Source organism: Syngnathus leptorhynchus, chromosome 16, assembly GCF_054491065.1.
Source record: "Syngnathus leptorhynchus isolate UIUO chromosome 16, UIUO_Slep, whole genome shotgun sequence".
In the NCBI taxonomy this organism is placed as follows: domain Eukaryota; kingdom Metazoa; phylum Chordata; class Actinopteri; order Syngnathiformes; family Syngnathidae; genus Syngnathus; species Syngnathus leptorhynchus.
This window is the reverse complement of record NC_141210.1, coordinates 4,853,874-5,802,885: the sequence shown is the minus strand read 5'-3', so window position 1 is coordinate 5,802,885 and position 949,012 is coordinate 4,853,874. Positions and strand designations below refer to the sequence as shown.

Genomic DNA, 949,012 nt, shown 5'->3' with positions numbered 1-949,012 from the left:
ATGAATACATTTTAAAGCATTACTTTTGTGGATAGATCAAATTTTATCATGACCATTTGAAAAGTACATGAAAATAAAATTTGTGAATTTCTGTAAACCTTTCAGTCTAGCGCTATTAAAATCATTATATATCGTAATCGATATACTGTATACATTTCAACTTTTTTTTAACTTTTTTTATGTTTTTTTACTTTGTGGAAAAATAGTTCATTGACATTCGTCTCTGTTCACAATGAACTATTCTCCTCTCAGACACGACATGACCCCTGACCACATAAAGGATGAAAAGTACTACTCTACTTTTAGTTATGCCCTCTGGTGGAGAAGATAATCACAATGTGAAAACTTACACTTGGTCTCCACAGCATTACCACAAAATATTTTCATAATTATGGGCTGTTGCAAATGTGATTTTCGAAAGTGCAAATACACAAATATAATTTTCCAACACACTGATTTAATGTTCCATTGATGCTAAAATGAGGATGCTCGAGTGAAAGTCATGCAAAGCTAACATTTATATTAAAAATTATTATTCTAACCAAGAATTACTCAGACAACTTTTCTTTTTTTTTTTTTGCCTTGGGTATTGAGGTGGACTGCCTTGGGGTCATATTTAGGACACATTTTTAGTGGTTTTAAGCTAAACCAAATAACATTACTAGTTCTTTATTGAACTCATTAATCCTTTAAAAATCCCAATTGATACATTGGCGCTATATGGGGGCGGGATTAAAACCAACCTAATTTGGATTAAAAATCAGACTGACCCAGGAGTTGGGTCAAATTGACACATTTTTTTTGCAAAATTGACTCAACTTCCTGTGTCGGTTCAATTTTTAACCCAGCATTCTTAAGGTTGCAGGTGAGTTGAATCATCAATCTGTTCTTCTTTCCACAGCGTAATAGGAAAACTGTTCAAACAAGCGTTGTCATTTATATCATATATATATATATATATATATATATATATATATATATATATATATATATATATATATATATATATATATATATATATATATATATATATATATATATGTGTTGTGTGCGTACAACAATGTTACGGAACAACACCGACTTTGTGTAACCCACAATGTAAGGCTTGACCAATGAAGCTGCAGCCTTTGAGCAGATTTGCTTCGGTCCCAACAAAGCTATCCCATAAACCATCTGCGCACAGGACAGCAGATGATTGTGATACTTCACTGAGGTCTATAGCAGGGTCGGGGTTTCATTAAATCCAGACAGCCTTTACTCTACAGCTGCAGGCCTCCCTCCAGCCTGAGAACGCTGACTGCAAGCTGCTTCACCCCACACTGTGTGTGTGTGTTGTGTGTGTGTGTGTGTGTGTGTGTGTGTGTGTGTGTGTGTGTGTGTGTGTGTGTATGTGTGTGTGAGGGGTGGTTTGCTTTGACACATGGCACAGTAAATCTAACAGAATGCAGCCTCTCACAACAATACACATTCATTTTGAATTAATAGGTAAATTGTAGTATGGAGACAGTCCGAAAAGCGTAAGAGAGTCTTTGTGGGTATCCAAGGGGAGAAGAGGTCACAATATATATATATATTTGTCGTTATTATTATTATTTTTTTTGCATGCAATATAATGTAATAGACATTAGTGATGTCATCATATGAAATCGATCATTATAGCCGCCTTAATCTCAAAGAAGAACACTTTTTTGTGAAAATGAGCATTATATCTACAATGTTTAGTATCAATTGCATGCTTTATCATCATTGGGTGAATCTGAAAAGGTCCACTTATTATAATCCGACTTCTGTAAAATAAATATTTTCACCAAGGCCCGCACGGCCCAATACGTCTTTAGTTGATTTTCCCTTTCCCAAATCAATCTCTCTCTGTGTGTCTACAGATAACTAGTCTTTCTCTGCTTGCTGAACTCCTTTATGATTCAACGTCAATAATTCAACAAGCATAGAATATCCCTCTTCTTCAGACCTTTTATGTGTTACAATTGGTTGTAAGATCCCGATCATCCCATCCACCATTCTAGACACTGCTGGCTGCTCTGCACATGTTACAGCTGCAGTGAAATAGACAGAGGAAGTGGTTGTAACACCATCAAACACAACAGCACATGTTTCAGACCCCCCACATCGTGTGACCTAAACAAATACGTATTCATGTGTCATAATGCCACCATTAGAACGGGTAGACAACCGTTTAGTTTGTTTTAATTCCAGGTTTGTTATGCACTAACAATATTGATATTTCCATTTTGCAATTGTGTTGTTATCACTAATGCATGATGATATTTTCTTCATTGTTTGACAGGGATAGTCTCTTATTTAGTCCAGCAGAGTGCATTTTGAATCAGTGATGATGTGGTTGCCCTTGTTTGACTTTGTTGCATGCGGCGTGGATTTAGTTCCCATCAGTGTTGTGTAAATTGTAGTTTTCTATTTGTGCCCTGACATTGACTGGCAAGCCTCTTTTCATCCGAAATGAAGTTTCCTGCAAGCCTACAGTAAATATTGCAAAATGTGTCATGTTTCAAAGCTCCTTAAAAAAAAAAATCCTAAGAGTATTCATTTATGTATGTGGAAAAGATTATAGGTTGAATAAATCTTGTGGTGTTGAAAACAACAGCATGAAACTCCACGTTGGGCTTTTGAAATGAATTCTCGCTCATATGTATTTTTTTACACCCAAAGAAACTCATTTTATACAAACCGTGTTTTAGCGCATTAAGTAATTTATTGTTAAATACGTTTGAAATATAATCAGTATTTATATTTACAGTATAATAATATATCTCCCATGACTCATAAAGCTCTGCCATATTTTGGCTCTCTTCTCACCGCATCATTTTGCACACTTGCTATTTTCAAACACGGAAAACAAACAGGGGGAAAAGGAAGTGCAGGACGCACCAGGGTTGTGAAAAAAAAAAAAAAGGTGACGAGGGATGCAGCATTGGATGGTTGGAAGAAGCCGCCGCCGCCGCCGACTGTCGTAAAAAACAGTAAGACGGCAAAGAAGAGCAAGAGAGCAGAGAGAAAGGGAATTCAATGCGGTGTGCCGCAATAAAATGATATGACGGCAATAAAAGTTTATAGCGTATAAATTTCTGAAGGTTAAGAACTAAACGGCTGTAAAGCAAACACGCCGAGAGAAAGGGGAAGGCGGCAGTATGGAGAGAGACACACTGAAAGTATTAGCGGGAACGCAGAACCCCCTTTCTTGATCAAAATTTATTTGGATGATAAGATTGATGGAAAGGAAACAACTGAATGTTGTCACATGTTTTACCTGAGAATTGGATTCAGCATGTTTTTTATTTTATTTTATTATTATTATATTTTATTCTAACCCAATTCTGTCACGTGCTGAATTTTGGATTAAAGCAACGGGGAGGAAAGAATTCGTCTCCTTCCTCTTCTCCTCTTCCTTTGAAAGGAGAGTTTTATGGTTTTGCTGCCGTTTGCCTCTATGGGGATATCTTTGTAGGCCGCTGCGTTGCTGTGTTGAGTCTCCCGTCCTACCTCCCTTTGTCTTCCTCAGTTGCATCCTTACAGCACGGGTCATAAAATCCCCCCCCCCCCCCCCCCCCACCCCCTTTCCAAAGAAAAACACCCAAGACGGTAAAGCCTGAAACACCAAGTTCTCACCTTCCGGTCCAGAGGGCAGAACGAGGCCCAGACTGAAGCCTCAAATGTGAGAACAAATTCTGGGGCTTCACTCCGGAAACAAAGGTCCCCTCATTAGAGGCTTTCCAATACATGTTTGTATTTTTGTTGTTGTTGTTATTGCTCCTGTGCTCTCTGATTTCACTGTGCTCGTCTGATAATGACTCCGATATCCAATGGCTGAAAACTCAGGAATTGTGCTTCGGGCTTTTCAGATAATGGTAACAATTGCTTTTTACGGGCTGTTTGCAGCCTCTAATTTAACAGGCTGGCGCGCGCGCGCTTACACACACGTATACACGCATATACGCGAGCGCGCGCGCAAACACGCGTGTGTGCAGGCGCGCACGCATACAAATATGCACGCACGAGATAATCGAATGAGTTTAAAAAAACATCACGGTTTTGATTGACATTTGATTTAAAATAAATGCGATTGTCATTTGTTTGGTGTTGCTATATTGCTTCAACTAAATATAAATTTTCAATGAATTTTTGACAACTATTTTAACAACGCAGTTATGATGTAACTACTGTTGTTGTTTTATTAATATAAATAGTTTTACCATGAGATATTTCCATTTTGTTAATTTTATTCAAGCCTACAATAGATAGTATAATGTATTGATTTAATAGTATTGAGAACATATGTAATCATACTTGAAAATATATGTTAGAACGTGTAGCTAATTCTCTAAAATAAATCTTACCATTTTAAACACAAAATTCATCATTTTTATTGTTACGTGTCCAACATTTTAATTTAGACAACTTGCATTCCGTATTTACTAAGCACCAGTTTTTCTTCTTCAGTTTGACTCCCGAAGTGCATCGTCTGCAGGATAAAGGCACACATTTCAACGAATTAAAAAAATAAATAAATAAAGATTGAGGCCTCTCTGCCTTTCACCCAGACTCAGCTGGGATTGGCTAAACTACTAAAGCTTAAATGAATATATAGAGAACATAAGCGAATATATAGAGAACATAAGCGTAGGAAAATTCAAGTGGTGTACGACTTAAGTATTAGTATTGGTAGCAAAACTATTACAAATAAAATAATAATAATAATAATAATAATAATAATAATAATAGCATTTTATCTCATTTTAGAATTTTAGATAATAATTTTTAATTGAAATAATTTTATCAGTAATAATGGATGTGAATAACTGATTTGTCTTTTTCTCTTCAGTTTCCAGTCACTACTGTAAACGTTTCTTGGAGCAGAGTTTTTTGGAGCCGTGTATGTAATGTGTAGAATTAAACTAAGCCTACACGCATACCTATTCTAGGGCTCTAACTTTAAAGGCCACTTGATGGCGCTCTTGCACCGTTGTTAACCAAAGACCAGCTCAGGTTGACTGGTGAAGATGCAAACACACCATTCGCCATCTTACGATGACAATGTGTTTTAAAAAAAAAATATTAGTATTAATAAAAACATTATTATAATTATATTATTATAGTGTGAATTGGTTTACTTTTCAATGGATATATGCAAGTATGACGTTCAGAGGCAACGAGCACAATATATTTTCCATAGATTTATTTTCCATAAAAACAAATGGTTGTCTAAAAGAAGCTGAAGGTGCAGTAAATGCGGGAATATAAAATGGTCATATTGTTACCTTAGTGTATTTGGTGTTTGTGTACAATGTGCTTAATTGATACACATATAGGAGAAGCAAACTAACATATAGCTATATCGATTTTCTCCGAATGCTTGCAAGTAGTGGCGGCTACCTCTCGTGTTTGAACATATTGAGTACAGATACTTGTTTTATAGGAAATTGAAAACAGCAGACTGTAAAAACAACAGTAGCTAGTGAACATAACCATTTGACGTGTTAAATGCGGTGCAATGAACTTTGGCCAGTCTGAGTAATAGATGGGAAAATACTGCTGGACTCTTTGTGAAATCTAGCGTATATTAATGTGATTTATACAGTGACCATTTCAAATGGGCGCTTGCGACATTTTGGCAGCACGTCAGCGCTCTATAATGATTCATTCATTCTTTCATGTTTGAATGTCACAATGACAAACAAACAAAAACAATCCACAGAACATTCACGGTTATATGGATTTCACATTCATATGGTGAAGTATGATTTAAGGTCCTAATTGATACATCTAATGCACATTAAATATTCGAGTTTAATCCGTGCATTTTTTTTTCTCCCCATCGACTCAGAAGATCTAAACGAAAACCATCCTACAACTTAACCCTCGTTAAAAAGCATCCCTTTGTCCACCGCTTACACCTCGACAGGAGGGGGGGGGGGGGGACATCTGTATGACGAAATGACAATTAAAATCCGTGGTATTCTTACTCAGTTAAGAGCATTTACGGCCTTCACTCTCGCAAAGGGCGCTCATAAGCCCCTCTTTGTGCTTCTCTGTTGTGAGGACGTAAACAAGCAAACACCACCGCGTCAGCTTTATGGGACTTTATAGTTGCTTAAACTGTTTACAGCCGATTCTAGCGTTTATTACCCAACCACCCACCTCTCCTCGCATGTATATGAAGATCATATTTATAAAATGATCAGAACGCATCGTCCAGATCCCGCGGCTCGTTTATTTCCAAAGCCACACTTAGACTGACATATGCATGGGAGAGGAAAGAAGTGCTTGGTAATTAATAGGGACGTGGTGTTCTTAATGATGCAATGCATAGAATGCAACCTCTTATCTTCCTTCAATTATAATTTTCAGACTGCATATGAGATGTGTGTGCCATGCATTGGTTAAAACTTTTATTAACACACACTCGGGCGCGGGCATAAAGACGAGCACACGCGTACGCACACACCAACGCGCGCACACGCATACTACTCATTCTCCCTTCTTCGATCTCTCCATCCTCCAGTTCTCTTTGCATTAGACGCGCGCCAGCCGACGCCAGCGGGGAAGTGCAGCGAGTGTGCGCACGCTCGTGCATGTTTGTTCGTGCACAGAGAAGCCAATGGGACGAAGAGCTGATAATAGATGCAAATTATCCTGAAACACACATACTACAGAGGGAGACAGGGGAGAGGGGGGATGGAGAGAGAGTGAGCGCGTGTGTGTGTGTGTATGTGTGAGAGGGGAGAGAGAGAATATGAAACAAGTCATTTGCAGAAGAGTAAATCACAGAAAAGCCGTTTGAGAGCAAGACAGCGCTCCAGATTTCAACGCTATAGCCGGAATTGTGATGCTCGCTAGCTTTTCCTCCTCCACTTCCCTTTCTCTGGTTTCTTCATCGCTGGATATTTCATGGAATCGTTGTGAAAGTTGTTGTTTTTTGCGGCGGCGGCATTGTCTCATGGTCCCGCTCCGGCAGCTTGTCGTCACCGAGATCATCTCGTCAGTTGTGGCCGTGAGGGGGGAACACCACAACAGACTCTCGCTCACTCTCTCCCTCCCCTCCGTCCGTCTCTCTCCGTCTGGTGCTTTTTCTCTCGCCTGAAAACACAACCGAAGCAGACAAACACAACAGAGCGCCACCGCTCACTTATTCTCTGACTCTACAGACGAGGGAAAAAACAAAACAAAAAAAAACAAATCAGCAAAAGATGAGTTCATATTTTGTCAACTCACTCTTTTCCAAATATAAAAGCGGCGACTCGTTACGTCCAAATTATTATGAATGTGGCTTCGCGCAGGACCTCGCCGGTAGCCGGCCCACTGTAGTGTACGGTCCGGGCTCCGGTGCCACCTTCCAGCATGCTCCTCAGATCCAGGACTTCTATCACCATAGCGCCTCAACACTGCCCAGCAATCCGTACCAGCAGAGTACTTGTGCGGTGACGTGCCACGGCGAGTCCGGCAACTTCTATGGATATGACGCCCTACAACGGCAGACGCTCTTTGGGGCGCAGGACGCAGATTTGGTTCAATACAGCGACTGTAAGCTGGGAGGCGCACCCGGTCTCGGCAGCGAGGACGCGGAGGGAACAGACCAGAGTCCTTCACCGACGCAGCTCTTTCCCTGGATGAGGCCGCAAGGTGAGAACTTTCCTTCTCTTTCTTTGCCAAATATCTTCATAAAGTAGTTCGGGAGCAAAATGTGTGACCTGCTTCTCCGGAGGAGACAGCTGAATATTTGAGATGTTGTGGGAAGCAGGAGACAAAAGTTGGGCAATTCACTATTTAATGAAGGTAATTGGGGCTTCCTGTGTTCAAAGCGGAAGACAAAGACATGTTTATGGTTTTATTGCCAGCACCAAAACTTGCGGATGATGGGGGTTTTAAATTGGATACTGTGGTGGATGGGCGAGCACAGGGAAGGGAAGCACACTGTGGAAAGAATGGTGTTTATGTGTGCGCGTGCGTGCGTGCGCGCGCTCGCGTGTGTGTGTGTGGTGGGTTGGGGGGGTGGGGGTCAGACCAAGACCAGACCGGACTAGGAAGAAGTCAACCTCATCAGAAAAAAAACCCCGTCTGCACCAGATGGGAAATAGTACAAGAGTATTGAGAGCTCTCAAAGACTTGCTTTAGACATGCAGGCATGACCTGGGTTAAACTTTTACGGCATTTTCCTTTTTACGACTTACTTGTGGTCTTCTGAATTATTCAGCTACACGGGGGCCATGCTGCCTGCATGGGAGAGATGGGGGGGTGTATAGGACAACAGAGAGAGGGGGGAAAAAAAGAAACGAAGCTACCTTTTAAAAGAAGAAATGAGGTTCGCTTTTATGTCAGTTTTAGCACACACACAGTGTGTGCATACATGCATTGTGTGAGGGAAAGAGAGAGAAACTGAAACTGAAGCATTCTTTATTTCAAATAGAAACGATGGCAGAGTAGCTTTATTGTCAATGAGTCTCCCTGCACACACATTGTTTCGACATATATATATTTTTTTATTTCAGGAGAATATTGCAAGTGACCGTTATAATTTTACAGTTGTCTTATTGGCTAACAAACATTGGTGAAACAAAAAATAACAATAAAAGCTAAACACAAAATCTCTCCCTGTTGCCTATGGCAGTGATTCATAACTGCTGGTAAAATAGCAGCAGGCCTACAAGTTCACTTATGTTTCCCAGCCCGTTTCACAAGCCTGTGTAAACTGCAGTGCCTTCTAGCAATTGTGTATTGCCACGGACTTGGCTTATGTTGGCTGCATGCTTACTAATTGTCACAACACCTCTGCGGGTTTTATGGCTTGTAACGTTGAGTTAGCAAAGATGAAAATCTGAGGAGCTCATAGAGTTATAATATTAGTCTGAATTGTTTTTGTAGTCTATAAACATATTCCGTGCTCAGTAGGAGAATCAAAACAGGAAAGGGCGCGCCATACTTGTAGTTCTATGCAATGGAGCTCCATGGAACATTTCACTTGTGCACATGTAAAAAAAATATATATCGTAATAACAAGCGGTGTTGTTTTCTGCGTATAGTCTGTGTTAGTTCAATAAATGGGTTAGCACAAAACGCAAAATATGTTATCGTGAATCCCTATCCAACCTATTTGCAACCCCAAGTTACTTCAGTCAAAATTGCGGAAGGGACGACATGAATTTTGTTATTTTTCTTTGGTGTGTGAAGAGCATGTTCCCTATTTGTTGTCTTGAAATAACTTGTGGTTGTTTATTGGTGTTATATTATCATTGAACTGAATTATGCAATAAAATTTTGTTGTAATCATTAGAAACATCGACCTGTATTGGAAACTTATTGTCACATATAAAAACACCAGTACAGATAATTAAATTATATACAGTGTGAATAAATGGTCTTTATTTAATCTCAAGTCATTGATTGAGAAGTTTTGTCCACCAAAATTTCACTTTCTAATGCCTGATCTTTATGACGAGTGGCATATTTTGTCCGTGTGGTGCATCCATCCCCTTTTATGGTAGGCAATCAAAGCGTAGGACAAACAGTTTTATGGAAATATAATCACTCACATGAATGCCCCGTGTGTGTAATCTGTCGGGAGTCGGACGCCAAGCGTTCACTGTTAAATGCGTTAATATATATTTTTTAATATATCCTTGGATGTTTATGGAAGTTGAGACTGTTTTGTGAGGAATCATGTTGTTTCTAAATTAAAAATGTACATTCCATTTTTGTTGTTGTTTCACTGCTCCTAGTTTAACGAATGCACTGTTTAAAGTTAAAATGAAATGATCAGTGGGTGTAGTTAATTGGAAGGGCGCGTATTGAAATCGTATATGTCCTTGTACAAGCATGTGACTTGTGGCCTAGAACTTCGTAATTGAAAATCACTTTGAATATCTTTAATCATTTATGAACTTAATATTGAAGTTGTGGTGAATTTAATTACTTTTCTGTCAGTGAAACAAATCTGCACAAATCTCCCGCCGGTGCAGAGCGAACGAACCGAATTCCCCCCGCGTTGAAGGTTTTCCACTAATTGGACCGACTTGTTTACGATTTGGCACACAGCCTATTATTTCCAGAGATTGTATGATTGCAACTTTGGTCGATGTATAATATACGCAATTAATTTATTACCAATCGTCATGATTTAAGTGAAAATAATTATATATTGTTTTAAATAATACAAACACATGAAATATATTTTTTTAAATTCTTTTGTGGACTCCTTTCATATCAGTTAAAAAAAACAAAAAAAACTTCCGTTGCTTTTTTTCTATATGCATGGGACAACCAGTCTAATAAGATTATGTCCTCATTCCCCGCCTTTTTCTCACCTCCTCCCCCAGTAGCTGCCGGAAGGAGGCGAGGCCGGCAGACGTACAGCCGTTACCAAACTCTGGAGCTGGAGAAGGAGTTCCTGTTCAACCCCTACTTGACCCGAAAGCGCCGCATCGAGGTGTCGCACGCACTGGCATTGACGGAGCGACAGGTGAAGATCTGGTTTCAAAATCGCAGGATGAAGTGGAAAAAGGAGAACAACAAGGATAAGTTCCCCAGCAGCAAGAGTGAACAGGAGGCAGTGGAGAGGGAGCGGAGGGAGAAAGAGCTCCGGGATGGCGGGGCAGTAGGTGCGGAAGGTGGAGGTGGTGGAGAGGGTGGAGGTGGAGGAGGCTCCGTGCCGGTAGCGGGAACAGCTGGATCACAGGCGGCTTTGAGTGATGATTGCTGCGAGAAAAGTCATAAGCAAATGTAGGAGAAAATATAGATTAGTTTTGGAGGGGGGTTCTGCTATTTGGTCTGAATTGGGGATTTGACTCTCCCATATATTCACCTTTCAATCGACGGGACCGAACTTTAGTTTGCAAATCGGCGAAAGGCTATCTGATATAGGACTGGAAAGGGTCTCCGTACCCACTTCTGCTGACTGAATGAAAAAAATAACAAGAAAAAAAAAAAAAAGGGAAAAAAAATTCTGTGGAAAAGTAAATAATGAGGGCGGGATTAATCAATCCAACATAGTCTACTTTAGTGAAGAAGAAAAAAAAGAATGATACCACAATGATAGCTTCCTTTCTTTGGTGAACACTTGTCGTGGAAACATTTCTATATTGTTCGAAGTTTGTCATTAACAATTTTATCTTTGGCAGCTGTATAGTTTTTAAGTTAAAATGATGATGGTGCACTTTTTACTGTACTTCTCACTCTTATGTTGTTGTTGTTATTATGGCAATTGTTATTAATGATGAAGTTGATGGCGTAGCAATTAATGAAATGTCCAACAACATGAAACTGCCTATTTATGCCGTTTTAGTAGGTCGGGTCTCTTTTTTAAAACACTCTAATCGTTGTTTATGGTTTTAGTTCGTTTCTGATTGATGGTGTTTGTTTATGCTGTCTTCCTTTTTCTCTTTTGGGATTAAAAGCATGCGCACAGTGCGGTTAATAAAGAGAAAATACTTATAAATAAAAACGATTTTAAAATGTACAACGTTTGTGCGTTCTACATTTGTTTTGAAGTTTGCCTGTTTTTTTTTGTTTTTTTTTAAACCTGTTTGCCTAATTTGGGTTTACTTTGGAGGCAATTAATGGCATACAAATACTTCCTTGTCCTTTTTATAAAATTGCATTTTCTGTCATAACACAGACTGATAAAAGTGCAGTTTAAGCCTCTTAAAATCACACGCACGCACACACAGGCACACATACAAAACCCTTTGCCTATTCAAACACACTTTTATTTATGGCACACTCCTCCAATTATATCGTTGCAAGTCTGTGTTGGCACAGATTTACACTGCTCTCAATCATCATCATATCAAACACTTGCAGCAGGGTTGTTTCCTAATGGAAGGATCAAACACAAAAAAACGACTATAGGTTTAAGCATGCCCCCACCCCCAGCCCACCCTATGCGGTTTAACATATGCAGTAATAAAAGCAGGAGAAGGTACATTGAAATTTTGTCATTTGATAGTGTACGCTATATTCATTTGCATGCAAAATTTGTAAAAATAGTGGTTATTTTCATATAGAGCACGTTATACAGAAGCATGCTCACTTCAAGGAAAAACGTTATTTTCAGATTAGTATCGTGTGACCTTAAATGGGTTCTGATGTATCACGTTTTTTGTACGAGGTGATAGAAATTCCAATTTGTCGCAATACAGAACAATGAAAACCGATGAAAACACACATTTGCCTGAATATGCTCTACGGAAAGGTGCGCGATTTGAGTATACTTCTACCAAACAATTCATCTCCAGAATATTATGCCGCCGGTTCTGTGTTGAATTAAAAAGGAACCAAGTAAGCAATTTAAACCTCGATGGAGGATATCCGTTCACAATGAATCTCCAGTTTGTAAGAACAGCAGAACAATTGTTTCTATGCAACACACGAAAATAGAAATAAAGGAAATAATAAATTCCACTGCCGACCTGTCACCACTCCAAAAAGATTATTTGGTAGTTTATAAAGGTAGTTTACTTTTTTAAACCAGCCAATTAAGGTTACTAAAAAAAATAAGAAACGCTAAATAAATAAATAAGATTTTAGTTTGAGTTTAGGATGCTTCTTCTCATCTGCATTGTTAACCGTAACTCAAGTGTAAAAAATTAATCAATGTAAACGATGCGTAAAGTTTTTGTCCATTCCAAATTATCTCTGCTACATTGGTCATGATTAGAAGAAATGGAAAAAAATAAATAAATCGTAGCATTCCATGTATGTTGAGAGACACGAGTTTGTAAAAGTAGGCGCCAGGGTGCTTCCAGACAGCAATATGAAAGTGATTGCCACTGACCTGAACTTGAAAACTTGCCATGTTTGTGCTTGTGTTCCAAGATATTGACCAGGGGATTGTTTTTTTTTTTCTTTTCAATCTCCCAATAAAAGTACAATTCAGCAAAACGTATGGGTGAGGAATATAAGGTGTGTGAACACTGCAAATTGTTCTCCAGGGAAGATAGCAAAGATTGCCTAGTGGTGACATTGCCACTTCGAGAAGATAGATAGTCACCCAAACCTCTGTCATCAGGTTTAAAGTTCAAGTGTGTGAAGTTTGAATAACTTTGAATCGAGGTGAGTATAGTTAGACTGCTAGTTATTTCATCATCAAAATAGCATGTCTGAATCTATTCATCATTTGTTAGGATCTGTGGCTGTGCAAAATCCAGAAGTTTGGAATTGAATTCAATTAAATTGAATGGATGATTTGAATTGACTCCACGCCACAGGATTTTCCATTGATATTACAGGATATTGAATTCAATTCAATGTGATTGATACAAACAATCCCCATCATGAGTGAGGTGCGTTCAAGGGCTGTTGTAAAATTGGAAATCTTACCGGTACCTTGCAAGCTACTCCAAATGTAACACAAAGACAACAAAAATACTTGAAACATGAATGAATTTATTTTATACATACAGTAGGGCTGTGCATAAATCAGCGGAAATTTGTTCACTTGTTCGATTGGGAATGGCGTATAAATAATCTATTTATAATTTGCGGGGTCGAATTTGAGGATGTGACGTCACAGGAATTGCCATTTTGTTCAAAACTGCTCACGGGAGCCCTCTTGACAAGCAAATACATTTAAGAGAGGAATGGCAGTTGATACAAAAACCTGCTTCCTAATTCCTGTCCACTAATAATGCAGCAAGGAGGAGGATACCTTAAATGTGGCCAGTGAAAAGGTAAAAATACATTTTTACATTCTTTTCAAACTCTTGTCCCTTCAAATGCTGTGTGCGTGTTTTTGAATGCATGAATGTTTCCACATATTTCTAAGAGAATGAACTACCAAAATCAGCAACACAAATATAAGATAAATAATAACAATAAATAAACTAGTAGACTTACAGGAGACATTTATAAAGAATCTTGTTTATTTGGCAACATTAACATTGAAGAACATAGCTCTTCCTGTATTTTGCTCTTACTCTGAAAGTCAAAGTGTTGTGTTTCTGGTGGCAGATTGTCGTTGACTTACTTATCGATGAACGTAACTTTCACTGACGTCACAACAAAAAAAACTCAGCCATACAAGTTTAAACATAAGTTAACTTCTGCAAAACTTAACAAAAACCACAATGTTAGCGTGGCTGCTTGCTGTAGAAGAACAGATGGCTGTGTCAGTGAGAGGGCGAAGAATGTTTCTATGGTTCGACCAAATCATTTCATGAAACATTTTGTGTCGCCTTGGTTGCGCAGCGGTTACTGTCAGTAGCTCAAATATGCCTGACTGTCTTTTTCTTTTTATACAACCCCCTCCTCTCTCTCATGCATTCTCTGGGAAATCTTTTATACTCTGTGACCTCCATAAAACAACAATTTAAGACTTGAATATTCATTAGTTTGTATTGTGTTTAAGATTCTGCACCAAAATCCAGCACTCGTGTGAATCATTGCACCATTGCTTGTCATTGCAGCCTACTGTACGTAGCATTGAGGTGTGTTCTGCTCTGCTGAAATGGTGATGATGAAGACTGAGAGGTTTCCCAGTTTCTTCAAACAATAAAAACTAGAATTGACTTGCAAGAGGGTTCGGGCTTTATACTTAAGCAACGGGAGCATTCGATTCCAGCTCTGGCCTTTCTTATGTGGAGTTTGCATGTTCTCCCCATGCCTGCATGGGTTTTCTCCAGGTAATTCGATTTTCTCTTACACGAGATGCACGTTAGGGCGTTTGACCACTCTTTAGGTGTGATTGTGAGTATGGATGACTCTGACTGGCTGGCAACCAGTTTAGGGTCTACTCCGCCTACCGCCCTAAGATGGATGGCTCTGGCATCGCGGCAACCTCGTGAGGATAAACGGTTCATGTGATGAATGAATGAATCCAAACACACAAAACCAGTCAACTAGTCTATTGTAATAATACCAAGTTATAAAGTATCATTTTGCTAGTATGTTGATTTTTATGAATTATGTTGTTTGTGGTCTGCTTTGTTCGGCACACCCCTGGTTCTCAGGCACCTGAAAAACAGTGAGCATTTTCTAAATATTGGTGAATAGATCATTTGCAATTTAATAAAGAGTTACATTTAAATTGGGTACTAATTTGATTTTTAGTGCTACCCTGATTACAATAACAGTGCAATACAGTACAATTCCAGGATTGTATAAATCAGCCTTTTGTTCAAGACAAAAACGACTTTTGCTCTTGTGTGTGTGTGTGTGTGTGTGTGTGTGTGTGTGTGTGTGTGTGTGTGTGTGTGTGTGTGTGTGTGTGTGTGTGTGTGTGTGTGTGTAAAATATATATATATATCAATTTTTTTGTTTATATATATTAACAGCGTTTTGTGAATGTTGTGAGTCTTCAGAGCTTTATTAAAAAAAGTCTAATCAAAACGTTTCAATTATTTTATTTGAAACTGAAGTATATTGAGGTAGCAATTATTTTTTTAATTTTGGGTTTTGCCAATTTAAATTGAAAGTGAAAGTAAATATTAAATGAAATTATAACGGCAATATTTTGATAGTTAAAGCATATTAGAATTAATGGATGTATTTTGTAGCTATTTTTAAAGGAGTTTTGATATACTTTTCTAAATTCACCACGGCGGTTTGTTCGTGATTGCGCTATACAATGTGAAGACAGCAAGTGTTTTATAATCCAGTTCATGATTTTTGCACCCCGGGTGCTCTTTGGCAGGTGGCATGCAAATATAGTCATGATCGACAAAAAAAATATTATAGAATACATAATGCACGACGAGCACGCTAATGTTCGGATATGGGTGACTCGTTTTTTTTTCTCCGTTGTGTATCGGCTACAATGACAATACTCACGCATGTAAGCACAGCAAACATGCAGGACCTAAGATTCGAACCTATCATTTAAATGTGAGACAACGCAAAAGCAATCTACAGTTTGAATAGGACGAGAAATTATTTGGAAATCCACGTAATCATGACCGTTACCTGATTTATTTATTTATTAGCATTTCTTCGTTATTAATATTCAGCCATTTTCAGAAACGCTCATCCTCACGAGGGTCGCGGATGCGCTGGATCCTATCCGAGGGGTTCACCCTAACCTGGTTCCCAGCCAATTGAAGGGCATGTTATCATCGTTATTATTATTATTTTTAATTATTCTTTCCATTCATTTCTACAAATGTGTATTTTACCCATGGTAAGAAAACATTATGCAGCCTCGTTTGTTTTGTGGAATGAATTAAAAATTGAATGTTCTCCTCATACCCGTATAGCCAATCTTGCAAAATAGCCCACATGAAATACGAAATTTGCACCATCTGCATTTAAAATGCAATTTGCACTTGTTAAAGAATGTGCCACATTTTTTGTTTATTTTAGTTTCGATTTTATTGATGCACAACACCTTATATATTTTTCTTTTAAATGCAACAAAAAAATGTAAGTTTAGTAAAAATCAACATCAAATATAACTCAATAGATACCCCGAATCAGAATCCCATTCATTTGTATGATGTGGTCAATGTTGTTAGAGAACGTTACCGCTGCAGAGCCATGCAATGTCCAGACGTTTTTCCTTTTTGGTCAATAAATTCCTTATCTAGCTCTGCAAACCCTCTTCGCTCCGATTTCCAAGTTGCAAACATGGGGGTTCGCCGTCAAGCGGAGAGGCTGTGGAGCGTGGAGTTTACAACGAGTCCTGGTGACTTTATTGCACCCACCAAAGGGGCGGAAAGCCAAATAAAAGCCCAAATCGCACAAAGAAACCAAATGAACAAGGTATCCGAGTGACCTGTTTCAAACAGAACACTTTCTGTGCTGTGCTTCTGCGGGTTTAAATTTTAACCCAAGATATTTGCAAGAGGAAGTGTTGCGTCCGTTTTTTTTTTTAGATAGGATCGTTTTGAAGAAGCTGCACCACATTGGCCTATTGTCTTTTATTATTGATGGTGTCAAATAAGCAAGGATTAAGATGAAAATTGTAGTATGGACATTAGTGTTATATTGTTTTACCTCTTCTAATAGCTAACACGTGCCATTTACTTCGTTTTCTTTAAAATGTGCGCAACAATCGGCCACGCAGTCTTGCCTTCTCGTGGAATAGTACGAACGGGCGCTATGTAATAATAATAATAATATATTATAAAAATAATGTAGTCACATTTCCAATTTTAGCCGCTATACTTTCCATTTCAATAATGCATATTAAGAATATATATAAAATCGTATCGAAAGATGGACTGCACCATGTGGCAGGAGGCCCGTCGGTAGTTAAAATGGTGACGCGTCTAGTGCCGCAATGCGAAACTACATTTACGCATCACGCGCTTGTAGCTTATTCAGCTGCTAGCCTTCATTCAACTCAATTTAAAACCTAATCTTTCCGTTTTCAAGAAATCCAAACAAACGAAATGGGAGTGAATCTTGTCCGGCTGCCTTTTGTTTTATTATTATCTAGTGGCGGTTATGAATTTTTGTTCATGTTTTCCAACAGAAAAGACGCGTGTATCACTCAAGTTGTGTGTTGTCTAGGTCTGTCTGATCATTAGCTGCAACAAGATTTGATATAACCAATATGCTTGCATAAATATTGCAAATTTGCTGAGACAAAACATTTTTGCATTCATCTTTGTATATCGAACCTTACCATGTGGCGAGTGGTGCAATGCTTAAATGAAAAGAGGCCAACAATGTTTGAGAAGGGTTTATTTCAAGAGCAGAAACAGAAGAAAATGGCGGAGAGAACAGTGGGACGAGGGTGTGAGAGCAAAAAAAAAAACCCTCTCTCACTCGCAACATCCACCACAGAATTGCTATCAATTCTTTGTTGTTTTATGAAAATTTACAACTTTGTGATACAAGTTTATGAGTGGCCGCGCGCAGGGATTGGCCAGTGGACTGGTCATGTGGACGCCCTTAACGTGAACATGAACTTTTTATGATTTCCCAAGTGGCTATATTGCTGCGGCACTGCTCTCCGGCCCGAATCAGCCACTTTCGCTGAGCCCAGCTCGGCCAGCCTGCGTTCACGTCGAATTTAGCTGGCTTTTGACTGCATGCTGACAGGAATGTTGGTCGTGGCTGTGCTTTGGGAGCCGCAGAGATGTTGACACCAACCCGTGCTAACCCACACACCCCTCCTCCTTCTCATCATCATCATCTTGCTCTTCCGGATCTTGCTCCTGTGTGCTATATGGCTCCGCTTTTCGTGTGGTCCCCGTGCTGCTGCCTGCTCCGCGCCGTTTTTTGAGCCACGAGTTCGGGGCTTTGATGACAGCGGAGAGACTTGAAAACGTTTCGATCTGTTTGAATCATTTTGTCAGTGATGCTGCTGAAGATAGCGGGGGCGGCGATGAAGCCGATGTATTTTTTACAACTGGTTGACAATCCAGATCCCGATTTCCATCCTTCTCAAACTGCCCTCCAATTTGCATGCTTCCGGTGTGCATGCACCAAGATCGACTGGTTCCCCGTGGTACCGGGCTAAAGTGTTTGCCCGAGTAAACTGCAGGTGTTTCGGACTCATGACGGACAAGCAGCAAAAAAAGGTAAGAGCGCTTGATGTGACCCACAAGCCGTGGGTGCTGCATGCACGCTGTTGACTTCAGCCATGTTCAATGAACAAAACAACTGCAGCTTCGCCCTATTTTGACGCGTCTCTCTCGGTTTCCCCTTTAAAGCGTTCAATAATTCCACCAGAAATACTGTTGGGATTATTTACGCACGAACCACCAAATGAAACTGCAGTAATTGAGTTAAAAAAACAATATTAATCTACAAACGATTTTCCCTTATGTCTTGCGTGCCATTTAGACTACTGCTGACAGAGACTTGTTTCATATTGAGTATAGGGATGCTTTAATATTGTTGTTTATTCAAATGTGAGACCATTGTTTTGCTCTTTCTGTCCACGTTGTGTCAATATGCAGCCGTCTCTTTGTCTTTCCATTGCACGCGCGCGTGCGTGAGCGCGCCCTGCCCACTTTTATGACTTCGCTTCCCTTCTGACTTCCTCCCAGCAGGTGGCTGGTATCTTTTTTTCTCTCCTGATTACCCCTCCACCCATTCCCTTGCTCCCAACATGTGCATTTGCACATCCTGCACATTCCTAATTTTAGAATCTGCCCGAGTTGTTGTCTTTTAATGTATCACATGCAAGCATGTCTTTTGGCGTGATGATTCTCGTGCACATCCCACAATGGAGAGATATCACATCTCGTGTGCATTTGGCTATACAAAGCCTACAACTGTATTGCATATTTAGCTGCACATTAACTTACCAAGGTACGTGTAAAACTGGGTTAAAAACAATCCAATTTAGGTTGAAAATTGGATAGACCCATGAGGTTGGATCAGTTTTACCTAACTTCCTGGTTTGTTTTACCCCAAACAACCCCTTTATTATTATTATTATTATTATATTTTTTAAACAACTTAATTTAACAATAACCCAGGTCGGTCCAATTTATAACCCTACAGTATAGAACAGTATTCTATAAATTAGAATATATATATATATATATATATATATATATATATATATATATATATATATATATATATATATATATATATATATATATATTCTAATTTGGTGTGTGTGTATATACATACATTTACAAATGTAAACACAACAGAATATTACGGAAAAACGGAATATTCTTAAACACAATTTTTGCAGATTTTAATCTCGGCCCTGCACTCTTTGTGAATGGAGTCATTTCTTTTCTTTTCATTTTTTAAATAGTCTGCCCAGATATGACGTCGTATCAAACCGCAGAGACATCACGTTTTGAAATCTCCAAATGAATGAATTCATCATCAGTATAATTGCAAACATCATTGGTACATTTTGCAACTCCACGAGCGATAGTCCTGCAGACAACCAAACAGCACAGCTTCATATTTTGCTTGGTTGCTCATGAGTCACCTTCAAAATGCTTTGGTGCCATCTAGCGACTTTCTGGTAGTAATGTCTAAAGCTATGCACAGACGTGACAACCTTACTGATGATTCAAAGGAACGCTTGCTATGCGGTTGTGCCTCTGTGTTATGTTAGCTCGTCTCTGTGTGTGTGCGCGCGCGTGTGTGTTTCTTATTTCGGACATGCATGTACATCGGTTGGACATGAATTTAAATGTCTTAACAGGCAATATGAATTTAACATTTTATGAGGAAAGTAGTAGAGTTATGAAAGTTGTCCACGTTTTTTTTTCCCAATGTACTGGTAGAAAAGGTCAAAGGCCTGCATTGTCGAGTGTGCTGACGAACTGATGCTTTTTCCTACACTGTGAAATGAATCTGAAAGAGGCGAGTGTTCATGCGTGCATGTGGACCGTGGCGGCAAGGTGTAACCTCTAACCTTTTGTTTCTGCTAGCGAGCTTCTTTTTTTTTCTTTATTTGTTTGATGTGAACGCAGTTGGCGACAGATTGCTGCTTCCCCAAGGTTAGGCATAGCCGCTGTTACCCTGTGTTGAATGAGGCGTGAAGCATGCGTGAAACTGTAGACTGTGCCATTGCGCGCTTTGAAAAACAAGCTCGAGGGGGGGAAAGGTTTCTGCAGGTTGGTTAGGGTCTCTAAACAGATCCAAGCAAAGATCCTGTGCACGTGATTTTTTTTTGCGCAGGATCACGCGTTTGTGTGAAGGGCAGCATGGGGTGGGGCCCTCAGTGTCCCCCTGGTCCTTGCAATATATATACATCCAAATGAATGCTAGCATAATTTATGACTTCATCATCGTCAGAGGGGGAAAATGATCTTTTTTTTCACACCCCTATCGAAGACAAATCCATATAAATCCTCGCTTTCCGTTATTTATGCTTTGGTGAATAGCCAACGTTGCCATCGGATTCGCGATGTAATTAGATTACAAGTGTGCAATCTATCATGCTTCACCTTTTAATAAACAAGTGAGGACCTAAGAAAGTGAAGCCCACCAGAAAGTCAATCATTAAAAATAAATGACTATAAATAATAATAATAATAATAATAATAATGAATAATATTAGGTACTGGTTGATCAACTGCAAGAAACAAAAAAGTTCTTGTATATTTACGCATGTCTGTTCTACGTCCTCCACCTATAAGAGAAACAGTAAAAATAGCTTCCAGCCACCTTTGTGGTGCCTTAAACGTCGCTTTAATCGTTAACATGCCCCGGGGTCGCTTTGGCGAGTGGACACAAACGCGAGCTTATAGTGGCGTGAAGGGCGAGCTTTTGCTCCCTTGAAACGATCAGTATATTACAGCACCAAAATTCAAGTCAGTAAGTATCGTTCAGTTTATTATTAACTGCTGCTGCAGGGTCGGTCAAGAACGACGCGCGTAAAGTAGGAACGGGAAAACACAGGCTACAAAAAGTTACTCGGTTAGATTTGTAATACATATTTATAATATATATAAATAAATATATATACAAATACAAATTTACTGTGTCAGATCAACCAAATTAGATTAAATCCAATAAATTAGATTTGCTATACACTAATTTCTTCGTCGGTTGGCCGCATTTAAATTCTTTTTTCTTGCTTGCAAAGTACAAGCAACAATACTCAATATACAAGTAAATCATTTGACAATAATTGTGAGTAAATAGCCTGTCGAAAACGTGGTGTAAAATTTGCTCAGGGCCACTGTGCGCCGAAAAGAGAGCGAATGTGTGTGAGTGTGTGTCTGTGTGTGTGTGTTGCTATTTTTATTGCTTTATGACTGTTATTGACTCCTTGTAAAACTCAAGGAATGGGGAGTTAAAAAAACAGGCCTGTAGCAAACAGCAGATGAACAAATGTGCTGTGCAGCACAAAGAACAGCACGCACGCACACACACACACACACACACACACGTACACACACACCCACGCGCGCAGGCACGCGGGATCGCGCTCCCAGGGACGCAGTGAAAAGAGCAATAAAGCCATAAAGAAGCCTCAAAAGTTTTGCTCCATTTGAATTTAGTTGTCGTGATTTTTTTTTTTTTAAGTGAGGGATTCCGATTTTTTTTCAGTTGCTCTCAGTCGGTGTTCAGCCCATCTGTTTCCAAATGCACCTTGCCAAAATGCAACTAAACGCATATTAGGAAAAAAAATTCCTCACATTTCTTTCAAATATAAATGTGATTTCAATATTTTGTTTCAAATATTCCGCTTTATAGACAAGAAAACTGTCAAATAGACTATACTAAATAAATGAGGAAACTGTGTTTATTAAATTAAAACAGACCTGTTCGAATATGACATTATTTTTATTTTTCAATGTATATTTATTTTTAAAACTCTGATATAATATGTGAGCAGCGCGAATAAGTTAAATGCATGACAAATTATCACAAAATACGAATGAACTATTTGAATTCCCTTGTCTTGAAGTTATCCAGTCAATTCAAACCCGATTATTTATTGTTATATAAAAGTGGTAGTCAATTGCTCACTAGCACGTTCTATCCCAGACTAAATTCTCAAACTAAAATTACTGATTTAAAAAAAGGAAAAAGAATATCGCTGTGGTGACAACGAAGAAGAATTTCCTTTCACAAAATATGTCAACATATATTTGATATATTTATAAAAAAAATAGATGAATGCAAATATGATGTTGAACACACCAACATTACATTGTGGCTGGCTGTACATTATATACGCGCTAACAGCACCTTTGCGCGTTCCCTCCTGTTAAGGCCAAGCCTGCACTGTCCCCTGTTATGCAGCATTGGTCGACATTAATGATTAAACCGCAGTCAGCTCCAACACAATGCTGCGGCTTCCCGTTCCCACAAAGCAGAGAGGAAACGGAGCGTCCTGCCATTGCAGGGAGCTGGAAAGATGGCGAAAGGGGGTGGGGTGGGGGGGTGTAAATGAAAGTTGAAGAGAGTCACTCCGTCTGTCTATAGTGATCTTGCACAGAAACTGAGGTTTAAACTTATTAGCTGACCCGTGTTACTTCGCAGAGCTGCAAGAAAGAACGAAGTTATACTCAGGAATGGTGGGGGGTGGGACACGGTGAAGTAAAAGTAAAAATAGAGTCTTTGTCTCGATTTGTCAGCCATACTGTCTGCAATATGCCAATTTCGACAAATCGGGGCCTATAAGGGAACGATTCATTGCCAAAGAGAACGACACAGTGAGACTGGTTGTATTTATTTCCGAACATGCAGTGCAGGGTCACAACGTCGTGCAGAGTGGCTCTTCTTCTTTTTTTTGTAGGAACAATGAATTTGTGATATGTAATATCTGTGTGACATTATAAACTGTGTATTTCGTTTAGCATCAAACATTAGCCTCTTTTATGCAATCAACGGAATTTATTAGGCTATTTAATTGTCTGCGGTCTTCGAGCATCCGATCGGTTTCACAAATCAACACGGGCATAAATCAAACCGGGTATGTTTGTTTAGCAACACTTCTGTGGTATGTTTGAAACGAGAGCCACACGCAACAATGTTTCTCCTCGTGGCATTAAAAAAAAAGAAGCCTCACCTGATACACAATATGATTTCCGTGTACACGGTGGTCTAAGGCACCCACACACTTTTATGCCCGTGTACATTGTAACCTATCACAGATTAAATCCCGAATCGCACGCATGATAATTGCTGCTATATAATACCACTGACATGCGCACAAAAGATCGCACGCGAGCGCTTGCGTAATATAGTTTTGCTGAAATTATTTGAATGTGCTATGTATTATTTGCAAAGTGCAAGGAAAATGTTTTATAGTTTCCATTTAGTAACACACATACACACACCCTCGGGGCTTCAGTTCGCTTGCGTTGCGCATAAATGCGTTTGTGAGCCGCCAGTTGTTATGGGGCCCAACAGACGGAGACACAGGGAGAAAGAGAATCAATTTAACGCGCGAAAGACTCCGAGTCTGATTGCGCAATGTCACCGGGAACCAGATGACGATTGTAAAAGTAGATTGGAAGAGAATTAGCAAGAGAGGAAGGGAGATTGGAAAGTGGAAATGAGAAAAGAGCGCACACACACATTGACGCGCACACGCGCGCGCGCACCCATCGTGTTCTCCTCCGCCTGGGTATAGGAAAACGAGTGAATGAATGCAGGCACAGAACCTTCTCATTGGCCAGGGTGTGGTCAGCTGGTTCCTGCTTGCCTCCACCTACCGTACCCTTCATCTCATACTCCTCCTCACCCAATACCGTTTTACGCACAACGCGCACTCAGGCACACAAAAACGCGGGCGCGCGTGCACGCTGATGCCCCCCTCTCCCTCTCTTTTTTTTCCTCTGTATGTGCTCCACACAAGCCAGACTCCCCGTGTCCCCTCTAACCCTCATCAACCTCACCCCTCCTCCCAATCTGCGATCAACTAAGTGATAGCAGCAGCCCGTCGAACTGTCGGCTATAAAACACAACAAATCATAAAGTGCAGGCTGGGGAAGCAGATGAAGGAGGACTGGAGGGAGAAGCGTTAGCTGTTAGCCGATAGCCTCATTCTACTCCTCCTTCTTTTTTTTTATAACGCGTGCACGTTGTTGTTGTTTCGCACCCTCCTGTCCTGCCCTCTTGCTCATCTCCTCCGTTATTATCCACTTTCATTGCCTACTGTCCTCATGAGTTCCTATTTTGTCAACTCCTCTTTCCCCGTTGCGCTATCGGGAACGGGTGGAGGCGGGCAGTCGGCCGATTCGTTCTTAGGTCAAATCCCTCTCTATTCCTCTGGATACACCACCGATCATCCGCTTAGACATTACCCGGGAGCTGCTGCAGCAGCGGCGGCGGCGGCGGCGGCGGCTTACAGCGCGAGCGGAGGTAGCGCGCAGGAGAAGCCCTACCCTGCTTCTTATTACCAACAGGCGACAAACGGAGCGTATAGTGGGCATCGGACGGCGGCTGGGGTTGCTGTCGGTGCCGCAACCGGTGCAAGTGCGTGTGACTATGCTTCAGCTGCGGCGGCTGCTGCTGCCGCGGCGGCGGCGGCCGCCACAAGCTTTTACCGGGAGAAGGACTACGCGTGCAGCCGAGAGGAGCATCCACTCGCATTGAGCCAGGATGGCGTGCCCCGCAAGATGGACTGCCCGAGTTTGAGTGGCAAGGGGGTCTTTGGTGACACCGAGGATGACAAACAAACGGGGTCAACCCACATTTATCCGTGGATGCAGCGAATGAACGCCTGCAACGGTGAGCTTTCCTTTCTTCCTTCCAACGCATCTTCCTTGAATATTTTATGATACCCCATCATAAAACTGACGTTTGTTTCCTCTTTGAGATTCTCTCTTTCCTTTTTCTCCTCCTCCCCCTCCTCCTCCTCCTCACTCCCTCCTCCTCTTCCTCTCCCACGATTTGTTTTACGATCACCGTTTGTTGGCCCGTCAGTCACTACTCGCTATTTTACTGTCCATCGTAAAACGGGTATGTTTTGGTTGGAGCTGTTATTGTAGGCCGATGCCGCTACCGAGCAGATGAGAGAAAGATATCAGATGATGAAAAAGTGGCACGTCTTCAATCTACATCTTTTCGTTTGACCATAATAATTATAATAAGCAAAATTAGAAGAATTCTAACCTTCAAGAAGAAACGATAATGGGTTGGAAAAAACTCGACCAAAATCATAATTACACTATGAGTGAAAGTAAAGTTAGTCTTTTACAAATGTCACAAAGCACGCGATTGTCCCACAAAATAAAAATGGTCCTATTTTAATATCGATTTGATTTTAACATTCAGATTTTGACGAACACGATTTCATGCGTTAACCAGTTATGAAATGGGTACATTCTCTACAACGAGCACAAACAACCTAATTTGAGATTGAGAAAAAGCACACATGCATGCACTTATCAAGTGATATTTTCTTTTTTTTTTAAGTATAGAAGCATTTTATTACACTCATAAAATTCAACGTTTGAACCTATTTCGTCCTGACTGTGCGTATTGATGATAAATAGTTTTTTTTTTTTTAAACGTTCAAACTTATTTAAACGAAGTTCATTCTGTATTGAAATAATTCCCCCTCGTCAACGTCCTAACTCTTTCTTCAATTCTCTTTCTCCCCAGGGGTATTTGGGAGTCCCGGCAGGCGCGGGCGTCAGACGTACACCCGCTACCAGACTCTGGAGCTGGAGAAGGAGTTTCACTTCAACCGTTACCTTACGCGCAGGCGGCGGATCGAAATCGCGCACGCCCTTTGCCTGACAGAGCGCCAAATTAAAATCTGGTTCCAGAATCGAAGGATGAAGTGGAAGAAGGAGAACAAATTAATAAACTCTTCATCCTCCTCTTCATCCACAGTGAACGGGGTAGATGAAGAGGAAAAACTGACGGAGTAAAAACAAAGACGAATAAATGGAAGCTATAGGAGAAGATGGTAGAAAAGACATTCTGATGAATGCTTTGTCATCTCCTTCCTTAAAGCGCATTCATTCCTTCAACACCCTTGGTCTGAACTTAAAACTCTGGGAAAGTAAGCTGTGTTTAATTGCATTGTATTGTTTTACATGAGAAGAACTTAATCGGAGCCATATATGACCCCCCCACTTCCGTCATCATTCAATTTGTTTTTATCTGTGTGATTTGAAAGGAGAAAAAGGGACGTCGTCTAAAATGCTATGGTGGGCAAGATGGTACATTTTGCTCGGTGCGTTTTTGGTGGTTTAAAACCAGCCGTTTGAACGTGTTGTTCAACAACACATTTCATGTTCCATTTTCTAAAAAGCGATTCATTTTCTCTTTACGCGTATGTTTTTCCTCTCTCCTATAAGCACTTGAATTTTAATCACTGTGTTGATTTTCTTTGGTATAATTTACAAGAATGAGTTTAAGAACTTCTAGTATGACTTGTACACAAAATTAGGAGAAAAGACACCAAATGTAAAAACAATGTGTTTGTTTGGCACTCATATTTAATATGTACTGTATATTTGAAAAAAATAAAATAAAAAGCTGGGTCAAAATCCCGATACATATTGAGCTTTAGCATCATTTTGTAGGGGAGGGGGAACTTAAGGTAATACTTGACGCTTTTACGTAAGCGGAGTGATGGTGTGAGGTTGGGGGGGGGGGGGGGGGGGGAATAACATGTTATTCCATGAACTACTTTAAGTATTCCGAAATGTGGTCATTTAAAAATTGTATATTTTATTGGCTTTTGCATTGTTTGGTTAATATGTCTGTGTTTGTCAAGTACTGACCAATACTACCTATGTGTCCAATAAAATGTAAAGAAATGTAGTTTAAGTCTGCAAAGAGGTTGCTTTTTTTATCCAGCTTCATAGAGATAACAATAATGCTCAGCCAGTCGGCATATCTCGATATAATTTCTTCTAGACAGGGGGCACAATGTTGCTGGTGGTCCGAGCTAATTGATGAGCTGGCCGATGGGGTGAAAGTTGACCTGGCCTCGAGCTGAGCGGCCAGACACGACACCCATAAACACACACTTCACCCAGACAAAGTGGACAATGTCCTTGTGACCTTTTGAACCATGCTTGTCCCCTGTGTGACCGTACGTTCCATCCCGCAGCTTGACTTTATTAGTACTCAAGGGACGAAAAGACGAAAATGAGGCATAAATGAAGAAAGGGACAATGTGAATTAGACTTATAGCCCACTCAAGCCTTGATGAAACAATTAGTCTTTGGGGGGGGGGGTCAGATAAGCAGAGTGCAAATTAAGGTGAATATGTTCGTCTATAACGTGCAATGTGTGGTCTTCTTTGGGCATGCATCATTTATTGCCAATGGTGACAAAGTCTCGTTCACTTGAAGGATATTTTGAATGTTAAAAAAAAACCATGACGAGTCACACCGACGTTTTACATCCCTACTCAAAAATATTTTTTTTCTAGCAGGAAAATGTGACTAAAATCATGCAGTGACTATTGTTGCGTTGCTGTAGATTGTGTGTGTGCGCTTCTGCAAGTTTGATTCCCTGAATGCACTTGTGTATAATTTTCTCCGATGCTCTTATCAAAAGCTGCTTCTATTCGCCATTCATATATCTTATATTAAGAATAGAGAATGTTCACAGTTGACTAAAATTAAAATGTAAATCGACTGCAAGAAGACTTGCAGTATACCGAGTAGGAGAATTGAACAATAACAGTGAGTTTGTAGTTATGTTGATATAATTCGTATTACGTGTATTATGATTTATATTTTAATGTGTGCTCTAAAAAAAACATAATTTGATATCATAATATTATTTTCTATTTCATCCGTGGAAGCCAACAGATTTGCCTTTATATTTCAATGACAAAAAAAATTTGCGCAAAGTTCACTCTGGCACATTTTACCTATTTAAAAAAATATATTTTCTATCATGTTTTTTGTTTTATAAGACACCAAGAAACAATGCATAGATAGCAAAGAGTAAATTGCGGTTTAGTTAAGATACACTTGCAGAGATTTCAAGCTTCCCGCATTGGATTTCATCACCTCCGCAGATAGCTGCAATAAATTCTCACAGTAGGTGGCGCTCTGAGCTTAGCTGCAACAATGTGTGCACGCGTGTGAGAGTGACAGAAAGGGAGGGCGAAATTGCCCCCGCCCATGCCTTTATCATTAGAAACCTCAGAACATGAATTACCTATCCAGTCATCGGCGAGAATTTACGACGGGTCAACAAAAGCACGTGACCGCTCCCTTCAGCTCTCTACCCCCCCCCCCCCCACCCGCTTTGCGCCCTACCCATCCCACTCCCTCAAACATACACTCACCACCCCACCCCCATATTTGGACGACGCATACATAGCTAAAAAAAAAAAAAAACAAGTACATCGCCATAATTCAAACTGTACATCATAAATCGTTGAAAGTAAGCGCGTTATAAGGACCAGGAGAAATCCTGCAAATTAAGATTCCTAACATTAACAATAGGCAGTTCTCTAAAGCAATCTAAATGAGCTCTTACTTTGTAAACTCGTTCTCAGGGCGCTACCCAAATGGCCCCGACTATCAACTGTTAAATTATGGAACCGGCAGCGGCGCATTGAACAACGGGGCGTACAGCGATCCCTCCACGGCCGCGATGCACCATGCGACTGGCTCTTACGGCTATGGCTACAATGGTATGGACTTGACGCTCGCGAACCGGGGAGGGGGGAACACCAACACCTCAAACACTGAAGGACACTTCGGGAGAGCTTCGATCGTCGGGGACTCCCGGAGCTTTAACCCCCTGGACAACGAGAGGAGTTTGAAGCAGTCGTCCAGCTGTTCCATCAATTGCGGAGACAGTAAGCAGAATAATCGGAGCTCATCTCCTCTATCGGAACAAACAGGAAGCGATCTTCTCAGCTCCCTTAACCTACCCTCAGCCACGTCCGTTGGGGGAGCAACACATCGGTTCACGGAGATAAACGAAAACGCGGAGGCAGAAGCAAATGGGATGCAGCACGACAACCCGACCAGGGGCGATCACCCAATACAGCCTGAGCAGAAACAAGAGGGCGGTCAGGCGGCCAGCTCAAACTCGAGCTGCGCGACGGGCAGCGAATCTCCACAGATATTCCCCTGGATGAGAAAGCTCCACATCAACCATGGTATAAGCGGAATGTGGATGTGTTTGTTTAGTCATATATATATATATTAATATATATTGTATATATTAATATGTGTAATTATAATATATATTAATATATATATATATTAATATATATATATATATATATATATAAATCAACTAGGTAGTATGCATTTTACTAAGCGTTCGTTTAGTACTTATATTCATTCATTGTCTGTATTTAGAAGCCAGTGAAGCCAATTGTTGCATCCGTCTTTCTAGTTTAGAAAATTCCACAAAAAGTGACATAACTCTGCCAAGATAGCGCGACAAGCAAGGCAGTAAAAGCAACGGGAGAAGTGCAGAAAAGACACAGCCGGGTGGGAAAGGGGGTTAGGGGGGTGGGGGTGGTGGGCAAGAGTTTTGAGTTTGTTGCTTTGAAAATTAAAGCTTTATCTTACGTGTGAGCACTTCATGAGGCAGAAGATGGGGTAGTAAACGTCTCCCCCCAATGCGACTGGAGAAATAATGAGGCGTCGGTGAAGCAGAATAACATTCTAAAGCGAGGCCTTTATGGTCCAGTAGAATGAAATACAATTTGGCAAAAGGTGCCGTTTGATAGTTCCGAATACTTTTGGGGAAGAATGGAGTTCACTAATATGTGCGTTATAAGTGAATTGAATTGTGTCCATTGTTTGTTTTTCCCTAAAAACGCTCATATAAGGTGTTGCTGTTGCTAACAGCCCTTTGTCCGCTTGAAAATCCTCAGATATGACGGGCCCCGACGGGAAACGTGCACGGACGGCGTATACCCGCTACCAGACACTCGAGCTGGAGAAGGAGTTTCACTTCAATCGCTATCTTACGCGCAGGCGGCGGATTGAGATTGCGCACACGCTTTGCCTCACCGAGCGGCAAATTAAAATCTGGTTCCAAAATCGAAGGATGAAGTGGAAGAAGGACAACAAACTGAAAAGTGTGAACCTTGGCAGTACCGGGGCAGTCTTCCAACCTTAGCAATTATTCATTTTTATTTTAAATCATCCCACTCATTCAAGCCTATAGGGGAGATGTTTGAGTTCTAAAGAGAGAAACTGGAGATAAAAAAAAAAAAAAGGGAACTGTAAGATATCGAGAGGGAAAAATAGTAAATCAACTTGGAGCCCCATGCAAACGAAAATTTATTCATGTCCTCATTTCTGACGCAGTACTGAATATCAAAAGGGCACTTTCATTTCTTCTGCATGGTGGACCACTGTGTTTTGGGTAAACGTGAAACTGTGGTACTGTGGTAGAGTTATCGTGTTTTCGTTTTGAAAAAAAAAAAACATTATAAGGCTTACAACTTTTATCCACCCACCCTCCGCAAAAAAACAAAATCTTCAGCCATCCTGGTGAACATTTTCAAGATGTTTATTGTAAGTTATTTGAGCCTAACGTGTACGTATAGTCTAAATATTACAATTTTGAATGCCTTTAAATTCTGCTCTGGAGTTTTTGGTCTTGTGTGTGTAAATGCGCCTTTTTTTGGGGAGGGGGCGGCGTCAGCTTTTCACGCAATTTTGTCCTCTCCCTCTATTATATTGTCATTGTGATGTGTTGAAGTAAATCAAAATGCATTTTAAATATATGGCTGTTGCATGATGTTATTAGCACCGGAAATGTTTTGTGTATATATTTTGGCAAAATATTGTTATTGTGCTGTTGAGTCACGCCGTATGATACAATATAATTATGCAGCATATTCCTAAACGCAAATTACGGCACAGTAATAAAGGACTTCCTCAATCAAAACGTAATATTAACCTTGTAATTGATAAAATTGATAAAAGAAGAACTTGTACAGCAAACGTCCACCATGGACACATCAAATGAGCTTTGCTCCATAACAGAACTGGACAATTTAAATTTTCTTTTATTTTTTTTGCTTTGGCATTATTGTGGCAATTTCATATTTCATATCAGAGCTGGCAAACTAAGTTATTCTAAATCTCTAAGGGCAATGTGAATAAGTTCGAAATAGCTGAAAGACTTAAAATACAAAACTTTTAAAACTCACCAACTGATGTGGGACTACAAGTATATTCTCTTCTTTTCTTTCTTGTCCCCCCCCCCCCCCCCCCCCTACGAGAATTATCCGTACACGACCGCCATTGGTGCCTCTGTTCAATGTGCTCGTCAATTGAGATATTTCCACTGCTTTGGGTTGCACCATAAAAACGAATTCGGCTTTGACATTTACATGTCAAACAGATGAGTGCTTTTTATCTTCAAGTTGCATCGTAAAGTTCAGGCCTGCGTGGCCTCAAACTGATACCCGCTCACTGGCTGTCCTCTGGTCACGTGGGGTCCATAAAGCTAGTTTTATGGTTTTGGGGAGTTGACATTGTACAATATATTCAAGATTCTAGAAATCAAGTGACTGTTTAACTGCTTCTAGGGGATCCTAAAGGGGTCAGTAAAGTAGAGATAGAACAGCAGAGGGAGGGAGTGAGGATTGCGAGCACAGGCCGTGCACACAGGATGGTCACTGATCCCGCTCGGGTCCACACAGGCTCGGAGGGCCTGTCACCGTCGCTGTCGATGCATGGGAAAAATCTGAAGGAAGAAGGAAAAGGGGTTACAAAGTAAGTACTGCCGTGAATTACTTGGGGAAAGTAAGCGAAGCGTGTTTGATTACTGTGTCACTCATATTTCTTATGCAGTTGGATTTGTGGGGACTTTGTTGCAGCCTTTGTTGCCTTTGCATGAGGGAGTCAAATATATTATTGCTAGATTTGTAAGCCAAAGATCACGTTGTGTATGTTTGTGAGTGTAAACTGCATTCATTCATAAAGTATAGCATGAACTTCAAGTTGTAGCATATTATAGTTAACGTTTCATGTGCCTAGCATATCATGTCCATACTTGTGTTTTAAATGTCGTATAATTCATGATAACATCCGAAGCTATTGTTTTGTTTTTGTTTTTTTTCCCCCAAGTACCCACGCGTGTGCATAATTACTAGGAACAAATTATGGGCAATTTTGGATTTATGCAGAACTGAAACAATGTTTTTCTTATTCCTCTTCTTATTATTTTAGAATCCCAGTTAATGTGAATTATTTAGACAAATTATTTATTTTCTTATTTAATTATATATATATTTTTCTTTGTACACAAAAAAAGAGCAATATTTGCGTCAGAAATTGCAGCCTTGGTTTGCAGGAAATTTCGCTTCGGTAAACAGGAAAGCAAAAACTCCCCTTTTCCTTTTATACTTACTTCCTCTTTTCCTGATGACAGGAATTTCCTCCCCCCCCCCTCCCCCCCCACCCACAACAGGTATCCCCGAGCCCCATATAGGTCCATACATGAATCTGTGTTGCAAATAGGCTATTTTTGAAGCAAAAAATGTGTGTGTGTGTGTGTGTGTGTGTGTGTGTGTGTGTGTGTGTGTGTGTGCCCCCGCTCTGCAGACCTGCTTTTCCACCATTATTTGGTTTATGTACATAAGCTGTCCTGCTCCTTTGAGCCTGTACACGCTTGCCACAAGGCGCTGACCTTGCCCACACAGGTGATGACGAGTAGGTGAGTCACAAATGTGACTTGGCCCCCTTTTTCTTTGCATTGTCGAGGTGTGTCTGGGTTTGTCTTGGAGTTGGACACTCCTGAAGCTTTTGTGAAGAAGGTAATCAAGGAGTGTATTGTTGCATCTGAGAGACGTGCACACGGATGTAGGCATGACTTTGGAATGAACAGAGTATTTGGGTCATATTGAGGTCAATTTGTTCTTCTACCATTGTTTGAAATTGTGTGGATCTACTTGCAGTCATCCACAAAAAAAAAAAGTCACATTTATTCCTTTTGGAGTCGGTTAAAAGTATTTCAAATCCAACACAGTCACATACACCTCACTCTAAATATTCCACTCGAGTATCCGAGAATCGCTTTCCTTTTGAACCGCGTCTTCTGCATACTAATGGTGGTTCATGAATAATGTACCAACCCGGAGTCATTGCGAGGTCACCAGACAGGCTGTAACTGCTCTGCACATGCGCAGGAGTGGATGTGAGGAAAGGACAATCAACCCCCCCCCCCCCTCCCATGTGTGTTTGTTTATGTCACTTACACAGAGGAAAGAAAATAGCCTAACAACTCACTGCTTTTGTTTGTGCATCAATGTTCCCAATTTCCAGGTCACAGGGAAAGGAAGTTTACCTCAGGCAAATAAATTATATACCAGGCCAGTTGGAGAAATCACACAGATTTGTAAAACAAAGGCAGGGCTCACTTTGGACAACAATAGTGCATTCACTATTGGGTGGTTATTGTTGATGGTGGTAATATGTAAATGTTGATATTTATGCAAAAAAAAAAAGGACTTTGTCTTTGGTCAACTATTTGCTAAACCTAACGCTCCCCAACCTTTAATATTCCAAGGCACCTACTTTACATTAGACAAATTCTACTACATGATTAAATAAATAAATACAGAAATAAAGAAATAAATATGAATGCTGAAATAATGATGACTGCTTCTCAGTTTACTCCCAAATTTATTAACTCAATTTGATTTGTCGATCTTTAATTAAACACGACGCTTATAGGATTTAAACCTTCTGCCATCGAAGGGAAGAGCATTCCATTGTTCCGCCTGTCATAGAAGTAAAAATATATATTTGCAATAATAAATACGTAAAATTTGATCATTTCTCGAAGTCTCACAGCCCACTATTATTACCACGACATTATAGCTGGAGATCCAACCAGTCCTTCATATGCTTCCAAGGAATTTAGCAGGATTTCCACTGTGCTGAGGAATATACAACGAATGCAGCTCCCCCCGCTGCCACCAGAGACCGCTTGAGACCGGGAGGACAAGATAATCCTGCACTTCTTAAACCCTGCAACTAGATAACATCTCATGTCCGCTTTACAATTCAAATCCATATAAATGCACGTTGGAATTGCATCTCGTAGGGAGCTCTTAGATGATGCACCGGTGTAATTATGACTTGAATTGTGAAGTGGTAGATAAGTGTATTTCAGTCTGACTTGAATCAACTTTAATCTAGTGATGAGCTCTCAATGTAAAACCTTATATTGGCCGCAAGCCATTGTTTCACTCAGTTTCCTGCCCGAGGAAGGAACTATAGCACCCAGCCTTATTATCAGAGCAGAATTCTTGGGTGTCAACTATACAGCTCGCAGCAGAAGGTTCAAGGAGTTGAAGGGTCAAAAGTTTACCGTCGTGCATGCGTGGGTTCCTCCCTCGCCTTCTCCAAACCAATTGCTGTAGGCTAAGACTACACAAACATGGGAGGGCGGCAGAAAGGTATGGAGGAGGTACACATGAGAGAAATGATGACAGGAGGCAAAGGAGAGGTGAACACATGACCTTCCTTTTCCAGGGACAAAAGCATAGGGCTGCTATATATAAAGTATAGAGTTGAGTGAGTGAGTGTGGTGTGGATGGAAAGTAAAGGAGGTAACATTGAGGGGTTGGATGCGGAGATGTGTTTTAAGTGATGTGGTTTGGTGTCAATTGCGTATTTTGCCAACACCCAATAGCATCTCTAATGAGGCAAATATTTTTCCCGTATATAAAACCAAATAATAATAACTAATAACATTATCATTATTATTATAATCGATGGGTTTATTATTGTGGATATTCACGTGCACACTGCAGGGAGAGATGTCTACCATTATTGTTGTTTCCCACAGGTCAGCCACATGAACTGCATCCTTCAACTATCAAATTTTAAAGTTGCAATATTCTTATTGTTAGTTATTTACTTGTGCGTTTTGTCCTTTGCCTGCACCCAAGTCAGCTACAAAATATTGGATGCACTGCTGAAAACTAGATCATGGAGGAACCCGTCTTGGTTCATCCTGAGTTCACCATTGATTGGGTTTAGTTCGTATCGCTCGCCTGTCTGTCTCCAACCTGAGTAATAACCAACCAAAAGGCATGCATTTTTTTTTTGTTCCAAAAGCATGATACTTAAATGTTTTGTACAAGAGTATGCGATCATCTGGGCACAATGCAAACACAAATAATAACAAGAAAAACTACCTCAAATGTATTAAGGTATGCTCACCTCAGTACAGATTAAAATGCAAAAAAATGACAGATTTTAGATTTAAAATAATCTAATACAGTTTTTGTTCAAGCTACAGATCTCGTATGTGTCATTAATAGTTTCACGCCAAAAGGAAATGAGAAATGACATTCGAAGAGAAGAAAAATCGGTTTTAGAGAATGATATAAAGAGCAGCCCACCCCCACTGCAGCCATTGGCCATTTTTCTTCAAATTAATGACTCCCAATTCAATTTGCTATGACGGAGGGAACGAAAATCACAATGCAGAACGACGTAGTAGGCGAGAGAGATGGGATAAGTGGCAGAAAGAAAGGAAGAGGGGAGGTGTGGGGGGGGGGGGGGTAGAGGGGCTCTTGCTCGGGGTGAACGGGAGGTCAGTAGTCACACCATGACGTTGAAAACATGGGGACGAGCCTCCTCCTTTTAACAAAGCCTTACCGCAGATTAATTGGAAAACTTGAGTCCACACATACACGCACGCGTGTGCGCGCGTACACACACGCACAATGTGAGTCAATGCCTTGGAGAGCACGCAGTACTCGGCAGCCGTGAGCCCTCGATAGCTATAGCTTGCATTAATCGCAGAGAAATACTGCAAGGGACTTGCCATGGTTGTTTTTAGCACCTGTAGTCTGCTGTGGTTGCTACAGATTTTCTATTTTTTTTTATGAGGAGTGTGTGGAAAATTACAGCGACTGACTTCGCATCTCTCCTTCTAGTTTGTAGACACCTTGTGGAGACGTCGAGGAATCTGTGATGTCGCAATGGATAGGAGAAAACGCATGCTGAGAATACCGGAGTTGCCTTTGCGGATCAACAATACCAAAAGGATGCGTTTGAAAAAATGGGTGCAGATAAGAGGGTGGAAATTGGCGGAAAGTGGAGCTGGAGTCGGATTCGAGAGCTACGAAACTGTGAGTATAAAGCATCCTGTTAGGAGGGAGGCTGGGTGGGTGGGTTGGTTGGTTGGTTTGGTCATGCGTGCGCTTGCGTGGGTGTCAGGTGATGCTGCATGGTGATGAGAGGTTTGGGGATATCACGTGCTGCAGGATTGTCTATGGCTTCTTGTGATTTAATTATGACATACTTTATCAGTGAATTGAAGTTTAATCGCCATTTTGCAACATTTTTACATTGAAATCAATCATTTTGTATGCACAAATGCATTTTTTTCTATTTCTTTTTGTACGTTTGTAGCTATTTAAAAAATATTTCCCCCAACTGCCTTAATTCACAGAGAGGCCTGAGAATTTCTCATTTTTCTTTTTCTGTCAGTCACTCTCCATAACAAAAGAACGAGGGATGAGTCTAGGTTTATTTTTCACACTATACACAAAGGAGCAAAACTGCATTTTTCTTATTTGCCGTTGCCACTTCTTTGTCCAGTGATTAATATTTCAAAACAATGACAAGACCAGTGTTTGCAAACAAGATCGATTACTCTGTAATATATTCATTTATATTTCACTTAATATATAGCTTTTAAATCGAATGAGTATTTTGTTTAGATGTAAGTATTTTTACACACACACACACACACACACACACACACACACACACACACACACACACACACACACACACACACACACACACACACAGTTTTTGTTTGGATAAATTCGAAATTTGCTTTGTTTTGACTTCGCATTCAAGTAGCATTGATTTAACATAGGCCGTATAGGGCTTCACATATCGGATTTTGCCATGTATAGGTTTAAATTATACTAATCTAAAACTTCATTTTGCAGCATTATTTGCAGAAAAAGATTTTTAAAATCCCCCAGAAAAGGTCAAGTTGCAATATCATCAGTGTTTGCATTAAAATCATGCTAAATCCCGTGCATGGCCTCACTAAAAAGTATTGATTTCTTGATGCCATTTTATGTTTGTTACAATATTGAATGACATACAGACAGCCTAACCCTGACCGTATACAGAAAATACGTTTCAATATTAATTCCATACAACGTAGCCATTTCACAACCATTTCCCACAAATAGAAGACTGACTTAAATAAGGTTTTCTATTCATTTGTCTTCAAGTCATGTTTGGATAGTAACTCTATAAATATTTGTTTGGGTTCACCAAATATACCCTAGCTGGTGAGTGACTCTGGTAGCAAAGTGACCTCCATGTGAACTACGTTGTGCAGCCTAAACAAAAGCTGCTGCTGACAAACTTGACATAGGCAGGGGGAAGTGTCACAGTCACACTCGACACACCTTGATCGATATACTACCTGGGATGATGGCAGCGGGGGTCAAGTTGAATGCTCCCACACCTGGAATTGAATAGAATAGCAGTTTTGGTGCAGTGTACATGAAAAAAAAAAAAAAAAAAGAAAGAGGTTCGTTGCAAACGCATAACCTTTCCTTTAAACTCAAGTGCTGTCTGCTCATTGTTCAATTGATGTATGATGTATGATCTACCGAAAACGGAGAACAGCAAGACTGCCTAAAGCTAGGGACAAATAATATTGGTGGTACAAATATCAATGTGGGAACAGTATTGCATACCACACAATTTAATGTACAAAAAAATATATCGAATATTAAAAATGTACTTTACAAGCCGCACTGAAAGAAAGAAAACAAAGAGCAAATGAATGCAAAAAAGAAAAAGAAACTAGAAAGAAATGAAGAACTAACAATGAACCATGCTGAATTAATTTTTTACGACCAAAATTGACTTTAATAAACTCATTTTCTGTATGGGCTAACGAGACATATATTTACGCATATTTCATATCTAATATTTCCATGTGTTTAATGAAATGATACTTCTATTATTATTATTGTTGTAACATAAGTGCATGTTTCTTTCTTATGAGGAATAGTTATGAAATACAATTATTATTAGATTGTATGAAATGAGTATTTAATTATGAATACAATTAGCATTTAAAAAATTCTTGGTAAGCAGGCTACTCAATATTTTCTTTGCATTGTTATGTGACGTATATTATTGCTTATTCTGTCATTGTGGTAGAATGCTTCATGTCACTATATAAACAACTAAATTACAAATGCATACCTCGTACTTAATCTTCCCACCCAGCCAACCGCAAGCCTTTTTTCACTTGATGATTTAGTTGGTGCCTGATAACACTGCGGCAGTGGTGACAAGGAAGTGATGCGTCAAGCGAGCAATTTTTTTTTTTTTCAGTCTCGTGGGCAACATAAAGTGAAGGTTCAAGACGGCAAAAGTGTGTTAAGTTGAAACTCGAAACTCATCCCGTAAGCAATAATTATCGTTTGATGCAGCAAAGTGAGATACCCTGTCTTCTATATCTACCCTGTAGATCCGGATTTGTGTCAAAATCTTAAAAGCAATCACAAATTCGCTTCTAGGGGAGTATATAGTAGATGTATACACGACGGCACCGATGGACACTGTAAGAATAACACTTTTTGTCTTTTAGCAAACTCTCTCCAATTTTTTTTTTAGTATAGATTTCAAATCATTTGCCACCAGGGGAGGCTTTTGGGTGCAAATAGGCCGGTAATTATATTTTTCAAGCGTTTAAAAAGAAATGCGCCCAAATGCGGGTCATTTATTGTTCTTTTTTGATCAATTAATACATTAATAAATTTGATTATACCAAAAACATACCCATGTAGAATTATGAATGATTTGTCTTTTGAAAAATGATGGGGTCGTCCGAATTTCTCATCAGGGGGTGGATCTTTTTTGAAGCAAAGTCTCCATTGTGTCAAATTTTAATTGCCTTATCTGTTCTGCAATTATTGACGTTATTAATGTTTTGCCATCCATCTGAACCACTTCTTCGTCATATGTGTATATGTTATGCTTAAATGTGGCATTTAAATTATAATTGTATCGGTTTTGTTTATTATATTAATTGCATTCAGCTGCATGTATGATTTTAAATTAAATTTCGTGGACATATGCAATACTGTACATTAAGATTTAGTCCATTTGTGACTAATATTGCTTATTGAAAATATTCCATGGACAAAATATTGCGGGTGGAGGTGTGGATTAACCATGTCATTGATGTTAATATGTGCGCGTGCGTGTGTGCGATTTTAACTTGGCATCAGATTTAAATTACAGTAAGTATATAACAGATACATATCAAATGAAGAAAGCAGTGTAAACTTTTTTGGTTGAGGAATTTTTTTTATCGATCCCAAACTGGATATAGAGCTGTGTCTGACAGCTGTATGGTGGACGCTCCCTCATTAACAATTGAACGGTGACGATAATCAATAGAATATTCACAGGCAATAAATTGCCAAGGAGTTCTCTGTGACCCCAATTTTATCCGAACACCTTTGATTTCCAAAACTTTGATGGCAACTCATGCTTTTGATATGCTTCTCTGCCTACTTTCAGGAGATGTCATATATATATTTACATGCAGGGCAGCATGCGCGACGCGGGGGAGCGAGGAATGAAAGTATTAGGAAGACTTGTTTGTGACTGCACACAAAATGAACGCATACAACAGGGCGCGTGCAGGGCAGCGTGTACACTTAATCTCATTTCCTTGTCCACGCCGCGCGTCCCGCTCCAGTTCAATTGGCTCGCTGTAGTCACATGACCGCTTAACTTTCTTCACTTGACAGAAAAGTAGGAGGGTTCAGCGGGAACAGGAATGACCGACGAGTAAAGGGATGCGCTATCAATTTTTTCTTATATATTATGTACAAGGAGTGGAATAAATGGTCATGAGCTCATATTTGATCAACTCCAACTATGTGGACCCTAAATTCCCACCCTGCGAGGAGTACTCACATAGCGACTATCTACCCAGAAACTCTCCGGACTATTACGGCCAAAGAAATGAAACCACCGCCTTTCTATCGGATTCTGCTCTCTACCATCAGCAGGAGCGAGCGGAGCCACAATACACGCTATGTCAGCCTGCCTCAGTGGTGATGCCCCCTCGTGGCCTGGCTATTCCCCAGATTGGAGTAGAAATCGACCGAGACTCGGTGACACCCAGCCCGCCCCAGACGCGCGAGCAACCGCCCCTTACTTCGTCCCCTGCAAACACAAAAAATGACCCAGTGCTGTATCCGTGGATGAAGAGAGTCCACGTAAACACTGGTAAGTTCTGCATAGAAACTTCCTTCTCTTCATCTGTAGTCGAAGTCTACATCGTCGTGCAATCCGCGGTCACTATCTACGGCTTTCTCTCGGTTCGACTTGGACTCGTAGTCCTTGGAGATTTACGATCGTCTGTTTGCACGGCCAACATAATTACACCCCCCATAAATTTTTATTACACCTCTACGCCGAGGTGCCTTTTTGAAGTCCGATCTCAAGCTCGAGTCCTTGCTTTATGACAACGCAGACTGAACTCATAAGTTAGGTTTTATGCTGTGGTAATTTGATTTTAAGTGGTAGGTTTGTATAAACTGTGCGCTCCACACTGTCGAGCCTACTCCATGTTCAAGGGGAGGGGAAGTTTTATGGCCTCTGAAATATTCCTGTTTATGGAGCTCGCCGTAAAACACTAATGCAAAGGCAAATACCGCAATCTATTATATCTTCTCAGTGTTGTCGTTGGTGAGGTGGCTGTACATATGGCTTGTTCGAAGCAATTTAGACTATTCGTGTGTTCGCATGGACACTGCAGTTCTAAAATCATGGCATTTCAAACAATGTCTTGTTGCTGTTTTCGAGGTTCATTCAATCAAGCCCACCCTCCCACCTCTAAGCCTTCTGTGTTGGCAGACAATCAACGCCCCTTAGCTTGCTGTGCGTCGTGGCCGTGCAGAAAAAAAGCGCTCCTTCATTTTATGTGCTTATCACTCCTGTTGGTCCCAATATTTAAATCATTCTGCAGTATTGTTGCAAAATACTGCAGTTCACCACCACAAAATGTACATTTGATCTTCATTTTGTGTGTATAAAATTACTTTTTTTTTTGTCCCTGTGACGTTGGGGGGTAGGGACTGCTTGCTGGGGGGCATTTAAGATCACGTGATACGTGTAGTCCCTTAATCAATAGAAATAAAATCATGACCATTGATGCTACGAATATTCTTAAGATTATTATTAGAATTGCTGGTTTGCATATAGTGGCCCCTCACATGTAGGAAGCGCATTATAATAATAATAATAATAATTATTATTATTATTATTATTATTATTATTATTATTATTATTATTATTATTACTAATGTTGTTGCTGCTGTTCAAATTATGAATACGGTAACACGTTACTTTATTCTCTCTCACAGTAAATTCAAACTACACAGGAGGCGAGCTGAAGCGCTCTCGGACAGCTTACACCCGCCAGCAGGTTCTGGAGCTTGAGAAGGAGTTCCACTACAACCGATACTTGACGCGCAGGCGCAGGGTGGAGATAGCGCATACTCTGTGTCTATCCGAGCGCCAGATCAAAATCTGGTTCCAGAACCGGCGAATGAAATGGAAGAAGGATCATAAATTGCCCAACACCAAGGTCCACACCGGGAATAACACAAACGCCCAAGATTTAACTGGCTCCACCTGACCATGCACATGCAGAAATCGAGTCCATCTGCTCTTGCCGTATTTCTGCCACCCAAAACCAAGTTGTAAATAAAAACTGTGGACCGGAATGACCTTGACTGACTTGGAAGCTTGCTTATATGTGTCGTCAGTAATGGGCCTGACACAAAAGGGAGTTCACCGTTCGCACACTATTGACAAAGAGCCCGATTGAAACGATATATATTATGTGTAAAATGCTGTTTCACCTTTCAATTCTATAGGAAAATGTTTTATTTTCTGCCGACAGAAAAGCATGATTTACCTTTCTTCATTTTAACGCTAAATTTTGAATATTTGTTCATTCTGTGGCTATAAAGCTGAAAAGATGGGTGAATTGATTAAAAGTGGTTCTGCACTGGCCACGCAACATATCATAAATAATATAAAAATATGAGCTCTATTCACGTGTCACCCCGCTTTCACAATGAAAGACGTCTATTAGTAATGCGATCAAAATATGTATATTTATTGAACAATTTTTTATGTTTATTTTCATTTTTGATACTCATTATTAGTTACAAAATATTGATTTAAATACCGAGAATGACACGGAGCACTGTCTGTCGCGTATAACAGACTGCTCAGACAAAACATAGGTTCAGTAGTCATGACTGTATAATATTCCAAAAAACAAATTGGTTGCATTTGATAAATATGTAGTAAACTGTGGCCATCTTCTACTCTTTTCCTCCAAATAATCACATGATATATGAGTTTACCATATCTTAAGCTTATGCAATCAATGCACATGTTTGAATTTAGTAACTCCAAAGGACCTTTGGGTGTGTATTTGTATCATATCCAAAGTACGCACTAAATTTAGCGCTACAATATTACCTCAGCTGCACATTTACGTTTTATTTCAGTCTTCAATGAAGTGACGCATTTCAAGCAGTCTTATCTTAAGTATTATATGGCGAGTTCGATCAAATTGCAATAAAAGAACTTCTCAAAAAGCAAAAGTGGCATTGCTCTATTCAGCGACATCATAAAAATGAAGCCTTTTGTTGCATGAATTAATCATTTGTTGTATGAAATACGCGCACACGGTGTCGCTCTGTGTATTATTTAAAATAAATGTTATCCAATTTACATTCCAAAGATAATTATTGTTAATAATAATACTAATAATAATACTAATAATAATAATAATAATAATAATAATAATAATAATAATAATAATATAGTGGCGTATTTGATTGATTGATAATGTTGAAGGTTTTACCTCACGGATATGTATATTGCATTTGTGTTTATATCCTGTCTTACTTGCAATGATTTGTAAATACAAAATAAATACATGTCTGAAAATGCATTGTTTTCCATTATCCTCTATTTCCCTTTCAGAAGTGATCATTTGATTCTGAGGTATTTCCCCTCGAATATTATTTCATATTTTTGACAGCTGTCATCTCTAGCAAATCCAATGTTGTATAAAAATGTGTATACAATTACATAGGCACTGTTCAGTGTGATTTTAATGTTCTCAAGAAACACAAAACCCGATTGTCTTGAGAAATCAGAGACTCACGATGATTAATTTTGCCTTGCCGCTAGTAATTTTGGTACATTACGTCCTGTAATCTCGTTTTAAATCACAAACCATATTCTGTTTCGCCCCCTTTCCTCTGTTAATTTAACGCCAGTGTGCAGTACTTTGAACGGGGCCAAGTACTCCTTCCATTTGGCTTTGAATAATAATAATAATAATAGTAATAATAATAATAATATTTGATTGTGGCCTTTGAATGCGTTAATGAATGTATGGTTTCTGCACAACCGTTTTTTTTTGGGTTTTTTTCAGCATAAGCGTTGAGTGCGCGCGCATGTGTGCGCATGTGTGCGCATGTGAAAGGGTCGGCACCATAGCTCAAACCCTGACAAGCAAATAGATAATCAACAAGACGAATGACTTCTTTTGTAAGGCTCGGCTCCCGTATTAATTTTCATTTTCTTCTAGAGCAGGTATCGAAAAATAAAGAGCAAGAGAGGGTGTGGGGCGAGAAAATACCATTCCTCTCGATGAACTTTAAACTAAAAATGTGCCCCCTAAATTGGTCCACTCGTATTCCTCGGCCCAGAGAAGATTCCCCATTACATGTTGGCTGATTTCTCTCCGGGCCCCTTGCCAAAGAGACTCCCCTTGGCCATTTATCTATTTTCTTCCATTTATGAAAGCCTATTGCTCCGTAAAGAAACACGCCCAAATATGTGTTCGAATACCCAACAAAACAAATTAGAATAGTGTCGCATATGCTTGACTTCCTCTTGCATCTTTACGTGCACCTGCCTTTTCTATCTTTTATGCATGTGACAACCCGGGCACGGATTTACCGCGCGCTAAATAACAATAGCACTTTCTTTCCAATACGTGCATATAGGGCTGCTTGTAAACCCCAATTGTGCTTCTATATTTTATAATATCAAACATTCTCTCAATTTTCCCCTTCAGTATTTTTTATTTCATCTTGAAATAAATTATCATCTGCGTGCTATAGTTACCCAAATTGCAATGAGATGCATTCGAAGTAGTTTTCAAACACAGCTGGACCTTCTTGCTTTCTTTTCATGAGGGACTATATTTTAGTGAGGATGCCCTCGCCTTGTGAAAAGTTCACCTCCATTATTGGGAAACAGGAGAAAGAGGACGGCCCCGAGAAGAAAAATGTGAGAATTATACAAAAAAAATAATCATTAATCACGAGTTTTTCTTAAACCCTTTTCTTTTTCTATTGTCATCTCGCAGCTTCCTCCAAGGGCCCTTCTGTCAGGAGGTGCGAGGGGCCAAGGAACAGAAGAAAAAAGAAAGAAAACGTCTAGGAAGACATCCCCTCCTCCAACACAACAAGAAAGATTTTTTTTTTCCTACTCATTCATTCACGGGCTATTTTTACGCCCTTCGAGACTAGAAGACAGAAAAAGTGTTTTCCTGCTCATTGGAAAGAAGACGCAGATAGGAACTCGAGAAGATGACGAAGCGTGTCATAAACAATGTGCCTTGCAAGGTAAGGCCTGCGTAGTTCTAACATCTCCGGTTTTCTATTTTGTCTTCCTTACTTGTTTAGTGATGGCTCCTTGGCATTTTAATGGTTTTATTGCCCTCTACGCATTTGGGGGAATTAGAAGGCTGGGCTTGCTTGCATTCGCGCGCATGCAGGCACGCGTAGCGTTCGCGTGTGCGCGCACGTCTGGTGCAAATCACAGCCTTGGTGTTTTTTTCTTTTTTTTTTCTTTTTCCTTTTGTGTTTATGTAGCGTGTGACCGCCCGCCCGTCACTTCTACATTTATCACTCACATCTGTTTTAGTGCGTATTTGCCAATTATTAAATATGTTAATTTTAATTAAATACACAGACACGCGCGCACACGCGCAAACACACGAATTGATTCTGCATGGTAAATGGTTACTTTTTGTGCCAAGATTTTTTTTTTTTTTTTTTAATGACTGCAAACGGTCCGGCTTTCTTGCATGGGCCTGTGTGTTATCATTTGAGCCGAGCTGCCGTTTGAGCCCAAAATAAATCAATCTGACCCGAATTAGAAATAAAAGGGCAAAAGCTCTGGTGTGTCTCAAGGGGATGGAAACCGTTGCTTGATTCAATACTCGGAGAAGTGAGCGAAACAAATGGAAAAATATGCAGTTGCGCTACAGAAAAGCAGCACAGTGTGTTACGGATTGATGATTGTTCGGGGACGCGGTCAGAATGGGTTCAAACAGGGGACACGTTTTTCTGACCGATGAGGTCGAGTGACTCTGAAGCAAGAGGCTGACCTGTGGTTTATCCCCCCCCTCCCTATGTCACCCGCCTTGACCTCGAATGGGCTCTACAGCCTCTGCTCATTCGGACATTCCCAGACCTCCCGAGGCCCTGCCTGGCCCCTTAGTCATAACATGCCGAGTTTAGGGCACTGTAAACCATGGAGAGTCAGAGACAAGGAACCCAATCACCTTTGGAGAGGTCAGATTCAGGTCACAGTTGAACGGCTAGATTGATAAATATCCAGTCACATAGATATACACTTGATAAAAATAAACATCGGTGGTACTGCAATAAAGTACTCGAATAAGATTTTTAAATCCAACCTCAGCTGAAACAAGTTGCTGTGCGTACAACAAAAGATAATCAAATAAAAGACAATTTAAGATTAAAAATAAAAAATTGGTGCCGGGGGAAGTCTTGTTTAGCTGGTTCACTGCGCACTCGACACACCAAAATATTTGTGTTATCTACGCTTGGTGTAAAAACAGGTGCAACTTCATTTTCACACTGCATGGGGCAAATCGAGTTCAACGTGTTTGTGAATATGGTGGACAGCACTGTGTGTGTATATCCTGGCAAATTGACTTTTCCCTCATTGGCAGGTCTGCAAATTTGGTGAGAAAATGTAGAACACATTTTAAACTAACCATGTTTAACTCGTGCAGGTGATTTTGGTGATGACATTGTATTTTATTAATACTGAGCATGGGACAGTGCCTTTGAATCACTGAAGAAATCAATTCATTGAACAAATGATGACCATTATCATAATAAAAAATATTTTATAGCACCCCTCTGACCATGTGACATAACTATTTTGTGGGGCGGGTGTCACATGGCCATAAGGTTGTGGTTGCAAGGCGGTCCTCGGCCATATGTATTCAAGGAAAGGGAGAGGAGAGAGACAGAGAGAGTGTCAGTAAAAATATTTTGAATTGTATTTCTTTATAGAAACATTTACAGAAAGTCTCTTTTTGTAGAAAAATTACTGAGAATTTATGAGTGGAAAAACTTTTTTTTTTTTCAAAGTAAAATTCACTATCCATTTTTACAGTAGTCAGTGTGGATGTGGGTTTAACTGGTTTGTCTGTGCCATGCAATTGATGCAATTGGCATGCGATCAATCCAGCTCATGACAAATGAACAAGCGGTTTATGGATCACATGCCAAATGATCAATATGTGGATGGTATCTGACTACAATCAGTCGTCACTGACTGCGTGATGTTTTTTTTCTGACATCTTGATATTTAATTAAACCTATAGTCATAAAACAGTGTGGTAAAAAAAATTCAATAAAATGTGGACATCTCCATTTAAGAAAGACCTTTGTAAAACCTTAACGGGAACTTTTTTATGATTATGAACTGAGCTTCGGAGGTTCTTTCCGACACATCTACCACACAGGTCATGAAACCGGCCAAGGGAAGAACTCACGGGTGGCGCTGTGCAATATATTTTAAAAAGCAGTTGTGACTCGAGGCAGATTTACGAGCGGCAGTGAAAAAAAATATCAACATGTCAGAGTTTCGTAAATCAATCTCTCTGCCTCTGTTAATGCTGTAGTCAGAACAACAAAAACAACAACAACAACAATAATAATAATAATAATAATAATAATAATAATAATAATAATAATAATTGATTAGGCTATTTGTCATCCTAAATCAAATAAGCGTCTCAGGTAATCAATGTATTTTCTTCATTATAACAAAAAGACACTTTCAGTTTGTCTCGTTTAGTACTTAAGACAGATTAATGATTAACGTGAAGGAAGACTGAACCTGCCCTAATCCATCACGTTCTGCACGAGACCGCAGGATTCTTAAGGTTCGTATATCACATGCGGTTTGCATGGTTATAGCAAATATATTTGTCATTGAGATTACCCAATATTTAGATAACAATTTTAATTGAATTGAAACTTAACAGTGAGCTAAGTGCAATATTAACATAGAAGAACAAGAAGCAACTTTGCAGTACTTCAATCATGAAATCAACGCTTTTATTAGGCTACATTCTGTTTTGGGGATTGATGTTGTAGCGCTTCAGTTGCGGCAATGTGGCACATTTGGCAAAAGCTGATTCGTTGTCTGGCCGCCCTGGTTCCTCTGCTGCATGCTTATCTTAGCTGTTGTTCACACTCGGAGTACTATAATTTATGGCCATCATTACAGACGCCATCATCATCACTGCAAATGTTTGATTTCAATCTTCTTATGGGGAGAATAGAAAAGTGCCATATTGCTCTTTGTGCACCTTTAATTAAATGATTAATATAAATGATAAATCCTTTTTATCAGAATGTGTATTTCTGTTTTTTTTTCATTCATGCAATTGGTTTACCCCCTTCCGGAATCTAAATTTGTTGCAAGGAAAATGTTCTCATTTATTGTTGAACTTGGATGGTTTCTCATGGGTTCGGGTTGCTTCTTGTTTGACCTTGAAGAACAGCAAGGTGAGCTTTTCTTCTATGTTCCAATGTCGCATGCATTAGAACTCTGGAACCAGCAAGACACATAAGGGCCAAATTGATTCTCGCTTTTGTTGTGGCGGGACGGGAGTTCATTCTGACTATATGGTTGCTGTTTTTCTTTATGCAGAGCTATTTTGATCGAGATACATACCTGAAGACTGCCTCTAAACAGTTTTATAACATGTTTCAAAAGTGACTCAACTGCTCATAGAGCCTTTTTTTAAATTTTATTTTATTCTAGAGCATTTATGAGAGGGGGGATGTACTCCAATGACAATACATTTATGCAGCACATATTTTGAAAATATTTAACAATTAGGAGATAGAGTGTTTGTAAATAATAAGCCAAAGAAAAAAATTAATATATATATATTTTCGATTAAAACAAATATTTTGAAATTGAAGCCAAGACACTTCAAGGAATTCCTCCTCCTTTGCAGATGCCATAAAGAACGAACGGTGCAGTTATTTTCAAGAGCACTGCACATTATTTTGAATTCTTGGCCCACTCGTTTTTTTTTTAACCTCCTGTACTAAAATATGCACCATTATTCTAGGGTTGGGATTTTCCATTTGATGTCAAAAATAACACATAGCACTCGGAATAGGCAACAACTCCGCTACTGCACATGCAGAGGTTGCAGAATCTTTCTTTATCTGTCTAGAAATATAACGGCAAGAAAAGGTCTCTCGCCCGCCTGCTGCGTGTTAGTGTCGTGGAAAATTAAACTATTTTTTCAAACAAAAAGGAGGGGAGGAGGGAAACACGACCCCCACTCAAAGCAGAGCGAGAGAATGGAGAGAGAGAGAGAGAGAGAGAGAGAGAGAGAGAGAGAGAGAGAGAGAGAGAGAAGGGGGCTGCAATATAACAAATTTGGACGGGTGTGCGTCTTGCGGGTCGTTGTGGACACAACGTGAGTATTGCGGAAGAAAGAGGACCTGCGTGGGGGGGAACGAAAGCACCCTCCTTCGACGCTGCACTGCTCTCGCCTGCATCCATCACTGGCTCATATAGGCTTTTTAAACACCTTGGTAAATATCCCCCCCACCCCCAAATAACAATAGTGATATTTGACTCATTGTGCATGTTGCTGTCGTGTTGTTTACACATCTTCCTCCGCCCATAATCATCATCATAAGCCATTTTGTACAGTGTGAAATCAATGTTAGCCGATGGCTGTTTATATCTTAAGAAGCACTTTCATATTCTTCTCCATCTCTCTCTCTCTCCCCCCATCACTTCCTGTCTGCCTCTGCATTCCTCTCTCTTTCCATCCCTCCCTCTCTCCCTTTCCCCTCACAGCCTCCCTCTCTCTCTCTCTGTGTCTTTCTCTCCTTCTGCTTTTTCTCCCTGTCAGCTAGCAGCCAGCTACTTCTCTTGATTTATAGTGAGACTGGATGTCAGCGTGCAGCCGCGCCTGCCATTGTGTGTTTGTGGGGGAGTGCTTTTGTTTATGGCATTGCACGCGATAAATCGTGAAGCGATGGTGTGAAGGAAACCACGGCCGATGGAGCGATGATACACTAGAGACCAGTAGAGATTGGCTCCTCTCTCAGATCTCCTTCTTTTCCCATTCTTGCATATGACTTCATTTTCTCTACCTTCCTTGCAACCCCCCGCCCCCATGCTTTTTTTTTCTTTCTGTGCAATGATTAGCTCAAATGCTTTTTTTTTTCTTGGGAGTTTCAGCTCCGGGTGTTAAGTTTCTGCAGTGTGCAATTAACAGAAAATTAGGTTGACACATAGTGGAAGCCCCGGCTGCCATGAAATCTCACCGAGAGTATTTCATCCAGCTGGGAGGTGTGACAAAATCCCAGTTACGGATTAAGATGGAGCCGAAAACCATCTAATTGGCAACTAACCGCGAGTTTGAATATTTTATAAAGTACAATCTGCACTATAGGAGACTCTTGTAGTGTTATTTTAGTTAAAATTCCCTATTAGTGTGTCAAACGGACTAAAAACAAATGTGTCGTCCATTTTCATAATGTTCACTCCCATTTATTTTTTTATTTTTTTTAGAAATTTGGCTGCAGATAAGGCTGCTATCCGTTATTCATGTCAGTATTCAGTGGCTCTGCTTTTACTCAAAGCCTCCACCCTCGATTCAACTATTCTCAAATGGCGAAGCAAAACAGAATTCAGGAGCGGTCTCTGTGTGAATGAGGATATGAAATATAAACATATGTATTTCTGCTTCTTGAGAGCATAGGATAAAAAAACATGTACAATACGGGTAACTTCAAGTTTTTATTATTATGAAAATTTCACAATAGTAATCGTATTCGCGCTAAAACACATTAAGCATGACAAATAATTATTTGTTATTATTTTAATTTCAATTAAAATACAATAACAATGGGGTTGGAATTGCTTTACGATAGCATTTCAAACGAATTCCATACATGTCCACTCCTCCCATCTTAAACCATTAGATCAAACCTCAGTGTAACCGAATTAGAGTTGATCCGCAATTTCCCGTCACATATTGATGAAAATGGGAGCATGAGGCGTAACTTTTGAAAATGTGGATTCCTTCTGTCTGCCGTCATGTAAAACACTGGGCTTTGTCTTTTTACGTGTTATTATCATTTTTATCATTATTATTAGTTATCATCAATTATATAAGCAATGGTACCCAGCGCATTTTTTTTTTTTACATTTTCAAATATAAAGCGCATGCCAAATTCCACATTAGTGGAAGCGCACCAGAGTAAGTGGCAGCAATTCACTTTTCTTATCTTATCTTTAGGTATGTGGCCACTTTTAAGTACGTTTGCTCTGGAAAGATAATGCCAAATCGGCGTAAAATAGTTCAAATATTTGAAGAAACATTATCCATCAAATAGCGAAGCAGGTTATCAAATCGTTCAAACTTTTTGCGTCCATAAAGCACAAGTTCTGTATCGGTTGCCGTGAACTAAATGAATAATTAGGGCCCGAGGTTCATTTTGTTTTTTTAAGGAATACTTCTTCGTCGTCTTTATTCAGGCTTATATTTTGTGATTTGTGGTCCAAGGCCAGGCAAAAGTAAATCCATAATAATGACAAGTGGTAATATTTCGCAAAAACGGCCCGTGTTGTCTTCGTCATGAGCACGATTTAAAAGCTACAGAATTTCATTGAAAATGTGCGTTGCAACATTATGAACACTTCAATTAATGTGTTTGTCGGATCCTGCACGTAGTCTGTGTCTGCAGTGAACGAATATTTTGAAGACTTAAATTAAAAAAATAGTAGGCCTAAATATGATATGAAAAAAAAAGACACACGCAAAAATAGCCTATGAATACAAACACATTTAGTTTGTGAATATAAAACAGAAAAAGTACCTAAAGAAAGCAGGAAAGAAATAAAAACCGAAATAGAATGATCAGTCTTCGAAACGGTCAAAAATAAATCAGGCGACAACAAGGCTCCTTTAAACTGTGCATGCCAAAGAATTTAAGCGATGTAAACTCAATAAGGTAACAAATCCGTATCAACATGTAACATCTGTAATACGTGTTATTTTTAAGGCTTTATACATCTACATTTCGCTGAAATTATTTATTATTATTATTATTATTATTATTATTATTATTATTATTATTATTTGCTGTTGTCGTTTCCCTCGTTGTGTCTGGATTTTTTTTTTCGCATGGCCGCGTGGGCAAGTCTATACGCGTGGGAAGATAACACAATACATACAAAGACAGAGGAGCAAACAATTCAAAGCACAACGTTTCCGTTCCTATTTTACCCTTTGTGTTTTAGCGGCGGGTTTGGTCCTATTCTGCAACATGTTAAAATAAAATTGCAATGACTTAAATATATATTTGCAATCATTTCAACGGAAGACATGATTGAAAATAAATATTTACGTCATTGCATATATATATATATATATATATATATATATATATATATATATATATATATATATATATATATATATATATATATATATATATATATATATATATATATATATATATATATATATATATGCATATATATATATATATATATATATGCATATACACACATTTTCTTGTTCCACTGCTGATTGCTCTCAGTTTGACGCCATGTAATAACCAACATCTGGACCGCGTGCAGGCAAGACAGACAGGCAGGTCAAAACGAACCTCACCGACCCCCCTGGCCCGCATCAACCAGGCTGCCCTATTGGACAGAGACAAGAACCAGAATCCCCCTCCTTCTCCCCGACTGCTTAGGCATCTCTTGGCTCTCAGTTGGCTGCTCGGTTCAGAAAGAGTTCACTCAGTCATTCCGGTACATCCCGCACATAGGCAAAGTCGGAACCGCAGGGTCCAAACCACCACAGGAAATGTGAAGGGAGAGAAGCAGGTTAGTAGAAATTTGATGCTTATGCAATGTCCAATACGTGGACGATATTAGAAAAAACGTGACAGAATAGCGTATAGAGAGAGATGGTCGTTTTATTTTGCAGTCTTAATCCCATTTTGTCTCATTGGTACTCAAATGCTCTGGGAATAAGAAGCCTGCAGCGCAGTGCAGGAAGAGAACGCAGAGAGAGCGCCTGCGCGTTTCTCCTTCTTCTTTTTTTTTTTTAAGGTAGCGGAAAAAAGGGGCCCAGACCTAGCAGACCACATCTGCTTGTGATGCCAGCCAGCAGTGTGAGCATTTAAATTTGCACCGAAAATCAATCAATGCTATTCCGAAACAAAACACCGTGCTGGATTTTTCTCAAAATGTCTTCAGGATAGCCTTTTTGATCCAAGTAAATCACCAAAAATAAATCCAGGTAAGTTGTGCCCACGCGTATGCATCTTGCATGCTCATTCATTGTCCTGCTGATGATGTCCGTTTCCGAAGCATGCATGCCGATCCCACGCGTTGTCACGGTCCTGCGTGCCAGTGTTCTTCTGGAGCTCACTGAGACCTTCATGCGGCGTCCCCACGTGTTCGCTCCGCCAGTAGACAAAAAACTCGGTTCCCTCTGTGCGTGTCAGTGAATCATTCCTATGACAGATGCCTTGGATAGGTAACAAACAAGGGGCCTGCAGCCTCGCCATTCTCTCTCTCTCTCTCTCTCTCTCTCTCTCTCTCTCTCTCTCTCTCTCTCTCTCTCTCTCACCCCCTTATACACACAAGAACAAGGCAGAAAGGAAGTGAGAGAACGTGCATGTAGGATTAAATGGGTTTTGGCAGGAAAAAAAAAAAAGATCTATAGCTGCACAATGATTCATGATGGTGTGAACAGATTGTTTACTCTCAACCTTGCACCACACTCTTGTCCTTGCTTTTGTCTCATCCTCAAATTTCAGCAATGTGTGGAGAGGTCAAAAGTTTGAGCATTGCTACATGATAGAGCCATCGTGTGCAAGTGTGGTAAACAGTTTCTAATAGTTCATATTGGTTTTGGACACCTTTTTCGAAACATTACTTATTATATATGGGCAGAATAAGATAGAATAAGCACACACACACAAAAAAACTGCTGTGGTGTCTTCCCTGATGTCAGGGCTTTCTTTGAGTTGGAGGTTAAAGATTAGCATCTCTGATAAAGATTAACTCCACCATCAATGGAAGGTGCTGATGACATGAATGTCTGACCCAAGATTGACCAAGGGGTGAGTACTTCAGTGTTGTGCCTTGCCTATACACAAAAGTACTTTGAGACATGTTGGTAAACTCATTGCTCAGCCTAAGGTGGAACGCCAAATCGTTGGAGTGCAAAAATGCACATTAGGGGGGGGTCACCATTTGAGTTAGGGAGTTGTTTAATTTAATCTGAGCTGATTTATTTTAGTATAGACGGTTTAGTTGGGCTTTTTACTAAAGTTGTCATTTGTTAGCGGCTTATTGTTGTAGTTTTGAAATCACGCCACTGGCCTGGCCGGTTTGCAACCATGGGTGGAGGGTGTAAAAATAATTGTGGGCGGGGCTAGAGTCATTAGGTCATGAGCTAACATTTTTTTGTTGGCCTTTTCATTGACTTAGAAATTTTACCAAATTATTTCATTCAATCTGACTTTGAGTTACAGCCAAAGTGCAATGAAACAAACAGCCAGAAAGACCAGAAAGAGATTCCCAACACTCCATTTTTAGTGCACATGACTTTTGAAAAGCAGTGTTGACAGATGTGCTTGTGTGTCATCAACCTGCTGGAAGAAGAAGGAAGGAGATAAAAAGTATCGTAACGAAAGACCTGTCGTCACTTCCCATTTAGCGTCTGCGGTCACGGTGATGATGCCGCATGACTGTTCGACCTCATTAAACTTCAACAGTTTCTAAAAGACTTGATTAGAAACGTCGCTTTGGAAGGGGGAAGGGTTTTTGTTTTTATAATAATTTCACGGTGTCATGATTACATATTTGACAAAGAAAATAAAGTAAGATCGGCTGCAAAAATTGCTAAAGAACCAACAAAATACCCCTCCTGACCTATTTTGTTCAAATTTTGGCTCATCAGCTGAATTGCGACTGCAGAGGCGGCCTCCTTTTGTCTTGGCCTGCATGCTGGTTTGCTAAGCTAATCGGGCCTCCATCATTCTCGGGACAACCTGTGACTTGTCCACTTGGACCGTTTGTTTTATGCTTTCAAATTTTCTGCACACTCGCGGTGCTAAGTGTGAGAGGAAAGCTGAGCTTGATGATGTGATGGGAATGCACCCCCAGTCAGAGATGTGCGTGAGTGCATGGGCGGAAACAATAAATAACTTCATGGTGGAGGTATAGGCACTTGCAGAAGTGTTTTTTATAGTGCTGCTGGTACCATGAAAGTCAGGAGAGCCTTGTTGTTGATTTATGACTTTTGGAAAAGCTGTCAGGAGCCCAAGAGGAGGCAGAGTGGAACAGCAATTTCATTCCATCATTTTGATATTAACATCTGCAATGCAATATCATATAAGAACTGTGGAGACTACTTGAACTATTTATTCACATATTTATAAAATTAACAAGATGATTGGTGTTCACTGAGTGACCACCGTTACTTTTTTTTAATAATTATTATGCTCTAAAAAAAATTGCATAACCGGACTTTTGTCTGCTTGTATGCCTTAAGCCCAAAGTGATGGCGAGAGGAATTATTTATGACCTCTGTGGATCCATATCTGCCTGGAAGCAGCAAAAACACAACGCTCCGCCATCTCCACTTAAGCTTCTAAGAATCTGATATCTCCACATTGAGGACGGCTGTTGAAATTAATAACAGTAGGGATGTTAAGTTGGTTAACAGTTCAGTAGTTTTGTCAATGTGCGCCTAACACATTGAATATGTAACGCTGGATTTTTTTTTTTTAAACAAGGGGGGATGTGTGACTTGTTTCATGTAATTAATACAATGTTCACAATCAATAATGTCCACTCCAGTACTTGGTGCAGTTCATGTTGCTTCATTCCGGGATATGACAGCGGGGAATCGTTTAAGGTCATACCTGTCCATTAGGCTACACTAGGTTTCTGTTCTCTATTGGATTTGCAAGAACTATGATGCCATGTGTCTTTTCCCTCTTTCCTTTATTCCCACATTGCTGCCAACATCAGTTCTTAAGAGATCTGTGGAGGGTGCCCTTTACCATCAAAGCACCGGGACATAGAAGAAACTCTCTCAGTGAGTTAGTTTTACGCTGTATTTTTTTGTTCTCAATATTCATTATTTAATCAGGACTATGAATGTGTGAACGCATGTGAGTCATTTAAGTTTTTCGCAAGCATGTGCTGGATAACAGGATATTATTTATTATATTTAAATGTAAAAGCAGTCAAATTGCAAGATATGCTTCATATAGATAAATATAAAAAACATGACCTATATAATAAATAGCATATATAATAAAGAATACAGTATATATTAGCATTACATTGAGACGCATTTATACAAATTTAAAGAGGTTAAATGGGCACGCAAATATATTTTTAAATGTATGTTTGTGTGAATATGCATAATGTCATGTGCTATTCATTAATTTGGCAATTATGTGATATATCTGCAAATGCAACCAGAAATAAACCGGTACCATAATTTCGTCAAGATAGCAAAACAAGAACATATTATTGTGCTAGCAAGTTAATTCGAGGCAATAGCATTCAATGAATGTACGTTTGAAAGTTTCTTCAATCACAATCGATGCATCTCCTTGTGTGAGGTCATTGAGAAAATAATACATTTCCTTGAACAATCTAAAATGTTAAATCTACAACTCACACAACATTGAATTGTCCAATAAAAATAAAAATGAAACTTCGCAATCAGTAGTGTGCTTTCACAAGCGTGCGAATGTGCACTTCCCCTCTGGGTGCATGTCTCTCCCCCACACATGGTTCGCGTTTTGGAAAAAAAACGTTTGGTTAATGAGTAACGTGGCCTGAGCAGAACCTTCAATTAACAAAAGGCTTCGTTGAATAAAACCATTGCTGACCGGCACATTTTTGGCTCCCACCTACACGGAGCTGATCCTCCCATTTCAGCAGCCTGTAACGAATGCTATCTGCTTTTAACTTGTTCTACATTTGCAAGCGCGCTTATGCAGAGAGTTCGTAAGTCGAAACGTCTTGCATGGGAGGGGGGGAGGGGGGAATAGAGGGGAGTAGGAAAGAGACAGTGGCATGTGAGAATGAGTAGACTGGCAGATTCTCAGCAACGAATTCTAAATGCTTTTACTGTTTAATTTATTCTTGAAGATGATGTTGTTCCCACTCAAGGATTGATTTGAATGTGCTGGCAAGCAGTCCATGAGTATTAAAAAATGGATGGATGGATGGATGGATGGATGGATGGATGGATGGATGGATGGATGGATGGATGGATGGATGGATGGATGGATGGATGGATGGATGGATGGATGGATGGATGGATGGATGGATGGATGGATGGATGGACTGCAGATACGTATATGAACTAGTTGTGTGCAATTCACGAATATGGATGCTCAGTAGCACGCGTAGCGTGTGTAAATGTCTTTTTTTCTGTCTCTCAGAATAGAGGTGTTACGTCATATGACGTAATTATGGCACGGATTCAATATTTTTTACATTTCCCTCAGATTAAAACAAAAAATCTAAACAATTCGCCAATTCAATTGACTGCCGAAATGTATAGTCAGGGCATCGTCGTTTTTGTAATAAAATGAAATGACATCACAGTTTGCGAGGAGTTTAAATGAACTGAGCTGGTGGAAACTGGAGCGCTACATACAAACGATTAAAGCGCGCTCCTTTTAACTGAGCGTAATCGGCTGAACAATAATAGATCATTTCTCTCCATAATAGCCTACAGCATCTTAGAATTGTTTCTTCATTTCAAACCTAGCATTTGTTTTATTTCTTTATCTAAAGCAACGGAGCCAAAGCATTCAGTGAGACGTTCAGAATAGAGACAGGAAAACTATGCGCTGATTAAAGTTGAATTAAACCATTGAATCATTAACAATCCCATAATTTGTGTTCCTTTGGGGCTATATTTGGCTGTGTTTACTGGTCGTAGGAGCAGCGATACATACTTTAAAAAAAAAAAAGACATTTGAGGTCATTGTTATCAACCAGCAGCGGTGCAAGCGCTGGTAGTGGAGGGGAGAGGGGGGGCGGGGGTCTACAGCAGGCAGCAGGCGGGCTCCCGGTAAGCTCGTTCAGCTTGTGTGCTAGCCATAGCCTGTCGGTAGGCTGTCCGTATATTCCACCTGTTTAAAGCGCCCCCCCCCCCCCCCCTTTCCATCACCGAGGTGCTGAATTTGTCCACCTCTCGCATCCGCGGAGCGTTCATGTCACACGGCGTCCGGCTTGCCGCCCTCCGCGGCCGCTGGCGCCAGGAGGTGGTGGTGGTGTTGTGGTGGCGGCGGTGGCGGCTGCAAACAGCCGCCCGCTAGGCGAGAAAAACATCGGAGCGGCTTCCGCAGGCAGGAAATAGAAGGAGGACCAGGATTCTTCATGGATTTCATTATTTTGCCATGATTAATGACGTGCCCCAGTGACGGCAAATCTGTGATGCGATCTTGCTGGATCCTATCGGGATTGTACCGGGACCGCCGGTGCTAATAAAGGTAAGGATGTCTCACCAGTGGGCAGGCCAGGCGCTAATGCACGAGCGCGTACAACAAAGCAGAAATATCTTGTATTTGCGCATTGTGCACTTTGGGGTTGGCTCGGTTATTTATGACCCGCATGTGCTCAATGCCGGTTCAACAAGAGTTCACTATGCGTTAAACTGTCTTATAGCCCCCCCAAACCCCCGACCTCCCCTTCCACCTATTCCGCTTGCCCTTTCTTTCTCTCTTAAATGTTTCACTCCCTCATTCCTTGTAATTTTTTTCTTTTTTTGAAATAACCTATTTAATGGCTGACACTTTCACCTACGATTTGTACAATTTATCTTCTGGGTTTAGTCTTTTTTATTTACCTTTATATTTTTATGTATTTATGCATTTTATTATACATTCAATTCCTTCTTGCACGTAGTGTTCCCCCCCCCCCGCCCCAAAAATTTTTATTTTAAATTTGTTTTAAGACGTTTGGAGCATATACCACATCACCACAACATCAATCCGTAGAGTATTTATTCTGTTTTAAATGAAATCCCCCCCGTTTTTGTTTTGTTTTCAAAGCCCTTCATATTGTTGGAAAAATGTAATAAATGGGTTTCGTATCTCCAAGCTTGCATGGTGCGTCACGGCAGGCGCCATTTGTAATTTTATATCTCAGGATGAAGCAGTCACTGGACACCAAGGCCGACCTCTCCCTCCCTTCGTTTTTTTGTTTGGGTGCTTGTGTCACTATGCTTATTATTCTGGGAGACGTCTAAGAAAGTTGGTGATTGTATAAAGCTGTTGCCCTTATAAAACAGAGGAAGATACATTACGTTTGCCCTTTTTAATCGTAAAACAGCTATGATTCAATAACATAGTCCTCCTACCCTCACTGCCATGGTCTCGCTAGCTCCCCTTTTTTTTTTACTCCCCCTCTGCTTGCGACTATTCCTCAGAGTAAATAATTAGGATTCCAGCTTGTCTTGAGGAAGATAAATGGCTGACATATGTGACGTGCTGAGAGCTGGAGAGGGACTGGACAGTGTCTCTGATAAATAAAAAGCTTACAAATAATATTTTGAAAAATGTATGGGGTTTAAACAGCAATAAAATTCGCATTGATTTAGGTTATTATGTTTGTCATTATTTTGTACACATAGACTTATTCCCACTTTGTTGCTTATTTTTAGTGTAGACTTTTTATTTAAATACCAATTATTATTATTATTATTATCTATCTAACTTATTCATCTTGCTTTTTATTTTAAAAGTTTCTATAGTGTGTGTGAAATAAAAAATATGAATGCATGAAACAATTACAAATACATGAAGGTATAACAATGACAGCTTTTAAATTAGCAACAAAGAGGCAAGCCTTAAATCCAATACATTGACAGAAATAGGCTATTTGCATGAGCCACATTAGAACACATACAGAGTGACCAATCTACCAGTGCCTTTCTCAAAATAAAAATAAAAACACACCTATATATTTACAAACAATGCAAGGAAATGTTTCCTATAGCAAATAATCTGTTTCATATTAAGAAATAAAAAAAGAGAACAAGGCTCAATCATGCAATTCTTCATTTTCAATTTTTGCTAATATTGTTATCATGTTATTTTGCAAATACTCCTTGTTCATGCATTAATTTCACCTTATTTGAGTCACATACAGTATGTGTGTGCGTGTGTATGTCTTTCTTTGACGTGAGTATGCGTGTGCATGTGGAAAGAAAGAGGTCTGCCCTCCTCATGCCCCCTCCACAAGAGCATCTGCAGCCTGTGCTCGAGCTCTGAAGGGAGGAAGGGGGTGAGGGAAGAAAAGCGCCGGATTCTATTCATGTCATGGCGCCTTTCAGTGGCAGAAGATGGATTTATCTCTCTCATTTCTTGTTTCTGCTTTTCCTAACCTCTTAGGTCAGATTGCAGGGGGCCATTCGAGAGACACCGTCACGTGACCCCTGGTACCAAATGGTCTTCCGGCAGTGGTTCTCAACAAGGGCCGGAGCTAAAGACGACATTGCCACATTTCCCAGACATGCAGAAGACAACATACTACGACAATTCAACTCTTTTTGGTGGCTACGTGTCTTATCAGGTGCAGGGGGCAGCAACTGCACCTGTCAACAGCTTTGGGGGCTATGAAGTCCCAGGGTCTCATCATCAGCCAACCTTCCAGTCTGCAACCCATCTGGATGTTGACTCTTACCACCGATCCGCCTGCTCTTTGCAGACAGTGGGTGGTGGCAGCGGGCACCAGCAGCAGCAGCAACAGCTAGCCAAAAACAAGGAGCCCAATGGCAGCTGCATGAGGCCCACCCTGCCTCCTGAGCACCATGCTGGCTCCCAAGTCTCCCCACCATTGGCCCCCAATCCAAGCGACAGTAGTACCATAGCTCAGCAGCCAGGGGGCAGTGCTGGTGCCTCGTCAGTCCCTAAATCAGGCCTCAATAGGTCATCCAATTCTTCCTCTTCCACGTCATCCTCCACTTCTTCCTCCTCCTCTTCGCTGCCCTCCAACCCAACTTTGGCGAAGCATATATTTCCATGGATGAAAGAGTCTCGCCAAGCAACTAAGCAGAAAAATTGTTCGCCCAGCAACAACTCGGGCAATGGTGTGTTTTACCCATCTTTTTAATCGTTACACTCGTTTTTGATATTTTTATATTTTTGTGTGTTTGACTTACTAATTTTTCAGTCGTCATAGTTTCTGGGGAAAAAATTCACCTGATGCTGAACCTAGTCCTTAATTCTTAAATATCCCTAAATGTTTTACAATATTACATATTAGTGTTACTATGGTATTATTAATGACAACCTATTGTGCTAGGTGAAAAATGAAGGCAGATCCACAATCAGTGCGAAAAAATATTTCTAAAAGTTCATTTGCGTCTGATAAAAAAAATAAAAATTTCTCTGTTTTAAAAAAAAATCACCAATTTGCTAGAATCTATTTCAGAACAGATATGAGCCTTTTAACATGCCCAGCTTCTCTATTATGCCAATCAACATGCTCCTAAAATATGTCTCTTTCTTGAATTCTTAATTTTAGGTAATGTACAAAACCTAAACTTAACTCCACCTTTACATGATTTGTGCTAACATTCTTTCTGCTGCAGCTGTTGTAGCTGTAGGGGCTTTGTCTTTCTGGCCAAGATGCAATTTAGCGGCCCTCGACCAATAACAGCCTTGCTCTCTTAATAACTGCCACGGTTATAAAGTGGCGACAACTAATATTAGGGGATACGAAACTCTGCCTGCACAGTATCGCTTAATCTTCTCGTCTGCTCTCTCATCCTTACATGTTTAATTTTTTTTTTTTCTATTTCAATCACAAGCTTTGTCTGATCATTTTCTTCCTCTGCCAGCAGCATCGGGTGGAGGTGAGAGCGGTAGCGGCGGGGAGAAGAGTCCGACGACCGGATCATCGGCATCATCGAAACGAGCACGCACAGCGTACACCAGTGGCCAACTTGTTGAACTGGAGAAGGAATTTCATTTCAATCGCTACCTGTGCCGTCCACGACGTGTGGAAATGGCCAATCTGCTTAACCTTTCTGAGCGCCAGATCAAGATCTGGTTCCAGAATCGACGCATGAAGTACAAAAAGGACCAGAAGGCCAAGGGATTAAGTTCTAGCTCAGGAGGGCCTTCACCAACTAGCTCACCGCCTCTGCCCATGCAATCCTCTGCGAGTTATCTCAACTCAATGCACCCAATGGTTGGGGGAGGTGGGGGAGGAGGGTCAGCCTATGATGCCCCATCTCCTCCATCTTTTGGTAAACCTCACCAAGGAGTTTCATACTCCATGTCCACTGCCTACTCCAATCTCCCAATGAAGGGCTGCCCTCCACAACAAAAGTTTAGTCACCAAGATCAAGACTACGGTGAGCCACATCCTCACCACGGCCTCGTGCAGGCCAACTCTACCAGCTTTGGAACTCCCACTAACATGCAGGCCAGTCCAGTGTATGTGGGGGGTGGCAGCTATGTGGAACCCATGCCTGGTTCTGGGCCCTCCATGTATGGCCTAAATCACCTGGGCCCAACACCATCCCATCACCAAACCATTGAATACAATGGTGGAGGGCCCATGTCAGCCACTAACCAGCATCATGTGAGTGGAGGGGTACCTCCAGGTCCTTGCGACCCACCCAGTCATACAACGTACACAGAGCTCTCTGCGCACCATACCTCGACTCAGGGCAGAATTCAAGAAGCACCCAAGCTCACTCACCTGTAGCACTGGGGAGAAAAATGAAGGATGACCACACAAAATTAACAGGCTGGATAAAGCTATGGAAGAAAATGAGATGGAGAGGAGCAATTCAGTGGTTTATGCTTTACATGCGCTTAGGGAAGTAATCAACGTTTGGCTCGATATTGATGTCATCACTGTCAACAATATGGCAATGTACTTTAGTCTTCGAAAGGCACTTCATTTGAATTTGTATTTATTAATTTTAAAACGAGAAAAAAAAATCATCCTTGTCTTTAGGGAACAGGCAGTAAGTCCATGTGGAGTTTTTTTTTTTTTTTGGTGTTGGTTATTAGATTAATCTAAATCAGTGGTGGCCAAACTTTTGTACGCCACGGACCAGTTCATAAAAGTACCCACAACCCGAATGAGGAAAAGTTGGTATAAGAAATGAATGGATGAAAGTTCAAAACAAATTAGAATAATATGATGACAACCATACGAGAGAGCCATTTGTATTTGGTATGTCCCATAGAAATCCTTTTGAATTCAAAACTAGCATCAAATGATCTCCATAGAAAATGGAAAAGTGTTTATTAATATTCTTGAATAACATAGTCTGAGACTTCATTTCAAAAAATAGACACCCCAGAAGACTCATATACAAACCAGTCTTCCAGATGAAATAGTGGAACATTTAATGGGAAGTTACTGAGGTGCTAAGATTAATGACAGTGAGGTTTCTTCCCCCCCTCCGGGCAACACATGTTGTTGTCATCTGAGCTGAGTAAGTTGAGCTCTTAGGGAAAGGAAAGAATAGCTGGCACTCTTCACTCTCGCCTGTCCAGTAAAGTGCATAAAAACGCTGATTGATCCTCTGTCTCTTTTCATCTCCTGCCATAAATTTCTGTGTGGATCCAGATTTAATCACTGACCCATTGTATTGGATATGTCACAACAGCACATACGCTCTAATTGGGGCAATGTTTTTTTTTTTTTTTACAATTCAATTTATGCATCTGTATACAAACTTAACACCTACAATCACTTCTTCTTCCACTCCAACTGAAAGCTTCAAGGTTGTAGATTCCCTGGAATGACACATACAATGTCTTGCTAAGTACTTTAGCGTACCATCTTTGTACACACAGCAATGCTAAGCTAGTTTCATATTGTTGGTAACTGCAGTCAGGTAACGCCAGCTGCTGATGTTGTTACAATGTTCGTTTATTCCCATACTTTCGCACATCATTGATACAGGGTATAGAGTTGAGAATGCTTTTTACTTATGCTTATGCCCATTCTCTCCCTCACTTTCACTAATGGAAGGGTTTACATAAATAGGTGGGCATAATTGTTTTATAGATAAATATATTTGGTTTTTTTCTTGCATATTTTGACTTTTGAAATGGATACAGGGTATATATTTGAACAAAAATGCCAGTCCCAGGAATGTGTTCACATTTTTGAAAAAAAAAAAAAAAAAAGGGTTTATTTGTTTAAATCATTAGTAAGGAGTTGGGAGCAAAACGTTAAAAAAATTTTGGGGGGGAAAACGATTAACTCAATGTTAAAAGTTTTAAAGTGGAAGTAAACACACACATTTTTTTGTAACAATATGTTCTGAGTAGTCCAACTAGTCAAAACATCATGTTCTGATTAATGTTTCATTTATGGAATATGAATTAAGCAGGCAAAATCCACTTTTTTATGCAGCTGAGGGGGCGTCCATTTTGGATCTTGCTGTTGATTGAAAATGACATCACAGTTGCCACGTCTCAGGTCACAACCAATCACAGCTCATCACTTTTTTTAAGCTGAGCCATGATTGGTTGGGACCTAAAACATTGCCGATACTCATTTTCAGTCAACATCACGTGGCAAAATGGCCGCCCCTAAAATGTATAAAATCCGTATTTAGACTAGTGAGGGCACATAAACAACATATTGTAAAGAAAAGTTTTGAGTTGACTTCCTCTTTAAGTGTGTCTGACCCACTCTACACAACTTGATGCTCTGAAAATATACTCATGTTTTTCAAAAGTGTGATTTACACAAATGCTTTTTGCATCCGGGTGTCATTGTTGCACTTAGAGTTTACATTTTTTTAAGTTGAATGTAAAAAAAAAAAAAAAAAAAAAAATGTTATTTTGAGGAAGCCTCTCCAATCAGAGTCCTTCGCAAATGTGCGTTCAAGTTAACGTTCATATAAAATATTTATTTGTTATTGCCAGTTTAAAATAATTCTCTCTCTCATTATCATTATTTATCCATCGTGTATTTATATTGATAAAAAAAATGTAATTTTCTAGCATTTACCTGTTATGAATGAAAAACAGCATTGTGTTTCTTCTTTGTCAATTGTACTGAAGTTACAATTTTAGTTCTTGTATTTTGATAGGGAATAAGTAATTTTTAAGTTCCTACAGTTCTTTTTACAAGAATGTCTCGACATGTACAAGGAAATAGCAGGGATGGGAATTGGTAACCCATCCATGCAAACCTTAGAATTTTGACAACATATTAGCCGAGGGAAAGAATAAGACTTTTTGGAGAACAATGACTTCTTTATTTGCCCTTTAGCAACTTTTTATTTAATTGTTTATAGAGTTGTCTGTCCAGCAGTTCCTTAATAAAATGTTACTTTATTCAGAGTTTCATTCACTGTTTCAACATAATCTCAGAAAGATAATTGAGCTCACACTATAGCAGAGAATGTGTTACAATAAATAACAAAAACAAAGCATCATGAAGAACTTTTTGAAGAATGCACGCAAACATATAGTCACTATTAAGCTTTGAGATGGCTATAAATGCAAATGATACACCCACTCAGGTCTTCCAAGATGAACCCATGCGTGATCACGTGGTTTGGAGCCTCACCCCCGGCTCAAATACATTCCTTCTCTCTGTCTAACTCCCCCATTTATGAGAACCGAAGACTTGAGACATAAATCAGCGTCCCATAAATAACGGCTGTACTTCCCTTTACATTTTCGTTGGACTAACAGACAATAAAAACACCAATAAGCAAAGATTGAATGTAATTTATTGCCTCGTAAAAACAGCCAGGGAACTTGGCTTCAGCTGCGCAGCCTCTGCTGAAAATAGAGGCCAGCGGAGCCCCGGAGTCACACGAGCAAGTAGAGCTGTTTTAACAAGTATTGCAGGAATAATAACATTCATATATATAATGTTTTATTTAGGTTTTATTTGTAATCCATGTTTCAAATAGAGCAAAATTATACAAGATGTCACTCTAAAACATTCACAAATTCAATCCTAAAGAAAAATGGGTGCCTTTTAGCGAAATCCGAGTGTTTGTCATTGCTTGCCCTGCCTAATGGACTTCACTCCCACACACATTTCTGCCTTTTCTTTCTTTTTTTTTTTTCTTTTCTTTTTTTTACTCTTACCAAACAACAATTTGTATGCAAAGAAAATGGGTTGTGTCTTCAAGGGTTATGTTTTAATATTAGGATCAAATGTGCGGTTGATAAACAGTGAGTGTTATAACATATAGTAAGTGAAGTGAATGGGAGGTTTGCATGTTTAAGAAGGGGCTGCGTCAGGCTCTTTGCAGTCAGAGAAAGATTGATCACCGCCACCCACCCGGGGGGTCCCTATAGGCCCTTCCGAAATATCCCTATAGTCAATTTTCGAGTTCCTATTTTTTACAAACTGTCGCAATTTGCGCCCCAATTTTCCATTGACGTTAGGCTCCCTGCGATCAACCCGGAGAGCTAAAAATAAAATGCCGTCTTTCTACAAATAGGGATGTGTGTGTGGACTTCCCTCCGCTACAAAACGACCTTGCCGTGAACTCGCTCTCCCTCCGTGAAAACACACCAAGCATTTTTAAGTCACACGTACTTCATTCACACTAAGAGGGGGTGGGGGACCAATATTCTCACTGTGGATTATCGAAGGACGAGAAGATGGCTTCTAAAATCAAAACACCAATCGGGTTTTTCGATCAATTAATTAAAAAGAAATAAATAAATAAATAAATAAATAAATAAATAAATAAATAAATAAATAAATAAATAAATAAATAAATACGCTTTACGCACTGGAAGCGCTTTTTTAATAAAACCTTTTATTATGTCTGCTTTCTGTAAAACAAACAAAAAAAAAAGAACAAACTTGACCCATTTACACATTCAATTCTCACCTTTTTAGCAAAAATAAAATCTAGCCATACTGCTGTCTGTGCAAAATGAAAAGCAAAAATATTTCCCATCATGAAACGGGAGTTTGTCAGACTTAATAAAATGAATGATCCGTGTCTTGTAGATATATATTTTTTTGAGGGAGTAGTGTAAAAGGTGTTGGCGATCTTCGAATATTAACAGTCATCACCACCGAAAAAAAAAAAAAATGTCCCAGCGATGCTCTATTGTTGGCGTCTACGAGCTGAGATCCACCGACAGGTCGCCTACACTGTCCACATGGCGACCGGTAGCCCACAGGCTTCTTCCTCGCCTCTGAATTACCCCCCGGTGTGACAAAAACAATGGCATTATTTCATGCTATAGCCCCGTTTGCCACATTTGATACCAAATAATTATGCAGCTTCCCACAGTCAACGCCGCCGCCAGGCCTAGGCTTTTAATTGGTTCCTTGGGGTCACGTGACCAGGAATTGGCTGCATTTTCACCCCATAGTTCTTCAGTTTAGCCGACCCAGGTCCCCATACGCTAGTAATATCATCAATATACACAATTATTATATTGCCACACGCATTTACGCTATCGCAGCCGGAGTGTGCGTGCTCGCGCTTTTTTATTTTGGTTCATTTTTCCATGTATTTCGAGGCTGTATGAGTCTGCTTGATTGTGTGCGTGTGTGTGCGCGCGCGTGTGTGTGCGCGCGTGTGTATTGCTTTTTTATTTTGGGGAAGGGATTTTCAGGGTTCTCGTCGTTTGATTGATATCCGTTTGAAGGAGCAATGAATTTTGAATTTGAACGAGAGATCGGTTTTATAAACAGCCAACCGTCGCTAGCAGAGTGCCTGACGTCCTTCCCTGCCGTCCTGGAGTCATTTCAAACTTCATCAATCAAGGAGTCGACAGTAATTCCGCCTCCCTTCGAGAACACCATCCCCAGCCTCAGCCCCTGCACAAGCAGCCAGCCAAGACCAGCTTCAAGGAACCAACAGAACCGGAGAACCTCTGTTAGCGATGGCCTCCCCACAAACAACCGACTCACTCAGCATCCCTGCCCGCCTGGCCAAGCCCCCGCCCCGAATGCATCATCGTCTTCCGCCGGACCACTGGCTCACGAATTCCCCTGGATGAAGGAGAAGAAATCATCCAAAAAATGTCTGAAAACTGGGATCAGCTCCAACAGTGGTGGATCCATCATCCCATCCGCTTCTTCGTCCCCATCACCGACCGTCCCCGGGTACGCACCGACGGGCATGGAGTCACCCACAGGTCGGTACATATGGCTGTATGTTTATGGTTGGGCTGCGGGGGTGATTTGGATGTGTTTAAACTGATTGATTGCACACCGTTAATCTTCTCTGAAGCAATTGCATCAAATGTGTCGGACGATGATGGGATTGTCTCTCTCAAGCAGTGTTGTGTCTATGTGCGTCTTGTGCATTGCGGTCATGCTGGATCAACAGGGGAGCCATTTTCAGACTACTGCATTATGCTGTAAGACTGCCTTGCACCCATTCATTCATTGGATTTAAAATGGCCACGTTATCATCCATTTAAAGACAGGGGTTGCGTTTTGCATTGAGCAGGCCATCGTATTGTATTATCCTGATGATTGTGACAATAAATAAATATCATTTCATTATGGCTTATCATGTGTGAGCGTAAAATTCTATTTATATACAGTACAATTCATCACATGGTCATTTCGAGAAGTTGTTGTGATTTCCTAACAGATACTCATCCTGGATATAACCTATATTTTGTGATCATATTTTACTGATATAGCTAAATGACGAGTCCGTCAGAGAATGTGGGGTGGGGGTTGGGTGGTAAAATGTGGAAATCCTCAAGCCCTCATGTCGTTTGGCTTGCAATTCAACCTCCATATTAGTTGATCACTTTTTATCTCTACATCCAAATCACGCAAACATGCACACATTTGATTAACTATATTGTGTGTGTGTGTGTGTGTGTGTGTGTGTGTGTGTGTGTGTGTGTGTGTGTACATTTAAAAAAAATTATCTGCGTCTCACACTTTTACTCCCTGCTTTGATTTATTTCATCTAATCGCTGTTATCGATTTTACGCAGTCGCTCTTATCGGCGCGCTGCGCTGCCCATTATACAGAGGAGCGTAGCCTGACATTATTTAGCTTGCGAGGTTTCATCGTCATCCTGATTTATTTATTTATTTATTTATTTATTTATTTAATTATTTATTTGGAATGTAGCGCTGTATTTAGAGAGCGCGTTTTGATAACTGCTTTATTTTATTTATGGAAGACCCAGCGAGCGTGAGATCCCTCATGCCTTTGAAACAGTTTATTGTGAAGGCTGGAAATTGTGCGAGTAATAATAATGACTTGAAGGAGATTTTAAGCACATTGTAATATTACAACAATGACGAAATCAATATATTTGTCACATATTTGAATGAGAATTAAATCCTTTATTTATGTGCCATTCAGATCCAAATCAAGCGGGTCTAGACGTCGGAAGCGCTGGATCTCGTCGGCTCCGCACCGCTTACACAAACACGCAACTGCTGGAGTTGGAGAAGGAGTTTCACTTTAACAAATATCTTTGCCGACCGAGAAGAGTGGAGATTGCTGCCCTTTTAGACTTGACCGAGCGTCAGGTTAAAGTTTGGTTCCAAAACCGGCGGATGAAACACAAGCGCCAGACCACACATCACCGTGATGGTGGTGGCGATGGGGGAGGAGGAGGAGGAAACCAAGAATCCGGAGAGCCGAGTTGTATCGAGCCGCTCGAAGGCGCGGATGCTTCATCACCTTACTCGAGTCAGCCGCTTGAGGCATCTGGCACCGGCGAGTTATCGGATGGCGAGGCGGGGTGCAGTAATCCATCTTCGGCTGCAGCACCCACCGCCCACAGTCTTGACAGCGGAGACAATGCGCGTCCCACGCTGGAGGAGGGAGGCCTATCGAGGCTACCGGACCTGCCAACGCTGTCGAATGCGGCTTGCCCCTGTGACTCTGCTGCCAAATACAACTCCCCGGAGCCGTTCGCCACGAAGAATTCCAGCGATAACGCGAGCATAAGGCATTTGAACGAAACGAGCACAGTCGCGGGATTGGAGCCACCACGTGCATTTTGCGAGCAGCCGGACTCGTCCGTTCCTTCCTCTTCTACTTCCTCCGAGCTCCCCGATTTGACTTTTTTTGCCGGAGACGCCTGCATGTCACCCAGCCTTCAGAGTTCCCTGGACAGCCCGGTGGATTTTTCGGAAGAGGACTTTGATTTGTTCACAAGCACATTGTGTACAATGGACCTTCAGCATCTCAATTTCTGAGTGTGTTTTTTTATTTGTGATTAAAACGAGGGCTCTCAACAAGAACTGCGTCGCTGAAAAAAAAAAAAACATGACAACATTCCTGTATGATTCAAGAGTGAAATATTGGACGTTGATATTGAAATATATATTTTCATCATTTTGCCAGTATTATTTGAACATGTACCAGAGCTCTAGTGGCTACAAAAAAAGTCTGAATATATGTGCCCTCATTTCAGGAATGTGAATTTACATATTTATTAGTCATTAGAATTTTTAGAATGTGTGGATTTTTTCCAATCCAAACTTCTCAGGAACTGCTGCCGCTTTTTGAACATCTTATCTGAGGAAATGAACAGGAAAAAAATCTCTTGCTGTGCACCCGAGAGAAGAGGGAAGCCGTGTTGATGATTGAAGTTTTAAACCCTAGTTTATTTATTGAGATTCTTTAATAGTGATATCTAAATTATTTATTGTATACATATTTTCATAGTGGAATACTAATATGATAATAAAAATACAAATACATAAAGTGGCATTTGTACTTTTTATTTCGAAGGTGAGGTTCAAATTAAGTCCTAAATCTGTTCAAATATCTGAGCAATGTACAAAGTGCACGTTATTATGATCAATAGTTGAAAGGTGGTATTTAATTTCACATAATACGTTTTATGTTTTACTTGCAATAGGATTGGGAGACGTAGTGAATAAAAAGATCCGTGCAGTCATGTGACAACAAACTTGCTGCATTATGGTATAAATCAAGGGAATACTTGGCTGCCTTCTCTATAGACTTATTATAGTACTATAGTAATAGTAGTTACATAATGCAACAGCAATAAATTGAATGCGTTGATATCCACGACGCTGGCTTAAGAATTAATGTTATGCAAACTTGGCTGCTGCCCCTCCTCCTGCAGAGTTAAAATGGCGCTACAGACAAAGCAGGATGCAAACAATGAGCAATGGCAGCCATTACAGGACAAACTGTGTGCGCGTGCGCGGTTTTGTGCTTGTGTTAGCGTGTGCGTGCGCGCGCGCGTGCGTGCATGCGTGCGTTTGGGGCTGTGGGGAAGAGAAAAGAAAGGCAGAGAGAAAGCGTCATTGTTTTTTTACTCGAACTGCATCGTTTTATTACAACCGCTCCCACTCTTCTACTGCTATTAATCCTACGATTAAAAATAAAGTAACACTGGGGATTTTTATCGCAATGACTATATAATGTTCTAAATAAATGATTAAAAATATTGGATACTATTATCTGTTTCACGACATATAGACATATATTTTCCTTGTGAGCTATTATAAACAGTATAATAAAATACATATAATAATATTGTTCAATAATCCTTTAGCCCAGGGATTGTCAATCGGTGGTCCGCGGCCCTCTAGTGGTCCGTCATGGTATTGCAAGTGGTCCGTAAAATTGGAATTGGAAAATAATTGTAACATTTTTAAAAGTAAAATAGATTCATGATTTAGACTTGATTTATATTTCCAGCTTTATTTTCCGGTTAGGAGAATTATATATAAAATACTTTTGCCACCTCAGTTAAGGCAGTGATCTGTCACACCTGAGTTATGCAATAGCACACACCCAGGCTGAAATCATAACAGTGACGGTGAATGTGATACAAAAGATATAGACTACGCCATATTAAAACCTGGCAGCTGGTCGACAGACGGTGACAGCCAGAAGAGCAAGATTATCGAAGCACACCTAACCAATATCTCTCTCTCTCTCTCTCTCTCTCTCTCTCTCTCTCTCTCTCTCTCTCTCTCTCTCTCTCTCTCTCACTCACTCTAGCTGCCCATTGTCACCGATTATGATAATACATTTTATGGACAAATTTCCAGGTACACCCGAGGCACTGAGGTGCTGATCTCAGTATCTCATCTCTTTTTTTGGCGCAAATCTTGTTCTTCTGTTCGTCCATGTATCAAAGTGTATATTCAAACTTTATGCTTTGACTCACAATGAATAGCAGATAATCAGTCTGCCTCCCTCTCATGCATCAATGTGCAGCTAAGTTGTGTGAGAGCAAATGTCACACGTTTGTTTCCAAAAGAAGCACAAGCGCACAAATGACTTGTCAAGCTGGATCCGTGGAGAGTACAGTAACAACAATCTGAATAAGTGTGTACTGCACAAACCTAAACGGGTCAATAAAGTCATTTCACTAAATTTGCTAACATTTACCAAGGGACCAACAGCGACAATTGCCACTCATTAACAGAAAGTAAATAGACGGCGAGGGATTACTGAAGCATTTACACTTCGATCTATTGCTGACCAGCAGCAGTCAACAAGAAGTAGAGAAATAAATTACAATATATGAACTATAAAAAAAAAAACAGTTATGCATTATTTAACATAATCTAACTAAGGCCATTTTTGTCCTGTTTGGAAGAAATTGAAGCCTGTATGGGACTAAATATTCCTGAATTTCAGTGACTAGAACACAAAAGTCGCCCGTGTACTGCTGACTTGGACTAAATTCTCTTCTTTCTCCACTACTCCTTGAAACAGTCATTCTTTGTCCCTTCTCAACTGGATTGGTGTAGCCATTGTCAACTGATGGTCCACGGCCCTCTAGCGGTTTGTGACGGTATTGTAGGCAGTCCGTGAAATTGGAAATAGGAAAGAATTCAAATGAACCTCAATTGTTTAGTATTTACATGCTTCCACTTGGGGACTTTATACGTAAATATAACATGAGTTTTGATTGTTTTGCGGACGACACCCAATTATATATCGGCGGGATTGTTGTAATTTTGAGGCCCTGATAAGAAGCCTTTTGAGACATGGAGCAATATAAATAAGATTAACTTGATTTAAATCCCAACAGGACTTTTAGAAATGCAGGAAGACACATAATTAAAATTGTAACCTTTTAACCTCCGTTTCTTTCTGCCCTGTAGTCACTACCCAGACAGTCATGTGGGTGTCATTTGATGGTCATCTTGTACTAGTCTGTTCCTGCATTCTTCCTACCCACTTACTTTAGTCTGTGTCCTTTCATTCACTATGTGATCATTAACCACCATCCTTGTTACCCACCCACATCACTCGTCATGACTTACATATAGTTGGGGGGGGGGGTTAGTTGAAGTTCTGTTTGCTGTCCGGTCACTCACCATGGTTTGACAAATTCCTTTTTCTGAAGCTTGTCAGCAAGAAGCTTTTATACTTAAGCAGGCAAATGATTCACTTTAAAAGGTATACCACCTTTCATAAATATTTGCAATTATACAGTTGTATAAAAATGAAAAACACTGAACATTGTGATGTCACCATTTCTTCTTTCCTGATGGACAAAAAAAACAAAAAGTATTTGGTGAACCAGAAGGTCGGCTGTCTCCCTTAATCTCATTGCTATAACAGATCAGCAAAATTATTCCATTAGCAAACACATGGTCAAACACACATCCCAATCCAATTGTTGGAAATCACATTGAATCCTCAAAGTTTCTGATCATCTTCTAGTGCAATGTATTATATTATTCCTGGTCTTCTCATTAAAAAAAAAAATCTACAAAGAAGAAAACGGAAAGCCTTTTAATGTTTGATTTTAACTTGAAGACCGTTTACTCTGGATTATCCAAGGGTGGTTTGTAATCCAGCCACACACTAGAAAACAATTATTAAAATTTGAGAGGAGCAGTTGGCCGTCACTCATTAAAATCAGGGGAGCAGCATTTGTAATTAACTATTTTATCCATCCATGCTGAAAAGTCCATCATTCACTGCATGGAAGTTACAAGGAAGTGCAACTTTCTTTACTTGTAGTTGTAATGTTAACAATTTTTTTAAAGCGTTTTTTTTTTTTTTTTTTCTCAACGAAGATGCCAGGGAGCAGAAGGCTGGTTCACAACTCCTCTTTTATTCTCTCTGCCCTGACAGATTCGTGCTGATATCAGATTGATGGGTCAGTTTGATTGAAGTCTCTTTGTCGTGCCCATGTCACTACGAGTGATGGATGAGGCGCGTGCGCAAATCCAAAACGCGGGCACCTAAGTCCTCCCCTGTTCTTCATTCTCCGTTTTACGCTCACACGCACACGCACGTCCACCGGTCAAACAAGATTCTGGCTTTTTGGTCACCCTGGGCGATGTGACGACAAGTCACGTGACCCGGGGAGGTAAGAAAAGAAGTGACACGAAAAACAGAAGGGACATGGAAAAGAAGGAAAGCTGAGTGTGAGAAGAAAATGAATTACAGGATGGAAGAAGACCACAAAAAGGTGACTTGACTTTTTCTGCCCTGTTGCGTTGTTTTGCATCATCACCGAGTCTCAGAATTCCGCACGTTGATTTTTTGGGGGGTCCAATTTAAAGGCCTTGCTTTTGCATAAACTTATAGGAACACGTATACGCGCGCCACACAATCACATGCACGCGCACGCGCGCACGCACACACAAGCGCATCTCAAACAGAGACCATTTGGCTACTTATGTCTGATTCCATTTGGGGGTAGCAGAGTCTTCTCCATTTTTGGATAGTTTGCGTCATGCTTTTATGTTTCTCTATATTGTTTCTATGATTTTGGTTCACTGCATAGTTTTTTTTAATCAATATTTTTTTTCTTGCAGCCAAGTCATTATTGACCAATATCTTTTTCCATTTTAGATTTTTCCCTGAATATTTATCCCTATAGAGTCTGCATGGACACATCGAATATGAACTCATTTATGCAATATTCAGTTAGTAATCGATCCTATTGTAGACCTAAATCTGGATTCCATCAGCATTTGCATCATCATCCTTTGGATCAGCATCAAGATTTCCAGCTGACCCACGACAGCATCCACTCGGACCAATCGGCTCCTCAAGATCCCATCACCGTGTCAAGAAGTTCCAGGTTGTGTTATAACGAACGTTTGCAAGTGAGCGCTGACAGCGGTGGACCGAGTGAGGCAACAGAACCGGTTCAGCATCATGAATCATCTCATCATGAGCATCAACACACCCATAGTGGCTACTATCATCAACTTCTCAACACACAAAGTGGATTATTGTCTTCCTACCATAACGGAAGTACTGGCAATAACGGGGCCTATTTGGAGCAGGCCTGCACCACAAACGTTGACTATACGACAAGTCCTGCCAACACCATTCATCCTCAATATTTCCTGGATGAGCCAGTAACATCTACCTACTATCATCAATCAACATTTGCTACCTCGACCCCCACCGGTGGTCCAAGCTATGGAAGCCTGACTGCAGCTTATTGTGGGCCTCAAGGCGCCCTCGTCGGTTCCCATTACCCATCTCAGGTTAGCTCGAGTCTCGACGCAGTGGACTACCTGCACGGGGGAGGATATGGAGAGTTGCCCATTTCCCTGGAGCAAAAGAGGGAGGACGAGGAGAATCTGCCAGTCGGACAGGGACAAACATTTGACTGGATGAAGGTGAAGAGGAATCCACCTAAAACAGGTGAGTTGTGCGCGTGCGTTTTTTTGTACGCGTGTCGCAAATTTGGATTTGTGAGCGCACTAGTCTGTTAGCATTCAAATGATCGACCTCAAACTATTATAAAGTTAAAGTCACATTGTGACGAAATTGTGATTACAATGTTGGAAAAATGTCTCACGGGTTTTTTTTTTTGTCCCCCGAATTCTCATTTTGTGTGGAAGGGGGCTCCTGTGCAGCATTTAAATGATCCAGTTTTGTATAAAATAATTAAATGTTGGTTAGTTGAGCATATCATCATTTTAGTTTCATATAAAAAAAAAAGACGACCGGTGAATTACACGATTGCACTACGCCCCCCCCCCCCCCCCCCACACACACACACATGCACACGCGAGCACACACTATAAATAAACAAAAGTCAAAAGGAAAGCAAATGGTTTTCTCATTAATGGTGGCGCGCAACACGAAGCCTCCAAAATGACGCAGGCTCATTTATCCATGAGTCAATGTCAAACATCTGTCGCATCTCATCTAAAACTCTTGCATAACGTATGATTTGTTTTTTTATTTTATTTTATTTCTTCAGTTAAAGTGACTGACTTCGGCCTGGCTGGTGCAAACAACACCATGCGCACCAACTTTACTACACGTCAGCTCACAGAATTGGAGAAGGAGTTCCACTTCAGCAAATATCTCACCCGAGCACGGCGAGTTGAAATCGCTGCCACTCTCGAGCTTAATGAAACCCAGGTGAAGATTTGGTTCCAGAACAGGCGCATGAAGCAGAAAAAGCGCGAGAAGGAAGGCACGTCCACTCCGGTGCGCCCGTCGTCCTCTTCGGGTTCGTTTAACACCCGAGGTGGATTCAACAAGGAACTGGAGGAAACGGACCGCTCCTCTGCATCCACTTCACCAGACGCATCTCCCGACTCGGAGTAGATATCCAAAGTTGAAAGGAAATAATGCTTTGGAGAACAACTTGGCTTTGATTCATGTGTGCGACGCCTCTTTCAACATTTCTACAGTTTCCAAATGATTAATTTAAATGTAAACATCAACGCAATTAAAAGCAAAACAATAGAAACTACCAATTGACAACTGATGAATCATATTTATCGTTTATTTATTTTCTATAGGATTGCTTCTTAAGTTGCTGTTGTGTTACACAATAAAGAGGAACCTCAATGCACAATGACGAGGTTCAAATGAAAGTTTATATTTTGAAATGTTGGAAAGTTTGCTCTTAATTGTTTGCAAAAATCTGAAATTATGAGTTAGAAAAAAAACTTTTTTGTGTATATGTGTGTGTGAGGGGGGGGGCAGCCAGTGGGATTTGCTTTGGGCACCTTTGGGTACATCGTTTTATTTTAATTTACTATACTGTGATCTAATCTTCCCATGGTGCATTTATATGTTGGACAATATGGTAAATATGGTAAAAGAAGAAAAATATTCCATTATCTCCACTGTCACGAATTTTATAATTCCTAAAGATTAATGGACTTTCTCATCAGCATTCACTTCTCAGTATAGAACAAGGTAGTCCGATTGCATTGTCCTGGAAGCCCCTCCCCCTTTTGTTCTTTTTTTTTTTTTTTTTTTTGGTTTTAGTCTTGCTCAAGGACTGTCCTGTCAGAATTGTAGCTTGAATCACAGAGACCATTTATTAAAAAGCCATAGCAGAATAGAATTTCTATGATAGATACTTGTATTTTTTCTCATGTTTGAAGTTTTTTCAGTGGATCTACTCAAGGTTGTCTGTTTAATATGCTTTGGTAGAAAAACAAAGTGAGATCAAGTCACCTTTCTCCAAATTCTTGACACACTGAATGATTTACATGCATGATTTATTCAACTTTTTAGAGTTAGATTCAGGGATGCAACTTGCACTGATGAAATAAAATAAAATTGAAAAAAAAAAAAAAAAAAGCTGGCCATTGAAATGATCTCTGTATTTCCCTGCTGAGTCTAGAAAGTCATTTGCCAGCCTGTCAGTGATCCCATGAGAGTCACATTTGTATTGTTATGCACAGAGTGAGGCCTCATTCTAAACAATGATGTCTGAATAAAAACCATCAACAATAATATCTGGTTCTAGAACAGCTGATATAGAATAGCTTAACCTTGAGTTAAGTGTGTGAAGGGCCAGTAGAAAAAGCCATCATCAATGAAGCACTGATACATTGATTCACCATGGTAACCATGGAGACAAACATTGATCCACGTGCTTCACACTCATTGAATTGATGATTTCAACCCTTGAACAATTAGGTTAGTTTTTTTTTTACATATAGCATAATAACAACAGAACATAATATAATCATATAGTGACTGTCAAGAGAGTTAGCAATTTGTCGCTAATGTGTCTTTTAGCATTTTTCCTCTTTATTCTGCTGCGATTGTCAGTAACTCGAGAAAATATGACAAAAAAAGTTGTAGAAAAGAAATCACTGCAAATACTTCACTCCTGGTCTTTCTCAACATGGAAAACAGGGAGGAATGGCTGACCTGATAACCTTTGACCCCAGCAGCATAACATCTTGACAGACTTTCCGAAAGGAAAAAAAAGATCACTGACATTAACACAATTGGCAGACAGAGTTTATAGCATCGGTATATAAATACAGTATATTATTTTGAATTATCTTTTTTTTTATTTGCTACATGTGCTATTTTATATTATTTGTTATGCGTTCTCACTCATCCAACTTGTATTGTTTTTCCGTCCTGCCAAATCGTCTTTCTCCCATCCCGGATAAGCCGCACGTCGGTGACGACAAGTTGACCTTTCTTGCTCTCCTCCTCTGCTCTCATATTTCCCACCATGCCGTGCTGCAGACAAGATGTGGCGTCACCTGTGTCTGTCCTCCCCACAACCCCTAACTCTGACCTCCATGTGCACACGAACACACACTGCGCAATCCAAACATCCACACTTCTGGTTGCCGGTTAGATCAGGTGTGGTAAAAAGGACTGTCAAGCCTCTTTTGGCCCAACTCGAATATGACCCGAACAAAGGTCAACAGAGTCAAAGGAAACTGACCCCAGGAGCTATGCTATCTCGATAGCCCCCTCCCCCAAACACACAATCTTACTTCACAGGTCCACAAAAACACATGTTTATTTGAAAATGGACAGTACATATTAATGAACATGAGCATGCCTGGAAAATCATTTTATGATACGTACAAGTCTTTAGCATGAATAGCTAACTGCTAGCAGGTAGCCGCTTGCATCTGTCAGCTGTTTTGTTCCTTTATTTTCTTTGTTTTTTTTCCAAGTTCTTGTTTTTTTTGAAGATGTGGCCTTGAATTGTACTTTAAAGTCTTTTTCAATCAAGGTCCATGTATGAAATGAAAAGGTACCTTTGCCATATATTTTTATTTTCACTTAAAGCATTGGTACCTGTTCAAAAGAACAATATTGGCACTGCTTCACACAATGGCAGTTAACCTGTTACCTAAATGTTGTAAAGAGTCTAATAAGAGATAAATGTGGACCATCATTGGCAATGCTGAGAATGATGGAGAAGAAAGGTGTAACCCTAAAAATGGCCTGACGATGAAAAAAATAGGTATAACAGTAAAAAAAAAGTGTCAAACCATAAATTGATTTTTTCCTTAGGGACTAATATTATCATCTTCTTCTCAAAAGATTGAGTGCTTCAAAATCTGGCAACCCTACCGTTCAACCCAACAACCGAAGAGGATAGAACTCAATCATGGTTGTATTCCGCCATAAAATTGAGACAGTCTTATAACCTTACAACCCTACGTCTTGTAATGGCCATGTTTTCCTACATTCTACTCTCAAAGGTGTTTGCCTGGTTGAAATGTTGCTGATAGATGGAATCTTGTGGTCATGACCTCATTGTCTGGCCTTCAAGAAGTAATACAAAGGAAACTAAAATGGCCGTCTTTACAATGTGTGCACAATTATTAGGCAAGTACGTATTTTGAATGCATATTTTCCATTTCCATTCTGTATACATTTTTAGAGGAAACTTTCAAGAAAGCCAGAATCTCACTTTTACTCCTCTTAAATATTCAAGGTGAATTTTTATTAACATTTTTGGTTGACCGTGAGCACTCTGGTTGTTCAAAAACAAAATGAAACCTCAGAAATACAATTCCCCAAATAATTCTACACACAGTACACGAAATATATCTCATTATATAGATCAAATCAATCAACAACATGAAAACGATGTGTCGATGTGAGGCCAGCATCAATATAAAGTCCAACTCTTATCGATGAGGTAATAAACTTGGGAGTAGAAGACAGAGACACAAACTCATGGAGGGGAACATATAATATTCATGATAGAACATATTCTTAAAAAAGAAAATTGGTGCTTCCCTTTTGTGGGTTGACAGATAAACAAAAACATTTGACAATACATCGGACACTGTAATGCAGTTCAGTAGCTGTGGCCTCTGGTTGACCCACACACACACACACACACACACAAACACACACACACACACACACACACACAAGCAAACACACACACGTAGACACACGCTGAGCTTACAGCGAGGAATGTAGGTTAGCTTTCCGGGTGGTTCGCTAAGCTGTCAACCTTTGGAGAGCCTCTGGGATATCTAAACATGTAAACACACTCTTGCTCACCAGCTTCATCACCTCCACAACTCGTTTGAAATACTAGTTGTGGAGCCTGGGTGGCAATCTCAGTCATCACTTCATTTCATCGCACACAAACACACACATACAAGTTTTTTGTTAAGTTTCTATTCGATAAATGTAAACAAACTAAGAAGAATGTGGTGAGATTTTATTCATGAAGTCTGATTAAGGTTCACTTGTTGATGTGTGCCTTTAAGGGGCGTGACCTAGCATGACGACAAAAGTTTCGTGATCTAATGAGGCACCGCAAGAAACCCACCTCCAAAATGACGACTGCGTTCTTACACAAACTAAGGAGAAAGGACTGACTGGCCAAGTATCCAAACCTAAAATCTGTTCAGCATATGTTTGACATCCTTAATGAAAAAGTAAAGAAGCAAAAAGCCTTGGCGTGGGAGGAATGTGTTAGCTCAGTAAAATAGAAAACCACATTATGACAGAGCCAGAATTAGGAATAAAAAATAATACAAAAAAAAATGGAGTCAATGGGTTGATATTTTTTGGTCTCCAAAACCAAAATGATTCACAATCAACAGTATTGTAGTATTTGATTCAAGTAGCAAAGCTGTTGTTACAGTCAAATAATTGACCCCCCCCAAAAAAATAGCCATTTGGCACTTAGCAGAAGAAACACTTGATTTCTGTTAAGCTATCCAAAATCTTTCCTCCTTGTTAATGCAGCCTTGGCATCAGAAACAAATGCACCCAGAGGCAAGTGAACCAACCCCATGGTGGACACTCATCCTCGGGCCAATGTGGCCTTGGCTTCATTCATCACTTTGCTGACACATTCCTGCTGACTGCCTGAGGCTCAAACTTACACAGCAGGCTGTTGTGCTCCTACAAAGTGCCATGTAGTCACACTGGCACCTCTGTTCACCTCAATCTCCTAATACATTATATTCTATTAGCTGAAGGTAAAGTGTAGATTCAATAATTATGGGTGGGGGTGACTAGAGAGAGAAAAGTCTGGAATTCCTGCTAAGTCAAACACAACTTCAGACTTTGGCCAACATGGGATTTTAAATCTAAATATTTGCATTTCTCTCTCCGCTTTTCAAATCCTGCAATGTTGAAGAGTGAATCTGTTCAGGCTTTAAGCTTTCAAAGTGTCTATAGTTTGTAAGGAGAGGAGGAGAGTGCCTTTCCCTGAGGTCTATTGGTGTGCTGTCTCATCAATAACTTCATATTGACAGGTGAAAAAAAAAAGACACAGAGGCAGCTCACCCCCACAGTGTGACGCCTTTCAAAGTCCATTTGAATGAGGTTTCAGGTTGAGGAAATGAGTCTTGTGTCTTCAACTCTGTCCCTGAGCAGGTGGTCAGTCAAGTCTTATCTGCTTTGCCCTCTGTCGGGCACTTACATACAAGTACATGGTAGCAGCTTTCTGGGCAGATGTGTGTAGAAAAAAACAACAACAACACAGTGGACATCTGCCGTGTATTCATAAAGTAATTTTGCATTGTGAAGTGGGAAAAAACTGTGTTTGTGTTTTTATGCAAAGACAGAATTACATTGGGAGACACTCACAAATGGATGGATGGATGGATGGATGGATGGATGGATGGATGGATGGATGGATGGATGGATGGATGGATGGATGGATGGATGGATGGATGGATGGATGGACGGAGGAAGTGTTATGCCTTCACAGAAATATAAAAGCACCATAATCACAAAAAGGCTCACCATATCAGACTGCGGTGCGTATTGCCCCCTAGTGGTATGGCTCCAATTGGAGTGCTCCATGCACCATGAGGTCAGAGAACCACTCCCATTTCACAATTGGCAATAATACGACAATATGGAATGTCCCCCAATATTTAACAGAGAACAAGAGAATATAATTTATCGCAGTTGACCAAAAGGAGTAACTCACTCAACTTTACTGCAATCTATACCTAAAGGCCTGTAGCCTTAACAACAAGCAAAATAATAAATTGATAATCCATATTAGATGCCAAATCCCTACTCGATTCAAATGACCACTGATTCTAATACATTTTAAATAATAATAATATATAATATCTAGTAATAAAAACACATTATGATGTGTTTGTAGAGTCCAACTCATATTCATTTCAGCTTTTTAGGAGTCAAATTCCAGAGGGGAAAAAAAAAGTTTTCCAGTATGGCATTCTTGCATTTCACAGTTCTCTACCTCCGCCGTCAGAGTCCAAGTGTGAATTGTCTGCTGTGGGTGAGAGGAGTCTTTGACATGAAGGCACCTTATGTGCTCTGCACAGACTGCAATAGCATCTTGGGATTGTGAGATAAGAATTGAGATTTTTAGTGAAAAATAAAAAGGAGGATTATATACAAATGATTTCCTTATATTTCTTCATTTTATTCCTATGCATTTTCCCCTTGGTTAAAAAAGCCAAATCAAAGCTAGTCACTCGTCACTACTTCTATTACTTGTCTTGTGTCATTTAACAATATGATTTATGATTCTGTGGTAACATTGTTGACATTATTGTAAAATGATGCTTCCTTGGCAACAGTGTGACCAGGAATAAACAAATGCAGTCATCAGGTTATTGAAATTTGGGACTGACTGTATGTTGCATTGCAGTCAAAATTCTGCCCTGATGTTCCTGCATTTGAATCAGGTATGTTGGAGGAGGGAAACATCAAAAACGGGCTGGATCGGAATTCTTGAAGAATGGACTTGGTTTTGACCTTGCTGAGATCAAGGGTGCCCAAGTCCACTGACTCCCACACTTCTTTTTGAGCTGAGAGCTGCCTCTTCAGTAACATTTATTTAAAAACAGTTTAAAAAAAATTGGGGTTGGTATTCAAGACTATATATGTGGTGTCAGGTAATTAAAAAAAAAAAAATCTAATCAATTACAGGATTAGTAAATAATGGAATTAATCGCATTCTAATCTCAGAATTGATAAATTAATAAATTCCATTTGTGGAATTTGAATTCTAGGTCATTAAAAAATTGTAGTGCATAAGTTGCTTATTATTTTTTTGTTTGATAGAAACAAATAATCCCACTATGAAATAATATTATAATAGTTCAAAAATAGATAGAGAAAGAATGAAGGTGTTTGTATGAAGTATGGATTTTTCTAGTTTCAGTGTTCCCAGGTTATTGCAATGAGTTTGGGAGGGAGTGGGAGCTCTAACAATTTCACAGTCCCCACCCTGAGCCACTCATGAACACGCACACAGTCCACCCCAAACCCCACTCTGCCTCGCCGACAGTGCCCCCTGGTGTCAATTTTACAACACTTCGTGTCTCTGTGTGTATGGATGGAGGGAGTAGAGTTACATATGTGGAATAAGAGTCTCCTACAAACACCCCTTGACTCATCATGACCCGGTTACCAGTTCAAGTTCAGTTCAGAAGTTCCAAGTGTGGAAATCCTGCTTTTGTGTATGCGTCGCGGTGGGTCACCATAAAAGGATAAAAGAATATGGGAATGAAAAATGATGTTATTGTCTGTGGAAACGTTTGTATTTAAAAAAAAAGTCATTTGTATGAAAGTAGAAGCGGTATCAAATGATGACAAAAGGCACAAAAAAAAAAATATATATATATATGATTTTTGCTGCAGCCTACCCACCAACTGTTGAGCAAATCTAGGAAATTACGGATAGACAGAACGATGAAGAAAGAAAGAAGGTTAACCACAGTTCAAGGGTTCAATTTTTGTTCACTTCCACACAAAGCTAATGTGTGTGTGTGTGGTGCATGGCGTGCACGTGCGTGTGTACACATTCAGCATTATAGCGTAGGCCCTGGCAGAAATTGGTATGATGTGTGTGTCTGGATCGCTACCTTAATACTAGAAACCTCCCTTGTGCTTCACTATTTTCACATAATGAGTTTTGTCCATGCACGAGCCGGTGTGCGTGTGTGTGTGTGTGTGCATGTTTAAGTGTGTTATACGCCATTTGCTGGCCTTCCTTGCTTACAAATATGGTGTCACTCACCCCATTGAAGATGAAACACACACACACAGACACACACATATGCAGACTCACATAGGAATATGGTAATTTGAACTTTGTTTCACCCGAAAAATGTCACATTTGATCCAAGTATGAACACCTTTTTGCAAATTCTTCTCTCCTGTGTCTTCTTCATTTCTTCCGCTGATTCTATTCTCTCTTCTTTTCCAATTTTCCATCCTAGTACCCCTGAAAATAGAGGTGGAATACATCGATTTAATAGATGTATAACATTTTCTGCACCGCATTACATTGATGAGGGCTGGACTTGTTTACATCGATTCTGGCCACACACGACAAATTTTATTATTGATCGATCGAATTGATATAATGAATAAGATATTTTGTATTCAAAATTCCTCACATCCTTATATATTGCTTAAGTTGTTTTATTTTCAAAAATGTTACAATAATTTGTCCTTTCCAATTTCACGGACCACATGCAATACCACTAGGGACCACTAGAAAACCGCGGAAATTTAGTATTTGAATAACCAAATATTTAAGACATTTTAACACTAAAAATTGATACTGTATGTAACTAACTTGCAAACAAAGCACAAGTGAACTCTGAACTCTTGACTGGGTCAATGTTTCTGTGTAGAATCAGGAAGGCAGGGAGACCACTTGAAGGCGTATAAAGTGTGAAACCTTTTAAAATATTAGGAAGAGAGATGTCTGTCTTTTGACCACTGAATGACCTCTGCCTTCCAGTCCTTCAGAGTGACTCTGCTAATCTCCCCGGAGACGGTTTTAGGGGTCACAGTGGTTTCAGAAAATGGTTGTTTGTTGCTGCCGGAAAAGATTATGGGTAACATGCCTCCTTTGCTTTCGTCAAGGTTAGTCAAGGGTAGGGCTGAAAGATTTGGGGAAATATTTTGCGACTTTTTGGTGCTGGTCAGACTTGCCAACTCTCCCGAACCAGGCATGGGCAGTGGCAATTTTCAAGGCGATCTCCATCCTAAAACGTGATTAGTCTGGTTATTGAGACGAAGACTTAGACTGGCAAACAGCCAAACCTTCCAGCTCGCACTCCAAACCACCCAGCTAGCAATCCTCAGACATGGCTCATCAATATTCTGAAGTAGATGTAATGCCTCCTCTATTATATGTTTTTTTTTAATAGACCATGGTGACCTGCAGATTTGCGGTGGCGGCCCAGTGGTGCAAAAAGATTTAGAATGAATAGAGCCATTAAATTAAAGATTGCGGTATCTGAAGGAACAACTTGAATACTGACTTGTATTTTTTTTACATATTTTAAACCATCGTATTCCCATGCCCCATGAGCCTTTAGTAACTACTAGCTACAAAGTACAGTCACGTTTAACAACTTTCTGAACTCTGTTTCTTCAGCTGTGAGGCAATGAGCAATCTCAAAAGCACAGCTACATGCAAAATCCAGAATTAATGATCAATTAATGATCCCTGGGGTAGCAAATATAAAGAAAACAGAACAGGGCAGAGAATAGAACCCTGTGGTACCCCACAGGTCAAGTCAGAGGAACAGAGGATCAAAAACCAGACTGAAATTGATCAAGAACAGAATTGCTCTCAAGAAAATGCCTGTAGTTGAATAAAAACAACTCGAGCTAGTAAGACCGCTATTAATCTCGACAAGCAGACTTGACCCTAGCTGAGTTGCTGGCATGATGTCTAAGAGGCAGTTCGTGGGTTTCATGCCACTAACCACCTACCTGAGTAGAAGACGAAAGCGAAATGGTCTCTGGTAGAAAGCCAAAACACAAAATTAGGTGCAAAACGTGATGAGGCTAATGAAGTGACTCAATCCACAAGGAAAAAACACCGAAGATTTTTAAGACGCATGTGTCCCTCCATGGGTCCAATTTACATGTGGTGGTAGGTGGAGGACTATGAGGAACTGAAACCCTGTAGAATAGTGTGGATTATTCGTGGAAGAACAATCCATCTGTAATGGCTCACTATTATATTAAACGTTTCAAGAGTCATGATGTCATCCCGATGAGACTACGAAAAGAGCTCACGACAGAAAAGGCACAATACAGTCTACACTGCGTCATGCGCATACAAAATATTATGCAGGCTCATCCAGTCGCAGTTATGGCTCATCAACAGGGAATCGGTACACTGAATCATGGTGGTCCCACTCATCCAATGAGTCTAATCTCCCCCCACAGTACCTACCACTTCCAGTACCTTAATGTTCACTGTGTTTTTCCATTTGCTAATTTGTCATTTGTTTTTTTGTGTTCAGCTATTTGTTCAGTCTTTTCCAATCTTTATTGAGCCAAGACACGGAAAAAATCTCACTACTTAGCTAAATGATTCACAAAAAGTGGATCTACAGATTAATTATGTACCTTCTGTCATTCTAGTGGGAGAGGATTTGATTGTTTTGCTTCGTTTTTTTTTTTTATCCGTGGTTGGCGTATATCAATTAAAAGTTCTGTTGTGCTCTGTTGCTTTTCCCAAAAACATGACATTATAGTAAACATGAAATAAATAAAATGACCAAACAGCGGACGTTTCAACAAAGAACACTGTTTACGATTTTGCATGGTTAATATTCCGTATGTAAAGACATGGAAAAAGAAAATAATTAGAATGGATCGAATCACCCATGTTCACACAGTATGCTGTAAATAAACTCCAGTGTACAGATGGCCTGTGTGCGTGTGCGTGTACTGATTTACAGCTTCCGACATCACAGAATGAAGAGGAAATTGAAATCTTAAACTACCAAAAAAAAAAATCAATTTACACTGACACATACACATGCAGAGAAACATTCACTCAGAGCATCTGTTGCTCTAATTAGCTCTGCTATGCACAACACACTTATCACTGTTACTTGGTTCTGTCTACTAATTTAGTAATCAATCGAATTTTATGGATTCTGTATTGGTATTATATTTTACACAATATTAATGAATTAATTAATTTATGATACATTTTTTGTCCTTTATTTTTGATTGACAGATTTCACCACCTTTTTATGTTGTTACAGATTTCTTTATTTGTCATTTATGGTTTGTTTCAATTAATTTAGTGCTTGATTTTTACACACCAAGTACTACTACTACAAGTACTACAACTATTACTATTACAAGTACTACAACTACTACGACAAAAAGTACTACTACAAGTCAAAGAGAAACTCAGCAGACAAAAGGCAACGCATGGAGATCCCAGCAACTGAAGGATGGAAAAATTCAAAGTACTTGGACGGCAAACTGCAGAATCTAAATGAAGCCCATTGGATCATCTCCAGAGAATACTAGAAAAAAAAAAATTGCAAATTGAGGTATGTCAGGTCCTAAGAAAAAAATCTTTTGAGCTCTGCTCAATCAAGAAAATCTTCACAAAGTAATCTGCGAGAAATGAGGGAATTGATTCAATGACTATATAAACTTGGAAATAAATCATCATCAAAGATCAAATGACCCAAATGAAGATATTGATCCAAATAGCTATTACTACTGTAACTTAATTAACCCATTAACTCGAGTAAATGAATATATCCACCTAGAGTGATACAAATCCGGTGAAGGAGTAAAGCTCTTAATTGAAGAGCATGTCAATGATGGTTGAATGTGTGTCAATAGAAATCACGATGGAATCTTTAAAAGAGAAGTAAAAGGGTGTATTGATAAAACAATACCAGCGTTTCTGTAACATCTAAACATGATGAATGCTCAGAGTTATTATGTATTTGTTATTATGTCTTTATCAGGTCTGTAATTACAAGCAGGTACCAGAGCTCTTAATCGAAATCTACTTTGACGTAACAGAAGTATGTGATGGGCGGAAGGGAAACATAGAAGAGGAGATGATGAGAAGAAAGGAGGAGGACAAAGAGAGGGAGGAAACACGGAGGCATTTGGATTTGACCGCGGATTGACCTCCTCCCTCTCACCTCTCCTTCACCTCCCTTTCTTCATCCTTCATCCTAGACAGAGGAGGCCTTAAATGCACGCACGAATGCGTGCACACACACACACAAGGATTCATTTTGATTGTGTCCTCTGCTATGCTCAACAGGAAGGTTGAAAAGAGGATGACTGAGTGACATGTCTACACATAGACCCATGGGCACATAATTAGTCAGGAGCACACACACAATCTAAGTCGGGATTCAGCCACATGCCAGGTGTGTTTATTTGGTGCAGACGGAAATGAGTGTAGTCGGTGACACAAACACATTTGACACAAACGACGATGCTTTCTTATTTGTTGACGTGCCTCAAATGATACTTTGTGCGGGATTTGTTAAGATTTTCTAAAATTGAATCACCCACTGAAACAAAAAGAAATCTCAGACAATGACGACATAATTTACTACAAGTTAAACAATTGACATATTTGTAATAATAATTCACAAGCATCTAAAGATTTTACAACAGTAGAATTCCTGAAGTCATCGTTGCATTGACATTGGCAGTTAAATTTACAAATGGAGAAAATATTTTTTGCTCATTGTCTTCGAATGGGATATTCTGATTTGAACTATGCCAGTGCGGTTCACTCGGGATGCGGCACTGCAGGCGACACCGGGAAGGAAGCGAAGAACCCGCCTTCCGTGTTTCTCATTGTTCACAGTTGGACTGGCTTGGTCTTGATCAAAAAAATAATAATCCAGAGTCTGACCTTACAGTTTTCAGTTTAGCAGATGGTTAACAATACAAGCAAATTACAAAAAAGGACATTGCAGATGAGAGTGAGATTTCTACACCAACATACTGGAGCAGGATTTCTTCTGAAGGCCTGGTTAGCTGTAGCGGAGGTGGTGGAGGACTAGTTACCCAGGTGGTAGAGGCCCAGTTAGCTGTATCCCTGATGGTAGCTGCCCGGTTAGCTTTAGTCCAGGTGTCAGAGATCCAGTTAGCTTTAGCCAAAGTGATGGAGGACCAGTTAGCTGTAGCCTTATTTTTTTTTGCAAATTTCATTTACTACTTTTTAATACCTTTTACAACCCCCATGATGTGGTAACCAAAATACTACAAATAGCTATCGTGTAATGTATCGTTCTTATGTTCTTATTTCATGTATACTTGTTTTTGTTTTTTTTATTTCCGTGTGTGGTCTCGGTACAGACTTGCAGTACCTTTCCTCGTTTGATGTCTGCAGATGAGTAGAGCGGTTATTAACCCATCCATCACAGAATTGTCAGTTAACTCGTAGTCTTGGCCTACTATATACTGCAGTTAAGAGCACGGAAGGCAGGATGAGGAATGAGTACTCAGTGATTGTAGTATGATGTGCTGTGTCAGAGTGCCTCCAAGTGGCTGGACAAGAAGGTTGTGGGAGAATGAAAAGTGCCTCTTTTTTTTTTTTAAAGAGTTATCGTTTTGTGTCATTCTGTTTTCAAAATAATTCCTTATGTTGTGATGTAAATTCATTCATAAAGTGTGAGTTCTTCCAGAGAATGTTACTGTATTTCAAATGGTCAAATAGGGTTGTTTGATTTGACAATTCATCTCGTTAATTTATTTTATTTACCACATGTTACATTTATCTTGTACTTTTAGTTTGATACAAAATGTCTGGCACCAAATAAATATGCTCATGATAAACTTGTTAGCCGTTACAACCAGTGATGTGATGTGTTCTGTTGTATTATTTTTTTTTTACATTCCTACATTTGTTTTATGGACTTGGAGAAGGTGTTCCATTATATCCGTCAATGAATTTTGTCAGGGCCTTGATAAACTGCAGTTCGGACACTATGTCAGAATTTGGTCCATGTTATTTTGCTGTCTATAAACCACAGAAACATACGAGAGAATATAAACCAAGACGTTTTCAAAGAATACTATCCTTTTGGAGTAACGTTGAAAATAAAGTTGGATTAAAGTACCGGTCACCATTACAGCCTTAAGAAGTGGAGAATGCAATGGCAAAGAAACAGAAGATATTGCAATGTAAAAGAAAAGGCGGGGAAGAGGCTGTTTGCAAGAGACAATTTGATTCAATTTTCCGCTCAATAAAATGCAACCATCAGCTCTGCATGTACACATGCGCACAGACACACACACATACACACACACTGACAGGGAAAGAGAGGAAGTCTGTCTCTAGAGTGAGGTTTTAATTGAAGTAGGTTACGGTGGTCTCTTGATGAAATTGAAAAAATTAATCAGCTGTAAAATGATGCCTTTTCTTCCTTCTGGCCTTCCTGCTATCTCTCGCTTTCCATTGGTCTATATCAGTCTCATATGAGACGTGTTTTGTTTTTGTTTTTTCATGTGTTTTTAGAACTTGTGTAAGTGATCATATCAATGAAGACAGGACACCAAAAACAAAACATTTCAAAAGTGGTAATATTCACAGAACTCAAGTTGTATTAAAAAAAAAAAAGACAAACACAATATGAGGGTTAAATACTTAATATTATCATTTAAATCTTATACTGTACTGTATTATGGTATTAAACTACACTATGTTTTATCATCAACTTTTCTTATGGCTTTTGTATATTTGAAAATAATACCATTTTAATTTAGCAGATCTAGAAGAATATATTGGTGATTTTAAATTTCTGTGTGTTTAGGTTCATGAATGGATGTGTTTGTATTATTACCAGTACCTGGGTATGTTGTTTATACTACAGTATGTTTTCCCTACCAATTATGGTATGATGTTTGTGTTAAAACTGTCTCTCAAGGAAACAGGAATATCCTTTAAACTGCCCCACCTCTCCCTGTGGTCACATCAAAATTCAGACTTGAGTGGAAAGGTCATTTCCTTCACAATAATTCTCCTTCTACTCACACAGCAATATTTTTCATTCTATAAGAAACTCCCTATGGTATAGACATTTGGGGATATGAAGAGTTAATGATTTGTTTAAAAAGCTAGTATGCTTGACAAAGTACAATACATATGAAATTAACCATGCTTTAAATGTATGAGTAAAACATAAATATTGTTTTTGTCCATCATTGTCTTTCTTCTCGCATACATCTAGAGTCTAGATTCTAGACAAAGCAAGGGCCGGATATAGAAAAACAGATAGGGGAGCATTCAGAGATGAAATCATATCAACACCAGCAAATGAGAACAGGAAGAAAAGCAAAAAAAGGAAACACAAAATGACAAGAGCGAGGGATTGGGAGAAAAGCGAGAATAGAGATGAGCTCAACTGTGTCCTCATCTCATTTTCAATCTCAAACCAATTAATTGTTCTGAATTAATCTCACAGTAGGCCTTGCACGTACACACATAGCCAACGACACTTTAAACATCAACACAAATGCACGTACACACACTTTTTTGCTATTGGAAACACAAAGACACCCGTGTGAATGAGCAGGCACACACACAAACCCCCGCTGTGAACAAAGTGGCAGACTGCACAGTTGGACATGAAATACTGTCCAATAGCATCATCCATCTGCTTTTTTTTTGCCCCTCCTTCTGCCTCCTTTTCTCGTTCACTCTCCATCATCTATCCCTCTATCATAATACTGTCATCTTTTCCTCCCTTGTCCTCTTATTACTGTTCCCTTCATTCGTCCATTCTTTCCCCCCCACACACTGCAACTCTCCAATTTTGTTCTCACTTTTTTTTCTGTCCTTCATATAAATAAATACATCTCCAGCAAAGTGAGAGTCTTAAGATTAAATAATACTGTGATATTCTATCTTGTATTTTTGTATGATGTATAATGCAAAAATATTCCCAATTTCATTGTATACCTGTTGTACAATGACAATTAAGTCATTCTATTCTATTTTATAACATAGCTATAGTTTGTACAGTGCGTATATACACTGAAATATAGTATATACATTTGATCATGTACATCATTGCACAAATCAAAATTTGCCTTCTTCTCCTAAAAAAATAATAGAATAATATATGTTAGTTTAACATTTTAATCATGTGCAACAGATGTACATGTTAAATCAGTGTAATTTAATTTATTAGTATTTTATAGTATCTATAACTGTATCCTAAATACTACAATCTGAAAAATAAATTTATTCATCAGATCTAGTAAACATTTTCACAGCATGTTTGTTTCTTTTTTGAAGATCTAGGACTCAAAATTAAAAGAAATGAAAAAAATAGAAATTGTATTTTATTTGTATAACTGACTTGTTATGTGAAACGCCATAGGTATTTTTATTATAAAAACCGTAATTCTAAAACAAAATGGGAATACAGATCCTTCCTGAAAACTACTATTTTTTGTTTTTATTATTCCATTTGCATTCACAGGCTCACTCCTCAATTCTTATCCAGATTTTTAAAAAAAGATATTAAAGAAATTAAAGAAAAAGGATACAAAAATGTAATGTTTACATTTTATAATAAAGCGTCAGACACAAATACGAAGTGTGGCGCAACATCATGGACGCGACAGTTGCTCATGTGAAAGTTCCATTTTTGTGCACTCTTCTGATGCCACCTGCTGGTTAAAAGTCTACTGACATAACCTTCCATCTTTAATATTGTACACATTTTTTTTTTAAATAAAACATGTCTATAATAATTCCAAACAACATATTTTTTTAGATTGGATTTTATTTTAAAAGTAACTCAGCTTTGCTGATTTCAAAATGTAAAAAATAGCTTGTACTCTTAATTTTCTAGTATGAACAGTGCAGAAATGTGCATAAAACAAGTTCTCTTTTTATACGCTAAGTTACCTTTATATCAGAATAAGAAGGTTCTTTTTTTCATAAAAAAATTACTACTGGCAATTTGGAGTGCTCAATCAGCCTACCGTCCATGTTTTAGGGATGCAGGAGTAAACCCACGGAGGCACGGGGACAACATGCAAACTCCACACAGGGAGGGCCGGAGGTGGAATCAAACCTGCACTCTCTGAAACCATGAAGCGGACATCCTACACTAACTTTCATATTAAAGTCCACATAAAATTGAATTTAGGTGTACTTAATATTGGCCATGCTCAATTGCAGAGCCTTTTTTTACCTTGTTAGTAAGGCCCATAGTTCATTATCTGTATGTCCAGATAAAAGTGCACTTTTTGCACTTCTAAGTTCATGCCACATGAGAGGTTGCGCTCACCAAAGTGCATCCTCCAAAGGACAGTGACCTGGCCTTCACCTCACCTCTGCTTAGGGATAATAACCCAGTCTTCAACCCTGTCCTTTGACCTCAACTGGGTTCAGCCTGAGGTCGTCCCTCTCACGCACACAGTTCAAGACGGGGTCACTGGGAAGCAATTTAGCTGCCATGTGTTCCTCTGAAGCTTTTTATCCATCCCACATCAAAAAAGCTACAAAGCGACAAAACCCGGCACTCGGTAAGATGTCACTTGCATACTCCCTGACATTTAATGTTTTGGTTTGGAAGTGATTAGTCCCCTACCTATAGTTTGCACTATGCTGGACTAGATTTGAGGGTGGTTGTCCAGTCTTATGTAAATTTTCACATTCGGGGTCTTAGTTGTCAATAGTACTACCAATATTATAGACAATTTCTCAGTATTAAGAAACAATAGATTATTTACCACATGAACGTAAAAGCAAATACCTCCAGGTATTATGTGGACAAAAGCACAAAAGAAAACGATCCAAACATTTTTGCATCGACTTACCTTTTATTTCAGGTGTGCAGTATCTTTGAGCTACTATGTATTACAATGGTATTTAAATATTGTCAAAGAGTTAATAAATTTGCCCTGTGCTCGTTTTGGATAACGCATGCATGGACAAAAGGCAACTGCAACATGGCGGACTTCTTGACGTATGATTGAGCCGTAAAGAAGTCAGCTAGTTGGTCTAGAACGCTTCGCACGACCATAAGCCTTTGCGTGATACGGCACTTCCGGTATTGCTGTTGGCGGGTAGACGGGGTTGCAAGCCTTGCTGCAGAGTGCAGAAGCTATTGTATTATTTAGCACAAAGCTTTTTGGACAAAGAACCCAAACACCAGTAAAACCTTTTAGTAGCTTGTTGGTCATAACAACTGGAGACTGGTCTGTTATTAACTTAAAACAGCCCCGAAATCAATGGTTGGTTAATTGACCCTTGCGAGAAGCTAATTCAAGAAGTTTTCATCGTAACGGTAAGCATTTCGGAGGAGTAACATGCCATCGCCATGTTGTACCCGGTTGCAGATCCCTGCTGGCTAGTACTTATTTGTTTGTCTGTTTGTTTTTGGCGGGGTGGGGGATTTGGATAAAAGTATGGTTCGCAAGATCGATCCCGTTTGCCAACGCATAGTAGTGTTTGGTTTCATACCCAAAATGTGCAACTTTAGCGTTTGAGCATGTCAAGATTAAAAACGTCGGACCCCTATCCTACCCTAGTGAATGCAAAATGTGTAGTGTGCTAGTTAGATTAGAATGCCATTAATTTGATGGGATTTAAATTGCACTGACATTAAAAAAATGCATTGATCAAAAAATGTATTAAATAAGAACATACTTGCCTGCAGATATTAAAATTAAGGCTGTTTTTAACGCGTTCTGTAGAGTATCCCGTCGCAAATTAATGCGCTAATAATTAACAATTTTTTGAGCGTCGTCAATGCGCAAACTTAACAAATTTGGCAAGTTGAGCTACCCGTAGGCTGCAGTGGCTCGTCATTTCCTTTTTTACGCTCCGTTTCTCAGCTCCTCCCCGCGTCTCCCGTTTAGATTTGTACAATTTAAAGAGAGGATAAAGCAACTATAGTTCATTTTTATCCCAGTTTACGTCTTCAAAATCCAAAGATCTCCTTGCATTAGTTGCACCTCTGCTCATACAGCCTGTTGCCACATCAAATGTTTCTCTTTTCCGTAGAAGACACTTTGTTTACTTTGTACTGCACAAGCAACGATTCCATTTGGTACACTCGTATCTTTCAATTCAAAACATAATTTACCTTTCAAATTGTTTTTTGTTTAACTCCTAATAATTCTATCACATATACTGGTGTTTTATGGGTACTTTGATTTTGTATGTGACAACACAATACAGTTTTAATATCGTCTCTTCAAATTTGTCTGGACCCATCATAGACTTCAAGCTGGCGACTACAGCAGTAAAGAAGGCCAACATGGAGGAGGAGAAGGAGCAGGAGCAGCAGCAGGAGCAGCAGCCGCCCGTAGTGCCTGAAACTCCAACAGCAGCCACAGAAGCAATAGCATCACCAGAGGAGGAAGAGGAGGAAGAATATGTGGTTGAGAAAGTTTTAGATCGTAGAGTGATGAAGGGCAAAGTGGAGTTTCTACTGAAATGGAAGGGTTTTTCAAAGTGAGTCTGTTATCATCTTTCAAGTCAGCTAAAAGTGTGGAAATGTGTTTCAAGAGGAAACAAGTTGAAATTGATTTTACTTTGCTGAGAACACAATTAACTGGATTGTTACTAATCCTATTTTGCACTTATACCTGTTTAGCGAAGACAATACATGGGAGCCAGAGGACAATTTGGACTGTCCAGACCTTATTGGAGAATTCATGCGGAAGTACAAAGAGAAGGAGGAAAAAAAGAAGGATGGCAAAAGAAAAGCCACCGGTGAGGCCGTCGGAGGGCCAGAAGACAAAGGGAGCAAAAAGAAGAAGGAGGAGGTAAGTGGGAAGATAGTAGGGTTGGGATTGGCTACTATATTTTCTAATTCGCAGCTTTTGTGAGAAACGGCAGTTCAAAAGAGGATTCTTTAGCATAATATGGCTCTTTTAATATTTCATGTTATTTATTTCCTTGCGTCTAGGGTGAGAAAGTCAGAGGTTTTGGTAGAGGTCTGCAGCCAGAAAGAATTATTGGTGCAACAGATTCAAGTGGCGAGCTGATGTTTCTGATGAAATGGTGAGTCCTCTTTCATTTAGAATTCAAAAACAAAATACACAAATGTCCAAATCCTTTAGAAACATTGAGATGATGAGACTACAATTCTCAGGGAGGGTCATTGACATGATCCTGATGTTTTCTATTGATGTTCCCCTTACTTTTGATTACAGGAAGAACTCCGATGAAGCTGACCTTGTCCCAGCCAAAGAAGCCAACGTCACTTGCCCACAGGTGGTCATCTCATTCTATGAAGAGCGTCTCACATGGCACTCTTATCCTGCAGAGGAAGAGGACAAGAAGGAGGAGGAGAAAAAAGACTAGATAAGTGGATGTATATGCAAGAGAGAAATTGAGGAGGTGGAGGGTTGTAATTAAAAGTACAGTACATACACATGTAGAACTTAGTTTACTGCAATGGACCCAAGTGCAAAAACTCCAAGGAGTGGGGTGTTAATTGCCACAGTTCTTTTTTTTTTTTTTTTTCTGTGTTGTGATACATATTTCAATTTATCAAAATACTCCAACTTGCATTATGATGAATAATATTTTTAAACATATGTCATCCAATAAAATATGTAGTGTTCTGATTTCTTGCCATGAGTTGAGTGTAGGGCAAATTTGGTTTTGCAGTGAAACAATCAAAATCTTACATAGTATGCGCAAAGCTATCAATTCATCTCGACTGAGTTGTGGCAAGCAAGTTGGGCTCTTTATGAAGGATTTGTGTGAATAATGATGGCAGCAAAAGTCAATTCAAGCTTTTTCCACAACAAAAATTACACTTGTCCCCAGTGCCACCAACTACTTTGTCTTCTTTTTGTACTTACAATGACCATTTATGTAAGTCTTGTGACCTATGCCACAAAGTGACTGAGTAATTTGCTGTCATGATTTCTAATGTGGAAACTCAACTAAGCTTTACTGTACTGATTTTTCCACCCAATACGGTGCTGTAATATAATCATATTTGTTGGGATAATGTGAAGTTAGTCTTGTTGATGTCAAAACTTATGCAACAATTTTGTTGTTGAACCTCAAAAGGCCAAGTTTTTAAATGGATTCACAATTTTGAATAAATGCTGCAATACTTCCCGGTTTTATTTGCAAAGTCTGAAACACTGATATTCGATATGCACAGCTAAACCAAAATATAAGTACAATTACTGGTTGTCACAAAAGGACACTTTGGAGTTCAGATTCATCATTCAATAGAACTGCAGTTTTTTTGGGTTTTTGTCTCCCTTCTGGTTTTGGAATCAAAATTTTGTCAGCCTCACTCATGTTTTAATCTCCACATTCTATTACTGATGAGATATTCTGATGTAATTATGGTATACGTTTAATATTTGCGAGGAATGATGGTATTTGGTCAGAAAATGGTTATTACATCTATTTCAGTTACGTTGTTTCTTGAGACTTGAGTTTGCCATCAAATGTCAAATACAAAATGCTAAATTACTGACATGAATAATAAAACTCAATACATCTTCTATGTCTACTTGCATGTTCGCTCTTTTGATGTATGCCTTTGGTTTTTGGCTGAAAACTTTTGTCAATTATTTGACATAACAAGAACAGGAAAAACATTTTGAAAGTTCAGCCGTGTGACCCTTTGTTTTTGGTTTTTTCTTACCCTGTCATCTTTTGAAACAATTAGGTAAGGTTTTTATGCTATTGAGTAGAATTATTTGCTCCACAGATATGAAATGCAAATTTTCTTTAAAGCCACTGTAGTCAAAACAAATACCACCTGTACATGTGCATTTACGGAGAAACGTGGGCCAGAGTAAACAAGCCATTGAATGAATGTGCTAAATATTGAATCAATATGGACTCTTTATTTTTTTGAGGGGGCCATTCAGCAAATGTGTACAAGTGCTGCCCACAATTCTGAACAGTAATCATTCAGCAATCGACTTCTAGTGTCATTTTCTACTTTAGATCATTTTTCTGCAAAACTTCTGTTCTACATCCGTATTCTGAAAAGTCTTGTGATTCATTTTCTTGTTTCTAAAGCGTTTTCATTTTTGCATTCATCAAATTGGTATAGTCATTTTGCATGTATCTTATTGTCACAATTATTGACTGATCCACTTTCAATTATTAAACAATAAAAAGTTTTTAATTTTCTTAACTGTGTATTTTGTTTGGTAAATCTCGTAATTCAAGCACGATGAAAATATCTAGTTATTGGTGGATTTATTTATTTAATCCTACATTTAAATGGAAAAAAAATATTCATTACATTTCTAACTAAATATTTAATGGCGTATTTATTATTTAATTTTGGTCCTCCATAACTCTTAAGCATTCCCATAATAAGCTAACATAATGTTGCGTACTGGATCCAAATGCAAGGAGTGCATCTGGTCATTTAAAAGTGAACTGCCGATCTGTTCTCCCATATTCATCTTTCATTCATCTGAAATATTTTCCTTCAAACGATTTGACCTCGCTGTTTCAATAGTTTTTAAAGGGGAATCGTGAGCGCCCCCTATCAAACTCCTTGTGCATATGGTTTTATTTGGTTGGCTGCAGGATGATCGGGAACGCGCTAGGGGCGGCCCTGTATGACGGGGGGGTGGACTGGAGTTGCCGTATGCGAGGTGTTGCGACTGCTACAGCTCGGAGACTTCCACGTCAACACACCGTCTGAAAGAGTGCAATGGATTCCGCGTCTCTGGTGAGGCTTTTCTTCGTTTCACATGGCTCCGAATCCGCGTTCCATCACTAGTAGAGGGACGATTGTTGTCATGATCGTTTTTAAATGCTATAACGATGTTGTCATTTGTTTTTTTTCCCATGACAGCTGTAGTTGGCAGGGAACATGCGGTACCAACCACGGACTTTTAGTACATTATAGATCAATCTAAATTGGATAGCACTTATTCTTTGAGATGAATTGATATCAATTGAATCGATGTACCTCAGTCATTTTTATTTTTCAATCGGTTTTTCTATATTGCCTAAAATAGGGGCACAGATACTGCTGAGACATCGTGACCAACTTGCGTGGCGATTTTGTAGTCCTTTACTATACGGTACTGTGGCTCAGGAATAGCCGTAATCCACTTACAGTGACTGAGAGACCGTAGAATGTCCCGGAAACTAAGACTGGTTAGGATCATGCTACAAATGCGTCGTAGTTATGGCATATTGTTTATTACCATGAGCTGCTAAAATATCTGCTCGTGTCCACTTGACGTGTAGTCGTTGATGCCACGTCCGCTCTCTCTCTCTCTCGCTCTCTCTCTTGCTCGCTCTCTCTTTCTCTCTCTCTCTCTCGTCAGATATTTATTTTCATATTTAGCGCTTTTACACTGAATGTTCAAGCCATTACTTGGAGCATTCAACCTTATGTATATAACAAAATCATAACGGAGTCAATATTTTTTGTCAGGATTATCTGATAAATGAATCAAATACCTGACTAAATGGGGCTGAATTTTATTCATAATTTGTTATTTTAGAGCTAATTGATCAAATGTTAGCATGATAATGTGCCATATAGCAGTTATAGAAAGCAATCATTTTAAGTTCAGCATGAAAATGATTGATTGATTGAACTTGATTTATCATGTTGCTTAAAATGATTAAAAAGGGGGGGAAAAATCTTCCTAATCTCATGTTATTTATCTTATTCTTCATGCTCAAGGTCAACTTTATACAGGCTGGTCTTCAAGTGTCTGGTCTAAGTTCTGTGATACACTCTGACTGTGAATCTATGCTAGTCAGTGCATAACAGAACTTTGTCCCGAGTCTAAAATACTCTTCTGATAAATGGACAGGTGAAAGAATCTTTTGTTACGTCTTGATCAGGATTGAACCAAAAACAGCAACAACATTCACTTGAAGCAATATTGATTCACAGGAGAGGAAAAAAAGTGGAAAATTAAAATGAAAAGTGGATCACAAATTTAGCTCTATTACCTGCAGCCTTTTGAAACACACATGATGTTGGCCTCAAAAGCAGTCAGTGTGTCGTTTGTTGAGAGAATAATGAAAACATTCACTTTAAAAGCAATTGAGTCGAAAAGAACCCAAATTGTGTCAAAAGGGACAGACCCAATTTTATAGATATTTTGCTTGACCTCTTTATGCAAACATGAAATATTTATATCATGCTTCTTTGTAGGAACCTTCCCTCTACACAGTGAAAGCTCTTTTCATTCTTGACAATGATGGCAACAGACTTCTCTCAAAGGTAAAATGAATACGATAATGAATATATTACAAATGCATACTACTATTATTGTTAGCATGAACTTTGTAATTACTGTTCTCCACCTTACTGAAAATTAGTCAAGAACATTATTATTACTAACCACTTTCATTCCTGAATAGTAAACAGGTTGTGTACTTGAAGTTATTTAGAAATTGCTCATTGTTTTTCTGAACATCAAAATCATGGATGCTGATTTTATTGTCCTTTTGTTGTTGTTTTATGATATAAGTGTAATGAATTTGTTAAGAACTAAATTGGTGCTCAACTGATTTTTTCTTTCTTTCCTATCTTAGTACTATGACCCTGAGCTTTACCCCTCCATGAAGGACCAAAGGAACTTTGAGAAGAATATTTTCAACAAGACTCACAAAGCAGACAGTAGGTTTAATTACATATATATGAATGTGTGTGTGTGTGTGTGTGTGTGTGTGTGTGTGTGTGTGTGTGTGTGTGTGTGTGTGTGTGTGTGTGTGTATATGTATATATATATATATATTTAAATTATATTACATATTTACCCCCCCTCTCTCTCTCCTAGATGAAATAGCTTTCCTGGAGGGAATGACTATCGTCTATAAAAGCAGCATAGACCTTTTTCTCTATGTTGTCGGAAGCTGTCAAGAGAATGAGGTAAAATGCACTCATCGGAAAATTGAAAATCCATTGTCACCATCTCTCAGCAAGGCCTATGATACAATTTATAGAATTGATCTTTTTTTTCCTTTAGCATTTCAGACACTAATACAAATGCTTTGGGTTGCTTGGGTGATATTTAGTCATTGGCCTTCTACCAAGAAATTGTCCTTACTGGTTTGTTGGGACTATTCAATTTTGTCTCATTTCATTTTATTTTTTTTCTCAGAAAGGGCTAACCTAATTCCAGGTAGACATTCGTTTTTCTTTCACAAGATAAAATTGACTACAGTACCCAGTATTAAGAGGATTACTATATATAGAGTTGCGTTCATCTGGTTAGCTCACCTGAAGCATCGGTACTGGAACGTAAGGATTGATTATCAAAGGGGAATTTGATTGAGTTTTTATTGAATTTTTTTCTCTAGTTGATGCTGATGTCTGTACTCAACTGCCTATTTGACTGCCTCAGTCAAATCCTGAGGTAAATTCATCTACCACATAATAAATTTGAATGTACACTGACACACACACACACACACACAAACTCGTAGTTCAAACAAAAACATAATAATTTATAATAATTTTCACTTACTATTAATGTTGCTTAGTGTGACTTCTGGCTTTCCTTGGCTTGAACAAGCCTCATCAAATCTGGCTTGTATTTCGTTGTTGCAATGTTCCAAGCCAGTTGATACGATGCAAGCGTGACAGTCTCTTAGTCTCGCGGAATTTTGGGGAAAGGCTGTACCGGTTTTTCTTCCTGACTTTTCAAAGTGTCCAACTTGCACATGGGAAATTCAGTCCCTTTTGAAAAGTCCTTAGCGATGTTAGCATGGAGTGAGCGAAAATGGCGTAAAGTTAAAGTTTTGAAATGCGCTAATGACGTCTGACATATCAGGCAGAATGGCTTGCTATTACGTTCAACAACAACAACAAAAGTAAACTTTACCATTCTGTTAAAAACGTCCTGTGTTCCTCTTCATATTTTCCTTTAGCTGTGTATTTTTTACCTGCCATTTTGAGAGCGAAATTGACACTAATTGTTTACTCGAATGGGTTTGGCTATTCCTGCTTTGTGGAATTTCCCCTCATGCGCATGCGCGTTTGACGAAAATACCATCTTAAACTCAAGCGAAGTGAAAATATGCAAATGGTTGACATAAATTTAAATGAATAAATTTGTTGCACTTTTTTTCTGAAGGAAAAACGTGGAACGTAAGTGTTTCCTTGAGAACATGGAAGGAGCCTTTCTCATTGTTGATGAAATTGTTGATGGAGGGTAAGAATCCTGATATCTATAAGAAATATTATTATTTTTCATCATTGGTTCAAAAGTTCACCAAATCATTTCACTTTATTCTTTTTGATAGAGTGATCCTGGAGAGTGATGCACAACAAGTCCTCCAAAAAGTCAATTATAAGGTAAGTTCTTGCTCTGAAAATAGCACTCTTATAATTGGCCTCTTCTTAACTCTTCTCCTATTCGACTTCCTTAAACTCTTATCTTTTCCCTGTCATCTCTGGTTGGCACCAGCTTGTGCCAGAGACTGCCTATGGTTTTGTCCTATTTGATCACATCACTGGTAACCTCCAGGCACAAACAGACAAGAGCCAGCTGCTGTAGACAGAGAAAAACAGGGTGAGAAAGAAAGATAGATGGATGCATGGTCCAAGAGTGCCATGACTAACAAGAGTTGAAAGCTTCATACTTTTGATGAGTGTCCTTGTTAGGAGTATATTTACCAAGTCTAGACCTGCTTGTAAGATCAATTCCTCCATCTTAAGGGTCTAAACACATTTTTACAGTTTTATCGTAATATACAATTAACTGTAAGTATCATTAAAAATAATGATACTGTATTGTTCGTTTTTTCCAATTAGCTGTAATTGTAACATAGTCAATTAAAATAGTAATTAAAGGACTTAACCAAATAAATCTATAATTGTGTGTAATTGCCAATTTGTTTTTTATTGTGGGGATATTGTGGTCAGGGATGCAAACGAGTGGAAATATTTTTACTGATGACTGATTTGACTGAGGTGAAGATTTATTTGCAATTTATTCATGATAATTGTCTATGTGCATGTGTTGTTTTTATTCTGTCAGTTATGATGGGTTTATTTTCATTTTTACAGGTTGATGAAGGTACATTGTCTGAACAAAGCGTAGCACAGGTAAAGCACACACTCACCTTACATCTAAAATGTCCTGTGATCTTACTGAATGATGTCACCGATTCTTCCAGGTTCTGCAGTCGGCCAAGGAGCAGATCAAATGGTCCTTACTGAAATAACAACGATGTCAAGCTATGTCAAAGCAGTTTCAATTACCCTGTCGTTTAATGACCATTTTAATTGTTTCGATTTTGAAGGTCTATGAATAACTTGAAACTGACAAGACTGCAGCTTGGGCAAGTCACAATAGATGTGTTTACAGTTATAAAAATAAGGCATACATAAAATAGAACCCTATGTGGTCCTGGAGGTGGTTCTGTTATGTTCTGGGGCTGGTTTGCTACATTTGGCACAGTAACTGCGCAGGGTGTGATGAAATCTCAAGACTGTCTAAGCACTGATCTCAAAAAGAACGATAAGCAGGCTGAAAAAGTGCTGAAGTCTCATTGAGAGTTACAGAAATTGTTTAGTGATTTCTTAAAAGATTGTACTACAAAATATTAAGTGAAGAGAATCATATTTTTGTAAAAGGCCAGTTATATGTATTTTTATGCCTTTGGCCTACAGATAAACAATGCCTTATTTTCATTCGTAAATATCAATATTTTTTAGATATATTTATTACTTTTGTCTGTTTCAAGTTATGTCAGAGACTAATGTTAGTTGTTTTTTTTTACATAAATGTAAGTTACATCAAAAAATATTTGCAGATTTTAATTGTTTATGCCTGTAAAGAAATGTTCCAATATTGTTACAAAAAGGTCAATGATTGAAGTCATTAAAGAAATGTTTGTAAAATATGTGTAATACAAAAGATTTTGATACGATATCTATATGAATGTCATTTTACTTATATGCTAAGGGAAAATCAAAACAGTTGGTGATAAAACATTTTTATTTATATAGTAGTTTTCTAAATACTCAAGACACTTAACAAGGAAAGAGAAAACATCAATGACATTAATAGAAAATACAAATAACTTTAAAAAGAAAGAAAAAAAAAAAAGACAATGTCAGTAGGATTTTTGATATTTTAACATAAATATAACAGAGCTACATACATGATCCATCATGAAACTTCATCAAACTAACCTGGATCTCATAGCTGTCCGATCCAACTACAGATGTATACTATCTGGAATTATTTAGCAAACTAGCTGCTAAATGAAACTAACCTGGTGGTTTTTCTACTTGTAATAAGCCTTTTTGGGGCAGTGTGTGGGTCCTGAGCTACAGAAAAATCCCCCCCCCCCCCGCAACATAACTTCCAAATGCGATTGTAATGTGGGCCCAAACTGGCTCAAGTGCACAGTCACAACAACACGAGCTGATACAGGGGGCTGGAAAAGTACAATGTTTATTAAATAAGTGTATCAAGTAACAAACTTGTCTTACAGTGCTTTTAATTTGATAGGTAACATACTATACTCTTTTGGACTTCAGGTACAAGCCACTAGCCAAATGTGACTCCTGCAGGCATCTTGTTGAAATAAATTTGCATCTTATATCAAAGATGTCATAAAGGCAAATTAGTCTGTAAAGTATCTTTGAAACAGCAGTTTAAATATTGATCTATGGGTAAGACTAAAGATCTACTCTTCATTAAGTAGTCCTGATATGCATAATGTACATTATTGTATATTGTGGCACCATGTCAAGTAGTATAAAAAGACGGTTCAGTAACATTGTACCAATTGTAGACATTTTGCTTAAAAAGAAAAAAAAGGGGAAATCTGTTGACCTGCTTAATTTTGAAATTATTGTTTGAATAGATAATGGAATATTTAAGTCTGAATAATAGTTATCAGAAGAATAATTTCAGAAGAAGGTGAGGAGAGTCGTTAATGAAATACAGATGTTAACTTAAAAGTAGTATGGAGCATACATAAGGGGCAAAATGTAAAAAAAAAAAATGCTAATTACTCAATAATTTTTTCAACTAATTTGTTTTACGTTCCCACACGCATGTCCCAAACGGGTCTGAATCTGGCATTCAAATGGTGGTTGATGTCCTCAGTCCTTGGTGTGGAAAAGTAGGGGGGGGGGGGTGAAGAGTAAGATGTGTTGGATGAGCTATGAGGAAGGACAGTATGCTAGTTCCTGAAATTTTATTGATTGTAGAGTGAGCGCTGCTCCCAGGGCATAGCCTGGATGGTGCGTGGCACGGGTGAAGGCTTGAGTGTTGTTGCTCCGTTTGGATGGAGGGAGTGGCCAATGGGGTTGATAGTAGTGAGGGGGCGTTGGGGGGTCAAAGAGAAAGTGTCCTGGTGCTTCGGCTGTGGAAAGTGGCAAAGGTCGGGAGGGAGGACAATCCGATTACAGTACGTTCAAGGCAATAATTGAAAAACAATAATATTGCAACTTAATGTACAGTGCTAACTTACTACTATTTAGTCAAATTGGTTGATTTCAAACATGCAGTAAAATAATAACCCAAGTAGAGTTTTAATTTTATTTGTATATAAACGGATAATATTACAACATGCCTTGAAGTCTGGTACTATTTCAAATAAGAATTTATAAAACACTAACATGCCTAAAAGGTACCCAGCAACAGGTATGGATTAATTTCTTTAATTTTTGTAACGTGGTAATTTCCAATGTAATTAATTAATCTAATGAGTTCGAGTGACTGCTCGAGTATATAAACATATTTAAAAATGAAATCACCTTATTTTAAATGACAAATAAAAACCAAGCTAAAACATTTTGTTTTTTTGACAATGGACACTTTTCTGAAAAGTTTTTGTCAAAACTATGAGCTATATAGTGCTTCTCCAGTATAACGCACACTTCCATGGCTCATACTAAACCCAAAAGTCATTAAGTTCTGATTGCAGCTCCACAGGAATAAGAATGGTTTAAATTTGGTTAACTGGTTAATGAAGTCTTCATTCCCTGGCAGCAGATGCCCTATGACTGATGCAAATGCTAGTAGCTGTCAGGTTGCTTCCAGTTAGTACATACCACCAAGTTACTCGTGGCCAGGTTCATGTTTAACTCTCGAGTACATCTAAATTCTTTTTCTCCTGATGTTAGTAGGCAGATAACGAGAAGCTGCTAGTCAGCATATAAGACGGTGGTTTTCTCTCCTACCATGAGATTGGCGCTCAGCCTAGTGTATCCCAAGCTCATCTCCTTTACCTCAGGCACCAGGGGCTGGAGAAGAGAGTAAGAAGATGTTGCTGTAGTGCTGGAGGAAATGTGTTTGGAGGAGGTCGAGCTCCTCATATTTGGCTGGTTGCTCTGGGACGACACAGTGCTGGGCCGGCCCTGCTGGCAAAACCCCGTTTAACGGTTATCCATTATCAGTGAGCCAATAACCAACCTGGTATGCGTTGCCTACCTGGTGGGGGTCAGGGACAGACTGGCTGGTCACGCCACCACCCTGGCCTCCTTGGGACATAGGAGAAACGCAGTGGGAGGGCAGAGGTTCCTGTTGATTGTGTCCTCCATGCTGTGATTGCATTATGGAGGAGGCATTGTTTTGCTGTTGCCGCTGCTGCTGACGGCGAGGTGTGGCCCCAAAATTGCGACGACTGCCAGACTGCGTGAAAGGAAAGAGGAGACTTCCTTCACCACACTTCAAGAAGAAGCATAAATCATGCCGGTAACATCATTTGACGCAGACCCACCTGGTTAGGTGTTGCAGCAGTACAACGATGTTGCGCTAGCTCTAGCATTGTCCTGTAACTCTTGGAGCAGGAAGGACAGTCAAAACGGTTGGGCCCATCGTCGTGGATCCTCTGGTGGTTGCGGAGATACCGTGCCAAACGAAAGGCCTTCCCACAACGATCACACATGTAGCGCTTCTGACCGTGAATTCGCATATGGTTACGCAAAGACATATAGTTGGTGTAGGGCTTGCTGCAAAAGTCGCATCTGTATTGTGTAAAGAAAAAAATATATATGTTGAATGTTAGAGATAAGCAGATTTTTGGGGGGATTTTTTTTTTTTTTTTGGCAAAGGCATTTTCTATTGATATGACGCGTTATCACAATACATCCTGATATTGATATATAATATTAGGACTACACAATATATCAATATTGCGATTGTGACCCCATTGATAATTTTATAGCCGCATTTTTTCTGAATGTTTTGATTTTACAAATAATTTCTGAAGGGAATTCTCACGTCGTCATTAATTTGTGTTATTTAATATCGACTTTCAAAATCAGGAATTAAACTCTACCTGAAGTCTCCAGTCTTGTGAGTGAGCTTGTGGTTAAGCAAGGAGCTGGCGTGTTTGTAGGCGCAGTTACACAAGTCACAGACATACGGCCTTTCATCTGAATCCATGTCATCTGATGCGGATGTTGCTGGTACTGGTGCTCTTGATTCTAAGGAAAGACTGGAATTGGAGAGGGAGGCTGTCGAGAGACTGGAGCTTGACAGTGCAGCCGACGACGAAGGGAGTTGATCACACCAGTTGATGGTCGAACTCGACTGTCACAAAAGATTCAAATTGTTTCAAATCAATGTTTTTCAACCTTTAAGCAAGCAGATCACATTTTACATAAGATCTCACAGAACATCACACCCAGCACTCTTTTCTGCCAGAAAAAACTGTCAGGAAAAAACCCGCTGAAGATATCTTCCCAAAACAAAGATGGGAAATGGAGATGAAACAGTATTTATCTTATCCTACCATATCATTTGATGCTGACCCACTGGCATAGTGGGAAAACACACAGAGAAGATTTGCCTCTCACCTCACCGCTCCAATCTTAACTCAGAGAAGGTAAACTTTCCTGCAAGGAAGATTTTGGAACGGACTTCCATTTTAAATGACATCTTTAAGAACTAAATCAAAATTCAAGTTATTGCAGTTTTTAAAAAGCCCAAAATTATAGAATTGATCAAATGTTAACTTTTTTTTTTGCCAGCAAAAAATGGTCACGGTCTAAAATAAATAAATAATAATAATCCGTATCTGTCGAGCCTTAAATAACACGCACACCTTACCTTATAAACATGCCGGCCGGTTTCCATATCTATTAATGCAACTGCAGCCTGGTATTACAAAAAAAAAGGTTTAGAAAAGACCCCTGTAAGATTCCCCTACGCTTTTGTCAAGCCTCGTTTTGTTTTGCTCACAGTGCACAATGTTATAGGCAATAGAAGCTTAAATCAAAATCATTTGAATCGCATCTAAGCGCTCAAGGCACAAGTTCACACTTACTTATACTCTTACAATAATGCGCCACCCTGTTAAGCATTGGCGTTACCGCCGACAACGTCCGTCTTAAATGCTAGCAATAGCTTGTTTCGATGTTTTTGCACAACATTAGATAGCCGCAACCAGATTCCGCACCGGCTGCTGTATAAATTTATGTGCAACCGGACATGTTGCTTTAGATGATGCGAGATGTCCCCTGACTTGTGACTACCATCAATACAAAATTAAACCACTAAATATTATAGTAAAAGAGTCAAATAGGCCACAAGCCGCTCCGGTGCCTTAGCAGAACCTGAAGAAGATGCCCACACAAACCACAATGTATACTTTGTCTAATTTACGTGAGACTCACAAACGACAAATACACTCTTATATTGGTATTCCCGAGAAAGACATGTTTTTTTTTTTTAATGACATGACGAGTTAGTCTGATTCGTTCGCGAACATTTTAGGCAGGGGGTTTCTTACGTCGTGTGGGTCCTTTTTCCAGAATAATTGGGAGCAATGGCCGAAAGACTCTGTCGATGTCACATAATTCACTCCATTTCTGTCAGGAAAATCTCCATGTGAACTGCCGGTACTAGTCCTAGCATACATCGTTGATATGGGGTTCTTTGTATTTTGAAAATTAGAATCCAAACCGCTTTGTCAGGATCTGTGTAAAGAAAAATATTTCTTCTTTGACATAAGCGTTTTGGCGGTGGGCAAGTGGAACAATACGGATCACTACTGCCGTCTGTTGGACTGGAGTATAATAAAACGAAATTAATTGAGATTGGAATCCAGGCGCCATATTTCTTTGTCAATTCACAAATTAGTTATTAATGTTTTGACTCTTTCATGCCTTTTTTTTGTCAAGGTATTTTGAAAAGACACATTTTGCTGTCATCATACATTGATGTGTGAGAGAGAGAGAGAGAGAGAGAGAGAGAGAGAGAGAGAGAGAGAGAGAGAGAGAGAGAGAGAGAGAGAGAGAGAGAGAGAGAGAGAGAGAGAGAGAGAGAGAGAGAGAGAGAGAGAAAGAGAAACAAATAAAATTTCAAGGTGAAAATGATGATATTTAGTGTACATTTATTTCTGTCAAATGTCAAAACAGAGCTAATTTGACCCACACAATATTTCAAGTTTACTTCCAGAAGTCTTGAGGTCTTACTGGGGGAAAGGGAGCAATAATGTAAAGTTTGGTCAATATCTTTTGTCCCCATTTTTTTTCTCTTGTCTTGTATTAGCCAAAATAATCCCCCTCTCTACCGCCATATTAGAACGGATTGCTTGCCGATGGTTGAAAACATTTTTTTCATTATTACACAGTGTTTCACAAAGACAATTGTAAATAATAAGCTCTTGCTTTTCAACATCAACATTTTTGTCCTCTCACCGTCACATCATAGTAAAATAATTGACACTTCTTTTATGAACACATACTCTTCCACTAGATCTGTTTAAACATCATAGTTAATCAAGTTAATTGAGTTTTGTTTAACATTTAATCTCCAGAATTGAGGGGTTATGGTCAAGAATGGCCAAAATGATTTTGTCCATGTATTTTCTCAAACGCAGGTTGTTCTCCTCCTGTGATTTCAAAGCATCAACCAGCTGAAAAAGAAAGTGTTATTTTAAAACCAATATGAATAGCAATCACATGAAGAAAGAAAACAAAACAAACCTCATCCCGTGAAGCATTGTCAATCTCAGCAGCCAGACACTGGACTTTTGAGTGGTTGGAAAACAAGCTCCTGGCCTCATACAAACTCAGAATCTGAGCATTTAAGTCATCATTCTGATCTCTCAATTTATGGTTCTCCTGTGGAAGCACACAATCACCGTTTATTTGGATTGACATTGTCGAAATAAAAGCGTTATGTGTGTTTGTGTAGAAACCTGTTTCAATTTTTTGACTTCCTGTTCCATTTCCATCTCTCGAGGCTTGATATTGTGCTCAGAAAGGCCTTTGCTCTTTCCTGGATACTCCATTTCCATCCTAAACAGCTGCAAGTAGTCCAGTTCTCTGCGGAGATCATCAACCAACTGTAGGTTGTATTTAAATTTATGTTAGATACTTAAAATGTCCGTGTGGAAATGTTCTATTCGATGGATGCTTACTTCTTGCATGGCATCCTTTTCCTTATGAAATTCTCGCCGATTGTGCCAAAGTTTGTCAATTATTTTTCGATAGAGTTCTGTCTCGTCTTTTAACCTCAGGCTTGTGTCCTCCAGCTTGTCCATCTTCTTCTGCTTCTCCTGAAACAATATTCCATCCACAAAACATCAAAATCCCAGTTCAGTGGTGGTGGGAAAAAAAAATATGACTCATTGTATTCCCACGTCGGATATAATAAATAAATACTCACCTGGTCCAGTTTCTCTGCCTGAGACTTGAGCCTGTGTACATTTGTCTTCATTTCGTCATTCTCTTCATCTAACTGTTGTATCCTGGATGTCAACAATTACAGGCCAGTCCATGACTTTACATGTTATTTATTATTTGTCAGTACTTTTTACCTGTTGCACAGAAAGTTTATCTCTGCGTTTCTTTCACTCTCCATTTTGCAGTAAACTTTGCAGTGTCTCTTGGTCTCCTCTTCCAGACTCTGATCTGCCTTTGTCTCCACATCCTTCATCTGCTCCTCTAGTTCATGCACACTGTGGTAAACACATACGTATCACATTAAATTATGTTGCTAAAAAGATTTCTTGGACATAAATCCCTTGATTTATGGCAACAATTTGAGCCTGGAAAAAAAAAAAAAAAAAAAAAAAACGACTTTCTTTGTCTTTTTATATCAGAACAAAATGGAGGCTTGCCATTGTCCCAGAATCAATTTTGTTTGACTATACATGTTATTAATCATATAGACTAGGATTATACAAGTCGAATTGGTCTTTAAAGGTTGAACCATAACTACTCCAAAAGTTATATTGTAATGTTTGACAAGAAGCCCCAGTGAATCACAATACAGATTGCTATGAGGTCCATCAGTGATTCCAACAAATTCATAAAATGTGATGGACAACCTACCGATGGACAAGTTGTGTGTTTTCCTGTTTAAGTTTCGACTTAAGTTCCCCATTGGTCAGACTGTCGCTCTCCAGCTCTGTCACCTTCTTCTCGAGGTAACTCACCTGAAGGACATTTCAGTATTACACCAAATAGTCAAACTTATAGACTTAAAAAAAAAAAAACAATATCAAGTACCAGTGAAATTTTACGTACAATAATATGAGAGAGGACAAACTATCCTTGCCACTTAACTACCGCTTAATTTGTGAAAACTCCAGAAAAAAATGGTGTATGTCAATACCTTCTCTGTAATATTGAGTTCACAGGAAGCAATGCTCTCTGCGAATAAATCTTCAGTGCTGCTTCCCTGACTGGAGTCAAGCACGTTGTGGTTGGCCTGAAACAGTTGGCTAGAAGGAAGAAAAGACATGAAAAATATCGATTATTTTTACTTTAAAATTCTTTCAGTTGAGTTGAAAAAAGTTCCAGAACAGCATATTAAACATTCACTGGGACAAAATGACTCACTGTCCGAAAGCTGTGCTGGATATACTTCTGCTGGGGCTGAAACACAAGAAAAAAAAAAAACAAAAAAAAAATTCATGCAAATTATATGATCTACATATTTGTATTAATCACTTTTTGTCTTTCTCTATCCATGGATGGAGAGTGCAGCTTAGAAGTAACATTGGTAATAGTAATAATTTAGAAAATGAAATAACTAACTCTTATGGTACGTGCGCATATACTTACCTGCTCGCTTTAATGTTTCGAAGGCGAGCATCCAAATCATTGAGCAGATTCACTTTCTTGCAACATTGAGAACAGTTAATATCCAAGTATTCGCTGGTATACAGTTGTCGCATTTTCTGAGTTGTATGTCCCCCACTGTGGTTACAAAGATACAAAATGATTTGCACTGTCAATAAATCATTGTTCAATAAATGAGTACTTGTAGAGTACTAGTCAACATGAGTCAGTTAACCTGCTATACTACTCAATGACTATATAATCTGGTTTTATCCGTCGAAAAAAAACGGGAAAAAAAAACAGAGTGAATGTTTTTCTTTTGAAATACCAACCTCGGTGGAAGGGATGATCCTAAATTGGAGAAGCATTCGGCTTGGGGGTTGTTTTCAAGCCTTGGACTGCTTGCAGAATAATCTACATCCTTCCCTTCACCATAGTCTTCAAATTTTTCCTCCCTGAAGTTTAGAGAGTTAGAATCATTCAAACTAAGGTTGTTTTGCTCGCACTGCAAGGCATGATGTAAACCAGGACTGGCCAAGACGAGTCCTATAGATTGCTGGACCATCTACAGCAGACACCTTAAAGCTCTTGAGCAGTACCACCAGCAATGTCTTTGCAAGATCTTGAAGATAGTTTGGGAGGATAGGCGAACTAATATCAGTTTCCTGGAGGAGGCCAACATTCCCAGTATTACCACAACTATTATTCAGCACCAGTTACGATGGACAGGTCATGTTGTCCTTCCCAAACAAATTCTGTATGGCCAATGGAAGGAAGAATATCGCACTCAAGAGGGGGGTTGGGGGGGGGGGCAGAAAAAGCGATACTCATCTAAAAAAAGAGGCTTTATGGAAGATAAATTATTCATGCATATTCAATTAAAATGAGTAAGGATTCATTTGACTTACATTTCCCCTGAAATCCACGTATGGGGTAGCACCTCTGCCGCCGAAAAGGTGGTCCTTTAAAGGGTCACGCTCAGCAGAAGCGTCGGCTTTCTCGCTGGAAGTCCGGTGCTCCCAATTTTTCCAACAAGCCGACCTCCAGGCGTTGTGATGCGGCAGGAAGCTCGCACCCGACCGCGGTTCAGTGAGGAGACACGCTCCGGAGCGTCTACCAAAACACAGCGTGACATTTATTGTCTGTAGAAATGTTTGAAATAAATATACAATATATCACCGTACATTATTCCCTATTAATAACAAACAGCGCATCTTACCTTGTGTCTTTGGATCAATTCTAAGATATGGCCTAGAAACGATTCACCTGGATGGCATGACGCGTTCGGTCTTTACACGCGTTGAAATCCTTCCAGAAAACAGAACCTGCGATGGGAGTTGGTTGCGCACAATTGATCGATTTGCACAATTGAGGTTTTCATCCGATGTGGCGTCAAAGCAGCGGTACTGATGCGGCTGCTGAAGGCTGAAATTGTCCGGAAAATGGCGATGGTGTACAAATAGGAGCAATGTCAAAATGCGAGGATCTCATCTAGCGCACACCAGCAATTGCAGGAAAACCACTGGGTACCCCGATTCATATTTCATTAAAATGCAGTACTGTGCAGATCGATACAAGTATTGATAGAATCGATATTAACGTTAGTATAGGTATCACGTCAATAACAGACGGTATAGATCTTTGACATTTACATACATGATTGATAATAATCATTAATCTTCCTGCCTCGACCAGATATCCCCCCTCCCCCCAAATAAATAAATAAATAAATAAAATAAAAACACTGCAGGGTTTTATTAGGTTGAAAAATATACACATAACATTCATGGAAAAAACCATTAAATGAAATTGATCTAGATTTTTGAAGAACACAAATACATTTAAAAACAGATTTGTTTCTGTACCCTAAAAATTAAATGAAAATAGCGACATTGGAGCGTAATGACTGTAAAACCATGTGATAAAATACAGTGAGGACACAATTATGAACCAGTTTTAAATCATAAGCCTTGGTTCCAGAAGAGAATCCCATCGCTCTGTTACCTGTGGACATAGAGTTAAATAATGACTTCAACTGTTACACTCACAAAAAAAAAAAGTATATCCTCCTTCAATTATGTTAAGTTAACTCGACACATCTTATTTCATCAAATAGAACACCTGTTCAACACCTTCATATTTTTTTAACACATTTATACAGTATATTGGGATTACCCTGGATCCTCTGGACACAGCATATTCCACAATCTCTGATCCGTCTGGATTCTGATACACCAGGTCAAATTTGCCAGGCTCAGAAGGGGCTGGAAAAAGGATATATATTGATTTGGGCTTTAATATTTGTACGTGTTGTACTGAGAAATCATTGGCACAGGCTTTCATTTAAAAAAAAAAAAAACTATACATAAAGTAGCATATTTTAGTCACATTTACTATACGACAGGCAGAACACGACATGATACTTTGAATTTTGTTGTGTCATCAAGTGAGTCTTACCTTGCGTAGCAGAAAGCAATTCCAGCTCTATTTGTTTTGTTATTGGGTCTAAACTCATAATCATACCCTCCTAAAATGCAAAAGCAACATCGTTTGAATAAATGATGAAAAACGTTCTCAAATAACATCTTCGATTTGGTTCTTCTTTTCATTTGCAAAATTACACACCTTATATTCGGACACCTCTGGTGTATAATTTTCAGTCAGCTCCAGCAACTGTGAACAAAAACAAATATGTGGAAATTTTGGTTTACTTTTCCGAAACTGGTCAAACACAAGCAGGGAATTCAGCTCCAGTTCTATGAATTAGAAACTAATTATTAAGAGTTTACAGTCACAACACTTATTACACAATGTCTATTGGCTAGCTCTTTATGCACAATGTGAGAGAAATTAACATTATAGCACAGTCACTACATAAAAACTAAAATACTCACATTTAGCTAAGAAAGAAAAAAAAAAAGTACCTTAAATGCAATCTTCTGTCCCACTTGTGGAGGGGCGGCAAGAAGGGGCATAGCACTGTAATCTTTTGGTGTACTTTCCGCTCCATTCTACACAACACAAGTTGCCAGTAGTAAAATTAAGACTTGGAATCAAACAGCACTTCAAAATTAATTGGTATAAAACTGGTAACAAACATACTACTTGATGAACATTACCACATTAATGACCTTCTCCATTGATATATATAATAAATACATGGAAACAAATGTTTGGCGATTACTCACACTGAGACATTGCATGGGCTCTGCAGTAACCAGATCTGAGTTCTCTCCAAAACTGTTTACGTCACAAAACTTCTGAGACATTGGGATTCGGTCAGTTTGGGATACTGACTTACTTGAATGTTTTTTCTGTGCACAGTTTGATAGTTTAGAAAGGGAATTATGATTCAATCCTAATTTGTTATTGGTTAAATCATTTTTATGCTCGTTATCCACAGTGTCGTTCTGATCCGAGGAGTCTGTATCTGATGAGGAGGACGAGGAACAATTCTTGGCAGGATGGGGACTTGAAGGTCGTTTGGAAGGAGAAACTTTTGCAAGAATAGAAGAGTTTGTTTTGGTTCCAGCTGGATTGGGGACTTCATCCTGCACACAACTGGAATCTGATGGGGTATTCTGCAATTTTGATTTGCGTGATATTTTCATCCTCTTGGAGTTTTTTTTGCTTTTGTGATTTTGAGGAGGAGAAAATGCTTGCTGGTAGGTTGCAGTCAGATCATTTGTATTGGGGACTTCATCCTGCACACAACTGGACTCTGATGGGGTATTCTGCGATTTTGATTGATGTGATATTTTCATCCTCTTGGAGTTTTTTTTGCTTTTGTGATTTTGAGGAGGAGAAAATGATTGCTGGTTGCTTGCAGTCAGACCATTTGCCTCTGCCTTCTTCCTTTTCTTCTTTAAGGGTTTATAGTTGTGATCACCATTTGTCTCCACACCAGATGTCTTATTGGTGTCCACTTCCAAACTCTCCTTACACTTTTTCTTCCTTTTCTTTTCCATCAATTCCACACACGTTATGTTTTCACCATTATGATCAGGTTTATGTCTCTTTTTGCAGTTTTCACTTGGTTTATTTGAGTGGAGGCCATGTCCATTCAGGTCCACCTTCACTCTATTAAATAGAAACAAATCATTGTTAATGACAACTTTAAAAGACCAATTTAAAAGAAAACAAAGACTCACCTGAGGCTGTCGTTATCCCGTACAACATGAATGCTTTCCGTGTGAAGTAGATAGCAATCATCTATAAAAAGGTTGATAATGCTTTGGCGACTTAATTCAAACTTATCTCTGATGATGCTCTCCAGATCGGCGACCATGCGACACGTGTTTAAATCCACAAGCAACCAGCACATTCGACAATCCACGACTGCCGGTGGAGGATAGTCAAAGTGTAAACGTACACGAATGTGGTTTCCACACTGAGTAGCCATGTCTGTTATGGTTCTGTTTAGGTTACGTTCGACGATGAGCTCATTTCTCGAAATTGTAATAAAGCTAAATGCCGCCGATGTTCTGAACCGGATATGTCTTTCAGTTCGATCACTTCCACCTTGCGACCCTCAATCGCGCGTTGGGTGTCCAAATTTTTCGAAGCGCGTAGTAACTGCGTCCCTTTGCGCCCTTGTTCCACACTTCGTCTGAGCCCCGCATTGGTGGCCACTCGGTTTAAGTGCGTTACCCACAATTCATTGCGTACTTGACTAAAATTACGAGAAACAGGCGACGTTTGGTAAAATACTACATCTACTACGTCTCTGCTGCAATTCAAAATGACATTTGAAGCGGCAATAGACAAAACAAATACCGGTTTTGTTCGTTTTCGTTAAGGCAGATCCAACGCGGGGGCATGTCAATGACGTAACACGCACTTAAATTCTAATCCACAGTTTTGATACTTGTGTATAGTGCGCAAGCGAGTATTTGGACGCGGCCGAAGAATCAGTAGAAGAAGAAAATGAAGAGTCAGCTGAGGATGAGTGTTGTCACGTGATTTCACATGATTTATTTAAAGAAAAAAACACTACGAGAATCTTATCAAAGAGGCGAAGCACAAATGGATCAGTGCCGTGCAGCGTTTGTTTTGCTTTTTATGGCCATCATTGCCAGCAAAGGTAGGCTCTCCGTTTATTAGTATTTGTTTCAACCAAGTTTTCTGTCGATTTTCTTTTCCTCATGAATATCTCGAATCGCTAACTCAACTTTCTGTACTTTAACCATAGGCGTACATAAAATCAATTAAAATCGGCTTATAAAAAAACGACATATGATCAACATAAAAACAAACAGTCAAAACAATTAAATTGATAACAAAAAGAGGAAACATCATAGAACACTGTCAAATAAGGATGCCAAATTACTTTGCGCAAAAATGCCACATGTACGAATTTCAAAGACACACTCACAGATAGTTATAGATTTTTTTTCTGATTGATGAGATAATCAATGCAATTGATTGTAAAAAAAAAATCATTGTGACAGCTCTAGTATTTGAATTCAAATGTAAACAAGAAAAAATATTTGAATTGAAGAAATTGTTAGCTTTTATGATACTGTATGTTGGGGGGCCCAGGCAACTGCCTATGTTTTCCTAATAGTAAGTTTGACAGCTATTTAGGTGAAAATATCACCTCTTAAAATATTCTTATTTGTTTGCAGGCCATTCCACTCCACTGGCTGGTAGAGAAACCTGGGACTACCTAGAAGTTCGAGATGGGGCCCACATGTTCTGGTGGCTTTACTATGCAGACAGCCAGTTTGTAAAATATCAAGAATTTCCTCTGATCATGTGGCTACAGGTATGACATATGTATCTGCCCAATGCAGTTTTGGCATTTAAGCTGTTGTCATCTCGAAATTGAGACGCTCCATATCACGGAATACTGGACAAATCAATCAGAGGTGGACGTGTTAACCAAGTGCACCACCCAAAAAAAAAAAAAAAATGACTATCAAATTCATTCCAAAATACTGATTACTGCTGAAAATGGCTGCATATGTTTAGAATCCCATTAAACATGAGCTTTATGTGTGTTTAGGGTGGACCCGGAGGTTCAGGAAGTGGCTTTGGCAACTTTGGAGAGATTGGACCTTTGAATACTGACCTAAAGCCCAGAAAGACCAGTTGGGTAAGATCGTTGCACCTAAAATTTTGGATTATTATTTTTTTTTTACACCACTAGCTGTTTTAGAAGGAAAACAAGTGTCATTGATTTATTTGATTGATTTAAATGTCACTTAAAATCGTCTAAGTAAAATGCTGTTTCTAATGTTAACGATTGAGTATTGTATATGCTGTATTTTTTATTTTTTTTTTCCAGGTAAAGGCAGCCAATGTGTTATTTGTAGACAACCCAGTGGGCTCTGGGTTCAGCTACACAGACAAGCCAGATTGCTATGCTACAAACGTTGCCACCGTGGCTTCAGACATGTTGACCTTATTAAAACACTTTTTTGCAAAGCTGGATGAATTTCAGGTATGGTTTTTCAATACAAATCTACTAAAATTGATTTTGATGTTATTTCAATTAAGCCTGACTTTCTGCAGAGTGTACCCTTCTATATATTTTCTGAATCATATGGAGGAAAAATGGCAGCTGCCATATCCCTTGAACTTGTAAAGGTGAGATTTTTCATTTGATTTGAATTCTTCTCTTGTCTAACTTTCAAAATACAATTTAAACAAACCCAAAAAGGCTAAATCTCATCTAAGAATAGAAATAACAAAGGAGGACTGACTTGTCGCTCAACCAAGCGATTAAATACATTCTGAGTTTAATTTTTGTTGTTGTTTGATGAACCAGGCAATAGAACAAGGGGAACTCAAATGTAAATTTGCTGGAGTGGCACTTGGAGACTCATGGATATCCCCAGTGGGTTGGTATCAGTCAGCTTTGTATTTGTGTATAGTGTAACTACCATATAAATCCTACATTACAAGATAAACTAGTCATTTTATGGTTGTCAAAACCATACTCTGGCTTTTCTAATAGCTTCTTTATTTATAAACTTTGGTTAGCATGAAAAATCGTTTTGCTTCATTCACAGACTCGATTATGACATGGGGACCTTACCTATATGCCACTGTAAGTAAGTTATAAAAATGGCATCTTTTTTTTTGTTTTCTTCCTGAAACTTGTTTTGAGTTTCTATTGGGCTGTAATATTTTCGCAGTCAATGCTTGACAATCAAGGTTTGGAAGAGGTCAACAGTGCAGCAGAGGAGGTGAAACGTGCTGTGGAAGAGCAGCGCTTTCAGAAAGCCACAGAGTTGTGGTCTGTGGTCGAGACGGTGGTTGAGCAGGTTGGTATGGCTAAAGAATTTAGGCCCACTTTTAATGAGGAATATGGCGTCGCCCCCCTCCCTTCACGTCAGGGACCCATCACAATTTGTCCATTCAAAATATATGTGTACGCGTTCTGAGAGGCTTTTTGTAAACTGAATTAATAATCGATTTGTCATTTTGAATCCCTTTTCTCTTAGAACACCAACGGAGTCAACTTCTATAATATTCTCTCTCAGACGTCAGAAGACAATATGGTCTCTTCAGCGGGAGATAACTTAATATGTAAGAGGTTTATTTTTATTTTTTTTGTACTTTCTGAATGCATGGGGCAAAAATGAATACCCCACTTTTTGATCATGAAGAATGATCGCTACACATGCACCCAAAAATCATTGGAATGGTTTAGTTATTTTCAATTTCTTTTGCTGTAAACTGAAAACTTCCAGATTTAAAAGTAAAATACGATTTTTGAGACATTTGTGGAACAAATAGGTGTCTGTTTCAATTCAATTATTTTGAGGGTTAGATGTTGTCACACACTCTTAAAACACAATGTACAGCTGTTGCTCATACCTTGTCGAGGATGGAAGAATGTCCAACATGGAGGCAAGCATGGACAGTCTGGGGTTCTCTGTTAGTTCTGTGACAGTAAAAGATGCTTGCATGAAGCAAATTGGCAAGAATATCCCTGTTAATTGAAAGACATGTCCATAAGAGGTCACAATTTGCCAAAGAACACATCACGAAGGAGAAATTGAGGAATATTTTGGCATGAATCCATTTGTTGTTGTTTTTTTCTAGCCATTCAGGCTTCAAGGCATATTCATCCACTGCAAGAACAATCACTAAGTGAGCTGATGAATGGACCTATTCGAGAGAAACTGCACATTATTCCTGAGAACGTCACCTGGGGAGGTATTTATATCATTCAATAATTCACATTTATATCTCTCGATCGAGGCACCTGCCTTTCAATTCCTCCTTCCCTCGGGAGATGTTGCGACTCCATTCGACCTGCTGCCGTTTTCCTCACGTTGTTTGGGAGTATATTGAATACAACCAAAATGGTGTACTTCTAGAATAAATCCAGAGAATCTGATGTTCATTTTTTTTCTCAGTTTATTATGAGTCCATGACCCCAACACACCATCGCACTCTTTTTTTTTTTTTTTGTACTTTGCAGGCCAGGCTGAGGAGGTCTTCACCTACATGGCGGGGGACTTTATGAAACCTGTGGTGAACATGGTAGACCAGCTGCTAACTGCTGGAGTTAACGTCACTATTTACAATGGACAGTTAGACCTTATTGTGGACACTCTAGGTAATGTATTTCAACCAACTAACTTTTTTTTGTCTATATCTCTTAGCCCTGGAGGATAAAATCAAATGTCTGCTAAATGTATGGACTTTTCCATTCAGGTCAGGAGCAGTGGGTGCAGAAGCTCGAGTGGGAGGGTCTACCTGTTTTTAATAAGTTGAAGTGGACTGCCTTGGAAGACCCCGCTGCCGTTGGTGTTACTCGAGCTTTCTACAAGACTCATAAGAATTTTGCTTTTTATTGGATCCTCAGAGCTGGTCACATGGTAAGAATTTACAGTATAATTGGAATACAGATGCAACTGATTGTGAGGACTAAGAATAGAAACGGATAAAAGAGCAAAACAAGATCAAAATAAAAAAACATATGAGGTAGAATTATAATTTTTTTTAGAGGTTGTCTTATTCGAAAAATGCTTTGCATTTAAAGAGTTAATTGTGCAATATAGGTTAGGTTTAGACCTACTGTTATATTTTCCAAGAATTATGTTGACACACATGTTATTGCAATTTTTTGTGAAGTGTATTAAATTGATCTTTTCACAGATTCCATCAGATCAGGGACCAATGGCTTTACAGATGATGAAGATGATCACCAAGCAAGTCTGATGGTGGTGTTTTCTGATGCCTTCTGGAAAGGCTGGTGTTTTTAATCGAATATTTTAAAAAAAATTACTCTTTTAAAAAAATCAATTTTGAATGTCCAATTTCACAATAAAAATAAATATTGGAAAAATGTTTAGTCATACATTATTTGTGATTTGTTACATAGACAAAAAAAAACACATTTATCAAGCTAGATTGAATAGCATGCACGTTGAAAGCACAGCTAATAACCAGTGTTGGGACTTTGTAATGCCGTTATAGATTTCCAATAACAGATAATCTACTCAATTACTGTTCATTGTTACAACACTGTTACCGTTACAAACAGTGAAATGTGGCAAGTTACTTATGCTGTTTGGGGTGCGCAACGCAAAAACGCTTCCACCTCTCCGTGGACTACCTTTCGACTTACTCATGAATATTAATTGGATTAGTCAGTTTATATGCTGGGTCAGAGGGAACAGAAGTATTTATGGACAGGGAAAGCAGTGACTGCAGCCAAAGCTATACCCACACTGTCTCCAACGCTGGCTGCAGCCATGGCAAACTCCCTCTGTCTGTCTTCGGTCTAAGGAAAGAAAAAAAAAAAAAGAACTTGGCTTACCTGTATGATGCCTAAAAGAAGGAACATGAGCATATCAGCAGTTTAAAACCCTGCTTAGAACATCCTGACGAATGTTGTGTACTGTCTTAGAGATGGGAAAATATATTATCGCCTGGGTTGAAATGTATTTGACTGTACAGAATGCAAATAACCATGGTTAATAAAAAAAACGTGTTTAAAAAAAAAAAAAGGGATAAAATAAATCAAACCTCTTTGCTAATGAAGTAGAAAGTGTTCACGTATGCAGTTCCACCAAGTAGACCTTCATAGAAGATGATCACAAACACCAACCAGGCATTGGGCAGGAATTGGTAATACACTTCCAACAAGACCAGCAATGCATTCAACACCTGTGGAGTATAGTCATTTTATTTGTGCTTGTGTTGAAAGCAGTAATGTTTTTTTATTTTATTTTTATTTAGATACAGCTTACCTGTAGTAAAGCAAGAATCCAGAGTTTTCTGATCTTCATACAGCAAAGCGAGGATCGAGAGATAAACACACCAACCTGATACAATGTCTGATACCTAAGAGAAAAATAACCATATTGATTTTTTTTTTTTTGCAATAAAAATTCCAATGTACACTAAAAAATAAAATAAATATGGCGCTCTATGGAGACTGATGAGATTCTGTCACAGATGAATGGTAATGGTTACTAACCAGCGATACTGCTCTGCATGGGTCAGGAAAAAGTTTCGGAAATATAGAAGCTCCATCTGGAAAAACAGGTAATACTTCACATGAAATAATTTGCCATATGCTATTTGACAAAATAAATAGTGCGATAATTACACTTACCAAACCCTGGTTAATGAAGTATTCAGCATAATAGACTAATCCCAAGGCAGAGACAAATGGGATCAAGCCCTGAAGTTGTGAGGAAAATGAGTGAAGCAGTGAAATCTTGTTCATGAAAAATCTACACACCCTTGCATAAATGCCATTAAAAAAAATAAAATACAGACTTAAATAAATTCAAATACTTTGACCCATTCAATTGAGTCTTAAATAAATTGGAATCTATTAAGGGGAGAAAGTAAAAATATGCCCAATAACATGGTTGCATAAATATGCATATATACCCACAAGCTAACATTGTTTTTTAATATCACAACATGGCAGGGATGTGTAGACATTGCTGGACTTACTTTGATGATGTGGAATTTTTCGGTGAGAGTGAGAAGTCCAGACCTCCTGTCCTCTGTTACATTGAAAGAGAAACCTAACAATATGGTGTTTAAAGCACTGCTATGAATAAGCTTTACTATTTTACAGGAGTTGTTTTTTTTTTTTTTTAAGTGTGATGAACATCATATTGTCATTGTTAGGCTACAACCAGAACCATTTTTTTAAGTTGGGTTCAGAGGCATTGCTGGAGAATTATTTCGACAATTGGAATTGGGTAGATTTTGGTTAGATTCATTCACATGAACTTCTGCCCCTGAGACCCAACTCCGGATGGACGGATGGATTTTTTTTCTACCTTGGCTAGATGTTTCCTCCTCTTCTTGGGGTTCATCCATTAGCCGCTCTCTCTCCTCAGAAGTCTCAATGCTGTTATCGTTTTCTCCATGTTTCCACTGAGGAAATGATGGTGGTGGAACCAGCAGGAAAAAATAGCTAGAAAAAAAAAAAGGAATAGAAATAATTAACATAAAAATTTAGAAAGAGTACATTATTTTTTTATCATGACTTTACAATTACTTTTTATTCTACGGTAGGTGCTACCATTTGGTGTTCAAACGTTTTTTTCAAACTAAACTTGTGTGCAATATTTTCTCACTTACCTAATCAGCATAGTGAATGGGATGGTCAACATGATTAAAAGTGTAACCTGGGGTGAAAGGCCAACTTGAGTTAGGCCTGAATAAAGCAAGGCACCCAAAACACCAGCCCCACCAGTCCCTGAACCCCAGGCCCCAAGTACATCCCTATAACAAGTGAGAAAACAATGTTTAAGTTGACTGTTGTACACCTATTAAAAAAAAAATCATCAATCAGTTTTTAATGAGCACAGGTAATACCATTAAGCGGTTAGAATGAAATGTTTGTCAATGAGTGTGTGCAAACTTGTGTACCACAAACGTGCAGACAGACAGATCTCGCAATAAACAATTGAAAAATATAGTATACCTGCTATAAAAGACCGTGAGCGCAAGGAAGGACAACTCTCCAAGTCCTGCGCTGATACTGGCAAAAATCACACCTGAAATTGTACAGTATTAAAAAAAACAGATTAATATTGCACAGATCAGTCTTTGAGATTTTTTTTTTTTTTTTGTCCGTTACCTATAATGCTCATCCAAACAGTTGAAGATAAGGAAACGATAAGGAAACTTCCTGTAGCCATGACGACACAGAATAAGATTCGAAATCTGTAACAAAAAAATCTATACTTATACATGAGATTCTAAAAACAAAAATGCAACACTATCCATCTTCTATAATGTGAGATAGATATTATAGGTGTAGAATGTTTTTTTTCCATTACCCATAAGGCACTTTGTGGATCACAAGTGGAGCAGACAGTTTAATGACGAGGGTTGGGAGTATATCAGCTAATAATATAGCCTGCGGGGAACAATCAGAAAATCCACATAAGCATGATTATTGATTTTTTTTTACAGACAAGAATTGATGACCAAATAATTCCCACTTACCGCTGTTGAGACAGAATTACAGTCATAGCGACTACTGTTGCCGGAACTCACATCTTTAAATTCTGTAGCCAATACAGATAAAGAAGTGTTCTGAAAAGAAACAATATAAAAAGCGAAGAGTGTTATTTCCAATTTGATTTTTTTCAAAATAGTCCAGATCATCATGTGAAACTCAGTTGCACATCCAATACATGACTTTTTTTTTCTTTCTCAGGAGGTGTATCTTCCTACCTACCATAAAGCTTTGTCATTTTGCATACACTTCAAATATAATAAAAGTGCTGACATACTTCAAATATAATAAACGCGCTGACATACTAATACGGTGGTGTTTTTGGACTCTTGTTCTGTGAGGATGTCTTGAGCAGCACTGAGCATAACAACATATGCAAAGTTATTGCACAATCCGATGAGCCTGACAAGGTAAACAAAGAGAAGGGGGGGAAATATGTGTTAAAAATCAATCGCCATTAAATAAAAAAAAATGCAGACAGTTCTTAATAATCAGTAATGTACACCTAGCTAGGAGTACTACCACCAGCTGGAAGGCTGACAGGTAGCCAGCCCATCATGGGTCTATCACTAGGGTTTGTGTATTATTTTACATGATTAGCTCTAAAAGTTCAGTCAATTCATTCAACGGCAGAACGAGACCAATATTTACCAAAAGCCGCTCCAATTGCGCCATTGTTTATTACGATCTGTAACAAGGGTAAGAAAAAGAGCAATATAAAACCATTGAGAATATATTGAAAATGAATGTTATGGGGAGGCGTGGTTTTTACCGACCATTTATGTGATGGTGTTGAATAATATCTGTGTTGATAGGTCTATCCATTTATAAGTTATGGTTAAAAAATGAGAAACATCTGTAATGTCAGTTCAACAACGTTGACAACAATATCATGTGAGCAACCCGGAAGTTTGACATAGACACACATGCGTAGACAACTGATTGAATTGTCTCACCATTTTCGACGAATACGACAGCATGTCCGCCATGTTGGATGAGTCCCATCTAACCTGTGTTTAGTTCAATGTTTTTATAGTTGGGGTCAAAAGTAACTGAGGTCAAACCTCAACTTTCACACATTTCATTATGATTATTAAACAAATACAGAATCTACCATCATAGCCTGGTTTATTAAATATTCAAAGCAGAGGTCCATGCAATCAGTGATTATATAGGACTGAACCTTTTGTCACCAAGTTAACTAAAATGTTGGTGCCTCAATAACACTGTCTGAACATCTTGAATTACTGTATATTAGATTTGAAGTTCTACTTCAAATATTTTTTCATAAAATTGGACTGTCAACTCTTTGTGTTTATCTTGAAAAAAATACAGGTAGTTCAGGCACCAAAACCTATGGCAGCTCAGAGCATATTCACAGGGTTTATGAAGGAAGACATGGTAGTTGTCCAATCCATGGTGGAGGCTATGCCTCGTACTTCTGCAGCATTGTGGGTTGATGCTGAAGAGACTGTGGTGGGTTGCAGTTTTTCTCCATTTCAATTTCTGGATCTCTCTTGTCCTCTTGCGCTTTAATTGCATCTGCCTTGGTCTTAAATTTAAGTCCATGGCCTGTTAACAAGGGTTAACACATACTTTTTATTTTTTTGATTAACACTGACTCTTCTCCATGTAGTATAAACATTTTGATTACAATTACTGTAATCACAAATAATATTAATAATAATAGGGTGTAACTATACAATTACCCTCACGATTCGACACAGCGATTGTTTTTTTTTGTAACATCACCCTTTCGCAAATTAATATGTAACAAATTAATGAATATGTTGACGTGTGTGTGCATTTGCATATACTGACTTAAACAGTTTGCCACCTCCTTGTAGGACTTCTTCTTACAACACCCTCGACAAAGGTTGAAGACGCACTTGTTTCCCTGAAAGCGTCAAAACAAAAACACTTGAATACTTCAAGCAACTCAACAAACAGCGCATGTGTGTGTGTGTGTGTGTGTGTGTATGTGTGCAGTATAGTATTGTAACATTTTGAAAATTGCCTACGGTAACATCCAAGGAAGTGCGAAACAGTATGTTGAGTTAATTAAACTGACATCTTACCTTTGGATTGCCACACTGTTCACATTTGATGTACTTGGCTGTTGGGAGGAAAAAATTAGTTTAATAGATAAAAAGAGCAACCCAGAAACTATATTCCTCACTCTTGTAAATATAGAAATATTAAATGTTTTTTAAAAAAAACTAAACACTAAAATAAAGTCCACTCCGTTTGCATTAACAGTATGAATATTCTTATTACTGTTATTGCTCTCAGCATATCACAATCACACTTTCCATGTTTCAAATACAGTAGGAACAGATAAAATTATAACATAAAGTCTGACTTCTTTCTTTGCAGATTAAACGTACGTTTCTGATCAGAACAGAAGTTCTTGTTGGGATTGCGGGATCTTTTCTTCTGTTTATTTTTGGAGAGTTGTTGACCTGACACCGTATTGTCCTCGAGTACCCTCTTTTGGCACCCTGTCAACTTTACTTGTGAATTCTGGTTGTTAACATCTTTTGGCCTGTATGAAAAGGAAATACGGATTAGCATTTGACGTTTGGCTTGTCCCATCATTGATCACAACAGCAAACTTTAGAAATTCCAAAAAGTATTCAGACCTGCCTGGCATACATGGTCTTTATTTTATCCCAAGATATCAATTGAGGTAAAATTGAACTGAATAAAAAAATATTCTCAAATGAGGAGATCTGATTTTAACAGCAAACGAACTCCATCGCAAAACACACCCATTTATTATCTGCTTTGGACCTAACTGTGGTTGCGTATTTAGGCAGTGGCTTGAAACATAATCAGCGCTGTATTCATATATCACCAGTAACTACAGATCAGGGGAATGAAGCAAATATATAGGCTTAAAACAAAACAGATTAGAAAAAGGTAGGTACTCACGGTGGTCTGACATATGGTTGGCAGATCCAGTGAGGGAAGGGTAGGCTGCTCTCCTTATGCATATCATTTCCTCGAGCAATCTCCTCCTAAATAGCAGATAAAAACTCAAGATATGGGCTTGTAATATTTCTATTCTGATGTAATTTCAAAACAGATGTACCTGACATCGCAGTCTCAGCTGGTTACTAACATTAGCCAAACTATCAAGAGTTTTCACTTTAGCTAACTCCTCTCTCAGGTCCTGATGGATCTGAAGCCTAAAACAGAATGAAACATGACGTCAGATTATGTGTGTTAATATGTCCAAAGCGAAAAGACACAGACAGATGAATTCAAAAGAAGAAATTGTCACAAATTAAAAAACTGAGTGGGGGAAAATAATGTAAATATTGTGGCGTGGTTGTCATAAAATGACACAGAAAGAAAAAGACACACATACGTGTGGTGCCACAACTTGAAGAGATGGGCTCGTACATAGGACAAGTTGCTTGGGGGATGCTCCCTCACCACCTCAATGTACTCTTCTGCCATTTCCCAAACTGGTGGGCTACGTCCTTCAAAGAGTGCTGGGTTATGAAGGTTACCCTCTAAATGACACAAAAAGTTATGTTAATTAAAAAAAAAAAAAAGGATGCTTGTGAAGACCACGTTACAAACCTGCACTCATGACCCCTTGCACACCGGTCTCTTTAATGCAGCGTTCCACATCACTTAGATGCTGAATGTTGCCATTAGCAAAGACAGGAATATTTACTGCCTTCCTGCAAAATAATCCATTATTTGCTTTGGAAGTACAGGACAATCAATTTAGATTCAATAAAGTACATTATGAAAAGTTGAATACAATCAAGGATTCAAATGTGATCATTGCACCTTACCGAACTGCTTTGACATGTTCCCAACTAGCAATTCCAGTCAATGCTCCTTTTTGGTCTTTAGTTCGTCCATGCACCGTGAGTAGCTATGAGAAAAATAAAACATTTTATTTATCTTTGTAAAATAGAAGATTTCCTTCTCCAAATATAATTGTTAAACCATCCCAAATTTAACAAAAGACAAAATTTGAATTGTTTAATCACTGACATAAATATTTCATATTTCGTATGCATAGGCTTTACTTCAAGAATTTTTAGTGCATTTTCAGAGTTCATACCTGGCATCCAGCTTTCTCCAGCATTTGGGCATAGCGGACAGTTTTTTCGATGTCCTCGAACACACGGATCTTACATGTGATTGGCACAGACAGCTTTTCATTTGCTAATGTGACTGAGAAAAGTAGTTGTGATCAATGAGGGTTGTGGCCCACCTAGGAGGTTCCGCTGTTCTATTTCACAACTCCAATGATTCTTTTTATAGAACTGTGATCATACAATAAAAACATATTACCCATTTTTTGTAACAGCTCCCATTCATCTTGCAGGAAAGCTCCATAGTGTCCTACAAGAATGACCAAAATTGTTTCATGACAATGTCAACGATGATGACATTTATTATCATGTGCTTAATTGTAAAAGTCCCAAGTACCCCTTTTAGCGATCATCTGAGGACAACCCAGGTTGAGGTCAATGGCATCACAGTATTTCTCTGCCAAAAGAGCTGCCTGAATGAACACCTCGGGATCATTTGCGCAAAACTGGAACGAAAAAATATTATTAAAAAATATATTTCTAAGTTAAGAAGCTTTCTGAATTTGGACACTTTGTATGCTTGGCAAAGAAAACCACTATTCTAATTGATTTGCATTACAACTAGGCCATCTAGCGGCCAACTAGAAACACTACACATTGTTAATTTCAACACAATTTGATAACATTTCTAAATAATTTATAGACCTTTACTGCTTCCTGTTTAGTTTAGAGTTGAGTTCCAGTGATTTTTTGGAGGTCTTGGGTTGTTACATATTAGCCTGGCAAGCCAGACCCAATGTGGTATTTTTTTTCCATAATTGTCCAGCCATACTTTTGCCAACCAAAAAATATTCTTGCCTGAGTTATTAGTGGTCGATCCTCTTCACAAACTTCATTGTAGAGGTTTTCTCTCCGGTAATTAGCATCACGAACAAACACCTGCGCGTGTAACATGGGCGTGTAACAGAGGTGAGCGCCGTGACGACGGCTAAGTAGACGCCACGCTAGCTCGCTCTGGTCCACCATAGGCGCCACCACAAAGCAGGCTTCTTTCAGAGTTTGCTTCCAAAAATTAAACCCCTGAAGCTTTGCCATCTTCAGTCAGTGGATCAGACCAGGGTGTCCAAAACATTTAAAATCCTGCAAAAAGAGAAGATAAGATTGTTTCTGTTGTTTCCAAACTTAGTCTGGCACCTACAGCACATTGTGTTTGCACATTCTGGACCACAGTTATGGTTTTGTTTCAATTCATTAAAGACAAAGACAATTCAAGCAATTTTCTCTTGGATGTAAGATTGTACGGTGATATCGCCTGGATACTAGTGTGATTGGAATGGGTGAAAACAATGAGAAAATGCCAAAGGGTAACAGCTCGAAGCAACTTTATTTTTGATTGGGACAGAAAAGAACTATACACTTTTCATTTTTGGAACCATAACCCTCATTTTTAAAATTTCAATTATGAACTGGACAAGTTCATTTTAGAATTTTTGAACAGAACTTTCAACTAGTCTGTGGAGAAAATGAACTTCCCCAACACTATTAAGAGTTTTTTTAGGCATGTACTGTTCCAAACATATTCAATAAATGCTGTTCCAATTTCAAAAACATAATCGTGTAAATAAATGTGATTTCAATATTGAACAAAATAATCGTGACTATGATTTTGGATCCATCATCGAGCATCCCTTGTTTTGATCTGTCAATCTGTCAATCAAAGTAACAACACAAAACTTCATTTGAGTTGAATGGTTTTCAAAATAATTAATGTTGCTTGTGATTGTTCTTAATCATCCGAGTCATAAAAGTTGAATCTGTCTCGGACTGCCACCCCGTGTTAAGCAATGCATTCTGTAACATGCACGATGCACGCGTTCCACTTATGTATTAAATAACAACCCGATCAAAAACAAATTAAAAATTTCCTCGTAGTTGTGTGACATGCAAAGGTTGCATGACATACTCACGGTAAATATTACATACTCTGTAGCTAGTTTTATTTCCAGTGCCTTTCCTTTTTCCCCAGCACACCAAATCTGTGACGTACTTCCGATCTTGCCAAAGATCGCCCAATAATATCCGGTTGACTTCCTGCTTCAACCACGAGACCGACACGACAAATTTCCATTGTCTAACGTCTAAATGAACATTTTCCTTATAATAAATTACATAACCCCAATTAAGAAGATAACCCCAAAGATATAAATTATTTAAATATCAGACTTACTTCTACTACTTTCTATACAATGGAAGGAAAGAGGCAAGATTGGACGTCTGGTTGTCGAAGGCTGGACACCACCGGTGCGGTCCTGTCGCGCCGGAAATTACGTCACAATATCACCATATTTTGCTTGAAGGATGCTGTTTATTAATTTGTACGTAGCTATTCCGTCCGTCTAAATTCGCGGTCTGCTGAGGCGGAGTTTCCAGGGCTTAAATCCGTCGTAAAATTGTATCCTCGATTGAATCTAGTGGGAGGCACAACCAGGACGCAACAAAACAGAGCGAGGGGCGAGGAGTTTCATATTGCAAATACAGAAATGAGATTTGCCCCATGTTGACATTTTTGTGCGTCCCGTCCAAGAGTCCGACTGAGATCATCGAGTCACTTCTTCTCACTTGGGTACTGTTGTGGATGCATTTCACCAAGTTCAATACCAAAGTAAATTGAAGAGGATGATGCAGATGGCTGTGTGTTAATCGACAATAAGCAACATAAAAAGAAAATTAAAGGTAAAGGATTGCCTTTGCACCAGATAGATGCGATTCTGTGGCATTTACTTTTTTTTTTCCCCTGTGGTTTATCGTGCTGAATTGTAAACAGGGACGTTTCGTACTTAAAACCATAATTTGACGAGTTTTGTGATTTGGATGGCACAGCATCCAGATTAAGGCTCACGCACTTTTCAGATGACGCAGATTTAAGAAAATAATCCTTAAATATGAGTGATTTTGGTGGTCCTAAACTAGGTTATATGTGGTCCGAAAAGGCGTATGCCTGATTCATACTGACTGCGGAACGGATGTTTTGTGGTGTCCCCTACGGAAGATGTACGGTCGCACACATACCGACTGTGGTCCGTAGCTGTGTCCAAATTCACAGGCTGCATCCTCCGAAGGTCGGTAGGGTTACCACATCCATTCGGGTATTTATAAAAAAATAAAATGGAAAAAAAAAGTAATTATAATGAGTAAGAATAATTTTGAAGACGTCACGATTTAGTTTTGAAGAATACTTATATCAACAATTCTAGATTATTTTATTCGTGGTGTACAGTCTGGGATTGTTTGTTTATTTATTTATATTTGTTTATTTACATTTTTGGGTTATTTATGTTTGGGGGAAAAATACATCGTTATTGTGATATTTTTAATCAAGCAATCTCTTACCATTGACCCAAAATGTGATTATTTTAAGTGCTGACTTAGAACTGTTAATTCTGCCTATGCTTGCTGTAAACTTGAGTTATGCTCCACTTTGGAGTGTAAACATCTGCAAGCTGACCATTGTGAGGACAAAGAGATAAGACCAACTCTGCAACATGCTGGAACCAGTTTGCACAAGATAAAGACTTCACACCCCACCTTCCTTGTTGAGAATAAATAAGATTGCTGCAGGAGCCGAGTTCGGAATTACTGCCAAGCACTTTTGTGTTGCACATAAGTTTGATGTTTTATGTTTCAAATGAAAAGTACAAACTGCATTGTATTATACGTTTCACTTTTGTTTCTTACTAGGATGGAGGGTTGTTTGCATCAGCCAGTGGACTCCCATGACAGTCATGAAGTCATCAATTATTTGCCATCTCCACTATCAGGTTTGTTGACTTCACCAATGGTTGATTAAAACATGTTCTACAGAAATACACAAGATTGTCAATAACACAACTTTTGATTACTTTATTGTTAATTCCTATTATTCTTACCCATTCAGTGAAACATTATGATACGGATACAACTGAACCTATTAGCTGTAGTCTTCAGACTTTGAATGAGCTGCTGTCATGGAAACAAAATGAGACAAGCCCCTTCAACGTGGCAGTAGTCCCCCTAGCAGGACGAGAACCTGCACTGCCCAATTGCTTACGTCGGACCTTGGTATCTCATGACATGATGGGTGGATACCTAGATGACAGGTATGTCTAGATATACATTAAGACACTGCTTTCTAATTCATTCTATTATAGTAATTCTAACCCTAATTCTATTGCAGCCCATTTTTAAAATGTGACGTAAATATTTTGGAGGCCAATGATTGGTCCGTCTGAGACAATGCTTTACTTGCACTTTGACCTCTATCCAAGACAAGATCCGCAGGTATACCGATGCCAGCGAGGAGGGCAACTTAGGCAGGGTGATAAAAATTACAGTTATATTACAATAATTATAGCGTAGTGTAACATATTGAGACAACGTGTCAAAGCATCTAATGACGATGTAACAATTTATAAAATTGAAAAAAGTTTCAAACTTAAAAGTTTGGAACTCCTAGTTTCTTGATGTTCATAGTTTACCTGAAATCCCTTAGGTAACCCTTTATGCTTTTCTTTGTCAAGGTTTGTTCAAGGTACAGCTGTGGATGCTCCGTATGCTTTCTACCACTGGCAGTACATTGATATTTTCAATTATTTTACACACAACATGGTGACCATTCCTCCTGCAGTCTGGACGAATGCTGCACATAAACATGGAGTTCTTGTTCTCGGTGAGCACATGATTCTGTTGTAGTTCAATTCTGAACTTAAATGTATATAATTTCATTGACTTTGTATTTGTTTTTACCTAGGGACTTTCATCACAGAATGGACTGATGGAGCAGCGACATGTGAGGCCTTCCTTCAAGAAGATCTGTATCGTGAAGTCGCTGATAAGCTGGTTCAAATCAGCTCTTATTATGGATTTGATGGCTGGCTCATAAATATCGAGAACACACTCAGTGTAAGTATTGCCTTCATCACATTTGACAGATTTTTGCTCGAAAACATTTTGCATTCATAGATACACTTTATACACAGAAGTCTGTAATTGTGTGTATTTTGTGTCATCTTTTTTCAGGAGGTTGCAGTGAAGAAAACACCTTTGTTTCTGCGCTATCTCACAAATCAGATTCATAAAAAAGTGCCCGGCAGCATGGTCCTTTGGTATGACAGTGTAATTGAGAATGGAGACCTAAAATGGCAGAATGAATTAAACCAATTAAACAGGTATTGATTTCTTTGACTTTTTCCGGGTAGCGTTGTAATCGAGTGGTTAGCACGTCTGCTGCACAGTTCACAATGGATGCATAATTCATTTCTTTCCTTTTCACTATGTTACCAGGGTATTTTTTGATTCATGTGATGGTTTCTTCACCAACTACAATTGGACAGTAGAAAACATCGAGTGGATGACAAATTACAGTCAAACAATTGGACGTCAGGCTGACATCTATGTGGGGATTGATGTTTTTGCCCGTGGAAAGGTGATAGGAGGGATGTTTGAAACCCATAAGGTATTTTGCGTGTGTGTGTTTATTAAGCGTTTATTCATTTTTTCTGCTCCACTATACGAATCTCTATTGATTAAGAAACATGGCATCGAGTACTGAATTAAAACCTACTAAATATATTAAGGAAAATGTGTTTAAATGTATTTATTTATTTTTGGATCCAATAATAACTTCTATTGATTAAAAACATGGTGCTGTGATGTGAATGAAAATTTAAATACACAAGGGAAATAATTATTTGGCAGGAAGCAGGGGGAAAAAAAACTATGTTTGTTAAGCCATAATATAATATCATCAATTGCAAATATCAATTACCTTCTCCTGATTGACAGGCACTGGAAGTCATCCGAAAGTACAACTTTTCAGCTGCTATCTTTGCTCCTGGTTGGGTGTATGAGACCCAAAACAAGACAGAGTTTCGCCAGCTTCAAGATAGGTGAGATAACCACCAAAATTTGATTCATATCATAAAAAGTACCGAGATCTTTGAATGTGATAATCATTGAAAACAAACTTGTATCTGTAGATTCTGGGCTCTTCTGAAAAACAACCTGTACATTCATCGTCTCACGGTGACGCTCCCCTTCGTTTCTTCCTTCTGTCAGGGCTTTGGAAATGCTGTCTATTGGAAAGGAAAGGTAAAGTACTGAAAGTGGTGGCAGAAGACTTATTATTTTTCCAACAATCAACAGTCATTTGTTTGCTTACCTCATTTTTTGTCCTCTAGTGTGAAACAAAGAAGAATTGGTTCAATTTGACTGCTCAAGAAATCCAGCCATTGTACTACCATGACCAACTGGAGGGTCATGGCTGGATAAGGAGCCGTGGTTGCCCAGAGGATGCCTGGAATGGAGGATGCTCACTGCTGCTAGATGGTCTAATCCCTGCCACACATACTTCTCCAGTCTCTGCCAAGTCTGTCTCAATTTTGCTCAACTTTACATCATGGAAGAATATTATGATCCCATCATTTTGTCTTTTCATGTGCTTTTTTTTTTTTAACTTACAGGATCCTCTCCCTCCATGTGCCTCTATTCGACACCCTTTTCAGCATTGTATACAAGTCATCTTCTCAAGTTGCAGTTTCGCTGGAGCTCAAGATAACTGATGCTGGTTTTAGTTCAGATGAACATAACCAGGATAAAAAAAGTACGTTTGTCATATATATATATATATATATATATATATATATATATATATATATATATATATATATATATATATATATATATATATATATATATATATATATATATATATATATATATATATATATATATATATATATATATATATTAAATTTTCTTTTTTCTTTTTTTTTTTTTTCTTCCTAAATACTTTTTTTCTGTTTGCAGTCACAAGTGCGTCTCCAGTTCTACTCGATGAAGAACACCAGTTAATTCAGCAGTTTCCTCATCTTCGTGACAATTGGACAAATACAGGTTGGAGCGTTAGGTAAAACAGCTATTAAGGTCCTTCATATGCTCTTACAGTTCCTAAACTCCTTATAATACTTCATGTATAAACTTCAACCATTAGGTTTAAATAAGGCACGTTAATGAATTTGCATTAAATTTAATCTTATTCAAAAGGTATTATAAATTGGACCTACAAGGCTGTATTCTTCGAGGAGTCTGTGTTAACATCCAGCTGGTTGGAGAGTCTTTGGACACAAATTTCAGCTGCAGAATGGGAGAAATAATGGTGAGACCGTCCGTCATTGTTTTTTTTTTTTTGTGAGGCAAAAAGTATTATATATTATATTATTTTTATTATTATATTTGCATGTTAGGCTGATTGAGCACTCCAAATTGCCCGTAGGTGTGAGTTGCTTTAATATGCTGAAATTGATTAGTTGTTCCTTTTCTTCTCTTCTCTAAGTTCCTAGATATAGACAGTCTACTCAAGACCCCTGAAATGGTTCAAGATTTTTCTATTTCTGACATTGTGTGGCTGCGTGGTGCTGGTGCACCTCCCAATTCCGATTCGTGCTGTTTGTATCTCAATGCAACGCTACAATGGAGATACCCAATGGAGCTTGTACGGCACTTCAACGTGTACTGGCGCCAGCTGAAAGATCCAAATCCCAGAGTCTCTGCAGGTGAACTGGTTCTGGTGGCTCGGGCATATTCAAACCTTTATAGGATAACTGAACTCCGAGTGTTTGAGCCCCCTGGCCAGCTGGAACTTCTGGTAGAGCCAGTAACTCGGAACGGGATGCCAGTCCCAATAAACTATTGGGGAAGAAGAACTGTCAGCTACTCTGAGATTGAATGTGAAAATGGATAAAGATTTTTTTTTAATTTGAAGATCATTGTGATTGTTATAATGGCCTATAACATTAAGTAGCCATGCTTACTTGCATACTGGGGTAATATATATTTATTTAATGGACTTATTACATTTATTATATTATGTACTGGATTGTGAATTGTATGTTTCCCTTTAAAGCAACATTTATTTCCATATAGTTCATTGTATAACAAATTCTTCCTTAAATCAATATTTTTTGTACAAGTATTATTGTATTAAGATTGCCCTTTATAAACTGTATTTTAGGAATGTATCATTAAGAATTAAACAATGCAATTTGACACACTTATAAATGTAAATGAAGTGAAATAAATAAATATGCATTTATAATTGTTGTTTCAGTTAAGGAAGCTAGAGGTTTCTAAGTAAAACATGAATCCTAGAATATTTATTAACCCTCCGACTCATTAGACATCATTGTGATTCATACTCCGAAACAAAAGGTGGCGGTAATGCGCCCAAATGTTTGCGACCCGCCAAAATGTCAAAACAGAAGAGCGTCAACCGGCAGTGACGACGCAGCAACGGGAGGGCGAGAGGCCGGTAAAGGAAGAAAACGGACTCCAAATTATAAAGTATATTAGAGATTGTTTTTCCACCTTATATCCAATCTAAGTAAGTCGTTACTTTTTAATAATAGGACATTCTAAATGTTTATCTGACAGTGTGGTTCGCGTGTTCAAGACACGCACTTAACCGTGGCAATAGTAGCTCGAACGATGGCTTACACAATTTTGTGTTTTATTCCTCAGTGTGTTGACGGCCGATGTTATATAGATTATCTAAAGATCACAAACTACATGAAGGCTACAAAAGAATCTGTTGATTAACTTCAAGATGGTGACTTTCTTACGAATGGCCTTTGTTGAGCATAGGCCTCACGCGCTAGGCCTAGGCTAAGTGAGTGTATGTACGTACGTACGTATGTGTGTATGGGTGTGTGTGTGTGTGTGTGTGTGTGTATATATATATATATATATATATATATATATATATATATATATATATATATATAGGTATGTATGTTTATATATGTATGTGTGTATGTGAATGTCAACATATGTGCTTGTGTATATATAAATGTGTCAAAATATGTGTGTGTGTGTATATATATATATATATATATATATATATATATATATATGTGTGTGTGTGTGTGTGTGTGTGTGTGTGTGTGTGTGTGTGTGTGTGTGTGTGTGTGTGTGTGTGTGTGTGTGTGTGTGTGTGTGTGTGTGTGTGTGTGTGTGTGTGTAATAAATGATGTGCCACATATTTTCCTGCTACCGAATGTGCCAGTTCCCCAACATTGCCAGGGCTGCAAGGACCCTATATAGCTGCTCGCAGCTCTATTTGTATTTATTTTTTTACTTACAACAGTAACTAACCTATGATGGAAAACATTGCTTCATAACATGGAAATGTGCATCTTTTAACAGGAGTGTGTGAAGATCAGTGTGTGGACCAGCTTTCCCTATGTGTGTGACAATGGGAGATATCAGCGACTTGGACCGACAGATTGAACAGCTCAGACGATGTGAACTTATTAAGGAAAACGAAGTGAAAGCCCTTTGTGCTAAAGCTAGGTAACATTCGCATGTATACACTTATTCACAAAAAAATCTATTCGATTTTATGCTACATATGTCAATTTTGGGTTTAAAATAATTAGAAATTGAGTATATTTGGGTTTTGTTTCCTGTTTTGAAAAAGTGCACTAAGTATCCATATGGATGTAACAGCATTTAGTGAAGATTGTTTAGTGTGCATGTTAGTACTTGTTAAAACTACCTAACCAATGTTTTTATTTGTATTATCAGAGAGATTCTGGTTGAAGAAAGCAATGTCCAAAGAGTGGACTCTCCTGTAACAGTAAGGGTCTTTTTTTTTCTGTTTCCCATTGGTCATAAATTATAACATTCTTTTGAGTGGTGACAATGATTATCCATTTCACAGGTCTGCGGTGATATACACGGTCAATTCTATGACTTGAAGGAGCTTTTTAGGGTAAGTGTTGGAAATTTCAATAGAATGGTGTTTACATTTCTCAAAACTACACTGTATATTGATGTTAAAAATAAATGCCAAGTGGCCAATAACTTAAGATACCAAATAGTTTTACATTTCTAATATTATGTCATCGTATTACGTTTACAACAGGTCGGCGGAGATGTTCCGGAGACAAATTACCTCTTCATGGGAGACTTTGTAGACCGAGGCTTTTACAGTGTGGAAACATTCCTTCTTCTTCTAGCTCTTAAGGTACAAATCCTTGTTGATAATATATTTGGATTGGTTTCATGGATGTTAAGATGAGAGCAGAGCTATCCATTTTGTTCCTAGCCAGCCCCTCCCGAGCCCTTGCGTGAATTTTGCGACCGACTACCGGTTTGACCCGGAACCGGCGTTCACATTCCAACCAAGACACCCGATGCCAAACTTTGGCGCTAATCCACTTTTCAATGAGGTTAAAACTACCAGTAGTCTAAACGCAATTATATTTGATCTGTTCAGAAAAGTGCCATGCTACATGTTTCTGCATAACTACAGTCGTGTATGCCACACACGTGAAGTCATACCTGTTGTTCTTGTAGGACTTGTCTCACCTCCTTAGCACCTTGTGCCTCTTTGTCATATCTCAACCTGGAAGGAACACTGATAAAGTCTTGTCAGAAAATATTGTCGAAATTTCCCTCCACTTCAAATTGTGTAATTTCTGTCTTACTTGTTGATACTTCACAAAAATGTGTGTCTTTTTTTGAAACCTGATATGTGGGAAAAGGTGGATTAATACTTTAGCAAGGGACTAGGAAGGTCATGTGACCTGTGACCAATTCTTTTTTTTTTTTTAAACCATTCTGTGTGGTATTTTCAGGTGCGTTACCCAGACAGGATAACTTTGATTCGGGGAAACCATGAGTCTCGACAAATCACCCAGGTCTACGGTTTTTATGATGAGTGCCTCAGAAAATATGGCTCTGTCACAGTCTGGAGATACTGCACTGAAATTTTTGACTACCTTTCCCTCTCCGCTATCATTGACGGCAAGGTAAGAAGTCAATTTGTTCTTACGAACCATTTCCTTAGCTAGCGAGCTAGTTTAGCATGCGGCATCTGTGGTATGAGATTTGAGTTTAGATAACCCATTTTAAAAGTGGAAGTTTGGAAATCCTACTTGTTCTGTTGTCAACACAATTAGGGTGTGTGTGACCTGTAATTTTTTTTTTTTATATACAAGTTTCACCTGAGTATAAGTCAAAGTTCCAGTCAAACTGTGGAGGAAAAAAAAGTTAAATCATTTTTGTCTCATGAGTTGTTTTAATTCAGTCTCTTCTATTTCCTCAGATATTTTGTGTGCATGGTGGCTTATCGCCGTCCATCCAGACATTGGATCAAATCCGGACCATTGACAGAAAACAGGAAGTGCCTCATGATGGGCCCATGTGTGACCTCCTTTGGTCAGACCCAGAAGGTATACAAGCAAGCTCAACACTTTCTCAATACAAAAAGGCAAATGACATTGACAATGATAACAACCTGTCCCTGTTTTTAACTTTGTGTCCCTGGTCTCAGACACGACTGGATGGGGTGTGAGTCCCAGAGGTGCTGGCTACCTGTTTGGTAGCGATGTCGTGGCCCAGTTCAATGCTGCCAATGACATTCACATGATTTGCAGAGCACATCAACTGGTCATGGAAGGTTATAAGTGGCACTTTAACGAAACAGTGCTCACTGTGTGGTCAGCACCAAACTACTGCTACAGGTATGACGACGCATGAGTCATTTTTCCAATAGGACACCAATGAGTAAATATGATACAGTTGCAGATTCATTGAGGGGAAATAGGGTTAGTTATCTTGTCCGAGTAAAAGTATCTGTTTGCTAATGTCCGATATGAAGTCAAGTTTACTTAGAGCCAGTCAAGTCAAGTTTACTTAGAGCCTTGTAATTTATTCACCATCAAATATGGGTCCATTGAATTTTTTTTCTTTTTTTGCTGATACAGATGTGGCAACGTGGCTGCCATTTTGGAGCTGGATGAACATTTACAACGAGAGTTCATCATATTTGAAGCAGCACCACAGGAAACAAGAGGCATTCCATCAAAGAAGCCAGTTGCAGACTATTTTCTCTGAAGTCTTGTGTATTCATTTCACCAAGTCCTAATTCAAAGAACTCTGTGCAGTTGGACTGAAAACCCGCAGAGACCTGGCAATGTCTGAACCATGAGATCATTTTTCTTCTCTTTATTTGTAAATTCAACTCCGCTCATTTATTCAGTCCTCACATAAGTTTATTCTAAAGATATGTTGGAACTTATTTTTTTTTTTTCCCCTTTCAGAAAAAAAATCATAGGTTTCACAATTTGTAGTGTGATGTCTAGTAAGCTGGCCAAAGTGAGACACTGTATTCACACTTCTTTTCACTTTGGTCTTTTTTTTTTTAATCTAATGTCTGTAGGTCTTTTTTTTTTTAATCTAATGTCTGTAGGTTTATCAATTTTGATATTAAAATAAAGTTTTTGTATTGGTGTTTTTGCTAAATAAAAGCCACTTGAGCATAACAAAGTTCACATGGCTAGTTATCACGCCCTGGCCCAAAGGTTGCGTTCATACTTAAATCATTTAGACCATTGTCTGAGAACTTTTATTGCTCAAAACTGTTATCAATAAGTATCCCTCGGGGCCAAGCTAAATAATTTTTGGTATTTTCTTCTGCTTATCTGGGTGTGGTCATCGGTACAGCAACTTAGTAATTAGGGAAGCCTAACCTTTCCTGTACCCAGCCACTCCTTCCTGGTCTTCCAAGGTGATCATATGGCATGGGTTGCCAGTTAGCTGTTTATTAAAAATCGTTAACATATATGAAGTTTCAGATTTTCTGAAGCATGTGCAATACAAAATTTTATACCCCGCCCTCATCATATATTTTGAAAATATATTTTTCCCCAGTTTTACCAGGCCTTAAAATAGCACAACCCAAGTTAGAAGTCAATAAGATGAATTCTCCAGGACAAGGGTGCAAATGTAAATGTGCAAAATTTGGCATTCCAAAACGTATAACTCTTCTGTTCATTTTAGACTATGGCTGCAATGCACGTCTCATTTCCGTAGGTCTAGATCAAATATACTGAGATTGATTTTTGATTGTTCGCACTATGTGCAGAGCCATTTTATTTTAATCCTTTAGGACAACTTTAAAATGACTTTTTTCACTAGGATGGATAAATATGCAAAGTTTGCAGTTTTCATTTTTGTTTAGGATATCTAAAAGGTGATTCGTTACAAAAAAATATTAATAATTCCTACAAAAACAATAGGGACCTCGAAAATCTTAAAACACAAACAGAATGAAGAACATGGGAAAAAGTATTGATTAAAGAAATATGGACTATCTGTACATAAGCATAAAAAAAGCATAGTGACTAATCAACAACAGGTCCAAGAGATCATTTTCACCATTTGAAAACTGAATAACACCATAAAGTAATTTAATAACGGTAATGTTGCTAGATGGACCCCAAAAAATGTTGATGTTGATCTCACCATACTGCCATAGAAATTTCTTTATGCTGTCACATGAGTAAGCAAGTTCTCTTAACTGAGGCAGTCCAGCGCAGCCAGCTCAGTTTCTTATCACTGTAGGGTGGGTAGCGTAGGCCATTCAGTTTTTCCAACGCCCATCCACGCATCATGCAGCCTCGTCGGTGGCTGAAGGTCTCAAAGCCCCAGCGACCATGGTAAGAGCCCCAGCCGCTGGCCCCTGAAAGATAAGTGAAAATCAAAATTCCAAATATTTACAATTGGACTTCAAGATTGAACTGACCTTGTGTGAATATTATCAAATAAAAATATATTTCTTTAACACCTACCTACACCTCCAAATGGTAGTCCCGGTAGTGTCATGTGCACAATCCCGTCATTTGAACAGAATCCTCCACTGGTTGTTTTCTCCATCACTGTGTTTATGACCTCGAGAGAAAAAACAAAAAACATCACAAAAGAGTGTACAATACATAAATCTATGATTGTAACACTCGAAGCACGTGTTTCCTTACAAGGTTTTCCTCAGAGAAAACGTAGAGGGCCAATGGCTTCTCCTTCTGATTGACAATGCCAATGGCTTTATCCAGAGACTCGACAGTTAGAATAGGAAGAATTGGGCCAAAGATCTCCTCTTTCATGAGTGCGTCATCTTCAGCTACATTAACCACTGTCGGAGCTAAAAGGAATTAATAACACACATACAGTATATAATATAATTATTAGTAAGCGATCACTTACGACGACTACTAATAATAGTAATTATTTACATATACGTTTGGTTGTGTTGCCTTAAAAATAGCGAAAAACTGCAACAAGAGATGAGTTATCAACAAATTTAAGACCAATTCACCAATGTATTTGTCCTGTTGGTCACTTTCACCTCCGATGACAACCGTCCCGTTGGACTTCTTCAGGAGTTTTGTCAGACGAGTCCAGTGTTGCTGTGACACAATACGGCAGAAATCTGGAGAGGTCTGAGGATCCTCGCCATAGAAATCCTTCAGGATCTTAGACAAGACAGGAAGAAGGGCATCGTATGTAGCCTTGGGGCACAATACATAGTCTGGTGCAACGCAGCTCTGTCCTGCGTTGAAGAACTTGGCCCATACTAAGCGGCGTGCAGCATATTCAAGAGTCACTGATCCATAAATCAAGCATGGACATTTGCCACCCAGTTCCAAAGTTACTGGGGTCAAGTGAACTGAGGCTGCCTGTAAGATGCTGTGAGCCACAATTTGAGAACCTGCAACAAGAGAAAAATGGTCAATTAGTAGGTGAGAAGTAACTAATATTATTTCTACTGTTTAGCATTGGACTTTGAAAAATTGTTGACAATTTTTAAAATCCGTTCTGCAGTCAAAGCTTCTACTTATGACCCAAATTTCAATTTCCTAACCAGACCCATCACCGACATACATAAATTGACTTAACCAGTGTAGAATATGTGGTCAAAGCGATTTTGCAGAAGTGCCTTGGTCTCCTCTGCTCCACCGCTAACAACTGCATAACAGTCCTGGCAAAAAAAAAAAAAAATAGGTCAGTAATTTAACATAATTATTTGTAATCTTGTTTTCTTTTCTGCAACTTTTTACTATACTATATATTGTCCTTACCTGTGACAGGTATTTGGGGATGAGCTCTGCTATCAGCCGGTCTGCAGCGGCACTGACTTCAGAGGGCTTGATGACCACACAATTTCCTGGGTAGAGGCATCAAACAAAACAGTGAGAACTATTAAATCTCAATCACACAAAAGAAAAATTGTGCAAAAATTCACAATCAGTGCTCCCACACAGATACTGAGAAGACAAGGGTCCACACAAAGGACAAACAAAACCATATGACAAAACAAAAATACAAACAACTGTGCCATCTTGGGTGGAAAAAAAGATTAATGTAAGAACTTATGTTTTTGTTAAATAGCTGTCAATCATACCTGCTGCAATGGCTCCAACCATGGGTGAGAGAACTAGCTGAAGGGGGTAATTCCATGCCCCAATGATAAGCACCACTCCTAATGGTTCTCTTCGCACAAAACAGTTATCCAACTTTGTGGCCTGCAACCCAATAGATATACAATTGTTCAGGGGTTAAAGAAAAAAAAAAAGAACAAATATGAATTCATGATTCCCAGCCGACTTGGGGTGACAAGCAAAGTATATACACACACATGCACAAAGTATAACTTACAAGATTCGTGCTGACGTACTCTGGCTCCATCCATCCTTGAAGGTTCATGATGGCGTAGTCTAGCTCATTAATCACCATATCAATCTCAGACAGACTGGCCTCAAATTTGGGCTATTGAGGGATGAAGAAAAGTAATCACTAAATAATAAATGTAAACATGAAAAACATACATGTATGTTTGTTATCATTTTCTTTTCTTGTCATGTGTTCATATGTTCAAAAAAATAAAAATGGTGTCATTTATGTGACATAATATCACATATGCACTTATTTCTATGATAAATGTTACCTTGCCAAAATCCTGGCGCAATACATTCAAAATATCCTCCTCGTTATCATGGATCATGGCCCTTAATTTAGAAAGCTGATCATAACGAAAGTCCTCAGATGTTGTAATGCCGGAACGGAAAGCCAGACGTAAGCGGTCCACAATTTCATTCTTGCTGTCCATCTTTTCACCTAAAATACCAACACAAATGTTTTGAAAAAAAACCAAAAAAAACATCTGTGATTCAGAAAATATACATGCTTGTTAATTTACAATGGTGTAACAATAATGGAAAGTTGCCACTACACACAACTCTCCAATCTTCACAAAATGTATATCATCATTTTAAAGGGAGACATCGGTTCTGGTCCTTTAGGGGCTTGAGGACCATCTGCCATCTTGGAAATACACATTCCAATTCAACATAACACTTCATTGAGTCATCAGAAACCTCGAATGTCATGTCATATTTTTCTTTCATTTATTTCCTCCCAACGCTTTTCTTCTTGGCTTAGCCATCTGACTGCAGAACCACTCCCAGCTAAGATGTGAGTGCAAATGTATGCAGAGCATATTTCCACCTCTCCAGGCTAAACTCTAGTGGTGAGATTCTACTCTGACTATGTCATTTGCATTCTTCCTGTATGATCTCATCTGTCAACCTCTCCATCACCACTGGAAACAAGGACTCAGATCTGATCTTTGCTGTTATCTCACTTCCACCTCGAATGCTGTCACACGACCCTTGTACATATCCCACACTACTCTCACATATCTACACTTCACTTTAATGATCTGAGGTGATCATTTCTTTTCCTCTTTAGAAATCCTACAGCTTAATCCAGATATACTAGAACAATTGGAAATGCCAGTGACTCCTGCAGATTTATTAAATGCTATTGACCCATCAAAAATAAAAATCTCACATTTCAGTGTGTACTAATTAGTACACACTGAACTAATTAGTACCCAGTAAAATGCATTATTTGAATTATAAGTGCCCAAAAAAGGTCGCTTGTGTTTTAATAACAGAAGTTCGTTTGTATTCAATTGTTTCCAACACAGCTTCTTATGAAAAGAAAGCTTTGAGTAGATAAATTGATATTTCACCAACCTGTTTAGGGGACTTCAATGCCAGTCTAGTTTGTTGCATCTGTTGTTTCTGAAACACAAAACACTGTTGATGGTTACTTCCGGGTGTTGCAGTGCTAGACATGAACACAATGTGGGTGGGACGTTTTTTAAGTTCTTGAAAAACGAGTCTTGCACTAGCGGTTTTCTCAATTACCCCAAAGTTTCTTTTTAGAATGGCAAACTGCGCGTGCGCAGTGGCTATATTGCTTAATTGCAATCAATTGTGCGGTACAAGCGGGTACGATTCTTTCACGAGCCAAAAGGTGTGAACCGGTTTACTATTTCATCATAAACATCAGATATGATTTCAACCAAACACTGCTGCTTTGATGTCTTTTGATGCGCTCGTCGTGATCATATGGAATTGTTCGCCATACTTTTACCGATGTTACATGTCACGTTACTCCCATGTTATCTTGCTCCCTGTCTCGAGTTACGACTGTTATTGTAAGGCGAAATGCGCAGTTTTGTGTTTCGCGACTGCAGATTCGTTACAGAGACTTAGAACTTCCCTGATTCCAAAACTGTTCAAATAATGTTACCATTGCCTGATGGGAGGTCAGCATCAGCTGTCATGCGATGTTTGGATGCTTTAAGGCAAGCAAGTTCTAACAGAGAACAGTGCGCATGGATTTTTTTTTTTAAACACACATATAATTGCTTATAAAAAGAAAGAAAACGTGTCTCCAGATAATTTTAGCCAATTTGGTTGTCTCTTTCAATCCCAAACTATTTATAGTCTTCAGGAATAAATAATTACCTCAAATGTAATGTGCATGTTAACAAAAAGGTCAAAGCTGCATAAATTATATACATTTACAAAGTCGCCCTACAGCGTCGGTATGTTTTAAAATGATATTTTTACGAACGCGGACCATTATTAAGGTATTTTGATTTAGTGGAGTTGCCGTAGTAAGCGACCCAAGGTGGCGGACATTCTGCGCATGCGCAAGATGGTTGCCGGTTCAAGCATGCGCACTAAGCAGTTTCAATACCGTTTGGTATTAACCGTGCTGTCAATTTGAACAATATAAGATTTTGCTTTTGATATGGCGTTCCGATTGGGAATCAGGAGGATGTTTTGTGCTGTAAGAGAAACATCGACCTCTCGTCACTCAACAAGTCTCTGGGACAAACTGAAAAATAGTAAAGCGGGTGAGAATGCATATGACTTTGTTTTAACCTGCATGAGCACGTCAGAACTCCAACTACAGCTGTTCTAGAAGTGAATTGATATATTTTGGCAGCTTTTTTTGTATTTTAATTATTGTCCATTGTGTAAAATGTCTTGAGTCTTCTTGCTAGTCTGTAAAGATTTGATATTTTCATTATTTTTCTTCAACACTAGTATAGTTCATACTTACTTGTATTTAGAGAAATCCAATGCACATTTTATGTTATTCTGCATCTTTTATACTGTTTAGGTATATGGGGACGCGGTCTGGCATCTGACTACAAAGAGGCATGTCGTGATATGGTGGTTGGCATCTGGGAGCATCCTGTCAAAGCATCAATAAGCATTACCATGCTTGGAGGTGCATTAACCAGCTTCTTCACAAAGCCTGATTACTCATCTTTTGAAGAATCCCTCCTTGAGTGTTCCAATCAGCTGGGTCTGCTTTCATCATGGATCCGCAATGCAACCGCTGATAGCCATGTGCAGAAACTGCTTAAGTTTCGCAACGAGGGCCGTCTCTGCCATATCAACCTGGGACTACTTTCTTTTATTTATTTTACTGACCATACACACGACAGCTCTCTGTATGAAGCTCAGTGTTCGAGTTTGTCTGTAATCTGGAGAGAGTTCCCCAGACGTATCATGGATGTAGGCTTTGCTGGTCACTGGTGGGTCCTGAATTCAAAGATGACAAACTATGACGTTAATGAAGATGAGTTCATGTACCTACCAGTGCATATGCAGAGAACATCACCACCCACTGCTCAGGTGGTGGAATCAAATGAGCGACTGCACCGAGAGTCTTGGCTTGCGCTGAAATTGAAAGATGAGGAGAAAGAATAAAAAACATCTGTGTGAAGTGAAATTTGTTATTTTGGTTTTTTTTTACTGGGGGGGGGGGGCGCTCAGAAGTAGTCCTGTCGGGGAGTAATTCAGTGTAGAACCACCACTACCCCATGGTACCGTGCTAGATCAAAATAAACAAATCAATTAAAAAAAAAAAAAAAAAAAAAGGTACCCCCAAAAGTGCAAGTGTGAAATTACGAGTAGAGAAATAAAACAACTGGAACAGTTGAAACTTTATGCAGCAGTAAGTAAAAAAAAAAAAAAAAAATCACTGCTCTTTCCGATTTTATTGAAAGCAGCACGAGATTCCGACAAAACCCGGATGAAGAATATTTCCCACAATCCCCTCTCCCCTCGTTCTCTTTCCCTGTTGTCGCCATGTCGAAAAGAGGTAAGAAAAGAACGTAGTTCAATCCTCTTTCATCATCATTTGCTGTTTTCCATCGGATGATACTTTGTAGTCGCTGTGTATCTTATCAAATTAATTACCTGTTATTCATGATTAGTTCTTGTGATTTTTATTGCTTTGTACAGTTATTAGAATCATTGTAACGAGGCCTCGCGGTAGCCGTCGTGTTAACGCTGAGTATTTTTTTTCATGCTATGTTACATGTTATGAAAGAAGTACTCGGATAACTAGCGATTATATTGACTGTTCGTATTTAAAATGTTTAAACCGACACGTAAAAGCTTTTCATTTCACCCGAATGCTGTTTATATGCAATGCTAAGCAAAATGATGCTGAATTTAATCGTCTAACTCTAAACCTTCACTAAAACATGACACTTCAAATTCTGAACGTGACTACTGACTTTTTTTTCCCGACTGTTGTCAGGCCCACAGCTTTTATTAATACCCCCCGAATTTCGATTTTACACGCATTGATCCCACGCGACTTTCTGTCTAACGCGGTTTGGTCATGGACCCCAATTATTATTTCAAGTCATATTTTCTAAACGAATCTAAACTACTGCATTTATTAGTGTCACAGACACTGTACGTGTATTCTGAACCAAATGTTTATTTTCACAGGACGTGGTGGTTCATCCGGAGCGAAGTTCCGAATCTCGCTGGGTCTTCCAGTGGGTGCAGTTATTAACTGTGCCGACAACACTGGTATGTTTAAATAACAGTTCTCAAAACTGTATGCAGCATTATCTCCTAATGCTACATTCAGGTGGTGAAACAGCATACGTGTCTTGCGTTGATTAGCTTAAAGGTATTTTTACCTGAGCTCTGAGCAAATGCATACATTTATTTTATATTTATAATTTGGATTTGCAAAGCTTTAAACAGTATGTTCTTAAAAGTGGACACAGAGCTTACTGTCAACAACCAAGCCTGTTGTGAATTTTGCCATTAAGATAAGATCAAGTTGTGGAAATATTGTCAAGTTGGACGTTTAGTGGGAAAGTGAAGTTCATGTGTAAGTTGTATTAACTGCGTGCTCACACGCTACCCTCTTACAAAAGCACTTGCTTTGTCTAATCTGTGGCAAACGTGAGCCGTCGTATAAGAGGAGATAGAATTCATCACTGTGGGTGAGACGGCAGCATTAAAAATCAAGTGGCTGCGGTCTCAATCATTGATAAGACAAATTTCTGCATTCTCTGTCTACCTGTTGTCTCTCACCTTGAAATAATGGAAGGAGTGTGAGGAAGAACTTTGATGAGAGGAATATTTGCATCACCTGATGATGTTAAGGCATGCCCCCTCAAATCTCTGATTTCTTCTGATGATCTTTTTCCATTAGGTGCCAAGAACCTGTATATCATCTCAGTGAAAGGCATTAAAGGGCGTCTTAACCGTTTGCCTGCCGCTGGTGTGGGGGACATGGTGATGGCAACTGTCAAGAAAGGCAAGCCTGAGCTCAGGAAGAAGGGTAAGTTCAAAGAATGGTAACAATACAGAGGTTTTTGGTTGTTTTTGTCACAGATTCACCTAGTTGTTGAACTGCACATACCCTTTGAGTTATTTTTTGCTCTTTAACAACATACTAACTAACCATGTCCTCTCTTCATAGTGCATCCTGCAGTCGTGATCAGGCAGCGGAAGTCTTATCGGCGAAAAGATGGAGTCTTTCTCTACTTTGAAGACAATGCAGGCGTCATTGTAAATAATAAAGGTGAAATGAAAGGTGGGTTGAATTATTATTTTTTTAATTCTCTTATGATGTTAATAGGAGTCTCTTTTGGCTTATACGCAAATACTGTCTTAGGTCATCTTTAATATTGGTTTTCAATGTATCATTCATTGTGTGAATCACGTGTTCTGGGAAAAAAAAAAGAGAATACCTTGTAAAGTGGGAAAGTGAAGTTCATGTGTAGATTGTTTTAACTACGTGCTCACACGCCTACCCTCTTATAAAAGCACTTGCTTTGTCTGATCGGTGACAAATGTGAGCCGTCCAATAAGAGGAGATCGAATTCATCACTGTGGGTGAGACGGCAGCATTAAAAATCAAGTTGCTGCGGTCTCAATCATTGATGAGACAAATTAACAGATGGACAGCACACAGAGGCAGGGGTTAAATACTGGAACAAGTTACACGGAGGGAGAAATAAATATGTCTGACTCTCAAGTGCCAGAGCCCTCAATGTTGCCAGGCTAGCAAGGACCCTTCATTATTGTAATCGATATTAAGTGGAAATGCAGTCTGACAGAACCATGTTTGAGACTTCTGAATAATTTCCTGTTTTTCCTCTGTGCCCAGGTTCTGCTATTACGGGCCCAGTTGCCAAGGAGTGTGCCGATCTTTGGCCCAGGATTGCATCAAATGCTGGCAGCATTGCCTGAGTGACACTTGATTTTCAATAATAAAAAAAACTGTTGATGGGAGCTAGTGTTGTCACTATGTACCAACATTTTGAAGTCCCGAAAAGGCAGCAAAATACAAACTTTCACCCAAGATCCCTTGGATAGCAAGTTTTTGTGCAACCAAAGTGCTCATGGTTCCCTCCAAATTGAGATTTGTGCCTCTGTTTCCATGCATAGAAAGGATGTTAGATATTCCCTGCTTTAAAAACATTCTTGGTCTGTGGCATGCACTCACTTAACACATGTGATCCTACAATAAAATGATATATGCACTTGGTTTATTAATAATGCGTTTCAGTGAAAGTCAATAACTCAATATTTTTTTATTGTTTTGACAACCGTCAACTCATAATTGACATTTTCAAAACGACTATTTGTGCCAAAACATTGAATATGGGGAACAAAAGCAAATTTTGCCACAAGCAATCATTCAATCAACAAAATAAAGTGAGTAGTTGTGTGCATCAGTGCACTATTGCTTGTCCTTTAAGTTTGTGGTCAAATTGGCCCTCTTGCGAAATGCATCCAGAATCACATATGCTATCATGCTTATTTTATTGATTACATTTTTTGGGGTCTTATGAGTCAATCAAATCTTTCAGGTGAGTTTATGACTTGCCTTCTTTTTTTTTAGGCGGTTCTTAAGTGCTAGAAGATCAATATAGAGGATCTGATTTAGGACAGCAGAGGCACAGAGTAGTCCACCATGCAAAGCTCCAGCCATGCCATTACAGAACACATCCTGACCTGCAAAACAAACACACAGTTAGATCATATCAATTACAACTACAGCATTTTTGTATGGTTTTCTTTTAATCACCTGTTAAGTATAGACCACTGATAGGTGTTTGTGGTCTGGTCCTTGCAACCGTTTCAGGGGTGAAGCGCTCCAAATTATGTTCAGCACCATACATCTCACCTCTTGGTGCACCCAAATAATGAACATTAGTCAGAGGTGTGGCTGCATCAATCATAACCACCTAAAAAGAGGCACACAATTGAAAAGAAGTGTGTTACATTTTGTCAAAAACACAAAAAAAGTAGACTAAAGCAAAACCATTTAAAACACATTAAAAAGACAATGAGCTTGAAATAAACAATGGTGTGAAGGCCATTAGTGTAGATCAACACACACCTTGTCTTTAAGTTGGGGGAAGATAGTTGTGGCCCACTCCAGCATCTCCTGAGCCATGTGGTTTTTTAGATCCAAGTAATCCTGTCCCCTCTTGCCAATCTTTGTCCCCTCCCATTCTTCAAACCACTCATAGCGAGCCATGGTTAACAAAGTCATACAGGATTTTCCTAAGTGAAGATAAGATCATAAGTTATAGGGCGACATTTTACCCCAGATCTCTTTTTTTTTTATTTACCTGGTTGTCGAATGTTGGATGTGGGATCTTTGGCAGATGGGAAGGTGATGAACATCATAGGAATGTTCCCCAAGACTTGATCTCTGGTCAGCGAAGAGTATTGTTCCATTCTTCACACATAGTTCAAAGACAGCACATATATAATGAAATCCCAAATTGTCAAAACGAACTGTAATCTTAATGAAGAGAAGCACGATAAAAAAAAATGTATGCATCTCTGATTTGAATGTGTAAGTGGTCATAAAGTTGTTACAAATTGTGCGAAAGAGCAAACAAATGAAATAAATCATTAAATATGTATTCGAAATGACACATTTACTTACAGTGTATCCAAGTCGTTGTCTTTATACATCCAGAAATTTGTGGAAACAATTCCTAGCTCTTCTTTGGTTCCATCCAGACCAACAAAGACCAAGAAGGAACCCATGCCATGGCGCACCATACTCAACAATGACTGGATCTCTGCTCATATAGGATCAACAGCAAATTAAAGTTAAAAAAAAAACAAATTCCCCTGTAAAGTATTTTTGACATGCATGAAAACTCACCTGATTTTTGTTGAATGTGAGGTGGCAGAAACTTCTGGAAAGTGTTGAAGATTCCAGCATTGGAAATGATAACAGGAGCATGGATCTCAATCTCCTCTTGTCCTTTTAGCACTGTCACTCCTATTAGAAAATACATCCCAGTAAAAAAAAAAAAAAAAATTATTATGTCATAATGCTACTTCATTTATAATTAAATTAAACTAGCATATAATGACTATAAAAGGCAAATAAAAATTGTAATCAGAAAAAAAAATAAAATAAATCTTTCTCTTACCGCAAGCTTTCCCCTGCTGGTTTAGCAGTACACGCTGCACTGGTGCCCTGACCAAAACAGCGCCCCCTGTCTGCTGAATAACAGGGATGATGTGAAAAGCAAACTCACTTGCGCCTCCTGTTGGATAATATGCACCACGTTTGTAATGGTGAAGAAGGAGCGCATTGATGAGAAAGCTCGATTGTTTCGGAGGCACACCTTCAAGAAATAAACAAACAAAACTGTCAATACATTGAACAATATAGGTTCTTATCATATAATTCATATAATTAGGAATTTCCAGTACCGTAGAAAAGATAAGCAGATAAAGCTTGAAGATCTTTGTTTTTGGTGAGACGGGACATTATTTCCGAGTGGTTTGTGGTTGCAAGGCGGAATACTCTGGATATGCGATCTAATAGACCGCTGCGCACCAAGAAGTTGACAAGCCAATATGGAATCATTTTCAAACAAGCAATAAGTGGTGTCCGTTGTGATGCTAACTGCAAATGAACAAACACATTTAACAATCGGGAGAAAAAAAAAAAAAAAAGCAAAATGCCTTGGATTCAAAGTATGAAATGACAAATCTTCTTCATCTACCTTCATTAATCGAAAGAATTCATCAATAGCATCCTCCTCTCCCGGAAACTGCTTCTTCAGTTCAGTTGCCATTTCCGTCTTCCCTGCGTGAATACAATACTCCCTAAGAAGTGAATATGAAATGGGTGAAAACATAGCAATAACAAAAAGAAAAATATTGATGTATTTATGATATAACCTGTGTTTTCCAGGTTGGCCCAAAAGCAATGTATCAAAGTGTTGCTCAAGCCGAGTAAATTGCAGTTGGCCCTCTGTGATTTGATCCAGTGCAACTCGAAGCAGGCTGTTCTCATGAAGCTGGCCAAGATAATGGATACCTGATGGAAACATCAGATCGATTCGGATCAGAAACCAGTTTGAGACACTTCGCGTATTTTAGTAGTAGAGTATACGCCTCTCAACTGTTAAGGTTGGATCCCCATTCAAAATCAACACTTGTTATTTTTCTGATTTTCAGATTAAAGAACATTAAAACTCATTATCAGACCACGGACAACAGAGGAAAAAAAAATATTGACTTACCCACGTCAAACTCAAATCCCTTATTTTGGAAGGTGTGTGTGCAGCCACCAGCCTGATCATGTTGCTCCAAAACAAGAACCTTCTTTCCAGCCTTGGCCAGCAGAGCTGCGGCTGTCAAACCACCCATTCCGCTTCCAATAACCACAGCATCCAGAGATTTGGGAACCCGATCCATACGGAATCCTGGAGATTAAAAGTATCATCAATCTTGTAAAACATACATTATTGAAGTCTCCTTTTATTCTTACTATCTAATACTACTGTTTTGTGTAGAATGTACATATTCCTACAAATGCATTGAATCAATTTATGTCATCAAAATACAAAATTAAAAAAAAACATTCGTTATTAAAAGAGTAGACAAACATTGATTTAAATGTCAGAATTGATTTTACCTTTCTTGAGCCTGTCATCTCTCTTTTTGTCATCGTTAACCAAAGGTCCTGGAGGCTTAAGGCAGGTCTCACTAAAAACCGTGTAGCGTTGCCTAATGGTCAGAAATATTCCAATAACTAAGACCAACAAAATACTGCTCAACAGAATAGACAGCCACATTGCATCAACGATCTTTGCAACGGCTAAAGCTCAGCAAAAAGAAAGAAATTACGGAAGGTTAACGAGGAAAAGAGAGCAACGATGAGGCGGAGTTACCATAGGACAAAATATTTCAAAAAGCTCTTCACTGCCTTTCGGAATTTTATGGGTGAAGTATAAGAAAAGGGAAAGAGATGCCTATTAAGAATGAGAGCGGATGTTTCATAAAACATTTTGGAAATTCAAGTATGGCAAAGGAAAGGAAAGACATCTCATTGTCTACATCGTGGACACGAGACTGCGACAAAACAGAGACCTAGTTGTTCATTATTTCAAAAGGGTGAAGTCAAACCAATAAGTAAAACCATGAATAATTTAGGGATGGTTAGTTAAGTACCTTAAGGCACTCTTTTCAACCAAAAAAAAAAACCCTGTGACTTCAAACTTAACTCTTGGAAACAAAGACGCTTTTGAAATTACGAAGGGGTCACTGGTCTTTTTTTTTTTTTTTTTTTTTTCAATTCCAAAAGCTAAGTGTGCCAAACTTGCAAATCTAAGTTTTGCAAAATATTTCAGGAATCAGATTTTTTTTTTCTTCCACATCTGTATACAAGAAATGTAATAAGAGAAATGATCCCCTCAACCTTTCCGTGGAGCAAGATGGTGTCACTGAATGTTTTTTCTCTATCGTGCTGCTTTTAATTGAGGCAACGGGTCTTTTTTATTTTGTTGTATTGCTTCTGTAAAGTCCTCTTTTTTTTTTTGCTTTTTGTAGGATCCTGATTTTGTCTTTATATTTTTCAAATTTCACAATAATTGATTTCTTTATTGTATTTGTAATTTTTCTTGGAAACGTTTTCAAATCTTTCTATTAGTTTTGAAAGTGTAATCTCTCATTTTATGATCATAAATAGCTTTAGATGGGGTTCAGTGAATTTCGTGAATGGGCTCAGGGTCATAATGAAAAGTTCACTGGACCACAATTTACAGCAGACAAAGAGGAAAATAAGAGGTGCATATTTATGTCATGGCTCAGCATACACGTTAACAAAGGGTTCGTTCATTGTGGGGTCCATCTATTTTATGAAAGACTGCAACAAAAACACATCAATGACCTGATACTCAGGTAATGATCAGAAAATAAAAGGTTCATACAAAGGTTTGGATTGCCAAAGAAAAATTCTATTACACTTCAGGATATAAGTTTCCTTGTATACATATACACTGAAGTTGAGGTCATGGTGCAAATGTTTTTTTTTTTTTTCCCTCACTATTTTTTGTTTTGTTTGACATGACGTGATAAAGGTAACCAGCAGCAGCCCCCCCCCCCCAAAAAAAAAGAAAGAACTCATTGATCATGATGTTATGAAGAATTGGGAGTACAACTCCATCTGGCAGCTGGTGTAGAGCTCTCTTTTGATAATACGAGAAACAAAAAAAACACAAAAAAAAGAGAAATAAAGACTTGGAGGTGACAAAACCGCTGCAGCTCAGCTATTCATTGGTGTTCAAGGGCCTTGGGAATCTAGATTTTAAAAATTAGCTTGGACGGATAAAAGGGTGATGTACAATTATGGACAGACGGTAACAGAATGAAGATGTTGAAGGAAGTCGCTAAGTGCTAGAAGAGCACTGGTTTTGGTATCGGCTGTAGTCCATGGGTCGGTTAGAATTCAGAAGAGGCAGCGGCAGTTTTTTTTTTTTTTTTTTTGTACTGGGAAGTCCGTCATGCAGAATGGGGCAAGTTAAAGGGGTCTTTGCAAAGTCTTCATCTTAACTGCCATAATGCATTGTGTTGCTAGGGATGACCATGGGCGAGGCCATGGAAATAGCGGCGCCCCCCATGGTAAACTGGTTGGTGACCGGATAGTAAGTACCACTGCTACTGGGACCCGTCTGGCCTGTTGCAGCCCCTGAAAAAGAGAGCAGAAGGATTACATTCAAGACTCCCTGTGACTGTTTGCACGATAAATACATTGAGCTTACCAATGTGGATTTCTGTACTGTGTTGATTATTAACTGGACATACCCTGGACAATTCCTGTGCTCATGATGGAGCCCATCCTGGAGTGGGTGTGGTTCACAATACCTGTGTTCACTGCCGACAAAAGAAAAACAAAGAGCGCTTATTTGCTAAGCATGTCAAAACATCCAGTAGACAGCGTTTGCATACTTTTTTATTCCTTTATTTTATTTATTTTTTATTTAGAGAGAGACAGAGAGAGAGAGAGAGAGAGAGAGACAGAGACAGAGAGAAAGACAAAGAGAGAGAGAGACAGAGACAGAGAGAAAGACAAAGAGAGAGAGAGAGAGAGAGAGAGAGAGAGCGAGACAGGGAGAGAGAGACAGAGAGAGACAGAGAGAGACAGAGAGAGAAAGAGAGACAGAGAGAAAGAAAGAAAATCAATCCCCGGGTCCCTCCAGAGTTTGGGAGCAGAAAATGTCAGATTTGCAGCATGAAACAAGCAAATGAAAACCTTAACTCACAACTGGCAACATTTACAAGTGATTTTTTTTTCTGAACAATAAGCCCAAAGTAAGTGATGACACGCAGACCTCCCTGCCAACAGTTACAACGCTGCAGGAGCAAATGAACATGACCTCGCGGCGGAAGGCTTTTCGCCAGCTCCGACAATGAAGTCGTGAAATTGACTTTTGATGAAATTGAACCCAAACGGTTCAATATTTTGCCACGTACTGTGGCACGCACACCTAAATCTCGATTTTACTCGCTTTGATCCAACTTTCTGTCTAACGTGACTTTGGCATGGACCCCAATTTTATTTTGGTCATAAATCTATTTTCAAGTCGTATTTTGAATGGAGGATTGTCCGAAGCTAAGTGACTAGCGCGTAAACCTTAGCGCAAGTGATTTGATGAATTTCTGTTGTAGCACCTCAAGATGCATAAAAAGGTCCATGGCAGAAATATGTTAAAGTGAACAGGAAAAAAGAGAGTAGTGAATTTTTTGAAGGTCAAATTTTTGGCACAGTTTTGCATAATTACAGGTCATACCTTTGTACCCTTGTCCTAGCTGGTTCACCCGATTGACTTCAAACTTGGGCTGTACCATGTTAAGACCTGAGACGACAAGGGAAAACAGCTTGAGTTTTTGAATTGCTAGGTGACGGGGAGGCTCATCAAAGTTGGGTTGACAATTCCTTCGCCACAAGAACTGCTTTAGTTATGTTTTTGGAGAGCAGACGCTCTCAAAAAAAATCAAAAAATCAAAATCCCAAATTTCACATGAAATTAGTTCGCTGTTTGCCAATAAAACAAGATGAATTTTAGCGGGGCTAAACATTTAGAAAAACTCATGAAACCATGAACACAAGGCAGGCCTGGGGGAATGATTCTTATTTTATTTTATTTTTTAAATCAATTTATAGTGGAATATTTTTTTTTTTTTAATTTCTGTAGCTTTGTTTGGAATTTTTAATGAAGTTGTACTTTTTATAGAGCGGTGCAAAAATTTAGTGGTACATATAAGAGCCCAAGACTTACAAAAAAGAAGGATTTACTTCTTGAAGGTGAACCATCAAAGAGATTGCACGTTTTGATGCTAACTCATGGTTGGAGTTTATCTCAAAGTGCTCGCAACAACTGCAGCCAATGTGACAATGGCAACTGTGAGTTAGATTCGAATCATTTCTTTTAATTTCATACACCAGTTGTGAAATCCACAGAAGAAATCAATTAAATTCATCTCGCTTAACTGGTGCCTGGCTTTTTTTTTTTTAATAAAAAAAATAAATTAAAAAAATGGGATCCATGGCCAAAGCACATTAGACAGAAAGTCGATGAGATCGAAGAGAGTAAAATTGAGATCTAGGTCTAGGTACCCACGTGATAATCGATATTTCCTGCGGAAGCGCGCAGGCATTGTGTGAAAGGCAGAAGCCGTTGCCGTGCGGCAGACAATACCAGCTTGTTTTCAATAAAAAGATGAACATTGGAAATGTACAAAAAAAAAAAAAAAAAAGACATGTATATCAAGTATTCACAGACTTTACTCAATATCTCCTTTGCAGTGATTCGAGCTTCAAGTTTTTTTTTTTTTAAATATAATGCCACAAGTATGGCAGTACTATTCCTCATTGCAACACCTCAAGCCTCATCAAGTTGGATGGATAGTTGTGGTTGAAAATAAGTCAAAAGGATTGAAATGAGAGTATCAATGTTTTTGCAGCACACACTTCACCCGAAAGGGAGCTTTCACCCGTTTGGAACTTTCTAAGCCAATTACAGAGTCACTATCGGCGACCACCAACAAAAGGCCGACACAATAGAATGCCTTGATTGTCATTGTACAACACGTATACAACAAAATTGGAAATATAACTCGCGAGTCAGGCTGGTCTTAAAAGTTGACCGCAAATTACGTTTGCTTGTAAATGTCAGGCGGAATTCTTTTCACCAACAGCAGCATTTTTTTTTGGGTTGTAAATGCACAAACATGCACAAACTAATTGTGGACATTGTCATGCACTCTGCTGCAGCCCAGAACTACGACAAAAAAACTTAACACTTTGGATTGCACTGACATTGTTGTTGTTGTAGATCTAGTGAGAATCCCGGGTCCACTGAAAACTGCTTCCTCTGCTCTATGCGGAAAAAAACAACAATTGCCCCACTTGATCACTTATTGGGCCATTAAAGAAGATGATTTACCGTGAAGTAAAGATCATTATTGTATCGAACAACCATTCACACTTACAACTACGGGTAATTTGGAGTGGATCAATCGTCCTATCATGCATGTCTTGAGAATGTGGGAGGAAACCACAAAAGTGGAGTAGACTACAAATGATAAGACAAATATTAGATAGATACAAGTATCGAGTGATCTGAGTGATCCACTTGCTTCATGCACACAAATACGTCTCCATGTTTTAAGCTAATGATAGCAAATGCACCCAGTGGGTATGTATAGCACACCATTATACGTAAATATTGAATATTTATTTATTAACGTGAGAAGGATTTAAAGTGTACCCGTGGAGGTCACACATAGAGGGGAAAGGGAGTAATATATACACATATAAATAAAAATAAAATGTCGCGATTTTGCCGGGGAAAGGGAGTAATATGTATATTTTACATGTATGTTTTTTTTTTGTTTTTTTTTTAAAGTTCAGACAATTGGGAATTAATGGTAACGTGTCATTCATGCCAGCTAAAATTCATGTTATGATACACGTACTAGTACTTCACTAATTCTTCCACACTGCATTTTGTACAAAGGGGCATGTTTAACCCAGTCTGAAGTAGACATTTTTTTTTTTTGGGGGGAAGATAACGCATTTGGTGAGAATTTGGTTGATTTGCGTTTCGATGGCCTTGTCAATAATCTTGACAATGCTGTGACAAAACAGGGAGAAAGACGTACCTAGAGGAATAAGGTTGTTGTGAGAGACTGATGAGCCACTGCCAATGACTGTACTAAGGTCATAAGCTGCAGGCATTCCTGGATAGGATGATAAGAAACACAGCAATCACCAATATTAACAAAGAAAAGGATCAAGGTGGCACGTATGGGATCACAGTTTGGAGGTTTGTTACATTACATTAAGCGCTAAACTTCCTTTATCGTTCAAATAAGTTTGATTAAGAATTGTGTTGCAATTCGATATTATTTGTGTGTGTTGAAAGGACCTATTTGAAAATGAGATATCTCTCAAGGGGCTATCCTTGAAATCAATCAAATGTCCTCTTCATTCCTGTGGTGATAAGGGATTGGTAATATACAGTTTGACTGTCTTTGGTAAAATCATTACAAGTCATCACTCCTCATTTTAATTTTGGAGAGCAAACTACAGATGTTCCACAAACGTTTGACGACCCCTTTAAGCAACGTGCACGCACCACGCATACAGACGTGCAGAAACACACAGGCACACAGCGTTCACAACTTGAAGGTGGTGGGTTCAATCCCAACCCCCTGGTGACCATAAAATGTCCTTGAGCAAGACACTGAACCCTAAATTGTTCCTAGCGGCGCCTGGCAGCAGCCTCTCACTGGTGGAATATCTTCATTTCGTTGTAGACCAGTTGTACAATGACAATTAAGGCAATGAAATTCAATTCCAAAAATATTTTGGCCTATTTACATACTTGACCACTACCAGAAAAAAAAAATATATATATATATATAAATATACTTCACTCTGGACCCACCCCAGTGTTGTTGGCAGGAAACCTCCAAATACAGTCATGTTTTATTTTTAGTTTAAAATGGCTTACCTTAACTAGAATCCCACGTCGCTTTATGGCCAAAGGTTGAATGGTGGTCCGATATTGTGTCTTTTACTGCTGTAATTTCTCATCCCACATTTTTTGCCATGATTACTCTTCTCGTGTTTCTGAATTTCTACTTTCTTTTGGGGGGTTGGAAAATACTTTTGGTACGTTACTGCCACCTATAGTACGCCATAAATAAGATGGTTAACGGCTGTAACGACTTCATGGCTACTGCCAAACACTTTTGGTGATTATCGATGGTGGCTAAGGTTGGTGCCATTCCGAGCTCTAATTTTAATACGCAATAAATCCCATTCCATCGTGGGGGTTATGTTTCATACCCCCGGAGTTAAATTAAAATATGCGATACAGGAATACACTGAAGACATTTTAACACATTTATAGCACCTTTTTAGGTCTTTACCACAATAAAAACACATCTGAACATATATTAAGGGAGAGCATAATCAATGACTAACAAATAGTATTTTACAGTGTGGCAATGTTTTCACTATGATGATGAAGCTGCCATAATACAGTACTACATTCCCATTTCAATGCAGAAATAAAGGTGTCCGTTTTGTAAAAAATGAATGAATAAATATTGTCATGTATTGGAAATGATCGTTGAAAGTTTTACATCCTCATGAGCAAATTGTACAAGTGACCAGAACATGTTCTCAGCCCTTCTACATCAATGACTTTTTTTTTTAGTTTTTTGTAATGAACAAACTAGCTATGGGCAGTTAATGGCTGACTGTGCTTCTTTCAATGCTTCTCCATCAATGCCGTTTTGGAAGTACAACACACCATACACCAGGATGCCACTCGGCCAATATTACACAACAGCTTAGGAAAGGCGGTAGTGACCAGCAATGGAAATTGACAGTATATGAGCAGGACAAAAGGGATGCTGTGATTGACTAAAATCAGAACTTATAGGTATTCAAACTCACACCTACACTACAAAATGCTGGCAAATGGCAAAAAAATACACCCTTAAAAATGCTGCATTCGAAACAACCCAATTTGGGTTAAAAAATTGGACCAAAAACCAAATTGTATTTGCAAGAGAAACCAAAGTTGTGTCATTTTGATAACATTATAGAACATAAAAATGATGTTATGTTGATGTGTAGCCAACATCGGTCTAAACCAGTCCAGCTTTCATCGTCGTGGCTGGATTGCAGGGCAGCGACGTCGATGAAATCGATATATATGCTACAATGCAATGTGAGATTCTACTTAAAGTAAGCCACTTGGAACAATCCCCCCCAAAAACAATTTGGTAGTTAGAACCAAATACATTTATTTTTTTAATAATATTACTTGTATTCATATTTTGAATCTAAGCAGAGTACAATTAAATCTCACGGCGATCAAAGTATTCGAGAGAAAAATATGCTGCCCAGTGTCGGAAAGCTCGGTCTCAGTTGCAGGTTACAAAAAACGGCACTAATTGATTGAAAAATTGCACCAACTCAACACTTGATTCAAAAGGTTGTACAACAAAATACTAAGGGTAAGGATATCATCATTTTTGTCCAGGCCTGTTTCATGAGTTTTTAAAAACTTTCTGTTGAACCACAACTCAAAAGCATTTTGAAATTGATATGATTGAATTTGTCGTAAACTTTGTCGGATTCACACAATCTCTGTGACTCCTAGGATGTTTTCTTCCATTAATAGAGGTGTACCATATATTTTGTCCATGTGTGTATATAAGAATGAAGGACGTTTTCGAGATTGGGTGTTCCCAGTTAATACATTAATTAAATAAAATTTTAACATCTTGCTTGAATGTTTGTTATTCACCTGATGTGGACATACCTTGACTCATGCTGTAGGATATTCCTGTATTCCAAATATTCTCAGAGGGGGAGGTGTAATGCGACCCAGGAGGTGGATTTGGGGTGGTACCCGTGTACCTGTAAATACATATATGTTTGACATTATGAAAACAGAGCGAATGAAACTGTGTATTTCACCTATGAAGGAAGTGATGGGCAGGATCAACAATCTGATTGGTTTAAGTGTAATGTACACGGTGTGTAAATTTGCATCAACAGCCTTCATTGTACATGAAAAATAATGAAGTGATCACTTCATTATCTCGACAAGATACAGCGGAACCCCAGAATTCAACTGCCTCGGAACTTTTTTGTCCCAGTTCTCGGACAAAGCTTCGGAAACCGACTCGAAAATGAGTAAAGGATCCCTTTCATTTCGTAATTGACTCACCTAAAAAATGGGTTCTTTAAATCCAAGAGGTTGCTGGACTTTGATCCAGTCTGGTCCACCTGGGCAGCAATACTGATGTCATAACTTTGTCTGTTGGGAAAGAAAGTATGACTTGATGAATAACACCTAAATGGCAACAGATTTTTTTTTTTTTTTTAAATTTCAATAAAAAATAAACAGTTTGGGTGTTTGGTCCCATTGTTTTAGTGGTTTATGGTGTTTGCTGTATGTTATCGTATTTTACACCCTGTTATGATAAGACTGATTTTTACTCCATGTATAGCACAATTGCAGCAAAAATGAAACACAATGTTCAACTGCAAGATATTTAAAAAAACAAACAAGTAAACAGATCTAGTAAAATGCGATCAAATTTATGAATGATCATTTTCTTATTCAAAAATAATAATCACCTCTTGTTGGCCACTAGTAGTGCAGTCCCAGACAGTGTATCCCCAGCCTTTGTGAATAAAGGAGACTGCAGCAAACAGCGTACCTGATACCAGTGAGTAAGAGGTTCTGTAGGTGCAGTGGACAGCCACACTGTCGTCCTGTCAGGAGACAACAAGCAATGACTTTGAATGAGAGGAAATTTATTTATGAAGCACTTTCACAACAGCTCTTACCGTAAGGAAGCGCTTTACAAACACATATAAAACAACAATACAACACAACTATCCCTCCATTTTGTTTGAAGCAGAGAGACGCTCCTGTTTATGTTCACAAATGCACTTTAGAGCTAGATCATTCATTTTTTCATGTCTGCGCAATCAAAGAAAAAAAAAAAACTAAGAAAAACATGGAACATTTATATCAGGCATTAGTTTGTATGAGAACATTTTCAAAATCTCATCTTGTTCTCGTTAATAATTTACTGTGCGACTTACACTGATCCCATGAACGCCACGTCAAACCAGAAAGCCAGACCATGTACAAGGCCCGAGTGCATCATGTGGAACTTAAAGGGGATCTCTATCCTGAAAGACAAGGAAAAATGTCATAAAATACAGTTCGTAGATTTATTAGACTTGTATCAATTCTCTCTCTCACACACACCTATAATGAATCTGTGAACACGTACCTGTAAAGATCCTCTTCTTTCGCCTCCAGAAAGTTGACTGTGTATTTGACTGACTTTGCCATCAAGATACGGATATCAAATGTGTCCTGTGGATGGAGATGTGAGGTCATCCCATCAAGCAAAAGTAACACAGTAATAATATTTTCTGCAATAACCTACTAGCCCACAAAGCTACTTCCAACTACTTGATCAGTTCAGCCATTATTTAGTGCATTTTCTGTGCGCATATATTTACGAACACAATGAGCGGAAAAGCTAACAGACCAGAGTCCGCTTATTGACTGTCCTTGGTATACGTACCACGATTGGCTGGCGGAAATATTCATCCACTGCTGCACCCCGCAGCGCAGAGAGATCTACGCCATGGAAAGACGGCTGGTACCTGAGGAACAAAAAAAGAAAAAAAAGTTTTATAATGTTGCAAATATGGTCTATTAGAGCAGAATATAAAAGCCATTATCATACACGATGGAATTTGAATTCATGTTTTGTGACTTGCTTTTTTTGCAGCCCACCCAGAATATATTGAGAATGATTTATCTAGATCAATTCTTGCCTGGTTTTTTTTTCCTACTCACCAGAAATTTGCTTTTGTGAATTGCTCCATGTATAGCTGCTCATCTGTGAAAGGTGCCAGGTGAACATCCCCAATGGTAGGGAACATTTTACCTAAAACCAATGCAACAAAGAAAAAACATTTACGAGTTAATCAGAATTTTACCAACTAATCGTGTAAAATACAACATCATTTGATCCAAAACTTTCTTTTGGATTTTATCATGATAATCAAGTGTACCATTGGGTTTAAGGAACTTCTTGGCATGCAAGTAGCTCTCCAGCATCCGCTCATTAAAAAGCATATAGCCCATGGGCTCTGATATGATGATGTCCACTTGTTCAGGGAGTGTCACCTCCTCCACCTTTCCTGGTATAACAATTACATGGTCCCCAAGATGGTTACTGTTAACCAGCACCTGCAAAGTAGCACACACGTGATGAGTCAGGTTTGATTGGTGAGATTGACGTGTGAACTTTATTTTTTGTACCCTAATTTACTGCTATAACAAATCACGTTTATGTTTTGAAATATTGCTTTCGAGTTTGTACCTCAGCATGCTGAGCCATTGTACTTGCTTCCACAGCATAGACCTTCTTTGCTCCTGCCTGGGCCGCAAAGAAAGACAGGATCCCAGAGCCACATCCAACATCCAGCACAATCTGGAGGAAACCATTGTAAGCCATCAACATAAACACAGCCGTTGGATTCATTTGCTTATTATTATTATGAATAATATAATGCATTGGATTTATATCGTGCTTTTCTATAGTCAGAGCGATTGATATGGCTCAACACATCCCTGAGTTGACAAAGCTGACATGAATCATTTTTAAAAATAACTCGAATAGCTTATTACCTTGTCCTCAAAGTCAGCGTGGTTCTGTAAAATGGCCCGTTGGTAAGTCCCTGTGCGCACATAGTCCTGCATCATATTCTGTTGTTGCGAGAGGTATCCATAAAACTGCAAGTATGAAAAACAAAGAAGTCAATATTATTCGTTGCAGTTAAAAACAAGAAAGATCAAAATCCTTTACAAGGGATCGATGCTCCGTGTCATTTCTTGTTTACTCACCTGGAAGTACTGTATGGCAGATGATTCCTCTGTTCTGTCACTGAAGACTGACCGCTCACAAAGATGGCCCCGACAATTCTTCAAGACGTTATAAAAGGACTGAAAGTCTGAAGTTGAAACCGTGGAACAGATCAGGTTACAAGTTAAGTAAGTAGCGGTGCTAACAATAAAATCCAACTTCGAAGTTAGGGTACCTGCAGGTGAGGAAAACTGAATTAGGACACTGTTGCAGCCCAGTGTGATAATGAACGACTGCTTTCCCACTCTGCTGCATTCCGTCTCCTTAGAAACTGAACACTTGAAGATACTTGCGTCCTCTCCTGGGGAAAAAAAAAGGAGATTCTGTATTAGATGAAATTTCAAAGATATATTTCATGTTCCAGTGTCTGTTTTGCAGCTGTATTACGCAATGTGCATTTCATGGATGGAACCTGGGATGCTTCTTAAGGCAGAAAAGGGCGGGGTGAGCCTTTGAATTACTCGTGCATTAGGTTATACACCTGTTTTCAAATATATTCGATACGATTGATAAAATGTAGTTTGAATGCTAAAAATAGGACTTCAAGACGGTGATTTGATTCAATAACATTCACTTTGGCTTGCTGGTAGTTCATCATCAAGTGCGACTGGGTAGTTTGTCACCACCGCGGAGAACATCCCATCACACGTCTCTTTTCTGCTGCTGCATGGATTTACATATGCTATCAATAAAGTCAGTGTGCTTCAGTGTAAACTAGCTAAGCCCCTAGGAGTTAGTAGTAGCAAGCAGTTGCAAAAGTAAACACTTACAAATGGATGAGTGACATCAGGACGTGCTACTGTTTATTTTTTGAACTAGTGCAGCACTGTTTACTCCACAGTAATGCCATTGATGGGTGAGCATGGGACATAAGAGCCCTTTAAGAATCAGAGCTTTGACAATGTCAAAATTGTCTTGTTTGATATCACAAGTTCGGTCTCAAAACACTAAATTGTTCAGCCCTTGTTTACGGCAAAATAATCCTAGCATGAGAGTTGCAGGTCAGGGCAAAAATAACCAATAATGAGCACACACCAGTGTTTTGATTATAAAATAAACGCTAAATATGTATAAGAATATGATTGGGAAAGAACATTTTCATTAATGCAGTCCTAATGTTATTTTAGGAGGGAAAATCGAGCCTATTGTTACAAGAACAAAGAGGAATGCATAAGGAAGGCCTTTAATCAAAAATGAAAGATAAGCATCAATAATAATTCCTCTAACTACACAATGCTATGTTGTATTTAGACGGCTTTGTCAAGTAATTGGAGATATACGATTAGACGATCTGCTGTACAAGGGGCTATCGTTAAGACCTCACCGTGCCGCTGCTCGTAGACTTGACATCTTTCCCAAAACAAATTTTGCAACCTCTATAGACTAATCTCAAAATAGAATTAAAAAAAATATTAAACCATTTAAATAATTGCAATTATATATTCAAGAGCATCGTTACAGGAAATTATACCGCGTGCTAAAACATTTAAATGTGTAATACTGAATTGCAGCTAATCGACGATGTCTTTTTGAGCCTTGTTAAACAAGCGATATTTTTTTCGCCAATGATTCCACCTACAACCGAGGCACTGGGGAAATATTTGCCTTGCGATTCGCTCCTGAAACGCTGCGTTACCGCGTCATGCGTTACCGTTAGCCAAGGCTATCAGAAAAGCTGTATAAGCATGTGCAAAGCAAAGCAAATCATAGCATAGCTTAGCATAGTTTAGCATACCGTAGCATAACATAGCATAGAATAGCATAGCATAGTATAGTTTCGCGTAGCTTAGCTTAGCTTTAGCACTGGTGGTGCAGATGCCACACATGTTCCGATGCGTTCATGTTGAAATGGTTACCGTACCATTAGAGAGGTTGAGTAATGCAGTTTCCTGTGTGGTTTTAACTTCCAAACGCAATGGTTGCTGTTCTGAGTGTCGCTGTATTTCTCCATTTGCGTCTCCAATGGTCAGCAGCCGTACGCCGGGAAACACCGAGACCGCCATTTTCAATCTGAATGTGTACAGGTCAGGCAGGTCTGTGTGGCATTCTACTTCACAATTCGGGATACATAAAACACTGCAACAGCGCCCTCTTTCGATATAATGACGTTACGAAAACGTACGCAACGTTCTTGAATCCATATCTTGAGTTAAATATTTGATTTCGCTTTATGTAGAAACGACAGCAATAAATAGAGAGACACAGTCACCATTCACTGTTAACCAAACATCTTATTCCTATTTTTAATAATTGATGTTAGATTTACTTTACCTATTAATGTCATTTCGGTGACGGCTGCATGGTTCTTACTGTACATGGAGGAGTTGATGCTGCATGGAAGGACAGATGCCAGTTTAGGTTATTAATATTATAATTTTTTTAATAATCACAAAAAGTATACAGCATATAGACAATTGTATTATCAATTGTGGTTGGGGTTTGTGTGAGGGGTGGGGTGGGATGTTCCATTTGAAGCATTGTTTTGTTCTGAAGACTCCAGGATTGCAGAAGGACTAGCTGCTGTGGTAGACTCTTTCTGAACCAGTTCAGGCTCATCTTTACCAGCTTGGGGTGGGTGGACCAGGACCATGTCAATGAGACCAAAGTCCTGGGCCTCCATGGGGCTCATATAGCGGTCTCTCTCCATTATATTCTCTGGAAAACAGAACAATTAAAAACTAACATTCATCATTGACCATGTGCCTGAAGTCATTTTTAATGTCATTGAGTAGAAATATGCAAACTGTTGATGGATTTCAATTACGTAAAGCCAGAAGAAAAGCCAAAAAACAGCAAATTTGAACAAACCATGACTTTGTTTTCTTTTTTTTTTTTTTTTTTACATAAAACGTGTTTCCATAAAAATGTATTTCTGGAGGGACCTTACCAATCGTTTCGAGCAGTTGCCCAGTGTGTTTGGAATAGAGATTGTTTATTTGTTTCTTCAGTTTCATGATCTCTTCAGCCTGGATGGCGATATCAGTGGCCTGACCCTGGAAAAGAACAATTCCATTGCAATGTATAAGAAATTTTATAATTGCAGGTGGAGAAAATCTTCTCGTCTTGATTTGAAATCTGGATTTGTCTTACTCTAGCACCTCCGGATGGCTGATGGACCATGATACGGGCATTGGGTAATGAATGCCTCATGCCAGTTGTCCCTGCTGTCAGAAGCAAACTACCCATACTAGCTGCTTGACCAACACACCAAGTGGAGATGGGATTAAGGATATATTGCATGGTGTCGTATATAGCCAGACCTGCTGTTACCACACCACCTAAGGGAATTAAGAAACATCTTACGAAAGAGTATATTGTATGAAGCCTTATTATTCAATGGGACAATAATGAGAATTTCTTGAAGAGCTCCAATTTCTCACCAGGGCTGTTGATGTACATGTGGATTGGTTTGTTGTTGCTTTCAGACTGAAGAAAAAGCAGTTGGGCAATAACCAGACTGGCCACAGAGTCATCAATCTTAGAGGAGGCGTCAAATAAAAAAAAAAAGATAAAAGATATGCTGTCATCGTCGTAAAAGCATATCATAAAACAAAAACATCTGAACAAAATGATTATAGCAAGAGATTTACCGGACCCATTACACAGATTATTCTCTCTCTAAGTAGACGAGAATATATGTCATAGGCGCGTTCTCCTCTGCCCTGAAATGAAGCGCACACACAAAAAAAAGTCTCAAAATAAACCAAAAATAACGTTAAAGCAATTTTTATGCCAAGACAACAAGGCTAACTTTTATATTTTATGCTTTACAAATTTGAAGTATTGTGACCACACTACCATGTAATACAAAAAAAATAAAAAATTCAAGCAGAAGAATATTTCACTGACCGTTTGCTCGATAACTATGGGTATTAGAGGACTTTGCCATGCAGAACTGTAGTGGATTAATCTTCTTGATTTCATTCCAAGTCCCACTGTTCGAAACACCCCCTAAAACACAAGAAGCAAGAAAGACAGAAGACAAATGAATATATTTTACAAGGCTACAGTATTTACAGGCAATTGTGACAGCTTGTTTTTGCGTTGTGCGTCCCAAGCTGCATAAGTAACGTGCCACATTTCACTGTTAGTAACCGTAATGGCGTTATAACAATTAACATAGTAATTGAGTAGATGATCCATTTTGGGCACTAATTTCTGAGGGTTGAGTATAGTTTGTCCAACTAGAGCTGCCGTAGTCTGACGTCGTCAACAGTCGCTCTGAACCCAAGTAGATGTTATACCTGCACCAGCCTATGGGGGGCGCAGTCTGAGAATTTAGGCAGCTATAACCTATAATCAGATGTACCTCAATATTTTGGATTAATGTGGACATCATTTTACTCATTAAGCTTGCGTGCGTAACTGCGCACCTATGGAGATGTCCATAAAATCTTAAATATTGATAAAGTTATTTTGATATGTTCAGCTGATCATTTGGAATGGTGTTAAAGAAGGGAAAGATCTTCTGATAGGGGCTCAAAAGGACCATACCTGGGCACCGCTGACCCAAATGCTACTCAAACTGTCACCACTGTTATATTCTTGAAATGCCAAAGTTTTACTTTCCCATTTGTGCGTTTCCTTTGGGTTTCGAAATGTTTCGTCTTTATCCTCTCTAACATGGATACAACTGTACTTCCATAACACGGACCAACCACTACGCACAGAGTCATTTTCGTTTTGCATTGTAATCATTCTGGTGAGTACGTTTAAATAAAAAGTAAAGAGCATTACTGACCGTGAAAAGCGCCCTCATTGTTGAGAATAATGTGTGTTAAACTCCAAACGTGACCAGGAGAGAGATAGTTGAACTGACTTTGCCAAGAAACAATCTGTTACCTATACGGGCACGCATGATCTGAGGCACGCATGCGCAAAAAGTCGGCCATCTTGAATCGCTAACTACGGCAAGTAGCTGTGTCCAAATTCGCAGTTTGCGTCCGGTTCAATGGACAAATTTCGTACTTGCAGAAAAAAACCTTGGAAATTAATTTAACGTGTTGAGCTTCAAACTTGAAAATTAGAAGATGTAGTTTTCAAAATAAACATACTAGTATGAAAAGTTTTTTCAAGATGAATATAATTTTGCTTCACTGATAAATTTTTTGAATAAACTATTTTCAGGTTTCACACTCGTTTACACTAGTTTAGGTGTAACACTCACTTTAAATATTTATTTCTTGAAGCGCTTTTTCACTTGTCAATGAATATGGTCATATTTCATGATTATTATTGGAGAAAAAATGTCCATGTATAGTAATGCTTTTTAGTTTTTTAAAGACATATATAGTTAGGCTTTTTTGGGGGGAAAATGACCATGTAAATCAGTAGTAAGATTTTTTTAATGACAATTTATAGTAAGGCTGTGTTCTTGCAATTAGTGTTATAAATAATGGAAACAAAACGTCAGAGAACATATATATCTTTTTACTAATTTCATACAAAAAAGGACACTTCTGGTCATATTCACAGGGGGACCACGTGGCCTGATTGACAGACTTAATGAAGGAATGAGAAATTGTAACAGGCACACACTAAAGTCTACTGACATGCACACGCGTTATTATTGCGCAACACTTTGATGGCTCGCAACCTAACTGCAGTACAGCAAACGGTCCCCAGAGGGCGGTCAACCCCTTCCTACGTGCCTTCACCTCCCCCTCTCCTCTCCTCTCCTCGCTTGATCCCTTCTTCACCTCCACTGCTTTGCCTCCTTTTTTCACCCCCTCACGTCCCTTAGCCCAAGCACCCCCACCATCCCACCCACTTAACTTTTCTCTTCTCTGATTGGTTCCAGACGTGCCACTGGGCTCTTCTTGCCGACTCAACATTCCACAGCTGGAGACAACGCATGCACACACACGCATTCACGCACACACCTCCAGCAGCACAAAAAAAAAAAAATCCTGCAGGCGGGGGAAGACGGGGAAATGATCCTAAATCTACTTTTGGGGGGTAAAAACAACACTGTGGTATTTACATTGGTGTTGGGAGGGGGATCTCAATTGTTGGCAACACACGCACGCACACACAAAACAAAAGAAGTGGAAAAGTCTCCAAATATCTTGAAGCAAAAAAAAGAAAAAGACCGCCACGAAGGCAGAGAAGAAGAAAAAAAATGACAAAGAAACAAATCAGTCACTTGGTTTCGGAGTAGGGCTTCAAATTAGGGGTTTAAGTCTGAGTTAAGGTTTCAGAGTAGGATTTCAAAAAAGGGTTAGGGTTGAAAGTAGGGCTGCGAGTCAAGGTGAGGGTTCCATGACAGCGATGGGCTCCAAAATAAGGGCTTCAAAATTGTGTCAGGGAACCAAATTAGGGTCCTTACACTTTCAACATTTAATTTTGTATTCGGGTTTTTAGTCTGGGTTAGGCTTTTCAAAGTAGGGTTTCAAATCAGGGGCTGGATGTGGTCACACCAGGGTTTGGGTTTCAAAGTTGGGCTTCAAATGAAGACTTTCAAGTCTGGCTCAGGGTTTCAAAGTAAGGTCTAGAGGTGGAGGGTAGGGTTTCAAAACACTGTTTTAAGTATTATAAGGTGGGAAGAAGATGGCAAAATCATTCAAAACCTTCTTTTGTGAGGTTGTAGTCAGTGTCAGGGGTTGGGGCTCGTGCTGCAGGGGCGGTTGTTGGCAAATGTCCCAAAAGAAACTGCAAAAGAACCGTGAAAGTCTTTAAATCTGTTGACCTAAGCCACACAGAAAGAGAAGAAAAACAAAAATAGCCGTGACCAAGTGTGGACCTGGGGTGCTGTGTATAAGGGGGGAGAAATTGCTTACTCAGCTCCAGGTGGGGGTATGGCGGGAGTGTAAAAAACTCATAGCAACACTTGGAAATCAAAGAAAAGTGCAAGAACAGAGCAGGAGGTCACGTCACTGGAAATTTGGACACCTCCTCCTCCTTCGGATGCTGACGTGTCCAAAGGGAAGGAGGCGGGATGGGGATGATGACATCACAGTTTTCGACAACTTGGCTTGTCTTGGTTTTAAATGAGGAGAAAAAGAAAATTTGGCATCAAAGGAGCGAGTAGCTTTGAGTATTCTTCGAAAAAAGCTTCCAAGTCATTTATTCTTCATTTGCATTGACAAAAAAAAAAAAAAAAAAGTCTGATTTCATTTGTTCGGTAAAAAAATATGTGCTGTAACTGTTAATCCTTGGTGTCGTTTGAAAAAAGCATGTCACAGACACACTTAGGAACACTTTGAAAAATGTAGAAAATTCAGACGCCGCTGTGCTCTACACAGCTTTTTACTTTTTGGGGGGGGGTGGATTATTTTTCTCAGGATTATTTTTGGCTTCACAAAATACCGGTTTTGGTGCAGTCTGGCCCAGTCTGAAATGTCGAGGGACTACTCGGGCTGCTCGTTGAGCTCCATGTCCGATACCAGGATGTTCTTCTCCACCTGGTCGCCCTGGCTCGAATGCGTACGGCTGTAGCGGGCGCCGTCGTAGGAGCCCCGCACGCCCACTCCGCCGCGCCGCCGGTACAGGTAGATGACGCCCACGATCAGAACCATCAGCACCACTACCGTCACCAGCACCACGATTAGCGTGGGCAGGTGGTCGCCGCTCAGCAACTCGGTGGAGGACTCCACCACTGCAAAAAAGGAAATGGATGTTTCGTTTGATGATGTCATTAAAAGCAAAATGGGCGCTTACTTCTGGGCCGCTTGCAGATGACCCCGTGCGTTCGGTTCCGGCACGATCCGGGCTTCCAAAGGCCGCTGTTGCTCTGGATCCAGAAGCAGGAGTTGGGCGAGAGCACAGAGAAGGCCACGTCGTGAGCCTCCCAGTTGGTGTATGACATCTCTGTCTCCTTGCTCCACACCAGACTTCCACCTAAATAACAACACGCACTCAATTTGTGTCCAAAAAAAATGTCGCCCCGAAAAAAACGTCTTAAATTAACTTCACAGACATTTGCTTTCATGGTTATGTAAGAGAACTGTAATGAAAGCATTGACATTGATCCGGAGCGAAGAAAAAGGTGGAAAAAGTCATTTGGGACCTCTGACGCTAACTCCCAGCCAAGCTCCGTGGGCCTGCTCGGCCGAGCTCTGGATGTGCTCCCACACAAATGCGTTCTCCGCTTCGTCCAAGATGGTGAGAAGCTCGGCGCCGACTGAGAAGAAGCAAAAAAAAAATAAAAATAGAATAAATATATTACAGCAGGGAAAGGAAGCCTGTGTGAGACAAAAAGGTCGTCCCGACCTTTCTGGCAGGACAAGAGTGCGTCCTGCTGCAGTTTGAGTCTTTGCAGGTTGAAGGCGTAACAGTGGTTCCTGAAGGACACCCATGCCCAGTCGCCTACAGTGCGTGGGCAACTCCCCGGGTAGAGCCACTTGTGAGTCTCTGGCGCATCTATTTTGATAAACAACAACATTTCAATGCCTCCATACTTGGGTTGAATAGTGAAGGTGTCCCTAATAAAGTGACTGTAAGAATGCTGAAGATGTTACCTCATAAGATTGTTACTCACCGCTAATTTGACAGATGGCAGCATCCAGTTTGGCCTCGCAGGAGGTCCTGGTCCACAGGCCGGAGGTGGTCATGTGACCGCAGCCTGACAACGGTTTGGGCTCCCCGTCCACCCAGTTGGAATAGGGCAAGTCTTCCTCGCCCAGCCAGGTGAAGCTTCGGCCCTGTGGATGCAAAAATGGACTTTCCCATCCATTGTTGGTTCTGTACGTTTTGACCGACCGAAGATCGTGTGCATATCGTGATGGCCTCACCTCATAGTTGTAGAGACCGATCCACGCCGGTTTCCGCAAGCTGTTGATGAGCAACGTCAGATACGCCTGCTGGACGGGATTTTTCGGCGCCGCCAAAGTCTTGTTTAAGGCGTTGCACAGGTGAAGGGCGGCGGTCCAGTTCAGTCGTTTCTGCACCACCTGGTAGGTGATGCCGCCCAGATCCAAGTGTTTGGACAAGGTGGTGGGAATCAGGGTAGGTGCCGCGGGCATGCCTGGATCTGAACAAAAAGGTGGCATCGTGTCACATTGGATTAAAAATGTTCATATTTCAAAAATAATTTGCACACCTTGTTGCCTCTGACAAAGGTAGCCGATACTTTCCGTCTCGCAAGCCCGTGAGGCCCACATGCCCTTGTGCTTCTGTGGGTTGCCGTGAATTGCGGCCACGCAGTTTCCCTGGTAGGACACAACGAGATCGTCAAAACCGGGGGGGGGGGGGGGGGGGGAATCGGAGAACATGTCCATCACGGCCAGTACCGGGTTCTTGTCGTGATGCGGCCCGTTGTTGTCGACCGGCTGTCCCGGAGCCCAGTTGGTGTAGCTGAGCAGACCCGGCTGCGCCCACTGGAAGTGACCTTTGGGGTCAGATTTGAGGCCGAGCCACAGGTCGACGGTGACGTTGGACAGCAGGGTCGTGACGAAGGCTGCGAAGAGGAGAACGTATGATTAAATGTTACGATACCATAACAAGCAAAGCGTCTTTACCTTGCTCCAAATTATTGGAAATGACGGCCAGGACGCCACCTTGCAGCTCACATTTGATTTTGGACGCAGACCACGTGACGTGCTGGGACTTCAGCTCAAACACTCGAAAACACTAGCAAGGATCATTTCGCATCATATTTAGTAAGGCTAATTGGCTTGAAAGCTACGCTAGCTTGCACCAGCAAATATATCACGAATATTTTGAAAATGTGTGTATTTTCCAAAGTAAAAAAAATTATATCATTTATTTGTGTACCTTGCGCTGATACGAGGTCCAACCTTCAGGACAACCCGAGGGAGGGTGTGGAGACGATGGCGTCGGGGGGGCGGTGCCGGTGACGTTCACCCTCTTGCAGATGTACGATAGGTCCGAGTCACATTTCTGCTCAGCCCACTCGCCTGTCGAACACGATTTATATTTTCACTGTACGTATAATAGAAAGTCTCAACGATGAAACTCGTCTCACCTTTGCTAGCGATTAAGTGCACGCATCTGCGGTCGCGACTGAGGGGGCGTGGCCTGTCGGCAGCCCAGGACACGTAGTTGAGCACAGAGTGGTCGGACCAGCGGAAACGCCCGTCGTCATTGAAAGTGTGAAGTCCCAACCACCAGTTATCAGCCTCCACCTTTCCCATCTAAAAATAAAAAAAAAATAAAAAAGAAATGAAAACATCATTTTGTGATGTTATGACAATTCCATTGAACATTTTAGTTGTGTTTTTCTTTGCCTGGTTGAGCGTGCTGGCCAGGAATTTTTCCTCCTGCGCCGAGTGAACCGAAGCCAGGGCTGACTGATCCCACGAGCAAATTCTCTGGGCCTGGTCCCACGTGGTGCGGCTGTCGAAAAACTTATATTCGGCCTCCTGAAAGCTGATCCATTCCAGCGAAGTGGCGCCTAACCGAGCGAATAAGACGCTGTAAGATTTTCATGTGCTGCGAGGTCACTTAATACAAAAAAAAAAAAAACACTGACCTTCTGGTTGCTTCTCAACGCTGCCTAAAAGCACGGAAAACAAAGAAGAATCAAGATAGAGCCGTATAAAAATACACCTTGTGGTTGTACCTCGAGGGATTTTGCAGATCCAGTCCAGAGGCGATTCACAGTGCATGGCCAGCCAGGTCATGGAGCCCAGATCTGCTGCAGCGCACTGTCGGACGTTGTAGTAGTAACGGCCAAAGTTCTGGTACGTGACCTAGTGATCCGGTTTCAGCATTATCGATTCAGGTTTATTATATTTGAAAAAAATATATATATTTCAAAAGCCTGACACTCACAGCCTGCCCATCACTCCACTTCCAGCTGCTGCTTTCCATCGGGTTCCTGCGGTTCAGACCGATCCAAAACCAGTGCTGATCGTGTTCCTCAGACTCCCTGTGGGTCACAATGACATCATCACCACCATCATCTTCATCATCATCATCATCATCATGGTCCACAAACCCAAAGGTCTCGTGCAGAACTTGAAGAACAAAATGCTCCTCGTCTGGGCTGGCGATGCTAAGCAGGTCGGCGCCGTGTGTACGGCAGTACAAGTGAGCCTGCAGCCAGCTCAGCCTCTGCTCCTTGTCCCAGTGAAAGACCTGGACATGCAACATGCATCACTTTTTACAGCGTGGGAGCTAGCAATAGCCATGTTTGTTCATTTCAAAGACGGGTGACTACCTTATAACAGTAGCGCATGTTGCTATTGCTCTTCCAGCCGTTGGGGCAGGACCCAGTGAGGCTGGGCGTGGGCTGAGCAGCGGGAAGAGAGGGCTCGGGGCTCAGGGTGGCATCCCGGTTCTGGCGGCAGATGTATTTGGCCTTGGACGATGCGCACTCTCTCACCTCCCAAAGCCCGGTTGTCGAACCGGTCGCCATGGAGACGCAGCCTCCTTGGACGCTGACTGGAAGATAGGAAGGACACGGTGAGAGGCGTGTCCTCGGCCTTCACCACAAAGGCGTGACCTACTCGGCTGGTCTCGGTTCCAGTTGGTGTAGGACACTCGGTCCCCGCTCTGCCAGTGGAACAAGCCGGGGCTGCCTTGGTCGTGCAGGCCGATCCAGAAGGAATCAACGGAACGACCAAACACCAGACTGTTGGCGAAGGCCTGCTCAAACCTTGGGAGGGTGATTTCAAAGCACATTAGGGGGAGGGGGAGGAGTCACCAAAAGTTTACTGATGATTTTGTGGTTATTTACCTGTTGGTGATCGTTAGGAGCGAAGCTTTATTTTCCTCGCATGACTTCCTAGCCTCGTCGAACGTCAACAGATCCTCTGACACCCAGTAGCAAGATGGACTGTGCCACTTCCAGCCCTAAGAGGGGGGGGTAGACATTACAACTGAATACAATGCTGTACAAAAGTGACCAAAAATAAAACTCTCCTATTTTGGAATATAAAAACAATACCAATTGTTATGCTAAAAACAAAAACTGTTATTGCTGTGGTGAACGCACGCAGGCGCATCATCCAGCCAGAGTCGAGGGGTCATCGGGGGTGAGCCAGATGATTCTTCTTCACGCTAGTGCGCAAAATCCAAAAAGCAAAAACCACCGCCTCTTTTTAGCATCTGCATGCAAACCTCAAAACCTTTCAGGCTGCGACGCCGCATTCTTCGTGTCTCTCGTCGTAATCGTGCAGCTCTTGTGAAATGTAATGCCTAATTTCACCACTAGATGAGCATCAAGCTAATAAAGACGCAGTAATATTAGTCACGCTTTGTAAAGAAGAAAGAATATAAGCCTGTGAGGATTGTTATGTCTGTCTGTATGTGTTGCTGCACTGGTTGTGTTCAAATATCGAAGAGTTATAACAACAGCTCATAGATGCTTTTTTTTTTTTGAGCCAGTCTATGGCATTTCCATTGATGTGTTATTTTTAATTCACACAACAAAATAAACCAAACAAACATTCAACTTTCAAATATAACTGATAAAATCGCTGTCTGATAAATTGACACTTTTATTAGGTGAATTGTCCCGGAAAAAGCTTCAAATTCCAAATGTCTCTTCCAGGCAACACAGATTATATTTTCTCTGCATGAGGGATTTGTCTTGAAAAGTCATCAAGTCTTTTACTTCTCCTCAAATGCCTGAAAACATTCTACTTCCATGCAACACTTTATTTTCTTTTAATTTACAACAGGAAGTATTGTAAAGGAAGTGCTGCATATTTTATCACAGCGCCACCTTCTGACCACTAAATGCGTTGACGGGGACTCAATTTTGCTTTTTGGGGAATGAACTTATTGTTCAAAAGGAATTCTGGCGCTTTATAAGGAAATATCAAGCGACTTCATTATTTGTGTCATGCTGCTGCGATGGGCTCAGAGAATAGCAACAAACAGTGAGGACAGCTTTGTTATCTTAACCATCACGTGGCGTTTTCACTTGTTGTTTCACATGTTGGGCTCAGCTGGAGACAAACTAGGCCGCGGGTGAACTCCTGTCACATGACCAGCCCTGACGCCCACCCCGACACCCTCAAATAAACTCCCCTCATCCTGGGAAATAATGCAATTCAGTTTTAACTGTATATTTGTATAATTTATTTAATCATCATTAAATAACCAATTGTTTAATCAAATGATCATTATTTCTTTAAACATAGTATCAATATTTCATCTAATCAGAATTATTTAATTATCACTTCATAAAATAAAATTTGTTTACAATAAATAAATTAACTATTATTTTATGAGCTAAAATTATATAAAAATAAAGACAAAACGAATACACGAAAGACCCAGTTTAAGGGAGAAAAAAAAGAAAAGTTATGATATATTGCCCACTTGTGCTATATTTTCTGCTTAGGTGCCGAACACGCTTCCGAGAAATGCGCTCGACATGGACTATTTCAAGCCCGTTAAGTGAGCGACGGGAGCGTTGTATATGGGCCACACATGTGGACGTGATTACGGGGATGCCAAATCAAACACAGATGTCTGCGTGAATTCCTCCAACGTGGGATTTGATTCACACACTGTATTCCCGCTGTCCTCACTGACTGTGTATAAGGGTCACTTTAGAACGTATACCCTAAAAGTCAGTCTGGGCGAGGGGGGGGGGTCAAAGCTGAACGAACAGCTGGAACACGTATAACAAGAATCAGGCTCTCGACGGGCCTGCAGATTGTCAGTAGCTGCAGACAAAAATGAAAGGACCAATTGGAAATTTATAGACATGGCCGCAGGTATGCTATACATTGAAGCCAGTGTGTGTTGGGAACGATTTGCGTATTTATTGTCACTCCCACACAACTTTGCCTTCCGCTAGCTTAATGCTAAAACTCAAGGCAAAATGCCATAAACAAGGTAACAATTAGCATGAATCATCAAGATGTTATAACCCCTGAAGCAAATGATATTTGAACACAAACAGTGCAGCAACACATGTAACCTAGCAAGCACTTACAATTTTTTTTTTCTCTAACCAACCTTATTGCGACGTTGAGTTAATTATTAGATTTGTTGCTTCAAGTTGCACCCACATTGAAATGAAATGAATATTTCCACCATAATCTAATTGATTGATATGCATCTGTACTATTTCACAGTCAGAGATATCAAATATGGTCTGTTGCCGTAAAATGCGTTTTAAACAGGAAGTTGAGTCTCGTACTTGTTTGCAGTCTTGATGCTGAGATTTTCCTTCTCTTTTGGTAGCGGCCTTCTTGCAGATGGCGGGTAGAGTCAGGTTACACGGACTGTCGTCCCAGCGGCCCTCCTGCGCGTGGAAGCGACACACACACACACATAGCTGCTGAGTGTATTTAGACACACAAATGTGAGGAATGGTATAAGCAAGGGGATGATGGTTTTGGAGGAGGAGGGGGTGGTGGGGGTCACTCACGGTTCCCCACATGGACACGCAGTCTTCTTGAGTGTTGCGGAAGTTGTTGGGTTCGTACGGATGCCAGTGGGTGAAGGTGACGGGGGTGTGATCACTCCAGTGGAAGTCCATCTGCATGGCAATGTCGTGGAGGCCGAGCCACAGCTGCTCCGTTTCTGAACACACACACACATTCAGAAACAGCGATGTGGCACTCGAAGGGAATTTTAATGAAACGCAGAAAGTTTGGACGGAGGAGTACATTTTGAGTTCAGAACAGAGGATGAGAGGAAATGTGGGGATGTGTGGTTACCGTGGCAACCAGAGAGCGGAATGCCCAACATTCCAAAGTGACAGTTGAACAATGACAATAACATCAATATATCTGACAAACAAAAATGACTTCATTGGTTAACTGGTAGAAAAGAAAAACCCTCAAAATGTTAATAAAGACTTAAGGGCAACTCAATTAAACTGAACTTTATTTCAAATATATACTGCTTTCACAAAAGGGCTAAAATATTTGAATCAAGTATAAGGGTTTTATAATGAAAAATAAAATGGCAGACTGACCTTTCTTGATGTTGCGAACGATGAACTCCATCTCGGGCAGCGTGTGAATGCTAGCCAGGTTGGCTTCCATCTTCTGGCAAGCCTTCAGCCCCGCGTCCCATTCGGCTTTTTCCGGCACCACCTTGTAGCAGCCCGCCTGGAAGGCTTGCCATCCCACTTGGCACTCGTACTTCTCATCGTCCGCCCATGAGTCTGCTGGGACACCAGAGACGTGATGCCATTCGTGTTCTGGAACTTATTCTGAACCTGCTTGCGGTCTGACCAGTAGTAAAAGGATCCAGAGTGGCGTTGGGCCTCTTCTTGCAGACGTATGGAAGAGTTTCGGAACAAGGACGGTTTTGCCAGCGACCCGACGACTCGGTCCTGATCACAACGCAGTTCTCCTCGTCTTCGTGGTTTGGTTGATCTGCGGAGAGATTTTTTGGTATCTCGGTGCCTATTGTTTACAAATAGGGTGAAAAGCTTTGTCCACGGGCTAACCTTGCTCCCAGTTGAGGTAATTGAGTGGTGACGAGTCGGCCCACTGCCAGCCGGTGTTGATGTCCAGGTCATTGAGGCCAAGCCAAAAGGCGGCGCTGTAGCTGGTCAACAGGCCTTTGAAAAGAAGAACGGAACAGATTTAGGATCAAGGATTGTATGTGTCACAGACTGGGTTGCTGGAATTTCACTGGTGCTCATAAATGGGTGGAGGTCCGGAGACTCTGAGTCATCTGAGTAGCCTCAGTCGGAGTCTGGGTTGGGGGTTGTCCCCCCCCACTTTCCTTGATGTCATTTGTGCGTAGAGAGGTCCAAAGTTGTAAACAAACCATTGATGTAGGTCTGCTCGTGCAGCTTGGTGACGCTGAGCAGGTCGGCTCCCTGCTGCTTGCAACTGATGCGGGCCTCGTTCCACGACAGCTCGGCCTCGTTGTTGAATTGGTAGCAGCTGTCCGTCAGTGGGTCAATGTCCCAGAAGACCTCGCAGTCGCCGTCTATATGGTCGAAAGATACCAATTAATTCAAACAAAAATGGAAAGTCTGCTAAATATAATTTTTTGCCCCCCACTCATCAGTAACTCACTGTTGACGGGACAGAAGCCCCAGCTTTCGTCTTCGCCGTAGTCGGAAGTTGTGGCGCACCACAGGTGGCCGTCCTCTCGCCCAATGCTGGTGCAGTTGTGAAACCATTGGTCGTCATACAGGAAGGGCAGGTGGCACGGGCGCCCGTTGGAGTTGCCCTGGATAGTGTAGATCTCTGAGGAGCAAGAGAAGAAGATGATAACTGAAACGTATGACCATAATGAATACAGTGTAAGATATCAACAGAGCTTTTTTTCCCGTGCACACACATTTTTCATCACAGTGTGAGGAAAAGGGCAAGAGGGGGGGGGGGAGAACGCACTTGAAAGCCCGAAAAGTAGGACAGACATTTTTAGCGAGAGCAAGCGAGTGCAAAGATTTCCTCAGGGCTCCGACACTGACTGTCATTCTTCCTCGTCTGACTAACATCCCGCGCACGTCTGACACTTTAAATTGAGCATGTAAACATGACGGAGAAGACACATGGGTTTGATTTGAAGTTTTAGAATGTGAACAAATGAGAGGAAAAGCTGTTTTGTGTTGCGGCTTGGACTTTGTAGTTTACGTACCACGATACGTTTTAGCGCACAGGTCCTGCTTTTCACCGTACACTTTCCATTTGAAGCTAGACGTGGACGGCATGGACACGTTGGAGATCGACGGCAAGAGCCCGTACTTGCTGAGATCCTCCAGCACTTGGTCGCAGGTCCAGGTCCAGCTCACCATGGGGGGCTGGCGGTCGCACGTGTACACGCTCAGAGGTGTGCGTCCCAGCCCGGAGGAGAGTGAGGCGGTGTCGTTGCCGGCGGTTACGCCCAGGCACATCGCGGAACCCAAATTGAAGAGGCGACCAAGGGACACCCATTTCCAGCGCTGGCCGGCCTCCTGGCACGACGCGGACACCACCAGGGAGCGCCCGCGCACCCCCAGGCAGCCTTGGATGCCCTCGTGGAAGAAGGCAAAGTCATCGGAGTCCGGAGGCGCTGTGGAGGGAAGCCACAAGTCAATACGGTAGATGAGAACATTCCATGTGAGCTGCCGGAGGGATCAATTTATCCAATAATTGGCAAGTGGAAAGCAGCCCCCGCTGAAAGAAGAAATAAAACGCTGACATGCAGTGGTGGGAAGTGCAAAACACACGTGAGCATATTTGCAGTTCACACATATATACTGGATGTACATCCGACTGTCTCCTCCTACCGGCCATTAGACAGAATGCACCTGTTGAACCTAATGCCCTTTGTTTTATGATGGCGCCAAACAAAGCTCATGTACTCACATTTTGAAGTTGTTTTTTTTTCTCTCCCTTTTTTTTTTTTTCCTCCTCTTTACAATTTTGGTTTTGGCGTGAAGTCGAAGCCACCGTGACTCCACGACTGCGTGTTTGTGTGGGCAGCACAGACAGGACCGAAGAAGGGGGAGAATTTTTTTTTTTTTCTAAAATATCGTCCACATATTCCAAACTCTGCTCAAATACAGCCTACAGGAGCCAAGGCTGTGAAAAGACGACCAACGTGTGACCCTCGGCATTCCGACTCAGCGGGCTCCTGCGAGAGGCCAGGAAGTGAGGAAGCATGGGAACCATCACCGCTGAGCCAGTTACTTGTTTGTAAGACATTCCCCTCTGAAGCCCCTCTGAAGCCCCCCAATTAGCCTCCTCTCGAGACAATAAAGTCGCACCGTAAAGGCAGCCTGTGGGAAACAAGCAAATGGGCGAATAGGTCCGCTTTCCTTTCATCTTTTGTAACTCATCTGAATTTGGTGAGGCGAATCATTTCAGGACCACTATTAAATTCAGTTTCATGTCTAGGATCCAAACATAGAGAATGGTGCATTATATTTTTCAAACAACGACACAACATTATCTTAATGCAAGCGCATCATGGAAAAGGCTATAGACGTGCTAATGAGTATAACCAACGGTGAAGCAACACGAGTAGACAGACATAATATGCAAATGCATACTCCACGTTGGGACACATTTTCTAACACTTTAATTCTGTCTTTTTTGGGTAAATAGGAAAAGGTTTGTGGTAAGCGCCGCCCACACAATGACAAAATGCACAACTCTGTTGCCAATGTGTTCAGTATACCTGCATGTTTGAAGCATACCTGCGTTTAATGGGACAGGCAAGCACTTGTCAAAAAGGAAGGCATCGCAGCTGACAAAGTAATTCCGGACAAAAAATCTCAAGAGAGCAATGTGGCAAGACTACAAGAAAGAAACGAATATATAATTGTCAAACACTTAATACTCCCAAGAACACTGTGAGCAGAAGTTTGGGACGAGTTTGGGGAGGGGGGAATTCGAGGGGGTGAGAGCAGGAAAACAATAAAATTAAAAAAAAGTCGAACAGATGATGAAATACTGAGCAACCAGAAAAGCGCTACACAAGGAATAAAAAAAAAAAAAAGTCTTTTAGGGCAGGCTGTGCAAATGAAACAAGAAAAACTTCTTGTTAGTTGTTGAAGAATTACAGAAAGCAGCTGCAATGAGTCACGGCCGCACGTCCCGTTTGTCAGGCAACATCTAAACTGTTGTCGAGCGAGCGTCTTTGAGGCTTCCGGGAACGTCGCTCTTTCTTGGCCTCGGCCGAGGAAAGGAATGGTGACTGGGAGAACTTTTGGCTCAAAGTTAAACTGGATGTGAATCTTCCTCCACTCCCTACTCCCAAGGTGTGATGCGGGCCGAGTCGTACGGCGACGCGGAAGCGTTACCGCAGGGAGGCCCAACGGAACCCGAATCCTATTGTGAGGATGGCATGTGATTTAGTGGGCCGGCTGGCCGCTGTGGTTTTAGCTCCCAGTAACAATTAGCTTTCAGAGCCAAATCCTCTTTTCAGCCACAAGAACACGCCGGTTGGTTGACTTGATGACGCCGCACGTTTTTCTCCCTATTGTCAAAGCTTATGAAGGCTATACCGAAATAGCTCATCATTGTGACCCTGACAATTTGTGCTGGGCGACTAAAATTACATTTAGCGTAAGACATTTTTTGGTGATAGAATTAAATTACATTTATTTCTTTTTTTCCTCAATTGTTTCATCATATAAAACCTTTTGATAGGCATTTTAATGACAGCATCACTGTGGGGAAGGATGCAATACTAGCATCATCACTCACTGTGGTTGGGGGCTTGTAACTTGTCATGAAATGATTGATTTCGTGCTCCAATAAAGCCGTCAATCACACATGAGTTAATGTAACCAGAAGTGAAGGTCACGTGTGGCCGTAGGGGTGGGGGGGCTAGAAATGACAAGTCACACTCAAATCAGCTCCCAAAAAGCCACATAGCACACAATAATAGATGACGTAAAATTACCGAAATTGTTTTTGCTCGGATGAATCACAGCTGTAGCAGTTGAGGTTGGCGATATTTTCTGCTCAAATGCCACAAGTTTGAAATTAAGACAGATGGGGCCACTAACAAGGCATACTCGCAGGCATATATTCTTTATCCTCTGTGAAAAACGATTAAAGTTGGTGCGGTTTGCAGAGTTGTTAAACTCTTCTTTGTGTCCGCAGTACTGCCACCCAGTGGCCACACTACAAGAAGCCATTGGTAGTTCTACCAATTGTTTGGATTTATTTAAAAATATTAGTGAGCTGAAGGAACACAACATAAATAAAAACATGAAATAAAATACAATTTAAAACACCAATTGTGAGAGCAGGGGCTTAATTAATACAACGAATATCGGACTCTTGAAACAATAAGCTATTTCAGAATACCGTTGTTTTAGTCAATATATTTAAACCGGGCCAAATTTTGCCCATGATGAAGCTAAACTCCCCAACGCACACAAAACCACAATCCACGCACACCTCACCCCCCCCCTTTTTTTTTTTTTTCATGCACATCTGGTTCCACTCACTCGGACTTTTTGGTTCGTGGCAAAGCAAAAGCAGCAAATCCACAATGAAAACCCGTCCTTTTAAAAAACAAGTTTTTACATTTGATCATTTCAACTTGTACTTATTCTTCAAGATACGGATGACACGTGGAGCAAATAATAAAAAGGCTCACCAGAAGCGCTCCACGTCACGTCCACGCCGAGCAGTAGCAGCAGCAGTAGCAGTGAATACAAAGTGCATCGCTGAAATAAGTGATGCCGACCGGTCCATTTTGTTGCTGTTGTTGTAGAGTTTCGGTACCGCTCGTCGTCGCCGTGCATGCTCTCAGCTGCAACCCTCACGCACGCGCATGCACGCACACGCACGCACGAAAGAAATGGTGAGGGAACGCACACACATAAACAAAAAAAGACGAAAAAAGTGACACAAATGTTCCACTCGAAAGAATTTCAACCGTCTGCTGCGTTTACAAGAGCAAATGAATGGAGATGCGTCAACACTGTGTGTGTGTGTTTTGCGAAATAAGGCCTGAGGACCCCCAGTGGCCGCACAAAGTAGCCGCAACTCGCTGGACAATTCATTAGGTACACCGTCCTGCACACTGACATACTTATAAACATTCATTTTGCATTCAAGCAAAAAATAAAACAAAAAATAAAAGGAAACTTTGGAATTGTCGCAATTGTACTTTGTCTGCATTTATACTTCTTAATTTTAAAAATAAAGGACTTTATTATTATTATTATTACTATATAAAAATGCAAAAAAAAATCAAAACTATTTTCAAGCCCTCCCAAAATTCATTTACTACATTTGTTCCAAAATACTCTCATAATTCAACCACTTTTGTAATAAGGCAAAAACAAAAAATTCATTTAAGATCAATACATACCACATTTGTTTTGTGAGGTACACTCCGTACTGTCCTGAAAGGCAACATGAAGATAAATCAAGGAGTAGGGAATAATACGACTGTACCTACCTACTGTCAGAGCTCCTTGGTGGTTATCTTGGGAAGATGAACTCCCATCAGACATTAATCTACTCTGGCAGCCCTCAAACTTCAGGTCGGACCTTTAAAACTCATTACAAACAATATTAAAATACACCTTTTACAGCCATCCTGTCTTTATACAATAGGAAATACTATTCTGTTTGATTAACTAATAGTCACAGCAGATGTTTGAAACATATTTTTTAATGGTTTATGCAATGTCCTGCTAAGGCCCAGACTCTCCCCCCGAAAAAGTACTAGAATGTCAATCAGTCCCTTGCATTTTTAAAATGGCTGAAAATTGAATTCAAACATCCCTAAATAAATATGTGTGTTTGTGGTAGGAAGTGAGGGGAGGGGGGGGGGGGGGGGGGTAGAAGGCGGGCGGGCAATAAAAACAATAAAAGTTTTAATTAAAGGCAACTTGAGGGAAAAAAAAAAAAAAAAACTTTTCTTCATAAAAATGAATTCGCTCTTCCTGAAAAATGTCAAAGAAATGGAAGTGGTGGGGTGTAGGTTTTCTTGTCTTGGGAGTTTTTTCTGTTAGGTGGGGGGGGGACTTTCTCAGTGCTTCCACTCTATGTCAAGCATTTCTGTAGAGAACTGAGAACGAATGGCGCCACCATCTGGTTAAAAGCTTTGGTCACAGGGTCGAGGGGGAGATGGTGGCGAGAGGCGCATATGAAGGCCTCCTCCAAGCGCACGCACAGACACACGCACACAAAATTGGACTTCTATGCCGTGTGGGGTGGAGGGGTGTGGGGGGGGGCCCTGACTTGTAATGCAAAAAAAGTCCACCAGAAGGGGCTCAAGCGAGAATTTGCCAGCCATGGAGGGGAGAAAATAGTCTGGTCCTTATGGCCAAGCTGAAGCATTTCTATACTTGTTGTTTTTTTTAAGCAGAAACCCCCCAAATGCCAAAGCCCACCTTCACTCCTGGGCTTTGACGGCAACCACTAGCAGTGGACAGGTGAAGATAAGTCTTGTCCTCATGATGGATGCAATGGATAGGATGGTGTGTGATAGGAGAGGGGGCGGGGTCTCAGTTGGAGGCGCTGCTGTTGGAGGAGCTGGACGTGGAGGCCACCGCCATGGCCGAGTTGCCCGAGGAGGCCACTGACTTGCGGATGTGTGGCATGAGGAAGGGGTCGTTGGACAGCTGGTGCACGTCGATGCGGTCCTCCTTCCGGTACACTAAACAGCGTCTGATGAATGCCTGCGGGAACGCCAAAGATGAAAACAAATATTATAAATAAATAAAATAAATTTATAAATAAATATTCCTGACCTTGGCTTCCGGTGTGACGACTGGTTTGGGCGGGAACTGCACGTCGGTGGCCTTCAGGATGGTGTTCTCCTGCAGGATGTCCTGCTGAGACTGGTTGTGGCCGAAAGGCTTCGGTGGGGAGGGGGGAAGCAAAGGAAAATGATGCACTCACTATTTGGCAAATGCCTCCTTTGAAATGGCTGCAAATTGTGACCCCTACCTTACGGCCATATAAGCACTGATAAAAAATGACTCCCACAGACCACACGTCCACCTTGTTAGATATTTTGGGCGGCTCTTTTCCGACTACAAAACACTCGGGCGGCAGGTACCTGAGAAGACGGCATGAGAATCAAATTTTAAAATTTCAAAAAGCCCACGTTCATGTCCTTGAGGTTTCATCTCACCAGTACGTGCCGGCTCCCTGCGACGTGAGCTCCATGCCGTCCACGGAGTTGTAGCTGTCGTCGTCCATAATCTTGGATAGGCCGAAATCTGTGATCTTGATCTCTCCGCACGCCGTGCCGTTCACGAGCAGGATGTTACCTGGAGTATTTGACATTTGAACATTCCATCATAAAAACAATCATTTGACTTGAGCGAATAACGCCCTACCGGGTTTAAGGTCGTAGTGGATGATGGGCGGCCGGATCTCGTTGAGGTACTTGAGGGCGTTGACAATCTGCATGATGATGGAGCGGCCCTCCTTCTCAGACATCAGCTTGTGCTGTTTCAAGTAGAAGTCCAGGTCGTTGCCCTCGCAGTACTCCAGGACTGTGCAAAACCTACCGGCGAGCAACGTGAAGAGAAAAGCGCCTCGAAATGAACGACGGCATCGTCGGAAGCAAAACTTACGAGTCTGTGTCGAGCGAGAAGTAGTCGTAGAGTTTAACTATTCGCGGGTGGTCCAGCTCTTTGTGGATTCTGTATTCTCTGCATGCGTGTCTGAAAACAAATTCAACGTGCGTTACGAAAGAAGCCGAGTCGTCGGTGGAATGGGGCGGCGGGTTGCCTGTCGCTCACTTGTGGTAGTTTTCCTTTTTCTCGTCCCTCCAGTTTTTGTTGAGCTGGTGGATTTTGACGGCCACGTACCTTTGCTCTGTTAAATCGAAGGCCTGAAAGAAGAAATTTCATGAGACTTTTGAAGTCCGACAAAGAAACCAACATAAAATATTAACTCAGTTTCTTATTTTATATCGAAGCTCTCTTTCACCTTGTAAACTTCGCTGAAACCCCCGCGTCCGAGTAAATGGAGAAGCAGGTATCGGTCGTTTAGCGTCGGGTGATCTTTGAATCTGCAAGCAGGAGAAGACGGTGAGTGTCCTAGCAACAAACAATTCTGAGGGAAAGAGAAAAAAAAAAACGAAGAAGCCTACTGGGAGTTATCCTCGTTGTGGATTCTTTTGAGCTCGCGAATGTGCAGGTTGCGGACTCTCTCCAACCTTTCCAGCTCTGCCTGGATCTCAGCCTCCTCCTGCAAAAGGTGACAAACATGCATCAGAGTGTCCTCGCCAGTGCCAGCTCTGCTCTCAATTGAAGCTTTACCTTCTTTAGATGGCCCAATCGTAATTTGAAGATTTCTTCTTGCTCGTGGTACTCGGCCTGCGATAAACTGCAACAAGGAAAGCAGTCGGGAAAAATAAACGAGGGAAGATAAAAAAACAAAAACTGTTGTGCAAAAATGTATTTGCGTACGCTTCGCTTTCTGTGCCGTTGGCTTTGCTCTTGCGTTTGATCTGTTCCAGGTTGGGCGGCGGCGTTTGGGCCATGGAGGGCGGCTTGCGCTTAGCCAGCAGCTTGCGTTGCCTCTCGATGTCTTCTCGCTGCGAGTTGATGCGCTCTTGTTGCCTGCCAAGGCGAGGCAGAAAGAAAAAGGGACAGTTGGTCTATTTGTGCCTCGGCGCGTCGCAATGGCGAGGTGCCGCTTACTTGATGAGGTTCTGGAAGGCGTAGCCGTCCGTCCACTGCTCGGTGAATGAGGCTCCGTGTCGCACGGTGGTGAAGTGGCCCAGCCGAAGCCGGTCCTGCATGCTTTTGTCTCGGCACGCCATCTTCTCCTGCTTGGACTGCGGCGGGAGACAAACGGCGATCAGAGTCGCCGCACCCGTGTCACGGCACGGACGAGCGCGGACGTACCTTTTCGATCAGCAGCTTCTTGGACATGGTCACGCACTTATTTAAGCGCTCCTTGTATCGCTCAAGCATCCTCTGCTGCTCGTCGATTTGTCTCCGCAGGTCGCAGTTAGCCTGCGGCGCACGAGCAAGCGCACGATGAGCTTTCAAATGGGAACGTCGAGAGCTGTGTGATGAGATGACGCGTACCCGCAACAAATCGTCGATGCGTCCCTCCTTCTTCTCCAGGTCGGAGTTCTTGTTGTTCTCCATCGCGATCAGCCTCTCGATGGTGAGGTCGGACTACAGAATGAAGTGCAAAGTGTGGGTGCTTTGGTGAATGAAGGCGCATCAAGTCATCGGAGGTCGAGGATCGGGAGGTTCTTAGGAGTACCTGTGTGGCTTTGTGGAGCAGATAAAGGGCGACGGGTTTCAAAGAGCATGACGAGTGCTCGGTGTTGGCCGAGCCCACTGACGACGGGCTTCCCTGCTGCACCTGGGGAAATCAAAAAGGGGAAAAAAAAAAAACATTATTAGGATTGCATACACGATATGCAACTCGCGACTCATGAAGCTCCATCTCTAACCATGCAATTGTCCTAAAACAAAATGTCCTCCTGGTTAATAAGCGTGGAAAGATAGAAGATATAGGTGAGGAAGAGAAGTGTTAAAAAGAGTGCACAGACGCTCACCGCGACCGGTGGGTTGGAGAGGGAGTGCTGCGGAGAAGAGCGGACCACTGGCGGGATCCCCCTGGCAGGGCTGGCCCCGGGACCGCTGCCTCCCGCAAACTTGACAGCCAGAAAGAAAAGAGAAGGCGAGAGACAGGGAGACAGTTAAGCGAGGAAAAAGATGAAAAACCCAAGGGAAAGGCTTTGGACATTTACCTCAAAATAGTCGCTAATTTTATGTCCCCTTGTTCCTGCTTTGCCTGAGGAAGAAAAAAAAAAAAAAGAGTTATAAATGACAATTTAAGACTGTGCAGCACCTCAAATTATTGTTTTTAGCATTTGTTTAATACAGTATTTTAAACAGCTCACCTTGGCTGCCATCAAAGTGGTCCGCTTTCCGTTTCCGGACCCTCTGGTCATTTGCCTTTTTCTCTGGAGTCTGGTAGAGTGGGGGGGGGGGGGGGGGGGCAGATAAAGCGAGTCCATTACAGTCATGTATTCAGTGTGTGCCGTGTATGCGCATAACAAGCGAACAGAAGGAACTACTTGCCAACCTCGAGCTCTTTGTCGCTGAGCGAGCCGACGCTGCACAGACTCTGGTTGGAGGACTCGTTCTGACTCTGGCCCGAGCCCTGGGAAGAGAAGCCATTTTATCACTCTGGCTTGCGTTCATTTGAATGGAACACATTGCGGATTGGATGCTGTGAGCACAAACTAGCGGAAAGTAAAAAAAAGCTGACGCTGCCTTGTTGCTACAGGCGACGGCGTGATGCCTCTGCTCTTGTCACTCAAACAAATCACATCAGAATTCCGCAGGCGCTGCCCGATGTGGGGGGAGAGAGCGACTTTGTCATTCAGAGCACACGAGCGCTCTCTCACTGAACCCTCCCTAAAATGGCTCCCGCAACATTAGGCAGGCTGCCGAGGATGTACTCCACTGTCACACCTTTTCAAAAAAAAAAAATATACTGTCAGCCATCTTTGCAGGGAATTACTGAGCGTTTCATCAGAAAAAAAAAGGCACTCAGAGTTGAAGTTTCTCTTCAATACCGCAAAACTTCAAATGTACCTCTCATGACCCGATGAGCGAACAAGATCAAGAATAAAATCTACTTGTGACATCCGACTTTTTGGAAGGAAGACATTGGTAGACTCCTCCCCAAAACACACAGCACCTATAGTTAAGCAGGGTGGCAGCAGGCCGCCATTTTCTCTGCGGCGCCAGCAGCCGCGCCATGCTCCATGCTCCAAGCTCTGCCTATGGTTGGCACGGGGCCCGCTGCTGGCACCGAGTCGCTTTTCCAAAACCGTTCCAAGATCACCTTCCACAAAGATTGGACGACAACTCCGCCGCGTCGCCCCACTCGCACCTGGTGAAGAACTACTTCAGCATTCAACCCCCCCTCCCACCTTTGCATTCCCATCCCGTCTGTGCACTTCTTGGCAGGGAGCGCCACTTGTATATGCAGGCACTACATCATGAGCAAGGGGGGGGATGTCATGTCGCACCAGCCCCCCCCCCCAAAAAAAACACATGCACATATACGAGACGCTCCACACAAAGAAACGCTACTGAGAGAAGAAGCAAGAAGAGGCTTCCACCGACCTTAGCCACGCCGACCCCGGTGAAGCGGGCCTCCAGCAGCTCCTGCCGCCGGGGGTCCAGGCTGTGCAGTTCTTCCATCATGGCTGCGGACACAAGAGAGCACAGATGAAGAAGCGGCCGCCGTCGCCGGGGTCCCGTACAATCAAAAGGGCGAGCGACAGATCATTATTTCACAACACATAGGTTGCAATGAGTTACATAGCACAGCCTGTGGAAACCAAATAATCCTTCATCTGACTAATCCCAAAATATTTCCATGTCTTCTGTACAAACAGTAAAAGATACAGGCTTTGCATCGGCGATGGAGGCCTGATGTGTTGAATCACTGCTTTTGGAACAGCCCAAAAAAAAAAAAGATGGCATCATCATGTGATAACTGCCTGACATTAAATTAGAGGCCCAAGTTACATGCAGATGGAGCTACCTATCAAAAGGTCACACAGCTGGAGGACAGCTGGTAGGCTAATGTGCAGAATTGGAGGTACATATGATTATTTTTGATATTCAAAATGACACGACGATATAGATCAGTACTATTTGACCATTATGTGACATAAACTCACCTATGGCTTGCATACATTAAAGCAACATTAAGCAGACAAGTCAATTCTTGGGAAATTTTAATTCTTTAGGGGGAGGGAGATAAATTGATTCAAAAAGTGACTATTGAAGAGTAATGTTGACGATTGGAATGATTAGCAAGACAGTTAGCTGGCTTCACAAACGAGCTAACGAACCTCCCCTGTGCTAGCATAGCAACCGCTAACGCTAATTAGAAATGACATTCAAACTTGAGATTTCACTGCGTTACATACCCACGGGCGTGATTAACAGAGGTGATAAATTGCCGATATATAAATATGTCTTTTCTAAATGATTACCGCAGACGTGTAAAACGAGATGAAGGCAGCCGGCTAGCGTTAGCTCGTCTGTCATAAAAGAAGCATCTTTAGAGTGTTGTCAAGATGTTGCTGCCACGACGCTCAAATCAATGTAGCATCTCCCACCTCCATTCTTTCACTCGACAGCGTCGGGCGAGATACTCACTGCACTCGAGCGTTTCCTCGCTCCTCGGGGCCTGCCTTAATCCCCGGGTGGCGTCCCCGTTGTTTCCCCCCGGTGCTGGTCGGTCCCACCCGGGGTAGGCCGCATCCACAGCCTCGGGTCTCGCGTAACGCTTATGAGCGAGGGTCGCGCGGTAAGATCGGGGAAAGGATGACGGTCGGATTCCGACAGAGGTTTCCAATGGAGGACCCCCCCCCCCCCCCCCCTGCTCTTGGGAGGCCTCGGCAGCTGAGGGTATCCCGGACCCGCCTTTGAGTACTCGTTAGGCGGGGATCCCCTTCAGGTCCTCGTCGCCGAGCACCATAACTGTTGCGATTTCGTGTTTCCCCGTCCACACAATGGCGACCCTGGAGTTATTTCCCCCCCACCTCTCTCCAGCAGGTATAAATGATGTCTTTAAAGCTGCCGTCAGTTAACCCCTACTTTTTTCCTCCCCCTGAAGCGAGGATGCTTTTCTGGTCCAGCGCGATCAAAACAAAGTTGGGCTCCGCACGTCTTCCTGCCTTCCTCGTAAAGAAATCAATTTTGCCCTGCAGAAAAGTTGGCTTTACTAACGAATCCGAATCGATTCGGTTCTCATGGCTTTTTTTTTTTTTTGCAATGTAAACAATAATCACCCAAATCTCATAATGTCTCGTGAGATTGTGTCAAGTAGTTAGCGGTTGCTCCTGCAAATCTCGTGCGGACAATAGCAGATTTGCACACAATACAATCAAAGTAGTCAGTGCGGATAATGATGTGAAAGTTGCTTTTTCCCCACCTCGACGCATGTTTTCAGATGCAATTAGAACTTTGACAAAAATAATGACATGTTTATTCATTTAGCATGTACAAAAGGTTCAAATTAGGCCATGATAGTCCAAAATATTGCTTAGAAAACGGCATCCAGATGAATAGACTCACTTTTAAAAAAATTATATAACAAAGAGCAACACATAATGGCAGCTAATGTGACAATGGCCCAGTATCAAGTGGAGCTGGTTTCCTCCGTGAGTTTCCGCCGATACTTGCACTGGATCCACACCCTGTACATGGTGAGCTGCTTGCCCCTGTTCACCTGGAGTCTCCGATCCACCAGGTTCTGCACCTTCTCCAGCCCGGCCTCGGTGAATATGTCGTGCAGCTCGTCTGGAACCAAGAACCACACAAGTATGATTATAGACTGCATGGAGAGTAATTGAATGGACGAAGAATGCAACTAGAAGTTACCTTGTGTAAAGAAGTACACCCTGGTTCCATCACCACGGACGTAAAAATTATCTGAGAGACACCTTCCTAAAAAAAAAATATAGTCTTAAAACATACATGATCTATTATAACAAAAGAGCACAGAACTATTTGTTTATCTTTTACTTTACCCAAATAAAATGATATGACCCACGTTCACATTGTGCCCACTGTTTTTTCTTTTTTTTCTCTCTGTAGTCGATGTTTGTGGCAACATTTTCCAGATTATTAACAAAAATGGTTTTATAGTTTGGGGCATATGATCTACAGTTTGACTCAAAATAACATCCCAAATGCTCACAAATTTTGGAGAAACTGTCAGGGTACATCTGTTCGAGTGACGCTCCATTGCACTTTTCCCTAGTTGGATGTCTGAAGTTTCACATTTCCCAGTTTCCTGCAATGGAGCATCGGGCCGACTCACCTTTCTTAAAGCGCAGCTGTGCCATATCGTAGCGTCCGTAGTCCCGCAGCATCATCACCCCGCCAGGCTTAAGCAACCGTGCCAATCTACTCACAGAAGCCTTCATCCTAAAATAAAAAAGAATCAACATGTATTTGTTGATTTCCTAAGAAAAGTCATGCACAAGGACCACGTTTGATTTTTAATTGGGTAGGTCATCTGCATGTCTTCCAAAACGGCCCTTTGTCATAAATTCTGTTCCGAAGCACTAAGAAGGTCTCCATACTTGTCGGGGTGCAACGCCGAGAGCACGAAGATGAGCACCACCACGTCAAGGCTTCCGTCCGGCATGGGGTAAACAGCGTCGTCATCGCTCAAGTCGCATACGAAGGCGAAGCAGCGTTCAGCGTCGTATTCCGGGTTAGCCTTGAAGGTGATAGAAAGCACCGTTATCGTCTTGACAATGACCAAATATTAACGCGCTCACTCACCTTGACGAGCTCCACGGCAGTGCTGGAGAAATCGCAGCAGTAAACAAAAAGTCCTGGGTCGCTGTAGAACAAAAAAATAGAAAGAAAAATCTTTTTAAATACATTACTAGTAAATTGAGGCTTGGTTAGGGAACGAATTAAACTTGCAAGTTGAAGTAACACAACTAGTCTTACTTGTTGGTCTTCAGGATGGGAAAAACCGTGTTGCCAACACCGCAACCGACCTGTCAAAACAGAGCTTAACTTTTATTAGCCTCCCACAATCAGTCACATCATTAGGTACACCCGCTACACGTGGCATGTGTTATATTATAAACAGCTCACCTCGAGAATACGATACGTGGCTAAAGAACCCGAGAAGTCAGTCGGATTCAAGGTGGCAACATCTCCACTTGGATCCAAACTGGACTGGAGACTGTGATGGTTTTCCGAGCCATCGGGACGGGGACGTTGGTCGTGGAGGCATGCCGGCGCCAACTCAGGGAATTCGGTGAAGAGCCAGTGGCGGTCTTTGAAGAAGCGGTTCTCGTGGATGGTGTAGAAGTCATTCCAGTACTCGTTGGCCCGATTGTCAAAGTCCTCTGGGGGAAGGATACGCAATGCAAGACCATTAAAGTCACTTCATTAGGTACACTTGCCAATCATCCAAAATTCTGCACCTAATGTTGTGGCCAACACGTAAAGTAAACACGATACTTGAAATTCAAAGTTAAACCTTGTTTCTCCTGAGGCAATGGCTGACTATTCTCTTGTACTTTACTCTTTGCAGCTGCTTCTTGCTCCTCGGTCCACTCCACGTTGTCCCTGTTGACATATTTACCATCGTATATTACGACTTAAACATTCATGAACAAAGGTGGTACAGTAGCTTTCAAGGCTAATAGCTGTCATTGACTCTCAAAACACGAACGTTTAGCGGCCAAAAAGCCGTCCATTTAAGCCCATTCAGGGTCCAATTCACCCACCAAGCGTTGTGCTGGAAGACCTGTCGGGGGTCAGTAAGAAAACGAGTACCGAACTGAGGTCGCTTCTCCTCGGTGGCAGACGACTGTGACAGAATGTGAGTGGATTCGTGGACACCATCATCCACCGTGCCGGGCGCCGCCATGTTGAAAAGAGACGCACCGGATGTGGATGTTTGAGACGTTCAGGTTGTATCGGAAATGTCACAACTTTAATTATTTCGGAAATGTAACACACATTATATTGGTTAAATACTCACACAATGTTTTTTTGGTTAATTGCCACTTGTTTCAATATGAATTTATTGCAACCCCTGAAGTGATACTGCTAGAGTTTTCCCTGTCTTACTTAAACGCCTAAAACAGAAGTTCGCAATGCATCCACTGGAGGGAGACATTTCCCACAAATGGATTACACAGACAAACTAAGAGACAATAGAAAATCATTTATGAAAATATGTGCAAAGACAGAAGTTTATTGATTACTGAAATTATTGTAAACTGTTTTACACTATTTCAGTTTTAATGACTTATTTTGGGGCGTGGCTAAAACTGTGGCCCAGTGACGCACTTTGATATCATATTAAGCAGAATTGATAACAAACAACGCTCTTCTTTGCGGTGTGCCAAAATGTCACATTAAAAGGCATTTATTTGCAATTGCATGATAAATCCATCACTTATTGGTAATTCATCCCCTTTTCTTGAAGCCATCATATAATACTGCATTTACAGCAAGCAAAAACCCTTGAGCATTAGTTATTGCAGTTGTCATTTTCAAATAACTTACAGTAAATGTATTTATTAAAATCATTTACCTGTTTTCAGAGGACTTTAATAAACAAACAGAGCAGATGCAGCAGTAATGAAAATGTGACCACGTATAAAAAAAAGACGCTGTAAAAAAGAAAAAGTGCAAACTTTATATGCATACAGCAGGCGTGACAAGATTTTATGTGCATTTAGCGAAAAAGTAAGTATTTTTCTCAACTGTACAAGTTACAAGTCCTTGTTGACCACAATAAATATGGCTAGGCTGCAGCGACTGGCAGCGTGTCATTACTAGTTCTCTTGAGTGCAAGCATTTGGCGTGTGGGGTTGAACCCTGAGAGCTGCAATCAACTGGAGGAGGCGCCTCTGTACGCCACATTGGTGAAGGTGGACGTCGCTCCTTTGTACAGTGGATTGTTGGCCTAGGAAACAAGAAGGCATAGTGAACCCCTTCCTATTTGCAATCCCGATTATCTTTGGAACTTTCTTTTCTTTGTAGAAAAATTAACAGTCGTTTCTATGGTGTATGTGAACTCCTGTAATAACAAACAGATCCCTCTAGATGGCGACAATTTTCCCCTGAAACAAATGATTTAAATCCTCACCGTGTTCCACCTGGCTTTGGCTCGCTCCTTCTCAAATCTGTCGTACTCCCTCCGGTCGTGGATGGTGATCAGTAGCTTCCAGATGAGCAGGGCCACCAGGCCCAGGAGCAGGATGGCCCCTGCCACGGCCGACAGTACCACCAGGGTGTCGGGACCCTGAGGACATTCTACGACAAAGTATATGTGCGTGTGTGAGTTCTGCTAGGACAAAACGTGTTCTGTCCCAGTCTTTAAAGAAGACATATTGTGTTAAAAAGTCTGTTTTTCAAAATATGTCATCTTAAACCGTATTAATTATACAGAGGCGCACCATAAAGCGTTACCTGGTTCTTTTATTACAAATAAGATGGATTTGCCACTATCGTCTTCATAATACTGGAAGTGCTCCACGCAGTCATTCTCGTCCTTATACGAGCAGTTCACGGCATTCTTGGAGAGGAACTCTGCATGACAAAAAGGGTTGAGGTTGACCTTGTCAGAGAGGCCTTCATTAAAACTAAAACAAAAAAAGAAAATTCAAGATGGCGGGCTTGCTCACCGAGTTGGGTTACAACTCGAATTTCGTCTCTGCAGATGCGACTGCAGCTGTTGTCATCAGTGTATTGGCCTCTCTGGAAATGCTGACATTCCACGCACTCCCTGTAAGACATTTTTATGTTAATATAAAATAAGCAAATTCAATTAAAATAATATTATTATTCAAAAAATAATAATAACCACGGTTGAGAAAAATAAAGGGAAACAGTCTGTAATCAGTCTTACTTATAACAAGAACAACAAAATGGCTTCTATTTGACTCCTATCAAAAATTCTTTTTCCCACATGAAAAACATAAATATAAAAATATCAAATCATAAAACAGCAAGAGAAATGTCATTTGTACAATATAATCGGCGTCCAATGAAAAGCAGTGGGGTTTTTTTTCAATCCAAAATACAACTATCGTAGTCAGTTGGGGCAAAGGTTAGCCCGTGGTTAAAATATCACTAAGTCTTCATATATTACTTTTTGATGGTGCACGAGTCAGGGCAGGTGGGGCACTTTTCGCAAGTGGCGCCGTAGGCCCCCGGCTGCGTGCACTGGCACACGCCACACTGGCAGCTTCCGCGACCGCTGCACAACAAGCCGATACTGGACATGCACGTGTCGATGCGTGTGGTGCAGTTGCAGTTGTCGCCCACCCAGCCGGCGTCGCACTGGCAAAAGCCGCAGCTGCACTTGCCGTGGCCTGCGAGAAACAAACAAACAAATTTAGTCTGTTCTATCTTTATTTAGGGTCAAGGGTTAGGATTACACATGATTTAATGTGTTCATCCCAGATTCCCTATCTCTGTGCGTGTCTGCGGGTGTACGTGTCGCACACACTTGCGGGTGTGTCGAAAGACTGTTGAATTATTTAATGCTAATACTGTAGGCTCGCCATTGTGTTTAAATGTTTCAACACATCATTCGAGGTCTATTGTAAGGACATTCTTGTTTAACCTGATAACATTAGCAGATGGGGGCTTTAAGTTTTGGGGTTTTGTTGGCAGCGGTCCTTTGTTAGCGTAATGTGTGTACTTTGAAACTGTGAAACATGTTCAGGCAAGTAGACTGTTGGACTTTTGGAGGGAGTGTTTAGTCATTAACTGCAAAGAAAGTGTCATCATAATCGTTTGGATTCAAAAAAATCACCAAATATGAAGCTTCAAAATGATGCAAAATCAAACTGTTTTCTCCCCTCTTACAGAGTACAAGAAATTGACTCAGGATTTGGGAATGAATGACTCTGCAGCAGTGAGAGCGGCCCATCTGGATCCGAACACATCACAGAACGACCTCGGGTCACTCATTCCCAAACTGGTTAATGACTAATGACACAACGCCTTTCCCTCTGGCAGGAGTGAAGATAAACGCTAAGCGGGCGTTTTTAGCTTGACATCATTCCACATGTGGCTTGTAAAACAAGCAAGCCGGTGACAAAAGAAGACAAAGTGACATTAAAAAAAAACCACAATGTGGGTGGAGAGAGTAACAGGAGGGCTTGTACTCTTTTCCTGTAGAGGAATGCAAGTTTTCTTCAACTTTCACATGCTGCCTTTCACATTTATGGGCCCTGAGGCTAGGCTTGCTGGTTCTTGCTTGCAACACATACAGCCTAAAAAAACCAACAAAAAAAAAACACTGCAGGGAAGGAAAAGGTCTCGGTTTGCTTCACATCTAACAAACAAAACAAACGTTTCTATGATTCTGCCAGGACCATGATAATAATTGCTGTTATGAAAAGTTGTATGTACCTGGAGTGAATAATCTGGACAACCAGGTGAGTTCCCGCTGAGCCTAGTTTCTCTACACATTCTACAAATACCTCATCTGCACTCACCCGAGCATAGCGCCCCCTTGAAGCGCAGGCAGTTGAAGTCATCGCACTCGCAGTGTTTGCCCCACACTTGGCCGAATTCGCTCTCGTGACACGAGCACTGTCCGCACAGGCAGTCGCCGCGGCCGTTGCAGGCGGGGGTGTCGGGCTTGGGGATGCATTTGGCGTCATCGGAGGGGCTGTAGTCCTCCAGCGAGCATTCGCAGTGAGGACCCAGCCGCCCGGTGTGGCACTGGCACACGCCGCATTCGTAAGTGCCGTTGCCGTCGCTGCAAATCGGGCTGTCCACTTCAGCGTCGGCCTCGCAGTCGCACGTGCAGGCAAAATCTACTGTGACCTGTAGAGAGTCTTTAAATCCTAAAGGTTTAATGGTGAACGTTTGGCTCTTCTCCTTCGGGCAGCTTCGCAATTGAGCCTCCACGCTGAAAGACACCTGAAGACGAAGGGTTGGTTTTCGGAGAAAGCAAAACAAATCAATCAGATCAACATTTCAACCCACCGTGTCGCCGATCTTCAGGCCAGAGCAAGATTTGAGACCGAGGATGACTTCATCGTTGAGGCAAGTGGCATTGAAAGACAAATTCAACTCTTCGGGAACGTCCAGAATCTCCAGCTCCACTTTTGAACGAATTTTCTACAACCAAATGATCATTAATCACAATCTAGATTATTATGGAGGGGGAGGAAGTCCTTACCGCGTACGCCGCCTCAATGAGCTCAATAACATTCCCAGAGTCACCGGACAACTTTCCCACGGTGGTGCCTGGAATTAACTTACTGTATTCCTGGGGAAAAAAAAGAGAGCATGGATGACGTGACCTAGTTCCTGTGTTCACAAAGTTAAATGGAGCTTCTACCTTGTAGAGCGGCACCACATAGTCTGTCACGGCGAAAATCAAGTTGATGTTGTTTTCTGACATTTTCTCGGTCAGAAGCCCCAAGGATGGATAGTCCTGGGAAAAAAAAAAAAAAACTCATAAACTTGATGAAAGAAACTGGGTGACACAGTGGGGATTCATGTATGCAGGCGCGGTGGCCAAGTGGTAAGGCGTCGGTCTCGTAAACCGAAGATCGTGGGTTCAAGCCCCTCCCGTGCCTTGATAACAATCTAGAATTTTAAAAATGGCGGTGTTCTTTACCAATACGGTGGATTTGTTGTAAACGTGATCACTATCTAGATGACACTGTCCGTCGTTAGGCTGCACGATGCCGGCAAAACGTCCGTCCAAGGCGATATGGGTTTTAGCATCCGTGGTGAACACCAGAAGATGGGAGGCATCTGGACGCCAACCGATTTTTTCCTTGAATACGTTGAAAAGAGGTAAGGCAAGGAACGATAGAAATCATCGAAAGCCATGCGAATCCTACCTTGCACACTACCGCCTGCATAATGGCATCAAATCCGCCCTCTGGGGAGTCGATGTTTCGTGACACCTGCTGCTTCTCCACTTCCTCGGTGAAACGAGCCACCTTTTCCGTGAGGGACAGCACGTGCTTGAAGCCAAACTGCGCTTGACACTCCGTGTGAATCCTTCAAGATTTAGTTGAGGGGACTATTATAGTAAAAGCCTCTTCTTCTCGGATCGTTTGGTGTCACTTACCCATAACAAGGGTTGTCGATAGCCTCGGGAGGAGCCAGGTACATGTAAGGCGACACGGTCTTATCTACAAAGGCTCCGAAACCCATGCGCAGGTTACTGGTGGTCTTGCCCATCGTCTGGGCCAGCTTGTTGCCAAGAGTACGCAGGCGAGCCAAATCGTCCATCATTGAGAAAGAAAGATCCATCAGGTAGTAGAGGTCTACTGGGTAGTCCTCCACTTGTTTCACGCTGACAGTGAACTTCTTGGAATCACCTGTAAAGAAATGAGGTTAGAGAAAAGAAGGAACCGTAGATCAAGTCTCTAGACTGGTATTTGGTACACCTGGCCTGAGCACCATGTAGATTTTCTGAGGCTGGATCTGGGTTACGGTTTCCGCCGCGCCTGAGGCTTTGTCGCTTAGTGGCTTATCCTGGAGTATCGTCAAGGTGCTGGGGGGCGACTCTAGAGACGCCTCGGAGCAGCCGCCGTCCAACAGGTTCTGCTTCAGGTCGCAGCGGAAAACGCCAGACCCTCCCATCCCAAAGCTCTGCAACACAAAATATTTGGGAATAGAAAAAGTTATGTTTGTGGTGAAATAATTAAACAAATAATAACTGATAATAAATCAAATCATATAAAATAATAATATAAAAAAATAAAATAATTAAATTATTAAATAAAAAAAATAATATAAAAATTATTTGACCTCTTGAGGGCACCACGCACAGCTGGGGTCAACTGTCAAACACTGCTGACATGTGGTGACTCCTCGGGACGTGCACACGTTGGACCCTGTCGGGATAATCACAAAAAAGTGACACCATTTCCCGCCACGGATTGGCATTTGTATTTCCTCGATGATTCAGCGCCTAAGAGCGCGTGGGGAGCAAGATAGCGCTCGTCAAGCACAAGTTCCTTTCAGGAGAGTGCTGAGCAAACATGCCCATTGAAGGATGATTAATGCATCCTTACGCACTACAACTTCATGCATTTGTTTTGCAATTTTGTATTTTTTATTTTTGCAAAAGTCATAGAGTATAGAGGGAAAAACTTCTGTAACAAAAAAAAAAAAACCCCAGTGATCAAAATGACAAAACTTAACTGTCATTTCCCTTCACGGGCAAATTTGTGTTACTGTCCATCCAATGACTTAATCATCCAATCAAATAATTGATTTTAAATAGTTACAGCCTTAGTCTGGAATACATCTCTGAGTTAAATGAAAGTCACATTACATTTGTAAACAGAGGAAAGTTACAAAGACTCACCATAAAGTGAAGAAATGGACGTAAGAAAAAGGCACAAAACAGGCAGCAGCGTCCTCATGGTAAGTCCGCTTCACTCACTGGGACAACTTTTCCTCATTCTTCCTGAACTACTGCACACACACTAAAATTCTCCTTCCACAGCACATCCGCTTCCACCGACCTTGCTTCCTCATCACTCAAAGGTCTACACCCTCTTTTGGAGTCACTCACCTTATTAGCATGTCAAACCTTAAAGTCAATCTAGTTCATATTCATAACAAACCATTGACACAAGAGGCCAGTGAATCAGTCACACGGTAGTAAATACCATAGAGGGGCTGCGTTGAGTAAACAATACCATATAAGGACAAAACAGTTGGGATGTTTTTTCCGGACCATTTGTAGTGTGCGGGATTAAGCGGATGTAATGAGACAATCTTAATGATGATGTTTGCGCGCAGTGCTCTCTCTATTTGTGATTATGTTCACCTTGATTTAAAAAATAAAACCTGAGTTTCCCTACTGGTTTTTAGTTCAGCCACAAAATAAATAAATAAATAAATAAATAAATAAATAAATAAAAGAATGCATAAATGAATGTATAAATAGATAAATGTTGAATGTTGTTTTATCTGCTCAGTACTTGGAAGTTGTAGAACAGCTACCTCTAGTGGCGAGACCGAATAACACAAGCGACATCTTTAATGAGGCAGTATAGGAATCTGTCAATTAAGAGAGCAAGTCAAGTCAAGTCAAGTTTATTTGTATAGCCCTAAATCACAAGCAGTCTCCAGCGTCTTGCAAAACCAACAAATACATCAAGTTTGCCTAACACTCATTAGCTTTAATTTTAGAAACAAAACTGACCCAATGCATCTTCTGGTTGGCATTTAAAAATTCCGTCCAAAAACATGTCGGTGCTTCTTATCCGTCCATATATTGAATCATTCATGCCGCCCACCCCTCATCAGCAACCCTCTCATGCTTTCCGGAGGGTTGCTAAGTTACCACTGCCTAGAAAAAAGACGGGGGTGCCAGAAATAGAGAAATAAGTCAAACAATAATAGTTGTGCTTGCATTCGATCAGTGTGTGTGTGTGTATAGATGTGTGTATCAATGGGCCCGGATATATCGGCATCCTTTTGTTGGACGTCTCGCCCACAGACGAATGGCCTTTCAGGAACTGAATGAAAGAACTCGACTGGGTCATATGGCAGCCAATTAAGACTGAACAAGACAAGTGGAGGGAGGGTATGATGAGAGCGGGGGTGGGCTATGGGGTCTCGCCCTGTACGTTATATATTTCTGCCGAGGCCTTTAAGCGTCTCGCTTGCAGCCAATCGCAAAGCTTTAACCAGGAGTGAAGGAGGTGGGTCAAAATGAGGTGACATTGATGAAATGTGGACAAGATGGTGGGGTGGTGACAAATGATATAAAAAAAAAAAAAAAAAAGCACGTTGACCCCCCCCCACCCCGTCTCTGACATTACTTTTCTAATGACTTGGCGGCCATTTGAGCAAAGCCGACTGAGCGTGCCCACTCATCCCCGCAGACCACCTGTAGCACCCAAAGTGACATTGCAAGGACATTTCTGCTTAATTTCCGTTGCTAGGTTGCCAAGTCCCTTCTGCTAAGTGCAAACACCCCCCCTCCCTCCCTGCATCCACCCTCTGGTCAGCCCAAGGACCTTAGCTAGCCTCCCAAGTCCCCCCTCCCCACAATGCCACCCCCTCCACTCAGTCTCAAAATAACTTCACCAACCATCTGTCAGCGAGCTCCCAGGGTCCGCTGTTGCTTGGAAACAAGTCTTACATCCGCGCCTGGATGCATCTACGATATGTCTTTAGGAAGTTTGGACTCATTGTAGAAAGTTTGAGCAACAGGTCCAAGAGCGCTTCAATGGTCTGGATCATATTCATGAAAAGGGATTTAGTGAAGAACGTGTGGCTTTATTTGAAGCTCAAAAGGAGGATTAACATGAAGTCCACGCTGCTTTCCATAAACTCACCGACACGAGTTGATTAACATGCGGCAGATTAATTAGCTGCAGGTTAATCCCCCAGACAATGAGATTATATCATTGGAGAGTTAAAAACAACTTTGTGCCACGAATGTAATATTCCAATACAAAAAAAACGACAAGTGTGGTCTTTCCGTGGCTCGATTGCCCTCTAGCTCGCTTAAAAGAGGTTTTATCTGAAGGACATTGGGCTACTTTACACAAACACACTTTGATTTATGAATAGACACAATTACACTTTGTTGATTTGCATACGGAAAATTAATTAGCTGTAGGTGAGTCCGCCGACTAATGAGATCTCATTCACGTAAAAGCAGAGCAAAGCAAAACATGAGAGGTGTTTGTGGTGTGCCGCATCCGAGCCGATTCCTCATCAGGAGATTCCCGAATTGAGGGCAGTGGCCTTTTGCTGATTACCATGACAGCCACTATCATCACCCTAACAAGTGTTCTTTTTTTTTTCTCTCAAAATTAACCTAAAGGTCAGCCAGCTGCTGCGAGGCTTAAAAAAAAAAAAACGTGTCAATGTGGGAGTATAAATGCGCTCAAAAGAAGTTCATGCTGGATTTTTCTTTTTTTTTCATTTTAATAAAAGTGGATTTATATGGAGCCGCAGCTTGGCAGAGGGTTTTTGAGGGTTAAAAAGACCCGCCAATAACTGCAAAAAATATTTGCCACGGCTCAAACACATTTTATTAATTCATCTCTTCATTTTGGAGTCATAACTCGCTGGAACTGACAGCTCCCAAGTGGCGGCGAATGTCTCCAGGGCAACCGGTGTTTAAACTCAGAAGCTCCTTTATTAGAACCATCTACCTCAGTGGAGCCAATGAAGAGATATAGCGGAAATTCTACCCCGATTTACATCTGTGGACAAAAAGTTTTGTCTTGTCTGCCAGCAGAATTAAAATAAATACAGGTAATTATAAAATGTTTTTAAAAGGGTGGCAAAGGACTTCTCTCCTCAACTTGCTGCAAGTTGGTGGGGAGCTCATCATGACTCGCTACGCACCAAAGCCTTGTCACAAAAGGCGCTCTGGAGAGAGGGGGTGGTGTGATGGGGTGAGGTCTGGGGGGGGGGGGGACTCCACGCATACGCACAGTCTCTTATTACATCTTGCACACTCTTAAGAGGACCCACAAAAAGAAGCCACCGGGAGGCAGACATCAATCCAGAACTTTATTTTGATTTTAGTTCACTCCAGTTGTTCCGCGTGAGCATTACGCACCAAACTCCACATTGGCTTTATTTTTTTTTCTTCTTTTAGTTCCATGACGCCAAGTTGCTCGGCTTTTCCTCACCCCAACTTGGAGCCATGAACGCTTCCTCGTTCCTCGACGCAACGCACGGCGCGCTAATAAATGGAAGCCAGACTCTGGCGGGGACACTGGTCGCATATTCAGGCAACGGTAGCGAGCAGGCGGTGACCGGTGACGGCGGTGCGGGCGGTGGAAGTGTGGGAGATGGCGGGGGCTCTCTGGTTCTCCTGCAGGAGGAGCGCAAACTGCTGGTGATGCGCGTGGTGCAAATCGCCGTGCTTTGCGTGTTGTCGCTCACGGTGCTCTTCGGGGTATTCTTCCTGGGATGCAACCTGATGATCAAGTCCGAGAGCATGATCAACTTCCTGGTGAAGGAGCGGCGGCCGTCCAAAGACGTGGAGACCGGCATGATTGGACTCACTTAAAGAGGGCCGAGGGAACAGAGCCAAGGACTCTTCTGCATGAACTTATTAGACGTTTGCGCCCCCCCCCCCCTGCCTCTCCCCTACAAGTCATTCAAGTGAGGATTAGATATGCAACACGGTCACGTCTCCTTCCAAGTGACTCTAAAGGAGCAACCTTTGTGCGTAAAGTTTGTGCGTAAAAGCAGCCAACCGAATACGCGGCAATCGTTCAAGTGAGTTTAAAAGTTGCCAACTTGAACAAAAAGTAACGAAAATGTTTACAAGATGTTACCTCACCTTTGTGTCGCGTTTGTATTTCGGGGTGATTGTAATTTAATTCCTGTTTTGAAACTAAAAAGGCATGGTTGTGATTTGTTGTTGCAATCTTCTCTCGTGTGTGTGTGTGCGTAAGAACAACATCAACAAACTCAGCAGTACTACTTATTTGCGCAAATAAAAGGAAACATGGGAGAAATGTTGCACGTTTTCAAGCACACGCTCTCACTTTTGAAAGTTTGATGGAGTGATGCTGCTGGTCCTTATATGTTTGGCATGCTCTCATTGGGGGTCTGGTTTGCACTTTGGAAACGATATGCTGCATGAAGTCTTTTTTTGTACCAAAGAAGATTGCAAAGATTAAAATATATATATATATATATATATATATATATATATATATATATATATATATATATATATATATATATATATATATATATATATATATATATATATATATATCACAGCACACGAACTCTGTTTGATGGATGAATGTATGATTAGGATATGGAAATACTTCATTAAAAACTTGGTTTTGCAACAAAGCCTGACTCTGTCATGAAAAGTACACAAAAACTGGACTGTTTGCATTAAAACATTTGGCCGGAAATTTGATATTAAACACATTGCCATGGAAACATGTGACTTGAGAAAAAGATATTTCCCCCAAAATGTTAAAGCGTGATGATTACTTCTCTGTGTCAACAAAGGGGAAACATTCTGACTCAAAACTAGTATCATGCTTTAGAAAGCTTGATTTGAAACCAAAAAAACAAAAGGGCAGCGCTCTTCACTTCCAGCACTAAGCCTGATCCCACTCACGCGACACTCAAGCCACTTGATGCTCCTTTGGTGCGTCAATAACCGTAGTTTGAATTGACATTGGAGCCAAGCTTAACATCAAGGCGACTTCTAAACATCTGCGTTGGCCACCGAAGCCTCCTGGGCGCTGCCCTCATGATTATTTCAACACACGCTAGAGGAGCCGGGCGAGCGCCTCGCCAACACGCCCGTGCCTTCACGCAGCGTGCGCGAATGTGCAACAGAGCGGCAAACGCTCCCAAAGCACCGCTATCCCCGAGAAATGGCATGAATAAATCAAAACGCTGCCGATAATTAGATATCGGTAGCTGAGAACAACACCCGACATGATGATCAACTTGTTTTGTGGGTGCTTTTACGTGGCAATTAAAAAAAAAAAGATGGACCTCACAAGACAAAATGCATGAAAACATATTAGAACACTTACGCCATTTTAAGTGCATTAGTTATGTGCAAAAACAATTTGGTGTGTTCCCATGAGAGGGGGACAAGAAGATTGCCGTGTTGGTATTAATTATGATGACAGCGAGAAGAGGACGTGGATTTTTTTTCTCGTGCCAGCGAGAGTTTGCTTGTCAAAAAAAAAAAAAAACAAGTTCACCGCTGACCTATAGCGCAGGAATAATAATGAACATCGCAACGGCTCTGAAGTGATGTCAAGAAGAACAGCATTCAAGCCGCGCTGGCAAGACAAAAAAAAAAAAGACACTTTTTTTTTCCCTAGAAAAAAAAAATCTTTGTAATTCCCTCCTGTATTTTTTGACAGGCGGGGGGGATCGACAAAAGATTCGTTCCGGGCGTGCGCACGGTTTCCTCCAGGACCGAGTGGCCTTTCTCGGGGTCCATTCAGCCGCCTGCTAATGGGATGTGTCGCATTGAAAGGAGGAGGTGGGGAACAATGCTCGGCGCTCAAACGCTATCTGCAGGTGAGGCCTTTTCTTTTCATCTCAATTACTTTGCATTCAGACATCGCCAAAGCCTGACAGGGGTTATCCCATGACACACAAACACAGACATGAGTTCCATGAATCCAGTTCAATCTTAATCGCTTGTTCAAAGCAACAATATGGAGAAATTGCCATTTATGCTTATGCATCCAGACGTCGTATTCTTTCAATAGGAAGCAACACAAAAGAGTCTGTCATGACAATTCAGGGAATTCAAATCGACACCTGAGCTATGGTAGCACGTAGACACCTTGACAGGGAGGGAAAAGGACATTCAGTCCTGTTCCTTCTTGTTCTGCCAAAAAAGCAGCAGAGTACGGTCAGTGTCTGCTCGGCAGGAAGGAGGGTGTCAACATTCTCCCCAAACTGACCGAGAAGAAGAAGGCGGCTCACTCTCCCGTGCAATTTGGACCATGCCCGAGGCCACCGTCAACTGAGTCGGATTAGCCCTACTTCCATGATCCTATTGAGAAAATAAAAAAAAAAAGCACCCAACTCGATTTAGCATCACGCTTCAGGGCAAAATATAAAGATGGACGATAATTTCTCTTTGGGTTTTAGATGACCACCTTAAACCACCTCGGGCCACCTTAACACCGACATCATACCATGACCTCCTTACGAATCCACCACAAACCTACTTTAGGTCACGCAGAACAATTTTCATCCTGAACCATCCTTAGACCATATGAATCAACTTTAGACCACCTTAAGACTTTGTGCAGACCAGCATCAATGACTTAAGACCGCCATCCAGCCACCTTAGATTATCTTCATCAACTTAGATTGACCTCAACCACTTTGTGTGATCTGACCACAGGTGAGCTTGAAAACGCCCCCACCCCCAGACATCTGAATGCAATATAATTGGAGTTCACTGACTGTTAGGTATTAATAAAGTGAGGAGATGAACAGAGACGTGTTAATTGGCTGGAGAAGGTGCTAGTCCCCCCCCCCCCCCCAGCACCACAATTCACCACGTAGCACCTTTAACCAATTTGAACCACCTGAAGCAGTGCATCGTTTTCTTTTTGTATTTGTGAGGATGAGAAATGACTAAATGTGGAACACACAACATCATCATCACCACCACCATTACCCCACCATTACCCCTTGAAGTCATCTTTCCTTCCATACTGCCAAGCTGTTGTTGCTAAGGTAACAAGGTAAGGCGTAACGGCCAAGTGCAGGTGGGGTGGGGGGGGGTTCGCTGCATGCTAACTTGTTTTGACATGCAGCACATTCCACTAATGGCCACCCCCTTCGCTACATATAAATAAGTCATGATTAATGCTATGCGCTAAACTTTTAGCCACCATGAGGAACATTAGCAAGTGCATGTGACTGCCATGAAATATTACAGCGACGTGCTAATGTTCACTCAAGACGTCAATCAGAGTGTGGCCATCACTGGTCGACCATCACAAATAATCTCGGGCTTCGGCAACCTTTACCCGTATATGAGGACCATCCCATCACTTTAACGGCCCAAGTTTGGTCACGTGTGTGTTCTATAAAAAGAAGCGCGTGTTATTGCAAAAGGACTCAATGTGTGCTGCGTGGGCGGCACGGGAGAATAGAACAGGAATTACAGCGCTGCCAATTAAATATGCTTTGCTTGTTTGTTCTTCCCCTCGGGTGACGTTGGATGTCACACAAACACACGAACATGCACTCAATCACGGCGGACCACCATTCAGTTTTTACGACCTGTGGTACCGTCCGCCGAAGTACGTCAGGGTTGCAAAGGACTCGAGACGCAGCTATTTAATATCTTGCTTAAGTAGTATTTATTGATTTTCTTTACTTATTTTTTACTTTTATTGTATCCGCAAAAGTGTTTTATATATAAAGTTTGGTTCATTTATAAATTTATAACAAATGTTCCTGTGACAATGATAGTTCTGGTTATTTGTAAGTATGCTAACTGCTACGTAGCCTTGAGGCTAAAAATATGGCCGACACGTGTTGCGAATATGAACAAGATTCCTCTATACACCCACACACTACACACAGCCGTGCAGATTTCAGTGTTTAAATTGCAGGGCAGAAAAAGTGATGGGGGCCGGGGTGGGGGGGTGTGTGTTTAGCATCAATGCATGGAATGTAAACACAGCGCTAATTAGTGTTGTCTGCCAAAGTAGAGCTTGAGCTGTCCATTGTACAAGTATTGGTAGCAAATTTGGAGGAAACACACACACACACACACACACACACACACACACACACACACACAAAAGTAGAAAACAAACTCCGTGGGAAGACAACTTTACAATATTTCTTGTAATTTACCAGAATGAACAAACAAAGCAGGTCAAAGGTCACCTTGGATGCCTTCTATGATGTCCTCACTATCTAAACACAACCATCTGTTAAATATCAGTATATAGGAGCCTTTAAAATGAGATGTAAAAAAAGAGCAACACACACAAATAACATTTCAGTCTTAATTAGGCTGCATTTGTATAAAATTCTCAGGGGATGTTCCTTCCACCGGTCGCTATAGCGACACACCAAGCAGCCAACAGTTAGTGGTGGCTAAAGTTAAAAATAAAGTCAAAGAGGAAGCAACAGTAATGAGCTCTGATTGCTCCTTGAAATGGCCCCAACGAGTTTGGAGAATAGAATTGATGTCAAACCCAAATTAAAAATTCTAGTGACTCAATCGGGGGTCTCAGTCGTGTGCGTACGTGTTGGGTGTGTGGGCAAGTGTCGTGTGGGCGCGTTTGTGATGCATATGCGCGTTGCAGACGCTGGCTCTGAATGTGGTCGAATGTTTACACCTCTGCACCCCAGCAGATGGGCTACAATTACAACCCAGCACCTTGGAAGATAAAATAGATCTTATAATGTTTGTAAACAAGTGAGTATCAATCAGTGATGTGCAAGCAGGGAGGGGGTGGTGGGGTGGATTAAGAACTTCCTGTCTTGGCCTACGCCGGAGAGTGAAGGCAAATCATTGCTGTCTGAGTTTTACATGATGTCCTGTCTTTTGCAGAATTGGGCTTTGTGACAAGAAGATAACCCCCCCTTTCAAAGTGGATCCTTCTCTCCAATACAGGTAGCTTTCTCGGGAGCCACAGAGCCTCCAGGCACACAGCCTCATTATAGTCCCATCACTTCCTCAGCATCAGCACCCACGTTGACTTCTCGATATGCCGCAACTGCTCCCCCCCCTCCCACCACCACCACACACACACCCACAAACCATCCCATTAGTCCCGGTGGTCATGTCAAGGAGACGACGGGCGACTGTCACTGCACATAAACTTAAAAAAAAAAAAAAAAAAGCTGCTCATATCACATTGTGTCCTGCGTGTCACATTACCTGCAGATGTGGAGTTCTTGTGAGAATGCTAAGAAAAGTGTTGGAGGGCAAAAGTTTGACTTTTTTATTTTTAACAAAGCTGCAGGAGGCTTTTTGCAATGTTTAGAGAAAATAGTTTTGTCAGTTCACACTAAAAAAAAAGTCAGTTTTATAGAAAGGTAACTGTGGCTAATCGAAAACGTTTTCCGTAGGAAATAAACAAAACTGGAAATACCGTTCTTTAATTTGACTTGCGCACATAATGTATGTGACAACTATAGAATATTTTTTAAATTGATTATTCTATCGATTATTCCATTGATTAATAGAATAATCCAACACCATTACAGTTGCATTAAAAAAAATTCTCGAAATGATTACGCGATGATTATCATGCAAGACGATGAATTTGATCATCACTTTGTTGACAATAAATCGATTAATTTTGACACCTCTCTGACATATAACAAAAAATATGTTTTAAAAAGATTACAGCACTACTTCTACTGACAGTAAAAATCAAATAAATTCTGCGGAATTGGGAGGTTTAACGTGTACACACACCAGACACCCAATTCACGGCCTCGACTACCAGTGATGTCACAGCCGTCTTTTGACAATGGTGATAATGACGGCGGATGTGATAACAAGAGGCCTGATTGAGGACATGACGACGATGGTGGTGATGATGGGGAGGAAGGTGTGTAAATGACGTCAGCTCATCAGACACCATAAGAAGATTTAATACTATATTGAGGAAGGCCATTACAGTTGTCATTGTAACGACAGACAATAATAAACTTTTCACACACTCCTGACTGATTCATTGAACAGCACAGAATTTCTGAAACAAGTAGAAAAATACACCAAAAATATTTTTGACATTGAAACTATAGTAGACTACTAAAAGTATTATAAAGGATTACCAAATCTTTTCAACTGCACAATTCATGTGACCTATATCTTCTACAACTCAAATGAGGCTTAAGAAAATAAAACAAGACATGGCGGATACATATATATATAAAAAAAAAACATCAGAAAAGCGTTACAAGTTCCACAGTGCATTACCCCGACTGACCAATAGAGGGCAGCAATGTAAAGACTGACAGTCCAACTCTGCTGGCTGTTGACACGCAGAGTCAAAACATTAGGATCATGATGTCGATTAGATCACAACTACAGAATATGCAAGAATATCTGTGAAGGGGTACCTAATATTGTGGCCCGTTAGATTATAGGCCAGGGATGGGCAATAACAAACCAGCAAGACCATTTTTTGGTGCATATTTGACCCAGCATGTCAACATTATGGATCCAACGAGGGGTAAAAACTATCAATAGTGATGATGATGAGTTAATTGTCAATTTTACCCGATGAAATGCCACGTGTCCTCTCCATGTGGCCTGGTAACCCGGGACCATGGTGGGCCGTGCCGCCACGTCGTCAGTGTCTCCTGGGGGGGTCATTTCAAAAGAGGAAAGCACATTGAGATCCCCGTTAACGTGGCAAGATTAAGAGCTCAAAGTGGTTAGAACGAGCCGATACCATGCCAGTGTTTGATTTATCCAGCTATTAATATCACAGAGCGGAGCAAGTATCTGCCAAGCAAAAGAAGAGGCTCTCGTCGTTAACACCCATTGTTCGGAAATATTGTGGTGTGGGTGGAGGTGGAACACTTTCACGCAACAGTATGTTGCTGTCCAAATAAAGTGTAGGCGCCATATTGGTTTCTGTTCCATTATCATGGCCGCCTCTTAAAATAAAAACTTTCAAATGGGCCCATTGGGCTGAAACTGACAAAAGCTCTGTTGGCAAGCGATTCTATTTATTCTTTCGGCTGTAAAAATAGAATTTCACAAGTTATAAAAGGCCATAAAATAAATAAGCTGTTTAAAAGCTGCAGCTTAACTGATTCATTGACATGTTGAATCAGTTGTGAAGGAGCAGGTCACGCTGTAGAAAGTGACATTTTGCAATTCTGAGAATAAAAATACTTTCCTGACTTCCTGAAGGAACTGAACACTTGAAAATGTTTGCAGTAAATTTTGAAACAATTGGTCAGTGGCACGCTTAACAGAAATGACTCACAGGTACTCACAAATGCAAAACTTACTGACTTTAAATGACTAAACTTGGGATTCCTTTATAGGTTATCAATTTACACTTAATATCTTCTCCGCGCAGGCGTGCACGCGTGTCACGTGGTTTCGTTCATTAGCAATGTATCACTCCGCAATCCTCATCGATAGGTTGTTGTTAGGTCGAGGTGTCCTTCCGCCAGTCACGTGATCATTTCCGGTTAAACAAACGTCATCAATCATTGTTTAATATGACCACTATCGATGTTAAGAAGAAATATATGCTTTATAACCACAACACTCGATCATATGTCAATATTTTTCCAAAGTTATTTACATCAGCTTCAGGTACTATCAACATTGCAATGTTCAATTGAAATGTATTTCATTTTATTTTGAAATGTCTGTGCATCCACGCAGGACGACAAAAAGTCATTTGAGAATTATAAAACAAAAAAATAAAGAGGCTGTAGGAAAAGAGTGAATAGCAGCTCTGATTTTATTAATAAAAACACAAATTCAAAATCTAAAAGAACACAACACACACAAGATACATAGAAATTATGTACACAAAGTCATGCAAGGATGTTTCCAGAACCACTTGCTCTTCCGTCCTTCTTACACGTGACGCTTCCTTTCAAAGACTTTCCATCCCAGTAAGAACAGAACCTTGTCTAATTTTCAATGTCATATAAAATATGTGCTTTTTTTTTTTTTTATCCGTGCAGTCGATACTTCTTGCCACCCACTATCACAGTAAGAACACAATCGTGTGTTTGTTCGCTGTAGCCAGTGCTACAAATCGGAAAAACAGACGCTTTAGGATGATGTCACAAGTGCATGCACATTCTTCATCCACCCCATAGTCCATATTTGCTTCACCCTCTCTGTGCCTCCTGGGACATGGAGCGCCCAAGGGCTTTGGGCGCCTTGGAGAACTCCATGAGTGTGGGCTTGACGGGCGGCAGGTCCCGCGTGATTTCGCTCACGCTCCTCTTGGTGGGACAGGCGCCGTTGGCCAGGGGGAAGGGCTGGAGGTCCTCTGGGGCGTGCGGGCTGCCGCGGCCCATACGGACGCCCAGCTCGGCGGGGGTGAAGATTGGCAATGGCAGGGTGTGTCGCTTGGGCAACAGCTGGTGCTCCTTCACGCCACGTTCCACCGTGCCTACGCGGAGAACGCCGGATGGGCAGGACTGGGTTAAGGGGGAGGCCTTCCACTGCCGACTAAGGGTCTCCTTGCGGGAGGTGTCCTTCATGTTCATCGTCTTCCTGCGGACATCAACCAAAATTTTTTGGTTGTATCATTATGACCACAACTGCTACCTGACTTACATAAAATATTTTTCCCACAAATCAACACTGTTACTTTCTATGCTAAGTTTCCTTACTCTCTTATTTTGTAGGACGGAAGAAGCATTTAAAGCCATTCCTTACCGTTCCTCAGGTTGAGTCTTGAGGCTGACGCTCTTCCAATCGGCCCAGTAGCTCTCCCTCTGGGCTCTATTCTCTTCCCGGACGCTACACGACAACTCAGCTCCCTCCACCACGCCGTTACACTTCTCCACAACGGTACACACCGGCATCTTGAAGCTCAGATAAACTGTGATGGACTTGAAACAAAGTGTGGCAACGCTCCAGATGGCCTCCTCTTTGTCCTCTCTGTGTCCTGGTGTGTCGGGGTTGAAGTCATGCCACAGCCTTTATGGACACGCCGTTGCTATTTTAGATACGTGTTGTCACCGGACAATCGGCGTGCGCTGACACCGGACACTGACAAGTGTTCCGGGTAGCTGCTATGAAGCTCCTCTGGCTCAGACTAATTGGCATGAAATCCCACCAAAGGGTCATCGGACCAACACTTTCCACCTCAGCTGTATCGGGATTATGTAACCCAAAACAAACACAACAAGCTGATCTGCATTTGGTTCTAATGTACAGCGGATGAGCCTCGGCTAATGTGGAAACAGTCGATGACCTGCACAGCTGCTTTTCAAACACCTTTTAAGACTTTGAGCTTTTAAGTCTTGACTCCATTGATAGAGTCATTGTTCGGTCCTGGAAACATGGATCTGAAATCTGAAAATAGACAAAAGTTAATTATATGTACTTCAGGGGGAGGCAGTGACCCCGCGCCCCCCCCCTAGCTACGGCAGTTCGTAAACTGTTGCTCAGCTGGACTTCGACATCCCAAAAATGCTGGGCTGCTATGATTGGTTGAGACAGGTAGGTTGCCTAATTCTGACTCTTCAAGCTAGAAAGCCCATTTTTTAATCTTTTGTGCTGGTGCAGCACGGCGTGACACCATGGAACCTCCTCGTTCCTGCCTCACGGTTGCCGCATCCATGGATTCATCTCCTCAATGACAGAGCGGCACGCTCCGCACTCAGATTACACCGCCTGGGAAGCGCTGGCATCTGGAAAGTTGTCTGCTGGTGTGAAGTTACAAAAGTGACTCACTCGTCTGCATTGGGTAGTGATATAACACATACGCAAAGCATAACACACAACACACAATGGCTACCATGGCGTAATCAGCTGTTATTTATATAGTATATCATCTATAAATAATATATATATATATTTATATAAATATCTTATTTGACACACTGCCCCTTTAACTAGATGAGATGAAGGTTTCAAAGTGTTATTTAGCATTCTATTTAGTTGGCAGGCTTTAATGGCGAATAAGGATTAGAAATTGTTAATAGCCATCTAAAACAGGGAAGAAGATTGCACATAATAAGACATTATGACACCATGACAACCGTGGTGGACAACTAGTGTATCATCTCACAACATGTGAGTGGTGCATCACACCGGCGGACACCTTTTAAGATAATTTCGGTGGGCGTTTGGTTCTATTGGGTTGTGCCAGGAAGAAGGTGACATTTGGATGAGCTGTCAGCACACTGCACAGTTGGGTAGTGAAAGAGGAATGTGGGGGGGGGGGGCAAGGGGTGGTAACTAAAGCAAGGCGAGCGGCCATTTTGTAAGTATTTGTTTTGGTTTGAAGGAAGGAGGAGATGGACTAATAAAAGGTTGTCATATAATCCCTAAATCCTAACTAGTTTGGCAGAGCAGTGGTCTACAACGGTGGTCCAGCCACATGCAAGCGGAGCATCCACCAATAAAGATATATTCTTTATCCCCTGCGAATGCAATCTCTGTGATCACCATGACAACAAACCTAAGTCGCCACAAGGTTTTTATGTTCCACATAATGAATAGCGTCTTTGTGAAAAAAGTCATAATTGTCTCTTGTGTACGTGACCTTGAGCGGATATGTTTCGAACTTAACAACAACAACAAGAGCAAGCAGCAGCAACAGCTGAGAACCACCAGACACCGGACGGCGGCCCACGCTGGGTCCCGGGATTTGCGGCATGCCTGGCGGAGAGGCGAGTACCCACCAGCTGCACCCACGGCAAAAAAAAAAAATCTCCTTTTTATCAGTCTGGACTTCAAATAACCCGCCGACAACATGTGACATGGACTCCGGAGGCTTGCAACTTTATTTGTTCTCAATGTCAATAGGACAGATACAAAGAGCAGCATGGCTGCAGGGGGGCTGGGTGGCTTTTCAAACACTAGTTGCTCTTCTCCATACATATTTGAACGAGTCAGCTGTTTGGATAGACAACTTGTTGTCTCATCATGTGACCGCTAATGAATATGATCTAACCTTGATATCTGCCGCCCCCTGCCTGTGGTCTGATGCTACTGCAGTCATTCAGGACTTCCCCCGCTGTCGTCGTCGTCGTCGTCGGGGGCGCCGTTCATGTTGGCCTCCACTCGAGCCAGCAGCAGCGGCAAGTTGATGCCACCGGGCGCCTCGTCCTCCTCAGAGTCATCCCGGGGTGGGAAGAAACGCTTGGCCTTGGTCACAAAGTCCTCGGCAATGTCCAGGTAGAGCAAGCGATCCTGAGGAAAGATAGATGATTTTGTCAGCGTCTTTTGTCAAGACTGTATTCGATTGACACTCCTCACCAGGATGAAGAGGTATCGCTCCGGCGGCGGCTCCCTGCTGCTGAAGACCGACGTCTCGGTGTGGAGTGTCTGCAGCAGAGAGCGCGCTGCGGCGGCGTTGCGCATCCGGTCCAGCGAGGCGCCGGCCGACACGGTCAGCAGGGAGTCGGCCTCGGCCATGAAGCCTAAAATATGGACAAACATGGGTGTGTTCATTTCCATCTTCTAATGTCACGATAAGAGTGGAGAATTTCTATATGGAGTTTGGATGAAAAATGACGGTGCTCACCAAGGTTCTCCAGGATGGTCATCCACTTATCCCGAACTTCCCTGCGAGTGTCTCGCATGGCTTCGATATCCACGCTCAAGCGGCGGTAGCCCTACAAAAGACAAAACTGCGAAGTTCCTTCATTCTTCCTCACTCTTATTTTGTCATTTTTTGTGTGTGTGTGTGTGTGTGTGTGTGTGTGTGTGTGTGTGTGTGTGTGTGTGTGTGTGTGTGTGTGTGTGTGTGTGTGGATGTACCGTGGATCCCATACGGGTCTTGTTACGGGCCTGCAGCAGCGTGTAGAGCGTCCGGTCGTCATCCCGCTCTGAGTGGCTCGGGTCCCCCGGCTCGCTCCACAGGTTGGCCTCCTCGTCGCGACGCTTTTGCACTTCGCGGCTGAAATACTCCAACGGATCCGGAGTCCTTGCCGATGCGGGCGGGCGGACATTTTATTATGATATTATCGTTTGTTGACCTGTCGCAGTCCAGCACCAACTACTGCTGAGGAAGATCTTGTCAATGTCAGATTGTTTTTAAAGTATCGATGGCTAGTATCGGAGCATCTGTGATTATCCGATACCCTAAAATAATATCGTATCGGCCCAATGCTCAGCTATTACTCAGTACTCAGCTGTTCCTACTTTTTAAATTCATAACATTTTATAATTGATTTGAGTTTTTTTTTCTTCATACAAATGAGTATGAATAAATTGATGAGTCCAATCAAACATTGGAAAGCAAATTGATCAAATACAACAAATAAAAAAAATCTGGGTAAAATATCTCATATTAAATTGACTGTACAATATGGAAGCTAATTTCGAGGTCAGGGCTTAATTTGCCCTTTCCAAAAAACACGAAGGCATCAGAAGAATGTTTTACCCCACTAAGGGCTGCTTCTCATCGTCGTCGTCATTGTCGGCGCAGCAGCAGCAGCAGCACAACTTGAAGAACATCGAGCCCATGGAGGATCAGCGGCCAAATATCCCAACACTTCTTGTCTTGAATGTCTGGGGATGCCTTTCGCCTCACATTTGATTCAATCCTGGAAAAATCAATCAATAAATGTGATAAACGCCAACATACAAAGGGCATTTTTTTCTATTACCTCATATTCAGCTTCCCATCTTCTGGGATGCTGTGGCGGAGGCCAGAGAAGGTCTGCTGCCTCTGGAGGACTCAACACTCACACGCAACCTCACACACAGCCATCGCCCCGGCACACGGTCACAGCCATGTCATGTGAGTGGGACACCCCTCCCTCCCCGCCTCGGTCAAAGGACAACACCTCTTTTCTTCATTCTCATCAGAGGCCCCGTTACGTGCTTTCACTCCTCCTTGGTCGCTAGAAAATCATCTGAAAACTGGCACGATTTGATCTCCCCCCCCCCCCCCCCCTCACCCCGAGTTTGCATGTGACTTATACGACGGGCTCAATTGGCATTATTGTGGATAACCGTGCTGCTTTATGTCACCTGCTTTTCGCAAAATAATTGAGAAATGTTCAGTACGGTATCACGAAGTATTTTGTCTCATGAGGAATGCATACATAAATGAACGCTTTAGCAGAACATATGCACATATTACTTCGAAGGATATTCTTCTCATCGGTCATCTGAGTCTCATAAGGTTTTTGTAAACAGATAGTTCTTGGCCGGGGGGAAAAAAACAGCACTTGTGACAAAGAAAAAAATATATATTTTGTAGTTAAAAAAAACAAAAAAAAACACGACCATGTATAGTAAAGCTTTTCATTTAATAAAAAATAGAAAAGTAATGTAGTTTCCTCGAGCCATTAATCCATTTTAAATCCAGTGTCGCAATAGGGGGGGGGGGGGGGGGGGGAATTGTGAATGTTGAGGGTCTTGACATGTGTCAAGTCCAATCTGCAGACCGCCCCCCTACCCCGCCTTCATTTTTCTCATTCAAAATCAATTTCAAGTCAAAGGTATTTGAACCAATAGAGTTCTTGAACCGTAGAGGTCTTTAAATATTAAATCAATTTATTAGACACTAGCTATAAAAATAAAAAAAAACCCAGTTGGTCAGTTTGTTGTGATGACTTCAAATGAGTATGATTGTGTAAACACAAGTACGGTATGATGTATGCGATGTGTGCGTGTGAGAGATAATGTTCATTAAGACAAAGCAAAGATTTTACAAATCAAAGGCAGCCAAAATGCCTTCACGGCTCATTGCCCCCATCTGACATTTTTCCACACTCACATGGGTGTCAGTGAATGTGAGCGCAGCACAATTTGTTCCCTTTAGTTGGGATCATCACATGTGATCATGATATGCTGCTTTTCTCTTTTTTTTTCTTTTTCTAAATACTCAAACAATGATTTTGTGGTTTTCAGCTTTAAAAAGTCCACAAACAGAAAGCGTTGGCACTTAGCTTGTCCCGACAATCCTCACAAACGTTTTTTAATATATCAGCAATAGTTCAAATCACTGAAACTTGCTCATTCAAGTTTCATGTCACAGTTAAGGTTTTACTCACCGACATGAAATTAGATGGCTATGTCTTCAAAGTTGAAGCACCTGTATCTCAAACTGAACCGGAAAGGGGGGGACAAAAAAAGGAAGCCGCCTGGCACCAGTTGGACGGATCCACAGAATTTCCCACACATTTGCGACCTAATTTGGCAGCCATTTTCTAGATATCTCTATATATATATATTTTTTTTTTTTTGCACCTGAAGGTTCAGCTTCAACTACTGCCGTCTCCCTCATGTGACGAGGAGAGTGAATGTAGAGCGGGGAAGGCACCGGATGCAGTCAGCGAGCAGACCAAATGAAGCAGAAGAAGATAAGGCTCGAGAGAAAAGTTCAGTCTTAGCAGCCGCGTCAGTTGCGGCCAACGCGTGCTCACATCCTTGGCCTCTTTGTCGTGACCCTAGCACGGGTGGTGCTGGCGGTGGCAGCGCATGGCTGGCCGCAACTCGGCGATGCGCTGGCGTAGGTGGGACATGAACTCAAACATGGTGGCGGCCAGACTCTGGTGGATGAGGTAGCGCGGTAATCGTCCCTGAGAGCGGGAAATGAGTTTCATTGGCGAAAAAAAAAGCATTAGGACAGCTCACAAGTGCCCCTTGAAGACCAGAGCTCAGTTTTTCATCTCACCTTCAGGTCCGTGTTAAGGATCCAGATAAAGGTACACACGGACGGGTTGCTGCTAGATTTGAGGACCACAAATCCACCGGGACCGTTCTCTCCCCTGTCCGATGAAAATATCGTGTCACTACAGCGCTAAAAAAAAAAAGATTTTGCCGTTTGTTTTTCTGACCTGACGTAACGTCCACAGGGTGCTTTGGCGTCGTGATCGGTGGCCATGCCGGCAGAAAGATAGCAGTCTCGTTTCCGCTCTACCCGTCGGACATTGACAAAATCCCTGGGTGGGCCAAACGTGACTTGTAAAACGCAGAGAAGCTAAGGCGTGGCCAGCTAAGAGGGTAGCTTGTTACCGGGCCGACACCACTCCTCCGGCTGCCCCCGCCGAGACGTCGTACGTCACCAGTGTGTTGTCGTCCACCCGTTGCAGGATCTAAAGAGGCGGTAATAAATACATTAAAATTAAATATCGAGAAGTCTTGTGAAGATACCACTCACCTGGCAGGCAGACACAGTTCTGTTCCACAGGACCATCTTCTCTGGCTGAAGAATGACTTCCTGGTACACCAGCTCAGCTGGACACTGCACAAAGGCCTGCCAGAGCACACAACAACGTCCCATTTCAGGGAGAATTAGAAATGGGGCAAACACATTCTTCAATTTTACAGTCCGACAACATAAATCTAAGAATAGGAATCAAATCTGTGTAAAAGTCAAAGGTTCTCTTCTCACATGATTAAGTCTGGCTAGAACTATGCAGGGCTGAAGTATTGCTTGAAAAGACGCTTTTAGCACGCTTGTTTAGGATTAGCAAACAAAGCGGTCAACCACCCTGACACGGTATATCAAGCCAAAGCGTCAACAACAACAGCTACATTGTCCCCACGTCAACTTGTTTGCGCGCTAATGACGCTTCAACTGCTTGTTGGCAGTATGGCGCCCTCTGTTGACTGCTTTCTATACTACATGCGCTGAGCAAAAATAGTTTGATAATGCTGTCGCTGGAACGATCGATTGATTAACGCGGAAAAGATGTGACCTCTTTTGGATGCTGGTGAAACACTAAATCTGACAAATGAGGCGATGATAAGATGGGTTTGTACGCTTTAAAAGGGTTTAGCGTGAAGTGTCGATTCAAACCGAAACAACAAGAGCGAAATGGTGTCAACAGGATGTGGGTAACCGTTGACATGGTCGTGATGACAAACGCTGCTCCCCTACCTTAAGGATGAATGTCTTGCCGTGGAATGGAATCTCCAGCGTATAGACAGAGTCGCCCGCGTCCTGGAACATGACGTGAAATACAAATTCAAAGTGTCGATGAGCGTAAATGTGGCTAGCAACGGTCCACGGTGTGCCCGCCGCTTGCTAGGATCGATTCATATCACCCTAGTGAGGACAAGCGCGACAGAAAAATCTTATTTTTTAGAAGCAGCCACGCGGGTTCACTCACGTTGTTCTTCTCAAACTTCCAGTTTTCCTCCTGGGTGAGGATCTGCTCCACAATAGTCATGGCCTCGCGTCCTTGTCGAACAAACTCTTTCTCCTGCGGCGGGAGGACAGAAAGTCATGAGAGGTTTCACGTCAATAGTGAGGCGGAATCTCACTTGGGGTACCTGAGCAGTGACGGCGCGCCGGCCGAGACCCTCCTCGTCAAGCTCTTCTTCGGAGTCTGGGGGATGGTTAAGGGAATCAGCATATACGAGAGGAGGGGGGGGGGGGGGGGGAATACAAGCCCAGATGGCGATTACCTGCAGCTGATTCGGGCGGCGAATAAAATTGTCCATCAGACACGGCGCGAGGGTACAGAAGAGGGGCGCGCTCGCAGGCCGCGTTCACCATTGCTAGGTAAGCTGAGGATAAAAGGTTAAAACTCTTGGTTTTTTTTGTGTTTTTTGGTACGTTTCCACCCTTCGATGGCCGGCGCTCACCTCGCTCGTCGTCCGCCTCCTGCGGGAGAACCTTGAAGTCCAGGAACCAGGTCTCCAGCCAGGCCACCACAAAGGAGGTGATGGGCAGAACATAGCCAAATGCATTCTGGGACAGAAGCTGGAAGGATACAAAGAGACATGCTATACTCTATGTCAGTGGGTCACTGAAAGTTGTCATCTGGCGCACTTTCAGCGTGCGGAAGTGAAAACGTTTGAGTTGGAAACTGATGAACACACAAAAGAAGAAGCAGCACTCACATTTGACAGGATGACCTTTACCACAAGGAAGACACTGGTGATGAGGGTGGACACCTGCGGGGTGTTTATGATTTTATTTTTTTTATTTGGGAAATCTTTAGAGTGGGTGTAATTCCGTCAAATATTCTGAGGCGACTCACCGCGATCATCCACCAGTGCTTCAGTCGGAAGGCAGCGTAGCCCACCTGCAGGCATAGGAAGCGAAACAGCGCCAGGAGCTGGAAACAGCAAGAGGACATGACGATTCATTTTTGAAGAACACTTAGACCTACTACGTTACTGTAGATTTAGAATGTTGGTCTAAATGGTGGTGAGCAGATCCCGTGCAACAACAACATTTTACAGTAAGACTATAATATCTGCTTACAGTACTTACAAATATGTCAAAAAAGGAAGACCTAAAGTTGTAGTGGATGATCTCCTTCTCCAAGCTGTCCAAGATGGTGCTGGCGATCTAAATGAAGAGTCCACACACAAAATTCGGACAAAAATTCAGACAAAAAAAACAAAAAAAACAAAGAAGTCTCTCACGTTCAGCTCGATGATCCACAGCAGTGAGATGAAGAGCAGGTCAAAGGTGACAAAAAGGCAAAAGGTGCGTCGCACGTCCGAGATGAGCTTGCGCTCGGCGGGCGGCAGCATCAGGTACGGGGACGGCAGCGACAACGACGTCGAGTACGACGCGTTCAGCGAGGCGATGGCGGGCAGGCTGCCCCCGAGTTCCCCGTACTCCGCGCCCGGCATTTTCCCGGCACAACCTGAAAACCCACGCGAAAAAAATGAGACAACTGTGTCAAAATACTGATTTCAGTCCAATATATTGTACAGTAGTGCAAATTTACCACATTTACTTCACACAGTTTAGAGTTTTGGGGAAGTTCTTTTTTTTTTTTTGTTCCTCAGCAAGTGCATAGAAGAAGTGTGATTGGTCGGATCAACAAAATCAAAGACACAAACGAACACATTGTTCCCAGAAAAGCGGTTATGTTAGATTGATTTTATTATTTTGCTACTCATCGTCAACAGTGAATCACAACCTCTGAATCTGAGATTCAATTATTCCTTGAGATAAACAACAGGTCTCCAAGCATTAGTTATCTCCCCACAGTTAAAAATGTCATAAGTCACGCCTCATATTAGGTTATACATTGATTTGTTTACATTTGGAAAAGTGGCCATTTAAAATGAAGAGCACGTTAGCGACAAAAACAAATATCTGTGCACTGCACTGGTTATAACTTTCAAGATCATAGGCAGGCTAACTCACTGACAAATACAGTGTCTCAGAAAGGAAATATTTATGATCATAACTGATAAATGATCTTAGATCAGCAACCATGTGATTTAGTAGATGTCTAACAGCTGCTAGCTGCCCAGTTAGCACACAAAGGCTAATTTACCTTCGTGCCTTGGCTAGCTTTGTGTACAACGCTCCAAAAATTACGTCCAACTCAAAAGTAAACATTGAACAAATATTTGTGCCTCACGTCCTCATTAAAATGACAACAGTGTATGATTTTAACTTACTTGTTTTAACGCTTCATCATTGCGATGCCAAGTTTTCATGCCACCCTTACGACATTCCGAAGAGGAAAAATATCATTGAGAGATAAATCCCCGCAGCGTCGATTCGTCGTAGTTGTTGTGTGAGCAGGGGCGGAGTGTTACAGGCGTTGGGAGAAGTGTTATCGTTCTGCAATCAGATTCACTTGAGTGCGGTTGTTACCGTTCTGATTTCTGCAGTCAGACCCTTCTCGGCTGTGGGAAGAGTGTTACCGTTCTGCGATCAGACTTTTATTTTTTTCAATCTACCCTTTTCTTAAGAATCGTAACCGAAACTAACTCCAAAGATCATGTGACCACAACCGTCATAGCGACAACACAATTGAGATTAGTATTCACATAGAACTTCCGGTTTCGGTCAGATACAGAGACGTAAACAAACCGGACACCAAATATATATTTTTTAGCTGTTTACAATGTTGTGTCAAGACAAATATATCATAATTAGCTGTATTTAATTATGGATGATGAAAACTGTCTCCGAATATATGAGATTATACAGTAATAAAAAATGATGCTTTGTTGCCTTATTTGTTAGATGGTATTCTATGAGACTATTTGACAAAGAATGCTAAAGTTTTAATTTTAATTTCTAGATATACATATATTATTGTGCATACGTCCAGACTTTAGGGACACCCTCTTTTGTATAGCGTATGTGTTTGAGACAATGCAAAGAAACACAGCTAAGGGAAAAAAGTGTTTTATTCTGACATTATTTAAAGTTGGTCACTTGAAAACAATCACCAGCAATCACATTTAAAAACAAGCCAACGGAAAATAAAAACAATAAAGAGCGTTGAACTCAGACATCTGGAAAGAAAGTAGACGAAAGGGGGCAGTTTGGAGAAGGAAATCAAGTCTAAATACATGAATTGTTCTTCATCCAGTCAGCAGCTTGTTCATATTTTTCTTTTTACAAACAGCAGCACAAAAATAAGGTGTGGAAGAAAAAAAAATAATTTGGTTGAAATGTCAGTCAAATGGTAACCATGACAACTGTTTCTGACACATTGAATTGCAAATCTTTATGGTGACTTTAAAAAGTTGAGTAGAAAAGGAACCAGAAGATTTGATAACATGCGGCTTGCAGAACACGCGAGGTAGTTTTGCCCTTAATAGGTCCATTCCCCAAAAACTTAACTACATACTCGCTAATATTACCCAGCTTTGGTGAGTTATCAAAAGTACATCAAGTGGGTTTGTTTTGTTTGGTATTTCTTATTGTTTGAAAATTATTGATTTAAAAAAAAAAAAAAAAGGGGGGGGGGTTCAACTGCGGCTGATAACCTGTCATTCCTGGTAGCCACTAGATGGCGGTAGATGCATATTAAGTAGCTACTTTACAGTTGAATATAAAGTCAGCAGTAGTCAACAGTGCTCAGAATGTGTTCAGATTAGCCAGTGAGTCGTCACAATATTTCAGTTTGAGGATCAGCCTATTGCAGGCTCCACATGCCATTGTGCTGATTAACAAATTACAATTGATCAGCTTGGTAATGAAGAGACGCATCCATGAGTGAAAATACAAATCACTAGGGTAGCGCCATCTGAAGAGGTTAGTCATATCCTAACATCTTTTGTTTTCATATAAAGATGTGAATTTATAAATTAAAGGTTACACTGTTCTTTATGAAGTCACACTGACCTCAGCTGTAGAAGCAAAAAGGGAAGCAAGTCCTTTAGTTTGATATTAAATGCGCATTTCCTCAGTTACTGCCCAGCGACTTGCTCTCCTCGGTCATCGCCCGGTCTTCTCCCCCTTCCTCCTCCTCCACCTGAGACGCTTGGATCAGCTTAACCGTCTCCTGGACATCGGGGGCCGCTTCCGACTGGTCGCCAATTGACGTCTCCTGGTGGTCTAAGCATGGAGAGGAAGAACTTTGACTTTTTCTGTTTAGGATCAATCTTAGGGGTGTATTTCAGAAGGGTGGAAACACTGAATGATCTGGAAGAGGGAGAATAAGAGGAGATAAAATGTTCCTTTATTTGCCCCATAAGGGGAAATAGCCCTAAATACTCTTTAAGTTTACAGGTAAGTACTCTACTGCCCCCAAGAGGCCTGGAGAGTCAAACTCAATGTATTTGCTAATTCTAGCAGAACTAGCGGGTGAATTCGACACAAAAACGTGTACAGTCGCCGGTGGCCCAGTTCGACGGTGGAACGAGAGCCTCCTCCTCACCGGTAGCTTTTTCAGGGTCGTCATCCTCCTCACCCTCAAGAGGGTCCTCCAGAGGAGGGTGTACGCCGAGGTTCTGCATGTGCGCCTCGGCCATCTTCTGCACAGCTATGCACACCCACACGTGCACACGGGGGAGATGACGGTAGACAAACACAAGGACACAAGGATAAGAGGGGGATGGTGTTTTTGTTTTGACCACGCTTCAGCTAAAAAAAAAAAAAAAGTGTGGTGTTGTCTTACGCACATTTTGAAACAATTGCATTTATGAATGAGGCAGCATAGTCCACCTGTTTTTAGGGGGGTCGGCCATTTTGTTACATGCTGTCGACATGACTTCACAGTGCCTACGGTCGTGTGATATTCTCCCCAAAAATTCAGCCTTTGTTGAGGCAAAATATGTCGATCCACATTTTGAAATCACTTAGCGATATTTTGGATTCAATTTCAATTCTTCCCGCCCCTTCGTCCAAAGCTCACGACATGGTTTACGGTCAACAGGTTTGTTTGCGTCTCTCTTCGGCTTTCTCTGCCACGCTGACTCACCCTCCTCCTCTCTTTCGTAACATGGCCTCTCTCAATTTCTCTGGGTCACCTCGCCCCGCCCACCTTCGCTCTTCTCTCCTTTGCACCGCGTGGGACGCGCACCCGGGCAAGCGCTTTGGGTCACCTATTCTGGTAGAAGGCCGCTTACGCAACCTTGGCAGATGCAGGTACGAGGCATCTTGTGCGCACCTCATGCAATAAGAGCACAAAAAGGGGTCTTTTGTGTTAAACTATGCATTTGCAATGTGTGTGTGAGTGGCACAGCTGTACACACAACTGAGTGTAATCCAGGATGATCCACACTCACACTCACAGCTGTCCCGCTTCTAATCCCCCCCCCCCCCGCCCCCTTTTCTGTCGCACAAACATACACAAGCTGCTGTCACGTTCGCACTAAAAACAATTGTCACACAATTCACGACAACAAAGGTGGGACAAAAGTAGCGACGTGATTTACACTTGGTATTTGTTACAAGATAGTTTATTCCTTTGTACTTGCTTCCTTCATGTTTCCTTCCTTCCTTCTATGTTACCTGCATACCCTACATCCTCCCTTCCTTCCTTCCTTGCTTCCTTCCATATTACCTGCTTTCCAACCATCTTCCCTTTTATCCTCCTCCCCTCAAACATTCTTTCCTTCATCCTTCCATCATCTTTGTTTCCTTCCTTCCTATTTTCCACGCCATCCTTCCTCCCACTCGCCTTTCCATCCTTCCTTGAATAACTTCATTTGCAAACCTATTTGGGACCGCCTTGTATCATACAATGAAGCACTTTAAAGGTCTTGTTTGTATGCATTGTGAAGCGTGGCAGTAAAACAAATAAAAGGAATTAAGACACAAGGTTAAGTCTAACACACACACAAACACACACAGGCGCACCCCTTTCGCACTGACCTTTAAGTGATGGAGGCTGGTACACATTTGGATTGACTCGCTTTGGTTTGAGGACGCCGTTCTCCCCAACGACCCACTGTGCGACAAGGCAAGATATTTGACGTACGGTAAAAAGCAAAACGTGCACAAAAAATGATTAAGTAAAAAAATCAAATCAAATGAAACAAAGATAAAAAGGCTCAAGTTCACCTTTACCTGATGGCTGGACTGGTCATCCTCTGGCGATGTGTGGTCGGCTACTCTGAAAAGGGTGGCGGGCGTGGGCCTCCTGCGCCGAATCTGCAAAAGTCACAAGATGAATGAATGAATCAGATGGCATTGTCTTGACTGTTTGAAATGATTTTCCAATGTGTATCTAGATCAGCTAATTTAGCTTAGCATTCCCACGTAGAAGTTGCCACCTCCAGGAAAACATGTCGGATTTAATAAAACAGCGAGCACGCATGGCTTAGCGGAGACTGAGCCAGCCAACCAACCTTGGCCATGACATGAACCTTTTGTGCCTCATGTCGGGAAGAGAGCGAAGGGGAGGGGAGGCCCCCACGATGGAACTGTGCCACGAAACACCACCAAGTGTGGATTCCTCCCTCGCTTGTGACGCCACATGCAAGACCACTTCCTGTTTACCGGCCCATATTTCGTCCCTGGATCTATTTCCCGTCCATCATCGGTGTGCCACATTGCTGATTACATTAACATGTGTTTGTTTCCTGTCCTCTTTCTCCTGAAGGCCAGGGATTATAAAAAAAAAAAAAAAGCTTCCTTCCGACCACGCCCACCCCCTTGTCACATCTCTCCCCTGGCAAGGTGAACTGGCCCGAGGGCGTCGTGGCGACCAACACCTGCTATCAGGCTTTCAGGGCAGCCACCTTCTTTCTAGGAGACTAAAATAAATATTTGAAAGATTATTGGAGAGGAATGGGTCAAATATTTTGTATTTTAAATGAATAAAAATAGATAAAAAAAATAATTGACTGAATTATCAGAATTGTTACCGTTTTTTTTTCTCGAAGTATACGATTAGCATTTAAAATTGTACATTTCAAAATTGTCTATGATTGTAAAATTTTGTGTAATTCAGTACATACAAGCACCAAACAGGCAATCAAAGCCCAAATCCGATCTCCATGTGATCTGTATGACACAGGACGGCGGACATGATGGCAACACGACACAAACACTCGAGTAATTCTCCAGCTTTAAAAACCAGCCCGCTCTACACCGCTTACGTAATAATCGTATGTGACTTCCTCATTTGCGCCAGAGATTACTACGCATTATCCCTAGGCCGTCGCCGCCATTGCTTCTCCACTTCTATCCTCCAATACGACTCTGCTGTGACGCTTCGGGATTGAACCGAGGTATCGGGCCGATGTGGGCCTGTTCCCCAAGCGAGGAGACGGCAGGCCTATAAAAAGCGGCGTCATGAGGACAGCGTAAACTAGATCACGAGGGGGTCTCTGGGGGGGCCACTGAGTAATAGCAGTGGAACATAGCCAAAAGTCTTGGGTCACACCTTCACATGTGGGAAAGAAGAGCCGCAAGACTGATGACCTTTTGGCTTTCCGGTGTTCCGCTCCAACAAAACATTTGCTTCTTATCAGAGCCATCTATTGACTCAGAGTTGCACTCCCACAGCAGATGATTTATCTGCCATGTCTTTGTCGTCGTGATCCTTCCACCAACGTGAACGTGCGAGCGCAATTAAACAATGCTGACCTTTCCCTCTGCTCGCATTGTGGTACCGTTTATGACTTTGGACAATGGAAACACAAACCAGCAGTTAAACATTTTTCCACGGCTTGTTGGAAAGCTGGTGTCCACCGTTTGGACTGGAGAACAAATTCATTGTGACATCGGGGGATTTTCAGGATCAAGCCTGCAGACAAAGCTCAGACAAAAAAACGTGAGCTACAGGAAGTGAGCTACGGTTCACCGAGCCGGTCGTGGTGCTAGTTAAGGTCGTGAGTCGTGATGGTGCTAATTACAAGCGCAACTATTGCCCGAGTATTCATTTTGATTCAAATGAACAGTAAGGCTCATTATGAAGAGGGGATCGGTGGCCCCCACTACTGGCTAAATGAATAAACAGACTGAGCACACAGTACCGCATCTGGAGGGCCTCTCCAACGACCGACCCCGGCTTCGCTTCCCTGAATAGACTATTTAAACCCAGCGGCACAATGACCTCATACAAGAACCCTCTGGCTTGCTTGTAATGAGATGCAGGTAACAAGGGGTTGAAGGGAAAACAGGTTTGCGTCACGACACTGTGTCCTGTTCTTGTTCTCTCTCATTTGCGGTGCAAGGTTTGGTGCCAGTAGAAACAAAAGACTGCGTAGTCACAACGACGCGACAAAAGACTCTGTTGACGGTGGGAGGGACTTTTTCAAGGCTATGGCGTCACTTTATTAGCCATAACACCTATTTTGTACAAACAGGTGAAAATGCTTTCATAAATAAATAAACAAACAAACAATTTTGTAATAATAGGTGAAAATTCGCCCATGGTCACGTGTGTAAAGATGTGGGTAAAAATAAATAAATCCATCGAGGAGAATTAGAGATTACATGTTTCGATGGATCGTCGTGTGAGCAGGGGGGGGCAATCTCATTTGTTTGTCAATCACGCCTCGCCGCGCTCGTTCCGAAAGAAGTGAGTAGAGCGGACCGAACGAGCTGAGACGAACGGCCCGAGTTCGATGACCTTTAAAGACAAGATGTTCTTCGACTTGATCCGCAATGTCTGACTTAATCCCTCCCTCCTCGCCGTCGGGGCTTCTATTAATTGAAATCCCGCTAACGAGCCGCCGAGTGGGATAGCGACACTCCGAGGAACGTCGCGGGCCTCCATGGTGACGGGGCATCTACGCAGCAAGTTTGTGTGTACTAGCAACAAGCAGCACACGTTCAATATTGATGTTTTGACACTGTTTACACATCACATGAGGTTTTGTAAAAACATGCAAGATTGATTCATTTACTGAACTGAACCCACGTTGCCTGTCAGGCTCGTGTACCACGACAACGGAAACAAACGGAAAGACTTGAGTTCAGAACTCATCTTCAGAACCTCCTAAATTGCTTCATGGAGGACATTCCACTTCTCTCTCAGCATGCTTTTGCGCCACCCATCAAGATGTGGCGTGTGCAACTGTGTGTGTGTATTGACAGTCCGCCAGACCCCTCGTGTTTGCCCACAAACACGGCTCGCCTCAAAGGTCGCCACCTGACGTTTAACCCAGAAAAAGTGGACAGCGGGCGGGTGACAAAAAGTTCGGACACAGCAACTATTTTTATAAGCGGCCACAGGTTGAATCGCTAATGACTGACTTTCGATCTATCAGCCAATCTCAGAGTCTCTACAAGCCTTATAGAGTTATAATTTCCTTCAGAGGGGCATTAAAATTAAAAAAAAGATGAATAGTAATAAAAATAGCGAGAAACCCATTTTATAAAAGTGAAAAAAATTAATAATTTTAGTATTGACACAATTTGTCTTTGCGGGCCAAATTTAATTAGGCGGTGGGCCAAATTTGGCCCACGGGCCAGAGTTTGACACACCTATAGTATACAGGAACTGAAAAAGGGTAATCGTGTATTTATTTTATCTACGTGGCAAATGACTTCTTTGACAGCAGTATGTTTTTTCTGGTTTAATAAAAAGTCAAAAAATTCCAATGTCAATCATAAGGCATTTTCTGCAGGTGTCCAGAATGACACATCTCCAAACATGCGCGAGATCCAGCGCAAAAGGAAGGAATCGTCTATTAGAGACGACCTTTTCAGTTATCTGCCGAGAGGGAAGCTTGGGGCGACATTGTTGTCCAAGCCCGTCTGTCTCCATGGCGATAGGGCCTCAGTTGTGCGTGATATAAAAGTAGAAATAATCATAAAGAAAACGTTCAGCGTCGAGTGCAATGGTGCAAGATAATGATGCCGGTGATGTCAGTTAGGTCAAGATGAGATATTAATCTCATGAGGAAGCAGTAGAAGAGAAATGTCACAATCGTTTCCTGACGATAAATCAAAATTCGACAAAAAAAAGCTACGCGATCTTGGAAATGACTGTGAGGTAGTTAGAAAAAGTTTTTTCAAGACTCCGCCCACTCACCATCTCAACTTGCCGGGGGTCAAGATTAGGGGCCGCCGAGGCCGGGACGGCGAACTGGATCTTCCTCCGCTCTTTGGGTTCCATCTCGGACGACACGGAGGGCTCCATGGTTCCGAAACAGGATGGGTGCAACCTCCCCGAAGGGCCTGCTGATCCTCGAGATTGGCCTCCCTCGAGCAGAGTGAGCAAACCAGAGAAGCCCACCAGTTGCCGAAAATTCCGCTGTAGTTCCTTCTCTCCGCTCAACCTGTGTGGCAGCGGCAGAAGCAGCAGTGGTCCGTCCGTCCGTCTGTCCTCACAAGAGGCTGAATGGGAGGAGGGAGGGACTGAGGGGCGGCACACAAGGGGGAGGAGAGAAAGAGAGAGAGAGGATGACATTTTACTTTCTATCTGAGCTGAAGTGGATTTGTGATCAGAGAGAAATGAGGGAGGAAAAAAAAAATAATCTCATCGCCTCAACTGAGCCTCTTTTGGCCTCTCTTTGTGAATGAGAGATTGGAGCCAAGGTAGGGAGGGGGGGGGGGAGATAAACAAGAGAGGGAATCACAGAAATGACATCACCAGATTCTTCTCTTTTTAACTTTGCATTTGGATAAAAGAAGCAGAGATGAAGTTTTAAACGTTTCCACAAAGCTCCTCCAGTTCTGCCCCACCACCACCACCAACATACACACACAAGGTGTCCCCTTGCTCATTATTTTTCACGGGGAAAGTTGGTTAAGTCTGACAAACAATCAGCTGCTGGAATATTCTGCCAAATTTAAACTGCTCTCTTTGTATTCACGCCAGCGTTGTTGCATAATTTACTGTGAGTTTGGCCGGCATTCCTCAATAAAAAAAAGAAAAAAATCATGAGGAATGTATTAATGACTGTAAAGGCCACAGGATCAAGGCGATACTGTCACATTTACGCCCACGCTATTTCAATGTATCGTGTACTCGTAAAGGCTGCCGATACCAGTCACCGATACTTAAGGAGCTTTCTGTAGGCCATTCCACAATCAGGAAGTAAATGACATGCGTGGCTGACAAAACGTTTTTCGATGTAATCTGCATCTTTCTCCACCCTCTCATATGGCCATTATGACGCAATACTGTTTTTATTTTTTAGAAGGCTTTTTACAAATACTTTAAGTGTATTGTTAGCATGCTACTTTGTCTACTGCAGCAGAAGCACTTATTTGATCAAATACAGACACAAAGTAGACTCAGTAGAGGTTCCAGAAGTACGGCCAGACAATTAATCTCACCCCAAATCCAGATTGCATGGAAAAAAAATATCCTTTCGCTTAGTGAACTGCACTTAAAACCACCCAAAGCAGAAATATGATCACAGATTGATTGCATTTGTTAAAGCAGGAGTCTGTGGAAGGGAAATGGAGCATAAATCTCTGACAACATTCAACCCCAAAGGCCACAACTGCAGACTTCAACTAACTTTGAACTGGCTGTAAGTAGATGAGGAGAATGCTCTTTGAATGCAGCGTCCGTAATGTCTGCGTGGATTACGCACGCAGGAGATCAGATTGAGGGCACCAGCATATTTGTTTTTTTTGGGAGGGGGGGGGATATGTTTTACTCCTGGGAGATGCTTTGTGCCATCTGTTTTGCAGCTCTGTGGGTGAAGACTGGGTCATTTTGTACACATTGTACTTTGTGAAATCTCGCATTTTCTCATAGAAGACAATGCAAACAGAAAGAATATGTCATTTGTTATTTGTTGTTTAATTAGAGTGAAAATTATTTAAAAATGCCACAATTAAAACAAATTTCCTGTGTCTGTTGAAAAACTTTCTTCCTTACTATTATTGTGCTCAATCTGAATAGCCACAAGATGATGCCAAAGTCCTGTCTAATAGAAAGGTAGCATTTTTTTTCTTTCTATTAACAATAGGGCGCCATCTTGTGGAATCTCTGTGCCAAGAATGGTCACGGAAAGAATTCAACTCAAGTCAAGGTACTTGTTTTATTACTGTAGTATAGTGTACGTAGTGTATAACGTTTTCAAATACGGTCAGAAAACAATGTAACATTGCCCTCTAGCGGCGCGTTGGCGTAATTACAAATTCATTGGTGGAAAGATGGCATATATTTGCCACTATATTAGGTACACTAGCGAGGGGTCATGCGCGTGCACACACACATAATTGTGACATACTAATAATATACAAAAACGTAGTAAATTCATGACGTATGTGTGACGTCATCACTCACATAAATGGTGTCAATCCATTCATTTGCGGAACTGGCCAGTGCATGATACACACTAAACATTGCATAACTGATGCCTTCACGTTTTTTTTTTTTTGTTTTTTTTATCTTGTAACAAAAACTTAATAATTTTACAATTTTGTATTTTGAAGCGTTGGTAGCAGGTAAATTGCACTAGAGGGCAACCTTCACCTACTTCTAGTGTCGATTTTTTTTTTCTAACTTGATTTGACTTTTTACACGTTTCTTCAATGACAGGACTTTGTACTCGTGGTGCCCATTTTTTGTACAAAAAGAAAATTGAGTTTTTGGGGTTTTAAGAGTAAAATGCTCAGGGTGGGGTCTCTGGGATGTAGCAGGTGGGAGACATGGCGAATGAACGTGGCAATGGGGCAGTGATTTAATTAGCACCCTCTACCCTCTCCAGCCCCGCACTCATAGCATCAATAATGCATGCCCCCCCCCCCCCCCCTTGTTTCCACTGCCATAATTAATCCTCTCTTACTATAATTAAAAGGCAAAAAAATCCCACAAGATGGTCGGGCTTGGCCAGGCGCGGGGCTTACTTGGCACGGGAACTGATAGTGGTGGGAGGGGGGGTCCCTCGTGTGTAGACCCAATGACGTGGACTTCAACGTCCAAACGGATGGCACCCGTATGGGGTATGAAGGTTTGACTGTTGCAGCAGAGCAAAGCGAGCAAGTGAGTGGAGGAAGAAGAAGAGGAGGTGGAGCCTACTGATGCTGCAATTAAGAACCTCGTTGTCTACCCGGCCAGCTAACGAGAATCAAATGAATATTTCAGTCCGGAGTCCATGCAGGAATGTTATATTGGTTTATTGTGATAATACTTAGCTGGTATTTTGATTTCATTTTGAGGTGTCTCGGTTTATACTCGGTATATATGAATATGCACCCAAGCTCCTTTCTCGGGGTGCCCACCGCTTGGCCGCCTGCCAGCAAGTGACACAGCTGGCAGAGCAGGGTGGAGAGGGGCGATCACGTGCCGCCTAAATTTAATCCGCCTCTACCTTTCGCACCTCGTCTTTCAGACCTATATGCTTCTTTGTCGACATGCCTTGCTCTTAAACCTCCGCCATTGACCAAGCCACCCCTACCCCACCCCACCCTCCTTCTCCTCCTCCTCCAGACGTCCTCTGCCCCATCTCCACTTGATTTATCGCTCTAAAATACCACTGCACTAATTAGTCAAGTAATTAATTAATAGGCATTTGCATTTGTGCATATGCAATTAGCGGGTAGGAGAACGGATAGTGCAGATGGGGTCCGGGATGGCTGCTGGTGTGTGTGTGTGTGTGTGTGTGTGTGTGTGTGTGTCTGTGTGTGTGTGTGTGTGTGTGTGCGTGTGCTAGTAATAGGTCCAGAAAGACCAGAGAAGTGCAGGTCGTCACCTCGCACGTCTGATGGAGAATCGGGAGGGGGGGGGTAGATTTGGTTTGATGACTTTCACCATCTACTGGATGACATTCAGAGGAAAAAGAACATTGAAACGTTATTTTATTGAGGGTTTTGATTCGCTTTGCAAAAACAACAGCAGGTACCCCCCCCCCCCCTCCCTTTGCTTAACACTAATCTACGTACAAACAAAAAGTCATTGTCAGTGTTTTGTGCAAATTAAATGCGGATGCTGAGCGATGATATCACTGAGCCAAAATGTTTGAGGACCAACTCTGGGCAGTCTGACTGGAACGCTAACCAAGAATTCCCTCAGAATGTAAACAGGACAAAAAGATAATAGTCGAGTCAGGATGCTACGTGGCTACATGTTAGCGTTAAACATTATTGGACACAGTAAGGGAATTAAGAGCCGTTAGCATTTCCGCACTGGCCTTTCGGCTCCTCCACTGTTTGTTTGACGCTGGCTAAAGTGGCGCTGTTGACATTCAGCATTCATTTTGGCAAGGTGACTTGAAAGTTGTTGGGGACCACCTCCTGCCAATCCTCTACTTGGCTGGCACAGAGGCCTCACAACTCTTAATCAATGCGATTAACTATTATTAAATAATTAGCTTCCTTTAACACGGGCATTGTCAATTTGCGGCCCGGCCGATATGGATATTCGGAAAATTAGCGGTTGAGTTCGAAACATGATTTTCAACATCATCTGAATCCAAACACTCTAACACTAGCTGGTGTGCTTCCAGGTTGACATCCCCACATCCCAAAAGGGATGGACACATTAGTGAACAAGCATCATCACAAAGAATGCAAACATGCTTACACCCAGGGGTGACCCACACTAGAACGCAACAAGCCCGTATTGGCCGTCAACGCCTCCCCCTCGGCGTGGCGACGCTCTTTGCCAGCCAAATTGGACGCAGCGATCACGGAGCTCATTTTTCCCGCATTAACTCCACTAATGTGAACTAAATAGAGATCTCAGTGCAGGGACGGACAAAAAACGGGCACGCGAAAGGCGATGGGGATAGCCGGGGCACCGCCCCGCCCCCTCACATGGAAACACCACCTGCAGCCCCCCCGTCATCTTCGGCCCTTGAGATATCAGCAAATGCAGGAATAACATATTTACAGCGAGTCTTTGAAATGACTAAAAATGTAACTAAAAAAACAGGTTCCGCTAAAATTAAAATGGCTGCTAAAAAGAACACTGAAGTAGAGTGACAATTACACAGTGGCTTTGCAACGTTGTCCCTTTTTTTGGCACCCCCTCGTCCCAATACTTTACAATACGGCCCTTTTCTCTCAGCTTTTTTCGTCAAGTGGGTCAACGGAACAAAATGCCGACTGAGGCCACGTTCGCCGGCGTAGCATCATTGGATCCAATTAGGTAAATAAATAAACAATATGCCTTCTGCTAGGGCGGCCTTAATGCACTTCTAATGCATTCTCCCCCCCCCCCCCCCCCACCTTCCCCACCTCCACCCACCAGTGGCCGCAGTGTGGTAGGCTGCACCTTCTCCACTTAATTGATGTAATTGTACGATAAGCCGCCTACAGTCTTATGCGGACGCTAAACTGATTAATCGCTTGTGTTAATATGATTTAATAGCGGGTGATCTGCTTAATGCAGTTAGCCATGCAATGCATATTCTATAATAATAAAGCTGACTTGTATTATAAAGTGTTTCTTTTTTTTAAAGGAGGTTCTGGTCCAATATTTTTTTGTGTACCACCATTTTATTTGCTCGTCTGTATTATTTTTTATTTTTTTGCTGCCTTTGTGCGCACTAGTGTGGCGACAGATGGCGAAGCCCTCCTCCTCCTCCTCTTCCTCCTCTCTCTCTCTCTCTCTTGCTCTCTATCTATGTCTCTCCATCCCTCTCGCTCCACCCCTCCAGGGAGGCCAGATCCCTCCGAATGCGGGCTCATGTCAATCAGCGGGCCCCTCATGTGATGGCTCTTGCCGGTGACGTGCAGCCATATGGGCGCTGGCATCGCAGCCTTCTAGTTGGTATGTAACCTCTTCTCTTCTTTCTCTCTCCTTCATTCTCTCTCTCTTTCACGTGCTCACCCTCTCTCGCGGAGCGGGAGGAGGGGGGGGGCGAGGCACCCAGTGAAGGGAGAGCCAGCGCGCTGTACGCACCTGCACGCCGACACGGAACAACCGTGCCGCTTCGGTCCCTGACGATGGTGGTTTGAAAAAAAAAAAAAAAAAAAAAAAAGGACCTCACCCCCTCCTCTTTTTCTTGGTTACTGGACCCCCTCGCCCCCACCCATCCCATCCCGCGAGAAGAGCTCGAACGCAGGTGAGTTTGCAAGCGAACGCGGGGAAGAGATAATATTGCAATTTACGGATGTTCTTGAACGCACCTTTTTGGATTGTAATTGGAATGAATCTGCTTGCGTGCGTGCAGCGCGTTTTTTTGTGGATATGGATACTAGCTGAATCGCCACTTTTCCGTAATGTCATCAAATATAATTCATGTAGACGGGTAAGCAAAATTTTTCAAATTAATTTTGAGATTTTGGCCATTAATTGGTATACATCTAGCGCGCGTATGGATTAATCGGTGATTTCTACGCGTCCGTTTTCAACGCTGTTAAATCTAATTTATACAGATCCAATGCTGATTTTAGGGGACACAAATTATGTTTTTGTTTGTCCGGCGGCGCTCTAAAGCTGCAATTACAAGCAAATAAATCAAACCGTCATCAAACGGAATTAACGATGTTAATGCAAAAATGATAGATTTGTTCCCTGACAATTTATTTGCATCGTTCTCCCGCCTCTTTAAAGCAAACAAACACGTCTGGCTCTTTCATTAAATCACAGCCCACGGCCAAAATTTATATATTTCACGAGCCCTAAAAGCCCTACAAGCCATACACTATATGTCCATCTGTGAAGGCGTACGCATGCGTGCATCGCCGATTGCAAGTGCGGTGAAATCAATTTCATGTTTTTGCATGCTTGGCTTGTTAATTGTTTTTGCCTCTAATTGCTGCGACGAAAGAAAACACGAGTGTGTGGTTTTAAAAAGTAGATTTTGCCCCTGGCGCGTGCCAATACACACGCACACACATCTAAGCGATAATTACCTGAAGGTGTTCGACCGTCTTTCATTAATGCAGCGATGAAATACATATTTTAAGAGGCAATTAGGCTATTGTTTATTTGATGCGTTTCCTGTTACGTTGAGGTCAAATGGATCAGTTTTATGTTTAAAACGACAGCTTTGTTAATTCCTTCTATTTATATATATGTGAATTATATATTGCATGTTAAAAGGGGGTGCATAAATGTCACATTTATAGATCTTGTTTTTATGAATGTAAGCCATTATAGTTACCTCTGCTACACACAAATATTTATCTACGCGTTTCCCTCCAATTTCAATATTTCCCCATTGGCAAAATAAGTAACACCACAATCTAAAAATCCTAAAATGTTATGTAAAACACACGATTTTTATATCTGAGATTTCTCAATATTCACAAAATGAAATTTAAAACAGAAATTAAAGCATGCACTCCAATGATATAACGCTGCTCATTGTTATAACTTTATTATATTAACCTTTATTTTTTAATCTATTTGTATTCGATAATGTAATTTTGCACCATGAATGTAATATTGAGTCACAAGAGGCGATACACCCAATTAGATTATGATTTTTTTTGGGCGGGGGGTGGGGGGGGTCCTTCTGTCGTCCAGTGACAAGATGTGTTGGATATGAATAGTGTTGGAATGCAGCCAGTGGATGTGGGCGTCCCAGACTCCCCCTTCCTTTCTTACCCCCCTCATGGGACCTGTAGTGTGCCCCCGCCCCCTTTGCACCCACTCCTACCAGAGGCCATTGTGTTGGAAATACGGAATTATATTTGTAACACTCTTTGACTGAACATATAATTCCAATATTATTGATTGGATGATTTGTGTTCCTTGACAGAGAGAGAGACAATAAAAAAAAAGTTGTATACTAAATTTCAAAGCAACATACAGATATTTAAATTGGGCAACTCAACAAAATGTTTTAAATCTTGCTGCTGTGAAAATTGAATTTCCCATATTTGACAATAAACAAGAGCTTACTTAACTGTCTGAATTCAGCAACTAATCGACAGTTAATCTCATTAATCGTCACTTGCAGCCCGATTGATTCACCTCTACTTCAAGGTTAGGATTCAGTGTTCTACTTTTTCCTTCTCCCCCCTGCAGCAAAATGTTGACGAGGCTTTTCAACGACCCCTCGCTGCTCCCCGACGTGCAGAAATATTCAGGATGGGCTGACGACAGCGACGACGACAAGATCAAGGACGACGACGGTGACACGCGGGACAATATGGACGCCTCCTCCGATCTACGGGGCAGCAGCCGGACCCAATCGGAGCACGCCGGTGAGGATGATGACGATGACGAGGAGGACGACGGCGCCGAGGACGACGAGTGCGACGGCGACAATACGGAGGGCGAGGGGCCCAAGAAGCGGGGCCCCAAGAAGCGCAAAATGACGCAGGCCCGCATCGAGCGCTCCAAGGTGCGCCGCATCAAGGCTAATGCCCGCGAGCGCACGCGCATGCACGACCTCAACTCGGCGCTGGACAATCTGCGCAAAGTGGTGCCCTGCTACTCCAAGACGCAGAAACTCTCCAAAATCGAGACTCTGCGCCTCGCCAAGAACTACATCTGGGCCCTTTCGGAGATCCTGCGCTCGGGCAAGCGGCCGGACCTGGTGGCCTACGTGCAAACCCTGTGCAAGGGTCTCTCGCAGCCCACCACCAACCTGGTGGCTGGATGTCTGCAGCTCAATTCGCGAAACTTCCTGACGGAGCAGCAATGTCCCGAAGGGGGGCGCTATGGCTCGGGCTCCTTCGCCATGCACTCGTACCCGTACCAGTGCGCCCGGTTGTCCAGCCCGCACTGCCGCCAGGGTTCGAACTCGCACCCGCTGGGTTCGCACGGCTACTGTCCCACATACGATTCGGCCTATGGCGGCGGCGGTGGTTCCCCGGAGTACAACAGCCCCGAGTATGAGGGGCCCCTAAGCCCACCGCTCTGCGTCAACGGGAACTTTGCCCTCAAACACCAAGGCGCAGGGTCGCCCGACCACGACAAGGCGTACCACTACTCTATGCACTACTCGGGTCTGCCCGGTTCCAGGCCCGGTGGTGGCGGCGGGGCCCACAACTTGGTGTTCGGCTCTTCAGGGGCCCGCAGTGGCATTCACTCGGAAAACGTCCTGCCTTACCACGACATGCACTTGCACCACGAGCGCGCACCCGCCTACGACGAACTCAACGCCTTTTTCCACAACTAAACCCAAGCGAGAGAGCGCCCCCTTGCTGCCCACAATCTTTTCTCACGCTTTGTTTATTTGACTTTTTATTTCTTGTTGTTTTGCAATCGTCAGGGAAACGAGAGCCGTGTTAACATTTGTCACCACTCCACACAGAGTTGTATTTTACACTGGTTTTCAAAGAGGTGTCACCGTTCATCCACGAGATTATAAAATCATTCATCGTTTAAATACCTTTTTTTTGGGGTAAAAATTGTCCAAATCGTCAGAATCATAGCGCATCAACAGTAAACATTAAATGTCTGTACACTGTTCAAAAAAAAAAAAACTTGGGACAAATAAATTCTTTTTTATATTTATGGCAACAATGCTATAGTTAGCACAACAAAGCAATCAAACTCTTTTCTCCAAAACAATTTGCTTAGTTGTATTTTCTTTTATCTTTAAGTTTTGGGGCACAATAAAAGAGAAAATCGTTCTGCAAACGTCTTTGCTATGAAATGCAGGAAAAATCTTTTTTTTTTTTTTTATCATGAACCCAACTTCAAACTTGATCCAAGTTCATTGCATTGAAAATTTTAGTACGCCTAACTTTTTCCAACAATGTAATTGTCCACAATCTTTGCTTTAAATATAAAACCATCTGCTTTAATTTTGAAATAACATCAACATTTTTCACTACAAACAAGTTACTGGATCATAAACGTGTGTGCATTTTCAGCACTGTCAAAAAAGTAATGTCCTGTTTTTCAAAGAATGCATAGACATTTATAAAAAAATCATTTTAAAAATCCAAATAACCGATTAATCAGCAAATTAATCGAGTATAAAATAAAAGATAGTTGCAGCTCTATTTCAAAGAGGAAAAATATGTACTTTGGATTTGTTTTGGTGCTTGGTTATTTACCTTTTGGCCACTGGAGAATCAGAGTAAAAATGTAGACTGTACTATATGAACATTTGCAAGGAGGTTGTGTCTGATTTTTATTCATTTTCCTTCATTGTCTATTTTATAAAATTATCAAACAGCTTTGAGGGCTGTCTTTATCTTTCCTTCTCTGAAATCTGTTATTTGGCATCTATGCAAAAGCAGACACAAAAGTTTTTTTGTCGTTTTTCCATCTGTCCTTTACTCTTGCTCTTTAACTGACCCATTACTTGCTTTTTACTTTTTTTTAATTTATCAAATTATTTATTATTGCTGCTGCACGTCTATTTATTATTGTGTTTACCCTGTAATTAATGTGAATAGTCAATGAAACAAAGGGATCCCCTTGCTTATTAATTTTTCCATCCAATCTTTCAACTTTGTATTCAACCAAACTGTGTGGCATAAGAAAAAAAAATACAATAAAATGATAAACTGGGAAATTGTGCGATTTGGTTTATTTCTCTTCTTTCCCACTCAATCATATCCTTCATGTATTTGGATCAGATTTTTAATGAGATGATTGGCGCACTAGAGCCTCCTTCCCCCATGTTGGCATTTTTCTCCTCCCTGCACGAGGTAACTTGGCGCCTAAAGTGAGCGAGGGCGTTACGGATGCCAGATATCTTGAGATTTGACAAAATAGTCGTTTAAAAATACGAGCGTGTGTGTACGGGTCCCTATTTTACACAGATTTTTTTACAGCGAGGTTAACAGCGTGGTCAGTGATGCGTTCAAGGTCAACTTGGTCATTTGTAAGCTGCCCGTATATTTGTCAGGAGCACTTTCGTTCCATACAATGTTTTTTTTTTTTTTTTAACATGTATTTTCACCGCATTTAATACGATTTAAGATTTTGATATTAGTCAATTTCCGCCATTTTGTGTAGGCCTACTTTTTCTTTTTTTTTCCCAGGGGAATTACTAAATTTCAACGAAGTAGTCGTTACGTTTTAGAAATATAACATTCAGTAATGGATTTTAATTGATGTATAATAATTGCCAAGCTCAGATAAACGTCACTGGACAATACAGAACAGTAGGCTACAAAGCTTTTATAAACGCCTACTGTATGAGCACACGCAAACACAGTATGAAATACACAAAATGGTGCATCCGTTGCCATCTCGACAGGGTTTGGACTGGTGCCCCAGGATCCATATGCGCCCCGCCAAAAAAATAATAATAATAAAAAAAAATCAAAGTCCCGTTCTATAGTGACCACTCGCGAATTGAATTGAGGATCACGGCCTTAAAAGGCCCGCTTCGGTCCCTTGAACACAACACTTTCACCTTGTATAAATAGATGAAATTTGAGGTATTAAACGACAAATGTTGAAATTATCTTTTGCTATTTTTATTTGATGCATTTTTATTTCTTTTTCTCTACATGTTGCATTTCATTTTAACCCGAGGAAATTTTCATTATAAGCCCCATTTACACAGATTGCCAAAAACATCGTTCTAATGATATTATTATATTTATAATATAAATTATAATACAAGATAGTTACAACCTTTATGGATAATTACCTTTTTTGGGGGCGGAGAGGTTGGGAGGAATTCACAGACTTCATTGCTGCACTTTCCAATCACCGCTGTTAAAAAAAAAAAGCAAAGGTTATACATATCATTTTTTTAATGTGGTCAACTTTTTTATAAATTGATTTATTCTTGCTTTGTATACGTCTCGGTCTTATTGGACCGAGTGCGTGCGCGTGCGTGTTCGATCGAGGCAGGACATCGAGCCAAGTCCCTTAATGTTCCCCCGCAGCAGCAGCGGTTCGCCAGCCAAGGTGCTGGGCGTGGGGGTCCACCCTTGTCTCCTTCCTGATTTTTTTTTTTTTTTTTTGGAGGGGGGCATCTGTTCATTATCCAGCAGTGCGTGTTTTTATTTTTATGCTGCAGACTTATAGCCTTGTTTCCAGGTCTTTTAAAAATATATATTTCCACCTTACACAAGCATGGAAGTTTTATTAAATTTCGAGTGCATTTTTTTTTTTTGCGTGAAAAACTCTTGTTTAACTTGCAGTGACACCGTGTGCGTGTGTGAGTGATCTCGCTGTTTAAATTATCATGTATCGTGCAGCCGGCCCACTCTTTTTCTCACTCAAACTTGAGAGTGTGTTTGTCCGACATGGCCATGAGCAAAATGTCACAAGTACGATGGTGTGAAGTCCAATTAGCCACCAGAAGACCCAATAATAAATTAATTAATACATACAAGTTATTGTGTGTGTGTATGTGTGTTCTTCTGTGAAATTCTTTAATTCGTTCTGTAAAAGGCATCCCAAAATATGAATCATAAAAAATATAAATAAATTGCAAAGAATTAAACCATTTGTGTCGCTCTTTCTGGTGTGCCCACTTTGGTCACATGGGTCAAGCTCATCATTGCAACACTGATATTAGTCATTCTACACAGAGGATAAAGAATATGTGACTGTGGGTATTGTTATCTTACTGTTTTCTTCTTTTTCTTTACACAAATTGATTTTTTATTTGGGGTTGTTTTGTGATTTATTCATTTGACCCAACATGTTGGGTTATTTATTTATTCACAAAAATTGGGTCAAATGAATGACTCACAAAGCAACCCCCAATATTGGGTTGTACAAAATAGTTTTTGGGGACAAAACAACCCAAAAATATATTGACTAAAAAAATAAATAAAATAAAATAAAATGAATAACCCAAAAATCAAAAGTCGGGTCAGTTCCTTTTTGACCCAATATGGGTCATTTCTGACCCAACTGTTTTTAGAGCACTTAAGGCACCACTGTATATGTGCAGATTAGCAATTTGTCAGGGAACAAAAATAAAAACACAACCCGCAAAAAAAAAAGTGCGCAAACTGATGATGAAATTCCGCAACATCTGTATATTTGCCCACACTCAAAAAGAAAAAAAACGATAAAGAGCTGCGGGTCCTGCTCAGGGGAGAGACCTCAGGAAGAGGAGGGTGTCTTTTTGGCGAGTGTCCAGGAATGTCGTGGAGGAGGAGGGGCAACATCTGGCAGATGTGCATTCACGAGAAGAATGAAAATGCTCTTTCTTCTTGACGCCCCCTTAAACGAGCGCCGCTCTTCATCCTCGTCCTCATCCTCACGGCATGTGAGTGTGACACGGGGGGTGGGGGGGGTCAACGCAATGTGGGGGGCATCTGGCCTTAGTTTAGGAGGTTAAGTAGGAGCATGCACGGGGATACAACTGGATGAGAGAGCAGTGTGTATGTGCGTGCGTGTGTGTGTGTGGTGGGCTTTGGTTGCTGGTCTGCACAGATGGTGTGTGCGTGGGTCCGTTATGATAGGCTTGGTTGATGCCCTCGTAGTCACATGGGCAGCAGTAATTGGCCTCCATATTGACCAGTTTGCAGCGCTGGGGGAGGATGGAGGAGGTGGGGGCGCTCTCCCAGCTGGACCTGTCACACGGCATTGAGTACACCCCACTGATCAGCTCCGTACACCCCTGCCTTAAACCCTTCACCCACATCCTACGGTGCTCCTACTTTGTCTCTCCACGACTGCTAGGGTCATAGGTCATCGGCAGACTAACGCTGCTCTGAGGGTCACTTACCGCTCGCGACTAGCATTTTCGAAAATCTCAATCATTTCCTACTCTGTCACTTTCGATAGTCTCACTTCCTGCCCGTCACTTGGCACCAAGGGACTCTAGTCAACAGGGCCACTGGGACCAAACAACACAACATCTGTTTTCTTGCCATAGAAATTGAAGAAATTCAGTGCCATTGATTTCCTCCAGACAGAACAAAAATGGCCTTCATGAAGGAGCTCAGATCTCACAAATGATCACCAATTCGCTTTCTTAAGATGGAAAACAAGGGCAGCAAATACGATGGGACCCAGAGTTGAACCCTGTGGAGCACCATATGACAGGGAGGGCAGAGCTGGATTCATATTATGCTATAGATAAAACGTTTTGGGAGTTTTTTCGCAAATACTTCTCAGACATTTTGACATGGCTTATTTTTTTGCAGCGTGGGTAACCTAACAGACCTCTTCTCTATGTATCTGACCAAGTTTTATGTTATGCTATCACCCTCCCACCTGGCGCGCATTTGTGTGCGTGAGTGTGTGTGTGTTTTGCTGCGTGATGCCCGGACTGCAAGGGAGTTAGCACTGGAGAGCGCCTCTCATCTCAGACTTGGCAGGGGAGGGTCTCTGGGTACGAGGAGAACAATGGTCTCTCCTTGGCTGCTGTCAGCCAGCAAACACACCACACTGGCACGCTCTCAATGGCGGGAAAAAAAAAAAAAGAGCGGGATGGTGACAAGGGGAATGGACGGGCATGTGAGAGCACACACACACACACACACACACACACACACACACACACACACACACACACACACACACACAAACACACACGTGTGGCATCAAAATGGGCACCAGAGAGGATTGTAGGATGTCATGAAAGTCACTTGTAAAAACAATGACAGCGCTATAGCAATTAAATGGGTGACATCAGATTTTAGCTCAGCAAAATTCTAAAACAAGACACTCCTGCAACTTCCTCAAAAGAAAATATACTTGCTTAATGCTAACACATAATGGAAAATGCCAAACACTAGCTAACAAAAATTAGCATAGATGTTACGTTAATTACTTCAATTAAGTGCTACAAACGGGGCAGTAAAATACAATTTTTCCCCCTCAATATTGTGATTGCAATTTATTAGGTGATTATATTTTGCCTGTACAGTGACAAATTTTATATTAGCCATATTAATGAAACAGATTCCCTCAGAATTTTCTATTTTTCTAATTGGACCTTAATGGTGCTGCTGTATTTTCTTCCAGGCGTGAACTGCGTGTGCGCCCTTCCTTATGCGTGAGCAGAGATGAAGAGGAGGAGAGACGGGAGAGGAGGTTCAAGTGTGTATGTGTGTGTGTGTGTGTGATGAAGGGGGGGGGGGTCTGAGGTAGTGGTTGAGGGGGGGTGTGGGGGTAAATTCTGTGACATCTGTTCATTACAACTAGAGTGTGTTTATTTTTATACAGCCACAAGCAGGGAGCTCGACTGGCACCGCTGGTTAATGTACCAGCCCCACACTGCCAATGAAATATTCACCAGCAGGCAGAAGGGGAGGAAGAAAAAGAAGAAGAAATAAAAGCCAGGAGAGGACAAAAGCTGAAAAAAAATAGAAGATACAAAACAAGATATATGGAGAAAGGATGCACACGGTGTTAGAATTGACACATGTGAAACTATAAAGGGCTATACTTAAAGAATTTGTGAGCAACCGTAATTGCAAAACTTCCTAAAATTGGTGTGGTTAAAAAGTAGCACATAACAAATAAAACAAAATAAAAATTGAAAGAAGAGTTGGAACTGGTAATTCCTTTTTTTTTTTCTCCTTCTCAATGTGCATAATTCCCACCCCTAAATACCCAACAAGTAAGAGTGAACCAATATTACGTTCCAAATCCAATTTGACAGGCATAAAAGAAGATTTGGAAAAATCACACCATGTTATAGCCAAAATATACAAAAATATATATTTTTTTCAATTACTGGGCAAATTTTCCTGCCTCAATGAGTAGTAGCAGAGACTAAATCCAATCATCATGACCCAGCACACTTTAGCATTAACAAGTTAACCCAGTCCGCCCCCCCCCAACCGCGCTACCGAGGGTCCCGCGGGACGCCCTGCTCTGGAATGCCGCTCATGGGGAAGAATCTGGCTGCAGGCGCTCAATATGTCACATGGGGAGTAGAGAGGAGGAGATCTTCGACGGGTTTCGGGGTGGTGCGGTGGGGCGCTGGCAGGTCGGCGTGTTGGAGTGCCACAGATTAAAGGTTTAAAGGGTTCTGATTAACAGGCTCAGGACACTCAGGGCTGGGGAGGATTAGGGGGGCATTAAGAGCTCCCGTGCAGCCGCACATTAGATATTCATTAGTTGGCCCTCGCCGTGCCCAGGCTGGAAGTCGCTGTGCTCCACCCACCACTTTGATTCTCGCCATTTCAAGGGGTCTTCCAGTCAACCTGAACGGTTTAACTTCAATCGACTACAATGCGGGAACTTAAAGTAAACTTCAACTGTCGTTACTAACCAGAGGTGGATATTCCGCCACGGTTGCAGCAACTGAAGCCCAAGGAAGCAGGTCAGCGGAAGGATGTGTCGATGATTGGTCACGCTTTTCATACCCGATTGGTTGTTCTTCCTTGGGCGTGGTGGTTTCTTAAAAAAAATCAAATTAGAGTTAGAAGTTGGAGCCATATTTTTCTGAACAGGTCATCTTATGAATGGGTTACTTTAAAAAAAAAAATCAAGTGAAAAATATGTCCCCTGATCTAAATCCATCTCAACTAGCTTGTTGAATGAGGTGAGATCACAAACTATTGACTAATAAAGGGAAAAACAAATGTGGCCCTTCAAGCTTGAAATAACAGTCAATAAAAACCCTTTGTGGTATTTTTCTTTTTGTTGTTGCTGGATTGTTGTGTTTGTTCCTGGAGTGCCAAGAAGAAGTAAAGCCTTCCTCCTCCTTCACCATCGCAGATTAAGAGATTAGCAGGCGAGGCGAGCGCTAAAGCCAGCTAATTCTCACCCGAGAACACGGAGGAGAGAAACGAGGCTAGCGAGAGCCCCGACGCTACGAGGCTCCGTTGGGCCCCACGGAGCAGCTGTGCCATGGTGCTGGTATTTGGGTCTATTAAATAAAAAAAAATAAAAAAAAGTTTACAAAGCAAACTTTCTGATACTTTTAATCTCATTGTTATTCATTATATCATGCATTCAAAGTCAATGTCGAGCGCTTCAATAAATCTTTGCTTTATGCATTTCTGTCCACGTCCTTCTCAAATTGTTTCTTTTATTTAATTCCCAGCTGCATTTGTTGTTGATGCGAGCTGTTGCACATTCTGTTACGCAGTAATTTGAGTGATTTTTGTCAAATGTAATTAAATTAAGATGCTTTTTTTTGCAGCCTCGGCTTAGAATATGAGCAGAAAAAAATATATATAATGCGATTTCCTCCTGCATGGGAAAGTACGATGACACAAAATGCTACACAGAGTAATACTGATTAAAACATGTATGATTCAGGAAAAACAAAAATGCTATCTTAGTGTATTTCAAGCATTAGCTTGAAGTAAACCCCCAATTTTATTTGCTCCTTTATAGCAACCTGTTATGCTAAATTTCCACACACGCCAGCACTTTAAAACAATAGTTTAGCTACTGGAGTTTGACAGAGTGTGGAAATTTTGGCACGGCACAAAAAGACCATTTCCCAACGGTGTGTCACCTGCACGCACACCCCATTTATCTCAGGTGGGCGCTTTGGAGACCCTTAACGCGGGCATCCGTCTCCATGTACGGTAAACATGATAAAAGGGAGTGGGTGAAGGTGGGGGCACGTTGCGGGCACGTGCTCTCCAGCAGGCAGCGGACAATGTGGGGCTGGCAGAGGGGCTACCTTGTGCCAGGGGGGATAAAGTGCCACATGGTGCCCCCTTATGAGAGGGAGTGGGGGCTGCACCCTGGGGGCTTGATGGGGGAAAGGGAGGGGCGCGGTGTTTGTGTTGGTGCATGTACATCTTTGTGGTGTCAAATATGGAGATACAAGTGGAGCAGGGGTGTGTAAAGTGTGGCCCACGTGCCACCTAAAGCACTTAAATTTCGACCACTGGATGTTCACATCCAGCAATATTTGTCATTTTATTTTATTATCAATTTTAATGGTCCAAAATAAAATTAGGTCATTATTTTTATTAATTTAGTTCCTAAAATAATTGGTGAATTGAGCTGTTAGAAAATGAATTGTAAATTAAACCATTTATGTTTTTTTTTTTTTTTAAATAAACTAATCATTTAATTCATTATATTGATGTGCAAATATCTACTTTTTAAATCAAATTAAAGTCCCCTACTTTTGAGTTTGATTGAGTTCACTATATTAGTGATAGTTTAATTAATTAAAAAAAAAATGTATAAAGAATAAAATGCAAATCTCTATCAGTATTTTTATATTCATAAAACTGTTTTTTATTTACCATTTCTATAATACAATGAAAATATATAAATAGAATAAATATAGATTCATAAATAGTAACAAAAAAATACCACCTAAGTGTTTTTGTACCTCTTCTAGGAATGGCCTGACCCAATCTTGTGTTTTAAAAAACAGCAAAAGTTTGCCCAGCCCTGATGTGGAGTGTGAAAGTGTGCATGAGGAGAGGTGGAGTACACCGTGGGGGGAGTCCCACTTCCCTTTTGCATGTTAAATTCCTCAACATCTGTTCAAACCGTCTTGGGTTGCAATGTTTTTGTGCGTCTGTGTGAGTGTGCGCACGCTCGACTGAAAGTGCTCCTTAATTAGACGCGGGTTCATTTTCTGCAATACTTGCAGGCGATGCCAGGCGCCCGTGCCCGAACGTAAACAAAGCCATCGCCTCATAAAGCTGCGACCAATCTCTCAGAATAGTGTCAAACGCGCGTCTTGACAACAACTAGGTCAAATGATCGACCCAGGAGTGCGGCCTAGCAAACCCGTGTGTTTTGTGTGTGTGTGTATTCTAGCACAGGTCGGAAGATGTGGGTTAGCATTAGCATCCCACGTGCACGTGTGAATGCGAAATGACAACGGGAAATGAAATATTTACAGCCGGTCTCTGGAGTGAGCGTGACGGGAGTTTTCCAGGCGAAAAAAACAAAAAACAAACGTGCACGGCAGCTGCGTGAGCATTTTTGATGCCGTCGCTCTTCTATCGTGTTTACCAAAATTACGTTTATTAATTAGGCCACGGAGCTTTCCGCAAACAAAATGTTAGCCGGACGTTCATCAAATTTAAGAATATAAGCGTGCTTTACGCAGCCCTTGGAAGAAAAACTTGGGACAGCCAAGGTCTCAAGTGTCAAGGGGACATTGGTGGACATCAACGATCTGGGGAACGGCGTCTGCCAAATTCGTGTCACATCAGAGCAGCTTGTCACAGCGCATGTCGTACGCCGACCCGATGGCGGCGTCACGCTCCGGTAGGAGGCCATTTTCAGACAAGGTCAACGGCGGCTCGTGACTCTTGAAAGCTAAACGGGCGTTGGTTGTTGTTGTTCTCCCGCAATTAGCGGCGCAATCCCGCTTATGAGCTTTAATCCGACAATGTCTAGCAGCCGCCTCTCCCGCCGAAGCCCCTCACCTCTGCCTCCCCGCTCTCCTTCCCCTGATGCCTGCTGGCACTTTGGGAGCGGTGCCCCTCCAATCCCTTCCCTCCCTCCTCCTCCTCTTCTGGATGCCAGCCGACGGCCCTCGCAGTGTGGCACGCCATCTGCTGCCGCCCGCCCCGGCAACCCATCCTGCCCCTCCCCTTCATCGCCGTCGCCGCCCCCCCCCCCCCAACCCCTGCAGACAGCCACTACCCACAATCCTCCTCTGCCTCAGCGCATCGAACAGGAGGCTTTCACACAGATCACTTCACCCCTTCGATGCCCCCACCAGAGGAGGAAGATGGGGAAAGTGTGCATATGTGTGTGTGGTGGCCTCTCAGGCAAAAAAAAAAAAAAAGACACTAAAAATAGAATGCGACAAAAAAAAATGCAACTATTCTTAGTTCAATCGCTGACATCAATATGATGGTAGATGAATCCTGTATTAGGGAACAAACGATATGAATACCTGCCCATATTGTAATCATCAACTCAAGTGGAAACTGCAAAAATGAAATATACATACATTAGTTTGTGTCACGTTTATTCTTTTTCAAATCACAAACACACAAGAACGACGATATTGACACAGCATAGTGGTAAATAAACACTGTATCGTGGTAATATAGATTTTGTGTTTGTCAACAAAAGCAAAATTGCAAATTTGAATGCTAACTGCTAGCATAGCTCACGTCTCAAGAAGATTGATACATGATAGTGGTGTATTTGTCACAGACATACTATGTGACAATATTAATATGGAATTTATGAACTATAAAAAAAAATCTACATTGATATTTTCTACCATTAGCATTCAAACCCTAAATATGAACGGTTTTAAGTCACTGAAGTCGAGATTTTCTGATCAAACCAACCCGTACAGCAGGAGCAAAAGCGCCGGGAGAGGCGGGCAGTTTAATCTCCATCCATCTTTTGTACGGAGCCTCCTTGCTGGCACTCTATCCATCAATGAGCGCAACATTAACTCTTTGGATAGGAACCAACGTTCCCTGATATCTCGCCATCGCTCTTCCCCACCCCTCGCTTTGCTACACACACACAGCACAGAATCGGTAATATGCCGCCGCCATCCAGGGCTTTATTTCCTGCACTTATCCCAAATTCTCTCGTTCTGTTTGGAAAAATCTATTCTTTGTCGTGCCCCCTCCACACACACACATAGACAGAGTCGGTGTTAATAATTCAACCAGTGAACTGGTGCAGAGCTGGCTCACGTCCAGGCCCGCCAACGCCACTCTCGCTCTATTTATGACACAATGTGCGCATCCTATGTGCGGCAAATTAGCATCGGCAACCACGAGATGGAAATGGAAGTTCAAAGAGGACGACACGAGCTTTTCGTCTTCCCGGTCCAGATGGGTCACGCTACTGCGTCATTTAGCTTAATGTTCACGCAAGTGGGCTTGTGCTGATAATCCAATTCCAAATTAAAATGGTATTAATAGCTCGCTGATACCAGGTTATTTCTGGTGCAATGTAGGTGCAATGTTGTTTTTTTTCACACTTTTAAAACAAAACATAATATGCTATGTGTGTATAACAAGTTGACTTCACGCTTTTTTTTTTTTTTTGCATGGATATAATAATAAAAAAAGCATAGGGAAATTATTTTAAAAAATAAAAATAAAAAACATAATATTGCCTGGACCATTTAGATGAATAGTAGAATCGTATGGTCAATATAAATATAATAATTTTGAAAACAATAATTTTTACAAAAAAAATGCTAAAAAAATGTTTATTTACAAAATTAATGCTTAATAATAATAAAAATAATAATATGTCACTTAAGAACATACAGTATATGCAGTATGTAGGATTAGAAAAAAAAAGGGAGCTCACACCACAGGGAAGTGACATTTGGGAACCAAGTGCGTTGTGTGTGCGTTACCACGCCATCTCCCACACCTCTCACCCTCCCACAGTCGGGCCCACCAGAGACATCATCATCAGCACACTGTGGCTCACAACACTCACGTTTTCATCATCCATCTTCAGGGGAATTGTTCGTCGTCCTCTTTTAGTGTCACAGCGCCCGACCTGAATGCCAACACCTTTGGATTCTGTCCACACAAAAAAAATGTAATTGTCCTTGACTTTGTCTTTTAATTAACCAACTGCAAAACCAAATTGTTCAGTGGTGACATTTTGATTCACTTACAGGTCACGTTTAAAAGTGGAATGGCAAACAAGGAGGGTGGAAGTTCAGATCCCGACCAAAGTGCGGTTCGTCACCTCGCGCTTAATTTTTCTGTGAGTAATTCAGTATTACTTCCAACTGTTGCAGAGATTTTTCCTTTTTCAGACGAGCTGTTTTTAGCCAGGGTTGCTAAAGCTCGAATCTGCGACTTTCTGCAAACAACCTGCACTGTCATTTTATTTCCAAGATGGCGGCGGGTCAGCGCGCCAGACGGCGTTGGCGCGTGCAAGCGAGCGGCGATGGACTCGCACGACTGTGAGGATGTCTATGAGGGGAGGGAGGAGGGCGCGCACACACATGCACACACGCATGGCGGTGTTGACAGGTGGCTGTGGTAAAGAGGTGGTCCCTGAGCTGGGGTCCGCCTGTCTCTGGCTGAGGCAGAGAGGAATAAAAAGCTCCCGGCAGCTGTCGCCCTAATTCCTCTAACACGCTGCTTGTGCTCTGATTAGAAAACAGATCTGGCCTCTAATTTACTCCTGACACCAACTAATGCGAAAATATCTCAATCGCCACAGAAGAGGCGGGCAGCGGCCACGCTTGTGGCGCCGGTCCGAGCGCCCGCTTTCATCCGAGGGCCGAGCGCGACCCCTCGCCGGTGGGCGCCGCCTGCCAACTTCCTGGAAACGTTCTCGCCTGATTTATTTGCCACCTCACTTCCTGTCACCTTTGGCAAAGCTTTTGATTTGAAGCCTGGAATGCTTAGAAATGTTCCCTTGGAATCCCAAAAAGTCCATTTGCATTTTTTGGGAACTCTTGAAGTGAATTTAAGTCAATTTAAGTTTGCAGATGATGCAAACAAAAAATATTATAAAGAGCAAATTCGATTTTGTGTCCATGCAAAAGTTAAATCATTGAAGAATTCTTCCAAAGTGATGTTGGCTTCCCACAGAGGAGGAGGAGGTGTCAGGCCGTGCGTGTGTTTGTGTGTGTTGATGGGTCCGGCCCAGTAGGGGGCAGAGGTGTGATGCGGGGGAAGTGGGAGGTGACAGCTCGGTGTCACATGACGGCACACTGGGTGTCACCTCGCCCGGACCGCCGAGACCCAGACAGACAGACGAGGAGGCGGGGAGGGAGAGGAAGGTGGCGGCCATCTTGACGCTACGCTAAAATGGACAAAAATATATGGACAGGTGGCTTTCCACCAACAGGAAGTGACCACAGAGGACAACGTGTGATGTTCTCTTCCTTCCTTTCTGTGATGATTACAAATGCGTGTGCATGTTTAAAAATCCTCTTTTTTTTTTTTCCTCTTCTGTCTCTTCAATGTGTCTCAGGGGACTCGCTTGGCATCTCTCCCTACTTTTAATTCTCACTCGGCAAACTGCTGCTGTCTGAAGGCAAGCTGGCATCATGAAAACACACACACACACACACACACACACACACACACACTTTCCTTTTCCCCTCGTCATCGCATCAAAAAAAAAAAAGACGCCATGAAAAAGGCCCGTCCCACGTCTGGGTCCGGTTTGTGTGCAGGAGATCCGGTTAAACACACACGACAATGAGACGAGCGCAAATACACACACATACACACGGGCAGCCTCACAGGAAATGTGCAACACACACACATTGACAGAAGCTGACACACAAATACACGCGGAGCGTCCCTGCGACTCGGCATACAAATCCAGCGTGAAAGTAAACACAAACGCGCTCGACAAGCCCTTCAAGCGTAAACACAAATCAAGGAACTAAAAAGACGCTACTGCTTCGTTGCCGTCCCTTCTAGCTTGAGTGTTCCTTTCACAATAAAGCACCTGTCATCAGAGGGGAACTCGCAAATACACAAAAACACATTACACAATCACACACACGTTCACTTCATCAGCCCAACTTCAAAAGCCAGGGATAAATAAGTTAGACAAGTCTGATGGGCATGAATGAATAAATAAGACGAGGGAAGCAAACAGGAAGCAGGAAGCAGGAATGCAGTCAACTAGTCTCACACACACACACACACACACACACACACACACACACACACATATACACACACACACACACACACACAAATATACATGAACGCACACACAAACACATTTTGAATCTCATTTAGCTCCATCTGATATCCGGCAGCACCGCAAATGAGATACTAGCAAAGATGCACATTTTCAGAGTTTCCCCCACAAGACAAACGGACTAAATGAAGCTCCTCTAATTACGTCAACACAGTTCCTGACGGCCCCTACCGATACGGACATACGGGAACGAATCGAGCTGCAGTAATATTCGGTCTTCCTGAGCAATTTTTTTATTTTTATTTTATTTTTTTTAAGAGGGGGCATGAGTGTGAACATACATATGCAAATGAAGCGCTTATTATTGTGTTGCTCATCAAGCAGGGCGCAACGCGGACATTAATAGGCTGATGAATATGCATGCAGAATTTGTTAATTAAGCTAATTATTCCACCGCAAAATGCATTCGTCTTCCAAGGACATCTTCCCTAGGATTCAAACCTGCTCCGCTCATTAGTCATGCGATAGTTTACACCGGGCAGCGGTACAAGAGGTGGCGCTGGGAGGGGCCACGCTGTCGGGGGGGGGTGACGCGGACACAATATAAGGTCACCGTGGCTTTGAAGGCACTTGGAGGAACGCAGCGAGAACCCCTGAAAGACGAATAATAGAGTTCTAATGGCGGCCTGGCCGTTCATCAGCCCCTTTAAAAAAAAGGGAGAGGTCAGTGAGGAGGAAAGAAAAAAAAAAAAAACAAGCGGTGCCTTCGCTTACAGTCGGACGTGCCAGACGCTCGCGCTGGCTAATTCCCCCCTCTTCGCTGCTTTTCCTCTAATTGCTTATTAAAACCCTCTTAAATGAACTTTTTGTGCCAACTTTCCAACACATTAATTAATTGTTGTAGCCAATTAAGTGTCGCTGCGCAAATGAGCTTCAGCACAAATGGTCCTGCAGGGCCCGTCGACACACCCCACGTCCCCCATCCCAACACACACACACACACACACACACACTTACTCACCAGCTCCACCCTCTTGGCTGACTGCTTTCCCATCAGCCCCTCTTGCCTTAAAGCGACGTCTGCACGGGAAGTAGAAGACGAAGGCGATGAGGCCTGATGGAAATGCTGCATCATGCCGAGAATTTGACTCTGAAAAATGTCCGAAGGAGATGAAAAATAAATCAGAGGCCGTTCAGTACGTCTTTTGACAAGTGATTGGAATGATACTTTACAGATTGCAATAATATGGCAATTATATTATGGAATCAAAAAGATAACCAAAACAGCATCAACAACTCTTAATCTGCCACAACATCTCAGAGAGATTTGGATTTATTCCAAAAAGCAGGAAGTCGTTATCCCGGAGTACGCCTCGTCTCCTGACCCGCCGCCTGTGACATCAGCGCACATCTGTACCTCCTAAAAACTCCCAATGAGGCCTCGCTGCCACGGAGCGACGGCGAAATAATAATGAGTAGGTGTGTGTGTGTGTGTGTGTCATGGCAGACGTTTCTCTCAAGCAAAACTATAAAGTGAGGAGCGAAGTGAGACGCAGTTAGGGCGTCTATAAAACACACTGTGTGACTCGCAGTAAAGAATATTTCACTTCTGGGAATCATGGCAGACATTTTTAATGGGGATAGATCACATCTATAAAGTGTCTAACTTTGAACATAATTATCGATGCACCGACAAACAAAAGGGATGAAGATAGATCGAAGGATGATGGAATGTCAGAAATACCGAGAGGAGGAGGGAATGAACAGACAGATGAAACAAATGGACATACAGATCGAAATTACAGACAGACAGATGGTCAGATGGATGGACGGGCTGACTGACAGATATGTAGAGGACAGAAGGACCTCAAATGGGAAGATACAGTTGGAAGGGGTGGGTGGACTGAAAGACAAATTGAAAAAGAAAAGACATGGATTCTTTTTTTTTTTACCATGTTATAAATCACCTTTGCCCTTCAATCATCCTGAATGAGCGTTTGCCGCCAAATGAAATGCGCTCGCTGTTCAACCTCGCATTGTTTGGCGTGGCAACATGAAGGACGACCGCAGAGATCCATACCTTTGGCCATTAGCCTTTGTTTGGTTTCAGCTTTTAACAAATAGTGCCAATCATCTTAGGTGGTAAACGAGGGAGTTAAATCCATTGAAAGCGAGACACCTGACAAACCGCCGCTATTGTTTGTCAAGCTCACCGACATTCAAAATGGAAGCCACGTTCCATTACCGTGTCGCCTGTCTGCGGAATGGTGACAACATGCTTCAGCCTGGCAAGCGTGGCACGTTTATGGGCATTGCCCCCGCCTCCCCCCTCCATAAGGTGCCCTTCTGATTGATGGCGCGCGCCTCCTTCACCTCACCCTGCTGATTTATTCGCCCGGTCTCTGTGACTTGGCAGTGGTCGTGCCCACTCCTCCCTACGGGCACTTCCACTATTATCCCAAGTCCCGGCGGGTGAAGGCATCAGACAGAAACATACACAATAGTCATGCACGCGTGCTCAGCTGCACACACACACACACACATTAACAGTGAGCTGGTTGCTGGAGGGCAGGTGAGCCACTCAATGAATGCATCTTTCACCCAGAGGCCTCAGCTGCACGCTTTGGGCCAAGAGGGCTAAGCGTCTCTGTTAGCCTGCCAACTGAGGAGCTATGTGTGCATGAGACCAATCCACACACAGAGTGAATGCAGTTGGCAAGTTTACCAATCAGCAGTTTATGCATGTCTGTGTCAGAAGCTCCATAAAGAGATTGAATTTGGGTTGGAATTTAAGGGAGGAAATGCTTTTTTTTTTTTTTTTAAGTCATTGATGTCACTTTACAAACATTTCTATGAATTCTGAAACGTTCTTAAATTCAGTATTAATAAATTGCCCCTTCATGTTTCATTGCCAATCAGATCAACACTAAACAAGTAGGCGGGTCGTACCTGTAGCAGCTAAGCCGTCGGATTTCTCATTGTTAAAAACAACATGAGTGGAAACCAAAAGAAGACATTACATACCTCTAATGTCTCCAAAAGAAGTTCTACTGCAACTATTAAGTAAAAAATAATCATTTTAAAGCGTTCTGAAAAGGTAGACGATCAATTTGGCAATCTACTTGTGTCAAAAGCTTCACTTCCGGCTTCACTTCCGGCTTCACTTCCTGATGGACGCTGATTGGTCCACACTCCTTCCATCAAGTATAAGTTTGTTTTGTAGTAATAAAAATTACTATTAATCATTTTACTAATTCAACACCAAAAAAAGGGATTTTGTTTCTGTATATGAATTTGATTCATCTTTGGTTTACAAAAATGTGCAGGGTCAAAATGTAAAATAGATAGGCAACTGATTTTTTTTTTTAAATATCTGTTTAAAGGTGATTACTTTATATTCCAGACAACAGACTTAAATTGCTCTCATAACGTCTTTTAATAAACTCAACACACAAAACATATTACAAAATATGTGCTTTCCTCGACACACGAATTGCACTCATTTCAAGATAACAATGAACCATATTATGACTTTCTTCAAGCGAGTTATTTTCTTTATTTAGAAAATAACTGGGCAAAAAAAAAAGAAAAGCATTTTTAGCTCACACAAGGAGGCAAAGAACGGCTTTTGAATACCCTCCAGGAAAAGCGCTTGAGTCTCTTTTGTGCGACTAAACTTCATACTTCACCAAGCAGAAACGCTGAGCGACTGATTTTATGTTTTAAAGAGCAGAGGATGAGCGCTATGGGCTGTATTAATAAGGCTTGTCACAACACCGAGTTTACTGTTGTTGTTTTTTTTAATTGATGGCAAGTACAGAGCAGCATTGGCGAAAAAAGAAAAACAAAGCATCCAGCCTTGCAGTCAGCACCGTCCAGCATTCAGGCAGAAGATGGAGAGAAGCCAAGCGTCTTTGCCGAATAACTTTACCTCACTTCCAGTGGCAGACAAATGCAAACCCTGCATAATAAATCATTTTTTAAAATAAATCAAGGAACCAAGTAGACTCAAAACACTTACACCCCATCAGTCCTTCCCCCCCCGGATGATTTACTTCCTATGTATCCACTCTTGGGTTTGGAACTGTGGGGTGGAGGCCTGTGTGACTTCAAGTAAGGAGCTCAGTGGGTGGTTCCATGGGAAAACCGGAGGTCCTGGTCCTTGAGGAACTGGGCTGCGTTGGAAGAATCACCTTCAAGAGGGGCCAGGGCCTCAGCTGCGGGCGGCTGAGCCTTGGCTGGGCCCTCCGTGTCGGGTGACGGCTCCTCTCCATCTGAAGGGGCGCCCGCATCTGAGATGAGCTGGAGGAGAGCGGCTGCTATTTCCGATGTGCTGATGTCCTGGCTCAGGCAGGGGACTCCGGTGGCGGGTGGCAGTCCTGGAGGTGAGGGTGGACGCTGGTCACCAGGTGGGGGTGCGGGGCAGGTGGTGAATGGCTTCCTTTTAGGCCCATCTGGAGAGGACATCACATATTAGTCAACAGTCTTGAGTTGTTTTTTTTAAGGATGCAAGAACACACGCTGTAGTTCCTACCTTGTCCACAAGAGGGAGACATTCAAACTCATTACAGCATGCGTAATTCGTTCAATTCGCTCTAGTTATGTTAATGTAAAAGTGAGAAGATCTGTTTTTAAAGTGAGCGCCTATTAAAAACATTTGCACTAAGCTGTATTTTTCTTAGCAGGAGAGTGGGATGGGTGAGAAAGAGAGGGATTGGCATGGATAGGGTGACTTCAATTGCTAGAAAGTTGCAGCTTCCTCAAGGCCAAATGAAAGCATTTCATTCAAACACCTAACCTCATTCTTTTTTTAATCCGTGTTGAGAAAAAAATAAATAAAAAATGGTATGTGGGTAAAATAAAAGCTAAAGGAAGAACATGCAAGTAAGGTCTAAAGATTGAAAACATTTATTTCCACTTGATAACTTATGAGCGTGTAAAAAGGCGAACATGACAGTCTCAAGCTTCCTTCTGCTGAGAGCAGAAGATGGTGGTGGGGGGGAAAATGTGATACAGAACCAATGAGTGAGAAAAACATAACACGGAAAAGCGGGTAAACGTGAGAGGAGGATGGAGGAGAGTGGGGGAGTGGACTTTTTAACTTTCTACAAATGAATGACACTCGACTTTATGGTGCATTTATTGTGTACACCAGTCTGCTAAACTCGTGTGCAGGAAACCGTCACCCCGGTAACATGAAGACACTTTTTTTTTATATATATATATACACATTCGGGGAGGAAAAAAAATTGAAATTTGAGGGAGTTAAAAAGTGGACTATATGATTTACCCAATTAAAATAATCATCGCACTAATTTTGTCAGTATATACAGTAATCCCCCGCACTATCGTGGGTCGCCAACCACCTTTTTTTTTTTTTTAAATGTAAGCTATGCTCTCATTCGTGGATTGACACAACTGAGATCAATGGACAAACTGCAAATGCTGGTGTGTTCTTGTTTTTTGTAAGATCAAAAAGCGCCATTCAAAGCGGCGCTCGATCACTCCCACCCACAAAAGGCGGGAGATTACTGTATGATAATTTTGTAGCTGGAAAATCTAAAGTAACAATACTTTTCCTCTCAGTCCCCAGTGACGACATTCCCCCTTGTCACCTCCTACAGACTAAAGCCAGACTTGCCCTTGCGCTCAGCAGCAGAAGCGGACGAAGCGCGCGTTAAGGCCTCCCCCGACTGGACGCCGTTGCTGCTTTCGTCGGCCTGCTCCTCGCCCTGCGGCTTTATGATGTGGCCCAGGAGGAGCGCCAGCAGGTTGGCCTGCTCCTCCGGGAGATGCCCGACGTCTAGCGCGTCGGGCGACGGCTCCGGTGGCTCTGCGGCCGGCGCGCCACCTTGTTGGTGCTGGTCGGGGGCGTCGCTGAGCGCCGACAGCGACTGGCTGAGCGTCTCTGGGTTGGACAGGTTAAGGAGCTGGGAGACTTGCGCAAGGGAGATGTCCGTCTGGCCTTGGAGGAGGTTGAGCAGCAGGGCCAACTCGGTCTGGTTCAGCTGCTCGGCGGCAGCGCCCAACACTGGACAAACAGGAGAACCTCAATCAATGCAGGAACATAACATCTGACTTATTTCTTATTCAAAACTGGAAGGAAAAAAAGAATAACGGGAAATATTTACCTGATAAATCGTTGTCCGGGACCGCAGCCGAAGGGGGTTTTCGCTGCGGAGGAGGCGGAGGCGGGGGGGCTCCGGCCGGGCTGGTTTGCGAACGACTGTTCTCCCCGCTTGTGGTACCTGAGATGTCCTTACGGGGTGCTTTGGGGACATCCTCGGGCAGGCCGCTCTGACGCGCACGCCGCCGCTTTTTGCTCCACAGCTCGTGGCAGTCTTGATGATGAGGAAGACTAAATAGGTGGTGGGGGGAGAGATTGAAATGCCCGCTGTTACAGAAGTGAAGCACTCGACTGAAAAATAAAAATTCAAGTCGACTGACTCCGGCGGCGGCATGTTGATGGGGTCCACGTCGCACAGGAAGTCGCTGTTGAGCGCTCCTTCCGACGTGCAGCGGCGCGAAGGGTCCAGGGTCAGCATTCGGTCTAGCAGGTCGAGGGCGTGCGTGGGCAAGCTGTAGAACACAAGGGGGAGAGATGTCGATCAGCTTCCGAATAGACAACGAATGGCGTCCAGGGCGGCTTTAGACAAGGGCGTACAAGGCAAATTCCTCCCGCAGTCGTCGCCGGTACTGCTTCTTGGGCTTCATGGTGTTGAAGAGGGGCAGCTTGATAACATCAGGCCAGACAGCAGGACAGGGGGAGCCACATAGGCGACTGCAAGACCAAAGATTAAAAAAATAAATAAAATAAAAAAGGCAGGCTTAATATTTTTTTGGTGGATTTGGAAAGATCTCCAAATACAATTGAAAATGTATTATCAAACATTTGGCACCATATTTAAAATAGCATTTTCGTCACACATCTGGTTAGGAAGAGCAGGAGGACCAACCTGATGAGCTCCAACTGCAGAAGCTCCTGGTTGGCTTGAAAGATGGGCTTCTTAGTGAACAACTCCCCAAGAATGCACCTGAACCACAAGAGGCAGAGAGTTAAGTTGATCAAAAGTGAATGGAAGCTACACAAAAAAGATAAAAGCTCCCAAGAGGATTTGTGAATCGATTTTAAACTCACCCACAACTCCACACATCAATGGCCGGAGAGTACCTCTCCTCGCCCAGCAGCAGCTCAGGGGGTCGATACCACAGCGTGATGACTTTGTTCGTATATGGCCGGCTGAAAGCATACAAAGTGTGAACAAAGAGTAACAGTGCCCTCTAGTGGCGAAAATATGTGACTGAAGGAAAAACCACCAAGGTCATAAAGGAAGCTTAATTCTTACCTCTCTTCGGAATTATAAAGGCGAGCCAAACCAAAGTCAGCCAGTTTAATCTGACCTCTAAAAAGAGACAAGAGCACATCTGTTTTGAGGAACACGCGACATAACATTTCCACACTAAAACAACTTCTTGTGCCAGTTGTACCTGTTGTTCAGCAGTATGTTGGAGCACTTGATGTCACGGTGCAGGAAATTGTTCTTGTGGCAGTAGTCCAGGCCCTCCATCAGCTGGCGCATGAAACTGCGGATGTGCTCTTGCGAGAACTGGACCATGCCCGACTCCAGCAGGCCCATGAGGTCGTGGTCCATGTACTCGAAGACTAGATAAAACGCTCCTGGGGGGAGGTGAATTAATCTTCAGCTCATGCAGTCTATATCCATCCTAAATTTACGTGTGCTGAAAAATCAACTATTGGCTCAGCCGCCTCTAAATCTTCGAGGCAGAAACTTGGAAAGGGTAAATGACCCAGCGGTTTTTAACCGCTTACCTTTGTCCTTTTTAAAGTCAAGCGCATCCTGCTTGTCGGTGACGATCTCCTTCATATTGACCACGCTGCAGTGTTTGAGTTGCCGCAGGATCTTGATCTCCCGGATGGCCGTTATGGGGAAACCCTCCTTCTCGTTGTCCAAGCGCACTTTCTTCAAGGCCACCAGCTCGCCTGGCGACGCGCGTGTGACGAATCAACACCACTGTGGCTTTCATAGATGACCATCAACGCGGTCTTACCCGTGTCTTTGTCCTTGGCCTTGTACACCTGGCCGTAGGTGCCCTCTCCGATGATGCCGATGATGTCAAACTTATCGACGCATCGCTTGCCCCAGTCGCTCTTGGTGTGTTTGCGCTCGCCGTAGCGAGGGCAACAAATCCTGAAAGAATTTAGGAGAAAGAAATGACACTTCTCAGTGTAATATGGAATAAATGAAAAGATATAGCCTGAGGAACCCTGGTCCCACAAAAGCCGTAACCTGCCTGCTTTCCATGTCTTCCTGCGGCAACACACCTGACTCAAACGATAAGGCGTGTTTCAGCTTTCGACAGCGCTTGCTGATGAGCTGATCATTTGGATCAGGTGTGTTGCGCCACGGCGACACGGAAAACATGGCTGTGGTCGGACCAGGGTTCCCTACACAAGTGCTAATTGACCACATAAATGTCAATTAAATGCAGATTTTTGTGATACGCCGGGCTCGACTGACATCTCGTAAGGTGTGACACTCACTTTGGTCTTTTTTTAAGGGCGGGCAGGGGGAGCGACAATCCGTGATGGGCGGACAAATGGAGCGGTGGGGAGTCGCCCCCAAGCAGGGTGGGCGGCAGCGGGAGATCGATGAGTGACGGCCGGCTCCGGGTTTCCTTCTCCTTCCTGGACCCTCGCTGAGGATGAGTGGGCTTCTTTGGGCTGAGCAGGCAAAGAGAAAAGAATAATTTTGTCGATGCAGAAGACGAACTACAAAATATGCATTTAGAAAACATGCCAGCAAGGGGATGTTAAAACCTTTGCCAATTAAGCTCGATTGAAGTCTATTCTAAGTCCTTCTCACCTGTCTTGAGAGTTTCCAAGCAACATAGGGGGCAAAGGCAGGGGCGGCAACGTGGAAGTCTTGTGGAGAGTCGTCTGTCGGGCAGGACTCCGCGTGGGGACTGGAGCGGGTGATTTGGCCGGGGCTGAGGCAGGAGGTGGAACGTTGGTGTTGGCCTGCTGGGGCGGCGGTGGGGGCGGTGGAGTTGAGGCGGTCGAAGCAGGGGCGTCGGAGGGTGATGGTTCAGGAGGAACAGCAGGAGAGAATCTGGTGCAAGCGGAGGGTAACGGGGTCGCAACCGGTTCTTCCAACACCGGCGCTTCTTGTGGTGACTGCACCGTAGGCGCGGCCTGAAATTCTTTTTCTCCAGAGTCTTTTTGCGGTTGCGGCTCCTCCACTTTAGACCGCGAGGAGGAGGAAGAAGAGGTTGAGGGAGCTGGGGGTTTTTGTGTGGGGGGCGCGGGGGAGGCGGAACCACTATCGCAGGCGCGAGCCGCCGCTGCCGCCGCTTCGGCGGCCTGGCGCTCCTTCTTTCTACGAGTGAGCTCGGCGCCCAGGCTGGAGTTGAGCGGCAGGTGGGTGGAGGGAGGCGAGCGGCTGGCGGGCCGGGCGCTGTAGGAGCCGGCGCCCAACGCCCCGCTCGAGGGGGCGTGCCGCTTGCTGCGGGATCGGGACGATGAGCGATGAGAGGAGAAGAACATAGGGGATCGACTTCTGGAACGGCCCGAGCGCCTAAAGGAAAGGTTTGGGGGAATTTTCGCATGAATAAAGCAGTATTATGGAGGTCATCCTGATACATGTTGATAAAGTTACACAATTATTAACAGACATGGTACAAGCAAACAACTAGAAAGTCTGGCTAACATCAGTTTGTTAGTTTAGTTACTCATTGTCTAAGCAAGCAGGTCAAAGTAATTCTGGCATTACCTCGTGGAATCTTCATGTTCTTCATTCCCTTTATACTGTTTTAGGCTCGTGTTTGAAATGTTTCTTTTTTGCTTGCGGTCCCTAAAAGCATTTTGTGTCCCGACGCAGTAACAAATAGCCCCGAGCAGTCGGTAACCATTTGAATGATAGTAAGTTTGTGCTAACATCTTATTTATGCTACTATGCTATGTCACCTCTTGTGGAGGTTTTGATTTGAGTTAAATAATTTAAATACTGGTTGCAGTTATGCAAGAAGCATTTTTGATATTTTATGTCTAGCCCTGTTTTACATGCTTTGCCGCCATCTTGTGGCATTTACATGCAACTGCAAACCCATTTTAGGCTCCAGCTCACTCACCTGTTGCTTGAGTGAAAAACAATATGGCTGCCCTGCCAGATAAAAAATAGACTAAACAAAACCAGTGCTGGATGAAATAACTGGAGATAGGCTTACCGGGACACTGGGCTGGGGCTGGTGCTGGAGGAGCGTCGGGCCATGTAGGGGCTAATGGAGCGCTTCCTCGAGAAGGGACTGCTGTCTCGCTCAAAGCTGGACGACCTGTGCCTGCTGCCGTAGGGGCTATCTGATCTCTGCTTGTTGCACCGGCTCATATCCGCGTAGGGACTTGGGCATTGCTGAGTCATCTTGCGCCTGGAGTAGCCGTCGTCCATCATTTGGCCGCCCATCGGGCTCTCGGCCATCCTGGGACTGGGCGACAGGGCCACGCTAGCGCCGCTGACGGTATTCTTGCGAGAGTTTCCTCGACTCGACTTGCCTTTGGGGCTCAACTTGTTACTCTTGGAGGACTTGCGGTGGCTTCGCTCTCCACGGAGCTTCTGGGGGTCGCTGTGGGCGACTTCTAGCCGGGCCTCTCGCCTCTGCTGCTTGTCTTTACGGGACTTTCCAGAGCGGCCGCTCTCCTTGCTCCGGGATGAAGACGCCGAAGACGTGGCGCTCCCTACGCTGAGCATAGGGTACATCTGAGAGAACATGGGATCTCCTCTCTTAAAGTCAACCTCCTGCTGAATGTGACGCTTGGATGATCCAGATGATGCCGATTTCTCCTTGCCGACACCGGAAGCGCTTTTACTACGATCCTTACTGCTCTTCTTCTTGTAGCCGCGTTCCCCATTACCGGGATCCCGAACTTTGTTGGGGTCCTTGGACTTTTTCCGGGAATGTCTACGGCTCTTACTCTCACGGGTGGGCTCTTCCCTGATGAAGTCGGGTGAGGGGGAGGGCTCGAGACGCTGCATCAGAACCACCCTTTCGGGCATTCTGGTGCCCGGTGGGTCTGAGAATGTGTCAGAGTCCGAGCTGATATCGTCATACTCCACGAGAGGCTTCATTAGGACACTAGGAGGCGCCGTGCGGGCCAGGGACATATATTCGGGAATCGTCGGTGGTGCCGGTGGCAATTCCCGAACTTTAGTCGATTTGTGCCGTTTACGCCTGGACGAGGCCATTAGAGATTTCAAGTGAAACTTGCCGTCTTTGCTGGTCATGTCTCCCGCAGCTGATTGGAGGGCGGTGTGGGCCAAGCCGCCGATGCTTGACTGCGGCTTCCTCTTGGTCCCATGGTGTCGGTCCGACCCAGGCATCCCTTAAGCCGGCGTCGGTACCACCTCTCCTGCGGCTAGGCCTTGGCGGTCCAAGCAACTCATTAACCGTCGATTCAAGTACAAATTCTCAAGTGTTCCTAAGCAAACAAGAACAAACAAAAAATCAACACACTAGGCCGCGATCGTCCCGTCGGCCTTCTTCAATGTCGATTCATTCTACTCGTAGTGTCGTCCAAAAAATCGACAAAATTGATAAATATCCCACCGTTGTTCTTCGGGGAAGCACAATATTCACATGGAGCGAGTCCTTAAATGAAGTTATCCTACCAAACGTTGGAGCATTGCGCTGTCGTCGTCTCGCAGTCTCAACTTAGCTAACACAGCTAGCTAACGCTGGGCAAGCTAGCGAGTTGAGCCGTGGAAAAAGAAAAAAAATAGTCTCCTTTGTCAAAGCTGTCCTTGTCCAAGTTAGGGAAAAGGTGATTTTATTCCACAGAAATACGGTCTTAGCGTTCATAAACTAGCAAATGCCTTCACTAAAAGACGCTCATCTCGAACAAAATGAAAACTTGACCCGGTTGGTGCTGTTTATATATTCCCTTTAATGTAAGCTTTATCCCTCCTTAAATTCAATATTTATACGAAATCATAGTTTTATCGTGTGCAATAGATGTTCCAGTTTACTATCAATGGCTCTGGAAATCAACCAGGCCTATATTTAGGGCGATGCTAGTGGATTTAAGAACATCCACAGCCGCAGGAGACTACAAACGCCATTGTGACTCCTGTGACTAGCAACTTCAGCGCACGACGCCGACGGATCGGGCCGGAACTCGACACGTTGTCAATCAACGAGGCTTCCCAGCGACAGCCAATCAGCGTCTAATATCCCGCCTACTTTTCCGACAAGTGACAGTTTTAGAAAAACATTTTTGGATGCGAAACTGAAAATAAGATAAAATGCAGACACTGTGAATTAAAGAAAATAATTGCGCTATGTTTTTATTTTATTTTATTTCATTGGTTCAAACGAAAAAACACAATGCAACCTCCACACCAGTTAATCATCATAAAGGTATGGGATGAAATTTAAGCGATTCAAATAGACATTATTTGTAAATTAGATACTAAAACTTTCATTGATAATCCAGAATCTAAGAGTTTTTAATTTTGTGTGTGGAGGTAAATGACGAACGGAAGCTGTCACAATGGGGCGTGGTCCAGGGAAAAATGAGAACGTGACGTCTCCCACGGCAATGAAAAAAGTTCCAAAGAGCATTTTTTTAAATACTTAGAGTCGACTGTTAAAAAACGTCATTTGTAAATACGCAACCAACTCATAGATAAGAAAATATTACTATTTTACTTATTATATGAAGAAGTGAATGCTGATTGGCTATGATAAAAAGAGGGCGTGTTCCAGGAAAAACAAGAAAGTGATCTCTACAACGATGGAGTAAGTTTTTAAAAAATCCAACAGGACATTGGCAATATGTTTGGAATAATTAATCATCAGGAGAAAATCAAAGCGTTTCCAATTTTATTATAATTTTTTTTTAATGCGCAGCGACAAGAAGGAGCGACGCGTTTGACAACCTAGATGATGATTGGCTCTGCTGTCACAATAGGGCGTGGTCTTGTAGAAACAAGGAAGAGGCATCTCCCATGGCAATAACAAAAGTTCCTAAAGAGCACTTGGTGGCAAATAAACTTGTTAGAATCAAGTGATCATGCAAAAAGATGATTTGTTTGTCAGTAGAAAACACAAGTGATCTTTTATAATGTATGTCATGGTGGAAAAAGCGTGATCTGGCTTTCGATCTTAATGAGTCGTGCGCTCCTGGCTTTTGTAGTATAACAAAAATAATTCTGCAATTTTTGTCAATTTGATCAATAGTTACATTTCGTTCAGATTTGCACGTTATATTTCTTTATCTTTATTTATGCGTGATGTATGAGTCGGGCTATTGTGTGCGTGGATGGGGAGGGAGCGAGTGAGAAAAGGAGAGGGAGGGCAAACCAAAGCCAATAAGGCTGGCTACTGCCCGTACCACACAGCGCTATTATTTTTATTTATGGCAAGCAAGAAGCTATCGTTTGTGTTGTAGGCCCGTTTCGTGGCGTTCAATAGCAAGCTACCCACTCCGGGGAGGACGGTAGCATGATAGCCGTGGATGGGAATCGGCAAAAAGAGCGTCCCCGTCTGCTGCATTCCGACTGCACCCGCACCCGAAGTCACCGAGTCGGCAAGCGGCGGCGTCCAACATGGGGAAGGAGGTAAACGGCGTCTCGCGGAGCCGCTTTGAGGTGAGTTCACCTGGGCCCCCGTCAAACCTTTGACACGCCGTTTAATCACGTCACAGGGCCTCGCTCGGGACCACCATTATTACATTCGTGGACGAAAATAATAATCAACGGCGACATTGACGCGGGTCAAGCACCGTTTGGGATTAGCTGCGGTGCTTTGTGCTAACATCAACAAGGCCTTGGTTGACTTGTTTTAATCGACGAGAAGGAGGACACAAAGCGGTATACTGTAAATGTCGGCTCATGTTGTTATCATCGTGTGGTGCGTTAAAGGTCCCTGGATCTTTTTTTCTCTATGCGCCGTCAAAACAAAACACAGTCAAGCTACATCTATGTAAAATCTGCCCGGAAAACCACAGTTCATAGCGACGTAGCCGGTTTTAGCTCAGAATTTAAGTTAAGGTATTTGGGTGTGTGGCTCATAATGGACTTTTTGTTCGTCGGGTTTTTGTGCTGCAGGGTCGGCTCGATTTGGTGTTGCAGCTCCAGATTGACAGCCGACCGCAGGCCCTGTATCTTTATCAACAGGCATTTATTTAACCACATAGAGCCCACAGACTAGTCGGGGTTTTGCGGTTGTAGATAAACGTAGATTTTATTCTCTACTTTTATTTAGATTGCTTGTTGTGTATTTTTGGATGAACTTATTCCCTAAAAATGCGGCAGCGCGTGCATTACTCCAACTGAGTATAGGGTTTGTTGAGTTTTTTTTAAATTATTATTTTTAATTCTTATTTCATTTATTTATCGTTGTTTTGGTGAATGGGTACAACGGCTAAATATACAGGCCGTTATCCTCAAGGCTGGTCAAACAGCTGCGGTCGAGTTTTAAACCAAGCTAGCTACAGGCAGCATGCAAAAACAGGAAAAGGTCTTTGTCTGCCTTCAAAGTAAAGGTATTTGTTGCCAAGTCTATTTCCGGTTTTTGATTGTTATTTCTTTCAATATTTCTTGTTTCACTAGATCTGTGTTTCCCAAACTTTACTTAAGCGAGGAACATATTTATATGAGCAAAATCATAACCAAGCAAAAATATCAAAAATAGTTTGTTGTATCCTGAAATGATGATGTCACTTCAATATACTCATAAATTAACCTACTGTGTGCAATTTCTTTTCCTGTTAATTTGAACTTAAAGCTATTACAGTTATGTAGCAGCTGTACAAATCGAGGAACGAGGATCTTTGCAAAGTAAAAGTGGTGGCATGTGAGAAGTACAATAGAACAATAAATTATACACTACAGTAATCCCGAGCTATTCGCAAGGGCTACGGACTGAGCCCTTTTGTGAATGGCAAAAAAAACATGATTAATTGTCTCCCCTCCCAAAAATAAAATTTCCTATCATAGTTTAAAGTACTATAAATAACCACAACCTACTATTCAATGTCATAATCTTACAACATTGCCCTTAAAATTACCCACAGAAGATTTCCAAGACTCTCAAAGGTAATAAGAAGGTACTAAAAATATATATATTCAAGCAATAACTGCTGTTTTTTTTTCTTTTTGTTTCTTTATCACCTATTCACCCCCCTCTCAGTGCTCGTCAATATATCATTTCTAAGGGGATTACTGTACAGTATCATCAGTTAGCCTTCAGTAAATCTGAGCAGTCTTTTGCTGACGCAATCATTCTGGCGCATCTTGCAGATGTTCACAAACAGCGATGAGGCTGTCATCAATAAGAAGCTACCTAAGGAGCTGTTGCTGCGGTAAGTGAGGTTGGGAATTCTTTATAGCAAATGCAAAACTCACTCATGTTCTATATAATTTGTTTTTGTTCCAAATATTCAAATATTACAAATAATACAAAGCTTCAGACATAGTCCTTGCATAAAACCATTTACAGATGAAATTGAGGAAGCAAAATAAACATAAGGAGAGGAAAAAAAAAAAAAATCTTATTAAAATGATTAATTTCACACTTGATGGGTGGGCAGGTACTCCAGAGATTATTTGATATTTGTATACAAGCAACTAAAAAGTCAAATTTTCCATAATTTGTCCCATTTGACTCAATACAGATCAGAGAAATCTTGATCTCATACTCAAAAGACACATTTGTCCTCCAACATAAACAAACACAGAATGCATACATGCCCTCGGGCGACGATATCAACCGAACAGCGGGATGCACATTTCTCCTATTCCCAACCGCTCCCCGGATGCTTGATTAAAAAGACGCCTTTAGGTTATACAACATTCAAATTGTTTTCAGACTCTGGAGGGACATAAGCCTCTTAACAAAATGAAGGCCGTAACTCAAGCCTCTGTCTCGTTCGCCCATACGTTTTTCTCGACTTCAATACCTCCGGACTATTACACCCTTCGCTGGCTCTAGCGTCCTATGGTGCTGCTTGCAAGTCGGTGAAGTTGTTAGGCTGCAAGGTGACCTCAGTCTGGGAGGAGGAGAAACATGATTGGTTGTGCTGATCTGCTAATCCACATTGTGAATCAAAAGTAGGAGCAGATGATCAATGTGCATGCGGGGGGAATAATCAACACCGTCCCAAAATGTATTAAATTGATAACCACTAGCTTAGATGATTTTCTGGGTGAAAATTTTTTTTACCGGTGTCATCCTAACTGTCATTGTCTTGTAGAATCTTCTCCTTCCTCGATGTGGTGACGCTCTGTCGCTGTGCCCAGGTCTCGCGGGTGAGAGAGTTATGCATCTCATTGTAAGTCCAGTTTGTATATTTGTGACAACCGTTTTGTGTACGTCCTCAGTCCTGGAATGTTCTGGCTCTGGACGGAAGCAACTGGCAGCGGATCGACCTCTTTGACTTTCAACGGGACATCGAGGTGGGCTCGGGGTTATTTTGTGGTGAATGAGAAGAGACTTTGTGTGTATTATTATTATTATTTTTTTTTTGGTAGGGCCGAGTGGTGGAGAACATCTCAAAGCGATGCGGGGGGTTCCTGAGGAAGCTGAGCCTACGGGGGTGCCTCGGTGTGGGGGACAGCGCCCTGAAGTGAGAAACCAGCCTGGAAGAGAAGAGAGGTGAATTAAAATTTGGCGGCATCCATATGAGCTTTTTTTTTTTTTTGTGTGTGTCTATATTTTTGTAGGACTTTCTCACAGAACTGCAGAAACATCGAGTTGCTCAGTTTGAACGGCTGCACCAAGATTACTGACAGGTACGGCACACATGGATCGGGAGAACACGAGTTGAATTGAATTGAGCTAACCACTATGCTAATGCTAGCTCCTTGTCTTTCACTCACTGTCCCGTGGCATTGTAGGGTATTTTGAAAAGAGCTCCACGTTTTGTTTTACATGGCAAAACCTTGTCTCGATTTCTTTGTCTTTGCAGCACGTGTAATAGCTTGAGCAAGTTCTGCCCAAAGTTGAAGCACCTGGACCTAGCATCTTGTACCTCAATCACAAATCTGTCACTCAAAGCCCTCAGGTATGTCTAAAAAAAAAAAACACTTGACCTATTTTGTCCAATCTGATTTCTCTGATTCACACTGCTAAATCTGAATCCATTTTAAACCCAGATTGATGATTTCTTCAGCCTCACTTAGAATTGACTTGTTTTTTGCGTGGAGTTGCCATTTATTGTTTTCATGAGGCCTGTCACATGACTTCTCCCCCCCCCCCCCCCCCCACACACACACTCTAGTGAGGGCTGTCCACTTCTGGAGCAGCTTAATATCTCCTGGTGTGATCAAATCACCAAGGACGGCATCCAGGCCCTGGTTCGATCCTGTCCGTCACTCAAGGGCCTTTTCCTAAAAGGCTGCACACTGGTACACTTGAACTTTTGTTCATGTTTTCAGATTGACTTTCACTTGTGATTTGGTGTCATGTCTTTATTTTTATTTTTTTCCTTTTTTAGCTAGAAGATGAAGCACTGAAACATATTGGGGCCAACTGTCCCGAGTTGGTCACGCTTAACTTGCAGACATGCTCGGTAAGTGCACTCGATACGTACATTGGGATATACTGTATGTTGTTTCATCGTAATAAATTTTGACAATATTTGATTAAAGTCTACTTTTTTGTCTTCGCCACGAGTAGCAGATCACAGACGACGGTCTCATTACTATTTGTCGAGGCTGCCATCGTCTTCAGTCGCTGTGTGTGTCGGGTTGCGCCAACATCACAGACGCCATCTTGCACGCGCTCGGACAGAACTGCCCTCGCCTCAGGTAGCAATTTAATACATCTCAAAATCATGATCTTGTCAAGATGATGACTAACTGTCAGTGACGATACGGTCTTTTTTTAGAATATTAGAAGTGGCCCGTTGTTCTCAACTTACAGACGTGGGCTTCACAACGCTAGCAAGAGTGAGTGGACGCAGACTAATCGATACAAAACTCATCAATCGATTGAAAAAAATACAAATTTGGAGCAAAACTCACTATAATCTATCGAATGTCTTTTACAGAATTGTCACGCGCTTGAAAAGATGGATTTAGAAGAATGTGTGCAGGTAAGGAGACAACAACGCTACAGACATTTTATGTACATATTTCTTTTTTTTTCTGTTAACATCAGTTTGCAATAATTAACCCCCCCCCCTTTGAACTCAGATTACAGATGGAACAATCATACAGCTTTCCATCTACTGCCCTCGGCTGCAAGTTCTGGTAAGTGTCGCGCTTATCTTTTCTGCTGACTCACAGCAAGTCACCGAGTCGTTCACCCCTCCCGCCCGCCCGCCACCTTCTCTCCGCAGAGTCTGTCTCACTGCGAGCTCATCACCGACGACGGCATCCGCCACCTGGGCAGCGGACCGTGCGCCCACGACCGACTGGAGGTGATCGAGCTGGATAACTGCCCGCTGATCACGGACGCCTCGCTGGAGCACTTGAAGAGCTGTCACAGTCTGGATCGCATCGAGCTTTACGACTGCCAGCAGATCACCCGCGCCGGGATCAAGAGGCTAAGAGTAAGTGTTATGATTATATTGGGGTCTCAATGAATATGTTTTGTACAGTTATTTATGAATTGGTGGATATGTAATAATGACACTGTACATTTATATCACCATATTTTCTTGTATCTTTGCAGACCCACCTGCCTAACATCAAAGTGCACGCCTACTTTGCCCCCGTGACTCCTCCGCCCTCAGTGGGGGGCAGCCGCCAGAGATTTTGCCGCTGCTGCGTCGTGCTATGATGCAAAAAGACATCGACGTCGGTCTTCCCTCTCCACCCCCGTGTTTCCTGGAGTCCCTCCCATACAAGCCCCCCCCCATCTGGCCAAGCAGTACAATGATGCTGCATCCCCCTTTAGAAGCTGCAGAGAAACCAAACAGTGCAGGGTAACACACACACACACACACACACTCCACACATTTCATTCACATTTGTTTCCCCACTTCTGAGGGTTTCTCCCACTTTCCCCAAAATTTTCATTTAACACTCTGAATTGTCCATCGGTGTAAATGTTTGCATTCTACTACAGTCAGCTAGGATAGTTCCAGAAGATAAACACTCTACAAAATAGACAAAACCATAACCTCATTGACCTCAGAATACCTCCGATTTTTTTTTTCTGGTCACCATCCAATTGTATAATTACCATCAGAATGCACTTTGATAATTGGACCACTCAATATGGCCCCCAGGATTCAAAATATAACACACACACACACATACATACACAGTGTCTGCACAAGTTGGCTTTGCTTGAATGTATATGACAAGGGGGGGAGCAAAAAGCAATGCAATGAACCCTTTTAAAAACAATCTTGCTGTGGATGGAAAAAAAAAAAAAAAAACAGCTTCTCATCACACATCCTGCACTGTTGGAAAAAGTCCTGAGTCAGCGTCTGGTCCCCCCCCCCCCCCCCCCTCACCCTCTTAAAAAAAAAAAAAAAGCGACACAGCCGGTGAACAGCAGCCAAAAATGTATTGAAAACAAAGAAGAAAAAAACAGCAAGCTGTCTGCTTTTTGCACCTATTGAAAAAAAAAAAAAAACCATCCAGACTGTTTACAAAGAAGAACATTTCAAAACGTATTCGGTTTGTACTAACAATGCGCCCCACAAACCCACTGAGGTCGCCCCCCCCATCTCTCTTGTCTCTATGTGCTTCAAAAGAAAAGACAAACTATTTTTCTAAAATGAAAAGCAGCACACATTTGGGGACTGAAGAAGATGCCAAATGTTGCATGTGACACCTCTTTTTTTCGTTGGTTATTTTTTTTTTTTTAACCCAAATGTACAGTACATAAAGTGAGGAGCGATGGGAGTCTTTGGTTGATGGATGAAATAATGGAAAGACTAAAAAAAAAAAAAAGAGGATGATGACGGGTTTAAAGAAGACTCTGGAAGATCAACGGGAAGAAAAAGCCAACCGTCTTGTTTTGCTTTGATTTTCATTGACTTGAACGAAAGGGTAGTAGGGTCACGAACCCAATTGATTGGTCCAGTCCTGTTTTGGTTCTGATGGACCCATGAAGTATTGAACCCCCCCCCACACACACACACACTACTTTTTTTTTTTTTTTGCCCCTTCCAACATGGAGCTGTCACTTCATTTTATATTTCACTCCTATCCTTTGCCTTGTTTCTTTCTTATGACGTGGCTCCAATTGCACCTGCTTTGTGTTGCGTTCTGTGTCTCCTCTGAGATTTTGTGTTTTATAGTCGTCATAAATGTCTAGACCAGGTGCAATTGTAAGTAGGATTTTTTTTTTTCCCCCCTCTCCCCGATATTACTTCTTGAATGTCCCTGAATGAGACGGCTCGTCCGTTATGACGTGCCACTTTGGAAAAAAAAAAAAAAGCTTCTTTATTTCTATGTCGCCCTCCGCTTTTTTTTTTTTTTGCAAATTCCCCTAAACGCTACTAAAACGTGGAATGTTAACACAAATGTCCCCAAGGCAAAACAATCTTAAAGATTCAAATCATTTTTGTTGGATAATGCAAGATGGGATGATCGCTGTGTAATCCCCGCCTGAGCCATTTTGTTGGAGCGAGGGTTTTACAACAATGGATTAAGGATCGTGTCAAAATGGAGCTGTGGACCAAAGTGTCAATGCAAACTCTGGAAAAATTTAAAAACCAGTCCCACCGGCCTCTTGTGTCAACGCCGCTTGTCTAAATATCAACTCTGAAATGCACGACAGAGATTTCTGGCCCATGTGTTGACGTTGAATTGCTGACCATGCGTCAACACTGCAAACTCCCGTTTCGCTTTGCATTTCAAAACAAACACTGGAGTTAAATTGCAAGAGGGGACCCCCCGATCACACCTGGTTGCCCCCCCATCCCAAACGTGACGCCTTCATTGACAAATGGGCGATATTTCAAATTGACAATGACTGTAGTTCATTTAATTACTGTAAATCTTTTTTTTTTCAGTTCTTTTTGTACAATTAACCGATATAAATGAATATGTATGTATAAATAAATCTATACCTATATTATTAAGGCTGGTTTAGTTTTGTTACAAGGTGTGCTTGGCCTTTTGACCACTAGATAGAAGCATTGAGCTTGTGGAACTGAGTAACATGAACAAATACTTTTTGGGCTCTATCTTTTACAACGTTTTAGTAGCCAGAAGGTGATATATTGTTTTTAGGTTTCAATATGCGTTTATTTATTTTTAGGTTTTATTATTGCGGGTGTAGTTTGCAGTGGTGCCCCCCCTCCTGTTGTTCCATCGTGACGTCCACCGTGGTGACTGCGATCCCCTTCACGTCTCCTGAGTCCTTTTGTGTCCCACTTTTTGTTTTTATTCTTCCCCCTTGGAGTGACACACTGGTTTATCTCTTCCTGCAGTGTTTCAACCTGTGCAAAGATGAAAAGCTGCAAGGAGAATTTAAAATGTGTTTTCCCCCTGCAGCAATTCCTCCCGGCTGTTTTGCACCTTTAACTTTTTTTTTTGAGCACACGAGAGGATCATTTCACACTTCACAAGGCTTTTTTTCAAAAAAAAATTTCGACGGCACTTGTTTGACTTTGAATGTTTTGTTTTTTTTACCTGCTGCGCTTTTATGGCTTGAACCAACGATTGATTTAGTCATGTAATATACATTCCAGGACAGTAGGGAGCGATGTCATTTTGTAAAATAATCTTGCTTCCCACCTTTTTGGTAATTAGTGTTTAATGCAGATTCTTGTCATTCACTGCCCCCCTCGAGTAGCGGGGGTTCTTCTGTATTGACTTAAATAATATTTTTTCCATTCAATTCTGAAATTGAAAGGGACTAGCAGAGTCCACTTGATGGTAAATTTTTGTCATTTTTTTATTTTCTAAGCTTACATTTAGTTTTTTGTTTTTCATGTTTACAGGCTTAACACTGGCAATGCCATCCACACACATGACAATTGTTTGGAATCATTGTTTTCAGTTCCAAAATGTTCTCTAGTAAGTGAAGAAATAATGAAGGCCGACAACAAATCTTCCCTCTCTGAAGACCAAAGAGGTGATGCTGCTGTTTGTATCTTTTTTTATTGGCTCGATGCAGCATGTGTCCAGCGCCTTATTGCTTCAATCTTTCATCTGCTTCTTTCTAAAGACGGAGGGATGAGAGTGATCAATAAGAGCACAACCCGGCAGTGTGCGGTTAAACAGCATATTCAAACACAGTGGAACCCATCATCCATTAGGCCTTGTGGCAAATGCTTGAAACACGTCAAGTGCTGACTTAATCCATTTCTAGATCCACTGTAGGTTTATATTGCGTTTTGGCCCACAAAGGCTTCTGTATCTCCCCATACAACGTGTGGGTGCTTCAAATGACATAAATATAATCATCACGAAAATAAAAATATATCAAGATTTTAAGATTCTGGTGTTGTACATTAAATAGCAAGGTAATAACAAACAAAATGTAAAGAAAAACTGTTTGCTTATATGTTCATTTCATTGTTCTGATCTTTCTGTTGTGCTCATCATGGCCACTGGGGGCAGTACAACAGACAATTACACTTAGTGACTCAGTAAGCTGGAATCAAGTCATTGCTGAGGATAAAGAATATATGTGAGTATTGCAATATTGTCTGTCTACATGTTGCTCCACCTTTTTTGAAATATCCATTGTTTAACGGGATATAGCACTCTTCTATTGTAATGTTGGACGGACATTCTTGAGGCAAAGTTGTTGGATTTAAACATACAGTCTGTAGTCATCTTATTTCTTTATATCTAATTAGATATTTAATTCATATCATAAAATATATTTTTTAAAGTCTGCAGGTGCCGCACCAAGAATATGCAAGGGTCTACTTTGTAATTTTACAGCCAAAATAATGTTGCAGTAATAATTACTGTGCGTAGGTTAAAAAAAAAAAGAAAAAGAAAAGGAGTCCAATTGACGGTGAGTATTTTGCGTGCGTGCGTGCTTGCTGTTTCGTGGCGCGGTTGTAAAAGACGCCGGCCAATCGCGCGACACACACGCATGAGTAGGCGTCGCGTGCACTCGCACTGATTTTACGCACGCCGTTAGTGCTGACCAAAAAGGCACACCTCGAACCACGGTGCAACACGAGACAATGTTGTATTTATTTTAGATTTCTCGACTCACCATAAGTGACATTTTTGCAGTATTTTGGGGCGTGGGGAGGCTGCGCGCAATGCGGGACTCGACGTGTCATCCACGCTTGCTGTGATATTCCCGCGTGGGTCACTCTTTGCCCACCTCAACCTGGATTTAAGTGTGATTCTTTTTCATATTCAGGTGTGATTTTTTTTCTCTCTCCTCCAATCAAGTTGACCATGACAGAGATCAGTGAAATGGAAAACGATTCTCATCTTACACTGACCAGCCAGCCGCTGCCATCCAAGGTAAATGAAAATGAACTCAGTATAGATTTGTAAAGATAGATTAGTCATTTGGAGTCATTGTTGGTTATTTTTTACTTGGCAAAAAGAAACGGTAAGGTTCTCAAACTTATTTCAAGTGTCATAGGGACTCACTTTATGATAGCAATGAATGCTCTCGGCATAAGGTTATGTGTGCGCGCGCACGTGTGCGCGTGTACGTGTGTGCGTGTGTTATACCTGCACTGTGTTCTTCCACCTGTTTCTCAATTATGTAAGAGGTCACCGATGACATCACAGATCAGGGTAGTACATTTATAAATGAGATGTGGCGTCATCACACACACAGACACACACACACACACACTGCAACCCATGTGTGTGTGTATTCGTGTGTAGATTTGTAAAACTGGTCGATGCTGATGTCTTTTTTGTCATTATCCCAGAAAATACATGTCAGCTCTTTTTGAGATTTTCTGTGCGTGTGTAAAACTGTCTAAAATAACAAATCAATGCCCCCCCCCCCCCCCCCCCCCCACACACACACACACACACACACCACAGGATAATCGACGATGATGATCTTTGAGATTCATCTCCTTATTTCATCAGAAAGGGGAGGGGGGGAGTCATTCATAGCACACCCCACTTCCCAAGACAATGACTCAGGATAATCAGTAAGAGAAATCTCAAAGTCAGGCCTTAATAAGCAAGGTAGAAAAAATGATTAACTTAGACCCGATTGTCGGTACGTGTATACTTGCTTAAAGATTCATGGTCAGACGTATTGAAGTGTTACAATTTTCCGAGATGAAATATCGAGATGAAAATTCATTCTTAACACCTCCCCTCATACCACAGGATAATCCCTCAGGATAATCTTTTCGAGACATCCAATATTCGGGCTTTATCCGATTAGAATTGCGAGTTTGTGTATGTGAGGGAGGGGGCGGGGTTCTTTTCACCCCAATAATCCGATCATTTTTCGATATGCGTGATTGATTGTTTTTTTTTTTTTTTTTAAACAATCATACCTATGCAGAAGCATTGAGAAGCATATTAGTCATGTGGTGGTTGCAATTAGTCCAAGTATCTTCTTGGTGCCAAGTGACTCCCGTCCAGTTTTGTTGCTCACCATCTGCTGCTGTGTGCTGATATTCACCAACAAAGCACTCGCACGACTCACCGGTCTGCATCACGAGTACTCATCGGCGGCTTCACCATTTCTTTAGGGATGGACCATGAAGTGATCCGCATCCAAAAGATTTTTGCCTTTTGGCTCGCGTCTTACTGACACACATCCATTTAAATACTACCCAAGAGATGAACAAAACTCAAGCAAAATCTATTCCTTTCATCTTTTCTTGTCATGGTGGATGTGTTCCATTTCCTGTTCTATCGTTATTACATTTCTGATCACAGTAATGGAATTTGGAATGAGCATCAGCAAAATATGGACATAAAAAGCCAAAGCTAAAGAAATGAATCAACAAAATAACATAAATTAGAAATAATGTATACAAGTGCATCTCCGGAACAACCCAGGCTAAACCAAACTCTTCCCCAACGTCCAAAACTCAATTTTCAGTTAAGAAGTATCTTGACAGGCTTTCATCCAAACATTGTACGTATGCTGAGTTTAATTGACCGAAGATGACAGGGAATGTCGCTGCCATCTCTAAAATCCACCCGCGGCGCAGTTGACACCTTTTTTGCAGATGACTATCGAATGTCAAGAGGAGGCGGAGGATTAACCAGACTGGCTTTTCTTTTTTCTCTCCTGCCGCGGGTGCGTTGCCAAGGCAGGCAGACACGATCGTGCGAGCCATCGCTCATTGCTGTTATTTTAGTCCATTGTTGGAATACAATGGGAGCGACTCACGTTGCCGTTTATAGTCCTGTGCTTGCTTGATCTTGTATATGGATCGTTTCCTCATTGGATGGGGTGGGGGGGACAAATAGGTCACTGCTTGGAATATCCTTCAAGATAGATGAATAAATAAAGAAGATTCCGACCCCTGTATTTTCCTATGAACCTGATTTTAATCATTCTGTGACCCATACACTTTTAACAATCAAAATATGGTAAAACAAGACCTGGCAGACAGGATTTTTTTTTTTCAAAATTGAGTGTTATCATGGAAATGAACACAAATATCGCAAAGCTGTTTGAGATCAGGCGGCCTAGTCAGAGTGTGAAAGATTGTATCCCAAAATTACACCACACTCTTGTTCCTTGAGCTTCTTTGAAGTCTTTTTTTTTTCCAGGCGATACCATCATCATTTCCATTTGTTCACTTTTTATTCAAAATAGAAGAAACATGGACATAAATAAATGAAGGACTAATTGGCCAAATTCGTTTTGAATAATTGGTCGTGGGCGGAGCTTGTTTGATGATTCGTCGGGTGCCATGCTTTCTTAATCATATTTCTGTCAGAGAGCAGCACAATGGAGCGTTAACGTTGAATTATATCGATTGGCCGAGAGTGTGTGAGTATAATCGCCTTTTACAGATCTGCGAGCTTGCACGGATGACGTGCGTATTGATTGACAGCACTGTGCGCTCTTGCGTAGCGGTACTCAATTCCCAACATTTCATCTAACATGTCACATACAAATGTTCATGTGGAGTGGGGGGGGGGGAAAGGTCCAGTGATGGAGCTAATGGTGAAACGGAAGGCCGAATGGAAGACTCTTCTCTCTCCAGCTCGCTGTGGATTCGATTAATTGTAATTGAGATGCGCGCTCCAGTTCTGGAATCATTTGTCCTAATTGACATAAACATTTAAAAAGCAGTGACGTGGGCAGCTTTACATGAATTACTTGATTATATTTCCAATTTAACAAAAAAACAGCATTAAAAAAAAACGTTAATTCATCAGAAAAAGCCCCATTAGGTTACATCATGGCGTTTTTGTTTTGTTTTTGTTTTTTACTTGTGTTTTGTTTACAGCGTGCGATTACGTTTGGCGTGACACCGCTTGTGTCTTCTACCATCATATTGCCAAACGGCCAAAAGCGAAATCCTCACGATCCGCTTATCTTGCCAGATCGATACGACCTGTTGAGGCCTCTTGTGAGTTTACGGAATCAGACAAATCGAAGCTGCTTTTTTTTTTTTTGTCACAGGGCGGCTCGGTGGAGCACTGGGTAGCACGTCCGCCTCACAGTTAGGAGGGTCCGGGTTTGATTCTACCTCTGGCCCTCCCCGTGTGGAGTTTGCATGTTCTCCCCGTGTCCGCGTGGGTTTTCTCCGGGCACTCCGGTTTCCTTCCACATCCTAAAAACATGCATGGTAGGCCGATTGAAGACTCTGAATTGTCCCTAGGTATGAGTGCGAATGCGGATTGTTCTTCGTCTCTGTGTGCCCTGCGATTGGCTGGCAACCAGTTCAGGGTGTCCCCCGCCTACTGGTGGGACGCCCGTGACCCCCGTGGGTACAAAGCGGTTCAGAAAATGGATGGATGGATGGACGTGTGACACGCGAGGCAATTTGATGTCGTTTTTGCGTCGCTTCCCATCAGATTACTGGCCTGGGACAGGCTGTTGATAGATGATAAAGGCCCGTTTGACACAATAGCCCCAGCGCCACCGAGATAAAGCGTAAATGTGTGCCCACTGGCACACCCCTTCATGCGTGAGGATGTTCACTGAGGGGCTTATCTGGTTCTGTTTGCAATAAGACTGGCTTTGAACAGGGTCTTATGTGGACATGACACCTCCAGGAGGTGGAAATGGAGGAAAAATGTGCATCATTCTTCTGGGAGCATTTTAGAAGTGTGTCAACGGGTTTGTTTTCGTTTCTTTCAAGACGAATCGAATATTGTATCAAAAGCGGACTTGCTGAATTTGTTTTCTGTCAGTACCCACAACTGTTCTTATCCAACCCCAGTGTCCCAATACATTTGTCCTGTTTGTAGCTGAGGGTTGTGTTTTTTTTTTCGAAATGTTATTTTATTTGGAACTCATCGTGTTCTTTTTACCACGGGATGCTTTTATCACAGCAGACTGAAATCATAAAAATTGTTCCGAATGCCTCCCCGAAGGCTCGTCTTATTTTTCTTGCAAAATGTGCAGCATTATTGCCTTTTTTTTTTTTTTTTTTTCTTTTCCTCATCATCTCTCTGCTGTGCTTGTTTAGTTGCAGAAACTGAAGCGCTCGCTGTCGTTCATGCGCAGTAAGAGCGTCGAGAACTTTTTCCAACGTTCCTACAGCGACGCCCGCCTCCCCCCGGAGTTCATTACGGAGCCCGAGCCGCCCTCGTCGCCCTCGCCGCCCCCGCTGGAACTGATGCCGACGGGCTCGCCCGTTGTGGGCTCGTCGCGGGCCTCGCCGTCGCTCTCGCCGTCGGTCAGCCCCAACCCATCCATTGCCTCCCGCTCGCCCTCGCTCAGACTGTCGCCATCGTTGACCCCCAAGCCCCCCCAGATCATGCACTGCTTCCACAATCACGTCTTTCGCAAGCCTACCAGCTGCCAGCTCTGCAAGAACATGATCCTCGGTGAGACCATGATTACTTACCGAACACTATTCCGAGGGTGTCAAATTTTTTTGGTCTCAGGTCGCATGGTAGTCATAATTTTCTTCGGAGGGCCATTATGACCCACATAACCCAAATAAATGTATGAACTTCTCAGATACAGTATAGGCTTATAAAACAAACGGATAAATAACTAGTTTTTAAATCAGAAACGATGAATGGTAATAAAAAATTGCAAGCAAGGTCTCAATTTTGTAAAAATTAAGACAATTTGCAATTTAAGTATTGACAGATTCAGATGCACAATTTGTCTTTGCGGGCCAAGTATAATGACAATATAGGCCCAATTTGGCCCGCGGGCCAGTGTTTGACACCACTGCTCTATTCATTCTTACTGACCTATATTTCTGCAAGGTCGAACATTTCTATTCTAAAATAAACCAGGGAGTTTCAGAAATAACGTTTCCCTCATTGTGGTCATCCTTTTGACTTGCGCTAGACACAATACTTCTATTTTATGTTTTCTATCGGTCCTTTTTGCTATTTGTCGTCACATTGATGAATTCCTAACCACAAACTGTTCTTCTTTTCCTGCATTCTAATTTTTTTCCCCCCAGCATGGCCGTTATCTTCATTATTATTATGTGATGGATCATCCGGCTCCCCTGCAGCCTTCTTCATTCACCTTCCCTAGCTGTTTTCATTACCACGTCAGAAAAGCCAAAGAGGCGCTCATGTTTAATTACGACACGACGGGCAAAGAATAGGAAAGAAAAAGTGCTCGTAAATGATTAAAAACCGTCAAGATTGCCGTGCTTTGAACCTGAAACCATAACGTATCATTTATTTATTCATTTCCATTCTTTCTTCCCACATAGGAAACTCCAAACAGGCTTTGCGGTGTAAAACGTGCAAGCTGGCGGCTCACCTGTGGTGCACTTCGGAACTCTCGCAGCAGCCGTGTCACGGGAAGGTGCGACAGAACACACGCAAAAACGAAAATCAAGATTCGTACAAAAACTCAAATGAAACCAGCATAAAAAAAAACGACTTGACGGCATTTCACCTCAATGGTACTCAAGTGGATAAAAATATCAGGAGTAGTCCAAGAAGAACAAGGTGGCTACAAAAACTCAAATGACTCGGCAGGAACAAAAGCAAGAAGCTGATTACTTCACGAATGCGTTCTCTCCGCATAATGTGACAGAGTAGCTCATTTGCAAGCCAAGGCGGCGCCGACACTTATTGACTTAATTCGGTGTGAAATGACAGCCTGGTGTCAGAAAACACAGTGTTGAAAATGGCCGCTAAAGCCGAGTGAGATGTTCCTTGACGCCAGTGTGTTTTCCATTCGATAGAATCTCTCGGTTGAAGTCTCCCGTAATGGCAGCGTGGGGGGTTTTGAAGATAGAATTAATGGAAGCTGAACAAAAATCATTATGCTCTGTGTTGTCCTCTTAGTCGGGCGCCTTCAAGCGAAACTTCAGCTCGCCGATGCTCGTCACTGAACAGCTGGCCGTTGTCAAGGAAGTCCAGCCCAGTCAAGGTGTGTGTGAGTATTGTTTGGAAATGCAAAGATTTTCACACATACATGCAAAAAGAATCCAATTACCGTATTGGCCCGAATATAAGACGAGTTGTTTTTTCCATTGTCTTACATTCGGGGTCTAAACAAAGGCTTTTTTCAAACTCGAGTCTTGAAAAAGAGGGGGTCGTCTTATAATCGGAATCGCCTTATATTCGGGCCAAAACGGTACTCATCTACCCGACCTATTCAAAATCAACAAATACCACACATAAGTACACAACGACATTAAGCGTAGCTGACTTGTCCTCAAACAGGCCACCGTGCTGTACGATAGGTCAACACGTGGGTACATACGTCGCACCGAATCAGGCTTTAGCACCTCGTGCTGTCATTTCCTTTCCGTCTCTGCGATTAAGAGCCCAAAAATAACCTTCATCATAAGAAGTCATGGAAATAACCCCCAAAATATTCGAGGAACAGAGACAAAAAGCAAACGATTGTCAGCATCATCTTAACTTTTTCTCAAAAGTGGGTCACCCCAGCCAAATTTAGACTTTCCCTTCCCTATTATTCCGCCACGTCAACAATATCCCCATCATGTGGTGTGTGTGTGTGTGTGTGTGTGTGTGTGATTCCAGAAGCGGGGCGGGCACGCATGGACCCGGTGTACGCCGCCTTGCGCTACGGGACATCTCTAGCGCAGATGAGCCGCTCCAGTTTCGGCAGCATGTCAGAGTCGCCGACGCGCAGTTTGGTACGAGGATGCGCAAACTGAGCTCTTCAATTTTGTGTTGAGTCATCAAAGGCTTCAATTAACATGGAGTGGATGCTGTTGTTGATCAAAGGGTGAGGCGGGTGAGGCGGGTGAGGAGAGGCAGGGGAGACAGTGCAGCGTGGAGGAGGACATCCCCCAGGAGACAGGCGGTAATGGCAGTGTTTATCTTTTGTGTACGTGCAAAGATCGACACATACTAGCGTGTTTACATACATGTATTTACTTTCGGCCAATGGTGTCCAACCTACGGCCCGTGGGCCAATTGCGGCCCACGGTCCATTTTTTTAATTGGCCCGCAAGAAAGTTTTGAAAAAGAATTTGGCCCGCATTTCAACTTTTTACCTGAGTACTGATTTTCATTTTCAAGTTGCTATTTAATAAGTTATTCATTTTTAATAAACACAAGCAAGAAATGAATCTGCAATACAATGAATATCAGATTTGTTTTGATCTTAGAAGGTTAAGCTTGTGTTATTTATATTAATAAATGCAATGTAAACATGGTGACTCATCTAGAAGCAGAGATTTTTCTACCCCCCACCCCAAATTGTAACCATTGCGAATCGAAAATTGCATTCTACTCTATTGCGATGTTTAATTCAATTGTTTACACGCATGTGCGTATTTTCCATCCACGTATTTACACACTTGAGTTTTTTCCGTTCCAGACTCCATCGCTACTGACATTGAGATGGAGAAAGATGATGACGAGACTACGAGCCAAACTGAGACGCATGTTGAGGTGCGTAGATGTGCGCTAGAGTTTTTCCTCATTCATTTATTCACTTATTACTCCCTCCTTCCCCATTCCAGGCGCCCGCCAAACGCATCGAGGTGCACTCCATGCACACTTATGTGGCGCTCTACAGCTTTCTGCCTCAGGAACACAACGACCTGGAACTACAGTGAGTCAAGCGGCCTGCTATTGTTTTTGATCATAAATGTCCCTCCTACTTCATCACGGCGTCCTCAGAAGACACGTTTGGGGGGGCTCCTAATTATGCACTCCCAGCTCGTCACTGCGCCCACGTAGCCTGATGGAAGTAGAAGAAAGATATTGAGGTGTAGGAGGCGGCGTTTATGCTGTGTTTAAATTATTCGGCTGGATGAAATGGGTTTTGAAATTTTGTCCGATTCTTAAAGCAGTAATAAAGAGAAGTGATAAGGGAGGAAAAGGGAAGGATGGAGTTTAAAATGAGACATGCGTAGAATTGATTATTGGGTACCGATTCTGTCTGATGATTAATGGAGCTAATTTGACACTTTTGGGAATCGAGAGCTGTAGTTTGTGATTATTTTCGACGAATTGTGTGTTAGTGAGTCTTGTAAGTCATCCGCATGTGTTGCCAACGTTTGTAAAGCTCTTTAAAGGGTTATAACTTCAAATAAATTGGTGCTACCATATTTTCCGGACTATAAGGCACACCTAAAAACCTAAATTTTTCTCAAAAGCCGTCAGTGCGTCTTATAGTCCAGTGCGCCTTATATATGGACGAAATTTCTAAATTTAAACTGTCCCAAAGCATTGTGACATAAAATCAATCATCTGAGGACTATGAATCATGAATCAAAAAGACATTATTTTGTGACTATCAAGTAATTTGTTGCATCTGAAGTTGAAATAAAAAAGATAAAATGGAGAATGATTTGGTTTGGATTAAAAATGATGCATTAATGGTGCGCCTTATAGTCCGGTGCGCCTTATATAAGGACATAGTTTTAAAATGGGCCATTCATTGAAGGTGCGCCTTATAGTCCAGCAAATATGGTAATTCATTAGCCTTGTCTGTTTAGGTTTAAGCTAGCAGACTGTATCAGGGCACTGTGATGCGGTTTGGCTCGTATCTCAAAAACCTTGCAAACTGAGGTGCCACTGTAGTATGTGGCGGCGTTTCATTGGCATGCAGAGCAGGTCAGATGCAGCCCTCTGTGTTCTCCACTTTGAAGCTCCACTCGAGCACAGCATTGCAAAAGAAGCTAGTAGCTGTTAACAGGGAGAGGCGAATTGCACCATTTTTGCAATTTAAAACTGTTCCCTACAGTCTTAATCATGTTTTTGGGCAGGTTAAAGATTGCAGGGAGGTTAAAACCTTCCTAAAAAAAAATATTTTTTACAGTTTCTGCATTGCAAATTTGAAATGTATCTACTGTATTTAACTAGGATTATCCTTTAAAGTTTTCCCACGTATTCCCGTATCAGTTTTCTACATTGTAGTTCATCTTATAAGTAATTCAGCCTCCTTTTGTCGAAGTCAAGAATTTTTTTTTTTTTGGGGGAGGCTTGACTTTTTTGTCCTGCTTTTTATGTGCTTATCACAAATCCGTCTTTCTTCTCTCTCCCATCCTCACTTTTCTCCTCCATTCGCCTTATCGTGTCCAGCCCCGGTGATCGGGTCCAAGTCACAGACGACTCCAACGAGGAGTGGTGGAAGGTGGGTGATGCGACTAAATTAGAATTTCGCAGCGTGTGTGCTACGCATATGATAACAAAAGGTGTTAAAATCCAGTGCACCTGCTCAGATGCAAATGAAGTCATTTGCTCAGAAGATTAGTCTAAAAATAGTCTCAGAAAAACGGTCTGCATATATAAGAGCGCCAGTGTGTGTAGACGCAAGCAGCCTATCAAGGCCTTCATCAATTCCCGCATTTTTAATCAACCGCGATTATTGTAAGCACACGTACATGATGCACACTTAACTCCGCCCTTCACAAGCTGTGAAGTATGTGATGAGATATAATGTGTGAAATATGGCCGCACAGAATGTTTCATCTGTTTATGCAAATATATTGAAAACCATTTTTAGCTTGTCAGGAGTGATTATTGCCACGGGTTTCACATAACACACACACACAAGCGCTCAAATCTAAAACATTTGATTCAAAAAATGTAAATAGAAATAATCCGTTAATTGAATGACTCAAGGCTGAAATAAATTTTTCTTGTTTGGGCTCCTCCAGGGCAAGAGCGGCGATAGGGTGGGCTTTTTCCCGGCCAACTTTGTGCAGCGAGTACGTCCCGGCGAGAGAGTGTGGCGCGTCATTCAGGGAACATCCGCCGGCAGTCGGGAAAGAGGACACATGGTGGTCAAGGAGGCGCAGGTATGTTTTATGAGCCCCCCCCCCCCCACCCATGTCATCGTAACCACGGCAATCGAGTGACGACGTTCCGAACCTCTGTATCCTGAGACGTGCCCGCGGGCTCAAAAATTCCATTAACGCATTGTTGCAATTTTCTGAATCATCTCAGCTGCTCAGTTGTCAGCAAACAAGGGGGATATTCCAAGATAGTTTCAGCGAAGTTACGTTTTTAAGCGCGCTGTTTGACGTATGAAGTGTACCTAATAAAGTGTCTTTTGTCAGATCTGCGTGGGCAAGTGTGAGGATGGCGAAACCTTGGTGAAGCTGAGCAGCGGCAAGAAACGAGGCTTAGTCCCTGCTTACTCCATCGAGGAGATCTGAGCTTCACCGGTATCGTCAACGCATCCTTTTGGCTTTTTCTTCTTTTTTTTTTCTGCACTGAACAGATCACATGGACCATAAAAAAAAAAAAAAAGCTTCGCAAAGTCTCCTCGCTGTAAGTCTCAAAGAATTACAAAATGGACTCTTATTTGTTTACAATGAGGTGACACGCTTCCTTCTTCCTTCCCGCTTTGCTGTGTTCCATCAAATGCATGAAAGAAAATGTCAAAGCTGGAGAGGGCAGATATTGAAAGATTTTTTTTTTTTTTCCAAATCACAGTTTTACATTGGACCAACACAGGCCCAAACCTTGCCTTGTGCGTGCTATGCTCTGCTCAGTTAGGTCACAACACTTAATTAATGTGACGTCTAATGACCACCCCCCCCAAAAAACAAATCCCATTAAAAAGTGGTAGTATAGATAGACTTGTTGTTTAAGTTGTTCAAGCAAAGAAGCCATTTTAGTCTCATTTCCATGCAAAGAATGTAGAGCACGTAGACGTTTTGTATGAGCTGAAGAAAATGAGTGTGTGCACTGAGCCGTACGTTCAGACGATGTCTGCGCGGACCCTCTGAGTCATCACCGATCCAAAGTCACCTACTGCTCGGCTTCCCATCGTCTGGCTTTCATGCGGGAACATTTGCCGGTCCCCTGTAAAGGACACCTCGCTTCCGTCCCTGCGTGAGGCCGGCGCGGAATTAAAGCCGGAAGCCTTTCATCCTAGGCAGAGCTTCTTCCCACTTTGACATGATAAGTGTTGTATTCCATTGAACGGTCATCACACGAACGTAACTGGATTCGGTCCACGTTAAGCTTGTAAACATCAAATTTTTGTCATTTATTGTTCACGTCTTTGGAAAAATTTTGCCCCTTCCAATAAATGGCTGGAGATGCATTGCGAACGTTGGCTCTTTTGTAAAAAAAAAAAAAAAAAAAAAAATCAACAAAAAATACCTGTGCTATTTGTTAGCCTGTCTATGGTGTTTTGCATTGTTTGTTAGCATTAAGCTAACTGAATTTTGTTAAAGTGAAGCTAAGTTGTTGCGTTAAATACAAGACGTGTAAATCTCTTTGTGTTATTTTTGACTGCAGGTCCCGGAATAATCGTCAATTAATATTGTCATTGTGTTTGAAATGCTATTTCTGTTTCAGTGGTTATCGTGACAATTTTCTTTTTACCGCCATTGGTGCCCTTTGGAAAAGACGTCACTAAGAAAATATTCTGCTCTGTGGTTCGCATCACCACCTTTCACAACATCCTTCATGTGGAACATTGCTGGACGGATGTCGCAGTAAAGGCATCATAAAGGTGCCACAGTATTTTTATTGTCATGCCATGAAAATGTTTTCGTCCTAAAAGTTAACATTGCGTTCAGGACTTGGGACTCGGTGATAAAACTCCCCAAATGGTGTTTGGTTTCGTAAGGCTTTCTTGTCTCACATAATTGCACTTTTGTGCATTTTCTGTCAATCATTACTGGCAGCACTTTAGCACTTCAGTACGTGTTCAGTGCATCATCAATGTTTTTTTGTTTTTTTTTCCTTTTGCTCACTAGCCAATCACAATAGTGCAGAAAAAGGAAATGACGCAAAAAAAAAACAAAACAAGGTGGCAATTTTGCCCTTATTTACTCTTAAGAAAAACATTTAATTCAACACACACATAATGTTCTTTTGGAACAGCCAGAAATGATTGCCAACATGACCAAATGCAGCTTGGCGAGGACATTTAGATACAAAAATAGATCTGGGAAAAAAAAAAAGAATTGTGGTTCATGTAATCACAGGTTCCACAAACACACGCACACTGTCATCGGGACATGTCGGTGATAGCAGTTGACAGAGGCGTAAAGGAAAAAACCTTCCATTACGCTTTCAAGCTCACCCACACACACACACGCAATCTTTTGTCTTTGCCATCAAGACATCAAGTAGTAAACAATAGCCACCTTCCTTCATGCCCTTCCCATGCAAAACTACGACCAAATAAATTCTCATATAAATCCTCTATTCGTAAAATAAAACTTTGAAATGAAAATATCACTTTTCTTCAAACTCTTTTCTATTCATGACCACTTTTTTTTTCTAAATGTACTCTGAATTTTAGCCACATTTAGAGGACAATGATTCCGATCTCATTATAGCTGATTAGCATTAGCCTCCTAGCCACTGTATACAGAGAAGAAAATAAATGAAGTCTATTTCCCTTTGGCACTAATTACAGGTAGAATAACACCTAATGAGTCTGTGAGTCAGCGGATGCCCTACGTTTGTTCATAATGTTCTCCCTCTAATTAATCTCAACTTTGACCCTGCAGCGCACACGTTGTACACGTATACACAAACACACAGCTTGTATCATCCTTTAAACTTCACAGCAGCTACACAGTTGGAAGAGAAGACTTTATAAGTGGTTCTTTTAGACAAGACGCACGACTTCATTTTAGCCGAAATGAGATAGAAAGACCTTAACGGTCTTGAGTGAGTAATTCGGTTTACTTTGTTTGTGGGTCTGGGGCATTAGCGTACACACGCACACACACACGCTGTCTCTCTTCGACATCTTTCTGATGGGCTGTAACAAGAAACAACTGAATTAGCGTGTGCGCTAGTGACTTGTCTGCTTGTCAGTCCGTGTGACGTCAGGTTGTGTTTACGGGAGCCGTTTATTGTTATTTGTAGATGAATGCCTTCAAATGATGATTCGTTTTGTCGGCAGGATGACGTTACAAACCTCAAGGCTAATCTGTGTCATGGCTATATCTATTCCATTGTATTCTTAGAGGAGAGTTTGTAAAGAATTGAGCTTCACATTGCAGATGCCTTTACATGCCATAAACTGGCGGCAAAGAGCTAGTTTTGTCTAAATGAAGCTCCTTAACTGCAATGTTATATAGTCACTAGCTTGGTTTTAAGTACAACACACGCTTGTTGATCGGATTGGCTTTTCCTAATGTGTGTAAAACAACCCACCATCTTTATTAAAATATATAGATTAATAAAATAAAAATTCAGTTGAGTTTTTATCAGCTCCATCCAGATGTCAAACATAGAAGCGGAGCGCTACAGGGACATGTTTGCGTATTCCGTGCTCGGAGGATTCCTACAGGCTCTTTGCTGCTTGGCACTGTTGATAAATGATTATAATTGGCAAACTGGCGCCAGCATGAGGATGGAGATTTTTTTCAAAATTTTATTATAACACCATCCTCTTGCTTGCTTTGATCAATGAGGTGGTTGACCTAACTTTAGTCAATCACATGGATTTTTCTTGAACCCTGAGATTTCTCAAGGGTACTCAACCATCTCATAAAAAACTATTTTCCATTATGATATTTCTGACCAAACCCAGAAAACAGGTGAACCGTGATGGTCGAAGATAAATATCGATGAAGGTTACATCCGCCCCGACGTGGACGCTTCCTTTAAAGTCACGGAGGAATGCACTCAAATGAATACACCTAAATTAAGGAGTCTATTCGCAGGTAGATAAAGAAAGCACCGGTGTGACCATTTCGACCCAAGCGTGGAGAAGCTGTGAATTTTGAGGAGACGCCATTGACAGCGGCTTTTGAGGTACAGCCAGCGTGGCGGCGTTTAACGATGTCGGCCGGATGACAAAGAGCCCAAATTCTGATGGAAAGACATGATGGAAGATGATGGCTTGACAGGATGACGGATGGTGAGGATTTTTTTTGTGTTTTTTTTTTTTTAGGATGCTGCATCAAAACACAAAGACCCTTGAAATTTTGCATGGTTCTTAGAACCTTTTACTTTCGAACCTAACTAAGATGGATGAAAGTTTCCTGCTCGTTATCCTCAGCGGGCCACAAACTCGAAATTCACTCTGGATGATTGCGATTGTTACTCCCGCTAAATCCGTCCGTTATCATCATCAACTCACCACTGTCCCTCACAAAGGGCGCTTAAAAGCATCGATTTCGTTCCAGTCAACGACCCTCCGTTGAAAAGCTAGACTTTTGTTGCCATGGCAACTGCTCCTATCCTAAACGCCACACGGATTGTCGCAAGTAAGATGCGTGTGGCGGAACAAAAAAAAAAAAATCCAGACCCCACACACACACACAGACCAGAGACCAGGGTCACAAAGGTTGGAATGAAACCAGCCAGACATTACTTTCATGGACACGCTAGTCGGAAAGCGATTGAAGTAGGTTAAGCATAAAAGCGTCACTGCTCAAATTAGACTGTCCTCCAGAATAGATGACCCAAAAGCACCCACCCTCCCCTCCTTTAACTGAATGCACTTCCCACAATGAATCTGTTGAGTTATGCTCTCAATTTTATATTGTTTCTATTTGATATTGTATTTATTATTCCTTGGCATGACAGAATATGTTGATCGTCTTAAGTGCGTGATATCTGACCCTCAAATGTCAGGTGATGTATTTTGATAAACAGAGCTCGATCCATCTTTATCTTTAAATTGACATTTTACAAATTTACTTGAACAGTAACCAATTCCAACAAATTGACATCAATGTGAAATTTTAGTTGAGGTACTAAGACATCTGCTTATGACTATTAAAGAATCTGACATTGGTTTTTACATCTGAGATGCTATAAAGCTGAAACGTTAGACAAATTGAATATTATTTTACTCCAATTTGTTCCTTAATGTCTTTGAAGAGTTGCCAATAGCTCAGTATGACAGCTTCGTATTTACTTTGTCGTAAGTGTCAGCCAGCCCCAGAGTGCTAGAGATGCTTTGTGACTCAGCACTTAGTCATGTGCGTCGCTTTATTAATTTTTAACAAGCATCGGTGTGTTAGTCTCAAAGCAAAGGAGCGGCACTTTCAAGCAAAAAATTAAACTCATTTATTGGGTCAACACCTTTTTCTTCCATTACAAACAAGATGTTCCATTCTGAATGACAACTAGTCATATTTAAGCACAAATTCAAATACCAATGTAAGGCAGTTACATTAAACCAAAAAAAAAAAAAAACAGACCCAATTTCCATCAAAGAAATAGAGTTAGCTTTGTCTTATCCCTCCAGCGGCGCCACCTCGTTGTGGGTAGGTGGCGGCCTCTTGATGCTGAACAGGTCACGCAGGTTGACCTCCGGGTCGACGTAGTGCGGGATCTTGCGCTCGTTGAACAGGCCCGCCAGGTTCACCTCCACTTTAGCCCGGCGTGAGATGCGCATGCGAAGAGCAAAAAGACTGTTGAGGTTGTCCTCCATCAGGGGCAGGCGATGACCATCCACGCGCTTCTGCCACCACTTTTTGGGACGGTTACGATTCTGTTCAAAGACAATTTGGGAAGGCATTTTTAAAAAAAAAAATACATTTACTGATTTTAGTAACTTTTTTTTTTTTTACCTTTGGTTTGGCAACACCAGGGTCATGTCGACGCATATGCCTGATCATACTCTCCTGCAGAACGCGTGCATGTCCAAATTTAGTGTTCAGAAATGGCAAATGTCTGCCGTCATGCAACATACCCGCATGGCAAAGGTGCGCGGGCAGTCTGGGAAGGAGCACTTGTACTTGAGGAGCTTCAGGTGCACCTTGCGGATGTGGTGCTGCAGGTTGAAGGTGGTGGAGAAGAAGGCATCGCAGTTGTCGTGGGGGCACACCAACACCGGCTTGTGCGTGGCGTGGACCCGCTTGTGATGGCGCAGTGAGTTGGCCTGCTTGAACTCCTTTTTGCAGACTTGGCATGTAAATGTTGCTTAAAAAAAAGATTGAAATTGATTTTTAATGATTATTATTATTTGGTTCATTTTACTTTATACCTACACGGGTGTTGGACCATGTGCTTCTGAAGCATGCTCCAAGTGGAGGCAACCACCTTACAATTTGCATCTGGACAGCGGTAACCTGTAAAATAGTAATATCACAATAGTTCTTCACTCATGAGGTTTCATTTAAAGGTTGACAACCTGCATGTTTCTTCTCATGGGCATTTCGGGCCATGCGGGAGTCAAACAGGGCACCGCATTCCTTCTTTGAACACCTACGGGAGACAAAAGTCTGGGTTTTAACTTTTTTTTTTTTTTCCCCAGGTTGCTGTGAGTGTTTTCCACCTGGTGGACTGACAGTTCAATGCCGATATGAACTTACTTGAACTTGGCAGCCAGGCCGTGTTCTTGCAGGTGCACCTTGAAGCGAAATCTCTTTTTGAAAGTCAGGGAGCAGCCAGCCTGAGGGCACTGGAAGCAAAGAGTTTACTCGCAGGAAGTGGCTGGATGTGGATTTTTCAGAACTGTGGATAGAGTTTGGCCTTCTGGCTCCCTCTAGAGGAGATTATACCTTAAAGTACTTATCTTTATCACCATGGGTGTAGCACATGTGCCTCTTTAGATGGTCTGCCTGGAAGAAACTCTTGTTGCAGAGGTCTAACTCACATCTATGAAGCAGAAACCACAGAATGTAAGCATATGTTCATAATCATGCATTTTATTGGAATTATATTTTCTTGTAAAAGTCTATAAAATATGTTTAGTTATATTTGACCCTTGAAATTAACCCATGCCTTCTAATAAGTTAAATTAGTCGTATCACTACAAATCCCAGAATGCACCTCGTGCTATGACGTCATGTCTCCCCGCCTCAACTTTAGCGATGCTAATTTATTAGCATTTACATACTAACGAGAAGCTCGTCGATAGAATTTTATGACGCAGCTTAACATATAAGCACCTGTTGTTTAACCACCTCGTGAGCTGTTACACTTTAATGTTTCACTTAAATGAAATTTATTCACTGAAAGTGTGACTTACTTGAATTGCCTCACATCATCATGTTGCTTCATGTGGCGACGGAGATGTGAATTCCGGGAGAATCGGCCATTGCAGCCGCTCACAGTGCACTGCCAAGGACGCTGAGTATAAAGTAGTAGTTTTTGTTTTGTTTTGTTTAAAAGTCGGCTTGTTACACGATTTTTCAAAACGTTTTCTTACAGCTCCGGTGTGACTTGCTTCGTGCTGCTGTAGCCTGCTCTGCTTGGAGAAAGTGGCGCCACACGCTGCGTGGAGACACTTGAACTGTTGGTTCACTTGTGGACAACCTGGAGAAGGTTTAACCGCACACTCGCCGCTCATTTTTTAATAAATTCTAATCTTTTTTGCAGTTCTATCAGAAATGAAACCAGCATCGCCGTTTCAAGTCTTTCTTATAGCCATCTAATTGGGTAAGTGGCAGCAGCAGGCGACATTTTGCTCATTTAAATAAACCTGAGTCCAGTGAAGCTAATTGCGTCTTTGTAAATATTACTTATTTTATTTTTTACGAGATTAGTTTTATTATTTTTTAATCTGCTACATCATTAATTAAAAAAAATAGATCAATAGATCAGTCAAGATTAGTTGATTTTATTTACTTAAAAGACGTTGCTTTTATTTACTTAAAAGACGTTTTTATATAGATTTTTTTCTCGTATACAGTAGACAGTGTGTGCCTCATCTTTTTTTCTGCTGTAACACTCATACTTCATCCCTCCTGGGGCATCTACTAGATAATTTTAACTTATTTTTCATAATTTCTAGGTGTGATGTCACTGTTTGCACAGCAGAGGGCGCTGTAGCTTTGCTGTTACTATAAATGAACTACAGTACTGTAACTGTACCTATTTCTGCCTATTAAATCACCGAAGGGTGAGTAAGAAAGTATTTGAGCAAAATCTGTAGTTTATTTAAAATGGTTTTTTTTTTTGCTTGCACTTATTTCGACTCCACAGTGAGAATTTTAGACATGTAAATGTCTACCTTATTGATTGTTGCTTGTCCTTATACTTTTGTCCTGAAAGGAGGTCGATGAAATATTGACAATGTGCCTCCATTAGCAGGAAGTCTTCTGGACAATTTTTCTGTAAATGCTTTGCAAGGTTTTCGAGGGTTTACTTAATGCGACATGCGGCTGTGATGGATTCGGGCCACATGGCAGATTGAATCTAATAATCCTTTGATTGTCAGTATCACTGTGTGAAGCAGAATAAATACTAATGTACGGTCTTAAATGACAATATTGTATCCAAACATGCATCCTATCCTTTTTCCATTGATGAGTGTGGTCACGGAACGATTGAAAGTCGTATCTCGAGGCCAAAGTGGGCGTATCCCAGGGCTTCCCCACGTGCCCCCGGCACGTCGCAGCCCCCTCTTCCGCATACTGCAGGCACGCGTACGTACGTACGCACGCGCACGCTGTGGAGCGATGCTTCCGCGGTGCTGCGCGTTCTCCTCTTGCTCGGCGCATCTTCCTCACTGATCGTCACCCATCATCCATCGATCCCCGCCGCCATAAAGATAAAAAAAAAAAAGAAACGATGCTTCTGTGTCATCTTTTGATGTAAATGTCCGCGTACGTGGAACAGGAGGGGAGATGATGACACCAGGCGCACCATCGCAGTCTTTTCCCATCCTTGATTTATTTTCTTTCCATTTTTTTTAACGGTTTTTTCCCCCCTCTTGTGTCCGCTTCGGTGACGTTTTTGGGGGCCTGCCTGCGGTGACCGGCGGGAATGTGTGACGACCATGCTGGCGGTGCGGTGCTTCTTGCTCTTTGCTGCAGTGGGCGAGCGGCTGGCGGTGTCAGGTAAGAGGAGACACGATGATTGGCAGATGGATATTTGCACACTTGTCCGGTGCCACCCACCTTTGCACCCACATGCAGTGTAGCGTCAATATGATGGTTTCGGTGATGTGGCGTGCACGGCATAGCCTGGATGTGACTGGTTTTGCTGCATAGACACAATTCTACCGCAGCCCCCCTCGAGTGCAAGCAAGCAACTCCTTGTTTTGAAGCCAAATGGGGATGCACCGCCACAACTTGTGCAACACGACTGCAATGTGTTTTTTAAGATACATTGAGGAGCTCTTGGGAGCAAAGTGGGTGGATGGTTAGCACGGTTGTTTTGCAGCTTAAAAAGCTTCTATGTTTGGGTAGTCCACTTTCCTGCCACAGCCCAAATCATGTATGTTAATGGAAAGCTAAATTGTGTTCAATGACACAAAAATCCTTCATTGTTGTTGTGTTGATTATGGCCACATTGCTAATCATGATTATCTTGCTCAACAATCATTTGGTTTTCGATATAGTTGGATTCATAATCTTTCCAATTGATACCAATTTTCCCTTCCAAATCAGTTTTTTTTTTTTGTCCAACATGAGACTTGGAGAATAAATGACTCACATATTCACAAGAAATTAACATTATTAACATAAACGTCCTGAATCGCAACCATGAGAATTGTCTGTGCTGTTTGCCTTCCAGATGTAAACAGGAGCCCAAGCCAGGACGGCGGCGCCTGGGATTGGTCGCCCGGGCAGAGGACGGAGGGCAGCGACACTGCAGCCCAGGTGACCTTCCCCAAACGCCTGGTGCGGAGGACTGAGTCGGAGCAGGAAATGGCTCATGAGCACCTGGACACCAGAGTGAAAAACAACATGCCACACAATTCGGTGAGATAATTTGGTTGTGCAAGTGGGTGTCAAGTGTCCACTTGAAATGAAATTAGAGGTGTTATATTTTTCCATCCGTCCATCCATTCATTATCATCAGCGTGAGAATGTTAAGTGGGTTTTTGCTAGCATGTTTGTCTTGACACGTGTGGGCGTGACTCGCATCGAGACGACTGTGCCGTCAGTCTCCAATCATCTGGCCACAGCTACAAGGTTGCGTCTATGCATCGTGCGCTGTTCTTTTTGACCCATTTATTGGCTGAGAATCCCCCGGAATGTCAAATGCTCTCGCCGCCTGACCTGCTTTGCGCGTGAGCTCGCTTCCTTTCTTCGTGTTTGCTTGCCGTCACTTTGCATCATTCGAGGGGGCCTGCCGGGGCTCCCAGCAGCTTCATTTATTCAGTTGAAGTGTGTCCCCATTAATTATGGAGAGGGTTCGTGGTAGCAAAGAGGCACGGGACAAGTCGTAGCGATCTGATGATGCTACTATTTCCTGTCACGTGACGGGATGCTGTCGTATTTAAGATGGTCGTCTCTCTGGTCTGGTCATTAATGGCATTTATTTGAAATGTTCTGTTTCCAGGATGTCCACTTGGCGCTGAGCTCTTTCCAGGTGGAAGCCTTCAGACGTAGATTCACTCTGGACCTGGAACTAAACCAGTCAGTACTGCTTGCTCAGCTATTTTGCATGGCCACGTCTGCAGATGTTTCACATTACTTCTTGTACACACACACACACACACACACACACACACACACACACACACACACACACACACAGACGAACGTACGGTTCCTCATGTGACCTCTTTTTTTTTTTTTTTTCAGTGACCTGCTGTCCTCGGACTATGTGGAGCGCCATTTTACGCCGGACGGCCGACCCTTGCAGTCGCTGGTAAGAATCAGAAATAGCAATAGACAGTTTTGCTTAATAGTAGTCAGGAAGCTGGCTCATCTGTTTTCTGGGTTTGGTCACGTCACATTCGGACACTAAGTCTGTGGGCTCATTTTAGTCATCAGCAGGTGGCAGTAGAGTGCAAGAGGGGAAGAAAGAAAAATAACCCGCATGGCATATCGATTTGTGAAAAAATACGAAATTGACCTTATTTGAACGTAAGGTCTTCTCCGACAACAACAAAAAAGCAGTCATTTCTACAATGCTAAAATTCTTTGCTTGGATCTGTGTTCCTAATAAAATGGCTGCACTGTCTATTTTAGGCACCACCAATCCGCACGTTTGCCTTTGGGATATTTTTATGTCCTATTTTTGGAAAGCGCTTTGAAATAGTCTGCCGCGCAACCATTTTGTACTTTTGCATGTTACATTCGTGCTTATGCTTTTGCAAAGACAACAACAAAAAACCACCTGCTCTGAGATGATCATCTTGAAATAACAGTAAAATGAAGTCCACGGAGATTTTCCCATGCATTCTAGTAGCCAGAAGGCATTAATGCTTCGCTGCCCACCAAGCCACCCAACCGCTTTGCCTCCGTCCTCCTGACCAATGGCGAATCTGTCTCCATGGCAACCAGTTAGCTCAGCAGCGTCATTAAGTTCTTGGCAGCGGAGAGAATGAGAGATGAGGGGGTCGGGGGAATGGGAGTAAAAAAGCATCCCTGTGTGCTGTGAGTGGCTGGAGGCAGGCAAGGTAGGATGGAGGGAGATGGAGTCCTGCAAGGAGGCCAGATTGTGGCGCCGCATGATGGAGGCATCACGTGACACCACGGGGGCGTGGGAGGCGCGATGCGTTTGGGGACATGCGTCACCAAATTGGGCCTCTCTTTTGAAATAGCACCACGACAGACTCGCTCAGCTCTGAAAAAAACCTTCTTGACTTAAATGCTTTTCGTTTTGACTGTTAGCAGATGAAGCCATTTATGATTAGATTGGAAGTGAAGCCGATGAATCGATCATAAAAAATATTTGAAAAACTGAAAGGAAATTGTTTTTCAAAATATTTTGTTCTATTATTGCATTGCTTTTTTTCCAGTTTTTTAAAATAATTCTTTTTCTGTTTGAGGGAATAATTTCCCCTGTTTTTCTGAATACAATATTTACTTATAATGAAAAAAATATTCCAGATATTATTCGGAAAAACAAACAAAAAAATCTATAAAATAGAAAAAAAATACTGTAAAAAAAACAGAAAGTTAAAAACAAAAGTTCCCCTCAAAATTATGCAGAAAAAAAATGCTGAACTGCAATATCCCTCTGTAATTTCACAATACTATATCTAAAAAGAAATATTATTTTGAACAGTAAGACAAATAGTGACGCACTGGTACCAAATGATTTTCTGTGTTGACTTATTGAAGAGCTCCTTCCAGGAAGGACTTCCACCTCACTTGTAATTCGGAGGCGAGGATGGGACACAAGTAGGTCACAAACGCTTCTGCCGTGGGAGTTTTTTTTTTTTTTTTTTCTGAACCTCACAGCTGACCTATCCCGACAAGCTGTGAAGTTGCAGAGTGTGTGTGTGTTTCAGGTTGTGTGAAACCTCCTCCATATTTGTGTGTGTGTCCGCAGGGAGGGGAGCACTGCTACTACCAGGGAAGGTTGCGAGGTGTGCCCAAGTCTTGGGCGGCCCTCTCCACCTGCCGCGGTCTGTGGTAAGACCCCCCCCCCCCCCCCCCACCCCCCCACCGTCCCCACTTTGACCTTTTATGCACTTTATAATATATTCCTTCATTTTGTGTGTGTGTGTGGCCTTTTTTTCGAAGTGGAATGTTCTCAGACGGCCTCTTCTCTTACTGGATTGAGCCTGTTTACAATGACAGCAAGGAGGTAAATAGAATATAAAAATTAAAATTACATACAGAGTTGGCCTAAACCTGCCCAATGCCTTTTTAAGTGGCCCACCCATGTATATGAATTTTTATGTGGGGGGAAGGTTTCAAATAAAACCAGATTGTTTTGTGTTGTAGGAAAATGGCGCCCACCTGATTCATAAGATGTCAGATTTCAGGCTCTCCCCCCAATGCGAAGGTAGGCAAGCTCATTTGTAGTGTGCACGATTTGACAACATCCAAAATAACCCAATGGGTCAGTCATTCCCTTTTTACACCTGCTTGTCACCATTGCTGCAGATCTAAAAAAAAAAAAAAAACTCCTCAGACTGTGATCCAGATTTTTTGCGCATAATGCAGATGAGGTGATAATTACTTTCCTAATGACTTTGATAGTGAACTGCAATGTTTGTGCGTGTGCCAAGACTGCACAGAAGACAAGTGGGATGGCAGAGGAGGCGATGAAGACCAAGGGGGGCAACAGCAGCAGCAGCAGAAGGCGTCGGGGGTACTAAGGCGATCCAAGAGGTTCGCTCGCAGGCCCACCGTGCAGACCGAGACTAAATATATCGAGTTGATGGTGGTCAATGACAATGACATGGTGAGCGTTCTGAGGACAAATAGATAAATGGCGTAGAGAGAACACATTCGTGCCTTCTAAAAAGGAGCGTGGCACTTTTCTTTCTGCCTTCTTTTTGTGTGTGACTGACATTCCATCATTTGTGCATGTTTTGTTTCCTCATAGATTGTACAGCTGCGACGCTCCGGCAGCCAAACGAGAAACTTTGCCAAAGCGGTGGTCAACATGGCGGACGCAGTACGTTGTTTGGATTAGCATCCTTGGATTCTTACACAAATGCAAGTCTAATGAATCAAGTCTGGTGTTACCGCAGATCTATAAGGAGCAGCTGAATACGAGGATCGTGCTGGTCGCCATGGAGACGTGGACCTCAAAGAATATGGTGCCAGTGGTGGAGGAACCGCTGACCACGCTGCAGAATTTTATGAAGTACAGACGGGACAACATCCGCGAACAGAGCGACGTTGTCCAACTTTTCTCGTGAGTCGATTAATTTGGACGTAGACGCCGTCGTGGTTTCGCTCTTACAGTGTTCCTCCTGTTTGTCTCCAGAGGACGTACGTTTCAGAGCGGCCGCAGTGGGACGGCATACACGGGAGGAGTGTGCTCGCCGACGAGGGGAGGGGGTATCAATGAGGTGAGGGGACTTTTTACTTTGTGTTTTGTCCGTAGGAAATCCAGAGCAACGTTTTTTTTTGTTGTTGTTTCAGTTTGGGAATGTCGGCGCCATGGCCATCACTTTGTGCCAGAGCCTGGGCCAGAACATTGGGATGCGGTGGAACAATGCCCGCAACTCTGCAGGTATGATGTGACGTAAGGGATGCTGAGACACTCAAACATCTCAGTCCTTTTCTTTTTTTTTTTTCTTTTTGCTGAAAGAACATCCCTGCACCAGCACTTTTATAATTTGACTCGGGGTGCTTTATCACCTGCATTTGGAACATTGCTGCCACAGAGCAATGAGTTTGCTGATTAATGTCGAAAGGCCATTTGTGCCGTTACTGGAGCTAAGCGAGCCTTAACTCCTCGTCCTGCTGGAACGCTTCTTCCAAATCGTCACAAGATCCTGAATTTGCTTTTGGTGTTCCACAGGAGACTGCAGGTGTCCTGACACTTGGCTGGGCTGTATTATGGAGGACACTGGGTAGGATGTAACATTTTTTTTGCTTCAGTTCAATGGGCATTGTGCTGCGACTTCTGTTGGGCGTGCCTTACCACCAGGGGGCAGTATAAGACAGACACATGAATTCGCAGTCAATTCTCGTGTTGTACAAAGCAGAAAATGTCACTTAGGCGTTTGGTGCATTGCACCAGATGGCACAACAGCACAATTTGATGAACAATTTATACTCCAGATGGTTCCATTTCTGTCACATTGTAACTTAACGTCATTAACACGTTGCACTGTTTTCATTTAATGATGCTATTGCTGTTTGTTTTTGTATGCTTTCTAATGCAGATACTATCTGCCCAGAAAGTTTTCTCGCTGCAGTGTGGATGAATACCTCCAGTTCTTGCTCCAGGGAGGCGGCAGTTGCCTCTTCAACAAGCCCAACAAGGTGAGAGGAGCAAGATTAGTTCAATAGTTAAATCACAATCGTGATGAAAGTCCTCTTTTGTTTGTGTCTTCATGATTGTTATCTACTGTCTCCTGGTGGCCAAACTGCACATACACCAGAAAGAGTAGCAATGAACTATTTGTTTGTGTGTCTCTCAGCTGTTGGACCCTCCAGAATGTGGCAATGGCTTTGTAGAACCTGGCGAAGAATGTGATTGTGGATCCCAGGTGGTGAGTATAAATCTCCAAATGGGAGGTAGTTCCAAGCTAGCCCTGCTACATGGTGTGTGTGCGTGACCGCAGGAGTGCGCCCGTAGCGGAGGCGCCTGCTGTAAAAAATGCACACTCACCCACGACGCTATGTGCAGCAACGGACTGTGCTGCCGTGGCTGTAAGGTGCGTAACACAGACATTTATTTGAAACGTCGACCGACGGTTGTTACGCCATTTTTTTTTTTTTCAGTATGAGCTGAGAGGCGCGGTGTGTCGAGAGGCTGTCAACGACTGTGACATCCCGGAGACCTGCACTGGAGACTCCAGCCAGGTATTCCCCATGTATAGAACGGCATTAGAATGATCTGTATACCTTTTGTTCGGTTGCCTGGCTGTTCCAATACTTTTGGAGTGTTTGTGTAAGAGTGCTTGTGCGTCACTCCTGCAGTGTCCTCACAACGTCCACAAGCTTGATGGCTACACGTGTGAAACTAATCAAGTAAGCGCTGCCGCCTTTGTGCAAATCCACTTCAACTCCAATTTTTTGATATACTGTTTGCCTCATTTTGCCTTTTCAGGGTCGCTGTTATGGCGGACAATGTCGCACTCGAGACGGACAGTGTAGGGGGCTCTGGGGTTTCAGTAAGTATTTAAATATGTGCGTGGAATGCGTGTGCAACATCTGACTTCATCCTGCTGTTATTTTTGGTTTTATCCGTCAAGACTCAGCAGACAGGTTTTGTTACGAGAAGCTCAACGCCGAGGGGACGGATAAAGGGAATTGCGGTCGCGGTCCCGGCGGCCAAGGCTGGCTTCAGTGCAATAAGCCGTGAGTGTTGGCTAATAATCTCTATTACAGATGACAGAAAAATAGTTCAAATAAGACGACGGCAAGACTGACTAATAGTGCTAATAAGAGTTGAGGGCTCATTATGAATCCCACTGAATTTCTAAGCAGTTTTGTACTGCCCCCTAGTGGCCATGGTACGCATAACAGAAGGGAGCATTTATTTCAAGATGTGTGGAAAAACACTTTCTGTTTAATTCTATGCAATTAGTACAACCCTCCATTTGGATTTTCTATATTCCCCACTTTGACAGTGTCTTTGTCATCCTAAGGGACGTTTTGTGCGGCTTCCTGTTCTGCGCCAACATCAGCACAAAGCCAAAATTTGGGGATCTTCAAGGCGAGGTGACCAGCTTCACCCTCTACCACCAGAACAAGTACCTGGACTGTCGGTGAGTTTCATTTCAAGGGGTTCTGATTCGGCAAATGAGGACGAACACGGGAACATGCTTCTGTCAGGGGCGGCCACGCTCTGCTGGAGGACGGCTCAGACCTGGGCTACGTGGAGGACGGAACCCCCTGCGGACCCAACATGATGTGCTTGGAGCGACGCTGCCTCCCGGTGGCGGCATTCAACCTCAGCAGTTGCGCCGGGTCCAACTTAGGACGCATCTGCTCCGACCACGGGGTAGGACAACGCCGAGCAGACCCGAGGAGTCGATGCGGATGATGATCTCGTCTCGTGCTTTGGCAGACGTGCAGCAACGAGGTGAAGTGCATCTGCGACAGAGACTACACCGGCAAGGACTGCAGCGTCTTTGATCCCATCCCTGAACCCACCGTCCCAACAGGCCTGGAAAAGAAAGGTAAAATGGAATAATCCATTGGATCATCACTTCCTAGTGTTGATGGTGTGTGCGTGTTTTTGTTTTTAATTGGATCTAGTGGTGGTGTTGTGTTTTCTCCTCCTTTCCCCCTTCCTTCCTCCCCTCTGCTCTGCGCAGGTCCCAGTGGCACCAATATCATAATAGGCTCCATCGCAGGTGCTATTCTCCTGGCAGCTATAGTCCTAGGGGGGACAGGATGGGGATTTAAGTAAGAGTTCTGGCATGCGTTTGTCCTTCCTGTCTACTTCCTCATCGCTCAACAACCTTCCCAGCCAGGGTTTAGGATTAGTCTAGTCTGCCAAGGACCACTGTAGCGTCCCCGTCCCCTATGCTTAGGCCTGTGCATGCTTCTCCTCTGGCCTAAAAGGACCAACTCCTTTCAACATTTATAGCAATCTGATTGGGTCAAAAGAATCTGAATCACAATTGAAGGAATTCCTTTTGGGTCAGAGGTCAGTGTGTACGTGTAGTCTGCATGTGTGCATAAAATGGGTGGGAGGTCTTCGGGTCGCCTGACCTCTGACGTCAAACACAAGTAAAAAATTCATTCAAGTTTGTATGTTAATTTTGAATTTGTGAATCGTTGCCTCATTCTCCATTTTGTATTCCGCCTGCAAGAATGCGCACACGTTTTTTTGAGTCTTTGTCATTAATGCGTTTTCTCTTTTCTCCTTCACAAACGCTTTGTTGACGCAGAAACATTCGTCGAGGAAGGTATGACTTGTTCCTTATGTTTTGTCCCCTTTCTTTAATAATGAAAATAATTGTTTGCGTGTTTCATTCCAGATCTGGTGGAGGGTAGGATGTTCACCATCAGTCTCTGTATCCTGCCCACTTCCTGTCTTCTTCTTTTTCTTCTACTTCTTTTTCTTGGTTGCACGGTGTCCTTGTCCACGGAGGAGAAAAAAAAAAGGGAACAATAACAACAACAAAATGTCTTCCACTCCTATTTCCATCTCTCCAGTCCTCCTTTTATGGTCAACCTCTGTCCTCCACTGTTAGGACGAAGAGCAAATCAGCCAAGATGTCTGCACTGCCTGCCTGGACCACAATCTTCTTCGAATGGAAAAATGACTTGCGTGATGTGTAAAATAAGATTAATATGCTAAAGAGGTTCATTCCCTGCCATAGCCTCAACAGCACACGCACATTTCCTGTACTTAATGAACCTGGACTGGATCCAGCTTCGATCTGGACTAGATTAGATTTGGACTGGATTGGGACTATGGATGGATGGATGGATGGATGGATGGATGGATGGATGGATGGATGGATGGATGGATGGATGGATGGATGGATGGATGGATGGATGGATGGATGGACGGACGGACGGACGGAGGGACAGGTGGACGGATGGACGGAGGGACGGATGGACGGACGGATGGACGGATGGACCTGAACCTGGACTGATCAGATCTTGACTCAATCTGGAATAACTGGGATTTGACCTAATCTAGATTGAGTCTGGACTACATCTGCAATGGACCACGACCCTACAAGGAACACGTGTACTTGGTCAGGACCAGATCAAGACTGGATATGGGCCACATCGCTTGATCGGATATGGAACAAATCTGGCTACAGTTCTATACTGGATCTGGACTCAACCTAAGAAGTGAATTATTGATATCTTAACATTACCTTCAATTTGCCTAAGAATGATGGATGGAACTTTAGTAAATGTGACAATAGTTTGAAGAAAATCGATTGCCGGTCCATACCTATTGTGACTAGTGTGGAGTGACTCTGGATTAGATCCAAACTGCCCTTGAACAGAACTGGGTTATATTTGGAACAGATGTGCTGCCACTTCATCACCGTGAAAATTCCAAGCATGTTTTCCAAAGAAGGACTTGAAGAGGGACCAAGTGTTTTTACTCCGACTGCCAAACAGCTGGTCCAAGTGGACCACGTTTCAGAAGATTGGATTGAGGGACTTTTGTGGTTTTTGGGATCACTTGACAGGACCAGCGTTGTCAATGCCAGACTGTACATTTCACTGACCCTTGTCAGTGTTCACCACGTTTTTACTCTTTGGACATTTTTTTTTTTAAAGAGCAGAAGAAGAATGTGTGCACGTCACAACAGAGCCCTTCAACTTTTCAATGTAATAACGACATGAAGAAGAATGTCACCTAACAGGACTTGAGGGGGGATTCCCCTCTGTTTGTGTTTGATGTCCATTTAGCTTCATTAGCAATTAGCTCCCATTGACATGTCTGTGATCTACTTCCTGATCGAAACTTTGTTAAATTGATCAATTGGTAGGATTTCATACAAAATTTTTCAAAACAAGAAACATTATAATAGCACTCACAATTTACTGCCAAACTCAACGTGAAAAAAACATGACACTTTGTTTTAAACAACCAAACTGCCAAAAGTATGGCAAAGCTAAACTAACCCGAACGCAATTTAGCATCTAAGTTGTGGTGCTTTAAACCTGTATAAGCTACGGACTGAGCAAAAATGTTCAGCAACATGTAGACAGACACTATAAGAGTACGTACAGTTATGTATTCTTTATCATCTGCCAAGAGTGACTAATATCAGTGCTGAACCGATGAGCTCAGAGAGCAGTCGAGACAAAATTTATTTATGAACTGTACAGGCCCTGTTTTTGGGAACATTTTTCAAATCAACTGCCATACCAAATTAAGTCTCAATAGCAATGATGCCGAAAATGGCAGACTGCTTCTTCTTTTGGCGCGTCGGCAAAAAAAAAAAAAGCCAATGAAAAGGCAAAAACATTTCCCTTAGTCCGTTATGAGCCTACAAAAGCATGTCACTTTCATTTGTGTGATTTCCTACTCAATTCTCATGAGAACACGGCCATTTTGTTTCCCTGAGCACATCACTACCTGCAGTGACGAAATCACAAAAAATAATGAGCTATTTATGTAAATATGTGCAAGCTATGTTGAATGTTAAAATGCACCATATTGTTGAGGAGGAATAATGTGAACGGCACTTTTTTTTTTAAAATTTGGACTGTTTGTTTGTAAATTTGAATTTCATTCTTTGTCAGGGCAGCCCGTGCACTGCCATGAGAGTGAGTATGCATGAGCGTGCACTTTTTGGGTGGGTTTTGAGCTTTGCACTAGGATGGCACATATTAGGAAAACAGAGAGTGTGTGTTATGTCATGTGCAGAGCTGCTATCAATCATCATTTTAAAAGAGAAAAAAAAAGACCATATTTTTAGACACTTTTTGAATTTAGACAAAATTAAAAAAAAGAAAAGAAAAAAAGGCTTGCGGATAGAGACAAGTGAAGAGAAAAAGAAATAAAAGAAATTCAACTTATTTTCTAATCGCATCTTGTCATGCTGTTATGGATGTTTGAGTTAGTGTTAACCAGCTTCCCTTTTCGCATATTAAGTGCCAGATTATTTTCTGTTTATGAGCCATAAATACCATTTAGATAATGTTAATGAAAAAATAAATATGTCAAATAAAGTATTTTGTTTGACATAAATTTTTGAATACATTTACTAAAAAGAAAAAAATACTATGTACAGTACCATGATATAAAAAATAATTTGCATTTTGAACATACTCAGCTAATTTTATTAAAAAATAAATAAAGGACTTAAAATAAAAATATATAAAATCAAAATAATTCTAATAAGTTAAGACAAAAAAAGACAATGAAGAAAAAAACAAGTTCTTATCTTTTTCTTGTACAATCAAATACAAATAATAACCTTATTTTAATATTGAGACAATTATTGGTATAATTTTTTTTTATTAGGTTTGAATTCAACCTGCGGGGACGTGGCTTAGACAATATAAAAATACAAATTATTATAATAAAAGCTGATGACAGCCAAAGAGCGAACACGTCAATCTTTCATCTCGATCAACACAATGAGTTCCTCCTTTCTTTTTTCAGGTTCAAAGTTCACTCCGGCACATCACCCGTGTCCCACTTGGTCTTGGGCTCCTGCCACCACTCGGACATGAGGGACTCCTCGTAGTCGCCGACTCCCTCGAACTCTGCATCGGGACGCTCGGATCGCCTGGAAGCGGCCGCTGCTTCCGGACTAACTTCACCCTTTTGAGAAATGACAGAGGACAGTAAGCTGATTTTTTTTTTTATTCTTACTGTGCTTTCTTCTGAGTCAAAGTGTCTGGCTGGAATTGTGGGGCTCCTCCTCCCTTTGGAGTTATGGTGTCTCGCGGTCAACACCTCCTGACCACATACCACACACCGCTGACAGAAAACAACCTCATTTTCCACCCTCAATCCGGCCCATCCAGGCTACTCTGTACTTTTTTTTTATATAATCTGTTCTTTTATGGACACAAGCGCTCCTTAAAAAAGTGACCCAGATCATTCTGGAACCAGATCTGCTCTAAAATGGACTTTTATTGGTCTTTGACCTTGCCTCACCCTTCTGATGTGTTTTGCAGAAATCATTTGAGTATAAAATTCCTACTTTCTTAAGAAATCAACAGCATACGCAACGTGTTATCCGAAAATGTCAATTTTGTCCATCTGCTGTATGTACCTCGTCCTCCGTTTGCAGGTAGTTGATGGCAAATTGCAGCATCTCCTTCTGCTTGGTGGTCTGGTTGTAGTACCGAGCAGCGTTCTGCAGAGGGAGACAAATATATTGAATAATTACATTATTACGATATAAATAGATTTAAAAAAGAAAATAAATATTCACACAATACAATAGGGGTAAAATGAAAACAAATTAGTGTAAAATAATACAGTTCATTATCCACCTTTCTTTAATTAGGACTAAAATGTAAAAATAGTAACCAAGGCCTCCTGTAGGGGGAGACAAAAGTCAAAACGTCAGCCAAATGTGTTTTTTATTTTTACATCAGCAGGTGACAAATTTGGCCATTTCTCCACAGCTGGCTTTATGATCCGAATAAAAATTGCGCTGAGCGAGCTTTTGTATGACGTCGCAGCTCTTGCGGCGCTCTAATTAGCACGCCGACACGGCGTTAACGCTGACGCCCAACTTTCGAGACTTACTGGCCGCGGTTGGAAGTCTGTGTCAGATAGACCCCATTGTTCCCGGTAGTAGCTGTAGTACTCCACGTTCTGACGCATCACCTGATCATTGGGGTCGAACAGCATATAGCTGGCGGCGCACGGCGCTGCGCTCTTTACGTCGTTTACTGGAGGAGAGGCGGAGAATAATCAGAGTCCAATTGTAGCCATGCAATACACATAGGAAAAACAAAAGAAGAGTCTTACATTTATAATACGAGAATTGAAGATAGTGGTACATGGTGGCCACAAAGTTTTTCAGAAAGTAGCCGCCAACGTTGGGGGTCAAGTGCTCCTCACAGCCCACCTTACATCTCAACGCCTCCAGGTACAGATCTGAAAATCAACAAGAACCGGTCACTAAATAATCATTAGATTGCTTTTCACGTGACAAATAGGTGTCGGGAAGACACGTATGTGGTGTGCCCGCACCCACCAGCCAGCGTCGGATAGAAGTCCTTGAACTCGAGGATCTCGTAGGATCCATCGCAGGCGGCCAAGCAGGTGTCGTACACATCCAAGTAGGAGGTGACGGCCTGCTCCATGTGACGAGCGCTGCCGCTGAAGTCGCCACTGTTGTATAGCTTCAAGCTCTTCAGGAACACGCTCTAAACATTGTATAGAAAAATCAGGCTTTGACTTCAGTTGTAGAAATGAGGATAGAAGTGTTCAGAACCTCGTATGGCTGCTCCTCGTGGTCAATGACATAGGAGCTCACGTCCGCCAGGGTTTTGTAGTAGTCCATGTTTTTAGTCATCTGGGGGTCTTTAGGGTTTTTCTTCAGGTAAGTGTGGGCCGCCGATACCGCCTTCGCCAAATTGTTCAGCTGTGGGAAAAGTCCAAGTCTGCTTTATTGTCAATTTCTTCACATGTCAAGAAGATCAACATTGAAGCACTTTTGCTCTTCAGTGCAATTATCAACAAAGCAAAATGCACCAGTTAATTCATTAGGTACACCCGCAACATAAAATGACATTTATTTATTCATATAAAACATGCAGGTGTACCTAATGTTGTGGCGGGTGGGGGTCGCCACATCAGCCCACCAGAAAAGGAGGAGAACAGTGCGGGATTGTTTTGGGGAGACGTGGCACAAGCAGCAGGAGGTCGCCCCAAAAACCTGACTGCAACTTTCCGATCACAACTTTTGTTCTCACCTGGAAATACGCGTACTGTATAAATCGATAAGGCGTCCTTTTCTTGAAACTGTCCAGTAAGTCTCGTCTCGGGTACGCGAGTTGAAACACGGGAAGATCGGCCTTGCACTTCTTCAGGCACGCTGCCCTCAGAAGGATGTGTTGCAAGACGCGGAGGTGCGCGTCGTAGCCGTCGTCACCTCGGCTGACGGAGCTGCAGTTGCGGCCACAGAACGCCTCGCTGTCCTGCAGCAATCGGTGAAGCCTCAGGCTGTGCTCCAGGTACTTGATGCTCTCGGCCCAGTTGCCCTCCGTGTACTGTTGCATCGCATAGTCGAGCGTGGAGTCCAGTGGCATCAGTTCGTCAGCGGGGAAACTTCGGAAGCTGTACTTTTCGTACTGGGCCCGAGTTAAGAGCAGGATCGATGATAGGAAAGCGAACGCCGTAGCCACGCCGCGAGGGAGCATCGTCACCCGCCGTCTCTCGCACCCGGGATGAGGTCGTGGAATTACGAGTGGAAACTTGTCTCTTTCACAGGGCTGCACGTAGGCAGCAAGATAGTCGTATTCGACGACATCCGGGTGGGGCCTTCAAAATAAATCAAAACGGATGTGAAATTCCAAAAGCGTAGAAGAAGAAATCTAGCCAATTGAATGCCAGGTTACTTTACACAACGCGCACGCGCACTGATGCGACAAATTCATGTGCTGTCCGATGTGGAGGTCATAGACGCCTGAACAAAACCCAGGTGAGTTATGATGTATGTTGCTTCGAAGAGAATTTAGCTCAACAATTATTGTCCTGCTAGATATTGAAGTTAATGAAATGTGTTATTTGTGGTTGTTATGAAATTTTTACGCGTTAAATTGGGTGAAGCTCTACCAGAGCCCCATTAGCAATAGATAAGCGTCCTGTTCCTGCGCATGCTGTTTTACTAATCGGTTCACTTGAGGCTATTTGGTTCGGTTTTAGTTGTAACTAATGCGTGTTTGTGTCTTTTTACGCGTTTTTAATCTTGTATTTCTCCCATTAGCTAAGTTAGCTAACAAGTAAAGGCTAACCCAGTTGACGCCTTCAGTCTCTCCGGGCCAAAGTCAACAATCCTTGGCCTTCAACTAACTAAAAATGTTCTAAATTGAAACCTTTCTTTCTTTTGCAGTAAAATTAGAGTTTCCACAATGGCCAAACTGTTTGAGTCGATTGGTAAACTGGGACTGGCATTGGCCATAGGTGGAAGTGTTGTCAACTCTGCCCTTTTCAATGGTGAGTGACTTTATTGTTGTTTTTTTAAATGGCAATACTTTAATAGATTCGAGGATCAAAATGACTCCCTCACAAGATCTTTATGACCGATAAAGGTTGTTATAAGTATCGCCCCCCCCCCCCCCCCCCCCCATTGTCTTATCAATTTTACAAGACATTGCATCATTAATCTAAAATAATAATGAAGTCCATCCTTTGAAGACAAATGGCAGTAAACTCCTTTTTTTTTTTTTTTAGTAATGACTTCGCCCCATTAACTCCCTTTCTTCTTCTCCTTCTGAAAGTTGACGCAGGGCACCAGGCGGTGATATTTGACAGGTTCCGAGGCGTGCAGGAGGCAGTCATCGGCGAGGGCACTCACTTCCTCATTCCGTGGGTGCAGAAACCCATCATTTTTGATTGTCGCTCCCGTCCCCGAAATGTGCCCGTCATCACAGGAAGCAAAGGTACATCGCTAGCCCGATGCTAAAAGTAACATGGATGTACTGTCACCTTCTCCTCCCCCCTGTAATTAATTTAAATTTTTTGTTTAATTTGTGATACTTCTCTCCCGCAGATTTGCAGAATGTCAACATCACATTACGAATCCTCTTCCGGCCGGTGACCTCTCAGCTCCCACGTATCTTCACCAGCATTGGTGAGGATTATGATGAAAGAGTGTTGCCATCCATCACCACGGAGGTGCTGAAGGCTGTAGTGGTACGTGATTTTAGTTTGACTTAATTGGGACCGAATTGGATGTATTATTTTGCAAAAATCGATGATGGGTTTGTTCTTTTTAAGGCTCGTTTTGATGCTGGCGAGCTCATCACGCAGAGAGAGCTGGTCTCTCGCCAGGTCAGCGAAGACCTTACAGAAAGAGCCAACACCTTCGGCCTCATTTTGGATGACGTTTCATTGGTACGAAATTGCTTTCTCGGGTGCTACGGAACTACCGGCGGAATCTTAGGAGCTAAGCTCACCTGGTGTGCACCATGAGCTACAGCTGGCGAGCTAGCACAGCTAAACAAAGTTTGCATTCTTTCAGACACACTTGACGTTTGGTAAGGAGTTTACAGAGGCTGTAGAGATGAAGCAGGTGGCACAGCAGGAGGCTGAGCGAGCTAGATTTGTTGTGGAGAAGGTACCTCCTCTTACTATTTGGTAGTCCGTGTGACGAACATGCGTGGTTCAAACCGCCCGTCAAATGTTTATTTTTTTTAGGCGGAACAATTGAAGCAGGCCGCCATCATCTCCGCCGAGGGCGACTCCCAGGCCGCCCTGCTCATCGCCAACTCCCTCCAGGAAGCCGGCGACGGCTTGGTGGAGCTGCGCAAACTGGAGGCCGCCGAGGAAATTGCCCTCCAACTGTCTCGTTCACGAAACATAACATACCTGCCATCAGGGCAGACCACGTTGATCCAGTTGCCTCAATGATAACATCCGTATCTGTGTAAACTATATTCAGTGAACCATGTGGGAGAATTGTCTACGACTCACCCTTACTGCTACTTATGTCTTTAGCGTGCGGATGTGAAGAACTTAAAACGATTAAAAATGTATTTCTATCATCATGTGACTCGTCCAAAAATGCTGGTTGCATTTCATATTTTCTATCACAAGAGGGGGTTGTTGTGTACAGCACAAGGAGGATTTTTTCTGTTATTAGATTTTTGGATGGCTTTAAGTGGAAAGAAACTCAATTTTAATTTGATTATTTTAGATATATGAGACATGACTGGATTGGTTCAGTTTGCAGAATACATTCAAAAGTTAATATTTTAAGTAGGCAAGCTTGGTCAAAACCCAAGCAACTTTATTTGGAAGAAATGTAAAATATTATTTACACTTAATACCTTATTTCACACATTTTTGAAGGGACACTATAACTTTCAACAGGGGAAATTTTAGTTTTAATATGCTCAATAGAATTTTTAGCATTCGCTTTGTATCATTTATCAATCATTGGCGGGATCACTTCTACAATTTAAAGCGCATTGGGCAACCAAATAAATGATGGATTGTCGTCATTGAGTCTATTCCTTATTTAATGAATTAATCCATGCATTACGGATCTCTGGTGAGTGCGCGCGCGTGCGTCCCCAGCCCAGACAACCGCGCGCCTGTCCTCCAGACGGCGGCGGCGACGAGGCGAAGGCGGCCTGGCTTGCTTGACTGGGATGAGCGCGGGACGCGACGTCAGAGCAACAAGCGAGCAGCTCAGCTCGGCCGGGCCACGTAGCGCCAGCGGGGCAGCTCAGGTCATCGGTGGGCACCCATCTGCAACGGCCCCGCGTCTCGGTTCATCGCGGGACAGCGGGTTCTTCTTCACTCCCCCCCTCACACACACACCCTCCCCGCAGTTGAAGCAGCACATGAAACCCGGACTGTGAGCTACCCTGCCTGCACGCGCTCCGCGAGGAGGTCGCGAAGGTAAGCCCTGCCAACCAGCCAGCCGGCCAACCAATAAGTCAGTTAGCCAGCTGGACGATAACTTCATCCTGGATCTCTTATATGCATGACACGTCGGAGGATGCGCTCATTGCTCACCGGTACCCAGTGGCCAAAGCAGCGGTGACTAGCTCCAGTGAGCGGCCGACTTTGTGACAGCGTCGATCCAGGGTGTCAAACACAGTAACCCGGGTTGTCATTAGTCTATAGGCAACCTTCCTATCGCAGACCCCAGATTAGCAACATTAGCAAAAGTGCATTTGTATGTGTGTGTTTTTTATTTTATTTAAAATATTTTTTTCAAAAAGGGACACTTTCCCCTCCTCTACGCGCCGTGTCGATGTTTTTTGACTTGCCTCTGCTCAAATATCTGACGTTACTGTTAGCTATATGCTACTTAGCATCGCGTTTGACGAATTTAGACTCTTGAATTACAAAAAAACAAAAGTGAAAGTCTCATTTTAACTCGTTTGTAAATACGCCATTAAACTACTGTTTACGTGCAATGTTTTGTCCGATGGATGAATCGTTGTAGAATATTTGACTTGCACCTTTCAGCTAACGTAGCCAAGTTAGCTTGTGTTTTGTGAACAGGTTAAAACCTACGGTTGGGGGGGGAGTAGCTTAGCATGCTAAGTAGCTCAAGTTAACCGGGCCTGTGCTGTGTTGGTACAGTTTTCTGCGTTTGGTTTAACCCTTTGCTCGCTTGCTGGTTACTACGTGGTTAACCATTGACTGGCAATGCCAACATGCACCCAGACGAAGTGGAATAATACAATCGACCTGCATCCATATTTAAAAAATGATGTAGTTAATTTTATGCCTCGTCAGTGATGACATTTGATGTATTTTTAGGAAAGTATTCATCTTCCCACACTGGAAAGACAAAATTAGTAGAAACCACTACGTACAAAAAGTCATATTGTGAATTAAACATTGTCAGACCATGCAGCAAAGTCCTGACATTAAGTCAAAGTCTGCTTTATTGTCAACTTATTCACATGTGAAGACACACAAAGAGATCGAAATTGTGTTTGCATTATGTTTGGAAAGTCGTAATAATAGGGGGAAGAAATTATAAAGTCAGAATGTAAATAGTGAAAGTAATAATTTTGCAAGAATGTGATCGTATAGGGGGGGACCAAATTCTCCTTTATTATATGCTATGTAAACTTGTAGTAGTGAAACAGGTCAAAGGTCGTAGCATTACTAGGAAACTTGTATTTCAAAATGGGCAAAATTCTTAATTGCAGGTGCAAAATGTTCTGTCAGAAGTGAAAATCCTAACTATGTGAAAACTAGTAACAGTAAAGAAATCTATCGTGAGAAAAGTCATATTGTTACGATGATTAAAATGTAGAAGGACGTGATTGGGACGTGAGTGACCCGCTGCACACAGTGAGCGGGTTAAGGCCTTACGAGTTTGCCGCCATTGAGGAATGTGAACCCTCGCACCGTTCCTTCCCTGCAAGCGGCGAAAAGCTCATTAAATTGTGAGCGCCAGTGAGCTTGACTGCTTCCCAGGTCACTGTCAGTTCCACACTTGTGAACACTTGCCCTATTTTTGTTGCCGCTCGTCATGTTTGCAGTGTGAAGCTTTCATCCGTTCATCTAAAAGCCACACTCGCATTCTATCAGTTTATTTGTGCGAGTCGCGTTGCGGCCTACCCCATATGAAACCAGTTTTTTGGTTTCTTGCAAGTGTCTCTTTAGGCGCAAATGATTATCGTACTTTGATTTTGATGTGAATTACGATGCGTCTTGTTTACCAGATTAAATTCAGATCAGATGATGTTTTTTTTAATGATTGTTTTTATTTTATTTTAGATTCTCATAAATTTGAGAAAAATTCTTTGTAAAGTCGATATTGAGAAGTCTGAAATTTGCCACATCAAAGTGCATTCTTTTCAGGCTGAGCGAAACTCTCAAATGACTCATCAACGATAATACGGAGCAGCGGAGGCATTTTGGGGTGTTGCGTAACCACACGCCGTGCATGTGTTTGGTCTTTTAATCAGGTTAATTTGTGAAGGGCAAACTGGGATATGATAAGCCACTTGCGTGCCAGTGGCGGCTTTTTTTCATGCAGTTTGTCTTCCCCTGTCATACACACTAGGGATTATCTCGTCGGCTTTGTGTCAAATACGGCCGAGTCACTCCATCACAACCCAACTCGCTGTTGCCGTGCGATAGTAATGCTCACGTTTAGTTCTTAGCAATGCTTTTGGCATTTTTGAATATTTTAAATAAATTAATTCGCTCCTGGGCACCGATTTGTCTGCTGACTTTGCTCAATGATAGCTCGTAAAACATGTTTTGTATGTGATTGAGTCCACACCCATCCATTTGTGAAGCCTTGTGGTTTGTATTCGCAACAGCGCAAATGCGGTTGTGACTTTCGTAAGCGTCGCTGAAGTTTCGCTATCAACTTTTTTTTTTTTATCATGACACCGGAAGAGAGTTGTTTATTTTATTTTTTTTAGCCTGCCCAACTCATCAGTGTGTGTTTCTGTTTCCTCATAGGTGATGAGCCATTCATGGCCCCTGATGGCAAGAAGACGTAAGGTGGTCCTCTCTTCTTTCTCGCCCGCTCTGCTCGTCACAGGAAGTGATTCTAAGCTTCGTCGGCTTTTATTTTAAGGCTCATGGAGGCACGCTCGCCGCAGGTTGCCTGCCCCGGACAACATGGACGCTTTGTTTGAATCCGGTTGACTGTTTCATACACCTCATCCCCCTCCTTCCTGTCGAGGGAAGGTGGGGGTTTGGTGCACCTTACCCTTCAGCGTCATAAAGTTTCATGAAATCTTGCCAAAATCTCAAGGAGGAGGTCTCGGTCCCGTGCCCGGGCGGGATGTCACAGGAGGAGGGACGCAAGCCGCAGGTGTCACAGTCCTACTTCCACCCGCCAATCCCGGAGGTGGACCTGACAGGCAAGCTCTATAAGAGGGAGGCGGGTGGGAAACCCTACTCGGTCCTGGTGGACAACAAAATGGCCACCAAGACGGCGGCGGCGACCGATTCCGCTCAGCAGTATTTCCGTGAGGGCGCGGCGGGACAAGACGCACGAACGCCGGCGGATGAGGCTACCTCAGAGGAGACGGAAGATGAGGATGAGGATGAGGAGGAAGAGGAGGACGGCGAAGAGGAAGGTTTTAAGCGTGAGCAGATCATTGTGGAGGTAAACCTCAACAATCAGACCCTCCACGTATCCAAGGGCGATAACAAAAGCGGCGCAGCCGGAGACGATTCGGAGAGAGGTTGCAGCGAGGACAACGATGACGTGGAGGAGGATGAAGACGAGAGTCCCGAAGAGGACGAGGAGGAGGACGAGGAGATTGAAAGTCGGAGGACGAGGTCAAAGAGGGCCCACAGAGGTGCCAGTGGCGCTTCCTGCCAGCCGCAGAGGAAGAGTCTCCGGACGGCTCTAAACTCGTCGGCGTCCGGGATGACCACAAGGGGGCGACGGAAACACGCCGCCGAAATGGCAAAGAGCCAGCGGCGCTCCACCCGCTCCGCCCCGCCGCCGTCCGCGGCCGCTGCGCTGACCGGCGGCAAGGCCGAGGGGGAGAAGGAGATGCTGGCGTGCGAAAAGTGCCCTCGCATGTTCAACACGCGCTGGTACCTTGAGAAGCACATGAACGTCACGCACAGGAGGATGCAGATCTGTGACAAGTGCGGCAAGAAGTTTGTCCTGGAGAGCGAGCTGGCCTTGCACCAGCAGACCGACTGCGAGAAGAACATCCAGGTGAGGACGCGTGGCTCACACTCGTGCCATGCCTCATTGAGGCAATATTTAAGAAAAGCTTCAATGAAGCTTAAGAGAATTAATAGCTAATTCATTTGCTGTACATTCGATTTGACGGGTATCCACAGTGTGTCTTGGTAGCATCGCCGTTTTCAGTCAGCAGAGGGAGCTAGAGTGTAAGGAAAGATAGATGCTCAACATGTAAGACAGCTTACTTTTCGTCATGTGTTGCTCATCATTGCCCGTTTCAGTTGTTCTTAAGGTATTATCTATCTCCAGTGCGTCTCCTGTAACAAATCCTTCAAGAAACTGTGGTCGCTGCACGAGCACATCAAGATCGTGCACGGCTACGCCGAGAAGAAGTTCTCGTGCGAGATCTGCGAGAAAAAGTTCTACACCATGGCCCACGTCCGCAAGCACATGGTTGGTGAGTGAGGTGTAACAGTCCAGATGACACTCAAAGACATTTTTTTGCCATCATATATTTTTTTCACAACTAATACCGCAGTGCTGCAAATTACTGAGTGACCGTTTCTGTATGTTCGTAATATGCTGCCCTTATGTGTAAATACCAGAAGAAGAAAAAAATGCGCCACCCCCATTATTAACTTGAGTAAATTTGTGTCGCACAGCTCACACCAAGGACATGCCGTTCACCTGCGAGACGTGCGGCAAGTCGTTTAAGCGCAGCATGTCCCTCAAGGTGCACTCGCTGCAGCATTCTGGAGAGAAGCCCTTCCGTTGCGAGGTAAGGCGTCGCCAGCCCACTTCAAACTTTTTTGTTTTGGGTGCACACGAAATGACCCAGTTACACGAATTCTTCTTTTTATTTTTATTGAGTTCTGAAGGAAGAGTGGCTTGTTATTGCATCGTGCTCGTAAAATGGTATATGTGACACTTGGCAGCAGATGCGCTTCGGTCCACACCCATCAGTCAGTTAAAAAAAAAAAAGTATCAGGAAAGTTTAAAAAAATAAAATAAAATAAAAAGTCATCCATTGCAATGTCATCCGGTCAATTCTCAGACTGTGATAGCATCAAAGCAGTTCAAAAGTATCTCAGAATTTTCTCAAGAGAGTTCTCAATTTGTGTGTCCCAATACTTTTGTCAACACGAACCGACCAGATAAAAATAACACCAAAAGTGCTACGGGAGCTTCCTAAACTTTGACGTTTGGAATTTATTCTCGGACAGATGGAGCGTTGTCCTACACCCGAGGTCTTTCAGACGCCATGTGCGCACGGGTGGAGCCGCTCTAATTAAACGCGTGACGGCCCCCTGCTCCCGTAGCGTGTTATTACCGGCTCGTTATAGCACCGTGTAACATCTCGCCCGCTCTCCTCTGTGGTCTCTGCCCACGCCACCACCGACTCCGTTTCCACCAGGTGCTGCCTTCGAGCGCTCTTTGATTTTTTGGAGAAACTTAAATGACCCCCGATATATATGTTTGCATTATGTGAACCTCCAGAACTGCGACGAGCGCTTCCAGTACAAGTACCAGCTCCGTTCGCACATGAGCATCCACATCGGACACAAGCAGTTCATGTGCCAGTGGTGCGGCAAAGACTTCAACATGAAGCAGTATTTTGATGAGCACATGAAAACGCATACAGGTGAGATTTCAAAGAAGAAGAAAAAAAAGTATTTTTTTAGCTATTTCTATCTGTGTTCCATTCCAAACTGGATGAAAACGTGGCGTCTGGTTGCTGAACGTCGCTCGTTTGTTGTAATGACAGGTCCTGCCTAACATGAAGAAGCGCTGTGCATATGTAATGACTAGCCACACACATATTGCCGCTTCCATCCCTCTGATTTTCTCTGCCTGCTACCCCGCTGTTTTCCAAAACCGAGCTTTTGTGGCTTTTCCAGGGTCCAGGGCTTCTATTTGTGACGTGTAATTACACAATTCCTTTCCCGTACCAGGCACACCCAAGCGAGGCCTGCAATACCCTCTCCACCCTTTAGAATAGCAATTTTCCAACTCGAGAAAATACTTTTACAAGTACGACCATTTGGACCATCTTTATAATACACGAGAATAAGAATATCTTATAATGTACCTGAATAAGTTTTGGACTCAAACTCCCCCCCCAAAAAATAAAAAATGCAACACATTAGAACACAGTCCTGTACCCCACAACAAATTCCTCCCACTATAGCGTACTGCTTACACAAGATGGCTGTCACCTTTTCGAATGTTCAAGCTGGTTTGCCGGCGACATGGCGGATGAAGGCGTTTCAAAGAGCCCTTCAGCAGCCGGCGAAGGGACGACCGCGTGGGCGCCAGCGGGCGCATTGAATACCCGCGTGGGGGGAGGTTAATGAGAGTGGCACTTCCAACTGTTCATTTTCACGTCTTCTCAAAGTGTCAACTGTAATAGCTTCCTGACGAGTGGGCGGCTCGGAAATGGAATGGAGGCTTATTAGCATTGGAGAAAAAGTCCAACTGGGAACAAGATGTGATGTGCCGTAGAAAGGTAGAAGCGATATTTATGCAAATGTCGAGCATCCCAATTGGGGTTTAGTCGGAGAGTTTGGGGAATATTCCGAGAAATAATTTCACATTTTAAATTTCAATTCATTGTACCCCTGTCCTTACACAATCATTCTTTTCTTCCCCGCGCAGGAGAGAAGCCGTTCATTTGCGAGATCTGCGGCAAGAGCTTCACCAGCCGACCCAACATGAAGCGTCACCGCCGCACGCACACGGGCGAGAAGCCGTACCCGTGCGAAGTGTGCGGCCAGCGCTTCCGCTTCTCCAACATGCTCAAGGCGCACAAGGAGAAGTGCTTCCGGGTCACCAGTCCTTTGGTGCTACAACCCGGCGGCCCGCCCCTCCCGGTCGGCATCTTCGCCAGCACTTTCTCCTCCTCTTCGTCGTCGTCCGGACCCGGGCCTTCCGCGGCCGCCTCGCCGGCCGTCACCGGAACGACCACCCAGGCGCTCAACTCGCCTCGAGCGGCCTTGCCTCAGCGAGGCCCTCTCGGACACGCATTCACCCACGTGCAGCTCCAGCACCCCCAACAGCACCTTTCAAATACGCCGAACACACCCCACCATGCCCACCACCACCACCACCTGGCAGTGCCTCCGGTTTCCCATCTGCCCCCTCCCCCGGCCCTTTTTAAAAGTGAGCCCCTCAACCACTGTGGGCACGAAGACAGCACTTACATGCACCACTTGGCTTCTGCTGATAAGGGTCCCGGAGCCCCTCAACATCACTGAGTTACGAACCACAGCCCACCGGCACGGTCTCAGTCAGTACCATCAACAACTTCTTGGATTAAAAAAAAAAAAAAAAATGTAAACAAGTGGGCCACTTTTTTATTTTTTTTTTTAAACACCAACCATCCAGCACCAAGTTAAGCTGCGCTTTCACCCAGCAGATGTTTTTTTTTTTTTTTTTTTATCCATTAAAAATAATAAGTCCTAAAATATTCTGCACTGCCACTTTCGTCGGGGTACCAGTTAGCGATGCGCCAAAAATTCGGTCGTCGACAATTTTTATTTGGAAAATTGTCACTGGGGCAACACAACCAAAACAGCATGTTGGGTTGTAAGATTAGACAAGAAAAAAAAAAAATAGGGGGCTGACGGTAGATCCGAAGCGTCACTCCGCCATAGCCAACCAAGTTGATGTCGTGGTGTCTTCCTGATGCAGACGGGTTGAGTGTAACAACACAGAACTGTCTGTTGTTGTTTTTTTTTTTTGTTATTGCTTGCTATGGCCCAGAGGCTGAGCTGCTCGGCATTTGTTTACAGAGCAAATGTGTGGCTCCAACCCGAACAGCCTTCACCTGTTGGAATCGCTTGGCCTCTGGACCGAACTGGAAAGTATGTCAAAACAACCAAACCACGGTTGAACCCAGTTGACTGTTTGGTGGAAACGTGGCTTAACGCTCAAGCCCGATTGTTAGTCGAAGCATTTCCCCTGAGTCCGTTTTTTAAAATCTTGGAGCAGCCCGTCACATGGCAATTCATGTATGGGAGCTCCTCTGGAACACATTTTAAAAACTCAGAACTGATACGGACCTTTTATTTAAAACAAGCTCACACAAGCGTTACAAGTATTCTCAAATGAATAGCGAGTGGACTTTTTTTTCTTTTTCCTGGTGGTCAAAAAATATTCTGTGAATGTTGTCGCTGGTTCTACCAGTCACGCAAGAACACAGTGCCATGGACTCCAGTGTGAGAGAGAGGAGGAGTTTGATTTTATTCCTTTTTTTTTTTTTTTGACTTGAAATGAGCTGTTGGATCTGATGTAATTGTGGTGCTTTCCATTCCAATAGACACAAATTCTTAACTTTGGCTTCGCTGTTGAAAAATTCAAGAACACCCTAACCTCGAACAGAACCGGAGCAAGATGTGGTCATTCAGAAGAAACTCAGGTTTTGCTGGCTGTGAACAGATCAGTGCAACCTCCTCTCTCATCCCATACTGCCACTGTGAGAGGCCGCAAACGACGGGCCCCCCCCCAATCAGGATCTACCCCCCCCCCCCAACCACCTCCCCTCTGGTCTCTGCCACGCTGCTGTCAATAATACGGGTCGGCATGTTAAATCTCATTTAATATGCTCGTTATCCACACACACACACACAGGTTGATCAGTTTGCTTTGACGTTGTTAAGGTTTTGTATGGTCTTTTTGTTTTGGTGTACCGCAGGGGTCTGTCTTAAGCCCATTGAATGTTGCCTCCGCAATGTTTTTTTTTGCTTCTCATTTTGGCCACCCTTACAGTGGAGAAAATGGCAGCCGCGTTGGAGCTTCCCGTTACGCCAAGAAGTCGGTCGGTTGGAAAAGAAAATGTATTAAGCCGATGGTGTGAATGTTTCTTTATCGTCGAGCTTTGAGTCTTACCCGACTTATCTTTAGGATGTCCGTGGAAAAGATCAGCTAGATGATATGAACAAAATTTTGTTGCACAACCAAATTGAAATGTGCTTTACAATGTCAACATGGTGGACAAAAAACGGGCAGACCGTAGCACCAAATTTTTGCAGTATTCAGCCCCGAGTGGTAAAATTAAGGCGTCCTCCCCCTTTCTGATTGATTGGACCTGCAGTTTGTCTTTGTGTGGCACTTAGTTCCACATTCATCATCATCCAGTTGCAATACGGCTCTTTGTCTTAACTGATGCCTTTTTTTTTTTTTTCTTTCCCCCTTTCTTTATTTTTTTGGGCGCGTATTCTCTGCACTTTAGCACTGCGTGGGCAAGGCGCAGGGAAGTGGCGTTTGTATTGTGGAAAAGGCTGTGGTCTAGCCTGCGAGCGAAAAAGGTCGATGTTTTTTTTTTTTTGTAAGGTAAAGGAGAACAGTGGGTGATGTGGAAGGGACCATAGCAACAAAAAAAAAGAAATAATGTTTCTACTCAAAATAGTGTCCCGGGAAAAAAAAGGAAAGCGTCTTCCTGCTTTGCCGACCACACACTTGGCCATCCGAGCTTTGTCCGCAGTACATTCTTTTATTTTCATGTTTTTTGCTAAAATGGCTGAACCATGATCATGATGATACTCCTCCTTTCTTCGCTGCATAGAATGCACTTTCTACTAAAACTCTCGGCTAGTCGCGAAAAAAAAAAAAAAAAACATTGTATATTCGAAGATTCTAAGATGTTTTAAGAAAAATCATTATACTTCTTTTTCGCTTCTTTGTATTTTTAACCACTTAATGTAGCATTATTGTGTATTTTATTATTATTGTTATTATTATTGTATCTGGTACAAAATGTGCAGCTTTATAATGTCCTGGTTTGTCTTTATTTTTGTATATTCTCTGGAGATTTGAGGAACTTGGAGAGACAAGTTGGGCCTTTTTTTTTTTTTTTTTTTAATAATGTAATGACTGCTAACTTTAAGTAAAAACAAGTAGCCACGAGTGTGACGCCTCGTCCGTCTGTCCGGCAACAGTCCGCTAACTACAAAACAACCTAGCACAAGATCATTTGGTAGTAGGCCAGATGTGGATCTCAAACACTGTCACAATTTTAGGGTCAGTAAGGACGCTTGCTAGCTGCACGTGAAGCCTCAAGGTTTTATCAGCTATTTGTTGAGTCTTTTTTTGGGGGGGGGAGATAACCGCTAGTTTGTATCATGTTCAAGCGCATTGACCTTGAGCTGCTGATCAAATATAACGGTAGCTAAAAGATTTAATGGGATAATTTACTTCTACACAAGAAAAATAAAATATAACCCCAAAGAAATTGTCATTGAGATTTGACACCATGCTTTGTCTACTTGGCAAAAAAAAAAGCCAAATTGCAATCCACCTAAAATGGCTCCTTCCAATCAAATTGGCGGAGATTTTGATGTCGGTAGTAGCGCTGCAACTAACGAATCTTAATAATCAATGAATGTGTGAGCGTGTTGCGTTTTAGTCATTCTGTCTTGTGTGTATTTCGTGTTTGTGTGTGGGTTGTGTGTATTGATTCGAGTCTGCTTGTGGACTTTTGTGTTTAATGTGTAATAGTGTTATTCATCGTATATTTGGAGTTTCTTTATGTGGATGTGTGTTGGTTTGTGAGTGTGAGACAGCAGGTGTTACTGCGGCGGGGGAGTCCAAGTGAGGCGGCTGAGTCTGGAGAGCCGTGATTCACCGCCGGCGTGTAGGCGGTCGGCCAGCGAGCTTAGGCGATAATAACACGCTGTGGAACATTTCTTCCTTTTCCCTTTTGTATCAGCACGATGCAGGCAACTAGCTGCGAGTTGTTCTGTTGCTGTAAAGGTCGTAATGAGACGACAACACTTGTCGTGGGATAAGTGTTCACCCGTGGGATAAGGGTGAAATGCACAATCAATGCAATATTCATAGACTGTGTTGTTGGGTTTTTCTTTTCTCAAGAGGAAAAGTTGCCGGGTCTTAAACTGGCCCACGTTAACATCATCCTTGATTTTGATAAATATTCAGAACTCATCGTAAGTAGGTGTAGCTTTCTAGTCTTTTACTTTCGTCCAGTCCATAGTGTGGTTATCTTTAAGTACACAACTAGAGTAGACTAGACCAGTCTTGTAGGTTGGTCAAAAGCAGACTTCATTAGTCTGGTCCAGTCCAGCCAGCAGTGTTGTCTAGTTAAGATTAGTCTAGTCTACTCTTAAAACAAATAGACCAGTATAGTAGGGTCGTGTATTTCTTAAACCACACTACACTAATTTAGTCTAGTCAAGTCTAGCAGTAAAGTCCAATTCCTAATACAGCAGACAAAATGCACGTGAACGCGCACAGCAAATGGGCGGGCGGACTCGGCGCTGCGTGTCCCATAAAACCACCCGGACTCCTCGCTCTCCTCTCAATGCGACGGGACCGAACCTCAAAACGACTGCTGACCCACACAAGTATGTATTCGTATTTTTTTTAAATACACGTTACACTATATGTCGCCAAATATTTTCGGGGAATTAGGTCAAATATTTCAAATGATTTATAAGACGGATTGCAGTATTTTGAATATTAAGAAATGTACAATGCATGGCAAATCATAAAAAGTGTTTTTTTTTGCGTCACATTAATATAAAACCACTTATTTTATTACGTTCTTATTTTATTTTTCATCCTATAGGCGCTGTGGTATTGTGTAATGTCTTTGCCCTGTTTCTTATGTGTATTTTCCTTAAAAATTACAGGCAGACATCTTGAAGGGACGCCCGGCAATTGGTTTTTGCCCACGATACACAATTTACCAATATAGTGAGTTAAAAATATTTTTCTTTGAATGGTCACTTTATTAGGCACCAGGTAATTAGATGAATTTATACGAGTGAGATCAATAACACTGCCCTCTAGTGGCCAAGTAAAGGAAGCGCAGTAACTGCATGATCTGATGCACAAATTTAGATTCTTTGCAATTTAATTGATCATATTAAATTACTGTAAGTTTTTCTAAACTAAAATACCGTGGGGTAATAATTTCATAAATTTATATATTGATAGAATTTAATTTAAAAACATAAAAAACATCTTTCAATTCTTTTGAAGTAATAATGTTTTCCTTCAGTAGCCTGCCTCAGCGTGGGATGCAGTAAACGAGGTGTCATGGGGGATTCGTTCTTCAACTGCTGTTATTTCCCACCTCAACCCCCAGGCGAGGAGGAGCCCATCGGCTCCCGAACCCGCGGCGAGAGAAGGATGGCCTCTCGCATCTCCCCAGACAAGAGCTTCCTCATCTTCTTTGACTTTGACCTGACCATCGTGGACGAGGACAGCGACGACTCTGTGGTGCAGGCGGCGCCCAACCAGCATCTGCCCACATGGTTGAAGGACACGTACCAACCGGGCCACTATAACGAGTACATGCAACGGGTGCTGGCCTATCTGGCTGAGCAGGGCGTGACCGAGAGTGAACTCCGCATGGTCATGGAGAAGCTACCCTCCACCCCGGGGATGATGGCGCTCTTCCAATTCCTGCGTAACCGCCCGCCGCACGACTTCGAGGTGGTCCTCGTGTCGGATTCCAACACCTTCTTTATCGAGTCCTGGTTGAGGCGATCCGGCGCCCGGTCTGTCTTCCATCGTATCTTCTCCAACCCCGCCACCTTCAACAGAGATGGGCGACTGGTGCTGAGGCCCTTCCACTCCCACGAATGCCCACGCTGCCCCGAGAACATGTGCAAGCAGAAGGTGGTCCGGGAGTACGTCGTACGACGGACCCAGGAGAGGGGCCGCCCATACCAGAGGGTTTTCTACGTGGGCGATGGTGCCAACGACTTCTGCCCGGCGCTCGCCATGGGGCCCCGGGATGTGGCCTTCCCGCGACGAGACTTCCCCATGCATCGCCTCATTACTGAAATCCATGAGGCCATGCCAGGGGAATTCAAAGCGGTGACGGTGCCCTGGACCTCCGCTGAGGAGATGGTCCAACGCCTTAGGAAGCTTGTGAACGAGTAAGGCCGTGAATTAGGACAGGAATTGTAATCGATTAATTACACTGGGGGCAGATTCGGAATCAGCACGAAATTTTGTCTCGAAAACTAAACAATAGTAAAAAATTGTTGGCTCAGTGTGATTAGTCGTTGCAAATAATTGTTGGAGTGCACTACTCATGTGCAATCAGCAGAGGTGCTATTGAGTCCGTTTTGAATAGTTTGCCCTCCAAAGAAGAACATAACACCAGCTCACCAACTCAAGTCAAAAATGTTAACGATCCATCAATAATTTTCCCTATTAATTTATCAAGGCAATTTACTTAAATGCCCATCCCTCATAAATAGACCATTTCAGCGCACATGAATGAAAAACTGAGCAGAAAATGATATAAATGAAGATAAGATATATAATATTTTTAAATTATTTGTCCCTATATCCCCCGAGAAGAAGTAATCGGCCCACCAGAAACAACATTGAATGCAATAATATGATTGTTTTGGGTCATTCAAGTCATATATGTTTGTTTAGCTATCATGTCCCGGGGCCACTGAAGATCTGCCCTTCAACGATCAATACCAAGCTTTTAAATTTGTGTATCTTGTCTGATAGCAATACCTGTTAAATGTTTGTCTTGTGTCTCGAGTTAAAGCAGTCGTCCTGCAGCAATATTCTTTTACCAAGGTGCTTCTTTTAAGATATTCTATAAATGTATGCGTTCTCAGTGTTTTGTGTCTTTTACTCTGTGGGCTATGGTCTACTTGAGGAACTTGTTACCAGCAGCAATACGGAAATAAAGCCATCAACTGAAACTGTGTGTATTTTTATTTGTGAAACCTTCAGCAGCAATCAGATTTGGACGGGGAGAAAATAATAGGCCCTGACATTGATGACTGAGACCTCTCATAAATACTAGAGTAAAAATAATGCGTTATTTATGGACATTCCCCTCAAAAGAATTTATTTCAGTATTATCCAAAGCTCACTTCAAATTATTGCGGTTAAGTGTACTACATAGTATGTAGCATGCTCAGGTACAGTTGGCTATACAATTCTGACAAAATTATTTGTTGTATGTATTCTCAAATTAGTATTATTACATTTTGCATACAGGCATTCTTCTTTTCGAAAAAAAATATTATTCAAAATACTTTCCAAGAATGGCATGAAGTTATGATTGTATACATAAAATGACCTAATTCTTCTTTCAAAATAATAGTCTGCGTTCTGTAACTCACCACTCGTTATAAGGGGGGCGACAGTAAGTATAGTAGTGCAATTATTCGCTGTTTTAGCAAGTGAAGAAGAAGAAAAGACCGGAAGTGGCGTTTCATACGCATGGCGCTATTTGGAAATTAGAATAACTTGCTAGGAGCTAAAGGGATTTCTACTTATAATTTTGTGCCTAGTGCGTAATTCCTTTGCTGTAGCAGAATACAGGTAAATGTGCCTTCTCAATTGGATTATAAATTCATCGTAGAAAACTAGCATTGCTCTATTACAAGCTTAACGTAACGCTAACGTTGTTTCGGGTGTCATTCATTCTTTACCTCGCTAGCCGGCTAGGATGCTAATTATGTACTGAAATTATATTTCACTAAATTCAGAAATGTGGGGGGTAATATCTGCACCTTTTCAGAAATGCAAATGACTCATACTTATTTGACTATTGAATACTACATTGCGAATGTGATGTAATGAAAATACTGAAGCTAAATTAGCATTAGCCGCAGGTTACATTATCTTGAGCAATAGTAACTTTATAAATTAAACTTTAAATTTGGATTACCTGGTCGTATGACACTTACTGGTGTATTTAAAATTTAGAGAGTCTTCAATTTTGTCATACATTTGTTTACATCGCCATTGTATTTATAGTATGCATTTTCAACTAACACTAAATTTCTTGGCTAAGTTCTCTGTCAAATGGAGGCTGATCTGTACGACGAATTTGGCAACTACATTGGCCCAGAGCTCGACTCTGACGATGATGATGAGAACGACTTGGATGCAGAGGACCGAGATGGAGATGAGGTGTTGTGTTTCTCTTGTTATGATAGAATGTGTCAAACAGTATTGTAATAACATGTTCTCTTTCTGGTGCAGGGCGACGTGGAAGATGATGACGAGCCGGCCGATGCCGACGAGGACGTGCCCGGCATGGAAGTGGTACTGCATGAGGACAAGAAGTACTATCCGACTGCCGAGGAGGTGTACGGGCCAGAAGTGGAAACCATCGTCCAGGAGGAGGACACGCAACCTCTCACAGGTTGGAGATGAGAGACCCGATGGGGTTTATTGTAGTTGTAGCGGCATGTAAATATACTCTGTGATTCATTTCAACCTCATCCATCATTTTATGTACTCAACATTCCTTTCTTGCCGTCCAAATCAGAGCCCATCATTAAGCCAGTGCGACACAAGCAGTTCACCCTGATGGAGCAGGAATTACCAACCACAGTTTACGACATGGAGTGAGTAATGACTGCCAAGGCTGCAGAACTTATTTAAATAGCTCAAATAGTTATTATTGCCGTAAAGTACAATGAAGAAGGAAGAGTAAATAAAGAAAAATAGAACATTTAATTCTGGAAAATGTTGATATTTGTCAGCATGTGCTTTAGTCATCTCCAATTGTCATTAAACTCCTTCAACCAGATTCCTCGCTGACCTAATGGATAGTCCTGAGCTGATCCGTAATGTCACCTTGTGTGGTCACCTCCACCATGGCAAGGTGAGACTATTCTCGCCATCTGTGTACCCCCCTCCAAAAAAAAAAAAAAAAAATACTCTCTTAAGACAAACCAGACGTAACATGTCTTTTTTTTTTCCCTTTTAAGACCTGCTTTGTGGACTGTCTGATTGAGCAAACACACCCGGAGATCAGGAAGAGAGACGACATAGATGTGAGTTTGCCATCTGGAATAAGTGCTTACCTAAATTTGTGTCAAATGACTGCAGACTAACACCAGGCTTGCTTATCCTTAAAGCTCCGGTACACAGACATCCTCTTTACTGAACAGGAGGTGAGCACGACATTTTAGAAAAATGAACCTGTGTTTCAGAGGAGGCCATATATAATGTGTCACAATGAATCTGAATATTGTTTTGTTTGGATTACACAGAGAGGCGTAGGCATCAAGAGCACGCCTGTCACAATGGTGCTGCCTGATTCCAGAGGCAAATCCTACCTTTTGAACATCATGGACACGCCAGGTACTCCACCTTCATATTGTGACATCGCCATCAAATAGTCAACACGTTCCGTTTCCCCAAACAGGTCACGTCAACTTCTCCGACGAGGTCACATCCAGCATCCGCATCTCGGACGGCATCGTCCTCTTCATCGACGCGGCCGAAGGAGTACGTCGTCATGCCGCACCGGTGGCAGCCATTTTGGGAGCCCTTCACATGACTCGCAGTTTTGTTGGACCGCAGGTGATGCTGAATACGGAGCGGCTGATCAAGCACGCAGTCCAGGAACGCATGGCCATCACCATCTGCATCAATAAGGTGGACCGGCTCATCGTGGAGCTCAAGCTACCGCCCACGGACGCCTACTACAAACTCCGCCACATTGTGGACGAAGTCAACGGCCTGCTTAAGTAAGTGGCCGTCGCGCCATAAACATCCCGTGACGACGCGGCGGGTTCATTAGCGCCACTTTTCTCCTCCAGCACATACTCCACCGATGAGAACCTGGTGGTTTCCCCTCTCCTGGGCAACGTGTGCTTTGCTAGTTCCCAGTACAGCATCTGTTTCACCCTGGGCTCCTTTGCAAAGATCTACGCTGACACTTACGGTGAGACGACTGCACACCAACACTCGAATAAGTCTCCTTTCTAATGAGTGTGTGTTTATTTGCAGGTGACGTGAATTACACAGAATTTTCCAAGAGACTCTGGGGGGACATTTATTTCAACCCCAAAACGTGAGTGTTTACCCAAGAGTTGACATTTAAATATACGTTTTCTCAAGTTTTTTTGTATGTGTGGTTTTTGTGTGTCATTTAGGCACAAGTTCACCAAGAAAGCTCCCACCAGTAACTCCCAGCGCAGTTTTGTGGAGTTTGTCCTAGAGCCACTCTATAAAATCCTTTCACAGGTTGGGTACAATATCTCAGAAAAGCCCATGAGGTCCAATTTTCCCTAAAGCTGTCTTTTTGTTTAGGTTGTGGGAGATGTGGACACGTCCCTCCCCAGGGTTCTGGATGAACTCGGGGTCCACCTGAGCAAAGAAGAACTGAAGCTGAATATCAGGCCGCTGTTGAGGCTGGTGTGCAACCGCTTCTTTGGAGACTTCACTGGTACGTTGCTTTTTTTGTGTGTACATATATATATATATATATATATATATATATATATATATATATATATATATATATATATATATATATATATATATATATATAAATAAATGAAAGTTGGTCATATGTGAAAAACATAAGCCACACAACTATCAGACTAACAATATGTCATATTTATGACCTGCCCCTGCAGGCTTGGTGGACATGTGTGTGCAGCACATCCCCTCACCACAGGATGGCGCTCGGAACAAAATAGAGCACACTTATACTGGAGGTCTGGACTCTGACTTAGGGGAGGCCATGGCTGAGTGTGACCCTGAAGTGAGTTTTTATGAGCAAATTGTGTAAAATACGAGCATTGATTGGGAAAAAAAAAAAAAAAAAAGCACAAAATTTCCCCGAATTTCAATACAAGCACAACAAACATCTTTCATCTAAGACTTTCTTTGCATTCCCTTGTTCAGGGTCCTCTGATGTGCCATACCACCAAGATGTACAGCACCGAGGACGGCGTTCAGTTCCACGCCTTTGGCCGCGTGCTGAGCGGAACCATCCAAGCGGGCCAGCCCGTCAAGGTGTTAGGCGAGAACTACACCCTGGAGGATGAGGAGGATTCCCAAGTCTGCACCGTCGGCCGGCTCTGGATTTCCGTCGCCAGGTGGGCTTCGGTGATTCTGACTTTTTGAAGTTGGAGTCGATGTCTTATGAATGAAATCCCACTTCCTCCACGTTTTGAAGATATCAAATTGAAGTGAATCGAGTCCCAGCCGGCAACTGGGTGCTCATCGAGGGGTGTGACCAGCCCATCGTCAAAACGGCCACTATCACAGAGCCTCGAGGGAACGAGGAGGTCAGACTCCGCCGACGCTAACAAACAGTGGTAAAGCCTCAAAATGAACCAATGTCACCATCAACTTCTCGCTTTCGCTCCAGGCTCAGATTTTCAGACCGTTGAAGTTCAACACGGCGTCGGTGATCAAAATCGCAGTGGAGCCCGTTAACCCGTCAGAGCTGCCCAAGATGTTGGACGGGTTGCGTAAGGTCAACAAAAGTTACCCCTCCCTCACTACAAAGGTGCAGTCACATTAGTCAAGTAGTTGCGCCGGCGTCTCCAGATGGAGCAGCTTTGTGCTGAATATGTGTTCTTTTGTATGTCTTCATAGGTGGAGGAGTCAGGAGAGCACGTCATCTTGGGCACAGGGGAGCTCTACCTGGACTGTGTCATGCACGACTTGCGCAAGATGTATTCTGAGATTGACATTAAAGTAATTGAGATTCATTTATGCCATATCTCCGGGGTTCTTTTATTTTGAGACCAATCTCTTCATGTCCGTAGGTTGCCGACCCGGTGGTGACTTTCTGCGAAACGGTCGTGGAGACGTCGTCTTTGAAGTGTTTTGCTGAGACGCCGAATAAGAAGTGAGTATTGGATTCACGCTCCAATGTTGGATCTCGTGGCCAGTGAGGGTTAAATAAATGTCGCCATCAGTGTTGCCCTCACTCGCTCCTCCCCTTCTGGTGTCAAAGTAAGTGATTGACAGCTAAGCGTGCGTTGCCATTGACAGGAACAAGATCACCATGATCGCCGAGCCTTTGGAGAAGGGGCTGGCCGAGGATATCGAGAACGAGGTGGTGCAGATCACTTGGAACAGGTATGACGGCGGCCATCTTGCAGCTTGCGCACATCCAATCAGTACGCGTTGAGCTGAGTCGTACGGCAAGACATTTGCGTAACGGCTCCCGAGACGGCGCCGTATTTCTCTTTTATCCCTCAGTTAGCGTCTGACAAATGCGCAGGCACGCAGGAGTGACCGTTTGGTCTTTTAATTAAATGTCATGATGGAAAAATGCGGCACAGTCACTTGTACGTCACATACTCCAAAAACGACTTCATATTCTTTTGAATTTTTAAGTGGCGTGCCACAGCCTTCTGATTTTTAATCCAGCCGAGTGTATTTTTTTTTTTCTTCCTGGAATTAAATTGAATTCAATGATTTGTTTTATGGGGCATTTCTCTTGTGGAATATTTGGACAGAAAATAAAAGATGTTGTGCTGTGTTTGGTGAAAAGAAGGTTGGAGCTCTTTTTAAGAGCCTCCTCGCTATTGATCGGATCACTTACGCTAATTGAAAATGCTCTGAAAGCACACATGAGATTTGGAATCCCTATGGTACAAAGTGTGTGTGTGCTTGTGTGTGTTTGCGCGTGCAGGTGCGACACTGCCGCAAAAGCCACACTTCACACCCCATTAGACCCAAACGCTTCCTCTTCCATTAACCCCTAATCAACTCATCTCCTTTATGTCGCAGCTGACACTTGAGGCAAAGCACCTTTCTTAATCCGCTTCCTCTCTTCTCCTACTTCAGGAAGAGGTTGGGCGATTTCTTCCAGGCAAAGTACGACTGGGATCTGCTGGCCGCCAGGTCCATCTGGGCCTTCGGACCCGACACAACGGGGCCCAACATCCTGGTGGACGACACGCTGCCCTCGGAGGTCAGAATTAACATGGAAGCAAATGAGTCATATCAGATGTCGTGAGAAAATTGTTGGGGTCAATTCTCTGTGTTGTACTTGACAGGTGGACAAGGCGCTGCTGGGCTCGGTGAAAGACAGCATCGTTCAGGGTTTCCAGTGGGGCACCAGGGAGGGGCCGCTTTGTGACGAGCGTAAGGAACCATCTCGCTTTAAAGCCAACCAACCATGGAGATATTTTGGAATCTTCAACATGGATGCCTTTGAGAATGTCTTTTTTCCTATTTGACCTTCTTCTCCCTCAGCCATCAGGAACGTCAAGTTCAAGATCCTGGACGCTGTCATTGCTCAGGAGCCGCTGCACCGCGGAGGGGGCCAGGTCATCCCGACCGCCAGGAGGGTGGTGTACTCGGCCTTCCTCATGGTGAGCTCACCGCCCCCAACCCCCCCGCCCCAACCCGCTTTCCCGTCTGCCATTCGACTTTTCTTTAATGTTCCATTACCCTGATTACACTTTGCATTTCGCTGACGATCGTTCTCTTTAATTGCGGCGCCGTGACGTTTCTCGCTCGCAGTTTTTTTTGGGCCGGTCTCCTCGTTTCCTTTCCACCACCGTGTCACCTATGGATGTGTTTGCCACGTGTTCACCGAGGTTGTTCTGGTTCTTTTTCTGTACGTCGCAGGCCACGCCGAGGTTGATGGAGCCGTACTACTTTGTGGAGGTTCAGGCGCCGGCCGATTGCGTCTCTGCCGTCTACACGGTGCTCGCCCGGAGGAGGTCGGTGTCCGTCCCGAGCACTTTGAACCGTTGAGCCGGGATTCACTCCGTTGTCGTTTTACAGGGGCCACGTCACGCAAGACGCGCCCATCCCGGGCTCTCCCCTCTACACCATCAAGGCCTTCATCCCGGCCATTGACTCGTTCGGCTTCGAGACCGACCTTCGCACGCACACTCAGGGGCAGGCCTTCGCTCTGTCGGTCTTTCACCACTGGCAGGTAGGAATTTGACACGGAATCAATTTTACGCCACACGTGTAGCGAAGACATGAATATTAGCTTCGCTCCATTCCATCAGTCTCAAACAGCAGCAAAGTGTACGCAGAAGCAGCCAAGAAAAATCTGCCCGCATCACGTCGGCAGCTCGGTCTCAATCAGCGCTGATGCGCGGCAAGTGTTGAGTCATTAAGATTTAAGCCCCCGTCTCGGGCTGCCATGTCCGACATGTGTTTGAGCGCGCTCTCAGCGGCTGTCGCCCGACGTTAAGCTCCACTTAGATGAGATGAGTGCTTATTATGGCAAAGTCGACGGCGCCATGTTAGCACCTGAACGCCTCCGTAGCAGCGTGCGGTCATAAAAAAAGTGCTTATGACGTTCACTTTATGGTTTGTTTTTCCCGGTCAAATATGAGCATTCTTTCTCCACAATTCATGTTTTAATAGTAAGCTCAAATGTCCTATAAATAACGCCGTCCCCGGAGGAATGATTTATCCCTCCGAGCCGGTGTCCTTGTCCCTCGTGGATCCGCCCGATGGCCTCCAGCAGACACTCGCATCATGGCTAGCTAGCATAATGACATATTTACTTCCTCGGCGTCACCGCCACAACGTTGACCAGAATATACTGAGCGGTATTGATTCAGCTGCCCCTGGACGACACTCTGTTTGCCCCATTAAACTCGTTAGCGCGCTGGTGGTCTGCCAGTGCCGGCTTGTAATCGATGTCAACTTACTGTTCCGTCCATCTGTTGATTTGCCTTCAGCCTCTCGAGCGACGGTTTCCTCCCCATGTGTTGTCTCATCCCGAGGCCACGAAAACTCGCCTGAAGTTTTTTTCGTGGCTTACTTGCGAGATAATCACTCAGTCATTGAGGTCGTCAACTCCAATACTACACCTCATCATTGAAAAAGACAATTTATGGACAGAGGAAGTTTTACAGGAAAGCAAGAAGAAGCCTCATGGGAAAGAAAGTCTTACCTGACAATGACGTGCTTGTGGTTCGCACGATTCATCAGCCAAATCATCTTGGGGGGTGGGGGGGGGGGGACTTGCTTAACCTGCCAACGTTGCATCGATGCCAACGTTGGTCACACGTCTTGAGTCCATCATCGTGATGGATGCGCTCCTGAGTCAGTGGCAGCGGTGCCACACATTCACCAATGAATCAGATGAGAAGCAGATAAAAAAAAAAAAAAAAAAAAAAAGGCGTCCACTCAGCAGGACCGCCAAGCATCTTTCGCATTTGACGGATTGTTTTTTTTCTTTCTTCTCTCAGCTTGATACAAATTTTTCAAGTTGACCACGCAAATGTTTCTTGCGGACATGCTTCTTGGGCCTGACTGAAATTGTCATCATCTTTGTCCTGTGAATTTGTTTCCGTGAGGAAAATTGATTTGGTAGATTGTTTTTCAGAGCTTGGTCACAACAACAAAATTAAACTCGTGACTCAAGGGAGCAGCCAAGTTCAAAAGCTATAACGTATTCTCCAGATTGTTCCTGGCGACCCGCTGGACAAAAGCATCGTGATAAGACCCCTAGAGCCTCAGCCTGCCCCCCACCTGGCCAGAGAGTTTATGATCAAGACCCGACGGCGCAAGGTGAGCCTCTTCTTTATCTTTCTATCTTTTCACAAGTGACGCTTTGTATTGTTTGTGTGGCAGGGTTTAAGCGAGGACGTAAGCATCAGCAAGTTTTTCGACGATCCTATGTTGTTGGAGTTGGCCAAACAGGACGTGGTGCTAAATTATCCCATGTGAGTGCAACTACACTGCAACTAAAACTTTTTTTTTTTTTTTTTTAAATACATTTTTTTTAAATCCATGTACATCCTGGTATAAAATTGTTGTTGTAGAATACACAAAAACAACCCCAAAAATGTTTTTAAGAATATGCTGTTGATTTCAATAATAAAAATTCAAATAGAAATCTTTGTACTTGAATTTTGTTTCATTTTATTTCCCATCAAAGAAATCTCTGTCTTGATGCCAGTTTGTGTAGGGAGTAAGATTGGTAAAGCACATCGAACAACTTTACAACTTATATACAATTTGGTTTTAGACTACACAAAGAAAGAAAGAAAAAAGGACAAACTGTATACATTTAGCGACAGTTGCTGGTCAGCAGCTCATCTCCGGCTAAAAACTTCAACCCGAATGTCACGAGGTCGCGTCGGCGGCGACGTTTGCAGTGATCCATCCGCGTGTCGGCTCGTGACACTGCGTGGGCCGTGACTGATGGACAGGCTGACAAATGAGTGGAGGCAGCTGCGGACCAGGCCAAAGTTGGGAAGAAAATGCAAGAGTGATCCAACATGACAGTGAAGACACGGAGGCGACACGACTTGCAATGTACATATAAATATTGATACTTTGTTTTGGGGTCCTTTTAAAATGCTAGCTACACTTAACCGGGTCGTCCACTAAAGACTTGCCATCGTCTGACGGCACGTGATGCTGATGGATGGACTTGTTTACACGCCTTCGCGTGACTTGAAAGGGTGTTAGAGCGACTCAGTCTATCACTTTAGACTATCACGGTGACTGAGATAGACTAGCTGGAGACATTTTTAAACAAAACAAGAATCCATCCAATCAACAATCCACGAAACAAATTAAACTCAAGGCACCCACCGTATGTCTTTGAGGGGCCCTTCACCCTAAACAGAAAATGGCTGACGTGACCCCGTCACTCGTCCTCCTCCAGCACTCTGGCGCGAGTCGTGGCCCGTTCCCGGCCGTGGGCCATGAGACGGATGGCGGCGGTTCTTGCCGGTCTGAACATTGAAGGGCCCCGAGCGCTTGTTACAATCTGTGGTCCCATGCGGTGCTAAATATAGACCATGGTTGAGAAAGACAGATTCTTATGGTGTGTTCAGGGCCAAGATGGACGGACCCCTTTATCCATCTGCTCTCCATCACCTCATCAGTCTTCTTTTTACACATCTTTTACCTCTTCATGTACTCCTTCCATACGTAATTACTGTATGCAGTACTTCAATGGTGAACTAGTGATACATGCGATAATATTCAAGAATCTTTATCTATCTATCTATCTATCTATCTATCTATCTATCTATCTATCTATCTATCTATCTATCTATCTATCTATCTATCTATCTATCTATCTATCTATCTCACACTTGTTCAAATATCATAATTTTCGGGGTCTCTGTTCCTTTATTAATCAGATGCTGAATGATCGGGAGCGCGCACGTTCACAGATGCGCACGCGCCACGCTCGTTCTCACCAAGATGCGCGCATGCTTACGAGAGACCCCCACACCACCCGACCCTCCTTAGCTGTCACTCAAGAGAGGACCACGGGTTCGGCTACCGTACTTCCACGCGGTGGAATCTCCAGAAAAATAGGAACTGAGGATCAAAACGAGTCCACCTCCCAATCCAGCCCCTCCCCGGGATCCGAGCGCTGCTCTGCGGTGATCAACAGATCGGCGAGTCGGGGTTCCGCGGAGGATGTGTAGACAATACCGGTCGGTGCAAGCATGTGAGCGAGCTTGATCGAAGCACATGACCGACTCGTGGGTGCCCAATTCGGCTGTAATTGCTACCAGAGGTCGGTCCTGCTCCGGTGCAAAAAAGGAAGAAGGTTCGGTTCACAGCGGCAACATGACCCGAACATCATCACCATCATCCGGCACAGCTGTGACGGAACGGGCCCACGGGGATCGTGGCACCGCTTTTACGCAGCAAACCACATAGTGACCACATTGTGTCAAGGAAGGCTGACATGGACAAAAGAAGACGGGGGGCGTGAGGAAACAAATAGAGGGGGAGAAAATGAAACGATAAGAATTAAAGACTCCAGAAGAGAAAGTCCAGAAGATCTTCAAGTTTGGACCGAGACAAGTCCAAAAAAACCTCGTCCTCCTCCTTCTGGCTTCTTCCTGGATCCTAAAGCATATTCACAGACTCGCACGGCGGTAAGTAGTCATGTACTATTCATTTTTTTAAAGCAAATTAATTTGAAACGATGCTATTACAAAGTGCATTTATTGTTCCGAACGTGTGACGACCCCGACCTCAGTTTGGGCTGCACGTGCACGCGCCTTTTGATATGGATGCCGCCCACACAAACAAATGCTCGCATTTGTATGTCAGATTTTTATGTCAAATTTTGACGGGGAATTGTTTCTGTTGACATTTGCATACATGAATGCCAGTGACTCCTGCCGTGCACGAGCGCCTTAATTGGAGCTCGTGCACGCGCAACCCCAGTCAGGCAGTTGTGTTCAGCAAATGTCATTTTTCACCTTTGAATCTAAAACGATGCACGTGAAGCTTGCATATCGTGCGAGTAATAAAACACAATTGTACTGTTTGTTGTTTTTGGATAAATATGAAAATTATTTCATTCCTGAGGGATTATATTAATTATTTATATTATTACTGTGTTGTTGTTTTTTTAAACTGTGAGAACTTTAGTTAATGGAGGAGCTTAAGAAAAATAAAGAACACAAATATTTGGAATTTGTTTGTGTAATGCAGTCAAAGCTAACAACAAGCAGAATATTAACCATCAAGAATACTATATAATTAGTGTGAAGGTGAAGACCTTCACACTATTGTTATTCCTGTCCTTTATTATTATTATTATTATTATTAGTGTGAAGGTGAAGACCTTCACACTATTGTTATTCCTGTCCTTTATTATTATTATTATTATTATTATTATTATTATTATTATTATTATTTTACTTATTCTGCCCACTTTTTCTGCGTTTAACTACTTCCACATACTTCAACCTATTCACTCCGTTCCACTTTTCACTTATTTCAAATATTCATGACAATTGTGCTTAGATTTTATACATTCAAAAAATTTTCCGTTTTCACAAAATTCACAAATTTCCGGCAATTTTTCCCCATTCATTCTTAATGGCAGATTCAACATTTCACATTTACGTTGTTCCAGTTTGAAATTCACATCATTCAACCCATTCAAATCACATTGGGGACATTCCCAAACTTGGCATATTCAAAATTTTCACATATTCACGTTTCAAAATTTCACAAAATTTCACAAAATTCCACAAAATTCCACAAAATTTCCTTTTTCACTTCTAATTTCAACATACTTCAACCGATTCAACTCGTTCCAACTTTCAACTGTTCATCTTTTCCCTACCTATTCCACACCTTCCCATTCAGCAAAAATTTCACATTTTTCAAATTTGAAATTCAACCAAATTCTGCAAAATTCTCGTTTTTCACCTCTAGTTTCCACATTTTTCAACCGATTCAACCCATTCCACTTTTCAACTCTTCATATTCTTCCTACCTATTCCCCAAATTCCCACTTAACAAAAATTCCACATTTTTCAAATTTGAAATTCAACCAAAATTTCCTTTTTCCACTCTAATTTCAACATTCTTCAACCGATTCAACCCATTCCAATTGTATTCACTATGTTCAACTTATGCATTTTCGCTAACTTTTTCAATTTTTGTCCGATTCAACCCGTTTCAACATTTATCTCCGAGAGTGACAACTAGACAGCCGTATATTTCGTTTCGTTCCAAATTTCAAAACTTTTTGGCGCAATTTTTTTTAAAAATTCCCATTCATTCTCAATGGGGATTTATAATTTGCTCTAACTTCTACATTTTTCAACCGATTCAACCCATTCCAACTTTCAACTCTTCATATTCTTCCTGCCTATTCCCCAAATTCAAACTTACCATAAATTCCACATTTTGAAATTTGAAATTCAACCAAATTTTCCAAAATTTCCCTTTTCCACTCTAATTTCTACATTTTTCAACCGATTCAACTCGTTTCAACTTTCAACTCTTCATATTCTTCCTCCCTATTCCACAAATTCACACTTACCATAAATTCCAAATTTTCAAATTTGAAATTCAACCAAATTTTCCGAAATTTCCTCTTTCCGCTCTAATTTCGACATTTTTCAACCGATTCGACTCGTTTCAACATCATTCTTCGGCATTCCCCGAGTATTTCTTCAACTTCTTCACCTTCACACGCAATTTCCTCAGGAATTGCAAATTCTAGTTATTATTATTATTATTTTACTTATTCTGCCTACTTTTTCGGCGTTTAACTACTTCCACATACTTCAACCTATTCACTCCGTTCCACTTTTCACTTATTCCAAATATTCATGACACGGCTGTTCACATTTTCTTCATTCAAAAAATTTTCCGTTTTCACAAAATTCACAAATTTCCGGCAATTTTTCCCCATTCATTCTTAATGGCAGATTCAACATTTCACATTTACGTTGTTCCAGTTTGAAATTCACATCATTCAACCCATTCAAATCACATTGGGGACATTCCCAAACTTGGCAAATTCAAAATTTTCACATATTCACGTTTCAAAATTTCACAAAATTCCACAAAATTCCACAAAATTCCACAAAATTCCACAAAATTTCCTTTTTCACTTCTAATTTCTACATACTTCAACCGATTCAACTCGTTCCAACTTTCAACTGTTCATCTTTTCCCTACCTATTCCACACCTTCCCATTCAGCAAAAATTTCACATTTTTCAAATTTGAAATTCAACCAAATTCTGCAAAATTCTCGTTTTTCACCTCTAGTTTCCACATTTTTCAACCGATTCAACCCATTCCACTTTTCAACTCTTCATATTCTTCCTACCTATTCCCCAAATTCCCACTTAACAAAAATTCCACATTTTTCAAATTTGAAATTCAACCAAAATTTCCTTTTTCCACTCTAATTTCAACATTCTTCAACCGATTCAACCCATTCCAATTGTATTCACTATGTTCAACTTATGCATTTTCGCTAACTTTTTCAATTTTTGTCCGATTCAACCCGTTTCAACATTTATCTCCGAGAGTGACAACTAGACGGCCGTATATTTCGTTTCGTTCCAAATTTCAAAACTTTTTGGCGCAATTTTTTTTTAAAATTCCCATTCATTCTCAATGGGGATTTATAATTTGCTCTAACTTCTACATTTTTCAACCGATTCAACCCATTCCAACTTTCAACTCTTCATATTCTTCCTGCCTATTCCCCAAATTCAAACTTACCATAAATTCCACATTTTGAAATTTGAAATTCAACCAAATTTTCCAAAATTTCCCTTTTCCACTCTAATTTCTACATTTTTCAACCGATTCAACTCGTTTCAACTTTCAACTCTTCATATTCTTCCTCCCTATTCCCCAAATTCACACTTACCATAAATTCCACATTTTCAAATTTGAAATTCAACCAAATTTTCCGAAATTTCCTCTTTCCGCTCTAATTTCGACATTTTTCAACCGATTCGACTCGTTTCAACATCATTTTTCGGCATTCCCCGAGTATTTCTTCAACTTCTTCACCTTCACACGCAATTTCCTCAGGAATTGCAAATTCTAGTTGATATTATGATTTTTTTATAGCGAGTTTTGGATTTCACGTTAGCTGGTCCCTTCTATTGTGGCCGAGCTTGATTCCTGCCATACATACGTTTTCTATGAACTGCATCATCTCATCCCTTTATGAAGCCAATACTGCCCCATCCCCCCCCTGCCTGCCGCTTTCTTCATCCCACCATCATTCAGGGCAGTTAACCGGGGGGGGGGGGGGGGGGGAGAGCGACCTGCACCTGGCAGTCTTCAGCGTGATGACACATTGCACGGATGCTTTTGAATGATGATCCGTGGGCTCAAATATTATGACTTTGCTCCTCCATGCCGCACAAAACCAGAGTTATTTATTACATTTCTCCAAAATGGGATGGATTTGGCTCAGTGAGCAGAAAGTGGAATCTTTACGTTGCTCACATACGGATGATGTGTTCATCGCATACGTTCATCTTCATAGCTGGACGAGCACATTTATCGTATGAACCATTCTTGCAAAGTGCTCCGTCCCTGATGACCTGGCTAAAACTCCTGCAACTGGGGGGGGGGGGGGGGGGGGTTGGATGAAAGTGAAACAGGGAAGTGGGGGTGCTTGAGTATTAGACACCTGCACTGAAGAGTGATGAGGGGAAGATTGTGTGTGGCAGCGCTACGGCTGAAGCCAAAATGCTCCTGTTCAAGCTTTTCTCCTCTGTTGCAGCTTTGGTGCGTGATTGTGCTTTTGTGATGCACACAAACACGATCAGCATCAGCATATGGGAATAATGAAATTGTCGACTCAGCAATTTATCAGAACAGGGCATTTATTATTGACTACAGGCCAAATAGCACATATGAAAAAAAAAAAAAACATAATTCATCCTGACTTGATGTCACATACGGTCTTAATACATGTGAGCGTTTATGAGAATCGATACCAGACCGATAGTTAAAAGCCCGAATGACACACTCGGGACGCAATTAACGATGCTCCGTCAAGCTGAAGGCCCATTAGACTTTGCTGTGCCCTTTTAAAGTGCATAACGCCTTAGCGACTAAATCTCATACGGTGAGAAGGCAACATCTTCATTAACGTTACTTTCTCCTTTTCTAATTTGGGCTTTATAAAATTGTCCCCACGTTAGTGCAAGGATCAAATTTATGGTTTAATTGATTTGAATAAGAAAAAGATAATCACGTGCAATTAATCAGGCTTTTCTTACCGAGCGCAGCGCCCGCAGGAGGCTTTTTAAAGTCAATGACACGCTTCAAAGACGTCTCTTCGCTATCGTTGGGGGCCTTGAATGCACTTCCTGTTTCTTTGCAGTTGCAAATGTGCTGCATGCGGCAATCGGGACGTTTAATCGGCAGGTGTGCCTACAGATGATGATGAGGATGATATATGAGCTAACATATAGCTAACAAAATGATGTAAAGTGTGTCCAAAGTTTGTTAATTGGTTCGAAACATGAATATATGCCACCATCTAGTGGTCAATAGTGGAATTACACCCGATATAAAATAAAGTACACAAGGACAGAGATATTTTAATACATTGATATTGCACAATTCTTTACATACTGAAATATTTTTTTCTGTATTTTTTTGGTAGATTTATCACTACATCCAATAATACATATTCATAAAAAATGAATATAAAGTGCAACCTTGATTTTTGAACCTTTTAAACTAACTTCAGTTAGTACACAAGGGCAGAGATATTTTAATACATTGATCTTGCACAATTTTTTTTACATATTGAAATATTTTTTCAGCATTTTTTTTGCAGATTTAGCACAACATCCAATAATACATATTCATAAAAAAATTAATATCAAGTGCAACCTTGATTTTTGAACCTTTTAAACTAACTTGAGTTAGCTTCTGGCTAAAACGGAGGATAAAATGAGGGCAACTGTCAACATTTCATGGAGCTACCATCCCTAAGGGAGCAATTGGCGAAGTTCCCGGCGGTGCTTCCACTGCACTGTATACGTGTTTCCAGTATCTATTTAAACAGGGTGTTGAGCAATGTGCAAAATCAAGGTATTATGTTTATATCTGCTTTGGCAGTCGTGTTCACGCAGCCAGCGTTAATCCTCAGAGTTCCACTTGCTGAGGGGAAACGCCGTCTCGATTCTTGCCAACGAGTCTGGATTCCCTCCGACTGCGCATTGCTCTGCCTTTTTGGGTTTGGGTTTGCCAGTTGCTATGCGCCGCATAGCAGAGGGGATGGCTATCACCGCGGCGGCCGTCGAGAGGTCACGCTAAATAGTATCTTTTCGAATCACGAGTTCCTTGTCTTTTTTTTTGTTTTCTTTTGCGTCGTATCACCATCTGTGGAGGTAAATAAATAATAGTTCTTCTTCTTCTAAAAAAAATACTTAAGTGCAGTTCATTCATCCGGTTTCAAAGAGGGAGTTGGGTTGGCTCCTGGCGACTATTTTTGGTATAAACAAATAATCTGGCATGGAGTTTCATCTAGAGGATGAAAAGTGTTAAATTAGAAGCTGAATGTTGTTGTGAAAGATAAACTACTGGGGCTTGTCCTGATATCACTTTAAAGGAGGCGGCACTTCTGTTCTTATAAAGTTGATCATTACAAAGTCCTCCGATTGAGTGTCACATTGTTCGTGAGTAAGTTACTCAAAAAAACTGTTTTTTTTTAATGAATCAGTGTCTTCAACTTCACCAAGCTGGCCCCGCATTTCACACCGCGTGCTTGCAGATGAAGCGACGTGTCACCTAGGCTTCGTTCATTAAGGCCGAATGGGCATTGTAGCAAATGTTGCACAGCAGGCACCTTCCCACTGGGAATGTCACTGCAACGTAGCAGGATGGATTTAGACGTCCATACGCACGCACAGTCGCACGCGGCCATGCCGAATGCAGCCGTGTTTATGCTGGAGTCATCGTCGAGCACGCATGTTTCAAAGCGATATGTCCAACTCGTGAGTTGGCGCGCGCTGACACATTTGCATACTGGCTCGGGCCATCGCCGTGATGCAGGGTGACAGGTCTTATGCCGCTTCCCCTTGGGGGGTCCGGGGGGAGGGCGGAACCACAACGTGACGGGCCAACATGACTGAGGTCTTTCATTCAGGGTCGAGCAATGAACTTTATTTGCTCCTCAGCCGCAGTCAGCAGTTAATGTGGGAATATATGGCAAGACGGAGCAAGATTGCATGACTTGATTTAGGACTTGCTTAACCCAAGACATGACTTGCCTTGCTTGATTTTTGTCTCAGTAACTAGAAATTATAACCAGGCAATTAATTAAAATTTAATTGTGATTTCCACTTTGGCTCCTTACGATCGTATAAATATTATAATCGAAGAGAAAGGATTCATGTGCGGTGTGTTTGCAAGTTCCTACGTTTTGAAATCTCCCTGAATGTACCTTCTTGCTTGTGTAGCAAGTATGCTAATGCTAGCAGTCAATGTCAAATTCTATTGACAGGCTAAATGGAAATTAGCATCGTGCTCTGGAAGTCCCCAAATCTGATGGATGTTTCTCTAATAGCTGTGGTGGAATACATTTGCTGAAAAAAAAATAGCTTAATGTCAAAGGAAGGTGGGAGTGATTGCACAACAGTCGATAAAGATGCTCGTAATCATTTTACACGCTCGTTTTAATGCCCTCATAATCCAATTTATAGCAGTTTTAATGCTCTCAGGTGGTCAAATTGTTCGAGCAATGACTCAATGTAAACATTTTTATATTACAAAATAGCATCATTCTGGGGGCAGGCAAAATAAGACTTTGCAAATTCAAAAATTGTAACCCTAATATCATTTAAAAAATGCCAAAAATGAGTTGGAGTAACACTGATTGGTCCACATGTAGAGGATGCCGGAGTTACCCTGCTGTCCCTTTCGCTCACCGTCAGCTTCCCGGCAGAACCAAGCAGTCGAGGTCAAAGGCCGCGGGGGCGACACCTTGTCACCGCCTTGCAGACGCGTTTCCTCACACAAGGGTTCAAGGGTTGGGGATGCACACACGCGGGTGCACACAGTCACACCAAAGTATCCATCCGCCACTGCACAGATGCACGGAATGTGGACTTTCCATGCGGAGAGAACAAATTTTCGGCTGTTTTTGCAGCTCGTGCAGTGGTGAGTCACTGCTTGCGAATGCACACATTACTCCCATTTCATCAGCTCCGTGTCAACCCAAACCCCTCCCCTCCCTCGCCCTTTGCGTCCCCTCACTCTGAAAGGTCACAACCTCTATTTCTGGGTCACACGCCATCATTCAGCCCGACATAAACACTCGACTGTTCACGGCGTCCCAGCTTTCTAATTGGCCGGTTCTACGACGCCACTGTAAATGCCCGCAGCTCTTTACATGTCTCGCTAATTCTACTCAATGGAGCGTCGACATGGGAGGTTGCGTCTATAAAAATAGCCAGGACGCACAAATAAACACACACAAGTGTATGCTGGAGTTATTTTTGTCCGCCGTTCCATATACAGCACGCGTTAACCCAGACGCCCTCGTATGGGAATGTCCCGTCCTAGCGTTAAGCTAGCTGGGGGTATTCCGAAGGGGAAAATCAGTTGACTGAATTGAGAAAGAAACGGTGACAAAAAGCATTTCATTCTATTCACAGTATTTCCATAAAAAAAGAAAATGATTGATAAGGTAGCAGCCAATCACATCTGCCAGCAAATACGCAAAAACTGTTTGCGTCATTTGCTTCATCTGCTCTTCTTCCTTCTTCTCCTCTTCCCATTTCTTGTCCGGCGGACACGGCTAAAGAAAGTAACGTTCATACATGAGCGCTTTTCTGTGGCCCCGAGGCGTCAAGATGATGCAAGCCAAGGACCACCCTAGTGCGATGGCTCGGACCAAAGGGCCGCTGGGGGGCCGCTCGCACAGATGCTCTCGTGCGGGCCGACGGGCTAATAATAATAATAAATTGAGACTTTATGCGCTAAAAAAAACAAAAACAAAAGGAAGGAGCAAAGGATGAAGTTGACATATGCGTGCTGAAGGCCTCACTTGAAATAGCTTCTTTATGCATATTGTTGTGTCGGGCCTGGTGGTGCGTGCGGGATGCGATGATGCGCTATTGCCATTCTCAATGGTAACAAATGAACTCCTCTCCAGTTTTCGCCAACTTGTTTGGTCCTCTCGCCACACGCGTAAACAAATCCACTAGTCCGTGTTTATCGAAAAAACACTCTCTGCTCACCATGCGTACCACCGCCCGCACTCTTGATTTTGTAAGGTCGAGCTTATTTTCAATTTTGTTATAAATACATAAATAAAAGAAATGAATGATCAAAATAAAATCATTTAAAATCTTTGACTTCTTATACTTCTATTTTTTTCATGCATTTTTAAATGTTTTCCTCTCAGAAAAAAATATTTCGTTCTTTTGATTTCTTTGGCTGGCATTCCTTCCTATGAAGATATTTTATACGGTCTTAGTGGAACCCTGAGATAACAGGCTAACTAACATAAGCAGGCTGCAGTGTCTCCAGAGCGTGCCGGGGCGCATTTCATGAGACGTTTGCTGTAAACAAGCTTTAAGGATTTTTTTTTTTTCCCAAGACCGGAATGGATTTTTCCAGAGTTTAAAGCGCCTTGTTCCTCTGGGTGACCTTTATTGGCTAAAAAAACAAAACAAAACAATTTTCCTTAAAAACCTCTGTGATGATCTTAGTCACACTTGTGGTGTTTGCATTATGTTTGAGCAATCTCGGGGGACCCAAACGTCTGATTTGAAAAGTTTTGTTCGATTCAAAGGCATTAATATTGTTTTCATCTGTCAAACTAAACATAAAACAGGGAGAATTACACTTTGTGTTTTTAAAACAACCACTTAGCCTTTCAGTCTGTAAGATTAATGCTAACTCTAATTAGCATTTATGTTGTGGGGCTGTAAAAATGAAGTCCTATTATTGGGTTCACGTTGAACCCCCTAAATTTGAGTCAAAGCACTTTTTGTTTCCCCGCATCGAACGTGTCGTCCGAATGGGATGATTAAAGTTGCACAGGAAGTGCAGGCTGTGACACATTGGAAACATTGGCGACCTTTCTTTCGACACCCTCCTTAAGTGTGTGTCGTGCGCGCTCAAATTCGATCTCTTGCTTCCGTTTTCATTCGTTGGCCATCTGCTGAGTTTGGCTGCAACGGAAAATCAATTGTTAATGTTGGCGGCGACTTTGCTTTGCCATTTTAATCTTTTTTCGCTCACTGGCTGCAAGCCTTTTGATCTCTTTGGAGTTCAAAAAGAAATCGGTCAGTGCAGGTCCCCCGTACATTGTACAATAACTCACAGAAAAGATGGCGTGGCGAGCCGAGCCTTTAAAAACACTTTTTTTTTTTCGTTTGGTCCTGGTGGTAGGTTTTGATTGGAAAGACCCTGAAAGTGAAGCTACTAAATAGAATGTAACCATGACTCATGTGGCTTTGACTGCAACATGTCTGAGCCTCAACTCCGGTGAAAGGATAACATCAATTTTATGTTCATGTGTGGACGGAAAGAAATCTTACGTGCACATAAAAAAAAAAAAAAGAAAAATCATTACCCATGGGCAATCTATATCGTATGTGTATCTATATCTATATAGCTCTACATGTATTTTTAAAGCGCTAAAGTAAAAATAAACCGATTAAATAATGTGGTTGCATAAGTGTGCACACCCTCTTACTAATACTGGAATGTGGCTGTGTTCAGGATTAACCACTGTCAAGCCCATGTAGAACATCATTTCAACTTTTTTTTAATTTTATACTAAATAGGATTAAGATGTTCTTGTAGGCTTTTCCTGATTTATTTTTCTTGCTCTCTAGCAGGAGCCTGAAGTTTTTTGGCGCCAACACCGACTGCTGTCAAATCAGAAGAAAATATCCCCAAAATATGCAGGAAGATTTATGCAGTACACCCTACTAAAAAAATGTAAAGAAAAGAAAAAAGGTCTGGGAGTTGACGCTCAAGTGTTTAAAAACGAGCGCATCCACAGAGGATAAACCATGACCCGAGTACTTCCTCTTTATCCTCTTCAGTGAGCGAGGTGAGCACGCTGATGACCGTCACATGGAAAGTGTTGAGGACAAACGTAATAGCCTCTCTGCTCCTTCCAAGGCCGACCCGGCGTAACCCAGCCGTGTCCCTGTGGCTTTTGTAAGCGCAGAAAAAAAGGTCAGGGCCACTGCGGCACACTTGTCGTGTTTACAATTTGCAGCAAAGAAAACGTGTTCGTAAGATACGTGACCTCAGGGCGGAGGACGGAGCGTAATAAAAGGACAGCAATGCTTGCTTTTTTATTTTTATATTTGTAGCACAAAAAAAAACTTGACCTGCTTTTTATGCACTAGTTGCATCTTTGAATGACTGATTTTTAATTGAAAGAGTGAAGTGAAAGCTTCTGAGGTTTTATCCCTAACATTCTTTAGCTCATTGAATCCAATGGGAGTAAAGTGGCTAATTGCTTTTAAAACAAAAATACACAATAGAAAAAAAAAAATCAGAATAAATATTCTAAACCTGCAAGTATAAACACACTTAGTTTTTTTTTCTAGAAAAAAATATAACAAGTTAATAATTAATAGCCGTACTAATTTGCCCATCCTATTTTTAATTCGACAGTTTTCATTTCTAATCTTTTTTGAAATGCAAATCTATGTTTCAGCTTTAATATTCATTTCCTTTCCGTGAGCGTTTACGCACAGCTGAGCGTCCCACTGTGTCCGTCGCTGCGTTGGTGTGAATTACTAACTGCATCACTTAGCGGGAGTGGGCGGGGCAACAGCAGCAGCAACAGACACCCTGGTGGGCGTCACTGTTTATGTTCACTGAATTATTCACTTCCTCTGGGCGCCGCAGATTATCAAGAATTCATGTTGAAGACAAAAAGAACCTTAATAGGACATGTAGCCGCTGTGTGTTTGTGTGCGTGCGTGCTTGTGTGTGTGTGTGTGTGTGTGTGTGTGTGTGTGTGTGTGTGTGTGTGTGGGTGTGTGTGCATGGCAACATTCCTAATTGTCTCCACAGCTTTTGTCTGCTTGGCTGGGTTCTGTGTGAAAGGCCAAGGTGGCTAAATGCCACCTCTATTTTGTACATTATTTCATCAATATATATTTTGAAATATGTCAAAAATATGGGAGAGACAAAGCGACAGACTTCAAAGTTTTCTTTTAAGTTATCGTCTTTTACATGCTGTTAGTTGAAGTCAAGTCCAAGTAGTCAGCTAGTCGTCGGTCGCCTCCATGACGTCATGAAGGACACGATCTGACATCTGGGAATCGGCGGAAATTGCCCCAGGATGTCTCGCATAAATAGTGAGCCGCCGCCGCCGCCGCCGTGGGGCAGAAGCCACATTTCATTACGCAATCCTAATTAATCTCCGCAGGAAGCCACGCGTGCGTCTAATTGATTGACTCATCGGCACTGTCGCGATACACGTCCAGACATTAGCGGTGCGCTAAGTGCCAATTTCACGCTAGCTTGGGGCGGGCCCGGACTTTGCGTTATTTTGAAAGAAAATTGTCAGGTGCTAAGTCGCAGCTCGCTCTAATGAGGCGGCTGTTAATCAGTCACTCATTAATGCTGTTCTATTAAAGCCCGAGGGAATATTGCTGGGATTTATATTCTATTAAGAACTTTGATTAAATATGTGGCAGGTCTGTTTTTCTAGCATCGATTCTGCAGAGAAATTGGTCTTGAGTGCCAAATCACTTCAATTTGTCAGTCATGATAGAATGAAGATGAAATAGGCCTTCTAAGGGCGACACTTGAGTAGGTAAACCTTGGGTAAGACCAACACTGGCTGAAAGGGGGACACATTTTTAATTCGGCCGCAGCCCACATTAATATTCATGAAGCATTTCAAGTTAAATTCAACATAATTTTACTCGCTGTAATGAAAGCAGAGAAAAGGCCCAAAGCCAAACAAGACTAACGAGAAAAGTCCTTACGAAGTCTTACAGTAGCCGATAAGAGGCGAGGAAACGACAAATCCAAACGTGTAAAGCTTCTTAACACAGTGAGCCAATACGGATATCAATGTTGAAAATCTGGAGTTATGTTTAACGAGCGGGAGCATACGTGACCTCTAACGCTGGCTGACACCGGACATAATTCAGCGTCGGTGACAGGAAGTGTGAAGGCGTCCTTTGATGGATGGCCTGGATGCCGAGGAAGCCAACCGCTGGGGGAAGCCAGAGCGGCAGTGTGGTGGGTAGAGTGAGGACCCCCCCCCCCCCCCCCCCCCCCGATCGTGAGAGGTGTGTGTATTTGTTACTCACGAGCAGTAATTGCAGCTTTGTGATGAGCCTCATGAATGGGACTTTGCATGAGAGCCTCCAACGGCCTCCAACCGGCCGTGGATGCACTCGCTCGTCTCATTAGACGTGCCAAACTTTTCGAGCCGGCCACATGCTCCCTTTGACATCCTGACAACAAGGTAAAAAAAAAAAACACCACAATTTTATATTTACGTTTAGTATTGTGCAAATAATCATTTGCCCACTAGTGGTCGCCATCCTCACATTTTCCCACCGTCGTGTCCGTAACTTTAAATGTGTGTGGCTTTAAAAGACAAACACGACTCGGCCTCAAAGCGCAACCCGACAGAGGCTTAATAGTGGTGAGCCTATTGTTTCCAGTGTGGTCAGGGAAGGGGGCGTGGCTTCACGATTCAATCCACGCCACCTTTGTGTGCATGCGTGGTGCGCCTGTGTAACAATCCGCTAAATCATCTCTCATCATCGCTCTTTTAGACAGCAGAATGGGCCCTACAGTGTGGATCGAGGCGGAGAGCTGCAGCTGCTACACGCACACACACACACACACACACACACACACACACACACACACACACACACACACACACACACGTGCGCAGTCGTGCACACACATGCTGCCCCTCCCTGTTTGTCTGATGCTTTACTTTAATAGTGAGACCGATGCCATTTAAATCTTTCGCTTCAATTCCCGAGATGCAAATGCAGCTGCATAAGTGGGTTAGTCAAGTCTCTCGTTGACATACGGTAGGATTGCCGGGGGAAGGGCCCGGTCATCGAACGCAGCACGCCAAGCTCCCGTTGCTTTGTTTTATGAGAATTCTTCTAAGTCGCCAGAATTAAGTGTTCAGCAGGAATATTTTAAAGCTGACATGAACATTATGAATGTGACATGCACGTTCGCAAGGCCTGCTAACAATGCAAATTAAAAACTATAAATGCAGCGTCGTGAATGCAATTAGCAGATGACATTAAGTTTTATTGAAAAAATAGAAAACGAGGCTACATGCTTTGACCAGGGTCAAAAATCTTTTTGCAACAAACTAGTTTGAGTCATACGTCAAATTAAAGCCAGTCACGAAGGCTGCCTAAAAAAAAAAAAAGCAATATGTCTTCATACGATGACATAATGACAAAAAAACATACAGTGTGTTCCTTAACAACCATTTTAGTGTTCAACTGCTGGTTTATTTTTAGCGATAGCAAAAACTCCCACTCCCCAAAAAATGCGAGTTATCTCCAAGAGCGCAGCACGAATAAACTCCCTCAACTTTTTTTATCGGCAATCCCATTTCCATTGTTTGCAGTTTACAGCAATTAACGCTTCCATAAACTCAACACCATAAAACAAGGCGGCTAATAAACATGCGGTGGTGTCGTAAAAAAAATGCACAGCTACCCCAAAAAGCGATTCAAATTCCAACATGCACGCTCTAATCCCACTTTAATCCCCCATATGACATTTCACCGTGTGCACAGCGATAGGGGAGGCAGGTGCTAAATATGCATATTTGGGATTATTTCATCCTCGGCGAATGAAGTTCTGGCTAATCCTCGTCCGTGCCGCCGCTCGTGTGGAGTCATCAAGGTAAATCGAGCCTCGGTGTGATTCGCCGGCTATTATTAGGACGCTAACGGGCTCGCCCAAGACACGGGACGTGGGCCAGTGCACATCCAGGTGTGCCATATTGGACAGCAACGAAGGCCTCCGGCGCCCAACTGTCAGACGCGAGACTCGGCCTGCTTTCCTGCAAAATGAGAATAATATGAATAAAAAACACACACATCATATGAATAAAAACACACACACACACACCCCTTCTGCCCTCCAAAGCTGTCACCAAAGGCAAAGGTGCTCCTGCACATGCGGACACATGCGCTTTGCGCAAGACATGACACGGAACATCTCATTCTGACTCACTCCGACACACACACACACACACACACACACACACACACACACACACACACACTTGCGTAAAGACACTCGAGGACAAAAAAAGGGGATCTTCTCGGTTTTTTGTTCCGAATACACTTAAGGGTCAAGTTGGATATGTCTAATGGTCAAAAAATAAATAGTTTGTGATAAAAGAACCCCAAAAAGTGATTGACAAGAGAAACAAAATGAACTTAATACAACTATGCCTGTTAGCTTGCGAGCTAGTTTGGTCGCTAGCGCCTCTCATCGCTGCTCCGAAAGAATTTTCCAGGCAGCGCCTTTAAGTGGATATATTTTTTCAGCTCAAATGTGAATGTATGCTAGCTAGATGAAATAGCATCCGTTTTCTGGGTCGCAGCGATGGTATTTGATTGAGAGTTGATTGTTGATTGGAATGGACTTGTCCGTAACATTTGATACTGGAGACAACAATTAATTTTTTTCCCCAATTTTTCAAATTTAACAAGGTTAACATTCTTCTCTGTGGTACGTCACATTTTAATTTTGCTTGAATGGAACTTTAATAGGCCTTTGGGAAAATATGAGAAAGGAAAGGAAAGGAAAACTGTTTTATTAGTTGCTGGTTTTCATCCTTCTCCGTGATAAATGAATCAGACAGCGGTTGAGTGTGTAAAGATGCGCGTGCGAGCGTCCGTCGACCTCAGTTTAAACCTTCACTCTTGCTTTTAAAGACGGATGAAAGCAGAAAAAAAAATTGCTGACGGGTTTTTGTGAAAGGAAGACTGTGCGCGGAATCTCATGCATGATATTGAGAGAGAGACACTGAATGAAACCACCTCAATAGCACTTTTATTAGCTTTTCTATTTTTTTTCCTTTTAGCTTGGTTGGATTAAGCGGACTGTAATGTAAAATCCAACATTCAGCAGGTCCTTGAGTTCCATTTGAATCCACAATAAAAACAGCCATGCAGAATTACGACTAATATTTTAAATATAAAATATATTGAGCATAGTATGTGTGAGATTTTTAAAATCGAAATCAAAATACAAATAGAAAAAAGCTATTTGGCTGCAGTCTGGCAGAGCTCGACCGTTCTTCCATGGGGAAAACTTGTGGTGAACTTTGAGATCTGACAGCTTGGAGCAAGAAATTGGATTTGCTCAGCAGTAGCTGCAAAGTCAAAATGCAAATATATACATATATATATATATATATATATATATATATATAGGGGTTTCCAAATTTGAAACGGATGAAATTCGATTAGGAAGTCTTTCATCACTTGCTGCAAATGAAGCCATCATCACAGCAGCCCACTAAAGCAGATTGAGCCGGAGTCACATCAAAAGGAGTCGAGGCCATCAGATTATGGAAGGTTATTAGCAGAGAGGCGTCAAATCTGAGAAGCAAATCATCTTCATCAACTTCACACGAACAGAAAGTCCCAGCAAATTGCTCCAACACGTGGTGGAGCCTGTGGACTTTGAGTGACACCAGATGAAGTTAAAGAGGATTGCCCCGGCCGGGATGTGTGAACGGTGGAAATAAGGAGCCGTGCGGAGATAGCGCGCAGCCCTAATTTGAGCCACCAGCACTAGTGAGTGGATTTAGAGCAAATCAAACGAACATCGCTTATTGTTCGCGGCTCTGCATGATTAGCAGTCGAGGAGGCTTGAAAGTGAAGATGGGGGATTATAGAACTGGACGCTTGACATAAAGCATTTAAGTCAAGAAGGGCCTTTCTGGAGACTTTTCCAACTGGTGTCCTGACATGACTCCTTGCAGAAAGTAGAAGTTGTCAAGCTCAACGTACTAATTGCTAATGTAGCTGAGCATCTGGTCAAACTAGACAAAAAAATAATAAAATCGCTGTCAATTTGAAGTAGATTGGGTTATTTTTACCCAAGGTTGGGTTAATTATTTTGACCCAGCAGACTGTTTGTATTTGGTGTGTCCCCTCTCCACCTTTCCAACACGCCCACCCGCGCTCATCCCGCCTCTGCCACCTCCAGCCGTGACCCATTTTGCAGGGGGGGGATGATGTGGGGGTAAGTGAGGGCCCATTGTTGAGCGCCACAAAAACGCCCTGCCTCCTTCCCATCACGCCGCCTTTCGCACAAGTTGGCACTCGGGCGGCGACGCCACAAACGGACGGATCGTTGCTTTGAGGCGGCGGGTTAACGATGGCGGCGGGAAAAGGAGGAGGAATAAGGAGGAAGGAAAGTGAGTATATTCAGCTTTGCTTCTTGGCGTGTTTCGTGGAGTCCAAAGCACAGATGCTTTGCCCCCCCTCCCTGAAACATATGGAGACGCTTTGCCTTGGGACAACGTTAATGAGGCAACTTTGACTTTCCGACCACGTGCGCCGTCCTCGCATGTTTTGTCATTGTCCACGCCCTCAACGGCGGGGCGGTTCATTTTTTTTTGCAGAATTTGACATGTGTTTGTGCTTTCATCATTGCCATCCCTCCATCATCCATTTTTTGTGCATTCATCTGAGGAGGTTTAATGGATGTGTAATGATGATCAATGCTGATAACTCAAAGTTTTTGCACGTGTTTGGAATCACTTGAAGGAAGGTGAAATCAATTTTATTAAGATATGCACTGCAGAAGCTTTTCCTCAGACTTTATAACCCAATTTGGATTGCGCATGTACCTAATGAAGTGTCTGGAGAGGAACTGGAGGAACAAACAAATAAACAAACAAGCAGGATGTGAACATGAACGCATTTGAACATGAACAAATTATTGTTCCTAATAGCTTATTAAGCTTTTTAAAAAAAAAAAAATTCATATACGCTTTGCATGCCCGAGTCAAGTTCAAGCAGGGGCTAATGAAGCCCTTAGCCGGACACGGTCTCATTAGAGCTTTTTGCAAACCATTTGCACCGCGTTTATTATCCACGCTGCCCCTTCAGCCGCCCGTCTATTCAAAACGAGAGTATGCATATATATGTACATGCATCTGCATATAATAAATACAGCCTTGCGGGCATATGAAATATTTAACTAGGCAAATGGTTTTTACTCACTTTGCAACTCATTTCATAGAGATTTATATATATTTGAGTCTTTATATCTAAATTTTAAAACCAACTATTGAAATAAATGACCTTCATAGCTCCATCTACATCTCATTTGGTGGCTCACTGCCACACTTGTTCCCAATGCAAGATGACTATAACAGCCCAAAATGAAACTTTGCCACGCTGACCTGTCGACAACCTGTGCACGCTTCCAAAGTCTCTGACACAATGTCCACCAAATTGCTGTTCACATTTGTTTGAGGGTTACACTGTTGTGTTGTGTTGTTACGTTTGCATTGCTGACTCACGCTGCCGCTAACTTGACATGCTGAGTCAGCTTCTTTAGCCTCCGATTGCCCCCACAAGCTCCCGTGAACGCAAATAAGATGTGAAAGCAAAATGCCAAGTTGTATAAAGTATTCAGAACAGCTGGTGAATGTAAATGGAAGCAGCGCCTCCTTTGGTTGGGAGGTGCTATGACACCTCCCAGTGTATTCTTTATCTAAGACAGCCGTTTGCTGACTTATTGAGCTTTCAATTTTGAAAAAACAAACTAAAATGTCCTCCAATATATTTGTACTTAAATTATAGTCTTTTGTCAATTTATTCATGACTTGACTTACTCAATACGGGACATAAATATACTTACGGTGTATGAAGATTAGCAATGCAGGCTAACAATTAGCTGATAACATCACGTTTTCACCATTCAGCAATATTTCTGAATGCAATTTATTTTTACGGCTGAGAAGAGAATAGTGACCTTGTAGGGAAAATGTATTTGAATGGCACAGATTAGGTTGGGAATAAATCACCCACTGTGCCTGTCACCGCTTCAAATGTGACAGTGGATAGGAAAGATTTACATAATTTGAAAATGCGGCCCTTTTAAACACATCAAAGCGCCTCCGTGATTTGCCGTTTTATCGTTCCAGTCACTTTGTACGCACGGGATGCGCCACATCAAAAGAGCCGTTTAACCTCTTGCGGCCTGCGGTGAAAAAGGACAACACAAGGAGTTATGTAAAAAAACAATGACAGACCAGTATGGACTCCCCCGCGTGTGTGTCACAACTCACAACTTGTAGCGTGTCCTCACACCGTGAACCGGGGGGAGCGCACACGTAAACGATTCGTGACATGTTTCTTCCAGCGGCGTCCCGGCCGTGTCCTTATACGGTCACGGTGATGGATGCACACGCTATCGTCGCAAGCATTCTTGAAAAAACAATTCCTCTATCCGTGCTGAAAGCGAGGATATAAGACAGAGGGCTTTGACTTGTGTTGCCTTTCAGAAAAGTTGGATATTTTGTGTTGGAATTTAAAAGTGTGCGCCATCTAGTAGCCAATAGGGGAATTACACCCAAATTAAAGATGTGGCAGCAAGAAACGATTGTATACAAAATAAAATCTGGACCTGCAACTACAGTTTGCATTTAAGTCCTCAGCCATATTTCATATTTTTTTGCTGCTTTGAGGTCGAACCTTTGTGAGCTCCGTCCGGGATATTTCCTACTTGAATGCTTCGTTAAGCTTTCAACCTGCTGGCTCAGGATACGGACCCTGGAAGCCCTTTTTAAATTTCCGCCACTATTCAGGCTGGGATTTTCCAGCAACCAGCTCTTTCCAAGACACCGACTCCCGAGGGAACAACACACAACCACAATGACATTTACCTCTCAAACAAACACAACCCCAAAAATCTGCACCTCCTAGAGAAGAAGGCTCACTAAGAGGATTTAGTTCTTCCAAAAAAGATAGAAAGTGTGTGCGCGTGTGTTTGGGGGGTAGGGAATTCCCTATATGGATTATTTCATCTCCTGGCTGCTGCGCAATGGTATTTTTTTTTTTTAATTCTGATATCCTCTTTCCAGCAGTGTTTAATTCCCTTAAGAGGCAACTTGACAGCAGCCTCAAAGTGACACCGAGCTCCCAATGCGGCCTATTTATGCCATAGGAAGCAAAAGAGCAAATAAATGGGCTCGACAAAAATTACACATCACCTTTGAATCTCTTAAACTAATGTTAAGTTTTCCCTCCGAGTGATCTGATGATGAAAAAAAAAAAAAAAATTTTTTTCGAGCTGTGAGATTGGAGGTCAGTCTGACGGTGTCGACACGATCTCTGCTAAATGTGGTGAGTTGCGAACAGAATATTCTGTGCCAGGGTCTAAAAAAACGCACCACTTAGCTTTAGCTGCCGTTCCCGCTCGTTGTCTGTCAAAGCTACTTTACACTCGGTACTTAAGTTGAAGTGCAGTGAAGATGCTTGTGTAAAAAGACGCTTGTAAAAGTACAGAGTCAACTCCTTAACTCCAAGTATATGCAGTCAAGTGTATTATATTAAATGATAAACTATTCTTTTTTTGGTGTGCTCATGCTGTGGTGTTTTTTCTCCCCCCCCCCGCAGAGTCTGTGAGCAGGTGAGAGAGGGACACTGTCTGCCCCACTGTCCAGCGACACCATGAGCTGGAGCTTCCTCACGCGGCTGCTGGAGGAGATCCACAACCACTCCACCTTCGTGGGGAAGCTGTGGCTCACCGTGCTCATCGTCTTCCGCATCGTCCTCACGGCCGTCGGGGGGGAATCGATCTACTACGACGAGCAGAGCAAGTTTGTGTGCAACTCGGGGCAGCCGGGCTGCGAGAACGTCTGCTACGACGCCTTCGCCCCGCTCTCGCACGTGCGCTTTTGGGTCTTCCAGATCATCCTGGTGGCCATGCCGTCCCTCATGTACATGGGCTACGCGGTCAATAAGATCGCACGATTGGATGAAGCAAAGGGAGGAGCCGGTGCCGTGGCGGTCAGGACCCCCGGGGTAGGGGGCTACACGCACAGGAAGCCCAGGAAGATCTGCTTTGGGGCACGGCAGCATCGAGGCATCGAGGAAACCGAGGAGGATCACGAAGACGACCCCATGATCTACGAGGTCCCAGAGATTGAACCTCCCAAAAGGCCTCGCGATCCGCTGCAACCCACACCCAGACCCAAGATCCGACACGACGGTCGCACGCGCATCCGGGACGAGGGGTTGATGCGGGTCTACGTTCTGCAGCTGGTGAGCCGCACGGTGCTGGAGGCGGGCTTCCTCACCGGTCAGTACTTGCTGTACGGCTTCCGCGTGATGCCAGTCTTTGTGTGTTCGGGGAAGCCTTGCCCCCACAGCGTGGACTGCTTCGTGTCCCGGCCCACGGAGAAAACCATCTTCCTGCGTATCATGTACGGCGTCACCGTCCTCTGCCTGACGCTCAACATCTGGGAGATGCTCCACTTGGGCATCGGCTCCATCTGCGACATTCTCCGCCGGCGCCGCTGCCCGCCTCCGGACGACGAGTACCAGCTGGGCTTGCTGGGTCCCAACGTGGGCAGCGAGGGTCCGGTCGGGGTCGCGGGACCGGAGGTGGGTTCCGAAGGCGACGCGGGCGGCGACGGCCCCGCCGACTACGTGGGCTACCCTTTCTCCTGGAACACCCCGTCGGCGCCGCCCGGCTACAACATCGTGGTGAAACCGGAACAGATGCCCTACACCGACCTGAGCAACGCCAAGATGGCGTGCAAGCAGAACCGGGCAAACATCGCCCAGGAGGAGCAGCAGCAGTTCGGCAGCAACGAGGACAACTTCCCCACCGGGGGCGAGGCCCGCGTGGCCCTCAACAAGGACATGATCCAGCAGGCCCACGAGCAGCTGGAAGCCGCCATTCAGGCCTACAGTCAGCAGCACCGCGCCGAGGAGCAGCTCGGAGACAGCCAGGACGACAAACCCCAGAGTAACATTATCCAGACTCAGCCTCACAAGGAACGCAAGCACAGACTCAAGCACGCCAAGGGTGGCGGCAGCAGTGGCGGAGGCAGCAGCAGCAGCAGCAGCAGCAAATCAGGAGAGGGAAAACCCTCCGTTTGGATTTAACCGGACCCACCGGACTGAAAACCGCCAGTGCCTTAGAGCAGGGGTTCTTGCAACTTTTGGGTCCAGGAATTTTTACACCTTTTAATCATCACGCAGGGGTGTCCATAGTCCAGCTATGTGTATTTTTTTTTTCTTTTTATTTAATCAGCTCACAGTATTGACTAAGAATAAAAAAATGCTGCAACTCTTAACAAAAAGGCAGTGTTAAAATTATGGCTGTTGAAAAAGCCATATGCCTGTGGGTGGGACTAATAATAAATAATAATAATAATAATTGTTATTATTATTTATGATTATTATCATCATAAATTGGAGATTTTTGTAGACTTTTAAAGACCATATCATTCACAATGTGCTTCACACTGTTGTTTTGAAAAATTTGTACCCCTGGACCCAAAAAGTTAAAAACCACAAACCCTGCCTTAGAGAATCCTGCGAGCTGGACAATTTTTTTTTTATTGTGTATGAGACGATGCAGCTTGCCTGGGCTATTATTGTCAAACATTTTTGACAAATATTAGTGTCTCACTCCTCTAAAGTTGTCCTCATTGTCTGCCTTTTCGAAGGGGAAATTGTCCAATGAGAACACAAACTCAATCCCGATCCAATTCCACCCCCCCATTTCAGAATGCAATAAAACCAAGGCCAGTGACTTTTTCCTCGAGAAGTGACGGGATCAGTGTTCCCGTCCCCTCCTTTGTATGAATTTAACGGTATTTATGTCTCGTGTGTCTTGTTTTCCTTCCGCTTCATATGTCCTTGAACATGGTGCATACCTTTCCATATTTGCCATACGCCTGGCAGCTGACTGCCCCCTTTCGACGGCTGTGAGTATTGCAGTGCCAGTTTGCCAATATTCTCGCTGCCTCCAGCAGCAGATGGATCTGAAGTCTTCCTGTTGGTCTGAGCTCATGTGAAATTCTTGAGAGGTTAAAGCCATGAAAAAAAATCACACACAATGAGACCAAACACTGTTTCGTGTCACATGTCAGTGCCAAGATTTCAAGCGTCGGAATGCCGTGGCCATGCTTACTCCAAACGCCTGCGTTGGGGACCAACCCTTTTGTAAAAAAAAAAAAAAAAAAAAATCACCTGTCTTTCTTTTTTCTACAATGTATGTGTGTTGACATTTAAAGCAAAGTTGACTACAACAAGAAGCCTGAGGTTTGTTTTTCTACGGAATTATGGCTTTTTTCTTCTGCCCCATTTTTTTTTTTGTATAATATAGGAAAAAGTGCAGAAACTGAAAATGGAAATAACTGTGTCAATATTTATCGTTGTGATTGAAATTGCCTTCCAGTTGGAAAACAGAAAAGAAAAGGGGAAGGACAGTCTATTTTTATAATATATATGTTGAGAGGAAAAAAAAAAAAAAAAAGAATTTTGCAATGTTCCGGGCCTACAAGGGTACAAGTCACCCACATAGTGTCAGAATGCCCCCAAACCAGTTTGTGTTTTCCCAGTTTAAACGCTTGGGCGAATGCAAAAGAAAGGCAGCCAAGCATGAACAGATACGCCCGCCAACTGAGATGGCGACACTCGAGCCACGTTTTGAATAGAAGAATGCAAAAAGCTTAGAATGCCGATTCGCAGGTGATGATTTACATCCTCTTCAAAGAAGACTGTGTATTCAAGTACCATGAAAAAGCTTCTGCTGACGTGGCGGCTTTAGAGTGCGTCGTTGTTGCGGCATAAAAAAAAAAAAAGCCACATGAAGACCAGTTTTGCCAATTACCGATTATTATTTTTTTTTAATCAATCAGATTTGCCAGGGTTGATGACGCCTCACTTGTCTTCAGTGTCAAATTAACTTCTTTTCACTTGACAGGGACTTTAATGCTGTGTGTCTGACATTGAAATTGTTTTAGCTTCGTCATCATTTAATCCCTGAAATACCACATTTGTGAGAATCATCCTAATATTTCCACAGTAGCCAGCGTCAGTCACGCTGCCTGCATTTCAATACCGAATCAGATGATATCTTTGGGTCCACTCAAGCATGTGATATTTCAAGTCCCGCACCGGTTGTAGTTCTGTCGCAATGACAGATGGATGGATTAGTGATAACATCCCGAGATTACTTTTTGGATTCTACGTTTGACAGTTATCGGCAGAAAGTTTTTAGTGACTGAGTCCAGCTGTCAAGTTAAACGATGTGTGCTGTTATGTGTCTGTGCTGCATTCTTTCCCTTCATGAAAAAAAACAAAAAACAATAGGATGGTTTTGTCACTGTTACAAATGTGTGTTTTCCTATGCCTTTCAAAATACATGCAAGTCAATTTGTTTGCAAACCTTTTTTTTTTTTTTTTACATTCTGTATTGGGTATATTTGAGATGCATGTTATAAAAAGGATTATTTTCTTAAGAAAAATAAATGCCAAAGAAAGCAAGTGATTGGGATTCTTTTTTCAATATTGTTTACATTACTTTGATAGACTCCTCCCTCCCAGATTAGATTTTTTTTAAAATATATATATTTTGTTTATTTAATTGTTTAGTTCACGAAACAATTTATGTTAAATTAGTAATTTTTTACACTTGTATGAATGTGAGAAACCTGAAAAAAAACCCGACTTATTTGCCGAAACTAGACAACAGCTGACAGCAAAGGTTTTATTTTCAACATGACTATATTTTTATTCTGATGTTAATCAGTCACGAACATGTTAACCTCCAATGAAGTTGCCTTCAAAAGACCAGAATGTCTTCTTCTCAGTGCATCTAGAAAAAAACGTTTGCTTATTTATTTGCACGTCAGCACTTTTGCTCATTTCTTTCTTATTAATGTTCTCAACAAGTACCTCCAGTTTGTGCGGGTTCAACATGAATAACAATCAATGTGAGCGAACGATAGGAACCATATCATAGAACAACAAAAGCCCCCAATCCTTACCCAAAATGCTCAATTCACAGTTGTGTCCCCCAAGTCAATTGAGTAAAATCCGCATTTAAAAATCAAAAACGAGCATCTGACAGTTCCTGGATGAGAAGATCTGGAAGAATCTTTCCATGAAGGGATGACAGATTTCTCATTCCTTTTGAAAAAAAAAAATCTAATTGCACTGTGTGAGTTCCTTCAAATGCCTCAATGTGGCTTTTAAAAACAATAGCTCAGTTTTTTGGGTTTGAAAAATCTTCAATGTTTTCTCCAGTGCAAATGAGTCACAGCTTTTTATCGCTTGGACAATCCCCGAGGTGAAGCTTGAGGACGCCCTGGCTGTGCAGCTTGAGCAGCATTTCAAACTCAACGGGCATGGCGTGGAACTTGGCGTTGACCTTCTTGTCGTCGTAGTAATGATTGGTCAGCGTGTAGAGGCCGTGCGGGTGGTTGCTGAAGGGCCAGAAGCCGTACAGGTGCACGTTGGAGCAGGCCTCCAGAGCCAAGCTGGCCATCATAATGCCCGTGCTGAGCCGGACGGACTTGAGGCCGTTGCCCTTCCAGAAATTGGCTAGGTTGCGCAGATATTCCGGGTTGAGGAAGACGGCCTGAGTGGTGCTGTCGAAGTCGTCCATGGTATAGGCCGCCCTGAATGACAGCCCCGTGTTGATGTTGAAGGAGAAGGCGGGAAGGAGGATCAAGGCCTTGCCGTAGTTCTGGAGTCTCTCGGCAAAACTCCGCCGTCGTCCCACCAGAGACTCGTACCTGTGGGGGAGAAGGATCACAAATCTGCCCACTGCACTTGATAAATCTGAATTCCAAAGATATGCTTACTTTTCTTTAAGGATGCTCGGGTTGGCCGTGACGAGGTCAGTCTTGAGGCCCACATGTTGGCTGTATTCATCGTTCAAAGGCGGTAGATTGCACCTTATCACGTACTGGGCCGAGTCGATCGTTTTCCCGCAGCCACTGTCCATCAAGATGCCTCCGTTGCCCACCACGGCGCAGGTGTCGAACGACCTGTTGGCGAACGGATGCTCCTACAAGTCGACACATATCAAGGTAAGAATGAAATGACGTCACCAGATTTCAACACTTTTGTATATATGATTTGTGCATTGGGTCACATACGAGGTGGACAATTTTCAAAATGTTACCGGTCCATCATTTGTAGTATTACTTATATTAATTAAAAACTAGACGAAAATATATTTGTCATATTTTTCACCGTTCAAAACTAAACTAGATGAGACTTAATTAATAAAAAATAACTTGGATAAATCAAATCACTATGCATTTTCGTTGACTAATAAAAAATGAGACAAAAATTGTTGATTAAATAAAGACAATACTAAAATATATTTTAGTTCACTAGCAAAGATTAGATCAAAATTAATATATTATTTATTGGCGTTGATTAATGGTCGCTTGACCAAGTTCTCGCGCGATTCACGCTTGGGGGCGAGTTCTCGCGCGATTCACAGCAAAAATAACAACAGCGCTGCTCGCCAGGTGCAGGTGTTGTCCGTTGCACCAACATCAAGACATCGTGGTAAGTTAAAAAAAATGTTTTTTTAATAACAAAAACGGCAGTAATGCTCTAACACTATCGTCAACCCAATCACAAACTAGCTTATACTGGTTAACTTACTAGCCTTTTGCATGTAGTGATAGTCGCCACCTGTTGATGCAATTGTGTGGGAATGAATTATGTACTATTTGAAATACTAGTTGGGAAACTATGTTTTAAGTTGGACAATCATAAGTTTAGTTAAAGCAGACAAATATATGAGCTAATCTAGGTCCTGGATGCAAACTCAAAGAACTAAAACAATTTATCAAAATAAAATAGAATGAAATAATGTGCCACACACAATCCAAATTGACCTACATTTCCCCTGAAAACCCTGACCTTCATTTTATCTCATAATTCTCAAAGATATGCAATGTGCTGCTTACCTTTATGAAGGTCTTAAAGATGTTTGGCGTCACCTGCAGGATCCTGTTTATTTCGCCATCGTATTGAATCTTGGTTCCCACAGGCGTGTTTGCCTGCGTGATGATGGCCCTCTCGTAGCCTCGACATGATCTGCTCAGCTTGGAGCTGCGAGATGGAAAAAAAACTTTTTTTCTCACAGCTTTCTTTGATTCCAGCACATATTTGGGATTTCTGCTTCCCACCAGTTTGCCTTACGTAAACGCTTGGTAGTTGGTCTCGTTCTTCTTCCAGTTTATAGAATGACGCTTCAACACATTATCAATCAGTTCCCTGTGACAAACGAGTAAATGTACACCAGAAAAAAAATATGAATCACGGCGAGAACATTAAAGCCACTTGTGCGAGTGTATGCGCTCACTTGCAGCCTTTACAAAACGCAGAGGGCTCAGGCGGATTTTTCTTCTGACGTGGTGGTTTGTAAGCACCCACCAGACTGGGGAAACACAAAGCAGCATTTCTTGTAATGTATAATTTGTTTTAAACCAACATACTTCAATACAATAAATATTTTATATGAAATTTATTTAAATAATGCAATATTTTACAACCAGTTCCAATATAATAAATAATAATTATTGTTATGTTCCTCTGAAATGCATTTAAAGTGCACTCTATTGACCTTTGCTTTTGGTGTGTCAATATATGGATGGAATAATCCTATCCAATTAAGATGCACCTTTGAGCTCAAGGTTCAGCTTGAAAGCTTTTTAAAAACATTCATTGTGTCCCTAATTTTGTCAATGCTCACGTTACAGTCCACTCTGGCAAGTCTACTTTGGACTGGAACACAATATGCTGTGTAAACAGTCACCAGATAGTTGGGCTATTGTGTCACGTAAGCTGCAATCACGCAATCGTGTTTTTTACCACCTGCACAACGCAAACGTTCGATTGTTTTATTCGGTTTTAGGAAATTATGAGCGTGCCACTAATTCAACTTTTTATCTGTTTGTTAGCCTTTGTCGTCCCGCGTATTATTTCATAAACATTCCAAACTGCGGCCAGAGTTATAAAGTTGCCTAAAAATATGCTCCCGCAAGGACTCAATATTGGCATGATAGTCCAAAAGGGTGTAGCTCCTTAATAGAATTCCTTTCTCTACAGTCATATCGTTTCAATCTGTGTGGAGATTTTCTCTTACCGCAATCGTGTCTCAACATGTTTTCTGATATTTTTGCAGCATTTTGTGAAAGCAAAAGAGTGATGATAAAGGCCTAGAACAGGTTCAGTGTGTTGGTACTGATGAGGAAATAATACTTTTTATTTGACTGCCATGCAGAAAAAAATCTCATGTGCTAGATAACAGGCTGATGCTTGATGACGATAAGTAATTTGGTTCCGTGTTTGTTGAGACTTGGAGGAAAAGATTGCCGATTCAATCAATGATTTCAAACTGCGATTACGACAGTTGGACTAAAAATCGGCAGGATGAACTAAAGTTTCCTTCACTTGTATCATATTTGATCTGTGACCTTTTCGAGAGCTCCATCAAATTAAAAATAAAAACACATTAGAAAAAGGAACCGAAGTGATGACTAGTCCAAGGAGACACGTACCTTTCATCTTCAATCAAGTACCAGGTGATGGTGGACAGCAGGCTGCCAAAGCAGAGCAGGACGATCACAAAGGACATGCCCGGAGCCATGCCGGCTTGCTGTTTCTCTCTCATTTCAGCTGGGGAAGACATCGCCGAGTGTTGGAAAAATTTAGCGGTGAATTTTTGGCCTGCCAGAACTGGAGCCTTATATTTTATGAGTTGAACTCCTTTTCTTTTAACTTACTTCTTCCAGGGATGTGCTTTGACCCCCAATCAGTTTGATGTATCCTTCCTGTCCTTCTCTCTCTCTGTTTTGTTTCTGGAAGAGGTCTTCACTAGCAATGAGCAGAGCTCCTTTGCACCGGCACTTCCTTTTATTTAAAAGTGTAGCTTTCATTCAAAGATTGTTGCGATAAACTGGTCTGCTTTGGTGAACTTGAACTTCTTTCATTTTATTTAAAGTGTAGCTTTGACTCAAAGATTGTTGTTGATCGGTACTGTTTTGCTTACAGTTACTCAATGTTTGTTTCAGCAACTGCATACAAGTTACCTCACATTTACTTAAAGTGTGTTGAAGTGTTTAGGACTAGTTATTCATTATTATTGTGTGTTGTGTTAGTTTACCAAGAAGATAACCTTAGCAAAGGTTTAGTTGCATTGTTCCACAGGAAAGCGGCATCCAACGTGCTTCGAGTTATCGGATCACCGTCGAGGACGAGTCAGCCAACCATGGAGAAGACAGCCGGTTGAGGAAACAGGACAGACTCTACAAACCAGTCCTGGGGTCACGGGTCGACAATTAAACGCTAAATCACACCACACTACGTTCCTTAGATAGGCAGCGTTGCAACAGGTCCAAATGCCTCTGTAACCAGGGCAACCAAAACATGAAAAAGAGGAGTACTTACTTACTTACTTAGAATTGATGGAGATTGTAACTGAGTTTCCTTTCTCTATCGTTCTCCTCGCGAGTAAACCTATCCTGGTTGTCTTCTCCTCTTTGATCCAGCGTGTGCTTTAATGTCTGATCGTACCGAACGCCGAGCGTTCCACCTCTGGGCCAATATTCAAGTGCTGTCATATTTCCTACTATAGCCTGAGCCACACCTCCCTCTACCTCTCCCTTCTTCTCTCCCTTATCTACCTCACCTTTAAACTTTCCCCTCGATTTCACTTATCATGCAAAGTACGTCCATGCGATGTCTTCCTCACCGGACACACAAAAAAAACCAACAGTCTTCAGCGTCGTCCCAGAAGCTTAAAAGCTGCTGCTTCTCAAGGTCTCCACCCCCCCCCAAAAAAAATCCCCCCCTTGGCACAAGAAGGCAGGCGGTAACATGAGTGCCCTAAACCTAATTAGCCTCCAGGGGACACATGTTTGGAAAGGCCCAGAGGCGCCTCATTGGATCGCTGTGACACCCCCACCGCTAGTCAGGGGAGGAGCATGGAGGGGAACCGTCTCTCACGGCACGGAGCGGAAACGAAACAGTAAAGAGGGGAAGTGCAAATTTAAGAGAGGGAGGAGGAGGAGGTGCTTCATAGCAAAGGCACATAGGCGCACCTCCACTAAGCTTCATTTCACAATTTATCATTTTGAGTGACTGGACCTGAAATAGTAACAGAAGCTCGATGGCAACGAGAAGAAAAGAAAAAAAGCCAGAAAAATAACAATTTATATTCAATAAACCAAACGGAGTCAAAATGGATGAGCTAATGTAATGGACTCCAGCTGTAAGCTCCATGAACGTACCTTCCACCCCATCAGACTTTCCTCTTCCGCTCCCGTTTTAGGACATCACAGACTTGCAAACATTTGGATGAATTCAACTAACCAGAGAGTCACAGGATGACTTCAGGAGTCCTCGTCGTAAAAAATGTGTCTCTAAAATTAGCGCGGGGTCAACGGAGCGTCCAGCCGATTGGGTCATTTAACAGGATGCGATTGGACGTGCAGCTGCAGGGCCCGGTTTCTTCCCAGTGACTGGCGGCCTCTCTGGGGAACGCTTAAGCAACATAAAAGTCGCAAAACAACTTTTGACAACTTTGTGGGAAACGGATAAAGGCATTGTGACCATGTTGTCCCAAAAATAGGGCGTTTCTATTTATGGGGACTTTATCTGGCTCCTCACGTTATATCAAAAGAAAAAAGGGCATCCCTCTGGACCTAATCTCAGCCCACTATAATTTTTCATTCACGCTATATGCCTTGACCTCTTCTTTTCAGAGATTGTCTCAAATGACAGCATGGCATCCTCCAGGGCTCCAAACCTGGCCCATTGCTTTTTTCCCCCCGCCAGTTCTTCACCGATTAAATGTAATATTTACGAATATTTATTCGTCTATCTAAATTTGTAACATGAATGATTGAAAACTATTGTCTCTAATTTCCAATTTTATTATTACAGTGAATAAACCTACATTTTGAGCTAAAAATCAGTTATCCGTTCCGAAGACTACTTTTGGTCAGTTGGACAGCGTCCGAGGTGAAGCCTGAGCACGCCCCGACTGTGCAGCTTGAGCAACAGGTTGAACTCGGCGGGCATGGCGTGGAACCAATGCTTGGCCTTGGCGTCGTCGTAGTAATGATTAGTCAGCGTGTAGAGGCCGTACGGGTGGTTGGCGAAGGGCCAGAAGCCGTAGAGGTGCACGTCGGAGCACACCTCCAAGGCCAGGCTGGCCATCATGATGCCCGTACTGGGCCTCTTGGACTTGAGGCCTTTGGCAGCCCAGAAACGGGAGAGGTTGCGCAGGTAGTCCGGGTTGAAGAAGATGGCGCGAGAGGGGCTGGCGAAATCCTCCAGGGTGTAGGCCACCCGCAGAGATACTTTGGTGTTCGTGGGGAACGAGAAAGCGGGAAGGAGGATGAGGGACTTGCCGTAGTTCTGGAGTCTCGACATCAAGTCCCGCCGGCGTCCCGACAGCGAGTTGTACCTGGAGGGACAATGACATCAGGACACTTCCACTTTAAACCAGTTTGGTCGCCATGCTGACTTTTCTTTGAAGATGCTTGGGTTGGCCGTGACGAGGTCCGTCCTGACGCCCACGTCTTTGCCGTACTCTTCGCTCAGAGGCGGTAGATTGCATCGCATCACAAATCGAGCCGAGTCAATCATTTTCCCGCAGCCGCTGTCCACCAGGATGCCGCCGTTTCCCACCACGGCACACGTGTCGAACGTCACGTTGGAGAATGGATGCTCCTGGGAAAAGTCCAGAGCTAAGAAAATAGCCGCAAATTCCAAAGTTAGTTAGCGGTGTGTCATGCCTTGATGAAGGTTTCGAAGATGGCCGGCGTCACTCGCAGCGTCTTGGACGTTTCGGCATCGTAGACGATTTTGGTTCCCACGGGCGTGTTGGCCTGAGTGATGATGGCTTTCTCGAACCCTCGACACGAGCTGCTCAGCTTGGACCTGACGGGACGAGGAAACAAAGTGACTACTAATAATAGTTGCAGGAACACTTAGACCTACTACGCTACTGTATTTGAAGATGGATCATTCTGGTTGTACTGTGTATTGTCTTAGCTGGCTCAGTGAGCGTTAGTCAGATGAGCAGAGCGTGACGCTACGATGCACGCACATTTTTGCATATGTTTGCACAAGTCAGCTTGTCTTACGTGAAATTCCGGTAGCTCTCCTCGTTCTTCTCCCACGTTTGAGAATAACGCTTCAACACCTCATCAATCAGTTTCCTGCGAGGGCACGCAAGTAGAGACACAAATGCAACAATTCCTTTATGAATTGATATCTGATTTTAATTTGGGAAAACAATGATCAACAATCACAATGAATTCATGCTTGTGCATTTTCTTCACTGTCAATTTAAAAGGTTCTTTCTTTTTTTTCCGAGTTACAGCATTACACAAAGACAAAGAAGCAACTTGACTCACCTGCAGCCTTTACAAAGCACACTTGGGGAACTTTTCTTCTGAGCGGGAGGTTTGTAAGAGGTCAGCATACTGGAAAAACATTCAGAAATCAGCACATTTGGAGGGCAAAATTTAAGAGACCTACAAATTTGAATTCCAAAAGCTATTAAGATTGTAAAAGTTAATGAAAAAAAAAATCTTTTGCAGAACTTGATGCAGACTCCAGACAAACCTATGATCGTCCACCATGTACCAAGTGATGCTGGACAACAGGCTGGCTAAACATAGCAGAGTTATCGCGGATGAGCCACCCCAAGAAGCCATCATCAACAAAAGTCACGGGATGAAGAGCCTCTTTCCCTGGGCGTTTTTCCTTTTTTTTTTTTCTTTTTTTAAAACCCGGACATGTATCCTTCCCAATGCCTCATGCACGCACACCTTCATACAGGTGATTGACATTCACACAGCTGATGTGATTAGTAATTAGATGTCACATGACAATATTCGTGTTTAAAAAGTTGTTTTTTTTGGTTTCCGTGTTTATCATTGTGTTGCTGTCAAACCAGGATTTCCACATTATTCAATTTCGTATTATTAATAGTAGACGGAAAAGTGGCGTCTTGTATCTGCTCAAGTGACAGCGACTCTCTATTTGCCCTTCATGACAGGAAGCATGCTGCATGCCTGCCTTTTTTTTTTTTTTTTTCCAGTGACATAATGGAGAAGTACTCTGTGGAATGGAGAGACAAACCGAGAAAGAAAGGAGGCCTCGCCAAAGCATCATTCACCCGCCCCCTCCTTCCTCCATCATCATGTCTGTTCTTGTGAGACAGAAGAGGAAGTTGTTCTCTGCGGCGGCAAGAAAACAGGAAGTCGGACGAGACACGCCGCATGCAGGAAAACAAGGTCTCGTATCGTCAAACTTCCTCTGCTTTATTTAAAGCATAATAGTGCATTATTTTTTTCATATGATAAATATGTGTGTCAGCCATTTATCTTCACCGGGGTTGCAGATACTGTTTGACCTGCCAGGTTTGTGTTAAGTCAAGTAGACGAGGCGTGCCATGTCCTTATGAACACTTTTTATTTTCAGCGATCCATACACACATTTAGACAGGAGCGGTGGACCCCGATTACTTTTTGCCCTCTTCCTCCTTGGACAAGTTCTTGATGATTTCCTCCTTCTTGGCCTGGAGGCGCTCCTCTCGGCGTTTGCGGGCCTCCTTGGTCTTGGTACGGCGTGCCTCGGCTTGATCGCTGCAAAAAAAAATAATAATAAATTTGAGAAAAAAGGTCGATATTTTTGGTCAGCTAGGGAGAATGACGTCAAAGTGAGGTTGCAAACGTACGCCAGGAGCTTCTTGCGAGCTTTGTCGGCCTTCAGCTTGTGAATGTGCTCCATGAGGATACGCTTGTTCTTGAACACGTTACCCTTGGCCCTCAGATACAAGCTGTGATACCTGAGAAAAATTAAAACAAATCATTGTTACATTCCAATTTGGTGTAGCATTCCAAATTGTATCGTCAAAACGCCAGTTTTTCTTACATGTGCCTGTCGATCTTCTTGGACTCCCTGTAGCGGCGCAACAGGCGACGCAGAATCCTCATACGGCGCATCCAAATCAGCTTCTCGGGCATACGGGCGTTGGCGGTACCCTTTCTCTTACCTGCAGACGAGAAGGCAAAATGTGAGGGAAAAGACCCGGTGGAAATTCCCGGTTGCGGCGGGCGGTGCACGGAACCTACCGATGCCCATGTGCCTGCCCTTGCGGCGTGCCAGCGTGTTCTTGCGGCAGCGGGCCCTGGAGTGGACCGTGACGGGCTTGCGGATAATGAGACCATCCTTCACCAGCTTGCGCACCTGCTGGCCTGGAAAGGACAAAGAAAGGAGGCGAGGTGAGTAGTTGTACTGTGACTCTTTGGAAAAAGGCGCCCTCTCTTGTCAAATGTCAGCAGTGGCACACTAAAGATTTATCCTTATATGACAGACCCAGTTGGAATTTTAGATGAGGAAAATAAAGTCACGGCCACACAGCTCAACATCATACGATGTCAAATCACAGCGATTCACAGAGGAAGCAAGACAGGAGATATGGGACAATGTAAAACTTCTGACTTGGAATGAAGTTCAGATCACAAAGGAATATCAACACGGCAATCCACGATTACTGTTGGTGGCGAGATCAACAACATGCAATACCTATGAGTACCACATCATAGTCGCATTTTATAGGGTGCACTAAAGAAGTTCTAGTTGTATGTACATTTGGATCTGCATTCAAGACGAAGCCTGCTTGTGAGTGGTAAGAACGATGGCATTTTATGCCTGATTACTATAGCAAGGTTGGGTTATGGTATAGTTACATTTTGGGTCAACTTACGAGAGTTAGCATTGGCGATCTCGTTGGTCTCATTGGGGTCAAGCCAGACCTTCTTCTTGCCACAGCGCAGCACGCTAGCGGCGAGCCTCTTCTGGAGCCTGAGCATGCTGCACGACACATACATAACAGATAATTGAAGACATTAGAAAACACACGCCTAGAATCAAAAGAGAAAATTATGTATATGTCGCATTTGTAATGTGGACTTGGGAGGCTCCACGTCATTAGCTGATGTTGCTAACCGCTAGCCTGGTTGACAACATGGCCTCTCCCTCGGCTACATCGTGTGCCGCGAAGCCACGGTTAAAAACGCCATGGTGGGCATTTGGAGGGCAGGTTACAATCCGTGTCGCTTAAATGTAACATGTTATGTCTTGATTGAGAAGCGCAGTGTGTCAAAAATTGTGTTTTTGGACAGTTTAAAATAAAATAATTGTCTTCTTTCGACGGGAGTCCTACCTCATGGCTGCTACTTCGATAGAAAAAGAGCGATTTGGGCAACGGACAGGAATGTACCATTAAGCAGGCAAGTCCATCTCAATTCCTGAAAAAAACTTTCTTTGAACACCAATCAAATTTAGCACGGGTATAGCTAATCTTACATATAACAGTTTTTAATAAAATCTAAGACGATAACGTTTTAGTTCTTTGATAGCTTCAATCATCGTATTTAACAGTATGTTCATCGGACTCCCCTTTGCACATAATGGTAACGACCAATCTCGTTACAGTGCATTGTGGGTCGAAAGAGTGCAGTTTACTCTTAGACCACACGAAGGCAATGTTTTGGCGTGTAAAAGCCTTGAAGCAATTAAACAAAAATCTGGTTATTCTATAACTTTAAAATCCGTCAATATTTTACGTGCATGGGAGCGTATTGTATTTGTGGAAAACAGAAAACAGTTATTTTACCCAAAAATGCAAACGGCGAAAAAAAAATTTCCAAACAGAAAAAAAAAGACACTGATGTAATACACTTCCATAATTAACAGTCATTAATGAAAAAACTTGGGTGCAGAGAAGCTGCAGTGTATATAAGAACATGGCACCACAATGTGGTATATATAGGCACTTGTAAACTTGGAGGTGGGGAGGGGGTTGCCCATTACTCATGGATTGCTATTCACACAGGAATGGGTCCCTATCCCCAATGAAGACTGCAGATAAATAGAATACATACAATGCTCCTCATACGCTTGCTATATAGTCGTAGCTCACCAGCGGTAGCAGGCCGTCACCATGGCAACAGTGCACGCCAGCTGTGTGGGTGCATGCATGCACTTCTTCACCTCAGGTAACTGACAATATCTCCAGCATAATCTGTCTGTATAGATAAGATGCTAGTCCATGTCATAACCGTACAGGATATGTTACATGGCTATGAAGAGAGCTGTAAGATGTGACACTACAACAAAATTCATAAACAGTTGTGTTTACTTCCTGCAACTTTTTCTTCCACAGTGGCATTACACTGAGAAGAAAGTAAGATGGCTAGCTAATGCTGATAAGAAAACTGAATTATTTGGACCGAAATACATGAACATGGCATGTGCATGTCTTTATCCACACCACCGGGTTATCAAATGTATAAAAAATTAGATGCCTGTGATTTGCTGTTGCCATGGCATCACACACTGTGCTATAAAGTAGGAGACAGGCTTGTTTTCCTTTCCTTATTCTCAAAATTTCAATAATTTTGTGAAGGCTAACGGCCTTCACATATGTTATTCTACACCATTACCGTTTTTATTGTGTGAAGGCTAATGGCCTTCACACATGTTTTTCCTGTACTTTATTATTCAACTTATTCTGCCCACTTTTATGACGTGCTTTGCACAAATCCAGTATATTTTTAGCTACACTTGTACTAATAATATTATTACTATGGCACTACCTTTTTGTGTGAATGTGTGGTCTCCCCCATCAATCGATGTTATCTGTCGGTCGGGGCGGGGCTGTTGGACTCCCAGTTGGAGAGAGAAGCAAAAAAATAATAACGTACACAAAATAACACTGGAAGTTGGAGATGGAGGCCTTTGAAATAAAAGCAAAATGTCACTCTACATTTTACAAACTCCACCTGCATTCGTTTGTTTAAAAGCAACAAAATGTGAAAAATGAAATACACTGCAAGGAAGGCCATTTAATTGCACACTATTAGAAAAGCGAAGGAAGTACTTGCAAGTAGCGTTACCTTCCGCAATCAGATACATATGCACTATTATACAATATGATTTCATTTTGAAGGCTACAACCGGATGTATGTTTGTCCCCTACCGCTAACTTGGCAACACGGCGCTTCCTTCCTCCGCTCTCGTCGGCAAGCTTGCAGCGAAGGCAGCTGTTGCCATTCTACTCAGCATCGGCCGGGCGAGCCCCTCTTCCACGACAAAGATGAGTCCGTGGACACCGACGTAAACCCCCCCCAGCCTAAAAGACATTCTTTAATCAAGGGCCAAAAGTTAATTCAATGGTACAGAAAAGTAGTATGTCCAGGACGCCTTCCACCTCGACCCAGGAGATCCAAATGGACATGTTCGACCCCCATCCTCAGTCACAGGTAAGAAAAAGAGAGGGTGAAGAGAAAGAGGGGTGAAAAAAAAGACCCATATTATATTCATGTCAAACAATTTGACTGGACCCGTTTTCTCTTCGACAAATGTTTGCGCGTGTTTTCCCAAAACAGATTAACAGGTTGTTGGCCACTTGCACATTTGCTTCCAGTGAGCTGATTTGCCCTAGAGAAGGCATTCTATGTACATTAATGTCCAATTTCTCCCCCTTTTCTGAATTTTATTTGATATATATTCATGTTTTGATGTGCAGATGATACTAATGGGTGGCTAATAATCAGCGTTTGTGTACACAGTGGTAGGATAAGCAATGCAATTGGATCTCAATTGGATGCGATGCAAAGCCACGCCTTTGTTTAACGACAACGTAAACACGTAAAAACCCATTTGATCGAAAAAGAAAATCAGCAAAATCTTCAATACTTGGAGGCCACTTCATTGGGCACACATGTACAATCTATTAAGCCATCCAATCATAAATGGTTCCTTTACAAAGATAATAATGCTCACTTTTGAAGTTGAAATTTCAGCTGATTGTTATTGTGCATGTCGTTTGTAATGTTTGATTCAACATTTTAATTTTGTTACAAGGTCAACTAGGAAAAATAGCAATTTTTAATTATGATACTAATACGTTTGTATTTCTATTTTCAAAGAGCAAATATTTATTTGTATTATTTAAAAACACCCTTCCACCCATTTTTGTGCTAACCAGTGAGATGACATTTTTAGGCCGACGTTGATTCCAATATTTTGCAAAATGAAATTTTGATGACTGAGTAATAGGCTGATTATTTAAAAATACATGTAGTGAATTTTTTTTTCAAATTTCCCTTAACACTAAAACAAGATATGAATTACAAGCAGATCATCTGACTTTGAATATTTTAGTAGGGAGAAAAATCTGCAAATTGCCAACATCATTTCGCACATAGTCCTAACTCCTCCATGGTGTCAATTCACAGCAGCCACAAATAGTCTGTGCCTTCCTTTTTTCGAGAGATTGAGTGTGCAAAAACAACAATCCACAATATTTTATATTTGTTTCTTTCTTGTCGGTGGAAAAAGTGGAACAAACACACCCACGCTGAGCACACTCATCTCTCTACGTACATGCAGCGAGAGAAACCAGCGCTTCCAATCATACCTTCCTTCCCACTCTCAGCCCCCACAAAGTTCTCCATGTACCAGGAAACTTGAACTTTAAACTCTCAGACCCTGCTATTTGGTGAGGCAATCAAAATAGTCAGAATTCTTTTATGTGTAACAAAACTAATATCATCGATTTTAAAGATATATTTGAAGTTTGCCCTGCCACACCTCCACTTGAATAAACCCCCCTGCTCGCTTCTTCTTTAATTATACATCAACGTTTAATCTGGTGGGACATTTACCACAGAGAAGCCCCCTGCACTCCCTGTTGCTGCCATTTGCCTGTCCCTTTTCCCCACAGAAAAGGAATGTGCACATACCTTACAACCTTTATTGCTAAAAGACAACAGAAAAATAAAAATCTGGATAAATAATAAGTCGAGTTGTATTTTACATGACATTTGCATTAATCTGTAATACCTGTTGCATTAATTTACACTTTATGAAAAAAATATTTTTATGAACACAGAGGCCTACTATGTTACTGTTTTTTTTTTTTATAATAGATCACTATGTTGGTATAAAACTTAAGAATGACTGAATACAAACCGCTGCCACCTGCAGGTTTGGAGTATTGCTACATGGGCAATTTATCAGTTGAGCAAGTAAAGCAAGTGCTGCTATCCTGCGCTAATGTAATGCACTCACAGGACATTTTATTCGGCAAATCAAATATAATGATGCTCATTTTTTTGTCTGACCCTATGCTAATGATTGCACTGCCTCATAACGAGATCTTGAGTGGAGTGTGATTGTCTTGGTGTACCTAATCAAGTGTCCAACGGGTGTAATACAAAGCGTTTTGACAGTGCGTTTTGGTTCTGACCCGGCGGATCCTCACGGGAAGAAGAAGAACAGGCCGTCTCCTCCGCAAATGTGATTAGTCGGCATTGTGTAACCATGGCGATGTGGCCAGGGTGGGCTTCTAATGTAATGAACGGCTTCTGCCCAACCCGGATAGAGTCCACTTGGCAGGGGTGCGCCAATCTGATTAGAGGCTTGCAACAGAACATGAAAAATGAGGAGTCTCCGCAGCTGCTCGTGAATTGTGCGCGTGTTCCCGCTTCTGGCCAACGTCGTCTCCGTCGGCGACAGCGGCAGGCCGGGGCTTTTACAACCATCTGTTAAGATAAATGACTGTGTGAGGGCAAAGTTGTTTTTGTTTTTGTCTTTCAAAGCCACACCCAGGCTTCTTTCTTTCCTCAGGGCAAGTACGCCAAGAGGAAGAGCCGCTTCAAGCGCTCTGATGGAAGCACCTCGTCCGACACCACGTCCAACAGCTTCGTCCGACAGGTAACGTCCGTCCCGTTGGGAATTGCAACACAGGACTTGCGCAAATCTAACAACACTAGAAAAAAGTAAATGACTTAAGACTTGCACCAAAAGACTTTGGATTGGAACAAATGAGCTCGAACTAAGTTTGGCTTGGGTCTTCATTTCGACCTGGCTCAAATTAATATAGAGCTGGTTTTAAAGATGGACAATACACATTTTAAACCTGCTTTCCACTGTCAACTTTGACCTAATTCATTAGCTTTAGCTAATTTACCGACTTCACTTTGGACTAATGACTTTTTTGGGACTAGAACGAAATGTGCTAGACTTTGATTGGGTTACTTTCCAACTGCTTTACTTGGAGTACATTAATTGGAATAGAATTTGGAATTGAAGTTGGTTATAGACCTTTACAAATGAAAATCACCACCACAAAAAAGTGTGTATGCACCCGCTAGGTTTTATACCTTCACCCCGTTTTTCATTTTGCTTTGCTCAAAGCCTCGTATAGACATTATAGTCTCGCGCACCTCCGCAGGAGCAAACTCTTTCAAAGATGCGAAAACGCACAGATATACACAATCAACCGTCGGCGGAGAAACTGGCTAGTACACCGGGGCTTGGTTTCTATGGCAACCGGGCCACTGAATCCCCCCCCCCTCGTGCACGCAGCCACAGTGGGATGGGGATGCGAGGGAGACGGCGCTTCGGCGACACTGTTTCTCGTGCGTGGGCGCCACGGCGGCCTACGTGTTTGCGTAGCCTTGTTTGCGCATCAAGTTCAACAAAAACACGATGAGGATGACTGTCTGCCGCCGTGCTGCGCTTTCTTGGCCGGATGACAGCGTGGATGGAAGGGGATGAGATTTTTCTGCTCCCGATACACCGATGATAGTATCAAAACATTCACATTCCTTTAGGACTAAGACTCGTTCTATTTAAAGACCATGTAAAGCCTTCAATCGTAAATGCAATTTATAAAAGGGCTCAGTGTGGTCCATTGAATTTCCAATTGAGTTTTGGAATCATTTGGTTGATAACTAACAGTTACTGCAGTTTGACCAACTGCTGGGTGGCCATTCTTTCACTATCACCTGGTGATCAGGTCACAGGTTGCCTCCTAGTGGACACAATGAGCCCATAAGTAAAACTTGAGTTGAAGATTTTTTGGATGGATGCTTTAGAATTGGACTAAACAATTTGGCACTTGCTTAACTTGGGTTTAATGACAGAAAATGTTTAGATTTGGGCCCAAAAAATTGATGCAAATGACCCAGAACTTGAGTTTGGTTTAGAACTGGACTAAGCACTTTGGACACCATATGGTGTAGCTAAAGCGCTATCTAAGCGCATCATTGACTTGCTTTTAAGTGAACAACTTCAAAGCTGTCCTGGACTAGTTTCTGTGAGTCCATGAGAGATCAGCAGCAAACAGGCTCCAGAGGGGAGGGGGGTTTCCCTGGGCACTGCCCCGTCCTATCCCACGTCAGCTGGAGCATTGGATGGCTGACGGCTGCATACCAGGCCTCCTCCTTGGCCTCGGCGCACTTACGTCTCTGTTCCTGCCTGGCCCACCGGCTAAATATATTTCCCCAGTTTGCAAATGTAGCACAAGTCCTGCAACCCGACCCCGGACCCGCTGGCTCCAGTTCCCTTCCTTTAGACAAGGTTCACGTTCCTTTGGGTTGTGGAGGGATACGAGAGAGTGCGCTGGGGTGGGGTTGGAGGTTAAGAGAGCGTCTCTTGCTTTTCTCACACGCACACACACACATTGCACACTTTTCTGGATCTCTCTGCTCATGTCCACTTGTCAAGCTAACACACACACATACTAGTTGCCACTTTATACACACACACACCGGTCTGTGGACTCCGGCACTGCCCCCCCCCCCCCCCCCCTCTCTGGGTCGGCCGTGGTGAGGAGAGTGTGGCAAAGGAGGTATGGAGAGGACTGATCGGATTCAGCGGCCCGTCGTGGTAAGAAGAATTTTGCAGACTTTTCGGCGGCCATTTGTCGGACTAACTGTGCATGTGTGCGTTTGTGAGTCCAGGCCTCGGCAGGTGTTGCTCTGAGATGTCGTAACTTGGGTGGGAAATGTGAATTTGCCAGCCCGTGTCCCGATAGTACCGTAACTGCGGGTCAGCGGCTTACTTTGTAATTCCATTTTGGGTCGCTCACAGCTGCTGGGAAGGCTCTGTGTTTTTAATTTAGACTTCCAAGTCCCCCACCGGGTCGCGTCCAGCGCTATGCGCGCTGACCAGTCAGCCTTCCGGCACAGCGCCGTGGCCGTTTCATAGGGTGACATTCCAAGTTATTAACTCAGAGAAGCGAGAAATGTCGACGTTGCTGGCGGAGTTTGTTCTCAAAGTATCAGAAAGTAGACTGAAATATTCAAAGCTACTTTGTATTATTCATTTCTTTTTCTCCTTAAATCAAAATGGGACAACGATTCAGCTTTAGTTGCTTGAAAACTTGAATCGTGGTCCACCAAAATGACACTTTTACAACTCACAGCTTTTTTTTTTTTTATCATTACTTTTTGGGCTTTTATATCCATTCTTTATCTATCGCTCTAAGGCTGTTTCTGAGATAATCGTAGCCACATCCAAAATGATCCCTTTGCAGTTATTTGACCTTTTTGATGTAGCTTTTTAAAGATTATATGGAATAAATGTTCCTAGTGGGTCGTGAAATTGTGTTTTTGTATTTATAGCATTCTCATGACAAAAACATGAGTGGAAACAAACTTAAATGCATGACTCACATCTCCAGTAAACTCAGCAACCTCAAACTTGGTTACCATGGCACCGCTGTGACAGAGCAAATAAAGATGGCCGCCGTTCGTGACCGTGTGCTACAGATGTGATTTGTTTTTGTAAATGAGTTTTTTTCCCCGTGTGGTATCTTGTGACGTCTACGCACAAAACAAATATAGAACGTTTAGTTGGTTACACTTGAAATGATTATTTTCGACTTGGAGCGAAAGACCATAACCCCAGAAACCTTCAACTCGGACTGGCGGGTTCCGACAGGCTCCTCGACCTCCAATCCAACATTTTCAGTTGCTTTCAGTGTTGAGGTGTTCTGCCTCTTCCCTAAAAGTCGTTTTTCCGGAGAAAGCACTCGTCGCAGGGAACGTGAAGTCATTTTTCTTTGTTGCGCGGTAACGATGTTTCTCGAGCCTCATTAGTCAAAGCTCGCTCGTGTCCGTTTGCTATCCATGCTATCCCCCCACCCCCCTCCCCCTTCTGAGTTATTCAATATCACCGCTAAGGAGGTGCCAATGTATCACAATGCATTTTTCATCATCTTCTGGATTATTCCCACTCCGGTGACGTTATCGCGCCTTCAACCAGATTGAGCGTGATGGATTCTTTCAAACACTTTCAAATTCATCCACAACCACCCTCAAGTTTCCCCATCGCCTCCTCCACACGGATGCAGCTGAGGTGGTTACTATGACACCGCGGGGGTCTCGAGACCGGCGGCGACCAATGGGGTGGCAGCTGCTCCGTCACGTGACTCGCAGCTATTTTCAACAGGGAGCTGTATGCGAAGTGAAGCAAGCGGCTAAATTAGAGACACAGCCCCGGTGACATGAGGAGGGGAAGACGAAGAAGATTTCAAAAAGGGTTGAGTTGAGTTTCCTGGAGACTTTTGTTTTCTTTTGTACTCCTTACAGCCATTCATTGTTAGTACAGCAGACTTCATTTGGTAGATTTAGTGCATATAAAATAATTGAACACGTTCCTGTGGGTCTTTAAAAAGTCAAAATGCTGTAAAATGGCTGCAGTGTACAATCGCCATTGAAAACGGATGGATGGGTCGCTAGCTGCCTCGCTCTTCTATTTTTTTTTTTTTTTTTTTTTTTTTTGGCGTGTTACAGTGTGACTCAAAACATTTGTCAGTTATTTCCGACGTCATCCGGGTGCCTTTTATTTTAGTACATTTCACCCCTCCCCACCTCCAAGGTCGGCCATTAAAATCTCTGTTGAACTTCCCTTGTTGTCGGGATGCTCCCAGAGGGATGAGTCAGAGCTTGTCGGCGAAGGCGGCTGGTGCCATCCTCATTACGTGCGCCGAGATGCAACAGGAAGTGGGGATAGTGTGCGGCTAAGCGTGTACGTGTAGAGGAACACCATGAATTAGCGAGGAGGGCCGTCGCCTCGGCAACAGGGAGTGTCTACATACGAGTCTGCCGAGCGGCACAATGCGACAGGTGGCTGAGCCAGAATCAACACACTGGTGTTTGTCGTTTGCTCGGGAATTGCTCAAAGAGAGATGAGGATAGTCATAAAAGGGGGCGCGGGACGTTCAACACACACTTGCATGCAAAAAGTATTATGTTGCCACCTTCAGCATCCATTAAGCAAACCCTCACAGCTGCCATTTGGACATTAACCCCAATTTGTCCCATTGTGACCAGACATTAACATTGTTCGGGTCAATTTTGAAATACATTTAGATGCAAATCCATGTGGATTCGCCGTCTATATGATATTTAACTCAGTTTCTTATTTTGGGGTGTAATTTCACCTTTGACCACTAGGTGGCAGCACACAACTGTTTACATTTTAAAGTTATAAGATCAGCTGCATTTTGACTGAAGAAATGAGGAAGAGTTGTCACAATTCTCTATCATCTTCTTATACAGTAATGTACATCTTTGGGAATGATTGATTAAGATGTGAACTTCAAACTATGAGCGAATCAAACATGATTGCGATTCACCGCACCAAAGATGCCGTTTCATATCTGTCATGTTCACTTGACATGCCAGCAGGGAATTTATCCATTGCGGTTACATATGGCTTGTGTTATCTTTTTACGCAGTCTCACCTCTATTTTGGAGGCCCACACCTCATGACTCACTTGTTCTGCTTGCCGCACTCAGCTGTCGGCGCTTTTGTCAGCAACACCTGCAAAACACAGAGATGTACTCTCTGGACACTTCATTAGGTACACCTGAACAATCCCAATACATGTGTCGTGTCAAAAATGTTACCTTTACACTTTATTCATTGACACGCTCAATAAATAAATAAATGTGATCCAAATATCGGGTGCAGGTGTACCTAATGAAATGACCGGTCCTCGGGTCGTTATGAGTAGTGTGTACCTACCTGATGGCTCATCTGCATGGCTGACTCTACCTTTTGTTGTGCGGCCAAAGCACCTCAAATTACACTGAGTCAGCTTTCAGCTCTTAATATGAGCGACCTTGTAGGCTACGTAGTCATCTCCGCATAGACGTACAAGTCGGCAAAGATGGCCAATCTCCAAAAGAGTACACGGAACATCCCTCACGCTCTTGTGTTTATGCGGCAGGGCTCGGCCGACTCCTACACAAGCCGGCCGTCGGACTCCGACGTGTCCCTGGAGGAGGATCCCGAGGCCCTGAGGAAGGAGGCGGACAGGCAGGCCCTCGCCACGCTCGAGAAAGCAAAGGTCAGTTGTTCGTTTGACTACTCTTTATTTTTTAGTGGGCGTTGAACACTTTTATTTTCTGTCCAGACCAAACCAGTTGCGTTTGCCGTGCGGACAAACGTAGGCTACAACCCGGGCCCCAGCGATGACGTTCCCGTACAGGGCCTGGCCATATCCTTCGAAGCCAAAGACTTCCTACACATCAAAGAGGTTTGTTTGCGCCGCCATCCTGGGGTCGGTGATCGTCTCGTAATGCCTGGCTGTTTTTTGTTTTTGCAGAAATACAACAATGATTGGTGGATCGGGCGTCTGGTGAAGGAGGGCTGCGAGGTGGGCTTCATCCCCAGCCCGGTCAAGCTAGAGAACACCCGACTTCTACAGGAGCAGAGGATGAGGCAGAACCGACTCAGCTCCAGGTTTGGAAAAATACAAGTAGCTAAATGATAAATATGGCATTCATGTCCTTTTGTCTGTTTTAGTAAATCTGGCGGAAGCTCAAGCCTGGATGTCGCCACGGGAACGCGCAGGCCCACCCCACCTGGAACAGGTGAGGTCAAAACAACTTGTACATTTGCATATTCACGAGCGGCCAATCAAAGAAGCAAGCGGCGGACCGTGTTAAATCATGTGACACAAAGTCCATTCCTCGATAACTTCCTCCCGTCTCCATTTTCTGCTCACGTCACTCAGCTTTTGTTGCTTTAGTTAAAGCTCTCCAAAATGCGAGGCTCCATTGAGAAGGTCAAAAACATCACGGCTCGAACAAAAGGCGAGAAATTCTTTTGGGTCGTGAATGCTCGCTGTCTTCTATTCATTAGCGTCACACAGCACATTCATTGCATTTCCTCATGACAATCTGACATTTCCTCCCTCACACTCTTGTCAATGTCATCTTCTTTTCTTCCTTTGGTGCTTCCGTTCCGATGCGTCTCACATCTCGTCTTCTATCTTCCCCCCCTTTTTTTTTTCCCTCCTTATTTCTGTCACTGTCTCCGCGCTTTCGCTTCTATGCCCCGCCCCCTCCCACATGCCAATTAGCGCACACGGATATGCCCACTGTGACCTATGATGTTGACCCCCTGGACCTGGATGCCGAGGAGCTCCCTGAGTCGCAGGGGGACCCTCGCTCCCCCAAGGTCATGTCCGGCAGCGTGACCTCGCCTCAGGCCAACACGCACCGGCTGCCTTTCTTTAAGAAGGTAACACTAGGAAGTGATGGGACTGGACTTTGGGATTTGGTGGGGGTGCTGGATGCTTCTCGCCTTCGCCAACAGCCCTTCCTTCCTCCTCCCACCTGCCTGCATTTGCCCCCCCACCTCCCCTCTGCCCATAACTCATCCAAGACTAACACCTCACAGCTGCCTGAAACTCTAATAGGAAGGCGCTATAAACTGTACCCCCGATGGCAGTACCCCCCCCCCCCCCCTCTCAATGCTTTTCACCCAATGACTAACCAAGCTCTTGTGTGTGTTTTTGTGTGTCTTCTGGCATGTTGCGTGGAATGCTTCCGTAGGCGGTCCGGCTAAACAGAAACAGAAGTCGGTGAGTGCGCTTTTCCATACCTAACCAAACTAATATCTCGGGCCGCATCATATGAGAGATGGGACGGTAATTAGAAACCTCCAAACAAGAAAAAAAAAAAAAATCCCCAGATATGGAAAATATAATCAAAGAGCAAAATAGAATGTCTCAGAGTGAGCTGTAATCCCACCACCCATTGAAATGTATCACCCGCCAAACCTCGCCAATCCTCGCCAATCCTCGCCGCCATGGCGACGCCGCAGGTACACGTCTATTGATTCCTCCCGACACGCCTTCATCTCCATTTGTGACCAAAGTGGATGCGTTTGAACATAAAATATTTTCAAGTGGCCATAACATTAGGAAAATGAGAATATATATATTGAAAAAAAACAATCACACATCATAATTGCCATCAAATGAGGGAGGGGATAATCCCACGCTAATAATCCTTTTATCCAAAATGTCTAAAATTACACACACACTGTACTCATCACGGAGCAAAACCGATCAGGGTGCAGAGATAATCGAGCAGATATTCTGGAAGCTCCGGAATGAAGCGCCAAAGCGGATCGCCGAAGTCGCCGGCGGAGCGAACGGCGTTACTGTACACCGTACATGACACCACGCCGACGACTGCGCGCTGTGCTAACACTATTAATACACCGCTGTTATGTACACCGCTCCAGCGCTGGCTGGGCCCCGCGTCGACGAGAGCCATTAGGAGCTTTTTAAAATATGTATTTATAGCCCCGTGTGGATGTAAATGAGGCCGAGGAAGATTTATGTAAGATAATGTAAATGCCTTTTCAATACAAAGCGGAGGCGTAATGGACAATATAGATTTCCTGTCGTCACTATGTATGCCCCTAGTCTGGGGGGGGGGGGGTTTGAGGGGCAGCGAAAGAAACTGGACTTTTGAAGAGAGAAAGCGCTTACATGGATGAATCATACTTGAGTCACAATGTAAGAATAAGCTTCAAACGTGGCTGATCTATGCGTGGGCATTGCCTTTATGCAGTGAAGGCTATTTTTTTTTTTTTTTTGCTCAACGCAAACATGCTTTTATGTACTTTTTGCTCACTCGGAAGCTCATCGGCATCACACACACGCCCACCTGGGCCTCGCCTCTTTCAGGCAAATGCATGTAAGAATTGAATAAATGTTAGATATGTAGCTATGAGTCCTTTTCTGAGTGTATTCAAAGGATGTGCGTACGTGTGTTTCGTCATAGATGGAGCACGTGCCTCCTTATGACGTGGTTCCTTCCATGAGACCCATCATCCTGGTTGGACCGTCGCTCAAAGGCTACGAAGTGAGTGGAAGCTGCCATAGCAACCATGTGTCCCAATATTTTTGGGGAAGAGATGCGTTGTTAGTATTTTTGAATACTACTGTTTACGCTGCAGGTGACAGACATGATGCAGAAGGCTCTTTTTGATTTCCTGAAACACAAGTTTGAGGGAAGGTAAGTAGTTCCCGTTAAGCGCCATTTTTCTTTTTTTTTTCCTACCCCAAAAGTTGATCGAGTGCCTCCCTGTCGCAGGATATCCATCACACGAGTGACGGCGGACATTTCGCTGGCCAAGCGCTCGGTCCTCAATAACCCCAGCAAACACACCATCATCGAACGCTCCAGCACCCGTTCCAGCCTGGGTAAACCCACAAAACACACACACACACACAATTGTTGTCATCATACCACTTTGTTAAACTCTCATCAAATGTCATCTTATCAGATAAGATCTAGTTCCAAACCTCAAAGTTCTCTTGGCTCATTCAGGTCTTTGCTAGGTCAAATTCACCCAGGAACATTATTAAGAAATGACATCTACTTAACCGAATCGTGAAAAAAAAATTGTTCCTCATTAATTTTCTCCCCGAGTTTCTGAGTCTGACTTTTCTTCATCCTGTCTCTCTGCCCTTCTTCGCCCATATTTCCTCCTCATCATCTCCCTCCACCTCCTCCACCCTCTCTTGAATCAGATGTCCTGGGTATGTATGCACCCCCCCCCTTCCCACCTTCTCCCCCTTCCCCCCCCCTCCTTTTCTCACCCATCCTCCACACTTGATTTGCCCGTCTGCTTGCCTTGTCTGCTGCTTCTCATCCTTCTCCGTGTGATAGCCTGTAGCTTCTGGTAAAGAGAACCACCACCCAAAAAAAAAAAAAAAAAGTGTTATGAAACCAAAAAGCGTATCCGTGGGAGGGCAGAAGGGCCGCGAGCTGCTCTTGTCGAACGGGAGCCAAACAAACTGATACTCTCATGCCGCTCTCCACCTTGTGTGAGGGTGGAGGTGCTTTAGATGGTCCTCGTGGAGCTACTGTGGGAAGTCCAGGAATAGCGAAATGGGGGGCAAGCTTCTCACTTCAATTTGCAACCAATGTGTGTGTGTGTGTGTGTGTGTGTGTGTGTGTGTGTGTGTGTGTGTGTGTGTGTGTGTGTGTGTGTGTGTGTGTGTGTGTGTGTGTGTGTGTGTGTGTGTGTGTGTGTGTGTGTGTGTGTGTGTGTGTGTGTGTGCGGAGGTTAATGGAAACCTTGCCTCCACTTCCGGCCTCAATAGCTTTTAGCGCTGCGAGGGTGCCGCACTTGATGGCAACATTAGCACGACGCTAACAGTCAGTTTAGCACGGTACCGTTTGGATCAGCCGTCAATCTCAGGACTCCAGCGCGGAAGATATAGAGACTAAAAAGAACCTTATGTACGTCGCTGTAATTTACATTTCAAAAGGCGATTCGAAAATACACTCCGACGTAGCTCGCTTGATCAATGGTGAATTCATTTGGAACATAGAAGTGATTGAAATGCTTTCACTTTGATCACGCTAGGAGAAATGCTAGAATGCTAACATCATTTGTAAATTAGCTCAGTTTACCAATTTAGATCTACACACCCCTGTTCAAATGTGAACTTTTTCAAATGTTTCCACCATTAATTGGACCTCAAAATGGATTTGAACAGGGGTGTGTAGACTTTTTATATCCACTGTAATTGCTGCAGTTCCCGTTAGCCCTAACGCTAATCTCCAACTTTTTTTTTTTTTTATTATTCTATGGCTTCTGTGTCATGTTAATGAGAATGTGTGCCCATATTTTTATGGCATCTCATTCTTCAAGTGCCTCCTCTTATTTTATTTTATTTTTTTGAAAAGAGACTGACCAACACGAGGACTTCCTTAATGCTCGGGAGGCGACAGAATGAGAATGCCGCGTATCGTTCCATTTAGCTGTGTCTAAATGGAACTGAACGTGTGATCTGAGCCAGTTCACACGAGGTTTTTTTTCCTTGCATGATCTTGTACTAACCTAGCAGTCGGAATAAAGTGTGTTGCTCCTCATGAACTCAACGCTTCCTCTCGTGTGTTTGGGGGCGCAGCTGAGGTTCAGAGCGAGATCGAGCGCATCTTTGAGCTGGCCCGCACGCTGCAGCTGGTTGCCCTGGATGCCGACACCATCAACCACCCGTCTCAGCTGGCCAAAACCTCGCTGGCTCCCATTATCGTCTACATCAAGATAGCATCTCCTAAGGTGAGTCCCGTGGTGGAAAGTACTTTGTTGTTGTTATGGAGTAGCAATAATAGCTGGTTGTATGTTATTGCATGTTTTTTGTGGTTGTTGTTGTTATTGTCACTTCCCTTCTCTTTTTTCATTGGATGAAATAGAATTAAGTATTTTCTTACATTTTTTCCAAGATAAAAATTTTGAAATTGAGTATTTCCGAGTATATGTAAATGATTTCTATTTTCCACATTTTCACCATTTTTTTTTTTACATTTTTTTAATTGTAATTATCTTTCAGGTTCTGCAGCGGCTCATTAAATCCAGGGGGAAGTCCCAAGCCAAACACCTCAATGTGCAGATGGTTGCAGCAGACAAGTTGGCTCAGTGCCCCCCTGTAGGTCCTTTAATAATTTCACACTTTTTGGAAAAGTAATTCTTTAAGATTTCTAGATAAAATCTTGAGACATATTTTGTCAAATGCTTTGGCGTCATCTTGTGGCATCATAGTGTATAGAAACTATGTTAAAGTGAGTTTGAGGGGTCTCGTTTGGACAAAAATAGTGCTTTTCCGCCAATGGACGCCCCCCCCTAATGGGATGTTGGCATCTCCTCTACTGTTCATGCAGGAACTGTTTGACATCATCCTGGACGAGAACCAGCTTGAGGACGCCTGCGAGCACCTGGCTGACTACCTGGAGGCCTACTGGAAGGCCACGCACCCGCCCAGCAGCAACCCGCCCAACCCGCTGCTCAACCGCACCATGGCTACGGCGGCGCTGGCCGCCTCGCCCGAGCCCGTCTCCAACCTGCAGGTACAGGTGCTCACCTCGCTGCGCAGGAATATGGATCTGTGGCCCGACATGGACGGCCACGCCGACGGCAAAGAGGACGAACACGCCCTCTGAAGCCAAGTCCAGCACTCAGACTTTGTGGCCGCCAGAATGCGGGAGTAGGAACTCATCCACCCCCCCCCAAAAAAAAAAACCCGCACACACACATATATATATATATACACACACACATGACCTGCTAAATTAAGACCTTCTCACCTAAAGTGGAAGTCCAGAGAAACTCAGAAGGCTCCACCTCCCCCCGTCTTTCTCTTTGCAATTAAGAGCCAAATCCCCTGCCCTCGTTTAGTCACCTCGGTGGCCTCCTTCCTCCGCCAGCCGCTCTCCAGTTAGCCGTCCTCCCCCGTTGTTGCCATGGCGCCGCCCCTGAAAACAGCAAGTCATGCCTGCCCTCCCCCTCAATCGGAAAAAAGCGCCCATCTTTTTTGCAGGCTGACACACTAATATGGCTGTTAACTCATCCAAAAATGCAGTTTGGTTATGCATCTAATGCGTGTCTGGTTAATCGGCTATGAAACTTAGATATCAGGTGTTGGGCAAACTTTGGTGCTCAAGAGCCATATTTGATATTTGAAATGTAAAGATGGACAGGTCCAATCACAGATACCCCCACGATAGTAACACCAGAAGATAGATTTTTTTTCACATTTAGTGTCAAAAGGTGCCATGACCTCATTGAGCCAGAGGGTGGCACAGTTGTGTCCATTAACTGCTTGGGTGTGTTATGGTTTGCTTTGACCACTTTTTGTGCCTAGACGTTTTGAGCATGTTTACAGCAGCACTTTAATCTGCAAATGTGTTGAATAGTGCAATATTGCTGAGTAGAAGCAGAGTGGAACCTCCAAAGATGTAATGCAATCCATTTTCCATACAGCAGTTATAGTAGATGTACTATTTGTCTTTATTTGTGTCTGCACGACAGTATTATATCGCCTCCTGGTGACCAAGTGAGCACACCAGAAGGAGCGGCACAATGAAAAAAAATTCAGGAATTAAATCATGATGTAGAAAAGTGAAAGATGAACCACAGACTTAATTTGAAATCAGACATCATGGAAAATAATGGGAAGCAAATATTTTCGTAGAGCCTCGAGTTTGACAAATTGCATCGTACCGCTTTTAGGGCGTACATCTTTTGAGGTTCGGCTTTAATCTGTAATGTGTTTTCTTGCTTCTGCTCACCCCCGCTTACCTTGACTAACTTACTCACACCGTTTGTCTCTGCATGGTCACTGTGCGGGTGGTTCGCCTCTGACTCACCCAGGGGTCCAACCTTGTGCATACCGAGCCCCCCAAGCGGGAGGGCACAGAATGCGGCGGGAGCGAATACCACGGCGACCTGGGGGGAAAACCTCAACAACAGCAACAGTCATACCTGCGCTCTTCCCGCGGTCAAGTCCGAGGGGGCAGCGGCCGCGGCCTTTCCCGGCAAGACACCTTCGACTCGGAGACGCAGGGCAGCCGGGACTCGGCGTACACCGAGGCCGGAGACTCCTGCATGGACATTGAGACCGACCCCTACGAGGAGCCTGAGCCTTACCGCGGCGGCGGAGGGGGCAGCCGTCCCCACCTGGCGCAGCACCACGGTCGGCAGGCGTCCTGGGAGGACGAGGGTGCCGAGCCGGACCAGGAGAACCTGAACCAGCCGCCGGCGCCCAGTCACGGGGGCCAGCCGCAGCACGGCCGGGCCAAGCTGAGAGAGCGCTACTGCCAGGAGCCGCTGGACACGGGGGCCAACAAGGGCCGCAACAAGAACCAGGATGACTGGGGCAGGGACGTCTACATCCGCTGATAAGACACGAAAGGAGGAGACGACAAATGTTTACATCCAACGATTTACAGTAATCCCTCTCTATTTGCAGGGCACACCCCCACCCCACCCAACCCCCTCCAAATTGCTTAAAATTGTCTATCAGTGGTTCTCAATTTTTTTTTACAGTGAGCACCACCTGTAAAAAAAAAACAACAACTTACTTGGTCTTCCAAGTACCACCATAGTGACCAGCATTAATTTGCAAGTAGTGCTGTAGGTTTAAATGTTCGACTAAAAATGGAATAGAAGTTGTATACAGTACATAATACTACTGTAAAATTATGCACAGTTTGAACATTAACACAAAATACATACTTTCCTGACCAATTCGTCTTAGCTTTGGCGCCGTCTTGTGGTATCTTAGGGCGTTACAGAAAGAGCACCAACGGGCAATTAGTGAGGGATTTCTGTCTTTTGCTTTTTACACAAAACTGCATGAATGTCACGAGACAGCACGAGGACACTACTTTTGATTGTCAGCTCCGTCAAGCTTCTGTGGAATGTGAGGACATCATCACGTCTGTCCTCCAAAGTCTTAAACAGGGTCTATATCACCACCCCACCCCAATATACCCCCCACAGTGTGCAGTGTCAGGGTTCCTCCTCACCTTCCCTTTTTCAACGTCCACTTCTTATCACCCGGACCTTAAAAGCAGGTGGACAAGATGCTCGATGTTAGATATTTTCTATGGACACAGATCTCTTCTCCATTGTAGTTTTCAGTGTGCCGCCCTTGCACCCCAGAGCCCACAATCCTGCCAAAAAAAAAAATAATTCCCACAATCCAAAGTGCCGGAAGGTTTCGCCAAGCCATGCCGCCAACAGCGCCGCTGCCGTCTTAACTCGTACACTCCTTCTTTGCAGGCCACACGTTGTCTCTTTCTCCAGGTCCAACACAACTAGCTTTTTGTGTTATTTATGCTCAGATATAGTACTTGCTTAAAATCACAACGACTCAATTTGTGTGTCTCAGCCCCCTGATCTTTTTTTAAACGCCACTTGTGAGGTTGTGAGAGGCTATAAACATCTTCAGTGGGATAAATTAATATTGAATAATGTTATTGTTGCGTTATCGCAATTGTTTAAAAAAAAAAAAAGATAATATATGACATAACATGTATCATTGGTGCCTGATTGTAGCTAATTTTTTTTTTGCTTTTTCTGCCTTTCATTTTTAATCTGTGGATAAATTCGTATTTTAATTAAAAATGTAAGCAGAAAATTGTGGTTTTGTTTCATTTTATTATTTTAAATTGAAGTCCCAGCAAGCCGGCTGTAAAGGTCAGTGAAGCTAGCCAAAATGCCTTCAGTAGGCCACTGAGGATTCACTCTAATTAATGTACGCTTAATTACTTTTAGCATCTCAAGGGTTCCTGAAGTAGCGCAATAAAGTTTCAATACGCATGTCATAAAACTTTCCAGATTATATTTCACAGTCAGAATTTATTAATCACTCGACTTTAACCCCATCATTATTTCCACACTCTATTCTATTATTGCTGACACACCTTGTTTCACTTCAAGTTGTGGAAAGAACACGGAAAAGAAAAAAAAAACATGCCCTTATTTGGACATGTCGTTTGCGTTCCTACTTGCGTCATCAATGGGTCCATTCCAGAGACTTGTGTTGCCTTCACGTACAACACGATGTTCTGATATCCCCCCCCCCCCCTCCTACCAGGACTGAATAAGAATGATTTACACGTCATATTTTGTCACTATAGTGGAAGAGGAGTTCACGCGTCACGAGCAAGTGTGGGAAATTCAAGTCACGAGGGCGTTCCAGTTTCATTTCCCTATTGAGAAATAAAGACTCCGGCATTCAGACGAGAGTTGTCAGTTGTCAGTCCAGTTCAGCTTCTACCAGGAGATTTTTTTCATTACTTTCCTTCTACATACACACTTGTGATTGGAAATGGGATTTCTCCTCACCAAGATGATGACCGTATTTGGTAACAGAGGTAAGAAATAATTATAATAATATCTAATATAATATATAATAATTTAATTATGTATTTTGCATAATAATAATAATAATAATAATAATGTATATTTTGTAACTACTTAACCAGAAATGTCAATTACTATGATAGTTGGACATATTCAAGATAATTTAACAGTTTATAATTGCCATTTAATATATCAATGACAATTTAATGCATTCTTAAAAGTCATATGTAATATTTCCATTTGTCATCATAGTGCTTGAATTGTAGTCTTATGAAATATCATATATATGCTCATTGTAGATATCCTCACAATTTTGGCGGCCTTTAAACTAAAGTGATGTCACAAAATGTCTCTTCCAGAGCACAAAGTCATTATCGTCGGTCTGGACAACGCAGGCAAGACAACCATCCTTTACCAGTTGTAAGTGATGTCACTGTATTTACTTCTGTTAACATCACATTGTTTTGACAATGCTGTTATTGACTTATAGTGTGACAAAAGAAGCGGTTCACACATCGCCGACGGTGGGCAGCAATGTGGAGGAGATAACCGTGAAGAACACACACTTTTTAGTGTGGGACATTGGAGGCCAGACGAACCTTCGTAGCACTTGGTACTCCTATTACTCCGACGCCGAGGTATGTTGATAGCGTGTCCTCTCCTAGACGGTTACATAAGTGTTTCTTCTGGGCCTTATCGTAACGTTGTGCCTGATAACTTGTGATAATTATAATCAGTGTATGTGGGCAAATGGGCTATGAACTAATTGTATGTTTTTGACGATCGGGCACTTTTCAGATTGTCATCCTGGTGGTGGACAGCACGGACCTAGAGCGACTCATACTCACCAAAGACGAGCTGCACCGAATGCTCGCGCACGAGGTGCGTGGACATTTTTGAATGCCGACGTTAATAGAATTAGAGGAATGTACGTTGAGAATATTTAATCACATATGTGTTTCTCGCAGGACTTGCAGAGCGCCGCAATTCTGGTTCTGGCCAATAAACAGGACGTGAAAGGCTCCATGACGGTGACCGAGATCTCGCGGCACCTCACCCTGGACGCCATCACAACGCACAACTGGCACGTGCAGGCCTGCTGCGGCCTGACCGGCGAGGGGTTAGTCTTATGTCATGTCATTAGAAAAAACAGAAAAATGACAAATCACAACATTGAGATTTTGTTGTCTTCTAGCCTCAATGCCTGTCTGGACTGGATGCAGTCGCAGGTGCTCGCCTCCTGAAGATCCTGTCGGTTCTTTACTCAAAGGTTAGGTCAGGATTGCGTAACATTGAACATTGCCTGAGACACAGTCTACCTCAGCTGAATACGATCGGCATCCAAAAAAGGTGCGCCTCATTCACGTCAGCGTAAATTGAGATTATTCACCATGTAATTATTTGTACACGTAAGACTTGATTGTTCTTTGTGTTCGACTTGAAGCAAAACTGAAAGAATGGTCGTTTAGGTTTTACTGTCTCCTTTGTGCTGGGAGAGAAGCCAAGTATTTTGTAAACAGTATTTCTTGTGTTTTAAGGATTGTATATAATAGATTTCTATTTTTTTTTAGGTAATTTTATTTTAATGGAAATCAGCAGGAATTGATGGGAATTAACTAAACTGGGTATTTGTAATGTTGGTGATTAATGTATATTTTTTTTAAATGAAAACAATAATCCAGCAATATAACTTTATATCAGTGAATATTTTTACGCAATTATTTTTGATACTGTATATATATTTATAATACAAACTGCAATTTCTGAAAGGATTCACCCAATTTTATAATTAATTTTGGAAGAAAAAATCTTACTCTGTTGACCATGTAGTTTATACAATCCAATTTTGTTTTGACTTTATAAATGTATTTTCCAAATGTAGGAAGCTAATTAAATGGCTGGTTGGTACGAAATATCAGCCATGTTGTAGCATTACATTACAGAGGAAAAAAACAACTTTGTGGATTATTATTTGTGTAGTTTCCTTTTTCCAAACATTGTCAAGGGCTTTTGGCTTAAAATGTGCTGTGATAAATAAATATCTGACTTTATATGAGTTGGATATCGTCTCACGACTTTGTTAAGGACTTCGCTAGGTATTATATCAAAACACCTTCCTTGTTGCTCTGCCACATCATGTTTGTTGTACATTCCCTCTTCATTTCAAAATCCAAACAGCATAATTAAGTAAAGAATGGCAATTAGAAGGTCAACACAATCCACTACCAAGTTCCTAATGCACAGTATGACGTAGAGCATCACTACCAACTTCAAGCAGGAAATACATTTTCTTTTGATGCTCTCCAAGAACCAAAATGTCATGCATCTGCTTGCTGCCACGACTGAACTAGCCGCCTGTGCCAAGAGTCCAAGCACATTGGGAACTTGTTTCTCGTTTTGGCAAAATGCTTTCGGTGAGGAAATATACAACTGCTGAGGCGTCCTCCTGTGATGCATGCAGCTCAACATGGAGCTTATGGTGTACAGGTGGCGCCAGCAATGAGTGTGTCCACCGTGGGCAGAGCAGCTTCCTGTGACCTGATAAAGCAGTACGTGTTTGTTGGATTTCCCGTGGAGGGGAGTACGCTCGGTTTGCAGTGCACCATTGAGCAGATGGTGAGGGTTTCCGACTAAGGGTGTCGACAGGAAGTAGCTTCTTGTCGCTGCCGAGAGCCAAGAACCAAATCTGTTTAGGATTTGCATTCTTACTGCTGGGACGATCTCCTACAGCATTGGCGGAATTTATGTCGGACAGCCATTCCTTAAAGTTTAAAATTACACACTGTGATGTCATCGTGAATTCCTCTGGGCAAGAGGATAGATAATTAGCACAGTGCTAATTGTGAGGTCATGTGGTGCAATTTAAATTGGACATTCATTCCAACAAGCTCAAGTTTGAAAATTACACAGTGTGATGTCATTGTGATTCCACCTATCAACTCCTCTGAGACAGAGGACAGGTAAATAGAACCGAACTGTGAGGTCATCCAGGTGAGACAATTCCACCAATGTACCCGGAAGGTCGCTTAATTTTTTTTTTTATATGGGAATAATACTGAAGAAATATGTCTATTATTACATGTCTAGAATTTATTTGGCAGCCTTTTGTTTGCACAAAGGCAGTCAAATGAGCCCATGTGACCGTCTCCTAGCCAATCAACTTCGAGAAGTCATCATCACAAAGCTTTAGAATGAAGGAACGACATGTAAAGTGAGAGAAAGTTGCCTGTGGTGTTTTCAATTATAATTTGAAAAGTTTCACAAATGAACATCTAGTTGGCGTCTGAGAGGTAATGATGGTTCAATTTCTCCTGAACTTTGTGGGGAAGTCCCGAATTCTTTTGTTTTCATTAAAATGAGTCACGTTTAATGCTTTTACTAATGTAGCACTGTAAATCTTGATTGTTGTTGTAATATTCTCCTCGACCAAAAATTACTTCACCAAAATGCCAACCGTCACTGATATTAATTTAGAGTTCCGAACTATGACATTTATTAGTATTTCTCCACATGCAAATATCTCTAAAAATATTTTTAAGTATGTCGGGTGTATTGTCACTTATTATGGACATATTTGTTGGTATCTTGCTAAATGTTTTGGGTTTTGCATTTGCATTAAAGGCAGGGAAAATGTCACCCGAACAATCGAGTTTTTTTAAAATACCATAATTAGCGTGTGACCACTAGCTACACGGAAAAACACCATCAAACACTTTAAAATATTTATTTGGTTAAATAATACGGCATTTAGTCCACCTTTTAAGACATAAACAAATATGACATCATCGCACCGCTTGCCAGCAACAAACAAGTGGTCACGTGTTTTAATGCGGAAGTTCCAGCAGTGTGTTTGAGCATAAATCAAGATGGCAGCGCACCCGGGAGGAGGCGGACGGGGTAGGTTAGCCAGTCTCACCTTTGTTATGCTCTACAAAAGTACTCGTGACAGCATTACCGGCGATTCGCAACGCGTACATGATATTCCCCTGTTGCCATTTGTTTTCATTCTTCACCTGTGGCTTAATTTCTCGTTGACAAAATGTAGCCACGAGAGGTGAGTCGTTAGCCGCATGTTAGCTCGCGCCCCAAGTTAGTCTCGAGCGAAGTCAAGAGGAAACAAACAACCGTGACCTCAAAATGCTGGCCGATTTTCATTTCGGGACACATTGTTTTTTTGTTATAGTCTAGCGTTTGCTACTCTTCCAAGCTAACCAGATGAGCATGTATTGATCTTTCCATTTCTTGTGTAAGGGAATGTGAATAGGTATGGTGAACAACTCAACTAGTAAAGAAGCAGTTTTGAAAATGGGTAGCTCTAACTACCCTGTTTTGTGTTTTGCAGGTGACACCAAGGAGCAAATATTGGAACTGGGAGCTGTCTTGTTAAAGGAGTAAGCTCAATCGTCATCGAACAAAACATGGTTCCCCCCCCCCCCCCCCCCCCCAACATGAAATGATTTTATTTATTTTTTCCTTTCAGTTTCATTTACGAGAGAGTCCGCCGGCACGGAGATAACAGCACCTTGGTGACCCGGGACCAGTTGGGTGGAGGCCAGATATGTGACACCAGCCATAAGCAGCTGGCCAAGTGCCTGCAGAAGATTGGAGACGAGCTGGATGGCAACGTTGAGCTCCAACAGTAAGCGTTTGTCCCATTTGAGATCATTGTTTTTCCATCCTGTATTCAAAGAATATGAATATCTACGTATCTTAATCCCAAGAATGATCAACTCCCCCTCGATGAAACCCTCAAAGGAGGTGTTTTTGAAGGTGGCCGTCGAGCTCTTCTCAGACGGAAAGTTCAACTGGGGCCGAGTGGTCACTCTCTTTTACCTGGCCTGTCGACTCGTCATCAAAGTGAGTCGAGACCAATCAAAACTGAGAATGTTATGAATACTGAGGGAACTTTTGACTCCAGGCGCTCGTGAATAAAGTTCCTGACATCATCAGAACCATCATCAGCATCGCTATCGAATATTTCCGCGACCACTTTGTCAACTGGATCTGGGAGCAAGGAGGCTGGGTAAGTGAGCATACAACCAAGGGCTGCTTTCTTGACATCCAAACAACATTCCATGTATTTTATTTTTTTCAAGGAGAGCATTGGCTCTCACTTTGGTACTCCGACGTGGCAACTGGCGGCCGTGTTCACGGCGGGGGTCATAGCCACGATCCTCGTGACTCGCCAAATGGGAGGAGCGCACTCGTAGGGCGAAAGAAGGCCAAGGAGAACAAAGAACTTGCATGAGAACTTGAACTTTTTGGAAGGAGCGTTGCGCTGTTGTAGCCTCCATCCTTCCCCTCCCTCCTTACTAGTGTCATGTGAGCCGGTTGCACTAAAGGCTGTTTTTTGGGGAGGCACACACATGCGCCTGAGCGAGGGAATGGATTTTTAAATAATTTATTTTTTACCTTATTTGGTACAGAAAAGAAACAATCACTGTATTTTGGTTTTCTGCTGTTATTTGGAGGTGGTTTTCACCTTTTCCATCCAGAAAGTATGCATCTTATGCGATTCGTCAATGTGCAGGCAATATGTTCTATTATTGACTTCTTTCTTTATTTAGGAAAGCAACAATAGTTATTTGTTGGGTAGATTTAAAAAAAAAAAATAATAATAATAAGGTGGCCACTGTTTCTATGCTGTTTTTGTTTGACTCCTGTATCCAAAGCAATATGTGGACAAGTCACATGGTTACTAGAGCCGTTTTGTTGTCTTCTTAAAATGGAGTCTGCGTTTGTAATTTAGTCACACTCTGGACCAGCATTTGTTATAAATTGTGTGAGGTTTGGCGTACCTCACTTGTTTGAATACTTTATTCTGCAGAAGTAATTCCAAAATCAGTTTTGTCAGCATAGCTAAAAGAAAAAAAGAAAAAAAAGATTTGTTGTTTGTCAGTGCCTTGGTCTTGTTTTTTTTATATACTGAAATTTTCACCTTTTTCTATTACATTTCTAGAAGTTTCAAATCAAGCCCTGGAAGAAAAAAAAAAACAACCACTTTGAAAATGAGTTTGTTTGTTGTTATATGGCTATTAAACCTTTAACTCATTTTGTTTTCCTCTATTTTTTTTTTAACACATATAACAAGATAAACACCCAATGGACAATTTAGTCCAAATGGAGATCAAGAGAACAGATTTAAACTGCGTTTTTTTTTTAATATAAAACAAATACATGTGTATTTTTCCACAATCAAGACTTTTTGCATTGTCGATAAAAGTACAAAATGATTTAAAATTTGCAGTGGAAACACTTCAGTCTTCTTTTATTAAGGTTAAGTACAGGGTCAGCATTAAACAAAATCCAGCCACATAGTCACAGACCTACAAAGATGTTAATAGCTGTGAGGAGCTACAAAAGCCAGAATATGACATGAAATCATGTCATTTCTTATTTAACGCTCATCTAGTTTCCAGCACTCCGTCTCTGATCCTCCACCTCCAGGAAGCGCTGAAGTCAGAAGCCAGAACGCAACAAAGCTTCAAGCCCGACTTTTGCACCTCGTCGTCGTGAGCCACCGTGCAGCCCAGCTGCGTCTCCAATGTGAAAACTCTCTCAGAGATCTAAAACAGAGGGGAACGTGTATTTAGAAAGGGCGTAACGGTGGCTAGCAGTAAATTCGCTCATAAAAGTATCACCTGATCACTGATGCCGGTGGCGATGTGGCCCACCTTCACCCGTCGCGTCTCTCGGATTTGGATGGTTGTCCCGTTGAAGTCTCTGATGCAGACGTCCACCCCTGAACACCAAATGTTAGCGTATACCCAAGTGTCTTCATTCGATAGAAAAATGTGTTTTGGTGTCGCACCTTGGAAGCAGCACGGCTGAGGCGGCGAATGGCCCAGCAGGTCCGGACTGACGCTCTGCTGCCCGTCTAGCTGGCTGGTGTCGCTGCAGACTCCCGAGCTGCAGTCATCAGTGGGGCTCAGAGACCAGCGGCCCGAGTCCTAAATGACACAAGCTCAACCCTTAAACTTATTTATTTTTTTAGGATTGTAATCAACTTTGTTCTCTGACTGGTTTTGGAGAAACAAGCGTAACACAGGCAGCACACGCCACTGTTGGGTATGCTCTTGCCGCTTTAGTCATCTTTGGCATCCTGGTGTTTCGGTCATGTGACCCTAAGGGCCAATGAAATTCGCACATGTTTGAGTACGCGGAAGTGGTGGAAGAAATGTTTGTTTACAACTCGAGGTGAGTTCATGCGGTTTTGATTCAAAATACTGCTAATACGACTTAATTACTTAAATGCATAATTGTTAACATTGTAGAGCCAACTACCAATGCTGGACTGCGTTGATCGACCTGCGCGTTTATTAGAAAAGTGGAGTTGGTGAGTACTGATTTAGCATTAGCCGCGCCTCTGGTTTAAATGGGTCAGTAACAACTAATAATTTTTTAATACATTTCACTAACTGTATTGAACCACTGAACTGAATTGTGTGTATTGATCAATTGTAATGCTGCTTTTGCTAATTTAGCAAAACTCTTGCGCTTGTAGTTTTTGGCATTATATCGATGAGTTTGAATTGCCTGCCTATTTATAACGTTAGTGTTGTTTAGTTACTTTTTGAATTGTGTAGACATGAATTGGTCTCTACTGGTTTACAATAGGCCAAGCATTATGATTGCAAATACGGTTTCTTGCCCTATATTTGAAATTGGTCTTCTGAAAATAATTTTTAATGTGTTTATTAATTCTACCAGTTTCCTATTTTGAATTGACTTACCCAAATGAGCTTTTCTACCTTATTCACCTGTATTAAGATGCGCCATGTAAGTTTTGAATTACCTTTTTGTCCCACGGATCCCGGATGGAGTAGGTGTCGCTGCTGAGACAAGACAAGAGCTGTTCTTGCATCTCAGCAGAGTGAAGCTGGGAAAGGCTGCTCAGATAGAAATCTACCCCCGCCCCAAACAAAAACATGTAAAGCACTGAGGGATGGCACATTAGTTGAGCCAAAGCAGTGGTTGAGAGGCTCACCTCGCTCCAGTTTACGCAGCTCAAGTTCCGGAACAGTGTTGGTGCTCCTATTTTTTGACTGGTTTGAACGAAAATGTTGTCCTCGCTCACAAGTGTCAGCTTCGTCTTCATCGCTGTTGTTCACAATCGCGCTGCAGTTTGTTTTCTTCTTCTCATCGTCTTCTCGCTCTGACGGTAGGAAGTTTGGAGGTTTGTTGGCGAAATAAAGAGGCTCCTTGTAGGATATGCTCCATGGGCTTCTGAGTCCACCAACTGCATGGAAAGGTTAAAGGTCACCATCAATAACCCTGTACTTCCGAGGACGAGTATCAAAGCACCTTGCTTGAGTGCTCTGGCCGCGTGTTCCTTCATGTCACTGGCTGACGCTCTCTTGCTGGGATCCTTCTGCAGTCCCGCCTTAATCAAGTTCGCCGTCAGGGGGCCGCAGTAGGGCGGGATCTCTCGGAGCGGCGGCGGCTCGTTGGCGATCTGTTAACAACATGGCGTCGCTGACCACGTGATCTTGAAAGGAGCGCTTGCAAGTCTGTACTTACAGTAAGGATAGATTGTGAGCGGTTTTTGCTATTTTACCATTAAGAAGAGTCGACAAGTGTAATATCTAGTCCAAGGTTGGCACCCGTTGAGCATGTGCAGTAACATGCAGCAGCTGCTCCACACATCTGCTCTGTCTCCGCGGGGTTCGCCTTTCACCATTTCGGGGGACATGTGCGTCTCGGTACCCTTCAAGTCTGTTTTCAACAAGATGGCCAACCAATAGTGAGATACGTGATGATGTCATATTTTTGGCAATCCGCTTCGAGACAATTCTACCTCGAGACCCGCTGAGACTCAGCCCGGCAGCGTCCAATCTCTCGGCGTGGCCAAAGTCGCACAGGAAGCAGTCTCTGCCGTCCTCGGACAGCAGTACATTGTCGGCTGAGGGACAAAAGAAAAAAAAAAACTTGATGGAGGGAGCTTGGGTGACTTCCATGACTTATGCATACTTGAAGGGCTGTTTAATTGGAAACAGAGCAGCTGTACACGGCCAGAATAACTAGGGAGGGAAATGGAGAAAAAAAAAAAAGGAGAGAGATGCAGTGGAAAAACAAGTAAGAGCAGTTTTGGTGACATTTACTTTTAATGTATCCACCTTTCTCATACCTTTTTATGCACCTCCCCCTTTTAGCTCAATCACTTCCTGCTCTTCACTCCCTCCCCCCTCGTACCCCTTTTTTTTTGTCGCGCGTGAATTTGCGCCTTGGCTTTCCAGCAGCGGCTTGAGTCACGATGGGAAATTCCCACAACCCGTTGCCGTCCACACTTTCAGTTGCAGGTGCTGTGAGACCATTTTGATTCTTTGACTCCTGTCTTTGCACCTTTAGCTACATTTTCACCAAATTAGAATTAAATAGACAGAAAAGCAAGAAAAAAAAAAAAACCTTTAACATCGAGATGCACCACTTTCTTCTTGGCTAGGTACTCAAGCCCTGTCGCGACTTGCAACAGGTAGAAGAGGCTCAGATCCTCTGGCAGCCGCCCATGCTGCTTTATCAGCTGGCCAAGCGAGCCTGGATGAACACAGTGAATATTTAATCATGTGATTATTGTGGGTAAGGCTGAAGAAGCACTTGCCAGTTTTGTGGTCCATGAGAAAGAAAACATAAGGCCCGTCTCGGACAACTCCGAAGAGCTCTAGGATGCGAGGAGATCGGAGGGCACTCCACGTGCTCACCTCCTCGCTGTTGAACCTCTTCAGGGCAATCTGGAAGGAGAAATGCGTTGAAGAAAAACCCAAAGTGGACCATGAAGTTGCATGTTACCTTTTTGACAGCAAACTTGAAACCTGTGTTGACATCTCGAGCGCTGTGGACTTCACCGTATGAGCCTTCTTTGATCAACTTTGATAGGACAAACTCCGTTCCTTCCTTATACTCTGCATTAACAGGCTGGATATTCTGATGGGAGGGGGGGGAAGCCAAATTAGTCTATATATTTGTAATAAACAGGACATATTGACTCGTTTGTATGACACAATCTCCTAAAAAAAACTCACCTCGTTGTAAAAAATAATCCCCTCGTTGTTGACCGACCGCCACACGTCTTCTTCCTCCTCCCACGCTCCGCGCTCCACCTCCTTAAAAAAGGGTCCCGCGTAGCACGGGTCGCCCTGGCTGACGCTGCCCCGCAGGCCGATGAGGGCCAGCGAGCAGTCGCCGGCGCTGCTGAGTGAGTCGCTGTCCGGCGCGTAGGAGCAGAGGCTAGGCGAGGTGCCCGGGAAGATTTCGGCCCAGGTCAGCGGGGAGCAACTGGAGCCTGTGTTGTAGAGCTTAGCGCCGTAGATAAGGGGCGCTACATCCTCCTCCTCGGAGCTCTTCACGCTGCTGCAGCAGGAGGAAATGAGGGGGCTGCTTCGTCCTTGCAGCGAATCTTCCTAAAAGTGCGAAAAGCACGATTGCTTCAAATAATGCTTTTGTCTCATTGACCCATCACGCTTACTCTGATGTGCTCCAGAGAACTTCCACTTTCTTGTTCGGGGACACCAGAAGGCACGGCGGTATCTGTGTTGTAGTTGCTATGTTGCTCCTTCCTCTCTTCTTTCTTCTTCGTCTCCCAGGGGACTTTTTTCCGGCCTTTGCGCTTCACCCTTTTTCGGGGTTTCTTCTTCGGGCCGAGCGGGGTCGGCGCTTGGACGGAGGCGGTGGTCGGACACGCCACGTTGTTGTGCTCCGGCTGCAGACTGAAGCAAAAGTATGGATTCAAACAACGCTAGCTTGTGTCGCTGTGACGTCTGACGTGCGATTGATACCTGATGATGCAACAGCTCGAGGAGGGAACGTAGGAACGCTCAAAACAAGATGGACTAAATTCCTGGGAGTCCTGGGTTTCACCTAAAGGAGAGCACCATGTTAGATGATAGTTTTGGATTTTCCGCGGTGATGGAAAACTTCGTGATTACATTCAGCCTGTGCGATGAAGGCGGAGCTCTTCAGCGGTGCCTCTCCGACTTGCTCGGCAGTGCCCTGAGTCAGCACTTTGTTCAACAGCGGGTTGAAGCGTGCGATGTAGTCCACTTTGTTGCTCTTCCACTGCTCTTCGTCCACTTCTTCCTCTTCCCCTTGCTGCTGTTGCCGCTCCCGTTTATGATGCTGCTGCGTCCCTTTCTCGACAGCCGTGCATTTCGGGTACGAGGTCTTCAGGTCGGCCAGCGGCGCCCCGGAAAACGGGGCGGTGGAGTTGAAGATTCTTTGCCTCACTGCCATGTCTGCCGCTGTGAGATTTGGAAAAGAAAAACAAAAACATGGTTATTATATGGGATTAGAATTGGTTTTTTGTTCGTTTGAAGGCAAATGAAGGTGTTTGTTTTACAAGGTTGACAGCAAATGACATCCAAGCAACAGCTTTCTGAATATAAATGATCTTTTTTAGTTTTATGACATAATTCTAGTTTCATTGTCCTGAGAAATAAACCCAACAGCCCCGATGAGTGATTACAATCATATGCGGTGACTTGACTCAGCCACACTGACATTTCCATGACAGGAAATGTACATGTGTAGTTTTAAAGGCTACTAAATGTTTAATGGCGGCTAGACCTGATACAGGAAATTCAGTCCGGCCCGCTGAGCAAAGTTGTGTCGTGGAATAACTCAAGCGTTTGGTTTCACTTAAGGGAACTGCCGACATGACTAAAAATCAACAAGTATGTCGTCTCAGCGTGTCGCATTCCAACACTGAAGCCATTAGTGCACACACATTGATAGCTTCTCAAGACCTAAGCACATTTTATATTCCAAGCAGTCGGTCGAGTGAGGTCATTACCTTCTAGCTTCCCCGCAGAACAAAAGCGATCCGAATGTCGCTTCCTCAAGAAGGCACACCCCGAAAGAAGCGGAAAGAAGGAAGACAGTCGCAGAGCATAAACAAAACCACCAAACTCTTGAGAGAAAAAACGTCACTGAGCTGATGTCTCCCTCGCTACATGAGGGCAATTAGTAATGAAGGTGCAAAGGAAGCTCCTGTCCTTTGTGCTCTTGACACACAAACTGCAACCACTGCTCCAGCCCTTTGCTCCTTTGGTAGGCGGAGTCTGGCGACTCGGGGGAAAACGCAACGCCACGACCTATTTGGCTCAAGGCGGATCACACTCGACGGCTGTTCCGCACAAAAAGAAATATAAAACGTGACGTCGAGCAGTGACGCTAATGTGGATTCACTTGGACCAATACAAAACAGTAACATGTTACTGTGTAAAAATATATGTTCCAATTGATTGTTTTCACTGTTTTTGTGATTTGCGAAGCGCTTTGTTACAAGCTGTTGTAAAATGCATTGTATAAATAAAGTTGGATTGTATGTTTGAGACATTGTTGGCCCCAACTATAAATGCATTTGCACCATGAAATACGTCTTTAAATAACATTAACAATAGTGCATTATGAGTTGAAGTCCACATAGCGACAGTGGCTATCTTGAGCTAACTTGTGGCGCTTGCACACACCCACGCAGATTAATGAAATTCCAAAGGCTTTAGTAAGAGTAGTGAAAAGGGGGCTCGATTTACAGACACACACATTGGACGCTTGGCAACTGCCGGAAATCTTGCCACAGCAGTAAAGAAATGATAATAATGATACAACATGCAATGTTGACATGTCTCGTGTGCATATAACACAAGTGATGTACTGTGAATCTTTTTTTTTGCCAACGTTGTCTGAACATGGCGTCAATTCAACGCCGCTTGCAGATTTAATTCATGTTGGTTTTTGTCAGCATACTCTGGTGTGTTTTGATCAAATTTGTTGTACTTATACTTGGTGATTTGTACTTGTAATTACAGTCTAATTCATATGCAATTAATTGGTGTGGTTACAAAGCCTGTTTTTAGTGACTTTTTGTCATTTTAAAACATTTACTGTTGCAGTTTGACAGCTGTCAATAAGAATTTGGTTATTTCTTAGTGATTGCACCGTTGGCTTAATTAAAGGAGTAAAAACATGGAAAATCGGTGTACTTTCAGTCCAATGTTGAACTGAGAGTGCCAACTTGAGGCTTCAAACATACAACTGGTTCATGAAGCAAATATGAAGCACCCTCCCCGGCTTTATTAATACCATTTCACCAGTTTATCTCTTTTCCCCGTACATTATTTCCCCAGTTTAGCATAGTTTAAAATGTCAACTGTGTGTTGTCAATCTAAGGGAAATGGGAAATTCTGGTCTATATCATGTAAATGCATGCAAACTTGAAAAAAAAAAAAAAAGATCGTGGGATTTTGGGCGAGTTTGAGTAAGCAGAGGACGCAAAATGTAACAAGACGGATAATCATACTGCACCGACATTTGAAGAAACGGACTTTGAAACGGGATTTGACGAATACCATCATTTGTTTCTAACTTGTGTTTACCCGTTCATTTTCTCGTGCTATTTTTTGCCACATAAACTTTGAGCAAAAGAAGAAAACGTCCTCGCGAGACCGGAAATGGACAAAAAATCGATTTATTTTATGTGAAATGTTGACATCGCGAATAATAAGGATAAATAACACAATATTTGGAAACGCCCAAACTCCCAAAAGTAAAATCTGGATGATATTTGTTTACTTACCGAGTGTTTTATTAGTAGGCGTTGGTCGTTTGCTGGCGATGGAAAAGTAAGTTTGAGTGAATTTGTGTGTTTTTTTGCTGGCTGATTCATTTTTCCAAAATAAATCTCATTTTACACTTATACCTCATCAGCAATGAAAGCTGCACAATATTTTGAAGTTTAATAATGTGGACTCTACAAGCAAACTGTTTTTCTTCATTAGGTTTTAGTGTTGTTACATTCTTTGCCCTTTTACAAATGACACATTGTCTTTTAATCTGAAGGCAAAATTAGTTGGTAGGAAGTGGCAGATTAAACAAATAGCTTGACATAGGTCAACAGGGTTCCACGACAATCGCTTTTTAATCAAGTCATAAACAAACCCACATAAATGCACGAAGCCTTAGTTTTAGTGCGTCTCACACTTCATAACATAAACGAGCAATCAAACAAATACTTGTGTTTGCTGGTGTTGCATATGCCGTTTTATAAACAAGTTAGTGTGTTCAACGTCGTCCTTCGTTTCCATTGCGTAAATTCATTCAAATCAAAGACAATTCTTATTATTTGACTGTAATACTGGATGAATCTGTACTAGATTGCAAACAAAAAGCGTCAAGTATGGAGTTTAGTTACCACTAGATGGAGACACTTGTCTAAACTAGTATTCAAGTGGTTATTAACAATACTATGCCAAATATGTTACTTTCAGCACACCCAAGGAAGCGTATATATGAAAGATGTTATTTCTAACCGTCCAGTCTTAGCATTAGCGCCTTCAACAATAACATTCCTATCAATTTGCCTGTCTGGTGTTAGCTTGATGGAGGCTAATTGGCAGCTAATACTGTAGTCTACCGAGTGCGCATCACAGTTGTGTGCTCCGCCGGGGGACACACACACACACGGTCAGCAAAGAGAAGCTGCTCTGTTAAGAAAATGGCCGACAGATTTTCCCGTTTCAACGAAGAGCGTGATTTCCAGGTAAAACGCATCCGTCTCTTTAGTTTTTTGTATTTGTGCGTCATCTGTGGTATCTCGGGACACTAATAAAGAACCACGAACACTGACAGCTGATTCGTTTCTGCATCCGTTTTCGTTCGTTAGCATTCGTAGCTAGTCAGGCTAACGGCAGTGCACTGCAGCTCTTGTCAATTTCATTTCCACCGTTCGATGTTCTCTAAATCAACTTCTATTTTTTTTGGAGCCGTAACACTCGTCTGCGGCAATAAATCTATCTACAAACCAGCCAGAGATACCTTTAGTAACTGACACCGAATTGCTCATTAATGACCTTGACAAGCCTGGATGTTTATCGACATATGCTAACGAGGCTCGGCTAGCCACCAAGCACGTCGCTAACAAGTGCGCTTATTGTGCATTAGTGTTAACGTGACTATGCAATGACAGTGACGTTTTCTTTCCCGATTTTGTCATCGTCAACGGTGTGCTTTTAATACTTGACTAAACCTATTGTTGTTTGAAAGATTAAATTAACTCCAGTTTGATAAGAAAGCACAAATGGGAATATATTGTATTTACTGATGCAGTTAAATCATTGAGCATAATCATAGTATCATGCTGTAAATGTCAATAAAGCAATTCACATGCGTTCTATTATACTGTATACGTTTTATATTGTGGTGCTCTTCACTATCATGATAACCTGCATTTGAGAAGTTGGTCCATTATTCTGTTATCTGTGCTTTGCGACCACACCCAGTCTTTCAAAACATGCATTTTGTGCAGTCAGTACTTATTTTTTATTAGTTGACATAAAATCTCATCATCTTAACTTTTATTATTTGATGAAATGTGTGTGTATGTCACACCAACAAGGTGGTACAGGACTGTTTTGATAAAAATGAAGACAAAAATAAAATGAACAATTTGCGTTAATGCAGACAATATTACTTACATTGCACACATTCCACGCCGTAATGTGTTTATGTGGCTAAGGATTCCAATTTGGTTAATTTGATTTCCTCTCTTGACCTCCACTTTATTTGTTCCTAATGGGAAATGCATTCTTGCAGTTTCTGGGAGAAATGTAGTCTGAATGTTTCTGTCGAACGGGATCAACCACTGAGCGAATGGCTGCCGAAAGCATCCGTGGACATTGCTGCAAACTGCACGCTCTGTTGACCTGCATTGTGCTTTACCCGGGCGGCTTATCTGGAGCACTAGAAACACACAGCATTGCAAACATGCAGAGCTGGTTGAAATTCTTTATCATTTCCCTTTAAGAGAAGGGGATTGAAATATATTTGTTGATTGACAAATCGGGTAGTTTTACTCATGTTATAAACAGCAATGGGACAATTAATCTATTCAATTACAAAAAAAAATAATTGGAAATCTTCCTTGAAATTTTGCAGGGATCCTTTTGCCACATGGACGCAGTTGTACAGTTTGCACCACTCTGCGTAGAAACATGTTGGTGTGATGAACAGTCCTCCAGAGTATGCCTAATACAAATTTGGACTGGATTAGCACCGTACCGCAAGCTCATGTCGTGGTCTGATGACAAAGTCACCCAAAGGAGAGAGACAGTGTGGGTGGGGGAGAAATCGATCTGCTCTCCCACGGCAACTGTGTTTGTCATAATCCCTCTCTCCCTCCCTCCCGCCCTTGCTGGCTTGGCTAGTGCCGATGCAGGCTCCTGTTTTAATCTGAATTACCGACCAGCAAAGCATCAAATCAATTGTGCTAGCGAAGATCCTTTAAATTTTACTGCTCATGTGATGAGACGCAACCTTTGCCTGTCTACCGCAGACAGGAAGCCATCCGTCCGCTGTACAAACTCCCTATTTGGCATTAACAAGCCCATAAATTCATAGTCTGCTGCTCTGCAGTTGTTAGCTGTAAAGTTAACAATTTTAGCCCTCCCCCCTCACTCCGTCATTAAATTATATTGAAGTTGAGACATTACACAGTGGTTCTGACAGCCCACAAAAGGAACGCTTCATGTGTGGGAATTGTGTATGTCTCTCAGGGCGGAAATCACTTTGACCAGTATGAAGATGGCACAGTGGAGCTGGAACAGGCGTCCCTGGACAAGCCCATTGAATCGGTAAGGCCGCATCCTGTCGTCCGCCACTGTTGGACCAGGTGTGAGAGTGGATGATTGCTCCAGGCAGGGATTCTTTTTGATTTTCACGTCCGCTTGACTCAAGTTAACAAATAGAAAGGCTCATCTCGTATCCATTAATACCTCTCAACCCCCACCCGTGCCCTTCGTCCCTGTGTCCTCCGCTATCCACTTCCTGTGTGACATTTAAGTTGATAGCATACATGCTAGGTGAATGTTTGGTTTTCGTCGCACATCACGTCAACGTCGTTAGCTGTCGTTACACTACGAGATGAGTCGATGGAGTGGATAAAGCACGGTTGTTGATCAGGCGTCAACGTTTAGAAGTCTTTTTTTTTTTCTTTGCGCACTATTTATGGACCTGCGATTTGAATGTACAGTTGAAACCCGAAGTTTTCGTACACTGTATAAAAATACATAAATTGTATGTGCGGGGGGGAAAAATCTTCAGTTTTCAATTGTACATTTTTATTTATTAATCCCCAACTCAGTTCAAATTAGTGCGCATTGCTCCCCAACCAACAAAACACACATTAGATGATATGAATGGCTATTTTGTTTTTTGAGTGACTGTGCTTGCGCGTGTGTGTGTGTGTGTGTGTGTGTGTGTGTGTGCGCGTGTGTACGTAGCTTAGAATTTGTTTGTGTTTGTAGGACAGTTATCTTATTGTACACAACTTGGGGTGTTCGACATTTCTCTCCTGCAGCGAATTGGCCCCCCCAATTAGCTAAGCAGCAATGACCCGGTTTGTATTTGCACGCTCTGCTTTCTTACTCCTGTCTCTAGGGTCCTTGTAACGCTTTTCTTGACTGTTTTTGTCTCTCTCGCTCTCTCTCGCCTCTCACTGTTCCACTCTAAATCTCTATTTTCTCCCTCTCTGTCTTAATTTTCTGTCTGGCTCCTTCCCTACTACACAGTGATTCGGTGTACAGTACCCTCTGTCATTCTGTGCTGGCATGGTGCTTGTGCAAATGGGACTGCATTTTATTTCTTGATTTATTTTGCTCAAGAGGCACGTAAAAAATAGCGCAGGCAGCTCTTTCTTTTTACTGTCTTCCGTCGTCTCAGTGGTCTCCCAAGCCTGGTGTTGAGCAGGTCCGCTCTCCCCCCACTCTTGCGGATATTCTACCTGAACCGGTCGGACCGGAGCGGCAGCTGGCACCAAATCTGAAAAGTCATCTGCACTAAAAGTAAAACTGCAGCAAAATGGCCGTTTCTGTCTGACGCCGATTCCTACACTACTGTGTGGGTGGTTAGAAATAAAAAATACAAAAGGGCGAGAGGTGGCCTGCTTACCGGGCTTGAGTGGCTCTTGTGCTCCTGCGCTATTATTTATGGAAGGAGGGGAGGTCACCGAGAGCTGAGTTGTTACAGTAAAAAAGTGGTCCAATTCATCAAATGCAGACTGCATTGCCTTGATTGACAAAGTGATTGATAACGCTTTGAAAACAAATGTAAATAAATGTCCCCCCCTCCCCCAGCCTCTTGTTGTATGTCATCTATAGGCAGCTTAGAGGTCTGTGGTACTTGACTGGGATCTCTTACTCGTGTCTTTATCCCCTCTGCTCTTCTCTCTCTAACATTGGTTTTGCATTGCATGCCTGGTAGCATTCAGTACGACACCAATTGTCCTCCTGACCCCCCCCCCCCCCCCCCCCCCCAAAAAAAATCTCCTTTTTACTCCCCCTCCTCTCAATCATCCACTCCGACCCTGACCGATATGCAGTGGGCACCCTCCGAGGCCAATCACAAATGATTCAAGCCATATTCCGCACACGCAATTTCATACAGTAAAGCCCCGGAGACTAACTGCATGAGTACGTACTGTGAGGTCTCAAGGTGGGCTCCCCTGCATATCTCCCCCCCCTCGGCCAAATTTTTGCAAGGCAACTGGGCCGATAACAGCGCAGTGTGCCACCCCCCCTCCCCAGTTTGTAGAGGTCTTTTGTTTGGATAATATTTTCTGCTTTTCTTTTCTCTTGTATTAACAGTTGGGGTGTTATTTTTTTTGTTGACATGCTTACTTTTTCTGTTTGTATACAGTATTGTTTTTTTTTTTTTAAAGTAGCAGAGAAAAGCAGTTTTAGATAATAAAAAAAAAAAAAAAAAAAGTAGACAGCTAGCAGAATTGCAGTTGAAAGCGTTTGGCTGGTTTCTTACGTTGTGTCACGTGTGACTGTTTTTTTGACAGCCCAGTATTTTAAAGCCAGGTTCGTATGGAAATGCCTTCACTCCACTTGCACTGCTGTTGGACTCGCCGTCTTTGCTCTCATCCGTCCGTCCGTCCGTCCGTCCGTCTGTCCGTCCATTCTTTTTGGTGCAACTCATACCTGTCGCTCCGACACGCCGCCGGCACCTCATCTCTTCCCGCTGGTCGCAAATGTTGCCCTTCCTGTTTTTAAATACTCGAATGAAAAAGAAACAATGTGGAGCATTCGCTACTCTAAATCAGGCAATTCGCTTGGGGAGTCTTTGGCTCCGAGCTTCTGCCCTCGATCAATAAAGATGCTGTTGTAGCATCATCCCGCAGTATTCCAACTCTGCATTGCTCCCCCAAATTAAAAATGGCTGATATTGAAGAAGCCATCCCTAATGACGACCTCATAGGCGGAGATGCCGTGCGTGCTGTGTGTAACCGCCACTTCCCTTCACATGCACTAACCTGTCCAAATCCAGTCTACCCCTCGCCCCCCCCACCCCACCCAAAAAAGCCTCCCTCTGCCATGGCTCAGCCTGCTCTCTACCGCCCCCTGTCTATCTCATTAAGTAAAAAATAAATAAAGGGCCCTGTTGAGCCATCACCACCTTCGCTGTGCCTGATCCACCTGAGACTAACACACACACGTTGGTTTTGTTTGCACTCCCTCCTGCTTCCTGTATGTGCAGTGTAGTACTAACACAAAAAGGAGCTTTTTGTCGAAGCAATTTGAACAAAAAGCCGCATGCAGTTTTTTCCCCCCCCCCCTTTTGTTCCAATTCCCTCTACCTTCCGTTTTTGTGAACGTTGATGTCGTCGATCTTTTTGTGATTATAAATATCCTTCATGTTTGGTTTGTATGTTTTTGCTCTTTTTTTATTTTTGGTAGAATACAGCACTCTGAATGTTAGACTGGAATAGTTATAATCACAATAGAACAACACTTTTCATTCGGAAAATGTCATTGTTATGTTATTGTGCTTGAGGTTGTAACTGGAGTGTGTAGTGTTGGGACAGTCTTGTATTTCACGTCATGCCCCCCCTCTCCCTTTTGCTGACCCATACTAGTGACAACACAATCTCGGAAGACTTGCACATTGTAGGAATTCCTGTTGTGCATGTTTATACGCTCCTATCTTTGCATTTAGCATCATTAACATTAATCGTCCCAAAAAATGCAGACTCCAAAATAAGATGGTCTCACAATGATTCATACGTCATCGCAAGGCGACTGTGAACGACCTCATTTGATGTCTTCAGGCCATCTCATTTATTTAAAAAAAAAAAAAAAAAGGGGGATTTGCTGAACTATGAAAGAGGCATTTTTTCAAATAGAGGCCTTGCACTAATAATGACCTTGTCTCTAATAGCTGCCTGGCCTAATATGGTCCACTATGCAGAAAATATTCTTTTAAGATGCGTTTAAAACAAAACAAAAAAACATGCACAGTAGAAGTTTCCAATTAAAAAACAACAACAAATTTTTAGCGGAACTACTTGCACTCGTCGTCTCCCTCTTTTCTGGCCTGCACATCCTCCCTTCACACGTGCACACATTCTATCCACCCCCTGGGCCTTGTAATGGTAATCCAAGGCCCCGCTAGCACCACTCTTGTCTCTTCCTCTTGCTTTTATTTTGTATTTTATTTGTGACAGCTACGTGTTTCATGGTGCTCCTCCGCCACCACCCCCTTTCCTGTCATGGTTACAGAATCACAGCAAGCTTGGAGTTTCTGGTTGTCATTTTGTTAATGCAAGATTTCCATACATGTTCTGTGTCACTTTTCTTTGTTTACTAAGATCTTGCTCTGTAGTGGTTCATATATATATATATATCTATTTGTGTGTGTGTGCGCGCTTGTGTGTGTGTGTGTGTGATGTCTATATTGCCCTTCTACCTCCTTTCCCTTCCAATATTTAGTGATCAATTTATTGTAGTGTGCAGACTACACATAGTCTCATTTAATGGTACAACCTTCCTTCACCCCCCCACACACACACACTCACTTGTGATGAAAGACACTGACGTACACTTTGTAGTTGCCGTGGATGACGTTAATGATGACGATGGTGGTGGTGGTGGTTGTGCTGATGGTTGTGTGAGCTGAGTGCTTTTGTTTTTAGTTCTTGTGTGAAACCGTGACATCACGGGAGGGGAAAAGCAACTCTTACTATTGGAATATTTCTGGTTTCTCTCCTCTCTCCTCTCTGCTAGGACAACATCGGGCACCGGCTGCTTCAGAAACATGGCTGGAAGTTGGGCCAGGGCCTCGGCAAAACCATGCAGGGTAAGCGCTCGCTCATCCACGCACAGCCTACTGGCGCCACTCGAGCAGTTCCTCCCCGCTCACATTTTCAGCGTGTCTTTATATGTACCGACGACTTTCCCCGCCCGCACTTCCTTCCAGCCATCTTGCTGCATTTTGCTGCTATCTTTCCTCTCCAAGTTGATGTGGGAGGAAAATATAAAGAGAGGGGTGGGGTTAGCGGAAATGTTCATTTTTCCCATTCAATTGCTTTTGGTGTCTTGTCTGACTCAGTTCAGCTCACGTCTCAGAGGTACAGAAGAGCCAGGCGGACCCAAAGTAGTCCAGATACTCGTGCTGGTGGAGCAACGGAGGTCGGCTCCTTGGCGCAGTTTGTTTGCTCAGCCCTGCCTGGCATGTTTTTTTTGTTTTTTTTTATCACGCCCTGGCATTTCCTATACTAATTGCTCCATCTTTTCTTTTTTAACCCAAACTATGACTTGATAGTTGGCATTAAGCCGTTGCAGTCTTGAGCTTCTGTATAAGATCTTTTTTTGGCACCTGTTAGAAGGATGTGTGCTTTTGAGGTTGGGGCGTAAAATAGTGCCACCTTGTTCGATTCATCCGCATGAGTTGACATGCTCACCCCAAGCATGGCTTGTAAGAATCAAACTTTGACTTACCATTTGACAGACCCGTCAAAAGATGACTGTATTTGATCAAAGTTTGAATTAAAATGCGAGATCACAGTGTGTGTGTTGATGGAAAGGAAAACAAAACATGGCCGATGAATCAGTCGGGCCCGAAACAAACAGTAAGTCATTGCTGGGCTTTGCATAGTTTGAATTGATTCCTGTGTCTCGGGTTGGCCTTGAATGGCAGCGCAATTTGCGGAGAAGTCGCAGAGCTGGCCCCGGGTGCCGCCGCTGTACGCTTACGTAAGCTTTCCCGCTTTGTGTGCAGATGTCTCTGCGGCAAAGCGCCGTCCGTCTGTCCATCCGCTTGGACAAATAAGGCGCTTGTCCGCCTGCTGGATGCTTATTGATTTGCAACACGGCAGTTGAAGTGCAATCTTTATTTTTTTTGTTTTTTGACAAAGAGGGTTTGAATTTTCAAGTGTTGTCCCCTTTTTAAGTTTTCCACTGTATTGACTGTTCTTATTCTTCTTTTGTCCCTTTTTTTGCCCCTTTTTAGGTAAGGTTTGTTGGATCCCTTCTGTATGTCCGTATGCGTGCGTGCGTGCGTGTGCGTGGGTGCGTGTTTTCTTTCTCCCACTCGGCAGTTCACCTCAGTGTAACCCCGCCCCCCCTTTTTATTTTTTTTTATTTTTTACTTTTTACAGTATACTGTAGGCTAATGGCCTCTGTCAGCTTCCTTCTCTCTGCTTGATAATCACTAAACCTTTATCTGAATCCGCTCCCGATGTGAAGTGCTTTGATTTGAGCCAAAACGACAATTCGTTTGAATCAATGTTGGACGTAAAGAAGCCGTGATTCCGTCACACTTGCCCTAGAATCGTTTTTATCACCCTCCCTTTGACTTTCCGAGGCTGCTGTCGGGTATCTGATTGGCTGCGACCACGGCTCTGAATGGCTTGCAGAGTAGACCCAACTTCACCTCCCGCTCCCTTTCTCTGCTTGTTTGCCTGTTTCAACAACTTGTGACACTTGGATGTGTGTGCTCGTCACACACGGGACTGATGACATGCGTGTTGCGTCTGTGCGAATGGAACTGTAACTGACCGGGCCATCATGTCAAACTTACAGGGAAAAGCTCACCACCCTCCTTACACACTCAACATCTCTGTTGCCTTGGTTACACACTCCCACCCATCTTCCCCTCTTTTGTTTGCCCTCCCTTTTGCACGGCATGTTTGTCCCAGACGTGCACTGTTGCCTGGCTCTGACTGTCACACTCCCCCCCTTGGGCTTTAATCAGCGTTGCTGTCGGCACAATAAGGCGGTCAGAAAAATCGCGCCCGTGCCGAGCGCTGCTTAAATTCTGCCGGGTACGTTTGTGTGTCACGTCTTTCACCATTTTGGGGTGAGTGGTTTAATTAAACACGCCCCCCCCCCTCTCAAAAAAAACAATAACTTTGGATTAAGGGTTTTCTAACTTCACCAAGGCACCTTAAAAGGGGGGAAGGTGGCGGTCGTCCATTTTTTTTTTTTTTTTTTTTTTTTAAGCTGGTAATATTCTCAACTGTTTAAAGTCAACCCCTCACCCAGTAAAGCTCCGCCAAAATTGTTTACTGCTTGGGGATGGGGAACCTTTAGGAGCCATTTCCGAATTGACCAATGCTTGTGACTTGTCCCAATACTTACGCTCATACATTGTATAGCTAGCTACCAGTGGGAACATTATTGGCACAATTGTGTTTTGGGGCATATTCTGGTTGAGGTAGTGAGTGAGGTAAATACCAAAAGAGCCAGGGCACTGGGACATGTGGTTTGGAGATGGTGGTGAGAGGGAACCTGTAAGCATCTCGCTGTGTGTGTGTGGGCAGGCGGGGTGTGTGGACACAAATCCGCCACTCCACTCCACACACACACACGCACGTACACACCCAAACCCCGCCCTCCCTTCTCTGTGTCTCAATCTTCCTGCTTAACCAATTGGTGTTTCTTTTTTACAGCGATTTGATCCTGCCCATGTTGTGCTGATGGTAAACTTAGTGGTAAATGTTATTTTCTGCCCCAGTTGAATTTTTGTTTTGTTTCCTCCCATTTTTTTTGTTTGTTTTTTTGTTTCTCCTGTCATCACAGCACCAATGCTACTACATAGGCTTTCAAATCTCTCCGTATTAGTCCTCATTCTGCTGCTTGTATATATTATCATGCATTATGTATTTCTCTTAGAACAACATTGTCATTTGGTTTTCCTTTTTTTTTTTTTCTTCTTTTTTTTTTAATATCTTGTGATTCACACCTTGTGATTTAGATGCACATCGTTGTTGTCTGGTCCCTTTCTTTTTCCACTTGGGATGGGTAATGTGGACGTATTGTCACTGTGTTTGACGATTGGTGATGAGGTTTGGGATGCAATTGTTAATGAATCTTTTAATTCTGGGCTGGGCTTGCGACTCCATTCAGACTAACCACTGCAGTGGACTGACGTGCACGCCAGCCACCTACCAGTATACACGTTGAACATGATATCAGTGAGGCAGTGCCTTTTAAACTGCACGGTACCCACTCAGGTCTGTGCATTTTATAGTATTACACTGATGCAACCTGTCTGAAAATTGGTGGACTTTGCCCTGTATTCTTTTTATTATTTAAGTTGGTACGGCGCAGTGGAAAAGAGTAAAAAATCAAATAAAAAATGTCCATGCAGGTGACAGACACTGCAGTGGGACTGAGAGTCCAGGCAGGCCGTGATGTTACAATGCCCATGCATTTGTGATTTCAGAATTGAATGTCATTGGGCTGTGATGAGTTCCAAAAAGGAAGCAACACATTCTCTGTTCTTGGCCTCCCATGGGAAGAAAAGAACATTTTGTAAATAGTCACACATTCATTAGAGATGTCAAACTAAAAGCATTAGTTTGGTAAATAATACTTCCATGTCCGTGCTTGTAGCTACGACACACGCCCAATGGTATACGTGTGAACGTGATTCACTGCAACCAAAACTATGTGTGGGGAGGGGGGGGGGGCTAAAACAAAACTGAAACGATAACCAGTAAGTCTGGTTGTTGTATCTGGCTGGTAAGAGTAGCAACACACACTGGTCCATAGACATGTATACATATATATACATATATATGTATATATAATATGTATGATCAAATATATATTATATATAATATATATATATATTACTTCTGAGAATCCTTGTCTATCTCTGTCTGTACCCTTCTTCCCCATTTCCATGTGTGAACAGGTAAGTATCCCCCATCCCTTGCACTGTCACCATGGCGATACCTTGGCCTGTGACGTCACTACCGCTGTAGTTCATTGCTTGTGTCTTGTTTTTTTTTTTTTTTTTTTTTTTGACTACTGTATGTCTATCTCTATCTGCTTTGTTTGGCTGATTATGAGTGGATTAAGCCGTTTACGTCTCAATCTTCCAAGTAGTCTTGATTTCAAGTTTTTGTTTTGTTTTCCATTTTCTTTTGATTGTCTTTTGTTTCTTTTTCTCGACAGTTGCTTTCCTTCTGAGCTAGCTCTTTTCACAGCTTGCGGATTAAACTTTACAAAGAGGTTTGCGGGACACGGGTTAAAGGAAATCGGACGACAATCGGGAAAAGGGGATGGTGACGCAATAGGCTGCAAGAGACACAGCGAGGTTTTGTCGTCCTCACGGATGATGTCGCTCGTGTGTGCCAGCCTGTTGCTGCTCCGTTGTTTGTCAACATTTAAAGCGGTACCGCAAATTTGTCACGACCGTCTAAACTTGCTGTCTCATCAGTAAGCTGTGAGAATGGCTGGTGTTTGGTTCACTGTAGCTTTCTGGTCTCTTTGCACTTTTCAAAAGGCTAATTTCTCTAACCCCAGCACCCTATGCTCTTAAAAGCAGGCTGTCTCCGAGCTGGCCTTCCACCTATCTAGCTTAGGAAACAACTCACCTTGTCGTCTCTCTGTCTCTTGTTCCCTCAGGACGCACGGACCCCGTGCCCATTATCCTTAAATATGATGTCATGGGAATGGGACGGATGGAGATGGAGGTAAGGGCGCTTTGTTTAGATGAATCTGCTTTTAGCTCTTTTTTTTGTTGTTGTAGGATCGAATTGTAAACAATGTCCTTTTGTTTAGATGGATTATGCAGAGGATGCCACAGAGAAAAGACGAGCGCTTGAAGTGGAGAAGGAAGAGACAGAAGAACTACGACAGAAATATAAGGTGAGGTCTTCTCTGGTTACTTAATGACCACCGCTATTGAAGCTCTTTTGAAACTTTTTCTTCATGTGCCAACAGGATCAGATTGAAAAGGAAAAAGCAATTGCAAAAGCCCTGGAAGACCTGAGGGCGAATTTCTACTGTGAGCTATGTGACAAGCAGTACACCAAACATCAAGAATTTGACAACCACATCAACTCCTATGACCACGCTCACAAGCAGGTACATCTTCTAAATGCCCCCCCCCCCCCTGAGAGTCATCTTGACGTTAATGCTGATGTTGTTCCGTCTCACAGAGGCTAAAGGAGCTCAAGCAGCGGGAGTTTGCTCGCAATGTGTCGTCACGTTCCCGTAAAGGCGGGAAGAAGCAGGAAAAGATGTTGCGCCGTCTGCACGAACTGGCAGAGCAGAGGAAACAGCAGGACTGGTAGGATGTTATTATAATTTTTTTTTAAATAGCGCCCTCTAGTGGAAGATTTAGTTGATAAAGTCAGACGTTATAGTGGCCATTTGTATTTACAAACCCGTTCCGTCATTCATTTCAGCACACCAGGAAGCGGGCCCATGTTCAAAACGACCACAGTGGCAATAGACGGCAAAAAAGCCGAAGATGGAGACATCTTTCTCCCCGAGAGTACTTTTGTGACCGAAACAGCCATGGAGGTCTGTGTTCCAGAGAAACGTGAACAACCATCGCCGAAGCCCGCGCCGACATTTAGCTTCTCGCTTAGCAAGAAGAAAAACTGCTCTTCACCGACCGCCAGCGCATCCTCCAAAGTCAGCGTGTCCTTCTCCTTTGCCAAGAAGGCGCCAGTAAAGCTGGAGACGGCCGCCGCGGTGTTTACAGATCCCGGCGAGGCAATCGAAGGCGAGGAGGAGGCCGAGGAGGGAGAAAAAGTTGTGGTGCAGGAGGAACTCTCCATTTGCAACACTGACAGCCCCAAAGGAGCCTTGCGGGATAGTGATGGAGGAGAGTCCAGCATTGCGACTGGGACAGAGGAGGCGCAGCAGTCGAATGACGGAAGCTCGCTGGCTTCCACGCTCGATAAGCTGAAAATGATGATGAGGAAGGACGAGGGACACACAGGACAGGAGCCTCAGTACTACCACTACATGCCTCCAGCCCACTGTCGAGTGAAGCCCCACTTCCAGTTCCTGCTCTTCATGAAGGCATCTGAGCATAATCAGAGTCAAGAAGCTGAAGAGGAGGATGAAGTGCAGGAGGAGAAGGTTGAGAACGCATCTCAGGAGAGCAACACTGTCGAGTGCTGCAATGAAGAGGAGGAGGAGGATGATGATGATGAAGATGCCATCACCACGGCAACTCCTGAAGCTCAGCAGACTCCCCCGGCTTCAAAAGTGAATGAAGACGACAACACTTTGAACGCAGTAGAGGCAACTCCTGAGCTTCCTTCTTCTCCCACGCAGAAAGAAAGAAGCTCACCACCACCAGAGCCTTTGGACTCCAACTCGGGTCCCAAGATCCCAGTGGGTCCGTTCTTCCCCGTGTTGAGTAAGGATGAGAGCACCACCTTGCAGTGGCCCTCCGAGCTCCTCGAGTTCACAAAAGCGCTGCCCGCCTTGTCTTACAGCTGCAACCCTCTATACTTTGATTTCAAGCTGTCTCGGAACAAAGGCGCACGTTCCCGAAAGGTCGCAAAGTCTCCCAAGGCTAGCGAGCCGCCCGACAAAGAAAAGCGGCGAGAATTGACAACCTCAAAAACGGAACCGGTTGTTAATGCGGAACCGGTAGCTAAGGTGAAAGCCGCAGCAAAGACGGAGCTCAACAGCGAAGAGCCCGCTACGAAGGCGGAGGGCGGCCAGTCTGAAGGTGACGATCAAAAAGTGGCAACGGGTGGCGGCGGCGCCAAGAAGAAGAAGAAAAAGAAGAAGCACAAGAAGTCGACAAAGCATTCAAAGCGCAAAGCAAAAGATAAAGATGCGGCTGCTGAAGATGCCGAGGGGGAGGCTGAACCAACTCAAGAGACGCCCAAGAAGAAGAAAAAGAAGCACAAAAAAAAGAAGAGCAAGAACAAAGCGGCGGATCGAGAGGAGGCTCCAGGTGAGGAAAAGGAGAAAGCCAAGGTTAAGTCTGAAGAGAAACCCGATCCTTCCACGGGGCAGGCTCCCGCTGGAGGAGTTGTAGGAACTGGGAAGAGGAAGCGGGCTATGAAAAATCCCCTAAGTAGATCAGGAGTGGAGGAAGGCACCGCAGGAAAAAGCTCAGACAAAGCGACTAGCTCTGAGGAGCACAGCAGCAACAAGCGACTAAAAACCGACTCCGTTCCATCCCAGAGCGCCTCTTGTTCCACCTCGGCCCAGAGGAGCCCCGGTCCCGGAAGACCTCCCAGCAGCGAGAGCGAAGAAGAAGGCGGTTCAACCTCCCAACGTTCGCGCCACCACCGCTCGAGTCCTCGGGAAGAGCGGCGCCACCACAGCGAGGAGTCCAGGCGCTCGGGCAGCCGCTCTTCCAGACGTGGCAGCAGCCGTCGGCGGCACCACCGCAGCAAAACCTCCCAAAGTCGCTCTTATTCCAGCAGCTCCGAGCGCTCCTCGGCGGGCAGCAGCGCCTACAGCCACCGAAGCCGCAGCTACTCGGACAGCTACAGCGACTACAGTACCGAGGGCCACCGGCGCAGGCACTCCAAACGTTCGTCGGACTCGGATTACGAGAGGCGGGGCAGCCGAGGGCACCGGCGATCCAGGCGGCGCCAGTATACATCGTCATCCTCCGATGATTCCCGCTCACGGTCGCGCAGTTACAGCCGCAGGAAGCGGCATCGACGGCACCACCGCAGCACCTCCAGGAGCTCCAGTAGCTGGAGCCGCAGCACCAGCGCAAGGTCCTGGAGGCGAAGCTACAGCCGAAGCCGCAGCTCCGGTAGCCGCTCTTCCAGCTCCGCCAAGGGATCCCCGCACCGCCGGAGCGCTCGCAGTCGAGCGGGCAGCGAGACCCTCCGCAGGGACTTTAACCGCTCCAGCGTCTATCGCTCGCAGTCCCCGCGATCCGCCTCACGTAGCCTTAATCGCACGGCCACCGCCTCGCAGGCTCCGCGGCTCGGCGGCACCCGGGATGCAGGCGAGTACAAAAACTCCCTCACGGCACGCCAGCTCCTGGAGAAGATTCAGTCGAAAAAGAATGCAGACGATCGCCTCACCAAATCCGGTTTAAAGATCAAGGACCCGCCTCAGGGATACTTTGGTCCCAAACTACCCCCATCCACCAAAAGCATGCTGCCGCTTTTCGGTAAACTTCAAGCAGGAAAGAAAGCACCCGTGATCCCCCCGAACAGAACGGAAGAGTGTGACAAATCAGGAGCAGGGAAGAGCACAGAGGCTGACGGAGAAGTTATCCTGGTGGAGCCCATCAGGGAGTTCCCTCCACCGCCGCCACCTCCAGTCGCACCGGTCCTGAAAGTTGAGGAGACTCCACAGAGTGCAACAGTCCAGGAGGTGACGGAGCAGCCCACCACAGAGGTTCAGGTGCTACAAGAACCCGGGCTTCTATATGAGCAGGACTCCTCCATGATGATACCTCAGTACCAAGGGGAACTGGGCCAGGAGCCCTTGCAGAACCCCATGATGGAGACCCTCATGCCCGACATGCAACAGCAGCAGCAGCCCCCGATGCACGGCTATCCCATGTACCCACCTTCTGGTCTGGAGGAGGACGGCCTGGAGGCGGAGGAAGATGGCCTGGCCCCGCTGGAGAGTCAGCCCATCACGTTCACGCCGGAGGAGATGGAGAAGTATAGCAAGCTGCAGCAGGCGGCGCAGCAGCACATCCAGCAGCAGCTGCTGGCCAAGCAGGTCAAGAGCTTCCCGTCGGCCGCCGTGGCCGCCGCCGCCGCCAACCTGCAGCAGCCGCCGCCCCCGCCCACCCTGCAGCAGATCCACATCCAGCAGCCCGCCGTGTCGGTGGCGTCGGGCACGTCCCTCGCCACCGTGCAGCATGCCATCCTGCAGCACCACGCCGCCGCCGCCGCCGCCATGGGCATCCACCCGGCGCACCACCCGCACCCAGCTCACGCCCAGCTGGCCCAAGTGCACCACATACCCCAGCATCACCTCACCCCCATTTCCCTTTCTCCACTTGGTCACACTCTCGGACACTCTTTGGGACACTCGCTGGGACACGCCGGGCTGATCCCCGCCCACCACACCGCCTTCCTTTCCGGGCAGCCCATCCACATTATCCCTGCCTCAGCGCTTCACCACACACCCTTGGCGCTCCACCACGTGCCCCACGCCGCACTCTACCCTACGCTCTTTACGCCAAGGCCCTCGCAGGCTGCGGCGGCAGCGGCGGCTCTCCAGCTCCACCCGCTCCTCCACCCTATCTTCTCAGGGCAGGACCTCCAGCATCCACCTAACCACGGCTCATGAGCAGGTGAGAAGTCTGATTGAACACTTATTCCTCTCTTTTGGAGGTTTTTGCAGATATTTTTTTTCTCCTAAGACTTTCTCCAGACACTGGTTTGGTTTTTTTTCCATGCGGTACGCAAACAGGATTTTTATTTTTTTTTCTCAAACCACTTTTTTTTTTTCCCCTGTTGTTTTTACTTATGTTCTAATACAACCAGTGACAAAAAAATTTAAATGAGAAAAATAATACAGCAACTTTATGTATACAGCCCCCATTTGCCATTTAAGGACTACCACCCCGGTTTTATTCGGACTACTTTTACTCACTTGCAGTAATGTGTACATATGTAAGTGTGCAATCTGAAGAATCCCACCCAAAGAAGCGTTGGTGGCCTCTAGATCATTGCGACTATTATTGATGTAACGATCCAAGTCCCACCCCCAATTCGCAATGCCAGGTGACATTTCTTGCACTGAAATCTTAGTCAATGATTGTAGGATACTGCAATAATTTTTTTTTGTTTTTAAATTATTTTCCAAGCTTTTCAAAGAAGGGTGTTTTTTGTTGCTCTCTGTATTTTTTCTGTAAATAAAGCTGCTGTAGAATAACCTTAACATTCTAGCAGTTGTTATTGGTCAAGGAATTTGCTCACCTGCCTCGATGGGTCTAGTGAGGATGTTCAAACTGTAGTTACTCTGTATTTTGCTTTAAAACGGGAATTATGTCACCCAATAAACCCTTGAGTTCATACCTTGCTTTTTGTTTTGATTTTTGGAATAATTCAATGGCTACCGACAACTCAGTGGCAGATATCCAATGTTGCCAGTAGGTGGTAGTATTGTTCCTTAGAATAGCGATATTGTTGGCACTCTATAGGCAAAATATTTTAAGTCTAGATGTAATTAAAATAAGACAAGCGAGGGAATCATACAAGTTTTATTTAAAAGAATTAAATCACTCACATAGTGAGACTAGATGCAACTGTAAATCACAAAAATGAGCTGTACAATTGTTTAACCTTTTACCTCAATTTAAGACTGTCACATTTTAATCCTCAAAACAACCAGGTCGCTTGTTACTCGTATATTTGTCTTACACATTTTTTTTTTTAAATATACATTTCAGAACAGCTTGTATATCAAAGGAGTGGGTCCAAAGGGGTGGAATACTGTTAGGAAGGTGAATCAATGACAACCGTGATGGCACAAGTAAAAAAATATCTGTGTCCGTGGGTGTTTCTCAGTTTATCCCAGATAACGTATCACCAGGAACATGAAGATGCACGTGAGCAGCATCCCTCCGATCATGATCCACTTATCCTGGGTGGCTCGTCTCTCGATGATACGCATCACCGTGTTGGACAGGCCCAGCATGTTGGCCACATCCAGCATCTTCTTGTGGGTGCCCTGGCAACAAAAACAGACTCCTTACTTTCCATCCAGGATTTTTGCTTCCTAAACTGTACCTTCCACATCTTAGCTTTTCATCTTCCCAAAGGGCTTATGCGCTTACCTTGAGCGAAGATCTTTGATCTCTCAGCCCGTTGAGGATGCCACTTCCGCTTCCCAGCAGGTCGTCCATGCCTCTGTGTGCGTTGTGTAGGTTGGTGTTGAGCTGCAGCGTCTCGTCGATGGGGATGGAGGTGTCTGCATCCTGTGGAAATCACAATCATTCTACGAGTGTTTCCAGCTTTTATTTTATTTTTATTACAATGGGCGCCACTGACATTGGTGGTGAAGGTCCGGCTCATGAGTTCCTCCCGTTCTCGCTCCTGGGCCTCATGAGTGTAACGTCTGTGCTGGAAGTTCTGCAAGGCGGTGCGAAGATGCTGGACGTCATACTTGAGCTGGTCCACACGCCTTTTCGAGTGGGAGCAAAACACTTGTCAAAGATAATCATTTTTTATGATTTCCACTCTGAGGAGGTGACTCGCCCAACTCACAATTTGGCATTCTGGCGGCGGTTGGGCGGCTCCTTATTGGCCAGGATTTCCAGACGCTCTAAGTGGTTGAAGATCTGCTCAATTCGAGCATGAATTTCATTCTCTAACACTGAACAGTAAGATAAGACAACCGTTGTATTAGATCAAATTGAGGGGCTGCATTTGTAGAGCAATGGACACAGTATAAATCAATGACAATTCAGACTAATCTGAATTCAGGTCACATTTCTTAAGCTGACTACACAGTCTTTTGTTGCTATTGTCGTCATATTGTACTTAATCAGTGGTTATCACATTTGCGTCTTGCGTATTCTTCCAATTTACTGTTTTTGATGGGTTGGTTGTTGCAAACTTCCCACCCTTATCTTTGAAAAAGAACCCAGCCCTGCAAGTTTCCTGTTCCAAACTGATCACCAAGCACACAAAAGAATCAAGCACGGGCAGTCATAACAAGAAGTGCGTGCAGAATGGACATTAATTAGCCTTTAAAAGGAGAACAGGAAGGAATACACGTGTACAAACACACACTGGATGTCGCTTACTCTGAATACATCAAAGTGTGACTGTAGCTTCTGTAATAAATACTCACAGTGAACTGACTGGCGATCTGTTCTCTCCAGATTCCCCATAAGCGACTGCACCTCCTGGATGTGCCTAATCGAAAGTAGAATTTAAGCAAATGGCTAGCTAGTTAGCTAATCAGATGAGTATTTCCAAGTTACTCACTTATTTGTCTGGTGGTAAAGCGTCTCCATCTTCGACAGCCACTTGCCGAGGTCCTAGCTTATTTTGTTGTTTTTATAAATTTATAAACGTATATCTTTTTGTCTTTATCGCTCCTCGGCGTGCAACTAAGGAGAGAAAAGTTAGCTAGTTCGAGGTAGCGCTGAAGGAAAGCACACGTCATCAGCATTTGTGTACGGAAGTGGGGAAGCGGAAATGCAGTGACGTCACGTTAAAACGGAAATTGATGAGTGGCGCCGAAGAAGCGCGAACATACCCTGCCGCCATCTTGGAAAGGTAACTACATAGTTGAAGCGAAGCGCGGTTTTTAGCGTTTAAATAGTATTTATGTATGTTTTATTTGGTTCTCAAGTGTAAAGGAAGCTTTGTTGGGGTTTAAACAATGGCTTACGACAGTTTAACATGACGAGAAAGAATCATTTGATATTTGTCCTCGAGCTAGCTGAGCTGTCTGGTAATAAAGAGACGCGCCATTTTAAGATGAGGTGTCAAGATAGCCCTGTTTGGCCTAATGTTTCCTAAAGGTGGGGTAAGCTTACAACCACAGCACTGTCTTGGAGCAGTTTGTGAACGTATTCAATGATGGGACTTCCCAACAGACATTTCACAACTGCTCCTCAGGTGGAAAACTGATTCCCAAGCCAAAACCGCACTCCAATCATCTTCGTCCTCCATCATCCTGTCAGCTAATTTTAAGGCAAGGGAGTTAATTATTCCAGTGAAATCTATGAACGAGCTCTTACAAGCTCCTCTTTTTAATATTTGTTTACCTCATCGGGCACAGCCATCAACAAGTGGAGCCAGACAGATGGTGCTTGACTTGATGGCTGCGTGTATCTCCAGGCAATGAAACTGTCAAAAACTCAGGAGATGCATTCATGCCACTTCTTGCTCCCCCCCTTTTATTTTTTATTTTTTTTTACTCGGTTGTCATAACACATCCCCCTGCGGCGTAGGGAAGCGTCAAATGAAGGCCTTTGTCAACTCGCTGAGGTCCACATGGGAGTGTTCACCCCCCCCCCCCTCGTCTCAAGGTCGCGGGGTTCTTTTCTTTCAGTCGCTCTGTCTTTCTTTATCTTTCAGCCCCCGAGGAAAGGATGAGATGAGCTTACTGCTTTGCCTCCACACCTGTGCACCACGGGCACAAGCAACTGTCCAGACTGCAGGTGTGTTCAAGGTATCTCATCGCACCTTACCTCCACCAAGGAAGCCGATTTTTTTTGTCCTCCATTTATTGTGATGCATTGTATCAAAACGTCTGCCTTTAACAATCTACCATTTTGATTTGGGAAGCATTGGGATCGACGTTGAAATCGGGACTGGTTGCTAAAGAGAAGTTGGTTCCATTCCGGAGCAAGACAGAGATGCACTTGAAGAAGGCACTGGATGCCATGTTCGGCCTCCATTAGTTGCAAGAAAACTCGTCAGTTTAGCGTTGCACATCTGCTAAAGTTACCTACTTCTGATTCGGGCTTATTTTGGGTGAACACCAAATTTGGTACCTGAGTCACTTTAATGCATTGTCCAAGCCAGCAGCAAAGATATATAATGCCAAATATAATGTGAAATAAATTGATCATGTTAATTACATATTTTAAAAATAAATAGAGACTTAATGAGAAAAAAGCACTCAAGTTGAAAAAAGTGTTATAATAATTTTCTAGTGTTAGATACATTTCTCTGAGATGTTAAGGGTAAGAAAAGGAAGTTTGCCAGTCACTGTAATAGATCATAACCCCACAATTACTAGTCAAAGAAACTGACTGAAGTAAAGAAGACAATTATAAGAGGAGGAGGAGGGAAAAAAGGCCTTCGGCGCCACAATTTTTTGGATACCACTCATTTTTTTAAAGGCATACTGATCTTCTCATTTCCCCCCTGAGGGAGACCATCGACTCCACTTTGAAGCCGCTGTGACGAGACGCTGAATGAGAGCAAAAACGGGGCCTGTCAGAACCTAGCCTGGCCCGGGCCGACTGGAGTTCTGCTGGGGAAAAAACGGGTGAGTCATTTTCTGATTGAGCTGATCGGCTCTCCCTCCTTCCGACAGCGGCTGAGACCATCACGTCGAGCTGTCAGTCACATGCACTCACTTCTATGCGCACACGCACGGCCCTGTGGCTACACCACCTGTGACACTTGAGAGATGGTTGCTTGACAGCTCAGGTTCAGGCTTTCCCTTAGCTACACACGCACTCACACTGGTAGGCACAATATTAATTATGTTTTCATGATCTGTTCCAAAAAACGACTCAACCTCAAGCCTGCAAAAAATTGAAGCCGTATTTCTCATTGGAAATCATGTACATTTAATCAATCCATTCCAGATAACAAAATAGTTTAACATACATAAAACAATATGGAGTTACCTATCTCCAGTTGCAACAAACATGGTGTCTTTGTGTGCAGTTTATGCTTCTCTTTATCTACGGTAGAGCGAGTCCTGTGGTCTTGTCGGCTCGCAGTAGGATGTAAACGGTCAGCATCAACACAACACTGAACTCCCTCGCTAGATAAAACGTCTGCCCTTTTACCCTCGGCATCTCAATTCCCGTCGAGCATTGAGCTACGTGCGACGGTCAAAATATTAGGAGCAGCTTCGACATCACTTCGCATGACAAAAATATTTTGGGATCAATTTCTTTCAATTGAATCAAAGCATATACAATATTGATAGAGCCCTTTAATTTTGCGTCTATACCGTATAAAGTGGCCCGGCCCAACTGACAACACGATTGTGTCGCCAACATTCCAGACACAAGGTCTTCCTCTTCCTTTTATCAGTGTGTTTTTCCCCTCTTGGACAGTGTTGATGGCGGGATGCGTTGGTATTGGTTGTAATGGAGGCTTGTGACTAAGCCAGTGAGTAGTTGAGAGGAGTAGCACGGCGCAGGGAGTGAGTTATGAAAGCGCACAAAAGCGTTATCTTGTCCGACGATACCGGCCGTCTTGTTGTTGTTGCTGCAGGTGTGCAAGAGCAGCGGCATGGGAACTGCTTTCCCAGGATTTCCCTGCCGTATATGGTACAGTTGTCATACGGCGTGTGTGTAAATTTGTGTGCCTGTATGGTCATCATAAACTCTCCAGAGCATCCATGTCGTGGGAAATATAGAAGAATAGAGCATTTGGTTATGTTTGTAAAATAGATCCGGTTGAGTCTGTCTTTTTGAGGAGGATACATTGAGTGGATGTGGTTATTCTTTGCAAATCCTTTTGAACCTATTTTCAATTGAATAAAAAGATGAGTGTTATTGTTTTAATTTTCTCATATATATTTGTGTACAATATATGGACTGTATGTATGTATGTGTACACATTTGTATGTATATACTGTATATTATGTATATTATTTACAATTTAATTATCTTTTGAGAAGAGATTCGGTCTCAATTATTCTTCACTTTAATATGTGGATGTTTGTTGTGATTCTTGGAAAATTATGATTTTTTTTTTTTTTTGTAAGTGCACGACCTCGTCAGCCACCATACCTGACCCAGCGCCCCAAAACACCACCCACCTTGTCACCCCCCCCCCCCCCCCCCCCCCCTCCCTTCCTCCAATGGAGGTATGCACTCAACCTTGTCATGGCCCGAGGCAGTGCATGTTCATGTTGTGGGTTGAGCAATTGCATTACTCATTCCTAAATTCCTGCCCAATGCTGTATTCTGTGGACTGTGTCTGTAATTTTCCTGTTATTTTTCCCCCCCCACCATTTGTTTTTTTTCTTAAACACGTCAACGTTACACTTTAATTCTCCCGCCGCGGTCCGCTGTTGGGATTAGCACTGAGGCTATCAAGCACTTGTCGAGGTGGAAGTCTCGGTTAGGTTTTAGGTGTTTTTCTGTCTTTCCCCCCTCACCCGAGGCTTCAAGGTTCCAATTACAGATGAGGAACCAAGGCTTTGTGTCCTTGAGCCAAAGCGTCGAACAAACCTGCACGCCTCGCTGAGCCGCCCACACATAAATAAGTCACGTATCAACCTCCGAGCAATGCTACGGCGAGAAAATACGCTTTTACAGTATTATGCAGAACAAGAGTAACTTGACGGACCCACTGAAGCTGAATGACATGAAACAAATTTAGAGAAAATACAGTCAGCGGCTTTGGCCGTGGCTTAGCCTAGCATAGCCTAGCCGCACGCCCGCACTGAAGAACCTAAATACAAACACGCCCTCTCACATATCACCTGCCCTCCTGCTGAGGTGACCACAGGTGTGCACACACATATGCAAAAACCTGTTTCTATTTTCACCTGCATGATGTCAAGCACACACATACACACGCAGACATTGATATTGCATCGCAAGGCCACGTCTAACCCCCTCCCACCCCCATTCAGTGCCACCACCCCCGGGGGCTTGTGCGTGCGAATCCCGTGGTAGACTCCGAAGCGCCCTCTTGGCTCGGGTTGTAGAAGGGAAATGAAGGCTTTAGGAGTTCATTATAAAACAACAACAACAAGCAGCATGGGGAAAGTGTGTGTGTCTGCGTGTTTGTGTGTTTGCCGCGTGGGGGTCTCTACCCCTCATCCTCGTTTTCCTCCTTGATGTCCGACAACAGCAAAAAAAAAAAAAAAAAAATGCCCCCCCATCTCCTTCCTTATCCACCAGTCACGTCGATTTAAGTTAAATATTGATTTGAGATATTATAATGCAGTGATCCACTTGTCTAGTGGGCTAGTCTGTGAACTTGTTTAACCTCGGCACCGGCGAGAAGAATGACGCATTCAGGTGCTTTCTGACTTTTCATCTTTGAAGAAAGGGGAAATGAATTATGTTGGTTGCAAGGAACAGCTTCAAAGGGAAGGGTTGAATATTAAATTGTTATAATGATACATAACATATATTTTCATATCTAGTCTATTTTCTCGAGTTCGTTAAAGCCCTAATTGGTGTGAACCATTTTTGCTAACCCGAATTGTTGGTGTTTCTCATTAGAACTATATAAATCCAAGTTATTATTATTATTACTATGATTATTGTTGTTGTTACATTAATATTATTCTTATTATTATGAGTAGTAAAACTAGATAGGCCTCAGTATGAGCCAATGGAAGTGCATCAATTCCGCAAGGGATGTTTATACAACATTATTATCATATACAGATTCATTTGGAGGAATCAGTTGTGTTTGGTCTGTCGGCAAGAACAAATATGGTTAGCTATTGTGCTAATAGAGAACAATTTGTCTTAGCTCCACTTATTACAGCGGGCCCTTGTCGAAGTTCTAACGAGGAATAATAGCGCGTAATCACTGCCTTTTGAGAGCGACATCAAAAGCTCATAAAAAAAACAATAACAAAGTTTGTGATTCACGCGCGTAAACGGCCGGGTCGACTCTACGTGTTTATTTGTGGCATTCCTCAGCGTTATCGTCTTGGTTGCGATCATCATCATCATCACGCTGCAGATGGCCAAAGGCACAACACCTGTCGATACGCCAAAATTGCTAATGCTAACGTACGTCATTGACATCGCTGACACCGGTCTCTTACAAACATTTGTCCATTTATTTGTTTGCTTTAAATAAACACTTTTGACATGTGGGAGATATATTACCAGGTTCAAAAGACACAAACATTTCAAAAGACTGACTATCTCAATGAGAATATAACACCCATAAATGGGCATGCTCTTTGGGCCCCAAAAAAAAGGAGGTAGAAAACAATATGAGCCCTGATGTTCTTTAAAGTCTCACAGGCTTTTTGGGCTCTTTTGACCTGCACACATGGACACTTAATTTGCAACTGGGAGGGAAAAATAGGGAGGCCAATTACGGAGCCACTTTGAAAGCGTTTACAGTAAATATGTGCTAAATTACACTTTAAACAAAAACAAAATGATTCTCTGGGCTAATTTGAAACTTAAAAGCGTGGTTGTTTTTGATCCCCACATTGTTAACCTCCTTTAGTTCCCCTCTGTAGGCACACATTCATTCCATACAAAAATTTCCATAAACATTTCCATAAGAGCAACTGAAAAGCCTGCGTGGTTTTCAATAATCTTCCTGTACATGCACGCAGTGACAATGTCCTCCAGTGATCTTTTTGAAAAACTCCCTACTGTGTGTTTTTTTTTTTTTTTTTTTATATATACTATACTGCACATAACCAGTGCAGTAAGTGCTTTTAACCCTCAATTGCCATCCAAAATAAAAATACAGCAGACGTGAAAGACAGACAGGTAGGTTCATTCAGAGCGTAAACTACAAAAAAAAAAAAAAGCAGCAATAGTAAATCAGATACATTAAAAAGATTAACAGTACCTGATTGAAATGCTCATTTGGAATTTTCAGTGTATCCGGCACATTGGGAAAATGTGCTGAGTTGCGTGAAAATCCCAAAATCAAGGGTGCTTTATTATGCCATCATAAACCTGGTGAAACAAATGCTTTTATTTCTCATAAAATGGGCTATCCTGTGTGATGTACCCTTTGGATACAGAATATTGGGGGGGAAATTACCGCAAAATAGCGTGTCGTTGGGTAATGGAAATTGGCAAACTAACCAAATTGTGTCAATTGGGATCAGTTACCATGCAAAAAAAATGACTTAACTTAATTTGCTTTTTAAAATGCAGCAAAAATATTCACCAGTCTTGTTTTTTTTTATTTTTTTTTTATTTATTTTTTTATTATATGTTAAGCCTTAAATGTCTGCATTGCATTAAGCTCTTTCAGATGGGTAAAGGTTTTTAGAACACCAAAACAACCAAAATGTGTCAAGAAAGAAAAAACCGTCAAATCTTTGGTGTCCTCCATTGTTGTTTACAATCGACGCGATTTACACTGTTGTCACGTAGCTAACGCGGTAGCCACACGCTACACTCTCCATTTGGGATTTTTGAATGATGAATTAAATACAAAGTTGTTAGGGCCTTAATTGGCAAACATTCGATCTTGCACAAAGGGCAAGGACATGTCCCAAAATGTGCCATTAGACGTCCGTCGGCTGTCAAAGTTCAGCCATGTTTATACTGTATGTGGCTGCTTTGATAAGTTTCTGCCACATTCCCGGGATAGCTCAGTGTTCCGGAGGATCCCGAGGGCTATGTGCTCTTGCAGGTGTACACCTCCTCCTCACGGACGCACGTCTGGCATTCGACGTGGCAACACCAGCGCACCTGACAGTGGCAGGAAAGGCTGGTAAGGCGCATGGCCGTGTTGTAGCCGCGGCCGCAGCACAGGTTCTGGCAGCTGGTGTCTTTGGCACACGAGCGTCCGCCCGTGCCCGCCGAGTAGCGCGAGGGCCGGCAAAAGCTGGGCGACTCCTCCAGGTAGACCAAGTCGGTGGTGCGGAGACTCTGGCTGTGGCGACGCGGTCCCGCTAGCTCGCTCTCGCCGGTCGCCACATTGGTGACGCTGAGAACCCGCATGGCTGTGTCGTAGCGGTACTTGAGCAGCCGGCCCGTGTCGTGGAACGGGGACAGCTGCTTCCAGCAAGTCCGTACGGCGCAGGAGCCGGATACCCCGTGACACTTGCAGGTGGTCTTGAGGCCGCTCTTTACCGCCTTGGACAGACAGCGCGAGAAGGGGGGTAGACAAAAAAAAACAGAGATGTCAGTTCTCTGGCTTTGATTCATTACCTGGCCTCTTATCTGGGAGGTCTATCTGCACGAAGGCGGACGGTTTCCTGAAGGCGGTCGGCTGCACCTTCTCAGAATGTTTCTGCTTCACTCGCTAGAAACTCTAACATAATGGATGGAGGGCAACTGTCGTATTTCATTTGGCTCACATCTCTCACCCGGACAGCTCGGGCTCTGTTACGACTAGTACTGTCTACTTCGGATGTCTCGTTCCTCGAGCCCGAGGCGTGGCGGGACCCGTGTTGCAAATGCTGGAATCTCTCCACCTCCCTTTCCGAGCTGCTCATGTAACCAATTTCAACCAACCGCCCCCCCCCCCCCCCCAAAACAAAACTAGAACATGGAGGGGTACCCCTGATTTGTTCGCTCCATCACTCAGCCATCTGTCTTGGCGAGGGCCAGAGACAGGTCAGATAGCACGGGGGTTAGTCTGACAGGCCCCGGGGTACTTTGGGGTCGAAAAGTTCTGCTTAGTTCCTCCCTCTGCAGGTATGAAACCCTCAGGGGGGGCTTGTGAGTACTATTACTGAGAGATGGGTGGGTGGCTGGAGGGGGCCATGCTCTCTTCTCAGACCACATCGGCGTAAAGTCAGGAAAACAGTCAACTCAGATAAGTTAGCTGCCCTTGTTTCTTCCTGTTTTTTTGTTTTGGTTTCATGGGTGAAAGACCCTCGGGCGTTTCTTGTCTATCTCAGAGCGCCACAGTGGTGGTTACCAACATTAGGCGGGATTTATGGTGAGTGCAGTGATTTAGTACGAGGAAAAAAAATGGCTCGCTCGTATATTAAAAAAGAGGCCGTGGTTAAAGTCGCTCCCTCTGCGATATAAGACCTTTAATTTGTAGCCAGCCCGCACAGCAAGCTTTATCATGTCTGAGAACACCTGGCTCCGGCTCTAGTCTTACTGACTTAAAACCAAGTCTTCTCATGGTGCAGGTAGAGTTAAGAAGAAATAATTTTTTTTTGGGAGGCGCTGCGTACTCACCCGAATTCCCACATTGACATTGTGGGCATCCACTTGAGCTCTCAAGTCCTTGCTGACCCTCTTCTGGCTCAGAAACCTCTTGAGGAACTTGGTGCTGTACTTGAGGTTGTCGCCGCACACCCCCCATTGCCAAGCCTCCCGGTGTTGAATGCCGGGCGAGTCGTCGCAGGTGCAGCGCTCCATGCGGCCCGAGCTGCACGCCTTGGCGAGGGCGTGGGTTAACGCCGCCGACGAAACCGCCAAGAGAAAGGCCGTCTCTTTGAAGGCTGGAATGAACCAGAGTGAAAAGCTTCAGAGGCGATTTTTGCACTAGGGGCATGTCAAAAAGTGCCCCACCATAGCCAGCAGTTTTCACCTTCATATTGGCAAAAACCCCAAACACATTTAGTATTTTGCTGAAGCAGAGTTAGCGTGCTAGCTAGTCAGCTAGCGATTTTGGTCATAGCGCTAAACACTTCAGAAATCCCGAATACCTTTGAATAAATTTGCAAGCCCAAATGTTTCAAAAGCGTTGGCCGTGTTGTCATGTCATTGTATCATCCTCCTCTGACCCGTGTTCTCCGTGTCACACTCTGTTATTTGCGTGGTCCCTGAGATATCGGCCCGGCGTGTCTATTTTGATCCAATTAATTATTATTTTGACTAAGACGCAGCCTTTTCCCACATGAAAGTAGGCAATCGCGCCACCCTCTTCCTCTGGGAATCGGCCGCTTTTCCTGGCGGATAAAAATAACCACACAGGACTTCAGAGGTCTCCGCCGCCGCCACCACTACCACGGCCGCCATTTGTTGGCATCCTCACTCCCTCATTACTTCCTTGCTGACCTGTTCATCTAGCCCACATGTTGATATGCAGATGTCGTAGTGGTGTTTGATTCAGGCTCAACTCGCAGCTGCACGAACATGTTCTTTTCAACTCAACGTGATCGCTGATTGATTGGTTAACCGTAAAACATCTGAAAGGTTACTAAAATTGAGTGACTAAAAAGGTTACTAAAATCGAAGTCATACAAATACTTTAAGTAGTAGGAGGTAGTATAAGATACGAATTATAAGTTTGTGTACGGGAAAAACGATTTTCAGAATCAAATCTGTTTTTTTTTTCCCCCGCCCTAGTAACCTAATATTGCGGCCCGCCCGGATTGTTGCATGAGTGTTTAATGTCTTATGTCCTCTTCAGGTGTCTATCCTTGTGAGTGATAAGGAGAAGAAGAGACGCCACAATGTTCTCACAAGGTCACAGGTTCCCTACCTCTCTTCAAGAGGCTCCCCCGGCCATCCAGACTGCAGTTCCAACGCTCGTTGCGGAACTGGTAGCGGCACTCCAGCAGGCTGAGGCGCACCGACTCGCGCAGGGTCTCGGCCAAGCCGGGCTCGCGTCGGCACAGCCTCTTCTGTCGCCGGGAAAGCACCATTTGCTCGCACTGCTTCAGATGAGCCTTGACTGTCGCCGGCTCGTTGGAGAAGTGGCCGGGCAGGAAGACCAGGGGCTCCCGCCCTGTCAGCCTAGATGTGGACACAAAAAAAAAGGCTGAACTACACAGGTATGTTTGTTTATAAAAAACAACAACAACATTCAGATACTAAACACAGTCTGTAATCACTAAGTATCATCCAGTCAAGTAATAGAAAATGCTAAAAACATGGTTTTATATTAATAATCAAAGTAACATGATCAGTTTATTAAATTAAAAAATCTCAGTAACAAATCATGTTTTTATATTACAGCACAATCAATAATAAGTATTATTAAATTTAAAATGTTTTGACATTAAAAAAAGCTTTAGAATTAGTGTCATACACTTAGATAAAATATTTTCAGGTTGAAAAAGCCATGAAACAAGGAATTCTATTGATCAGAATCAATGTCATTTTGTTGAAATATTTTCACTTGACAAAATAGCTTGCTTCTTTTAGACTTATAATTAGGTTTGCACAAATACTTTCATTTACTAGCTAAAACCTTTATTGACTTATTGCACTGATTGGATTTGTTCAAATGATATATTTTTATAAAGTGAAAATAACGAAAGCGTTTTTGTATTACTATATTGTGATCATGTTCACTTGTACAAAGTTGACTTAGAGCATGCTCAATTTATACTCAAAGCTTCAGTTCAATTTAATTTTGCCATGATGCCAGTTTACAACATAAGTCATCTAAAGACACGTACGTAACACAAAAAATAGAATTGGAATCACTCTTCAAGACAACAAATTATAAATCAAAGTTAAACGCTCCGCATGATAACGCAACAGCAACAAAACTAACAACCACAACAGCAACAAAGTGCGTGCCCTTCAAGCTGCGACCAAAAGGAGATCATTTTGTGCCAAATAAAATTCCAAATGCACATTTAACACGTGCATTTCTCATTTAGTCTCTCTAGAAACATTTGGAAAGCAACAAGTGAAAAAGTTTGCTGACCCAAAGTAAGCCGCGCTGTGCGACAGAATGATGCAGAGTGCAACCAGGCGCAGTAGGCAGGCGGTCCGCGGGAGCCTAGAGCGCATGTTGCCGGCTCGGTTCTGCTCTTCATCGCGCTGATTCTGCCCAAGGAGAAAGCCCGTGCCGTGTTGGCCGGCTCGCCTCTTTAAGGCGGGAGGGAGGGGGGGAGGTGGGATGCAGGAGGGTGACGTATCAATCGTTCTCACTGCAGTCGCTCTCCACTTTGAGTTGAGGTGCCCTCCCACAGTCAATGAACGCCACCCAGGTGGATGCCGCTGCAGGGGGGGCGGCTCGTTTACCTGCCGCCAACATCACCGCTACAATAAACAAAACATTGCGGGGAGCCGAGCCAGCATTAAGGAAATTCAAAAGAATCATGAGGATAGTTTGAGATCAATTTATAGAGGTGCCAATTTTCTGGAAATATTTACTCTTGGAATTATTTGTGTAGTATTTTCTTGAAAGACTGGCGTCAATCTGCAAGAATATGTTTTGACGGTCATGTTAATATGAAAATAATTTGTCTTCTTCCACCATAACGTGGCCATGTTGAAAATCAATTCGAGGGAGTTGCGCCATCTTGTGGTGTTAATACATTTTAGTGCTGCTTCACTGAAGCAGAGAGAAAAATAGTACACTAACGCTATGCCTTTTGCATACCACCAGGGGGAGCCCGCGTACCGCCATCACAGTTCTAGATGAAGTTAACAAGGGTTCTGTAGATTAGAGATGCCCAGACTTCCCCCCCCTCCCCCCCTTTGAGGGTCCGGAGGAGAGGGTAAGGGTCTTCACATGGGTCCTCCTAAATACTTGGGGGCCCCAGATCAGCGCCAATGCAACTCACCACTGCCCAGTAGGATGTAGCTGAATAGCCAAAATTATAGCCCCCCCCCCCCCCCCCCAGAAAAAACAAGATTTTGAATTCATGCAACTCTGCTGACTCACCATGCCAGTTACACAAAAATACATTTTCACATGTGCACTCAATGTACTGAACTATACTGTACAGATGATCTATGCTTTTGTTCCCCCCCTCTCCTGCAGACCGCTCACCCTCCTTCTCTCGCTCTGTCTGTATTTCAGGTGGCCAATCCTCCAAAGAGTTGTTACCTTGGAAACGCCACCCTATGTATTTATAGAGCGCCACACTGCGAAAAGAGAGCAGTGGGCAGAGTGTTGCTGAGGGTCCTTTTCAGCAGGTACAGTGCTAGGCCTCTTCTCAAACATGACAATTGTAGGACAGTACACATCACTCCGGATCAATTTGACCACCGAGGAGAATCTAAATTAATCCGAAAAGATATGCAGCGTCACACTCTGCTTCCCTTGCGTGACCTTTTCGGGGTGGGGATCTTTCTGTGAGATGTCACAAATATTCATACCACAGCATATTCCCAAAATGTCTTTTAAGATCAAACGGCAACCATTTCTGCCAATGTTAAGAGTTGCTGTATAGCTTGCAGGGTGACATGCATTTGTTTGGCTTGCAGAAAAAGCACAGAAGGTGCTCAGCGTCGTGCCTTGTCCTTAACACCCACACGCACACACGCTAACATACACGCTCACACGATGTGCGGAGTCCGCGAGTCCACCATTGGCCATAACATAAAGGCAAGTCATCTCCAGCCGCTCACGTAGCCATGGCAACACAGGCCATAGCAGGTGATTGGCAGTGGACTGAGGCCTTTTGGTTTCACGCCATGGCAGAAATGTATTGTAGTCGTGGAGTAATTGCTGTTTGGTTTTTTTTGTTAGTTGTCAGTTAACGCTTGCTTTGACTCATTTCCTCGGGGAGGTTCAAACCGCTACAACGCACACGCATGCCAAGGAGAAGAAAATAAACCGGCATAAAGCAGCGTGCAATTTCATGGCAGTTATATTATCTAAAGTGCATGCTGGGAAATAAAATTGCACTTTTAACGGCCAGCGTGCAATATGCACCATTTAAAAGCCACAGCGAGTGTTGAGCATTCTTTGAGTTTGATCGCAATTGTGTATTATATTCAATTTATTGGATATCTATATGGTTTAAATATGGGTTTCAATTTTTGCTTTCAATACTGTATCGTTGCAGTGAGCTCCCACAGAAACAATTGCGACCCAGCTTTTGTTTACCGTAGACACGAGGCCTTGTTTTTAAATAAAGCGCTGTGTATGCCCGGCTGATTATTATTTATTTGACATTCTTTGCTATAAAATCTAAAGTACAGTTTCACCAGAGCCACTAGATAAAGCTGCGTGTGTTTGGTGTTTGCTTACTTTACATCCCATGAAATGGACCGATAAAAAGTGCCTCAGCTGGGGAGTGAGGCAACCAAAGGCTGGAAATACAGCAACATTTTGTTTCTTGTTAGCCACCTAATTATGAAGTTAATCATGTTTTATCGCAGAGAGATGTTCATTGCCGGGCTGCGTTCGCTCATGACCCACGGGAATGCTCGCTAGCTGCGCCCTTAAGGGTTATTGCTGCTAATTTATGCTCGATACATCTCAAGTTAAACACAAGTCAGTGAATGCAACAATTTAATGCAACAACTCTCATTTGCAGGGATGTTTTGGCTTGGCCTACTTTTTCGAGGAACGTCCCTGCAGACTGAAAGGAAGGTGCCTATGGACCAGCTGGACGTGCTGGACAAACTGGTATGTGTTGTGTAATTGATGCGCGGTGTGAGCATCCATTATTCATCCGTTCTGGTCGTGAATCGGCTCGCATCCGCTTTTATCTAGCCATCTTCTGACATTTCACTTTTTCCCTCTTCCTCAGTCGCCGGTTATTACCTTCAATGGTGTGCGGCAAACAAACAAAATAGGCGCTGCTCGTTTATTATTATTTATTGTTATTTGCCAACGGTTTGACAGCAGTTGACACTTGTAGCTTATAGACACCCCCTGTTGTTTACATTTTTTTATTACAACAATAAAACATGCAAAAATGTATATTTATATTTAGATCTATTAGCCTTGATGTGATGCGGAATATTAACAGGATGTCTTTATCCCACATTTCCGTCAGTGCCTTTTAAATAGAATTCATTGAGGTAGCATATTTCAGTGATTTTGTGCATTCTCACAGTATTATTGGTCAACATGTGTTGCTCCACTGTTTGTGTCCATTGTTGCTTCTGAAACCAAACTGCGACTATAGATGCTAATTGTTTTGCATTGTTAGCATCAAGCTAAACAGACTCTACCACTAGGCAAAACTCTTAAAATGCAAAATTAGGTTCTTTTTTTTTGTTTGGTTTTCTTAGTCTGACAGTCGGCTTCAACTGGGAGTGTAATTAAACAGCTTTAAGTCACTTTGTTCAGTTCTTGCCAAAGTATTGCTTATTGAGAAGTGAGTCAGCGCCCACGTCTGGTGTGATGAATAACAGTGTGAGTGTTGGTTATTTAACTTGACACCCACGTGCCTCCGTCCTGGTGTTCACCATTTATGCAGGAAGGCTTTGATATTACTTCCAAAGGCGGAGAAATTGCCTTTGTCTCATTTTATTTGTTCCAAAATGCTGATGTAGCATTTGACACATTTGGATTATATTGAGTCATAATAACCGAGTGATTGCTTGCGAACGTGCACCTCCACTGGTTTCCCTGCCGATTCAGCGCCACGTCTCTCTCGGATCCCCGACGCAGCCTCGTCCATTAGTTGGTGTTGTCTTTTTTATATTTCGAGCAACCGTCCCCTGTGTTCTACCCAGATTTTGGTGTATTGCCTTTGCCCACTGTCAGCATCTTCATTTTTTGCCCACCCTGCCTTTGAGCTCAATGAGCGTCATGTCTTGGCACCTCATATCGTGGCGCCTGTGTCTTTAAGAGAGAAAGTACAATGCTTGATGTGGAAACAGAGGGGAGCCAGAGAGAGAGGAACGTGTGAAATTATCAACATTTGTGCTTCCTTTCGCAAGCTGTGTGCTGAGGCTCTGTGCACCGGCATGCACCCTCTCCTAAGAATTTTGAAGAGCACGCCCCCTCCCTCTCTCTCTTGCTCTCTCACACACTCTCTCTCTCTCTTACTCGCTTCCCCCCCCACCCTATCCCCACCTCCCACCAGGGCGCTCCCTTACACACACCCATACACACACACACGCACACACATTCACACACACACATGCACACACATTCACACGCACACACACACTGCTGTCGGGGAGCGCCGTCGCTGGACCGCGGCCATCTCGGCAAAGGGAGTCCGAGCGAGGGCGAAGGGACAAAAGGGGAAGGAAGCGGGAGCGGAGCGACTGGAAGCAGGAGCCCGGCCGGCGCGAGGTGAAGGCGCGACCTTTACGTGGAACAAAAAAGGAGGCGGCAACGAGGAAAGGGGAAACGCGATCACTGTCACGGCTGCAGCGCTCCTTGACGCAGCATGGGCAATGCACCATCCCAAGGCATGTCAAACCCTCTGCTTTTTATTTGATGTGTGTGGTGTGCGATTCAACCTGCTGATTGTCACACTGTTTAAGATGGGGGCAGGGCCGCACCGTAGGAGAGCGATGCTGGATGCAGGTGGTGCGGGTGAAGCTCAGTTTGGGTTAGAGGTGCTTGAGTTGAGGAGGGGGGGGGGGGTGTTTGAGCACAATGTGGTTGTAAGCAGGTGGTGCTTGTGTGTGTGCAGGTGTGTTTGACCAGAAAAAGCTTTACGGGAGCGGTTCTTTATCAGGTGGTGAGAGGAAAGACGGCCGAAGAGTCATAGTGTGATTAAGGAGACTTTTTCTCCAGAGGCCATGTGGCGAAGGCTATTTTCTAATGCATGAATGTTCAGGTCAACCTTGATTTCTTCTATCATCCAGTACTTTTTCATCCATTTCAGTACCTTTCATTCTCAGTCAGGTGCACGCTGTAGGTGTTACAATGACAAAATTAAATCGAAGGTCGCAGTGTGCCTTAATGAGGATGCCGATAGTCCGAATGGTTGCTGTTTGTAGTAGATGGAGCCAAAATGGATGGAACAATAACTTATGCGGTCAAAACAATCATGTAGTTTTGGCTTTTTGCTAATGATAATTTAGCACCCATTTTGGGCTGCTATAACCTTTTTTAATAATGGACTAAACAAACTGCAGCAACACGTGCAGACAGACAATATGACCGTACTGTCATGTATTTTTGATCCTCGCCGAAGAATGACTAATATTAGTGCCGTACTGATGTTTCCAACACATTTGGATTATGTAGATCACTTTTTACGGGCAGTTCTGGCAGCCTTGTTCTTTTTGGTTGCTCCGCTTTACACTTTTGGCAGTGCATGAACAGTCTCGTCGCATGATAGAGTCATATTGGCCATTAAGCGGATTTATGACGTGTTCATTGGGCGCCACGCACTCAGTGGTTCAACCATTTAGTGCCGATCCAAATTAGGACTGCTCGGCCATTCTCCTTTCATTGGGGTCCATTCAAGGACGCACAGAGAGGAGGGAAAAGCACAGAGGGGTGCGTGGGGGGTGTGCGAAAGTGAACAACAATTGGCACACTGCGTGAGGATTCAAAGACTTCATCCTCAACCGTCATTTAGGCGGACAGTTGAGTGGGCCCGGAGGGGAGGAGATGATCGGACTGAAAGGAAGTTTAAAAGAACGCGAAAGCAAGAAAGGCTAGGACGAGCTGAGCGGCGCCAAGACGCCGAGGGTCTCATCGGTGGCGGCGCGGCGGAATAAGGTCATCATTTAGAAAGCTCGTAAGTGCTCAACAGCCCCTAAAATCTTTTATTTCGTCTCAGCGAGGGAAATACATTTTTTGCTTCTGTCTCATTTGGGAGCTTAGCGGGGTCACGTTCAGGTGACGGCCGACTTAAGCGTGTTTCGACCTTTTTGCACTCTGCAGTTTATTTGATTTCATGCTTTATTACGCTAAAGCCTTGTGTCTGTCACAACAGATTTGGCGCCTCCGCGCTTTATTTGGGAACGGCTCAAAGCCTAAATGTTCTAAAACGTGTCATGTTGTGCCTGAACATTCTCATACACCAGGCAACATTTAACCCATTTTTTAAGACACCCTGGGTCAAACAATACAATAATCCCGATCCACAACTTTCAAGCACCACTGGTGGCAATTAAGCGCAATTAGTTGAACATGGCTAATCTTCCACAAGCCCCCCCGCCCCCCCCGGAGCAAGCCGGGTTCCAAACGGCCGACGGAAGTAAGCCCATTAGACGTCACGCTACCAGGCTCGAGCGACGGAGTAGCGGAAAAGCCGAGCGGAGCGTTAAAAGCCGACGACGGCTCACGCTGGCGACGATGATGCCATTGTGCACACACGACTGATCTGGCTAACCTTCACGTTCATCTCTTTTTTAAATCTCTCTATCCCATTCCGCAGTGACACTTGTAGTTTTAAAAAAAGAAAAAAATTGTCTTTATGTGTGGATATTGTTGTAGTCACATTCAATACCATCGCACAAATAAACGCGTGATTCAATTAACACCGGCTAGAAAGTGTCCCCCCCTAAATTTTAAAACGTACTGCTTTTAACGGCACTATTATTTTATGTTGTCCAAACATTGTAATCAATCGCGCCAAATCAACTGAAACTGGGATTTACTAGCGATTCTCCCATTTATTGCACTTTTAATTACAAACACTGTTTCGCAAGCGCACTAGTTTGCATCTTCATCAGTTACCCTTCACTTGGCCTGAGGACATTCTTAAATCCCACTTATTTTTTTTTTCTATCTTCTGCTTTTCCTCAGCCAAGTGTCCTTAGATGTTTATCCAGCGCGCATAAACAGCAAAGCTTTTATTTTCAAGACTGATCATCTCAAGTCGACTGCCATCAGCGTGTTTTCGCTTATTGGCCGCCGCGCACCTGCTCCTTCCCCATGCACAAAGAATCCGCCGGCTCTGCCTTTTGATTGGCTGGCGATGATGCAATGTTTCACGGCAGGCGCCGGCAGCCAGTCCCTCTGTTTTCGACGCATGTCAGATAGTAATTGACCCTTTTGGGAGCAGCGTTGTGAGATGAAATCTGTTAGTCATGCGCAAATGAATAAGACATATATTCGGTTGGCTCGTGTTGTAACTTTTACTTTTATGCCTGCTGTAGTTTTTTCATTTTATTTTTTTACACACGTCCATGACGTCTAATTAACATACAGCGCCTATAGTCTCAAGCTTATTAATCATTTAATATTTTTTATCCTCCATTCATTTATCTTTTTCTTCACCGCTCACGCCGCACCTCTGTGTGCGCGCAGTGATGACAGATAAAGAATGCAATAATTAGAACACTTGTCATTACTGTTGCATCATCACTATGGCCGTTTGTTAGCAGCATTTTGTTGGCGGCGAATGTGTCATTAAGCATCAAGCGTCAAGTCAAAGCAATTTCTTCTTATTTATTACAGTCATTATCAACCAGGATTGACATGAAATTCCTTTTTTTTTTTTAATGGACTTTGACAAATTGACCTCCACCATATGCGGACTGAATTTGTAAAGCTCGGTTGCATTAGTTAACAGTCCATCACCTTTTGTGTTGACGTTTGGCAGATTTCTAGTGATCCTGAGGCTTCGGGTCAATATACTGTATGGACGAAAGAGACCAACCTCATGCTAGGCTACCAAAATGGCACCATCTTTGAAATGGCAAACTGAGAATATTGATTGCCAGATTATGATCTAAAAATAAAGCTTGTCATTTTCTTGTAGTATTGTCCACCCCCCTGTTACTGTGCGGTGTTCCGCTTCTGACGTTATGTCACGCTGGTTTTCCTCACCTGGTCGAGAACTACTTCCTGGTCTCTGTTCTGCCGAGCAAGGCAATCGTGAGCGCTCACTAAGAGAACAAAGAGCGATGAGCCAAGCGGCGCTTTTGGAGGAAATGAGCTTGGCGACGTTAGCGAGGCGCTGGCACAAGTGTTAATAGTACCCCCCCCCCCCCCCCCCCCCCTCTGCAATGGTTCCCTCCTACGTTCTACCTCTTATCAACTCTGATTTTCATTCCCCAGATGCTCTGGCAGGAATATAAAACAGGCTGCACAGGCGCTGATGATTCGGGGCCCAGATTAGCCTCCTTCTGTTCCCAACTGGATCCAACTTCTCACTTATTGAATTCTGGTTCTACACTGGTCCACCTCGCCTCGTTCTCTCGATTGTCTCGCTCGATTCATCGGACTCCGTAACCTGAAATCCCCAAAGTGACGCTGATGAAGAATCACTTTACAAATCTTCCTTCCCGTTATCTCAACTGCCTTTGGGCTAGAGAGAGAATTTAGATTTTCATTCTGCATCCCTGTTAGCGTTTAAACCAGCACCGTGATTCTTTTTTTATGTGCTTTTCCTTCTCCAGATCAATATTTGAGTCTCTGCAGCAAAGCTTTGCAAGAACCTGCTTACAGTTTAGCTTTGATTTGAAAGGTTTGTTGGCTGATATGTTGATTTGGAGAAGGTGGATAAATATTAAAATCCCAAAATATTAAAACCAATGTAGGGTGAAGATGAGCAAGGAATGTATTGGTACCCGGCGCAATTCAAATCAGGCACTTCGACCTGCAGAGTAAATCTAGCCGATAGAAAGACAAAAAAACGAAAATCCATGTCGGGCATCTCTTTAACACCCCCCCCCAAAAAAAATCCATGTTGTTTTTGCAAAGTGGTGAAGCAGTCCAGGACTTTCAACACAGTCTTCCAGTTGATCAGGCGCAACATCGCATGCGAAGTCGGCGGCCGCGCCCGACCCAACTGCCACAAACTATCAGGGCTGTGACTATGAAAAGGTCACATCCTTCTTCCTCGCCTCCCCTTGAGACCGACCTGTTCTCTTTTTAGTCCATCCTGCGCTCGATGCCTCACCATCGATCAGCCGGCTCGCGTTCATCTCCTAGTCCGATGTGTTAATGGCAAAAGCATGGCTCTCACGCCTGTGTGTGGCATTGACATTTTTTTTAAACATTGCCAGGGAGCATGGAAAAAAAAAAAAGACAGGTAGAAGAAATATCATCTGCCGCTGAGATTTTCTCAGGGCTGTATAAGGATTCGCATTTTTTCTTGTATCTGCAATCTCGTGAGGCTTATTTATTACGGTTGGTGTTTGTTTGTCACAAACTATGTTTTTGCAAAGTAAAATGTCGCATTTTGAGTGTGGCTGGAACAGATTAATATCATTTCCATTCATTTCAATAGGGAAAGGGAATTTGAGATACACGGTGACTTCCAATTCTTTTCATGGCTATACGATTTAATCGTTCGCCGGTCTTTTCATCAGCCACTTCAGCACGACCTCTTCGATTCAATACAAGGAGGTAATCACAGCCAAGCTACAAGGATCTTTGAAGGTCGTCACATTGCGCTGATATTCCCTTTTCCAGTTCTTCTTCCTTCCCTTCTGTGGCTTTATGCAAAGGCATCCATCCGCCGGCGCCTAACAATGAACAAATTTCATTGTCACACCTTCAGCCTTCCTCCGAGCTGAAAGGAGGGCGGGCGCCATGATCCCGCGGACGAACCAGTGGGTGTCTACGACAATAGCGGAACATCGTGTTTGTTATTCCGTCCGTTGTTGCCGTGTCTGTATTCATCATCTGTCTCCTCCTTAATATCTGACGTGTTCATCTGGAGAGAATATAATGGCACAAAAGCTCGGCTGGACTGAGGTCACGTTGTGGTACGTCGAGGAGACTTCCACGAGATATGTTTTCGCTAGAACGAAGAATGGAACGAGCGTACGTCGAAAGCCAAAGAATTTTTTTGAGCTTCTTTTTGGTCCTGATAATGACATAGAATATCTCAAGCGGGATGGTAGATAGAAATATAGCATCCAGTGTGTTTAATGCTCCCTGACAAGTGGATCGTTGCATTAGCGACAGCGCTTGTTTATGGAATTGCCTCACGGCGTTGCAAACACTCATTGCATGTAGCCCGCCTGAGATAAACGGCCGCGATGGGTCTGACGGGGGGAAGAGGGGGGCGGGGTGCAAGTCTGTCAGGAACGGGAGAGAGGCCTGACACATCTGAGAGGAAAATAATCTGCCGCCCGAAGATGGTGATTTGGTTTCAGGCTACAATCAGCGCACGTTTGGATGTTTTGCTTTCCTTGACGCCATATCGGGACGGACGCGCTGTTTGATTGACTAAACTTTGTCACATACGTGTCACATGCTAAGGCGCTAGCTCCCCTCCTGCCGTTACTAGGAAACAGGAGTCGTGTGGAAATGCGGGAGACCGGTGGAGAGGTGTAATATGATGACGCCCAGCCGCCCTCTGGGGGTTCAAATCCCAAATAAACCTTTGACATCGAATACATTTTCGAGTCTTCGGTGGCTTTTTGACTATTGTCGTTTCTCTGGGTGGCTTATTTTTATTTTTATTCCTTGTCTCCCTGAATCTCAAAAACTCACAGCATTGTGCATTCCCTTTTGTGTTCTTAGTAGCTTTGTGAAAACAAAGTTTTCCAGTGCGTAACAACTGACTCATCTGTTGTTTGCTTCCTCGTGTTTGATGTTCAGATACTGTTAGGAAATATTTTGAGCATTGTTGCTTTGGCTCGTCCGGTCTTTTGTTTTTAGTTAGGGACACAACCAAGTTCACGCTGGCAAATCCCCAATGAATCGTTACGCTCCACCACTTAGACGCTCATCGTCGCATAATCACTATTTAGCATCTAATAAATGTAAGTGGCTGCCGGCCCGGGCGAGTCTAACACAAATTGACACGAGCGCCGCAGCTCGCAGAGTCACCATCGACTGTCCTGATCTGTGTCACAGCCCGCCGGGTTCTATGATGTCGCACAATCGATCGGGACACAAAAGTCGCCACGCTTTCGTTACTCTCGTGCGTCTGGTTTTTTGAAACTTTTTACATCAAGTATTGACTCCAAAATGATTAAATAACCATAACTATGATGAAAATACAGTAGCATAGCGGGGCTTTGTGTTTCTCATAAAACACTGTACTGTGGAGACCAAAAAAATGCAAACATTGATTTTTGTCAGAATACTTTCAGTGCGCTGGTATTTCCACGGAACACGAGCCAAGGTTATAAAAGTTCTAGAGGTAGCGAGAGTTGTCGATTCATTTGTAAGTTGCTTGTTTACACCCCGGGTGCTTACTTGCACAGCATACAAATGTGAGTTCAATTTGAGTCTGCTTCTAAACTGCATTTTGTGTTTTTGTGTGTTGTTGGTGTTTGCTCAATGTTTTTGTGTGGCAATGACAGCCGCTACCTTTAAAAAAAAAAAAAAGATTTGTCGCATGCAAATAAGATGCTCGGCGGAGCGAGCGCCTGGAGAACTGATGTGCCGACCACTTGGGCTTTGCGATTCCTCTCCCCTTCTCGTATCGATCCGTGTCGCCGGGTGACATTTGCACCACTGAAGGCGATCGAGTGTGCAGATTAATCACATGTAATTGTTTGACGTGGCGCTTTAAGCAAAGGGAACATCATTTTTTTTTTTTTTTTTTTTTACTTTCTGCCTTCTCAAAGTGCTCCTGATGAACATCCTTCCTGCGTTGTCTGGCTTACCCATCCCATTACGGATCATTTCTGCCGTGACAGCACAGACTGACTCAGCATTAAAGTCATAATTAACCTCCTGAACTTGAATTAATATCATAGCAGCCCAGCTCACCCCGCGGACCACTCAGGTGTCTGGGGGGGTCACTACCTGCTGACTCTGTTGTAAATGAATGCCTTAGGCCATGACACTCCAATCTCATTTGCTCCTTTCCGCAAGTCAATGTGACTGACCGGAATTCATCCAGGACAACGTTTAATCAAATATAACTGGCTGAAGTTCACAAAGGCCAGTTTTTGATAAATGTGACTGACTGGAGTCACGACATGGAATCAAATACACCAGTGTTGAATATAACTGTACAGGTTAGGAAAAGCGATGGATTGATGGATGGAGAGCATCCAAGCTAGTGTTTAACGTGATTGACATGTTTCCGCTTCTTTGTGTCTTTGCACCTGCATCATTCAGCCGCCATCCTCAAATGACGCTTCCCGCTTGTGTCGCTTTAGTTGGCATGAAACTCCTCCATATGCTCTCGAGCTTCGGAAGCGTGCGCTCGCATGTTATCTTCGAGATGCGGAGGCGTAATCTCGTTGAAGATTTGACAGTCGCCGCCTCGTATTTTAGCCGTCTTGAGCCGAGCGCGGTGTCTATCGCCGGCGATCGGCGATCAAATTCTATATGTCTTGTGACAGCCGGGTGGTGAGGCAACATCACGAGGCTTGCATTTTCTGTCATGTTTGATGTTTTTCACTTACCGTCACTGTAACACTTTTTCGGGGTGTGGAAGAAATGGAAATACGTTGCAAGTTCACTTTGTGTTACCTTCCATTTTGGGGATTCACAGTTTTTGGTTGTTCATTTGATAATAATAGTAATAATAGTAAATTATAAATAATAATCTGATGTACATTTTAATTCATAAATTGTATTTATTTTTGTTCAACAAGTTAATTTATAACCCAATCCAAGTATTATCAACAATATAGCCAAATTAACTATACAGTACATTTTTAGAACATAAATGAATAATTATATTATGCAAAATTATATAAATGTGTCTAACATTTTTAATGTGTTTAATTATTTAAAAATAACAGCATCAATATAATCATAAATAAGTTTTGGATTAATAACAAGATAAAATGCTGTATAAATAGATGTACTGTAAATCAAAGTATTTGATTTAAAAAAAAAACCTCTAAATTGCTGCGCGTTGAGTGTTGTAGCGCTGTCGGCTAACCAATCAGGCAGCACCCTTATCCTCCTCCTCCTCTGGTGACTTTTGCCATCATTATTCCTCTACTCCAAACTCAAATAGGCCACTATAGTTTTTGCGTCTCTGTGTTTCTTTGGACATTTTCAGTCAATTAGTCTCAGCACTCCTCTTCCCAGCCTGCCGTGCTTCTCTCTCTCTCTCTCTTCATCCGAGTGCTCGACTTAGCATAATCAAACACTTGTGTGCTTGCTGCCTGTGCGTACACAATCCCCAGGCCCTTTGCTATTAGATGAACAGATTAGAGAAGCAGCTTGATGTCATGAAAAAAAATTGTTTGCTGGAATGAAGGACGCGTGATCAGGTGCAGTGTTGTTCTCACAAATGGCGGACGGCGTCATTCTCGACTATGACGCTCGGCCAGTCCTTTCATCACTGGCACCTTTTCGGAAAGTGGAAGTGCATATGGCGCCTGGAGGGCTTGCGTCCAGAGTTACTTGAATGCAAGTAAAGAGCAAGCAATGCCATTAAAGGAGGCCCGCTTTTGTATATGCTCAATGTACTATGTAGGCTACTTTCCCATCTCGGCAGAACCGTCTTGGCATTCTGCGGGCGGGTAGTAAGAGTGAACAGTACGGATATAGGAGATTGATTTTTTTTTTTTTGGGGGGGGGGGGATGTTTGGGGAGGACTACCAGGTGTTCCTGCCTGATGTTGGTCAGGTGTTGATGTTGGGATGCAAGGATGTTGCCGACAGAGGTAAGCAGTGTCCAGATACATTTTGCAAGCGGCCATCTGGCCCAGTCTAGCCTGCAGGATAGCAATTTTGAGCCGCTTCCAAAAAATGTTTTTGTGTGTGTGTTGCTATTATAGGGTTTTTGATTTATTTATTTTTTGTGTGCAAAATTGAGATCAAATAAATAAGTGGTGAGTTTTGTTGTCGGAAATCATCTAATTCTCCTGCGGCTGAATTTGATGTCTGAGTCATTATTGGATTTTGTCTGAAAACATATTTTTTTAGAATCTATCATAATATGACCTGAAACTAAAATAAATATAAAAAATGTGAAAGGCTTGTCAAACCTGCCGATTTTAACGATAATGGATTATTTTCTGCGTGACGTGTCAAACTAGTGGCGTTTTCATCCTGATGCTATCTAGAACTACATTATGGTCATTTACAGTATTCCCATCAACAAATGACTTTCTGTTCAAATCATCGATTCGAGTAGAGGCCCCTCAGTCCTTCCGTGCTGTGGAACACATTTGATGCATTCCAAAGTTAATTTGAGGCTTGAGTAATGACAAGAAACTGCAAAAAAAAAAAAAATTGAGTGCTTATTGGCAAAAAGGGAAGCGGGCAAGGCATCCCCGCGTTTGCTCCCTCCGCCTTTTTAAAGTCGCTTCCGAGAGGACGGGAGCAGACAGTGTGGCCAATTAGCCGGCTCCACTGAAGTGAACACGCTCTCTCTTTGAAGGGCACGGACATCCATACTGCGAATGTGCAAGAAAAATGAGCATTGATTGTGGAGTGAACTCGTATCACTCACCCACCATATCAATAATAACTCTCTGATGGAAGGGGAACAGCAAAATTGACATTGACTCCTCCATCTTACCCCCGTCTTTCAATCTCTGATCGGTCTTTAATCCTTCAGAAACACGGATAGTAATGACAGGCATCTCGGCGGTGGTACAATCCAACACGTTTAATTTGTTTTGGTGATTTGGTATTCTTTTACATTTGAACACAAAAGGTGCAGCAACACAATACAACAGTACTCCCCGTCATATCTTCTTGATCCTCTGCAACGATCTGAGAGGAGCTGACTGTCTTAAGGCCAAGGTTGTCTCCATGCATCCAAAATGTGAGTCAATTTGCCACCTTTGCTTTTTGAGATATTTTTGGAACTATTAGTTTCAGCAAGGATTCCCCCAAGAGTGCTTTTCTCACTTTCTCTACCGCATTTGAATGACTTGGAGGACTTTTATGTGGAAAAAAAAAAAGACCGACCTTGAAGTGACAAAAAGCATTGTCAGACATTACCCGAGCCAGGATTCATTTTCAAATAATCACTGATGAGTTAAGTCAACACAGGTCTCCGCTCGTTGCCAATCATTCCTGGCCTGACAGACAGGAAGACATCACTTTGTTCAGGGGAAACCAAATGCGCTGTTTGGCTACAGAAGGGATAGCAATGGAAGGATTTAAGGAGCGTATGCATGATGGAGATAAGCGACAGATAGACGGCAAGCCGGGCACCCGTCCTCCGCCGCACGCTAGCTGCCGCCAAAACGGTGACGCCACGCTACGCTTGCGCTGTCAGGCAAGGACTCGTGAAGGTCACAGAAAGAGCGAGGACGGCGCTACCTCGCCGAGCGTTCAAGCTGAGCATAAAATTGGCTAACTTTCCCTGCTTGGGATGATATTTTAGCTCGTGCCCTCCATCTGTAATAGTCCGCACTTTACTTGATCCTTTATGTACTTAATCATATCTCGCTTTGATATATTGCGATGCTGTGTGCCACCGGGGAAGGTGGAGAACGTAGGTCATAGATTGTTTTTTTTTTTTAGTGGTCTAATTTTTGTGTGCTTTTGAGCTATTTAGACCATGCTTGTCTAAATCCAGCCAAAGTCTTCATTTGCATGACTCCAAAAGTGTGAAACTCGCTGAATTGCAATACCCTGAACAGACAAGAAACTTGTCAATCCCGCCTTTTTAATCAAACTACTTTTCCTCAAAACTTTCCCTGGGAACTACTAGATATGGACATGGCTTCTCGGGGCTTCTCTCTGATTTTTAATCAGAACTTAGAATTTGGCACAAGACCGGTTTTCATCTGGCACACATGGCAGTAAGCAAATTAACTTTGTCTCCTCCCAAGGCTTCTGTTCTGCAGCGCTGGCCATGAATAAGTCAGCACCCAATGGTGCCTTGGCCTAATGAGCTGCTTTGCATCGGACTACCGTCAGCCCTTTTTCTCCCCCCCCCCCCCCCCCCCCCACCCCCCGAGGCGACGGCCGCCTTAAAGTCCCTGCCAATGCCGTGCCCTTGACATCGCTCCTACATGGTCCGACTCGTCCGGGACCTAAGTGCTTCTGATGAGTGAGGATCTGTCTCACGGGTGAATGGCTGAGCACTTGGTGAATCTGGGTCAGACCTTACGTGACGGACATGCCAGCCATTGTCACCACTCAGACACCTAAAAAAGGTCGAGCTGTAATGTCCTCAGAGAGTAGGGACCGTTTCGTGATGGATTGGGACCCTCCTCTCGTGAGGCTCTCACTCCTTTTGACACTTCTCTCCTCGCCCGTAATCCTCGAGACACCGAGCGTAGGTGTGCTAAGATCTTGAGTTTTTCCTCAGACAGATGGATCAAGGTTGCCTTCAGGCCCACTAAGTGCAAGCTCCCGTTCGTCTGAAATCTTCCGCTATCAGCTTCAACACGACGGCGTGTCTGATTCGCCACTCGGGTTCTTCTTAACGCGATGTCGGTTGACAAAGGCCACGCGTCAAACTCTATTTCCAGATTGTCACGGGTAAGTCTTGCTTCTTACCTATCTTCCCTTTTTGGGAATTTCCTCTCCCCGTCCTTTTGCTACCTTGAGTTCCTTCAACTTTAAGTCATTAGAATTCCTCTCACTTTCTTCCGCCATCACGTCGAAGAGACAAGTAAAGAAAATGTCACGGGTTCTTCAGGAACCGTTTCTCTCTCGTGAATATCTCAGCTGATCAGGATTCAGCCAGTGTCATGAGAGGAACCTTGTAGCTGAATTTGGAGGTCAAACATGGCAAAGATCAAGTCGCCATGTTTTTTGTGATTGACACACTATAGGGTGATTCTTCCCCAAGACTGAGGCTGATTACCTTGATTCCAGCTTTAGGCCGAGGGTTTAACGTGAAAGGCAACGAGTTCCTCTTGTAACTGCCAAGCTTATACTTATAAATCCACACCTTCTCCCCTGACACGAGCCGGGATTACCTGCTCTGAACAGGAGGAGTTCCTTTCCTCCGCTGACGAGCATCTTGTGTGATTCTAAAACTAACATGCCACAAAAATGAAGATCAACATCAGGAGTGAAGTGCATGAACAGAAGGCGATGCTAGTCGACAGTTTGATTTTTGTCAACTAGTTTGAACTTAAATAGGATTTTGTGACGGACAAACCAGTTTTTGTCTTGCCTTATCCCCGCCCCTGATTGGATGTTATTAAACCCTCTATTAAACACAAACAACCACTCAATCTCCCCAACTCATTACTGCTGCTATTTTAACTCGGCGTTTGATAAATAAGTCTGAAACTAAAGGCAATTAAATGGCTAATTTGTTGTTTCGTTGCCTACATATTAGGAATTACCCGTGTCAGCCGTTGCATGGGGACAAAGAAAGAACAGAAGCGTGCGTTTAACTCGCCACCAGTTTTATCCTGTCAGCAGAAACCTATTTGTAATTTTCCTTTCAAGGACATTTGGATTTTTACTGATAAGGTTTGAGTAAAACGGTCTGAAATAAATACAAGAAAATGAAAGATAAATAAAATAGAATAAGAAAAAAAATAAAAATAATGAAATAAAATAATGAAAAAGAAATAAAACAATACAAAATAAAATAAATATTTCAGGGAGCTGAAGAATTAATATTTTGGGTATTATAACAAAGGAACAATAATGTTGTCAAAGTAATGGCCTTCATTGTGCAGAGAGACATCGGATTGATTGTTGATGCCACAAGGCGATTCTCCAGAACCGATTGTGGATCAAATACTCTCTTTCTTGAGACCTGTCGGATCGTTGCATTGATATCCTTCAAAGTTCAACGAGCGTTGCGTCCTTCAGAGCTGAATGCCGATTTATGCGACAGGGGCAGCGGCTCTCCGGCAGCAGTCATTAAAAGGCTGCTGCTCTCTTTTATTCCTCTCCTCTATGAAAATCATTGACACTCATTTGGATGTGTTTCTCACCTTTGTGCTGCAAGATCTGCATAATTGATGAATTCCAATGCGTCGCAAGGAATTTTGCGCCGGATTACAGACAAATGTCTTGTGAATTGGTAACTGAGTGAGCCAAAGGAGCTCGTCACCATTAAATCTTAAATATCTTTGGAAGATATTGTGATATCTTAATTGAGGCAACACTTCCCTTATTCCAGTTCGTTCGGGTTGCGGACTGTCATTGTCATTGTCCAGGGTCATCGTCAAAGACACAGGATTGCGGTCCGATCAGCTTCATTGAATTGCTGATGAATGTAAATCGCTAGTGTCAGTTGGGAAGCCCGATAGTGGATTTTACAAAGCGGTTCAAAGGAATGACCATTCGAGAATATCCTTTCGGATCAATCAAGTGATTCCAAACTGTTCGGTTAGCTGTTGAAAGGCAACACGGTGTGGTATGGTCGAAGCAACGCCGGCTGTCACAGTGGAAGAAAAATCACAACAAATAGTTTAAATAGTCACTCTCATCAGGGCCCCTCGGCGGCGAATGATGGCTCGTCAGACTTTGGGTCATTTGTCACCGGGCGCGGCAGACGGGGGGGGTCCTGATCACATCAAGTTGAGTTATAGCAACCCCATAACCTTAGATTATTGTGCTGTGGGCTACAACGTCCTGAACAACGCAAGGGAGGAATGAAGACAAACATTTTGATCTCCTCTTTTCATTTTGTGTGTTGCTACCAGTTCACTCGGATGTTCCGTTTTGAACCTGACAACAGGAAGTATTTTATTTTATTTTTTCTTTATGGCAGAATTCTGCGTTGGCTACTCTAGCTGTACGGCTAGTTATTCCCCAACCTCAAGGTGGTACTAGCATCCCCCTGGCTGGTTCTCCAAGGCATCAGAATATGAAGTATTAGTCCAAAAAGGTCAAGCTTGTTTTTGTTGCGCTGTCACAAAAACCTCCCTCACCCGCTCATTCTTTTGGGGATCACCCAGCTGAAGACTGCGGCGTCGAACGGATGGAGGGAGGCAGCATAAATTAGAGGCAATGCGGGAGCAATCGTAGGCACCCAGCTGGCTTTTCCCTGCCCCGTAGTTCGACATCAGTAGCGATTGCTCACCAAAGGGAAAGGTCACGGCCGACCTCCAAGGACGGCTTGCATCATTGGCCTCGTCCTGCTCGTTTCCCGGCCCCACCAAGACCGCTGCAAGAGCGCATCTCGACCATTACGCTCAATGTTATGTCATATAGAATGACAACCTACGTTAGAAAAGTGATGGCTGAATTCTTTGGAATGAAAGATTAGACAAATGGAAAGATGGGAGGGGGGGGTCTGAACACGGAGGACAGGAAGTAAATGTCGGGAAAAAGGTGAAACGGCGGGCAAGTACAGAAGTCCCATTACGCAGCATGAACAGCAAACCCATAGGCGATATTTTACTGTTTGTGTTCCATAAGCAATTATGGCCTCTAATGGCACCATCATTTTTTTTTTTTTTGCTGATGGTGCATAAAGGCACATTAGATAGCTCGACGAGGAAGTTGGCTACTGGAAGCACATACGTCGGAAGTGTAAACAAAAACAATCCCACTTCTCTCCCTCTCCTGGAACATAAAGCAAAGCCGCAGAGATGCTAATGCAATTAAGACACACTTGTTTTGTACACAAATCTGAATAATTCAAAGGTGAAAGAGGACGCCCTGAGCCATTCATATCCCGTTTGTATTTATTTGTAGGAGGCAAATTGCCCGGCGGCCCCTTGTGTTGCTTCTCTCTGATGCAAAATTTAGTGGACTCGCTGTTTATTCGTCCTTGTGAGCCACTGACTCCCTGTGTTAGCATAGCGACACACACAAACACACTGCATAGACAATCCATGTTTGTGTGTGTGGTTGCATGCGGCGGCTAAATCCGCGTGTGGCCCAGCTGTCAAACCCTAAGCGGCCATTGTTAACCTTGTGTCACTCAGCGTGCATCAGGTAAAATGTCCGCGGGGGGGGGGCTGTCATCCCCTCTCTACGCTTCTCCAAACACACACACATACACACACATTAATTTATAATGACGAATGGTAATTGCCAAATCTTAACAACAGGATGAGATACCCCTGTGTCCTGTGATGACCACTTTGGCCACTAGAGGCCACTGCTGCAGTTAGTTAATGAAATTAAAAGTCATTAAGACACATAATGAATAGCAAGTATTCTAAAATCATCATCAATTGACTTAAGAAAATGATGCCAACTATGTTATGGTTTGTTATTAATTCTATTAATAGTGATTTTTATTTTATTTTTCCTCCTCCGTGAAAGTTTTATCTTCATCTGGAAGTTGCAGGAAGCTCATCTTTCCTCCTCCCCAGCGGGCCTCCACGTGTATCTTCACCGCTTTGATGGGCGCTTTTTATTAGCTACGGCTAGCGAGATAGTAACTTTCCCTGTAGGCTCCGGTTACACTTGCAGAGCGGCGGGAGAGTTCATAGATGGATAAAATTCAAATTAAAGACTCTCCTCTCGGGTTACAGTGAGAGCAAGAGAGAGCGTGGGATGGAGGGGAGCAGGCGTTTGGAGCTCAAACTTTTAATGATATTTTTTTTTTTGCCAGCTTCGATTCATGTTACTAATAACTCAGCCGGTGTTTTTTTTGGTTTTTTTCATGACTTCTTTTTGTTTTCATGAAACACAAAACCTGTGTGGACATAAATGACGAGTAGAGGACAGACAGGAGGTGCTTTGGCGACAAGAAAGGTGCCTCGTCGGCCATGTTTGCTCATAGTGGCGTGCGCTCAGATGGAAAGAATGCGTGAAATGGGGTGAGAGTGACACTGGAGGACCGAGAGAGGAAAGTGACATTGTTCAAAAGTGGCAGCTTTACTACTCTCGCTCTCTCTCGGTCCCTCTAGGTCTCTTCATCCTTGCGTCCCTCCTCGTGTTCCCACTTTGAAATGTCCTGACTCCGTTTTGCTTCCTAGTCAGGTGCTGAAAATTAGACAACCTTAGTCGGACGTTACGCCGGGATGAAAGGGTGAAAGGATTACCGCTGGAGGATGTTGGCAAAGCCTCAGGTGGGCGCTTGAAGTGGGACTCTCCTCTCATGTGTGTTTTTTTTGTTATTTTTTTTTCCACCCTCAACTCCTTTGACTATCCCTTCCTGTCAGCTGGTGTCTTTGCTGTTTTATTTTTTTCTTGAAATTTTAATGAGACGCTGCCTTCCAAGGGAACCTTTGAGGAAAGAGGACACATTGAGTTTGTTGTCAGGAGAGGCACGTATTGCTTCACTGTGACGCTTTAAAAAAAAAAAAAAAAAAAAGACTCAACGGGCCCCTTCAGGATCGCCGCTGCTTCATCACTGACGTGCGTCTCCGCAAACTTTCCCAGCGAGTCCTCTGGGGACTTTTTAAGTCATTTGTAGCGAGCGCTTTGAGATTTGTTTGATATCTTATGTCGCCGCCGCTGCCGTCTCATTCAGACTTGCATAAGTGAGAGAGTTTGTGATGACTTCTTTTTATGTGCACGGAGACTACTTTGTTAGAGCCGTGTCGGAAAATACAAGAGGATTCCACCTTTAAAAAGATGACGGGATTCCGTTTTGAGAGCTGTTAATTAAAGATGGGATGAATGAAGCAAGGTTTGGATAAAGTGAAGTTTGCACATCCGCAACAGTAGGTGGCAGCGGTGCATTTGATGTATACAAATGTACCTAATGGAGTGTCAATGAGGAAAAGTGTTATTGTTTTGGACATACTGTTGCATTATTTTATCAAAGGAATAAAATGCCTAATTTAGCATATATTACCGAGTTGGCAATATTGCAACTCATGTTGCAAACATTCGAAAAGACATTTGTCATTGTCATAATGGTGGTACTTGAAGAGCTAAATTGATGTTTTTATTTTCCAATAGATCAATGACCGTTGTAGCTAAGAAAACAAAATGTTACGGTTATACCTTGGTTCCATTCAGTGGACTGTATTAGAAGCTCATTTGTAACTGCTTGTTTCCATGGCGACGTCAGCCGTCACTCACCTTGCAGCCCTTCTCTCATCCCTTTGTGACTCATGGTAGAAAGAGTTGGATTTGGCTGGCTGGAGATTTTTTTAAAGTGAGCATCAACCTCAGCTCTGCTGTGGGACAAGGACATTGCCCCCCCCCCCCCCCCCCCCCTTCCCCATCACCACCATCTCCTTCATCATTAGCTATTTCTTGCGATGCACTGGAACGAGGAAAAGAAATGCAGCGACCTGGCAGTCACCCGGGCCTGCCCGGGTGTTTTCTGCACAGGAGCTCTCATTAGCCTGCCGGGCTTTGAGTCAATACAGGCCAACACCTCCTGGCTTTCTTGCGCCTTCCTTCAACAAACTCCAATTAGGATCTACTGTCTGTGTGCGATCATGCGTGCGCACTCGAGTGTGTATCAGTACGTGACTCTAGGTTCACGACTTGACCTTGTTGTGGTTCTGAGTAGAAGTTACTTCCTTTTGGCAGCGTTAATTAATAACCAAGTCAACTATCAAGCGCTTCAAGCGTTTACGCCCAGGGCTACAGTAAATACCAAGTGAGCACAGATTGAGTCAGTGTTTGGACGTACAAACGTTTTTTTGTTTTTTAAACACGCTGACTGGTATTTTGGCTTTGACAGTCTTTGTGTGGAAAATGAAACAAGGGCATACGTTGGCAACATCAACAAGCATCTAGTTGGCTGATTTTGGCAACTAGAGTTTCTTGTGTGGCTTTCCTAAAATATTAGGAATAACTCTCTGTACGTTGCAGTGGAGTTCTACCGGCGTGATAAAAGCGTAGCTGGCGTCTGCAGTTGGAGAGAAAAACGTACGCATCTGTTCTGGGGAGCCGGAGGCGGCAGGGCACAAAAAGTCAGCTGCAGTTTGTGTGTGTGTGTGTGTGTGTGTGTGTGTGTGTGTGTGTGTGTGTGTGTGTGTGTGTGTGTGTGTGTGTGTGTGTGTGTGTGTGTGTGTGTTAGTTATTGGGAGGGGGCATTTTATTGTGATTCAAAGCTAATTAAAGGCTGTGGCAGGTTCTTTGAGGAAAATTGATGCATATGAGTGAGAAGCACAAAAGAAGCCTGGCGAATGAGTGTCAAGCTTTTAAAACGCAAGATGTGGAAATGTGTCACAAGCGACTCGGCACGCCTGAGGAGCTTCGGTGACTGGGGTGGATTTTCTTCTCACTTTTCTTTTTCCTTTTGAATGTAGCTGCTAGTACGATGTTTTAATATGACAAGTGCTTGTGAAAACGAGGGAGGGCGATTCCAAAAAAAGGCTTATGCATTTTATTTTAATCTTCTTTCTAAGAGTGGTGTGAGCTTCTCTCGTCAGACCCAACCTCCGGCTTTAGACACTAATGAGTCTCACTTGCACACGTCTCCTTCCTGTCCCATCATTCACCTGCCCTCCATGTCTACATCCGGGACATTTTTTTCCCCACATCCCTATTCCCTTAATTTTCAGTTTCTGCACACTGATTGCATGTAGTGCAGGTGTTTTCCACCAGACGGTGCTAGTCTTACCTTCTTACAGTGTTGCTTTGAGATACGTGTTTGGTGCGAAAACACAATCTTCAAATCATCTTTTCCCATTGAAACGAATATAATGTTAATTATATTATCATAGATTATATTATTTGTTCATCATAGAGATGGAACTGGAAAAAAGAGAGAAATGAAACAGAAATGAAATGGGCCCAATTCTTGATAGGCAGCAACTCATCTGATGGAAGTGGTTCCATCAGGTGGCCCCAGGGAGTCACGGTAAATGCCGCGTTTATTGTGTTGAATGTTACTCGGTCCCCCGGGCGTCAGTGCCGAGTGGGAGTCGTCATTATGTCTGACGTGAGCCCCACGGCCGTCCACTCCATTGTGTTGGTGCAAGGACACTGAAAATACAGCCAGACTCTTGACCATCTCCACAATTAATTATTAACTCAACAAGCTGTAGTAAAACGGTCAAGGTTTGTCAGCGAGCCACTACAGGCGCATTTTTCTTTGAAGAGACACAGTTGGCAATTTTCATAAAGTCTGTGATGATGTCATGTCATTATATGACATTCTTTGGTTAATATAACAGTCTTGTTGAAATGCTAATATGCATTTTGTTGCCATAACAACCAGGGGTGGCGCTAGGGTATCGCAATGACGCAAGGGCTGTGTTGGCACCCCTACTGACTTTGACATTTTTGAGTCTTGAAATTCGGCCCAATTTGGTGACGTCATAATTTATTACAATTCAAAATGAGCTGCTCACAGCCACATTCTCACAAATAGGCAACTAACAGATTTACTCGTTTGATTTCACACTCAACGGCCCAAGACCCGACTGTTTGTATACGAGACATTAAAAAGTTCATTTTGCTTAATTTGTCCCAAATAACTAGTAAACGTCGCGAAGGAGGATGCAGAAAAGATGCATGTGACATGATTATGTGCGGTGAGATGTGATCACTTTGGGGACAATACGACACTGCTCACGCTACACAATGCGCCGTAATTCACTGCTGTCCTTTTGTAGCCAAGAGGCACCCTGAGAAAAGGGCACAGACAGTCAATTTTATAGGTGGTGCGCATTGCAGAAAAACACCTTGCTATGCTTCCGTAGAAAACCTCGTAAATCATTACCAAACAACTTGTAGCGTAAAAGACCGATTCATAAACACAATACAAGCGCTACAAAATGAAGTTCGGAGACATGCTTGTTTTATGTCCACTTTACGTACTTACGTATCCGAGGAAATGTGTCATCGGGAAAGCCGCTTCTCTTCATTAGTTTTTAAATATACATTGACCACACTGCTGCCTAAGTATGAACGAAGTAGAAGTGATGTTACGTTCTTACACAGTGGGTTTCTCACACTGATTCTATTTTAATGCCATGTAGTTGCTGCTCATAAACATCAAGCTCATTAACGAGCTATTGTTTGCTGCTCAAAGTCAAGACCTGTTTATAAATCAAACAGAGCGTTGACCTAAATAAATGCGCGATAGTATTACACGTGATCAAAAACAGTAATAATCATGATTTAGTGCTTTAATCAATTGAAAATTATGCTTCTCCATGTACTAGTGCAGTAATGGTACTAGTTTCATTAGCTTGTCTATGACGTTTTCATTTATGTTAGCATTAAGCTAACTTATGTGGTTTGTATGTAAAAAAAAAAAAAAAAAATCGCAATACAATCCAAAAAATCCGATCACTGTGTTAAAAAGAGCTGCCAATATCAAGCAACCGCAGCATTTATCAAGCCTTTTTGCCTTTGTTACATCGTTTAGCCTGCTAAGTGTCCTCGGGGGTGCTCACTAACACCCGTGAAAACAAATACAAGCTGTTAATAAACTACGACTGGTTAATTTTTCATTTTCAACACGATGTCGAGACTGTCGACGCCACCTCCCTCCTCCGAGTCTTCATTAGGGCAGCCAATGCTCGTGCCCGACTTGTAATACTCGCTTTCCCTACTCTCGCGCCAGCTGTCGCCCCCATTCGCCTGGCATGCTACATTCTGCCACTTTGATTGATAACAACGAAAGGAACTCATCTGAGAGCAGATGTGCCCAGGACAAGTCGCTTGTTAGCTTAGCATCTTGGCTGCGTCTAGCTAGCATGAGAATTATTTAATAGTTTTGATGACTGCTCTGCAGGGAGCTCATACGCCACGTCAGAAGCGGCCATGTGTTCTTTCTAAATAAAATGTCTTATAATTAGCCAACATCAATACCCACGTTGAGATTTTATGTATGTGTGGGAATTATATGATCGTTGAAAAAAAAAAAACAGCAGCTTCACATTGCGATGGAACCAATTGTGTTTAGAAATTACTTAATGGTAATTATAATCATGTTAAAGGGATTGTCTTGGAGTCTTATGTGCTCAATTTGACATTATTACATGTTTTATTTCATTGCGTCTTGATTTAAAAAAATCTGAATCAACAAATGTCATCTCAATATGAAATACATCATGCAAATGACTTTGGCTGTTGACTCCAAAGTGGTTTCCTTCAATTTAATAACTGTACCACTTTATTTTCTTGCCAAGCTTTTCATAATCTTCATCATGCACCTGCTGTTTTTATACTGGAACATCATGAGTGTTTGTTCTCGTGGGTTATTTCAAGTCAAGTCAAAACCTTTCTTTGCGGTAATAGTTTCTTTGTTCCCCTCCGAATGTAAATGAGCCACGGTATTCTGATTCATATTGCATTAAGAGAATCAGAATTAAAACGTCATAGTGGCATCAAAAACCAGATAACAGGTGAGCCGTGACGCTCCGTGAATCTAATTCTTTCTGATTTTCCATGTGGCATGTGAGTCATGTTGATGTAAGCAGTCCCATTTGTGAACATCGAAAATGCCCTGTGCCTATTTTTGTGGTATTATGGTATTTATTCAATGTTAAATTTAGTTTCAAATACATTTCAGGTTATGCCAAAATATCCTTGCATATATACGACAGTTTCATTTTGTAGATTTGCATACATTAAAAGGATTTATCGTCAGTCTTGCCGGAGGTCCGCGCCCTCTGATGGCTTTCGGTACTTCCATATGAGGAAAGGCTCACGGGAACACGACATCACGCTGCGTTCACGCTTGTAAGAAGATCCGTCATCTGTGGCCTTACCTGCCCGCCATCCCATCCTTCTTAATCAGCTCATGAATATGCATCCAGTCTGCTTCTTAATATCCTCCCGTTTCTCCTCGCTGGCCATTGCAGTTAGCTAAATGGAATGTATCAACATGTGTCTGAATGGCTCGCAAGTCCACGGCTGTTTATTACACGAGACCCACGAGATACATAACTCCTCGTCAGACTCGAGCAATTAACCATGTGAGCGCAAATGTTGGCTCCTTTCCAAACTTGTTGATCAATAAATTAACAGCCGCCCATTTGTGCATGTTTTCCAAAACCCGCGAGACGCTTTTGTCGAGCGTTCACACGCACCGATTCAGAGCTGATGGTGTTCAAGGAGATGCTTCGTAGCGCCGGCGTTGCCCGGGGAGACGCGGTGTTGTAAGGTTGTGGAGAAGCTGGTGGGTGGAAGGAGGCTTCTTATTAAAGCTCTCTTTTGCCAATAAATGATCAAGGTTTTTTCGGCCACCCCGGAGCCTTCTCGTGGTCTTTCCGCTTTCAAAATTGCGGCTTGACCTCTTTCTTGATGGCTTCCTGCGGGTGGGCGGCCACCATCTTTGCTTCGCTTTTAGCGCTCGTCTCCTGACGCCACTTCAAGCTTTCATGGCTAATGGAGGGAAAATGTTAAGTGCACATGCTAGGCCGCTAGCAATGGCCCTGTTTTTTTGGGGAGGGGGGGGTTAAAACCCTTTTGAGCAGACACCAGTTTCACAAATATAGAATACTTTTTAAAGCCTTCGTGAGTTTTTGGAAACAGTCACTCGAGTCAACATTTTCATAATGAACAAACTTGATATCAACGGGAAAAAAAACGTCATTTAAAAAGGCCGACGTTGACAAGAGGCAATATCCTCCTCTCCTCTTAGTTATTTGCACAGAATGCCAATCGTCGATTGTTGCATTGCTCCTTGTATTTCTCACGATACTCATTCTTCAACCTGCCTCCGCTGACTCACCCTCTCCGTTCTCGGTTAAAATATCCAGCGCCGTCACAGCTGGCGTCCCGCAAGAAGCTTACGATGTGCTCCCATTAAATTAAAATTCGAGGTATAGGCGCGCTTGCCTCGCTTTGCTTCAATGAGTGCTCAATGCAACGAGTGACAGTCTGTGCACTGAAGGATTAGAGAAGTATGATTAAACATGGTTGGACAAGATACTACTTTACATTAAATACAGTATTAAGGTCCACTGGAGCACGGAATTCTGCACGCTCTGGCCACAACCTTGTGTACACTTACACAATCACCATTATCTTTGGAAAATGGCTCGAAAAATGCTCTGTCGTCATGGTAACAAAAGTTGAACTTCTCCGATAAAGCCACTTTGGAAGTTTCATTATGCAATAAATTCCACTTAGAATAAAAATGTTACGCCGTCACAGTTAAATGACATGCATAATAATTTACACCTGTGATATGTTTATTAGCTTAGCACTTGGCTCATTGCTGGAGCGCTACAGTGGAAGCAGTGCAGTCAGAAAGCTCCTTAGCATTCCGAGGACACCTCTCTCTACCCTTCACTCCTTCTGACCTGCTTTGAAGTGAGCACGTATGAAATCGATGAAAGCCGGCGAACTGCGAGAGTTCCAGCAGGTGTAGAAGAAGACGCTTCTTCTGCTTCTTCTTGACGAGATGAAATTCAGTTCACTGAAATGACCCACCTTTGAGTGGAGGCTCGGCATACGTGATCATATTCTGTGTGCGAACCGGTGACTCAAAAAAGTCAGAAGTTGAGAATAACTACGATACACTTTCAGGCCATAACGTTAGCAAGACAACTTTGTTTCAGCTTTCCAGTGAATAATGTATGAATGTTCTAATAGGAAATGTTAGCGATTTAGCTATTCTGGTTTGAAATAGTACCTGAAAAATAAGGGATGACTTTAGATCTTTATTAAAATCCATTCAGAATTTTCACTACCCATCTTGCTATATGTTAGCATTTGAGCTAATGTCCACATAGCATAATAATAAAATCTTTGATGACATATGTAACTTTACGCTTTCTGTACTCAGGTTGCTATCTTACTACATATTAGCAAACCAAATGTTAGCATTCTGTACGCAGTTTGATTTCAAGTGTGTGTTTTTAAGCATACTGTTAGCAAGTTAGCTGTTGTGCAGTTTGCGTTTGTCATGGTACTTAAGATGGGATTTTTTTAATTTAATACAGTTCTGTTTTCTGTGCTCATGTTGCCATTTTGCTGTCGATATGATTACTGTACGAACAGCACTACATGTTAGCATGTTAGCATTCCGGCAGTTTCCATTAGCTGTTCCTCTATTCCCAAGGCTACCACTCTTTTTGCTCCTTTTAGTTCTGCAGCCAATGTTCTTTTCGCAGGCTTTGCTTTGTCTGCAAGCTTATGTGAAGATATATTGAGGCGCCAATGACGCCAGCCTGAAGCGTGAATTCACATTTTTCTATTCTTTGCTATCTCAACCCACGCAGCTTATAAAGACCTTCTATCTGCTCTATGCAAAGTTTTGTCAGACCTCTCGCAATTGTGCGCCAAACTTATTGTCTTGCATTTAGGGCTTTTCTGCCGAGAGACTGGCACGGACGGCATTGTTGTACTTTTTATATACAAAAGTTCCATTTTCGCAGAGCATTGTGATGGGGCTCGTGATTTGGGCCACTTGTTAGCCAACACGCCACGAGCTAATGAAGTGCAAAGTGGATCTCTGCTCGATGCTAACGCTGTCAACCCGCCGGCCCGCTTCACCTCTATTTATCATCACTTCATCTCTAATGGACACCAGGGCCTGATAAATAGACTGGCTAAGTGGGGCAATTGCAGTCCTTCACCACTTGTATTTCAAGATTTGCCCAGAGGAGAGCATCACATTTTGTTTTAATCAGAGGAAATGTGATTACAGGATTGCCATGCGACGAACGAATTGCAGAGCCTTAACATTAACAGCAAAAAAAATAAAAATAACACGTGTCAGACTTAAAGGAAAATCAAGCTTTTATTTCAAGATTAATTTCAGATATATGATTTATGCTTTTACTTAGAGGTTGTATTGCTGCGCATCCCTCCTCTTGCTCCACAAGGGGGCGCAAAATCCAAAGAACAGCAAATAAGTGAATAAATAAATCACACCGCAATTTCGAGCAAAGCCGGCCAGTACGGTTGCACATATTGCACATGCCAGAAAGCGCCATTTTTGATTTGGCTAATGACCAACATTCTGCGCTCTTCACGCATTAGCAGTCTGGACGCGGTTCTCCGGACTCCGAAGAGACTCAATTATTCCTCCATTTTTTTAATGCACTTCATCCAACCTGTTTTTTTGTGTGACAATTAACCTTCAGTGTATCGATTGTGTGTCCACCTGCTTCCAGTTGACTACAACTTAAATGTACTATTTGGTGTTTTCATGTACTCGTAGTCAACTGTGTTCTTATATGTGTGTGCGTGTGAATACATGATTTATGCATGCCCTAATTGTTACTGTTGGAAAAGTGCTATTAATTCTAATAGTGCTTTTTGCTGTTGCCGCTGTGTTTGTTTGCACACGTTTGTGCACAAACACGTGAATTAACCCCTTGGCATGTTTCTCTTCCAGCACATGCCAGCAGGGCCTGTTATCCCAAACAAGGTAACTTACACGGCAAACCTTCCACCACTTTTTTTATTTATTTATTCCTTGTATTTTGTTATTGTTTTTACCATTTGTTTGTTGTTTTTGAGCTGTGCTGTCCATTAAGTGGTTCAAAGTTGTTCCTAATGTCGTCATCAAATTAATATAAATATTTATTTACCTGAAGGAATGAAGAATATTTGCTCATCCTTCTATGCCAGCCGATGTTACTTATCTCGCAAATGACATAGCACAAACTAAAATTGAAAAAAGAAAAAATCTGTCGTTTTTGGTGACACTTTGGTTAGCTGGTGTGCCGTGAGATTCTTTTTTTTTTTTTTTTGTAAAATACGTTCCTTGGCCTTGTCAGGGAGTTGTGGACAGTGATGGCAGAAATATGACGTTTGTTTCATAAGCCAAGAATGGTTAATAGCGCTTAGGATGACAAAGCAGCAAAACAAGCTCACTTTTGATTCATTACAAAAGCCTTTCCTCTTTGCTCACCATTTTTCTTGCCTTGCCAGCACTTTGGAATCAATACTCGGGCCGGGAACTGCCCTCCTATCTAACATCGCATCCCATTTCTTTCTCTACCTGTTTGTCCTTATCTCTTCCACCATGGTCGCTTCCTTCCTCCGTTCATCGCCGCCGCAGAACTAGAGCGCGGCGGCACTCACATGATCTCCACGGATGACCTGGAGTACCCGCGGGAGTATCGGACGTTGGGCAGCAGCGGCCGGCGCTTCTCCAACGTGGGCCTGGTGCACACGTCGGAGCACCGACACACGGTGACGGCGGCGCAGAGCCTGGAGGCGCTCACCAACCTACACAAGGCCGACATGGAGCGCAAGCGGGACGCCTTCATGGACCACCTGAAGAGCAAGTACCAGCAGCAGCAGCTGCAACATCAACACCACAACCCGCCGTCGCACTCGCACGCCAGCATGAGGGGAAGCTCGGAGAGGGCTGCTCGAGAACAGGTATGCACCACAAACATGAATATTGTAGATTTCGATACATACTTGCACATACAAACAGAAATTGTGTCTTTCACATGAAATACGTTGATCAAATTTAAACACAAACCTGTTTGCCTAGTTTGCTTAGCGACGCTGTCAGCCGTGATAAATTTAAACTTGAGTCACCACGACAACAATGATCTCAAAAGTACACAAGTGACAGTGTTTTATGTTTTATAAGAGCCATTGACAGACAGACAGACAGACAGACAGCAAGAGAGGGAGGGAGCGATTCAGGTGGAGTCCATAGTTGCCATGGCAACCTCATCCACAGATGGCGGGACTATCACGTTGCAAAGGTCGGGCAACGCAGACGAGCGGGAATTGCAAATTTTCCAAGTGCTGGGAATGACAAATTCGTAGGTGCACGTCGCATCTTTTAGTGTTTTCGTAAGGAGGGCGAGGGGTGCTACTGAGGACACAGCAAAAAAGCCTCGCATCTCCCGCATGTGGAGGAGGAGGGAAGAGTGACGAGGGAGGAAGCAAGCGAGCGAGGGAGGGAGGGAGGAGCTGGAGCGAGTACAGCTCTGCGACCAGTCAGGCAAGCCCGCCGCCGCCGTTGCCGCTGTTCAATTAGCCCGCAGCGGCGAGAATCAGAAGGCCAACGGGAAAAAAGAGAAGCGTCCCGATCAGCTGATGTAATGAATTAAATAACCTGCGATGAGGGAGGAAGGGGAGACACGGACGCTTCGCCGCGCTTGACGTACGGGCGAGGATGAATGTAGCGGCGGACGGGTGCAGGTGAGGCTGGACTGAAGCGTGTCTGCATGTGTGTGCGCACCCATGTCCTGTACCTGTTGTTTGTTTTGGTTGTCGCGGCGACACCCAGACAACACAGATTGCCTACATGCGCTGTTGTTTTATTATTTTTGAAGTGATAGTCTAGTCGGTCGCAGTTTAGATGTGTGTGTGTATGTGTGTGTGAGAGATAGAAGAAGTACAAATGACGGTAGCTGGTGGGCTGCTGGGGGATGACGACATGCAGTGGAGGAAGGGGAGTAGTGAGTGCAGCCTGCTTTACATGCTGGTCAGGTAATGCGGTGCTCCAGCTCACTCAGCTCTGTGCCTTCGGTGCACAATTGTGCGAGCAATTCGAAGATTCTTCCTTTCTGTTCCACGTGGAGGGGGGGGGGGGGGATGCAAGACCAGAAGACCGCGGTCGGTAATTGTTGCCGATAGCGCCGTAAAGCAGGAAGGGGACGAGGCTTTGACTTGACTCGCTCCAGCTGCGTGCCAAAATGGAGTCAATAAAGTTGTCTCATCGAGAGACGAGTAAATATTTACAACGTACTTGATGGAGTGTCAGGAGAGTTTTCTGCACTGACCCTTGTTGTCGCTTTATTTTATTCTTAGATGTGTGGACAAGTCGGGTTGACTCACTTGCGCTGAATTTAGAGGGAATGAGGGGAGCCGCTTGTGTGTTCACTCCCACAACGGCGCAAAAGGCCTATCTCCCACTACATTCCAAAAAGAAACATATTAGGTTTGTCGAGGACTCCAAATTGTCTTCGTTGTGAATATTGTGAAAGACAAACCTTAAAACCCCCATATTGATCCCCCCCCCCCCCCCCTTTCCTCCCCGTCACTCGTGCGTCAGCATTTATTAATACGCAGCGACTGACTGATTACTCAGAAGCGCCTGCAGATAAAAAGAATAAGTGCTTGAATAAGGGTTAGGATTTAAAATTCATGAACGCTGCCCAATCTTTCTTATTTTTTTTAATTCAGTATCCGCACGATATATTTCTAGGGCGACTGGGTGCTTGTGATTCACAAGTGATTATATTTTAATAGGGGGAATTCACCCCTGCTCAGTATGAGGCGGTATGACGGTATGATGTGCAATACAATCTTTATTTATATAGTGAGCCAGAGAGCTGACATTTTATTTTCTTGCACTTACTAAAACTATCTTCTCTTTCTTCTTCTGTGCAACTGGAAACACCGCAGCAACAACCCAACTACTGGAGCTTTAAGGTCAGTGCTGCATATTAAAGGAAAACCTCCACCAAGGATTTTGTGTTTACTTGTTTATGTCAGATTTTTGGATTCGTCTGCATCAACATATATATATATATATATATATATATTCTTTCTCGTTACACCACTCGCATTTCAATTTGAACTGAGGCTTAGCCCATCTGTTTGCTTACAGGATATAAAGGCTGTCACTTGAGTGACCTTTGAGCATGATGTACTGGATAGATGTGTTTGACCTCCAGTTTATCTGTTTGCTCAAGCGTCAAATCTCCCGCATTCATGCATATATACATTATATGTATATAGAAGGTGGTCGTGTCAGGGGGCAGCCTTGGAGAATTTATTATACCTCACTCAGTTACATGGCCACATTTTTTCTTTTTTTTTTTTTTTTTTTTTTTTTTTTTTTTTTTTTAACGAACACCTCAGCAGAAGAAATACTCGGCGCTAAGACATATTGATCATCTGCTTCGACGGTCAAGTATCCTCCCCGGTGGGCAGTTGTCTCTTGTGGAAGTTGGCAGGGAGGAGCTCTTGCTAAACAATGCGACTATTGATGTGTGAGAGCACGGAGGATAAAAAAAAATGCCAGGGGCTTATCTTCTGTGTATCTCCCCCCCCAAACACTCACACACACACTTTCTCTCCTTCCATTCCACCTCGGCTATCAGCGCGACAGGGTGGAAATGTCAGTGAATATCAATAGCCGAGTTCCTTGACCCATAGTGAGATGCGCGGCAATTTATCTATCACTCTCAGCATTTTACTCCAAAAGTGATTGATGGGAATTAGAGTGCCGCTCGCAAGCCTAATGATAGCCTTTAGCTTCTGCAGATGACAACCTCGTCAATTCAACTCGGTTTACGATGGCAACAGTTTCCAAAAAGCCGTCACGCCAATTTTCAACTAAGTTATTTAACGTTGTCTTTTCATGTCTTAGCTTTTGCATTGCTCACTTCACCTTCGACGAACCTTCATTCGACCGGCTCCTCCCTGGAGCGGCTTCGCCATAGTTGGTAAAATTGTGTCATTTTATTGTCATGTTTAGTCGCTTCATGGGAAATCCCCAGAAAATCTCTTAGCCTATAAAAATTTATGTCAGCCATGATTCAGATTAAAACAGTAAAATCGACTTTGTAAACCTTTATTGCAGTCCTCTAAAACGTATTAGATTAGATATTATTTGATTGACAGGTAAAAGCTAATAAAATGACTACTTTGTGTCTGGCCCACCATTGTCTTCAGGGCACCATTTTCTTTTCTGTTTATTCCCTGGCGAAGCAGTTTGCTCCATGAATTGACGGCGCCTGCTATTAGGAAGCCTCAGTTGTCTTGTAAGGGAGAAGAAAGCGGGTTTGGGGGGGGGGGGGGGTCGCTCAGGGGTATTGTGTGTCCAAGCAAAAGATTGGCCCGAGAACAATCGCCAAGGTGGATGAATAGCGAGAGAGGCACAGTCAGTCAATTTATGTGCAGAGGAGAGAGAGCAAATGTATACGGCTGCGTAACCAAGAAATGACAAATGAGGCACAAAGAGGATTCTTGGAAGTGGAAACTGCGTCGAAGCAAGAGGGAATAACAATAAAAAGAAGAAGAATTGCAAAATAGGCCGTCAAGGTGTCAGTACATCAGCAGACTTCATAAATAAATCACATTCATGCGTGTTTTAACGCTAACAGGGCTCACTTATAGAAAATGTGTCCATTGCTTTTATAAAATAAAATAGAAAATGGGGAAGATGCTGCCAGGATGATTCATTATTGATGCTCTAAAATGGCTACAGAGAAATTTTCATGTTTTGCTGTCTACCTATAGAGCACTGTAGCTGTTTTCCTTTCTCTAGAATAGAAAACAGAATAAATAAGAAAAATATCACATTGACATGTTTAAGAACCTCTGAGTCGTCTTTCTCTGATTTGACAAAGCAATAGAAAAAAGGACTGCTTTGTGCCGACTTTTAAAACCGTAAAGTCTTTTTGCTAAATTCGATGTCGGCTTGTGGCCCGCACTCTACAAGATCTGCGAAAAAAAGAAAGCACAGCGGCTTTTATTGCTCCAAAGGTGTTTCTTCACATGCTTACAAACTGCTGAACACTCTCACTATTGTATCATGTGTGTGTGTGTGTGTGTGTGTGTATGTGTATGTGTGTGTGTGAGGCTAAATTATGCATGCACATTGACAGAAGGCCGGCACACATAAATATAGATAGAGGGGAGTATCAAGTGAAAAGTTGCTTTCGGGCAAAACGGATAAATAATGTAACTGACTTTTCGAGATGCTAAACATTGTCGATGGTTCATCGCAGGCCAATAATGCTCCTTCAAACTATTTTCGCTTTGCTTGACATAAGAAAAACTTTAGTCAAAGTCTCCCTTGGGAAGACTTTTCTTCTTTTTACATACTAAATAGGACACATTCGAGAGTTTGAATATGCATGGAAGAAACTATACTGTAAGTAGAATAAGGCGGCAAGGATCCACCTGTCCAATGTTAAAAGACTCCAGATTGTTCTTTCTTCCAAACAAGAAGCAGAGCTTGTGGGAGCTCATTACGGGAGCCTCTGCGTCAGAAGATCATCCAGCCGCTCCGCTGAGCTCGGGGCCCAGCTGCCCTGAATCCGCAGTGTGCCGGCCAGCGCCAGATTTACATGAGCTTCCCAAAAAAAAAAAAAAGTACAATTTACAGCAGCTGGGGAGTTTGAATGAGGGCACAAAGCTCAAGAACATCCTCCGACTGCAATGTCCCCAAATCGGTGTTTTGTATGTCACTCGTGTTCTTCTGACTTCTCCTCACCTCGCCGTTGTGTCGTCTGACTCTCACAGAGCCGCAGCCCTCGCCACTCCCAGTCCACCCAGTCGGGGCTCGCCGACCAGGCCACCAAGCTGTCCTTCGCCTCCGCCGAGTCCCTAGAGACCATGTCAGAGGCCGACGTGCCCATCGGCTTTAACAGGATGAACCGCTTCCGTCAGAGCCTCCCCCTGTCGCGATCTGCTAGCCAGAATAAGCTACGCTCTCCAGGTGAGCATGTAGCGCACACACATCCTGCGTCCTTTCCTTGTCCATCCTCCTCCTTTTTTTTTTTTTTTACTTTGGTTGGGTTTGCGTGTGCACATTTTGGGTTTTTCCAGCACCACTACATGTCTGACTTTTAACAATTGGTTCTTTCTTTGCTTTGTGTGTTCTTTTGTGTGTTTGGACCGTGCTCTACCAAGATGAGTATGCAGGTTAGTCAGGCGTCAAGACACATTTAAAAAAAAAAAAATATGTCAGATCAAATTGAAGTTTTGCACCTTCCCTGTGGATGAATGAGGATAATTCTTTTTATTTTGTGTATTTTGAGTTTAATCATAGTTAACTGGCTTGAGAAATGTCTGTAGAATTATGTGCGTATACGGTGCGTGAGAGGTGATGAATGTGATTTACCGTTTTTATTATTATTTTTTTTTTTTTTCAGGCGTTCTCTTCCTGCAGTACGGCGACGAGACGCGCCGCGTGCACATCACCCACGAGCTGAGCAGCCTGGACACGCTGCACGCCCTCATCGTGCACATGTTCCCGCAGAAGTTGACGGCCGGCATGCTCAAATCGCCCAACACGGCCGTGCTCATCAAAGACGAGGCGCGTAACGTCTTCTACGAGCTGGAGGACGTGCGTGACATCCAGGACCGCAGCGTGATCAAGATATACCGCAAGGAGCCCATCTATGCCTCCTACCCGGCCGCCGCCCACCTGGCCAACGGGGACCTGCGGGTGAGCAAGGACGGGAAGTCTGAAGCGTGGATTTTTTTTTTTCATGGCTAAACATGCAGTAGGTCATTTTGATGCACTAGCATTTTTAGTAGGGGGAAAAAACTTCACAATCCCTCAAAGGCCCATTTGAATTGCCACGATATGCTACATTCACTTTGTTTAACTGAAACCGTTTTCAGCCTTTAATGCAGCGCTAATGAGCTTTTTTTTTTTTTAAGTTGTTGTTTTTGTTGCTTCACTGGTGATTTAAGCAGGTATTCCTCCTGGAAATGTGTTTCCCATCTTCAGCAGACCATCTGTTGACAACAATGTTACCGTGTTAAAATAAGCGTATCTTTTTTTTTTTTTGTTTACATTTCCGCCTCAGCGACAATCAAGAAAGACCTGAGGGAGACATATTTTTTGTTTTAATTATTGAACACAAAACCCCGCTTCGCCATTTCCTGCCATTAACAATACACTGAAGGGCGATAATGACAACGGGACAGGCGGGTGTGTAGGTGTACCTAATATTGCGGTTTGCCGGCAAACAAATATATTCGAAGTAGTTATGCAAGTATGTTGACATTTTTGGCGGCCTCCTGTATTTGCTGATAACACGGTGAGATCACTGTGGCTAGAAAGGCGCAATGAGTTAAGCGTTAAATGCAATAACAAATGATTGTTTGTCATTCGATGGCCATAAAGGGAGTCGAGCGCAACTTTATGACGCGCCACAAAAAGCCGGCGAAAATGGATAGACAGTCTTTAACGTTGCCGTTTTACTACTGACAGTTGTGTCTCCATGGTAACAAGGGCCGCTTCCTGATTTCAGAGGGAGATGGTGTACTCGTCCTGTGACTCATCTCCAACTCGCCGCCTCAACACGCTCCCCTCGTCGTCGGGCTCTTCGGGCTCCCCTTCCCGCTCCCGCCTCTCCTACAGCAGCGGCCGCCCGCCTTCCTTCGCCGGGTCCCACTCGCCCCACGAGCAGGCACGCCACCCCCACCACGCTGCCGCGGCAGCAGCCCACATGGCCAACGCGGCCCTCTCGCCCTCGCCCAGTGCCATCCTGGAGCGGCGAGACGTCAAGCCGGATGAGGAAGTCTCGGCGAAGAACTTGGCGCTGATGAAGAACGAGTCTTTGTACGCGGACCCCTACAGCCTGATGCACGAGGGCCGCCTCAGCATCGCCTCCACGCAGTCCCTGGCGGCCATCGGAGACCCCTTCAGTTTCCCCGTGTCCTCGGGCCTGTACCGCCGCGGCTCCGTGCGCTCCCTCAGCACGTACTCCGCCGCCGCCCTGCAGGGGGAGCTGGACGATTCTCTCTACAAGCCCGGGGGGGGGTCCCTATACGCCGACACGTACTCAGCCACGCTGGGCATGGGCTTCCGCATGGCGCCGTCGTCCCCGCAGAAGATCCCCGACACGCACTTGCGGGACAGAGACACGTACTCTGGCTCGCCCAACCGGGCTTCGCCTGTCAGGCAGAACTTCCGCAAGGACTCGGTGTCCTCTGTGTTTATTGACAGTCCCAAATCCAGACCCAGCTCTGGCTCCGAGCCTCTCTGCCTCACCGCCGGACCAGGGGAGGGGGGCAGGGCTACACCCGGTTTTGGGTCATCGCTGTCCGGACCAGATTCTGATGCCAGCAGGTCGGTTGAAGCGTACCAGTTGGCTCTAGAGCAGCAGTAATGCCATAAATAGGCTCTGGGGTCCATTTGTGGCCCACCATATTTTTTGACTAGATTGCTTTTTAAGGATTGTTGAAACCATCTCAAATGTGAAAACACCTATATGATGTTGAAGTTGACTTGAGATTGGACACTTCGACAGGGATCATCGTCTGGAGCGCATGGAGGCCATGGAGAAGCAGATCGCCAGCCTGACCGGCCTGGTCCAGAGCGTCCTGACCAGGGCGCCTGACAGTGATAGCACGTAAGACCATCTAGGCTCCATTATGGTTTGAAAGAGCAGATTTACACAGTACCTGAAGTATTTATACTCCCTTTCATGAGAAGACGAGCTAATGACGACATTTAGCTAGCTTTCCGGACACAAAGCAGGCCATGCGAACGCCTCGTTACTGTCCGGTGTTGCATTTAGAGTGAGCACTGTAATGTGCTTGCCCTCTGGCCGTTGATCCCTCAGATGCGGCCTGCTGCGCCTCTGCATGATGGCGGGCTGCCCCCCGGACCAGGGAGCCGACTTCTCACGGACATTACCTTTCTCTTCCAGTGACAAGACCGACACCAACAGCGACGGCTCCGCCACTGGAAGTGAGTACTGGGAACTCAGACACTGCCAAGTTTTGTTTTTGAGTTGACACATATTACGACTCGAAATGGAAAACTCTTGAGTACCCCAAAGTGACACTCAAATGTCTCACTGGGCTGAAGTTCACCGGATCACTTAAGTGAGTTCATGGAAACAATTTTCCTACCACTACCTGATGTATCAGCTGAGAGCTGTTCTAATTCCCAACAGTCAAATCCAGTACAATTGTATTTGAAAAAAAACAAAAAACTCCCTCTTACTACGATCTGAGTAACTGGATCTTTCTATATTCCAGCAGGACGGCTAAAGAAGAAAGGTAGTTGCCATTTCATTACTCCTTTGCCCTCTCACCTCTTGTTTCGGGCGTCTACCTCTCCAGAATAGTGCGGACCCCCCTCCCTCGTCTCCCTTTCTTTCTGTCTCTAAATATCTGCTTGGTCCTTCAGGGGCTTTCACAGTCTTGTTTGGTCTTAGATGGGACACTGTCAGGAGACTTCTGTGTGTGTGTGTGATGTGTGTGTGTGTGTGTGTGTGTGTGTGTGTGTGTGCATTTTTAGGAGCGATCCGTACTCCCACAGCGGTTTGTTTAAGATAAGAGCATGGTTATCCCCCCTGTGTGTCACTACTGGGCTAACTAATTGCACCTTCGAATGGGTTTACTAATAGCATGAGCTCAAATATCTCCAGTGGGCCATTAGGGCTTTGTGGGTTTTCTCAGTCACACGCTGTGCACACTGTGTGTGTGTACCCGTGGATGTGTGTTTTATTTTGTGCGTATCCATATATCGTAACAGGCCAGTCGGCGTTAAACTGAATGACTTGACCTCACCGTGAACCCTCGTTCCCCCTCCCTCCCGTGTCCCGTTGTGATTGGCAGCTCACACGCCGTCGGCCCCGCTGGCGCTGATGCCGCCGCCGCCGTCTAACTCGACGCCGCTGAACAACGTCAGCCGCCTCCAGATGCAGCTGCACTTGCACGGGCTGCAGCAGAACGCCAACGACCTGCGCAAGCAGCTCGGACAGTTGCGCAAGACGCAGGTACAGTCAATTATTCAGTAGACGGCTTTCAGGGTGATGCAGTTGGACAGCACCGATTATGATGTACTACGTAAGCGATAGAGATCCACTGCAAAGTACGCTAATCTTCACAGCAATTGTTTATAATTGTCTATATCGATCATTTTGATTTTTTTTAATTATCTGTATTATTTATTTGAATTTTTTTGTATTCTTTTTTTTTTATTTTGACAATAGATTATTAGTATTCAATCATTACTTCCCCCAATTAATTTTTATTTCAAATAAAATTGCATTTTAATTTTTACCTACTTATGATATCATTGATTAATGTGATTTTGGGTTTTTTTCTCATTCATTGTCATGACATCCAGAACAGAGGCAGGGCGTTTCCTCTGCACCTTACGTGTCACCCACACTGAAGGCCCGCAGCTTGCATTTGACATGCGGGTTATGAATTATTCAACCGAGACAGGGTGCAAGATGGGGGTTCTTCTCCAGTGTGCGCTTATGTAAATAATATCAGCGTAAATATTTGTGAATATTTTATAAAATATGATAATGTGGTCTTCTGTTTCCACACATCCCCATGGTGGCTTTGTAGCAGGGACCACACGGGGTCATCCGCAATGTGAGCGGTGTTGTTTTACTTCCTGGAACATGTGGCTCATCCATAATGCATCCTTCCTCCCTTACCAGGTGCTTTCATCTCAGAGTTGTATTACACACGCCGCCTCTTTACAATTTTCCATTCATAACGGCGAGGAGGAGTTTCGCATTTTGTAAATTTGCCACACCCTGTGATTTTTAAAAAAAAAATTCTTAGGGCATCCTCAGTGTGGGCGCATGCAAATTAGTGCTCGCACAGTTGCTATAAAAACAAGTTGTTATAAAATGACTTCTTATTCCAGCCAATATTTTTTGTTTTAGAATTTCATCATATTTATAATCTTTCCCCATTTGGTTTATCCGACAGCTGGAGAACCAGGACTCCATGCGCACGCTGCTGAAGCGCACCGAAACCGAGCTGAACGTGCGTGTGGCCGACGCCCTCCGCAAGCAGGAGGACCCCCTGCAGAGGCAGCGCCTCCTGGTGGAGGAAGAGAGGCTCAAGTATCTCAACGAGGAGGAGCTCATCATTCAGCAGCTTCAGTCAGTACCAACACACACACACGTGGCTAATCATCAAAATGAGACCAAAGAGCTACTTTTCGTGCGTTTACGACAAAGTGCAAATTCAAGGGAGTGAGTCACGCGGCGGCATGGCGGCGCTCTGATAAAGCCGGAAGCGTAATTAAGCCCGACTTAGCACTCACAGATTCTTATTAAGATGTGAGGTGTTAGCGACTAATTGAAGCTCCTGCACGGGCAGAGCTGAGAGCCACCTTGAGATCTCTGCGTCAGATATGCACCGCCTGGTTCTCTGAGGTAACAGGACCCAAATTTAGCCCAAGGCCAAAAGCAAAGAGGATTAGAACAAACATTCACATGTGTGTTTTAATTGTCTGTTGGAGAAATGTCTACTAAACTTTGCAGAGGGTTCTCACGGAACAAGCCGTATAAGAGACTGATTTCAGCAAGACAAAAATGCAATTGCATTAAGTGTGATATAATTGCTGATTGTTGGAGTAATTTGTCTCAAATTTGTTCTTAAAACTCCAAAGAACTGTTTGAATTTTGTTGAAGCAATTCCTCCTTTAACCATTTATTCAATCTATAAACACATTAGGTTGACCACAATCTAAGCACTTCTGAATTCGACTGTAAACTTTAGTTCAGATTTGTATTTGCCCCCGTGTTCCCTGCAAGGCACTAAAGTACTTTTCCAAACTTATTAATTCCTGCCCAGGCCGCTCCGGTTCAGCTGGCCGCAAAACCTCTGCAAAAATTGCCAGCCGATGGAGCGAGTTAATTGAAAAGAGCGGCGGAGCGGTGAGAGGCGGCCCGCATTCATCTTTATGCACGTTTCCTCCCCCTCAGTGACCTGGAGAAGTCGGTGGAGGACATCCAGAAGGAGTCGTCCGTCAACCACAAGCTGGTGAGCGTGCAGGAGTTAGAGGAGAAGACGGCCGTCCTCCGAAAGTTAGGCGAGACGCTCACCGAGCTCAAGAGTGAGTCTGACGCCTTCGGCGTGACTAATTAGGCGCGGCGGCGCCCGTTCGCCTTTTAAGTCTCCCACTCGCCGTCTGTCAAGCGGCTGAATCACTCTCATCTCCGCCAAAGAGCCGAGTCAACTGAAATGTCTTCCCTTGCGCCCCAGATCAGTTCCCCAGCCTTCAGAGCAAGATGCGGGTGGTGCTGCGGGTGGAAGTAGAGGCGGTCAAGTTCCTGAAGGAGGAGCCGCACAGGCTGGACGCCCTGATGAAACGCTGCAAGACCATCACGGACACCCTCAACGCCATGCGCAAGTATGCCACAGAGTTGAATGTGGATCTGGAACCAATCCATGTCTTGGGTCTCACAATTTGACGATGGCGATGTGTCTGACTCACCCTCCCTCCAAGGCAAGCTAGCGAGGGCGTGTGGAAAAAACACGAGGACTTCAACTCGTCCAAGCACAACGAGGAGCTGAGAAAGTTCCCGGATTTCGATCTGCCCACCAGCCCGCCGCTCGCCATCAACGACCTCGGGGGAGGAAACAGCCTGTCCAACTGGAGCCCGCACACCAGCCTCTCCCGCCGCCACCACGGGAACCCGGCGGGTCAGCACAAGGACAATCACCCGCCCGTCCCTCACAAGGGCAAAGCTCTGGAGGAGCTGGAACGCCGAAGCGCTGCTGATAAAGCCTTGTCCGTCGAAGTCCGCCTGGTAGGAATCAATTTGCATTCCTCACCCCTCTTATCGTCGAGCCGAGGCTTTATCGGCACCATCTGTCGTCTTCCCAGGCAGCCGAGCGGGACTGGGAGGAGAAGCGGGCCAGCCTGACCCAGTACAGCGCTCAGGACATCAACCGGCTGCTGGAGGAGACGCAGGCTGAGCTCCTGAAGGCCATACCCGACCTGGACTTTGCCGCCAAACAGATCAAGCCCGCCTCCAACGCCACGTCCTCGCAGGTGCCCCAGACGCCTCAGAGCGGGACGGCCACTCCCGAGCACCGCAGCGTCAACAAGCCCCTGCAGAAGAAGGAAGGCGGGTCCAGGCTGGGATCCGGTGAGCGGTAGAGCCAAAATAGTGTCAGCTTCAGAAGATCAAAGAAAAAAAAAATACTTCCAAGATGAAACCGCGTGTTAACCAATTTCTTGTTGAATAATTTCATCATGATAAATGCAGGCTTTGAAGGTCTAGGTAGAGTTCGATTAGAGTTAGATGATTGTCATTTTTTTTTTCCCAACCTCCACAGATGAGCTGACGGTGCCTCGCTACCGCACAGAGAAACCCTCCAAGTCTCCCCCGCCGCCCCCACCCAGACGCAGCTTCCCTTCGTCTCCGGGCTTGATCACCCGCAGCGGGGAGCCCCTCATTCCCGGAAAGAGCGTCAAGGTAACCATCGCCTGCTCCCTGAAATGCAATTCAAATTTGTTAGGCATGCTGTGGTTTTTTTTTTTTTTTTTTATATATATATGTATATTTTATTTATTTAGCCACAATCACAATATTCAAGGGGAAAAAAATCACAGATTATATTTTCAAACAAAATTCATGAAATTGCTTGAAAATGTGCTTCCCATCTTGCTTTCAGAAATCCGACTCTGAGGAGGCAGAAATCCTGAAGCCTCACGTGAAACTGAGGAGGACGGTGTCGGAAAACCCTCGTCCGGCGTCCACGCCTCCGACGCTGTCCGGAGACAAGACAGACGAAGAGCAGGAGAAAAGTTCTACCCAGTTGGAGGTAAGCTATTGCGTTAACCTCACAAGCCTTACGCGTACTTGGACAGATGTGCTCGCCAACAGTGAGCACATGTTCAAGCGGCCGAGTCCATATGTGCTCTGCTTCTAGCAGCGGGTGAAAACAGAGATGGCTGTTATGGTGGATTTCCTCATTTTTACATGACCCCATTAGGGGTTCCTCCCAAAAAAAAAAAAAGAACATGTCGGATATTCACTCAATATCCTTCAGGGCAGTCCGATCTGCTGTCATTGTGTTTCAATCCCAAATGAATTCAAGTGCTTTCCTGGTTTATAGGGCAGACCTTTGCGTTGCATTCCGCACATCATGTTGACCCAGTGTCCCGTCCGAGATGTGCCCCTTCGTTCGGTGACGCCGAGCGCTTCGCCTCCTCAGCGCGAACGGGACGTCAAACGGGAAGTGACTTTGCTCTTGACCGAGCTAGAGATGAGGGCGCTGTCGCCCTCGGAGGCCCAGGAGCTGAGCGGCGCCATGGGAGTCATTTTGCAAACGCGCACCGTCTCGGCGCACGGCGCGGCGATCTCTGAGGTACACTTGAGTGAGCGGCCTCTGCTGCTGCTCTTCAGGGAGGAAGCCACTCTCAAGGACGCCTACAGACTCTTGCTTTCAATTTTGGAGACGGCGCTACCGCAGCCCAAACCCAGAAAAAGATCTTCGCCCTGCTCGGGCCAGCGGAGCACCCTGGTGATGGCTCTGAGGAGAGGCATTGAGACGGGGGACGTGGTTCTGAAACTCCATCCTAGCACCGACACCCCAAGTCCATATGGAGATGCAAATCTTTCCACATCAGCCTCCACACAGCCCAAACCAGGAGAAAACGTCCGCCAGAATGCCTACAAAAGGCTGGACAGCTTGGAGGAGACCATTCGAGAGTTGGAGAACACTTTGCAGGAGCTCAGCGGAGGCTCCCGTCCGGCGGACGCAGAGGCCAAATCAAGCAAGAAGCCGCCAGTCCCGCCCAAGCCGATGACATCGAGACAGGTTCTTTCCTCACGCCTCCTCGCCCGACACATTCTTTTCTTCATTTCCTCTCTGAGGGTCTGCGGGGAATTTCTCACGCCTCTGATGTCTGCTCCCCCATTGGCTCAGAAAAGGAAAGGGGCGGGACAGACACCAGACTTGTCTTGCGCTGTGATTGGCTCTTGGCTGCCTGTCTGTACTCTCTCACCTCTTTCATGCTTTAAACAGACAATAAAAAAAGCATTTCTTATTTTTTATTGTCCTTTCTTTGCTTCTATACCAAAACACTTTTCATCTTTGTTGTGCTGTGAAATGTCTACTATTTTATTGGGATATTTCAGTGATGCCATATTTACTAAAAACTCGAGACAGTGTTCCTGTGACGTACGAATGCTCCATTATTTTTTTTTATTAATACCTCTATAATATTTTAAAACAGCTCTTGTATTGGATCTCGTAATTGGTTATTTAAAAAAAAAAATGCACAACTTCAAGTTAGCTTCACTGCCACTTGTGTTGACATGCGACACAATCACAGCGTTCCCAGTTGCTGTGTTAGTGCCGCCTCCCACTCAGTGCCGGGCTGTCAAATTCAACTGTCACCAACGGGATCTCATTTCCCAAACGGCACGGCCGCAAATTTCAAAGTCCTCTCGCGTTGTTTCGTCATGGCCGCGCTTGTCGTTGCATCACTTGATCCTACACACTCTCCGAACGCTTTACGACTGATTGTGTTGGAAGGCAAAAGTGATGCGGCGTGGCAGCTTGTGAAGTTCATCTCGTATTAACTCGGACACGGTGGCGACTTTTATTCTGCGCCTCCTCATTCTCCTCTTTGCAGAGATGGCAAAAGTACCGCCACATTTAAGTACAATTAAAGATAAAATGGAAGAACTTCTTCATTTAAGTGAGAGGAGAAAAATACAGACAAATTTTTACAGCTCTTTTGCATATATCTAAAATGTTCTGGTAAACTTCCCTCTCTGTTTTAAAACACTCACCAATCTCTCCCTTCTGTCTTTTCCAGAGTGGGAAGGTTCCACCCGCCACGGCCCCCAAACTGAAACAACTTCAGCAGCAAAATAGCACAGACAAGTACAAAAGTGGCAAGAGGGAGGACTTCCTGAAGACCCAGCAGCAGGTAGGTTCTTCTCAGGGGTGTGTGCATGCTGTGGTGACTTCACCTGCATGGTACCTCTCCTCCATGTTGTGGTAACCATAATTGCTGCCATCCTAGACAAATAGACAATGCTAAATTTCCAAGCTCTTTTTCCTTGGTCGTGTATTATGGTTGGAAAATGCAATCAGTATTTTGATAAGAAAGCTTTGTTTTGGGGGGAAAAAAAAAAAAGGACACCCAAGCTCCCTTTCATTATCTAACATTTTTATTCTTCCATTCTTTTTACATTTTAGAGATTGACTAATTTTATTTTACATTGTACACATGGACTAGATGTTGTGCTTTGACGACAAACATCTTGTTGACAAAAATCTTTTTTTGTCTTGTCATCACCAAGTGAGGAACTTTCATCTTGATTAGCCATCAAAGTCGGCTCTTTGCCGCCTTGTTGATTTGATGAGACGGCACTCGGGTAATCAGCGTGGTTTTTTTTTGGTTTTTTTGCGTCATTGCCGCTTGACTTTTGAGATTGTGCTCATCTACCAGGATGCCATTAACTTTTTTTTATTTTCGGTTTGACGTCAAAGATGACGAACTACCATAGTAGGATACCATGTGGGTATAAAAAAATTGACAAATATATGAATAAATATATAAACATTGATAAAAATATATATTTATACTGTGAGCTAGCTGCTAGCCCGTATCCACTAGCGAGGCTTATATATTAGGTCTTATTTACAGTAGCATACTACTTTGAATGCTACAAGTAAATACATAAATACAAATGAAACAGGAAGTTTTGCCATCCTGGGTTTTGTTCTCCTTTAAAAAGAAATCTCAAGCTGTGCAACTCATAGTAAATATTAAAATTCCTCGCCAATTAGACTTTATGAGCTAGTAATCTTTAGTTGACTTCACGTGGTTTTGGCGTTTAGGTCCACAATTAGCTTAAAGTGTCCACTCGCTTTCTTTTCAGGGAGGCTTTTCAAATAGAGACAAAAAGAGAAACAGAAAGCTGTGAGTCGGCGTCATGCTGAAATAATGAGATTAATTTGACTTTCATGAGACAAGTACGGGAATCCGCTCGGCTCACGGCGAGGCTGGCGGGTGTAAATTGCAGCCGGCGGAAGCTCGGAACATAAAGGAGAGGAAATAACGAGGCGAGAGAGAGAGAGAGAGAGAGCTCGTCTTAACATCATCATCATCATCCCGGATAATCAGAGAATGAAGGAGCGCTACTGGGATTTCTACCAATCCCATCTCAATCTGAGGCCACCAAAGTTTTTTGTCATGTTGATGAGTGAATTCTTTTTTCCTGCATAAAAGCAAAAAAAAATAATTCCTTGTGGTTTTACTTGACATGCTTCAGTAAGTTCCATATCCTTCCCTTCAAAGCCCTCGTGCATTCTTATCCTAAATCTTGGTCTTGGTACCTTTACTGCCTCACTACTCCTATCTTTTAAGCAAAGGGATGCTTTCAAACATTGCCATCTAGTGGCTCATACATTCATTACATTGTGCCGTATACGAGTGAGATTATTTTGAACATTTTAATGCGTCGTCGTCATTAAAAGTCAAAATAAAATCGATGTTGGTCCTCATGTGTCGATGGCGCCAGGCCCGTCCATCGCACATGGCTGGTGTCCGTCTGAAATAATGTGTCCTTTGTTTGTTCTGTTCCCCTCCCTCTTCCTCGCGGCGGCGAACCCCACCCGCCTCGTCAACGCACGATAACCGCCCCTCTTCCCCCTCCGGCAGTGAGCGCCTTGTGAGCATGTGTGCGCAGGCAACCTCCACTTTGTCGGACTTTGTCCATCGCCCTCCCCGACGTCCTCATCAATCCCGCTCCCCTCATCACGTGTCCTCTGACCTGAAGGGAGCCGCGACGGTTGAGTCGGCGATCCGCCGCAGGAGGGCGGAGGGCCCCACGCTGAGGGCGTCGCCCGGCCAGGCCAAGGCGCTGCTGGCCAGCCTGTCGGCAGCCGGCCTGAGCGCCGAGGCCCTGCTGCTGTCCTCCGCCCTGCGCCAGCACCGCCTCCTTCGCGAACAGCAGCAGCAACGGGCGTTGGCCTCCGCGGCTTCCCTGCCCTCGCCCAACAGCCGCTCGCCCTCGCCCGCCTCCTCCTCGTCGCAGACGCCCACCGCCACCCTGTCCTCATCCTCCTCGCCCGTCCTGTCGCCCTGTTCGCCCACGTCGCTCACGTCGCCCACCTCGTCCAAAGCTAGTTTGGAGGGCCTCAGCGGCTGCAAAAATGGACGCTAAGTGTCAAAGTGTCCCATTTGGACCAGTCTTGTGATTCCAGAGACCCACTGAGGGAATTCTCCATCCAACGCACAAAATTTGACCTTCCTGCTGATCCCGTTTGGTATAAGCTGTTTGAAAACGGAAAGCTGCAATAATCGTCACCACGTGAGTCAACTCCATAAACAAGTGCATCTCAATAAATCGGGATATGGTGAAAAACTTCTTCTTTTTTTTGTTTGTTTTTTAAACAATACTTCAATTGGAAAAAGTGAAACTCCCTTTTCTACCATATTCAAATTTATTGACATGCATGTGTGTTTGTGTGTAAGCTAATTTGTCATAGTTAAGCTATTTGGTGTTTTAACTCAAGTCGAAGTGGTGCTGTTTACAAAAAGTATTGGGACAGACATCTGAAAAAGAAAAAAAACTGAACAATTAGATGCCCCCGCGTGAATCTTAATGGTTCATTTTAGCAAGACATTGCGGATGGTGCTAAATGTCAGTTTGTTTTCCCAATTCACAAAGGCATGCTCAGATGAATTTGTCGGGGAAGAACTTGAGCCCCCCACCTACCTAAGCTTTTTTTTTTTTTATTAAGTTTGTTAGGCAGCAGCACATCTTAAAATGAAGCTACAACTACTGAGGACAAATATAATACAGTATTTATATATATTTGATGTTCATAGACAATCATTGGCCTCACCACTAAGCTCCCCCAAAGACAACATGCACACTTCACATTATTAATGGGTCAAAAAGGGCCAAGTCAGCACAACAGGTGTAATCCCTTTAAGAAAGAAAAAAAAAAAAAAGCACCAGTTCAAATGTAGCATCAGTCCCTCTGCGAAGCAGCCTCATAAGCAGCTTATTGTGCAGACTTTTACACCCACTATTTGTTAAAGGACAAAAATGCACATCAAGACTTGAAACGAGCGAGCGCAGTCGCCTCTTAATTACATTTTAATGACAAAGCACAACATGACGTCTTAACTCAACACGCTGTGTGTTTGTACGATTAGCTCAAATATCCTGCTTGTGCATTGCTTGGTTTCCATCTGCACAGTTAGTTAGTAGACACTTTCGAGAGACAACCCCCCCCCCCCCTTCATCCAGTCATTGAAATCATAGCAATTGCATGAAAATATAAAATAAATGACACGTGTATTTATGTCAGTAATATGGACATAAAAACAATAATAAGATAAATATTACTTATTGACAAGTGCAGAAAATTCTGCACTGTATATGCAAATTAAAATATATACCAGAAAACGAGGCCCAACGAACGCACCGTGAAACCGTTCCTCATGTTTGACATCATCACCATGACAGAAGAGCACACTTAGTTAGCACATTTTCCTCAAGTTTTGCAGATTAAAAAGTGGGAATTAAGAAATGCAGCAGTGGCATTAGAAGTTAAACCTGAAGGCTCGACACATTAGACAGAAACCCCCCCCTCCCCTAAACGTTCTTTCTACACCACTTTGGAATGGCCATCAAGTATAAACTTGATGACCCATATATATTGTGTGTGTGTGTATATATATGTGTATATATATATGTATATATATATATATATATATATATATATGTGTATATATACATGTGTATGTGTGTTTGTGTGAGATGTCAGTATATGATATTATAGCTGTGAAAAAGGAAAAAGTGATATGATATACATATTTGTAATATACATACAGTATATAGACTTAGACGATAAATGAGGATTGACTGTAAAATGTCACTACTGCTTCAGTTTTTATAAATTAACAGTGTGATCATTTTGTACAGATTTTTTCCTTTTCGCATTCCACCTTGAGATTATTTATTTACATGCGCTGGACATTTTTATTAAGACAATAATTTAAAATACATATCTGTATAGGCTGTGTAATATACATAGCTCCTTTTTTTCTAGGATTTCCTGAATGAACACGTGTTCTGTAATGTATGTATTAAGGAATTAGTGACCCAAAATATTATTTTTTTGAAGAAAAAAAAAGGTTTTTTTTTTAATTTTCTGTATTTGTCTTTTTAAACTTTTTATTTATCTATCTTTAAAAATCACCCCATCCTGTCTTTGCATCTTTTGGTGCTGTTGAAGGTGCGCCTTTATGGCGTTAAGTACCGAATTCGTCTGAGGTCACTTGACTTTAATGTTGCATTCGGATCTGCGCGTAAAAAACTGCAACACTCTTAAGCTGAAAAAAAAAATAGAAGCACCATGATGGATCAACAATGAAGTGTTTCAACTTGTATCTCTCTTTTTTAAATATCAATACAATATAGTACATGTACTGTATTTTTACATGAATGTGTGGATGTTCCAACAGCATCACAAAGTAGAAAAAACAAAGATGGTGTACATAGAGTCAGTCGTTCCTAGACGGTCCAAGGAGTTATTATGTCCAAAAAGCAAAATGTATTAATTTATTAACATTATTAGTAGTCTAACGACAGGATCAGAGGCATTAAAACACCACAAACGCATGTATCGTCTCAAGCAATCGCACGGTGCAGTTAAGATGATAAAAATAAAAAAAAATAGATATAAACTAAGACGATGTCTATAATGAATGTTTTCGCCAAAAATATTTCCAAAAAAAAGAATTAAAAAAAATAAAAGGTGTTGAAGTTGAGATATGCTTTTGGTTTTGTGTAAGACAGGCAGGCATGTTAGGTCGTGTGACGTCTGTCGGGATCGCTTCACCGCAACGCGGCCCTGAGTTTGTAGTTAGTGTGACATAAAGAACAAAAAGTAACATCATAGATCTATTATAAATATATACATATATATATATGACAATTTAGATTCAATTTATTTAAAAAAAAAAAAAAGAATACTAATGATGCTGGACTTAATTTATCAGTGTGGGTGATATTATGTGAGGAAATGTGTGTGACAAAATGTTTTGTACATAATTTGCTGTGGTTGTGTGTCCAATAAAGTGCAGCTCCTCTTGTATAGTTTACTGATTGTTTATTTTTGTCTTTGTCGTCCTGACCATGCAACTGAACTAAACATGTTAATTTTTTCTGGGGAAAGATGTATGACATTCGCTCATTATTAAATTATGTCGGCTGTGTTCACGCCCACAACGGCGCAAACTACCCTTTTCTAGATATAGACTTGTACTCTCCAAAAAAGTCATTTTTACACCTTGTGAAAAAAATAATCTAAATTTTAATAATTTTCGCTCAAATTACAAATATAAAAACAATGGGCTTTTGGAATTTAAAAAAAAAGTTTATTTTATTTTATAAAGAGCAACGTTAAGCATACATCTGAAAATGTATGGTGATTTATTTTTCAACACATTTTTGATTATGACACATCCTGTATTTATTTACATAGCAACTTCCTGCTAAAATGTCAACAAACGATCATGTTTTACTAGCAAGAGATTTCTAGTTGACATTTTGTTTGTGTATCAATCCACTTTCAGCCTGGAGGTCCTTGTTTCTTTTAGGTATCCGACCGCTGAGTTGGCCGGCGACCGTCCGTGCGGCGGAATGGCGTGTTCCTCAGATCTGAGGATGAAGAACAAACAATATGGGCGATGGGTAAGACCACACAAACACTTCTCACACATGTCAATTTGTCATATGTTACCTGTGATGATGTCCTCCAAAGCACCATCCTTGCCCTCGCGCACCTGAGGTTGCACCTGCTTCCGCTTCAGCTCAGCAATGAAGTCCATCTTGGGCATGGAAGGACCCTAATAGGATTTAAAGTCACAGATTTTTTTTTTTTTTTTTTAAAGCCAGGTTCTTTCTGATTTGTGGAGCTCTGGCACCCTCTAGTGGCTTGTTAGATTTATTTTGATTTACCTTTAGGCCTGCAGGCTTTGTCGTCACACTATCTTTCTCTTGGCTCATCTCGAGCTCCATTTTCTTCCTCAGTTGATTATCTTGGTCAGCTTTCTGCAAACCAAAAAAGAATCCTCAGCTTCACACTTTTTCCACCCTCATCTGACATTCTCACCTTGTACGCTTTGAGGAAGCGTGCAAAGAGCGGGAAGAACATGGCTGGCTGAGTGGTTTTGGGGTTCTCCCCAAAATACTCCACAGCAGAGCAGTAAGCCTCCTGCACAATGGAGAAGTGGTCAGATTACGGTGACGCGCAAGCTCACTTATGACAATCGAGGCTAACCTGAGCAGTCTTGCTGTCTTTCATCATAGACTCCAACTGCTCGCTATTGCTCTTGATGAACTCCTTCAAGACCGGGCTGTCATCCTGGACCAGGAATTCCCTCTTGGTCATTTCCATCCCTCGCTCCAGGGAGCGGATGTCCTGGAGGATGCTGTCCAAGGACACTGGGCAAAAGAGAGCAGCTTTCAATTTAGGGTTCGTCTTACATCAAAGTCAGAAGCGTGGACAATACCGAGGGCTGCCTTGTCTACAAAGTGGAGCTCTGTGTGGAAGTTAGCCAATTCTGGATACTTCTCATTGACAATGTTGGCAATGAAGTGGAGCAGCGTCTGTGTGCGGTCTGTGGATTTTGTTTCCAGCAACTGAAACAAACAAGTGATTCCTTGAAAACCTTCTCACGCTGGTCTCCATTTCGATGGAGGCTACTTACAAGGTCCAGACTCTGAAGTCTAAAGCCATAAGCTGCCCCTCGCTTGCTGCTGTTCATGTAGTTGCCAAATGCTAAAACGATCTAAAAGAAAAAAAAAAGTTAGGATCTGTCTGTAGCTTCATGACCAAGTTGGACCGACCTCTAAGATCTTCTTTAGTTTGGCTGAAGACTTGATGGACATGGACGCTGCGATGATGGAGTTGATTTGCTGTGGCCAGAACAAATAGTCAAATTGTTGGTCCGACATTTTTGAGAGCGGGCTGGACTCACCGGCTGCAGCCTCTTGATGCTCTCTGGGAAGTTTCCCATGAAGGTCAGCGTGTTAATCCGTTGGCTCAGGCGAGGGATCTTCCCGAAGTTCAAAATGAAGCGGTCTTCATCTGTCAGGTCCTCAAGGGGCCGTCCGTCATTCTCGTAGTTGTTCAGCAGTTTTGTCTCAAAGTCTGAAGGTATGAAGTGCTCCAGTAGTTCCAGAAAGTCAATGGACAAGGATTGCTGATCGTACCTGTGAAGGGGACAAGTTTTTATTAATTCCACATAAATGATGAAGGTCAGTTAGGCGGACCGTACGTCTCGATAGCGGTGCAGATCTCCGTAGGACTCATCCCGGCTTTGCGCAGCGTGATGGCCAAATTCTTGGCCTTGTTGGGGTCAATCAAAGATGTCTTGTTGACAGCCTTCTGCATTAACTTCTTTTTCCCCTTAGTCAGGTCTGTCGGGTTACCCTGCGCCTTGGTCTTGAACTGTTCTTCAAACATTTCCATGTTCAGCTCCTAGAGAGACGTAGAAGGACGATGAACCTTGTGCTTTTTGTCTCCAGATTGTTCTCTGTCCTTCTTACCTCCAAGACTTTCTCATCATTCAGCTCATGAAACACAGTTCCTGAGACCTGATTCGGTTTTAGAGGCTGCCAGTTCAACAACGGCATCCTAAACTTAGTCTGGATGGGCTTCTTGCTCTTCAACCCTGAGGAGACACAATGAAGACCATGTTACCTTGGTTTTGGATCTCGATCTTTTCACCACAAGTTTCACAATACCGGGTGCTCCTGGAGGAGATAGAGGGGAAACACCAGGTGGAGGTGGCGGAAGGGGCGGCCCTTCTCCGGCGCCAGGTGGAGGAGGCGGTGGAGGTGGTGGCCCACCTCCGGCAGCAAATGGAGGAGGCGGTGGGGGCGGAGGTGGCGGCCCACCTCCGGCAGCCGGAGGTGGAGGTGGTGGGCTACCTCCGGAAGTAACTGGAGGAGGAGGTGGTGGGGGTGGAGGTGGTGGGGGCGGCCCTCCACTGGCAAGTGGAGGGGGTGGAGGAGGCGGAGGGGTTGGTAGCTCCCCTCCTTTGGTGGCAGGTGGCTCTCCTCCAGGAGAAGGTGGTTTTGGTGGAGAAGGAGGTGCCGAGGAATCGATTATAAATGAGGCGGAGCAAGCCACGTCGACCTTGCTTTGTGGTGCCGAGTCACACTCGGTCTCCGTGACGGGCATAACCTTGATGTCCAGACATCCCGAGGCGGTCCTGGTCAAGCAGATCAAACCCTTCTCCTGCAGCTCCTGGATTTTCATGTCCAGCTCAGACGGAGCCACCACGCTCATACGCTCCCTCTCCTTCTCCCGCTCCCTGTCCAGCTCCTTCTCTCGTTCCCTCTGCTGCAATGTGCTCACCTGAGAACACGACTCTCTCAGGCTTTCCTGGAATGGAAAAGACGACTCATCAGCGTGGTCAACGGCTGCAGTATCATGTGGTCACACAAATGCCTGCTACCCTCTGCAGTTGAGTAAAACATCATACCTTGAGCAACTCTGTCTCTTTGGTGGCCTGCATGAGTTGAGTCTCCAGCTCGGAAATCTTCTCCGCAGTCTGAGACTCGATCTCTTGGAGCTGAGTGTTGAGCTGGAAAGCACAGCACAAGGAACATCTGAGCACACGTCCACGACCTGCATTGTACTCATGCCATCTTCGTGGTCCACCTCAACGTTTTGGTGCTGCAGTTGGTCCATGTGCTCCAGAACGCCTCCTCGGCTCTCGGCGTCCTCCAACAGAGCGCCGACATCCAGCACGTTATCCAGGTAGGCCTGGATTTGCACTTGAAGCTTCTCGCTCTCCGTTTCCCGCAGACTCTGAAAGGCACAAACAATATGGTATGGACACTCTTCACAGGACACTTCATTAGGTACACCGCCGCAATTATCTCACTTCCAGATATTTGTCCAATCCTAAATTGGTGAATTCGTACTGCAAGTGCACGCGGAAGTTCATGTTCTCCACGGAATGGACCACAATGTTGATGAACTGCATGCAGGCCACCTGCAAATTGATTCCATTTGTAACAACCGATAACAAATGATTCTACAATTCTGCACGGGACAAAAAATATGTAGGACCCACCATGAAGTCAATGTTGCAGTCCTCGTTGATAAAATACTCCATTAGCTTCTCAAAGCGGTACCTCTCTTTTCTCACCTGAGGGAGACGAGCAAAAAAATAGATCAACAATATTTAATATGCATTACACTTTTTGTCCACAAGAGGGCACATAAGAGACGTGAGTGTGATTGGAGTGTAGCGAATTGTACATTGAGTGGATGACGTTGTCTAATGCCAACTAATAATACTTAGCAATATTATTATTAGTGTGAAACCTCTCTGAAGTTGTCAAAGGCCGACAGGATGATGTCATGTCCTCCTCTGACCAGACAGACGGCAGCCAGCAGCTCCAGTACCAAGGCCTTAGTCCTGTCACAGGAGATCCATGTGATGATGATAATGTCACGGGTAAAACACACAACTTATGCACACGCACACACACACACACACCTGTGATTTCTGCTGTTCAGACTGAGCGTGATCTCATTGACGCAACGCGGGTGCCTCATCACCAAGTGGAAACCTGACTAAAACAGGAAGGAAAAGATGACTGCAATGGAGGCAAGTCCTTTTATTTGTTTCCTCTTTGGTTTCTCGTGGTACCTGATAGTTCATGATGGCCCTCAGGCACATGATACACACGTGCACGTCATCTCTGTTACTTGGCGAAGGATACTTCTTATGCATTTTGTTGCCCAGAGTGGAGCTGATTCTGTTCACCATGGTAACATGAGCGTCAATTGGCGCTGGACTGCCAATGCAAAAGACTTTGTCGGGACAGTTCTCACCTCACTGTGAGCGCTCGTGCCGCCCGGGTCATCCCGTGCGAGTGCAAGCCGGCACCGGCGCCCGTCTTGGTCATGTCTTCAATGGATCTGCCGTTAGCAGGCTTGGATCCGTCACTCAGGCTGCTGCCGTTCTCACTGATCTCCACGTCAATGCTGCAGGAGAAACAAAGTATCAAAAAAGTGACTCGGTGGACGGCGGGGGAATATTGGGAAGCTTTTCAAGCTACTACCGCTGCGGTACTCACGGGGCGTCACACTGGGCCAAAGACAAATACTCCACCAATACATCCAGACCTTTATTCTGCTCATTGAGGAACTCTTGAGCCCAACTACAAGACACAAGGCAATCCTGGTTAGTTTAATCAAACATCAAAATAATCTAAGACGCAGGCACAAGTTTTATATTCCAAACACAGTTGAGATTGCTCACCCAATGTGGTTTGTGCGTAGGGATATTTCCAAATCCTTGAGGACCTTGGTGGCTTCTTGGATTCTTTTTTTCTGATGAACAGCCACCAGCAGAACATGTAAGTCATTGGCATCATTGACAACATAGTATATTGTATAATATTGTACCAATCTGTAAAAAAGTACTGATTTCTGCTCTTTGAAACAAGATCATATCAACCAATTAAACGCTTGGATCCGACTGTTCACTACAACAGAGATGCAGAATGATCAAGTGAACTGACCCGGCGACCCACCACCACTTGGTCCGGGTAGAAGCTCTTTATCCTGGCCGGATACGTGGATGGAGGGCTTTTCACCCGGAAGCGCTCCTGAGAGAGCAGAGAAAGTGATGTGAACGACATGCTAACATTCAGGTAAGTGCTCACACGCCTACATGCAACAGTCTGTGTCCGACACTGTTGCCACGCCAACCCTGTTGTGTGAGGGCGTTACTTAGGGATGTTTTGTTTTATCACATTAACTTTGAAATAAAACATTTATTTAAAAGAAACAAAAAAATTTTTTTTTTATATAAATTAAATAGAAATGAATACATTTAAAAGTTATGATAAAATGTGAAAATGCTAAAATACTTGCTTAAATTACCAAATTAATTTGAAAAAAATAAAAATACAATGACATAAACTACAATTTACTGTATGAAATTAAACAAATCATTTAAAATTACAAAATGTAAAATAAAACAAAAATCTGTTTGTACCTGGTCACAGACGAGCTCCCATTTCTTTTCATTGTCATACTGCTTCAACAGCTCCAGTTTATCAGGTGGCAAGTTCATGTAGCTCTGAAAAACAATAACATCATTTGTATCTTTAATTCTTTTATTTGGTAATATCAGAAATGTTTTCTGACCTCCATAAAAAAAATAACACACTTGCATTTGTGGAATATAAATATGGAGCAGCCCATTTTATTGATCTCAGGGAGCGGCCATTTTGTCATTGTGAGATTCTATATCTGCAATTTCGGTCAACAAAGTCAATGCATGCTTTGATTTGAGTCACTCCCAACTTCTGTTTTGTTCATAGCAGCGTACTTTAGAAACTGGTGAGTGAAGGCCTCACACGGAAATGCAACGTTGGCGCCTCTTCTCGTCATTGCGGTTTGACAGTTAAACCAGCGAGATGCCTCCTCAATGTAAAAAATTGACCCATTCAGACCGATGCCAAATTTTGGATAAAAAGAAAATGTGCTTGGTTTGCTAAACATGAACCTTCTGTTCATTGCACTTTCCCTTGAATTGTTTGGCTCAGACAGGAAGTGAGGTCACACTCTTGAGTGGGTGCATTTATCAAATGAAGGGAAAAAAAAAGGTAAATTATGTCAAAACGTTCAAGACCTATTTTCAACACACCAAACATACTTGGAACTGCTGTATCTACTAATTGTCATTTGCAACTATAGTTATTTTTTAACATTAACAACTCAAAAGTCTCAAGATTAAAACTTAACTAGATATGAAATAATGGAAAATACAACAAAAAAAAAAACACATCTCGAGTGCAGCATGTTGAAAGCGTGCTGCTTTCCGGTCTGTGGCGGTGGTGTATTGCCCCACTTCCCCTTTCTGTACTCTCACGCAACTAAATCGTCCCATAAATTGACTTTTATTATTTACAATGTTTTCATTTTCTACTGCTTTATGGTTTGATCTCTTCACGTGTTGTGGGTAATCTGGGGTTTGTGGACTTTTGCCCTACATGCAATTTTGATCTCCAATGATGTAAAAAATAGCTTTATGAAGTCACAAAATGCAAATTACCATGAAGGGAAATCTCCCAGTGAAATTAGTAGTCAAATATACTTTGACACACTTTTGTCTGTATTATCAATTTCTTGGTATTATTTCCCCCCCCATCTTACATATATTTTGACAGTAAATGTGTACTGACCAGGTTATAGGCTCTTTCTCATACAGTGCAATACAAAGCTCTTTATACGTGTACACTTTTCTGTCACTTTGCTTATTGTAAACATTTAAAATAATTGTTAATTTACTTCAAAACAGGTGATTCCTGACTTAGTGGTATCATTGCAGTGAATTTAGAATGTGTTCTGGACTCACCAGCACTACATTGAAGCGCTCCTCCAGCTCCTTCTCAGCGGGCATGGGCAGCTTGGGGGTAGCCGGCTGCTTCTTGGGCAGCGTCGGGGCGCCGGGCTCACTCATGATGGACACCGGGCTCCTGGACTCGCGGCTGTCGGTCGGCTGGTCCTGCTCCGACCCCCCAGCATTCCCCATCACTAATCTCCACACGTAATCCAGAAGGAAAGCCGTACACAAACACCTTTTCCTGAGAAATCAGCGCATACCAGAGCGGGCCGCACTCACTCCAAAAGAGCTCGTAGGCCTAGATGAGGCCTTGTGGAGAGAGGGGCTGCATCGTAAGATGCTTAAGGATGGAAGAACAAGAAAAGCTCTGAGTTGCCGTGTCTGAGCGGAAGGCAGCACACTAAGACAAAAAGTCAAAAACCGCACAAACAGAAAAGCAGAAGGGTAACTTCCTGTCTACACGGCAGCACCAAAAAGAACACAGGGTGGAGCACACACAGTGTGAAGCTAGTGGTTGGGACTGTTGGGTGGATGCAGGTGTTTGAGGTTAGAGAGGAAATGTTGTCATATATACTGTCCACTTTTCATTTGAAGCCACCCTGAGGTTTGATCTTTACCCTTTAAGGGAGGCCAGCTTGCTTGGAGGCCAGTCAAATGATTCAACAGAGCAACAGCGACGCTCTGTGGCCCAAATTGACTACTGCAGCCCAACCTGTGACATTTGTGGATGCTTGGAGAGGAAAAAAAGCAACATAAACACAAGCGTTCAACATTCTGTTTTTTCGAATGTGTAACGAACATTTAATTACAATACGTTCTTACTTTGCCAGCCGACCATGTACTTTGTTTTGATAGCGGAGGAAGTCGTTTTGGCTTTGGAGGCATTCGAAGTTACACACAAGGACCGCGAACGCACCAACGCTATCAAGGACTTCCAAAATGGCGGATCCGACGACGTCGCCCGAGGACCACGGCAAGGTAAAGTCAAGCCGTGTGTTCGTAACAAACATCATCTTTTTTTGTCTTGTTACAAGTCTTTTGTGACATCAGCCACAAGTAAACCGTCGTGTGTCGGTTCACTCTCGGCTGCGCTGGCTGTCATGTAGTCGGGCTTTGTTGTCTTGCTTGTAAAGGGAATGTACTTGTGAGCCTTTTTTTTTGTCTCGAGCCTGTAATAAACAACGTGTTTGGGTACTTTGTGTTCCTAATTAATTTAAAGATAGAACCATTGCTTTTTTTGTCTCTTTTACTTTGACAAGTAAAGTAAGTTTTGAGTTTTCATTTGGTCCGCAAGTTTTGGGACTGTTGAATCTCGTGTGAAATGTTAAAATACGCTTTTCTCACAAACTACTCGGTCAACCGCTTTAATGCCGCAGTTTAATATAAAATGTAAATAATTAAATAGCTATTTTCTTGATGTCAAGAGTTTTAACATCACTTTCGCTAGCAATTAAAAATGGGTAGTTATGAATATAATATACCTTTACTTCATTTCTTTATCCTATGCATTTTAATCGTCGTAATCATTTGTATGTTTCATAATTGGGGAAATCAATTGTCATGAAGATATATTGTTCGACTCAAATGTTTTTGTTTTCATAAATGTGTTTGTGTAACGATTGCGTTTCCTGAATGGGTTGCCAGCCAATCGTAGGGCACATGTAGGTACCGTCATTAAAATAATAACAATAGTCTTTTCCTGTTTTCAAAATGAGGGATGATATTTGTCTTTTTGTAATTGCATTGCCATCTCAATTGAATTACAACTTGTGTCAGTCCTTTGTATTGTTGAAAAAAAATCTTCCTCCATATTTTTTCTAAATTTGTCTCCCCTGTTGAGCACGGGCGGAGGACTTATTGTGTGGCGGTGTCCTAATTTAAACGGCAAACACAGCAGTGATTGTGGTCTTGTGCTTCTGTGAATAGAAGTAATCAAGCTAGTGCTCAGTGGGTCCTTTGAGTGTTTTTGTCCTCATCTAGGCCAGCACTTTAACCGCATCAAACTTTTGTCCCTCCTTTCTTTATGTCTTCTGTTGCCTGGTGACGGTTCAGCACTCGGATGTGCCGTTCGCCGATGGCGTGTTTGACCCCGGTGAGTTTGTTGTTCCCCAGGTCTCGGCCTCACAAAGACTCCGATATTGATTGGCAAAATTGAACACTGTGCTTTGTTGCAGTTCTCTTTGCCGACGGGTCCAGGACGGGGAACCTGGTGTCAAGGGCCAACAGCATCAGCTCAAGTGCCTCCTCAGTTCCAAACACAGGTGTTCCTCCTGCTCATGGTTTAGTCGCACATCAGGCAACACGACCGAGAGCGACAGAACTGGGCAGTAACCCCAAAAAATAGTCTGCAAAATTGTAATGAAAACTGCTGAGCTACAACAGTTCAGCCGGGCTCGGCCATGTGGCTCGGTGTGCGGCGGGCCTCGAGGGAGCAATAATGTTCCTAGGTTATAAGTTAAAAAAAATTTATTCTCCAAGTATAGTGTACATTACTCTTTTAATATGACATCAGATGACGAGGATAGCGACTGCAGGCACGAGACGTTATACAAGACTTCCTGCAAAGATCGGCGGAGGCAAGCGCACACGCAGGCCGAGCAGAAGCGGCGTGACGCCATCAAGGTGACACTGCGATCTTCTCAGACTAACACTGAATTTGCCCTTGTCTTGAGATCTTAACAGCGCTTAATCTCCCTCTCCAGAAAGGCTATGATGACTTGCAGTCGGTTGTCCCGACCTGCTTGCAGTCTGAATTTGCGGTGGGAGCTCAGAAGATCAGCAAGGCCACCATCCTGCAGAAGAGTAAGACACCACAAACCTTATCGCAAACATTGTTTTGGGAAGCAGAGTGACAAAACTTGTTTCTGTACTCGCACGTTCATCTCATTGTCTCCTTTAGAATGCATTCCTTGCTAAGGGAACGCCGGCCGGTTGCATGTCGGGGCCGAGCTCCCTTGAAGTTGTACAAAAAAAAAAAGATATCAAGCTGTAATCTTAAAACTACGCAACCTTTTCTGTTGTGCAGCCATCGAATATATCAAGTTTCTTCACAAAGAGAAAAAGAAGCAGGAGGAGGAAGTTTCCCGTCTAAGGAAAGAAGTGACGGCGCTGAAGATCATGAAAACGTGAGTTGGTGGGTCAGCGAGGGTGGAGGCTATGTTATTAAACTACAAATGAGGGGTCCAAGTTCAGATGCGTTTTAATTGAATGGCTCAAGAGCGCCACCTATTGTATAAACAGCGCAATGACAAAAACAAATCAAATCAGCCTACCAAAAATATAACCAGTTATGAATTGAGGTATTTTTTACCCAATCTTTGTCTGATGGGGAGAAATAAGCCGTCTCAGGATTTTTATTTGTTTGACCATCGTGATACAGACTCCATCAATACTGGCAGTTTGGCATTGTTCTACATTTCCTCTTAGAAACTATGAGCAGATTGTGAAGGCATACCAGAACCATCCACAGCAAGGCGCGGACCAGGTGTCGGACCAGATCAAGTTCAACATCTTCCAGAGCATCATGGACTCGCTCTTCTACTCCTTCAGCAGCTCTGTGTCGGTCAACAGCTTCCAGGAGCTGTCGGCCAGCGTGATTAATTGGATCGAGGAGCACTGCAAGCCGCTGGTACTTACACCATAGGCGCCCCCTCGGCTCCGCTCAAAATTGATGCTTTTTCTTTTTTTGGTAGATGCTGAAGGAATTTGTCGTCAGCGTGTTGCGGCAGGTCAACGGGCAGCTCTACTGATGCGGGCTGTGACGGTACACCATTGTGTATATGTTAGCTGCGGGGGCACACTTGATGTTTGTCTCATCTTTACCATTTGAGCCGGTTTACATTTGTGATAACGTGTCGCTAGACTAAACAGTAGTGTTTTTAAAAGCCGACAACAGGCGACGATGTCAAGACACGGGCCTCGGAATGTTCTCAAGAGCAATGCGTTTCAGTGTGTGTGGATTTTGTCTCTCAGGGCTCACTAAAGAGAGTCTATGCCAGAGTTTGTAGAGATGTCACAAAATTTTGCTGATGTGCCTAAAATGGCCAGCGATGGCACCAAAAGCAGTCTCGGTCCAGGACAATTTCCAGGGCAAGAGATTTCCCATGATATGTGACGTGTCAAACTATAAGCACTACAATCCTACCCGAGCCTTACAAAGTGCATATCATAGGGGTGACAGTAAAGCCTGCCTCGATTGGCCTTTTGTGTTCAGATCAGATGCAAGACGCTGCAGGGTAGCATTAAAAGAATGAAATGCACGGTGACGTCAGTGTGGCGGCTTTCGCCAAAGGCACGTAGACACACTCGCCTTACAAACTAGCGTTGTGCTCGTGACGCCTCTTCATACTACCTCACAAGCCGGCTAATTCCCGGGCCGACTTCATCCCGCGTCGGTCCTTCGCAATCTGGTAACCGAGCAATTAAAAAGGCTAGACTGTCTTTTGTACAGAAAGCTAGCCGAGGATTTGTAAATACATCAAGGGAAGCTAATTGTCTTATGACTTTATCTTTGTACTTTTATTTTCAAGTACTATTTTTGTGCGTGCTTAATATCTATCTCAGTTCTCAGAATAGCCAAGGCTTGTGTGTACAAGCAGCATTGCAGCCTTCTTTTATCAAAAGCATTTCATAGAATGCCTCATGATATCCCCAAACAAAGACTTCAGCTCTTGATTAGCTAACAGTTAAGTGTTGTGCTTTGATAACAGTACCACAAATCAATTTGAGTACTGTTTTAACCAACGGTGTGCCTCAGGGGTCTGTCCTTGGATTACTCTTGGTCATTCTGTCAAATCCAAACGCATTTGTAGTCCGGTATTTTGTTAGTATTGAACTGCCCCTCCCCTTATTTATTTTAGGCCAACCACAAGATTGTTCTCTTGATGTTTCTTACTGATTATACGCGTTCAATGTTGGCTTGTTTTCCAATGCGCTGCTACTCTGTCGTGGCCAGAATAATTCCTTACCTGACTTGTCTTTCTTGGTGGAATAAAAGTGTCTGAAGTAGACTAGTGAGTTGTCGGAATTCAGTGAGACAAGATACAGCAAAGCTTTTATTATTTTATTTTATTTTATGCTTTGACTAAATAATGCGCACTGAACATTTAATAAGTGGTCAGTAAATACTGTTCAGGAAATAAACACGAGCACACAAGATGAACTAAAAATAATAAAAATGTACAAATTGCAACATATAGACATTCTTAATAAAGGTTGTTAGGTACATTTAAATACAAATTATCTTCAAAGAGTCGGTAGGACCACCTTGTAGTCTTCATCAGTCTCCACGCCAACCTCCTCCTGAAATGAAAATGTCACAGATGTTTTAAAAAAAGAAAAGTTTCAATTAACTCTAAAATCTTCTTTTCACTCACCAAGAACTCTTTCTTAGTCTTGGGATATCCTTCCAGGATGGTGTCCATAATGTCCGAAGTCTGAGTAGAATCCAGCAAACATGGAGTTATACATTGGCCTCCGCGGGGAAAACAATTTTTCCTAAGAGTTTAAGTCTTTACCAGTCTCTTCCTCTTTCGCCACTCTTTCACATAAACATTGTGTTCTTTCAAAACCTGAAGATAAAATAGTTTGGATGAAAGTGTGGTGTACAAAATTGGTAAGTTTTTATGCTATTTTGCTCAAATGCCAACGGATTTCATATTCCTAACCTTGTCTTTCTCCTCTGGCGTGACATGATTGGTGGCTGACTTTATCTTGTCCATACGCTTGTGACATTCTGAACACTCGTCTCTCAGCCTGGTGATCTCTGATACCATTTCCTCTCTGGTCAGACTGTTGTTGAGCTCCTTCAGCTCTGCAACCACACAAAACAGTAGATCAAAAAAACCCCATTTTAAGCTACAAATTACCTTCTAAAACTAATCTGTTAAAAGTCCATGTTTTGGATGCCAAATGCATTAGAATCATTTGAAAAAAAATGCAAGATGTTATTTCCGGTTTGTTTGTTTTGGGGGCAAATTTGGAGTTGATGTGTTTTCCCATTGGAGAACATGGAGCTACTGTACCTGCATTCAGTTGTCCGCAGCTCTGGCTGAGGGTCTGCAACTCCTCATTGAGGCTGGCGATTCGAACATCCATGGCCTTCAAGTCTGCATCATTCACATCTTTAAACTGAGCCTTTTGAGGAGGATGAGGAGAATGATCAACATGCAATATGAAGATCCTATCAACGTGCAACTAACCTGATCAGCAAAATAAATCTTCTGCTTGCCATAAGTCTTCTCTTTTATCTTGCCCTCCAGAGCCAGTAGCTCCATGGATTTGACTACTGCCTGGTGACAAGAAGAAGAAAATAAACACCATGTTTTGTTTTGAGCCACAAACCACCCACTCAAAATCTAACCGTTCTGCCCAATCCGTGCTGGCTTTGTAGGTTACAGAAGACATCCTGGGCACTGTAAGGACGGTTCTTGGCATTCAGGTAGGAGAGGATGACTGCGGCGCCTGGGAAGATGAAAATGTTCTTATGCATGGCGTATATTTTGCTCCTTAATTGGAAATGGATACTGTTAATCTCGTAGCTAGCACGCGACGCTAATGTTAGACGATTTGACTAAAACATTAGCGGCAACTTAACTCGGCAACAAATTAAAATTATGCATGATAATGATCGATAACTTACTGTCAGTGTTGTCCTTTTTACTCATTTTCAACTCGTCCTCGGTCTTCCGCCTTATTTCTGAACTGAGTTTCGCGCGAAATGATTCGTCACAAATAGATCGTCTCTGTAACGATGATGCAGTACAAGCATCAAAATTTCTCAAAGCTCACAGGCCTCAGCGTCTCTAACGAAGTTTAAAAAAAAAAAAAAAAATGCATTCTTAACTAAAGTGACAGATTATCGAATTCCATGGAAATTTTACCGAAACAAGCGTGAGCGTTCATGTCTGGTTAGGTAGATATTCTACTTCCGGTGTCACAGGTTAAGAAGAACTCAAAGAAGTGTTGTCTGAAATGGTGCAGTTAAAATTCCCTGGCGTCAAAGAAGGTAAACTGCATTACAAGGCAAAGTGATGCTCAGGCACCGCGTATCCGAGTCCATGAGTTACACACCAAGAATGTCATGTGTCCATAAAAACACAAATAAATGGTATTTGCTTAAAACAAACCAGGATGCTTTCAGAACAGAGGATGCTTTTTTTTATACGTATTTATCTCTTTTGTATAGGAAACGGCGTGATTGCAGACATGCAGCAGAGTGGGTTGAGGCAAACAAGAACCTCCTCTGCCAACGTGGACCTGCCCAATGTTCTTTGAGTAGAAGACATGAGTGACGAAATAAAATGACAATTTATGGAACGTTTTATATTTAAATTCCACAGCATTCAGGTGCATTCATAATTCAGTACATTCTGGAAGAAAAACGTTTATAAAAGCAATTGTTCAGTATATTGTGAGTGTCCCAGAAAATAATAAAGACATGTAACAGTATTTGATCATGTTGTTTGTTTATTTCATTGATCGTGCATACCCTGTCATGACAAAGCAGGCTTCGCCACTCGACATACTCCACCGGAAGCGACCTGACAGTTGGGGCTTTATTTTGAAACAGCGGTGTACCTAATTAGATGTCCAAGTGACGTCAAAGCTCGACCAGCCAATCAGGCTGTTTTCACTTCCCCTTAAGTTTTGACGGTGATTTTTCCCTAATGAAGAGGCCTGTTATTAGGTACACCTGAAAATGGCGGTGTACCTAATAGAGTGTCCGAGTGACGTCACAGATCAAACAGCCAATCAGAAAGTGGGGGTGAGGGCAGGTGTGACACTTTTGACTTTCATTTAAATTTTTTCCCTAATGAAGTGATTAGGTACACCTGTGTCCGTGTGACGTCACAGAGCAACCAGCCAATCAGAAAGTGGGGGGTTGTTTGGGTGTGGCACTTTTCACTTTCATTTAAATTTTGACCATGATTTTTCCCTAATGAAGTGGCCTGTGATTAGGTACACCTGAAAATGGCGGTGTACCTAATAGAGTGTCCGAGTGACGTCACAGATCAAACACCCAATCAGAAAGTGGGGGTGAGGGCTGGTGTGGCACTTTTCACTTTCCCTTAATTTTTGACGGTGATGTTTCCCTAATAAAGTGGCCTGTTATTAGGTACACCTGAAAATGATGGTGTACCTAATGGAGTGTCCGAGTGACGTCACAGATCCAACAGCCAATCAGAAAGTGGGGGGTTGTTTGGGTGTGGCACTTTTCACTTTCATTTAAATTTTGACCATGATTTTTCCCTAATGAAGTGGCCTGTGATTAGGTACATCTGAAAATGGCGGTGTACCTAATAGAGTGTCCGAGTGACGTCACAGATCAAACAGCCAATCAGAAAGTGGGGGTGAGGGCAGGTGTGACACTTTTGACTTTCATTTAAATTTTTTCCCTAATGAAGTGATTAGGTACACCTGTGTCCGTGTGACGTCACAGAGCAACCAGCCAATCAGAAAGTGGGGGGTTGTTTGGGTGTGGCACTTTTCACTTTCATTTAAATTTTGACCATGATTTTTCCCTAATGAAGTGGCCTGTGATTAGGTACACCTGAAAATGGCGGTGTACCTAATAGAGTGTCCGAGTGACGTCACAGATCAAACACCCAATCAGAAAGTGGGGGTGAGGGCGGGTGTGGCACTTTTCCCTTAATTTTTGACGGTGATGTTTCCCTAATAAAGTGGCCTGTTATTAGGTACACCTGAAAATGATGGTGTACCTAATGGAGTGTCCGAGTGACGTCACAGATCCAACAGCCAATCAGAAAGTGGGGGGTTGTTTGGGTGTGGCACTTTTCACTTTCATTTAAATTTTGACCATGATTTTTCCCTAATGAAGTGGCCTGTGATTAGGTACACCTGAAAATGGCGGTGTACCTAATAGAGTGTCCGAGTGACGTCACAGATCAAACAGCCAATCAGAAAGTGGGGGTGAGGGCAGGTGTGACACTTTTGACTTTCATTTAAATTTTTTCCCTAATGAAGTGATTAGGTACACCTGTGTCCGTGTGACGTCACAGAGCAACCAGCCAATCAGAAAGTGGGGGGTTGTTTGGGTGTGGCACTTTTCACTTTCATTTAAATTTTGACCATGATTTTTCCCTAATGAAGTGGCCTGTGATTAGGTACACCTGAAAATGGCGGTGTACCTAATAGAGTGTCCGAGTGACGTCACAGATCAAACACCCAATCAGAAAGTGGGGGTGAGGGCGGGTGTGGCACTTTTCCCTTAATTTTTGACGGTGATGTTTCCCTAATAAAGTGGCCTGTTATTAGGTACACCTGAAAATGATGGTGTACCTAATGGAGTGTCCGAGTGACGTCACAGATCCAACAGCCAATCAGAAAGTGGGGGGTTGTTTGGGTGTGGCACTTTTCACTTTCATTTAAATTTTGACCATGATTTTTCCCTAATGAAGTGGCCTGTGATTAGGTACACCTGAAAATGGCGGTGTACCTAATAGAGTGTCCGAGTGACGTCACAGATCAAACAGCCAGTCAGAAAGTGGGGGTGAGGGCAGGTGTGACACTTTTGACTTTCATTTAAATTTTTTCCCTAATGAAGTGATTAGGTACACCTGTGTCCGTGTGACGTCACAGAGCAACCAGCCAATCAGAAAGTGGGGGGTTGTTTGGGTGTGGCACTTTTCACTTTCATTTAAATTTTGACCATGATTTTTCCCTAATGAAGTGGCCTGTGATTAGGTACACCTGAAAATGGCGGTGTACCTAATAGAGTGTCCGAGTGACGTCACAGATCAAACACCCAATCAGAAAGTGGGGGTGAGGGCGGGTGTGGCACTTTTCACTTTCCCTTAATTTTTGACGGTGATGTTTCCCTAATAAAGTGGCCTGTTATTAGGTACACCTGAAAATGATGGTGTACCTAATGGAGTGTCCGAGTGACGTCACAGATCCAACAGCCAATCAGAAAGTGGGGGGTTGTTTGGGTGTGGCACTTTTCACTTTCATTTAAATTTTGACCATGATTTTTCCCTAATGAAGTGGCCTGTTATTAGGTACACCTGAAAATGGCGGTGTACCTAATAGAGTGTCCGAGTGACGTCACAGATCAAACAGCCAATCAGAAAGTGGGGGTGAGGGCAGGTGTGACACTTTTGACTTTCATTTAAATTTTTTCCCTAATGAAGTGATTAGGTACACCTGTGTCCGTGTGACGTCACAGAGCAACCAGCCAATCAGAAAGTGGGGGGTTGTTTGGGTGTGGCACTTTTCACTTTCATTTAAATTTTGACCATGATTTTTCCCTAATGAAGTGGCCTGTGATTAGGTACACCTGAAAATGGCGGTGTACCTAATAGAGTGTCCGAGTGACGTCACAGATCAAACACCCAATCAGAAAGTGGGGGTGAGGGCGGGTGTGGCACTTTTCACTTTCCCTTAATTTTTGACGGTGATGTTTCCCTAATAAAGTGGCCTGTTATTAGGTACACCTGAAAATGATGGTGTACCTAATGGAGTGTCCGAGTGACGTCACAGATCCAACAGCCAATCAGAAAGTGGGGGGTTGTTTGGGTGTGGCACTTTTCACTTTCATTTAAATTTTGACCATGATTTTTCCCTAATGAAGTGGCCTGTTATTAGGTACACCTGAAAATGGCGGTGTACCTAATAGAGTGTCCGAGTGACGTCACAGATCAAACAGCCAATCAGAAAGTGGGGGTGAGGGCAGGTGTGACACTTTTGACTTTCATTTAAATTTTTTCCCTAATGAAGTGATTAGGTACACCTGTGTCCGTGTGACGTCACAGAGCAACCAGCCAATCAGAAAGTGGGGGGTTGTTTGGGTGTGGCACTTTTCACTTTCATTTAAATTTTGACCATGATTTTTCCCTAATGAAGTGGCCTGTGATTAGGTACACCTGAAAATGGCGGTGTACCTAATAGAGTGTCCGAGTGACGTCACAGATCAAACACCCAATCAGAAAGTGGGGGTGAGGGCGGGTGTGGCACTTTTCACTTTCCCTTAATTTTTGACGGTGATGTTTCCCTAATAAAGTGGCCTGTTATTAGGTACACCTGAAAATGATGGTGTACCTAATGGAGTGTCCGAGTGACGTCACAGATCCAACAGCCAATCAGAAAGTGGGGGGTTGTTTGGGTGTGGCACTTTTCACTTTCATTTAAATTTTGACCATGATTTTTCCCTAATGAAGTGGCCTGTGATTAGGTACACCTGAAAATGGCGGTGTACCTAATAGAGTGTCCGAGTGACGTCACAGATCAAACAGCCAATCAGAAAGTGGGGGTGAGGGCAGGTGTGACACTTTTGACTTTCATTTAAATTTTTTCCCTAATGAAGTGATTAGGTACACCTGTGTCCGTGTGACGTCACAGAGCAACCAGCCAATCAGAAAGTGGGGGGTTGTTTGGGTGTGGCACTTTTCACTTTCATTTAAATTTTGACCATGATTTTTCCCTAATGAAGTGGCCTGTGATTAGGTACACCTGAAAATGGCGGTGTACCTAATAGAGTGTCCGAGTGACGTCACAGATCAAACACCCAATCAGAAAGTGGGGGTGAGGGCGGGTGTGGCACTTTTCACTTTCCCTTAATTTTTGACGGTGATGTTTCCCTAATAAAGTGGCCTGTTATTAGGTACACCTGAAAATGATGGTGTACCTAATGGAGTGTCCGAGTGACGTCACAGATCCAACAGCCAATCAGAAAGTGGGGGGTTGTTTGGGTGTGGCACTTTTCACTTTCATTTAAATTTTGACCATGATTTTTCCCTAATGAAGTGGCCTGTTATTAGGTACACCTGAAAATGGCGGTGTACCTAATAGAGTGTCCGAGTGACGTCACAGATCAAACAGCCAATCAGAAAGTGGGGGTGAGGGCAGGTGTGACACTTTTGACTTTCATTTAAATTTTTTCCCTAATGAAGTGATTAGGTACACCTGTGTCCGTGTGACGTCACAGAGCAACCAGCCAATCAGAAAGTGGGGGGTTGTTTGGGTGTGGCACTTTTCACTTTCATTTAAATTTTGACCATGATTTTTCCCTAATGAAGTGGCCTGTGATTAGGTACACCTGAAAATGGCGGTGTACCTAATAGAGTGTCCGAGTGACGTCACAGATCAAACACCCAATCAGAAAGTGGGGGTGAGGGCGGGTGTGGCACTTTTCACTTTCCCTTAATTTTTGACGGTGATGTTTCCCTAATAAAGTGGCCTGTTATTAGGTACACCTGAAAATGATGGTGTACCTAATGGAGTGTCCGAGTGACGTCACAGATCCAACAGCCAATCAGAAAGTGGGGGGTTGTTTGGGTGTGGCACTTTTCACTTTCATTTAAATTTTGACCATGATTTTTCCCTAATGAAGTGGCCTGTGATTAGGTACACCTGAAAATGGCGGTGTACCTAATAGAGTGTCCGAGTGACGTCACAGATCAAACAGCCAATCAGAAAGTGGGGGTGAGGGCAGGTGTGACACTTTTGACTTTCATTTAAATTTTTTCCCTAATGAAGTGATTAGGTACACCTGTGTCCGTGTGACGTCACAGAGCAACCAGCCAATCAGAAAGTGGGGGGTTGTTTGGGTGTGGCACTTTTCACTTTCATTTAAATTTTGACCATGATTTTTCCCTAATGAAGTGGCCTGTGATTAGGTACACCTGAAAATGGCGGTGTACCTAATAGAGTGTCCGAGTGACGTCACAGATCAAACACCCAATCAGAAAGTGGGGGTGAGGGCGGGTGTGGCACTTTTCACTTTCCCTTAATTTTTGACGGTGATGTTTCCCTAATAAAGTGGCCTGTTATTAGGTACACCTGAAAATGATGGTGTACCTAATGGAGTGTCCGAGTGACGTCACAGATCCAACAGCCAATCAGAAAGTGGGGGGTTGTTTGGGTGTGGCACTTTTCACTTTCATTTAAATTTTGACCATGATTTTTCCCTAATGAAGTGGCCTGTTATTAGGTACACCTGAAAATGGCGGTGTACCTAATAGAGTGTCCGAGTGACGTCACAGATCAAACAGCCAATCAGAAAGTGGGGGTGAGGGCAGGTGTGACACTTTTGACTTTCATTTAAATTTTTTCCCTAATGAAGTGATTAGGTACACCTGTGTCCGTGTGACGTCACAGATCAACCAGCCAATCAGAAAGTGGGGGGTTGTTTGGGTGTGGCACTTTTCACTTTCATTTAAATTTTGACCATGATTTTTCCCTAATGAAGTGGCCTGTGATTAGGTACACCTGAAAATGGCGGTGTACCTAATAGAGTGTCCGAGTGACGTCACAGATCAAACACCCAATCAGAAAGTGGGGGTGAGGGCGGGTGTGGCACTTTTCACTTTCCCTTAATTTTTGACGGTGATGTTTCCCTAATAAAGTGGCCTGTTATTAGGTACACCTGAAAATGATGGTGTACCTAATGGAGTGTCCGAGTGACGTCACAGATCCAACAGCCAATCAGAAAGTGGGGGGTTGTTTGGGTGTGGCACTTTTCACTTTCATTTAAATTTTGACCATGATTTTTCCCTAATGAAGTGGCCTGTGATTAGGTACACCTGAAAATGGCGGTGTACCTAATAGAGTGTCCGAGTGACGTCACAGATCAAACAGCCAATCAGAAAGTGGGGGTGAGGGCAGGTGTGACACTTTTGACTTTCATTTAAATTTTTTCCCTAATGAAGTGATTAGGTACACCTGTGTCCGTGTGACGTCACAGAGCAACCAGCCAATCAGAAAGTGGGGGGTTGTTTGGGTGTGGCACTTTTCACTTTCATTTAAATTTTGACCATGATTTTTCCCTAATGAAGTGGCCTGTGATTAGGTACACCTTCAAATGGCGGCGTACCTAATGTAGTGTCCAAGTGACGTCATAGCTCGAACAGCCAATCAGGAGGTGGGGGTGAGGGTGGATGTGGGACTTTGCCTTGAGTTTTGACGGGGATATTTCCCTAACAAAGTGGCCTGTTATTAGGTACACCAAATGCACACTTTAATAGGTACATTACACAAGGTAATAAATAAATAAATAAATAAGCTCGTTTATTCAAGTGTAGTCACAAGGTTCAGGGGGGCCATGAACAATCTCAGTTGAGCAGTTGTTTTTTTAGATTTTATATATAATTGTATAATTTAGAGTTCTCACACAAAAAAACAAGCAATTTATTTGAAAAGTTTATTCAATATAATTTGCACATCAAAACATATAAAAACGATTGCAGAGGGTAAAATACACAACTGAGCACACTTGTTTTTTTGTATAGTGAATCCAGCTGTTTCATTGTGCAGTAGGTGATTTTCTCCTGAAAACCACACATATTAGTCTAGAATTCTGATAAAAACTAAACTGCAGCTCACTGAACTGTTTGGTATGGATGACTGAGTCATATTTTTTTCATCATAAAGTCACAGCATACTCACAAAATGTATGTCACTTTACAAACCAAACTATCATAATAATAGTTTACTTCAAGTAACCCTATTAACTCATTTGTATATTTCTAAAAAAAAAAAAAAAATCTCAGCATTACTTTCACTTACATCGGGCTGTTTAAATGGTGTCATTTAAAGGGTGAGAAAGACTAAGTCGTCTTGAATTTGTTTATGCAGCACAAAAAAAATTATGTGACAGAAAATCTCACAAAGTAACAGAGACATTAGGGTACAATATTTTTGCCTGTGAGGAGGATAACCACACAGTTAAAATAATATCTAGTGTGCATTTTGATGTCAAAATAGATTCTCTCCCAAATAAAGATGTGCAACTTTGAAGAGTAAAAAACAGCAGCATAATAACGCTGATAACTTGTGAAGAAACAACCTCCTGGGAAAGCAACACAGATGGCTCAAATGGGAATGTCGGATTTGGACCTGTGTTGGTTAGATAGCCCTCTTGTCCAGACCTCTGCGGGAAAGAGCGTGACAGCTGAGTGACAGCTCAGTGCGAGTTGCTACAGAGACTTGGCAAAAGCCGCCCCTCCCCCCAAAAAAAATGCTGGTGATACATTATCTTACCAATCCGATTGGGTGTTCAATGACATATTCACAGTAACAAAAGTGATGCTGACCTGGGCAAGAATCGAACACGAACATTTTGCCTACTGTCTAAAATGCCAACACGCTCATTAAAAGTTTAACTTTGTTGTTGTTTTTACTGTGGTTTACCAAGCAGGCTGGACAGAAAGTTGGAGCCCTGACTCTCTCTCCGTTGTCCTTCAACAACGGGGTCCATCTGGCTCAGTTCAGACTGATCCAGCATCTCAAAGTCCTCCACATCAAAGTCCGTGTCCAGCTCCGAGCTGGACTGCTTGCGAAAACTGCGGTGTGCTCCCGCCCTGCGGGAGGCTTGACTGCGCTGGCTGGAGGGTCGCCGAGGCTGTATGGCGCCAACCAGCGCCGCCCGGATCATGGTGCTGGCGATGTCGCCCATGAAGTCGGAGGCGGGCGGCAGACCGCTGAGGGACATTTCGGCGTCTAGGTCCTCCTGGTCCGAGTCCAGATGAGCGTCGACATCCAGTACAGAGGCGCGGGGACTTTGTAGCCCGGACAGAGCCAGACTGGGCAGTCCGATGCTGGTGTCGTCATCGTCGTCCATCAAAGTGGCGTCTGGGTTGATGGAAGGGAAGTCCGGGAGATCCTGAGCGAAAGATTCCTCGGCATCACTGTGTCGGTCCAGATCTGAATCAGACAAAATCACAGACAGTAAGATACATCCATTTCATCCAGAAGATGAAAAATAATAACTCACCCTCTGAGCCCTCGGTCAGCGGTGTCTGGCCTCGTGATAGGTTAAATGTCCCATTGTCGGTGTAGGAAATCTCAGCGTCGGAGTGCTCCGAGTCGGTCATGGCGAGTTCCTTTGCCACAACGCCGTCATCAAACTGGAAGACACAACAGATCTATACTTGAAGCCTGCCAAACAAACTTTGCCATTTGATTTTTGTTTTTAATAGATGAAAAAAAATGTTTTGTGATGCCTACTGACCGTAGGACAGAAGGCTGCCAGCTCCTCCTCGCTGTCGCTGCAATCAGCTGAGAGGACACCGTGCAGTGGCATGCGCAGGACTAAAAACGACATGCAAAGAAACGTTTCTTTTATGAAAAAGCTGTTGATGCGTGTAAAAACAGACGGGGCTCCTCACATTGGTTGTCCAGCGGCTTGGACATCATGTAGCCGCAAACACTGAAGTCCAGCCGCTGCAGGACCGGCTCCAGGTTCACAAAGACACGCTGAAAGACCCTGTGGTAAGCCGCCAGAGGGGCCAGGAGGGTCAGCATCACTGGACAAGACAAAGAGAGAATTCTTACTAAAACTTCGTTTTTCAAAATTAGCCATAATTGAATCGACCAGGCAGTCTGGCTCATGGACCACCGCGAGTAAGTCAGGAGGTTTAAAAACATCTGACCGTTTTGTCTATCTGCCCGATTGCCTTCACCTTGCTGTCTTATCTATTAAGATTTTCTTCCCCTCGATCCTTTTTCAACACAAGTGAATTTTTAATGGACGGGAGCTTGGTAAGACTCACCAGCCGAGTAGGCGAGCAACAACCCGGGAACGTAACGTCCAATCACAGCCAAAGAGAAGAAGAGGCAGCTCGTCAGGATGCAAAACTGGAACACATCAGCACAATTTTTATTGTAATCTGTATTAAAATAAATAATATCAGATTTATTATAGAAAAATGGAAATGTATTTTTGACGCTGAATTAAAAACGTTTTTAGGTTTGACCTATAAAAGCTTGCCCAATACATATTTTACTTTGGTTTTGTAACACAAATCTCGTATTTTCCTCACCCTGCCGGGGTTGACTCGTTTGAAGTGCACCAGGTTGGAAGCAAGCACGATGGCGCTGACCCAGGCCTCGGCCACGTGGTGGCACAACTCGGGTACGCTGAGGATGCCGGGCTGTACCAGGCCCCAACTGCGCGTGAAAGCAACATTAAACGACATTTCATGCGTATGAATTTTTTTTTTTAAAACAACATTTTCGCTGCAGTGACCAACCTCTCGCTTTCAGATTCATCCTGGTTTCTGACTGTAAAGAAAAGAAAACAACAACCACTGATCCAGTTGGTGATGTTACATTTTTTTGCCCTACCATCCAAAAATAGGACTGATTAATCTCCCTGGCACCAGTCTGCCGTATGTCAGAATCAGAACACTATGAGAGGGCACGTTTACAAGCAAGAATGGGAGCTTAACTGCTGGAGGTGACACACAAATCCCTTGTTGAGTCCAGCGTGACGGGGGGTGGGCTGTCTTATCTCTTCAGTTTTATGCTAGCAGAGAAGAAACATGTTTGCACCTCTGAGCTTCGGCCAGATCTTGTTCCTCCACATGTCGACGCAGACCACCACGGCCAGGCCGGACGCCAGTAGGAACAACAGACGCAGAGTCGTCAGAGCAAAGAACCTGCAGAGAACGCCAGCTCGTCAACAGCGACAACACACGGCCCTTGTTCTAACGTCTGCTCGATGATATAAGACTGTTATGTAAGACTTATTACGAACACAGAAGCCCATCATTTCTGCTTCGAGACCTTATCACAATATGATTATTATTGTGGTTGTTTTTGCTGTTAATCAATACCAATGCAAAAGCTACAGTTGGGAGATTAACCTGACCAAGAATTTGCTGGCACATTAAAGCTTGTAATTGAGGTTAGTCATGTGATCTGCAGTGCAAAGATCTGGAAAATTTGATTTAGACACATTAAGAAGCAAACAAATACCAAAACCACATACACACACAATTGCTGTGGTCTTGCAATCGATCCAAAAGTCTTCAGTTTATACATTGAGTGTGAGCAGTTAGTTATATACTTCAATGAGTATTTAGAATGTATCATGTTTTAAAATAAATGGTTCTTACGCCACTGCTAACTATGAATACAATAGTAATCACATTATTACATGCATAACTCTCATTTATAGCCTTGCGATGGCATTTATTGATACTATTATTAACTCTCCCAATCAAAACATAATGGACGTGTACCAGCAGATGCAATGCATAAAAAGTTAACGTGTCCTCTCACCAGAACACAACGTTGACCAGCACATAGAGCAGCAGACACTGGACATGTCTTTCCCATACCAGCACCGACTGCAGGTAGGTGAGCAGCGGCTCGGAGGGCCCCAGTCGGGACTGCAGCGCCGCTTTGACCGCCCGCACCTGAGCGTCCCTCTCGCTGGAGCCCGGTCGACTCCGGAGGCCGGTAGCACTGGAACCCGACTTGTCCGCCGCAGCCACGTCTTCCATAGCCCCGGTTTGAGCCATCTTCAAACGCGAATGTCAAAGAAGAAACTCTTGACGTGCAAATGAGAGGAAAACGCGAGTTATGTTTGTAGACGATAAGCAGCGCCCGCAGAAGATTGGCTTGCTAAAAGCGAGCGGATTTTAAGAGCAATCACCCGTTAAGTAACGACGAGAAGCCGTTCGGCGATATTAGAGGACATAATGTTATCGAAGCCATTGTGAAGAGTGTGAACAGTGAGCTGACACTTACTATTTGTACATTTTCGCACGAATGAGGTCTCGCTGTTGAACTGCAAATATGGCGTAGCCTGTTTTTCTGAGCCCTTTATCGTCCAATCGGAATGCACAGGGACAAAAGTGGCATGTTGCATTCACTATAATGGGAATTTTGTACACTTATTTTATTTTTTTTACTGAAAAAAGCGCCACGTTGACGAATAAATAACAAGTGATAAAACTTATTATCATTGCGTTGTTATTATGAACGACAACATTTGTGCAAAATTTTAATAAAAATATGTGAACACACTGACATTAAAGCTGTAGCTGAAATGTGAAAATACTAAATCGTCACTTTCAATGTCGGTCAAAGTTATTGCAGCCATGTCAGCTGTAAATCACATTCGTATTCAATGTTATTAGACGTAAAAACGATCATGGGTTTTGGATGCTCACTAAGATTTGCGTGATGGCGGCATTCGCCTCTAGGAGCAGCGTCGCCCTATATTTCTGCCAATGAGCAGACGATGAAGTCGCATTCAAGCGTCATATTCATCGCCAAGCGGGAAGCAAGCAAGCTAGCGACGGCTAGCTAGCACGCTAGCTAAACAAATCAACAGCTAGCACGGCGGCCAAATAAAGCGCCGCCCAAGACTTCAAGATGCCTCGGGAAATCATAACGTTACAACTTGGACAGTGCGGCAACCAAAGTACGTGGACAAAACCTCCAAAACACGGCGTATTTACCTTGCATTACGTTACAGCCGTTACGTCCCCTCGATTAGCTTGCAGAGAGCGGTTCTCTTATTGTCGTCTTTTGACGTCACCGAATTGTTGTCATCAAATCCATTAAGACTTAATGCAATCGCTTCACTTTACTGTAATTTGGGTTTTAGCTTAAGATTCCTTAGAGGTTTACAATGGGTCAGCACTCATAAGGCTAGTAGATGTTGCATCGGTACCAAACGTCAAATCTAGTGTCAAAACTACGAATTGCACATGTTCCTTTTGCGTGCATTAAATATCGCTTTTGCTCATCTGTGTTTTGCGTGCAGTCGGCTTTGAGTTTTGGAAGCAGCTGTGTGCAGAGCATGGCATCAGTCCAGAGGGCATCGTCGAAGAGTTTGCCACCGAAGGAACGGACAGGAAGGATGTTTTCTTCTATCAGGTACACGCTGCGTATCGAACATATAAAATGGTGGTGTTGGCTTCAAATATGTGTTTGTATGCGACTCAGAATGTTGTGCAGACTTAAATGTTGCCACTGTGCAATGACACAATACTCCAGCAGATGGCGTCCGAGGAGAGAACAATCACGTATCAGTGGACAGATTGAAATGAGTGGTTATGGTGGTGCTAACTGAACACTCAATAAAGGAGTCTATGCATTTATAAAACACCTTAAAATAGTTCTTATGTGTCTTAAACATTTTTTTGTTGCATCCCAGAAAATATAATACACTGTACACACCATCCATAAAGAACTTTGTGTTTGCGGCAGGCCGATGATGAGCACTACATCCCCCGCGCAGTCCTCCTGGATCTGGAGCCTCGAGTGATCCACTCCATCCTTAACTCTCCTTACGCCAACCTGTACAATCCTGAGAATATCTACCTGTCTGAGCATGGCGGAGGGGCTGGAAACAACTGGGCCAGCGGGTACTCGCAGGTGAGTACTGTTATCAAGACATAAATACCTTAGATTGCCCTAAGAAAATATATAATGTGGTTTTTCTTTCTCTTTTTTTTTTTTGTTCTCTATAGGGGAAAAAAATCCAAGAGGACATTTTTGACATCATTGACCGTGAGGCAGATGGGAGTGACAGTCTAGAGGCAAGTACTTGAAACTTCACAAGCAGCAGATTGGTAGATACGAAACACTTCCTTTTTGTAATGGCTAGCTGTTAAAACGGCGACATTGTTTACATTTTCAACAACTACGATTACTCTCAGCTGTTTTTGTGTGCTTTCTTTAGCTGCCGCCTCACTAACCATCATTTTGTGTGTGCATGCGTGTGTGTGAGGAAGGTGTGGCCCAACGGGCTTGTGTATGTTGGCACTGCGCGGTATGTATTAAGCGTGGTGCTAATAGCTAAGGCAGAGTAGAAGGCAGGTATTAGGGAGGGAGCTTGTGCAAAAAATTTTTTTGCCAGCTCTCTTTTATTTCTGGCAGGGGTTTGTCCTGTGTCATTCCATTGCTGGGGGGACGGGTTCCGGTCTGGGCTCCTACCTGCTGGAAAAGCTGAACGACAGGTCCAAAAGCACATATATATATATATATCATCAAAATTATAAATGAAAATACGCCTGTTGTTATAAAACTATTTTTCCCATCAGGTACCCAAAGAAGCTGGTGCAGACCTACTCAGTCTTTCCCAATCAGCACGAAATGAGCGACGTGGTGGTGCAGCCGTACAACTCGCTGCTGACTCTCAAGAGACTCACGCAGAACGCCGACTGCGTGGTGAGGCAAATCTTGTCTTAACACAGGGAACTATTTTTCCCCCCCCCCCAGGATTTCCCCAGCCACGTTTGCAGTCCGTTGTCCTCACGTCCTTTGTGCGTTTGGCTCACTTTTCAGGTGGTGCTGGACAACACAGCGCTGAATCGCATCGCCACCGACCGGCTGCACATCCAGAACCCTTCCTTCTCACAAATCAACCAGCTGGTGAGTGAGCACGTGAGATTTCAAAATGACATCTGTTCCAACTCAGATGTCATTTGGTGTCTTTTGTTTTGTGTCAATTGTCACACGTTGGCTACAATAGGTGTCCACCATCATGTCGGCGAGCACCACCACCCTGCGCTACCCGGGATACATGAACAACGACCTCATCGGCCTGATCGCCTCGCTCATCCCCACGCCGCGCCTCCACTTCCTGATGACGGGCTACACGCCGCTCACCACCGACCAGTCGGTGAGTGGACCCGACCGCCGGGTTGGGGTGAGGGGTGGCTTAGGGTTAACGGACTAATGTCATGGCAGGTGGCCAGCGTGAGGAAGACCACCGTGCTGGATGTGATGAGGAGGCTTCTTCAGCCCAAGAACGTGATGGTGTCCACAGGCAGAGAACGCCAGCCCAGCCACTGTTACATCGCCATTCTCAACATCATCCAGGGAGAAGTGGACCCCACTCAGGTAAAGGCTTTACTTTTCCTTTCATTTGTAAGTCAGCATTTCAAATGGCGCTGGATGTCTCTTCGTCAGGTGCACAAAAGCCTCCAGAGGATCCGGGAGCGGAAATTGGCCAGTTTCATCCCATGGGGTCCCGCCAGCATCCAGGTGGCGCTGTCCAGGAAGTCACCGTACCTGCCGTCCGCCCACCGAGTCAGCGGCCTGATGATGGCCAACCACACCAGCATCTCCTCCGTAAGTCACACCTCGATGCTTACACAATGGACCTACTTGAGTGTGACGTTGCCCTCTTGCAGCTCTTTGAGCGGACGTGCCGGCAGTACGACAAGCTGCGTAAGCGCGAGGCCTTCCTGGAGCAGTTCCGCAAGGAGGACATCTTCAAAGACAACTTCGACGAGCTGGATAACTCGCGCGAGGTGGTGCAGCAGCTGGTGGACGAGTACAGCGCCGCCACCAGGCCTGACTACATCTCTTGGGGAACACAAGAGCAGTGAATACAGCCCATTTCAACATATGCAAGAGATGAAATGACTCCAAATGAATGTCCTATTAAGTCTTACTGCATTTCCCAGCACTAACGTGTTGCCTTCTTTTGGCACTCTTCATGGTTTGTCAGTTGCCAATAACCCCCCCAAGCCGGAACACGGGCCCCTGAGAAAGTGTCACATCCTTGTAGTTATAAAAGGTAATTTTAAAATATTCAGGTTCTGCAGTGACAAATAAAACATACATTTAATGGCCACATTATCAAAGAGTTTTCTGTCAGAAGAGAGTCATGTACTAAATGTAACCAATGAGCATAACAGGAATGCTTAATGTTACATTTGCTTGTTAAGCCTATTTAAATTGTACAATAAATTCATTTTCTTAGTACACATGGCCTTATTTTTTATGAAAAAGTCAATATGTTTCTTTTGGAAATGAATGCATTAATTTAAATTTGACCCATCAGATGCAAACTTTAACATGTGCTTTAACATTTGCTTTTTGTCCTATAAATCAACAAAAAAATTACTTTAAAAAATGATTGACTCGCAATATTTTGCATATTTTCCGCGTAGTTATGGGAAAGTCAAAAGCGCAAACACTACAAGGGACCTTTGACCTAGTAAAAATAAAAAAATAAATGCTGATAAATTGGTGGTTTTTTAATTAATAATTACATACAGTATTTGTCTTATTGCACTTCCAAGTTAGTTTTAAAAAATAGTGCAATTAACTATACACACAAACATTAAAGAGGTACCATGCAGCGTACAAACATAGTGAATACAAAACAAAACAGGCTCTTTTCTTTTTCTTCTTCTTGTTGTGCTACATCATTCAGAAGCTGCCTGCAGCTGCCAAGCAGTCAACGTTTGGCAAATTCATCTGATATGGATGGCGTTGATGTCTTTTTTTAAGTTTTGTCACATGGGAAACTCAATTAGCTTCACAAAATCACTCCTTAAGTACAATTAAACGCTTGAATAGAAAACTGGAAGGTGGGGCCGGGAGAGGGGATCGTAAAAATACAGAGCAAAAAGCATCTTTGGTCCATCCTATAAATTGGTAACACTTAGGCTATGGGAAGAAACTTTCAAGATCAACAAAAGGATCACATTGACAAATAAGAAATCAGACGATCCCTAACCTGCTTCATGAGTCAGACAGAGATGGGGATCGGACCACTGTCCCATCGGTTCCTAAACGACATGCTCTACTGCATGAGCCACGGCTGCCACTGCTCAACCCTTAATGGTGATTGTTGGACATTCAAGGCCAAAATGCGGCCGGGCATTGCACATGGGAATCTACAAAAAAAAAATAAAAAAAATTACCTGGGGGATGTTCCAGCACTTGTCACGTTTGTTGTAATTTGCATAAAACTTGTGCCAATATGGTCATTACAGTTATCAGCACAACTGTAAATATGTCAAAAAATTATAACTCTTAGGGAGTGTCACTAAATGTAATGCTATTGGGGAAAGGTGCACTTGTGTGCATTTAAGACTTTTTTTTTTCAAAAAAATTAATAGTACTAAAACATTCTCAGCCTAACGCAAGACGCTCACAAGGAAGCCACTTCACTTGGAACAACACCTGCACTCATTTGAAAATGAATGAAAAAGAATAATGCTCATTTTGCCTGACAACAGTTCTCATTCAGTGGAACAGCAAGAATGAAAAAATATGCAGTTTGAACATTTAATGGGTTGTGCAAGTGTACGTAAAGTGTCCTGTGATTGAAGAAAGGGGAAGTGGGCCTTTACGCTACAATAGGTTGGTTGTATGGAAAAAAAAAAAATAAAAAATAAAATGAAATAGGCACCATTTTATTTCTTCTTATTAATATAGTGGTACCTTAAATTGTTTTTGTGTGCATTGCTGTGTTTTCATGTGTGAATTTATGTGACCTTGTGTTTGAGGGAAAAAAAAGTAATAATAAAAAAGAAATAAAAGAGACTCAAATGAGCTATGGCCAGTAACAGGGAAAACTCAAAAATTTGGGGGGCTCTTAAGTCAAGGTACCACTGTTTTATCATTGTTAGCAAAGCTGTGGCTGTCATATCATCAGTCAAGCCCAAACTGGGCAGGAAACCGAAAAAGAAGAGGAAGAAGATGCTGCAACAGCGTTCCTCTCGTCAGGGTCCAATACATGAGCACTCGGGCCAGGGTGACTTGAGCTGCAGAGGCAAAACATCTGTTTCCAGTTCCAAGTTCACATGCTTGGCTGCATCAACACTTGTGCGGTAACGCAAACCTGATCCATGCGGGATCTTAGGAAAACTCCTAGATGAAGGTCGCAGGAAGGAGGGAGCGCACGAGAGGCAGGACGGCCGCCTTCGAGGAAAGTTAGCTCAAACAGACCCGAGACAGAAAGCAGATGTGGAAGTTGTGTTTATCGTCCAGCTCTGAGGGTTCGTGTCGGAGAACGGCCCCGGGGCGGCCATCTCAGACGGGGTGCGAAGGCAGCTCCAGGAAGGCGGGCGAGGACGGGTGGCGGAAGCCCACCGGCGTACCCTCGTGGATTTTGACGGCGTCGCCTTTGCCTCGTTGCAGACGGGTGGCATTAAAGTAAGCGTTCATCAGTTGCGTGATCTCGCTCAGCTGGGACGTACACAAAGACACATCTTTGGCTGTCATCACTGTGTGCCTAATGTTTTGAACTGTATCACATTTTTTCTTTGGGTGAGCATTTTTGTGAATGAAGCTTTGGTTACCTTATTGGTTTCGAAGAGCATGTCCCGGCCGCCGGCGCTGATCTTGAAGGTGTTGCTGTCGGAGACGCCGTACGAGCAGATCTGTCCGTAGGGAAACGACTCGAGGGCCTCGGCTTCTCCTTGGCGATAGAGCGACACGCTGCTGGCCGCCACCCCCAACCACAACTTCTGGGAAAAACTCCCCGTTGAACTCTGGAGGGGGACATTTAAAATTTCAGCGTGACTTCGAAGGCAACATATTTGTGCGAGTCAAAGTGGTGGTTAGGATTGCGGCCTGTGACCAAAAAGGCCGCAGGGTCGATGCCCAGCATCGACACCATAACAACTACTCACAATGTAGAAGTCGACTTCATAGAGCGTGCAGCCGAAGCCGGACCACTGGCGCGCTATGGCCAGATAGGCGGCCATGCTGTCTCTGCAGTTGGAGCCCGCCAGGCCCCTCCAGCGCTCCAAGATGGCTCCCATGACAGCCGCCGCCTCCTCCTTCACGCGGCTGCGGAGGCGCAGGTCCTTCTCAACCTTCTGCTTGTGTGCCGCCGCCGCGTGGCTCCACAGCGCCCCCGCTAGAAGGCCCGTGGGGAAGCGTTGTGCGGCGGGGCAGCCCGTGGGGGCGGCCACCTGGCAGGGCGGCAGCGCCTGCGCTACGAGGATGCGGGCTTCCAGCAAGTGGCCAGGGAAGAGTTGCTCCAGGGGTGGGCAGGGGGCGTGCGTGCTAAAGTCCCCCATGACGGCCTGAAGCCGGAGGGCCGCCAACGTCTGGAGGTCCTCCTCGCAGGCGGGCAGCTGGCCGCGGATCACCATCTCGTGGCACTGTGATTTGGGGAAAAAAATAAAGACAGACTGAGCTCCAGGTGTGCCTAATAAAACGTCCGGCAAGCGCAAACATGTTACCTGCTCAAAGAGGAAGAGATACTCGATGCTGTCCACTGAAATGCTGTCGGCGTCCAGCAGGCAGTAGAGCTTGAAGCACAATTTGCGCTGACCTTTGGACTCGCACTCTTTGCTGGAGATGCTGCACACAAATATATAAATACCGGAAGTCCAAATTTAGTTTGTGATTCAGTGAGCGAGATTTCCGACAACTAGGATGAAACGACATTCCTCTATCGTCGCTAAAATCTCGTGACCTTGACTATCAGGTTTCGTCGTGTTTGACCAACAACACCAAGGCAAGGTCGCCTCTTATCACACCGCTGCAAAATGTTCCGCATGGGAAGCGAAGCACAGCAGATAAAAGTGCACAGTCTGCCGCTCTGTTGACGAACAAATAACCACCCGGCGCACGCACATTGAAAAGCTTTTATTGTGTCTGACCTGGTGAGGATGTCGGCGATGAGCGCGCCGCCCGACACCGGCTGCTCCCACAGCGCGTTCTGCTCATACAGAGCAAACGTGTTTTTGCTGTCTTTCAGGCCGAGCCGCTGCTGCATTCGCTGCACCACCTACGGAGAACACGCAAGTCTCCTTTACATGAAATATCATTTCTGAAAAAAGGATTTGGAGAGATGTGTATTCCACCCGACAGTAGCAATGTGTATTTGTGGCTACAAAGCGAAGTGGGGAGAGTCTCTGTCGCCTGTTCTAGTTTGATATTTCAAAGTCCAAACCTCATTGGCGGAGGTATGCGAGCTGATGTAGAGCTGGCAGCAGCCAGGTCCGGGGTAGTGGACCGTGCACAGCATCTCCTGCCTGCTCATCAGCATCTGGATCTCCTCCCAGGACGGCACGCACTCGCGACACTTGGTCTTCTCCAGAGCTTCGCTGATGAAGGCCGCATAGTTGTCCATCTCCGATTCGGGACTCTGGTTCTGGATCCTGCAACAAATATGGGGGGGGAGGGGGGGGGAGGGGGGGGGGGGGGGGAATTTCAGTCCAATTTCCAATATACAGTGCATATAAAAAAGTCAATCACATAAAATTATTTTATACAGAGACGTTATAATGATATTTTTTTTTACTTCATCATGTTGATGGCTCACTAGGGATTGGAGAACACATGATGTCCATTGTTACTTAAGTAGCTAAATACGGTTCCTCACTCCATAACCCCCTCCACCCACCCCAATGAAAGCAGCGGTTAACAAAAGACAAATTGTTGAAAGTGACCCAAAACCTGGACTACGTCATCCCCCCTTTTGAAGTTTTATTTTCTTTGGGGGCTGCCAAAACGACAAAATGTGAGAACATTTTGACGCTGGCTCTCGGGGACGTTAAAAAGCGCTTCAAAGTCACATTTGCCTTTGAGTTTAGCGCGCCAAACAGGAAAAGGTGTTTCCGTTCCTGCCAAAGGGGCTGACCTGCCGCTTCCTCCTGGCGAAGAGTCTAAGCCAGGCCCCGGCGAGCGTGCCAGTGTGCAGCTGGGCCATCGTATAAAGGTTCCCTTTGAGTGGCTAAGGTGCAAAATGAAATGAAAATCATGATGAAATTATGAGCTCAGTCTTGCGTAAACACCAAGCGGGAAGGAATATTAAAAAAAAAAAAAAAAAAATACACACAAATTTGGACGTTTGCCTCCCAAAAAAATATTGACCATTTTTTTCCGAGATGCCGCAAAAATGTCTGTTTGGTCAAATAAGTTCATCCCGGTTAATATGACCTCAGTCTTGCCTAAAGAAAAAGTAGGAATGGAATAGGAAGGAAACAATTACGTGACATGATGCCAGAATGCACTAAAAAGGAGGCCTTCAAACCTTTTTCATAACAACACTGCCACAGGGGCTCCTGAAACATAATTAGGAATGTTCCAGCAAGGCTGTGGGATCCCCTCATATGCCCCCTTTTTTGCTGCCACTTCTCCTCCCTCCACACATTCTCTGGGGGGCACTGGAGTTGGGGGTTGGAAGCTTTTCTGGGCCACATGCCCGGCCCCAACCTTGGCGCTGCCCAGCTGCAGCTTTCCAAAGGGAGCGGCGAGAAAAAGTGCGTGAGAGCAAAAAAAGAGGCGTCAAGTTATTTGACTCTGCGATCGCCGCTGTCGATAAGGACTCGGCCGGCGTTTGATGGGGGACGCAAAACGCGGAGGAGGGAGATTAGAGGGCTAATAGTGTAGATTAGCATGCGCCGCAGAAGAGCTAATTCAGAGCTGCAAAACCGCGACCTACAATATTTAACGTGGCGCTCTGAGAGGCTGGCGCCTGCTGATTTTTTTTTCTCCCTTCTCTTCACCGCATCAAAGTTCTCACAGAAGCGCCATTTGAGGTGAAGTGACCTTACATTTACAAAATAGAGTACCACAACTCCTAATATCATCAAGTTAACATGAAACACGGTGGCTAGCTTCTTTCTGCAGCAGCTGGAGCTGAATGTCAGTGACTTTGTTTCATTACATGGCGTTTTGAATGTCAGTGACTTGGTGAAAAACGTACTTTATCAGTATAATCGTCAACTGCAGTTGACAAGTTACCTCTTGAGGTGGAATCGCAGGTACTTGAGAACGGCGGCTCCGGGCAGGAAGGTGCAACTCATGCAGGTGAGCAGCTGCCAGTAACGCAGGTGGGCGGCGGTGTAGGGGGCGGGCGTGTGGCTGGTCTGCTTCACCAGCTGGCAGTAGACCTCGTCACGCAGCGGCCGCAGATCCAGACACGTCTGCAGCACGCCCTGGATGATGGGCACGGCGTCGTGCGCAGACTCCAGCTGCTGCAGGCTGTTGAAGAGCTTGACGGCCTCCTCGCTCAACGAGCCGTAGCCCTTGCCGTGGTGGTCTGCGGAACCACGTTCGCAACGGTTACAAACGGGGAGCACGGGCCGACATGAGCGTCATGTGTGTAAAAAAGACTTACACGTGTGCTCCAGGCTACCGTAGGGGAAGGGCAGCAGTGGGGCGTAAAGGGGCCCATGGGTGTACTTGAGGATAGGGTTGTGCTGGTAGATGTGTTCCACCACCTCAGGGTTGAACTTGTTCTCCTGAAGGTGAAAGACAAAGTCGTTGAGAAATTTCACACGGCTGCAGCACGCGTGCGTCCGATCCGGCCCGGCGGGTGATTGAGTGCGTCTGGCCAACCTTCAAAAGCGCCGGCCAGGTCAAGTGATGACCCGGCAAACGGCCGCAGCACGATAGACATGTTATATTTTATCCGCCGGGTGAATGTGTATCGGTCCCGGACGCTTTCCAGTAGCAACAGATGGCTCGCACGCAATACGGCCCGGCCGCACCTGTTGCTTATTAGTAACGCCGCCACCGCTGCCCCACTTATGACTTTCCCCCCAGCCCGCCGCCAGCTTCTCCGTGGCCGCCTTCCAGACGAGCTTACTCAGTGGGGTAGAGTTGACGCATTCCGCCACGCCGGTGACAGCTTTGTCTGTTTGAAGGGCAAGAACGAGACGCTTTCGAACGTGACAATTGAACGACTTTGGCTTTAATTGCGCTTCGACAATAGTCTTGCTCGTGTCAGACAACACGGGGAATGACATGCTTGCTTGTCACATAAACATGTCCATAATTTGGCCTCATTATCCAAACCACACCAAGCATGCAAACAAAAGAGGCTGTGCGGGCGTGTTTACAATAGAGACAGTTTATGTAGCTCTCTGTTTCTTTGATTGCGGGGAACGTGTTATGGAAAAACTCACTTGGTCATTTCATGTATACAAACAAACATTTGACTTTCTGGAGCGCTTGAGAAATCTTTTGTTGAGCTGCGTATTTTCCGTATCTTGCTTTTGTTTGCTGGACTGTGATGATAATAATACACATTTTTAATCAACTGCATTCACGTTCTCAGAAATGAAACTATCAGAAGTAGCGAATTTGAGAAAAATGCCATTTCCTGCATCTGCCCAACGTTTGTCACAAAGTTTCCCGCTTTAGTCACAGAGCAAAAATGTCCCCAAAATACACCAAATCTGATAATGTTAATAAATACTCAGATCCGCACATAGTTTTAGCCTTATCCGGCCAGTAAACAAACAAGCAATTAAACTAAACACGCTGCAAGGGGAAGAGGGGGCGTGGCTAATCAAGCACAACCGAAAAGACGGCTAAATAAGCACTGCCTCGTCTCGCTATTGAGAGATGTCGTAAAAGATAAGCCATCAATTTCGAAAGTATCCAAAGGGGAAACGACAAGACAGTGTTTATCGGACTTCGTCGAGCCCACTGCCTCCGTGGACTGGGCCGAGACGAGACGACTGCCCGCTCGCTCGCTCGCTCGCTCGCTCGCTCTGTGATTCCAGTGAGCTGTTCTCTCTGGCAACGTCGCTTCTAAATATAACTTTCAGTCTAGTTTGTTGACGCATGGTGACTCAACACCAAACAAGAACTTTTATCTCCATTTTCTGCCTCGGGGGGGTTGAGCTCTAGAAGAATACGGTGACATCATCCAGGAGAGAGGGAAAACTTTGGACTTGTGGACTTTTGTGTGGTTACCATAGCGACCGAGGCGAGGGTAATAACCTGTAACCCGCCGGCTGTTTGTGTTTGGTGGCGCCAGGGTTTTGGACCTCACCTCTATATCTTGAATCAGGAGTTGCGTGGGCGTCTCCACGGGCGCTTTGGTGTCGATGATTTTCTGGATGGCGCAGGCCCAGTGCACGGCCTCGTTGAAGTGCTTGGTGTAGAGCCTGTAGCAGTGCTTGCGCCCGTACACCGTGATGCTCCAGTAGCCTGGAAGAAGAGCACGGAAACATCACATGAAATCAAAACACTCTTGGAATCGGTCGGACCAGTGTTCCAAAGTCCACTCTGTGGAAAACCAGAACTCCTTGTATGAGCAAGTCGGGCCTGCCCGAGCTGCGCTTATCAGGCCTTCCTGCTACGTGACTTGGCACCGTGTCCTTCTGTCTTGATCTCCTAACCCCCAAAACGATCAAGTCCAACAGCTTGGTGCTACAGACTTTTTTCACATTCGCTTTAAGCGTGCCAAGAAGGCACTTGTGCGATCCCATTGCGCGAAGTTAGCCCAGGAGGCTCATTATCAGTTGCCTAGCAATGTTACAAACAGTTGACAGTTGTACAGCTCAGTTGGTTATTTTGCTCATTATTGGAAATTCAATCGTGAACTGAAATTTGAATCCCAAGACTTAAACATTCATATTCTAAATTCAAAAAGAGTGAATGGAAATTGAATTCATGAAAGGGGTGTAACAGGAACTCAGATAAGACAAAGCAGAAAATACAAGGAGGAAGCAGACGCGCTGGAATAAGGAACAAAATGGTTTATAGCAGCTAAATGGAAGTCATTACGAGGCCAGAAGAGAAGATGCTTTCTTGCCAAGAAACTTCCCCATAATGCACAATGAGCTGGTCCAAAATATTTGCTTTTGGACCGGGACGCTGGGTAGTAAAATCCCAAAATATTGACAATACTCTCATCCAGATTGGTTTCCTGATTTACACTAAATGTTTAACTTCATTCAGAGAAGGAACCGAAATGCCTGACTGATCACCGAGAAGTTTCTAAACAAACTTTCAACCGCATTTTGGATTGAGCAGCGCTGGGGCTTCCCAAATATACTCACAATTACAGTGCGTGCGGGAGCACAAAGAGGAACCGGAAGACATCACATACATCAGAAAACATGCAAAACATCTGACTCGGAATTTCAGAAAAAGTCCAAATCACGAAACCCCGCACAGGCTGCGAACACCGCAGACAGAGACGTCGAGCGTGAGTCAACCGTATACGCGTGTGTGTGTGTGCTCACCCGTCTCTTTGAAGGTTTGCTTGTCTGGCCAGATGACGGAGCAGAGGCTGGTTAGCACCAACGTTCCCAGTCGGCGGGCTCCCTTCTCGGGCCCGCTGTAGTAATCCAGCGAGTCCTGGCTTAGCACAAACCAGAAGCGCCGCTGCTTGATCCAATTGCCTCGCACCTCACGCAGCAGCCAACCTTCCCAAAGACCAAAAAAAAAAAAAGAAATCAGTAATTCATGTTCATAGATGACGAAATACTTACGACATTTACTACAACACAAAAATAACCATAAACTGCAAATAATGCTCAGCATAACCCATAAATCTCAATGATGCTTATCCCGAATTATTATTTTTGGACCTTGGTGGAGGTTTGTGCTGTACGAGGTACTGATGGCCTGTTATTTACTTTGGGCCAAAACCAAAACATTGTTCTTATTTGAATTTAGAACACGTTCTGGCTGCAGCCAAGTTATCAGAGAACTTCTAAGAAAAGCTCGGCCGGACTCCCAGCCTAAAATGTTTCGGCCTGCAGGTAGGCTTGTCGTGTCGCTACGCAACATCACCATGTTTCACTTAGAATAACCCCAGAGGTCTGTAATTGTCCATAAAGTTTCTGTAAGGGTGTTGAGGTAAAATACTAGGGGGGATACAAATATAGCCAACTAATGGCAGAGGCATTAAAGCCCGCTATGCAGCCGGCATAATTACAGCTGTGGAGTGACAGAAAGGGTGGTGAAGAAACACTGAACAGAGAAGAGGTCAAGAAGAAGAATTTCAAAACATTGGGTTTTTAATTTTTTTTTTTTTTTTTTAGAGTAGTCATTTGTTATCTCTGTCTAAAATGGTAAAGTTACACAAGCAATGCCATTTTTTTTACAGGTAACAAAAAAAGTCCCATTGAAAATGCAGTTTTTAGTCTACATTTTATAATTCAAAACATGGGGCACAATTTCAAACGACCCCTAACCACTTTTTGAAAAGGTGCCTTTCTGCTAAATGTTAAGCACGTAAATTTCAGAAAATGATCAAGGGAAAAATATGCCAACCGACTTCATATGTTGCTACTGAGCCTATTTACTAACGTCCAAAACACACAAAAACTACCGGTAGTTAACTTACCAATAAGTTGACGACATAAGCAACACAAATAACTAGTCCAGCTACTTATTTGTGGAAATATGAAAAAATATATTTGAAAAAAAATGCTACATTTTCAAAGTGGACCCCACCCCACTTGTATGCGACATTGGCAGCGTGCCTGGACGCTCATGTTTGAGCGTGCGTGATTCAAAGCGTCAATTAGGCCGCCAATCTGGCAATGACGCCATGGGAGCATCACGGCTTCCTCTGCGGTTAGTGAGCTGCGTGCCACCTGTCAACTTGTTTACTTCCCTGTGCTCCGCTTGCGCACGTTTCCGTGCGACGTGCATTTCCCAGGCAGCTTGACACGGCCGGGCCAAAATAAAAATCAAGCACCAAGCCGTGTTCTCATGGAAGCTTTCCTGTTTGAGAATTTCTCTGTACGATCTTTCATCATAGGGCAACCGAAATAGTCCTCCTCCGAGCATTAAACTTCCCCACACATTAGGAATGCAGACGAGCCGAGCGGGTGCGAGACACGGGGAGAAGCGCACGCCTAAACCACGTCGACGCCTCTGTCAGACATGGCATGTGGCACTTCAGCTTGCTGTCACTCATAAAACAGATGAGCAGCATTTCAGGCCAGTCCCCCGCCTCCCTCCATCTGGATCCCATCTAAGTCCTGCTAATGCTTCCTCCAGGGGGCCACGGCTCACCCTTAATTTGTTTCATTTGTGACCTTTCAACCCAGCTCCAAAATCCCAGCCCCCTCGAACACAACACACAATCTGGCTCTGTGCATTGATGTTTACTCCTTTTTTTGCCATTTTCAATTTTTGTCCTCGGGAAAGATGTTAATTGGCAACAACAGATTTGAGACTAATGTAACACAGGTTCCATCAAGCCAGTGGGATACAACAAAAATGGAACCCACCATCACTACATATGCCTCCATATAGTAGTCATGATGAATATTCTTATATTATTTACTCGGTGGGGGAATAAAATGTTATCTTGCACCTCACTTAATGAGTGCAGCAAAAAGAGGCCCACACATGAGCGATCGATGGAACGCGAGCGGAGGCGCCATCCCGCGAGTTCGTTTGAACTGTAAATCAACAGCGGCACGTTAATAATCTCTTTCTGTCAGTGTGACCTATTTAAGATGTGGGGGTCAATGTTTACACCCACGCACAGGGCCTTCATGTGGGTGCTTTTACGATATTTCTTTGAGCGGCAACACGGTGAATAAAACGCACAGTACTGTGGTTCATATTTCGGGTCACGGGGTTTACAGTCGCAGTTGCCGATTTTACGACAGTGTCGCAGGGCGAGTGTCGCAACGAGGCAATGTGAAAGCCACCGCAGGATCCAAACGGCATGGACCTTATCCAAGCGCTGGCTCGGAAAGAAAAAAAAAATAAGAAGCAAAAAAATAGGATGAGCTCATCCCTTATAAGCACGGGCAAGGTCTTGTGACGTCAGCAGCCGTCTGTGGATGCGCCCACGTGAGCTGGCGACGACCACATGTGGCTCGCAGCTGTGCTAGGTGACAGCGCAGTGGGAAGTTGCCACAGTGTTTATTAAACAAGTACAGGATTTTGGAAGTGGACCGCTCAGCCAGGCACTGAGACGAAATTGACTTAAGCAATTTGTTCTTATTTGGTTTGTTTGATGACTTTAATTGGTCACAATTTGAACTATCCATGAATATGTTACATAGCTAACATGAACAAGGCCATCGCTCAATCCCGACACACGCGGTAGAGTCGGTGATTGTGTGCAGCATCCGAGCGGGAAGAGGCGAGTGCCAACGACGGTGTTTATTTTACGAGTCTGACTCACCTTTAACCAGAATTTCAGGTTCTTCCTCCAGGCCCATCTTGTTCTTCTCCAGGATAAGGCTCTTCATTTCGTCAACAGCGTCTGATACAGCCACTCTGCGTTGGAGAAAAGGTAAATAAATAACTTGAGACCAATTCCGCACGGAGGACAGCTAAGTGGGCTCTACTCCCCGCTCTCACCCCTGATTGGGGGAGGAAGAAGTTCCATGAAGTGCCTTCAAGTGTTACCTCACAGCACCACTGCAGAGTGTGAACAGCTTGCCTTGCTTTTATCACTATGGCTGGCGTGTCAGGAGAAAAGGACTGAAAATAAACGTGACAGGGCGACGCCGACCCCGCCCGCCTGCCAGCCAGCGACTTCGTATCGCTTTTGGAAGGTTCAAGAGGTCGCAGGCGTGTCGAGTTCAAGCGCTAAACGTCAAACATCTGTTGGTGGACCTTTTTCCACTTTTTATCCCCCTTCCATGCATCCCTCTTCACTTTTTGGCCATTTTGGCCATTGTGACATTACATAAAAAATATATTTAAAAGTCTTCACGTCCATTTTGGCCTCTAAAAAGCAATAAGTGGGCGATACATAAAGTGTCACCAAGCTGATTTGTGAGCGTGAGAGAGTGAAACGTAAGCAGACTAACAGATGAAGCTTGCAAGTAGCTTGCATAGCTAGCCGCTCCTCTTCGTTGCCACTCGCTAGGTTCTCTGTGCCGACTTAATCCCCATGTCAAATGGCTTCCTGCTCTCCACAGGAAGTGGCCCGGCACGGGGCCTCCTCCGTCACAGCCTCCGCTGGGGCTTCTGGGGAATGCGGGGGCGGTGGCGTGCTGTGCTGTGCTGGATGGAGGATGAAGGGGGAGTTGGGTCGGGAGTGGAGGGGGGGGGGCGCTTTGTGGATGTAGCTGCTGGACAGCTGTGCACATCCAAAAAGCTCCACATCACCCTTGGAGAGGTGGGGAGGGGGAAAATTGGCCTTTGAGCAGTACAAGATGTCTGCTTTTCAAATTAGTGCTTGCCATCTTTCACTTTAGTGGAAATTTGGATGGATTCAAAAGTGGAAGACCCCAAAAGCAAAGCATAGCTTAAGTTACATTAGGTTGCAAATAAAAATGCTAGCTTTGGCCACAAAGAAACCTGATAGTGCTATCAAGCAACTTTCTAGAAAGATGGAGTCACAAACAAATCCTTTCTGTCGTTTACTTTCAGTACATTTTTGAGGAGACAACTTTTGCAGTTTTGAGTCAAACCCTAAAAGAGTTTGGTTAGAAATATTTGTCAAGATATATGTCAATGATGGTCAGTGTGCCCTTAAAAAAAAAAAAAAAAAAACATTGAAAAAAAAGTTTAAAAAACAAAAGGTCCATTTCTGCTCTGGTTTGGACTGTGCTGGTGTTTTTTTTTTTTGTTTTTTTTTTTTTTTTAGGTTGGCCCTGCTTGGTCTTAAACAATAGAATCATCCCAAGTTAGCAGGAGTGGAACGTGGCCACATTTTCCTAGAAAACTAGACCGCTCCAAAGCCAAGTTTGCTTTTGGAATTCCAAGAATATTATTACCGAGATGGACCGCCATTAAAAATAAACGGTGCTTACAGCTTTTTCTTTGCTGGGATGACGGCAGTCTTCAAATCCATAAAGTGCTCGGCGCAAAGTGCAAATAAGTGTTTTTAGCCATTTGGCTTCTTTAAATTCCTAAAAGCTCATGTGGCTCACTTCCTGCTGCGCTTGCATGCAAAGCCAATGCAGATATAGCGCAGAATAATCCAAGACACTGCAAATAAACACTAGACCTGGTCTTGTCTGGACGGGGTTTTTATGTACATCTAAATCCCCGTCAGCGTATGGACTAATTCTGCCCGGTCTGCATTCATGTCTCGGTTTCATCGGCGCAAGTTGTTAACGACCTCACCTCGGAGGCGTCCTCGCATTTCTGTGTTTATTTTAACGCCCCTCAAGAGGGCGAGGCCCCATCTAATTTTTCATAAAGAGACGCTTTGCTATGTGTTAGCTAGCTTAAATATAAAAGTGCCAGTCGGTTGGCGTCAACAACTATAAGCGTGAATATATATATAAATATATATATAAATATATATATATAAAGTGGGCCACTTGTTATGTATATATTCCGACTGATGTTTTCCAGTGCTTTCAGATCAATAAGGACACAAATGACAGGAGAAAGCGGCGGATTCATTTTCTGAGCAAGTCTTTGTATTTTTATAAGGGCTTGGGACAAGCCTCTAAAATCAATCAGGAGCCTCGGGTCCAATTCCAGTAAACTTGCAAAACAGACATTTGTTGCCTCTACCGAGGAAATTTGCAAAGAAGCGTATACTAACAAAATGCGTGCACCCCAACAGAAACAAAAGTCGATTATTTTGCCCAACAGTACAAAAAAAAAAAAAAAAAAGAAATTCTAACTTTCCTCAAACGCATCATTACATTACGTGGACTGCACAGGTCAGAGAAACTATCACAAAGTTGACTTTAAAATTTAACAATGGGAACAAACAAAGACAAATGAGACACTAAGTGAAAGAGGGGAAGTAGTTGTTGAATGACTGTGATGTGAAAAATACAAAAGAAAGATCATTTAAAAGAGGAAGGGGAAAACGTTGATGAGCGTGACAAGATAGATAAGCTGCTCAATACTCATCTATTCATTCCTAATGAAGCCATACCACCACTGTGTCCGTGGTGGTGCGTGCCCTACTTTCTTAGTCTCACATGACTTTCATACTTAAATTAAACAACCTCAGAGCTCCTAAAAAAGTGACCCGGCAACCAAGCTTTAGTTGGGATGAAAAGAGGAAGGCGATGACAAGGCTAACACTTCAGACCAAAGAGGAAGGAACACGCGAGCTAGCAGCATGGCATCATGCAATACCAATTGCCAAATCATGATCGTGTACTTGCGTTCTATCAGCTCAAAAAAACAGCTACTCTTTTCTTCACAACATATTTCAAAAGTTAAGTTTTTCCAATAGTGTTCCTCTCAATGTTCCAATTGGAGTAAACACGCATAGAAAGCAGATAAAGTGGTTGCGCATTGACTTGACTGTCTGCTCCAGTAATTGATTTTAAATCGAGATTTAATCAAAACACTCAGACGCTAATTAAGGTTTGAAATGGAGGGGGGGGCGACAAGGCATCCTTGCTCTCGAGCGTAGATGACCTCAATGTTTGACAACAACCAGAGTCACAAAAATTGTAAAAATAAATAAATAATAATCCACTCTCAAAATAACTCGCATTCAAGTTTCTGTGTGGATTCCTGCCAACTAACAAAGAAACGACTATGAAAACGTCACCTCATTAATAGATGTGGGGGGGGGATAAACTACACTTGAACTAATTACGCATTGTTGACGCAATAAACCACTTGTGAGCCTCCCCAGTGGTCCGAGGGGCAGCTTGTAGCTGAAGGCGGGCTGGTGGGAAAAAATGGGAATGTGGTGATTAAGACTGGGCCTATATGACCTTCCAGCTAAAAATACACCGTTCACCCAAGACCGCAGCCAAGAAATCACTGGACTCAACGCAGGGGAGGGGAGAGGAAAGAAAACACATCCAAAAAAAAAAAAGAAAAAGTCATGTTTTGAGAAGGGAGGGGTGGTGTGACAGGAAGTCTGAGTATGTGACAGGAGAGGAGTGAGAGTGTGCGTTTGTGTGCATAAGTGCCCGAAATAAAAAAAGAAAATGTCGTAGCAAAGCAATGAAGCCAAAAGAAATGATGAAACTTTCTATATGGGCTGAACATGTCAACTGTTTGGGACGGTTAAATATCTGACAGGCCGGACAGACGGACACTCAGACAGGCAATTAAAAAGAGAGAGGAGGGGGGGCTGTCTCACACACTTCACACTTTCAATGCGCACGCACGCACGCACATTAGATACACACTGGCCTCTTTCAGTCATTACAGTCTGGCAGCTGACACGCAAAAAAAAAAAAAAGACTTTTTGAAGGTCAAACGTGAAAGTTCTGGACAAGTGTCTACTTCCCCTCTTGTGCTTACAAGTTGCGCTGAGAATAAACAACAGAAGGACGATGCCGTCCATTTGAATGACTGACTTTCTTTTCAGTATTGGGTTTGACAAATATAGAAAGGCTGCAAAATGCGGAACGACCTACTTTGGAGCTGTGCTGCATGTGTCACGAAAACGCAGATAATGGACGCAATGACTTATCAGTCTGCCGTGGCTCCGCACAGGCGAAGGAGTGGGCGTGTTTCCTCGTTGGCCAGGTAATGAGTGACTGCGAGCGCTCTCTAATCTCGACTCTCAGCTGCTGTGATTCCAGCAAGGGCCGCCTTTTGACACGGTCCCTTTAAAGAAGTTAATTATGTCGTGTGCCCGAGGCTGTCGCCGCCACATTTTAAGAGTGACACACAGTTGTGCACGCACTCACCAGTCCAATCAGACAGTCAGTCCCTTCCAGCATAAAAAAAAAAAAACGCTTTCCTTCTTTGTGACTCATCGTCTTTTCAATCTTCAGATTGTACAATAGAGATTGCTATTGAGGGAAGCGTGGGTGGTTTGGGAATAAGGTTTGGCGGGCACGATAAGGGCACGATGCCAGAGATAGAGCTCGGTCACATCACTGTCTGAGATCACAGCCCGGCACTAATAGTCGAGATGAGGTTACCCACCCGCCCGCCCGCCACCAATGAGTCACCGAGCTTGCACGCCTATGACGGTTTTCAAGCTGCTTGGATTTATTCGATACAGTGCTGACTAGGACAGTGTACAAATATGCGGTGACTCCAAAAGAGAAGCAAACTGGCTGTTAATAACAAACTCAGAATTTTCCAATGGAGGGGGATTGTAAAGTTTGATTATCCTGGACGCTTAACATTAGCTTCATCACCTTCTCACGCAATGCTGATGGCAGATACGGCCTTTGGAAGGACACTAAGCAGAACCAAAGTGTGAATGGAAGCAGAAATGTTCCGACTGCTTTCTAGCTGGGGTCGCTCCACCACCCGAAACATGACATGCTGTTGTATTATATGCGGGAAACAGAGCGGGCTCTCGCAACTGGCAGTTGTTTAAAAGTTTCAAATTAAACAACGTCACACATGTGCTAGTACAATACCGGATAGTTGAGGCGGACCAGACGGATTTTAGGATCAAAATAAAAAGGGGGGGAATTCACAAGGGAGAACCGATACCAATACACGTGTAAAGGTGCATGTAATGTTTGCACACACACACACACGTGAGCGCCTACTTAGATATGAGGCCTCACGAGATAACGTGTGCTGTGGAGGGAAGTATGTTTGACTACTTCTACTTTTCTGCCACTTACCCGTTTGTCCCATTTGCTGTACGCGTCGGCTGAGAAATGTGAATCACCTCGGCTGGACTCTGTCGGCAGAGGAGAGAAGAAAGGATCAATCAGATGTGCGGTGCTAACGCTAAACAACAGATACAGCAGCTAGTAGCTGGCATGAAACTGAATATTGGATCCAATTGGGCAAAAGTCAATCACCCAGTTAAAATGGATCTTTGACGTCTATAGCCGTCAATGGTAGTAAATGAGTTAGTAGAAGTAATAGTCGAACGATGACTAGCCGCTCCTGTTCAGAAGTCTTACGGTTGACCGTGCAGTCTTAGAAAAGCCTGCACCTGCAACACTTGGCTTTTACTTGCAAGAGTAGCAAAAAGCAAAGCAGCCTCAGTCATGTGGAGCGACGGAACACAGGCATCGTTTGTGCGACAGCTGCGTCGATCCAAAGTAGCAAAACCCCAAAGATCTCTCCCAACAGGTTGTTCACCTAAAAATACCTCCGGACGAGTCTTTTAACCAACAAGCTCGTAACACTAAATCATACTGGACGATTTGCAAAAAAAATAAAATAAATAAAAAACCTCAGTTTTACAAGAATACCAATCTGTCATCCCAAACTAATTTTTCATCTGGAAAGCAGACATTTCTCTTCACAATGTTTAGACTTGGGCATTCCCGAGATGACCTCGGAAAACCCCACAAGACATCACTCACAATTTGGAACCGTTCCTCGTTCGGGCAGGGCACCGCACACTTTGTCCCTGTGGCTTGACTTCGTATGACTGAACCGCAGTCTGAACCTCAGCCTTGGACCGGCTCGTACGAGCAGACGGCTCAACCCCGAGTTGCCGCTTTACCTGAAACACTACCCGGGTCAGCAAAGGGGCCCGCTCGTACACACACACACAGAACACTACTACCGGGCAAACTAGTCTAAGTATAGCCCTTTAGCCCTGCAAAAACACTCCAGTGCTTCTTTGCGGATGGCTCAAAAATAACCGACTAAACAAGAAGTGTCAATTTATAGGCCGGTATGGAGTTGTGAGATATTTGTGAATCAAACTAGCCTAGGGAGCAAAGGGGAGTTTGAAGGAGGGGATTGGATTAATGCTTAACACAGGGAGAGGTACTGTAAACGTCCAAGGAGACCGCCAAAAACAACCGACCCACGTTGATGGTCAAAAATGTGTAGTGTACTGTAATTCCCTTTTGCCCATACGCATGTTAGCTATAAAAGCCTGAGCCAAGCTGACAACGGCCGTAAAGAAAAGCACCGGCCGAAAAAACAAGAAATGAGCGCTAGTCACGACAATGGTTTCAAAGCCATAATTCCATAATGTAAACCGAAGCGTGCGTCAATAAACCAAAGGCTCAAGGCTTTCAATATTGTGTGTAATTCCAAACAGAACGTGACAATGCTTGGTGGAGTCAGTGGAGTAAATTGGCTGTGGGATGAGGAACGAGGATAGCGTGCGATGCGGAGCCTTGGCAAAGGCTCCCTCTTGGACGGGTCGGGGATGAATCACTCCAGAATAGAGCAGGGCATGGAAGGAGAGAGGGAAAGATGCCGTGATGCGTTTCGTCCCGTGGCCGGCTTCCACTCTGGCTTTCTTTGCCCCCCCCCTTCCTCTTTTCCCTCCCAGTCTACTCTCCCGCTCCGCTCTCTCTTTCCAGCTCTCCTGGGAGGCTGAGTAACCATGAGGAAATGCTTGGGCTCAGCCAGTGTCGGTCCAAAGAACAGATGTGTGGCCTGGAGGTGGTGAGGTGGAGATGCAACGGAAACCAAATATAAAAAGCCGAGCAAGACGACGAGCGAGCGCCGACGACAGGGCGCAGCAGCGATGGCGAAATGGGCCATTTTCCAATAGGAAGCAAATTTTTCATGGTATCCTTGGGGGAGGGGCTTAAGAATTCAAATTCAGTCGAACCACAATCTCCACCCAAGGCAAATTTTCATATGGCAGAAGCAGGGGTCTAGACTTAAAAGGTGCCTTGGATTGCTCCACATGAAGGATGGCAGCAATGGTGGTTTCGCGTAGTTTCTCCACAAAAACATTCGGTTGCTGTGGTCTTCCCTGCAGCGTTTAAAACCCAACATACACACATCTAGGGAGGTCCGAGCTGCCGCGTGAAAATGTGTCGTCAAGCTGCGCAAGGAAACGAAGCCTTCGGCACAGGCGGAGGAACGCAGCCCCGAGGGACTCTGGAGCCTCCAGTCGAACCCCCCACTCCCACCTCTGTTGACACCGAGCAAAGGCAAACACTATCAACTAAGATGTGTGTATTCTGAGGGGAGGGGCTGGCGGGAAGTGTAACAAATTGCTCCGCTCCGAGACCAGGTCAGCTGATGGTATTGGCTCCGAGTGCTTCAGCTGTGGTCTTAATTGAGAGCTCGGTGTGAACTATTGACTCTAGATACAGGAGATCCAGGGCAGAGAGGAGCGGAGCGAGTCAGACCTGCAGGAAACTGGATTCGAGGAAGTGCATCAATTCTTTCGCAGGAAGAAGATCATTCCTGATTAACTAGAAGTACAAACTGATATGGAAGGACTACATTAATGTCTTTGCCAAAGGTTTGTAGAAAATAACCTTGCACTGTTCTTCAGCATTGATATCAGAGTCAATAAAAGGATTACTGCAACTAAGAGCGAAGCTAATAAAGCCTAAGACGACGCCACGGCGGCATCTCTTATGATCAAACAACAGATGTCAGATGCCTTATCTGAGAGAGAGAAGGGGGGGGGGGGGGGGGGGGGGCGCTGCTTCACTTGAGGCAATAACTCGGCGACGCTAATCTTTTGTCAACGTTTTCATGCAAATTGCTACGATCCCGCACAGTTTTTTACGAGTGCACCGTGGGGTCAAACGTGGACAGATAAGAAGTAACGGCTCCATGTGGTACTACTTACACCTGCAGTTCTTTAGACGTACCTCCAGATTACGGAAAGGTGGAAAGAAAAACAAAAGACAACTGTTTCAATGTGTCTTGGCATGTCTGGAGAACTCATTAGCTCTTCCAAATACTTCCATTTGATTTGACAATGATTGCAGTCTCACATTGCAGTCCAAGATTCCGACATTTATTCAGTACACGCGAGGGTCAAAATGTTAGAAACAGCTCACGGTAAGATGCGGTGCAATTCTACACCATTGAAAACTACAACCAGAAGAAGATTTTTATGAAAGTGTCCTAGCTGGGGATATATTGGATTGTGTTTGACACTGACGGATAGAATCTATTCTTAAAACAGATTCTTAAAAAATTTCAGACATGACTCTTGACCACACTGGCAACCAATTAGTAAGAAAAATAAATAAATAAATAGCAACACATGGAGCCCAAAAGCCACTGGCTCACCGGGCATCTGCCCTGCAGGCTTGATGACTAGTCCAGCACTGACTGGACAAACATAAACTGTCTTCATCTTAGAACCTCAGACATTTTCTACAGCTCTGGTACTGTAACTGAGATGTTTCCCAGTGAGTGCACTAAGCACATTTTCAGTTCCAAAAATAATCCAAATCAATTGTTCCCAATGCAAGACTATTCTAGGCCTACAAATGTTGCAGTTTAAGCAAAGTCTATACTGTATAGGCACGTATAGAAAATCAGCCACCTAAACATGGGCGTCAACAATGCCCCCTCACAAGGGAAAAGGGGGACGTACAATACTGATCTCTCTGTGCCTGATCACATGACCAACATTACAGAGGGGACAAGGCTGCAGTCTTATTTGAGGCCAAACACACAAGGATCCCTTCAACACACTGGTGCTTGCATCTTTGAGTGCGCGTGTGTGCGTGTGTGCGTGTGTGCGTGTGTGTGTGTGTGTGTGTGTGTGTGTGTGTGTGTGTGTGTGTGTGTGTGTGTGTGTGTGTGTGTGTGATTGCACAATGATTCCCAAGCTCATTGCAAACCTCAGCAGCTGCACACACACACAAACACACACACAATTGAGCGATTCCCCCATCACAAAGTGAAGATTTCCACAAGGCACATGCAAACATTTGAGTTATGTGCTTCACAATGTGGGTCACTTAGAAGAAAAAAAAAACCCTGCGGTCCAAACTGAAGCGATCAAAATTGCAATTTGCAATTAATTAAAAGCACAAAGTGAATCCTTAAAGTGTGTTTTGTGCAATGCAAATGCATCAGTGTGCAAAAGGAGTTGATATGCATGAGATAGCAACACATGGAGTGGCAAAAGATGTTTTGGGGGATGCAGGTGGACACTTCTTACCTGTCCATTGGGAGTCAAGTCGTCCTTGTTGCGCAACTCGAAAGACTCTTCCTCCTCTTTCTCCCCATAGTCCCTCCCAAGCAAACTGAAGCCCTGGCGGCAGCACAGCAACCAGCAAACACCTTGCAAAGGCATTCAAATGAGGTTAAGTGTGTCGCCTCGTCGTATCCAGGTCGAGGAATTCACGAGTGGTGGTGGCGGCGGGGCGGCCTCGGTGTTGAGCGGGTGCAGCGTGCGCGCCTCCGCGGAGGCAAACTCTCCATAGAGACCCGACGACAATGATGAAGTGAAGCATGCGACTCTCCACTTAGGTTTGGACACAAAATCTCCTTCGAATGGAAGCTGCCCACTAAACTGTTAGAGGCGACTCAAGAAGTCCACCAAGAAGTTCACTCGTCTTGAAGCAAAAGCCAACAAAACGCAAAGCTAACTCCATACGAGGAATTCGGGGTTCAAATACAAAGTTTCCTGCTGTTTAAAATGTCCTCAAAGTTGGCGGAATCTAGTAAATAAAGTTAATAAGTGACACGGGAGCTTCAGGCACACGCCGTTGCTCTGAAGCGTGCAGTGGCTGAAGCAAACTAATGGGAGCCAGAAACCACGCCCAGCTACAATATGATTGGTCGAGAGCCTACACTCCCCGAAGCGTCATCAACATAAGGCGTGTCCATCTAACGCTGCCAGAAGATCACGTGTCCTAAAGTGACGGCGCAGTACCAATCCTGAACATCACCATGACGTGGAATTTAGTTTGCAATGTGCCATGCACATGTGCATATTATATTAAAGTAAAATATGATGACCTCTACAGTTTTTTTGTGTAAATATAGTAAAGGTAAAACTAAACAAAGCACTCTCAATTACATTAGACAAGGATATGTCTGCTGTACAACACGTGGTCAACATGACACAGTTACTATAAACCAAACATAAGCATAGACGGCAGTGTGTACCATTTGAAATGATTATGAATGGGAAATTTGCATAGTTAGCTCTGCTTTGTTGACTTTAGCACATCCTAGTAACTGAACAAGTCTGGCATGCAAATGGCTTTCGACCCTTTTAAAGACGTCCATCCTGCTTCTTTTTAGTCGCGCTCTTCTACTTAACTGCACAATTGACGAAGAGGGTGCAGTTGAAGGCCGGAGAACTGTGTTAAATCCAGCCCCTGGGTGCTCATGCTTATTTCCCCCCTTAATATCCCTTCATTTCCCCCGTCTCAGCTCCACGCAAACTCCCCAGAAACTCACACACTCAGCTGGCTTTAACTCCTTCCTCACTAGGACTGCAACCCACAACTAATGGATGCACCTTCTGACTGTGACCATTCTTTCAAGCTATGCCCCACATCGACACGTCAATGAGAACCAGTCTGTTTTTCTTATGCATGCAGCAGCAATATTCAAAATTTCTTCAACTGCCTTCTTCAAAGTAAAGCAGATAAAGCCCCTTCCCCCAACCCTATCCCAGTTACTGCAGGCAGAATTGTCTTTGGACCAGATCCTCCCCCATATCCCAAAACAATACACTGGAGGCCCTCCGTTGCTTCCACAGACATGCTTGGAACATATGTTTTATTTTTAGTGGAGAGACCCCCTTGGTTTAAAAAAAAAAAAAAAAAAAAAGGGGGGGGGGGAAATCCCTCCATGGTTTTTGGTGGTTTCAGTTGAGCTGAAATCAAAGTGTAAAAAGTCCTCAAATATCAAAGGAGAAACAAATGAGCAAATGTCCCACGCCGCTGCCGCGGTGTCTTCAAGGATCAGCTCTTCCAGGAGAAGAATACGTTTACATGCACGCCAGATAGAACCTGATACCCTCAGAAGCGGGCCAGATGATTCGGTCAGGCACCCACTGTGAATTTCAAGTACAGTACTTCCTGAAGGAGGCCTCGACACGACGTGCGGTGCTGCGAGGCGTGCGTACACATTCCCAAACGCTGAGGGAGACAAGCCTTTGTACGGCTGCTATTATGCTTGCAAAATCTAAGACTCCCCCAACTTCCTGTCGGCATCTCCTGCTCGCATTTGTTGAAATGGAAAGTGCGGAAGTTTCCACTGGAGAGGCATAGTAGATACTGCTGCACAAAAGAATGATACTTTAGGGGGAAATTCAGGCCTCTTGAGGTATAATCGATGTCAGGATTTGCCAAAATATCACATATTAGCATAACGCTCGTCATACATATATACACAAAAGAAATGAAATGAGGTTGGCCTGAAAGTGCTCAGGAAGTGAAAATGGAAAATGGGCACTTTACACACTGCCGGGTAGACTTTGTATTAAATTTCAGAGAGCGTTCTGAGGGGATTTGAATCCATTCTTTCCCGCCTCCTGGCTATTTAACGGGAATCTCCCGCACTAAGCGATAGCTTTGACAACTTTAGATTCTTTGTGGTCAACGCTAAGTTTACGACAGTCAAGTTGTCTTAATTAGGATCATTTACAAATATTGTTTTGGTTTTACTGCAACTTCTGATTGTTTTCAATCAATAATGAGGCGCGTCTCAACATTTTTACTCGAAGGATCATGTGCGGAGCTGATTGGAGCCAGAGGCGCTCTCCAATGCGCGCCTCTCGGTCTGGCTCCGACCCCGTTCCCTTTCGACTCTGATCCGGTGGGATCCTGTTTCTCCGCAAGGCCGTGTCGCAGCCAGAACCTTATGTTGGTGAGCCAGATTGATTGTCAACAGAATGGGATGTGAAATCCAGCCTGCCAAAGCAAAGCCGGCTCACATTTTTGGAGGGTACACGTTGGGGTTTCTTTGGGCCTCCATCTTTTGAGGTTCCATTTGCAAAAAGTGTAGCTTCCAAGTGCGGTTGGCTGGCACATAAAGAAATTAGGATTAATTGAAGAAGAGAATTAAGAAGAATTAATTATCACTTGCAGGCTTGTGAACCTTTTCTCTAAGCTTATCTGACAAGCTCCTCACTCGGGATTTAGGACAGGAACTGACCCCCTTGTGACCCTTCCCCAACACACATGACTCAGACGGGATATCCTCTCCACACAGTCCAGCATTGAACTTAACCCTCATCCTGCTGTGCTACGACCAGCGTGGTCCGTCCAGGTCCAACGAGGGGCGGGGCCAAGAGTCGCTGGCCGTGTCTCAGCGAACAAGAGGGCTGCTGTTTGAGCCCCACTGGGTGCTGGTAACAGGATAGGCCTGCCGCGGGGGACGCTTGACACCCCCCCCCCCCCCCCCCGACAACCGTGTCCCAACTGTGCATCCAGCTATGCGTGCGAATCGTGTGTGACAGTCGGTTCTCCGGAGGTGCAAAAAATTTGGATGGAATGATGATGATGAAGGGAGATAATTATATCAATGACAAAGAAATGAGAACCATCTGCCTCTCACTGCACGCACTCAGAGAATCTCTCCAGTTTTTTGTATTTGTTTTTTTTTTACATGGGGACAGCGGAATTGCAAGCTTCGGATGGGCATAAATGTTTCTCCAAAACTGGTCTGAAAGAAGTCTACCAAACAATTATAGGATTAGGTCCAACATCTGTGACTTACCAAAATCAAGTGGAAATTCTTCACAGAAGAGTGGAGCAGTTCTACCTGAAGTTAAACCCCACATGGCTTCCTCCATTTCTAAAATGGATTCCCACAGTGACTTGAATTGCCGGGAAAGATCCCTAAACATTTTAATTGTCCACTTATCGAGAATACTGAGTCATGGTGTCAAGCCACAAGTCGTTAACTTTCTATCAAGGCGTGTTTAAGGTCATCAAGGAGTTGACCCACCAGTTTCCAAGTTGTGACTCACATCTACATCCCCGCCGCAAGCCCTCCAATGGGCCAACTGTGTTATTGGAGGCGCCTCCACTGTTAAAACCGCCGGCGTTACATAATGACTCTCTACAAAAGACTCGGCTCCATAATTCACCCGTTCCTGGAATTGTAAAAAACGTGACATTCCGTGGCGACATCAAAACGAGAAGACATAATAGCACACTTTGTCGTTATCTCCAACTGTCATCAACCTGGAAAGCTTATGACCGTTGTGCCGGGATCAGGGATACAAAGATATGAGAAGAGACAAAGGGGGATAAAAAGCAGCAGATAAAATGCCAGAGCAAGACTGAGACGACAAACTGGCCTGGAGACGCAGCACACGACGATGTCAAAACTACAAATCACAAAGATGTTGGGTTATATTTTCAGCTAATTCCAAAACATGGATAGTTTTGTACGTTAGCTAGCAGGCGTCTTCCTGTTAGTGTTAGCTAGCAGGTGTCTCCCTGTTAGCTAGTGCGTTTGAACCTAATATTTTGCCATTCCACCACAAAGTCAAACTCGCTTTTACCGCAGTTTAGCTAACCAACATCACAACAAACCCATCTAATCGCTTTCATGCTTGACGTGCAGTAATTATAAACAGCTAACGTGTGTGGCGCTAATGATTGCGGCGAGTGCCGAAGATAACTTATTGACAGTTAGGCTGTGCCGCCGGGCAGAGGGGCAGCCAGCCATTTGAGCTATTTTTAGCCTGCTGACTCCAGTAAAAGCGAGGCAGAATGAAGAACTGATGACACGATGCCAAAATGTGAACCTGGCCTGGATTAGTGGTGTACTTTTGCACGAGAGCGCGGTGGGGACGCACGAGGAATTCTGCATCCAGTGCAGCAAAATAAGAAAATAAATAAAAATAATTAAGTTGATGTTGCTTTAGATATGCTCGCAAAAACACAAATTATGCTGGATACTACTAAGTACTCAGAACCAGAGCAAAAATACTGTGTGGCTAAGTGAAATTGCATTTCCAACTTCTTTCTGGGTGACTGTAATCTGTGTGTATGTGTTGTCTCATGTTTCCCCCCCTAGGACGAGATCCAGGCTGTTGCTAGGTGCCGTGACCTCCAAAAGCAACACATTGGCGGATGCGGACAGTGCACCCTGCAAAGAGAAGGCCTGTATTTTGTTTCCCACCCCCAACTGCACTCAGCCACAGATACACACTCAAACACACCCTTAAACACACAAGGGTGGTTTAAACACACACTTCCTGTGTGGCAATGAAGATTCATATTCCAAAAAGTCAGCCTTTTGTTTAGTTTGGAACACAATTTCCAGTGTGACATCAATGCGAAAATGGTTTCAACCATCTCATTTCATTTTCTTTCCCCCCCTTCTGCACACCCCTTGCAGGTGCAACTGTCATGTTGTCGATCATTTGCCGCAGTCAGCATTTCAAGTCCAAGGCGGAGCCACAAAGGCGCAAAGACAGTTGGCAAACAAACTAGGAGGCAGACTAAATAACCGTGGCGGCTTGCGCATACGTGCGTCTGTGTGGTCGTGGATTTACCTTTTGCGTGTGTTACGAGTCGTGCACAATGGGAACAAAAGTGTCTCATCACCACACGTATCCGTCGGGCCGCAGCTGTTGTTGGCATTTAAACGTCAATGCAGGTGTGGAGGGAAGATAAGCAGAAGCAAAATGAATGGCTGATGACATCCAAGTGATGGAGTGGTCGCTACTTTCAACAATTCACGCCACAAAGAGGCCAATGGGATGGTCCACCATGAAGTCATCAAGAATTGGAGCAGAAGGCCGGCACGATACTATCAGACCAGGTTTAACTAGCAACAAAATTCCAAAGCTGCGTCACATCCAAAATGCGAGCGGTCAAACAGCTGATCTGCACCTCGGCAGTGAGCGGACACCGCCGTCCCGTTTACGGCCACCGCCAGGAAGCCGTGACAGCATGTTCTCATGGGAGCCAGCCAACATAAACACTCATCCCGGCGAGAACCCTGCTGAATTCCTCAGTTTCCCAACAGGCCTCTGTCAGCGTTATCTGCTTGTGTTTTGAGTTGATCCCACACACACGCACGACAGCTAAAGGTTCCTTCATCCATCTTCATGACAAGTAGCGCTCAGCCATGATAACAGATCAGCAGAACTATCGCATGGAAACATCTGGGCACGAGCTGTGACCCGTAGGGGTTGCCCTCGGGTTGTACGCGTAGGTGCATCCATGTGTGTGTCAGTGCACACCCCTATGGAAAACGCACACGACTGGGATGGGGGCAGACTGAAGCGCTATCTGGTGAGAAACAAGCTCCATTTGTGTTTGTGTGCAAAATAAGCGGGCGCTTGGGAGGACACATGACCGCCTGCCATGTTTTACAGATGCTCGTTTATTTAATTAGATGAATGAATGAACTGTTACCAAGTTGTATGTTTTGATATTTGCAACACCAGTGTGATCCAAGTGGTACCAAGCAAGTAAGGAAAGACAAGACTGCTACCTTGTGGTCTTTTGTTGCAACACACATTTGAGCCAAAAACTAAATTTCTCTAGTTATTAAAAAAAAAAAAAAGACACGTGGGACCACGTATGAATAAATCAACACATTTAACGGGAAGTCTGCCTTCTTAGAAAATTAATCTTTATCAGAAACCTGTATTCTAGAAATATGGGCAACATGAAATCACTTTTGCCATCTAATGTAGGAGGAGCATACAATCAAAAATGTATTATTATTTTGACAATTCGCTATGTCAAAGGTGATATGTGAATGGTACCAACATAAAAATGGCCACTGACTTTAAATGAGAACTGTTTCTCATTTATATGTTCTATCATAAATCATTTTCGATGAGAGATTTAACAGCACACGGCGCAGACAGATCATATAGACTGAAATCTGTGGCTTGTACAGGTCGAGAGTTAAAAGAGGAACAGATGGTGGGTGGGCCTGATTCTACATGTACAGGATGGCTTTTGAAATGATTGTTTTGTCATATTTTCATGCAGCTATTACATGCATTGTCTTTGCAGATACTGGTCTGTACTGGTATATCATTGTGGGAATGCTGTGGGCAGTGGGGGGCGGGGGAGTCCAGGTCAGGGTGGGGTGATGTTATGGGAGCTTACAAACAATCTGATTTGATTGAAATCACAAGCAAATCCGCAAACACTGGCATTCAATCTCACTGACACACTGACGTCCCATAAACCCACTTCTTAATCCCAAAGCTGTTTTTTTCCCCCCCCCTATTTTGTGGCCACTGTGTTTTGAATCACTGTAAATCCCCCTCAGACTAAATCTCACCCTCCCTCTCACGTTCCTGCCTCACTCGTCTAAAATCAAGCATAGCAGCTGGCATCATCATCATTATTATCTTAACCTGTTCTGGAACGTTGGCGGCCGGGCAGTGTACCTCTGTGGGAAGGTTACGGGCGGCCAATCGCCAAGGTTGCCCAGGCCTAATTTTGGGACCACTTCCTCGACGCACACGCGTAACTCGATGCGATCTGACTGGATTAAAAGACGGAGCTGTGCCAAACCGGGATATGTAATGTCAGACGAGCGCGGCGGGAAGCATCTTTTGTGCCTGGTGATATAAGAGGCCTAATGGATTATTTTTAAAAAGGATTTTAAAATATATATATATATTTTTTTATTAATGATAGTTTCTTCTTTTTTTTGGAAACTTTTTTCCCCCCTTTTCACTTGACTGCAAACACTCGCCGTGCTTTAACAAAACGTGCATTAGCATCTTAACATTCAACCATTTGAAGAAAAGAAGGAGGTGCGCGCTCTCGGTCGGTCGCAGCATCAGCACCAGCCTCTTATGCGCGTGCCCGCACCGGTAGAGGCTGCCCGGGAAGAAGAGGAGTTGGAGGAGTTAAAGTTGGACCAGTGTGGACGGGGGGAAAAAAAGAAAGGTTGCGATGAGAAGAGCACGCCAAGGGGACATACTAACGTCAAATTAACATTTTCGATGCGGGGAACAGGCGCCTTAAAGTGAAGGATGACTTGCAAAATATTGACTTTATTCTTCTTGTGTTTGGCTGCGCGACGCTGCTCGTCACGTAAGTCTCGTCATGTAGTAAATTTGTTGTCTTTTTTTTTTTTTTTTGGTTTCGTTTTATCCGCATTTGTCGTGTCTTTTGTGCAAAAAGTTGCGCGCATAAAACAACTTAAAGGAAGGAAGGACAATGCGTCTGTAAAGGAATCCTTCAAGGGCACATTGGCACGCTTTCTTAAAATCGACCATTCAAATATTTTCTTTTAGTGAATGCAATTTTGGGTGGGCGGTTGTTTCGTGCTGTTAGCGTGCACGCAGATCGCGGGGAGGGAACAGCGTCAGTCCCGCAGAATTAAGGTGAGCACGGACGGGACTGTCTGCATTGCAGTGCTTTCAGCTTGCACGCAAGTTTGAGCCCGGTGCAGCCTCAACTTGCACCACAGGGGGACAACGCTGCAGGGCTCGATGATGCGGCTGCATACGTCGAACACATTGCCAAAATTAAGCGTGCGATAACCCTCAAGTGAGATTTAAAATGGAAACTGAGGCACGAAAGCCTGACCGGGACCAGCCCACTGCAGCACTTTTTGGGGGGAGGCAGAACCTGTCAGTCAAATCGCCTCCGCGTACTTTACCTCATGGGGGGGAGGGGTCAAGGATCCCCGCAGTCAGATGTTGAATTTTGCTTAAATATGTTGTCATTAAATTACAATTATGTTGAGTGCATTTGCCTACATAATCCAACAATCAGGGAAGTTTAACTCTGCTGCATGCCTGTCATGCATGACTCAGTAGTTTTGCACTGATTAAGGTGGGAAAACTAGGGATGGGCACTAGTGACGTCACTTAATAGTTTGCAATATCAAAATAATCCTGCAGTGCGCGCTATGTTGTTTTGACTACATCGCCGTGCTTGTTTGAAGTATGCTGTTGGATACTGCTTACTGTGAATGAACCATCTCGTCTATGAATCGATATCGTTGCATTGAGTGGAAGTTGATCGGACACTAAGTGGAGGCCTCGCAGTGCAAAATGGGCCAACTATGCAATATGTGCAAAGTGGAGACAGGACGTTTGAAAGCCCTTCCCCTTACTTCGCAAGTTTTTTTTTTTTTAGGCCAAAAAAATGGAAGCTAGATTCCCTAGAAACTAAGACTAAAATGGTCTCTATAGTGACTTAGCAAAAGTGGCTATGTAAATAGAAAGGCTAGCTTTCGTGCTATAGTGAGGCTGTCAACAGTAGCGATAGTGACAGCAGTCTCACGGCTGGGTGACACTAGCGAGGAGGTGCCGCCCAACCTCCTCCTCCTCCTGCTCTCTGCATAGCGTTGCTGCAGGAGAGATGTGTCAGTTCGGTGGGGCCGTCCTACACTCCTACAGAAGACTGATGAGTCAGCACAAATAGAACTGGCGCTCTAAATGTGGCCACGCTGTCTCCACGCCACAGACATTTACTGATGAATTTGTAATAAGTGCAAGAGAGAGGGAGGGTGGCTTGAAGGATCCACGCAGGTTGCAGTTTTGCAACTTGACAACACCCTACGGCAGGATGCGGGGCTTTTATGGAAATAGTTGTCTCCCCTCTGGAGATATTAAAGCTAATCGATGCGCCTTCAATTAGATGCAATGCAGTGTTCCTCTTGTGGAATGTTCTGGTTCTGACTCGGGTCGAGCACTAATATGAGCTCTGTCAGAGAATGCAGGCACGGCAGGAAGGTCACATTAACCTTGTCAGCCGTGACTGGTCCACCTGAGGTTGTCCTTGTGAGGGAAAGACACGGAACAAAGCGAGGGTCCTCCTCTTTCAAATTTACGTTCTGGCTTATCAAGGTGTAGGACATTTATCCAGCCCGGTGACACAAACGAGACGAGGAAGAAGGATGGCATTTTGTATAGCTGAAACAGCAACTCACCTTGACACAATGTGAAACAAATTTTGACATTCATTCAGCAATAATAAATTGTGGGATTTTCTCAAAAATCTAATAAAAAAAAACGTGCTAGCACTATGTGGTTATGTATTACACTTTTTAGTTCACAAATTAAATTTTAATTTAATTGCCAGAGCATGTACTGTTTAATTAAAATCCAAAATGTCTGCTCTTGTAAGATGACCCCAAAGTGATTTCCATTCATTTTCTCATTTATAATGTTCAAGGAAGAAAATGTGCATCACATAAACTCCTCCTCCTTTTTTTCCCCTATCATAACTTATTTGCCCGTAGAAGAATGTGTTGACCCACTCGTGTCTGGCCTCTACGCCTCTTCCTTCCTGGCCTCCTCCAGGTATAACTTTCTCTACTCTGCCAGTTTCGCCAAGTTGTATGGTAAGTTTCTAACGGTATGACACTCATAAACATCTTAACATCACAACAACAACACACCTTCTTATTCCTTGTAGGCAGCAGTGGCTGGTCACCTTCCCTCAGGGATCGGCAGCCATGGCTGCAGGTGGACCTGGGCAGGAAGTACCGCCTAAGGGCCATCGCCACCCAGGGCACCTTCAACTCGTACGATTGGGTCACCAAGTACACCCTTCTCTACGGGGACAGGCCAGACTCATGGACGCCATATATCATGATAGGAGGCAACTCAGTAGGTGCCACAGGAAGAGGTGGGGCATTAGGCTATGACTCAATAACACCCCCGCCCTTATCTGTTCACAGACTTTGCCTGGGAATTGGAATTATTATCAGGTGAAGAGGAATGTCTTCCATTACGCCTTTACAGCCAAACACATTCGTCTGCTTCCCCTTGCGTGGAACACAGAGAACGGAGGGAAGATTGGTGTGAGGCTGGAGCTGTTTGGATGCCATTATGGTAACAGATCAATTCAGCGTACTCACCATATTATTTATTCTTAGGGGAAATTGGTAGGATTCCGCACATAAAGTAACTTTAATGTCCATCAAATGCGCCCCATGGTGTCAGATTCCTATGTGCTACAGTACAACGGGGATGACTCAGTGGTCTACATGTACCCCGGGAAGTGGTCCCGTACGTTGAATGACCACATTGCCATAAACTTCAAAACCCTGGAGCAGGATGGTGTCCTATTACACAGTGATGGAGTTCAAGGAGACCTCTTCACCCTTGAGCTCAAGAGAGGTCGACTCTATCTACACATCAGCCTGGGTACAGCCTGATCTGTCAAGGTTACAAAAGTCGTCAGGCTCATTTTCTGTTCCTTTCATTGTTTCAGGAAGTAGCGTTATACACAAAACAGACGGTCGGACCACTCTGGTAGCTGGCAGCCTTCTCGACAACCTACATTGGCACTACGTCACCATTAAGCGCTCAGGCCGTCAGGTGAATTTCACTGTTGATAGCCAGACGGTGACGGCCATTTGTAATGGGGAGTTCAGCCACCTGGATCTGGACAATAAGGTAGGCCAGCATCTTTGGCGAGTCTTAAGATCTGGAATAAACTGTTTTGGTTCTTTGGGTCTGTAATTTAGTTGTATGTTGGTGGTGTCATCGAGCCGAAAATGCCTCACCTACCGACCACCCCAAATTTCCGTGGTTGCCTGGAGAACGTCTTCATCAATGGCATCAACATCATATATAAGGCTAAGCAGGAAGAAGAGGACGTAGTCATCCCAAGAAAGGTATGCCGTCTAAAGTTTTGATTCGCTGAAGAATAGTAGGACAGTAGATTAAATTACTTTTTTTGTCTTTACAGAAAAAGATGCATTTTGCTTGCCGGGACATTCTTCTCAAACCGATGACCTTCGCCGGGCCTAACAACTACCTACAGGTGCCGGGTTTTTTCAGAAGGCCACGCATGTTTGTTAAGTTCAAGTTCCGCTCGTGGGACTACACGGGCCTGCTCATGTTCACGCGATTTGCTGACGACCTCGGCGCCCTGGAGCTCGGACTTAGCGAGGGGCAGATCAACGTCACTATCTTTCAGCCCGGCAAGAAGAAACTGCAGTTTGCCGCAGGTAATTAATGGACAAACTTAGTGGTGTGAATCTTCGATCTGACAGGCTTTTCTACTGTGTCTAGGGTACAGGCTTAATGATGGCTACTGGCATTCGGTTGATTTGGCGGCCAGAGATAACCTCCTCACCCTCACAATCGATGAGGAGGAGGGTTCCCCGTTGAAGATCACCAACCCCTTCACAATACGTACTGGGGACCGCTACTTCTTTGGAGGTGAACTGATCCCTAAGACTCATAAACAAAACCATCTTCTACCTATTCGCGTATCCATGTTCTTCTGTCCAGGTTGCCCAAAAACCAACAACACCATCAGGAAATGTGAAACCAAACTAAATCGCTTTCACGGTTGCATGCAGCATATCTTCATAGACAACGAACAACTCGACATCGATATTATCTTGCAGCGGCAGTGGGGGCGCTATGCTGAACTCTTGTTGGGAACATGTGGCATCACTGACAGGTGGGTAGCATCCCTTTAAACTCTTCTTGCCACCGATGCGAAGTCATTGCATTGTGTTTTCCAGATGTAATCCCAATCCGTGTGAGCATGAAGGCAGATGCATCCAGTCGTGGGATGACTTCATTTGTTTATGTGAAAACACCGGCTATAAAGGAGAAGTGTGTCACATGTGTAAGTATTGAACCCTCTTAGTTTGATGCCGTTTCTTAAAACAAAGCTATTGAATTATGTAAACTCTCACAGCTGTGTATAAAGAGTCATGCGAGGCCTACAGACTCAGCGGAAAGTACTGGTCCGGAAACTACACCATTGATCCAGATTTGAGTGGACCGCTAAAGCCATTTGAAGTATACTGTAAAATTAAGTGTAAGTACAACTAATGATTTGTATCACATTTGTGACTTGTCAAATCATCACTATGATCTTGCTGTTCCTTGTTCTGAACCGCTCCAGCATATAAAGCTTGGACTGTGATCTTGAATGACCGCGTGGATGGTACCAAGGTAACAGGGAGTTCGATTGACAATCCCTACATCGGCAACGTCAACTACTGGAACGCATCTTGGGATGAAGTCACCGCCCTGGCCAATACCTCCTTGTACTGTGAGCAGTGGGTCGACTATTCATGCTACAAATCCCGGTTTCTCAACACGCCCGGTGAGTCTGCCTTCAGAACCGTAGGAATGAAAAGCTAGGATTAGGATGCTGACACGCTCTCTGGTTCAGGCGGAAGACCTTTTGGTTACTGGATTGGTCGTAATAATGAAAGTCACTATTACTGGGGAGGAACATTCAGAGAGGTCCAAACGTGTGGCTGCGCCATCAACCAGACCTGTGCTGACCCCAGGTATCAATGCAACTGTGATGCAGACTACAGACAATGGTGAGACAAGGGACATAATGTTTACACGGTCGGTATCACTGACATGAAGGTATCAGGATGGTCATTGTTATCAACCTCCAGGCACTCCGATAAAGGCTACTTGGACTTTAGAGACCATCTTCCAGTCAGGAGGGTGGTGGTGGGAGACACCAACAGGACAGGCTCAGAAGTACAGTTCAAAGTAGGACCTCTGCGCTGCCATGGCGACAGTGAGCTCAACACTTTAGGTTTAGTTTTTGCTTGTATTTGAGTTGCTTTATCTCACAACCGTGCCACACTGTTTTCAGGAAACATCTGGAACACAATATCCTTCACCAAACCTGCAAACATAACCTTCCCCACCTTCAAGCCAGGCTCCAGCGCTGACATTTCATTCCACTTCAAAACATACAGATACGACTCAGTCTTCTTGGAGAACTCCGACGATCACCTCAAAAACTTTATCCGACTAGAGCTCAACAGTAAGTTCACCCAAGCCAACAGTGACCTTTACTCCTCATTTGATTGACCTCTTTTCTGAGCCTTTTCTTCCTTCTTTCCAGCGACCCACAATCTTGTATTTGTCTTCATGGTGGGAGATGGCATCCAGAATGTGACACTACGCTCCCCCGTGCCACTCAACGATAACGAGTGGCATTTTGTCCAGGCTGAGATTAATGTAAAATTGGCTCGACTCAAGGTCGACTACCAGCCTTGGACTGTCAAACGTTTCCCCAGTCAGACTTTTGTCACTATGAACTTTACAAATCCTCTTGTTGTAGGTAGGTGACTCAAAACTGACCGATACATTAAAGGTCCCAGAAGCAAGTCGCATAACCACTGTCTTATATTAGGTTCACGTAACCGCACCCAAAAACCCTTCTTGGGTTGTCTTCGAGGGTTGAGGTTGAATGGCGTTCCTCTGGATTTGGAAGGGAAAGTTGATGAAGAAAAAGGAATCAGGAGGAACTGTACCGGCCAGTGTCTCAATGCCTCCATACCTTGCCGTAACAGTGGCCAATGTATTGAGGCCTACGCTTCCTACACCTGTGACTGCAACAACACTGCATTTGATGGGTTCTACTGCCACAAAGGTGAGTACTTGGGTCAACCGAGAACGGCATTAAGATGATTGGCTTCTTCCATTGGTCTTGTTTAAGATATCGGTGCCCACTTTGAGCTTGGCTCTTGGCTGAAGTACACCGTGCGGAAGAAACCGATATCTGAGGAAGCAGCTTGGGCCAACTGGATTGACCCGCATTACGACAATTTCAGCCTGGGCTATAACGACACGGCGGACGACATAGAGTTCAGCTTCAGCACCATCTACAAACCGGCTGTGCTGCTCTACATCAGCTCCTTCGTCCATGACTACATTGCCGTCGTGCTGAAGAACGACGGTAGGGATCGCATGTGGCATGACCTTTCATCACTCGGCCGTCAATGTTGACTTTTTTTTCACACAGGTAGCGTGGATCTGAGGTATAAACTGGGACTCATCACGCACAAGTACGAACTGACTCGCCGTAACCTTGCTGATGGATACCCCCATTACATCAACATCACCAGACACAACAGGACCATCAAAACGCAGGTCACCGCTCCGGTTCCTCCCACCCTACAAACACCCAAACAAAACAGTGCAACTTTGGATCGACAGTATTTATGCTTATCTTTCCCAAGACCCTGAAAGGTTAGAAAAGATACCCCTTTTCTTACTTGTCAAGAGCCTCTTCTTCGGCTTATCAGCGTGATTACGATTCGATTTTCACGATGAACGAAAACCAGATCTCCAGTTGCGAGAACAAAATTTACATTATCTGCGTCATCTCACCTGGAGATAAAATGTATAAAATGCTCTCTCTTGTTTCTACAGGTGGATTTTATGGAACCCATTGTTGAAAAGATAACTTTAGTGGAGGATGCAAGATTTGACTCTCCAAAGTCCATGTTCTTGGGCAGAGTGATGGGTACACATCTCACTTCCCTGCTGGAAAAATATCTGTTATTGTAAAGTACTGTATTTTGAATATGTCCTGCGTCTTCCAGAGGTCGGCGACATCGACTACGAAATCCAGAGGCACAATGCTCCAGGCTTCATTGGCTGCATCTCGGGCGTGAGATACAATGTCTATGCCCCTCTAAAGGCTCTTTTCCGGCCGAATGAAACGGATCCGCCGGTGACGACGCAAGGTGATGTCTCAGAGTCAAACTGCGGCGCTTTCCCTCCTGTCTTTGGTTACGTCCCATGGGAGGTGGATCCCTGGTTTACCACCATAGGTATGTCAGTTCACATCTAAATATAGAAGTTAACTGTACCTACACTACTTTATTTCTGATTGTTTATATCTGACTTTCAGATTATATATACATTCATGATGACCTTGGCCTATTCTGGATCATAGGTGAGTCCACAATTTTAGTTCCTAATCACCTGTATGTGATCTTAAAAATCCATTAAAAAATTATATCTCCTTCAATTTAAGACACATTTATGACATTTTTGTGAATGAACCTGATATTAAGTAACAGTTTTTCCCCAATCCACCACTTTAAAATAGCTTCAAAATGGTAATTTTTTGCAACATAGCTCCTATTATTGAATCTCAGTGTCAGCATGTTTCACTTGAGAAGCCTAGTGCCCTCCATTATTGTATTACAGATGCGGGGACAGACTGTACCGACTCCCCCACTCGATCCACGTCTGAGACTTTGACCGGATCAGCTCAGTATAGTCTGGGCATAGTGTAGGGCTCATCATTTTACTGCCAGTCATTGCTAGACAATACAGATTAATACGTCAGCAACGCTCAGATTGAGAGGTATTATACTAATGCGAGACGTCATCGTCAAAGATTACATAGAGCAAACATCCTATGAAAGGACATCCCAAACCTGGCATACAATTATTGCTACAATGAGCAGGAAAAAGCAAAGCAACAGTAGTATTGATTTATTATAATAAAGTATATTTTAAACTAGAGGTGGCCGAGCATATGACACTAATACCATTAAAATTACAGTGACCGATCAAAAGTGCTGATAGGGCAAAAGTGCGTACTGTTTGAGCATCTGCCTATGAAGTGGCTCTTATCTCTCTCTATAACTGCTATTTTTATCCTGCAGTCATTGTCATTCTGGCGCTGCTCCTTCTGCTGGCCGGTTTGTATAGCATCTACGTGTATGCGTACCAGCAGAAGGGCACCTACCGCACCAATGAGCCCAAACACCTGGATTCGCCCAGCAGCGCCCGGCCCTTAACCGAGACGCTGAGACGGGAAAAGAATATCCTACCAGAAATTGACGAAGAGTTCAGGAGCGGCTAAGATAATTACCAACACATGGGACCAATGGGACAGTGACTTTGGGAAGGACTTACATATGTTACATGTCTTTAAGTTGATTTTCTTGATTATTGATTTCTAGCTCCTCTGAGTCTATCACTTGTGGGTTTAGCTACCATCATGGTTAATTAACAGGACAATCTGCCCTGCATCCTAATTTGGCTTGCTTTGATAAACTGAGTTGAGGTCAGATTATTTCTATGGTATTCCATCAGGATGCATTCCCGGACTCTCATTGTTCTTACCTGATGGGTCATGCCGTGGGCTCTTTGAGTGAAGTTGGTGTAGAAGTCAGTGGATCGTATTTGTTGTTGTTGTCCTGGGAATGGTCTCAGATGTCCTGGTTTAAGACCAAAAGAAAGACATTCAAAAAAAGTACCACAATAAGTTAAACCCACAAGCAATAAGACAAAGCCCAACTAACACCAGTGTCACCTAACTTATGTTTTCCAATTATTTCATCTCTTCTTTTATTGTATTTTTTTTTTAAACCCCAGTTTGGGTGGGATGGAATGCCTGGTGCTGTACAAAGTTTATATTTTGTCAAGTTCAAAACTTACACATGCGAGTCTCACACTGTCCCGCAGGGTGAAATACTGAAGTGCCTCATCTGAGCAAGCTTGACCCCACTCAAGTATCCACAAAAGATTCATTAGAAGGCATTAGGAAACAGACTTAAATTATTTCCTGGGCCCATTTGAGGCTATCGTATGGACCGTGTGAAACCTGCACCTTTAGCTGACAATCTGGTGACATCCTAGCTCGCAATGTGCCCATGCAAACAAAGTAAAGAAAAAAATCCATCTTACTTTTGGGGAAAAAAAGCCAACCTGAGTCATACATGTTGGAAAAGCATGAACATAACACAATTATGGTGCAAAGGTTTGTGTACTGTGTGTTCGAAGCCTAACCGCTACAGTAAGGCAGTGCAAAGAATGACCTCGCAGCTTTGCTGATTGCAGTACCGTATCTATTTAGCACGGAGCTTCAGACTGTCATAATGATGGCTAACCAGGTGTCCACATACAATTTCTACTTGCATCCGTCTTGCTTGTTAACTTTTGTCAGGCTTTTCAGAAACAACAATGATGGAGTGAGGACGCTTACATATAAACATACACACACTCTAATTAGGGTGCTTTCACACCAGTAGTTCAAGTAACAAATCAGTTTGTAAAATTCTTCTGTTTCCCCCATTTCCAACAACACTGCATTCTTGATAGGAACTGAAAATATAAGAACAGGTTAAAAGGAACTGCTGGTGCGAAAGAGTCCTAAAGCACAAAGTACATGTACAGTACAGAGGACCATGATGGTGTATTACTTCCAATTCACACATTTGCTAATAGATTTAGGGCAACATGTTATAAATTAATAACTCAGAGCCGACTCACTCTTTGCTAGTAGCTAACTGTATATGAAACAAAGCATATGGCCTAGCATGAACACATGATAACAAGCTTCTTTACGTCCGCAGATGCACAACAGAGAGTGTAAAGCAACTCTTTGAATGTCACACGAATGTTTGTTCAGGGTAAAGAAAGTACATTTTACCTGTAATAGGCCTTCAAAGTGTATATTTGTTGGCTTGATTGAAGATTGTACATTGACAAGGTACTAATAATGTATGAAATTGTACAGATGGCAATTATAGGCTCTATTTTTTAATAGTGTGCTGTAAACACGAATGTAAATGAGCGTTGCTAGAATACAGGTGCGTCTGTTAGCATAGTGTCAGTGTCCAGCTAGCATAGCGTTATCATCTCACTCACCATGCGTGGTCCCCCAAAGCGTTTGTGTGCGTGTGCACGAGTGTGTGTGTTTTCACTGTTTGCCCACCTAGAGACGAGAAACAAGCAGACGCGCACACATACCAACAACTAATAGACATCATGGTAGTGTGTTAGTGAGCATCAGTAGATGCGCTGAATGGTGTAGAGCCTTATATGTCCACTAGAGGGAGACAAATCAAATGTCCAGATGCTGCGGTCACTACTTGACATTGATTAGGCCGAAATGACAATGCTCCAATTTGATTGCATAACTCTCAGTGCACCTCCAACCACAATGACATGCACATTGTCAAACCTCTTGCATTGGACCACCCGTAAGTGTTCCTAATGAAGTGTCCAGAACTGACTGTGGCATCTAAACAGAAAAAAAATGATTACCCTTGGTCATTTTATTCACACACTAACTATATTGTCATTCACACTTTTTTTTGAAGTGATATTGTCACTGTAAATGCCCATTGTTGTTATTCTTATTGTATAAATCTAAGTAAGGCCAAACTCACCTGAATAAAAATCTGAAGGAGCCTATTGGCTGTGTACTAATCAAAGCATTTATTGTCAACTTATCATGAAGGTAAAAGAGACTCATAAATATGAAATCAAGAACTGCATGAATAAGAGCCCCACAGTCCAAATTGTGCTAAATGAAGTACATTTTATTTTTGTCCTTTTTAGTACATAACAATCATTTTAGAAACATAAGACCTTTCCAACAAAACATCTACCCGGTAACAAACATATGTACACACAGAAAACGTCAAAAAGTTGAAATGTACAAACACTCAGTGCGACCCGGTAGGGAAAACTGGCAGGCGAGTTAAACAATATATATATTTATAAAACCCCGAAAATGATCAAACAAAAACAACAACAGTTACAAATTGAGTCGGAGTGGAACTTGGGAACAAAAGTGAACAGGATACAAAAATAAAGAACTAATAGTAGAAGTAGTAGTAGTTTCTACGGAAGTGGTGCGGATGAATGACTATGAATTGAATTTTTCTTATGCATAATTCATATCAAGGCTGATGGGAAATTGGCTTAATTGCATTAAGCAACCTCATTCATCCTTACAAGGTGTCAAAAGAGAAAAAGTGCAGCACTACACGGTAGCGTTGCTCCCTAACGTCTCTTCGAACAGTCCTTTAGGATGTACATCAACCCAAACCCAAACTATATTGAAATTTTCAGGAATGATGGAGAGAAAAAAAATAGCAGCTGGTGAGCATAGCTTAGCATATCTGAGGTGAACTAAAAAAAGGAATGCATGTATTAAACGATGTTACAAAGATAAAAAAAAAAAAGGCAGTGACAGGCTGATTTTCAAAACTAGTCAAAATTGTCCCTTAACTAAAAAGTGTTTTTTTTTTTCAAAGGCCATCATTAAAGAATGTTTTCATTTCCACTCCCGTCATATAAATATCCATCGTGTGGTTCATTTGGCCAGTCACCACTTGAAGTGCTTCGGACACGCTCATCTACATTCTTAATACTCAAAAGAAAAAGCACAATTGAATCCAATGGGAAATGGAGCTCTGGAGTTGCAACCCAACTTTTGAACGGGCCTGAATAAATACCAGGAGAGGTGATGAGCAGGCCTGAAGGATAAATTAAATTAGAAAAATAAGAAGTCAAATGAAGTTGTGGGACTTTCTTTTGCATGAAACTAGGACAAAAAGGAGTGTGAAAATACCTACAAAAATACAAACAATAAATAAAATTAAATGAATTCCCTTCAGATTTTTAACTACTTTTAAACGTTTGTTAGTTTTTAGGAGAGGATCCCTCAGTCTTTTGAAATAAAAGACTAAGTTTTCTTCATATACTTTTTTTTTTTTAATAATAAAGTCCATCTGTGACAGAATTACTTCATTAATTTGTCTGCTAGTTTTTCAGACAACACACGTTTTTCCCTTTACTGTGTCTCACAGGCCGTCCGCAAACATCGCACGTGGGCGGCCGGGCGGTCCTCGGCGTAAACAAGTCAATCCAAATCCAATAAAAAATCTTGGAAACAGGTTGACGCATGGACTGCATCTTTAAGCGAACACCTGCATCTTTTTGTTGGCTTCTGGGATTTTTGAAATTTGGGTCTGGGCGGAGCCGGCGGCGGCAACGGCGACGGCAGGGCTGGGGGTGGAGTCTGACCAGTCGGACACGCACTGAGGGGAGGGGCTGGACCAGGGCTCGGGGGACTCGGGCGAGGGGGTCAGGTAGGGATGCTCGGTGGGCAGGTGCAGGTAATGCTTGGGGGTGGCGTCGAGAGCCGACGTGTAGCTATGCTGCGAGGGCGGGGTGGGGTAATCTTCCGTGGAGCCCGGCTGGGGGACGGGAGCTTGGGCAGGCGGGGCGATGCCCAGCGGAGCCTGCGGAGGCGGCTGCTGGAAAAATGGCGGCGGGGGTTGTGGGGCTTGCGAGGTCTGCGGCGTAGGCGGCGTGGACGACGCCATGCGGGCCATACTCTGCTGGCCGCTTACCGAGTGGCTCATAATCTGCTGCTCGCTAATGGAGGGCAGTTTGACAGGGCTGACGCTCGGCGTGGAGGTGACGGGCGTGGGTTGCAACATGGCGCCGCGGTACATCTGCTGCTGGTGCAACAGCATGCTCTGCTGCAGCGGCTGCATGCTCTGCTGCGGCGGCGGCATGCTCTGCACCAGGTTCACCACCTGCTGGCCGCACTGCGAGGCTGACGCCCGGGGGTGCCAATCGAAGGGCACGCTGACCGGGCTCACCAGGCCCATGTTGAGCCCCATCTGGCCCGACGGACTCAGCACGTAACCGTGGCCCACGTCCGACGCCATGGACACGCGGCCCTGCAGGGCCATGCCGCCGTTGCCCAGGTCGTTGAGCTGCGCCAGAGACACGGCAAAAGGACCGCCGCCGTCCAGCATGCCGGCGTGCACCATGGGCGTGCTCGGGACAGACATAGACGAGTGGAAGAGCCCCGGCGACGGCATGGCCACAGGGGACGTGGGGTTGGTGATGTAGCCGGCGTTGCTGGCACCCCCGTGAGGCGAATCCAGCGAGTCCACTGGCGAGAGAGTGACCGAGCTCTCCAGCAGGGCACTCTGCATGTCCAAGGTCAGCTTCTTGTTGCGGGCCTTGACCGAGTCCTTCAGACCGCCGGCGTGCTGACCTCCTAGGCCGGAGCCCTTAGCCCCCGGCCGGCGGTTCTTCTTGCCCTGCGGGGTGGTCTTCAGGCTGGGAAGGAAGGCGCTGGGCGGGCACATGAGGGGCGACAGGGTGTGCCCGCTGGAGAGGTGGAGTCCGGGCCCGCCGTGGCCCTGAGGGCTCCTCACAGTGTTGTACTCGTCCAGGAGCTGCACAATATCGTGGTGCATGCGTTCCTGTGCAATGTCTCGGGGCAGCCTGTCCATGTGGTCCGTAATCTCGCGGTTGGCAAAGTGAGCCAGCAGTACTTTGACGGCCTCGCAGCTTCCCTCTCGAGCCGCAAGGAAGAGAGGCGTCTCCTCCTGAACAACACACACAGATGGTTAAGAATGTGTACACTTCATCACTTCTAATGCCCACAAAAATGTTTCAATAGCTTTCCGAGGAACTGGAAAATGCATGAAATGGCGTTCGTACCTTCAGATCTTGCATGTCTTTGTTGGCGCCATTCTTGAGCAAGGCAATAGTCGCATCCACGTTGTTAACAGCAGCCGCCCAGTGCAAGGCAGATTTACCTGAAGGAAAACAAACTTACGTTAACATCTTCTACTCAACATGCGAGTGTACCAGGCTCTAACCGGTGCTGACCTAGTTCATCAACTGCATTGACATCTGCGTGGCAAGTGATGAGTTCCTCAACCATTCCCTCCACCGCCAGCCGAGCGGCCAGGATGAGCGCCGTGGAGCCGTCGTACATGCGCGAGTCAAGATCTGTGGCCCTGTTTCGGATCAGGATCTACGACAAGAGAAAGCCGAGCTTAGATCTTTTACACTTGAAATCTGTTTTCACCAATTATTCCACTTGTTCTGACGTGTACCTGGAACACTCCTTGTGCGTCCGCAGCCACGGCAGCATGTAGGGGCGAGCGTCCCGTATTATCCTGAGCGTTGGCGTCCGCTCCGGCATCCAGGAGTCTCTTGGCGGCGTCGGCGCGAGCGTAACGGGCAGCCAGGTGGAGCGCCGTCTCGCCCGTGCGATCCGTTTGGGCGGCGAGCGACGCGCCCTGATAGATGAGGTCTGAGATGATGTTGGCCGAACACTCCTCGCTCTCCTCCTCCTCGGCAATCTCGGGTTCCAGCCCGCCTCCGCAGAACGACGCCAGCATAAGTGGAGTAAAACCATCTAGTAAAACAGTAGTTAGTTAATATACGTAATTAATCAGATAGCTGTATACAGTATGTGTAAATATATTATTCAACCTGGGCCTCTGACGTTCACATCCATGCAGTCACTTTCAAACTCCCCTTGCGGAGGCGTGAGCGCCATAGTGGGCGGAACGCGGATGTCCGCCGCCGCCAGGTGATGTTGCGTCCACTGCCGGCTATCGACGGCGTCCTCTCCGTCTGACAGCATGCTTGGCTCCTCCATCTTGAAAAAAAAAAAAATGGCAAAGACATTAGTGTCATAAATTAACTGTTGTATTTCTAAGTGTATGTGGGGATTAATTTGACCTTCAGTCGTTTGGGTTCTGGGCATTCGGCGTCCATCCACTGGTCGCTGTGATCTCCAAGCAGTGACTCCTCAACCGTTTTGGGCATATGTCTGTTGATGATATGGAAAAACATGAAGAATAAAACAGAAGAAAAAAAAACATCATCTAAAAGTAAATTTTAGAAAAATGGCGGCTACTTGTAGCAGCGCAAATTGAGGACTACACAATTACTCCTCCAGCCTTACTTCATTCCGAGAGCATCCTGGCCCACCGGCTCCCTGCGGTTCTTGTTGCTGCCGAGCTCTTTCTTGGGGAAGAAGCCCTCGGGGAACCACAGCGTGCTGTGCTCGCGCTTCCTCCGAGAAATCAACATGCCTAACACCATGATGATCAGCACGAAAAGCGACGCTATGCTGACCAGCATCAGCTTGCCCCATTGAGGAATGGGGTCTGTTTCATCCACAATCTTCTCACCTACGTAGACAAAAGCGAGGGAGTGATTACAGATATGTTCCTCTGCTGTGCTTCTCGCCTTCGCTTGTACCTACCGCGGACTTCTTTGAGAGGGTACGGGAAGCGGAGCATTTCGACGGCCGACAAGGCTCCGAGGTAGTCGGCGGCGCTCTCGGGCGTTGGGAAGCAGTCGTGAGTACACAAGCGGTTGTCTATCTCCAGGTACACGATGGAGCTGATCAAACAAGACATTGATGTTAGTGGTCCAAAGGTACCACGAGTGGGCTTCCTTACACTAAATGACTCACCCGATAATCTCCTGCTGAGGTTGCAGCTCCCGCTTAAGGCGGGCCTCCCGCCGGGTGTAGGGTCGGATCATCGCCTCGCCGTTGTGGTCCAGCCGGAAGCGTAGCGTGGTGTGAAGGATAGCGCTCAGCTTGAGCAGAAAGGCCGTGCTGGTGCGGAGGAGCTCCTCCGGTGGCAGCAGCACCACTAGAACCAAGGAGCCGTCCACGATGTCTTCCGGGACCTTTTGAGCGCAGTCCAAGCCGTCCCAGCCGCATTCCTCCGTGTTGCAGCCTTGGTCGCAAAGGCCGTCGGCGTAGTGGTCGATACAGTACGTCTCATAGATGGGGCTGAAGGAACCAGAAAATTAGAATGACATTAATAAGAACGAGACATGACACACATCAAGACGAGACAAAAACTCACTTGCAAACTTTCTCCTTGGCTTTGCAGTCAAAGTTGTCGTATAAGCAGTCAGCGTTGTTGCACGACTCGTCGCACTGGCTGTTATTGAAGACACGCCAGCAGCGGGGGTCGGCGCAACGGGCCCAAGGGTTGACCGCCAGCGAGCAATCGCCGCCGTCCCAGCGGCAAGCCAGCGTGCTGCATTCCTTGTCGCACACGCCGTCGTTGGCTTTGCCGTGACAGTCGGTCAGCGGGCACGACGGGACCGGGGCCTCGTTGAGCCGGCCGGTCTGCTCGCACCGTTTGCCCGTCCACCCGCTGGGACATTGGCAATGGAAGAACGGGAAGGCGGTCTCCTCGGTGCAAAGGCCGCCGTTGCGGCAGGGTTGCGAGGAGCATCCTTCGTTGCTGCGGTGGGCGCACTGCGGCCCGCCGTAGCCAGGCAAACAGCTGCAGCGCGCCCCTCGCGTGGTGAGAGCGCAGTTTCCGCCGTTGTAGCAAGACAGTTCGCGGCAGGACATGCTTCGCTCGCAGTTGGGGCCTGTGTAACCCTGCAGAAAATCAATAGCAAGTTGGATCAAATACAAAAAAAAAAAAAATCCGGTTGATGCTTTATGTGACTGAAGTCAATATGGACTTACGAGCTGACACGTGCACGTGTAGCCAACGGCAGAACTGGACCCGGAACACACTCCTCCGTTTTGACAAGGCTGGGATTCACAAGCACTGAATCGGTTTTGGCACCTTCGACCTAAAACAATGACAAACATCAGAACAGAAGTTCACCAAGGCATGAAAATTACAATTCTGAAGGAAACAAGCGGACTTCTTAAAGAAAAACAGAAAAAAGGCATTGCAAGTTCACTTCATCCTTTTTTTTCTTGGTAACAAGAATAATATTTCTATTTTTTATGTTCCTTAGTTTGGAAAAAAGGTTTATCTAACCCGTGAAGCCGACTTTGCAGACACACTGGTAGTCGTTGGGCATCTGGATGCAGTCCAAGCTGTTGGAGGGACTGCAAGGGTTGGAGAGACACTCGTTGATGTCCCCCTCGCATCGTTCACCCGTAAACCCGGGCGGACAGTTGCAGCGGTAGCTGCCCACTCGGTCTACGCAGGTGCCGTTGTTGAGGCACTTGTGGGGAGCGCCGCGAGGCCTCACAGGTGGGGCGCAGTCGTCTTCGTTGATCTCGCAGAGGACGCCTTGAAGAGAGACCATTTTGAGTTACTGGTGAAGTCAGAATTGTGTCCTATCTTGTCTTTGGTCGTCGGACATACCCAGAGTGCCAGGAGGACAGGAGCAGATGTAATGTCCGATCAGGTTGATGCACGTGCCTCCGTTTTGGCAAGGGTGGGATTGACACTCGTTGATCTCCAGCTCGCAGTTCTGACCCGTGAAGCCCGGCATGCACTGGAGGACAATTACATTACATTTTTACCATTCTTTTTTTTATTTTACTTGATTTATTACTTTTATTATTATTTTTCTTTATTAGAGAATTAATTCAAAGTACATGGCTTTAAAAATGGGCCACACTTGATTCTTAACAAGACAAATTAGTTAATTGTAAATGCCTACATACAATTTTAAAACATATTGTTTTATTGGCTTATTTATTTACCAGTTAAATGGATGAATAAAATTAATTAATTAACACATTTTTGGGTGGGTAAAACATTTATGAAGGCAACCATTGATAAAGTAAATGCTCAGGAATGCAGATTGGCACATCTCAAGAACTCACGTCACACTGGTATCCTCCAACATATCCCCTGCAGGTGGCGCCATTGCGACAGGGTTTGTCCTCGCAGTGGTCCACTTGGCTCTCGCAGTAGCTGCCCGTATAGTCTCCGGGACACTTGCAGTAGTGCGTGTTGCCCGTGTTGACGCAGTGGCCGCCATGGTGGCACAGCTCGTCCGTCTGGAGTCCTGATGACGAAAGACGAGGAAAGTGAGCGACCACGTTGCGTATCAAAAAAAGGTGGAAGAGTATAACAAGTCAAAACTAGACCTCTTTGGCGAGCCGCCGTCTCACAGGAGACTCTGGGGATGTCGCAGTAACGTCCGGACCAGCCGTGAGCGCACTCGCAGAGGAAGGCCGAGTCTTTTTGCCGACAGCGTCCTCCATTCTGGCATGGGGAGGAGCGTCTGCACCAGTCAACTGGTGTCTATAGATAAAAAGCAACAATTAGCATGCTAGCAGAGTCGCTGAGAAGTTGGGCTTTGAGAAGGATCGTCTTTTTAGGTGTACCTGACAGCGCGAGCCAGCGTAGCCTTTGGGGCAGGTGCAGCGGAAGGACTCCAGGGCGTCTTGGCAGACACCCCCGTTGAGGCACGGCTGGGAGTCGCACTCGTTGACCTCGTACTGGCAGTGCGAGCCGGTGAAGCCCGAGCGGCACGTACACGAGTAGCCGTTGATCTTATCCGTGCACGTCCCTCCGTTGAAGCACGAGCTGCCGACGTGGAAACAACTCACGTCAGTCACGTATTAAAGCTTGAACCATTTGGAGAAATAACGGCACCCACCTTTCCGTGCAATCGGGTATGTTGGTTTCGCAATGGATGCCGGTGAAGCCGGCCCTGCAGGTGCACGTGTAGGAGTTGACGTAGTCGGTGCACGTGCCGCCGTTCTTGCAAGGCAAACTTTGACATTCGTTGATCTCCAGAGCGCAGCGAGGCCCGGTGAAGCCCGGCAGGCAGCTGCAGTGGAAGGAGTTGATGCTATCTGTACAGGAACCTCCGCTTAGGCACGGATCTGCGGAGCCACGGAAGGGAACCAATGAGGGATTTGCGTAAGGGCGCCATACGTTGACATCCGTGCTGCCACTCACTAGGGGAGCAGTCGTTGATGTCCGTGTCGCAGGTGGGCCCGGTGAAACCGGGCCTGCAGGAGCACGCAAAAGACCCGAGTGTGTTGGAGCAGGTCCCGCGGTTCTTGCAAGGATTGGAGAGGCATTCGTTCACGTCTCTATTACAAAGTTGCCCTGCGGATGGCAAAAAATGTCACATTGAGATCACAGTCTAGATGTGACCACCTCCCCTCATATGGTTCCGTGCTCACCTTGCCAACCGGGCTGGCAGTTGCACTGGTAGCCAAGGTAGTCTGTGGTGTGGGTGCAGATGGCCTGATTTGAGCAAGGGTTCGGGGAACATGGGGTGAGCACTTCGGCACACGTGGGGCCGCTGTAGGGAAGCTCGCACAGACAGGTGAAGCTGTCCACGCCGTCCACACACGTGCCTTTGTTCAGGCAGGGACTGGACGCACACTCGTTGATGTTCATCTGGCAGAGGTTACCTACCGGGGGGCGGGGGGGACAAAAATGATTTATTATACATGAGTCCAAGTGGACTAATTGACGCCCTTCTAAAAATAGTTAGAATTGCCTTGTGTGGTGCTATACGACTGTTGACACCAGAGCTCCCTCTAGTGACACATAAAAAAATCATTTCATATGAACAACTCAGTTGTATTTAACTTTTTAGTATTGAGCATTTGCAAGTACATGAAAAAAGCTCAATCATTTTTTTAAAACTATTTTATTTGATTATTATTTATTGAATGATTATTTATTTAGTTTTTATTTATTATTTTTATATTTTTATCTTATTTTATTATTTACTATTTGATTTATTATTTGTTTTAACTTTCTACATGTAAGCACAGTGTTCAAACAGTGCATAATGAAACAAAGACTTCAACAACAGTAAATATACTTCCAAGGAATAAATCCTGTCTTGTTCTGGATGAACACCAAGGCCGACTACGCTACTGTATTTTATTGCTAGTCATGATGGTGTTATAGTTGGCAAACTACATATTTTTTAGCGGTCGAAAAAGAAACCGCAAAATAGGGTCAAGGAATCAATTACATTCGTAAATCAAATGAGAGATGGAAGAACTTGAATGTCAAGTGTGGAAATATATTTTTCCCCCCAATGTTTCTTGTCCAAGCACTTTCAATGAATTTCACAACGTACCTCTAAATCCCTGACGACATTTGCAGGTGAAGCCGTTAAGTTGATCGATGCAAGTGCCGGCGTTTTGGCAAGGGCTCGGCAAACAGTCATTCCTGTCCAGGTCGCAGTTTTTTCCCACCCAGCCTGGCTCGCAGTCACAGCGATAACTGCAAAGACACAAAGGAAGTCAATTTTCGCCCGGAATGCAAGCTCGGAGAGGTCATCCCGGCGTGCGTACCCGTTGATGTCGTCCCTGCAGGCGCCGTGGACGCACGGGCTGCTGCCGCATTCGTCCACCTGCGAGTAACAGTACGGGGGCTTGAATCCATCCGGGCACTGGCAGTGGAAGCCGTTCTCCTCGTCCACGCACGTGCCTCCGTTGCGACAGGGGCTCGACGCACACTCGTCTATCTCCACGTTACACTTGGGACCTGACAAGATAGCGAGTGTCAAATGAAATTTAAATGTGTCTATCAGGAGGATGTCCAAACTTTTTCCACTGAGGGAAAAAAATGTATTAGTGTGATAATGAAACATTCAAATAAAAAAATTAATCACATTTCCAAGAACTTACCGGTGAAGCCGGGCTTGCAAACGCAGTCGTAGCGGTTGATGCCATCTTTGCACATGCCATAGTCACATGGGTTACTGGCACAATCGTCAAAATTGATCTCACAGTTGGTGCCTGTTGTGAGAGCAAACTTTTAACTAACTTTTCCCCGCCCTCACAATGAAACAAAACAACAATGACGCCAACTTCAAATAAAATGTCCTCATTGTAAATAATACAAAGAGATTTGTCTGGTCCGTACCCGACGTCCCGTGTTGGCACTGGCAGATGTATTTGTTGACCAGGTCGACGCACTTCCCTCCGTTCTGGCAAGGGTTGCTGTGGCACTCGTTGAGCTGGTTCTCGCAGCGGTAGCCCGTGTAGCCGGCGTCGCAGTTGCACGTGTAGCTGGCGATGCCGTCCACACAGGTGCCGTGGTGGCACGGGTCGGGCTGGCAGTTGTTGATGTTGCTTTCACATAGCGTACCTTCGTATCCTAATGAGAGAACAGAGTATTGTTGACCTAGTTCTAAAACAGAATCCCGAAAAATTGGATCTACTCGGTTTCCAAGGCAACAGGTTGTCTGATGCATCAGACAAGTGTTGGTTTGTTTGCTAAGTGCTACAGAGTTGGGCAAAGCAGCAAAGAAAAAAATCCTACCAAAGCACCCCCCGCGGCCCGCTTTTGTTCTCTGCGGCGGAGGGAACAATGGCGGGCCGCAGCACGTTAAACAGAGCCACTTTACCATACGGGGGGGGTGCTTTGGGGGAGGGGGGGTGTCGCAAATATAGGGAATACCAAGCAGCTGGCATTTGAAACAATGAAGCAAAGGCCCTCATAAACGCTTAACATCAAACCACATAAAACGATGCCGTGCTTCCCAACCTGTTGAGCAGAGGCATTTTTTTCGTCCTCATAAAACTGTCGATGCATGTGAGGGAATGAGGGACGGGGCACACCATAAGGTGTTGTGTGTGTGTGGGGGGGTGAACAGATGAACAAATGAACAGATGTCGGGGTGACGACCAAGGTTCTTTTCCAGGCAACTACTGGTGACACGGTGATCTTGAGGGGGGGGGGGTTCTGGGGGATTAGCGGGGTGAAGTCAGTTTGTAGAGATATAGCTGACCCCCGCCCAAAAAAAACCAATGCACAAGTGTTTTAGGCACCTGACAAACTTACCTTCAGCACAGCGGCACTCGAAGCCGTTGGGTCGGTCGTAGCACTTGGCGCCGTTCTGGCAGGGCGTGCTGGCGCACTCGTCGATGTCAATCTGGCACATGGTGCCGGTGAAGCCTGGGACAGTCAAACACAGAGGCGACAGGTCAGAGAGCAACTCCGGGGCGGTTTTGTCCCTTCTTAGTGGCCCGGGGGCAAAGGTCTCCGGCGTGGTCAGAGACGTCTGGCTCAGACTGGTTAAGAGATGCGTCATCTGGACGCTGATGGAAATCCCATGACCTTGATGGCATTTCAAGGTCACGGAAAAGACCTCATACGGGTTGCGCCTATCAACATGGCAACGATGAGAAAGACGGATTTTGGTAGTAGCGCTCTGCTGCTTTGAAAGCTTGAGAAACTACGCAGCCTTGAAATCGGTGGGCAACGTGCCCAGATTGGGGGGCTTGCATTGGTAGCACGCTGCTCTGTTGATTAACAATGTGAGGATGGGCTGTGTGTTGCTGCTGATGGGGGGTGTTGAGCAGAGGAGACAGTGGGATTGTTTTCTCTTTTGCCCCCTCCCTCTCCTTTTCTACATCAACCCTACAGGCTGAATAGAGAGATGGGGAGGCGGAGGGGAGGTGGTGGGGGGGAGACGTCTGTCCCAGATGTAAATTGCGGACCTGGAAAAGAATCTCATTAGCGGGACTGCTGTTCAGACCCCCCCTCCCCTTCACCATCACCACCAACCAAGGCAAGTTGAGGGAGACTGCTGTCCCTTTTACATTCCAAAGGGGAGGGGCTTGGGGGTCACAATAGTGTCTTTGTTTAGGCGAGAGGATAGGCACTTTTTTTTTTAAATAAGTGGAGGCTGGACTGTCTCAGATTGTCATTCAAATCATGTGCACACAAATGAGGATATTTCATAAAATATTTGATGTGAGAAGCAAACTGTTGAATTTATGGGAATGTGATAGCAATAACATTCTTTTCCCCCATCGAAACTCATCTTACCAGGTTGGCAGGTGCACGTAAAGCCATTGACCATGTCCCGACAGATGCCGTCGTTCACACACGGGTTGCTCTCGCAGTCGTCAACGTCGGTCTCACAGTAAGTCCCCGTGTAACCTACAAGACATGTTTGCACGTGAGTACAAAGAAATCTCTGATAGAATTAGAACATTCCTAGGAAATCACAATTATTCCATCAATGGTGTGCTATTTCTAGAACAGGCCCGCGGGCTGCTCGAGTGGTCCTCGGGGCCTACTCACGGGCCCACATCCATTACCTTGTGTGAGTGTGTGTGTGCATGTGTGTGTGTATGGTCTCCACTCTTAACAATTCTATGAGAACCCTTTTTCATGCTCTCCAGGGACTTTACTGAACCGCAGGATTCGCTGACCTCGAGTCCTAAGATGTTACATCGCATCGCAACACCCCGAGGTCGGCGTCCCATTCACCTGATATATGTTATACATTCGCTGTTAGCAAAGCAACTAAGCCCCCCCACCCCACCCCCTTATTGAAGTGAAGCCGAGTGTGGAAGCCGCCCGGCTTGAGCTTTGCCGGGCAGCCTGACGATGAGGAGGGTGAGGAGGAAGAGCCTGTCTCTGGAAAGCAGGAAAAAAAATGGGAAGGGGGGGGGTCGAAGAGGGGGGCTCTGGGAAAAGGCCTCCTTTCCCCTCTCTGTGTGTACGAGGGTGCAAAGTGGAGCACAGAGGGGCCCTATTGTTCGGCTCCATTCCCACCACTCTACAACTCATTACGATTCACAGCACAGCGCTCCCCCTAACTGCTCGCCCTCTCTCACATCCAGTCCTATAGAGCCCACTCCCAGCTCTAATTTGTATAGTTCCCAAAACCCCGGGATGCATGTAGCACCGTGCGTGAGAGTTTCACTCTGGTTTTTTGTCACCCAGAGTCCAAACCATCACTTTGTCCGCACTAATACCCCTCTCTGTCTGGTTGTACAGTGCGCCGAGAGCCCCCTTTGCCCTCCGTTACATAATAGCCCACTCTGGCGGTCGGCATGGCAACGGTGGAGATAATTCTCCATACCTGGCATGCAGATGCAGGTGAACTCTCCGATGCGGTCCAGGCAAGTGGCGTCGTTCTGACAAGGCATGGAGACGCATTCGTTGATGTCGATCTCGCAACGCGGGCCGGCGTAGCCGCGGCCGCATTGACATTGGAACGACCCCTCGGTGTTGACGCACTTGCCAAAGTGCTCGCATGGGTTTGCACCTGTGAGACAAAATGGAGGTTTGAGAAGAGAGGACGTGACAGTCCGGTGGCGACAAATAAGTCGCAAACATACCGATGGAGCATTCGTCCATGTCCTGGTTACAAGCCCCTCCCACAAAGCCAGCGGGGCAGGTGCAAATGGCCCGGCCGTTGAGAGGGTTGGTGTCGCACACGGCTCCCTCGTTGCAGGGGTTGCTCACACAGGCGTCCTCCAGGTGGCACAGCAAACCTAAACGATGCCCAACAATAAAATAATGCCGCCCAAAATGTGGTCCAATGATGCCTTTGCTTACCCGTCTTCCCGACCGGGCACTCGCAGAAAAAGGAGGCGACTCGGTCGTGGCAGGTGGCCCCGTTGAAGCAAACGGCGTTGGCGCAGTCGTCGATGTTTTCGCTGCAGTCGTCGCCCGTCCAGCCGTTGACGCAGACGCAGGTGTGGCCCCCGATGGTGTTGAAGCACGTCCCCCCGTTGTGGCAGGCATTGGGCTGCATCAGACACTCGTTGACGTCCTCGGCGCAGTACTGGCCTGGCGTGGTGAGGCGTGATTAGCTCACATGGCTCGTATTTATTCATTTTCCAGAAAGACCGTGTGCTGTACCTGTCCATTCAGGTGGGCACTGGCAATTGTATGTGTTGACGCCATCCACGCAAATGCCGCCATTCATACATTTGTGGCCCGGGCAGTCGTCTACATTATTTTCACAGTTGTGGCCCTGGAAGCCTGGAGCGGATGGAGGGAAAGGTTACGACAAACAAACACATTAAGTCGCCCCCCCCCCTCCCTGTTCCGCAACAATCAATTTAACTCATAACCTCGAGTCACGTTTCCCACACTGCAGGAGCACGAGGTACTTAAAAGGTTGAGTGGGTGTCCGACTGTTTACATCCACTCGTGACGGTTCCCACACGACGCCGGCGAGAGTCTCGACGGCCGCCTCGGAGGCCCGCGCTCCCTGCAGTGTTTGCTTGTTTTATAATCTTTCAGTTTCAATGACTTCCTTTCTGGCAGGAGACATTTCCTGTCAGCTCCCCAGTGGCAAGCCAGAAAGGGTCCATAAAATAAATTCGTTCTGTTGTGGACATAGTGGAGCAGGAACGCGGGCGTGCGATCCTCCTCCGCCGACTTCTCAACGCCGCCACCCCGTTTCTCATCAGGCTATAAATAGCAGGCGGGAAGTTGACCTGCGACGTATGAGTAAATCCCAGCAGCGACGTTCACAACCGCGTCATCGGCCATGGGAAAAACTTCAGACTTGGGAAAACAGCGGGCCTACGCTCTGATAGTGATGGTTTGCATGTGTGCAAACCCCCCCACCCCCCCATGTGGGACGGCCCCAGTGGGCTTGATGTAATTTGGCTTGAATATGTGTGGGATAGCGATTAGCATTAGCTACATATTGGCTACCATACATACCTGGCAGGCAGGCGCATTCATAGGAATGGTCGCTGGTCTGGCGACATGTGCCGCCGTTGAGGCACTGCGAGGGGGCGCAGGGCTGGGTGGACACCTCGCAAGTGCGCCCGCTGTACCCGGGCGGGCATTGGCAGCGGAAGGACCCGTGGGTGTTGATGCAAAGGCCGGCGTTGAGGCAAGCGCCGGGTTTGCGGCACTCGTCCACGTCGCTGCGGCAGTTCTTCCCTTGGAATCCAGGTGGGCAGGAGCAGTTGTAGTGATTATTCCAGTTGGCACAGCGGGCGCCATTGGCGCAAGGACTCGTGGCGCAGGCGTCAATGAGCGAGCAGTCTTGGCCTGGAATTTGAAGGAACGGTCAGATGGAGCTGAAGCTTTGTGCTAATTGTGACGGGCATACCTCTGAAGCCCCTCTGACACACGCAGCTGTACTGCGGGACACCGTTGACCACTTGGCTCTTGCAAGCGGCCCCGTTAAGACACGGCGATTGGTGGCAGGGATCCTGGTGCTGACAAAGCGAACCGATGAATCCTGGACGGCATCTGGATAAAATGAGCGTTAAGTCTTTGAGAGCCAAAACAGGTAACAAGCTTAAAAGCAAAAGAAGCAAATCTTCAGATCGCACCAATTGTCATTTTGTTCATTAATGCAGCGCATCTGGTCGTCCAGACCCCGTGACAACTCTTCCTTGACTCATAATGTGGTGCGAGGCTGGCGTCTACGCCCTGGAATTATTTCATATTAAGCGCCGGTTGCTTCAAAAGTGCAATGCGGTTTTGTGGAAGGAGTGATGCACTCGCAAACGGAGCCAGGCCATATCCTGACGGACGGGCTTTACCAAACGCGCAATTTGTGTCCTCTCCAGCTGGCGAGAGCCATTTTTTCAGTGTCAGCTAACATTCCTCCGTCGTTACGGCTTTTTCCGCAGGTCGGCTCGAAAGAATATACGAACACGCCCAGCGATGGCTGACAGGAAGCCAAAACGATTCCACCCCTGCGCCGACGTAAGAAAACTGGAGTCTACGCTCAGTGTGCTGAGCAAAGAGGAAAAGACAGCTGTGATATTTGGAGGAGTTCTATCCGCTTCCAAGACACACTTTCCAGTCTCGCCTTTTGTTTAAACATATCAACATCGGATTAGGAGTATCTGATTGCTCTCTGCGGGCCGATGAGAGTTCAGACAAGGTTTGTACTAACGGAGGAGGTTAGTTTGAGTTAGAAACCCGACACTCAGAGTTGAGCCTCGGGTACAAGCCCCCCCTCGCTCTTCAAACAGGCTGTTTGATGCTGATGACAGAGCAGTGACGGCCAGGATTTGGTTCACCCCGAGGCTGTCTTCTTTTTTTACTGCCGAAGAACCCTCGGGCTTAATCAACAATGGATTCCCCTCTGTTCTTCTTTGTACAAGCATTATTTCATTCTATTATTGCACGCTGATCTACAAAACAAACTTTTTGTTTTGCAGTTGTTGTTGGGAGTAGGCCAGCCTTTTTTTACTATGTTTGTTACTATGTTTGACTTGCTTTGGAGTGTTACAATGACAAAATGATAAAGGGAAGCCACAGGGCTTCACCACAAAGGACTGCACCGGCATATCCAAGAGAAAGAGACACGAGGAAACAAAAAGTGCAGTCGAATAGAACTATTAAATAGTTGAACCACTAGAAACACAACATTGTGAAATTTATTAGGGATGGGTGAGTAGCCTGCTAATAGCAGAATTAAGAATCGGGTCAATAGCACCCTTATTTTAAGGTATCGGGTAGTTTTGGATGCGGCCAATACCAGCAACTGATACTTAGGGCAAATTTTTGTCATTGGGCTAAGTAAAATTCTAATTCTATTCTAAATAAAAAAATATAAAAATAAATAAATAAATAAATAAATAAATAAATAAATAAAATAGGTAACAGAACTTGTATTGGTATCGGTCTGGAAAAATAGATTTTGAACATCCCAATAATTTACAGTTGAATGTAAGCACACTCTCTAAGAATAGAAGTTGGCTCAGCTACTACCCCCCACTCGAACTAAAACGCCAGCTTGGCACCCCCCCTCCCTTCCCCACACTGCTGAGAGGTCAAATGTCAGAGGTCCCCCGTCTGATTGTGATGATAATGTCACTCAGGCTGCAGGGCGAGGGGTGGGGCTACGCCGCAGGAGAGAATGTCTTTGGAGGCTGCAACTGGTGGACGGAGAGGGGGTGAGTTTGGGAGAGGGGGGGGGTGTTAGAGACGGTCTGGTCCAGAGGGAATGCCATGTCATATTTCCTGTAATCCCTTGTCCGCTGCTCTAAAAACACATCGCTCGCTCCGAAACCCAGGATGGCCGTCGCCCTGGCAACGGGGCAGACCAAAGAGCAAGCCTGACACTCAACCAATCACCCCGCCCGCCCCTTGGTACCCAGGGCTATTTGTCATGGCTTGGCTGGGTTTATTTAGAGGCAAATTAACTATGTCTGGAATCTAGCGGGTCAGGACAAAAAAAAAAAATGAAACGTGGCACATAGAGGACCATTTGGTGAAGGCCCGAGACCAAAGTTAAGATTTGACTCTAGTGGCAAGGCCAAAGGTTGTCTAAAGGTTTTCAGTGCCGTTTTTTTGCGACTTGGGTCATCTATCTTCTCAAAATTTTATGAAGTCAAAACACGCATTCTTTTGTCTAGACCCGCGTTCTTTCTCCCATAACCCAAACTCAACTGATACCAGCGTACAGCTCGGTCCAGCTGCCCCAAAACAAGTCCTTATCGGACTCGGATTCCGCAGCTTCTGGGAACGCCAAGGGGAAGCACGCGAAGGGCAGGTGCCGGCTGCTGTTATGCACCAACCTCCCCAACCCCCTTGGGTGCCGACTTCTGACCTCTGAAGAAGAAGACGCCAGATGATGATGAGCAAGAAGTTCTTTCAAGCCGTTGTTGCATGGATATGTCTAATCCCCCCTTGTGTCAAACCATGAGATATTTTACCAGCTGCGTTTCTCGGGCACCACGCATCTGTCCACATCTGTCATTGCGTCTAGTCGTCTCCGAGTCAAAATAACAACTGGTGTTTTTTTTTTTCCCGGGGACGCACACACACACAAAAACCACTTCACATGACTGAAGAGACACATCAACCTAAAGAAAACATGCATTAAGGATTCCTTTTAGCCTTTTAGCTTCACCACTGCAACACGACATGCAAAGCAAACAACCGCATGCCTGAACACAAAGAGGAGAAACTTACAACCGGCGTGGTAGCCACAAATGATGACATCCAAACGAGAAATTGCGATAAGGGGGAAGAAGAAGAAAGCATTTTAATGAGTGGAAGTGAGAGCTTTCATTTCAGATATGTACTTTTGATTTATGGGATCTAGTGGAACCTAATGCCGGTTTTCCTGCTCTGTGGTTCATTGAAGCAAGAGGTAACCTGAGCTCATCTCCTCCCAAACAATAGCAGATCCTCTGCCGCGGGGTCAAAGGGCGACTCACCTGTGAACAAAGACCCTGTCATCTGTGACACGGTTTCATACTTGCAGTCGAGCTCCAACAAAGCAACGTGTATCAAAGAGGCTCGCTATCTTTGAGCTCAGAGCATCTTTCTACTTTGTGATTTGGTCCAAAAGTGAAACCCAACGACATTTATTCTCCCATAGTCATGCCAACTTGAGCCTTACCCACATCCCCCTTTCTTTCTGAGGAGTTCTTGGCTCTCCCTTTTCTCAGCAAACAACCACATTGGTGGGGGGGAGGTGTTTTTGTGGCCCCCCCAAATAAAAGCACTAAAGTAGTCAGAAGTCCTTTGTATGATCAGGTTGGAAGGAGCCAAGGGGGAGGGATGAGGGGGGGGGGTTAGTGACCCAAGCAGCTAGTCTTTCAGGTCTGGGCTTCCATGGACCAACAGGCCGAGGCCGTCGCCTGGCAACAGTATCCCATGGAGCGAGGGAGCCCGAACGGGAAGAAAAGGGGGTGCTGGGAACGAGGGTTTCGTGAGGTTCGGACAGTTTGAGTACTTCGGAGGAACGACCTTTGCATGTGCAGGAAGCTGGCGACACACGACCGCTCGCTTCTTGTAATTGAGTTCCTTCTGAAGCCAATCTGCTCCACAACAAATTATGCTCACGGTCAAACAATCGGATTGAGGTTTTTGAAATCCGGTGCAATCAATTCCTACAATATTCAAGTTCAAGCAAAGCGTGGATAATTTTTTTGCGAGGCAGCTCCTTGACATTTTTCAAATAGCAGCGATAACCACATGACACGCACCCCGAGGCCGAGGTCTTTCCAAACATTCGGCATCACACACAACCACAGCGCTACCCACAACCACCAAAGCTAAACCAGATTTGTGCAAAAACTTTGAAATTCCAAAATCAAAACTTGATTTCAACATGAAAGAAGAGACCCTATCCAGAACTCCTCAAACTATCACCACAACAGTAACAGACAAAGAAGATCATTTGAACTTCTCAAGGCCTGCTTAATAACCAAACCTCTCCCAAAACATATATCATAATTGATTATGTTACTTTAGCCCGAAATGAAGCCAACCTGATGCTTGAGTAAAGCCGCTGCGATTAGACAGGATGTACGGAGCAAAAAGGTCAGAAGGCAGAACTTCCTGTGACAGGGCCTGGGAACCAGAGCTCCCAGTTTACAATTACATCCAAATACCATCCTCCCTATATTAGTTTCAAACCGAATGGTCAGATATAAGCCATGAGCTTCCTTTTAACTAAAACTTTTCTGCAATCCATTGTGGCACCACTCGCAGCTAATTGCAAAGTCAAACATTCCACCCATCAGGACCTCAATGAGAGTGTATTGTCTGTTGGGTGCATTCCTGAATAGGCTTCCAGGGGGGTGGACAATAACCTGGAACTTTGGAACTTCCACAACGACTGGAGGGAACCTCAGACAGCAGCATTCCTTTTCTAAATCCACCGTGAAGATGGCCGAAGAAAAACATCGACTATGCTAACCGGTGCTGTGGACGGGGACATTAGGCATGAAGGGGATGTTTGCGGGCGATCAAAAATACAAGGCTCCTTTTATCATGTCTCGAGGGCCTGGGAGTAGTTGAAGGGTCACGACAAAACACGCACAATTTATACGCTAACTCGGCAAGTGAGGCCAAAGGCAACACATTTATTAAAAAAAGAAAAACAGAAACAGCCACCGCTTCCACATGCAGGCGGCGCCAGGGGCAACTAATGTTTTTGTTTCTGTCTCATTTTTCTTTTAGTAGGGATTTATGTCAGAAAATAATAAAGTATTTAATTAAACTTGTCTTGATGCTGACTCCAAAGACAATAGCCCTTTTTTTTCACGATGAACCCGTTAAAAATTGAGCTCTTCCAACTCTGCCTAGCAACAAATCGCACCCGCCATTTTTTTTTCTTTCTTCATACAATGGAATCCAAGCTGTCCCACAGAGGTTAATGTCAACATGTGGCAAGTGAAGTGGCTCTGTGAGAGAATCAACATGTGCTAGCGAGCTAGCAGGCTAGTCGGCGAACTTGTCTCCCAGTGTGCGACTCAATGGTAGCACCTGGCCCTACGCTGCCCCTTTGTTGAGCTCTGACTTCACTGGATTACCATCACAACATCCACCAGCTGTCCTCTACGCTGCCCCCCCCCCACTCCGCCATTTTCCAAGCCAGACCCCCTTTGCGACTTGCTCAGCGTCCCCCCACTAAAATCCAGCTGGATCCTCTCTGATCAACACTTTCACAATCTAATTATCTCTATTGCGTTCATACCGCCGCCCTATCAAGTCTATCGTGTTATTAAAAAGATTTTTATTCACTTTTGTTGCAATATTTTTGTTTAACATCAGCTATGGGTGAGATTTGATATACCGCTAACATAACCGTCATAAATATGCTAATCAGCGCATCATCGAAGCCCCTGCGGGACCGCCCACAAAAAATGCAAAATCTTTGTTCCTTTAAAATGATCACTTTCAGGGGACCTTTAAAACAGCATGTTTTTTTCAATCATTATTATTACATCATCAATAACAGATTGTTGCTTCTGTTATTTAATTTACATTTCACAATGTTTGTCCCACAGCTATTAAAAATGGGAACAATTTGTGATTCTGTTTCATCAATCAGGCAGTCTATTGTCAAGTTCAATCACAGTTTTTTTTGTTTTTTTTGCTACGAAAGGTCTAATACACGCCATTCACTTTTCCGTTAAAGCTACTCAGTAAGGATTGGCCTTCAATCTTGCATCCTTTAGTGACTCACCTGTTGAGGAAGTCGGAACACTCAGTCATAAATTTTTTTTTTGATGTGCCGCCTCTAATCTGACACGGCGTGACATCATGGCCGCGCAGGATATTTGATACGCGATTATCTGGGGCAGGAACAAAAGCCAGCTGCCATTTATTGTATATCAGTCAAATATTAAAGCTAATTGGGAAGGCCGTAAGACAAAATATCTCAACTTTTTCATGAAGACCTTGAAGCTACAAATACGGAGTAGCATAAATTCAATTTTTGTCGGTAAACATTTTCATGAAAGCTAGTTCCTGCGGCTTTTTTCTTTCCTGCACCTACTTTGTGCACTCTGTATCGGGTATCTGCAGGAAGAAAGGACCTTTTCTACTCTTGTATATCTTTGTTCTTTTCTCCTGGTTGGGGGCAGGTGGGGGTTAATGAGAGAGAGAGGGGGGGGGGGGGTAGTTACCTCAGAATCTAACTAGTCCAACAACTCTTTTCTCAGCTACTCTGCTTTGCTCCAGTTTGATATTTGTGGGGAGACGCATTCTTTCTATTTAAATGGCACTACAGTGGGTCCAGATGCTCCTCCTTCATAAAAAATGCTTTGGAGTCTTGTTATTATTCATCTTCAGTGTTTTCATGGCTTCATGAAATTACACATTGACTGACTTAATGGCACTCTGGCCACATCCCAACTGCAAATGATTGATAAAACGTGGGCGGCGGTTGCTTCTAACGGAGGCCACTTACACGTTTGTGAGTCGAGTTATGTCCGCTTCACAGTGATAACTGAGATTTACGTATAGAGTGGTAGAAAAAAAGGATTATTCTTATCTTATCTATCCTTGATGTGTCTTTTGACCTCTTTATTCTACTAAAATGAGGGCCTTTTTGGAAAACAGGTGGCGGAGACGGGTTGTTTCTTCTCAATGCAACACTCCAGCATGTTCCCTCTTCCAAAAAGCTACAAGGAGGGCTTAAAAAGGGACAAGTGACCCTCGGGTAAGACACTGGAGGCGATTTCACTTGACTATTGTCACGGCTTTTCCCACACAAACCTTCTTCTCCACCCCTCCACCCAAAGGAATTTTAAAACAAAAGCCTTATCAGTGTCAAAAGACGGCCAAAGCAAGCAGGGCACTTCAATTAAGCTTTCTAAGGGGAACTAAATAAAATGGTTTTGGTGGAGACATTTAACAGGTGCAGAGGAGGCATGTCGAGGCTTGCTGATACTCGTAGGTTGGATAAACCCATTTGCAACATTTATTGTAAGGCAATTAAAAGTAGGAATGTTTATCTTTTCTGGAGAAAAAAAATGACAAGTCTAGTTGAAAGAGTGTTAAGTGGATTTAAAGAGACATTCAGATTTGAATGAGTTGTACTTACATGCATCGGGAGGGCGACTCTATGCATGTCCCTCCATTTTCACATGGCCTGGATTTATCAGAGCATCGAAAACCTGTGGGAGATGTGAGAAATAATTTAAATGGAAGCCATGCAGCAAATGAGACAGCAACATGAAGACAAACTGATGTGACCCCCCCACACACACACCTCTTATCTGAGCCCAGCCATGCAACTAGCGGCTTTTGTCCAATTCTAAAGTGTTTGTGATGTACTTTGTTGAGCCTCAATAAACTTATCCAACTTAAATTCATGCAAACACGCTCACGTGTAAAGTTTTGTTACTAAACTGTGCAAAGAGTTCAACTCATTTAGGAGTCAGTTTTACGTAATATTTTAATTTGACTTCTGCAAGAAAGCTTTGGGGCAACTACTTTTGAAAAAAATATTGCTGAATTGACACAATAGCTGGCGCTTTCTACATGCACGTGCCTAAATACGCAATTAACATGTTCATTAACATACCTGTGGTCGGATTTCACCACACTGCATTGACACGGTTATACATGATGTCGTTATCATAAACTATTTTTCAAACCGTAATAAATTCACTGGCACACTTAATTAGATGCATGCAACTCTCCACTTTAAAACCAGATGACAAAATCGAGACATGTCCAGGCAAAGAACCACAATGCAATTAAAGTGTTAATTACCTTCACAAAGTTGCATAAACAATAAAAAGGACAAAATAATCCACGGTATATTCCCTTCCATGTCGGTGGGAAAAAGTTTCCGGCACTTTGTGGCGCCCTTTCAATACAAATACATCCTTGAGGAATCAAATTGGTGTGAGAAAGAAGGCTCCGGAGTGTGCTGGCCACGATGCCTTCTTTGTCATAAAGTTGACCGGGAAAGGAGTCGCTTTAAGTCCCGCATAAAAGAAAAAGTCCTCCGCAGCTCAGCCACCGCGGATCCTCCTTGACTGAGATTCCTTGGAAAACTTTGGCTGCACGGCAAGAGGCTGCGGCAGCACACCAGTCAACACACTCCGCCTCTCTCTCTCTCTCTCTCTCTCTCTCTCTCTCTCTCTCTCTCTCTCTCTCTCTCTCTCTCTCTCTCTCTCTCTCTCTCTCTCTCTCTCTCTCTCTCTCTCTCTCTCTCTCTCTCTCTCTCTCTCTCTCTCTCTCTCTCTCTCCCTTTCTCGCACCCCACCGACACACGCACGCTGCAAGACCTTTAAGATGCTTTATTGGTCCCATTGTCAATGAAAGCAAGCGTTAGTTGAAAAAAAAACATTTAAAAGACCTAATTAAATTCTTAATAAGATTTAAGAGTTTTTATTCGCCATGTTTGAGCGTGTCAAACAAGGAATTTGACTTCGGGACATTTAGTTGACTAACAACACTCCGGACATGTGAAAAATGACAAATATTCTCAAACATCCCCTGATCTTGAGTGTGACTGTGCATATCTATCTATCCATCTATCCATCTATCCATCTATCTATCCATCCATCCATCCATCCATCCATCCATCCATCCATCCATCCATCTATCTATCTATCTATCTATCTATCTATCTATCTATCTATCTATCTATCTATCTATCTATCTATCTATCTATCTATCTATCTATCTATCTATCTATCTATCTATCTATCTATCTATCTATCTATCTATCTATCTATCTATCTATCTATCTATCTATCTATCTATCTATCTATCTATCTATCTATCTATCTATCTATCTATCTATCTATCTATCCATCTATCTATATGGATGTTATCAAGGTTAACATATCTACTTTGTCATTGAGAATTATCTTGTGTGGAATTGACAAAAAAAAAAAAACTTGCAGAAATTTGAAATGTATTTGTTCAACAATATACAGAGCTTGCCAATTGAATCATGTGAATTAAGTGAAGATCCACCACGGGCTCCCCTCAATGCTAACATTAGCCATAAATGCATCCATATATACTGGAGCACGTCCAGTCTTGTGCATGAATGCTCTTGTTTGTTTGTGTTTACAGTTTGTGCATGACAGATAAGATTGTTAACTATGTTTATATAGTTGTCTTGAAAAAAAAAAAAAGCAGAAGCCAAGCCTCGTTGTTCTGAACACCCCCCTCCACACACCGCTCTCCCAGCATGCAACTCACATCAACTTGCACCTTGTATATAGAGCCTGGGTTGTTCCTCGGCCAGCACGGAGCCGCTCTCTTCCAGAGACAATAGCCTTGATTTGAATCATAAAAGGAGTCCGGCATTATGACACAGTTTCTCCCCACAGGGGAGGGAGGCACAATAATATTCAAGCTCACTGCCCCGATGCCACCGTCCCCACCGCCACCTCGCCATCACAACACTAGAACTCGCCTTGAATAAATTACAAGCATGGGTAAGGCCGTGAATGCAGAGGGATGGCTGGGAGCGAAGTTCGTTAGGTGCGCTGATGTCATCTGGACGGATCTGTGAAAAGAACTGTTTGGGGTTTTTGGAAACACCCGCTTCCTTTGGAACACGGCATCAGATCAAAGCTGGGTCGTAGAATTGGGATTCTTAGAACACCAGATATATAATTCTGCTATTGTTAACACTTTTTTTCATCCAATCAGATTGCAGGTTTGATTCGTTGCCAGTTGCAGTCAATTTATGTTTCGGAATATTTCATTTCCTCCTCTGATGTCATCAGTAGAAACGGAGCCGAGTCTTCCCTGTGGAAATCTGACCTGGCCTGCATTGTTGTATTGTTCTGGAACTGAAAACACAAAACTAAATCACGTGTGAACGGCAGTGGGTCGGCCTCCATTCTTTTTCTTCACGTAATTTCAAAAGAAATTCACCGACATCTCGCCGGTTTATTTATTTGCATTCCCTCCTTTCTCACGCACACAAACAAACATCAAGTATTGGGTGTTGTGTTTGGACTGCAGCCGGGGTGTGAGAGTGGAAGCTTTAGTGGCAAAGTTCTCGCGCAAGGCTCAGGGGGACTTCTCCCGTCACACAAACAAACCTGTCGTCGGCTTGGCGATTTATAACTCTGTTCTCTGCTGGAGAGACAACGAAACGCACTTGGCACAGCCGCTTACCTTATGTGTGACTGGGACGCAACATCTTGACACCGCTCGCTTCTTCCCTCCACATCTTCCTGAATTGGTCTGCGACCAAAAAAAGAAAGTTAGCTCAATCTTCTGCAAAGTCGCTAAATTTTGGTGCAGATTTGTAACAAGTTTTTTTTTGTATTAAGCCGATATGAGCTACATATCTGGTTTTAGGTTGCATAATTTTAAATTCAAATCAAAATCGATAAGGTCAGAAGCTATTGATTAGCAATCGCTAGATGACCTTTCAGAGCGACACTCGGCAGTGTGTGTGTATGGACACAAAGTAGACGTGATGACTTTACCACCCAAGGCAGACTGATTTATGGGCAAAAACCATGAGAGCACCCATAGAGAGCGTGGAGAGGATTAAAAGACCACCGCCTAATAAAAAGGGGCACTGGGACCTCCTGCGGGCGCATGTCGCGGCCAATCAGAGCACAGCGGCCAGTTTGATGAGCTTTCATAATTTGGTCATCGCTTTGTACGCACAGTAGTGGTCAGCGTCGAGTGCCGTGAGATTATGGGATGTAAAGTCAAAAGCAAAGGCCTGATGAGGTCATTGCTGAAAGGTAACACACACACACAAACACACACACACAAGTATAGATAAGATAATACTTTGTTGATGCTGGAAAAGTGACATCAACTATTTGGGAAAAAAAAACTCCTTTTCTTAAGCACTATTAACAGGCTCTCTTTCACATTCATAAAACAAGAATTCCTATAACATTAAAACAGTGGTTATAAAAAGTCTGCACATCCTTCTTTGTTTAAATGTAAAACAATGAAACCAAGATAAATTACTTTAAAACATTTTTTCTCCATAATTGCGACCTACCTGTACCATTAAATGCTAAAATATTTTTGGGGAAGTCATAATAAGTGAGGTCATGAAGTTGAATAAGTGTGCACACCCTGTATATATGCAATACAACAAGTTCACTCATTTTGTTTTTAACTCCCTGCAACAATAAATGTGTCATCTTGCACGGTGAGACAACAGACAAAATGATTAAACTTTTGTATTCTTTTTTTCCTTGCCCACCCACTCACTCACACACACACACACACACACACACACACACACACACACACACACACACACACACACACACATACACGCACACACACGGTCAGCGCGTCTGGGGGCTTTTTTTGCCTAAAGTAAACACGTGCGAATGATGAATCTTCTTTCAGATTGTGGGAAAAAGTGTTTGACTTTCTCACAAGCTCTCTAAACGGCTATTAAATCCTCAATGTGTACACACGTCCAGGGACGAGCTTGAAGCGAGTGGGGGAGAAAAAAAAAAAAAGAATGTTTTACCTATGTGGAATCTTGTGCTTTTCTGGGCTTGTTCGTCATTATACAGAAGTTTGGGATGGGACATGTGTTTGAAAATCCAAATGGGGAAATAATTTGTTTCTCTGTGTATGGAGAAAAAACAGAGGATGGTGTCAGTGGATTGACATGGACTGAGACTCACTAAGGCATTTTGGTTTACCAATGTATAGTAAAAATGGGGTTGGGGAGGGGGGTCAGTGAGGGCACATCCTAGCATAGGAATGTATCACGAACAGAGCTGGAGAGCGGCCACGACTGTGTTTCCGTGTGAAATAGCGACTTAAGGCCACAGTGAACAGCTGCCGGACAGTGCCCCCGTTTGCCCCCCCCGAACTCCCCACCTCCCTCCCCCTTGCCCCTCGGAAAGCCTGTAAATCTTAAGGGAGAACTGAGGTGCCAGCGACGTGCTGAAAGGGAACCAGGGAGGATCCCGGGGTTTAGTGCGAAAGGTCACTTGTGTGTAAGTAAGGCCCTGATGCTGATGACCCAACACACGTTCGAGGATCAGCCGCTGGACACCCATGACGGACCGTACGCTTCCTGTTTGGATCGGGAAGACGGTAGCTGTATGGGGGCTGCGGCCAGAGGGCTTCTACTGACAAAAGCCAATTGCGCTCATTAAGAATATCGGACAAAAAAAAAAAAAAAGGATCTCAAAGCATGTAATGTGACAAATAAAGCAGCAGAACACCCGAGTTAAGTTGCGACGTGATGGCACTGACAGCCTTGAAAGGTGCTTGAAGCGGCATATGCTCCAGTCAAGATGTCAAATAAAAGACATATTGAGAAAAATGACTGAATTACAACTGCGACTGATCCCACATTTGCCTGTGAAAACGGCAAGAGAAAGACGCGGAGGGGTCCCGAGCGCCCCCTTCATCCCGTCTCTCTTGAGTCAATTGTTGGGGAAGCGCAGTGTCAACCCCGCGCCATCAATCACCCCGTTTCAGAGGAGGGCAGACAAGGCAGGGACCCGCCCCGCAGGACAGGGGGGTGGAAGTTCTCATGCCCTCCCCGCCTCCCGAAGCCCCACGCCCCTACAGACTGGACTCGGACAGCTGGTCCGGCCATTAGGGTCGGCCCGGGACCTGAGGGCCCCTGCACAGCAGCAACAGCTGCCAGCCCACTGGCTCCAACCCCCCCCCCCCTCGCACTACTCTATGAAACCCGTATTAGAACATTCCTTTGCATCGCCTCACAAAGATGGCGGCAGCAGGCATCATCCTCGATTATTTGCACTTCTTGGGCTCAGTTTACTGTGAAATTGTTGCTGCTGTTTCATTCTTGTGTGTGTGCTGCAAGCGGTTTGCAAAACATCCAGCTTGCCAGAGCACCCAACTGTCCATTTTGTGATTATTTTTCTCAGTGGGTAACTCGATTATAGAAAAAAAGGCAAAATGTCCGAATGCTATTTTATATTAGAGATGCTTTTAATCCCACCTAATGGCCAAGACAAGTGGAATCCCTCAAGGGTCAATCTTAGGACCCCTTTTGTTCAGGTGTACATTATTTTTATCATTTTATTAAACAATTTATGTTCTTTTTGTTTTGCAAATGCTTTTCCATGTTGTGATTTTGGTTGAGTGAAGCATAATGAGTTGCCTTTGTGTGTATATAAATAATGTTACCTTGCCTTTAACAACGTCAACATCTATAAGCGCTACCTTTCGAAACTGCATGTTAACCACAAACAGCCCACAGCCAGCTCATTTTTCCTTGACTGTGATTGCATTTATCCTACAAATATGCAACCATGCCATTTCTGTGGCTCGCTGACTGACATAAACGCATGAATGCGTGCGTGTGTGTTCCAAGAAGAGCGGGAGAGGCGTTATAAGAGATTACAAAATAGTCCCTCGGGGTACTTGTTACTCATGCGCTGCTGGCAGCGGCGTGGTTCCCACACTTCCACCGTGGTGAGGTGAGAAAGGCTGCACCCACACCGCCCCCACCTGCACCTTTTACGTGTCCCAGCAAGGCCCACTTAAGGCAGGATCATCCGTCCTTAAAAAACAAGGGGACGAGAGGGGGAAAAAAACACTCAATCTGGCTTGTGCGCAATCCAAACAACTGCCAGCGAGTCACAATGCAAGTGCACCACTAAGGTATAATTATTACTGAAGCATCCCATGAGGGACTATTCCCCCCCCCGCCTTTCTTCCTCCACAGTAAATCTCTATCTCACCTTGCATGCACAAAGTTCAACTAAGAGATGTCCATCACAATCTCGGTAACGCAATGCAAGTCTTCCGAGAAAGTGGGCCGTGAAACTGGTTGTCATGCAGACACAGCGGAACCATAGCTAGCTCATTTTCCACTGTATTTTCTATTCTTCTTTTAAATGAGAATTTTGTCATACAGCATGACAGTATTTTTTTTTTTTTAGAGACAGTGATGGATTTTTTTCCATGAGTTTTGGTTTAAGATATTAAGCAGTTTCCAGTTAATGAGTCTCTTGTTATATGAAGCACAAACGTTCTCACATAGCGGCACATTTTGAAGAGCAATGAAATGACTCTTTTGTTTCTGCAGTCCGATTCAAAGGACGCGTCGTGACAACTGTCCGCTTTCTTTATCCGAGCCCGTTGAAGCCGGTGTGAGATTACATGTGTGATTCTAATCCCTACTTCATTATAGTGAATGTGCCGAGGAGAGCCAAACACATCTTATCAGGAGTTAACATGTCGCAGCAGCTGTGCTAAAAAATAAAAGAAAAAAAAATAGATGATGTTCATGGTTCAGAAAAACAAAGATCAGGCTGCCATAAAATGTTCTTCTGGGTTTTAATGAGTGTGCTGCATTCCAGCCTGTGGCCCAGAAGCCCACTTGAGTGATAAGGAAAGCCGTAATGGAATAAGACGGGGTTGGGACAAGCGAGAAGTGTTGGTGGTTGACAAGGTTTAAGTGCTGTGCGCCTGAGGGCAAAAAAGGAAATATCTTCAAGGATTGCTGACCGCTTACTTTGTAGATGATTTAAATTCAGCCACGCGCTACGGATGGAATTGATCATCTGCATGTGACGTCTTCATTACAAAGCTAATACGGTTTCATTTTTTTCTTTTACAAAGCTTGAAATGTCAACTAAGTGAATTCTGTGCTGCTATTAATATCTCGCTTCTCAGAAGTGGGCCACAAAGGTCAAGTGCATGTTTGGAGCAGGTAGCAGTGCTCTCAAGAAAGACTCGGTGGTGATGAGGAAAGAAAGAAAGAAAAAAAAAAAAAGGAGCGGTGCAGGGGCATGGGGGTGGGCTGATAGTGGCAGACATTCCACCCTGGGGGGAGGAGGGGGGTGTAATTCCACTTTTATTAAAACACAAAGAGGAAAATAACCAGCCAGTCTATGGCGGCAGGAAGTGGAAATTGGCGTGACGACGGGCTACATCCATGCTCGCGTTCGTAATAATAAAAAAAATAAATCACAACATTGTCTCTGGACCTGGTTAATCTCTTTGAGTGAATCCCAAACCATCTAACTTCTCCATTTCCTCTTTGTTTCTTCCCCCTCCCGGTGTTCTAAAAACGCCCCACAGATGTTTCACCACGGAGATTTCTGTAGCGCTCCTCCTCCCGTTTGTGCGTGTTTAGTGCGGCGTCCTGCGGCTTCAGGTTGTCTTATCTGTCCCCGGGTGGATCCTCAAAGGCTCGCCAGTACTAATCTCTCCTGAATGGATGACTTTATTGTCGGAGCAACTTTACAACCAGGCCCTCTGGCAGTTCCGACCCCTCCCGGTGACCTGGTCACTGTCTCCATGGCAACTAATGCAGAAAAGTGGGATCATGCAGCAAAGAGGCTGAGGCCTCCCCAAAATAAATGACATCTCCAAATTGCCACCTTTTTCTTCATATTTTTTTTCATTTTCTTCATTTCTGCACCTTCCTAAAGAAACTTACACCCCCCCCCCCCCCCCTCACTGGAAGAGAAAGCCAATGGAGACAATCCAGACATTCTTGCATGCCATTGTGTCCTCTCATAGTCTCTAATTTAAGAGCAGCTGTCGGGTCCTGCAAATCCTCAAGCATCAAAGCTGGCTGAGGAAGAAGATGAGGAAGAGGAGGATCAAGAAGCCCCCCCCCTCCCCTTTAAGACACTTTCTTAGCTTGACATAGTGACTCTTAACACCTGTGACAGGTAAGGATGGAGGTAAAATTACAAAGCACTCACTGCAGGTCCTATTAGTAAAAACATAAAGACTGCAATCTACGGGAGGATTTACTCCAACAAGCTACAAATATGTCTAATTGGACCGCGATGAACGATAATGCAAAGAACAATTCCTATGTCTAGCCTGAAGCTTGTCAAGTGAAGCTTGCCCACCAGCACCTGTTCCTCTGAGGAGGAACCCAGGCTCAGAGTCACCTGTTGCTTATTTTTGTTTCATGAGTGATGATTACGGCTTGTGTCATGAGAGCTCATTTCTCACAACAGAGAAGACACAAACATATCATTAGTTGCTACTGCTGTGTGTAGATTTTTTTTTTATGGCTTGAGGTTCTCACACTGGTGTTGGTGGAAGACGTGTTAAGACCAGAAGACCCTGCAGGATGCCAGATGTGGTCCACACTCTGCTCCATAATTACACCATGGACTCTGTTGTGGGAGTTAATTACTAGGAAGGGCTAGCTAACGCAAACCAGCGCATGGATGCCACTTGATTTATTCGGCCTCGGATGTCTGTGTTGCGCATGCGTGCACCCCCCCGCCACACACACACACAACCACCCACCCACACACACATCGCAGGCAGATGCTACTGCAATAACGCAATAACATTTCACAATGTTTTGTCTGAGACATTCAAGAATTTGTTCCTGACGCACATTAGCAAGTTCCCTTTTTTTTTGTTGGTGTTGTCAGCACACCAGTTTGTAAATCTTAAGACACTGGATGGTGGATTTCTCAAAGCCATCTTGAGGGTCTCCAACCCGCACTCCCATGGACGTGCTGTTTCGACAGCTTGTTCTAATTCGCCGAACCACCCGGAGGACAAACATGGAAGCGGAAGCACCTCGCTCCCATATTACTTCGAAAAAGAGCAGCCCGAGGGGAGCGAGGAAGAAGAGGGTCAACGCAATCACAGGCGGGGTGGAGGCGCGGGAGTGAAGGGGGTCACAAATCAGACCCACACCCTTTCATTAACTGGGGAATTCTTCTCCCTCGGATAGAATCCAAACTCTTTGCGTTTTTTACGCAAATTAGCTTTCAGTCTCTCGTATGTGAAGTTCTACAGGATTCTGCCAGTTTGACCTCCAGCATTAATATTTCCATATGTGCTATTCCTCCAGCAATCATAACATGGTCTCACTCACATATTTAAGTCAGTAGGGAAGAATTTGTTAAGTGAACTAAAATGTCATTGTAACGTGAAAGAGAACAAAAGTTATCTGGTTGTAGCCTTGCTTCTTCTCTTCTTCTGGAAGTTCTTCAAGCACCATGCTGCCTCCTATAGTTCAGTCTTGGTATTGCAGTATGTATGATGTCATACACTGTATATGTATGCCTCCAGCTTTGTGTAAACAGTTTATCCAAAGCCGCTTTTTTTTTTTCCATTCCGAGTGCACAAATCGAAGCCCACAAAGCAATGCAAGAGCAAACAACTTTTGAATGGAATTTAGAATGGTGGCCAACTTGTCTCAATACATTTGTCCTTGTTACGACATACGAAATCCTGCTTCATCTATCTCCGAGCGAGAGGACACCATGTGGGAAAAACGGCTCCCTCCGAGCCGGATCGATGTAGTACAGATAACAGTGTCCATTGACCTTGGCTGACATGCGTGGAAATCCTTTATTTGTGTGTGAGAACTTCCTGGTTTTCTCCATCAAAATGAGCAGCGGCGAGGTCACCGCTGGAACGAGCCCCTGTGGAAAAAAAAAAAAAAATAGTGAGTCAGGGTCAAAGGTGTAGAACAATTAAAGCGAGCGCTTTGCACTAATGTGGCGCCTTGTGGCAGTTGAAGGACGTTTTTATTTATCTGCTGCCGCTTTGGATTTAACAACATGTGACCTGGAAAGAGAAGTAAACAAACAGTGCAAATTGGCTGCAAATGTTAAAGTGAGCCTGATATTGATCATTTGCATCTTCCCTCGCTTGATCGTTAGCAATTATTAGCATGCTCACAAAAACCTTCAACCAAGAAAGATTTATTTTTTTACTATGAGGAAAAAAAAGAGTGGAAAAGTATGTTGAATTCAGCCAAATTAATGACAGAGTCTTATAATTAAACTTGTGGTTTGCTTCCAACCCAGAGACCTGAAATCTCAGTTCATGTTTATTTGTCAGCCATTTGTCCTGTAAAGAGACTCCTTGGCTTTCTGTCCATTTTTTCCTCTGAGAAAATTCTCAACAAACCTCACAAATGGTGAATTTTTATCCCATCCCAGTCGTTTTTTTTTGCAATCTTCCCATCCGAGCTCGCTGTGGGAACCAAGGGCACAGATACGAGCAGGATGTGGGAGCCTATGAGCGCCCGGTGGGTTAAACACATAACGGGGGGTAACAAAGGGGAGGGAGTATTAGCGTACGACTCGGCTGCTTGTCTTGACTGTACATGTGCGTGGGTTCCAAAGTGTGTTTGATGGAAGGATAAGATGATCTCCCACCTACGTAATTCTCCACTCAGCCATGTCAACATGATGACTATCTCTGACTGGAGTGGCAATAAACTCCTCCTGTCATGTTATGTTAAGATTTAACTGTACGAAGACGAATTGGATGAGGAAGTGAAAATGAAAAAATGATACCGTGCCTCCTCCCTCATCATTTCTGAGTTATTACAGGTAGATTTGTTTTTTATGACATAACGGTTGGCCCATAACTGGAACGCTGTGGTCTTCAACCTTGGCATCCTTATCAAGCAGCCACCAAGTCTTCCGCGTGTCGTCGTGTTTGCGAATATCAACATTCCAAAGGTGGCACGACGGGAAAGCAGTGTTGTCTAGAGACAAAGAAAAGCAAAGTGAGGAGTGAACGCGAGAGTCTGTTTCGAATCAACGCGGATCGCAAACGAGTCAGGATGAGAAAAGTCATCGCCGTGTGCTCAGTCAAGTCATCAGCTTCTACAACTGCTCTCGCTGGCCTTTGTGGTGGTTGAAGTGGGTGACTGTGTGTGGTCCGCTTGCTGGAGGAAAGAGAGAGCCGATTTGGACTCTCTTCCACACACACAACCACACACACACACACTCTCAGACGAGAGCTAAAAGACACAACGGTCCAATAAACTGCGGCCCGGCAAGCCTGCCAAGCTTGCTTTTGTCTAAACGAGGAGGACGTCGCCGACGTCGCCGCCTTCACACAGACGGCCCGTCTTAGTTTGCCGGCTAAGCGGCCAAGGGCGTAAAAGAGCGGAACAAATTGGCAAAGCGAGAAGAACATCGTCTCAACCGTGGCAAATTCTAACGTCATTTCCATCAGTCAAACAGCTGCAAGAGGGGCTCGGGCAACATGCAGCTGATTGGCCGTCCACCACGACTCGACTCGTCAACCGCAGAAAGCGGCAGTTTACAGAGTTGCAAAAAAAAAAAGCAGTCGAGAATGAAGGAGGAATTGTTTGATTCCTTCTTCCAAATGTCTTGAAGCCGGAAGTGTTCCACTTTGCTTTGGAGGAAACTCTAAACGGAACCCTCGGATCGGGTGAAACCAGCGTGGTTATTTCCCACAGTTGGGACTGCATAGCGAACAGCCAGATCTTGATATCTGACACTAATCACTCATTACAAGTGTATCTATTGTGCAACGAGGCGCTAAGAAGAACATTGACAGCTGGCTGCTACTGCGTCCAACTCGCAGATTCTGGGAACGTGTCAATTTCCTCCAGAAGATGACTGCTTATTATTTTCTTCTTGTCCTTTCAATATAGATGACACATGTAGAAAACAGAAGCGACACACACGTGAATTTTCTGGTCGCCAGCATGATCCTCAGATCCAAATATTTTTTTACCGTGTCCATGAAGAGATTTGAGGCTTTGGTCACAGATCAGCTTTGAGCTGAACAACATGTCATGAAAGTAGCATTCCGGGAGTGTCTGGAAAGAGGGGATCAACGCTAAGCTAAACGGGGGGGGGGGGGGGGGGGGTCGGTTCCGAGAGGTTTTAATGCTGCACCTGTCGGGTTCTGGATTCATCCACGCAGCTGTGCCTTCGATCTCAAACTCGGCCAAGACGGTCCTGACTCATATCACCCTCTGTTTGAATCGCTCACATTATGGAAGAGCTCCAACTTCAGCGATACGTAACGCGAGGAATGCGGCTGGATTTGAAAATAAGTGAGTAGCAGTTTGACGTGTCATAAATGAGTCCAAACAAATCGTAACTCAGCTCCATTGTTGTTTTTCCTCCCTTTCAGAGCGGCTTCAGAAAACAATGAACCAAAGGGCTGTCAAATTTAATTGAGCGATGTAAAACAGCAAGTTAAGGGCCCGTCTACATTTAGGACTATTTTTTTTTGGGTCTCCTCGATTATATACTCATATTTATTTTCCTCTCTTTAATGGAAACTAGCCCCCAGCACCTCGCCCTCCGAACCCTTGAGAGAATAGCGCAAGTGATGTGACTCGAGGCCTGTGGGCAGTCCTCGCAAAAGTCCATTTATAACCCGATGGCTCCAAATAAGCAGAGGAAGCAGGAGTTGCACTTTCCCACAGGAGGCCAAACGCGACTTCTCCTTTATGACCGCATGGAAAAGTGCACCAACACACAGACTGGGCGGACTGGTGGACCGTAGCCAGATAACACAGGCTGAGCGACTCACTATCTGATTAGCCAACTTGAGGCTAGCCACGCATGCTGATAGCGGCATGTTTTTAATTCTTTATAAAAACCTGGACACGAGTATTGGTTGTTTGCTTAAACAACTCAACTCCTAGAAAGAAGTCAGCCATGTTATGATTAATATTATAGAGGAAATTGAGTTTGATGAAAGTTAGCAAATTTAGCATACAGGCTGAGCGGCTCGCTATCTGATTAGCCAACTTGAAGCTAGCCAAGCATGCACCCATTTTTTATTCTTGGACACATTTACTGTTTTTTTGCTTGAACAACTCAACTCCAAGAAAGAATTTAGCCATGTTATAATTCATATGAACTACAAGGAAGGGAAGTTTGACGCTAGTTAATAAATTTTGCATCTACTATCACTAGCATACAGTTTTATTTCCAGACCAAAAACTTGTCTTTGAAAGGGTACTTTGGGGGGGTTTGAGGTTCTCAACGGCCACATGTTGTCATTCGTCATCTGAAGGCCCTATGGAAGTGGTACGAACAAACACGAGTGAGTGACAGGAAGGAAGCGAATCCTTTGAGAGGATTGACTCCGAATTAAAACAGCGATTGCCGCAGCAAAGCCGAGGACCCCCATACAGACAAGCGTATCGTATTTCAGACACGCACACGTCCGGATACATTACAGCGGCGACTCTGGCCGTCGGTCACGTCTATCAACTGGTTTACTTTGAACTTGGATTTGAGCAAGATGCAGGATCCCGAAAAAGAGCCTGCATCATATTTCACAGGGAGGATCTCTGTTTACAAATCCAGATGGTAATCATTCACAATGAATGGATGAGGGCGAGAATTTGCTCGCATTTCCTTGAATACAAACGGGAACATTAACAAGCAATTAATTCCTTTATTTTCTTTCCTCTTTGGGAATTTGATCCGTCTGGATGTTACTAGCTGATTTTCGTTCTTTAGAACGAATTGGGAGGGATGCAACACCGTCTCTGCTGATGTTCTGATTACTTAAATTCCAAACAATGTCTTAAGGTCAATTCAACAATTTATTCATCCATCCATTTTCTATACAGCTTGTCCTCATTTGAGTCGTGGGTGGGCCCAGCTGACTTCAGGCAAGATGGAGGACCAAGCATGGGGAGAACATACAAACTCCACACAGGAAGGACGGAGCCTGGATTCAAATCTACAACCTCAAGACAGTGAGAATGACGATCAAAAGAAGCTTCCAACAATTGTGCCCCCACGGCCCCCCCTCTAGCTCCGCCAGTGACCAACTGGAGACTTTGTAGTCTGAAAATCTCTGGTCAACTTTTTATATGTGCACTATTTAATTTGATTCATGAATCGAACTAACTATTTCTTTAGACGATACTTTGTGATGCAGCCCATCAATTCTCCCAAATCCATTTGGAGGGCAGCTGTGAAGCGACGACAGTTACCATCCAGCTGGCTCCAAGTCTGGGAACCGGCAAGAAGAACTAAGATGCACTTTGGACCATTACAAGCCTATGCATGACTGCCCTCCCTCCTCCTCCTTTGCTGCTCTCTCTCTCTCTCTTTCTTTTTTTTCATTTCTTTTTAAGTAGACAAAAGCACAGCAGATCACCCTCGAATCGTCAATATAATCAGCGGCTCTGTTCCAGGCCTTCTTCTTCCCAAAAATTACAGTGCCGTGTGGTGCAGCAGGATTCCCACATGAGAGGGAGCAGCATGCGGCGAGGGCCGCGTGTTCCGTTTCCTGTGGATTAACTTTGTATGCGGCACTTTTTTTTTTTTTTTTTTTTAACTGTGACAGGCCGAATCAATCTAATGTAAATAAGCATGCGTAACCTTCAACAAACACATGCAGTTGAAAGTGAGAGAAGTCTTCCAGTGGATGTAAACTTCCCCCGCTCTCTCAAGATCTCATGCTCGCCTTCCCGACGGCGCCCGAGCTTCACCGACTTTGACTTCCCACATTTGAGAGTTACTAAAAAAAGCATTTTCAAATTGCAACCAGAAGTTTCCCTCCCACGCTCTTTCAATTAGAACGGGGTCTTATACACTGGGAACACTTTTGCTCATCACTGCTCGGGATACGTACCGAGCGGGAAAAACAAAGGGAGACTCCAAGAATTTGAAAACTCACACTTATCAGTTCCTATATTTACACGACAAGTTTTATCTCACCAAAGAGATTTTTATTTTTAAATGTTGCAGTATGGAACTCGATCTCTGTGAGATAGCCTGACAGTTTATTCTTCGTGTTATTGTTGCACTTTCAGCAAAAGTATGGCGGCCTATTCAAGGGGGGGGGGGCCCTCGGCGATAAACTTGCCATCAGAAAGACGACACGACATCCACACGTCTTATCTGGAAGGCAGGCCCACATGAGGGTTGGAGCGCGTGTGCGTGCGTGCCGTCATGCGTAAAAGGGGACTCAGGACCGAAAAGACATCTTTGGGTCAACGTGACCAATTAGACGGAGATGTTGGGGCCAAGGCGGGAATACAGCTGGATAAATGTTGCTGCTTTCGGAGGAGCTTGTCTAATTATGAGCTTAGGCAATATTTCAGATGTGGTTTGCTGATGCGGCTCAAACATCTGCCTCAAGTGCAGCATGGACATTTGGGCTTGCCGTGCCTCTTCATTCAACCAGGGAAGTACGGCCGATCATAAGTTAAGTTTCCATAACGTATTTAAAATGAAGTCATCTTAATAACTTAGGTTTAAAAAAAACAAAACAAAAAACTAAAATGAGGTAATGGCGCTTGAGCACTTGTTGATTTTGGCGGTTGAGTCATTCATTCGAATGAAACCAAACGGAACTTGGAGTAAAATTTACTCAACTTGTTTGTGCATGTAGGTTTCGATGTCACACCCACAATCAGAGTAGGATAAAAAAATAAAAAAAATTATAAGATTAGTCTTGGCCCGGTTGTGAGAGCGGAGTTTCTAACCCTGGGGTCTCTCCCACGCCCCCGCTCAATATTTCCTGCATGTGCAAACCAAAGCCAGGTTTGAAAGGGGGCGGGGCATGGAGTGATGATGCAGGCACACTTTGCGCAATAACACTCAAAGATTGCAGCAATATTAATAAATGCACAAGCTTCAGTCACACCACTCCCCAACTGGGCCAGACTCAAAGGGCCAAAAACAACCGGACAAGTCCCTCTCTTGGGCATTAATGACTGAGAGGAAAGAATATCAAAAATAAATAAATGAAGTAACCTCCTGAATTGTTGCGTGGGAGAGTTCAAAATGCCCCAAATAGTCTTTTAGTAAGATCGCTGGAATGGCGGTTTGCATTTTTTTACCATACAAGGACTTGTTCTGGGGACTCGGCGTCAATTTCCTGACACAACAACTCAACGCAATTCACCGCACACAACATTAGGAACACAAATCTCCAGATTTTGCAGGTGTACCTAATAAAGCATCTGTGGGTGAATGGCGACTCCCACACAACAGATCGAATAGACAATAGAATGACTCACGAGCAGACGCTGATTGAGTCCAGACGCTCTCGCTTTCGTCACTTTTATCTGGCTGCTGTCGTTTCCAAAGCTTTGATGGCCACTTTCTTTTGGTGTCTTTCTTCCTCTACTTTCGTCCAGTACTTCTTCCTGTCTAGCAACACAAAACAAACAAAAGATCTAATCAGTCTCAGTTCGCCGGTAAAACGTTCTTTACAACCTGACAATTATTTATATTTTCTCATGTCCGGTACAAATAATCAGCTGCTCTGCCATGGTTTTCCCATCCTAGTGATAGAAAAAACATTTTGGAGCGGGATCCAAGCGAAATAGTCGGTTGGCACAAGAGGACCATAATCCCGAATTGGTCGACCTTCTAATCTGCAGACGTTTAGTAGTGTTGGCACGTCGCTTAGAGCTGTCAGCCCAACGTCCAAGGGAGGGAACTCTGGATTTAATTTGCGCAAGGCCTTGCCAGAACTCGGAGAAAGAAAGCAACAAGAGAGAGAAATGGAGGCCCGTACTATTAGTGCTCTGGTTGCATGTTGTGTTTCTTCAACTTGTGCTTTCTACAGGATGTGACAGCAAAAGAGGCAACGTAAACCTCGCCGAGTGTTTGCTGTGGAAAAAGTGGCTCGAGTGTTTATATGTTTCAATGCATGGGCGTGTGTCGGGGAGTACCAAATGAAATGTTTATTGCCTGCACACCAGCACACAAAATTTAAACAACGCCCCCGAAACAAACGAGCAGCAAGATTTCAAAATCTAAATATTTTCTCACTCTTTGTTTTTTTTTTGTCCAGACTTGCGTAGAACAACGTGTAGCCGCCCGTGAGAAGTGACAGCTAACGGTGGTTTCGGTCGAGTATTTCAGGTTCAACTCCTGATGCGAGAAAAGTCAAGTTGAGGCCTGTCGCTCTTTTTCCTCCTTCTTCATTTCTTCTCCTTGAGAACCAAAAAACCACTGAAGGCTGACTGGCTTGCCTCAAAGCGTGGCAGCTCCTGCTGCAAGTCATTCCCATCCTACTCATCTGTTTATTATTTTCCTGTGCGGGCTTGTGCCTTTACGAGGGAACGGGGGAATAGGTCAGAATGAGGGAATAGTCTCCCATGTTTGATAGATTTGTGAAAGAAACCATGCGCAAGGTCAAATGGGAACTGAGTAACATGTGTTACACTGTATGCCCGTCAACTGATTATGCCCCAAAGGATCTCGAAATGAAGATCAATCAATCACGTCAGCAATTTTACAGCACTCGGTATTCCGGAATGCTTCGAGACTTTACACATGAGAGGCTGCCATGCACTTGTGGGAACACTTTTTGGGAAAGGTCCCTTTGCTGATTCAGCAAAACTTCCACCCAGTGCACCATAAAAGCCGAGATTCATTCGGCCTCCAAATGTCTTCCCACTAGACTGGATGCTTCTATTTTTTTGGGGGGGGGAGTTTCACTTCCTCTAGAAGTAATGGCCACATTTATCATGACTGTTGCTACAATGTAAACCATCAGAGGGGTTTACTGATGCTAATGTTTTACACGTAAAGATGACAGACTTCTAACATCTTATATGATTTTTTTTTTTTTTCAAACGTTAGGTGACCACACTACGGGCAAAAACAGCCATGTTGCTCTTATAGTGTGTTTACTCGAGATGTGTAGTGACAGAAGAAAGCTAGACTACGTGTTAGCTTATTTGCTAACAGCATCTTTCCATTTTACGTAAAAAAAAGTAGCTCAACTGACTACATAACACATTAAAATTTCCAAAATGAGCATATTTATGAGTTCCAGCATGCTTAAAGGTGATTGAAAAGTTTAAGCCTCACGAGCACCTGCAAATTAGCATGCTGTGCTAGCTGTTTTGCATTTAAGGCTCTCAGGAAGCAAACAAAACAAAAAGTTCCAAAATGTCTCAAAGTCTGTATCCAAGGTTCTCTTTCCAACTTTCAAACGATCACGTTCTTAGCTTCGTGCTTGAACACCTTGTAGTGCATAACTGGGAAGACAGCTGCTGAGGTATGGCATCAGGAACAGCGTACCAAATCCCCAAAGCGCTTCTCATAACTCTCCCTCTGACACGTTATGAAGTTTTCGAAGCACCAGAGGAGGTGGCGAGCATGTGTAGACAGTTGTTTTCCCCGCTGCCCTCGGGGATCCCGCCATAGGTTTTTATGTTCTGCCGAGTGTGGGTACTCCACTCCGGTGCCCTCTGACCTTCCCACAACCACAAGAGGAAAGCCCTTGTGACGGGAAAAGCGAGGACCCACACAAGTTGTCTCAAAGTCACATTCCAGGGGACGTTTTTCCCACTGTCGAGCAAACACATGGCTGTGTTCTCTCTTCTGGCTTACGTTCAGGGGAGTGGGTGATTGTGAGTGGTCAACTCATGGCCCAGCTGACCTCTGGCACATGCCACAGCTAGGCTATTCTGCGCAGGTCAGGGGAAAAGGCAAGAGGGCCCGGTTGTGGGAGAAAAGGATCTTGCCATTCATATGGAATACAAACTCTTGGCTTTGATTCCACGGGAAATATTTCAACTGTACATGGGAAAAGCTTTTGTTGCGTTTGTCTTTTTGACAGATGGGCGGTAATGCTTCTGATTCTTAATTTTAATCATACTTCTTATCCGCCTTTAGCTTCAGATTACGACAACGTGTATGTGGGCGATGCTACTTTTGTGTTCTCTATCAAAGAAGATGAGCAAAATATCCGTTGCGGCATTTCCTCTGAGGAGGAGTTCATTTGGCTTGTGGCCGAGGAGGAGGGGGGGGGGGTATTTACACCATACTTAATGATCGGATGACGGAAACAACAGATAAATAAATCAAAGCAGAAAACCAACATGCTACATTCTGACATGTGAAGGGCAGAAAAATAGAAGTAAAAATGAATGTAATCTAATTTGCTGTTGTTAAAGCCAGACATGGAGGGGGGTGAAGAGGGAGAGTGGCCAAAACGACAGAGGAGTGTTTGTGTTCTGATTAGGCCCAGCCAAATGGAGGCGGCTCACCAATAGAGATAACCAACAAAGACGTCTCTTCACCGAGGACAAATCGACGAACATCTTTTCACGGTCAATAGATGGAGGCATTCTTTTGTTTTGATGAGGGGACGGGATGAGGGAGGAGGAGGGGGGCGAAAAATCAATGGACACGGCGCACAATGATCCCCTTCATCCCGCTCGTCGCGCAGGCCCGGATCAAAATACGCACGCTGGCTGCACAGCGTGCACTCCAAACATTTTCATTGCTCTTCAGATTCAAGTGAGAGTTTCACAAATAGACATCGGGAGACTTTTCAGGGTACGGATACATGCGGGAAATGAATACTGGAACATTTGGAAATCTGGGGGGGAGTGAAAGAAAATGCTACAAAAAGTTTGAATGTATATTTGAGAGGTGGGCCCCCCCCAGACAGCACAGGTGTGAAGGGTATTTAAGGGGGCAAAAAAAATGCAGAGGAAAGGGTGCAACAGGTGTTTGAAGACCCGGAGGTGGTGAAATGTACTGTCACAACAAAAACCTTAAGTCAACTTTTGACTTGTTTGGATTCTAAAGAGAAAAACATCCATTCATGACTGAATAGTAAACTTGGATGACAGTCATGAAATTCTCATTTGTGGCAACATGTGACTTGCAGGGACTTTTGATGCAAGAGGCCTGGTGTGGTTTTTCGAGTGGATTGTTTGAATTCAGTTGAGCACTAAAATAAAATTGAAAAAAAGAAACTAAAATAAAGTAAGATACTATGATTTACATTTCATTTAAAAAAATGCTCATACTTTTTGTGCTAATTTAAATGGCAGTTTTGCAAAATGTCAAGCTCGGAAGTGTGCTAACGTGTCATTTAATCACAGCAGTGACCATGTGTTTGTTGTTTTCCTCTTTGTCCTTCTTTTTATCTTCCATCATGGTGCAATATTACACCGATATTACATCATTGTAGAGAATAAAAGCGCAGCATCGCATTACCCGATATCAGATGACATTGTTTCCCAGCCTTGCACAATTACCCGTAATTCTCTTGTTGGGGAATGACAAGGCTAGTATACACACACACACACACACACACACACAAAAACACACACACTCACTAATCACAGCCGCAGGATCTGAGAGCCGACTCTCTTGGATTGTTTGTGTTGTGGTCTGAAGAGAAGGGGAGCGAGCTAATCACGTCACGCTCGCCACAATAGTATTTCTGTCGGACAAACAATACGCGTGACTCATCTCTTTTGAAAAATGCTCCCAAATGATTTTGCAAAAAAAAAAAAAAAAGCGTCTGGACTCAGAACCGAATGGGAATCTCCCCCACCCGATTTGTCGTTGTTGGGTGTGTGAGAGGTCATCGCACAGCGGAGGTAAAGATGGACAGAGAGCAGACAGACAGTGGCGAGATGGATGTTCTCTGTATGTTTCTCCCCGTCGCCTCTGTTGCTTTAACGGACGCCGCAGGACAACTTGGCCTTCTCCTTGTTTTGACGCGGGAAAGATTTATACTGGCCTCCTCATACTCCATATTTGGTCGACGCATAGCGGAGCCTCCTCGAAGCTCGTGATTTTGCAACAAAAGTCATGGTAGAGTCCTTAAGGAGGTTTGCTATAAAATCCGAGTCTGCTCTCGAGCCGAGCTGACCCGGGATCAGGCTCGAGCACTCCGTCTAGACAGCCGCTCCTTTTAAAGCCGCCGTCCCCGAGCCTCGCGAGCCTTTTCTTTGCCGAGTTTATCCGAGTCTAGTTCTCACAATTTCCTGACCTCGTGTCTTTGTTGCGAGCCCGTCCCGTCCGTCTCATCGTAATCTCGAAAGAGGTGAGCAGGGCCTCGAGTCTGACAATGAGGATGCTGGCAAGTGGATTAAGCCGTAACACAAGAGAGTAGGCCAATCGCGTGCACATTAAATATTCCGCCGGCATGCCAAAGATAAATATGGAGGCTCGGCTCTTTATTATTCGGCGGCGCTGGTAAACAAGTTGGCATTCAAGTCTTGTGAGCTTAGCGCTTCTGTACATGTGACAGGGCGACAATACGGAGGAGACCTTAACATGACATGCTGCCCTCATTATGTTGCAATTAGGCTCTTGATAGTGAAACAATGGTTTGATGAGCGACCCGTTTCAATGAGACTTCTCTACATCTCCTGCCTTCATTCAATTAGTAAACAGCTCTTCCATTCAGGCACACCAAATTCCCACTTTCCCAAATCCGACCCCCCCCCCCTCCTCCCCATCCCTGCCCTTCGCCTCCAGCGTCCCAACACTTGCATCCTCAGAACACTCGGGACAAACAAGACCGCCTCCGCCCCAACTTACTCCTACTCCCCCCTCCCTCACTCATTTGATTGTGATTGACAGTGCTTTTGTTCCATTGTGGGGAGCTGTCGCCTCTGATGAAGACACATACACAGAGGCGAGGAGCTCATTGTACGGCGTACCGAAATAACAGGTCCGACACCGGTTGCGCCGTCCCCGCAATGTGACGGAGACCGTGTGTGCGAGCCTGTCACACTCTGGACACGGGGTGCTACCGGGGTGTCACCGTGAGGACAAAAAGCCTTAAGGCAGGTCCCGGTCTGGTGGGCTGAGGCGGCCAGCTGCCGAGGGGAGGCTCGGGGCTCGGCGGTGCGTCTGAGGGAGGCCGTCATTAGGGCGCACCCCTCCTCGGGGATGGGAACCAGGTCACATTCTCTTACACGGCACAAAGCGGGGTGCATGCCCGAGAGGGGCGAAGGGAGGGGCGGGGGGCGATGGGTAGCGGCCCATGACCTCTTTATATCCATCAACAGATCACTAACTCGGCCCACGGTCGCGCACATAAAACGCATTCACGCACACAAACGCATGCTAATGGTAATGTGCATGCTGACAAATGCTAAAACGTTTTTCGCCGTGAGGCCTCTTAGCTGAAAACTGAATTTATAAGCTTTAGATGACGGTGTCTGTCACATTGTTTTTTGGGGGGGCTAATTTAAGAAGATATTAACAGATATGATAGGTTACCAAATTTCCAAACTTTTGTGAGAATTTTAATAACCTGCATTAGTAGTAAATCCAATGAATGTAATGAGCTCATTAGCATAAAATTATTTGGATCTGCTCATAGGAATATTGTTTTTTTTTCAGACAAACTCCACTCAACTTTCTATTATTATAATAGTTATTCATCACTTTGATTGAATGAGGAATTGAAAATGGATCTGTCTAATTGCTGGCGAGTCTCAGAGACTCTCAGGGGGAAAAGGCTGTAAAATACTGCCATCTACGGCTCCAAAAGAAGCCTCACAGCTAAGCAAACAGGCCAGTCTGGAGTGTCACGTGGACAAATATGCGTGTAAAAGTTAAATCAAATTTTTATTTATTAAAAAAAAAAAATGTTTTCAAGAATATATGATCTACCTTTAAGAAAACTTGAAATGCAACATAATTGAAATTCATTATGATTACACAGCAGTTATGACCATGAGGTGTGGATTTATTATTTGTATGCTAGGCTATGCGTTAGCATTATTATGACCTTAAAAAAAACAAATTCAAATCATTACTTTGCTTCTCTGCGGCTGAGGTCACCGTGGTGCTTTGTGTCTGATGTATTTTGTGCGTATCTTAATTTTGATCAAATATATTTATGTATCTGCGTTTACTGTACACTGTTGGATCAAGGTGCCTTTTCTTTTTTTTTTTTTTTGGGCGTAATGACTGATTCCGGTACCCGAGTTTGATGGCGGCGGCGGGGGATTGTCCTCAGTTGGGAGAAAGCGTGCGTCGGCGCAAACAGCTGCACGTCAGGCACTTGAGGATGCTCATGGTGATGTGCATGAGAGGTCCCAAATTAAAAAGCAAGTTGTAGAAGGTGTTGACTGACAGTCCGCCGGTCTCGTCGGCGTACTTGAGGGCCACGATGGGCGTGTACAGGCTGTTTGTCAGATTCCTGAAACGAGGGCTGCTGGACTCGATTACCTTCTTAGTGCACTGGAGGGGACGACAAGTGATGTCGGGTCAGCTTTTTTTTTTTTTTCCGTCATCCAAAAAAAGAGTCTTACTCACTTTGGCTATGTCCTCTGGCGTCTGACCCATTGCTTCGAAGATATCTATCGATGACGGCAGGTAAACGTCTTTAAAGTAACGAACCGTGTCGGCGTCCGCACCCGGGTATTCCATTTTGGCCACATCCTCCATCATTTTGGTCTCGAACTCCGTGTGAACCGGACCCGGCTCGATCATCGACAACCTGATGAGAAAGTTGGAAGGGATTAGTGATTGACTACGTTTTCTGAAATGACCATTTCGTCAGCCTCATTGCCTAAGATATTTTCAACATTTACAAAAAACAAACAATCTACCTTGAGTGCTTTGAAAGGCGCCTTATAAATAAAATGTTATTATTGCCATGTTTAAGGAGCTTACGCATTGTTGCGACATAAGGACAACTCATGCAAAAAAATCCAATGTTGCCATCTGCTGGTCATAGTTAATATCTTCGATCTTATGATCAAACCAGTTGGACAACACCATTCCCATATTAAAAAAAAACAGTTGCCGGCAATCGGCGTCGACGGCATTTGACGTGAACGAGTTCACACACGTTACCTGACGTTAAACTTCATGAGCTGCACGGCCATGCTCTCGCAAAAGCCCTCCATGGCAAACTTGGAAGCTGTGTAAACATCGTTGAACACAACACCTGTTCCGAGACAAGCAAAAGCAAATCAATTGGTGTACCAGATTCAGCACAGAAGCAACCGACGCCTACCCTGAAGACCCATGACGCTGCTCATGACCACAATGTGTCCGGACCGCCTCTTCTTCATGTCTGGCATGACCTCTTTGATCATGCGGACGACTCCAAAGAAGTTGGTCTCGAAAACTCGCTTCATCTCATCAATGCTGATGCTCTCCACGGGGCCAAGCAAGCCCACGCCTGCGTTATTTACTGTCAGAGATAAACACATTGCTCCGCATCAGATAAACAATTACGCTAGGAAAGATCGGATCGATGCATCTCAACTTTACTTCTGGTAGTCTTAATTGAGACGACCACCAGAGGTCAGTGTAAAAGGAAACACACTGGAAAAAAAAAAAAACAAGTGTGACGCAACGGTTGGCGTTGACAAAGGCCTTGTAGTTCTTGAGTAATGAGGTGAAGGGGCTTTGGACTTTGCACAAGATGCAAGCAGGCTTCTAAAAAGAACCTTTCTTCACACTCAAGCCTTAGCACATGATCGGACTTTATTATTAAAGAGCTTGTTTGGCGCATCCAAGCAGAAAATACGTATTAGACCTGCTACGCTGACCCCATTTCCTCATGCTGTCGCCACTACATTTAAGAGAGTACATGGCGTCAATTGGGGTATTGATATAGATATAAAAAAAAAAAAAAAAAGATTGTTGTATAAAACAAATAACGAGTATAAAAGCCTCACTAAGCGTCCAACAAGAAATTTCCCAAGGTTCCGGACAGGCATTGCGGTCCTTCCTAGAATTCAATTTGGATTCAGAACCCCTCAACTCCTCTCTGGGCTCGTCAGTACGTCACTATTAGATGATAAATTGGGACATTGTGAGGTCATGCAGGGCAGACTGACTCACTCAAGATATCAATATGACGCTCCTTCACGCTGTTGATGCACTGCTTGACCGATTGGTCGCTGCACACGTCCAGCGGCAACAACACCAAGGTCTTCTCGTAAGCGTCTCCGGCCGCCTCCACCAGCTTGTTCTTCTTCTTCAGGTCACGCATGGTCGCGATGACTACAGGGGGCAGGGGACAACAACACAGACATTTTTATATTGTACAAAATGTTATGGCTGCTAGTTAACAATAATGACCAACGGCACCCAGGTGGCACACGGGACTTTGAGCTCTTTGATCCGAGAGGCCACCGCTATGCGACTTCCTCGTTACGCACCATCAAGCACACGCAACACACTCAGAGAAGCCGCGGGGGTCAAAGTTCCCGCGACACGTACGCCTCACAGGACACAGAGCTGATTCGGTTTGAACTTTACACGCCGGGGCCACATTAGCCCACAACTGCGAGGCCTCGTACGTTTCGCTGAGTCGGCCGAGTGACGCTATCAGGGGGAGGAAAACACTCTTGCGCAACGCCGGTCAGGGGAGGTAAACAAGGAGTTGGCCTCCAGTGATAAACATCCAAGTGTCATATTAGTTGGCTGAGTATTTTTAGATGAAGGCAAACAGTGTTTGAGGTTTCTTACAATTGAGAAACAGTCTGGCAAGTACTCGCGAACAGTTCCGATATCACGTGGCATCGTGAAGTAAATTAAGAACAATGTAGCAATTTGCGAGGCAGACGAAGAAATGTACGTTTGACTGCGAAAGCAACAAGAGGGCCATTGTTCTCTGGGGCTCCTGCAGGAATTACGCTCGGGCCGCTTGAACATTCTTGGACGAACCACACTGCGTTGCAAACACAACTGAATGAACTAAGCACCGCTTTCACGTAATATTCCATTTTCTTTCCCAAAAGGGTCTTAGGAAATGATTGGGTGACCTCCACTATTCATAGGGTGACTCCTCAACATGTTTTCACATAATTTGTGGTGCAAAAAAAAAAAAAGTAAGTAAAGTGTTACCTCTGAGATATTCTGTGGTTGAACAAGACGCTTTTCGAAAAATTTTATGGTTAATGCTAATGTGTGAATGCTGGGTTTGGAGGAGGTAGAACAAAATGGTTGACTTTTCCACAGAAAAATACATTATGGGTGATAACACGGATGGAGAAGAGCTTGAGTGACACTAGTGCACCATTGAACACTTCAAATGGGAGTCTTTGCTTGTACAGGTCTCAAACTTTGCCCCCCCCACCTTAAAACTTTGGTTCTGTAGGCCTATTAGACACGGTACTACACCAGAGCGAGCGATGCATATACCCACAAAGGCTAAGGTAGGGGGGAAAATCCAGGGGGGGTTGTGGTGGAGAAGTCACGTGAAAGAGAAGTGACAAGCCTTCTTTTTACGATGGTGCCTGGAAAACCAAGTCTCCCTGGAGCAGCCCCCCAGCCCCCCCTCCCCTCCGGCCCTGGAAAGACGTGGGCTTTTACATGATAATGGCTCAAGCACAACACAAAACAGAGGGGTGACTGATTCCCGATCCTCCCTTTAAAAAAAAAAAGGAAAAGGGTGGGGGGATTATAGATACCATATCCGCGCGTGGACGCGACACCGAGTGCGTAAAAAGTGCGTAAAAGGAGCCTCGGTGGCACGTTTCAGCCCTGCAGGGGGGGGGGGGGACCACAAAAGTAAACATGGACCCGTTTTTCCGAAAAGGCCACTAGTAGGTCTTCAAAACAGAACAAAAAAAGTTTACCATGGTAACGCTTCTTCTCATCTCTGGCCAGCGTGACGGCGATTCTCAGGCCGATGCCGGAGGAGCAACCGGTGATCAGCACAACTTTCTGCCCGTCGTTCGCCATGATGTGTGCGGATAAGGGAGCCGTGCAGCCAGCCTCGCAGTGCTCCTCGGTTCCTCTGGATGTTTTAGCTCGCTCGGCCCAGACTAAAAGCGGATCGCTGCAGCGGCCATGTGAGCGTCTAATGCGGTCACATGCCCCGGCAGTGGGATCACCGGCTGCAAAGTACGTGGCATCCCACGCAAGCCCATGCACGTTTAAGACTTATTCAAATCAAGTTACTGTAATTCCTCACCGAAAAAAAGAAAGGGGGAAAGTGATGCGTGTGCGTGCGTGCGTGCGCGTGACAGAGGGGGCAGTGCTTATGTGATCACGAAGCGGGATACAACGATTATTATTTCTTTTTTTTTCACAGCAGTGTTGACACGTTGTTTTGTTTATAGCCGCTAGTTCCAGGTTACGTCACAACTTTCATAAGACTTGATTTTATTCATTCTTGGAATAAATTGATACATTCTTAAAAGGCGACACATAGTATTAGAAAAACTAAGAAAAACAAAATTTTATTACATTTTTTTTTATTAACACTTGCCTACAATGTATTCCCAAATTGCATTTTAGTAAATTTATAATACGCAAGTAGTGTAAGTAAAGTTGGAACTTCTTAATGTCTGAGGTTGTGCTGCCATCTTGTGGTCAGAAAGTATAGCACAGGCTCAGCCAAGAATTGACGAAGACAGAAATTAAATCACAGGAATACAAAACTGAGGCAAAGGAACTGAAGACAAATCCCATCAAGGTTATCATCAACAAATCATTTTCAGGCTTTGTCAACTATCACTGACGTTGACAGGGGTCAAAGTGCATCTGATAAGAGCTCAGACTTGTTATTTTTGTCTACCGTGTGAGGTCAAAGTGCAAGAGCTACCTTAATTTTTTTCAGACGACTGCCTTTTGAGCAGGAGTGACACAGATTGTTCTCTTGTGCAAATTTTAAACATTTGCAAGGCATCAAGGTTATTATTTGGCCACAGCAGGGAATTATGTGAAGAACTCTGGGCACAGTATGAAGGCCGAGAGATGTTGACATACTCTGGAGGTGAAAAGAAGCTTCCACTGTCAGGGAGCAGCTGCTCATTTCCTTCAAAACGCTGAAAGGAGACTCACCACAGGCTGGTGGCGTAGACACAAGCTAAGCTAACAAATCACTCCATGTCGCCCAAATATATCGAGATCAAAACTGGTTGAATTGTTTTTCATTCAACACGGCTGCGATCGAGCTTCTATTATTGCTTGATCTGCAGATCAAGCTTCATTTCCTCTCGCTGACATCTGTAGTAAATAAATAAAACACTTGCTGGGATTTCCTGAAAGCTTATCGTCTGCTCACTATTGCTTGCACGTAACAATGAAGCAAGCTGCTAGATGATTCCTTGCATTCTTTTGCATGCTTAGAAAGTGGACAGGTGTGGATGGAGATAATGAGGCGCTGTGACCCACATTGAGATCCCTGAAGCTGCCACTGTGGAATTTCAGAAAAATGAGCAATGAAGACCACGAGAGTGAGCGGGCGAGACAAAGACAAGGAGATAATGCAAGTCCATACTTGTAAACGTTGACCCCCCCTCCCCCTTCTCCACTTTAATCTTTTTTTGTTTCTTTCCACCTTTCAGCACTGACACCTGAGAGCTTTTTCTTTACCTCCCTCAACTCCATCCATAACTTATTTTTTTCCAGAGATGTTGCTTCATATCTGATGATCCCCCGCACAGCCCACCCTCATCATAATCTTCTTTTATAGCTTTATTTTCAATTTCCTGTGAAAAGATTTGAGGATGCACGTGCAGAGATTTCCCTGTCCTCAAATTGACTTCTAGTGAGCCAGTCATATATATATATATATTTTGGTAACTAAAAAAAATCTTTTTTTATTTTTTTCTCTAATACGATTGACAGTTCGCCTGGGAATGACGACGACCCGAGCGGATCGGGGTGGAATGTTTGCTGCAGGTCATCAGTGGCGCTTTCTGCTCTTTTGTGCGCAGTCTGCAGAGGAGGTGTGGAATGCAAACTTGATGAGAATAGACGCGAGGAAAGAGATGGCGCAATGGAGTGGAGGGAGGGAGGGATTCAACTTAAAAACAGAAAAGAATTGGTTCGAGAAGCTGGGAAAAGGTTCTAGGAGAGGCGGGGGTGGCGTCAAAACTGTTGCGACAGCTGCAGCCCAGCAAATTAAATCAAAAACAATAAAAAAAAAAAAAAAGCACAGCAAAGATCATCAAAAAGTGATAACCAGAGAGAAATAAACTCACCGATACAAGATTTGTTTCCGGACGAGAACCAAACTTTTGGGAAAGCCCAGCCTGCAACGTTAGCTAGCTTAGCGTCCCCCGCCAAGTCTAATGGGCACAATTATCACCACACTGGCATTTCCTTTTTGCTGAACTTGTGAAACATTTCCACATTCTGAGTTTTTTTTTTTCCAGTGCAATTGAATTATAAAAGAAGCTAGCGTTTAACTAATGAGCACAAGTGGGAATCATTCAAAAAAAAAAAAAAGACATTAATGTATTTTATGAGCTCCAACCATATATAGCTGATACATTTTTCTCGTTCCAGTCCCAAGCTCAGTCAACACATTCCTTGAAATCATCTTTGACAGAATGACAAAGTGAGGGAAAAAAAACAAAACACTCTTGCCCTTGAATATATATAAATCATTTTCATATTAAATTAGTCGATTCTGTCTTTTCTCCCTCTCTTGAACCTTCCTTCACATAAATATTTTCTTTGGCTGTTTGCCTTTTGTCATGTTCTGGCATGTTTTTCTTCCACAGACAGAGCTGATCCCGAGGAAGCTGAATGCAAAGGCCACTCCAAAAGATCTCCTCCTAATCCCCGACGCTCCTCAAATCCACTCGAGGATGCTAAAAAGTCAAACCACGCCTCACAGATGCCCGAAATAAGGTCAAGCGGTCGGCTTTGCGTGACTTGGCGATTCAAACGATTAGCGACGTTGGCCATCTTTGACACTCACGTGAACCTGCGTCATGTTATTAGCACGGGTACAGTAAAATATGAAATGCAAAAGAGTATAAACCCAGGAGTATATATGAAATTGTAAATTGATATTTCCCGAGATTTGTGCTTGCTAAAAAAAACAGGCTCGCTTGATCTCCGCATATTTATTTATTTTTTCTGCATGTATGCAAAAAGACAGAGCAGCCTTAACTTAGTCGCACGGTGCCTCCTAAAAAAAAAAAAAGAATCCTATTTAATAAAGGAGTGTCTATTTTTCCTCACAAAGATCAACTTGACATTTGGGTTTTGTGACATTCCCATTTTAACTTATTTTTACACTTGTCTGACAATGAATGTTCTTCAAGTTGACCTGGACCTTCTCTGCATTTCATCAAGAATTTCATCAAAGTCATTTATGAAACGTGACAGGCTGCCGGCACGGGGAAGGATAAATAACTCAGTTGCTAAACATTTGTTGCGGACCTGCCAAATCAATTAGGCCTAAATTGGACTCGTGTACACAGCGCAAGTATTTGTCACCCGCCGTTCAGACTGTCCACGGGACTCTTGGTAACTATCTGCTAAAAGCTGCTCGGAATGTGAGCCGGCCTGTGAGAAGAGAGATGGGCACCGGTGAGAGCTTGTCTGTCCTGCTGGCCAATTTCAATATGTCCACAGTTATTATTTGATCATTTAGGCCAAGGGATTGTCAACCGTTGGTTCGCGGCCCTTTAGTGGTCCATACCGGTATTGCAGGTGGTCCGCAAAATGATTGTAACATTTTGAAAATTGATTTCCTATTTAGACTTGATTTATTCTCCAGCTAATTTTGTGAATCATTTACCCATCTAATGTCAAATGTAGCTGAGATTCCCATGCATAAATAGCTTGTATAGGTCTATCCTCCTTCGACACAAAATAAAATAATATTCCGCCAAAGCAGAGTTGCTTCTTGGTTATAATGATGGTTCCTTGAACAAAACCAGTTGAAAACTGGAGATTTGTTTGTGAGCTTCAACGCAGGACATGCTGACCTCTTAGATGAGTCATAGATTATTTTTGTTTATAATATCATGAAGGAAATGTCGAATGAGCTTTCCGCTGAGACTCCATTTTACACAGCTGACTCACAATGCTGAGTATGGTACTTTTTTTTTTTCTTTTTTTTTTTTACAGCTGTCATGCATGACATCAAATGACATCAGGCAACAAGCAGATTAACAAAGGTGAGCCACGTCACCTCGGTGGATAATGATCATGTCAACAAGTGAGAGCTAGCAAATTATGGCAGTAATAAAAGGTGATTAACGGTAGAGGCTTCCTCCGAGCTTGGCTCTAAGAAGGCTTCTCTCCAAGACGCCCACCTAAGGGAGGGGAAGGGAGGAGGAGGGGGAGGCGAGTAGAGGGAGGGAGTGATGGCGAGGAGGAGAAATTGAATGAGAGGATCTTGAGAGGAGCCACCACAACAAAGGAACCTCTCCAACAGTCCGGCAACCACCGGTTTCAATTTTAATTTAATTTTTTTAAAACTTTTGTTCCCTACATGCATGGCTGCTTAGTGCTTGAAACTTTTTGCACCGATAAATTTTGGTGGAAGAGGGGGGGCCCTCAAGATTTGGGAAAATGGAAGACTTTTTAAGGAATGGGACAATACGGCTGTTGGTTTTGATTCTACTGCACTTCGCCGCCACTCAAGCTGGTACGGTAACGTTTAAGTAAATGCATGGCAAGGTACAAAATTTGGGTAGGTTTTATGAAAGATGATTCTTAAAAAGAAAATCTCAAACTGAGATCAACTGAGACCATTTTTTGTTTCTTTCTGCAAGAATTCACAGCAACAACACTGCAAAGTTGTCGGGATGACGGCAATTCAGATTTTTCTCGTGCAGGTTTGGGTCAGGTGTGGGCTTGTGCAAACGTATGACGTCACGCTGTTGTGTGCGTGCGAGCCGCTTCGCTTGACTGCGAAAGAGTTTCACGTTGGCTCGCGAAAGAGCTCAACGACTGACTTAAAGGGAGTAGATTAAAATTCTTGGCATGGATCTGTTGTGTGCTCGCACACTGTATAAAACTGCCGTTGAATTTTTTTTTTTTTTTTAAATTGTAGACTCCTTATTGCTCAATCGTGTCTTCTGGTTACAATTACTCCAGAACTACCAATTGCTTTGGTGACCGGGAAATCTCGACACACTTAATAAGCAGCAGTTAGGAAATAATGAATAAATCGTAAAAAAAAGTTGTTTAATGCCAGTCCCAGTTAAAGTTAACCCTCAAACAAAACAAACTAAAAAGAATTACTCAGTGCGTATTTAAAACAACTGCTTAAAGAAAGTGAGCTCAATGCTAATGCTAATGAGCATTTATGTTGTATTGTTCTATATTCAGAAAATGAATGAATGAATGGATGAAATTACAGATGACATTTGTTGCTTTTGGGGGGGGGGGGGTGGAACTGATTAATACCATTTGCATTCATTTTAATGGGAGAAAATGATTTGAGATACAAGTGTCTGGAGTTACGAGTGTGGTCACGGAATGAACTTAATTTGTATGTCAAGGCACCACTCCAATATGAGATCGGGATGGTGATAGTAATAATCAAGTTTTGATCATTATGCCTTTTTGCAATCATCAATTATTCTTTATAGCCTTATTAAAATTGAGCTGGAGCCGATGCCAGTAGTAATCGATGTGAAAATATGAAAACGCTACTGCCGGCCCGGTTTGAGTGAATCCACCGGCTGAAACAATAACGTGATAGACGGAGGAAGCGAGCCAAGTGTTGTAATCATACTGAGAGCAGCTGCAGTGTCCACTGTCGTCTTATGAGGTCCTGTGAAGTGATTGCGCTCGTATTTAAGGTGGCGCTGACTGATAACACGGCTCTTGACGCCGCGTTTGTGCAGATGTGAACAGTCTGTGTTTAGTCTGCGATATTTTATTTATTTTTAGGACAGTTACATTAAGAGCTAACAGACTTTTTTTTAATTTTAAAGAGAAAAATATATTTCCTTTACATCAGATATGCTTTACTGGTGACTCAGCTCCTCTCTGGCTCCTCAGTACGGCAGTAATAATCTGTCTTTTGAGTTACTCACATCAAGTCCCCATACGGAATATGTCTGTCAAGTCTTTTAATAGGTCAAGTGATTTAACTCCTTACGGGCGGCGGTACATCTGGCTCTAAGGAACGTGTTTTTGTTTTTTTCGCCCCCCTCAAGCTGCATCTGTGATCACTGGATGCTCCAGGCAGCTGTCCGTGGGACAAGTTGGCGAGATGTACGGCAGAATCCAAATAAGCAGATGTCATTGTTTGGGGTCGGCCAATCTTTGTCGGCTTGTGATGTCCTCAAAGGTTTCATGGTGGATGCTGTTTATGGATGTGATCTTGAGTGTTGATGATGTGTCACTTCAGAGGTACTGAAACGTTTTAGACTCTCACAAAGCCACTTCATTAGGTACATTTGAGATCCAATAATGAGTTTATTATGGCGAATACGGATTGACATGGATGAAATGTAATGGCTGCCATTTAGTGTTAAGATTTAGAAGCGTATAAAAGACATTTTTGAGGAGCAGGTATCCTCGAGTTGCCCTCCCCAAAACATCACTTCAAGTTATTTAGTCAATGGAAACTGTGGGTGAAGCAAGAGAGGATTCAAAAAGATGCTTTCTCTGAAATTCCATCGAGAAGTGGAAACATATGCTCAGGCCTTGAGGGGCAGGTGTTTTCTCAAAGGGTCCGGCAGCTTTTTGGCCTGCCGGCCTGTCGTCCTGTCAACAAACATGAGAAGTGAACAAACTGTGGAAAGCGAAGAATGCCGTCTTGATGTTCTCCACGAGCACGGCTATCTGTCAAAACGGTTTCACGTTGGCACCAAAATCCGGATTTGTATGTTAAGAACCGCGATACATAAATGATCACCATGTGCTTGCACGCATGACCTAAATCCATCATCATAAAAAAAGACAAATACTACAAAAGAAGTCGAACGTAATACTGTACTATATCCCGACGCCGTCTTTCATCACCGCTCTCATATTGATATTCACGAGTGCACCGAGCGTGTCCGCAGAGAATAACGTTGAACATTTTTCCCAGCCCTCCCTCAATCTCTCGACTCGACACGCTCCGACGGTGTCAGCGATAAGTAAAAGCAGAACCCAAAGCGAGCCCAACCCAGTCGGTGTGATTGCGATAAGAGGTTATCATTTTGTAATCTTTGAGCAAACCAGCGTGGAGTTAAAATGAGCTTTTTTTTGTTTCTCCTCAATCCCCTCAAACACGTGCAACGAGTTTGCGGAGTAAACATCTGAGAGGAAATTGGACAAGGGCGAGCATGCAAATTGCTTTCTGATGATATTATGCTGATATAATCGACTTTGACAAGCTACCGAGCAAAGTACACGGTGGTTATACAAAGTCAGCATATACCGGAAAAAATGATCAGCTGTGGAGTTAATATTTACACTTGTATTTTGTATTTTTTTTATCAAGACGTTTGTCAAAATGTCCACTCTGTCACAGTAAAATGTATTGATTAAAAAAAAAAAATGAGAGAAAAATTCTCAGCTAGCATGCTAACTGAATCGTATGTCCACCATATGCTCATTAAATGCTAACGTAAATGTCCACTCTGTCATCACGTTGTTTTTGCTTCCAAAAAATATGTCCGCTCGACCAAAAGGCATTCCATTCGCTTTAGGTTATAATTTTTTTTTCCTCGACATACATCAAGATGTCTTTTAAAAATCATGCAATGAATAATAAATCCATCTTCATTTCATGTACACACGCTCCACCTCCCAATCTGACACAGATATGGATCCCCAAGTAATAAATCGAAGTCCAATCATCCATTTTTCTTTTTCCTCTCCTCCTCTGCTCTTCTACAGGGTGCGGTCCAAAAAAGGATGGGAAACTCCCGCTGCCCAGATTCCTCTTGGCTTGCTTTCTTGTTCAATTCCCTCCGTCGCTCCCATGTGCTAGTTCACAGCTTACACTGTAGCATTGTACAAGGCCGAGCGATAATTTTCAAGATGGATGCGTAGGTGGCCGGTCGTGAGTCATGGTGGGAAGTTTCCGAGATGGTTTTTGGGGGGGACACAAAAGAACACATTCTGTTCATGCGGAACAGCTTGGCCAGGTCAAGTGTCAAATGAGAAGTGGAAATGGCCCTTTGGGTGGTATTTTGTTGTTTTTTTTGCACGCTGGGCTCAAGCATACCAAAGTGATGATTTAGAAACTATGCGAATAAATTCTAAATTCTCAAAACTTGTATATGCTCGAGCTTCTTCCCATGTTCTCTCTGACCTTGTTATTGGATTTCAAAACATTCTGGAGTCTGTAGGGATGTGGTGATATTTCCAAACATGCTGCACAGAGCAGCAAAGTCAACAATGAGCATTTCAGGTAAAGACGTTCCAACAAACTATTAACATAATTGCCCGCTTCTCATTCCAAGTCAGGCTCGTTGGTTCCCATGCCATGTCTGCCAAACCCATCGCAATTTATTCTGCACACTTCGGTGTGAAATGATTTTCTTTTTGGTTTTTATCCCCTACATGAATTCTAAGCGATGTAATACTATGATAGCAACTTCTTTCTCCGTGCTTGGAATTTTTGCCCGCCCCTCCTTCCTCGCTTTTTATCTTAAACATGCCAGAAGGTCAACAGTATCTTGTTGCCTAAAAGTGTTTTGCTTTGGGCAACACATACTCGAAGGGGGAAAAAAAGGAACCGGAGATGTCGAAGAAAATGTATTTTATGTAGTTCACGGTGTGCACTGACAGGTTGTCATACATGTGACTAAAAAGACATGAACCACTTGTTTACTCTCCAGGCAAAACTCATTCGACCTTGAAATCGATGATGAAACCACGATGTAAATAATTCCAAAACTTGTTCTCCACTTGACACACCAGATGATTTAATGAGATACTGACCTTCTACTCTATTATAACCGTTCAACTTTTCCTTCCCAACGGAAATTGATTTGCAAGTCAGAAATCAAAGGTGAGCGGCAAATAGAGCTAACAAGGTGGCTGAATATAAACATGAAGGACTTGATCCCAGACATGATGTGCTGAGAGAAGTCAACCGGGGACGATAAAGCTCGCTTACATTTTGATGAGGCTTTTTGTCTCAAGCATGGCAAATATGTATCGTTTGCCGGATGAGGTCATAGCTTCGCTTTAGTTGTAAATTACACGACGTGCCAGAACAAACATATAGGCGTAGATAACTTTGAAATTTTATGGTTTCATATATCATTGAGGCCTTGTTGACATTTCATATTTATTATGTATGAACATTTTAATTGACTGAGTATGGAGGAACATATGCAGCAGATTTGTGTGGAACTTTGCTTTTTTATTGTTTTGCACTTGCATTTCTCATCCCCTTTTCCTATTGGCGATTTACAGTTTATCCTATTTACTGCTTTGTCGCAACAGATTGAGAGCACTCAAAGCTACTTGGCATAAACATTGTTTGCTGTGCAAATGCCATAAAATGTAATGTGCAACTTTTCCGTAATGGCAAACTCGCGCCATATGCGGACTAAAAGATGAATTTGCTGAACAGTTTTGCCCGGAGGAGACGACTTTCAGATGTTTAAGTGCTAACGAGTTGCTTTGGATGGTCTCGCTTGCTAATACTGGCTGCATGAAAATACATTTGCATGCCAAAGCAACAGCTGGTGCCATAACGCCCAACTGTAAGGTAATTTCAGCCAGTCAAAAGTGTGAAGAAAGTAATTTTCTGGAAAAAAAACAGTTGAGGGTTCAACCTAGTGCACTATGATTCAATCTTACCGAGTCTATTCTTCTTTGTTTGTGTTTGAATGACTTTAACAGTATTTTACTGCCCCCCGGTGGCCAAGGCAGGCATAACAGAAGGAGCAGCACCGTGAATTGGATGCCAACATTAAATGTCTGATTAGTTCTTCATATTTTATTGTCAAGTACCTTTGAGCGACTAATGTATTTTTTTTCACGTACAGTATCTGTTGCTAGCTATAACAATTAAATTCTCATAAAGTACACCAGGCAGAAGGCCCGGTTGACCAGCTGGTGGTGTGCAGTGCGATTTTTCTACTGTAAAAAATGTGCTTTGGCGCCATAGAGCTTGGGAAACACTGGACTAAATCAAAAGGCTTTACATTGCTTCTTTGTGCCACTCAAGTGTTCCAAGTGTGATGCTCATGCAGCTGTCAGGTGTGCCGCAGTCGGATTATCGGCGGATGGTGTACCGCCGCTATCCCATAATAACACTCGGCAAAGCCTGACCACCTGCCGACGAATCTCTCTGCGAAATTGCCTGTTCCGAATCTTAGGAAGCAGGAAGCATGCGGGCTTTTGAGACTGGCTCGCAGCTAAATTCCGCTCTTTTGTAACGGTACTTTTTGTAACGATACTTATCTTTTTCTTTTCATTCTCAGCTCATTCCATCGATGTTCTCCAAGTGCTGGGGCTGTCAGAGAACATGGAGGGGGTGTCCTTGCACCCCGGTCTCTGCGGCAGCCGTAAAGAGGCCTTCAAAATAGACCACAAAGTCCAGCTCAGTGCTCCCACTAAACAATTCTTCCCTGGTAGTAGATTATCTCTCACTTTGTATCATCAATTTGAATATCTTCGAAGTATTTGCTCTGCTCTTCTCCCCAGATTTCACATTCCCGGTCAATTTTTCCCTGATGGCCACCGTGAGAGCCAGAAAGGGATCGCAGTCGTTCCTACTGTCCGTGTATGACGAGTACGGGCTGCAGCAGCTGGGGCTCGAAGTGGGCCCTTCGCCCGTCTTCCTGTACCGGACAGGCAGGCAGCCGGAAACGTATCCGGCGTTCCAAGACGTCAACCTGGCTGATGGAGAGTGGGTATTTTTAAGCTAGGTTGACCAATGAATTGGAGATCTCTGCCAACCTTATTTTTTTTATCTTTCAGGTGGCACAGGATAGCTTACAGCGTACAGGGCCAGTCCGTTAGCCTCTTTTTGGACTGTCACAAGGTAAAGACGCTAAAGCTAACACGTGGAGACAACACCACCGCCGTCAGCACGGAGGGAATCGTCGTATTCGGATCACGACTACTGGATGAAGGTGTATTTGAGGTAAAGCCTTTCCTCGTCCCGAAGGTTCAACGAGGCCGAGGTTGACTGTAAATAAAGCAAACTCCTGGCAATGGAGAGAGCTTTTTAAATTTACATGCGGGATCACGAAAAGCCATTAACTGGGCTAATGTTTGATGCATAATGGCTGAAAAATGAATTACCTTGATTTAATGCCTGAGTCACTTCATAGACTGTCAAAATCGAAGAATTAAATGCGTCTGGCACATGCATTAATGCTAGACTAATGCTTACTAAGAGGCTGGGTTTGAACTCCATCATCACCCTGGCTGACTTGACTCACTATATCCAGGATAAATTTGGACTCGTAAGAGCTCATCATTGCAAAGCATCTGATACGAAGTGGCGTTTTTCGTACAGACTTCAAAGCTACCGCAGATCCGATTTGAAAGAAAATTTGTAGTTCAAGAGGCCAGAGGGTGTCGTGGGTCTCATGTCAATCAAACGTGGGAGGAACTAAGTGTTTTCCGGGAAGGAACAAGAAATTTAATCGGTGGTATGAAATCACAGTACACTGTTTGCAACTAGAATTTGCTATTTCTGGAGAAATTGCGTGTGAAGGCGAAGACACTTCTCGACGAGCTCACGACGTTGAGGGTGAAGTCTGATTCTCTACCTACTGAGCTAAACAGTGACTTACTATTGATGCGGTGGAATAATGCTAAATGATGAGAAATAAAATGATTAAATGAGAAATAAAAACGGTAAATTAATTATGATGATGTTGAATAAAATAAATGATTAAAATGATGTATTAAAATTAAAACAAATAAATGAATGAATAAAAAAGAACGGTCAATGTGAGATTCGAACCCACTCGGGAAAATGGCTCGTGTTGAATGTGCCATTAAGAATGAATGGGGGATTTTAAGGAACAAATTTGTTAATTACGCAAAAACGGTAAATGTTATGAACAAAAAAAATGGTAGCAAACATTTCGTGAACTTTTGGAACGTGTGAAAGTTGGAATGGGGTGAATCGGTTAAAGCATGTGGGAGTAGTTAGGTGTCAAAAAAGTGGGAGGAATAAGTTGTTTAATACTTGGTACGAGGAAACAAAATCAGTTGTTTGTTGAGCAATGCTGCAAGCTAACTGAGAAAGGGCGATTCAATTTTAAGTAGAATAGCACCTTGCAGAAGACAAACCACCGCCAGAGTCATAAAGGAATCACTTCCGTTTGATTTGCTTGATTCAAAAATCAAGATGAGCTCCACTCTAGTCCAGCAGGTGCAGCTCCATCTGGACAATGCCCAAGTTGGCCCCAATGCAAGTGGATTATACAGCCAAAAAATGAAATTAAATGATCATGTAGTCACTTTTACTCAGACCATTACAAAAATGTTACGGTTTCACGCTTTGCACATGTCTTGTGGAAATCTGCTTGTCAGTTTTTTTTTTTTTTTTAAGGATTTCCTCCGCTTCAGTGAATCTCTACAGGTGAAAATTCACAAGTTCATGAGTATACATGTCTGTTTGTGTACATTAAAGCGCTAGTGTCGTTAACAAGGCTGGTACCAGGGGAAGGCAGATTAAAAGGGCTGACCTCTGGACCACTGTTCCCAGGCCTCAGTTCTGTGGGAGGAGGCCCGTGTTCCGGCCCAGTTCTCCCAGCGTGGGAGCAGTGCGGCGTGAGACCAAGGGGGACTTGTGCTGAGCCACTAATGTCTCTATTACTTCCAGATTGAAGCCCAAACACTTGTTGGCAAACGCAACCATTTGCAAACATCAAAATGTCTGCTTGAGCTTATTCATGGCTTGCCGTGGGCTTTGTTTATGTGACTCTTAACACACACACTGTTTAGAGAAGACCAAGTCTTTATTTGTTGGGAAAAAAATCTGATCTCTTCTGCTTTGACTGGAAATTTAACATGTTTTTGGCACACGCGTGCAGTAGGGGCAGTTGAGTTTGGATGCTGAGCTGTTGATTTGGAAAACAAAGGCGGACTTAATAGGTCAAGATCTGTTTAAAAGCGCATGCAAGTAGCATTTAAAGTCACATTGAATGATGGACTTTATTACTGACACGCTAATGCTAAACTACGCTAAAAATAAAAGCTAACGGTTAACCCAGGGGTGGACAAAGTCAAACAAACTATTCAGAAACCCATGTATTCCCAATTAAAATTCTCCAGCATTTTATTTTATATTTTACTTTATATTTAAAAAATATTCACTGCCTCTGTTAGCATCATTTGGCATTGATTAGGAAAGACATTGTAGTCACAACAAAAAATTAGCATCCGCCATTGTGAGTCAACTAGGGATTAGCAATGCTTATGGACCTTGCGGACTAATTGAAAATAGAATGAATAAATAATAATTATGACAGTGAATAAATGTCAGTGTGCTGTTAATTTTCACTGCGCACACAATAACTGATTGTGAGCGGACACTGCGCTAATTAACTTGAAATGACCGAGGAGCATCAAAAGATTGTTTTATTATGTTGAATACGTTATCCGCAAATAATGGCTTTAACCTCAGATAAACTCAGGTCACAATAAGCAGTAGGTGAAGTAAATTTCATGTACACAGTCGTTCAGTGAGTCAGAGTGCATCCGCCTCCGATGTCGCTGCTGCATCTTAATTGGGGAACGATGAAGTGTGCCTGATTTTCTGGGGCAACATTTTAGTCGGGGAGAGAAACCCCGCCGGGCAAGAATAATAGGAAATCTTCTCTGTGAAAGTTTTGCCTTTGATCTCTAATTGAGATTGGATTAGAGTGGATTTACTCCCTGTTGCCAGTCTCTCCCCACTCACTATGACACTCAAAGAGGGCAATGCGTGCCCTCGCTCGGTGGGCCTCTGGCCAAAAACTGAAAGAAAAGACACTATTTGGATAACCTTTGCGCACACTGTACTAAGGCACCAATTAGTGCTTCAACAGTAATTTATTAAAATGCTTCAGAAATACTATAAAGCAGATCGCCAGGGGCGGCGCTACAGGGTGACCGTGGGCACCCCTCGTCACTCTGCAGCCACTGCTCCGGAGACCGTAAACCGGATACTTTAATTAGGAACTCTTGAACTATCTGACGAGAGCCAATGCCGATCTGTTCACGACATTTACAGCTGCCGTGTTGTCTTGTATTCATTGCAGGGAGAAATTCAACAATTGTTGATTGTCGACGACCCCCAGGCAGCTGCCGCTTACTGTATCGACTACATGCCAGACTGTGAATCCGCTTTGCATCACAGCACCCAAGACCTGGACCTTCAAGGGGTAACCTATATTTTCCCTATTTGTGGCTTTCCAAGATGGAGATTAGCAAGTGACATCAAAAGTGTGAAAAATGATCACATCTACCATTTCCAGCCAATGAAAAACTCAAAACATACAATGAAGCGCGAACTGACGATTTTATGATTGACGACTTCCTCGGAAAGGCCAGCAGGAAAGCATTTCCTTTAATCCCAGCGCTTCATTGCCGAGGGAACAACAGCTGAGATGAAGCAAACAAATGTTGAGCAGAACCAGCTTGAAATCAGCCAAATCAACGAGTGACACACTTCTCACGCTGCATCTGTGCACGTGTGTCTGCAATGAAAGCCATCCAGAAATTGTCCATCTTGCAGAGTGTTGGCTTTTCCAAAACTATTTCAGCTCTGGGATGAGCTCAGAATGCCAAAGCATGTCAACACTGGCCGATATCCCGTTTGCACACAGTGACCTCGTTTAGATCTAATCACATCCCCAATGTTGTTCTTACTCTTAAAGATTTATAGCTGTTTGTATAGAGAGATTCTGGGGAATACAGGCCAGGAATAACCTCCCATTCTATACGTAAATATTCAGAATAATGGTTTTCATCATATATCTATCAAAATTGCTTCTAATTCTATCAATAGCTCGATCACAGGATTGCTATTTGTTACATTGTGTGTTTCTCCCTCTGTCATCCAACTTTTCCTCACAATACCTTTTTTTCCATGAAAAGAAGTCCCAACTGGACCAACCGAAAGAACAACAAGGCAAAGAAGGCAAGAAGGGCAGAAAGAACAAAAAGAAGCGGGACAAAGGCAAACGTAAAGGCAAGGGTAAAGGCAAGGGGAAGAAGAAGAAGGGCGGAAGGAAGAAAAAACACGAGGAGCAGAATTCTTTGGAGGACGGCTTCATCGGCGTGTCTACGATGCTTCCCGAGTATCTCTCCCAAGAGCCTTTTTTGGACACAAAAATTGCAGAAGAAACGGTCAGTCCCACTCAGGTGTACGAGGACCAGCCCCTTGTGGAGATGCCAACGGAAGAAGCGTTGACGGAAGCCCCCTCAGCGGGCGCCGTCGTAGCCGAATCTCAAAATCATGTTGAGGTAGTTGAGTTAACAGCTCCTGGTTTTGGCCGCTGTAACCAATCACCGCCTCTGCTAACCTCACATTTCTCCAGCTGCTTGCCACTAACCAGTCAGCGTCGCCAGCACGCCTTAATGCAACTTTATGACACCAAAACACAGATTGAGTCCTGACTAGACTTTCTGAACTTGAGCCGAATTTGCTTGGACCGCAATGTTCTTCACGGTATCTACAAGGGATGGGCATTGTAATTAGTGTCCTATGTGCAGACACTATCCTATTGGACCCTATGCTCTTGTTAGTCACTGAAAAACTCGCCTATTCGCCTTTCTGGAAGATGCCACAGGGTGGCGCCAAATCCAACTATAATTTAAAATGATTGCTTTGGCATAGTCCTGTGTCATTATTTTGCTCATTCTAACATTGTCTTGAAAATTTAGAACATTCAGCGATGGATTGTCCCCTTAATTGCCCATCCCTGGTACATACAACACAACGGAATATTGTGTTCTTCTTATTTAGCATTCTTATGTTCTTCTTACTTACCATAGCATCTTTGTTAAAAATGTGTCACATCCGAGTAACACGCAGAGAATGATTTGTCTCTTTGTGCTATAAACTAATTTTGCATTGCTGTTTCCACCTTGCAGCCGAGAATCTGATACAGCCTCGGATTTCAAACAGCAACACATCCGAGCTAGCCCATTGTCCACCATTACTAACAATCTATCTCACAATTGACACGCAGGAGACGGAGACGGGAAAGAGCAGAGAGGTGGAGAATGGCAACGACCTTTACGGCAACCTTGACGCCCTCGCTGTTTCCATAGTAACAGCAGGTGCAAATATTACAGAATCTGAGGTGGGTTGAAAGCACATGCAAACAAATACAGCATGTGACATTCACTGTAAAGGGGTCCGCAATTTTGTTTTGAAACAGATCCTCGAACACGACGACTACAATAACACCAAATCCGAGTATGAGGAATACGAACTATACGACGAAGGCTACGATTTTGCAATGCGGGAAGGAGCCGAGACTTGGGGAGCAAAAGTAAACTTTCACTCAGCTATTTGAAGCCAGCGGTCAGTTTTTCCCCAACGGTCAAGCGATTTTGTATCCCTTCCTCAGGCAAGAGTACCGATGGAAAAAGGACAGAAGGGCGAGCCTGGAGTATTTGAGCCGGTGAGCTGCCACAAACGCGCCATGAATAGCAAAGTGGCCTCGGCTCAAAAAAACGTGAAAATGTGTTGATGACTTGCTTTATAGGGTGCACTAGTGGAAGGACCGGCTGGCCTGCCAGGAATGGAGGTGAGTTGTAAAATCTAATTAGTGCTTTACATAGACGGAATCCCTATCTAGAATATTGTTTTAATCATTGCCTAAACATGCCACTAGATGGCAGCAATGCCCCATTTTTATTTGATATAGTTTCTTGGTAATAAGACTCCATGTGCAGGATTTTTAACATGAACATGGATTTGACCTGTGCAGAAAAATTGTAAATAGGTGAGTGGGTCCCCACAAAAATAAATATCGCCTTTGATATACAACACACCTGGGGATGAATAGGGGACTATGTAATTCAAAGTGACAATATCTGATTATTCTTCACAGGGACTTCCTGGTGCAGTTGGACCAATTGGCCCCCCGGGACCCGGGGGAGACCCGGGTGAAATGGTGAGTGGAGCATATAATAAACCTACAATGGCCCAGTTCACAGAGTTCAACTGGCTGGACTGAAGAATAGCACCACGTTCGACCTTCTTTTTCTTCCTTGGTTTGTGCGCTTGTTCAAATAAAATGCTGACAGTGCACGACAAGATAGTGCTAATACTATCAGACGTTAAACGAGAAGACAGATGTCGTAATGAATTAATTTTATCATTTCAGCATATGCTTTTATATTTATCATCTTTATTTTGTATTTTAAGGGTCCCCCGGGACGTCCCGGCCTTCCTGGGGTTGATGGAATTCCAGGTCCACCAGGAACCTTGTTGATGCTCCCTGTAAGACTTGCCACAATGTCACACATGACAAATTCTCCATCAGCAATATTAACCACAAGGAGGTGCTGTTTGACTCCACCTGACTTTGCTCTTGCCCTCAGTTCCAGTACCGAAGCGATTCCCAAAAAGGACCAGCGGTGTCTCCTCAGGAAGCCCAAGCGCGAGCTATTATTCAACAGGCCCAGGTAATCACCTAATTACGTGTATTGATCATCCTGCCATTGGAGCAATTGATCGAGATCTCAAAACATTTGTCACGCAATTGCACTTTCCTTCCAGCTGTCTATGAAGGGACCCCCGGGTCCGATGGGTCTTACAGGGCGACCGGGCCATCTGGTAAGCCAAATTGTCCTGACAGAGTCCTGTACGAGCCTTTTAAAAGATCCAATGCTCAATTTTATACGATCTCACATGTCAATAACTTGCTCCTTATCTATTTGGCAGGGTTCTCCGGGCCCAAGCGGCCACAAAGGAAACGTCGGCGACCCCGGACCGCCGGTAATGAGACGACATGTTTACCTCGCCGCAAGCTTCCATCTGCCACTCGTTTTTGTTGTCGCTGTATTGATTTCCTTTCGTCTAGCTTGCTGTCGCGCTTTCGCACCTTTATTTTTTTCCCTATTTTTCGTGGCCATACAGGGTCCTCAAGGATTGCCAGGACTTCAGGGAGGTAATGGAAAACCAGGAAAAAGGGTAAGCGATGGAATAGAACTCTCCATGACGTCATAAGATATTGGTTTATTTCATTTTCTTTTGTTTTCGTGTTTAGGGACATGCTGGAATAGACGGAGGACGTGGAGCTCCAGGTGAAACTGGTGTGAAGGTAAGACATCAGAGTACTGCATTGCAGAGGTGAATTTTCTACACTGTCGAGCAGAACAGAAACTGATATTCATCTAAATAATGCAATTCTGGAGTAAAATCGAGTTTGACAACCTTGCTCTATGACCTCACAGGGGGATCGAGGTTTCGACGGCCTTCCAGGACTGCCGGGAAACCAGGGACACAAAGTGAGTTTTTAATTCCTTTGGCGTGACAAACTCTGTCGCGCGGTAAAATGTATTTGGGCTTATTTATTCTATATATATCTATATTATATATTCTCCATGATTGTTTTGAAATTAGTGACAGAGTAGCATCTGTTCAAAGTGTCATACCCACCCATTTTAATTTCGTGATGACGGTTTTGCATTTTCATAGGGGGACAGAGGAAAACCTGGTCCTCAAGGGCCTGCCGGAGAGCCGGGAGAAAAGGTGAGAGAAGACTATTTTGCCCGAAATCGACAAAATGCAACATGGAGCTTTTGTTTGTTCTATTTTTCCATCTCACGAGGTTAAAAAAGATTTAAGAGCGTGATGAATAGATCAATACGACACGCTGCATAAATGCTACGGCAGCACACACCAAAGCAGGCTGTTCAGAATTGAAGCTACTCTTAAATCCAGCACAAGGAATGTGCGAGACACAAATATTTTTGCTGGGATGGTATCAATTGATCCAGACATCCATGAGAGAAGTCTCTCACTTATGGAAGTATCACAAATGTAGTATATGAGAGGGGCGGAGTCATTGCAACAAGCTAGCTACAGTATTTGTCATTTAGGTTCCGATTCAATGTGAAAGGTTTTTTTTGTATTTTCTAGGGACCAGATGGACCTATTGGCCCAAGGGGGCAACCAGGTGAACCTGTGAGTATCAAAAATCTGGATTTTGCATGCTAGTAAGAAACATCACACTGAAAAGAGCAGGCACCTTTGGTTAAAAAAAAAAAAGTAAAATGACAAAATGTCATCATTGCAGATAATCATAGCTCCAAAGTGCCTCTCGGTGAAACCCGAGGCAGCCCGAGATGTTAAGTGCGCCGGTAGTGAGTGTGTCATTTGGCTTTGGCAGCAAACGTACGGTGCTGATTGACTTGCACTCCATCTTCCTCCCAGTAGGAGCTTCGGGCTCAGCGGGCAGCCGTCTCTCCAAATGCGTGACAAGGAAATAAAGTGCAAGAAGAAATTCTCGCAGAGCTGTGCTAAACTACACGGGCTGGTTTCACCGGCGAGAATGGAAAAGAGGCGGAGAGGGGGCGGGGGGGAAGGCACAGCCAGAGACAAATGCTAGTCAGAAATTGGGTTTGCTGGGAATGAGATAGAGGCAGAGTGAAGAGATAAAAATCACAAGCGCAATGATTATATTTCCATATCAATCATGTCTCGGGAGATCACAGATGTGGCTTTGGAACAGGTGGCTTGGACAGCCTACAAAGCGTTTGCAGTGGGGTGGAAGGGGGCTGGTAATAAAAACAAAATAAATAATAAAAAATAAAAGAAATGCGAGGCACGCAAACATACATGTGCAAATACAAGATGGCACAAATGAGATGTTATCTCTTTTCACATCCTTTCATATTTTTAATCCACGCATGTTTTGCCTCCAGGGTTCACGAGGTCTTGTTGGCTCCAGAGGGCCGCAGGGACCAGTCGGCCAACCGGTAAGTCAACATTGCAAAACAATACCTTTTTTTTCTCTTCTTTTTTTTAAATCAATTGTTTCTTTTTTAGGGTGTCCAAGGAGCAGATGGACCCCAGGGGTCAAAAGGAAACCAGGTCTGTCAGTAAGATTCATGATTGGTGGTCAATCATTGCTGAATATGACTTAAAAATGGGATGCTTGTTTACAGGGTCCACATGGAGAAATTGGACCTGCAGGACAACAAGGAAATCCTGGACCACAGGTACCGCACACTAACAAAATCCACCCCTGATTTCTGGTCATATTAAACTACATTATTTTTTTGATTATTTTTACGATTATTATATTATTTAGCACTATTCCAGACACGCACACAAACACACACAAATAAATATGTCATCTCATCTCTGCATCCTGTGACATTTAACCTGAGTGATGCTTTGCTCCGGCGCAGGGATCGCCCGGCCCCCAGGGTACCATCGGGTTGCCGGGAGAGAAGGTGGGTTTGCTTTTCTCTCATTTATCCCAGAAATTAAACCCGGGTGACCTTGTGAGTGTCACCGCGCTCGCCCACGGGGAGGGGACAGTACGACTCAACAAGCGCCGGCTCCCATTGTGACAGGATTGACACAGACAGAAAATCAATTGCAAAGAAAAATACACAAGCGTGTGGACGTTAAGGGGCGGCCTTGGTCTTTGCGCATCAAGCGGCTGGACTGACAAAAAAAATGGCAGCAAGTCAATGTTAATATTTGTGTGTTTGATTGATTCATTGCCACTGTGACATAACCACTTCTATTCTATTGTGTTCTGTCCAATACAGGGTCCCCAAGGGAAGCAAGGCCTGCAAGGTTTACCAGGAATTGATGGACAACCTGTAAGTACACACAATGAGCAGTCATTGTGCAATCAGGAACAACAACGTTTTTCAGTGCATTTAAAGGGAGTCAACACAGACCTTTGTCTAGATACGCACAAATGACAAAAGATTGTGTTCCGCCTCGATGTTTTAACTATATTTGGGGAAAGAAATAGCTCTCCCATTTCCTCGTCCAAATTGCAGTGGGACACATTTAAATGTCTTTCACTTGATACTTCTTTTAATTACCCAGCAAAGCTTAGTTTCAAGCAATTGCCTTTTAATAGGGGCTTCACTCTCACTTACACTGACTTTCCCCTCTTTTCAATTGCCTCGTTTCAGTCAGGGGGGGATTCCATTAAGTGCGGCGTAATGACGGTGTATTTAGAATGGCGCTAACTTGAGCCGATATCTTGCTACAGGGTCACCCAGGAAGAGAGGGACCCCAAGGGGAGAAAGGCGACCAAGTGGGTAACCGCACATCACAGGCTCGTTCATACGAGTCTCTGCCAAGAATAGCAAACTCAGTCTCGTCATATTATTTGCAGCTTGTAAATGTCATTGGCTTTCTAATGCAATGATGCGCTCGTTCAAATGCTGCTCGCTGCTGGAAATATTTTCTGTCATACGCAGGGAGTGCCAGGTGCCCTGGGACCGATCGGGTACCCCGGGACCCGCGGAGTCAAGGTGAGACCATGGATGCAATAACGCCTGGTTGTTAGTCAATCCTTACAATGTTATCTTCGAGTTGGATGGGAGATTAACATTGCTCGTGTTGATGACATTTTTTTTATTTAAGGGAGCAGATGGCGTCAGAGGTCTAAAAGGTGGCAAAGGGGAGAAGGTGAGTTACACTTTGGTGATACATGTCAGGCTGCAGTTTACCTATGGATTTACTATGACAATATAGTGCCACATTCATCATTCAAGATGTCTCCTTTCCCCTCATTAGGGAGAAGATGGCTTCCCTGGCTCCAAAGGTGACATGGGCCTCAAGGGAGACAGGGTAAGAGCATCCTTCTAACTACATTCTCCGCCCCCTTCCCTGTTTAAAACAACAAGTCTGCAAAACAAACTTTTGTACCCTCCAGGGCGACAGTGGGCCCCCAGGTCCTCGTGGAGAGGATGGAACGGAAGGGCTAAAGGGCCAACACGGAGCTGTAGGAGATATTGGAGCTCTTGGGGTTGCCGGGGAAAAGGTATACTGTATGATACATTTGGTGGGGAGCATAAACTCAATTCAACTCAAGATGTCTTAGCTTAATGCTAACTAATTGTGCAAAATGATATAGTAGTGGTGAAACTCTTCTTTATCTTTTTCTGTAGGGTCACCTTGGAGTGCCAGGACTGCCAGGATACCCAGGACGTCAAGGGTCAAAGGTAATTAATTACTGATGAGGCTCATCTGTAACCTTCCTTATTTGATTAAACACAAAATCATGATCGACGACTTTTTAAAATTGCCTGTTCTATTAATTGGTCTTCAGAGGCACTCATTCATCTCATGCTGATTAATGAGGGTATTTACAATGTGTTTGGTATGATTAGCTATAATTTGATACAGTTGTTAATTATACACTGATGAGCACTGGAGTGTATGCCCGAGGCTAATCAACCTGCATGTCCCCCCCCCCCCCCCCCCCCCCCAGGGGTCTCTTGGCTTCCTTGGTGGTCTCGGAGCCCCAGGAGAGAAAGGACGGCGGGTGAGGACACTTCCATTAAATCCACATCCGATAGCTTTTTGTAGTCACAATAAAATTTAATTATGCATTTCTCAATCCAGGGTCCAGCTGGCCAGCCTGGATCCGGAGGCCAAAGAGGTCCGAATGTGAGTATAGCTGCATTTATACACTATGATGATCTAATACAAAATGACAACGATTAGATTGTGACAGTACGGTTGCGGCGTTCACTTCTATATTCCACATTTTACCTTTGGAATAAATGATTCATATGCTTATTAGTCTTTTGTTATTGCCGACAGGGGGCTCGAGGGGAAAGAGGAGCCAGAGGTCCCACCGGGAAGCCAGGAGAAAAGGTAATGGGGCTAAAGAAAAATAGACGCAATGCCCGAAACTTTAAAAATGATCACATCAAATACTGTTAATGTCGACCCAAAGTGAGCAAAAATGCAGCAATTTTGAGCAAGTTCAACAGATCCTCCATGTTTTTTTTCATAGGGTTCTTCCGGACAAGATGGCTCTCAAGGATCCCCTGGAGAACAGGTAACCTCATGGACAGTGGCTTGGCTTTGTACCCACCAGCCAAATTGGAATTGCACAGGCTCCAGAAAACACAATCATTGGCTAGAATCACATTTGTTATTTACGCTTGATATTATTTTTTAGGGTCCTCAAGGCCCGCAGGGAATGCACGGTGAAACAGGAACAAAAGGACCAACTGTGAGTGGACTTTGCAGATTTTATCTTGCTGTTCTTTTCTCATATCTTTTTAGAGAATTCATTTTCAGGTTTTTTTTTCAATAACAAAAGACATTATTTGCTTAGGGTCCACCTGGAAAAGATGGAGTTCCAGGTCATCCTGGCCAGAGAGGGGAGCCAGTAAGTCATCACACCAACATTTTATAGTTGCTTCATATTGTTGCCTTTGGGCCCCAATGATAAATTGCCAAAGAGCTAAGTCATATAGAGTCACTTTATTAACACCGCAGATGAAGCAAAAGTCGTGACACTCTGAATGTTCTTTCTTAAAAGGGATTCCAAGGCAAAAATGGCCCCTCTGGTCCCGCGGGTGTTGTCGGACCACGGGTAAGAGGATTTTCCTGTTAATGCCGCTCTCTCATCCTGTAATAAAATTCTCCGAATGTCCCTTTCAGGGCAAGTCAGGTGAAACGGGGCCAACTGGCGACAGAGGTCATCCGGGTTCACCGGGACCGCCGGGTGAACATGGATTACCTGGATCGGCTGGAAAGGAGGGAGCCAAAGTGAGTAATTCTTATTCTATTGTCGGGATAATTATTTTGCAGGTGGTCCAATCAGCTAATCTTCCGTTGAAGAAAGCCCACAGAAAAAAATTATATTCCTCTGCAAGACTCTCCAGTTGAGGTGCATTTATTTGCGTTCCAGGGAGACCTGGGCCCACCAGGAGCACCAGGAAAGAGTGGCCCTTTGGGGACCCAGGGATTTAGAGGGTCCAGAGGGATGCCAGGAGCACCGGTAATGTAATCATTCTACAAAATTTGGATTACAACGGCATGATTGATAAGTTGTTTGCGTCCCTCGCAGGGTCCTGCAGGCTTAAAAGGAGGAGAGGGTGTTCCTGGTATTGCGGGACTCATTGTAAGTCTGATTTTGGGCTATTTCACTTCATCCCCTTCTCTGGAAGAAGAGCACCCACTCTGATTGGCATCATCTCAATCTTTTGTAACCCCCAGGGTGCCACCGGGGAGAGGGGAGCTGCTGGGCCAGCGGGTGGTATTGGGCAGCCAGGACGGTCCGGCAGTGTGGGCCTGGCAGGGCCGATGGGAGAGAAAGGCGAACCAGTAAGACGACAAACAATTGAGTTAATGCTACCAATCTGATCCGATGGGTGAGAGTTACCGAAATAATTTTGTTCAAAGGGAGAAAAGGGACCCAGCGGGCCAGCTGGGCATGATGGGGAACAAGGACCAGTTGGACTGCCAGGACCCGTGGGACCAGCTGGGCCTCCTGGCGAGGACGGAGACAAGGTATTCAACACTGCACTTTGAAGGATGCATTGACTGATCACTTAGACAGTATCTGCAAAGGTTTTACTCGTCTGTCACTTTTTGGTTCTGAAAGATGTGCCAACAGTTACATCAGGTTCAATATTAGCCCTATGACGAAAGAATCTGGATATTGTATCGATCCAGAGATCAGAAATCAACAAATCTGTCTCCGTAGGGTGAAACAGGAGGACCGGGCCAGAAGGGAAGCAAGGGAGACAAAGGAGAAGCAGTGAGTGTGAATCCCATTTCAATAATCTTCATGTTATGCAAGAGACAGGCAGGAGGCAATGGAGATCCTGGCTCATAATTGGTTTGGGATAATTCATTATGATTAGTTTGTCTGTACAATGTACCCCGCTGGTATAATGAGCAGATGGTTTTTAATCATGTCTTCAGTGAAACAGTCATTCTGTTTTTTTAGGGTCCTCCAGGACTTATTGGAATTCAAGGACCCCCAGGCCAGCCAGGAGTGATTGTAAGGCAGTATAACTCGCATTACGCCGCATGAATATGCATCCGTGGTGGATCCTTTGGTTTGTTTGGCAGCGTTGATCTGGCCTTGCGTGTTTCAGGGGGCGGATGGTGAGCCAGGGCCTCGTGGGCAACAGGGAATGAACGGACCCAAAGGTGATGAAGGACTCAGAGGCTTTAAAGGTCCAACTGGCCCCACAGGGCTACAGGTAAGGAAGGGCCACTGGTTGTATGATTACGAATTTTAGTTTCCAGGGATGAATTGACTTTCTGTGCAGGGAATGCCAGGACTGCCAGGGGAGAAAGGAGAAAGTGGGCATGTGGGCTCTCTGGTGAGTAAATAGATAAAACACGTCGATCGGTCCATTCAAACTTTGCTTAGTTTTTGCTCTTCGTCTTAATTACAGACCTGTGTTTGACTAGATTGTCATAAATGAATAAGTTTAGGATGAAACACTTGGAAGTACCGAAGGAAAAACATTCTCTTTGAATGAAACGAGGCTTCGCTTTGGTGAAAGTGAAGAAAGATGAGATAAGAGCTACAGAGAGGAAGCGGCGGCGCAATGGAGTGGAAGGAAGAGGCGGGCCGCTGACTGCGAGAAGGAAGGAAGACGCCGTGACAGCTGCTAATCAGATTAGCCTCAGCCTTGGCTGACTAATGAGCATCCTCCTTTGTGACAGTCATCTCGGTGCGCAGTCAACCATAAACACACGCTCTGCAAGATTCTCTCCAGCCTCTTTGCTTCCACGGCCAGATTATGTAGCCACATGGAGCCAAAACTGAAAGACAGAGTCAGAGACTGTCAGAGACATTTGGGAGACCTTCGTGTATGTCCGACCGTTACAGTTCAAGACTTGTCGCTGGCATGTCCCCATTTCTTAACCTAGATAGTATTCTTTTGTGTCTGGACATCACACTTTAGGTTTACCCAACAGAAAGATAGTTGGGATTAATTTCTTGGTACCTCAGCACGGTATTGAGCAGTTCGATCACGTCCTGACTGACTGTTGGCTGAGAGAATATGCTCCTCTTCATAACAGCTTTATTATTGCAAAGAAGGAAGAAAGAGATAATGGTGGCGGGGCCAAATGACAAAAAGTCTGTCAGGGTAACGACCTGTCTGGACGTCTTTATCGTGTCGCTAATGTTATGATATTCAAGGGACTTTTTGAGGTCACACTATTTTCGATTGATGCAAAGATGCACAGGAAAACATTTCTTTCTCCACAGGGACCTCCAGGACAGCACGGACCCCGAGGACCCCAGGGACTAATTGGTGCAGAGGTAGAGGAACACTTATAATTCTTTAATTGTGTTTGTTTGGATCACAATTGTAGATTTGGATCAAATTTGGACTCCTATTCTAGAAAATTAAGTCTAGAAAAGGCAACTCAGGAATTATAAAAACATGAACAAATGTAAAAACAGATTTCCCACAAAGTATAGCCTTGAATTGATAATCACATGCATCACACTTCCGACTGATTCCCAACGGCTCCCCGGAGCGTTCACCCAAACCACCTGGAAATCAAATCCAGAACTAAATCGGGGATAAGAAAAAAAAAAAGAATGTTGACTCTTGCACGGCTGAGCGACTCATAAAAAAACATGACTTGGTTTACCACCAAAGGGATAAAAAAATATTCACGGAATGAAGAACTAATATAACAGCTGTATTTTAAAATCGGTATGCTTTGAAAGTCTTTAATTAGTTTTGGATTTAATTTGTCGGTGTACCTAAAGATGAGGCCAAACATTCCGTGTTTTCTCCACAGACGGCTTCTGATTATTTTTACAATAAGGGGTATCGTCATTTTGACTACACTCTCCCGTCTACCTTTTGAGACTTTTGAATTATTAACGCAAGATATAGATTCCCACAGACAGTTATATTTGCAGCTTCGTTAATTATTTACAACTATTTGACTGTCAACCCTGAGAGGCGGTTATATTTACCCGGGTAATGGCTGTCCATCAGCATACAATGTCTCATTCTGCTCAGTTATTCAAAATTCAAGTGCAGTAAGTCATACGTAAATGGACTGATGAGTGGTCAAGTGGGATATTGTGTGGGCGTCAGGACGTGACAAAAAGCAGTCGGCACCCGGAGATCGCTTTGTTCAGTTTTGAGATTTGGTTTTTTTTCTGTCCTTGGTTATTTGGAGATGTTCTATCTTTCAGGGCGCAGCGGGAATGCCAGGTGGAGTTGGTCAACCTGGACCTCCTGGAGAAAAGGTCAGTATGTCCCCATTAGCAGCCAGAATCCTTTCACTCATGTTCCTAATGTTTTTTCTCTTCTAGGGTGAAGACGGTGAGGCCGGGAACCCGGGACCAGTTGGCGAGTCTGGCGCTCCTGTGAGTCAATATTGACCTGATAAACAGCTTCCTCTCCTAGCAGGTTTTGTGACATGCTTGGCTGATGTTTCAGGGTATTAAAGGAGAGATAGGGGAGAAGGGTGACGCTGGACCACCTGGGGCAGCAGGACCTCCGGGAATTAGAGGACAACCAGGAGAGGACGGATCTAAGGGCAATATTGTTCGTTTGTCTAATTTACCCCATTGCCATTGATATGACAGTAAAACAATCATGTCGAGTGTTGTATTACTGACTACTCTGCCTTCCAAGGGCCCTGTTGGATTCCCAGGAGATATAGGACCCCTTGGAGAAGTTGGTGTCACTGTAAGCAACTAATGCCCATTTCCACTGCACAGCTAGTGGTTAACAGCCACACACAAATATAGGGGTCCCTCATCATTTATGACATATTGTTTACCATTTAGGGACAAGATGGTGGACCTGGACCGAAAGGTGATGACGGAGACACAGGCAAAGCGGTGAGTTTTTTGGGGGGGATGGAGTTAACTCAGATCTGTGTTTATTCACACTTGGGATTAAATTACTATTATAACCTACAGGGACCTCCAGGAGCTTCTGGGGAGCCAGGTCCTCCAGGACCTCCTGGACGAAGGGTGAGGTTAAAGTGTTGGTTTGTTGTGTATTTTTGTTGTGTGCAAAGCAGTCAAATTGTTTTTTCATCAACATATTTGATTAATCTGCTGTTTCAGGGTCACTTGGGCGCTGCAGGACTTGAAGGCAAGCAAGGAATGAAAGGCGCCAAGGTGAGCATGGGAGCTTTGAGCTTGGCGGTTATTCATTTTAATTTTCTGCTGTGTCGTGTTCATGTTTATTTCTTGTCTCTTTTGCTCGGTAGGGAACAATAGGTACTCAGGGTCCAGTGGGTAAAACTGGCCCTGTGGGGCCGCAAGGCCAGCCAGGGAGATCCGGTCCAGATGGACTTCACGGCATCCCAGGCCCTGCGGTCAGTAGACAACATTTGGATCTCTGAGAGAATAGTAGATAGTCTGGTTCCATTTTTCTTGAACTACATTGTCTAACTTTGTATCATTTCTTTTGACTCCAGGGTGAGCAAGGGTTACCTGGTCCGCAAGGACCAACTGGACCACCTGGGCCAATGGTGAGCTCCTTAAATTGAGCTGGTAAAGATGATGAATTAAGACAAAGTTCAGATTTTTTGGGGGAAAACGGTGTCATGCACAATATATAATGATTTTTTTCCAAATGTGAATTGATATAATGGAAGTGGCTAACACGCCTGATATCATTAACAGGGACCACCGGGACTTCAAGGATTGAAAGGGGACCCTGGAATAGATGGCGAAAAAGTAAGCCTGTCTACGTTTATGTAGTGACAAATTAAGTTCAACTATGCATCTGCCTGCAGGGTCATGGTGGGATGCTTGGCCTAGTGGGACCTCCGGGAGAACCTGGTGAGAAGGGTGACAGAGGCCTGCCTGGTATTGACGGAGCACCCGGGCCTAAAGGAGATGAGGTATGGATGGTTCTAACATTGCATGTGCCTTGAGTGATCCAAGTTTCTTGAGATACGAGTTGACTTGTAAGCACAGACTTGCATTCTGTGGTGGCACTGAGCTAAATCCACTCAATAAGTAGCATTGTGGCAAATAATGAACAACACTTGCCGCAATATATTTAGACCTTGACTATACTCTAGGCATACATTCTTTATCCTCTGAGACGAGCTGAGACATCAAAACTGCCAACTCTTATGTACTTCAATGTAATCACTTATGATAATTAATTGTGTACCACATACATTTAGGGTGTGACTGGCCTACCTGGTCCCACTGGACCACCAGGACCGACTGGTCTGTCAGTAAGTTACACTTAGAATTCTATGAGCAATTGGATTATTGAATTATTACCCTGTTCAGCGTAATAATACCTTGCGATAATATTTTCATGTTTCTTCCTCTGTTCTTAGGGCGCCGGTGGAGAAAAAGGATCCAAGGGCAACATGGTGAGTTAAAATGAAGGCTTTCACTTAGGCCTCTATTAAGGCCAGCCTTCAGGTGGCAAGTGATTGACACGTGACGTTCTCCTCGTCTGCTCTCCAGGGTGCCATTGGTTCCAAAGGAGATCCGGGCCCTATTGGCCTTCCAGGACCTCCAGTCAGAACATATGCTTATTTGCATCAAAACCTTTTGCAGTTGTTTGTTTGGGGGGTAATTTTGGGGTGGTATTAAATCTTTCAGGGACCCGCCGCTACGGTGGTTCAACCGCTGCCGATCCGGGAGGGCAGGAAGAAGAAAAGACAAAACTCGTCTGGAGAGGAGCAAGCGCTGATCAATATGGAAGACTATCTGCAAGCAGATCAACCTTTAGGAGGAGAGGATGGCATGGAAGAAGTCTTTGCCACTCTTTCATCCATGAAAACTGAGGTAGAGCTGATGAGGAGACCTTTGGGGACCTTTGAGAGCCCGGCACGCACCTGCAAGGAGCTCATGATGGTTCAGCCAGATTTCAAAGATGGTGACCTAGCATTTGTCCTTAGCATGTCGTCTTCTCTTGGTTATGGGTGACAACTTGTTTGCGTGCGCTTGCTAGGAGACTATTGGATTGATCCTAACCAAGGCTGCAACCGAGATGCTCTCAAGGTCTACTGCAACTTCACAGCTGGTGGAGATACTTGCCTGGACCCTGACAAGAAGATCGAAATGGTATGTCTTCAGCGGTATTAGCCTGTCGAGAAACTCAGCTTGCAATTGTTGCCTCGCTCTTTAGGTGAAATTAGCGTCATGGAGCAAAGAGAAACCGGGAGGCTGGTACAGTCAATTCAGAAGAGGCAGGAAGGTACAAACTGGACATCTTCAAAGTTCTAACAACAGTTCTGTCAAAATTTATTTATGTGCTGGTACTTCCCAGTTCTCCTACGACGACATGGACGGCAACACCGTACAAATGGTCCAGCTAACCTTCCTCAAACTACTGAGCGCCACTGCAAAGCAACGCTTCACATACACGTGCCAGAACTCGGCGGGGTGGTATGACGCCACGTCAGACTCCTACGGCCACGCCGTTCGCTTCCGTGCCGGCAATGACGAGGAGCTGACTCAAGCCAAAAGCACTTTCATCCGCGCCGTGTACGACGGATGCCAGGTCGGTGCCGGGGGATCGTCACCTTACATGGTTGCTCTTAGATTTGAAATTCAAACGTGGTCATATTTTTCTTTTAGGTACGCAAAGGTCAGGAAAATACCATTTTGGAGATAGACTCTCCCTTGTCTGAGCTGCTGCCCATTATGGATGTGTCGGCAACAGACTTTGGCAACAGCAACCAAAAGTTTGGATTTCAAGTTGGACGGGTGTGCTTCACTGGCTGAAACAATGACAACCACCACGGAGAAAAAAACAAGACCATTGAACACTGCAAAACCAAAGGAACGCGGATTTTATCACTGCCCCCAGCAATATTTATTGTTCTATTTTGTTGTATATTATTTAAGACTTTCTTAACAGCCCATGTTGGGAATTCCTTTGGCTTTACAACGAGACGAAAACATTCATCACTTGCAACAAAGCACCAAAGGGAAATAAGATGTTTATTGTTTTTTTTCCCCTCCATTTCCTTCAACTTCAAATGTTCCTGCGCCGGTATGAACTTACGAGCTCCCAAATATTGTCAAAGACTGAAACCGGGTAATTCCCAGACATTCATTTGCATGCCGCCGGGTTAACATACTGACGATTGCATACTGCCCGTCGGACTAGCCGAGGATATTAATTCTACACCTAAACAATTCTTCATTTTCTCTTTGTCGAAACGATGAATCGTTTTGTTTACCCTTCAAGCGCAGTTTGCTGAAACGTGATTAGCATTTAGTATTTAGCGGTCGAGAACTGACGGCTTGATTTCTTATTGCGTTTAAGTCCTAATTCACAAATGTGTGTTCCCGCACGTACTGTATTTGTCTCCTCGCTGCGAGGACGTTCCAGGGCAAGAATTAAGAGCGTGACGATTAAAAACACTCCGCCATGCTCTGTTATACCAAGACATGTCATGCAACTCAGAGCGTCACTGGCAGGCATTTTTTTCTCTGGATTATTTATATGTTGGAATATGAACGTGTTATTTGCTCTTCGCCGGTGCTATTTTTTGTTTTGTTTTTGTTTGTGTGCCTCTGGATCACAAGAAGGGGAGGGGGAGTGCTTTTGCTCCTTCAGCAGAAAGAATCACCCTCTGAGGGAGGCTGGGGATGACTGCTGAAGGCGAAAGGGGGGGGGGGGGGGTGAGAAGGGGTTGGTGGGGTAGGGGGGGGGCGTTGCACATCTTCTGGCTGATTGTGCCAATTTCACAGGGCCAGGGAAGGTCGCTGGGGACATGTCAGTGCATCGTGGCTTGCAGCTTTAAAGGGAAACTCCACTCTTGCATTGAACTTGTCGTGGACTATTTGATGAGCATGAATGGAGGGTTCCAGATGAAAACCAGCCAAGACTACAATTAAAGTATGCATGGGAGATTAAATTAGATATTAGCAATTTTAAAATGATTTTTGCAGGGTTTTTTTTAGATCCATTACAACATAGGACAAAGATAATGATGTTCAAACGGTGTCCCTGATAAAAATTCTAAAATAAAAATAAAAAAATAAAAAATAAAAATGGGCTGATAAATCAGGATTTATTTAATTGGAACTAACCTAACCTAAAAAAAAAATCCATATCGGTCGGGCCCAAACTAAAACTAAAAGTGAGTCAATGCATCTCACTTCATTGCTACATCAGGTGACCACAACATTTTAATGTCTTTAAATAAACAAATGGTGCTAAATAATATTTTTGGGACATTAAAATATGCATCCAACCTCGGTGGTTTGTAATGTCCGCGTCCTCCGGTCCAACCCTGTGTTACACCTCCCGTGTATTTTTTTTTTTTTTTATGTGTGTTTGATTTTCCATCCTGTACAGTTATTCTTTAAACTTTGAGATGTTTATCCTGAACTGAACATAAATGTACTTGTCATAAAACCTAAAAAAAGAAATGGCGTGAATAAAGGGCGTTGGAGAAATGTTGCATTTGAGTGATCGATTGTCTACCGACCTCCCAGACAGTCTCGCTCGACAATGACAACCACCGGAGGACGTCTGCACTAGTCCAAGTCTCAACTTCATTTATTTCAATTAGCCCCTTTGAGTCTTCCATAGGGGAGGGGGAGGAGGAGGCAGACTTGAAGGGAGACGAAGAGAAAGGTCACAAATGACAAAGCATTCTCTTCTGACTCACTTGGTAGATCTCCTGACACATATTTTTGAAATCAGTAAATATACGATTTTAATTACATTTTCCTTCCGAATTCCAGCCATCCATCTATCGCTGGCCTACACATGCGGTAATTGCTCAGCCCCTTCATCCTCGCTGTCTTATCTGCAGACGCAGCACACGCTCACTTTTCGAAAGCCTTTTTTTCTCTTCACACACACAGTCACACACACATAATAAATCAAGACACTCAAAGCCTTTGGCACACAATTTCAAAAAAGCTGGTCGAAAGAAAACTACGTTATCCTGTGCTGCCTTCTGCTGCCTTTGAACTCTTTTCACCACACCGAGCTCAGCAATAGCAAAGTCCAGGTTACAATATAGCTGTCCTCTTTTTATAAAAGTCACATTATGAGAGTATGACCTTCACAAGGCATAATATTGAAATAACAATGCCACATCTATATAAATCTTAAAAATGACACAAAAAAATAAATAGCTTGAATTTTAAGCGGTGGGTGTCAATTTAGGGGTGCTACAGCACCCTGGAAAAATGGGCTAGAAGCGCCCATGCATTATTTACAAAATGGCTGATATGTGTGAGAGTGCCCCTGCATATTCAGTCCATTATCCAGGAAAGAGAATCCAAATTGGACCGGTGAAGGTGACAGCAAGAAAAATCTTGTGACATATCGTGTGACAGTAGCATGAAACTGCACTTTAAAGCAAGACCTCATTAAAAGCAAAAGGGGGGGGGCACATCCCTGCATAGTGTGCGAGATATTAGCGGCAATATTGGACAAGCTAGCGAGGGAATGACTTAAGCCAATTTGGACATGCAGAGATGTTGATAAATTCTGAGCAGGCAGCGCTAATGAAGAACCTTTGCCCTGTGTGTGTGTGGGGGGGGGGGGGGGGGGGGGGGGAGAGAGAGTAATAAATAGCAGCATGAAGCCAACCCTCAATAAAGATGCTCGGCCCTCGTAAATCACAGCAATGAGCGGTGAGACGGTGATGCAGCCGTGGCTCAAAGCTAAAGTCAAAAAGTCGGAGGAAATCATCGTTTCCGTTCATCCTGATGGAACGTACGCTACTCGCACAAACTGCCTCCTCCTCTAATTTCCTCTCCTCACTTTTTCTGTGCAATGTACTTTACGTTTTGATTTGGACTCCAATTTTTGGCAACCTTTCAAAAAAAGAATTAAAATGCATCTTACCTGGAATTATGTCTGCACATGTTTTTCCGAAATTCCTGTGCTGGACTCTTCTGATTTCCTGTAATTGGAAAACAACAACAAAGGTGTTAGGAAGACAAAAAAAAAAGATGAAACGGTCACAATTTGCATACCAAGTTAAAAAAAAAATAAAGTAACGCCAGCACAGCGGGCGGTTCCGTGGTAAAAGAACTCACATTCAATTACAAAACTGGAAAAATTGGTTCATAACTTTTCTTCCAATTTACTTGAATCCATGTACGGTAAAGCTGCCAAATAGAAGTCAGCAATTGTGTTTCCAACCTCACTTCACACAACATTTTGATCTTGAATCCATGAATATTTAAAAGAAACAAATTGTTATTCTTGTGATCATTACTTGAAAATGGCTCAGGAGAAAAAAAAAACTCTCACTCGACGTTGGGCCGCTGACTGAGAAGTGTGACATTTCAATTTCCTCCCGTAGTGCTATAAAACAGCGGCCTTTAGTAAAACTGTCGTCTCTCCTCCTCCATCCTCAAAGACACATCAAACAATGGCTTCTTGTCGACTCCTTAACGGACGCTTGCTGATTGAATGCTTTGTTTGCCGAACAAACCGCCAGCCGCTTTCAAGGCTTCAATCTGAATCCTATTTGGCATGCAGGCTCTCTTTGCTAACACCTTCACACGCGTATATCTGGAAAGGTTAGCATGTGTGTCATGGCGGCTATGGTACTTAATGATAGCGAAGAGCTTTGAGGTGAGCGCTTTGAGACGGGGGAGGTGAGCGACGTGACTCATGAATAGTGATCGAGCGAGTGGCCGACAGATGCTCATTAACGACGTGCAAATCAACACACACCTGTGCAGAAGTGCCATCGTGCTCCCATGTGGCCTCTGCACGTAAAGTCGTTTTATCCCCAGGTAGCGTTATTAGCATAGCGCAGCTAGCACTTGCCACTTTTGGGGTGAGAAGATGTTTTGACGAAATATAAAAGCAGACGTGGTGGGATTTTTGTTACAAAAGATGACAGAGACAACCTTGAAATATAATTTTAGTCACTCATTGAGTGAGTGCTGTAGGTGTAGACACTGGCGTAGCTAGGGGGTGTCCACAGGGGAACTGCCCCACCCCAACAGATGCTAGGTCAAATAATAGACTTGTAGGGGTTTTCAGATTTTTTTTTAAAGAAATATTTCAACACATCGCCCATATAATGAAGCGTAATCAACGTTTTTGGAGAAATTTTTAGGTTTTGATTTGTTTTGCGGCACTCAAAATGTGCCAACTGGTCCGTTCTGCCTCATCTGCTTCAAGGTACAAATTTAATTTAACATTTTTTTTAAAGACTTCTTCTTGATTCGTATAATTTCAGTCACGTACAGTGCGCAGTATAGATTCCGCTCAGTAACTCACATTTTATTGCTTCTTCTTCGTAGCCTGGGAACCACCTTTTTAATTACACTCAGCCACCAGCCACTTTCATCACAGTTAACCCAGAAGGCTGAAAAACACACTAGAGGAGCTGATCAAACATTCCGAGCACGTATCGACTGAACTGACGAGTATGAATTGGTAATTTTGCTTTATTTCTTTTTTTCAAGTGCCACATGTAGGGTACTTCAGATGGCTTGGAGCGAGTGGGACAAACCCACCCTCTAGTACTTCTAGTTTGATATGAAATCGCCATCTAATAGGCTCTCCTGCTCTCGTTCACGATACCGCATCGACACGTCCTCACTAGGCGAAAGCTAACAGCATCACTGTTCTCAGTCCATCCTCGTGCCTCCAGCACTCGAGTAGCATATACTACAGGTGAGCTGGTCATGCATGACAACAACATGTTTCCATGGTAACAAGAGCTGGCAGCATGAGAGACGAGTTGTTTTGGCATGCGGGGGTTCTGGCTTTCTGAAGGGGCTCTTGAACGTGTCGATCAATTGTTGCTTGGAGCGCACCAACTAGGGTTGAATACGGCACAGCGGGGACGACAACCTACTTTGGTGGAGCGCTTGGCGACGGGGGGGGGTAAATCGAAACAACATTTTCCAAATCGAGCACTACTTTTTAGGACTAAAAGAAATGCTTGGATTAACTTGAATTATGTAACCATTAATAATAATACTCATCTATAGTGAGCAATGGGCAAAACAACAGAATTAGCTTGAAATATGTAATCATTAATAACGATACTCATCTAGAGTGGCCGTATCGTATTTGGTGCTGAAGCCGATTAGTTCAACTAATTCTACTTCAAAGTGGAAAACAAACGGGGCAGACAACCAGAATCCCGGAACGATGTATTGTTTGACCATTTAATACAAACTGCCAGCCGTTAGGTTTTTTTCCCCCTCTTAACTCATTCACTCCCATTGACGGGTTTAGACGTCAAAGATCCATTTTAACTGGGCTGGCAGTGAAGGAATGAATCAATCAAAAGTCTTCTACTCACTATCATACAGCTAATCAATATCACAAAAGGGATGAAATCCATCACCAAATTAATTGATGTGTTCTATAATTAAGCAAGGGGGTAATCCAGAGAGTTTACTGTGCGTCTGGCCTGAAGTGACACGTGGATAAATCTCCACACTCCTGTCGTCCTACTGCCGCTACCTCTGTCCAGCTGACTTGCCATCTGTCACCCTTCTTTGCCTTCAAATCACCGCGTATTGACCGGAAGCTGACTGCAGGGATGAAGACTAAAGTAAATCGGAAGTCAGTGACCGTGAATGGCTTGCTCGCCGCTCCTGAACGCCAAAAGGGGAGGGTGCTGCGTTTTTTTCCAGGTATCTTCACCTCTTATCCGAGACACCACCTTTGACTTTCAACCTGCTGTGTTCTGGCAAGATTTTGTTGGTGGAACTTTACTTTAATATCAGTTCCATGTTTCATAGCGAAGGTGGAGGAGGGGACAGTCGGACCCAATGAAATATTTACTGTCGTCTCAGGCGGCACAAAAAGGATATTAGCAGACAGGATAGGTGGTCAAATCTAATAAGAAGGACTTGAAGAGAAGGACGAGACTTTCTGAAGCTGTTTTCATGCTGGAAATTCGGACCTGCTCTTACCTTGAGCCAAGATTTTTTTTTTCTGCTGTCCCTATTGAAATGAATGACAAAAAACACCAGGAGGGACCAATTTCTGAATGTCACCGAAATAGGGGACAGAATTTTTCCATCTGTAAACAATCTGAGTGTAGAGAAAGCCAGCACGCGTCGAATTGTGTAAATAATTGTTAGTGTCATACGGAGTGGTGTTGCGAGTCCTGTATCTCTATATCGGGAATAGCAAAGTGTATGATGGGGTTAAAAAAAAAAAAAAGCAATTCGACTCGTCACACCAAAGATATACTTGACTCCACTGAATAATTGCATTGCGGAGAGATGTTTTCCCCGCTAGCTAATGTCTTCCACGGTTGTTTACAGTTGTGCAAACTGTGTCCAACTGAGTGCAATATGGACACATCAACAAATATGTCTATTTAAAAAATATATTATCAGAATATTAAAAAAAATAATACTAAAAAAAACATTTTCATCTGCTCACACTAACTCCCGAGAAGTGCTGAGTCGGCAGTGCCTTCCGGCCAGGTTTGTGTTGGCTCGCGAGTACGGTTTCGGGAGATATTGGTCAGCGCAGAGCGTTTAATCATCCGTGGGATTGCAACAAACGAAAAGGACAAATCATCTTGTGAGTGTTTTATGAATAGCCGTGGCTTTAAAAGGGTTTATTTCTCTATTAAAGGTAAATAGGGGCAGTGTTTAACTTTATAGTGAGGTTGAATTTTTGCAGATAAGTTATCTCCTAATTATGTAAAAATATTTTTAGCATGTTTGCCGTTATCTTTGGGAACAGCAAAAAAATTGAGGCGCCGTACGAATGGCGGATAAACGGATAATCCCTAAAACACCGCTACGTGTCTCTTACTCTTGACATTCCTAAATTTTGTAATGTTTCAAAAGTTTACACCCCCTCCGCTCAAAAAAAACAACACAGCAGCAGATGCATGAAAAAAACATGATGTCGGTGCAATTTTCAATGGAGCAGAAAGAAAATGTAAACAACACATTTGTGCTGGTTTCCCTCGCCTCGGGCGGGGTGGACTTGCTTTTCTTTGTCTGAGTTTCCTTGCGGCATTATCAATTATGCTTTCATCCAATTAAAATGCAAACAAAGACTGCACGATACAACTTGCAGAATTCTGCCCGCTGAGGGAGAGGCCAGTATAACAATGTATTATTATTTTTTTGAAATCCTTAAGCAAACCATTCTGTGTGCTACACATGACCCGACTTCCAAACGTATCCATTTTACTTGTTTGACAACTTGACATGTTTTGATGGGCAGCCTGTAGATTCGGAACAGCCTCCAACACCGCGAGCCATCAAACATCGACATGCAACCAAACAAGCAGAGACCTGGCAATGACTACTCCGAGAGGAGTCGATTTAACTGGGAAAAAAAAAATCAAAAATAGATACGTGCGCCGCATGCAGACACATGCGAAGCGACAGCGGACCGGGGGGCAACGACGACCGTCCGTCTCGAAGGTTCGCGTCCTCCTTTTGTCTCGCCGCCTTTGGAGCGACCGGAGGAAAAAAAAGATGAGAACAAAATGGGTCATGTTTTGTTTGCGTTCACCTCGACATGCGGCCACTGGAACTGGGGGTGGGGGAGTGTGCCAGTACTGTGGATCACATGACTCAATGTGGCTTGTACGCACCCTCACCGCCTTTATTATTGCCACTCGTGCAGCTGACGACGTGAGAAGAGACGACAGGGGGGGGGGTGTAATAGTGCCCCTAAAAATGGCACAAGATGACACCGCACCTCCCCTCAGCTACTTCATTTCAAGGAGCAGTGGGAGGTCAGAATCAAAGTAAGACATTTGTAGATAAAATGGCTTTTTTCCTAAAAGTAGATTATATTTTTGTAATTATATTTTTCATTAAAAGCAAGAACATTTTTGCTTTTCTATTTATCATTTAAGATTTTATATTAAATCCATTAAACAGATTTCAGATTTAAGCAGGGCCCACTATACACAATAATAATAATAATAATAATAATAATAATAAATACATAAGTAAAAATCATTTTCAGACTATAAATTGCATTTAAATAATCTACAAATGTGCCTATTTTCCAAAAATAGACCAGCTTATTGAGACTGCACTTTGTAATGAGTTTATTGTCCAATAAAATAAAACAGTGAATATTTTATACAGCATTTTTTTCTTATAGCATGAATTATCTTAGTGGAGACTGAATTTTAGATTGGATAGAGTGTTCAGGTGTTCCTCATGAAATGTCCAGAAGGCATACAAATACAAACACACACATGCACAAACACACACACTGACACAGCAAGAGAGAGAGCGCTACCAACATGGTGTGTCGTGTGTGTGCTGCCCCTATCTTCTGCGTGTAGCAAGAGCACCAGCAATCACCTTCCAACCTCTGCCCCTCTCCTCGCTCAGTGCAGGACGGAGAAGCACAGAGGAGAAAGAAAGAGAGAGAGAGAGACAGAGTGGGAGGGAGGGTACGAGTGAGCGTTGACACCATCATCTAACTCCCCACACACTCTCCAAGCATCGGACCCTTTCTCCACCTACCAGCCCATCTCAAATTCAGCGGCAGCTCTGCAGAGGCAACGCCGCGCGAGTGCGTCCCTCGCACCCCCCCCCCTCGTCCCCAAGTGATGAGGCTGCTGGAGCGCGGGATAGGAAGAGATCAGTAGCGGCAAAAGGAGAAGAGGAGAAGGTTGGAAAGAAAACTGCGGAAAGCAAAAAATTTGGATGAGGATGCATCTCCTCAGTGCCATGTTCCTGCTGGTCATGTCAGCTGTCACGTCCTGCCAGGTAGGATACACGGACATGATACTTGTTTGAAACTTGTCATGGCTGGCTTTTTGCATGTTTTGTGATTTATGGTAAAAATGGAGGAAATTTATTTAAAAAAAAAAAAAAAAAATCTTGCAAAAATAACTTACATTTTGTACATTTGCAGTTTTATGATTATCATCACATTTCCTTGTCACACACAAAACAGCTGGCAAAAATAATTTGAATTCTCACGAAGCTAAAGTCTCAGATTTTACACGTAATGATGGTTTGAACCTTTGAGGCATATTTTTTGTTGGCACAAATCCAACATCACATATGTTAAGCTTGTGCGAGCCATAAAATGATGTGGTGGGCCAGATCTGGCCACCGAGCCTTGAGTTTGACACTTGCAAATTTGGAATGGAAAAAGGTTGCTTTTCTAAAAACAAAAGAATGTCAAATCTACAAGTGGTCAATTTCTAAGCATGTTTCTTATTTTGGGTGGCATGGCTGCCTCTAAAGTTTGGGATTTGGAATGTCAGTTTAGGAAGTGACTCTTAATTTCCATTGATGTGAATTTGAATGGTTGGCGAGTTGTACCCCGCCTCTCGCCCAAAGTCAGCTAGCTTTAGCTCAATCACAGGCATAAATGAGGACAAACGTTATGGATGGATGACTGGATGAAAAGATGATTTATTTTTCTATTAAAACTAGCACGCATGCTCCTCCGAGAAAATAACAAATTGGCCTCAAGGTGTACCTAATGGTTTGGGCAGTGACCATATTGAAAAAAAAAACCCCATTACTGTCACCATTTTGACAGAATGATGCCGTGGGTGTACCTAATGTTGTGGCCTCTGAGCCGAGGCGGATTGGTTTCACAGCAGAACACGAGTGCGCGCGGCAGCCCAATTTTGTCGAAGGTGACGGGCGATGATGTGACAGTTGTAAAGCCAAATGGTGACGCTGTCAATTATTTGACCTAGAAAAGCATTTGTTACGATGTATACTGTAAATTTACATCCATATTTGTGTCTGAAATCAAATTTAAGAGTGAAAAGAAAAGTTTTTCTTCCTCCCACTGGCCCCGAGGACATTCATCTCTTAGGAGTCCACACAAGGCAAATTAATCCCGTTAATCTTTTCAAGGATGACTGCAAGCGAGAGTAATTTCACTTAACAACCCGTGATTAAGTCTATATTGGATTAAATATGCTTTGATCCATTGCGGGGTTATCTGGTGCAGAACTGCTTGTATTGTGATTGCAGTATAATAAATAGTGTGACATTTGCAAAATTGCACGGGCCTTACACGCTACTGTTGCTGCTGCTCGGGTTTCACATCTCATGCGCACGACATACACGTGACCTTTTCCAACCCAGAAGGGGAGATACGTCATTGTATTGTCGTATTGATAGGTTACCAGTAACATGATCAAATTAAAAGTTGATTAAAAAGGTTGAGAAAAGTAAACAATTATTTGATGTAAAAAGGTAGTCTGGAAATATTTTGAAACAACAACAAAAAAAACATTCATGTGGGTTTTATCAAGTTGTCATTTTTAACTTATGTATTATTTTTGTATTTAGTACATATATGAAAAAAAAATTAAGAAGCAGCTCATGACTCACTGCTGGTTGTGGACCCCCCCCCCCCCCCCCCCCCCTTAAGACAGTTCACGCTATAAATGGCCTCAAGGGACAATTCGTTGTAAATGGCTACATTAAATATTCAAAAAGCTAAATGAAAATGCATCACTACCCGTCTCGAGGCCGATTGCGCTGAAATAATGCAGAATTGATACCTCCCCCACCCCCACTGTAATGGCGCTCACATATTTCCCGCTCAAGCTCCAAATGAAATATTTAGAGTCATTTAATTCGCTTTGTGTTTTTCTCACGTAACCCTAAAGCAGATATTGACAGAAATCAGACGTTGAGAATATGCACTGAGGACGACAGCCAGTTATTGGTTGATGGACGGCAAGATTTTTGCCGCTGCAAACAGCAAAGTGCAGTGGAGCTGAAAAGTTAATTGGTTGTCATCGTCAAGCAAAGAATCACGCGCCCCTTGTGTACATAACATGCTGGATTTGGCAACAATTTAGCTAGCAGCCGCTCTCTCGCTCCAGGAGTTATGATCAACAAAAGATTTGAGGAGTTGCGGCATTTAGGGCTGATTAAGTTGTTTACCTCATTCCAGATGGCTGTAATGAGACGAGGAACTCAGCCAGGGTTTCTCTGTAACTGTAAGACCATAAAGCAAGTACTGCAAAAAAAAAAAAAAAAGCTAATGCGAAAACTTATGCTAGCGGGTTGTCTTATTTTTTTTATATGAGTCTGTGAGCACAAACATAAGCCAAATTAATAAATGGACGAAAGCAATGACGTTGGTATGAAAAATACGGCAAACATCTGCGTGGGCGCACGTCCAATACGGACATCTGTGCCGATTCCTCCTTGCTAAACTTTTAGCCCAAAATCTCAAGGCTGAGTCAAGATCAAACAGCAACAAAGACGACACTGGAAAATATGGAAAGGGTCTTTTATGACGTGGCAGCAAACCTCGTTAAAGTGCATTCGGCAAGATTCGAGGTCTTAAAGGCTTTTACTGAGTGAGAAGAAGGGCAACTGGCAGGTGTTTTGTACAAACAAGGCCACGAGGTGAAAAATTAGAGTGACGAACAATTGAGACACGAGAGACGGACAAAATATGCTAGCAAAAATGCGATGAATTCAAAGCTCAACAATTCTATTAAATGACTTTTAGGAAAAGATTATACGACGCGTGTCGACGGTACGTCTTAACGCCCCCTCCTCGAACCATTTATGCACCTACGGGACGCCTCGCAATCATACGCAGATAATGGCGTTGCATTATGTTGTCGTCTTGTTGGCGAGATTGAAAAGTAGCGGATGATTGTACATGATGATGCCAAGGTACAACGGAAAAGACATTTCACTTCTTTTTAAAGCGTTGAATTACATCAGCCAATGGATTGTTAGCTTCTCTGTGTTAATGTTGTGGTGGGAAGAGGATTATTTACAGTGGAATAGTGTGCTAGTGGGCAATATCACACAGGTTCTGGGTTCGAATCCCAACGTGGGGGGTTTGCTGCGTATGACTTCTGTTGTTGCTTTCTGTTTCGTAGAAAAAATCTCGAGGACTAACACAAGGTCTGTGCTCGTAAATTGTCATTCCATAGCTCTGCGAGGAGACAAAAATTATGAACACAAATGTGACCTTCCCTCACCGCTATATTTTTTCATTCCGACTATATAACGCATCCATGCGTCCTCGTGTTTTTGTTTGGTGAGCACCCTGCTGTCAAGTGTAAGGTCGGGCGAAATATAAACATAATTTTGATATCACATTCAAAGACACCCCGCTCCCCTCCCCTCCCAGCTCCCCACTAGCTTCGTTTCCTTCTGAGCCAGCGTGTGCCCGCCGGAGGCCGCACGGCTCAATACGACTATAAGCAAAAGTGACATTCCTCGGACAACAGTCCGACCGGGGACGCCCGTGCTCGGGCACGGCCTCATTCCCGCACTGTGCACAATTCACAAGCAGCAAGACGGGGGATCACATGTGGGCGGGTCAGGTGAGCATTTTTTTGGGGGGGGCTATTTGCTAAAAATTGTAAGATGCTTGGAAAATAACGGGCTACTACTGAAGTGGTCAAAATCTGAGATCAATGACTTGAAAAGGTCAAGATCCCATCAATCACGCCCCTCCCCTTTTTTCGCACGTATACTTTTGGTGGCCGTTGCAGCATACGACACAGCTTCTGACCAGACTTGTGTGCGACCTTGCCTTTCCCGCACCATGAATTTTTTATGAGCCCAGCAATGTGGGTTTTCTGATGAGAAGATTGGAATATAAATATGGCCGTCGTGCCTGGAGCTCCTATTGTGCATGAGCACAAAAGGCTCGGCTAGATTGCTGCTAATTGGGCGTCGCTCTTGAGTTTTACCCAAAGACAAAAAAATGGACGTTGCCTCCAGGCCGGACTGAAGGACAGCTGATAAGCGAGTCCTCTTCCTCCCCATCCTTGAACTTCTCTGATTCATACCGCTATTATGCCAGAACATCCGTTCCTCGCCACCTTCAATGCGACAGCTGTCCTCGCCCGGTCCAGACTCATTCAGCAGCATAGTTTTTATTCCGGGCTAATGAGAGATGAGAGCTCGGCGCCGTGGCGGAAACCCGGCTGGCGTGAGGGAAGCATTTAATCAATGCGTTTTCCATCCGCCATTGTCAAAGCCACGCGGGTGAGGCGGTTGACGTCGAGCCTCATCTCGAAAGAAAGGTTCCCACTTCGTCGTGCGGACATTGCGGCTGTCGGAAAATTATTCTGATGAACCGTTTTGCGGCGGGGGAACTCATCCAAGGTGGAAGCAAAATGTTGAATGCTTTGCTCAAAAAACTCTCTCTTCCTTTCTGTATGAAACTCATTTCCTCCTCCCTCGCCTCGCCTGGCTTCATCACAGGGAAGTGATCATGTCAGACTCCGCCGGAGGATCTGATGCGGTAATTCTCGGTCTATATCTAAAGCAAAGTGCCCGAGCCGCGCTAATGGTGATGAAATGAATAGGTGGTATTCAGGAGAGGGTCTCGCCTCTCTTTAAGCTTTGACGCCTCGGGCGGCGGGAGCTCGTCACTCGGCCTGAAGTTTGAATGCGAGTGGTGGACGAGCATCAGAGAGGAAAGCTTTTTACTTGTGCGGCATATTTAATCGTGGCGCGTTCTGGCTTGGCCATTACTCCGACGGGACGTGAATAGAGCTGTGATGATCTGATCGAAACAGACGTAAAAATGTGTACGAATTACATCCATCTAGTAGCTCTCCAAAGTGCCGTTTCTCATTAGGCGATTGATGAGTTGAAGCCATTAAAATCGGACTCGTGCAAGATGCCCTGTACCGTCATGAAGACGCAACCAAAGAAGACTTTCACAACTACTGTGAGTCAACAACTAAAATATTTGTCATTTTTCACATTGGATAAAGAAAATGTTTTGTCTGTCTACATGTGTTGAGTCACCTTTTGTGTCCATTCTTTTAAAGGAGTAGCATTGTCGCTAATATCGTTCCAAAATCAGCTTTAGATAATGATTATCACCTCGTTGGCTATTAATAATTGTTTATGTACTGCCCATAAATAACACAAAAAGAAAGTTTTAATAAGTCTATCAGGATAGATCATCAGAGACTGCAGGTGACTTTGAACACAAAGTCTCAACGGAGACATTTGTTTAAATTCTCATTAGCCTCTAAATCTTATTATTTCTTCTCGATGTAATTCCCCAGCTTGGAGGTTGAATCTCACTTTGAAAGCATCCTCGTTCTTTTAGCCGAGTCAATCAGGCTCAAGTCAACAATCGCAACTCCCAAGAGGAAGCAACATTGTCATTGGAGGTGTTCATTTGTGTCTTAAAGACAGCAAATGAAAAATAGCCAAAGGAGGTTTACTGCAGCGTGGCAATGAATATCATTTCCCGCTCCCTCTTTTGTGGATGGAATATTAATGTCGGCGATGGCCTTTGTGGTTGCACTCACAAATAATACCGACGAGCCCAGCAGATTTGGATTGGGGCGATGAACCACAGATGGCATCGACGCTTAATTTTACAATATCACGTCTGCGGCGCCGCCCGATGACGATACGCGACCCCGTGTGGTGACTCAGCGGCCGACGCCTTGGCGATAGAATTTATTTTGTAGGCTTGTGAATCCTATTGTTTTTTTTTTTCAGCACTCTCGGTGATTACTACCTCGATAAACTGGGACAAAAACATTCGCTAATTTACTGAAAATTGATCATTCATTTCCCTGAACATTAATCATGGAAGCTTCCCTCACATATTCGTTATCTTTGGCTGCGGGCTCGGACACCTATTAAATGAAATTATTTTTTAGTTACAGTCCAATAAACGGTCGGGAGGGACGAAGTAGAACACATCGCGATAAGCTCATTTGTTAATCCGTTGTTTAGTGTTCTACTTAATCATATTTGCGCTTTACTGGATTCGGCTGTAACGTTGCGTTAGAGGTCGTTTCGGGATTGCTGGCCAATGCACAATGCGCCTTGTGTAGCACTAATAATGTCTCCCTAATTAAATGTCACAGCTTCTCTGCACGTTAATGACCCGGAGATAGCGGATACAAATGGAGGCTTCAGTTGCCACAAAGAAGCGAGGCTCGTGTGTGTTCATCACAGACGCCCAGGCCATGCGCGTAGCCGATGGGATACGGTTGAAAATATATATTTGTTTTCTTTTTGCAGCTCTGGACAAAAATATACAGCAAATTTGTAGTCAGTCACCCAGAGTGTAATTGGCAGCATCTCAGCAGTCTGTCAGTTGGGTTGTTGCATACGGAGCAGAAAACGCTTCAATCACCTCGGGCAGTTCGAATGCATCGCTGAGAGTCTTGCTCGTTTTTTTTTGCTTTTATTTCTTCTCTCTCTTTCGCCGCCTCTTATGAATATCAATATATTTTCACAAGTTTGTGTATTTCTGGGTAGAGCTGGGTGTGATTAGTTTTTAAAATTTCAGTTCACTCATCGGGACTATTTCTACTAAGAAATGCTCGCGTAGCTCGATGCTAACGGGTACTTGAAAACACCATTGACAGGCTAACAGGGCTAATTGTTGTAATATCTTTGAAGCACGTTTGAACACAAATGCTGTGGCAACACATGTAGACAATCTTACAATACTCACAGGTAAAAAAAAAAAAAGACCTAATGGACTCTTGGACTCATTTGCACATTCCTCCACCCTTGTTTTTTGTACGACGGCATCAATGGGTGTCAATTATATGGAGATTTTTCGTCCCGGTCCTCGCAATCAGCGGTTCGGCGCCAAACAGTCCGCATTGTCCTTGGTTACATAGCAACTGATTGCATCTCTTGTCTGCTGCTTGGGACTATCATCTCAATGACGCTTGCCTTTCTGAGCGGCCATAACCCCGAAATAATAATCGTATTCTGTATGAACTGCTGAGATTGCCATGAAAGGAGCTATGATGAATTTGAGGGAGACACTAAATCCTTAATTTGATTTTGAGTCTTCCTTATGATCGTTTTAAACCTACTCGGAAAAAAAGAATGAAATCAAATCTATTATTTTAGCACTACTTTATACAATTGCAACTACGATTCCCAATTTAAAAAAAAAATGTTACCATGGAAATCGGAATTATGTGTAACATTTTAATCTTAACCACGACAAATTACACGACACGGCTGTCAGGTCACAAGTGAAGTCATACTGTACTTAGTCCTTATCAGTAGAAGTGCCTGCTGGGCTTGTCATCAGTGGTATATTTTCTCGATTATCCGGCCTCGATGTGACACGCTGACAACGGATGGACTCATATCGGGCGATTTACAATCAATTCAGCGAGACACGCTCACCTACTGTATTGATCGCCTCCCCACAGGTTCAGCCAACAGAAGGACGGATCGCTCGCTCTTATCAGCTATTATTAGACTTAAGCACTATTGAGCCAGTGCTAGCGATGCCGCTTTGTTCAACGCTCTAACATCTGAAGCCTTAACTCGCACATCACAAGTGATGTTTGAGGCTGTGATGGACATTTTACAGGACATCGAACTTTAACACAAGGATGCACGTATATTGGGGGTGTGCAAGGACTTGTTTATTACTAACGCAGAGGTTTTACTGGACAGCATGTCCCGGCCTGCTATTAGTCCATTTCCCGCATTTGTTATGGAATAACGAGCATATTCAACGTGCGATGACTCACTCCTTGCACTCGGGTTGTCACACATGTGCACTCCCGCTGCTGTTTTTACTCCCAAGCCCACAGGAGCTCTTAATAAATGACAAACATGGCGCCGAGCCGGTCCGCCTCAACCCTGAGCTACACTCTATTCAAGCCATTTACTTTGTTGCCATGGCGAAGAGGTCACGTGTCCAAATTGATTTGGATCCTAATGCATTAAGACGGCAGCGGGTTTTTATGTCTATCATGCAATTATCAAATTATGACTCGTTTAGGGAAGAATAGCCGGCCCCCTCCCTGTGCACCGGCTATTCTGACCGCAGCCAGAGAGTCACGCTGGATTTTGGAGCTCGCGATGCTCCACCGCCCTCCACGGGCGTGCGCGAGTGCTGCCATTAATGCACATTTTTATCATTTTGTCCGGAGCTCAATTTCCTCTACTCATGTTAAAACCTGGAGCTACTTTAAAAAAAAAAAAAAAAAAAGGTATGCCGATTTCAAATTTGGGTGTAACAATAGGAATTTATAGCAATGTAAATATATCAGTTTATTCTCGCAATGAAGGTTTCTTCCTTTTTTAATATGTAAGAGAGGAGGAGAAGAATGAAGCCAATCTACATTTTAATGTTTCTTTTTTTTATATATATATATATATATATATATATATATATATATATATAAATCATGGCCACAAGGGAGAGGAGAGCGAGAGGTTGGGTGGGAGAAGAAAAAAAATCAACAAAAAGTGAGACCAAAAAGCTGAAAATTGAAGATAATGGCCTTGGAGCGGCCAGAGAATCGACCATTATTGAAGTTGAACTTAAATGGCTGTGAACATTCAGCCAGAATGAAATAAAAGGGAGTTTTTTTTTCTTTCAAAGGGTGTCAGACATCATTAAATGTGCCAGACAGAGTAGCTGTAAACTGAAGTTTTAATCTACCTTCAAATATATTGCTCACTGTGCCCCAAAAATGCAATTAGCAGAGTAAATGAAAAAATTAAGCGAGTCAAGAATAAAACACACACACACGAAAACAACCTCCTTGGCAGAAGTAATTAATCGGTGAATTATCCAACGTGTTCCTCGTGCCAAAGGTTCAATGATCTGAGATAGTGATTTTCTCCTCTCTTGGACTAATAAACTTCTTCTGGCATCTTTAAGCTTGAATTCATGCTTGAATCTCTGCTGCCACCCAGCGTGTGAATTTAAAAGTGCAGTGTAGCAAAAATATTACCTCCCAGAGATGTTCTAATTCCTTGTCTATTTTTGTCTTTGTGTTGATTTTGCATTTTGCAAATGGTGTGACATTAACCATGTCTGTCACATGCCCTCCATCATCTCCTTCATGTATTGCCGCCAGGTGACAGCTACCTGCCACCAAGTTTGGACTTGAGTTTGGAAATGGCATGTACTGCCGTCGTTTGCCGCACAGGGGGCACTCTTGCACTCTGGCTTCAGCGTTGGTGAGCCTGCAAGTGAGCTGGAGGGGTGCTGACTTTTTTTTTTTTTTTTTTTAATGAATCTCTTGTCATGTGACGGAGACACGCAGAAGGCGCTCATATCACTCACATGGTGTGACGGGGGGGGCGTGACAGGTGGGCCAATGAATAAGTCAGCAAGGCAGGAGCCAAGAAGGGAGATGACCTGATGGCTTTATGTGAGAGAGCCCTCCTCCTTGCACCATTAGAGTTGCTGCTTCCTTCCAAAGAATGACCCCATTGTCAGTGATAAGGTGACAGACATCCCATCAGACACATAGTACAGCCCGCGGGGGGGGGGGGGGGGGGGCATTTCTAACTCGCTGTACGTTTTGTCGTAGCCCACAGCATGTATTAAAATTAACAATTGATGCAGCCTCAAACTTTCCGTACTTTCTAAACTGGCTGGCTCGGTGTCAGCTGAGTAGAGAATATTTGAAATAAGTTCTGAACTTGAATGTCTCTTCTGCTGCTCCATACAGGGGCTGTTCTAGCGTGTGAAGAGAGAGGGCAAGGACCACCAACCCTCAAATTCACTTTTGAGAGGCTGAAACTATAGAATTGGACTATTTTAAGATTAAAAATAATCTAAATTGAGCAGAGATCTTTCATTTGGAATATGTCATGTAAATTTGACTACAGATTATTATCCCCGATGCTGCCTCTGAAAATCACCAGGGGGTCAATTTGCCCGCTATCAGGGAATTTGCCAGCATATCTTCTAATGCATTCCTCATTATTTGGCATTATATTCCCTATTTTGCCCGAAGTGACAGCATCACTCTAATTCGCCGCCACGGGGCTTGCAAAGCGAAGCCATGACGGATGAGCTATCAATTTTCCATCAAGCTGATGTTCGGATGTTCTCAGAGCATCAACAGGACAGGCGGATGTTGACAAATGAGACCTCACGCTACCGGCTGACGGACGGGCTTGACAGCAGCCGGGTTGACGGCTCGCCGGACCACCTGCTGATGTCTCACCCGCCAAGCGCCGGCAACCTTTTGAAACATTGATCCGCTAAAGAACGGGAGTCGATACCGGCGGGAAGTCACAAGGCACGCGCCGGTTTTTGTGAAATGAGCGGGAACGCTTTGATGTCCACGCCTCTAAAGGGTCGAGTCATAAAAAGAACAGAAATGTCAGCGAGAGCCGAACGGCGACGAGCTGTTTGGGAGGGGATGAGACGTGAGGCGGCCAATGTGCTGCTCTGAATCTCGAAGAGGCGAGGGGTGAGGGAGGGAGGGAGGGAGCGAGGAAGGGAGGGGCGGCGGGGGTGAGGCTCAGGATGTCATTCCGAGAGGGAGGATTCTTGCGTGATGCTGCTCTCCTCTAACAGGTCTGAGCAAGCGGCCGGTCCGGTAACCACATCAAGCCGGCTGATCAGCTCCCGCTCCTGCTCAGGCTGAGTCGGAACCGAACCGGACCGGGCTTTGAGAGTCTAGAGTGGGCTGTCGGGCCATTTCGGGGGGGACCCCCGTAGGAGGCAAACATGAGCGTGCCCATGTTGAAGATCGGGGCGGTGCTCAGCACTATGGCCATGGTGACCAACTGGATGTCTCAGACTCTACCGTCTCTGGTGGGACTCAACGGGACCACCATCTCCAGAGGGGGCACCTCCGAGAGGATCGTTAGTGTGGGTATCACTTTTTTTTTTTGCAAGAGGGACAAAGTGATTTAGCAATTGAGTTTTGTGTCGCGCTGCTACGAGTGTCCGTCATATCCCCCCGAGGAGGGCGATGCTGAAGGCATGCGAGAGAGAGAGAGAGAGAGAGAGAGAGAGCGAGCAATGTTTTTACTAAACGATGCACGCCGTGTGAGAGTCGGGATAACGATGCAGCGGGTGATGATGAGTGACAGTCCAAAGCTGCGGATGGACATAGTGGCAATTGGATGTTTTATGATTTGTGTATGTGACTTTGGAAGAGATGCTGATGCTGGGACACAAACGGTGTTCACTAGGGGATGTGATAAACGACAATGTGGAAACGCTGAAATGCAACTTGTCTCGCTAAGGCGGATTGGTCAAGGTTTTTCTCTGATTTGATCCCCCGCCATTTTTTTTTTTTGGTTGTGCTTGCTCGTGTGACGTGAAATAGGGTGTTCTTAAACAAGGTCTTAATGTAATTTGTGATGTGAAATATTACTGAACATAAATTGGAATTGATTTGATCTGAAATTACAAGAAATGGATTCAGTTGAATCAAATCAACTCTGATGGAACAGACACGGCAAATCTGAACTGCACCAAAATAAAATGGAATGAACTGAATGAATCTGAACTGATTTGAATCAGCAGAACTGAATCAAAGTGTATCAAGTCTATTTCATCGAATGGAACTGAACTGAGCAGCGGTGATTTAAAAGTTGAATAAATTGAACTGAACAATGATGATCAGAAGTGAATACAACAAATGGAATCAGATAAGCAGAACTAAACGTTGAATGAATCAAATTTAGACAATTATATCAAATGGGATTCATCTGGAACTGAGCTGACCAGATGTCTCTCAAATCAAATCAATTTAAATGGAACACATACAAAATGAGCTAAATTGAACAAATCAAACCAAGACAAACTGGAAAGAAACAAAAACTGAAAGGAGCAGAAGTAAATCTGCTGTTGAAATCAAAGTGAATGTAAGAAGGGATTCAAACCGAGCCAATCACAGAAAACCAAGCTAAACCCAACAGAATTGAACCAAGGAGAATTCAAATGCATCCGAGTCCATATTATGAACCAACCAAGTGGAATGCTGTTGAATCATACACAATTGACAGAAAATGAATGCCATTGAATTGAATCAACTGAACCGAGCCAACTTGGAGTACATTAACTGGACTAAACTGTTGGGTTGAAACCGAACTGACCGGAAGTGACTCAATTAAACCAGTTCAAATGAATGTAAACACAATGAAAATGAATCAAATGAAGCAAATCCATCAAACCAAACCAAAATATAATCCGACTAAAACAAATACACTCAAATTTAATCAACTGTAAAAAAATGTGATTTACCAGACTCACAAACTGACTGGATTTCTGTGCCTCTGACTTAATTGGCCAAAAGCAATATACATTTAATCAATTCGAGTTCCAGCAAATGTAGCAGAAATAAACCAATTTTAATGAATTTATTTATAATAAGAAGACCGTTGAGTAAATTGAACGATGTCCTTTATATTCCATTACAATGCACAAACTTGAACTCGGCACCTTTGCTGTTGGCCGCCGCGAGACGACGATTCATCAACAACACCATTAAGTAAATTAATTTGTCATTTTCTGATCATTCCTGATTGATGAGCGACGCTTTCTGCTTTCATCCTACGCACGTTTTCAAACGGCCTCACGCCCAATAACGCAAATACAGCGTTCTGTTCAAATGATGGAAGGAAATTGAGCATCCCGAGAGATGCGAGTCCATCTGGATATGAAGCGTGTGTCTATTTTTGTTGTTTCAACAACATATTCCGACTACGTTTGTCTTAAGGGGCTTTCGAGTCCATCTGTTTCGTGAAGACTCTCGTATTTAATCATGTTTTAGTCAAAAGCGCAGTTGTAAGGTAGAAGAAACACATAAGTCCTTTTAACTTTTTGCAGTGGATTTAACGTAAAGGTGCTCAGAGCAGGTTTTGAATTATTCACACGGCTAAACTCTGGAAATCCACATTTCCCTTTGGGTCATGCGCCCTGCTTTATCCAGCCATTTTGCTTATCTCTCTCTCAGTCAAGAGAGAGACGAAATATGTTGTCGGCAAACTCTGAATTCCGACGGAAACTCGTGGTTGAAGTCGTCTGTTTTGCATTTCAAAGAGAGAGTCGGCGTGAAAAAAAATATACATAGTGATGAGGAGAGATTTGATTTGGGGTATTGTGCCGGAGCCTTTCATCAGCGTTTGATCAAAAAGCGAGATGGCGCTTTGAATCGTGAGCGTATGAGATGGTAGATAATGTCCCGCTCATAAAGAATAAAAGTAAACGCCTCATCACGGTTAATGAGACGTTTCGCGGGGCACGATCAGGCCACGGTGAGTCACCGGCGTGTTTGCTGCTCTTATCAAAGGCGACGTTGCAACGCTCTTGTGACACCAGAATGCCAGCTAGCCCGCCGCCGGCGACCCAGCGGCTTCTGCTCGCCCTTTAGCACCCGCGTCCTACATTCAGAGTTCAGCGTCTGGTCCGCTGGCTTTGGGTGCTTTCCCTTTTCAAAGTGACTCATTCTGAGGAAAATGAACGGCTTGACGTCGGGAAATACAGCGCTGCCTAGATGCTTGTGCACATCTGGATAGTGCAAAAGTGTGTTTCCTTAATGAATGTGGAAGGCCCTGAAAGTCTTAACTGACAAGGAACTTGGCAGGCGACAGAGAATTCCTTTTAAACAACGCTTACGCCAAAAGTTAGTTTTTTTTTTGTTTGACTTGAAAGAACTGACTTTACTTTAGTTCCGTGTTGGTCGGTGTATATTTGATCTTAAAATTTTAAACCTTTCTGTTGTATCGGCTAGCTAGCGCTAATCTAATCTAAGAGGGTTCATCCAACATCTAGCGTTAGCTCTCAAGCTAGCAGGTGGTTAGCGCCTCGATAACGGATAACCTTGTGGGATGTCTTACAACTACCGGAGGATTTAAGTAAATATATTTTTGTGGATTGACCTGAATATTTCGTGTGATTTCGAAGCCTTATTTTCTGCACGTTTTTTTTTTTTTAATCATTCCAAATTGACAGGGTTGTTAATTAACAAACCTCTCCTTTGTGTCGTGTCAAATTTCCAAGACGGCTTAAATCATTTCATTAAAAAGATAACCTAATAAGAAAGCTGGAATCATAATCGGTCGAGTGCAGACCTTCAAAGGCGGCCGACCAATCTCCGCAAACTATTTGTGTTTGACTTCTTATTTGTCTATTAGTCAGCAGGCTACTTTAATTTTTAAAATCATGCAGTTAAATCGGGCTAATATCGCATAAAGGGTCTGACAATAAAACATTTGACAAAATGCTGGGATGCATTTACAGTCACTGGAATAAAAAGACCCTCAGTGTGTAAATAGGCAGTCAGTGAATCACCGCTCCTTTTTTTTTTTTTTACCTCATCAACACTATAAAATGCTCAGTAGTGTGTGTGTGTGTGTGTGTGTGTGTGTGTGTGTGTGTGTGTGTGTGTGTGTGTGTGTGTGTGTGTGTGTGTGTGTGTGTGTGTGTGTGTGTGTGTGTGCGTATGTGTGTGTGCGAGATAATGTGAATACATTGACTTCTAGACCTGTGTGTGTTATCTTCAATGGAAAATAAAAAAGCTCGGAGGCAGCTGACAGAATAGATTTCTTTTCCATTTTTTAACAGCATACCGTTGAAAATGTGATTGAGATCGGTGTGGCGCTGTCCGTCCAGCGCTGTTAACTTTTACATCCACTGTGCGGCCTAATAAAGCAAATTGTGTTGATCGATTATAGGCCGTTGATTAAAGAGCTCTGCGGATTTTTATAGGAGTAGCTTTGGTGCGATTAAGAGCAGTCACTTGAAATTTGTAGAAATCAAACACATGGCAGGATTGAAACAATTAGCCATCTTGTCATTGGTGATTGCGAGATCGGAAATAATTACAATCCTATTGTATTTGAGGAGGAAGAATTTGGTCCGACCGTTCATGAAAAGCTTGCATAATCGTGTATCGTGATACCGTTCGAAAAGTATTGTGGCGATATTGTACCGTCGTACCTAAGACCTCAGAGTTCACACAGATGTGCTATCCTCAAATGAACCACAGTGTGTTCGAGCACCTCCATGGCGTCCCGTCATTTGGAGTCATTCGTCTCACTAAGAGTTGGCCGGCCGAGCCCCAAAACTGATCCGACAGCGCATCTGTACACCCCTGGACGCCTTTTGGAACAAGCGAGCGGCAGATGGAAAGTTGGCGCCACGGTTGGGAGTGATGGAGTAGGGGGAGCCAAGAAGACGCAACGGTGCTTAGCTTCGTTTGCCGCAAATTCTACAGTTTAGGTCAGATGAGTAAAGTGAAACCGGGCCCACCTAATTGCCATTCAGTCGACTGATTTTGAATGGTCTTATATGGTGCCGATTAAAAACCGCTAGCAAGACTGGATGCACTTAGTACGAAACACTAATAATCTTTAGCCCACTGGGAGAATCTGATCAAAGCCAAGCACGATTCTCAAACATGTTCAAACTAGAAGAGAACACTGGCCAGCTATGACAATATAGCAGCGGATAAATACTAAGCGAGTATTAGCTCTGTAAACAAGCAGACGTTAGCCACGACTGCTATGACTTATTTGTTACCGTAACAAAATGTTATCGGTTTTACAACATACAAATCCAGCTAAAAATAAAAAAAAAGACGTGCTATTATCAGTTTAGCAAAGCCCAAGCTTCAGCTAGCGTGGTGTTTTCTTAAAGCTACAATTAGCCATAAACTAAGATATTTAGTACAAATCTTTTTATAGAAAACATGGCAGTGAAGATGTTCTTTGAGAAATTTTCTTATGGAAGAGTTTATTATTTCCAGGTAGCGGTGTAACGTGCAGGTATTGCAATACTTTTACTGGACTAATGTATCGTAAAAGCCAAGAGACAAACAACAAGCAGCCCACAGAGAGGTGATCCCATTTCTTTCAACAAAAAGTGTTTTTGGGTTACTTCCCGCTCGTTTCAAGAGAGCACCACTTCATCAGCGAGGTGTCCTGATTCTATCTAGACTCAAACTCAGCTTGATCCTTCACGTAAGCCCCCCCCTGCCTGTTTTTCTTTCTCACAGATGTGACGCCAGGTTCAGATGACGGGCCTCCTCGATATTCTGGCATCGCCCGCTGCTTATGAAAGTTCTAATAGACTTCCCGTCATGCTCATAAAAGTATAGAGCAGCAGATTTATGATCTCATTTAGCCGCGCCTGTACAGCAGCCAGCTCCGGGGTCGCTCTAATGAAACAGCGGAGGAAGTCCATCCCCTCGACAGCGATACCTGCAGTTCACGTGCCTAATCGGATAATCCCGGTGAACTTTGTTAATCATTAAAGGGCTCACAGCTTCATTGCTGCTGAGAAGTACTCAGGTAATTGCACAAGTTGATTCATTAGTTGCCATGACGCTCACCGCTAAACTGTGCCGTTTCTACGCTCCATTCATTTTTGCTGCCATGCGCTAACGGCTAATGTGTGATTGCCAAATATTTCTTAAGGCAGGGGTCCCCAACCGCCATTTGGTGCACTGCCTCAATCTTGTTGTCTTGATACTTAAAACTATGCAACGTTGCATGAGAGTGTTTTGGTTTTGGCTAGTTGGATGTTAGCGGTATCGTTAATTCACTCATTCCTTGCCACTGACGGATTTAGACGTCAACATTCCAGTTTTAATTGGGTTGGCAGTAAATGAGTTGAAATGAGGAAACGAGATCATTGATATTCAGACGGTTACAACAAATTGCTATTCACAAAGCGCTAACTGTTACTGATCCCCCAAAGTCGCCACCGTCAAATGGTCCGCGACAATAAAGTCCGCCGGGCCAAATGAGCAGCGATAAATGGCGGTCTAGTAAAACTTGTTTTGTGAGAGAGTGAGTGTCATCCTTTCAGACGGTCACTTGTAGTTTATTGGTTTCTGTCAAAAGTTTGATGGCAGGGGAGCGAAAACACCGCCGTTGCCGCAAAAAGTGTCAAAACAAAATAGGTCATAAATGGACGCCCAATTGATTTTTCATCATGTCTTCTGCAAAACAGTCACTCAATTCAATGTCGCCGTTATCTCCGCCCAACTCATCTCACCGTGACTGCGACGGCTTCATGTCTGCCACTTGCATATTCAATTTAATCCTTCACTGCTACAGAATCCATTTTTTTGTGACAATGAAATGGAACGCCTTGTCTCTCCCAAAATACGACATACTATGCAAAACCTTTCCGGAATTTAGGGTGCATCCCCGGTTTCCATACTCTTGGTTACACTTTAGCGAGAGTAGCCTAGCGCTGCTCCCAGTTGTCACGGTAATGAAAGCATTTTGCAACCAGATTGCGGTGTCCTGGAAAACAAGCTAATTTCAACAAGACAAAAAAATAGACTATATAAAGTGTGCTATAGAATTCAAAGATTTATAGGATGTCCCAGTCATGCTGTGAAAATAATTATGAATGGTTTTAAATTCTAATCCTTGATTTGATCCAATGACACCAGGCACACCAGTTGAACCTGCCTACAGAATACATAGCATCTTTTATTCATTTTTTTTTTTTTTTTTGAGAGCTGAGAAATATGCTTTCCTTGGGTAATACGATATCTGGTGAGCTTAAATGAATACTGTGATTCTTTTTGTAGAGAACTGACACGTTCGATTGAGATGAATAAGTCACAGGTCTTAAAATTTGGCTGACTGCTTAGAAGTGCATATTTTCACGGTAAAACCACACAGAAAAAAAATAAATAAATACAAGCCATTTGCATCCTAGTAAATCCATCTCCCTCTAAACGCTCTTCCTGTGCAGTCGAGTTAGAGGCGAATGGAAATTGGAACGGATTCAAACACACTCTTAATTTCAGCTCGGCATTTATGAAATATTAATACGCGGGTGAAGTGTTGCTGAGAAGCTTCGGGGGGGCAGCGCAGCATGGAGTTGGAAATTGAGAAGGGAAGTGTTAGGGCAAAAGGATTGACCGCCGGCATCTCACAGCTAAACTTGAAAACTTTGAACGGCAACAAAACAAGTGAAGGAAACAAAGGAGGCCATCTAGCCCACTGTCTGTCAGTTAAGTGCATGCAACAGTCAAAGGCCATTTTTTTAAATATTTTTTTTTTATATTACCCGCCTATTAAGACAGCAACAAGACGTCATTTGCTAGCGCGTCTCGTCCTCCTCGCAGACAAACTAAAAGCACGCCCACACACATCTGCAGCGACGCATCGCAGCCGCCTTTCCTTTGCAAACAAATGCTCACGGGAGACTTTGTCGCATATAAAAACCTATGAATTATTAAAAAGGCCCCGGAGAGGGTTTGTGCAAATATATAGATGCTCGCTCGCTCGCAGAAAGACTGCAGCAGAACGAGAAATGCAGACTTGAAAGGCAGATCGGGCACATCTGACTTAGTTGCGTCTTTGAAAGATAAAAGAGTTGATTCAAAAAGTGCTGTCATAAATCGGGAACATCAATGTGAATGGGAAGTGCCACTTGCAGGCATTGTCAATTAAAAAAATAATAATTATTGAAGACTTATCAGATGTAGAACTGGAAACTTCATCCCAGTTAAGAATTGAGATGCTTCCAATGATTGCAATCCTCAAAATTCATTGATGAATCCCTCAAAACAAAGGTAGAGCATTTAAGAGGATGGTAGGTGTGCAGATAATTTGTATACTAATTATTTACACGTTTATTTCCATTTTCTTTCATCCATTTACTTAATTTCCTTTCAAACCCGTTCAATGAAATTTAATGAATGGATGCCAGAGCAATGATGAAGCTGTTTGGGAACTACTACTTTGGCAACAACTCATAAGAAAAATCCAGGAAATATGAAAAGAATAATAAATGTTGCTTTTACTGCGGTAGACGCCACTGATAGAAGAGCCGATTTTTAATACTAGCGCCCAGAATGTTTTCCATCACAATTTGTTTAATCATAAAAAAATTGGAAATGAACGCGCTCAGGATTTTGAGGCAAGAGGAAATGAAGACATGGAAGATCCAGATCGTGTGTGTGTGTGTACGTGTGGTCGTCGCTTCAAACTCCAGCGAAAGTCCCCCATCCTCCAACCAAATAAAAATTCCCTTTGCAAAGAGGACGACATGACTGCAGGGAAGGGAAGCAAGCCATTTTATTTGCCGCCTTCTGCCTGCACTTATTTTGATGGCTCTTTAATTTCATCTCCAAAATAGCCGATCCTTCTCTCATTACATTTCGGCCTCATCTGCCAAGAGTGAGCGGGCGGAGATGAATGAAAGGGTCGCCTTGTGTGTATGTGTGTGTTTGCAAGCACTCAGCACTACTTCTGATTGGATTAGCCCAAGAGGGACATCCACCCTTTCAGCCAGGCTCCTCCCTCGACTAGTTATTGATCCGTGGACAGCTCCATTTCCTGCCGGCTTCCAAACAGATCGTCTGTTTTCCACTCCATTGCTCCATCGTGCCTTTTACTTTGAAGTGTTGCTTCTTCATCTTCCATCAAGCTCTTAATTGATCTCCCCGATTCCATCCTGTTGTTGTTGTTTTTTTTCCCACGGTTTGAATGTGGAGAATCCTAACGCGTTTCATTGAATTTGTCAGAAAAAGTATCCTTCATTGATTACAAATCAAGTCTATTTCTTCATTTATCAGTCTTCTCAAATTGCTGCGAAGAATGCCAGCCTCTCTTTCTCACCCTCCACTCACAGCTAAAATTAAACAGCAAGCGATTCTCAGTAGTTGCCGGGATCAATTGCCATTAATTGTCTTTGGTGAAGAACGACTTTTGACAGGGCTCCGAGAGCGAAAGCGAATCCCAAGGAGAAATTCTGATTCTGTAGCTAAGTTGCGCTGACAGAATGAGCCCAACTAATCACAATATGGAATACATAAAAAAAAAATAATCCCCACTATACACATCCCCACGGGATAAGGAAGTGTTGCTACAAATGTTTTATGATAGGGGGGGATGGTACTGTGCACGTTTAGCTGTTGATACAGAAGATGTACGTCTCCGCAGGCGCTGTACCCGAGTCCGGAGGAAGGCTGGCAGATCTACAGCTCGGCGCAGGGCGCAGATGGAAAATGTATCTGCACGGTGGTGGCGCCTGCTCAGAACATGTGTAACCGCGACCCACGCAACAGGCAGCTCCGCCAGCTCATGGAGAAGGTGACTGCTGTCCGTCACACGCTCGCTTTCAGCCACAACTGAGAATGCAAGCTGTCATGCGCAAGTGTCACATCGTGAGGATTTAATCACAAAAAAGAGGCTTCAAGCTGTTTGATTATCACGTTGTGCTTGCTTAAAGGGCCCGAGCTATCTTCATGCTAGCATGTAATGGAAAATGCTATTGATGTGCTATCAGTTAGCATGACTGGTTGTGGTTTTACAACACGCTACGCAATATGGAGCAATATGTGAAGGCAAATAAGATAATACTCACAGTCATATATTCTTTATCCTCTACAAAAAATAGCTAATATTATAGTAAATTACAGAGTGGTCTTGTTAATCTTGTTTTTATAACGTACGATAGCAAAAGGGAGACAGCCTCAGTCAGTTGGCGGGAAATTCAGTTTTGACGGCATCTGAATCCACGAATTGCATCCCACCCCGTTGGAAGTTTGTCTTTCCCCAGACGCACCACATTTACACCAACTTGGAAAAAAGCAAGATATATTACAGGTGACGTATTGTGTTCTGACAGAAGCCCTTGATTTAGGACCACAACAAAGTCATGTTGTGCTTTGGTGCCATCTTGTGGCACCTATAGGCAATAAGAAATATTTGTAGGCCTATTTTTGTTAAACATGACTACAGGGTGCCATTGGTGTCAGTTCAGGTACAAAGTGTCTTGGTTTGCTTGTTCTTACCAAAATAAAACAAGCCAAGGTAGCACGATCAATTTTTTAGTATAATTCAGGTTTGGGGAATGGACTAAGGGTGATTAGAATATCAGCCTCCGCCTGGAAGGCGCCAGCTATCAAAGGCAAGTGCTGCGCTCTAATACATTTCAGAGCCCGTCTTAATGAGGACACCTGAGGTTTGTGCTATTTGAGCTGTACAAAAAGCACAAAAAAAAAAGACAGCGAGTGTGTGTGCACCATACACACACCAAAGAGAGACATCCTCATTTGGATCCAAAGCATGCTGAGGAAGAATTTCAGTGAAGCCCATCCACAAATTCCCTCCACAGGCAGGAAGAAAAAAAAAAAAGACAAGGGCGGGCGGGCATGTCAAGGTTCAAAGAATTCACAACAGCTTGACGCCAAAGTCTGTCGACAGCTTCATGTAAAGCTGCTACAATGTGGAGCTGACCCCGGAGATGCGTCGGAAATGTTCAAATGTGGAAGGTTTTGATGAAGCTCCGCCCCCACCAGACACATACACCCATTTGCCTCGCAAGTGTAAAAAGAAGTATATAAAAAACGATATACACCCGCCATAATGTTGAGTTTGGTTCTATTCTGGTTTTCTCGATGAGCATTTCCAAAATGAGAAAAAAAAAAAAAACATGTTTTGATGGAGCATGTGGGAAGAGACACGGGCGAAAAGAACAGTAGGCTGGACACAGTCATTGAGTGGGCCGAGCGCGGGGAAGGCAAACGAGGCATCTGGAGCAACAGATTCCATGCCAAACGGCGACCCTTTGAGACTCGGGACTGTTGAATAAAAAAAAATGAAATAAGCCCTACGTGCAACTCGAAGGAGTTTAGAGTCCCCGCCTGTCTGCGGGTTTTTGTTTGCGCGGACGTACAGCGAGGACACGTGAGCCGCCTGGCGAAGGCACGAAGCCGTGGTTCGAATGAGCTGGCTCTCGGCTGAGGGGGTGTGCGACAGTAGGCCGGTTACGCAGAAGCAGAGTGGGCCGTCGGCATTCGAGGATTAAATTTAGTGCACGGCTGAATGGGGAAATCAAGCTAGCGGCGAATAGAAGATTCCTTTTGTTACGACTCGTCACGTTTGTTTACAAGGAGACGTCTTGTTTATATTGTCTTGAACATTATTAATACGAGCGCAGATGTGCTAGCGGGAAACTTATCATGCTGCTCGTTCTGGTGTCCTTCTTCTCTCGGCTTCTCAGTACGGCACTTATATTTGCCGCTCTTTGTCGAGGATAAAGAAAATATGCTTGAGGATTTTTATTTGGTCTTTCTACTGTGTTCAGATACCCATTAGCAGTACCGCTAATTCTTAGCCTGTGTGTCTAAAATTAAATTAGATGGACCGATGATGGCAAATTTCTTTTTCCACAAATTATATTTATTATGTAATACTGTTAAATGTAAACTCCTGTGTGGCATTTTTATGATCTCGGTGTGCTTTGCGTGGATTTAAGCGAGCTAGTTAATTTTGTTATGTCAGTTTGTAGCCTCCTCTGTGGTCTATCAAGGTTAATAAAGTGCTAATTAAAATCCATCAAAAGTGGAAAACAAATCTCTTTGTCTATACATGCCTGCCAAAAAAAAAAAAACATCTTGAGAGAATAGCACCAGTGCCAATTATTGATCAGATAAGGATAAGGGGACGCTATTCAAATGGCCGTCTTACTCACATCACAGGAAAGTTAACTGACTTTCAATTTGAAATGATTTCCTTGCACTGCCAGCATAGAATCCGAGCAGATGCCATCTGGAGTCAAAAATTCCGCACATCATTACCATTGAGCTATAAATAGACATCGGCATCTAATGAGTTTTTTTTCCCCCCCTTTGTGCTGTTAATAGGTACAGAATATAAGTCAAACAATGGAGGTGCTGGATTCGCGAACCAACAGAGACCTCCAATATGTGAAGGACACCGAAGGTCTGATGAAAACGGTGGACGGGAGGCTGAAAGTGGCCTCGGACAACCCCCGCAGTCTCAATCCAAAAAGCTTTCAGGTACTTGGCTGAGTGTTGCCACAATTGCTTGGTGTCGTTTCACAGCCAATAAAGTTTCGTATGACTTGAAGCGACACAAACTTCATTTAAAGTTCTGAACGGGCCCTGCTGAATTTTGAAAAGCACCGACTAGCTTTTTGTGTAACTCTTTAAGTTTTGTGTTACCGATACCTATTTTTCCCCGCGATCTTGTTTACCTTGTTCGATGTCAGGCTGTGTTGGAGTCGAGCGTATCCTTATCGACATCAATCTCCGGCTTATCTCCTTCCAAGTGAATACAAGCGTGCCATCGTCTGGCGGTTTCTTTGTCCTCCTGTCTCTCGCCGACTCCTAATTCATTCTTCACACTGTTGGGATATGAGATGAAGCATATAATAGTTTGATTAAAGTATGAATGCAAAACGTGCCAGCCCCCCCTGGGGATGTGCGTGAATGTCGCTCAACTGTGTTTTATGCATGGCGGACTCGTTAATGTGTGGGGGTGAGCATTAGTTAAGGCCGGGAAAGGATTAGAAGAGCAAAATGAGCAAAATGTTCCACCTCGGGTTTCTCAATGCAAAACAACAAAGGAGGAGTTTGAAAAATATGTGCATTTGACTACATTGACTGATGGCTGCGCTTGGCTGCGAGTTGCGACGGGGGGAGATTAACGGGATCTGCTCGGCTTGGAGAGGAGGCTAGAGGGGGGGTGGGTGGGATTTATGACGTGACGCCACGGGAGTGAGAGTGGCTCCATCACTAGATTTAAGATAAACCCCAACAAGAGAGAGATGGGGGGCAAAGGCGCCATCCCCCCCGTGGCAAGCATATTTTAGGTCGATTTCCAGGGTGATGTATGGCTTGCATGCTCGGGCGGCTCTCCCACTGCTTCCTGCACTCCTACCTTTCCCATACGGAACACCTGATGAGTCACATCTTCTTCAATCAATCAGAGGGATGGCGGAAAAGGAAAACGTGTGGAAAGATGGATTGTAGGTGGATGGGAGCGATGGATGGATGGATGGATGGATGGATGGATGGATGGATGGATGGATGGATGGATGGATGGATGGATGGATGGATGGATGGATGGATGGATGGATGGATGGATGGATGGATGGATGGATGGATGGATGGATGGATGGATGGATGGATGGATGGATGGATGGATGGATGGATGGATGGATGGATGGATGGATGGATGGACGGATGATCTTTTCTCTTCTCTCGGCTGACCATGTAGGATTTGAAAGACAAGGTGGGCGATCTCCTCCGTCGCCTCCCCGTGCTGGAGCAATTCAAAGCGGACACCAAGATGATTTTGCACCTGCGCGAGGAGGTGAGGAATCTGTCCTTGGTGCTGATGACCATCCAGGAGGAGATGGGCGCCTATGACTACGAGGAGCTCCGCCAGAGGGTCTTGCTTTTGGAAACCCGCCTCCACTCTTGCATGCAGAAACTGGGTGTGTACTCGCATGCAAATGAGCATCGGGGCGCCTTCCATGAATTCTTAAATCGATCCTTTACGCTATTAGTGCGCCTATGGGCAATTAGCGTGAGCCACGTGAGGGACAGAATGAACATTATAAAGAGATAAATGATCTGATGTACAACATTAACACCCTGGTGGCCGTTTCAAATGATGAAAAAACATGACATATCTATCCATAAAACCACCATCCATTTCAAGTAAAGGAATGGAGAATTGTTGTCACAACCTTTTCAAAATCCAATTTCAAATGTCTGGTTCCGGCACATATGTACATGGTGGACCTCTATTCATTTTCATACCTTCCTGCCTTTATCTTTTCTTTGACCTGCAGGCTGTGGGAAGCTGACCGGCGTCAGTAATCCTATCACGGTCCGTGCGTCGGGGTCCAGGTTCGGCTCCTGGATGACAGATACGATGATCCCCAGCTCTGACAACCGAGTGAGTGTTCTAATCCCTGGAAGAGAGCAAATACAGATGATGGAGTTGAGCGGAAAGCCAAAGAGAGGATGTGTAAAATGGAAGCTAAGCTAAGTTTCCAAAGGTGGAAATTAATGGAAATGTTCGTGAGTTAATGAACAGGCTTGTTTGTCTTCCGTAAGTGCCACTGAGAATGACTGGCGACCAGCCCAGGTCACCCATATTGGAGGGGGTAAATGAATTCCCAAAAATGAACGAGATATTCATTCTCATTTATTCCCAATGAAAAAAGCCCCCAATTTGAGCTTCATTTCCAGCGGAAATGTATCAGAAATGATCGTCTGCTGGCCGATAATCACTAATGGATCCATTTACCTCCTCCCGCCGCTGGTTCGCCTCTGCAGCGCCAGCTAATAAATCACTTCATCATCAACAATGGAGGAATAAATGAGTTGTTTGCGCTGGAGTTTTGCAAATGGCCTAGGCAATTAGTCGCGTGTGGACCCTGGACACGTGCGATAATCAAAAAGTGGCCTCCAAGTTTGGATTATAATTTTACTCAGTGTGGAAAAATGATCGTTGAATCATCATCCTCTGCAAAAAAAAAAAATTAAAAATTCCAAAATGGACATCAAATTGAGAGGGAGGGAAAATGTACGCTCAGCTTCTTCCCCTTGCAGAGCTCCCGGGGCTCGTCTAGAAGGCCGAGGATATTTAACACGCCATCGTTTTCTGTTTCACACAATGCGACTGCTGCACCTCGCTTCTCCCAGCGCAACTCTTAATGCAACCAAAGTGCCGACTGTTGCACCTAGGGGGGGGGGGGCGCTATTGTAGCAATCCTCTCTTCGCTGTGTTAAGCACAAAATAAACATCTATGTGGAGTGCTGTTTAATTAAATCAATTAAAAGATGAACTTTCTCTCAGTGGAAGCATGAGGGGGGGGCGGGCGAGAGAGCGGGCAGAGCGACGGGGCCTTGTCAGCGCTCGAGGAAGACGATAGAGCTGCTAAATTGATCGATTTTCTCTAAGTGGCGAATCGGTCGACTGCAAAGTACGGCGACGTCTTCAGTCCGGATCGATGCACGTTCAGTATGGCAGTCAGGCATCCGCACGGTCAGCAGACGACGCGACGCGTCTTGCTTAAGTTCCGGAACCTTGAACCCAGAATTAGTCAAGCGGGGGACAAGAAGTTATTCAAAGTCATACGCAAACATCGTTGACTGTTTTCCTTGTCCCAGGTTTGGTCCATGGACGGTTACTTCAAGGGGCGTCGGGTTTTGGAGTACCGCACCATGAGTGACTTCATGAAGGGTCAGAACTTTGTGCAGCATTTGCTCCCCCACCCTTGGGCAGGCACGGGCCACGTGGTCTACAACGGCTCGCTGTACTACAACAAATACCAGAGCAACATCATCATCAAGTATCACTTCCGTTCCCGGAGCGTCGTGGTGCAGCGAAGCCTGAGCGGCGCCGGCTACAACAACACCTTCCCTTACTCCTGGGGCGGTTCCTCCGACATCGACCTGATGGCCGACGAGAACGGTCTATGGGCGGTCTACACCACCATCCCCAAAGCCGGGAATATCCTCATCAGCCGCTTGGATCCGCAAAGTCTGGAGGTGCAGCAGACGTGGGACACCGGCTTCCCCAAGCGCAGCGCCGGAGAGTCCTTCATGATCTGCAGCACCCTCTACGTCACCAATTCTCACCTGGCCGGCGCCAAGATCTACTTTGCTTACTATACCAACACGTCCAGCTACGAGTACACGGACATCCCTTTCCACAATCAATACTCCCACATCTCCATGATGGACTACAACCCCAGGGAGAGGGTCCTCTACACCTGGAACAATGGCCATCAGGTGCTCTACAATGTCACACTGTTCCAGGTCATTAAGACTTCTGGGGACTAAGAGCCTAACAGAGACTGGACTCGTCTAATGCTGTATACAATGTTTTTGGGACGAAAAGCCTGTGGGCGGGAACAAGTTCAAGCTGGGTGGGCGGGGCTATTTAAGTGTTACACAGGCATAGCCTTGTATTTTTTATCAAATCTTCATAGAGTGCTATTATTCACATTGTGAAAAACAAAGCAAGGTCAGACGCGAGACTGGACTGAGCATTTCTGTTTTGTTTTCTTTCTGTGATGAGTAAGCATGGTCCATTTGAATTGTGATGAGAAATAAATATCAGTCTTTAGAATTTACGATTTTCTGACTCTTTGTCCTTCAAAATCATTCATGGGTGTAATCCGATGGCAATAAGAAAGACTGAAAACTGAATTTGAGGCTTAGATTTTCTCAAGGTCAACTGCGAGTGCTAAGAGACTTGTTGCTATAATATCGCTCACTGTTTGTGTTGCCTGTCAACTCCAGTCGGGCAAACGTCTCATCAAATACGTCCACGCGGAAAAAAGATATCCCTTTTGCTAGCCACGTTTGGATTATTGTAGCCTGTGTCTCGTGGTGATGTTATTTTCACCCTGATCAATTATTTATAAGACACATCCTATTCCTGAGCTTCTGAGGAGCCGCTCCATGTAACCATGGCAATCTCATTCATAGCGAATGGCCTTTCTACCAATGTAGTGCTCCTGGCTGCTAAGTTCATGGCTGACATTTAAAGCACAATAGAACAGCTCAAACAAAGCATGCCGTCGGATGCCCGGTGTAAATAGTGACGGACTAGGACGGAAAAAGTTCACAACTTTTTTTCCCCCCCAAAAGTGGCCTGCGATACTCGCGTCAGCCGTGTTATGATTATACAATAAAGATCAGCGGCGTAAGAAATGGCATCAAGGTCGGCCGCTCGCATCACGACTTGGGCGAGGGCTGCAATGCAGAAGAAAAGAACTACTGCACGAATCGGACTTTTTTTTTTTCATCTGGCTTTCTTTTTGCTTCATTTCAATGGAAAGACAATTATCTCAGCATGTGCAGCTGGTCTTGGCAGATTCCACTTGCATTCGAGTGTTCCGTTGCCCTTATCATGTTCATTCACTAGAACGTCTGATGTGCCTGTTCTAGTATCCTACCCATAATAAGCCATTTACAGTACTGTTCAAAAATCAGCTCCCATGGAGTCCCGCAGGGCTCATTTCACAGTCCCTTTTTTATCCAATAATTCAATTCTTAATGATCACTAAAACTAGATATCAAAATGCTAGAGTACACCACGATAACCCATAACTCTTTGACATCAACATTGACGACCTCACCTCAAACTACATAGCCCAAAGTGTGTCCACATTTTACGGCTATGTTCAAGATCAAGCCGGAGTGTGCAGATGGAGTAACGGGTCAGAGACGAAGAAGGTCATTTTTCCACCAATTAAAGGAGAAGCCCGCTCGTTAATCGAATCTTTAATTGCGTTCATGGTAGCGCCGTTTTTTTGTGTGTGTGCTGAAACAGGATATATAAACGGATGTCAGGCAAATAGATATGACAGCAAAAGTTAGAATATGTCCCAGCTAGTTTTTCCACTTGGCTTCCCTGTTGACTCTCTGGGGGACTTTTGTTTTGTGTGTGGCGTCTACTCCAGTCGAGCTGCTGTTCATGCAAGATGTTTTCCACACTTTGGTGCTATAAATACATACGTGGGTGGGAAATGCGGGGCTCAATTTTAAATTTTATAACACGGTTGAGGGTAATAAAGATAAGTTTAATGTGGAGTATATTTCTCCCATGTTTAAAGAGTTCCTATAGAAAATGCAATTTTTTGTTTTTGATAGATTACATATCGTTACACTGGCGATTCAACTTGGGAGTTTTTCTTCTTGGCCTATATTGTAGGCTGCACGTCCTACACGGACCACCAAAGCAAACGTAATTAAAAGAGATGCTTGGACCTGAACCATTTATAAACATTGCAGGCTCCACACATTATACTGCATTAATATGCAAATGAGCAAAAAAGGCTGTGATCACAGCACTTTACTGATCCCTGTTATTAAATCAAATTCTCCCCCAAAACAAGCGACGGGAGCTGCTGAGGTAGTCAAAGGGTTTTTTATTCCGTCGCATATTAATGAGTCAGACTCAATTATAGAGACGGCCCAGATGACGGGGGCTGACTCTGCCTCGGTTACGACGTCATATCTCCCACTTGTCATAATTTCATAGGGCCAAAACCAGAGGCGACAGTAGAGGTGTAATGAAAACAAATTTGAATTACAATCTTAAAAGAGTTTGACGCAATGTTGTTGTCATCCCCTACCTTCCTTGTTTGGCTCCCCTTGAATGTCTTTTTGTTGTCCTCCTGTGCAGGGCTGTAAACACAAAGCACATAATGGTTCTTATTCGCCTGTAATTGTCTTTAATGACGCTTGCCGCTTTGCTGCTAATGCTTTCCATCGTTTGCCTGTTCCGAGGGTCATTTTACACGCAAACAAGGGCAGAACAATCTCTCGACGGAGCGAGGGAAAGTGTCACTGTGAGTCTTATAAAGGCAGTCAAATCCAAATTGTGTTGGTATCATTTAATCTTTCACTCAATTACAGCACACTTTACACATCCCATTTGGGGTGCACGCCTTTGCCAACAGGGGGCAGTATAATAGACAGAGGCACACAAACAATTCAGTCAGCTGCCATAATAGTAATATTATTCAATTTTTGTCTGTCTAGATGTTTTGCGACAACATTTTTGTTCCGGTAGCTTTTTCGAGTGTGAAATTGAGCCACACCAATGTTTATAAGTTGCACAAAAGACGTCTTGTGTATTGTAAATGTCAACGTGTTCCCAAGCCGAGTGTGTGTCTCGGCTGATAAGAGCCAGGTCAGAAGAGTTCACTGAGCTCACCGTATTGAGACATCAGCGCCGGTCACTTCAATTTCCTTAAGGACTCGCCGTTCCAAAGCGCAATCGTGACATTTCATATCACAGTCGGAGCCCTCTTGGCCTTTTACCCTTCCGTCCAAATCTTATCGGAGGACCTCAGAGGACCCCGGATGACGTCTGAGGCGATGGTTGTCCAGAGCAAGAACATCACGGCGCTCGTTTTTTTTTTTTTTTTTTTGACAGGCAGATATTAGGCTTCGGCTGATCTCAAGGGGAGACGACAAGTGAGGGTAGGATATTGGGGGTACTTCAGAGACGTCTTTCAAATAGTTCCAGACAAACTGGCGGAGGCGGGCTCAGAAGAGAAGAAACCCGACCGCTCTGCTCGACGCTTCGGTTAGGAACGTTTTCTCGAGAGACCCTGGAATGCTACATCAAACATCACGCAAGATGCGAAAAAACAGGATATCAAATGAATAAATGAATTCATGAAAAGAAATTAACAACACAAAAATAAAACAAAAATAACAAACAAAAAGAATAAATAAATAAATAAAATTGAAAAGAATTATTATTATTTATTTTTAAAAACACACCCTGTATGATGCTCGGATGTTTTCAATGACATATTTTCCTAGGTTGAATTCCAAATTGTACAGGACAAAAAGTATTATCACTGCTCAATACAAGGACATAAAAGGACTTGTGGAATGTGGGGGGAAAAGTTGAACCACGACACTAAAACTTTTTTTGCGCACACGCCAGGGAATTATGATTCATACATATGACGCTTTGCAAGAGAAACTAAATATGCGAAGACAGCGCGGGGAAAGGTACTTTGTTGAATCGCGATTACAATTAAAAAGGCAGCATCACTTCGATGTAAAGTTCACTTTGCCGAGCTTTTTTTCTCTTCATCATGAAAAAAAGTTTTGATTCCGCTCTTGAATTGGATCTCATTAGATGGCGTACCTAATCAAGGGACCAGTGAGAATGCCGCTGGATCAGCATCACTAAACGAGGTCGCTTTTATCAACAAGCGCATCAAATGAGTGCAATCAGTCTTGGACAATGATGTCGTTAATGCTCTCTGAGCCGTTTGACGTTACACACACACACACACACACACACACACACACACACACACACACACACACACACACACACTCTTACTCATACAACACTAGACCCGGGCTAATTATGTGCTTGGCCAATCAATAGTCAGGGGGCCTCTTTGTCAAGTCGGCGCCGCTTCAAGGGTCCCTGTACAGTGTGGGCGTCTCTGAACTAGGCCTGTCAAAAGCCACGGGGCGGGCGGCAGCTGGCGAGGGAAGCCGAATCAAGCGGCGACGTGTTCATCAAGGTTGTGAAAGGACTAAGATGAAGCGCCTTTGATGAAATGAGAATTTTCAAGCAAAGTATACGACATCTTTACATTGGAATTGCCTCATGCATAAACTTCCATCTCAGGGCGCAACCTAGGTTCTATTTCTTCAAAAAGTGAAAAGGTCAACGCTAACGATGACCCGAGATGGAATCTCGGAGGGATTTATTTGTAACTCGAAATAGGAAAACCGCAGTCATGTGGAAGCAGACGTGCTATTGTTGTTGCTTCTCCCCGCCTATGGTCTTTACGCTCGCCGGACAGTTCATTAGGTACACCATTAGGCACAATATATAAAAGCAATCAGATAGATGGATTCATTATTCAGCTTAACATCATGATCGTCTGCAGAGCCAGCTTGATTTTCAGGCAGGTGTGCCTAATCATGTGGCCGCGGCGAATCTAACGAACTGGCAGAATTTCAAACACGTTGCCGCCGTCCGCCTTATTTGCTCTCTAACATCGTCAGAGGGCAGACCTCCCATCTCGAAAGGAACGAGTGGAAATGAAGCATCCATCACAAGGAGAGAGACGGAGACAGACAGGAAGCGGGCCTTTGTAGCAGGCGCGGGCGATCATTTTTGACGTCCGAACTGTGAGAAAAGTGCCTGTGAGAGAATCCTCGTTGCGCAGCAGGCGAGCCGCTGCTTTTACAATCTTGCAATGTGTCAAACACGGCAACTGATGGCTCCTGCAGTGAGGGCTTCGCACGTGTCCTACACGTGCACAACCATGCGTGAAGGAACAGCGAGCACTGTGAATCATTAAAACGGCGTTATCGTTAAGATAAATCTTTTTTTTTTTTTTTTTTTTTTTACACGAGGCGCTTGGTGTGAGCTTGTTGTGTCAGATCTATGACCGTGTCGACGTGTCAGAGGAAGGAGAAGGAAATATCCAAGCATGAGAGATTGAGGTCATCTGCAACCCGGTTCTTGTTTAAGATAGAAGAAGAGTCTTTAAATAAATGTTTCAAAAGATATGACACCGCCGGGACAGGTGTCACGGAAAAATAAGAATCCCAATAAAAGGCAGGGAGGATCTATCTATGTTTAATAATGTCATTTTTTATTAACGAAGGAGGGTTATAAACTGCTTTCTCTTCCATAACGAGGTGCCGCAGCCTGACATCTTTAAAGGTTTCAACAAAGAAAATAGATGCCAGAGATTTTTTTTTTTTATCACTATCGGCATTAAGCGTTTTGCGAGCAAGAGACTCAATCTCTGATCTTTTTTTTCCCCAATTGAACTGAATTTATTTTATTTTTCCAAGAAATATAGAAGACATAAAAATCTTTGTTGATATTCTTCTGTTTTCTGAATCAGCTATTTTTAGATCAGACGTGTGAGCTACTCACATTGTCCTTGGCATTATTTTTGTTTTTTGGAAAATGCACATTAATCATGAGAGCAAAATTTCTTTTTTTTTTTACCCTTCACTTTTTTTTCTAGCACCCTATTCTTTATTTGGTGGGAGGCTATTATTGGAAGCTGCACTCGTCCTGCTACCCCCCCAATCCAGAACTAAGGCGTAACTTAGCTCTCTAATTATAGAATTCATTACAAGTCGGCTTTGTCCCACTTTCCTTTTTCCGCTTCCTACATGGATGGCGGCATGGCGGGGATGTTGGAAGCGGAAGCGGAGGAGCAGATGTTAGCGTGATTGTGCAATCTGCTCCTTGTCGTGTAATTAACCCCCCTGCCGTCATGTTGACATCATGCATGTCAAACGAGTACGAGGGGCTTCACAACAATAATTGTAAAATTGTAAATTCCGTCAGAGGAATTACGACAAAACAATAGAAGAATGCAGCCCAGTTAGCTACGCAGCAGCTGAGTTGGGGAGGGGGACAGTGTGTCATTTATTTTGACTTGTTTGTATTTTTTTTGTATTGGGTGACTCAATAGGTGCTTTGGCCACGGTAACTAGGGAGACGCTCGAAATCCAAAGGTTAGGATTTGAGATTTATTCATGACTTGACAGATGCGACCCAACGCAGTCAGGTGCAGAGTAATTGGCCCGGATAGCTGAAAGAACGTATACACTTTGAAGCTGTTTGTTCACGCAATTAAAGCCTCGCCCCAATTAACATGAAAAATAGAAGCGGAACGCCGACTGTGTTCCCTGGAGCCCCGCAGAGATTAAAAAAACAAAAAAAAACACGCAACAGCAACAGAGCCAAATATTATCTTGAAATAAGAAGAAATTCTTTATGGCTAGCATGAGCGGGTGGAGGGGTGGGGGAGCTAGGCCCACCTATGCATTAAGTTTTATACGGAACCGAAGAGTACCCTCGCGGCCAACCCACACTCATGCAAATTATAAAGTTGTAGATGAACGAGGGAGTCATAAAAGAAAGAAATAGGAGTTTTATCATTCTAATGGTTTGCACTGGCCAGGAATGAAGACACCTGAGCAAACTTCGCAATGCTCGGGTTAATGACGGCGCTAGTAAAAAAAAAAAAGTACAAACAGAGCCTCTCAAATATGTTTTAAAAAGCCTGGAAGAAAAGAAAATCTGCAGTGAGAAGGATGTGGACCAACATGAGATGAGCACTGGATGAAAGGATTTGAGCTCTGCCAAGGCTCTGCTGCTACCAGCTTTGTCCTGCAGAGACCCTGAGCCAGTCGACTCATTGTGGATGTTGGCAAAAAAAAAAAAAAAAGGAGGGAGGGGGAGCTCAAAAACCTGCAAATGTGTCTCTCTGTGTGATGTTCATGTTTCAGAGGGGGAATTGGAGAATGAAGCTGAAACCCTGCCAAAAAATGCTGACTCATGCAAAGCGTCCAATTACTGCCCTGGAATTCCTGGAAGCGCCACTCGGTAATCAAATTGTTGTTTGAGGCTTTTTTGTTGTTGTTGTTGTTGTTCAAAAAGAAACATGCTGTGTGATTGTTGGCGCGACAAAAGGGGTCTGCTCTGTTTGATTCATTAGCGGTTTCATTTGTGTTGACTTTGAAGGGCGACAGCGCTCAGATAGTTGTGATACAAAAATGAAAAAAAAAAAAAAAGGGGGGGGGGGGTGGAGAAGCAAAGGATTTAAGGAAAGACCTGGAGGATGTAAGAGGTAAGGGGGGGGTGGGAGTGGGGAGGCTACTTCCATTAAGTGACACAGTAGCTGCGAGGGATGCAAACAAATCTGCAAAGGAGCACTTCCAAATGTCAATTTGAAATCGCTCGGAGCAACGCGCAGGAAGAATAAGCGGCGCAAAGTGTGCCGTTGCTCGTGCGAGTGTTGGGGAAGGAACACGTTTCACCAGTCATGTTTTAGTTTTTTTTTTTTTTAAAGCAATTTTAAAGGTTTATTAAGGCCTCAGACAAAAAAAATGCCAATGTAACTTCATTAAGCAAGTCTGAGCATAGAGAAAAAAAAATTGCCATTTCTTTTTTTGTCTGTGGTTTAATCCACAATATTGTGTGACTTGGAGAGATTGCGCAGCTTTTCTGGCTTCATGTCTCCACTCAAATGTTTCCAGGCATATTTAATATGCATTCTAATATTCCCTAGTTAGGCTAATATTGTGGCTTGTGTGTTACATATGATTTTTTTTTTTTTTTTATTAAAAAATAAAAGTTCAAGGTGAGGCAAACAGTACTCCGCCTCACTGCAAGAAAGCGAACCAGGTTCACTTATTTCAGCATATTTCAGTCATCATATTTTTGGTTTATAGTTTTTAGGGATTTATAAAGGAGTTTTAGAACCTCACTTGAAAGACTCTGCCTAGCAACAAGTGACAGAACCAGTTATTTTCTTCCTTTAGCAAATATGTATATGACATGTTTAAAACATTTATTTGTGTTGTTGAAGTACTTTGCAGTTGCAGTCTAGAATTGGAAAGCCAAAATTCAATTGAACTTACCTTTAGCCAAGCTTTTTCCTCATCCGTGGGCATTGGTGTTTACTGCCTCCCCCCCAAAGAGCTTTTGGGTTGTTTGCCGAAGAGGTGGAGATGTCGACTTAACGGCCTCTGCAAAAAAGAGGACAACAAGCATTCAGACAGCAGGTGGGCGAATTGAACATCAACTCAATAAACAGCATCTACAAAGCAGCACTTCAAAGATGTTTTTTTACCTTCAGGGCCACCGTAGGGGAAATAAGTCTCCTTAGTATTAGATGCTTATTATGTATGACTAAGTCTAGAAATCCATTCCCTCCATTTGCAGTAACATACTTTGACTTTGTTGTGATTTTTTTTCCCCCCCCACATTCCATTAGCTTTTCATCTGTGGCTCAGTAGGCTGGAAAATGTTCTGATTAATTAATGACCTTGAATGATCCATTCCAAATTCACCCAACATTACGCTTTCGCAAAATGACCATTATAAGGAGAAGCGTCAAAGCAAGATCTTTGAAAAATGGTCATCAACATGCAGCTCAAGCAAACATAAAAATGGATTTAAAAAAAAAAAAAAAAACGCTTTAAAGTATCCCACCTGCTGGCACAACAAAGTGAAGACCAAAGTAAGGGCTGGCTGAATTTGCATATGCTGAGCTTTAGATTAATTTATGGAAGAATCAGGATCTACTTTTGTGCAACGATGTTTAATTAATGTCGAGATGTTCTCTTTTTTTTTTTTTTTTTTTAAAGCAGATGATATGCAACAGTAACTTTTTCAGTTGGACTGCGTGTCGACTGCAGCCCCCGTGGGCTCATACTATACATTAGCAATAGTGGCGTCACCATGGCAACCGGTCAGCTGGGAGGAAGATGCATTACCATGGGAGCAGAAAACGGAATATGCAAAGTAGCCATAGACTAAATAGTATATGAATAATGAAGGCAAAAAAAAGTACAAGGGGCAGGGTTAAAGCATGTGTTTATTTTTTCATCATCCCAATGGAAAAAAAAATGTAATAGTCACTTTTATTCTCAGTGCCGTACGATTGCATAGCATGATATGTGAAGAGGCTAAGTGGCTAAGTTCAATGTTTTAGTGGTATAAAATCAAGGCCATGAAAATCTTTAAAACTTGTTTTTTTCCATCACTATGATGACTTATAACCTGTACAACTCAATTAGAAAAAAAAATATTTTCAAAATGGGAAGTGAAAACAACTGAGATGTGGTTGCATAAGTGTGCACACCTTCTTATACCTGTGGCCAAAAGTGGCTAAGTTCAAAATTTACCACTTAGATTCAAGCAGCATACATCTGCCACCAATTGAAGTGCAGTTTCAATTATTTTGACCTCCTTTTTTTTTAATAAAATCAATGAATCTCATTTAATCGTTTTAATATACACAAGCGGGTGTGTAGACTTTTTACACCCATTGTATTCTCTCTGCTTTGTAGGAAGAACGACTATTACTGGAGTGAATTTGGGGACTTTTATTGCATCATCTCTTAATTACGCTGTATCTCTTTCAGTAGACCTCAGAGATGCTCAACATTCTGCGCTACAACGTGGTTTTCTACGAAAGCGGAGAACTCTAAAATCGGATTTGCCTGTAGACAAGCAAATGCGAGAAAGAGGTGAATTAATGCTAATAGACGTGCGAGGGATACGATGGACGTCTTGGCAAACGTAAACAGATCGTAACCTTTAGCATCATGGCGGCATTTAAAAAGATCAAACAGCAAGGGAGGCTTTCCATCTTTGGTGAAGCTACCGCTGCGCCAGCATTATACGCAGATGGAGATATTTACATATTTATTTGTGCATGCTCACTTTACCTCCACTCGGCTTATTGTGGTAATTTGTCAGAGCAAGGCAAGCTGGTGGTAGTAGTAGCGCAAGTTAATCAAATATATTTGAATGAAGACAAATGGAAAGGCTTGGAAAGAAACACCAAAAAAAAACAACCACGTATAAATCACAGTTGACCCCTAGGTAGGAAAGGTGAACAATGAATCGACTTTAAATTGACATTATCATGGAATGCATTTTTTTGATATACCAAGTTCAATTAAAACATAAGTCTATTTTTAAAAGGTACATTTTTTTCCGTACAACCACTCCCGCTAACAAACACAATTTGGTAGGCCTCATTCATTATGAATCATGTAGCGGAAAACAACAACAACAACTTTAGCACGCACTCGGCTAACAAAGCGCACGCGATGCCGCTCGCCATCCCGGATGCATCTTTTCTCGGAAAATGTGAAAGCTCGCCAGATGAAAGCGCCGCATCTGTTGCCGCACACAAACAAACGAGCCAAATGAATATTTATACGGACGCGTGCACTCTCGGGAGCTCTTCGCTCAGTCGACTTCTCATCCTCACAGACTACTTCATCGAAGCCCTACCATAAATTGTCACCAGTCTGAAACCTCAAAACGATAAGTCCTATAATAGTGGACACCATGCCGCCAAGTAGAATCTTTTCATATGCATTGGTGCAGCTGTTTTGGTTAGCAACAGAAATTGAATGGCCATTCAATTTAAAACGTCACGGTTGTGTCAATGAACTGAAAATGTAGGTCACGTAGAGCATTTGTGAAACTTCACAGCAAGCCATCTAAGTCGGAAAGGCAAATTGGAGTGTTGGACGAAAGCTGCCGAGCGGGGGCCCCCTCGCTGAGCGGCAAATTGCTCCCCTCCCCTTGGCCTTTCCTCTGCACTAGACTAGCTTGCGCTAACACGACCGCAGCCATTCATCAATTAGCGGCCGCCTCGGTGGAGATTCCGCCGGCTTTACGACGTTAAATGAGAGCGGCGCTTATAGACGGCGAAGATTGCACGGCGACCAAGAGGCTGTTGACAGATACTCAAACGGAGCCAGCAAATGCTCACGTTGTCCTTTTGCTGCCCTTGTTGTCGACATTTTCAGCAGCACAAGCAGTTTGTGTTGTGTAATAAGTGTGGCGCTGCATTGTGCTCCACTTGGTCCCAGAAGCAACTTAGTTCTGGGCAGTCGTCCATTAGAGATAAAGAGCAGCGAGACCACAGTTGCCGGGTGTTTTTTTTGGGGGGATTTTTTTTGCCCTCATTTTTTGGTGCACAGAAAAGCAGCAGGCTTACTGCGTAGTGAAGCCCCACCGAGTTGTGGTTCACAACAAACAAATTCACTTAATTGGAAGCTTTCCAAAATTCTCAAAAATGTCCACCAGGTGGCACCAAAGCACGCTAATAGGAAAGTAGTTATTTTAGTTCTTTCTAATGGGGTTCGAGGAGGTTCTCCTAAAAAGACTTTCGCAAACTGTTCAAAGTTATTCTGGTGAGAGCGAATTGGGACGATGAAAGGATTTTTATTTTATTTTTTTTAAATCAGTGCACTAATGTCTTTTGGAGCTCTGTGGTGTGTTGGTGGCTACCAGCCAGGAGCAGCTTCTCGAATTTGTAATTCCATCGATTTGTATATTCAGAGGTCTTGGAAAGTTGTGTGCTTGGGAATAACACCAAAGCCACAGCGTGCAAAGACGAGAGTTCACCTTTAACCCACGCAGAGGAAAAACAGATCTTTTATCATCTTTTTTTTTACTGGAGATTGTTGTCGAGTTGGAGCTCTCCGAGTAGAACAAAGGTCGACAAAACTAAATGCTTGTTACAATGTTTCATTTGTACATTTTCAAACTAGCGATTTATTATCCTCCCCGCCACACACACACACACACTCACACAGAAAGAAAAATACTTACATGGCTTTGATTTGACAGGTGCGAAATATATAAAACTGTATTTTTGATGGGTAGTTATTCTTCTACAGGTGCTCCTATTACAATTTTATGAGTCATGAATAATTACCCAGCCAGAAAAGAAAAAAAAAAATCTTATCCTTTATAATGTATCAGACTTTGCTGTCAGCTTTTATCCAATTTGAATGAACTGTGCACTTAATTGTAGCCATTCAGTTCTTAACTTTGCAGGTGACAAATGTCCTAAGCCTTGGTGGAGGTCTTCTCACTGCTGTTTTATTTCGAAATATATATAGGAAATATATGTTATGTTGGTTATTATGCGGCAATTATTCCTTGTCAAATGTCGGGTCGCTCTCATTTTAAAAAGCAGTCAAGCTGTTAAGAATCATTTATCCACTCAAATCATAATTTAATACTACGACACGTAGCAGTACCAAGGTGGGCCGGTCTCACCTTGTGTCTGTAAGTTCCGGGTCAAGCAGCCCCCTTAAATTGTCTGGATGACGGCGCTATACTCTAATTTGTCCGACCTGTTCCCGCTTAAAAGATTCACAGAGGGTGGATGCGCTCCAAGGGCTGACATTTAATCCATGCCAATTTATCACCACTGCGGCCCACCCGAGTGGCCGGACTAGACGGCGGCCTGCCTCAGGGGAGGAGCCTATGGCGAGGGGGCGCAACGCAAATGGCTTTATTTTAGTCGGTATGTAAATGAGGGCGATGATTCGAGGCGGGAGAGATTCTCGATTGAGATGTTAAAACAGTGGCGGCTCATAAAGGAAGCCAATTTTTGTTGTTGTTGTTGTTGTTGTTGTTGTGGTGAACCCTTTTAGGGCCACGTGGAGGCGGGCCAAGATTGCGGCCATGCAGAGATGTAGCGATGAATCTCCTTGGCAGCCGAGAGAGGGTGAAGAACATTGCAAAGTTTTTGAAGTGCTTTATTACCATATTTTCCACATTGATGATATGGAATCGTTATCTGTCTTTGTTGTGGAGCCACAAGGCCGTGATAGTGGAGCTTTTTTTTTTTTTTTGTGAAACAAGCTAAGAAGATACTTTCAGGGCTGAACCTGTCAGGAGTGGATTTATTTTTTTTTTTTTTCCTAAAATCAGCTCCCGCTCTCATCTACCGCCGTCATAAAAAACACAGATGGTATTATTTTTTGTCAGTTTCTCTCCTCTTGGTGTGCATCACCCAGATTGATTTTGCCTTAATTCATTGCAGGCGGATGATCAAATATATGTTCCGGAGAGGTGCCACGTCGGTGGATTACGAGGGTAGCATACCAAAAGCATACGTTGGTGTGCTCCTTAGTTTTTAGAATATTAAAACAAAGATAATTGCGCAAACATTTTGGTTGTGATGTCAACAAAGCTCCCTGATGTCCCATCGTCAAAAAAAATAAATAAAAAAAAGAAAAAAAGAAATCACAACTCAATTTGCCTTTTTCCCTTGGCACTCCCACTGCTAGGACTATCCTCATCCATCTCAGCCTCATCCATCTTCCGAGGTCTCGGGCGCCCGTGACCCATCAGTTCTGCTCAGGCCTCTGAGGGGTCATTCATCAGCAGTCGGCACTACAACCCGGGGATAGATTTCCTCTCCCCTTTTCTGGGCATCAATCACCGGGGGGGGCTCTCGTGCATACTCAAGCAGGCAGCGGTGCCAAGCAATGACACGGGGAGGCCTACCGGCGACTCGAGAGACGAGCACAACCTGCGCGTGACAGCGAGGCGACTGCAAATGGGAAAGACATCGCTTCCGTGTGCGAGGAAAGGAAAAGGTCACATTGGCAGATATGATTTACTTCCCAATGTTGAACTGTCTAGAGAAGTGCGTAAAGACTTTTTTTTTTAGGGGGGGGGGGGGGGGCCGAAACACTTAGTAATGATTAATAATGGAATTACGATTTAATTGAATAATTATAAAATAATAAATTATAAATTATAAAAATAATGGAATAATGAACTATCAACTGATGATGATTTGAATTCGTAGTTGAAATTTGATTTTGGCTCTTCTGACATGTGACTTGGACTAGTATTAATATATACAATCAAACACAAACTAAGAAGACTTTCACAAATACTGGAAGTGACAGAGTAACCGCTGTTATATTCGTCGTTTTTCTCAGAGGATAAAAAAACATGTCCTTACTGTTAGATAAAATAAAAAGTTTAAAGGATTAAAAGAAAAAAAAAAAACAGCATGGCGTTTGTTGACTCAGCCGCCGATGTCACCCGCGCTTCCCCACGCGTCAACTTGAGCTGGCGCCACCAATTAAATTCTCTAATTAAATCTCAAGTATTATTAGTAACATGCTGGAAGCACGCTTTTGCGAGGGAATTGCACATCTTTGCTCTGATTCTACTTTTCTCCGGGGCTGCCCTTCGGTACCGACGCTGGGCTTGGCAAGAAATGCAGCTGCCACAGCCAGAAAATCAAAAGAAAATGAACACCGATCAGTCAGAGACATTCTACAATTGGAAGACTTTCTCCGATACACTAAATTAAAAACCATTATTGATATGACTCTTTGTCTTTAAGTAAATTGGATGTAGCACTGCATGGACTTCAAACGTATTTTGCCGGATCTTTATTAAGGGGAAGAAAGCCAATTATCTTCTATCACCCTCAACCGAGCGACCCAAAACAACCTGAAGCACGACCATCTCAAACAAACATCTATTCATTTTCTCTGGCACTTGTCCTCATTAGTGTCGCTGGTGAGCTGAAGCCGATCCCAACTGACTTTGAATGAGACACGAGGTACATGCTGGACTGATAGCTTACTCAATCGCAGGGCACATATAGACAAGCAACCATTCAGTGACCGCTTTTGGAAAGCTTAGCGAGCCACAGTAAGTGTTTTTGAAAATCAAAAAAGGTGATGAACATACCTTCTACGTTCAAGCTTGCTTTCTTCTTGACGGTGGATATTCCGCCATGGGTTTAGCAAAGCTCCTCATCTCCAACGTTTGCCTGCGAGTTGTGTTTCCTAAAAATCGAATTAGAAGATAGGGGTCAGGGTTGGCTTTTGAGAAGAAAATATATTTGTGGTTTAGGTCAAACAAATCAATAAATACCAAATAAAGAAACACCAAGTGACAATTTGAACTAAGTATTAAATCATCACACTCTAATCGTGTGTTTTGGTTTCTGGTGTCACTTACCGTTTGTCATTCGTAATTTAAATACCTGTTCCCATATCGCTAGTAATGGAATTGGACAGATACTGCTTTCCAATTAATTTCACAAAATTAATCATGAATATAGTTTTAAATCTGTATTTAAATGCACTGCTTATAAACATCCCTGAGTAAATGATTAATGAGCACAGGGTACACCTCAACATTGCAACACATTTATCTATAACTCTGCGACATTTTGACAGAGGAGCTGCTCCCCTCAACTACCTTCATCAACAAAATATGAGAGGAGCAATGACCACTCTTGTAACTTAGTAAAGTACTGGCATAAATGTCGAGTGTAATCGATACCCACTTGTTTTATTGGCCCCCCCCGTACACTTAAATGATGAAACTCTTTTTGGTTTTTAAAGATGTTGTGTAAGCATAATTAGAATCATTAGAGCGACTCGAGGGGATAGTTTCAAAACAACACAGATGGTGACTCACTATATGCAAATGAAGAGTATTTGAGGACACTATTTAATGTTGTTTAGGATATAAAATAAAAATTAACAGGTGTGGCCACTTTGTGTATTTATTAGGTACAATACAATTGCTTTTTTGGGGTCATATTGGTTTGAAAACTGATATTGAAAACAATTTGCAATGCTAAATGTGAACCAAACAAACAAAAGCTGGTGTTGGCCAAATAAAGCAACTTAAAAACTCACACCGGTTTTTTTGACACCCAAAATGGACACCCACTGGCCTCAAAGGTAATTTGGTAGACATAAAATAAAGTACAAATGCACAAACGAGTTATGTGCCTGTATAATATAGGTTATATCATGTTAAAGGGTGAAAAAGTAAATGTCACATACCTGACAAAACACGGCAAGTCAAGCTGGCGAAGTCTTTATGGAGTTTTTTTGTTTTTTTTTAGCCATAATTGGCAAAAACACCTTGTGTTGTATTCATGACAACTGGGAAATTCAAAACTTCCTTACATGGGTGTTCCAGTCAATCAAAAAAAACCCCAGATCTTGTGACTTGTGACTTTACAAATAAATACCGATAAATATAATTAGATTGTCCTTTAGAACCATTGTTGTGCATCTGTAGGAGTAAATTTTAATGAACAACAGTGATGTTCCTTGTGGTACATTTTTATCATCATTAGAGGCTATTTCCATAGTAAACATCTTGACATAATGCTGCATTTACAGAACCCAAAACGGTCCTGTTAAAGTGCAATTTGGCCATTCCCATCTTCTAATTGAAAAGAAACCAAGGCAACGCCAATGCATCAATGAATGGTTGCAGAAAGTCCAATAGATGAATCTATTAAAAATAAGAAAAGGAAGAAAAAAAAAGAGGCAAACATAACCCCAGGAATGAAAATGAGGCATTCGTCAAGCTTCGGGACGATTATTTGTACATTTATAAGAGAGTAATCAAAAAGCCTTATTGTTTATTCATTACTTTCATTGTACGAATCACAAGGTGTCTGAACAGCAGCTACGCAAACTCTCAACTTGAAATATTTAATTATTCAGTATTTTTCACTCCGACTTGGCCTCGTAAAATTGTTTAATGTTGTGGCTTGGAGGAGGGAGGAAGAAATATGCTATAAGACCACCAGAGCTTCTGAAAAAGTTAACCTCTGTGGATATATCCCTTTTTCATTCTTTGGGCAACTGCTTGAGGATGGAATTTTAAATCTTTAAACACCCATGGTGCAGCAGCCAGAGAGATACTGTAATTGCTTTTTTGTAACAGAAACCACTAAGTCTACTCTCTGTGTTTATGAAACTGGATAGTACGTAGAAAAAAAAAAGTATTGGCTATAAAATACAATTTTAGTCTTTATATTGTTTGGTTGAGGCAGATAATTGCATTATTGAAAGCCCCCCCCCCCCCCTTCATATTGACTGACACGTTAATCACTTGTAATGCATTTTTGGTGATGGATAATAAAAAAAAAGTGTACGCCGTTGCCCTTTATCGTTTCTTTTCCCTGAGCCTTTGTGTGCGATAAATGTTCCGACCCGGTGGAGCGCTCCCAATCGATTTCCGATCATTAACTTCTGGATGTTTAGAGTAATAGTGATTATTCTTCAGCGAGGATATTAGATTTTTTTTTTTAGAATTTATACACTCAAGAAAAACATTGTTTTAAGTGTTTCACTTTGGAATTAGACACATTTTGGTGGGTCGATTTCAAAAGCAATTTGAAAACCACAATGCATTTGATCTGTATGAAATAAACACGCGAAGAACGATGAAAGCTACAGTAAGTCTTATTTTGGAAAGATACAACAGTGCCATCTAGTGGTCGATATGTTTCAAGCGTTCTCTACTATGAATATGGATAATTACTTCCATACATGCACAGGATACATTTTAAAAGAAAACCAGCTGAAAAAATAAATAAACAGCTTCTAGAAAAGCTATAATACATAATACATACAAAACATACAAATTGAAAATGAAATTAGAATGTAAGAGTATGAATGACAACAAACAATAACGTTAAAATGTGCTCCAGATTTATTTAGTTCTGAACCAAGAAAATAACTTTAATGCAAAAGTGGTGAATATGGACATGTGTACCAATAACGTTGATGAATCTTAGCTGAAAGGCACCAAAGACAAATGTTTCCTCCGAAACGTAGTCGAGAACAAACTTAAAAGCTTATGAAGACAATTAAGAACAACGCACTACGAATAATTAGCGTCTTTCACTTCTCTATCAAACTGTAAAAATCTTAATTTCAAAAGGTTAAATAAGACAATAGTGGTCTTGTTGTGACTCTAAAGTGTATCTTACATAAATACAATAGTCACTACTTTTTGCAACTCGTGCATTCCTCTGCTCCCTTTTGTGACTACATTCTCCGCTGCGTGTGCAAGAACTTGAAAAAAAAACTACTAAATTCAAAGCGGAACAATAAAAAAAAAAAAAAAAAAAAAAAGGACATAAACATTTGTAATAAATTACATGTAATAGAAAACACAGCACTGTGTCTTTTGAGCTTGGGACGATGGTCTGCGATTGTCTGCTGTCAACCAACAAATGAAAACACACCAAGACAATCGAGGTCCAAAACTTGACTCGAAGCAAATGCGTCACCGCGTCTTCATGTAAAGTGATGCTGAGAACTCATCCGAAAATGTTTTTCCTAAATGGGATTACAAGAAGAGCAAACCATGTGGAACACACGTTGTTAGCACCGTGCTTTGACCGATTTGGGACAACATTTGCATGAGCCCCGCACCCCCCTCCCCTCCCCTACTTCGTGGTAGCGCTTCTGGTCCTGCCCATAAGCGCTTTAACATCTTCACGATGGCTCCCTTAACTGGTTTTTTTTTTTTTTTCTCCCTCCAAGGGAGTCCAATCTTGTTGCTTTCGCCTTGCGTGCGTCATTTATGGAGCGAGATGGAGACGTAGGACGTCGGGATGTAGCCTTCGTCCCCGTTGCTCCTCCGGACGCGAGTCCAGCCGTCGCCTTTGTCTTCCTCCACCACGGCCAGCACTTCACCTTCCTGCATGGCGATGGTGCCTTCGCTGGCGCCTGTAAAAACAGACAGAACCTTGATGATGAACATTTCGAAATATCCCCCCCACCCCCCCAAGGGCAAAGATAATCAGATTGCTAACATTTTTTGTTATTTATTTGTGGCAAGGTGGATGTAATAATAAAGCTAGCGACATACCGGGAAAGTTATACATGGCTGTACAGTTCCCGATGGGCGCCGCCAATTCCTCGTCCTCAAAGTCATCATCAAACTCAGCATAGATGGCGTGGGAGGAAGCGTCGGGCGTGCCACCATCGGAGTGTGCTCCATCCAGGCTGGATAGAACACACACATGGGTGTCTAGGCAATCTCAATGGGTCAAACAGTGGTGAGAGGAAAACGCCAATCACCTAAGCGGTACGTGAGTGTCGTTGTTGTTGAAGGAGTGAGATTTGTATCGTGGCGTGTCTCCTCGACCACCTGCGTCAGCCAGCCATGTCTGGAAAAGCATTTCACAGCATTAAATAATAATAGCATAGAAATACTTAAAATAATAGAATAATAGAAAAAAATAATACAATAAAAATATAAATAGCACATCCATTTGCACCGCTCACATTTAACACTTTTTAAGTGTTGCTGTTAACAAGTTGATTTGCAACTTAGAATTAGCACCAAAAAAAGCCGTGCGGTGCGATTAAGCTCCTGCGGGTGAATTTAATTTCGACAAGGTAATACCTTGTACCTGCTCCCGTCAAACTAAAAGGCCTAATTGCCTCTCTCAGTAGGCTGCTACAAATACTTCATGTTCAGATTAATAATTCAGAGCATGGCCCTATTACAGGGCAAAATAAATAAGACGAGCCACAAAGTCGACATTACCTCATACTTGTTTTGCTCCTGCCTGAGGTGTTCTATATTCAGATTCGTCTGGTTGATTTGGGGTACGAGGCTGCCGGCGTCTCCCAAATCAGAATTTTTCTCATAAACGTCCTTCATCTTTCCCAAGGCCTCACTGACAGCCAGACAGAGAGAGAATTTTACAAGTTTCACTCACTCACTCACTCACTCACTCACTCACTCACTCACTCACTCACTCACTCACTCACGCAATGCATGCTACGTCCACTAGGGGGAGCCCTGATGGAGATGAACGAACCTTTGATCGATTTCCTTCTGCAACCTTCGGCCAGTTTCCTCCAGTTTCTCCTGCAGCCTCTTCCTGCGCTGCTCCGGAGGGAGGTGCGTGAAGTCTTCCGTGACCGCCGGCTGTAAAAAGGTCACAGGAAGTCAACGTTAACGCTGCGGAGCATACAGAAAAGAAACAAACACACACACACACACACAGTCAGGAAAAAACACCAAGGCGCTCTCACGTTTGGAGATCAGATTACTTTCCAAAACAAAAGGTTAATCTGGGCACAGTTGGTCACGCTGGATGATGGAATTTTAGGAGGCACACTGAAAACTAGCTTTTTAATATGGAAGCTATATTACAAGAAGATTTTGAAGAGAAAAAAAACACATTGGAGATTTGAAAATGTATATAGATATGGATAGGTTTTTTTAAAAATTGAAATTAAATGTAATATTTTACTTTATTCTCATTAAGTGAGATCTTAATCTAGTATTTGAATTTATTTTCATTTGAAATCAACATATTTTATTGTCATGTTCCATGGTGAGACGAACCTTCAAATTGCCGCTTTTGTTATCTACTTAAGAATAATAAGGTCACAAACTTCAAAAAGCCAGAGAATTCTGAAAATGAAAACATTTAAAAAAGAGCCATTACAACCTCAAAATCTGAATCTTGAAATATTATGAGAATACAGCCATGATGAGAATCCAACTGTTAAAACTGACATTCGCCCGCTGAAATTCTCGTACATTTTCATTTAATTGCTTTTTTTTTTTTTTAATCTAGATTCCGCCGGCACTCCAACCGATTTATTCCCCCTTGTAATCAGTGTAGCCCGAACACTCCTTTCTCATGTTCCCTAGTGCTGAAGAAGCCCAATTTTATCATAGCGTGACCAATTGTGTGTCCTCTCCTCCACCAACAAGTGACCACCTTTTCAATGCAAAAAAAAAAATCATGTCAACTGCTGTCAGCCGTCGAGCAACTGAGTCAGATTGGTTTGCTCTTCTTTTTTTTTTTTCTTTTTTATTATCGTAACCAAATAAGTATTTGCATGGGGAAGGTGGCCGCTTTATGAGTCACCCGCTTTGCAAACCAGTGCTTGCCATATTACCGGAATCCTCTCTGGTGTGAACTTCTAAAAAAAGGGAAGGAAGCAAAATATGTTTTGGAACACATGCTTAGTGTTGTTAAAAAGACATGATGAGTCTATGCAATGGTGTCTTATGCAAACGTGATGCGAGGAACATTCCATGAACTGTACAGTAAAACACACACACAGCCAGAAAATGACAATAAAACAAAAGTAGTGCTTAGGTGGAGCAACATCATAACATGTGCAGGCCCCAGCGGTTGACCGACTCACCGATCTCCTGAGTGTGCGGAAGGACGAGATTCTGGGTTTGACTGTCTTATTGATCTCCTTCAAACAGTACGACAGGGGGTCCCGGCCAAACTTGGGGGACGAGGGTCCGTTAATGGGCGAGGGGGCGGGAGGGGTGGAGAAAGGTGGGAGCGTAGAAGGGGAGAGCTGGTAAGAGGCAGGGATGGGGAGGAGGGGGGACAGCAGGAAGCAGGCGGGTCGATGTACAGCAGAGGGGGGTGGGGGGGGACAAAAAGACAAAACAAGATGACAAGAGAAAGAAAAAGACACCGTCAACACCTTGAAGCCCAATCCAAAGCAAGAAGACAACATTGAGCCCCGGCAACATAGCAGCAAACAAACACACACGAGCGAGCAAGCGAACGAACAAACGAGGCTTTTTGGGCTCATCCAGAAATAAAAACCCAGCAATACAGGAGAAGTGGTGCTTTCATTGCCAGACCCAGAAAGTCCCTTTAAGTGAGCTTGCTCTTCATCTGGCTTCGGGCCTAATTAGGAGAGCATGACTGATGACACGCAGCGACGCACACCACACACACACAAACACACACAAACACACACACACATGCACGGCCGAGCGCAGCCTGGGGAGACATGCTGAGCGGAGAGAGGCGTTGAACAAGCAAACAAGGAATACAGAGGGGGTCATTTAGTGCTGTGAATAGAAGGGAGGGGGGGGTGTGGGTGATGGAGGGGGGTGGTGATTACTCGTGACTTCGAAGAGCGAGCGACTTCACGTGCCCGATGCTGATTGATAATTAGAAAAATCTCTCTACCGTGACGTCCTTCCACTCCAGTGCTGTAGGTGGCAGTATTGCGTAGAAAGTGAGCAAAACCCATTTAGCGCTAGTAGCGAATATATATATATATTTTTTTCCCCCCCGCACGTCGTCGCTACGAACTAACAGCTTCTCCACTTGCCAGCGCCACTTGACCCCGAGTCCCGTTTTACTGACCCGGCAAATAACATTGCGGCCTGTCCTCACAATGCTTGCGATTGTAGCGCCGAGGATAATGGAAGCAGTGTGTTTTGCCCATGCCTGCCGAGGAAAAATTCAATGTTGTCCCGGCTCTGAAAGCACAAGCGCAGCACAACGCTTGACTGCCGGTTGACCTGTGCGTAGGGGGGGGGGGTCTTGAAGAGGGGAGAGGGGGGGGGCTCAATCATGCAAACAGGTGGGATCTAGAAACACTCTAGTGCAATAGGGCATTATGATTCCAAAATTGCATGCTGTGGAGGTTTAGAACGGGAGCGAGGTCCGTTCCGGCTCGGCCCGCCATGCAAGGAGCCACACCCGCTAGTTGACTGCTACGCTACTACATTCATGTTTTGGCTAGACAGTTGCATCCCATTTGAATATCGTCGAAACCTTTATTTATTTCTGTAGTTCAATTCAAATCATCATTGAACTACGGTGGTGAAATAAATGGACAAGTTTCACTTGATATTCAACTTGATATGGTCAAATATCGTTGACATGCAAAATCCTACCTTGGACTTTTTGCTGAAAATCCAAAAGTTTTTGCTTCGGTTTTTGACCGTATGGTCAATGGAGCCTTTGGGGGTTCCCACGCTGCCGTCTGACGACGTTCTATTCATGCCTTGACTGTAGTCCTCAAATTCGACGTCGCCGGGCCGATCAAAGCCCGACTTGTTCTGCTCGATGACCACCATGGTGTCCTGAGTGGCGAGCGCCATCTGACTATTACTTTTCTGCACTTGTTCAAAGTCGGGAAGAAAGTCGAAGGGACTCACGTGTTTCTCGTTCACATTGGTGCCGGCTTTGGTGATGCCGTCCAGGCATTTGCCGACGATGGGCATCACCTGCTTCTCTATATCCGAGTACAAGATGTAGCCTTGCGCCAACTTTCGCATCCGCCGCTCGTCCAGTTCTTGCATTTTCTGGTTCATACACACAACCATTTTGAGAATGATATGAATATTTTGTATATTTTCGGCTTTTGGTGTGATTCAACGTGAATGATGCCAGAGGGTGTGAATGATTGCCCCCCCCCCCAATAACTTACATTAAAGATGAGCGGCATGTCGGTGAAATAGAACTGCTTCTGCTCCTTGTTGAACTTTTGAAGTTGAGCGGCGTAGTCGTTCTTGCATTCCTCGGCGACGTGCGCTCTCACGTGAGCTTGTTGCTTAGCCTTTGCGAGAACACGCGGGAAGAAGACACAGATTTACATCATAAGTGCCATGACTGGAGAAAATGAAACTCCTCAAACTGTTTTCACCTTTTCCACATCCGCCTTAGTGGCGTTATTATCCTGATCCGTCTTGTCGGCGTTCTGCGCCGCGCGCTCTGCTTCTCGCCATTCCCGCTCAAAACGCTTTTTACTCTGGAAAGTGGACGACACAGTTTAAAAAAAAAAACTATATATATATAATAAAATGAAAATAAGATAAAAAATAAAAAATAAATAAAAACATAAAATAAATAAATTTTTGATGTCTACATGGCAACGAATGAGTTTAGAATGTACGGACTGGATGAAATCTGTCATAAACTTTCCATGCCGTGTCAATACGAGAGCACACTTACGCTTTCTAGCTGCTTGTTGGTGCTCTCCAACGCCTGCTGGGCCTTCTTGGCCTCCATCAGATACTGCAGACATTTGTAAAAATAGAGTCAGCGAAAGGGGAAGGAAGGGTGGGGGCTGAGACGGGGGGGTTCATGTGACAACCAAGGGGGGAGGGCAGCCATGTGTAAACGCGGGAGTGAATAGTGACAATCCGATGGAGGAGGGGGGGGAGAAAAATGGAAAGAACAAATGCCAGCGTGTCGGCCAGAGACGTCTCGTCTGCCTTCAGTCTGATAATCCGATGAGACGGAGCCAAGGAATGACTCCTCGCCGAGAGACGCCACATTGCTGCACATCCACTTTGGCTTCGATGTCCACATGACCATGACGCACGTCAACCCCCTCCTTTATATCGACTGCCAGGGTACTTAAGTATTGGAACACACCTACAGGAAGTTAACTTTCTAGCAAAAATGTTTTGGGATTGTTTCTTCCTCATGGATCTCATCCAAATAGGATTTTATGGAAAAACGGTGTGTCGCAATACTTTGTCCCACAAATCCATTTAATTGTGTCAAATTAACTACTGACCGACTTTCGCTCCAGCTTGAGCTCCTGCAGGTATTTAGTGAGGTCGGCGCAAATGTTCATCAGCATGTTCTCGGCCACCAGCTCCCTCTGGCCCGCGTAGTCGTTTGTCTCGTTCAAGACTTCCATGAACGATTGGTAGCTGGTGAGCCTAAAGGTCGCGGCGGAGGAAAAGATCAAACAGACGCTGATGAGGAGTTTAGATAACACACTGAGGGAAGTCGTGATAAGAGATTTGAGTGGAGGCGGTAAAGGCCGTTAGCGCCCTGCAAAAAAATGTAGCTAACAGCTTGGGAGTGTCATTTGTATTTTATTGTAGCTCACCTGACATCTGGCTCATCCTTGCTGTTCCGTTTTAGATTAAACTTCTTTGACAGATTTCTGAAACAAGACAAAAAGCGATTCAAAAATAACGGCACGATGTACACAGTCTGGACTAAAGTATTGGGACACCTTCAGTGCAACCTCACATTCCAGACACAAACCGAATCAAACAAAAAGCTTAGTGACCTTAAATCCAACATGTGTCCCAATATTTCTGCACATTTCTATATTTCTAGTGTTTTGCAATGCAGATGCAATAGAAGGAAGTTTGGGTGAATGAAAGTAAAAGTCGAATGACATCACAACATGCGGAAACTCATCCACTTGTCAACCACAGTGTGGAATTTAAAATAAATAAATAAATAAAAAAATGCCTGCCCTCTTCCTCATTTCACTCTTCCTCTGACCACATCCTGTGTGTCATGTGCTCGTCTGCTCCCACTTCCTCAGCGCATGCTCAGCGAGTGGGAGCAGTGGGACTGCAGCTGGAGAATGAGGCCAGTGTGTTCCGATAGAGTCATGAGACTAGACAAACATGCCATAAACAGCTCGCTCACACACTTAGAAAGAGATGATCCAAGAGAAGGACAAGGCCCACCTCAACTGCTTGGCATAGTTCTGCTCAATCTCCGTCCTCTCCTTCACAAATTTCACATACTTCTCCACCAGCTCCAACCCGGAGTGCGTGTGCTTCTCGATGACGTCACATCGGTCCTTAAAACAAAAACAAAAATTCTTTAAAATAAAACACGAGGGAGTGATTAGGGAAAAGGAGACGCTCGCTGCAGGATGTGATTCATGTTGAGTTAATGTTGCACTGGCTGGAATGCTGTCAAGAATCTTGCTTCATGTTACGCTGCAGACATTCCAACCACATGTAGCAGAGTTACGGTTAAAACGCGTATAAAAATGTTTGTCCGCATCAGCTGCTTATCTAATATTCCATTCACAAATGACGCGAAATGATCGCTTGGTGCAATTAGAAGTTCACGCCTAAACGACAAGCCGTGTCGCGACACTGACATATTTGGATAAATAGAAACCACAAAACACCGGCAAAGATAAAAGAACCAGCAGATCAAGCTACCGCAAACTCACTTGAGCACTTCCTCATGCCCAATTCAACACCGGCATTCCAAATGAGAGAATCGTTGTCGTTTATAGAGAAAGGAGCCATATTTGGTCACTTGGAAACACGACACAGATGCCTCAAGTGTGCTATGATGCACAAGAACTCCATGTGAATGGATGCTGGAATATAATTGGGGGAAAAAAGTATCATGGTTACCAAAGCAAAAACAAAAGTGGGACATGGAAAAATTTAGGGAGGTTATAATTATGAATTTTGAGACATGCCCCGAAAGTATCATCAAGTTCGAAATTACTGAGCCAGTCCAAATTTCTAAATATGTTTCTGTTCCAAACCAAAAGAGATATTTATGACCAGATCAGCCGTGTAATGATTCAAAGAAAAAAGACATGCCCATTGATTGGCTAAAATAGCATGAAACAAAGTTAACTTTATGTCGCTAGCTTGGTCGAATCACGAAATGTTGGCGAGTAACAAGGGCATTATTATGTTCAATAATACGCAGATGCTAACAACTATTTTATTTTTAAAGACACACAAAGAATCTAAAAAGCCCACACAAGCAAAAAGCGTATTTGTGTCTCCAAAAATATCTTCCATATTATGATAATGAGGCCCGCAAGCACTTGCTATGATACGACGCATGACGACGGGCAAATTGACGACAAATGTAGCGTAAAATAAGACTGCGTTTCATGTCAGCGGCAAACCTCGCCATTCTCTGCCGAGTGGAATTTGATTTCCATCATAAAAGGCCACGCTCGGGCAACTCTGTCAAGAGCGAGTGATGAGATTGCTGATCGTCTCTCACGGGAGATTCCCGGGATTTCTTTGTGACTAGTATTGAGGAGAAGGTGGAAAATTGAAGAGGGGAACCCATACAAGTCCTTGTTCGCCCTTCCGGAGATGACATTTGGGCTAATTACAGAACAGAGTAAAAGGTTAAAGACTCTGGCCTAAAACAAAAAGGTCATCCAACTGACGTTTGTTCACCCGCCCCACTGCACTGCGGTACGGTGAAGAATAGCAAAAATATTCAAATTAAAAAGAAGGTCGGTTGTGTGGATGAGTCCTACTCTGCAATTTTAGAGTTAGCTGACCGATCGGCCTTGAGGCTACGAGCGTGAAACATCAACACGTGATGCTATTCATTCACGGTCCGAGTAATTATGTCGTCTGGAACATTTTCAGACAGCAGGGCCGCATCATTGTGTGTCACGGTTGTATGAGATGATTATTTTTAGAAACGGTGCAAGGATTTGAGTTTTCAGGGCCAAGATGTCTACCATTTCTCATTGATATAGCGAAGCGATTTACTTAAAGTTCATTCACAGAGAGGTGACTTGTGACACCTGAACAGTTTGTGACCATCTGTATCCATCCCTGTTAGCGCTCGCTATCAGGTTAGCACGAGCCGCCACACTGGTCTTGCACACCACGCACCTTTAAATAGCAGTGGGATTAAAGTCTGATCAGATGCCAGACAAGTGACTCTTGAGGTAAACATTCATGAGACCAGCAACTGGTTCATTTCCTAGTTATTCTTCAAAACCATTTTCCCTGCAGCAAATCATGTAGCGAATTCGTTATTAGTGTCAATTATGTTGTTATATATCTTTTTTTTCCTGTTTTCAATTCATTACTACTTACAGTGTGATAACACATTTGAATGGTGAAGCAACACATGTCGACAAACAATATAACATTACTCACAGGCATATATCTTTTAATCCACTCCAAAGAAAGACAAACACTGCTATTATGTTATCTTAAGGAGTCAGTAATTTAGCACTGTCCATCAGCTTAGAGCTAATGAATAGCATTAATAATCACAGTGTTATAACCTTTAAGCAGTGAGCAATGGACGCCCAATTCCACACTGGAGGAAAGGAATTAATTTATAACTTAGAATTACCAGAAGAAACAAATGTATAGCGATAATTTCTCAAGGGTAGAAAAGCACAAATAATCATCTGGATCAGCAAATACCTAAGCAAGCTAAAGAACCTGCTCTTCACACTGCCGCTACCGCCGTCCAATCAAAGTAGGCCAAAACTAATTAGGCTGTTGCACAATCACGTTGAACAGAAAAAGGGACGGGAAACATGGCCCGAGGGGGAAACGCTGTAATGAGGCTGCAGCATTTTTCTCTTCAACGCAATTCTGCCTGTCAAAGAAAGTGTCTCCGTGACGTCACCTACGTGCTTACTATACCGTCCTTCTTACTGGTGTCTCGTTCTCACAAGCTGTTATGAGCTGCAGCGGCCTGATGCTAACAGACCTAATTATCTGACCGCTAGTAAAAAAGAATGTACTTTGCGGAATAAGTGTGGGGAAAAACTGCATGAAAAAAAATGTGGCAACATACCACTCAGTGCAAAAGAAACAGTGCCTATTAAGTGCTTAGAGGAGTTTAAGGCCATGTGAGCAATGACGAGAAATGGAAACAGGGCCTTCCATATGTTGAACGAATGGTATCAGTGTCGTACTGATAAGCTGAGAGGAGTCAGCTTTCCAATTTTATATATGCATACTTTGTTTATTTGTTCATACAGTGTCTAGATCAAAAAGCTATCAGAGTAAACATTCAAAAACATTACAGAACACAACTGCGGTTGTCGAATGACTATTCGAAGCAATTCTTTTATTGTCTGTCACAAAACTACAAGCACCAAGTTGAATGTTTGTTCACACAAAACCACAATTATTATTGAGCTCTTGTCCCCATACAAGTTTTTCTGCCATTGTTTACACGTGAATGACAATGATTACATCATACGGTAAAACTGCACACGAGTGTGATTTACAATACAAGATTTTTTTTTTTTTTTCTCCAAATCAAAATAACACTGAGCATGTGGTGTCATCTCTATGGAAGCCAAGTGTCAACAAGGAAATAACACACAATTCCCTGTGCTTGCAACGTAACCCTGCGGGACACCTTGAAGATGCATGCACGGAATTGCTTTTAAGTGCAAAACATTTAAAAGAGGGGGGTGACGCGACAACCTTGATGTGCTCTGCAAGTACTGTTCGGACATTAAATTAGGTACAGCCTGCACGACCTTCACCATCCAAAATAAATCAAATGAAACAAGGGATGTTTGCATCTCGTGTACCTAATAAAGTGAGCCGCAATTGTGTGCGTGTGTGTCATCGTGCAAACGTGGACTTAAATTTGCAAAATTCGCTGTTTCCAAATCAGACCGTGAACGCACCATGTCTGGGAATCAAAAGAAGCTAACTAATCACACGTGAAAAGCTAGCTAAAGTCATATTACATATTCGGTAGCGACTCACCCAAAGCTCGGTGCCCCAGTCCATGTTCAGCCCGCTGGCCAAGCCCTCTCGACCGCCCCGAATACAAAGAACTTCTCCAAAGTTCTCAGAGTATAATCCCCCCGAAAGGCGGGCGGAGGAAGACTTTCTGGCCGATCCGACGCCCTTTCCACAGCGTCGCTTGCTTCCTTCAACAAGTCATGTAAACCGGTACCATAATTGGCTCATTAAAGCCGTCTGACAGCCGTTAGTCTAGTTTGTCCAAATATTTTTCATAGCGCAGAAAAAAACGGATAACTAAACTGGGTTTCATATCCGCGTCACTCCCAAATCCTTCAGTCCTTAAAGGGCCAGCGCAAACTAGTTTGACTGCAAGGCCACGTCCCGCCTGCACTGGCGTGCGCGTCCTCGAACGTGCTGTGCGTTGACGCGCACGTCGGTCATCACGTGACACTCGGCTCGCACACGTGCAGGACACAACATTAGGGACACCTGTTGTAAAGGAATGTTTTTTTTGTTTTGTTTTGTTTTATTTTTTGTCTCATCTGATTTTATTCTCAACGTGCTTTTGTGTCGATTTTATCTACCCAGGGGCCTTTATCAGCACGTTTGAAGGCGTTGTAGCAACGGGAGTTACTTTAACCTGATTGGCTTCAAAGCAAATCTGCCCCTTGTGACGTCAGCCTTATTTTGTCCACTGATTTGTTGGTCATTCCAGCTAACTATTTTGACAAGCAAAATATTTCACACATTGGTAGTCATTATCCTTTTTTTTATATACATATGGAAATATACTGCAGTGATTTCCTCCCAAACTTTATTAGGCTAAGGCACACATTTTACATTAAAAAAAAAATATTCGCTTAAAACCACACCAAAATGTCAGAAAAAGCAAGTACTGTAAGAAAATAAAAAAGATCAAGTCTAAATTTATTCACAAATCTACTTGCTAATAGATTCCTAGGAAGTTATGAATTATTCTGTTGCATGAATGGATAGACACATCTATTGTACCTTCTTCTAGCATTTAATAGAACATTTAAGAACATTGTACCTGCCTCTCGTGAAACATGTATGGAAACTGTAATTTGGTCAAATGTTCCAGTTCAAAAGACAATATGCACAAAAATAAAGTGGTACATTCAATAGAATACAACCAAAGTTTACAGTATTAAAATGGAGGTCGATGTTTTAAAAGAATCTATCCCAAACACAATTATGATCTTATAACATAAATACTTTATAAAGTTGTTGCAAACCTGTCAGAGGTTGTTGTTCAAACGATACTTTGCCAATGACTGGGCATTTTCTAAGTTTACTGAAAAATATCCAGCTCACTGCAATCTTCAGCACACTGAACGTTGTTGGGAGGCTCAAAAGTTAAAACGAGCCACAATATAGAGTCTGAATCATCTATGCTGCGAGCCTGTTCTCACCAACAATAGTTCCGAGAGCGATATTGTCACTTTGGAGCTTGAAACTGTACCGGTCTCTTTTTTTCCAGCTGATACAGATAAAGATCAGGGCGAGGACTGCAAACAACGTCAACACACAAATTATAATGACTGGCACAGCGACTGGTCTGCTTTTGGGGTCTGAAGTGTTTTGGGATGCTGCAAAAGAAACAAAAGTGGAGGCTCAGTTGTGACATTTGACCCTGCTATCGTGAAAATATGCATAGACTCGCACACCTCATTCCAGAGATCTTTGCGTAATAATGCGCAGGAGAAGAAACAGAAGAGTGATGAAATTGTATCGGAAAAGATTAAGCGTGCTTACATTCACTTGTGACCTTAATGGAAGCTTCCTGCTGGGTGACGTTATTGTTCAGGATGAACTCAGCCTGGCAAGTGTACGTTGATTCTCTTTTCATTTTAATGACCAAGGGATATGAGATGTTCTGCGGGGTCACTGAATATTTACGAATGTTCATGATTTGGCCGCCTTCCAGCCATTTGATGGTCAAATTTTGCACAGGGACCACCATGGTAATGTTACAAATAAGAGTGTAAAGTTTGTCCTCCAACATGGGACCAGAATTGGGCTTCAATACGCTCACCACAACTGGAGTTTCTGCAAATTGAATGAAATGTTATTTCTGTCACATTAAAAAAAAAAAAAAAAATCATATTGTGTCGATGCATTGTACTCACTGTAAAAGATAATGGGAGGCAAAACATAACATGACAAACTGTAGAAGCTGTCAGTGTAACATTCTTGTTTTGCGCCCCACCCGTTCTGAGTCCCATTGGCGAGAATTAACAGTTTGTTTACGTCACGGCCTCTGTGTGATTTGCTCCAAAACTCGTCCCAAATGAGAGTCATATTTTCTTTGCAGGGTTTGAACGTTGCGGCAGCAGGCTGCATCAAGACGTTTAAGTACGAATGTGCTAGAGGAAAAACTGACATCGAGGAAAAGGTGTTAGTTAATCGGTGCTCACCGAAGAGAACAGAATTAGACTGTCATTCTTTAATAAAACACTAGAGGGCGCTCGCGTATATCTTTTAGAATAACTCAATTAAAAGAGCTGTGACTCAATACTTTGGTCCATGCAATTTAAGTTATACGTTCACCTGGCAGCAGTTAAAAATTGAAACAAAAAATAATAATGAAATGATAACAATAACAATAATAACAATAATAATAATAACCTGGGGACACTGCCATGTTCATGGAATGGTCTCGTAGCACTGTGATCATGAAAGACATCCTCCTGTCGGAATGGAAACTGGCAGCCCAACAGTCGTAGACAGAAAACAACACCTCATCATTTATCGTCCTAATTCGTATGGGATACATTTCACAGAAGATGCTCAACTCGGAATCTTGTTCCCCTAGATCTGGATCAGCTGGAGAAGCAAAGGTCAAGTTTATGCATGGGCGCATACAATTTAAAAGGATACATTGAAACACGAACACATACATACAAAACAAATTATGAAATCTTGTAGTGTGTCTTCAAACATTGTCTAAAAGTGCTATTTTTAGAGATAACGTATTCAACATCACTGTTAAAACTCACCAGATAATGCAGCCCATAAGAGGATGACCACCAACATCTGAAGCGCCATCCTTCCAGAAATAAACGGAGGTGTAGAAAAGTCTCTTGATAAGTTTATATGATGGCCATCTTCAGGACTATTAGCTGAAGCTCCCCAGCAAGTCTCCTTATAACAACACCTCATCGAGCTTCAGTTGCACAAGCTCGTGAGTAGGGCGTCAACGCCCCCTTTCACAAGAAACCTTAAATTCAGTTGAAAAAAAAGGCAGGTTGTGAAGCAATCGGCCATGATTCAGGGACTCTTTTAAACAAAACAAAAAAAATCAGCAATTTTGAGGCCGGGGTCATTTAAATTTAGATTTATATGGTAGGAAATATGACAACTGGAAATATGCGACAAAGTCATGACACTAAGCAGCCGATTGCACAACGGCGTAGCCGATACAAACGTATGTATCACAAAAATCAAGAATAATATAATAGCATTTATTGAGATGAGAAAATGTGACAATAGTCTGAAAATAATGTATCCATTTTTTCCAGGTGACTGAACAAATTGGATTTATTAGGTCATTTGATTGATTGCGTTCTACACAATTGAAATCACGAAAAAAAAAAATATCATTAAGGCGGGAGTCACGGCAGTAACTCAATAAGCAAATGTCAGTGGATGACCTCAAAAGCAGCAAAAATGGGAAGGCCGATCTCATCACCGGGGGCAAGCGCACACGTTCCCTCCCCACGAGTGTGACGTAAAGAAATTACACGGGCTTGAGCATCATGAGGACCCGCTTGAGCGAGTAGGAGCCGCCGTGGAACTCGGCCCAATAGACGCCGTCCTGGTAGCGGCTACGGTAGTGACCGCCCCGATACCAAACGCCATTGAGGTTGGAGTGGGCGCACATGTGGTACCACCAGCCACCTTTCTGGTAGTGGGCGCAGTTACCTGATGACAAAACCACGAGAAAGTAATAAAGCCTCAAATCCGTGTAGGTTTGCGTCGTAAACAATGCCAACCTGTATAGGAGTCTTTGTCCCGATCCAGAGTGGTGAAGGCCTTGTTGTTGTGCCACGAGAGCGAGTCGCCGGCGTTGCCCCGATACTGACCCAAGCGCAGTCTGTACCAGTCGCTCTCCGGTTCCAGCCGGAAGCTGTCGTACTCGGCGAATACCTGCCGGCCCTGCCAGTCTTCCAGAACCACACGCAGCTTGTATTTGGCTTGCTTGGTAAGCCAGTAGAGGTGTTCCAGGCCCAGCCAGTACTCTCCGTCCAGGTTCCCGAAGCCATGCTGTAATAAATCAGAGGATCGATATTGAAATAAAGTGACATCATCAAACAGAAAATGAACTGGATTGATTGCCACAGAAATCCAAAGTAAAAGCCAGTTATAGCGGATCTTTGACGTCTATAGTCGTCAATGGTTTTAATATTACCTTGTATTGCTCCCAATTCCTGAAAAAGTTGACGGAGCCGTCCTGCCGTCTCTGGATGACCGTCCAGCCTCCTTGAGCTTGATTCTGCTCACACCAGGCCTGCAGGAGCCGGTTGGCGCTCTGCAAGCGGAGAAGATAGATGCCGCTGGTGGTCTCGCCGGATTCCAGCGCATGTTTGCAGTCCCGCCATGGCCCTGAGTCACAGCAAATAACTATGTTTGTTTTCATTGTCAGAATTCACTTTTTTTTTTTATGTAAAGTGGAGAAGAAAGAAGAGTTTGGTATGGGGGTAATGCTTCCCACACCAGACTATTTAGCTTGCTAATTTCAAACATTCTGATAAGCTTTTGCACGCTGTCATTGACATTGTTTTGGCATTCCCCAGAGAGATAAGACTCTCCCCCGAGAAGGTCACCGACTCCGACGGCATTCGACGCTCATGCGAGAACAGAAATCCATCACGGTGGGTAAAGACATTTGCAACAAATCGACCAAGAAGGAATTGAACCAGACTTAGTTATTAATCATATGCAGTTTTGCATACCTGGGCTCTTGGTGACAGGGAAGTTAATGATAGGCTGGGCTGTTGAAGGACTGACGGTGGTGCTGGAAATCAGATGAGTCTCCAAAGGGTTGTCTTGCTGCAGAGCACTTTGGTCTCTTTGAAGATCGTTGCTGATTTCAGAACTGTCATTAAGCAGCACACCTGAGCGGCTTTTTGGAGAGTCCGTCGGGATCTGCAGCGGTCACAATGTTGCACAATGTTATTAAATAAGAGATAAGGGAAGTGGGTTGAAAATGACGTTCTTACCGGGTCAGACTGAGAGTCGTCCTTACACTGGCATTGCCTCTCCAAACGGGCAATCAACTGGCTTTGGGAGGTCAGCATGGATGTAAGCACTCCGTATTTTTTCTCCAGTTCCCTGAAGTTGCTGGACACCTGCAGCGCCTGATGCGAGACCGCCATCCACATTAGATCAAACTTTTTATAATGGGACCAGGAAGTAACCTCACAATTGCCTCTAATTTAAATAACATTTAGTTTTAAATTTGCCTCTCTGTAATTTCCACTTACAACCCAGACTAAACTAAAGTAGGCTTTCATGAATATTTGATGGTGTTACTCACATGCGTTGTCGCATTAAGCAAGATGCTCTCCGCCCTGCGTTGCTCCAAGGCCTGGTCCTTCTTGTGGATGACCTCGTGGAGAAGCTGGCTGTAGAGCTGAGCGATGCGGGCGTTCATGCCGCTGCTCTCCTTACGCAGGATTCTCATCTCGGTGATGAAGCTGCCCTCCTGCTCCAGCAACGTCTGCAGGCTCTCCAGCTGATCCTGCTGCTGCTTCAGTTCTGCCCGTAAGGCCACCACCTCTGATTGGTTGGCGGCCTTCGTGTCTAAGCACAACGCTCCGGATAGCTTCTGCTGCGGGACGATGAACGTATAGGAGCAACGGCCCGCTTTGACATCCGAGGAACTCGGTGGATGACTCCCTGTGGCGTCTCTAATGGATCTCAGGCCATTGACCTGGAGCAAGTCCAGATTTAATGGCAAGAGGACAATCAGTCCTATTAATGTTGCGTGCTCCATCTTTGAAGGACAAAAAGAGAAGATGATAAGAGTCTTTTTAGTTGTGTTTATATTTCATATAAAGTAGCAAAATGTTATCTTTCATTATTTGATCGTGCTCAAAGACTTCACTGCATATATTCCGCCTCGCAACAACACGTGTCGCAAGCACAGACGAGAATTTAAGCAATTGTGTCGATTTACAAGGCCAGATTTTTGAAGAATTTCAAACACTTTCCCGTGCCTTGTGCTGACCACATGTTTCTTTGCAAAGTGGCAACAAACAAGAGTGGCAGAGATTTACTGACTAAGGCATCCAAAAATCAACTCACACCTTCATGTTGCAGTCAGATGGATGCTTTGTCACGGTCAACATCGTAAATGCACAATGTTGACAAACCCTTCAGACAAAAAGTCCACTTTCAAGGAGTTTGCAAGTGAATTTGAAGATTTAATTTTGAGTGGAAACTATTTTAACATCAGCGTACTCATATATATCTATGAGTGTAGTTTAAAATACGTCTTCATATCATGTTAAATGAAGATGATTTCATAAAAAAAACATATATATATATTTATATCTTAAAAATCCTATATCATATTATAAAAGCAAATGTATTAATCATAAGTGCCAAATCAAAGTGTATTATGAATACTATACATTCATTGCTGTGTAATTAAAAACTTACTCTGGTCGTTGGTTCTTTAGGATCCAAACAGTCCTCCTGAAAACTGCCTATGTTCTCCGTGAATTAGGAGAATATGATCCAGGAGCAAATGTGGAGAGATGGGGCGATGGAGAAGAATGACACCCTGCAGCTCGTCCTGCAGCCCCTTGTTTGTGTGCAGAGGTCACGGCCTGTACAGGATGTTGAATGAAGGGAGAAGGCTAATTACAAAGTATGTATGCCTGCCAAAGGACACCTCCTCCCAGCTGCTTGCTTACTGGAGGAGTTCTGGGGTGAGTCTCCTCCCTCAATATAAATTTGCCTGCAAGGCTCACATGCTCCAATTATATTCATGCAACTGATGTACTGTACAGTCTGATCACATTTGTTTTGCAGTTCAATTTCTAATGTGATTAGATTTACTGGGCTCTTATTCAAATTAAGAACTCCCGCTTCTGGTAATGACAATAACAATCATGTTTAAAAAAAAAAAAATGCTAACGTAATTTGAATGAGCAGAATGGGAATCCCTTTAATTTAATTTATTTTTAAAATGTTTTGTTGGAACTAGTAACATTCTGGTTTGCGAAAATATCGAAAGTATTTTTATTTGCATTTTGCACATTACCCTTATTATCATACCACTCAACTATTTTTTAAACCAAAAAAATATTAATTTAAAATTACATTAGTAGTTAAGAATATTATATTATGAATATGATCACATATTATTTCGACGACAAAAAGTCACAGCATTGATCAAATTGGCTGAGCATTAGCTAGGAACTCAAGTTAAGCGCACAAGTGGAAATACGGACATATTAGTGTGTGATACACATTGGAACCATGTGGACGGATTGGCGATGGAAGCCTCGATAGCGTTCTAGGTGTAGACGTTTAAAAGTAGAAAAAAAACATAGCCAGTATGGTCGATTGCTCGTTATACGTTTTGTATACTAAATATTAAAGTAATTTATTTGTACTTAAACTACGATTCACGTAATCATGGGCAAATCAAAGGTAAGTAGCCTCTTTTCCATGTGCTAGCATGTTAGCTCCAGAGTTGGCCGAAAGTAAACTGAGATTATTGAGATTGCATTTATGTACCAAACAAGATATGATTTTTAATGTGTCGATTGTTAATGTTGTCGTTGGATGTTTGTAATGAACGTAGTGCTATTGTTAAAACATCAAGCGTGGTCTGTCTGGCCTTGCTACTACAAAGTCATTCAAATATTCAATGCTTATTATTATGATTTTTTGAAGACCAAGAACCAGAAAAAGTCTCGAGCAGAAGCCCACCATGTGGCTGAAGAGTCGTACCGATCCGTCCCACACTCGTTCGTCTTCCATCGGGGCCAAGTGGGGAAAAGCGTGGCTCAGCTCATCATGGATGTCAGGAGAGTCATGGACCCTTACACTGCAGAACAATTAAAGGTTTGAACCTATTAAGTTACTATATCTTACATTTCGCATTGTCGCATTGAATAATCTAAATGATCATCCCCTGAACCAGGTCCGAAAAAAGAACGTGTTGAAAGACTTTGTATCTGTCGCTGGACCAATCGGAGTAACGCACTTCATCATCTTCACCAAGACGCCTAGCAGTGTCACAATGGTGAGAGCACAAGCAGCACGTTTGGTGCAAAGCAGAAATTAATGCTTGCTAACATATTTTTTATGTCATTTTCAGAGGCTGGCTCGACTACCCAAAGGGCCCATGCTTTATTTTAAAGTGCTCAAGGTAAATATTATTTGTACCCAGAACATGAGAAGAACATATGGACGGGTGCAAGTGATGACATTTTTTTTCTTCCTACTTGATGTCCAAGTGATGTTTTTCAAAGTAAACGCACTGATGCACTCGACTGTTAGTTTTTAAATTTGTCTTAAATTTGCATTGTGGTACCAATAGCCAATTTTTATCTTTGCAGTACACTCTGGTCAAAGACGTGGTCTCATCACTGAAGAAGCACCGTATGCACGGGCAACAGTTCACGCATCATCCGCTACTCATCCTCAACAACTTTGGATCTGACGGCATGCACATTAAATTGATGGCCACCATGTTCCAGAACATGTTCCCTTCCATTAACGTCCACAAGGTATGATGAGAAGTTTTAATTTAAAGACGACTCGCCCAAACAGGCTTGTGGCAGTATTCACAGCGGCCAAACGTTCTCGTCGGAATCGTCTTCCGTTCATAACCGTGCTGACTAAAATGATGACAGTATAGTCTTCTGAGTTCTCCTTTGAAGAGTTCTTCAAAAGTAAACGCTTACTGATTACTCAGCCCGGGGACTCATTTCATGCACCGGTTTTAAGTTTTTGTGAGAAATGACAAGTTTTCTTTTCCGCCAGGTAAGCCTCAACACCATCAAGAGGTGCGTGCTGGTCAACTACAACCAGGAGACGCAGGAAATCGAGTTTCGCCACTAGTACGTTGAGCGCGCTTGTCTCGACAGACTCGTCTACCTTATTTACTATCTCCTTTTAAAGCCACACACATTCAAAGTTACAAATATTCTAGTATGGAACATGATGATGACCCAATTGTAATAATTATTTTCTTTTGGATAAATGTCAGAATAATTTATTCTTGCGTGAGTGTGGTGGCCCAGATGATGACAAACTGTGAACTTGATTGCTCAGTGATTCATTTTCAAAGTAAACGTACTGACGGGCCTCCCCACCACCACGAAACACAGACAATGTTTCCGACATGTTTGAAACCCCAACAGTCCAAACGTTCTTGTTGTCCTACCATGCAGCAGCCTGAAGGTGGTGCCGGTGGGCATGAGCCGTGGCGTGAAGAAGCTGATGCAGGAGAAGTTCCCCAACATGTCCAAATTTGAGGACATCAGTGAGCTGATGATAAAGTAAGTGGAGACATTAGGAATGGAAAAAAAAAAATTCCTCATCTGATCCATGTTATTGTTTCCAGAGGGGCCAACCTTTCGGAGAGCGAAGCCGAGCAGGACGGCGACCACAACATCACCGAGCTGCCTCAGGTGTACTCGGGTCGGGGCAACATGGCGTCCGAGCAGAGCGCCATCCGTTTGACGGAGGTACGCTGGAAGAAAACACATTTTGTGTTTTTTTTTCTTTTTTGTAATTCAGAGCTTTTTGTACGTGCAGATTGGGCCTCGCATGACTCTGCAGCTGATCAAGATACAAGACGGCATGGCAGAGGGAAACATCATGTATCACGCCACAAGTAAGTTCCGTAGACCTCCCCGGTCCGCCAGTCTCGGTGCAGAGGATGACAACGTCTTTATGAAATCTGTGATTTCACTACAAGTAAACGCTTACTGATGCACCAAAAGATATTTCACGTGGATGTGAAACCAAAGGAACGTACTTATTTGAGGATCATTTTCCTCGCAGTTTCCAAGACTGAGGAGGAAATCCTGGAGATCCTACAGAGGAAGGAGGAGAAGATGAAGGCCAAAGAGGAGCGGCGGAAGAAGCAGGAGAAGAATGTTGCTCAGAAGAAACTGCAAAGGGAGGAGCACAAGTAGGATAAGCTCGGAACTTTACTCATGTTAGCCAAAGGTTTGGACCTGCTTTTGAACGTTACCTGCAAACAGGAAAAAGAGCCTGGCGGGCATCAAGAAGAAACAAGGTGACGAGGACAAAGACAGCGAGGTGGAGGATCCAGGCGAGCAGGACGAGCGAGCAGCAAGGGCGGTGGAGTCGGACGACGATGCCGAGTATTACAGGCAGGCTGTGGGAGAAGAACCCGATGAAGGTTAGTAACCGTTAACATGATAGCAAGCGCTTGTTTTTGAATCGGGATATTACCAAAGCTTTCATCTTCAGATATGTTCGTCGGAACCAAGAGGCGGAGAAGCAACGATAGACCTCGAGGACCTGCCAAAAAGATGAGGAAGCCGTCTGCCGATAAAGCGTCCAGCCGAGAGAGAGGCATTAAAGGAAGGAGCCCAGGCGGACAATACAAGGATAAACCGGCAAAGAAATTTGGCGATCGGGAGAAGAAATTTGTCGGAAAGAAAACATTTGGAAAGAAGCAGTCACCTGGAGGAAAGTCATTCAAAAACAAACAGAGCGCCGGGGAAAATAGATCTGGCAACAAGAACAAATTTGAAGGAAAGAGAACTTTCAGTAGAAAGACAAATAATGGCAAAGAGTTTCAGTCCAAGAGCAAGAAAAGTAAAGCACCGTTTAACAAGAAAAGCGGCGGAGGTTCAAAGCAAGGCGGCTTCAAGCGCAAGAAGGGAAAAGGTTGAACATGTTTGACTCTGCTATATTAACTGTTGGAGAAAGCAGGATGGACAAGTTTATTGCGTTAGTCCCTGTACTATTATAGAAATGTTCATTTCTAATAAATGTATTTAAAAAAAAAAAATGTTGGTTTTTTTTCCATTGTTAAAAGTTGACTTAAGTACAGTTTGAATGAATACTTGCAATTTGTGCAATAAAAAACGCGTTTGAGGTATGGCAGTCTTTTATATACGACGTTTATGAACCTTATGTACTGTGGCACAAAACACTTCACAAAACACAAAATTCTCATTTGCAATATTAAATTTCCTAAACATATTTACCATATAGCCGTACTACTTCATTAGCGTATATTTTGCTCCGACGCCGACATTCGTGTTACACCAGCGCTGTAAGGAACATAATTACGTCGTAAAGCGAGGACCTGGAAACTTTTATTTTTATTTCAAATACCAGAAGTGACGTCAGCGTTTGCCTCAAGCTCTTTCCGGTCCTGTAGCTAAGCTAGCTGAACACACGGGATGCCGTCGATCGAGTTCGACGAGTGAGTGTTTTCATCTAAAAAAAAAATAAAAAATCTCTATTTACTCCAAACCTAATAACCAACTCCATTCTTCCCCTCAGCTCCAAGCCCAGCTGGGCCGACCAAGTGGAAGAGGAAGTAGATGAAGGTAAAACTCGCTTGAATCGTTAGCATGCTAGTAGTACGCGCAATCGTAACTGCGCCGGCAGAACGTTGCCAGCTAAGCGACTAGCATTTCCACGTGCATGACACTTGAGCTATACGCGTATTTTTTATTATTTTGATTTATGCACGTCACCAATACACGTGAAAGTGGTACATTTGACGCAAGCAGAAAAGAAGCAGACATATGGTCTGGTATATGACGTAATGCAATGTAGTAACCCATCAGATTTAGCTTTTGGAGTATTGTTCTTTATATTTGTTAAGCATACATGTTATTAAAGTATTTTGGGATCATAGTTATAGTACATTAATGGGTTACACTATTAATTAAGGAAATGACGGAGTTCAAACTGGTATTAAAGTTGATGTCTGACTGCTAATATCCTTTTGTCAGGTACGCTTCCACCTCCCAAGGAAACCATCAAAGGAAACATCAAAACTCTTACAGAGTATAAAATCGACGATGGAAAGAAGATTAAGGTAAATCAGACACGTTGCATTAGCTTAACAAAAAGTGACATGCATATAATTTGTAGATTGTGCGGACGATCAAGATAGAGACCAGGAAAGCCTCCAAAGCTGTGGCGAGAAGGAAGGTAGGCTTTTAACAAGTCAGAACTGAGTGGAAAGAAAGCACATGTGACTGAAGCCCCCCCCCTCACCTTCAGAACTGGAAGAAATTCGGCAATTCCGAGTTTGACGCCGCGGGTCCGAATGTGGCAACCACCACCGTCAGTGATGACGTCTTCATGACGTTCATCTCCAGCAAAGAGGTGAGGATCCACTCCAGCTTTCAGGAAACTCTGCATAACAGTTCTGATGAGTGTCTCCTCATATTTGATACTGCAGGATCTAAATGCTCAAGACCAAGATGAGGACCCAATGAACAAACTGAAAGGACAGAAGATCGTGTCTTGTCGTATCTGCAAAGGCGACCATTGGACCACCCGCTGTCCATACAAAGACACCCTGGGTCCCATGCAGAAGGAGCTGGCCGAGCAGCTCGGCCTGTCTACCTCCGACAAGGAAAAGCCTGCAGGCTCAGGTATTAGGAGGGCATCCAGAAAATCTTTGGTAAACTTCATTTGGAACTTAACGTGGTGGAGAACCAGTGTTTGTCATCAATTCAATGCACTCAGCCAGTTGAACATTCACTCACTCATCAGTACAGTAACCCTCATCATGACTTTGTAAAATATCATCCATTTTGTCTCAAATCAGCCGAGCCAGAGCCGGCGCAGCCCGCACAGAGCAAGACTGGCAAGTACGTGCCCCCCAGCCTGAGGGACGGGAGTACACGCAGAGGCGAGTCCATGCAGCCCAACCGCAGAGGTAAGCTACCGATAAAATAAATTAACGGCTAAAAACGTGCGAAAGTAACCCCAAAACACGCGTAGCCGACGACAACGCCACCATCCGCGTTACCAACCTGTCGGAGGACACGCGCGAGACCGACCTGCAGGAGCTCTTCAGACCCTTCGGCGCCATCTCCAGAATCTACCTGGCCAAAGACAAGAACACCGGGCAGTCCAAGGTGAGTCGTCAGTCGAAAGTTTCTACAAGCAGAAGAACATGAAATCAAACGAGCGCACGCCGTCGCAGGGCTTCGCTTTCATCAGTTTCGTCCGTCGTGAGGATGCAGCCAGAGCCATCGAGGGCGTGTCAGGATTCGGATACGATCATCTTATTCTCAACGTTGAATGGGCCAAGTAAGTTGACGCTGTTTTGGGTGTTAAAGGATTCAAAACAAGTGAGCGCTATTATTTTCTCTTTGCAGACCATCAAACAACTGAGGACTTCGGGATATTCCATCACAAGGCCATGTTTTGTCACTGTGCTAAAATATGGCCCGTTACCTAAATAAAGATCATTGTCATCACTTTTTGTCAAAGTTTTTGTCAACACACAATCATGGAAATAAATTCCTCTCACCAGTTAACAGCATTCAAGGGGCACGAATGCTAACAATGCAGCTTTGCTTACCTTTTGGCACATCCTAATATCCAATTGTACACCTGATTCATGAGATAAGAGCTTTATTTGAAATATTACATATAAAAAACTACATACAATTTGTCCAACATGTTAACAGGCATTAAAAGCACAATTGAAATTCTGACCAGTAACCGTGCCAGCCATGAATTAACAAAATTAATCTCCACGTTTTGATGCCAAGAGGAGAACACTAGTCAGACACCTCCATCTTCTCTTGTTTGATGTTCTCTGGAGGAAAACACAAGCCACATTTGAACTAAATTGTTCCTCTGATACTTTACAACAATGAATCCAGTGTGCTTACCACCTGCTGTCTGTTCTTCCTTCATCCTTTCAATGACGCACTTCTTAATCTCCAGCCCGATAGCTCTGGAGAGGGGCGGGGGTACGGCGTTGCCCACCTGCCAGGGACCGACGACATGGCGATTAACGCTGACGTTCTCCACTGTGGCTCAAAGCCCTGGCGTGGTTGCTCACCTGTCTGTGTTTATCCAGGACGTTTCCAAAGAAGCGATACGTGTCGGGGAAGCCTTGAGAGCGCGCGCACTCCCTCACGCTGACCACACGGTGTTGCTCTGGGTGCAGAACGCGACCCTGTAAAAAAAAAATCAAAATCAAAATTTAAGTTTGATTAATTTCCTGGCCTGATCTTAGATTTTGATTTTCTTAACCTGTTTTCCCATGGGCTCAGGATTGGTGACAGTAGTACTGAAGAACCCGTCCCACTCCAGCCTCCCGTAAAGCCCCGCCCAGTGATTGTGGCGGTTTCCCGTGTGAGGCAGACACCACGGGATCAGCGTGTTGAACTGCCGGTCGGCCGAATCGCAAGGCTTTCCTGTATGGGCGCACCCCCCCAAAAAAGAAATTAGCATCTGAGTGACTTCACGAAAGAGCTACTTGAGCTTAAGCGTACCTCCGGCGCAGGTGCAGACGCCTCTGAGCGCTCCCGTGCCGCTGCGTCCGTTCTTCTTGTCTGGGTGTGTGTAGCGTAGCTTCTTGGTCTTGGTGCCGTCCTTTAGGCGCACTTCGATGTTTGGAAGATCTCTCCAATCGGAGCCGGGTGCCAAAGGAATGTGGCGCATGCGTCCCTCCACCAGAGCGCTCATGTCCTAAAAAAAATCAAATGAAAAAAATTAATAAATAAACTAAAAATGGAGAAGATGTGGAACTTAGCGTGCAGGTTCACCTTGCAAACGTGATCCCTGAGGATGGCTTGGTACTGGGTGCCGCGGATCTGTCGCTGAAACCAAGACTGAGGCTCGCCGTTGTAGGAAATCTCCAAGGCCGAGGCGCCGTTGCGAATCTCTGGTAGGTCAGACATGGTGTCTCGGACGGTGATGGTTCTGTAGATTCCGCCGTTGCCGCTGTACGCAGGACGTCGGGTTACGACGCAACTTGGGCACGCACGGGGGGAAGAGCGCAAACTCACCGCGTGACGTTGCTGACGTATTTCTTCTCGTCCACCACTACGCTGAGGGAGACGGCTCTGGGGGCGAACACATGCAGGGGCTCCGGATAGCGAGGTAACTTCTCTCCAGGAGCGGCGGCCAGGATGATGGCTCGGCGGCGAGTTTGGGCCACGCCGTACTGACCCGCCTGATTCCCAAACGGACAGTGTGAATTTGCCAGAAAGTGGAAAATAAAAAAAAATCAATTTAAATACCTGCAGGACTCCAAACGTGCATTGGTATCCCATTCGGACGAGACAGCGCAGGGTCAACTTGAGGACCATGGAGCTTTTGAAGGACACAAAGTTCCTCACATTCTCCAGCAGGAAGAACTTGGGTCTGTAGTAATCACAGTAACTGCAAGACGAACCCAAACGTTAGCTATTCCTTCGACTCGTCCACCAAATCGCTTCATTTCCGCTTTGTCGCACCTGAGGTAGGAGACCACCAGCGAGTTCTTGAACTTTGAGTAGGTGCGAGAGTTGAAACGATTCATGCCGCTGAAGCCTTGGCAGGGGGGGCCACCGCAGAGCATCTCCACGTCGCCTTTCTGCGGCAGCTTCTGTCCCAGGGAGTTTGTCTTCTCGCCCGACATGACCAGCTTGAGCAATACGTTGCAGTCCTCTGTGAAGACTGTGGTGCCCGGGTTGTTGAGGCGGAAAGCCTGCGCCGCCGGCTCCCACATCTCCACGGCCCACTCGGTCTCGGAAATGCCTTCAAAAATATGAAAATGGACGTTCGCAAAACCTTCCTGGATCAGGACATTTAAGCGTGTGGGTGGAAAGGTGGAGCTCGTACCAGCCTGGTGGAAGCCTTCGGAGAGACCGCCGCAGCCCGAGAACACGTCCAGAGTCCGATATTTATGCACCTTGGGAGTCTGCGCTTCGGTGATTTGCTCCGCTGTTTCCTGAACGGCCGAAGACTTCCCTTTGCCTTTACCTTGGAAATAAAAAGATGTTATAAGATAAAGAAAGAAAAAGCAAACAACTAATAAATGTTATCAGATTTTTTTTTTCACCTTTTCCTTTGCCCTTTCCTTTGCCTTTGGACGTGGCAGAGCGAGCGTGGTTTGGAGGATCTTCAAAACTTTTGGTTTTGGCATTATAAGCCTGAAAAAGACATTCAAAAAGGGGGGGGCGTGGAAATTTGAGCTTTGAGGAAAGCGTAATTCATCCCGACTCAGCAAATTTGACTCTACTGTACCTCCAGGAAATAAAAGCGATCGGGTCCTCCGTTGGAATATTCTAGGACCGACTCGGTGAGGTCTTCTCCGTATTCCACGTGACAGCGTCCCAGCACGTCGGACATGCTGACCGTGACCTCCTCGTCGCTCCAGTAGAGCTGATTGACATCCGTGTGGTAGCTGCCTTTAACTCCCTTGTGGGTGTTCTCTGGTCTAACAGAGGAACCACTCATTTGAGTTTATTTTCTTTCTTTCTTTGAAAATTCAAACAATTAATCGGTTACCTGTAGAACTTGTATAGTCGCAGTTTGACCTCCGCCGAGTCAGCCTTGCTGTTGCTCCTCCGGTGACAGAAGATCTCCTTGATGCGGCCGATGCGGAACGGCTCCGGGGCGTCCTGGTTGGAACCTTTGATGTAGTCCGAGGACTTCCTGTAGTATTCTGGGTACAAGTCCTCGTCCACGTCCTCTTTCCTGTGGGAGCGCTTCACCGGGCTGGTTGCTTTCACGCTGACAGGATAAAGAAGACTAATCAGTTGCGCCGCCAAGTGTGATGATCAGAACCTGACCTCTATTTTGTGGGTCACCTGAAGTTGAAGGCCTCTGGTGGCAAGTAGATGCTATCTCCCACTTTGAACTGCTCGCCTCTGAAGCAGGCCAGTGCGTAGAGTGACTTGGTGTCATGTTCTTCATCCAGTGGCTCAAAGGCGCGAGGCGTTTCCCGGTCCTCACGCTCTTTAATCCTCACGCAGCTACTGCAGAACCTATTCGGGCGAAACGAAGAAACGATGAGACTACGGTCGAGTGGAGGCATGTTAACTAAATGCTCGCACTCACTTGAACTTGCAGTCTTCTGACGGCGAGGTCTTGGGCGGCGTCTCAAAGCGGGCGAAGTCCATGTCGTACCAGAATTGATAGAAGAAACTTTTCCCATCGTCTTCAATCACCTTGACGTCGGCATCCATCCCACCCTGATGCGCAAAATCGGCCGTGAGAGAGAGAGAAGAGGAGGAGACTCCTCAGCCAGGTGGACTTACCTCCATGAACCAGTTGTTGGAGGGCGCCTTGTAGCTGACGTTGACTTTGCCTTGGATGTAGTTGAGCGACATGTCTTCGCAGTCGTCCACCAGGAGCAGCTCCAGGGGATCGGACGACTCGCCGAGCACCGTTTGCGTGCCGCGGAGGAACCAGTGGGCGTGGAACATCTTGCCGTTATTGTCCTCCCACATTGCCGTGATCCTGGTGGACAAGAAAAGGACACAATGACAACATATATTCTTAATCCTCGGAACACGTTAACGCCATGTCAATTATTTTCAATCGGGAATTAACCTTGGGTTAAAAACTTTACCTTGCCAGGTACAAGGGAGTGGAAGGATCCTCTGAAGAAACAGAGACACAGTCGCCGACCTCCAGCTCTTCATCATTCACACGGACCTTTTTGTAGTATTGCTTTTTGCCCTCGACCTGAAAGCGACCGAAAAGATGAGCACCGAGCGTCGTATGCGACACACTCGAACGTGTCAAGCTGGCCCGTACCTGAATGGGCTCGCCGACCCACGTCAGCTTGCACTGAGTCTGCTTCTTGGTCTTCACGCGAGATGCTTTCTTGCTCTTCACCGGGACATCTTCCTCCTCTATATTCTCGTCATCCTCGGCCTCCTTCACGGCCAGATTTGGGCACCTGGATCGACGAAGACATCGATTATCAATGGGCCGCCAACTTAAAAATTGACATGTGATAAAACTGAGATCGAAAACGTGCGTTGACGCTCACCTTCTTTGTTTACATGCCTGCTTGCTTTTGCCACTTCCTCCAAATTTGATCATGTCCTTGCAGGCGGCGCACTTGCCACAGTCTGGAGATTGGCAAACCTTAAACAAACAAACATCGTAAAGGTTTGCACATACATCTGGGGAATCAGGCGGCCGGGCGAGCTTCACCTCACAGACGCCGCAGCGCTGCCGTTTGGCGATAGCCTCTTTGTCGTCCTTCTCCAGCTGCTCCGAGAAGAAGGTGTCAAAAATCAGGTAGACCAGCTTAGTGGTGGTGGCTTTGGTGGGACCCTTGCTGTCCTTCTCAATCTTGGTGGGGTGACGGATGGCCTGTCGTCTGGCAGCTCGCCTGATTGAAATCGAAATCGTGTTCAAATACTGGTTATTTAGGACCCCCTAGCGGTTGTGGAATGTAATGTCACACGATGAAGCAATTGGCCAATCGGCGAGACGCGTCGAGCCATGCAAGGCCACACAAGCGACAAAGTGAAGCTGCGGAATGAAGAGTAGCAGACTGATTATATTTTTTGAGTCATGTTGATGCTCGACACAAACAGCAGCTGGTTGGGTTAAGTATTTGTTATGTCAGGCGTTTACAAATGAAATGTAGCTAGCAGCTAAGCTAAAAGTCAGCCTAGCATCCATTTCTTAATATGTTTTAGAAGTATGCTTTTTGCGGGTCACAGAGATTGTTTTCTTTGTTGTGTATTGTGTGAGGTCACATTAAATCAAATAAAAATCAGGTTCATAATCGAAGATTCTCCCAATAATTTGAACAATGTCACGAACGGTGATGCGAGAAGGGGCAGACTCCAAATTCAAAGACCATGTACTAGTTGCCATGGCAACACTGGGCTGATAACCTGACCCTTGGAGGCAAATCACACTCCATCCTCCTGACTGCTACATGTGCTCGTGACACAATTTAGGCCTTCAAAAGCTATTTGGCGATAGAAAAAGCTTTTTCCAAAACGTTGCTTTCGAGAGCGATAATGGCTCGATATTTTGGCGAAAGGCCTTGTTGCCTTGACGAACGATAAATTTATGTGGGCGCGGCACTGCGCCACTCAGCTCACGGAGCGCCTTGGAATGACAAACCAGATGGCGTAATGAGGCTAGCGGACATAAACGACTACTTTGTGAAGCCATACAAAACAATAGCATGGATTCCCCCCCCCCCCCAATCACACAAGCCATTAATGCATTCAGGGCTACCTACCAGTACAGCAGCATGCTGCATAAGGAAATGTCAGAGGAATGGCAGACGTTAGCGAGCACTTGACGCTAAGAATTCTTCAGAAAAAAAAAGCTACCACTTTAATAATCGGCAGTAATTGAAGGAGCCGCAACTTAAAAAGCAACCCCAAAGGCGGAGGAGCCCCTCCCCACTCCAAACAAAGTCGTACCTCTTGCCCAGCGTGACGCCGGCCAGCTTGATGAGGTCACGCATGCAGGGCGTGACGATGATGGGCTGCTCGTCCGAGTCGCCTGCCTCGTCGTAGCTTTCCACCTGCTCCACCACGAACTGGGCGTGGCGCAGGAGCGTGTCCTCGGTGAAGCAGTTGAAGTTGAGGCCCGGCGGCGGCACCGTGGTCTGGCGGCGGCGGGGAAGGAAACAAAATGCCCAATTAATAACAGCAGAGAATTTGCACACCGCCTATAGATTCTGCAGCGCCCTCGTCTTCACCTCAATCTTATTGAGAAGATCCTCATAAGTGGCGTCCGGATTCTTCTGGAGGAACTCCACCACGATTTTGCTCATGTAGATCTTCTCCTGCATCAGTGCGAAGATGGACGCATATTCTTCGCTGGGATTCATCAGGATGTAATCGGCAAACGCTGGAGAGGGAGGGAAGAAAAATTGTTCATCTCCGTCGGACGGGAAATAAAAAGACATGAAGAGTCTCATTACCTGTGGTGAACCCGATGAGAGCTTTTTCGCCTCCATCAAATCCGGTAATCCACCAGGCGTTAATGGGCCCGAGCTTCTTGGCAGGAACGCCACCTCAAGAGGAATCAGTTAATTGGTTAACGCCAGCGGAATAGAGTCTGTTAGCGTCAGATGTTTTCAAATGTAACAGTGACGTGCAGGTGTGCCTAATCTAGTGTCCGTTGAGTTACATGAATGTAATCCTTACCATCCAAGCAGGGGTTGTCATCATAGATTGGTTTGACAACGCAACTGAAGTAGAGCTCCACGTTCCTCTCAATTAGTCCGGCGTCAAAGGGACAAAGATGGCCGTGCTTGTCATAGATACTGCAGAAAATAAAATATATTTGTTTTTTTGGTCCTAATATAGAAAGTCAAAATGTTAGTTTTTTTTTTACCTAAAGTTTGTGATCCTGTGCTGTGGCAGATCCTCGTAGCTCTCAAAGCCGTCCTCGTTTGCGTCAAACAAGGAGAGGCGCTCGTCAGTCAGCATTTCGGGCTCGTCCAGCTGAAGGTGCGACCACATTATTGGAATATGCTTGGTAAGAAGGGGGGGGGAAAAAAAACAAAAAAAAAAACACACTCACCGCAGTGTCTGGATCCCCTTGAAAGAACTTGAGATCAGAGTCGTCCAAATATTGCCTGCAATCTGGACATTTGGGAGGCGGAGTCTGAAAAGCACAGAAAATGTAAGCTACAAATTTTTATCTTGGTTTTTCCACAACAGCTTGATGCAAACACGCTAGATGCTCGATAATTAGGAAAACAAAAGATAACATTGCATGAGAGTTGCGTTGTTGTCTTTGCTCAACATGTTACCTTTGCAGCAGAAACCGTCGTAGACTCCGGCTTGGTTTCTTCGGGACTAGCGGCTCTGTCAAAGTCAAGTATGTTAGAGCGACAAATACAAGGAAGCACCATCTCAAAGTGTTTGAGGAAGTTACTTGTCATCAGACTCCACTTTCGGGCGCTTCTCCTGGGACTGTGGCACCTTTTGAAGACGAAAAAAAACAAAACATTACTAGGCTGTGAAGTGTGGAAAAAGTGAGCCGCAGGAAGACGACTCACCTCGGCACAATCTTCCTGTTTCACTTTGGTTTCTCCATTTGTGGCTTCGCCGTTCAAGTCTTCAGACTTGCGCTTTTGACTGTAAAAGAGGATTTTAATTCTTTCAAAAAATCAAATTCATCATGCTCGTTCTTTCTGGAAATGCAATACAAAGAGCCCACATTTATCTAGTAAAGAATTGATGTTGGACTAACGCACATTTTAGGGAACATGGACATGATGGATGCTTGCTTGCCGCCGCTTCTTGTCACCCTGGAACTGGCTGGAGACTCTTGAGGGGAAAATGAAGAATAAAAGATGACAAACAACTGACGCGAAAAAAAGAAAAAAGAAAAGTGCTATGAACCAACTTTTGGCGTCAGTCTTGCTCTTGCGTCCTTTCCCCCGTGCGGCGGGTGATTTGACAGTCTCATCTTCCTCCTCCACATCCATGCCGGCGTCCTCGTCTTTGTGGGAGCCGTTACTGAGGCCGTTTGTTTTGCCGTTGGTCTCTTCGCCGTTCTCCAGATTTAGCTCCTTTCCCAGCAGACACTTCACTTTGGAGATGTAGTCTTGCTAAAAGAGGGTAACAAAGACAACATGAGAGATTAAATTATTTAATGTAGACAAAAACTTTTTTTTTTTTTTTTAAAAGAGAGAGGCTCACCATGGAGATTTCTGAGCTTTTCATCTTTTCTTCGAGGCTGCCGAGGGCATCCTGCGTGTCGGCGTGCAGAAAATCCTGCACCAGCTTGAGCTTCTCCTTCACGTCCTGGAACGACATGAATCATGTAGACAATTCGAAATGGCTGTCGGTGCATTGTGGAGGGAAAAGGGAAGCAGCGCTGTCCCGGCAGAGTGGAAAAGGCAAGTCGAAAGGAAAACAAACAGGTCATAACCTTTTCCACTGCGACACCTAAGGGACATAAGCAATAAAGCCAGACACTCTAGCCACATGCAGTTGTCGGCCGAGGAGGACGCAATAGAGATGAAATGGAGAGTTCCATGTTCACACAAAGAGGAAGTCAACCTGGTGAAATGGCAAAATATGGCTGACGAACTTTAATTCATGCTAACGAAACGTTACAATTAAGACTTACACTTATGAGAAAACGATCCTTGAGGTGGATTTTAACAACTATTTAGCACCATGAACAAGAAAGGTTTCACACAATCACTTGTTAAATTAATAAAGATTCATATTTCATAATATTTGTAGAGCACGAATGTGAAGAGGCCTAACACTACCCATGGAATTGACTCATACTATGGAGTTTATAAATGCATACAAATAAGAGTTACGTCGCGGAAGTCCGTCGTAACCCGAGGACCACCTGTATGGCGTACCCGTTATTACACGAAGCCCCCATTAACATCAATGCTTACACCTGTTGCTTTACCGGAACCGACAGCAGACGTATGGAGAGAGCGCGTCATATTTTGTCCACGTTTAGCGCTCTTCTATGATAAAATTAGTTGACAGTTCAACTCACCTCGTCTGAAGACCCATTTCCATGCAACATCTGCAGCCTTTAAACAAAGGTAAGAAAAAAAGAGGTCAAAACGATGTTTAGCCATGTTAGCATGTCATTTGTTTATCACGATGAGACTATGGCGCCAAATTCTTACCCGCACACACACACACGCGTTGACAGGCTGCAGCGCTAACGGGCATGCTAACGCGACGGTCAAGTGCGAACAAAAACAGTGAAGAGGAAGCGGTCGCGCTTTGGTACAGCCCCATAGAAATTAAATAAAGACCCCCCCCCCCCCCCCCCCCCAAAAAAGCGAAATAAAGTGGCAATGTCGGAGCACGACGCAGAACTAGCATCCGGGTTATTCACGACAGCCTACCTTTTCCTGACATCCTCTGGCAACGACAGGGAAGTCTTGGCTGGCATGACGCTTGGTAGGCGATAAAGTGAAGACGTTTAAGAGCAGAAGATAAAATGGCTTTAAAACTATCTAAAAGATGCGGCTGAGCGTGAAAGCGGGGTTGCAGCTCAGCCTTAGCATGGGTCGTATTGTGGAATGGACGCTAGAAAAGCAATTGGCGCGCCTGGGCCGTCTTTTCGCGCGGAAACCTGGGCGTTTCGGACCGTACCATTGCAGAGCCCCATGGGTAAGACACCGACGATGGAGTGACGCATTAGTCAACAACAGAGGGACACCTTTCTATGAAAACATACTATATATGTAATTATACAAATTAAAAATCAGCTATTTAAATTTTGTCGCTTTAGGTATGATGTAATAGTCATTAACTTTAATATAAAATGAGTCCACCCCTATTTTGTATCTCCCGGAAGTCGTCGAAGCATGGGAAAACGGACAGACCATTGTTTGACAATTTTAACAAAATAATATACTTCATTGTTTTGCTCATACATTTCTTTGGGTTGACAGTCATAATGGCCCTCCGAAAGAAGCTATGACTACAATGCATCCCACGAAAAAAAAAAAAGAGTTTGAGACCCCTGTCCTAACTCAATACTGTGAACGTAGTATATAACCTGACCACCAGGTGGCAGCGTGACATTAGATTTCTGCTCATAATAAAGCGTTTGACCCAAAGACAATGTAATCAAGCCTTCATTTAACTGACAATGTGTTTTGAGTTGATTAGAAACATGAGTGTGTATGTATACATCATATTTAATTATTAAAAAGTAGTTTCACCCTCAATTATGTTTAGATATTTTACCCCTGACATCTTAGTGCATCAAATTATTTCATTCTATAACTTTGTTCGGTTGTTTTGATGCGTGACTTCCCCTTACAGGTTTGAGCATCTGATGTCACTTCCTGCAAGGAAAACGGCCGAACAGCAATCTGGCCGTCTTCCCAGTCGCCGCAGTCTCCTGGGCCTGATTCAGCCAAAGTTCCCACCCAGGAATCCTGGACGGCTGACAGGAAACAGGCCCAACTCTCTCGAGGCCACTGTAAGTCAACTCTCGCCCGAGTCTCCCCCAGACCCCAAAAACATCCCCGTGGGGCATTTCTCAGACAAGCCAGCTTACAAATAGACATTCTTGGTCAGCGCCACACCCCGAATCTCACTCGCCTTGCCCTATGCCCGGCTTCCCATCATTTCTTTCCTTTGAGCAAATGAACAATGCTGTTGAGTAAGACAAGCGTGATTAACAGATAAACAGTACGGCCCAAATTCATGTTTCTCCGTACGTGCCCTGCGATTGGTTGGCAACCTGTCTTTGGTGTAGCCTGGCTAGCTCGCTAAAGGTCTCCGTTTTGCGTGTTAGTGTGCCAAAGTAAAGTAAAACACAACAACTTCCTTAATGTTTCGTTTTATTAAAAAAAAAAAAAAAAAGGAATGCAATAAACAAAAACAATGTACCTACATTAGTGTTTCAGATTGTACCGAATGGACACAGGCAGCGTGCTACAGGACACAAACAAAAGGCTATTGCACACAAGACAAATTCTCATACATAAACACACACACATATAAACTGTACATACTTACATACATGTTCATATATTTATAGTCAGGCGACACGACAAGTGACACGACAGACGCCTAAAAAAAAAAAAAACCAGACATCACTGAAGCTGCCAAAGTGCTTTTCACCATTTCTGCTGGTCTGTGTGAGTATGAATGATTGTGATTTATTTTTTTTCAATTATTTGTAATAAAAATAAAACACACAGGAAGAATGGGAGAATAATCCCGAACAACAGGAACCGGACAACACGGACAAACCAACACAACAGAACTTCCTGTTAGTTATCCGGAATGAGGATGATGTTGACCTCCCAGGTTTGGGTCTTTGAAACCAGATCTGGTCCCACAGCTCGAGTTGCACACAAGACATACGGCGGACGAATGAAACCGGGATTTTGTTTTAAGACTTCACAGTGAGTCAGGATGAGCAGTAATACTGTCGACCACGGGACCCCTGCCCCGAAACCTCCTCCTCCTCTTCTTCATGCATACATTCAGCCAAATTGGATGGCGCAAACAGAAACGTTGCTAACAACACTGTCAGGGACAAATAACCAGTCAAAGCGAATCACTGGAGGAATTGTGCTTTCCCTCGAAGATGCATACACAAGATGAGCGTAAAAATAAACAACGGGAAAAAATAGAAAGGAGGGTTAGTGATGGAAGCCGGAGTACATCATACACATGTAATGAGCTACAATTCCATGCATTACAAAGAAGCAGATTATGGTTACTCAAATGGATTTTAAGTAAGGTTATATCGGGACTATATAGCCCTGTTTTGAGCCGTGCGTTGTGGAATGGGTTTTAAAAAAAATAAGAAGGTTTAATATGTCCTGTATTCACCTCCTTGTTTGGGATACGTTATTTATTTTGTTTTTAAAGCAAAACAGGACTTCATATAGTCATCAAGTACAATACAATGCAAAGGAATAGTAATCGTATGGCTCGTGTTACAATCATAACATCATTAAGATTCCTACTTTTGCATCCATGAATTCAGAGGAAATCCCAAAAGGTCACGCACGTGATGACGTCGGGGTGTCAGGAGCTTGGCCTACACGCTACAAAGTGCAACGCTGAAAGCTTTGCGTCGAAGACGCTGCGAAAATAACACAAATGTGGTGTTAAGCGCGTCTTTTTGGTTTTGGCTTCCGAGGCTGGATTTACACTGCAAGTCCAATTGCTCAATTCCGATTGGAAGTACATATTCGTCGTTATGTTTGTTTCAAGTGACGCATATTCTTCAAATGGCTGTGTTTACACTGAAAACATCTGCATGCCCAAATTGCACAGAGAGAATGACACAAATATTAACAGAGGGCAGTGACAACAACATGGAACTAAACAATGATTTATAAATAACACAAATATTAAACATGAGGTTGACTCTCCACCTATTTTGAATTTAAATGGGGGTAAATGGAAGATTCCATTAGCATGCTAAGAGCTAGCATGAACAGTTGTGTGTGTGTGTGTGGTTTTTTTTTTAACATCTTAAGCGACCGATATTTAAAACACACACAGTGTAGCAATACACGTACACATTTAATATAACAATACTCACGGCCACAAATTCTTTATCCTCTGCCAAGAATGATTACTATTACAGCATCTTACTGAGTCAATTACAGTAATAGTAAAAGTGCGATTCTAATTTGTTTGTGTGTGTATGTCTTTACTGCGTACATTTGAATGTTTATTTAATTCATTATTTTTTATAATGCAAGTTATTATTGAGTGCTATTTGTCACTTATCAAAAAACACAAACACATAATTGTGTTTGTTTGTTTATATCTTTGGGAGGGTAGCCGGAAGAGATTAATGACAATTCTATTCATTTGAAGGGGAAATTGTGATTTTTAGATATGTCGTCATGGTCACTTGAGAGCAAAAAAAAAAAATCTGAATTGTGTCACACCATGCAGTGTAAATCCAGCCTAGCATACATTAATTAGAATGACTCCATGTGATTTCACAAGAGTACCCATGAAGAGTTTCACATTTGCCAAGCACCCCAATTGTGGAGCTCTTGTTGGTGTCCAAAAGTGGCCTCGCATCCCAACTCAGGCGATTGCATCCGTTCTCTTCTCTTGCCCGCCATCACACGCAAGTGGTGCAGTTCTGCATGATGGGCGTGGTCTGGTGTTCGTGTTTTTGTGTGCAGTGCTCCAGCGAGCTGGAGCTCTTGAGCGGCACCAGGCAGCGCTCGGCGGGCCGCCCGCTCTGCAGCACCCCCCAGCAGCACAGCACGCGCAAGAACTCCTTGCGCATGTCCTTGCTGCGCAGCGTGTAGATGACCGGGTTGAGCGCCGAGTTGAGCGTGGCAAAGCCGAAGAAGATGTTGGCTTTGTGGAGGATGGGGCAGGAACGGATGGTGCACGAGGAATCCAACAGGAGGATGGTGAAGGCGGGAAGCCAGCACATAATGAAGACCCCTAGCACGATGGTGACCGTTTTCAAGAGGGAGTAGGTGGGGGAGTTGGGAGCTTCCTGGTGGCTGGAGCGTACGATCAAGTAGATCCTCACGTAGAGGATGACGATGGAGAGGAGGATGAGGCTGAATATGGTCACCACGAAGAGGATGTACTTCTTGGAGTAGAGCGGCAGAACGGCCGAACACTGCGGGAGGTTGTCGATGCAGTTCCACCCCATGATGGGGAGGCCGCCCAGGAGGATGGACGTCACCCAGCAGGCCCCGATGAGCAGGAACATGCGGCAGGTCTTGTTGGAGCCGTAGACTTTGACCTTGTTGATGGCGATGTAGCGCTCGATGGCGATGGCCAGGAGGCTTAAGACCGACGCGGCCAGGGCGATGAACGCCGTGCCCTCCCGGATGAACCACTGCACGGGCACCAGGTCAAAGGTCCGCGAGCCCGACAGGAAAATGTTGGCGATGTACGCCGAGCCGGCCAGGAGGTCGGAGAAGGCCAGGTTGCCGATGAAGAAAAACATGGCCGTGTGGAACTTCTTGTTACGGCACACGGCGATGAGCACCAGGAGGTTCTCCAGGATGATGATGGTGCACAGGACCACGATGATGATGCTGGGGTCCGTCAGCAACTTCTTGTCTTCGTAGCGCTTGTCTAGTTCCTCCAGGGTCATGTTCTTGGCGAACACGTAGTAGTAGGGGATCAGAGTCCGGTTGTAGTACTGTGAGTATCTGCTCCTCATGGCGACGAGCTGGGACGCCGCTGCCGCTTCACGGCAAAGATTCATTCACTTGGTAGGCCGTGCCGCTCGCCGGAAGGGGAAAGAGAGGGGGACGCCTGTCCCACAGTCTCGTCTCAGGAGCTCTAAACGTGGGTCACCTGCGTACACAAAGAGAAGACCATTTTAAAAAGTTGTTCTCCGGAACCACTCATCCCTCTCGGGTACGACACCCCTTGCTGTAATGTGAAAGCCGGGAGGTAAGCAGAGCTGCACTGACACTGGTCACGTTGTGATTTTCAACCATTTCCTCATCAGGAATTTGGCACAGTGAATACAATTTGTCTGTTTGGAGCTTCTTAACGCCCCCACACGCAAAGCTTTCCGCTGCTTTTCGCATCTTAGCCGGAGTTCAGTGGCTTGTAAGAAACCTTCAACGACACCTCGGGGGAACATATCTTATTTTTGCGGGACAGTGCTTTCCTGTTGTCAGATGTAGATCTCATCTTCAGGTAGATGATTTGAGTTCAAGACGGGGGGGGGGGGAAGAAGGTTGCCAGACAAAGCGGACTCACTGAAGGACACATTCCACCAACGCCTGGCCCGAATGCTCTGCTGTCAACACTAGGCATTGTTGTTGGATCCAAATCGTTCTCTCTCCAGCCTCCGCAGGCCAAGCTTCCTACTTGTCCATATTTGATTTTTCCAAATACCCTCTTAGCGTAGCTCGTTAGCTAACCTAAAATTGTAGCCGATGAGTGCGTGTTGGGATTCTAACTTTGAAACATCTCCCACGCACATGTATTACTCAAATGTATGTAGGCGTCTCTTATGTCGGCTTGACAAACAAGCATAATGGTGTGAAAGCCACGTAGGTGAACTTTGAACTCACACGCGATCATGTTTTTTACGATTCGAAGCAGTTTAAATATTCATGTGACTCCGGCAAAAAAGTTGAAAACTGTCAACATGAGACAAACTGGCTGGAAACAAAAGGGGACAATCTAATTAGAGGAGGAGCTGGCAACCTAAAAGCTGTCAGAAGTAATACAATCCATGTGCGCCGTTACTCCGGAGGTAATTTAACACTGATGCGTCTCACTGCTACTCGTTTTGTGATAGCAGAGAGCAAGAAAGAGCGAAAGCCACACAACGAGCATGCATGTGGAATGGCATCTGGACACAATGGCAGGAATCTGAATGACCGCACATCTGCATATCCATACGGGACCCCTACCGAAAAGAAAAAAAAAAATCTCCATGAATACACTGTAAAAAAAATACCACCAACTATGATGGCTGAACAGTTTGCCAATCCAAACTCATCTTACTTTACTCTTAAAAATAAATGACTAACTGCCGCTAACAACCCAGGCTAAACTTCCTACCCGACAGCTTGTGCAATGTCATTTTTGCCCTACTTTACTTCCTTGACACCGATTTCTTTTTTTGACAGTGCTTTGTCAGCATCTTTGGGTGTTCCAGAAAGATTTGCAAACAGGTGAGCTTTTCCAAATAGGTGACCGATTAATCGGCCAGCTTACACACCCTCAGCAAAAAAGAATTGTCCGATTTTGTCGATTATTCTGTCTATCGCAGGTCAAAGTATTGTAAAGCCGCCAAATGTTTTGCCAGTAATTCATATATTGATTGAAAAAAAAAGTGACATTTATTATATATTTTCTAAATTAATCGGCCACTTCATCAGTAACTAAAGTTCTATTCCGCCAAATATTGGCCTCAGACTGTGCACGTGTGGGCAATTGCACAGGTGCTTTACAGCCTCGCCAGCAATAACCATCTTAGTGTTTCCTCAAGCCGAGCCGAGGAACAATAAAGTCGTTGAGCGCGGCGGCCAGACTTGACGGCCTTGGACGCTCATAATGTCGCCGCTCACTTTTCTTTGAATCTGATCATGCATCTGGAGGGCTGGCACGAATGGACATAACAGCTGCAAGCGTCCAGCCCACAGCTTTGCAAATAGTCTAGTCAGTCGGCATCACTCTCTTAGCTCTGTTAATAGAAATAAACAAGAAAGCCCGAGACTGAACACATGTGCCAGCTGCAGTGGCCAAATCACATTAGGGCTCATTCTTGCAGCCGGGATTGATTAAGTCGGCCGTGGCCATCGGCTCCCAGCAACTATTGGGCTGCCGTGTGTGAAGGGGGTGCAGATCAGGGGTCTCCAACCTGTGGCACGGGGGGCCATCTGCGGCCCGCATGATGATATTTTCTGCCCCCCCCCCCCCCCCCCCCCCACTGCGGCCGCCGTCATCTTTGGTGTTTTGTGTTATGGGCCATTTCTCAAGTCTATCAGAATTGTGTAGATATTTGCTTTGTTTTTATGTGTGTTGAGCATATGTAATGGTTTATTGACAGACTCCATTAAAAAAAAAAAAAATCGCAAGAGGGAATTCTTCCGTGATCTCCGGCAGGTCAGCACACGACTGATCTGGCATGTATTGCGGAGACAGCTCGCAGGTCCTCCTGTCACCAACGCTGCCGTCTTGTCATTAAGGAACGGGGAAACCTGATGCACCGGTTTCTCCCCGCCCCCTTTACCTTGCCCCCTTGTCTTGCATTCTCACTTTGTTTTGACTGCAAAATTGTTTGTTTTGTTCCACAAATGTCACCAAATGCTCGGCCGTGCCGAAAGCTCGCACAAAAGACAAAACAACATGACACGCTGTCTGGATTTGGGGAGGGGAAAAGAAAAGCTGACGAAAAAGCACCACGGCTGCAAACAGGCATGTCAGGGCAAGTGACCGACAGATAAAAAACAAACCTGGGACTTTTTATTACTGCACGCCATCGAGACTTTCTATATCATGCTGAAAACCGATGCTTCTCTCCGGTGACAGCTGCACAAGAGCCACAAAGCTTTTTTTTTTTTTTTAAACCCCCACCTTACCCTTTCCAACACCTGATAAGCTCCAATTAGCACCACACCATCTGCTGCTACCTGTCACAGTTCTAAACTCCCTCACTTTCTCCTCTTAGGTGCTTTGCACACCTTTCTAACAAAACAGGAACCCTCCCTAACCTTTCTTTTGCTTTTGTTTTTCATTACAGGAAAACCTTGATTGCGCTACAGGATTTCAACTGTTTAGTGGCCGCGCAGACGTTTGTGGTTTGGAACCAACATCCTGTGACAAAGTAAGGCAAAGTCTTTCCTCACAGTAAAAGAATTGTTTTTGCTGCTCTCACAACTGTGTTGAAAAAAAAAAACCACACAATACTATTTGATTATTCAATATCAATGAAGTTCTAGCGCTAGTTCTAGAAAATATTCCACTGATTATTATTTGGCAAAAATCTCAATAAGGTTTCAAAACATCCACACTTTACTCTAATTGGACCGGGATGACATCGATCGGGCTTCTTTGAGCAACACCAACGGGCACGAACATCTTGAACTAAACAGGAAATGCTGGGATGGTCTGCTGGCACGTGGCCATGGCCTCCCTCTGACTCCACCCTGAGGCTTAATACGTGAGCTTTTCCACATCTGAGCCACACCACAATATTGATCCACGGTCAATACGCAGGGTTTAAAAGCAGGATGATGAGAATAACCCCCCGAGGGGGTGCTAACAGATCACAAACCCGCACGGTGCTGCCGATTTTGTCTACTACTACTACCTGGAAATGAGATGAAAAGAACTAACGGGCTTACATCCGTTAGTTGCGACAGCCCGAACGCGGCTTATCTGCAGTATGCTGATAAATGCTAACAGTTATCAAGCTAGTGCGGCAATGCTAACAGTCATCAAGCTAGTGTGGCAAATTCGCCTAAAATTATTTATTTCGATGAGATTCATCGTGTCTTTGTAATCATCTAAACAGATTCTTTTGTTCAGAAAATAAAAATCAAATAGCCTAAAATCCATGACATTATTTTTTTTTTCTCTTTCAACACCATAATCAAAAAATGGTGACGCCTGATGGGGGCAAGTTCGTCGAAGAGTTAAACGTGGGCCGAGCACGTAGGACAATGACGCTGGCAGGATTTGCTTTTAAAACCACAGCGCTACGTAAGGACATCTCACTAAGCGGCGCCTCAATGAGGAAGTTAAAACGAGGAAGAGGAGAGGCGCGCGACCTGCAATAGCTCCAGTTCGGATGCTGAGAGGAACTCAGAAAAGCTTTGCGCAGCTTCAGAACATGAATAGACTAAGCAGATTTGGAAAAACTACAACCAAAGTTGAGCGTGACGTTTTTAGAATAATCTCAGCTCACTTTTGTCATTGTCACCTAACACCACTCCTAAAGTGTCAATCAAAAGCGAGCAAAAAAATATTTCTGGATTGAATGCATGCAGCAGGCTATCAGTTACTTAAATATCTTTACATCACCAAAGCGTTGGATGGCATTAGCGAGAGAGCAAAACACTTCCTCTTTTACCCACACATGAAACATTTCCCTCTTGACCCTTTTTTGTGGTTTCATTCTTTGTCTTCAACACCAAAACCTTCCGTTTGTGTCACGCAAAAAAAAAAAACACGTGCTTCGTTAGAGACGCCCGTCTGGATATTCATGGTTGGTGGGGAGGAGGGTGAAAATGGGTGCCCTCAATTCATAGCGGGGGTCTCGTCTTTTAATTAGGGATTACCCTTTTCGCTTGTCAAATAGTCTGACAGTTTGGGCACAGTCTCTTCCGTGCGTGTCAATGCGGTTTTGGCAGTTTTGCCTTCCTCACTTACGTCCAAGCTCAGGACGTTTGCCGTGCTTTATTTACGGCAGATGTTTTTGCTGTGTGTTTAGACCAAGCTGAACCTCATCTTAACTCTCAAACAAGAGTTTTTTTTGGGGGGGTTCTACATGCAGGGTGCCTACGTGTAGTACAAAAGGAAATGCGGTCAGGTCTCGCTGTCTTGATGAAACTAACTTCAAATTTCAACTGCCTTGTATCTTCACAATGAGTTCAAATTAATGAATGCCTCGGCACCTTCTTTTTGGGACTCCATTGTCCCATTCTTCTCTAAAATCCAGACCTTGAACTCCACCCCTTCTCATGTTCACAAGTGATCTTTTCGTCACGGATCAGGGGAGGCGACGATACGCTTTCCGCGCCGTGATTGCAACCTCCACGCTTGTGCCATCTCATGAACTCTACAGACCCCAGGGGGGAGGAGTCATGTCTTGACAACAACATGAAATGGAACATGATACCATCTAGTCAGACTTCTACCGTCGCTGCCTAGCACCCGCTGATAAGCTCCTGGACTGATGGAGGAACGTCCATCCATCCATCTTCACACCCAAGCAAAAGGACAAAGCGTCAAGACTCCCCCCCCCCCCCCAAGCAAACAAGAATCCATTAAAATCCGAGAACACTGTTATGGAAGGGGGGAAAAAAAACATGATGGTTGCCTAGGGAGGTAAACAACCTCTTGGATATCTCTCTATGACGTCAACTCTCTTCTCATGAAGAACTACAATCTACTATGACAACAACATAAATCACGTTGCTGTCTGCCAAAAGGACAGTTTGCATTTATTGCCCATTTGAAATCACACAATACGGTCTTAAGACACGCCTCTTGATCAAGTAATTAATCAATCGTGGGTTGGCTGAGATCTTTAGCCTTGAGTCATCCTCCTGATAGACATTTTGGAACATTGTATGAAGCAATTTTATGGGAAAGTCTGGGAAAGGCCATTTTCACTTCCAGTATGTGTGTACTAAAGCCAAAAGGACATTTGCAGGAGGTTTGGTACAGAAAAAACATTATTCCGGCTTGTTCTAACAATTTTGGATGACAAAATCTTTTGGAGCTAACAACATATACCACCTGAGGTTTTTTGGAATAAATGGACAAAACTGTAAGAGTGTAACAATATTTTTTTTTTGTCAATATTTTCGAACGGATTAGCTATTTTGACTTGGATCATATTAAAGAATCTAGCCAGTCTGTCGGGCCTCAATCGTGACCCGGCTCGTATTAAGTTAAATCCTTCATGTTTAAAAACCTGGAAAGCGGATAAAGGATAATAGCTGCTTCTCAACAAAAGAGGCTAAAGTGGCATTGTAATAATTGCGCATGACATCCTTCCAGCTCTCAGCTCCAACCGGCTGGACAATTCCAAATCTAAGAAAAAGATGCTTGGCTTACTGCTGGATTGGAGGTAGCCCCGTTGAGTTTTGCAGCTGCACAAACAAAGCTGATTGGATAACAAAGACTCCCAAGTGGGAGGAAGAACAAGAAAGGTCTTTTCAGACACAGCATCCTCACGTCTACCTGCTCTGGTACTTTTCCCGTTCACACTGATCAGCAGTCAGAAAAACCAAGATGTGACCACACTGATTAATCTCTTGCCATCCACTTTATAAATCACTCAGCGTAACCTCAAGTGAAAGCTGCAAAGCGCTGTCAATCCTCTCCGAAACCGCAACGAGAACCAGAAACCTGACATTCAAAATGCCCTGCACACTCGAAAGCTGGACGGATACTCTGTAATCCGAAACGTCACACTGCCAGACCAGATTGAGTCTTCACTATGTTGCTGTAAAAGTCCATTCTGGAACCTCTTGGAACCAATCAGAAGCTTAAAGAAAGTCATATCTGTAAAAAGGTGGAATAACAAAACATCAAGGAACGTTAGAATCATACGCGCCTACTGCTTTGCCAAGTTCAGTTATTTTTGTATACCATAAAGCATAAAATCTGCTCACGTAAGGAGATGGCGGTAACGTCATACAAAGGATAGTGGCCAATAAAAACGGCGGTTTTCCCCGTCTACACACAAACGCTGACAACAGTTTTTGGAAAGTCTTCACGCTGGTTCTCACTGACCTCAAACAAAAAAGTGGATGAAAGAACCGAAACGCGTTTTAAAAATAGTCGCCTCTGTGCGGACTAGGCGTAAAACGCTCGGCCTCGCATGTTTTGGGGTTGACTTTTGGAATTAAACGCAACAGGAGCCTATATCCACGCAGGATACCCTAGCATGCCGCTACAAGAATCCGCGCCTGGTCACGGTGTGTTGAAAAAGGGGAAAGGCCACCGCTGGCAGGTTCTTTTCTAGTTTGTTCAAGTCCCTCAAGTGGAAAAAAGGAATGAAACATGAGTTAATGGATTTCTCATTGACTGAGACACCTCCGGACTCCAGAGGAGCCTGTACGAATGTCTCGAAGAGAACCACAACTGAGTGGCTCAGAAACAACAAATCACAAGGCGCCGTATAATTCTCAGATGGGCGACACTCCCTGATCTTGGCTGAGAATCAGAAAGCAACATGGTGTTGTGTTGTGACTTGTGAGAAGACAAGACCGTTTTTTTTTTATATCTTCATCTGCCGCACCCTCTAAAAGGGTTTTTCTGTGAGTAGGGGCGAAGGGGTCCGAACTCTCTAAACAGCCTGATTGTCAACTGTGATGTGTCGCTCTTCTTCTTTTCTGTCCTCACGTCGTGAACAGTGGTTTCACTTAACCAACTTGATGCCTCTGGCAGTGCAGTCCTCAGATCTGTTGTTAGCCCTCCGATCACGTCCCATCAAGTGGTGTGTGTGTCTACAACAAAAGAGGAGTCACCCGCCCAACGGAAAAGCCGCCTCACTGCGTCCTGTTAACCGACCGCTCCCACTCCTCGGCTGAAACCCGAGCGTCCTACGAGAGAGGGGGGGTCGACACCACCCGCCTGACTCCCCCCCCAGTGACCGGTTCCAGTAGGAAAAAGAAAAGTCCCTCGCAAATCCAGTTCCCACCCCTCAATTGTCATTTATTTATCCGCGCCATGCACTTAGACATCCGTTTATTTGTTTGACAGATCTATGCAACGCCAATTCTCATGCTAATCCCTTTCTCCGGTTACACATGAAATACAGGCAACTCAAACATCCTCTTATATTGATTCCAACTTCTGGCATGTGCTCTCAGATGAAACAAAAACATTGTGCCCTATATTGACTATTTTTATACCTTTCATTTTGACCTTTGCAGACTAGGAACTACCTGAACTGAATTTTGCCTTCAAACTCTATCTTCACGGGGACAATAGTTTGTTCAATTCTTGACTTTTACATCTTGGGTACATACCTCTATTGTTTGGATTCAAGACAAGGTACCACATTTGGAATTTCATAGTCAGTCTTACAGAGTACAGTCGATTGAACCTGGATTGTACCATCCTGGAAATAGAAGACAAAACTTGTGGTCCAGTTATTGGGCCTAAGGATTATATGGACTGGGCTGTTCCCCAAGAGATACTGTATCATTAGCTGGGAAATGAATTCTGTGCCTTTTTGACCCTAGATGAGTCACAACCTTTGGAGTCCCTATATGGAGTATATGGTCCCAAGAGTTTATCAATGGGATATTACTCTAATATCTTTTGTAATTTTAACTGCTTGAGAAGATCTCTGCATCTTTTGGGCTCTGGACCAGATTCTACATTCAGAGGCAAATACTGGTCATCCTACGATGCTGATTTAAGAATTCAAATTACTTTCACAGTTTAAATCTAGATCAGTGTCTTTCGGAACTAAAACCCGATGCAAACTTAAGATTCTTGTGTGGGGATTCAGTTTCAAAGGCTCCTTTTATAGCTCAGTTGGTTTTCCTGAAGTTATTACTTTTGTTTCCTTCATGTTCACATTGTTAACTTTATTTGATCCTTTCAGAATAAAATTGGTCGTTCCAATGATCAACATTTGTGTAGATTCTACCTAAAGACAGAAATTCTTCCGCTTCTGGCATGCCACATCTGTTCAATAACATTGCGAGATCAATCACAGAAAGGACAAAGGAAACTAAAACAGGCTCTGTGAGGATGCAAAGTGTTTGTTCTGGTTCAATGAGCCGTGCAATGACACAAAACCAAAATGCGCGTGGACTCCGGTCGCTCGCTGGTATGCTGGGATTGCCCAAGATGGGCCATACAAAACAAATCAAGCAACTCCGGCGTGACACTTCCATCAATGAAGCTGCCGACGGAGCCTTCGACACTTGATAAGCTCTCAGCTGCCGCCGCTGAGCGTGTTTCCTCCTCACCCGCTCGTGCCGTGATGTTATCACAGCCGGGTTTGTCTCATTCGACCTGCATCACCACATTTGCTCAGGTCTTGTCTTTCAGATCATTGCCACACTGGCTCCTGCCTTCCCTACCACAGCAAATGATGGATCAGCGCTTTTATCTGAGCAATAAACATGATTTCCTCCGCCTTATCATCTTATCTCAGTGATTTGGCACTTCTCGCCAAAGCGCTGCCGACACCTCCAGGGCTGCTTTTAGCCTGAGGAAACAATCCCTGCACCGGTTCAAGCTTTTTTTTTTTAGACCAATGCCTTTTTAAGAAAGTAGTGATAGTCTTTGTGTGTGCTTTCCACAACAGGAGTGTGTTAAGTCTGCTATTGTTTGAGCTGTGAGGTGCTTTTCTCTGGGGAGGACATCTCTGACCTAAGAGATTTAGTCAGAACATGGAGGGGGTGAAGGGGGGTGGGAGGGGGGGTTATGGTGCTGGTGATAATGGAGGCTTTTGTCTTATTAATACATCCTTTCAATACAATGCCTTCTTTAGAGTGACGGATGAACAAGCCTCAACAACATTGGAGGGGTCATAGCAGTAGGGGGGGGGGGGCACAGCAGGCTGCGCAACGGCTTTGAGGGGAGCCCCCCCTCCCTTTTTACTCACCCCCCCCATATACGCACATGCACAAGACAGCAAATGATGCATTGAGCCCACTGTACGCCCATCGCCATCTATTTAATGTTTAACGACACCGTGTTAGGCATTAAACGCGCACGAGGAGGGACAGAAGTGCAACCAAAGACGCGCATTTGCAGTGGTTGCCACATCTGCGCTTCGACTTTCACTTTAGCGCCAAACTTTGGAGGGGGGGAAAAACGTCTCTTTGTTAGCAGTTTATGTCGACTGTCATTCTTAAATGTTTTCAAACTTACCCCATGAGAGAGAAAAGATGACGTTGGTTCCCCCCCCCAGTGACGCTCACATGTAGTCACTAACTTGCAGAGCAAAAAAAAGAAAAGCAACCAAAAAGTTCAGCTCTCCTGCTCCGATCCAGCGGATGACAATCACGATCGTTTTGGTACCAAGACGCGCCGTCTGGTCCGTGCTGGTAGATGATCCATAGCGGACCCAAATTAGGTGGACTCCGGTACAAGTCCAATTAACTGTCGGGTAGCGATGCAGGCTTCCAAAAAGCGTCCCGCAGCCGGATCCAGCAGCGCGTTTGCCGCCGCACGAGTTCTCGTCCTGCTCCTGCTGCTGCTGTTGCTGCTGCTGACTGAACACGCACACACGCAATCACATACTGACACAAGCACAAGCGCACACTCCAGAGGCGGGGAGGCGCGCGGATGACGACATCGCCGCACACAAAAACACACTTGCGTCAGCTCCCATCGTGTTCTAATTGTGTGATATCCAGAACCATGTCAGCAGCAATGTTAAAAAAGTAAAAGACTAATTAACAAAAATGTAAAAATAAATATGATTTCTTGAATGGAGCAAATTTGAAGTTTGAGGGCTAGTCCGGAATCACCGGTTCATACCAGGTCCACTGATTTTTATTTGACTTTTCATCAAATAAATGCAAATTCCAACAGACTACTGTTAAAAAAAATCGGTATCATAATTCAAAATGATCAGTCCAATGTACTTTATTTTTCCGTTCCATAGTTTTTGGTGAAAATCAAGTAACCACTTAAATAAATCATAGAATGGTACCTCAGCCAAGACAAAATAATCCTAAACGCATAGTGTCGCACCTCCCTTAATTTTTTTTACTGTAAGATTGCGTAAAGGATTTTGTTGAAGGCCTCCAACGAAACAAACAAATAAACACAGCAGAAGTCTAACCTCCTTTGTGGAGGTAATGTGTTTTACAGCCTATTTTTGGGGCCGTTTCCCCGGATTGGAGCACAGCACAAATCAAGTCCAGATGTTCCACCTCCTCACTTCCTCCCCCCCCCCCAATGAAGATCCCAGCGTGCGCCGAGTCCTCACTTTTCCCAACTAATCTCGCTTCCTCTGCAAGCATCAGGGCTTGTTGCACTTGTAAACGGTGACCCCAAGGCGGTCATTCACATGTCAATTCAGCCTGATCAAACGTGATGAACGTTAGGATCTGACCCCCGTGAGGCGACGCTACTTTTTCCATGAAGCCTCCGGGGCTTGTCAGTCATCATCATTCACTGGGGCAGGTGCTCCTTGCTTTCTTAGCTAATAACGTCTCCATAGTGATTACTGAGTAAGTCGTCTCTAGCGGGTGTGATGTCATGTCTCAGGTGTATCCAAGTCATATGTTTTTATCATGCTCATAAGTGGACTTTTGTCTTCTTGTTGCCACCCATGTCTTATTGAGGGCTCATTCATTTTTTTTTTTAGACTTTGGGCTCAACTTATATATAGTAGCCTCCTAACTATGTTGCTATTCGTCATTGTATAGCGTTAGCTTCTCATTTGCATCTGACAGGACCACCCGACAGGCTAATTTCAGCAAATCAAAAAATGGGGGTGCAAAGTGAGCTATAATTCTTAATTTTGAGGGATTTGGACAAAAAAAGTAACATAACGTTGCAAAGAGCTAATAGAAAATTAGACAATAATACAGAAGTAATACAAATATTAAACATTACATAGTTTTTGGTCGACCAAGTCCATGTCATATCTACTATTGACACTTGACTTTTCCGATACCTTTTGTTTTCTGAAAAAAGTGCAAGTAGTTATTTTAGAGCGTAATAATAATCACTTGGGTGGACCCCCCCAGTAATTATGACCGGTGTCTTCCCTCCGAGACAGGCGGTTTTGCTCATACCTGGCTGAGTGACATCAGAGCACTAACAAAGGAGCCTATAGCTCACAGCATCCACCTGTGGCGAGAGTTCGCCAGTGGAAACAAAAAAAAAAAAGCAGACAAATCTGCGCTGATGCATTTCAGTTACTTTGACTCATGTCGTGTCTGCCCATGGTTGACTCTGGGGGAGAACGGTAACGAGATTGTGCAACATACACTCCCAGCCGCCCCCGCAACAGCTGGTATGTGGAAAGTAGTCAAGCTGCAGAGAAGCCCTTTTTTTTTTTTTTTTTTTTAGGGCTCTTTTTTCACACGTTTCGTACGGCGGGATGTGTCGTAGACGGCACTTTACGTCTTTTTACGACGGGACACTCTCAAGAGTTTGTCCGCTGGAGCTGCCTGCTGTGGCGCTTTTAGTTTAAGGGAGGGGGCACGAGCCCTGACCTCACTTCCTGTCGGGGCTCCTCACAGGCATTCCATTGTCTGTGAGAATGTGCACGGGCTCCAGGGACTCTGCACATCTGGCAGCTGTTATTAGCAGCCTCCTACAGCCACCAAACCAGCAGCACCAGCATATACGAGTCAACCCCGCCACGAGAGAAGAGGGTGGGACCTGCGCCTCGGTTATGCTAATGGTTTGGCAAACGTGCAGGAAGATCAGTTTATTTCACTTGTGACTGCGAGGATTGAACTCAAGAATTGCAGCAAACAGTCGTTTGGCTAACGATCATGACAAGTCAGTTAGCTTAAGTCAGTCAGTTAGCTTAGCATCATCTTGAGCGTAGTTTATTCCCTTAGTTACTTCTACGTAATAGGTTTTCCAGGATAATCGGGCCTTTACTGACATTGATTACTATGGTCGAAGAAATTGTTTTTTTGAATCAGTTAGCTTAGTTTAGCATTACCTGGCTAGCATTTCTCAATCATTTGGCAATCAAACAATTTGGTATATAGCAATGTATGGTCTAATGCTTAAATGGCCTCTTTTGGTGTAGGACACGAGTGTGCAAAAATTTGAATTAATTTTCAAATTTGTCATTTGTAGATGGTGTAAAAAATTGATATAAAATAGCTATATAGGATAATAAATGCTAGAATTTATTTTTCCGGAACTTTTGATCATGCTTATGCATAGACCAGATTAAAGAACAACAGCTACCTTACTTTGCTCACTCAGGGCGTTGACGCCTAACCAACATTTTCCTCAATCTTACAAAATCGTTTCAAGGGAATTGATGAATACACTTGGGCAACAACGTGGCTCAAGATTGCCAATGAGTCAGCGAAAACACCTGGAGGCCTCAGCGGATTATTCAACATGAGTGTTTCGGGAAGGGTGATAGATATTCACCATGTAGCGTAACTAATCCTTTCACTCTGGACATTTAAGGAATAATTTGGCCCATACAAACATTTCATCATCTGTCTCCAGGAAGTCAGCTGGGGCCTTAAGGCATCAGTCATGGGATGCATCTGAGCAAAACATAACGGTTATTACCAGAGGCACATGATTTACTTCTTCAACTTCCCTGCATAATGACCTACATTTAACTGATTATGTCGTAAAACTGTAAAATTCACTTATGGACGCTCATGTGAGCAACCACAAAATGGGGGGCGGGGCCTGTCACTGCCTTGTTTCTTTAGTGCAACAACTGATATAACAACTGGTGTGTATGTGTCTGATTTGGGTGGACAAAAAAAAAAAAAAGGTGATGCGTATCGCAAAACCCCCTCAACAAGTTGTTATGGCTGCCTCATGTTTCTCTGCACTCCAGACAGCGGTCAAAAAGTTGCCTGTGCCACATGTTTCCGCTGTTCACAGGTTTTTAGAAGACTTTGCAGTGTTGACTTTGCACTTATCTTTTCACCATCTTTCTTACTGTCTCGCTCTCCGCAACAAAACAACTCAACTGTTTACTGTGCACAGGAGATGTCTGAGCCTGTTTTTGAAATGACAGAAGTTGACACTAATTACGTAAAGTACGTCTTGTCTTCAATGTACAAGAGAGAAAATACTAGCGAACAAATAAGTGACTATTGAAAAGGGGAAATGTGGTTGGGTTTTTTTCCATCTCCCATTGTTTTCCCTTCACTTCTGCCTTTCTCACTGTCATGCGGAAGCACTCATGGGGAACAATGAGGCGCTCTAATGTGAAGCAATCCATGTCTCCTTACACTATTTTTAGACAGACACTATTATGAGCTTCTCCAGAATATAAACAAATTGTCAGAATGAGCATTTCACAATATAAATAGCTTCATGTAAACCGTCCCTTCAATATGGTGCTTTTGCAAATCATATGACCCCCCCCCCGGTAGGAAAACCCTGCTTGGGTATTGGATGTCAAATGTGTTTATTGTATCGTGCTCCACTAAGGCAAAGGAGGGGGAGAGTAAAGTGGACCACATGGTTTGAAGGAGGGAGGGAATCATGACTTTTGCGGCTTCCTATAGATTAGGCAGTGTTTACGAGAAGTAGACTTAGCAAAACACGTTCAAATCTACACTTCGTAAATCGACACTTTCAAAAGTCTGAAACGTTATTATCGTCATGGTGACACTCTGTTTGCAGCGTTAGTCGTTGGAAAAAAGTGCCTGCCGGCCCTGCGGTTGAAAAAGTCATTAGGTGGTCGGGGAGTTTGTCTTCATTTCCTTTAGAAGCACTACAAAGGGTTCAGTGTCGTGACACGCAATCGCACACATGCGAGTCGCTCGGCATTTAATCTTTTCGGGCATCACCATGTGGCTCCCATCAAGCGGCCAGAAAGCCGAGCTTGACGTTGGTGACGCTAAATCACAGAAGAAGTTCAAAAGGTGAGTCATCGCTTTGCGTCAAACATCGCAGGACCTTCAAACGTAAAACGCTTCATGCTCTTCGAGAAAATTAGCCTGAAAGGAAAAAAACAAAAAACAGACGGAAGGTAACGATGGTACGAGAAAAGAGAAAACGGATGACGCGCGGAAGGACGAGGAAGTGAAGTCGCTCGGCAGAGGGTAAAATAAGCTTTTGGGTAAACAGGTCAAGCGTGCGCCCGATGGAATCTGGCCCGGAGAGGTCGGCATGCCGCCCGCCCGGAGGACTTTGTCTGCGTTGATCTTTGTGTATTTTTCCTAGAGGCACGGCGCTCACTATTTGTTTAAAATCCAGCCAACAAAAGGCAGTTTGTGCAAACACGTGCGTCAAAGGTGCACATTTCTTCTCTTTCGTTCACCAAAAGCAACGCTGGCTTCCACTTGGTTGGCGGGGAGGAGTGAGGGGGGTCATCAGATAAGAAGGATCAGGGTCAGGCCATTACTTTAATCCAAGGTGTATGCGCTTGTGTGTTTCTTTTGTTAGCTGGTCAGGAATCCTCGCCGCTGCCTCGCACTCCAACCACAAGGTACACACAGACATGCGCTTTGTGGTCAAAGTGGTCAAATGTAGCACTGAAATAGACAAAAGAGTGCGAGGAGGGATGACAAGAGAACAGCGGGGGCCTAAAACTCACACTAGCTCCATATAGCCTGGAGCAAAACGCACAACCAATACTGGAAGTGACAGACAGACAGACTTATCAGTGAGAGTATTTTGCCGCGATGGAGAACGAGGCGGCTTTGCAGATCCTTAATGCGCGTCGTATTGAAAAAAAAAAAAAATCAACATTTGCCGATGATTTATTGCGACAGAGAGAACAAGAATTTATTGCAATATTGAGTTTCTCCCCTCACCCCTAATAGATAAATAGATGGATAGAGGAAACGAAATAGTTGCGGACTCCTCGACGTTAGCTAATACTGTACTGTAAGTTGACGCAATTGATACAGAAAGTACAACGAATAAACAGGAAGTGAGTGTTGGAAGGAAACACACAGGTGACTTGAGGGGGGAAATATGGATTTGAAATGGAGGCTTCAAATTGTATCAATCCAGGAGGCAGATGGTGATTGGTGCTAGCTGATATATGGCACTTGATGGAGATAACATCCTCCTCGCTCCTGCTCGGAAACTCTTTCCTGCCTGGGAATCGTTCGGCAGACAAGCTAAGCGCTGTTCCTTCTGCAATTGTTCCAACGCAAACCTGTTGTAAACTTCAACTCTCGATACTTTTTACTGCACGGCGTCCATTTCGTGCCAAACCGAAACTCGGCTTCCCTTCTCTCATACTTTGACTCTTAAATCTTTTAAATAAGACACTGACGAAACAAAACTGTTGTTGTTTTTTTTACTGTGAAGGTGTAAACAGGGCAAATTAAATACGTAAATAAAATGTGAAAATAAAATTGATCAATTAAAATGAAATAAAAAAAATAGAGGGAATTAGTATAAGTACTAGATGTTAAATGATGCTAGTCCAGCTAAGGTTGCATATAAACCAGAATGCGGTCAAACTTAACACACGACGCTTTGATCCGCATGCTGCACGCATTTTTCCCATCACCGTCTCAAATCCCCTGCCGGCCTTTCTTTTTTTTCTTTTTTTTATTGGCTGCAGCTGGAACACCTCTTGCGCCCTCGCTCCGACTCGCTCCCATTCCAGCTCACCTCTGTTTGACTGAACCTGAAGTAATTATATGCAAGCACAGCAGCACGACGAGAGGAATATTATGTACGTGATCGTATAATATAATATGTCATGACGCAATGGCATGTCCGCCGTCGTCTTGATCTTTTCTCTCCTCAATGAGCTCCTCCTGCAGCTGTAATAAATCTTTTTCCCGTAACCCTTGACCTCCGCACCAGTGATAAGGCCCTCGCGTTGAACCTGACCAGCCGTACGACTCTCAATAATTTCGACAACCTTGTTCAAATGTAATTTTTGTCGTTTGTGTGAGGTAGTAGGCAAAGAATAAAAAGTGAGGGGAGTTTACTTTTATTGATTCAGCTGCCACAGCGACTGCATGTGCACCATGACCTCATCGGCCACAGCCAATCAAGTTCTGAATGCCATCTTAGTGTTGCCAGGCTATAATAGCCTCTTCAATTTAAAGCGAGTTAGCGTCTACCACAGATGGGTTTGCACTTATGCCTTTCATACAAATAATTAAAAAAAAGAGAGAACTGCTGCAGAAGAAACTCAATACGACATTGATTATTATAATTGCTCAGCAACCGGCAACATCCGACGTCTAAATAATTCCAAATCAAATGCAGTCTTTCTGAAGAGCCGCAGTGACTCCCGAGCGCTACCAGCATCCATTATGACAAATCTGGCTTGACGTAACGAGTTTTGAATGTGACGCTCGCCAGCTGGGGCTCGACGTGTGTTTGTGAGTCACACCAGACAAGCCTTATGCTTCATTCCGTCAGTCGGCGGAAGAATCGGCGATATAAACAATCTGTAATTAGGCGGGGTATTGTCAAGGCATCGGCGCTAACATGTTAGCTTGAGGACAACGAAGCAGATGTTCAACCAAAACCAGATGAATCAATCACGAATCCATTGAATCATCCATCTATTCGTTATCTGTAGTGCATTAAGGTCAAAGGTCACACGAGCTGGTTGGGAGGTCAAAAACCAAAAAGCTTGACCCCCATCTTGACTTCTTCAGCTGCCAAGTCACCTGCTTCAACAAGTTGCAATAAATTGTCGAGATTATGCGACTCCCCGCTCGGACAAGTCGAACCTTTGACCGTCGTCAAAGTCAAAGAACGCCCCAATAGGAAACGCTGATTGGTTCCCGTTTTCCTTCCTGGAGTGGATTGATGGTTGACGTCCTGGTGAAATATTGCTTCATTTCTAGCTTTGGACCACTCTTGCCCCCCCGACCGCTTCCTCAGTCATATGCCCCGCCCTCCCTCGGAAAAGCTTCGGATTCTTGGAAAAGTTGTAGTGAAGTACTGGCTTCCATAAATTTCCCTCCCCAGACCACTCCCTGTTGTGCATGAAGGGAGAAACATCATCCCCTTTCCTTGAACCCCCACCAAGTACTCTCCCCCCCCCCTCTCTCCCCTTTCCATGCCTCCCCCACTTCTCTGTCTGTTACCGCACTGAAAGCATTCTCACCATTTTATCTCCTTTTTAACAAACGTCTGTTTCACTTTGAACCGCTCACCGCGCAGTCAGATCTTTACGACGTCACCCGTCCCACCACGTCGACGTCAAACGGCGCCGCGTCGGTCAACTCCGCCGCCGCGTTTACCTGTCAGTGTTCACAGCTTAACATCCGGGTGTTGCTTTTGGTTTTTATAGCCCGCAATACAAAGCGACGACAACTGTCAAGTCACAGTCGTGACCTCAAAAGTGTTGTTGGCTCATTTTTTAGACAGATACATACAGATGAAGGCTATGTGTCATTTGCGGCGTGGGAAAGTCACACGTGAAAATTGATGTTATATAAGAGCTGCTTTTTTGATACGAGGCCAGTGGAAAATCTTTTTATTGATTTGCCCGACCCGAGTGAGCAACAGTATATATATTTGCAAACCTCCAAGGACACTCAAAGGTTAGACCTACATACCGTGTCACTCAAGAACATTCGTACCTGTAACGATAACTGTGACGATTTGAAATTGGAACCATCAAAAGTTCTGCTTCTATACTTTTCAATTCTTGACAGCTGACAAATTTCATATTGATCACAAGAACGGCAAGACTCTGGCAGGAACTTCATCGCGTAAACAGAGAACATCCGTAAACAGTTCCAAAAAGGCCCGTTTGGACTCGACGGCGGGGTGGGAAGGAGGAGGACTGGGACAAAATTCGAGGGGGTGAGAGAGTGAAGCACTGCAGCTGATATTCCCTCCATGGCGGCCAAGTTGGGAGGAGCAACAGCAGGCCGCCTCTGTGTTCCCCCTTTGGGACTTTCTGCCTGTACAAACAAAGTGATCCAGGGCCTCCTGATCTAATGGGAACCAGACCTGCTGAAGGACCAAAACTCTTCCCTTTGGTCCTCTCTGCTTCTCTTTGGGCCCTTTTTTCTTATGAAGGACCCCATCCCGTGAACCTTGGCTTGTCGCCACGGCAACAGCTGGTGACGATCCTATCCGAGCGATGACCTTCTTAACTTCAGTCCAGCCAGACACCACTGACACTTATCAGCACTTGGAAACGCTTTATCTCTACTCCTTCTCTCGCACGTTCTATATTTAAAGCACTCACGTACAGCTTTTCAATTGACTTCCGATCATCTCGATGACCTTTGGCCACCCAATCCGTATCTCACGTGCTTTCCAAAGAAACCTCGAATGACTCATTTCTCAAAGAAAATATGGTCTCGTTGCTAACACACTATATCATCACGTTCTGTTCCACGTCCGAAAGCTTTAAGCGTCAAGTGATCTCATCACAGGCTCGCTCTGAATGTGGTCATTGTGCAAAGAGAGTTCAGAGTTTATCAGTCAACGTCCTCCCAGTCTTCAGCGCCGAGCCTCTATCTCGTTGAATGTTGTCTTTCACCCGGGCTACGAATACTCAGACGGAGGCTCTTGAAAAACACACGCACACAGGCAGCCCATTGTGATCTTCGCCTGGTGACAGTCAACCTCTCAGACATGTGGTGCTGTTTAGATTTCACCATTTTATCTCCGCATTCTTTGCGATAAGTTGGATAGTTAGTATCGCTAACGCTTCCTTATGTGCTTTCTATTATTGTTGTTTTTCAAAGGAGTGTGCTAATGCTATCGCTAGGACCTAGCTCCTAAGCTGTTTTCTTTCCGTCTTGTCTCCTCTTGAATAAAGATCTAGTTTGGGGTGAAGGTTGTGTGGTTTTCACGGTTCTTCACATCAAATGGAAAAGCGGTATTAGAGTTTGTACCGGGATTGATTAATTAATAGTGAGGTGTCTATAGAAGCGACCAAACCCATGTGTGTGTTTTTTAGCTGAGTCATAAAAGCTAACAAAACTTCTCTTGGCTTTTTTGACTGTGTGTGGTGCGGTAGGCGAAACCCCTTTTTTTTTTCTTTCCCTCTGCAGCCAGTCGTTGGACCGCAACATGAGCCTTTTGGACTTGATTTGCGATGGTGTGCGTTTGTCACCCTGTGCGTGATGTTGCCCCGGGTTACATCAAATTGTTGCTATTGATCCACTGTAAACAAGCTCTCCGATGTCTCTGGCCTACAATAAAAAATGGATCAATGCCGGAGCCGCACACTTCCAACACCAAAGCAATTTTTCCGTTTATATTTCTTGACATGAAATCTTTCTGGAGGAAAGCTTGGATGAAACCAGGTGGGCTTGCTGGGTCTTTGCGGATTTATATTCCCACTGATGTCATGATTAGTGCAGGCCACAGGAAGGGACAGACAAACAGTCAAGGTCGTTGACCTACTACAGTGAGAATTAGAAAAAAAAAAAAAGCCTCCAATCATTTGTGTGTCCCTGATGTTTCACATTAACGATTATTCCCTGATGTCATGGGGGGGGGCTTTTGTCTATGAATGGTCACATACAGTACAGGCAACGTCTTTGTCCATGAATGGTTCTATATACAATTGTCACAATACTCCCATCGCTTTTCCTCTTCCTCCATATTGTTTATTCACGTCGGAGCCGGGAAGTTGGAGACACCTGGATCCAGATTGTTCTCCTTGGTCCCGGCGTTGCGTAATGTGATGACAGTGATGATGTGGCGGGGGTCTCTCTGCAACCCACGAGCCTTCACCCCACTCTTCCCTTCCGCGGGGTTGTGTGGGATCGCTCTCGCAAAGAGGGCTGGGGGGGGGAACTTGAACCCTCTGACTTCCTGCCCGCTGATGAGGTCACATGGTCTCAGTGGGAGCGTCTGTGAAATTCCTGTTCAATAACAGCAGACTTGACTGGAGGGCACAGTGGGAGGGAGGGGAGGCAAAGCAGATGATGGTTTGATGTGCGGGGGTGCAAGCATGAGGGGGGGGGGGGTTATGACCATGTAGTGCTTGTCTCTAGTGAGCCCCGGGGCGCTTTGTTGGAGCACAGCATGTGCTCTTGTTATGGAGACTCCCTCCTTTTTTAAAAGAATTAGCGGTGAAGTTGCGCAAACTACCCTAGAAATCTCACGCAACTGTCCGAAAAAAAAAAAAATTAGCACAATGTCCTAGCGGTTAGCACGTCTCACAATTCTCGGGTTTGATTCTTGGCCTTTTTGTTTGGAGTGTGCACAGTGTCTCCAAACAAATGCATAAATAATGGTAAATAACTACAAGCTTAGAATGATACTATTATTAAAACCAATAAAATCCTAATGTGCAATAAAGATAAGGGACCGCAAACAATAACAACTCAGTAGTTCCCTAAATTGAACCCCGCATTAGAATGTCGTTCCTCTCTTGGGAGCCAAATTTACCCAAAGCCAAAATATATCAACACGCATATAAATTAATTCCACATTAATTTCCCAACATGAATTTATGACAACAAACATGAATCATAGAGCTCTTTGCCAAACAAAATATGCAGCTGTAGAGAAATGAAATGTCGTTTTTAACCTCTGACAGTCCAAATCAAATATTCAATGTGTTTGCGCTAATCTGGTTTTATGAATTAAATGCCAACCAGGGCTGTGGAAGTCTCATGTGACACACTTATGTAGCTTCAGCTAAAGATCAGGAGCCCCAAACGAGGTCGTCAACAATCCAGATGATCGTCAACCAAGTGTTTCGAGCGCTTGCCGCGTCTCATTAGGTTGTTATACACAAAAACTCCTCATGCGGGACGAGGAACAAATTTGCGGTACGCTTCTCTCTCTCTCTTCCTGGCTAGAGTCACGTCACACACATGATTGCTTTGCGTGAAGGTCAAATCCAGGCCGGGGTGGCTCGTGGTTACGAGGGCAAAGAGAGGTGAACGTTTTGATGTAAGACGCCCGAGGCGGCGGAGGAACTCGAGGTACGTCCAACAGGAGGAAGGGAGGGGCAGTGTTGATGAGTTCCTCCACATACAAAGACAGCTTGTTTTAAAGCGCCCGTTCGTCCAACAAAGAGCCGTACTGTATGAAGGGTGATTACAGTAGGGAGTCAATTTGCCCGGGTCCCCCCTTAGGCTACACCCGTTGGGAAAGCCATTGAACTCCAGAATTTCAAGCAGTAGGTACAGGATGTTCCCTGAGAGAGTTTGATTCATTTGTCGGATTGTGGAAGGAAGAAAAAATTCATATGGGGGTTCACACCGAGTTCCGATTCGAACCGAGAATCTTTCTTGTGGCATCTTTCTACAAAGTTCTGGAAATTAGTAGCAAAGTGGTTCTCACGGTTGACTTTCACGCAGCTGGCGGGGTTTGGGTTCCCAGGCAACGTCCCATTATGCGATTGACTGGTGAGCAGTCAAGGATGAAGTCAGCTGATATCAACTTTGGTCACCCTGGACAGGATGTAACGCAATCGAATGTTTTTTTGGAACCCTGCTAACTAATCAACGGTAATCAAAAGAATACGTCTCGCCTTCGTGCGAAGGAGACCGGCATTTCTGTTTTTTTGTTTTTTTTCTAATTGATTGCAGATGCCAACCTGAATGGACTCAATTTGTTCTCTTTTTAAGTCCTCCAGAAAGTTTCTGAAAAGTACACACACTCACACCCGCGTCATCATTCTGGAGTTTCACCTGCGGCCAACAACAGCTTGATGCCTTCCAGATGTGCACACGTTGTACTCTCCGCTCTTAGCTAACCTCGGATGCTAACCTTTAGCCGTGTTTTTACAGTGCCCAGGAGGTCTCTCTGAATGGGTGGGGGGGGGGGAGGACTGTCCCTTTTTTGAAAGTCCTGCTGAGCCCACAATAAAAAAAAAGAGGACCTTTGCATCCTTTCCCTTTCACACGTTAATGGATCGTCGATCTTCAAGCAGAGTCTGGAATGAAAAGCTGCCCGAGAAGCACGGGTGTGGTTTGAAAAGACATCCTGGTTCTCTTGAGGAGAGGTGTGTTTCGGGTCCAGATGGGTCGAGGCGGGTCGTGTAATTTGGTTTCACGCTGGGCCTGTGACTTTCTTACCTCTCACAGTCTTACATGAATAATTTTCCTCTTAGCCAGTCGCTAATATATCAAATCAATGACTCGATTCTCAGTACTCAAAGACCCCGGTGTCGCACGGTCAGATGTTCTTAAATTTTGCGGGTCATGTTTGTTTGTTTCACAATACAGAGTCTGGAATGTCACATGTTTGTGTTCAGTTCCTCCACTGGGGTTGCTGTAGTATTGAAACAAGAGACTAAAGAGTTTGGTGTGATTTGCATGATCAAAGACAGATCTTCTGTAGCTTTTGTCTGTTGCAACGATTACACACCAAAAAAAACATTCACATTGAAATGGATGAAATTTAGGTGCATAGCTGGAGCTCAAGGAATTGATTTTACTCTGCTCGCCCTAATGACATTTTTTCCAGTGGCAAAAGCACTGGCGGTACTAGAGGGGGGGGCCGTGGGGGCACTGCCCTCCCATGAAATATGCTTGGATACCCCTAGGTGGCAGACCAGATGATAGACTTTTGGGGATTTTTCATTTTCAAACCTATCAGCATTTTATGAATCACCCCCCCCCACACACACACAAAGAAAAACTCCTAGCTCCGCCTCTGCTTCCCAGCAGGCCCGCTGAGACCGAACGCAAGCGCTAACCCCCCCCCCCCCCCCCCCTTCCACCCGACCACGACAAAGACGCTGCGAGCTGGAACAAGCTCCAGACCTCTGTGAGAAAGTACCCATCTGCAGCGCACGCTGGAGGCGGCCCAAAGCAAACAAGTTAAAATTAAACCACAGCGCAGACATCCAATAGTTGCAAGCACTTGCAAATCGAGAATCTTTACCATTTCACAAAGTGGAGAAATTGTCAGTATTGTGGTTTTGCTTCGCCACAAATGGACCGTTAATGTGTGGAACAGCTGCAAAGGCTGAGAAACAATACTGCAGAACAGCTGATAGAAGTTTGGAAGACATGAACGTGTCCGCAGGTGGATGATAAGCTCCATTTATTTATTATTTACTTTTGAAGGAAATACTTAAAGTACCAAATGTCTACCAGAGCAGTTGTCTGAGATTGAGTTTTATTTATTGAATTCAGACGACAGAGTTAAACACACTTTATGTTGTTTAAATGTTTACTTTTTGTTGTGAACAAAATACTTCAAGTGCAGGATAAACATTGTGAGATAAATATTGAAGGTTAAGTATTCCACTCATTTCAACTGACTTGTGAAAACTGCGCCGAAAAATCCAAATTTTTTGACAATTTCTTTTTGATTTGAAAGTGAAGCAGAAAGAAATGGGTCAGCGTCGCCAGTGCGACTTTGAATGTTCACGGCGACCTTTCTGCGACCTTTCTGCGGCGGCCGCGTTTCGTTTTTTTTCAAGATTGTCAACAGGTTCAAGCCACTTCCACTACAACAAAGAACATATTCACTTCTGATCCAGTCGATGTCTCAAGCAACGTTACAATTTATGCCTTTTTTGAGTCTTCACATACAGACTTCGAAGTAAATTGACCTTGCCATAGGGGTGGACTTCCCCTTGTAAGAAATACACACTCGTTTACTTTTCCTTTTTTAGCTAATAGAAAAACAAAAATAGGATTTCCCTCATTTCTTTTTGATTTGAAAGTGAAGCAGAAAGAAATGGGTCAGCGTCGCCAGTGCGACTTTGAATGTTCACGGCGACCTTTCTGCGACCTTTCTGCGGCGGCCGCGTTTCGTTTTTTTTCAAGATTGTCAACAGGTTCAAGCCACTTCCACTACAACAAAGAACATATTCACTTCTGATCCAGTCGATGTCTCAAGCAACGTTACAATTTATGCCTTTTTTGAGTCTTCACATACAGACTTCGAAGTAAATTGACCTTGCCATAGGGGTGTACTTCCCCTTGTAAGAAATACACACTCGTTTACTTTTACTTTTTTAGCTAATAGAAAAACAAAAATAGGATTTCCCTCATTTCATTTCAACACTAAGGCTTTCTTGGACCTTGTTTATTGAGCTGTCCCAGTAGCACTGCTAAGAGCTACAAAGTCAGTGTGTGGTCGCCGTGGTTACCAACTGGTACCTGTTTGAAGCAGACCTCCGCTTCTTTTACCCCCCTCTTCAATCTTCTACCATAGTTGAGGAATATGACATGATTGATTCATTTGGATGCTTTGTGACCATGTGCAAGGCTTTTGGTTTTCTCATTTGACACTATGCTGCCATCTAGTGGTGACAAGTTACGTCCACTTGAACCGCAGACGTGTTGTAGAGAATTATATCAAATAGAATCAAGGATGCAGCAAAACCGTGCTTAACAACAACCTTAAATAGAACAAACACAAAGCGTAGTTCTCAAACCAACAAATCATTCTGCTGATTTTTCTCAAGCTCTTGTTCGACCTCATTTAACCAAGAGGTGGCGCCATAGAGTTGAACATTTTATCCAAGTAAATCCAGCAAATGAAAACACTGATTCAAACCTCATGAGCAGATGTCATTGCATGACTTCTCCTTGGAGCCCGAACCCCCCTAAACAGTCCAAGTGGAAAACATTGACCAGTTATGACTCCCAGAATGCATGACATCATCCGTCCCTCAGTACTTACTCCACCTTAACCCACTTTTCTCCCATATAATCAAACACACACACACACACACACAAAAAAAAAATCACCCGTTGATGACTCCCCTCACCATTCTCTTCAAACAATCTTCATTTCCATTGTGGACACAGTGCCCCTCTAAATATTCACATATGTTGATGATGTCACTCCATTCTACTCCCCTCCACCTACGACACGACCTCAAGACGTGATTAATTCAAGTGTGCTGTTTGGAAATATTGACTGAACTCAACTGCCATTTTGCCTTTATAAGGAGAACAGTTCATTTTATGGTTTAACATTTTATGGAAAGTTGTGAATGTTTTTAATTAGCCATTTCTGAAAGTGACTATGCCAGTGACTCATTCTGTAGTTCAGCCTCACTTTAATATAATTTACATGAAAAACACAATGATGTTTTCTCTGTCCATGATGGGGGCACCACCTTGCCTAGCAACATGTAGCTATGCAAACAATATCATCCAAAACAGCTTCATCATCTTTCTAGAATACAGTGGCCCATCCTCCCCCCGGGGACCCAACTAGAACACAAAACAATTCAAATAAAGTGAAATCACCTCTTTCTGAGTCTCGGGAACAACCCTGGCTCATTTCCACGTCAAGAGACTTCTCGCATGAGAAAAGTGGGGCCGCAGTGAGGATCAGTATGAAAGGGAAAGAGAGGAAAGGGAAGATGGGGGGGGGGGGGGGGGGTATTAAAACAGATTAAAACCAGCAACAATTGAATTGATTTTACAGTGGCGCCACAGGAAGTCTTTGCAAATAAGCAGAGACGCAAGCTCAAGTTTGCAAGCAGAACATGTGTGGATTAGTTGAAGTGAAATCTTTTCTAATCAGGCAGGAAGGGAGAGCGAAAGAGAACCGGGGGGAGGGAATGTTGGGATAAGTGGTTGGCTTGGCTGGAGGAGTGACCAGTGAGCAGACCTGGAGGTCATCAGATAACAAGAACCAACATCAGCAAATCCAGCTCTCACTTCACAACACACTTCCTGCTCTTTTGTGAGTGTCGTTATGTTTGAAGGAAATTTCACATTTCCAGAAGGGAGACTAAAACTCCAAGTCCATGTCCTCTTTTATTTATACTTTTTGTGGGTGTAATAGCTATCAGTGGGAGGCAGAGCCTTACTTGCTTGTCAAAAGTAAAAACAAAATCAAGCAAATAATTAAAAAATATATATTTTTAGATTAATTAAGTCTGTTTTTTTATTGATTTTTTTAAATCTAATAATATTCCGAATTAATCGATTGAAATAGCTCAATTTGTTTCGCATACATAAGAAAAAGGGGAAGTTCAACAGTGAACTGCCAGCCTCACTTCAGATTGCAAACTCTTACTCCAAAGGTAAGCAGCAAATTACAAACAGTGCTACAACAGTTCAAATTTTCAGACCCTTACAGAAGACATTCTGATATTTAATTTTGCTAATAGCATCAAACCCGCAGATAAAACGTGAGGTGAGGCAGACGAGATTCTACCTCCAGATTGTTCCCACCATTCTAAGGATTCCAAACCGACATTTGAAATAGAACCGATCAAGAAAGACTGACCTCACCGGCAATCATTTCTATTTAACTTCAAGTGAAGCTAACACAATATAACTATTTCCTCATTTTCACATTGCGACATTATAGAAGCTGGAATGTATGGAAACGTGATCTTTCCTGAAAGCACACATCCATTCCAGTAAACATCCCTCCCTGTTTTAATGATGGACAGTAACAATGGAATCCTTTTTTGGCAGACAGGCTTAAATCATTTTCAGTTTTGTGATACACCCGACCAGGATGTGTCAAGCCCGAAAAGGTCTGCAAAGAATCACAGGAAATGCGCTCAATTAAACAAACTATCAATGGTTGGGATGTGAATACCATTACAAAACTCTTTACGCTCAACTGCTTCCACTTTCCCCTAAACATGTTAAACCAGAATGATTTACAGTCTACGATGTTATTTACGACAAAGTCAAATCACCCCAGAAGTCATACATTTGAAAACTCCAATTATCAGTTGAGCCAACAATCGTAAAAGTTAAACCTGTTCAATATTTACGATAGCTACGTGTGTGGTCAAACCGATCCACAGACTTTGATTGTGGCGTGAAACTTTTTTTTTAACAACTTTTTCTTTGTCTATTTGTATGCATACCCTGTAGCACTACACTGCCTCTCACAGGTCAGTCTTGGTATTACAACACACGTCAGATTTGGGAACGCTCCTGAATCAGCAATTTGAATCTATGACTCATCCTGACCCATCATAGACTATTTTTTAAGTCGGGCCAAGTAGGTTATCTCAAGTTGGCAGTCTCGCAATCCCTGACGTCGGCATTTGGCTGTATATATTTAGCTGATATTTGAGCTTTCCTGCTTTAGGGAAGCTGATGAGTAATGAGAAGCGTACGTGATGATTTATGTTGCCGTCTGAATAGCTTTTAGAGGAAAAGGGGAGTCAAGAAAGATATTTGGATGATTTCCTCTCTCTTGCACAAGAGGCACACATGAACAGAAGGAGCATCGGTGCTACGATCATGTTACATTCCGTCTTGCTTCGCTAAGTCACTATAGTGTTCTGGATTTTTTTTTTTTTTTTTAAAAAGGGGATCGAGGTCGGGGGTTTTATTGGAGGAATGGCGAGAAAGAAGCATCTGGTCACCAAATGCTGACGTCAAAATTATACAAGCGAGTTGGATGAGGGCCGCGCTAGATGAGAAAACTCATTATTCATTCGGGGGTCTGCACTGTGTTTTCATATGAGGCTGTTCCATTGTTCTACTTTCACAAGCCTTTTCCAAAACAACTTTGTTCCTTGACAACACTTTCACAACAATCGCTTGGTGATGTGGCATGCGGATAAATAGAAAATGTTCATTTTTTTTATTGGTATAGTTTTGATTATTTCTATTTGTCGCCTCGTAGTAGTTTTTGTATGTTTGGGTCTTTGGTTAAGGAAGGGTCAATATTTGCTCTTGATTTACTATTTTGAATTTTCAAACAGTAGTCTCGAATAACACCTAGCAACAAGCCACTGTTACTAGGAAAACGAATCACTTCATCTTTGTGCACACTAACGCTGCTCATTTATGGAAAGAAAAATAATATTCTTTTTTTTGGGGTAATAATTGAAATCACAATTATTAAAATGATCGTTTGGTACAAAACAGGAAGATGTTTAGATATTAATTAATATTAAGGCAATTTTTTTCGGAGCGTCATTATGTAAGTTAGTTTTGCACCAAACAAAATGTATTTATATTTTAGAAACATTTAACAAATGTATGCATTCAAGTATGGGTTGCTTTTATAAACAAAATTGAATCCAGATTAATAGTCGAATTTATTTTTACAATTATGTCAATTTTTCTAATCGTGAAGTATAATAATTGTAATTGTAATTGAATTTCGATGAATTGCCCTTTGAACTGTTCATTTATAAAATTCTATGACGAAGAAGAAGATGGCAAACTAGATGGGAGTTCTGTCTTTGGTTTAATTTTGTGTGCTGACAGAAACGGTCAAAGCTCATTAAGCGAATGTTTTCATGATCTAATCGAAAAGATCGTGCAAGCTATCTTGCAGCTAAAGGGCAGGGTGGAGAAAAGGGAATGTATCAGAAACATGGCTACAATTTCAACACTGTAACAAACTTTTTGCATGCTGGGCTTTATTTTAAAAAAAAAAAATCTTTTTTTAGATAATGCTCCATTTTAGTTGATACTGCCAAAGTGACAGTGAGAAATGTGGAATTTACCCTTAGCTAGTATTGGAACTCATTTTGTCTCCCAAAATTCATCCAAAGGTGACACATCAAAAGAATTCCCGGACCCAACTAACATTCACAAATGGCAAACACATCCTGCATTTCCTGGAACTTCCTCGACTTTAGCTTCCATTTTAATCGGTGAACATGATACAAACAGGAAGTGAATGGACAAGGTGGATTGTGGAAAGTCCAAAGAAAGTTCAAAAGGCTTGTGCAAGAGGACGTTATACTTTGATAAGAAAACTATTTTTGCTTTCGATTTGATTTCAAAAGTGAAATTTTGGGAAATTCTCCTATCTTTAAGCTTTGTCCCATAGGAAATGACTGATAACAGACACTCCAGTTCCCGTCACCATTATGAACTGCACAGGCAGTTTATTGCATGGGAAATTTTCTGAAAGCACATACATTTCTGTTTTTCATATTTTTTATATTTTTCTTTCCATGGGTTGCTTCTCATTTGATTTCTGATGTTTGTCTTTTTGTGCGGTTACTGGGGTAGATTACACATAATGGTGCAAGTCTATTTTTTATTTTTTACAAGGGGAAAATGAATACAACTTTTAATTTCCATGATGAAAATGGTAAAAGTTAAAAGTAAGCGATGACCCAAATATAATAGCTACAGTAACTTTAAGAAATACAAAACCAAAAACTAAAAGTTGGGCTGTATAAGACTTTTATTTATTTATTCATTTTGAAACAGACTTCTCCCGTCACTTTACCTTGTTCAGCAGAGCTCTATATTTCTCGTCTTTTTTTTGTTGTAAATATTTCTTATGAATAAAAAAGACCACCAAATATTTTCTCAACAGCTGTGTGTTTGCAACACGCTTGTTTATTTCCATGTCCCAATCTGCACTTTCGTGCAGCTGCTGCCTCGACTTTGCAGTGTAACACGGCCTGACTCACTGAAAGCAGGAATCTCACACACACACACACATGCACACACATATCAAATGAACCCACCTCCTTTTCTCTTTTTCTCTCTCTCTCGCTCTCTCGCTCTTTTTTTATCGAGCCTTCTCTTCTACTTGACATTTGTGCAATGCAGGAGAGTAGTACACAAGTAGATCTGAGTTGGAGGAAAGGAATCACCCAAGAGGGAGGTTTTACGTGCCATCGGGAAATGGGCGAAAGGACAACTTTTACGCGCCTCTTGTTAGGGTTTCTACTCTGCACCTCAGGTAGGAGTAGCTCTTTGAGTTTTAGTCCAGCGTGCCCCCTGACAAGTGTCACGAATCTTCCAGAATAGTCATAACTGTATATAATTTCCTCTGACTGAGAATAGCAAATATAAAGATTTACATACTCCACCTACAACATCATATGGATAGTCAATATTAGTTTCTGCAACAAAGCAGGCATGCCAATTTATTAATATTTTTTTAGAAACAATATCTAAAATTTTTGAAAAAATAAATATTTAATAATATGTATTTGAAGAACAATATTAAAGTATGATTAAAAGCACGATTCCAGTCTAGTTCGTATGACTGGTCATAAAAAGCATGTTTCTCATTGTGCAAGATGACAGTAGAGTTGAGGGAATATGATTTTTAGCGTTTTTTTTTCAGGGCGGAATTAAAAGGTCGCACGGCATGAGGGAGGAAGGATTTCCTCAATATGTCAGTGGAGCAAGGCAGTGACAAATATATTGCTGGACGGACAACAATAATCACATGACTTTACGCAGGTGCCTGCTGCCCCATCGAGTTGAGCCCACCCAGCGTGGCGGTGCGATACGGAGACCCCGTGTCGATCAACTGTAGCACATCCGACCCCATGTACAAAGGGATGGGTTGGGAAGCTCCGCAGGGCGGCACGGGCCTGAATCTTGTGCACCATTTGACTTGGAGCGTGGACGCACTCACATCGTGGAACATCTCGCCGGCGTGCTACCTCAGCCCGGTGCCTAAAAGCGGACGACAGCAGTGCTTCCAAAAGCCATCTGTGATTGTTTACAGTGAGTGTTAAGCAATTAATCGTCATTTAATCATTGATTTCCATTTTGGCTTCTAATGATGATGAAAATGTGAAGAAAATGATTCATGTGGTGATGTTGTGTTTTGGTAGTTTGTCAACAATCACAATTATTTTTTTATTTTTATATAATAGCTCAGCTCTATTCCACACATTGACAAAATGGTAGCATGTCTCTGTCTGATCACTTCTTTTTCCTCCTCCAGCACCTCCACAAGATATCTCCATCCAAGCCAACAATTCCGTTGTAAAAGACGGAGAGTCCATTGAAATGAAATGTGTCGTCAACAACATAGCACCGATTCAACGCGTCTTCGTGCGATGGTACGATGGCGAAAAACCCATCATGATAACACTCCCCAAGGATTCCAGTAAAGGACCCGTCACGTTTATTTCACGCTACACCTATCAATATTCCCAGTCCTTTTCGAAAGTGCAGCTCAGATGTGAGGCGGTGTTGGACCTGAGACCCGAGGGACCGTATCTCAATTTCTTTTCACCCGAGCTCAATGTCACCGTTGAACGTAAGATCACAATTTTTGAAGCCACAACTAAATTGCAACCTTCAGTTTTGTTGAATACGCAGATTAGCATTTGTGGAAATGATTGCTTGGCGTTGTTGAAATCATTTTGTTCTTCCCTTTTTTAGATCACTTTGAAGACATACAGTTAATTTGTCCAAATAACTACACGGTGGTGGAGTACGCTCCTCACGACTTCAACCTCTCCTGTCATGTGGAAGGCGGCTCTTCCGAACCTCTGATAACTTGGTACAAAGACGGAGAGCAGGTGGAGTTATCGGAGACGTTGACGAGATTCGACGCGGGGCAATATGTCGTGGTTGCCACGTTGTTTTCAAACGCGGTCAACGCCACGGTGGACCTCAATGTTGTATGTGAGTCTGTTGTATTGATTTCAGTTGCCATCGATGACCAAATCTGAACTTAGTTCTAACCACAAATTGTTCTGGTCAGATCCGCCCTCACCGATAGAAGAGCTGGAGGACGTTGAAGTTGAGTTAGGCTCCGAAGTGTATCTCAAGTGCTCCAGCAGAGGCAACCCGCGACCCGAGTACTCCTGGATCACACCCACTTTTCAAAACGTAGTTCAGGTTGATGAAGATGGCATTTCCCGTCTGCTGATCGCAAATGTGGCTTCACACCACACAGGCGACTACAAGTGCCTCGCTACTAACGAAAGAGGGACTTTCTGGAAAAATGTCACTGTGAGTGTGAAAGGTGAGGCTCATACACATATACACACACAAAAAGTCAAAAAAGTCAAGTTGAGTTTATTTTTAGAGCTTTGAAATCAACAGTTTGAGAGTCCATTAATTGACATAATACTGCTCCAGCAAAGTGGTTTTCCTCTTTAAGGGAAATGTGAAAATTTGAATACGGTAATCCTTCGTTTATCGCGGATAATTGGTTCCAAAACCAGGCGTGATAAGTGAAATCCGTGAAGTACGGTCACCAACAATTGGCGAAGGAATGTAAACGAACATTTGGAGCAATACTACATTGTCCTAAAATTTAGACATAAGTTTCCTCAATTTAGAAGTTTTATTTGGACTTTTAAATGTTTTTTTAGTTTGGAAAAATAATCCGCGATGTAGTGAAGCCGCGATAAATGAAACGTGAAGTAGCGAGGAATCACTGTACTTCCCTGGCCTTGTTTAGTCTGTCATAATATGTGTGAAAATTACAAAAAAAAAGTTTGTGTGTGTGTGTTACAGAGTGCGGGCCCGATTGGTTTCGATGTACAAGTGGCACCTGCGTCTTGTCTCATTGGATGTGTGATGGAGAGGACCATTGCGGTGATGGCAGCGACGAACTCCTCTGTGGTAATAAAAAAAAAAAAAACACAAAAAAAAACATAATCATAATCTGTCCGTGTAAACACAATGTTCGTAAATAACGAGATCGTTAGTAACGGCGTCGTAATTGCTCATGCGCAGTTGATGGCGGGCAGAGGGAGGCAGGAGGCAGGACCGCTGTTTCTTCCCGGGAGGGAGGAGCAAGGAAGAGCCAGGCATGTAGCTTTAGCATTTAGCTCGCTCACTCAGCTGTCTTCGGGAGAAGCTGACACACGCACACGGGAAAGAGGCGCCGCCCGGCCGGAGCCACCCTGGCTAGCTAACGGAAGCCGGGACAGTGCCGTTACGAATCTGGGTGCAAGAAAGAAAAAAAAGAAAAAAACAACAAGTCAAATGGATGATTTGAAGTGGCTTCGTTTTCTCTCAGTCTTCTTGACTTTAGAGCTGTCGCTGTCGAACGGAGACCAGTCGAGTGAGTAAAACGATTTGTAATGTGAATGATTAAAAATATGACAGTTGTCTAAAAATAATCTTGCGGTTGTTTGTATATTGTGCAGCCAATCGGTCACAGGAAAAAAATTCACATTCCAAACGTGTCTTGAATCAGAAGAACAAATGGGTGCATTGTTTGCGATGAAGACTTTTCTTTAAATAAAAAATAAAAAAAACACACATTCCACACAATTTCCCTTAAGTTTGTTTGACTTGAGGAATGTGCACTGAGATGGTGGATGATGCGTTCAAGTCCAACATTAAGACCTCAGTAGCAGTCTTTCCTCTGGGAGGGTCTTTCCTTCCTGACTGCCTTCCTTTCCTGTTGGACCTTAACAAACAGCTTTTGTTTTACCCTAATGTCAGGAAAGACCTCATGTTACCAACTTGCAGCACCTGTGCACGTTCCATCATCTTCCATGTTTGTGATATCTCGATCTATTCCTACTTTGACTCCACAGGTGAGCACCACCAATGCCCCATTAAGATACACCCAGAGAGCCTGGTGCTCCAATACAAGGGCGAAAGTCAGAACGCCACGTGCATGTTCACCAGCTCCAGGAAGTCCCGAGCTATAGCTTGGCACGAGGGGGACCCCGTCCACCTCAACGAAACAACTTGGACTCCGGACACCCACACCGACTGGGACCCTGCTCCTCACTGCACCGCCTTCTTCCAGGGGCAAAAGATTTGCCAGAAGCTTCTGAATTTCACCCTCTATAGTGTGTAGATTTATTCTTTTTTTTTCCTTCTTTTATTCTATTTTTTAATATGTGCTTCTTTTCATTTTCATGCAATGACCACAACTAGAAATGCCGGACAGCGTCGCCATCCGTCCAGTCAACGAGGAGATCTTTTTTGAAGGCAGGCTGTGCCAGTTGCATTGTGACATCACCAACGTGGCTCCAGCACAAAGCCTCGTTGTGCGCTGGTATCACGGCAATCAAAGTATTGAGCCGTCATTCAGAGGTAAGGAGTCAAATATTGTTTGAATTTGTTCTGAAACGATAATGACAATTTAAAATATATATTTCAAATCATGTTTCAACATTGAGAATGATGGAAATCCTAACACAACAAAATAGTTTTCTTACCACATTAAGTGGGAATTGGGTTGCTCCTTCTGGTGTGCACACCTTGTCCACATGAGGGCAGTATAATACACACAAACAGCTAGTACATGGAAATCCTCATATAGATTAATAATTTTTATTTTTATTTGTTCTGAAACTAAAATGACAATTTAAAATACATATTTCAAATCATATTTCAACATAGAAAATTTGGGAAATTCCAACACAACAAAATAATTTTCTTACCACATTAAGTGGGAATTGGGTTGCTCCTTCTGGTGTGCACACCTTGTCCACATGAGGGCAGTATAATACACACAAACAGCTAGTACATGGAAATCCTCATATAAATTAATTTAATAATTTTATATCAGAAAAATGATTGCTTTTCAGTTTACTTTTTTTTTTAATCTGATTAAAAAAAAATAAACATTTGTCTTTTCCCCCCCAAATATCCTTCAGAGCCTCTACAGCTGGCCGACTGCCTGCAAGATTCAAACATGTCGTGTGAACCGGGCGTCACCAAAATGCCAGTGAACGTGTCCGCCAGCGCCAGCTTCCTCTTGAACCGAACGCATCATGAAGCAGCTTTAAGTTGCGAGGCTCTATTAGAGCTCGGAGCGGCTGGACCGAGGCTGTCACCCTCTGTCAAATCTCATGCTGTCCGCTTGAGCGTCCACTGTAAGCTCATCTTTCATGTTTTTGTTAGTTTTTTTTTTTTTTTTTTTTCTGTGGTGTGTATCTACTTGTCTTGCCTTGAACAGACAAGCCGATCATCAACACCGCAAAGCTCCCGAAAGTCGTCCCGCTGTTCCGAGGTTACCCCGAGGAACTGGTGTGCGAAGCTGACGGTCAACCGCCTCCCGTCATCTACTGGTCAAATAGCCAAGGAAAAAAATCTTTGGAGTGGGGAGGCAACATCACAGTCTTGGAAGCGGGCCGCTACGTCTGCATGGCCGTCAATTCCCTGGATTCGGTCATGTACGAGGTTGAAGTGGTCTCAAAAGGTAGGACTCGCACAAAAACTTCTCCATGTCATCTTTCGCAGCTGTTTTCCAAAGATTTTAGCTAATCCAACCGAGCTGGCTATTTTTTTTTTGTGAAACACATAAGGTGACCTTTTTTGCTTCACCTTTGCTGTGTTGTGTTTCGACCGCAGAGGACTACCTACCTCTCATCGCCGGATTTGTAGCGGCCACAGTGGTAATCATCTCGGCCATTTTCCTCTTCATCTACTCCATCTACTACAAGAACACCAAGATGCGCCGCTACAGCCTGAAGAACCCCAAACTCAGCGGCCACAACGCCAACGTGGCCCACAACGGCTGGGACTTGCAGTTCCCGATGACCAAGTTGTCGTGACCGACGAGCCGTCTGCCGGCTGACTCACAGTCATGTCTTCTTCCAGATTTGACTCTTCATCACATCCTTTTAAAGACTCCGGCTTGCGCTGTACCTGTCAGTATTTAATACTTCACTGGACGGAAAAAAAAAAAGGAGACCACATAAGCTGGCTTTTGAATGTTTAAGAAGCACAAAAAGGGAGTTTGTTGCATATAAATTCTGAAAATGGAAGTGCACTACTTTTTCTTTACTAATCAGCTGTGCTTGATTTGTGAAACATGACGTGATGTGTGTCTATCACTGAGCCTTTTGCCCCTTTGGCGGTGCCTGCCGTTAGTCACTGTGCACTTCTCTCTCTCTCTTTTTGTCTGTATTGAGGTCAGATGCTTTTCTATGAATGAATGAATGAATTCTACTTAATGTTATATTGAATAGTTTATATTCTGTTAAAACTTTGAATTTTAAGAGTGAACAAACACTGCATTGTGGATGTGAATATGGTGTCTACATTTGTGAATTTTGTTGTACATATTTATAACTGAAGATTTTTATTGTTGTTATTAAATGTGCCTTTCCAGTAAAGTTGCTTTGTGCAGATTTAATTGTTGATTAAAAAAAAAAAGCACTTATATTTGTTTTGTATGACACTGAGGACGTTGAAAATGTGCTTCCAGAGTATGATCATTATATTCAGTTCAACATGCATTTGTTCCAACTTTATTTTGGATTGTAGGAAAGTCCCGGTTTATAGCCATCATTACTGTGTTGCTTTCATAGTCATCGGGGAAAATGCGTTTCTGACAAGCAACAGGCGAGCAAGTTCCCTGTATTTCATTGTCACGACATGTTGACACAGTGACGTAGTTGGCCGGATTTTTCTTAATGTTTCGAAACATTAACTTTGCGCAAATTTTAACAATGACGCACGTAGAAGTGGCGTGGTTGGATTGACAGTGTATTTGGCGTATTACATGAACGCAGCTCGTCGTGTGTAAAGACAGACTTCGTTTCCATCATTTTCCGTCAGTTTTGCTCCGTTCGTGATGATAATCATCTTATTCAGCTGCTTAATCGCGTTTGCAGGTAAGAGTATTTTCTGTCATTTATTTATCCGCTTATCAAATTTAACCGGTGTTAAAATCTAACCTGCGCTATCCGTGACATACTTTGTCGGTTTTTAAACTCGACTTGTCACCCAACCAGGCGTGGTTAAAAATACACACCCACAGAATCGCGTGTTTTCCAACAAGCCAAGGCACATGAAGTACTATTTAACATTAGAAAATTGTCACGACAAACATTAAAAAGTATATACTGTCCACCCAAATAATAATTTGGTTTCGATTTACTCTCATTGACTTAGTATCATACTGCCCCCAGGTTGCCAGAACGTACATGTCTTAAAAGGGTTGCGCAATCGCAATGATTTTTTTTTTCTACAAGCCTTAAAGTACAGATACCGGAAGAAAAAAAAATCTACTTAAATATAGTACAAAAGTATTGTAGCTTTATTTCCCACCTCTACCCACCAGTTATGCTGAAAAATTGCTTTTATGCCTATGTGCGGTGACCTTGAGTGTCCTGAAAGGTGCCTTATAAATAAAATGTTTATTATTATTATTATGATTATGATTATGATTATTATTATTATTATTATTATTATTATTATTATGATTATTATTCTTATTATTTTAAAAAAAGAGAACATTTTCATTTCTTTCCAGCACAGCCTGCAAGCACCTCCTGTCCACTTGAAATTACACCTCCTGCTATGGCGGTGCCTTTTGGCGGCCCCGTCTCGGCATTATGCGAGTCATCATCTCCTCAAGTGAAGGGAATGGGTTGGGAATCGCCATACGGAGGCACAGGACTGGTGAAGGGCGTGTCCAACATTACCTTGCAAATTGATTCGTTGCAAAGGTGGTCCATACGTCCCATCTGCTTTGTCAATCTCAATGGTTCTCAGTGTACTAAGGAGTTAAACGTCACCGTCTACAGTAAGTAACCTTCATTACGGACGTGATGAGCGAAAAGTCAACTTCGCTGGCTCCGTGTGCCTCACTTTGTTATTTCTCCTTGCAGAAATGCCAGATCATGTGACCGTATCTGTGCGGAATCAAGGCCCCTTGGTAGAAAGGAAATATTTTATGGTGCACTGTGAAGTCAATCAGATTGCGCCAATACGTCAAGTTTCTGTAAAATTGCTCAATGGCAATAAAATATTAGGAAAGACGTGGGCCAATGAAAGTAGCAGCTTTACCCCAGTTTCCGATCAATTTGATTTCCATCTTCAAGCCACAAGAGAGTATAATGGAATGGAGTTGCACTGCGAGGTAAAGATCGACCTCGGCCCATTGCGAGATCTTCCGGCGACATCTTCAAAGCCGCTCCAGTTGATTGTGCATTGTAAGTCTACACCAACTGGGGAAAGATAGAAACAAGGAAAGAACGAGTGCTTTAACAAATCCTATGCTGGGAATTGAAATTCACTTTCACTTGAAATCTAATCTCGTCCCAACAGACGCTCCGACTTTCAGCCAACCGGAGAACGAGACTCTGATGCTTTCCGACGGAGATCGAATGAGTTTAAATTGCAGCGCCTCAGGAGAGCCGGCGCCACAATACAGCTGGAAGATTCCTCACATGTCCAAAGTGCCGACCGGAACTCAAGACATTTTCCAATCCTCTTTCGAGTACCCAGGCACCTACGAGTGCACCGCTTCTAATTCCCAGGGTGCCGTCACCAAGTATTTCACAATCACCCAAACTCCAAGTAAGCTCTTCACGCTTCTTGTACTGCTTCTCTCAAATAAAAACTTTTGTCGGATTCGGAATTCCTGACGAGACAATAATAAAAACATCCATCTCCTACAGGGGGTCGAACAACCTTGGCGGTGATGCTCGGGGTCTTTCTGGCCGTGGCTGTCGTGCTCGCCGTCCTGGGATATTTTTTTGTAACTCCACAAGGGATGTTTTCTTGCAGCAAGGGTGGCTTCACTCCTGGACAACCTGCGTCAGGTCCTATATGAGCCTTATTTAATTTTGGGCTCATTTGTCTCAGAGATCAAGTCAAGTTGGCTACTAAACGTTTCTAATTGCACATCCGCATTTTCAGGTACCACTGTGAAGTACAAACGCCGTGATTGCAGTGTTTTCTTCATGATTGTATTTGATGTGTTTTATTTTTTCTATTGGTACCTTTTTTTTATATCATTGGCGATAAAGCTATTTTATGACAGCACAATTTGCACTGTAAACGCTAATCTGTGAGTTAGATTCTTCCCAATGTTTTGTCAAGATAATTATCCAATTCGTTGTACTTGACTATGTTAAGTATTAAATGTTCTTCCATTTTTACACTTGTGGATGAAAATTTGAGTTTTATTTTACAGTGGTTAAAGTGTTTTTATATTCGTACATGTTAATAATAGTTAATGATAGCTGGATTTGATTTAATTGTACAGTGTATGCCATTAATCATGTAAATTACGCAATTCCCCCAAAACTCCACTAGGTGGCGGTAGCGCCATAAAACCAGCTTCCTGTTTCCTCCGTTATGTATTGTTTTGGTATATTCAAAAGGTGAGAATACTTTATTTTTTTAATTATAAATAATTAAAAAAAATGTCCTTAATTTGTTATTGAAATAGTCTTCTATTATTAATAGTTGAAATTAACGACAAAATGTTTTGTTTGACAATAGATTTTGATGGCATGGCACCTTTAACACCATGAAGCAATGATGTAAACATTCTCCAGAGGAATACTGATTTGACTTGCTTGCCTTTAACTGTTTGCATGCCAACCTTTACCTCGCTTCGGCCCCCTCTTGGCCCACCGCTGCTCTCAATCACTTGTAGGTTGCAAGGCCGCCATACTAATTAGACGGGGAATGTAAAGTATAGCCTGACCCGGTTTGCCCATTTGTACCATTCTCTATATTCCTTCACGTTAAGAGCTCAAAAGTTCTATTCTACTTAAGTCATGTCTTCCCTGCAGCTGTTCACACTGTAAATACACCGCAAAGAATCCAATGGTGCTGCAGCCGTGCAGAATTCTGCTCACAGTGGGAGTCTGAGGAACAACAACAACAACAACAGCCGGCCCAGAATACACATTAAAGTGAAAAGAATGGAAATCAATTCAGATATGACCACCCATCATTTTGTAAGTGCTTTAACGTCATGTCTGAAATATGATATTTCATTCCACCTGTCAAAGTCGCCTCTTTTCCTTCTCTACCCTTGCTACACACACACACACACACACAAAACTCAACACACACACACACACTGAAGTCAGATGGGATGAAGGGGGCCCTTGTGTCCACCAAGCATTGTTCCCTGCAGAGTTGGCCAAGCTTGTGTAACTTGGGATTTGTCTTATCCGGGGCTCCTTCACCGCCAAGTGAACATGGCCAATGTGGCGCCTCTGCAGTGGATTGTGGCACTTTGCATGTTTTGTTCAGGTAGGATGCTATTTTTTTTTTTTTTTTTTTAATCCAGTTAGCGGCATGATCATTGATGTCACCATCTCAGTTTCAGGCGACGGCTGCTCCCTTATCCTTAAGCCCGCCAGGGCGGTGGTGGGCTTCGGGGAGTCGGTGTCGGTGAGCTGCGAGGCGACCCGGCCGGTGCGCGTGCTAGGCTGGGAATCGGCCATCAGCGCGGCGCACACGCAGCGGGGCCCGAGCGTCCAATGGAAGGTGGACAGCCTCATCGACTGGATCGAGGAGCCCATCTGCTACGGGGTTTTCTTCAGCGCACCGCGCCAGTGCGAGGAAAAACTCAATCTCGTCCTCTACAGTGAGATTATTGATGCATATGTTTTTATTCCACAGATTTGTTTTTTTTTTTTATATTCTGTTTTGGTCTTTGTATGTTGTTCTCACAGAAAGCCCAGACAGCGTCACTATCACGGTGGTGAATCATACCGAGCCAATGGTGGCGGGAAAGGAGTATCAGCTGCTATGTGAGGTCCAGAACGTGGCTCCCGTTCAATATCTCAACTTGAGGTGGTACAGGGGTCGCAGCGAGGTGTATAACCGCTCCTTTACCGACCTGACTTCTCCCTCGCCGGTGCAAGTCTCCTCTATCCTGGTCATCACGCCCTCCCAGGCCGACGACGGCGCTCGGTACAGCTGCGAGGCCGAGCTGGAACTCGGACCGGAGGGTCCGCAACCGCCTCTGACTGTCACCTCGGTGCCGTTGAGAGCATCTGTGTACTGTGAGTTCCCTTCGTGTTCCATTGAACCCAAAGAACTACATTGCAGCTCTGCTTACCTCTTGCTTTACGTCCCTCAATGTAGTTCCTCCGACGTTTCAAAGCCCCGAGGAGGAAATCGTGGACGTGCCAGAGGGTGGTGAAACAATGCTGAACTGCACCGCCGCTGGGAACCCGGCACCCGTCTATAGCTGGCAACCTGAGCCGGAGCTAAAAAGGGAGGATGACCAACAAGCCGTACTCGCCTCATCCTCGCTGCTGCCCGGAACCTACACCTGCACCGCCTCCAACGCGCTAGGGAAGAAAACCAAGCAGTTTACTGTCAAAGCCAAGAGCAAAGGTAGACAGAAGGTGTGAACCGACCACCAGGGATTTTTACAACGCTCAGTATTTATGCTAAATATGTCACCATTTTAACATAGATAGGTGTCTAGTTGAGTTTACATATGTCCTCAAATAGTTGCTGATGTCATTAGCTTTGGCTGATTTTCTACACTGATTTTCTACACTGTCAGAAAAAAGGTGCTAAATTTGTACCTCCAGTAGTTTGTCACTGGGGAAGTACCCTCAAGGTATAACTTACAATTTGCACCATTTCTAGACAAATAAAATAAAAAAAAAGCTTGTCATTGTAATCATTTAGATTGAATGTTCGAATATGTTCGTCTATGCGGAAAACACGTGCTTGTTTTATACATATAAATGTATAACTGGCTTGAATGTCATATAAATATACCAATTTGAATAACAGAAGGAAAATAAAATGTATTATGGTTCAAGAAACTTCTCCTCGAATACATTGCCACACTGCCATACCATCAAAAGTCAATAGATGTCGCTGTGACAAATTCCATTGGCTCGCTGTGCGTCACGTGATCATAACAAGAGAGGAAAAAAAGTCCAAAGCAGAAGACATTTCCTCTTTGCAATGCCAGCAAAAGATCCTTGCAAAAAGCATGCTTGCGCCATCCAAACGTGTTTACAAGGTATATCGCGGTTCTTGTCCAAACGATGTGTGCATAATGCTAACTTGATTTCATTCCGGCAGCTAACAAATATGTGGAGAGCATGTGTGCGGATGTGATCGATGACATGCGGCGGTGCTGCCGGATGCATGGCGCAAACTCCCTCTGCTGCTCTGGTTTTAAAGATTCAAAAAACACGGAAAGGAAACCCAGCACGTAGCCTACAACGCGGCTAGTGGGACAACAGAAGAAAGCATGACTGGCTGCAATATAATTTATTAAATAAATATATGAATATATGAAATGGGTGCAACGTGACATCATTCGTATTTTGAGATTAATGTCAAACAGTTATTTGTCCACATGTTCTACAGAGTCGACGTGATGTTTCTTTAAGAACTGATAGCGCAACACAACTCGCCGTGTGACGTCAGACGCACGACGTAGAGCAGAAACAAAGAGGAATTATTTCCTTTTTTTACATAAATTATTTTACTGAAAAACTTAATTTTTTTACTAGAAAGAAAACCCCACAATTAATTACTGTATTATAAATACAAATCTCGGTGCTGGTTCCTTTCTGGGGAGGAGCTCAACACGCAGGCGTAAAATGACGTCAGACGTACGACGTACACCGGAAATTCTCAGCAGTACTTTCTAGAATTTCATGACTAGCTAACCCGAGTGAAACCGTTTTCAATTTAGATTTCATTGAGACAAAACGACGGGACTTCCAAATCACTTTCGAGTTAAGAATCTTTGCTTCATCTTAGATTTGGTAGGCAGCGGATCGCACTAGCCCCCCCACAAAGCTAACGCTAGCTGCTTTGAGCTTCTTTTATCATGTCCAAAATAGACTACAGCGTGTGGAACCACATTGAGGTGTCGGACGACGAAGATGATACCCACCCAAACATCGACACTCCGAGCCTCTTCAGGTGGAGACACCAGGTATAAATTGATGGGGAAGACCTTTTAGTGATGTCACGAGGTTTATTGAAATCTATGAAGTGTCACAAATGGAGATTTCATTTTGTAAACAAGCGTTAAATTGCTATGTAAACAAAAATGCTCGGTCTTGATTGATGCGTCTCACTTTGTAGTATTGGACATCTTCATTTTACTTGCACATTATGTGCGAGTAGTGGATGATGACATTTTATTGCAGTATAAGTGAAACAAACAAAACAAAAATCTGATTTGATATCCAAATAAAATGGTGTGCCTTTTTCCACTGGTGAAACATATTCATCCCATTTGAGATAAAAAAAAACAACAACAATAAATGAGTTGTGTCACAATGCAGTGTTAATTCAACTTGTCATTTCTAGGCCCGCGTGGATCGAATGGAAGAATTCCAGAAAAAAACACAAGATCTCAACAAGGGACTCGCCGAGTGCCGACGTAAGATGTCAGAAGTACAAAAGAAAATCCAAGAGCTGAGCGTATCGGCGACGGACGAAAGCAAAGCCGACCTGAGCAAAGTGCAGGCGGAGGAGAAGAAACTGAAGAAGGAGCAGCGTGAATGGGAGAAGAAGGTGGAAGATCATGCTCGGGAAGAGAAGAAGATGCCGTGGAATGTGGACACGCTGAGCAAAGAAGGCTTCAGCAAGGTGGGACAACCCGTAGGCGGCCAGCACATGTATTGCACATGATTCTCAAATTTGAGGAATCAGTGAAAATATTTTGTGCATAAAAGTTAAATCGTACCTAAATATTTATTTGAAAACAAACAGGTCTAAAACATGCTAATCTGATGTGTTGAAAAGTGAAATACAACTAAAAATACAATGTAGTGGATTACAAAAAATGTAGCATCTAATGTGTGCATTCCATTGCGCACCACTAGAGGGTGCTGTTGTAGTACATTTTGGGAGACTTAACAATACCTGGCATACTAAGGCACGTCTAATTTTCAGATGCACATTCTTCCCCTCAGGCTTAGTATCATGGACAGAACATTGAACCCATATTTATTTAAAGTTGTGCATTACCACAGCAGTGAAATGCAAATCAACTATTTAAAAAAACAAAACATTTTTTTCCCATTAATAAGTTAACCCAAATGAATTTCTCATTTGTCGTTCTGTCTTTACAATAATGACACATGTATTATTTTATTAGTGGCCATGTTAGGCAAAATTATTTAGCTGCTGCACAATTCTTAATTTGTGATTGAAATTGATATTCATCATAGTAAAACTGTTTTTGTGTTTTACTGCAAAATGCTAACTCGGTGTAATGAGTGCTCAAAGCAGACCTCGTCCGTGCTTCTTCAAATGACGCATTAGTGCCATGCGTCTTCTCACAAATTTTTTTTCCAACGGAGGTTGATAAAACTGTCAAAAGCTAACGTTTGTGGTTTCCTGATGTACCTCATGGGTCTGTTTTTGCAGAGTGTCGTCAACGTCAAACCCGAAGCGTCGGAGGAGTCCGAAGAGGACAAAGAGAAGAAGCATAAGACCTTTGTGGAAAAATATGAGAAGCAAATCAAACATTTTGGTGAGGATGGCCATTTATTTGGCTGTTGAGAGGGTGTGCTCAATTTCCCCCCCTGGTGTTGTGTTTCCCTCAGGCATGCTGCGGCGCTGGGATGACAGCCAAAAGTACTTGTCTGACAACCCTCATCTGGTGTGCGAGGAGACAGCCAACTACCTGGTCATTATGTGCATTGACCTCGAAGTGGAGGAGGTAATGCTCCCTCGCTTTTTTAACTCACTTGATGGATGGATGGATGGATGGATCAAGGCTCGAAATAGGCGGTTTCGTTGCTGCGGCGAGCCGATTTGCGCTTCATCAAAATAAGAAACATGTCACTCGTCACCTAGCGTAGCTTGCTAGCTAGCAGCCGCGAGCTTTGGCTGGCTACTCGTAAACTTGTTTGTTTTCTCACAAAAGGATTATAAGGAAAGGAGAAGCCATGCTAATTGCTAAGCTAACGTTTTGTGTTATTTTTAATTTTGGGGTTTTTTATTTGTTCTTTGTGTTTCATGTTAATCGAACTTCAGAGCCATCATAACTTTGGCTTTAGCTATTTAGCCCAGAGATACAAATGTTTGAAAAGGCACAAAACATTTGCCTTGGCTCTTTTCAACAGAAACATGGCTTGATGGAGCAAGTGGCTCATCAGACCATCGTCATGCAGTTCATTCTGGAGTTGGCGAAAAGCCTCAAGGTGGACCCCCGAGGATGCTTTCGGCAGTTTTTTGCCAAGATCAAGGTTGGTTGTTGTGCGTCTGAAAATACTATTAGACACTGTAAAAAAAAAAAAAGAATGTTTGGCACTGCGTTTCCTTCGCAGACATCCGATCAGCAGTATCAGGATGCGTTCAACGACGAGCTGGAGTCTTTCAAGGAGCGCGTGCGAGGCAGGGCCAAGATTCGCATCGAGAAGGCCATGAAGGCGTACGAGGAAGAAGAGCGACAGAAGCGCTTAGGACCCGGCGGACTCGATCCCGTTGAGGTGTACGAGACTCTACCACAGGTCGGTCCCTGTTACCATCTTCAAAATGTTTGACTTTCAAGTTCCTCACATTTTTTTTTTTTTTTTAAACTACAGGAGATGCAGAAATGCTTCGACGACAAGGACATCCAAATGTTACAAGACGTTATTAGCAAAATGGATCCAACGGTAAGCGACTTCCTCCAGCCCCCAGTTTCAAAATTCAAAGTTTACCCACCTACTAGAACGAACGAACGCACGCTTCACTCTTTATTTATTTCGTATCGATTTTTCTTGTCTGTGATTCAGGAGGCCAAAGTGCACATGAAGCGCTGCATCGACTCCGGACTTTGGGTGCCCAACTCCAAGCTGGGCGACGACAAAGATGAAGAGGCCGTCTACGAGGACGTGAAAGAGGAGCCTGAAGACGCCAAGCAGGACTGACGGACGGGCAGAGCCTTTGCGAATGTACTTAATTAAACCATACTGCAAACTCATCGCAACTCTCTTAGGTGTGCGACTAGTTTGCCTTGTGAGAAAAGAAAAAAGAGCTAGACACACACATCGAGCTTTCCAGTAAAGGTTTGCCTGTCACACAATTCCCCGCATTCTTGATGAACTCTGCTTGGAAATAACCACGGCTTGTTTGATTTTTTTTTTTTTTTTTTTTTTTAAATATATAATACTTGGACGCAAAATTTGTTCTGTATGCTTGAAGTACACTACCATTGAAAAGTTTGGCGTCACTTAGAAATGTCCTTATTTTTTAAAATAAAATCGCAATTTCTTTCAATGAGGATAATTAGATTTATCAGGAATCAGGAAAGGCCCATTTCCAGCAACCATCCTTCTAGTCTTCTGATAGTTCATTGTGTTTGAAGGCTAATGGATGTTTTAAAAAGCCTTGTGCAATTATGTTCGTTTTCATGGAAAACACTAAATTGCCAAGGTGATTTCAAACATTTGAATGGTAGTGTATGTATTATTGTTGACTCTTACTTCCCCTTCAAACACGTTTGTTTTTTATTATTTTTTTAGACGTAGAACTTGAGCAGTCACTGTAGTCTGGTTGTATATTCCCACCAATTTTATATAAACTTGGAACAGTTTACCCAAAATCTAAATGACATTTTTCTTGGATAACGCACTTAAATGATATTTTCCAAGTCACAGTTTCCTTTAACATCAACAAATGAGTATCATTCACAAGATTATTTACACAATTTCCTCTCACACTGCAAAGGCACAAGTCCAGAACTGACAGGTGTTTGGTTTCACTTTCGATTTGAAAGTATTTGCGTTACTTCGACGTGTACGTTACTGTCGATACCACCAAAAAGGAAGTGACTTTTTTTTATTATTTATTCAAATAATTTTTAGACTGAAACAGCACTTGCTGTTTTTTTCCTCTCACAAATCAGATTTTTGTCGTAGAGGCGTTTATCGATACACTACTGAATACGTCACTTCCGGGATTAGTTTGAGGAAGTAAAACGTTTCGAGCGTACGCGAGAGAAATAAGTGCGGGTCGGTTGGCTGGTGGGTGTAAGATAACTACTTTTAATGGAAGTCTTAACGCCAATTTATGATCATACATGGTCTGTAAACCGATAACCCTGCAAAAGGTCGCCGTTGAAAGGTAAGCTCGGCTGCTGTCCTCCGTCATGACGAAGTAATTACCACAACGTTGCGGTAAAATGACGAGTTTGCTACTGTAATTAATTAGTCGTCGACATATAACACAGATCCTCGTGTTAATATGTAATATACGTAATATATCACTCTTATTCCACAAAGTTTCCGGAAACTGCCAAACCCTTTTTATTTATTTTTTATTTATAGTAAAATCACTTGTATGTCTTATTTCCCTGATTGCTGAATTCACATGTATCCTGACGGTACGGTACGGTTCTTGTATCATTCACTAAGTCTAATCACAATGTAAATAAGATACATACGGTATATTATTCCTTTTTTTTATTTTCTATTATTTGCATCTTATAGTAGCAAAATTGAACACCCATACTAACCACAAAAGGGATATTGCACAATCTGGATTAGTCATCTTCCGTATCGGGTAGATGTTAAATGATGTTCATTGGGCTATTTAATTGTTACCCCAAAAAGACCATCCCTGCAATTTAGAGGAGCACATTAATCCATTAACAAATAGGCTATAGATGTCAAACTTGATCAATCAACATTGGCAGTACTACTTGTAGTGGATGGTCAGGAATGATGTCAGAATACAAATTGAATGAGAATTCATTGTTTTATCATACTAAACCAAAAATCCAGATTTGCATGTTAATAATGTGTGTGTTTTTCATCAGGATTCTGCAGTCATGTCCATCAGGAGGTGGTCCAAGCTTTCCAGGCAAAGGTCCTCAGCGCAATCCCTGGTAACCGCACAGGATGACGGCGTCCACATCTACCTCTTGTGGAGCCCCGATGGAGAGCGTTATTTGTCGCACACGGCTGCGGAGCAGGTCACCGCAGAGGAGCTGTGCATTTTAGCCGCAGAGGCTGTCGGTGAGAAGAATGACTTTCAGCTCTAATGTATCAAATCAGGTTCTATATGTAACCCCAGTTGTGTGTCTTAAACAGGGATAACGCCTGTATTCCATGTGTTGTTTGCTCTATATGACCCCTTGTCATGCTGCTGGTACAGTCCAAATCACATTTTTCACCCAGAGGAGGGTTCCTGTCTCATTCTTCACTACCGAATGAGGTGGATCATATATTATTGCACACAACAAGGCGCTGTTGTTTCACTACTAATACCTGTTTTGTCGTCGGGCAGATTCTACTTTCGCAATTGGCACGGACTTAATGACAAAGAGCCAGATGTCACTCGCTTCACTGTCAAAAGTGAGACGCACGGCGACGATGACAGCGGACAAGCCGTGCTGGAAATCAAATCGGGGGAGTATTTATTCGCCCAGGTATGCGTCAGACTTCTTCGCAGAGGGTTGACGAGACAGGCCCCTGACAGCGCTATCTTCTTACTGACAGGTTAAACACGATTTTGTTAATGATCTCATTCCAATTGAGAGCATGAACACAGAGGAGGAGCTAAGTCGCTTTAAAAGCGAAAGCTTGGGCATGGCCATGCTCCATCTTATTCACCTGGCGCTGCAGACGGGCAGCACCTTGCAACGGGTTGCAAAAAAGACCAGGTAATATATAGATATATATATATGTATAAAATATGTGATATGTCTTGTCACCGTGGTATAGTTAGAAACGCAATTTCGATCTCTTTGTGTGTCTTGGCATGTGAAGAAGTTGACAATAAAGCAGACTTTGACACTCAGGACACGTGCACAATCGAATCAGCTGTTGGCCAAAGTCCCGCTGCCCTCATAAAATCATAAATCTCTTAAAGGCATGTTGTCAAGACTAATGTTACTAGGTCATGCTTTTGAGGACAAAATGTCAATTGTTAAGTCATAAAATTGCAAAAAATATACTTGACAAAAATATTTTTAAAAAATACATGAAGTATATACAAATTTTAAAAATATATTGCATGAATAAAGTCATCTACTTTTTTTGAAAAAGAGTATTATACAAGAGATATTTACATTTATTATTATAATATTTATTTATTTATTTAGAGTATCAAATGTTGGGAGAAAACAAAAGGTCTCACTATTATGAGGGAAGATAAAGAATGTCAACATTCTCGCAGAAACTCAAGTGCACCATGAGTCCTGCTGACCTCATTTTTTTGAATATCACTTGCTTTTCTTTTCTTCCAGCTTTGTAAAATGCATCCCCAAGTCTTATGCCAAGCACATATCAGAAGATAAACTTCTGACAAAGATGCGGCTGCGGTGGATATTTGAGCGATCCATGCGCACCTACCAGCACAGCATGGACGCAAAGCAGCCTGACGTGAAGGAGATTTTCTGCAAATACGTCCATGCTCTCGAGTGCTTGGCACCGCGTTTTGGCAGCGAGACCTTCGCCGCGCGCCACCTGAGGCTGAGCGGGGACGACGAAGCTCCGAGCGGCCGTGCTTCCTCCGTAGGGGACGGCGAGGCCTCACCCACGCACGAGCTGATGGTATCAGCCACCAAAGGCCTTCAGTGGCGGGAAGCAACCAGTTGCGAGAAGGTTTGTCGTATTGTCGCAGGAAATATTCACCGCTTCCTGCTTCCTCACTCCCCATTTGCTTGTCTTGTTTGATCACGCAGACCAACAACAACATGAGCGGCGACTACCGAAGGAAAACAAAGCGACGTCCCAGCCAGCTGAGCGAAGCCGCGTCCGTTGAGTGGACCTCCTTCTGTGATTTCCCAGACATCGTGCACATCGGGCTCAGTGAAGCTAATGTTTGCATTAGCACTCAGGACAACAAATGTATGGTGAGAGCGCTGCATGGATCAGAACGTTAAAAAAAAAAAAAAATACGGAGACTCGCCACGCTTTGCTTTTTATTTCAGTGGCGGTCTATTGGAACTAGTGCACCCCCCCCCCCCCTTCACTTATGCAGAGTTTCCACTAAAATCTATTTTTTATATCCGTCCAATGCATATGCAAAGAACTCTGCTTTTTTTTCTTTTTCTGGCATTTTCATGTCTTTAGAACGCGTCTGTAGGTGGCTGCTAAGCGCCACTCGTTGTCTTTGTGAATGCGCACGTAGGAGGTTGAGATGAGCTCCGGCCAGGAGGCCCGCTCCTTCATCTCCCTGCTGGATGGATACTACCGGCTGACTGCGGACGCCCACCACTATCTTTGTCACGAGGTGGCGCCCCCTAGAGTGCTGCTGAGTGAAGCTAACGGACTGCACGGACCAATCCAGTGAGTTGTTGTTTTCAAAGCCCATTGCGGGACGACGAAACCTAATCTGTTACGACTCTTTCCAGTGATGACTTTGTGCAAAACAAGTTAAAAAAGGAGCAAGCGGAAGAAGAAGCTTGCCTCGTACGCTGGAGCATCCTCAACTATCACCGACTCGTCCTGGCCGTGACAAACAGACCGCAGGTGAGTCGCCGCCATGTCGGTCCGGGTGACGGCGTCGTTCTAAAAAAAGACTTCTCAATGGGCAGCAGAACGGATCGACCAGCAGCCAGAAGCTTTTTTGCATCCAGCATAAAGATTCCGTCTTCTCGCTGGATGGCTGGCAGGAGAGATTCTCCACCGTGAAGGAACTCACAAACACCCTGAAGGACTTCATCCTCAAGTCCGAGTCGGAAAGCTATACCATTAAAAAGTGCTGTCGGCCTCGGCAAGGAGGTTTGTGTTTTCTTGAACATCAATTTTCAATTTGAGTTTAAATGTTTCTTTTTTTTAAATGTCCGCCGCAGAACTTTCTAACCTTCTCGTAAGAAGACGTGGCAAAGATGGCGGAGCCAGCGCCCGCACTCTATCCCCAAACAAGTTGGAGCTATGCTTCCAGATCAAGTACAAAGACCTCGTTCTGGTGAGAAGTTTGTTCGTTGAAGTTTCGATGCCTTTGTTCTGGTCTACGCGGCTGAGACGGCCGGGTGGTGCGTTTACGGACAGGGGCATCATCTGGGTTTCGGCACGAGAACTCAAATCTACTCGGCGCATCTGCAAGTCGGGTCGGCGGCCGACGGGCAGGACGACGACGACTTGGCCGGCGATCGGTACGAAAAGGTCCAAGTGGTTCTCAAGGTTCTCGAGCAAAGCAAAGATGACATCACATCCGTAAGCGCCCGTCGCACCGCGAGCGATCCCACTTTTGTCTGTCGATTGAAAATCAAACTTCCATTTTCTCTTGCTTTAGGCTTTTTTTGAGATGGCAAGTCTCATGAGCCAGGTGTCTCACAATCACCTGGTGTTTGTCCATGGTTTGTCTGTCAACGGATCTGAAAGTGAGAACACACTCGACTGACGCTTCTACTTCCCTCTTTACGACTTCCTCAACACGCCCACACACACGCACAAAAATACTCTTTCTCTGCTTTTTCTTAGTGCTTCTGTTTGACACTAAAAATCAATAAATAGATACATATCCTAATGCTAATCATGTTCATATTGATCTTGATATAGGTCTGATAAAACTCTTGCGCCTTCCACTACAGATATTATGGTGGAGGAGTTTGTGGAATTTGGACCTCTCGACGTTTTCCTTCGGCGAGAAAAAGACAAATTGACTCCAAGGTGGAAATTTACTGTGGCCAAACAACTTGCCGGTGCCCTAAATTATCTCGTACGTTTGTATACTTTCTCATATCAATGTGTGTCGCTTTCCCGAGACATATCCAATTTTTTTTTTTTTTTGCCATATTCGTAAGGCTCAATATCAATCTGTGATTTTTCCATTTCATGTTTTTTTCTTCTAAGTAAATGCAGCCTTGTTATAAATCATCTGAAGAGGCACTAATGGTTCTCGTGACAGATGTGACATTTATTATACCTGACAGGTTGCTTACTCAAACGGGTTCTGCGTTCTTGTAGGCGACTAAAGGTGTCACCCATGGAAACGTTTGTGCCAGGAATGTCCTGGTGGCGAGGCGAGGTCTGGGTGAAGGTACGTCTCCTTTAGTCAAGCTGAGTGACCCGGGAATCCCCGTCAATGTACTTTTCCTGCAAGGTCAGTATTGTAAAAAAAAAATATATATAAAATTTTATTGCTTTGGTCCAAAAATGACATTTCCAAGCGCTCTCCTTGCCACAGAGCGAGTCGAGCGCATTCCCTGGATCGCACCCGAGTGCGTTCACAGCAAGGCGCCCGTCGGCCCGGGCGCTGACCAGTGGAGCTTCGGCGTCACGCTGCTGGAAATCTGCAACGACGGCCAGCTCCCCATGAGCGACGCCACGTTGCTGGAGGTCGGAAGCCGTCGCTGTCCCGGATGTAGCGACGGCTAGGAATCCAATCAACATCTGGCTCCTCTCTGCAGAAAGAGCGCTTCTATCAACAAAAGGGGACGTTGTTAGCGCCGTCCTCCCAGGCCGTGGCCGTCTTCATCAACAGGTGTCTCGTCTACGAGCCTTTGGAGCGGCCTCTCTTCTGCTCTTTGCTCCGAGACCTTATCGACATCATGAAAAAAAGTGCGTTTGCAAAGATCTCCCAACTTGAAATGACAATTCGTCTTGGGGTTTCATGTTTTATGATTCCAATCGCACAGACCCGGAAATATGTCCCAGTGAGACTCTTCCTCAGGCTCAGTCCACCGTGTATCTAAAGCGTCATCTGAAAAAGAGGAACTTCTTGGGAAAGGTGAGTCGTCGTCCCCCTCCCTTTTTTTTTTTTCCCCCCTCCATGTAGCTGATGAACTCCATCGTCCGACTTTAGGGTAATTTCGGAACGGTCACGCTGTACATGTACGACCCGGCCAACGACGGCAAGGGAGAGCTGGTGGCCGTCAAGGCTTTGAAACAAGAGGACGGCCCCTTGCCCAAGTGCTGGCTGAAGGAGATCGAAACCATCAAGTCTCTCCATCACACCAACATTGTCAAGTACAAAGGATGCTGCACTGAAATGGGCGAGTACTCACATAGCTTATGCAAATCGGTTATGCAAATCGCCCCCCCCCCTTCCACACACACAGGTCAAATCAACTTTCTAACTTGCTCCATCGACAGGAGGACAGGTGGTGCAGCTGATAATGGAGTTCCTTCCGCTGGGCAGCCTGGAAAAATACCTTCAAAAACAAGAGCAGAGTACATCCCAGTGCTTGCTGTTTGCTCAGCAGATCTGCGAGGTGAGTTCTTCACCATCTCTTTTGCTTTTTGCTCTAGAATGTTCTATCCTATTTGTATCCTATAATGTTTCATCCTATTTCATCTCCTAAATGTTCCTAGGGGATGGAATACTTGCACTCAAAGCGATTCGTCCATCGGGACCTCGCCGCACGTAACATCTTAGTAAAAAATGAAAGCTTAGTGAAGATCGCAGACTTTGGACTATCTAAATATATCCCCGAGGATAACACCTACTACCGTGTGTCTGAAGATGGTGGTACCCCAGTTTTCTGGTGAGTTTGTGATCCACACACACGCACATGCACACACTAGCCAGCATTATCACAGTTATTTGATGCTTTGTTTCACAGGTATGCCCTCGAGTGCCTGAAGCTAAACAAATTTTCATTTCACTCCGACATTTGGTCCTTTGGTGTGACGCTTTATGAGATCCTGACCCGCTGTAATCCGAGCCAAAGCCCTCCCGAGGTACGCCGCGGCTTGCCTTGTGAAGCCCAGCCCAAAATGCACATTTGTATGTGACTGTGTTTCAAACACACCATGTCTTTGATTTGTAGATGTTTTGCAAGATGGCGGCGTTGTCCTCGTCCCCCAGAGAGATGACTGTGAATGCGCTCATCGTCTTGTTGGAGGAGCGGCAGCGCTTGCCTTGTCCCAAAAACTGCCCACCTGAGGTAAAATCCCCAAAATATTATGACATCTATTCTAGGGCTTTACTGGGTATCTAATGCTGTGTCCTCTTCCCTGAGGACAGCTGAGGAGAATAACCATGCAGTGTTGGCATGAAGATCCTGCAGAAAGGCCGTCGTTCCATGCTTTGTTTGAGCAGTTGGAATATATCCGCTCACAGCCGAGTGTTGACATTTTTCGATCTTGACTTCAATCTGTTTGCTTGACTACCACTTAGAAATGCATTTACAAATGTCAGCTGCCTTCCTCCACAAATTGTGGTCTGGCATTATTGTGATAAACACGGAGCATCACAAGGAAAGGTCAACAGACTGAGAGACTGTCAACTTACGCAATTGCTCGTTTAATTTTTGTACATTTCCAAGGTTGTTAGATTTTGCATTAGATTTTTTATTTTTTTTAAATCCTGAAATAGTTTGTTGATTTGATAAATATTTTTTCCACATTCCCTTTGTTGTTTTCTTTTTTGAACCATTGTGTATTGCAATGGACATTCATGATGGGTTGGCACCAGTTCATACACTTACTGGATAATTCTGTAGCAAATGTTTCCAGAAGGGTCCCTGGGAATTATACGAAAGCTTTCATGTTGGTCTTAGTCTCTGTGTGGTGGAGTACACAGAGGGACTTGCTCATTTTTTTTGCATCGTAAGGCTGCTTACTTTTCAACAAGCAAAATGGTGCAGACAATTTTTAAATGAACATACACTTTAATACAGACGGTGCAAAAGTAAATTAATAGTTCTAAGAATAATAATGAGGATTTATTATTATTTACCTTCTTTAATATTTTCAGCACACACACTAGTTAATGCACATTATTGAACAAAAACAGAAAACTATGTATAAATGACGAATGTATAAAAAATATTGGGCAGAATTTCAAGTTGCATTTAAAAACAAAAATCGAATCTGATCCCTCCTTGACCATCATATTGGGTCATTTCCGGTTTAGGGTAAGGCTCAAACACAACGTAACCCCACCCACTGACGTCACTTGTTTTGTCCAATCAGAGACGGCGTTGTGTCCATGTGTGTATTGTTTAAACTGCTCAAATGCGACTGGCTTTTCCAGAGCAACTAAAACTTCCAACGAGTCGAGTGATGGCGGCCGTCGTGTCTGTGAGCGCAAACGCCAAAGAAGAGACTACAGACACAGCGCTCGGCTCCATCTCCCGTCCGCTTGACGAAAAGTACGACCTCGCTGCACCCACCGACCGTGAAAAGTGGAGGCCCGGAGAACGGCGGCATCCGGAGCTCGAAGTCGGCGAAGACGTCCCAACACCGGGACACAGCGAGGGTCAGCGGAGGGCCGACGAAGACTGGACACCACTGAGCCCACAAGAGATTCAGCGCCGTTTGGAGAGAACTCGGCGAGAGTTTTACAACCGCAGGAAGATTATCATTAAAAATCTGCCGTCTGACGTCAGCAATCAGGTATGATTAAAACTTTTAGTGATTGAGTGACAGAAGTTGTGACAAGTGTTAACCTAGCCCTGCTATGCTAGTTTTGTTAGCCTTTTGGCCATTAAACTCCACAATAGTTGTTAACGTCAATTAGTAACCCAATTGCCCATATTGAACAGTCTACTCAAAAATTGACGCACTTTACTGTACAAACGAATTACTGTATTTGTAAATTGTGCTTTCAAATCAATATGTTCGTGTTTAACATCATTAAACTCCAGCCGGTCAGTTATCTGTCAAATGCGGCCTGAGCCGCCTGTCAGGCCTCGCGAACGTCCACCCCGGGGATTTAAATTAATTGGACGACTGTCCCAGTCACAATTGCGGCTCAGTCACACATTAAGCTTGTACTTATTCATTCTATGTTGAGCCAAAGTTTAAATTTAATCACATAAACGTGTCTTTCATGCCCCCCCCCCCCCCCAATTATGTTTGGAACGTGCCTGACTCGTGGGGAGCGGTGGGGCCTGCGGGAAATACCATTGTTCAGGAAAAGAGAGGGGGTTTTAGTCGTTGGTGGGGTTTCGAGATGCGAGCTGTGTTCTAACAAAAGGTGGAAGGCGTGTGGACAAAACGCTTCAGAAAGTGCTCGACAGCACTGAACATAGTTTGTGAATGGACAAACGCAGCGTAGAACAATTTTCTGTTCCCAACAAAGACTCTGTCATGGGCCTCGGTACATCCATCTCCTCCCATTCCCAGCGCCCTACAGGTGCACTTTCCTGCTGGTTAGCCACCGATCATAAACAGTAAAGAATACAATTTAGGCTAACATCTCCCGTTAGAATGTAGAAGTATCAACAGATGCGTCGTCAAAATTTGTTATTGTATATTTTTATGAGTAAATGATTTTTTTTCCTCTTATTCCAGGAGGTTCATGAGCTGCTGTGCAACTATGACCTAAAGTACTGCTTTGTAGACAAATACAAGGGCACAGGTGAGTAATGTTCGCCTACCCCCATATTGACAAGCCATGTTTTGTTCAAACTATTATTAGCCCAATTGCCTGACTCACGTTTGATCATTCTTCTCACCCCGCAGCCTTTGTGACGCTGCTCAACGGTGAACAGGCGCAGAGCGCCATCAAGGAGTTTCACCAGCACATGCTCCGCGATCGGGAAATCTCAGTGCAGTTGCAGCCCACCGACGCCCTGCTGTGCATCGCCAACTTGCCGCGCTCCTTCACCCAGCAGCAGTTCGAGGAGCTGGTGCGCCCCTTCGGCAACCTGGAGCGCTGCTTCCTGGTGTACCGGGCGTCCAGCGGCCGCTCCAAGGGCTACGGCTTTGTGGACTACATGAAGAAGGACTCTGCGGCCCGGGCTAAGTCGGAGCTGCTTGGGAAGCAGCTGGGCTCGCGCATGCTCTACGTGCACTGGACCGAAGTGGGCTCGCTAACGTACCCGCTGCTGCACTCCAAGTGTCTCTGTGTGGACCGCCTGCCTCAGAGTGTCGTGACCGCCCAAGACATCTGCAACCTGCTGGTCGACGCTCATCGGCCAGTCTTCTGTCAGGTCAGAGCACAACATTGAGAAGAAACTTCACCACTCCACGGTGACCCGGTCTCTGATCAGAGACATGTTCTAGAAATGTTACAACATGGCATTGTAGTTCATTTGTGCCCACTCTTTTGCGATCTGGGTAGGAGCGCCACCTGCTGCTTTGGCATGCACTTGGTAGCCATTTTTGTGACGGAAAACAAGGGTGCACTTGACCTGATGGAAGAGGATATTGTAATTGTGGGAGGAAAATCCATTAGTCATCTCGCACTGCCGTTCACCTTTAGCCTAGATTGCATTGCTGGTTTCCATGGTGATGACCACCTGACTCTTCCCCAGGTGGTGTCATTCAGCAGATGTTTCTGGAATGACAGTGTCCCTTTAGAGCAGACATATGGTCAACCATTTTCTAGTCTTTTTTTAGTTGTTGTTCTACCAATTGTGGCAAAAAAAAAAAAAACAATTAATTGGTAAATAAGTTCAAGGGGCAGTGCTTGCTTGTTCGTTTTGGTTTTAATTGACCTGTTGTTGGTTTTTTCCTTTGCAGTTGGCCCAAGGACAAGATGGAAGTTTTCGGCGTTTTGCGGTGCTGGAGTTTGCCGCGGCTGACATGGCCGAAGAGGCTCAGCAGCTGTTAGACGGCCGTCTGCTGGGTGGCACGCACATCAGGGCGTCCTTCTGTGCCCCCGGTCCACCCGGGCGGAGCATGCTGGCCGCTTTGATCGCTGCCCAGACTATGGTAAGTGCACCGAGCCCGCTTTTGGGCTGCTGGGTTGACCTCCAGTTTGTTCAGAATGACCATAGGAAATAATCAATCAATACAGTTTGTGAGCAGGGGCAAGGGTCTCCTCCCAGATCCCACCGCCATGCAGATCCTCTCGGGCCTGAACAACCCGGCCGCACTCCAGATGTTGCTCAACCCGTTGTCGCAGGGCCACAAACAAGGTGACGAGCACTTCTTCCTACTTTGTCTCCCTTTGTACCGGCGCACCTGACGTCCTGCCGCGCAGGCCTTCTCGGGGCGGCCCCCGCCATGCCGCTGCTCGCCAACCCGGCCCTCCCCGCCATGCTACTCCAGTTGCTGCTACAAAATCAGGCGAAAGCCCAGCAGGTGCCAACCTCTTTTTTTGGGGGGGGGGTTTTTTTTTTCTTTTCTCCCCTCGCTCTACCCTTAACCACTCGAAGGGGTTGATTCATCCTCATAACGCACTCATCCCCTGCTCTCCTTCCCACTTTGCCATCAGCAAGCCTTTCTGGGAAATCCTCTTCTTTGGGCTCAGGTGCTGTACAGTCTCGAAGGCCCTCTAGTGCCCTGTGTGAGTGCTAATGCTGTTTTTGCGTGACCGTGCGAAGTGCTTTCTCCCTGTTCACACCGTCACGTAACAAAACGAGAACATCCGCTCGTTCACCTGCTGCTTCATTCGGTATGCGTGCGCCATCTAATGAAAACCAAACAAGTCTGCCTTAGATAAGATGAGATAATAACGCTCATTTGAGAGAGAAGTGGCCCATGACGTTTGCTACCAAAGTAAAAAAACAAAACAAGCAACTGTCGTTGTGTAACAGCCCAAAGCTCATCCCTTGGGGAGCAACAGGCAAACAGAAAATAGGGTTCAGTTCACCAGTCTCATTTCGTCATCTCTCTCACATCACTCGACTCTTATATGGAACAGACTGTCACGGCACTCGGGATCTTCTCCGGGACGCACTCTGCTCCATTTTGACAAGGCTCCTCGTCCTCGCGTCGCAGCTCCTCAAGACGTGCCACTCAAGAGAGTTCAACAGAGCAGTCACTTTCCGCCGAGCAATAACGGCTGCAAAAAAATAGCTAGATTTTTTTTGACTTGATGTTTTTTAATTCACGCTCGCATATTTAGTATAGGGTGCTCCAAGGCAACTAAAGGTGGTGAGTATGCAATGGTGTGGTGTTTTTGCACGGCGTGTGAGTTGAGTGCCTTACCACAACTGGACCGCTTGTGACCTTCCCTTGCCGCTCAGCCTCTGCTCTTTTTCTCCATTGCCCAGCAGGCAGGACTCCTGGCGGAGAATCCTCTGGCCCCGCTGCCCGTCCAGCAGGGAATCCATCTGCTCGGAGATCTGCCTCAAGGTCTGACACAGCTCCAATGTCACCCCATGGATTCATTTCCAAAATTAAAACATCTTTTTTTAATTTTTTTTTTTAATTCTACTACACACAGGTGGTGTGGTCTCAGGTCTGGACCCTCTTCCCCTGTTGAAGCCTGCGCCCATGAGCAGAGCCATGGCAAGGGATCAAGAGTCCCCCAGCTTCCCGCAGACTCCCTCCCCGACTCTGCAGGGTCTGTCTGTGCCGCTGCTGGGCGGCATGATGGGACCAGACGGTCTGACGGCGCAGGCGGTGAGACCCCACAGCGCCGCAAGCCGCCAAACTGCACGCCTCGTTTGGCTGCTTAATCTTCTGTAATCCCGTTATGCTTTTGAAATGGCCTCAATTAAAAATAGAAAATAGCCAATGTAGACATTTTAGTCGGGAAGATTAGTCCTGTTAACGTTATTGGGCTTCCCCAGGTCCCCATCCTAGGAGACCCCACCAAAGATGTGACTCCACCCCAGAGTTCCTTTCTCTCTGCCAACAATGGGTTTCCCTCAGGTGAGCGTGGCACGACCATCCGAGCGCTCCTGTCAAGAGATGAGCGTTTCATGTCCGGCGTGTCCTCCAGGAGCCAACTGCAGACCTCACCCGTACAGGAAGAGACCCACGCTAAGCAACGTCTCTAACCAGCACCTCAGCATGCACCCCAGCTACAGCCTGCGCTACCAAGACTCGTACAATGCCGAATATCGTCCTGTCCACCAGGTAAGCGATGTCATGTCTGCTTGTGGCCAACTTCCTTCCTGTAAACGTCTACAGTCGCCATTTTGGAGGTATATTGCAGCCATTGTGATCATGAGTTGAGTTTTTTTCCCCCTGATATTTGCGCTTAGGATCAGTTGCAGCACTTGTACGAGGAGCAGGAGAATCACCACATGGGTGACTTGACAAGCTTCGGACAGCAGGTAAGCTCCACATTTTTAATCATCTGAATGAGATGAAGTGGATGGCACCTTGGCAGCAGTTTGACAACCCCCCTCTGTGTTTGGTTAATGCAGCTCTCGCGTCCGTCAGACTTGGACCAGCGCCACTTTAGTTTGCCGCCCAGTCCGCCCCCGTCCTCGTATTTCAGCTCGGACGCCTCCGCTAATGGCTGCCTGCCTCCCGGCCAGCTCAACAGGGTGAGTCTGAGGCTGATGTCACGTTTTATTTATTTCTTTTTTTAAAGCCTTCTCTTCAATGCTGCACTATTGATTTTTGCTTGTCGGTCTGTGTATGTACATGTGGGGAGGTGGGGGGAGGGGTAGCTAGCTAAAGGCGAAAAATGGTCCCGTTCAATCACCTTTGCAGATGTTTGAGTACTAAAAGTAGTTTATTTCTACTCAGGCGGTGGGCATGCCACCTGTGAGCCACACCTCTGACTACTCTCCAGGACTTGTCAACACAATGAAGGTAATTCCTTTTTACATAAGAAGAACAGAGAGCCTTTGCTACACCTAAAAAAAACAATATAAAGAGTAAAAACATGATTGAATACTTGGAAATTAGGACACCCAGTCACTGGGCATCACAAGCAAGACAGCCTTTTAAATGTGAATTGGCTGCTCTGGGGAGATAATAGTGGAATAGGAAATGTTTACCAAAGAAAATCAGAAACGAACTACGAAAATATGCTTACGGGTTGATAGTAAGATGTCTGTATCGTATGCGTGTCGCGTGTTCATACCAAAAAGTGCCTTAAATGCTATGCCGATTGCAAGGGTGTCCATAGCCGCTCCGATTAGAATTTGAAAATTCAAATGATCAGGATCGTTATCGGACTTGCCGACCAAGAATTGTCGTTCTTAATTGCAGTTGCACCAAAAGTTCCACTCACCCCTTCCAATTTTTCCCAAAAATCTTAAGCACCAACAAAATGGCCAGACCGGGGGCATATTTCCATCTTTGCCGCTTAAACTAAACCCAGAGAGAAAGATGTGATACACTTGGAGCGCCCCCCCCCCCCCAAATTTTCAATTTCATGCCATCAACGCCTACCTTCCCAACCTCTACTTTAGACCCCCATCGGGAGCCACAAGCGCGTCTTCTCCCGCCTCATCCCGTCTCCGGAGCCGAGCCCCGAAGGCGGCTACGTGGGCCAGCACTCCCAGGGCCTGGGAGGCCATTACGCGGACTCCTACCTGAAGCGCAAGCGCATCTTCTAAAAAAAGAAAAGGGAAAAGGCTGTGACAGGGACTGGAAATCCTTCAAATTGCTTCCTGTTGGAATTCCTGGCTGTTGTCCCCCCCCCCAACCCCTTTCTTTTTGGTGTTTGTGTATATATATATGATTTTAGTGTGTTGACAATTTTTTTTTTAATTATTTGTTTTTTAAAATAGCTCTTTAAATTTATTGTTGGAGGCAGTTTAATATGTTTACCCGCAAGGGCAAGTTAAGCTAATCAAGTTTTTTTTTTTTTGTGTGTGGCGTGTAAGCACATAGTTGGATCAGTATTTTAATTGTCTATTATGATGAAGTCCGAATCGGATGTCTTCCACATTACTTTTCAAACAAAGGGAAGCCTTCATTGTCAACGTAGACCACCATTTTATCCTTGCTACCTCCCTCCCCTCCACTCCTTCACCAACACGGCCATCTTTATGGAAATGATAAAAAAAAAAAAAAGTCATCCCAAGCTTGTTTCTTGGCGTTTTCTTGTCCTATGATCAGCACCGGCGGAGTTTTCTTGTTCCCCGTTTTCACTAATTAAGTGGATTTGAAGCACACTGGCCACAATGCCTGCTTTTTCACGTTTTATGTGGTTAAATGGTTCCTCTGGCAGTCCAGTCACTGTTTTATTTTTATTTTTTTAAGACATAATTCAAGTGAAGTTTGATTATGAAGAACCCATTCCCTCCTTGCAAGAAGAAGACTGATTATCCTAAGCCTTGCCGCTGTTGCCGCCGTTGTATTTTTATTTGCTGTGTAAATAGTTTGATCCCTTTCTCTCTCCCCCAAATTGTTTGCCTTCCACGACCAGAATGTGGTCGGGTTGCTTATGAGTGAATTTGCAGCTTATCGTTGTTATTGTTCACAGACCGAAAGACGCGGTCCAACAACTTTTAATGGTCAATCATCTCCATTTACTTGCTCCTCGTAACTCTTCCGTGGTCACCTTTTGTAATTTGTGTTTGTGAGATAGAGAGAAAGTAAATGTTATTTAAACTCGCTCTGCTGTCACTTTATTTTTCGAAGGGCCGTTTAAAAATACATAAAAATATGTAGCCACAATATTTCATTAGTTACCTTGAAAAATATGTGCTGCACAAAAAAATGTAATTTACAGATGTCTGTTGTTGCTATGGCAACTGCAGGTCACCGCCGTGTTGCTGCTAAAGCTGCAAGTTCAAAAAGTAGAATGCTTTTGAAATCAGTGTATTTAAAAAAAAAAACAGGTTAGTGCTATGCTGTAACCTTCACCTTCCACCTGTAGGGGAACCTCCAAAGGGTAATTTACACAAGTACAACACACACTGTGTGTAACAAGTGAGCCAGTGGAAAAAGAGAGGGTGTAACTAAATGCAAGTGAAGCATCTGCACTGTAAAAAAGTCAAGTTTTAATAGCGGCCAAACATCTGCCGCCTGACCCGCACGTTCTGCATAAGGTGCCCTTGCCCCCACCCCCCCCCTTCCATTCATGTGGCACGCTTACCCACCCTGTTATCAGGCGGGAAGCCCGCGGGTGCTTCTAATGGGCCCATTACAGGCGTGTAACAGCGTTGGGGGGTTGGCATGAATATTTAGCAGCTTGTTGTGGATGAGGGAAGAATAATTGCCCTCAATGCTGGTAGCGAGCATAATGAAGAGAGGAAAAAAAAAAAATTGTAAAGTCAGGGGAGAATCAGAGTTTGAATATATGTTGCTTAATTTTTTTTATTTTTTTTATTGGTGAGCTGGTTCCCATCATAAAATTATGCAGCACAATCTGTTCGAAATAATTTTGCTGACTCGAAGTGGCGGACCCATGGGAGTCCGGGAACCTCATTTTGAGTAGCGACCTTAAAACCAAACACAAGTTGCAAAAACGGCCCAAATTTCGTGGCCTCCTTTATCTCTTACCGCATTCCAAACGAGAAAGATTTATTGCGATGCTATGTGTTGGAAACATGAGAAAAGAAAAAAAAAAAGCTAAAAATGTAAGCAAGTGGAGCGCTCGGCTTCTGTTTATAGCAACATTAGTCAGAGCGAAACCGTTCGCTTCCCCTCTCGGTGACAAACACTCCATTAAGCTGCACAGCGTGGAAGGTAGCTAAGACGCGCTCTTTCGCGTTGTTGGACTCCATTTGAATCAAATTTTAATGATCTTACATCTTATTATATGCCAGGAGGCCACAAATAATCTGCTTGAATGATGATGCATCAATTTGCAAACGATAGATAAACTAGGAGCAAAAAAAAAAGCCAAATTGTGACTTTCCCAAAGGTTTTTTTTTTTAAACCTCATTGAATCGGATGACCTTCATTCATTTATAGCACTTATTGAAGTAAAGTAATACCGCCCGCTCGTTTCCTGAATTCCAAATGTCTTTCCGCCGAAGCCGCCGTCTATCCCCGCTTTTCCCGAGAGTAGAAACACAAAGCTAATCCAAAGATTCTCCTCGTCATTTCCACTCTTCCCTCATAAACAGCCTGCTCTATATTAATAGTCTCCACTTGCGCCCTCGTATCCTTGGCTGCCACTTGTCTGGCACCTGATCAGCATCCAATTACGAGTTCATATCAAAACATTCGCTATATGTGTGTGTATGCTATTTTTGGGCGGAAGAGTTGTTTTTCCTCTCCATTTTTCTTCTTTCTCCATATTCACGTGGTGGAACTCGTGCGTGTGGGACGCATCGTGAGGAATCAGTCACTTTGCCCAAATAAAGTCCAGAAATACTAAAACCAAACTGTGAAAATCCGAATTGGGTTTTGCCTTATTCATGTGAATCCTCCTGTTTTATGTCCTTTCTACCACAGTTCTGGTCGAAATCCTTTCGGCCCTAATGCTGTCATAGATTTTCCCGATGTGCATTTGTGCGTGCCGAATCGGGTTTCCTGGTGTCGTGTGTCCGCTAATAGTTTGCAGGGACTGTAGACGAAACGACCGTGCGGTCACTCAGACTCTGGCCTCCCTTCTCGGGTTGCTTTTTTTTTTTTTTTCATCCCGGCCATGCCATTAGCGTGACTTTCTCGGAGCCTGGGAAGTTCTGAAATCGAGTTTAGCGGTGTCGCCGACAGTCCGACGGGACTTTCTAGTCCCCCGAGCGGGCCTCGTCTCGATGTCAGTGGTGGAAACCCTCCGGTCCAATATGCAATCTCTCCACAGGAAATTTCTGTCACTCCTTTGTAACCTTTTCCACATGCCGGCTGCCACGTTAGACTCTGACCCCCCCCCCTCCTCCTCCTCATTTTTTCACCTTCTCTCCATGACGTGCATGCACTCATGGTTGACAATGAGGCGCTCTGAAGTGGCCACGCCATCCCTAGGCGCAAGCTGTCAACTCAGACTTTGGAAAAAAAAAAAAAATCGCTCCTCCACCTTTTCTCTGCGCAGTCAAGCAGAGCAGCATGAACGTTGGATTTGCTCTCCTCTGGCCCAGATGTCATCCATTCCCAACATTCCTCATCACGGCATTTTGCTAAAGACACTCGAGCTTCTCCAAGGCCAAAATGCACAAATTGTCCACTTGAAGACTTATTTAACGTCGCGTCCGCTCAGGCTAAAATAAATCTGACATACACATGCATTATTCATAGTCATGCAGTGGAAGGTTGACTGGAGGGCAGCTGAACTTGCAGGTCCTCCCCAAGACCCCCCTTCCCCGGCCAAGCCGTGACTCACACGATTGAGTTGAATCTCTGCAGATATTATTCATAACGTTGCGGACAGTACGGCTCCACAAATACGGGGGCCGCTTGACATTTCAATTATTGCTGGCCCACGTGAGCGTATAACGCGTACCCGAGACATTTTGAAGGCCGTAAAGCAAGATGAAGGCTTACGGGAGCCTTCAGTGACTCTAATCTTTCAGAGCTGATGGAAATGTTGTGCGCACAGAAGATGGTTCCACTTGAACTTCATCGTTATAATTGTATAAAACAATGAAATGAATAATTGAATCAAATTATATTTCAGAATTATATAATTGTAACAAATCAATGAAATAAGTTACTGAAATGAAAAATGTAAAATAAATTAATGAGAGTACAACTTTGACTTGAAAGAAATTCATACTAAAGTTGAAAATAACTTGCAATTAAATAGAAAAATACAAATAAAATTAAATACATGAAATACAAATCAAAATAAATCATTAAAACGAACAATGAATGTGCGGCCGCCGATGGATAAATCAGTAGACGATTAGGCTATGATGATGCTTTACCCCCAACTATTTGTTTAAAAAACAAAAGTATTCCAGCAAATGTAATCGAGGCTCTACGTACATATTTGGGTACATAACGCAAATTATTTTCCTCTTTTCCCCTAATGACGCCGTTTTTCTTTCGACTGACATCCAAATGGCGTTGTATTGACGCTTCTGTTGGCTTGAGCAGCAAATAAATAGGAATAATGATTTAATTTCACATGGCGGATGGGGCAAATGAGAAGAACGAGAGGGGAACGATCCTTCAGAGTGTCGTTTGTTAGCTGAGGACATTAATTAAAATATGGAGGCACCCGGGATGTAATGGTCATTACACGCTACAAGGCTCCTTTGTTGCTCTGTGTTGTGTTTCGGGTAAAAAAACAAAACAAACATTTATTTTCACCTGTCATGGAAGAAAAATAGAGGAACAAGACAGAAATGGTACTTAATACATTGTAAAAAAGCTCCATTATTATGTCAGTTCTTCTTTGTGTGTCTGTCTGTATTTTACTGCCCCCAAGTGGCCAACGCATGCATATCAGTAGGAGCAGTGCAATGTCCGTTGAATTGAAGCAATGATAATTTGGCTTCTATTTTGTTCCGTTGTGTCGTTACCATTACCGTTTGTTTTTTGTAAAATATATTTGCTACTTTTCCCATATAAAGCAAAATAATGGCATTAAAATCATAACTTAAACTACCTAAATTAGAAATAGCACACATTAGTGTTCGTATATCTTGTCAGCCAGGATGTCTAACTGTTCAATAGTTCTGACGTAAGAGTAAGCCCCACCCTCATCAATCAATCAGTCTATCAAATAATCAATCAAGGGTCAGACTGAGCCCTTCAAGATTACAATTTACTTGTTTTCAAAAGTAAGATTGCTTTACAATATTACAAGTAATAAGTTACTTATGTTTAAGTTACTTTTTTAGTTATTACTCAGATAGTGCGAGTACGCACAAAATCAAAAGCCAATTTAGGCTCAAAAACATATCTGGTCCATTTAGCCCCATTCTTGAAAATTTGAGAAAAAAAACTTAAATGGTTGTCCTTCGTCACAATGACTTTGAGTTTCATTCCCCCCTCCCCCTCCCAAGAGAACCGAAAAGCAGAAAAAAAAAATGACAGAAGTGATTTTCTCCGATGTATACTTTTGGATGTCATGGTGTCTGCGCGAAGGAAGGGGTGGAGGCTACAACCACAATGGATGAGCACATAAAATGTTGAGCTGACAAATCATGGAGGAGAACAGTCAAGCGACCAACCACCACGAAAGCCAGCAGACAGACAGAGCGAGAGAAAGAGAGAGAGGGGGGGCGAGGGAGGGAGGGAGAAAGGCAAGAGGAAGCCAATACAGTCGGAGAACTCCAGCAGTGAGGATGAGGACGTGGGAGTGATGGAACCATACTGAAGAAGAACCTCCTTTTTTTTTTAAAACTCCCAATCGGGTTGGATGTGAAGAAAAAAGGGGATCCCGGATGGTCAAGACGAAGAGTGTGGATGAAAGCGCGTTTATCTCCATGGAGGAATCTCGGGAGGCTTCCCCGCACCATCGGGGCGCATCCAGCGGCTCCGCGTCGTAGCTCGCTGGGGATTTGTTGGAATTTCTTTGGAAGAGCAATAACGCTGCAAACCCCTCTGGCGAGCTTCTCCAATAAGTGGGCTCGGGAAAGAAAAGCAATACGTTCTCCTCAAACAAACACACTCCCGCCGGTGCGCCATGAAGCAAGAGGAGGCGTCAAAGTTCAGGAGAAGCGGCTTCTCCTCACTCGAATGCTGGACCAAGCGAATGATGTGAGATGAAATTGAGCATCATGAGATTAATCCGATCGATGGTGAATTTTGGATGATTTGGACTCTGGACGCCACATGAGCACTGTGATTTCTTATTCATGTTCTGTAGTCATGTGTGGACTTTGCACTCAAGTGCTGCGGACATGAGAGATACAAAAAGAGCCATATTAGATTCTTTTAGTTCCTAAATCAAATCGTTTTCTTGCGATTTCCTCTATATTTGATTCATGATGGAAGCGCCCACGCCGTGCTCCAAGAAGAGCCTGTCCCTCTCGTTACCGGTGCCCCGCGAAGGACAGGCGACCCTCAAGCCTCCCCAGCACCTCTGGAGGCAACCGCGCACCCCCATCAAGATCAAGCACCGCGGCTACTCCGACACGGACCGCCACCATCACCAGCGGCACATGGAGCGCTCGGACGCCGTGGACACCAGCGACCGACCCGGTCTTAAGAAGTCGCGCATGTCCTGGCCCTCGTCCTTCCACGGAACCACGCACGCGTCCATTGGGAATTGCGTGGCCACTCGACGGTAAGGGAGAAGGCAGTGTGTGGGGTGTGCCTCGCCAGACATCCCAATGATTGCCTGCCAAGCGTATGCGTAAAACGAGAGGAAGGGGGTGGAAGGAGAAGCGGAGAGAGAGTGGTGGTGGGGGACTGATTTTTTTTGTGTGTGTGGAAATAACGCTGTTATCCGACGTGAGGCGGTTTTGTGTGCGGAGGCAGTGGGACGTGTGGGTTTATTTTATTATTTTTTTTTTTTCATGTTTTTGGAATGCTGATGCGTAATAGTGTCTGAGTTGTCAGGTGAGATCCGCCCACTCGAAAGAAAGCAAATGCAAAAATCAGTACTACAATATTTCAGTGGTCATAAATCCATCCTGAGCTTTTTTTTTTTGTCGAAAATCTCCTGTCAAGAGTTTTTGCAGTCTTTGCGAAATGCCCTTATATGCCATATGATGTCGCCAAAGCCTTGTCTCATTAGGAAAGTAGTTTATTTCAAATAAGTATGTTGAAGTGCTACATCTTTAAGGATGGATTTACGGGTCACAGTTAGCGGGATGTTTACTGGTTCAACTATTAAGGAAGATAATTACACTTTTTAATGGATGTTAATTACTCTTCTGTTTTGGCTAATGGTTGTGGGTTTTTTGCCTCTTAAACTGCTTTGCAGAAATCTCTGGAATATCGATCATTGGAGGCATTTTAAATTGTGACAGGTGTGTGCTGAATCCAGTTTAACTTGATCTTGCATGTGTTGGATTCGGTCTGAACGACCGGGCCACATTCCATTGATGAGAGGGTGTGCACACTTATGCAAGCGCATCCCTGTGGTTGTTTATTGTTTTCTAATTGAGTTTTGTAGGTTGTTGGCCACATTAAAGGTGAACAAACGTTTTGAAATGATTATAAAAACCACAGAACCCAGAAGTGGGGTGTGTAGACTTTTTATAACCATTGTATCAGAAGACAGTTTCTAGTTGCCGTCAACTGCTTTGGTGGCGTTTCCTTGCACTTTGCCGAGTCGTGGGCCTAATATCTCCCAGAGTTTTGGAGGGCGGCGGCGCGTGAACGTTTTTCAGCTGCGTTCCGAGCCGACCGGACAATCCCTCGGTTGCGGTAGTGCGGATGTGACTAAGTTCGGCGACCTTTGTTTCATCAATGTGTCACACGGCGGCTAACCTCGCTTCGGAGGCACTGGGCAAAAAAATGCCGTAGCAAGCCACACGACCCCCCCCCCCCCCCCCCAAAAAAAAAAAAACAAAGTCAGCTCACAAAACACATAGATGGAATTACGCAATGTGTTAATCAAGTCGATTAGATTAGCCGCATTTCATCAAGTGTGAGTCATGGAACAATGCGGTTTTTGATACGATTACTTGGCGCTCACACCACGGAAGCTCCATTTATCCTTGTGATAGCTGCAGCTGCTTCATTTTGGCCCGGTGGATGAAAACTTGCGCTTGGTTGACTGTAAAAGCTTACATCATCGCACCTTTCGGCCTCCCATTAATGTGACGCTAACCTTCAAGCGTCTGCTTTTGTTCCTTTGACTTAGTCATGAATCTGTTTTTGGAAAAAAAAAAAAAAAAAAAACGATTTCAAAAAGAAAATTTGGTCCTCAATATAAATAAACACCAGTTGTACCGGACAGAGATGAGACATCACAGCTCCTCAGCAGTAATATTATTTCTCCTGTGCAGAGGATAAAGAATATATGTGTTTGTGGATCATTATATTTTTAATTTAACTGCTATACAGGAACGAATTATGAGTTTGGATTGTGGATCGGGTGGTCTGAGTGTGCCAATGTATAGAAACTTGATTGTGCTCTTTCATAAAACCAAATGTACTGCACCTGACGTGTCCAGTCGGACCAAGCATGGCTTGGATTGCCCACCCCCCTCCCAAAAACAGCAATTAAAAGCGGTTATGTAGAAAAAAAATTTAAGAGCTCATCTCAAAGGGCACTGTAGAAGGTTGGCTTTTCTGGAAAATAGTCATAAAAATAGCCGAGAGAAAATAGATGCTTTAAAAATAGCCACGGCCTTCGTCTCCATCCTTCCAGCTTGCTCCCTCCTCTGAGCCAGCAATAACAAATTTCCCGACAGGGTCCCCAAAGGGCCGTTAATGTCCATCTCCCTTCTCCGTCGTTCTTATTTGTGTTTTTGCTTATTTCTCCGCAACGCCGGAATGTTCCTCGCGGCAGGAGGCAGATTGATGGAAGAGGCCGATTTGCGTCGGGGTGGTCCTGGGGACAGGCTCCAGGGTGGTCCAATCTACCACCCGCCGGGTCCGAGCCCCCCCCCCCCCCCCCCAGGCTTTCTCCTTATGTAGGCGGCTCACGGTGTGAGCGATGGAGATAATTTGATTCGTACAAGCGCACTAAAGTGACTCGCTTGGCGTGTGTTTGCGTGGGTGTTTGTGCTGTAGGAATGGAAGCTGGCAGATGAGTGTTGTAGTGCTGACACTCGGTGTGTGTGTGTGTGTGTGTGTGTGTGTGTGTGTGTGTGTGTGTGTGTTTACGAGTGGGCCGCACACAGGTTAGTGTCTGACCCTCATCCCGTATGGACCGCCATGCGCTTTTGTTTTATCTCTTCTTTTTTTTTTAATGCCCATATCAGAGGGAGCCCAAAGGAATTTTCGTCGCGTTTAAGCGCCGCTATTCATTCTTTTTTTCCCCCACATATTACAATAAGCGTCTAAGCTGCCTCTCCCCTCATGTCCGCAGAGCGCTGGAAGCCACATGCCTCATCTCTTTATCGGGAACGTCGCGCATCCGCCAGTTCTGCCCTCATAGCTCAAGGCGAACTGCGTTGGAGAAGCAAGCTCCGTGCAAGTCTGCTGGCACTTGTGCTTCAATGGCGTTCAGCCTTCGGGGAATGCGGTGTCATGTCGGAGATATGGCGGTAGACAGGCGGGAGAATTGTTAAAAAAAAAAAAAAAAAAAAAAAAGGACAGTTTTGGTCTTAGAATAAGATTTATAGAGCAAGGAGAAAAAGGATTATATATTTGACACTTTTTGTCCTTTTTAAGCTAAAATGGCATTGGAAGCAGCTCATCAATGCTATTTAGCGTCAGCATTAAGCTCACGTACCAAAAGGCTAAGCCATTTCTTTAAAATTCACAAAGCGTCTTTTTTTTTTATTTGACTGGGAAATTCAACTGGGCGTGACATTACACAGCTTGAAGCCTTCGTTTTGAAGAATGGTTCACTAATTATATCTGGCAAACTGCTGCTTGTCAAGTCGGTTGACTCACTGCCACCGTACAAACGATTGGAACCAGAAGTGAACAAATTCCTTTTAGTCAATTCACAAAAAAAATAAAAAATGGAGATGCCTGAATACGCGTTTTGAACAATAGGAAAGGAAAATGTGGCTCGGAGTGTGACTTCACCATTGATGAGTCTGAGTGTCTTGTCACCCCCGCAAATGTGTCGAAGGATTGTTCTCGCATTACCTCAAGAGCAAACTTGATCGAGTGAGTGCGTGTCGAGAGGAAGTTAATTGCTCCTAAATTAGTCAGCTGCTGATCGACCCGACGGACGACCTCATTGTCGCGCACAATGAAGTTCGTTCAGTCACTCGGTCCGAGTCGGTCGAGACCTCATCTAGAGCTCGAGTCAATCAATCACCTTGAGAGGCGCTGATGGAATAGTTTGGGACAAGGCTGAAGAGACAAACCAGAGATAAACAAGTGGGATGGTTTGTTTTGTTTTTGGTAGGGAGGAAATGTGTGTGGTTGTAGAAATAATCGTTTTTAAATTCTCTGCATTTATAACAACTAAATACCGCCATTCGAACCTTTGACAAAATGGCCGTCCTGCTGCACGTCTTCTTCCGTTTTCCCCTGCGGCGTCTTTTGTTCGACACTCTTGCCTGAATATGCTAATACAAGCGCATCAGTCACCGTGTCCCATGGCCGTTTTGCCGCGGGAACTTCCAAAGGGAAGCGTCAATGACTGACGGTAAACCTAAGTCTTTCCCCGCCATTCTGTTGCCATGGTTACTTCCTATTTTTCTGTACTTGTAGAATGGATCTCATTTACCCCCCCCCCCCCCCCTCTCCCTCCCTCCAAAACAAAAAAACAAAAGTGATGGCTTGGAAGGCGTTTAGTTGCCTCATTCATCAGCGTGTCCCAGTCGAGCGTCCTCGTAAGTTTGCCGGCTTGTAAAAGAAAATCGTAATCATTCGCCCAGGTCTTACAAAGCAACATCTTCTTGCTTAAAGAAGATAAATGGTGCAGTTTTATCAAAATACCCAATTGATCAAAAGAAAATCCTGCTGCCTTGAGATGAGAGTTTAATTCGTTCTACGACCCAAGCACGCCAGTCCATTTTCCAAATATCCATTTCCCGTAAAATGGCCTCTTTAATCATGGCGCCAAAGCGCTACTTGCATCCTTGACTAAAAATGAAAACGCAGCAAGTCTCTACAGTGAAGCTGCTCTTTGCCTGCCTCACGGGCCAGCTGCCATCATCATTTAGCTCATAATGAGCTACAGTTAATTAGCTCGAGCGTGGCATTTTGTTGTTGATTTATACTTTAATCGACGCAGAGGAGCGCGAATCTCACTGAGAGAGTGTTTCAGGAAAACCACCTCGGCAAATACAAGTCATTTGTGACCGGGCGACCATCTGTTGACGCTGCCGAGTGCACGGCGCGAATTCCCGCTTTGCGCTAATTAGCTTACGCGGGACCGGGAATTCGGCGCTCTGGCACATGGCAGTGACGCCAGGCGCGAGCGGGTTGTTTGTCGACCGGGGAGGCGCACGGCTGGCGTCCAAGGTCCGTCTTTTGTGTTTGCTCTCGGCTCATTGAGCTCGCCTCGCATGGGATGCCACCCGTGACCACTGAGCTCAGCTGGTGATGCTCTTTGTAGCTGCTCATAAATCTGCTACACGCAGTATGTAAAACTGAAAGTAAATGTTAGCCATTAGCGACAACTCTAAACTGTTCTCCGTTTGGCTAACTTATGTAGCTACCGTACTTTCCGGTCTATAAGGCGCACAGGACTATAAGGCGCACCTTCAATGAATGGCCCATTTTAAAACTTGGTCCTTATAAAAGGCGCACCGGACTATAGCGCACCATTCATACATCATGTCAGATTTTTAATCCAAATCAAATCATTCTCCATTTTATCTTTTTTATTTCAACTTCAGACGCAACAAATCACTTTATAATCACACAATAATGATCCATCTTCTTTTTGATTCATGATTCATAGTCTTCAGCGGGCCTCTTATGATTGATTTTATGACACAATGCTTCGGGACAGTTTAAATTTAGGAATTTGGTCCATATATAAGGCGCACTGGACTATAAGGCGCACTGTCGGCTTTTGAGAAAGGTTTAGGTTTTTAAGTGCGCCTTATAGTCCGGAAAATACGGTACCTTTCTAACCCCTCGAGTTAATATTCCAAAACTGAACATAAACGTTAGCCATTAGCCTCTGCGACAACTCTAAACCGTTCTCTGTTTGGCTAACTTAGAAACCTTTCCAACCTCTCTAGCGAATACTCCAAAACTAGACTCGACTCTTTTTGCGCCGTTATCCGACAGAGTTGCCCGTAAGACTCTCCAGAGCAGAATATATTCACCCCACCATGTCCAGACTGCAATTTCAGTTACCACCGACTAATTTAACCATATCGACCGAAGCGAATTAAGAATTAGGTGACCCACAAAGGATTTACCCGGTTGTTTAATTTCACACTTGATTGGCAAGCAAGTGCTCCAGAGAGCCAGCTGTTTATGTACAAACAATGAAAGTCAACTTTGGTTTATGTCTCCCCTTTAATTTGATCATAATATCTCCAAAGCTTTAGGTGTGAAATGGTTCCACTCGCATTGATTTGATGTTGTAAAGTCAGTTCAGGATCCCCGGGAAGTCATTTTTTCTTTTCCTGTTCCTTTTATATTGCCGGAGATGCGTGACTGAGCGACAATCCTGGTGAAAGGAAACAAAAGCATCAAAAATTCACAAGCAAAAAAGCCACCTGTTCCCTCCCGCCGCGCAAGCCTTCCTGTCGTGTTTGCTTTGGCGTAATAACGCCACCAAACTGTATTACACGCTTTCCCGTGTTCAAATCCGGTGCCCCACTTCCATCATAATGCAACATAACTCGCCATTGTGCAACAGAACTAGCCAATAACACGCCTCGCCCGACTCCTTTTGTGCTTGAGAAAAAAAAATAAAGGAACTGACTGTGATTGCTCGGATCTTTGCGATCATTCGGAGCCCGGGGTAAATGACTTGCATCGATTGCATCGTCTCTCCTTTGCAACTGTGCGCAGCGGTACGTCTCATCTGCTCCAGTTTTGTTCTCGGTTGCGACAACAGGGCATTAATCACATCATAAATCTATCATCTGTAGCTCGCTTGTATTAAAGGAGACATATTGGGCACTTTTTTTTTTATTCGCAATTTCAAGAAGCTCTTGAGGATAACGAATTGGAGAAGGCATTACGGAACACTTGGCAGACTTTTTATGTGGCTAGCTGGCTTTCGAGCTGAAATTGGTCCATTTGAGAGAGCCAGCCGTACAAAACATACTGATGGGACAATGGAGAGGATGGATTTCATTACTGTGACCATTAAGAGAGAAGCTCGGGTTATTGACGCCTAGCCCCAAATTGTTAGTAGAATTATATAATTGGATGAGTCATTTTTGGATGGGGGAAAAAACAACCAAAGTGAACCACAAGAGACTCTATCGCAAATTCAAATTTTACACAATTTACATCATTCTGAATTGTTGAGGTTGTAATTTACAGTGGCTGTTTGAAATCATTTGACATAAAAAGGTCACTTGCTAAGTCATCGCCACCTAGTGGGCTGGCATGCATACTGCAGCATTTTTTTGCTTGAATATTTCGACAAGTAAAGAAGTCACGTTTTTCTAGATTCTTTTCTAGGGAGACACACTTACATGTCTGCCACACATTTCTGGGTTCTGGGTTCGAATCCTGGGTAGGCCATTTCTGTAGCTTATCTGTTGGTCCTTCCACATCTCCAAAACAGGCAAGACAGTTAAAAGACTTAAGCCCCGTGATTGCCGCCATACCTCTCTCCAGCTCCACCCATGACCTAGAACAAAATAATAATAAGAAGATGGATGGATTCATGTTGTCGTGTCGACATAGCTCTTGTGTCAAATGTGTACCACCGAGGGGGAACGTCCCCCAGTGGAACGCTGCTGTCTGTCTGATTGAGGATGACAAATGTGCAGTGGAGCACGCACACACACACACACACACACACACACACACACACACACACACACACACACACACACACACACACACACACACACACACACACACACACACACACACACACACACACACACACACACACACACACACACACACACATAAAAAGGCACACACACATACACTAAATAAGCGATGCGGAAAAAACAAACGGCGTACACCTGTCGAGCAGAGCGTCCTGTCACACTAATGTGAGTAATGTCGTACAGAGTCGGCCTGAGTGACTGGTTCAAGTCACTCTCTCCAGATGCCAGATTAAAGGACGGCCGCCAACGTGCACGTCACATTTGCGTGGCCGCTTATAAATCGGATGTTGTCAAAAAAATATGTCATACTGTAGAATTATAGTTATTTTGATGATAGGTACACGTGAAGAAACATTGAATGTCGTACTGTGAGATCTTTTTAAATGACATAAACCTGTCGTATATGATATATTCCATTTTTGGAAATTCCTCAGACATGTTCAGCTGTACACACACGATCGTGGATGTCGCCTCCCAAAATAAGTGGGCTGGAGTCTTCAAAGAATGAACGCAGATGGTGCTGATAGTGGCAGACTTCTTACTGTGTGTGTGTCTCAGTCCAATCCAATCACACTTCAACACTTGTTCATTTGCTATCCGCCATGTGAATCAGACTTTTATTATTTGAGTGTTTAATCACATTTCTACTTCCATTTAAAATAGTTCCCCATTGTTGGTGTGAGAATGAAGGCTGCTTAACAATACAAGCTTGTTGAATTCACTTCACGGCGTGTTCTGCCTTGGCAGAGATAACCAGGGTTTGTTTTCGATTGATGCTATCAGACAGGTATTCGTTTAGCATTGTGCACCTTTCGCGTTTGGAGTTTAGCGCCTCGCTTTGTGTTTCGAGCTGCATTGTTCTTTTTCGAAAAAGGGTAGAATTATTCGGCCAATTCTTTTCAGCAGTAATTCAATCAGGACTAGACCTTCCTGCCTATAATATTTTGGACAATTGTATGCTAGCAGTGGTTTTGTAAAGGCTCTTTGATTTATCTGAACTGAATTGATTTGTTAGGCTAGCCAAATGTACCGTCCTTGAATCGTGTAGAATGCCATGTATCAAGATTTGAGTCCATTTGTGTTCTGCTTAGAGCTTGAGTGGGATTTATAATTCCTTTCTTAACTAATCAGTACGGCACTAATTTTAGCCAGTTGATGTAGAGTAAGATGACTGTGAGTACTGTTGAAATAGTTGTGTCCAAATTTGTGGGCTGCAATATAGTTTGAATGATCAAAAAGTTAGCCATCGGTACAAATTGGTTTGTTGTTTCTGAATTTAAACAATTTCAATAGTTTGGGCTTTGGAGAACTTTTCAAGATACAATGTGTATCAAGATACAACGTGTTGATAGGCATTGTTGGATAACTTGGTTGTTGAAGAAGTCCACCAAATATCTTTTAGGCTGAACTAGAGCAGAGCTGATAAGATAGAAGGTCCAACACCAGTGATTGGATCCGTGGTTTCCGTATTTTCTTTCATTTTCACCGTCCCAATGCTTTTATATTCCACACGACGTCAAGATGGAACATAACGCCGACGTTGCAGGAGATGATGTGCAAATGAGCACAAGTGGAAACGTGTAGGAGGAAATGATGATGCTGAGGAGGAGGAGGGAGGGAGGATGAAGGGGGGGGAGGACGTCACAGCAGCTCGCAGCTTCATTTCAGAAGCGGTCGTGCGTCCTGCGTCGGAGCATCTGGGAACGATTGGAGCGTGAAATATACGTCAACCTTTGCTCCCAAAAACATGCACCTCCTGCTCTGTTGATGTTGCTGCTGTCAAAGCGGTGAAATGTGAAGTTAGGAATTCAAAATGTCAGCCAATTGCTCGTCACAAAGCCGGATGACAAAGGTGCAAAATTGCAGGGACACTTTTGTAAGTACACTTAGTGAGAAAAAAAAATAGTGCGATGGTTAACACAAAATCTGACGATTCATTCTTTTGTCGAGGAATGCTTGCAGCTTTCCCGTTTAAGTCGGAGGGAAAATGGAAAAACAAGATAGTCTCACCGAATGGAATATAAGCGGCCACCTGCAGCCGCCACAAGAATTTTCCACGATGCACGAAAGGCGCTCAGGGCGAGTGTCGACGTGGTCGGGGGAGCGCGCCTGCATCCACATGTGAACACAACCTGTCGCCTTGTAGGTCACACACAAACTCGCGTTCACACATCAGTGCGCCGCTTTCACTGCGTCAGAGGTCAGACGGGCAAAATACGCCGCCCGAGGGTCAGGGGAGCACCTCCTCTTCTTCTTCTTTCGTCCTTCCAACAAGTACTAGACTATTTAATTCAATTAATTTGGGTTAGATTGATTTTTAAAAAAAAAAAAATATATATATATATATATAATTTTGTGCCTCATTATAAATTGTTGCTAATAAACACAGTAATGGGACCAAAAATAACTGTCATTAAAATAAAAAATACAGGAAGTGCCACATAAACAAACCCACGTTGGTGCAAACAGAACCTTCTTGATGGAGGTAATTAACTCCCTCAGTTTGAGTTCCCTCTCGCTCTATGTGAGCGTGTGTGTGTGTTCATAGTGTCGTGTGTGCGATTGTGTGTCCCGAGACTGATTGTGTGATTACTTGTGGGAAATGAGGCTTTTTCTTCTTGTGAGAGGATCAAAATTGAGTCCTCTCTCAATACGTTTGGCTTCTCTTTTCATTTTTTTTTCTTTCCTTTTGGCAAGGTGACCATTCAAAAGACAAACATCTTTAGATATTTCATCTTTGATGGAATATTACGTCCAAATTCTCATTTGCTGCTTTCATGCTAGCCGGTTCGCCGAGGGAAGCTGTCTGTTTATGATCTTTTTCCGTTTGACACGAGGGGCCCCCCTCATGATTGGCATCATCGTTTGCCACTCCGTTGCATAAGCAACATCGACGACGGCGTACATACGAAGGCCGGCCTTTCTCTTTTTGTCAGGCTGCTATAAATAGGGCCAGAGGAGCCTGGGGGCTCTCGGTGTAATGAGATTAACACAACCAGCCTTGCTTCTCGTTGTTTCATTGAGCTTCGCTTCACTTTCCAGCCTCTGGTTGCCATATGCCCCCGCCCCACCCCCACCCCAATTCGTCCGTTCTTGACCACTTTGGATTTCAGTAAAACGGAAAAACAAATAATGGCCTCCAGGGTTAAACTGTCACCAATTAAAGTTGTTTTGTATGCTAACTGTTAGCACGTCAGCATTGTTTCTCCTCAAAAAGTAGTGTTTTACTTCCATTTTGTGTCCAACTGGCATATTTTCACGATTGATGTCAGCACTTGCTCCCTACAGGCTTCTTTATAAATTCAGCACTGCTCGTCCTTAGACAGCTCCCATTTCTGCTACATTTCAGGCTTTGCGTTGCGGGCATCCTCGTCCATAAACTGCACGCGATGCACATTTATAATCAAAATGGCAACCCCGTGGAAGCGAAAAAGCAACAGAGCTGTGTTTGAGTGTGTGGGCCTGAGAAAATGACGTTTCAATCTTTGCTATGTATCACACTTATTGCAGAAAGGCAATAAAAGCATAGCATGGTGTTAAAAAATGAGGCTTGGAGAGTGATTTTGCTATCACTCCTCAACTGATTCCCCTTTTACTTTATCCTCCATTGTTATTATGGTGCCTTATCTGGAAAAACCCTTCCTCGGGCTACAAATGGCTCTGCCGTTCCGACGCCATCTGTTGCTTAGTCATGCACTATGCGTGTTTCTTCAGGTGGACATAACCGTGGAGATTTTGGGAAGGGAGTCCAAAGTTGTTTACGTGGACATCGCCCGAGGCTGAGAAAGAGCATCGTTTGTGCATGCTGAGCAAAGCGTAGTACGGTAACACTTGGCCAGTTGTTTTTTTTTTTTTCTGTAAAGCGTTTGTCGCCATCACGCAGCTCAAGCCACCGGAGCTCGTTTCTATACGACCATCTGCTGAGCCAGACCGAAACACTCGTGTTTGTGGAAAAGAGAAAAGGCTCTTCACGTAACACTACCTGCTTGCCTTAAAGGGGAAGTGAAGTAAAAAAAAAAAAAAAATTGCTCTATGTGCCCTCATGAGTCTAAAGGCGTTATTTTGGTTAATATTGCAAAAGAAAAATATCATAAAAACCTACTCTAGCTAGAAGAACTGAACTGTATCTCTTAGGTCACATGCTCCTTTTTTAGTCACTCACAATGGCAAGCCCCCGCAACTCCCTCCAGGCAAAAGCGCCGAGGCGTACTCCAAAGCTGAAAAAATAAAATAAAAATACACCTCTCACGATTTGATTTAAACATCTCCCTGCTTCATTTGGCCGACTCGACTTTTCCAGACGTCTTGGACAACAGACGGCGTGCGTCTGGTGCGAGGTGATGCCAAGTGGAAACAGAAGAAGCACATTTGAATTATGGAACATTTTTTTTTCTGGAGGGGTGGGGTGGGGAATTCTGGTGCCTTGAAAAAAAATTAAGAAATGAGACCAAGGCCGTTTGGGGCAGCCTGGAAGTGAGTGACACGAGCGAACACGACAGGCAGACTGAGTCATCGGACAAACGCGACTCGTTCGCCGGCCCGCTACGAGGATGATTTTTGAGGACAACCCGATTTTACCTTCCTAACGGCCCATGACTGCTAGTTTATCTATGTTGTTAGTCTAGTCCTATTAATGGGATTCTCTTCTCTATTAACTCTTATGGGAATTGTACTCTAATAGTGGAGTGCAGTTATGCTAATTGCAACATTTCGACTCCGGGGAGGCCAGGAAACATTTGCAACAGGGATAGTAATCACATGGCTCTATTAATTCATGGAAAGCATAACATAAAAACAGCATTTAAATGGTGCTTTCATCAAAAGCTTATCAGCTTAATGTAGCAGTAGGGTAGCTATAATGCAAAAACCCCTGTGACCCCTGCAGAGGAGCGTTATATGGTTTTTGTTTTTATGTTCCTCTAATTCCTCATCTAGCGATCAAGCAATTCAACAAGAATTTGTCCTTAAACCAAACAAATTGAATCCATATTGAGTTCATTTGAGTAGTTAATGAATGTTACCGTTAGCATTATGTTTTAGCACGTAGCTTTGGGGCAGCTAGCATACATTTTGGACACGATGAATCACTGACCCAGGGTTAAAATGAAATGTTTACAGATGTATTGTTTGCGTGCTGTCAATGGGATTGATAATGGACAACGCAGCCAAGTCAACAAGTCAGGAGTTTCCTTGCCTTTACTTCGCCCACATACATAGCTAACAAATGAGAGGACAGTTTAGGCGTGACACTTTAAATGGACCATTTTCGCTGTCAAATCAACCTTGAACGATTCTTCACTCAGCTGCTTGCTGGGCAAGGCTTATTTTCTCGCCGCGTTACATCACTGCTACTAATTATCCATTCTTGCCGAGTAATGGTCGGCCCGCCGTCATTGTATAGCATATGACAAATATGATGCAAAGGCTGCTTATTAGTGGGTGTTTTGCTTGTTAATTGGACTCAATGTGCCATGAATTCATATTAGGAAAGAGGATACGGAGAGACTGGATAGATAGATGGATGGATGGTTTTGTTACTTTGTAATTAATTTCAAAATGTGCACCACAAGACACAGGAGATACATACACAGATACTATACGGCTAGGTAGATTTGCTAAGATAGGCACATAGTTACATTTGTTACATTCTGGTAGCAGTTAATAGATAACTACTGTCATCTATTGCTTGTTAGCTGCTAGCATGTGAGATATAGTTGATTTATTGATTGATTAATTGATTGATTGTACATTTATTTTGAACTTGTTTAAAAATACATATATTTATTTAAATTGAATATAAATAAAAACAATAAAGTTTATCCCATATCAATACACTGTACTGCTGGTCCAAAAAAAGAGTAATTATGGCAAGTAGGTGGCTACTAGCTGAACTTTTTACTTGTGTGTAAAACAATGAAATCTACAATAGTTAGCTTGTAGCTGCTAATTAGCTTGTTGCAGTGTAGTAAATGATAAAATCTAAAATAGATTAGAATCTGGCTTGTAAGTGATGTAGAAATACTTTCTATCGGTAGTTCTTTTTTTTTTTTATTGTAAGATACAAAATTTGGAGGAGTTCGTTCATTGACTGCTCACTAGCTAGCCTGCTAGCAAAAATAGCCCAATCGTTAGATTTGTACCATAGTAAAGATGATATAGTGAATACGTAGGGAACCATATACAGTAATTAGTTAGTTCCCTGCTGCCTTTCTAGTTGGCTACGTGGCAGGAAATGATCAAATCTAAAGGAAATTGAAATCGAGCAAGCCAGATAGCTTGATTCCATTGGAGGAACCTCGAAATAGATGAGGGGGAACGGAGTCACAGCGACATGGTAGCTGTAGATGAGTCACACTCGTCTTTCTCGTTGCATTTTTTGTTTTGTTTTCTTTTCTCGGTGTGTATGAAAAGAAAAGCCTGCAGAGAGGGAGTCACCATCTCCTAAAAATACACGCGTGCTTGTGTGGGCCTGTCGGCTGAGGGAGGGAGGGAGGGAGGCCGGAGTAGCGGTCCACCTTCCGTCAACTCGTTTGCTTCACGCATGGATACACCGCTGGCTGTAATTGGCTTGCTAAAAAGTGCTCTCCTCCGCTTTCGATGAAAACTGGCTCAAAATACGCCTCATTAAATTCAGCAGGATGCCGCCTGGATATTTTCCTCCTTCCATTCCTACCCGGACAAAGTCCATTTAACATCAAAAAGCCTCCGGACGAGGCACTCACAAGCGTTTGTGTCGCTCAGCTAGTCATTTGTCTGCGAGTGGCGGGAAACTACAAAGGCGTGTCAGACAATCCATCTGTTTCAGAGATGAGGAGGAGGAAAAACGCTCTGAAGGAGGATGCTCATTAAACCAAGAGCGACTCTCCTTTGGAATTCCGAACGGCGGGTGTAAACACAGCAGGGTGTGGGGAATCACCATTTACAAATGGCCTTTGGGAATTGAGATATGTGAGTGTTAATTAAAAAAAAAAAAAAAACGATTCAGTTAAAGGTTAGCCCACGGCAGCAACCGATAAGGTGCTCCCCTGCGGAGCTACAGTGAGGGAAACGGACAATCGCGAGATGCGCTCAGGTAGCGGGGGCCTTGATCAATCAGCCTCTTGGAAACAATCCATGACATTTTAAAGTGCACGCGACAGCTGCGGTGCTGAAAAGCCAAGTAACGATTTGACCTTTTTGACGCTGGCTACACTGATGAACGGTTTGGTATTGTTCAGAAAGCTTACCTGAATCTCTCAACTGTGTTTGGAAACACTTTTGGGGAATAGTTAAGAAGACATCTTGGTTCCTTTTTGGGAAAGCTAATATCTTTACGATTTCCTACATTGGGAGTCGCCAGAAAACATGGAAATTGTTCATTTCTGGCTTTTGTTCGAGCATCCCCCTCCCCCAGGTCTTCATTTTCCATATTGTACTCAGTCAGCTGTGTATCTCGAAGCCATCTGTCATCACGACCTGGCAACCCGACTCCCATCTAAAGGGCACGTTGGCAGTCGCTCTTGAAGCGCCGCCGCTCGGGGCAGTCGGACTCAGATAGAGCCGCGGATTCAAGCACTAAACGCTACCGTGGCGATTCAGCGGCGACAAACACAAGGCACTTAATAAAGGAGTCAGGCGCGTCGTGGCTGACCTTTTCCATCATTCCCGGCGAATGTCGCCGAGAAGTGGATGTCGGTCGCCAGCAGCGTGACGGCTGAGTGTGACTGTGAACTCGTGTTTTATTTCGCAGCTTACATCTGAGACATTGTTAATCCTTCATAGGTGACAAAAAACGGACAAAACAGCAGAAAGTCACATCAATCATATTAAAAATATTACCGTTTTAATATAAATGTTGCCAGCCAGAGTATGGTGAGCTAGTCATTTGCATCACAGTTGAGAGGTTCTGGGTTTGAATCTTGGCAGATGAATCTGTGGACATGTGTGGGAGTTTTGTATGCTTGCTGAATCATGATTTTTTTTTTTTTTTTAATAGGTCAGAGAGACAGAAGATATCTGAAGGAGTGTTTGGCCTTGGCCTGCTTATCTTTGTAACTGCAGATTTTTGGATAGAACTCGTGTATTGAATCGCATCTGTGGAAGATAATATTTGAGGCAGTGCAAAGACTCGAATTTGGCAATATTCCCTTCGTAGCAATAACGTAGTTAGAATTTAGTAGGCCGGAGAAAAGGTTAGAAGACTGTGGCTCCCCACGAGACCTTCGGGGCAATTCCCTCAAATAAAAGCCAATTGTGTGTCTCATCTGGCCCGCTAAATCCAGGTGGAGTTTATCGAGCATTAATAGATTAAAAGGCTGCTAGATAGCGGCCAGCAACCTTACAGATCCGGTAATCCTCTCCGGTTTAGCACATCAAATAACTTTTCATATTCCCCTTAGAATCGAGCAGGTGTCAGATTGTAGCCGACACTTGCGGTTCTGTAAATTCGGTGACCTGCGCTTCTGTGCTCGAGTCACGATCCAACCGGGGGAAGGATAATGTGCAGTAATCCTTGGCTATGTAAGCGGACCGCACGGCGTGCGGTGCCGAGCTCAACGGGCTGAGGGAGGCTGGCTGTATTTATATGCAATCTCGGATAAGTTGCATTTTCTTTTATTTCAATGAGAAATAACAACTTAAGCTACAAGTGGTTTGCTCTTGGAATGAATTCAACTGCAGACACTATATGTCTCCTTGCAGGTCTAGTCTTTTTTGGAGTCATAAACTCTCTATCACGCATCTAGGATCAACTTGGAGAGCTTTTTGAGCTGTTCCAAATGCTAACGCATGCTGGAACATACTCTAATAAAATTGTGTTCTGCCAGGAAATGAAGCCAAGGTGGAGCTTTGTGTTGATTGTTATAGCTTCTGGAAAGATAGTGCTGATGCTGTTCCTGACATAAAAAAAAAACAAAAAAAAAAACGAAAGAATTTGTTTGTCTCAACATGTCTGCATTGCCCTGACGCGCTTCCTGGAACCCCTTCGCCTTGTGTTGATGCCCCGCCCATGCCCCGCTGTTCCATCTTTGGCCTCGAGGAAGCCATCCTGGATCTCCAGTGGCCAGATGGCTTGGCCTCTCCCCCCCTCCCATCCTGGGAACTTCTGCTTCTTGTGCATTGTACTGTAAATGCCAATGTAAAATAGAGCGTGTCTCTGTCAACCCTTGTCCTCTTGTCCATTGCTTGAGAAGCAACACAAAGGGCAAGCTGAGGCAAGCGGACACGAACGTGTCATTGGAGATGTGTCAGTATCGGGCACGTTGCCGCCCAAGCGTGCTCCGGCCTGCGGAATCAAAGCGCCTCACATGCTCAATGGCTCGCTGGCAGGATGAGTCAGTCGCTGTGATTATACAGTATGGTCAAGCCAATAGCAGCCCTGCCCATACCCCCTGCTCCCTCCCTGCTCCCCTTTTTTGCAATCTCTTTACTCCCTCTTCACTGAACTCCCCCACACTTCTAGCAATCAGCCAGGTGCTAAATGCCTGGGTGAGGCACGGCTCATGGGTAGAAGGAGGAAGGATGGATGGATGGGGGGGGGGGGGATTGGCGCTTGCGCCTGAAAATAAGCATCTGTGCTTGCTTGGCAGAAGACGAAGCGGGGGCAGGAAATAACTGTCATTCTCCTCCGAGGCTGAAACGGCGCACTGGAGGGGGCGAGAGGGTGATGTACTCGGGCAGGTTAATCATTAAGTTGGTGATATGAAGAGATTGGATCAGGGGCGATTGGTTAGTGTTAGAAGAAGAAGTCCAAATCTTTTCAGGAAATCATATGCAAAAGAAAAGGCAAAAACGCCATCGTTTTTGACCGTTCTCACCAAAAACCAGTCTTGCGTAAGCGCCCCTTCGCTGAAAGCTCTGATTAATGGCTGCGTGTAGCGGGGCGGCAGGAGCTGACACCCTGCGAGACTTTTGGGGAAACGCTGATGTGGCGCCAGCTCGCTTCCTCATCATGAATCCTAATGAATAATCAATGGCAAGAAAAACTCGATGTGGGGACCGGGGAGACCGGACAGGGGTCAGCGTGGAGGGAATATGTGTTGAGGTTTAATCAAACTAATCGCTGCATCGCTTTTGAAGGTTGCTGTATTAATGACACCTAATCCACCCCCTCCTCTTTGTGGAAATGTCTGCAAAGAAAGAGAGAGAGAGGGGGGGGGAGTGCCGCAGCATAACAGTCTGATTTCCGCAGTTTATTTGGCACATAAGGACCCCCCTGAAAGATGACCCTACAAGTTTACCGTATTTTCCCGACTATAAGGCACACCTAAAAACCTGAAATTTTCTCAAAAGCCGACAGTGCGCCTTATAGTCCAGTGCGCCTTATATATGGACCAAATTCCTAAATTTAAACTGGCCCGAAGCATTGTGTCATGAAATCAATCATAAGTGGCCCGCTGAAGACTATGAATCATGAATCAAAAAGACTGTGGATCAATTTTATGTGATTATAAAGTAATTTGTTGCGTCTGAAGTTGAAATAAAAAAGATCAAATGGAGAATGATTTGATTTGGATTAAAAATCTGACATGATGCATTCATGGTGCGCCTTATAGGCCGGTGCGCCTTATATAAGGACCAAGTTTTAAAATGGGCCATTCATTGAAGGTGCGCCTTATAGTCCGGTGCACCTTATAGTCCGGAAAATACGGTAAGGCGATTTGTAGGACATGTTTTCCTTGGTCTTAAAGCTTTTTACAAGTTCCACACCAGCAATCGAATGGCGAATATGGGGTTTTACTAACATCCATTACCTCAGGCGTTGTCCAGCAGTGAGACTTAATGTGTTCTGCATCCCAGAGCCGACACTTTGCAATCTCCCGTAAAGACGGAGCAGCTCAACCGGCACAAATCGGCGTCCCACTGAAAGTCTCTGATCATCATGTTGCCACTTGAAATGCTTGTCGCGCGTAAAAAAAAAAAAAAGGCGCCCCTGCTACCCACGGCCGCCGCTTATCGCCATCTTGCGTCCGGTGCGAGTGAAAACACACTCCCATAGTGCAACATGGGGGGGTTATTTTTATTTTTTTTTGTGCTCACTCTGCGGGCATGAGTCACTTAGCCAGCTTTCATCAGCTATTATGCAGCCCAGACTCACTATTTGACACACGACGGAGTAATTGTCAGCTCTCTGCATATCACAATAGCAGCTGTCATGAGCGTGATGATTCCTGACGTTTTTTTTCCCCTTGAAGTTGTCTTTTTTTTTTTTTTTTTTTCCATATGTGTGAGTTTTCATAAGCGAGCTCTGCGAGGTGTGCACATACTGAGTATTTCTCCAGCAACATCCTGAGCGATTATCCAACAAAATCGTACCTGTTCGATATTTCTGATGAGTTCATGATTCGCAACAAAATTCAATTCAGCAAAAGCTAATTAAGAGGACAACACAAATGCAGATAATCCGGCTCAATTAGAATCGGATTTCCCCCCAGAAAAAAAAAATCCCTCATTGTGTCATGGTTCTCACATTTTTATAATGTGTTACCATATTCAGCTCTTAACTTCCTCTCCAATGATGCAATGAAATATCCCAGAGCTGTCCAAATGCCAACACAATGTTGTGAATAACAATCGATGCGGGCTCCTTTTATTGACGTAACAAATACTAGCTCAGCTCTTTCCGTCAGCATCGTAACGCCCTTCTGGTACAACACGTCCTGCATTCGAACATCCGGCCATGTAAGTGTGACATCCCGCCCTCTAACCCGACGCCTGTCGAATATTTTTTTCTCAGATGTCATCGGCGAATTAGTCTTGCTTGACCCGCTTGCACCTTGCTCGAAAAAGCTATTTCATGGTCTAATTGTTGCTGGTAGTGATGACGATGATGAAGATGAAGTCAGCGTTGTGTCTGTTCTTATCTAAAGGCCACGCAAATATTTGCTTCCTTGCAAGGATGTTGGTGTAAAAACACTCAAGTGTTTTGGGCACACAGCCCCCCCCCCCCCTCTCCCTCTCCCCCCCCCTCCCTTCCCACGACCTTTAGTAGAATGTGTAAACACCGGGGCAAGAGGGTCGTGAGTCAACTGTTGCCTTCCAAAACTTGCTTTTTTTTTTTTTTTTTTAGCTCTCCCTGGGTGGTTCCCTATCTTGCAAATCCTCATTGCACACAGACAGTGAGTGTTGTTGTGTTGCCTGTGGTCTCTTACTGATCAGCTTTCCTGTTGCTGCAGAGCAACTGTGAGCCGTGAGATAAGGACATTGAGAGCACATGCTCGCGTAGCCCAGAGGGAAAGGAGGTGAAGAAGGAGGGAGGAAGGGCAGACAACCCGAGTCACAGAAATATTCATTTGAAGGGCGTGAAGTTGATTAATTAGGAGAAATAAGAAAGGGAGGGCTGCGTTCTGGTCGAGGGCTGCTCGAGTGGAAGCGTGTGTGTGGGGGTGTCTTCGGCAGACCTGAAAGGACCCCGGCGCATGCACGGATTAAAGAGACCTGCATAAATCTCGAGAACAAAGTCGAGGGGGGGAGTGGAAGGATTTGAAGCATCCGAGGCCTGAGGATCCGAGAGCGGGATATGCATGTTGATGCACTTTGACTCGGCTGGCATGCGGGCGAGCGGGACCAAAGGGAGGATCGGGGCCTTGTTATTTGATCCGCCGCTCGAGTCCAAGTCGAGGGTAGGTAGTTGGGGGCGCTCGCGCGAGACGGGACGGACATTTTGAAGCGGAGCCTGGGGCGGTGATGACTCAGAAGAAACTGACGCGACAGCTGACGTTATGGGACGGTTCGGAGGGGCCACCTCCGGCCGACTCGATCACCTCGCCCGTGTCGCCGGGCGAACATTCCCGCGGACCCACAGGATCCACCTTGTTCCGCCGACTGAAACTGAACCGAAGCATTCAGGAAGTCAGACGTTTATCTCAGAGTCACTGCAGGTACATTAAAGCTTCTGCGGAGTGCCTTTATTTCTTTAAAACTTCGGATGGCTTTCTACTCACTGAAAGTTGTGGATGTCGGGCTCCGGGAGAATTTTAAGAACAAACACTTTTATAGCCAGTTAAGGGACGCTGTCACATCTCTTTTTTTTTTTTTTTTTCACACATGCCGGGGGACTGCGACGTTTTATCCTGTCACATCTCGGTGTCACTATAAAACGAGATCACATTCATGTTTCTGTCTTCTTCCTAAAGCTTCGATTCGGAAAATGGCCCGTCGCCGGGACGAAGTCCGATGGATTCGCAGGCGAGTCCTGGGTTGGTGCTGCACCCTTCTTTCCCTCAGAGCCAACGCAGGGAGTCCTTCCTGTACCGCTCCGACTCCGACTACGACACATCCCCCAAAACTATGTCACGCAACTCCTCCATCAACAGTGAGGGGTGAGTGAGCAGACTACAACCTGGATCCAGCACAACTCAATCAATGCCAGCCCAATTAAAATTGACGTCTATAGCCGTCATTGGTAGTGAATGAGTGTTAGGACTCAGTTGCGAGAACATTTTTTTTGAGCAGTTGTCATTCACAGGCATGCTGAAGACATGATCGTCACCCCTTTCGCTCAGGTATTTTGACGACTGTTCAACAGCATGCCAATTATTGTCGGTACGTTGCTTAATTGTGCACCCCCCCCCCCCCCACCAGGTGTTGGCCAGCCTACGATCTGTAAGAAGCAACTTCACCATCCTCGCCAATGTCACCACACCCACTAACAAGTCAGTATCATTTTGTGTTTGATGCTCCTCCGCTTCAGTTGCTGCTGGCACACATTTCTATCCTGGCGTTTGGTTAACGACATGGTCAATAACTCTATAAAGGATGCCTTTTTTTTTTGCGATGCAGTAGAATCGAGCCGATTGTTTTTGGCAGGCCCTCAAGCGCATCAATATGATATAAAAGAAAAAGCATTGCAGCAGAATGATCAGCATTCTATAATTACGCACTGTGTCCTGAAAAAGCCTCCCGCCTCGCAGCTTATCTGGAAAAAAACAGTATGGTTCACATTTTTTACTTTTTGGAATATTGCACTCATATGATATTTTTGGTTGTATTTTGGGGTGGCACACTTTAATAACTATCCAGAAATTCAGTCGTTTTGTAGGTACGTAGATATGACTTATATTCATGAAACTATTTGGAAACCATGGTGAGTGTCAAAATGATTTTGTTGAACTCATAGTGAAAGGATATCAAGGATCGACAGAGGGCAGCAGCGTGCCATTCCGCTTTTGATGTAATGATGCGTTTGTCCACAGGAGGTCGCCCGTCACAAGTCAACCGACCGTTCCCCAAGCAACCCTTTCTGGTAAGGATGAATATTTTATCAAAGATTATTTACACAGATGAATAATAATAAAACATTGTATAGCTAATAATAATTACATTGACATATAATAGTCATCAAAATAAGAAGAACACAAATAATATAAAGTTAAAATGAAAATACTTCATGATAATGGCTTAAAAAGAATGACAAATAAATGAATAAATAAATAAATGATCAATATTTTTTATGTAGAAATTAAGTAGCAATTGGCCTCCTGAAAAGTTCGTCCATTTATATGCAGTCAATATTTGGTTGACATGAATTATGGAAGCAATCAGCTTTCCACAATATAATAATTTTCTGAGGTATATTTGTTGAAATGGTTTCAAAGTGAGTATGTTTCCTTGCTCCTACCTCAGAGGAGACATACCAGCAGATGGCCCGGGAAACACTGGAAGAGTTGGACTGGTGTCTGGACCAGCTGGAGACCATTCAGACCCACCGCTCTGTCAGCGAGATGGCCTCCAACAAGGTGCATAAGCATGACACCAAACAAACTCGCATTTATTTCCATAGCGCATGTATTTATTGGATACTCACTTTACCTTCTGGGTTAGTCAGGCCAGTTGTGTAATGTTTCTCAATCTCTATTGAGCCGAGGCACATCTTTTTACGTAATAAAAATGTGATGGGCTACGTACCCAGCCGTGGGAGAGCATTTAATTGTTCCGCCTGTCACTTTGCATCAGTGGATGGTAATTGTGTGGCAGAAAGCGTCTTGTGCTTTACTACGTCCTCATGGCAGCGTGACTACGCAGCGTCTTGAGTGTGCACACGCTGGGCAAGGACTAGTGGTGGTCTGTGGGTGGTGAGCACATGAGTGTGTGTGTGGAAATGAAGGGGGAGGGGCCGAGAGGGGGGGGGGGTCGTGGTCCTGATGCTGATGTCTCCGCTGTAACCTTGGTTGCTATCGAACAGCAGCAGGCTCTGCCTCTGCCTTTTCCTCATTGGTTGGCCATGCAAACCGCAAGCCATGTGGTCCGGGCGGGATCCAATGACATGGCGGGCAACGCTCTTGTAGTAGTGATCCATCTTAAAGCGGCAGACGCCGTTTGTTCTGTTGAACGTTGTCCCTTCTGCTTTTCATCATTTGAACATGCTGAGATTCAGTCGGGTGTGTTTTTGGTGAACGTTTTAGTGTGAAAACCTCTCATGGAGAATTTGTACTGCAACCAACCTGCAGAGATCCAACATGGAGACACTTGATGGCTGTATTCCCACTCAGTCTCTCACTCTCACACACGCACACGCACATATTCTCGACAGACATACATGCCGTCTGGCCGCGCAGGCGCACTGGGGCCGCCATCAGAAGCCAGCGGGCGCAGGCACGCACGTGCATGCGCGTGCAGCCACAACGCCTGATTAGCTTGCGAGAGTCGTCTACGACATCCCGGCAAAAAAGAGGCGCCACGGGCGACAGCATCCGAAGAGGAGGAGGAGGAGCAGCTGGCTAAGGCGGCGGGGATCGCTCTACGGCATCCCGTGGGCTCGGACTCACACGGAGCGGGACGTCGGACTCAGCTGGGGACAGACGGGGCCGATCCACCGATACGAGGACTGGGCTGGCCCTCTTGGGGGAGGGGCGGTCGACGCACGGAGAAGGAGCCTGTTTTTCCAGACGGCGATTATAAGAAACTGGCCCAGATTCCGTTTCCCCATCATTTTGCCGTCGTCCCCCATGTTGTCGATCCTCCCGTCGTTCGATACTCGGGTCGTCCCGCGGCGCTGCTGTCATCGTCCGCCCCTCTCGTTTGCTTCCGTCGTCTAACTGTCCTATTTTTTTTTTTACTGTCGGTCGAGCATCCCTCGTCCTGCCCGTCTCTCCCACGTCGGCCTCATCTTCCTCTGCAGGCTCGTCTCGGTGCCCTTCAGACGCTCCCGCTCTGTTTACCTCAATCTTGCCTCTCTCCTTTCGCATCTCCCTTGACCCTGCGCCGGCTCTACATTCGGGTCAGCCGGATCACCAGATAGGATGAGATGTAGTCTCCACAGTTTCCAGATCCAGGGGGGGCTCCTGGGCCCCGCGTCGTTAGCTCGCAAGCGAGGCTGGACTCTAGGCCGAGCGGGCGGGCCACTTTGGGGTGCTGCATGTAGGCCAGGCTAGTCGGCCCCCTTCCCTCGTTCCCCTCCCCCTCGCCCCCGTTCCTTCACCCCCCACTCGGGGCAGCCTTCACTCTGGAGTGCCCTGGCCTCTCCCCGCGCGCCCTGACGACACCCTCATGCCAATGGGGCACCTGCAGTGCTCCCACCCCGCTCCACTACCGCACCACCTGCCTGTGCCACCGGCCCAAGCCTCCTGTCACCCTCAACATGGGTGTGGTGGAGGCCATTGACCCCACACCGTCACCCTGTCCCTCGCCTGTACCGGGGGGCTACCGGCTGCCCCGCTCCTCCAGCTACAGCTCGCTGCAGGGGAGGGCAGGGGCAGAGCTGGACCTTGGTGAGGCGGCCGGAGGGGTCCTGGAGGGGGGTGGGACGACGGCGCAGCGTAGGACCCCCTTGGTGGACCTGTTCTGCGAGACCTGCTCCAGGCCCTGGCTCATCGGCTGGTGGGACCAGGTAGGGCTCGCAGAGTTTGACAAACGAGGCCTGGCAGTGGCCATCTTAGATTGCTGGAATGGTCAAGTGTCCCAAACTAGCATGCATTAGAAACTCCTCTCGTTAGCATTTGTGATTTGGAGTAGTTTTAGCGCATTCACAGCAAGAGAAGACTCTTTGTTGATGTTTTTTTTTTTTTGCTGAGTTTGTTTCTCCAAACGTCACTGCTTTGCGTGGTCTGCCATTTTAGAGCCGACAGAAGTGTGGTGGGTCCTTGAAGTATTTTGAACAATGACAAAGTTTGCTCGATGCATTAATTCCTTACTGTATGAGATTTTATTACTGGTTATGAGTAGGTTAATCTTAAAATAAGATTTTGGTTTTGGTTTAGTTCGTGTAAATACACTTGTCTCAAGAAATCTGTTTATTTGGCAGATCATTTTCTTGTATTTTGAAACCTGGTTCTATTGTTGTATTGGACTCTTCATTTTTCAGGCTCACATTGGTGCCTATTTCCATTTTTGTCCCAAATCTAAGATGAACACAGTTGTCAGGAAAATACAGTGTTGAATTAAAGCCTGAGAGGAAAGACACAATGGGCCACCGTGGCCTGCACTCGTGTCGCCTTTGAGCACGTGTGTGTGTCATGTCTTTGCAGCGCTGGCTTCATTAGTCAGTGTCATAGGAAGTGTTGTTTGTCCTGGCGCCGGGCGAGTGTCGGTTGGCAGCTATGACTCAGCATTACAGCATCGGCGTGAAGGAAAAGGCGACAAGGAGAGTGACACGGTTTGGGGGCCGCGAGTACCACTACGCGTGGACTCCCTGATCCCGCCCGACAGCATGTCAGAGCATCTCCTTTTGAGGCCGAGGAGAACAGTGAATGATGGTAAATAAAATGGCAGGAGGGTACACGGATTTGTTTTTAGGCCGTGGTCCTGTTTTAGGAGAGGCGGAAAGGAAAGGAAGATGGAAGGAGCGTGTCGTCACTTGACCTTGGTAAAAGTCAGAGACACCTGCCTACTCCTTTTCGAATTGTCACCCAAGCAAGGCGCCGCGCTCACGTCAAGCTCAAGTGAGTGGCTGCGAGGAAAGAGTTGCCACGGCAACCGTTCGCTCGGGTTGCCTAAGAGATTGTTATGTGTGAGGGATCGGTCAGTAGGACATCGCATTGTGCCTTGGCCATTCAGACATGCTGCTTTTACCTCCCCGAGAATGAAACAAGCTTGCTTGATTTGCAAACATCTTTGAGGAAAAACAAAAGGGAGTCAGATTTATTTTGCAGAACATCGCTACATGGCCATCATCATGGACAGCATTGTGGTGTGAGAAAAAAAAAAAAAAAGAAGTGTCATGAATCATAATTGGTTTTCTCACCTTTTGTGAAGAAGGACGAATTGATCATCAATGATAAGTGAATTCAACTCGTGACTCAAAAGAAGCACGCTCTTTGAAGTATTTTAATTTGATTTAATGTCGCACTCAATGCACTCGGGAATCCAAATTGGAATCTTTACCAAGATGTCGTGAAACAACAATAATTTGTCTTTTATTTGTCTTCATTTGTGTCGACGTTGTGTGGCACTTTGAGTGATTATGTAACAAAAAACAACAACGCTGTAATCAAGATTAATTTGATGCACATTGAAATCACGATTATTCATTTATTTCCAAACAAAAGCCAACCCAACCCAACCCTAGTATGACTTATTCACGTGATGTACTATGTAAGCAAACAAAATTTGTGTTTGTACTCTGTAGTTCAAGAGGATGCTGAACAGAGAGTTGTCCCATTTGTCAGAGATGAGTCGCTCAGGGAACCAGGTGTCCGAATACATCTCCACGACCTTTCTAGGTAAGCCGAACCCCACGACAAACTATTTGCCTCCCACCCGCCGCCATATCTGAACTGAAATCCCTCCGAGCAGATAAGCAGAACGAGGTGGAGATCCCGTCCCCGACTTTGAGGGAGCGGGACAAGCCCATGTGTCACATCAGCGGCGTGAAGAAACTCACGCACAGTTCCAGCCTTTCAAACTCCACCTTGCCTCGCTTTGGCGTCAAGACAGAACATGAGGATGCGTTAGCTAGAGTGAGTGCAAACAAACAATTTCTGTAGTTATCGTCAGAAAAGTTTCATTTTATTTCCTGCCTGCAATCTGTGCTATATCCTCAGGAGCTGAATGACTTGAACAAGTGGGGCCTTAATATCTTTCGTGTGGCAGAGTTCTCGAACAACAGACCCCTGAGCTGCATTATGTTTGCCATCTTCCAGGTGAGGGAGTCGACCCACTAACGCAAGAGTGCTTAATTGCTTGGCAGGCTTCATTTTTGCTGACTTAAAACCAGCGGCGAGCGAAATGCTAGCAGAAACAATGACCTACATTTACGCCCTAAATTCAAACTTTTGTTTCATAAAAAAATAATAATAACAAAAATATATATATATAAATATAAATAATATAACTAAATATTAATATTAATACATATATAAATATAAATAAAACATAATGGACTTTTGGGAATACATTAAGAATGTATTCCCAAACATCCATTATATTTTTTGGGGGGGTCCAATTAGATTTCTGTGTCCTGATGTTACCAAATTGTTTTGCTAATGAGATCGTTTTAACCAAAAGTTGTCCTGAAAGGGCCTAAATGACTTTTTATTTGTGTAATCTATATATTTGAGTAAAAGAACACCACACTGTAAGAAAACATCTGTAGTATGTAGCCTAATATTGAATATTTGGTTACTGTGGAGCAACTGCTATCTTCCTTAGCATTAGCTTAAAAGATAACACTAATTGTCACATAACCAAAACAGACAAGAGAAACTCATAACTTGCCTAACCCTAACCCGACAATAGGCAACACAGGTCAACAACGATAATGATTTATGAGCACTGGCTTCTTCCCGGCCGCAGGAGCGAGATCTACTGAAGACCTTTCGCATCCCAGTGGATACGTTTGTCACCTACGTGATGACGCTGGAGGACCATTACCATGCCAACGTGGCCTACCACAACAGCCTCCACGCCGCAGATGTCACTCAGTCCACACACGTACTGCTGTCTACGCCGGCTCTAGATGTAAATGTTGCCAAATGTTTAGTTTGTCAAGTATTATGTAAATATTTGAGGTGGATACTAATGTGTTATTTCTCTGGCAGGCTGTGTTCACTGATCTAGAGATCTTGGCCGCGTTATTTGCGGCCGCCATCCATGATGTCGACCATCCGGGAGTGTCCAACCAGTTCCTCATAAATACCAGTGAGTAGAGACACATGACAAGACAGATGGCACAACAATGCAATTTTCATTTTCGTCAGTTTTGAGTGAAAAAAATAAAGTTAGTTTTACTAATGGAGTTACTCGTTACACCCCGCAGACTCGGAACTTGCACTGATGTACAACGACGAGTCGGTTCTGGAAAACCATCACCTGGCTGTGGGCTTCAAGCTGCTCCACGAGGACAACTGTGACATCTTCCAGAACCTTAGCAAGAGGCAGAGACAGAGCCTGAGGAAACTTGTCATTGATATGGTGACTTTTCATACCTTCAACTCTCATGACCCCCCCCCCCCCCCCCCATCATCACCCTTGTTAATACTAATAAATGAAAATGTGTCTATGCAGGTTTTAGCAACAGATATGTCCAAACACATGAGCCTGCTGGCAGACCTCAAGACGATGGTGGAAACCAAGAAAGTGACGAGCTCGGGTGTTCTGCTGCTGGACCACTACACCGATCGGATACAGGTGAGAAATGAAGGTGGGCCAGGGGCAGAGCTAAATTGTATGCTCTCCTGTCCCCCCACTGGCCACCCCTACATCTAGGGGAATATTTTGATAGAAATTTGTGAGTAATTTTATTTCAAGAATGTTAATGACTTCCTGGACTTTAATAAGAGAAGACAAAAAAAGGGCCAATCTTTTAAAGGGTCTTTTATAATCTTTTTCAGCCAGAAGATTCTAGACATCTGCGAGGTCCTGATCCTGTTCCCTGTAGTACATTTTCAATTTGGAATTTGATCTACTTTGTCATCATATTGCCGGGCAACACTTTAATGAAAGACCGAGCCGCTCGTTATTGTCTGCACGGAGCTCGAGGGAGCGTGACATCTTAACCTGGAGGCGGCAAGCGGCCGTGCACGCACGCATTTGACCCCAGTTGACTCACAGCGTCGTGGGGAGATAACGAATCAGCGTCTCAAAGCAAACAACTCCAGCATGCATTTTTAATCCGACATCCCGTCTCCACGCAGAAGTAGATTTTTGACCACCTCCAAAGTAGGTCAACCGATTAGTGTTGTGTGTGTCCAATGTTACACAATTAGATCCTCGTTCTCCGGTGTGGGTCGTCTAAAAGTGATTTGTAAAGTCATTAAAGGTGATTTATTTTGGAAAAAGGCAGCAAAGTGGGTCAGCGGTCAGGACTTGGGTAGTTTCCATCTTCGCCGGGGCCTTGATGAGTTGTTGAAAAACAGGCAGATGACATCTAGTGACACCCTTTGAGTTGTTTATTCAAGCGGGTGACTCACACACTAATTGATCTCTAAACGGCATCTGCGACTGTGTCCGTGCAGGTTTTGAGGAACATGGTGCACTGCGCTGACCTGAGCAATCCAACCAAGCCTCTGGCAGTGTACCGACAATGGACGGAGAGAATCATGGAGGAGTTCTTCAGGCAAGGTGACAAGGAGAGGGAACGAGGAATGGAGATCAGCCCCATGTGTGACAAGCACACCGCCTCGGTGGAAAAGAGTCAGGTAAAGTCAGATCCAGTTGTTCGTGCGTGGGTTCGGATCTCAGCACCACTGGGCAGCTGGTAGACGCTGGGCGTGCTGGGGTGGTTTGCTAAAAACGGTACTGAACAGAGAATGAGCTGCCATCTGGGAAGGCAGTAGTCATCCTCCCACGTTGTTAATGCTAATTTGTTATGGAGTCCAACAGAGAAGCTTTATTCATTCAGAAGCTGCTAAAAAGTCTTAAAAAAAAGAAAAATTTCAAGGCCCATGCTGAGACGACTGGTGGCGCTATACAATTTTCGGATTAAAAACATCCCTGAATTGTTTATGAGAAGATTTAACATGAGTTTCTCTAGCCGTCTTGTAGTTAGCTAGCTAGCTAGTTTGCTTTTGATAGCATAGTGGAACCGCGGGGCAAAAATAATCCACTGAATACACTCGCAGCTTCCGTCAAGGAGCTCTAAAGCGACCACGCTGGCAAACTATTTGGGTTGTTGGCAAAGCTAGCTAGCTAGCTAACCGCACGATGCAATATGTTTTTCTATACTGAGGGAAATGATGACTTATGTCGGACTAAACCGGCCTAAACAACATGTATCCTCTCGACCGTGTAGGTTGGCTTTATCGACTACATCGTCCATCCTCTGTGGGAGACCTGGGGGGACCTGGTGCACCCCGACGCCCAGGACATCTTGGACACTCTGGAGGACAACAGGGACTGGTACCAGAGTACCATCCCGCAGAGCCCGTCGCCTCCTCCCGTGTGCCATGACAAGGAGCTCAACGCCTGCGCGGACAAGTTCCAGTTCGAGCTCACCCTCGACGACGGTTCTCAGGCCGAGTGCGACGAGGGCGAGGCCCCGGCGTGCCCAAACCACGTGGAGCGAGATGGCGACGAGCGGGACAAAGGGGACGAGGGGGAGGACGTCCTGGCCGAAGAAGAGGAGGAAGAGGAGGAGAACGAGGACATCATCGAGGAGGAGGAGGACGACGAGGAGGTGGCGATGGAGGAGGAGGAGGAGCAAGTCGAGGAGCTGAAAGACGAGCCGGAGACCGAATCCAAGAAGGAGAGACTTTCCGACACCAGTCCTGTAGAGGAAGAGGAGGATTCCTCTTCGCAAGCCGACGATACATGAGTGCGGGCGGCTCTTGCGTCTCGGAGCCCTCTTCACTTGCACATGTGATCTGTTTTCATCCTTTCACGAGGCTAAAACCGAGAACAAGAACATTCATAATAAGAACCGCAGTGACTAAACAGACCTTTAAATCTATTTTTAAAAAAAAAAGGGAATCAAGAGTTCATCACACAGCAACTGTAGATGCAAAGAAGTGAGCGTTGGACAACATGGTGTAGCACTCTGGGACGGGAATGCACACAGATAAACACACACTCGGTCGTTTTCAATGCGGTGTGCGCACACGCGCATATATGCAGAATAATTGAGCTTCGCAGCCCCCCCCCCCCCTCCCTCCCCCTTGGGCTGCTGTTTTCCTGCAAACACACACTTGACTGTATGTTTGTATGTGTGCATTTACACAAGGGATCGCTAACAATGATTTGTTTCTTGTTTTGTTTTGTTTTGTTTTGGAAAAAGCCATCTCTCAATGGAGTGTTTAGTCCCTTTTAGCGATTCATGTTCAGTAGAATCCCAACAGGAACTGTTCTCCTCAGCAAAGCGAGCAACTTTAATTTTTTATTTTCCATTTCTGTCGGAAAAGAAAAATGAAGAAGTTGGACGTCACTGAGGGAAATATGGATGTCCAGACGCCCCGGGTACCGTACCCCTTTACGAGAAGATGGCTCTGTGCCTTTCTGACTCACCGGCCTCCCGAATGGAGAGCAGCGGTGAAGCAATGCATTGTGGGACAGAAGTTGTGCGTGCGCGCGTGTGCTTTTTTTGTTGTTGTTGTTCTCACTTTTGATTGTCTCCTTCGTGGAAGCTACTGTCCATGCTTTTGTGGTGTGTCTGTGGTGACATGTTTTCAGCTGTCAAGTCTTCCTTTGTTGCTCTTCTGCTGGTATAACAGAGCAATCACAATTAACAACCCCCCCCCGAGCAATCACAATTAACCCCCTCACCCCCCCCTCCCGCCAACTCTCATTTCTTTCCTACTATATATAAGCCATGCGATGCTTCGGTGCATACGTTTTTTGCCTTTATTTTCTATTTAACAGTGGGAGGAAGACGGGGTTGGATTGTTATGCCATCAGCGGATCAATTTTGCACCGCGCCCGCTCGCACTGTGTTCAAGTCCTCATACAATGATCACCAAAGTTGATGAGTTAAGGATTATGGGAAAAGGAATTCAGGAATGTTGGTCTGGAAATCCCTTGTAGTTTTTATTTTTATGTCAGACCACTTCACGTACATGCCCACTTTACCTTATTCATTAGGGAGTCAAGCTAATTCCATAGAGGTGGTCACTGCTAAAAGGTCTATTGTGCTTATTATGTTTTTTTGCCTTAATGTCGGAAGCAGGATTTATAGATGCCGCGATACGTAGAGGAGGAAATACATCCTACGATAGTTATGTTTTGTCGATATACTTGTTTCAATACATTGGTCAGTTATTTACAGTATGTTGTGGCTGTGCTCTGACCAATACGAAGAATGTTTTTGTTGTTGAAATCACTACCTTGCAGCTACCACGTATATGGAATTATTATATTGTGTATTTGTGAGCATTTAAGATTTACATTTACATTTACACCTTTTTTGATAATCGGGCTGAAATGAGCTTGGTCCCCCCAAACAGGATAAAAATGACAAGAGTTAGCCTCCGCAATGCAGTTGCCATAGAAGCTAACCATTAGCTTCTTCAGTTTATTTCTTCTTTGTATTTTCCGTCAGACTGGATGCCCGTCACGTGTGGATGTTTCTGACATTTTAATAATTAGTCAGCCCGTTTGTACCCTGCTTTTGAATGACTTCATCATGGTTGCGCGACAGTTTGAAAAAAATAAGGCCTAAAATGATGTTCAATGTATCGTTGCCCACTTTGTTTTTTTTTTTTAAAACTAGCGTCGTTTTCACAGGGTAAAAAGCAAAAGATGGTGAAAGGTGGTGAGAGAGCAGGTTCTGCAGGTCAGAAACCAAGCTCTTTCTTCTGTGTGAGTGTAACCATGGGAATATGGAGAAACAAGCATTAACACAACATTCCCATACAGTATGCACTGGCCTGTTCACTTCAAGTAAAAGTAATAGTTTTCTTTGGGTGGCTTCTTCTTGTGATGTCATATAACTATAAAAAAAAGTTACTATTTAATTGCCATACAAACACGATACTGTAGCAAATTGTTTCTTATTAATAAGGTTATTCAGTGGATTGATTGCTGCCATTCTTTTTAAAAATGACGAAAAAGAAAACCGCGGGAAGTCTGTTTTCTTTGAACAGTTTGTGTACAGTTTATTTTTATATCATTCCGGTGGCTGGTGGGAGGGACAAATAAAAAGAAGAATCACATAGGTGTAAGCATAATCACTCTTGTATATAATGTATATTGCATTGTAAATGATTGAACAATACAAACACACTGCAGGCCACAATCTTCACCTCTTCAGTATGTTCTTGTTTGCCTGTACCCTCACCTCTTTGTTGTTCAAATATACGTGTACCAGCACTTTATTTCACCAGGCTCGGAGGCAGAGTTTCAAGTTGTGTGTGTTTGTGTGAGTGTGAGTGTGTGGTCTGACCTGGGTCGGGGTTTCACCATTAATTCTGCAATTGTACTGGGCCAAATCACAAACCCTCAATGTAGAGTCAAAACAAGCCATTCGCTCATCGAACCCGCCGCGTCAGAATGAATTAATTTGACATGTAAAGTCATAATTCGAGCGGCTATATTGTAGTCACACAATATGTGACGCGTATATAGATAATAAGTGTGTCTTTACCTATCACCTCCTCTTGTTTCTTAGTAACTTTAACTAATAGCCTGCTTGTCAGGTTGGAGGGATGCAGACTGACTCCCTCAAAAGAGTATTTTTGTTAGCTTTAATTCACGTGTGTGACTGTGTGCGAGTGGGTTTGTGTATGTGTGTCTGTGTGTTTCCACTAAAGGGGTAGAAATTATATAAGGGGGTACAAAATAACACGAAATGATTGTAATATTTGTAAATTATCTCGCTGTAACATGCAAAACGTGTCCGGTTATTTTTTATTGTTATTTTTATGAAAGTTTTTTTCCCTCTTAAAAGAGCCGAGGTGTCATTTTGTGAATAAACACATTTATTAAGCAAATACCTATATATAAATAAAAAAAATGACAGTATATCAGTATATATTTTTTTTTATTTCACTGTTCAGTACTGTAAAGTGTGTTAGAAATACAATAAAGGTCGATTTTTATATTACATGGTACCTTTGAATGGAAATTTCTTGAATCTTTTGGGTACGTACAGTAAATACAAATACATTATATTGTAGTTTATATTATGTATTATAATATTAGGATGTTAAGAATTAAAATAATAATGATGGCAGGATTAAAAAAAATGTTCAGAAAATAATAAGCAAAAATATTTGACCTTTTGGAAGTGACAAAACTGACACGAGATGGCTGCAACGTATTGAGTGACATCTCTCAAAGCCAATCGTCATTTATTATTAAGATTCAATGAAACAGAAAGAGCCAGAAATTTAAACCAATCACAATGATCTCTCTAAAGACCATCCAATCACATGCTTACAAAACAGCCCAAGCCGTAAGCATGCGCAGTACGTCATAACCGAACTGCGGCGCCAGGCTAGGCTACGGGTAGCTATTAGGTTGTCTTTTTCGAGGGGAGAAAGAAAAAACAACGTTACAGGTACGTTTGTCTTTTCAAAATGATTTTATTTTAAGTATGCTGGGAAGAGTTTTACTTGACGTCACACGAGTTTCACCGCTCGTTTGAATTAAAATGGATAGCGTTCGTAATCCCTATACAATTTGCTATCCGGATGCGATTCGTGACGTCAGGCTAGACAGAACATCCGGTTTCAATGAACGGTCCAGTTTTGTTTGAATTTAACATTTACCTAATGTGTTCGACAGAGAGCAAAGGCGGTAAAATGGCCATGGTCTGTCGGTCACTCATCCCTTTGCTGTTGCTGAGTGCGGCAATTTCGGCCGTAGAGGTGCAGCGCCCCCGCGGTGTCCCGCTATCAAGTAAGACTTTGACTTACGAGTTTCAATTCGTTACATGGCCATGGTCAAAATCTAGATTTCTCGCATTTTAAATTGGAAATCTGTTTATTATATTGTCCAATAGAAAAGCACTTCTACGTGGAGGGCAAACCTTTCACTTGCTTGGATGGCTCCCGCACAATTACCTTTGACAGAGTGAATGATGACTACTGTGACTGTCAGGATGGTTCGGATGAGCCAGGTTTGTACATCCGGCAGCGGCTCTCTTTTCCTAATTGTATTTGATACATCAAACCCATTTGTTCTTTGGCAGGCACTCCGGCTTGCCCCAACGGCAGCTTCCACTGCACTAACGCGGGCTATCGATCCGTCTTCATCCCATCGTCCCGAATCAATGATGGTGTATGCGGTAAGATTACTTATTTCTCTTTTCTTTTTTCCCCCTCCTACTTGTGGTCAAGATTTATATTCAATGGAAACATTCCTTTCATAGACTGCTGTGATGCAACAGATGAGTACAACAGCGGCGCTAGTTGCCCCAATACCTGCAGGTAAAGGTGACTCTTTTGGTCATCGCTGAATTGATTAATTAGCTTGTTAGAAAGTTGTAACAACAAGTGCAGCCATAAAAATGCTTTTTTCTGTTTCATAGGGAGTTGGGGCTCAAGGAGAAGGAGAGTCTGCAAAAACTGGCAGAGATTGCAAAAGAGGGTTTCATTCTCAAACAACAACTCATTCAGGAAGCCAAGAGGGGTCTGGAGGAAAAGAAGGTGGGATGATATTCGAATTGTATTTCTTTCTTACTTAATAGATCATAATGTTTGAAAAAAGACGCTTTTTTGCCCTGGCAGACTAAAGCGCTTGAACTGGAGGCCAGTAAGAAACAACTGGAGGAGAAGTTGGAGGCTCTGAGAACAGTGAAGGAAGCGGCAGAGGAGCCTGAGAAAGAAGCAAAAGAGCGCCATCTCAAGGAATGGGAAGGTAAGCAAATCTGTCTCAATGTGGATAAGTCAATATTTATTCATATTAAATCGAATAATTATTTGTGCAGATGAGAAGGCTGCGCTACGCGCTGAGAAGGACAAAGCTCGACTGGCTGAGGTGTTCCTTGAACTGGATGATGATGACGATGGCTTGTGAGTATCAACATCAAACCAGAATGATGCATACATTGATTTACTGTATTTTTAATAATTGTTTTGACTCATGGCAATTAGTCCCACTGATGTTTATAACATCCTTTTAATGGTTTGATTTACTAATAATAACATTTATTTTAATTTCAGTGTCTCCCTGACTGAGCTTCAGTCCCACACTGAACTCGACACAGATTCTGATGGTTCTTTCACTGAAACGGAGGCTCGGGTAAAAAAAAACAAAAAAAAGCGCTTGTGTTGAGCACCACATGTAGTCAATTTTAAAATTTGAACCAATTTTGAAAATGTCAGAGACATTAAGCCCCTTAACGGCTGTTAATACGCTACGCACCGTTAATGTCATCCTCATCTTCGACAGGCCCTTTTGGGAGGTGTGGACAAAGCGGATATGGTGGCATTCGAGGCTGTCTGGAAGGACATAAAAGACAAATACATATCCGAGGTAGGACTCCGGCAACCCCCCCCCCCCAAATCAAGTTTGCTAACATGGACCTTTCTTGGCGGCAGTCCCAAGCGCCGGCAGAGACGCCGCAGGAGGAGATGCCGCACGGGGAGACGAGGGAGCCGCTGTCTGACAATGACTCTGAAAACTACCCGGAAGGTGAAATCCCGGAGGATGATGACGATGACGACGATCAGGAGGAGGAGGATGACGAGGAGGAGGAAGATGATGATCCAGATGAGGCAGACTACAATGTAAACTTTTGGAGATTGCGCGCTACGTGAGAAAAGTTCATCCCTCTGACTCACCGTGTTTGTGTGTGTGTGTGTGCTTTATTACACAGAGGCCTCCTGCGGTGCAAGAAAAGAAGGATGACGAGGGGACGATGCCGCCCTACGATGGAGAAACGCAGATCCTCATTGATGGTAAGGGCTCGTGTGACTCGGTGATGAGTAATCACAAAAAATGCACACCTGAATACACCTTGTTGAAATATTGCTTCAAACATGGCATGTGCTTTACAATAGCGGGCAGCTTGAGTGAATTGGCGTGGAAATGTCTTTCTCATCCGATGCAGTACACTAAAGCAAACAATTTGATCTCATTAGACGACGTAGGCGTGCGTACCTAATGTTGTGGCCATGTGTGCATTAAATTCCCCATCAAAGCCAAGTAATTGAATCTGGCATGTTTGTTTTGCTAGCCGCCCAGAAGGCCAGAGAGCAGTTTGATGAGGCCGAGCGAGCTCTCCGGGAACTGGATGATCAGTTGAAGTAAGTACTGTACTCGGAATACGACGCACGTCTATTCCAGTAATGCCAATGCGCCCGGCTGGATTTACAGTCTTCAATTCAATGTTTGTTTCTGATTTATTTTTCTCCTATTTCAGTTGACACATTTGGTCAATTTCTAACACCAATGTGGCTTTAGATGTGACATAACTGTGTTTAATTCCGTGGCCTCGCTCCAGCTAACAATTGTTTTCTGCAGGAGCATTGAAAAGGAAACAAACTCTGACTTTGGACCCAGTGCTGAGTTTGCCTACCTCTACAGCCAGTGCTACGAAATGCCCACTGGCGAGTATGTCCTCGGGTGGCGTTATTCTTTTGTTTGTGGTATTTGGTGTGACCAACTTTGTTTTGTCAGGTACATCTACAGGTTCTGCCCCTTCAATCGAGTAACGCAGAAACCCAAATACGGCGGCTCAGAGACCAGCTTAGGGTAATGCAAAATGGCCTCCAGCGAACGCTTGGCTCGTTTCTTGGAAACTTATTGTTTAAATTATTTTTTTTGTTTTGTTTTAAGGACATGGGGTCATTGGGACGGTCCTGAGGGTGACGTCTACGCCGTGATGAAGTATGAAAATGGAATGGGATGCTGGCAAGGTCCCAACAGATCCACCACGGTGCGTCTTTATCCGCCTTTCCAAAGCGGGACACAAAAAAGCATTTGCTGAAATTTTGGGCTTTGTTTTGCAGGTCAAACTAAAATGCGGGCGGGAGACAGCAGTAACGTCCACGGCTGAGCCCAGTCGCTGCGAGTATTTAATGGAATTCACCAGTCCCGCCCTCTGCCAGGAACCCAAGACCATGCACGAACATATCGAACTTTGAACCCACTCCACCTGTGAGTCCTATTTTCATATGTCATTACGTATAATAATGCATGTGCTGCAGTGAATGGCTTTGCATATTTTCCTGCCACCTTACCTCAAATTGACACATGAACACGAAGCTCACTGAATTGAAACGAAACGCGGCCGCGGTTGACGCGGTTACGTGACATCAAAGCGCGTCTCAGCATTTGACGGCGAGGAAAAGAGTCGACGTGCCTTTATGGCTTTCTCTTTTTCTGTGTGAACAACGAGCCGAAGCACAGCAGAGACAAGGTAATGGTATCTTCCTAAAAGTTCATTACGTTTATAGAGAGACAAGAATGAATTAAATGTGACAGTTTAACGACGCGACGTCGGATAGAAGAATTTGGCAGCGTTGAAATGCCGCACTGCAGTCTTCTGATGAGAAAGATGTCTTTACTAACGACAGTTAATGCATGCATACTCATTTCATTGTCGTTATTGTTGTACCGTAGTAGCTTGTCTTGAATAGTAATTTTCCACTTCTACTAATCGTGTTGTTTTCGACTAAATCCTGTTCTATGTAATTGAGCATAAGACTTGCATGTTTTTGCTTTGCTGATGGTGGCGTCGTTGTTGTCATGTTATAAATCTAATACAACGCTGACCCTAGGTTAGCTTACAAAATGATTCGGAAATTCAACCCTACTGGGATTTGACACCCCACTCGGACAAGGAGTGCCAAAGTGAACGTGTTTGTGCTCCTCTTGCAGAGTTTTCACCAGGGACCATGTCGCCGCGGCAACAGAAAGTTGTGAGGAGCCACCGCACTGCTATTTCATTGTGTTAAGTAAATAAACGGGTTATTTTACATGTACTTGTGGTTATTTGAAAGTAATACAGAGTAGTGGTTCAGCTGTCTATAAATGATCACCTTATAATTCTTTTAGCATTGTAAGACAGTTTGATTATTATTTTTTTAATAATCGAGGTTCAACTTTGTTATGAAATCCTACATTAATAATTGAACCTTAGCTTCTTGTTGTAATTCAGGTAAGTCGTAATATTTTATTGTAGTTGTTAGATGTAAACCAGAATTTTTTTCTCATTAACAATTAAATCGTCCAATATTGCGACTGAGAAAATGACAGCGGAAGAATATTTGTTCACTCAACAAAATGGGGCCCACTCGTATTTGTAACTTTTATTTTTTTCTGGCATGTAAAGTACAAATAATTAAACAATCCCATGAAAAAGTCTTCAAGCGTCTTCTGCTGAAATCCCAGTAGTAAATATTCTAGACTAAACCGAAAGGTTTTTACTCGTATTTTGTTTGTTTGTTTGTTTGTTTCTCATTGCTCATTTGGTCATGTCTGGAAGTATGTATGAGTGTTTAGTGTTCCACTACTTTCTGATCGGTTTTTTGATTTTTGTTCTACTGTTCCAGGAAAAATGTAAGAAAAACATCACTAATAATATACTGCGTCCCCTCTTCTAAATAAATAGACACAAAATATAGTCGGTTGAGAAACAGAAGCACCACTAGCCCCCGCGGACAACAAAATCTTCCTGCTGCTTGTCTTTCATCAACAATGAACAAACTAGCATCCTTGCTAATTTTTATATTTTTTTTTTGGCCCAAAACAAACAATGTCGGTGCACTTTCTAAATCCATTTTTAGACAAGCGTGTACAGGAAAGCATCTTGTGAGGGACAACCCCGCTACCTCCTTCTGGCTGGTGGAGGGGCTGTCCCGTTGTCTCGCGGGCTGACTGAGCGGTTTGGGTAAAAAAAGCAAGACTGTGATTAGGTTAAATAATTAAAAGATTTTTCATTGAACAAGACAAACAGAACACAGGCAATAAAGGCATAACATCTAGCACACAGCATGTATGTTTATACAGTTCAATTAGTTAAATATAGCAGTGCATTCTTTGACTATGGAGAACGTTTTTCCAAATCGAACTTCTAAAGCTGTTTTTCTAGTCGTCCCCCAGTTTTTTTTTTTCTCTCGCTCTCCCTCTCTCTCCCCAAAAAACGAAATGGTGTAACCACAATTTTGGCAAAAAACTTTTAACCTTGCAAAATATAACGAAATAAACCATAAATATACACAAAACATACTTCATACATACAACATAATAATAATAATAATAATAATCATAATAAATAGTTTTTAAGTTAACAATAAGTTAAAACTACAAGCTTAAAGTCGCCCAAATAATACAAGTTTGTTGGCGCTATTTTGATTTTTTTCACTTTAAATAATTTTTATGTTGCAACAAAAGCTACCACAGACTTTTACAAACACAATCGAACACAGTTTTGATTGAACAAAAAGAATCTAACTAAGTCTAAAACCGGCATACACTTTAAAAAACTGCAACTAATTAGATAATGGAGGAAAAAAGAACAAACCGTACCCAATCGATGCAACCAAACATAATCTTGACCCATATGTGTGTTCTCTATGGCAACATCAACAAATACACTCATTTAACAAGTGAGTCCTGATATGCAATTGAAATCAATAAATTACAAGCAAAAAAAAAATGATATCAGTCGACATGGGCTAAAAAAACGCATGATCTATTAAGACAGTATTCCTTTCAAGGTCACTGATGATTGCTCTGTTTTTGTCGGAGCGTTTGAGCTCGCGTGGTCAGAGCGCAAATTACGGGGGCTGAAGAGGTCGTTATGGAAATTTACAGATCAGAGCTCTCGTTTGATTTCTCCTAACGAGCCGTCTTGTCCTCGCGCGGTTGGTCGTCTGATCTCTTGTTTGTTCCTTTTGCTATTTCCGCAAACCTTTTCAGTGTGACGTTTCATTTCTTTTTTAAAAAATATATATCATTTGTTCTCAGTCAATATAAAAACAAAGCACATTGCACTTACTGTTCCATAGGAAAGTTTTTTTGTCTTTTTTTTTTTTTTTTAAATATGATTATTGTTGTCGCTCGAGCGGTGTGTGTGTATGTGTGTGGTACTCTTTCCCGTTCCTCGGCTCTCTTCTGTACGTTATGAGTTGAAGGTGGTCTGTGAGTATGAAAGTTCAATCCGGGTTTTGTGGGTGGACTGCGATACATTGAACGGCTCTGATCTCAAAAAGCGAACATACTCGGTATTCGGGCGCTAATGCCCGACCGAAAATAGCCGTATTAGTCCTGCTAAATAACAGCGGCGAGATCGACAAAGATGAAGTATTTGAAGCGGCGCGATGATTCTATGGATCAAATCGGTGGTGAGACAAAAGCAGATGACGGAAATATCGAGGGAGGTATACTCGATCCGATGCTGACTTAAGAGAGGTGATGCGATTCATGGCTTGTTTCTGATATGCCTTCTTAACGTTGCGCCGTCTGCGTAAAATGTGTGCAAATGGGATTTGCTCGCTGCTGTGATGTATCAGCGTAATAGAGCTCGCTGGGTTTTAGGATCCACAAATGATATGCGCAGGAGAGATGTTCAAAAAGTGTGGAGAGGGTCCTTAAAGACGGCATAAATAACAGATTTGTACAGCAATTAATCCGGGGTGGGGGTTGTGATAGATTAAAGTTTCACTGACTTGCAAAGCAAACTCTTTGGCAAAAAAAAAATCAAATCTATCGAAGGAATCGTCCTCAAGTGTTCACCGCAAGGCCGCATTGTCATTTCAAATCTGCGCGTTTTTGTTTTTTTTTTTGCGTTGCAAGCAGCGATTCGTTTTGTCAGCCGGGCAATGAGATGGTTTCACCGCACTATTTTTATTTTATTTTTCCCCGTCTGGGATTCGCACGTCAAAGAGGCAGCACGAAGCAACACTGTACACGAGTTGCGAGCGCTCCGAAGAATAGATGCGTGCCGTATCCCCCGAACGGTTCAGCTTGACCTAGATTTTATTTGATGTCAGATTCGGTTGTGGTCTTCTTCTTAACTGTCAAGTTTGTCTTCAAAACGTTAGCCACGGTCGAGCGGTTTAAGTTGGTGTGTTGCGATACAATGTTCCTCTGCCCCATCCCGACATCCCCACCCGCACACCGCATGCTGGTTTCCCTTCCCTCTCACGGCGGCAAACATCAGAGGGTTTAAAATAAAGCCATGCGATGTCCCAATTTTTTTTTTTTTTTCCCCAAGCTTAAGAATCTGTAAAAATTCAGCACAAGGTCTTGTTCCTTTGTATGTATAAAAATAGATTTATCTCTAATGTAATCCTTTCAAAGAGATCGTCCTCTTTGGCTAACACAGCGTCATTTAGAAAAGCAAAAAGCGAAACCTGTCTTGAATATAGTTGACCCTATTTAATCTAAGACCGTGTGCAGATATCGAAAGACGTTTGCCCCTCCCCATAGTAGTCTGCTCTGTGATAGACACTTCAGATCAGACGGGCAAGGCCCTTAATGTTCCATCAAGGGGGTGCCGGTAATAAATTCCACGTCACTGGGTTAGAGATATTTTGAAAAACGCGATGCAAATCAATCAGAAGTGCAATTTCGACACTATTTGTCGTCTCGATGTTACTCGGTTGTCTTGTTAGGGCAAGGGTTTGGCGGCGAAGCCGTCGAGTTGTTGTTCGAAAGGGATAAAAACCGAGAAGCGTCGGTCAAAGCGCGAGGTTTTACACGTGTTATTTTTTCTCTGCGGATCTGACAAGCCGATTTAATTGTTATCACTTTGTCAGCCGGGAGCACTTAGGACACGTGCCAGCAAAAACTATCGTGTCAGATGTGTAGTTTAGGTTCGTATGTTTCGTCAAATGTTTTGATCGCCTGAAGCATCTCATGCCAGATTACGCACCGATGCGCTTAAAGCGTTGCGAAAAAACAAAAGCAAAAAACGTCATTTCGAATTGAGCGGATAATCGATCCCAAGCCCATCAGCGAGTTCTTGATGTACCCCCTCGCCCCTCAGCTTTGAGATTACAAAGAGTCTGCTTCGGTTTATTCCACCTTGAGGATAGATTAGGAATTATTTTGCTCGAGTGGACTTGTCTTGTTTGGGGTGACACTGCGGGATGGGGACGAATTTCTAATTCCAGTTCCCAGATTCACAAGCTTACTTAAATGGCATTGGGTCAGAGCGAACATGGTCACGTCGAGTCGAGAATCTGCCTTTACGCTCGGCACCGCCTAAAGCAGGTCAGGAAACAGTAGTCGAGGTTTTTAGAAAATGCTTACATATACGGCTATTATTACCACCTTATACCTGTATATTGAATATATAGTTATATTTTCGATAGACGTATATAAGAGAACACTGTGTCTTAATTTCATTTTCTTTGATCTTATAAAAGTCACTGATTCAAAATGCCCCAAGTGTAAAAAAAAAAAAGAAAATAAAGAAAAGTGAGTTCATCCTCTCCAGCGTGATACCGGCAGAGATTATAGGGGTAAAAGTTTGGGGTAAATTGCACATATTCGTTAAAAAATTTGATCGATATTCTTTTTGTCTTTTGTTCATCAGTTGCCATCATTTGCCTGAATTCAATCAAAGCACACATTCGTTGTCACATTCATTCGACTGTCTCCTAAATAGATAGCTCTTAACCCTTTACCCAACAAACCAGCTACGTACCCCTTCTAATTCAATCCAGGCAAAGACAGGGAAGGTTCTAGCGTGTTGTGGAAAGAGAACGGAAAAACTCCACTAGTGTGTTTGGTTGAAACTCTACTGGTGGATGCTTGCCTATGGATAGGTTTGGTCATGTGTGTCGGTATCCTTGTTTGCACGTGTCTGTGGGTTCTGCGATTATACATCGTGGATTTGTGTGCGGAAGCGTCAGAGAGAGACTCAGTCCAGGCCCATATATAAAGTGATGGCACGGGGAGACCCGGTTAGCCCCCCTCCCCCCCGTGCAGGTCAAAGGTGCTGGTGCCCAATGGCCCCTCTCTCAAGCCTTGTGCTGCTTGCTGGTCTTGAAGGAAACCTGCAGCACGCGGTCGCCCAGGCGGTAGCCGTTAAGGCTGGCGATCGCCATGGCCGCCTCGTCGTAGTTGGTCATGGTTACAAAACCGAAGCCCTTACATTTGTTGGTGGTAAAGTCACGGATGACCTTGACGTTGGTGACCGCGCCGAACGGCCCAAAGAGCTGCCACAGGACACTTTCGTCCGCCTCGGGCGACAGGTTGTACACGAAAATGCACCAGCCGGCTCCGGTGGGACCGGTGAGGTTGACGCCGGCGAGGCTGGTCATGCTGTCGATGGTGATGGGGGAGAATCTGGGGAAGAGAGTGGGAGAACTACCATGGGTGTCATTCTGAAGTTCCACACAGCATTCACTGCTCTACTCTATCTTTGATGGCCCCAATGTCTTTTAAGCTTTTCGAAATCGATAAGGAGTCACGGGACCCCCATCCCCATCTTATCCAGTAGCGGATGTCTCCAAACTACCTGCTTTTGTAACAAATTGACAACCCGTGGCCCCGAGACACAGACGCCCACATTAGTCTGCTTATTGTCTCGGCTGGCCAAAAGCTTTCTGCAAGAATCCAACATACATGAATCACAATGTTCAACTGAAACCACAGTGTTGAACGAAACACAGAAACCTGGAGAGAAAAGCAAATTAAGAGTCAAATCATACAAAAACTGGAGCAAACAGACGCAAAAAACGGAATCTGGTATGTCCATGCTGGTGAAAAAAAGGGGACATTAAAGCAACTGAAAGGACAATGTTAGTTTGTAAATAATTTCCATCGATAACATAAAACCAAACAAAAATAAGGTTAAACAAAGCCATGCCAGAATACCCCTGCTGGGATGAGGCTACGTGATTGCCGTTACAAGCTCTCGTCTAAATTCCAAGTCAGCAGATGGTATTCCGGGAACTTTGTTTGAGATTTTATTTTAGCATGGATGCTTTTGAAAGTACACCTTTTTTTTGGCATTTACCTCTTGACTCCGTAGCTGGCGTTTAGTAAATTGTCGAGTCTGCAACGCAAGAGGGAGAGTGAAGGGATGGAGAAGTTAGTTCGGAGATCTACAAGGCAGGGCTGGCCTTTCAGTCTACTAGGTTGCTGCTGCCAGCTGGCCTCCAGAGGGCATCCTTCATTGCAGTGTCGCACCAAACCATCCTACCACATTCATTGGCCTCGGACAATTTTGTCCAATCTTCCAAATGGATTCCACGATTTAAAGCATACCCTGTATCCCTGCTCATTTCACATCAATTGATTAAAAAAAAAAAAAAAAAACTATTCAAAATAGCATGCCAGTCTTAGACCACTTCATTCTAAATATGAATATGCTGTAGTGAAATCAGTTGAAGCCAGTTAATTACAATCCCAGTGACGTGTTAGCAAGATCTGAAGGGGTGGTCAGCATGGCAGTGATTATGAAAGTTGTGTTTTTAGGGTAAAAATCTGGTCTCTTACATTGGTTTTGAGCTGTTATTTGGATCTGGTCCCTTTCCCAGAGAAGGGATCACGCTGCAGTTTCAAAAGAAAGTCAGAGAAAAAGATATTGTTTTAAGGATATGCACTCTACCAATCTAGCATTGTCAGAGTCTTACTGAAAGAATCCAAATCAAAGGCAGACTACACCTTTGGCTCCCCCCTTTGAGCTGCAAATGGGTTTGTTAAACCTGTTCTCTCAGGGACAACCTTGTAGTATATTCATTCCTTTTTAAGCAAACTGTGACACAGACAAACGACGTGCAACTTGGCCTGAAAACGTCGGTTAGTGATGATGCCGAGGGCGATGTGAGGATGTTAAAATTTTCAGTACCTGAAACGCTGCGTCTGGTGGTGCAGGGGCCCCGTGTAGCGTCGGGCGGCGGTCTGATACAGCTGAGTCAGCAAGGCCTGGCCTGTCTTCTGGCTGGGGTTGTTGGCAAACTTGACGGTGATGGGCTCGGCAGCGCCCAGAGGCTTCTGTCCGTTCAGACCCTTGATGGCCTCCTCCGCCTCGTTTCGTTTGTCAAACCGGATGAAGCCCACTCCTCGTGATATGCCTGCTCCGGATAAGAAAACACGCTAATGTCACTACCTTGGCATCCAGGACCGGTCGGTTTCTTACAGAACAACCTTTTTGGAGATCTCCGTCGTGTTTATTTAAGCTAATGTGAAATAAGGCTATACCTGTAACTTGGTCCACTAAAATGCGAGATGTGATGATGCGACCGTATTGGGAGAAGAGTTGTTCCATGTCCTTCTGGCTCATGGTCTTGGGGAGACCACTGACGTAGAGGTTTGCGTCACGGATAGAAGCAGAGCTCGGCCGTGCGTACGATACCTACAAATCACACAAACCTCATCGAATCAGGAAATAAAGACTTCTGAATCAAAGTACTAAATCATCTTTGCGTCCCTTTGAGAGACACAATGACGCACTAGCGCAGCCAATCTAATCAGTCGGTTGCCACTCGTCCACATGTCATTCGGTTTAATACTCCACACTGGCATAACAGTAAGTCTGAAGTGTTTTGTTTCGAAATTGATGCATCTGTCCTATCCCAAATACTTTCCATCCCTTCTGTTATTTAGCTTTGAGAGAAGCGTCTGTAAAAACAAACAATATGTTCTTGTTTGCAAGCACGAACGAGAGATAGCCCAGCTCAGCACGTCGTCGTGCTCGTCGTGTGTTGGGAGACAGAGTGCGTGTTGTCTGAGATAGGCTGAGCTGCCTTCCCGGGCTCTGCCTCGTTTCCTTTGTCTCAATCCTCCCGGGGTTGGGTGGAGGGGAGAACAGCCCTACTGGCAAACAGTAAACAGCATCGCAAGACTCGTCGGATCCTTGACAACCCTTTGACACAAGGCTCGGGCCGGTTACGCTCGAAAACCCCCTCCCGTCTCGGAACGTTCTGTATAGTTTCCCCAAATCAAACCGCTTGAATGATATCTTTAGCAATGAATACAGGTGTTCGGCAAACACCCAGTGTCTATTGTCCGTACTGTGCAAGCAGGAGGGTTGTGCGGCGCAGTGATTAGGGTGTTCGGGACCGACCGGGTGGGGAGGGGAGGGGATGGAGCGGGGGGTGCTACATTAGGGGAGCAGAGGCTGCCCTATAATTAACCCTCTCCCTGCCTCTTCCACAGTACAGATGGTGCCTGAGGCCCATATGGCCTCTAATCCTGTCAGATCTACCCCCTACCCCTCTACTGCTGCCCCCATAACACAAGCACTTGCCCCCCCCCCCACCCCTTTCGCAATTTCCATTCATGACTCATGTAAAAACCGAGCAAAGAAACTGGAGAAACAGGAACCTAAACTAGCACTGGCTAGTTAGTCGAGAAAGTATCGTCTTTAGACACCAAAGCAATCCGATTTGATCGGTTGCCCGATGTAGACTTTTTCCCCTGCAGCTGCAGTCCTAAGTCGGAATGAATACGTCATTGGTGCGCAGCTGTTGGACAATCACCTGCTCTGCCCGGCAGGAGATTCGATTTCTTATAGTCTTGCACTTTGCCCCAATAATCTTTGAACTCAACTTGGAGGGGTGGGCCGGCGGATGGATGACAGGATGACAGCGATTAATAATGTCTCCCCCCCCCCCCTCATCTGATTTGGGCGCTACCAAAAAAAGAGGCCTAATTAGCCCCGATTGGAGGCAGATGGGGGTAACCTGGCCTGACCCCTCGTGCGCCACAGCGAGGCTTCCTAATTACATTTCCATCACAATAACGTCAGCGTGCTTTCTGACCTCCGTCCCTTTTCAACCTTTTCTCCCACTTTCTCTTTGTTCTCTTCGCTGCTGCCTTCTGCCTTCCCCCTCCTCCCCACCCCTCCCCTCCCTGCTGCCGTGTCTGTCATCAACTCCCTCAAGCCCCTGAATGGAAATCTGGACTTGCTCTCTTTTTGGATGGATTTGATTTATGCGTTGATCGTTTTTTTTTAAAGTTCTCTCACCTTGATTGTTTTAGTCTGTAGTTTGAGACCATTAAGTGTGTTGATAGCCTTGTCGGCGTCGTTCGGATCAACGTAGTTGACGAAGCCGTAGCCCAGACTCTGACCTGAGGAAAAGCGCTTTTAGCGGATGAGGGTAATAATCAGGCGAGTACGGAAAGAAGGACTACCTGTTATCTTGTCCCTGACAAGTTTGCAGGACTCGATCTCGCCGATGCTACCGAACAAGCTCTTGAACTCTTCCTGCGTCATGTTCTGGGGCAGGTAGTTGACAATCAGGTTGGTTTTGCTGTCGTCCGTGGCGCCGTTGGTGCTGATGACTGGACCGTTGGGCAGACTGGTTCCGCTCGGACCGTTGGACACCTGGGTTTCCATGGTGCTGATTATCTGCTGGGGGAGACTGCGGCGTCAGATTGGCTGACATTTCGGACGGTGTGCAAACGCTGATGGTAACCATACAGATAAGCACACACACACACGGCTTCACTCTTTGTCCTTGTCTCAGAGAAAGGTCAGGAATCAGCATTGCTAAAATGGAGATGGATGCTCAGGCTGATTTAATATCCAGTCCCCTCTACCCTCCCCCTTCTTCTCTTCCTGCTCCCTGCCTCTGGTCCTGCAGATGTCACAGTCCCATTTTCTTTCCGCCCCCCCCCCCCCCCCCCTGCTCACTTCCAGGGTCAACCACCATTACATCACAGGGATGGACGGTGGCAATAGCTAATGGGGAAAACACACCTAGGAGGATTCGGATTTAAGAATAGCGATATTCTGCATCTGTGCTTGCAGGTGGAGTAAGCGTTCCTGTTCCTGTGTCGGTGTTTGTGAGTCTGTGTTGCTTAATTTGTTCCACGGGGGATTCTCATGTAACAGCCGTGCGGTCAGAAAGGAAAACTTCTCGCTCCACTTTTTTGTTTTTAGCCCCCTCCCTTCCTTTGTCTCGTTATTTCCCAGCGCAAGGAGCCTGCGTTTCCACATTTCCTGTAGCGCACGCTTGTTCTGTTTATAAATATAAAATCCGAAGACAATCTTCCAAGTCTCTCGGCGCGCTGAGACCTCAAATTGCAACCTGAAAACATCAACTCAAAACGCTATCTTAAACATCAACTCATAATAACCATCTAAATTTAAATGATCCAAATTGTTTTTCAGATGCCACATTTTCAACCCAAGTTTCTCATTTCTATTTTTTTTTTAGAATTAGGATGAAAAAGGGTCTGAAAATAATATGGGATTGAATTTAATGATGATATTCAGAACGAGCACTTTGTCCCTTCCGTCATGTCTTTCTAAGAACATGTTCTATGTTCTCACATTTATCCCCTCCCCCCCCCCCCCCAGCATCTATGAATAGCTTCATCCCAACCTGCATCTTCGCCTCATGACTGCAACCTGCAGCCTTCTCCACAGCCTCACCTCCCCTCAGGTTGCCCGGGCAACCGCCCCTCAAAGACTGCATTGTGTCTAATGGCTGCCTCGCGTGGCTTTTTCTTACTCCAACCTTCTAATACACCGCCGCTAAGACTTCTTCCTCCTTTGTGTACGCTGCAAGCAAGGCAAATTGAAGATGACAGGAAAAAAAAAACGCTACGTGGGGACACTTTGCTTGTCCTAAAAATAAAAATCCCCACTCGGCGTCGTTATTGTGCTTCAATTACTTATGAAAGTCGTTGATGAGAAAACAACACTTTGTTATTTACGTTATGTGATGTGACGCGGCCTACTAACAGCAATACGAGCAATTTGCGTGTGTCCCAAATATGACAAAAGTATTCAAAGTGGGGGAGAGAATATATTTGGCCAATGAAAAGGAGTAAAATTATATCATTAACAGTTGTGCGAGGATTTGGGCTCAGAGATTAGCAGTTACAACCAACACCCGCAGATTAAGATTTTCATCTAGAGGCTGCTTTAATAAGCCTTTTTGGGGGAGGGATTATTTTATCACTAAAGAAATCAGGAATGATGGGGAGTGAATAATCACAAATAAGACTATAAATCGTCCCTATTAGTAGTGGCAAGTTTGGATTTTTTTGCCTTTTCTTCAAAACATCCCGTTTACTAAAAAAAAAACTTAAAATGATCATTTAGAAACCCTCTTTTAAGATTTTTAATGAATTCAATTTGTTATGCTAGCGCTGTGTGGCCTGCGCCACCGCTGCCCCCCCCCCCCCCTTCTATTTTGGGGTTCTGTGAGATCTGCCTTAATATTTAATCGACTGCATCAGCATCGCCTACACATGCTCCCAGACTCGCACGCAAACACGAGGCCAGCCTCTTCTCACACACCCAGCCAGACTCGCACGCAAACACAAGAGTCCTCCTCCTCCTGCTTTGCTCGCTGCCAAGCTCGCACGCGGCCTACACTCGGAGATCACCTCCAAAAAACAAAAAAAATAATAATAATCATAACAAAACAAAAAGCGAGGCGCTGCATGACTACACCTAAAACATTTTTTTTTTCTCTACTCTCCTTTCCTTTTGAGTCGCATGTAAACAGAACCCTGCCAATTCACTTCTGCTCCAAATGCGGCCGCAGCACTGCAGGCTATGTGATGTACACTGCAAGTCATCACACGTTACGTGCGCTGCGAGAATCACTCGAAACTAAATGAAACTGAGATGTGAAGCCAAGGAAAAGCGTAGAACGACCATCAGGAATAGGTTTCTGAAATTTACAACCCAAATCAAAAGTGACACGAAAAAAAAAAAAAAAGGAATGTACTTTCTCGATATTTTCATGTAGTATTATTTTTATCATCGTGACTACCGTAAAAATAGTTAGCTTAAAATAACACATAAAACATTTAGAGTACTTTTGATGTCATAAAATGCGTTATGATAGAGTTGCAACATTTCTAAAAATAGGCCATCAAATTACTTTCAAGTAAAAGACTGACCTTGAAAAGAGGGCGTATGACCCCTTCAATAATAACAAGCCCCTTTTCCCTTTTATGTCCGCTTTATTCTATCAAATTTCTCTCTTTTGTCAACTCAAACGCATGCTAGGCTGAAGTGTAAATGAGCCGTCTAAATAACACAGATTACGGGATTATCCCAAACAAAGGGCATTAGGCACACTCTCCGCACTTTAAGGGATTATCGTGGCAGCTGTGGAAAAAAAAAAAACCCAAAAAGAAAAGAGGCGACAGGAGTCAACGCTCATGTCAGCCGCCATCAAGCTTTTTACTCCATTTTTTCAAACAAAAGCCAGCAGTCGAGTGCTGCTTTCATCAAACGGCGGCGCGCTAAAATACTTTCAGTCGGGGCGCTAGCCAGCGTGCTGAAAAAAAAAGGGAGTGGCCATTTGACATCTTCATCTCCCGCTCTGTCCTTTTAATAAATATGTTTGATTTTTTTTTTTTTCTCTGTCTAGTATAACCTCCAGCCAAACGGCCCTCCGCGTCCTCATCCCTCCCCGCTAGCTCTGCAGGCATTTGCTTTTTTTTTTTTTTTTTTGCTGAATAAACGTATTGACAGGCCCAAACAAAAGAGCCACCCGTTCCCTCCTCTTCTCCCTCTTGCACAGGCCGCGGCGGCGCTATGAATATTAATGCCAACAGTGGCGCTTTGTGCGTGTGCGTGGCTGCCAGGCGGGGGGCTGCGGGACAATGACTCTTACAGTCAAGTCGAAGGAAAAATAAATTTCACTCCTTTTATGGCTTTTTAAAAAATAAAAGATGTATAAGCAGCAAAATGTTCACCTTTAGCCTTTGTTTGCCTGATATTTTGTTCAGTAATATAATAATCAGCAACTCAGCATTTACATAACATAATTATGTAGGGGGAAAAAAATTAGGATTAACTTTTAAATCAGATGGCAATATTTTGAAACAAAATAGCCAATGAGAAAATTTGAGCGCCACGGTGGCCTCAGCTCGTCCTTGTCCTTGAATTGTGTAAGAGCCTCGGGAAGGTTGTCTGACTCAACGCTTTTTTAGTCGCTTTGGCACTGCGGTAGCGACGTCGGAGGAGGGCTGCGGCCCGTGTGTGTGCGTTTAGGGGAGGGGGGGGTGGGTAAAGGGGGGGGCACACACATTGGGCTCTGTCCATGTGTGATAGGTAATGAAATAAAAGTAATATGAGAAAATTGTACAATTATTTTTACGTCATTTCAATTATTTTGTGCCCTGAGTTTGTATTTTATAACAATATAATTCAACTTAGTTGAAAAGAAAATGTGGGCTGGGCAATTTATTGAAGTGGAGAGTGCAGTGTGGACAGCAGGCCAAACAAGGCTTAAGGCCCGGGTGTCCATCCTGAGACACGCCCAAAAAAAAAAAAAACACATCACAAGCCACGGAGACGAGCCAATTCCTCCCTGCAGCTCTTCGTTTTTTATTTATTTATTTTTTTACTATCAAGCATGGCGGCCATGTGTTGTATTTCTTTAGAGGCAAGTAAAATGGAGACCGCTTAACTCTCTTTGCTCACTCGCACGCTTACGCCGTAATTTTGAAATTCCTTTTGAGAAAAGCAAAGGATGTCTCTCCTCCCCCCAGTATGGAGTGACTCAACCCTTTTTTTTTTTTCTTTCCTCGCTGGATGGAGCAGCCTCCAAGGCATCGCGTTTTTGTCTCCGGCATCCTAGTGAAGGATGCGCCGGGCCGAGAAAAGCCAAACGAACGCATTTCCATTCCATACTGCCGTCAATCGAGACGACAGGAAGAGACTCGAATCTAAAATGGAAGAAGAAACGCGACTCTGGAACCCTGATCGCAAAAAAATGGCAGCGTATCCATCCTATGTCCCCACTTTGCCCAGATCACTTGAAATGTGTGTTTACGCTAACTATGCGAGATGGCCGCATCACATGTGCACACGCTAAGGCAGCGCAGCACACCCATGAACACAAAGGGGCCCGAGAGACACAACATGCAGTCCCAGCATCCTCCCCCCCCACCCCACCCCACCCCATAGAGGAAACAAGAGAGACCAAAGCCATACGTACAGTAACCATTCTTGACGTGCAACCACAAGGAAATCTAGGTCCCTCTTTTCTGCAGAAGCTCGGCGGCGCTCGTCGGGTTGCTCTGCTCGCACGGCCCCCCTCTGGAGTTTCCCCCCCCCCAAAAACGAGAAAAAAAATACAAACTGGAGCCTGATGGAGGGTCTCAGCCTGTCGCGCTTGTGTGGGGGGGTCCTCTATAGGATGAAAAGAAGGAAAAGAAGAAGAAGGGGGTTCTCGGCAGGACGACGGAGGAGGAAGAGAGGAACGTTCTCTCCGATAGTGGAGTGGGATAATAAAAAAATAGTAGAGCTGAGAAGCAGTGATCCTCGGCAGGGTGTGTCCAAGGATGGGAGGAGGATGATGATGAGAAGGAGGAGGAGGAGGAGGAGAAGGGGGGGGGCCTTCTGATTCGGCGTGTTTTTTCTTTTTCTCCGCGTGTGTTCGATTCCCTGCTCGTCTCGTAGTCTCCTTCTGCGCCTCTGCTGCAATGTTCTTCTTATATGTGCGCTTCTGGCTGCCGGAGCCCGACGCTGATTGGCTAATTGTACAGGGAGGGTTCTGCACAGCGGCCATTGCGATGCGCTCCTCACCCATTATCCCCTTCAGGAGAGAGCTCACTGAAAGCCCCCCCCTCCCTCCATCCACGACCCCCCCCCTCCACTCCCCCCCCCCTCCCCCCGCTCCTGCTCACTTGCTTCCCTCACTGCCCTTCCATCACTCCACTGCCTGCATCTCAATGCCCGTTCTTTCTTCCTGCCCCCCCCCCCCCCTCCACCCCCAACCTCTTCATATATACACACATGCACACACATACAACGGAGTGAATAGGACTCCACCTGCACTAACGGCACAGATGGGTGCAGCACTTGTCCCTTCTTCCTTCACCCCCCCCCCCCCCTCCCTCCCTCACATCCTCCATTTCAACTTCACTCCTCCAGGCTTAGCAAATACACTTTTCGCCCCCCCCCCCCCTACAATAAAAGGAAAACGCATGGCAAGACCATGGAAAATGTGTCCATGTGAGAACAACGCTGGCTAAAAACAAAAGCATGGAGAAGTCGCGATGCGCCAGGCAGATGGCCAGCCATCGGGGGGAGTGTGTGTGTGTGTGGGGGGGGGTCAGGTGCACGCGTGGGAATAACAAATTAGAACCCCCATCACATCCCCATGCTAAATGTGCTCACCACCCAAAACGTCAGATTGCCAAAATGTGGCCGGCAGTGATTTGATGTTTACTTAATGGCGTGGCCCTTCCCGGGGCGTCCTGATCCCAGGTCCGCCCACCTCTCAACGCGGGCCCGGTTGAGTGCTCACTGAGACATGCTGTTTGGGCTCATCTATAATGCAGGCCCCTGCCCCGAGACATCATGTGTGACAAATGACCTATTTCTGCGCAGACCCCCATCGGGCTCCGACCCGGGGGGGGTGGGCGGCTACCGGGGCGTAAATCAGCGTGTTTGTTTTTTTGCAACTTCCGCCAAGGAGGTTATGTTATTAGCCTTGTTTCGTCGTATGTTAATTAGCAGTATTAACTTTGGATCACGATTTAGTGGTACATTCCAATTTGGTGTGTATCCAAGATTGTTGTGGCAATGCATTTTCTGTGATTTACTAGGGAATATTCTAGAATTGAAGATGAAATCGGCAGGGGTTGGGTAACTATGTAGGTGCGGAACTCGGGTTAAAATTGCGCTCAACCAAAATCTAGTCATGTGACATTCGCAAGCTGAGCCCTTTGACACTGTGATGTCATCTTAAGTCGACAGCAAGCGGCAAAATGGCCGACATCTGTGACAGATTTAGTGTTTAATGCATATTCCAAAAACTGTATTTAGACTAGTAAGGGTGGAGAGATTTTTTTTTTTATTTGACTTCCTCTCTAAAATTGTGAAAAGGTACATTTTCCCCATTTTCATAATTATTATTATTTGGGAAACATAATTTGGGATTTTTGTGCTCTGATTATTCCTAATATAAACATGAGAATTGTCATTTAAATTTATAAATGGAATTTAAATTTTCCAATTTTTATATCCTGTATTTTTTTTTTAAACATTAGTTTTATTTTCAACTGTGCAAGGAATTGCTCTTTTTTTGCCCAGTCGTTAGTTTTTCTTTGTTTGCTGATTTTACTTGCCCCTTTAAGATTTGCCTTTTTTTTTTTTTCTCCTCAGCTTCTATAGAGTCTTAGTGGGTTTTAATGACTCTGGTGCTTATCTAAATTGAGATTGCCTGGCACAATTCAAATAATGATGACCACAAAACTTTGTTAAGGGGCAGAAGGGCTGGCGAATGAGAAACTTCATTTGTTGTGAGCTCAACCGGCAAGGCCTCCTCAGCTCTCCTGACATGACCTTGAGGAGTCCTCGGATGTCTGGCACTGGTAGTGAGCAATGATGGCGCAAAGGCAGCAAGCTGTTCACATCGCTGGCTGCTCGCCCGCGTTTGAAAATATATGGCGCAGGAAACACGACGCCGGTTTCCGTCTCCCGCGCGCCCCCCGGTTGCTCTTTCCCGGCTTTCCGTCGCCGTCCTTCCCGGTCGCTTCCCAACACGGGCACCGGCCTGGTGGTTTACATAATTGCCTTACATAAGTAGCGGGCTCGGCTCGGAGCTGGGGCGATATTAGCGAGCATGAATATTGCATGAGGAAAGCACTCGTTAATAAGAGGATGGAGATGGAGCCCCGCTGTCAGTCTTTCTTAACCCCGCCCCCACAGTCCTGTTAAGCAGTGACTCAACTCAGCCTGCATGCGTTGGAGCCTTTGAGTCACTTTGTCAGCAAGAGAACGCATTGCGCATGTGCACGTCAGAGGAGAGAAGACGGTCTTCTGTCATTAGGTGCTTGTGTTGTTTCCGTCTTTGTTGGCGGCATAAAAGCGGCCCTTATCGCACAAAAGCCGCCCAAGTCGGTGGACTGACTGCAAGCCCACTTACAGTTCACACTTCATGCCAATAAATAGGCCTAATTGTGGCCCCTCATTAGAGGGGCCGGTTAGCAGCGCGGCAGCTGAATCCTTTACGTGACTAAAGAGGACATTTCGAGCACCCATTGGATGGTCCTGAATTGTAGGATCAAGCAGTGTTTTTTGGCTGCATGCGGAAAAGCGCCATTGTGGTTCTAGCCGGTTATTGTCTTATTGTTTGATGCCTCCTTTTTGCCACATGTGATTAGAAGCTTTTGATTTTCTCATGGAGTACAGAGAAATGCTCAGGGGAAAATGCAAAGTTTATATCCAAATATGTTAAATATATATGAATCAAATATTTACATACGCATTCCATGAACAGAATGAATGCATAACATACCAGGGATAGAATATTCTATTTTAGGGATTAAACTTGCAATGTTATGAGGTTGAAGTTGTATACATTCAATGAAAGTAATTTTTTAGGAATTTCATAATACTACAATGATGTATTTTTAAGTCATAGTCCTACGAGAATAGTCGTTGAGAGATTTTTTGGGGGCTTTAGATTCATATTTTTTAAAGTCTTTTAACTGTAATATATTTGTTTAGATTCCTAAATTGTCAAATTGAAAATGATATATTTTCAATAATAAATATTAGAAAATAAAAGCAATTTTTAAGAAATTATATATTTTTGAAAAATGTAAAATATTCACATGACAAAATTAAAGTCATTATTTTCAGAAAGTCCAATATTTTTTTGAAAAACAGACATTATCACATGCATATATATATATATACTTTACCCTATATATATATATATATATATATATATATATATATATATATACTTTATCCTCTGCAAAGAATGACTAATATAATTGCACATGACTGAGTTAGCTTGCACACGTCACATGACTAAACTTCGAAAACAACAATCAGAATGCAGTGCTTAGACTAGCTTGGGCGCATAGACATGAAAGAAAGAGACCAAATTGTGAACTTGACTTCCCTTTGAGAGTATCTAGCACATTTTGAGAAGCATTCAACATTAGGCGAGGAGGATGCTTGCCTGTTTTTTTCCCGTCAGTATTCAGAATGTGTGTGCGACAGTGTTTGTGTGTGTGTGTGTGGGGGGGGGGGGATGGTCTCGGCTTGTCCCTCTTGGCACTTTGTGGGCAGCAGTGTGGCTGCATCAAAGGTCCAAACATACATATGCGACATTGCATTCACGACGGAACCTTCATTTGTGCATTTTAGAAACGTTCTTTAATGTGCCGGGCTCCCTGGTGGGTTCACCTTGCACTCTTTATTTTTTTTTCTTCGGTGTTGTCTCTGGGCTATTATTAGAGTCGACAAGCTGGTGGGAGGAAGTCTCTTAAGTAGATGCTCCTGTCATCTTTTTATTTATAGATTTATGCTTTGCTGACCCCCCACCTGCCCCTTAATTCGTCTAATTCCGTGCATGTACAGTTTAAACGAATCTTTTTAATCAAGCTACTATTGGATGAAAGGAAAGTCCCGATGACGCACGTAATTGTGGAACGACGCTGCTCCAGTGCACGCACGTGAACGCCTCCGAGCTGGAGTGAACTAGGACTGACCCCCCGTTTCTACAGACACCCTGTTTTACTCCAAAGCTTTTTAAATATAAAACCAGCGTTTATGAATCTTTCATTGGCTCCTGTCTGATTGGGTATCTAGGGAGAGACCTTAAATACACATAGCTCTTAGACATTCTCTTTGTTCCCCCCCACTTCTCCTTCCACCATTCTTGAAGTGACAAGACGCTAAAAGGCAGCTCCCGTTTAGCCGTGTCTGTTTTTTTAAAGCTCGGCAAACCGCGCAAATACTTTTGGAGTGTCAATAATGTAGAGATACCCGAAAGGTTGTCATGTAGCGTCAATTTTGTTTAGCTAACGTTTAGCTGACGAGACGAGCTGCGCCACAGTTTTATCATTGCGCTCTTCCGCTTGCATTTCAAATACTTTCTGATTTTACAAATTGAATGATCGTATAATTTTACTCTTTGAAGAACTGAACTTCCACAGATTTGTATAATTTTAAATAAACCAAGAAAACCCGCATCTACTAGCAAGGTTAGCTTGTGATGATTTTTTTTTTCTTTTTTTAATATTGCAACAAGTCTCTATTAAGTCATTCATTCAAATCATGACATCATCCTCCTTTTTGTTTTTTACAGTCCAGTTATTGCAATCAATCCTCTCATGCTCCCACTCCCTGCAGTCCAGTAGCCGCACCCCCCCCTTATGTGCCCGCATCTACTCGGCCCCTCCTTCTTGTTTCAGTAATAGGAGAATTGAAATCAATAGCGCATTAGTCTAGCCCGGAAACTCTTGTGGAATTAAATATGAATGACTGAGATTGCAGCTCTACCTGCTGCTCACAAAGATGCATGATGGCCCTCGAGGATATGGATGGAGCTCTCTCCTCTGCCTTATAAACAGCTTGTTTATTTACGAATCAAAACGCCAGACACTTTGTCAGGCTCTTCGGTATGATTTGATGATGTCAACATAAGAGTGTATACATCATAAAGCTGTGCAAAAAATCAAGGCCCCTTGTACCGTACTCACCCTCGTTTTTTTTTATTCCAACCAATATTTATGACACCCCTAATATATATGTATATATGTATTGTATGTACATACATACATATATATGGGGTTTTTTTTCCGATGTGGTGCTGTTATGTGTGGGGGAGAATGATATTCATGCTGTTTAACTTCAAGTGTGATTTGCAAGGCGGTTGGCGACTTCTCGCCGGTGGGTGTTGGGTAATAAAATCCCAAAAAGCCGCTCGCTATACTGCGCCGCTTCTGGGAGTTGCAGTAAGCTAATACGTGCAAATGATATCAGATGATATAAAGCTGGATGTATTTGCCAGCTATATTTCATCTCGTCTGAGATGAAACGCTCTGTGACAGATGGAGTGATATTGTTCCTCCCGTTGGGCCCCATGAGCACCCCCCCCCCCCCTTCCTGCAGTCCCTCCCTGACAGATGTAGGGGGAGGACCGCAGTGCACTCTTCTTTCTCTCAATTGATTTGGGTGCTCGTGCCCTTAGGGACCAGAAGATGCTGGTGTTGGGGAGGCGCTGGTGGGGTGGGGGAAGGTAGCTAAAGTGATTGAGAAAGAGAGGGGGGGGGGTCAATTCTTCCAGCCAAGGCAGCCTGCAAAATGTCCAGAGTGAGTGCAGTAAAGAAGCCATAATATATGCATACATCTGCATGGATTGTGCAGTACGCATCGAGAGGAACATTTCCATAAATGCAGGCTAACATGCATGAAATATAAGCACAGCATGAACATTTGGGCCTAAAGCTTTGTGTGCTGTTATTAATAAGAAATGATATTCATTAAAGTAAAAAGACTGATTGTATTAATGATTGTTATGTCGTAAACATGAATAGCAATATGCTAGCAGTATTTATTTTCCACCAGATTCATAGTAATGTTTCATCCTTGGTGAGGAATTTTAAGACCTTGTGGTTCTTGGGCTACCTGGTGCTCGTGGGCAATCCTCGGAGAATGATTAACTCAATATATAACCTAGCTTTAGTTGCCAGCTACCCACCAACCCTTCCAACAGGAACGCTAACAGCTGTGAATGAGCAGATGTATTCTCTGGTTGGATCATCTCACTGGCGGTGCCTGGAGGGCAAAGGTTGAGACAAGGTTGGAGGTTGACGCCGAGCTTCTCCCGTAGATGCTGATGACACTTTGAAGGGAGTAAAAGAAAAATGAGCATCTGCCATTCGGCCCTTGTAGTGCTGTGCCGCCACTGAGGCAGGCCGATTGATATTAGCATTATTGATGAGATCAAACTGAGGGTCAGAATGTATTTGTGTATTTTTCTAGGATTTTTCTGCTAAATTCAAATTTCACAAATGCTAAATTAATCACAATTGCGGGGACACATAGAACATATTTTTGTAAAGAATTTTTTTTTACTTGACTTTCCCTTTAATTTTTTTTTTTTTTTAAATACAGCTAATTTTGGTCTATTATCTGATTTGAGAGGACTCTTAAAATCCTGAAAGCAGCCCCTCACTCCAAAAAAGTGTTTAATGATTTTAATAGTAGTCCCTAGTGGAGCGGGATGGTGGGGGCCAAGGTTACTGGGGGCAGTGGGAGGGGGGGCGGATGGGCGTACCCCGGCTATGGGCGCGTGGCGGCGGAGCAGGTGGATGACGGGCAGCTGAGTAATGGCCTCTCTGGGTGGAGGGGTCCATTTTGGAGGACTCTTGGGGTTGAGAGAAACCTTGTTTGGGGGGGGGGAAAGAAGGCAACCCCATCTGGAAGTGAGGTGGGGGCCGTGGAGTGAAAGACATCTAGTGGGTGGTGTCTGACACTCTCTCTTTTGTTCTTCGCTTGCACAGCAGTGGTGGCGGCTGGGGTGGTAGGAGGAGGTGGAGGGGTGTGTGTGTGTGTGGGGGGGGGGGGGGGGGTCTCGCTGTAGTGGGGGCTGGGCACTGGAACAATGGTGCCGGTCGAGGAATGGAAAGCCGGCGAGGCAAGTAAGGTGCGGGCAGAAAAGGGAAAAAAACGGAGAAGAGGCAGGCTCAGAGAAGGAGGCGGGGCTTGCAACTACTCAGGCAGGCAAGGACGCTGCAATGTCACACAAACACTGCAAGTCGCTTTGAAGAAACTGTTCCCTGCCTCTGATTTGCTCGAACCGTTTTGGTTCTGTCTGTGAAGAAAAGCTACACGCTTAAGAAAATACCATATTTTTCCGCCTTTTGTCTCGTCATGACCTTTTCTACTACGTCATTCATACAGCCAGCCAGCCAGCCAGCCGCCTTACTGAAGGCAGCTCAGCTACCTGCAGACGCTCTCCAGGGTGCTGAATAGTGGGCTAGGAGGAGGGAGGAAGAGGCTGCTGCGGCGTGGCTATATTCATTCTTAATAGGCAGCTGTTGGTTATGGAATGAGTTCATCTGAGGATGAGGGACCATCACAATCTACTGAAGGCTCAACCATTAGTCATTGTCACTCCTCATTTGCAATAAAATACATATATTTAGACAGAATTTTTGTAGGTGTGAATGGTTATTTGGGACATGTGATTGATTGTCTGGTGACCAATCCAAGAAGTACCCCACCTCGAACCCAAAGTCGGCTGGGATAAGCACAAGCTCACCAATCTCCTGAATGAGGATAAGAACTATATAAAAAATAATAATTGATATATAAATTTCAAGATGTAGTGCATCCATTTTAGCGCTGTCATTGTGAAAGTACCATGTTTACAAAACTGGAGAATACTTCATAGTGCGCTATCTCCCGTAGAGGTCAAATGTGACAACCGGAGTTTTTTTGTTTTGTTTTTTTCGTTTGTGGTCTACAGCTCCACCTGCAGGCGCTTTTTCCCTATAGCACCTGAGGATGACGTTGCCAGATGTCCTCGATAGGTGTCGGTGTTGTGCAGCCGTACAGCGTGACGTGACAACAAAGAACTACTGTACAATTGTCTTTTGTGTTTTTATTGTTACTTTGTTGACCTTGCGTCTAAACGTCTTTTAAAGCACGTTTCAGGGTTAGAAATGCCACTATGATACACCGTATTATGTATTCTATAAATAGTTTGTTTACGCGTGTGTGCATGTGTATATCAGAATTTATTTGAATTTGACAGATAATTCCTAAATTCTCCCAAACCGGTCAGGTGAGCTTTATGCGTTATGCAGGTACGACGGCGGCCGAGAAGGCTCTTAGTCAGCGCAAGCAGAACGGAAATACAAAAAAAATAACGACAACCGTTTCATAGATATGACACGTTCATTCGATGTTTTTTATGCAAATGATATCATTATCATTGTATATTTAGTGTCCCTTTTCAAATTGTGCAACTGGGCCAAGTCGATTCAGTAATATTACGATTAAGTAGTCTCGTCCCATACGCCAAATTAAATGTGTTTGTAATTTATTTTCAAGCAGTACCGGAAGTAAACGTATTACTCACGGTTGGCTTGACACTGGCTTGCCTCCCGACCACTAGGAGGAACAAGGGATCCCGGCCAGGTTCCCAGCGTGGACTCGGAGGAGGAGGAAGCGCTCTCTGGTTCTCTTTCCCTTTCGCCTTCCTCACCACAAAAAAACACACAACACCGGACGGGACGGGAGTAAAAGTACGAGAGTACCCCCCGCTCGTCTTCGACGAGTTACTGTTACATGGGGACACGCCATGACGTCCACAGCGAGCGAAAGGCGGGCGTTTGCTCACAAAATCAACCGGTGAGAAGTTATTGTTTAGCTGCTGTGCCGCCTTGTGAAGCGCTTTTTCTAAAGTGTAGCATAACCAATTTAACTCATTACTTTCTTGAGGCAATTGAATGGGAGAGTGTTTGAATGTAGTGTTAATTAAAATGACTTAATAGGCCATTAAAGGGTTATTAGTGGTGTCTCGCGCGAGTGTCATCCAACTGTACAACTAAAGCTAAGCCGCTAGTGTGACGTCATTTGCTAATAGCTAATTGTGACAGCGTTGTGCTTTCCCGTTATACATTGACAGTCATGACAGCTAGTCATCTTGAAATCATTAAAACACTATGACAGTGTGTGTTAAGCTATTTAAAGCTTCAGTTTCCCATTTGCCAACCTGAGGTTGAGGGGTTTACCTGCAAATCATCTTATCTTCAGTCTTAATTGAAGTGTCTTGTCTTTTGGCCCTGGCTTAACCTTGCAGTCTTTCGACACAACAAAACAGGAAGTGCTACTATTGATCTCACCACTCATTCCTTAGGAGTGTTTATCATTTTGGATCACATCACATGAATGCATTTTGTCTAGCACTCTGCATAGCAGCACAGAGAGATGTTCCAGTCAGTATATTGTTTCCCTGAAGCTTGTCTCTCCTCAGCTGCACTATTGTGTCTTGCCGGATGCAGGAAAGGGTGGGAAGTTATGTGCTGGCTATTGCCCTTGTGGTTGATAGCTTTTCCCATTTCCTGTTTTAACTTGGAGGTGCTCAGACTGAACAGCAGAAACAAGGCATTCCACAGAATGGGTCTCAAATTTTTTGGGGGGGTCGTTGGCTCATGGAATTTGAGTGGTGGGAAAAGATTGGTTAACACATCAACCATATCTATGTAATGAAGAGGCCTCGCCATTGCAGCTGTCCGCGTGACACAAACTGCTATTCGGTGACTTTCTAGTTGCAGCTGCTTGCCGTCTTATTGAGAGGATTGTGGTGGGGTTGTTTCTCCCCTCCTTCTTAAAGCCTGTCATTTGCTGTTACTCCCTCAAAGAGACGAGGCCGAGCTCCGGCACCGTGCCCGTACGCCAGCTCGACTTTTTTTTTTTTTTTTTTTTTGGTGCCTGAAAGTCCATTGAGAACAGCTGTTGGCTGAGCATCATCTTGCCAAAAGTGACGGCAGAATGCATGGGACGTAGCATCAAAGCTTCCAGAAGAAAGTATTGGAAAGGTTCCTTGGATTAGGATTTGAAAACAAGTAGTTTCAACTTTTGGGGCCTTGGCGCAAAAATTAATGCTGTAATCAATGTTTTTTTGTAGTACAATTAGGTTCAATTTAGTTAAAGGTACTGCATCAAATGTCCGTAATCAATTTATCATGTAAAGGTATCTTAACTTTCAATATTTCATTTTTATTGACATACAGCACTTTTTTTTGTGGTGTTGTTGTTTCATCCCTTGTGTTTCTCCTTTGTCAGGACTGTCGCCGCAGAAGTTCGGAAGCAAGTGTCCCGAGAGTACAGCTCACCCCTGATGTCCAAAAAGCGAGGAACTGTGTACCATCCCGTGAGTCACCCTGTATTTAACTTTGTTTACCTCCAACTCAAAAGCTGCAATTAGTGAGTCAATGGACGGAGCTTTGTCGAAACGGCTTCAAAGATGATGACTAATAATCTGTTACGACAGTTATTAGAGCATAGGTGTCAAACACAAGGCCCGGGGACCAGATATGGCACGCCACATTATTTTATGTGGCCCGAGAAGACAAATGATCCGACTGGGTGTCATGACTAAAATTACAAATTGTCTTCATTTTTTTAAAACAGGAGATATTGCGAGCAATTTTTATTACAATTCATCTATTTCAACTATTTGAGCAGTTTTTACTTGTCTCTGATTGGCCCTCCGAGGGAAACTATGCGACCCGTGTCAAAAACGAGTTAGCCTTTATTTGTTATTTTTCCTCAAAAGAGGATATGTCTGCATGAGACTTGTCTAAGATGCCTTATTTAGATATATCGTACATGCCGTGATGGAAGAGCGACACATTATTTCAGACATCGACTTCATCTCGATCTGAGGGAAAACGAGATAATCCCGAGTCAGTCAAGCATAACTGAGTTCATGTGATTTTAAGACATCTGGCTGACTTATTACCTTCTTTTCTCTTCAGCTACCCCTGACAGAGGTAGTGGAGCCGGTGGATTTTGAGGAATATGTGAGCAGTCACGCTCCCGGGGTGGAGCTCGGCCCCCTCAGGCAGCTCGTGGAGTTCCCTCAAGACGACCTGGAGCTCCACCACATGGACAAGGAGTGTAACACGCTGGAGCCTCCGCTGCCCGAGGAGGAAGAGTAAGCGCGCCGTCCTTCATGTCGAAACACAATTTTTACGATAGTGAGTGACAAATGTGACATTGATATTGGAACAAAGCATTTCTCTCTGTGACATTGAAGGAACCATAAATATTAAGGGCACGCTCTGCTAAATTATTCATGTTTTTTTTTTTTTTTTTCCCTTCTTCCACAGAGCACTGGATCCCAGAGTGAGAGATGCCTTGGCCGTCTACACAGATGACTGGCTTGTCATTCAGAGAAAGTAACTGCCAGATGAACTGGAACCAGTTGAATCGTGTGTTTTAATAGCGTCACCCGAGTAAACTTTGCTTCTGCTCCCTCGTTTTGTTAGATATCAGCGCTATAGCACCATGCTCAGCCCGCACAGCTCCGAGCGACAGCGCGAGAGGCAACGAGGTCTGCTCAAGCAGAACTTTGAGCTGGATGAAGTCGCTGCCCCCGAGCGCCAAGACGACCAGGTAGCTTCAGACACTTGTCACTTCATTAGGTACACTTGCAGAGTCTCATGAGATCCAATGCAAGAGCTTTACGGGTTCACAAATATAAGCAAGCCTTCTCAGTTTGGAATGTGCAGGTGTACCTAATGATCTGACACTACATTACGCAATACTACGCATTGGCCACATGAGCTGATGCAAGTCTGGATGGGTAAAGGAAAAGAAATTTGAGCCCAAGCACATTGTTCACCTCATCTTTCAGCAGCATCTGGAACGAGTTTCCCAGCAGGAGTAATAACACATGATGTGTGTGTCTCTTTCATCAGGATGACGCAAAGCGGCGGTCCACTTGCATCGACGAGACGCCGCGGGGTAGCTGCGGGTCTAGCATCTTTGACCTGGAGAACTCGGCCCCTGACGTGCTCCTGCCGTCCGTGCTGGAGCGCACAGCGCCCGAGGACATGGACTGTCACAATATAGAGGCTCGGCTGCAGGGTCGCCATAGTGACCTGTTGGGTCTCTACCCGCCCCCCGATGAGGTGTGTGTCATTGTTGACTTCTTGGGTCCAAGCTATTTTCCCAGAATGTGGCCGAGACCACTACTCATATTGCAATTTGAAAAATCCTCACTGCATCTCGTGGTCGCTTTCTATTTGCTCCCTTTCTTGACATCGCACGTTGCTATGATACCTACGTTTTTTTCGCCCCCCTATTTCCAGGACGAAGCTGTGGAGCGATGCTCTGTCCCCAAAGAGCCCAAAGAACATTGTGGTCAAAGAATCATGGTCAAGTGTCTCTCTCTCAAGTGGGTGACATTTGCAGTCCAGCAATTTTCCCAGATGGCATTTATTACAGAGACTAACGGTCATCTTTATGGTTTCAGATTTGAGATTGAAATCGAACCGATATTTGGATCGCTCGCTCTGTATGATGTCAAGGAAAAGAAAAAGGTATAATTGTATTGTATCAGTATAATTGCATTAATTCGGTCAAGCGCTGAGCTCATGCTGGCCTTATTGAATTTGGCCATGCCTTACCTTGTGGCATTTTCTTTCCCCTTTTCCCATCTCTTCCCGCCCACAACCATTCCCGTATCGCTCGATCCCCGACAGATTTCCGAGAATTTCTATTTCGACCTGAACTCGGATCAGATGAAAGGCCTGCTGAAGCCCCACACACCTCACATCGCCATTTCCACTCTGGCGCGTTCGGCCATATTTTCCATCACGTACCCGTCCGCTGATATCTTCTTGGTCATTAAGGTAAAGGGATGTGTGTGTGTGTTTAATTCCGCAGAGTAATGTGAATTAATGCTGACAGTTCTTTCATTGGCTCATGAATGAGCTCATCTATTCTCTGAAGTGTCTCGTCCAAATGACGCTGAATATGAATGCTTCTGCTCTCGCAGCTCGAGAAGGTTCTCCAGCAAGGAGACATCGGAGAGTGCTGCGAACCCTACATGGTCATGAAAGAATCCGACTCTTCTAAGGTAATGTCACAGAGGTCATGACCTGCAGCCGGCATGCACGTGGGATGATCTTACTGTCTTATTGCTCAATTCTGTCCGACGCAATATTTACCAATTGACTGGCCTTTGCCATCACTGTTGGCTTTTTTTTGGTTGGATCGCTTTCAATTTTTATGTTACGTAACGGCTACGTCTTTCTGCAAAAAAAGCACAAGGAGAAGCTGGAGAAACTGCGTCTGCAGGCAGAGCAGTCTTGCAATCGCCTCGGCTGCTTTCGAATGCCTTTCGCCTGGACGGCCATTCACCTTCTCAACATCGTCAGCAGCGTAGGGAGCCTGGACCGCTTGGACCCGGACTCTGACTCTGGTACCGCACCAGACATGATATGATGACATCAAATATCCAACATTTGCTTTCTTGCATCACCTGGCTTGTCTCTCCCCCTGCCAGAGCGCAAAGGCCACGGCACGTGGAACGAGAAGAAGAAGCGGGGATACGAGCGGCTGAGTGTCAGCGACGACATGTGTAACTTTGCCACATTCCGTCCGGCCACGTTGACTGTCACCAACTTTTTCAAACAGGTGCATTAAATACAGTAGTTGGCTCGGACATTTCAAGGTTATGAAGGTCATGTTGCATAATGAATGTGAAAGCCTCTAAGCTTTTCAATTTTGCTTTACAAAACCTGAATTGCTTTTTTTGATAGGAAGGGGACAGACTAAGTGACGAAGATTTATACAAGTTTCTGGCAGACATGCGGCGGCCATCTTCCGTCCTGCGCCGATTAAGGCCTGTCACAGGTGAACTTTAAAGTCGCTTTCAAGCAATTATTCCCTGAATTTATTCAGCGACCGAGATCTCATTTGTCCACGTCGCTCTTTCCCGCTCACAGCTCAGTTGAAAATCGACATCTCCCCGGCGCCGGACTCGCCTCATTACTGCCTGTCACCCGAGCTGCTGCACGTTAAGCCCTACCCGGACTTGCGGGTCCGCCCCACTAAAGAAGTGCTGGAATTTCCTGCTCGTTATGTATATACGCCGCATACCACCTACAGGTGAGCGTTCACAAAGAAGCCACACCGCATTCCCCTTTTCGCAATCAATCACTGTGTTCTTGTGTGAGAAGGAAATTCTCAATTTAATAAGGGAATAAAAGTGATCATTTTAGTACTTAGTTGAAACTTTTTAGATACAAGGTCTTTAATAATCAACACAGTGCACAAAGCACCATACATAATATGCAACAACAAACAAACAACATCGATAAGGTGACATTTATAACATTGCACTGGTGAAAGGGAGTGCCGTGGGGGTGTTCAGTGCCGATGATGCCGATCATCCTTTTGAAATTTCATAGCGCTTCACTGAAGACTGATGACAATGCCGAGGCCACGCTTGTGTCGCCACTCACCAGCCTCTGCAGTGCGGCGAGTTGCTTGGCGTGCTTGTCAATCTTCTGCTTTTGAAACTGGGTCAAATGCTGCAGACCTTTCAAGATACTGGCATTAAAGGCAGCTTGTTCCTAAAATCGGCGAAGCCCATAAAGATAAGCCTCGCGGTGAGATCCGCCCCACTTAAAAACGCTGTCTGGCAAGTGTGACGGGGAAAGTTCAGCTCACCTGCAGCTCTTTGATGCTAGCGGGGAACGTGCTGTTTAGGTAGGCCTCTAAGCTTTTCACTTTGGTCCAAAGCAGCGCCTGTTCCCGCTCGACGTCAGCCAGCCGACCCTCAGCCGTCTTAGCCTGAGTCTCTTGCTGGAACGTCTGCTCCTGCCAAAAAAAAAAAAGCATCTTGCACATATTATCCTCAATCGCTCAAAGCGACTTTGTTGTGTCTGCTCAGTCGTCACATCTAGACTTCAGATTTTATCTCCAGCGACATGCTGCTCTGCTTTCTGATAACGGGCATTGACTGTTAACGACGGCACGCACACAATCTCGTGTTTGCTGACCTGCAGCAGCTGTATCACTTCCTTCATCTGTTTCTCCACCTCGCCAGCCTGCGCCGTCTGCTCGCCGAGCCGCTTAAGAGCGCCCTCGTGCTCCTTCATAGTCAGCAGAATGTCAGCCACCTTGCCCTCGGTGCTTTCGTACACGCTGTTGAGAGACTCGCCCAACTGAAGGACGCCAAATATCAGCACATTGACGTCCTCCCGCGGGGCCGCTCTGTCCGCATGCTTGACGGGGCGGGCGCGAACCGCGCCGAGTAACGCGGTCAAATAAAACAAGAGCAGGCTCCAGATCATCATTTGATAGCAGTCACCCGCAAATTCAAAGTAGATTTATCTTCTCTTTCACTTTGTCAGTCCAAAGGCGCTGTTTTTTTTTCTCCCGACTGCAATCCAAGTCGCTTAGGGACAATCAGACAAGCAGCATAATAAACAATTGAGCATTTGTGGACATGTCTCACAGTGGCATACCGACTGGAGGTTGAAGCACGGGGGCAGCTGACGAGCCTTTTATTTGATGTGTACGTGCAAGAATTGGTCAAACATTAGCTCGGTTATGGTTCGATCACAGGTCATGACCTTGGTCTTTGTGACCTTCTTTAAAAATGCAATCTGTGACATTCTCGAGATGGGTCACAAATATTTGTATTTTCTTTTTTTTTTTAAGTCACAAAAAAGTAGGGTTTTTTGTATCAAATACAGACTTAATGTGTCAGTAGCGGGTGAGTAAACACGTTTTGGTGGGGTGGGGCAAAATCAGCTGTTTTAAGATGTGACCCTGAGTTACCTCTAATGTTTGAAGTGGCCCGGGGCAGGGTCATTTTCACCAAGCGCAGTCAGTTCTAGGTCACACTTTCAGAGTGTGTTTTTCTGAATGTTATTACATGCATTCACAATGAATGTTTGTAAAACTTTTAAATGCCAATCAATTCTCTGCCTGTCAGGAACCTGCTGTACGTTTACCCACAAAGTCTAAACTTCAGCAGCCGCCAGGGCTCGGTGAGGAACATCGCTGTGAAAGTTCAGTTCATGGCGGCAGAGGACCCCAGCCAAGCTTTGCCAGTGAGTCACCGTCTTTTCCCCGCCACGTGAGAGAATGTAATTCCTTCGGAAAAGAACAGCCGCAGGGCGGTGAAATATTATATGGACGTCTTTTGTGGAAGATCTTCAAAGCGGAGAAAGAGGCTGGGATGAAGGAAAGTTTTGTGACATTTAGTGAGCCTGTGTGAAGATGGATTAGTTAATTTGACACAAACTTGAATTTGAACCCCTAAGAAGAAGAGGCTATGTCCCTTCCAAGTATTACGCAATTTCAAACCTGTGTAAGAAGTAAGAAACTGCTTTGCTTGCTAATGGAGACACCACCTCAAACATCGCCCAAAAAAATATAAACTTTTCTGGCCGGTATTGTTGTTAAACTGTTTGGCCGATGACACTAACTGATGTGTGCCATCTATTGATCTTTCAAAGTTATCTTCCTGTCATCGTGTCTTGGTGCAGGTCATCTTTGGGAAATCGAGCTGCGCCGAGTTCACCAAAGAAGCTTTCACCCCCATCATCTACCACAACAAGTATGATCCTGTTTCTTCGACATGCCTCCTGGAATTCCCTTCAGAGTTCCTTGGCTAAGATGAGTATTTAACTCTTGCCCCCCCCTCCTCCTCCCTCAGGTCTCCCGAGTTCTACGAGGAGATGAAGCTGAAAATTCCTGCCAACCTCACAGACAACCACCATCTTCTCTTTACTTTCTACCACATCAGCTGCCAACCTAAACAGAACACTCCTCTGGAGACTCCAGTGGGCTACACGGTGAGAAACCTCAACCCACGCTCAGTACGCTGTTTGACAGCTCCCTCTGTAGCCTAACCGCCAGTAAGACACGCATCTCCTTTTTCTTCCCGCACGCAGTGGATCCCTCTAATGCAGCACGGCCGACTGCGCACGGGCTCCTTCAGTTTGCCCGTCTCGGTTGAAAAGCCCCCAGCCAGCTACTCGGTGCTCACCCCCGACGTGAGTGGGCTCGACGTGACGAACGGAAGATGACGGCAAAAGCTCGGCGTGCGTGTTGACTGAGTTAAATGGGTCGCGTGTCACCTCGGCAGGTTCAGCTTCCAGGCATGAAGTGGGTGGATAATCACAAAGGCGTGTTCAACGTGGAGGTGACAGCGACGTCTTCAGTGCACACACAGGTACGCCAAAGATATTTGCTCTTCCAAACCTCAGGGAACCTGTGACAAAATCACTTCATTCCGCCCCCCCACATGTAGAGAATTTCTGAAAATATCTCAAGTGTCATACATTCCCCAGGACCCCCACCTGGACAAGTTCTTTACGTTAGTGTACGTGCTGGAGGAGTACTCCTTCCCTTTCCGCCTCAAAGACGTGATCATCACCGAGGCCAACATGGAGGGCGAGCTGAAGGCCAGCATGGCCGCGCTGAGGGGGGCACTGCTGGACACCTGCGTCAGGTTCCTCCACCAGCTGCTCAACAAACTCATTCAGCTCATCGTCTACCCGCCCGTCATCGCAGGGCAAATCGGTGAGCACACGCTAACATTGAATTCTGGTTCCGCAGCTTTTGTTTTCTGTGTGAGTCACACTTGTGATTTATCACCCCCCACACCACCACCACCACGTTCAATATTGTTCTTGGCTGGTTTGCAGTTAATCTTGGCCGCGCCGCCTTTGAAGCCATGGCTCTTTTGGTCAACCAAATCCACAAAAATCTGGAGGGCAACTTGGACCAGCACGGGCGCAACAACCTGCTGGCGTCCTACATTCACTACTGCTTCCGTCTGCCAACTGCTGAGCCAGCAGTTCCGCCACCAAGTAAGCTGTCGAGTCCAAAGGGTGGAAATAACCTCATATGATTGGCCGCAACTTTCCGACACGTCTTTTCCGCCAGATGCCGGCACCATGTCCTACGAGATGCCGTTGCAGTACGCCACCTTCTCCAGAGCGACGGGCCGTCCGAGCAGCCTTAACTTGGCTCGCTCGAAAAGTATCAGCAACTCCGACCCCGACTTGGCCAGCTCTCCGGTTTCTCCTGACGAAGAAGTACAAAGGATCATCGGCAGCAAGGTAACCCCACTTTTCCTTCAAAGCCTTATTTTCAATTTATTTGATGTCCCGTAGTTTTTGTCTACGACTCTTTTTCTTTGTTGTCGCAGTGTATTTGTTTACATATTTCAAATAATACATTTTATATTCGTGTCATGTTTTCAGTGGCTTTTTTATGGAATTATCACTCCATTATGCTGCAATTACCGTTCTGTTTTGCCTCAATTCTCTCCAGCAGAGTCAATTAGCAATTATGTTGAATTATGTCATTTAATGTCAATTACGCTTTGTGCTTCTGTGCCTTTTGTGTAGCTCCAATTCTTTGTTTCCCTCTCCTTTACTTTGATTGGCTCTCTCTGTTTCCCCCCAATTTTGGCTCTGATGGCAATCTCCAAACAATTATTCACTGTGTCCTCGCCTCTCGCCACACTGTCTGCGTGTGTCTGCGCGTGTATTCTTGTTCAGGGCATTGATCGTTCCCACTCCTGGGTAAACTCTGCTTGTGCCCCCGGGGGCTCCAGATCTGTGCTACGCCGGAACCCCAACTCCAGCTGTGAGCTCAAGCAGGTGCCGAAGCCCTCGCAACCTTCCCACCCGCTTCCATCGCGGTTTAGAGCTGCACGATTTGAGATCACAAATGATTTAGCCAATAAGAAGGGGATTCTCTCGATAAAACAAAACGAGTGGTCTGATTTAGATTTTTCGTGCAGCCCTTAATCTGGTGGATTACCTCTCAGCAGTCCTTTCCTTTGCTATGTCTGTGCTCCACAGGTTGCTTCTCATTCTGCATGCCGCACCCCCACCTGCATTTTTCATCATCTGTCGCTTTCCGAACCGCTTTTTGAGTTCTTGCATGCCACACGACGACTGTAGTTCCATTTGTCACACACACACCCTTCCCCCCCACGTTGTCCTCATCTGTATGTGTGTGTGTTCACCTCACCATCACGCCGAGTTAGGCAAACGACCGCAGCAACATTCGCATGTCTGCCTTTTTGGACAGCGTGGCCTCGTTTTCGGCCCCCGCGAGGCAGATTACGAAAAAGGTAAAAAACACGTCGACCAAACTAATTCATCCAGTGTTTTGTGTTTTCATCAAACTCTTTGTGTGATTTACAATCGCCTGTTCGATTTCATTATAGATTTTCTTTGTTTGCATGAATTCCGCCTCGTTCGGTTTCAACTTATATGATCTAAAACTTGCCTCGTCTCGGTCCACGTCTAGCTGCTCCACGAAGAGCTGGCTCTACAGTGGGTCGTCAGCACTAGCAACGTGAGGGAAGCGGCGCTGCAGCAGGCCTGGTTCTTCTTTCAGATCATGGTTGGCAAACATTTGGGAGCGGGTTCCTCAGAAGGAAGGCGACGTTATCACAAAGCTTCTGTTGTCGTTTGCAGGTCAAAAGCATGGCGCAACACTTGTTCCTCACCTCAAAACTGGACGTCGCCCGACGTCAGCGCTTCCCGGACCGCTTCGTGGACGACATTGCCGCGCTTGTTTGTGCCATCAGTGCAGACATTGCCAGCAGATACCACAAGGTAGGTTCCATTGAGTAAATCTAGAAAATGTAACTAAGAAAGACTCTTATCTTTCTGACCAGTCTGTCCTCTTTTTGCACACTTAGGATGTGGAGCTTGTGGAGAGGTTAAACAGCAGCCTGGCTTTCTTCCTCAATGACCTGCTGTCTCTCATGGACAGAGGCTTCGTGTTCAACCTCATCCGCGCCTACTACAAGCAGGTAAAACTTGCGCTTTGCTGTAGTATTTCAATACGGATCCTCCCGTGCCTTCACTTTTGGAACAACCTTGTGTCTCAGATTAGCAACAAGTTCCACATGACGCCGAACCCAAGCACTCTGAACGCTCTGCGGATGGACTTCATTCGCATCGTTTGCAGTCACGAGCACTACGTCGTCCTCAACCTGCCCTGCTCAACTCTCAGCCCTCCGGCGTCGCCTTCCCCCTCCACGTCCTCCACCACCTCGCAGGTATTTCAATTAGCATCTAATTCTAGTGTAGGATCAAAATGTCTGTGTTGACAAATGTCAATGTTCAGAAACTGTGTCTATCAAGTGATACTACTCAATTATAATCGGTCACATTTGCTCTCCTCTCATTCTTGTATGTGTAGGGTTCAGCATTTTCCAGTGTGGCGCAAGACCAAGGCGTGGCGACCATGTTTGAGCTCTCTGTCCCATTTCGGCAACAGCACTTCCTGTCTGGCCTGCTCCTTTCCGAGCTGTCGCTCATACTTGATCCCGAAGGAGAAGGGTAACCTGAGATTTTATGTGCAGTTATTATTTATGTTGCGTTTGAATCTAATGTATGTTTTTTGTTTTTGTTTTTTTACCCCCTGCAGAGTTTTTTTCCTTCATAAAAAAGCCATCAGCGCAGTTCACGCCCTCCTGTGCAGCCACGATTGCGATCCACGCTACAGCGACCCTCAAGTCCGAGCCCACGTCGCTCAGCTGTACTTGCCCCTCCTCCCCATCGTCACAGAGGCCCTGTATCAGCTTCATGACTTTTCTGGTCAGCAATCGCTTCGTTGCAGACTTGTTCAAAATGTCCACCTCCTGGAGATTCACGAGTTTTATCGTCGGCACTACGGCACCTGAGAGCGCATCTCTTACTTCTTTGCAGACTCCACGCCGTCTCGAGTCCGCCACGCCCACGCCGACATTGCTGACCTCGACGGCAGCAGCACTATCAGTCAGTCTGTTGCCATGGCGATCGCCGGCTCCCCGTTGCCGCACGCCAAGGTTAACCCATTTGCAATTCCCACAGTGGTGAGGCTACACTACAGACATCTCTTTTAAAACCGCACAGGCTATTGTGTTTATTCTTTACACGTGCTTCTTTGTTGATGTTTCTACTCTAGTTTGTTTACTACTCTGTGTGTGTCCTCATCAGGCCGGGCGCCAGGGCAGCTCTCTGTCTGCCGAGTGCAGCCGAACTCTGCTGGTGTGCTTCCTTTGGGTGCTGAAAAACGCCGACGCCTCTCTACTGGAGCGCTGGGTGTCGGATCTGTCGGTGCAGCAAATCAACCGCCTGCTGGATCTGCTACATCTCTGCATCTCCTGCTTTGAATACAAGGTTACAAAAAGCAGACTTCTGAAGCAAGCACGTCATGACATCCATATGCTTCAATTCTCCGATGGCTCGTGCGCAGGGTAAGAAGTCTCTGGAGAGGATCAACAGCTTGACGTTTAAGAAGTCTCAGGACATGAAGGCCCGTCTGGAGGAGGCCATTCTCGGTACCATCGGCGCTCGTCAGGAAATGGTGCGCCGTTGCCGAGGTAAAAGATAGCGCAGTAGCGTAACTGTCAGGAGTGTTTATGAAGTGTGTTGATGGAAATTGTAACGTCTTTACATGTGTAGAGAGGAGCCCCTATGGTAGCCAGGAGAACGTGAGGTGGAAAAAGAACGTCACTCACTGGAGACAAAACACAGACAGGGTTGATAAGTATGTTTGTTCTTCTGAAGGACAAATTACAACAAGTATCTGCATATTTGTCGTTCGGCATTCCCTCTTTTTTTTTTTTTTTTTTTTTTTTTTTTTTTTCTCCCCCTTCCTCTGGCTAATTATTTGTAACCTCAAATTAGGACTAAGACTGAAGTGGAGCAGGAGTCTGTAGTGGATGGAAATCTTTCTACAGAGGCGTCTCTGGTGGTACTGGATACTCTGGAGATAGTAGTCAAGGTAAATTGATCTTGAATTATTCTTTAACTTAACATTATGATTGTTTTCATGTTTTTTATTTTTACAGACTGTGGTGGCTTCAGAGCTGAAGGAGAGCGTGTTAGGCGGCGTGCTCAGAGTTCTGCTCCACAGCATGGCAGGCAACCAGAGCGCCCTCTTCCTGCAGCACTGCTTCACAACACAGAGAGCGCTTGTCTTTAAAGTATGTGCAGCCTTAGTTGGGAATAAAATCAAATCTTTTAAGTTTTAGGTGTATTACTGTCTGCGTAGTACATTGTAGCAAACAACAGTGTTGGTTTGTGTTAAGTTTCCAGAGATGCTGTTTGAAGAGGACACGGAGCTTTGTGCCGACCTGTGCCTGCGTCTGCTGCGCCACTGCAGCAGTAGCATCGCGTCTGTCAGAAGTCACGCCTCTGCTTCACTTTATCTGCTCATGAGGCAAAATTTTGAGATAGGAAACGTAAGTATCGATGCAGTCTAAGACCAAAAGTTGATAATGCAAACATTTATGCAGAGAGCCTGTGTCTTCTCTATGTTTGGAGCAGAATTTTGCCCGAGTAAAGATGCAGGTCACAATGTCGCTGTCCTCGTTGGTGGGAACGTCACAGACCTTTAATGAGGAACACCTCCGCCGGTCCCTCAAGACCATCCTGACTTACGCCAAGGAGGATGAAGAGCTGCGTGACACCCCCTTCCCAGATCAGGCATGTATAGAAAGTCTTTTTTTTTTTCAGCATGATGCATCCCCTGACATAGAAAAACATCACATTAATTGTGCTCGTTTTTACAGGTTCAGGATCTAGTGTTCAACCTGCACATGATTCTCACCGATACTGTGAAGATGAAGGAGCATCAGCAGGATCCTGAAATGCTCATTGACCTGATGTACAGGTAATGGAATATACGTCCAACTCAGATATTTTTATTCTTCCAGGTGTTAATTTTTACTCTCGATCCCACCAGGATTGCAAAGGGCTACCAAAATTCCCCAGACCTTCGCCTCACGTGGCTTCAGAACATGGCGGGCAAGCACTCCGAGAGAGGGAACCATGCCGAGGCGGCCCACTGTCTCGTCCACAGCGCAGCGCTGGTGGCCGAATACCTCAACATGTTGGAGGACTGCCGCTACTTGCCGATCGGCTGTGTCACTTTTCAAGTAAGTGAGATAATTGTGCCCCCTCCACGAAAGCAAAGCTCAATCCAATTTTATGTCCTCCCCTCCCACACAGAATATTTCCTCCAATGTCCTGGAGGAGTCAGCTGTATCAGACGATGTCCTATCACCAGAGGAGGAGGGTATTTGTGCTGGAAAGTACTTCAGTGAATCGGGCCTGGTGGGCCTCCTGGAGCAAGCAGCTGCTTCTTTTAACATGGTGCGACCATCATTTTCCAAGGACATGCTGGCCGGCCAGGCTGTGTTAACACAACACATGGCCGCATTAATGCAGCCAAAGGGCAGCCAGCATGTGTGCAAGCGTGAATTTCCTTTTGTGTTTTTAAATCCAGGCCGCCATGTACGAAGCCATAAATGAGGTGTACAAGATTCTTCTGCCCATCCACGAAGCCAACCGAGACTTCAAAAAGCTGGCCGCGGTCCACGGGAAGCTGCAGGATGCCTTTAACAAAGTCTACAACCAAGTAAGCTGTAGCGTCACTTTAAAAAAAAAAACCAAAAAAAATCATTATCCATTCTGTTGACATTTGTTTTCTTTTTCATCTCTTACAGAGTTCAGGGTGGGAGGTAATGCCTTAATTTAAAACTTCTCTATATCGACAATATGAATACTTGATTAGTACAAATGCTTTGCTCATTTATTTTCTATTCTCAATTTTCTCTGTCTTTGTCATTCATTGCTTCATCTCGTTCCGCCAACTGTATGATTGACTGGTGAGTTACATAAGATTTATTCTTTTGTCATAATATAGTTACAAAAAGTACAAGGGATTTCCAAATAAATTGCCTTCCCAACACCCCCAGTTTTCAGAGAATGTTCGGCACCTACTTCCGAGTGGGTTTCTACGGCTCTCGATTTGGGGACCTAGATGAGCAGGAATTTGTCTACAAAGAGCCATCAATTACCAAGCTGGCTGAGATCTCCCATAGACTTGAGGCACGTCTATCGATCATTCATGAAAACAATCAAAACGATATGGATGTTCAACGTTAATACCTTTGGTACGCAGGAGTTCTACTCTGAGCAATTTGGGGACGAGCTGGTCGAAATAATCAAGGACTCCAGCCCAGTGGACAAAAGCAAACTGAATGCCAACAAGGTAACATGGGTTGCTAATTAGAGGCGTTAGCTCAGTACTCAATTTAAACTCATGGATAATATATATTCAGTACACAAATTAATTAACTAATGAATGTATTTAATGATAGTTGCTTACTGCATATTCAGCAGCTTCAATATATTTGAATATTACATCATATATTTACAAAGGTTAAATTGACTGGACCTAAGTCCACGTGGATCAATCAACATGACCTGGATGACTGAGATGTTTCACAGACATTACATCAGAAAAAAAACTAAAAGAAATTTAATTGGGATTGCCCTTCTCAAATAAAATAATTCACAAGTCATCTTAAATGGTATAAAATATGTCTATTGTAGTTTACTTCTACTGTAGTTGTGTCCAAACTTTTACTGGGTCAAAGGTCACGGGTGTCGAGTTTAATCTTCAAAAAGCCTTAAAATGAATTATTCTGGAATGTGGTAGGGCAGAAGGAGTTTACGTTTAATGTAAACTATTTTATCTCCGTACAGCGGTCAAATATGATCAAACGTGCGACCAATCACTGTCTTCCTTTCAGGCCTACCTCCAGATCACCTACGTGGAGCCGTTCTTCGACACCTACGAGCTGAAGGAAAGGATCACCTACTTTGACAAGAACTACAACCTGCGTACCTTCATGTACTGCACGCCATTCACGCTGGACGGCCGTGCCCACGGAGACCTACACGAGCAGTACAAGCGCAAAACCATCCTGACGGCATCGCACGCATTCCCGTACATCAAGACACGCGTCAACGTCACCCACAAGGAGGAGGTAGGTGCCAGTTAGTAGACTAGGCCTTTATTTTTTACTTTTACAATATTTTGTTTTTCCCAGATTATCCTGGTGCCCATCGAAGTTGCCATTGAGGACATGCAGAAGAAGACACAGGAGTTGGCCTTTGCCACAAATCAAGACCCGGCTGACTCCAAGATGCTGCAGATGGTGCTGCAGGGCTGCGTGGGCACCACCGTCAACCAGGTGAGCCGTCACTGACTATTGTGTTAGTAAAAGTGTCAAATGGAATGTAAACCGCCCCCCCCCCTTATCCATGTGAGGCTCTGTGCATTCCTTAGCATCTGCGTAACCCCCTTCCCTCACCCCCCTTTCTTTTCACAGGGCCCCCTGGAGGTGGCGCAGGTCTTTCTCACTGACATTCCCGACGACCCCAAGCTTTTTCGCCATCACAACAAATTACGCTTATGCTTTAAAGATTTTGCCAAGAGGTGAAGATGTGCGCCATAATCCCGCCCGATGTGGCTCGTTAAAGGCAAACGCACTCGAGTGGTTCTTCTCCTCCTGTGCGTGCAGGTGCGAGGACGCTCTGAGGAAGAACAAGGCTCTAATTGGGCCCGATCAGAAGGAGTACCACCGAGAGCTGGAGAGGAACTACAATAAACTCAAAGAAGCGTTGGGTCCTCTTATCAACCGCAAGATCCCACAGCTGTATCGGACCCTGCCCACTCTGGCTACCCAAACACAGCGGTAACATGAGACATAAAACAAACACACACACTCTTGACACATACACACACAAACAAAATAAGATCATGTCGCTTTTCCAACCAAAGCAAACCAACACTTGAGAAGGACAGTCCGAATGTATCACGCTCCAGGAAATGAAAACTTACATGATGCAACAATGTTGACATATTTTTGTCATTGTGTGGTGCAGATAGAACAAAATGGCGGAGGCTTACTGAATACTACATGTTATTTATCAGGTATAAACGCGGGCTCTTTCTCTTTCAGGAACTCCTACAATCGCTCAAGCCTCCGAAGAGTCGAGGGCTGATGCCAATTTGACTGACAGCTTCGCCACCTGCTCTGCCCCAACAGCAACTGTCACAGGCGCACACGACGTTGATATGTTACTACACACACACACACACACGCCTGACACCCTGTGGTGCGATATTCACCCGCCCCCTCTTTATCATACACACATCACTCCGAGCCTCCCTGCTGCCACTCTCACACCTCATCTGTTTATACTGGAAGGTTATCTGCACTGCAAACTTTTTTTTTTTTTTTTTTCCTAAATGGGCTCTTGTGCGACTGTGGCACCGTTCTCACGCTTTCAACATGCGCCCTCACACAGACCAAAAAAACGTGTAGCAGGACCATTTGGACAAAGTCTTAACAGAACCAATTTTTATCTTTTGCATCTAGATGTGTTAGGACTCCAAACTGGTTGGGTTTCTCATTTTCCTTTTATTTGCTTTGTTTTGCTGCCTTGTTAAGACACCATTGGAAATCGCCGCCGGTGGCCCAAGACTTTTAATTATAATCTTCCCAGGAGTTTTCTTTTGCCGTCAACACACCAAATTAACTGACATTCCGCTGTCCTCACCCCCTATTGCAGGAATTTCATTTGCACTGTTGATTGGAGGTGAGTTTTCTTTCAGGCCTCAGGTCCCCGGTCGGACTCCTGCCGGGGGTTAACGATGTTGAAAGTGGGACTTCCCTGCTACAAAACGCAACGCACTGCACTGCCTCAGCAAATCTGTCCAAACTGTGACTTTAACCTTGTCCCTGCATCCACTCAAGTTGCGCTCTGTGATGTCACAGCATTTGAGCTCCTCTGAATGAACTGAAGAGTGATATTGTTTTTACTACTGTCACAATTATCTTGCACTATTGTAAACTCACACTGTTGTAGAAATATTAGTGCTTTTCTTGTTTTACCAAGACTCCGTCGTTTTTTGTTTTTTTTTACCTCTTCGATAAATGTTTTATTTATTTACGTGAGCCTTTTCTATTACTGTCTTCTATTAAATTACTTTTCCTACACTTTAATGACTTAAGGCTTATATATTGTTACAGGGTGAGTATATATGTGCTGTTTTTTTGCACTTGTATTTATATTTGAGTTCAGTTCTAGTGCTAGTCATATATTTTCCATTTGTTTCTTTATAGGGTAGTGAAAATGAAAGTTTGACACATTCCTTAGTGCAAGTACTGTATACACATTTAATAGTATCTCCTGACTAATTAAAAGACTTGTAAAATAAATAACCCCTGGGGGGGGGGAAAGCACATCTCATTAATGTCCAGCAGGGGTTTCTCCATAAAAACTAATGCATTTTATGGAAGAAAAAAGGACAAAGGCATTTGGAACCCAATTAAACCTCCCTGTTGAGTATGAGAACTGATGTTTTTTTTTTTATTATGTGATGAAGACAACGCTTACTTACCTGTATTAATTGATCAAATTCTCTTGTACTTCTGCAAGAATAAAGTGAGAACATCAAGCCGTTGCTGCAAAATGATATTTATTTTAAATGGCAGATTTAAGCCGTAGTAGTCGTTTCCCCCTGCTCACTCAATTGTCATATTTCCTTTAAATATATATATATATATTTGTGCTTGCAGGATTGCGGAATGGATGCTGCTGGCCCTTTAAGAAGAGCGGGAGGAGGCGCGCTGAGCATCCTGGCTGCGGTGTTTTTGTCTGTCTGTCAGTGAGCGCTCCCAGGCCGAGGCGGCTGGAAGGATTTACAAAGACGGGGGGCAGGTAAGAGCAGCCTCTTACTTCTGTTTGATTTGCTGTTTTAAAACAAAAGGAGTAAAAAATAAATTTTAAAAAAGCTCTTTCATTGAGTGCGATTGGCACGTGCATCGCTTGAGCCGCTAGCTTTGACTTTTTTCACCCCGAAGCAGTCGGTCCTATTTTATTATTATTATTTCCAAAAAGTATGGTCGTTATAAAGCTTCTAAAATGCTCATTTGCTTTTAAACATACCAATTTTGGCTGTTTAAATTTGTTTTCTTTCACGTCCTTTTACCATGTGATGAATGGGTCTCGTGCTCTCAAGCTAGCCAGATTTGCAATATTCGCTTTTATTCTAATCATTTGAATCCAAATTTCGAAATAGTCGTCCGTAGAACATTTCTGTTTACGTTTTCATCCCGGTCAATTGTCTTCATCCTTTTTTGTGTGCATAACATGTCTGTGTCCTGTCCATCAATCATCTCGTGTATTGTTCTAAAGGTTCTAAAGGCTATTTGTATAGTGCGTGCTAATTGTTACAACTTGTTTGACCAAAGAAATGTCAGCATTACAGCATAACATGTGACGCCCCACCCGCCCACCATCCATGCCTAAGGCAAATCATTTTTTACAGTGTCATTACTAAAGAAAAAAAAGCGAATATTCATGCAGCTGCTCAGGGGAGAGGGTGGGTCCGCGCTTTCTGCTCCTCATTGCTTCCAGATGTTGGTCCACTTTTTTTTTTTTCTTCACTCCCCCCTCAAAATAAGCTTGTCGGGTTGGAGCTGTCCAGCGGCCGCCCGAAGTTTTGGCAGGGTTCCTCAATAGATGGATGAAGGGTGACTGACCCAAAAAGTACATCTGGGATTATTGTCTATGACACACTTTTATGGCAAGCTATTTGATAATAAGCCCAGTTGTTGTCTGGGTTCTCAAGTTGAACTGATGTCACATGTTGCTCTGATGAGAGTTATGCGGACCACGGCAGGATGCGGGGTTGTAGTCGCGGGCTTGGCTGGTACGCCACATGTACCAATCTTCTGTACAATGTGGCACTGTTGGCGCCCATGTGCATCGGGCCGCGTTCAATACCAGCGGTCGGCCCTCTGAGTGGTGTGCGGCTCTTCTGTTTGTGTCACACTCCCAACCGAATGCCTTCAGAACCACCCACTGGAACCATTTTGTTACAGCGGTAACACGACCCTTAGCTGTTCGCTACTAAACGTAACGGGATTCGCCATTGTTTTTTACTCCTGGGGACCCCGCGGAATTACATCTCTGGAATGCAGTGCATCTCGTTACAACTTTCGGACGCCCTCGCTGGGGGTTGCCATGGAATGCGGGGGTCATAAACCCCATTTGCACACCGGGCCACACGCCGACAGGACTAATGAAATTACAGTCCGGAACATGCGGGACGTTGCCGACCGAGTGCACGGCTTGATAATGAAGCATCTGTTCTTGTGCAACAATGCGATGTATCACTCAAATGTGGAAAGTTCCCTGATGAAAGGGAGCTTTTTTTTTCCTCTTGTTTAACATTCAAAGTGTATTTAGAGAGTGCGTGGCGGAGGAAAACGACTTTTTAATGGACTTTAGCTGATGAATGAAAGAGTTCATCTTTGAGGTTTCATCAAGATAAAGGCAACAGGCGACTCGGTGGATTAGCGGTTTACCTATCGGCCTATTATTTCTAACGTGCAGGGTTTGAATCTTGAATGTTGCGGGCATTTGAAAAAAAAAAAAGAAAGTGTGTGTTCTTATGGCAAGAGTCGAAACAAATATGTTGTCCCAGTGCAAAAACATAGGCGGGTACTGTTTTCATATGGGCATATGGTCTCAACGGGATGAAGAGGAAAGTCCAGTAATCCAACTTGAGCTTCCCTAATAGAATGGAAACCTGAAACTTAAACAAGCGGTGAGATTGTGTTGTCCACTACTTTTCAGTTTCAATATTATATTGTTTCAGGCTTATTAAATGAGGGAAGGAACTGATAAGATCTGCAAACTAAAATGACTTCCCGTGCTCTGGCATCCCATCTCGACCGGACCAGAGCTTTTAACCTCATCTCCGCTTTGAACAAGCATCTTCCTTCCGTCTGGTCTTCATCTTCCTCCCTTGACGACTGCCGCCATCATTCTTAATCCCCACCCTCAATTAAACCCCCCCTTGGCTTTTCCTTTTTTTTTTACCTTGTTTCTTTCCGCTGCCTCTCCCTTGCTCAGTTTCCTGTTGGGATGACCCACTAGCCGGGCCGCCGGGCGTTTACGCTCAAGGAGTAACGCGAGCCACCCGGCCCCTCCCTCTCAGGCCAGCTCCAAACTGCTCAGCACGCCGCCATCCTTAACGCCTCCGTCCTGCCATGCATTTTAATGCGAGGAGCAGGGATTTTTCCAAAAGGGCAGAGTCCCGGTTGCGGCATCCCATTGGCCCTCCCGTGTCACCGCGTGCGTCACGAGGTCAGCAAATTCCAGCACGCTAAGATCTCTTTCTACTTCTTCTACTGTATACATTTTACTGATGTATTCTATAGTGGACTGAAAGAAGCCATCTGTTTTCCACATGGAGTCAGACCCAGACGTCTCAGCGAATAGACACGTCCCTGCTGTTGTGTAACCGCTTGGTGCGTCTCCATTAAGATTCGTGGCCCCCGAGGAAAGAAAGTCTTGACCATAAATGAGCTTTAGTCGGGAGAGATAAAGTGCTCTCTCAGCCTTCTGCTCCTCATGAGCTCGCTCTTTTGTCTGAGTATTTTTAGACGTGGAATGTAGAAATCATAGTCATCTTCCGGGGCGAAGACTTTTTAAATTACATATTGACTTTTTGTTAGTTCTGAGCTTGTGCGTGATCTCCTTCATGTGTGCGCTCACCCATGTGGGACTTGACTATATCCTGGATTTGCAGTGATTCACACGAGTGGGCAAAAGTTTCCACTCAAAAAAAAAAGTTTCGCTTTACTTTCACGTTGCGTATGTTTGCCTTAGTTGGGAGGAAGTGACCCGGTTGTTACCGGGCCCTTGGGGGTTTCTCCCTTTCCTGTAAAGCCTTCCTCCATCGGACCTCGACGCATTAACGCTAATTACCCGGGAAATGTCATTGCAAATGTTTCTCCTGACCATTTGAAAGTTTTGACCTGACTCCATCGGTTTCAGCTGTGTTTGTGGATCCGTAGGAGCGGGAAAGGATTTGGACGGGATCCGTGAGTTCAAATTATTTACATTCTGCAAATGCACAAAAGGCGGGTTGTAGGCTAAAAACGCTTCATCGTCTTCCGTCTGAGCCTAGAGCGTGTTTCTTGGCCTCGACTTTGCACTAATCAGGATTCAAAGCGTTTTGTGGTGCGTTTCCTGGAAATCCAAACCACTTGAGTGTCAGGGTGTGGGTCTTAAACAACACTTGTGCATTTATTTGTTTGTTTTGAGGTGGGGACGTGCACACGCTGTCTGTCTTCCTCCGCAGATGCCCCGCCTCTCTTGATATTAAAACCAGCTGTGGAACGGAGGCCCTGCATGAATGGCTCTTTGTGGTTTGCAGTCCGGCGAAAAAGACTCGTTGCTACCCGGGCCACTCCGCCCTCACGACGCGGCAGCGCCTCTGACGTGACACAATGAGCTCAGCAGTGGCAACAACAACAAGGCTTGTTTTGATCTTTGGAAAAGGTCACGCCAAACTTGGAGAAAAAAAAAATGTCCGTTGAAGTTTGACAGTCAGCAGACGCGGTCACGCTACTCCCTACACAGCAAAGGAATGTAAAGCCTTGATAATGACAAACTGTACTTTTGGCTTGATCCACCATCTTGTGCTGGTCATGGTATGATGTCACATTATTTAGCTGTCACACCCGGCGGTGGAAACACAAGGTCAGATTTATGATCCCAAACCGCAACCTGATTGGTGGGATTGTGGTTTCCGTCTCCTGACCTTAACCGCGAATATGAAGGTGATTCGTGCAGCTGTTCAAAGAACACGTTTCACAATCACGCCGCAGGGAGGCCCCCAACCCCCTGAGGAGATGCTCGGCCGACTCGAACCTACCGGCCGCGCCGCAAGCAGGTCAAACTGTGATCGGTGTCTCGCTCGGGCTTTATTGTTCACATCGGCGGTGTCTCTCGGAAAGCTTGGAATGTTTTTGCTGGCGTTGCAAGTGGTGTTTAGAGTGTTGCGGGGGCCGGCCTCTTCCACCCAGACATCGGGCTCTTTTTATCTCTGAGTCAACAATTTTAATGGCGTTGCGAACGATGTCTGATGACCACATTTTTACCTTTTTTTTTGGGATGAGTATTAGTTGTCCTTCATCGCTCTAAAAAAAAAAAAATTCTTGCCATTTTTTTTTGCAGGTGGCGGCCTAAGAAAGCAAAAGAAGGACGGCAGTTGAAGAAAACCGGCGACGAGCGAGCCCCCGTCGTTGCTGGTATGAAACGGAAAATATGCTCTTCTTAATTCAAAAACCATTCTCGGGCTTGGGAAACTTAGTGGAAAAAAAAAAAAAACTCTTTCTGACTCTGCAACAGTGAGATTTAATCCTTTTGTAATGGCAACAGCAGTGAGGTGACTCAGTTTGAGTGCAAGCGGTGAGTTTGATACACTCGGAGGAGTCACAACCGCTTCGATTTGAAACTCTTCGGGGTGGTCCCGAGCTTTTGAAAGAAAATCTCTACACGTCCTGTGAATCACATCTCGTTGATAGCGCCGCGCAGGAGTGCCGGGGAGGTCAAACGTGTAATGTGAAAATCTTAAAGGACATTCCGCAGATGTGCGTTGAGCGCAAGCTGACCCGAATCTTTCCCACGACGGGTTTTTAATCTTAAAGACAAGGCAGTGGAGGAGTTAACCTCCATTAACTTGACACGCAGATGCACTGGAAGGGATCACCGTGAAGGGGGCGGAGCTAGACCTTTTTTTTTTTTTGTCCTGCATGAAGTTGCTCAGGAAATGGTAGTATGATGACTTTTTTTTTTTTGTATAAAGGCTTAGAAAATGAGTGAGAACAGGCCGTCTCTGTTAGCTTATCATCTCAATGGAACTCTCAGTGCAAATCGTGCACGCGGGGGAGAGTGCACGACTGCCAGCGAGACAGATGCGGAGGGAGGCTTGTTGCTGTGGGCGTTAACCCCCCCCCCCCCCCCCTTTGTGTTTTTTTTTTTCTTTGGGCGCTGATGTGGGAAAAAAAGATTCTGTCCCAACGTTGAATCGTGTCTCGGCCGCCAGTCGGCCCTGGTTGAGAATGTTTGGTTGCGTAGCTGCACACTCTAATTATATCTCATCAACTGTCCCCTGTCAACTCCGCCCCCTCGCACGAACACACACACACACACACACACTAAACATCAATGTGACACTTTAATTCTACACTGGAGATATAAACAGAGCCCAAAAACGAAACATCCTTGATTTCTGATCATTCCACGTCACTGATTTGGTCTTCATGTATTTCCCATCACCCATTTTCCTGGTCTCCATAAATCCTGCTTGTGAAAAGTCATCCAAATCGCTGCTGGAAAGACAAATTCCTCTCTGGAAGCGTGCTCCAATATTTTTGGCTTACTCATCAAACCTATCAAACTACAGGAACTGGCTCTCATTTCAACAGCAAAAGCGACTACGCCTCAATGTCAAAATGGCCTCGCTTGTACTTTATGTAGGAACGTGTGTGTAGCGGTGTTGGTATGAGCGGGTGATGAAGGGCACAGATAAGCGGAATGGCAGCGAGACATTAAACTGACTCGGGGACTTCAAACATGCCAAGTGCATTTAGTCAGCGTTTCCAAGCGCCCTACTTTTCAGCAGTGAGCGAGCCACAAAAGAGAGAATGTCCCAAATTAAAAAAGCCGCCTTAAAATGACGTGACAGACGTGATCATGATTTAATTCAGCTACAAACACTGAAATCCGTTAAATATTACATCCGCAAGGACCGAAGAAGTTAATTTTTTTCCAAAGTGTGATGCAGGATGAGCTTGTGGTCTTTCAGGGCAGGAACAAACGGTCATGTGTTTGAGCAAAATACATTACGCTTCTGCGCAATTAGCACAGTTGGGCCAACTGAGAACTCCTGATCATCAGCTGACGTTTGGGCAAATGGTGGAGAAAGCAACTGGAAAGAAACAGGAGGGAGGGGGGGCATCGAAGACCTTAAGCCCGATTTTTGCGAGACAGAGTTTCGTGTGCAAAGACGATTCCTAATAAGGCTGCGAGTCTCAAACTTCTGTCCTGGAATTGGCTGCCAGGAAACTTTTCCCCCCGTAACTCTTCTTCTGCGCAGACTAAGAAGAGAAACAAACACGCACCGGCGACTGTGACCCACCACGCTCTGAAAAATGGACGGATAAAATTAGCCAGACGAGGGGGGGGGGGCAGGATGGCGGGGGGTCAATCTGGAGTCACACAATAACAATGATGTGATGAAAAAGTAAAAGTGAGGACTTGTCTCACGTGTTATGCAGTGTCGCCGTGGCAACTACTGAAGTCAATTCAAATGTTTCTGTTCCTCTTCCAGGTGACAATTTTCCAGCACCCGCCTGCCTAAAATGGCTCAAGTGCTGCATATGGAGTCCGGCTTCCCAGGTACGTCTGAGTTTACCTTAATCCCACTTTTACGGTGACGCAATGGGAAAAGAAATGATCATTGGAGTGACGTGTTTGCAAGGGAGGCGGTTAAATCACATCCGGCTGCACAAATAAGACTTGATCCCATTTTCTAAAGTCTGAGCCCAAGATTAGACGCAGATTTCCTTTTGTTTAAAGTTGATTTCCTTCCGCTGCAGGGAAGCTCAGCTCGCCGGCTCCCCCCTCCCTCCACGGCAAGGAGCAGGAGGCGCCCTACTCAGTGGAGACCCCCTATGGCTACCGTCTGGATTTGGACTTCCTCAAATATGTCAACGACATCGAGAAGGGAAACACTATCAAGAGGGTGCCCATACAACGCCGGCCGCGCTACGGCTCGCTGCCCCGCGGCGGCTACGGCTACAGCGGCTCCTGGTGGACCTCCACGGAGTCTCTGTGCTCCAACGCTAGCGCCGACAGTCGCCATTCCTCCTTCTCCTACTGCGCTCCGGGCTACCACACGGCACACAGGCCCAACTTCAGCACCGCACGCGTGGAGAAGACCTTGTTGGATGCGCGTCGGAAGCTGGAGGAGGAGAAGGAAGCGAGGAGGTTCTCCAACTTGGGCAGCATGCACAGCAGCGTCGTGGGTTCCAACACCTCCATCAGTAGCGCGCACAGCTTCAACCGGGCCCACGGTGCAGCAGGAGGAGGAGGTGGCGGAACCTTCACTCCTATAAACTCTGGGCTGTCCACGCCGGTGACGCCCACCCCGGCCCACCTTCAGCACGTGCGGGAGCAGATGGCGGCCGCCCTCAGGAAGATCCGAGACCTAGAGGAGCAGGTGAAGACCATCCCCGTGCTCCAGGTGAAGATCTCCGTGCTGCAGGAAGAGAAACGACAGCTTAGCGTCCAACTGAAGAGCCAGAAGTTTCTGGGCCACACCATGGGCTTCAACCGAGGTCGGAGCCGAGGCGAGCTATACATCGACATTCCCGAAGAAGAAGTCAACGCAGGAGAGAAGGTTGCCAACAAGCCACCGGGGCCGATGTCTCCCACCGCGCCGGAAGGCTCCAAACAAGACTCGGGATGCGAAATCGAGGACACCGTTATCGTGGCCGGAGCCAGGCCGGATGCTAAACGGGAGCTGCGCACAATCGGAGTGGGACCGGAAGGCGAGAGGACCAGTCGACAGGTGGGGGTAGGCGTTCGGGAGGTGGACCTGGGGCTCCTACCTGAGGCTGAGGCTCTGAAGAACCAAGTGGTTCATCTGGAGGCTCAACTGAAAAGAATGATGGAGGAGCTGCACGCCGCGCAGCTGCAGGCCACGTCCGCCCCGAAGGACGAGGGTCCTCGGGCCGAGCACCCGGTGATGGCCACCACCATGGGCTGGCAGGAGCTCCAAGACGGCAACCTGCAGACTGTGGTCAGCTTCACGCAGCAGTCCCCCCACAGGCAGCAGAGAACCGTTGGCATCCAAGTCTACACGCTGGAGCGGCCCACCGTGGTGGAGGTGGGCTCTCTGCTCCGAGCGGTTGGCTGCAGCTCGCCCCCTGGTGGCTCAGCAGGTACTCCATGAACCATTCCAATTTCATTTGAGGTAAAGGGAGAAGAAGTTGCAACAGTCTCTACAATTTCTCGTTTTTTTTTTCCCAGAAGCCACGGCGGGGTTACCGATTGCTGTCAGCTCCAAGCAGGTGCGCGACATCCTCAAGAGCGAGTTGTCAACGTCCGTGCCCGTACCAAACGTCCCCGTCGGCACGGCCGGCAATCAGATTGCCGCCGTGTACTTCAAGGAAGATGAGACGCGCCTGCAAGTAGGCGCGGAGGCGCTTCAAGATGTCACAGGTAAGCTGTTGTTGGAGACGCTGCTCCATTCTGCTGTTTTTGAAGTGACTAATTAGAACCTTTTGCACAGCTTCGTCTCCCCAATCCTCCCTGAGGTCCATCATGAAGCGCAAAGCAGAGGGGGAACCTGGCTCTCCATCCACTAAGAAAAACTTGCACTTCATTGGCGTTAATGGGGGGTATGTCTCATATGACATACGTTAAGTGGCGTCCTCACAATCACAAAAGTATCAATTGGAACCGTTGTTTAACGCCACTTGCGTTGTTTGGCCTCAGTTATGAGTCGACGTCGTCCGATGACAGCAGCAGCTCGGACGAGGAGAGCGACTCCAGTGAGTATCACGAAGCCAGGGAAAAACTGCCAGAGTCCATGGCCGAGCACCAGCAATCCTCCCGGCCTCTAGAGGGCAACGTACCCCCGCAAACAACAGTTCACTCGGCAACCGAGCGCTCCGACTCTCCGCCTGCAACCGGGGACGCATCTCAACAATCACCAGCGACCGAGTCTGCGGCACCAGAATGTTCCCCCCAGACTTCAGCGCCCGGCGCCAGCACGGCTGCCTCGTATCCGACAAACGCTTCTGCCTGCCAGGAGAGTGTCAGCCCGACATTAGCCACCAGCACTGAATCCAAGTCGGCCATGACCTCTTCAGCAACCCTTCCGTGTGCCACTCAGCGTTCAGAAGTTGCCGGGCAGCAGGCGGACTCGGCGGATCCCTCCGAATCCGAGCCTGCGTCTGTGAGCGTCCCCCCAAAACAAATCAGGTAAGTGCACGAGTGATTTGTGGATGGGCAAAACGACACAATGACAAATTCAATGTCATCATTCCAGGTTGGAACTAAGCGACAGCCTCGTGTCGGCTCTTCATGACCTTCAGAAGGCCATCGGAGAGCCCAACGCCTTCAGCCAGCAAGGAGCGGTATGCCAACTCGCCGTCCTCACTGCCAGAAAGTATTTTGAAAAGTCACTTTTGTATGACGTGTTTGCTCAGAGGGAGGCGTACACCAGCGTGCTACAAGAGTGGCTGCGCGTGTCCTGCCACAAAGCGGCGGACGTGGCGATGGTCCGGGCCTACATGGACGCTTTTGCCGCCATCTCGCCTCAGCTGCTGCAGTTTGTCATCAACATGGCAGACGGCAACGGGAACACGGCGCTGCACTACACTGTCTCGCATTCCAACTTCCCTGTGGTCAAACTGCTGCTTGACACCGGTGAGTCGTGTCTATTTGATATTTATTAAGGGTATTAAACATCTTTTTTTTTCACGACAGGTCTGTGTAATGCCGACAAGCAGAACAAGGCGGGCTACACCGCTATCATGCTCACCGCTCTGGCTGCCTTCCACTCAGACAGTGACCTTCAAGCCGTCCTGCAGTTGCTGCGAACCGGGGACGTCAATGCCAAGGCCAGCCAGGTGCGACCTCTACTGTTCATTTGTTGTTACTGCAAGATCAGGCCCATCATAGCATTAGCAATTGCAAACAAAGTGACAATATTTTGTCTTGCCAGGCCGGTCAAACGGCGCTGATGCTGGCGGTCAGCCACGGCCGGGGGGACATGGTGCGAGCCCTCCTGTCCTGCGGGGCCCAGGTCAACATCCGCGACGAAGACGGCTCCACGGCGCTCATGTGCGCCTGCGAGCACGGTCACGTAGACATTGTGCGACAGCTACTGTCTGTGCCCGGCTGTGACGCCACCCTTACTGATAATGTGAGCGTGTTAGCTTAAAATGCTCTATTTTGCATTTGATCACGTAAGAAATGGAAAAATATCCACGTTCTTCTGTCGTTGTGTATCAGGATGGCAGCACTGCGCTCTCCATCGCGCTGGAGGCCAGCCAGAACGACATCGCCGTGCTTCTCTACGCTCACCTGAACTTTGCCAAGCCTCCCTCCCCCGTAAGTAAACTTTCTCATCGTCTTCACACCTATGGATAATTTGGTCTTATTATACGAATTTTGGAGGTTACCAAGCTACTCCTGCTTTTTCATCCAAATTCAATTTTCTTTCATCTTTTAGGTTTCTCCAAAATCTCCTCTGCTGGGCTCTTCTCCTCCTGCCAGTGAAACAAAATGAAAAGTGTCCCGTTGTTAGTGAAGCACATTGTCAGTCGCCCGTCCGTATTTTTTTGTTTTGTTTGTTGTGTTTTATGAGCGACTGAAGTCCACGAAATAACACGCTTGTTTGGAAGAACATGTCAGCCATGTGGAATAACAAAAGCAACAAGTGTCCTTGATCGGTTGCGTCCGCTTTCTCACCACCGCAACAGTTTTATCAGTATTTATACACCAAATGTTATGTATTCTATTTTTGATAGTTTTTTTTCTTAAATCTGATTTACCTCAGGACCTTGGCGGATGACTATTTTTATTTTATTCACACCAGCCAACAAATGAATACATTTGATAAGGTACTACAATGTTTGTGAAGGAACAGAAACAGAAAGTGACTGATGAGTAAGAAGGAACTGTGTAAGTTATATGGAAATAATATATGTCCCTTTCAACTGGTAGCTATCACACCGGAAATCAAAATGATGTCAACATTTCACAGACTATTCACTTTGGAGCAAGTCACGTTTTATAAAGGTGTTTAATTTAAGCATCTATCTTTTTATACACTTTGAGTCACTGGCGGCGCTAGTGGGGGGGGGGGGGGGTCGTGAGGGCACTGGCCCACCTGAAATATGCTTGGAATTTTTGGTGTAATCCTGAAAATAAAAGAGGGACTACGGAATAAGTTTGTTTTAATTACTACTGTCTGATCATATTAACGGCTTTTCTAGTATTTCTGGATGGAGTTTTGAGGTTTTCACAAATGCGGGGGAAAAAAAACAACCCATTGTCATTGGGTTTTGGTTGTTGTGTAACTTTTGAACATTTGACACATAAAGCTGACGATGTATAAATAAGACAATGAGTGTGTTTCTTGCTTCTTGATGTCAGACTTGGCTGTCTATTGAGTTTCTGGCCACATAGCGGTAAACAATTGTATTATTTTATATTACATTTGATGCAAGTCATTTGAAATTTGTGTATTTAAAATGATTTCATCTGAATCCAGCAACTATTCTGTTCTAATCTCTGTATCATTTTTTTGTTTACAAGTGCAGTCACTCATTTTCAGGGTTCCAAAAACCAGATAAAAGTTGGATAACTGAATTTGTGAAATGAAAAAGTGAAATGTGCATGTGTCACAGTCTTTGTTTAATTTGAGCACAATTTACACAACACAAAGTTTGAAAATAAAACGTATACATCTTCAACAAATTGACATAAATTGGAAAGCCTATAAAAGAAATGAAAACAAAATTCAAACCCAAAAAATTATATCAATTGAATGTGAAGTTTGCAACAATTCTAGACAGCTATCTTGGTTAGCGATGGAGGAAAATGAATGTAGCGTCAAAAACAATGGAGTTTGATTTCCTATATGCATTTGGATTGATATAAGATAATACATCCTTTCCAAGTCAATCTTTTTCATTTGGTTTGTGATGAAAGTTCCGGGTGAAAACAATCATCAGTGCCTGCAGGTGATGTCACTTAATTGTGGGCGGAGTCTGCTGCTATAAAAAGGTCATCAAGCTCTACTCAAGCAGTGTGCATTTGCAGGCAGAGCAGAGTACACCTTCTGGAACGGAAACCCACCGACATAGTCTTACTTTGGTTCCCTGAAGGTTCAAGGATGTCTTGGAAGAACTTTGTGCTACCCTTGGTGCTGCTCACCTTATGGGTCCTCCAGGAGGAAGGTGTGCAAGCATGTCGCTGTTTCCCAACTCATCCGCAGCAGTTGTACTGCCAAGCAGATATTGTCGGTAAGTTGAATGGGGCCAAATGGTTATATCGTGTTTTCTTCAAGTGCTTCTAAAATGGCTCCTTTTTTTTTTTTTTTTTTTTGGTTCTTCTAGTCATCAAGGCAAAGATTGTTGGTGTGATCCCTGGAGACCAAGGCAACAATATACCCACCAAGTATAAGATCAAACAATTAAAGGTGAGACCCTTACAATTTTTATTTAACTATTCAATTTAATCACAAATTGCAATTTCTTTTTCAGACCTACAAGGGTCCGGTCAAATCTTTCGACGTCATTTACACTGGACCCAACTCTGCACTATGTGGAGTCAGTCTGACCAACGCCACTAAATATCTTCTCATGGGTATTAAAAAGCTACCATACCAAATAGTCAATCATGTGATTAATATTTTTTTTTTAATGTATTTTGTATTTTCTCCTCTCTCGTGCCATAACAGGCAGACTGCACTCAGATGGCTGTCTGCATCTCTCCATGTGTGACTTCTATCAGCCGTGGGAGGCCTTGAGCAATATTCAAACGCATCTTCTCTACCACTATGGAAAGGGCTGCGCTTGCATGGTAGGAACAAAACTGCTGGATTAGCATTAGCGGTTGCTTTGACTAAATCCCTTTTGTCTTTGGTTCTCCCACAGATCAGGTCCTGCTTTAAATACCCGTGCTGCATTAACGGCCCGACGGAATGTTTGTGGACTGATTTCCTACCCGGGAAGAAGGGCAAGCGTGTCCAGGCTCAAAACTACGCTTGTGTCAAAAAGAATGACGGCTGTTGTGTTTGGGACCAGCCGCGTATCTATGCCAAAAATGGACACCCGGCTGAGGAAGATTAATTATTTGAAATAAAAAAAATGAATCAAATCAATGCAATGTTTCTTTTTATTCCTGATGACTTGGAACTGGTGAACTGAAAGTACCCAAATATTCATGGTTGGTTAATGTGAGCTGGCCTGCATGCTTGATGGCAATCATGATGCCTTGCAAACACAGTCTCATTCTATACTGACACCAACATTTTGAGAGTCTCATTAAAGTGGCTCATGAGTGGTTACCTGTCTAAAACTACAAACATTAACTTGTCCCCCAAGAGTCAGCAATTAAGCTCAAATCTGTTTTGATTTAAATCAAATAAAATTTGATCCGTTTGGAAAATGAGTTGTAGTTTTAACAGTTTGCACCAAATCACTTAAATGAAATTTGTGTGTTCAAAAAGTGACTAAACTCTTATAATTCACAAAGCTTGAATACAATGTGACTACAAAACTTAAATTTAACACAGAAGGAAATTTCAAAGCATATAAATGACAAAGATCGAATGGAAGAGGGAGAAGATTGATCCTCGATAAATATGTAGGAAAGTTTGTAATAATTGTAAATTAGCTTTGGAGTTTGTACAGTTACATATGGAGGAAAAGAAATTATTTATTTGGAGAATTGGATCTATGAGTCATATGAGTCTTTTGTGGGTCTCTATAGGAAACTGCTTCAATTTGGTTTGTGATTAAAATGTCAAGTGAAAGCAATCATCGGTCAGTGCATGCAGGTAATGTTGCTTAATTGTGGGCGGAGTCTGCCCCTATAAAAAGGCCCTCTTCACCCTCAACACAATCAGATCCAAGCTGGTCCTCTACGTCACCCAACTGTGAGCACAACTGAGTTCTTCTCATTATTGTTTTGACTTTTCCCTGAAGGTTCAAGGATGAGCTGGAAGAACTTTGTGCTACCCCTGCTACTCCTCACCTTGTGGGGCCTCCAGGACCAAGGATCCCAAGCCTGCAGTTGTTTCCCGATTCATCCGCAACACTTGTATTGCCAGTCAAATATTGTCGGTAAGCTGAAAGAGCTTTTATTATTTCATCTTTTATTGGTTGAACTGCTACACTTGATATTTTGTCTTGGTAGTCATCAAGGCAAAGATTATCGGAGTGACTCATGGTGATCAGGGTACAGTCCAACCCACAAAGTATACCATCAAACACATAAAGGTGAGCACCTCAAGATTTTAATTTCAGGCACGCAAATCAGATGTAAATCTAACTTTTTCTATTTCAGACCTTCAAGGGAGCTGAAAAGGTTTTCGCTGCCGTTTTAACTGGACCCAATTCGGCTGCATGTGGCGCCTCTCTCACTAAGGGTGTTGAATATGTGCTCATGGGTATAAAAAGTTTGAAGTCAAACTATTAAATGTCATTTTTAGGCTGTAAATTATTTTTGTCTTCTGCTTTTCCAGCCAGGCTGCACTCTGACGGCTCTTTGCACATCTCCCTGTGTGACTTCTATCATCCGTGGGATTCTTTGAGCCCCGCCCAGAAGAACCTGTTGTACCGCTATGGAGAAGGCTGCGATTGTGGGGTAGGAACACTTTGGGTCATTAGCATTGGAGCGGTGAGTTAATGGTGTCCTTGGTTATCCACAGATCAAGCCGTGCTACTCTTACCCGTGCTGCAATACCAAGCCGAAAGAATGCCTATGGACGGATTTCCTCCCGGGCAAGATGAGCAATCACGAGCAGGCCCGAAACTACGCTTGTCTCAAGACGAGTGATGGTTGTTGTGAATGGTCCAAGGGGACTGCTCCCATGCGCCGATATTGATACCTGATCTAAGGATATGAATTCAAAATAAAAATGGCTGAATAAAAATTGCATTGGTGTTTTCTCAAAGATACCTTTTAAATATTTCAGACTAATGGCAGAAAATTTGGTAGGTGTGTAAATTTGCCAATTCTGAACTTGTAGTATAACCCAACAAGGTTGAATTCAGATATTTGTCTAGTTCTGAGATGGCTGAAGTTCTTCTATCAATTACTACTTAAAGTAATAATGTATAAAAGCAACTTAGACAGATTTTTACCTGGGACCTCCCAAAATATGGATGAACCCCTGCATTAATGTTTGAATTTAAGTATCCTTGAGCTGGTAAAACAAAAACCTCTTAGCTACATATTAAAAGAAAATATGACATGGCAGATCATTAAGTTACAGAATTTTTGTAGTGTTGGTCAGTCATTATCAGTGTTGATAACAAATGCTGTCACAGATTTTTGCATCCCAACGATCTGGTGGGTGTTGTGCAAATGTAAGATACATGAAATAGAATATCAGCATATGTCAAATACTTACATGCTGGAGAAGTCACACTTAGACAAATCAATCACATATCAAATGAGAAGCTTCAATGTAACCTTGTACAAACATTTGTAGACTGGTGATCCTGAAAGGGGGATCCTTCCATCTGTGGTCCCTTCTCAAGGTTTCTCATTTTTCCCCTGGAAGGGTTTGAGTTTTTCCTTGTCATTTTGGGAGCTCAAGATCAGGGGATGCTTTGAGAATAATTCTCAATTGTTTGTCTATGTGAAGCCCTTTGAGACTGCTTGTGATTTAGGGCTATACAAATAAACCTGACTTGACTTGACTACGTTTCTTTTTTGGTGCATACAGCAAGATACATCAAATTTATCTAATATGTGCATATCACTTGATAGGGAACTGTGTTAATTTGGTTTTTGATGAAAATCTCAGGTGGAAAAAATCATCAATGAGTCTATGCAGGTGACGGTGCTTAATTGTGGGCGGAGTCTAAGCCTATAAAAAGACCCACAACACCACCAAGTTCATTAGAGCAAACCTGCTGGTGTACCACAATTGAGCGATTTGTCTGGAACGCCACTGTGTTTTGCTCAATTGACTTTGTTTGAATTTTGAAGGTCCAAAAATGAGCTTGAAGAACTTTGCGCTACCCCTCCTGCTACTTTTGACCTTGTGGGGACTCCAAGAAGAAGGAGCCCAAGCCTGTACCTGTTTACCGATGCATCCTCAGCAATTGTACTGTCAAGATCACATCATCGGTATGTTGAAAGGGCCTCCACCCTTGCGCTATTTGCTGTTGATCATTTGTTTTTCTAGTTATCAAGGCCAAAGTTGTTGGGGTGATACCTGGCGACACAGCTAATGGTGGACTCGCCAAGTATAAAATCAAACACCTGAAGGTGGGATTCCTCAAGTTCTCACTTGAAAAAAAAAAAAATACAAAACAATTTTTTTCTTTTCAGACCATCAAGGGTGCTAAGAAACTCTTTAGTGCCATTCAGACTCCACCCTACACTGCAACATGTGGAATCACTCTGACCCGTGGCGTTGAGTATCTTTTTATGGGTATTTAACTCCAGGCTAGAATGTTTAGGCCATCAAAGTGTTTAGTTAGCTTAGCAGTCTTCTGACATTTTCCCCTCCCATCTTCTAATACAGGCAGAGTAGAGTCTGACAATCTGCACGTGTCCCTTTGTGAGTTCCATCAGCCGTGGGAAGACTTGAGCATGACTCAAAAGCATCTTCTGTACCGCTACGGAGAAGGCTGCACCTGCACGGTATGTTTCCAGCATTCCAGACATGTGGGCTCCTAACTTTCCCTTGTCTTTGGTCAACCCATAGATCAAGTCCTGCCTCTCCCTCCCGTGTTGCATGACCAGCACGACTGAGTGCCTGTGGACGGACTACCTGCAGAAAAAAAAGGCCGTTCATTACCAGGCCGAAAACTACGCTTGCGTCAAGATGAGTAACGGCTGTTGTGCCTGGGACAGGCCGGCTATCTATCACCATAACTGATCAATGGCCTTGATTCTGAATAAAATGTTTAATTGAAGTTTGGTTATGGTGATTTAATGTGAGCTGATGGTAAACTTTTCTTTTCATATTGGGCTAAAGGCACACCAATAGGAGTGAAACGAGAAAAAAACTTTGTCCTAATTGTGACCTGTGTTCCGAGTGAATGTAAATAACAGTGGATATTACTTTAGAGGGTTATTACATTTTGAGGTCCAGTACTTAATGTGAAACATTGTGAACAAGCAATCATAAATGATAATACAACATATTTTTCTAGAAAGGATGAAATGAGGCTAAGTAATGTGTTACACTTTTTTTTTCTGTCTAGTCTCTAACAATGTTTGTTTAAAGCACTCTACGTTGCTGGGGTTTTTTTTTTTTTTTTTTTTTGGGTGATGTGGTGTTATAAACTCTTTAATCTCATTCAAAACTGCCTTTTCCTAGTCAGACATCTTCCCTCTTCCACTGAATTTAAATTAGTCAAAGAAGTTGCACATTAATACTGTATAAATGCTCCGAATTACAACATGGAGTTTACAGCTTAATACAGTTACCATACCGCTAGAGGGAGACAGAGCTACGCTTTGAGAATCACTTGGCTCCATCTTTTTTTTTTCTTTTTCTTCACTGCACCTTGAGTCAGTCTTCTGAGAGACTGCCGTGGCAGCAATATTTCAGGATTTGAGAATCTCCCAATGCTGCACCCCTACCCCCAAGCTCTATAAAATACTGACTACAAAATAAAAACTTGCCACATGAGTGTCAGCAATAAAGTTTAGCTATTGTTTTCAATTCCTGCATTTAGTCATGAGTCAAGTTGATTAGATAAATTGATAGATTGATTGATTGATAGATTGATAGGTCGGTTGGAAACACTCATTGAATGCAAGTGACGTGCTGTGCTTAATTGTGGGCGGAGCTTGCATCTATAAAAAGGCTCTGTGACCTCTGAACTCAATCAGTAACACAGAGACCCACTTATTATAAACCTCAACACGGTTCGGTTCCCCTCTCTGCTTTGATTTTGTCGCTCTGAATGATCAGCGATGGTCCGGCAAGTGACGAGCTTCTTGCTGCCTTTGGTGCTGCTGTTGTGTTTGTGGCGGCTCCAGGAAGGAGTGCAAGGGCACTTTGGGCTTTTTAGGTGCGCCTTATAGTCTGAAAAATACGGTAGTCTCAACAGTATACATGAAAACAATTGAAAATATGAAATTCCTTTCTTTCAGATTACATTTTGCACCTCCCTCCCGTGCGGCATCAGCAGCCCGGCAGAGTGCTTGTGGACCGACTTCCTGCCGGTCAAGTTGGCTTCCAGCGAGCAGACCACAAATTTTGCTTGTGTTCAGAAAGGCTACGGCCATTGTGCTTGGTTCAAAGGGGCTGGCTTACCCACTTATTCAAAATAAAAAGAATATTAAAGAAAGAATTCTGACTACTTTTGCTTTTATAACACTGTTGACAAACTTGCTTTAAATTTTGCAATTGAGCACCAAGTCATTACTTTTGCTTGCTAAACTGAGGCCTCATAAGTCACTGCGTTGCTTGCGATCGTGCTAAGGAAGTAAAAAAAAAAAAAAGATGGCAGCATAAAGGTGGGAGTCAGGACAGATGAGTGTGGCAGCGACGCTAATGCGAGCTCTACGTGTGAAATCTCAGTCTGGGTGAGCTTCCTGATTAAACAATGATTTATAGGCCCGCTGGAGCCTCGCTACAATCCGGCCCTGCAATGAGATTCTTTCCCTCTCGTACAGGTGAAACATCTCTGGAGCGCTTCCTGACTGGACAATGTGTGCTTCAGTTACGGTTAGCGTTTAATGCTATCATGATGGCGCTGGCGTCATGTGGATGCCAATTTATCTCCCTCACAGGCAAGGCTGGTTGGCTTCCTAGGATAAAGATATATTTTGGGATGTGAAATGGAAGAAGAAAATCAAGCATAAGCACCATGATGAATCATTTAATTTGTAGTCATTTTAAAAATGGTACTTTTCTGGTGTCATGAAAATTTGCATATAATTTGGGCTTTTTTTGAAACAAAAAAATATATACTAGTGATATTCCTAATTAGCTCCGCACTCGGTCGAGTAGTCTTTCAAGTGGCTTCAAACACCGTAGCAGCATTGACTTGAGTTTGCTAAGAGGAATGTTTCAGCAATTAATTGACGAAATGTTTTGGGCTTAGTGTGGACCTCGCGCATTCTCCATTTGATTTGTTTATTTGATCTTTTTTCATGCTTCTGTCTAAAACCATCTGAGTATCGAAGTGTCGGAATGGATATGGTCTTTGTCGAAATACAGAAAATTGAACAATTGATTTGTCAAGATATGATATTGAGACCAGAGCGCCGTTACCATGGATGCGGGAGAAGCGGTAGACAAAGCACGATCTCAAGCTTTAAAATGAAAAAAAAAAATGATGTTCCAGATCCATTATACTGTGGGTTGCCATGGCCACCGCCAAGCAACCACTCCTACCCCCCTTCCAGATAAGAACATCCATTGATGGTCGATTCCTGCGGGATGACAACAGTGCGGGTGAAAGCAAATGAGATGTAGCGCAGCACCGGGAAAGATTTAAATGTAAATTACGATTGCGGTAAAAATTCTGAGCAGCCTACAAAAAATAAATATTTATATTTCTCATTCTTTAATAATAGATGATCTTGCAGGATATACATTTATTGTACTCTTTGTAATATAATTAGGTAAATAAAGGGATACATTTCCCAGTAATTAACCTTGAGTGGCTGATCATCATCATTACGCAGCATCTGAACAGCATACTTAGCAAGTTAATTATTCACAAACTTTCATGACAAATGTGTCCCTGCTCAACATTCCCGACCCAGACGTAAACTTTTAAAAACTTTTTAAAGGTGTAAACAAATAACATACTTTCATGTATTTATAAAAGCAACCACACAACCTTGCCTGAATGTCCGCTAGCTTAATGCTAACACATAATGGGAGCCCCCATAGGCAGGCTAACCAAAATAGCCTTTTACATACTTTTAAAATAGTTGAGCTCAAGTGTTGGAGGAACACAAATAGAAAATCTGACAATACTCATGGGTATATATTCTTTATCATCTACAAAGAATGACTAATGTTAACTGAATTGAAGCAAACAATGCCACATATATTGTTTAATTTCTTGACTTTCTATTTGATGATGTCATGGACTACATCTTGGTTGCGACGCAGAAATATGAAGGATCACGTGACAACATCTGATGCCTTGTTCCTATTTGGTTTGCGTTCCAATTGAGTTGATGAGCATTGATGGGCGGAGTCTCCTCATTGATGGGCGGAGTCTCTTTGTTGCACACCTGCTGACCAGCTGTGGCAGAATGGAGATTTCAGACTATTCCAACTGTTCCTGTTTGTGTCTCAGGTTTTCTGCTGATTTATTTTGCTTCCTGTTGTTTCATGGTGTGTATTTTGATTGAATGTTTGTTTTTTGGCAATGGCGCCGTCCACGCCCTTTTGGCTACATTTTATGTTGTTGTTGCATTGTTTGTTGCATCTGTTCAGTCACGTTGGACACGGTCCCTTGGGGATTGGGGTCGGGGCTTTAACCTTCACTCAGGCTACTTGGAAAGTGCTGTCAAGGCAAACAGCAGGATCATCACAGATCTTTTTTTTTGACGGGACATTGAGATGCTCAGCGGACAGCAGCGAACGCTGCTATTTGGCCGGCTTGTGGTCCCCTATTGTGAGGAGACAAAAGTAAGCGATGCAAAAAAGAAGCGCTTTTGATTTAAACAGATCGGGCTAAATGTCAGCAGCAATTAGCTAACAGTGAGGTAGCGAGGTAGCCTGCTGTGTCTGTGGCCTTTGAGCGGTGCTTGACTTTTTGCACTTGTTGCATAGATAAGAAAAAGAAGATGAAAAAAGCAGCAGGAACTATTTGGCTCCACTATTATTCGTCTCAGTGTGTAGTCCTTATTGTCTATTGGTGTGTTATTGGAACCTGCATAGGTGAACAAGTGGTTGAGTGTGTTTTATTTCCCAGATTGTCATGTATAAAATATATTCTTCAGCATGGATGTAAAACAAAATCAATTTGCACTGACAGCCCTTTTGAACTCATTCACTACCATTGACGGCTATAGACGTCAAAGATCCATTTTGATTAGGCTGGAAGTGAATGAGTAAAATAATGTTCTTTCCCCAACAAGGCTTTCTTCTTTGTCTTTTAAAATGACAACACAATGCATCCAGACATGATTACGCATGCAACAAACCGGCAGCGGCGTTTTATCCAAACGCTTAATTTCAAATTAATCCCACTAGCGACGTGATTACAGGAAAGCACCGTCGTGGTGTTCTCTGCAGGATTTAGCTGAAAGTTAATTTACTTTGGCGCGCCGTCACGCCGCTGTTCATTTGCAAAGCGACTCCCTTTGCGTCCCCCCCCCCCCCCCCATCGGCACGTAAATGTCAGACAGTTAAACTCCGCCATTAATGAAATCATTTGGTCGTTTGGAGTCTGTGCGTCTCGTGTTTCGCTTAAGCCTCGTGAGGAAACCGGTTTGGCCTGAAGGAACCCAGATGAACATATTAAATCATTCGTTGTTTTCTTCACAACGTTGAAGATGGATAGGAAAACTCTCCTGATTGAATAATGTCCTCTGATACTGCATCGCATTTCGCTACAAAGAAATAATTCTGTCACGATGCGATGAATTGGCTTGATCTATGAGGCAATTTCAAAGTCAGTGGAGCATCATAAATGTCCACAATAGCCCAATTAAGAAAAAAGTTGTCCAAGAAAAAAAAAAAAAACACTTATTATGCTTTACGAAAAGACTTTTGAGCTGCAATTCCTCATTTTACCTCAATTAATTGAAATCATCTGTTCCGGGGGTCAAATTGTGGACATCAAAAAGCTGCATAGGGAATTTCTTTTGTAGGCACCAATGTCAGTCTCAAATTAAACCCAATTAGTAACTACAGGCCTGATGTGGATATATCTCCCTTGGGAATTGCTATAGTTGTTTTTACTTCCATATTTGTGAAGGAAGATGTGCTGCCAGTTGTTACCTCGGGCGCCTGTTGACACGTTTTGACGATAAACTTTGTGAGGCTTGTCATCTGTCAGATGCAAAGAAGAAGCGGTACCGAAGCGCATTTACTTGTATAATGTCACTTTTTTTTTTTTTTTTTTTTGCTGAGTGTGCAGAAAAACACTGTCAGCTCTTAGTGTTGAGGACCTCGCTGAGATCCTCTAATCTCCGCAATAGCAAGAAAGTTTTGAAATATCCTTGAAGGTGTTTCATTTCCACAGGGGCCTGGCGGGGTTGCTGATTCTCGTCGGTTGATTTGAATTTAAAGAGGACTGATTTATAGTGAATCACCAAGGGAGTGGATTCTCTGGAAGCATCTGGTGCTTTAGCGGCGATTAAGTGGATGTGAATATGGTGCACACGCAAGCACGACGAGACGGATTTGGGCTGGGTACGCAGAGTGGACGTACAGTAAGGCGTTTTTGTGATTTGCATAAAAGCAGAACAAAGAGGCTGGGGTGTGTGTGTGTGTGTGTGTGTGTGTGTGTGTGTGTGTGTGTGTGTGTGTGTGTGTGTGTGAGTGAATGCAGAGAGAAATGGTAGCAAGTGTGAAGACAGGCTGAGAGTGGCTCTCAAGCAACACTGGCGCTCATCAATATGCACATAATTGCTCTTCAGTTTCGGCGAGTCCCACCGGCTGTTAATTGTTTTGTGCAGCTCTATTATGGAGACCATTCTAAGCTACTTTAAGCTTGACCATCTCTGAGCGAACAGGATTAGAAATGCTGAATTGTACGCAAACTTTATATCACTGGTCTGGCACAGTTCGGTTGTGTTTAACTTTGATCTACAAAATTTTGCAATTAGTCTTGGAGCTGTTCATTTTCCAATATTTAGATTTATTTATTTATTTTGTTGTGTGCAATGGTGCAAAAAAAAAAAAAAACATTCATGGACATATATTGAGAAACGGTGTCGTCTGTGTTTACGATATTTTCGGGTTAACATTTTGATTTTAAAAAGGATAAAAATGAATGAATGTTTTTTTTCCCCTGCACAAAACAAGCCCAAAAATTGGCTTGTCATCTTGACCCATAATGGTTGATTTTGATTCACCCAGAAGTAATTTTCACTCCAGTTAGGGGTCGCCAGTACAAGTCCCTTGTGTGATGTTTGGCATAGTTCACAAATCAAATCTGTGCCTCAACATTTTGTCCAAATAATAAAACGCTGTGCTTATACTTGACCAGCATCCTTCCAATTCAGAGCCTTGTGATGACGTCAGTGGGTTGTGGAAGTATGCATAAGTGAGTGAGCATCACCAGAAGAAGCACTTCCAGGACTACGATGAAGGAGGAAGGTGGACTTTTCTGGACTTGGAGCATCCAGTTTTACTGGGATTCTTTTTAACACACTTCAGTGGACCACACATTTGCAGCACAGTAGGGGAGGAGGGGGAGGAGGAGGAGGATGAAGATGAGCTGTCGGAGGACGGGTCCAATGGAGCATCATGCAGAACCTTGAGCCCCCATGGAGACATGGCACAGCGGATCCTCTCGTCCGCCTTCATGCTGACCGTCTCGCTATCGTGCACCTACCTGTGTTACACGATCATCTTCGGCCGCACCACCGTTATCTCGGGTCGGGCGTACGAGGAAAACCGATGCCCGCCGAGCCCCAACGCGGCCGGGAAGAAACTTCTCGCCCAGTCGGAGCAGTGCGCCCGGCTGCGGGGGGTCCGCGCCGCCGCCGCTGCAGCCGCAGCAGCAGCCCAGCCCGGTGTTGCCGGATCTCCTATTCTTCCTCCCTCTCGTTGGATGAGGAACGCAAGTTTGGCGCAAAGATACGGCAATAAAAAACTCCCAGGCGTCTTAATAGTGGGAGTGAAGAAAGGAGGAACCAGGGCGGTGCTGGAGTTCATTCGGATCCATCCAGATGTGCGCGCACTTGGAACCGAACCGCATTTTTTTGACCGCAACTATGACCGAGGATTGGACTGGTACAGGTGAGTAATATCAAGAGAACTTTTTTAACATTCTTTGACTTCATGCTTTATTCGTCACAAATTTGCATCAATTATTACGTGTGCGTACTTTTGTTCCTTTGCTCAACATACTGTAATGCTGCGTTTGGGAAAATCTGGGAAATTGGTGTGATTTACAATCGAAATTTCTATTTGAGAAGTCCGTGTCTTGGAATGTTGACACATTTGACGTCAGTTTACAGGGAAAATAGAACAGAAACTATTTGGGTGGATTAGAATAGATAATAATAATTTCATTGTCATTTTATCCTGCACGAAAATGGTGTGCAAATCCAAGTGTGTTGGAATATAAAATAGAATGGAGAAATGAATCATAAAGCTATGAATTATGCAGTATGAATAGCAGAAAGGCACAATAATGTTCCGTGTAAAAGTTGCATCAAATATATTATATCAATCATGTATGCCACTGTGGATTTCCAGTAAGTCCAACGCCCCTGAAGTTGTTGCTGCTCTTAAAAAAAATTGGGAAAATGCCTATTTATGCCAGATTTGTTTTGACCAGCCCTTGACATCATATCCATGGTAAAGTAAAACCTCAATTCATCCACAATTTTGAATTGATTCTAAAAAAAAAGTGAAACATTGATTTCCAAAAGCATATTTCTTGTTGAACTCCTCTCTCTCTCTGAACAGTGGAATGAGACTCTGGTGCAGGGGCGTGCAAAAGGGGTGGGGGGTGGGGGGGGCAAGTCATTGGTAGCCGCCCCGTCGACCGATGGGCAAAGTCATTTAGACGGCTGATATACTGATATATTGATATATTGAAGAGCAAATGGGAAAATATGTCTGAAAAGCATCTATACCAGATTTTGTTTTAATTCAAGTTTAATATTACCCCTCTAACATGCTTTAAACAAAAAAATTTACATTAATTTTTTGAACACATTAAAAACTACTTTTTTTCCACTTTCTCACTGCTCGATTTATGAACTTAAACATATGAAATGATCATTTTCTCTGACACACGGCAGCTAGCTTAATGCTAACATACTGTAAAATGGGAAATGTAGAAGGCAGGCTAAAGGAAATTTGATCATACAATCATTCTAAATCTAAATTCTGTTTGTGGGAACATGTGATAGTCCCAGTCCTCACTTCTTCAGAATTTTGTGAATTTCTCAGCATTGACAAGTTTTAAAGGAATGACTTTATTTTTATTTTTATGGGTAGTCACTCGCCGAGTCTGTTTACAATTCCGAGTGAAGACCGTCAGCCGCATCTGTGCGCAGACTACAAACAACTGCGCTCAAACATTCTGAGCGTCATGTTTCATTATGTTTGACGCTCGGAAGTGTGTGCTAGCCGGTCTTCTGGAAAATGTACCGCAGAACGACATGAACAAGTGAAATGTTGAAGGCTAGAGTAGTGACGTTTATGCAGAAAAAAAAAAAAATCCGTGGCAGCCATCAGGAGTCGAAATGAATCTTTCAGCAAGTAACGTGTTTGTGGTTTGACGGCGTGGTCTGCTCAAATCTGTTTTAATTGACACTTTCATTTCAGAGCCTCACAGCATCTCTGCTTGATGAATGACTCGCTTAATCAATTACCAAAAAAATGTCAGTCTTAGATTTTCTCTCAACTGCAATTTATTTTTCTTTTGATTTCATTCTTGACCTTGGGATCAGGTGTACTGACTCAATATGAATGAATGAAACTTTTTCTTCACACCATCATTAATATTTCTTTCATATACATATAACATGAGTAATAGCATGAGGAAAGTGGTCCCCCAGAGTGAAGCTAAATAGAAAATTATATAACGAGGCCCAGACATATGGACGGACGGACGAACACTCCAATCACGGTATGATTCATTGCAATCACATTGTAGCTCACTCCGGTTACAATATAACTAACTCTCTTCATAACATCGTTGTTCACTTCAATCATATCTGCACTCACGAAACCATTCACTTAATTTATGATTAAAATACGATCCACTCCAATTGTCATATGATTCACTTGAATCACGAATGACTCAGATTAAGCATGATATCATTAACTGCTATCCAGTTTGATTCACTGTCATTATGATGCAATGTGTGTCACTTCAGTTGCAATGCGATACGATTCACTCATAACGTAATCCGATTCATTACCAACGCAACAAAATTCTTATCCACCAAGATACGATTCCCTGAAATCTCGCCAGTAGTGATCTAATTCAGTCGCAATATAGTTCACTCCAGTTGTTACGATTCAGTTCATTCATGATTCGATTCGTTATCATCGCGATATAGTTCGCTCCACTTACAATTCGATTCATTCCCGATATGGTTCACTGCGATCGCGATACATTTCACTCCACTTATGATAAAATACGATTCACTCCAATTGCAATCAAAGATGATTCGCTTCAGTTACAGTTCACTGTAAATACAACACAATTCACTTCAATTATGGTGCAGTCAAATCAATTCAAATGAATGACATTTTTCTCCACTTCTATGATATGATCCGCTCCAATTATGATATAACACGAGCACCATGTCTTTGATTACACCTACTTCACCTTTGCTCACCGCTCCGGGTAATGATGCCAAATCATGATGTAATGTGCAGTTCGCCTGAACGAGAACCATCCCACCTTCTGTTCGTCAAGCTTTTTCGGACGACTCCCCCGCCAGATTTCCCTGCCTCCCCGAGCCAATTAACGAGGACCCCGGTGAGAATTTGTTGCCGTGGTCCAGGCTCATACAAGTTTTTTTTCAGAGTGAAATCAATACAACTGAGTGAGAGATGCCCTTTAAAGTCTCAGCATTGTAGTTTGATATTTGCTTTTAGAATAATTCCCACAAAAATTGGATTAAATGTGATTGTTTGAATTTTATGAGTTTGACTCGGTTAGGTCGTAACGATTTGATGCGGAATATGCCGCTCGGGCCGATACATCGGCCGATTCGTATTTTTGGCGTCGGCTGTTAACGTGACAGCATTTAAAATGGCTTCGATTCCGAGTCTTATTGCTCAAGGAGAGTAAATGTCAGTCATTTCCCTCTACGCTGCAAACCATGAATAATTGTTATTCCAAAGTAAAGGCCTCCGGTTGAAGATGGAGCATTTCAAGGTCAAGTGTGTTGTGCTGCTTTTTGGGTTCTACTTTTTCCTTTCCCCTTTTTTTTTTTTTTTTTTTTTTTTTTTTTTTTTTTTTGAGTCTGAGCTGAACTCTCCACAGTAGCACAGTCTTGCATTTGATTCATGACCGGATGTCTTTACAGCTCTAATTTTAGAGTAATACTTTAATAATGGAGCAGTTCTCCACTTTCTATCTGTCATATCGGGAAAAGAGGAAGATGCCTCTTTGTCTTTTTTTTTTTTCCCCCCTTCCCTTTTACGAGGTGCAGCAACTGAGACTTAATGAGAATCACTCAAGTTGAAGACATTTCCCCTTTGTGTTCAAGCTTAGCTTTATTCCGTTCACGCTGTGTCAGATCTTTGGGGCATTTTGGGACAAATGGGACGTGATTCCGATTCCATTTGCACTGGCTGAGTGATAAAAAACGGTTACATCTGTATTTTCCTGGTGGGCGCCTGTGTCTTTCCCAGTTTTTGGTAGACATGGCTGCATAAGTATTCAAAGCCAATGACATCCTTTAAGACCTTGCCCTAGATTTGACTACTTAGTAGTTGAAGATCTCGAGAGACCAGATAGCCTTGATTTTTTTTTTTTGCTGCAGGGCTGCATATTGTTTAATGGGCATCATTATTATTACTTACGCAGACAAATAGTTGTTGTCCAGAAAGAGACAAAGGATATTTTTTCCATTTTGATTAAACACAAAAGAATCTGGGGGACGATTTGTCCACATATGCTGGGTGACCAGTCGCGTTATCAGTTACTCTTTTGCACCAGACTTGTCTTTGTCCTTTTTCTTTGTGTGGTCTAGAATTTTTGTTTCATCATCTTCCGGCCTGAACTAACCCCAAAGCCATCTGATTGGTTTCGATTTGGTTTTGAAAGTTTAGTTACAAAGGTTAAGCTGAAAATAATACTTTCACAAAGCTAATGTTAGCAGTCCCGCTCAATTTACTCAGGCATTAGCATTAAGCTAGCAGGGCTTTCAATTCATTTTGAATATGATAACTTTATTTGTATGTAAGCGCGTTCTGTTTGAAATTCTCTTAGAAAGATAGGAAAGATATATCCATTTTTATATTTGTTCATGGAGGCATTCCCTACTGACACTGTTGTAGACACTGTGTGTCCCAATACATTTGTCAACAGTGTGTATACTAATTAGCCAAACAATCGCCATGTTGTTGCTTATTATTCCAGTGATGATGCACTCTGCGGCGGTACCGCAGCGTAGCTGGGAATCCTCGCTGCTTTGAATTAAAAGACATGGATGTTGCCTTCCTCCGTAACGATGTAGCTGTGTCCCAACGGGAAGCGAGCGTGAACCCCGAGACCTCACGCTTCCCTAGCGCACCCGCAGCAGGCTAGATAAATCGTGGAGCGACACAGCCGCCGGGCCCTCTCCGAGGTCGCTTTAGTAGTGAGCGCTCATTAAGCAAGGGAGCAGCAGGCGCTGTGTGTTCCGCTCTTGACCCAAAGTACCTGTGGAAGAACCTTCTCCAAGGCCACGTGTTGTTGTTTGCTACTTCTCGCTCAGTGTTGAATCAAACTCGGTAGAGGTGAGCAATTCTCTGCTGGTCTACGCTGTCAAGGTTCTTCGAATGTGCTGGTAGCTTTTAGTAACGGCGTTTCTAGTTGAACCAATCCGATTTTAAATTTGCCTTACAATAGGGTCGGTACAACCCGGGTGACCTCTCAGCCCGTGTTGGCTCAGGTGAGCTCCGGCTCAGCCTGCACAGGATAAGCAGATAAGACGCTGTACGATGTATCGTAAATTGAAACATTGCACTGAGTTTAGATTCTGAGAGAAGGGAATGATATAACTCAACTATTAAGGACAGAACAGGTTAGATTGCTTTTTTATTTTCCCCCCTGACTCACAAGGTCAAACAAAGTGTGAATTCACACAAACAAGACTCACACACTTGCACAAATCCAATGCCAGAGGTGAATTAACGTATTTGAAGGCATTACATTGTGTACCTGATGAGATGTGCGGTGTGGTCTCAAGTAAACATGTCTCCCTTTCTAACAGATTGTCCAATTTTCATTAAATGAGAACACATTGTAAAAAAATAATGTCACTATTAACAACCATCCCATCTAATGGCTCACTCAATGGAAACGATTAATTATTGATAATACTTGATGTACAATTCTATAGTATCTCATTAAAAATGTATCACTAATTAAAGTTGTTAAGCAGGTGAGTACACTGTACATGGCACCATTCGAACGTTTTGGAGTAGCAGCGCAGTCTCTGTGTTAACAGTATCGAACGGATTCTCCTCATCTTGCTCGGGTTCATTTTCTCAGAGTCATTAAAATGTCACAGCCGAGCCTCTTAATGCATCTTGACTGAAACTTTAATTCATCGTGTGTGTGTGTGTGTGTGTGTAATATATTATATACATGTATGTATGCAAATATATATATATACATACAGTGCAGTACAATATGGTAGTGTGTTTTCTAAGTAACGTGTCAGTGTTGCACTATTTAAAGACACTACCATCTGCGACCTTTCACACCGTCAGCCCTATTGTGTGTGCGCCTTGACAGCTCTCAGTAGACACCTTCCACACCACAGTTGCAATCGTCACCAAAAATATGATCCTGTGGAAAAAAAAGGCCCACGAGTTGCCGTTTGCTCTGGAAAAAAAAAAAAAGACTGCGTTCTCATGAAAGATTAATTGTTTGCTCTCTGGCCCTGAGGCTCCGTGGCCCCCGACGACTTGAGATGAATAAAGCAGAACGGATCGATACCGGTGAGACTTAGAGGTAACCTATGGCTGGAGTTTGAAAGGTTAGCTCTTAATCGAAGCCTGGCCACACTCATAATGAAGAAATGTCATCTTAAATCATCCGCACGCTGAAGTACAGTGCTGTGAGAAATTGCGAAAACAATTCTTAAGCGCGTTCTGCTACCGGGAGCCGAGCTATTACTTTTACAGTGTTTACAACCTGATGTCGTTCAAAGTCGTCACGTTTCGTTTTGGTATTTGTCGTCATTTACATGTATTGTATCCTATTCAGAAGGTTTGGGCTGATTGAATTTCAGTTTTTTGTTCTGTTTCCCCCTTCAAGGGGCCTCATGCCACGAACATTGGAAAGTCAGATCACATTGGAGAAGACCCCCAGCTACTTTGTCACTAGGGAAGCGCCTCGACGCATCGCCAGCATGTCCCAACAGATCAAGCTGATCGTGGTGGTACGAAACCCAGTCACCCGAGCCATCTCGGACTACACGCAGACTCTGTCCAAGAAACCCGGCATCCCTACCTTTGAGGAGCTGGCCTTTAAGAACCGGAGCCTGGACGTGGTGGACAGCTCGTGGAACGCCATCCGCATCGGTATGTACATCCTGCACCTGGAGAACTGGCTGCGCTACTTCCGCCTCTCCCAGATGCATTTTGTCAGCGGCGAGCGGCTCATCACGGACCCGGCGGGCGAGATGGGGCGCGTTCAGGACTTCCTGGGACTCAAGCGGATCATCTCGGACAAGCACTTCTACTTCAACAGGACCAAGGGCTTCCCGTGTCTGAAGAAGCCGGAGAGCAGCGGGCAGCCTCGATGCTTGGGCAAGTCCAAGGGCAGGACTCACGTCCAAATCGAGCAGGAGGTCATCGAGCAGCTGCAGGAATTTTATAGACCCTTCAATGTCAAGTTCTTTGAAACGGTCGGACAGGACTTCAAGTGGGATTGAACACAAAAAGCAGATTTGGGTCCTTTGCCTTGGAACCACTTTAAGGAAGCTGCTAGACAAAATGAGCTCATCCAAAGACCTGAGGGACTGGATTCGTCACGGACAAAGCAGGAAGTTGTAAAAAAAACGAAGGCTCCGAATATTTATGGAAGACATTTGACAAAATAGACATGACGGTATTCACAGGAACCATTTTGAGTCACGCCGTGAGATTGAATGTGTAATGTACAAACACAAAAGTTCTATGTGCTTAAATACAAATATTATTTTTTAATTTCACCTCCGAAAGCCCTGAAAACTTCAAGGAAGACGAATATTGACAAAACCGGGCTGATATAGTGGCAAAATCAGACGGTATTTTGTGGTAACAGTATGGAACCACGGGATCGAAAACGTCAACAAGAACTTGGATGTGTTCAGATCCAAATACTTTGCTCCTGAAAACTTTATGGAAGATGCTTGAGGGGTTTTTGGGTGGACGTTTTCACCAAGTGGTTGTATCCCAAAAATCTGAAATATAAAAATAATCGGGTGGTGTTAGACATTTAATCGATGAGTTGACGATCACTTTCGTCTGACGACGGTCAGAACCGTAATGAGTAGACTCAAACCCTTGGTGAAAATATTATGGTGTTGATTATCTATCTAAAAAAAAAAAACAATTCCCCAAATCAAATCCAGTGTAGCTGCCCCACGCATGTAAATCACATGAATAAATTAGCGAAGAAGCTGCATTAATTCTTGAAGGCCTCTGTCGTGTTAGCGCTTCACGCCCATGCGAACGGCGCCGCTTAAATATTCATAAACTCCGATTGCTTTCCGACGCGCTCGGAATGCACCCGTGCTTTTTTCCTGTCGACGCATCAACAACCCAAAAATAAAACGAGTTTGTCGATCAGTAAATTTGTCTAAATAAAAGCTGACTGAATGATTATATCGCGATGTCTGTTCGCCGATATCAATTGATTTCAAAATCAGACTCAAGATGTGTTGAGTAGTTTGTCTCCACTAAACATATCGATCTGCCAAAAATGATCATTTTTAATTCTCATTGCCATTTTTCCCCTTTTTAACTTTTGATTGACAGGTCAATCGCGTTAGGTGTCTGTGTCTCGCCCAGCCGTCAGCGGCAGACACGTCGTGTTTGGCAACTTTATCTCGCCTCGGTTAATTATATTTTTTCCCTCCGTCTCTCTGCCAACCTCGGAAAGCTGGAGGCTTTATGATATTCCATTCGCAAAGTTTGGCTGATGTGATACTTTCCATTTGACAAGTGATAAAAACCTTGCTCGGCAAAACAATTTTGCTGCAATCTTGTATGCTCGTGGTTTTCATTTGCTTATTAATGTGAGCATCGGTTTGTGATGTAATCACAAACGAGATATATGCAAGTGAGACTTCCGGTAATGAATCCAGAAACCTTTGTGATGGCCTCTTGGAGGAAAGGCGATCAGTGAGATGATAGTCCAACTTGTCACGACATCCGCTCAGGTTTTAGCATTTCCATGATGACTTTTCTTCTTCTCCTCCTTCTGGAGAAAATGGGTTCAATCCAGCCGCTGTCGCCGTTCGCTGTCAGTCAGCGTTGACCTCAGAATTAACATATTCATGTTTCGAGACTTCTACGTGGAATTATTGCAGCTCAAAAGCTACAGTGAGGTACAAACTAATGAGATTCCATGCCAGGAATGTCTTAGTTATGATTATTATTCTGGTTGTAGTTTGAAGTGGTGAAGAAATACTTATATCTATATATATGATAAATTATTAGAGCAGATTCGTCTCCTGTTTGAACTCAGTACGTTTCTGACAACTTGGCACACTTCAAACAGCAGCAAAAATGAACCAAAAGAAAAGACGGCAAGAGAGAAAAGTCCCGTCTCGTCATGCGTTCGGCAGAGACGACTGGACGGCAACAAAAGGAAGCGCACGACAAGTTTTGCGACGCTTGAAATGGAAGCGGATTATTATGTCTCGTGACATCGCTGTGACTTCAAGTGAGCTCAAGCAGTGTTGAAATTGATTTTATTAAAGATTTCCATCACATTTAAAACAGTGCAATTTTGGAGACGGAATGACTCAGGGATCCTAACCCAGCCCTCAAATCTTTTGGGATTGTTAAAATAGCATTTGGGGGGTGGAGCTAAAAGAATTAGCCTACAATTTTTTGCAAATATGTCTACCCTGGTGAACATGCAGTCATGGAAAAATATATTTGACCACCTCAAGGACCCCTACCTGAAATTCCAGGGATCACACTATACTCAAATCATAAGCATCCATGATAGAGGCTAAATTGCAAATCTATTTTTCGTCTATAACGTTTAATGTAGGCTGGGCATGGTGTCCAAGTTCAATCATTTGGATGATTCCTTTTCAAAAAGGCCGTTCAGCAGCTTTAATACACAGTTGATTTCAATCAGCGCTCTTGTGTTGTCAAAGGGACCAACTTAAGTATGAATTTGTTGCCACTCATCGGGATGAATCCCAGCCAAAACAGCCGCTCTTAAACTGGAGATCGTCGTTTTTATTTTTATGGCTAAAGGTACTTCAAGGGCCTCATCAAGTCGGGTCGACACTTGGGGGAAAAAAAAGTTGTTTTGGGTTTTGAAGAGCTGCCTGGAGTTTTTTTTTTTTTTCTATGCGAGATTCATTTTGCTTTGAAAGTCAATTGAGGGTTTTCGTCGGAGAGTTTCCAAGATGAGCGGTTCCTCGACGTAATGGCGAGGACGTGGAGTTTGCCCGTCTTCAAATTTGGAATTCAGACACATTGACTCTGTACAGCTGTCGGATAGAAGGGACACTAAACACGCCTATGTGGGTGAGTTTTAAATGTATCTACTTTTATTTGACTTTATTACAATTCTAACTCTCACTTTTGTGTAACAGGTTCAAATTTACAAAGTAGACTTGCCGTCTAGAAACCTCCTTTTCCATCTCTTTCAATGCTATGGCCATTAAAGGGTGAGTAGTTTTACTTTATTTTCGTTTTATTTGTCTTTATTACACAATTTGAACTTTTTTTTTACGCAGCTAAAAAATGAAAAAAAGCTCCCTCTTGACCCATTCATTGTCATGAAAGTATTTTTTTATTATTATTAAATGGTTCTGCAATAAGAAATGATCTGAAATTTTCATATTCTTTAGGAATTTTGAATTGAACATTGACAATAATGTGAACATGATGGCAAAAAAAGCTAGCGGACCTTAACATGGTCATATAAAGTGCTGACAAGAAACATTAAATCCAAGCCAGAAGTTGATGGGGAGGAAAAAAATGTTTCTCTCCCTTCCAGCTAAGAAAACATTAAAAAGAAAATAAAGGTGCGCAATCGGTGTGAAAGGAGATGATTCATGGGGCCCGAGCCAACGCAGCAGCTCTTGTTAAATGTTCTGCAAACCCGCTGTGGCCTTTCTAACTCCCCCCTCCCCTCCCCTCACCCCAAAGTATGTCATGCGTTCTTGCGCCGCATCTTCGGCCAACACTCCCGAGACGGAACGATATGTCAGAACTTCAGCCCCGCGTGGTTCATCACTGAAAAGGTCACTTAGAGCCTCGCGCGGACGACCTGAGCAGCATCTGAAAAGAGAGCTTGACTCTTTGGAGGCCAGACTTTGTTTTGATGAAGATTCTCACTAGCGTGTGTTGATGTTCATTAGATGACCTCATGAGGAACAAAGTCCGTGACGGTGACTCAACTAGCTAGTTTTCTCGTTAGCATTGTGTGCTATTATTTGCTACCCACAGTAGCGAGAGCAAAAGGCTAGTAAACAGTAAATCTTCCCCGCTGCAATTGCGGCTAATGAGCTGTGTTATAGTTTAACTCTCCCTTTGCCCGCAGCAGCCACTCAGCATAATGAGCAATAATTACCGGAACAGCACATACATAATTGGCATTGAGATAACAAATTTTTTTTTCTTTTCCACATGCATGCACAATGTACTTTAATTGGTTTCAGCGAGTCGTTTTGTACTAATGTTATGTGCGGCCCCCGCCGGTCGTTTACATTACAATGCTTCTATTGATTGCTTCTGAAATGATTATAGAACAATTAAATGGTTTCAAATGTCAGCCGTTCATATTTGAGATTTTTAGACTAGGAAGATCAGACAATCTTCCACCTGAAAACAACCTGCTTACAAGCTTGGTCCAGTCCAAAAGCGGTGTGCTATTGACTTGATTTCCCCAGCATTGATATTACAAGCACACGTCGGGCAGGTTGTTTGAAACGCTTCTAAGCACAGCCTGAAGGCGGAATGTTCTTTGAACGCCGCAGATCAACGCGTCTCCAGAGATGGGGAACGACGGCGCTTATGCCGACTGGTGTTTGAAGCGCCCCTGAAAGCTGTTCCTTTTCAAACATTGCTGATTCCCGCAAACGTCGCGTGACCGCCGCAGTGCACGACCGCGAAGAGAAGCAGGGGGATTTCGAGGAGAGTGATGGAAAAGATTTGAACATGGAGACAAGCAATATAATATGACTCGGTCATGTATTCTTCGTCTTCTGCGTAGCGTGACTAATATCAGTGCTGTTCTGATGAGCTGAGAGAGGAGCTGAGCTTTTTAATTCATGTCTGCCATTTACTGCCTCCTGGTGGCCAAGGCGGGCAGCACAATTAATTGTTGCAGTGTTCTAATTTTTTATTATGCATTGCATGAGGCTTTGTGGGGGAAATTTGTGAAGGACTGTTGGAAATGATTAAAATAACTCTAAAATGGTCGCTTTAAAACAAAATACAAGAATTTGTGTCTTTTCGAGCAAAAGTCCTTGAAACTATTTGTTTTTCTCTACTCATGGTTACCAAATTGCATGTTGCTAAGTGAAAAGTTCCTTCAGGGTGGTTTCGTCCTTGTAACTAATGAAGTGATGTTTTTTTTTTTTTTTAAAAGCAGGCCTTGCACTTTCACTGTTTTCTCCTCCATCAAAGGTTTGTCTAATTACATGACGTGAGAACTTGGTAGAGAGCAGCACATTGCTTTGAGCCGACGTGTCCAAGTGGATCATCGTCAACGTGTCTTATCAATAAGTTATTACAAAGCATGAAGCCGCTTTTTGATGTTCGAAATAGCCGGCAGAGGGAGATTGTCAATTTCTTTTTTAAAGATAAAAAGCTGACTGTTCACTAATAACTGCAACTGTCTATGACTTTGATGACAAATACCAAAAGGTTGTAGGAGTTGATCGATTCACAAACCTGGCAATAAATTCAAATAAAGACCAAGTGCAGCAAAATGACATTGTGAACTTTACGCTAACTTGTGCAAATGTAAGTCTGATTCCTGGAAGCTGCTTAATTAGCGCCTTTGACCTTTTTGGGTTACAATTGTACGAAATTTAAAAAAAAGCAGTATGTAGTTATTGAATTCCCCAGATTATGTAGGCCTGTGGTGACTGCATTTAAAATGTGCAAATCGTTTAAAGTCATTTCGCCGCGTTTATCGTCGCGCACCTCATTAGCATTCATTTGTGCTCCTTGCGCTCGGGAGCTCATTAGCATGCTAACGGTAATCTTTTGGCCCTTTGTGCTCTCCCTGACAGACTTGTGTAAATAAATAGCCGCAATTAAACATAAACCGCTTTGAACTAGCCTCTCTGGTTCCCCTGAGTCATGGTTTATATTAGCCTCGTTTATGTTTTTGGATTAGAAAATAGCTTTTATATTTATCTCTGCAGTTGGAGTTCAAATATGAGTGGCATGTTAGCTCCTAGCAATAAAACAATGAAGATAAAGTTTATTTTTGGCAACTAAGCAACATAATATCACCAAATTGTAAAGTGGTAATCGCTAGCTAGCAGGGTCATCTGTTCAATGTTTAATTAGCTAGCTAGCAAGTTCATTAGTTAATTGATGGGTAGTTAGCAAAACACTCGGTGCATTGATTAGTTGTAACTTGTAACCTGTGAATAAAGAGAAACAGACCACATGAGCATTTTTCAAAAACTTCCTTTGGTTTCTTTTGTGAGTAAACACCATGAAAGTGGAGGTGATTTATGATTCAATTAGCTCCTCGCCAAACAAGCCAAAATGAGGTTTTCATGTGGAGCACTGAAGCGAGGATGATGTCTTTGAGTTCCCAAATTCATATGGTTTTGAATATCACAAAAGATACTATAAATCATGTGTAAAGCCTCTCTGTGACATACCAACATTGACCGCCGCGCTCTTTTCGTCTTTATTATATCGACACGGTGGCTGTCTGAGCTGACAGAAGATCCATCAGTAGCGTTACGGGCACCACTACCGGAGCCGCCCCCTGCGACTAAATGGAGATTAATTACGGAGACGCTCGGTGTGTTGAGACAGGAAATCATGCGCTAGCAGTGAAGGCCTTGCTGGCCCTGACCATCCACCACTGGGGAGCGCCAACTGTCACATTGCGTAATGAACCGTAACGGCCACGCTGATGTGTGAAGCATGGTGGCGTACAGGACCGCCTCCGTGCTAACACCACGGGTAGAAACAGCGATGGGCAGCTGGCAGCTGCAAATGCTTTCACACGGCCAACAATGTGAAACATGCTAATTTGTTCCTAGCAAAAAAAAAGCCAGGCAAATATTTAGAAAACAGTGATTAAGGTTAGTGAACAAATGTCCCTTTTTGACAAACGTTTTGGCTCTTGATAAAATGCGCTTTTGCCATGTTATGCTAGCTAGCCAAATGGCGAACAAAATAACTAACAATTGAATCTGTGTGGTAGCTAACTCGCTCACAAATTAATCTGCAACTAGCAAACTAATCAACCAATTAAATGATAGTATGAACATACTAGTTTCCTTTTTTTTTCTCCCAGTTTGGTCCAAGCCATTTGCGAAAAGAAGCCACATAAAGTCAACAGTCTCAAAAAGGTAAAACGAAAAGTTGCCAAGGTTGTCGCATTCATATTTTACATCCTTTTTTTTTTTTTTTTTTCTACTTTCTCGTTATTTTCTTGTAAGATCCCTGAAGGGAAGTGAAGAAAAAAAAGATGAGTTGGAGATAATTTATGATATTCGTTCGTCTGGCAATGAGGCTGTTTAATAAAGTGCAAGCTTCCACGGCAGCCTGCTCTTAACTGTGATTCATTACGGAGCCGACATGAAAATAAAAGAGGAGCCGAACCACCATTGCTCTTCACTCGCAACAAATTGCCTTTGCATTTGACTTGAATAAATCCGTTATTGAAACTTATTCAACATATTTTACCGAGAGAAAGAACCTGTTAAAATTAGGAGCATATTCGGTTAAAGGTGGCAATCTACTGTAGTGGTGCCTTGATTTGCAAGATTTTTATCGATAGTGACAAAAAATAATATTCTGCCTTTATTATTAAATACTGACTTTCTCCTTAAAAAACGTCATAGAAATTTGATTTCCCTCTAGTTATATCCGGCTTTGGACACCACGTGAACTGTTTACTTCATGCAGCCTCCTTTTTTTTTACATTTTTTATTTAGCCGTTAATTAAAAATGCATGAAAGGAGACTTTTAAGGCCCTTGCAAACTTCATACACAGTATAGACCCCCGCCCCCCCCCCCCCCCCCCCCCCACTATGTTTTATTCATTGCCGTGTTTCCTTACATCATAATTATTGCTGTGGACTTAAAGAGCTTGCCTTCGAGTCACAGCCAACATTTCCCTGGGGAGCGTTTCTCCCAGGGCTTCTTCTTCTTCTTCACCTCTCTTTTACAGCTCAGCTCAAATGAGCTCTTTAAGACACTCGTTAGGTCGAACATCATTTTGCATCCTCATTCAAAAATCTTCTCCACTGTCTCCAGTCAATTTGTTTCCATCGCCTTTGACAATCATGTTTTTGTGGTTCACTTGAAAATACAATGCTATCCAGTTCAGTCATTTTTGTGTCAAGCATTTCTAGACACCATGTTTCCCAAACTTCTGTCAGCTAATGGAAGCACATTAATTGTGAATTGCCATATATGTATCCTACAGCTAAACTAGTTGGCAATCGTTAAACTTGGAGTGAGCGGTCCAGCGGGCCTGACCTGAACTGGCCTGGTGGTGGAGTCTTCAAATTGGAGACGACTCATTAGTCACCTTTTTCTCCCGGCATTGAGAAGTTTCTTTGAAATGGACGACTGGACGTCCAAAGTGGTCGTTTTGCCCCTTGGAGCGAGGCTCTCACTGCTAATTCATGCCGCCGGGCTTCATTGTTATGCTCGGAGTGTGACAGGGGTCTCTCCTTCCTGTTAATTAGTCGAGCTGATACGATGGATTTCTTGTTTTTTTTTCGAGGCTGCCACGAGCATGACACAAGGCCATTAGGTGGCAGAGAGCGCTCTTTTGCCGCTAAAGCCGGAATAAAACGAGCAGTTAACGACATTCTAGTGTCAAGGGAATGGTGTGTAAAAGAGGGCAGAGATACACATGCTTCACATGCTTAAGGACAGTTCGGCTTTTGTGTACGTATAAATGACAGGCAGCGGACCCTTACCAGGCCTTATATTCTGAAATGATGCAATATCAAAATAGGGTTCTGTTTCTAATGTTTTCTAATGAACAATTTATTCTATTTCGTGAATGTTTGTGATCTATATACAAATATTTAGGGCTTTTTTTTTTTTTTTTAAAATAATTTTAGCTGATTTATGTTGTGTGTTTTTTTAGGCACATTCTGATATTTCGCAGAATAAAATTCCGGTAACCGATGAATCAACCGTTGATTGATTACCGATTAATTTAAAGTAAATAAAATAACGTCTTTTGGTTTACAACAATCAAGATATGAAGGAACAAAAAGTTTACTTATTACTTCTTCGACAGTTTTACAAATATTGTATTTGAATACAGTGTTTACAGAGAATGGCTAAATTATACATGAAGTAAAAATGCGATTCGCCAATTGGCTGCAGCAGGGTGGTAACGAAATTAGTGGTGACGTAAACACGAGCGGGCTCATTACACCGACGCTCAGCTAACCCTTGCACCGTTACAATAAATAACACTTTAGTCTTTGACAAGCTTCATCCAATTTGTATTCTTCTTTTTATATACGTAGCGAATACAGGCGGTAATAATGCAAACATTTATGCACTTACGAGCGCCTCTTGTCACAAATGTTTTTTTTAAAAGGATTCACCAGGAAATAAAAACGTCATGATGGATTGTTACGCTTTCGCTGACGACACCTCCTAAGGGTGACAAACGCGCAAGGTCTCTTTTTCCTGAGTGAATAGTTCGCTTTCAATAAATCATATTCGAGAAGCCAATGACAAGGTACCTCTAATTAGCTGAAAGGTCAAAGTGTGGCGTTAATTTTCGAGTAGTATGCGGAAGAATAACTGAATTACAGGTTACAGTGATCTATGCTGTATACAATTCAGACTTTACGGTCCGATCAATTGTCCCCTTCTCAGTGGTTGTGATTTAAAAGCACTTGTACGAATAACATTAACGTTTAGTTAGGCACAGTTCATGTGCGTAACATTTAATGACTCATTTTTCCTGCATCCCAACCGTCGTTGTGGTAATGTAGTCACCCAGAGAAACCTGAGGAAACAGCGCCCTCTAGTGTTTGTACAAGGGAACATTATTCCTATAAGAGATGTGATTTTCCATATTTTTTTATTTTACATGGGTAAACCAGCAAAATATGTACACAATTGTACATTTGAAGTAATAAAAATAAAAAAGTGCATACACGATAACAATAAAAAGAGAAATAAATTAATACAGAAGACTTGGGTGATGTTTAAAATGATGTGTTTTCCCTTGATGCATTAGAAAGTATATAAAAAAAAAAAACAGTTTAATAAACCTGCCAGGTTTTTCTTGAATATTTATTGCAGATCGCAGCGCTGTAGCTAATAAACTGGCAAGACAAGGGACATGATGTGCTTTCATTCAGCATTGCAGTGTCTTTAATTAAAGTTGGTAGGAAAAGAAAATGTAAAACTTTTTTACAAAAAATATCCAGTTGATTGTAACAAAATGACATTCAATCACTTGACAGCTCCTTATTTTTTCAGTAATAAGGCTTCTCAAAACATTCAGTATATGTGATACCAAGTCTTTCTATATGTAATATATACTATATACGCACTGCAAGTTTTTTTTGTTTTTTTTAAAAGCGTTCTCAATTTATGTATATTTTACCAGCAGGTCTTGTCATTTGGTGTGTGAAATATGATCATACGTTCATACTATAGTACAAAACTAGAAATGTATTACTTGTTATTGCATTTTGCTGCGTAAACTATTGAACTATTTATAGCGTGACATAAATAGTAAATACACGAAGCTCTTTCAATACTTTTAAAAACAAACATCACTGCCGTAGTGTTGTATTCTGCTGGTTTACAACAGTAAATTGTTTTTTTGTTTTGTTTTGTTTTTTTAAAGTGTATCGGAGCACCCGGAGAGTACAAAGTAAACAAAGTGATGATATATAGAACGACAATGTGCAAAATGAAGCTGACATGCTCAAGCAACAGACACTTGCATAGTTCATGACGAGCATGCTTGAGCGTTTACTGTACACGCGAGCGTCCCTTCTGTACATCCTTCCGAATCGCAACTATTATTACTATTGATGCTACTTGAAAACGACGGGAAGACAAATATATTGCCGTTTTGAAAGTTGGAAGAATCGCGGTAATAGTTGATGTGAAAGCGGGGACGCAGGTCACAGTGTAGAGGTTAACGTGAAAGCGAATGCAAACTTGTAGTCATTTATTTGAGAAAAAAAAAAAAAAGTCCTGTTAGGCTTGACTTTTTTTTTTTTCCACGGCGTGAATTATATCAGCAAATATAAGATGCATTTTCAGGCAGATGAAGAAAAATACATAGTGTGAGGTAACAGCAGGTTTAGGCGAAATGCTCGAGTCACGTGATATAAAAAAAGTACCCATCTAGTCTAAGGCATGAAACTACGTGATGCTAAGACGATTACGTTAAAGTTTCGAGTGTTTTTTCTTTTCTACGAGTTAGTGGAGGAGAGGAAACTAGCCATCTACTCAAAAGTGCAAGACAACATTCCTACTCAGTGATGCATAAAGTAGTAGACTAGTATTGGTTTGCGTAATTAGTGTTGAAAAGGCGCTTAAGATCGTTTTCAGTTTCCATTTGGAAAAAAAAAAACAGTTCATATTTTATATACCTTATATACAGACGCATCTATAGCTAATATATTATCTATGTTGATTTTTTTTGTTTGTTTTTAAAGGGTGTCATTTCAAAACTCACCTTTTTTTCCCAAGAAAAAAAAAAACCCATATAAAAACACTTCTATCATAAAATGTCAACAAAAATAGTTGTAAAATATCTGAAAAATTATGGACATGTTGGATTATTTGACAATGGATTTTCATATGTTGGTCTGACTGGAATTTTCTCCATAGCTTTCCACGGAGGTGTGCGGTTGATCAAATGAGTCAGTTTTTTTTTTTTGTGAGCATTTGTGTGTGGTCTCCACAGCAGACCAGACCATTGAGCAGAAAGTCAATTTGGGGGTCATTCACTAAGTCTGGATTTACACTGCATGCTTCCGTGGCACATATTCTGAATTGTTTTTTCCCCCCCTTCCCCTTCGGTGGCACAACTGAGCTATGCGGCGTCAACCAGAATCTTCCAAATGTGGGCTGATATGTATCAAATATCTGCACAAAAACAAACTGGATACACCCTGCCCTGAGCTCCTAAAAATGAGGTACACACACACACACACACACACACACACACACACACACACACACACACACACACACACACACACACACACACACACACCCTACATCTACCCTAAACAACAACAGAAGCTAAACTACAGCAAAAGACAGATGCTATGAAATGTTGATTGTTCACATATTATTATTGTATTATGTGCAATTTGCGTGACTCGTGTTCTGTCAGTGTAAACAGTCAGTTAAAAAAATGTGCTTAAAAAACAGATAGCTGAGCTAGGGATATAAAAAAAAAAAACATGTAATTGATGCTTTCCCCAAATAAGGTTGATCCAGCAGCTCAACTTGCTCAAACATAGTTGCTTGGCGCTAAGATGCTACAAAATGGCTGCAAAGCATCGTTATTGCTTCGGCCTCGGCAAATCAGTGAGTTTTTCCCCAGCTAACGACGGAGGATACGTTTAAATAAATAAATAAAATGCACATAGATTCAGTGAAGCCATTTAAGGAACCTGGAGTGTAAATCCAGCCTTGGGTATGATTAGATTTTTTTTTTTTTTTTTTTTTAGAGTGGGTGTGTCCAAGTCTGAATATTTATCGCTATGAATAGAAGATAGGCACAAAGAATGTACAGTAGCTGCATTTGAAGAGAAGAGTACGTACGTTAGCTGCGTCACTGAGGCCTCTGCGGGGCCCGCGCGGGCGACTGCGTCCCCAACGACAGCTTCCGGGAAGACGTCTTCTTTTCGAGGGGCTTGGTCCCTTTAGCGGGAGATTTGAGACTCACGTCGGCGCCGGAAGACTTGGATTTGCCGACGTGCAGCAGGGAGCGACCGAGCGAGCCCGTCGCCGGCTTGATGGGCTCCGATTTGGGAGCGGCGGCGAGCGGCGGGGAGGAAGCCGTAGCGTCGGAGACTTTAGCGCGTTCGACGCCGGCCTCCTTGACCTGTCCGTTCTGCTTGCACGTCCTCTCCGAGGTCTTTTTGAAGAGCAGCGTGCTCTTGCCCAAGTCGGCCGAGCGGCGGCTTTCCCGCTGCCTCAGGGCGCTCTTAAAAAAGGACAAGCCTTTTTCCTCCGACTTGCTGCCCCGCTGTAGGTCTCTGGTGGACACGCTGGGTGAGCGCAAGCTAGTGACGGAGGAGCTGCTGCTGGAACTGCGCACCGACCTCCGCTCCACCCGTCCGCCGACCTCCGTCGCCTTGGGGACAGACGAGCGCGCCGTCGCAGCGGTGCTTACTCGCTGAGCGCCGACCACAGAATCCCGACTGTAGCTCCTTTCCACCTGACGCTTACGAACGTTCTCTGGGTTCTTTTCATGGTTGTTGAGGTTCCTGGGAGAGGGTGACGCCGACGATTGCGGCGTGGAGCGCGCGCACAGTCGATGTTGCGGCGTGGAGCTGGAGGAAGGGAGCGACTTATTGCTTTTGGATGGGGTCCCGCTGGGAGTGGACGAGCTTGTCTTGTCACTCTTTACTTTAGCGGCGGTCGCCTTTTTGCCTTTCACGGGTGTGCTGGTGGGCGTCTCGGACTTGTGGGTGGAGCACAGGCGCTTCTTGGAGGTTTTTCCTGCCTCCGCTTTGGTGGATTTGGTGGCGACGCCGCTTTCCGCCTTGGACACAAAAGCGCCAGTGCTGCTCTTGCGGTTCTGATCTTTGGAGGGGGCGTTTTGAATGTTTTGGTCTTTTGCCGTAATCTGGTTGTTGTTTTCCGTCGTCTTCTCCACGGGTGTGGGAGCGCGACAGTATATCATGTCCAGAAATCGCTTGTTGTTTTCCTGCTCGCCGCAGCTGCTTTCCACCGCCACCGGGGGCGGCCTGCCGCCGGAGTAGCGTTCGTGCCGGCTGTAGCCGCCGAAGCAGGAAGTGGACACGTGGTCGTCGTAGGACTCGCCGATTCTCTCCAGGGGCGGCGAGCAACGCGAGTCCAGAGAGAAGCGCGAGGGCGAGTTGGGGCGGATTTGCAGCTTGGCCGACAGCGACCATGAGGGTTTGACGGGGCTGTCGCTCAAAGCTAGCGGGCTGGCTACGGATGACCTGGAAGTCACGCTCTGGCGCTGGATGCTCCTCACAAAGGGCCGCACAGAGAAACCACCTTCAAAACAAAAAAAGATTTCATGAAGACATTCAGTGTGTGTTAAAAACAAGCTGACAAATTTTGTTTTTGAGGCGACATATGTGGAAGGGCTAGCTGGAAAATATGAGCAAATAATAAATACATACAGCGCAGCACTGAATTGACTGCGTTCCGGCTCATCAAACTCTGTCAAATACTACACAGGCAATAAGCGTGTTGCCCAACACTGTTGTTGTGTGTGTGCTGGCCAAACGCGCCCCGGGGCGGCCATATGCTGAGGCAGCAGTCTGCAGCGTGAGCCCCTCATTACGAGAGCCACAAACAGCAGGGCTGGCACACATCTGTTTCAGTTTGACACGGCAGAGCGGAGGACCACCTCGAATGGGTGTTTTCCTGGTTTTTGTCTTCACTAACCCCCCAAAAAAAATTGTCCAAATTTGACGCAAAGGTGAGGAGAAAGTTTTGAAACGTTTCATTTGATTCTAACAACAATATTTTTATTGGCGAGACCACGTTGGTAAAATAAGTGTTTTGAAAAAAAATACTCCGGAGACTCATTCAAGTCCAAACCAATTATTTGGATATCAGACTTGACTATAGTTATGAAGTTGTCAATCTGAAAAGCTAAAATCTGAATAATGCTTGTCACAATACAGTCTTGTGTGGTCGGCTTCTCTGGAAACCGATCTTGACCTCACCGTCGTCTTCGCTGCGCTCTCCGGTGAACTCCACCGACTCCGCCAGCGAAGCCAGTGAGGTGCGTCTCGACGAGGCGCCGGACGCTAGACTAGCAGGTCTGCTCCCGGGGAGCCTGTTGATCCAGTGGTCGCACAATGAAGAACTGGTAGAACCTGTCAGACAGATCATTAAGAGTCACTATTCAAAGCAAAATAGTGCACCAAGGCTCTATTCTCAGTACTTTCCTTTTTTTTTGCCTCACATCATTTCATGTCACAGACTGACCTGCAACAGAACTGTTGGCCGACCAAGAGGGAATGGCGGTCCTGCGTTGGTAGAAAAGTATGTAAGCAGTCTGTTGACACACGTCGTCGTCGGCCACCGCCGCCACTTCGCTGTCGTCAAAGCAGTACCACTGACCGTCCACCGAGTTCTTGCAATAGGCTGCGAGCGCAGACAGGAAACATTGCTTGAAAAAAAAAAAAACGCTGCCCATCCCAATGACTCACAGACTGTGATGTCATCGCTACCCGTGTAGTGGCCTCCGTGCATGCTCCCGTGATGGTTACACACGGCGTAGAGGTCATACAGGAAGTCGTCGGGGTTCCTCCCCAGGCCGTAGGGTCGTCTCCATGGCGACCAGTGCGAGGGAAGACTCCAGCTACTCTGGCTTCTCTTCACCACGTGAGGCGCCATGTCCATGCCCATGAGAGGGAATCTCACCATGTTCTGCATCTTCACCCTGCGGTCACCCTCCTACGGGGAAACCGAGGGAGGAACTCGTATCTGCTCCAAGTTTAGAGTTCAAACTTCAAATTACCTGTCTGAATCTCTTGAGGTGCAGTATGAGCACATCCGGCAGCGTCCATAGGCTGAGCTTGATGCGACCCTGTTGCAGCTGCTTGCAATGGGGGCAGCGCCAGGCGTCGTCCGGGGCCAGCTGAAAAAGAATCAGAGCCATGTAGGACAAACTGTTAAAAAAAAAAAATCAAGGCGCTGGCTTTTGCCTCTCTTTCTACATTCTTTTCTGGCAGCGGCGAGCGAAGCCACAATGTTTATGTTGGTCGTCGCTTCTCGTGTCTAGCTTAGGGCTAACGTACCATTAGAAGTCGAATACGCAGCAAAACCACAGCGAGCTCAAGACTGTTATTATTCTCAGAGTGAGCACCGAGATAAACATGAAGAGAATATTCCAGCTGATGTGCTCTGAGGAAAATGTCGGACAGTATTTTTTATTTTTGGGTGAGGAACCTTGGCTCAAAGTCACCGAAAGTTATTAAACGCGACGTTTGATTGATTTTTTTTTTAATCTAATTGTGATTTCTGAAGTTTTACCTGCTCCTCTTTAGTGTAGAGCTGGAAACACTGAGCCAGCGTGCACGCCTGTGGCTGGTGGTGCTGTTCTCTGTGCAGATAAACACTCTCGGCATCGGGGATGTACTCCTCTTCCGTGTGCCCGAACAGACTGTGGGGGAAAAAAAAAAGGTGACGTGATTTGTGTTGATTAAGTTTGAACAAGATAAAAGCTGACAGAGGTCAATTTATTTTTGCTTTATTGCGAGGTAGCTTGTCACCGATGATAAATTATGTCGGTGAATTAGATATTAAAATGTCTACTTAATTAAAGACATATTCAACCTTTTGACCGCAATTTGTATCGTGAAATAAGATATGCGTAATGTAATTTGTAGATGACTCCACTTACTAATCTTTGGTCTCCTTGTCCCACTCCACCACAATTTTCACGTGGGGCGGTCCACCCTGTCCGCAGGATTTGTACGCTCTGAAACCCCCACAAATAAAACACCACAAATTTGCAGTTGGTTCATTGATTTAAGTTGCTGATTAAAAAACTATAAATATTGCCGCAACAACAACAAAAATTTGTTTAAAGGTTTACTGTATTTCTATTAGCTAGCCTAAGGACAAAAACTCTACACTTTTGACTGATGAATTTTTGTGCTTGAGTGATGTTCTGGCTTGCTTTATGTAGCTCAGGAAAGAAAGAAAAAAAAATCTTAAACTGGCATTTGAAGACATGTTCAGGCCTGTCACTGAACCGCTGTGAGACGATAAACAACACTTGCGGCGCTGATTGATGATGTTTCCAAGATGTGAAATTCAATACGGCAAAGAGTAAAATTGACCTCTCCACCGTGGGGTGACAAAGCGGTCGCTCGTCTTGAGGGAGGAGGTAGGTGATCCCGACCACGCCAACCACACGGAGACTGAAAGGCCCAACCTGTGTGTGGAGATTATTTTGCAAAGCTCTAATGATGCATTGGCGCTAAAAACACTTATAAATAATTTCACTTTCTACCTGAATGTAGACCCCAGGTCGCAAAAGATGGCGCATTTTCTCCAAAATCTCCTTCTGCAGTGTGTCCCAGGTAGCAGTGCGCTCCATGTACAGCACGAAAGGCAAGCCGAACCTAAAATGACAATGAATACAATATATAAATTGACGTCTATAGTAGCAGTAAATGAAATAAAGGCTGTCAATTATTTTATTTTGTTTTAAATGATACCTTAAAACAAAACTGAGTACCAACTTGGCGTCAAAGCACAGATGACAGGTTTACCTTTTTGCTTGGTGGCCGGTGCAGGCTCGGTTGCACACCAGCAGGATCATTTTCTCCGGTGCCATGTTCTTATTTGGGGACACCACGGGAGTCAAAGTCCCCTGCATGAAAGACGGCGTGCGGCCATTTTCCACGCCGTACTTTAAGTTGTTTTGATTCAGGTTGGCCAGAAGACTTCCTGTACAAAGTAGTTAGCTAATTTAGATGAGTATCCAATTTTTATCCATTTGGGAGAGGACTGCACCAATTCCATGTGGGTTTTTTTATTTTATTTTTATTTACTTTGATGTGATGTGAATTGTTTCTCAAAAAAATAAGTTACATGGACCTCTTTTTGTGCGTAGGTTCTCCAGTTTGAACATCTCTGGTGTCTCAAAGGCAAAGATGGAGTCGCTCTCTTGGATGATGTTCAGGTCGTCGTCATCGTCGCAAAAGGAACGATGGAAGCCGTCGTAGTACATTTCAGTCAGAATGAACTAAAACGAGCAAGCAAGTAAGTAGACGAGTCAAAGCGGAGAAAATCTGGCTATTGGGAAGCCCAAGGAATGAGCACCTGGTCCATTGGCATCTTGGTCTCACGTGACACGCCATCTCGTAGGCGGTACACGGTGCTGTTGAGGGGCACTGCCACACCGATCCGCAGACAGTGCGAGTACTTCCCCTGGTAGACCACCGTGACGTAGAGAGGGCTGGAAAACAAACACGTGAATTTCCTTGAAGCGGTTTCGCAGGCGTTGACAACTTCTCCACTTACCGTGTGTGTGGCAGGGGGATGGGTAAGGAGATGCACAGGAAGGGGTCAAAGGTATTGCTCTGTTTTTGGCAATGGGGGCAGGTAAGGGAGGACCTTCAGGGAAAAAAACAACTATGGATCAACTCATACTGTAGACGCATAGAAAGGAATGCGGCAAAGGTTTTTACCGGTACTGAGCCTGGAAGAGCTCCTGTACGAACGAGCCAGCCGAAAGGGGCGGGGAAGGTCCCTCCGTGGTTTGGTCATCTAAGTCGATAGGTGGCTGAACAAGCACAAACGTGTTTTAATGACAATAGCAGTGAAAAGTCATAAACAGGTGCAGCAGGCTTTCCTCTTGGGACACATTTAAGTTGCTTTCCGAGCTGTCGTTATTTAACTCACCCTCAAGGTTGGCCTGGCGTTTGGGTTGACGGTGTTGAGATCCTCGTGCACTCGGTCCAGCAGCCACAGGAGAAACTCTTGGGCGTCGTGCTGAGCGTTCCCTTTAAACTGCGTGGCGTTCTTGGACACCGCGTTCTGCAAAAAAAAAAAAATGTTTGTGGTGGGTTTTGTCGTGTTTAGATTTGCCCAGCTCGGCTCGAAAAAAAGCACGCTGAGATCAACTGTCAGCACATCAGCGTTACCTTAAAATCTCTGCTGTGCTGGGGGGTGTACTCAAAAGTCCATAAAGCCCGAACAAGTCCAGACAGTTGCTCTGTCACTTCCCCCTTGGCCATGGGACCTTTCTTCTGCAGATGGACGCCATTTGTTTTTGGTTTGTCCTCCTGGTTAGCCTCGTCCGCCCTGTACTGCTCCAGGACGAGGTACTCGGCAAACAGCTCGGTGTTGCTGAGGCACTGCAGAATAGCATTCATAAAGCAGGTATTGCCGTGGTTCTTCAGGCCGGACACGCCGGGAATCCTCTCGCCGGAGAGGTAGAACCGGAGGTCTCCTTCCTCCAAGGGTGCATCCTTAAGTCCGGAGTGAAACGCAGAGAAGCCCCCGTCATCCTTGTCGTCGTCGGTTTGAACTTCGGAACCAAAGTGGGACAAGGCAGTGAGCGTCCTCAGGACTCTGCTCATAAAACTACCCACGGAGCGTACCGAGCCTCGCCTGAACAACTTCTTGCCGAAGCTCGTCTTCTTATCCTTGGTAGCGGCTTTACACGACATGATTGTACTACCCTCACCTTCACTCTCCAGTTCGAGTCAAGGGAGACTTTCAGCGGCGTGTTGTCCGCCGACGCTCCATCGCTCAAACAACCCCGAACCGAGTTAACTAACCCCTCGACAAGCATAACATTGTAACTACAGTCTCTCGCCCCACTTGCTAAATAACATACCGAGAAGTAAGACTCCTCTTGGGAATATTAAAACAACCGCCGCGATCGCTCCTTTCCTTCCCTTGAGGCGGCGGCAGGCTCTCTCCGGAGTCTCCTCACTTTGTGGTCGGCTGCCGCATAGCGACGAACTAACTCCGGATTGTCTTTCGGGTCGAAAAGCGCTGATGTTAGCCAAAGTGGCTAACGTTAGCTACACAAATTGGGGCCGAAAAAACGACGCCGGTCGTGTTCGGCCGAGAGGTCCAGATCTAAAAAAGAGCGATAGTCCGCCATGGCGAGGACGGGGTGACATTCCATGTAGAGAGCGTGTCAAATGTGAAAATGTCTGAAAATTGTTTGCATATTTGCGAGGCACGTTCGTCAACGAGTGCCAAATAGCAGAATGCTTCTGTTTCTTCTTCTCGTTGTTGTTTGTTTTGGCAGACAAGTGACAAGGAGTAAGACGTGGATTTATCTCCTCCTATCGCTCGGGCGGAAAAACTACAGTAGGGAAAAATGCATACAGTAAATTTTCAATTCTCGTTTATGCCTATGGGTGGCGCTATAAGCACGCAGATTAAAAACAAATCGGCCACAATATGTCGTGCAAAAAACTCGTGACCCCCCATTTTTTGAAAACAAATGTTGGCAAAGTGGATTGCCAAAGTTTGTGTAGATTCTTAAACAGTATTGTATGCTAAAAACCTCAGTAGACCAGCGGTTGTTAAGAATTATAACATAAATTATTTATTGATTGACTCTGAGTTATTTTATAATAATTTGGGTTTATTTTTATTTGCCCACCTTTGTGTGTAATAACTATTTGTAATAACTATGTGTAATAATTAACTATATTAGCAAGTCATGCTAGTCATGACTGTAATTTCCATTGTTCAATTCCAACTTCTTTTCACATACAAACAAAAAAAAACCATGCTTGTTCAATTAATTCACAATTCTAAATTGTCCATAGATGTGACTCTTTGTCCGTGTCTTGCGATTGGCTCGCCCAAAGTCCGGTAGAATAGGCAGTTACATCATAACGAAAAGGGGACATTTTGTGGTGACATGATGGAGTAGCATTCATAAGGTTGCAATCAATCAAATTGGGACGGATTAGTAAAATAATTAGTGGTGAGCAATTAAAGAGCGTGCACATGAGAACCGGTCATATAAATAACCTCTTCACTTGGTATTCAAGCAGGCAGAGGGAGCCAGCTGGGGATCTTCTCTCATGACGTGTCCATGGAAACAAGGCAAAGAGGGTGGGGGGGCATCATGCTTTTTGTTATTTTGCCTGGGATAATGTCAAAATGTGGCAACATTAAAAAAAGGGAAGTCAATTGTTTTGTTTTCCAACCAAATGAGTTCTCGGGTGGTTCTCTCTCATGAGGCCGCCTGTCAATCACAGCTCAGGTCGGCCTTGCAATGGCGAGGAAGTTCCACACGGTTGAGGAGGTCCTTCAATGTGACAACCAACCAATGGCGACACCCCTGAGATTTTGTTTTCATTAGATGAGGTGACTCAGGGTGCATCGTTCTTTGTTTCTTTGAAATACATTAACTTTAATAGCTTGGACTTTGGCGAACCTATTTCGCCATTAATAAACAAGACAAAAGCTTCAAACTTTAAGGCCACACTTTTAATAACTTGCTTCCTAATTGACCAATTTGATTGTTCTGATAGCGTCCACAATCTACTAACACATTTGTATGGCATCTGGGATTGCTATCATGTGCTATGGTGAATTAGTGAGCAAGTTCTAGTTGGAATAAAACAGCTCCGAGCTGCACGCCTTTTCAGACAGTGCTGAAAAAAATCATATTTCGTGTAAGAAGAGAGACACCTCTCGCCTACTAGCTTGTAATTACATTCCTGTGTCTATTTAAAGTGCTTTCACAGAAGATTGTGTGTTCTTATGCATCATCAAACACCTGATAAATATGCCGTATTTGTACTGTAATGTGAATGTGCCATCTGCTTTACTGGTTTGGCATATGCTGTGCAGCATATAAGATAGTTTAATTAGTTTAATAAGTACCAGCATCACAGGAAGTGACATTTGCTCGTTTGAATAATGTTAATTGCTCTTCAATTGGCCCAAACGTTACAAATGGGAAAAATACATGACTTAAAGTTCTATCATAATCAAGTTGGATTCACAAAGGACAAACGTCAGGCTCTGATTTTTATACCTCAATTTGGTGGTGGAATGGATGTTTTGATGCATCAAAGAGCAGAAGAGAATTAAAGTACATAAAAGCCACTGTGAGTGATGTCCAAGACATCACCGAGCTGTTTGCCGAGTCTTTGAGTGAGGAGAAAAATCCCTCTCAGAGCATCCCTCAGCAACAGTCGAGTGGTGCGTTCAGGTGCTAGTTGTCAGTGGCGTAATTCAAGAGTCATTCCCATTCCGCAGAGAGCACTGGGGGGGAATATAATTTTTGATAATTTGATCATTTGACCAAAGTGCAACAAGTAGCAGAAAACAAACAAAAAAAATCTCATTCGTTTGAATTTGTGGTTCAAAACACAACGGAAAAGCTTATAGAAACTTAAATGCGATTTATTTGGCCAAATAAAATCAATGTTAATCCTTCATAACAAGGTTACTGAGGGTCTAATAAATCTCACGAATACGAATCATAGTATTTCCCACATTATTTGATGGACCTGAAGTTATCATCACACTTCCTTTGCCCATATTTGGTCGCTCATCTGGGGAAAACGTGAGCTTGCCAAAGCATCTCGAAGGTCTAAAAATGAGCTTTTCTCTTTCGCCAGTCAGAAGAAAAACATCCAAATCTTCAGTGGCAAGTTGATCACACGCCCGAGCTGAGTCGTGGTGCCGCTGAGACGCGGCGACAAAACATTTGAAAGCGGACAACTGCCCGGAGGAGACACACAGGTAAGCTTCAAGCTTGACGTCTCGTCGTTTTATTAATAGCGCCAACGATTGCATTTTACGTCAAAATATATGATTGCTATTTGTTTTCCTGTTATTCTGAATCACATTGCAATCACTTGCGAGCTTTGTCGACGGCCACCTGTTGAGCTGTTAAAATAAACATCCATTTATTGCAAGGAGCATAAAGTTGCGTTATGGAAATGTATAAATGCATTTGTTTGACTGGAGAAAGTTTAAGCCTTATTGGAAAGATTTTTGACATATTAATTATGCAAAAATGACTTTAAAGTTATGTTTATTTATTTAGAACCAGTCTGGGCTGATCATCAAAAAGCTGCCATGAAATTAAAACGATGCTCCTTTTATAATTAGTATTAATTTATTTGGTTGGTTAATTAGTTGTTGCTTTTAAAAAAAAAAAAATCTAATCAGGAAAACAAGCTTGGCGTGCATGTATAACATTCTCCATATACAATATTCAGGTTTGGGTTATATAAACACTAATATTATAATTTTTGAATTTTGGATAGCAGGTTATATGTACCTCGTTGCCATGGGAGACGTGTTATTATTTAGCCAGCAGTTTGTCAGACACAAATATTGCAACAATGTCGAAGTGTGGCAAATAATTTCAAATCTAAGTTGAAATCTTCAGATGCACTGGTAGGCTAACAGAAGGCCCGAGAGCAAGAGGAGCAACATATGTGCAAACGTCAGAAATTTCTATTTCTAAAAATATCATGTGTAACTTTGTCCTCATTCCTTCAGAGGCCGCCTTACTCCGCTTTTGACTCATCTCCACGTAGCAATTAGTTGTGAATTAATCACCGGCGACTTTTTTATTGTAACACAATTTATAGTGGTGGGTAGTTTTTTTTTGTTCTCCTTGGCACTCAAAGAAGCACCACAACAAGATTGCTCATACGCCCTTAATTGCGGCACGAGCCTTTGTCTCCTTTTCTTCTACTCTAAGGGCTGAGTTGATTCTAATATGTTTGGCGTGAGCGAGCGAGCAAGCAAGTGTGAGGCCTTGTTTGTCGTCGTACACTCGGCTGAGGTGCAGTCACAGCATGTAAAAGCTCTCAATTTCACTGGATTCTCCACGCCGGATCGCTGCCCGAGCCAAATCGGCTTTCAGGTGCCTCCACTGCAGCCACCAGGAGCATTTGGGAATAGAGTGACTGACTGGATTTCTCTTTTTTTTTTTTCCCCCACCCTTCTCAGATCTTAAGCTGGGTAGACGCACGGCGATAATCGGCTATACATTGGGAATGAATCTGCCTTTTCCGATCAGAGTCACAATTGTCTTTTTAAAAATTGATTCTGGTGGTGTTGGGATATGAGTTGAATGTTTCCATTGGTTGTAGTCCTACATGTGAACTTCTGGGAGTGATTTGTGGCCACCAGCAACTCCTTACCAGCTTCTGTGGCATTTGTGTGTTCGACTGGTTTTTGCTTTAGAGAAATGGCTCAAAGTTAATAGGTGATTTTGGCTCCCCCTGTCCACATTGAAGAGAATTGCAGGTCCTTAATTGCTGTAATGTTGCCTAATTGTTGTTTTTTTATCACAAAATAAACAGTAATTGGGAAAAAAAATGTTTTTTAATACACTTAAATACAAAATACGATTTTATGCGATTTTATTCAATTAATCGATGGAATAATTTATTTTTTAAAATATTCAATAGTGCTAGCTCTAGTTATGTTTGTGTTAGTCACCTTGAGTACACCACACCATAAAGGAAGTGAGAACCATCTTCCTCATCATGTGTGTGGTCTTTCGAAGTAAAACATTTTTTGGGGTGGATTATCCGTGTTACCTGCAGGCGCAAGCGTTTGTGTCACTTTGATTCGCTCGTCACTTGAACTTCTTCAAATTAAATTGACGGTCCATCGTCTCTCGGCATAAAAGACTTCAGCAGACGTCCATTTTTAAATTTCTGCCGATTTCAAGTCCTCATGCGCCCCCGGAAGTTGGTCACCAGTCAATCACGGAACGATTGCAAATGATTCCGTGACTGACACTTTATCCCGAGTGAAGCGCTCCACTAATAACGACTCCTTCAAAGGTGTTTAATGTCTGCTTGAAACCGCCCAGGCATGATAAAAAGTAGCCTCAGCAATCTCCCTCTTGCATCTTCCTCCATTTTACAAGACCTCAGCCACATGTCCAACTGTGTGTACATTTAACAGCGTTCTGGCGAGCCCATTAGAACATCAAGGTTCCTCTGCTAGCCGGGCTTTTGTGAAATTCCATTTACCTGTATTTAGTGGCTCCCTTTCCCTCCGCCGTTACCATAGAGACACTCAGCTAGGCGCCTTTGGCTGCCGGGCTCATTGGCTCGCTCAGAAGAGACATTGGTGAGCGTTTTTCCCTGGTATGCCATTGGCGCCGATGTCGAAGGGGGGGGGGGTGTGAAGGCTTTGACTGTGTTTCCCTGGCAGCTGCTTTCACAAAAACAAACCAGCCCGCCCCGCTTCCCGATGGGCACCGGTGAGACTCGTTTTGTCACCACAGAGTCAAATCCTGTCAGTGGGCGACTGTAATTGAAATGGATTCACCTGGGAGGCAGCCGCTGTTGCCTGTCAACACGGGTCATGCTGAAAATGACGTGCTAGGGGTGTGTGCCCCCTCCCCCCCCCCCCCCCAGCTCCACCCTCAGAGCAGTAAAGGAAAACATTTCCACTTTCAACGATACGCTTCGGGAGGTCTCTGGGAGATGCCGTCGAGTGATCTGCCGATCACGATGCGGGCGCAGCGGAGCGTTCAAAACATCCAATCGTTTTTCACTCGAGGAGGCAGAAAATGGACTTGCACTTGGTTGCCACATTACTCACAAACTGTACTCGTCGAATAACTCACGGAGACGTCGCTATTCCCCATACACGCGTGAAGATTTCTGGTCGGAAACACTCAACACTTACGATTTATGGCTCGACTCTTTTTCGACCCTTTTATTGGGTCAAATCCACTTTTGTGAAAGTCAGAAACGCAATAAAATCCACCTTTTTTTATTTTATTTATACATTGACATTAGAGAAACAAACTACAATTTGAATGCTCTTGCTAACCAAAACAGCAACACCTACCTAGACTTTTTTTTTTATATTTGCCATTTATCTTTATTTCCTATCGTCCGCCTTTTATCTGAAGCGCTACAATTTTCCAACACTTTCCCTCAGCGGGATGCATTTAAAATGACCCACGGGTGAAATGTGGCAGAGAAGACAAGAAGACACTTGAGGCTAATGGAGTGGATGCACCGTGAGGGTTCCAGACGTCAGCGCCGTGGATCGATAAGATCGCGGCCGTCCGTGCGACTTGCACTTGCTCACGTCTGACTTGCTTGGAGACGGCCAGTCGGCTGATTAATTCGGCCGTTACGCTAACAATGTCTAGAATCTCTACAATCCGTTTGTTTCTGGCACTCTGCTAATGTTTTGAGTTTTGGGACTGACTTCATTTTAATGGGGTTCACCCTAAAGCGATGATATTAATTCAAAGACTCCCTATTTGTCCTCAATTACACTTTGCTAATAGCAGCCGCCATTGTTCTTCTTCAACGATGTGGCCTGTCAACTTTTTTAAAAGAGTGTTCGACCGAGTCGGGCTGACTGTGCGGAACGGCGTCTCTGTCAATCACGTCAGCTTCTCTTGTGCTTCTTGTCAGCCGTCTTTTGTGAGCTGGCTCTTTCTCGCTTCTCTCGATTCGTAACCTCACAAAAGAGGGCTTTGCGAGACGGGCGGCTGCACTTGGGGTGGATTTACGCTGCTGGTACTCGTGCCTAATTGGCTTTGAAAAGCCTGATTTTATTTCTGAACATTTCAAGTCACACTTAGGCAATAGTTGAATTGTGTTTATTATGTCTCCATTGTTGATAGCCATTGTTTCATTGGCTAACACTTTGGCAATATTGCGATTATTTTTGGAAGTTTTTTTTTTCTCCTCTTACGCTGCTATGACTCACGTCTCAATTGTGCCACTTGAAAGCAAAAAATCCTTCGTGTAAATGGAAATCCAGTTTCGGAATTTCTGAAACGAATGGCGGCCTTCGAGAGGGCAGAAGAACCCCCTCCATCCTCCGTGACATTTACACAAGGCGATTATTAATCTGATGAATGAGTGAAGCAAATGTGACCAACAGTTATAAGTCTAAAGTGATATTTACACAGCAGCTATATAAAAAAAATGAGGATATGATTAGTGGCTCTGAGGTTAGATATTATCACTTATAGTAAATAAAGTGAATGGTGGTGGTGGGGGGGCTTTTGACTTGGTTTGATTTCTCAAAATGTCATTAGACGATATTGGAAGGAAAGCTCGCCCCGCCCCGCGCTCGCCGCCTTGTGCCGCTCAGCTTCATTAAATCCATCTGACTTTATTTGAATCTTCTCTGCAGAGAGCCTGTCGCGTTATGAAGGTTACATAACTTTGTTAGTCTTGAAAGACAAACTTGAAGTGAAAATGAAAGTGAAGGGCATGACAAGTAACTGCCGTCATTGCCTGCCTTTGTAAAAAAAAGAAAAAACAAAGCAAATGCGTAACCTATTTTTTATGTGTCACGTTTAGACGTCCTCTTGATCAAGAAATTTTAGTCGCATGAAACTTGTACCTCCTTCAAGTGTCCTCGAGAAATTAATTAAAAAATGTTTTTCCAGTGATAATCTAAATGAACATGAATGTCACTCAAGTGGGTCTGGCAAAAGAGAGGAGGGGCTGAACTGCAGTTGGACGTTGCCATAGCGATGATAACCGACTAATGAGACACACTGGCTAGCTTTTCTCACCTTTTTTCCCACCTTTCTGGACAACGTGTTTGGCACCGAAGCAGTTGAAGTGGACCCACAGGACCGTTTGGGGTTCAAATCCCAGCCTTTGTAAATGTGTCCTGTGAATTCCTGGCCCAGGTCCTAGTCTAAGGTTTTACCCCGCCTTTATGAGGGCAGGTTTTATCAAAAAAAACCAAAAAAAAACCGAATGAATCAATGTTAGGATCCTCAAATGATCTCAGTTTCTCACCTTATTTCTCCTTTGGGAGTCAGAAGTGCTCAAGAAAAATTCATTGGTGAGTTGAATGTGAACTCTTTCTGAATCCCTCTTTGTCTTTCGGGGTCCGACAGTGTGGCGCCATGACGACGCTGCTGGACCTGAAGAGTAGCGTCTTGCGGCAGGTACAAAGGAGCCAGTCGTTGAGGACCCGCAGGGAGTCGCCGCCCGCTGTCGGCAGCCCCCTCTCCCACTGCCCGGAACCCTTAACCCGAAGGTGAGTGGATGCCAAACCTCAAATAAATGCCTTACTCCAATTAACCATGTTAAGCCATTTGAAAAAAAAAATGAATGCTGCACCTCAAATTTAGAAACCTCAACTCTCATGAACACCTTACCCCAATTGATAACCAGGCTACTTGTAGAAATAGATACCTTATCTCAAATACAGGGACTTCTGCTAAAATGAATGCCTTACCCCATTTGATCACTGTCTTTGACATCCATTACTGTATAAAAATATACTTACATTTAATGTGCTGTTATGGCGTTGCTTCTCGTTAACTGCACCAGCGTGTTGCTAAATGCATTTGTTTATCTTTGTCTTCTGTTTTAAATCAAAATAACTTTACCATGTGCTTGTCTCGTAGCAACAAATCAAGTGACACAGGTGATCCCCCCCCCCTCCCTCCCCGTTCTTGTTTTGAAGCCTCATCTGCAGCCAAAAAAAAAAAAACACAACTAATAGTATGAACCTAGGGTTACCATAGCAACCTAAACCCCAGCTTTGCTGCCTCGACGTGAACTTCCTTTTGTAATGACGCCCGTGTTTATTTTTAACACGGAGGAAGGACGACCTCGGGTGTCGCGTGGAACCTGTTTATCTCCTGGCATATCACTCTGATTAAATATTTTAATAAATACATAATCCAATGGGCTCCGGCAGGATCCATTTTGTTTGTTCCTTTAAATAGTCGTCTGAACTGTCACGACGGTGCATGTCATTCCTCATTTCCCGTGCGGGCTCTCCGATGTTAAAGCCTCCAAGCTGAGTCTCCACCATGCCCGTACAGCTCATCATTAGAGCTTGATCCTTGCTCGCCATTATCGCCACTGTACACTGCATTACGGGCTTGGATTGACAATGGAAATCGACCAGGTCGATCATTTCTATTCAGCAAAATTTAGATGTGTGTGTGTGTGCACGCACTAATTGCATCGGGAGGTGATAATCAGTTTCCACTCGGAAGAGGTGGACTCCACACTTTGCATTTTTGCTTTACCGGGATCTCGTTAGCAGGTTTACCTGCGTCGTATCACTGCTTTTTAATCAATGCACCGCTACCATCACACCGGGAGCACGGACCTCCATCCAAGGGACCGAGTGGCCTGCTAAACCAGTTTAAATTTAATCCTTTTTTTTTCTTTAGCTGTGAATATACGATGGCAAGGAATGAGTGACAAAACATGGGGATATCTCTTGGTGAGCACTCAGTCTTCTTGCTTAATTAATTGGGTAATTAGAGCACGAGGAATTGAGGGGGGGTGTTGATCCTTGTCACGCACATCCTCCAGCCGTGATAAGCCCCGCATAGTGGATAGCGACAGCCGTGTGACAATCGGATTTCTTGAACAGAAAAAAAAAAATTGTTTGATCGGAAGGAATCACATGATCTTTAATGCACGGCGTCGCCGACATTGATGCACGCTCGGGTAATCGCCGTATACGTGCTGCCACAAGTTTCGAAACAAGCGGCCGCTTGTCACCTCTACTTTTTCAACAAAGCCATTTTCTTCCCGTCTCCACACTAGCCCAGACGAGGGGGGAAATAAAATAAAATAAATAAAAGCATTGGAAGGAATTCAGGAAAGTATATTTGACTCAAAAACAACATGAGAACCTGTTTCCTAGCAACATCAAGACACTTTTTCCGGTGACGTCAGTAAGACTGATTGTCAAGTGCGTTTTGTTTATTTCAATGTGTCAGTTCAGGCATTATAATTTTTTTTTTTAAAAAGTCTTGCTCCAAAAGCCGGGAACAAAAGAGCCGATAGTGTTTAGCCAAATCCCTTCCGGCAGTAAGACTGACAGAAGACTGAACAGATTTGTGCTCACGACAATCAAGAACGGATGTGGAGGGAATTGAGAGTCTCAAAGCGCAACGATGACTTATTTGTATCGTATGCGCTGAAATAAAACTGGAATACCACTCCAACAAAACAGAGTCCCATCTGTGGGAGAATTTAGATTTCCACGCAACTTAACTCTGTTGTCAAATATTCCAGCATTTTTTTTTGGTGAGAGGTCGACCAGCAATCCCAGCATGTCTGCCATTAGTCTTCATCAATACCTCAGGGGTTTACCATCTGCTCCCCCCCGCCACGGCGAAAGTTGGCGGGTGGCGGCGAGGATGGGCTGCCACACCCCCCGCTGCGATGCGATGACGCCAATAAAAGCGAGCATGATGGGGGCCCTCATTCCACCACCGCCTAATATGACAAGGGAAAAGGAAACGGGTGGGCAGCGAGGGATTGGGGGGCAAAAGGCGGATCCCCCGCTGCTCTGCCGCTGCTCACATCAGAGGTGATTTCCTTCCGTGTTGGCGGGTGATGGTGGAAAGCTGCTAGAAATTTGGAAAAGGGGATTCTCAAGGTGTTGGAGGTTTCTACTCCACCCCGCTCTCCAAACGTGCCCCCGCGTATCGCCATGACGACCAGGAGGCTGAAAAAATTTACATTATTTGCACACAGCTGTGCTCATCTGATTCAAATAGATCCCAGAGAGCAGCCATGATGGAGCAAATCAGTGGAGTCCAGACTACATTAGTCTAATTGATATTTATGAGATAGTTTGAGTTTAATTTGATAGTTTAAAAGAATTCAATACTTATTCCAAACCACCCGACTCGCTTTTGGAAGCTCGTTTGCGATCGAAGAAGCTACCAACTGGTCCGCCGACCAATGGAAGACTTTCTGGTGTTTTGATCATTAATAAATAAATAAATAAATACATATATATATTTTTTTAAATAATTGTTTTCAGCACAGATTGACGTAAAACCAATTAGGGAATCTTGTATTTCAAAGGCATATAATGTCTTTATCGTGGTAAACCCCAAAACTGCATGAGCTCAACATTTTAAAACATTTATTTGTATTCATTTATTGTTTATAAGTCCACAAGACAAAAAATATCAAGAGCAACTTGTTTGAGGTCAATACTCAGCAAGCATAAGTCACGCTCGCCTTCATCCACATGTTTCGAGTCACCGGTGTTCTCCAAGGAACTATTCTAATCCCACAAATGTTCTCTAAAAATCATTAACGATAGATTCCATGCACCAAAATGGCGACCAACTTCAGCCCCTTCAGCCCACCCAATTTTCAGTCCCTTCTACCGGCTCACCAAACAACACAACCACAATCATCAAATCAAGCATGTTGGTTTTTTTCCTCTTCCCTTGCCAGGTTCTCCGAGGAGAGCACGGAGTTCTTTGAGCGTATGAATACCATTCTGCAGAAACAGGAGAACATGCTGCAGGCCGGCCAGGCCGAGGTAACCTCCCACCCGACTTCCACCTTTCCATCTGTTGGCAGGCTAACGGCGCTCAAGCTAGCGAAACGCGAGTGGGTGGCGCCGCAGCTCGGCCAAAGTGACGTCCGCGAACAGACGGAGTCAGTTTGTTTTGGAAGTTGGTCATTGTCGAGCTGCCGGCGGTTCTGTTTCACCTCGTGTCTTTACAGCGCATTGATGATTTCTTAGCATCTTGAAAAAAATGCTGCAATAAATGAAATATTGAACTTTCATATATATTCGTCCAACGGGGATCCACTTGTTGCCATTACAGTGTCAAAGAGGAGCCTGTACCGTGCCACCACCACAAGAACATGTGGACCAGGCCTTTATCCAGGACAGAATCAGCAGGACGGAGGTTTAATTCCCCTTTTTCGCTTGAAAACGACTCAAAGAATAAAAATCGTGAATATTTTACATTTTCTTCCTCAGCTGGACTTGCTCTACGAGGAAGCCGTGTACACGGTGGTCAACCGAGTGGGCGTGCCCTCATCGGAACACGTGACGAGTGACGAAGAACTTTTTGCCTACCTGCTGAAGGTAATACCACGGCCAGACTGGACCTCATAAAAAAATAAATCTAAATTATTCCTGTTTTCAAAAAAAGGTTTTTGATATGGGCGAGGAGGAACATGACATCATACTCCAGAAAGTGCAAGAATCCAAGGTGAGATGCCGAAGAATTCTAACATCATGGTTGCAATTATTGGTGAATTTCTTCTACAGAGAGCTACATTTTCCTTGAGAGCTTCTGTCTTGAAAGCCAAAAACCTGCTGGCTAAGGACGCCAATGGTAAGACACTTCAAGCTAATTTAGCCTCCATTATGCCTCGGAAAAGCTTTTGAAGCGCACTTAACGAAATAATCATTTTTTTCCTCTCATTTGCTAATAGCATGTCATTTGTGTACAAGTGCGGAGTTGCCTGATTGTGAATAAATATTTATTGCATGTGAGCAACAAATAAAAAAAATCTAATCTTGGCAGTTTGAAATTGTGGCAGTCGACGTTAGCATCTGTTGCGTGTTGCGCAGGCTACAGCGACCCATACTGCATGTTGGGCATCCTGGAGGGCCAAAGCCCGCGGGAGCCCGAGGACAAGAAGGAGAGGAAGTTCAGCTTCAGGAAGAGGAAGGAGAAACTGGAGAAACGCTCCAGCACCAAGGAGGCGCTGCCCGCCAGATGCATCCAGGTCACCGAGGTCAAGCCGGAGACCCTCAATCCGGTCTGGGACGAGCATTTTGTCTTGTGAGTCGGACATTTTTGTGATGCTGGTGATGACATCACATGGAAAATTCTAAAAGGGATCTTCTATTTTTCTATCCACAGTGAAATTGATGACGTCCACAATGACTTGCTACATTTGGACATTTGGTATGATTCATTTTGTTTTTCTGTGATATTTTCCTTGAGATTTGATTATTGATGTTCTTGTCACTGCAAAGAGAAGACAATCTCTTTTTCTTCTCCAGGGATCACGATGATGACGTCTCGGTGGCCGAGGCCTGCAAAAAACTCAATGAAGTCAGTGGACTTCGAGGAATGGGAAGGTAATAACAAATAAAAATATGTGAAAATGTAAAAATAGTATATCAGGAAATAAAAGAACAAAAGTAAATTTTACTTAAATGAACTTTGCTAGCATAACTGAAACTGTTCCCGCTCTGAAAGGTACTTTAAGCAGATTGCAAAATCGGTGCGCGCCAACGGATCGTCGTCATCCGGCTCCGAGGAGAACGTAGACGATTTCTTGGGATGCCTCAACATCTCTTTAAGCGTGAGAAAAAGTTCCAACATTTGGAATGAAGAGTATTCATCATGATTTATATTGCTCATTTTTACCATTCTGCCAGGAGATTCCCGTCGGCGGCTTTGACACTTGGTTCAAGCTGGAGCCCCGCTCGAGCGCCTCCAAAGTACAGGGCGAATGTCACCTAATACTGCAGCTCTTCACCAGCCAGGTACGAGCATCTGCCTCTTATTTCCAGGAAGGCGCTCACGCTTTTATATCCGACTCAGAGAGACACGACGCTGTCGAAGAAAGAATCCAACGTGTCCGTCCACAAGAAACTGCTGAGTCAAATTGTTGAATATGAGCACGCTCACGTCAAGGTGAGTGAGTTGCCTCAGTCGAGATGCTTTGGTACATTTGTCATCAATTTGTTTTTTTTCTTTACTAGCGTGAGCCCTACAACTGGAACGGGCAGGTTAGCCCGCCGGCGTGGACGGTGTTGACTCACCACGCCGTGCAAACGGACCTCACCCGTCTCCAACAGGCCATTATGTGAGTTTCTATTGTAAGAGAATGAAAACAAAACAGCAGCTAACGTGCTAAAAGGTTGCCATTTCCGCCTCAGTCGCTGGCAGTGCTACAGCGGCCACCATCGAACTCAACGGGTGTGCTACTCCCTGCTGCTACGCCTCCTGAGGGCTATCGATGCAGAGTGGGACCCTCCCTCTGTGAGAGGAGACCTGGTAGGGATGGAGGGGAAACGTCCACCTCATTAGCTCATGGCTGACATTCATTAAAACTTTTTGGGTTCTGCCAAAAATGTCTCACGAGAGGGGGGGGGGGACGCTTGGTGTGTCCAGGAGAGGCAGCTGTCAGACAGCTTCCGGTTGTACACGGAGCACTGCCTGTGCTTGATGAAGAACATGCGGCAGGTTTTCCCCTGCACCAGCGTCGCCGCCATTACACGCTACGAACTCATGCTGAGGTAACGTCCCCGCTGCCGCGCCGCCATCGCCTCACATCGCATCACGTCATGCGGCGGGGGGAAACTGTCTGACCTTTTCTCGCTGAGACACCGTCGCCCACGTGACCCTTCTCCACTGAGCCATCTAGCCACCACCACTCTTCTACTCTTTAGCCGGCACAAATTTTAATCAGCAATCGGTTGGGTAACCCAATCAGCTCCAAATCCACTGCTACCAAAATGATACGTGTAATAAGATGATGTCATCGTCTTCTTTTACCAGGGGCATCGGTTACATGCAGAACATGCGGGCGTTCAAGACCGTTTGCCCTCTACGGAACGAGCTGCACTTGGACATCACATCCGCCGTGAAGGTAACAAACAGTGAAAGTGGAATTACGACTCGCGGGAGTCCTCCTAATGAGTTTGAACTCACTTCTAATCACCGACTACTTGAAATGGCAGAAAGGAACCTCGGAGTGGTATGAGAGTTTAATTGCGCAGTACAAGCCGGAGGATGGGGTAAGTGCACGCGAGAGGAAAACTCCTCCGATTTATTTTTGTACTCTCACGCGTTGTCATGAATGTCAAAATTCTGCAGTCGCTTGAGGAGCACCTGAAAAAAATGGTTGTGGTGGTGGATGCCGCCTGCACAGATGTTCAGAGAGCTCAGAATATCTACAACAAACTCTTCTACAGGTACAACCGAAGCTGAAAACTTTTTTTTGCTTGAATTGACTTCCGTTAATGTTCACCTCCTGGTGTTTCTTTTGTTCTCATAGTGCGGTCAAAGTGGATTTCTTCAGCGTGTCCTACAGGCAGCTGGAGAAACTGGTAAGTCTTCACAATCGTCTCTTTTAAAGGAGACGTATGAAGTTATAGTTAGCATTGTGCCGTCAAAAGGCTAAGGAAACAAAAGAAATGTGACAACTTGGTGGTAGAAAACCGCATTAATGTTTGGAAACAACCTAAAGCGGGTTTTCATGAACTAAAAATATCAGCTGGCTGTTGCCAGCGTATATTAAACTGCTAGCTAATGGCTAGCGGTTAGTTGCTAGCAGCTAGTTCCTAGCCAACAACTGCAACTGGCATTGAGACACTACAAATGTTTAATTTAATACATTTTCTGATCAAGGTACTCGAGAACTGGTTAAACACATTATTGAGAAATATTTTTCTATTTTTTGTATCGTAGGTGGCTGATGATGTCAACGTAGCCATGGAGAGGCTTTGTGGCACCCTGGAGCAAGAAAGTTCCAGACTGACGCAGACAATGGGCGAGACCGTCTTTGAGCTTTTCGTGTCCCTGAAGATCCTCAAAGGCTTCCGGGAGTTTCTTCCTCTCAAGTCTATTGCTTACTTTCAGTTTGCCAGCGTCACAATACTTTTGTCGCGTTTTCTTCATTGTGCTTCTCCACAGGGATGCAAAGATGTTAGCCTTGACGGGATTCCACGACTGGTTCAAGTCGTCCATTCACAAGTTCCTGCAGATCGTTCACGACAGGTCGTGTGACAAGATCTGCAAAGCGGTGGAGACGGATAAGGCAAGACACGACACCCTACCCCGGGATTTCTCGGTCCTCCAGTGCGGTAACCATGGCGATACGCCTATCGACTGTTGTTTTTTAGATGGAAGCGGTGCAGCAGGACAAGCACAGCTCGTCGGCGCTGGAAGTCACGTCTTGCTTCCGACAAGTCCGAGACATCTGGCTCCAGCTGGCCTGGCCGGACTCCGCTGGCACCTTCATTTTTGTCACCCGCTTGACCGACGTAATAAATATCGTTCATCATTTCTATGTTTCCAATTTTTCACCCACGTAAACTAATCCTTGTTCCAGAACTTTTGCAACGAGGCCGTGTGTTACTCGGAGATGCTCACGCGCAAGATTGAGAGGAGCCAGCTGGGCCGGGACCACAAGAGCTTCATAGTTCAGGTAACGCCCGTAGTGAGGCTCGGTGACGTGTGACGCTAAATGGCAGCCAGGACCCCTCGCGCGCCGTGCCAGCAGGACGACGAGACCGCGACGTTATGTTGACACTAAAAAAAAAAAAAAAATGTTGCCTGTCGGTCATTCACAACGGCACCCTGCCTGCCCTCTTTGTAGCCCTGCTTCTTTTCCTTCAGCCTTTTCTCCAGCTCCGCCCTATCTCTCTCTCTCTTTTTCTGCTCCTTCGCTCCTCTTCCTCGCTTCCCGCTTAGCTGTGTGTGGCCCTCAATGACGTTGAACTCGTACGCGTTTTCCTGGGTCACCTGCCCCGCGACCTGGGATGGCAAGGCGTAGAGCGCGCCATGGAGGAGTCTTGCGGCGCCGAGGGCAAGGAGCAGGTGTTCAAGGCCCTCAACAGGCAGCTCTTCAACGTGGACCTGGACCTGCAAAGGGAAGCCAAGCGCCTCATCGCGATGCTCACGGACAAGGTGCGACCACACCTTTTTCTATTTTAATGATATATGTATATATTATTATTCATCCATACATATATAATATTTGTAGATTATTATATTTATATAATATATATATTTTTTCAAATATTTATGTTGCTATTATTTTGAAATATTATATTCATATATTATTTTTATTTATATTGTTAGATTTGTATATTATATATTATTATATATTATATATTATTTTTTTCAAATATTTATGTTTCTATTGCCGCTGATGAGCAGATGGTGCCGGAGCTTCGGCGCTACATCCAACACATCAGCTTGTCCCCCGACTCCATCAACAACGACGACGTAAGCCCTCTAGTCAGTTTGCTTCAATTTATAACCACACGCGTGTGCACTCGTGACTCGCGTGCGCTCACGTTGTTGTGACCAGGCCGTGGACCCCCTCATGAAGTACCTGCAGGACACCGTGGTCATCCTCACCGATGCGCTGGTGAAGGACAACCTGACTCGGTAATTACTGCCTCCCACGTGCCCCCTTTCTCTAAATATTTTTCTCCTAACAGGCACAATGTGTGATTAGCATACCAATTATGATTTATAATTATACCTTATGTTGAATTGCTTTTCCCCTCCCTGTGCATGTGTGTGTGTGCTGCCAATTATTTGCAAAGGTAGCACAGAATCATAGCCCATAATACCTAAAAATTACGACATTTTTCATAATTAAAATGCGTCTTAGTAAAAGCTCTGTAACATTCTTCCGTCAAAGGATAAAGAATTACAGCAAACTGCTCTTGGAGGCGGAGCTAGATATTTCTGACCCCTCCAGTGACTTTCTTTTAAGGTCAAGATGTGTTTGACCCATCAGGGTTCTGCAAAGCTTGTGGGAGCTGCTGGTGCGCATGATCCTGGATTCAGTCACGGAGAACCGAGGCGTACAAGTGGAGTTCTACAACCGCTTCCAATACACTGTCGAGGTCAGGGGGGGTTTTATGGCGACGTGCGGATTGTGCGAGCGAATGTGTTCCTCAATTTTCTGTTTGTTTCTCATATTTGTAGACCTTATTGCAATTCCTCCAAGAAAACGGTCTGTCTCTTGATGATATGAAGAGTGGAGACTACAAGGTGATTTGTGGTAAATGTATCGATGATGAAAATGGTTGTTTATAAATTGAACTTTTTTTTTTTTTGCTTCTGCAACACAAACAGCCAATAAGAACAGTTTTTGTGTTTTGTCCTTCCTTGCAAACATGACCTCATCCTTCCCCCTACGACCCCTACACACACAAGGCCCTGGAGGAGGAGCTGAAGTTGAACAAGTGTTCCTCTTTCGAGTTGATTGAACAGTATTACCTGGAAAAGATCTCCCTGCAGGTACATTCCGCTTCGCCGGGTATCGATCCGGACGCCAGACACTTGTTCTTTGTACGCTTCTATGGTTTCGATGTTATTGTCAGATGGGGGGAGTGGGGGGGAGGTTTGAACATTGAGCTTTTTCTCCATAAGTGAATGTGTGTGCGATGCAGAAAACCCTCAAACACACACGCTTCGGTCGAATCAGCGTCAAGTGCTACTACGACGCTCCCGAGCAGAGGCTGACCGTGGAGATCCTGCACGCCGCTGACATCATGGCGTTGGATGCGAATGGTAAAGGTTCTCCTCAGTAGGGAGTCTGTACAGATATGTTGTTAGCAGATAACCGTTAGCGTAGCATTTGTAACAACATTTTGGTTTCAATCGTCAGGTCTGAGTGACCCTTTTGTCATCGTGGAGCTGTGCCCCCACCACCTCTTCCCTCAGGCCAAGAGCCAGCGCACGCAGGTGAAGCTGAAGACGCTGCACCCCGTGTTCGACGAGCTCTTCTACTTGTGAGTGCTTGTTCCCGCTCGTGTCATGTAAAAAGGTCACGCCAGGGTGGTTTATGTGCTTCGGGGATTGCTATTGCTTCACCACTCCATTTCTTCTTCGCAAAGGTCGCCCAAGCCCCTTCATCTCTTCACCTTTTATTAGCAACATGACATTAGTTGGTAGATTGATAGGATTTAACATTGAAAGTAATTAAGAGGAGTTATTTGAAAAGTAATGAAAAAAATCTCTCCTAAAGATAAAAAAAAAAAAAACATCAGTGATGATAATATTTAAGATGCATTCCATATGAAAAAAAAAAAATATCTCAATCCCTACGGCGCAGCCATGTGAGTCCCGAGCATTACAGGCACCGATTCGCCTGCTTGACCTTCACCGTGATGGACTACGATTGGCTGTCCACTAACGACTTTGCCGGCGAGGCGGTGGCCCCGCTCAGCGATTTCTGCTGGCCGGGGAGGCCCAACGCCACGGCGGCCGGCAAGAGCGTGCAACCCTTCATCCTCCACCTGTCTCGCAGCAAACCCAGCGGTCGGTATACTCAAAACATTCCGCAAAGACAGATGATCTCCTTCCTTCCCAATGTTCCGCTGTTCAAACTTGCTGTCAAAGTTTTTAATGGCATCATGGATTTTTTTTTTTTGCTTCTCGCCCTACAGAAAAGCCGATCATGCGAATGCTGGACGCTCGAGCGGGCGACAGGGAGGCTCAGGAGTTTGTCCGCAGGCTGAAGGAGATTGAGAAGTCCATGGAGGAGGAGTAGAAAAAAAAAATCCCTGTGCCAACGCATATCGATGTTCTCTGACCAAGTGTCGCCACCTGTGCTCTTGTACCGGTACAATGTTTACAATTTTGGGGTTGTCGTTTTTTTTTTTTTATTATTATCGTTCGTTTAGTATCTATACCAAAATGAGAAATTACGAGAGAGTCACTGTGCAACCCAATGCTGTCTCAGTTTAACTCCATTTTAGGAAAAAAAAAAAAAAAGTATCTGTGACAATTTTTTTGTAACGTTCTCTGTCGTATATTTGATATGATATTGAATTCCAAACTATTTTGTGGAAGTAGCACTCAGAAGTCTGAATCTTTACCTCACGTGTGTTTGTGGCAGTTTTGGAGGGTGTCCGATGTTAAGTTGACGGAAGCTCAGGGTATAAAACTTGGAGGGGGGGCGGGGGGGGAGGGTGTTGAACGTTTTTCAACTTTGAGTCGTATTTGTTCATTGTATTGTATTAGTTGGTATACTACACTTAAAAATAGTGGATGTCAACTGCTAACTAGCGACTGCTAACTGTTATGAGAATTTAGTAGGATTTTGTCTAAAAAGTATTTTAGTTATTTATTTATTTGTTTAATTTTTTGCAAATGACAATTTTTTTGGGAGAAAAATTTATTCTGCCTTGGATTCTTCATTTGATTAATATGGCAAATTCTAAACCACTTAGAAATGTTTTTTGTAACAAAATGTCGGGGGGGACTGACCAACCAAATTTGGACATGGAAGACTGAAATATAAAATAAAAATATACAAAATAAATAAAATACATTACTGATTATACAGAACACACAAATAGTACAAATTAAACAAAACAAAAATACCAATATTAAAATCCTTCGATGAGGCGGGGAATAATTTTGCAGTAAGATGGTGATGAACTTTTTGTACAATGTCCTACTAAAATCATTCCAGCATTTCAGTTTATCACAAACAAATTGTCGCATCATTCTGAGCGAGAATACAACTTGAATTACGTTTGTATGTGAATCGATTCAAGATTCAAGAATTTTTATTGGCCATGTTTGAGCATGCCAAACAAGGAATTTGACTTCGGGACATCTCAGCCTCTGTTCAACATTTCGATGACTAACAACACTCAGGACATGTGCAAAAATTGACAAATATTCTCAAACAATAGCAGCCAAAAACAAACATAACATTTACGAGGACATCTCACTTACAAGATGATGATGAGGGAGGAAAAAGTGTAGCAGGTCAACAAACAAAAATTGCACTGACAGTATTTTTTTGATGGTGTTGTAAACTCTTACTGTAGCTTTTTTGTGCAGTATTGTGTTGTTTTTGTGTGGAGTTGCTATGGAAGAGGAGGCAAACTTCCATTTTGGGTGAGCACAACACAAACTGGGGAAAACGTTTTATTTGAAACTGTTGGTACAAGAAATAACGTCAAGTGGCACTCTGGTGGGTTCGAAGGCGTCTTGTGAGTAAAGTACCTTGTTATAGTTGCAGTGAATTATTTGTATTTAAACGTGTAAAAAAAAAAAAAAGCTTGTGTTGCTATTTATTAGATAATCAAACTATTTAAGATCTGTCAATGGACTTGAAATAAAATGGTGTTTACATTTCAAATAGAGTTGATGCTTTTAGTACTTTGGCTATTATTTCTTTTATGGCCTGAAATCTTTTTTCTATACCTATCTAAAATGTTTGACTTTGAATTTGCACCATGCCGTGACATCAAATCTGTGCACTGACCTTTAATACACCTTGACTGTTTGCTGTAATGCCACAGTAGCCCCACGGGAAGACACACACGTACACACTAAAAGCAAATATGACAACGTGTGTGACGAGAAGAGTTGGGACATGTCTCCTGGATGCTACTTGGTAAATTCTTGAAGCTTTTGGGTGTGCATTTGCAATTGTTGCACTGTGGAAGATCTTGTCATCTACTCAGGAATTTAAAAAGCAGCGTTGTCCAAAAGTTCCACTCTGGGGTCATTTGCAGACGGCTGTAGATTTATCGTCCTGTTGACACATATTCAAAAAAATGGTGGCGTTGATGGCGATCTAACCTCGGATGTTTAAAAATAATAATTTTGCCAGCAGGTGGCAGTATTGAGTCTCGTTTAGAAGCGATCCTGTATAAAAACAATGCTGCATAGAAAATTTTAATTAGAAGTTATTTTCAATTATTATTTTTTTTTAAAAAAACAATTAAATGCCAAGTCAAAGGCCTCAATTTTACAAATGCATTTTAATTTTAATGAATTTGTATAATAGTTTATTTGGACGCAGCAGCCATAAGAATCTTTAAAATGAAGAACTAAAGTAAAAAAAAAATCTTCCACTTATGTCAATCACCCTTGTTCATGCTTTTGCAGTCTCTGTAGTCCCCACCGATGTAAACACCTGCAACGAGGCCCCTGGGGCCCCGAAGGGAGCCCCGACACAGCAGCTCTTTTGTGCTTTGTGTGTCCGAGTGAGCGGACAGAATTGGACAGTGTGCATCAGAGGAATGCTAACTGGGACGGCCTTCACTTGGCCTCCCGCCAGCCTCAGCTAGGTCCGCCGTCGCGTCTCGAACCGAGGTCGCACTGCTATCAGTACAGTGAGCGCTGCACAGTACTCGCTGTACAGACTAACAAGAGGGCTGCGAGTATGTTCAGCCATTGCACTGAATGTCCTTCGAATGAAAACAGCCTCCCGTTTGTTTTACTTGATTAGATAGAATGACTATCGTGGCCTTAGACAAACAATCAGTTGTGTTGAAAATGCACACATAGCTCATTGACTAGTCTTGACCTTTAATACTGTGCGTTTAGTGGTAGCAAGGGTTCTACGTGGAAAAAAATACTGCACTTAACGAGATTGCAGTTTAAAAACGCTTACCGTATTTTCCGGACTATAAGGCGCATCTAAAAACCTAACATTTTCTCAAAAGCCGACAGTGCGCCTTATCGTCTGGTGCGCCTTATATATGGACCAAATTCCTAAATTTAAA

At 43.6% G+C, this 949,012-nt stretch overlaps 93 protein-coding genes, 2 long non-coding RNA genes and 1 other non-coding gene across 225 annotated transcripts; 56 read left to right on the top strand and 40 right to left on the bottom strand.

The window, feature by feature from the left end:
* The first annotated feature begins 7,034 nt into the window (after positions 1–7,034).
* Positions 7,035–11,460, top strand: LOC147044394 (homeobox protein Hox-B8a). Of its 2 annotated transcripts, none has more exons than XM_085932949.1 (2): positions 7,035–7,653; positions 10,347–11,460. In XM_085932949.1, the coding sequence occupies exons 1-2, from the start codon at positions 7,221–7,223 to the stop codon at positions 10,748–10,750; spliced, it is 837 nt and encodes a 278-aa protein (XP_085789075.1). In that variant the 5' UTR covers positions 7,035–7,220; the 3' UTR covers positions 10,751–11,460. The 2 variants fall into 2 exon arrangements, with proteins under 2 accessions (XP_085789075.1, XP_085789074.1); XM_085932948.1 differs by having other exon boundaries at positions 10,344–11,460.
* Positions 11,461–13,531: 2,071 nt separating this feature from the next.
* Positions 13,532–43,223, top strand: LOC147044391 (homeobox protein Hox-B4a-like). Of its 5 annotated transcripts, none has more exons than XM_085932954.1 (4): positions 13,532–13,694; positions 36,209–36,403; positions 40,343–40,565; positions 41,705–43,223. In XM_085932954.1, exons 2-4 carry the CDS (start codon positions 36,254–36,256, stop codon positions 41,977–41,979), a joined length of 648 nt encoding a protein of 215 aa, XP_085789080.1. In that variant the 5' UTR covers positions 13,532–13,694; positions 36,209–36,253; the 3' UTR covers positions 41,980–43,223. The 5 variants fall into 5 exon arrangements, with proteins under 5 accessions (XP_085789080.1, XP_085789077.1, XP_085789076.1 ...); XM_085932951.1 differs by lacking the exon at positions 13,532–13,694 and adding an exon at positions 17,977–18,488 and having other exon boundaries at positions 40,346–40,565; XM_085932950.1 differs by lacking the exon at positions 13,532–13,694 and adding an exon at positions 17,977–18,488.
* Positions 24,513–26,868, top strand: LOC147044393 (homeobox protein Hox-B6a-like). The gene is made up of 2 exons (XM_085932947.1): positions 24,513–25,080; positions 25,957–26,868. The coding sequence occupies exons 1-2, from the start codon at positions 24,513–24,515 to the stop codon at positions 26,226–26,228; spliced, it is 840 nt and encodes a 279-aa protein (XP_085789073.1). The 3' UTR covers positions 26,229–26,868.
* LOC147044392 (homeobox protein Hox-B5a-like) lies at positions 28,798–31,337 on the top strand. 2 transcript variants are annotated; one of them, XM_085932946.1, is made up of 3 exons: positions 28,798–29,134; positions 29,216–29,440; positions 30,170–31,337. In XM_085932946.1, exons 1-3 carry the CDS (start codon positions 28,798–28,800, stop codon positions 30,415–30,417), a joined length of 810 nt encoding a protein of 269 aa, XP_085789072.1. In that variant the 3' UTR covers positions 30,418–31,337. The 2 variants fall into 2 exon arrangements, with proteins under 2 accessions (XP_085789072.1, XP_085789071.1); XM_085932945.1 differs by having other exon boundaries at positions 28,798–29,440.
* A 12,295-nt stretch (positions 43,224–55,518) lies between the features above and the next one.
* Positions 55,519–65,120, top strand: hoxb3a (homeobox B3a). Of its 4 annotated transcripts, none has more exons than XM_085932941.1 (3): positions 55,519–55,818; positions 60,146–60,843; positions 61,597–65,120. In XM_085932941.1, the coding sequence occupies exons 2-3, from the start codon at positions 60,267–60,269 to the stop codon at positions 62,469–62,471; spliced, it is 1,452 nt and encodes a 483-aa protein (XP_085789067.1). In that variant the 5' UTR covers positions 55,519–55,818; positions 60,146–60,266; the 3' UTR covers positions 62,472–65,120. The 4 variants fall into 4 exon arrangements, with proteins under 4 accessions (XP_085789067.1, XP_085789069.1, XP_085789066.1 ...); XM_085932943.1 differs by lacking the exon at positions 55,519–55,818 and adding an exon at positions 58,080–58,243 and having other exon boundaries at positions 61,600–65,120; XM_085932940.1 differs by lacking the exon at positions 55,519–55,818 and adding an exon at positions 58,080–58,243.
* Positions 65,121–67,039: 1,919 nt separating this feature from the next.
* Positions 67,040–70,376, top strand: hoxb2a (homeobox B2a). Its single transcript, XM_085933797.1, has 2 exons — positions 67,040–67,864; positions 69,063–70,376. Exons 1-2 carry the CDS (start codon positions 67,378–67,380, stop codon positions 69,905–69,907), a joined length of 1,332 nt encoding a protein of 443 aa, XP_085789923.1. The 5' UTR covers positions 67,040–67,377; the 3' UTR covers positions 69,908–70,376.
* Positions 70,377–74,551: 4,175 nt separating this feature from the next.
* hoxb1a (homeobox B1a) lies at positions 74,552–76,241 on the top strand. The gene is made up of 2 exons (XM_085934203.1): positions 74,552–75,323; positions 75,889–76,241. The coding sequence occupies exons 1-2, from the start codon at positions 74,552–74,554 to the stop codon at positions 76,239–76,241; spliced, it is 1,125 nt and encodes a 374-aa protein (XP_085790329.1).
* A 17,460-nt stretch (positions 76,242–93,701) lies between these two features.
* Positions 93,702–97,776, top strand: LOC147044387 (chromobox protein homolog 1-like). The gene is made up of 5 exons (XM_085933262.1): positions 93,702–93,940; positions 94,878–95,112; positions 95,255–95,426; positions 95,570–95,664; positions 95,817–97,776. Exons 2-5 carry the CDS (start codon positions 94,916–94,918, stop codon positions 95,965–95,967), a joined length of 615 nt encoding a protein of 204 aa, XP_085789388.1. The 5' UTR covers positions 93,702–93,940; positions 94,878–94,915; the 3' UTR covers positions 95,968–97,776.
* A 455-nt stretch (positions 97,777–98,231) lies between these two features.
* On the top strand, positions 98,232–103,762 carry copz2 (COPI coat complex subunit zeta 2). The gene is made up of 9 exons (XM_085933263.1): positions 98,232–98,329; positions 99,782–99,850; positions 100,165–100,249; positions 100,410–100,501; positions 100,933–100,988; positions 101,709–101,786; positions 101,878–101,929; positions 102,644–102,682; positions 102,754–103,762. Exons 1-9 carry the CDS (start codon positions 98,312–98,314, stop codon positions 102,799–102,801), a joined length of 537 nt encoding a protein of 178 aa, XP_085789389.1. The 5' UTR covers positions 98,232–98,311; the 3' UTR covers positions 102,802–103,762.
* Positions 103,566–108,574, bottom strand: LOC147044385 (uncharacterized). 7 transcript variants are annotated; one of them, XM_085933254.1, is made up of 7 exons: positions 108,334–108,574; positions 107,652–107,699; positions 106,879–107,132; positions 106,318–106,564; positions 106,029–106,229; positions 105,779–105,958; positions 103,566–104,958 (listed from the first exon to the last, which is right to left on the bottom strand). In XM_085933254.1, the coding sequence occupies exons 1-7, from the start codon at positions 108,460–108,462 to the stop codon at positions 104,791–104,793; spliced, it is 1,227 nt and encodes a 408-aa protein (XP_085789380.1). In that variant the 5' UTR covers positions 108,463–108,574; the 3' UTR covers positions 103,566–104,790. The 7 variants fall into 7 exon arrangements, with proteins under 7 accessions (XP_085789380.1, XP_085789384.1, XP_085789382.1 ...); XM_085933258.1 differs by having other exon boundaries at positions 105,827–105,958; XM_085933256.1 differs by having other exon boundaries at positions 105,779–105,955.
* Positions 108,575–108,982: 408 nt separating this feature from the next.
* On the bottom strand, positions 108,983–112,858 carry rab11fip4a (RAB11 family interacting protein 4 (class II) a). Its single transcript, XM_085934149.1, has 12 exons — positions 112,525–112,858; positions 111,949–112,071; positions 111,620–111,754; positions 111,395–111,430; positions 111,168–111,276; positions 110,885–110,988; positions 110,368–110,508; positions 110,217–110,298; positions 109,969–110,106; positions 109,747–109,893; positions 109,532–109,669; positions 108,983–109,461 (listed from the first exon to the last, which is right to left on the bottom strand). Coding segments are annotated over exons 1-12 (1,272 nt in total). The 5' UTR covers positions 112,527–112,858; the 3' UTR covers positions 108,983–109,344.
* Positions 112,859–113,347: 489 nt separating this feature from the next.
* coil (coilin p80) lies at positions 113,348–116,212 on the bottom strand. The gene is made up of 7 exons (XM_085934499.1): positions 115,768–116,212; positions 114,805–115,696; positions 114,541–114,627; positions 114,242–114,289; positions 114,074–114,143; positions 113,792–113,880; positions 113,348–113,620 (listed from the first exon to the last, which is right to left on the bottom strand). The coding sequence occupies exons 1-7, from the start codon at positions 116,016–116,018 to the stop codon at positions 113,573–113,575; spliced, it is 1,485 nt and encodes a 494-aa protein (XP_085790625.1). The 5' UTR covers positions 116,019–116,212; the 3' UTR covers positions 113,348–113,572.
* Positions 116,213–116,512: 300 nt separating this feature from the next.
* On the top strand, positions 116,513–120,948 carry scpep1 (serine carboxypeptidase 1). 2 transcript variants are annotated; one of them, XM_085934511.1, is made up of 13 exons: positions 116,516–116,699; positions 117,244–117,383; positions 117,624–117,713; positions 117,906–118,061; positions 118,133–118,207; positions 118,389–118,461; positions 118,633–118,670; positions 118,759–118,887; positions 119,068–119,152; positions 119,672–119,785; positions 120,054–120,191; positions 120,290–120,453; positions 120,734–120,948. In XM_085934511.1, exons 1-13 carry the CDS (start codon positions 116,585–116,587, stop codon positions 120,794–120,796), a joined length of 1,380 nt encoding a protein of 459 aa, XP_085790637.1. In that variant the 5' UTR covers positions 116,516–116,584; the 3' UTR covers positions 120,797–120,948. The 2 variants fall into 2 exon arrangements, with proteins under 2 accessions (XP_085790636.1, XP_085790637.1); XM_085934510.1 differs by having other exon boundaries at positions 116,513–116,699; positions 120,290–120,907.
* cln3 (CLN3 lysosomal/endosomal transmembrane protein, battenin) lies at positions 116,560–124,997 on the bottom strand. Of its 2 annotated transcripts, none has more exons than XM_085934513.1 (15): positions 124,850–124,997; positions 124,725–124,761; positions 124,379–124,475; positions 124,061–124,150; positions 123,892–123,971; positions 123,690–123,775; positions 123,534–123,606; positions 123,188–123,331; positions 122,884–123,020; positions 122,549–122,601; positions 122,199–122,267; positions 122,061–122,116; positions 121,831–121,924; positions 121,607–121,747; positions 116,560–121,361 (listed from the first exon to the last, which is right to left on the bottom strand). In XM_085934513.1, the coding sequence occupies exons 1-15, from the start codon at positions 124,896–124,898 to the stop codon at positions 121,245–121,247; spliced, it is 1,323 nt and encodes a 440-aa protein (XP_085790639.1). In that variant the 5' UTR covers positions 124,899–124,997; the 3' UTR covers positions 116,560–121,244. The 2 variants fall into 2 exon arrangements, with proteins under 2 accessions (XP_085790639.1, XP_085790638.1); XM_085934512.1 differs by having other exon boundaries at positions 122,549–122,622; positions 124,850–124,927.
* Positions 124,998–125,327: 330 nt separating this feature from the next.
* dus1l (dihydrouridine synthase 1-like (S. cerevisiae)) lies at positions 125,328–130,674 on the bottom strand. Of its 4 annotated transcripts, none has more exons than XM_085934495.1 (14): positions 130,362–130,674; positions 128,993–129,274; positions 128,532–128,640; positions 128,394–128,444; positions 128,161–128,273; positions 127,886–127,968; positions 127,665–127,768; positions 127,447–127,594; positions 127,168–127,264; positions 127,008–127,093; positions 126,461–126,618; positions 126,152–126,189; positions 125,911–125,970; positions 125,328–125,645 (listed from the first exon to the last, which is right to left on the bottom strand). In XM_085934495.1, the coding sequence occupies exons 2-14, from the start codon at positions 129,227–129,229 to the stop codon at positions 125,328–125,330; spliced, it is 1,602 nt and encodes a 533-aa protein (XP_085790621.1). In that variant the 5' UTR covers positions 129,230–129,274; positions 130,362–130,674. The 4 variants fall into 4 exon arrangements, with proteins under 4 accessions (XP_085790621.1, XP_085790623.1, XP_085790622.1 ...); XM_085934497.1 differs by lacking the exon at positions 130,362–130,674 and adding an exon at positions 130,118–130,256; XM_085934496.1 differs by lacking the exon at positions 130,362–130,674 and adding an exon at positions 130,102–130,245.
* Positions 130,309–136,265, top strand: engase (endo-beta-N-acetylglucosaminidase). Of its 2 annotated transcripts, none has more exons than XM_085934493.1 (14): positions 130,309–130,867; positions 131,873–131,952; positions 132,069–132,270; positions 132,691–132,839; positions 132,921–133,072; positions 133,190–133,338; positions 133,454–133,625; positions 133,955–134,058; positions 134,149–134,260; positions 134,350–134,537; positions 134,632–134,771; positions 134,978–135,077; positions 135,215–135,326; positions 135,504–136,265. In XM_085934493.1, exons 2-14 carry the CDS (start codon positions 131,874–131,876, stop codon positions 135,909–135,911), a joined length of 2,067 nt encoding a protein of 688 aa, XP_085790619.1. In that variant the 5' UTR covers positions 130,309–130,867; position 131,873; the 3' UTR covers positions 135,912–136,265. The 2 variants fall into 2 exon arrangements, with proteins under 2 accessions (XP_085790619.1, XP_085790620.1); XM_085934494.1 differs by lacking the exon at positions 130,309–130,867 and adding an exon at positions 131,164–131,253.
* A 126-nt stretch (positions 136,266–136,391) lies between these two features.
* LOC147044378 (serine/threonine-protein phosphatase 4 catalytic subunit B) lies at positions 136,392–140,653 on the top strand. Of its 2 annotated transcripts, none has more exons than XM_085934515.1 (9): positions 136,392–136,550; positions 137,372–137,518; positions 137,753–137,804; positions 137,889–137,939; positions 138,093–138,194; positions 138,808–138,981; positions 139,278–139,404; positions 139,506–139,695; positions 139,939–140,651. In XM_085934515.1, the coding sequence occupies exons 2-9, from the start codon at positions 137,409–137,411 to the stop codon at positions 140,066–140,068; spliced, it is 936 nt and encodes a 311-aa protein (XP_085790641.1). In that variant the 5' UTR covers positions 136,392–136,550; positions 137,372–137,408; the 3' UTR covers positions 140,069–140,651. The 2 variants fall into 2 exon arrangements, with proteins under 2 accessions (XP_085790641.1, XP_085790642.1); XM_085934516.1 differs by having other exon boundaries at positions 136,419–136,510; positions 139,939–140,653.
* Positions 137,235–146,842, bottom strand: aldh3b1 (aldehyde dehydrogenase 3 family, member B1). 9 transcript variants are annotated; one of them, XM_085934501.1, is made up of 11 exons: positions 146,435–146,842; positions 145,051–145,098; positions 143,958–144,127; positions 143,669–143,779; positions 143,415–143,535; positions 143,092–143,177; positions 142,910–142,991; positions 142,329–142,721; positions 141,991–142,154; positions 141,805–141,904; positions 137,235–141,695 (listed from the first exon to the last, which is right to left on the bottom strand). In XM_085934501.1, exons 3-11 carry the CDS (start codon positions 144,117–144,119, stop codon positions 141,508–141,510), a joined length of 1,407 nt encoding a protein of 468 aa, XP_085790627.1. In that variant the 5' UTR covers positions 144,120–144,127; positions 145,051–145,098; positions 146,435–146,842; the 3' UTR covers positions 137,235–141,507. The 9 variants fall into 9 exon arrangements, with proteins under 9 accessions (XP_085790627.1, XP_085790626.1, XP_085790634.1 ...); XM_085934500.1 differs by having other exon boundaries at positions 145,051–145,113; positions 146,435–146,570; XM_085934508.1 differs by lacking the exon at positions 146,435–146,842 and adding an exon at positions 145,831–145,941.
* On the top strand, positions 145,151–147,101 carry timm29 (translocase of inner mitochondrial membrane 29). Of its 2 annotated transcripts, XM_085934518.1 has the most exons (3): positions 145,151–145,333; positions 146,143–146,225; positions 146,495–147,101. In XM_085934518.1, the coding sequence occupies exons 2-3, from the start codon at positions 146,147–146,149 to the stop codon at positions 147,088–147,090; spliced, it is 675 nt and encodes a 224-aa protein (XP_085790644.1). In that variant the 5' UTR covers positions 145,151–145,333; positions 146,143–146,146; the 3' UTR covers positions 147,091–147,101. The 2 variants fall into 2 exon arrangements, with proteins under 2 accessions (XP_085790644.1, XP_085790643.1); XM_085934517.1 differs by lacking the exon at positions 145,151–145,333 and having other exon boundaries at positions 145,979–146,225.
* Positions 147,102–147,401: 300 nt separating this feature from the next.
* Positions 147,402–149,931, top strand: rpl23 (ribosomal protein L23). The gene is made up of 5 exons (XM_085933203.1): positions 147,402–147,484; positions 148,126–148,209; positions 148,847–148,975; positions 149,117–149,230; positions 149,807–149,931. The coding sequence occupies exons 1-5, from the start codon at positions 147,472–147,474 to the stop codon at positions 149,887–149,889; spliced, it is 423 nt and encodes a 140-aa protein (XP_085789329.1). The 5' UTR covers positions 147,402–147,471; the 3' UTR covers positions 149,890–149,931.
* A 213-nt stretch (positions 149,932–150,144) lies between these two features.
* LOC147044374 (all-trans-retinol 13,14-reductase-like) lies at positions 150,145–154,585 on the bottom strand. Its single transcript, XM_085933201.1, has 12 exons — positions 153,602–154,585; positions 153,207–153,389; positions 152,863–153,001; positions 152,685–152,787; positions 152,389–152,584; positions 152,103–152,300; positions 151,829–151,948; positions 151,604–151,742; positions 151,281–151,390; positions 151,046–151,212; positions 150,731–150,890; positions 150,145–150,657 (listed from the first exon to the last, which is right to left on the bottom strand). Exons 1-12 carry the CDS (start codon positions 153,759–153,761, stop codon positions 150,509–150,511), a joined length of 1,824 nt encoding a protein of 607 aa, XP_085789327.1. The 5' UTR covers positions 153,762–154,585; the 3' UTR covers positions 150,145–150,508.
* Positions 154,586–154,742: 157 nt separating this feature from the next.
* carm1 (coactivator-associated arginine methyltransferase 1) lies at positions 154,743–167,369 on the bottom strand. Of its 21 annotated transcripts, XM_085933180.1 has the most exons (20): positions 167,224–167,367; positions 166,814–166,962; positions 165,128–165,253; positions 164,934–165,040; positions 164,718–164,822; positions 164,410–164,520; positions 164,099–164,276; positions 163,881–163,971; positions 163,603–163,684; positions 163,303–163,388; positions 163,109–163,198; positions 162,635–162,772; positions 162,222–162,311; positions 161,811–161,908; positions 159,130–159,207; positions 158,458–158,540; positions 158,285–158,339; positions 156,756–156,821; positions 155,770–155,838; positions 154,743–155,653 (listed from the first exon to the last, which is right to left on the bottom strand). In XM_085933180.1, the coding sequence occupies exons 2-20, from the start codon at positions 166,953–166,955 to the stop codon at positions 155,514–155,516; spliced, it is 1,935 nt and encodes a 644-aa protein (XP_085789306.1). In that variant the 5' UTR covers positions 166,956–166,962; positions 167,224–167,367; the 3' UTR covers positions 154,743–155,513. The 21 variants fall into 21 exon arrangements, 19 of the variants coding, with proteins under 19 accessions (XP_085789306.1, XP_085789310.1, XP_085789326.1 ...); XM_085933184.1 differs by lacking the exon at positions 166,814–166,962 and having other exon boundaries at positions 167,224–167,369; XM_085933200.1 differs by lacking the exon at positions 167,224–167,367 and having other exon boundaries at positions 166,814–167,013.
* Positions 167,312–169,840, bottom strand: clpp (caseinolytic mitochondrial matrix peptidase proteolytic subunit). Its single transcript, XM_085933202.1, has 7 exons — positions 169,694–169,840; positions 168,802–168,903; positions 168,543–168,614; positions 168,333–168,429; positions 168,043–168,230; positions 167,840–167,945; positions 167,312–167,607 (listed from the first exon to the last, which is right to left on the bottom strand). Exons 1-7 carry the CDS (start codon positions 169,709–169,711, stop codon positions 167,375–167,377), a joined length of 816 nt encoding a protein of 271 aa, XP_085789328.1. The 5' UTR covers positions 169,712–169,840; the 3' UTR covers positions 167,312–167,374.
* A 521-nt stretch (positions 169,841–170,361) lies between these two features.
* On the bottom strand, positions 170,362–185,786 carry mrc2 (mannose receptor, C-type 2). 2 transcript variants are annotated; one of them, XM_085933272.1, is made up of 30 exons: positions 185,695–185,786; positions 185,605–185,638; positions 184,885–185,040; positions 181,426–181,839; positions 180,858–181,031; positions 180,604–180,768; positions 180,278–180,391; positions 180,060–180,203; positions 179,798–179,992; positions 179,246–179,400; positions 179,015–179,119; positions 176,594–176,709; positions 176,364–176,512; positions 176,075–176,298; positions 175,853–175,992; positions 175,687–175,783; positions 175,475–175,604; positions 175,385–175,408; positions 175,140–175,306; positions 174,878–175,046; positions 174,667–174,809; positions 174,411–174,522; positions 174,183–174,349; positions 173,993–174,101; positions 173,685–173,923; positions 173,432–173,594; positions 173,164–173,313; positions 172,961–173,074; positions 172,612–172,791; positions 170,362–172,549 (listed from the first exon to the last, which is right to left on the bottom strand). In XM_085933272.1, the coding sequence occupies exons 3-30, from the start codon at positions 185,030–185,032 to the stop codon at positions 172,302–172,304; spliced, it is 4,455 nt and encodes a 1,484-aa protein (XP_085789398.1). In that variant the 5' UTR covers positions 185,033–185,040; positions 185,605–185,638; positions 185,695–185,786; the 3' UTR covers positions 170,362–172,301. The 2 variants fall into 2 exon arrangements, with proteins under 2 accessions (XP_085789398.1, XP_085789399.1); XM_085933273.1 differs by lacking the exons at positions 185,605–185,638; positions 185,695–185,786 and having other exon boundaries at positions 179,798–179,989; positions 184,885–185,394.
* A 140-nt stretch (positions 185,787–185,926) lies between these two features.
* On the bottom strand, positions 185,927–193,053 carry tlk2 (tousled-like kinase 2). Of its 4 annotated transcripts, none has more exons than XM_085933277.1 (21): positions 192,410–193,053; positions 191,363–191,445; positions 190,311–190,388; positions 190,126–190,195; positions 189,973–190,016; positions 189,778–189,876; positions 189,480–189,581; positions 189,296–189,388; positions 189,110–189,220; positions 188,903–189,039; positions 188,669–188,821; positions 188,519–188,585; positions 188,350–188,447; positions 188,187–188,268; positions 187,997–188,088; positions 187,829–187,918; positions 187,589–187,758; positions 187,381–187,519; positions 187,194–187,305; positions 186,995–187,102; positions 185,927–186,922 (listed from the first exon to the last, which is right to left on the bottom strand). In XM_085933277.1, exons 2-21 carry the CDS (start codon positions 191,441–191,443, stop codon positions 186,749–186,751), a joined length of 2,100 nt encoding a protein of 699 aa, XP_085789403.1. In that variant the 5' UTR covers positions 191,444–191,445; positions 192,410–193,053; the 3' UTR covers positions 185,927–186,748. The 4 variants fall into 4 exon arrangements, with proteins under 4 accessions (XP_085789403.1, XP_085789401.1, XP_085789404.1 ...); XM_085933275.1 differs by lacking the exon at positions 192,410–193,053 and adding an exon at positions 192,244–192,394; XM_085933278.1 differs by lacking the exon at positions 192,410–193,053 and adding an exon at positions 192,178–192,252.
* A 165-nt stretch (positions 193,054–193,218) lies between these two features.
* Positions 193,219–195,694, bottom strand: mettl2a (methyltransferase 2A, methylcytidine). The gene is made up of 9 exons (XM_085933279.1): positions 195,514–195,694; positions 195,264–195,352; positions 194,873–195,129; positions 194,723–194,772; positions 194,549–194,609; positions 194,344–194,483; positions 194,079–194,185; positions 193,637–193,702; positions 193,219–193,555 (listed from the first exon to the last, which is right to left on the bottom strand). Exons 1-9 carry the CDS (start codon positions 195,654–195,656, stop codon positions 193,395–193,397), a joined length of 1,074 nt encoding a protein of 357 aa, XP_085789405.1. The 5' UTR covers positions 195,657–195,694; the 3' UTR covers positions 193,219–193,394.
* Positions 195,695–196,122: 428 nt separating this feature from the next.
* Positions 196,123–202,355, bottom strand: LOC147044367 (integrin beta-3-like). The gene is made up of 15 exons (XM_085934272.1): positions 202,095–202,355; positions 201,533–201,618; positions 201,169–201,373; positions 200,847–201,099; positions 200,614–200,776; positions 200,385–200,546; positions 200,103–200,198; positions 199,941–200,030; positions 199,745–199,879; positions 199,249–199,678; positions 197,892–198,114; positions 197,425–197,525; positions 197,210–197,329; positions 196,887–197,053; positions 196,123–196,703 (listed from the first exon to the last, which is right to left on the bottom strand). The coding sequence occupies exons 1-15, from the start codon at positions 202,150–202,152 to the stop codon at positions 196,629–196,631; spliced, it is 2,364 nt and encodes a 787-aa protein (XP_085790398.1). The 5' UTR covers positions 202,153–202,355; the 3' UTR covers positions 196,123–196,628.
* trnat-cgu (transfer RNA threonine (anticodon CGU)) lies at positions 200,272–200,343 on the top strand. The gene has a single exon. It is a non-coding gene; the product is annotated as a tRNA-Thr (tRNA).
* Positions 202,356–205,293: 2,938 nt separating the features above from the next.
* Positions 205,294–205,778, top strand: rprml (reprimo-like). The gene has a single exon (XM_085934273.1). It carries the CDS (start codon positions 205,410–205,412, stop codon positions 205,776–205,778), a length of 369 nt encoding a protein of 122 aa, XP_085790399.1. The 5' UTR covers positions 205,294–205,409.
* A 7,890-nt stretch (positions 205,779–213,668) lies between these two features.
* tcap (titin-cap (telethonin)) lies at positions 213,669–215,171 on the bottom strand. The gene is made up of 2 exons (XM_085934214.1): positions 214,629–215,171; positions 213,669–214,463 (listed from the first exon to the last, which is right to left on the bottom strand). The coding sequence occupies exons 1-2, from the start codon at positions 214,775–214,777 to the stop codon at positions 214,073–214,075; spliced, it is 540 nt and encodes a 179-aa protein (XP_085790340.1). The 5' UTR covers positions 214,778–215,171; the 3' UTR covers positions 213,669–214,072.
* A 1,710-nt stretch (positions 215,172–216,881) lies between these two features.
* Positions 216,882–219,036, bottom strand: LOC147044364 (melanoregulin). Its single transcript, XM_085934650.1, has 5 exons — positions 218,311–219,036; positions 217,686–217,851; positions 217,450–217,540; positions 217,182–217,345; positions 216,882–217,115 (listed from the first exon to the last, which is right to left on the bottom strand). Exons 1-5 carry the CDS (start codon positions 218,391–218,393, stop codon positions 216,921–216,923), a joined length of 699 nt encoding a protein of 232 aa, XP_085790776.1. The 5' UTR covers positions 218,394–219,036; the 3' UTR covers positions 216,882–216,920.
* A 253-nt stretch (positions 219,037–219,289) lies between these two features.
* On the bottom strand, positions 219,290–224,624 carry stard3 (StAR related lipid transfer domain containing 3). Its single transcript, XM_085934649.1, has 15 exons — positions 224,259–224,624; positions 223,263–223,489; positions 223,108–223,185; positions 222,872–222,949; positions 222,732–222,785; positions 222,474–222,591; positions 222,294–222,395; positions 222,159–222,214; positions 221,996–222,088; positions 221,764–221,826; positions 221,041–221,136; positions 220,896–220,975; positions 220,718–220,822; positions 220,555–220,648; positions 219,290–220,459 (listed from the first exon to the last, which is right to left on the bottom strand). The coding sequence occupies exons 2-15, from the start codon at positions 223,473–223,475 to the stop codon at positions 220,328–220,330; spliced, it is 1,362 nt and encodes a 453-aa protein (XP_085790775.1). The 5' UTR covers positions 223,476–223,489; positions 224,259–224,624; the 3' UTR covers positions 219,290–220,327.
* Positions 224,625–224,981: 357 nt separating this feature from the next.
* ppp1r1b (protein phosphatase 1, regulatory (inhibitor) subunit 1B) lies at positions 224,982–258,411 on the bottom strand. Of its 4 annotated transcripts, XM_085934113.1 has the most exons (10): positions 258,266–258,411; positions 256,263–256,391; positions 253,055–253,140; positions 247,962–248,089; positions 243,420–243,484; positions 232,031–232,356; positions 228,106–228,195; positions 227,917–227,992; positions 226,478–226,582; positions 224,982–226,155 (listed from the first exon to the last, which is right to left on the bottom strand). In XM_085934113.1, exons 6-10 carry the CDS (start codon positions 232,136–232,138, stop codon positions 226,004–226,006), a joined length of 531 nt encoding a protein of 176 aa, XP_085790239.1. In that variant the 5' UTR covers positions 232,139–232,356; positions 243,420–243,484; positions 247,962–248,089; positions 253,055–253,140; positions 256,263–256,391; positions 258,266–258,411; the 3' UTR covers positions 224,982–226,003. The 4 variants fall into 4 exon arrangements, with proteins under 4 accessions (XP_085790239.1, XP_085790240.1, XP_085790241.1 ...); XM_085934114.1 differs by lacking the exons at positions 243,420–243,484; positions 247,962–248,089; positions 253,055–253,140; positions 256,263–256,391; positions 258,266–258,411 and having other exon boundaries at positions 228,112–228,195; positions 232,031–232,321; XM_085934115.1 differs by lacking the exons at positions 232,031–232,356; positions 243,420–243,484; positions 247,962–248,089; ... (1 more) ...; positions 256,263–256,391; positions 258,266–258,411 and adding an exon at positions 228,393–230,602.
* On the top strand, positions 238,043–242,281 carry neurod2 (neuronal differentiation 2). The gene is made up of 2 exons (XM_085934112.1): positions 238,043–238,154; positions 239,882–242,281. The coding sequence occupies exons 1-2, from the start codon at positions 238,126–238,128 to the stop codon at positions 240,978–240,980; spliced, it is 1,128 nt and encodes a 375-aa protein (XP_085790238.1). The 5' UTR covers positions 238,043–238,125; the 3' UTR covers positions 240,981–242,281.
* Positions 258,412–258,666: 255 nt separating the features above from the next.
* cdk12 (cyclin dependent kinase 12) lies at positions 258,667–267,421 on the bottom strand. Of its 2 annotated transcripts, none has more exons than XM_085933108.1 (15): positions 266,861–267,421; positions 265,487–266,732; positions 264,127–264,837; positions 263,805–263,984; positions 263,312–263,451; positions 263,073–263,243; positions 262,730–262,919; positions 262,588–262,644; positions 262,380–262,481; positions 262,198–262,275; positions 261,906–262,022; positions 261,689–261,820; positions 261,373–261,599; positions 260,883–261,272; positions 258,667–259,695 (listed from the first exon to the last, which is right to left on the bottom strand). In XM_085933108.1, exons 2-15 carry the CDS (start codon positions 266,632–266,634, stop codon positions 259,364–259,366), a joined length of 3,975 nt encoding a protein of 1,324 aa, XP_085789234.1. In that variant the 5' UTR covers positions 266,635–266,732; positions 266,861–267,421; the 3' UTR covers positions 258,667–259,363. The 2 variants fall into 2 exon arrangements, with proteins under 2 accessions (XP_085789234.1, XP_085789235.1); XM_085933109.1 differs by having other exon boundaries at positions 266,923–267,421.
* A 655-nt stretch (positions 267,422–268,076) lies between these two features.
* Positions 268,077–274,443, top strand: fbxl20 (F-box and leucine-rich repeat protein 20). Of its 4 annotated transcripts, none has more exons than XM_085933110.1 (15): positions 268,077–268,902; positions 270,556–270,617; positions 271,509–271,563; positions 271,636–271,710; positions 271,786–271,880; positions 271,978–272,046; positions 272,223–272,318; positions 272,535–272,661; positions 272,751–272,825; positions 272,933–273,063; positions 273,144–273,204; positions 273,306–273,350; positions 273,451–273,507; positions 273,597–273,809; positions 273,932–274,443. In XM_085933110.1, exons 1-15 carry the CDS (start codon positions 268,861–268,863, stop codon positions 274,037–274,039), a joined length of 1,311 nt encoding a protein of 436 aa, XP_085789236.1. In that variant the 5' UTR covers positions 268,077–268,860; the 3' UTR covers positions 274,040–274,443. The 4 variants fall into 4 exon arrangements, with proteins under 4 accessions (XP_085789236.1, XP_085789239.1, XP_085789237.1 ...); XM_085933113.1 differs by lacking the exon at positions 268,077–268,902 and adding an exon at positions 268,935–269,124; XM_085933111.1 differs by lacking the exon at positions 268,077–268,902 and adding an exon at positions 268,935–269,164.
* Positions 274,444–278,403: 3,960 nt separating this feature from the next.
* LOC147044358 (SH3 and cysteine-rich domain-containing protein 2-like) lies at positions 278,404–288,878 on the top strand. Of its 4 annotated transcripts, none has more exons than XM_085934305.1 (11): positions 278,404–278,658; positions 282,777–283,137; positions 283,995–284,089; positions 284,578–284,662; positions 285,283–285,398; positions 285,496–285,574; positions 286,088–286,161; positions 286,233–286,324; positions 287,800–287,851; positions 288,378–288,518; positions 288,780–288,878. In XM_085934305.1, the coding sequence occupies exons 1-11, from the start codon at positions 278,590–278,592 to the stop codon at positions 288,876–288,878; spliced, it is 1,263 nt and encodes a 420-aa protein (XP_085790431.1). In that variant the 5' UTR covers positions 278,404–278,589. The 4 variants fall into 4 exon arrangements, with proteins under 4 accessions (XP_085790431.1, XP_085790429.1, XP_085790428.1 ...); XM_085934303.1 differs by having other exon boundaries at positions 285,496–285,592; XM_085934302.1 differs by having other exon boundaries at positions 285,490–285,568.
* A 3,971-nt stretch (positions 288,879–292,849) lies between these two features.
* On the top strand, positions 292,850–306,175 carry LOC147044356 (disintegrin and metalloproteinase domain-containing protein 11-like). Of its 3 annotated transcripts, none has more exons than XM_085933466.1 (27): positions 292,850–296,037; positions 297,417–297,440; positions 298,120–298,307; positions 298,891–298,967; positions 299,136–299,202; positions 300,835–300,917; positions 301,029–301,092; positions 301,233–301,293; positions 301,520–301,695; positions 301,840–301,911; positions 301,988–302,154; positions 302,227–302,311; positions 302,385–302,475; positions 302,767–302,818; positions 303,134–303,233; positions 303,392–303,463; positions 303,536–303,628; positions 303,696–303,776; positions 303,894–303,944; positions 304,024–304,087; positions 304,169–304,274; positions 304,565–304,684; positions 304,752–304,920; positions 304,987–305,098; positions 305,237–305,327; positions 305,816–305,833; positions 305,906–306,175. In XM_085933466.1, the coding sequence occupies exons 3-27, from the start codon at positions 298,254–298,256 to the stop codon at positions 305,919–305,921; spliced, it is 2,142 nt and encodes a 713-aa protein (XP_085789592.1). In that variant the 5' UTR covers positions 292,850–296,037; positions 297,417–297,440; positions 298,120–298,253; the 3' UTR covers positions 305,922–306,175. The 3 variants fall into 3 exon arrangements, with proteins under 3 accessions (XP_085789592.1, XP_085789589.1, XP_085789590.1); XM_085933463.1 differs by having other exon boundaries at positions 296,393–297,440; XM_085933464.1 differs by lacking the exons at positions 300,835–300,917; positions 301,029–301,092 and having other exon boundaries at positions 292,850–297,440.
* Positions 293,695–296,041, bottom strand: 42sp43 (P43 5S RNA-binding protein). Its single transcript, XM_085933468.1, has 9 exons — positions 295,808–296,041; positions 295,628–295,728; positions 295,158–295,254; positions 294,969–295,057; positions 294,788–294,861; positions 294,645–294,725; positions 294,347–294,576; positions 294,225–294,278; positions 293,695–294,145 (listed from the first exon to the last, which is right to left on the bottom strand). Exons 1-9 carry the CDS (start codon positions 295,946–295,948, stop codon positions 293,888–293,890), a joined length of 1,125 nt encoding a protein of 374 aa, XP_085789594.1. The 5' UTR covers positions 295,949–296,041; the 3' UTR covers positions 293,695–293,887.
* A 2,522-nt stretch (positions 306,176–308,697) lies between the features above and the next one.
* On the bottom strand, positions 308,698–311,844 carry p3h4 (prolyl 3-hydroxylase family member 4 (inactive)). Its single transcript, XM_085933467.1, has 7 exons — positions 311,289–311,844; positions 310,808–310,957; positions 310,568–310,739; positions 310,339–310,467; positions 310,114–310,259; positions 309,632–309,715; positions 308,698–309,174 (listed from the first exon to the last, which is right to left on the bottom strand). Exons 1-7 carry the CDS (start codon positions 311,733–311,735, stop codon positions 309,022–309,024), a joined length of 1,281 nt encoding a protein of 426 aa, XP_085789593.1. The 5' UTR covers positions 311,736–311,844; the 3' UTR covers positions 308,698–309,021.
* A 53-nt stretch (positions 311,845–311,897) lies between these two features.
* On the top strand, positions 311,898–314,084 carry phb1 (prohibitin 1). Its single transcript, XM_085933469.1, has 7 exons — positions 311,898–312,016; positions 312,428–312,531; positions 312,816–312,977; positions 313,088–313,230; positions 313,315–313,431; positions 313,559–313,654; positions 313,735–314,084. The coding sequence occupies exons 2-7, from the start codon at positions 312,447–312,449 to the stop codon at positions 313,945–313,947; spliced, it is 816 nt and encodes a 271-aa protein (XP_085789595.1). The 5' UTR covers positions 311,898–312,016; positions 312,428–312,446; the 3' UTR covers positions 313,948–314,084.
* Positions 314,085–314,617: 533 nt separating this feature from the next.
* znf652 (zinc finger protein 652) lies at positions 314,618–325,199 on the top strand. Of its 3 annotated transcripts, none has more exons than XM_085934647.1 (7): positions 314,618–314,943; positions 317,485–317,521; positions 317,603–318,706; positions 318,986–319,133; positions 319,339–319,454; positions 320,174–320,318; positions 321,332–325,199. In XM_085934647.1, exons 3-7 carry the CDS (start codon positions 317,759–317,761, stop codon positions 321,928–321,930), a joined length of 1,956 nt encoding a protein of 651 aa, XP_085790773.1. In that variant the 5' UTR covers positions 314,618–314,943; positions 317,485–317,521; positions 317,603–317,758; the 3' UTR covers positions 321,931–325,199. The 3 variants fall into 3 exon arrangements, with proteins under 3 accessions (XP_085790773.1, XP_085790772.1, XP_085790771.1); XM_085934646.1 differs by having other exon boundaries at positions 317,485–317,526; XM_085934645.1 differs by having other exon boundaries at positions 317,485–318,706.
* A 752-nt stretch (positions 325,200–325,951) lies between these two features.
* On the top strand, positions 325,952–328,353 carry phospho1 (phosphoethanolamine/phosphocholine phosphatase 1). 3 transcript variants are annotated; one of them, XM_085934182.1, is made up of 3 exons: positions 325,952–326,034; positions 326,323–326,386; positions 326,781–328,353. In XM_085934182.1, the coding sequence occupies exon 3, from the start codon at positions 326,825–326,827 to the stop codon at positions 327,581–327,583; it is 759 nt and encodes a 252-aa protein (XP_085790308.1). In that variant the 5' UTR covers positions 325,952–326,034; positions 326,323–326,386; positions 326,781–326,824; the 3' UTR covers positions 327,584–328,353. The 3 variants fall into 3 exon arrangements, with proteins under 3 accessions (XP_085790308.1, XP_085790307.1, XP_085790306.1); XM_085934181.1 differs by having other exon boundaries at positions 326,697–328,353; XM_085934180.1 differs by having other exon boundaries at positions 326,694–328,353.
* A 500-nt stretch (positions 328,354–328,853) lies between these two features.
* eftud2 (elongation factor Tu GTP binding domain containing 2) lies at positions 328,854–337,246 on the top strand. Its single transcript, XM_085934464.1, has 28 exons — positions 328,854–328,999; positions 329,475–329,593; positions 329,666–329,828; positions 329,955–330,033; positions 330,218–330,293; positions 330,400–330,465; positions 330,550–330,585; positions 330,685–330,775; positions 330,840–330,922; positions 330,998–331,164; positions 331,237–331,361; positions 331,427–331,490; positions 331,573–331,663; positions 331,730–331,865; positions 332,059–332,186; positions 332,330–332,523; positions 332,604–332,715; positions 332,799–332,939; positions 333,029–333,130; positions 333,202–333,284; positions 333,431–333,517; positions 334,232–334,358; positions 334,444–334,531; positions 334,643–334,761; positions 335,021–335,115; positions 335,180–335,333; positions 336,824–336,931; positions 336,995–337,246. The coding sequence occupies exons 2-28, from the start codon at positions 329,486–329,488 to the stop codon at positions 337,088–337,090; spliced, it is 2,919 nt and encodes a 972-aa protein (XP_085790590.1). The 5' UTR covers positions 328,854–328,999; positions 329,475–329,485; the 3' UTR covers positions 337,091–337,246.
* A 1,305-nt stretch (positions 337,247–338,551) lies between these two features.
* On the top strand, positions 338,552–362,987 carry gjc1 (gap junction protein gamma 1). 2 transcript variants are annotated; one of them, XM_085932878.1, is made up of 3 exons: positions 338,552–339,273; positions 359,277–359,924; positions 360,018–362,987. In XM_085932878.1, exons 2-3 carry the CDS (start codon positions 359,331–359,333, stop codon positions 360,771–360,773), a joined length of 1,350 nt encoding a protein of 449 aa, XP_085789004.1. In that variant the 5' UTR covers positions 338,552–339,273; positions 359,277–359,330; the 3' UTR covers positions 360,774–362,987. The 2 variants fall into 2 exon arrangements, with proteins under 2 accessions (XP_085789004.1, XP_085789003.1); XM_085932877.1 differs by having other exon boundaries at positions 359,277–362,987.
* A 398-nt stretch (positions 362,988–363,385) lies between these two features.
* Positions 363,386–368,471, bottom strand: LOC147044349 (alpha-2,8-sialyltransferase 8E-like). Of its 9 annotated transcripts, none has more exons than XM_085932885.1 (9): positions 368,097–368,471; positions 367,813–367,967; positions 367,433–367,559; positions 367,208–367,325; positions 366,010–366,084; positions 365,847–365,921; positions 365,612–365,756; positions 364,487–364,692; positions 363,386–364,417 (listed from the first exon to the last, which is right to left on the bottom strand). In XM_085932885.1, exons 4-9 carry the CDS (start codon positions 367,318–367,320, stop codon positions 363,937–363,939), a joined length of 1,095 nt encoding a protein of 364 aa, XP_085789011.1. In that variant the 5' UTR covers positions 367,321–367,325; positions 367,433–367,559; positions 367,813–367,967; positions 368,097–368,471; the 3' UTR covers positions 363,386–363,936. The 9 variants fall into 9 exon arrangements, with proteins under 9 accessions (XP_085789011.1, XP_085789012.1, XP_085789010.1 ...); XM_085932886.1 differs by having other exon boundaries at positions 367,825–367,967; XM_085932884.1 differs by having other exon boundaries at positions 367,433–367,967.
* Positions 365,117–375,475, top strand: LOC147044346 (uncharacterized). 2 transcript variants are annotated; one of them, XR_015068405.1, is made up of 5 exons: positions 365,117–365,204; positions 371,041–371,134; positions 371,261–371,501; positions 371,764–372,949; positions 373,042–375,475. It is a non-coding gene; the product is annotated as an uncharacterized LOC147044346 (long non-coding RNA). The 2 variants fall into 2 exon arrangements; XR_015068404.1 differs by having other exon boundaries at positions 371,764–375,475.
* On the bottom strand, positions 369,549–371,929 carry LOC147044348 (alpha-2,8-sialyltransferase 8E-like). Its single transcript, XM_085932889.1, has 6 exons — positions 371,286–371,929; positions 371,075–371,143; positions 370,802–370,876; positions 370,451–370,595; positions 370,180–370,385; positions 369,549–370,119 (listed from the first exon to the last, which is right to left on the bottom strand). The coding sequence occupies exons 1-6, from the start codon at positions 371,378–371,380 to the stop codon at positions 369,642–369,644; spliced, it is 1,068 nt and encodes a 355-aa protein (XP_085789015.1). The 5' UTR covers positions 371,381–371,929; the 3' UTR covers positions 369,549–369,641.
* rpl19 (ribosomal protein L19) lies at positions 372,119–373,949 on the bottom strand. The gene is made up of 6 exons (XM_085932890.1): positions 373,894–373,949; positions 373,435–373,541; positions 372,800–372,922; positions 372,600–372,720; positions 372,403–372,513; positions 372,119–372,310 (listed from the first exon to the last, which is right to left on the bottom strand). The coding sequence occupies exons 1-6, from the start codon at positions 373,896–373,898 to the stop codon at positions 372,187–372,189; spliced, it is 591 nt and encodes a 196-aa protein (XP_085789016.1). The 5' UTR covers positions 373,899–373,949; the 3' UTR covers positions 372,119–372,186.
* A 243-nt stretch (positions 375,476–375,718) lies between the features above and the next one.
* Positions 375,719–391,629, top strand: cacnb1 (calcium channel, voltage-dependent, beta 1 subunit). The gene is made up of 14 exons (XM_085934123.1): positions 375,719–375,994; positions 378,366–378,452; positions 383,764–383,883; positions 383,950–384,072; positions 384,142–384,278; positions 384,342–384,409; positions 385,376–385,404; positions 386,618–386,698; positions 386,793–386,851; positions 386,930–387,039; positions 388,759–388,910; positions 389,182–389,277; positions 389,510–389,695; positions 390,999–391,629. Exons 1-14 carry the CDS (start codon positions 375,905–375,907, stop codon positions 391,524–391,526), a joined length of 1,866 nt encoding a protein of 621 aa, XP_085790249.1. The 5' UTR covers positions 375,719–375,904; the 3' UTR covers positions 391,527–391,629.
* Positions 391,630–393,381: 1,752 nt separating this feature from the next.
* arl5c (ADP-ribosylation factor-like 5C) lies at positions 393,382–395,553 on the top strand. Its single transcript, XM_085933948.1, has 6 exons — positions 393,382–393,508; positions 393,857–393,917; positions 393,988–394,135; positions 394,296–394,379; positions 394,466–394,617; positions 394,693–395,553. Exons 1-6 carry the CDS (start codon positions 393,463–393,465, stop codon positions 394,739–394,741), a joined length of 540 nt encoding a protein of 179 aa, XP_085790074.1. The 5' UTR covers positions 393,382–393,462; the 3' UTR covers positions 394,742–395,553.
* Positions 395,554–397,262: 1,709 nt separating this feature from the next.
* LOC147044343 (apoptosis regulator BAX-like) lies at positions 397,263–399,559 on the top strand. The gene is made up of 6 exons (XM_085934012.1): positions 397,263–397,394; positions 397,840–397,888; positions 397,978–398,136; positions 398,219–398,354; positions 398,416–398,520; positions 398,594–399,559. Exons 1-6 carry the CDS (start codon positions 397,364–397,366, stop codon positions 398,705–398,707), a joined length of 594 nt encoding a protein of 197 aa, XP_085790138.1. The 5' UTR covers positions 397,263–397,363; the 3' UTR covers positions 398,708–399,559.
* A 78-nt stretch (positions 399,560–399,637) lies between these two features.
* On the bottom strand, positions 399,638–407,128 carry map3k14a (mitogen-activated protein kinase kinase kinase 14a). 2 transcript variants are annotated; one of them, XM_085934011.1, is made up of 16 exons: positions 407,068–407,128; positions 404,420–404,731; positions 404,270–404,351; positions 403,960–404,200; positions 403,517–403,894; positions 403,284–403,418; positions 403,096–403,225; positions 402,903–403,031; positions 402,295–402,399; positions 402,055–402,212; positions 401,802–401,952; positions 401,485–401,736; positions 401,293–401,402; positions 400,309–400,447; positions 400,139–400,239; positions 399,638–400,063 (listed from the first exon to the last, which is right to left on the bottom strand). In XM_085934011.1, exons 2-16 carry the CDS (start codon positions 404,721–404,723, stop codon positions 399,902–399,904), a joined length of 2,577 nt encoding a protein of 858 aa, XP_085790137.1. In that variant the 5' UTR covers positions 404,724–404,731; positions 407,068–407,128; the 3' UTR covers positions 399,638–399,901. The 2 variants fall into 2 exon arrangements, with proteins under 2 accessions (XP_085790137.1, XP_085790136.1); XM_085934010.1 differs by lacking the exon at positions 407,068–407,128 and adding an exon at positions 405,283–406,498.
* A 653-nt stretch (positions 407,129–407,781) lies between these two features.
* On the top strand, positions 407,782–424,543 carry gpatch8 (G patch domain containing 8). 7 transcript variants are annotated; one of them, XM_085933444.1, is made up of 11 exons: positions 407,783–408,030; positions 410,042–410,119; positions 410,845–410,883; positions 412,330–412,348; positions 414,551–414,623; positions 417,217–417,258; positions 419,183–419,250; positions 419,339–419,425; positions 419,501–419,644; positions 419,719–419,849; positions 419,968–424,543. In XM_085933444.1, the coding sequence occupies exons 7-11, from the start codon at positions 419,224–419,226 to the stop codon at positions 423,806–423,808; spliced, it is 4,230 nt and encodes a 1,409-aa protein (XP_085789570.1). In that variant the 5' UTR covers positions 407,783–408,030; positions 410,042–410,119; positions 410,845–410,883; positions 412,330–412,348; positions 414,551–414,623; positions 417,217–417,258; positions 419,183–419,223; the 3' UTR covers positions 423,809–424,543. The 7 variants fall into 7 exon arrangements, with proteins under 7 accessions (XP_085789565.1, XP_085789570.1, XP_085789571.1 ...); XM_085933445.1 differs by lacking the exon at positions 410,845–410,883; XM_085933442.1 differs by lacking the exon at positions 417,217–417,258 and having other exon boundaries at positions 407,784–408,030.
* A 163-nt stretch (positions 424,544–424,706) lies between these two features.
* Positions 424,707–426,678, bottom strand: gosr2 (golgi SNAP receptor complex member 2). The gene is made up of 6 exons (XM_085934772.1): positions 426,457–426,678; positions 426,320–426,384; positions 425,731–425,839; positions 425,515–425,647; positions 425,301–425,441; positions 424,707–425,194 (listed from the first exon to the last, which is right to left on the bottom strand). Exons 1-6 carry the CDS (start codon positions 426,483–426,485, stop codon positions 425,033–425,035), a joined length of 639 nt encoding a protein of 212 aa, XP_085790898.1. The 5' UTR covers positions 426,486–426,678; the 3' UTR covers positions 424,707–425,032.
* On the top strand, positions 426,512–485,159 carry LOC147044338 (SRC kinase signaling inhibitor 1-like). 13 transcript variants are annotated; one of them, XM_085934762.1, is made up of 27 exons: positions 426,513–426,750; positions 427,558–427,651; positions 428,358–428,476; positions 436,222–436,585; positions 438,574–438,689; positions 440,039–440,130; positions 467,296–467,328; positions 467,965–468,290; positions 470,280–470,306; positions 473,130–473,325; positions 473,520–473,531; positions 473,762–474,057; positions 474,872–475,692; positions 475,874–475,975; positions 476,189–476,316; positions 476,610–476,630; positions 477,192–477,352; positions 478,308–478,483; positions 479,312–479,442; positions 479,592–479,739; positions 479,836–480,139; positions 480,217–480,481; positions 480,672–480,811; positions 481,011–481,160; positions 481,455–482,159; positions 483,166–483,279; positions 484,238–484,370. In XM_085934762.1, the coding sequence occupies exons 8-27, from the start codon at positions 467,988–467,990 to the stop codon at positions 484,280–484,282; spliced, it is 4,245 nt and encodes a 1,414-aa protein (XP_085790888.1). In that variant the 5' UTR covers positions 426,513–426,750; positions 427,558–427,651; positions 428,358–428,476; positions 436,222–436,585; positions 438,574–438,689; positions 440,039–440,130; positions 467,296–467,328; positions 467,965–467,987; the 3' UTR covers positions 484,283–484,370. The 13 variants fall into 13 exon arrangements, with proteins under 13 accessions (XP_085790892.1, XP_085790888.1, XP_085790882.1 ...); XM_085934763.1 differs by lacking the exon at positions 484,238–484,370 and adding an exon at positions 485,020–485,159 and having other exon boundaries at positions 426,514–426,750; XM_085934757.1 differs by lacking the exons at positions 426,513–426,750; positions 484,238–484,370 and adding exons at positions 426,834–426,998; positions 427,096–427,171 and having other exon boundaries at positions 427,558–427,640; positions 483,166–483,354.
* On the bottom strand, positions 431,912–437,586 carry wnt9b (wingless-type MMTV integration site family, member 9B). Its single transcript, XM_085934768.1, has 4 exons — positions 437,470–437,586; positions 436,294–436,547; positions 435,042–435,307; positions 431,912–433,982 (listed from the first exon to the last, which is right to left on the bottom strand). Exons 1-4 carry the CDS (start codon positions 437,553–437,555, stop codon positions 433,521–433,523), a joined length of 1,068 nt encoding a protein of 355 aa, XP_085790894.1. The 5' UTR covers positions 437,556–437,586; the 3' UTR covers positions 431,912–433,520.
* Positions 485,017–494,050, top strand: LOC147044337 (uncharacterized). The gene is made up of 6 exons (XM_085934773.1): positions 485,017–489,070; positions 491,709–491,852; positions 491,940–493,008; positions 493,395–493,587; positions 493,686–493,762; positions 493,901–494,050. Exon 1 carries the CDS (start codon positions 485,036–485,038, stop codon positions 485,522–485,524), a length of 489 nt encoding a protein of 162 aa, XP_085790899.1. The 5' UTR covers positions 485,017–485,035; the 3' UTR covers positions 485,525–489,070; positions 491,709–491,852; positions 491,940–493,008; positions 493,395–493,587; positions 493,686–493,762; positions 493,901–494,050.
* On the bottom strand, positions 488,733–496,744 carry fmnl1a (formin-like 1a). The gene is made up of 26 exons (XM_085934767.1): positions 496,582–496,744; positions 495,772–496,489; positions 494,407–494,490; positions 493,928–494,014; positions 493,666–493,736; positions 493,481–493,564; positions 493,236–493,388; positions 493,051–493,159; positions 492,898–492,974; positions 492,723–492,816; positions 492,469–492,543; positions 492,277–492,387; positions 492,051–492,200; positions 491,872–491,973; positions 491,129–491,771; positions 490,931–491,055; positions 490,660–490,862; positions 490,360–490,594; positions 490,229–490,297; positions 490,090–490,170; positions 489,892–490,021; positions 489,660–489,823; positions 489,492–489,593; positions 489,338–489,430; positions 489,120–489,225; positions 488,733–489,037 (listed from the first exon to the last, which is right to left on the bottom strand). Exons 2-26 carry the CDS (start codon positions 495,946–495,948, stop codon positions 488,973–488,975), a joined length of 3,390 nt encoding a protein of 1,129 aa, XP_085790893.1. The 5' UTR covers positions 495,949–496,489; positions 496,582–496,744; the 3' UTR covers positions 488,733–488,972.
* mlx (MAX dimerization protein MLX) lies at positions 493,921–500,771 on the top strand. The gene is made up of 9 exons (XM_085934770.1): positions 493,921–494,059; positions 496,615–496,737; positions 497,812–497,851; positions 497,934–498,020; positions 498,272–498,381; positions 498,462–498,561; positions 498,785–498,884; positions 499,186–499,387; positions 499,452–500,771. The coding sequence occupies exons 2-9, from the start codon at positions 496,699–496,701 to the stop codon at positions 499,506–499,508; spliced, it is 735 nt and encodes a 244-aa protein (XP_085790896.1). The 5' UTR covers positions 493,921–494,059; positions 496,615–496,698; the 3' UTR covers positions 499,509–500,771.
* A 38-nt stretch (positions 500,772–500,809) lies between these two features.
* On the bottom strand, positions 500,810–502,728 carry psmc3ip (PSMC3 interacting protein). Its single transcript, XM_085934771.1, has 8 exons — positions 502,400–502,728; positions 502,121–502,221; positions 501,960–502,049; positions 501,783–501,894; positions 501,426–501,571; positions 501,276–501,329; positions 501,135–501,194; positions 500,810–501,060 (listed from the first exon to the last, which is right to left on the bottom strand). The coding sequence occupies exons 1-8, from the start codon at positions 502,422–502,424 to the stop codon at positions 501,004–501,006; spliced, it is 645 nt and encodes a 214-aa protein (XP_085790897.1). The 5' UTR covers positions 502,425–502,728; the 3' UTR covers positions 500,810–501,003.
* Positions 502,729–509,925: 7,197 nt separating this feature from the next.
* Positions 509,926–517,877, bottom strand: retreg3 (reticulophagy regulator family member 3). 3 transcript variants are annotated; one of them, XM_085933289.1, is made up of 10 exons: positions 514,968–517,877; positions 513,781–514,051; positions 513,049–513,155; positions 512,748–512,778; positions 512,538–512,664; positions 512,268–512,352; positions 511,884–512,021; positions 511,727–511,806; positions 511,490–511,622; positions 509,926–511,419 (listed from the first exon to the last, which is right to left on the bottom strand). In XM_085933289.1, the coding sequence occupies exons 2-10, from the start codon at positions 514,020–514,022 to the stop codon at positions 510,893–510,895; spliced, it is 1,470 nt and encodes a 489-aa protein (XP_085789415.1). In that variant the 5' UTR covers positions 514,023–514,051; positions 514,968–517,877; the 3' UTR covers positions 509,926–510,892. The 3 variants fall into 3 exon arrangements, with proteins under 3 accessions (XP_085789415.1, XP_085789414.1, XP_085789416.1); XM_085933288.1 differs by lacking the exon at positions 514,968–517,877 and adding an exon at positions 514,252–514,336; XM_085933290.1 differs by lacking the exon at positions 514,968–517,877 and adding an exon at positions 514,252–514,317 and having other exon boundaries at positions 513,781–514,022.
* Positions 514,736–518,231, top strand: tubg1 (tubulin, gamma 1). The gene is made up of 11 exons (XM_085933291.1): positions 514,736–514,930; positions 515,276–515,388; positions 515,722–515,889; positions 515,985–516,053; positions 516,394–516,473; positions 516,558–516,684; positions 516,802–516,888; positions 516,989–517,138; positions 517,207–517,359; positions 517,429–517,590; positions 517,653–518,231. Exons 1-11 carry the CDS (start codon positions 514,882–514,884, stop codon positions 517,848–517,850), a joined length of 1,356 nt encoding a protein of 451 aa, XP_085789417.1. The 5' UTR covers positions 514,736–514,881; the 3' UTR covers positions 517,851–518,231.
* plekhh3 (pleckstrin homology, MyTH4 and FERM domain containing H3) lies at positions 518,042–557,922 on the bottom strand. Of its 6 annotated transcripts, none has more exons than XM_085933285.1 (15): positions 557,853–557,868; positions 557,568–557,630; positions 556,259–556,353; positions 535,416–535,474; positions 530,117–530,211; positions 527,202–527,384; positions 526,004–526,161; positions 524,339–524,462; positions 523,963–524,260; positions 522,167–522,374; positions 521,874–522,001; positions 521,451–521,571; positions 520,893–521,369; positions 520,560–520,751; positions 518,042–520,446 (listed from the first exon to the last, which is right to left on the bottom strand). In XM_085933285.1, exons 3-15 carry the CDS (start codon positions 556,268–556,270, stop codon positions 520,291–520,293), a joined length of 2,211 nt encoding a protein of 736 aa, XP_085789411.1. In that variant the 5' UTR covers positions 556,271–556,353; positions 557,568–557,630; positions 557,853–557,868; the 3' UTR covers positions 518,042–520,290. The 6 variants fall into 6 exon arrangements, with proteins under 6 accessions (XP_085789411.1, XP_085789410.1, XP_085789412.1 ...); XM_085933284.1 differs by having other exon boundaries at positions 557,786–557,858; XM_085933286.1 differs by lacking the exon at positions 557,568–557,630 and having other exon boundaries at positions 557,786–557,922.
* On the top strand, positions 547,406–555,995 carry cntnap1 (contactin associated protein 1). Its single transcript, XM_085933280.1, has 24 exons — positions 547,406–547,466; positions 549,628–549,729; positions 549,804–549,997; positions 550,069–550,222; positions 550,334–550,537; positions 550,605–550,789; positions 550,861–551,010; positions 551,085–551,346; positions 551,411–551,560; positions 551,633–551,807; positions 551,872–551,978; positions 552,051–552,173; positions 552,261–552,464; positions 552,534–552,690; positions 552,772–552,899; positions 552,978–553,151; positions 553,233–553,451; positions 553,524–553,763; positions 553,830–554,069; positions 554,136–554,263; positions 554,546–554,639; positions 554,719–554,949; positions 555,030–555,074; positions 555,796–555,995. Exons 1-24 carry the CDS (start codon positions 547,406–547,408, stop codon positions 555,993–555,995), a joined length of 3,927 nt encoding a protein of 1,308 aa, XP_085789406.1.
* Positions 557,923–558,440: 518 nt separating the features above from the next.
* notch3 (notch receptor 3) lies at positions 558,441–581,453 on the bottom strand. Its single transcript, XM_085933680.1, has 33 exons — positions 581,149–581,453; positions 580,475–580,547; positions 573,278–573,420; positions 572,881–573,216; positions 572,065–572,187; positions 571,759–571,992; positions 571,539–571,694; positions 571,280–571,465; positions 570,235–570,348; positions 569,245–569,358; positions 568,324–568,557; positions 568,086–568,196; positions 567,750–567,942; positions 567,533–567,678; positions 566,616–566,849; positions 566,386–566,538; positions 566,081–566,309; positions 565,806–566,007; positions 565,566–565,722; positions 565,299–565,483; positions 564,832–564,964; positions 564,499–564,756; positions 564,195–564,304; positions 563,575–564,104; positions 563,172–563,498; positions 562,959–563,098; positions 562,656–562,884; positions 562,430–562,520; positions 562,178–562,346; positions 561,796–562,100; positions 561,566–561,713; positions 561,395–561,492; positions 558,441–561,279 (listed from the first exon to the last, which is right to left on the bottom strand). The coding sequence occupies exons 1-33, from the start codon at positions 581,207–581,209 to the stop codon at positions 559,846–559,848; spliced, it is 7,356 nt and encodes a 2,451-aa protein (XP_085789806.1). The 5' UTR covers positions 581,210–581,453; the 3' UTR covers positions 558,441–559,845.
* Positions 581,454–603,409: 21,956 nt separating this feature from the next.
* rdh8a (retinol dehydrogenase 8a) lies at positions 603,410–689,482 on the bottom strand. Of its 2 annotated transcripts, XM_085933328.1 has the most exons (12): positions 689,425–689,482; positions 688,313–688,410; positions 681,691–681,798; positions 675,885–675,936; positions 671,548–671,702; positions 669,975–670,124; positions 641,187–641,244; positions 605,658–605,819; positions 604,822–605,001; positions 604,659–604,752; positions 604,116–604,299; positions 603,411–604,040 (listed from the first exon to the last, which is right to left on the bottom strand). In XM_085933328.1, the coding sequence occupies exons 8-12, from the start codon at positions 605,806–605,808 to the stop codon at positions 603,813–603,815; spliced, it is 837 nt and encodes a 278-aa protein (XP_085789454.1). In that variant the 5' UTR covers positions 605,809–605,819; positions 641,187–641,244; positions 669,975–670,124; positions 671,548–671,702; positions 675,885–675,936; positions 681,691–681,798; positions 688,313–688,410; positions 689,425–689,482; the 3' UTR covers positions 603,411–603,812. The 2 variants fall into 2 exon arrangements, with proteins under 2 accessions (XP_085789453.1, XP_085789454.1); XM_085933327.1 differs by lacking the exons at positions 641,187–641,244; positions 669,975–670,124; positions 671,548–671,702; ... (2 more) ...; positions 688,313–688,410; positions 689,425–689,482 and adding an exon at positions 607,400–607,753 and having other exon boundaries at positions 603,410–604,040.
* On the top strand, positions 611,784–638,124 carry col5a3a (collagen, type V, alpha 3a). Its single transcript, XM_085933324.1, has 67 exons — positions 611,784–612,162; positions 617,906–618,055; positions 618,129–618,333; positions 618,405–618,570; positions 621,689–621,811; positions 622,527–622,895; positions 623,624–623,737; positions 623,816–623,929; positions 624,008–624,061; positions 624,146–624,187; positions 624,494–624,556; positions 624,811–624,885; positions 624,987–625,070; positions 625,165–625,221; positions 625,330–625,383; positions 625,525–625,578; positions 625,655–625,708; positions 625,842–625,895; positions 626,086–626,139; positions 626,530–626,574; positions 627,315–627,368; positions 627,439–627,483; positions 627,558–627,611; positions 627,804–627,848; positions 628,173–628,226; positions 628,631–628,675; positions 628,842–628,895; positions 629,008–629,052; positions 629,161–629,214; positions 629,300–629,407; positions 629,535–629,588; positions 629,858–629,911; positions 629,992–630,036; positions 630,193–630,246; positions 630,389–630,433; positions 630,557–630,610; positions 630,716–630,769; positions 630,923–630,976; positions 631,045–631,152; positions 631,295–631,384; positions 631,454–631,507; positions 631,603–631,710; positions 631,789–631,896; positions 632,093–632,146; positions 632,339–632,392; positions 632,490–632,597; positions 632,667–632,720; positions 633,620–633,673; positions 634,571–634,624; positions 634,691–634,744; positions 634,818–634,925; positions 635,016–635,069; positions 635,171–635,224; positions 635,306–635,359; positions 635,456–635,509; positions 635,602–635,709; positions 635,812–635,865; positions 636,020–636,073; positions 636,133–636,240; positions 636,532–636,585; positions 636,694–636,729; positions 636,827–636,880; positions 636,965–637,241; positions 637,317–637,429; positions 637,494–637,562; positions 637,635–637,868; positions 637,946–638,124. The coding sequence occupies exons 1-67, from the start codon at positions 612,087–612,089 to the stop codon at positions 638,090–638,092; spliced, it is 5,511 nt and encodes a 1,836-aa protein (XP_085789450.1). The 5' UTR covers positions 611,784–612,086; the 3' UTR covers positions 638,093–638,124.
* Positions 657,717–673,581, top strand: olfm2a (olfactomedin 2a). 2 transcript variants are annotated; one of them, XM_085933326.1, is made up of 7 exons: positions 657,717–657,860; positions 661,281–661,283; positions 666,914–667,063; positions 669,622–669,777; positions 671,000–671,219; positions 671,580–671,686; positions 672,907–673,581. In XM_085933326.1, the coding sequence occupies exons 1-7, from the start codon at positions 657,717–657,719 to the stop codon at positions 673,579–673,581; spliced, it is 1,455 nt and encodes a 484-aa protein (XP_085789452.1). The 2 variants fall into 2 exon arrangements, with proteins under 2 accessions (XP_085789452.1, XP_085789451.1); XM_085933325.1 differs by lacking the exon at positions 661,281–661,283.
* Positions 689,483–691,070: 1,588 nt separating the features above from the next.
* Positions 691,071–702,897, bottom strand: trip10a (thyroid hormone receptor interactor 10a). 2 transcript variants are annotated; one of them, XM_085933355.1, is made up of 16 exons: positions 702,422–702,897; positions 698,630–698,745; positions 698,032–698,088; positions 697,711–697,858; positions 697,140–697,202; positions 696,832–696,936; positions 696,616–696,744; positions 696,344–696,490; positions 696,080–696,268; positions 694,570–694,734; positions 694,318–694,341; positions 693,222–693,331; positions 692,945–693,077; positions 692,473–692,561; positions 692,261–692,397; positions 691,071–692,118 (listed from the first exon to the last, which is right to left on the bottom strand). In XM_085933355.1, the coding sequence occupies exons 1-16, from the start codon at positions 702,443–702,445 to the stop codon at positions 691,967–691,969; spliced, it is 1,788 nt and encodes a 595-aa protein (XP_085789481.1). In that variant the 5' UTR covers positions 702,446–702,897; the 3' UTR covers positions 691,071–691,966. The 2 variants fall into 2 exon arrangements, with proteins under 2 accessions (XP_085789481.1, XP_085789482.1); XM_085933356.1 differs by lacking the exon at positions 694,318–694,341 and having other exon boundaries at positions 702,422–702,894.
* A 318-nt stretch (positions 702,898–703,215) lies between these two features.
* Positions 703,216–705,665, bottom strand: LOC147044324 (uncharacterized). Its single transcript, XM_085933360.1, has 5 exons — positions 705,424–705,665; positions 705,053–705,250; positions 704,554–704,802; positions 704,180–704,473; positions 703,216–704,013 (listed from the first exon to the last, which is right to left on the bottom strand). The coding sequence occupies exons 1-5, from the start codon at positions 705,584–705,586 to the stop codon at positions 703,814–703,816; spliced, it is 1,104 nt and encodes a 367-aa protein (XP_085789486.1). The 5' UTR covers positions 705,587–705,665; the 3' UTR covers positions 703,216–703,813.
* A 211-nt stretch (positions 705,666–705,876) lies between these two features.
* angptl6 (angiopoietin-like 6) lies at positions 705,877–709,285 on the bottom strand. Its single transcript, XM_085933359.1, has 7 exons — positions 709,091–709,285; positions 707,964–708,422; positions 707,647–707,784; positions 707,380–707,572; positions 706,836–707,029; positions 706,420–706,690; positions 705,877–706,348 (listed from the first exon to the last, which is right to left on the bottom strand). The coding sequence occupies exons 2-7, from the start codon at positions 708,420–708,422 to the stop codon at positions 706,164–706,166; spliced, it is 1,440 nt and encodes a 479-aa protein (XP_085789485.1). The 5' UTR covers positions 709,091–709,285; the 3' UTR covers positions 705,877–706,163.
* Positions 709,286–709,868: 583 nt separating this feature from the next.
* Positions 709,869–713,438, top strand: ppan (peter pan homolog). Its single transcript, XM_085933357.1, has 12 exons — positions 709,869–710,089; positions 710,336–710,506; positions 710,586–710,687; positions 710,763–710,813; positions 711,004–711,174; positions 711,431–711,507; positions 711,841–711,948; positions 712,014–712,137; positions 712,208–712,286; positions 712,457–712,586; positions 712,660–712,820; positions 712,892–713,438. The coding sequence occupies exons 1-12, from the start codon at positions 710,075–710,077 to the stop codon at positions 713,317–713,319; spliced, it is 1,617 nt and encodes a 538-aa protein (XP_085789483.1). The 5' UTR covers positions 709,869–710,074; the 3' UTR covers positions 713,320–713,438.
* Positions 713,439–713,767: 329 nt separating this feature from the next.
* eif3g (eukaryotic translation initiation factor 3, subunit G) lies at positions 713,768–715,881 on the top strand. Its single transcript, XM_085933126.1, has 10 exons — positions 713,768–713,858; positions 713,939–713,985; positions 714,397–714,482; positions 714,539–714,598; positions 714,671–714,775; positions 714,852–715,047; positions 715,224–715,334; positions 715,400–715,536; positions 715,605–715,711; positions 715,780–715,881. Exons 1-10 carry the CDS (start codon positions 713,836–713,838, stop codon positions 715,793–715,795), a joined length of 888 nt encoding a protein of 295 aa, XP_085789252.1. The 5' UTR covers positions 713,768–713,835; the 3' UTR covers positions 715,796–715,881.
* Positions 715,882–716,021: 140 nt separating this feature from the next.
* On the bottom strand, positions 716,022–725,458 carry dnmt1 (DNA (cytosine-5-)-methyltransferase 1). Of its 2 annotated transcripts, none has more exons than XM_085933122.1 (34): positions 725,235–725,458; positions 724,874–724,910; positions 724,048–724,152; positions 723,752–723,956; positions 723,600–723,672; positions 723,402–723,480; positions 723,278–723,324; positions 723,153–723,207; positions 722,921–723,004; positions 722,732–722,841; positions 722,542–722,660; positions 722,316–722,408; positions 722,091–722,242; positions 721,810–721,997; positions 720,572–720,752; positions 720,405–720,502; positions 720,167–720,311; positions 719,979–720,094; positions 719,665–719,866; positions 719,465–719,598; positions 719,215–719,391; positions 718,913–719,137; positions 718,649–718,841; positions 718,464–718,554; positions 718,244–718,384; positions 717,877–718,159; positions 717,661–717,802; positions 717,427–717,593; positions 717,184–717,361; positions 716,911–717,106; positions 716,669–716,832; positions 716,475–716,591; positions 716,302–716,398; positions 716,022–716,225 (listed from the first exon to the last, which is right to left on the bottom strand). In XM_085933122.1, exons 1-34 carry the CDS (start codon positions 725,279–725,281, stop codon positions 716,188–716,190), a joined length of 4,479 nt encoding a protein of 1,492 aa, XP_085789248.1. In that variant the 5' UTR covers positions 725,282–725,458; the 3' UTR covers positions 716,022–716,187. The 2 variants fall into 2 exon arrangements, with proteins under 2 accessions (XP_085789248.1, XP_085789249.1); XM_085933123.1 differs by having other exon boundaries at positions 716,305–716,398.
* On the top strand, positions 724,779–726,738 carry LOC147044319 (uncharacterized). Its single transcript, XR_015068425.1, has 2 exons — positions 724,779–724,922; positions 726,163–726,738. It is a non-coding gene; the product is annotated as an uncharacterized LOC147044319 (long non-coding RNA).
* Positions 726,670–740,157, bottom strand: s1pr2 (sphingosine-1-phosphate receptor 2). Of its 2 annotated transcripts, none has more exons than XM_085933124.1 (2): positions 739,897–740,157; positions 726,670–730,155 (listed from the first exon to the last, which is right to left on the bottom strand). In XM_085933124.1, exon 2 carries the CDS (start codon positions 730,061–730,063, stop codon positions 728,948–728,950), a length of 1,116 nt encoding a protein of 371 aa, XP_085789250.1. In that variant the 5' UTR covers positions 730,064–730,155; positions 739,897–740,157; the 3' UTR covers positions 726,670–728,947. The 2 variants fall into 2 exon arrangements, with proteins under 2 accessions (XP_085789250.1, XP_085789251.1); XM_085933125.1 differs by lacking the exon at positions 739,897–740,157 and adding an exon at positions 733,343–733,658.
* A 19,874-nt stretch (positions 740,158–760,031) lies between these two features.
* LOC147044317 (hemicentin-1-like) lies at positions 760,032–766,276 on the top strand. Its single transcript, XM_085933398.1, has 11 exons — positions 760,032–760,170; positions 760,680–760,949; positions 761,173–761,490; positions 761,616–761,861; positions 761,941–762,204; positions 762,702–762,809; positions 763,736–763,996; positions 764,085–764,243; positions 764,810–765,028; positions 765,112–765,354; positions 765,507–766,276. Exons 1-11 carry the CDS (start codon positions 760,032–760,034, stop codon positions 765,707–765,709), a joined length of 2,430 nt encoding a protein of 809 aa, XP_085789524.1. The 3' UTR covers positions 765,710–766,276.
* A 204-nt stretch (positions 766,277–766,480) lies between these two features.
* On the top strand, positions 766,481–769,064 carry LOC147044316 (vascular cell adhesion protein 1-like). Its single transcript, XM_085933400.1, has 5 exons — positions 766,481–766,774; positions 767,416–767,688; positions 767,774–768,097; positions 768,213–768,464; positions 768,566–769,064. The coding sequence occupies exons 1-5, from the start codon at positions 766,735–766,737 to the stop codon at positions 768,718–768,720; spliced, it is 1,044 nt and encodes a 347-aa protein (XP_085789526.1). The 5' UTR covers positions 766,481–766,734; the 3' UTR covers positions 768,721–769,064.
* A 1,025-nt stretch (positions 769,065–770,089) lies between these two features.
* LOC147044315 (transmembrane and immunoglobulin domain-containing protein 1) lies at positions 770,090–771,277 on the top strand. The gene is made up of 4 exons (XM_085933401.1): positions 770,090–770,159; positions 770,230–770,496; positions 770,585–770,917; positions 771,000–771,277. The coding sequence occupies exons 1-4, from the start codon at positions 770,105–770,107 to the stop codon at positions 771,269–771,271; spliced, it is 927 nt and encodes a 308-aa protein (XP_085789527.1). The 5' UTR covers positions 770,090–770,104; the 3' UTR covers positions 771,272–771,277.
* Positions 771,278–771,787: 510 nt separating this feature from the next.
* cmc4 (C-x(9)-C motif containing 4 homolog (S. cerevisiae)) lies at positions 771,788–772,177 on the top strand. Its single transcript, XM_085933403.1, has 2 exons — positions 771,788–771,900; positions 771,963–772,177. The coding sequence occupies exons 1-2, from the start codon at positions 771,843–771,845 to the stop codon at positions 772,097–772,099; spliced, it is 195 nt and encodes a 64-aa protein (XP_085789529.1). The 5' UTR covers positions 771,788–771,842; the 3' UTR covers positions 772,100–772,177.
* A 316-nt stretch (positions 772,178–772,493) lies between these two features.
* LOC147044313 (hsp90 co-chaperone Cdc37-like) lies at positions 772,494–775,997 on the top strand. Its single transcript, XM_085933399.1, has 8 exons — positions 772,494–772,830; positions 773,211–773,492; positions 774,276–774,381; positions 774,455–774,570; positions 774,977–775,099; positions 775,181–775,363; positions 775,439–775,510; positions 775,631–775,997. The coding sequence occupies exons 1-8, from the start codon at positions 772,723–772,725 to the stop codon at positions 775,763–775,765; spliced, it is 1,125 nt and encodes a 374-aa protein (XP_085789525.1). The 5' UTR covers positions 772,494–772,722; the 3' UTR covers positions 775,766–775,997.
* An 814-nt stretch (positions 775,998–776,811) lies between these two features.
* Positions 776,812–784,136, top strand: tyk2 (tyrosine kinase 2). 4 transcript variants are annotated; one of them, XM_085933395.1, is made up of 24 exons: positions 776,812–776,960; positions 777,655–777,853; positions 777,929–778,052; positions 778,125–778,266; positions 778,337–778,500; positions 779,086–779,443; positions 779,524–779,694; positions 779,973–780,130; positions 780,196–780,313; positions 780,382–780,565; positions 780,637–780,752; positions 780,836–781,000; positions 781,080–781,167; positions 781,378–781,505; positions 781,754–781,889; positions 781,974–782,125; positions 782,197–782,347; positions 782,425–782,516; positions 782,592–782,781; positions 782,882–783,000; positions 783,101–783,273; positions 783,352–783,469; positions 783,559–783,675; positions 783,756–784,136. In XM_085933395.1, the coding sequence occupies exons 2-24, from the start codon at positions 777,667–777,669 to the stop codon at positions 783,876–783,878; spliced, it is 3,474 nt and encodes a 1,157-aa protein (XP_085789521.1). In that variant the 5' UTR covers positions 776,812–776,960; positions 777,655–777,666; the 3' UTR covers positions 783,879–784,136. The 4 variants fall into 4 exon arrangements, with proteins under 4 accessions (XP_085789521.1, XP_085789520.1, XP_085789523.1 ...); XM_085933394.1 differs by having other exon boundaries at positions 780,379–780,565; XM_085933397.1 differs by lacking the exons at positions 783,352–783,469; positions 783,559–783,675; positions 783,756–784,136 and having other exon boundaries at positions 783,101–783,277.
* A 570-nt stretch (positions 784,137–784,706) lies between these two features.
* Positions 784,707–791,934, top strand: raver1 (ribonucleoprotein, PTB-binding 1). 2 transcript variants are annotated; one of them, XM_085934706.1, is made up of 14 exons: positions 784,707–785,128; positions 786,029–786,095; positions 786,200–786,669; positions 787,202–787,393; positions 787,479–787,599; positions 787,665–787,765; positions 788,683–788,761; positions 788,853–789,031; positions 789,202–789,283; positions 789,354–789,490; positions 789,619–789,690; positions 789,784–789,906; positions 790,112–790,177; positions 790,783–791,934. In XM_085934706.1, the coding sequence occupies exons 1-14, from the start codon at positions 784,748–784,750 to the stop codon at positions 790,927–790,929; spliced, it is 2,217 nt and encodes a 738-aa protein (XP_085790832.1). In that variant the 5' UTR covers positions 784,707–784,747; the 3' UTR covers positions 790,930–791,934. The 2 variants fall into 2 exon arrangements, with proteins under 2 accessions (XP_085790832.1, XP_085790831.1); XM_085934705.1 differs by having other exon boundaries at positions 788,680–788,761.
* Positions 791,935–816,815: 24,881 nt separating this feature from the next.
* pde4a (phosphodiesterase 4A, cAMP-specific) lies at positions 816,816–830,595 on the top strand. The gene is made up of 15 exons (XM_085933477.1): positions 816,816–817,577; positions 817,833–818,018; positions 818,165–818,201; positions 818,281–818,351; positions 818,892–818,941; positions 819,322–819,434; positions 823,262–823,355; positions 823,429–823,592; positions 823,677–823,775; positions 824,428–824,592; positions 824,673–824,772; positions 824,891–825,045; positions 825,139–825,261; positions 826,089–826,271; positions 826,865–830,595. Exons 1-15 carry the CDS (start codon positions 817,384–817,386, stop codon positions 827,384–827,386), a joined length of 2,256 nt encoding a protein of 751 aa, XP_085789603.1. The 5' UTR covers positions 816,816–817,383; the 3' UTR covers positions 827,387–830,595.
* A 336-nt stretch (positions 830,596–830,931) lies between these two features.
* Positions 830,932–835,815, top strand: prkcsh (PRKCSH beta subunit of glucosidase II). Its single transcript, XM_085933479.1, has 18 exons — positions 830,932–831,061; positions 831,289–831,402; positions 831,506–831,622; positions 831,695–831,790; positions 831,875–831,932; positions 832,034–832,151; positions 832,233–832,362; positions 832,433–832,517; positions 832,668–832,746; positions 832,897–832,980; positions 833,046–833,234; positions 833,324–833,405; positions 833,684–833,753; positions 833,971–834,060; positions 834,127–834,201; positions 834,286–834,385; positions 834,459–834,606; positions 835,330–835,815. Exons 2-17 carry the CDS (start codon positions 831,306–831,308, stop codon positions 834,591–834,593), a joined length of 1,605 nt encoding a protein of 534 aa, XP_085789605.1. The 5' UTR covers positions 830,932–831,061; positions 831,289–831,305; the 3' UTR covers positions 834,594–834,606; positions 835,330–835,815.
* On the bottom strand, positions 835,593–858,408 carry elavl3 (ELAV like neuron-specific RNA binding protein 3). 8 transcript variants are annotated; one of them, XM_085933488.1, is made up of 8 exons: positions 858,225–858,408; positions 855,837–855,980; positions 844,546–844,762; positions 844,379–844,482; positions 842,611–842,764; positions 842,258–842,486; positions 841,906–841,959; positions 835,593–840,771 (listed from the first exon to the last, which is right to left on the bottom strand). In XM_085933488.1, the coding sequence occupies exons 2-8, from the start codon at positions 855,897–855,899 to the stop codon at positions 840,423–840,425; spliced, it is 1,170 nt and encodes a 389-aa protein (XP_085789614.1). In that variant the 5' UTR covers positions 855,900–855,980; positions 858,225–858,408; the 3' UTR covers positions 835,593–840,422. The 8 variants fall into 8 exon arrangements, with proteins under 8 accessions (XP_085789614.1, XP_085789606.1, XP_085789608.1 ...); XM_085933480.1 differs by lacking the exon at positions 858,225–858,408 and having other exon boundaries at positions 855,837–856,219; XM_085933482.1 differs by lacking the exon at positions 858,225–858,408 and having other exon boundaries at positions 835,593–840,750; positions 855,837–856,219.
* Positions 858,251–876,418, top strand: dock6 (dedicator of cytokinesis 6). 6 transcript variants are annotated; one of them, XM_085933471.1, is made up of 50 exons: positions 858,251–858,496; positions 859,934–860,021; positions 860,629–860,807; positions 860,983–861,051; positions 861,142–861,268; positions 861,574–861,786; positions 861,967–862,052; positions 862,131–862,197; positions 862,360–862,509; positions 862,656–862,736; positions 862,925–863,081; positions 863,166–863,296; positions 863,422–863,515; positions 863,608–863,770; positions 865,608–865,725; positions 866,164–866,234; positions 866,334–866,472; positions 866,572–866,673; positions 866,766–866,852; positions 866,971–867,202; positions 867,328–867,492; positions 867,569–867,744; positions 868,189–868,290; positions 868,683–868,769; positions 868,949–869,044; positions 869,119–869,259; positions 869,346–869,459; positions 869,538–869,708; positions 869,852–869,991; positions 870,080–870,249; positions 870,361–870,479; positions 870,631–870,813; positions 870,890–871,016; positions 871,099–871,183; positions 871,324–871,420; positions 871,488–871,622; positions 871,728–871,880; positions 871,966–872,124; positions 872,211–872,311; positions 872,384–872,576; positions 872,650–872,793; positions 872,927–873,058; positions 873,147–873,161; positions 873,406–873,531; positions 873,605–873,694; positions 874,239–874,475; positions 874,539–874,682; positions 874,821–874,927; positions 875,013–875,186; positions 875,454–876,418. In XM_085933471.1, exons 1-50 carry the CDS (start codon positions 858,447–858,449, stop codon positions 875,494–875,496), a joined length of 6,330 nt encoding a protein of 2,109 aa, XP_085789597.1. In that variant the 5' UTR covers positions 858,251–858,446; the 3' UTR covers positions 875,497–876,418. The 6 variants fall into 6 exon arrangements, with proteins under 6 accessions (XP_085789597.1, XP_085789596.1, XP_085789599.1 ...); XM_085933470.1 differs by having other exon boundaries at positions 870,361–870,506; XM_085933474.1 differs by lacking the exon at positions 858,251–858,496 and adding an exon at positions 859,712–859,841 and having other exon boundaries at positions 870,361–870,506.
* Positions 863,904–865,125, bottom strand: angptl8 (angiopoietin like 8). Its single transcript, XM_085933493.1, has 3 exons — positions 864,667–865,125; positions 864,335–864,484; positions 863,904–864,237 (listed from the first exon to the last, which is right to left on the bottom strand). The coding sequence occupies exons 1-3, from the start codon at positions 864,961–864,963 to the stop codon at positions 864,067–864,069; spliced, it is 618 nt and encodes a 205-aa protein (XP_085789619.1). The 5' UTR covers positions 864,964–865,125; the 3' UTR covers positions 863,904–864,066.
* A 232-nt stretch (positions 876,419–876,650) lies between the features above and the next one.
* On the top strand, positions 876,651–888,502 carry kank2 (KN motif and ankyrin repeat domains 2). Its single transcript, XM_085933476.1, has 13 exons — positions 876,651–877,218; positions 881,533–881,606; positions 883,691–883,758; positions 883,959–885,305; positions 885,394–885,585; positions 885,656–885,764; positions 885,862–886,350; positions 886,418–886,505; positions 886,578–886,797; positions 886,858–887,000; positions 887,096–887,296; positions 887,386–887,484; positions 887,606–888,502. The coding sequence occupies exons 3-13, from the start codon at positions 883,722–883,724 to the stop codon at positions 887,660–887,662; spliced, it is 2,982 nt and encodes a 993-aa protein (XP_085789602.1). The 5' UTR covers positions 876,651–877,218; positions 881,533–881,606; positions 883,691–883,721; the 3' UTR covers positions 887,663–888,502.
* Positions 888,503–889,192: 690 nt separating this feature from the next.
* LOC147044304 (metalloproteinase inhibitor 2-like) lies at positions 889,193–890,259 on the top strand. The gene is made up of 5 exons (XM_085933490.1): positions 889,193–889,403; positions 889,497–889,579; positions 889,644–889,746; positions 889,841–889,962; positions 890,037–890,259. The coding sequence occupies exons 1-5, from the start codon at positions 889,274–889,276 to the stop codon at positions 890,229–890,231; spliced, it is 633 nt and encodes a 210-aa protein (XP_085789616.1). The 5' UTR covers positions 889,193–889,273; the 3' UTR covers positions 890,232–890,259.
* Positions 890,260–890,995: 736 nt separating this feature from the next.
* LOC147044303 (metalloproteinase inhibitor 2-like) lies at positions 890,996–892,039 on the top strand. Its single transcript, XM_085933491.1, has 5 exons — positions 890,996–891,227; positions 891,301–891,383; positions 891,451–891,553; positions 891,629–891,750; positions 891,815–892,039. The coding sequence occupies exons 1-5, from the start codon at positions 891,098–891,100 to the stop codon at positions 891,989–891,991; spliced, it is 615 nt and encodes a 204-aa protein (XP_085789617.1). The 5' UTR covers positions 890,996–891,097; the 3' UTR covers positions 891,992–892,039.
* A 964-nt stretch (positions 892,040–893,003) lies between these two features.
* Positions 893,004–894,038, top strand: LOC147044302 (metalloproteinase inhibitor 2-like). The gene is made up of 5 exons (XM_085933492.1): positions 893,004–893,244; positions 893,303–893,385; positions 893,449–893,551; positions 893,645–893,763; positions 893,828–894,038. Exons 1-5 carry the CDS (start codon positions 893,112–893,114, stop codon positions 893,999–894,001), a joined length of 612 nt encoding a protein of 203 aa, XP_085789618.1. The 5' UTR covers positions 893,004–893,111; the 3' UTR covers positions 894,002–894,038.
* A 3,236-nt stretch (positions 894,039–897,274) lies between these two features.
* hs3st2 (heparan sulfate (glucosamine) 3-O-sulfotransferase 2) lies at positions 897,275–909,288 on the top strand. Of its 2 annotated transcripts, XM_085934552.1 has the most exons (3): positions 897,275–897,433; positions 900,261–901,015; positions 907,221–909,288. In XM_085934552.1, exons 2-3 carry the CDS (start codon positions 900,549–900,551, stop codon positions 907,837–907,839), a joined length of 1,086 nt encoding a protein of 361 aa, XP_085790678.1. In that variant the 5' UTR covers positions 897,275–897,433; positions 900,261–900,548; the 3' UTR covers positions 907,840–909,288. The 2 variants fall into 2 exon arrangements, with proteins under 2 accessions (XP_085790678.1, XP_085790679.1); XM_085934553.1 differs by lacking the exons at positions 897,275–897,433; positions 900,261–901,015 and adding an exon at positions 897,442–897,730.
* Positions 909,289–915,392: 6,104 nt separating this feature from the next.
* usp31 (ubiquitin specific peptidase 31) lies at positions 915,393–927,277 on the bottom strand. The gene is made up of 16 exons (XM_085934276.1): positions 926,170–927,277; positions 925,928–926,062; positions 925,714–925,808; positions 925,547–925,639; positions 925,346–925,481; positions 925,121–925,268; positions 924,793–924,970; positions 924,531–924,642; positions 924,358–924,452; positions 923,916–923,993; positions 923,546–923,675; positions 923,031–923,150; positions 922,741–922,966; positions 922,496–922,654; positions 922,231–922,383; positions 915,393–921,550 (listed from the first exon to the last, which is right to left on the bottom strand). The coding sequence occupies exons 1-16, from the start codon at positions 926,695–926,697 to the stop codon at positions 920,133–920,135; spliced, it is 3,804 nt and encodes a 1,267-aa protein (XP_085790402.1). The 5' UTR covers positions 926,698–927,277; the 3' UTR covers positions 915,393–920,132.
* A 7,111-nt stretch (positions 927,278–934,388) lies between these two features.
* On the top strand, positions 934,389–947,618 carry baiap3 (BAI1 associated protein 3). Its single transcript, XM_085934930.1, has 33 exons — positions 934,389–935,020; positions 938,212–938,299; positions 938,592–938,675; positions 938,750–938,857; positions 938,925–938,984; positions 939,044–939,110; positions 939,350–939,563; positions 939,645–939,689; positions 939,788–939,865; positions 939,987–940,092; positions 940,169–940,276; positions 940,335–940,427; positions 940,496–940,599; positions 940,673–940,790; positions 940,908–941,032; positions 941,295–941,385; positions 941,477–941,533; positions 941,613–941,710; positions 941,794–941,845; positions 942,207–942,358; positions 942,432–942,555; positions 942,641–942,781; positions 942,850–942,945; positions 943,212–943,427; positions 943,680–943,748; positions 943,834–943,913; positions 944,272–944,380; positions 944,463–944,528; positions 944,694–944,777; positions 944,930–945,050; positions 945,148–945,271; positions 945,595–945,800; positions 945,929–947,618. Exons 1-33 carry the CDS (start codon positions 934,887–934,889, stop codon positions 946,030–946,032), a joined length of 3,522 nt encoding a protein of 1,173 aa, XP_085791056.1. The 5' UTR covers positions 934,389–934,886; the 3' UTR covers positions 946,033–947,618.
* Positions 947,619–949,012: the final 1,394 nt, after the last annotated feature.

Coding starts and splice junctions, on each gene's coding strand:
- LOC147044394 (XM_085932948.1), top strand. CDS start 7,221: ATGAGTTCATATTTTGTCAACTCACTCTTTTCCAAATATAAAAGCGGC. Junction 7,654..10,343: donor TCCCTGGATGAGGCCGCAAG/GTGAGAACTTTC, acceptor CTCCTCCCCCAG/TAGCTGCCGGAAGGAGGCGA.
- LOC147044391 (XM_085932950.1), top strand. CDS start 18,465: ATGACGGACAAGCAGCAAAAAAAG. Junction 18,489..36,208: donor CGGACAAGCAGCAAAAAAAG/GTAAGAGCGCTT, acceptor CTCTCCTTCTAG/TTTGTAGACACCTTGTGGAG. Junction 36,404..40,342: donor GATTCGAGAGCTACGAAACT/GTGAGTATAAAG, acceptor CTCTACCATCAG/CAGGAGCGAGCGGAGCCACA.
- LOC147044393 (XM_085932947.1), top strand. CDS start 24,513: ATGAGTTCCTATTTTGTCAACTCCTCTTTCCCCGTTGCGCTATCGGGA. Junction 25,081..25,956: donor GCGAATGAACGCCTGCAACG/GTGAGCTTTCCT, acceptor CTTTCTCCCCAG/GGGTATTTGGGAGTCCCGGC.
- LOC147044392 (XM_085932945.1), top strand. CDS start 28,798: ATGAGCTCTTACTTTGTAAACTCGTTCTCAGGGCGCTACCCAAATGGC. Junction 29,441..30,169: donor AAAGCTCCACATCAACCATG/GTATAAGCGGAA, acceptor GAAAATCCTCAG/ATATGACGGGCCCCGACGGG.
- hoxb3a (XM_085932941.1), top strand. CDS start 60,267: ATGCAGAAGACAACATACTACGACAATTCAACTCTTTTTGGTGGCTAC. Junction 60,844..61,596: donor CAGCAACAACTCGGGCAATG/GTGTGTTTTACC, acceptor TTCCTCTGCCAG/CAGCATCGGGTGGAGGTGAG.
- hoxb2a (XM_085933797.1), top strand. CDS start 67,378: ATGAATTTTGAATTTGAACGAGAGATCGGTTTTATAAACAGCCAACCG. Junction 67,865..69,062: donor GGGCATGGAGTCACCCACAG/GTCGGTACATAT, acceptor TGTGCCATTCAG/ATCCAAATCAAGCGGGTCTA.
- hoxb1a (XM_085934203.1), top strand. CDS start 74,552: ATGGACACATCGAATATGAACTCATTTATGCAATATTCAGTTAGTAAT. Junction 75,324..75,888: donor GAGGAATCCACCTAAAACAG/GTGAGTTGTGCG, acceptor TTATTTCTTCAG/TTAAAGTGACTGACTTCGGC.
- LOC147044387 (XM_085933262.1), top strand. CDS start 94,916: ATGGAGGAGGAGAAGGAGCAGGAGCAGCAGCAGGAGCAGCAGCCGCCC. Junction 95,427..95,569: donor GCAAAAAGAAGAAGGAGGAG/GTAAGTGGGAAG, acceptor CCTTGCGTCTAG/GGTGAGAAAGTCAGAGGTTT. Junction 95,665..95,816: donor CTGATGTTTCTGATGAAATG/GTGAGTCCTCTT, acceptor TTTTGATTACAG/GAAGAACTCCGATGAAGCTG.
- copz2 (XM_085933263.1), top strand. Junction 100,989..101,708: donor TGCCTCAGTCAAATCCTGAG/GTAAATTCATCT, acceptor TTTTTTCTGAAG/GAAAAACGTGGAACGTAAGT. Junction 101,930..102,643: donor TCCAAAAAGTCAATTATAAG/GTAAGTTCTTGC, acceptor TCATTTTTACAG/GTTGATGAAGGTACATTGTC.
- LOC147044385 (XM_085933254.1), bottom strand. CDS start 108,462: ATGTATGCTAGGACTAGTACCGGCAGTTCACATGGAGATTTTCCTGAC. Junction 107,700..108,333: donor GGAAAAAGGACCCACACGAC/GTAAGAAACCCC, acceptor TTGTAATACCAG/GCTGCAGTTGCATTAATAGA. Junction 106,230..106,317: donor CTGCTGCAACACCTAACCAG/GTGGGTCTGCGT, acceptor CCTTTCACGCAG/TCTGGCAGTCGTCGCAATTT.
- rab11fip4a (XM_085934149.1), bottom strand. Junction 111,431..111,619: donor CGAAACATTAAAGCGAGCAG/GTAAGTATATGC, acceptor CTTGTGTTTCAG/CCCCAGCAGAAGTATATCCA. Junction 111,277..111,394: donor TCCAGCACAGCTTTCGGACA/GTGAGTCATTTT, acceptor TCTTCCTTCTAG/CCAACTGTTTCAGGCCAACC.
- coil (XM_085934499.1), bottom strand. CDS start 116,018: ATGGCTACTCAGTGTGGAAACCACATTCGTGTACGTTTACACTTTGAC. Junction 114,628..114,804: donor AGCCCATGCAATGTCTCAGT/GTGAGTAATCGC, acceptor TGTGTTGTGTAG/AATGGAGCGGAAAGTACACC. Junction 114,144..114,241: donor CAGAGGTGTCCGAATATAAG/GTGTGTAATTTT, acceptor TTTGCATTTTAG/GAGGGTATGATTATGAGTTT.
- scpep1 (XM_085934510.1), top strand. CDS start 116,585: ATGATTTATTTAAAGAAAAAAACACTACGAGAATCTTATCAAAGAGGC. Junction 116,700..117,243: donor GGCCATCATTGCCAGCAAAG/GTAGGCTCTCCG, acceptor ATTTGTTTGCAG/GCCATTCCACTCCACTGGCT. Junction 118,671..118,758: donor GACCTTACCTATATGCCACT/GTAAGTAAGTTA, acceptor ATATTTTCGCAG/TCAATGCTTGACAATCAAGG.
- cln3 (XM_085934512.1), bottom strand. CDS start 124,898: ATGGATAGACCTATCAACACAGATATTATTCAACACCATCACATAAAT. Junction 124,476..124,724: donor CGCAATTGGAGCGGCTTTTG/GTAAATATTGGT, acceptor TTACCTTGTCAG/GCTCATCGGATTGTGCAATA. Junction 123,021..123,187: donor CCATTCACTATGCTGATTAG/GTAAGTGAGAAA, acceptor TTTTTTTTCTAG/CTATTTTTTCCTGCTGGTTC.
- dus1l (XM_085934495.1), bottom strand. CDS start 129,229: ATGGCAAAGCTTCAGGGGTTTAATTTTTGGAAGCAAACTCTGAAAGAA. Junction 127,094..127,167: donor AGCTGAGACTGCGATGTCAG/GTACATCTGTTT, acceptor TCTGCTATTTAG/GAGGAGATTGCTCGAGGAAA. Junction 126,190..126,460: donor CTTCTGTTCTGATCAGAAAC/GTACGTTTAATC, acceptor TCCTCCCAACAG/CCAAGTACATCAAATGTGAA.
- engase (XM_085934493.1), top strand. CDS start 131,874: ATGGAGGGTTGTTTGCATCAGCCAGTGGACTCCCATGACAGTCATGAA. Junction 131,953..132,068: donor TTTGCCATCTCCACTATCAG/GTTTGTTGACTT, acceptor TTACCCATTCAG/TGAAACATTATGATACGGAT. Junction 133,073..133,189: donor ATATCGAGAACACACTCAGT/GTAAGTATTGCC, acceptor ATCTTTTTTCAG/GAGGTTGCAGTGAAGAAAAC.
- LOC147044378 (XM_085934516.1), top strand. CDS start 137,409: ATGTGTGTGACAATGGGAGATATCAGCGACTTGGACCGACAGATTGAA. Junction 137,519..137,752: donor GCCCTTTGTGCTAAAGCTAG/GTAACATTCGCA, acceptor TTGTATTATCAG/AGAGATTCTGGTTGAAGAAA. Junction 138,982..139,277: donor CCGCTATCATTGACGGCAAG/GTAAGAAGTCAA, acceptor CTATTTCCTCAG/ATATTTTGTGTGCATGGTGG.
- aldh3b1 (XM_085934501.1), bottom strand. CDS start 144,119: ATGGACAGCAAGAATGAAATTGTGGACCGCTTACGTCTGGCTTTCCGT. Junction 142,992..143,091: donor TCCCCAAATACCTGTCACAG/GTAAGGACAATA, acceptor TTTTTTTGCCAG/GACTGTTATGCAGTTGTTAG. Junction 142,722..142,909: donor TGACCACATATTCTACACTG/GTTAAGTCAATT, acceptor CTCTTGTTGCAG/GTTCTCAAATTGTGGCTCAC.
- timm29 (XM_085934517.1), top strand. CDS start 146,120: ATGGCGTTCCGATTGGGAATCAGGAGGATGTTTTGTGCTGTAAGAGAA. Junction 146,226..146,494: donor ACTGAAAAATAGTAAAGCGG/GTGAGAATGCAT, acceptor TATACTGTTTAG/GTATATGGGGACGCGGTCTG.
- rpl23 (XM_085933203.1), top strand. Junction 148,976..149,116: donor GCCTGAGCTCAGGAAGAAGG/GTAAGTTCAAAG, acceptor CTCTCTTCATAG/TGCATCCTGCAGTCGTGATC. Junction 149,231..149,806: donor TAATAAAGGTGAAATGAAAG/GTGGGTTGAATT, acceptor CTCTGTGCCCAG/GTTCTGCTATTACGGGCCCA.
- LOC147044374 (XM_085933201.1), bottom strand. CDS start 153,761: ATGTGGCTGTCTATTCTGTTGAGCAGTATTTTGTTGGTCTTAGTTATT. Junction 151,743..151,828: donor TCACATTCAACAAAAATCAG/GTGAGTTTTCAT, acceptor CTATATGAGCAG/AGATCCAGTCATTGTTGAGT. Junction 151,213..151,280: donor ATCCAACATTCGACAACCAG/GTAAATAAAAAA, acceptor ATCTTCACTTAG/GAAAATCCTGTATGACTTTG.
- carm1 (XM_085933180.1), bottom strand. CDS start 166,955: ATGGCGGTCTCGGTGTTTCCCGGCGTACGGCTGCTGACCATTGGAGAC. Junction 165,041..165,127: donor TCAGTTTTCCTCACCTGCAG/GTACCCTAACTT, acceptor TTTCAACTTCAG/ACTTTCAGTCCTTTTATAAC. Junction 161,909..162,221: donor TTAAAGAACCCATTTTTTAG/GTGAGTCAATTA, acceptor ATGTATTTACAG/GTACACGGGTACCACCCCAA.
- clpp (XM_085933202.1), bottom strand. Junction 168,231..168,332: donor CATGTACATCAACAGCCCTG/GTGAGAAATTGG, acceptor TAATTCCCTTAG/GTGGTGTGGTAACAGCAGGT. Junction 167,946..168,042: donor AGCCATCCGGAGGTGCTAGA/GTAAGACAAATC, acceptor GTTCTTTTCCAG/GGTCAGGCCACTGATATCGC.
- mrc2 (XM_085933272.1), bottom strand. CDS start 185,032: ATGCACGGCGACGACGAGCGGTACCGAAACTCTACAACAACAGCAACA. Junction 175,784..175,852: donor GTTCTGCACGAGACCTTTGG/GTTTGTGGACCA, acceptor TGTGACCCACAG/GGAGTCTGAGGAACACGATC. Junction 173,924..173,992: donor CCTTTGTCAGAGGCAACAAG/GTGTGCAAATTA, acceptor CTTTTTGTTCAG/ATCCAGGCATGCCCGCGGCA.
- tlk2 (XM_085933275.1), bottom strand. CDS start 192,298: ATGACAGACGAGCTAACGCTAGCCGGCTGCCTTCATCTCGTTTTACAC. Junction 188,269..188,349: donor CACAACGAGGATAACTCCCA/GTAGGCTTCTTC, acceptor TCCTGCTTGCAG/ATTCAAAGATCACCCGACGC. Junction 188,089..188,186: donor GTTTCAGCGAAGTTTACAAG/GTGAAAGAGAGC, acceptor TTCTTCTTTCAG/GCCTTCGATTTAACAGAGCA.
- mettl2a (XM_085933279.1), bottom strand. CDS start 195,656: ATGGCGGCGCCCGGCACGGTGGATGATGGTGTCCACGAATCCACTCAC. Junction 193,703..194,078: donor ACAGCTGCGCTTTAAGAAAG/GTGAGTCGGCCC, acceptor TTTTTTTTTTAG/GAAGGTGTCTCTCAGATAAT. Junction 193,556..193,636: donor GGTGTACTTCTTTACACAAG/GTAACTTCTAGT, acceptor TCTTGGTTCCAG/ACGAGCTGCACGACATATTC.
- LOC147044367 (XM_085934272.1), bottom strand. CDS start 202,152: ATGAGGACGCTGCTGCCTGTTTTGTGCCTTTTTCTTACGTCCATTTCT. Junction 200,777..200,846: donor ATCGACAACCCTTGTTATGG/GTAAGTGACACC, acceptor TAAATCTTGAAG/GATTCACACGGAGTGTCAAG. Junction 200,199..200,384: donor ACAACAAATCCACCGTATTG/GTAAAGAACACC, acceptor TTTTTTTCCCAG/GACTATCCATCCTTGGGGCT.
- rprml (XM_085934273.1), top strand. CDS start 205,410: ATGAACGCTTCCTCGTTCCTCGACGCAACGCACGGCGCGCTAATAAAT.
- tcap (XM_085934214.1), bottom strand. CDS start 214,777: ATGCCGGTGTGTACCGTTGTGGAGAAGTGTAACGGCGTGGTGGAGGGA. Junction 214,464..214,628: donor AAGACTCAACCTGAGGAACG/GTAAGGAATGGC, acceptor TGATGTCCGCAG/GAAGACGATGAACATGAAGG.
- LOC147044364 (XM_085934650.1), bottom strand. CDS start 218,393: ATGGGCTCGATGTTCTTCAAGTTGTGCTGCTGCTGCTGCTGCGCCGAC. Junction 217,852..218,310: donor GAGAAGCAGCCCTTAGTGGG/GTAAAACATTCT, acceptor CGCATCGGCAAG/GACTCCGGATCCGTTGGAGT. Junction 217,541..217,685: donor AGACCCGTATGGGATCCACG/GTACATCCACAC, acceptor TGTCTTTTGTAG/GGCTACCGCCGCTTGAGCGT.
- stard3 (XM_085934649.1), bottom strand. CDS start 223,475: ATGCCGGGCGCGGAGTACGGGGAACTCGGGGGCAGCCTGCCCGCCATC. Junction 222,089..222,158: donor GGCGCGCCGTCACTGCTCAG/GTACCCCAAGTG, acceptor CTCCCGCCGCAG/GAGAAAGAGTTTGTTCGACA. Junction 220,976..221,040: donor GAACTGTGTCTGCCTGCCAG/GTGAGTGGTATC, acceptor CCGCCTCTTTAG/ATCCTGCAACGGGTGGACGA.
- ppp1r1b (XM_085934113.1), bottom strand. CDS start 232,138: ATGGAGCCCTCCGTGTCGTCCGAGATGGAACCCAAAGAGCGGAGGAAG. Junction 227,993..228,105: donor AGTCCAGCCATCAGGTAAAG/GTGAACTTGAGC, acceptor CTTGTCGCACAG/TGGGTCGTTGGGGAGAACGG. Junction 226,583..227,916: donor CCAGCCTCCATCACTTAAAG/GTCAGTGCGAAA, acceptor GGGTGTGCATAG/CTGTGCAGAAGATGGCCGAG.
- neurod2 (XM_085934112.1), top strand. CDS start 238,126: ATGTCATCAAATATAATTCATGTAGACGG. Junction 238,155..239,881: donor AATATAATTCATGTAGACGG/GTAAGCAAAATT, acceptor TCCCCCCTGCAG/CAAAATGTTGACGAGGCTTT.
- cdk12 (XM_085933108.1), bottom strand. CDS start 266,634: ATGCCTGGGTCGGACCGACACCATGGGACCAAGAGGAAGCCGCAGTCA. Junction 263,452..263,804: donor GCCCTTAAAAAAAGACCAAA/GTGAGTGTCACA, acceptor AAATTCTTTCAG/GATTTGTTGCCCTCGCTACG. Junction 261,273..261,372: donor CCCGGACAACGATTTATCAG/GTAAATATTTCC, acceptor CTGTTTGTCCAG/TGTTGGGCGCTGCCGCCGAG.
- fbxl20 (XM_085933110.1), top strand. CDS start 268,861: ATGGGGAAGGAGGTAAACGGCGTCTCGCGGAGCCGCTTTGAG. Junction 268,903..270,555: donor TCTCGCGGAGCCGCTTTGAG/GTGAGTTCACCT, acceptor CGCATCTTGCAG/ATGTTCACAAACAGCGATGA. Junction 271,711..271,785: donor ACTTTCAACGGGACATCGAG/GTGGGCTCGGGG, acceptor TTTTTTTGGTAG/GGCCGAGTGGTGGAGAACAT.
- LOC147044358 (XM_085934303.1), top strand. CDS start 278,590: ATGACAGAGATCAGTGAAATGGAAAACGATTCTCATCTTACACTGACC. Junction 283,138..283,994: donor CTGCAAGAACATGATCCTCG/GTGAGACCATGA, acceptor CTTCCCACATAG/GAAACTCCAAACAGGCTTTG. Junction 286,162..286,232: donor AAACTGAGACGCATGTTGAG/GTGCGTAGATGT, acceptor TCCCCATTCCAG/GCGCCCGCCAAACGCATCGA.
- 42sp43 (XM_085933468.1), bottom strand. CDS start 295,948: ATGAGCGGCGAGTGTGCGGTTAAACCTTCTCCAGGTTGTCCACAAGTG. Junction 295,729..295,807: donor AAGCAAGTCACACCGGAGCT/GTAAGAAAACGT, acceptor CTTTATACTCAG/CGTCCTTGGCAGTGCACTGT. Junction 295,255..295,627: donor GATGATGTGAGGCAATTCAA/GTAAGTCACACT, acceptor TCTGCTTCATAG/ATGTGAGTTAGACCTCTGCA.
- LOC147044356 (XM_085933463.1), top strand. CDS start 297,380: ATGCTGGCGGTGCGGTGCTTCTTGCTCTTTGCTGCAGTGGGCGAGCGG. Junction 300,918..301,028: donor TCCACCTGCCGCGGTCTGTG/GTAAGACCCCCC, acceptor TTTTTTTCGAAG/TGGAATGTTCTCAGACGGCC. Junction 303,945..304,023: donor ACACGTGTGAAACTAATCAA/GTAAGCGCTGCC, acceptor TTGCCTTTTCAG/GGTCGCTGTTATGGCGGACA.
- p3h4 (XM_085933467.1), bottom strand. CDS start 311,735: ATGCTCCCTCGCGGCGTGGCTACGGCGTTCGCTTTCCTATCATCGATC. Junction 309,716..310,113: donor CAGACTTCCAACCGCGGCCA/GTAAGTCTCGAA, acceptor CTCCCTCTGCAG/AACGCTGCTCGGTACTACAA. Junction 309,175..309,631: donor ACCTGCAAACGGAGGACGAG/GTACATACAGCA, acceptor ATTTCTCAAAAG/GGTGAAGTTAGTCCGGAAGC.
- phb1 (XM_085933469.1), top strand. CDS start 312,447: ATGGCCAAACTGTTTGAGTCGATTGGTAAACTGGGACTGGCATTGGCC. Junction 312,532..312,815: donor CAACTCTGCCCTTTTCAATG/GTGAGTGACTTT, acceptor TCCTTCTGAAAG/TTGACGCAGGGCACCAGGCG. Junction 312,978..313,087: donor CGTCATCACAGGAAGCAAAG/GTACATCGCTAG, acceptor TCTCTCCCGCAG/ATTTGCAGAATGTCAACATC.
- znf652 (XM_085934647.1), top strand. CDS start 317,759: ATGAAATCTTGCCAAAATCTCAAGGAGGAGGTCTCGGTCCCGTGCCCG. Junction 319,134..319,338: donor CGTCCGCAAGCACATGGTTG/GTGAGTGAGGTG, acceptor TGTGTCGCACAG/CTCACACCAAGGACATGCCG. Junction 320,319..321,331: donor GCACATGAAAACGCATACAG/GTGAGATTTCAA, acceptor TTCCCCGCGCAG/GAGAGAAGCCGTTCATTTGC.
- phospho1 (XM_085934181.1), top strand. CDS start 326,732: ATGGGGGATTCGTTCTTCAACTGCTGTTATTTCCCACCTCAACCCCCA.
- eftud2 (XM_085934464.1), top strand. CDS start 329,486: ATGGAGGCTGATCTGTACGACGAATTTGGCAACTACATTGGCCCAGAG. Junction 330,034..330,217: donor ACCACAGTTTACGACATGGA/GTGAGTAATGAC, acceptor TCCTTCAACCAG/ATTCCTCGCTGACCTAATGG. Junction 333,131..333,201: donor ATTCTGAGATTGACATTAAA/GTAATTGAGATT, acceptor TCATGTCCGTAG/GTTGCCGACCCGGTGGTGAC.
- gjc1 (XM_085932877.1), top strand. CDS start 359,331: ATGAGCTGGAGCTTCCTCACGCGGCTGCTGGAGGAGATCCACAACCAC.
- LOC147044349 (XM_085932879.1), bottom strand. CDS start 367,338: ATGTCTTCCCCAGCTGAAATGAGAGAGAAACAGCAAGCCGGCATGGCT. Junction 364,693..365,611: donor TCTTTAAGACCTTCATAAAG/GTAAGCAGCACA, acceptor GTCGACTTGTAG/GAGCATCCGTTCGCCAACAG. Junction 364,418..364,486: donor CCGAGCATCCTTAAAGAAAA/GTAAGCATATCT, acceptor TCTCCCCCACAG/GTACGAGTCTCTGGTGGGAC.
- LOC147044348 (XM_085932889.1), bottom strand. CDS start 371,380: ATGATGGCTTCTTGGGGTGGCTCATCCGCGATAACTCTGCTATGTTTA. Junction 370,386..370,450: donor TCTTCGAAACCTTCATCAAG/GCATGACACACC, acceptor GACTTTTCCCAG/GAGCATCCATTCTCCAACGT. Junction 370,120..370,179: donor CCAAGCATCTTCAAAGAAAA/GTCAGCATGGCG, acceptor TTGTCCCTCCAG/GTACAACTCGCTGTCGGGAC.
- rpl19 (XM_085932890.1), bottom strand. Junction 372,923..373,434: donor GATCGCCAATGCTAACTCTC/GTAAGTTGACCC, acceptor TGTCCTTTCCAG/GCCAGCAGGTGCGCAAGCTG. Junction 372,514..372,599: donor AAGAAGATCGACAGGCACAT/GTAAGAAAAACT, acceptor AATTTTTCTCAG/GTATCACAGCTTGTATCTGA.
- cacnb1 (XM_085934123.1), top strand. CDS start 375,905: ATGGTACAGAAAAGTAGTATGTCCAGGACGCCTTCCACCTCGACCCAG. Junction 384,073..384,141: donor ACTTCCTACACATCAAAGAG/GTTTGTTTGCGC, acceptor TTGTTTTTGCAG/AAATACAACAATGATTGGTG. Junction 387,040..388,758: donor CAGCACCCGTTCCAGCCTGG/GTAAACCCACAA, acceptor TTGGGGGCGCAG/CTGAGGTTCAGAGCGAGATC.
- arl5c (XM_085933948.1), top strand. CDS start 393,463: ATGGGATTTCTCCTCACCAAGATGATGACCGTATTTGGTAACAGAG. Junction 394,136..394,295: donor CCTATTACTCCGACGCCGAG/GTATGTTGATAG, acceptor GGCACTTTTCAG/ATTGTCATCCTGGTGGTGGA. Junction 394,618..394,692: donor TGCGGCCTGACCGGCGAGGG/GTTAGTCTTATG, acceptor GTTGTCTTCTAG/CCTCAATGCCTGTCTGGACT.
- LOC147044343 (XM_085934012.1), top strand. CDS start 397,364: ATGGCAGCGCACCCGGGAGGAGGCGGACGGG. Junction 397,889..397,977: donor GGAGCTGTCTTGTTAAAGGA/GTAAGCTCAATC, acceptor TTTTCCTTTCAG/TTTCATTTACGAGAGAGTCC. Junction 398,137..398,218: donor GGCAACGTTGAGCTCCAACA/GTAAGCGTTTGT, acceptor CTTAATCCCAAG/AATGATCAACTCCCCCTCGA.
- map3k14a (XM_085934011.1), bottom strand. CDS start 404,723: ATGGCAGTGAGGCAAAGAATCTTCAACTCCACCGCCCCGTTTTCCGGG. Junction 404,352..404,419: donor CTTCATCGCACAGGCTGAAT/GTAATCACGAAG, acceptor GCTCTCCTTTAG/GTGAAACCCAGGACTCCCAG. Junction 401,737..401,801: donor GGCCAGAGCACTCAAGCAAG/GTGCTTTGATAC, acceptor CTTTCCATGCAG/TTGGTGGACTCAGAAGCCCA.
- gpatch8 (XM_085933439.1), top strand. CDS start 407,986: ATGGCCGACAGATTTTCCCGTTTCAACGAAGAGCGTGATTTCCAG. Junction 408,031..410,041: donor ACGAAGAGCGTGATTTCCAG/GTAAAACGCATC, acceptor TATGTCTCTCAG/GGCGGAAATCACTTTGACCA. Junction 419,850..419,967: donor CAGAGGAAACAGCAGGACTG/GTAGGATGTTAT, acceptor CATTCATTTCAG/CACACCAGGAAGCGGGCCCA.
- gosr2 (XM_085934772.1), bottom strand. CDS start 426,485: ATGGAGACGCTTTACCACCAGACAAATAA. Junction 426,385..426,456: donor CTTTACCACCAGACAAATAA/GTGAGTAACTTG, acceptor ACTTTCGATTAG/GCACATCCAGGAGGTGCAGT. Junction 425,195..425,300: donor ATCAAAGATCTTCGCTCAAG/GTAAGCGCATAA, acceptor TTTTGTTGCCAG/GGCACCCACAAGAAGATGCT.
- wnt9b (XM_085934768.1), bottom strand. CDS start 437,555: ATGCGCTCTAGGCTCCCGCGGACCGCCTGCCTACTGCGCCTGGTTGCA. Junction 436,548..437,469: donor CACAGCGCGGCTTACTTTGG/GTCAGCAAACTT, acceptor GTCCACATCTAG/GCTGACAGGGCGGGAGCCCC. Junction 433,983..435,041: donor ATGTCAATGTGGGAATTCGG/GTGAGTACGCAG, acceptor TGTCTGTCCAAG/GCGGTAAAGAGCGGCCTCAA.
- LOC147044338 (XM_085934756.1), top strand. CDS start 467,988: ATGATCTCCACGGATGACCTGGAGTACCCGCGGGAGTATCGGACGTTG. Junction 475,693..475,873: donor CCAGATTCTGATGCCAGCAG/GTCGGTTGAAGC, acceptor ACACTTCGACAG/GGATCATCGTCTGGAGCGCA. Junction 476,317..476,609: donor CGACGGCTCCGCCACTGGAA/GTGAGTACTGGG, acceptor TCTATATTCCAG/CAGGACGGCTAAAGAAGAAA.
- LOC147044337 (XM_085934773.1), top strand. CDS start 485,036: ATGTGTGCGCAGGCAACCTCCACTTTGTCGGACTTTGTCCATCGCCCT.
- fmnl1a (XM_085934767.1), bottom strand. CDS start 495,948: ATGGGGAATGCTGGGGGGTCGGAGCAGGACCAGCCGACCGACAGCCGC. Junction 493,389..493,480: donor TTGGCCCAGTGTGACGCCCC/GTGAGTACCGCA, acceptor TTTCTCCTGCAG/CATTGACGTGGAGATCAGTG. Junction 489,038..489,119: donor TTTGGAGGACATCATCACAG/GTAACATATGAC, acceptor CTTCATCCTCAG/ATCTGAGGAACACGCCATTC.
- mlx (XM_085934770.1), top strand. CDS start 496,699: ATGGCGGATCCGACGACGTCGCCCGAGGACCACGGCAAG. Junction 498,382..498,461: donor AGCGGCGTGACGCCATCAAG/GTGACACTGCGA, acceptor CTCCCTCTCCAG/AAAGGCTATGATGACTTGCA. Junction 499,388..499,451: donor AGGAGCACTGCAAGCCGCTG/GTACTTACACCA, acceptor TTTTTTTGGTAG/ATGCTGAAGGAATTTGTCGT.
- psmc3ip (XM_085934771.1), bottom strand. CDS start 502,424: ATGAGTAAAAAGGACAACACTGACA. Junction 501,330..501,425: donor CGCCAGAGGAGAAAGACAAG/GTTAGGAATATG, acceptor TTTTATCTTCAG/GTTTTGAAAGAACACAATGT. Junction 501,061..501,134: donor AGACTAAGAAAGAGTTCTTG/GTGAGTGAAAAG, acceptor TTTTCATTTCAG/GAGGAGGTTGGCGTGGAGAC.
- retreg3 (XM_085933289.1), bottom strand. CDS start 514,022: ATGGCTCAAACCGGGGCTATGGAAGACGTGGCTGCGGCGGACAAGTCG. Junction 512,022..512,267: donor GTTGCTCGCCTACTCGGCTG/GTGAGTCTTACC, acceptor TGTCTTGTCCAG/TGATGCTGACCCTCCTGGCC. Junction 511,623..511,726: donor TGGCAGCCTTCTGTCCTACG/GTCAGTAGGCAT, acceptor TGTGTCTTCCAG/TTTGATGACGGCGTTGTGGC.
- tubg1 (XM_085933291.1), top strand. CDS start 514,882: ATGCCTCGGGAAATCATAACGTTACAACTTGGACAGTGCGGCAACCAA. Junction 516,474..516,557: donor CTGGAAAAGCTGAACGACAG/GTCCAAAAGCAC, acceptor TTTTCCCATCAG/GTACCCAAAGAAGCTGGTGC. Junction 516,889..516,988: donor TCTCACAAATCAACCAGCTG/GTGAGTGAGCAC, acceptor TGGCTACAATAG/GTGTCCACCATCATGTCGGC.
- plekhh3 (XM_085933281.1), bottom strand. CDS start 539,773: ATGCCTTTGCAAGGTGTTTGCTGGTTGCTGTGCTGCCGCCAGGGCTTC. Junction 527,385..530,116: donor ACCTGAAATTCTGGTTAAAG/GTGAGTCAGACT, acceptor GTCTTTGGGAAG/GTTGGCTGCTGCGTGAGGTG. Junction 521,572..521,873: donor ATCGCCGACATCCTCACCAG/GTCAGACACAAT, acceptor ATTTGTGTGCAG/CATCTCCAGCAAAGAGTGCG.
- cntnap1 (XM_085933280.1), top strand. CDS start 547,406: ATGACTTGCAAAATATTGACTTTATTCTTCTTGTGTTTGGCTGCGCGA. Junction 551,347..551,410: donor GAAACTGCAGTTTGCCGCAG/GTAATTAATGGA, acceptor TACTGTGTCTAG/GGTACAGGCTTAATGATGGC. Junction 552,174..552,260: donor AGTATACTGTAAAATTAAGT/GTAAGTACAACT, acceptor GAACCGCTCCAG/CATATAAAGCTTGGACTGTG.
- notch3 (XM_085933680.1), bottom strand. CDS start 581,209: ATGGAAGGGAATATACCGTGGATTATTTTGTCCTTTTTATTGTTTATG. Junction 573,421..580,474: donor GAGTCGCCCTCCCGATGCAT/GTAAGTACAACT, acceptor CATTTTATCCAG/ATGCCGTCCAGGATTCATCG. Junction 564,757..564,831: donor CTGTCCTCCTGGCACTCTGG/GTATGTCCGACG, acceptor TCTCTCTTCAAG/GCGTCCTCTGCGAGATCAAC.
- rdh8a (XM_085933327.1), bottom strand. CDS start 607,505: ATGGCGAACGACGGGCAGAAAGTTGTGCTGATCACCGGTTGCTCCTCC. Junction 605,820..607,399: donor TGAGAAGAAGCGTTACCATG/GTAAACTTTTTT, acceptor TGCCCCCTGTAG/TCATCGCGACCATGCGTGAC. Junction 604,300..604,658: donor CTCATGAAGTTTAACGTCAG/GTAACGTGTGTG, acceptor CTTTCTCATCAG/GTTGTCGATGATCGAGCCGG.
- col5a3a (XM_085933324.1), top strand. CDS start 612,087: ATGGAAGACTTTTTAAGGAATGGGACAATACGGCTGTTGGTTTTGATT. Junction 623,738..623,815: donor CAAATATTACAGAATCTGAG/GTGGGTTGAAAG, acceptor GTTTTGAAACAG/ATCCTCGAACACGACGACTA. Junction 633,674..634,570: donor AGGGACTAATTGGTGCAGAG/GTAGAGGAACAC, acceptor TCTATCTTTCAG/GGCGCAGCGGGAATGCCAGG.
- olfm2a (XM_085933326.1), top strand. CDS start 657,717: ATGAGCGTGCCCATGTTGAAGATCGGGGCGGTGCTCAGCACTATGGCC. Junction 669,778..670,999: donor TCAATCCAAAAAGCTTTCAG/GTACTTGGCTGA, acceptor CTGACCATGTAG/GATTTGAAAGACAAGGTGGG. Junction 671,220..671,579: donor CTCTTGCATGCAGAAACTGG/GTGTGTACTCGC, acceptor TTTGACCTGCAG/GCTGTGGGAAGCTGACCGGC.
- trip10a (XM_085933355.1), bottom strand. CDS start 702,445: ATGGACTGGGGCACCGAGCTTTGG. Junction 696,269..696,343: donor CCAATGTGAACGAGAAACAC/GTGAGTCCCTTC, acceptor CTCGCCACTCAG/GACACCATGGTGGTCATCGA. Junction 693,078..693,221: donor CAGAAGGAAATCGATCAAAG/GTTCGTTCATCT, acceptor TCTGGCTGTCAG/TGAGGCCTTGGGAAAGATGA.
- LOC147044324 (XM_085933360.1), bottom strand. CDS start 705,586: ATGAGGTGTTGTTATAAGGAGACTTGCTGGGGAGCTTCAGCTAATAGT. Junction 704,474..704,553: donor GCCTCCCATTATCTTTTACA/GTGAGTACAATG, acceptor TTCAATTTGCAG/AAACTCCAGTTGTGGTGAGC. Junction 704,014..704,179: donor CATTAAGGTCACAAGTGAAT/GTAAGCACGCTT, acceptor TTTCTTTTGCAG/CATCCCAAAACACTTCAGAC.
- angptl6 (XM_085933359.1), bottom strand. CDS start 708,422: ATGGAGCACGCAACATTAATAGGACTGATTGTCCTCTTGCCATTAAAT. Junction 707,785..707,963: donor TGCTTAATGCGACAACGCAT/GTGAGTAACACC, acceptor GTCTCGCATCAG/GCGCTGCAGGTGTCCAGCAA. Junction 707,030..707,379: donor CCCTGTCACCAAGAGCCCAG/GTATGCAAAACT, acceptor GCTGTGACTCAG/GGCCATGGCGGGACTGCAAA.
- ppan (XM_085933357.1), top strand. Junction 710,814..711,003: donor TTTATTTTAAAGTGCTCAAG/GTAAATATTATT, acceptor TTATCTTTGCAG/TACACTCTGGTCAAAGACGT. Junction 711,508..711,840: donor GAAATCGAGTTTCGCCACTA/GTACGTTGAGCG, acceptor CCTACCATGCAG/CAGCCTGAAGGTGGTGCCGG.
- eif3g (XM_085933126.1), top strand. CDS start 713,836: ATGCCGTCGATCGAGTTCGACGA. Junction 713,986..714,396: donor GGAAGAGGAAGTAGATGAAG/GTAAAACTCGCT, acceptor TCCTTTTGTCAG/GTACGCTTCCACCTCCCAAG. Junction 715,048..715,223: donor GGAAAAGCCTGCAGGCTCAG/GTATTAGGAGGG, acceptor GTCTCAAATCAG/CCGAGCCAGAGCCGGCGCAG.
- dnmt1 (XM_085933122.1), bottom strand. CDS start 725,281: ATGCCAGCCAAGACTTCCCTGTCGTTGCCAGAGGATGTCAGGAAAAG. Junction 723,325..723,401: donor AACAGGAAGATTGTGCCGAG/GTGAGTCGTCTT, acceptor CGTCTTCAAAAG/GTGCCACAGTCCCAGGAGAA. Junction 717,803..717,876: donor CTGGTGGTCTCCTACCTCAG/GTGCGACAAAGC, acceptor TTCGTCTTGCAG/TTACTGTGATTACTACAGAC.
- s1pr2 (XM_085933124.1), bottom strand. CDS start 730,063: ATGAATCTTTGCCGTGAAGCGGCAGCGGCGTCCCAGCTCGTCGCCATG.
- LOC147044317 (XM_085933398.1), top strand. CDS start 760,032: ATGCAGGAGAGTAGTACACAAGTAGATCTGAGTTGGAGGAAAGGAATC. Junction 762,810..763,735: donor CAGCGACGAACTCCTCTGTG/GTAATAAAAAAA, acceptor TTGACTCCACAG/GTGAGCACCACCAATGCCCC. Junction 763,997..764,084: donor TCTGAATTTCACCCTCTATA/GTGTGTAGATTT, acceptor GACCACAACTAG/AAATGCCGGACAGCGTCGCC.
- LOC147044316 (XM_085933400.1), top strand. CDS start 766,735: ATGATAATCATCTTATTCAGCTGCTTAATCGCGTTTGCAG. Junction 767,689..767,773: donor GTTAAACGTCACCGTCTACA/GTAAGTAACCTT, acceptor TTCTCCTTGCAG/AAATGCCAGATCATGTGACC. Junction 768,465..768,565: donor CACAATCACCCAAACTCCAA/GTAAGCTCTTCA, acceptor CATCTCCTACAG/GGGGTCGAACAACCTTGGCG.
- LOC147044315 (XM_085933401.1), top strand. CDS start 770,105: ATGGCCAATGTGGCGCCTCTGCAGTGGATTGTGGCACTTTGCATGTTT. Junction 770,497..770,584: donor ACTCAATCTCGTCCTCTACA/GTGAGATTATTG, acceptor TTGTTCTCACAG/AAAGCCCAGACAGCGTCACT. Junction 770,918..770,999: donor GTTGAGAGCATCTGTGTACT/GTGAGTTCCCTT, acceptor CCCTCAATGTAG/TTCCTCCGACGTTTCAAAGC.
- cmc4 (XM_085933403.1), top strand. CDS start 771,843: ATGCCAGCAAAAGATCCTTGCAAAAAGCATGCTTGCGCCATCCAAACG. Junction 771,901..771,962: donor CATCCAAACGTGTTTACAAG/GTATATCGCGGT, acceptor TCATTCCGGCAG/CTAACAAATATGTGGAGAGC.
- LOC147044313 (XM_085933399.1), top strand. CDS start 772,723: ATGTCCAAAATAGACTACAGCGTGTGGAACCACATTGAGGTGTCGGAC. Junction 773,493..774,275: donor GCAAAGAAGGCTTCAGCAAG/GTGGGACAACCC, acceptor CTGTTTTTGCAG/AGTGTCGTCAACGTCAAACC. Junction 774,382..774,454: donor GAAGCAAATCAAACATTTTG/GTGAGGATGGCC, acceptor TGTTTCCCTCAG/GCATGCTGCGGCGCTGGGAT.
- tyk2 (XM_085933394.1), top strand. CDS start 777,667: ATGTCCATCAGGAGGTGGTCCAAGCTTTCCAGGCAAAGGTCCTCAGCG. Junction 780,131..780,195: donor GGACTGCACGGACCAATCCA/GTGAGTTGTTGT, acceptor GACTCTTTCCAG/TGATGACTTTGTGCAAAACA. Junction 780,753..780,835: donor AGTACAAAGACCTCGTTCTG/GTGAGAAGTTTG, acceptor GTTTACGGACAG/GGGCATCATCTGGGTTTCGG.
- raver1 (XM_085934705.1), top strand. CDS start 784,748: ATGCGACTGGCTTTTCCAGAGCAACTAAAACTTCCAACGAGTCGAGTG. Junction 785,129..786,028: donor CGTCTGACGTCAGCAATCAG/GTATGATTAAAA, acceptor CTCTTATTCCAG/GAGGTTCATGAGCTGCTGTG. Junction 789,907..790,111: donor CTCCCGGCCAGCTCAACAGG/GTGAGTCTGAGG, acceptor ATTTCTACTCAG/GCGGTGGGCATGCCACCTGT.
- pde4a (XM_085933477.1), top strand. CDS start 817,384: ATGACTCAGAAGAAACTGACGCGACAGCTGACGTTATGGGACGGTTCG. Junction 818,942..819,321: donor TCCCCAAGCAACCCTTTCTG/GTAAGGATGAAT, acceptor CTCCTACCTCAG/AGGAGACATACCAGCAGATG. Junction 826,272..826,864: donor CCTCGGTGGAAAAGAGTCAG/GTAAAGTCAGAT, acceptor TCGACCGTGTAG/GTTGGCTTTATCGACTACAT.
- prkcsh (XM_085933479.1), top strand. CDS start 831,306: ATGGCCATGGTCTGTCGGTCACTCATCCCTTTGCTGTTGCTGAGTGCG. Junction 833,406..833,683: donor AACGCAGATCCTCATTGATG/GTAAGGGCTCGT, acceptor TTGTTTTGCTAG/CCGCCCAGAAGGCCAGAGAG. Junction 834,386..834,458: donor GTCCCAACAGATCCACCACG/GTGCGTCTTTAT, acceptor TTTGTTTTGCAG/GTCAAACTAAAATGCGGGCG.
- elavl3 (XM_085933480.1), bottom strand. CDS start 856,070: ATGCTAATATCAATCGGCCTGCCTCAGTGGCGGCACAGCACTACAAGG. Junction 844,763..855,836: donor CGTTCCTGTTGGAAGGGTTG/GTGGGTAGCTGG, acceptor CTCCCCCAGCAG/ATAATCAGCACCATGGAAAC. Junction 842,487..842,610: donor TTTAGTGGACCAAGTTACAG/GTATAGCCTTAT, acceptor TCTTATCCGGAG/CAGGCATATCACGAGGAGTG.
- dock6 (XM_085933470.1), top strand. CDS start 858,447: ATGACGTCCACAGCGAGCGAAAGGCGGGCGTTTGCTCACAAAATCAAC. Junction 872,312..872,383: donor CTCATTGACCTGATGTACAG/GTAATGGAATAT, acceptor CGATCCCACCAG/GATTGCAAAGGGCTACCAAA. Junction 873,532..873,604: donor AGATCTCCCATAGACTTGAG/GCACGTCTATCG, acceptor TTTGGTACGCAG/GAGTTCTACTCTGAGCAATT.
- angptl8 (XM_085933493.1), bottom strand. CDS start 864,963: ATGATGATCTGGAGCCTGCTCTTGTTTTATTTGACCGCGTTACTCGGC. Junction 864,485..864,666: donor AAGTGATACAGCTGCTGCAG/GTCAGCAAACAC, acceptor TTTTTTTGGCAG/GAGCAGACGTTCCAGCAAGA. Junction 864,238..864,334: donor CTAGCATCAAAGAGCTGCAG/GTGAGCTGAACT, acceptor CGCCGATTTTAG/GAACAAGCTGCCTTTAATGC.
- kank2 (XM_085933476.1), top strand. CDS start 883,722: ATGGCTCAAGTGCTGCATATGGAGTCCGGCTTCCCAG. Junction 885,586..885,655: donor GGCGCTTCAAGATGTCACAG/GTAAGCTGTTGT, acceptor CCTTTTGCACAG/CTTCGTCTCCCCAATCCTCC. Junction 887,485..887,605: donor TTGCCAAGCCTCCCTCCCCC/GTAAGTAAACTT, acceptor TTCATCTTTTAG/GTTTCTCCAAAATCTCCTCT.
- LOC147044304 (XM_085933490.1), top strand. CDS start 889,274: ATGTCTTGGAAGAACTTTGTGCTACCCTTGGTGCTGCTCACCTTATGG. Junction 889,747..889,840: donor CACTAAATATCTTCTCATGG/GTATTAAAAAGC, acceptor GTGCCATAACAG/GCAGACTGCACTCAGATGGC. Junction 889,963..890,036: donor GAAAGGGCTGCGCTTGCATG/GTAGGAACAAAA, acceptor GTTCTCCCACAG/ATCAGGTCCTGCTTTAAATA.
- LOC147044303 (XM_085933491.1), top strand. CDS start 891,098: ATGAGCTGGAAGAACTTTGTGCTACCCCTGCTACTCCTCACCTTGTGG. Junction 891,384..891,450: donor ATACCATCAAACACATAAAG/GTGAGCACCTCA, acceptor TTTCTATTTCAG/ACCTTCAAGGGAGCTGAAAA. Junction 891,554..891,628: donor TGTTGAATATGTGCTCATGG/GTATAAAAAGTT, acceptor CTGCTTTTCCAG/CCAGGCTGCACTCTGACGGC.
- LOC147044302 (XM_085933492.1), top strand. CDS start 893,112: ATGAGCTTGAAGAACTTTGCGCTACCCCTCCTGCTACTTTTGACCTTG. Junction 893,245..893,302: donor CTGTCAAGATCACATCATCG/GTATGTTGAAAG, acceptor TTGTTTTTCTAG/TTATCAAGGCCAAAGTTGTT. Junction 893,764..893,827: donor GAGAAGGCTGCACCTGCACG/GTATGTTTCCAG, acceptor GTCAACCCATAG/ATCAAGTCCTGCCTCTCCCT.
- hs3st2 (XM_085934552.1), top strand. CDS start 900,549: ATGGCACAGCGGATCCTCTCGTCCGCCTTCATGCTGACCGTCTCGCTA. Junction 901,016..907,220: donor CGAGGATTGGACTGGTACAG/GTGAGTAATATC, acceptor TCCCCCTTCAAG/GGGCCTCATGCCACGAACAT.
- usp31 (XM_085934276.1), bottom strand. CDS start 926,697: ATGTCGTGTAAAGCCGCTACCAAGGATAAGAAGACGAGCTTCGGCAAG. Junction 924,971..925,120: donor GAACCTACGCACAAAAAGAG/GTCCATGTAACT, acceptor TACTTTGTACAG/GAAGTCTTCTGGCCAACCTG. Junction 922,384..922,495: donor GGCCAACAGTTCTGTTGCAG/GTCAGTCTGTGA, acceptor TCTGTCTGACAG/GTTCTACCAGTTCTTCATTG.
- baiap3 (XM_085934930.1), top strand. CDS start 934,887: ATGACGACGCTGCTGGACCTGAAGAGTAGCGTCTTGCGGCAGGTACAA. Junction 942,782..942,849: donor TTGTCACCCGCTTGACCGAC/GTAATAAATATC, acceptor TCCTTGTTCCAG/AACTTTTGCAACGAGGCCGT. Junction 944,529..944,693: donor TGAAGAGTGGAGACTACAAG/GTGATTTGTGGT, acceptor TACACACACAAG/GCCCTGGAGGAGGAGCTGAA.